This window comes from Odocoileus virginianus, chromosome 24 (assembly GCF_023699985.2).
Source record: "Odocoileus virginianus isolate 20LAN1187 ecotype Illinois chromosome 24, Ovbor_1.2, whole genome shotgun sequence".
NCBI classification, from domain to species: domain Eukaryota; kingdom Metazoa; phylum Chordata; class Mammalia; order Artiodactyla; family Cervidae; genus Odocoileus; species Odocoileus virginianus.
In genome coordinates this window covers 45527866-46526302 of record NC_069697.1, presented here as the reverse complement: position 1 = coordinate 46526302, position 998437 = coordinate 45527866, and the positions used below count along the sequence as shown (strand labels likewise).

At 39.7% G+C, this 998437-nt stretch overlaps 6 protein-coding genes, 3 long non-coding RNA genes, 1 other non-coding gene and 3 pseudogenes across 13 annotated transcripts; 10 read left to right on the top strand and 3 right to left on the bottom strand.

Moving 5' to 3' along the window:
• Window positions 1-45496: 45496 nt before the first annotated feature.
• On the bottom strand, window positions 45497-45569 carry TRNAE-CUC (transfer RNA glutamic acid (anticodon CUC)). The gene has a single exon. It is a non-coding gene; the product is annotated as a tRNA-Glu (tRNA).
• A 61501-nt stretch (window positions 45570-107070) lies between these two features.
• Window positions 107071-379138, top strand: LOC139030872 (uncharacterized). Its single transcript, XR_011483310.1, has 5 exons — window positions 107071-107265; window positions 181683-181849; window positions 205654-205705; window positions 326238-326318; window positions 379044-379138. It is a non-coding gene; the product is annotated as an uncharacterized lncRNA (long non-coding RNA).
• On the top strand, window positions 129054-129987 carry LOC110142205 (gamma-secretase subunit APH-1B pseudogene; annotated as a pseudogene).
• On the bottom strand, window positions 219055-222246 carry AVPR1A (arginine vasopressin receptor 1A). The gene is made up of 2 exons (XM_020869307.2): window positions 221155-222246; window positions 219055-219565 (listed from the first exon to the last, which is right to left on the bottom strand). The coding sequence occupies exons 1-2, from the start codon at window positions 222140-222142 to the stop codon at window positions 219279-219281; spliced, it is 1275 nt and encodes a 424-aa protein (XP_020724966.1). The 5' UTR covers window positions 222143-222246; the 3' UTR covers window positions 219055-219278.
• A 7855-nt stretch (window positions 379139-386993) lies between the features above and the next one.
• On the top strand, window positions 386994-590805 carry LOC139030932 (uncharacterized). Of its 2 annotated transcripts, none has more exons than XR_011483376.1 (4): window positions 386994-387125; window positions 426554-426685; window positions 538002-538128; window positions 590624-590805. It is a non-coding gene; the product is annotated as an uncharacterized lncRNA (long non-coding RNA). The 2 variants fall into 2 exon arrangements; XR_011483375.1 differs by lacking the exon at window positions 386994-387125 and adding an exon at window positions 387181-387497.
• A 52-nt stretch (window positions 590806-590857) lies between these two features.
• On the top strand, window positions 590858-619008 carry RXYLT1 (ribitol xylosyltransferase 1). Of its 2 annotated transcripts, none has more exons than XM_020913672.2 (6): window positions 590858-591162; window positions 592563-592718; window positions 598488-598590; window positions 607643-607957; window positions 612540-612710; window positions 618571-619008. In XM_020913672.2, exons 1-6 carry the CDS (start codon window positions 590994-590996, stop codon window positions 618986-618988), a joined length of 1332 nt encoding a protein of 443 aa, XP_020769331.1. In that variant the 5' UTR covers window positions 590858-590993; the 3' UTR covers window positions 618989-619008. The 2 variants fall into 2 exon arrangements, with proteins under 2 accessions (XP_020769331.1, XP_070310765.1); XM_070454664.1 differs by lacking the exon at window positions 590858-591162 and adding an exon at window positions 591305-591413.
• On the bottom strand, window positions 610744-612176 carry LOC139030870 (putative protein CRIPTO3). Its single transcript, XM_070454665.1, has one exon. It carries the CDS (start codon window positions 611990-611992, stop codon window positions 611447-611449), a length of 546 nt encoding a protein of 181 aa, XP_070310766.1. The 5' UTR covers window positions 611993-612176; the 3' UTR covers window positions 610744-611446.
• An 8133-nt stretch (window positions 619009-627141) lies between the features above and the next one.
• On the top strand, window positions 627142-634605 carry LOC139030931 (uncharacterized). The gene is made up of 3 exons (XR_011483374.1): window positions 627142-627617; window positions 628087-628151; window positions 634394-634605. It is a non-coding gene; the product is annotated as an uncharacterized lncRNA (long non-coding RNA).
• A 6875-nt stretch (window positions 634606-641480) lies between these two features.
• Window positions 641481-642142, top strand: LOC110141239 (high mobility group nucleosome-binding domain-containing protein 3 pseudogene; annotated as a pseudogene).
• A 2685-nt stretch (window positions 642143-644827) lies between these two features.
• SRGAP1 (SLIT-ROBO Rho GTPase activating protein 1) lies at window positions 644828-941011 on the top strand. Of its 2 annotated transcripts, none has more exons than XM_070454662.1 (22): window positions 644828-645856; window positions 786507-786702; window positions 793812-793974; window positions 820310-820372; window positions 847380-847562; window positions 848037-848165; window positions 863742-863963; window positions 865910-866011; window positions 886986-887183; window positions 887625-887709; window positions 894489-894516; window positions 899484-899517; window positions 902582-902642; window positions 902795-902872; window positions 904949-905083; window positions 915005-915110; window positions 917832-918056; window positions 920257-920336; window positions 927190-927370; window positions 928404-928538; window positions 928648-928987; window positions 935863-941011. In XM_070454662.1, the coding sequence occupies exons 1-22, from the start codon at window positions 645790-645792 to the stop codon at window positions 936238-936240; spliced, it is 3189 nt and encodes a 1062-aa protein (XP_070310763.1). In that variant the 5' UTR covers window positions 644828-645789; the 3' UTR covers window positions 936241-941011. The 2 variants fall into 2 exon arrangements, with proteins under 2 accessions (XP_070310763.1, XP_070310762.1); XM_070454661.1 differs by lacking the exon at window positions 899484-899517 and adding an exon at window positions 898870-898972.
• Window positions 816570-818741, top strand: LOC139030946 (large ribosomal subunit protein eL39-like). The gene is made up of 2 exons (XM_070454892.1): window positions 816570-816588; window positions 818426-818741. The coding sequence occupies exons 1-2, from the start codon at window positions 816570-816572 to the stop codon at window positions 818590-818592; spliced, it is 186 nt and encodes a 61-aa protein (XP_070310993.1). The 3' UTR covers window positions 818593-818741.
• A 19341-nt stretch (window positions 941012-960352) lies between the features above and the next one.
• Window positions 960353-962478, top strand: LOC139030869 (protein SET-like). The gene has a single exon (XM_070454663.1). The coding sequence runs from the start codon at window positions 960735-960737 to the stop codon at window positions 961566-961568; it is 834 nt and encodes a 277-aa protein (XP_070310764.1). The 5' UTR covers window positions 960353-960734; the 3' UTR covers window positions 961569-962478.
• Window positions 962479-973191: 10713 nt separating this feature from the next.
• Window positions 973192-983584, top strand: LOC139030897 (histone-lysine N-methyltransferase SETMAR-like; annotated as a pseudogene).
• The last annotated feature ends 14853 nt before the right edge of the window (window positions 983585-998437 follow it).

Genomic DNA, 998437 nt, shown 5'->3' with positions numbered 1-998437 from the left:
GTAGGCTTTTTTGTCAAGTAGGATATTTATCATAATTAAATTTGGTAATATTAGCCATATTTGTGAACCAGCATGTTGTAAGAAGTTATTTTATGTTTCTCTGTAATCTGGCTATTATCTGTCATGGCAAAGTTCTGGCATATCTTTGTGCACAGCAAACTTTGTTCTGCTAACCACAGGCAAAACAGGAATGCTATGCCTGTTCTTTGAATTTCTTTGGTATGTGTTCACAGCCAACTAATCAATCAACTATCTTATCTTTATACCCACCTCTAAGGTCAGTGTCCCATCCTAGGGTTTTTCAGAGAAATATTCCCCATATAATTTACTCCCCAGTTATGTCACTCATGAAGATCAGTGCTTTAGTTAAGCGGTAAATTGTCATTAAAATGTCATCGCTTTTGGAGAAGGAAATGGCAACCCACTCCAGTGTTCTTGCCTGGAGAATCCTAGGGACGGCGGAGCCTGGTGGGCTGCCATCTATGGAGTCACACAGAGTCGGACACGACTGAAGTGACTTAGCAGCAGCAGCAGCAGTCATCACTTTTAGGGAAGCCCCTGAAAAAGTACCTGTCATACCTATTACAGATGCAAATTTGGTAGTATTTGTGCTCCCAGGTTTGAAAGTAGTTATTTATTCCCTAAATCAAATGGCATAGTAGTCAATGGGCTTGTTATACTCTGTGTGTATGCTCCACTCATCAAAAAGTATCCTTCATTTGTCTTTCTTGTTAATCTCTTTTCCCCTGAAAATTATGAGTTTGAAGCCTTTAGTAGAATATTCATTTACAGGACAGATACATAGACCTTATATTTGGATATTCTTTGTGTAAACATAATCTCATTTCTAGGCCTATGATATTATATTTTTGACTATTTAATGACTCTTTGCTAGCAACAAGACTATTTTCAAGAGAAAACAAAGAAGGTATGGATGATGTCTTCAGTCAAAACATCAAGGAAACCCCCCAACCCCAGATATTAATGAATTACAAAAGGAAAAACAGTGACTTGCAGTGAAAAAAACAAAGTCCTGGCAGTCATCACCTAAAACAAGTGATCAAGGTTAACATCCTGTACCTGCTGACATTTCGTGATGAAACTAACACGTCACTTCATGGTATTCTTCCCCAAATCCTTAACCTCTGTATAGTCATGAGAGAACATGAGTCAAACCCAAGCCAAAGATACTCTACAAAAATACCTAACCAGGTATCTTCAAAGTGTCGAGGTGGAGGGTACAAACTATTGGGTATAAAATAGGCTACAAGCATGTATTTGAAAACGTGTGGAATAAAGTCATTATTTTGTAATGTGTGTGTGTGTGTGTGTGTGTGTGTGTGTGACAGTTGCTCAGTCATGTCTGACTCTTTGCAACCCCATGGATTGCAGCCTTCCAGGTTCCTCCATCCATGGGATTTCCCAGGCGAGAATACTGGAGTGGGTTGCCATTCTCTTCTCCAAGGGATCTTCCTGACCCGGGGACTGAACCCTGGTCTCCTGCACTAGAGGTGGACTGTTTACCATCTGAGCCACCCAAGTAATACTATATGTAAGTGGAGTGGAATCTTTTAAAAATGGTATAAAATTGTTTTTTAAGTGTCCAATTTCTGTAAGTCAAGGCGGAACTGTTAGACTGGGGATATAAGGAGCACAACCTACTACAACAGCGTATGGGCGTTAATTTCTTAGTTTTGACATCAACATTAGGGGAAAACTGGGTGAAGGGTACATAGGAACAAAACATTTTTTAAATAAGATTTGGGTTTCAAGTAGAAAGCTCATTTGCAAGTCAGGCCATAAGAAGGATGAAAGTGAAAGTCGCTTAGTCATGTCCGATTCTTTGCGACCCCATGGACTATACAGCCCATAGAATTCTCTAGTTCAGGAATACTGGAGTGGGTAGCCTTTTCCTTCTCCAGAGGATCTGTCCAACCCAGGGATCGAACCCAGGTCTCCCATATTGAGGGCGGATTCTTTACCAGGTGAGCCACAAGGGAAACCCAAGAATACTGGAGTGGGTAGCCTATCCCTTCTCCAAGAAGGAGGAATAATGCCATTCCAGGACTCAGCCCTCTCAATAGCAGCAGGTACATACCTCCTCGAATTGTATCTGGCAGTTTATCCATGTCTTCCCATTAGACAGTGAAATCCTATAGGGTAAGAACATTCTTACTCATCTTTATATTTCCAGCACTTCGCCTAATGCCTAGCAAGATAAAGGGCTCAGTTGGTAAATTCTCTCTCTTTTTTTTTGGCTGTGCCATGGCACATGGGGATCTTAGTTCCTCAACCAGGGATTGAACCTATGCGCCTGCAGTGGAAGCATGGTGTCTAACCACTAGACTGTCAGAGAATTCCCAGTAAATTAATTCTTTTCTTTTTAATCTATTCTGGAGAAGAATGTAACTTGTTTGAATGGCCAAAACTGTTATATTTATACCCTCTGTTTTCTTAAATTTCTTTCTCAAGTTATCCCTTAAGATCAGTCTTATCTATAAGCAGAACTTCCTTAACCTCTGATATTTGATAAGATAATGCTTAGCTATCCTCAGTCAATATCCAGATTAGTAATTATATGGATGGGGATTCCCTGGAGGTCCAGTGGTTAGAACTCCACAATTCTACTGCAAGAACCATGGGTATGAACCCTGGTTGGGGAACTAAGATCCTGCCAGCTGCCTGGTGCAGCTAATAATAATAATAGTAATAATAATGATAATATCAATGCAGGTGGGTTTCTGCTTCACAGCAAACTGGTAACCTGACGTATATCAACCAGGATATAATCTTAAAATAGTTAACATTAACTTGCTTTTGCTTCAGAAATACTTTAGATTCTGGTTTCATATGCAGCAATGTACTGGCCAGAAATCTTTGACTAGTAAGAAGGATTTTATTTCTCCACAGTAAAAAAAAAAACAAAAAACTTTTATTTATAAATAACAATTTCTTCATGAACCAGGAGATTTATAGGTAGTTTTTGAGTACAGTGTTACAGCATTTCAGCAAATTTTACATCCATCAGTACAGATGTTCTCTAGATTACAAACACCTAATTTCAGAATCACTGGTACATTCAATCAATGGATTACATCTGATTTTCCTCTTACTTTCCCACTGGCCACTTTCTATAGACTATTCTATCCCATGCCCACCTTGTCCTACTGAAACCACTGCTTCAAAACTGATATGGGAATTATATAAACCTGAATCCTTCTCACTGAATTCCTGGTCCCATAAGACCTACTGTAGATTAGACACTGAAATATGCCAATTATAAGAATACTTACAAATAAAATGGAAATAAATATATATAATATAAACATATAGTATATATTTTAAATATGTATACAATAAATATATAAATATGTTTTATTTAATTAATAAACAATAAGCATTATAATAAATAATAGAGACATATCATATAATACAAATATATTATACATAAGTGTATAATATATATTTAATATATATTGTGCTGCTAGGGCTAAGTCACTCCCATAGTGTCTGACTCTTTGAGACCCCATAGACTGTAGTCCACCAGGTTCCTCTGTGTATGGGATTCTCCAGGCAAGGATACTGGAGTGGGTTGCCGTGTCCTCCTCCAGGGGATCTTCGCCACCCAAGGATCAAACCTGGTCTCCTGTGTCTTCTGCACTGACAGGTGGGTTCTTTACCATTAGTGCCGCTTGGGATTTCCACTCTGTACCTTTAATGACCCACAATTTTAACACACGTACATACAATCTATAAAAAATATTCACCATTTGTATATGTGAAACTGAAAGGAGTCCCCTTAAAACCAAGATCTCTTACTGAGTTTATGATTAATGAGTTTATGATTAATCTCTCTACCCAAAACTTTATTCATTTCTTTCTCCCATTTGACTTTGATCCTGTGCTAACAGAACACTAACCAACCAGTGGTCAGATGACTAAAGTTACTTAATATATAATAATTATATCAAATGTATAAATAATTATATATAGTAATATAACATATAAATATAGTATATACATAAATATAGGACAAATTGTTTATTATAAATATAAAACACAAAATAAAGTATATCTATTATAAATATAAATATATATCATATATAAATAATAAAAATAAGTAATTTAATATTAATATGTATTTAAAATAGGTCTGTATAAAATTATTTATTTTTAGCATATCTATAATTTATAAATTACATGGACAAAATAATCATTCCAATCTCATAGGGTAGCTTTGAATCAGTGAGAGAGTGGTTAGAAATATGATATAATTAATGTTGGCCCAGGGTTATCTGTTCTATTTAAATCTATTTTTTATATAGGGACTAGTTTTTAATATTAAAATTTTAAACCATTTCCTTTTTACTTACAACAAGAAAAGTAGAAACACTGCATAGGACTATTTTGATAATTAAGTGGAAAGCATGGAAATTCCTAATATTCCTCCTGGTACAGAGTGGATGGTTAATAAATGAATAATCTGCATTATAGTACTGACTGCACCCTGCCTGTGACAGAGAAGGAAAGTTTACCTATGTGGTCGACAATGCTCTTCTACCCTACAAGTTAAACATTGTTTCCAATGCTGCTTATTAATACTGCCCACTTACTAATGAAACTGAAGTTGGGGAAGGTAATGACTTGTCTAAAACCACATAGCTAGTAACAAAATAGGACCCAGTCCCATTGTGTACTTTCACATTCCATCAAATATTAAGTTTACATGACAAAATATTTTCCCTACCTTTTCCAAATAAAGACCTGATATTTCAGTTAATCTTAAGGATTTTGTTAATTTTCTATAGATTCAGAAATTTCTAAATTTCTTAGAAACTTCAGACTGTTGTAAGTACAATAATGCCATTTGGAAATTGTTCCAAATTCCAAACAAATTACTTTCTATTTTTTTTTTTAGATAGAACTTGTTTCTAAATTGGTAGCTGCCTAGGTCATGCTAAAGTTGTTTGAAAATTCTAAATTCTATTATACTGAGATATTTTCTAAAAAATTATAAAGTTACCAGTCTGTTTCCAAGCCTTGCTATGTTAACATCTCTCTCTTTTAAAAATCTATTTATTATCATCTGAGCCTACACTCTATCTCCATTAACCCTATACCCAAGGGAGGAGGCGACAAGTTTATTTCTGATTCACCCTAACCGTGAGAATGTAGTTCTTTAGGGTCCTTTGTTTTTTTTTTAGTTAGCTATTTATTTTTGGCTGTGTTGCGTATTCAATGCTGCTTGGGCTTTTCTCTAGTCGCAGTGATCAGAGGCTAGTCTATAGTTGCAGTGGCTTCTCTGGTTGCAGAGCATGGGCTCTAGGGTGAGCAGGCTTCAGTAGTTGCGCTCTTGGGCTCTGAAGCACAGGCTCAATATTGTGGCACACAGGCTTCTTGCTTCGTGGAATGCAGGACTCTTCTGGGATGGGGGATTAAATCCATGTCTCCTGCATCGTCAGGCAGATTCTTTACCACTGAGCCTCCAGGGAAACACAAGGTCTCTTTTTAAATGTGATCTGTTCGCCATTTAAAAATTCCTGCTATTAGGATTATTTTTTTCAAGGCAATAATAGCCTGAGTCAAGGAGCCAATGAAGATTGTTTACTCAATGAAAAAGTTAACTTTTACTCTGAGAAGGGCATGTGGTTCACAAAAATTCAGAAGTCAAGCAACTAAAGACAGCTTTTTAAGTAAGAACTGCAAACTCAAATTACTTTTTATTCCCTCAAAGAATCAGTCTTGTTCTATGCCATTGTATGCAATAGCTATTTACACTGTCTTGAAATGCAGGATTAGTTGCTTTGTCCTTTTGTCATCAGTTGTATTTTCAGTTAAAGTGCAGAGGCTTTCTATACTTGTCTGTAAATATTTTTAGGATCAGCTTTCCAAAATCCAAGGTGGATGGTCACAACAAGTAATGTCAGATTTTATTGAAAAGCAAGGTGACCCACTCCAACTACCCTGGTTATGCCTTTATAATGAACATATCCTACTTTTATGAACTTTTCCCTTATGTCTACTTCAGCGAATTTAAAAATTAATTTATGGTCTCAATTTTCCTCTAATTGCTTTGACTGTGGAAAACTGGCATATTAAATTCTGGACCAGCAACCACAAGGATCCCCTATAAACTTGTTAGGAAAGTAAATTCTCTGGCTCCATCCCAGCTCTATTGAATCAGAACCTATGGGGGTAGTACCCAACAATCTCATTTACCAAGCCATCCAGGAGATTCTGATAGAACCCATTTGAGAAATACAGGCATATGAGAAATGTGTGCTGTTTATTATACTTAATGGACAGGCAGACACGGAAGTGAGGGAATATATCAGATAGGAAAATAAGGAGTGGCCCGTGTGCTTTGACTCTAAATGGATATAGAACAAGGACAGCCGTGAATGAGACTCATAAACTGGTTCTGTTCGGATACGGATGAACTGTCCCTTTCTTCTGCTTCGTTTCCATGGGCTTACGTTAGTGTCAAACCCCAAGTACATCTGCCATAGGCAGATTTGTAAATTTTTCAGCATATGGGAAACTGTTGGGAAAGAAGTAGGATTGACCACTGCCTGCTGATCACTTCCCAGCCCAGATTACACAATATGCAGTCTGTCTGTGCACATGCTTCTGTCATGGGCCAAACAGGGACAAAAAAAAAAAAGTAATATATAAATGCAGCTGTTTAGTTGCTAAGTGGTGTCTGACTCTTTGCGACTCCATGGACTGTAGCTTTCCAGGCTCTTCTGTCCATGGGATTTTGCAGGCAAGAATGCTGGAGTGGTCGCCATTTCTGTCTCCGGGGGATCTTCTCAACCCAGAGATTGAACCTGCATCTCCTGAATTGACAGGCGGATTCTTTACCACTGAGCCACCTGGAAAGCCCAATAAATAAATATATGTGTATAAATAAGTACATTTATATGAATATATTTGCATAAATAAGTACATTACATAAATAAAGGTATTTATATAAATAAATAAATATGTATAATGTATATTTTAAAAAATATTCATTTATGGTAATGTTTTACTAAAGTAACAAATTGATCATTTTTAGAAAAAACAAAACCTTTTTGGCCTTCCTTTTATTCTGTGTGAGACTTTGTATTGTTTTTTAGTTTAATTGAGGGAGCCAGGGCACTAGATATAATTTTTCAAAGCCTGAAGCTTTAAAGGGTTTAATCTGACTCAGAATTCTCTACTTGTATATCTTCCAGGTATCTTAAAATAAGCATACACAAATAGAATTTCATGACCATGACTCTGCTTTTGCTCCTCCTGAAACTATGGTCTCAGTTAATGACATTAGTATCCACCTACCTAATCTAGAAATCTGAGAGGTATCCTCCCATATCAGCCTGTCAACTTGTTCTGTATCTGCCTTCCAAATACCTGCCAGGCCTGTCTTCCCCTGACTATTGCACAACTACCAGTTTTGCTCAGATTCCCTCTGTCATCCTCAGATTCTCAGCAGTTTTCTTGCTGAGAAATTGAGAGCGCTGCTGCTCGCGTGGGGCTGTCTTCCACACAACAGTGAAAAGGAGCTTTCCAAACAGAGCACCTGGTGATGTTATTTCCTTCCATTTTAAACTCCTCAGTTGGCTGTTTAGTTAAAAACCATAAGCCTTCATGATCTGGTTCTGATTACCTTTCCAGACACAGGCTAACCTTTTTTGTGCTGCAGACTTATTACTTGTCACTTTCAGAATGTGATGTCCTTTTACCCCACCTTTTTGTCTGAACAAGCTATTTGCTTTTGCCTGAGATGCAGCAAGCCTGTCTTCTCTCCCTCCCCCCACACCTGATGGCTAACTCCTAAATCTTTTTTTTATATCCCTCACATCTTTTCAGCAGCTAACAGCTTCTTTCTGTATATTCCCAAAGCACCTTTATATAACTCTATCCATAATTATAGCACGTCATGTTGTGTTAAAATTATCTGATTCCTATATGTAAGACAGTTGAAAAAAGGGGGGCTGTTTCCTTTTTCTCTCTGAATCTATAGTATTTACCACACATTATATGTATTAAATACAGGTTGAAAAATAAACAACTATGGCAAAGAGGGAATGACAACAATAAGTGTCTCACTTAAAGACCAAATTAGAGGGCCTTAGTAGTACTTTCTAGTGTAAAAAAAGATAGAGATAAAAGGTTCACAAACCCAGGCCAGTACTTACTAGCATCCTAATTTTGGTGCCTAGGGATTACTAGATTTAGTGTAAATATCCTCAGTATACAAGTCTGATGAAACCATATGTTGAAAAGCACTTTATTTGATACATCTGGAAAACAAAACTGTGCCCTAAATTTGAATATAAATGTATTTTGAATGCTCTTATACTTGATGCCTTTGATGTTTCTATTAAATTATGAAAAGATGTGTGTAAAAATTAATAAATAAAAAAATCTCAATTAAAATAGAGTTGGGAGGCCAGAAGGTGAAGCTTTCACATTCTATGATGATAGCTGAGCCCAAGGAAGGACTTCTTTTTGCCTGGCAAGAGTTCAGCCAATGAGAGGCTGTCACAACTCAGCGAATAGAAAGGCACTGTACTTCAGAACTCTCAGTTCCTCCAGGGGGTTCTTAGTTTACTATTGCCTTCCTAACTTCCTTTCCCCCTCTTTAAAAGAGTTTTTTCATTGAGGGAGAGAGCTGTGACAGGTGGAACAGTGGCAAAGGGTCTGGCTGCCAATGCAGGAAATGCAAGAGATGCAGGTTTGATCCCAGGGTCAAGAAGATCTCTTGGAGTAGGAAGTGGCACCCCACTCCAAAATTCTTGCCTGGAAAATTCCATGGGCAGAGGAGCCTGGTGGGCCACAGTCCATGGGGCTGCAAAGAGCCGGACACGACTCAGCACTCTGAGCAGTGTCATAGTTGTAAACCTGGATTTGCAATTCTTTGCTGATCTTGAATAAAACCATTTTTTGGCAGAAGAAATAACTGGCAGTCTATTTATTTTAGGTAAATATAAGAAATGCCTGTTAGTGAATTTTCCATTTGAAACTCAGAATCAATTTTAATTAATCTTGGTTTTCATGAATACTACCCATCAATGGTTTCTGTCATATTCAGCAATGTTTTCTTCCTAGTACATAATTCTTTTTCATTGTTTTGCTATTGTTCATGAAAACAATAGACAGATATTTTCAGAAATTACAAATTATGTAAAATGTGACAGTTAAAAATCAACTTAGTTTTTAAAAACAAAACAAAACAACTAACTTGGGTTATCCTAAAATGTAGCAGGGTGACAAGTCTGAAGAAACTTATTATCAGTTAGAACTTGTATGTGTCAGAGCACATGTAATATTGTGGTTTTTTTCAGCAGCAGGGCTCATCAGTATTAGCTATTGGAACTTTGTAGAATAATTCAGAAATTTTTATCTTTGAGATATTCTAGAATAACATACTTAAAGTGTCTGGCACCTAGTAGGCATTTAATAAATGGTAGCTATTATTTCCACTAAGAGCTTCCTGTGTGAAAAGCAATTAGGAGCTTGTTTTTAGCCTCTAAACTTACGGAAAAACCGCCCCTTCCGCTTGAAAAGGAGAATAAGGCTTAAACCTCGATTATGCAATCAAAGATGGATGCTCATTTCTCCTTCTTTCTGTCATACAGAGGTTATACTTAGATTTCCACAAGAATACAAAATATCACTTTTCTTTTCCTATAAGGGAAAAGACAGCTTTTAAGTCCTCTGCTGTTGTTCTCACTACCTTTCCTGCTTTTTCTTGCCCGTTTTGCTTTTCAATCTGAAAGCATTCTGCATCATAGTAAGAGTTGGACATTAAAAGTTTGAAAACAGAATTCATATTACAATGTCCAAGTTCCACATTTCAATTCAGAAGCTTACATTACCTTTTCTTTTTACCCCCGTCTCAGTTATCTTAAGAAGCCTTTTGAACGTAGTAGTTAATTTCCCCTGTCTTTCTTCATCTCAGTCCATGAAAGGGGTTTTCTAGAAAGAAACTCAGACATTGCAGACTTTCAGGTCTGACTCAAGTCTATGAAACAATGGGAGAGAGAAATGGACTGCAATTCCCTTTGGAGGCTTCAGTGTTAACTCCACTTGTTTTATTTCATTTTTTTCTTTTTCTCTTTTGTATAATTCCCTCCTTGAACCAGATTCGAGTAGAAGTATAAATTTATTCATTCCAAAGGCATATGTAAGCAATTTGGGGTTATGTGTAACTTAGATTTCTGATTTTTATCTCTTAGTATATGTTATTGGGACTCAAAACATTCACTTTAGCATTTCAGAAAAATGTTTCCATTAATGCAAGATCAGTACTTGGCAAAATCACTATTCTTCATTATATGCAGTGTGGAAAAATGAAGGGATTTTGAAAAAAACAAATTTTTGCCAACATTTACAGATTTTTCAAAGAAACAAACACTAAATACTAGATCATTTAAGGGCCCTTTTTTCCTGTAATTCTAAGGAATTCTTTTGAAAAGTCTATATATAGGGCTATGCCCATTGCTCCTCCTTTTATAAATTCTTTTATATTTTCCATTTTTCAAGCAAGACTGAACTTTTTTTACCAATGATTTTAGAGAAGAAAGAATGAGATTCTATTCTTCAAAAATTGCATTCTGACTATCCTCTGCACGTTCCAATATTATTTTTCTCACTCCACTCCATCCTGGAGATATTTTGTCCATTCTTTTCTTTGTCCTGTGGGATAGCGTAGGGTTTTTCCTTTATTTCAATGTTTCATTATTCCAGCTGCTGTCCCACCACTTTCAGAGTAGAAGCATTTTTCTTCGGAAACACATATCTGCTTCTTTGTTTGTTTTAGCTTAGGGGTCTGTAAAAAAGACTTCACTGCTTAGTCAGCTGCCCAATTCCAGGATTAAATTCCAGGAGGATGGCAGACTACAATTCGCAGCCATTAACTCTTCACGGCTATGCTCAAAGAAAGAGCATGAATTGCAACAGCCTGCAAAAACTCTGTGCGGAAGATCCATTTTTATACAGAAACAAAACGAAGGCACTTGTGGCTCTGATATGCCATTTTGCTTGTCAGAAGCAAAAAAAAAAAAAAAAAAAAAAACCAAAGTTTGACCAAAGGAGATAGTATCACTCTCTTAAACAACCACTGTGTTCCTTTGAATTGGCTTCCACAAACATTTGCAATGTCAGAACACTCTGTGGAGGAATTATTGGTATGTGTAGTCTATTGGTAACAAGGAACAAAACCTAATTTTGAATCATAGAACATTTGGCTATCTTCAATTACAAACAGCAATGCCTAGAGAACACTCGGTTGTCTTATTGATGTTTCCTATCAATAACTAGATTATGCATCAATATTTTGGTTAAGTAGACAGTGGTGCCTGTTTTTCTTTTTCTTTTCTTTACTTATTTTTGGCTGTGCTGTCTTAGTAGCTGTTCACTGGCTTTCTCTAGTTGCTGTGAGCCCAGCTACTCTGATGTGGGGCGGGGGCTTCCCACTGAGATGAGTCTCTTGTTGGGGAGCACAGGCTCCCGTAGCTGTGGCTCGCAGGCTTAGTTGCCCTGCTGCTTGTGGGATCTTCCCGGACCAGGGGTGGAACCCATGTCCCCTGCATTGGCAGGCAAATTCTTAACCACCGGACCACCAGAGAAGTCCCCCTACTTTTCTTTCTAAGGAAAACATGTTAGGTTACTTGGGAAAATGTACAACTCTAATGGAGTCTAAAGTTGAAAACAAACAGATTCCAGATCTCACCTTTGCTTTGGAGAAGGCCAGAAACAAAAGTTGTGCAATAAGCCAGGTTTACCTTCTGTGCCTGCTCCCTCCTTGTACCACCTCTATCCCCAGAGACCATCTGAAATACTCTGAAGATCAGTCTTTCCCAGCTGTTTGTCCTCTGGTGGTTCCATGATTACTCAGACCTCTGTCTCCAGTCTTCCTTCCTGTTTTCTCAAGTCCAGCCCTCTGAGTCTTATGCCCTGGTGGTGAATTGGATTGTCAAATCTCTTCTCTTCTGATCAGGAGAGAAAGTCATGAGCCACCTTCTCCAGCCTGAAAATATATATCCAGTGTATATTTGAACAAGAGTATACAGTTGATCAACCATATCTTATAGATTATGATCAAAATGCAACCTTTTATCTGTCTTCTGCAATTCTTAAAAATTGATTAAGGATAGAGGAGAACTAATTTCCCCTAATCTTTATTAAGAAAAATTATTAAAAAGTTGGAACAAAGGCGAGGATTTTATGTTTTTCTGTGTCATATTGCAGTATCACCTCACAGGTCTACCCAAGGATTACTTAATTTTCTAGGGGAATAGGTCATGTTCTGTTACTGTTGATTAGGACCTACATTTTAACTCTTATGTTTGTCTAGGAGAGATCTGAATGATTTCTGATGGAAAAAAAATTAGCCAAAGGTTACGGTTGTCTTGCCCTGTAGGAGTTTAGCCATTTCAGTTTCTAATCTCACAGTCTCCAAATATTCTCTTCTTATTCAGTTCCCACAAATATTTAGTTTCTCAAATGCTCATTGAACCAACATTAGCTTCCTTCTGGCTCTCATCAACAAGTTGCATAAATGTTAACGTGCTTCTTCTGTACTTATATGAGAGGTACAATTTTATCTTTTGAAAATGATACCTGACCATCCTAGACGAAGTCTTAGGTAGGCATATCTTTCCTGGTCACTCTCAGAAAATAAAATCCGATAGTCACTTTTGGTTTAAAAAAAAAACAAAAAAACTGTTTCAATTCAGTAACTAGAATGTCTCATCTTGTTTAAAAAAAATAATCAGTATCAATTCAGTAACTAGAATGTCCCATGTTGTTTAATTGTTAAAACTCTGGACTCCTTCTCTAGGCCAGGTTACCCTCAGGACAAAAACCTGCAAGGGAAAAGATGAATGTGATTGCTTCACTCTGTTGTCTTTCTGCTCTCCTGGTGAGTTGCAGTTTTGGATCCCATAAGGGCCAAAGGTGAGTGGAGGGCATGGAGAGAGGAAAGGCAATCCAGCAGGGCCTGCTTGGCTCACGGCCTCCATGCTCTTAACCCAAGCCTGACCATTGATAATCATAACATCTCTACTAAGCCCTTCTCTCAAGCAGGGCTCTTGAGAGGGCAGATAAAAATTTGCTGGATTCCTTCATCATCGCCTGGGCAACCAGGGGATCTGTAACCGAGCAGGACCCTATGGGGCCTTCCTGGGACAGACCTCTCCCTCATATCCTCTGCTATAGCTCTTCTCTGAAGCATCTAGATAATAGTATCTGGTGCACATTTCCTGAGCTGTTTTACAGATATGAAAAACCTCCACCAGATGGAAGAAATTAACTCTTTGATGATGATGAGCACACAGCCCACAGATCTACTGAAGACTGACGATGGATAAGGTTAATCCTTGTCACAGGACCCTGTTACCACATCATCAGCCAGCCGGAGAACGGGCACAAGCCGATCGTATACCCTGCGACTCCCCTCCTTCACCTTCTGTTTATTTTGTTAACTTTGGCTGCGCTGGGTCTATTGTGGCACGTGGGCTTCCTCTGCCTGTGGTGGATGGGGGCTTCTCGACACCGTGTGTTTAAAAACGCTTTGCTGAAACCCAAATATGGGAGTTCAGGTGCTTTGAGCACTAGCTAGTCTGGACTCCCTGCAATAAATGCTGCGCTTTCCCTCACCACAACCCGTAGACTGGCTTTATTGTGTGTAGCTGAGCCAAGCCATGTGCGGTTCACTAACAGATCCATCAGTTTCTTTCTGTGGAAGATCTCAGTCTGCTCCAGATGGCTCTGTTGGGCAAGACCTGGTAGAGCCCCAGCCATCGGTCCCTGGGAATGCACATCTTTGCCCCACAAAACTCTGGGAATGTGGATGATCCTGTAGGAGCAGGCTTTCCCTGCCTCCCTTCCCAAGTAGTCACTGCCTTCCCTCCCTGTCTGGATGTCCCAGGTGGAACGCAGGCCCGCGTCCAGAACCACGTTGAGTTTCCGACGTGTGTATCAGGCATTGGACTCTGTGTCTCCCAACTTAGAGAGCAGTTTTCTGAGTGGTGGTCTCTAAGCTTGTGATTAGACGTTTACACCTCCCACTCAAGGTGGAAGGGTGGGCTGATGCTGCTGCTAAGTTGCTTCAGTCGTGTCCGACTCTGTGAGACCCCATAGACGGCAGCCCACCAGGCTCCGCCGTCCCTGGGATTCTCCAGGCAGGAACACTGGAGTGGGCTGCCATTGCCTTCTCCAATGCATGAAAGTGAAAAGGAAAAGTGAAGTCGCTCAGTCGTGTCCGACTCTTAGCGACCCCACAGACTGCAGCCCACCAGGCTCCTCCGTCCGTGGGATTTGCCAGGCAAGAGGACTGGAGTGGGTGCCATTGCCTTCTCCAGAAGGATGGGTTAGGTCTCTCTAAAGCAATCTCTTCATCAATTCAACTCCCGCCCACTGTCTAAATTCTTGGTATGGTGTCCAACTGATGGAGGGGATCAAGGGCTGAGGAATACCTCTCAGGTTTATTTCTCTTGTAAGTCCACATTTGCTGTGTGTGTGTAGCAAGGGTATTTCAGTCTTCCTATGTTCTGTATTCTGGTTATTGTCTCACTCAAACTGAGTTAGAAGGAATCTCATTTAATTTCCTGTTTCATTTACATTTAAATTTACTAGAAATAATCAAACACAGGAGGGAAACACCTGTCAGGAGAAGTGTTAGGATTGAAGCCCACTCAGTAAGCAATTACCTATTCAATCTAGGAGTGAAAATGAGTTTGAAATAAAGGCAGATGCTTTAAGAATATGGCCATTATTCAACAAAAGTCATATATTTGCTCTTCGTACACATATGGTGAGAATATGTGTACATTAAAAACCCATGTTTGGAGACTTCCCTGGTGGTCCAGTGGCTAGGACTCCATGCTCCCAAAGTCAGGGGCCTGGGTTCCATCCCTGGTCAGGGAATTAGATCTTACATGTTGTGACTAAAAATCCCACAGGCCGCAGCAAAGATCAAAGATCCCACACACCGCAGCTAAGACCCAGCACAGCCAAAAAAAAAGAAACAAAACAAACCATATTTGCCATGGGCTTGGGAAAAAAACAAACCATATTTGCCACGGGCTTGGGATGGGATGGTACCTGCAACTATACCTCCATCTCCTCAACTTTCATTTGTTATTTACTTAATGATGCAAGTCAGGCATTGTGCTAAGTGAGGGGTTATACGGTGATGAATTAAACAATTGTGCCGCAACTTTCTAGAAGCTGTAGGAAGCTGAGTATATGTCAGGTTTTATCACATTCTCATCTTCTCCTCTTCACTCATCTTTCACTTACAGAACTCTTAAGGGACTGAATGGGTTTTCACAAGGTTCTGACTTTTTCCCTAAACATACCCTTTCCTCGCCTCGTATTGTGTTTTCTTTGGAACTACGACTTACACACTGGACTAACCCTGAAAATGATTATATTTTTATATTCTTTCCTTCACATCCTTGGGATTGTACTGGAAAAACACTCACTTTGGAATTAGACCTTGATTTGAAGACCAACTCTGCCACTTACTATTAGCTTTATGACCAATCAGCAATCCCCTGCCATGGAAGCGTGGAATCTTAACCACTGGATCGCCACAGAAGGCCCTGAAGCTTGACTTCTTTATCCACGTGCAGGACTAATACTGTGCATTCTAAGTGTTTGTATTAACTGAGATAATGTCTTCGAAGTGCTTACATGAACTAGATGTTCCCTAAGTGAATTCCCCTAGGATCTTCCTTTCTCTTCATCCTGCTTTTGAGGCACTTCTCCCAACTTGGGTATAGGACTGAGGTTTATAATTTTGTCCCCTACATTCTTAAAACTAAAAGTCATTCTTTGCACTTACCATTTAGGGCACGAGGTTATCCACTCTTGTTTTACACAGTAGGATAATGGCTATGCTTTTTTGACTCACCTTCTAAGTAACTACTTAAATAACTGTGTCACCTCACAGACAAAACCAGGCTACTGTGCTTATTCTTATCTATTCTACAGTACCCCTTTTCCTGATTATTTATTTAGCAGGCATGTGACTCACAGATCTTTAGAGATCATTAACTTGCTTCTTAAAATAGAACTAATAATATGTTTAGCTGTTAATCACAAAGTTAGTCCAGCATTTGTTCAACATGCACCTCAGGTGTGATCATTCGTGACCAATCATTGACTAAGTGCTATTTCTGAAGGGGAGATAGGAAGTATAATATTGTGAATCATGGGACTTCATTTTAAGGGCATGACACTTGATTGCATCAGTACTTTGCTTGTTTCAACTCCGAACCACCACCATACTCACAGATTGTTAACTTTCACCACACCCCTAGATTAACATCAAACTGATCTAGTTTTTCAGTCTCTCATTTTTTATTTTCCATCCAACTCACCAAGATTCACTGAGCACTTCATGGGGAAAGAACCAGATTCATGTTTTCACCACAGGACAGACAGGAGATCAATGTCCCCAGATACTGCTCACTACCACCAGTCATTGAAACAATATAACTCTTCTCACTCACCCTTGGCAGAAACCAGATCCCTCAGAGAAAGGTAAATGGACAACTGCCAAAGGCAGTAGAGACTATCTAGTGTCAACTTGAGGTTTGATATTTCCAATTGACTTTTTAAAAAAATCATTAAAACTTAAAAAAAAGTGCATAAGAAGCATCTCAAATAAAACCAGTAAAAGATGGCTAGTCTGATTAAAGCAAAGGTGAGGGATCTAGTGTCAGCCACTCAGCCCTTCCTTATCTAAGTTATTTCTTTAAAATTTAAAAAAAATCTTATTTATTTTAGCTGTGCTGGGTCTTAATCATGGGACACGATGTCTTCATCACAGCACACAAACTCTTACTTGCGGCATGTAGAATCTAGTTCCCTGACCAGGGATCAAACCCAGGCACCCTGCATTGAAAGTGTGGCATCTTAGCCACTGGATAACCAGGGAAGTCCTTCTCCGAGTTATTTCTGAAGATTTCACATGCTGTGCAGCTCATAGTCTGAATAACAGTAATCTGGGTCAACCTCTTCATTTTGCAGAAGAGGAAACTGAGGCACAGAGATAAGAAAAAACATACTCAAGATCAAGTAGTGATTAATGACAGATTTTATTCAAACCCTGTTCAGGGTTTTCTGGGTTTTGCTTTGTTGTGATTTATACCATTCTGCCACTTTGCATGATGGCTAAGTAATGCTTCTGGGCCAGGGCTAGGGCGAGACAAGTGAGGTGTCTAGGGTGCAAAATCTAAGGATGCACTACCTTTTGGGTCTGTACAAGTGCTGACTCTGCGCTTGCAGGGCCTTGAGAGGAAATGCTTCCATAAATTTTGTGCCTCATAGTTGTCTTTTTTGCCTTCCTAAGCCTAATCCTGCCTCTGTTTATACTCTATGTCATGTGTACCTGCTATCTCTTGTTTCTTGCCCTCTTTCCTTTGTCTTCCTCATTAGACTATGTATCTTTCATCCCTTAGTTCCCAGAGTTTGCTTTAGTATGTGAGAATAAAAGGGTACTCAACAGTGTATTGAATGGACAAATGATTGGGTGGATCTAAATTCCATCTCTTATGAGTATTTTCCTGATAGCTCAAATCCACCTTGATTTCTTTTCTTTTTAAAAAACACATCTAAAAAAAAAAACACACATCTAGTGTCTCCTCTTTTTTTTTTTTTTTTTAAGATTTATTAATTCATTTATTTTTGACTATGCTGAGTCTTAGTTGCGGCACACAGGCTTCTCTCTAGTTGAGTCATGCGGGTTTAGGTTCCTGGTGGCATGTGGGATCTGAGTTCCCCTACCAGGGATCAAACCCACGACTGCTGCATTGGGAGGCAGATTCTTAAACACTGGGCCACCATGAAAGTCCCCTATCTTGATTTCTATGTTCTCTGAAGTTATAACACATCATCTAAATAACTCAATTTGCATTTAATCATGTATGCTGACATAACTTTTATGTTTATGTAACTCTTGTGCAGTAATTTTCTAATGTTCTGTCTTCATGTTCAATTAGATTTTGTTAGTTAAGAGCAAAAGCCAATTTGCATTCTTTGAATTCTCTTAGCAGCTAGCATAAAATTCTGTGCATTGGAGCCATGCAGCAAATGGTTCTTCATTAGATGAATGAAGAATGAATGAATGAACGGCATTATCTCAGTTGCGAACAGAGCTTATAAAATTTGGTAGCAGTTTTTAAGCCCTAACTTGCCCACTAAACTAGCTGAGTGACCTTCGTATAAATTATTTCACTTCTTTGGCCTCAGTTCCTTTATATGCAAAAGGAGGTGGCGGCTTGAGTGATTCTAAAGATAGCATCTTAAGAATCTATGAATTTTGAAATCTGCAGTGGAAGAGTTGTATAAAAGATCAGGTATAACTTTGCTACTAAGAGTCCACTTGTCATTCTAATAGGAATTGCCTTATTGCAGCTGATGGTCCAATGTTTAAGAGTTCAGAAAGTCCTGAAATTGTGAACAGGTTGTATGTCAAAAATTAACTTGCAATATACTAAGTATGTCATGGTTGAGCTAGCTTTTGAGGTCACTGCCTGGAAATTAAACAACTTGTATATAGAGCTAACAATATTCCAATATATATATTCACTGGTAGCATTATTTCTATGGGAAAATGCATTCATAATTCTAACAAGAACAAAGATCCTGAAGTTAGTGCATTGAGAAGAAGGAGAATAAAAAGGGATATTCTGTTTCTATGACTTAAACTGCTGTACTTAAAAAAAAAATCAAACATTGCACCTTCAACCTTCTATCTTGATCATTAGCATATAACAAGGTCAAATTGAGTATTTTATTATTTCAAGATGGTGATACAGATTTTTTACAATAGCTGATTATATCATTACGTTCTCATTTAGCTATTTTCAGTATTTACTTTTTCTTCTATAAAACAAATGCAAGATAGAAAATAGCTTGTTAAAATTTCTTTAAAGAAATTAATCTTCCAAAATACTTACTCCCTGAAATGATTTAATTCTTTCCTTACTTGCTTTTCCCACAATGTATTTAATGTAAATGTCAATGTTAATAATAAAAAAAAAGCCATGGAAATTCCCTAGGTGAATGATGTCTGTTTGGTGACTAAATTAACCATGTGAGGAAACATTTTCTTAAGGAGCAGTATATAGTTTCATGAGGAATTATTTGGTGGTTTATGACAGGCCCCATGCCTTCCTAGAATTCTTCTTTTAGAATCATGATCTAGGTGGTTTAATTCATGGCAATGAACCAACCTTGGGTATACATGTGATTTCTCCCCTAAATCCCCTTTTATATTTAGGCTGGTCTTCACTTATGAATTATCACTGACTGTGGACAAGAGTGCAGGGCTCTGTGTTAGATATGACAACTGTATTCTTTTCCATGGCTGTCATTTATTGGTCTTGGATGCTGCTCTTTCTATCTATTCCTTTTTTAAATTTTATTGTGTATTTATTTTTGGCTGGGTTGGGTCTTTGTTGCTTTGCATGGGCTTTTCTCTAGTTGCAACAAGCACGGTCTACTCTTTGTTGAAGTGTGCAGGCTTCTCATTGCGGTGACTTCTCTGGTTGTGGAACACAGGCTCTAGGCGTCGTGGTGCACGGGCTTAGTTACTCTAAGGCATGTGGGATCTTCCTGCACCAGGGATCAAACTCCTGTGCTCTGCATTAAAGGTGGATTCTTAACCTGATGACCACTAGGGAAGTTCCTCCATCTATTCCGGTTGATCATGGTTGGCCAGTTGATCTTTCATGAAAACAATTTCTTCTCCATTAGTCTTTAGTTTTATCCATTATCTTTAACCAAATCTGAACATTTCGAAGTCCTCTCTATGCCTGTTATCAGACTTCTCCATGTCTGTTCAACAACATCTATCCCATCTTGCCGCTCTTTGACCCCAATCTGTGGTAGCTAGTTAGTCCGGCCAAGGGCATCTAGTCAAACCTTTTCCATCTTTATTCATGCTGGAACTTTGTGGGAGACAGTGAAGTGACGGACCATGTCCTCTAATGCCTCACCCCCTTCTCGCTTTCTCCCGATACCTATATTGTCTAAGCACTTAACACAGGACATTGTGCAATAACAACAGACATAATAACAATGTCTTCCATTATGGAGTTCTTATTATATCAGGCACTAAATTCTTTGATATGCATCAGGTCTGCTAAACAGATCTCTGCTTGAGCAATGACACACTTAGGCAAATATGGGTATTATTTTTTCCATTTTAACAAGGAAATTGAGGCTCAAAGAATTAAGAGATTTACACAGTCTTAAAGCTGGCGAATGCCAGAGGCAGGTATTGGAGCAGGTCATTGGGAGGATGTGACCATTGGCTGACCCACAAGCTGGGCAGGAGCAATTGGAGGCCCCCCTCCCCGTCTCCTGTCCTTGGAATGTAGGTTCCACTTTCTTCCCCACATTGGAAGCTGAATCAAAGATACAGTCCTAAGATGGCAATGTGTTTTTGAGCCCAGGGTATGTGCCAGAACCCAGTTAAGGCCTCTGAAGGAACTTTAAGATTCTGGTGGGTGCCAGACAGAGAGAACAAACTTGTTACTAAAGGGAAAGTGGGTAGGGGAGGGATAAATTAGGAACTTGGAATTAGCAGAGGCAAACTATTATATATGGGATGGATAAATAACAAGGCCCTACTATGGAGCACAGGGAATTGTGTTCAATATCCTGTGATAAAACATAATGGAAAATGGTGCACTGGGAAGACCCAGAGGGATCGGGTGGAGAGGGAGGTGGGAGGGGGGACCGGGATGGGGAATACATGTAAATCCATGGCTGATTCATGTCAATGTGTGACAAAAACCACTACAATATTGTAAAGTAATTAGCCTCCAACTAATAAAAATAAATGAAAAAAAAAAGAATATGAGAAAAGAAAGTACGTATATGTATAATTGAATCACTTTGCTGTACAGTAGAAATTAACACAACATTGCAAATTAACTATACTTCAATGTGCTATGCCCTGTCACTTCAGTCGTGTCCGACTCTCTGGGACCCTATGGACTGGCCCACCAGGCTCCTCTGTCCATGGGATTCTCCAGGCAAAGATACTGGAGTGGGTTGCCATGCGCTCTTCCAGGGGATGGCGCTCTTCCTGACTCAGGGGTTGAACCTTCATCTCCTGCGTCTCCAGCATTGGCAGGCAGATTCTTTACCGCTGAGCCACCAGGGAAGCCCGTACTTCAATAAACTAAACTAAAAAAAGAGAAAGGATTCTGGTGTGTGAGTGTGGAGATCTAGTCTTGCTACTCGCAAGACAAGCCTGGTAATTAAGTTCCCTTGTTCGTTAAACCTACCGCCTACTAATCTGGAGTGCCTCTTACATAAGTCTCTCTTTGCCATCCAAGTACAAAGCTGGTTTCAGATTTCAACCAGGAAGCTCCCAAGGTTTCTAACCAATGCCAGGATCCAACAAGCTGATAAGACTCCAAAGCTTTTGATCTTAACTAGTGTATCTTGCTGGTTCCCAAAATAACAGAGCACTGTGAGGAATGCAAGGATGTAAAAGGACCAGTGTCTCTGTAACAAAGTAGACTGTTTAGTTTTGCAGATCACGATCCTATAAAGCAGTGTATGCAGAGTACTGAAAAAAATCAGCCCAAGACTTCAAATTTGGGAGAGAGCTTCCCAGAAGCTACAATACTTTAGCCTTTTAAAGATAGGTAGCATTTTAACAGGTATTCAAATCATTCAAATTTATGCATAATTTTATTCTTTCATTATTTATTTTAATTTTGTTGGTCTGTACTTCAATCACAGAAGTTCTTTTAAAACATGGTTCATGTTCACTTTGCTCCATGGTAGAAACTAGCGCAACATTGTAAAGCAACTGTATTCCAACAGAAATTAATTAAAAAAATAAAATAAAACAAGGTTTGTGTCTTATGCATCTCCATTTCCCAATATCACCTAGTCCAGTGTTGCATATCCAGTAAATGATTAGCAATTTGTGATTACCACATAAAGATAAAATTTATTCATGAAAACAATGAAGTCAGATTTTTCTCAAAATACATTTACTAAATATCATTCTCTCTTAAATGTTCTTCACGTGTGTGTGCTAAGTTGCTTCAGTCATGTCCAACTCTTTGAGACCCCATGGACTGGAGCCTACCAGGCTGCTTTGTCCATGGGATTTCCCAGGCAAGAACACTGGAGTGGGTTGCCATGCCCTCCTCCAGGGGCTCTTCCTGACCCAGGGATTGAACCCCTGACTTCTGCATTGGCAGGTGGATTCTTTACCACTGGTGCCACTTAGGAAGCCCTAAATGTTCTTATGGCAGCCTATATTTTACCTTCCATCACATTCTTCAACTTTCAAGTAAGAGTGTCTTGTGTGACTTCTCTACTAGACTCTAAATCCCCTGAAGACAAGGACTGTGTGTGTCCCATCTGCCTCTGAGTCCTGGGTACTCACAGCATGTGCACATAGTAGGTATTTGTTAATATCTGTGGAATGAATGAAACAGGCCACTCAAGAAATTCTTCTAAAAAGGGCTCCCTTTATCTAATGAATTTAGGAAAAGTCGCATATTATGTCATCCTCTTGGCTATTCATTGTTGCATATCAATACATGAACTCTCTGAAAACCCTGCAGTAAGGAAATCTGCTTTAAGGTGATTATGTAGTTTCTTAAATTAAATAGACTGTGAAGAGCCACCCCTGCCCATCTTTTCCCCTGAGAACATCAGTTAATATTCTGTGACATCACTATTGAGCTGATACTCTTAAAAAAACCATTTTGGGGGGTGCCAGATGCAGCCCTTGTCAGCCCTTGTCATTCTTACCACTGCAGATTCCAAGAAGTGGTCTCTCTTGATCCTTTTCCAGCTGAAGGGCCTGTGAATTTGAAAAGATGGAAACCAGGATGATAACTTTCTGAGGTAGCCTTGTCATCTAAGAAAAGGGGGCTACTCTGCGCTCTTATTCCCCAGTGTTTGACCTTCAAAGCCTTCAAGGTAGTCTGCCTGATGGGGGATTATTCTGTCTGCCTCCAATATTCAGTTATGAGCTTAGCATTTATTCAAAAGAACCACAGGAGAACTAACTTCACTGGGCTCACAGAATAATAATAAGGGTAAAAGATTGGAAGCTCGGTCTTTGAAAAAAACACTAAATTAGTTGAAATAATTAAAAAATTTAAATAAAGAAAATACAAAAATACTAAGAAAGGAGAGATCTAATGAAAAGCAATGTAGCGTGCTACATGAAGTCAGTCTGTGTGAAGGCTGTCTGGGTTTTCATCACTGTGTGCCTATAAGCCCAGAGGCTGGTCCTGTCTGATGCTTTGCTTCAAGTCCAGCATTATCTCTGATTCCAGAACTTATGCCACTGGTCATCCCCTGCCTCTATATCAATATCAAAGCTAAACTCATCCCTTTGAAGACTATCATTAAATAAATGCTTACTGTGTATCAGGCAATGTGCCGAGTGCATTTCATTTCATTACTCATTCAGTCAGTAAGTATCTTTCAAGTATCTCCTCTATGCCAGGTATGGCTGCCCTTGGTATGTAGAATACATCAGTAAACAACACAGACAGAAAATGCTGCCTTGTAGAACTTAAACACTAGTGAGCAGAGACAGATAATAAACATAGTAAATAACTAAGGTATATAGTATGTAGGAAAGTAGTAAATGTCATGAAAAATATGGAGCAAGAAAAGGGGAAAGAGTGTGTACAAGAGGAGGTGGGCTGTAGTCTCAGTCTTGATGGATTGGTCAGGATGGACCTTGCTGAGAAGGTGGTGGTGGCGGTGATGTCTGTGGTCGTGTCTGACTTCCGCAACTCCACGGACTGCAGCTCGCCAGGCTACTTCTGTCCATGGGATTTCCCGGGTAAGAATACTGGAGTGGGTGGCTGCCGGCTGAGAAGGTGATATGTGGGCAAATATTCGAAGCCCATGAGTGAGTTAACCATGTAGATACTTGGACAAAGAACATGTTGGCCAAAGGAACAATCGACTCCAAGTCGAGGCTTGGAGTTGAAAGCTCCAAATCAAGAATGTGTATGTTGGGTTTGATAAATGGTAAAGAGGTGACAGTGGCTAGACACTGGGGCGCGAGGACTGACCCTCCATTGGACCATGATAAGGGCTTCGACTTGGAATGAAACGGAATAATTGGAAGATTTGAGCAGAAGGTTGTCATATACAACTTATGTTTAAAAGGGTCACCCCGGAAAGGGGAACAAAAGCAGAATCAGGGTAATGAGTTAGAAGGTGGTTCAGTTCAGTTCAGTTCAGTCGCTCAGTCGTGTCCGACTCTTTGCGACCCCATGAATTGCAACACGCCCGGCCTCCCCATCCATCACCAACTCCCGGAGTTTACTCAAACTCATGTCTATCGAGTTGGTGATGCCATCCAGCCATCTCATCCTCTGTCGCCCCTTCTCCTCCTGCCCTCAATCCCTCCCAGCATCAGCGGCTTTCAGTATCCTATCATTTTGCCTTCTCAGACTGTTCATGGGGTTCTCAAGGCAAGAATACTGAAGTGGTTTGCCATTCCCTTCTTCAGTGGACCACTCCTATATAATAATGCAAGTGAGCAAAAACTGGGGCTCACATCAAAGAGTAATGATGGGTCAGTGAGAATTGATCAGATGCTGGATATTTCTTCCAAACATAGAGTATCAGGGTTATCTGGAAATGTTGTGTTGGAAAGAGGGGTGTTAACCATGACTCTAAGACTTCTTAGCCTCATTTAATTTTTAGCCAAGTAGCTTATATTATCATCACTATCTTACAGATGTAGAAATTAAAGCTGAGAGAGATATTAACTTTAGATTATTTAGCTAGTAAGTAGCAGATCTGGGATTTGAACCCAGTGCTATCTGAGTTCAAAGGCTGGGCTTCTTAACCATAACACTATGCTAGAGGCATAGAGCTATTACTGTGAACTCTGACCTTAGATCTCCGAGAAACTGATTCCAGATGTGTTTTCTGGTTACTCAATACCTACCTTGAACACGAAGTTCCATTGACTTGTTTACCTGCTTTAAACCTGGGTTCGTTAATGGCTGTATTCCTGTCCCCCCACATCTTTCCTTAGTCTCCCATTTCCGAAACATGTTGCTTGACTTTGTTAATCTCCCTGAGCACCAGAGCATCCATAATTGTCTTGATTTGCTCATGATTTTGGACTCAGTTTGGACTTCTGCCAAAAGGTTTCCCCATTGGCAAACCTTTACATCTAGAGCTCTTCTCTAATCTATTTGTCCTCTTAGACCCACTTTATATTAATCAACTCCTGACCACTTAAAAAAGTAAAAACCATGTGATTCTCCACGAGGAAGAAGGGAGCATGTGCTAGGGATGGCCGTGCTGACAGTGACTTTAAAAAAATTTTTTTAAATTTTTGGCTGTGCTGGGTCTTTGCTGCAGTATGTGAGCTTTCTCTGGTGTGCGGGCTTTCTCTAGTGCTCTGGCTTCTCTTGTTTCAGAGCATGGGTTCTAGGGCTCAGTAGTTGTGGTTCATGGGCTTAGTTGCCTTGCAACAAGTGGAATCTTAGTTCCCCGACCAGGGATCAAAACCATGTCCCCTGCACTGGAAAGTGGATTCTCAACCACTGGACCACCTGGGAACTCCCAGTAGTGACATCTCTGAGATCACTACATCTTCACAGTTCATGGTGGGAGAGGAAAAAGTGTGGCAATAGCAGCCAAGTTGGAGGCCTCCAGGAAGCACAGATTCTGATCTGTTGGCTAGAGACGCCCAGCTTCCAGGAAATCTTCCCCATGTTTTACCTTCTTCAGCCAGAGCAATTTAGGGTCTTCTTGTGTCTCCCTTTGTAGCTTCAAGCAAACTTGCAATGAACTAATGATATTAGTTAAAAAATCCAGCACTGAAATTAATTAAAATTAATTAAAATTAATTAAAAGCCAGCACTGAAATTCCTCCTACAGAGTAAACGGTCAGTACTGGAGAAAAGGTTTGCTATGGGCTTGGGGCAGAAGATGAGTTCCCCATTGGCTGGAGTATGAGCTGGCACCTAGGTCTCAGGAGGGTGAAGCTGCCAAGCTCAGTGGAGAGAAAATGAATCTTCTGGTTCACAGGGGAGGAGGAGAAGGGGAAATGAGCAGAGATGGACCAAGCAGAGGAAAGATAAAGCCATCAAATTAGAAGAAGGCTGTTCAGGACACCATCTCTTGCCACGCTTCACCACCATATTCTGCAGTCACCTCCAAAATCTGCTTGTTCCCAGCAGGCCTGCTGTGAATGAGACTTTTTATGCATCTAAAAGAGAGGCTCAGTTTTAGTTTAAGGGTCTTTATGATGTAGGGCAGAGGCATTGTGTGGAGGAGACAGGATCAAGAGGCACAGAAGGCTGGAGAGAGATTTGACTACCACTGGTCTCAAAAAGAGGGGTTCAAGGCAATTTCACGTAGGTCTTAGAGGCAGAGACGTTTCCATTATTTCTGCACCAGTAATGAATTTAATCTTCTTCCATTTATATTCTTATATTCATTTCATTTTTCTCTGCCTGATAAGACTCCAGGTTCCAACATTTCTGTATATCAAAATCTTGCTTAAGTCAAATCCCATTCTTCTGGAAACCTTGATTATTCCGGCATGAAGTGAACTTCCTTTCATCTATTGTCTGTATGCCCTATTTTTAAAAGCTAGATCTTATGCTTCCAGAAAAGAGGTATTTCTTGAATTTTAAAAACCACAGATTTAAATGAGTCTTATATAGGAAGTTGTCTTCTCCCTTGGTTTGCTGTTAACTCCAAAGTAAGCTTGACTCACTGTCCTGAATGGTTATTCATAATTAGTCTATGTATTTCCATATATTTGTGTTTATGACAAGTTTGTATCTAATCATTCCAATTTAAGCCCTTGAAGTAAAAAAGTAAAATCAAAATGAGATACCATTGTATTTCTTAATTCTATATTTTTAATTTCAGAATTCAAACAACCTACCATATAGAGAAATGATGAGGACACGGAGGAACTGGAACTTTTCTATTAATATACTGTTCTTTGGAGGGCAAAATGAGACAACCACTTTGAAAAAACAGATGGGGAGTTTCTTTAAAGGTTAAACATACATTTGACACAGCCATTCCACTCTTAGGTACTTTCTCAAGATAAATGAGGGAACATGTCCATGTAAAGACTTGTATACAGGTCTTCATAGCAACCTTGTTCATGAGAGTCCATAAGTCAATTCAATCCAAAGGTCATCAAGAGGTGAATAAATAAACAAATTATGGTATAACCAGGTAATGGACTGCTTAATACTCAGCAATAAAAAATGAATTATTGATACATGCAGCCACAAGAATGGATCTCAAATAATTATGCTGATGAAACAACCCAGGCATAAAAGAATACATTTTGTATAATTCCATTTGTATAGAATTTCAACAAATGCAAACTAACATATACTGACGGAAAACAGAGCAAGGTTGCCACAGAAGCAGGGAGAGAGAGAGGAATTATGAAGCGGCAGGAGGAAAAACTCTTGGTGGTTAAGCATATGTTCATCGTCTTGAGTTTGGAGATGGTTTCAGAGGTGCACCTCGGTGTCAAAATTTATCAAATTGTACATAAACACATGAACTTTATAACAATTATACCTCAGAAAGTGGATTAAGAGAATTTTAAGTCCCTTAAGGCTGAAGTTATGACTTTTCTTTAATAGCTTTCTGAAATGCCTGGTAAAATGCCACATGCCCTCTGAGGACTAAGCAAATATTTACTGTCAATTTTTTTGACTAAATAATATTTCAAGGGTTTCCCTAGGACCTTGACATTTAGATACTTTCCTGACATTGCGAACAGTTCAACTGATTAACATTTATTAAACTTTTCTTATTGATTCAACAAAAATATGAGAGGTGCTTTTGATGAATTTGTAATTTGGCTGATTTTAACATCTCCAGGAACATGGGTTCTTCCTTTTTAACAATAAAACAAAATTTAGTAAATTTTATAAAAATTAAGCAATTTAATAAAAAGTGTAGTTAGACTAGTTTTCCATCACTCAGTTTAAGCATTTTACTAGCTTTTGTTTTCCCATTAATAGTAATATTCTGTAATATTCAGGAAGAACTTTTACCTGTTTCTTGTTAATGATAAGCAAAGATAACCACTTCTTAAGCACAGATAGTACCTCATATATCAGGTACTTTAAAGAATTACCTAATTTAATCCTATAGCAACAATGCGAGAAGTAATTAGTTAATTAGGCATTCTTCTTACATAGATGAGAAACTGTGACTCAGAGACATTAATGATTCAACCAGGGTCATAACAACCAGTAAGTCATGGAAGCAAGATTTAAATAGTTTTAACTGCAAAACATGGTTTTCTATCTCTGTAGCTCACAGCCTCTAGGATTGTCCTTGCAGGAGTGCCATAGACTTAAAATACTGCTAGCTATTGTTAAACCAAAATGCAAATTCTCTGCATTTTGGAATGAACATAGAACAAAGGAGATTTAAAATAGTACTCTGTTTATTCATAATTAAGCTAGAAGCTACTAAAACTACACACACACACACACACACACACACACACACACACGATTAGAACTATTTAGCATTTAAATGACACTTCCATTTTTTAAAGTATTATAATTCTTCTTATCTCTCTTTAATATACACTTTATGTCCAGGTTACTAAATAAAGTATGTCATATTGATGATGCTTTTCCTGGTCCTTATCTAAGGCTCCAGTAATTTTGGATACTCTCAATGTGACCTGGAGATTTCTCTGGAGGCAAATATATAGCATCTGGCCTATTTATATGGAAAGTTCCACTTACGCCCGGTTTCTCGAATATTTGCATTCCTTGACTTCTGCACACTCTTTTTTTTTCTACTTTGTGTTCTCTACTATGACTTTCAGTTTTCACAATCATATGAAAAATCAAAACAAAAACTTAGTTACTTCAGGCACAAGCAGTACCAGTGGCTGCCCAGAACTCCTGCTTACAGTTTCCCTTGTCATTTTAGCAGATCTTAAAGTCCAAAAGAAACATAACAAAAGTGAGGTGGGAGCCTAGCAGTCCTAGCCCTAAATTGTAAATGTTTTGACCTACTTGTTTCAGATCTCTTAAATTAAAAACTCATTAATTATACAGTGGTAACTACACTGGTTACCCTTATGGATACAACCTCTCACTTCTGTTTCCAGAGGTAAACAGCTGTCTTAGGCTAATGATTTCTCTTTCCACCCATGTTGTCATTAATATGTGAAATTGATTTGGACGTTTGCAGTGTTTAGTAAAGCAGGAGGCTTTCTTTCCCTCTTGATATTGTTTTAAAGATTTCTCTACACATAGTCATGTGGCTGGATTGCACTACCAACCTACTAAATTGCTTCCCGTTACATGAATATGCCTTAGGTTTTCAATCCATCTTTTGTCCATAGCTAGTAAGGTGAATTTCAAAATTTTGCTATTAAAAAGAAAGCTTCAGTCAGCTTACCTGTACACAGTCCCTTATGCAGATATGTTAGGTTGTCTCCAGTTTATAGAAAAGAATCTATCTAGAGGTGAAAATTATGGGTTATAGAATGTGTGTATTTGTTTCTATATTTAATTTAAAAAGTTCTAGCTTCATTGAGTTATAATTGACATAGAACATCGTTTAAGTACAAGGCATACACATCTACATTATTAATACAAGATGATTACCACTGTGTTGAACGAGGTCATCAAGAGGGTGCGATTGCCACTTGACCCATGACCTGGACCCAGGTGCTGAAGGCTGTCACCCCCCCTTCCCTGTCCTTGGAATATACATTCTGCCCACTGTGCCCACAGTAGGAGCCATTTCCAAGGACATGGCCTTGAGAAAGTAAGTTGTTGTTGAGACCATCTGGGCTGAATCTGTGACTGAACCCCAGGAAGGCCTCAACATAAATTTTAAGATTCTGGACAGGTGCAAGGTATCTGGCAGACACCCAAGACAAGCCTCCGACACAAGTTCCCTTACTTGTTAAACCTGCCACCTATCAGTCTTCCTCCTGTCTCAGCTTGCCCTCCAGCGGGGGTCAGTTTCAGATCTGACCTAGGAAACTCTTAAGGTTTTGAACTAACACACCATTCCATGCTGTTAGCTAACAGCTCCATTACATCACGTAACTCCACTTGTGTGTGTGTGTGTGTGTGTGTTGGGTGAGAACATGTAAGATCTACTTTCTTAACAATGTTTGATGAGTGGAGAAAGAAGTGGCGTACATACGTGGTGGAATATTATTCAGCCAGGGCTTCCCTGGGGACTCAGTGGTAAAGAATTTGCCTGTCAATGCAGGAGACGCAGGTTCCATCCCTGAGTCAGGAAGATCCCCGGGAGAAGGAAATGGCAACGCACTCTGGCCTTCTTGCCTGGGAGACCCCATGGACAGAGGAGCCTGGCGGGCTACTGCTCACAGGGTTGCTAACACAAAAGAGGCTAACACAATTTAAGGACTAAACATTGTTCAGCCCGGAGAAGGAAGGAAATCCTGGCATTGTGATAACACGGACGGTCCCGAGGGAATTATGCTAAGTGGGCTGTTAGACAAAGACACCCTTTCAATACTTAGCAAAGTGCCTGCCAGGTACTGAGCTCAGAGCCTAATACTATGGGACCAGCTTTTGAGAAAAGAAAGACCAGCTTTATTGCAGAGGTTAACCTGAAGGGAGACAGAAGGCAGGGCTCAAATACAGCAAGGTGGGGTGGATAGTTTTAGGGTTGGGGCTTTGGGATGACGAAGAAAAGGCCGGAGGGCAAGCGGCAGGTTAGGAAGTTTGAGGGAAAGACAGGTTCACATGGGTAGATGCGAACAGGGCTTTATAGGTCTTCACGGGTCTCTGATGTAAGTTCAAGGGAGCTTATATGAAACAAGCAAGGGAATTCCGGATGTGAAGTCAGAAAGTCACCTGTCAGACAATCAAGCCTACTCTGCGCAGACTCCGATCAGCCATGTTGGTTCCAACCGGCTTCGGCCAACTTTGTCCTGTTATAAGTGGAGGTGCGTCTGCGAACCTGCTTCCTTATCTGCTGTCCTGTAAGATGAACTCAGGACTTCGTTGGTGATGGCTCCTCACTGTTACGGGGCACGGTTTCAGTACATATTGCTTTGATGTGGGATCTATGGAAGCCAAACTTGTAGAATCAGAGGGCAGAATGGTGGTTACCGGGGGCTGGGGGTACGGGAAACGGGGAGACGACAGTCAAAGGGAAAAGACTTCCAAGTGGAAGATTAGTAAGTTCCTGAGAGCTAATTTAATCACGTAGCATTGCAATTAGAATTAATAACAATTATGTACTAGAAAGTTAGGGCTTCCTGGGTGGCTCAGTGGTAAAGAACCCGCCTGGAATGCAGGAGCCGCAGGTGACTCGGGTTCGATCCCTGGGTGGGGAAGATCCCTTGGAAAAGGGAATGACAACCCACTCCAGTATTCTTGCCTAAAGAATTCCATGGACAGAGGAGCCTGGAGGGCTACAGTCCATGAGGTGGAAAATTAAGTGAGTGATGGGAAATGCCCTCTGCTCTTCACCAGCTGGAGGGGCACCCCTTCTCCAGCAGACCCCACTGTGTTGCTCTGGTTACTTCGGTAGCCTTCTGGAAATTTCTGCTGTAACCAGTGACAGTGGGTTTGCCAGTTTTAAGTGGGAAAAGCTTGCCTTCTGGACTGAGTGCTTCCAGATGCTCCTTGTTATCACTTGTCACGTTAAATGTTTGTTCATTTAAACATTTTTGTTTATTATTACTTGGAAGCCCTTTTCTTACAGTTGTTTTTAGCTCTCACTGTCTAGTGTCCCATGGTACCTGACTGTTTTTTCCTTTTAAAATATTTATTTGTTTCTGGCTGTGCACTCTGTCTTGGTTGTGAAATGCAGGATCCTTTCTTGTGTCACGTGGCTTCTCTCTAGTGGTGCTTCCCGGGCTCATCTGCCTCTCAGCATGTGGGATCTTAGCTCCCTGACCAGGGAGCAAATCCGCATCCGCTGCAGTGGAAGGTGGATCCTGAACCACTGGACCAGGGAGGTCCCCGACCTGAGGTTTTACGTTTCCCACTTGGGACAAGATGCTGCCTTTTGAGGATTAAAAAAAAAAAAATATGTCAACTGCTTTGTGTCTTTCAGGTGAATTAGAACTTGAAACCTCCAAGATTGTGTCCTATTCAGTCATTAGAAGGTAATTATCTTATTTGGTTCTCCCAGCCTGCTGGGTTCCCAAGGCATGTCAGCGCAATGTCAGGGAAAGGACACAGAATGGAAGAAACCCGGCCGAGGGGGGACTGTCTGATTGAAGGTAATTAATGCAGTCGGTTCCCATTTCTGACGTGGTTTCTAGTCTGAAAGTATAATTTGGAAAATGTCTGATGTGAGAGTACTTCTAAAATTATGTCTAATGTAGAGGAAACACCATCAAACCTATGAGAGGAGTATTGGACTTCCTAATGTAGACACAACCTTAGATAAACAAACTCATTGTGATACCTTTAGTACTGTATTCAACTCACTTTAGAGTCTCCCAGTTCCATTATATTTAATTATTTATTGAAACCCATCTATGTACTTGACTCTGAACAGCCATAAATGAAAACCTAGGCCTTCCCCAGGGGTCTCTCAAGTTAAATTCTGTTGGTTAATATCCTGGTATTATTAGACGATAGATTGGTCTATAGCTCAAGAAAATTCCCTGAAGTTTACAATAATTATGAAGACCTTGAGAAGTGATTCTTTTATGTTAGCTCTAAGCCAAACTTAGAATCATTTGTTTCCTAAGTACCTAAATGGTTGATGGTAAGGCTCTTAGGTTATACTTCAGAGTGATATATGGACAGGTTTTTGGTTTATTGATTAATGGTTAGATTAATGGTGAAATGAAAGTTGCTTGCTTTCACATAGGACAAGCCCCATTAGTGACACTGTCGCTACTTTCAATGTTTGCGTTATACTGGGCCACAAAAGAAGTTTTGACCCATGTCTCACTATTAAAAAGTAGCTTATTCAAAGCTCACATTTTGCTCACTTTGCCTTATTAGCATCTCATCACCTACAAGCCACAGCACAGTCCACTGGGGCTTTGCTGCCGAAAAGTGTAGGCTGGTTGACCAGCAACTTGAGAGGTTGTACAGGCCACTCCAGACCTGCTGAATGAGTCTGTGTTTATAACAAGATCCCTAGGTGGTTGGTACATACCTTCAAGTCTGAGCAACACTGTGTTAGTCCATCAGTAAACTGTTAAGAGCTGTAAGAGGGTAGAGGCCCAGGGGAATCAAGGAGTCTACCCAGTTAATAATGATAGACAAATAGCTAGTGGTAGGTTTATAGTCTGTGCATTGCTGACATCTGTTTTAGTTGTCTGCCCAGCAGGTCATTCCCCTCTGTTTCTGCAGGAGTCTTAGCACTGCCTCTGCACCACCAGTCAAAGGAGACTTCCTCACACCTCTCTACCCTGGCCCCATCCACAGGGGTTATGACTTAAGATGGGTCAGTCAGCGTCTCTTGCTAGAGCTTGTGACCTTGGTGTGCTGTGCTAAGTCGCTCAGTCATGTCCGTTTAGTTGAGACAAATTGGGATGCAAGCTGCTTGACGCTGAATTGTGTCATGGCAGCCCTACCGAGAGAGACCCAGAGTTGCCTCCTGCTGCCCCAGGAGATGAGCCTGTTCCTGTGATGACAGATGTTCAACACTGCCTTCTGTTCCACTCCTTAGAAATAAGAAAGACATACTCTTTATAAAAGAGACCTACCCTTTTCAGAATCTCCAGGCCTAAACCTGTCTGTATCTTTCATGCAAATTGGTTAATCTCCTGTATTTGTTCACTTAGTATAGGCTGTAATTCCTTGTTGGGAGCCTTTGGGGCCAGTGGGGTTGAGTTCAGAATCTTTTGGAGTAGAGACAATGATTAGCGATAGTAGAGTAGCGATACAGTGCATATACCAAATACCACGTAACAGCTGGTGTGGTCTGAGGCAGCACCCCATACTGGTACTGGGAAGTATGAATGTTCTGTTCACACCACGTGAGATCAATTACGACTTTACACCTTTTCATGTCAAGACAGGTAAATTGCTGTCAGGTGACTTTAGGACTGACCAGTTTTCGACACCAGTTAAGTTTCAGAAAACCTTATAGTTTCTGGAGTATTTTGGATTTTGGAATTGTGGATAAGAAACTGTAATACAGGTAATATATTTTAGAGATAGGGCTTCTAATTAGTACTTATGGACTTAACTACCTTTGCCATGTCTGTAGAAGTGGTCCACTGCTCGAATGCAGCGTAATTTATTTAACTTCTTCTCTACTGGTGGCATTTTGGGAGTCTCCCGTTTCTGCTCTTACATGGAATGTTGCAGTGATCATCCTGGTATGTTTGTTTTCATGTAAATGTGTAAATATGGAGCAATAATCTAAGTGTATTAAAGGAAAATGTTGCTCATTTTCTAGCTGCAACAGATTTCTCTTGTTGTTGAAAGATATTTATGTGGAAAATTCTAAGTCCATTGGTGGGAAACATCTTGGAAGAATGGAAAGAACTCAGCCTTGGGAGTCAGGAGTCTGAAAACCAGTTAACATGGGCCATGTCAGTTTTTCCGTGTGTGTGTAGCAGTTTCTGTCTATGAACTAGAGAACTGTAATATTATTTGACTCCAACCAGGATTGAGTTCCTGTGTGCAGGGGCTGTTCAGAGTGCCTGAGAAAAAGAAATCCAAAACAGAGAGTCCCTACTGTTATGGGGCTTATATTTTAATGAGAAAGACCGACAGTAAACATAATAACAAAGTATTTAGTATGTTAGACAGTGCTCTGTGGCAAGGAAAAAAATTAATAAAGCAGCAAGAGGTAATAGGACCTGTCAGGAAAGGAGCCTGAATTTCAGACAACATGGCCAGGGAACTCTTCACAGAACATATCTGCACAAAGCAGAGGGAGCGGCCAACACAAAGATGCTGAAGTGGGATTATGCCTGGAATGTTCAGAAGCTCAAGAAGGCCACTGTGGTTGAAGAGGACTTAGCAAGACGGAGATCAGAGGAGAAGTAGGTGAGTGCAGTGAGGCACCAGAGGGCCAGATGAAAGAGCTCCAGAGGATTCAGTAAGGGTTGGACTTGCACCGTACGCGAGAGAGGAAGCCCGTGGAGGATTGCACACACAGGCGGAATGTGACCTGGCTGGTGCTTTCAAAGGGCCTCTCCGTGTGAAGACTGTGCTGAGAGGGAGTCAGGACAGAAGTGTGGGAGGCTGTTGATAGGGAGACTTTAGGCAGGAGGCTACTGAACGAATCTAGGTGGTAACAGTAAGAGTGGTAAGACATGGCTGAATTCTCGATATAATTTGAAGGTAAATCTAACAAGAATTATTGATGGATTTGGTATGGGATGTAAGAAAAAGAATTTAATGATGACTCTCTGGTTTGTTGTCCCAGCAGCTGGAAGAATGAAGGACCATCAAGTGAGATGGGGAGAGGAGCAGATGCTGAAAGAGTAGGTGCAGGGGGAAATCAGGAGCTCGGGTTCGGATGAATCCAGTTTGACATGTCTCTTAGGCATCCTCGGGAAGATATCAAATAGATATTTGGATAGAGATGAGTCTGGAGTTGAAGGGAACAGATTTGGGTTGGGGATAAAAATTTGGCAGTCACCCATGCACAGACAGGTTTAAAGGCTTGGGATGGGATGGTGCAGGGAATGCATGCAGGTAAAACGAGAGGTCTTCGGACTGAACCTGAAGGAACTGCAGCACTGACAGGTCAGGGGAAGCAGCAGAAGAGATTTGGAAGGCACAGACAGCGGAGGAGGAGAAAAACCAGGAGAGAATGGGGTCCTGGAAGCCAAGTGAAGGGGCTGTTTACAGAGGAGAGCGATTGCCTGTGCTAAATGCTGCTGTCAGATTAAGTTAGGAGAGGAATTTGGCAACAGAAGGTCCTTATTGACCTGATCAGAGCAAATTCAATGGAGTGGGGGTGGGGGAATGAGAGGCTGGCTGCAGCTGGGTTCAAGTGAGGTAGGAGGAGAGAATGGGAGACAGTGAGTGCCAACAACTGTTTCAGGTAGTTTTTGTGGACGTGTGTGAAGAATAAAGGGAAAAGCGGTGGAACTTGGAGGGAGCAGAGGGGGGTCAAGAGAAACTTCATTTTTTTTTTAATGTGGAAGGATTAATGGCATGTTTGTGTGCTGATGGGAATATTTCACTAGAAAGGGAAGAAATGAATGCTGTGAGAGAGAGAGGGGAGTATTGTCCTGGAGCAAATGAAAGGGGATGGGTCTAGTGTACAGACTGGGGCCTGGCCTCGTCCCGGCTCATCCAGAGTAACAGGAGAAACCATGGTGGGGGGAGATGGGATGGGGGCTTGTGGAAGTTCTGGGATTTTGTTTCTGTTTTGATTTCTGGTGAGAGCATTTAAAACTTCCACTCTCTTAGCAAATTTCATTTATACAATAGTGTTATCAACTATATTCACTATGTTTTGCATTAGGTCCTCAGACCTTACTCATCATATTGCTGAAAGTTTGAACTCTTTTACCAGTCTCTCCCTATTTCTTCCATGCCCCCAGCCCCTGGAAACCTCTTTTTAACTCTCCGTTTCTGTGAGCTTGACTTTTTTTTAAGAAAACAGGTATTAGTGATACCGTTTAGTATTTGTCTTCACCTGTCTTATTTCCCTTGGCATAACACCTCCAAGGTCCATCCGTGTGGTCACAGTGGCAGGACTTCCTTCTTTCTCATGGCTGAATACTACTCCATGCGTGTGTGTGTGTGTGTGTATACCACTTTTTCTGAAGGTTTGTTTTTATTTGAAAATGGGCAGTTAGGTCGTTAGTGAGAGTGAAGCAGGACTTTGGTGGGAAGCTGTGAGGCAGAGGACTGCTGTTTATTGTTATGGCCCCTATGGGTTTCCCAGGTGGTGCTAGTGGTAAAGAACTCACCTGCCAGCAGGAGACGCAATAATTGTGGGTTTGATTCCTGGGTTGGGACGATCCCCTGGAGTGGGAAATGGCAACCCACTCCAGTATTCTTGCCTGAAAAATTCCGTAGACAGAGGAGCCTGGTGGGCTACAGTCCACGGGGTCACAAAGAGTTGGACACAATTGAGCGCATGTGCATGCACACACACACGTTACTTCTAATGGATTAAAACATTATACACATATTAACTTGATAAAACATAAATTTTTAAAAAGAGAGGGGAATGTCTGGTTTACTTCTGTGCGGAAATGCTTGAGGGAACTCTTGAGAGGAGGAGGGACAGAGCAACCGCAGAGGGAAGAAAAGACCAGGGCAAAGTCATGATTCTACAAGATATCAACATCAGAATGAGCCATTGGTGTAAGAAAGATTTCTGGAGACTTCTAAAACAGGAAGAAATAGGAAAAGTCTAGAAAAAACATTACTGCATTTCAATAGGACTCCTATTGGGCAGGATTCCATTTCTTAAAATTCTAAATATATTTCAGCGGTCAAGCAGTATTAACCACTGACATTTCTGTCTCTCAAATAAATATTTATTTAGCTCTATGGATGGAGGTGTTGGGAGGATTATACTTGTGAAGAGGAGCTGTTAGCATTCGTTTGTAATTTGAAGGCTAGGACTGAAGCAACTTTCTTTCTTTCTCTCTGCCTCTCCCTTTCTCTCCCCAGCTCTTTCTCTCTCTCTCTCCCCCTCATTACTGTTGGTAAGACTTGGGCTTGCATACATCACATTCTCAGGGATGATCTTTATTTTCCCAGGATCTCCTCCTTTGTTCCTGCTCTTATTTAAGTCATACTTATTTTTTTCTCCTTTTTTTTTTTTATTAGTTCTGTCTATACCTGGAGAGAGAGAGAAGACTAGGTCTTTGGCTACTGTTGTTGATCAGTCACTTAAGTGGTGGCCGACTCTTTGTGACCCCATGGAATGCAGCATGCCAGGGTCCTCTGTCCATGGGGTTTCCCAGGCGAGAATACTGGAGTGGGTTGCCGTTTCCTTCCCAGACCAGGGATCAAACTCGAGTCTCCTGCATTGGCAGGTAGATTCTTTACCACTGAGCCACCAAGGAAGCCCCGTTGTTGGGGATAATGAGCGAATATTAAGGTATGCAGAACTGAGGAGAATTTGATATAGAAAACTCCCTGCTCAGAGACTAAAAGTTAAAAATGAACTTGTGATAGAGCAATTTAGAAAGAAGAAGAAAGTTTTCAATGTGGCAGAGTTGGACTAAGATTCCAGACTAAGAATCTGGAAATTTGGATTTTAATCCTGACTCTGCCACTAGCTGTATGGCTTTGATCAAATTATATAACTTCTCTGGTCCTTAAAAGCTTTGTCTTTAAAATTAATGGGTTGGGGGACTTCCCTGGTGTCTGTGACTAGGGCTCCACAGTCCCAGTGCAGGGCCCTGGGGTTCAATCCTTGGTTGAGGAACTAGATCCCAAGTGCCACAACTAAAAGATGTCACATACCACAATGAAGATGAAAGATCCTGTGTTCAACTGCTAAGACTTGGTGCAGCCAAATAAATACATAAAAGCATTTTTAAAAAATGAAAAATTACTGGGTTGTACTAGATGATCGAACATTAGTGCACGTGTGCATACTAAGTCGCTTCAGTTGTGTCTGACTCTGCGACCTTATGGACTGTAGCCTGCCAGGCTCCTCTGTACGTGAGGATTCTCCAGGCAAGAATACTAGAGTGGGAATACCGGGGTGGGTTGCCGTGCCTCCTCCAGAGGATCTTCCCGACCCAGGGATCGAACCCATGTCTCTTATGTCTCCTGCATTGACAGGTGGGTTCTTTATCACTAGCGCCACCTGGGATGCCAATACTAGACTAAATCGCAAACATTCAGCTATGCTTTCAATGTAGGGAGAGTGTTGGTTGGACAGACTTTGCCTTGGTGAGGAGTATGGGATTCTGGGTTGACCCGGGGCTTCTGTAGCTCAGACACCATTCACTGTCAGAACCATTCACCTTCATTTTGAGTGACCATCAAAATGGCACTGGATAAGAAGTGGGCTTACCTTTTATTGGAGGATCCTAAGCAAAAACAAAACAACAAGTGGACTTCTTATTCAGTGCCAAACAACAGGGTGCTTATTAGCTCTTGCTTGTCAAGATCTTGTTCTAATCTACTGACCTGGGACTGCTCCTCCTTCATGTTTATTATGACCTGCATCCTCTCAGCTTTATACCTATGTTTCTTTCTTGTCTTTCTATCCCTAACTCTCTCTTTAGACTTAAAACTCAGTATTATATTCCTGGCTGCAGATCTGTCTCTACTTTGATGACAATTTGGATAGTCCATCTGGCTGTGGATCTGATTTTATCCAGAGTGCACTTTTATTTTTATTTTTTTTTCAGAGTGCACTTTTATTATTGCTGTAGTGAACCTGACCACTATGAGATCTACCCTTTTCTAAGACTCAGATCTAAGAAAAATCACGCCAGTCTTCTAGGTGAAGGTAATGACTCTGATGTTTGTATTATCTTGATAACTAGATTGTAATTCCCTGCATATCAGGATCAATGCTTTTTTCCTGCTGATTCCCTTGATGACTTTATATAATGTTGAGCTCTTATTAGATATTTTCTGTTTGCTAATTCATACATCCCTACTTCTCAGATCCTCACGTGGCTTACCTTTTATTGGAGGATCTTAAGCAAAAACAAAACAAGGAAGAATAGAGATTGCTGAAGGAAGTAAAAGTCAAGAAGTGACTTGTTTCTTCCTCTTTTTTTTCTTCTTCCTGTTTTTATTTTCTCCTTTTCCTACTTTTAATATAGTAAAATATAGCATGCTCAGTTGCTCAGTTGTGTCTGACTCCTTGTGACTCTCTGGACTGTAGCCTGCCAGGCTCCTCTTATCCATGAGATTTTTCAGACAAGAATATTGGAGTGGGCTGCCATTTCCTCTTCTTGGGGATCATCCTGACCCAGGGATCCAACCCACATCTCTTGCATTGGCGGGCAGATTCTTTACCACTGAGCCACCTGAGAAGCCCTAATATAGTAATAGGAGTTGTATATTATAACTACCAATGTTTGTTTAATTCAATGAAAAATATCTTTTCTAGATAATCACTCTTTTTTCTTTCAGGGTACTATATTCTTTATCATTTTATTTATCTTATATAATTTCCTATATTAATTTTATACATTAATTTCCTGTTAATTTCACAACATGTTCCAGTGCCTGGCTCGTGAATGCAAGGATCAATTATCCTGTCAAAACTGAAACTCATATAAATTAGCTTAGGTTGGAAACAAACAAAAAAGAGGAATTATTCTATATCTGAAGGTAGCCTTAGTAACTGTAGAGTAATAATTATAGAGATATGTTGTTAGGCACTGGAACCAGGAACTAGAAGATTCAAATCCAAAGTTATTTACTCTCCTAGAATGTGTGATCTCTTGGCTCTGCTGCTTTTGGCACATTTATTTTTCCTCAGTCTTATTCTAGATTATTTTACTATGCTGTGGCCTGCACCTCTTGGCCTCAGCCTCTGTTTTTCCTGACCGCTTAGCTCTAGCATTCATCAGAAGCCAAATAACGTCTAGTATCTGTATTCCCAGTCTAAATTCCAAGAAGAGATTCTGATTGGCTCAGTTTGGTCTGATCTGGATTCCTTGTCCAATCAGCGGCGGTGAAGGAGAGACTAAGCCATGTCCTGCAAACGTGACTACACATTTAGGGATGCACACAGGGGTGCATTTACCCCAGAAAGTTTCAAAAATGTTGGCAAAGACTGTGATATTTGTTATATTAGCTACATACCTGTCATATTTAGTATGCCAGGCTGAGAATAAAATTTATACAAAACAGGCCTTCCCAACCTCCTTGATTTCTTTCTTGAGTTGTTATTGTAATCACTAAAGCTAAAGATAAGAAGTGGCTGATGTCTAAATATAGAAACAAACAAAATAACTGAAGTGCTGTTCAGAGATTTAGTCTGAAGGGCAATTACTTTTTAATGAGTATTTTAGATCTGGATTTAAGCTATTTTTCTTTGGGTGAAAATTTGTTTGATCCTGTCTTACAATTAGAAAAGTCATACCATGCAGATTTTATGCATTCTTGTAAAGTTCAAACACATTACCTTTTGTTGACAGGTACTAATTAGTGCTAGGAAGGCAAAGGAAAAATTCATTCCATCAAATGACTTAAGTCCAGAAGTACGCTAACTAATGGATTTTTCTAATTAGTTTGCTTTTTGTTTTTTTTTATACTTTTGCCCAAAGTCTGCTGATTAGTTAGGATTGCTTTGTTGAAAGACTTTGGAGGACGTCTGATAGAATCACTGACCTGGGAAATAAGACTCGGTTTAGGGGACTGATCTTCGGTTAAAGCAGTACTACCCAATAGAAGTGTAATGTGAGTCACACAAGAAACTAAATTTTTTTGTATGCTCAGTTGCTAAGTCATATCTGACTTTGGGACCCCAAGTACTGTAGCCCAGCGGACTCCTCTGTCCATGGGATGCTCTAGGCGAGAATACTGGAGCAGGGATGGAACCTGCAACTCCTGCATTGGCAGGCGGATTCTTTACCACTGAGCCACCTGGGAAGCCCATAAATTTTCTCTTGGTCACACTGAAAAAAGTAAAAGGAAATTAATGGTTAATTTTAGTAATTTATCTAAGCTAGTATATCCAAAACATTTTTACTTCATCATGCAGTCAAATGAAAATTAATGAGATACATTACCCTTTTTGTACTAAGACTTCGAAATTCTGTGTGTTTTACATGTACTTATAGCATCAATTTCAACTCAGATGCTGATTTTTCCATGATTAAAGAGAAATACAGTCCTACTAAAACAATAAATTTTTGCTAAATGGAAAATTATTTTATGCTGCTTCACTGTTTTCCGTTAAATTTAAATGAATTAAAATTAAGTAAAAGAAAAAAGCCAGTTTGTCTGTGTGCACTAGCTCCATTACAAGTGTTCAGTAGGCTTGGGTGGCTAGTGGTCATTGTGGAGGACAGCACAGCTTTAGAGGGTGGTGTTCATCAGACCTGAGGCCAGAGTTTGTCTTCTGCTGGTGGAGTTTAACCTGAGAGGGAATTTGTAGGTGAATGAGCGCGCTCTTTCTCTGCTCAAGTATTGCTCAGCACTCCGCCGTTGGCCCCTGACTGCAGACAGTGGGTCACCTGGTCTCCCCCTCGCCCCTGCAGGCGACCCCACTTCCTCTCTTGCTGCCTTGCCTCTGGAGGGGTGGGGCTGCCCCCCCTCTGCAGTCCTGGCCCATGTCTGTCTGTCTCTGGGGCAGACTGTTCTATATACACTTTCCTACAGTCTGTTCCTCGAGGCCACAGTCCTGTGACATCCCCATTGATCTTAAGTGAGCTTGGCAAATGCTGCCGACTTGGAGCTGGGTGTGTTAAGGACCCTGAGAACTACTGCAGCCTAGGAACCTGCTTTCCTTTGATACCAAGGTAGGGAGTCCCCCAGTGGCCTACTTTTTGGAATTCAGTGCTTTCACTGCAGAGGCCTGGGATCGATCCCTGGTTAGGGAACCATCCCAAATGCCACCCATGCCTCACAGTGTGACCCCAAAAAAGGAAAACAAAAGATACCAAGTAGCCAGGAAAAGGCAACACTCCTGGCAGCAAGGTGCAAGGACAGCTGGCAGAGCTCACCCATCAGAGGGGGTTCTGACCAGTCCTCGAGCAGTGAGTGAGATTATTCGCCATGCCTGGTTCCGTCCCCTCAATTTCTGGGGAACCCCTCTACCTCTTTGCTTCCGAAATGCGTGCAACAACTGCTCTGACACTGAAAACCTGGCAGTTTTCATGAATTTCTTTTGTATCCCTGATAGCTGAGTTGGTAAAGAATTTGCCTGCAGTGCAGGAGACCCTTGCTGGATTCCTGGATCCGGAAGATCCCCTAGAGAAAGGATAGTCTACATGCTCCAGTATTCTTGGGCTTCCCCTGTGGCTCAGCTGGTAAAGAATACACCTGCAATGCAGGAGACCTGGGTTCAATCCCTGGGTTGGGACGACCCCCGGAGAAGGGAAAGGATACCCACTCCAGTATTCTTGCCTGAAGAATTCCATGGACTGTATAACCAATGGGGTTGCAAAGAGTCAGACAAGACTGAGCAACTTTCACTTTCTTTGGTAGTTATCAGGCTTCCTCTCACCTCAGGAGTTTTTCTGCACTGGAGTAAGAACTAAGTAGATTGATTTGAGGAAATCATGGAGCTGAGGAAAGCATATGAATTTGGTGCCAAAGACAGTATTTTTATTGTGGTGGTAAACTAAGGAAATAAACCAACAAAATGCTTGGGGTGATATTGTCTCTGAAAAAAAGTGAAGGTGTTAGTTGGTCAGTCATATCCGACTCTTTGCATGGACTGTAGCCTGCCAGGTTCCTCTGTCCATGGAATTTCCCAGGCAAGAATATTGGAGTGGGCAGCCGTTTCCTTCTCCAGGGGATCTTCCTGACCCAGGGATCAAAACTGGGTCTCCTGCACTGAAGGCAGATTTTTTTACTGACTGAGCCTCCAGGGAAGCCAAAATGGGGGTAATAATACTTATTTCACAAAGGTATTCTGAGGATTAAATAAAATTGATTGCATAAAATGTTTAACTTACTCCCTGGTTATATAAAAATGCTCAATAAATATTCTTACTAACTAATATATTCCCCCCCCAAAGCTGTTTATTCTCGGTACTTGACAAAACAGATTTACTAAGAATATGTTAACTCTGTGAAGTACAATATATAAAGCAAAATTGATGATTTTATATAATTTATGTTACTTAAACCTTGACACAGTAATTTGATTGTAATTTGATTACTTTTAGAACTAGATGATCATTGTGTCATAAAAGACTTGTTATCCAGGACAAAACAATTGATTGTGTAGGCCCTTAAAAACACGCTCCAGTTAAGGTTCTTTTAAAAAAAACTTAGATGTTTGTGATCTGTGTCTCTGCACAGAAAATAACATTCTTTTATTTCCATATCAAAATTTTAATGTGATTTAATGCTAGAACATTCTGTTTTCTCATTCTGAAACTTTGTCTGTTGACCTGATTTAATCTGCTTTTCTATTGTCTGATAATGCTTTTGTTGACAGAATCAATGAAAATTGTCGGGTTAAGTAGTAGAACTCTTTCCTTTTTTCTTCTAAATAAATTTGTAATGTACTTGTCAGACTTCAAATACGTGATGGAACGTGGCATAAATATGCCCCCAGATAATTGTTTTATGGAAAAATAAAAGATCTAGACAATAAGGTAAGAGCCAAGAGAATTTTGAATTCAAATTGGTTAGAGATATTTTTATAATGTAGGTAGTAGCTAGAAACAGATCAATAGAACAAGAATGTCAGTGGCTTTTGGAGCATGGTGTTCATATCAATGTGTACTTTGGAGTTACATGCAATAGTTTTCACATTCATAGGCCATTTGTGTTCATGTCCAGCACCTTCATCCCAGCCCACCAGCTCATACCAGGCAATGACATTAGCCTTTTGATCTTCACTGTTTAGGTTATATTACACTCCCACACTCCCACCGACAGAGCTGTGGTTCATGGGGTTGCAAAGAGTTGGACACGACTGAGCAACTGAACTGATCTGAACACTCCCACACAAACATACTGAATACCCATTGCCCTCCAGATGAAATCCAGACTGCCTAGTCTGACATCAAAGTACACTGTTTTTGTGAGCATTATTCAGGGTAATATAAATGGATTCATTAATTCACTCATTCAGTATAGGTTTATTGACATCTTGCTGGCCCATTCCCTTTGCTGAACTTTGGGTGTATTTAGATGGAGATCATGGTCCCTGCCCTCAAAGCAAAGTGTTTACTTTTTAGGAGGGAAGACAAATAAGTAAAACATCATCCAGAGTGCAATATGGTAAAGGTGTAATAGAAGTCAACCTTGGATACTGTGGGAAGTTCAGAGGAAAGGCACCAGTTTCTCCAACTTACCTCCCACTACTTAATTCAACCTTCCTGGTAGATTGATCTGTTTGCAGTTCTCTTAAATACTATGCACATTCCTACTTCTCTGACTTTGATGGTGTATTTTTTGGTGCTTGATCTCTTCAGCCTCTGTTTATTCATTTAACCAACAAGGATTGCAGGTATACCACATGCCAGAATCCTGTGCTATTCACGGTGGAGACTTGAATGGGAGAGGCACAGCCTTGCCTGTGTGAAGCTACCAGGGTCACCTTTCCCAGCCTCTCCTGCTCCCTCTAACCCCACTTTCCCTGAGCACTGAGTCCTGGGTGATCTCTTTCTTCTTGAGCTTCAGTGAACTTATTGTCTGTCACAAGGGATCAATCAGTACTTACTGGTTGATTAATTTATCCATAGTAATAGAGCATGCAAATGTCATGTGGAGATAAAAATTTTGGATTATTTTAAAATTCTGCTCTTTTATCTTTAGTTGGGTGATAGTTGGCAGTCTTCTAATCTGTTAAATGAGTAGAATGAACTAGAAATTTGTTATTCCCCAAGTATGCAATTAAAAATATTTTTTTATTTACTTACTTTATTCTATTTTTGGCCTCAACGCTTGGCTAGCATGCATCTTAATTCCCTGACCTGGGATTGAACCCAGGTCCCTGGCAGTGAGAGCACCAAGTCCTAACCACTGGACCACCAGGGAATTCCCTATAGATACATTTTTAAATCTAAAATTTTGTTATGGGCTTAATAAAATTAGATTGAATTTTTGTTCAGAAATTTTAGTGCTTGTGGAAGGAAGCATCTAGAGGAAGGGGATGGAGGCCCAGCTGGAGAAGGAAGAGGCTGAAGAAGACTAGGAGAAACAGGGCAATAAGAGCAAAGGCCTTTTTTGGCAGAGTGTATCCCCAAGGCTTTCCTGGTGGCTCAGACAGTCAGGAATCCTCCTCCTATGCAGGGGATCCGAGTTTAATCCCTGGTTTGGGAAGATCCCTAGGTCGGGAAGATCCCCTGGAGAAGGGAATGGCTACCCACTCCAGTATTCTTGCCTGGAGAATTTTAAGGACAGAGAAGCCTGGCGGGCTACAGACCGTGGGATGACAAAGAGTTGGACATAACTGAGCGACTAACATACAACACACAACACAACCCCCTTTTCAGGGCTTCTTTCTTTCTCCTCCTCATGTCAAATTTTGTGAACAAGCTGAATTTGTTGCTAACCTGTGGTATAAAATTCATGTATTAAAAAGCAATGGCTGGCTTACGGTATAGGAAATGTATGGCTGACTTCCTAAATCTCTCAATATATTTCTCATATGGTGGAGTAAAATGAGTTTTTTTCTTTTAAACTGAGTATATTTTGTAAATATCAATAATACTCAATGTTAAAACCTTCCAAAACAAATAATAATCTCTTCTAGCTTCTCATATGTTTCTGATACTGTTATCAAAGGATCATGAACAAACTCCATTTTAAAATTTTAGACCAGATCTACTGGGTAACTCAGTTTATTCAGCATTATTTTACTGAGCACCTACTGTCTGCTAAACAAAAAGTTTATATAACTGATGAATGAAACATAATTTTACTCTCAAGGTGTTTATAATCATTGGAGGGGTACATATTCTTAGTTATGGGGCTTCCCAAGTGGCGCTAGCAGTAAAGAACTCGTCTGCCAATGCAGAAGATGTAAAAAATGTGGGTTCGATCCTTGGGTCAGGAAGATCCCCTGGAGGAGGGCATGGCAACACCCTCCAGGATCCTTGCCTGGAGAATTCCATGGACAGGGAAGCCTGGTGAGTTACAGTCCACAGGGTCGCAAAAGAGACAGGCACAACTGAAGTGATTTAGCATGCACACACATTCTTAATTACAGAAACAAGTATGTTATGTTATAACATTTTACATGATGTTCATATCTGCTTTTATTTAAAATTTCTTCACGCTTCATGTGCTGTGTCCTATGGACTGTAGCCCATCAAGCTCCTCTGTCAGTGGGATTCTCCAGGCAGTGATACTAGAGTGGGTTACTTTGCCCTCCTCCAGGGGCTCTTTCTGACCCAGGGATCTAAACTGTGTCTCTTACATCTACATTGGCAGGCAGCTTCTTTACCACTAGCACCACTGGGGAAGCCATTATATGCACATACCCACATAGACATCTACCCGTACATCCATCACATCCTAGTGTAAATATGTGCTAGCATGGAGAAAAATATTTGTGTATACTTACAAACACACTCCTACCTGCTACACAAAAGAAGGTTCATACTTAGGAGAGATTACATTGCTGAGAAAAGTTCTGAAATTGTAAATGATGTTATCTGTTAGATTCTGTATATTTTGGATCTTGCCTTCCTTACAAATCTGGTGAGAGCTATGGTACCTCTCCTACGAAAGAACCCAGTGATGTGAAATTTTAGAAGGTCGGTGGACTCCCTGAAGTCCGTTTATGTACCCTGGGTTGGGACCCTCAGGCAGAGACAAGAGCAGAGTTTTCTATGAAAAATTTGAAGTTGCAAGGTACTGTCCTGTTTAACAGCTTCATGCCAGCATTTTAAAATTAAAATGTTGACAAATCCCTATTAAGAGTCAAATGGAACACCTAAATCCTTCAAGTTTAAAGTTCTCTGTAGCTAACTCAAATAAATGTAAACAGCCCAAGGAATTAATCATTCATAGCTATATTTAAATATCATGTTATAAACTTTTATAAATCAGTACATGTAACTCTGTCTTTTTCCTGTAGCAAATCAGATGAGCAGTCATTGAGAGACTATACAATTACTGTTGGAAAGGCTTTTCTTTGCTGGTGAGAGGTAACACCACTTGATGGGGTCTTGCCAAGTTGATTTATTGCTGGCTGTTTCGCCGACATCCTTTCCTTAAGTTTCCTTGTGTCAGATCTAAGCCCTGGAAATCAAATTGTTATTCTTGTTTTTGACAGCTTTCTTGAACTCTCCTTTAATACCAGCAGCTTCAACCCGTTTCTGGCAAAACATATCTGCCTTTTAGCTTGCCTGATTCCATACCTCAGTGCTGCAAGCATTTTCTACCCTTTGGCCCCTCTCTGAATTGCTGTTTATCAGTTTCAAAAAACTGTGGCTGAGGGGTGAGCAAATTCAAAGGTGCCCAGAATTGCTTCTGACCCCGGATCCATAAAATTAAGTCAGTCACACATCTAGCATGTTTTCTCTAACCAGGCTACACGCATCACCAAAGCACCACTTTTCCTTTGATTACTGAGTAATGTAAAGGATTGAATGTGAACTTTTATCTTTAAAATAATAAGTAATTTCCCCCCTACTCAGCACACAGAAATTTAGTCATCTATATGAGATCTCTTTGAAATATTGCTGTATAAATTTCCTTCTTAATAGTTATCACAGTTTTATACTTGTATGTCAATAAAAGAAGAGATGCTTCCGAACTGTGGTGCTGGAGAAGACTGATGTGGGAGAGTCCCTTGCTCAGCAAGGAGGTCAAACCTGTCAGTCCTAAAAGAAATCAACCTTGAATATTCATTGGAAGAACTGATGCTGAAGCTGAAGCTCCAATATTTTGACCACCTGATGAGAAGAGCCAACTTATTGGAAAAGACCCTGATGCTGGGAAAGATAGAAGGCAGAGGGAGAAGGGGGCGACAGAGGATGAACTGGCTGGATGGCACTATTGACTCAGTTCAGTTCAGTTCAGACGCTCAGTCGTGTCCAACTCTTTGCTGCAAAGAGTTGGACACGACTGAGTGATTGAACAACAAATAATAATTTATGTATATCTTTGCTTTTATATTGTAAGCATCTTGCATCAGGAAGCATGTCTAGATGGTTCACCTTTATATTCACAGTACCTCGCACCTATGCTAGGTGATAATTAATTTGTGCTGTATGAATTTAACCTCACCCAAATACTTTGAAGTTTTTCCTTTGGAAATTATCTTCAGAGATGGCTTCCCAGCAGTACCGGAACAACTTTCTTGATTTTCTTTGAAGAACATCAGAGCATCTTGTTCAGCCTGCTGTTTACTTTCTGTCTCTTTCTTTGGTCCAGTTAGTGCCTCTCAGGTGGCGTCTTTTCCCTTTCCTCTCAGTGCTATTGAAGCAACCCCTGGAAGTTACCTGGTGCAGATGCACTGATGCCAGCTTGGACTCCGCTAAAGGCACCCAAGACAGGCTGAGGGATGAAGATAAAATAAAGCCTTTGATGCACTCATTGCACTGACTAAATGCTTTGGCTGCTGCCTACCTGCTGCCGTTGCCGTGAAAGCCTCCAGTGGGTGCAGTTAGCTGAACAATGAAGATGAGTGTTACTGAAGTTTCAGGACTCGAGTTTTAAGCAAGTTAATTATAACTGAGATGTATTAATAGCAATCATCAGTGGTGGGAGGAGGAGCTCAATTTACACACACCGTTAACTGTCTTTTCATGCCTTTCTGTAATGTTTTAGTTTTTTTTCTTATATTAGGGTTATGTTTGCTTTAGTAATTAAGAAAACACATTACAATGAATATTTTAAGTGTCATAAGGGAGATGATGCTATTAAGCCACTTTCAAGAAAAAAATTCAAAGGCATAATGTAAAATTGAAATGAATTTATAATTAAATATATCCAGATAAAGTTATTGAGTTATGATAAAGTTTTCCTAGAATTACTTTATTTTGAGGTCAGTGCATAAAATTATATTGTATGCTGGTCTGCAGAGACCCTAGAGCCAGCGGGCTGCGGGACGCTGCCGCCTCCCAGGTGTGACCCCAGCAAGGTACTGAGCACACGCCTCAGCTTCGGCATCTGTAAACAAGGATGATCCCAGCTGTTACGGTACAGAGTGGAAAGCACACCTCGAAGCCTATCTCGTGGTAATGCTCCGTCATTGTTGTTGTTTTATAATTTAGATAGCCTAAATATACCTAGGAAGAGATTTCAAAATGTAATTCCCTATTTATTTGTCAGAGCTTATTGTTCATATATACAATTTATAGTTGAAAAAAAAGTGGTGGTAATTTGTGTAATTGTTGGGAGGCACCGGGACGATAAAGGAACCTGCGAGTCAGCTCTTCCCCTCGAGGTTGTCCCGGGGGCCCGGTATGTCCCTTTCTTCTTTCTGTCTTACTGCTGTTGGGCTTTCTATTAATTTTTGGAAATGATAATTTATAGTAATAAGGCCTCGCTGGAGAAGTCCAAGCCTTTTTGGAAATGCTTGAGATTGCTCTGGCTCAGGACATGACCATAAACATCAAGTCATAAAAGAAAAGGCCACAGGTATAGTTTGGCTGCTTGCTTAAAAGATGATAATGTTCTAGAATAGAAAAGAGTAGAGGTGTTTAGATTTAGAAGTAGAGGTACCGCTTCAGTTTACTTGCTCCTTGGTTGGGAGGGTTTTCACTATTGCTATTTCCTTGCTGCTACCTGTTCATTGTTTCCCTTTCTTTAAACAACATGGGATATTATGGGTATTTTTGTAAAATTAGAAAATGGGGTATATAGGACTTTAATAGAAGACTTATATTAACCAGCTTCACTGCCATTATTTTACTATTAATAGAGGTGTTTTGCTGCTTTAGAGGTATTTTTGCTGTTTAATAGTTAATCGTTGTAAATTGAGATTTTGTAGTTTCAGGTAAAGAAAAGTATCAGGTTTTTCTCATGGTACTATTTTCAGAAATGTCAAACATGTTACTGTAACCCTTCCCATGTATTGTTTTATTGTCCAAAGAATTTACACTATACCTGAGATTTATGAAACATTGTTTTTGTTAGAGTGAGAATGTTAGGCCATTGAGGCAAGAAGATTATGTATGGGATATTTAAGTATAAACCCTGTAATCGGAAACGTTCTAGATGAATGCTTAGGGGAAAAACATGGAAAAAAAATACTGACGGAAGCATAAACCAATATCTGATGTAATGTGTGGTGACTTAAGGGTGAGGTAACATTCGTTCTATAAAAACTGAGCTATCCTAAAAATAAAAAAAAGCTATCTCTTCTACGCAACATCTGTATGTGTGTGTCTGTCTGTCTTCTCTCACTGACGCCGTTCATCCTGAGGGTTCCCCTGGATCCTGATGGGGCTGGACCCCGGCATGTAATATCTAGAAAATTTGTCCTCCCATGAGTATATTCACCCTTTGTTCTGGTCCCATCACTTCATGGCAAATAGATGGGGAAACAATGGAAACAGTGGCAGACTTTATTTTTTTGGGCTCCAAAATCACTGCAGGTGGTGATTGCAGCCATGAAATTAAAAGACGTTTACTCCTTGGAAGAAGAGTTATGACCAACCTAAACAGCATATTAAAAAGCAGAGACATTACATTGCCAACCAAGGTCCATCTAGTCAAAGCTGTGGTTTTTCCAGTAGTCATGTATGGATGTGAGAGTTGGACTATAAAGAAAGCTGAGTGCCAAAGAATTGATGCTTTTGAACTGTGGTGTTGGAGAAGACTCTTGAGAGTCCCTTGGACTGCAAGGAAATCCAACCAGTCAATCCTAAAGGAAATCAGTCCTGCATATTCTTTGGAAGGACTGATGCTGAAGCTGAAGCTGAAACTCCAATACTTTGGCCACTTTATGCGAAGAACTGACTCATAGACCCTGATGCTGGGAAAGATTGAAGGCAGGAGGAGAAGGGAACAATAGAGGATGAAATGGTTGGATGGCATCATCGACTCGATGGACATGAGTCGGAGTAAACCCTGGGAGTTAGTGATGGACAGGGAAGCCTGGCATGCTGCAGTCCATGGGGTCATAAAGAGTTGGACACGACTGAACTGAACTGAACTGAATTTGAATATACTGATGCTTGGAAAGATTGAGAGCAGGAGGAGAAGGGGGCAACAGAGGATCGGATGGTTGGATGGCATCACCTACTCAATGGATGTGAGTTTGAGCAAACTCTGGGAGACAATGGAGGACAAAGAAGCCTGGTGTGCTGCAGTCCATGGGGTAGCAAAGAGTTGGCCACAACTTAGTGGCTGAACAATAACGACAACAACTTGAATATATTTATTTCACTATAATGTCTACAAACACTTGGGCAAAGCAATGAACGGAATAGAGGTTGGTCATGTACCCAGGGAAAAAAATGGTGTCCTGGCATGGTGATGGTAGCAAAGGTGATGACAATGAAGCTGTATACCAGGTCTGCTGTCAATACTTGTGAACTAGCTGTGTGACCTTGGGCATATCACTCAACCTCTCTGAGATCAATATATTCTCTACTTCATTCAGTTGCTGAGAAATATTGTCTGTAAAAGTGCTTTGTGAATGCTTAATGTTTTTCTTCCAGTTTTATTGTGATATAATTGACATACGGCACTATGTAAGTTTAAGGTGTACAGCATAAGGATTTGATTTACATGCATTGTGAAATTATTACTGCAGTAAGTTTAATGAACGTTCATCAGTCTCATATACACACAAAATTGAAGAGAAAAAAATTTTTTCCTTATGATAAGAGCTGTTAGGATTTACTCTTAAAAACTTTCATATATAATATATGGCAGTGTTAATTGTATTCGTCATGGTGTACATTACATCTCCAATACTTATCTTATAACTAGAAGTTTGCACCTTTTAACCACCTTCATTCAATTCTCCCGCTCCCGCTTCCTCCTTCACTTCCTACCTCTGGTAACCAGAAATCTGATCTCTTTTTGTGAGTTAGGTTTTAAAGTATAATTGATCTACTGCACTATGTTAGTTCCTATTACAAAATATAGTGATTTGACATTTCTGTCTATTTCAAAATAATCACTCTAATTAAATCTAGTTGTGATCTGTCACTATGCTAAGATAGTACATAATTATTGACTATATTTCCTGTACTATACATTTCACAACAGTGACTCATTTATTTTGCAGCTGGAAGTTTGTACCTCTAAATCTCCCTCAACTACTTCTCTCCTCTCCCAACACCCCTCCTCTTTGGAAGCCCCTATTTTTTCTCCGAATCTTTGACTCTGTTTCTGTTTTGTTATGTATGTTCATTTATTTTGTTTTTTTAGATTGCCTTTATAAATGAAATCATACTGCATCTGTCTTTGTTGATCATTTCACTTAGCATAATACAATCTGTGTCCATCTGTGTTGTCAAAAATGACAAGGTTTCATTCTTTCTTTGTGGCTGACTAATATTCCATTTTATTATGTATATATAATGGATATATACATATATCACATTGTCTTTATTTATCTATTAGTGGGTACTTAAGTTGCTTCCATATCTTGGCTGTTGTGAGTAATGATGCAGTGAGTGTAAGGGTGCATCTATCTTTTCTTTTGCTTTCCTTCTTTTTGGCTATGTCATAAGGTTTGTGGGATCTTAGCTTCATGATGAGGGATTAAACATGGGCCCCTGGCTGGAGTCCTAACGACTGGACTGTCAGAAAAGACCCTATCTTTTCTCCACATCCTCACCATCATTTGTGATTTGTTGTCTGGTTGATAAAAGCAACAGTAAGTGGTGGTATCTCATCAGAGTTCTGATTTTCATTTCCCTGATGATTAGTGACATAAAGCATCCTTTCACCTGCTTGTGGCCCATATATATGTCTTCTTCAGGAAAATGTCTATTTAGTTTCTCTGCTCATTTTTAAATTGCGTTGGTTTTTTTTTATGTTGAGTTGTATGAGTTCTTTGTTATAAATACGTACCCCTTCTTGGATATATAACTTGCAAATATTTTCTCCCATTTAGTAGGTGGCCTTTTCAATTTGTTGTTAGTTCCTTTCATTGTGGAAAGCTTTTCAGTTTGACATAGTCCCACTGTTTATTTTTTCTTAGACTTCGTTTGCTGGGAGCCACATGCCACCCACATCTCCCTATGCTTTCCCCTCACATGTTTCCTTCCCCTTTCCTCTTCTAATCTTTACCTCTTTGTCCATATTCTCTTTGAAACTGTTTGTTTATTTCAGCCTCTAAACTCTGGGCATGCAATCATGCATTGGTGTAATTTGTTCCCAAGTTTATTTCTCATTTGTCCTACCACAAGTTTAAGGCATTGAAAGCTAGGGAAGGAGAAATAACTTAAAATGTTATTGAAACACAGCTTAAAGAAAGATAACCTGTCAGCCTATAACTGAAAAATAGTTGTGGCAAACAGTGTCACTTAAGAGCTGGCAGCAGTGGTGTTGTCAGCTATGTGCGAAAGCAGATCTCCAAGAGTCACAGACATCTACAGGCTTTTTAATACTGATTTTAGCTGCAGTATTCAGTAAATATCTGGGCTTCTCCAGTGGTTCAGCAGTAATGAATCTGCCTGCAATGGAGGAGACATGGGTTTGATCCCCGGGCCAGGAAGATACCCTGGAGAAGGAAATGACAACCCACTCCAATATTCCTGCCTTGGGAAATCCCATGGACAGAGGAGCCTGGCAGGCTATAGTCCACGGGGTCACAAAAGAGTCAAACACAACTCAGCAACTAAACAAAACATTCAGTAAATGTTTAGCTAACAGTCAAATAATGCCATGTAGGGGGATCTAAAAGAGAAAACCGAGAGTAACTCATGCCTTTCAGAATCCAATATCCAGGTGTGATATAGACACAAATTTGTGTTTCGTGTAGAAAGTACGATTAGCATATTAGTGTACATACATTCACACAAACGCATTATTGTTTGAAAAACAGAGCATTGTGGTCTCTTAGGGTTGGCTTTGAGTGCTATAAATATTGCTTAACTTCTTAAACTGGTGGTCTACTTAATAGGCAGATACATAGTACAAGTAATTGTCAAAGGTAAAATGCAAAAGGATATCTAAAAATAGAAGTTACTAGCTTTGAAAACTTATATAATTTTTTTATTCCCACAACTTAGTCACTAAGATTGCTCAGACTGTTCCACTTCCCATGTGCTTCTTAAAAAAAATTCTATAAAATAAAGGCCTTTGCTTTTTGAGCCTCTGACTGTGCTTATCATTCAAACATAAAGACCCTGCATTTTTAGAATAATCCATCACACGAGACACATAAAGTCGAAGGTTTCTAACACACACACACATTTTCAGAATTCTAAAATCCACCAAACCCCTAGAAGTAGTCTTCTGTCACATGTGTGTGTGTGCGTGCGCGCTTAATCACGTCCAGCTCTTTGTGGCCACATGGACTGTTGCCCACCAGGCTCCTCTGTCCACAGAATTTTCCAGGCAAGTATAATGCAATAGGTTACCATTTCCTACTCCAAGGGATTTTTCCATATTTGCGGCCTAAAGAGTCTTGGTTTTCATTCCTTTGTTAAGTATATGCCACATCACATGGTCTGTTTGTTTTGCTGGTTAGTTTCTTCTATCAGATGATCATGCATCCACTCATATGCTCTTCTCTGCCTCTCCTTCAGCAGCCCTAGAGACTGAAGTGACCTGGGGCCTGAGAAGGCCCAGGATGCCACTTGTGACTTGTCCCGCAATTTGTCAGTTCCTTTTAACAGATTGTCTTCCTCTTTTTGGTGTGGATATTTAGAAATCTTTCACTTAGCAAATTGACAGTCCTTGTGGAAATAAGTACAGAGTGTAGTACAGATCAAAATCCAGCCTAAAAGAGGACAGACACTCTCGAGCTGGGAAAATTAGCTACATAAGAGATAAAGGTTGTGTTAGTGACATGAGGAACGGTTGAAAAAATTTCTCAAAGGATAATGGGCAATGAGTCAAGTACCAGGGGTCTTGGTTTAAGTCACTGATTGGTGGGAGCCATGTATGTGCTCAGTTGCTTAGTCAGGTCTGACTCTTGGGATCCCATGAACTGGGATCCCAGGAGCCCGTTAGACTCCTCTCTTCTCCTCTACCCTTGGAATTCCCAGGCATGAATATTGGAGTGGGTTGCCATATCCTTTTCCAGGGGATCTTCCCAACTCAGGGATCGTACCCTTGCTTCTTGAGTTGCTTGCATTGCAGGCAGATTCTTTTACCACTGCATCACCTGGGAAGGCATAGAGAACAGGTAAAAGTTGAGCCCATTAAAATTGCTAGACAAGCAGTTGGATTTTTTTTCTAACTCATCTGAGTTACTGTTTTGAAAAATAAGAACCATTAATGTGAAGTGTGGTTTCCAAGAAACTCTTCAGAAGCTGAGAGAGAGAAAGATAATATGAGAATATGAAGAAGTCGTAAATGCTCCCTGGATCAAAAAGTTAAGGACAGAATAAAAGCAGCTGGCCAATTAGGACTCTGCGCTGTTATTGCCGGGGTTACATTGTTCTGAGTCTAGTTATCTAGTCTGGTGATTCATACTCTCTGTTTCTCGCCTCGTATTTTCTTTTTTCCTGGGACAGTGGAGGTGAAAGTCAAAATCAGTACATTATTTCCCCTTCGTAGCAACACTTGTAAATGTTTGAAGAAGAAGAGGTGATAACTGACAACTACAATAAAGATTTTCTATTATATCTGATATCATTTTCCAATGTATTTCCCAATTACCATAAAGAATGGCAAATTAATGGATGACTATTAAGTAATACTTTTAGGTTTAATATTTGGAGGTCTTTATTCAAAATCTTACTGCTACCTGCTTCCTTGTAACAAAGCTGTTGACATTTGCTGTGGAATTCATGACACGACGTACTTGGAGGCAGAGGGACCAAACTGGGACTGCATTCCAGGCAATGCCCGTCCAGCACAGAGGGTGGGTATCCACTGCCGCTTGCTGGGAAGGGCTCTCTTATGCGTCTGTTTATTTTCGCTGCGCTGGGTCTTCATTGCTGCCCTCAGGCTTCCTCTAGTTGCAGCACGCAGGGGCTGCTCTCTGTTGTGGCCAGGAGGCTTCTCATTGCAGCGGCCTCCCTCGTGGCAGAGCACAGGCTCTGGGTGCACGGGCTTCAGTAGCTGCAGCTTGCAGGCCCTGGAGCACTTGGACTTCAGTAGCTGCAGCTTGCAGGCCCTGGAGCACTTGGCCTTCAGTGGCTGCAGCTTGCAGGCTCTGGGTGCACGGGCTTCAGTAGCTGCAGCTTGCAGGCCCTGGAGCACTTGGCCTTCAGTGGCTGCAGCTTGCAGGCCCTGGAGCACTTGGACTTCAGTAGTTGCAGCTTGCAGGCCCTGGAGCACTTGGACTTCAGTAGTTGCGGCACAGGAACTTAGTTTCCCCACGGCATGTGCAGTCTTCCCGGACCAGGGATCGAACCCGTGTCCCCTGCATTGGCAGGCGGATTCTTATCCAACTGTAACCACCAGGAAGTCTCAGAAGGGTTTTCTTGTATGAGGTTGGTGTGTCCCAGCCATTGTTTTGGGACATCTGAGAGTGCTTACTGTTACTTCATGGGATTACACAGCCTTGCAAAATAGCCTCAAAGTAAGATTTAAATTAACTGTATTTTTGTAGGAGTGCCCTGTGTTTGATAGTACCTCCCCTGTCTGCCTCTTTTAAGATGAGGAGGAATGAATGAAGACTGGCATGATGTGAACTCAGTATTATTTTTCCTACTAGGATGACCTGCCATGGGCCAGACACTGTATATACATGAGAGATGCAGTAACCCCATAAAATACAGTTTATAAGTGAAGGAACTGAAACTATGAAAAATCAAGATGACTGGCCCAGGTCATATAGGTATAAGGAGCAGTTCTGGAATGTTAACCTAGTTTCTATAACAAAAATGTTTACTCTTTCCAGTTCACATAGCCATTCTCTAACCACTTAAATTCAGGGACTATGTCTTAACAAATCTTTGTATGTTCTATAGAAGTGGAAACCTGGAGTCAAAGATCTTGAAAATATTAACTAATTGCTTGGGTAAGTCACATGGTCACTCTGGGTCTCACGTGCTTCATTTATGGACAGATCACAGGAGTTAACACTAATGGACTACTTACTGTACAGTGGGCGTCATAAAGCACATTGTATATATTAGCTTAATCCTCTTGACACCCTATACTATGTCACAAATATAAAGCTTTTATTTGGAAGAGAAATAAGAGACTGAGAGAAATTAGTAGTTTGGGCAAGTTCACAGAGCTGAAATTGTGGGATCTTGACTCAAATGTAGGCTCTCTGACCCTAGTCTAGCACATGGATCCTTAGCCAGTGTCCTATGCATCTTTCTATAGTCGTCTCAGCCTCTTCCAGCTCCTGGTCTGTGACTCTGTACCTGCAGACATGTGTATCTTGAAGACTCCTTTTGATTCCCTAACTCATTCTTTTTAGAAACTTTTACCTGCAATGACTTTAAAAATATAGTTTGTAGTCCTCTACAATTAGAGAAATTCTCCATTGGTTAACCCCTAATGCTGCTCTGAAGTGTTTATTGTATTATTCCATAGTTCCAGTGTAGCACAGTTTACTATCTTCTTCAAGTGATTTACACAAGCCAGATCTTATATGTATCATATTTCTCCATCTGGAATACCCCTTTTAAAAAAGCATAACGTCTTTCATTTAAAAAAAATTTGACCCAGTGCAGCACAAAGTGTATATCGTATCAGGAAACCACATCAGATCTCCTGTTTTCACAGTAACAAGCTGTGATGCTGCAACATAGGATTATGCTTCACAAGTCAGGAGTGAACCTCAGGAACAGGTGATCCCTTAAAAAACAAACAACAGTCTTGTTTTTATTCCATTTGTATTAAAATCATCTGTCTTAAGAGCCAAAGCAAATAAAAAATATTAATAAAAAATAAAAGACTATGTAGGACAAATATTTATTCCTTCTTCTGAATATAAATATGTGAACATAAACATGCTAATTAACATTTTAAATATTAAGTGTCCTGGAAAAAACAAGAATTATATTACCACTTAACCATTTGGGCTTAATTTTCAGAATAGGTTGAATGACCTAATTAGAGATTATGGAAATGAAGATAAATAGTGGAAGAACAAAACAGTGTAATAGTGAAGAGTTGCTGAAAAATCTCATTTTTGTCAAGCTAAATATTCAATGTCATTTAGCCAAGGTTATTTTGGAGACATTATTTTAATGATTCAGGTTTTAAAAGATGGAAATTTACAAGTATGTCCATAAGTAAACTATGTTCTGTTTTCTTATTGCTCATTTTGCTAAAAGGCTGCCTTTTTTAGAAGCATATTTTAAGTAAATGAATTTATGAGGAAAATTACAAGTAAAATGTTAGAGGATTTGCATTTTGTAAAAACAGGCAAAACTAGGAAATAGTTTTTTCATATTCAATGAAAGAGAAAATCACTCAGTCGTGTCCAACTCTTTGTGACCCCATGGATTGTATAGTCCATGAAATTCTCCAGCCCAGGACACTGGAGTGGGTAGCCTTTCCCTTCTCCAGGAGGTCTTCCCAACCCAGGGATCAAACCCAGGTCTCCTGCATTGCAGGCAGATTCTTTTCCAGCTGAGCCACAAGGGAAGCCCAAGAATACTGGAGTCGGTAGCCTATCCCTTCTCCAGAGGATCTTCGCAACCCAGCAATCGAGCCAGGGTCAATTCTTTACCAGCTGAGCTAGTTGCCCTTATTTACTACTTGTCAACTGAGAAACTGGCAACCTTATTTAGTAGTTTTCAAATACTTAATACTCTCAAACTTTTTTTCTCCTCCAGCATATGATAAGGTAGTATATGTCAAACATTTCAGAAAATTCCCCCTGAGTTAGTGTGATAAAAGAACAACTTATCTGAGACATAACATTCATATTTTCTGAAAGAATTCAATCCTTATCCAGAATGATTTTTTTCAATAGGAGTGATACGTTTTTCTGCTTCGGGAGTTGAAGAAGACAATTGATCCATGTTCCTCAAATACTGTTCAAATCTAAGAGAATGTTTTTAAAGATCTATGATTTAATGGGCTTGAAATGTTTAAAAAAAATAAGATCTATATTGAAGTGAGTATATTTTCCTATATAATTTTTACTGCTTTTGTGTTTTCTGACATTGCCTACCTGCTTGACTCTTGGCATTTCTGATTTGTTTCTAGTCATTGCTTGACTGGGAACAAATCCCTTTTCTTTTGTGCTACCCTATTGGAGTTTTGTTGAAATAAAAAGTCAAGAGGAGGGTGAAAATGTGAAGCTGATTGGTAGCAGTCAGAGCTGTTGACTTTGTACATGAAATGGCCTAGGGCTCACATCAAGATGGGATGGGTGGGGTAGAGGAGAGATTTGGATCCCTCCTCACCACCCAGTGAGTGGAATAGCCTCAGTATGATGATTTCCTGCTTTCTTTGGAAGGTAGCCTCTCACACTGTTTGGAAAAGAAACATCCAGCTACATTCCGGCAGACTGAATTCATGAGTTCCTCCCCTTTGTTTGGGTTCTTCTTAGACTTCGCATGGTTCAGAGTAGTTGCCCATCAGGCTGGTAACTATGGTCCTGAGTTCTGAAATCTTGTCTGCTTTGTGAAAGATGAATCATGAATCATGTGTGCCCTGTTACACAGCAGAAGCATTAGCACACTAATTCGGAGCTTTTGCCATGTATCAGGGACAGTTTAGGAGCCAGTACATGATAATCAAGACAGGGACCCTGCTCACACGGATCTTAAACTCTCGGGTAAAATTGGGGCAAAACATAGAAATGAAGAGAAATAGGGAGGGAAAGAAAGGAAAGAAGAAAGGAAAGAAATAGTATCAGATACAGTAAATGTCAAGATGATGGAATAGAAAAATATTAGTGGGAAGAGGCACCAGAGATTAGGTGGTCAGGAAAGGTCCCCTGAGGGAGATAAATCAAGCTGAGAACTAAGTGACGGGAAACATGCAACTATGCAAAGAATGACTGGGAGGATGTTCTAAGCAGAGGAAAAAAGAGTGCAAAGGCCTTATGTTGAAATAATCTGTGTGTTTGAGGAATAGTTCTATGGGTGGAGTGGGTGAGAGGAGAGTGGCAAGAGACACGTATGCCAAGTTATGGTGGGCTTTGGTTTTATTCTAAACATGACTGGAATCCATCCAGGGGCTTTCAGTTAGGATGAGGATAGGGGGTGACTTGATCTGTTATACATCTTTAAAAAACTCACATTTTCAAAAAGATCACATACTAAAATACCTTTTATCAGATCAAACATTTTTAAAAGAAAATCTTAAAAAGAATATTTTGCTGGAGAGCACAGTATTTGCGTGGAGGCAGGAAGGCCAGTCAGGATGCTGCTGCTGCAAGTCCAGGTGAGAAGTAAGGTTGGCTTATGCAAGAGATGTGTTTGGAGGAGAAGCAGAAAAATGGACCATTCAGGGTATTATTGATTATCGAGAGGACAGGACTAGCAGATGGATTAGATGTGGAAGGTGAAGGAATGAAAGGAATCAAGTTACAGATTTTTGGCTGAATAAAGTAGGTGGGAGGTGGTACCTTTTGCTGAGATTTTTAAAGCTGAAGAAAGTGAGATTGGGAAAGCGTTGTGGAATTGAGTTGTTTTAACTGTGTTATTTCTGAGCCATGTAAGTGAAGATATCAAGTAGGTCATTGGATGTGTAAATCCAAGGATTTAAATTACATGACTGAGACGAACCTGGAGATTTGATTTGGCTTTCATCATTTTGTAGATGTGATTTAGAATGTTGGGTTGGATGAGACCTATCTGGGTGGGATATGCAGTCTAGCCCATTCCAACATTTAGAGGTTGGGGAGAAAAGGAATACTCAGCAAAGATGTCTGAAAACGTAGCAGTTCGCTGAGATAAAAGGAGATCCAAGGAGTTAAATTTCAGTTGGAATATCATGACAGTCAAGACAGGAGGTGTGACTTTATTTTTATTTTTTCAGTTGAACCAATCGTTGATTTACAGTGTTGTATTAGTGTCACGTGTATAGCAAAGTGATTCATATACATATATATTCTTAAGATTCTTTTTCCACAAAATATTGAGTGTACTTCCCTGTGCTATACACTACGTCCTTGTTAGTTATCTATTTTATATTCAGTAGTATATATGTGTCAGTCCTAAATTCCCAATTTCTCTCCCACCTCCTTCCCTCTTTGGTACTCATAAGTTTCTTTTTTATGCCTGTGGGTCTAGTTCTATTTTGTATATAAGTTCATATGTACCTGTATTTTAGATTCCATATATAAGTGATATGATTATCATATGATATTTGTCTTTGTCTGGTTTACTTCACTTATGACACTCTCTAGGTCTATTCATGTTACTATAAATGATATTATCTCATTTTTTTAATGACTGAGGAATATTCCATTGTGTATATTGTGTATACGAAACACATTTCAGCTCCGTGAACTTGCTCAAACTACTAATTTCTCTCAGTCTCTTATTTCTCTTCCAAATAAAAGCTTTATATTTGTGACATAGTATAGGGTGTCAAGAGGATTTATTAAGCTAATATATGCAATGTGCTTTATGACGCCCACTGTACAGTAAGTAGTCCATTAGTGTTAACTCCTGTGATCTGGCCATAAACGAAGCACGTGAGACCCAGAGTGACCATGTGACTTACCCAAGCAATTAGTTAATATTTTCAAAATCTTTGACTCCAGGTTTCCACTTCTAGTCTATGGAATATACAAAGATTTGTTAAGACATAGTCCCTGAATTTGAGTGGTTAGAGAATGGCTATGTGAACTGGAAAGAGTAAACATTTTTGTTATAGAAACTAGGTTAACATTCCAGAACTGCTCCTTATACCTATATGACCTGGGCCAGTCATCTTGATTTTTCATAGTTTCAGTTCCTTCACTTATAAACTGTGTTTTATGGGCTTACTGCGTCTCTCATGTATATACAGTGTCTGGTCCATGGCAGGTCATCCTAGAAGGAAAAATAATACTGAGTTCACATCATGCCAGTCTTCGTTCATTCCTCCTCATCTTAAAAGAGGCAGACAGGGGAGGTACTATCAAACACAGGGCACTCCTACAAAAATACAATTAATTTAAATCTTACTTTGAGGCTATTTTGCAAGGCTGTGTAATCCCATGAAGTAACAGTAAGCACTCTCAGATGTCCCAAAACAATGGCTGGGACACACCAACCTCATACAAGAAAACCCTTCTGAGACTTCCTGGTGGTTACAGTTGGATAAGAATCTGCCTGCCAATGCAGGGGACACGGGTTCGATCCCTGGTCCGGGAAGATTGCACATGCCGTGGGGAAACTAAGTTCCTGTGCCGCAACTACTGAAGTCCAAGTGCTCCAGGGCCTGCAAGCTGCAGCTACTGAAGTCCAAGTGCTCCAGGGCCTGCAAGCTGCAGCTACTGAAGTCCAAGTGCTCCAGGGCCTGCAAGCTGCAGCTACTGAAGCCCGTGCACCCAGAGCCTGTGCTCTGCCACGAGGGAGGCCGCTGCAATGAGAAGCCTCCCGGCCACAACAGAGAGCAGCCCCTGCGTGCTGCAACTAGAGGAAGCCTGAGGGCAGCAATGAAGACCCAGCACAGCGAAAATAAACAGACGCATAAGAGAGCCCTTCCCAGCAAGCGGCAGTGGATACCCACCCTCTGTGCTGGACGGGCATCGCCTGGAATGCAGTCCCAGTTTGGCCCCTCTGCCTCCAAGTACGTCGTGTCATGCATTCCACAGCAAATGTCAACAGCTTTGTTACAAGGAAGCAGGTAGCAGTAAGATTTTGAATAAAGATATTGTGCGTTCAATTTTGTCCGACTCTTTGGGAGTCCATGGGCTGCAGCCTACCAGGCTCCTCTGTCCATGGAATTCTCCAAGCAACCATACTGGGGTAGGTTGCCGTTCCCTTCCCCACGAGATCTTCCCAGCCCAGAGATTGTACCCTGGTCTCCTGCATTGCAGGCAGATTCTTTACCATCTGAGCCACCAGGGAAGTTCAGTAAGTCTCCTAGGGGAAGGTAAGTGCAGAAGTAGAGATTGTAGACACGTACAGAGCCAATAGCTTTTTCATGGAGAAGTTGGGGAGTAGTGGATGGATGAAATTCAAATATCAGGGTGTCCTGACCAAAGACAGGAAGCCATGAGTAGTAGTTAAGGGATCAATGGACAGCCAGGACTGACTGTAGCATCAGGACTGTTAAGAAATAAGTATATGAGGATAAATCAGGGCAATATTGCAGTTAGGTTGAATGCCAAGGCAAGAATTTAATTTTGCAAGGATTTTGTATGACTGGAAGTTTTTGAACAGAGGAATTGTCTTTTTGATATTAAAGTATGTTTCTTTATTTTTTTAAAGTATGTTTCTTTTTTTAAAGTATGTTTCTATTTTAAAAGTATGTTTCTTTTTGATATTAAAGTACACATTCTGGGTTACACTTTCTCTAAGAGTTTCATAATATATACTTTTGAAGTGGTCAAGCCAACAAGTGTCTCGAAGAACATTAAAACTAAAATAATAGTAATAAGAGTAGCCACTATTATTTGAGAATTATTATGTGGCATGCACTGTGCTAGGGGGTCAACATCTGCCATCACATCACCCCATGAAGTAGGGATTCCAGTCCTCAGTTTAGATCTAAGAAAGCCTCAAGAAGGTTTAATAGTTTGCCTAAGACTGGAGAAACCAGTATGAAAATTTAGCTGACTCTGCCTGAAAGACCAGAGAGGAACACCTCTTGCCTTTGACAATGCTATACTCTTGTTGGAGATGAAACCTCTCTGCATGAACTGGGTCTCAGCTGCGGCACGTGTGAGCTTTAGTTGTGACATGGAACTCAGGCTTGCATGTGAACTCATAGATGTGCCATCTGGAGTCTAGTTCCGTGACTAGGGATCAAACCTGGGCCCCCTGCGCTGGAGTGTGGAGTCTTAGGCATGGACCACCAGGGAAGGCCCTATATGTCCTTTTTCATATTCTTTTCCGTTACAGGTTGTTACAAGATACTGAACATAGTTCCCTGTGCAATGTAGTAAGTCCCTGCTGTTTCCTTTATAGGCTTCGTATTTTGGACTCTTGACCTCCTTAAACCCCTTTGACGCAGTTCTTCAGCATTTTCGCCTTCCTCCAGGTTATCTCTACACGCTTACATTGTTAACAGCCTGATGCCTTCCATCGGGCTCCCTGGTAGCTCAGTTGGTAAAGAATCTGCCTGTAATGCAGGAGAGCCTGGTTCAGTTCCTGGGTTGGGAAGATCCTCTGGAGAAGGGATAAGCTTCCCACCCCAGTTTTCTTGGGTTTCCCTGCTGGTTCACATAGAAAAGAGTCCGCCTGCAATGCAGGAGACCTGGCTTCAGTCCCTGGGTTGGGAAGCTTCCCTGGAAGAAGGGATCGCAACCCACTGCAGTATTCTTGCCTGGAGAATCCCCCTGGACAGAGGAGCCTGGCAGGCTACAGTCCATGGGTCAGCACAGCACAGCGTGCCTTCCACCTAAACTTAGTATAATTAGAGGAAGGCGAAGGCTTTAAGAGCCTGAGACTCTCATTCAGAAGAAATGTCAGAAGCATGTGGAAGCTATCAAAAAGCAGGTAAAAGCGATGCATTCATCTGTTCATTCATTCATCAAACATTCATTTGTTGAGCACCCAGATGAACCAGACAGCTGCAGCTTCATGAGTATATGACCTACGCAATCACGGAGGGTCCCTTACTCAGGTTGTTTTAATGCTTTACTTCACCATCTTGAAATTCTTAACTTTGTGTTTAAAAATGTGATTTTTAAATGAAGTTCAGTCTTTTGGTTTCTGTGGGAGAAGGCGAGGGTGGGATGATCTGAGAGAATAGCATTGAAACATGTATATTATCAAGTGTGAAACAGGTCGCCAATCCAGGTTTGATGCTTGAGACAGGTGCTCAGGGCTGGTGCACTGGGATGACCCTGAGGGGTGGGATGGGGAGGGAGGGGGGAGGGGCTTCAGGATGGGGACACGTGTAAACCCATGTGTTTATATCAATAAACTGATTCATGTCAGTGTATGGCAAGAACCACTACAATATTGTAAAGTAATTAACCTCCAACGAAAATAAATTAAAAAAATAAATAAATGAAGTTCAGAAGCTCAGTAGAACGTGAGCAGAGGAGATACATACAGCATGTTTATCTACCTTATTCTTTGCTGCTTATCCCTATATAGCATATGTGATACTCACAAGTACACAATTCCAGTGGCCCCATTGCCTGGAGAATCCCATGGAAAGAGGGGCCTGGCAGGCTACAGTTCTTGGAGTCGAAAGGGTTGGACATGACTTAGCAACTACATCTCCACCACTGTGATGGACAGGAATTCAGTGACACTCAGAGCTAGTATAAGGTAAGCATGTTCCATCTAGAATGAAGTAGGTAGGTGTGTAGAGAGCCCCAAGAGACCGTGATTTCCATTTAAATCAGAAGTTGCTTCAAACACAGAGAGAAGCACTGGTGTTCTAAATAACATGAATGACCAAGGAAACTTACCTTTTCTTATTAGGTTTCATTGAAAGTGGTGATATAGAAAGGGAAACCTTTTCCTTTCAGCTGTTTTACATCATAAGTAAACTGCCAGTAGACAGTGTGGCAGAATGTTCACATATAAAGAAGTGAATTAAAATAATTGAGTTAGTTTGCAACATATTTTCTCTTCTTGTATGTAAGAATATACATATGCAGGTGTAAGCTACAAACTAGTTCTGATATTTCTACACGTGTTAAATGCACTTACTCTTGCATTTAAAGCTGGAAACACACAATATAAAGATGAATGGTACAAAATCATCCTGACAAATTACAATTTAAAGTTTTCTTAGAACAATGTTAAGTAGCAAATAAAAATACCATAACAAGTCAAGAGACAGAACTTGGAAGGGTAATACTTTGTTTTAATGCTTTTAATAGTACCTCTATCCTGCTTTTTGAATAAGGAGCCCCACTGGCTGCCATGTTGCATGGGTCCCACAAATTACATAGTTGGACCTGGGGCCAAACACTGTGTTAGGAAACGGGAATATACTGATGGACAAGTAAGACATGGACTCTGCTTTCATGGAGTATACAGTTCAGAGGGGATAATTACATAATAACGATGGTTATAAGAGAGACAGAGGAAAGGTACAGGGTGTTACAAGAACAGGTAAATGGGAGAAACTGCTGAATGGACATTGTTAATTGCCTCTCCAACAGCCCTTCTCCTTTGCCAGTAAAATTTCCTTCCTTTAGAAACTAAAACTTTCTGATCCTCCACTTCCCTGGCATATAGAGTTTGAGCATGTGATTAAATCCTGTCCAATGATATCTGAGTGAAAGTCTGCCAGACAGAGACACTTTAGGGAAAGATTTTGCTCCCTGACACAGAGAGAAACGTGAGGAGAACATCTTCCCTTTCTTTCCTACTTTAGATACTGTTGTTTGAGAACGTGATGCTTAGAGCTGTGGACGCTATCTTGTAACCATGAGGGGAAAGTAAAGATAATGGCAGAAAGCTAATCTAGAACTAAAACGTAACTTTGAACCTCTGGGCCTATTCAGAACTATATGCCTATAGAGTGCTTGTTAGGTGAGGGAAAAATGCCTTCTCTTTGTTAAAGACACTCTTAGCTGCATTTTATGTGATTTGCAGCCAGTACTCCCTAACTGATGTTTTGATCTATTCTGGGTAACCAGGGAGGTTTCTTCTGAGAAAGTGACATTTCATATATACCAAAATGTTGATTAGGAATTAAGTGGTCGATGATTTGAGACAATGGAGATCCAAGGCTGAGAGAATATGCATAATTTGAATGCCCTAAATTAGGAAGGTACTTGACATATTTGAGAGCTAAGATCCCAAAGAATATCTGCTGAAGACCAGAGTAGGTGTGGACATCCTGGATGTGAGGCTCTCAGATCCATCCCCGGATAGATGACTTGACTGTTTTCTTTCTGGGAGATGGTGACAAGTTGGTTGCTGCTACTCTGTACCCTGTCCAGAAAATCCCAGGCCCCAACACTCAGCATATCAGGTGTCCCACAGCTGACTGAGAACACAAATTTTCATTTTCATGGATGGTCCCACTTGTGGGAAGTGGATGCCATGTCTGCATGTCAGTACTGTGAGTAGTGACACAGTGGTTATCAGAACTTTTAGCAAAGTGTAAACCTTTTTAGTGCATCATCCTCCTTGTTTTCATAAATAAGCAAAATGATATGGAAGTGCCAGAGGACACAGAGTAAAAATCTGTGGAGATGTGCACCATCAGATATACTTAAAAATATTCTTATGGAAGACCTGATGATTCCCCATACGATAGAAATGATGAGAAAGAAGGATAGAGTCATCAGGAGCATTCGTATAATTGCAGTGTTAATGGTTAGAATCCAATCAACCTCTGTGACCAAGTTGCGGCCTGGTGCCTGACGATTCCTGCAGTCATGACACCTAGAGAAATCGGCTGTCAGAGCCATTATCATCATCGTGTTTACCAGCATATCATCCCGGTCGTGGACTCAGAGCCAGGAGGCAAGGAGGGCTGTGGTTTACAAAACAGACCCTCACCTCAAAGGCCCACTTAAACTGCAGTTACGCACTCGTAATGACTTTCTGTAATTTGTGGTGGGAAGGAGAGGGAAGCCTGGACTCTGTGTTAGAGACAAAAAGAAAAACAAGGAGAAGAGAAGGAAACAGAGTGCTAATTATGTTTTTAAAACATGCATATGGCACCTGTCAGCATTACAGAAACATGATCTCATTAATCCTCATAATAGCTCTATTAGTCCCACTGTTGAGAAATTGGAGGAATGAGCTGTCTAAGGAACTTGCCCACAGCGTGAACCAACTAGAGACATCAAGGAAACAAAACCGGCATTGATGATGTAGAGAGTGGTCCTCTCACCTCTTCTTCTGGTTTTTAAGCTTTGACTCAGATGGGGCAGGAAATAAAAGAGCAGACACCATGGCAAAAAAGCAGCTTTTGGCTTTGTGGTACTCAAGTGGCAGTACCCAGCGTGACTTAATCACCTGGTAATCCTCTAAGAGTGGTTTCTGAGTCTACATGAGGTGGTTCAGGGGATTTTCAAGGAAAATCCAAGAATGTTTAACTTGAGCTAAAACGGGTATTTGCAGGATTTCTGTGTCCTCATTCATTGATTCTGCAAATATCGCCTGTCTGTTTTATGCCTGGCACAGCGCTCCGCACTAGAAATAGAGCAGTGACTCAACCAGACAAGTTTCTGCTCTCATGGAGCTTTTCTTCTCCAGGAGCGGAACAGGCAGCAAACCTGTGAAAAGTACAATGAAGGACAGAACCGCAGAGGGTTCCTGCTGTGGGAAAAAGATGAGGCTGTGAGTCTCAAGGGTGGGGTTCCTTTGGAGAAAGTAGCCGGGAAGGATTCTTTATGGGAGCAGAAACCTGTGGGAAAATCAAGGGCAGCTTTCTGGTGAAGTCTGCCAGTGCCCGGAGAATCCCAGGGGCAGAGGAGCCTGGCGGGCTGCCGTCTCTGGGGTCGCACAGAATAGGATGCGACTGAGCGACTGGGCAGCGGCAGCGGCAAGTGCAAAGGCCCTGAGACAGGGCTGGGAAAGGCAAAAAGAAGCCAGCGTGACCAGGTCACAAGGAGAAAGAGGGCGAGTGGGAGACAAGGGGCCTGGAGAACCACGCATTCTTTCCAGAGGCTGACTACTCCTTGCCTGTCAGCGCACTCGGGCCGCTCAGAGGAAGGTTCCAGGCCTTCTTTTATTGGCTCTTTCGCAGGTTTCCCCAAAACGATAAAAGTGGAGAGAGCAAATGCTCCGCGCAGCGGGCCTCCGTCTCTCGTTCCTCTCTTGCCTGCTGTGCGGCGAGGCGCTTGGCGACCCTATCTCCCCTTAATGGTCTCTCATGGGAGAAAACCCCAGAACAGTAGTCCATGCCGATTTTTAAGGTAGTTCATGAAATAGAAATGAATACGAGCACAGTTTGTTCCAGTGAGTCTCTGATAATCAAATACCTCCTCACTTGGCAGATTTTGGCTTCCACAAAGGGATTTTAATTGAGAGGATTTTTGCAAAATCAGCATTTGGTATTCTGAGACACTCATTCAGCAAATACTTTGTTAGTATAATCGGCTTCAATGTATCAAGTCATTTGAAGAGTGCTTCTGAAGAGAGTCTCTGACCAGTCCCTGTGTGAACCCAGATACATGACACTGCAGAAGGTCTCCATCCAAATGGGATCAGCATGGATTTGTGCATTTATGGATTTAGCTTCTGTATATAAATCCAAACCACTTAAATCCTGGATCAAAGGATATATGCGACTCCTTTTTTTTTTTTTTGCTATGACTGCAGTTCTGATCATGTTCTGAGCCTCAGAAACCTCAAAAAGACTTACAGATAATATTTGCTTCTTGTTTTTATTCTGTCATGGTTTAGATTTTATGGTCACTGGAGCCTATGGGGTTAATGCTCGGTACACCTAGAGTATTTGAGCCAGCAACCTGGCAAAGTTTAGCAGGGGGAATTGAGGAGAGTTAGCAGCATTGATTGGTTGATGTAATTGATTTGCAGATATCAATGTAGTCTTTATTTTTTTCAGGATGACTTGAAACAAGTTATATCTGTCCTGTTGGGATTACAGGTGTGAGGAGGGTCACGTGGCTTTGTTATCTGGCAGGCTGACTGATCTCCATCTCCCACTGCTGTCAATGCCTTGAGCAGACTGAGGCTGTGTCTTTCAGTGTTTTCCCCAGCATCTGGCATACTGCCTGGCATATAGTAGGTACTCATTAAATATTTGTTCAATGAATGAAATATTGATAAAAATAGGAACTAAAATGATTTAGTTAAAGCTGGAATCAAGATTACCGGGAGAAATATCAATAACCTCAGATATGCAGATGACATCACCCTTATGGCAGAAAGTGAAGGTGAACTAAAAAGCCTCTTGATGAAGGTGAAAGAGGAGAGTGAAAAAGTTGGTTTAAAGCTTAACATTCAGAAAACTAAGATCATGGCATCTGGTCCCATCACTTCATGGCAAATAGATGGGGAAACAGTGTCAGACTTTATTTTTCTGGGCTCCAAAATCACTGCAGATGGTGATTGCAGCCATGAAATTAAAAGACGCTTACTCCTGGGAAGGAAAGTTATGACCAACCTAGACAGCATATTAAAAAGCAGAGACATTCCTTTGCCAACAAAGGTCCGTCTAGTCAAGGCTATGGTTTTTCCAGTGGTCATGTATGGATGTGAGATTTGGAGAGAAAGCTGAGCGCCGAAAAATTGACGCTTTTGAACTGTGGTGTTGGAGAAGACTCTTGAGAGTCCCTTGGACTGCAAGGAGATCCAACCAGTCCATCCTAAAGGAGATCAGTCCTGGGTGTTCATTGGAAGGACTGACGCTGAAGCTGAAACTCCAGTACTTGGGCCACCTCATGTGAAGAGTTGACTCATTGGAAAAGACCCTGATGCTGGGAGGGGTTGGGGACAGGAGGAGAAGGGGGTGACAGAGAATGAGATGGTTGGATGGCACACCGACTTGATGGACATGGGTTTGGGTAAACTCTGGGAGCTGGTGATGGATAGGGAGGCCTGGCGTGCTGCAGTTCATGGGGTCACAAAGGGTTGGACATGACTGAGCAACTGAACTGAACTGAACTGAAGACAGTTTTTGTGTGGAATAAACCAATTTAAAAAATTTGAATATGTTCTCTTATAATATTTAATATGCTTTTTATTAAAAACGGCTGAGCACTCTGACAGCCTGGAGGGGCAGTGGGGAGGGAGGCTCCCCAGGGAGCGGGTGTGTATATAATTATAGCTGATTTGTACTGTTGTACAGCAGAAGCCAACACAATAGTGTAAAGCATTTATCCTCCAATTAAAAAATTTTAGAAATGGCTTTATATCCATATACTGATTTTACTGATGTATAAATGTGGTGACATTGTAATATTTGTTTTCTTCATTCAGTCATTTTTTCCTTACATTCACTTGGCTTCTTTGTTTCTCCACCTCCAGTCCTCCAGTCCTCTACCCCCACCTCCAGATCATATTAATAATCTAGTAATTTGTGTAATTAAGACCAGGAATGTTTTTGCATCCCAGCACCACCATTTATATGCTGTGTGACCTTGGGGAAGTTTTATAAATTTCTTTATCTGTAAAATCAAGATCGTAAAACCTGTATCACAGAAGTATGTGAATTAAATGAACTAATATGTATGGAGCTCTTAGAGGAGTGTCTGTCACCTGCTCATATATATACACGGTGGCCCCCCACGCCTTATCCACAGGGATACATTCCAGGACTTCAGTGGAGGCCTAGAACCACAGTACTGAACCTTATGTATACTGTGTTTTTTTCCTATACATACCTACCTATCATAAAGTTTAGTTTATCAGGTACAGTAAGAGATTAATAACAATAGCTAATAATAAAATAGAACAATTATAGCAATACACTGTAATAGAAGTTATGTGAAGTGGTCTCTCAAATATCTCATTGTACAAACTTAACGCCCTTTTCGTCTTAACTAAGCACTTAGGCACTGTGGCTCCAATTTTTGCAGTTTGAGATGCGACAGAAAGACCTGCATGAATTTCTTATTCTTTCTTCGCAATTTCACAGATAGAAGAACAACACATGATTTTTTTTTCCCTTAAGTCAGGACTGTTCACCTTTTCACTTAAAGGAAGCACTTTACAGCTTCTCTTTGGCAGATCAGAATTGCCAGAGTCACTATTCTTGTGTTTTGGGGCCATTATTAAGTAAAATAAGAGTTACTGAACACCAGTACTGGGATCCCATGGCAGTCGATCTGATTGTGGAGATGGCTGCTAATGAGCAGGATGTGCTGGACAAGGAGATGATTCACATCCAGGGTGGGACCAAGCAGGACATTGTGAGATTTAACCACATCACTCAGGTTGGCTTGTGGGGCTTCTGTGGTTGCTCAGATGGTAAAGAATCCGCCTGCAGCGCGAGAGACCTGGGTTCAGTTGCTGGGTTGGGAAGATCGCCTGGAGAAGGGAATGGTTACCCACTCCAGGATTCTGCGCTGGAGAATTCCTTGGACAGAGGAGCCTGGTGGGCTACAGTCAATGGGGTCACAAAGCGATGGACACAACTGAGTGGCTAACACTAACTAACGCTAACAGGCCACCTTGCAAATGAATTGTTTATGTCTGGAATTTTCCACTTCATATTTTTGGACCACAGGTGACCCTGGATAACTGAAACTGAGGAAACTGGTGTCTCAGCTAAGGGCGTGTAGTGATGGTCGTGTGAGGGACTCCCTTCAGTGGACCGGCTGTGGGTAGTGGGCTTCAGTTCCTCACCTCATCTGCCTGTCTGTAGGGCTGCAGACCCTGAGACAGTTAACCTCCTGCAGACTGAGAAAGCCTAGTGACAGCAGGAAGCCGCAGTGCCTTTTATGACCCAGTCTCCAGTGTTGGGAATTCACCAGGTAAGAATACTGGGGTGGGTTGCCATTTCCTTCTCCAGGGGATCTTCCCATTCCAGGGGTCAAGCCTGGGTCTCCTGCATTGCAGGCAGATTCTCTACCAACTGAGCTGCCGGGAAAGCCCTGTGTTTATGACATTACAGTTTAAGTAGGTTTACGCTGATTTTAAAAACGACTGTGTTTAAAATAGCTTTGGAGTTTCTAGCCTTGGTTAAAAACATTTGTATATGTATTCAGAAAGATTCTTAAAATATTTTTTTTATTTAGGAAAAAAACCCAACTCTTTAATCCACCTGCAATTCATTACTATGTATAAAGGTATAATTTTATTTCTCTTCAATGCTAGACAGTTAAATATTAATTAATTTTTAATCTACTTAATTTTATAATCTACTTTTTTTGGGTTGTGGTTTTCTTTTTTTGAGGGGGGTGGGTTTTGTCTTTTTGGCCTCTCAGCATGTGGGATTTCTTAGTTCCTGGGCCAGTAACTGAACCCATGCCTCCTATAATGGAAGTGTGGAATCCTAACCACTGGACCACCAGGGAATTCCAATCTATTCTTTATTCTGAGTCGAATTTGTATCTTTACTACTAACTACTATAACATGTAAGTTCCCCCAGTCTCAGCAGTTTAACATTATAAAAAATATTTCCTTTTTGCTAACCTGTCCAACATGGGTATTTCTGGGTGGAAGCTCCACTTTATGGACTCTCCATTTTCAACATGAGGCTTCTAAGCCTACCTGAGTAGTCATCACTATTCCAGTTAGCCAGAAGGGGGAAAGTGTAGAAAATCAGCTGCATAAGCTTGGAGATGATAAACATTTTCACGGTCATTTTATAAGCCAGAGCTCAGATACATGGCCGCTTCTGGCTCCAGAGGAGGATGGGAAATATATTCTCGCTGGTGCCACTGATCTGTCTGTCAGTCTCTATGCTAATGCTATGCTGTTTATATTATAATGACTTTGTAGTGTGTTCTGATATTTTTAAAGAAAATCTCCTTTACTGACTCTCTTTGTGTTTTTTCCTTCACTTTTCCTGGGTATTATTCTTCCATACACAGTTAAATCAATTTTATTTACTTACAAAAACAAAATGAAATAACGATAACAAAACTGTTCATTGAGATTTTAATTGGAAAGGTATTCAACTTAATATTATCTGTATAACTTGTGATATTCCTATGCATTTAGGTCTTCCCAATCAAGATCATGTATCTTTTCTTTATTTTTAAGGTTTTGTTTTATGTGCTTCCTTAAGACTGGATTGTGAAAGAGACTGAAAAGTATCAGAGTTTCATGACTGAGTTTTTAAAAAATGAGCTATTATTTACTTATTGTGAAATGGACAGATCTTAAACTCCTATCAAGATACAGAACATGACCAGCACCTCAGAAGGTTCCCTTGTGCCTCTGCCAATGAATTTTTACCACACAGGTAAGAACTATTCTTGTTTTTAGCATCATAGAGTTAGTGATGCTTAGTCTTGAATTTTATATAAGTGGAATGATATACGTACTTTTTTTGGTGTAAGGTTTCATTTGCTCCATGTAGAGAGTCATCTATGTTGTGACAATTATCAGTTTGGTCCTTTCTATTACTGGGTAGTATCTCATCCCATGGATACACATTTGTCTATTCTTCTACATGTTGAATGGGTTGTTTCATTTTGTTGCTATCTTGCTTAAAGTTGCTGTGGACATTCATATGCAAGTTTCTGTGTGGTCACATGTCTTTGATTTCTCTTGAGAAAATATTTAGGAGGGGAATTCCTGGGTCATAAGATAGGCATATATTTAACTTTACAAGAAACTGACAAACAATTTCCCAAAGTATTTGTGTCATTTTACCCTCCTGCCAGCAATGTCTTCTCCCCATTCACAGTTATTGCATGTTATATCCTTACTAACATTTGCTGTTATCCGTCTTTAACTGTAGCCACTTGGATGGGTGTATAGTGTTTCACATACCAACTTTGTTGCCATATAATTTATGTACAGTAAAATACACACATTTTGAAGTCTACAGTTCAGTGAAGACTGACAAGTATATACACCCATAAAACTACTACCACAATGAAAATATAAAGAGTACCCATCACCCCAAATATAAAACATTCCTATTACCAATTGTATCCTTTTCGATTCAATCCTCACCCCTCATCCCACTTCAGGCAACTGCTGAGCTGCTTTTAATCACTGTAGATTTGTCATTCTAACAGTTTCAAATGAAAGGACATAAAGTATATAGTCTTTTATGTCTTGCTTCCTTCACTTAGCATAATGTTTGTGAGATTTATATATGTTTGTTGTGAGTAGTATTCTATTGTATAAATATACCATGGTTCACCTGTTGATGAATAATGGGTTGTTTCTAGTTTCTGACTATTTTGAATAAAGCTGCAATGAATATTTATATATATATGTCTTTGTATGAACATTTACTTCTATTTTTCTTGGATAAATACCTAGAAGTGGAATTGTTCTATCAACTAGTAAGTATATGTTTAACTTTCTAAGGAATTGCCAAACTACTTTCCAAAATGGTTACATTATTCAGTGTTTCATTGTTAATGGATTAGAGTTATAATTGCTTCATATGTTTGTCAGCACTTGGGATTATCAGTCTTTTTAATTTTAATCATTGTAATTGGCTAGTATCTTTCTTTAGTATCTTATCTCTAATGTTTATTTCTTTAACGACTAAGTATGTTAACCACCTTTTGATTGATGTTTGAATGTGTTCATTTCTGAGGTGTCTGTCAAATCTTTTGCCCATTTAAAAAAATTGGATTGCTACTTTTGTTATTATTAAGTTGTAAGAACATTCATTCTGAATATAAGACCTTTGTAGATAGATGCATTACAAATATTTACTTCTAGTCTGTGGACTGACTTTTCATTTTCTTTAAGTGTCTTTAGAGGAGCAGGAGTTTTTAAATTTGGAGAAGTCTATTTTTTTCCGTTATTTTTATGGTTCACACTTTTTGTGTCCTATGTAAGAAATATGCCTTTGTTAGGTTTGCAATAATCTTATGTTATGTTTTATAATAGAAGTTTTAAAGTTTTAGCTTGTAATAGATGGGATCTATTTTCTATCTCTAATTATTTTTATGTATTAAAAATGAGTGTGTTGAGATTCATTTTTTCCATATAAGTATTGATTTGTTTCAGTATCACTTATTGAAAAGATCTTTATTTCCCCATTGAATTGCCCTTGTTGGAAATCAGTTGACCATATAATATAGGTCATGTTGAACTGTTAATTCTGTTCCTTTAATCTATATGTCCATTGTGATGTCAGTGCCATACTATCTTGATTGTTAAAGTTTTAAAGAAAGTCTTAAAATTAGATACTGTGAATTTTCCAACTTCATTCTTTTGTAGCATTGTTTTGGCTATTCTAAGTCCTTTGCATTTCCACATAAAGTTTATAGGCAGCTCACTAATCTCTATTTTAAAGAAGACTGTCAAATTATTATTAGGATTTCTCAGTTTTCTTTATACTACTATATAATAAGTTGATTGTATATTGACTCTGCATTTTACAACCTTACTAAAGGCACTTACTATTTTTAATATTTTATTGTAGATTACTTAGAGTTTCCTTTGTAAATGATAATACCATCTAAGATTGAGATGATTTTATTCTTTCTTTTCAACTTCCTGTATTTAATTTTATTGCCTTATTACACTGGCTAAGACTTCCAATGAAATGTTAAGTAGAAGGTAGTGAGAGGGACAACTTAACTTTATTCTCAATGTTTAGGAGAATACCTTCAATATTTCACAATAAGTATATATAATGCTACCTGTAAGTTTTGCATAGATCTCCTTTCACTGTGAGTTTTTACCATGAATAGGTGTTGCATTTGATCAAGTGCTTTTCTTGTAGTTCTGTGTGTGTGTGCTGGGCTCAGTTGTATCCAACTCTCTGAGACTCCATGGATTGTAACCACCAGGATTCTCTAACCATGGAATTTTTCCAGGCAAGAATACTGGAGTGGGTTGCTATTTCCTACTCCAGGGGATCTTCCTGAGCCAGAGATGAAGCCCGCATATCTGTGTCTCCTACATTGGCAGGTGGATTCTTTATCCCTACATCACCTGGGAAGTGGTAAAGAATCTGACTACCCCCAGGGAAAAAGTTCATCAGGACCAGATGTATTTACCATTGATTTTTATCTAACCTTAAAGAACAGATGATTTTTATGTCATTTAAACTTTAGCCTTAGAAAAAGATTAAAATCTCTCTAATTCATATTTTAAATCCAATGTAACTTTAATACTAAGCCATTAAATTCTCTGGAATATATACCCAGGAGTGGAAATGCTCGGTTGTATTTTCGCTGTATGTTTAAGTATTTGAGGAACTGCCAAACTGTTTTCCAAAGGTGTCTACACACCACTTTAAACTCCCATCAATTTTCCACATCCTTATCAACACTTACTATTGTCTTTTTTATTATAGCCATTCTAATCTGTACAAAATGGCATCTTACTGTGGTTTTGATTTGTATTTCCCTTTATTGCTAATGATATGATTATGTTTTCAGTACTTGTTGGCCATTTGTATATCATCTTTTATATTAAGTTGTTCCTGCACCATTTGTTGAAAAGACTGTTCTTCTCTCCATTGAAATTTCTTGGCATCCTTATCACAAATAAGTTGCCTTCAAATATGTGGGCTTCCTTCTGGACTCTCAGTTTTATTCCACTAATCTATATGCCTATACTTTTTCCAGAGCCAAATGATTTTGTTTATTTTAGCTTTAAAATCATGATATGCAAGTCCTCCAACTTGAATTTGCCAAGCAAGATTGTTTTGGCTATTCTGGGTTCTGAATTTCCATATGAATCCCACCTGTGAAGAAGAACAGGTGGGGTTTTGAGAGGAATTGCACTGAGTTTGTAGAACAACTTGGGTAGTAGTGTTATCTGAACAAAATTCTTTGTCTGTGAACATGAATGTCTTTCTGCTTTCTTAGGTCTTAATTTCTTGCAACATGTATAAATATTGCACTTATTTTGTTAAATTTATTCCTGACTATATTGTTCTTTTTTAGATGCTATTGTAAATGAAATAGTTTTATGGATTTTATTTTGGGTTGTTTATTGTTAGCATATAAAAACACAATTGACTTTTATACACTGATATTGTAACCTGCAACTTGATAAACTCATTGATTAGTTCCAAAAGTTTTTTGTGGATTTCTTAGGATTTTCTGTATATGGAATATCACTTGCAAATAGAGATAATTTTACTTCTTCCTTTCCAATTTGGATTTTTTTATTATTAATTTTGCCTAATTGCCCTACTTATATCCTCCAGAACAGTGCTGAATAGAAGTGGTAAGACTAGCTATCTTTGTCTTGTTGCTGATCTTAGGAAATAAACTTTCCATCTTTCACCATTAAGTACAGTGTTAGCTGTGAGTTTTTGTCGATGCCCTTATCAGATTGAGAGAAATCTCTCTATTCCTAGTTTGTTGAGTGATTTTTTAATGGAAGGGTGTTGGGTTTTATCAAATGCTTTTTCTAGACTACTGATATTATTATGTAATTTTTGTTGTATTAGTAGTAATGTTTACATTGATTTTTGTATGTTGAACCAATCTTGTATTCCTGGGATAAATTTATCTTATTGTTTTAAGATGTAGGTTTTATTATTATTCAAAAGTGGTAAGGCCAAAAAATTCGGGAGACAGTTGCCATGGAAAAGATAGTTTATTACTCAGTTTCCAAGAAGAGGGACATGTTATGCCCCGTGGGGTAGAAGGAGTACATGGAGGAAGCCCCATCGTCAGTCAGGAGATGGGGGGATGCAGAGGAAAATGCGGGCAAGTACCTTTATTGTGGTTTCCGTGGGAAGAAAAGGGAAAAGCAGAGTAAGCAAGTTGAGGGCTGGCTAGTTTGACTATTTCCGTGGGCTCTAGTTGCCTGGTACCTGGCTGTAGATGTTTGGGGCAGGGGGATAGTGGCATGGACCGGGAGAACCCTGGGAAAGCCTGATGAGTGAGATGGCCGGCGTGGGTTCTGAATTTCCTGGTCTGCATGTGAAAGGAGCAGAAGCAGGTGGGTTGTTTAGTCTCTAGGATTCGGCCAGCTCTGAGAGGAACAGTCTCTCCAGAGTCAGCACGGCCTCCGATTTCCAAGCATCCCAATAAAAAGATATGGCTAGTATAGACACAGTCTCTAATTCTTTTGCTGTGTTGCTGGATTCGATTTTCTGGATTTGTTAAGGATTTTTACATCAATATTCATAGGGGATATTGGTCTGTGGTTTTCATCTCTTGTAATGTCTTTGATTTCTGTATCAGGGTAATCCTGGCCTCATAAAATGAGTTAGGAAGTGTTTCTTCTTCTGTTTTTTGGGAGGATTTATTAAGTACTGGTGTTACTTGGTCTTTATAAGTTTGGTAGAATTCATCATGAAGCTAGCTGGTCCTGGGCTTTTATTTCTGGTGGGTTTTCGATTATTAATTTAATCTGCTTATTTTTTTAAAGGTTGGTCAGTTTTGATATTCTGTGTCTTTATAGGAATTTATGCTTTTCATCTCGGTTCTCTAATTTGTTGCATAAAATTTATACATTTTGTTACGTACAGTTGATACAACTTTTCGTCAACACACCATTTCATAAAATGAAGTAAAAATCACATGAAAGTCTATGTTAAAGCACCTGGGGTATCATCTCAAAATAAATCCTCCTGTTTGGAGGGACAGAAATAAAAATCTTAAGTTATCATAGTTGATTTTTTCTTTAAGGATCCTTTGGTTATCAGAAACCCACATAAAACTTGCACAAGTGAAAAGATGAATTACGGCAAGAATGACAGAACTTTGGAATGGAAATTTCAAGCGCTAGAGAATATAAAGGCTTAAGGTGTTGACCATTAAGAAGAATTTGGAAGAAGAATTTCTTAGAGCTGTGTTGTGTGCTTTCTCCCTTCCTTCTTTCCGAGGGTAAAGGCTTGTGGTGTCTTTCTGCCTTCAAACCTTGGAAAGGTGGCTTTAGTAGGATTAACTGGGAGCAGATGGAGGACTCAGCATTGGTGTCTGACCTGACGTGCCAGAGCAGATTGAGAAGAGGTTGCTTTGGGGTTAGCCTGCACTCCTCAAATTTTCCCGGGCAAAGATGCACAGGTGCCTCCTGAGGATCATAGGTGAACCGTATACATCAGACAGGTAATGGGATGTTGGACTAGGTCCTTTCAGTAGGGCCATCAGAATGGGAGATGGGATTGCAGCAGGCAGCGGCTGAAGGGGGACTGAAGGATACTTTGGGGCTGTAAAAGAAATAATGATATGATTTTGTTGAAAGATACATTCATCTCAGTTAGAGGAACTTCCAGAAGAGATGCCTAGCAATGGATTCCTTAAAGAGCCCATACAAGCAATGTAGACACATATTGGGCTTCCAGAGAGAGCAAAACCTGCTTTTGACCTTCTATTCCTTCACCTCTGCATCCTCTGACTGACCATTCCCCTAGTCCTTTAGGAACCATAAAGTAGCCAGCGAATAGAAGAAATGGTGAGAACTGATTAAAAGGCTACTATTATACCTTTCCCTGGGTAGAAGTTCCTACCTGGAGGGAAGGAAATGCCAAGATCTGTGAAGGGTCTGAGAGTTTACCCTACTTGCAAGTTAGCCTTCTGTAATTTCAAGATTGCTGGTAGAAGATAAAAGACTCCTGGGCCAGAGACAAAGAACAGTTTCTTACTCACAACAATAATATTTTTAAGTTGGTACCCTGAGCCTCAATTACCACAGGGTGATGCAAAGAGGGCCAGATTGTACCTGCGTACGCAGTGGATTCTGCTGTAGGAGAGGAACTCTAAACTTAGGGAACCTGAATGGTTTTCTGTTTTGTTTTGAAGTGTAGTTGATTTACAATATTGTGTTAGTTTCAGATGTACAACAGTGATTTGCTTATACACACATATGTATGTGTATATATCTATACATACATGTTAAGTCACTTCAGTCATGTCCAACTCTTGGGGACATGTAGCTTGCCAGGCTTCTCTGTCCATGGGATTCTCCAGGCAAGAATACTGGAGTGGGTTGCTATTTGCTCCTCCAGGGGATCTTTGTGACCTGGGGATCAAACCCACGTCGCTTATGTCTCCTGCACTGGCAGGCCAGCTCTTTACCACTAGTGCCACCTGGGCCTATATTCCTTTAAAGATTCTATTCCGTTATGGTTTATTGCAAGTATTGAATGTAGTTCTCCGTGCTATAAATCCTTCTTGTTTATTTTATATGTGGCGGTCTGCGTCTGTTAATCCTGTATTCCCAATTTATCCCTGTCCTTGCGTCTCCTTTGGTAGCCGTAAATTTGTTTTCTGTGTCTGACAAATATTTTTTAATGAGTAGTAAACGTGCCTGTCCTTTTCTCCAGAAGGAAACACTGTCTTTATTAATGTTGAACAACAAGCAGTCTGCTCTTTCCTTCGAAGGAAGACCCTATCTCCGTCTGAGGCTGTTAATTATACAAAGAGCCTGGAAAAATGGTGCAGAACAAAGGAAAGTCAGGGCCTCTAGCAGATATGCAGTAACATGGGAGGCCCACAGAGAGTTGCCCCCCATAGGAAGTAGCTGTCACCTTGAGGGAAATTTGAAGCTTTTCCCTAGCATGAAATGAACCTTATAAATAACAAAATTGAAGCCTATGCTTCACTATTTAGATTGATCATAGCGTGTTACATTGTATGAGCAGAAAAGAAGTTTCAAATAAGGTGTAGGGGAAAAAAACCCTCCCATCCCAAATAAAATGTCAGGGGGAGATCGGAAGAAAAAAATTCAAGTTGTTTTGATTAATATGCCCATTTCATAAGAACTTGATGAACAACCCTAAATCATCCATGACCTACTAATGTGGACGTAAAGTAAAGGCAAACCTTCTGCAAAGTGGAAAGCAGGACGATGATAGCAGAAGTAGATAAATTCTGACTCTCTCTTTGATTCTGTTTTCTTTCTCTGTTTGGTCTCTCATCTCTGGTTTCTCTGTTTGTCTGTTTATTTTACTTCTTGTGGATCAACTTCCTATGCTTTCTCAGATCTCCTGTAATCTCAGTGTGTAGGCAGCTCCACCTGCCATTCTCCCAACTCTGGCTTTGCATCTGCAGAAGTTTTATTCCTGAATCCCGGTACCATTTGCCAAGAATTACTTCATCTTTTGGTTCGAATTCTCCAGAGAAGAAATCATATGGTTATTGTTCAGCCAGTGGATTAACTTCCTTTAGTTAAGTGGTCCAATAATCTGGAGGTGGGGCTAGGACTGGCATCTGGTGAGGCTACAGGCAGTAAGAAGGCCACAGCAGCTACAAACATGGGTGTGTTCTGAGGAAATGTAGTTCATGGAGGGTCATGTGCCTCCAAATACCTTTCTAGGTCCTGACTTGAATGTGATCTGAATTCAGAAGAATTTCCAGGTATAATACGTAAAATTTTAAATAAAAAGTCTGGTTTATTTGTTGGTAATGTCTATAAAATTTCAAGGAAATTGTGATTGAATTCTGTAAATATTGGTCCTAAGAGCTTGGTGAGTAGAGCTGAGTCAGGGCAAACCCATTCTGTTCATAGACATCCCAAGGTGCATGTTCAACTGATGGGAGTTGTGTTTATCCTGCTGACAAAGAGCAAATGCCTAAAGCAAGTTTGATGGACATTTAGTCACTATCCCTAAAATGCATGCCAAGGACATTTTTCAAGGTAGTTTTCTCATTATGGATAAATCCGATGTGATTACAGTGTTAATATTATTTCTATAATAATTTGAATGGCTCTTTAAAAGACAACAAGCAAGAAAAGACAGGCATCTTTTTGTTCCTGGATGAGAATTGAAAATTTGGGGTATTAGTCAATCCCATTAGTAGCAAAACAATTTTTACTAGCACTTGTAACTGTTGGTGTAAGGAAGACTGTGAATATTTTTTACAGTAGCACAAAGAAGTGATTCTTTTGAACAAAACTAGGAGTAGAGAACAGACTATGAGTGAAATAGGAAAATGAGAAAGGGTGTCAGTTTAGCTAATTCTTTCTAAAACTCTTTTCTCTTCTGATTGTTATTCCCATCTAGTTTATTTTATGGTATAACAAATCAACCTTGGACAGTTGATGTGAAAGTTTAAATTTATAGATGTTGACTTATATCTCCCTCTTTACCTTTTTTCCCCCCAGAGAAGAGGCTTCTTCTTATAAGGGACTGTGATTGAAATCATCATGTTTATGATCTTTATATAAAGACACAAACATTTCTTAAAGTGTAAGAAATCCATTTTCGGGTTATTGCCTTGCAGGAAATGCTGATCAGCTCAACATTCTTTTTCATGTCTCCCTTGAAGAGATTACAAGAAAGATTTTCAGGGGACTGACAATCAATTATGCAGGCATTTTCTAAAGCAGTGAAATATGTATTTAGTAACATATTTTCTACTGAAGGAAAATTATTTTGTTTCCTCTCTCCTTGAAAAGATGGCACCTTCCCTGGTCTCATTTTAAGGATCACCTAAGACCAAGCTGCTTCAGGCCATCTTCCATTTTCATGTAGACTTTTTTGGCTGTTACATTTGCCCAGAAAGAGATTTTTTTTTTTCTTTGTCCTAGGGCTGACTTTGAAAAGAAAGTTAATCATATAAGTAAAAATAGTCATTGGCTAAATCCAGTATATTGTTGGTTTTCCCACTGCTTAGCCAGACTCTAAGACCCGAAATCGAGGGCGAAGATGCAAGGATTTTGCTTGGCTCCAGTGTGTGTGTGTGTGTGTGTGTGTGTGTAACTGAGAAGCAGATTGTCAGAAAAATTTCAGAATGAAGAACAAAACTTCAAATTTATAATTTTGTTAGTAAACAAAGAAAATAAGGGGTGGATCTATATAGTTAAAGTGTGCTGAATTATGCATGTATGCACGCTAAGTCGCTTCTGTCCTGTCTGACTCTTTGCAACCCTGTGAACTGTTGCCCACCAGGCTCCTCTGTCCATGGGGATTCTCCAGGCAAGGATACTGGAGTGAGTTGCCGTGCCCTCCTCCAGGGGACCTTACTGACCCAGGGATCAAACCCCCATCTCTTATGTCTCCTGAATTAGCACGTGGGCTCTTTTACCACTGGCATCTCCTGGGAAAGTCAGTCCAATAATACAAAATGGTATAACCACTTGGAAAAGTTAGCAGTTTCTTAAAAAGTTACACATACACTATCATGTAATCCAGCGAGTCTACTCCCAGGTGTCTACCTTAGGGAAACGAAAACCTATGTCTGCACATATACTGGTGTGTGGATATTCCTAGCAATACTATGCATAATCGCCCTTAACTGGTAACAACTGAATGTCCATCAACTAGTAAATGGATCAACAAAATGTAGGTGTATGTATTTAATGAAATACTATTCAGTAATAAAGGAAATAAACTACTGATACATGTGACCACATGCATAATCTCAAAAAACAGCATTCTAAAACAAATGCACCAAATACAAAAGACTACTTATGATATATCTTAGTCTGCTTAGGATACTATAACAAAATACCAGAGCCTGGGTGGCTTGTAATCCACATAAATTTATTTCTCTCTCTTCTGTCTCCTCACCTGGTGGAAGGGGTCACGGAGTTCTCTGGAGCCTCTTTTATAAGGGCACTAATCTCATTCATGAAGGTGAAGCCTCCTGATAACTCAAGCAGTCGTTTAATCGACTTGTTTGCTTGTCTGTTTTGCTTGGCTTTTTCACCATCACCGAAGTCAGTGTTGCAGTGTGCACCGAGGCTAGCAGCACTTTTCAGGGCACCTGGAAAGAAAGTTTGGGAAATATCCCTTAACCGATGTAAGGAATTCAGTTCAGTTCAGTTTAGTCGCTCAGTCATGTCTGACTCTTTGTGACCCCATGGACTGCAGCACGCCAGGCTTCCCTGTCCATTACCAGCTCCTGGAGCTTGCTCAAACTCATGTCCATTGTGTTGGTGATGCCATCCAACCATATCATCCTCTCTCATCCCCTTCTCCTCCTGCCTTCAGTCTTTCCCAGCATCAGGTTCTTTTCCAGTGAGTTGGCTCTTCTCATAAGGTGGCCAAAGCATTGGAGTTTCAGCTTCAGCATCAGTCCTTCCAATAAATATTCAGGACTGATTTCCTTTAGAATTGACTGGTTTGATCTCCTTGCTGTCCAAGGGACTCTCACAAGTCTTCTCCAACACCACAGAGGACATTAAGAAGAGGTGGCAAGAATACACAGAAGAACTATACAAAAAAGATCTTAATAACCCAGATAACCACAGTGGTATGATCACTCACCTATAGCCAGACATCCTGGAGTGGGAAGTCAAGTGGGCCTTAGGAAGCATCACTGCAAACAAAGAGCTTATTTATTCATTTACTCATCTTTTCTTACCACTAGATTATTCACTCTTATTTGAAATATTTGTGTCTAAAATCTGAACTAGTCAATGTAGTTTCTTTTTATACTTCGGGGTATGCTACCCTTTTGCTTTCTGATGTTTTTGGAATCATATTCTACCCTATCTCTACTTCCAGATATATCTCAATTTCATTTTGGAAGTTAAAAAACCCATAACCCTCTAAAACTTAGATATTAATTTTGACCTTATTACCCTCACTGGAAGAAAGATAACAGCCACATCTTAAGTTCTAGATTTATTTATAGGTGAGGTAAATTATGGGTACAGAATTAAAATCCAGATCTGTGTGACTCAAATCTTGTGTTCTTTCCATCCATCTCAACGTAAAATCAATCAGTCAGTTCAGTCGCTCAGTCGTGTCTGACCCTTTGTGACCCCATGGACCATAGCATGCCAGGCCTCCCTGTCTATCACCACCTCCCAGAGTTTACTCAAACTCATATCCGTTGAGTCAGTGATGCCATCCAACCATCTCATCCTCGGTCGTTCCCTTCTCCTCCAGCATTCAATCTTTCCCAGCATCAGGGTCTTTTCAAATGAGTCAGTTCTTTGCATCTGGTGGCCAAAGTATTGGAGTTTCAGCTTCAGCATCAGTCCTTGCAATGAATATTCAGGACTAATTTCTTTTAGGATTGACTGGTTGGATCTCCTTGCAGTCCAAGGGACTCTCAAGAGTCTTTTCCAACACCACAGTTCAAAAGCATCAATTCTTTGAAGCTTAGCTTTCTTTATAGTCCAACTCTCACATCCATACATGACTACTGGAAAAACCATAGCCTTGACTAGATGGACTTTTGTGGGCAAAGTAATGTCTCTGCTTTTTAATATGCTATCTAGGTTGGTCGTAACTTTTCTTCCAAGGAGCAAGTGTCTTTTCATTTCATGGCTGCATTCACCATCTGCAGTGATTTTGGAACCCAAGAAAACGAAGTCTATTACTGTTTCCACTGTTTCCCCATCTATTTGCCATGAAGTGATGGGACCAGATGCCATGATCTTAGTTTTCTGAATGTTGAGCTTTAAGTCAACTTTTTCTCTCTCCTCTTTCACTTTCATCAAGAGGCTCTTTAGTTCTATTTCACTTTCTGCCATAAGGGTGGTATCATCTGCATATCTGAGGTTATTGATATTTCTCCTGGCAATCTTAATTCCAGATTGTGCTTCATCCAGCCCAGCATTTCTCATGATGTACTCTGCATGTAAGTTAAGTAAGCAGGGTGACAATATACAGTCTTGACATATTCCTTTTCTGTTTTGGAACCAGTCTGTTGTTCCGTGTCCAGTCCTAACTGTTGCTTCCTGACCTGCATACAGATTTCTCAAGAGGCAGGTCAGGTGGTCTGGTATTTCCATCTCTTTCAGAATTTTCCAGAGTGTGTTTTGGTCCACACAGTCAAAGGATTTGGCATAGTTAATAAAGCAGAAGTAGATATTTTCTGGAACTGTCTTGCTTTTTTGATGATCCAGTGGATGCTGGCAATTTGATCTCTGGTTCCTCTGCATTTTCTAAATCCAGCTTGAACATCTGGAAGTTCATGGTTCATGTACTGTTGAAGCTTGGCTTGGAGAATTTTGAGCATTACTTTACTAGCGTGTGATGAGTGCAATTGTGCGGTAGTTTGAGCATTCTTTGGGATTGCCTTTATTAGGGATTGGAATGAAAACTGACCTTTACCCATCCTGTGGCCACTGCTGAGTTTTCCAAATTTGCTGGCATATCAAGTGCGGCACTTCCACAGCGTCATTTTTTAGGATTTGAAATAGCTCAACTGAATTTCATCACCTTCACTGGTTTTGTTCATAGTGATGCTTCCTAAGGCCCACTTGATTTTGCATTCCAGAATGTCTGAGTCTAGGTTGATGATCACACCATCATGATTATCTGAGTCATGAAGATCTGTTTTGTATTGTTCTTCTGTGTATCCTGGAAACCTCTTCTTAATACCTTCTGCTTCTGTTAGGTCCATACCATTTCTGTCCTTTGTTGAGCCCATCTTTGGATGAAATGTTCCCTTGGTATCTCTCATTTTCTTGAAGAGATCTCTTGTCTTTCCCATTCTATTGTTTTCCTCTATTTCTTTGCATTGATCACTGAGGAAGGCTTTCTTATCTCTCCTTGCTTTTCTTTGGAACTCTGCATTCAAATGGGAATATCTTTCCTTTTCTCTTTTGACTTTTGCTCCTCTTCTATTCACAGCTATTTGTAAAGCCTCCACGGACAACCATCTTGCATTTCTTTTTCTTGGGGATGGTCTTGATCCCTGCCTTCTGTACAATGTTATGAACCTCCTCCCATAGTTCTTCACACACTCTATCAGATCTAATCCCTGGAATCCATTTCCCACTCTACTGTATAATCATAAGGGATTTGATTTAGGTCATACTTGAAGGGTCTAGTGGTTTTCCCTACTTTCTTCAATTTAAGTCTGAATTTGGCAATAAGGAGTTTATGATCTGAGCCACAGTTAGCTCCCGGTCTTGTTTTTGCTGACTGTATAGAGCTTCTCCATCTTTGGCTGCAGAGAAGATAATCTATCTGATTTCCGTGTTGACCATCTGGTGATGTCCATGTGTAGGGTCGTCTCTTGTGTTGTTGGAAGAGGGTGTTTGCTATGACCAGTGCATTCTCTTGGCAAAACTCTATTAGCCTTTGTCCTGCTTCATTCCATACTCCAAGGCCAAATTTGCCTGCTATTCCAGGTGTTTCTTGACTCCCTACTTTTACATTCCAGTCCTCTATATGAAAAAGACATCTTTTTTGGGTGTTAGTTTTAGAAAATTTTGTAGGTCTTCATAGAACCATTCAACTTCAGCTTTTTCAGCATTACTGGTTGGAGCATAGACTTGGATTACTGTGATATCGAATGGTTTGCCTTGGAAATCACAGAGATCATTCTGTCGTTTTTGAGATTGAATCCAAGTACTGCATTTCAGGCTCTTGTTGACTATGGTGGTGACTCCATTTCTTCTGAGGGACTCTTGCCCACAGTAGTAGATATAATCACTAATGAGAAATAAAAACAAATTGATATCTCAGAAAAGTTTTAAGCTACATGGAGAGAAATAGAAATGATTTTTTTTCAACTAATGAGAAAATTTATTTCACATTTTATTATAGTCACCAAAGGTCCTATTTTGCTGATTATTATACAAAATCCATAAACAAACCACACATTCAGTGATGAGTAAGGCTGATTTTGGAGTCAGAACACGTTATCAGTGAGAGAGAAGTCTGAATGGGGGAAGCATACACTAGCATCTCAAAGCACCTCAAGTAGACTTAACTGAAAAAGAAATACAACCAGAATTTTGTGGAGGTAGGTTTTCTGAAATGATTAATCATAGTAGCTAATTTGTATCAAGCACCTATATGTGGCAGACATTGTGTTAGGTCAGGTACATGGAGGGTCTTGTTTAATCTTCAGTTGAACCTCATGTGTTAAGAACACTATTCATCAAGAGCCCATTTTACAGATGGGAAAGCTGGAACTTACCAGTAGAATCTAATTTGATGACATACATGGAACATAGTGTGGGGCTAAAGATTGAAACCAGAATCTGCTCTATCGATCAAAAACTTACAATGGGAATTTACTGACAACAGAGTCAACTAGTGTATTATTTACTCTTCAAATAAGATTATTTTTTTCTACACTGAGAATTGTGTTATAGAATTACTAACACTATAGCTCCAGCACATGTGCTTAAAATGAGTGAAAAATGTCGAGGTTTAAAGAACACTTCCCTATCCACTTTTTTTTCCCTCAACTGAAATTGGAGGACTGGTATATCCTGAGCATAAATGGAAGCTGGCAGACATGACTTGAGTAAAAAGATGGGTCTGACATATGCTATTCCGTTCCTAAAGAAGAGACTCCAGATACTGCATTCAGAAACTTTGAAAGAAAGCAGAAAATCTCTATCATTTCCATATAAAAGACACAGGGTAGGAATTCAGTATCTTTTTATCCTCTGCAGAATAAGAGTGTAGCTTTTTGCTTGCGGATAAAAATTTGCTCATGGCAAGAGGGGCCCCTGCATCTCTTTCAGGCTGAGAATAACTTCTGTCACTGCTCTTTTGTGCTCGAGTTCCTCCCAGGTCATGCTGTGTATCTAGAAGATGATGTCGTTGACCCCCAGAGCAAAGGCAATGAAGGGCGCCAATAGAGATGCAGGGGGTGGCCGGGCCATTTGTGTCTTCTGAGTCTGCGTTACTGAGGTGTCGGCCGAGACCTCACCTTGTGATTCACTTCTCTGGATGTGGAAGGCCAGGTTTGGGAGCTTCTAAGCCACTAAGACTATAAGGCAAAAACTGGGGCAAGGAACCACATAACACAGGGCTTAGGGTGTGAGTTTAAGTGTTTAACTTCACGGGTTTGTATCCCAGCTCTCACTCTTCTAGGATGTTATGTTAAAAGTGGTTTTATTTATTATTATTTTAAATTGTTGTTTGTTTGTTTATTTTTGGCCATGCCTGGCAGCTTGTGGCATCTTAGTTCCTTGACCAGGGATTGAACCCAGGCCCTCAGCCGTGAAAGCGCCACGTCCTAACCACTGGAACCCCAGGGAGTTCCCTGGAAGGGGTTTTAAAATGAAGGTTGGATGTGTTCTATCATTTTTTCTTGGTATCTGTGGGGGTTGGTTCCAAAACCCCCTTAGATATCGAAATCTGTGATGCTCAAGTCTCTTACATAAAATGGCATTAGTATTTGCATATACCCTATACATATCCTCCCATGTACTTCAGATCTTGTCTAGATTACTTATAAGGCCTAACACAATGTAATGCAAAGTGAGTTGTTGTAATACAATGTTACTATAGTTACTGGTGGGGAAAATTCAAGTTTTGATTTTTGGAACTTTCTGGAATTTTTATTCCCAAATATTTTCCATCTGCAGTTAGTTGAATCCTTGGGTACAGAACCTATGAATATGGAGGGGTGACTGTATATATAAACCAACTAAAATGGTACACAGTTCAGCTTAACACACAGACACACACACACACAGACATTGCAGATCAGTCAAATTCAGTATTTTTGGTGTTCTTTAGATTTTCATAAAAAGAGTACATCTTTTTACTGTATATCTTTTTACTGCTTAATTTGTCTCACTCTCCAACTTTCAGGCCAGCTGCAGCTCCCTATTCTGGTTTCTCCAGGGCTGCCTCATTCTGTGTGAGTCAAAAATACCACAAAGCATATGGTATTTCTCCACCTGAGAGTTTTGGTTTTTGACCATGTGCCTAGATGTGCGTATTTTAACTTGGTTTGGTACTTTTTGTTTTCTGGGCACATTTGTTTATTAGAGATAGCATTTATTGAGCACTTACTAGCATATAGTGTTAAGTACTCTAAATACACTTATAGTAATGTGGATAGTGTTTGTCCACTTTACTTACGGAGAAACCAAAGCCCAGACTGATTAAAAACTTACGAAGCATCACAGAGCTAGAAAGTCACAAAACCGTTTTACCAATCAGCTCTGTTTTTTTCATTTGTGAAAGATGAAAGTGCCAACCTAAGTTGACCATCTTGTAAATAAAATCTATGGTTCATTTGAAGAGTAAAGTCAATGAATACACATGTGGGTAAGTGTAGCCCATGACCACTCCTGGAGACACATTCAAAGACTGTGTTTGGTCAGAATCCAAGAGTGAGACTATAAAAAAACTGGACCTCAGACTGAGTGAGCAGATTAACAGATTAGGGGTGGAACAAAAGCAAGCCTTAGTGCTGACCCCTGTCCTCCCTAGACTTAACAGGGAAGAAAGGGGAAATTAAGCAGTGGGAGTAAAGGCTTATAGTTTCTTACTCTCAGATCCCAGCACCAGCAACCTGATGTTGTCTTGGTTTCTGATGGGCATCCAAGGAGACTAGAGATACTTCAGTCCTCATTTTGTTAGGAAAAGCAGCTCTTCTGGTGGGTCTTAGCAACTGCAGGCCCTGGATATGCACCCTCAGGCCACCAGAAAGACCTCTTTTATTGGGTGGTTAGTGTGGTCCTGATTTAACATCAAGAGCAGCCAGGCATTTAGAATCTGGGATGCCCAGACAAAAATGATGCATCCATCTTTTAAAGACTAGGACTGAAAGCCAATCTCATTCTTTCATTTCAAAATCTAATTGGTGCTTAAATTCAAACTATTTGTGTTATTACCAGACAGCTTTGCAAGTAAGGCTTAAAAATTTAAGCTAATTTAGAGAACAGTCTGATGACAAACGTGACAAGCATTATTACAAACTGGCTTTTGTTCAGTGGAGCTTAAATGCAAAAGAATTTTCCCAGGAACCAGGATTCCCTACTAACACTAACCCCCTTTAAATAATACATCAACCACTTCATATTTGTATATGAAGTATGGCTTGTATATACTTTTATGTATATTTGATTGGAACCAATGGAGTCAGATACTGGCTAGCATACTAGGCAATGGAAGTATATAGTAAGCACATTGAAAATGTTTCAGCAAGTAAGAATTTCAAAGCATAGGCTCAAGTATAAGAAATATAACTTTATTTTCCTTTAACTATGCTTTTATATGTAGAAATGCAACCTCAGTACATTTGTATTCCTGCCTTCCTCCTGGGCTCCTGAGGTGGTGCAGTGTTAAAGAATCCGCCTGCCAATGCAGGAGCTGCAGGAGACATGAGTTCAATCCCTGGGTCAGGAAGATCCTCTGGAGTAGGAAATGGCAACCTGCTTCACTCTTCTTGCCTGGAAAATTCCATGGACAGAGGACTGTTGGGACTACAGTCCTTGGAGTTGCAAAGAGTCAGACACAGCTGAGTGACTGACCACATGCATGCACACACACACGCCTTCCTCCAGGAGTGTACCTGTCAAGTTTCGGGGGCTTATGTAGTAAAGCCCAAGGTCTTGGAAGGAGAGAAAGAAGAATCGAGTTCTCAGTATCATGTAGATATCGATGAAACATCCGTTGTTCCATCAGTCCTTAAACTGATCTGTACTGGCCGTGCCTTCCATTGACGTGAGTAGGGCCTGTAGCAACGCAACCAGTATGGGGTCAGACAAGCTCAAGATAACTGTGTTAATAGCTGCAGGGACTTCCCTGGTGGCCCAATGAGTAAGGCTGTGTGCTCCCAGTGCAGCGCGCCCGGGGTTGGACTCCTGGTCAGGGAAATAGATCCCACATGCTGCAACTAAAGATTCTGTAGGCCACAGTGAAGCTCCCCAGTGCCACAACTGAGACCTGGCGCGGCCAAATAAATAAAAATAAATATTTTTTAAAAAGATAATTGCAGTTGAAAAGAAGCTTCGTTGCTGATATCTCTAAGACTTTTCAGATGTGATTAAAGACATTTCAAAGTTAAAATCTTTAAAAATTTTAAATGTATCAAAAACTAGAGAACAATGAAGCAACAGTTAGAACTGGACATGGAACAACAGACAGGTTCGCAATTGGAAAGGAGGACGTCAAGGCTGCATGTTGTCACCTTGCTTATTTAATTTGCATGCAGAGTATATCATGTGAAGTGTTTGACTGGATGAAGCTCAAGCTGGAATCAGATTGCTGGAGGAAATATCAATAACTTCAGATATGGAGGTGACACCACCCTAATGGCAGAAAGTGAAGACGAACTAAAGAGTTTCTTGATGAAGGTGAAAGAGGAGAGTGAAAAAACTGGCTTAAAACTCAACATTCAGAAAACTCAAATCATGGCATCCAGTCCCATCACTTCCTGGCAAACAGATAGGGGAAAATATGGAAATAGTGACAGACTTTATTTTCTTGGGCTCCAAAATCACTGCAGATGGTGACTGCAGCCATAGAATTAAAAGATGCTTGCTCTTTAGAAGAAAATCTATGACCAACCTAGACAACATATTAAAAAGCAGAGACATCATTTTGCCAACAAAAGTCCATCTAGTCAAAGCTATGGTTTTTCCAGTAGTCATGTATGGATGTGAATTGGACCATAAAGAAAACTTAGCAGTGAAGAATCGATGCTTTCAAAATGTCATGTTGGAGAAGACTCTTGAGAGTCCCTTGGACTACAAAGAGATCAAATCAGTCAATCTTAAAGGAAATCAGTCCTGAATATCCATTGGAAGGACTGATGCTGAAGCTAAAGCTCCAGTACTTTGACCACCTGATGTGAAGAGCCAACCCATTGGAAAAGACCCTGATGCTGGGAAAGACTGAGGGCAGGAGGAAAAGGGGATGACAGAGGATGAGATGGTTGGATGGCATCACCAATTTGATGGACATGAGTTTGAGCAAGCTCCAGGAGATGGTGAAGGACAGGAAAGCTTGACATGCTGCAGTCTATGGGGTTGCAAATAGTTAGACATGACTGAGCAGCTGAACGAAAGAGAGCAATGAACCCCAGGTACGCATCACCCAGTTGCAACAATCATCAGTGCTTGTTTCACCCATTTCCCTACTACACTAAATGATTCTGAAGCAGACCCCAGACAGTATACAATGACACTGAGTTTTGATGAGTTGATGAGACCATGACTTCCTCCTAATGTGAGGCCATGAACCATTGCCTAGGTTGCCCAGCCCAAGAGAGGGGCCTGGTTGCATGTTGTCACCATCTAAAAGCCCCTCTTTTCATGGACCCTTCAGAACCAAGCCTCTCTCTCCTTTGGTACTATAACTGAGGTATTCATAACCCTCTGAGACACAGTGATTTTTCTGAAACTCTCTGTGATCCATGTCTACTCAGATAGGCACCATCACAGCTCCAGCCTGAGAAGTGGGGTCCTGGGCCCCTCTCAGATACCCATCTTGATCTCTGCTCTGCCTTCTCTCTTGACACTCCTTTTTCCTTCCTTCATTTTTAAAAGAATCGGTGAGTGGGAATATGGGGGTGCTAATGGGTGCTGATGGACAGAGGACCTGCTCCTTCCCACAATAAGTGAAAGTGAAAGTGTTAGTCTTTCAGTCCAGTCTGATTTTTGCAGGGCTGCAGCCTGCCAGTCTCCTCTGTCCATGGGATTCTCCAGGCAAGAATACGGGAGTGGGTAGCCAATCCTGTCTCCAGGGTATCTTCCCAACCCAGGACTCGAACCCGGGTCTCCTGCATTGCAGGCTGATTCTTTCTCTCGGAGCCACCAGGGGAGCCACAGAGCCAATTGCAAACATCTTGTCATTCCTGGAGTCCTCAGAACTCACCGTCAGGAAGCGTCTCTTCAACCATGTCTTCTTTTGGACCTACCTTATCTCTCACCAGTGGCAGGGAACTTGGAACCTAGCATCTCTGCGGATGAGATGGGAGAAAGGAAAAAAAATCAATATTTAAAAATATCATCCTGTTAGATACTGACTGAAAATTCTGTTTCAGAAAATGAGGGAAGCCAGCACAGCATTCTTCATAGCCTTGCAAGATGTGAGAAGCAGGATAGGAATGTGGGTTCCAGAAAAGATAGACGTAGACTAGCATTGCTTTTACAATTCAAGACGATATTTTGCGTCTCCTCTCAGTTTTTTCATCTGTGTAATGGGGATGATGACACCTACTTAAATGTTATTATTAGGAGGTGAAATAATATCTTAATCTTAGTGCTAGTTACATGTTAAACACCCAGTAACATTAAGTATCATTATTGTTATTACAGATGTTATGAGAACGGGAATGAATTGTCACTGAAGTCATATAGGAAAGTAGGAAGACGGACTCGAGTTGAGTCTTGAAGAGTGTTTGTCCTCTATAAGCTGATAGTGGGGTGTGTGGCCGGGAGAGTATGCCAGGCAAAGAACGTATGTTGAGCAGGACCAGTGACCAAATCCTTCTTTATTGTCATACAAAGTTGTTAGTCACCAAAAATAATGTTAACTAAAGAAAAAACGGGGTTTCCTTTTTTCATATAATTAGAATCCCCTCTATTATAAGCAAAATGCATTTATAGAAAATATTTAGAAAACACAGATGAAATGAGGAAAAATTAATATAAAATTTTAGTTGTGGTAAAACACGCATAGTATGAAATTTACCATCTTGACCATCTTTAAGTATGCACTTAAGTACATTCATATTGTTGTGAAATGAGTCTCCTTTCACCTTTCTAACTGAAATTCTGTACCCAATAAACAAGAACTCCTTGCTTTCCCCCGCCCAGCCCCTGACAACCACCATGCTGCTCTCTGTGGCTATGTATTTGACTACTCTAGGTGCCTCATATAAGTTGAACCAGATAGTACATATCTTTTTGTGACTAGGTTATTTCACTTAAAATTGACATTCTAATGTAGTTTTGTTACCTGTTTTTGTAAGGAAATGTTTGGATCCACCCCTCTTTATTTACTGATTTCCCTCTGGTAGGTAGTTTGGGGCTTATAACAAATCATAAATGACACTACACTTATTGTTCTTATAGTATGCCTTTAGGTGCGTTCATTGTTAGTTCTTTAGAATACATTTCTAGAAGCCCTTCTGCTGGGTCACAGGGCATGCACACATCAGGCTTTTGATGTCCACTGCCGTCTGCCCTCTAGACGTGGAGCAAATTCTACTCCCATCAGTGATGTGAATGCTGGTGTCCTTATCCTTTTCACTGTTCTCTTTATTTGTTTTCTTTTTTAAAAAAACAATTTTAATTGGAATCATTTTTGATCCCTTATCAGACATTGCTTAAAGCCCAGTGAAGCCGATTCCACAATGAATGTACCAAGCACCTCACTTACTCTGACAGAGCGCGTCGGAGTCAAGCTGAGAACTTGGTGCTTCAGGAAGTTCAGGGCAGTTAACCTAATCCTGTTTACTCACGAAACCTCAGACTCCTGGTTTGGGGTTCTCTCAGTCTTTTAAGGTACAGAGTATCATGCTGTTTACTGACCTATGGATATAGCTGGCCTTGGCTGAATCTACTTTTGTCATTGTTCTTTAAATTTAATTCCTAGTGATGTCTGTTATGGGGAAAATGAGGTAAGTAATTCAAGTTAAAGGGCCACAATAAGAGAAAATAATGTCCAACTCAAAACAGATAATTATGCCTACAAAAAAGAAACAGTCTACAAATAATTTCCTTGAAATTCATTCTGGGGAGGTGCTTTAATCACTTCATTAAGAAAAGCAGAGTTTGGGCACATTGATTGCCTGTGATTTTCTTGATTACACGTCAAGTACTAATTTAGCACATCCTTGGGGGTTGTGTTCAGTATGGAGTTTCCTAAGGAATCTTTTAAAAATGATTATTAGCAAAGTAATAAAAAATTAATAAGCTTGGAGATCAACAAAAATACTGTTTCTGGAAATCAGATTGACTGGAACATATTATTGAGTGAGCTTAGCAAAGTTAAAGATATTGGAAGGATTCTAAATCAGGAGGAAATACCAACCACTAATAATACCTAATTTTTGCTGAATTGCTCTATAATGCAAACACTGGCACACACGAGTGCACACACACACACATACACACATACACACACAGACACACACACAGACACACACACACAGACACACACACACACACACACATACACAGACACACACATACACAGACACACACACATACACACACACACACACACACACATACACACACAGACACAGACACACACACACACACACACACACACACACATACACACATACACACACAGACACACACAGACAGACACACACATAAACACACACAGACATACACACACACACAGACAGACACATACACACACAGAGACATACACACATACACACACATACACACAGACAAACACACACAGACACACACACAGACACACACACACAGGAAGAAAGAGCAGGAAAACATGAAATTGTATTGGTTTGAAAGCCATTTCCTTTGCAGTCCATATCTTGCGTTTCCACAAGGGTGGCCATGGATTTTGTTTGGGGGTTTGATGGTTCTGGACAGTGACTCGGTCTTCAGTCATAACTGGTGATTTCCCCCGCTTTGGCTTGTCCCTGTCACTTACGGCCTTATTATGAAATTCCACTTGACTTTTTCTCCTGTCTTCCTCTTTCTGCTATTTGTCATGTGAAGACAGATTCCCTGTGTCAGCGGCCCCTGACTTATGATTAAAGCTGAATATAGGCAAACCCTGGCTTGACTGGGGGGCATGGCATCGAGAGGATGGGTCCTCAGGCCTGGAGAAGAAACTGGCATGGTAACCCTGAGCATATATTCCCAACAAAGGTGGTCTCATCCCCAGGGCGGTGAAACTTGGGGCCACTACATACCCTAATATTTTTATATGTAAAGCAAGAGATATAGAATATCTGTGATAGTAGGATTTCCTGAGACTGATGATAGAAAAGCTTGGGGGTGGGGACAATAAAGAAGTAAGGTTGAGAAATATTACAGGAATGGCAATAGTTGCTTACAGTGCTCAACTGTGTAGGAATGACTAAATTTAAGAACCTATGTTCTTTAAAAGGGAACTATTGACCTAAAAAATATTGCCATTGACAGTTCTTTGGGGTGCAGGGTATAGACTAAGGTTCTATCAATTTCTTTTCTACTCCCACCTTTCTAGGTTCCCCAGTGGAGAGAACAGCACAGGATAATGGTCTAAAGGATAGAGTAAAAAGTTAACAAACAGACAATTCAATTAAATAGCCTGGGGAGAGCAGACCGGGGAATAGCTGGGAGCTTCATGCCCTGTGATGACAGTGGAGCTTGAAAATTAGGAGAAAGACTTCTCTTCCTTCCTGGCAAGGACGCAGTCAGTGAAAAGCCATGCATTCTGTGTTTACTCTAGCCCGTCCAATTTCTTTCTCCATCTCCAAAAGCTTTCTCCTTTCCTTACTGGGGCGTAATGTGATATGGCTCACCATGGTTGCAAATCTCAAATTGCAATTGTCTGCTGATCTTGAATAAAGCCATCTTTGCTGGAGAAATATCTGGCAGTCTGTGTCTTTCTGCTCAACAATAGCCTGCCTGTATTTGTGAAAATTTGAATTGCTTTCAAAATGATGGCTGAAAGGACTGTGAAGGGTGAGCATAGTCATTGACCTGCATTATGTGTCAGGCATTGGAGGCTACTTGATCCTGCTCTTGAGAGGAGCTCTGGGAGATGGTTTTTTTTTTTTTTTTTGCAAAAACAACTGAAGTTGTTCTTACCGCTGTGCCCTCTTCCATGCCACTTTGCAGCATCTCCAGCCAAGAGGCAACCCTGTTTCTCCAGCCCTCGTAAGCTGGGGCCTCAAGAGGCCTTGGCATGCTTTTGCTGGCTTTAGGGACCCCTGCCTCCTCTGGGAGAACAAGCCTGAGTTAACCTGATGGAGGATGGGAGACTGTGTGAAGCAAAAATGGGCCATCCCAGCCCCTGGAGCACTTGACTGACCCAGCACCTGACTTCAGACACATGAGCAAATCCACCCAAGACTGGAACTGCCCAGCTGAGCCCAGCAAGTGTTGAATCACAGAATCGTGAACTGAATTAATATTTGGTGCTTTTAACCACTAAGTTTCAGGGTGTTCTGTTTATGAGGCAACAGCTAAATGGTAGAGTAATTCAAATGCTGCTTTAACGTGTGTGGATAAGAACCCTAAACAAACAAAAAGCCCAGCATGCACAAGTAAATAATACTAAAAAAGTACAAACGTCTACCAAACCCTGGACCTCTCCTGCCTTCACATGGTACATGTGATGGTTAATTTTACCTCTCAGCTTGCCTGGGTGTCCTGTGGTTTGGTCAAACACCAGTCCAGATGCTGTTGTGGGTTTTTTTTATATGCAATTAACATGAAATCAGTAGATATTGAGTAGAGCAAATTATTTTCCTTAATGTGGATGGGGTTCATTCAGTTACTTGAAGGTCTTAAGAGAGAGTGAGGTCCTCTGAGGAGGGAGGAAGTCTGTCTCCAGACTGCCTCTGAACTCATGCAACATCATCTCTCTCCAAAACTTCCAGCTTGCTGGTATGCCCTGTGATTTTGGACTTGTGAGACTCCACATTCTCATGAGCCAGTTTTTAAAAATAAATCTCTCTCACCATGCATCCTGTTGGTTCTGTTTCTCTGGAGAACCCTGACTAATACAGTAAAGATGAAGTTATTGTTTAACTCTCAGACCATTCAGTTCAGTTTAGTTGCTCAGTCGTGTCCGACTCTTTGCGACCCCATGGACTGCATGTTTAAAACTTGCCTTGGGTCATACTAGCTGGTACAATTTAAGAACCAAGGTTTTCCTGAAGTCCCCCTCCCAGTCCTGTTTCACAGAGAGGATCTAGTGTCCAGAGTCAGGGAAGAGACAATTTTTAGTCTCTGCTTTTTACTTCTTCTATTTATCACACAGCTTCCACAGAGCACTAGTGTTCCCCCTGATCCTGGCAGATAAGTTCTTGGTCCTTGAGTCTCTGATGAATGTCGGTGAAGGCAGATGTATTCCTGTGTGATCATGGTGCTGAGGAAGCCATAGAGGGGTGTGGGGGGTGTGTGCACGTGCACACTTGTGCCACGTTGGAAAGGACCTTTACAACCTTTGCTGGAACACATTCTTCAACAGCCACACAGAGACACAAGATCCAAGATCTCTCAGGCCTCCGTGGCTCTGGAATGGGCCATGTACTTCCCTCTTATAGCACGTGCTCACGTACGTTTCTCAAATGGACTGGCAGCCCAGTGCAACGGTTCCTCTAACATCTCTTCCATGGTACTCTGTCTTTAAATGAACATTTACTTGAGCATTCAACACACAGAAGGGAGAAAAGTGGAGTGGCTATGTTGACGTGGAATGGGGGTCCACAGTATTTCTGCTTTGTCCCCCCTCCCTATCCTCTGGGCGGTTCCTGAGCAGACTGTGTGGAACTGCTGGGGCTTTGAGGAGCCGCTGAAGCTCGAATGGGCAGGCCAAGGCTCTAAATCTCCTCGCATCTCAGCTTTCTCTAGGTGTTTCGCTAAGTGATCACCGAAGGAGGCTTCAGCTCACATTTCAGGAGTCTGATTTCTTGTCTCTAATATTAGTGACGTTTATTGGGCATGGACTGTATATTAACTACTTTATCCATGGTGTGTTGACCTAAAATAAGTAGGCTGTGAGATGTTTCTGCAGCAAAGGTGTTTATTTGAGATTAGCAGAGAATTGCCATTTGGGGTCTGCAACCGCAGTAAATCATGGGCAAGATTCACTCCCCTCCTCCAGCAAGGGAAGGAGAAGGCTTTTCTAAAGGGGAAAAGGAAGTTGGGCAGGCCGTAGTAAACACAGAGTCCTTGGCTTTTCATTAGCTGCATCTTTGGCAAGAAAGAAATAGAGTCTTTCATCTTCCATTTGGGCGCTGTATTATCATAGGACACAAGAGTGTCCTTTTCTGATCTCCCTACTCTATTTAATTGAGGTTTCTATTTATTAATTTTTTTAGTTACTACCTCAGTCAATATGACCATCCTATAGAATTGGAATATTACCCCCGTTTTACAGAAGAGGAAATGAAAGTTCAAAGAAGTTAAGCAATAACCAGGTGGCCGAGCCAGATCGTGAACGCAGGTATGCGTGACTCTAGTGGCGATGCTCTTTCCACTGGACCACACTGCTCTTCAAGTGTGGGCCACTCAGTCGTGTCCGACTCTTTGCAGGCACGGACTATAGCCCTCCAGGCTGCTCTGTCTGGGATTCTCCGGGCAAGAACACTGGAGTGGGCTGCCATTCCCTCTCCAGGGGACCTTCCCGACCCAGGGATCAAACCCACGTCTCCTCCGTTGTAGGTGGATTCCTTACCATCTGAGCCACTCGGGAAGCCTATATTGCTCTTCAAGCAGTAAGCAAGCAATTCGGGAGAAGAGTCCCTGAAAAGCCTTTGATTCCTTTCAGGAGCTTTTTGTTTCTCTGCAGTTCTGGCCCTTGAATGCCCCTTTAGGTGCCCTGTTATTTGTGTAACCTGTCCTGTAGGTACAAGTCTGTTAGCCAGTCTTAAGATGGTTCAAAGACAGATGTCTCAAACTAGCATGCTTTTTCATTCTTACTTACCTTTTATTGAACTATCCCAAAGTTCACAAATGGGGAACTTATCATAGAAATAGTATTACCTAGCAAATAAAAGAAAAGTAATTTCCTGGATGCCTCTCATTGTAGATGGGCAGCTATTACAGTTCATAAGCCATGTCTGTTTCTTTTCAAGCCACCAGATGCTCTTTGGAAATAGGCTAACATGTTCTCCTGTCATGGTTTTGCAAGGATACTTCTCTATAAATTTTTCTTATTCATGAAAGCACCTGTATATTCTTTGGTTATGTTGATTAAACACAGACTGAACATGAATACCCCCATCCAAAAAGAAAGAAAGCCAGCTTTTGGAATTGCAGCTTGATGTCATGACAATGCAGGGGGATTTAACCAATCCCACCATAACATGGAGCCCATTAAATCTTCTCCTTTTAAGAACTGTCCCTTTAACATCTTGTCATATCTTTCTTTATTCTTTTACTTTCTGCACAATAATTACTCCACAGTTTTCATTTTGCTTTGCGTCATTACTACTCTGAGTTAGCTGAGCTTCATTCACACTTGTGGCATCAATTTTGTTTTTCCAGTATGAAATGTCGGAAGGTTAAGAAATCAAATACTCAATTGCTACATCCCTTTTGTAACATATATTCTTTTATTTAAGAAGCAATATTCTACTATCCTAAGATGAAAGTGAATTGTATTTTCCATCTTCTTCAACACTCTTTTCCATTATTTTTCGGCCTAGGGCGACTTCATTTCTATTGATGTTTAAGTAGCTGCTGATAGCAGAGTTAGCTAGAGGCTCTTTTAAGAGAAAGTTTACATACAGCAGGAAACTCCTATTCCCCTCCTCTCCTTTTTTAATGATGGGAAGATAGATCTCCTGGATATCCATGGCATTTTGTTATTTTAGAGAGAAAGAGGAATCTTGCAGATGTATAAATGGATTCTCCATACTGCACTATGCTTTGACACAAAAAGCATAATAACATAAGCCAATTATGAGCTACTTTATAAAGGCATGCCATTTAAGTTTTACTTTCCCATAGCTGCCAAAGAAGTAAGTAGTTTAATTAAATGACAACTCCAGAGACTTTTTGTTAAATATATATGTTTTCTCAGCTTCACTGAAATATAATTGATGAATTGTAATATATTTGAAGTGTACAGTATGGTGATTTGAATCCTAAGAAAAACTCTGGATGAGCTTCCCTGGGGGCTCAGTGGTAAAGAATCTGCCTGTAATGCGGGAGACCTGGGTTCAATCCTTGGGTCAGGAAGGTCACCTGAGAAGAGCATGGCAACACACTTCAGTATTATTGCCTGGGAAATTCCACAGACAGAGGGGCTTGCAGGCTACAGTCCATGAGGTCCCAAAGAGTCGGATAGACTGAAGCAACTTAGCACGCGTGCACATCTTAAAAATACTGTGGGCTTCCCTGGCGTCTCAGATGGCAATACAGGAGACCCAGGTTTGATCCCTGGGTTGGGAAGATCCCCTGAAGGAAGAAATGTCTACACCCACTCCAGTAATCTTGCTTGGAAAATTCCATGGAGAGAGGAGCCTGGCAGGCTACAGCCCATGGGGTCTCAATGAGTCAGATGTGGCTGAGCAGCTAACACTTTCACAAACTATGGACTATCAATGATTGTGATGTGTCAGTGTATGTCCATCAGCTGTAACAAATGTACCTTCTGGAGGGGATTACTGATAATGGGGGTCTCTAGGCATGTGCAGGGGCAGCATTTGTATTTGGGAAATCTTTGTGCCTTCCTCTCAGTTTTGATATAAACCTAGAAATGCTGAAGCAAATAAATCTATTATGAGGGAAAAAATGTATAGAAAGTTATTGCCACAATTATAGATACCATCTAAGTATTCAGTAAATAGTACTTATTATTATGTTAATGCATCTAATAATAAGAATAAAAAATTATATTATGGTTCTTCTATTTAATATATAATGGAGTAAAGTAAAACTATTAAAATTGTGGTTATGAAAAATAAGGATAGAAACCAACAAAAAGGGTAGAAACAGTATTCATGGTAAAATATTACATAAAAGAATGAGTACCCAAAATTTTATGCACGATTTCATTTCATCTTGAAACACATGCCAGGATATTTCTCTATTTTTATAAAGAAAAGACTGGAGGAAAATGCTGAGCATGATTATCTTCCAATAAGTGATATTGTCTTTTTTACATAGTTACTTCCCATTTACTGTAAGCTTGGACTATTTTCCTACTCAGTAAAGATATGTACTCTTCCTCCCTACTTCCCCAAAAGACAAAAAAAATACCCACAAGGGTTCTTGCCATTGTAGGATATTACCCTATTTGAGAAATGTATTTTGTTATCCAATTTAAAAATTTTAAAATAATTGTCTTAGGTATAATTTTTTCTTTGCAGTGTATTTCCTTTTGGACAGTGTTTGTGTGTGTGGATGAGTAAGGACAGAATTGAGAAACAAACTGGAAGAGAACTTTAAGAAAGAGAGAAGATAAAATTTAGGCTGTTAAGATCTGGAACAAAGGCATAGAATTTAAGGAAGGAGTGCTAATTATTTAGACATAAAATTAGCAGGCAACATAAAGGACATTTTGACTCTTTATTTGCATATTCTTTGAGGATTTCAATTTTCCAGTTTTGTATACCTCTATATAATTGTATAGCCTCTATACAACTATGCCTTTGGGGCAATTTATGGGTGAGACATAGTACATCTGAGGGATATAATTTGGAAACTCCTTTGGATGTGTTTTTTGATGGACAGATCATACACTTATGTCTGCCTTAATACACCTTGATAGGACTGGATCATGTCTCTAATGCCTATGTTTGTAAACTACTTTATCTTATCTCATTGTGATCCTATGGGCTAAACAGAGCATGGGTTATCTCATCTATCTTGCAGAACAGAAAACAAAGATGGGGACATTGAATGAATTGTCCCTATGCTACAACTGGAGCACAGTAAGGATTAGAACCTAGACTCCTCCCTCTCAAATCTAGGCTTATCCTCAACCATGCAGGGCCTTTTTTTTTTTTTTTTTTAAAGATATCTTATAACATAAACAAGAACACAAGGAAAAGAGAAAGTGAAAAGTGAAAAAAACTGAGTTAGGATGAATAAAAATTGTAATACTTGATTACATGTTGTATGACTTCCTGTCTCAAAAACACACCCGTTTTCAAGTCCTAATCAGTTATCTTGTGCGGATGTGTAATGCTTGGTTTTTAAGCCCACTTGAGGAGGCGGTAGATACCGGGAAGGGCTTTATGTGTAATTAGAACTGTGCTTTCTGCAGTAATTCTGCTACAGTCAGAGGTCTGGCAGCTTTTCCTTTTAGTTCTTATATAAACACAGACCTGAGTACAGAATTGATTTTTAGAAAAGAACATTTACCAATATTGTGAAAACACTTTACCCAAAGTATTTCCTACATTAACCCTTTCGGACTAAACTCAGCCTCGCTAGAGTGGCTGTTGAGGACAGCTGAGCTCTTGCTCACCAGTGTCTGAAACACCCAGACACACGGTGGAAACTCACTTGGCCTGAGTTTCCTTTTCCGTGAAGCGGAGGATCTGAAATAGGCTAGTCCCTCTTGACTCAGTATGCCTGACAGAACATAGCTTTTTACAAATGCTAATGCTTGACCGGACCTCTAGGCTTAACTGATCCGGATGAATCTATGCAGGTGATGCCGACACCAAGCAGCTTTAAGACCCAGTTGGGTCAGGTGTTCTTTGAGATGCTGCTAGTTCTGAGATTCCAGGGTAATGTGGCTGTATTTTTCCTTCCCATAGTAAATTAGGAGGTGGTATAGTATCCACCCCTTTCTCTCCTCCATTCTTAGAATAACTTTCTGACTTGTACTTAAAGTAATGATTTTCAAATTTTAGTGGTGACTGGGAACAAAAAGCTAGTTAAAAATGTAGATTCCTATGACCCACTCCATGAAATTCTGGTGATGCTGACCTGCGGGGTTGCCCAGGAATCTGTATTTTCCACAAGCAACCAGGTGATTCTGAGACTGAGAATCTGACTGAGACTGACTGAGAACCACGCTTTACAAGCACTGTCAAGGGTGTAATTTGTAACTAGAAGGATAGGGCTTTGCCCAGGGACTCTTTGGGATTCTATAATACAACTTTCAGCTAAATGATGAAGTAGATGCAGTGACTCTGAGCTTCAGAGCTCTGAGCCTTCCTCTTCATTTGAGCCAGGTAGCCAGGATCCTGACTTTCATAAAAATCTTCTGTAAATATGTAACAGAGAAAGGATTAGGACCCATAAGAGACAAATAATTTCCTATAAATAAATAGAAACATTGGAAAAACAGGACAAAGATATGAATAGGCAACTCATAGAAGAACAAACGCAATGATGAGTAAGCATTCATAGTATCAGAACAATAAAAATCAAATTGGCACACATTTAACAAATTGGTAGTATCAAGTGACTGCAAGGAAAAGTGTTACTGCCAAGCATTCATGGGGAAATATAAACTGTGTGAACCAGTTTAGAGGGTGTGTTGATTGTATCTATTTAATATGTTTATACCTTATGATGCTGAAAATATAATTTCACTTCTCAGTATTAATGTTAGAAATACTGGAATATGAACAAAACTAAGTGTATTCAAGGATGATTATTTTAATTAAAAAAATGGAAAGCACCTAAATGTTCGTAAAGGAGCAAGTATCTAAATAAAATTTAGCATAGTCTTAGTATTATGCAGCAATTAGAAGAAAGGAAATCTGGACCAACTTGGGTAGCTCTTCAAGACTTATTGCTGAGTGGAAACCTAGTTACAGAGTGCTGTTCACTGTGCTAACTTGTATTTATGGTGATGCTGTCAATTCCCTCCTCTGTAGGCACGTGACATTCCTTCAACAAGAGGATGAGTCTCTTCCTGACCTCGCTTTGAGTCTGGGATAGTCCTAGTAACTTCCTTAATCAATAGAACATGGCAGGAGTGATTCTTGGACTTCTGGGGTTAGGTCGTGAAAACCTTTGCAGCTTCCTCCTGGGTCTCTTCGATCTAGCTATTGTAGCTATTTCTCTGGGGAGAAGGCCTTTGCTGTGTAAGAAATGCACTTGTCCTGTGGATGGTGTGTGTGAAAGGGGGAAGATGCCAGTCAGCCCTGCCTAGTTCGGCCCTTTCAGCCATCTCAGCTGAGGCAATGGACAAGAGTGAAGCTTCCATCTTGGACACCACAGTCCCAGCAGATGCCATGTAGAGAAAAACCAAGGACCTACACATATGACCCAGGGCCCAGTCAAGTCACCCATCCATCCATAGTCTTTTGAGCCTCCCCAGGCTGAGGCCCCAGACGTGAGGCAAGATAAGCCATCTCTCCTATGCCCTGCCCTAATTTCTGATTCTCAGAATTGTGGACATAGTAAATGTTAGTACCTTTTTACACCAGTAAATTTTTGTGAGGCTTGTTACACACCAGTAGATGTCCAGAACACTCACAACACATTGTGTGTTAGAAAAATATATAAAACAATACTAGATATTTCCTGTGTGCATGTTTATGTATGATCTAGAAGGATAAATACTAATCTGATGACAATATTTATGTCTGGGTCAGAGAGGAAGTCAAGGAGGATTCGACATGGTGATCCTTAAAAGGGACTTTAATCCTTTGTAGAATCAGGGTGCAATCAGGAAAACAGAAGTTACTGTGAAGTTTCAAGTGGGAGGGGCTTGAATTCAGGTAATTAGATGTTGCATAAAGGGCTGGGAGACACAGCTGTGATACCTGGGTCAGGAAGATCCTTGAATCAGGAAGACCTCCTGGAGGAGGGCACGGCAACCCGCTCCAGTATGCTTGTTTGGAGAACCCCGTGGACAGCGGAGCCTGGTGGGCTGCAGTCCATGGGGTTGCACAGAGTCAGACACGACTGAGCGACTTAGCACCGCATGACTCATAGAGGGCGGGAGAAGAAGGTAAGGGGAAGCTGACATTAATGCTCGTGTGCGCCACTAACTTTCAGAGAGTGAGGAAGTTGCCGGAATTGCAGGAAAGAACTTGGACGGTCCTCTCGGCTGGCAGCACTGAAGGAATTGTGTGGGGGCTGCTGTGGCCGTGAGGCTCACAGAATATCTGCCCAAACTGTGTGGGCATGAGGATGGGTCTGTCTCCCTCTGCCTTCCAAGCCTTGACGGAGTGCCTCCCACTTATGAAACATAATTGAGAATCCTCTTGGCAAGGGGTTCCAGGAAACATAGCATAGAGAAAGTAGGAAACTGTGATTAGAAACCAGCAGAAGACCCTGCTCTGAAAAAATTGTGAAACACTAGCTGTCTAAAGTGTATAGATTTGAAAGTTGCTTCACCTAGTAGTTCTTTTACAGAGATGTAGATTTTAAGCTTAAGCTCATTAAAAAACCTAGTTATTTTCAGTATTTGTTTTTGCATCATCCCCCCTTTGACAGCAGATAGTGAGATGGCAAGACAGCCCCTGAAGATGGTCCCATGACCCCCACTTCCTCATTTTCACTCTCTGGTGTCTTTCCCCTCCTCCTGAGTTTGGGTGGCACCTGTGACCTGCTTCTAAATGTTAGGGCACAGGTGATGGAGGGACGTGATATGAGTTAACTATCATGTAATTATATGGCTGAAATGTGCAGTTCTGCTCTTGCTGGTTCTCTGTCTTCCTGGCTGTCTGTGAGGAAGGAAGTAACCATGCTGAGGACCCCATGTGGCAGGAAACTGTGGGCAGGCTCTAGGAGCTGGCAGCGGCCTCTGGCCAACAGCCAACCAAACCTGGGAGCTCTCAGTCCTGCAGTCACAAGGACCTGAATGCTGTCAGCAAACATGTGAGTGGGGTGGTAGGTAGGTCCTTCCGCAGCCAAGCCTCCAGATGAGAACCCAGGCCTGGCCGATGAGTCGGTTGCAGCCTTGGAGAACTCTGAGGGGACCCTGAGCTAAGCCATGCCTGGACTCCTGTGCCAGGAGGTGTGGAATAGTCAATGCACGTTGCTTTACGCCCTTCAGTTTCGGCTGCTACTGTTACGCAGCAAGACAAAACAAGTCCAGTGACTCTCTGCCTCTGGTTGGGCCTGGCGCTGTTGTGGACCTGTGAGGCTGTTGTCTGCAGGTCCTGTGTGTCTCTGGACCCCTCTTCTCACAGCGGTCACCTAAGTAGGGCACAGACAGGCACGTCAGCCTTAGGTGTGGGCAGAATGACCCGTTGGCATGTGAAAAGGAAATTTCTGAATTTTTATTTCTTTACTTTTCTCTAAAGTTATAAGAAGGAATTTAAGCTTTCAGCATATTCAGCATATAGACTGACACTCACTGGGTTAGACCACATGTCATAGGGTCACAAATTGTGGAGACAGATGAGATACTTTTAGAGCAAACAGGAGTCTACCACAGGAAGAGACTCACGCCCAAGCGGCTGTCTCATTCCTTCCTTCGTTTCAGTGCGTTGTGACATATGACAGCCCAGGGGAATTCGGTATTATTTTATCTGCTTAAGTAAAATAGTCTTCCCTGGTTGCCTGCTGGCTTAGAGAGATTCTTACAAAGAGTGTAAGAAACTGTAATATAATACTAATAGTGCAAGCACAAATCGTTTACAAGAAAATGGCAGTACTGACATTTCTTTAGTATGATCATTATTTCACATTATGCAATTAAAAACAATGATAGTATCATTTTACATATTAAAATATAAAATTATTAAACACACTATTTGATTTATGAATGGATGCAAATATTACAGCATGCTTTTATGGGATTATTTTTTTAGCTTCTATGGCTGTTAAAAACAGGTATCCAAATAAACTCAAATCTTTAACTTAGAATAATTCTAGAGAAAAATGATGTCAGAACAAAAAGGTGTTTTGTGGCACTAAAATGATGAATTATTAAATATTTTATTACATCTTACAGTCATTTAAAAATTCTATTCTTCTGTATGTTTTTGAAATGTTCCTAAATATTTGTAATTCATAAATAAATTATAAACATGGAAATGAGTTTAATCACATTGGTATTTTAAAATATCATAATAATATAGTGTTTAGATTGAAAAATATTTTTGTGCCCTTAAAAAGGAAATAAAATATATAATTACCTAAACCTATTTTTCAGTTCTGTTCAGTCGCTCAATCATGTCTGACTCTTTGCGACCCCATGGATTGCAGCACGCCAGGCCTCCCTGTCCATTACCAACTCCCAGGTTCACTCAAAATCATGCCCATTAAGTCGGTGATGCCGTCCAAGTTCATCTTAATTTTTAATATTTATTTTTCTATTTAAGTATGTTTTGAAATATAAATATTAATAGATATGCCTATTTGTAATTTATAAATACATATCTGTGTATTAGGGATGCATGGCTATATATTTTTGTTGCTGGGGTACAAAATCAATTTGTTTGAAGATCTGCTCCAGTGAGTTATATACCTAGGATGTCTAGAATTGAATAGATGGGGTTTCCTGATGTTGCTCAACCTTACAATGTAACCAGGGTGTCTCCAGGTCAGTGAGGGTCCCTACCATCATGTGTGTGTGTGTGTGTGTGTATGTGTGTGTCCTACAGAGTTTATGGGAAGACACAGAGACCAGGAAAATTCAGTTTATTTATTTAGTTAGCAAATTCAATTTCTTGATTAACTTTCAAGTCATTGTGGGAGTGATTGAGAAGGGGCTGGATTCCTGCCCCAAAGAACTTACTGTGTCATTGTTATTGTAGAGAAAGACATAAATAAGCACCTGTGTACTATCATAAGATATAAGGTAGCCTGTGATGAAGTTTAAAGAAGGTAAGCACATTGAGGACTCTTGGTTATGAAACAGGCTTTAGACCTCAGGCTAGTTACATACTGCTGTGTTTTGCTTTCTTAGTCTGTGAAATAGATAATAATGGTGTTAAGTTTAGTCGCTAAGTCATGTCTGACTCTTGCAACCCCATGGACTGTAGCCCACCAGGCTTCCCTGTCATCCCAGAAGAGATTATTGGAGTGGGTAGCCACTTCCTTCTCTAGGGGATCTTCCTGACGCAGGGATCGAACCTGCGTCTCCTACATTGACAGGTGGGTTCTTTACCAGTAAGTCACCAGGGAAGATAATAATACCCCTAGGTACCTCAAAGGTCACTGTGAAGTTAAAATAATTAAAAGTTGAGAACTTAATGTAAGTATACAGATAATAGGAATTATAATTTAGCTTAGAGATCTACATTCTTTTTAAAAGTTTTAGCTTGAATTTTTCTTTTTCTTTTTTCCCCCCTGCAAATGAAAATGGTGATAGTTGAATCCTTGCTTTAAATCCAGGATTACTCTGTTAGAATTTATGCATAACCTTTCATTTTAAGCTGTACATAAGATGGCATTGAAGTGGGGAAAGTCTTCTGCCCATGGGTCAGGACTTTTTTAGATTTCCTTGGAGAATTGTTATTTCTTTCACGTCTTTAAAGATTGAGAAAACTCTCCCAAGCTGCATGTAAATTAATTTACAACACTTCTTGTTCTAACAAAAAGGTGACAAATGGAAAATAGTGAATAAGCAGGGATTTACTGACCTCTGATGGCCAGACATAAAAACTGCTACTTTTATCATGGTGCATATAACTTCATGGCAAATAGATGGGGAAAAAGTGGAAACAGTGACAGATTTTATTTTCCTGGGCTCCAAAATCACTGTGGACAGTAAATGCAGCCATGAAATTAAAAGACGCTTGCTCCTTGGAAGAAAAGCTATGACAAACCTAGACAGCATATTAAAAAGCAGAGACATCACTCTGCCGACAAAGATCTGTCTAGTCAAAGCTGTGGTTTTTCTAGTAGTCATGTCTGGGTGTGAAAGTTGGATCATGAAAAAAAGTGCCGAAGGATGGCAGCTTTTGAACTGTGGTGCTAGAGAAGACTCTTGAGAGTCCCTTGGACTACACGGAGATCAAACCACTTAATCCTAAAAGGAAATCAACCCTGAATATTCATTGGAAGGACTGATGCTGAAGATGAAGCTCCAATACTTTGGCCACTTGATGTGAAAACCCATCTCACTGGAAAAGACCCTGATTCTGGGAAAGATGGAGGGCAGGAGGAGACAGGAGCAACAGAGGATGAGATGGTTGGATGGCATCACCGACTCAATGGACATGAGTTTGAGCAAACTCCGGGAGATAGTGAAGGACAGGGAAGCCTGGAGTGCTGCAGTCCATGGGGTCAGAGTCAGACAGGGCTTAATACTGAGCTGTCTCTGAAAACTACCCAAGGGTACATTAGAATGCTTTTAAGTATCACTGGCCAAGAAGAGGGAGACCACAGGATGTCAACTAGTCAACCTTCCTTTTCCCAAGGGGGCTTTTGTCTAAATCATCCTAGGCGAGGTTCTCTTAGGTCAATGGTCAGTTAAAAATGCTTCACTGTGTAAGTTGGAATAATGTCAAACTGTGCCTGTTTAACTTACATTGTAGGAATGATTAGAATATTAGATGATTAGATCTTTTGAAGTATTTTAATCAGAAATCCACACTCCATGAGTGGTTAGAAAGACTTTTCAGGAACCCAGGCTAGAAGAAGATCTGACCATAGCATTTCAAATGTTGTTATCTAAATCTGCAGTCAGTCAGTCAGTTCAGTCGCTCAGTCGTGTCCAACTCTTTGTGACCCCATGGACTGCAGCACGCCAGGCCTCCGTGTCCATCACCAACTCCTGGAGTTTACTCAAACTCATGACCATTGAGTCAGTGATGCCATCCAACCATCTCATCCTCTGTCGTCCCCTTCTCCTCATTAATTAATCTAAGAAATATTTGAAATAATGTTTCTTTGGAGAATTTGTGGTGTATAAGATATGTGGTTGGCTAGAAATGTTACACAGATATCTTAGCCTTTGTGTGAACAGGGTATAAGAATCTTGCAAAAAAAAGTAATAAAAATAAATGGAAAAAATTAAAAAAAATTTAAAAAAATGTTTGCATGTGGAGCAGAATTCAGTGCACATTTTGCTTTCATCCTGGTCTTCCTGATAGCAAGGTTATGAGGGAGGAGATCTATAGCTCTCACTTACCTGTAATCTTTGGAAGCATTGTGCTTGCATGCTAAGTAGCTTCAGTCATGTTCGACTCTTTGCGACCTTATGGACTGTGGCCTGTCAGGCTCCTCTGTCCATGGGATTCTTCAGGCAAGAATACTGGGGTGGGGTTGCTATTTCCTTCCCTAGGGAATCTTCCCTACCCAGGGATTGAACCTGCGTCTCTATGTCTCCTGAGTTGGCAGGCGGGTTCTTTACCAACTGGCACCACCTGGGAAGCCCTTGGAGACATCAAAAGAGTCATCAAAGAGATGGTGAATATTGTGAAATGGTTCAGTTGGCTTAGGTCAGTTTTATTCTTAAAACTTGACAGAAAAAAATTATTATGAAATCTGCTTTAGTAATTTCTTTCCCTCTATTTTTATACCATATTTCCTTAAGATGTGCCTTCTAGCTTTTACCCCAAATCTATTATAACTTACACATGGTTCCACTGAATATATAAATAAGGGAAATGAAGTAGCCCCAGCCGAGATGTTTTTCTGGCAGAGGTAGCTTAAAAAAAAAGCAAAAACCGTGTTTAAAGACACTTGATTTAGGGAGTCCTTAGAAAGTAGCATTGTGCTCTTCTGCGTGGCTAAAGAATAGGCTAGGAGGTTGTTTGGACATCTTAGCAGACACTGTTGGTAGCCTAAAGTCTAGTAATCATTTTTTGTGTGTGTGCTCAGGAAGCTTGTGTTTTGTTAATGCCACTATTTTGTCAATTTACTAGAAGGGGAATAGGAGATAATAAAGTTGAGAGGATGATGTTATTTTTAAAAATCATTGTTTCATATAAATAAGGATATATTTTATATTTATATATTTATATTTTAAAATATAAATAAGGATATATTTTAAAAAAGAACTGTATCATATCTCTAAAAAGTGAATTAGTCGTGCTTTGAAACCTGCATCCAGTACTCAAAAGTTAGCCATGAGGCATGAGCCCTGGCCTCGGGGACTCTCTGGGCCTCACGTCTGCTCCTTTCCCCTCATTCACGCCCGTCTGGTCTCACTGACCTCCCTGCAGTTCCTGCATCACTCCCATCGCACTCCCAGTCCACACCTTGCTGTTCGCTTGCCTAGAATGTTCTTCCACTTCTCTCGTGGCTCCCGCCTTTCTCCATCAGGTCTGTCTGCTCAAATGTCCCTCAGGGAGGACTTCCCTCACAAGTTTACCTGAAATACTAGCCTCCACCACTCTCCAACCTCCTCATCCGCTTCCTTTTCTTCACAGCACTTACCTTCATATTAAAAGCATCTCACAGTAAGATCTACAAAGGCAGAGAATTTGTGCCTCGCTCAGAAAGAGTGAATAAATGACTCCGTCCATGACAATCATATGTCTGTCTTGCTAGTAACTTTTAAAAAACTGTAAAAATAAAACACAAATGCCAAAAATAACACAGAACATGTGTATAGTTTAATTAATTCTTATAAAGCAAGCATCTTTGTAAATCACCACTTCAGGTTAAGACATCACTTTCCCAGCCTCCGTTCAGCTCTTCCATATGCCTCATTCCAGTCACAACCCCTGCCTCCTCATAAAGCATCACTTGTCTGATTTTCATAGTAATCACTTCTTGTGTTTCTTTAGAGTTTTAGCACTGAAGTGTGCATCCCTAGTGTTTTTGTTTAACCTTGTCCTATTTTTGGTTTGCTTGTCTTTAAATTTTCTTCTCATCCTTACATTCATCTTCCATTGCTTTGTTTTTCTCATAACTTATTCTTTGAAGATCTCAGGCTGTTTTTGTTGTTGTTCTTGTCCAGTCACTAAGTCATGTCTGACTCTTTGTGGTCCGTCAACTACAGCACTCCAGGCTTCCCTGTCCTTCATCATCTCCCTGAGTTTCCTCAAACTCATGTCCATTGAATCAGTGATGCCATCCAACCATCCCATCCTCTGTTGCCCCCTTCTCCTCTTGCCCTCAATCTTTCCTAGCATCAGGGTCTTTTCCAGTGAGTCAGCTCTTCGTATCAGGTGGCCAAAGTACCGGAGCTTCAGCTTCAGCACCAGCCCTTCCAATGAATATTCAGTGTTGATTTCCTTTAAGATTGACTGGTTAGATCCTGCTGTCCAAGGGACTCTCGAGAGTCTTCTCCAGCACCACAGCATCAATTCTTTGTTGCTCAGCCTCCTTTGTGGTCCAACTCTCACATCCATACATGACTACTGGAAAAACTGTAGCTTTCACTAGATGAGCCTTTGCCTGCAAAGTGATGTCTTTGCTTTTTAATATGCTGTCTGGATTTGTCATAGCTATTCTTCCAAGGAGCAAGTGTCTTTTAATCTGATGGGTGCAGTCTCCATCTACAGTGATTTTGGAGCCCAAGAAGAGGAAGTCTGTTAGTGTCTCCACTTTGCCCCTTCTATTTGCCATAAAGTTAGGGGATCAGATGCCATGATCTTATGTAGGAGATTTGTTTAGACTAGGCAAAGGAGACTACTTGTTTTAGGATCATGTTTTAAAATAAAAATCTCTTTCCAGATTCTTCAAGACAGTTGTTGTATTACCTACTCCTGTTTTAATTGCCAAGCACTCTGGTAAAGTATAATAGTTTGGTATAATTGTTACTCCGTCTTAAGAAATCACACATGATAATCTAAGTAATCATTTTGCTAATGCATGAACTGCAAATATCTCATTTTTCATAGTCTCTAGATAATCCCTGTATTACCCAGTCAGATTAAATAATCAGTCTCATGTTTTTCTCCTTGAAGGTCTAATCTCTGCCACTGCTTTGGGTATCTGGATCAGTCCAGATTTAGTGCAGGAAGTAGTAACCAATCTGATATTTTAAGCAGAAAGAGACAAAACATGGAATAAAATCCTTGGCAGGGCTGAGAGAAAAGAAATCAGGAGGGACTGACTGATGGAATGACTGAGTTTAAGAGTACAACATCCAGCCCTTCTGCCTCTGGGTTCTGGTTATGAGCCACTCTTCACATTTGTCAGGACTTGAAAGGTTGCCACTGTCACTCGCTTCATACTACTATTTACCTGCTTTCAGTGTCTGTTTATTAAAAACTTTCTCAGATTTTCCCAGTTTGAATCTGCTGTTTCCTACTAATTCACAAATTTAATCTTTGATATATTTATTCTCTTCAATATGAATGCTTTAAATAGTAACTATACTAAGATCAAAGTTGTGTCTGATTCTTTGCTACCCCGTGACTGTAGCCCACCAGGCTCCTCTGTCCGTGGGATTCTCCAGTCAAGAATACTGGAGCGGGTTGCCGTGGCCTTCTTCAGGTGTCTTCCCGACCTGGGGATCTTACCCGGGTCTACCACACTGCAGGCAGATTCTCTACCCTTTGAGACACCGGGGAAGCCCAAACTATTGATTACAAATTTTTAATCTTGAACTTGACACAGAAGTATTAATATTCTACCTGGAGGTGAAATATACTTAATCATGAAGACTGCTATGTATGGCTGCATGCATGGTTCCCTGAACAACTGTGGGGGCAACATTCATACCAAATACTCTAATAGGTAGACTCTATAGAGCTGCACAGGGCACACCCAGCAGACTTCTGCTTGTGCTGGCCTGGCATCTATCAGTCAAATGCTTTACAGTTCCAAGGCTATGGAGGCTACCTTCTCAAGCAAATCGGGGCACCCTGAGGCTGCTGATTGGCTGGAGAATTTTGACTTAGTCTTAGGTTTGATTCTCTCCTTTCTGCTAGCCAATATGAGGGTTTTTTTTTTTTTTTTTTTTAAATCTATGCCTTCCAGATAACATGTTATCACAATGTATGTGTCCCAGGTTCACTTGAACAGTATCTAATTCTGTCTGATTAGAGTCTGAAAATCCCATCCCAGGTTACTTCACCACTTGATTGAGTTAAACTAATCTATTTACTGCCTGCCTCTTCTCAGTTCTTCCTGTCTGGCCAGGCCATAGCCTTAAGTCCATCTATTCTCAGACTGAATCCTGGATCTTTCTCTCTGTTAGCTTTCTCAGCAACACATGGTTATGAATAAGGGGATGGTGACACAAAATGAGGCTGAAGATGTAGACAGAGGTCAGTCATAAGGACACAAGCCTTTGAAAGTTGTCTTTTTTCCCACCGGAAATCTATACTTTTTTTTCAGTTTTATTGAGATACGATCAGCAAATACAATGTGAGATATTTAAACTGTACATTGTGGTGGTTTGGTATATGTATACATGGTGAAAGAATTCTCCCCATCGAGTTACTTAATTCACCTGCCACTTCACATATTTATTTAGTTCCTATGTGTTGGGGGAAGAAAATTTTGTGCTATTTCTTGGCCAATTTATATTATATATGACAATGGTATCAACTATAGTCACCATATTTTATATTAGATCCTCAGACTTTATTCATCTTACAGTTGAAAGTTGTACCCTTTTATCAGCTTCTCCCTATTTCTCCCATCCTGTAGCCTCTGGCACTGTTTCTCTGCTCTCTAAGAGTTTGACTCTTAAAAATCTTTCACATATACATGATACCATGCAGTATTTGTCTTTCTATGTTTGGATTGTTTCACTTAGCATAATGCCCTCAAGGCCCAACTATGTTGTTCCCAGTGGTAGCATTTCCTTCTTTCTTACAGGTTGAATTCCATTGTGCAGTGGAATAATATATGTATACACGCATACACACACCACATCATCTTTATCCATTCATCGTTGTTTCCATGCGTTGGCTATTGTGAATAATGCTACAGTGAACATGGACATGCAGTTGTTTCTTCAGTATCTTGTTGTCATTTCTGTTATATATATTCTAGGTGTGGGATTGTTGAATCATATGGTAGCTCTATTTTTTAAATATTTTGAGGAGCCTCTATACTGTTTTCCATAGTGGCTGCACCAATTTACATTCCTATTGTGTGTGAGCAAGAGTTCCCTTTTCTCCTCATCCTTACTCAAAGCTTTTAAACAGGAGCCAGTCTTGAAGTAGTGTGAATTTTAAAAAGATCTCGAGCTGAATTGTAAAGAATGAATTAGAGAGTAAAAGGGAGAATGCAGGGAGAAGAGTTAAAGCCTTTTGAACAGATTTACACAGAGCTGGGTGGTTTGAATTAGCGATGATGGAAATAGAGGTGAGTAGATGGATTGGAAAAGGATTTTAGAAATAAAATTTATGGAACTTGGTAGTGACTGGGTCTAGGGGTTAAGACAAAGAGAGAGATAAAGGAAGATCCTTGGTGATAGCTGGTGGATTGTAGTTATGTTTACTGAGATGGGAGCACCTTGGTGGTAGGAATGGTGAGGCAGGGGAAGGAGAGCAGGCAGGGAAGACCCTCGGTTCAGTTTGAAGCGTCTGCAAGAAAGACATTCAAATGATGATGTTGAGCAAATATAAGATATATGGTTTGAGAGGTTATTAGTGCTAATTGAAGCAGACATGAAGTCCTTAAACTTTTAAAAAATGCAGTATTTAATGACTGAGGGTGAGATGGAGGAAAAATAAAGATGGCATAAAATGTAATAAAAATTTGTCTATTATCCATTGATGCTACATTCATTAAAAGAATATTAGTTGAAGATGGCGGAGGAGTAGGTGGACGTGGAGTACGTCTCTGTCCATGGATACATCAGGAAGCCACCTTCAGACACAGAAGTGCATGCAGAACACCAGCTCAGAGCGGACAGGAGGACCCGACCAGAGGAAAGAATATATAGAACCTCGCAAAACTCAGTAGGATGAAGGAACCAGGGGAAAAGCAGGAGTGTTAGTACGGCTGCACCGGGGTGGGGGAACTGAAGCAGGTCTGATCCCCACATCGGGGCAATTGTCTGAGTCAGAGGAGGAATGTTTAAGGCTGAGTGAAACAGCTGGTCTGTGGCAGCCTAAATGGAATGAGAATCAGACAGTCCTTGCCGCAGCCATACACACCCCGGAGAGGGTCGTGGAGTTGGGGGATTGCGGAACGATCCCAGGACGAGGGCTGCTGTTGACTGTGGAGAGACAGATCAGGAGGAGGTGAGGGAGGAGACTGTGGTGGGAAATGCCTGTGGAGGAAAGCCAGGCAGCCGTGGAAGCAAGGTGATACTGCTGAGTCATGCGGAGGGGGTGGAGCCATCACCACAGCTTCCCTCTCCTCACAGGCCAGCATCAGCAGCTGGACGGTAGAGAGGCGGCCCCCCTAACGCCTGAGGCGCGGGGCCACAGAGCGGACCCCACCCAGGCGCCCCTCGAAGTCACCGACACGCTCATCTGCAGAGCAGCACCCCAGCCAGGGCGTAACTGCCGTTTGTCCGGGGCTCGCCTTTGGCTTCTCATTTCTGGATATTTGTTTTCATCTTACTTAATGCCATAGCAAACCACTTGTGGAATCCTTGTTCCTGACCAGAGATCAAGCCCTGAACCTTTGGAGTTCTGGAGCACTGACTCCAAGACCCTAGACCACCCGAGAACTAACCGCAGACGCTTTACCCTCTGGGCCACCAGGGAAGCCCGGAGAGCTAACCCTAGGGAATATCAAATGGTGAGCTCACATGGCACCCCACTCCAGTCCGCTTGCCTGGAAGATCCCATGGACGGAGGAGCCTGGTGGGCTGCAGTCCACGGGGTCTCGAACAGTCAGACACGACTGAGCGACTTCACTTTCACTTTTCCCTTTCATGCATTGGAGAAGGAAGTGGCAGCCCACTCCAGTGTTCTTGCCTGGAGAATCCCAGGGACAGCGGAGCCTGGTGGGCTGCTGTCTGTGGGGTCGCACAGAGTCAGACATGACTGAAGCGACTTAGCGGCAGCAGCAGCAGCAGATAAAGGAAACCACTAGAGTACAAGACCCGGCATCACCCAGCCACCAGTAGCACCCCGTGCAGGATGCCTCATCTAAACAACAGACAAAACAAAAATACAAACCCAGTCATCAGCAGACAGGATTACCACCTCAGCCTTGCCCATCAGAGGAAAAACAAACAAACAAAAAAGCTCAGCATGAATCTCACCCTATATGAAGCTTACACAAACCACTGGACCCAACTTAGGAGGGCAGAAACCGAAAGGAAGGAAGAATTCAACTCTGAAGCCTGGGAAAAGGAGACCTCAAACACAGCAAGTTAAAAAGAATATGAAAAGGCAGAGAAATACTACGCAAATGAAGGAACAAACTAGAAACACAGAAGTCCAAATAAATGAGGAGGAAATAGGCAAGCTACCTGAAAAAGAATTCAGAATAATGATTGTAAAGATGATTAAAAACCTTGAAAACAAGGTGGAGAAAATGCAAGAATCAACTAACAAAGACCTGGAAGAATTAAAGAATAAACATACAGAGACAAACAACACAATTACTGAAGTTAAAAATACTCTAGAAGGAATCAGTAGCGGAATAGCTGAAGCAGAAGACCAAATCAGTGAGCTGGAGGATAAAATGGTGGAAGTAAGTTCTGAGGAGCAGAATAAAGTAAAAAGAATGAAAAGAACTGAGGATAGTCTCAGAAACCTCTGGGACAATATCTAATGCACCAATCTTTGATTTATAGGGGTCCCAGAAGAAGAAGAGAAAAATAAAGGAAAATTTTCCCAGTGTGGAAAAGGAAATAGTCAATCAAGTCCCAGAGGCACGGAGAGTTCCATACTGGATAAACCTAAGGAGAAACATGCCAAGACACATACTAATTAAACTAACAAAGACTGTAACACAAAGAAAGGATATTAAAAGCCCCAAGGGAGGGAGGCGGGAGGGGGGATCAGGATGGGGAACATGTAAATCCATGGCTGATTCATGTCAATGTATGGCAAAAACCACTACAATATTGTAAAGTAATTAGCCTCCAACTAATAAAAATAAATGGAAAAAAAAATTAAAAAATAAAAGCCGCAAGGGAGAAGCAACAAGTAACATACAAGGGAAACTGCATATGCTTAACAACTGATCTTTCAGCAGAAACTCTGCAGGCCAGAAGGGAATGGCAGGGTGTATTTAAAGTATTGAAAGGGAAAAGTCTACGACCAAGATTACTTGGTCATTCAAAATTGATGGAGAAATAAAAAGCTTTTCAGACAAGCAAAAGTTAAGAGAATTCAGTACCACCAAACCAGCTTTACCACAAATGTTAAAGGGACTTATATAGTCAAGAAATACAAGAGAAGAAAAAAGATCTACAAAATCAGTCCTAAACAATTAAGAAAATGACAATAGGAGCATATATATCAATAATTACTTTAAATGTAAATGGATTAAATACTCCAACCAAAAGACATAGCCTGGCTGAATGGATACAGAAACAAGACCCATATATATGCTGGGAGTTGGACACGACTGAGCGACTGAATTGAACTGAACTGACAAGAAACCCACTTCAGACCTAAAGACACGTATAGACTGAAAATGAGAGGATGGAAAAATATATTCCATGCAAATGGGGAAGCTGGAGTAGCAGTCCTCATGTCAGACAAAATAGACCTTAAAATAAAGAAGATTACAAGAGATAAGGAAGGACACTACATAATGATCAAGGGATCAGTCCAAGAGGAAGACATAACAACTGTAAATATCTATGCACCCAACATAGGAGCACCTCAATACATAAGACAAACATTAACAAACATAAAAGGAGAAATTGACAGTAACACAATAATAGTAGGAGACTTTAACACCCCACTTACACCAATGGACAGAAAATTAATAAGGAAACACAAGTCTTAAGTATTACATTAGATGAGATGGATCTCATTGATATCTTCAGGACATTGCATCCAATGCAGAAGAATACACCTTCTTCTTAAGTGCACATGGAACATTCTCCAGGATAGACCACATCTTGGGTCACAAATCAAACCTCAGTAAATTTAAGAAAATTGAAATTGTATCAAGCATCTTCTTTGACCACAATGCTATGAAACTGGATATCAATTTCAAGAAAAAAAATTGTAAGAAACACAAACACATGGAGATTAAGCAACACATTTCTAAATAACCAACAGGTTACTGAAGAAATCAAAAGGGAAATCAAAAAATTTCTAGAATCAAATGACAATGAAAACACAACTATAAGTAAGGTGAAAAGACAACCCTCAGGATGGGAGAAAATAATAGCAAATGAAACAACTGACAAAGGATTAATTTCCAAAATATACAAGCAGCTCATACAACTCAATATAAGAAAAAAAGCCAATCAGAAAAAAAATGGGAAAAAGACATAAACAGACGTTTCTCCAAAGAAGACATACAGATGGCTAACAAACACATGAAAAGATGCTCAACATCACTCATTATCAGAGAAATGCAAATCAAAACCACAATGAGATATCACCTCACACCAGTCAGAATAGCCATCATCAAAAAGTCTACAGATAATAAATGCTGGAGAGGGTGTGGAGAAAAAGAAATGCTCTTGCACTTTTGGTGAGAATGTAAATTGATACAGCCACTATGGAAGACGGTATGGAGATTCCTTAAAAAACTAGGAATAAAAACACTATATGACTCAGTAATCCCACTCCTAGGCATATACCCTGAGGAAACAAAATTGTAAAAGACACATGTATCCCATTGTTTATTGCAGCATGATTTACAATAGCTAGACATGGAAGCAACCTAGATGCCCACTGACAGATGAATGGATAAAGAAATGGTGGTATATATACACAATGGAATATACTCAGCCATAAAAAGAAATGCATTTGAGTCAGTTCTGATGAGGTGGATGAACCTAGAACCTATTATACAGAATGAAGTAAGTCAGAAAGAGAAAGATAAATATCGTATTCTAATACACATATACAGAATCTAGAAAAATGGTACTGAAGAATTTATTTACAGGGCAGCAGCAGAGAAACAGACTTATGGACATGGGGAGAGGGGAGGAGAGGGTGAGATGCATGGAAAAAGTAACATGGAAACTTACATTACCATATCTAAAATAGATAGCCAACGGGAATTTGCAGTATGGCTCAGGAAACTCAAACAGGGGCTCTGTATCAATCTAGGGGGATGGGATGGGGCGGGAGAAGGAAGGGACGTTCAAAAGGGAGGGGATATATGTACAAGTATGGCTGATTCATGTTGAGGTTTGACAGAGAACAACAAAATTCTGTAAAGCAATTATCCTTCAATAAAAAAATTAAATGAAAAAATATAAAAAGAATACTAGTTGAAAGCTTTGCTTACACTTGATATGCTAAGTGCTGAGGGAAGCAGTGAACTGAAGTCCCTACTCTCAGTGGAAATTAGTTCAGAGTGTTGAGATAAAAGGTCAGTGCTACCTTCAGAAAAAAACGAACAGGTACAATTTGCTTGTGTTTATTTACTTTTTAAGATACGTCACATTGATACTGCTTTTCCCGTTATTTGTTGAACTTTGCAGAAGTCCTCTATTGGACAGTAGTGCTAAGTAATTTCCATAAAGTGTTTATATTTAAATATCTAGAAATGCTGATTGATAGAGTGTTCTTTTATATTCTTTCTTGAACTTTACTAGCCTCAGAAGTTCCCTAAATACTATCCACTAGATGAAGAGGCATGTCACAAGGAGCGGCTTTTGTTATAAAATAAAAGTGTGTAAAATAACTTTATAACCCAAAATATACTTCATATAGCAGTTTTACAAATGCAATTTTAAAATAGTCAGTGGAATCCTTTCCAAAGATTTCAGTGAAAGTGAAGTCACTTAGTCGTGTCCAACTCTTTGCAACCCCAAGGACTGTAGACTACCAGGCTCCTCTGTCCTTGGGATTTTCCAGGCAAGAGTACTGAAGTGGGTTGCCATTGCCTTCTCCATCCAAAGATTTCAGTACAGAAAGCTAAATTCTATGGGAAAGTATGCTTTCCTTGAAAATCTATTTCAGTTGAAATCATGATGTATTGTGTTCAAAGCAAGGAAAATAATCTTGGCAGTAGAAATAGGGTGCCTTCTTGTTCCAAAATACATTCACATATATTTTGGAAAACAAATCATAATTTCATTGAATATGACCAAGTTCTAAAATTTCCTTGTTTAGAAATGTGCAAATTTGCAAATATGCAGTGAAAGTTGGGTTGCTTTAGACCAAAGAAAGTAAATAATCCATGACCCCATCTAAAGGTCTTTTCGAGAAAGGCTGACATTGGGACTTTTAATAATGCTATATTGCTGATTATTGCTGTAATATTAGTTGTTGACTCTTAAGTTGTCAGTAACAGTTGGGGAGGGAGGGATTCATTCTGCTCAGGGAAATCAAAATCCTAAATACACGTTTATTGAGTGCTCAGGTATTCTGGGCATTGAGACAGGTTCTTGAGCCACAAAGTTCAAAAGACTCAAAAGTTCTTGATGCAGAGAAAATTTCTTTCCTCAGTATCTGTCTAGGAAACATACATGGATCTTAATGTGTTTTACATTATACGTGGCTGTGAACACTCATCAATACCCATCCATTCCTACCTGTTTTAGGAACATGGCTTACTTTTGCAGGTTTGAACAATCCTTTTGTTTAGCATTGCTAAGAAGTGAGGTGTCATATTAAAAAATTTTCTAATATTTTGGATAACTGATCTTAGTCATTAGTCAGTGTTCTTTTTAAGCAAACAGATGCTCTTTGAATATAGGGAATTGGACATTTCCTACCTGTCAGATAGGATAGGGAAGGGCAGGTCAAGAAGCCCACTGCCAACAGATTATTTATTTTGCTTGCCCATCCAGCAACACTGAAGTGGGTGGTCATCGAGAGCATGAACAATAATGCTGTGTGCTTCTCATGCATTATCTGCCAGCACCTGCCTATCACTGCCGGTACAGAGTCACAGCCTCTTCTCTCCTTTAGAATGTCTCTGAGTGCCCCATTCCAATTCCCATGACCCCATTCTTTCCCAGGCAACACTCTAACTTAAGAGACTTGACAAAGTTCACTATCACTTCAATGTTCATAGCTATCCAGCCAACTGTAGAATCACATTTTGGTTTTGATTTTCAGCTATCTCAACCATGTAGCTACAAGAAATAAAAGGTTGTTTCAGGACACTCCTAAAGACTCTTTGTTTCTCTGACTTCTTGAGAATTTCAGATCTTTCCTTCTGTAAGCTGCAGTGTTATATAGTCAGTCAGCTCCCTGGTCCTCGTTGTCAGACTTTCTATGAAATTTTCTGTTGTAATAGTCATCTAGTCTTCCAGTGCTCAATTCTCTCTAGATACTTAATTCTCGGCAACTAGAAGTGGAAATTTAAGGAATGATTTTGCCATGGCATGCTGTGCACCTAAGGTCTTAATTTTTACTAGCAATGAGGTTATTATTTCTTTTAACTTCATTTAGATCACAGAACATATCCCAGATTCTCTTCTTTGAGGCTCTGTTTTACTGAAGCTGCTGCCAATACTAAATGTTCTAACAGCCAGAGTTTTATGATTAAAGCAGGACATGAAGGGTTTCAAAAGAGGGAAGTAAGGACCTACACGATCTTGAAAGGCCAGGAGACCAGAATCAGAGAAGCCATTTCCGAGAGTGCCATCCTGAAACACTGAAGTGGGTGAATCTTAAGAGTTCACTGAGACACCAATGAGAATCCTATATCTGCTGATTTGTTTGTATGAGAGGTTGGCAAACTATGGCCGTGAGAAAAACTGACCTGCCTGTTTTTGTGCAGTGTGTGGGTGAAGAATAGATTTATTCTTTTCCTTTCAGTTCAGTCGCTCAGTCGTGTCCGACTCTTTGCGACCCCATGAACCACAGCACGCCAGGCCTCCCTGTCCATCACCAACTCCCAGAGTCCACCCAAACCCAGGTCCATTGAGTTGGTGATGCCATCCAACCATCTCATCCTCTGTTGTCCCCTTCTCCTCCTGCCCTAAATATTTCCCAGCATCAGGGTCTTTTCAAAGAGTCAGCTCTTCGCATCAGGTGGCCCAAGTATTGGAGTTTCAGCTTTAACATCAGTCCTTCCAATGAACACCCAGGACTGATCTCCTTTAGGATGGACTGGTTGGATCTCCTTGCAGTCCAAGGGACTCTCAAGAGTCTTTTCAAACACCTCAGTTCAAAAGCATCAATTCTTCGGCGCTCAGCTTTTTTTATAATCCAACTCTCACATTCATATATGACCACGGGAAAAACCATAGCTTTGACTAGACAGACCTTTGTTGGCAAAGTAATGTCTCTGCTTTTTAATATGCTGTCTAGATTGGTCATAACTTTCCTTCCAAGGAGTAAGCGTCTTTTAATTTCATGGCTTCAATCACCATCTGCAGTGATATTGGAGCCCCCCAAAATAAAGTCTGACACTGTTTCCACTGTTTCCCCATCTATTTGCCATGAAGTGATGGGACCAGATGTCATGATCTTAGTTTTCTGAATGTTGAGCTTTAAGCCAAATTTTTCACTCTCTTCTTTCACTTTCATCAAGAGGCTCTTTAGTTCTTCTTCACTTTCTGCCATAAGTGTGGTGTCATCTGCATATCTGAGGTTATTGATATTTCTCCTGGCAATCTTGATTCCAGCTTGTGCTTCATCCAGCCCTGCATTTCTCATGATGTACTCTGCATATAAGTTAAATAAGCAGGACAACAATGTATAGCCTTGATGTACTCCTTTTCCTGTTGGGAACCAGTCTGTTGTTCCATGTCCAGTTCTAACTGTTGCTTCCTGACCTGCATACAGGTTTCTCAAGAGGCAGGTCAGGTGGTCTGGTATTTCCATCTCTTTCAGAATTTTCCACAGTTTATTGTGATCCACACAGTCAAAGGCTTTGGCATAGTCAATAAAGCAGAGATAGATGTTTTTCTGGAACTCTCTTGCTTTTTCAATGATCCAGCGGATATTGGCAATTTGATCTCTGGTTCCTCTGTCTTTTCTAAAACCATCTTGAACATCTGGAAGTTCACGGTTCACATATTGGTGAAGCCTAGCTTGGAGAATTTTGAGCACTACTTTAGTAGCGTGTGAGATGAGTGCAATTGTGCAGTAGTTTGAGCATTCTTTGGCATTGCCTTTCTTTGGGATTGGGATGAAAATTGACCTTTTCCAGTCCTGTGGCCACTGCTGAGTTTTCCAAATTTGCTGGCATATTGAGTGCAGCACTTTCACAGCATCATCTTTTAGGATTTGAAATAGTTCAACTGGAATTCCATCACCTCCACTAGCTTTGTTCATAGTGATGCATTCTTAGGCCCACTTGACTTCACCTTCCAGGTTGTCTGGCTCTAGGTGAGTGATCACACCATCGTGATTATCTGGGTCCTGAAGTTCTTTTTTGTACAGTCCTTCTGTGTATTCTTGCCACCTCTTCTTAATACCTTCTGCTTCTGTTAGGTCCATACCATTTCTGTCCTTTGTTGAGCCCATCTTTGCATGAAATGTTCCCTTGGTATCTCTCATTTTCTTGAAGAGGTCTCTAGTCTTTCTCATTCTATTGTTTTCCTCTATTTCTTTGCATTGATCATTGAGGATGGCTTTCTTATCTCTCCTTGCTATTTTTTGAAACTCTGCATTCAAATGGGTATATCTTTCCTTTTCTCCTTTGCTTTTTGCTTCTCTTCTTTTCTCAGCTATTTGTGAGGCCTCCTCAGACAGCCACTTTGCTTTTTTGCATTTGTTTTCCTTGGGGATGGTCTTGATCCCTATCTCCTGTACAATATCATGAACCTCCATCCATAGTTCATCAGGCACTCTTACTATCAGATCTAGTCCCTTAAATCTATTTCCCACTCCACTGTATAATCATAAGGGATTTGATTTAGGTCATACTTGAATGGTCTAGTGGTTTTCCCTACTTTCTTCAATTTAAGTCTGAATTTGGCAATAAGAAGTTCATGATCTGAGCCACAGTCAGCTCCCCATCTTGTTTTTGCTGACTGTATAGAGCTTCTCCATCTTTGGCTGCAAAGAGTATAATCAATCTGATTTTGGTGTTAGCCATCTATAGACTCACTAAAATTTGGATCTCTAGGAATGTCAGAGATTGTCCAATTATCCAACCATTTTTTTATAGATGAAAAAAATAGAGGCTTTGGGATCAAATAGATGTAGTTTTAATCCCAATTTCATTGCTTACAAGATGCATGGTCTTGAAAAGTTATTTAACTTCTTTAGTCCCGTTTTTCCCTCACAGATTGATAATTAATAAGATCATAGTAAGGACTACATGGTGAGAACAATTCTTAAGTCAGATTAGTGGTCAAACCATGGTGGGTGTAGACACAGGAGACACTCCCTGCACCCCCTGATTCAGTCTACAACTAATAAGACGTGCATAACTCAGCAAAGACATTCATAACTCAGCCAAGGTGTTCCCACACAACAGGATTCCAGAAAGATCCATACATGTGTGCCTCTGAAGCTAGGGGACTGGAGCACATGGAAGAGGCAGAACTGGGGGAATAGGAGGCAGTGCCAGCGATCCTGGCCCCCAGCCGTGGACACTGAGCCCATGGCCCCAGGAAACCTGTAGCAGTAGGAGAGTAGGCACACATGACTTTAGCCTCCTGGCCACAACAGCACCCATGGCCACAGAGAACTGGGCCGCAGTGGTGGCAGGGTCTATGACCCTGGTCCTTCCAGCCACTATGGCGCCCGAGACTCTAGCATCCCTACCTGGGGCAGCAGGCTCGTGATCCCAACAACCCTAGATACACTGCAGACACCCCGGACCCTTGTTCCCTCCCCACCATCCTCCCCCTTCTGCAGTGGCAGTGCCCACAACCCAGGTGCCCTTGGGCATGGGGGAGGGGCCTGCCAACCTGGTGCCTTCAGAGGCAGCGTCAGGGTCAGCAGCGCCACTAGCAGCAGCAGCAGCAAGGCACTAGCCATCCTGCAAACACAAGTCCTCGCAACTGCTGGCAGAGGTGATGGAGAGTGGCAAGTGTTGATTCTGAAATACAGCCGGAGGCATCTCAGGGGAGAGAAACCAGAGCTTGTGCTATAGAACCACCACCAACAAAAAAAGAGAAACTCCTATAATTATCAACCTGTTAATTTTCAGAATTAAATTAAACTGTGATTCACCTAAATCAGAAATGTGTTCCCTGCTTCACATGTGCTGTCAGAGAAATAACTCACCAAGCACCATGAAAAACCACAGTAGCACAGTGTTGCTAAAAGAAAACAACAGTTCTCCTGAAACTAAACTTAGTCATGAAGTGTTGTGATCTAACAGATAGAGAATTCAAAATAGCTGTTGTAAATAAACTCAATGAGCTACAAGAAAACAAGAAAACTCAGAAAGGTAGTTCAATGTGTTCAGGAGTAAAATGAATGAACAGAATGAACATGTCACCAAAGAGGTAGAAATGCTAAAAAAAAAAAAAAAAACAAACCTGGAAGTTCTGGAGCTGAAGAACTCAACACAGTAAGTCCCCTACATATGAACCTTCAAGTTGCAACCTTTCAAAGATGCAAACGTGTTCGTATGTTCAATTACATAAGTTAGTGCATGTGTTTGGCTTATATTGTCACATCTGTGTATCTACTACAAGTGGTGGTGCTTGTTTGTACTTTATTTTACAGTACTATACAAGGTACAACAGTACAGTATCTTTATTTCAAGCCCAGCATGTCTGCAAACAAGTGTAAAAGCAGCAGTATATAGCCGATGGTGTTAATTCGGTATCTAGGCTAGCTCTGTTGGACTTACCAACAGATTTGACTTAAAAATGGAACTCATTTGTATGTAGGGGGCTTACTGTAAATGAGATGAAGAATGCATTGGAAATAGAGCAAATGCTATGGAAGATAGAAGTCGCCAGCTTGAAGAAAATAATCTAGAAACAACCTGCCTCCGCCTTTCTGCTCTCCCCAGTGATCCCTGCACCCCCACGCTCAGTTCTGTCAGAGCTCAGCGCTCCCACGTCCCATCAAGCCCCTATGTGGCTTTTGGGTTGGTTTGAGGGTGTCCGTCCTTTTTGACTGCACTTTCATGGCCTCTGGTCCTGGGCTTGCCCTCTGCATTGCATGGTCATCACTGAGTCTTTGAGCATCATCTTCCACACCATCAGCTTTCTTCTGCTTGTGTCTCTGTGGCTTTCCTCCCTTGGTTGGTTCGTGGCAGCAACCATTACTGACAACTAAGATGGACCAGTATAGAAATATCTGCTGATCTTAGGAGTGTTAGTCTGAGTCCTTATCCAAGAAATGTTCTGGTTTGCATATTAGGAACTTAAGAGAGCCAGTGAAGGTTTAAGAGTATAAACCCAGATGAAGCAGCCTCCTCGGTGGATCGCTGGCGTATGTTTCTGGCTTGGGCTTTGGAATCATGGGTGGAATATTTCCTTTGTAAACACCCTGACTCCTTGGGGCCGGGCGCAGTGGGCGTTCGTGGAGACCCTCCGCAGTTCTTCCTAAACTCCGCCTTTAGGACACTGGTTATCACCTTGCTCCACGTGTCCTGGGGCACTGTGTCTTTTGATGGCTCTGAGGAGAAGAAGTGGTACGGCTTTCTCGTAGCTCTTTCCTCTGCTGGTGTCAGCCTGGACCTTCATGAGTCCCCATTGTGGTTAAATCTGATGTCAGCATACATAATCATGATTCTTATGGGCATCTGGGCACTCTTTGTTTTTGGAGGCAGCTGCCAGAGCCTGACACTCTGCCTCCTCTGCCAAGACAAGGGCTTGCTCCTCTTCCCTCAGCACCTGATAACCTGTGAGAGCCAGCACTAACCAACAGTAAACCCCCTTTTTCTAAAAGTCCCTTTTCCTTGTGGAATTTAGAAAACACAAAACTGTCTAGATACAAATGGCTTTCATGCAGTCGCTTTCTGAAAGGGATGTATCAGTGGTGTGGAGCCTGGCTGCACATTAGAATCATCTGGGGAAACAAAGAATATACTGATTTTGGGGCTCCACCCTCCAAATTTAATTGCTCTAGGCATTTGATAATTTTTTAAAGCTTCCTAGATGACTCTGAGGTGTAACCAGGTTGAGAACCATCGACGTCCAAATAGGAACTTCCTAAGAACATCATAACTGAGTAAGAATCAATGTTTAGCTATCTCCTAACTCAGTCTGTGCTAAGCAAGTATGTATCTGAATGTCAAATCCTGGTTATCCTTTGTCTTTTTGAAGTTCTGAAGTGACAAAAGGCTAAAGGGCTGTCATGTCTTCACATATCTCACTAGTATCCTGTTTTATGAGAATACGGCAGGGTATGCTCCTAACTACAGTGATAAACTGTACTGACTTACTATGATCATTTAGCCAAAGTAAGCTGTTGATTAATTAATAGGAGTATTTTTCTGTAGCTTTTCCATTTTGAGGATAGCTTCCATCTCTTTAACTAAAATTCAATTATTTTCTGACTTCCTGGGAAGATCTTATAAAAACAGGAATTTCTGTGCAGTTTCTGCAAGTCTTTCCTGGGCTCCAGTCTTTTCATGGGCTCCACCCCAGGGCAGCTGTTCACCGACTGAGGGCTAGTTGCTGGACTAGTTGCAGTAGACCGCCTAGTTCTGCCTCTGAGCCGTTCTACAGGTTTCTGAGTGATGCGTCCTGGGGCAGACTTCACTGGGGCTGGTGCAAGTTTACTGCAAGCAGGAGGCAAACAAGCCAAGAGGGTGGTGTTAGCATTGCTGCTGTGATACTAAGCAGCACCCTCCCCCAGCAGTGTAGAGGGAAATCAGCAGTAAGTCGTAACCTGCCACGTTCATGCTTTTACGTATTCCATCTAATCTTAGGTCCAGTATACGTCTCTGGGTTTTGGTAGCAGGTACAGCGTTCCCTTCATAGGAATATCTAAGATGCTTGTTCAACTTCCAAACAATTCCTTTGGTTTCCTTTATATAAAGAGTAATTGTGCCTTCACTAACTAGAGGTTGTTCCCAGTTGATGGTTTTTCGGGAACTGATCGTGTGAAATTCCCTACGCATTAAAGTGAGAACCTCTGAATCCTCTGTGTGCAGTAGAACATCAAAAGGACATAGACGCAGTTAAGAGAGCTTGCCAGTGACATGAGGGGTGGAAGAATTTGACAATACTCTGGTGGGGAAAAATAATGGACAGGTTTAAAATGGAAACACAGCCAGTATTTTGGGCTAGTCATAAATCTTTCTGGGGACCAGAACCTTACACAGGAACTAGAGCTTTATCAATGAAATCTCACGTTTAAATTATTAGAATTTTTCAATCTAGGTATGCAGGAATAGTAGGTTTTCTAGCAAGGCTGTGAACAGTCCCATAAGCAAGTATAGTTATTCCTCCATAAGCAAGTATAATTATTCCTCTAAAGTTTACTTCAGCACCAATACCAATGCCTCTGGGCTTCCGTGGTAGCTCAGTGGTAAAGGAACCGCCTGCTAATGCAGGAGACAGGGGTTCGATCCCTTGTCCAGGAAGATCCCACGTGCCTTGGGGCAACTAAGTTAAGTGCCACAGCTGCTGATCTTGTGCTCTAGAGCGCTCTGCCCACAATTACTGAAACCTGAGTGTCCTAGAGGCTGTCTCCACAGCAAGAGAAACCACTGCGATGAGAAGTCTGAGCACCACAACTAGAGAAAGCCCACACGCAGCATTGAAGAGCTGGCGCAGCCAAAAATAAAAATAGATAATTAAAAAAATGCCAGTGCTTCCCCTGGGGTTTGCAGCTGTCCACCTTTATGCACGATTTTCTTTAGACCAGGTGAGTCATAGGAGAGTCAAGGACTTAGAGACAGAATAGTGGAATTTACTGGGCACATCGGAGGGGAACAAAAGACTCACTGAGTTAATTGCACTTCCTTCCTATTGGGCTAGTCATATATCTAGTGTGATGTTCTTTGATGAGCAGGATAAGAAAAATACAGAGTTGGCTGTTACTGTTGACTTACAAATTTCTTAAATGGGTGGTCTGATGAAATATTTGCTGATCCGCAAGTGTAGAAATAGCTGAGAATATTAATGTTGCTCATACCTGAGCTCTGAGGATGTTCTCTGGGTGTTAATAGTTTAATATTAAGTAAAGAATCTGGGATATTGTGAAATCTCATGTGTGGAAACATTTCAAGTAAGAAGAAAGAAATTTTTTTTTGATGGTGACTGTTATCCTAGTTCAGGAAATTATTCAACACTCCCTGATTACCTGTGAATTTGTGAGCTTTGTCCTTGTCAGCTTAGGAATTATTGTTTCGAATAGCCATGCTTTGCCTGATGCCGAGGAAGCCCAGAGAGGGAGTAGTCTTCCTCTGTCGCTGTGTATATATTGAGATGTGCTTTTTTCCCCTTTTCTGCGTTTGTTATCTATTATGAGCTTTATGAGTCCTGATTGTATTTGGAGAGGAGGTGGTGGTGTTAATCTTGTTCTCTTCGACATAGGGTTTTCTTTCTCAGTTCAGAGGGAAGTGTGGCTAGAGTTAAAAGTTAACCTTGGAATGCGAATGTAGTTGCCACACTTCACTGTGTTGCCGTGTGAATAATAGAGATTGATTTTGGCTCTCTAATAAATTCGTATTCACTTTGTATTCATTTGGATGAGTAGTTGTAACTGAAGAAGCTTTGTTACCCTTGATCCTGGCTTGCTTGACTGGCAGTATATTAGGAGCAGCCTCTTTTAGAGCATCTTGGTGAAAACATGGCTGAAAGGAATAAATGGTATCTGCTGACTGTAGAGAAAATGGCTCTTGTTCCCAGTGTTAATATTTTTTTTTTGCTTAAATGCATTTCAGTGTTTGCTGAGAGTGGCAGATACACATCAAAAATGCTGGGTGATCTTATCAGTAGCATTGATGCGGATGGACAGTCATGACAGAAGTTTCCTCCTGCCTGCTACTCTTCCCCTCACCTCTCACCTCAAACTAGCCCCATGATGGGATTGGCAGTCAGACTGGCCTGTGGGCTCCAGGGAAGCCAAGGTGGCAGCCTGTCTTGGGCATCTGCAGCCTGCCTTCTGAGTAGAGCTTCTTGCGAGTACTGGCTTTCTGTTGGCTAGGCTTTTCCTGGGCCCTGCCATTCCTAACTGCAGGTAGATAAAGTAGATGTCACAAGAAAACACTTTTAAAGTTCTTTGGTTTGAGCACTTTGTTTATGATTGCAATGTTTATGTTTCTCGTCTAATAAAAAGCATTACTTTATTGCATTACATTTTAGTGTTTATTTTATTTTTTAAAAATTATTTATTTATTCTTGACTGTGCTGGGTCTTGAGTGGCGAACAGTGGCTGCACGGTGCTGGAGCGGCAGAGAGAGAATACCCCTCGCCCAAGGTAAGAGAAAGCCCAGTAAGACAGTAGGTGCTGAGAGAGGGCATCCATCAGAGGGCAGACAGACTGGAACCACAATCACAGAAAACTAACCAGTCTAATCACATGGACCACAGCCTTGTCTAACTCAATGAAACTAAGCCATGCCTTGTAGGGCCACCCAAGACGGACGGGTCATGGTGGAGAGTTCTGACAAAACGTGGTCCACTGAGAAGGAAATGGTAAACCTTCAGTTTTACCATACTTCAGTATTCTTGCTTTGGTAACCCCACGAACAGTATGAAAAGGCAAAAAGTTAAAAGAGTTAAACTGCGAACATCCTGTGAATCATCAAAAAAGCAAGAGAGTTCCAGAAAAACATCTATTTCTGCTTTATTGACTATGCCAAAGCCTTTGACTGTGTGGATCACAATAAACTCTGGAAAATTCTGAAAGAGATGGGAATACCAGACCACCTGACCTGCCTCTTAAGAAATCTGTATGCAGGTCAGGAAGCAACAGTTAGAACTGGGCATGGAACAGACTGGTTCCAAATAGGAAAAGGGGTGCATCAAGGCTGTACATTGTCACCCTGCTTATTTAACTTATATGCAGAGTACATTATGAGAAATGCTGGGCTGGATGAAGCACAAACTGGAATCAAGATTGCCGGGAGAAATATCAATAACCTCAGATATGCAGATGATACTACCCTTATGGCAGAAAGTGAAGAAGAACTAAAGAGCCTCTTGATGAAAGTGAAAGAAGAGAGTGAAAAAGTTGCCTTAAAGCTCAACATTCAGAAAACTAAGATCATGGCGTCCAGTCCCATCACTTCATGGCAAATAGATGGGGAAATAATGAAAACAGTGACTGACTTTATTTTTTTGGGCTCCAAAAAAATATGATTGTGATTGCAGTCATGAAATTAAAAGATGCTTACTCCTTGGAAGGAAAGCTATGACCAGCCTAGACAGCATATTAAAAGCAGAGACATTACTTTGCCAACAAAGGTCCATATAGTCAAAGCTATGACTTTTCCAGTAGTCATGTATGGATGTGAGAGTTGGACTATAAAGAAAGCTGAGTGCCGAAGAATTGATGATTTTGAACTGTGGTGTTGGAGAAGACTGTTGAGAGTCCCTTGGACTGCAAGGAGATCCAATCAGTCCATCCTAAAGGAGATCAGTCCTGGGTGTTCATTGGAAGGACTGAAGTTGAAGCTGAAACTCCAATACTTTGGCCACCTGATGCGGAGAGCTGACTCATTTGAAAAGACCCTGATGCTGGGAAAGATTGAAGACAGGAGGAGAAGGGGATGACACAGGATGAGATGGTTGGATGGCATCACTGACTCGATGGACATGAGCTTGGGTGGACTCTGGGAGTTGGTGATGGACAGGGAGGCCTGGTGTGCTGCAGTTCATGGGGTCACAGAGTCAGACACGACAGAGCGACTGAAGAGAACTGGACTGTGCTGGGTCTTGGGTGCTGTGTGTGACCTTCTCTGGTTGCAGTGAGCAGGGGCTGCTCTTTGCTGTAGAGTGCGTGCTTCTCCCTTTGGTGGCTTCTTGTGGAGCATAGGCTCCCGGTGCATGGCCATCAGTACCTGAGTTGTGCAATCTCCAGAGCTTGGGCTCAGTTGCCCCGTGGCATGTGGAATCCTTTCAGACCAGGGATCAAACCAGTGTCCACTGCATTGGCAGGTGGATTCTTATTCACTGTGCCACCAAGGAAGTTCAGATTTTAGTGTTTAGAGGGATAGGTACTGTCTCTGTGTACAACAGATACTTCCACTTGGCAATACACTCACACACAAAAAGATAATCTGAAACAACAAAAACATAAAAGTCACAAGCAAGAGAATGAAATTATATCATCTTACATCATACACAAAAAGTAACTCAAGATGAGCTAAAGGCTTAAATATACATTCTGAAACCATAAAACTCCTAGAAGAAATCATAGGCAGTGTAGTCTTTGTCATCAGTTTTAGCAGCATCTTTTTGGATGTGTCTCCTCAGGCAAGGGAAACACCAGCAAAAGTAAACAAATGGGACTACATCAAAATAAAAAGTTTCTGCACACCAAAGGAACCATCGACAATTTGAAAGACAACCTATCTTATCCAAAAAAGGATTAATGTCCGAAATAAAGAACTCATACAACTGAACAACATAAGAACGAACAACGTAAGAACATACAACTGATTAAAAATTACACAGAGGATCTGAATAGACATTTTTCCAAGGAAGGATATAAGCGGCCAAAAGGCACATGAAAATATGCTCAACATCACTAATTGTTATGGAAATGCCAATCAAAACCACAATGAGATATCATAACATGCATGTTAGAGTGGCTGTTGTTAAAAAGACTAGAAATGACGTCAACATAATAAAAGCTATATATGACAAACCCACAGCAAACATTATCCTCAATGGTGAAAAATTGAAAGCATTTCCCTTAAAGTCAGGAACAAGACAAGGGTGTCCACTCTCACCACTACTATTCAACATAGTTTTGGAAGTGTTGGCCACAGCTATCAGAGCAGAAAAAAAAATAAAAGGAATCCAGAGAGGAAAAGAAGAAGTAAAACTCTCACTGTTTGCAGACGACATGATTCTCTACATAGAAAACCCTAAAGACTCAACCAGAAAATTACTAGAGCTAATCAATGAATACAGTAATGTTGTAGGATATAAAATTAACACACAGAAATCCCTTGCGTTACTATACACTAACAATGAGAAAACAGAAAGAGAAATTAAGGAAAAAATACCATTCACCACTGCAACAAAAAAATAAAATACTTAGGAGTATATTTACCTAAAGATATGAAAGACCTATATATAGAAAACTATAAAACACTGATGAAAGAAAAATCAAAGACGACACAAATAGATGGAGAAATGTACTGTGTTCATGGATTGGAAGAATCAATATTGTGAAAATGACTATACTGCCCAAAGCAATCTATAGATTCAATGCAATCCCTAGCAAGCTACCAAAGGTATTTTTTTTACAGAACTAGAACAAATAATTTCACAATTTGTATGGAAATACAAAAAACCTCAAATAGTCAAAGCAATCTTGAGAAAGAAGAATGGAACAGGATGAGTCAACCTGCCTGACTTCAGACTCTACTACAAAGCCACAGTCATCAAGACAGTATGGTACTGGCACAAAGACAGAAATATAGATCAATGGAACAAAATAGAAAGTCCAGAGAGAAATCCATGTACCTATGGACACCTTATCTTTGACAAAGGAGGCAAGGATATACAATGGAAAAAAGACAATCTCTTTAACAAGTGGTGCTGGGAAAACTGGTCAACCACTTGTAAAAGAATGAAACTAGAACACTTTCTAACACCATACACAAAAATAAACTCAAAATGGATTAAAGATCTAAATGTAAGACCAGAAACTATAAAACTCCTAGAGGAGAACATAGGCAAAACACTCTCCGACATAAATCACAGCAGGATCCTCTATGACCCACCTCCCAGAATATTGGAAATAAAAGCAAAAATAAACAAATGGGACCTAATGAAACTTAAAAGCTTTTGCACATCAAAGGAAACTATACACAAGGTGAAAAGACAGCCCTCAGAATGGGAGAAAATAATAGCAAATGAAGCAACAGACAAAGGATTAATCTCAAAAATATACAAGCAACTCCTGAAGCTCAATTCCAGAAAAATAAATGACCCAATGAAAAAATGGGCCAAAGAACTAAACAGACATTTCTCCAAAGAAGACATACAGATGTCTAACAAACACATGAAAAGATGCTCAACATCACTCATTATCAGAGAAATGCAAATCAAAACCACAGTGAGGTACCATTACACGCCAGTCAGGATGGCTGCTATCCAAAAGTCTACAAGCAATAAATGTTGGAGAGGGTGTGGAGAAAAGGGAACCCTCTTATATTGTTGGTGGGAATGCAAACTAGTACAGCCACTATGGAGAACAGTGTGGAGATTTCTTAAAAAACTGGAAATAGAACTGCCATATGACCCAGCAATCCCACTCCTGGGCATACACACCGAGGAAACCAGATCTGAAAGAGACATGTGCACCCCAATGTTCATCGCAGCACTGTTTATCATAGCCAGGACATGGAAGCAACCTAGATGCCCATCAGCAGATGAATGGATAAGAAAGCCGTGGAACATATACACCATGGAATATTACACAGCCGTTTTAAAAGAATTCATTTGAATCAGTTCTAATGAGATGGATGAAACTGGAGCCCATTATATAGAGTGAAGTGAGCCAGAAAGATAAAGACCAATACAGTATACTAACACATATATATGGAATTTAAAAAGATGGTAACGATAACCCTATATGCAAAACAGAAAAAGAGACACAGATGTACAGAACAGACTTTTGGACTCTATGGGAGAAGGCAAAGGTGGGATGTTTTGAGAGAACAGCCTTGAAACAAGTATACTATCAAGGGTGAAACAGATCACCAGCCCAGGTTGGATGCATGAGACAAGTGCTCGGGGCTGGTGCACTGGGAAGACCCAGAGGGATGGGGTGGGGAGGGAGGCAGGAGAGGGGATCGGGATGAGGAACACATGTAAATCCATGGCTGATTCATGTCAATGTATGGCAAAAACCACTACAATATTGTAAAGTAATTAGCCTCCAACTAATAAAAATAAATGAAAAAAAAAAAAAGACAAGAAATAGCAAGTGTTGGAGGGGACGTAGAGAAAAGGGAGACTTGTGCATTAGCAGTGGGAATGTAAATTGATGCAACCATTGTGGAAAACAGGAGGGAGGTTCCTCAAAAAATTAAAAACATAACTGCCATTTCACTGTTGGGTATTGCAGTGAAATGGCAGTTCTATTTCAGTTATCTCCTCATGTGTGCCCTCCTATTTGTGAAAGCTGGAAAAACTAAAGTTAAATACTCATTAGGTGCAGTTGGCTTGCTCTGACCCCATTTACAAGGTTGCAAATCCCAGTTTCACATTAGAGCTCTGAGCCAGAATCAAGACTATTTCCGGCAGTGTTTTAACATGGGATGTTTTACACATTTAAAATGTTTCCACAGTAACTACTATCAAGGGTACAATATTATGGTTATCCTGTGGCCAGTTGATTGTTTTAAAAGATACTTTCTTCAGGGAATAAGCATTACACTGAGGGATGCATTACCACAACAACAAAAATCATGTTTAGCATCTTTTTTTGTTTCGACTGTGAAAATTTTAGAACATTAAGCACAATTTTCCCATCCTCAAATTTTTCCGGATAATGAAATATCTGTGGATTAGGGAATAGGCAGAGAATTGACTGTCCTCTTGAACTAATAAAATGAGATGGGGGAAGGGGGACGAAAGTGCCTGCCCTATTTTTGTAAGGTGATACCACCTACCTAAAGAAGGGCGAAAGTAAAAGTATACCCAGTACAACTGAATTTACACATTAGCTTTCTTCTGAAGAATTCTAAATGGCTTCATAATTAATTTCTTATCACCACATATTTCTTTGAAGTATAGCTATCCATTCCTTTACCTTTTCAGCCAGTAAACATTTTTGAATGCCCATGTTATATTGAGTCACTATGCTGCTATGGATTCCTTCTGGAGTATTTTTAAATTTAAATGATTATGTTATTTGTCACTGTTGGTTTATTCCTTATTTCTTCTAGGCCTTTGTTAAATGTGTAAAATGTTCCTTACATTTTCTCTATTCTGTTTCCAATATTTCGAAACGTCTTTACTATCATTACTTTAAATTCTTTTTCAGACAGATTGCCTGCAAGGACAGGATGGGGGGAGGGGAGGGAGACTAGGGAGGAAGCAGAATTAGGTATAACTATGGCTGGTTCCCTGTTGTTGTATGGCAGAAAGCAATACAACATTGTAAAAACTGAAAAAAAAAGGAGTTGCTATGCTAGATGCTGTTGACATAAAAGTGAAAATCCATCATCCTTGACTACTGGCCTGTAGAACTGCCATCTAGTGGAAGAAAGATGTGAAAAGGCAGGTAATTATGCAAGGTGCAGTGTATGTAATATGCAGTGTATGTATGTAATAAGGATAAGGAGACTAGTTTGCACAACACATTACTGAATTATTTAAACTCATCTCTAGGGATGGGGACACAAGTGTGTAAGGAGTGAGAAAGGGGTTCTTGTGGGTGGAACTCCTTTTCCGAGTGCTGCAGGGTACACAAAGTTAGCTGTGCAAAGGCGTGGTGGGCCGTGGGAGGCAGCAGTCCACCCGTGCCGGAGCCGGCAGAGACAGCCTGAACGAGGGGAAGGTGGGCGAGACCTCAGTGGTGCTCGGTGGGGTCTGAGCTCTCCACAGTGGGGAGCTGCTGGAGGTTACGCTTGGAAGGAGAAGCCCAGGATGGTGGCCAGGGACCAGCTCACAGGAGGCTTCAGATGCCACGCGCGACTGTAGACTGCAGCCATGGCAGGCAGCAATTTCACTTCTTTGGGATGTGTAATGTTTTTTTACAAACATAAATTTATTCAGTAGAAGTGACTGGCAGTTTTTCTGAGATTACATTCTGTGTGTGTGTGTGTGTGTGGTTTTAGATTACCTTTTCCTTCATGTAAGGATTTTCATAGAAGATTTTTTAAAATTATCTTTCCTTAGCAAAATGTAAATTTGACATCTTGTGTAAGTTTCTAGTATTAAAAAATTTGTCCTGTAAATTGAAGAGTCTGAGGACTACTTCTGCAGATGAGGGGGCCATTGAAAGGATTTAACCGTAGGATACCATAGCTAGATTGACATTTTAAATGATTTCTTTTTTTTTTTTCCATTTATTTTTATTAGTTGGAGGCTAATTACTTTACAACATTGCAGTGGTTTTTGTCATACATTGAAATGAATTAGCCATGGATTTACATGATTTCTTCACTTGTGTGGAGAGTGAATTTGTGGAGGACAAGACCAGAGGTGAGAGGACCATTTAGGAAGTTAATGCTCTAACTGGGGTGAAAGATAATAAAGACCTAAAGCTGGGGCAGCAGGGGTGGTTGGGAGTAGGAATCATTTACAAATGTTTTTATAAGATAAAATCAGCAGGACTTGGTGACTGGATGGATGCAGCAAGGAGGGAGAGACTGAACATCACCATTCTCATCTGTACTGCATATCTCAGTGGTAGAATGAGTTTCCTCACGTTCATCGCTGGCTGCACAGGCAAATGCAGTTTTTGCTCCTTTTTATCTCCGTCCAGGACAACTGGCAGAGAGATGGAGGAAGGCAGCAAAGTTTCCTTCCTTGTAAGACCAGTTGCTTTCCAAGTCACACCACTTTGGAAAAAGCCTCTGCACGCAGGAGGAGCTTTTTACATTGGGTGTGACTAGACATTCTCTGTGAGAGAGGCCTGGTGCAGAATGAGGGGGTGTAGCATGGGTGTTGAAGGGTCAGGCAAATAGGAAGGAGGTTTGAGAGTCCAGCAATGATCCCAGGCCCATTTGTGCTGTCATTCGTACATGTGACGTTTGCCCTGGTTCTTTGCACAACCCGTGCAAGTGTTAACGTCTTCTCGCTTTACCTCATTCTATTAATCATGGTTTCTGTTTTCTATATTTTATGATGCTCACCCTGGAGAGACTGCCCCTCCCAAGGCTAGGTCATTCCTACAGCTGAACAACTTGTCTGTAAGACTTTTTTTTCCCCCAGTATTTATTTGTTTGGCTGCTTTCAGTGTTAGTTACTACACGCAGCATCTTTCCTTGCAGCACGTGAGCTCCGGAGTGCATGGGCTCAGTAGTTGCAGCTCACAGGCTGAGATGCTCCGGGGCATGTGGGATCTTAGTTCCCTAACCAGGGATCAAACCTGCATCCCTGCATTGCAAGGCGGATTCTCAACCGCTGGACCACCAGGGATGTCCCCTGCCCAGGAGACTTTCTTATGCAAAGCAACCAATTCAAAGGCCTTATCACCAACCCCCTTCTTTATCTGACTCACATACTGACCCTGTGTTTCCCCTAAATCATCTCAAGGCCAGCTACCACCACTGGAGACCACCCCAGAGCCCAGAGCCCAGAGTCCACTGAAATTATTAAAACATCCAACCCTGAGCTTGCTCAACTGGCTCACGCTACCTTGCCCATCCCTTCCTTCCGTCCTGTAGAAAACCCAGTAGTGGGCCAAGCCTTCACTTCACTCCTCCTGCCTCCTGATTGCCCTGGCATTAACCTCGTGCCTTGTGTGGTGCGGCATAGCCACTGCTCTTGGGAGCTGTTAGTAATGTCCACTTGCCTCCTCTCTCAAGGCAATAGCCTCTGTGTCTGTTACCTTGCAGTCTCTGATTGAACAGATCCTGGGTGCATTTCAACATACTCACACCTTATTCTACATCCCCGCTCCAGCTCCTACAAGAAACTGAAATCATCAGTCAGTCCCAGTCAGGAGACAGAGCTCAGACAGATCTTGGTTGCACGGGCAACCATAAACCTTTGGCTTCCTTAGAGAAAGCTGGGTCTAACCAAGTGTCTGATTGGAACCACTTGTTCGATCATACTGCTTTTATTGCTGAAGCACAAACCGCATCATGAAGGTTCGTTGAATGCCCTCTGGGAAAAGTTCTCCTCTGTGTAAACATGGGGAAATTAGTCTAGGAGCCAGAATTCAAGCTGCAGGTATTTTGACTCAACCATGCATTATGCTCAGCAGAAAGTAATATAGCGAGTTAAAATACTGAGGCCCTCTGATTGGGAGCTGGCAAAAGATGTATCAGAAACCCCAGAGAATTGCTGGAAAAAGATTTGCTGAATGATAATAAAATAACACACGGCCCTATCCCCTGAGCTTGGATTCTTCCGGACTCTGTCAGGAAACTATGCTTGCAATGTGGAAAATGTGCAATCAGAGATAGATTTGAATTTTGAAAGGCTGCATCACATGGTAAGACAGCAGGAAATTACCTTTAATGGGAAAACAGCGTGGAAATAAGATTAAGCAAGAAAGGTATTGAAGACAAGACTGCTGAAACACCTGGTTCTTAAGTGACTGGCATGTCTGAATTCAACAGCCAGTAGTTAAACTGGACCTTAGTTGTACTTAGCAGTTTGAATTTTATGAAGCTGGAGGCAATATTGTGTTAGTTTTTATGAAATGACTCCATCTTATCATGTAAAATGCTTCGTGTTGACGTGAGGCAGTAGGAGATAAAGTGACTTTCAGTTACATTAACTTTGCAGTGAGCCCATAGTGGACTTAGAGGAAATTAGCTGATAAAGTCTCAGAAAACAATCCATTTATCCGGGGTGTCTGGAGCATCTCTACTCTGGCGAATTCCATGTTGTGGGCACAGCGCACATGGCTGGCTGCCCAGGCGTCATCAGTTCCCGATCTTCCATCCTCCTAACGGCATCCAGCTTCGCGCTGGGTGACCACTGTTCTCTGCGGTGGAGCAGCCCTGCTGGTCTGGTGCAGTTGAGCCCACCTCCAGCTCCCCAGGGGGTGCAGTGGCCAAGAGGCCAGCTGCCAGTGAAGGGGATGCAAGGGGCACGGGGCCAACCCTTGGGTCGGGAGGTTCCCTTGGACTCGGAAATGGCAACCACTCCAGTATTCTTCACTGGAAAATCCCATGGATGGAGGAAGCGGGCGGGCCACAGTCCATGGTGTCGTAGAGAGTCACGGACAAGACTGAGCACACGTGCGCACACCCCTAGACACACACACACGCGTGCACACACACCCTTCTACACACACACACACACACCCTACACACAGACCCCTACACACACTCACACACACCCTACACACACACCCCCCACACACTCACACACACCCTCCACACACACACACTCCTCCACACACACACACACCCCTCCACACACACACAACCTACACACACACTCACACACACCCTCCACACACACACACCCCTCTACACACACACACACACCCTACACACAGACCCCCCCACACACTCACACACACCCTCCACACACACACACTCCTCCACACACACACACCCCTCACACACACACACACCCTACACACACACACAACCTACACACACATTCACACACACCCTCCACACACACACACCCTCCACACACACACACACACACCCACACACATTCACACACACCCTCCACACACACACACCCTCCACACACACACACACACACCCACACACATTCACACACACCCTCCACACACACACACCCTCCACACACACACACACACACCCACACACATTCACACACACCCTCCACACACACACACACGCCTACACAGACACATACCCCTACACACACACACCCCTGCACACACACACACACACACCCCTGCACACATACATACACACACACACACACACACACACACACACACCAGCTCTCTCTCTCACACACACACACACACCCGCACCAGCTGTCCACCCCTAGCAGCCTGTGAGAGCATCTTCCATGCCCCAAGGACTGGTAGAGAGCCCCCAGGTGCACACCCATCGGTGCATGATTTCCTGCTGGCCAGAGGGTGGCGCAGTCTGTGCGAAGCTCAGCATTTCTGTCCTGAGTGCAGGCTCACTTCTCGTGATGTGAACCAGGAGGTTCTGGTCGCGGCGGGCGGCCCTCCAGTCACTGTGAGAGTAACTAGTCTGAAGACTAAGCCAGGGTAAGGAAGTGGGGGTGCGCCATGGGAGCTGGGGAGAAGGGAGCCAGAGCCCTGAGGAGCCAGACTTTCCAGCATCACAAGCCATCCTCTGCCTTCTGTTGTTCGCCAGCTGGTTTGCTTGTCGATTGGTTGGTTGGCTGTTGGTTTGCTTGCTGATGCAGGGAGTTGAAAGGAAGTGTAAAGCTTGGTTCTATGTCTTTGCATTTATACAGGAAATAGAAACCTTGGTTCTTTATGCCATGCCGTGCTAAGTTGCTTCAGTCGTGTCCGACTCTTTGCGACCCCACGGGCTGTTGCCCACCAGGCTCCTCTGTCCCTGGGAATTCTCCAGGCAAGAATCCTGGAGTGGGTTGCCATGCCCTCCTCCAGGGGATCCTCCCAACCCAGGGATCGAACCCACGTCTTCTGCGGCTTCCGCATTGTAGGCGGATTCTTTACTACTGAGCCACCGGGGAAGCCCTTGATTCTTTATATTTAAGCTTAATTGTGGAATAACTGGGTTTCCTCCGTTAACCTTTTCTGGCAGGCAGTATTAGCAAGAGGAAGGTTTCTTTCTCTTTACTTTTTAAATTTTGTAGATATTGCACTCTGAAGAATCTGACATTTTCCCTCAGGCTCTATTGAAGGGAAAACAAGATGATGTGCATTGCCTGAGAGAGCTGGAAGAAAGCCACGGAGGACACAGAGGGAAAATGACTCCAATTCCCCTGATCGCTTTCCCAGACAGACTGACCCTGTTACAAGCCTTCCCCTGGGTGTTAAGACATGGTTTTATGTACATGTAGCAAGAGGCTGATGCTTGAGGTTAAGACTTGTGTATCAGTGGGATTCAAATTAGTATAAACATCGCTGACCAATTAGTGGGGTGGGTCTCCCAGGGGCTTATGTACCCAAAGAACTGAGGACTCTCCCAGGCGAGATCTCATTTTCTGAGAAGTCCAGGAAGCTGGCTTGATGTCATGAACAAAACCTTAATTTTCAGAGCAGAGAAATGATTTCCAGGGGAGCCCCAAGTGGACTCATGTTTGGTTCTTGAGATGGGAAAAAGAGCACTGTGGGTTAAAAATGAAAGAAGCTGAAAAAAGAAGAAAGAAAGAGACATGAGAGAGAGAAGAGAGGAAGGAAAAGAGGAAGGAAGGAAGCAGGAGAGAAAAGGAGGGAGGGAGGAAGGAGGCGAGGGAGGCAGAAAAGAAAGGAAAAAGCTTGCGGCTGGGTGTCAGTGATTTCTGGCGGGCTGTGGTCACTCTCCCATGAGCTTGGGTGTCTGCTGCTCTTCCTGGCGTGGCTGTATCTCTAGCCTAGTCAGGGTGATAGTGACAACTGGAGTGCTGACAATTAGTTATTAAAAAAGCAAGCAATCTAAAACTCCAAGCAAACAGTCTAAAACTCCTTGATGATAAAATAGAAGGAGATCAGATAACAACAGGGAATATAGTTAGAAACAATCGTCTGCAAGAAAGGCTGCAATGTCATATGAAATTACTGTTTCTTCAGACGTTAACAAGGTATCCAGCTTGCTTTCCCCAGAAAAATGTGAGGGGAAACCTGTATTACTCTTGGTGCAAGATAACACTACTTTGGTGCATTTGTAAAAGAATTTCAAGTGGTTCTTCTCTCAAAAGAAATTCTGGTGCCAAAGGAAAAAATGTCATGTGGGAAATTATCTTGATGCAATGGTAGCGTCTGAGTACAGTCCAGGCAAGACATCCCAGAGGGTCCTAGAGCAGAAACCTCACAGGGTAAGTCAGCACGCTCCCGTCACGTGATTTATTGGACCAACAGGAAACATCCGTGGACTCGACAGAGAAAAGAGGTTCGGGGTAAGTTGACATACTTAGGGTGGAGTGAAATGACCACACTACTGAATCCTGTGTTCTTCGGCCATTCCCATGTCCCCTCTATTCTCTTTCCTTCTCTATTCCCCCTCTCCTCCTCCCTGCTTCCTCTTGCCCACTGTCTGTCTATTGCATAGCTTTTTTCCTGGGTGTGTGGAGTCAACACAGCCCTGTTGCCACGGAGGCAAGGATGCCTGCCACAGCTGGAGCTCACCAATTAGCTTGCTGGGCAGCCTTGAGCTGCATTTCTTTGGCAGAGTACATGCAAAGCCAAAATGGGACCCCAGTGGCAGGCTGACTGAGAGGTGATGTGTGTCAGTCTGAAGGCGGCTTGATTTGTATCTCATGATTTGGGCTTTGCATCATTTTCCCTATGTAAGTAAATGATCCATCTTTTTAAAACCATGTATTTCAGTCCTTCTGTCTTTAACATGTCTTGCTGATTGCCAGCTATCTGTACTTAACCAGATTCACATCTTGTGGATTCTGCTCACGTCTCACAAGCTGCTTGCTTACTCACTATCTTTATTTAGCACATCTTATGAGCTTTAGGCATCCTACTGGTTGTTTCTTGTCTGTCCAGTAGCACTGACTATTCTTCAACATCAAACACGCAGTACAGATAATACACGGCAACTGCCTCCCACAAAGAGCACATCACCGTTTTTACCATCACCTGCATTTCAATGAAAGAACTGGGCAAAGCAAGCTAAGAACAAACTGTGTGTCCTTCACTGTCTTAGAAATGAAGACGACTCCTCCTCCTGCAGCTGTCATGCTTTCCTGAGTGTTCATCTGTCCCAGCCAGATGTTTACATACATCCTCATGTCCAGTCTCACAGTGAGCCCACGAAGTAAGTTATTATATCAGGGCTACAGGTGAGACAGCTGAGGTTTGGAGAAGGAATGTGACCTCTCGGGGTCGAGTGGTCTGCGGGGAGAGGAGTAGGAAGGGAGCCTGAGGCTGCCTGACCACCAAAGCCTCCTTCTGGTCATTGGACTAGCCTTTCCTACTCTCGGCGCCTCTCAGGGACCCCAGCATCCCACTTCTTAGAGTCCCCCTCCCACTCCCGGCCCTGCATCTGTGAGGACATCCCGCCTACAGGGACCTCTGTGGCGGCTTGTTCTGCTTGAAAACATTCTATGGAAGTCTAGCTGGTTTACAATGTTATGTTAATTTTTGTTGTACATCAAAGTGATTCAGTTAAACATACACACACACACACACACACACACACATATATATATATATATGCTTTTTCATATTCTTTTCCATTATGGTTTATCACAGGATATTGAATATAGTTCCTACATTATACAATAGGACCTTGATTTTTATCCAGCCTATGTATTATTATAATCCCAAACTCCCACTTCATCCCCTCCCCTGGCCCGTGGCAGCCACAAGTCTCTTATATGTGTTTGTGAGTCTGCTTCTGTCTTGTGGACAGGCTCCCTTGTGTAGTACTTTAGATCCCACACATAAGCGATCTCACGTGGCATCCGTCTTTCTCCCCTTGATGGACTTCACACCTAGTATGATGATCTCTAGGTCCGTCCGTGCTGCTGCCGATGGCGTTGCTTCATTCTTCTTTAAAGGCTGAGAAGTGTTTCACTGTGTATAAGTACCACATCCTCTTTATCCATTCATCTGTCCATTGGACATTTAGGTTGTTTCATGTCTTTTCTATTGTATAAATAGTGCCACTATGAGCATAGGGGTGCATGCATCTTTTTCAATTATAGTTTTGTCCAGATGTATGCCCAGGAATGGAGTTGCTGGGTCATGTGGCAACTCCGTACCAATTTATTACTACATTCTAGGGTAGCTTATTCTTCATGTGCTCACTTCACATAATGATGTAGCATTAAATTTCAGGCCACATCAGAAGAAAATGAAAGAGAATAACTAATTTTAAAATAAGATCCACATGGCTCATTTAGTTGAAAGTAGGTGTAAATGGGTTGCAAAATTAATATATAAAAAGGAATGGCCAAATTGTTTAGTTAGCAAAGAAAAACCCTGTATCAGGGAGAGGCAATATCTATTAATAGAGGACAGCACCCGTGTGATGAAGAGAATAGCTGCAATATTCTGGGTGTTTATGAGCCATGTTATTTTAAATCCACAAGCACTCTGAAAGTTGGATCTACGGAGAGGAAGGTGAGGTGCAGTCTGGTCTGATCACGTGTTCCAGGTCACTGGGCTCGGAAGCAGAGCGGCTGGGTGTTGACCTCAGGTTGTCCCTGCCTTTACTCACTAACAATCTGCACAAGAGGAAGAAAGAATGTGGTGAGTGAAAGTGAAGGGAGAGGTCCACAGGACATACTCTGGGTCTGTTTCAGAGAGAAGCAAATGGAAGCCTTTGAAATTGAAATAAAAGAAGTCAAAATTACACGTCTCCTACTAAGAAGTAAAGGATGCAACCTTTGCTTATCCAAAGTTATCCCAGTTCAGTATAGTGTATTTCTATGCCCTGAAATGTTTAAAATCTTTTTTGGGGGTGGTTTTCCAAAGATCACTGGCTGGATTTATTAAGCTAAAGACAAAGATCTCAAGTCAGATTACTGTCAAATATTCTGAGCTTTCTCACCCATGGTCCAAGGAGATCAGAACTGTTAAGTGTATACCACATGTGTTCTTATGTGTTTATAAATACAAATCTTAAATTTCTCTGCATTTGTGTACATCATGTTATGTAAAAATAGCTTAATTATAAAATGTCATCAAATAGGACTAAGCTAGTGGTAAAAATATTTCATTTGTTGGGACCTATTGTCAATCATTTCAGACTTCTACTCAAATTGAATTCACTGGAATTTCTTTCTCATTTTTTCCTTTCCTCCCTTGAATTACATCCCCCTCCCCCCACCGACTATATAATATCTTGGTTTAACTTCTGATGGCTAGGATAGTTGTTATAATTGATATCTTCCACTGCAGCTGTTTCTGACCAGCTTAAATTAAGTAAACACATATCTGACAGCTTCTAAATATAAACACATTATTAAGTTGCAGTCTTCCACAGGTCACAAAGTGAGTAAAATGGGATTACTGGCAAAATGGGATTTTTAACTGTGGCAGGGTATGTGTAGGAGAGCTGTCGTGAATTTGTCTTCATGGAAAACTAGTTCTGCATCTGATTTCTGTCAAAGAAAATGACCTAAACACCACTCTAAAGCAAAAATCATCATTTTAGGCAGCAGTCTTTAATTGACTTATATAATTGGTCAATATATTTAGTTACTTGGACTACATTTTTCAGCTAAATTATGTTGAAAACTCGTCAGGATGTTACATTGCTTAAAATTTGAAATTTTGAGCATGTATTACTCAGTTTTAAGAGCTATAGTGGAAAACTAGCAAATATTTTCAAAATGTCAGGCTAAAAGAATCATTTTTTGAGCTTTGAATTGTCTGTGGGAGGGAGCAGCACAGAACTATTTTCTGGAAAAAACCATGGCTTGCCTGTAGGGACTCTCTTGGCCCATTTCTGTGCCAAAGGTGTGGTAGACCTTTATAAAGGGCATTCATCCTGGCAAGGCTTTTTTAAAAAATATATATTAAAGTATAGTTGATTTACAATGTCGTGTTAATTTCTGTGGTAGAGCAAAGTGACTCCATTATACACACACACACACACACATATGCGTTCTTTTTTATATCTTTTCTGCTTTGGTTAATCAGGATATTGAATATATTCTCTGTGCTATGCAGTATAGGATTCTGTTGTTTTCCTTTCTATATGTAATAGTTGCATCTACTAAGCCCACACTCCCAGCCCACCCTTCCCGCACATCCCTCCACCTGTTCTCTATGGCCATGATTCTGTTTCATATATGTAGGTTCCTTTGTGTCATATTTTAGATTTCACATGTAAGTGATATCATATGCTATTTGTCTTTCGCTTTCTGACTTTAGTATAATAATCTCTATAGTTCCTTCCATCTTGCTTCAAATGGCATGATTTCGTTCTTTTATTTTTTTTTAACAGCGGAGTCGTGTTACGTTGTGTATATGTACAACATCTTCTATAGTCCAGGGACATTTAGGTTGTTTCGATGTCTTGGCTATTGTACATAGCACTGCTATGATCACAGGGGTGCATGTATTTTTTTGTATTACAGTTTTGGCTAAATATACTCCTAGGAGTAGGATTGTTGAATCACATGATAATTCTGTTTTTGTCTTTTGAGGAGCCTCCCTACTGCTTTTCACAGTGGCTGCACCAGCTTACATTCCCGCTAACGTTGTAGTAGGCTTCCCTTTCTCCAGACTTTCCTGGTGGCTCAGATGGCAAAGAATCCTCCAGCAACGCGGCAGCCCTGGGTTTGATCCCTGGGTTGGGAGGATCACCTGGAGGAAGGCATGGCAACCCACTCCAGTATTCTGGCCTGGAGAAATCCATGAACAGAGGAGCCTGGAGGGCCACACACAGTCCCTGAAGTCCAAAAAGAGTCGGACATGACTGAGTGACTCTCACTTTCCATTTTCTCTACATCCTCTCCAGCTTTTGTTATTTGTAGACTTTCCAATGATGGCCATTCTGACTGGTGTGAAGTGCTACTGGTGAAGCATGTTGATTTTCGCAAGACAACATCCTTGTTCTCTTTTTCTCAGCTGCTTGTTAAACCTTACTAAACTACTTTTATTAAATGCCGGGAATAATGACTGCAAACTCCTGTGACCAACTCTCAAAGGAATGCTGTGGGATCTTTGGCTCCCCCACTATTCTGAATTCTATGCCTGAATCAAGACAAATCACGAGGGCACCACATGGTGCCTGCCCTCGCATAACTGTTGTCTCTTGGGGGCTGTGCTTTCAGCTTGTTGGGATATTCAGCTACCATGCGATGGTCACTGGTGAATTTATAAGTCGCTAGCAAGGTTCTTCCCTGCCATCTCGCATACATCTTCCCTTGTCAACCTGGCTTTGGTATCAGTAGTAGAAACCAGGGGATTCTGCCTAATGATCTCTTCATCTGGGTGGCTACCTGACACCCCTTTGACTGTAACTTACAGTGGGGTGGATTGGTGACAATGGGATATTTTGGAACAGTGGTCCCTCACTTTCTGAATTATCTGGTCAAAAATGTTTCCTCCTGGATGTTGTCTAGTTTCCTAAATATCTCCTCCCACAGGCCTTCTTGTGGTTCCTCATTGCTCAAAGCTGCCATCCTGTCCCACAGAACAACAATCTTTCATTGAGGATGATAAAATTCTGGCCTCATGTTCTTCTTCTGTCTTAAGTTTCTCCTAAATCCTAGATCTTAACAGTTTCTCTATTCACTTTAGCTTCTACTGACTTCTCAAGAGGCACAGCTAAACCCTGGTCACAGATCAGGAGAAGGGGAGGAAGTGATGAGTGATCCAGTTCCATTTGAAGTATCTAAAGTCAAACACATTTCACCATTTAATCTTAAATGTCCATCATGTTTAGATGCAACTTCAATATCCACTTCAAACTGAGCTTAACCAAGCCAAGTTTGAACTAGGTTCATTTGCAATGCAAGGTAAAGGTTATCCTTTCATATCTTTCTTTCTATCCTAAAGCTCAGCTCTCCATCTCTTGATACCAGTTGTTCAGTTGCCTTGAGGAATTTCTGCAAGACCTCCATAAAGAAAATTGTAAAACTTTATTAAGATCTATAAAAGAGAAACTGAACAAATGGAGAGACATATCATGTCTAAGACAATGGCATAAATATGCCAATTCTTCCCAACTTGAATTATATATTCAAATAAAGTGCAATCAAAATCATGGAAAGTGCTAGGTTGTTTTCACAATTTAGACAGAAGACACAAGGGTAAAAAATAGCTAAGATATTTCTGAAATATGGGGTATCAGTAATGTGAAACTGTGATTAAGACAGTGAGATTATTAGAGGATGGGGAGAGATCTGGGATGGATATTCACATAGTATAAAAGTACTCCCAAATGCTTTTTAATTAGGTTCCAGTTAATAGGCTGAAAACACTTATTACATAACTTTATAGTAGAGAAATTGTCCAGATATGAAATTATCCTGTTAATAAAAGTAAGTTCACCAGTTATGAGGCAAATCAGCAACGTGTGAGTCCATAAAGCACACAGCGAGAAGGGCACAGAGTCCCTTCTGTGCTTTTCCGGCCAGGAATGCATCACCTAAGGTGATTAGGAGGAAAGCCCCAAACAAGAGACAGCCTACCAAGTAACTGGCCTGTTTTTTTCCAAAAGTGTCAAGGTCATGAAAGGCAAGAGACCAAGGAACTCTTCTAGGCTGGAGACTAAAGAGATACGACAACGACAGCAACATGTGACCTGGGACTCCATCCAGGACCAGGCAGGAAACTGGACAATTAGCATAATCCGAATGGAGTATGTAGTAACATATCAATGCGATTCTCTCGATTTTGATCATTGTATTTAGCTATGTAGGAGACTATCTTTGTTTTTAGGAAATACATACAAGCGTACTGATGAATGATGGGTTGTCATGTCTGAAATGATTCAGAGAAAAAAATCACACATATGTGCACATACACTCAGGAAGAGAAAGAGAGAAGAGAAAGAGAAAAATAAGGCAAATGTAACAAAACATTACTAGCTGTGGAATGGGTAAACAGTATACATAGACATGCTTTGCATTCTTCTCTCAACTTTTTGTAAGTTTAAATTATTTTAAAATAAAGAGATAAAAGAGTATATCAGGAGCTCCTACAAGTAAAAAGAGAAGCATAAATGACACACCATGAGTTGGGGGGCGGCGGGGTCGGGGAGGGAACATAGGCAAAGGTTTCACACAACAGGACGTACCTGTGGCCAGTAAGGCTGGGATGACATTATTTGACATCATTCACGGCTCTGCTCCAGATCATAATGAGGTATCTTTTTGTGTCCATTTACTGCCCCAAATTTACAAGTGTAAACATATCAAGTGTTGAGAGGATTTAGTTTCGGATGCTCTATTATAAATTACTGGAGGGAGGGTAATTTGCTGCTGTCACTGTAAAGCACAACTTGTCATTTTCTCACAGTGTTGAACATTTGCATAGCCCATGACTTAGCAATTCCACACTAGGAATAGAACTTAAAATTTTTTTTCTAATACTTATGCACTTGGGGACTTGGGCAGCATGATCAGAGAAGTACTATTTGCAATAGGAAAAACCTGGAAAGAATTCACATGCCTATCAATGGAAGAATAGGTAAGAACTGTGGTACATTTGCACCATCAAGAATTTTAGCAATGCAATATGAAACATTCAGAAAGCTAAGATCATGGCATCCAGTCCCATCACTTCATGGGAAATAGATGGGAAAACAATGGAAACAGTGACAGATTTTATTTTTCTTGGGCTCTAAAATTACTGCAGATGGTGACTGCAGCCATGAAATTAAAAGACACTTGCTCCTTGGAAGAAAGTTGTAACAAACCTAGATAGCGTATTAAAAAGCAGAGACATTACTTTGCCCACAAAGATCTGTCTAGTCAAAACTAGGGTTTTTCTAGTAGTCATGTATGGATGTGAAAGTTGGATCATAAAGAAAGCTGAGCACCAAAGAATTGATGCTTTTGAACTGTGGTGTTGGAGAAGACTCTTGAGAGTCCCTTGGGTTGCAGGATCATCAAACCAGTCAATTCTAAAGGAACTCAACCCTGAATATTCATTGGAAGGACTGATGCTGAAGCTGAAACTCCAATACTTTGGCCAACTGATGCAAAGAGCTGACTCATTGGAAAAGACACTGATGCTGGGAAAGATTGAAGGCAGAAGGAGAAGGGGATGACAGAGGAGATTATTCTCGATGGACTTGAGTTTGAGCAAGTTCTGGGAGTTGGTGAAGGACAGGGAAGCCTGGCGTCCTGCAGTCCATGGAGTCTCAGAGTTGGACATAACTGAGCAACTGAAAAAAACAACAATATGAAATGGAAAAAGAAGCCATCCCCCAATCATACACAGTGTGATACCATTTTCGTGAAGTTAAAATAACAATATTTCAAATGATGAACATATAATAGATTCATAAAACTAGAAAAATGCAAGGGGATAGTGAATATACAGGATGTGTATTTTTATTGTCATAAAGAAACACACTGCTTTAAAGGTGAATTCATGTTTCTCCAGAAAATAAAATAAAAATTTGGTAAGTTTTAATTAAAAGACCTTTAAAAAGACTTTCATTCACCAAGTGTCCAAAGTCTTACTGTTTAGCCTTATCCAGTAAACCTGGGTTCCTTATCTAGGAAACCCAGTACACAGATTATTCCTGTATTTTTTGTGGTTAACAAAATAAGAAATTTTATACTTCTATACTAAAATACAAGCTCCGTAAAGACAAATTTTTGTCTTTTGTGTTTACTATTGTGTCCCAAGGATCTATAGAAGATAGTCAATAAATAATTACCCATGAATAATAGTAAGTGAATGAATGGAAGTCTCTTACTTGCCAGTTTTTAAACATTGCAGTAACATAAAGTGTCCAGTGGGTGGGGCTCATGCCGCATTTTGATGACAGTACAACAAAGCAAGAATAGAACAATTTTTTTGATTTTCCATGTCCTTGGGTGAGTTTTAGGTGGTTCTGTGGGGACTCTGTAAAGACTTTAGATTTTCTGTGAAGTATACTGATTGGTACCAAACTTAAACCTTTTTAGTTTGGTATCTAATTGTGTTTGACTAACAACTTTCTTGTGTGTGTGTGTGTGTGTGTGTGTGTGTGTGTGCACGTGCGCGAGCATGCTTAGTTGCACCCAGCTCTTGGCGACCCCACCAGCTCCTCTGTCCATGAAATTTTCCAGGCAAGAATACTGGAGCGGGCTGCCACTTCCTGTTCCAGGGGATCCTGTTGACCCAGGGATCACATCGGTTTCTCTTGTGTCTCCTGCATTGGCAGGCAGATTCTTTACCCCTGAACCACCTGGGAAGCCACAACTTTCCAATAGAAAATTTAAATATTTTGGTTTTTGAGTTAATAAGTGGAAAGTTTGTCCTCTTTAGGAAGTTCAACTCTGTGGCTAACTTTATTTAAAGATTTACTTATAGGTTACAAAACTAAGAGTGTTAAAGAATGAGAAAAATCACTTTGAAATAGAATGAGAGGCCAAACAGTGATAAAGAATGTAATATGAATGGTGACTACGCTGACACTCCTGAAAGGAGAGGAGAGTCAGAGCAGCGTTCTCTGTCATTTAGTTAAAAGTCCTGGCATTCATATGAATGCTGTGTACTTCAATTACGTCATTAGATTTTTTTAGTTTTCATTTCTTATTGAGGTATATTTTAATTTACGGTATTAGTTTCAGGTGTATGGCATAGTGACTCAGTATTTTTTAAATTTAAAATTGTTACATGATAATTGCCATTATTCCCTGTGTTGTACAATGTATTCTTGTTGCTTGTTTATTTTATATGTGGTAGTTTGTATCTCTTAAACCCCTTACCCCAATCTTGTCCCCCTTTTCCCTCTCCCCACTGGTAACCCTTAGTTTTCTGTATCTATGAGGATGCTTCTGTTTTGTTATATACATCGATTTGTATCAGTTTTTAGATTCTGCATGTAAGTGATCTTGGGTGCTACGGGCTCAGTCATGTCTGACTCTCTGCAACCCCATGGACTGTAATCTGCCAGGCTCCTCTGTCCATGGGATTTTCCAGGCAAGAATACTGGAGTGGGTTGCCATTTCTTCCTCCAGGGGGTCTTCCTGACGCAGGGATCAAACCCACGTCTTCTGTGGCTCCTGCGTTGAAAGGGGGGGGGTTCTTTACCACTGAGCCATCTGGAAGCCTATCATTCAGTATTTGTCTTTATTTGGCTTATTTCACTAAGCATGACATTCTCTAGGCCCAGCTACTTTGCTGAAAATGGGAGAGTTTCATTCTTTTCAGTTTTCTCTCTTGAGTCACTTACTGGATGTTCATCCTCGTACGGCTCCCGCACTTCTGCTAACCGGGCCTCTTCCTCTCCCCTCCTTGCTCTTTGGGTGCACTTCCGAATGATCTCCAGGTCTGTCATTTGTAACATGTGTATGTCCTTCCTTTTTCTTCTTGTTCAGTGGAAGTCTGGCTCTTGTGTGGAGACCTCGCTTTCCCACTCCCCTCTTAAGCTGCTTTCCCGTCTGCACTGTCCGCTGGGCCTGGCCAAGGACAGGAGGAGCCATCCCTGATCATTCTCCCTTCCACCTCCTGAAAACCCTGCTTTGAAGTCCTTGCCATCAGATTATTCTACAGCCCCAGCCTGCTGCAGTCCTCCACTTCCGGTCCCTCCTCCTCATTTCTTTAATATTTTTAGCTCCTGGCTCATTGCCCTTTTCTGCCTAAAAGTCCTGTGACGCTTGTTGGTTATTTCAGTATCCAGATGAATGATCTTTTCAACACCCTAACCCTCAGCTATTGGTTGCTTAACCTTCTTTTCTCCAGGGATCTTGTCCTTTCCCTTATCTCAGTCATTCACTCCCACGGTCGTACCTTTGCCCTTGTGTTTATCAAAAAATTAGTTCCTCCCTTACTGTCGGTTTCAAGCACCTACTTTCCCATCACCACATGCTGTTTTGCTAGCTCGCTTTCTCTGATGTGTGGTCCTCACCTCTCCAGCCCCACCAGTTCATTGACTGACCACCTTTTTGCCTTCTCTCACTCCCCATCTTAACATCGTATTACAGCCTTACCTGGCCTGGATTCCATGCTGTGACATCATAGTAACCCCATAGAAATCCCAGATGCCCTTGCCTCATTCTTCAGTACAGATGCCTGGAAAACCCCAGTCCTAGTTACCTCTAGCTCTCTGCCTACTCCACGCCTGCCTCCTTGCAGCCAAACACGATGGATAAAACCCTACACCCGTGACTATTGGACTCACTGAGATTCATCCCCATTCCTCTCGAGTGGCCCCTCCCCATTGCCTAGCAGTCCTACTTCATCTTTTTCGTTCATGCCTTCTTCCGCTTTTTTGGAGCCTTGTTCTTCAGATTGGGTATTTACAAAGTTAAATAGGTGAGAACAGAATGGAAATGAATGGAGTTCACAGCACATAATAGGAGTAAATATTATGTCATGAAATGCTTATTTCAGTTATTCATGTACCGTTTTCCCCCTTATCTCTGGGGTATTTCTCTGAGTGGATACCTGTAACCGTGGATAGTCCTGAACCCTGTATTTACTATGTTGTTTTCGATGGATACATAGCTTTGATAAAATTTAATTTATAAATTTGATGCAATAAGAAATCAACTACAATAACTAATGATAAAATGGAACAATTATAACAGTGTACTGCAATATGCAAATGTTAGCTCTCCATCTCCCTCTCTCTCAAAATACCTTCTTGCACAGATTGAATGCCTTTTCCATCTTAAGCACTTACCATGCAGTTTGAGGTGCAACAGCGCAACGAGCACAAATTCCTCTTTCCTTCATCACAGTTTCACAGACAGGTTTGCTCTTATTGAAGATCTTATGATCGTCGGCACTCAATTTTATTTTTTCGTATTGAGAACTTTCACCTTTTCAATTAAAGGAAGCACTTTGCAGCTTCTTTTTGGCAGATCTGAATTGCCAGCATTGCTGCTCTTGTGCTTTGGGGCCGTGATTAAGGAAATAAAGATGACTTGGACACAAGCACTGTGTTCCTACAGCAGTCTGTCTGATGGCCGAGAAAGCTAAGTGACGAACAGGTGAAGATACCATGGACAAAGGGATGATTCCTCCCTGTTTCAGCCCAGTCCCCCCTTGGCTTCCTAAATCTCATCAATCCTCAACTTCTCAAAGATATTACTTATTATAGAATTGTGTAGTAGCTGTAGTTTCACTGGAGTGAAATGGCAACCCACTCCAGTCCCCTTGCCTGGAAAATCTCATGGATAGAGGAGACTGGTAGGCTATAGTCCATGGAGTCGCAAAGAGTTGGACACAATTGAGCAACTTCACTTCACTCACTTCGCTCACTTCTTACTTTATCACTGGAGAAGGAAATGGCGACCCACTCCAGTATTCTTGCCTGGAGAATCCCATGGACAGAGGAGCCTGGCAGGCCGTGGTCCATGGGGTCGCAGAAGGTTGGACACGACTGAAGTGGCTAAGCAGAGCAGAGCAGATGTAGTAATTAGTCAGAACCCGTCAGCTTCTTTCTGATGTGTCATCAATCTCACCTTCTCTGCTAGATAATTTTTATTATTAATTAATTTTTATTAATATGAAACATTCTGTTCCATAGCTCCCACCTTAAGAACAAATATCAAACCTGATCCAGTCCTTTGGTGATTTCTCTTTAGCTGCTGTATCATTTCTCTGCTCCCCTTTAACAGCCAAGCTCCCTTTAAAGGCTGTCCACAGGCGCCGTGTCTGTAGCTCTACTTCCCCCGTTTTTGTTTGTCCTTACTCTAGTGCCCTTTAATGGTCACTATCCTGCCAAACCTTTTAATCAGAATGATCGGTGTCCTTCCTTTTCTTACATCTGTTGAACCTCCTTGGGTGCAATCACACCCTCCTCCTGGAAACGCTTTCCCCACTGCCTCTCAGGATGCCAAAGACTGCATTCCTGGTCTCCCCTGTTTTACCTCCTACATCACATGTCATTTCTGGAGACTATTGGAGTGCCCATGTTGGAGTTCCCAAGATCTCAGTCCTTGGACCTTTTCTCTTGTTTATTTATACATATCCCTGGGAGATTTCATCTAGCCTCATGGCTTTAAATAGCATCTATATCCCAACGATCCCCAAATTTACAGGCCTTTTCCCTGAAGGTCCAATTCATATAGCCAGTTGCCTCCAGCCTCTTCAGTTGGCTGCTTCACAGGTGTCTTAAGTTACAATCAAATGCCTTCCGTGTCGCTTCCATCATCTTCCCCATCTCAAGTGATGGAAACTTCAGGGTGAAAACCTTAGTGCCAATCTTGGTCCCTTTCTTTCTTTTACACACTACATCCAGTTGATATCACCACATTCCACTGGCTCCCTCTTCAAAATATAACCTGAACTCAACCACTTTTTTTATAAACCATCTTTGCATCTGGGAATCAAACCACTGTGTAATAGGTGTTGGGGATATAAATATGAAAAGACATGCTTGGTTGAACTCATGAATACAATATAGATTAGTGACATTAGGGGAATAATAACTATAGGATGAGACATGGGGTTGGGAAAGGCTTTGTAAATGAATTGACATTTGAACTGGACCTTGAAGGATGAATAGAAGTTAGCCAGGTGAATACAGGTAGAAGAGAGTTTCAGATAGAGATGGTAGGGTGTGGAGGTATGGTATGACCTGGGAATTGTAAGGGGTTTGAGGAGATGGTTGGATGGCGTCATTGACTCAATGGATATGGGTTTGGGTGGCCTCTGGGAGTTGGTGATGGGCAGGGAACCCTGGTGTGCTGCGGTTCATGGGGTTGCAAAGAGTCGGACATGACTGATCGACTGAACTGAGCTGAACTGAGGAGGTTGAGGACATTTTCCTTGTTGGTACCAAGCCCTGAATGCTAATAGTGGAGCGCTTGAGCAAGAACCAGGATGTAGATGTTTTTAAGAAGCATTTTCAGTTCATTCAGTGACCATTTAGAAGGCAAATGTGGGTCAAACATGTGCTATATAGTCACATAGTCACATCTCTGATGTTTTGATGAATGTCTTCCTGACTGTCAAACCTAAAAATAGTTCTAACATTTGAAGTTCTTTAAACCCTAACCATACATAATGCAGTCCATTTTACCCAGAGTTTTAAAACAGATACAAATACATTGCCTGTGATCTTAATAATTTTAGGTTAGTATAGTTAACAAAAACTTATTGCATATGTTCAGTATGCTAGCCACTGCATTAAGTGTTGCGAGGAATAAAAAACAGTATGTCAAGCCAGGACCTGACATACTCAAAGTTAATGGAAGAAACTTAAATGCATATTACTAAGTGAAAGAAGCCAATCTGAAAAGGGTACATGCCATGTGATTCCAGTTAATATGAAAAGACAAAAATTGGAGATACAGTTTGTCTGGAAAAGACAAAACTATGGAGACAACAGAAAAGATCAGTAGTTGCCAGGGGCAGAGACGTGGAGGGTTAAATAGGCAGAGCACAGAGGAATTTTAGGGCAGCGACAGCAGTCTGTATGATATTCTAATGATGGATATATGTCCTTATACATTTGCCCAAACTCAGAATTTACAACACCAAGAATGAGCCCTAACAAAAACTATGAACTTTAGGTGATTATGATGTATTAATGTAAGTTAATCCTTGGTAAAAAACTGTAGTATTCTGGTGAGTGATGTTGATAATGGGGGACACTATACATTAGTGGGGGCAGGGAGTGTATGGAAAATCTTTCAATTTTGTTGTAAACCTGAAATGGCTTACTTTAAAAAATAAAGTAAAAAAAGGTCATCTTATATTCATAAGGGTCTTATTTTCTTTTAAGGAGTAATATGATAGAAATACCGACTTCCCAGCTAGTGCTAGTGGTAAAGAAACTGCCTGCCAATGCAGGAGATGTAAGAGACACAGGTTTGATCCCTGGGTTGGGACGATCCCCTGGTGGAGGGTGGCAACCCACTCCAGTATTCTTGCCTGGAGACGCCCATGGACAGAGGAGCCTGGGAGGCTACAGTCCACAGGGTTGCACATAGGACATGACTGAAGCGACACAGCATGCATGCACACACATGTGATAGAAGTATAGATCAGCCTACTGCATAACACAGGGAATTATGTTCAATATGCTGTAATAGACCATAATGGAAAACAGTATGAATCAGTGTGTTGTACAGCAGAAATTAATTTAACATTGTAAATAAATCATTCTTCAATAAAATAAAGAAATATAGATCAGAAAGCTAGAAAGAATTTTGCCTTCCTGAAAGCATCCATTTAAGAAGTTTCGAAACAGTAAATAAAACAATGAAGAACTAAAGAGCCTCTTGATGAAAGTGAAAGAGGAGAGTGAAAAAGTTGGCTTAAAGCTCAACATTCAGAAAATGAAGATCATGGCATCCAGTCCCATCACTTCATGGCAAATAGATGGGGAAACAGTGGAAACAATGGCTAATTTTGGGGGGCTCCAAAAGCACTGCAGATGGTGGTTGCAGCCATGAAATTAAAAGACACTTACTCCTTGGAAGGAAAGTTATGACCAACCTAGACAGCATATTAAAAAGCAGAGACATTACTTTGCCAACAAAGGTCCGTCTAGTCAAGGCTATGGTTTTTCCAGTAGTCATGTATGGGTGTGAGAGTTGGACTGTGAAGAAAGCTGAGCACCGAAGAATTGATGCTTTTGAACTGTGGTGTTCAAGAAGACTCTTGAGAGTCCCTTGGACTGCAAGGAGATCCAACCAGTCCATTTTAGAAGAGATCAGTCCTGGGTGTTCATTGGAAGGACTGATGTTGAAGCTGAAACTCCAATACTTTGGCCAACTGATGCGAAGAACTGACTCATTGGAAAAGACCCTAATGCTGGGAATGATTGGGGGCAGGAGGAGAAGGGGATGACAGAGGATGAGATGGTTGGATGGCATCATTGACTCAATGGACATGAGTTTGGATGAACTCTGGGAGTTGGTGATGGACAGGGAGACCTGGAGTGCTGCAGTTCATGGGGTCGCAAAGAGTCGGACATGACTTAATGACTGAACTGAAATAAAGTGAAAACTTATAACAATTAATTAGCAGATTAAAAATACTAGCATTTACCAGTCTATAAGCTTATCAGCGTAAGACAGCTCTAGTGTAGGCATCTGTTTTTCCTTCATAGCTTCTGTTTCAGAAGATATGTCTTTTTTCATGTTCAAGGTTAGTCTCTCACTCAAGGCCCTTGATGACTTTCTGTTGGTTTCCTCTGGGATGCTGAGTCATCATTCACTCATCCGTGTATTCAGTTAGCAGACCTTGGACACTTGTGTGTCGGGCACTATGCTGAAACGGAGGAAGAAGAGAAGAAAAAGACAATCCAAGTCACCACAGAGCTCATTTTTAGCGAGCATTCTTTCGTTTTCCTGTTTGTTTGCTCTAGTGGCTTCTTCTCCCCAGTTCCCAACAGGCTCATAACTCTTCTATCTTCATGTAATTTTCCTTTGACCAAGGAACCACCCTCTTCCCTGCTCACCTCTGATATTACTTACCCTCTTTCTTTTTCTTCCCCTCTCATTCAGCTTCTTTAAGGGTCACCCCACACCCACTGTCTTCCCATCCTTGCCTGCTTTTCATATCTCACTTCTCTGCTTTGGCTTCAGGCCCATCGTCCCGTGGAATCCTCCCTGCCTGGGTAAGCATTGGCAGATGGCCTTCATCCAGCCAAACCCAATGATTATTTTCCTGCCCATATCTGTTTGGACTACCGTACTTGGGGATTCTACTGCAATTTTCACCCCTAATTTCTTTCTTTCAAACTCTGTGTCCTTGATTTACAGCAGTTACTGCCCCCGGTCATGCAACTTCTTCCTTCTTCCTTTGACCATCTCCCTGGGAACTCCTTTGCCTCTTCCCTGTGACCCGGAGCTCTGTTCTTGGCTCTTTGCTTCTTCCTCTGTACATGCTCGCCGCAAACAATCTCATTTTCCTTTATGGTCTTAGATTTCCTAGTCTGATTATAAGAGCCTGGGTTATATTTCAAACTGCCCGCTGCACACATCTGTTTACATATCAAACTGTCTACTGCTTATAGTGACTTGATGTCCCCCCAGATATCTAACCTCTGCATGTTGCAACTGGAGCTCATTTTCTTCCCCATCCCACTCCAAACCTGTTCCACCTCTGCATGTCATTACCTTCTTCTTTTCCCCTCTCCCCAATTCTGTCATCATCAAAGATACTGATCCTAGGTCTGTTTCCTAAATTGACCTCCTACCCTTCATCTTTATTACGATTGCTTTAGTTCATGTCATCACCATCCCTTGCTTATATTACTAATAGCTTTTAGCCAGTGCCATACTGGCTTCCCCAATGGCTTAGTGGGTAAAGAATCTACTTGCAGTGCAGGAGATGTGGATTTGGGTTGGGAAGATCCCCTGCAGGAGGAAATGGCAACCCACTCCCATATTCTTGCCTGGAGAATGCCATTGACAGAGGAGCCTGGTGGGCTCCAGTTCAAAGGGTCGCAAAGAGCCGGACGCAGATGAGCTACTGAACACACTACCATCCTCTCTCGTAACTGCACACCTTTGCCTAAAGTACCCTTTCATAAACAGGTAGACATTCATCCTTCAAGCCTTTCTCAAGAATCATTTTCTCTAAGAAGTCTTTTCTGAACTGTGCAAAATTTTATTTTATTGTATTCAATTAATTTTATTGCACTCACTTTAAAAAATAAACTATCTACTCATGTGTCTTCTTTACCCCATTATATAGTAAATTCTGAGAGTGACTGTAGGGACATGCATATAGACCGTGAGTGTAGGGACTGACTCAGTGCCTGGCATATAGGAGGTCATCGGGCCTAAACGTGGCTTAGATCTTCCCACTTGGCTGCAGTCTACAAGCTTTACTACATCACAGGGTGCTTGGCCGTTTCCACTTGCTGAATGAATGTGCTTCCTGTACATGGGCACTGTGAAGCAGTGATCGCAATGGGCCCCTATTGCAAGTGGATTAATTGTGACCACAGGGGGGGTTAGGAGGAGGGTAGTGGGAGGAACCGAACAGAAAGGAACCGAATCCCGGCCAGATCATGAAGGCCATGCACATACTGAGTTTTGCTCAGAAAGAACATTCTTTGGCAGAGTGAAAAAGGATGATGAGAGCAAGCGTGGAAACAGAAAAGTCTTTCACAGAAGCAAATGTATTGTTTAGATCACATCTCATTATGATGTGTCTGCTTGGGTTTCACTAACTTGCCAATAGCAGATTGTTCCTTTGAAGTGTGTATTGAATTATATTTAATCATGTATTCATCCTATAACGCTAGTGATTATTAGGTACTGAATAGTATGCATGTGATATCTTGGGGATTCTGATGTATGAACACTGTCCTTGGCCTCAGAGAACTCATGGTCTAGTGGTAGTACTGGATGCAAGAATGGACTGATGTGACTCAGCATCAGTGCTGCGGGAAGGGTGAGCACAAATTGCTTACGGAGCACAGAAGGGGAATGACGTCTTACTTGGGACTCAGAGGAGCCCAGGGAAGGCCACTTGGAGTTATGGCTTTGAGCTCAATTTTGAAGGATGAGTAAGATTTAGCTTCTCAAATAAACTGGAACCTTGCCAGATCACTCCAGTCAGTGAGAACAGCTTGTGAAAGACTCAAATAGGACAGCTAAGTTTTCAATGGCTTGAATTTATGGTGCAACGGATGGTAGGACCAGGAATAAGGTATGAGGGGCAAGTGGGCAGGCCATGTTGAAATAAACTTTATCTTGACTGGTATGTCACAGAAGAGAGTGGAATTCTGACCCGCTTTCATTAATGGATTAGGTAGAACAAGGTAATTTTTAAGAAACTGAAAGGTAAACAGTAAGATAAATCATCAAAATCATAAGGGCTTTTTGATAGAAATATTCTTAGAGAAGAAAGGTTAGTGAGTCTTTCTCTCATCACCAGTCCACATTTCTTAGTTTGGATCTGTCTCTTGAGTCATACTCCAAAAACTGAATCCGAGAAATCCTGCAGTTTCCCAGAGGGCCAATAGTTGCTGTAATAATGACTCTCATGATGTTTCCTGGATGTGGTTAAGTCCCATATTTATAGACTTATAAGTCAAAGATTTTCTTCAGAGATTTTCTTCAACTTGCACCCTCAGTTCACCATGCCACGTGCCTCGGGCGAGGTAATGACGAGGCTGGCAGAGGAAGGAAGGGGACGTCTATGGTAGTCTTCTCCTGGATGCACAGATTCAGTCAAATTTTAATTTTTTTATTCCAGGGTAACTTGGGTTCATTAAAATACTGTTTCATGTGCCTTGAAACAAAATAGTTACTTACCTAGCAAAGTGGTGAGGGTGTCTCTGCTGTTTACAGATCTCCACCTTTAGGCTGGGCTGTGACCCTGTCAGAAGAGATGAGGAGAGAATATAGTTTTAGAATATAAAAGATGTGCAACTGCCGGAGTGTGATTTTCTATGCTGGGCTTCAAGGCTGCTGTGAATTAGAACTGGTTCTTTCAGATGGAAATAATATTGGTTTCCTGGTTGTTGGTGGATGTTAAATGTTAGTTTTACTGTTGGATCTGAGGAAGAAGCCTAACTCTTTCCTTTTGCATAGGAGAGCATTTTATAACTTTAGATTCTTTGAATAGACTTTGGTTTCTTTTATGTCTGGATTTTTTTTTTTGACCTAGCACTAGTCTTTCTTGAATCCTACTGCCTTACACACTTGCGATTATTATAAGCCGTCAAACTTCTAAGGCCCAAAGTGTAGGCCAAGTGCTTTTTAAAGGAATATAATTATTTTTATTCAGTTTTAAAATACATTGATTTTTGCCTGCACATTAGTCTTTGATCCTTAAGCTGATCTGAAGAAATGTTAAATAATAAAGAGTATCAGTTTATTCAACTATAAATAATGTCTATGTGTGCAGTAAAGGATTGACTCAGCAGGTCTACTCTGTCCAAACCCGACATGGTCCAAAGAAAATTTACCCCTTGCCTGACTTCTTAGAAATAACCTCTAAGCTCTTGGAATACCTGCCTGTGTTAAAATAGATAACTAATGGGAAGTTGCTACATAAAACACAGGGAGCTCAATACGGTACTCTGTGATAACCTAGAGGGGTGGGATGGGGTCGGGATGGGGGAACATTCTAGAGGGAGGGGACATATATATATACTTATGCTGACTCACATTGTTGTATGGCAGGAACCAACACAATATTGTAAAGCAATTATCCTCCAATTAAAAACACATTTTAAAACAGTGCTTTTATTTACCTGGATCACACCAGGTAGCTTATGTTGGCAGTATGGTTTTTATGTGATTGAGTCTGAGTCTTAGAACTTTTGTAAGAATGAAATGAAATAGATCATATATAGCATCTAGACAATGAGTTGGGTGTTTTTTTCTCAGTCTTCTTAAATCCCTCCCCATCCGTTTAGTCATATACTGGACAGCTCCCTTGCCTTCACCTTCTGTGACCCTGAGGCTTTTCTCAACTGGCTGGACACACACTTGATACCTGTATGTCTGTGCCCACGCTGTCCAAGCTGCTGGCCCACCTGCTTCTCCCTTTTGTCCAAACAAAGCCCGTGTATCCCTTCCTCGTACAGTCAAAGTTCTCTGTTCTTTGTGGATCCTCCACTACCCCGCTGACTACCCATTCTGAGTGAATTTCTTTCATTTCTGAATTTTATTGCACTTTTAGCTGGTAATGAAAGCTGAGTGCCATGTTATGCACTTACATATTGGGCCTCTAAACCAGTCAGTTCAGTTGCTCAGTTGTGTCCAACTCCTTGTGACTCCATGGACTGCGGCACGCCAGGCTTCCCTGTCCATCACCAACTCCAGAGCCTACTCAAACTCATGTGCATTGCATTGGTGATGCCATCCCACCATCTCATCCTCTGTTGTCCCCTTCTCCTCCTGCTCTCAATCTTCCCCAGCATCAGTGTCTTTTCAAATGAGTCAGTTCTTCACATCAGGTGGCCAAATATTGGAGTTTCAGCTTCAGCATCAGTCCTTTCAATGAATATTCAGGACTGTTCTCCTTTAGGATGGACTGGTTGGATCTCCTTGCACTCCAAGGGACTCTCAAGAGTCTCCTCCAACACCACAGTTCAAAAGCATCAATTCTTCTGTGCTCAGCTTTCTTTATAGTCCAACTCTCACATCCATACATGACTACTGGAAAAACCATAGCTTTGACTAGACGGACCTTTGTTGGCAAAGTAATGTCTCTGCTTTTTGATATGCTGTCTAGGTTGGTCACAGCTTTTCTTCCGGGGAGAAAGCACCTTTTATTTTCATGGTTTCAGTCACCATCTACAGTGATTTTGGAATCCCAAAAAATAAAGTCACCCACTGTTTCCACTGTTTCCCCATCTATTTTCCATGAAGTGATGGAATCAGATGCCATGATCTTAGTTTTCTGAATGTTGAGTTTTAAGTCAACTTTTTCACTCTCCTTTCACTTTCATCAGGAGGCTCTTTAGTTCTTCTTCACTTTCTGCCATAAGGGAGGTGTTGTCTGAGGTTATTGATATTTCTCCCAGCAATCTTGATTCCAGCGTGTGCTTCATCCAGCCTGGCATTTCATATGATGTACTCTGCATATAAATTAAATAAACAGGGTGACAATATACAGCCTTGATGTACTCCTTTCCCGATTGGGCCTCTAAGTAGACTGTAGTAAACTTGAAGGATAGAATAATTTTCTTTGTCTCCTTGTTAGATGCTCACTAAATGCCTTATAATTTACTCAGAGCTCAATTTTGAGCTCACACACCCTCAGGAGTGAGTAACTTTAACCTAGGTTGAATGTCTGTTGTCCGTGTGTTGAAGGTTCCAGATTCTTTTTCCTCATATGCTGTCTGACTGCTCCTTCTGCTGTGGGTCCCCTGGTGGCTCATGTGGTAAAAAAAAAAAACCCACCTGCAATGCAGGAAACACAGGTTTGATCCTTGGGTTGGGAAGATCCCCTGGAGGAGGAAATGGCAACCCACTCCAGTATTCTTGTCTGGAAAATTCCATGGACAGAGGAGCCTGGAGGGCTGCAGTCCATGGTGTTGCAGAGAGTCAGACACAGCTGAGTGACTAAACACATTTATTTTTTTTGTCGTGGGCCGGACAGGTATTGGCGGCAGCCAGGGCGACTCGTCCATGACTGTGTCACTCTTGTGGCTCTAGAAGGCCCTGGAGTCGGCAGACGCATCGTCTCTGTAGGGGTGTGCCACCCAAGTGAGGCCAGCTTGGCCACTTTGCAAGCGTATGCTGCCCATTTATTGAGAAATCTCATTACTGAGGGGATCAAGATGAAATTCCTTTGTTTCCCAGTAAGTGCCTTCTAACTGGGTTATGTTGAATCCTTTCCCACTGGGAAACAGTTCCTTTAAATGACAAGTTGGCTGCATATATTTCTTGATTTTCAAAGATAAAAAAAAAATTTGTTGACGTGGACCATTTTTAAAGTCTTTATTGAATTTGTTACAATATTTCTTCTGGTTTATGTTTTGGTTTTTTGGCCAACAGGCATGTGGGATCTTAGCACCCTGACCTGAGATCAAGCCGACACTCCCTGCCTTGAAAGGCAAAGTCTCAACCACTGGACCACCAGGGAAATCCTTCAGTGATTTTTTAAAAAAGTCACTGTAACACTTTGCAGTTTGAAATGTCACTGGCAATGTAATTCGGAGCCGTCCTCCCCTCCCACCAGCACAGATCAGCTCTGTCTCTGTTTCTAGCTGCAAAAACGGGGTCTCATTATGCTTTTGTCCCCCCTCAGCCTTTCAGTGTTAGAGGTGGGGTAAGGAGCGGCAAACACAGCAAACCCCTTTCTTTTCTGAGCAGGGTGGCAGACTTCTTCCTGGCTGGCAGGTACTGTTTCCCTGGCGACCACTGACTCGCTGTTGATGACATCTAGGGCATGTGTCCACCTGTTGGCTCTCTCCTGGTGGGCATCTGTGGGCGCACTGAAGTTTCCACAGGGCTTCTTGCTGCCCAGTTCCCTGATGTGGGAGCAGGGCTTTGTGAGTGCGGAAACTGTGGGAGTTGAGACCCGTGACACAGGCCTTTGTGCTCGGAAGCACCCGCCCATTTCTGGGAGTTTAATGCTTTGCAGTTGCCATCTTGAAATTCTTAATAATTCCACCTTTGATTATGTTTGGCAAGTGAAGTGTGCTTTCTCCAATAGGAAAATGGAGCAATAGGTGAGTGGCACGGAGCCTTGGCTCTTGTGCGGTCCTGCCTTGGCAACTCCGCCTCTCCTCTCGGCAAGGTCTCTATCACTTACTCTCTGTTCCCTCCTAACACGGCTCTGCCTCCGTCTCCTGGTACCTGCCTGCCTACAGCTCCCACCTTCTGCCCAGGGCAGTGAAGCAATTGCCACGGTGGTGGGGTGGGAAAGACTCGAGTCCCACCATCTCCTGGATGCAGGCATGGGGAAAGTCAGGGTTGGTGAGGAAAGAAAGTGGCTTAGTCCCTTTAATGGGTGACTCCGTTGGGGCCTCTTGGCCTTTTCCCTTGCTCTTACCCCTCCATCCAGACGTTCATCATCCCGTGTGTCCCTGCACAGAGGCGGCAGTCCTGCAGCCTGCTCATCCACTGTGGCTTGGGGCCAAGGAAGTTTGCAAAAGGGGAGATTGATACCCCTACCCGTGCATTTTCATTTTGCACCAAGCTACGAATTAGATAATTAGTCCTGCAAGACACCTGGCTCTGTCTCTCCTGCCCCCTGTAGACTTACCTCAGCCTCCACTAAAGGAGGCACACCCACTGCTGCCTGGGAGGACCTCTTGGGAAGGATCAAGCCAGATCAAGCCCACCTGTTTTCTGTGAGGTGCCCATTGAACCCAGGGAAAACATGAGTAAGCTTGTTTTGTCAACTGATAGAAGTGCAGGTTGCTCCTCCGTTCCATGTCTCAACTGCAGCATTTCTGCCTTCTTTTTCCTTCCTGCTCAGATTGTCAAGGACCATACCTCTCATCCTGCAATCTCTTGCATGGATGGGTGGGGAGGATTGGTAGAGCACTTCTCATTGATCTTTGAAGGAAGGTGGTTTGTTGTCTCCAAGATCTGGCAGCAAACCAGCATCTCTCTGAACCTAGATTATGGGGTACTATCTTGGGACTTGGCTGCACTTTGTGAGAAAAGGAAAAATTCCTCTTGGCACCCTGTTCTCAAAGAATGCAAGATAGACACTGGATGTTACCAAACTCTTCAGAAAACAAAACTTAAGGACTCTTTGAAGGGAAAATACCATATAAACTAATGGTAACAATAATAAGTTTACATTTATTGCATGCTTACCACATGCCAGGTATATTTTGCACTCTATTTAAATACAACTGTTAGGTTTGGACCATAAAGAAAGCTGAGTGCCAAAGAATGATGCTTCTGAACTGTGCTGTCGGAGAGGACTCTTGAGAGTCCCTTGGACTGCAAGGGGGTCAAACCAGCCAATCCTAAAGGAAACAAGTCCTGAATATTCATTGGAAGGACTGATGCTGAAGCTGAAGCTCCAGTACTTTAGCTACCTGATGTGAAGAACTGACTCCTTGGAAAAGACCCTGATGCTGGGAAAGACTTTGAAGGCAGGAGAAAGTGAACGGCAGAGAATGAGATAGCTGGATGGCATCACTGACTCAGTGGACATGAGTTTGAGTAAGCTCCAGGAGTTGGTGATGGACAGGGGAGCCTGGCATACTGCAGTCCATGGGGTCACAAAGAGTCTGATATGACTGAGTGATTGAACTGAACTGATTAGGTACACGCATACACACATAAATATATATATATATATATATATATATATATATATACACATGAAAATGAAGTTCAAAGGAGTTAAATCCTTTGCTCAAAGTTACACCCCTGGTGAGTGATAGTAACCAAGAATCACACCCAGACTTTCCAACTCTGAAGCTCGACAGTTGATCACACACAATGCTACCAACCACAGAACATAAATACTTACATTTAGCAACGTAGACCTGGCCCGTTGTCTTTCTTCGATGTGAGCACATGTTTCTAGTTGTGTTATCCACATCCAAAGACAATAGATTAAGGTCTTACTTTTCTGAGGGCAGGACTGAAAATACCCTTCACAAACCACATTTAGACTAAATGAATGCAAGTCCTACAGATCTTTTTTTTTTTTCCTTAACCATGGGATTGTGTCCATAGAAACTAAGTTTCAGAGAGAGCATTGACTTTTTCCCTTTAAAAGAAACAACTCTAGGAATTGCCTGAAGCAAACATAGACATGAACAGTATTAGGATAGTAGTAGTTTCTATAGGAGAAATATATCTAGAGTTTTCCTATATCAAGAGTGCTTCATCTTTTAGAGTAGACATTTTATTGGGGATATAACCAGGGGTAAGCAGGCAATAGATCTTAAAATTTATTATACAGAGTGAAGTAGGTCAGAAAGAAAAACACCAATACAATGTAATAATGCATATATATGGAATTTAGAAAGATGGTAATGATGACCCTGTATGTGAGACAGCAAAAGAGACACAGATGTAAAGAATAGACTCTGGACTCTGTGGGAGAAGGCGAGGGTGGAATGATGTGAGAGAATAGCATTGAATCATGTATATTACCATATGTGAAATAGATCGCCAGTCCAGGTTCAATGCATGAGACAGGGCACTCAGGGCTAGTGCACTGGGATGACCCACAGGGATGGGATGGGGAGGGAGGTGGGAGGGGGGTTCAGGATGGGGACACATGTACACCCAATGGCTGATTCATGTCAATGTATGGCAAAACCGCTACAATATTGTAAAGTTATTAGCCTCCAATTAAAATAAATAAATTAGTTTACAAAAATATTTTAAGGGTCAAATGCAATATCTGGTAAACTAGATCTTTTTACCAAGGGCTACATTAAAAATAGCTTTTGGTGAATTTCTAAAGTTTCTTCTCATGTCTGCAGGCATTAATTATTTACAACATTTGTTTTCTCAAACAAAGAGTACAAATGACCATTTAAAATTACCCTGAACAGACTGAGATCATCAGTTATTGTGTCTACCCATCGGGATAAACAACTGACAGTCGTCTGCTTGAGGGCTTTCTTCTGAAGAGTTCTGATTTGTTTCTCTGAGCTTGGCCACTAGGTTCTGTGTCTGCCCTTTGGGAAGCAGTGCAGCGTGGTGGCTGTTCAAGAGCTGGCTCCTTCATTACAGTCTTGTGACCTTGGACAGTGACTTATGTACTCTCAGCCTCATGGTTTGCCTCTGTAAAATGGGGTTGTTATAATCCTTACAGTTAGGATTGTTGTAAGAATTAAATAAAGTAATACTTATAAAGCACCAGCACATTACATGGCACAAAGATGATAAATGGTATTCTAACCTTCAGTTCACTAAGAAAGAATATATTTGGCCTCTTTTGCCCTAATTCGCTTTGAAATTACCTATTTACTAATGCTGGGTTTCATGAGGCTGTAACTAGTATCAGGTTGGTGAAGCTCTCTGCATGAGTTTTTGTGGAGAAAATATGGCGAGTAGATTCCACTTGAAGAATATTGATGAGTTAACAAAAATATAACAAAGTGAAGTTTGGTTTTTCTTCACAGTACATGTGAAGAGAAAAGTGTTCCAAGTTGTATCCAGCTATAAAGATATGGACATTGTCTTCTCATTCTTTAAAAGACATCAGTTCATCTCACAGTGCGTGGTACTCTTAGAGAAAATAATGGTGTGTTAACTATACAAATCCTTTCCTTTACAAAGGATAACGTCATGGATTCTAAGTGGCTACAGGTGAGAAGAAATATACAGTCCAATTTGTTTGAAATAGAAGATTCACAACAGGGAGTGACTGGTTTGGTGTCTGTTGAGCTGCTCACCCCAAGTCCACTCTCGTGTGGCTTCCTGCCACTTCTCAACACTGTCCATGCTAAGTGGCTTCTTACTCACTGCTTCCCAGATGCACTCTGCCCAAGGTATTCTTGCTTATATTTTCCTCTCCTGTCCAATATCTATGTACTCGTTAAGTCACAATGAAAGACTAATTCCAGCATAAAGCTGTTGTTGATTATATTAGTTCATATTAGTTTTGGTGTATATTTATGGAATTGAGTGTCCATATATGATTATAAAACAGCAGAGTGGCCCATTGTTGGAGAGAGCTCCAAAGTAGTCAAAATTGTAAGGATACCATCCTCCATTTCCTTCCCATCTCAGGTTCTGCAGCAGAATGATGATAGGATGATAGTGTGCACAATGATTATATGATGGTAGTGTAATGATTATTGACTACCTCCTTGATGATCCATAGCATGCTAACCTCTTTCAATACATTATCTCATTTAATCTTTACAACAGTGCTACAAAAGGACTCTTAGGATTATTGTCCCTATTTTACAAATGAGGGAACCAATGTCTAGAAATAGTCAGTGACCTTACACTTATCTGGGTCTACATAGATAGTAAACATCAGATTCTAGATTTGAAAGCATGTTGGCCTTGTAGGTTACCAGTACCAGGGTTCTTTTCATCGTTCTTGGCTTCTCTTGAGATTTTGGGAAAATGAAAATTTATTCCTTTATGAAAAATAGTTGGAGCTTCTTGGCTTTTACCAATTATTTATTTATCACTGTGTTGCCTTAGACTATTGTTTAACTTTTCAAGGCATAATTCCTTCAATTTGCCACAAATTTCTGTAGGGATTCACTTTAATGCTTTGTATTCTTCACAGTGATTAGCAAAATACCTTATTATATTTTTTAATGGATTAAGAAATTTTCTAGTAATCCTTTTTTTCATGACTTGAAAAAAGCTTTAAGAATTGTGCAGCTTTGTGATGCTTATTTTGAGAACTGACTTTTTTAATATTAACTACATTCAAGAGCTGGGAATACCAGACCACCTGACCTTCCTCCTGAGAAATCTGTATGCAGGTCAAGAAGCATCAGTTAAAACTGGACATGGAACAACAGACTGGTTCCAAATCAGGAAAGGAGTACGTCAAGGCTGTATATTGTCACCTTGCTTACTTAACTTATATGCAGAGTACATCATGCGAAATGCTGGGCTGGATGAAGCACGAGCTGGAATGAAGATTGCTGGGAGAAATATCAGTAACCTCAGATATGCAAATGACACCACCCTTATGACAGAAAACGAAGAACTAAAGAGCCTCTTGATGAACATGAAAGAGGAGAGTGAAAAAATTGGCTTAAAACTCAACATTCAGAAAACTAAGATCATGGCATCCATTCCCATCACTTCATAGCAAATAGATGGGAAAACAATGGAAACAAAGAGACTTTATTTTGGGGGGCTCCAAAATCACTGCAGATGGTGACTGAAACCATAAAATTAAAAGATGCTTGCTCCTTAGAAGAAAAGCTATGACCAACTGAGACAGCATATTAAAAAGTGGAGACATTACTTTGCCAACAAAGGTCCATCTAGTCAAAGCTATGGTTTTTCCAGTGGTCATGTATGGATATGAGAGTTGGACTGTAAAGGAAGCAGGCTGAAGAATTAATGCTTTTGAACTGTGGTGTTGGAGAAGACTCTTGAGAGTCCCTTGGACTGCAAGGAGATCCAACCAGTCCATCCTAAAGGAGATCAGTTCTGAATATTCATTGGAAGGACTGATTCTGAAGCTGAAACTCTGATATTTGGCCACCTGATGTGAAGAGCTGACTCATTGGAAAAGACCCTGATGCTGGGAAGGATTGAGAGCAGGAGAAGGGGACGACAGAGGATAAGATGATTGTATGGCATCAACTCGGTGGACATGAGTTTGAGCAAGCTTTGGGAGTTGGTGATGGTCAAGGAAGCCTGGCATGCTGCAGTCCACGCCATCGCAAAGAGTTGGACACAATTGAGCGACTGAGCTGAACCACCATAGTATCCAGATCACACAGTATATGATGCCATTGTATTTGCAGTTTTTAAGGGAAAATTACTGTGGAAAATGAAGGATACTTTCTCTAAGATATGTAGTCTCACAATGTGTAGTCTATAGAGGTATTCATTTTATTTCTGTTCACCAAATTTAGAAAGCCAGTGATAAAGATATGTCTAGTTATATAGAGAAATGATTTCTTGATGCACTGTCAAGATGGAAAACAAAATGTTTCCCCATGACTGAGTGGTAGTCATCTGGGCCTCTGTGTTGGGAAATGTTCTGAGGCTGTGCCCTAGCTCAGGAGCAAAGGGAAGCCATAACTGATCAGTGATTCCTAACACAGATATGGGAGGGAGAGTGGCAGCGTGTGTGCTAAGTAATTGTGATACTTGGACCAAAGTTTTGAGCTATTTCTTAAGAGCAGAAATAACTTTCTCCTGGTTCATGGTTTTTACTGCTTTTCCTCTCTTGATGAGTGGGATATGCCTACAAGATCACTCAAGTGTGGTTATTAAAGAGAGGGCTTCCCAGGTGGCTCAGTGGTAAAGAACTTGTCTGCCGACGCAGGAGACATGGGTTCAATCCCAGGTTCAGCTCCCTGGAGAAGGAAATGACAATCCAGTCTAGTATTCTTGCCTGAGAAATCCACTGGACAGAGGATTCTGGTGGGCTACAGTCCACGGGGTCGCAGAAGAGTCAGACATGACTTAGCGACTGAATAGCAACAAGTTATTGAAGAGCTCAAAGGTAACAGGTGCACACAGAGAAAGAACTGAACGTAGTTCCATTGTGACTGAATCTCAACTACCTAAACTCAATAGCTATCAACTAGCAATGGGATTAATTCAAGACCTGAAATGGTGCCCTGAAACAACATTTACCTATTCTCCACGTGTCCAAGTCAGCTCCAAAGTCGGTAAAAATATATTTTGATGATGAAAACCACTGCAGAACCAGTGTGTTGTCATAAAAATTGGGACAAGAATAAGCTGTGCAGTGTTCTTTTTTTGTGTGTTTTGATTCAAAAGCTATTGTCATCTAAATTCAATTTCAGAACCATTATTTTTGTTGGAAAAATACTAAATATGGAAAGTAGAGGTCACAGCTTGAGTTTCTGATCTAGTGCTTGGTTTGTCCAGCAGAGCTGACATGTGGAAATGTTCTTGTTTACCTGCCCCCCTAGAAATCATCCTCTGGAAATCACTGCCAAAGGGGCTATATGACCCTCACTAATTTTTTGATGCAATTATTTGTGGTCACAATAAAGATTCATACCCAAGATTCTAAAGAAAGGAGAGCTTGGCAGGAATAAAAATACTAACTTGTCTACTTATAATTTTACTTAGAATATAATTTTCATTCTTTTTTTTTTTCCAACCTCATTCTTAAACACTTCTTTAGTCTGCAAATTTCTGGTTTTATAGTAATTTCAGGCAGTCTACCATCAACAGGAACAATTTATAGACCAAATTCCAACCTTTACTAGAAATGTGTAATGATTATATCATATTGACTCTTTAAGGAGGCAATGTACTACTGTTGCAACGTTTATTACGTTTTTAAATTTTCTTTTTTTCTGTGCTCCTGATCTTCCCTTCCCTTTCTCTACCCTCTGCTCTCTCAGTTAAGCCTTATAAACTGTTAACTCATTGACACCACACTTTTCCACTTGGAGTTATTTTCTTGTATTTTGTTGTTGTAGGTATTTGTTACTGCTCAACAAACCACTTCAAAACTCAGAGGTTATAATCTCTCTTAATTCTGTAGGTGGACTTGGCTGAGCTTGCAGTTTTTATTTGGGGTCTTTCATGCAGTTGCAGCCAGATGTCAGCTGGGGGCTGCAGTTGTCTGAAGACTCCAGCACATGCTTGAGAACCCTGGGGCTGGTTTTTCACTGGGAGCTTGGTTGATCACTGTGGACCAGAGTGGCTACACACAGCATCTCTGTGTGTCTTGGGCTTCTCTCTTTATGGTGGCTGGGAGGTGTCTCAAGACAGCATTTCATGAGGTCCGGGCAGAAGCTCTAATGTGTTTCATGAACCAGCCTTGAAAATTCAAGGATTTTACTTTTACCATGGTCTCATGGTCAAACAAATCACCAAGTCCAGCCAAGATTCCAGAGGAGAGTAACTAGATGTCCTCTTTTGATGGGGCAGTGACCTTTTACCTTGTAGAAGAACATGTGGGATGGAGAATGTTTTGGAAAATATATTCTGCCAAGTTCATATTTATCCTTTAAAAATGCATAGGTCATATCTTTTGCCCTGAAAATTTCTTGAGTAGAGTGCCTGGATCCTTGGAAGAGAAAAGCCAAATTTCTTAGAGACCTTAAAAAAACTGGGGAAATGACATTCAGTTAAGGCAGACACCAAACTATGTGCACACTCAGGACAATGAAGCTATACATATGAAAATTGGGTTGGAATCTGGGAGTTCCAATCCTGACACCCTTGAGAACTTGTAAATTTAAGTAAACCACTTTTCTTCTAAACTTCATAATTCTCATATTAAAATGAAGGTTAGATAAAACAACAGAGTTAACCTAGATTTCTCTATCCTGGTTACACACTAGAATCATGTGAGAATCACTTAAAAAACCAAGCCAAATGACCCCTCACAACTGCTTGAGACAAATTAGGAGTGGAGTGATTGAAGCTAGGGTATCTCCCTTCACCCCCACCCAAATCAGTTAGGGTGAAGAAACACTAGATTAGATCTGTAATACTTTATCAACCACACTTTGTTTTCTTCAGAGCCTGAGTTATGAGCCTTGATGGCTTGATATAATCACCTTGCATTGTGTCTGTTCAAATTCTGATTTAATTGATCTGGGATTGGGTGCAGGTATTGATATTTACTAAAAATCTCCCCAGATTATTTCAGGATGAAGCTAGGGTTTATAGCTTCTGCCTCAGAGGAATGGTTTGTAACCTTTAGCATGCATTAGGTCTTGCTAACACATGTATTTTCAGTTTTCTGTGCAAGATGTTTTAAGATCTTAAAAAACCTTTCTGGTTGAGGAGAGACTACCCTCCCAGGGCCAACTAATGTCTAAAGATAATAATAACTTGCCTAGAGTAGGCTTTTCATATGAAAACCAATGAATTCCAAGTTTATACTACCCCAACCACCTCTTCATCTAACTCTCATACACCAAGGCAGTATTTCCCCTGACCTGAATCATCCCAGAGCCATGTACCAGTTGATTGGAGACCACCCGTATAGCCCAAAGCCCACCAGAATTATTTAGACTGGTTCCAAATAGGAAAAGGAGTACGTCAAGGCTGTATATTGTCACCCTGCTTATTTAACTTATATGCAGAGTACATCATGAGAAACGCTGGGCTGGAAGAAGCACAAGCTGAAATCAAGATTGCCAGGAGAAATATCAATCACCTCAGATATTCAGATGACACCACCCTTATGGCAGAAAGTGAAGAAGAACTAAAGAGCCTCTTGAATGTGAAAGAGGAGAGTGAAAAAGTTGGCTTAAAGCTCAACATTCAGAAAACTAAGATCATGGCATCCATTCCCATCACTTCATGGCAAACAGACGGGGTAAACAGTGGAAACAGTGGCTAATTTGGGGGGGGGGGCTCCAGAATCACTGCAGATGGTGACTGCAGCCATGAAATTAAAAGACACTTATTCCTTGGAAGGAAAGTTATGACCAACCTAGACAGCATATTAAAAAGCAGAGACATTACTTTGTCAACAAAGGTCCGTCTAGTCAAGGCTGTGATTTTTCCAGTGGTCATGTATGGATGTGAGAGTTAGTCTATAAAGAAAGCTGAGCACTGAAGAATTGATGCTTTTGAACTGAGGTGTTGCAGAAGACTCTTGAGAGTCCCTTGGACTGTAAAGAGATCCAACCAGTCCATCCTGAAGGAGATCAGTCCTGGGTGTTCATTGGAAGGACTGATGTTGAAGCTGAAACTCCAGTACTTTGGCCACCTGATGTGAAAAACTGACTCATTGGAGAAGACCCTGATGCTGGGAAAGATTTAGGGCAGGAGGAGAAGGAGACGACAGAGGATGAGATGGTTGGATGGCATCAGCGACTCAACAGACATGAGTATGGGTAAACTCTGGGAGTTGGTGATGGACAGGGAGGCCTGGTGTGCTGTGGTTGATGAGGTCACAAAGACTTGGACACGGCTGAGAGACTGAACTGAACTGAACTGAAACTGTTTACTCTGCCTTGTTTTGCATTTCCCTGGAAACCCCAATAAAGTCTCTGTTTAAACCTTATGCTCACTTCTGTCTTCTGTCTCCTGATCACTTGGTGCTGTGTTCTGTAACCCTGCCTGGCATGTAGTGACACTCTCTCTGGGATCTGTGAGCATGATAAACTTATTCCAAGCCTTGTTATCATCTCCTCTTGTGGCCACATCAACTTTACCATACTCTGTCCAACAAGAATTGCTCGAAGGACTTTTTTTTTTCAAAATACAGATTATTCAGGGGTGTAACATACAGCTTGAAGAATACGGTCAATAATATTGTAATGACTTCACGTGGGGACAGATGGCTACTAGACTTGTTGTGGTGATCATTTCAGAGCATATCCAAATGTCAAATCATCTTTTAGTACATCTGAAACTTACATAATATTGTATGTCAACTATATCTCAGTTTAAAAAAGCACACAGATTGCTGAGCCCGACTCTCAGAGTTTCTCGCTTAGTCTGAGACAGGCCTGGAGTGTCCAGTTCTAACAAGCTGCCACGGGATGCTGATGTTGCTGGTCTGAGGGCCCCCTTTTGGGAGGGCCACTGTTGCTGGTCTGAGTGCCACTGTCTTACCTCTGTAGCCTTGAGTCTTTATTATCAGTATGACGGGGTTGGGGAAACCCCTCAAGGGTGTTGGTGGGAAAAGTCCCTGGAACAGTGCCCCTCCAGCCTGAATGTGCATCACCTGGGGATCTTGCTACAGTGAGAGTGCATTTCTAACAGGTGCCCACGTGATACCCATGCTCCTGGCTCACAGACAGAGAACACAGTATAGCAGTACACTTAAATAAATAATCTGTAATGAGCGCTAGAAGCCTCAATTCAGGATTATGGTAAAAAGAAGACCAGGCACAGAGCCACATCCACATGTAGAATCTGTCACGTAAACAAGTGTGAAAAATGACAGGTAGTACTGGAAGGCGCTGTATGGTAATGGTGCTGCCATCCCCGACACAAACTGGGCCTTTCATGGACTCTTCTTGCCAATATCTTGCCTTTTAATGTATTATGTTTCTTTTTATGAAATCTATTGTATGTAAGTGTCTGAGGGCCATAGAAAACATACAGGAGAAAACAAATTGAGCCCCATTAAAAAAACTTCTCTGACCTAGAATCAAAAAAGTCTTAAAATGAGATGAAAATAGCAGCCACTTTTGAGTAATTGAGAGACTTCAACCATACAAAACTATTTCCACCACACTCAAGGTTCTCTGGTGTCTGAAGTACCATCAGAGATTCATTTCTTTGGATTAAGAAATTTTAACATGTAAATGCCCCCAGAAAGATGATTATTACCACTTGATTTGTGTTCTGAACCAGATGAGACACCAGAAGTGGGCACATGTTGGGGTGCTTTTGGAAAATATATATGTATTTACCCTATTCTTAGAGATTCAGATATAGAAGACTTTAAAGGCCATAATCTCTATTTAAAAAAATCAATCTGGGTGATTTTTGTGTGCATCCTCAGTTGAGATCCATTGTCTTAGTGGGTCCTTTCTGTTGAGAATAGTGTTGTTCAGAATAAAGCCAAGTGGAGCAGGAGGCAATGGAAAGATTTAGGGCCCAAAATCTTTATTTTGTGTCTTAGCTCTGTCCTTAAAGTTTGGTCTTAGGCATAATTTATAAAATGAGAATTATTAAAAACAGATCTTTCACAAAGTTGTTGTAAGAGTTAAGTGAGGTATCACATAAAAACACCTTGTAAATTCTAAAACACTACACAAATATACAGTCACCATCATTCAGCTATATAAAAGCTAAGCGCTGATGGTGGGAGAGATGGCAGATACGACATTAGTATTTTTTACAAGCCATCTTTATGAACATTTACAAAGAAATGTAAAGAGACTAGGGATTATTTAGGCTGGGGGCAGGGGTTCTCAGCCTCAGCGCATTGATGTTTCAGGCTGGATAGTTCCTTGTTGTGGGGGAGGGAGAGAGAGGTCTGAGCAGAAAAGAGGGGCGCTCTCCTGCACCTGGAAGATCTTTAGTAGCATCCTTGGTCCTGCGCCCTAAATACCAGCAGCACTCTCCCACAACTCTCAGGAGTGATAACTAAAAACGTCTCCAGAATTACCAAACGTCCCATTAGGAATCACTTGATGTAAACGTAGAGGGCTTCCCTGGTAGCTCAGTTGGTAGAGAATCCACCTGCAATGCAGGAGACCCCAGTTTGATTCCTGGCTCAGGAAGATCCTCCAGAGAAGGGATAGCCTGCCCACTCCAGTATTCTTGGCCTTTCCTGGTGGCTCAGCTGTTGAAGAATCTGCCTGCAATGCGGGAAACCTCGGGTTGATCCCTGGGTCAGGAAGATCCCTTGGAAAAGGGATCCAGGATTCTGGCCTGGAGAATTCCGTGGGCTGTATATCCATGGGGGTCACAAAGAGTTGGACACAACTGAGCAACTTTCACTTAAAAAATAATCACTTAAGTGACAGCCTTCAATTAAGTTATTAAAAACAGGTTAGCATATAGGGTTATCGTTACCATCTGGGTATGTGTTTATCAGTTCTACCTCACAAGACAAGAGAAAACACTGTTCAACATCAAGAAGGAACTAATAGCCAGAATTAAAACTTAAAACTTGGAATAGTTTATCAAATGTAGCCCTTGGAACATTTGAGCCCCAGGATGTTAACAGTTGAAATTCCTAACTCCTGGGAAACCCCTTTCTATGATTTGTTTTGTTTTCTGTAGAACCAAGAGAAGGGGATAAATCCACGTTTGTTGACAATAAGGGAAACTGACACTTGGGTGCTGGTTTTGTAATGATTAGATATGTTACATGTTTATATGGCTTCATCTTCACAAGTTGAAGGCAGGTGGTTCCCTATCGTAGAGAAAGAACCTGAAACCCAGAGGAAAATAGAAAGTCCCCTGAAATGGCAGAGCTAGCAAGTGACAGAAGGAGGGTTCATTTTCAGATGATTGTTGATCCAATGTCTGCATCCCTTTTACGCCATGTCACCCACTGTTCTCACCAGTTGTCTTGATATTTCTGAACTCCTAAGTGGCGACTTGATTTTCTGGCATCTTTGATAAGTGTTTCTAAATAAAGGAAGTGGACACATAATTTCTATCCTGTTGCAGTTGACCTCTGGTTAGTGAGTTTCTGAGATGAGAATAACTTGGAGAAACACTCTCCACCTTCTTGCTTGTCTCTGATACAGGAAGAGAGCCTGCAAAACATTGGAGCATCCTATCCTGTAAAGAGGACCAAATTCAAGGCTACCATGAGAATCTATGTTCACCAGGGGCCCAGAGAATATATACGGTTGGAGTCCATTACATTTCATTAGATTTCATCAATCCTCTGCAATCCCGTCTAGCTCTCCAGGTGAGAAAGTGATATTTGTTTTTTTCGTTGTCTTGGTTAATTATATTTCACAATGGCCCATCTACCGTAAAAGATACATTGATTAGCAGCAGAATTATATTACAGATGTCTTATTATGTTAGAAATGCTATTATCTGTCTCAGTTCACTGTCACAGGACAGAGCGCAGTAGCTTAAAATTGTCCTTCAGCCATGCGAGAACCTCGAGGGAAAGATTAGGAGAGCGACATAAATGGGGGAGTGAATGACTGAATGTAACTGTAGGGTCTGGAATGCAGCTCAAAATAGACTGAGCATTTCTAAAGATTTGGAACTGCAATCAACTCACCGGTTGTGTAATGCTTTTCTGGAAGTGGCAGTCTTACAAATGCCAATGAGAAAATGAAAGGTAATCCAAAATTGCTAGTAAGTGAGCATGACTTGCCAAAGAAACAAATTCGCTCAATAAAGTGAGTTATTTAAGAATAGCTTCATCTCTCTCCAAAGTTTGGAGAGATCTATAGATAACTTTTTAGACAGGATAAAAAGAAGAAAACTAAGATGAGTAGAACTCCTGCTGTGTCTGTGGCCAACTCTTCATGTAAAAGGAATGCTTTCCAGCATTTGACAGATCATTTCACTTATTGGACATTTAAAGAAGAATAACATTCTGTATTGCTATGGGTTCCAGTAACAAAGGAACACATTAGCAAATTATGGCTCCACTGACCTTTTGTTCCTAGCTGCATGGTTAGGTTTTTGAAAATAAACAAGGAATGTTAGGATTATTAATTTTCCCTGGATTTTTTTTAAGTCTTTTAAGAAATTCAAAAGTCACATGTGGGGTGGAGCATTAAATATACTCTTTATTCAGTCTAAAGAGACAGTTCAGGGAACATAATCATCTTCAAATATTTGAAGAAATTACAGTGGAAGACAGATTAGGATTTTTCCAGCTATATTGAGAAACAATTGACATGTATCACTTTATAAATATAAGGCATATAGCATGATGGTTTGATTTATATGTATTATGAAGTGATTACCTAAGTAGGTTCAGCTAACATCCATCTTCTTTGTAAAATTATTTGTTTCTATTTTATTGGAGTATAATTGCATTATAATGTTGTGTTAGTCTCTGCTGTAAAATGGAGTGAATCAGCTATATGTATGTGTATCTCCTTCCTCTTGGACCTCCCTCCCACCCCAACTACCACCCCACCCCTCCAGGTCATCACAGAGCACGAAGCTGAACTCTGCTATGCAGCAGGAGGTGTATATATGGTCGTATACATATATACATAGATGTGTAATAAATGTGTTACACGTGGCAGTATGTATATGTCAGTCCTAATCTCCCAATTCGTCCCACCTTCCCTTCCCTCCCTGTGTCCACATGTCCACTCTCTATGTCTACATTTCTATTCCTGCCCTGGAAACATCTTCTCATATAGATAGAATAAAAAGAAGAGAATGAGAAAAGGAAAAAAGAAATTGTCCTTGTGAAGAGAACTCATAGGATTTACTCTTTCAACAATAATCTGAGATATCACACAGCAATGTTAGCCCTCGTCATCATGGTGTACATTATATCTCTAGTACTTATAACCGGATGCTTGTACCTTTTGACCACTTTTCTCCAACTTCTCCTTCCCCAACCCTCTGCCTCTGGAAACTGCAAGTCTGATCTCTTTTTTTCTATGAGTTTGTGGGGTTTTAAAAAATTATTATTATGTATATAAGTGGGATCATACAGAAGCTTTCTCAGTCTGTGTTTTTCCACTTAGCACAGTGCCTTTATGGTCCATCCATATTGTCAGAAATGTTAAGATTTCCTTGTTTTTTTTTTAATGGCTAAATAATATTCCATTGTATTACATATACCACAACTTCTTTATCTGTTCATCTATCAGTGGATACTTAAGAGTGTTTCTATGTCTTGGCTATTATAAATAATGCTATTAAACACATGGTGGTACAGGTATCATTTCAAGTTATTGTTTTAATTTCCTTTGCATATTTTCCCAGAGTGGAATTGCTGAATCATATGGTAGTTGTATTTTTTAATTTTTGTGAGTCCTCCATACTATTTTTGTAGTGACTGTACTAACTTACATCTCCACGAACAGTACACAAGAGTTTCTTTATTCTCTGCATCCACAGCAGCATTTGTTATCTCTTGTCTTTTTGATGATGGCTAACAGATGAGGTAATATTTTGCTGTGGTTTTAATTTGCATTTCCTTAAGGACTAGTGATATTGAGGATCTTTTCATCTATCTGTTGACTTTTCATATATCTTTCATTGAAGAAATGTCTATTCAGGTCTTTTGCCCATTTTTAAGTTGGGTTTAAGTTGGGTTGTTTATTTTTGCTATTGAATTGCTTGAGTTCTTTTTATATTTTTGATATTAGCCCCTTATCAGATATATGGTTTGCAAATATTTTTTCTCATTGCATATATTGTCTTTTCACTTTGTTGATATCTTCTTAGTTTGATGTAGTTCCATTTAACTATTTTTTCTCATTTATTTTTATTAGTTGGAGGCTAATTACTTTACAATATTGTAGTGGGTTTTGTCATACATTGACATGAATCAGCCATGGAGTTACATGTATTCCCCATCCCGATCCCCCCTCCCACCTCCCTCTCTGAGTGCACTGAGTCATCCCAGTGCACCAGGCCCGAGCACTTGTCTCATGCATCCAACCTGGGCTGGTGATCTGTTTCACCCTAGATAATATACATGTTTTGATGCTGTTCTCTCAAAATATCTCACCCTCACCTTCTCCCACAGAGTCCAAATGTCTGTTCTGTACATCTGTGTCTCTTTTTCCGTTTTGCATATAGGGTTATCGTTACCATCTTTCTAAATTCCATATATATGTGTTAGTATGCTGTAATGGTCTTTATCTTTCTGGCTTACTTCACTCTGTATAATGGGCTCCAGTTTCATCCATCTCATTAGAACTGATTCAAATGAATTCTTTTTAATGGCTGAGTAATATTCCATGGTGTATATGTACCACAGCTTCCTTATATGGGCCAAAGAACTAAACAGACATTTGTCCAAAGAAGACATACAGATGGCTAACAAACACATGAAAAGATGCTCAACATCACTCATCATCAGAGAAATGCAAATCAAAACCACAATGAGGTACCCTTATACACCAGTCAGGATGGCTGCTATCCAAAAGTCTACAAGCAATAAATGCTGGAGAGGGTGTGGAGAAAAGGGAACCCTCTTACACTGTTGGTGGGAATGCAAACTAGTGCAGCCACTATGAAGAACAGTGTGGAGATTTCCATTTAACTATTTTTTATTTTGTTGATTGGGCTTTAGATGTCATGTCCAGGAAATCATTACCAAGACCCATGTCAAGGAGCTTTATTCCTATATTTTCTACTAGGATTTTCATGGTTTCAGGTCTTATATTTAAGTCATTAATCCATTTCGAGTTAATCTTTATGAGTGATGTAAGATATGGGTCCAGTTTCATTCTTTTATATGTAAATATACAATTATCCCAGCAGTCATTATTGAAAAGACTGTCATTTCCCCACTGACTATTCTTGACTCTGTCAAATATTAGCTGGCTGTATATGCTTGGGTTTATTTCTGGGCTTTTGATTCTGTTCCATTAGTCTATCTGTCTGTTTTTATGCCAGTGCCATACTAATGACTACAGCTTTATAGTATAGACTGAAATCAGAAAGTGTGATGCCTCTTGCAGTGTTCTTATTTCTCAGAAATTCTTTGGCTATTTGGGGTCATTTCTGGTTCCATATAAAGTTGAAGGAGTGTTTTTTCTACTCCTGTAAAAAAATACCATTGGAAACTGAATATTGCATTGAATCTATAAATGGCTTTTGTAGTATTGCCATTTTTAACAATATTAATTCTTCCAATCCATAAATAAGGGATACCTTTCCATTTATTTTTGTCTTCAGTTTCTTTCATCAACATTTTGTAATTTTCATGGTAAAGATCTTTCACGTCCTTAGTTAGATTTTTCCTAAATATTTTACTGTTTTTAATGCTATTATAAATGGGATTAATTTTTGAATCTATTTTCCAGAAAATTTGTTGTTGTTGTATAGAAACACTACTAACTTTTGTATATCAATTTGTATTCTTAACTTTACTCAATGAATTGATTAGCTCTAACAGTATTTTAATTGAGTTTTTAGGATTTTCTATATATAAAATTATGTTACCTGCAAATAGAGGCAATTTTATATCTTCATTTTCAATTCAGCAGCTTTTAAGTTTTTACTTGCCTGATTGCTCTGACTACAACTTCTAGTACTATGGTTGAATAGGAGAGGTGAGAGTGATTATCCTTGCCTTATTCCTGATCTTAGAGGAAAAGCTTTCAACCCTTCGCTATTAAATACAGTGTTAGCTGTGGGTTTGTCATATATGGCCTTTATTATGTTGAGATATGTTCCTTCTATGACTGTTTAGTAAGAGGTTTTAAAAAAAATCATGAATAAATGTTGAGTTGTATAAAATGTTTTTTTATGGCTATTGAGATGATTGTGTGATCCTTTTCTTTCTTTCTATTAATGTGACATATAACATTGATTAATTTGTGTATGTTGAACCATCCTTACATCTTAGGAATAAATCCCACTTGCCCATGTTATATGACCCTTTTAGTGTACTGCTGAATATGGTTAAAATAATAGTATTTTATTGAGAATATTTGTGTATCAGGGATACTGGTCTGTAGTTTTCTATCAGTGTTCTTTGCTGGTTTTGGTATCAGGTAACATTGGCCTTATAAAATAAATTTTGGAGTGTTCAGTCCTCTTTGATATTTTTGGAAGAGTTTGAGAAGGGTAAATGTTAATTTTTATTTAAATTTTTGATAAAATTCACCAGTGAAGCCATTTGGTCCTGGGCTTTTCTTTGTTGGGAGATTTTTGATTACTGCTTTAATCTCCTTACAAGCAATTGATCTATTCACATTTTCTATTTCTTCCTGATTCAAACTTAGTAGGTTTTATGTTTCTAAGAGTGTTTCCATTTCTTTTAGGTTATCTAGTTTGTTGGTGCATAGTTGCTTATAGTAGCTTGTTATGATCCTTTGAATTTCTGTGATATTAGTTATAATGTCTCATTATTTTGTTGATTTGGGTCCTTCCTATTTTTTCCTTGGTTAGTCTAGCTAAGGATTCATCCATTTTATTTATCTTTTCAAAGAACTAACTTTTAGTTTGGTTAATCTTTTCTATTGCTTTTCTGTTCTTCATTTCATTTATTTATGCTCTTTAGTATTTCCTTTCTCCTGATAGCTTTGTTTCTAAAGGACAGCTTTGCTGGGTATAGAATTCTTTGTTGACATTTATTGTCTTTCAGTATTTAGAATATGTCATCTCATTTTCTCCTGGACTGAAAATTCTCTGTTGAGAAATTCACCAGTTAGAATTATGGGGCTTCCTTGTATATGTCTTCTTCTTCTCCTTTGTTTTGCCTCTTGTTGCTCTTAAAATTCTTTCTGTTTTTAATTTTTGACAATTTAACTGTAATGTGTCTCAGCCCTATTTGGCTTCAAACAATTTGAGGTCTTTTAGTCCTCATAGGTCTAGATGTCTAGTCTCTTCCTAGATTTGGGAAGTTTTTAGTCATTGTTGTTTTAAAGATACTTCTGTTCCCTCTTCCTGTCCTCCTTTTGGAACTCCCATAATGTGTATTATTTCTTTTCACTATGTCCCATGATTTTTTTAGATAGGAATCAAATGCACATATACCAGCATAAGGAATCAAGACTCGCAAAAATTTAGGTAAAGAAGATGCCACAAAAGGCAACTAATAACGTTCCAATAACTAACCCTAAATAAATGGAGATCTATGAACTGTCAGAATTCAGAATAATCCCATATAGGTCATTATGGAGTATTGAGTAGAGTTCCCTGTACTATATGGAAGGTTCTTATTAGTTACCTATTTTATATATAGTAATATTTATGTGTCAATTTCAATCTCCCAGTTTACCCTCCTATCCTTCTCCCTCGGTAACCACAAGTTTGTTTTCTATGTCTGTGATTCTATTTATGTTTTATAAATAAGTTCATTTGTACTGCTTTCTTTGGCAGGGAGGTGCTTCCCCAATGGCTCAGTGGTAAGAATCCGCCTGCCATGCAGGAGTAACAGAAGATGTGGGTTTGACCCCTGGGTGAGGATGATCCCTTGGAGGAGGGCATGCCCACCCACTCCAGTATTCTTGCCTGAAAAATTCCATGGATAGAGGAGCCTGGTGAGCTACAGTCCATAGGTTTGCAAAGAGTCAGACATGCCTGGAGTGACAGCACACACATACACTGTTTTTTAGATTCCATGTATCAGCTCAGTTCAGTTCAGTTCAGTCGCTCAGTCGTGTCCGACTCTTTGTGACCCCATGAACCGCAGCATGCCAGGCCTCCCTGTCCATCACCAACTCCCGGAGTCTACCCAAACCCATGTCCATTGAGTTGGTGATGCCATCCAACCATCTCATCCTCTGTTGTCCCCTTCTCTTCCTACCCTCAATCTTTCCCAGCATCAGGGTCTTTTCCAATGAGTCAGCTCTTCGCATCAGGTGGCCAAAGTATTGGAGTTTCAGCTTCAGCATCAGTCCTTCCAATGAACACCCAGGACTGACCTCCTTTAGGATGGACTGGTTGGATCTCCTTGCAATCCAAGGGACTCTCAAGAGTCTTCTGCAACACCACAGTTCAAAAGCATCAATTCTTTGGTGCTCAGCTTTCTTTATAATCCAACTCTCATATCCATATATATAAGTGATATCATACAATATTTGTCTTTCTCTGACTTACTTCATCTTCATTTTTTTTTCATTATTTTTTCTTTTTGCTCCTCTGATAGGGTAACTTCCGATATCCTGTCTTCCAGGTTACTGATTCTTTCTACTGCATTGTTGAGTCTGCTTTTGAAAATCTTTATTTAATTCCTTAGTTCAGTTATTCTATTTTATTTTTCAACTCCAGGATTTTGATTAGGTGGGGTTTTTTATGATTGCTGTTTCCTTGTCAATCTTCCTGCTTTGTTCATGCATTGTTTTCCTAATTTATTTTAGTGTCTGCCTATGTTTTATTGGGCTTCCCTGATGACTCAGTGGTAAAGAATCCCCCTGCAAGGTAGGAGCCACAGGAGATGCAGGTTCAATCCCTGGGTCAGAAAGATTCCCCTGGAGGAGGGCATGGCAACCCACTTCAGTATTCTTGCTTGGAGAATCCCATGGAAAGAGGAGCCTAGCAGGCTACAGTCCACAGGATCACAAAGAGTTGAACACGACTGACGTGACTTAGCATGCACTCCCCCCCCCACACACACTATGTTTTCTTATAGTGTCGTATAGTTTACTAAACTTAAACTTTAAGAGGAAATGCCCTAGAGTGCATGGAATTCCCTGCAGGTGAGGCCACCAGTGATGCTCTGCAGATAGATGTAGGGAGCCGCTGGCTGTGCATTCTGTTCAAGCACTATTGAACATGGAGCTGTTGGATGGACTCCGCAGCTTCTTGTGTGTTCTGGTTAGGCTTCCTGGTTGGACAGGCTGTAGGCTATATTCAGTGATAAGCTGGGCTGCAAATTATATTCCCTCTGTAGGTGCAGTGGAAGAAGTAGGTCTAAAACTGGTAAGGTTCTTTGCTTGTTGTCTTAACTCAAGCCAACCCACACTCCAAGTTTCCTGGCCAAAGAGGGCCAGTGGCTATGTTCTGCCGTCTCTCAGCTCTGCCTGTCCATCTCTTGGCTTGAGTGCTGCTGGGTTGCACAGCTTCCAGAAGCTGTCTCCAGCCATTCCAGGCAGACAGGGCCAGGAGACACTCTCCGCAGTGGGTGGGGATGTGATTCAGCTCCTTACCTGGGCATGGGCAGACTGGGCTCTGGGGCCAGCAGAACTCCTCCTTTGAAGATCTAACTCAGGTCTCTACACCCTGCGAAATTCCCTGGTCAGTGTAGGTCTGACTTTGTTCCACAGATGGGTAAGCTGTTAGTTGGCATCACTAGTTGGGCATCATAGGTATAAACTCGGTCTGCCAAGATCTGTGTGCTGGTTGTTGAACGCCCCTCCCTGCTTCTCTGTCATGGTCAGATCACCTGTGGTTGAGCCCCACAGATTCCCCTGCCATCCCCATGATGTGAGGTCAGAGAAGGGGCTCCCACAAAGTGACCCACAATTCTGAGGAGGACTGGTTGTTCCCTCGAGGTTCTCTTTTCCCCCTGGAGGAACTAGAGATTCAAGGGTGAGCTCTTTGCATGGTGCTGTGCTGACCAGGGAGAGGGGCAGTGTGGTCAACATGTAGCCACTTCTCTTACCTTCTGATGAGGTCTGTATTGGTCTCTGTGCTGCAGGGGGTGCTTCAGCCTCATCCCTGTGTTCTAGCATTCTCTCAGTGGTATCTCATTCTTGAATAGTAATTAGTTGTTCTTCTTGTGATGGGAGGTGAAATCAGGAACAGTCTAGATCCTGGTCTTGATACATCAGCCTCCCAGATTAGAATTTTATGAATAGCAAAGGAGTGCATAATTGGAACCTTGGGTAGAAGTTACAGGGAGAGAGATTTCATCTTCACTATAGTACAAAACAGCAGTCTGCTCCAAAATGGAACAAATTGCATGGTGGGTGAGCAAGTTTTCAGACACAGCATATTTTTATTTGTATTTGTTCATTCATTCGTTTATTCATTCACTTAACAGTAATATCTCAAATGACTACCAAGTGCCAGGCACTGTTCTAAATTCTGGCAATATAGTTATAGACAGGAAGGCCAAGATCTCAGATTTCATGGAGCTTATATTCTAGAGTTAGGGGTTGACAGAATTTATTCTGTAAAGGTCCAAATAGAAAATGTTTTAGGCTTTTTCCGCCATTTGGTTTCTGTTGCAACTCCTGAACCCTGTCACATTGTATTGCCAAAGCAGTCGAAGGTCATGAGTTGGCCACCTGTGGCCCACAGGCCACATCCTGCCCACCTTTACAGAATAAGTTACATTCATGCATGCATGCTCAGTCGTGTCTGATTCTTTGTGACCTCATGGACTGTAGCCCGCCAGGCTCCTCTGTCCATGGGATTCTCCAGGCAGGAATACTGGAGTGGGTGGCCATTTCCTCCTCCAGGGGATCTTGCCACCCAGGGATCGAACCCACATCTCCTGTGGCTCCTGCATTGGCAGGCAGGTGCTTTACCACTGAGCCACCTGGGAAGCCCCAGTAAGCTATATGCTGCTGCTGCTGCTAAGTCGCGTCAGTCATGTCCAGCTCTGTGCGACCCCATAGACGGAAGCCCACCAGGCTCCTCCATCCCTGGGATTCTCCAGGCAAGAGTACTGGAGTGGGGTGCCATTGCCTTCTCCGAGTAAGTTATATATGAGGGGCTAATTCATTTTTGTATTATCTATACCTGGCATTATCCTACCTGGCAGAGTTGAGTGGTTGTGACAGAGATGCTTTTCCCCATAAAGCCCAAAGTATTTATATTCTCTTACCCTCTACAGAAAATGTTTGCTGATTCCTGCTCCAGAAAATAGAGAAACAAATGATTGTAGCTGTGTTGTAATAAGATTTTGTTTATGGATGCCAAAACCCAACTTTATCTAATTTTCACATGTCACAAAATAGTCTTTAAACTTTTTTTTCCCATTCATTAAAAGCTATAAAGGTTACTCTTAGTGCCCTGGTCGTGCTAAAACTAAGGGGGCCTGAATTTGACCTGGGGGTTATAATGTGCCAATCCCTGATCTAAAGTAGTTTGGCCAGTTTACAAATCTTGAATAGCACTATTTTCACTGGTGAGAGTCTGTTTCTAGCTTCATTTATGCTGATAATGACAAATTTTATTAACAATGTGTGAGTTGCTGATGGAGAAGAGGGTCACCAGAGTGCTCACAGTAGTTCTTTCTGGAGGGTGGGGCATCCCTGCTTCCATCCATCATTCAGAGCGAAATTGCATTTAGAACATCTGAATGTGCCGGGTTGTACTTTAGCCTTACTGACACGTAATGTCGCTCTGTCTGTGCTGAAGTATTTTAAAGTAAATTACAGATGTCATAACACTTTAACATGCAGAGACATTTGTCCTTTTTTTCTTGCCTCACTGCTCCCTGTATAGATTTTGGGGCATCCTTTGCATAATTAAAAAGGTCTATGAATCTCCCAAACAAAAGAGCCATTCATCTGGCAGACTATATTTAGACGCCAACTATAATTTTTCTTCTTTTCCCCTCACATAGGAATTTTCCCTTCATGTCACATATCAAAACAAACTACTCATGGTCAATGGAAAAAAAGTAAAGTCTTTGACTATGTGTTTGACTGACTTGACTAGTAAGTTCAATTTTAAATGACTGATCTAATAGCCACTTTTAGGTACCACCTGAATACTTTATTCTGAAATTTTTTCTCTTTTCCCCCTAGGATAAATTCTGATTTTGGCAAATGTGTCACCTCTCTGTCAAAGTTTTCTGACAGGACTCTTTTATCCTGTCCCCATTTGCCTCCTTCCCTCAATTCATCTCTTTCAGATGGTAAAAATCAGATCATATGTCCTTTCAGTTTTTAAAATCTTTTCCTGCTCTTTTATGCATTAGTAAATTTAACTCTGAAAACTGAAATTACTTTTGAGTAATGAAAAGTTTGAGAAATGGCCCTCCCCATTTCATAGATTAAAAGTGTTTTGCATTTGGTGTTTATTTTGCCAGTGGGCTGGTGAGGGCCACTTTTGAGGAGCTAAAGTCAATAGACATCTGGCTCAGAGAGCTTATTAGTGGAAGTTCTTAATGAGGAGCAATTGGAGCTCTAAAGAGAAAATTGATGATGATTTTACCATTGGGGTGACCTCGAACTAAATTATCTAGAGCAGCAATATCTTCAAACATAAAAGGTGGCATTGTCTATGCTTGTTTATTTGAGTTGTTTATTTTCTTTGATGTTAAAACAAATCTGTGTTTTGTGAAATAAAGGATGAGATTGATATTTCCATTGACTTTGAGTGCTGACCGCTTGCCACTCTCTACCAAGAAGTTTGCTAGAGAACAGTCATGTCACCTTGACTAAAGGGCCCAACTCTTACCTAAAAGTCCTTCACAGTAACACCCTTATTTTTTATGTGAAAATGTGAGATTTTTATTGGTGAAAGTTTATTTGTGTAGGCTACTTACATAAAGTTACAAACAAATTCAGTGCTCACTTCTAACACAAATACCACTAGCCTCACTTCCCACAAAAAGAGACAGTTAATTTGAAAGTGGCAGGATGACTTCAGTTTCGGGGCATAGACACAAATCATCTGAAACGGATGTTGCTTTGGGGCATGGACAAATACAAGGACGGTGATGTCACAACTTGTCAACAGTGATTACAGTTATCACACTCACGCTAAACAGTTATGCACAGACTCGGTTCCCTTGACCCAGTATTGCAAGGTTAGAAACTTTGGCAAAATCCAAACCCTGGTTAAATTTGACCTTCCCCCCCAACTCTGCCTGGACCCAGCAGCTAATGGTAGGAGGCAAGAAAATAATCGTAAGAACTAGTGTTACGTTCATTTTATTGTGCTGACCTCTGCCGCTGCTTAGTCGCTTCAGTCGTGTCCAACTCTCTGTGACCCTATGGACTGCAGCCTGCCAGGCTCCTCTGTCCACGGGATTCTCTAGGCAGGAGTACTGGAGTGGATTTTCATGCCCTCCTCCAGGGGATCGTCCCAACCCAGCCATCAAACCCAGGTCTCCTATGTTGCAGGCAGATTCTTTACTGCTCAGCCACCAGGGAAGCTGACCTCTAGTTGGTCCTTAATACTTCAGAGGACTCTCCGGCTTTTTTTTCTCTCTTCGCCATTCTCCTTTTTCAGACTTTCTTACACTCAGACAGAGAGTCACTGAGAAGGATTTATGAGGTGGATTGGGGAGCTGGAAGTGGGCATAAATTACCAGGGTTGATTTAGAAGGTGTTGGGGCCTGAAATCAAGGGCAATGTCAAGATTTTGACATTTGTGTCTCTAGTGTTTGTAACAATCTGAAGATATCAAATTCTTCAAAAGGTGACAGTACATAGGGATTGGCCTGGAAAAAAAATACGGTAATAAAAGAGACTGTTGAAAATCTGTGCAATAATCCTTTAGTATAAGATCAGAAAGCATCAGCCAGTCTCCAGATTTAATAAATAACTTCAATAGAGAATTTTTACAACATAATATTTTTATATTGCTCTATAAAAATTCTAAATATATGGTATTATAGTAACATAAAGTATTTTAAAAGCAATCTTTATTAATAAAATTATAGGAGCTCTCTGCATTTTAAATGTTTTCAACAATAGGGCATGTTATATATTTGTAAATAATTTCATTGTTTCTGAAGTAGCTGCACTAAATATGAAGTGTGAAATACTAAGATAGATACTCCCATGGAAAACAATTTTAAAAATGAATACATGTTTTTCTGTGTAGTTCCTTCTGTCTTTAGTATTATGGACTGCATTCATCTCCAAAACTACTTATATCAGCATGTTTTTCTCCCATACCCTTTAGTAAAGTTGTTTTATGCATTTGTAATGCAACTAGATTTCTGTATCAAACTCCGTATTTCATCCTGGTATCCCCCAACCTTCTAAATGATTTTTTAAAAATCACATACTAAAGTTTGATTTTTGTGCTATAAAATTCTATGGATTTCTGACAAACATATAAGGCCACCTGTCCATTATTGCAATACGTGCAGAACAGTTTCGCTGCCCTGGAGCATCCCCTGTGCTCCACCTATTCAGTTCTGCTCCCTACACCTACATTTTTGTCAAACACAGATCTTTTCACCGTGCTATCATATTAGAATGCCATATAATTGGAATCATACAGTATTCCCTTTCCCAACTGGCTTCTTTCACATGCCATTGTGCATTTAAGATTCATTTGTACCTTTTGACACTCACAGGTTTATTAGTGTTGGATGTATTGTCTTTCACTGATGAAATGAGCACTGTGTAAGATACAAGGCTGACTAGAAAGCTTGTATATGACTATTTAAGGAGATAGCAGGTAAGAGAAGAGAATAGTAGTTGAAAACTTTTTTTTAGTCTCATAGAAAGAACATCTCTTTAGGAATTTTATCAGTTTTGTTTACGGTTGTATTCTCATTGTTTGGAACAATGCCTAGAATATAGTAACACTTAATATTTGTTTGTTGAATGCATGTTAATACATCCTTGAGTTGGGGAGTTAGAAAAAGAGACAAGAGTAACATCGTCTTTGCTGGTTTCTGTTATTTTCATTCCAACCAAAAATTGAGTTTAAAGAGTTGAGTATGGATTCGCAGAATATTTTTAAAACAGTTGGAGAGATTTGTTAAATTATCTTTATAATTTTGAGCTATCTGTGAGCCTGCACAGTTTTAAACTTATCTTTTTTTTTAAACAGAATTAAGGCTTCCTCCCACCCCAAGTTACTAAAGTATATTGGTGTTCTCTTAGAAAATTAGGTTCCTTGATCACATAAATTTGGAAATTACTATGTGGATGGAAGTATTAACTTATGTTTATTATTCTACCTATCTTTCTCCTGTTCCCTGTTTCTTTCACCAGTTTAAAAATAGCCAGCTGTACTTCATTTGGCTTGGAGGTGGGCTATGAAGTAGGATAGAAACAGTCTACAAAGCTTTTAAATCTTAACCAGAAGCTGAAAGGGTGCTTAAGAAAGGACAGAAGGCAGTGGGGTGCAGACAGATGTTTAACAGCCGGCCTTCTATGGAGGAAGAGGAGAGGAAGCCTTAACTTGTGGCATTTATTGATTCCCATGATATAAATACTTACACTACAGCTGATGTTCAACTAAGATGGACTGGAATGGGTGAATTTAACTCAGATGACCATTGTATCTACTACTGTGGGCAGGAATCCCTTAGAAGAAATGGAGTAGCCATCATGGTAAACAAGAGAGTCCGAAACGCAGTATTGGATGCAATCTCAAAACTGACAGAATGATCTCTGTTCATTTCCAAGGCAACCCATTCAGTATCATGGTAATTCAAGCCTATGCCCCAACCAGTAATGCTGAAGAAGCTGAAGTTAATTGGTTCTATGAAGACCTACAAGACCTTTTAGAACTAACACCCAAAAAAGATGTCCTTTTCATTATGGGGGACTGGAATGCAAAAGTAGGAAGTCAGGAAACACCTGGAGTAACAGGCAGATTTGGCCTTGGAGTACAGAATGAAACAGGGCAAAGGCTAATAGAGTTTTGCCAAGAGAACGCCCTGGTCATAGCAAACACCCTCTTCCAACAAACACAAGAGAAGATTCTACACATGGACATCACCAGATGGTCAACGCTGAAATCAGATTGATTATATTCTTTGCAACCAAAGATGGAAAAGCTCTATACAGTCAGCAAAAACAAGACTGGGAACGGACTGTGGCTCAGATCATGAACTCCTTATTGCCAAATTCTGACTTAAAATGAACAAAGTGGGGAAAACCACTAGACCATTCAAGTATGACCTAAATCAAATCCCTTATGATTATACAGTGGAAGTGAGAAATAGATTTAAGGGACTAGATCCGATAGACAGAGTGCCTGATGAACTATGGATGGAGGTTCATGACATTGTATAGCAGACAGGGATTAAGACCATCCCCATGGAAAAGAAATGCAAAAAAGCAAAATGGCTGTCTCAGGAGGCCTTACAAATAGCATGAAAAGAAGAGAAGCAAAAAGCAAAGGAGAAAAGGAAAGATATTCCCATCTGAATGCAGAGTTCCAAAGAATAGCAAGGAGAGATAAGAAAGCCTTCCTCAGTGATCAGTGCAAAGAAATAGAGGAAAACAACAGAATGGGAAAGACTAGAGATCTCTTCAAGAAAATTAGAGATACCAAGGGAACATTTCATGCAAAGATGGGCTCGATAAAGGCCAGAAATGGTATGGACCTGACAGAAGCAGAAGATATTAAGAAGAGGTGGCAAGAATACACAGAAGGACTGTACAAAAAAGAACTTCATGACCCAGATAATCACGATGGTGTGGTCACTCACCTAGAGCCAGACATCCTGGAATGTGAAGTCAAGTGGGCCTTAGAAAGCATCAATACAAACAAAGCTAGTTGAGGTGATGGAATTCCAGTTGAGCTATTTCAAATCCTGAAAGATGATGCTGTGAAAGTGCTGCACTCAATATGCCAGCAAATTTGGAAAACTCAGCAGTGGCCAAAGGACTGGAAAAGGTCAGTTTTCATTCCAATCCCAAAGAAAGGCAATGCCAAAGAATGCTCGGGGTACCACACAATTGCACTAATCTCACACACTAGTAAAGTAATTCTCAAAATTCTCTAAGCCAGGCTTCAGCAATACATGAACCATGAACTTCCAAATGTTCAGGCTGGTTTTAGAAAAGGCAAAGGAACCAGAGATCAAATTGCCAACATCCCTGGATCATAGAAAAAACAAGAGAGTTCCAGAAAAACATCTATTCTGCTTTATTGACTATGCCAAAGCCTTAGACTGTGTAGATCACAATAAACTGTGGAAAATTCTGAAAGAGATGGGAATATCAGACCACCTGACCTTCCTCTTGAGAAACCTGTATGCAGGTCAAGAAGCAACAGTTGGAACTGGACATGGAATAACAGACTGGTTCCAAATAGGAAAAGGAATACGTCAAGGCTGTATATTGTCACCCTGCTTATTTAACTTATATGCAGAGTACATCATGAGAAATGTTGGGCTGGAGTAAGCACAAGCTGGAATCATTATTGCTGGGAGAAATATCAATAACCTCAGATATGCAGATGACACCACCCTTATGGCAGAAAGTGAAGAGGAACTAAAAAACCTCTTGATGAAAGTGAAAGAGGAGAGTAAAAAAGTTGACTTAAAGCTCAACATTCAGAAAACTAATATCATGGCATCTGGTCCCATCACTTCATGGCAAATAGGTGGGGAAACAGTGACAGACTTTCTTTTTTGGGCTCCAAAATCACTGCAGATGGTGACTGCAGTCATGAAATTAAAAGACACTTGCTCCTTGGAAGAAAAGCTATGACCAACCTACACAGTATATTAAAAAGCAGAGACATTACTTTGCCAAAAATTTCATCTAGTCAAAGGTATGTTTTTTCCAGTAGTCATGCATGGATGTGAGAGTTGGACTATAAAGAAAGCTGAGTGCTGAAGAATTGATGCTTTTGAACTGTGGTGTTGGAGAAGACTCTTGAGAGTGCCCTGGACTCCAAGGAAATCAAACTAGTCAATCCTAAAGGAAATCAGTCCTGAATATTCATTGGGAAGACTGATGCTGAAGCTGAAACTCCAATACTTTAGCCACCTGGTACTAAGAACTAACTCATTGGAAAAGACCCTGATGCTGGTAAAGATTGAAGGCAGGAGGAGAAGGGGACAACAGAGAGAGAGATGGTTGGATGGCATCACTGACTCGATGGACATGAGTCTCAGTAAGCTCCTGGAGTTGGTGATGGACAGGGAAGAGTAGCATGCTGCAGTCCATGGGGTCGCAAAGAGTTGGACATGACTGAGCAACTAAACTGAAATGAACTGAATTGAAAGGTTTTCAATGCCATAGAGATAATTTGGGTATAGATAAGGGATCAAGAGGAGTCCTTTTAAATTCTTGAGCTGAAATCAGTGTGAGCACAGGAGTATTTTTGCAATAATAGACTTCAGCAGTGGGCAGCCTGGATGCAGAAGGGAAGATAGTGGAAACAGGAAGACAAAAGAGGAGTCTGACACAGCAATAGTAACACATGAATAATAATGCTGTATATGTGCATGATATTATTTTGTGAAATATGCTTTGTATATGACTTTGTGGAAATTTAAGCCTTTCATTCTAAGTATATTAATCATTTTAACAGGTATTATTAGTTTCATTTTAAGAATAAGGGAACTTGGAGGGGATCGTGACTCACCCAGTATCATATAGAGAAAAGAGGCAAGAATTGAAGCCTCTTCAGTCTGAGTTCAGGATTACTTTTACAAGAAGGTGGTGACAGAAGACTTTGTCTAGGTGTTGTCAGGGATGTAGAGAGAAAGGAAAACTGTTAACCATGAGGCTGACAGACCTGCAGAACTAGATGACTGGTTGCAGATGGAATGTGAAAAATGGGTAACATTAAAGATACAACCCAGCATGTGACCCTGGGGATCCTAAGAGAGTGATGTTCCTCAGCAAACCTGGGGAAGCGAGAGTATCACTGGTTAAACTCATTGCATAAAAGATAACTTGAGCCTGTGCGACTGTGGGTAAGCAAAACTTTTCTAGGTTTGGATGGTAGTTTGTGATCCTGAACATTTATTTGTGTTTATAATTTACCAGGAGTCTACAGGGGCAGTTGTCTTTGTTGTTCAGTCGCTAAGCTGTGTCTGCCTCTTTGTGACCTCATGGACTGCAACACACCAGGCTTCCCTGACCTTCGCCAGCACCCTGATGTTGCTCAGATTCATGTCCATTGAGTTGGTGATGCCGTCCAACCATCTCATCTTCTGTCACTCCCTTTCCTTCTGCCCTCAGTCTTTCACAGCATCAGGTCTTTTCCAATGAGTTGGCTCTTTGCATCAAGTAGCCAAAGTATTGGAGCTTCAGCGTCAGCATCAGTCCTTCCAATGGATATTGAGGGCTGATTTCCTTTAGGATTGACTGGTTGCATCTCCTTGCAGTCCAAGAGACTCTCAAGAGTCTTCTCCAGCACCACAGTTCAAAAGTATCAGTTCTTCGGCACTCAGCCTTCTTTGGTCCAACTCTTAGATCTGTACATGACTACTGGGAAAAAACCATAGCTTTGACTGTACAGACCAGTTAAGCATAAAGATACCCACAGTGCAATTCAAATAAGCTATTTTTTGAGTAGTGTTCTTATCTACAGTAGACTTTGTTAAGTGCTCAGGACCCTAACTTTTGTATCCAGGACAGGATTACCTAGGTGTGCCTGCATGCATGCTCAGTTGTTCAGTCATGTCTGACTGTTTGCGATCCTGTGGACTCTACTCCACCAGGCTCCTCTGTCCGTGGGATTTTTCCAGGCAAGAATACTGGAGTGGGATGCCATTTCCTCCTCCAGGGAATCTTCCCAACACAGGGATAGAACCTAAGTCTTCTGTGGCTCCTGCATTGGCAGGCATATTCTCTACCATTGAATCACCTGGGAAGCCCAGTATATTCCTTCCCTAAAAAGTAAAGTTAAAAAGCTGTTTTTCTAGGATTTCTCTGGACTAGCCTTAAGGTCATAGTAAGTATCTAACTCTTCTATGTTAATTTTGATTGTTTCAATCCAAGGGCACTGAGTGCCATGGAGAGAGTTTCAGCTTAATTCAAGAGCCGTATTTACGAAAGGGACTTGTAAATATGTGACTCAAAGTGTGCTTTAAAAAAATGATTTTTAATGGGGAGATAATTGCTTTACAGTGTTGTATTGGTTTCTGCCCTACAACACCACGAATCAACCATAAGTGTACATCAAAGTGTACTTTTGAGGATCAGTTTTTGAGCAAGAGAAAGGGAAGATGGTAAAAGGAGGAAAAGAAGAGACCTTATATAAATTGAGAAATTCACTATCTGATGTCAGGGAAGAAAACAAAGGAGACTTTTGAGGTCTCTTTGGCTAGGGCAACAGTCTGAGTGCTTAGATCCAACCCAGGAAAGAGATCTGTTTCCCTGGCACTGACCTTGGGAGATTCTAGGGATGATAAAGTGTGGATGCCTTGGGAAAGCTCATTCTCACACTCTCTTTACAAAGCTCTCATCTGGAATAGTTTTTTTTTTTTTTTTTTTTTTTAGGGAGGTGTAGTAAAATAGAACAAGTCAAATACAGTCAGCCTGGAATTTGAATTAATTATATATTTCTTCCCTTGGGTTTTCTCTGGCAAAGCCTCTCCTCTTCTTTGTTGATCCCCAGAGTTTATCTCCTGCTCCAGTACCTGCTGTAACAGCTGGTGATAATCTCCACGAAATGCCTCTGAATATGAGAAATCATCTTCAGTAGACATGTTGGGTCAGGGTTCAGTAGAGAGAATGGAATGTTTGACTGGATGTTTTCCTCTTGTCAATTTATAATTGTCTCACCACAGTCTTTGTTTTCATTCTGGCCTAGATGGAAAGATTATAAGGGGAATTCAGCTAGAGGTAAAGAATTCTGCCACATCATAGATTCTACCCCATCACTCTTATATGTAAACTCCACTTTTTTTTTTTATGATGGAAGTGGGGATTGGAGTTAGCTTGGTGTCCATGAAATGAACAGGATTTGATAAGATGCAATCTATATGCCTAGCACTAATCAAATCGTTGGTCTAGAAAATTATCTGCCACGTGATTTATTTTAATGCCCACTGTCTGGGCTTCCTAGATTTTCTTTATACTCATCTCTCTTGTAATTTATCATGTTACATGGATCTAAAAATGCCTGATTGTATGCCGATATATTATACTATTTTTAAGCCCACGACCAGTGTTTTACTCATTTATGTTAATGAGTAACATAATTGTTCACTGAATTGAAGGCTTTGAATGCCTGGGAAAACACTGACTTACATATACTTTACGTAGATCTCAAGAGATGTGATTCCGCCCCTCTGTTCCCATGTCGGCGTCCCCTCTTCTGCCTCTTGCTTTGTCTCTTGTTATTGTTCAGTTGCCCCATCGTGTCCGACTCTTTGCGACCCCATGGACTGCAGCACGGCAGGCCTCCCTGGCCCTCACCAGCTCCCAGAGTTTGCCCAAGTTCAGGTCCTTTGCATCAGTGATGCCATCCAGCCATCTCATCTTCTGATGCCCTCTTCTTCTCCCCTCAATCTTTCCCAGCATCAGGGACTTTTCCAGTGAGTCAGCTGTTCACATCAGGTGGCCAAAATACTGGAGTGTCAGCACCTGTCCTTCTGCTTTTTCTCTTAATTTGTGTCTAATACTAATTTCGTCATGTTGCTCAGAGCCCTCTAATTAGCATTTCTCCTGGTCTGTTCTTGTTGCTATGGCCCTATGCACCACACATTCCCTACCTTTCTCTTCATCATAACTAAGGCAGATATGACCGGGGAGGGGCCAGGGTATGCAGAGAACAATAGCAGAATAGACAGATCAAAAATAGGCGATGACCATGGTCAGTGACCTGATCACTACAGGCAACCAGAGTCCATGAGGGGGATGTAGTGGCAGAATGCCTTGTACCCTTGGCTCAGCAACTGTTGGACCATATTCTAGGCTGATGTGTATGACCAACAGATGATAGAATCTCCTCTCAGAAAATGTTAACTTGGCTTTTGATTTAGAAACTTCAAGAAGGTACTTAATTAGGTCCTACATAGGTCATTTAGTTGTATGGAACTTAAAATTCCCACTGGCCCATATAGAGAAGCTATGTCTTATTGGAAGCTTATGTTCTAAAGTCATAACATAGGACAAAAATTTAGTTTGGGTAACACTAACCTCAGAAATTCCTTTGGAAGGATTAGGATTGGGGATTAATTATGTCAAGGTGGATCAGGTTAATTTCTCATTAGTTGTGTACAAGATAAAGCGTTTTTTTCATTGAGAGGTCATGTGATATGAAATACTTTTGTACATCTCTAGGCACTAGGCTTGTATTTAGCAGGTTGATACCATCATGTTATGAGTGGCTCATGGAAATGCAGAGAGAGAGGGAGCTGCCTCTTCCCGTCTCATAATCAATGTAGATATTAACTGATGAAGTAGAATGGCGGGAACAATTGCCTACACTATTGAAATTGTCTGTTCTCTCTGTCTCTCTCCCTCCCTTTGCCTCTCTTTCCCTCTTTCTGCTTTGCTTTGTCTTAGGGGATTCAGTAACATCCTTCTAGAAGAAATTCTTCTCAAACACGACTTCTCTGTATAGGGCTTTCATCCCTGGCAGAGGCTATACAGGTGCCTTCTTAAGGAGGTTCCTATCTGGGAACTGTTGTGATGATATCAATTGTAAGATTGGCCAAGGGAGAGAGATGAAAGTCTAGAACAGACCTTTTGTATAAGATAGGTGACTTGTATAAGACAACATGTTTCAAGAAAACTGTACGACACTAGATCTTTCAAGGAGAGGAGATTTAGTGCAGGAAATTTGTTCTGCACAAGTTGGAAGGATGAGAGAGCAAAAAGGGAGACTAAGAAAGTTAGTCTGGGTTACTAAGAAAGTAACCCAGATATTAGGGCCTTCGGGGATCATCTGTCCACCTAGAGCTGTGGGAAGATAAAAGGAGAGGAGGTGTTCCAGAACTGGTCAAGAGTCAGGGAGTCAGATCTGGAAGCTGAGGTTCAGGGATCCTTAGCATTTCTTTGGGGGTGGGAAGTCATGGTAAGTCAAATGAGCTTTACAAAATTGTTTTTAGATATGACATTTTAGGGGAAGTTCAGTTCAGTCACTCAGTCATGTCAGACTCTTTGTGACCCCATGAATCACAGCATGCCAGGCCTCCCTGTCCATCACCAACTCCCGGAGTTTACTCAAACTCATGCCCTTCGAGTTGGTGATGCCATCCAGCCATCTCATCCTCTGTCGTCCCCTTCTCCTCCTGCCCTCAATCCCTCCCAACATCAGGGTCTTTTCTAATGAGTCAGCTCTTCGCATGAGGTGGCCAAAGTATTGGAGTTTCAGCTTCAGCATCAGTCCTTCCAATGAACACCCAGGACTTATCTCCTTCAGGATGGACTGGTTGGATCTCCTTGGAAAACCCCCTGTTATTCAAAGGAAAATTCAATTTGAAACACTGTATAAAAATATCTGCAATTTTATATTCAATATTCACAAAGTTTAAATTTTCGACTGCTTTTGATTTCTTATTTCATACATTGCCTTCATATGGACCTGATTTAGAAAATGCTAAAATCATTAAAAAAAATCCTCAGTGTGAAGTCATGTTGAAAACAAGTAGGAAGAGGAAGGTTCCTTTACCAGTACAACTGTTTTTAATCAAGTAATTTAGGTCTTAGTTTTAGATAAGGTGTGACTCATGTGCCTTTAATTCCATGGATAGACTCAAAATGAAAAGCTGTCATTAAGATTAAAGTTCAGCCTCACAACCCAATGGATTTGAGAGGATGGCAATAGATAAATAAGTATAATTTTACATATGATTTTACAGAATGTTTGTCTTTTAAGTCATAAAATTAATTCAAAAATGAATTCTTCATTTTTTATAGGCTACCTGTCATAGACTGAACATTGTGTCCCATGAGAATTCCAACGTTGAGACTTAATCCCCAATATGATGGTATTTGGACATGGGGCCTTTAGGAGGTGATCAGTTCATTAGAATGGGACCTTCATGAGTGAGATTAATTTTTAAAAAGACCCCAGGGAAAATCCTTGCCTCTTCCACTATGTGAAGAAGAGGACAGCAATTTGTGAACCAGAAAGCAGGCTCTCACTAGACACCCAGACATGAATCTGAAGGTGCCTTGATCCATAATTATGAGAAAGAAGTTTCTCTTGTTTATAAGACAAGCAGTCCTGTTTGTTACAGCAGCCCAAGTAGACTAAGAGGCACCTTAAAGAAACATTTCTCTTCTGTATTTGAAAAATAGTCATTTTCCAGATATTCACATGATCTGTGCCTTTTAACCATATTTCCAGACCAAGTCACAGGAGAGAAAGCACTGGCTTTCCAGTCATGTCCAAGGGTCAACAGAATCTTCACGTGTTGTCCTTGTGCTCAGTAGCTTAGTTGTGTTGGACTCTTTGCGACACTGTGGGCTGTGGCCCCCCAGACTCCTCTGTCCATGGGATTCTCCAGGCAAGAATACTGGAGTGGGTTTATAGTTCCTCCTCCAGGAGAACGTCCCAACCCAGGAATCGAACCTGCATCTCCTCTGTCTTCTGCATTGGCAGGCGGATTCTTTCCCGTTGAACCACCTGGGAAGCCCCCTTGTCAGATCTAGCTGACTAAAGATCTGGCATGGAAAGGTGTTTTTACCTGCATGGGCTACCTATTCTTCATCGCCATTGCACCTAAAAAATAGCTCAATGAAACATTTTACATGTCTGTAAACCTGTATATTTTTTGGCCTGATGTTTGTTCTAAGCAGATTAATGAGACATATAGATGATCTTGCCTTTGTGTTTCTAATAAATAATGTTTGGATTTACCTCTGTTTTCCGAGATAGTATATTTCAGGGGTGTTTTAGGTAAATCCCAAGCATGAAAGTTAATTGGAGATCATAATATGTTTAAATATGTCTTAGCTTTGCTTTTGCTATTTTTTAAATGATGCTAAGAGGAACTTTAAAGCTGCTTGTGGTCAAATCTGTTTGTCTTTATTTTGTGAGTTTTCCCATTTTAATTTTAGAGTTAAAAGAGTCTCCTCACTCAATAATTTTGGTGAGGGCTCAAATGTGTTATCTTCCACTATTTTACTCCTCAGCCTTTCCAAATTTAATATGGGAATATGAAGTGAAATGAGAAACTAAATGGTTTTTTTTTTTTTTCTGAATTATTAAGCAATTGTATCAGCACCATTTACTAGAATAATGGTTCTCTTCTTTATTGATTTGTTAGAACTTCCTTATCATATAAAGCTCATATGAAATCTGAAATAGAATCTATTTATGGACAGTCTATTTCATCAGTTTTTTTGTTTATGTCTGTGCCAATGGCCTTGAAATATGTGTCAGTATATGGGAGGGCTGGCATTCCTTCTCTTTAAAGATCTTATCTATCCTTGCCAAAAAACTCGTTAGAGGAACTTTTATTTATTTTTTGTTAACTCTTAAATTATAAAAAAGAAATGGAACCATTCTTGGACTAGAAATAGGAAAAACTGAAATTCCATGTTCTTCCCTGCCCTCACTTTTCCACTTTCCTCCCTTCCCTAGGTATAACCACTGTCAACATTTTGGTGTGCTCAGATCAACTCTCAGACAGTTGGTAAGACTCAAAAATATTATCAGTGATTTTTTGTTGTTGAAGCTGTGTTAAAGTTATACATTAAGAAAAATTATCATCCTATATTGTCTTCCTATTGAAAAATATATCATGTTCACTTAAATTTTATTTTATATATCTCATTAAACCATTATAGTTTTATTTATATAGATTCCAACATTTTGTATTGGTTGTTTCCAGATAGTTAATATTGTGAAGGGATTATTTTTCTAATCTATTGTCTTTCTAATAACCAATGGTAAAAGCAAATGCTCTTTGTTTTTTCTAGTAATCTTATTAATTTTAATAGCTTTGCAATGGATTGTTTGGGGTTTTTATACTACATAATCAGATCATGGGCAAATTATGATAATTCCACATCCTCTATGTTTGTATTTTATTTCTAGTTCATGTTTTATTGCTTTTTGAAAACTTACAGGACAACAGAAAACAGTAGTTGGTAATAATAGAAATTCTTATTGGTCCTGATGATGAGCAGATCATCTCTGATTGCAATGTTTAGTATAAAATTGAAGGTCTTTGTAGAGAGGCAGAATGGCATCCTGCCACAAGTGGAGTCTCTGCAGCCTCACTGCTGGCTTCACGTCCTGCTGTGATCTTCCTAGAGGTGTAAACTTAGGCAAGTTCCTTCTCTTCTCAGTGCCTCACTGTGTTCCTAAGACAGGGGATATAACAGTTTCCACTTTATACAATTTTCCTGAGGATTAAATAAAATATTTTATAAGCATTTAGGAGAATTTTGACACTCTATTAAGCACTGATTCCATCAATAAAGCATTGCGCCTTACTTCCTCAGCAACTTTTAGTCGGTCAGTGCGCACTAACAGTTCAGAGCAAGAGCCATGTGCTGGTTTAAAAACATCCCGCCGCTGAAGTGTAGGACTTCGGGGTTTTCTTTCTTGCCCCTCTCTGTTTTCAGCCTGAAGGATGTTAAACTAGCTCAAGATTGTCTATTCCAACATTTTCCAAAGAATACTATTTATTACTTGGAGACTGTAAATTAGGACCATAGATTTAGGCTGCTGCAAATGAAGTGTGGCTTTTTATTAATAATAGTTCCAGCTGCTGTAAAGTCCTGCTGGCGTGTGCTAATGCCACTGCCTTTTAACCATTCATTCAAAAGTAAAACTGCTTTTTATGTTTTTAAAGGAATTATTAAGTTTAGGCCCCTGTGGTCAATTTCTGCCTTTACCTGGCTCTGCCTGGTCAGTATATTTATGATTGGATGTGTATAGCACAGGGACCCAGGAAGACGTGACAGCTAGAATGTACCAGTCTCTGGTTTAACGAGTATTCTCTTTTTTCCCAGATACTCTCTTTCCCTTGGGCAGGGGTCCCCAACTCCTGGGCCACAGGCTGGTACCCAGTTAGGAACCCAGCCACACAGCAGGAGGTGAGCAGCAGGTGACCAGCGAAGCTCCATCTGTGTTTATAACCACTCCCCATCTTTGTTACCGCCTATGCTCTATCTCCTATCAGATCAGGGGCAGCATTAGATTTTCAGAGGGACGTGAACCCTACTGTGAATTGCGCATGCGCAGTATCTAAGCCGCAGGCTCCTAATGAGACTCTAATGCCTGATGATCTGAGGTGGAGCCGAGGCAGTGATGCTAGGGCTGAGAGCGGCTGAAAATACAGATTATCATTAGCAGAGAGGTTTGACTGCACAGAGACCATGATAAATCAAAAGCGTATCAGTGAGTGACAGTGATGATGAGTTTCATTATGTATCACAATGTAATAATAACAGGAATAAAGTGGACAATAAATATAATGCGCTTGAATCATCCTGAAACCATCCCCACCCCTGATCTATGGGAAAAATGTTTTCCATGAAACCGGTCCCTGGTGCCAAAAGGTTGGGTCTGAGCAACTTTTTGGCATTTTCCTCCTGTAGGGGATCTTCCCGACCCAAGGATCAAGCCAGTGTCTCCTGTATTGACAGGCAGATTCTTTATCCCAGCGCTACCTGGGAAGCTCTCAGCCCCAGCTGTTGTTGCTCAGTTGCTGAGTTGTGTCCGACTCTTTGAAACCCTGTGGAATGCAGCGTGCCAGGCTCCCCTGTCCTTCATCATCTCCCGGAGCTTGCTCAAACTCATGTCCATTGAGTCGGTGATGCCATCCAACCATCTCATCCTCTGTTGCCCCCTTCTCCTCCTGCCCTCAGCCTTTCCCAGCATCAGGGTATTTTCCAGTGACTCAGCTCTTTGCATCAGGTGGCCAAATTTTGGAGCTTCAGCTTCAGCGTCGGTTCTTCTGATGAATAAAACAAGGTTGATTTCCTCCTGGATTGACTGGTTTGATCTCATTAGCTCATGTTAGAGATCAAAAAATATCTTATTCACCTACTCAAAACATGTATTCACCCATTGACTATATTTTAATACTTCTCTGTAGTAAAGATTAAAGGTCCCTTTGTTTATTGAGTAGTCTATATATTTGCTAAAGGAAATTACAGTTTTGCTTAGGTAAGTAGGCCATTTAAAAAAGTCCCTGGAGGCTGATTTTTATAGTTATATAAACTGTAATTATCTTATTGGAGTACCTTCGGAATTCTTCTCTAGATAAATTGTAACATAAAATAGAAATGAAGGAAAGACATTTATACATATTTACAAAAACTTCCAAATTTTCCCTTTCTATATTTGTCATTATTTCCATTCCAAGCAGCTTCACTATCTACCTGCATTATTTTAGGTCAGGGGTTTGGTAAGTTACTTGGATGCGGTAGTAAGTGGGATGTCTATAAAATGAAGTTGTTGAAGGATAATTAGCAGTTGAAATACCTCCCAAAGCTTCATATTTTCTGTGTTCGTCTTTTTGGGGAAATTGTCATTAGTTAAGAATCTTATCTGAACTCTTTGTTATCTCCAGTCTTCAGACTCTTCAGGTTTTTCTAAAGGCTCTCGCTGTTCATAGACTGTTCTTTCGCCTTAAAGAGCTCCTCAAGAGTAAGCATTTTTGCATGTCTTGGTCCTGGATTTCTCACTGACAGACTCAGGACCTGAGGAACTTGACATATCAGTTACATTCAGATTGTGGAAGAGCCTTCTTCCTTTGGACATTTTGGTGCTATTGCCTATAAATTGAGCCATGGCTGGAAAATAGATGTTGGGAAATGGAGAATGCTTTAGAGTGGCATGAGGAGGAGGGAGAAACAGAAAGAGGAGAGAGGGATATAAATACCTCTAGCAGAAGTTTCTGACAAATGTCTGGGCCAGACAAAAGACTAATTGTGGCAGGATTTTTTTTTGCTTATGTTTTCATTTGTATTAAAATAGCTTAGGGTTGTTGCTGAATCTGTTTTTATTAATCTATTTTATATGACAAGGTAATACTCAGGTAAGCTGGAGCAAAGATCTGGGCCAGGGCATTAAGGACACAATGGCTATAAAAATATATTGATAACACACAAAATGGTATATACATTGTTGTTGTTGTTCAGTTGCTCAGCCTTGTCTGACTTTTTGTGACCCCATGGACTGCAGCATGCCAGACTTTTCTGTCCATAGCCATCTCCTGGAACTTGCTCAAACTCATGTCCATTGAGTCAGTGATGCCATCCAACCATCTCATTCTCTGTCGTCCCCTTCTCCTGCTGTCAGTCTTTCCCAGCATCAGGGTCTTTTCCAATGAGTTGGCTCTTTGCATCAGGTGGTCAAAGTATTGGAGTTTCAGCTTCAGCATCAGTCCTTCCAATGAATATTCAGGATTGATTTCTTTCAGGATTGACTGGTTTGATCTTGCAGTCCAAGGAACTGTCAAGAGTCTTCTCGAGCACACAGTTCAAAAGCATCAATTCTTTGGTGCTCAGCCTTCTTTGTGGTCCAACTCTCACATCCATACATGACTACTGGAAAAACCATAGTTTTGGCTAGATGAAACTTTGTTGGCAAAGTAATGTCTCTGCTGTTTAATATGCTGTCTAGGTTGGTCATAACTTTTCTTCCAAGGAGCAAACATCTTTTAATTTCATAGCTGCAGTTGCCATCTGCAGTGATTTTGGAGCCCAAGAAAATAAAGTCCGTCACTGTTTCCACTGTCTCCCCATCTATTTCCCATGAAGTGATGGGACCGGATGCCATGATCTTAGTTTTCTGAATGTTGAGTTTTAATCCAGCTTTGTCACTCTCCTCTTTCACTTTCATCAAGAGGCTTTTTAGTTCCTCTTCACTTTCTGCCATAAGGGTGGTGTAATCTGAATATTTGAGGTTATTGTTATTTCTCCCGGCAATCTTGATTTCAGCTTGTGCTTCTTCCAGCCCAGCATTTTTCATGATGTACTCTGCATATAATTTAAATAAGCAGGGTGGCAATATACAGCCCTGATGTACTCCTTTCCCAATTCTGAACCAGTCCACTGTTCCATGTGAATATGTGCATACATAGAATGTAAAAATATCAGTGATTTCTGGATACGGGGGAGATGCAGCTGGAGGATAAATAGTGGAGCACAGAGGAAAATACTTTGTTTGATGCCACAGTGGTGGCTGCATGCATGCTCAGTCACTCAGTTGTGTCTGACTCCTTGTGACCCCATGGACTGTAGCCCACTGGGCTTCTCTGTCCATGGGATTTTCCAGGCAAGAATACTGGAGTGGGGTGCCATTTCTTTCCCCAGGGAATCTTTCTGACCCAGGAATCAAACCCAAGTCTCCACACTGCAAGCAGATTCTTTACCACTGAGCCATCAGGGAAGACAATAATGGTGGTTACATGTCTTTAAACATTTGTCCAAAGCTGTCAAATGTACAGCCATAGTGTGAACTATGAACGCTGGGTGGTTGTGATGTGTCAATTTAAGTTCATTGATTGTAGCTAATGTACCCCTCATGTGAGTCATGTTGATAATAGTAGAGGTCATGCATCTGTAGGGGTAGAGGGCATATGGGAAATCACTGTACCTTCCACCAAAACCTGCTCTGAAAAAATAATATCTATTATATATCTGTATCTACAGATATATCTCAAATTAGCCTGTGCAATTGTTTATGTTTGACTGATATGGGATTGTTGGATCATATGGTAGTTTTGTATTCAGTGTTTTAAGGAACCTCCATACTATTCTCCATAATGGTTGTATCAATTTACATTCCAACCAAGTGTAGGAGGGTTCCCTTTTCTCCACACCCTCACCAGAACTTATTGTTTATAGAATTCTGATGTTGGGCATTCTGATCAGTGTGAGGAGATAACTTATTATAGTTTTTATTTGCATTTCAAAAGGATGTTATCTTAAAAGCTCCATGAAGTTTGAACTCTTTGGCCTTGGGAAAAGACAATATTCCTTTGGAGATGAAAATGGCTCTTTTCCTTGAGGAATTGTCTCACAGACAATGTACTGTTTTGAAAAATAGAGTGTAAATGACAGTGCTTTAGACAAATAAAAGCTAAATAATTCTACAAAGTGAAGTGGAAGAAAGGTTAATTTATGGCATTTGTAAAAACAAGAAAAGAATTTGGGGTCTTGGTAAAGAGAGGACACTTGATCAAGATGACAACCATCAAGGTCTTAAAGGCAAGAATGATTAGCAACTAATCCCACTGAGAAGGGATGGCCGTGAACCTTTAAAACAGTTTATGTGAATCACTGTGTCAGCTGAGGCATAATCTGAACCCCTACATGACATGCCACCCTTCAGGGGAGCCCCGATCCCACTGGGGTACCAAGTGCTCAGATAGTTGTTGGAAGGGGTCAAGGGGGCAAGTGAAGAAACAACAGTCCTAAGAGTATACCAGTGAGCTGTGGATTGAGAGTTCAAAAGAAGAAGGAATTCGTAATACTCAAGACTCCTCTTAGATCTCGGAAAAGGCACAGACTTTTCAGAGCCATGAGGTGAGGCTAGAACAATTGTATTTGGATGTTAAAGGAGAGAGAGAGCACCAAAGCTCAAGGTTAAAGGCATCCATCTCGGCTACAGATACTTAGGTAACACACTTAATGAGACGTTGTTGTGGTCACAACATGGATGACTTGGTGAACCACGGAAGCTGGGATTTGAAGAGGATAAATACACAGTCTACTAAAGTTCCACTGAATTCCCACAGGCTTGTGCCTAGGGACAAATGTCCACTACTGTGGTGGTTACAAAGCCTTTCTCATAAGATTAAGTTTGGATTTGAACCTGTAAATTCATTTTATCCCCAATCAAGATGGTGTTAATTAGGCTTTCCTGATGTATTAAAGTGTTTTCCGCAAGGTCATTCAGCTATTGATGGTCGAAAAACTGGGGTTTTTGATTCCCTGCTGCTGCTGCTGCTAAGTCGCTTCAGTCGTGTCCGACTCTGTGCGACCCCATAGACGGCAGCCCACCAGACTCCCCCGTCCCTGGGATTCTCCAGGCAAGAACACTGGAGTGGGTTGCCATTGCCTTCTCCAATGCATGAGAGTGAAAAGTGAAAGTGAAGTCGCTCAGTCGTGTCCGACTCTGTGCGACCCCATAGACAGCAGCCCACCAGGCTCCCCCGTCCCTGGGATTCTCCAGGCAAGAACACTGGAGTGGGGTGCCATTGCCTTCTCCATTTGATTCCCTGATATAGTACTTTTTATTTATTTATTTATTTTTACCATACAGTGCTCTTATAATTAAAGCTTCAAACTTTTGTTAAACACAATGTTTAACACATGTCACATATGATTACCATATATATATATTTTATATTTAGAACATCTATATTAATTACATTAGTTACATAGCTACTATAGAGTCTCTACTCTATGAAGATGCAATGGCAAAGAAGATATACCTTTTATTTAAAAGATAAACATGATGTGATTGTCATTAAAAAGACAAACCAAATAAACCAACATTGCAAATCATTTTGATACGTGTCACGGTGAAGGTATTTAGAGAGCATTTAGAAAGCAGAAGGGAAGAAACATTTAACTCTAGAGAGTAAGAAGGGATACATACAGAAAGAGTGAATGAATGAATAAATTCTACACTAATGCATTTCTTTATGAATCTCTTTTGGTATACAATGAAACTTGTTTCAGTTCTGTTTCCTAGGATCTTGTGAAAATATACTTTGGTAGAAATTCTATTTATTCTTAAACAGTTATAAGTGTTTTAAAATAACAGTGAGTTTTAAAATAACATTATTTTAAAATAGAGACTTCAAATTCCCTTTCTTCCATTTTGGGCATTTATTGCTTCTAGAATTTAAGCCAAACCCAAAATAAGCCTTTTAGTTTATGCTATTAGGGCTTACTTTGTAAACAAAAAACAATATTACAACATAATTTAATATAATCTTGAGTCTCCTAGTCCACAGAGTAAAAAAAAATCACAATTTTTTAAAGAAATACAATTTTAAAGACTATTACATGGACCCAGAAGTCAGTCTCACCAAGTTTTAGAAACATGTAAATAGACGACATTTTTAGAGGATGGCGCACACATGACTTCAGCTAAACCAGTAATTTTGTTGTCTCAATATATACTATAACAAAAATAATTTGCTTTTGTAATTATAATTTATTGAAAAGGCAGTTACAAAGTTTCACCTATTCTTGCTATAATCAGAGAGTATATGAACATATTTGTGCTCAAATATAAACGTATCAGTAGCTACCAGCTGTAGAACAGGTCTATGTCTTTTTCCAAAATCAGGATAATTAGCTTGAAATATATTTCATTATTAAATGAGATTTTAAGAGAATTATTTCAGGCAAATTTAATTTTTCCCCTTTTTTGAACAGACATTTAAAAAATTGAAATATAGTTGATTTTACAATATTACATTAGCTTCAAATGTACAGGATAATGATTCAATGTTTTTAAAGATTATATTCCATCAAGAGTTATTACAAGATAATGGCTATGATTCCCAGGGCTGTACAATACGTCCTTGTTGCTTATCTATTTTGTACATAGTAGTTCTTATATGTTAACCCTGTACCCCCAATTTATCCCTCCTCCCTTCTCTTTACCTTTTGATAACTTCAAGTTTGTTTTTGATATCTGTGAGTCTATTTCTGTTTTGCTACATACATTCATTTGTGTTATTTCTTAGATTCCAAATATAAGTGATATCATTATAGTATTTATCTTTCTCTGACTTGTTTCACTGAGCTTAATATTCCCCTAGGTCCATTCATGTTGCTGCAAATGTCAGAATTTCATTCTTTTTATGATGGAATAATATTTCATTGTATAGATACACCACATCTTCTTTATCCACTTGTCAAAGCTGGCATTTATTTTTATTTGTAGAATCAAGTTCTGCTCAGTTCAGTTCAGTTTCTCAGTCGTGTCCGACTCTTTGTGACCCCATGAACCACAGCACGCAAGGCCTCCCTGTCCATCACCAACTCCCAGAATCCACCCAAACCCATGTCCATTGAGTCGGTGATGCCATCCAACCATCTCATCCTCTGTTGTCCCCTTCTCCTCCTGCCCTCAATCTTTCTGAGCATCAGGGTCTTTTCCAATGAGCCAGCTCTTCGCATCAGGTGGCCAAAGTATTGGAGTTTCAGCTTCAACATCAGTCCTTCCAATGAACACCCAGGACTGATCTCCTTTAGGATGGACTGGTTGGATCTCCTTGCAGTCCAAGGGACTCTCAAGAGTCTTCTCCAACACCACAGTTCAAAAGCATCAATTCTGCAGCACTCAGCTTTCTTTATAGTCCAACTCTCACATCCATACATGACCACTGGAAAAACCATAACCTTGACTAGACAGACTTTTGTTGGCAAAGTAATGTCTCTGCTTTTTATTTGTATTCATTTATTTTTTATCTCTGCTTTTTAACATGCTATCTAGGTTGGTCATTACTTTTCTTCCAAGGAGTAAGTGTCTTTTAATTTCATGGCTGCAATCACCATCTGCAGTGATTTTGGAACCCAGAAAAATAAAGTCAGCCACTGCTGTCACTACACAATAAACCTGGGTAAAAAATATACCAGTTATTTCAATGTAATCCCATAAGGTTTTTTTTTTTTCTGTAAAGGGCCAAATATTAGATATAATCACAAAACATTTCAATATTGTTCAAAACTGTAATCATATATACAATTGTCTCAAGAAAACACATTGAAATTCTTCTATACAGCTTAATAAGCTAGGAGATACAGAACATTTAAAAAAAACTGTTCCCAAATGGAATGCTAAATATACAACATCAATTCTTAGCAAATTTGCTACAATAATGAAGTAAAGCATCATGGAATATATTAAGTCAGACTCTATTATATAAAGACAACTACTTTCAAGTGTGGAAATGCTAATTATTTTATATTAATACTAATTATTAATTATTCTGATTTACAGCCAGATTTACTTTCAGATTTTCCTTTCTGAATTTGCTAAGTTGACTTTGGAATACAAGAAAATTTAATATACCCTATAATACTTTGTTTTTATTTAAAATATAAATTAATGTCACATGATATATATATATATTATTTATAATAAAAGAGAAGAAATGGCATTCAATTTTCACCTATAATATATATTTTTGATACTGACATACTGTAGACCACATATACATTTTCATTCATCATAATTTAATGTACCTAAAAATTGAGTTAGGACAGTATTCTGAAAATGCCTATGTGTACAATAGGATCTCATGATTTATGTGATTCAACTCATTTAAGGCCCTCTTGGGGACTTCAAGGAAATAACTCTTTTTATGAAGCGTTCTTAAATTTTTGCTCAAATTGTCAGAGGTCAAGTTGTAATCCAGAAACACTCTCTAGTACTTACTGTCCATGTCCTCCCCGTGATGTCAGGGGTTGCTGTGGGTGGCACTGGAAGGGCCACTGGGAGAGAGCGGGCAGGGATACAGCCATTGCTTCTGCGTCGCCAGGGTCAACCCCAGGCGGCCCCTCCCCTGAGCTTAAAGCAGTCTCCAGTATGAAAATCCACAGGGGCCCAATGCACATGGCTTTAAAGGAATCCAGTCTCTGCTCTTTGGGATTAAGGGTGAGACTCAGTTTCTCTCTAGGTGGCTTCTAACTATGGCAGAGTCAAACTCTGAAGCTATTATGGAAAGCTCAGAGTATCCAATTATACTGCAAAAATACAGGTTTTAGAGTCTGGAAGACATAAAATTTAGCCTAATTGGTTACTTTATTGTGAATAACAGAATGAAAGTTGTGTTTCTCAGTCGTCAATGGTTGTCCATTCTAGCAACTATAATAAGTTTGGAATGGTACTGCATGTTAGTAAGAGTCCTTTCTTTTCTCTCTTTAAAACCACACCCGGGAATTCCCTGGTGGTACAGTGGTTAAGACTCTGTGCTTCACTGCAAGCGTCGTGGGTGGCATTCCTGGTCAAAGAACTAGGATCCTGCATGCCACGCAGTGTTGTCAGAAAATAAAATAAAAATACCTTCTTGTAAAAACAAAAGAAAACAAAAACCACCCTTTGTTCAATTATGGTGTGAGACTTATTTGCAGATGATGAAAGTTCTGTGTGTAGGATAGGTATTTAATTAAAGAATTTCACTAATTTTCTTCACAGTTGTTTTTCCACTTTAAAGACACATGTCCAAAAATTAACCCATTAAGCACTTAATATGTACTTAAAGATGACTTTCTCATTGTCAGTATTTATCAAATGTCCAAAAGAGATACCTCTAGTTTCTCCTCACTGGTAGATGTTTATCAGTTGCATTTTCCATACACACATGGGGCTTCCTGGTAGCTCAGATGGTGAAGAATCTGCCTGCAATGCAGGAGACCTGGGTTTGATCCCTGGGTAGGGAAGATCCTCTGGAGAAGGGAATGGCTACCCACTCCAGTCCAGTATTTGTGTCTGGAGAATTCCATGGATAGAGGGACTTGGCAGGCTGCAGTCTATGGGGTGACAGAGTTGGACACGACTGAGCGACTAACACTTTCACTTTTCATACCCACATAGATACATTATATTGTATACTTGAAGGATGTTCCCCCAGATAACTGCCCAATAAAATAAGCTGATGGAACACATTTATCCTTGACTGCAGCCCTTCATTTGTCATATCTCAGGTCTTCTTTAGTCAAGAAAGGGAAATCTTCCCTTCCCAACACATGCTTATTCCTTACTACCTACTGCTTTCTTTCTTCTGAAATAGACAATCAGGACTCTTCCAATTTGGGATATTGTTTTGGGAGATATAAATACCATTTCTGGGTGTATATCATTAGGAAAGATTAGCAGCTTGGTAAGTTAAACTTCTCAGCCTAAACCACAGAGAACCAGACCATGAACTTACCTAGTGCAGAGCTACCACCCAGATCTTCTGGTGTCGCCTCAGTCCTTGTTCTACTGTCTCATCCCTTGATGCATTTAAAAGGAGAGAACACAGCTGGGGGGTTAATTTGTCCCTTAGCTGAGAGATGTTCCTAGAAATGAGATTCAAACTGAAAGTTTTCACTGGGAGATACATGTCAACATTTTTAAATAATCTATACAAGAACTATGAGGTTATTGTTTTGGAATTGGGTTTAGAAAAAAAGTGGGCTCTTTGTGCCAACCCCAAAAGCTTTAGTTTTGAGCTGCAAAAGAAAAGTTGTCAAAAGGGCTGACAACGTTACAGAGGGCAGAGACATTGAGATGCTCTTGTGACTCAAATAATGCAGAACTGAAAAAGTTATTTGATGACTCATATTGGTCATTGCTCTTTAGGAGACATATTTGTTATTTTTTAAAAAGCAGAATTCTAAAGCCTAGGTGCTAATCTCTATCAAACATTTGCAAACTATTTTTTTTTTTTAGGCATATCAATCCAGGGAGTAAAACACCTGAGAATTTGCAAAGGTAAGAGAATGAAGAGGAGTGAGGTTAATGGTTCAAAGCTCTGACAGTACCATTCAGTGCTCAGTTTCTTATCTGCAAAGTTAAAAAAAAAAAAAAACGCTATCAAAATAACTATTACTTCCTCTAAGGGGTGCGAAGTATTTATGATGTATCTTCAAATCATTGCAGGGTATCTAAGAAGGAAAAGGAGCCAGACAAAATAGCTCAAAAAAACCCCACCGAGTTCCATTAATGAAGAACGCAGTAACAACAGCCAAGTAGTATCGTAATGTTTCTTTGCCTGGAAATGAAAGACCTGCATCCAGAGGAAAGCAAATGCTCTCTTTAAATTGGAAAGCTTTGGCTAGACAGAAGTTAGATGTAGAGGCTGCTGCTGACGCTCTCCAATGATTCAGCAGAGCTATATTTAAATTTTAGGACTTTGTATGCCAGATATGAAACCAATACATTCTGGTTAGTGAAAAGTAAACAGGAAAAAGCTGTGCAGTTTTGCAATACTATGATAGAAGCAAGAGGTGGCATTCATATAACATTTGACAGCTTAGGAAGATCTTTTCATACACTTGATTTCATTTAGTTCTTAGAACAACCCTGTGAGCTAAGTGTTATCAGTGCCGTTGTACAGCCAGGGAAATGGAGGCTTTATATCATTTGAAGTCGTTTGCCTCAAGTGACGCACTTAATAACGAAGGAAGGCGGACTAGAATGCAGAGCAGTTTTCTATTTCCTTGCCCTCATCCTGCCCAATCCTGTCTCTCCTCTACTATGAAATTGTTAGATGGGTGGGAGATCAGAAGGAAGGACCAAGTTATTTTTAATTAATCATGAGGAGACATTCAGTATCCTGAGTCACTTTCTAGAAGACTCACAGCTGTGAATCTGGATTCCCAAACAGGATGTAATGATGGCGTTAATATCCAGGATAGCACAGGGTCTAAACATGTTTCCTATGTTCTAGAGAAAGGCTCCATAGTCCCTTGGGCAATCTGTCTTTTCTGCCCTTCTAAGAAAATCAGGTATCTGTCATACAAATCTGACTTTAAAGCAACTTTGCAGTGAAAGCAGAAAGATATCATCGGCCAGCTGACAACATTTTCTCTAACCTTCAACATCCTGGTAATCATGCTTTTCACTTCCAATAAAATGTGAGGAACCAAAGGAGGAAGTTGCCAGTTTTAAAGTGATGGTTCTGCAATTGAGGTGATTTATAGCTTCTAACAGAACTTTCCCCTTTTCTCTCTGCAACAGGCACCCCATGATCAATAAGCCTCAAGCTCTCATGTCTCTCCAAGGCACCACCCCATCTCCATGCCACAGTTTGAGGCTGCATTTTCTAATACACAAGTTGATTTTACTGGACAGAAACATAATCTCTGTAAAGTCTCTTCCAATTCCTTTCAAACCCTAAGGCTGATGACGAACTTACTTTGTTCAGAAATAATGCCCCTACATTATATGACTTCTAAACCAATCAAGCCTTAGTTATGTCAGAAATAAAAAGAAAGGAAACCTACAGAAAAATATAAAGCATGGCTATGATTATTCCTTTAGAAATATGGCTTCTGTTATTTCTGGGAATTAGGTTTGCAGATTTTAGCATTGCGTGTTTTTATTAACATTCTTTATAAAACATTTCATAGCTTTTGTTTGTAGCAATGTGAAAAATGCAATGAGAAACACAGTCTTGTACTCAACAGATTGATTAATCTTATATAAGTTCATTTGTCTAATAATTCTAGCTGGATTCAGTCAATGGGCTGAAAAGTCCATTACAAGAGTCAGACTGCGTGAACACAGGGGGCTTAGGTTGAAACAGGAATGAACTTGATGGACTTGGAAGATTTAGGTGAGTCCTTCCATGTTCCCATACTGTTGGTGGGGCTTCGGTTGTTAGTGAAGGACGTCTGTCTTCGGCTCATACTGTCAGAATCTTCTCTGGTGAACGTTCGTTTCATGTTTTGGCAGCACGGGAAGCTTTGGGCACAGTCTTGCAAGAGATGGCCGCTAAAAAACATGTATATCCAGGGGTTGCAGCAACTATTCAAGGAGGCCAGTAATGCAGGGATGGCAGTGGCCGGGTTTTCTGACTCTGTATGGAAGACATAAGGGGACAGCATTTAGCTAATCAAACGCAAGTAAAAGCACTGGATAAACGCATTCTTTTATTGGTTCACGAAAGTGGGAAAATGTTTTGGGTCAATGTAGAAAATGAAGTATTTTTTTATCAATCGGGGAAATAGTTGGTGAATGGAAATTGCTTGGTTGTAAAACATTTTCATGAGCAAGATGCCTTGAAATTAATTCAGATATTTTAAACCACTATTAAAATATTTAAGTAGAATGAGGGAGACTTGCAAGAGGCTAAGAATGTTGAATCATTTACTAATAAAACTTTGAATCATTTGTGTTGGCACTAGCATATGCTAATGGAGACAACACTTACAGAATGGCTGCCATTTCAGTGAAATCTCAAGAGTCCACAGCCACATATACCAAACTGTATGCATCCTGACAACTTAAGTAAAAGTGTGACACTATGGGCCATGTTTAGTCATTTAAACTTGTTTTAATATTAAACACATTCTTGTAGTGAGAACTCTTTACAGAAGGGGGTAGCTGAGCTAGGTCCCTGAAGGATGCAGTGTTTAGTTATTTTCTTTGGCTAATTAGAAACTTCTTTTAGTTTTAAAAGAAAACCCTCTTTGATTGTGGTTTGAACAACTAAATTATATTATGGAGAATGGATGAATTAAGAAATTCCAACAGTCTTTTGAACCATTTTGTGCGTGTGTAATTGCATTGTCAAACCATGTAAATACAACCTTTCACAGTAGAACTAGGCACTGAGAATATACTTTTTCTAAAGATAAGAATAATTGGCAAGCACTGACACTTCCTTATTAAATATAAACTTGGGTCTTCTCAATCTTGTTATGCCAGAATAAATTACAGATCATTTCATCAAACTTTATGTTAACATGCAAATCTTAAAGGTGATCATGATCTGTGACCAAGATTCTATTCAAAAAGAATGAAAATCATCAACATACCTACGCACAGTGAAAAAAATTAAAACATTATGTTAAGAGATGGAACACTAGCTAAATGCCAAATTGAAATGACTTAAGAATCTTCCTTCAACAAGCTTAATCTTCATACCCCTAGGACCAAGCATAAAATATGCACAATAATATTTGTTGGCTGGATGAGGAATAAATAAAACTTTAAAACAATTAAAAAATCTTTCTTCAGAAAAATACGTGTTTTACCCTTACTTTAGGGCATTTCTACAAAAAGTTTACAGTGTGTTACTTTTGACAAGCTAGCAAAAAGCAGTTGTGGCAGTATAAATATTTCCCTGAATCCAGCAGACTTGAAAGCAGGGTATTAACACTGCTGTTACAGCTTTGGCAGTAAATTTTTCTGTTTTGTAACTGCGTGGCTGACCGGAGGGCACAGTTTCTGGATTTGTGGTTTTAGGGGCTGGTTATAGTATCTTTTAACCATTCCACTGAAGGTGTGATCCTCATTCACCAAGTTAAGACCTATGGCCCTAGAGGATGTTATGAAAAGACTCTCTCTCTCCCCCCACTTCTCTCTCCCTCAACAACTCCCCCATCCCCAACACAGAGCCCCCATTCCTTCACCTTCCTCCGCGGTCCCGACACCTACACCTACCGACCCAGGAGAAATTCTTATCCCAGGCAGACCACATCTGGATGATGAAAAAGGGCGCCCAGCAAACGATGTAGGCCGTCACGATCACGAAGGTCATCTTCACGGTGCGGATCTTGGCGCGGGAAATGGTCTTCACGCTGCTCACACATCGTGCGTGCAGGACTCCTCGGCGCAAGGCGCCTTCGCCCGCGCCCTCGGCGGGGGCGCCGGTGCCCGGGCGCCCCGCGGTCTTTCCGCGGACGTTGCGCCAGATGTGGTAGCAGATGAAACCGTAGCAGGTGCCTAGGATGACCACGGGCGCCAGGAACACGCTGCCGGTCATCCAGGTCACGTAGGCCGGGAGACCCCAGGGCTGGATGAAGTTGGCCCAGCAGTCGTAGGTCCTGGTGACGTTGCTCACCTCGACCACGGAGAAGACGAAGTACTGCGGGGTGCTCAGCACGAAACTCAGCACCCAGGCGGCTGCGATCATGAGGCGCGAGCGGCGCGCGGGCTGCTGCAGCGTCTTCAGCGGGTGGCACACGGCGATGTAGCGGTCGGCGGTCATGACCACCAGCATGTAGGCCGAGGCGAACATGGCGAACACCTGCATATGCTTCACCACGCGGCACAGCCCGTCGGGTCCGCGGAAACGGTAGGTGATGTCCCAGCCCAGCTGGGGCAGCACCTGGAAGAAGGCGACGGCCAGGTCGGCCAGGCTGAGGTGGCGGATGAAGAGGTGCATGCGGGACGTCTTGCGAGGCGTGCGGTGCAGCGCCAGCAGCACACTGCCGTTACCCAGCACGGCCACCACGAAAATCACGGCCAGCACGGCAATCTCCAGCTTGGCCAGCTCCTCGTTGCGCGTGTCCGCCTGCGGGCCGCCGTCTTCCCCGAGCGCCTCCGAGTCCCCGCTGGTGTTGGCACCTCCGGCAGCCAGAGGCCACCACCGGCTGGAGTTGCTCGCGGGCCCCGCGCTGGGGCTCCCGGAGAATCGCATGCTGTCCATGCAGCGCCCCCTCGGCCTCGGCGGAGGCCAGTTCCCTTCCCGCCTCCTCACGCGGGGCGCTCCCTCCTGCCCGCGCTCGCCGCCAGCCGGGCTCTGCTCCCTCTTTTGCCGGCGTCTCCGGGCGCGCTCTTGGTGGAGTCGCCCGTCTCCTTCCCTGCCCCGCCCTTTCTCAACTCTGGCGGAGCCGGGAAGGGGCGCTCCGAGTCTCCGAAAACCCTGGACTCCAAACTCAACTTATTAATACGGAGTTTCCCCAGATCGCGCTCCCTCTCGCCCCAGTGGTTGGAGGCTGCTCGGTGCCTACTCTCGCCACCTCCTCTCCCCGCAGGATTTTCCTTTATCCCAACTTCCTACGTCGGCGATTTGTCCTTTTTGCATCACTGCTGCAGGGGTGGGGCTGGAACGCGCGGGTTCCTCGGCGTATTGGTTGATGGTGATGCCTCCCCGCTCTTCTCTTAAAAAAACAAAAAACAAAACACCTCGGAGAACTGGACGTGTCAGACCTTTTCAGGGCTTCCCATCATTTCCTCAAGCCTCCGTCAAGAATCACCTTAACCCTGCATGTGACTTCAATAGACGCGGTACCTAGAAACGCAGAGTCCACTGCCCGCTCGGGTGCTCTTGAACCTGAATTTGGCGCGGGACGCCCACCTGCGCCAGCCGGGATTTCTCTCTGCGCCGCGAGTCCGCCCATCCCTGGAGAGCCAGTCTGGCTATTTTCATTCTCAGGACAGCTCGACCACGGGAACTTGGTCTCTCACCGCCCCGCTCCTCTCCACCCTCCTCTGCAGTCTAGCAGGAACTTTTTGGATGCCTGTTGTCTGTCTTCTGCCTGCGTTCGCTGACCCGAAGGACGCAGTCGCTGCTCCCGAGGCAGCCCCCGCGGCTGCCTGCGTGCACGTATCACAGCGGGGGAAAGGAATTTCTCCTGGTTTTCCAGTTTCCTCTGGGGCTGGGAGCGGGTTTGAGGGTGGGTGGGACTTAGGAGTTTTCTCTAAATTAGATTCCTGGGGTTTTCTCCGGGAAAAGCCTGATTCCCACAGCTGGACGGGCGGGAATTGGGCCACAGGAGTCCGTGGGGACTTGATCTGCTTTACTGCCGAATCGTGGGGACATCTCTTCGGTGAACAAGAGCAGCTGCCGGAGAGCCGCAGCCCAGGCAGCGCTGTCCAGGCTGGAGCGAAAAGCCGCCAGGCTTCTTGCGCTGGTGGATGAGAAAGAGGCAACCTCTGGGCAGAAAAGAGATGGTCTGAAGCAAGAGGGAAAAGACCGCCAACCTGTAGACTGGTTACTCTGGACCGCGGGAACCCAGCAGCGGGGCCGGGGACGCACAGAAATACTAACTGTGCGCTCTTTCAACTTTGGTGCAGGTACACTCAGAAGTACTGCAAGGGGGAACTGTTTTCAGGCTGTTTCACACAAGAAGAGGCTTCCCTGGTGGCCCAGATGGTAAAGAATCTGCCTGTAATGCAGGAGACCCAGGTTCAATCCCCAGGCCGGGAAGATCCCCTGGAGAAGGAAATGGCAACCCACTCCAGTCTTCTTGCCTGGAGAGCTCCATGGCCAGAGGAGCCTGGTGGGCTGTATAGTCCATGAGAGTCGGACACGACTGAGCAACTAATACTTTCACTTTCACAAAAGTAGAAGAAAAAAAAACTACACTCTGTAGATACACGAACATGACTTTTTGGTCAGAACATATTGTGGTTATGGTAGAAATTTAATTGCCTGGGAAGAATATCTATGAAATGTAGGCAAGTAAACCAGAAAATTTTCTGAGCTGCAGTTCTCAATGATAATTCAACTTTGCTTCCCAGTTCATGCATGCCCCGTCTCAAGGCCTTCACACTTAAGAGTGCTGTATTCGACCTTGGGAGTCCTTCATTATGGCTACATAAGCCTCGGTTTATGTATCTTTAAAATGGTACTGAAAGTACCTGCCTTACCTACTTATGCAGCTTCCCTTGTGGCTCAGCTGGTAAAGAATCAGCCTGCAATACAGGAGACCTGGGTTTGATCCCTGGTTTGGGAAGACTCCCTGGCCAAGGGAAAGGATACCCACTTTGGGTATTCTGGCCTGGAGAATTCCAGCAACTACCGTCCATGGGTTCGCAGACTCAGACACAACTGAGCGACTTTCACTTTCACTATCTACTTAGGAGGTTATTTTGAGGATCAAATAAGACAATGTTCTGTATAGGGAAATTCTCTCAAACCTACAAGTTGTGCTGCATTACGGAGTCAAAAGATTTGAAAAGTTCAGAGATAACAGTAAGTAAAAGGTTTCCAGATCACCTGTCTGGAAATATACTTTAAGCAATTAGGTAGGTAATAGTCAGTGACTCAGAGAGACAACCTTCTTTTAAGTCACAAATTATATTATTAGTGCCACATATGAGAAATAATCTTGTCTGACCCTAATGACCCAGGGTATTGGAAAAGTGGACTGTTAGCCAGAACCTGGCAATTTTGTTGCGCTTGGACCTACACCTTTGAGCTTACAGGTCTCCAGAAGGATGGACTCTGCAGTCCATCACCAAAGTCCCTTTTAGTGTTCCTATTCCAAAGAGAGGGTGTGGTAGGCTCTCAGGAAATCATTCATCAGTGTCAAGCCCTCTGATTAAATAATCAAACTATATATAAATTGTGAAAATAATTTGTTAGGTTACATTGGCCACACAGTTGGAAGATACTCATCCTCAGTGGACAATAGGACTAACTGTCATGGACTGAATATATATACACACATTTATATGTTACATAGGAATATGTGTGTGTGTGTGTGTGTGAGGCAAATTCCAGAACCCAGTCCCTCTTTTAACCCACACAGTTTAAAAAATGTGTCTATCTTGGTTTTACTGGTTCTCTGTTCAAAGGGAACCAGGATCACTAAAATACTCAAGTACCTGCTGTGAAAATCACTCAGTGTCAGGTAAAGGAACTGTGGTCTTAAAATATGAAAAGAAGATAGTCAGCATTTCCTGTGCTGACTATTTCTTATGCTTTGTCCTCAAGCAATTTGTATTTCCTCTGTACTGGTTCACCATCTTACTCGCAGTGGATTTCAGTTAACATCTTGTGGGGGTAAAATGATGAAAAGAAAACAAATGGACGTTGTCCTGGAGTAACCTTTCTCTCTACCAGTCTGCCTTTCTCCCAGTTTGCGGTTGTCCTGGAGTAACCTTTCTCTGCCAGTCTTCCTTACTCCCAGAGTGCAATTCCAGATGTTTAAGATATATTTCAAGTAATGGAAACAGGCATCTCTTTCCCTTACTAGCTGTATGACTTTGTTTTAGTCTCTGAGCTTCAAATTCTTCATCTATAAAATCTTGAAACATAGTGCACTGTCTACAAAGATTATATAACTTTTTAAGTTTCTGGCATTTCATGGGTATTCAAAACATTAATTCTCCCTTTCTGCCCAAATATGTAAATATCTTCCATATTACTTGTTATGTAGTGAATAAGATGTTTCCTTCCAATTAAAGCAGCATTTCCCCAACCTGCTTCTTTGCAATAGAATATAATGATGTGTTTTCTAGAAGAAAAGAATTCCACAGTTGACTACATTGGGGGAAGTGCTATATTTGCATCTCATCCTCTCCTAGAGATTCATATGTAAAAAAACCTTTGAGAAACCTACTTAACTGTTTGTCAATATTTCAGTAAACTATTTGACCACGGAAAAGACTCATCCTTTTACTTTCCCCATGAAATAGTGATGAACATGCCACAGGACAATGGATAGAGTTTGAAGAATACTGAGCAAATGTACTTGGAGTTCCAGAACACTTGGGGACTACCACCAGACTTAGTCAAATCAAGAAGTCCAGGGGCAGGAATGCTCAGCATCAATGGGCTGCACTTCGTTTATCATGTCACCTTATGCACTGCTTTATAGCCTCAATCAGTATACTCTTCTTCTCCTTAAACTTACAGTTTACTTCCCCTTTCTTAGTGAGAAAGGGGAAGAAATTGGATAGCCACAGGAGCATCCATTTTATTTCTGTCACCCACAGAAATAAACTCTGATGCCTTCCCTTCAATTGCAGATTAATGACACTCTATTAATAGTTAAAGGGCTGTAATCTGGTATTCATACAGTTACTTCTAGCAAATCAACAAATATTTGTTGCACATCACTCTGCTAGGTCTTGGGCTGGATACAAAGAAGTATGTAATGGTCACTAACATTTAGTAAACTCTTTAGGCCAGGCACTCTTACCAGTGCTTTACCTCAGTTAATTCTCCTAGTGACCCTATAAATGGTGTACTCATTATTTTACCTTACATTTGAGGAAACAGATGCACAGAGATGTTAAACAACTAGCCTTTGGTGCCACAGTTGGCCAGTAGTGGAGCAGGATTTGAACAGAAGCAGCCGACTCTGGCAGAATTTATAATCTTAACTGCTACACTGTGCTCCCACTAGTGAACCTCATGTTCTCACACCTTACAGACTCATCTGGGGGTACTTATTTGGTTATTTAACATTTTATCTTTTCGGTAGGTTCTCCTTTAAGCTGAAAAGATCAGGTGGGATCTGCTCCAGTTTCTCTCTATCTTTGGTTTTCTCTTTAGTAAAGTAAGTACAGGGCTTCTCGTGTGGTTCAGTGGTAAAGAATCCACTTGTCAATGCAGGAGACACAGGTTCGATACAGGAGACACAGGTTTGATACCTGGGTCAGGAAGATCACCTGAAGAAGGAAAGGGCAATCCACTCCAGTATTCTTGCCTGGGCACCATGGAATTGCAAAAGAGTAGGACACAGCTTAGCAACTAAACAACAGCAACAAAACTCAGGTAGTAGTAGGGTACAGCTAAAAATAAGAGAGAGCAGTGACATTTGCCAGTACTGACTAAGCTCGTAACTCATGAGCTAGAAGTTTTATATTTATTATTTAAAATAATATTTTAAAATGAACTGAGTATAGGGATACACTTATTATTATCCCACTTTACAGATGAATGACACAAAGGTTAGGGAGGTTAATCAACTTAACCAGAGTCAGAAGGCTCCAAGTGGCTGGGCTGAGTCACACATCAGTCCATTTGAGGTCCAGGCCTGGGTTCTAACCTCTACACTGTACTATTTCCTGTACACATCACAAGAACTTAACACATATTTGCAGAATTAACAAATGTAACAGAAATTGGTTTTTGAGTGCTGAAGCAACATAAAATTCAGAAAGTGCTTGATGATTGAATAAATTAGGGAAGAGTTCTTCAGGAGTTATTTTTGAGCATCTGAATCTCTCTCGTGTCTTAAATGTTCTAGTCATCTCTCTACCTTACTGCCAGGTAAGTGCATATATGATTTTAAAATCACCCAGTGAATCTCTGTCATACAAACACACAAGGGATTCTACAAAATGATGCATGTCAAACATGAACAAATGTCAGGTCTTCATTATAGTTACTCTATGGAGTCAAATGAAGAATGAGAACATGATTTGGTTCTATTTATATATGATTAAAATTGGCTTGCAGGTTAGTGTATAGAGCTATGGCATTAGAGAAAGTCTACTAAGCTCAACAGAATCTTAAGAATCCTAGTATTTATTGACAAAAAATTGAAATCTTACAACTTGTTGAGAATTTAAAAATTTCTTTATAAGTCGGTCAAGGCAGCAGATTTAGTAGAAAAATCACTCCAAGAGAAAAGATTTCTAAATTCATTATTATTTATATCATATGTTCAGAAAATGTTTGCATTTAAAAATTATATGGTGAATTTAACTTAAAACTTTAAGAACAAAAGCTCATTTAAAACACTGAGTTTAAGAATTTTGCTCCAGATGAACTAATATTTATTTGGATTCTCTGCATATTCATGGTTCAGCAACTTTGATATTATGCTTAGCATTTGATAGTCATCAAGACACATTCTTTTAGCAAGTTGGCATCATTGAGCCTGCCTCTGTGTATTCATTAACTCTTTTTCTCACAAGAGAAAAGATTTATGTTGTGTGAAGGGTGCTGACATCAGGAATCATGATAATATCATTATTTTGTTTATCTACTATGAACACTAACTTTGTAAAATAGAAAAATAATTCTGCTTGCTTCTCCTTTTTCTTTTTGAGGTTTGACAGGTAGTTTTGAAGAAATGCATTCCATTTCTATTCTTCATCCACTCCACCCGCCTCTTTTGCCTGCCACCTCACACACACTTGCCAGATGCTTTAAGGTTTCTGAAAGCCTCTTTTTTTTTTTTCCCTATTGCCAGGGAGGAGAATTATTTTTTCTGTTAGGATTTTCATGGTAATAATAACATATTTACAACTAACTCATCCCTGGATATAGCGGACATGTTGCCTGAGAAAAGGTTTAATCTATTTGAACTATAACCTCTATGTACATGTGAGAATTTCTAAGGTGTAATTTCTAGATATATTTAAGATATAGTTATAAAATAGGAGAGGCTGAAATATGTGGGGTTTTTCTTCTGTGTTCCCAAACAGATTTTTATCTGAATATATTTTCTGATTATGTGTAGGTCAGTGGTTAGATGTAAGTGATTACATGGTAAGTCATGAAATAAATCTAAAGATATTACTATTATATTTCCTAAGTACCTGCAATCAAATGGATGTCTGATGCTCTTTACTCATTCCTACATGGAATATACTATTAAAAAGAAAGAATTAATATGTAACTGATCTTCAGGAAAGATTTTGCACTTTTGCAGAATCTTGCTTAACTTTGTATTTGAAAAGCCAGTCCATCTTTTCAAGAATTTAGCTATTCTTTCAATGAGGACCTATCACTGCCACATAGCATTTTAAAAAGCTGCTTCATACAGCTAAATCCTATAAGGATTTGTTTTATCATAATGAAATGGTAACTTGGAGTACCCAACTGTAGAAGTCCTGGGCATACAAAAAAATCTGAAGCTTATTTTTAATATTACTTTTACTGTGATTATGAATAAGGGAAGAGGGAAAAAAGCTATATGAATTTCCTCTTTTTGAGGGAGGAGAATTTTGACCCCTTAAATCTCTTACATTCTATCTTCACCCCAGCCTTCACCCTACCTATCTGCCCAGTACACACAATGCTGATTACAGATACCTCTTTACTCACATCAATGTTCATTGCCTAAGGTTAAATTTCTGGAAGTAGAATAATGAGGCCAAAGGTTATATCAAATTTTGACCTTATTATCACATCACAATATGCCAGCCTACTGATGCAATATGTAATAATTAATCAGCAATGTTTGGAAGGGCTCCTTTTCCACAGCTTTATGGTCATGGAATCTCTTCATTAAAAATTTCTTTCTAAATTTGATAAATGAATAAATAATTGAATGTGTATGATTGATAAATAATGAGGCTAAATATTTTATAAATGTCTTATCTAATTATATTTCTTACTTTGCAAATTAGTTACATTTTTGGGTACATCTCTGGTAGCATTCTTAATTTTCTAATTTTTTTTTTATTTGGAAGCATTCTAATTTATATATCTATATATGATATTTTCTCCAGTTTATCTTTCATTGGCCTTATTCAATTTGCTTTTAAATTGTTTCTTTGTTTTCTGGTGAGACTGAATATATTTTAAACTATTTCTGACTTTCGATATTTTTTCTTTTGTATATTGCTTACATCTGTCTTTTGATTCATTTTCTATTTGAATATACCTCTTTTTGATATTGATTGGTAGACTTATGGGCCTTCCCAGGTGGTAAAGAACCCGCCTGCCGAAGCAGGAGACGTAAGAGACGTGGGTTCAACCCCTGGGGCGGGAAGATTCCTCTGGAGGAGGAAATGACCAACCACTCCAGTATTCTTGCCAGGATAAGCCCCAAGGACAGGGGAGCATGGCAGGCTACAGTCCACAGCTCACAGAGAGTCAGACATGATTGAAGTAACTTGTCACGCACACATGGTAAGAATCATGTACACCTATTTATATATTCTTGCAATAAAGTTTTTAGTTTTCCTCTAGTCATATTTATCAAACATTTCCTTCAATGACATGGTGAGCAAGTCTTTTTGTAAATTGAAATTATAGTTGCTATGTATATACCCATTTTTATTGATGTACATTGCTAACTTTTAGATTTTTATGTCACTTGGAACTTATTTTGTGTAATGAGTGAATCAGAGATTCTACTAACCATTTCCAATGGCTAATTATTCCAATATCATTTATCCAAGAACAATTCTCAGGCACCTTCCAATCCATTAACCTGCCAACTGTTACTGTCCACCATCATTCTCTAGGTCCTCTCTTACCTTCTTACCTATTTTATATTCCATAGTCCATTGGTTTCATTAATTCTCTTGAATTCTCATTTCTCCTTGCCCCCTCTTTTTTTTAAAAGGTGTACTCCCCATGGAAAATAACTACTTTTGGTTAAATGCAGTTTTGTTCTTGTTGTAGAGCAGCTGAAATTGATGAGAAAAATACAATGACTGGTCTAATTTTACGTTGCAAGTCACAAACCTCAAGGGGTTTATAATGTCCAGCAATCCTAGTATAGTTACCAAGCTATATAGTATCCCACTTGGCAAGATAAAACTTTAACACCTTCATTTTTTTTTTTTTTACTTTTTTAAAAACAATTATTTATTTGGCTCTGCTGGTCTTAGTTGTTTTAGCCACTGGGCCATCAGGGAAGCCCCCGAGCTTCATCCTTATTTCACAAGAAATGGACGTACATCAGAAGAGAACTTGGCACCACTCCCTCCATCGATTTGCCTGCAGCCATACCCACATCTTCTGCCTCTGCTTCTTTATAGTGTCAATTTCCCAACCTTCTCACCGGTTCACTGGATCTCTTCCTCTCTCAACTTCCTAGGGGTTTTGCTTCTGGAATCATCAGTTTTCCCCTCTCAACTGATTTGTTCCCATCAGCTTATAAGTATGCTATAATATCTCCCATCTTAAAACTTTCCCTTGACCTCATAAACCCCAGAGTTTTTGCTCCATCTCTCTGCTCCCTTCTGTAGCAGAAAAGCCCATCTATATATACTGTTCCCAATTCTCTTCCAAGCCTCCTTTTTCTTACAGTTGCAAATGAAATATTATATCATAGAACATTTGATAATACATATGCAATTAAGGCTATGAATCGTAAAAGCAGAATCGTTACCCTTGAACTTATTACCTTGTTCAATAACTAAAACAACACTTAGCTTTTACCTGTATCTTCCTTCTCTTACCCTCTTGCCTTCTCACCAGCCATCAGTTCAGTTCAGTTCAGTCACTCAGTCGTGTCTGACTCTTTGCGACCCCAGGGACTGCAGCACGTGAGGCTTCCCTGTCCATCACCAACTCCTGGAGCCTACTCAAGCTCATGTCCATTGAGTTGGTGATGCCATCCAACCATCTCATCCTCTGTTGTCCCCTTCTCCTCCTGCCTTCAACCTTTCCCAGGATCAGGGTCTTTTCCAATGAGTCAGTTCTTTGCATCAGGTGGGCAAAGCTTCAGCATCAGTCTTTCCAATGAATATTCAGGGCTGATCTCCTTTAGGATGGACTGATTGGATCCTATTGCAAGAGACGCTCAAGAGTCTTCTCCAACACCACAATTCAAAAGCATCAATTCCTCAGAGTCAGCTTTCTTTATAGTCAAACTTTCACATTCATACATGACTACTGGAAAAACCACAGCTTTGACTAGACAGAGCTTTGTTGGCAAAGTAATGTCTCTGCTTTTTAATATGCTGTCTAGGTTGGTCATAACTTTTCTTCCAAGGAGCAAGTGTCTTTTAATTTCATCTGCAGTGATTTTGGAGCCCCCCAAAATAAAATCTGCCACTGTTTCCACTGTTTCCCCATCTATTTGCCATGAAGTGATGGGACCAGATGCCAAGATCTTAGTTTTCTGAATGTTGAGTTTTAAGCCAACTTTTCACTCTCCTCTTTCACTTTCAACAAGAGGCTCTTTAGTTCTTCTTTGCTTTCTACCATGAGGGTGGTGTCATCTGCATATCTGAGGTTATTGATATTTCTCCTGGCAATCTTGATTCCAGCTTGTGCTTCATCCAGTCCGGGATTTCTCAGGATGTACTCTGTGTATAAGTTAAATAAGCAGGGTGACAATAGACATTGTATTTTTTTGTTCTTTCACTTGTAAAAACAAATGGTTGTATTATAGTTAAGTGTGTTTGTGTGTGTGTGTATACACATATATGTATGGGCTTAGAGAGCGTGTTCCCTAACAATATATTGTCTAATTTTGCTCAATTTTTAGCTATATAGTGATAATAGATTATATATAAACCTATATAACTTGCTTTTTGTCACTCCAAGTTAAAAATACTCAAATTCATCAATGTTGTTACATAGACTACAGTTCATTTATTCTAACTATAGTATACTGTTCATTCTATAAATATGCTATGATTCATTTTCCTGTCAATGAACAGTTGGAATACTTTAAATTTTTTGTTTTTATAAATAATGCTACTATGGACATTCTTGTTTATTTCTCTTGGCACACATGTACAAGTGATATTTAGGGAACATATCTATGAGTAGAACTGCCAGGTCATAGCATACGTGACTATCCAAATTGTCTTCCAAAGTAGTTCTTTCATCAGCAGTAGTTTAGTTCCCATTATTTCATATTCTTGCCAACACATGTTATTATCAGATTTAATTTTTATCAATCTAGAGTAAGTGGTCTGTCCCTGTGGCCTTAATTTGCATATTATTGGTTACTAAGAATGTTGAACACATTTTCATATGTTTATTTGCCTTTATTATTTTTCTTTCGTTTGTGTGTAATGCTTCTTTCTATAGGTTGCCCAGTTTTCTACTTGTTCATTGCCTTTTTTCTTAATGATTTATATAATTCCTCACATATTTGGATACTAATCCACAGTATATATTTTTGTTTAGTTTGAGGTTAGGCTTTCCCTTCTACTGATGCTATCTTTTCATAAATAGCAGTTCTTAATTTTGCTGTACCTGAGTTTCCTAGTTTTTCATTTATGATTAGCCTAAGCAATATCTTTCATGTTTCGCCTAAGAAATTCTTTCCAATATCAAGACTTTATAGATATTTTAATATTTTCTTCTTATAAAAGATTTTAAATTCTGTTTACACATTTAAACCTTTAACCCACTTGAAAATGATTCTCGTTGATGGTTGGAGGGAAGGATCTATTGCCGTCGTTTAGTTCATATAGATGACTGATTTAGAAGGATTTGTAAGGGATAAAACCTTCTCCTTTCCCTGTTTATCTTCAATGACCAAACTCTGTCATAAATCACATTTACCTGTATATGTAAATTTTTTAGATTGTCTATTCCTATTCCAAACTCACACTGTCTTATTGTTACATTTTTACTTCAAGTCTTGATGTCTCTTTGGACAATTAGCCCTCTTTTTCCTTTTCCTCCGCCCTCTCTCCCTCCCCTTCCCCGAGTCAGATAGTTTATGCTAACAGTGTTGCTTATGGTGGGAACCTTGGGCCACAGTGCATCAGTTTTGCCTCTGGAGGTGCTGGAGACTGGACCCTGAGAAACTAGGTCCATCGTGTGGGCACTGCATGCCTGCGTGTCTGACTCTTCTGTGCTGTGGCTCGGGTGAGCTTCCCTGGTTGGCAGTACTTTGCTGTCGCACGTTGCGCTTGTTCTCCCCTGAACACCGCCCTCTGGGTCTTTCTTCTTGGCTAATTTTTATCTCTATCATTTGCTGTAAACGTGAGTATAAGAGCTATTGTGAGTTCTCTGAGTTCTTCCGGAGAATCATTGAATCACTTCCTCCAGGTTCAATGGATTTAGAGTAAAACATAGAAATCTCTATTTATAACAAGAATGTAGGGGGGTCTGTGGGTTGTGCTTTGAAAAACACTGAAATATCTCACAATATCCACTGCCATGAGAACTCATCCTGCTTTGAAAGTGAAAGTGAAAGTGCAAGTCGCTCAGTCGTGTCCGACTCTTTGCGATCCCATGGACGATGCAGTCCATGGAATTCTCCAGGCCAGAATACTGGAGTGGGTAGCCTTTCCATTCTCCAGGGGATCTTCCCAACCCAGGGATCGAACCCAGGTCTCCCGCATTTCAGGCGGATTCTTTACCACAATAGTTACCATTAAAATGTATCACATTCCATGACTGCATATCCTGGAGTGACGGGCCACCAGATGTGGCTTCCCCTCTACCTCCAGCCACACAGGGTTCTGGGTAGAAGTGTTTGAATTGAGTCGGGAAGGGACAATCAGTGGTGTTATATCTATTGCCCACTCAACTTACATTAATTCAACTATATTTATGTCACAGAGAGAAGAGAGAACCTGGGAAGGCAGTGCAGTGCACTCTGGTTGTATTTCCACCTATTAAGCATATGCCCTGAAAGGAGGATAAAATGAGTCTATTCTCTCAGTTTGGTTCAGTTCCCATTATCGCTCATCTTGAAATGCTGTGTGTGATCCAGTATATTCATCCAAAAACAATATCCTCTGTCAAAAGCCAGCCATGTTTTCTAGCTTCTAATGCAATGGAAGACACTGATTGTGTTTGACTCAGAGAGAGGTAACATGTTCATCTCCATGAAGCCTTACTTGGAGAATTTTCAAGGCTCATTTGGACTATACCAGTTTTTTGCTTTTTTGCTGACTTTAGAACCTCGCCTGGTATCATACCAAACTTCCCTGAACTGACGGGTGGTCAGGATTCTTAACAGTCTCTGAAAATGCTAATGGGGTGTTTATATGTTTTCTGTGTGGAGCAAAAGCTTTGAAATTAATCATTGGCTAATAAATTAACAAATTTCTAGTTATCTATAAATTAACAGAGGGGCCGTGGCTGAACCTTTCTGTGTGTATTTACCAATGGGTTTTGCTGTTTGGTTTGATGAGATGACTACAGCACTGTTCTTTCAAATTAACTTTGTCTGTCTTAGGGATTGTGGAAATGTTTCCAAGATTCTTGCAAATACTTGATCTCTTTCCCTTGATTTCCAGAATTGTCATGTTTTTTTGTGTATCCATGTGTGTATTTTAATGGGAATTTACAAGTAAGCATATTGGGTACTATTAGCTAAATCTTTTCTAAAATAGGAAGTTTCTTGAAACATTTTTTAACACTGTGTTAAATGTCTCCATTGGAAGAGTATTTTCTTTCTTTTTTTATTTATTTTTTTATTTTCTTTTAATATACATTCAAATGAGAAGATTACCACCATGTTATAACAACTATTTTTTCTAGTTTAATACTGATTATTTCCTTATATGTTTTGATGCTGAAAATACCCATTTTCAACAGTATCCTTGTTTCCTACAATTTCAGTGCTTTTCCAAATTGTCAGCTTTTTTTGTGGGTCCTAATATAGTATTATTTAAGCAAATAGGTATCTGATGCCTTTTGGTGATGGTGTTAAAACTCAGAACTTCATGTCTCATAAGAAACTAATCTTGGGAAGGTATGCCATTTAGAATAATTCCATTAAGTATTCTGAAGCTTAGAGTTTCTGTCTTACTAGGCTTTCTGTCTTTAAGATATTGTCACAGTGCCTCCCTCAATAAGACTCTCAGACAAAGGATTAATCTCAAAAATATACAAGCAACTCCTGCAGCTCAATTCCAGAAAAATAAATGACCCAATCAAAAAATGGGCCAAAGAACTAAACAGATATTTCTCCAAGGAAGACATACAGATGGCAAAAAAAAAACACATGAAAAGATGCTCAACATCACTCATCATCAGAGAAATGCAAATCAAAACCACAATGAGGTACCATTACACACCAGTCAGGATGGCTGCTATCCAAAAGTCTACAAGCAATAAATGCTGGAGAGGGTGTGGAGAAAAGGGAACCCTCTTACACTGTTGGTGGGAATGCAAACTAGTACAGCCCACTATGGAAAACAGTGTGGAGATTTCTTTAAAAGCTGGAAATAGAACTGCCATATGACCCAGCAATCCCAGTTCTGGGCATACACACCGAGGAAACCAGATCTGAAAGAGACACGTGCACCCCAATGTTCATCGCAGCACTGTTTATAATAGCCAGGACATGGAAGCAACCTAGATGCCCATCAGCAGACGAATGGATGAGGAAGCTGTGGTACATATACACCATGGAATATTGCTCAGCCATTAAAAAGAATTCATTTGAATCAGTTCTAATGAGATGGATGAAACTGGAGCCCATTATAGAGAGCGAAGTAAGCCAGAAAGATAAAGACCATTACAGTATACTAACACATATATATGGAATTTAGAAAGATGGTAACAATAACCCTATATGCAAAACAGAAGAAGAGACTCAGATGTATAGAACAGACTTGTGGACTCTGGGAGAAGGCGAGGGTGGGATGTTTCAAGAGAACAGCATCAAAACATGTATATTATCTAGGGTGAAACAGATCACCAGCCCAGGTTGGGTGCATGAGACAAGTGCTCGGGCTTGGTGCACTGGGAAGACCCAGAGGGATCGGGTGGAGAGGGAGGTGGGAGGGGGGACCGGGATGGGGAATACATGTAAATCCATGGCTAATTCATTTCAATGTATGACAAAAACCACTGCAATGATGTAAAGTAATTAGCTTCCAACTAATAAAAATAAATGGAAAAAAAAATCCAAAAAAAAAAAAAAAAGACTCTGTATGTGCATTTGTCAATTTAAACCATTCAGAAAGTTGTTTTGTCAAAGCAGAGGACTGTAGAAAGGCAGCATTAATTCTTGTCTTTCCTGATAACTGTCTTCATACCAACTTATTTTACTTTTAATGTTCTATCTTTTTAAACTAAGATATTATTAATAGTTGGTGGATAGTCTCTGAGTCTATCCTCAGTTCTTTTCACTCTTTTTACTTTATTCTACACCTCAGAACTTATTTCCACCATTTTATCTTCCAGCTCACTGATTGGTTCTTCTGCTTCAGCTATTCTGCTATTGATACCTTCTAGACTATTTTTAACTTCAGTAATTATGTTGTTTGTCTTTGCATATATATTCTTTAATTCTTCTAGGTGTTTGTTAATTGATTCTTACATTTTCACCATTTTGTTTTCAAGATTTTTGATCATCTTTACTATCATTATGCTGAATTTTTTTTCAGGTAGTTTGCCTATTTCCTCTTCATTTATTTGGACTTTTGTGTTTCTAGTTTGTTCCTTCATTTGTGTAGTATTTCTCTGCCTTTTCATATATTTTTTAACTTGCTGTGTTTGAGGTCTCCTTTTCCCAGGCTTCAGGGTTGAATTCTTTCTTCCTTTTGGTTTCTGCCCTCCTAAGTTGGGTCCAGTGGTTTGTGTAAGCTTCATATAGGGTGAGATTCGTGCTGGGTTTTTGTTTGTTTGCTTGTTTGTTTTTCCTCTGATGGGCACGGCTGAGTGAAGTGGTAGTCCTGTCTGCTGCTGATGGGCTTGTATTTTGGTTTGTTTGTTGTTTAGACGAGGTGTCCTGAGCAGGGTGCTACTGGTGGTTGGGTGATGCCAGATCTTGTATTCCAGTGGTTTCCTTTATGTGAGTTCTCACTATTTGATACCCTCTAGGGTTAGTTCTCTGGTAGTCTAGGGTCTTGGAGTCATTGCTCCCATTCCAAAGGTTCAGAGCTTGATCTCTGGTCAGGAACAGAGATTCCACAAGTGGTTTGTTACAGCATTAAGTGAGATTAAAACAAATACCCAAAAACAAGAAACCAAAGATGAACCCCAGACAAATGGCAGTTAAAAAATCAGGGAAATAATAATTAAAATAATGGAATATAAACATATACCTATACACCCATGATCTAAGTCAAAACAGTCCAACAAAAATAAAGTACAATAGATTGACCCAGCAAACAAAGGAAACCAAAAATTATATCTACCAGAACATAACTAAGTTAAGCAGAAATTGGAAAACAAAACTAAAGCAAAGTGCCAACAGGGGAATAAAGCAATGAAAATAAAACTAACAAATATGTTGAGAGGAAAGGAAAGAAAGAAAGGAAAGAATAGACATGCAAAGTTAAATAGAAGTAGATGAATAAGATTTATATACATTAAAGATTAACTGCAAGGGGAAAAGAACAGTAGGAAGGGCAAATGAAGGAATAAATGTATAAAAATATAATAGGTTTAAAAAATTAAATATTAAAATTATAAAAAAGAGAAAAAAAATGGAAGAAAGGAAAAAAAGGAAAACTCCACAGAACTGCAAAAGCCCAACATAGAGGCAGAGGTTTTTAACGACAATCAAAAGTGTGACTGAATATACACACACACATATATATATACACCCATAAGCAAAGTCAAACAGTCCAACCAAAATAAAATACAACAGATTGACCCAGCAAAAAAGGGAACCAAAAATTATGTCTACCAGAACAAAACTAACTAAAGCACAAACTGGAAAACTCAACTAAAGCAAGGTGCCAACTGGGGAATAAAGCAATGAAAATAAAACTGATAAATATGTTGAGAGGAAAGAAAAGAAAGAATGAATAGATATGCAGAGTTAAATAGAGGTAGATAAAGAAGATTTGTATATATATTAAAGATCAAGGGGAAAAGAACAGTAGGAAAAGCAAACAAAGAAATAAATGTAGAAAAAATAATAGGTTTAAAAAACTAAAACTTAAAATAAGAGAAAAGAAAAAAAACCCGGAAAACTCCCAGAACTGCAAAAGCCCAACATAGAGGGAGAGGTTTATTACAACAATAAAAAAATGTAACTGAGGAGAAAAAAGAAAATAAAAAGCTCAATTAGATTTCATGGTGCCGATAAAATCAACCACCACAAAGCGGGGCGAGGGGCGGGGGGGTTGCGGGGGGCGGGGTGGAGGAAAAAAAGAGAGAAAAAATTCCAAAAGAATCTACGGAACAAGTCAAAGTGTAAGAATAATAAATGTTCTTGAGTCACTGCTGTCGGCGTCCTTTCCCTCGCTGGGAGTCACAGTCCCCCTCCCCTCCCTAGGAAGCCGTCTCACACTGTGCTGATCTCTGGACCTGCGGTGGGGGCAGCTCAGATTCAGTCTGGTCCTCCCCTTCTGTGTTCTTGCCTCCAGGGTCCACAGCCATCAGAACAAGTGCGTTTTCCTTTGTGGGAGCTCTCGATGACCCTTTATCTATTCCACAGACACAGAGGCTGCCTAGTCGATCGCGTGGATTTAATCTGCAGCTTGTGCAGGTGGTGGGAGGGTTTTGGGTCTCCTTCCTTAGCCACACTGCCCCTGGCTTTCAACTGTGGTTTTATTCCCACCTCTGCATGTGGGTCTTCCACTGGGGTTTGCTCCTGAGGCTGCCCTGGAGGACTTGGGTTTGCCCCGTGAGGGCCAGGGGTGGAGCTGGTGCAGCTGCTTGGGTCGCAGGGGTTCTGGCCGCACCAGGTACTCAGGGCAGCTGGCGGCTGGGGCAGCAGGGGATATGGTGCTCTAGAAGGGTATGGCAGCCAGTATTGGCCAATACACTCCAGAACCCCACTCCCCGGCAGAGGAGCCCGGCAGGCCACAGCCTACAGGGTCGCGAGGACTCTGACACTAGCGAAGCGACCTTTTTGGCCTGTGGCAGCTCTGCCCAGTGAGGGTTGAGCGTGAAGGTGGTGCATCTGCTGGGCTTGCGGGGACCCTGGTGGCGCCCAGTGTGCAGGGACACGGACTGCCTCTGCCGCGGGAGTTCTGGCCCGATCAGAGTCTTTTCTCGAGCCTCTTGTAGCTGGCGATCAGCAGGCCTCTCTGGCCCGTCTTTCTCCGAAGCTCCGTGCATTCAGGCACTTAGATGGCTCCCGTGCCTGGGGTCGTTCTCTGCTGTTCGGCGTGTCAGGCACATAGAGGTCCCCGCTGGCTGGGGTCCTGCTCTGTAGATGGGCGCGTCAGTCACTTAAAGGGGCGCCCTGGGTGGGTCCTACTCTGGTTCAGGGAGTCGGGTCTTTGATGGGCCAGCCTCGCTATTGTTCAGCCGGCAGTGTTTGCGTGTGGGAGGAGAGAGGCTGTGGTGATGGCTCCACCCCCTCCAGGTGACTCAGCAGTATCACCTTGCTTCCATGGCTGCCGGGCATTTCCTACCACGATCTCCTCCTTCTCATCCCCTCCATACATCGCTCCATAGTCAGGAGCAGCCCCTCCCTGGGGGTTGCTCCACGATCCCTCAATTCCAGTTCCCAGCCACTGTGCCTTCCAGGGGACCTGGTCCCTGTCCGGGGTGTGTGTGTCTGCGGCAAGTGCTGTCTGATTCTCATTCCCTTTAGGCTGCCGCAGATCAGCTGTTTCACTCTCAGCCTTAAATGTTTCTCCTCTGACTCAGACAGTTGCCCCAATGCGGGGATCATGCCCCTGCTTCAGTTCCCCCACCTGCTGAGGGCAGGCCCAGTCCTACTGTCACTCCTGTTTTCCTCCTAGTTCCTTCATCCTACCAAGTTTTGCATGGGTTTATATATTCTTTTCTGCTGGTCAGATACTTCTGTCCGCTCTTAGCTGGTGTTCTGCATTCACTTCTGTGTATGAAGGTGTGTTCCTGATGTATCCGTGGAGAGAGATGTGCTCCACGTCCACCGTCTCCTCTGCCATCTTGTTCTCCCAGTATTTGTCTTTGTCTGACATTTCATTTAGCATAATACTCTCTAAGTCTGTTGTGAGTTCTATTGGAGGAAATATTTTAACTGCAAATTTATTATCTTTCTTAAGCATAGGTCTATTTGTTATCTATTTCTTCTTGGGTAAGTATCTTTAGTTTGTATCTTTAAAGGAATTTTTCCATCTAGTCTTGAGTTGTTGATTTATTGACATAGATTGTTCATAATATTCCCTTGTTGTGGTGTTGTTTAGTCACTAAATTGTGTCCGACTCTTTGCAACACCACGGACTGTAGCATGCCAGGCTCCTCTGTCCTCTGCTATCTCCCGGAGCTTGCACAAAATCATGTCCATTGAGTCCATGATGCTATCTAACCATCTCATCCTCTGCCACACCCTTCTCATTCTGCCTTCAGTCTTTCCCAGCATCGGGGTCTTTCCCAGTGAGTCGGCTCTTTGCATCAGGTGACCAAAGTGTTGGAACTTCAGCTTTAGCATCAGTCCTTCCGGTGAATATTCAGGGTTGATTTCCTTTAGGATTGACTGGTTTGATCTCCTTGCTGTCCAAGGACTCTCTCAAGAGTCTTCTCCAGCACCACAGTTTGAAAGTATCAATTCTTTGGTGCTCAGACTTCTCTATGAACCAACTCTCACATCTTTACATGACTACTGGAAAAACCACAGCTTTGACTATGTGGATCTTTGTTGGCAAAGTGATGCCTCTGCTTTTTAGTATGCTGTACGCTGCCTAGGTTGGTCATAGCTTTTCTTCCAAGGAGCAAGTGTCTTTTAATTTCATGGCTGCAGTCACCATCCACAATGATTTTGGAGCCCAAGAAAATAAAATCTGTCACTGTTTCCACTCTTGCCCCATCTATTTGCCATGAGGTGATGGGACCAGATCCCATGATCTTAGTTTTATAAGCTATTCCCTTACTATCATGTTAATATTTGTGGAAATTTTAGTGATTGCACCTTTCTTTTGTTCCTGATGTTCTTAATTTGCATTTTTCTTTTTCTTTCCCTGATCACTCTGGTTAGAGGTTTATCAATTTTATTGATCTTCTCAAAGAATCATAGTATTAGCTGCCGCATTATATATGAGCACAAATTTAGTGGTCTAAAGCAAGACAAATTTAGTATCTTGTAGTTTCTTTGGGTCAGGAGTCGACATGGTACAACTGATTCATCTTCTCAAGGTCTCAGGAGGCTGAAATCAGGGACTTAGGTCTCTTCTGAGGCTTGGGATCCTCTTCTGAGCTCACTCCTTGTTGGCAGAATTCATTTCCTTGAGTCTCTGTGGCTGAGGTACCCATCTCCTTTCTAACAGTTGTTTAGAGACTGCTCTGAGCTCCTACAGGGCCTTCTCACAACCTTGCCCCTGGCCTCTTTCTTTCCCAACATGATATCTTACTTCTTGAACCAATATGAGAACACCTGCTACTGCTTCTTACCCCATAAGGATCACCTGATTTTTATCTTCCTTTTTGACTAATTCATAGTCAATTGATTAAGGACCTTTATTTAAACATACAAACCCTCTTGCTCTGTAGTGTAGCATAATTACAGGAGAGAGGTTCTTTCATAATCACCTGTCTTTCCTGCACTCAGGCTTCCCTGGTAGCTCAGCTGGTAAAGAATCCACCTGCAATGCCAGAGATCCCTGTTCGATTCCTGGATTGGGAAGTACCCTGGAGACGGGATAGGCTACCCATTCCAGTTTTCACAGGCTTCCCTGGTGGATCAGACAGTAAAGACTCCACCTGCAATGCAGGAGACCTGGGTTTGATCCCTGGGCTGGGAAGATCCCCTGGAGGAGAGCAAGGCAACCCACTCCAGTATTCTTGCCTGGAGAATCCCATGGACAGAGGAGTCTGGCAGGCTGCCGTCCATGGGGTCACGAAGAGTCAGACACGACTGAGTGACGAAGCACAGCACAGCTTCCTGCACTCGAGAGGAGAGGATTATGCAGACGGGATAGACTTGGGGAGTGTGTCTTGGTGGGCCATTTTAGAATTCTTCCCACCATAATCAAACTTTGTTTTCGTTGACTTTTCTATTGTTTTTCTTCTTTATAATTTTTTCTTTCTCTAATTTTTCCTCTGATACTTATTGCTTCTTCTATTTGCTTACTTTGGCCACCTGATGCGAAGAACTGACTCGTTTTAAAAGACCTTGATGCTGGGAAAGATTGAAGGTGGAAGGAGAAGGGGACAACAGAGAAAGAGATAGTTGGATGGCATCACTGACTCAATGGACATGAGTTTGAGTAAACGCTGGGAGTTGGTGATGGACGGGGAGGCCTGGCATGCTGCAGTTCATGGGGTCGCAAAGAGTCGGACACGACTGAGCAACTGAACTGAGCTAAGTAAATTTTTACTTTGCTCTTCACAAATTGGAAAAGTAGGTTATCAATTTGAGACCTTTCTTGTTTTCTCATGTAGGCATTTATGCACTCAGTTTACCCCCATATATTTCTTTAATGGTATCCCACAAATATTACTGTGTTGTACTTTCATTTTCTATAGTTCAAATTTTACTTTATAATTCTTTGAGTCCTTTAAAATAACCCATGTGTTATTTACAACTATGTTGCTTTAATTCCCGAACTTGAGGATTTTCCAGAAGTCTGTTATTAGTTTCTAATTCAATTCTATTTTGGTTCTGGAGTAAACTTTGTATGATTTAAAATCTTTTAAATGAATTGAATCATTTTTATAGACCAGAATAGGATTAATATTGGTAAATATTCTGTGTGTAGTTAGAAAGAATGTACATCTGTTGTTGGGTGTGCTATTCTATAAATGCTAATCAGATTAAGGTGACTGATAATTTTGCTTAAATCTTCTATATCCTCACTGATTTTCTGTCTATTTGTTCTTATTAAGAAAGAGGTACTATAATCCCCTGCTATAACTGTGGATCTATTTATCCTTGCAGTTCTATTAGTTTTTGCTTCATATATTTTGAACCTCTATTATTTTTACCCAAGGATAGTAACATTTTCATTTGAAATATGTTTTCTAGCTTCAATGTTAGTAATTTTTCCTGATCTTTTAAAAGAGCAGACTGTGTAAAAAGGATAGTTTGTAACGCAGATGGGGAATGATCTATTTTCATTTTTTGTATGCACAAAACAAATGCATAACAATATGCTGATCCAGTAAAGGAGATTAAAGAGTGACCTTATGTGGAAGAATGTGATGTCACAAAATTCAAGAACAAAGCATATTTCAGGGAAGGAGTTGTCAAGTGTTTTATGCTACAGAAAGCTCATGAATAGGACTGTAACTGTCCTTGGGTTTAGTGTTGAGCAGATCACTGCTGACCTATGTGAAAGCTAACTTGATGAAATATTGAGGGGGGGACCCACTGTGGTTTCTCCTGAGGAGTGAATGAAGGGGAGAACAGATGGACAGCAAGTACACATGGTTCCTGGGAAGAGTCAGGTATCTTATGCCAAGTACCTAGTAGAATGACTAGAGTACACTGAGTCCTTAATAGATCATAGCTACTGTTATTATTATTGCTATCATTGTTACTATCATTGTTGTTATTTTATTTTTTACTTTTATTGGAGTATAATTGCATTACAGTGTTGTGCTAGTTCAGTTAGTTTCTACTTACTATCATTATTTTAATCAGGAGCTTCAGCCATCATATTGGGATTAATTAGAAAAAGACAAGAAGTCTAATAAAACAGCAACAGTAATAATGTATATTCATGTTGTTGTTGTTGTTGCTTAGCCACTAAGTCACATCCAGCTCTTCACAAGCCCATGGACTGCAGCATGCCAGGCCTCACCGTCCCTCACTATTTCCTGGAGCTTGCCCGCGTTCGTGTCTGTTGAGTTGGAGGTGCTATCCAACCATCTCATCCTTTGCTGCCCTCTTCTATTGTCTTCAATCTTTCCCAGCATCAGGGTCTTTTACAGAGAGTTGGCTCTTCACATCAGGTTGCCAATGTATTGGAGCTTCAGTTTTAGCATCATATTCATAGCTGACTTTTACTAAACACCTAGGACCTATTCTACATTTTAGTTTTATATGCATCAACTCTTAAACTCCAGAAACATAAGTAGTTATCTATAGATGGCATCACCATTTCCAAGTTCTATGACTTTAACAAAGTATTTAACTCTTTAACCCTAGATTGTTGACCTGTGTCTCTCTTCATGATATGCATGTTATCCTTTAGTAAATGGCTAATGAAATGTAACTATTATAATTTCCATCATGTCTTGTGACTATCCATAGACTTAACATTTCTTAAGGTGCAGAGATACATTCTTTCCTGGATAAAAGCATAAGTATGAATTAGTCACAGTTGGCATTGCATAAGAAATATGGATTACTGAACAGGTTATGTCCTGAAGTTTTTATAGAAGACCCAGAAACCTCACCCAAGTGGCTGTACCTTAAATAAGACTCTGAATAGGCTGGAAGAATATCCTTGGATAGCCTATGAAATTATTTAGTAGTTCAGTAGTTTTTAGTTTCTGTTTTGGGGTTTTTTTCTGAGAAGAAATATGGAATGAAATTTTATAAATATGCTCAAGAGAATTATTGTTCAACAAGAAATGCCCAATTTGAAATGAGGTATGCCGCAGTTTATACACTAAGCATGTATGGATTTGGTTTAAATTAGATATACAAGCTGCCTAAAAATCGTATTTAGCATTTGTTTTTATACCACAATCCTTTGGTTGGAGATTGGCAGAGTCCCTTGTCCGGTATAATTAAAAGAAAAGTGGTCTGGTCCTGTCCAATCATGTTTTCTGTCATCATTTTCAATCCCGCACCTTTTACGTTCTGGTCTGCTCTGTCACGGTGTTCATCACAGCTTTTTAACCGTGAATGTAGAGGAGTGTCTTTATGGTCTCCTGGCCCCCTTATTTACTCTTAGGGCTTCAATGACTGTCTATATGTGAGAACTCCCAAATCTGTATTTTTAACCCGGGATATTTTCTTGAAATGATACTTAAATATCTACCTTTTTACTTTGCATCTCCATTTTGTTCTACAGAACCTCAAGTTCCACATACCTGAGACTAATCTCATCTGTCTATCCCAAATATTCTCTCCCTTCTGTACTTGGCCTCGTAGTGAGTGGTAACAACCGATGGTCCATGTGCACATCATGTTCATACCTTTACTTCCCCCAACCCCTTATTCTTTGATGAGATATATTGCCAAGTGATACTGATTCTGAATCTATGTTTTTCTGCCAGAGCTGAGGCTTTCCCTGTTTTTCCATTTGTGCCATCTATGAAGATAGCATTTAACTCTCTCTCGACTGGGACTCCACCATGTCAAAAATCCCTTTTCCCCATTCATTTTTTTATACAATGTGTTGATGACTAATCTTTCAAGAACTGGAGTTTTCAACCAGCCTCAGGTGCGGTGCCTTGCACAGGGCAGTATTTTATATCAGAGTGGTGTTGCCAGGAAGAGGCTGGGGTGGTGGGGAATATTTCATGTTTATCAAAGGTGAAAAAGAGATTGAGCCTAGAAGAAAGCATTGTTAGCCATCCTATTCTTGATCTCATGGTTTCTTCCCCCAGTGAGAAGTGTTTCTGGGAGGCTCAGAGGAGAAATAATTAATATGAAAAAAAATTTCAGTTATTTGTGCATTTTCAATAGCATAGTATTTTGCTTTTTTCTTGAAGATTTGGCATGATTGCAATATTTTTCCAGCTTAGGGTGTTGGTTTGAACTGGATTCGGAAGCATATTTTGAGTTGGTGACAGAAGCAGGACTGGGTTGACCTAAGATTTAGAAGAATGTTTTGTGTTTTGGCTGGCTACAGAGGAAGTAGCGTGTTGATGTCAACCGCAGAAGTGAGTTCCCTGGTGGTAGTCCTCCTGGCTGCTGACGCTCAAAACATGAGCTGTCACTGACTGGTTGGCTTTTAGGGGCATGTTCACTGCAGTAAGTTGTGACTAATCAGTTAGGTTTAAAAATTTGCTCTGGTTTTACTTGTTTCCATGATTATATGATTGTCATTTATTAATTAGAAAGGTTTAAAGTAACCACTTCTGTGGTTATCTGTTACCATGGATGTAAGATGATAGTTTTTCTACAAGTGTGGAGACTTTTTATTGTCACCTATCAAAGCATACGGTCATATCCTACATTTAATTGCTTATTCAATTGACTGTCTTTTCTAAAACTCTAAATTATGGAGCTGTTTCTCCCTTATTAGTTTATCTTGGCATCCAGCACAATGCCTGGCATACCATAGTTGTTTAACAATTATTTGTTGAATGAATAAATGACAATGCATATTTTCTCAAATTTGGTGCTATTAATATTTTGGGCCAAATAATTCTTTGTTTGGGGAGCGGTCTTTTGCATTGTGGAATGTTTGGCATGATGCCTAGATGTCAGACTGGAGTAGGAAATGGCAGCCCACTCCAGCATTCTTGCCTGCAGAATTCCGTGGACAGAGAAGCCTGGTGGGCTACAGACCATGGGGTTAACAAAAAGTCGGACATGACTGAGTGCCCATTCACTGCACTGCACTGCACTAGATGCAGGGGAATTTCCTCTGTTGTGACAACCAGAGTCACCTCCAGCCGTTGGTGAAGTTCCCCTTAAGGTGCAAAATCACCAGGCTATGTGATAAAATTCTTGGATTTGAAGAGATTGAAATACAGAATTAGAGATAATTCATGTTCTATTTAAGCTCTGATTCACTTTACTATAACAGCATCAACTGTGTTGGGAAAAAGATCCAAGGTTAAGTAAAATGAAAGTGAGAATAAATTTGAGATGGGGAATGGGATCCCACTGAGCAAAGTTTGCCATGCTGATTTTCAGAGAAGAAACAAGCCCCTTTGCTAAATATTTGCACAAAGGAAATGCACTTTTTGAGTTCCTAAGCCTAATATGCTGTGGTCTGCTGTGCTTTAAAATCATATCTCATTTTTCATGCTTTCCTCATGTATGAATATTTAGGTAATTATCATTAGCCTCATTTTATACAGATGAGAAAACTGAAGCTCAGTTGTTAAAGGACTTGCCCAAGATCAAACGACTAGTTGGATGACTGGACTGTGTCTCTAATCCAGCTTTATCTGTCCACCAAACCTTTTCTGCTTTTCATCTGCAAGAAATGGCAGGGAAGCAGGGGCATCGGTCCTCCTAGGCAACAATGGGTCAGATCAAAATCTGAGTCTCCCAGCAGGTGTTCCAAGTGAGCTCCATCTCTGGGAGGGTTCTACATTCCACTCCTGAGAAAGAGGCAAACATCCTGCTGAATGGAATCAGGTCCCAGCTACAATCTCCCTCACACAAACCTTGAGCAGAGAAATGAACACCCTCTCTCCCAACTTGCCCCCACCCTAAATGGAAGTATTGCATTGCTAGAGAACAGATACCAGAAGAAATTTGGATAGCAAATCATTCAGCCTATTGACATTAAATAAAAGTTTTTACTTACTTAATTGATTCTTTTTAGTTAAGAAATACCTAAAATAACTGGTCCTCTTGCAAGCAAAATGATGTGCTGTAACATAATACAGATTTTAAAATTTCTATCAATTGTTATTGAAATGATGTACCTCAAGGAGATAACATTGTTAACAAATTTATCCATGGGTTTATGACTTTCTTTCCCCTCTGAGGATTGTTTTGAGAAGTTCAAAAGAGAAATGTTTAATACAAAAAAACTCTTTCATTATTTGTGTATTTTCCAAAGATAGAATATTTTTATTTTGCTTGAAGACCTGTCATGAATCACAGTAACTTGCCTGAGCTTTGGAGTTCTGTTTTGTTTTCAGTATAATTGACAGTTTTAGAAAAAATTTGCATAACTTCCTACTTTGGTAGCCATTGCTCCTATGTGAGATTCAATTAGAAGTTGAACTAAAGGGAAAACAAGCACAGTGTTTTGTTAATAATAGGTATTCTGATAACAGTTTTAATTTGTTGAAGGTGCAGGTAAAATGCTTCAGGCTCCACTGAACTAAAGCATTCTAAAAATATTGTCACCTAGCACTGACATCTCCAGGGGACCTCTGCTAAGAGCACTATTGATTTAAATAAATTCATTTACAAGACAATGCACAAGCCTCCAGTCCTGTGCCTTTTATCACACCCAATTACTTTCTTTCTATGTGACAGCTTCTTTATTAGAAAAAAAGAAAATCAAACGAAAACTATGAAAGGCAATGGGCTCTATGACTACTGATCTGAAGGCTCCTTTATATCTAACAGTTTATTCTATAGTTTGTCTCTCATCACGTTTTAATACAGGTGGTGGGAAGGAGTCTGGTTTCACTCCCCAATACTCTGCCTGGAGATTCTCTTAGTGAGATCATTAAGTTTATTAGGAAAATGTGCTGTTGTTTATGTTCCCTCAGATACTAGTGTTGCCAAATCTTCTGCTACATTAAGGATCCCCTTTTCTCCAACTTCCAATAGCGTTTTCCTGACTTTCCTCTGACCCCTCACTCACAGTCCATTCAGGCACATCAGGCTTCTATTTACTGTTTCATAGGCTCTTCTCACCTCTACCTGGGGCTCAGTTCCAAACCAGCACGCCATCTTCTAGGCATCCAAAGTTGTCCTAGTTACAATACTGTTGCTGTAAAATCAGCCACACTGATCTTAGTGCTGTAAGAAAACAACTGTTTTGTTATGTTTACAGACTGTTGTTTAGGAGATTGGGAAAGACGAGCGTTAGATGGATGATCTCTGCTCTGGGGGTATCAGCCGGGAAAACTCAAATGCTGGAGGTCATTGACAGCTATGGATTGGAATTATCTGAAGCCTCTCTCACTCAAGACGGAGGCTTGATTTCAAGAATGAATGTGCCAAGAAAATCAAGCAGTATTTTATGATTCTACCTAAAATGTCCTTTATGAACTCATCTCAGGAATCACATAGCCTTTTTACTAGATTACAAACCCATCAAGTCAGCTTTGGAAAATGCATTCTTTCAAACTAGGTTTCCCTAATATCGCCCTGTCAGTTTTTTATAAAGAGCCCTCTGGATTTTGGACAAACTTGCCATTAACATGCTATATACAGGAAGGGAAGATAGTTTTTAAGTTCTGTCTCAGAAGGGAGCCCTCATATATCATTGCCAGACATTTGTGGGAAATCAACTGCTGTTGAACCTCTTGACAAATATTCATAGAACAAAGCATAGTAGATGATCAGAAACTGGGGTTCCGTTACTTCAGAACTAATAGTAAGTGTTGGTGAGGATGTGGAGAAAAGGGAACAGTAGTGCACACTATTGATAGGAATGTAAATTGCAGCCAGTATGGGAAACTGGACGTTCCTTAAAAAATTAAAACTAGAGCTACCATATGATCCAGCAATTCCACTTATAGGTATTTACCTGAAGCAAACAGAAACACTAGAATGTTCATTACAGCATTATTTACAATAACCAAGACATGGAAAGAAACCTAAGTGTGCATCAAGAGTTGAATGGATAAAGAAAATATGATGTCAGTTCAGTTCAGTCGCTCAATCGTGTCTAATATGATATATATACACCATAAAATATTGCTAACCCATAAAAATGAATGAAATTTTGCCAATGTTATACCATGGATGGACTGAGAAAGTATTATGCTAAGTGAAATAAGTCAGATTAAGAAAGACAAATATTGTATGATCACACTTTTATGTGGAATTTTTAAAAAAAAAGCAAGCAAACAAACCAAACACCATAGACTTAAAGACCCAGAGAGCAAACTGGTGGTACCCAGAAGGAGGTTGGAGGTTGGGAAAAATAGGTGAAGGAGATTAAGAGGTACAAACTTGCATTTATGAAATAAATCACAGGATATAATATACAGCTAAAGGAATATAGTCAATAATACTTTATTAATTTTATATGATGACTGTTGGTTATTAGACTTAGGTGATTGTTTTGTTATACATTTAAATGTCAAATCACCATGTTGTATACCTGGAACTAACATACTACTGTACATTAGCTTAACTCAGTTTAAAAAATTTACATAAAATTTGTCTGATTCAAAGATGTTTGTTTCTAATTAGGTTCACATCCCTTTCTAGCAGCATTATGGAATAGGGAGTAACAATTCTTCCTTATGACGACCAGCTGGCTTGATCCAAAGAATCTCTAACCATTATTAAATAAATAAATCCCTGTGGTTGCTCACACTGGAACACACATACTTAGAAGTGATCTTATGAAAAGCAGTTCCTTTATAAATCAGCTGCTACATTTTGAAAGCTCCCTTCTCTAGATCATTAAGTTTTTAGGCAGATTTCTTATTTTTCCTGTGCCTTTCAGTTTGGAGCACCTCATAGTGAAATTGGGGCTTCCCAGGTGGTACAGCAGTAAAGAATCCACCTGCCAATGAAGAAGACACAAGAGATTTGGGTTCAACCTCTAGGTCAGGAAGATGCACTGGAGAAGGAAATGGCAACCCAATATAGTATTCCTGCCTAAGATATTCCATGGACAGAGGAGCCTGTGTTTTGGGTTTTTTATTTGGCAGGCCCATGAGACTCATTGTTTCTCAATTATATTTCTTTGGTTGCAACTTGCCTTATTTTGGTCTGTCCTTGGATGACTGAATTTTCAGTATACTCAGAGGTACTAGATCAAGTCACACAATCCCAAACACATCTTCAGTTTTTAATGAAAATTTATTCATCTATTTTTGTCACTAGAGATATGACCACCCATTAAAGAAACAAAGAAATAGAGTTAGCTCTTCTTTTAGAGACAGATTTTCATAAGACGGAGGCCTTCAAAGGTTAACAGTTAAATTGTTAGGACTGCTAGAAAAGGTGGCTGTTCTATTCTTTTGTAAGTTTTGGTCCCTCTGAGAAAGTTTTCTTAAACATCAGGAGAAGCTAAAGTTTAATTTTATCAAGCCTTTGTTTTTCTTCTAATTGAGGAACTACAGAATATTATTTGGAGTCATTTTGGACTTCTGAAAAATGAGTTGGCCAACCTTCTGAGCTTAAGCCGTGAAGATAATCCTTCTAATTTTTCTTGTCATGACAGTCCGTGAGAGACCCGGTGGAACCAGCGTCCATGCACCTTGGTGAGACCTGGTTCACCGTTGCACAACTGCTTCCCTTTGTCACTCAGTTCTGTGAAACAGCTCTTCCCCTGAGTCACCTCCTGGATGAGGGCTTTCCTACCTTTCAGTTACTACTGCAGATGACTTGATCCAGCAAATTTGCATTATCTCCTCTTTCCAAATATAGCTACATCCCAGATGCCAAATAGGTGTTCAGGAAGTTGTTCTAAATTGCATGGAAATGGCATACAAAATACTTCCTGTTTGCCGCGCCAAGCCTAGATGATTCCATAGTTTAAATAGCATAAACTTGACCTGCCTCACTTGGGCTGAGCTTTCAAACCCAATGCTTCATCCCAAGGTCAATGACTGGACATTTTTACTTTGAGCAACACTGGAGAATAGTGGCACAACTATCCGGCTCATGCATTAGTACTTTCTTGCTTTGGTTCTATGTAAATTGCCTGGTAAATGATATATATTTATATACCTTGTACTTAGAGCCAACCTATTTGTGTATATGGTGAGTGCTTAGGTTTCTGATATACTTTGGGTTATCTTCTAATCTTTATTTTTTGATAATGAAACTTACGTCTGTGATGGCGATATGGCATTTGGCAAGCTTGAAAGCTGGGATTGGCAGCTAGAGTGACTAGCTTTATCTGGAATGGTTGAAGAACGAGAGTGTTATTCTCTGGTGGGCCATTCCTATAGGGACAGACATGTCTTTTTCATAGGACAATTCTTTTCCAAATAACTTACAAATGGAATCTAGGAGTGTTGAATTATGATGCTTGAGTGAGAAATACCATGCTTTTATTTATACCATGCAGTAAATACTTTACTTTTATTTCTGTCCTTTGAACTGTTATAAATGACACAGTAAAAATACATGGTATTTATTGACCATGAGTGGCAGGAGCTATAACAAGGGTTTTGCATGCATTATCTTCTTTAATCCTCACAAATGCAATGAGATGGATTAACGTCATTTTACAAATGAAATTGTGGGTCTCAAGGTTAAAGAAACCACCCCAAAACACAGAATCAGCGCTAGCCTTGCTCAAATTTCCCTGGTGGGTCTTCTTTCTGCTGAGACTGTGCTCTTACTCACTCTACTAACTCATTTCTGATGTAGGAACTCTCTCCATATTTGCTATCTACCTGGCAATGGAGCAGAGAAGGCAATGGCACCCCACTCCAGTACTTTTGCCTGGAAAATCCCATGGATGGAGGCGCCTGGTGGGCTTCGGTCCACGGGGTTGCTAAGAGTCAGACACGACTGAGCGACTTCCCTTTCACTTTTCACTTTCACGCATTGGAGGAGAAAATGGCAACCCACTCCAGTGTTCTCATATTGTCATCACAACACTCCAAAATACAGTCTTAGGGGAAGATACCCTGGTTTTGGCAATTAGTTTTGGTACTAAGGATATAATTTGATATACAATAATCATATTAGAAAATAAAACAAATGCTTAAATTTTTTTTTATTTTATTAGTTTGTTTTAATCAAACAAATTACAGTTCCAACAGTTGAAATATAGTGTATATGCTCAATGATGCAGCTTAGAGGAAAAAACACTGGGTAAAAGAAGCATCTTCATCACTGAAAAAAATCTGATTAACACTACAACTGAGTAGTCCAAAGTAACAGATATAACAAGCATTTTGACATTTAATTGTTATGAACAAGAGGGCAAAGTATATCTTTATTTCCAATATGGCCTAACATACTAAATTTACAAATTTAACAGTTGAACCAATACATAGATATGGGAATATTTATGTTTTCTCTATGCAAATATAAAAACTATATTTCTATTAATTGTAATTTTGTGAGCTAGCTATACTTATTGGCAATAGCATAAAATTAATAAAGTTAACTGTAATGTCATTTAAAAAATCTGCTTAATTGACTATGCTAAGGCCTTTGACTGTGTGGATCACAACAAACTGTGAAAAATTCTTAAAGAGATGAGAGTATCAGACCATCTTAACTGTCTCCTGAGAAGCCTGTATGCAGGACAAGAAGCAACAGTTAGAACTGAACATGGAACAATGGACTGGTTCAAAATTGGGTAAGGAGTATATCAAGGCTGTATATTGTCAACCTGCTTATTTAATTTCTATGAAGAGTATATCATGAGAAATGCTTGGTTGGATGACTCACAGGCTGAAATTAAGATTGTTGGGAGAAGTATCAATAACCTCAGATATGCAGATGATAACATTCTAATGGCAAATAGATGGGGAAGAGTAGAAACAGTGACAGATTTTATTTTCTTGGGCTCCAAAATCATTGGAGACAGTGACTGCAGCCATTAAATTAAAAGATGCTTGCTTCTTGGAAGAAAAGCTGTGACAAACCTAAACAGCATGTTAAAAAGCAGAGACACCCCTTTGCTGACAAAGATCCGTATAGCAAAAGCTGTGGTTTTTCCAGTAGTCATATACAGATGTGAGAGTTGGACCCTAAAGAAGGCTGAGCCCCGGAGAATTGATGCTTTCAAATTGTGGTGCGGAAGAAGACTCTTGAGAGTCCCTTGGACATCAAAGAGATTAAACCAGTCAATCCTAAAGGAAATCAACCCTGACTATTCATTGGAAGGACTGATGCTGAAACTAAAGCTCCAATACTTTGGCCACCTGATGAGAAGAGCAGACTCATCAAAAAAGACCCTGAAAAATGCTGGGAAAGATTGAAGGCAGGAGTAGAAAGGACGACGGAGGATGAGATGTTTGGATGGCACCACCGACTCAATGGATATGAGTTTGAGCAAACTCCATGAGGTAGATAAGGACAGGGAATCCTGGGGTGCTGCAGTTTATAGGGTTGCAAAGAGTCAGATAGGACTTAGTGACTAAACAACAACATACGTGACTTCTTGCCAATTTTTACTTTGTATTTTAAAGGATTAAAAATACCTCATTATATGTGAATCTCAGAATAATGTGTGGTGTAGCTTGTTATTTGCTTTTTATATTACATTACGTTTTCTCTGTCTCAGTGCTACCTCGGTTTTTTTAAAATCAAGTTTTATAATATGTGCATTCATTTTTTTTCTCCTGGAAAAGGTCTTTTTATACTAAAATAATAAAACTAAGAAATAGAAAGAAATTAACTTTCTGTTTACTAGCCTATTTTACAAGTCTGAGAAGGTAACTGATAGTAATGCAAGTAATTCTTCCCCATAGCAATGCAAATGAGCTTGGTCTGATAGAAATGCAGCTGACTTCGGCCCTGTAGAAAATGCTTATCATTTCATTTTATGGTCCTATAGGGTAATAATAATCAGTTCAGTTCAATCACTCAGTCGTGTCCAACTCTTTGCAACCCATGGACTGCAGCACACCAGGCCTCCCTGTCCATCACCAACGCCCGGGGCTTGCTCAGACTCATGTCCATTGAGTTGGTGATGCCATCCAACCATCTCATCCTCTGTCATCCCCTTCTTCTCTTGCCTTCAAACTTTCCCAGCATTAGGGTCTCTTCAAATGAATCAGCTCTGCACATCAGGTGGCCAAAGTATTGGAGTTTCAGCCTCAACATCAGTCCTTCCAATGAACATTCAGGACTGATTTCCTTTAGGATGGACTGATTGGATCTCCTTGCAATCCAAAGGACTCTCAAGAGTCTTCTCCAACACCACAGTTTAAAAGCATTAATTCTTCGTTGCTCAGCTCTCTTTATATTCCAACTCTTACATCCATACATGACTACTGCAAAAACGATAGCTTTGACTAGATGGACCTTTGTTGGCAAAGTAATGTCTTTGCTTTTTAATATGCTGACTAGGTTAGTCATAACTTTCCTTCCAAGGAGTAAGCATCTTTTAATCTCATGGCTGCAGTCACCATCTGCAGTGATTTTGGAGCCCCAAAAAATAAAGTCAGCCACTGTTTCCACTGTTTCCCCATCTATTTGCCATGAAGTGATGGGACCGGATGCCATGATCTTTGTTTTCTGAATGTTGAGCCTTAAGCCAACTTTTTCACTCTCATCATGAGGCTGTTTAGTTCTTCTTCACTTTGTACCATAAGGGTGGTGTCATCTGTATATCTGAGGTAATTGATATTTCTCCCGGCAATCTTGATTCCAGCTTGTGCTTCTTCCAGCCCAGCGTTTCTCATGATGTACTCTGCATATAAGTTAAATAAGCAGGGTGACAATATACAGCCTTGACGTACTCCTTTTCCTATTTGGAACCAGTCTATTGTTCCAGGTCCAGTTCTAACTGTTGCTTCCTGACCTGCATACAGATTTCTCAAGAGGCAGGTCAGGTGCTCTGGTATTCCCATCTCTTTCAGAATTTTCCACAGTTTATTGTGATCCACACAGTCAAAGGCTTTGGCATAGTCAATAAAGCAGAATAGATGTTTTTCTGAAACTCTCTTGCTTTTTCGATGATACAGCGGATGTTGACAATTTGATCTCTGGTTCCTCTGCCTTTTCTAAAACCATCTTGAGCATTTGGAATTTCACAGTTCACATATTTTTGAAGCCTGGCTTGGAGAATTTTGAGCGTTACTTTGCTAGCGTGTAAGATGAGTGCAATTGTGTGGTAGTTTGAGCATTCTTCGGCATAATCATAATAATAATCAAGCTCCTATCTAGGAGCAAATTCAGTTCAGCATACCTGACTGCTTACTTATTCTTCTTCAGATTCTGCCCTGAACAGATCTTAAACTCTTATCAGTTTCCTTTGTAATTAATAAGTCAAACAAAACTTTGGCACATGTTAATTCTGGATTTGCATGAGACTCATGATATTATCTTTTAAGGATTTATATTTCAGCTGCCTGTGTGGTCTTGGGGATATGGCTCAATCTTTGCTGCATCCCATGTTGAGGTCCAGAGATTTTCTAGCTGGTCCTCTGTTCTTCTGTCACAGGCAAGGCATGGTCTTAGCTCTAAGGTTGAGATAAGGGAGGCACACTCAGTGTTTTCTCCTACTTTCTCCCTCTCCTCTCTTGCTGACCCTGCTTATTCTCCTAGACTTACTCAGATTGACCTTTTTTTTCCTCAGCTTGACAGCTTGAGCTTAAGTCTCTACTTAGGAGTTTCCCACCTTTCACCGAGAAAACTGGCTACCTCACCTCCTTCTGTAAGTCCTCGGTTACTTCTTTCCCTCTTGGGTACACAAGAACTTTAAAAAATCTCTAGGTTCATAGGGAGTCCAGTATGGTGGGCCATCTCAGGTTCTCTTTGCTTAAACACACTTCATTTCATATATATGCTATTGCTTCCACCCTGGGTATGTCTAGAGTCTAGAGTCTACTGTCTGGTGTCTAATGTCTACTTTATAAATGCTTTTGCCTCCAGAATTCCAAGCTGGAAATGAGATACAGCTCTCATCTACTTTGTATTTCCAGATATGCTTAGGAGTTTCTATTTCCTCCTCCCTGTGGTTTCAAATTTAAAATGTGTTGGGCAATTTCAAAGGAGTATTTTCAGCCCTTCATCTTGTGCATATAGTACTAAGCAAAACATTAAAGGCTTTTAGAAGATTTACTTAACTAGAAATTAAAGGTTTTTAGAAGATTTAATTAAAAGCAACCCAACATTTAAAAAACAACAACCCTTATTTATTCCAATTTTCCCCTGACAACTTGAAGTTCACTGACGCATTTAAGTAAACATTCAATATTAAGAGAGTTCTTTATTTGGGGATGTTTGAGTAAATCTGAAGTGAAGTGAAATGAGAGTTGCTCAGTCATGTCCAACTCTCTGTGACCCCATGGACTATACAGTCCATGGAATTCTCCAGGCCAGAATACTGGAGTGGGAAGCCTTTCCCTTCTCCAGGGGATCTTCCCAACCCAGGGATCGAACCCAGGTCTCCCACATTGCAGAGAGTTTCTTTACCAGCTGAGCCACAAGGAAAGCCCAAGAATACTGGAATGGGTAGCCTATCCCTTCTCCTGCGGATCTTCCCAACCCAGGAATTGAACCAGGGTCTCCTGCATTGCAGTCAGATTCTTTACCAACTGAGCTACCCAGGAAGCCCATAAATAAAAGCCCATAAAGTAAATCTGGAGCACAGAATAAACTAGAGTAAAGGTATACTTACTCATCTTTTACTAGTCATTTTGTTTCCCTTTTCTCCTCTTTCTTCTACTTCACCCCAATCACCCCCACCTCCCTACACCCCATAGCCACCTTTCTGAAGTGAACATTCTGGTGAAAGACTCTGTCTTAACAAAATTTATTTTTAATTTTTTTTTGTAAAGCAGGGGAATGCCTTCAGAGGCCAGATATGTAACCTTTATTCAAGGTACAGAACAGTAGGAAGTGAGGGAAATTGTATTTAGACAAGTATGTGTCTTCCTTAACATCATTCAAATTTAAATTAAAAAACCATGCTGTTATAATCATATGCAACAAGTGTATAAGGGCATCAATTTCACCCCACTATAATATGCACTCAAAATAGAAGATCCTAAATCTTCTGAATTTTCCCACTGCCAGAACAGCTCTTACTTCTTCCATATCCCTCTCTCCTAGTGCTATTTCTTAAGATTCAACTGTACGCTTACTGGTTGTAACAGTCCCTTGTGAATATTTTGGCTTGAGTCCTTCTGTCTAGGTCCTTGCAATAGAGAACTAATTTGTATACTATAAAATATCTTAGATCATGTCTTTCTATATTCCATCTGGTATTAATGAAACTTGGAAAGTCTCATTTCTTATTGTGCCATCATTATTAAATATTGTTTTCTCTCTCCTCTTAGTTTTTTAAATCTCTAGTCAGCATTGTCTTTTAATGTCAGTCCTTTCTTCATAGTAGCAGTTGGTGAATGCTCAGCTAATCTCTAATGATTTTTTGGTAAGTGAATTGACTGGCTGCTGCAAATTTTAACAAAGGGTTAGCATGAGTCCATGTCCCCATCAAGTGCTGCTTATTCCTGTTCCCTTGTCTTCAAATCTTATGGGTTTTGTTAGAGTGCTGCCCCAACCTGGGAGAGAATTTGAAGTGGTTGTTATAAAAGAAGGGGAAGATTTTATTTTGAATTACCTATTGAAGCTTTCTTTTTAAAGCTTTTCCTCTTGGAATTTTCCCACATGGAAGAATCATTTCATTTACTATGTTGCTTCTTGACTGATTGGTTGACTTCAATTCTAGATGCTTCCTTGGCATCGACAGATGTTAGTAGAAATTTTTCTTTTTTAAGGAATGGAGTTTTAGCTCCATCTGGGTAGCCTTCCTGTTTTAGGACTATGAGATATCTAAAAGTTTTGAACTTTTTCATAACTTCTCTTTTGGCATCACCAATCAGTTAGCTAGTTGTACCTTTTATTCAGAGAGATCTTATTTGAATCCTTTTTCTGGCTAAATGGTTCCTCAATAAGACCTTAACCTCTTTGTAAAGTAGGGATGCTAATACCAAACACATAATAATTTTAGAAAGACTGAGCATTATATCAAGCACAGGAAAGTGTTTTTAGTAAAATAATGTCCTTCCAATTTCCTTCATTAAATTGGGGTCATCGCTCTTTCCAACACCACATTCGGTGCATGCATCAGTCAAGATGATTCAGATTATGTCAAAGGAACAGACAACCTCCAAGTCCTAGGGTCTTAAAACAATCAACATTTATTGCTTGTTCATGCTACTGTCTATCATGGAGAGCTGGGGCTGTACTCATGTGCTCCTTATTCAGGGGTCCAGCGGATGGGGCTCTGTTCTCTGCAACGTCACGGTGGCTGCAGCAGAGAGAAGGGAAGATGCAGAATCACACTCAAGGTCTTAAATAACTTTGCCCAGAAGTGATGCACATCACCTTCATTGATGCTTTATCAATTGTAGCCACATGGTTGGCCATGCCTAGCCTAAGAGGGCTGGGAAGTGAAAGATTTCTGTGTGCCCAGAGAAAGGAAGTATGTGTTAGTCACTCCAGGCAGGCTCCTCTGTCCATGGGGATTATCCTGGCAAGAATACTGAAGTGGCTTGCCATGGCTTTCTCCAAGGGAACTTCCCCACCCAGGAATTGATCCTAGGTCTCCCACCTTGCAGGCAGGTTCCTTACCAGCTGAGCCACTAATGAAGGGAAGAGAACCACATACATTGTGAAGCAACATTAATGTCTATTATCAGTGAAAGTAAAAGTGAAAGTCACTCAGTCGTGTCTGACTCTTTGTGACCCCATGGACTATACAGTCCATGGAATTCTCCAGGCCAGAATACTGGAGGGAGTAGCTGTTCCCCTCTCCAGGGGATTTTCCCAACCCAGGTTGAACCCAGGTCTCCTGCATTGCAGGCGGATTCTTTACCAGCTGAGCCACCAGGGAAGCCTGTCTATTATCTAGTATCTCCTTTTTCTTCTTTCTGAGCTCAAAAATAAGATCTCCCCTTACTGGCATGCTTATATTCTAGATGCTACAAATGGATGTTTTGGTTTGTAAACGACATACAGTGAAGCCAGGGTGCATGATTCTGTTTTTTATATTCTTTCTTGAAATTACTTGAGAGGATGCAAGACAAGCCACTTGTCTGTGCAGATAGTCTCCTTGGGTTGGCTACTCATAACAAGTGCTTCTTTCAGAGGGAAAGAGGGGCTGGAGAGTGAGAAAATAAAAATAATGTCATTTAAAATATATTTTTTCTTAATCACAAAAATAATACATTGAAGAGACAAAGGCAAATACCTCCATCTATGTTAACTGGCACCGTAAATGGCTTATTCTTTGGGTGGAATTCTTTTCGAAGCTCAGTCTATCAGTCAAAATTAAATAGAAATTCTCATTTTTCCTCTGTAACTTACGGAATAATTAAAAGGTCTAATTCAAACTTTATAAGAACATTCCCATTCTCCCAAATTATCACATACTCAGATACACTAGAAACTTCCATTCAACAAACCCTCAAATTTTGCACATGAAAACTCTTCTCTCTCTTTTCTCTGTACCCAATTATCATTATGTATATCATCTTAACCTTTATGGAACCTTATTCTTTTACATTTGCTTTCTGTTTTTCCCCTTATTCAAAGTTTCCACAACACAGAGAACTCCTGTAACTAACCAAAGCATGGGCTATGTCCTGTGTTAATACAAAACCCCCAATATTTTAGTATTTCATACAAGAGCTTATGTCTTGCTCATGAACAGTCCAATGCAAATTCGGTAGCTTTACTCCAAGTAGTGATATGGGGGGTTCTTTTATCAAGGGGTTCCTTGATATCTTCTATTTCTAGACTAAGTCTCAAGTAGGTAGGAGGTTGGGAAGGCAGGATAATAAGCTAAGGATTTTGAGAGAAATTTTAGGGGACTGACCTGGAAGTGGCATACATGACCTCTCACCACATTCTAGAAATAATCTAATGTCATTTTAAGGGAGTTCTAACATGCCTGTAAGACGTTAGAAGGTATACTGTAAGGGAGGCTGGAAAATGGGGTTCTCTTTTGTGATAAGGAAGAGAAACAAGATGGGAAGGATATAACCAGTTTAGCTCATAGCCAGAGAGCAAAAGTCTTTCTCTCTTCTCAAAGTAATTACCAACAATTAATATGACCTCCAAGTTCCCTTTCACTTGTTATATTTTATATTATGACATTACATTTTTTCTTGGAGTTTTATTATAAAAGAAATCATCAAGAAGTTTCTGCATTTTAGGCAAGTGTAAACAGGGTGTAAACCAAGTTTAAATCTCATTAGACAAATATTAATTCAGTTATGAAGTTTGGGAGGGAGTTCTAATTATATTAAGTATTTGTCTACCAAGAGCTGAAACTCAGCCCTAACTTGCTTTAGCAAAAAATAAGTACTGCCGAGGAACAAAGCTGCATGTAAGGCTGGATCCAAGGGGTATACACTGTCATCATACCTCCCTCTCTTTTGATTTTTTTAGGTTTTTAGGTTAATATCTTTCTAAGATTCATTTATGTAACCCCAGTGAAAAGAGAGTATATTTCTCAGTAGACCTAATAGACGTTTCCTAGGGAGAATTCTGTTCAAGATGGACCATATACCCATCCTTAGGGTAATGGAATTGGATTGTGTGATTGCATTGGCCTGGTTACATCTATAAGTGGGTGAAACAGCCTTATGTGAGTCACATGAAATGGATGCCTACTAAAAAATAATGTTGCTATTTTCAGAAAAGAGTGAGATGATACCAAGCTGGCAAGCACAGCATATTAAAATACCTGTTGATCTCAGATTTACAATGGATGGCTGAATTCTATCCAGGCCTCTCTTTGCATAAATGAGGAGGGGAAAGGGATAATGATTCCACTTTTTTGTTTCAAAATCATTTATAGTAAAATTTTTTTGTCCGTGTCATGTGGCTTGCGGGATCATGCTAGCTAACTTAATTGAATGAAAGAAATTCCTATATTATGAAGATTCTGTCTTAGTAATAGCTCATAGCTGTCTTTGGAAAGAAGTATCTAGCATCTGTACTGAATATTGAATATTCTTTCATTGAATCTTTTCTTTAAAGTTGAAAAGTGAGAATCTCACCATTGGTCATCAATGGTGATGACCTTCTGTTCACATCTAGTATGCATGTGTTCAAAGTTGGCAAAAAGAGTAAAATCAGCGAGCAGCCAAGGTAACTTCAATAATGGCTTATCTAGAAGAGTTTACTGATACTTACACAGCATTCGAAATGCTGTGTAAGGAGCTGGGGGATATAGTAGTTCCTGCCATCAGCAAGCTTATGTTCCAGCCAGGGAGACAGATGTCAAGAAGGGAAGAGAGAACAGGCAGTGGAAATTCTTGAGAAAGGAAAGAGGAAGGATTATTTGTTAGTGCAAAAAGAAAACCAGTATGACTGTAGCACCATATCAGGATGAGGCTGGAGAGGCAGGCAGAGGCAAATCATGCAGTCTCATAGGTTACATTGAAAGATACTGAGTTTTATCTACAAGAAAGTGGGGAAGTTGAAGGAATTTTAATAAGGGAGAGACATAATAACGTGTCTTTTCAAAAGATTCCTCTAGCTTTTATGTGCAAACGGTTGGAAGAGAAGGAGGATAAGTGCAGAAATCATGGTTAAGAGACTGGCAAGGAAAGATGGTAGCTAGGGTAGAGTGGGGAAAAAGAAGTGTAGAGCCATGGTCTTGAGGATGAGTTTGGGAGCACTGGCATGATGAAATCTACATCTCTGCTGCCTGTGATGAGGATTCTTCTGGCCACTCAAGCCAGAACCTAGCCTCAGGTTCACAGGATGGAGGGCAGTAGAACCTAGGGACAGGGCAAGAGAAGCGTCTGGATGAGGCACTTTGTTTACAAGTGAGGGAGCTCAGGACTAGCCAGCGATGTGTCTTCTTTGAGCCTCACAAATGTAAGAGACCAAATCAGGGCAAAGCGGAAAGCCAGTACGGCATCGTGCCCGCCATGTGTACTGTTGCTCTCTTACCCCTTCCCACCCTACCAGATCCTTCTCTTCTGTAGGCCTGACATGATGGCACCTGCCCTAGAGTCTAGATACACACGGCCAACCCAACTTACTCTCCTTCTTCCGTGTCACTTGTTAAGCTCTTGGTAACTTTTTATTTCTACAGTTAGCTTAGGAGAATTACTCCAGCAAGTAACTCTATCAAGCCATGTTTGTGGGCATAAAGTTGCTATGTGAAGACAAGGAAAATTGTTTTTCCATGTGAAAAGAAGGTATTTTCCCTGCTGCACTAAGATGCTTTTTATTGCTTTATTAGGTGACACATAGCTGTGAGTGGACAGTGATAAGAAAATAAAAGATATCTATGGATTTTTCAGAAAGAAGATTGTAATAATGGTCCCTTCTTTTTTTCTAAGTAAGATGCAGAATAGAACATAATGAAACAAAAATCATGGAGATAATGTAAAACGAAAAGGGAGAGTTAACTCTGGTAGAATTTCTTTCTGAAAAGAGGAGATTAAATTACAGAGCATAGCTTTGAAATGAATATGTAGATTTTTGTTTCAGTGTAGGAGACATTATGGAAGAATTGATTTACTCCATTTTTTTTGAGATCTTTCTTTCATTCAGTTTTATGGAGATAAAATTGACATAAAGCACTGTATAAACTTAAAATACACAGTATAATGATTTAACATACATACATCATGAAATGATTACCACAATATTATTTACTTCTTTTAAAGCTTAATTTTTATAGTCAGTACTTATCTATAACAGTTCTGTACTTTCTCATTGCCAGATAATCATTCCAGACATCAGAGTCTGTTTTTTCCCCCAGAGTTTCTAAGTAAATTGAATTCATTGGTTGAAGAAACATACAATAACTAATTTGATTCTATTGACCAATATAGGCAATTTTCCATTAGAATTAAATTCCTAATAAAGAGATGAAAATTATGTATCACACTAAATTAAAACACTGTTCCAATATCCCGGCAAGTTTATGGAAAGGCTTGTTTCTGTTTGTTGTACGTGGCAGTCACAATAATGCTATACAGTGGCATCTGTCTCCAGGTGTACTGGGAGGAAGCTTTTGGGAAGGAGCGTGGATCACGGGAGAAGGTGAGTTCTAAGCTCTTGTCCTAGGTCTGACTTGGGGACTGAATGACTTTGGCCAGTTACCTTGATCAGGCTGCATCTCAGTTCCCTCTTTTAAAAATCAGTTTTCTTTCCTATCCAAATCAGTGATAAATGCCAAATCAGTTGTGTATTTCAATTCAAGAGAAAATAATATTGAAAATGAAAAGTGTTCTAAGGAAGGTATTTAGTGATGAAAGCAAAGGCAAAGTAGATTTTTAATTTCCTTTGTAAAATTCCATCCATTGATGTGTTCATGGGTGCCAGAATGTTAGGTTAGAATGATGGGCTGGGAATCTAGAGTAGGTATATGTATGTGTATGTATATATATATATATATGTGTGTGTGTGTGTGTGTGTGTGTGTGTGTGTGTGTGTATATATATATATATAGAGAGAGAGAGATGCATGTGTGTGCTAAGTGGCTTCGGTTGTGCCTGACCCTTTGCTACCCTCGGACTGTAGCCTTCCAGGCTCCTCTGTCCATAGAATTCTCAAGGCAGAGATACTGGAGTGGGTTGTGTTGCCCTCCTCCAGGGGATCTTCCCGAACTAGGAATCAAACCTGCATCTCTTATATCTCCTGTCTTGGAAGGTGATTCTCTATATATGTTTATTAGGAAGAGTTTTTTGTTGATTTTAATCAATATTAAATCCATGGGGTATTTTAGATGTAGATAAAATAAATTTTTAAGCATACAGACAGCAAACTTGCTTTATAATTTTTATTAGAAGATCTCAATGTAAAGGAAAGAGCATTCCTTCACTTTCATTCTCTAAAACAGTTTTCCTAAAGCGTATTTCAGAGAACAATAGTTCTTCAAAAAATTCTGCAACATGAAGTACCCATGAGTTCGAGATATTCAGAAACTCTGATGGCATTTTAGATGCTCTGAGATTTCCTGTAATATAGTCTTATAAATGTATAATAAGCAATGTATTCATGAAGGTTTTGTTCTTATATTTTTGTATTGATATAAAAAAAGATATTCATAATTTTGGAATGTGGTGTTCTCGTGTCTTTCAATTTCCCCAACATTCCACCCCCTGACTCTCCTCTCCACTTCAGTCTTTACCTGGAGAAACAAGGAGCTTGGGCAGAGACAAAATAAACTTTTATTAAAGTGCTGCCATGGTGTACAAATAAAAAACAGTTGACAAAAACTAAGAAAATATACAGACTGATCTTTCTACAAACTGACTTACTTTTTAATAAATTGGTGTGCTGTCAGAAATAGGGCTTCCCTGATGGCCCAGCAGTAAAGAATCTACCTGCCAATGTAGGAGGCGCGATTTGATTCTTGGGTCAGGATGATCCTTTGGAGAAGGGAATGGCAACCCCCTCCAGTATTCCTCCCTAGGAAATCCCGTGGACAGAGGAGCCTGGTGGGCTACAGTCCATGTGCTCACAAAGAGTAGGACAAGACTTAGTGACTGGACCACAATCAGAAATATGACCGTGAGTGCTCCAGCATGACATGGGAGGGAGCCAGCAGTTGGAGCATGCTCCAGGGCTGAGTCCTGAGGCGATCCGCTGGCAGGGGCTGGAAACATGGGCTGCTGAAGCCAAGGGTCAGGTAGAGGATAAGTCTGAGTCTCAGAGCTTCTAGGTGCTAGTGATAGTCACAGTGGTGACAAAGTGTATCAGCAAGGAGACTGGCATTCCTTCCCTGTACAGAGGACACACCCCGTGTTCTACAAGCTCTAGAACATTAGCTAGAGAGCCATCAAGACCTCCATGGAGAGGTTGGGAGAGATTGATTACACTTCAACCAGAGGCCAGGGGGAACTGGCAGAGAAGAGTCCTTTTTCCTGAAGCCTAACCTTATGAATCCAGACATCATCGTGGGAAGGAGAGGGGGAGAGGATTCTTTGAGAGGGTAGAAAGATCCTTGATAGCGAATTTGAACTTTGATGTAACCGAATATTTACTTAAAAGCTTGTGTTAATCCAGTAAAATCAAAAAGTCTACCAGCACACGTATATTGATATTGGAAGAAACAGTTGGACTTTAAGCTGCTTAATGCCCAGCATGTAATTCCTAAGATAGAGCCTCATATTCTATAAGCCTAAAATATATATTTGCTGACTCTGATAAAAGAGTTCAAAATGAATTTCTAGATACAGAAGGCAACCAGCTACTTTTGATCAGGCTGATTTTTTTCCTAGCTACCGAGCCAAGTATTTTGAGAAACTTCAGGGTTGCTTTCTCAGGTCACATTCTTTGAAGCAGTGTTAGGCAGCCCATTCTGACAGTAGGTAGGGGACGTTTCCTCACACGGTAGACCAAATAGCCACATGGATTATCTGTAGATGACAAACAAAAGCCAGACATCCCTATGTAATAATACTATAGAACTAATAATTTTATAAATGTGAACATTAAAGAACCAAAAAGATTAGTATTTTTCTTTTTGATTATGGTATAACTCTACATTTTTGCTTGCCATAGAGAGTAAATTCATTACCTGCTAACTCAGTTCTGCAGTGTTCTTTTGCATCCAGATGACAGGTTTTTAACTGTTACTCAATTGCTTATTAAGGATGTCCTCTGACATCACTGGGATATTCCACCTTCTAATAAACTTTCCTACCATGTGGTGTTATTACCAAAGTGACTTTGGTAAACAGCTATCTCTTGAAGTTTGTATTTGTATACTTTTCCCCTGGATGTCTCAGCCTTTTCTGGTTTCTCTCAAAATCCCAACTCTGTAACATTGCCAATAGTGGTGTGCTGTCTGTAACAGCTGAAGACAATGCAGAATTTCTAAAACTCCTCTCTGTCCAGAAATTCCAAGGGTTAAAATAGGATCATCTTGACTACCACAAGGCAAGTGACTCTCAACCTTAACTGCACACTAGAATCACCTGGGAAGCTTTGAAACTGCAGCATTATAATATGTAGCTGGGGTTAAGAACCATAGTTAAAATAAATCTACTCCAAGTAGAAATTTGCAAGACAGGAACCACTGAACTTTAGGGGGAGATAAGTCCTTCTCTCTTCCCTCCTCTGTGTACATCTCCCTTGTTCTCCCTCCTCCCTCTGCCCACCACGTTTTTGTGGATGGGGAACACCATCCTGAAGCATGCTTCTGTGTGGCTGGGCCGTCTCTGGGGGCAGAGGAGGGAGGGATGGTGAAGAATGAGGGTGGAGAAGTGTTGGGGGTGAGTAGGGCAATGTTATGACGGCCGACTAGACTGAAGTCTCCATCTTTCTACCCACCATCAGAGGATGATTTCAAAGTGAGAGGAAAGGATGTAAATCTGAAGAGCTAAAAGATAAAGTAGGGAGACAGAAGGTAGTTGTGACCAGTAGGTGGGTCAGAAAGGCGACCTGTGGTGGGGAGGTCACCATGGTCCCGGGATGTGCTGAGGAAGCCTTTGAAGTGGTCCTATTGCAACAACTGAACGTGGCCCTGGGCCGATCATCCCTTGGAGCACTGCAACTTGAAGTAGAAAAGCCACAGCCACCTTGGATTGTAGGATGAACATCAAGGGACTTCCGGTGACCTGGCTAGGGAGTGCAAGATGTCCAACCCCTGAATCTCCTGACCTCACCCCTTCCTCTGCTTCTTGCCACACTATGTAAGGGCGTTAAAGTTTGGAAAAGATCATTGAAAAGTTTAAAGAATAGGAAGATTCTTTGAGGGGAAAACCATCTGTCCTCCTTGGCCACCTGAAGTCCCCAGAGGTGGATAGGTAGGACCTATGCTTTGCTCCCCAGCCTTCTGCCAGCTTGTGTGGCTGATCCCCCCAAGGAAAATGGGTTCTCAGAAATAATAACCAGACGTATGAGGAATACAGCCACTTTATAAAGGGGAGTGAATTAGTGATTTGTGCTAGATGAGCAGGATTAATGAAACAGACTGAACAAAAATTTACAATAAACACGATAAAGTTCCTCTGAGATAAAAGAGAAATAGGAACATGAAGTTTTACAGGAAATAATTGGCATGAAATATATTGTAATAGAGGTAAAAATTGAAAAGATGAGATAAACATTAAAAAGAATATAATTTGAGTATGTTAATGAGCTGGTCAAAGACTTCTTTCAAAGGGCATCAGAAGGAAAAAAGAGGATTTTTCCTCAAAGAAAAGTTAACAAATGTGGTGATGAAAGAGAAAGTATGAAGATCTATATATTATTATACAGCAAATATGTGAAAAAATGAAGAGCCAAACATTTCCAGGATCAAACAGGATAGAAAAAATAAATATCTTGTATAAACAGATTACCATGAAATTTGAAAACATCAAAAAGAACATTCTTAAAGCTTCTAGAGAGAAACAGCAAAACGTTGATAAAGAAAACAGATTAAGATTGATATAAAACTTTGGAAGAGAGACACAGAGAAGAGGAAGATAATGAAATAATATTTCCTAGGTGCTGATAAAGAAAAACTTTGAACTTAGAATTTTATATCCAATAATAATAATTTAACTTTGAATTGCTATAAAGGTATTTATTCTCAGTTACATAAGCCTCAGAAGATCTGTGCAAATATGAAAATATTTTTGTATGAAGTATAACAGCTGAGAGAAAAATTAATCCAGGAAGAATCTGGGCAATAAGTGGGAAAGGGAAGATGAATTAATAATTTAGTAAAGATTAACAGGAAGCACAGAATATATTAATGACATTGCAGAAATATCGATAAGACAGAGGGCGTTGGGGTGGGGAGAGTCTTCTTTGAAGGGAAGGTGGAGGTATGAGTTTAAGAAATTAATCTTCAAACAAGTAGAAGAAAATTTTACCCCTTCAAGGGAAGGTAGAAAAGGAGAAAACATTATAGATACATAGAAAATTAAAAATAATATGGTAGAAGTAACTTCTGGTATAATGGTCATAATGCCAAATACAAATAATGGTTTGAAACAGAGTGTTTCAGATCAGAAAGACGTATAGGACTAGCAGTTATAATGTACGCTTAAAACACTACCGTGTTTAGAATAGATAGCTAGTGGGAAGCTCCTATATAGATCAGTCAGTTCAGGTTGGTGCTCTGTGATGACCTAGCGGGATGTGATGGGCGGGTGGGAGGCTCATGAGGGAGGGGTTATATGTATACATATGGCTGATTCACAGTGTGGTATGGAAAAAACTAACACAACATTGTAAAGCAATTATATTTTTTAAAAAAACAACCCTCGAAACACCCCCAGAAGTTTACAGAACATTGGAATAAATAGATTAAAAATGGCATATCACAAAAATATGAACAGTAATTTTTTTGTTAGAGTAAATTCAGGGATTAAAAAGTTATTGAAAAGAGTCATTAAATAATGATTAAGAGGATAAGGACATGTGAAATCATTAACATACCTTAAAGCACATAAGTCACAACTGTTGGATTGGCCAAAAATTTCGTTTGAGTTTTTACATAAGATGTTATGGAATAACAACAGCCCGATACTAGGAGAAAGAGATAAATCACTAGTTATAGCTAGGATTTCAACAAATACCACTTAGAAATTGATAGAATTAGATAAGATATAATTAAAGACAGAAAATATTTTTAATTGAAGTATAACTGACTTAACAATGTTGTGTTAGCATCACTGCACAGCAGAGTGAACATACATATGTATATATATTCTTTTTTGCATCCTTTTCCATTGTGGTTTATGTCAGGATACTGAATATAGTGCCCTGTGCTACACCGTAGAACCTTGTTTATCCATTCTATATGTAATAGTTTTCCTTGTTTATCCATTCTGTCTGTAATGGAGGTTTCATCTGCTAACCCCGAACTCCCAGTCCATCCTTCTTACCCCCACCATCCCTCTTCAAGTCTGTTCTCTGTGTCTGTGAGTTTGCTTCTGTTTGGCAGATAGGTTTATGTAATATTTTAGATCCCACGTATAAGTGATATCATACCGTATTTGTCTTTCCCTTTCTGACTTACTTCCCTCAGTATGTCACTCAGTATGACAATCCATGTTGCTGCAAATGGCATTATTTCATTATTTTTTATGGCTGAGTATTATTCTATTATATATATATATATATATATATATATATATATATACACATATATATATGTATCACATCTTTATCTATTTATCTGTTGATGGAGATTTAGGTTGTTTCCATGTCTTGGCTATTGTGAATAGTACTGCTATTAACACAGGGATGCATGTATCTTTTTGAATTATAGTTTTCCTGGATATATGCCCAGGAGTGGGATTGATGGAGCATATGGTAATTCTATTTTAGTTTTTTGAGGAACCTCCATACTGTTTTCCACAGTGGCTGTGTCAATTTACATTCCCACTAACCGTGTGGAAGGGTTCCCTTTTCTCCACACTCTCTCCAGCATTTGTTATTTATAGGCTTTTTAATGATGGCCCTTCTGACCAGTGTGAGACGGCACCTCATTGCAGTTTTGAATAGCATTCCTCTAATGTTTAGTGATGTTGCACATCTCTTGATGTGTCTGTCTGCCCATCTGTATATCTTCTTTGGTGTATGTGTGTGTATGATCGGCTGCTCAGCTGTGGCTGATTCTTTGCAATTCCATGGACTGAGACCCTCCAGGCTCCTCTGTCCATGGAATTTTCCAGGCAAGAATATTGGAGTGGGTTGCCATTTCCTACTCCAGGGGACTCTTCCTAAACCAGGAATCAAACGTTTCTTGAGTCACCTGCATTGTCAGGCAGATTTTTTACCATTGTGCCACCTGGAAAGCCCCATGTCTTCTTTGGGGCTTCTGAAGACCTTCTATTTAGGTTTTCTGCCCACTTTTCAATTGAGTTTTTGTTGTTGTTGTTGTCATGTTTTGGTTGCTTTGTATGAGCTGTTTGTATATTTTGGAAGTTAAGCCCCTGTCTGTTGCATTATTTGCAAGTATTTTCTCCCATTCCATAGGTTGTGTTTTTGTTTTGTTGATGGTTTCCCTTGCTGTGCAAAAGTCTGGAAGTTTCGGTACCATTTGTTTATATTTGTTTTTACTATTATTACCTTGGGAGACTGACCTAAGAAAACATAGGTATGATTTATGTCAGAGAATGTTTTGCCTAGTTTTTCTTCAAGGAGGTTAATGGTATATCTTATAAGTCTTTAAGCTATTTTGAGTTTATTTTTGTGTATGGTGAGAGGGTATGTTTTAACTTCATTGATTTACAAACAGCTGTCTGACTTTCCCCTGCACCAATTGCTGAAGAGATTGTCTTTTTCCCCATTGTACATACTTGTCTCTTTTGTCGAAGATTAATTGACCGTAGGTGTGTGAGTTTATTTTGGTGCTCTCTCTTCTGTTCCACTTGTCCACATATCTGTCTTTGTGCCATCACCATACTGTTTTGATGACTGTAGCTTTGTAGCATTGTCTGAAGCCTGAGAGGTGTGCAAGTGGACTGTGGCCACGGTGACTTCCTTCCAGAGAGCACAGAGTGGAAGTGGATGGGAAAGAGTTATTTTACAGTGAAGAAATTTGACAAACACTACCTCAGCCAATTATTAAAGGTAAACATCAACAGTGCTAAGTCATGCTATTAGCAAGGATGCAAGAAAACTGTATTTTTTTCCCTCTGTGGTCTTCCTCCTGAAAACCCATAACCCCAGTGGAATCAGGAGAAAAACGTCAAATTACAATTTAAGGAGATTCTGTGAAATACTGATTAGTACTCAAAACTGTCAGTTGTCAGAAACAAGGAAACCTGAGAAGCTATCACAGCTAGGAGGAACCTAATAATACATTATTGAATACAATGTGGTACCCCGGGTGGTATCTTAGCCCAGAAAAAGTATAGCAGGTAAACACAAAGGAAATATGGACCAAGCATGAGCTTTAGTTAATAATGATTTATGAATATTCTTTCATTAATTGTAACAAATTATAAGTTGTCAACAATAGGGGAAATTGGACACATGGTATAGGGAGCCCTCTGTATCATCTCTGCAATTATTCTCTAAATCTACTCAGAGATATTAGTTAGTTTTGCATTAACTGGTTGCAATTGAAAAAAAAAAAAACTTCTAATACACCAGGCATAGGAGGGTTAAGGGTTAAATGATAAGTGTTATAATTTTTCAAAGATATAGAGCAGAAGTGACAGAACTGGATTTCATGTCTGTTCTCTTCCTTGAATACAGCATATTCTAGTACATTGTATCACCTCATACATAATATAATGATGATAGAAATGAGTCAAAAACATCAAAAATCTCTCAAAATAAAAATGTTAAAAGTCACTCTTAGATTAAATAGTTTCTAGTCCTCCCTCCTAATGCTTCCTGAGTCCCCACCATTCTCCCACCATAATACGTGTACTTACCTCTAGAGTATCACTTTGCATTTTGCACATAGCATTCTAATGCTTATTTACACATCCCTCCTGCCCCTTAGACTGCCATGTCTTCAAGGGCAATGGTCAGCTATTATTTACTTGTGTATCACGCAACTGAATACATGGTAGGCACTCCATGAAATTTTATTGAATGAACAACTTGATGAATGAAGGAAAGGAAGACATTATCTAAAACCAGCGGAACTTAAAGACTGAAGCACTACATTGAAACAAAGATGGAGGTTGAACCACATCTTCCTAATTCATTCCTCTATTGATGGACATTCAGGTTGTTTCCAGGCCCTATTGTAAATAGTGGTTCTATGAACATTGGGAGGCATGCATCTGAGATTGGGATTGATATACATACCCTACTCATACCTTGTATAAAATAGATAACTAATGCAAACATATATATAGCACAGGAACTCTACTTAATGCACTGTGGTGACCTGAACCAGAACGAAGTCCAAAAGGAAGGGGAGATATATAAGTTATTGTTCAGTTGTTAAGTCTTGTCCCACTCTTTGCAACCCCACAGACTGCAGTCTTGTCAGGCTTCCCTGTCCCACCATCTCCTGGAGTTTGCTCAAACTCAGGTCCATTGAGTCAGTGATGCCTTTGTGTCATCCCCTTCTCCTCTTGCCTTCAGTCTTTCCCAGCATCAAGTTCTTTTCCAGTGAGTCGGCTCTTCTCATCAGGTGGCCAAACTATTGGAGCTTCAGCACCAGTCCTTCCAATGAATATTCAGAGTTGATTTCCTTTTGGATGAACTGCTTTGATATCCTTGCTGTCCAAGGGATTCTCAAGAGTCTTTTCCAGCACCACAGTTCAAAAGCATCCATTTTTTTTGGTGCTCAAATTTCTTTATGGTCCAACTTTCACATCTGTATATGACTACTGGAAAAACCATAGCTTTGACTGTACTGACCTTTATCAGCAAAGTGAAGTCTTTATACTCTTTAATACGCTGTCTAGGTTCATCATACCTTTTCTTTGAAGGAGCAGGCATCTTTTAATTTCATGGCTGCAGTCACCATCCACAGTGATTTTGGAGCCCAAGAAAATAAAGTCTTTCACTGTTTCCATTGTTTCCCCATCTATTTGCCGTGAAGTGATGGGACCAGATGCCATGATCTTAGTTTTTTGAATTTGAGTTTAAAGCCAACTTTTTCACTTTCCTCTTCACCTTCATTAAGAGGCTCTTTAGTTCCTCTTCGCTTTCTACCATTATGATTATATCATCTGTATATCTGGGGTTGTTGATTTTTCTCCCAGCAACCTTGATTCCAGCTTGTGATTCATCCAGCGTGACATTTCACATGATGTCCTCTGCATAGAAGTTAAATAAGCAGGGTGACAATATACAGCCTTGACGTACTCCTTTCCCGATTTTGAACCAGTCAGTTGTTCCATGTCCAGTTCTAACTGTTGCTTCTTGACCTGCATACAGGTTTCTCAGGAGATATGAGGTGGTTTGGCATTCCCATATCTTCAAGAATTTTCCACAGTTTGTTATGATCCACATAGTCAAAGGATTTAGCATAGTCAGTGAAGCCGAAGTAGTTGCTTTTCTATAATTCCTTTGCTTTTCTATGATCCAGTGGATGTTGGCAATTTGATCTCTGGTTCCTCTGCCTTTTCCAAACTCCAGCTTGTACATCTGAAAGTTCTCAGTTCATGTACTGTTGAAACCTAGCTTGAAGGATTTTGAAAATTACCTTGTTAGCATGTGAAATGAGAGCAATTGTATGGTGGTTTGAACATGCTTTGGCATTACTCTTCTTTGGGTTTACGTATATGTATTGCTGGTTCATTTTTCTGTACAGTGGAAACTAACACAAGATTATAAAGCAGCTGTACTCCATAAAATTAATTTTAAAAAACACTAAAGCATCAAGACATAAGTCCTTGAACAGAAGATAAAAGGGAGTCCATATATGACCTAGGTGAGACCTGAAACCAAAAGTAGAGACATTTTTACTGTTTTTGTTTGAGCTCAACTGAGAAAACAATTTGCCCTTTGCTCTCTGACTGGGTAAATAGAAAGTCCAAGAGGGACAGGTGCAAGGCATTTCAAATGATGCTGGAAAAGATTCTATCACTTGAGTTGTTGTGAAAATATATCTAGATGACCAGTCAAGGCCTAAATGAGTGGGCTGGGAGCTAAAGCACAAAACATACAAATGATTTCTTTACAGTCAATCCACACAGACTCTGTAGAAAGTAGTTTTCATCAAGGACACCATACAACCTTCATTTATTTGAATGTCTGCCAGTCCCCCACATTTAAATACGTTCAAAGAATCTGGCATGCATAAAGTGACTATGTCAGCAACATGTGGATGAAAACGTACATGTTTAAATGCTTAAGGAAACAGATGACTTTTTTTCTCCAAATTTTATTCTCACAGTATTTTAAAAAGAATTTTGATTCAAAAGAAGTAAAAAGAAAATTTTCCTTCCAGTTCTGTTGGCTAAATATTTGTTGGGATTAGAATTGCTGCTTTAAACAGAGATATGTTCTTAGAGCATCTCAGTATAAAAGATACCTGGGGAAACTCTTCATTTATTAAGAATAGGTTCATACTCAATGAACAAAGTTAGCCAAATAGTAAAATAGGACGAGCAAAATAGTAGTAAAGTTGTTCATACTGAGCATCATAGAATGCCAGAAAAGTCACTTATGATCTTAAACTAAATATTACAATATAATGAAAAGAAAATTATCCTAGGAGAGAAGATCTTGATAACAAAGCTCCCTTTCCTGCCATTGACCTTCATTCAAGTCAGAGTTTAACAAATACTATGACTTTTACTAGAAACTGGGCTTCCCAGGTGGCTCAGTGGTAAAGAATCCGCCTGCCAATGCAGGAGACAGGTTCAATACCTGGGTCTGGAAGATCCCCTGCAGAAGGAAATGGCAACCCACTCCAATATTCTTGCCTGAAAAATCCCATGGACAGAGGAGCCTGGTGGACTCCAGTCCATGAGGTCACAAAGAGTCGGATATGCCTGAGTGACTGAGCATGCAAAGAACTACTTTAACACAAAACAGAGAAATGGAAGAGTGCAGGCAGTTTCCTATGTTTGACTCAGAACACTCTTGTTCCATTTATTCTAATGTGCCCTTTTATTTCTATTTTTTAAACAGCTACGTATATTGTTTATGGTACTTAGCCAGTTTGGGTCCTATTTGAATTGTGAAAGCTTCACAGAAAGCATTTAGTAATAAAAGGCAAGTTGGTTAATAGCAAAGTGACACTTTTCTGCTTTGTGAAAGACTCTATAATAGGAGGATTCTCAGGTCTTTTTTTTTTTTTCTTTTCTGTAATGAAATAAAGCTGTGTTCTCCCAGATGGGGTTTTCTTCATCTTTCTGTTCTCAAATACATCCATCCTTATTTACCTGTGAATCCAGCAGGTACAGTAAGCCCCCTACATATGAATCTTCAAGTTGTGAACTTTCAAAGATGCAAATGTGCTTTCACATGTCCAGTCACATTAGCTCATGTGTCTGGTGTGCATTGCCATTGCATGCATCCTATGCAAGTCATTGTGTACCTTGCTTATGGTACTGTATACAGTACAGTAGTAGATGAGTATTTTTATTTCAAGTCCAGGATGTCCAGAAGCAAGTGTAAAAGTAGTGGTTATGTAGCTGGTACTTCTAAGAAGTGCCAGGCAATGGAAAGAAAAGTGAAAATATTTGAGAGAGTGTAGCGAGGCAAATGGAGAAGGCAATGGCACCCACTCCAGTCCTCTTGCCTGGAAAACCCTATGGATGGAGGAGCCTGGTAGGCTGCAGTCCATGGGGTTGCTAGGAGCCAGACGCGACTTAGCAGCGGCAGCGAGGCAAAAAGTTAGTAGACACTGCTCATTCTTATAACATGAATCATTCAACCACTGGCACGGTTCTAAAGAATGAGGACAATATCATGGAACATGTGAAATCTGCTATGTCAATAATGTTGACAATAATATCGAAACAGCATGGAAAAGTGATGGAGGAGATGGAGAAACTTCTCAGTGTATGGATGCAGGATCAGCATCTAGTCCCGCTCTACTTAAAGTTGATTCAAGAGAAAGCTAAAAGCCTTTACAAAGACTTGAAGAAGAGACACAGTGAAGAATCGAGGGTGCACCTTTTAATGTCAGCTGTGGTTGGTTTCATTGGTTCAAGGCTAGAGCCAACCTTTACAACGTAAAAGTGGTGAGGCAGCAAGTACAGATATGATAGCTGCCCCAGAATTTGCTGAAAAATGCTTCAAGAGATTATTGATGAAGGCATGTATTTACCATAGCAGTTTTTCAATGTGGATGAGACAGGGCTGAGCTGGAAGAGGATGCCAGACTGAAGTTACATCAATAAGGAGGGAAAGTGATGCCAGGCTAAAGCGGCAAAGGATAAGTAAAGTCTGCTGGCAATTCTTCTGGTGATAAGGAGCCAATCCTCTCTTAGTTTATCATCCAGAAAAACCAAGAGCCCTTAAAAACACAGCCAGAGGCTCTCTTCCTGTTGTGTGGCATAATAGACCCAAAGCCTGGTTACACAGGCCGTTTTCCAGGACTGGTTTTTCCACCACTTTACTCCAGAGGTAGAGAAATACTGCTTAAAGAAGGACATCCCATTCAACATTCTTCTGCTGCTCAACGGTACTCTGGGCCACCCTCCATTCATGGATGACTTTCATCCCAATGCCAAAGTACTGTAGCTGCCACCGAATATTATATCAATCATCCAGCCTATGGACCAGGGAGTGATAGCAACTTTCAAGAAATATTATTCACATTACACTTTTTGTCAGGCAATGAAGGTGAGTGACAAATTAGGAACAAACTTGCAACAGTTTTGGAAGGGCTGTAACATATACAAGTCCATAAAAAATATTGACTTTGCTTAGTGTGATGTTACAGTTGTCACCATGAATGGGATTTGGAAGAGCCTTTACCCAGTTTGTTCATGATTTTCATGGATTTGAGAAGGTGGATGAAGAGTGCAAGACTCACTAAGAGTCAGTCTCTTAGTGACCCTCAGGAAAGAAACTGGAGCTAGATCTGCAAGAGGATGACCTCATTGACTTCCTTGCTGTGTAACATGAGGAGCTTACTAATGAAGACCTGATGGATTTGGAGGCCCAGAGAAAGGATGAAGAAAGCCAAGAGGAAGAAGCAACTGAAGAACCGAAGAGATTCACCATGCCGGAAATGGCAAGGGGGGTTTATGTGCGGAGGCATTGTTAGTTTTTGAGTCGCTGAACCTGAATATAGAATGGTACACGAGGGTTGCCACTGATGATCAGAATGCAGTCTTGCGCTGCTGTCATCTGTGACAAGAAAAAAAAGAACTACTACCCAGACATCACTGGGTCATTTTTTTGAGGTCATTAGACTTGAATCCAACAAGCAAACAGACTGTGTTATCAATGTCAGGTGTGAGTGAAATTGCAGCTTGCCCTTCGCCTTCTATTGCTAACAATCCTTCAACTCTGCCATCTCTGACCTCATCTCCCTCCTCCAGTCCATAACTCTTCCTGCCTTCACTCAATGCCAGCTTCTGTATGCATATCTCAGTGCCAGCCTCTGTATGTTATATCTCAATGCCAGCTATTGTACTGTACTACTGTACCTTTCAAGGTACCATACTGTAAGATTAAAAATGTTTTATAAACCTATTCCAGTACAGTGCTATATAGCCAATTGTACCTAGATTAACTTTTTATTGGACTTAAGAACAAATTGGACCTAGGAACACACTCTTGGAACAGAACTCATTTGTATATAGGGGATTCATTGTATTTATTTGGCTCTGATTATGTGCAAGACAGCCTGCAAAGTGAGGGCTACTAACAGGGGCTAGCACAGAAAGGCAGCATGTTCTGGTGGTTACCAGCATGGCCTCAGGAGGAGACCACCTGCATTCAAATCCTCACTAGCTGTGTAATCTTGGACAAGTTACTTAATCTAGTTACATTTCAGTTTCTTCATCTTCATGGCTTATTGTGAGGGTTGAACAGGTTAATATACCTCAAAGCACTTAGAAGAGAATCCTAATCACTAATGCATAATTAACAACTGCATTAGTCATCACTATTCACTGGAGCATTTTAAATACTTTGCCAAAATTTTCCCCTTTAGGGGCAGAGTGCACCTTTCCAACTCTGATAACAGGGTTTGTATCAAGGGTAGATTAATTTTTAAGGATAAAACAATAAACTAAAACCTTTACTACATTTCTTATAGGGCTCAGTTCAATTCAGTTCAGTCACTCAGTTGTGTCCAACTCTTTGCGACCCCATGAACCGCAGCACACCAGGCCTCCCTGTCCATCACCAGCTCCTGGAGTTTACCCAAACTCACTTCCATTGAGTCGGTGATGACATCCAACCATCTCATCTTCTGTCATCCTCTTCTCCTCCTGTCCTCAATCTTTCCCAGCATCAGGGTCTTTTCAAATGAGTCAGCTCTTCGCATCAGGTGGCCAAAGTATTGGAGTTTCAGCTTCAAATTCAGTCCTTCCAAAGAATGCCCAGGATTGATCTCCTTTAGGATGGACTGGTTGGATCTCCTTGCAGTCCAACGGACTCTCAAGAGTCTTCTCCAACACCACAGTTCAAAAGCATCAATTTTTCGGCGCTCAGCTTGCTTTATAGTCCAACTCTCACATCCATACATGACCACTGGAAAAACAATAGCCTTGACTAGACAGACATTTGTTGGCAAAGTAATGTCTCTGCTTTTTAATATGCCATCTAGGTTGGTCATAGCTTCCTTCCAAGGAGTAAGTGTCTTTTAATTTCATGGCTGCAGTCACCATCTGCAGTGATTTTGGAGCCCAGAAAATTAAAGTCAGCCACTGTTTCCACTGTTTCCCCATCTATTTGCCATAAAGTGATGGGACCAGATGCCATGATCTTAGTTTTCTGAATGTTAGGCTTCAAGCCAGCTTTTTCATTCTCCTCTTCCACTTTCATCAAGAGGCTCTTTAGCTCCTCTTCGCTTTCTGCCATAAGGGTGGTGTCATCTGCATATCTGAGATTATTGACATTTCTCCCAGCAATCTTGATTCCAGCTTGTGCTTCCTCCAGCCCAGCATTTCTCATGATGTACTCTGCATAGGGCTGAAATTCTTTAATTCATGAGTCTCCAAAAAAAAAAAAAAAAATTCATGAGTCTGTCTCTTCCCCAGGTACTCTTCAGGATAGAAGCCTTCCAACCCACAGTCTCAGTCCCCTGGTTTCTGATTCAAACCTGACCAACACATCAGTTAGTAAGTTCTTGGGGTGGTCTTCTGGACCTCTGCCTGGTATGTGACAGGGAAGGACAGGAGCCTGCTCTCTAATCTTCAGTCTCCTTCCAGGTTGGCGGAGTAAACATGATGACTTCTGGCTTGGTTTTCTGGTGAGCACTCTTCTTCACTGGAGTTAGAGCTCTAGTCTGAACCTCAACAGGGTTGCTTCTTCATTTAGATTTTCCTAGCTCTTTGCCCTGAGAAGGTTGGGTTCTGTTACCAATGCCTTCAACCTCATATTGGGTTCTGCTGTAAATAGATGAAGCCCTGAAATCACTGGCCTTAGCTATCTCTGCAGAGAAATCTCCTCCATTCCAAAGGCCACACACTAGATTGGAGCAGGACAGTCCCCCAGGGAGACTGTGAATGGGTTCTTTGCCCAGTCTTTATCAGCATTTCTGCTAGCTTGGTTAATTTCCTCAGTCTTGGTCTCAGGACTGTTGAACTATGATAATCCCTGCACACATACATTGAAACTTCATCATATCAGTATTTTCAAAACAGACAAAATTGTGTTGTGTTGAAATCCTCTGGTATTTAGAAATTAAATGGATAACTTAAATATGTCACGTGTAAGAATATGGATTCAAAAATTTCATGACCAGCTCAGTGGATTAAATCCAACAAGTAGAATTTGATAAGGGTATTGAGAATTGAGCTTCCCTGGTAGCTCAGCTGATAAAGAATTTGCCTGCAATGTAGGAGACACTGGTTTGATTCCTGGGTCAGGAAGACCCCCTGGAGCATGGATAGGCTCCCACTCCAGTATTCTTGGGCTTTGCTGATGGCTCAAATGGTAAAAAATCCACCTGCAATGCGGGAGAACTGGATTCAATCCCTGGGTCAGGAAGATCCCCTGCAGGAGGCCATGGCACCCATTCCAGTATTCTCGCCTAGAGAAGTCCATGGACAGAGGAGCCTGCCAGGCTAAGTTCCATAGAGTCGCAAAGAGTGGTACATGACTGAACTGACTTTGCAAAGCACAACACAGCATTGAGAATTTAGTCTTTCATTTGAGTACAAAAATCCAAGTCTATAAGTATAGGGGAAGAGAAATGCCTGTTAACAACATGTGTAAAGAGTTTTGAAGTTTTATCTGCCAGTAAATTTAATTCTAGCCTGAAGTGTAACTGTATGATCACTGCATGGTGGTTCCCAGAGATATTCAAATCTTAATCCCTGGAACCTGTGAATGTTACTTTACATGGAAGAGGGACTTTACAGATGCAATTACAGTAAGGATCTTGAGATGGGAAGATGATCCTAGATTACTGAGATGGGCCTTAAATGTAATTAATAAGAAGGATCCTTATAAGAAGGACACAGAAAGAGATTTGAGTACAGAAAAGAGAAAATGTGATGTTACAACGGAAGCAGAGGGAGAAAAGGCAATGAGTTATAGGAAGGGGTCACTAGCCAAGGAATCTAGTAGGTGGTCTCCAGAAAATAGAAAAGAAGAGAGGAGATTGTTCCTCAGAGCCTCCGCCTGACACCTTGATTTAACTCTTATAAGACTCTTGTTTTGGACTTTTTAAGAATACATAACACAGAAAAAAAAATGTTTATTTGGTAAGTACAAAAGGGCCACAAAATTGTATATACAGAAGAAAAGCAATTACATAAACACCCCCAAAACATCCTCGCACAGCAATGTCTAGAGGAGCATTTAACACCCACCCAGAGGTTTTGGACCTCTAGAACTATAAGAGAATAGGCTTATGTTATTTTCAGCCATTAAATTTGTGGCAATTTGTTATAACTTTCATAGAAAACTAATACAGGCTCAACTTCTGTTTCAGTTGAATCACATCCTGATTAGTAAATTCCATTTGAGTCATTGTATATCAAGAAGGATGAGAGTCTATTGGAGTGACTCAATTACGAGAAACTCCAAACCGTATAAGAGGAATGTTGGAAATAACTATTTCTTCTTAGGAAGTAACAAGAACTTAGAGATTTCAAATATTTTGAGAGTAATCATGTTGAAAGGGAATTAAGTGGACTTGAATGTCCCTAAATAATGAGACTAGTGTCATAGCTTGTAGTTTCACATTTATTTGCATAATTATTTCTTTACTGTGTTTCTCCTCCACTATTCTTAAATTTTCATGATGGCAGAGACTAGATTTGGTCACCACTTTATCCCTGGTACCTAACAGCAATAGGAGCCACTCAAATAATGAGAACTGAACAAGATTTTTTTTTTAAATCCTCAACTGTGGAAGTTAGTGTACAAGATAGTTTGTTTTAACAAAGAAACTCAATTTCTTCCTGGTTCAGTCTTGAAAGGTTTTACTTTTCTAAGAATTTGTCCATTTCTTCCAGGTTGTCCATTTTATTGGCATATAGTTGCTCGTAGCAGTCTCTTATGATCTTTTGTATTTCTGCATTGTCTATTGTAACTTCTCCTTTTTAGCCTCTAATTTTATTGATTTTTGAGTCTTCTCCCTTTTTTTTTTGATAAGTCTGATGGTGTATCAATTTTGTTTATCTTCTCCAAGAATCAACTTTTAGTGTTAATGATATTTGCTATCGTTTTCTTCATTTCTTTTTCATTTATTTCTGCTCTGATCTTTATGATTTCTTTCCTCCTACTAATTTTGGGGTTTTTGGTTTTTCTTTCTGTTACAAGGAGACTCAAATAATAGCAGTTTACCTAAGAGAGAAAATTTTTTCCCTCTTCTGAAATAATCAAAGGGGAGTTGAGCATTCCTGGACTGGAAAGCACCCAGGTTTCTTCCACCTTACTGCTCCACCATACCCAATGTCATTCTTGGCCATGTGGTTGATATTGGCTCACCTCTCCATCAGCTTTCTAGCCTGTGGGAAGGATATGGTGGCAGGCAAAAAGGTGGCACAAGAATCCATTCACATATCATTGTCCAAACTTACATATTCACACTCAACTGCAAGGAAAGATAGAGAATATGTTGATAAGGTTGATTGAGATGTGTCCATTTAAAAGGTGGGGAAAGCTATTACTTAGACTGAATATCGAGGGTCAGTAGCAGTCTTTTCTCCATCCGAGAAGCATTAATTTAAAATGAAAGAGAATTTTCTTCTTTTATTCTATTTTATTCATTTTACCTAAGTGTTTTCTTTATTTCCTTTTCAAACAGTCCCTAGGCAGGTAATATTTAGGTGATTCATAAGCCAATTTTATTTATAGGATAATTCTCACTGTTCTTAATGAAAAAAAACTGGTATTCATCTTTTCTGCTACAGTAATTTAAGACATACCTACTAAACTGATTGCCACCATTAAATATATTTAAACCATGAAAACTACTGTAATTAAATCATATTATTTTCATTATTTTACATTGGTAATCCAGGGTCATTGGTATATTTTTAGAAGAATGATTCTATTCCATTGAACACAAAATTATTATCCAGAGGTGTTCTATTAAACCATGCCACTTGTCACTATATTGATGTACAGAACCAATTTGAACTTTCTACCAGACACTACAACTCTAACATGCAGCAATTATCATCAAATCCTTTTATCATTTACCTATTTATAATTTACAAAAAATGAGATGATAATGAGCAAAGATTTATGATAGATGAATTGTGAGTGATCTGCTTTTTTGAAGAATTCTGCATTTGAACTTTTGGAGAAATTGTTTTATACATATTAGTAGTAGTGATAAATTCAAAACCACTCTCCAGTAAATTTTTCCAGCTCTACCTTCAAAATATATCCAAAATCAGACTCCTTTGACCACTTTGACTACTTTCATATCCACATCTATGTCACAATCACCTTTGACCTAAAACACTACCAAAAAACCTTCTATTTTGTCTCTCTGCTTTATCCCTTTTATGGTCTATTATTTGTATAGTAATCAAAGTGATTATTTAAAAACCTAAAACAGACCAAGCCAATGTCTTCTCATCTTACTTGAATAAAATCCAACATCCTTGCCATGGTTTGTAAAAGCTCCATTGTATTAGTCATCAGTTGCTACAGAATAAATTACTCCCCAAATGTACTGTCTTTAAATAAGAATAACCATCTATTATCCTGCACAGTTACTGTGAGTCAGAAATTATGGCAGGTGGGTCTGAATGAGGATCTCTGATGAGAGGCAGTAACGATGTCAGCTGGGACTGCCGTATGTGATGCTCACTCACAGGGCTGGCAAGTTAAAACGCTGCTGGGGCAAAGGCAGTCCCTCACCACCTGGGCTCTCCTTGGGACTGTTGATTGTCCATGTGGTGCTTAGAGCAAGTAAACAAACTTCCCTCCCTAAAACTTGAGAGACTCAGGTAAGGTTAATTCAAGGAGACAAATGCTGTATAACTTCTTCAAACAAATTAATTCCACTGATAAAGTTAATTTGACACCAACTTCCCTAGAGTGCTTCCTCAGTGGGCCAGGTGAAAATCTCAGTGTCTTTTATTGTAAGTCGAACATCATCATCTCCACAGCATCCTAATTGTTCCATAGGTCCCCCTCTGTTCATTGTGAGAAGGGCTAGCACAACAGGGTGAGTATCAGAGGTGGGTGCTAGTGGGACCATCTTGAGGCTACATTTCTGATTTCATCTCCTATCATTCTTTCTCTCTTCTACTCCCCACACTACCTCTTTGTTCTTTTTTAAACAGATTATATGCATCTTCTCTCAGGTCTTCCTAAACTGTTCCAACTGTCAGGATCACTCTTTCTGCAAATATCCACATGATTCTTTCCCTCACTATATTCAGGTTTTTGTGCACATATAGCCCTAACACAGGACCTTTTTCCAGCTAATCTTACATTTTAAAAAAGCACCTCTTTCCCAGTTTGTGTTTTTCACTTGCTTTGTTTTTCTTCATGAAACCGCTTACCACCCAACATGTTATATGTTTATTCATTTATTGTCTGTCTTTCCCTCTGAGAATGAGGATAGTGCTTGCATATAATAGGTGCTCACTGGGTATTTTCAAATGAACAAATGGTTAATAAATTATATAGAACATCCAAATAAATTTCTGATTATATATGAGTTGAGTTCAGTCGCTCAGTTGTGTCTGACTCTTTGCGACCCCATGGACTGCAGCATGCCAGGCCTCCCTGTCCATCACAAACTCCCAGAGTTTACTCAGACTCAGGTCCATTGAGTCAGTGATACCATCCAACCATCCCATCCTCTATTGTCCCCTTCTTCTTCCACCTTCAATCTTTCCCAGCATCAGGGTCTTTTCCAGTGAGTCAGTTCTTCGCATCAGGTGGCCAAAGTATTGGAGTTTCAGCTTCAGCATCAGTCCTTCCAATGAATATTCAGGACTGGTCTCCTTTAGGATGGACTGGTTGGATCTCCTTGCAGTCCAAGGGACTCTCAAGAGTCTTCTCCAACACCACAGTTCAAAAGCATCAATTCTTTGGCGCTCAGCTTTCTTTATAGTCCAACTCTCGCATCCATACATGACTGCTGGAAAAACCATAGCTTTGACTAGATGGACCTTTGTTGGCAAAGTAATGTCTTTGCTTTTTAATATGCTTTCTAGGTTGGTCATATAAAAAGAGCATATTTTATATTCATCCTTGGTCTAGTCATGATGAGCACTGCCTAATTTAATAATATAGATAAAAGAATTTCTATCAAAGCACTAAATAATTTTTTTAAAGACACTTAGGTTAGGATAGAAAAATTAAATACAAGGCTACATTAGAAGTATAATGAAAAATGATGTATGTTTGATTTTGGTCTATGATTATTTCTTCTTTATATAGGAACAGGATTAATAATCTCTAAATCTCTTAACAATCACTAAAGTGAATTATTTAAGTAGATATAGGGAATAATAATATAATGTACCAATCAAAAATTTTTTAAAAATTAGGATTATGTACAATATCTTGAAGAGCCAAGAAGATGCCTAATTCTCCAAAATTTCACCATAATATCATATGCGATTTTTAGAATTATGATGAATAATATATATGGGCAGAAATATCTGGGCTCCTATTCAAGGGACAAGCGATCTGAACACAGCACCCAGTTTATCAATGGAGATAATTTGTTTGAAGAAGTTACAGCATTTGTTTTCTCAAATTAACTTTTCCTGAGTCTCTCAAGTTTTAGGTAGGAAAGTTTGTTTACTTGTTTTCAATGATTTTACATTAATCCCAAAGGAAGATGTCTCTGAGGAAATCCTGAAATGACATATGTGTGCTCTTTCCTTCTCTATGTAGAGAAACTAAAATTTTGGGTGGACTGAAATAATTGAAACAATTACATTTTTCTCATGCTGTTCTAACCCTCATTTTAGTCAGAAAAGCATTTGAAATGATCCTGAACATCATACTACCCTTGCAAAAGACCTCAGATATTTGGAAATCTCTGCTTGGTTTACAAAGCATTAGGTCACATGGTCATGTAACCCATTGCTCACATCCCTTGATTTTACCTGTCCTTGATGGAAACTGCTTAGGAACTAGTTGAGGAAATAAGAAGATAGGAATTTTTCTGGGAAGAAGTTCAATTGAAGTAACTTCCTTGTGTTCCCTTCTAAAAAAATGTAGTGTCACTATCTAATGTACCATTGGAAACCACTGAAATTTCTCTTTGGAAAGATAGTCTTAAATCACATGGAGGTTGCTGAAGTATGTTCATCCTCATCAGACACAGCATTTTTTATCTCCTCAAAAAAGTTAAAAAAAAAAAAAAAGTTGAGAAAAGAATAAAAGGGAGGAGGAGAGAAGAAGAATGAATAAGTGAGAGAGAATTCCAATTAATAAAATGAAGTTCTTCAGAGTTATGTAATAAGTCTAGTCTATCTTTTCTGTTGTTGTTCAGTTGCTAAATCATGTCCAGCTCTTTGCAACCCCATGGACTGCAGCATGCTGGACTTCCCTATTCTTCACCATCTCCTGGAGTTTGCTCAAACTCATGTCCGTTGAGTTAGTGATGCCATCCAACCATCTCATCCTCTGTGTACCCTTCTCCTCCTGCCTTCAATCTTTCCCAGCATCAGGGTCTTTTCCAATGAATAGACTTTTCACATTAGATGGCCAAAGTATTGATGCTTCAGCATCAGTCATGCCAATGAATATTCATGGTTGATTTCCTTTAGAATTGACTGATTTGATCTCCTTGCTGTCCAAGGGACTCTCAAGAGTCTTCTCCAGCACCACAGTTCAAAAGCATCAATTCTTCAGTGCTCAGCCTTCTTTATGGTCCAGCTCTCACATCCACACATGACTACAGGAAAAACCATAGTTTTGACTGTACAGACCTTTGTTGGCAAAGTGATGTCTCTGCTTTTTAATATGCTGCTTAGGTTTGTCATAGCTTCTGTTCCAAGAAGCAAGTGTCTTTTAATTTCATAAACTTACAGTCATTTGGTTAGTTGAACTTCAAAAAAAACCTCACTGGAAAGGCAGCACTGTCATAATGCTAAGCTTTGCTAAAGACTCCAAGGACCTGAATATTTTTCTTTAGTATTTGCCTCTTTTCACATTCTCTGGTTAAGGCCTTATGGAAGATGCCATCACAAATGATAGGAGAAACTGTGATGGAGTTACAGGTAGAAGCTTCTTTATCCATGACACTTTATAGGCAAGTAACATCATTATTATTGAATTTTGTATATGGACTGAAAGAACTGTGCTATAGACTAAAAGAATGTTTGCATCCCCCCTCCCATTCATATGTTGAGGGCTTAATCACCACGTGGTGGTATTTGGAGATGGAGATTTTGAGACAATCAGGTTAAATGAGGTCATGAGAATGGAGAGCCCATAATGGTATCAGTGTCCCCAGAAGAAGAGGAAGATCATTGCTTTCTCTCTGCCTTGTGAGGAAACAGCTATTTGAGATCCAGGAAGGGGCCCTTACCAGACACTGATTTGCCCACACCTGATCTTGGACTTCCCAGCCTCCATAACTATGAGAAATAAATGATGTTCAAGCCATTGTCTGTAGTACTCTGTTACAGCAGCCCACGCTAAGAGAGTTTTCCTTGGTAGTGTGTGTAGTATAATTGAAAAACACCATTTGGGTCTCCAGATCTCTACTAGAAGCAGGAATTCAACAAGACGAAACAGGAATTATCTTTTAACTGTTTTATAGGTTCTTATTTTATAAGGCCCTCATAAGTTTGAAAGCAAAAACAATCTTTTCACATAGAACAGAGGCACTGTTCTTCAGAATGACAATAGTACTAAATTTAAAAATAATTTAGAGGATGCAACAACTATTATTAGTGACAATAATAACTGTCATTATTATCTATGATGAATATTTATAGACTGTTTACTGAATGAATGGAATTTTGCTCCTTAGAATTTCCTTTCTCACTGAGTCATTTTCTAAGATGAACTGGGCAGTGAACTGAATCCCTCTGGTGGGATTTTAAAAGCACATATGGCTTCCATTCAGGATTTCACACCCCTTCCAGGTCCCCTCATCCATCATGAGATCTCTGTTTTGGCGACCCATGATGGTAGGGTGTGTCATATCTTTTGATGTGTTGGGGTCAAAGAAAAAGTAACCAAAGGAATGGCTACTTTTGTTTCCTTTATTTCACTATAGCAGGTTTGGTTAGTTATGTTTTAAAGCAATACCTCTTTATCTTGTTCATTCCTGTGGGAACATGGTTTAGTGTATACAGTACAAATACTCTTGGCTCTGAAGACAGGCTGATGATAACTGCAATGTAAATACCCCGCTGATCTCTTGCCTTTAATATAGCTGGACTGCTTCCCTTTACCATCAGTTCATCTGACCCAGAAAATAGAAATTTATTTTTAGACTGATTTTTAGAAAACCAAATCAGGAGAGAAAATATCATGCAAAAAAATTCCCTTGATGCACTCCAGAATCAAACAAAATGATAAGAGAATTCATCACGATTCGATATTCTGTGTCAATATTAACCTTGAGCACCGTCTGAACTTGAGGTTAATTCTTTACTGCAAATTGTGTGCTTATACTTTCCTGGGTCATTTCAGAATATATCTTCTACTTTTACTAAAAATTGACAGTATGTACATGCATAGTATCCTCAGAGTCTACTTTAACCTAATTCTAATTATTCATAGCCAAGATTTCCTCAAAAAATCATGTATTGATTTTGCCTGTGTGTTTTTGTATTCTACCTACAAATTTAAAATTAATTGAAGAAACTTAAAATAAGAAATACTGGAAATTCAGAATCACTAAGTCAACATACCTATTTTTACTCAGATGATAAATTTTGAAATACTCTCAAAGCAGGAACACATAATATTTATATAATTATACAATATTTCAATTATTATTTACATGTAGCCCAAATTAAAGGGTTATGTACATATTTTTTTCACTTCTTTATTTACAATGGTCTATGGTCTTCCCTGGTGGCTCAGATCTTAAAGAATCTGCCTGCAATGTGGGAGACCTGGGTTTGATCTCTGGATCTGGAAGATCCCATGGAGAAGATAATGGCTACCCACTCCTGTATTCTTGCCCGGAGAATTCTATGAACAAAGGTGGGCTTCAGTTCATGGGGTCACAAAGAATCAGACCCAATGGACCGACTAACACCTTACACTTTCATGGCATAATAGTACATTTACAAATAGCTGAGGAAAAAAGAGAAGCAAAAGGCAAGTGTGAAAGGGAAAGATATACCCAACTGAATGCAGAATTCCAAAGAATAGTAAGGAGAGATAAGAAGGTCTTCTTCAGACAAAAAGAAAGTCCATGAGAAGTTACTCGAGGAGATAATAGCTGAAAACTTCCCTAAAATGGGGAAGGAAATAGCCACCCAAGTCCAAGAAACCCAGAGAGTCCCAAACCCAAGGTGAAACACCCCAAGACACATATTAATCAAATTAACAAAGATCAAACATGAAGAACAAGTTTTAAAAGCAGCAAGGGAGAAACAACAAATAACACACAAAGGGATTCCCATAAGGATAACAGCTGATCTATCAATAGAAACCCTTCAGGCCAGAAGGGAATGGCAGGACATACTTAGAGTAATGAAAGACAATAACCTACAACCTAGATTACTGTACCCAGCAAGGATCTCATTCAGATATGAAGGAGAACTCAAAAGCTTTACAGACAAGCAAAAGCTGAGAGAATTCAGCACCACCAAACCAGCTCTTCAACAAATGCTAAAGGATCTTCTCTAGACAGGAAACACAGAAAGGTTGTATAAATGTGAATCCCAAACAACAAAGTAAATGGCAATGGGACCATACCTATCAATAATTACCTTAAATGTAAATGTGTTGAATGCCCCAACCAAAAGACAAAGGCTGGCTGAATGGATACAAAAGCAAGACCCCTATATCTTCAGTCTACAAGAGGCCCACCTCAAAACAAGAGACACATAGAGACTAAAAGTGAAGGGCTGGAAAAAAATATTCCACGCAAACGGAGAACAAAAGAAAGCAGGAGTCGCAATACTCATATCAGATAAAATAGACTTTCAAATAAAGGCTGTGAAAAGAGACAAAGAAGGACACTACATAATGATCAAAGGATCAATCCAAGAAGAAGATATAACAATTATAAATATATATACACCCAATATAGGAGCACCGCAATATGTGAGGCAAATGCTAACAAGTATGAAAGAGGAAATTAATAGTAACACAATAACAGTGGGAGACTTTAATACCCCACTCACAACTATGGATAGATCAACTAAACAGAAAATTAACAAGGAAACACAAACTTTAAAGGACACAATGGACCAGCTAGACCTAATTGATATCTATAGGACGTTTCACCCCAAAACAATCAACTTCACCTTTTTCTCAAGTGCACACAGAACCTTCTCCAGAATAGATCACATCCTGGGCCATAAATCTAGTCTTGGTAAATTCAAAAAAAATGGAAATCATTCAGGTCATCTTTTCTGACCACAGTGCAGTAAGATTAGATCTCAATTACAGGAAAAAAATTATTAAAAATTCAAACATATGGAGGCTAAACAACACACTTCTGAATAACCAAAAAATCATAGAAGAAATCAAAAAAGAAATCAAAATACACAAAGGGAGGAGAACCAAATTAACAAAACTAGAAATGAAAATGGAGAGATCACAACAGACAACACTGAAATACAAAGGATCATAAGAGACTACTACCAGCAGCTCTATGCCAATAAAATGGACAACTTGGAAGAAATGGACAAGTTCTTAGAGAAGTATAACTTTCCAAAAGTGAACCAAGAAGAAATAGAAGATCTTAACAAACCCATCACAAGCAAGGAAATGGAAACTGTAATCAGAAATCTTCCAGCAAACAAAAGCCCAGGACCAGATGGCTTCACAGCAGAATTCTACCAAAAATTTAGAGAAGAGCTAACACCTATCTTACTCAAACTCTTCCAGAAAATTGCAGAATAAGGTAAACTTCCAAACTCATTCTATGAGGCCACCATCACCCTAATTCCAAAACCAGACAAAGATGCCACAAAAAAAGAAAACTACAGGCCAATACCACTGATGAACATAGATGCAAAAATCCTCAACAAAATTCTAGCAAACAGAATCCAACAACATATTAAAAAAATCATACACCATGACCAAGTGGGCTTTATCCCAGGAATGCAAGGATTCTTTAATATCCACAAATCAAATCAATGTAATACACCACATTAACAAATTGAAAGATAAAAACCATATGATTATCTCAATAGATGCAGAAAAAGCCTTTGACAAAATTCAACATCCATTTATGATGAAAACTCTCCAGAAAGCAGGAATAGAAGGAACATACCTCAACATAATAAAAGCTATATATGACAAACCCACAGCAAGCATCACCCTCAATGGTGAAAAATGGAAAGCATTTCCCCTGAAATCAGGGACAAGACAAGGGTGCCCACTCTCACCACTACTATTCAACATAGTTTTGGAAGTGTTGGCCACAGCAATCAGGGCAGAAAAAGAAGTAAAAGGAATCCAGATAGGAAAAGAAGAAGTGAAACTCTCTCTGTTTGCAGATGACATGATCCTCTACATAGAAAACCCTAAAGACTCTACCAGAAAATCACTAGAGCTAATCAACGAATACAGCAAAGTTGCAGGATATAAAATTAACACACAGAAATCTCTTGCATTCCTATATACTAACAATGAGAAAACAGAAAGAGAAATTAAGGAAACAATACCATTCACCATTGCAACAAAAAGAATAAAATACTTAGGAGTATATCTACCTAAAGAAACAAAAGACCTATACATAGAAAACTATAAATCACTGATGAAAGAAATAAAAAAGGACACAAACAGATGGAGAAATATACCGTGTTCATGGATTGGAAGAATCAATATTGTCAAAATGGCTATACTACCCAAAGCAATCTATAGATTCAATGCAATCCCTATCAAGCTACCAATGGTATTTTTCACAGAACTAGAACAAATAATTTCACAATTTGTATGGAAATACAAAAAAACCTTGAATAGCCAAAGTAACCTTGAGAAAGAAGAATGGAACTTGAGGAATCAACCTGCCTGACTTCAGACTATACTACAAAGCCACAGTCATCAAGACAGTATGGTACTGGCACAAAGACAGAAATATAGATCAATGGAACAGAATAGAAATCCCAGAGATAAATCCACGAACCTATGGTCACCTTATCTTCGACAAAGGAGGCAAGGATATACAATGGAAAAAAGACAACCTCTTTAACAAGTGGTGCTGGGAAAACTGGTCAACCATCTGTAAAAGAATGAAACTAGAACACTTCTAACACCATACACAAAAATAAACTCAAAATGGATTAAAGATCTAAATGTAAGACCAGAAACTATAAAACTCCTAGAGGAGAACATAGGCAAAACACTCTCCCACATAAATCACAGCAGGATCCTCTATGACCCACATCCCAGAATATTGGAAATAAAAGCAAAAATAAACAAATGGGACCTAATGAAAGTTAAAAGCTTTTGCACATCAAAGGAAACTATACACAAGGTGAAAAGACAGCCCTCAGATTGGGAGAAAATAATAGCAAACGAAGCAACACACAAAGGATTAATCTCAAAAATGTACAAGCAACTCCTCCAGCTCAAATCCAGAAAAATAAATGACCCAATGAAAAAATGGGCCAAAGAACTCAACAGACATTTCTCCAAGGAAGACATACAGATGGCAAAAAAAAAAAAAAAAAAACAAAACGCATGAAAAGATGCTCAACATCACTCATTATCACAGAAATGCAAATCAAAACCACAGTGAGGTACCATTACACGCCAGTCAGGATGGCTGCTATCCAAAAGTCTACAAGCAATAAATGCTGGAGAGGGTGTGGAGAAAAGGGAACCCTCTTACACTGTTGGTGGGAATGCAAACTAGTACAGCCGCTATGGAAAACAGTGTGGAGATTTCTTAAAAAGCTGGAAATAGAACTGCCATATGACCCAGCATTCCCACTTCTGGGCATACACACCGAGGAAACCAGACCTGAAAGAGACACGTGCACCCCAATGTTCATCGCAGCACTGTTTATAATAGCCAGGACATGGAAGCAACCTAGATGCCCATCAGCAGACGAATGGATGAGGAAGCTGTGGTACATATACACCATGGAATATTACTCAGCCATTAAAAAGAATTCATTTGAATCAGTTCTAATGAGATGGATGAAACTGTAGCCCATTATACAGAGTGAAGTAAGCCAGAAAGATAAAGACCATTACAGTATACTAATACATATATATGGAATTTAGAAAGATGATAACGATAACCCTATATGCAAAACAGAAAAAGAGACACAGATGTATAGAACAGACTTTTGGACTCTGTGGGAGAAGGCGAGGGTGGGATGTTTCAAGAGAACAGCATCGAAACATGTATACTATCAAGGGTGAAACAGATCACCAGCCCAGGTTGGATGCATGAGACAAGTGCTCGGACCTGGTGCACTGGGAAGAGCCAAAGGGATCGGGTCGAGAGGGAGGTGGGAGGGGGGACCGGGACGGGGAATACATGTAAATCCATGGCTAATTCATGTCAATGTATGACAAAAACCACTACAATATTGTCAAGTAATTAGCCTCCAACTAATAAAAATAAATGAAAAGAAAAAAAAGAATGTCTTCTTCAATGGAAAATGAAAAGAAATAGAGGAAAACAATGAAATTGGAAGATCTTTTCAAGAAAATTGGAGATATCAATGAGACATTTGATGCAAGAATGGGCATGGTATAGGACAGACACGGTAATGACCTTACAGACACGGTAATGACCTTACAGAAGCAGAAGAGATTAAGAAGAGGTGCCAAGAATACATAGAACTATCAAGAAAGGTCTTAATGACCCAGAAAATCATGATGATGTGGTCACTCACCTAGAGCCAGACATTCTGGAGTGTGAAGTCAAGTACACCTTAGGAAGCATCACTATGAACAAAGCTAGTGGAGGTGATGGAACTCCAGCTGAACTCTTTTAAATTCTAAAAGATGATGCTGTGAAAGTGCTATACTCAATATGCCAGCAAATTTGGAAAACTCAGCAGTGGCCACAGGACTGGAAATGTCAGTTTTCTTTCCCATCCCAAAGAAGGGCAATGCCAAAGAATGCTCAAACTACTGTAAAATTGTGCTTATTTCACATGCTAGCAAGGTAATGCTCAAAACCTTTCAAGTTAGGCTTCAGTAGTATGTGAACCAAGAACTTCCAGATGTACAAGCTGAGTTTTGATGAGGCAGAGGAACAAGTGATCAAATTGCCAACATTCCTTAAATCATGGAGAAAGCAAGGGAGTTCCAGAAAAACATCTACTGCTTCATTGATTGTGCTAAAGCCTTTGACTGTGTGGATCACCGCAAACTGGAAAATTCTTAAAGAGATGAGACTATGAGACCACCTTACCTGTCTCCTGAGAAACCTGTATGCAAGCCAAGAAGCAGTAGTTAGAACAGGAAGTGGAACAACTGACTGATTCCAGATTGGGAAAGGAGTATGTCATGACTATATATTGCCACCCTGCTTATCTAACTTATGCGTGTGTGCTAAATCGCTTCAGTTGTGTCCAACTCTGTGCCTATGGACAGTAACCTGCCAGCTTCCTCTGTCCATGGGATTCTCCAGGCAAGAATACTGGAGTGGGTTGCCATGCTCTTCCCCAGGCGGTCTTCCTTACCCAGGGAGTGAACTTGGGTCTCCTGCATTGCAGGCAGATTCTTTACTGTCTCAGCCACCAGGGAAGCCATTTATGCAGAGAACATCATGGGAAATGCTAGACTCAATGAATCATGAGCTGGAATCAAGACTGCTGGGAGAAATACCAACAACCTCAGATATGCAGATGACACCATTCTAATGGCAGAAAGTGAAGAGGAACTAAAGAGCCTCTTGATGAGGGTGAAAGAGGAGAGTGAAAAAGCTGGCTTAAAACTCAACATGCAAAAAGCTAAAATCTTGGCATCTAGTCCTATCACTTCATGGCAAACAATGATAGGGAGAAATTGGAAGCCTTGACAGAGTTTATATTCTTGGGCTCCAAAATCACTGTGAATGGTGAGTGCAGCTATGAAATGAAAAGATGCTTGCTCCTTGGAAGGAAAGCTATGACAAACATAGACAGCATAGTAAAAGGCAGAGACATCACTTTGCCAGCAAAGGTCTGTATAGTCCAAGCTATGGTTTTCCCAGTAGTCATGTATGGATGTAAGAGTTGAACCATAAAGAAGGCTGAGCACAGAAGAATTGATGCTTTTGAATTGTGCAGGAGAAGACTCTTGAGAGTCCCTTGGACTGCAAGAAGATCAAACCAGTCAATTCTAAAGGAAATCAGCCCCAAATTGGAAGGACTGATGCTGAAGCTCCAATACTCTGGCCATCTGATGTGAAGAGGCCGATTCATTGGAAAAGACACTATTGCTGGCAAAGATTGAAGGCAAGAGAGTGGCAGAGGATGAGATGTTTAGATATCATTACCCATTAAATGGACATGAATTTAAGCAAATTCTGGAAGACAGTGGAGGATAGAGGAACCTAGCATGTTGCAGTCCATGGGATGGCAAAGATTCAGACATGATTAGTGAACAACAACTAACATAAATTCCATAGCACAGTATATTTTTAAAATTTACATGAAAGTTAGAGTTTCCATACAGTTAAAACTTGAGATCAGTTCTTAACATCACCTTGAGAGTCAGTAAAGTGGGTATGTGGGTTTAACCCCAAGTCCGCCAGTCACTAGCTATGGTCAAGTTAATTCACTTTATGTCTGAGTTTCTTTTACTATGAAAGAAGCTAATACCAATACCTAACTCACTGCATTGTTGTGAAAACAGTCTAGTTAATGTCTCAACAACTGATTTGATTTCATCATTTTATGTTACTTGGAATCCTTATTTTAATGAATAAATATTTGAGAACAATTTAATATTAATAATATAAACATGGACTTTACATTAAGATCATTTTTTTCCACCTGCATAAAAGTATCAGTTATTGAAAGAATTACATGGATGATTGTCTCTTCTCCCTACAATGAACTAAACAGTTCCCTTGATTTTGGTTCTGGTAAAAGTGATCCTTATGCACCTTGCCCAGATCTTACAGAAATTATCTGAATACAAAGACAGTAAATGAGAAATCATAAAGTTATTTTTTTAGAGGATGGACATTAGAATCAACAGGCCTGAATTTTGAGGCTCTTCTTTTCAATAGTTGTGTGACTTGGGAACAAATTCATTGAATTTGAAATATGGTAATGAGTTTAGTGTAGGCAGGCACTCAGTATATAGTTCTTCTGAATCCATAAATTCTTTTTTTAACTGTCTTAATACTTTTGTTTTATGAGACTTTTGTGCAAGATATGAAGCTTAAATAAATAATCCATTACCTTAAGTTTATAAATTGTTACACAATTATTATTTTTACTAATAATAATGTAATAAATTTTAATAATAATAATAATGTTAAAAAAGTCATAAAAATTTGCCTGGCATATAAAAGGACTATATACTATATTTAATTATAATTATATTTTCTAGACTAATTATTCTTTTTTTTCCCATTTATTGTTTTTAGTTGGAGGCTAATTACTTTACAATATTGTAGTGGTTTTTGCCATACATTGACATGAATCAGCCATGGATTTACGTGTGTTCCCCATCCCGATCCCCTCTCCCGCCTCCCTCCCTATCCCATCCCTCTGGGTCTTCCCAGTGCACCAGCCCTGAGCACTTGTCTCATGCATCCAACCTGGGCTGGTGATCTGTTTCACCCTTGATAGTATACTAGTTTCAATGCTATTCTCTCAGATCATCCCACCCTCACCTTCTCCCACAGAGTCCAAAAGTCTGTTCTGCACATCTGTGTCTCTTTTTCTGTTTTGCATATAGGGTTATCGTTACCATCTTTCTAAATTCCATATATATGTGTTAGTATACTGTAATGGTCTTTATCTTTCTGGCTTACTTCACTCTGTATAATGGGCTCCAGTTTCATCCATCTCATTAGAACTGATTCAAATGAATTGTTTTTAATGGCTGAGTAATATTCCATGGTGTATATGTACCACAGCTTCCTCATCCATTCGTCTGCTGATGGGCATCTGGGTTGCTTCCATGTCCTGGCTATTATAAACAGTGCTGCGATGAACATTGGGGTGCACGTGTCTCTTTCAGGTCTGGTTTCCTCGGTGTGTATGCCCAGAAGTGGGATTGCTGGGTCATATGGCGGTTCTATTTCCAGCTTTTTAAGAAATCTCTACACTGTTTTCCATAGCGGCTGTAGTAGTTTGCATTCCCACCAACAGTGTAAGAGGGTTCCCTTTTCTCCACACCCTCTCCAGCATTTATTGCTTGTAGACTTTTGGATAGCAGCCATCCTGACTGGCGTGTAATGGTACCTCATTGACGTTTTGATTTGCATTTCTGTGATAATGAGTGATGTTGAGCATTTTTTCATGTGTTTGTTAGCCATCTGTATATCTTCTTTGGAGAAATGTCTGTTTAGATCTTTGACCCATTTTTTGATTGGGTCATTTATTTTTCTGGAGTTGAGCTGCAGGAGTTGCTTGTATATTTTTGAGATTAATCCTTTGTCTGTTGCTTCATTTGCTACTATTTTCTCCCAATCTGAGGGCTGTCTTTTCACCTGGCTTATCGTTTCCTTTGTTGTGCAAAAGCTTTTAAGTTTCATTAGGTCCCATTTGTTTATTTTTGCTTTTATTTCTAATATTCTGGGATGTGGGTCATAGAGGAGCCTGCTGTGATTTATGTTGGATGCCTATGTTCTCCTCTAGGAGTTTTATAGTTTCTGGTCTTACATTTAGATCTTTAATCCATTTTGAGTTTATTTTTGTGTATGGTGTTAGAAAGTGTTCTAGTTTCATTCTTTTACAGGTGGTTGACCAGTTTTCCCAGCACCACTTGTTGATATATGATAATAATAAATAATAAATAATAATAATAATAAATTAAAATAAGTAAAAATAAAATATAAATAATAAATAATTGTTAATAAATTCCTTTTTTGACTGTCTTAGTACTTTGGTTTTATGAAACTTCTGTGCAATATATGAAGCTTAAATAAATAATCCATTACCTTAAGTTTATAAATTGTTACACAATTATTATTTTTAATAATAATAACATATTAAAATGTCATAAAAATTTGCCTGGCATATAAAAGGACTGTATACTATATTTAATTGTAATTATATTTTCTAGACTAATTGTTCTGTTGAGGATTGTGAAATATCAAAAGAGAGTTGTATCATTGATTTAATTGTTGCCTAAGTTTAAAATGTGTACAGAAAATGTAGATGAAACAGAGAAACAGGAAAATGGGATGATCAGTGGATAAGGTCATAACTCAGCCTCTATGAGGCAATGGGAGGAAAACATGGAAAGCCATAAATTCTAGCCTGAGGGAAACAGAAGCTATAATCCATGCTAGATATGCCAAGAGAAGACATGGTGCAATGTAATGTTATCTGTAGTTTCTGTGGATTTTGTTGCAGTAGTTTACAAACGGTTGATCTTGAGTAGTTTTGTTTCCAGTAAAAGGAGTGGAATTGTTGCACTATATGGTAGTTCTGTTTTTAGTTTTTTGAGGAATGTCATACTGTTTTCCATAGTGGCTGCACCAATTAACATTCCCACCAACAGGGTACAAGGGTTCCTTTTTGTCCATATCCTCACCAACATTTGTTTTCTGAGTACTTTTTGATGACAGCCATTCTGATGGGTGTCAAGTGATACCTCACTGTGATTTTAAGTTGCATTTCTCTTATGATTAGGAGTGTTGAACATCTTTTCATGTGCCTGTGAGCCATCTATATGTCTTTTTTGGAAAAGTGTCTATTCAGGTCTTCTGCCTACTTTCTGATGGGTTGTTTCTTATACTGATATTGAGTTATATGATCTGTTTATATAGTTAAATATTAATCCCTTGTTGGTTACATCATTTGTGAATATTTTCTCCCATTTCTCACAGTAGGTTATCTTTTTGCTTTGTCATTGGTTTCCTTTGCTGTGCAAAACAGGGACATTTTCTACCATCACTGAGTGGGAATGAGTGAGTGCTCAGTCATATCTGACCCTTTGCGATCCCATGAACTGTAGCCTGCCAGGCTCCTCTGTGTATGGAATTTTCCAGGCAATAATACTGGAATGGGTTGCCATTTCCTACTCCAGGGGATCTTCCTGACCCAGGGATCAAACCCACATCTCTTGCATCTCCTGCATTGGTAGGCATATTCTTTACCAGTTTGCCACCTGGGAAACCTATTGTATCTAGTCATTGATATAATAGCTGTAGAATATTTCATTGTGTAAATGACTCTAATTTACTCAAATTTTCTTATCATTCAATTTTCTCTATTACAAATAATGCTGAAGTGCATAATGCTGAATACAATTTTTTATGACTCTGATGATTTCTTTATGTGATGTTCCTGAAAGGTCCTAAGAATAAAATTATTATTGATTATTGAATGGTATACTAACTTAGAATCTATATGCAGAAGTTGTTTCTATGCATTTTTTCTTTCTGAAGGGTTTCTGTTTTGGAGAATTCACTATAGAGAGTAAATATGTTGCTAAGGCGACCCAAGGGAAAAAAATCTTTTATGAATTGTGTGTTCCCTTGCTTACACTGGAGCTTTATCCCCTGACTGTATCCTAAATTAGTTGATGCCTATAGATTTTAAATATGAATCAGGCTATGTAGCTTGGTTTAAACGTAGCAGTTTAAATTTATTCTCAAATGTATTTTTAAATATTAGGGTGTGAATGATGTAGTTGTTTAGTCACTCAGTTGTGCTAATTTTTTTGCAACCCCACCGTGTGGACCATAGCCTACCAGGTTCCTCTGTCCATGGGATTTCCCAGAAGAGTACTGGAGTGGGTTGCCATTTCCTTTTCCAGGGCATCTTCTTGATCCAGAGATCGAACCCATGTCTCCTGCATTGGCAGGCAGATTCTTTACCACTGAGCCACCAGGAAAGCCCCAAATAATGTCGTAGTAAGCTTTAAAATGGCTGGTAGTACTTACGCCTGGTTCGCTAATGCCTAACCAGTCTTGTGAAGAATCAGGACAGCTCTCAACCTCTTTACAGTTGGGCTTGTTTTCTCTCTGGGGTACCCTGATTCCACTTCCATAAAAGGAAACACGTGGGCATATGCAAATTTCACAACTACTGCTCCTGGTTTTCTGATCAGATGGGCCAAGATCTAGCTTTCTCAAGTGCTCAGGGGATGTATTACCCCTGCTTTTCTCTATTGGCAGCACGGCCAACCTGCCCAGAGTGGAGGGGCTGGCCTAGTCATGACAGGAGTTGGCAGCAGAGAAATGGGTTCTTTGTGTAAATTACACCCATGATGCCTCTAGGAGGCCAGGTGATGTACTTGGGCTAAGCAATGTTGTCTGATGCTAGACCACATGGGTTCATAATCCTAGTTTCACTACACATAGATGTTATGACTGTGGTCAAACTGCTTAACCCGACAGCCACTTGCATTTCTATGTTCTTATTCTTATGAGGGATTGTGATAATGGTATCTACTTGAGAAGGTTGTTCTGAGGATGAAACAAGATAAAGCATGTAAAGGAGAGAGAATAGTGGCTACTGTTAACAAATGCTTAATAAAAGCCGAACGTTAATTCTATAGGAGGAAAAACCTGTTCTTAGTTGTACCTTCAGAAATATAAATGATTTGAAATCAAGTTTATATTTCTGAATTTATACACTTATGCCTGCAGACATTCATTCAATAAGCATTGTACTCTGCTCACTGCTGAGAAGATAAAGGATAAAAATGAAATTATATGTGTGTAAAGAATTTAATGTGGTGCTTGTACTCAATAAATGACATTGCGACTATTATAAAATTATAAGTAATGGGTAAGTATGTTAGAAATTGTTATGATAACAGACACTGAATTTAAAATTGTGCTTCTAAGTGAAAACATTTTAAAGTAAACTCAGACCGAGAAGAGGTGCTAATTCAGTAATTTTAAGAAACTTTGCATCTCCATGGGTGCTCTCTCACTCAAATATTAAAGCACAATGTATGTTTCAATCAAGTTGATGATTTTCAGGCCTGGAGAAACTTGTGTGTTGGAGAAAGCAATATGATGTTTTATTGAAAGGACATATTTATTCGTTGCAGTGCTAAATTTGCATGTCAGTTTTGCAGGTAAACCATGGGATGGGGTAGGGCGAGGAAGAGGAAAGGAAAGAAGTCCTCTGTGGGGGCTGTTCCACACGGCATTCATGTACTTCTAAAATGAAGGTTAATGGAAGGAGAAAAGTCAGAGCAACATAGCAGACATGTGAAAGAATGACCAATACATTACATCTGGTATTCTTTGAGGAAATGGAAATTTACATGCAGAAGAAGAAAAGTGTATCTGCATCTAGCCTCTGTATGAATTCAACTGAAAGCTTAAAATATTTACTTTCCCTAAGAGAATAAAAAAAACTGATTAATCAAACAGTTAACTATCAATATAAAATTGCTTTGGCATTAAAGTTTCATGGTACAGTAGAATTGGTCGAAGCATTGTTGTTTACTCACTAAGTTGTATCCGACTGTTTTGCAAGCCCATGGATGGTAGCCCGCCAGGCTCCTCTGTCCCTGGGATTTCCCAGGCAAGGATACTGGAGTTGGCTGCCATTTCCTTTTCCAGGGGATCTTCCCAATTGAGGGATCGAACCCTCATCTCCCACATTGGCATGCAGATTCTCTATCACTGAGTCACCAGGGAAGTCCTCTGGTCAAAGCACAGCTAATAGGCATTTTGAAAGTTTGAAATAGACATTTGAAAATGTGATATTTACAAGACTAAATTTCAAGGAAAAGCTTAGACAGATTTGACCACAAAGTTTTATTAGATGTTCTAATTCCATCACACAATTCATTAAAGTTATTACCGAGTTTTATATTTGATTCTTATATTTATTGTAAATGGCACCATTAGCCAGGGACCAAATTCCCAGTCAAACTGAAATAAAGATGGATGGCAGAATTTTGTCTTCATAGTGATGTGGAGCTTGTCTCTAAAGTCTGTCTTGGTTCTTTTATGAGATCTTCATTGTCTTATGTGTGCTAAAGCTACTAAGACTTCTATAGCCCTCTGACTCTGAACTTTGAACACATCTCAGTAATTGTTTTGATTGATGTTCCGATTGTTCTTGTTGACCAGAATAGGATCTTCTGCCAAGTTAAGCAATATCCTCCTTTCTTTCATGATCATTGTCCAGGCACTTGAAATGACCCTCATGCTATTTCCCAGAATCCTTTTAATCTAAAACACTTTGATTGGTAAATTTGGATTTATACTTCTCTATTATACTTTTACCCACTTTTTCAGTTGTTCATTATATTGATCATGCTTACAAATTTTAAATATTTTTCTATATAAGGATCTTTGGTGGTTCAGATGGTAGAGAATCTGCCTGCAATGTGGGAGACCCAGGTTCGGTCCCTGGGCCCAGAAGATCCCCTGGAGAAGGGAATGGCAACCCATTCCAGTATTCTTGCCTAGAGAATTCCATGGACAGAGGAACCTGGCAAGCTACAGTCCATGGGGGTCCCAAAGAGTTGGACATGACCGAGTGACTAACACACACACACACACAGTTAATATTTTATACTGAAATTATCTTTGCCTATAGCTGCAAATATTAAACTACAGTGCCTCTTGGACATAATTGTTTACTTGTACTTTATTCTCATATTATTTATAACTTCAGAAATAATCATTACAACTTATGGGTACATGCTCCATGCTTAATTATTTACATGTGTAATCACATTGTAGCATCATCACAATAACTCTTGAAAATGTACGACTTCAGATAACAAGAAACAGAAATGAGTCAAACATATGTCTGAGAGACTCCAGTGCCAGTGGATTTCACAACATTATGTTATTGCAGTCAACTCCTTCTGTTCCAGCAAAGAGAAAAGGTCTTTGCTAAATCTAAATCTCTTAGAACTTACCAACAATGGATTGCTGGTGATACACTTTTAGAACGAAATAATTTTCAGTCACTAAGAGACATTCCAAGTTAAAAGCTTTCGATACAGAATTTTCATAGCATGAGACATTTTCTTATGTTTCATTGAAATGACTTTTTTTAGGATTCTGATGGAAAAACTAGAGGAAAAACTCACAGGAAGACTTCATAATACATTACACTGTTTCATTAGACTAAGCAAAGGTGAAGAAAGGAAACTGAAATTTTTTGTTGTCATCTTCTTTTGTTAGCACATAGAGTGCATGAGGTATGTAGCTTTATTCGTTTACTTCATTATCCAATACTGATATCTTGAGCCCCTGTTCTATTATTGGGTGGTATAATAAACCTAGAAATACTATGATGAGCAAGGTATCTCCAAGAAGCTCAGAGTTTATGCAAAAGTGCTTCCCAAACTTGAGTTTACAATGCAGATTCCTAAGATCCACACTCACTCATTTAGATTCAGTAGATGTGGAGATGGACCCAAACATTTTTATTTTCAATAAGCCTCTAGGGTGGCTGTGATGCAGGTTGACTGAAACTGTTCCATGAACAGCAGTCATTTGGTGGGGAATACAGACAAATAAGCAATTACAATAAAATACATAGCGGTAAACACAGGGTAGTATGGGGTACTTGAGTATCTCCTAATATAGATTTAGGTTAAGAGAAGAAGAAAATGAAGAATTTCAAGTCTTTTGTGGTGTCTCAGGTTCATCAAGGATTTCTCTCACAGCCACTGCTGAGTTACATCATCAAAAATGTGAATGTACAAAAAAAAAAAAAAGAAAAAACATATCAAGGAAAGGACGCATGAAAAATACAGTTAGAAGAAAAATGGGCCCTAATAAACAAAGCAAGATATTTCCTGGAAGTGCTTTATGCTTTGGAATAAATGAATGAGATCCAAAGTCAATAAAATGAACATGAAAATAGTAGATACTGATGGGGTTCAGGACAGAATGCCAAAATATGGCATCTTGGAGTATTGTATATTTTAAGAAGAAATTTAAGAAAATGATAGAAGCAAGAAGGTCTCTTTGACCTTCCTCTGCCCTTCTTCCTTGAAACAGGCATTAAAACCCTCATGAGAGGAACATCCTTGTTTCTGAAGACAGAGGGACACCTGGAAGAATCGAAACAAGCAGACCTTGTTAGATTTCCCCAAGTTGACTATAATTACTTCTTACTCCTTGACCTATTGTATTCCCCCACGACTGTGCACTCTTGATCAAGCCTAGCATAAAAAGACTCAGGTCCAACTGCCTTAGGGTCTTCATTTTCTTATGAAGTCTTCTCTGTCACATGAAGTTTATGTTAAATAAATTTACATGCTTTTTTCTTTTCAATCTGTTTTGAGTTTGATTTTCAAACACAGCCAAGGACCATAAGAGGATTGAGGAAAACTTTTTCCTCCCCTCCAATATGGATTAATAGACTGAGACAAAAAGAAAAGTGTAGACTTAAGGAAAGAAATTAAGGGCCAAATCAACATTATTATATAACCAAGACAAATTAGAAACAGTAAGGCAAATATATAACAAAAATAAAATGATTGATGTGGAAATCTTCAGAATGTGAAAATACAAATGGCCATAAGTTTACAGAAACAGAAGAAAAAATAATAAATGTTCAGATCACAGAAAAAGGAACCAAACAATGGTATACACTGTTTGGGAAGTAGAGAACCTCACTGCTTTTTTAAAAAAACATCTCTGTCTGAAATGTTGTGAAGTAATTAGCCTCCAACTAATAAAAATAAATGAAAAAAAAAAAAACAAACCAAAACATCTCTGTCTAGAATGAAAAAAAAAAAACCACTTTAATTTTGAGACTTGAAACATTATGTTTTAGGGGGAAAAGTTAAGCTTTTGAATTTCATAGATAAAGAAAGAACACCAAAGCAAACATATACCAACAAACTTCCCTCACACCCCTCCACCAAAGGATATAATATCAATATCAGAAAAATTTGAGTTCAAGGCAAGAAGCAGTAAAGATGATGAAGGGAATTTTACAATGACAAAGTTGCAATCTACAATGAAGTTGAAATCTTGAGACTATTTATGAAATGACATTATTAAAATTATTAAGGCCAAAATAGCAGTAGTAGAATGAATATTACACAAATGCAGAAGACAAAATATAAAGACATAATGAATTAAAAAAACAAAATTAAGGAAATGGTGTATATATGGACATGGGCATATGTGTATCTATGTTCTGGGAACTGCTTTAGCCTGATCCCATTCATTTTATTTTCATTTCATTACTTCTAAGTATTTTTCAATTTCAGTTTTGTCTTGCATTTTGAATAGGATTATTTAAGAGAGGGATTTTTTAAATATTTTACTTTTATTACTACTTGTTAATTAAAACCAGAAGTTATACTTTGTATTGCATTTAAAGTTAGAAATTATTGAGGTAATGTTTGTGGACTAACCTATGACCAATATTATATGTATACAAGTTTTCTTGTGACTTATCTACACTTGTTTGTATAAAATATCAAAGTCTATGTTCTGAAAACATGGTGTAGGCAAATATGTCTACATATACATGTATATTTATAATATTTCCTTTATCATTTGCACATTCACAAACATATACATCAAAGGCTATAACCTGAAAATATGAGATAACCCTTTTTTATTCATTATGATTCAAGTTTACACAAATGTAAAGTAGGTCAAAATCAGTAGCTCAATAATTGCTCAAATTTAAATGTATTGCAAAGTTCAGTCTTTTTAAAAAATTTGTAATAAATATACAAAAATTGGTTCTTTTTTTAGCTAACACTATTCAAAATGTAAAATCAGAATTTCAATTGCAGAATATTTAGAAAATAATGAGAATGAAAATATAGTCAAGCTAAAGCAGATTGTTACCAGAATTATATATTATGTATAATATATAATTTTATAATAAGAAAACATAATAATCATATATAAGAAGTGAAACAAATACATACTTTATAGACGCACAGAGAAAAAATTTTAGACAACAAATGTAGCCAAGACAGTTTTCTGGAAAGAAACCCCCTGAAAGTCAAATGTATAGACCACAGCTAACTCCAATCAAGAATAAGGAAAAGAAAGTATAAACATACAAAATTAGAAATTAACTGGAGTTAATAGCCAGTATAGTGGGTTAAAAGCATCACAGACTCTTATCCACTTCTGTCATTAACGGAGCAGTCTAAGTTCTTTTAATCATGGTTTTTGAGCTTGGCTGTATGTCTTGCTCTGTCAGTGGAACATTAGTGAGTGTGTGTTTGTAGGGGAGGGGGAGTCAGAGACTTGATAAGTGCTTGTGTTTGGGGGCTTGCCTTCTTGGAATTCAGATACCAGGATGTGAGGGAACCCAGGAACCTAGCGGGGATGAAAATCCGTGAGTGGAGAACCAGGTGTCCCCGGGGACAGCCAGCACCAACTTCCAGATCCATGAGTGGGTCCGTCTGGACTGTCTACCCCTGCTGAGTTGTCAGACGGCTGCAGCCGCATGAATGGTCCCAGGCAAGACCAGAAGAAGGACCTCCCAGGCTGGCAACCCTCAGCACTGTGCTGACCAGCAAACTATTGTTTTAAGCCATGAAGCTTTGAGATGATTTATTGAATAGCAGTAGATGAGTGGAACAGCCAGAGAAATAAAGGACTTTCAAGTGTTCATTAGAAAATACTTTGTCTGTGAAAACTGATTTGAACAATGGAATAGAATAGAAAGTTAAAAAACGAAGACAAATTCGTCATGGAATTCAGTATATGAAAAGAGTGGAATCTTATATAAATGGCAAAACAGACAAAATCAAAAGTTTGTGGGAGCAAAAGTCTGAGTAGCCATTTGGAAAAAAATAAAACTGACCCTCACTCCTTATACCCAACATTTTCCAGATGATTCATATATTCAAGTAGGAATATGAAGTTGTAATATTATCTGAGCAGGCAAATATTTTCATAATGCTGGATTGGAGGAGGCCTTTCTGAGCAAAATACAAGAACTTAGAAGCGCATTGAACAGATGGACAAATTTGACTACATGATAATTAAAATTTTCTGCTCCACCATTAGGTGGAAAAAAATCATAAGCTAAGTTTAAAGGGGAAAAGCATTTCATATTAATTTCCTTAACTGCAGCAAATTTCCTTTACATATGAAAAGTAAAGAGCTTTATAAATCAATTAAATGAACATAACCAGGTAGATAAATGGACAAAAGAAAAGTGAGCTCACCCCAAGAAAATTCAAAATATATGTCACCCCAAGAAAATTCAAAAGGTATGTAATTACACGAAATGCTTTTTCCAAAGTCATTCCTAGTTAAGAAAGACCAGTAAGTAATGTGATGTTACCCTTCAGTTCAGTTCAGTTCAGTCGTGTCCAACTCTTTGCAACCCCATGGACTGCAGCACACCAGGCCTCCTTGTCCATCACCAACTCCTGGAGTTTACTCAAATTCATGTCGGTTGAGTCAGTGATGCCATCCAACCATCTCACTTTCTGTCATCCCCTTCTCCTCCTGCCCTCAATCTTTCCCAGCATCAGGGTCTTTTCCAATGAGTCAGCTGTTCGCATCAGGTGGCCAAAGTATTGGAGTTTCAGATTCAACATCAGTCTTTACAGTGAACACCCAGGACTGATCTCCTTTAGGATGGACTGGTTGGATTTCCTTGCTGTCCAAGGGACTCTCAAGAGTCTTCTCCAACACCACAGTTCAAAAGCATCAATTCTTCGGTGCTCAACTTTCTTTACAGTCCAACTCTCATATCGATACCTGACTACTGGAAAAACCATAGCTTTAACTAGATGGACCTTTGTAGGCAAAGTAATGTCTCTGCTTTTTAATATGCTGTCTAGGTTGGTCATAACTTTCCTTCCAGGGAGTAAGCGTCTTTTAATTTCATGGCTGCAGTCACCATCTGCAGTGATTTTGGAGCCCCAAAAAATAGTCTTTCAGTTTCCACTGTCAGTTAGCAAAAACATTTGGTAATACCAATTGATACCAAGAGTATAGAAAATCAAACCTATTCGTACGCTGTTCGCAGGATCTCTTTGGAGAGCAATTTGGCCCATTTGTCAGGATCTCTGCTCTTAAACTAAGTAATTTAGGTTTCAGAAACCAGTACTCTATGGGCATACAAAGATATTGTAAAAGGATGTTAACTCTAAAATATTCATGGAAGTAAAACTGGTTGAAAAAATTAGAGCTGAAATAAGAATTTGTAAAAAAAATAACTAGGGCTCAGTGGTAAAGTCTGCCTGCCAAACAGGAGACACATGTTCAATTCCTGGATCGGGAAGATTGCCTGGAGAAAGAAATGGCAACCCACTCCAGTATTCTTGCCTGGGAAATCCCATGGACAGAGGAGCCTGGCAGGCTGCATCCATGGGGTTGCGAAGAGTTGGACACGACTTGGTGACTAAACAACAATGACGATACTTCTTAGATGCAACTTATGTGTTAGCATCGAGAAAGCCACTTTATTCTTTTTTTTAATGGTTTGAGAATACCATTTTATAGGTTATTATTGTTATTATTATTATTTTGTGGCCACCCTGCTACAGCATGTGGGATCTTAGTTCCCCAACTAGGATTCAAACTCATGTCCCCTGCATTGGAAGGGCAGAGTCTTAACCCCTGGGCCACCAGGGAAGTCCACTAAAATGTCCCTTAATATTAATAAGGTTTATTATCTATGTTTGGGTAGATAATACCCTGATAGCCCAGCTGGTAAAGAATCTGCCTGCAATGCAGGAGACCCTGGTTCGATCCCTGAGTTAGGAAGATCCCCTGGAGGTGGGCATGGAAACCCACTCCAGTGTTCTTGCCTGGAGAATTCTCATGGACAGAGAAGCCTGCTGGACTACAGTTCATGGGGTTGTAAAGAGTCAGACACGACTGAGCAGCCAAGCACACACAACACATTATCTATGCTTACAGATGTATCTTTATCTGTTCATCTAGCACGTTACATAGAAAATTTCAGAATAGCTAAACTCATTTTTCTTTATGTGTTGTCCTGAGCTGTTTAAGAAATTTTAACCATAGGAATATTTTAGATACATAATGAGAAGAAATAACTGCATTGTCTGCAATATGTTATAATGAGCTCAAACAAATCTTCTTGGCTACAAAACACTAAATGTCATAGGGGCATGATTTGCTAAATACTTGATACTTAAAGAGTGGTATTACTGACATATGTTGGCAAAGAGTTGCTTGCTGTGATCGTGGAGGTCAGTGAGCTTTCTTTTCAGGAGCCTCTCAATGGCTCCCCACCTTTCCTTACCATCAGGGGATGGACACAGATTCCTTTGTGCTTATGACCATGTTTGTGTCCAGAAGCCCGGATGGGCCTTGGCCACCGTCACAGCACACATTAAACTGCCGGACCAACTAGAAATTCTGATGGTAGAATGACTTCAAGCTGAATGACTTGCATTATTGACTGCCTAAAATTCCTGATGCATCCACATAGGGTGTACAGGAGAGTGCCGCAGACGAGTAAAAACAAACTAGGAGACAGATTTGTTCCTCTTTTTCTATTTTTTTTTTCTGAGTACTCCAAAGCCAATAGGAATATGAAGGGCCTCTTGGGAAAAGAGTACATTTTGATGCCTTCTGTTTTGCAAGCTCCACGTGAGAAGGGGCAAAATCTTTTTGACCACTAGATCAGCCTTATGGAATCAGAGTAAGTAAAGGTTTTCAAATTGGAATTTCAAAATCAGAGTCATGCAGGGCACAAGAAACAGTTTGTAAGTACAACCTTTAGCATGGGCATAGAGTGCACAGAAAACAATAATTTCAAAGATATCCACACAAACTGAAACATGATACAAATTAAGATCAGAAAAAATATTGTGTCCTATTTTGAAATCATGTTGAACACTTAATGTAAAGCTTAAATGATGTTAAATTAGTACTTAAACCTATGTAAAGTGCAAATGCTGATGAAGTAATTAAAGCACTCTCAACAAGAAGCATACTTTTGAAAGCATTACATCACTGAAGGTTACTAAAGCTTGCACCAGATAAGGTTGGTGTGGCATTAGGGTAAACATTTATCGTGCCTGTTGCCCAAACATATTTGGAGCCCACGTCAAACAAAATGGATGTTTTACAGAACTAGTTAAGACCAGAAATAGGTAAAGTGAATGATTCTGCAAATTTGAGCCTTTGGTTTCAGAGAGGAAGAAATGTATTTCTGTATCTGTCTCTCTCCAGACTATTGTAGTATTTACTGATTGGCTCAAAATTCTTAATTATATTTTTATTTTTAAAAAACAGTACTCATATATATATCTGAAATTCTTGATTAGTTTTATTTCATTGTTTTGTTTTGGTTTAAGTTTTTTAAGGAAAAGAAAGTGTACAATTTGATATCTGGAGAGAAGATGAATATTTACAAAGTTATACTGAGAGGTAATTGAAAAGTTTTTTTGCTATCTGAATTAACTTGTATCTCCAAATGAATCTTGGTCAAAATGACTGAATGGACATCTTTGGAGTTAAAAGACATTTACAAATTCAGAAACACTTATCAATAAGCAACTAAGTCCACAAATAAATTTTGTGTGGCAGTGGAAAATGACCTTGAAAACAAACATATTAGCTTAAAATAAAATAACATACATTATGTTACAGTAACGTTCTCCTCTCCTCTCTCCTCACAGTCTAATTATCTCTCATCCTCTTCCAACATATGTTTGAAGAGATTTAAACATCACTTGAGTAGATACTCTGTAAGATGTCAGTCACCTATACATTATTTAAAAGATACACGCTATTTGACTTGGTCTGAAAAAAATAGATCCTGCTGGTAGAGAAGTAGAAACTAATTTGGAAATTTGAAGCAGTGGCTACCAGCAGGTTCTTACCTTTTATGGCATCTAACTCTCAGTAGGCTATAAGCAATTTTGTCTTGAATCACTGCAAAACTATGCCATTTTCCTTTAAATAGTGCTCAAAATGATCAAGAGCAGCGAAGCAGATTAGAGGTAAGGCAAAGAAGGACCTCGTGGGAGAGAAATTTCAGCATAAAGTGCTGTTTCTCCATGTTTTCTAGGGGTGCACACTTCTTTCAGCTCTGTACCTCTGCCAAAAAAGTTAATATTTTAGATACAAGTCTTAGTACAAAGACCGGAATAATGAACTCTATGGCAAGAACCTTGTGCTAAGTCTCTGAAGTCAGAAAAGTCAGGACATATTTCTTGTATTTTGCAGTGCATTAAGAAAAAGTTTAAGAATTTTCCAAAGCTAAATATCTGTGCTGTCAGTTGAGAAAACATTTGAGTCACTAGGATGTTAAGCCACAATTCAGATTACTAAGGGAATGAGTCTGAGAAAACAAGTTGAGCTTTTTATAAAGTAATGGTCATTATCGGGGGAAAAAAGTAAAAAGTAAAGTTGAAGAGAGTTCAATTGGCATAAAAATTTGTGGCAGGATTTTATGTAACTTTTTTAATGGAAAAGTTTAAACATACAAAACAGAAGAGTGCAATAAATCCTCATATATCTATCACCCACCTTCATTTCTTATCAACTCATAGACAGTCTTGTTTCATCTCTTTACTCACTTTCTTTCCATATTATTTCCAAGCAGTTACTAGATATTAGTCAGTATTTCAGTATTTGTATCTCTTATGCTGCTCATTAACAAAACATAAACATATTATACCAAAACTAGCAATAATATTTCAATATCATGAAAAATCCAGACAATGTTTAAAATTTCAATTAACATTATTAACTTTTTATAGTTTGACTCAGGATCCAAATAGATGTATGTTTATGGTTGGTCAGTGTGTTTCTTAAGCTTCTTTTAATCTACCGATTCCCCTGTGGCAGAACTTTTAAATGCAAAGATAAAAAGTATTGGCGAGAATGTGGAGAGACTGAACTCCTACACATTGTTGCTGGGATTGTAAAATGGTGCCACGAATATGGAAAACAGTGTGGAGTTTCCTTAAAATCCTAAAACTAGAAATGCCAACAACCCCACTTCTGGGTATATATCCAAAACAGTTGAAAATAGGATCCCAAAGAGCTACCTGCACTCTCGTTTTCATTGCACAATTATCCATAGTTATCAAGATACAGGAATAACCCAGTGCCCATCAATAGAGGGATGGATAAAGAAAATAAGAGCAGTATGAACTCATCTCAGAAGGTGTGGAACATTCAGAAAAGTGAAAATAGGAGAGTGCCCGTGCACCACAGCCACAAAGCGTGATTCAAATGAGTTAAGGCCTGTGTATATTTTCAGACTGAGTACTTTTTTTTTTTTTTTTTTTTTTTTTTAAATTTTTATTAGTTGGAGGCTAATTACTTTACATCATTACAGTAGTTTTTGTTATACATTGATATGAATTAGCCATGGATTTACATGTACTCCCCATCCCAGTCCCCCCTCCCACCTCCCTCTCCACCCGATCCCTTTGGGTCTTCCCAGTGCACCAGGCCCGAGCACTTGTCTCATGCACCCAACCAAGGCTGGTGATCTGTTTCACCCTAGATAATATACATGTTTCAATGCTGTTCTCCTGAAACATCCCACCCTCGCCTTCTCCCAGAGTCCACAAGTCTGTTCCATACATCTGAGTCTCTTTTTCTGTTTTGTATATAGGGTTATCGTTACCATCTTTCTAAAGTCCATATATATGTGTTAGTATACTGTAATGGTCTTTATCTTTCTGGCTTACTTCGCTCTGTATAATGGGCTCCAGTTTCATCCATCTCATTAGAACTGATTCAAATGAATTCTTTTTAATGGCTGAGTAATATTCCATGGTGTATATGTACCACAGCTTCCTCATCCATTCGTCTGCTGATGGGCATCTGGGTTGCTTCCATGTCCTGGCTATTATAAACAACACGCTTCTGAATAACCAACAAATCATAGAAGAAATCAAAAAAGAAATCAAAATATGCATAGAAATGAATGAAAATGATAACACAACAACCCAAAACCTATGGGACACTGTAAAAGCAGTGCTAAGGGGAAGATTCATAGCATTACAGGCCTACCTCAAGAAACAAGAAAAAAGTCAAATAAATAACCTAACTCTACACCTAAAGCAACTAGAGGAAGAAGAAATGAAGAACCCCAGGGTTAGTAGAAGGAAAGAAATCTTAAAAATTAGGGCAGAAATAAATGCAAAAGAAACTAAAGAGACCATAGCAAAAATTAACAAAGCTAAAAGCTGGTTTTTTGAAAAAATTAACAAAATTGACAAACCATTAGCAAGACTCATTAAGAAACAAAGGGAGAAGAACCAAATTAACAAAATTAGAAATGAAAATGGAGAGATCACAACAGACAACACTGAAATACAAAGGATCATAAGAGACTACTACCAGCAGCTCTATGCCAATAAAATGGACAACTTGGAAGAAATGGACAAGTTCTTAGAGAAGTATAACTTTCCAAAACTGAACCAGGAAGAAATAGAAGATCTTAACAAAACGATCACAAGCAAGGAAATCGAAACTGTAATCAGAAATCTTCCAGCAAACAAAAGCCCAGGACCAGATGGCTTCACAGCTGAATTCTACCAAAAATTTAGAGAAGAGCTAACACCTATCTTACTCAAACTCTTCCAGAAAATTGCAGAAGAAGGTAGACTTCCAAACTCATTCTATGAGGCCACTATCACCCTAATTCCAAAACCAGACAAAGATGCCACAAAAAAAGAAAACTACAGGCCAATATCACTGATGAACATAGATGCAAAAATCCTTAACAAAATTCTAGCAAACAGAATCCAACAACATATTAAAAAAATCATTCATCATGACCAAGTGGGCTTTATCCCAGGAATGCAAGGATTCTTTAATATCCGCAAATCAATCAATGTAATACACCACATTAACAAATTGAAAGATAAAAACCATATGATTATCTCAATAGATGCAGAAAAAGCCTTTGACAAAATTCAACATCCATTTATGATTAAAACTCTCCAGAAAGCAGGAATAGAAGGAACATACCTCAACATAATAAAAGCTATATATGACAAACCCACAGCAAGCATCACCCTCAATGGTGAAAAATTGAAAGCATTTCCCCTGAAATCAGGAACAAGACAAGGGTGCCCACTCTCACCACTACTATTCAACATAGTTTTGGAAGTTTTGGCCACAGCAATCAGGGCAGAAAAAGAAGTAAAAGGAATCCAGATAGGAAAAGAAGAAGTGAAACTCTCGCTGTTTGCAGATGACATGATCCTCTACATAGAAAACCCTAAAGACTCTACCAGAAAATTACTAGAGCTAATCAACGAATACAGTCGAGTTGCAGGATATAAAATTAACACACAGAAATCTCTTGCATTCCTATACACTAACAATGAGAAAACAGAAAGAGAAATTAAGGAAACAATACCATTCACCATTGCAACAAAAAGAATAAAATACTTAGGAGTATATCTACCTAAAGAAACAAAAGACCTATACATAGAAAACTATAAAACACTGATGAAAGAAATCAAAGAGGACAGACTGAGTACTCTTAAACTATGGTTATTAAAAATATGACCAAATGACTCTGTTAAACATAAACTGCCCATGAAAATAAATGTAATAGAGGCAAAAATAAACTCCACACTAGTCCAAAATATAGACCGACGGTGTACGTGTAAGGAATGCAGGGCCGGGAGATAGGGGCTCGGTTGATGCCTAGCTGTGTAGCATTTCCCAGGTCACTTCCCCTTTTTGGAAGTCAGTTTCCTTAAGTGGCTCTAAAATTCCATACAGTAGGTTCCCTACATACAAATGAATTTCATTCTGAGAGCACATTTGTAAATCCAATCTGTTCAACCTAGGTATCTGGCTGACATGGTCGACTATATACCGATGCTTTTAGGCTTGCTTCTGGATATCCTGGGCTTGAAATAAAGATACTGTACTACTGAACTCTGTACCGTTGTTGTTTAGTTGGTAAGTCATGTCCAACTCCTTTGAAACCCCATGGACTGTAGCCCGCCAGGCTCCTTTGTCCATCAGATTTCCCAGGCAAGAATACTGGAGTGGGTTGCCATTTCCCTCTCCAGGGTCTCTTCATGACTCAGGGAACCAACCCATGTCTCTTGCATTGCAGGAAGATCCTTGAGTATTTAGGATTAATTTCCTTTAGGATTGAGTGGTTTGATCTCCATGCAGACCACAGGATTCTCAAGAGTCTTCTCCGGCACTACAGTTTAAAAGCACCAGTTCTTCAGCGCTCAGTCTTCTTTATGGTCCACCTCTCACATCCATACATGACTACTGGAAAAACCATAGCTTTGACTATACGGATCTTTGTTGGCAAAGTGATGTCTCTGCTTTTTAATATGCTGTCTAGGTTGGTCATAGTTTTCTTTCCATGGAGCAAGTGTTTTTTAATTTCATGGCTACAGTCACTGCCTGCAGTGATTTTGGAGTCCAAGAAAATAAAATCTGTCACTTCTCCCCCTTCTATTTGGATGGGAATGGGCAAATTTAATTCAGATGACTGTGTACTACTATGGACAAGAATCCCTTGTCTACAAGGGATTAGCCTTATGGAGACTTATGCAAGCGTGTGGGATCTATGGAGTAGCCTTTATAGTCAACAAGAGTCTGAAATGCACTACTTGGGTACAATTTCAAAAACAGCAAAACAATCTCTGTTTGTTTCCCAGACAGCTTTATATATAATAGCTCAAAATTGGAAGCAGCCCAAATGCTCATCAATACATAAACAAATTGTGATGTGTCCTGTAAGAGAAGATTATTCAACAATTTTTAAAACGAAATATTGATAGATGTACCTATATGAATGGGTCTCACAAAAATTATGTGGAGCAAAATATGCATGCAAGAAAAAAATACTATTATGTTGGGAGCTTAAAAAACCAATGCAACTGCAAAGAAATGGGAAAGAAAACAAAAAGGTCAATTGATGTGGCTAATTATTGTGTACAGACCAGCATGAGAAGCAGAGAGGACAAAAGTGTTGGAGAGAAAATAGAGGGGTTTTAGAGGAAATAGAGGGGAAATAGAGGAAATAGAGGGGTCTACCAAAGAAGACTGGTATCCCTTCCTGATATTTTCCTAAATCCGCATCAGCTTTCACTCCCTGCCATATCTGTGAACTCTTTTCTGATCTTGCCATACCTCACTCCAAAAAATCTCTCTGCACAGAACTAGTAGTTTGTGACCAGGAACCTTGTACTCATGTCTCAGTGTTACAAGTTTGTTGTTTTTTTAATGAGCACGTATGTCATTGACCTTTATTTTTTTAAGCTGTTGTATTTTTGGTTTTTTTTTATATGGACCATTTTTAAAGTCTTTGTTGAATTTGTTACAATATTGCTCGTATTTTACATTTTGGGTTTTTTGGCTGCAAGCATGTGGGATCTAAACTCCTCAACCAGGGATTAAGCCTGTACTCTGCATTGAGAGGTGAAGTCTGAACTACTGGCCCACAGGGAAGTCCCTGCCGTTGTCCTTTTCCAGAGTGCAGGCTACTTGAAGGCAGTCTCTGAATTGGAGTCACTTTTCTAAGCCACAGAACTTCACCCATTGTCTGGCTCCCCCACAGGCTCCTGGGAGAAACCCCTTAAATTCCAGTCTGGGTAGAGTAAGTGGGTCGAGTATTCAGCAACCATTTAACATTTATCAGATATTCAACATTTGCCAATGACCCTCTTTCCATTGTTTCATGGAGCGTTCGGTGGCAGTTTAACATGTTAGTGTGTAGAGGCCTGAGGAGCAGAGACAAGGAAGGTTTTTCAAAATTTTTATTGAAGTATAATTGATTTACAGTATGGTGTTTGTTTATGGTTTAGAGCAAAGTGATTTACTTTTGCTAAATTAGCTATCTAAAATTTCCTTGTTTGGAAACTTTTCAACCTTGATGCTTAGAAGCCATTGGTATGCAGTTTGAAATTTCAATACCATTGTTTTTTCCTTTGATTCATTGCCTTCATAAAGTGTTAAATATAGACTTATAGACATGAGTCAGTTAAATAAGCTTGAGGACTTCCTCTTTAATAACTACACGGCTCTTTGATTGCCTTGCTGAAACACATGTTATTAACCTCATATTAGCCATCTCTGGTGGAATTATAACAGGTTCCCTTTGCCACATTTTACTGATGTTAATTTACTACAAATTTGTACCTCAGTACTTTAAAATTAAAGATTAATAACAAATGATCTAGCTACCTATTTACTTTTACTTATTTTATCTTGAAAATCTAAGTTGGGATGTTTCTTTTTTAATTTATTTTTTAATTGGAGGATAATTGTTTTATAGCATTGTGTTGGTTTCTGCCATAAGTCAACACCAGTCAGTCAGAGGTGTACACATGTCCCCTTCCTCTTAAATCTCCCTCCCAGGATGTTTCTTTATATCAGTTTTGATAACACAGTTTTGTTACAAATTTTATTCTATTTAAAATGGAAATTCATTCTTTTGTTAGATATTTGAAAGTGACAAGATAAAAAGTAGCCCATTTTGTATGTGGCAGTTTCAGAAAAAATCTGAAAGAGCATGCACTTAGAAATTTAGGAATACTTTTCAAGGCATCACCAAGATATGCAGATGTTATATAAGCAGAAAAAAATCCGTTTAGACTGTTGAGGGTAGAATATTTTATAAATGAGCATAAGGGTAATTTTCCTACATATTCTACCTCTGATAAACTAACAACTAAATTTATACTCTGAGGACAAAATTATACAGTTAACTGACTGCAGATCATGACACATATCTGCAAAAACTTCTTAAAAATATTGCATGAATTCTAGGCCAAGTAAGATAGTAATCAGTTTGAGCATACTAAAATATTTAAAGAACAAATGTCTCAGTCAAAAGAGAGTTAGGAGAGCAACAGAAACAAGAAAAATTATAGTCAAAAAGGCACACACTGGCAGTGCTTTACCTAAGCAATTTCCAGGGACAAGATTTTCTTGACTCAAATAAAATCTGTCCATTTTCTTTTATTCATTCAGTCAAAATAATTCATTGAGTACCTGTTATGTGCATTGTTTAGGTTCTGTAACTGCAAAGGTGAAATAAACAGGCATTGAAGTATCTTCACAGAGCTTACATTCTAATGAGGGACATGGAAACTTGGATTCTTCCAGACAGTTCCCCATGTCCTGAATACAGGTGTACCATGCAGCCTTCTAGATTTAAACCTGATTTCCTGGTGGTTCAGTGGCAAAGAATGCAGGAGATATGGGTTCCATCTCTGGGTTGGGAAGATCCCCTAGACAAGGAAATGGCAACCCACTCCAGTATTCTTGCCTGGGAAATCCCATCAACAGAAGAACCTGTCAGGCTACTGTGCATGGGGTTGCAAAGAGTCCAATAAGACTTAGTGACTAAATAACAACAACAAATCTACAGTAGTTTATTCATGAGAAAGTAAGAACCAGCTAGACTGTCTTAAGTATTCTTGACAGCTTTATTTCTCATTTTCTCATGTAATAATTTCTCACTTTTTGAGCTACGAAGAGTGAGCTGATACTATCCCCAGTCTAACTGATCTCAAAATCCATTAACCGTATACTGTTCAGTGAACCAGTGGATGATAATGACCTTATCTATCAGTGGTTTTTAGGGAAATGAGGTGTTGAAAGTTTTTGGAAGAATTACTAGAAAACTTATTTTCCAAAATATCTGCATCCTCTCCTATTCCCTCCTGCGTGATTTTCTCTATCATTGTGTTAGCTCATTGTAAGTTTAGGTTCTTGAGTTACACAGTCAATGGATAGAATTCTACTCATAAAAATACCTCCTTTGTGTTAGACACTGGATTCAGCACTTTATATTATCATAGTCATGATTATTCAGAATTTAGTATGTGCCAGGCACACTATTCTAAGCACTTTATGCCTTTTGATTAGTTTAACCATCAAAACAACTTAGTGAGAGGAACTGTTATTATTCACCATTTCTAGTTGAATAACTGAGCCATAGGAAATTTCAATGATTTACCTAAAGTCACACAGCTAGTAAGTAGTAGAGACAGGTTTTGAACTCAAAAAGTCTGGCTATAGATTCCCTGTTCTTCAGTATGATGATTCCTTGATTCTTGTTATTTTGTCATTTCACATCCTCCTCATAAAAATTCTATAAACTAGTCATTATTATCTACATATTAAAGACAGGGAAATGGAAACTCAAAGAGATTAGAAAACCTTTTAAAATGTAATACTAACCAGTCTTGGAGATGTGCTTTGAACCCAAGTAATTATGTATCCAGGGCACGTGTGTAGCATTCTTGCTTACCTATCAGTTTTATGTGTATTAGATCAGTATGGCAGCTCTTCTAGGTCAGATAAACCTTGGGCACTGATAACATTAAGTCTCTGGACTCACAAGGCTGAGTGTTGTATGAAACTCATACTAATAATTTAGAGTATTGAGTGCATGTTCCTATCATCTTTATAAGTATCAATCTGTTGTTATTGCAGATTGGATTATTCATAATGAAATCATCTGGTAGCTTCCTACTGTAACAGCAAAAAGGCTGTTTCATTTTCTTTATCATTCAAATATTCACTGGAGTAGTACTTTCAATTTCCTTCAAGAGCTTTTTTTTTCTGTATTCAGAACTTGGTTAACTGTTCAGTGCAAGGTTTCTGTCCATCTCAGCTTTTAACATGCCTTCCTTATTAAACTTAATCATTTCTAGCTTTTGATTTAAAGTGAGGGACAAGAGACTCTTCCTCTCACTTGAACGCTTAGAGGCCACTGGAGGGTTATTAATCAATTTAATTTCAATATTCTTATGTCTCAAGAATAGGAAGTGCTGAGGAGACAGATGGAGGGGAACGGCCAGTTTGTAGAGTGGTCAGAAAATACACAACATTTATTGATTAGGTTTCTTGTCTTACAAGGGCATAGTTCATGGTGCCCCAAAACAATCACAACGGTGACATTAGAGATCACTGACCACAGATAAGACTATGATAACAAATATATAACAATGAAAAAGTTTGAAATATTGTGAGAATTACCAAAATGTGACTCAGAGGCCTGAAGTGAGCAAATGCTCTTGGCCAAATCTTTCTGGTGGGCATGCTTGACACAGGGTTACCACAAACCTTCCGTTTGTAAATATATCACGCACTCCCTTCTGGCTTACAGAGTTTCTGCTGAATAAACAGCTGATAATCTTATGGAGATTCCCTTGTATGTTTTGTTTTGTGTTTTTGCTTTTCCCTTGTTTTTAATTTTTTGTTACTTTGATTATTATGTGTTTCAGTGGATTCCTCTTTGGATTTATCCTGCATGGGACTCTCTGAGCTTCCTGGACTTCGGTTGACTGTTTGTTCCCACGTGTGAAAAGTTTTTGACTATCATCTCTTCAAATATTTCCTCAGGCCCTTTCTCTTTCTCTTCTTCTGGGATTCCTAAAATATGAGTATTGATGCATTTAGTGCTGTCCAGGAAGTCTCCGAGACTGCAGTCATTTCTTTTCATTCTGTTTTGCTTATTCTGTTCTGTGGCAGTGATTTCCACCACTGTCTTCCAGATCAGTTATTGGTTCTTCTGTCTCACTTATTCTGCTATTAATTCCTCCTAGTGTACTTTTCCCCTGGAGAAGGAAATGGCAACCCACTCCAGTATTCTTACCTGGAGAATCCCATGTTCTGTAGTCTGTCAGGCTCCTCTGTCCGTGGGGTCGCAAGAGTTGGACACAACTTAGTAACTAAACCACCAGTATCCTTTTCACTTCAGCTTTTGTGTTGTTCATCTCTGTTTGTACTTTAAATCTTCTCTTTGTTAAATGTATTTTGCATTTTCTTGGTCTGTACTTCCATTCTTTTCTTTTTCAGATTTTGGATCATCTTTATTATCATTTCTTTGAATTCTTTTTCAGTTAGATTGCCTATCTCCATTTAGTTCTTCTTGTAGCTTCTTATCTTTTCCTCCATCTGAAGCATATTTTTTTTTAATATGTATTTGGCTCTGCCAGGTCTTAGTTGCATGCACAGGATCTTCAGATCACTCTTCCTTGCTGCATGCAGAATCTTTAGTTGCAGCTCACAAACACTTACTTTTGGCATGTGGGATCTAGTTCCCTGAGCAGGCATCAAACCCAGGTTGCTTGCATTGGGAGCACAGAAACTTAGTCACTGGGCCACCAGAGAAGTCTGACTGGTGGTTTCCTATTTCTCTGTTGTCTCATTTTGAAGGATCATAATTCCTCTTGCTTGCTTCTGGTGTCTGTCCCCAGACCTGATGGGTGAATTTGGTCCAGGGGCTTGGGCGGGCTTCCTGGTGGGAGGAACTGGTGCTTGCCCTCTGGTGGGTGGAGTTGGGTCTTGTCCCTCAGTCGGCAGGGCCATGTCAGTGGGTGTGTTTTGGGGTGTCTGTGAGCTTACTAAGACTTCAGGCAGCCTGTCTGCTGATGGGTGGAGCTCCTATCTTTCTGGTTGGTTAGCCTGAAGCATTCCAGCACTGGAGCCTGCAGGCTGTTCGGTGTGGGAGAGTCTTCCTGCCGAAATGAAGACCTCTGGGAGAGCTCCCACCGATGAGAATTCTCTGGGCCTCCCACTACCACTGTCCTTGTGCCCACAGTGAGCTGCAGCTAACCCCTGCTCCCCAGGAGCCCTCTCAGACAGGGGTCTTAGTTGATCCAGCCTTCGTTCCCGTGAAGGTGCTGCTTTGTGCTGGCTCTCAGCGCACAGGAGACCTTGTGTGCACTCCCACGAGTGGAGGAGGCAGAGACACTTCTCATCCTTAGGAGAAAGGAAGATACAAGAGAAAATGGTAGAGCTGACTAAGCAAGGGTTTTTTTCTTCATAAGTCTTATTTCTGTATCTCTCCATTATTTTAATTCAAATGTTATAGAACTCAAACTGTTACGTAAAGATATAATCAAATGGGAATGATTCAAACCCAAACAAATAATAGACTGTAGTACATCCATACAATAAAATACTATTTGGCAAGGAAAAAGAATGAACTATGAATACATGCAACTACAAGATGAATCCCAGTTCTATTATCCTAAGTGAAAGATGTCAGATTCAGAAGGTTACATATTCTATGATTCTATTATGTAATGGTTTGGGAAATGAAAAATCATAAGGGTAGAAAAACAAATCAGTGATTATCATGTAATAGAGGAAAGGGCAAGAGGTTGACTAAAAAGAGAAATGAGGAAATCTTGAAAGTGGAAGGACTGTTTTATATCTTAATGGTGATGATGGTTATGCAGCTATATGCTTCTGACAAAACTCATAGAATTCTATGCTATAAAAGTGAATTTTATTGCATGTGAATTTTACCTCAACAATCTGACTTTTAAAAGATGCTAAATGGAAATTATTTTATTACCTACTACTCATAACTAGAATAGAATCCATAGATTCAATTAGTTTCTTCTTACATTCAGAGCTTTTCAGTTAGAGTTGGCAATACTTAGAATAGGGGGCATATGATGATGCAAAATTTAATGAGGCTTGTGAAAGTTTCGAGATTATTCTCAAGCAAGGCCAGTATGTGAATAAAGCTCATTTCCTTTTGACAGTTTTCAGTAGCCTCTTTGACCTGAATCAGAGAAGGAGGATGTTCATGTATTTTTCCTCAGACTATTAAGTGGAACTCATAAATTTACTTTGGTTAACTGTTAATAATTTGAATACATACTTAATCACCATCCTTTTTATTTTGTGGTAGTTGAAAATTTATTCATGAGATTAATATAAAAGAATTTTAAAATAAATATTCCCTAATTGTTAAACTTTAAAGAGAAGAAAAAGTAACTTTTGAAGTCAGAAAAATTAAAATTATAAAAGATAAAAAAGTATTTTACTTATTTTTGCTTCTATTGTGAGTATCAACTCCAGCAATTTCTCAAGTCAGTTGGATCTCTAAGACATGAAGTCATAGATTAATGATACTGTGGGTCTCTTCCAATTTAAAACCTACTCTCATTTAGACACATTAATGTATTTCTCCTCTCATTTCTATTAACTTTTGACAACTTGGTCTATTAATGTATCTCTAGTACAATACAAGGGTGCTCTCACTTTATAGAATCATAAGATCCTACAAATCACTGTGGATTTTGTAATTATTCATTATCTTATGCAAAAATGTCTAATTCATCAATCTCTACCTCTTTTTCTAAGGTTAAGATCCATTATTACCCTCATTTTAATAGGAAAGCTAACATTATTATCAAATACCCAACTGTTTAGTGACAATTCAACATTTTAAAGTTATATTTAATTCATATGTTGATGGTGTGTGTTAGCTTACAGGGGAAATTACTTATCACTTCATCCAAGTAGATATTGCCAAGTCACTTTTGAATAGATAACTTGGGATATTTGATATGATACATTTTTTAAAAAAGCTCATCACTCTGGGTTAAGCCAATACATATATTTTCCATAAAGATTCTCTTATTAATGCATATTGCAGAGCCTAGCTTTGTAGTAAACTCCTTGCCTGGGACCCAAGTTATAGGCTAGTAGTAGCAAATTGCTTCTAGAACAAGTACTTTAAATAAGAAAATAAAATACAGGTTTCATTTTGTATAGTCTGTTCCATGGTAAAAAAAAGATTTGATATTGATAACTTTATACAGTTGTACTGGGATACTTCTGCATTTTTCCCTTAGCAGTTTTTTTACTCTAATTCTGTAAAGCTATTTGCCTGAGAGTCTATGATTTTTATATGATTGAGAGTGGAACAGATTTTCTACAGAGAATAAGTATTTTACCTGTGAAATTTTGCAGTAAAACTCAGATAAATGATATTAGTGAGGATAATTCAAGCTAACATTTGTTGAGCAATTGTACTATACTCAACATATAACTTGGAGAAGGAAATGGCAACCCACTCCAGTGTTCTTGCCTGGAGAATTCCAGGGACGGGGAAGCCTGGTGGGCTACCGTCTATGGGGTCACAGAGAGTCGGACACGACTGAGCGACTTCACTTTCACTTTTCACTTTCATGCTTTGGAGAAGGAAATGGCAACCCACTCCAGTGTTCTTGCCTGGAGAATCCCAGGGATGGGGGAGCCTGGTGGGCTGCCACCTATGGGGTTGCACCGAGTCAGACGCGACTGAAGCAACTTAGTAGCAGCAACAGCAGCATGCATATTTAATTTTATTCATTTATGGAAAACTATGAGGTCACTACTCTTATTAACTCCATTTTAAAGATGAGGAAACTGAGATACCAAAGCACTCTGTAACCAGCCTAAGATTCCTGAGTTGTAATCATAGAATCATAAGAAGACATGCAGTTTAGCTCCATGTCTAAGCTCTAACCATGGGTCGGAACGCTTCTAGGGACGAAACCTAGACAGTAATCAGTTTTAATATTCTCATGCTCATATATTTGATTCTGTGCTGAGACTGAGTAAGTTGAGTGCACTGCTACAGAACAGTTCTCACCCAGAGAGGTATTGTAAGTATTGATCATGGAAGCTGTTTCTCCCCAAGGCCTTGTAATACAGGCATCATAGTAACTCATCAGATAGAGCGTACTAAATGGCTTCTGGTGGTGAAAAAGTAAGGAAATTCCTAGAAGTAACATTCAGTTAAGAATTTATAAGGAAAATCAAATATCTCATAATATCCTATATTTGGAAATTAAAAAGATTATATTTTCATAAATATACTGTGATGATGTTATTATGATATTTGAAGTCAAACAACCTAAATTCAGTTGTAAAACTGTTACTAACTGTAGTGTGACATAGAATAAGTTGCTAAACTTCTATTTTATTTTGTTGCTTTCTCTCTTACATAAGAGAATTGAAATAGATCCGTAGGTCCTTTTCAGTGTTCAAGTTTTATTAAATAATTTAAAATTTTCCCAACAACTAGAAATATCATTCTAATTAAAACACTTTTTTAAGTCTTGTGGTCAGTAAATATGATTATATTTGAAACCAAAACACCGTAATTTGATTTACTAAAATGTCATTTGGACTCATCCAAAATCTAGGGAGGAGGTTGGGAAAGAGGAGGAAGATAATTTAAAATATATATATTTATTCTATCTGGAAAATAACAAAGAAAATTGTCATTTAAAAACAAATAATAAAATTAGAATGTAATAATACTCTGATAATTCCTTGCACAAGCATATGGTTTAGAGAATGTTTATTTGAGATTACAGCATATTTGAGTCACAGACAAGTTCTCAAACAACCTGAAAAATTTTAGACCATATCATGAATGAGTGTTTAGCTTTCTATGCCAAACCAAGGAAAGATTAGTTCAACTATATGCCTAAAAGTCACCATTTACCTTGAAATATCCTTCTATTTGAGTCAACTGTCATCTTAAATGCTGTATCATCCTATTCACTTCTTTATTAATTTATTTTCACTTTAGAAATGCCATTATTCCATCACTGTCCGAATACCAGAGAATGTTGCTAAAATAAATATAAAAAACATTTAAATTACAAGGCATGATAGTAAATGTATTCTGACATTTTCCCTAAAGATAACACTTTGCAATTTAAAACAATTAGAGAAAGGATTATTTTACATTTTTATGCTTTTACAAAATTTAAAGACTGATGATATAGATAGTGACTATGGACTTGGTGGTTGGTTTACATCTTGTTTTTTTGCCCTATCTGCATTTTAGAGTCAGTCAGTGAATTTTGGAAATAAACAAAACAAAGAAGTTACTTGTTTTTCTCTCTTAAGACTCAGCTAAAAAACATTAAAATGAAAAAATTGCTAAGAATACTTATTGTATAACCTAACTCCATTTCTTGAAAGAAATTGCTTTGCGCTTTCTTAAGTGTTCTATTAATCTTCATTAAGTAGCATTGGAGTGAAAGGAGGGATGATCCAGAATCAATAACTAAGTTCAAATGTGTTTTGGGGGATTTCTTTGAATGCATTAAATGAACGTGAGATCATTCTTACAGGCTTTACAGGAAAGTGCCTTTGATATGCCATTCTACTGAGAGGGTTGGGGGAACCCATTAAAAAGGCCATGAATATGAAATCATTAAATTGTGCCTTTGTGATTGGTTGTCCATGTGACCTAATATCTCTATTTCCCAACAGGAAATTAATTATTAATTCACTGATCCACACACCTGTATTAAGTGTTTACTAATAATTGTGGTCTGCTTCTCTTACAGAATGTTCTGCAGTTTAGTAGCTAACCTAGTGGTTATAGAGATGTTACATGTGGAAGAACGGCCACAGGGGAGAAACCGAAGGTGAGTCACCTGGAGGCGGCTTCGACTGCCTGTAAGACTTCATTGGGTGGGCTGACTTGATGATGGTGTGAGTCTGCTGTGGTCCTCAGCACTACACGCTCTAAAACTGACTTCTCAGCACCAAGCTGCTTATCAGTCTCTGGTTAATGGACTAAGGCACCTCACTCCAGACTTCCATGGAAACCACAGTGCAAGTATGTCTTTCATAGAAAGGCTTATAATCCTTTATCAGGGACCAAAATGATCAATGACACTATTTGAAGCACCTCCTTCCCTCGAAATGCGAATCAGAATGCGGCTATTTTAACAAGGAATGAGGTAGAAGGAGGTGGCTAGTCCGAAGGAGGATTTGACCCTCTGATATATGCTATCCTCACAGCAAAATATGGCTCTAGAATTCTCAAGTTTCCTAAATTCAGGCACTGCTTCATTTCCTCTGCGTGTCCCCAAGTTCTGCTGATGCTTTTTTATTTAGATATAAAAATGTCAGATTGAGCCAAGTTAGCTGCCCCAGGTCATGGAGCTGTTCCGTGCCTGGGAGACATTCTGTCTCCTCAAATCTTGTGTTGATTTAAGTCATTTGCTTCTCAGAAGACAAACTCATCTCCTTTATCTCTAAGTTCTCAGGGGCACCTCACTCTGCCCTCATGTACTGTCTATAAAAGTTCTCAGCACGTCATGGGAGGATGTTAAAAGTATAGCTTTCTAGAATATTCACAGAATATCAAAATATACAAAAGTATGATTTAATAGAGCACACAATTTTGTGAAAATAACCAACGAATAGAAATCAACTAATTTACAAACTAGTCTAGGGTTGTTGGAACCCTGAACTCATGAATTGAGGTGGGAAAATATTTTGATGTAGGCTGGGTGATAGCTTGCATACAATTCAGGACTGGGTTTTAGAAGCCATAGCCATATTGGTACTGTTTCTTCCTGTGACCATTTCTCTTAGTCAGATTGATAATGTGCTCAGTCATTTAGTTGTGTCTAACTCTTTGTGACCCCATGGACTGTCGCCCACCAAGCTCCTCTGTCCATGGAATTTTCCAGGCAAGAATATTGGAGTGGGTTGCCATTTCCTACTCCAGAGGATCTTCCCAACCCAGGGATAGAACCCTTGTCTCCTGCATTGGCAGGCAGATTCTTTACCACTGAGCCACCTGGGAAACCCAGTCGAATCGATAAGCATAATCTAAATAAAGTAAACCGAATGATTTTCCAGCATTGTGATTGGAGTGAGACTTATGGTTATTGTCTTGTACTCTTGTACTGAGAAAAGTTGTTAAGATCCACCAACCCAGAATCAGCAAGGGTCTTTTAGGAAGAGGAGGGAAAGAATGAAAATATCTCATATAAGATAATTCTGCTTCCTGGCTCCTCTGATCAGCTTTTTCCTGTCCTTAAAACTCTCACAGCTTTATCTATAGCCACACTGGACTTGCCTTTGCATTTCTGCTTGAGGTTTGTCGTATTTTTCTTCTCGATAATCTTAAGCTTTGTAGCCAACTCTCTCTCCCCCTGTTGATTACATCCAACCCTGCAAAATTTAAGTATCTGTATGCTGATGATTCTAAATGTAAATATCCATCTCATTTTTCATCTCTATCAATTTTTACATCCAGCATCTCTATCTGTATGCCTAGTTGATATCTCAATTTTAACATGTATGGAAGGATCTCCTGATATACTCCTCTCCACAGCCAGCAATTTCACATCTCTCCTATTTCAGTAAATGACAGCTTCATTCTTCCAGTTGTTCAGGTAAACACAAAAAAGCCTTGGTATTATCTTTGGTTTTACTTTACAATCGATATCTTAAGCGAGTTCCATTGGTTCTACCTTCAAAATAAATACAGAATCCAACTACTTCTCTTAACTTCCAGTGTCACCAGTCTGGTACAAACCACCATATTTCTCGTGTAGGTCATTGCATTAGCTTCTTGGTGGATTTACCTTAACACAGTACACAGATTGATCCCATTGAAGAATCCACTTCATTCACTCTTCCACTCTGTTAGATGATGATTTCATATCGCCATCTTTCTCCTTGTACCTCCAGTGTCCCCTCCTACATCATACCTCTCTTCTGAGGACCTTGCATGTTTTTAAGTCATGTTACTCCTCTTCCGAAAACTCTCCAGTGGCTTTCCAATCTCTTTCAGAAAGAAAAAGTCAACCTTTACAAAGACCTAAAAAGCCCATTGCCTCTCTGATTCCAGCTTCTGTGATTTTACCTCCCTGCTTACTAGGCTCCAGCCACCCTGGGTACCTTTTCATCCCTTGGAAATGCTAGTCGAGCTGCTGCCTCAGGGTTTTTGCACCTGCTCTTTCCTCCACTCAGAACACTTTTCTGCAGATAACCTCATGACTCACTTCCTCACTTCTTTCAAGTCTTCAAGTGAAATGACACTGTTTTAGTGAGGCTTTCTCTGGCTAGCTTATTGTAAATTCCACCCCTCCCCTAAAACCATCTTTTACTTCTTTGTGTACTTATATTTCTCTGTAGCACAGACAACTCTAGAAAAAAAAAATTTGGTTTTCCAGCAAGGGCCTTGTAAATTAGACTGCCTGAAGACAAATTCACGAGAGAAAAGCAAACCGAAGTTGATTAATACATGCATTGTGCATGTACAAGTGAGAGCACCCAGCAATGAGTGACCCAGAAGGCACGGTTGGAACTTGGGCTTACACGCCATCTTACACTGAAACAATGGACAAGAGGTTTGGGGCTTTTGAGCGGTGGAGACAAATTATGGGATGATTAGCAGTGATAAACAAGGATTTTTTCTTACTAAGGTTTGTTATGCAGACTTAAATCAGTGCCTTCTCCATTTATAAAAGTTAAGAGTCTTTGTCTTTCAGGTATAGGAGAGGGAGACGTCTTTACAAATGGAAATTTCTTTATAAATATAAGTTTCCTTTACAGTTGCCCTATATTTAGAGCTTTTCTTACATCTGCTACTTCTCAATAGCCTTTGGCTCAAAATAATCCATATGCCTACTTGACTTAGTTTGGGGTTCTGATACCCTTCACAATCTACTGTCCTTTTTTAATGTCTGTCTTTTTAATCTTTTTTAATACCTGTCTTTCCTACAAGAATGTGAGATCCATGAAGGCAAGTCTTTTTTGTCTTTTGTTCACTGCCACAAATCCAGTGCCTAAAAGAGTCATTGGTGTATAGTAATTCTCAATAAATATTTGTTGGATGACTTAAGAAACATTTATTATTTAGCAACCATTGAAAATGTAGCTTAATGATTCATGTTAGTTTACCCTAGAGACATTATTTGGAAGAAACCACTGGAAGCATACTATGTTTATTTTTATGTTTTCAACATTTTTCTAGGCTTAGCCTCTCCAATTCCATTGAAGAATTTTTTGAGAGTGGTGTCAAGTTTGTGTGTCTTACATCTCCATTAATAAAGATTATGCCTACACTGATCGACCCAGTTCATTTTCCTGCACTGTGGGCATAGAACGTACTAAAATTCTTTTTTTCTTTTTTCCATTTATTTTTATTAGTCGGAGGCTAATTACTTTACAATATTGTAGTGGTTTTTGTCATACATTGACATGAATCAGCCATGGATTCACATGTGTTCCCCATCGTGATCCCCCCTCCCACCTCCCTCTCTACCCGAATCCTCTGGGTCTTCCCAGTGCACCAGGCCTGAGCACTTGTCTCATGCATCCAACCTGGGCTGGTGGTCTGTTTCACCCTAGATAATATACATGTTTCGATGCTGTTCTCTCGAAACATCTCACCCTCACCTTCTCCCACAGAGTCCAAAAGTCTGTTCTGTACATCTGTGTCTCTTTTTCTGTTTTTCATGTAGGGTTATCGTTACCATCTTTCTAAATTCCATATATATGTGTTAGTATACTGTAATGGTCTTTATCTTTCTGGCTTACTTCACTCTGTATAATGGGCTCCAGTTTCATCCATCTCATTAGAACTGATTCAAATGAACTCTTTTTAATGGCTGAGTAATATTCCATGGTGTATATGTACCACAGCTTCCTTATCCATTCATCTGCTGATGGGCATCTAGGTTGCTTCCTTGTCCTGGCTATTATAAACAGTGCTGCGATGAACATTGGGGTGCATGTGTCTCTTTCAGATCTGGTTCTTTAAAAGCATTCTCTGCAATCTCTTGTCTTTTTCTTTTTTTCTTTTGATATTTAAACAGTAAAATTTTCTTCAGTGTCATGTCTTTTTGTTTCCCTTTTTTATTGAATAAATGATTCTTTAAATTCTATAGTGTCATACAATTTTCAAAAGTTTCACACATGCTTTCATATAATCCTATAATGAGTGAAGTGAAAGTTGCTCAGTCGTGTCCAACTCCTTGCGACCCCATGGACTATACAGTTCGTGGAATTCTCTAGGCCAGAATACTGGAGTGGGTAGACCATAATAGTGCTATTCTTTTATTCTCTACCTGTCTCTTGCCCCTCCCATACTTCCTCTCCCCGCTGGTAACTACCAGTTTATTCTCTACATCTGTGAGTCTGTGTCTGTTTTGTTATATTCACTATCTTGTTTTAGTTTTTAGATCCCACGGATAAGTGATATCATAGAGTATTTGTCTTTCCCTGTCTGACTTGTTTCACTTAACAGTCTCTCTAAATTAAACCCAACCATTCATTCAAAATGTATTTATTAAAGTAAGACTACCCTAGACTCTGTCATATAAAGCTAGAAATGAGTCCTGCCCAAAAGTGGCTTACAGCCCAAAAGAGGAAATAGGATATGCACATATTAGAGAGAAATCCAATATCATCTAATACAACTCAGCACATGGTATCTTGAGAGATGTGGAGGTCCTTATCCCTAGCTACAGACTGGGCCTCCTCCCTGTAAATGGCCAGTAACAGAACATGAACAGAGAATTTTAAAAGAGAGAGAGAGACTGAGGCAGTTATTGAAAAATAATTTGAATTGTTCAGCAGAGTCCTGATGAGCAGCCCAATTAGAATTGAAATGGACAGAGCGTGCTTGGTTACTAAGTCAGTTTCAGAGTATGCCAAACCAATGCCTATATAAGCAATAGAAAACTTTAGGTCACAGGGTAAAGGGAAAATAAAGAGAAGTAGAATGAAGGTAATATGTTCTAGTTGATTTTTAAAGGCAAACTCTAGCAGAAATCTGATTTTGCAGCTAGATAATTTGGCTTTCTATTCATAAGGTATTTTTTCCCCCAAAATTGGTAGCTATATTTTATAAGGATTGGGTCACTTAAGACTTATATGAAGGCAATGTTTAGAAGACAACATTAGAAAAAATTTATAGTTCTCAGGAATATGTCATGGATTATTAAGTACCACAATTGTAGCCAGTGAAGATTGTTTTCAGCCTCTTAGCTCTAAGGGGTTAGCAAACTGTACACTACCAGTTAAATCCAGCAAGCTGCCTGATTTTGTAAACAAAGTTTTATTAGACTGTTTCCAGGCCCATTCATTTGCATATTTTCTGCATTGCCTCCATACAACAGCAAAATTGATTAGGTGCAATGGAAACTGGAGACCTTACGGTCTAGCAAGCTAGCCACTCAGAAAAAGCTTACCAGTTCCCGATCAATGTGGTTTTCTCCATGTTCCTATGGACTCTTTTTTCACTGGGGACCCAACTGGAGGCATCCATGCTGAGTATAGAAAAATGGTGTAGATGATTTTATTTGCAAAGCAGAAGTAGAGACACAGGGGAAGAGAACAAACATATGGATACAAAGAGGGATAGGTGGGGGGCGGGAGGAAGTAGGAGACTGCTACTGACACGCTATTGACTCTATGGATGAAATCGATAACTAGCGCCAACATACGGTATACAGCTCAGACAGCTCTACTTGATGCACTGCAGTGACCTGATGGGAAGGCAGTCCGAAACGGAGGCGTGGCTGGTTCACTTTGCTGGTCAGCAGAAACTCACAAAACACTGTAAAGCAACTAGATCCCAATAAAAACTAACTTAAGAAGAAAGTATAGGGAGCAATAACTAGTGGAATCTTAGTTATCTGGGACTTATCAAATACTGAAGCTGAAACTCCAATACTTTTGCCACCTCATGCGAAGAGTTGACTCATTGGAAAAGACCCTGATGCTGGAGGGATTGGGGGCAGGAGGAGAAGGGGACGACAGAGGATGAGATGGCTGGATGGCATCACCGACTCGATGGGCATGGGTTTGGGTAGACTCTGGGAGTTGGTGATGGACAGGGAGGCCTGGCGTGCTGCAATTCGTGGGGTCGCAAAGAGTCGGACACAACTGAGCAACTGAACTGAACCGAACTGAACACATTGATTTATATACCTAAAACATGCTGAGCTTTACTTATACTAATTTTATTGTTTTTAAGATTTTTTTTTTTTTTTGGATACGGACCATTTTTTAAAGTCTTTACAGAATTTGTTACAATATTGCTTCTGTTTTAATGTTTCTTGGGGCCACCAGGCATGTAGAATCTTAGCTCCTTGACTGGGTATTGAACCCATACCCCCTGCACTAGAAGGCAAAGTCTTAACCACTGGACCACCAGGGAAGTCTGGTCCATATACTAATTTTAAACCAATGAATATTGTCCTGACTCATAGCCCTGTAAAAAGACAGCAGTGGGACAAGGAAGCTGGCACTTGAAATAGAGTTTGAAGATTGGGATTTAAGTTATACTTTGTCAGTTACAACTTTAGACTAGTTACTCAGAAATCAAAATCTCGGAGCCCAGAGATTAAAATGGCAATAGAGAGAATTTTTTTACAACTAGCTGCAAAAATTGTATAAGATGATAAAAGCCAAAGAGCTCTTAAAAATTTTTTCTTAATTGGAGGATAATAACTTTATAATATTGTGATAGTTTTTGCCAGACATCAACACGAATCAGCCATAGGCATATATGTGTCCCCTTCCTCCTGAACACCCCTCCCATCCCCCTTCCCACTCCATCCCTCCAGATTGTTAGCGCTGTCTTTGGGTTTCCTGCATCATACATCAAACTCCCACTCGCTATTTGTCTTATGTATGGTAATATATATGTTTCAATGCTGTTCTCTTAAATCATCCCACCCTCCCCTTCTCCCACTGTGTCCAGAAGTCTGTTCTTTATGTCAAAAGAGCTCTTATACATTAAATCATGATACCATTATCAGATATTGTTCATGTTTGAAAGAATGTATACAGCGTATTTATTAAAAGAGTAGGCTCTATCATTAGACTGATTTGAATGATTTGATTGACAGATACTTAATGAGATAAGCCTGGAAAAGTATATAGCACAGTTTCTGATGTCAGCTATTAGGTATTTTATTGCCATTATAATAAAATAACTAACATTTGTGTTTTACAGATATTGATCATTGAATGCTGTCAGTTCTTAGTCAGTCTTTGAATGCTCTAACACAGGTTAATAAAACCGTGAAGGTCAGTGAATGTAGAAAGCCAATAGTCATGTTCCACAGCTTGTGTACATGTCTTTTGACTGACTGCAGTTCCCTGATACTAAAGGTTATCTAGTAAGTCTGTTTAAATTTTAATCTTCTGTTCACTGCTATCATGTTTGTACATTTTTACTCGTGTTTATTTTATGTGCAAAGTATATCTGTTTATTATTTTCTCTCTCCCACTGTTTTGTATTAAGACATGGGAAAATGAGTAAATAGACTTATTCATCCAGAATTATAACATCACAATTCATAATTTAGCCTGATGATAATATTATTTACTTTTAGCAAGACTAAGAGAAATATACTTCACTTGCTAGAATGTGAGGGACATAAAAATTGGGCCATTCATGTAGACAGAGAAAAATTTATAAATATTACCGTTCTAAGGAGAGCAAAAGGATATATTTAAACTCTTCTCTAGGGAGAGTTGGGAAAAGTCCTGTTAGTTTTAGAATTATTTTGGAATTTGTAATCAATTGCAAACTAGAAGCTTTAAAATTTTATGTGGACCTTGCCATAGAAGTTAAGTTTGAAATGAGTCAAGGACTCGCCTCTCCCATTTCTGAATCCTTATTTCCACCTTTTGCCATTAGTGACTCTCTGTATTATGTCCTACCTCAAGGAGCCAATGTCAGCGTCACTCTCTTTGCCAAGAGAACTTGAAAATTAACAGAAACAATTTGGCCTTGTTCCCCCTTCACCAACACATCCAGTTGGCCTGGTCTGATTAAGCATTAGCTATATAAACACAAAAGTTTTGCATGTGTGTATGTGTGTGTGTGTGTTTTCTTATTGAAGGAACAGGGAGATTCAGAAGTTTTACAGTGGCAAAGGGACACATATTGCTTCTAGTTATCACACTCTCATAAGCACGAGAGGAAACTCTGTAGGACTTAAGATGTTGAAGAAGTGTGACATCCAGTAAGCTATCCCTCTGCTGCTAATCTGTACCTTTCTTCTTGTGTCCGCTGCATCAGTTAGACAAATGAAGAGTTAAAGAGAACAGCATAACCCCCACAGATCAGCCTCTTTCTAACACCAGCTGAAACTTCAGAGAGTCCCCAAAGCCACCCTCAAAACAGAGTTCGTTAGGGGGGCTCTCAGACCGCCGCACTCTAAGCAGTTACGGTTTATTACAGGAAAGGACACAAATTAAAGCCAGTCAAGGAAAGAGTGAGTGAGCACCAATCTGGAGTTTCCATGTTCTCTCCCCATGCAGTTAAGGCGTGTTACTTTCCCAGCAGTGAAGTGTGACGGTATGCACGGAGTATTGCCAGCCAGGGAAGCTCACCTGAGTCTCTGTGTCCAGAGCTTTCATCAAGACTCCACCATATAGACATGTTTGATTGCTCACCTTGTCTCACAATCTGATAGTCTTGACACCTCACTTCAGGTCTTCTCTTGGAGGAGGTAGACCTAATTCTTTTCTCTCTTCTCTACCTGTTACACTCTGAAGTCCTAACCCTAATATAAGTGTATTTGAGTATAGGGTCTTTACAAACTAATTAACATTAAATGAGATCATGGGGGGGGGTGCTCATCCGATAAGACCAGTGCCCTTATAAGGAGATGAAGAGATACCGAGATCTCTGTATGTGCATATACATACAGAAATGAGGCGATAAGAGGTCACATTGAGAAGGTAGTTCTCTGCAAGATGGAAGAGTGTCCTCACCAGAAACCAACCTTGTTGGCCTCTTGCTTCTACACATCAAGTCTCCAGAACTGGGAGAAAATAAATATCTATTCGTTTAAGTCGACCAATTTGTGCTATTTTATTATGGCAGTCCGCACAGACAAATATACTCCCTTTCTCTTTCTTTTTAGGATCCTCCCTGTAGCCCAGAACGATGGGAGTGTTTTCTTTACAGTACCTTTCTGTACGATAAACTCCTCATATGTGGCCTTCCTCACTTCCTATGTTACGTTTAATCGTTTAGGAACTCTGTGCTTTAGCCCTCCAAGCTTTGGCCTGATTTTCCAAGCTAGGTCCCTCTGGAATTCAAAACGTAAACTCTTTGCCTTTAAACTTGTTCTTTAAAAAATATATATATTTGTATTTATTTATTTGGCTATGCCGGGTGTTAGCTGCAGCGCACGAACTCTTAGCTGTGGCATGTGGGACCTAGTTCCCCAAGCAGAGGTTGAACCCGGGCCCCCTGCTCTGGGAGGTCAGAGTCTCAGCCACTGGGCCACCAGTGTGCGCGCGGCATGCTCGGTCGCTGTTGTATCTGACTCTTGCCACCCATGGACTGTAGCTCTCCAGGCTCCTCTGTCCATGGTTTTTCCCAGGCAAAAATACTGGAGTGGGTTGCTGTTTTCTTCTCCAGGGGATCTTCGCAACCCAGGGATTGAACCCAGTCTCCTGCATTGGTGGGTGAATCTGTTTGTTTTTACCACTGAACAGCCAGGGAAGCCTCTGGGCCACCAGGGAAGTCCCTAAACTTGTTCTTATAAATTAAAGCTTCTTTGTTTAAGATGAGTGTGCTTTCTGTAAGTTAAAAACAAAAATCTATTAATTGCTCCAGATTAGCTGTTAGTCCCAGGCTCTATCTGAGCTTCTCCTTGTCCTGTCCTCAGAAGAAAGCAATGTCACTGATTCACTAGATGGAAAAAGAACCACAGATCAACTATAGTCATTAGTTACCACATAAGCTGCCAAAGTTCGTTCTCCTGATGTTCTACGACATCAGAAATTATGCCATTTCTGATACACCCATTCTAATTAAACTATCTTGACTCTAGTGTGCTTCTAATAGAAGAAGGCAAAGAGGATTTTTCAGTTTATCTCGTCACCAATGTATGCACGTGTTTCCCATTCCCTCTGGGAGGTCATGGAATTATTGTAAGGAAACTGAATTCGTATACTAGTACAGGCTTTGATTATAGGTGGAATAAGCAGAGTGTCTCAGCATATGCAAGCCTCTATTTTTAAATATATGTATTGAATAAATGTTATTGCATTGACAAAATGGTAGTCATTTAAAGTATAACTGAATTCACAGAAGCATTTTCATCTTGCATGTTTTAAGTAATGGGTATTAGAACTCCAATTACTGTCACGGGATTTCACTATTTTGCTGTTGCCATTATTAATAAAGTCACTTTTACAAATGAAAGTTTGAATAATCTACTCTTACCTTACACAAAGAAGCAATTCCAGACTGTGCCTTATTGGAAAGTCTCCTTTAATGAAGAAGTCCTGTCTGCTATTCTTTTTTAAATCTGAATTCCAGCAGCATTATCCCCCTGGTTTCCTTTGGCAATTAGGATAGTCTCTGGGAAACCAATCTGGGAAGATTTGTCGCCCAAAAGGAATTCTAAAAGAGGCTTTTGGGGGGAGGAAACAAAACTATATTCCCAGTCTGCTTATTTGGGCCACAAAAATATTTTTATAGAGTATTATTTTAATTGTAAAAATAAAACACTGGGAACATCTTCACACCTTATTAAGGAGAACATGTGTTTTATTCCTGTATAATATGTTTTGAGATATGATTAGGTATAATAATTATTATTACTCCTTTCTGCTATTTTCAGTTTTTACTATTATAAATAAATCACAGTATATGTCCCGGTATTTTTTTTTCTTTCAGATAAATTCGTGCCAGATTTAGTAAAAAAAATATAAGCATGTTGAAGGCTTTTTATACATGTTCCTCAGTTGCTTTCCAGAAAGACTATGCTTATTTAAAATACCACTAGAAGCTAAATCTCCACTATGAGTTTTACCTCCTAAAAAGCAAAATTAAATTATTTCCTTTTTTAAAATTATTGATAATTTGATAAAATTTTTGTTTTATGGATTTTATGTATTTTATTATCCATTTTCATTTCTGTTTCTGAGAATTGTCTGTTCTTGTTCTTTTCAGCACTAGAAACTGATTTTTCTTTAAAGCATTTCCTTTTTATTGCTAGTTCCTCATTATGTATAATTTGCAGTTAATCTTCCATGTCCTTGCACTAAACTATTGATTTTAGTTCAATTATAGAGTCTCTCCTGTCCTTCTAAGTATAACTGTTCAGAGTTCTCATTTTATCAGATTTTCGTTCTTGTCTATATTTACATAACTTTTTTTTTTTTTCCCCATATAATAGTGCAGGATTGGGCAAGTTGCTGAAACTACCTTGAAAATCCCTGCTGCCCATTTTGTCCTGGAGTGGGTCTCCTATCTAAGACTGTATCTCTGTTTCAGGTACTTTCAAATTCACAGCCATGAAGTTTGCTAAGCCAATGTAGGTTTAGTGTTAAGAAGGTGATCTCTCTGCACAAAGACTATGAATTCTTTGATACTATCCCACACCACTAAACATACCCTCTCAGATAGTCACTTGAGGGTTTCCTATGTTTTGTTTCATTGTATACTTTCACATACAGTCTGTAAAACCTGATTTCCAGTCACCACCACTGCAATTTTACCAATTTTTAATAATTTGGCAATGAAGATGACTTAAAGGCCCTTTATGCCTACTTTTGAAACATCTGGCTTCTTTCCAGAGGCAATACCATTTAAAGCTCAAACTAATAGTGTATTTAAACTAGAAAAAGTTACGTTAGAAAGAATGAGAGCCTTAGAAATAAATGGCCATAAGTATGGCCGTGTAACTTTGGGTACGTTTCTTAACTAGCTGTGTAACTTCGGGTAGGTTTCTTCACTTCTCTGAATTTCACTTGTCATTTGCAAAATGAAATAAATAATACCCAACTTGGCAGCTGTGAGAATTAAAAAGGTACGTGTGCTACCATATGGAATCAAATTTTCCAATCAACTCACATGAATCAGAAATATCATCTAGTATCATTTTGCTAACCATTCTAAAAATGCAAGCAATAACGAGGCAGAAAGCAAAGAGCGGTCTGGGGCAGACCATGTGGTTCTGAGTTCTTTATTCCCATGCTGAACCTGGACTCTCTGGCCCAGAAAACCAGATAAGGGCTCCAAGTTAGTTTTGGTAAGTTGATAATTTGATGCAATGAGCATTTTAGTTGGAAAACACCTTTATTCTATATGCCAGGGTATAATTTGGCCTATGTGATATTGTCCAAGGAGTCTTGTCTCATAAATCCATGAAGGTGAAGATGAAGATGAAATCGCTCAGTCATGTCCGACTCTTTGAGACCCCATGGACTGTAGCCTACCAGACTTCTCAGTCCATGGAATTTTCCAGGCAAGAGTACTGGAGTGGATTGCCATTTCCTTCTCCAGGGGATCTTCCCAACCCAGGTATCGAACCCGGGTCTCCCACATTGCAGGCAGACGTTTTACTGTCTGAGCCACCATGGAAGCCCCTTCAAAAATCCATAGATTCTTGATTTATTTACTTCAAGTGATCTTTTAGCTAAGAACATCCTACTAAGAACATATTATCATTAAGGACTCTTCCTCCTGGCAAACATCATCAGTCTCCTGATCTGGAGTCCATTGAGAAGGGGACAAAATCAGTCAACTGCCTTCTTTTCCCTAGAGTAGTCCCTCAAGCTTATCCCAGCTGCCGTAGAAGTGCATGCATCATACATAAGCTGCTTTAACCACTTCTTCCCAAAATATGCAAATCACTTGTCATAGTGCCTCACTTGAAGTACTTACTGAATAAACTGATATGAGATTTTGGGAGGTTACACCTATAAAATAGTCTTTAATGGAATGATTGATAATCTCAAGTCAATGACTGGTCAATTTCATTCCACCAAAAGTAATACAGATGTTCTTATAAATCACTTCTTAACTGATAACTGAAATTATTTACTTTGCTTAAGATATTTGCTATGATTAAACACTGTGTTGAAAGAAATATCAATCATCTATAGCATGATAAACTCACCTTATCAGCCCAATGATGAAAATTGACAAGTACACTGAATAACATAACACATTTTCTAGACTGGGAATAAATTAATTATTGCTCTTCAAGGGTGATAGAATTTTGAGTAGTGATGACACTCTTTGAAACCACTTCCTTAGGTGGCAAACCATCAAAGAGAATCTTGTAGAGGTGAGTAATCCAAGGCAAATTTATTAGACATAGTATCTATTAGTTAACTCTGTTTCCTACACAGACTGGGATTCAGAAGCTAGAAACCGTGTTGACATTCTTAAAAGAAAGGTGAGTTTTCAAATTAGGAAGAAATGGGGAATCTGCTTCTTGCCTTCAAAGGGACATTATTAGGAACAGGTAGGCTCCGGGGAAAGGAGGTGTCTTGCCATCAAGGCTACAACAGATGCTCAGAGAGCCAGGGCTCAAATGCGAGCTAAGATGAAATCAAGTTCTACTAGACTGTGCTTATGCTATGCTGGACTGTGCTCAGTCATGTCTGACTCTTTGCAACCCCAGGTACTATAACCACAAGGTAAGGGCAGGATGGTGAGCGTTGTAGACCTACTTGGGTAAAAGGAGGGTGCGTTGAGGAGGCAGGATAGACACAGCCACCCACAAGGTGAAGAGACCTTTCTGTCATTACTCTGCTATCTTCTGCCAAGTCTGACCCTTTCAAGCAGTAGTCCAAACTTACGTTCATGAGAATCAGCTGGGAAACCCAGTAATATGCAAGTTCTCAGGAACAACCTTGAAATATTTAATTCCATGGATGATTCAAATGGAGCCTCAGAATTTGCATTTCAGCATGCAACTAATTTTTTTGATGAGATGGCCTATGAAAAACATTTTAAGTGTTTTCCTCTTGAATGATAACTCTCCCCAGAGACTTCCAGTTATACCAGAATTCAACCAGTGTCTCATTTATTTAAAAGTTCATCCTTACCTCCCTGATTTGACATGCATCTTTATTATATACTAAATTCTCATATGTATTCGGGTCTGTTCATGGATATTCTGTTCTCTCCTCTGTACTACTCCATTTACATCCCACACTGTGGTAACTATGGAGATTTTATAATGCATGTTAGTGATACCTTCACTGTTCTCCCAAGAGATTTCCTGGGTGATTTTTCTTGTTTCAGTTTCTATATGAACTTGACAATCCATTTGTTTTTTCTTTAATCATTCCTTCTCTTCCTCTCTCTCTTTCTCCTTCCCTTATTTCTTTTTAAATCCTTCATATGGAGTGTGTTAATCTTCTTGGTCTCATGCTCACATTAGTCCAAGTTCTGACTCAGTAAAAGGAGAAAGAAAAACTTCAGAAAGCCATTATTCTACTTGTCAGTCAGGAGAAAAGCAACTCAAAGGAAAAAAACTACTAATATTTTAACGAGAGCTGAATTAATTTACCTTAGTACTCAAATCTTTATGATTTTGAGTCTTTTTCTTCAAAAGCATGGTGTACTAAAAATCTTGTGTGCACACATGTGTTTGTGTTCTTTAGGAATATTTTCATGGTTTTCTTATAAAGGTTTTACACAGTTCTTAGAAAATTTGTTTCCAACTATCTTATCATCTTGTTTCCATTTTAGATGAGATTTTCTTTTATTGCATCTTTCATTTCTTTGTTACTTGTATTTCTGATGTCCATTAATGACTGCATATTAATTTTATTCCACCATTTTCTTGCTGAAACCTCTTATTACTTATAGTCGTTTTTCAGTTGAAGCTTCCAGAATTGTCAGATTTACAATAAAAATATCTACAAAGGTAATAATATTACTTCTCCAAGTTTCATGACTATAATTTATCCACTTCTTTGAATTGCATTGGATAATCATTTCTATATTAAGATGTAATCATGTTAAGAAATTGTTCATTTTATTGTGTTGTTATTAGAATGGGTTTTGGATATTGTTAAAAGTAATTTAAAAATATATGGAGAAGATCATGTAATACTTCTTATATGTAATATCAATCTGTATGATAAATGTATTTCTATACTTACGTATTTCTGGAATAACTCCCGTTTGGTCACAATATATTGTCGTTAGTTTTTTAAGGTGATGCTGAACTCTATTTGCTAACATTTTACTTAAGATTCAGCCTTATACTCATAAATACATTACAATGTAATTTTTAAAAATCTAGAAAAGTTTTATGGTAATTAGACTCAGACCATAGTTCCTTTCCTCCACCCTCCCACCCCCTACTCATATTTCTATCTTAGTTTCCCATACTTTGAGTCACCTCTCTGTTATCAAAATATCAACTTGGCCTAGACCTAGTCTCTTGACCAACCTAAATTCTGGCACTTACATATGTGTTTTAGGACCTTCATGTCTTTCTTTGTATAGACTTCCTTTTTTCTCACCCATTTGATGGTCATCATGTGGTTGATTTCTCTTCCAGTTTCCTGATCCTATTTGGACTAAATTCCAAATAATTCCTGTTTGTCTTCTTCCACCTTCTGGATTTAACTTACTTTCCCCACCCCACAATCCTCCACTCCACCGGGGACCATCTGGGAAAGCTTGGAAGCTTAAATATTAATTACTTTTGCTGTGTGTGTATAAGTTGTTGAGTCGTGTCCAACTCTTTGCGACCCCATGGAATATAGCCCACCAGGCTCCTCTGTCCAGGAAATTATCCAGGCAAGCATAGTGGAGTGGGCTGCCATTCTCTTCTCCAGGGCATCTTCCCAAGCCAGGTATAGAACCTGGGTTTCCCACATTTCAGGCAGATTCTTTACCACCTGCGCCACCCGCGAAGCCCAGTCACTTCGCTGGTGGGTATTAAACAAATGGTCGTCTACTGCCCCCTGGAGGGCTTTGGCTGCCACATACACTGTGACCCCTCTGGTCTGGAGAGGCGTTTACTTGGGCCACGCTCCCCTAAATAAGCACTAGGTAAAAAGAATGGTCTGCGCTGAGAGCTTTAGAAAAAACAAAGATGACATCTTTCTTCCCCTCAAAGAACTTATAAACTAGATGGATAGAAAAGAAGGACAGAGAAAGTCTGTGTGCGTGAAGGAGGTAGTGAGGGAGGGTGTTGCTAATCAAGCGCAAGCATCAGTACAAAGACAGCTGTGTGTCCAGGGCCCAAAGGAGTGGCTTTAAAGATTGCGATAGTAGCTGAGAAAAGGGAATACAGAGGTCACTTTGACAGTGATGGGAGACTTCGTGGAGGGCATGCTTCAGAGCTGGTCTTTGAAGGGTAAAAGACATGGGTGGGCCAGGAAGAAAGGCTCTCTTATAGGAAGAAGTAGCATATGTGAAACCATCAGAAAGAGAAATATGTGAAGCACAGGAAGGGAATATTTGGGCTAGTGAAGGTGAAAGTCGCTCAGTCGTGTCTGACTCTTTGCCACCCAATGGACTGTAGCCGACCAGGCTCCTCTAAGCATGGAATTCTCCAGGCAAGAAGACTGGAGTGGGTAGTTTTTCTCTTTTCCAGGGGATCTTCCCAACCCATGGATCAAACCCAGGTCTCCTGCACTGCAGACGGATTCTTTACCACTGAGCCACCAGGGAAGCCTTGGTGAATAAACCCTTTAATTTTACAATAAAAAAGTCAAAACACTTCTACCACCTACTTGATATGAAATATGCCATATACTATACACACACACACACACACACACACACACACACACACACAGAAGGACCTTCCCTGATGTCTCAGACAGTAAAGAATCTGCCTGCAATGTGAGAGACCCGAGTTCTATCCTTGGGTTGGGAAGATCCCCTGGAGAAAGAATGGCTACCCACTCCAGTATTCTTGCCTGGAGAATTCCATGGACAGAGGAGCCTGGTGAGTTACAGTCCAACCGGGCAAAGAATCAGACATGACTGAATGACTAACACTTTTTTCCTTCCTTCCTTTCTTCATATATATATATATATGAGGCATTATTTTAATTACTTAAAATCTGATATTTTATAAGGTGTTTTTAGTTTGGTTTGCTGATAGAAAATTAAAATATGTAGGTTCAAGGTGTAGCAACTTGTCCCAAATGTTTATATACATTACTAATTCAGCTTGCAGTCAGAATTGTATTTTCATCTTCCTATGCTTTTTACTTCATATTATCTCACAGTCTTCCAACAAGTTATTAATTCAATAATTTTCAGTCCACTTAATAGGATATTTTTATGTATCCATGTTCAAAGATGTTTTCGGCTTCATCAGGAGTTTTGATTTCATTACTCTGGATGAAGATGGCATATGTCTTCAGTTTCATTAACATGTTTTGAATTTGTTTCCTTAAAGCCTGAAATAAGATCAACAAGGAAAAACAGATACTTAAGGGAGCCCAGCAGTAATCCCAATCTGGCAGAACATAAACTTTTAGTAGAACTATTCTTCAATTTGCAATGCCTGATTAGGGAAAGAGAGAAAGGGAAAATTAACATTCATTAATCATGTACTGTGTACCAGATGCTTTGTTTTCAATGCCTCATTTAACCCTGAGAACCCTGAAAAATAGACAGTGTTTTTATCTGGTTTACTCAAGAAGCAGAGGTGTAGAGAGATCAATATTTCTCTCCTTAACTCTCCAGGATCATATCTAACAAGTGGTAAATCTGGGAATGTAGGTAACTTTGGTTTAGTCTGCATTCTCTTTGCTCTATAACATGCCATCAAACATGAGGGCCTCAATTTGAGGACCTTATCAAGCCATTTGGTTGGTGGTCAGCTTCAGAAGAGGATACGGAAAGTCTTAGTGGCCTAAGCCTCAGACAGTTTCCATAAACCCTGAAAAGGAGTGAAGAAGTTAGCTAAGAACAGAGCACCCACCGGTTAGTAGCTGAGTTAAGGGAGGCCTTCCTGTAACAGAGGGCTGCCCTTAGACGAGGTTTTGCTGGAGGATAAAGCTGCATCTCGGGGGATAGAAAGAGCCACGGTAGGACCGGTCAGCAGTAGTCACAGTATCACAGTGGGAAGCATAATGACACCAATGCCTGTCACCAGAATGTGTGTGACCAGATGTCATCAAGGCACGTGGACAGAGATGAATGGACACAGAGGTGAAAGGCTGAGAGTGAGAAGACATCTCAGGGGAGGCCAGTGAATGCCGAGGACTCACCGTCTCCACCACCATGATGCTGCATGAACTTTTTCTTGCCTCTGGTACCCTGGGAAGGAAGAGGGTGGGAGGGAGGAGAAGAAGGAGCCTTAAGGGGAAATTTGATGTTGCAAATGAACCAGTTTAAATTCTCAACTGACAGCACAGTCATTTGAAAGAGACTGTTTAAAAACCAAAGATCAAGCTTCCTTGGCAACATGATTTTTGTTACAAAACACAAATGTGGGCATGAACAAGAAGAATTTAATCCCAGAGAAATACAGCCAGGTGATTTGTGTCTATACATTTAAAACCCATGATGTAAGCATTATTATTGCCATTTCATAGATGAGGAAATTGAGACTCAGAGAAGTTATATGCCTTCTCTGTAGAACAGAGCAGAGAACAAGAAGATGGCAAAATAGAGGATTTATGAGACAGTCGTTTGCTCAAAAGCTCCTTCTCCTTCCACCTCAGTAAGGCCGGACTTTTAGTGCAGAAACGGTAAAGTAGTGCCTCTGTTTTTACAGCCAACATTCTGTGATGTGGGTCTTGTTTGGTTTCTGGAGGGCACCTACACAAGATACATCATGAATATAATCACAGCAGCACGTCTAGTGGTGCTGAAATTTCATGCAAGAACAACACATTCCCTACAATTGTTATATTTGATGACTACTTAGTGAACAAGAACATCTCCTTGAAAATGAGTGTCAGTCCTGTTAGGATATAATTATTCTCTTCTGTTCAGGAAAGAACAGAAATTTGTGAAATACAGCTTAATTTTTTGAGTCAGAAGTTAACACAAAGCACCCTGTTGTGGGTGCCCTTGTTTTCACAAAGCTGAATCTCAGCAAATAAAAACACAACCCTCATGCAGTACAGTTTCTTCCTCCACTCGGGGTAAAGGCAAACTACCCAGCAGTGTGCCTCAATCTGTACACAGTGCTACTCCAATCCTATCAATTCCCAGCTCTTCTGATTTTTGCCTCCAATGAAGATGGAGTGGGCTTATGAGGGTGGGCTTACTTCCAGCTCTGTGCCAGGTCATCCCAGGGAAGGACAGAACGAGCTTTTTTGCCATTCTATCTATAAGCCCTCCCCCTCCTCTTAACTACCTTGCCCCCATCCCAAAACCATAAGTCAGATCCTGCTAACCAGGGCATTTATCTCACAGAAGGAGGGATATGGTCATAAAGAACAGTAAAAGTTTTACTTAAAAGGTGACCATATACATTCTTTATGTTTCTGGAAGAATCCATATTACATGTCTCTACCCTGGGGTATACTCATAGTTACATTTGCTCTCATCAATACATTTATCCTACTTACTGGTTTCCCTATCATAGTATTTTGGAAGGATCTATTTCATCAGTTTCTAATGAAGCTGAAAGCAAATTTATATTATTTCTAGTAAAACTGTATCTCTTTCCCATATGTGGGTTGACGTATGGGGTGTCCCAGGCAGGTCAGATATTTTAGTGAGCTTCAGCTAAGCTCCCTTAATTGTTTGTTCAGTGTTGCTGTAGGTGTTGGAATGAATGCCGTTTAGGTGGGAAGACAGAGGCGTGGTGCTGCTTGTGGGACAGGAATTTGCATCTGCTTTCCTGAGCAGTTCAGTTCTGCTTCCAAACTGGCATACCCGCTCAGCAAAGCAAAAGGTGGGCAGTTAACAACGGAAGAAATGAGAATCTGCCATGCCAGCAATCAGACTGCAATGTTCCTGACAAAATTTGATGTTTCCAACCGGATGTAAACAAGGCCAACATAATCGATGGCACTAACAAGAAAAAAAAAAACACGGTTCCTAATGGAACATAGGCAAGGCTGAGAAGCAACCATAAAAATAACTAACATCCCCTTTGAGCAGTTTTTGCTTCCTTATCAATGATGACCTGAGCCCCACTCTAGTCTTATTTCTTGTGGGTCAAAAGGAACTAGTCACTAGATTGTCTGTATTTCTTGACAGCATCCGCATCAGAGCTGGCCCTTGATTTCCTAATCTTTCAGAGTCATCCACCACAGGCCCAAACCTTCTAAGAAGCCCTGCTCAAATGTTCCTTACTCAGATGCCTAAAATTTCTCTGGTTAAGGTCTCCACTGATGCATCAAGTTAATAAATCTGAGACATAAATTTATGAATACTGGTGAATTTATGAATCCTACTGGTCTCTGACAGGTGGATTTGGCTGTGCCCACCTAAACAGAAATTCAGTAGTCGCTTTTGGATCTGATTTCCTCAGGTTCCTCTTCTCTACAAGGATTTTGTCCTAGATATGTACTCTTTGTGAGACAAGTTCTACTGAATACAATTATCTCTCTCTCTTCATATTTCTAGGAAAATATTTTTGATCCTTAGAGATGAGAACCTTGGACAATTTCATAGTTTCCCTAACCCCCACAATTCCGCTTCTTCCACCATCCTGGCATTATCCATGGACAACCCCCCGTAGTTATGGATTTGAGAGAGAAACTGTTCAGTGGATCACACAGTCATTCCAAAATATGACAAGGACTCACAGTAGACTGCAGTTTCACAGTGACTTGATTGTGCTAGATTTTCTGTTGGCAGTCCTTATTTGTTCTGTCTTATTGTTGCAAGTATTAGAAACCCAAAAACCACTTTTCTCACCATTGCTCGACAACAGTGTTCCTCATTCAATGTTGCGGATGAGAGGCACTCATCCTTAGAAGGCAAAAGCAAGTTAAAAACAGTAATTATTTCTTTCTGGCACTGGGAGGCAGACATGAATGCTGCTTTGGCAGGCAGTTATAAGATTTTGAAGTGGCCTCCCCATTCTCTTATAACTCACCTGTTTTAATGCTGTGTCCAGTCACTGTTGGTAGGTTTCTGTAATTTCTGCAACTTTTTGATTCTCTGGAATTTGGTAGAAGTTGTCCCCAATACTTGTTCTTTCAGAACTTGTGATGATTTTGTGAGCACCTAATATTAAGTCGCATCATAATTGAAATCCTAGAATGGGTCTCTTCTCCTGACCCAAACTTCCTGATTGAAAGGCCAAATAAGGTGCAGGCAGCCAGATCTTTAATTCCATCTATCTTTCTTAGTAATCTAGAGGCAGTTCCCTTAACCTTCTCAGGTTTTCATCTGTATAATAAAAGAAGGATATACAGGGGTTAGACTAGATATCCACTAAGCCAAGCTGGAGTGCTAGGATTTGATGCTTCCACAATCTAAGTTATCTTGCTGCATATCATGGTCGATACTTAGGAATGTGACATAATGCAGAGACACATATGTCCAACATGGTAATAAGAAACACAACCAACCCTTTCTTAGATCTCATGTGAAGGACGTTGGAGAATCTCAGAAGACCACCTCATCCAGTAGACAGTAAATGTGTGATACAAAACGGAATCCATAAATACTGGAACATAAGCACTTTACATCTCCACTTTCATATTTTTGATTTTTAGTTAGTAACTTTCCTTTTAGACAGTTATATACATTTAATTTTTGTCTCCAAAGTTCTACCTTATATTTTCTGACCTCAACTATTATACTAATATCATTAGATATTAAGGAAGTTGCATCTGGCCATCTGTTGCCAACTAAGGGAGTGTAAGCAATCTAGGAGAGTACTAGAATAAGCTTTCTAAAAATGAAAAAAAATGAGAAAACTTTCTGGGTTAAACAGAACCACTCTTGTGCTCTTGATGAAATTTTGCTACTGTGGGTCAGTTTTTATTCTTTGGTTGTTTGTTTGGAAAGTTATATTTGATCCCTGTGAAATTAATCACTCATTTGCTATCTGAATAAAGGCTGAAAAAACACTCTATAATAGACTATGGGAAATTATTAACCTCCCAGCTAAATTTCTAGAAGAAATTCAGCTAAGAACTTGAGAGAATTTTCACAGTTTTGTATTAATGAGAAAGATTTCATTCTAACAGAAGATGGAAGTCTTGTTGTGAGAGAATTTACCTGGAGACAAAGGGTTTCCTCAGTGGCTCAGTGGTAAAGTATCTGCCTGCCAAGCAGGAGACACAGATTTGATCCCTGGGTCAGGAAGATCCCCCCCTGGGGAAGGAGATGGCAACTCATTCCAGTATTCTTGCCTGGGAAATCCCATGGACAGAGGAGCCTGGCAGGCTGTAGTGCATGGGATTGCAAAGAGTTGGGCACAACTTAGCAACAAACAACAAGATCAACAACAAGAGTTCTGAGAAGTAAAGGCTCCCCCAGAGGACCTTGCCCATGGATACAGTCCAGAAAAAGTGCCTGCAAGCCGGGCTACTGAAATCCCTGGGGGTATGAGAAGGCTTTCCAAAAGATTTGTGGTCATGGGTAGTTTATGGTAAACCAGTTCCAGATATTCAACTTTTATACTTTCATAAGTACTTTCAACTTTCATAGGTACGTTTTTCTAGAGATGACCTGCTTGAGAATCCTCCTCTTGTTGGAGGAGTGACTAGATTTTCCTTTCTCAGCTCTTTTTCCATGATTGCCCTCATCCTAATTTATAAAAGACACACTTCTCACCCACCCCTAAGGTTAATGAGCTGTACTGCTCTACAGCATCCAAAAAAAAAGATCATCTGGAAATAGCAACATTTGGTTTTTTTGAGAAAAGGAATGACTGTAAAAATTAGGTAACAAATATTTTTGTAAGGACACAGTATCTTTTTCTCAATAAAATTTAAGAAGGACCTAGCCAAGTGGTGAGTTGAGAGATTGTTTAAAACTAATTTTTGCTAGTAGATTAAAATGTGATTTTTGTCATATAAGCCAAAAATATTTTTAAAAATTCAAGTGTAAATCACACACAAAATTCCTCATTTCAATTCAGTTCTTTTCTTGATTAAACTTTCTCAATGTTTACAGAAGTGAAATAGTACAGAAAACTTAATGCTTAATCCTATCTTATTTGAGCAATAAGTAACATCCAAAAAAACATGAAACTATTAAGAAAGCATTTGTTATTTATAATAATGTAGTTAAGGGGGTTTTCTGATAGATTTTTATTGTAGTTAGTAATTATTGAAGTGTATAATTTATTTCAAGATCAATTTTGTGCTAAAAATAATTATGATCCAACTCAGAATAAATTTTATAAAGTAATAAAATTTTAAAACATTTAATCACAATTTATATTATACATACACATATTTGTAGAGAAGTATGATGGGGTAATTAATAAAAAGATTTTCAGACATAAGCACATATTAAGTGAAATTCTTTGGATGAAATAACATTGAAATATATGTTCAGTGAGAAAAATGAACAATATAAAATTTCTGACTCTTACAGAAGTTATTCATGTATCCTTAGAGTGGGTTATGGTCAACATCCACTTTGTTGGCTGATTAGATTTCACTGGCTGAATTTGTGATGTAACAATTTTATTTTAAAATGTCCATCTTTGCAATTCATGGGGAATTATATCCATTGCAATTATTTAACCATAGGAAACAAAACTCAGCTATCAATTTAAAAATATGAGCAATTGCCCTTTTTCCAAAAATCTTTGAGAGTGATCACACACAACCTGTAAATCTTACCTATACCTGGCCATAAGGGAAAAGCTGCTGCAAATCCATTCAGAAGGCAAAAATTTCCTTTTTAAGCATCAACAGTCTTGATTATAGACTATAATAATATCTCATTGCTAGAGATAATAATATTATAAATCCGGTGTATTTTCCCCTGGTTGAACTCTTTTCTCTTTTCCTCGAGTTCATGTCTAACTTAACCTTTATGCTTAACTTGAACTTCTTCCTCTGTCAGTGCCCTGCTTGGAACCCGGGACACTGACTCCAGCTTTTACACCGTGACCCTTCTCACATCTTCCAGGTGGAGATGGCATACTATACCGCGACCTAGGCTTGGCTTCAAGTCTCTTGATAACTTCTGACCTTCCTTTTAAAAGCTCATGTGTTCTCTGGCCTGTGTTCAGTTAAATTGTTCTGCCCACCATTGTTCTGGCTTCAGTCACAATCCTGGCCCCACTGAGATGTCTGGTTTTATAACTGCCAAAAATACTTGGACCTGGGGTTACAAAAAGTAGCCGACAGTAGCTGTAGACTGATGAGAGAGATGCTGCATTATAAATTTGTCTTTGTTTTACAATCCACTTCATATAAATATTCTTAAAACTAGCAGTCCATATTAAGTTAATCTGCTTGGGGAAGAGTCTGTTCTGTTCTCTTTTAAAAGGGAGGACTTACAAGAGTTAACAGGAACGTCTAGGTTTTTCTGGCCAGTTAGTGTAGATGAGCTCAGATTTATATTGATTACCTGGTAATCAAACCTGTATATTCCGACCCAAGCAATTGAGTCCCTTTTGGTTTTTTCCTCTCTCTAGCATCTCTTTTATTTGCACTTTTTTTTTTTATAATTTTAATTGAAATATAATTCCTCTACAATATTGCGTGGGTTTCTGCCAAACATCAATATGAATTAGTCATGGAAGTATAATTAATCTACAATGTTATATTCATTTCTGCTGTATACTAAATAGGCTTAGTTATTTTGTTGTTGTGCAGTCGCTAAGTCCTGTCGGACTCTTTGCAACCCCATGGACTGAAGCATGCCAGGCTTCCCTGTCCTTCACTATCACCTGGAGTTTGCTCAAATTCATGTCCATTTAGTCAGTGATGCTATTGACCCATCTCATCCTCTCTTGCTGCTCCTTTCCCAATTTGGAACCAGTCCATTGTTCCATGTCCAGTTCTCTTACTTCTTGACCTCCATACAGGTTTTCTCAGGAGATAGGTAAGGTGGTTTGGTATTCCCGTCTCTTTAAGAATTTTCCATAGTTTGTTGTGATCCACAGAGTCATAGACTTTATTTAGCACAGTCAATGAAGCAAAAGTAGATATTTTTCTGGAATCCCTTTCCTTTCTCCATGATCCAGCAAATGTTGGCAATTTGATCTCTTGTTCCTCTACCTCTTTGAAACCCAACTTGAACATTTGAAAGTTCTCAGTTCATGTACCATTGAAGCCTCGCTTGAAGGATTTTGAACATAACCTTGCTAGTATGTTAAATGAGTGTAATTATACAGTAGTTTGAACATTCTCTAGTAGTGACCTTTCTTGGGATTAGAATGAAAAGTGACCTTTTCCAGTTCTGTGGCCACTGCTGAGTTTTCCAAATTTGCTGACATATTGAGTGCATCATCTTTTAGGATTTTAGGTAACTCAGCTGGAATTCAGTCATTTCCACTAGCTTTGTTCACAGTGGTGCGTCCTGAGGCCCACTTGACTTTACAATCCAGGATATCCAGCTCTAGGTGACTGGCTACATCACTGTGGTTATCCAGGTCATCAAGACCTTTCTTGCATAGTTCTTCTCCATGTATTCTTGCCACCACTTCTTAATCTTTTCTGCTTCTGTTTGTTCCTTACCATTTCTATCATTTATTGTGCCCATCCTTGCATGAAATGGTCCCTTGATAGCTCTAATTTTCTTGAAGAGATTTCTAGTCTTTACCATTCTATTGTTTTCCTCTATTTCTTCGTATTTTTTCATTGAAGAAGGCCTGCTTATCTCTCCTTGCTATTCTTTGGAAACCTGCATTCAGCTGAGTATATCTTTCCTTTGTCCCCTGCCAATCATCTTCTTTCCTTAGCAATTTGTAATGCCTCCTCAAACAACCACTTTGCCTTCTTGCATTTCATTTTCTTTGGGATGGTTTTGATCACCACCTCCTGTACAATGTTATGAAACTTCATCCATAGTTCTTCAGGAATTCTGTCTACCAGATCTAATTCCTTGAATCTATTAGTAACCTTTACTTAATAATCATAAGAAATTTGATTTAGATCATACCTGAATGACCAAGTGGTTTTCCCTATTTTCTTCATTTTCAGCCTGAATTTTGCAGTAAGGGGCTCTATACAGTCAGCTCCAGGTCTTGTTTTTGCTGACTATAAAGAGTTCTCCATCTCTGGCTTCAGAGAACATAATCAATCTAATTTCAGTATTGACCATCTAGTGACGTCCATTTGTAGAGTCACGTCTTGGATTGTTGGAAAAGAGTGTTTGCTATGACCAGCGTGTTCTCTTGACAAAACTCTATTAGCTACTTCATTTTATACTCTAAAGTCAAATTTGCCCATTATCTGGGTATCTCTTGATGTCCTACTTTTGCATCCCCATCTTTTTGAGTTAGTTCTAGAAAGTGTTATACATAGAACCAGTCAACTTCAATGTCTTTGGCATCAGTGGTTGGGGCATAGACTTGGATTACTGTGATGTTGAATGATTTGCCTTGAAAATGAACCTATATCATTCTGTCATTTTTGAGATTGCTCCCAAGTAGAGCATTTCAGACTCTTTTGTTGACTATGAGGGCTACTTCATTTCTTCTAAGGGATTCTTGCCCACAGTAGTAGATATAATGGTCATCTGAATTAAATTTGCCCATTTCTGTCCATTTTAGTTCACTGATTCCTAAGATGTCAATGTTCAATCTTGCCATCTCCTGCTTGACCATGTTCAATTTACCTTGATGCATGGACCTAACATTCCAGGTTCCTGTGCAATATTTTTCTTTATAGCATCAGACCTTACTTTCACCACTGGACACATCCACAACTGAGTGTAGTTTCCACTTTGGCCCAGCCACTTCATTCTTTCTGGAGCTATTCGTAATTGCCATCTGCTCTGCCCCAGTAGCATATTGGACACCTTCTGACCTGTGGGGCTCATCTTTTGGTGTTGTATCTTTTTGCCTTTTAATACTGTTAATTGGGGTTCTCCAGGCAAGAATACTGGGGTTGTTTTCTATTTCCTACTCCAGTGAACCACCTTTTGTCAGAATTCTTTACCATGACCCATCCATCTTGGGTGGCCCTGCATGACATGGCTCATTGAGTGATGCAAGCCCCTTCACACAACAAGGCTGTAATCTATGAAGGGCTGAATTGAAGTATAGTTGATTTACAATGTCTTTGTTTCTGCTATACAGTAAAGAGAGTTATACATAAGTGTGTGTGTATACATATATATATATGTATGTATATGGGCTTCTGTGGTGGCACAGATGGTATAGAATCTGCCTGCAATGTGGGAGACCCGGGTTCAATCCCTGGGTGGGGAAGATCCCCTGGAGAAGGGAATGGCCACCCACTCCAGTATTCTGGCCTGAAGAATTCCATGGACAAAGGAGCCTGGCAGGCTATAGTCCATGTGGTCACAAAAAGTCAGACTTGATAGGGCAAATTTCACTTAACACTTAACTTATACATGAATATATATATACATATATACGTATGTATACACACACATTCTTTTCAGATTCTTTTCTATTATGGTTTATCTCAGGATATTAAATATAGTTCCCTGTGCTATACAGTTGGACCTTATTTTTATCCATTCTGTATGTAATAGTTTGTAATAATTTTGTAATCTTAAACCTCTAGTCCATCCCTCTCCCACCTCCAACACCTCTTTCTAACATCTCTTGGAGAGTGCTCCAACCAAGGATGTTGGAGCCTTGCTTTTGTTACACATATCACACCATGTTTTGCATCTGGTATTGAGTCATTTTCTTCTCAGATATCTTCCAGAGCTCCCTTGGCTGCTGGCACAGATAGGCATAGGCAGCAGATGGGTAAAACAATCAATGCTTCTCTCCCAGAGTCCTCCCCCTTAGCATCTTTTCCAATCAATAGTTATAACAACAACCAAAAAAAAAAAAAAAAAGAGTAAAAAAAAATACCTATAATACTTACAGCTCAAATTGTTATAGAGGGCACCTCATTATAATCAAATATAAATAGGTACAAACCAGCTGCTTGGACAGTATCAACTCAACATGTCATCAGACAACATCTCTGATGGACAGCACTCCTAGTTAGTCAAAATATCTAAGAGGAAGCAATCAACTTCTCAACTGCTGAACTTCTCAATGTAAAGCATGGAATTTTGAGCCAGCTTGAATTGACATCAAGGTTTTTCCCTGTCCCTTCTTTTTCTTAGCTGACTAATCTTGGATAAGTTATTTAACATCTCTCTGCCTCCATTGCCTTATCTGTAAAGTGAAGATAATAAAATCATCTATTCTCACAGGCTTATTGTGAGAGTTTACAAAGAAGATGAAGGGTTTAGCCCAGTACATAACAAGTAATAACACTTTACTATTGGTTTTTACTTATAGTGTAAGTGGCACCGTGAATGCCACAAACAGCCATGACTGATTAATAAGAGACTTCCAAGGATAGGAGGAGCAATAAATGTGGAACTGAAAGGCCCAGAAAACATACTCTATATTCTCTAGTGAGATACTGGAAGGTCTTTGGAATGGCTCTGCACACATACTTAGCTACATTTCTTTTTATAATTTCTGTCTCATGGGATTCAACACAGCAGGAAAGGTTGCTATGGAAACTATATATTTGACAATTCTTAATGATTCAAAATAGTTTCCATAAAACTTGCATACTTCTTTATTAGATGTCAGTTGTCATCCCATCCTTCTATCAACATGCTTTTCAGTTTGGCTCAGTTCCCATCTGCAGTGTGGCTAAGGCTTTGAGGAAATGAAGGGCACAGCAGGCTAACCAGACTCCCTCTTGTATCAGTCAAGCAATTCTTTCTGTCCACGTGATTGGCAGCTGACCTTTGCTGGCAGCAACCTGGCACTTCAAGCAGAAGAATGAAAGCAGAGAGTATCATGAAAAGGAACTTTCAGTTCTAGTAGTGCTGGACCTTCTTTTTCCTTTCTGTGGCAACCAAGAGTACCTTCAGATGACAAAAGAGGTGTTCTTCTAAAGCTTTCAGGATTTGAGGACATGTTTACATCGGCACTGTTTCTGTGAACTGTGGAAGTAATTAAAATGCATGATGTACCAATACGTGATTGCAAGGAAGTTTCCATTACTTGGTGCCTGGACAATGTCCATTGTTTCCACCAAGCATTTGCTTTAGAAATTTTGGTCTAGTGAAATACGGCAGAAAATATTCAGAAGACGCAGATTAAAAAGATGTGGATAAAGGTACTTTTTTTTTTTAATTTGGTGATCAGAGTCCGAGGATTACAAGTAAACAAAGAATTCCAGAACTAATGAACTAACTTTTCATATTAATTCTAGTATTTTCTACACTCTGATAATTGCATAGTGATTATATAATGTAAGTCATTGTGTGTTTATAAGATTATGTATTTAATTCTGAGTTATGTGGTTTATTTTGAAAAAAGAGTAAGAAGATAAGCCTGTCACATGGAAAGGGTGTTAGAATATTGGGCCAAAAAATGAGAAAGTACATAAATGATTTAGTAGTAGTTGTTCAACAATCGGGGATATTCAAGCCCACGAAGAGAGGGGAAAATTGTCATTGTTTCATTTTTTTTTTTCAGGACCAGATGGCTGTACAGTGGCATTCTATCAGAACTTTTTTTTTAATTGAAGGCTAATTACTTTACAATATTGTAGTGGTTTTTGCCATACATCAACATGAATCAGCCACGGGCGCACATGTGTTCCCCATCCAGAATCCCCCTCCCACCTCTCTCCCCATCCCATCCCTCAGGGTCATCCCAGTGCACCAGCCCTGAGCACCCTATTTTGACTTGGCCTGAAGAAGATAAGCCTTCATATATATTAATGTGATAAGCAATGATATCTCTTAGTATTATTGATGTAAAAATTTCTTATGCTTAACTGCAAGCAAAGTGGCAGGTGATGTAACATTCCTGACAAGTTTGGTGAAATAACTACAACCAGAAGATACATGGTCTGGCAAAATGCAGTATATTAAGTAAGTTTAGGACTATTAGCATTAGAATACATTAAACTTATTAGGAAGCTTGAGTGTTGAAGCATGCCAAGAAAAAATTTAGAATGCAAAACCTTTATTTTTGGACATTGTTATACTGAGAGGGTTTCCCTGGCGGCTCAGATGATAAAGAATCTGCCTACAGTGCAGTAGTCTCAGGTTTGATCCCTGGCTTGGGAGGATCCCCTGGAGGAGGAAATGGCACCCCACTCCAGTGTTCTTGCGTGAAGAATTCCATGGACAGAGGAGCCTGGTGGGCTACAGTCCGTGGGGTCACAAACAGTCGGACACGACTGAGTGACTGTCATTGACTCATACTGAGAACTAATGAATTTCAGTTGGTAAAGCTTGAAATCAGTTCCGTGGAAAGTCACGGAGGAGTCAGTCAGTCCAAGGATAAAACCAGTAAGGTTTATGTGTCCACAGAGAGCAAAGCACTGTATATCGCATGTCCAGTATCATAGTTACTGCTTTCAGCACTTCATGTCATTGTAGTGTAGGAAAACAAGTCAGCCTGAGTCTGACTCAGCCAACAGACATGCACTGTGCGTCCACAGGGAGCATGGTGCTAATCTGAGAAACACACAATGAAACCTCTGCTCCTGGAAATAAAAGGCAGGTTTCCCTTGCTTAGCAGACACCACACGACACACATACTTGTAAATATTTGGAGTGAAAACAATCATATTACAACACTACATACAGTAGGATCCATTTGTGAATATAGAAACTATATAGATGATACAACAAAATATCAACTTAGAGTGTCTCTGGGTAATGAACGTGTTGGTGACCTTTTTTCTTGTTTCTTCATGTCTCTTGAGTATTCAATAATAAACATGTTCTTGTGTAATTTTAAGGACATTTTTTTAGAAAGGAAAAACAACCAAGTTGTTCTACAAACCTAGAAGTGAGGAATTGATGACCTTGGACTGCAATAAAATGCCAGTATAACTGCTGGTCTAGAAGGCTGAAGACAGTGAGATTAAATTTGGAACCAACACATCTGTGTTAATATCTAACAGTCTCATTATTTGTCATGCCAGTCTGCAAAAAGACAGAACTTCTGTTTCCCTCCTTATTTTACTTAAAACTGAAAATAGTACTCACACAATAGATATTCTGATGAAAACACTGTCACTAGATAAAACAAAACAGATTATTAGAAATGTGGTTTTTGTCAGTGACATGGAGCTACAAATTTAAATAAAACAAGTTTTGATCAATAGCCCAAGTGTTGTCTGCCAAATATGAATAAATGGCTTTCAGAATTTTTAATAAGGAAAATACCATGATTTCATTAATTCATTCATTTATTCAGCAAATATTTATTAAGCCGCAGTGTAACCCATTCTTGGTGCTGGAGATAAAACAGGGAACAAGATAGACATGGTTCCATCCCCGTAGAGCATTCATTCCAGTTCCAGAGATGAACACGGAGGAAAAAGAACACAAATATGTAATTATAGGTGGAAGTTCTATAAATGGGAAGTGTTAATCACTCAGTTGTGTCTGACTCTTTGCAACCCCATGGACTGCAGCCTGCCAGGCTCCTCTGTCCATGGAAGTCTCCAAGCAAGAATACTGGAGTGGGTAGCCATTTCCTTTTCCAGAATATCTTCCCAACCCAGGGATCCAGGTCTTCCACATTGCAGGTGGATTCTTTACCCTCTGAGCTACCAGAGAAGCCCCATAAATGGGAAGTGAAAGAAGTGAAAGTTGCTCAGTCGTGTCTGACTCTTTGTGACCCCGTGGGGAATTTTTCAGGCCAGAATACTGGAGTGGGTAGCCTTTCACTTCTCCAGGGGATCTTCCCAATCCAGGGATCAAACCCAGGTCTCCCGCATTTCAAGTGGATTCTTTACCAGCTGAGCCACAAGGGAAGCCCAAGAATACTGGAGTGTGTAGCCTATCCCTTCCCCAGGGGATCTTCCCGACCCAGGAGTCAAACCAGGGTTTCTTGCATTGCAGGCAGATTCTTTACCAACTGAGCTATCAGGGAAACCCATAAATGGGAAGGGCAGGATGCTATTCTAATATTCATCAGGGGGAACCTATGCTACACAGAGACACAGAGCTGTCAATAAAGACACTCCTGAGAGACATTTAATCTGAGTCCTAACAATGAGTAGGAATCGAAGGCAGTGATGGAAATGATAGAGAAGGGAATTTAGGAAGGGGGAATACTAAATAGAAGATATCTGGGTCATTAAGAAGGTTAAGAAACCAAAAGAAGGAAAATGAAGTTGTAGTAAAAGGAGGATAATGGCTTATTAGATTGTGTCAATAACTTCAAATGTGAGCTTAAGGGCATTGGAAAGCTCTCTGGTTAGCAAATGAAGGCAACTCAATTTCTGTTCAAATAGTAACTACATTACAGTTATTTTATGTCTTGATGAGCACTGGAACCAAGAATTCCAGAAGTTTTAGAAATCATGATTTCTAATAAATAGGGGAAAATCAACACAGGATTATGATATGAGTCTAAAATAAATGGTATATTTTCTAGTAAGTTCCTATGTCCAAAATACAGACTTACTGCTTTTATTGCATTGGCCAATACATTTGCTTGAATTTTTCCATAAGTTGTAACAGAAGAACCCAAACGAACTTTTTGGCAAATCCAATTTTATGTTTGTCTATTTTGGAGCCTTCACTGTTTCTTGCTGGGCAAAAATCCAGGATGTCTTGCTGGAAGTTTTTTCTACCCCTCAATTTATCCAAGAATACCAGGAGCTTAACTCAACCCAAAATGTACTAGTCCGGCTTTCAAAATACCGAATGGATAGGAGCTGGAGACAGTTCTGCTCATTTACAACACATGGTAAGGCTGTTGAAGAAGAGTCCTGCAGAGATGAGCAGACCTTGCTGTCCACTCACCCCTGAAGCATGCTCATGATAACTCAGGTTCTAACTCAGGCTTAAGGGCACCCATGCTGCTTGCCAGTGCCATTATTAGTCTTACTATTCTTTGCATTATGTCTTTACCATGGAACATTTCCGACGTATACCAAAGTATAGATTACCCATCCTCCAATTTCAAGTTTTCAACTCATGGACAATTTTTTTCACCTATATTTTTCCCTACTTGCCATCCCCATTTTCAGCATCTTGAAGGAAATCCTACATATCATATGACTCTTTGTAATAATGTCTGTCAAACAAAAGGATCAGGACTGTTACAAAGAAAATCTAATCTCAATATCATCACACTTAAAATATTAATAAGTTCTTTATATAATCAAATATACATTTAGTGTTCACATTTCCCTGAATGTCTCAAAAAAATTCTTTATTTTTTATGATTTACTTTTCAAATCAGAATCCAATCAAAATTCATACATTGCAACAGGTCCCTTAAGTCTCTTTTACTCGAAATAATTCTTCTCTACCTTTCTTCTTTATCCTTTGCAATATGTGTGTGCGAGTGTGTGTGTGTGTGTGTGTGTGTGTGTGTGTGTGTGTGTGTGTAAGAATTTGAATGGTTTGTCCCTTTGTGGTTTTTATTGCTTGGATTTGGCTAATTGCATCCCAATAACATCACTTAACATTTTCTTTGTTCCTCTTGTATAGTTGGAAAGTTGATAGAGGCTTGATTATATTCAGGATGGATTTTGGGAGGGGCAAGGTACAGTGACTTTATGGGTGATATTGTCTATTTACATCAGTTCAGTTCAGTCGCTCAGTCGTGTCCAACTCTTTGTGACCCAAGGACTGCAGCATGCCAGGCCTGCCTGTCCATCACCAACTCCTGGAGTTTACTCAAACTCATATCCATTGAGTCAGTGATGCCATCCAACCACCTCATCCTCTGTCGTCCCTTTCTCCTCCCGCCTTCAGTATTTCCCAGCATCAGGGTCTTTGCCAGTGAGTCAGTTCTTTGCATCAGGTGGCCAAAGTATTGGAGTTTCAGCTTCAGCATCAGTCCTCTCAATGAATATTCAGGACTGATTTCCTTTAGGATGGACTGGTTGGATCTCCTTGCTGTCCATCAGGAACATTTAATATCTGATTGTCTTTTTTTGAAGTGCTGACAATCATGAATGATCATTGCCTGTATTCATTAATATATTAATTATGTTTTCCAAAATGGTGATATTCTTTAATTTCTTCCTCGGTTGTTTACTGGAATATACCTATAAATAAAAATCTCCCTTTCTCAAAATATTTGGATGTTTGTATTCTGAGGTACATTGTAAAAAAAGGAGGATAATATTTAATTCTTTCCCTTTACTAATTTTCAAGATAAATACATTGATACTTTAACATCCTGCAGTGTGACTGGTTTTATTTTCAAAATTTGACTGTAAACTTGTGTATTTAAACACATCTACTGTATTTCAGTCTGTTGAAGTTATTATTATCTGTATTAATGGCCACATAATCCTATCTTTGGTTCCTGATACCTTAAGATAACTACTATTTTTCAAATAGCTTTCTAGATTCCTGCTTTGACAATATTTCAAGCTCATCTTGTAAATTTCCTGCCCCAGATCAAGAATCAGCCATTTCTTCAAGGAACTCTGGCTATCTGTGTTGGAAACTGGTATTTAAAAGCCACAAGCTAGGCACTAGGGATTCTCATTGCCTCTGGGCAATTTGTTATTTCTTGGTCTCTTCAGTGGACAGAAGTAGAAAATTTTTTTTCAGTTTTAAGATAAATGACATTATGAGTTCATAATATTTTTAATTCAAATTCAAAACTACAGGTTTTTTTTTTACTTAAAATATATTGAACTTCCATCTCTATCTCCTTTCTCCAATAACATTTCCAGTTCTCACTGACAGCAGCAGAGTTAATCATTTGGTTTATTCCATAATACACAGAAAATGGTCCCAGAATAGCATTACCACAACATATGGATATACCAAAATGGCTTAAAAATTTTCCTTTTTAGTCCTTCTTGTTATAGTCTATAAACCATGTACACTGTAATTTCTATGTTAAGCCATTTGGAGTAGTTACTCTCTGAAAGGTTTTGTCACTAACTTAATAGGTAGTCCATTTCACTTTTTCATTTGCTTTAACTTTTAGGGATTGCTTTTCTAAATCAATTTTTTGTAATTATTTAAAAGATCCACATGATCCTAAAGTCAAACTTGAAAGTATTTTTATTTAATCTAGTTTTTATATTTGCCTTCCCTATCCTATGCCACCTTCCTTCCCCATAGTAACTTTTTTTAGGTTGAAGTTTTATTATTTATACTTTTATGACCTTTGCTCAGGTAAACAGTAGCATACAGTAAGAACTTCTGCCCTCCAAATGATGAAGTTATTTTTAATTTACATTCCCATGCTCAAGTGTGGTTCACCAGGTGCAATCACTGGGACAAAATGACTTGGGCTGAATTTAATCTTTAAAACTAAAGCTCCACTCCCATGAACATCAAGATCTGTCAACCTTCTATGACCCTGGCCCTTCATAAGAACCAGTATACTTTATTCTGATAAGTGTCTACAAACTTTGAATCCTAGGGAGAAAGTTTTGAGCTCCTGAACGCTTCTCTCACGTAAATCCCCTAGCCTCCTAAATCTAAATAGGTTCACTTGTCTACTCCCTACTCTAACTCTGCATACCTTAGAAAAAGACAAGTTTTGTTTAGTCCCACAAAATAAAGAAAATGCAGCTATACATTTCTATCAAGATACTGAAAGAGATCAAGATGTGGAAGAAAACTAAATGCCTATCAACAGATGAATGGATAAAGATGTGGTAAATATGTATGATGTAATATTACTGAACCATAAAAAAGAATGAAATCATGCCATTAACTACAATAAGGATGGACCTAGGGATTATCATACTAAGTGAAGTAAACCAAAGAAAGAAAGACAAATTATCGTATGATATTGCTTATATGTGGAATCTAAAAGAAAAAAAGACATGAATGTACTGATTTCCAAAACAGAAAGAGACTCACAAACACAGGAAACAAATTTATGGTAATCAAAAGGCAAAGTGGAGTGGGAGGCGGAATAAATTAGGAGACTGGGATTAACATACACACACTATGTATAAAATAGATAACCACAGACCTACTGCATAGCACAGAGAACTGTACTCAATATTATGCAATAATCTATAAGGGAAAAGAATCCTGAAAAAAATTCACATCTATTCACTTATTATAACTGAATGACTGCTGTACGCCTGAAATTTACACAACATTATGAATCACTATACCTCAATAAATTTTTTAAAGAATAAAAAATATTTTAAAAAGTTATTATAAAATGACAGTTATATTTAAATGTGTAGTTCAGTATATCCTTGTTGCTTATTTATTTTGCACACACTGTGTGCATGCTAAGTTGATTCATTTGTGTCTGACTCTGTGAGACCCTATGGATTGTGACCCCTCAGGCTTCTATGTCCATGGGATTTCCCAGGCAAGAATACTGGAGTGGGTTGCCATTTCCTTCTCCAGGGGATCTTCCTGACCCAGGGATTGAACCCGCATCTCTTATGTATCCTACACTGGCAGGCAGGTTCTTTACTACTAGCACCACCTGGGAAGCCCTAGTTTAATAGATTATAGTATATAGTAGAGTTATACATAGTAGCCTGATCTCTTCAACCCACACCCCTATTATGCCCCCCTCCTGGCCTCTTACCACTGATAACCACTAGTTTGTTCTCTATATCTGTGAGTCTCTTCTTTTTTTTAATATTCACTACTTTGTTTTCTTTTCAGATTCCACATATAGGTAATATCAAACCATATTTGTCTTTCACTCTCTTATTTCATTTAGCATAATATTCTCTAGGCCCATCTACATAAGGGGAAAAATGGCAAAATTTCATTCTTATTCATGGCTGAGTAGTATATATGTATGTATATATATAATGGATATATATATATACACACATGTGTATGCACACTTTCTCTATTCATTCATCTGTTGATGGGCACTTGAATTATTTCCATATCTTGCTATGAAAGTTGGGGTGTATCTTTTTGAATTAATGTTTTTGTTTTTTCTGGATATATAACCAGGAGTGGGATTGCTGGATCTATTTTTAATTTTTTGAGAAACCTCCATACTGGTTTCCATAGTGGTGACAATGTATTCCCACAAACAGTATAAAAGGTTCCCTTTTCTCCATACCCTCTCTAACTTCTGTTATTTGTAGACTTTTTAATGATGGCCATTCTGACAGTTGTGAGGTGATAGCTCATTATGGATTGGTTTTGCATTTCTCTGATGATTAGCTATGTTGAGCATTTTTTCATGCTACTTGCTATTGGCCATCAGTATATCAGTATATCTTTTTTGAAAAACATGTCTATTCAGAGTTTCTACCTATTTTTTAATCAGGTTTTTTTCAAGAGTTGTATAAGCTGTCTATATATGTTGGATGTTAACCCCTTATTGGTCATATTATTTGCAAATATTTTCTCCCATTTGGTAGGTTGTCTTTTCATTTGTTGATGGTTCCCTTTCTTGTGCAAAAGCATTTAAATTGGACTAGGTGCCATCTGTTTATTTTTGCTTTTATTTCCTTTGTCTTAGGAGACAGATCAAAAGAAAAAAAAAACAACTTCTAAGATTTATGTCAAAGTGGTCTCCCAATATTCTCTGTAACCGTTTTATGGTTTCAGCTCTTACATTTAGAACTTTAATCCATTTTGAGTTTATTTTTGTATATGATGTAAAGAAATGTTTTAAAAATCATTATTTTACATGTAGCTGTCCATTTTCCCCCAGCACCACTTATTGAAAGACTGTCTTTCCTCCATTATATATTCTTGCCTCTTTAGCCATGGATTAACTGACCGTATGTGTGTGGGTTTGTTTCTGGGCTCTCTACTCTGTTCCACTGATCTATGTGTCTGGTTTTGTACCATAACGTGCTATTTTGATTACTGTGCCGCTGTTTTATAATATAGTCCGAAGTGATGGAGCATTTGTATCTCCAGATTTGTATTTTTTCCTCAAGATTCTTTGGGTAACTTGGGGTCTTTTGTAGTTCCATATGAATTCCAGGATTGTTTGTTCTAGTTCTGTGAAAAATGTCATAAGTATTTTGATAGGGATTGCATTAAATCTGTAGATTGCTTTGCGTAGTATGACTCTTGTAGCAATATTAACTATTCCAATCCAAGAGCATGGAATATTTTTCAATTTCTTTGTATCATCTTCTATTTCTTTCATCAGTGTTTTATGATTTTCATGGTATAGGTCTTTCAGCTCCTTGGTTAAGTTTATTTCTAAGTATTTATTTTTTTGATGTGATTTTAAATAAGATTGTTTTTTTGCTTTCTCTTCCTGAGTGTTCTTTATTAGTGTAGAGAAAGTAACTAATTTCTGCATAGTAATCTTGTATCTTGCAACTTTACTGAATTTATTAGTCCTAATAGTTTTGGTGTGGAGACTTAAGTGTTTTCTGTTTATAATATCCTGTCATCTGCAAACAGCGACAGTTTTGGGATGCCTTTTATGTCTTTTTCTTGTCTGTTGTGGCTAAAACTCACAATACTGTGTTACAGAGAAGTGGTGAGCGTGGACATTCTTGCCTTGTTTCTGATTTTAGAGGAAAGATATTCAGCTTTTCACCATTAAGTATAGTGTGAGTTTGTCATACATGGCTTTTATTATGTTGAGATATGTTTCCTCCATGTCAGTTTTATTGAGATCTTTATATGAATGGATGTTGAATTTTGTCAGATGGTTTCTTTGTGTCTGTTAAGATGTTCATGTGATTTTTATCTTTCCTTTTGTAAACGTGATGTATCATATTGATTTACATTTGCAAATATTAAACTATCCTTGCCCCTGGAATAAATCCCACTTGAGTATGGTGTATGGACCTTTTCTTTATTGTTAAATACAGTTAGTAACAGTTTGTCGATGATTTTTTCATCTATGTTTATCAGTTATTGGTCTATAATTGTCTTTTTTGGGGGGAGTGTATGTTTGATTTTAGTTATCAGGGTAATGGTGGACTTGTGGAATGAATCTGAATTTCATCTTCAACTTTTTGGATTAGTTTGAGAAAGATAGATATGAGCTCTTCTTGGTGGATCCCCTGTGCAGCTGTCTTGGTCTGGGACTTTTGTTCGGCTGGGAGTTGGGTTTTTTTTTGGCTTTTGTTGTTGCAGATTCAGTTTCACTGCTCATGACCAGTCTGTTCAGATTATCTCTTTCCAGTTCAGTCTTGGAAGTTTGTAGGTTTTTAGATATTTGTTTATTCCTTTAAGTTGTTCAGTTTGCTGGCATATAACTGTTTGCATTATTATCTTGTCATTTTTGTATTTCTGTGGTATCAGTTATTTTTCCTCTGTCATTTCTTGTTTTGTCTATTTGGTTCCTCTTTTCCTGATGAAATCTTTGGTTTATCTTTGGTTTATCTTTTTAAAAAGAATTAGCTCTTGGTTTCATTGACATTTTCTATTGTGTTTTTTGTTTGTTTCTTATTTATTTATTTTGGTCTCTGTTTCCTCTTTGTTACCTTCTTCCTTTTGGTGACTTTGGGCTTTGTCCTTCTTTTTCTCATTCTAGATCACATGCTAGGTTGTTTCTGAGATTTCTCTTTGTTTTTGAAGCAGCCTATGTTGTTACAAACGTTCCTCTTAGAATGGCTTTTGCCGCATCCCACAGATTTTGGAAAGTTTTGTTTCCATTTTGATTTGTCTTGAGGTATTTTCTAGCTGCTTTGTTGATTTCTTCATTGACCCTTTGGTTTTTCAGTAGCATGTTGTTTCGACTCCATATGTTCATGCTCTTTTTCCATTTTTCTTCCTGTAATTGATTTCTAATTTCACACCTTTGTTTTTGGAAAAAATGCTTGATATGATTTCTGTCCTCTTAAATTTGTTAAGATGAATTCAAAATGTTTAAAACACATGTTTTAATAGCTAACATAGGTTCCATAATTTTCTAAATTTAGAGCTGATTGACTTAGTACCTTAAGTTTGTTTGCTGAAAATGGATGTTACTTTGTACTTAATTTTTAAAAATATTATACAGAGTAAAATAAGAATTATGGCATATTTAAAACGGAAAATTTATTATGATAGAGATTTTTTACAGATATATGTTCTTCCTAACTTTTTGGGTTTCCCAAGTGTCCTAGCCTAGAAACCATAAATGAATATTGAGAATGACAAGCTTGCTTTAAGTCAGTGCAAAATGGTGCTATAACCAATGGTATATAAAAATCATCACATTTTCAGTTAGCTAAGAGCACCAGCAGAAATTGTTCTTTTACTGCCTACTTTTGAAGTTATATACAGTCTGGCACATTTGGAGAGCATTAATACAAAATCCAATGAGACAAAGAATACAACTGGTTTTCTAACTAAAGGCTAAGGTTTATGGCAGAAAAATGGCCTAATTTCCCAAAGGTTTCAAGTGTGGATTTACCTTCTAAGCATCTGCAAATTTGTCTTAGAAATTGTCTATTCTAAAATGTGCCATAATACCAGGATATTATATTATAATATATATATTATATTTATAATTTATTTATTTTTATTTTATTTATAATTTATTATAATACTTATAATATATTATAATATTATATTAAAATATACATTATATTATATTATGTGTTAAATAAACTGTCAGAGACCTCACTTGTAATTGACAGATGACGAGACATCTGGAGATAACTATGTTTTCTGTTCTGTATTTCCAGTTATTTCGTGGCAAAACTACTGACTTAGTAAGTGTGATCAGGCCATGCAGATAGAGTCATGAATAAAGGGTTCTGAAGCTGACCTGGATGTTCTGTTATTAATGCAGATCTCCATATCATATTTTTCTTGCCCCAAATATTCAACATACCTCCATAAAACAATTGCCATAACTATGTGGGATGGACTAAGGTAAAACTATTCTATATTTTATTCACACACTCAAAATATGATTAGATATTTGTTGCTGGGCCTTAAATTGCACTGTTAAATACATTTTATTACATAAATTTGATGATACCTAATTAATAAGAGAGTTTGCTTTTGAAGAAGACTGCTTGTCTCACGAAATTAAAGACCTAAAAATAACTTAAATAGTTCTTCTTCTACTCAGTGCTTTTAAGGAAGAGCTAAAACATTAAAATCATGAGAAAAGAATTTAACAAAAATTGCAACTAGTTGCAAAAATATATCCTTGAAATAGTTTTTAAAAATCAAGACTTCTCATGCAGATATTATGTTAATGCCACAGTCAAATAAAAAGTTTATTATTCAGCTTTCAACATGTAACTAAATGAAAGACACATGGTGGAAAAACTCTTCATCTAAATTTAGCAGGCAGCAAATATTAGTTCCCTTAAAAAGAAAAAAACTGTCATTATATTTAAATCATTTCAAAGTGGGCTTTAAAAGTTTTTTGAGTTTATGAGAACAATACAAACTGACCCAAAAACTGGGTGTGTCAGGATATCATGAAGAGGATTTATGTTTATTATATGTAGCAATTACAGTTGGGGGAACTATAATTACCATTTTCTAAAGAAAGTCAAAGTTGTCAAACAAGTTAATGTACACATTTTTTGGGAAAACAAATGCTTAATGTGATAGAAAGTCTAGTCTAGTCCCTTGTTTTTATTTCCAACAGCAAATCTAACTCAGAATGTCAAATTGAACTCTATTCTTCAATTTTCCCATCTGCAAAGTGAGGAGAAAGACTGTGTTATCTCAGGGGGATATTATACTGCTTCCTCTCCAAACCTTAAAACCAAGCCTGAAATTAGAACTGTTTCCTGCTTAATGTGATTTGTAATCTAAGAGGTTTTGCACGGGCACCACACTCCAAAATATCTCTCCTGTTACTGGGAATATTCCAAGGATCCCAAAGTGTATGTTGTATGGGGATTTCCCCGACTGTATCACCATGACTTACTGTTATTTTATCAAGAACTACTGTAATCATGAGAAAGAGTCTGAGTGACAGTGTCATAGTGGAAGTCCATAATCCCAACCAGTGAACAACAAAATTACACAGGCTCCTGTGATGTACACAGCGAAAGGGGAAGTAGATGGATTCTGGAGATACATGTTTTCCATTTAATGATTTTACCCAAAGATGTTCATGCTTGAAATTTGAACCTATACTTTAGAATTCTGTACTCCTTTTAACCAAATTGAGCAAATGAAAGACACGTTTATGGAGTCTTTCCTGTGCTCCAGTCACCATGCCAAGCTCTGAGGAATTAAAAACAGAAAACAAAAATGTAATAATACAGAGATAAACAAGATGCAGTGTTTGTTCATGAGGAACTCATGTTATAATAGTTCACCTCTGGAAACATTCAAGAAAGAATATTCTGTTTGTTTACCTGAGATCGCTCAAGTTTTTTTTTTTCCTCTTTCTCTCTCTCTCTCTTTTTTTTTTTTTTTTTTTTGACTTTCTTAATGTCTCAGTGGTAAAGAGTCCGCCTGCAGTGCAAGGGATGCAGGTTTGATCCCTGGGTCAAGAAGATCCCCTGGAGGAGAAAATGGCAACCTGTTCTAGTAATATTCTTGCCTGAAAAATCCCAGGGACAGAGGGTCCTGGCAGGCTACAGTCTAAGTCTAAAGGTTCGCCAAGAGTCCGACATGACTGAGCAAATCAGTACAAACAAACAGCACCTGTTAGAAAAAGTGAAGGTATTCACTTTAGCTAAGGATTCAGTTAGCTAAGATGTGAGACTTCTCTTTTTGTTGAGAATCCTGGGAACACACTTCTCTTGCTATTTCTTCCTCCAGAAATATTGTATTTTCAGAGTGTGAAATATTGCTCCAAAATGTGAAAATATTGTCAGTTGGTTTTGTATGTATGAACAGCGCAGGACACCGAAGTGCAATGCACAATATAAAGCTGCCCCCTTTAGCCGAAAGGAAAACTGATTCCAGTTCTTAATAGACTTCAGAGCTGTGAAATGGGCACTCATCATTTCAAACTAGGTCTGCGAACAAGTTATCGAAGACCCTCCACTCCTGCCTGGTAAATGCAGAAGGAAAGAACTCAGAGTTTTGATGTTCAATCTGTCTCCTTTGTTCCTGTCTCTCCTATTAAAACTTGTTCTTACACATGCAGACAGTCACCCATCTTGCCAGTACAGGTATACTTCTACCAGATTATTGGCCACGGTGCATAATACATGGGTAAGTAGAATATAGATGTCTAATCTGGATCATGTAAAAATCAATATTTAACTTTTGACTTATATGTGGCGTGTGTGTGTGTATGCACACTCAATTGTGTCCAACTCTTTGCAACCCCATGGACTGTAGCCCACCAGGCTCCTCCGTCCATGGGATTCCCCAGGCAAGAATACTAGAGAGGGTTGCCATTTCCTCCTCCAGGGGGTCTTCCCTACTCAGTGGTCAAACCTGTGTCTCCTATGCTTCTTAGAAATCATAGTACTCTATGCAAAGATAAATACATAAATTTACTTTTTGAAAGAAACTAGAAACAATCTGACTGGAACTAGGTGAATGCTCCTTCTTAAAAAAAAAGTTCACTCAAATTGTTTGTTGTAAATCAAGAAAAAATATTTAACTTAAAAATGGCAGCCTCCAGAAATGCCAGTATTGTTGGAAAGTTCTATCTTGAGTAATTCACAGGCATATTAAGCTCATGTTATTGGAAGCTTCTTTAAAGCTGGGATTTCTAAAGAGATCTAAAGCTAATATGTCTCACATACAGATCCTTGTCAGTTCAGAAACTTTCTTAAGATGATGTAGAAGAAAAGATGAAAATAATAAATGAGACAGTCTCCTGGTATTTTCAGTTTTTCTTGGTTCCTATTAGATCAGAAACCTCACAGGGGCTCCCTTCCTAATGTTATTTCAGTATAAGTATTTCCATGTCCAGTTCCAGCTGGAAGCAAACACTGCGGACCATGTGAACATTCAGCAAGGACACACAAAATTAGCCCTTAGATTTTGAACCTTAAAAAGGCTTGGGTCAGGGCTGAGTTTTTTCAGAATTATTTACACGTCCCTTAAGATCAGCAGCGTCACTCTCCAACAGGGTGTCCTTAACCCCAAACTTCTATTTTTCACATCCAACCCAGCCTTGTACTCTTTCTCTCCTGCCTCTGACCCACTGACTCTCCAGAGCAAAGGTTTTCTTAAGGACTTAGATATATTTTAAATGCAAAAGAAGAAATACAAAAGCCTAGATGAACATTTTCATGGAAATATCTGAAATGGCAATCTCTACATATTTTGGGTAATTTCAAGAAACAACAGAGTGGATGAGAAACATAAGAACACTTTAAGGTCAATTTGGATAGAAAGCAAAATCAAAGCAAGCATTTACTAAAATTTCAAAAAATCATATTTTAGTATGATTCATCATTACAAATATATTTGTAGTCCTCAGCTTCCCAACAGGCTGGCCTCCAAAAGTTTGTTTGTAAGCTGTTTTTCTGCATCTAAAAAATCATTTCTCTTATAAACAATGTTCTAAATTAGCAGTTATTGGGCTTTGTGTTATGGACCCTTTTGAGAATATCCTAAACTGTGGACTGGCCTTCCAAGTAACTCAGTGATAAAGAATCTGCCTGCAATGTAGGAGATGCGGGTTCAATCCCTGGGTCAGGAAGATCCTCTGGAGAAGGAAATGGCAACCCACTCTGATATTTTTGCCTGGGAAATCCCATGGACAGCGGAGCTTAGTGGGCTATAGTCCATGGGATCTCAAAGAGTTGGACGTGACTTAGCAACTAAACCACCCACCGAAAACTGTGGACATGCTTCCTAGAAAAATTCTCAAATACATGTGAACTCTAATTTTCCATACATGTTCAGTGATTTCACGGATCCAATTAAGGACTTCTTTTCTCGGGCACCAGGATATCTCAAAAATCCATAACCAATGGATGAACTAAGTGGACTTTTCTGCTCTGGTCTGGAAATGGAGCCACTATTTCTAACAACATATTAAACAATACACTTGTAATTATGTCTTTGGAGACTAGCCCACCAGATTAACATTGCTGGCAGCTACAACAGTTAAGCTACAAGGTGGTAGCATGATACCATTATTGTATTCTTACCTCATCAGGGTGCAAGCCATAGTTTTTCGTTGTACAGAGTTGAGTGGGAGGGGTGTATGTTTCAAAGGGCAGATATTGGCCTTACTTCTGAAGGACTCATTGTTCTTTGAGAAGGTGCTAGAGCATTTGTGCATTAGTTATTTATGAAGAATGGTGTCTAGGGTCTGGGTCAAACTACTTACAATGAGCATGTTATAAACCTCTTTTCTTAGATTTCTCCAAGAGAAAGAAGGGTTGTGTCCATATAAAAAACTTGTACATGGGTGTTCATAGAGGCTTTCTTTTTAATAGTAAAAAACCACTTAGTAGTAATATATATATATATATATATATATATATATATATATATATATACATATACTTAACGCCATCCCAGCAATCCAGTTCTTATGTGTGACCTAAGAGAAATGAAGACTCATGTTCACACACAGATGTTTACATGAACATTTATAGAAGCTCTGTTCATCATCTAAGTGAAAAAACAATCCAAATATCCTTCAAGAGTTAATGGATAAACAAACTGGTACATCCAAACAATGCAATGCACACTTCAGTTCAGTTCAGTCCTTCAATCTTGTCCAACTGTTTGTGACCCCATGGACTGCAGCACTCTAGGCCTATCTGTCCATCACCAACTCCCAGAGTTTACTCAAACTCATGTCCATTGAGTCAGTGATGTCATCCAACCATCCTATCCTCTGTCATCCCCTTCTCCTCCCATCTTCAATCTTTCCCAAAATCAGAGTCTTTTCCAATAAGTCAGGTGGCCATCGTATTGGAGTTTTGGCCATTTCTTCGCATCAGGTGGCCCAAGTATTGGAGTTTCAGCTTCAGCATCAGTCCTTCCAATGAATATTCTGGACTGATTTCCTTTAGAATGGACTAGTTGGATCTCCTTGCAGTCCAAGGGACTCTCAAAAGTCTTCTCCAACACCATAGTTCAAAAGCATCAATTCTTTGGTGCTCAGCTTTCTTTACAGTCCAACTCTCACATCCATACACGACTACTGGAAAAACCATAGTTTGGACTAGACAGACCTTTGTTGGCAAAGTAATGTCTCTGCTTTTTAATATGCTGTCTAGGTTGGTCATAAATTTTCTTCCAAAGAGCAAGTGTCTTTTAATTTCATGACTGCAGTCACCATCTGCAGTGATTTTGTAGCCCCCCAAAATAAAGTCTGCCATTGTTTCCACTGTTTCCCCATCTATTTGCCGTGAAGTAATGGAAGCAGATGCCATGATCTTAGTTTTCTAAATGTTGAGTTTTAAGGCAACTTTTTCACTCTCCTCTTTCACTTTCATCAAGAGGCTCTTTAGTTCTTCTTCACATACTGCCATAAGGGTGGTGTCATCTGCATATCTGAGGTTATTGATAGTTCTCATGGCAATCTTGATTCTAGCTTGTACTTCATCCAGCCCAGCATTTTTCATGATGTACTCTGCATATAAGTGAAATAAGCAGGGTGACAATATACAGCCTTAACGTACTCCTTTCCTGATTTGGAACCAGTCTGTTGTTCCATATCCAGTTCTAACTGTTGCTTCTTGACCTGCATACAGATTTCTCAGGAGGCAGGTCAGGTGGTCTGGTATTCCCATCTCTTTCAGAATTTTCCAGTTTGTTGTGACCCACACAGTCAAAGCACATCAGTAATCAAACTAAATAACAAGCAGAGGTAATAAATAGTCACACTCTGCTGCTGCTGCTGCTGCTGCTGAGTCACGTCAGTCGTGTCCGACTCTGTGTGACCCCATAGACAGCAGCCCACCAGGCTCCTCTGTCCCTGGGATTCTCCAGGCAAGAACACTGGAGTGGGGTGCCATTGCCTACTCCGAGTCACACTCTAGCACTTTCTAATTCTTTTACTACATTTTGCTGTCATATCATGTTCTTGAACTTATTTATGTCTATTGTGCCTGCTCAGAGAAAGTATCACATAATAGCACAGTTGCACCCCCATTTCCCACTCATCTTCATTGATGACACTCTGGTAGCTTGGAGCCAGCCATGGGAGGAGCACTTACACTATAGAAATTGACAGTTTCTGTGGGCTTTTTTGCAGAACTGATTGTTGATATTTACCAGCACACCACTGCACACCTTCCTCTCAGGATGACAAGATGTCCTTTCAGTGGAATGCTGGAGCTTTGAGCAATTATCTTAACCCCATGTCTATCCTTGTCTTTAATGTGGGCATTTTATGAATAGAAATTAAAATTAACTTGTCCAGAACTGATGACAATGAAATGATTCTTGTCTATGGACATGCAAATGGCCTCTGTCCAGGAGAGAAACAACCCTCCCATGTATGGAAAGTTGGGAGTCCATTTGCAATTGATTTCAATATTCCTGATCATAAATGTGTTTGTTCTTTGGATTTGCCTTTGAATGAATGTATTTTCTTGATCCCTTATTTAATTAATGATATAAATTATTTTTACATGTCTTTAGTTTGCATTTACTTGAGAATCCAGTTTTAGCTTTTTTTTGAAAAATATCTCTGACAGCATATGGTTTTGTCTGCAGCACTTGACTGCCTTTAAAACCCCTTGCTGTGAATATCTGTCTTTTTCCAGTCAGATTATTCACACTCAGGTTTCTCTGATACCCAGTTTTCCCAACAGAGTTAAAGACTCTGTACTTGGAATAATGTACTCATGGATGACACCGCAGTACAACCAAACAGACTTTGCTGTTGTAGCTCTGAGGTGAAATTTCAGGAAATGCTAGATCTGCAGGAGTGATAAGATGGGATTTTGTGCAAATAGCCAGCATTAAGATTGAGGGAGCTCTGGGTATCCGTCTTTGATTCCAATAAAAGACACAGCACGGAAGGGAGCCCTACTTTATGTAATTATATTTTGTGATAATTGGAGAGACATCTTGATGAAGTTTGCCATAGTATCTGATGGGAAATGATATGTTAACAATTGACTTGCTGGCTTCTTTCCTAACATCATTCATTAACATAACATTAACCAAAAAACAAGTGACCTTTTAAAATTTTCTTTTCTTTGGAATATTAACAAAGTTCTCATTCAGATACTACTTTTGCCTCTTTTTTTTTTTAATCCTTGTAGTTGACATCCCTTAGATCAGACAGTTGGGATTCTGACATTTGCTGCACCAAGAACTACTTACAAAATAACTTCCCCTTCCTTCGCTCTTTTATTTAACAATTATATGAACTATTGTTTCACCATTTATTGGGATCAGTTCTCCAAACATTAATCCTAAAATCATAACAGTCACATATCAGCATTTTATTTACATTTTTCTTTCTTTTCATTGCCAGTTACTTCATGTGTATTCATGTATATGTTTTTTGGTTGTTTGTTTTTTAACAATATTAAGAAAATTGTAGTTTATGTGGAGACACTTGATAACTGGCACTTTATCAAACTAAACATGGCCCAAACATTTGTTGCTGATGATGTATAGTTTACTTAATTTCTCTTGCAAATAAACTTTTTATTTAATATTTCACTCTGCTCCCTAGAGAAGCCAGACTAGATACATTTTTTATTAATATAGTCTCACAAAAAAGCCACAAAGTGTATCTTCTTGGCCTATAGCAATAATATATTAGATATTGTGGTTTTCAAAATTGTATCATATGGTAGTCCAAAGAAGGAATAATAGTATTTGCTCTGTGAGAATTGCTTCGGGAGTTTATAGACGGGGCCACTGTAATCAATTTTTAGATAAAAGAGTTAATCTGTTATCACTCAATTTAGATAAAACTCCCTTCTAAAATATATGTCACGAAACTTAGACAGTGCCAATTTTTCAAAGAAAATCTAATTTATTAAACACCCTTGGAGTCATAATTGATCTGTTATTGTTACTCTGAAATGAATAATCAAATGAGTTTTAATGTTACCTTATTAGCATTACCAAGGAAACTCCACTGAGATGATTAATAGCTACTTGTTTCATGCATTTCTACAGTTCCAAGGAGACCAAGTTCTTTGATTATAGCTGAAACTATATTCAAATTCTGTCCTTAGATTTGTGACATCAGGCTACTTAAACTTCCTCAATTCTCTGTTTCTTCATCTAGTAAAATAGGAATGATACCTACCTCTCAGGTTTTTGTTTTTGTTATTTGTATGTTTTTGTTTGGAGTTTATTTTGAGACTGAAGATAATATTTATGAGGCTGTAACACAGGATCTGGAAAAGTTATAATAATTATTATAAAAATTTAATGTTCTTATAGTTTTATGGGATTTGAGGCATCAGTGGATTTTCCATGTTACAAAATAAAAAACAGAGGTATACATTTTAGTATATTCTGCCCCCAAGAGAGACCAAATCCATAAAACTTATTCCTATTTGGAAGAAGGGTGTAGAATAATAAGTAAGTCTGGGTCATGACTAAATTACCTTGGGATCTTAGGGAAACTTGCTCAAGAGAGGCTCCAAGCTAGATTGGATTTCTTGGTAAAGATTTAGTACTCAGAGCTCCCAGGGACTCCCAAAGTCCTTCTTAACCTCTGTGAGGCCAATTAAAGAAGCATTTGTGAGAGTTAATCCTTTTAAAAACAGGAGTCTGTGTAAAGCATAAAGCAGACAGAAATGAAATTATAGCACAGTCCTTTCTCGCCTGCCTTTCCAGGTCCTTACCCTGGAGGCAGGAACCTCTATAGCTGCAGTTGCTGTTCTTGATATAAGGGTATAGGGACAATAACGTATTGGAATCAGCAATTATCAGAGATTCTAGCCACCTGGTTGTGCCAGGCCCCAAAATTACAGGTTCATTTGTAATTGTTGTTTGGTCGCTAAGTCATATCTGACTCTCTGCAACCCATGGGATTTCCCAGGCAAGAAGACTGGAGTGTCTTGCCTTTTCTTTCTCCAGGGGATCTTCCCAACCCAGGGATCAAACCTGTTTCTCCTGCATTAGAAGGTGGATTCTGAAAGGCACCAAAAAGCAAGATCTGAATTCTACTAGAATCCTGAGATAAGTAGAACGCTCTGGTTGCAAAGACAGCAGGAGGGGACTTTATGCATGGCTTCAGTCTGGCCAGTTTTTAAACTCCTGACAGATGTGTGGTGATGAGTGACACCTACAGCTATGTAAATTTGTAAATGCTTTATCTCTCTCTTTCTTTTTTTTTACATTTTCTAAGACATTCCTTTGTTATATGTTCACCTGGCACAAGAGCTTCAGACCTTTGTTATATTCATCTAGAAAGAGAAATTTGAACTTTGCAGAGCACCAATTTACATGACTGGCTAAGACTTTATTAACATTCCTCATTCCATGCTTATATCCAAGATATCTTATTATTTCAATTAATAAAAAGACAAAAATAGCAATCAGTATAAGCAATGGCACATTTGTGGGAAGTGAGCATTTCAAAGATCAGTGTTAAGACTAATCATGTACTTTAATCTTATATTAAAAATAGTTGCTGATTCAAAGATAAAAGTGTAAGATTCTGCTATTGAGTTGTTTATGTAAATAACTACCTTTCATATGCAAATCCTAAGACAATTCTCATTTTGCCAAAAGAAAAGCTAAAATAACTTAGAGATAAATACAGTTGCTATCTGGTTCCTGCATTGGAGGCTGAACAGTGCCTAGCTGACTCCATTTGTCCAGTCATGGTTTCAATACAAACTCAACTGAGGCGCCAACACCTTGGATCCATTGCTTGTAGGAGTTTTCAGCCCTCACTGTGCATATAGATTGATGGGGGAGAAGAAAAAAGCAGGAATCAGTGTGATAACTGCAGGAGGTTAACCTTGGTACAGAGGCTAACACCTGTAGTCCACAGGGTGGCACATGTCAGGTATTTGGTAGGGTAAGTGAAGAGGCGGATAGGTGTTCACTTTGGCTGGTACAGCCTGGCAGCTGAAAGCTGGACAGGAAACTAGCTCTTTCACCCAAAGTCACATGGAAATAAAGCCCCAAGCTCCAAATGAAGAAGTGACAAGCAATTAAGCACAAGAGGCTATCAAGAAGAGAGGTGGGTTACTGGCAGAAATCAACAACAAAGAAATCCAGCTGGGAGGGCTGGGCTGACTTGGTTGCTCCAGAAAAGTGGAGAAAGAAGAGAGGATTCTGGGCTCTGGAAACCTCGAGAACATGGAGATCGTTCTGGACACATAAGAAATAGGTTTGTGGCAGCAAGATGAATTCTGAAGCCTACCATGTGGTAGATTTGATTCTGCTGAGCAAGACCCCATTATGGTAAAACAGAGCTTCAGCTCAGGTAAGCCTGAACTTACAGGGAAGATCTTTAAGGCAGAGTCAAGGGAGTTTAATAGCCTGAAGTCAGGATGTTTTTGTTTTTAAACAATTTCTGTGTCTGACAGTTAAGTAGTTAAGTGTCAACAATATTTTGCTTTCAATCAACTGAGAGAATTTGTCTACCAGACTTCAAGACAGTCCTTTTTTGTAAAACTTTTATTGTATTTCACAAGTATAAAAATTACTGACTGTAGGAAACCAGTATCCAACCAACCCCTATATGTCTTCTCTTGCTTATGTCTCTATAAATAAAGGGCTTCCCAAGTGGTGCTCATGGTAAAGAATTCACCTGCCAATGCAGGAAACGCAAGAGACAGAGGTTCGATCCCTGGGTTGGGATCCTCTGGAATAGAAAATAGCAACCCATTCCAGTATTCTTGTCTGGAAAATCCCATGACCAGAGGAGTCTAGCAGGCTGCAGTCCACGGGTTGCAGAGTTGGACAAGACTGAGCACACACATTCTGTGTTTAAAAATCATTCTAACGAGAGAATCATTTTTTGCCTTCCGGGGAAGAGTTCTGATTCAGAGGCCATCTGGAAGATACCCCAAATTATTCATTTTTAATGGTCACATTTGCTTTGATGTTAAGTGCTTTGGAAGGAATCATCAGCTCTTTCCACCAGGATTATGATTTTTAGAGGCAAAAAGCATAGTTTTCTTAAAATTTGTAAAATTTTTAATGACAACATTTTTATTAGCTTTGTTTTCACCTTCTGGCCAATCAAATTGCTAATGCTTTGCTCATCTTAAAGCTAAGAGGATGCTGATAATTTGTTGAAGCAGATATGTAGCTATATAGAGAAGATTTTCTGTGGATGAGCCATCTAAGAAGACAAAAATTGCAGAGAGAAATCATGTAGAGTACAGTTATCCTTCATTTTACATGTAGATAGATAGACCTGAATATTCATTGGAAGGACTGATGCTGGAGCTGAAACTCTAATACTTTGGCCACCTGATATGAAGAGCTGATTCATTTGAAAAGATCCTGATGCTGGGAAAGATTGAAGGCAGGAGGAGTAGGGGACAACAGAGGATGAGATGGTTGGATGGCATCACCAACTCAATGGACATGAGTTGCAGTAAACTACAGAAATTGGTGATGGACAGGGAGGTCTGGTGTGCAGCAGTCCATGGGATCCCAAAGAATCGGACATGACTGAGCAACTGAACTGAACTGAAGATAGAAATAATGGTATGGACTTATTGTACAATAAATATTTATGCCTCTTCCAGCATGGTAAAGTTATCTTCCGGCTCCTGTTGATATGGGGCTCAGCCATGGACTTCTGCCTGTGGACTGCAGGCAGAAGTCATAAGGTCTGAGTTCTGACCTAAGAGGCATTGTGTGCTTACATTCATCTCTCTTGCATTTCTGCTTTTTATCTCAGACACCTGCTGTACAATAAGGGATGAGAAACTTATGGAGCAGACTTAGACCAAGCCATAGATTAAACCAAGCCAATCCCAGCCTCAATGAGCTGAATTCCAGGTAAGCCTGTGCGTGCATGCATGCTTAGTCACTTCATTTATGTCCAACTCTGCAACCCTATGGACTGTAGCCCGTTAGGCTCCTCTGTCCATGGGATTCTCCCGGCAAGAATACCGGAGTGGGTTGCCATGCCCTCTTCCAGGGGATCTTCCTGACCCAGTGATCAAACTCCCATCTTTTGTGTCTCCTGCATTGGCAGGCAGGTTCTTTACCACTAGCGCCACTTGGGAAGCCCCAGGTAAGCCCTAACCCACCATACACAGGAGGGCAAGAAATAATTATATTAGTTTTGCCTCCAAGTTGTAGAGTAGTTTAACTGCATTGTTGTAGAAATATCTTACTGATTATATGTTATGCATTATTAGCATAGTTTATTCTCTGTATATGTTATGTGTAAATTTGTATTCCATTTAATTAATGAAATAATAAAATAATTTATTTTTATGATCTGAAGAACTGAAGTTGTGAGATTTTCAGTTTGGCAGACACCATAATAGTAATTGACAAGTATTGTAAAAAGGCAATTGCTTATACTCAGATAGCAAGTTCTTTATTCAGAGCAAAGTTTTCAGGTCTACGAGTATAACATCAGGAAGAAATGAAATTCCAGCCAGAAAAGAGGGTGATAAAGAATTAGGAAGGCAGATGAAAAATATATAAAGATATGTCTGTAGGAGATGAGTCAGCATACCTTGAGGTATGGTTGATTACAAAGTCCAGTGCTTAATAAGTCAAAATTCAATCTTAATCTCTTCATCTCCAAAATTTTCTACTTACTGGTAAACTCAAAGAATTTTATAGCCATAAAGGATCTTGGGAATCACATTTTAGTTCAGTCAATCATCTTAGAAATAAGGAAACTGAAGACAAAATAAGAAATCACACCATATCAAATGAGAAAAAAATTTCAGTCTTGACTAATTATAAATCTATAAATAAATCTTCTGATTAAAAATATAATATTTCTACCATATCACACCATCTCATTATCAATTTATATGAAAGTATTCTTTTGTTGACAGTTTTTTGTCTTCTATTTATTTGGGACTATTCTTTTGTAGTTATAGTTATATAATTAAGATAAAGTAGCTATAAGATAGGTTTTATATGGATTTACAATGAAATTATATACAATGCTGTACATACCATTTAAATCAGCGGTCCTTAATTTTCACTAAGGATGAGGGTCCCCCAGACAGCTTTATAAAATACTGGGACCTGGTCTCACCCTTTAAGATTATGATTTAAATTGCCTGGGGAGTAGTCTAGGAACTGAGATTGCTAAAAACTGCTGTAAAGAACTATAAACAGATTTTTTTCATTTTTTCTTTTTAGGCTTTATTCTTATATAAATAAAACCTATTCATATTAAATAGAAACACTAAATGCTATAAATTTCCTTCTACAGCACTTTAGCCACACCCCATGATTATGACATGTAGAATATTCATTAAAAAAAAACTTTTTAAACTAAGTACTATTTATTAAGGAAAAAACTTTACTTTTCATTGATTTATAACTAGTGAATATTGGGCTGGGCAAACCAAAATTGCCTTTGCACTTAAAATGTCTCCTTTTGCTGTAAACTGTACATATTAAATAAACGCAATATGTATGTGATATAAAATATAATAGAAATAATTCACTTATAAAATTCATGTGAAAATAATCATTACAAAACGCTATTCTGAGAACTAAATTCCATCACGCTTTATTTTGAGCACAAGTTTGACTCTCACAAGTATCATCTGTTCTTAAAGTAATGAATGGGATTCCTTCTGAAAAGAGAGAGTTTTAGAGTCCCAAGTTCTTTGTATGTTTCTGGCATTCCAGCAGTTGATTCATTTGAAATTTGAATCAACCTGAGAAGAACTCATGTCGGATTTCAGAATATGAAGGTGGACAAAAATAAACTCCGGCTCGTGGAAGAAGGTTCTTAAATGCTTCCCGGAAGCACAGATAAAGATGGACCTCATTTTGAAGGGGGAAGTAGAGAACTGATCCTGTTTGCCCATGGCGTCTGAGTAGGGGGACGTGAAGCATTCCACTTTTAGACCCTTAGTGAGAGACAGTAAGGATGTAAGCTCCCAGCCACTGTGGTGTTCGAAAGACCTTCTTGTAATCTGAAGGCTTCTTCTCCTAAGTCATTTTCTGGTAACTGGATCATTCTTATAATTTTAGCCATCATCTTTTTCTGTCTTGAGGGTCTGGACTTTTCTTTCTTTACTTCTTTTACTAGAGTAGTCATTTCCTCCTCTGAGATTGAGTTGGTTCTCTTCAACTTTCCATATGTGTCAGCCAGCCTCTGGATTTTTGAAGACTCTTTTTCTAGGCTGGAGTCTTCTAAATATGACTTAGCATTTAAAAATTCCTTTTTAACAGAACTAGACATGCCAAAAAATTGTTGCTTCACCTGAATCAGCGCAGCCAGTGTTTGTGCAGCTCAAAATTCCCTTTCCCGTAAAATCAGTTTCTAACCTAATGCATAAGTCTGAACAAATACAAGAAACCCACCAAAAAGCCAATGACAGAAACACACATCACTGACTCCCATTGGAGGCTGCTGTGGACAATGCCTGGTCTCATGTCATCTGGCAGCAGTTCTGCTACAACTTCTCGCGATTTCCCCAGAATCAGCTGAAAGCCAAGTTCCATAATGGCTCACACTCCCTCTGTGCACTGAAGTCCGCCCCAGAGTCCCCCAGCGTTGTCGTGGTTCCCACAGTCTGCGGTAACTGCCGAGAACCCTGCAGTGTTCCGCGCGGAACCCAATCACATCTGGCAGGTTAACCTGTCTACCAGTAGAACTTTCACTTTGACAAGTGAAAGATGAATATAATCTTTTGCCACAGTGGCCTCTCTTTCTCTATTTAATTTTTTCAATTATGAAAATTTTTATTAAAGTCAATTTTCTACTGTGAAATTTACATCTAAAATGTACAGTTTGATGACCTTTGACAGGTTGCACTTGTAAAACCAACACTCCAAATCTCAATTAGAATATGTTCATCACTCTAGAAATTTCTTCTACCTCCTTCCCTTCCCTGTGATTCATTCTCCCTCCCCAGAAGCAATTGTGACTTCTATCACCATATAATGTTGAGCATTCTTAAACTTCCCATAAACGATATCATGTAGAATGCAATCTTTTGGGTCTAACTTCTTTCACTCAAGATAATGTTTTTGAATTTCATCTCTGTCATTGAGTGGAACAGTAGTTCATTCATTTTAGTTTCCTAGTATGTGATTGTATAAATATTCAATATTTTTTTAATTTTCCTATTAATGATTCCATGGACTTTATAGTCCACGGGGTCGCAAGAGTTGGACACGACTGAGCGACTTTCACTTTTCACTTTAAGTTTCCATTTGTCCTAGGAAAATACCTAGGCATGGAGATAGATGTTTGTGTAAGAAACATCTAGTTTTTCAAATTGGTTGTACCATTGTACACTATTATCTATAGTACATGAGGCTTACATTTGCTCTGTATCCTCACCAACCACTTTTTGCAGGTCTCTTTTAAAATGTTTTCCATTTTTAATACGTGTGAAATGGTCCTAGTGTTTTTAATTTGCCGTTATGTGCCTATTGGCCATCATATAAATTCTCATATGAAAGAGATCTTTGCATTGTTTTAAAAAATATTTAATGTATTTGTCTTATTCTCATTGATTTATAGGAGTTCTTCATACATCCCAGTCCTAATGGACTGTGTCAGATATATGAAATGAAAACGTATACTTCCAACCCATGGCTTGCAGCTGCATTTTCTAAATGGTCTTTTGATATATGGGAGGTTTTAACTTCAGTGAAATCCAGTTGAACACTTTTTCCCTTTAATGGTTAGTGCCTCTGTATCCTCTCTTAGAAATCCTTATCTACCTTCAAGGTCATGAAAGTATTCCCCTACTTTTTCTTCTAGATGTTCTAAAATTTTAATTTTTGCATTTCACTTTGAATTGATTTTTGTGTTGTGTAATGTAGGAGTCAAGGTTTATTGACTCTTTTCTCTCTTGATTATGAGTCACATTTTCCTACTTATTTGCATGTCCAGTAATTTTTTGTAATACACTGGATGTTGTGGTGATACATTGTAGAGAATCTGGATTGATGGTTGTCCTTTAATCAGTGTCATGAGTTATCATGTTAAGTCAGTCCTTTTGACCAGGCTTGTATTTTACTTATTTTCTTGTTAGTATATGTGTACATATTTTACTTTTTGTCTTTGGTCCTAGGGGATGGCCCTTACTCTTCAAATGTGAACTTCCTGGGGTCTCAATAGAATGTCAAAAGCGTTCCATCTCTTATCAATACATGGACCAAGCCGGCACCCACATGCACAGGCACTGGTTTATCTCTTATGTCTCTCTCATGACTGAGTTAACACAGAGCCAGGCCATAATAATTTCTGGAAACAGATAATGCAAACCTAAGAATTCACAAAATTCAGTGGAACCTAAGTGGTGTTGAAATTAAAGACCCAAATATTCTTATCTAATTCCACTGGTAAATCATTTGAAATACCCTTAGCTTTTTCTTAAAATGGGGTCCTGGGATGATTTATCTCCTTTCGTTAAAAAGAAACACACCCTTAAATATAGACACTTAAATATAATGTAACATTCCTCACAGATTAAGATATTACTTCGATATCTTTACTATTTTGTGCAAAAACCTTATTTTTATCAATTGAAATGTAATTTACAAGAGCACCGTTGGTGAAATTCAGCTTACGGCTTTTAGCCCCGCAGCGGCCACCTCCAGCGCCTGGTGGGTTTGGCCCTAAGTGTATGCGGCCCCACCCTCGGGCCAGTACCTGCGGGAACCTTCAGGGTGGGCTGCAGCCCCCACTTCCCAGCCTCCCGCGCGCGTTCCCTCTCCTGTCCTTTGTCCCACAAGCTCCAGGAGCCCCTGCAGCCCGTTTCGGCCTGCTTAGCCCAGGGTGACCACGTGGTCGGCCGGGGCCCGGCTCCGTGTTCCTGCCTCTGGAGCGTGCCCCCACCTGAGCGCTAGGCCACACTTGGTGTCCTTCCACTCCAAAGACGTTAGTCCAGGACTAGGACTGGAAACAGTCATGGCGTATGCTTTGTCTAACTTTGCATTTGTGAATTACAGGTGGGATTATGGTTCTTGTGTGATCAGGCCACCCAGGATGGCTGCTGGCTTGCTCTCTGTACATCCTCTGGGGTCTGGTCTTTACCTCGCCTACACCATACTCACATGACTAACCTCCCTTCTTCATTGAGCCTAATAAGTAAATACCTACATATTTGCCCTTCCCTCTGTCCCCCGTTAGTAATTGTTCTAACCTTTAGATCAGAATGGCTCACCTTTGACCATTTAATGACAGGAAAACCTCTGCCCCTTGAAGGTGCTTAGCTGGATGAGCTAAGAGGGCTGTGCTGTCTGATGGTTTCCGTGGTAACTGATGAACCAATCTGTTGTCCCTAAGTCGATTCTCCCTACAACTGATAGTCTCCCCGTCCACCCTCTCACCCCCTCACCCTGGTCCAGCACAAAGCCTGCTGCTATCTTGTCTTGTCTGCCATCTAATGGCCATAATAGAGTGAACATCTAATGTTCCAGGACCCGTTTACTTTAGATGTGCTGTGCTGTGCCTAGCCCTTCAGTCGTGTCTGACTCTTTGCAACCCCGTGGACTATGGCCCACCAGATTCCTCTTACCATGGAGATTCTCCAGGCAAGAATATTGGACTGGGTTGCCATGCCCTCCTCCAGGGGACCTTCCCAACCCAGGGATCAAACCCAGATCTCCCGTATTGCAAGCGGATTCTTTACCATCTGCGCCACCAAGGAAGCCCAGATCTCTTGTCTATTAAACCATTTGCTAACTCTGGGTTCTTCAGCCTTTTGAGGCTATGCATGTACAGAACTTGCAGGCCTGTGGCATGCAGCCCAACAATCCCCCACGCCTAAATTCATATTCTGAAGACCTAAACCCAGCACCATACAATGTAACTTTATTTGGAAACAAGGTTGTAGCAGATATAATTAAAGATGTCGCACTGAAGTAGGGTGTCTAATGTCCCTTAAAAAAGGAAACTTGGAGACGGACAGGCACACAGGGAGAAAGACATATGAAGATCAAGGCAGAGATCTACATGCCAAGAAATGCCAGAGACTGCCAGGAAACTATGAGAAGCTACAAGGGAGACCTGGAACAGGTCTTTCTCTTACAGCGCTCAGAAGGAACCAGCCCTGACAACACCTTGGACCTTAGAGGTCTAGCCTCCAGACTGTGAGACAACAGGTTCTATAGTTTAAACCACCCAGACTGTGGTACTTTATGATGGCAGACCTGGCAACTAATACACTGCTATAGGAGACTAAGTCTGCACCAGTAAGTCTGCCCTGGATGAAATTTCTGGACTTCTTGTGGGCCGCTTCCTCCAGGGCACTCTGGGTGGGGTCCCGCACCCACTCCCCCAGCTTCAGCTCTGCTTTCAGGCTCTGGAGCTCCTGCAAGAGCTTCTGGTCATCATGGGAGGACCCTGAGAAGATTTTTAAATATACCAGAGCCCCGTTTCAAAGAGACTCTGCCTTAATTGGTCTGGTATGAGACCTGAGAGTCCATTTCTTTTTAATATTTCCCAGGTGATTTTAATGTGCAGTCAGAGTGGAGAAGCCCAGCTTTAAGCCTTTCAGCACAAGTCAGCTGCTGAATTTTGTTGCAAGCTGACTTTGTTTTAGGTTTAGACATGTACCTATTTTCACAGCAGGTGAAATATATTTATTAATACTGTTCATTAAAATAATGCATTGGCTTTAAAGATAAAGTGGTACAAAATATTTTCATTTATTTAAAGGAAGAAATGAAACACAGGATAGGTGACAAATACTGAGTTTTTCCCATGTTCTAGGCATTGATCTTGACATAAGCAAGTGTTAGTCTCTCAGTCATGTCCAACTCTTTGCGACCCAGTGGACTGTAGCCCACCAGGCTCCCCTGTCCATGGAATTCTCCAGGCAGGAATACTGGAGTGGGTTGCCATTCCCTTCTCCAGGGAATCTTCCCACCCCAGGGATCAAACCTGGGTCTCCTGCATCACAGGCAGATTCTTTACCATCTGAGTCACCAGGCAGATGCAGTAATAAGCTAGGCAGCAATGAGCCTCAGAAAGCTTAAAGTATAGCTGCTGCTGCTGCTAAGTCACTTCAGTCGTGTCCGACTCTGTGCAACCCCAAAGACGGCAGCCCACCAGGCTTCCCCCATCCCTGGGATTCTCCAGGCAAGAACACTAGAGTGGCTTGCCAAGGTGGATGCAAACAATAAACAGAAAAAAACAAATAATAAAGCTAATTTATATATAAAATAAATGATAAAGAGTAACTGGAGCACAGAGAGGAAACTTTAAAAAGAAGATCAGGGATTATATCTTGGAGGAGGTGGCATTTACACTTGGCCCTGAGTGAAGAGAAAAAATCAGCTTTAAAAGGATCTGGGGTACCACATTCCTAGCAAAGCCACAGCATGTGCAAAGGTCCTGAGGAGAGAACAGACATAGCCTATTCAAGGATCAGAAAGGGGGACTTTCTTGGTGGGCCAGAGGCTAAGACTTCATGCTCCCAGTTCAGGGGGCCCAAGTTCAATCCTTGACTGGGGAGCTAGATCCCACAGGCTGCTACTAAAAGCTCACATGCTGTAATGAAGATCGAAGATCCCACATGCCACAACCAAGACCTGGGGCAGTCAAATAAAAGACAGTTTTTTTAAAAAGACATTTTAAGAAAAGACTCAGCAAGAAGGCTAGTATGACTACAACATGCCAAAGCAAGAGTTTTCTAATTCACATTTATAATCCATATCAGGTGGAGATTTATAAGCCAGTGTGGTATGCAAAATGGTCCCACAAAGATGTCCACACCCTGTAATCTGAAACCCTTAAATCTGGCGAAAAGGACTTTGCAGCTGTAATCAAGTTTACAGGCCTAATGAGAGAGTATTCTCAATGATCCAGGTGGGTCCAATATAATCACATAAGCCTCTAAAAGTAGAACTTTTTATTCCCAGCTGGTGTTAAGTGAAGCGTGAAGTAGAAGGGAAATCAGAGCGACTGAAAGCCTGCTGAAGTGAGCAGCGTGGTAAAGAGCGTTGGCCGCCTCAACATAAAAGAGGCTCCCAGCTGACAACCAGGATAGAAGCGGGGACTTCACCCTTCAGCCTCGAGGAATGAGATTCTATCCCCAACCTGAGTGAGCTGGGAAGTGACTTCCCCCGCCAAGACTCCAGATAAGGGCCCAGGCTAACCACCATCTTGATTTCACCTTATGCAGCCTGGAGCCAAGGAATGAGTCAGGCCCACAGGACTTCTGACTTACAGAAGTGAGAGGTAATAAATGTGTGCATTGTATGAAGCAGCTAAGTTTGTGGTGATTTCTTGTGGCAGCAATAGAAAACCAATATAGCCAGACATCAAGTTGTTGTTTGTTTCATTTGTTTGGGGTTAGCTGAGTCAGCTAGTCATCTGTTTTAATCACTATGCAACTGATTTAGCTATAGGTTGAATATGTCAAATATTGAATCAAAATGGTCTTTCTTCAGCAATAATACTGTAGACATAAAAGTGATCCAATTATTTTGCCTCTTAGGCCAGTTTTTGCCTATATTTGTAACTGGCAGTTTTTATAATCTCTGCTTTATATTTTCACCCATAAATTTATATTTATGCTTGACTTGGCACTGGCTCAATTTCTATAATAATTGGAGATGATTAAAAGGGAAGTGTTAAGTAAATGCTGAGTGGTTATTATCATAAAACAGACGTAGATATTGTGTCCTAGTACTGGTAGGAATGTCTGTGTGGGCTTTTTCCTTTTGAAATTAAATGGTCATAAAATACCATTGCTTCAGGCAAGAAAATGTAAGAATGTGAAAATAAAGGCATATAGTCTTTGAAAATAAAATTGGGTTTCACCATTATTTTCACCTCTCATTCTTCATTGCCTCGCAAAGGAGAGTTTGAAAGTTGAAAATAATTCTTTCCTTATTTGTTAAACCATCATGATTGTTGGGAGGGGGTATACCATGTAGAACATGTTTTCATGTGAAAAACAATTTTGAAAAGTCAATTTGTCAAAGGTGGGCCTAATGTTTATTGAAGAGCTCTCAACTTCTTAAGAGAAATACATTTTTTCCTCCACAGGCAAATTCAGTTCTCTGACAAATTATCTTGTATTTTTTTTTCTCTCTCAAGTCTTTGGTCATAACTTTGGGTGAAGCAAAATTCAGAATCCTGCCTGGTCTCTTCAAAAATTTAGGCTGATTCAAGCTCTGTCAGAGTAGGATACTACAGATAATTATGAAAGCCAGCAAAGTTATATTTCAGTGGAGAATAATGTGGTTGGTTTTATATTTAGATACAAAAAGGGGAATCCAAGAGGAGCATTAGCAAGCCAGCAGAGACAGTGAGGGTTCCAGCAACATAAAAACAAATGTGATGCCAAGACTGGACTGTTTCCATATTCAAAGAACCAACAGAGAGGTTCCTCTAAGTAAATCCTATTTTAGCCTTCAGAAAGCCACTGATAGAGTCAGCTTCAGGGTATAGGGATGTTTGGAGAATAATAGGTTATTTTCTTAAGCTGAAACTCCCCAGTAGCCTTGAGTTCCTAATATGATTCTAGGCTGTAGGAGGCTATCTGACTGAAGTGTTTAAGAAGAAATTTAAAGGCTCATGTGTTGTAGTCTTTTGTTCAATAAATATTAAGCACCTACTCTGTGCCAGGCACTTCTGTAGCCTTTGGGGATAAGGATGAGCAAAACAAAACCCTCATCCTTAGAAAACCTACGAATAAATCAATTCATAAATACAAAAGATAATTTCAGTGGTAACAGATGCTGCGAGGAAAAAATAAAGAAAGGTAATGGGCCAGAGAGTGAATGCAACGGCCATGGATCACTGCTTGTTGGGTGACTTTCAATCAGAAAGTGCCTTTTAACAAAGGCCTGCATGATGAAGAGGAGAAATTCAAATATAGAGCTTGGGCAGAACTTTCCAAGTAGAGGTCCCCACAGGTGATAAATGCCCTAAGGTTGTAATGAGCTTGGCATTTTCAAAGCGCAGAAATTGTGCTCGAGTATGGGTAACGGCAGGGAGCCTAAGAATTTAGTATTTGAGACTGAAGAGGAAACTGGGAACTAGATTATCTGAAACTTGTGCTTCTTCATTAAAAAGTTTCTTTCTTCTAAATGTCATAGGAAGTCAGAGGGATATTAAATAAGGAGATCTAAAATCCGATTATCTTTTGTAAAAAATCTTTCTAACCATTGTTTGGAGAATAGGTTGTAGAAAGATTGTCGGAAAACAATTGGAAGGAAGTAGAATGTTACAGTAATCCCAATGAGAGATTATTATAGGGTCTTGGACAAGGGTGACTGTGGTGTTAGAACTAATATTAATATTATGTGCTGCTTTGACATCTGCTAAAATCATACGGGCATCAAATTGCCTAAACACAAGGTCCCCCTCCCTCTGCCCCATGGATAAAGCCCCCGAGGCAAACAACCCTCCTTATCAAGCAGACTGAGTGCAGTTCCTGCTGATCCCTGAGGAGCAAGTTTTCGTTCTTCAGCAGCACTGGGGATTGTTTAAACAGGACAGCCACATCCTCTTGCAGGAACCAGAGGATACCTCATTATCTCGCTAGTGCAGAGCTTGTCTCTCTCAGCTTCTGCTTGTTCATGCTCTTCCCAAGTACTCTTGGCCATTGCATAGTGTATGTACGGCCCTGGGCTGTATGTATCAATATATGTGATTAACAAACTGCTGTCAGTTTCCTCTGCCCAGTTGGATGTGTTTGGCCATCCCCATAATCAAAGGCTGGAAATCCCTCCCTCACCAATAAAGTAAAGTGGGAGCGAATAAAACAGTGATAACACTGCAGGTAGTGAGCAGTAGAGGTAATGAAAATTCATCATATGTATTTCGGATGTTAACTAATAAGATTAACAGATGGGTTTGGGTATGACTCTTAGGGATTTTTTCCAGCTCTATTACGATATAATTGATATTTAACATTGTACACATTTAAAATGTACAATATGATGATTTGATACATGTGTATATTTTGTGAAATGCTTACCAAAATAAGGTTAGTTAACATATGCTTCACCTCAAGTAGTTACCATTTTGTTTTTGTTGTTATGGAGAGATTATTAAACCTCCACTCAAAAAGTAACTTTCAAGTATTGGGTGACCACAAAGTTCATTTGGGTTTTTCTGTAACATACAATGGAGAAAGCCAAGCAAACTTCTTGGTCAACCCAACATATAGTGCAGTGTTGTTAACTACAGTCTCCATACTCTATACTGGATCCCCAGAACTTATCCATCTTACAAATGAAGGTTTGTGCCCTTCAACCAGCATCTCCCTGTTGACCCCATCTCTCAGCTCCTGACAACCAGGGTCCTATTCTATGTTTCTATTAGTTGATGCTTTTAGATTCCATATATACATGACATCATATAGTATTTGTCTTTCTCTGTCTGACTTACTTTATTAGCATGATGCCCTCCAGGTTTGTCTATGTTGTCACAAATGGCAGAATTTTCCTTCTGTAAAAGGAAGGCCATTTCTTTTTATTCCTTCACGATGGGCAAAGGTTATCTTCGTGTTTTGACTATTACGAATGGTGCTGCAGTAAGCATGAGGGTGTAGATATCTCTTCTATAAAGTGGTATTGTTTTCTTTGGATGTATTCCCCAAAGTGTATTTGATCCTATGGTTGTTCCTTATAGAATCACATGGCAGATCCTTGCCAACATCATCATCTCATCTTTTTGATGACAGCTACGATGGTAGGCATGAAGTGATATCTCATTGTGGTTTTGATTTGCATTGCCCCTCCAATAAGTGATGTTGAGCACATTTTCATGTAACGTGGCCATTCATAAGTCTTCTTTGGACAAAGATCTGTTTATGTCCTTTTTCCATTTTTAATTGGTAATGTGGTTTTGCATGAGTTCTTTATGTATTTTGGATATTAACCCCTTACCAGATATTTGGTTTGCAAATATTTTCACATTTCATAGGTTGTCACGAAATTACATATCTGTGTTCTCTTGTAACTCTCTGATCATATTTAAAACAATTATTTGTGGCTGATTCATGTTGATGTTTGTTAGAAAATAGCAAAATTCTGTAAAGCAATTATCCTTCAATTAAAAAATAATTTTAATAAATGGAATCCAAAAATGGAATCATATTGCATATACTGTAGTGTAACTTTCTACTTTTGCCTGGCATATTATGAACACATTCCATGTCCTTACATGGAAATCTACTTCATTTTATAATGCTTTGAAGACATGGAGTAAATACTCCATAGATTGAATGTACCAAAATTTAGTTTCCAATTTTTAGCTATCAGAATCACAAGCAGTGTTGCATGGTAAAATTTATATATCAATACATACTAGTACAAGTATTTCTATAGGAGTGATTCTTACAGGAAGAATTGCTGAGTGAATGTATTCTCTTATATGGTGAATGCAAAGATATTAGGAGCAGCAGCTACAGCCCGATTTCTCCTGCCTCTCCAGGCTCCAGCACCTGAGAAGAGGAATTTATTATACACATCCAGAGAAGGGGTCACCTTACTGATATGGAATGGGAGTCCCTATAAGCCTTCCTGCCCAGAGCTCATCTCTTTGACCTAGCTGCGCAGAAGCCTGGAATTCCCAGGATAAAGCAATGCCCTCAGTAGGCTCCTGCATCCTCTCTTTACTGGAGTGATGGCCTTACGAATTTGGGAGTGGCGATATCCTCTCTGGCTGAAACACTGCAGGGGTTTACATATCTCATATAATCGGCACATCTTTTCATTTCAACACTTGATGAGACTCTATATAAAATTTTAGTCTAGTTTCTGACCTTGTGATATTAGGAGACTAGATACATTTGCTTTTCTAAACCTGAGGATGTTGTGACACCTAAGAATCATTCTCAACACTATGTTTTTCCCAATATATAACAGCATGATATTTTATATATAGTGGGCTTCTTTTGGGCTTCCCAGGTGGTGGTGGAGGTAAAGAACACGCCTGCCAATGCAGAAGACATAAGAGATGCAGGTTCAATCCCTGCGTCAGGAAGATCCCCTGGAGGAGGGAATGGCAACTCAGTCCAGTGTTCTTGCCTGGAGAATCCCATGGACAGAGGAGCCTGATGGGTTACATTCTAAAGGGCTCCAGAGAGTCGAGCGTGACTGAAGCGACTTAGCATGCAGCACCAGCTTCTTTTAGATACAGCATCTCATCTCCCTCCCAACTGTCCAGGGAATCAAGCAGGGCTGAGAGTACTTTGGTTTTATGAGTGAGAAACTTAGGTTCTGAAATGTTAAGGGACTAACCTAAGACACATGAAGAGTATTTTCAGAATTTATTAGTGATGAGTGCATCATGTGATATTTTAAAAACTTATGAGAAATGGAACTGAACTTGAGCAGATCTCTAGAGATCTCCTGGAAGTTTGGGAAGTTTCTGGTATTTTGTTTATACATTGTTTTTTTCTATTTGCACAGTTTTTAAAACATGGTGATGCTTTTTGAATTTGCTTTTTTCTTACAAAATCAAAGTGTTTTTAAAACTATGTTAATTAAAAGCTCTGATTAGCTTCTAGCTGCTTATCTGAGGTTTCACTCTACTACACACACTGTGACTAAAGCATAGATGTATGCATGTCCATCTCTAGTGGACACATCAGCCGAGTTGACAAGGCAATTCTGTAGGCCATCACAAATAACATTAAGAAGAGCTGACCTTTCCATTATTCTCTTTATGTGTTCGTTATCCATCTAAGATTTACTCCTATTAACTCACCTAATCCTCACAATAACACTCTGAGGTGGGTTTTTGTTACTGTCTCCCTTTTGTACAAGAAAATGAAGTGCAGAGCCATTAAGTAACTTGTCGAATGTCACGTAGCAGGTGGCAGAGGTGGATCACACAATCCCTTAGTCCGACCCCACCTTCTGTGCGCTTAAATCACTGGGCTTTCCCGCAGTGTCATCATGGCGATTGTCTCTGTCCCAAGTGATGCTCAGTGCTTCAGAAAGCAGGCAGCTTCAGGAAGCAAACACTTCAAACGGGAGCTTGTAGGTAGTCCAGTATAAACATGGCCCCAGCCAGACCAGAGGAGCCAAATAGGCATTTGTAAAAACCCAGACAACTTCCTCAAGACCCCTGTTGTTCATTCACTAAGTTATGTCCAAATCTTTGTGACCCCATGGATTGCAGCACGCCAGGCTTCCCTGTCCTTCACCATCTACTGGAGTTTCCTCAAGCTCACGTCCTTCGAGTTGGTGATGCCGTCCAATCATCTCATCCTCTGTCACCCCCTTCTCCTCCTTCCCTCAGTCTTTTGCAGCCTCGGGGTCTTTTTCAATCAGTTGGCTCTTTGCATCAGGTGACCAAAGTATCAGAGCTTCAGCCTCAGTCCTTCTAATGGGTATTCAAGGTTGATTTCCTTTAGTATTGACTGGCTTGATCTTCTTGCAGTCCAAGAGACTCTCAAGAGTGTTCTCCAGCACTGAAATTCAAAAGCATCAATTCTTCAGTGCTCGGCCTTCTTTATAGTCCAACTCTCACATCTGTACGTGCCTGTTAGAAAAACCATAGCTTTAATGATATGGACCTGAATCTGATCTAATGTGACTCTCATACTGGAGCCTTTATTGACTCCCCTTGTAGGCCAAGAAAAACAATGGAAAGAATTTATTCAATTTTATTAGATTAATATTCCTCAGTGAGTGAGCTGTACAATAAACCTCCCATTCTGACCCACTGGTTCAAATTTCATTCAAATACAGCCTTTACAACAACACTCTCCTTTTATGTATTAAAGTAGGGTTCGGTTACATAGTTGTAGGAAACTTTTGTTCTTTTTCCCTTGAGGCTTAATAGACTTGACTGTTTTTATTAGCAATACTCATACTTTAAAAACATTTTTCTTATATAGCATTCAAATATTTTAATGAACCAAGACCCAATCTTGACAGTGCCACTAAGATTTAACTAAAATTTTTTTTATATACTGGGATTATCACCTGCAACCTTAAATCACTGTGCCTGGGTTCAAATCCCAGCTTTACAACTTAGCACTTGCTGCTCTTGGGCAGGTTACTTATTTGTTTCATGCATTAACTTCATCTATAAAGTAAGAGTTTTGCTCTTAGTATTAATCAGAGTTGTCTAGAGAAACAGAACAAATAGGATATACCTAGCTATACAAACCCAGGTCTCCTGCATTGCAGGCAGATTCTTTACCGCCTGAGCCACCACGGAAGCCCCAGACATATAGAATGAGATTTAATTGACTCATGAGATTATGGAAGCTGAAAAGCCCCGTGGTCTTTTATCTGCAAGCTCCAGGCCAAAGAAACCAGTGGTGCTGATCCAGTCCAAACACGAAGTCCAGGGGGAACAATGGTGTTAAGTCTCAGTCCAAGTCTGAAGGGCCAAGAGGCAACAGTGCTGATTTATGAGGATAGGAGAAGATGGATGTCCCAAACAAAGGGCAAATTCTCCCTTTCCCTGCATAGTTGTTCTGTTTAGGACCTCAATGATTGCACGATGTCCACCAGCATTGGTGAGAGCAGGCTACTGATTCAAATGTGACACTCTTCCTGAAACACCCTCACAGACACACCCAGAAAGAATGTTCTACCAGCAGCTATCTGGGCATCCCTTGCCCCATTCAAACCGACACATAAAGTTAACTGTCACACCTGTTTCATGGGCTTGAGAATTTAAAGACAGCTTACTATCTCCAGCACTGGTCTAAGATCTTAACATTAAACTCATTTAATCCTCACAACTACTGAGATCCGAAAATTATCTCCAATTTAAAGAGGAGGACTCTGAGGCACAGAATGGTTAAGGGAATTGTCTAAAGACAAAATAAAAGGCTTGTAAGCAGCAGAGTTTGAATATGAATCCAATCTGGTTATAAATCTGCTGTCTTAGTCATGGCTATATGCTGCCTTTTTTGAAAACTTGTTTAAAACAGCAACAAACTTGCAAACCCACATTCTAAATGCAAACATGTTCTGTACCAGTTTTCTCACTCTGACCTTCTGCCTGTGAAGAGCTACACCACCTCTAGTCTGCCATTTAGATGTCCTTAGTGTTCTGTCCTTACAGACTGTGATTGTGTATTGATTGACTCAAACATCACTTTGATTTCTATAACTCCAGTTCATCAAAATCCGTTTGTTTGCCACCAGATTTACACCATCTACTATAGTAGGTACTCAGTGTGGGTTCATGACAGAACAAACCTCCTGATTAGAAACCCATGCAGTGACAGTTTTAGAATTCCTGGAAAATTATTCTTCAGAGATAAAATTTTGCAAGAGACACTTTAGGTGAATGAAATTAGACAATTAAAATTCCATATCACAAAGATTTTTGAATCCAGTTATTTATAGTTCATTTTATAGGAAAAAAAGCAAAATGAAAATTTGCATTGCTATTTTGGATGTGGAAATATTTCCCTTCCATTATTCTTGAGCCTCTCAACCAAAATAAGAAAGCAGACCAACTTAGAGGACAATATTTCAAAACATTTTTAAAAATGAGAATTGTGGCCTAGTCATGCTATTGCTGTAATAGATCTCCATTTTGCCTTTCACTTTTGAGAAATCCAATTAGTTAGCCCCAAATACAGTACTCTGCATGCTATTCGAAGTGAGTGAAATCCTTTGAAAAAAATTTTTTTGATTTTGGACAAACTATGGAAAGTCATTGGAGAAGCAAATGGCAACCCACTCCAGTGTTCTTGCCTGGAAAATCCCATGGACAGAGGAGATTGATGGACTGCAGTCCATGGGGTCATAAAGAGTTGGACACAACTGAGTGACTAATACACACACTCACAGGAAGCCATTATTAAAAGGACTAAACACTGCATACTAAATTTGGATCAATCTTGGTGATTACTTCATAGCTTTTTAAGTGAAGAAATGTGCTCTTTGAATGAGGTTTTTTAAAAAAGGAAAATTAAAAATGACAACTATTCTGGGCAGGTGAGACTTACTATTTAAGAACACCAATTAATACTTCTAAAGGAACATTTCAACTCCTCCATAAGAAGAAGACGCCATCTAGACCTTGAACAGACAGCTGCAGATATGTGATGACTTGAGAATTTCTGAAACATCTGTCTGCCTCTAAAAGAAGCATACAGTTTTAAAGTCTCAAGACTGGAAAGAATGCAATGATCAAATACTGTGACCAATCAGCTTATGTTTTAAGTCCTTTCATCTGTATCCCCCAGATGCCCTTTTATCTATATCCCCTAAATGTCACCACCAGACTGTGAATCACACCTCTGATGATAAGAAACTTACTTCTTCCTCAGGCGGTAAGTGCTACACAGTCATTCCTTACAAAGACAAGCTTTAATCCAAAGCATTTTCTGTCTTTTAAGTGCTCTATTTTGTATTGTAAGACTCTATATTTGTATCCCCAGAACCTAGAAAAACAGAGGTATGCAAGTGCTCAGTGAGGCTGGTTGAGTGGAGCTGAAAGCCTGTCCTTGGGTTGTATACTGTGTTGCCCTCTAGTTAATTGTGCGTGCATTTTATTTTCCTAACTAGATTATAAACTCGGGGAGGGATGACATCTGTTTTATGTATTTTTGTATCCTCTGCCTTCCCTAGTTATTATTATATGTGTATAATGCCCCAAATAACTATTTGCTGAATTTAAAATGTGAGTGAGTAAATGAATGAATGAATGAATGAATGAATAAACATTATTATTAGGCTATTTCCAGGGACATATTTTTATAGTGTTCTTCAAAATCAAGAACAACCACTTATATTCCATTTCTAAGACTTGAAACAATGACTTCAGTTAGAATTTTTCCATACCTAGAAACTTCTATACAAAGTAGCCTATGAGATTACATAAGAAGACTGGTTCTTAAACCTTGATAATTTTTTGCAGTTTTTTTAATTGAATTGTAGTTGATTTATAATATTGTGAGTTTCAGGCATACAGCAAAGTGATTCAGTTATGTTTCTTTCAGATTATTTTCCATTATAGGTTATTACAAGATATTGATGCTAGCTCTCTGTACTGTATAATATATCATTGTTGCTTATCTATTTTCTGTATAGTAGCAATAGTTTGTATCTATTAATCCCATATTCCTAATTTATCACTCCCCCTGTCCCCTCTGGTAACCATAAATTTATTTTCTATGTTTGTGAGTCAGTTTCTGTTTTCTATATAGATTCATTTGTATTATTTTTTAGATTCCACATGTAAATGGTATCATATAATATCTGTCTTTTTCTGTCTGACTTTAAGTACAGTATTCTCTAGGTTCATCCACATTGTTGCAAAGACTAGAACTTCATTCTTTTTTATGGTTTAGTAATATTCTGTTGTGTGTATCTTTCTATATGTATTTATAGATATACATTTATATATGTTTATTTATATATATTTATTTATATGGGGCTTCCAGGTGGTGCTAATGGTAGAGGACCCACCTGCCAATGCAAATTAGACATAAGAGATGTGGGTTCGATCCCTGGGTTGGGAAGATCCCCTGGAGGAGGACACAGCAACCCACTCTGGCATTCTTGCCTGGAAAATCCCATGGACAGAAGAGCCTGACAGGCTGCACGTCCATTGGGTCACACAGAGTCAGATACGACTGAAGCGACTTAACACGCACGCACGTTTATCTATATGGGCTTCCCCAGTGGCCCACTGGTAAAGAATCCACCTGCAATGCAGGAGGCTTACAGGAGATATGGGTCTGATCTCTGGGTCTGGCATAGCCCCTGGAGTAGGAAATGGCAACCCAGTCCAGTATTCTTACCTGGAAAATTATATAGATGGAGGAGCCTGGCAGGCTACAGTCCATGGGATCACAAAGAGTTGGACATGACTGGATGACGGAGCACACATCTATCTTTATTTATATACATTTATATATTTGTGTGTATAAATATATTTGTATACAGTTTAGATATATATTTATCACATCTTCATAAGACAATCATCTATTGATGGGCACATGGGTTGTGTTCATGCCTTGACTGTTAAAAGTAGTTCTGTTATGAACATGTTTCTCTTTAGAGTTTTCATCTTTTCTGTATATCCAGGAGTAGAATTGCTAGATCATATGGTAGCTTTATTTTTAGTTTATTAAGGTCCTTCTGTACTATTTTCCATAGCAGCTCTACAAATTACATTCCCACTAATAGTGTGGGAGGGTTCCCTTTTCTCCATATCCTCTCCACTGTTTATTATTTGTAAATGTTTTGATGATAACCATTCTGATCAGTATGAGATGATATCTCACCATGGTTTTTATCTTTTCATGTACCTGTTGGCCATTTGCATGTCTTCTTTGGAGAATTATCTATTTAGATCTTCAGCCAATTTTTTAATCAGGTTTTATTTTATACTGATTTCATGAGTTGTTTGTATATTAACTCTATATTGGTTTGCATCATTTACAAATATTTTCTCATATTCCATAGGTTGTCTTTTCACTTTGTTGATAGTTTCCTTTGTTATACAAACACTTTCAAGTTTGATTAGGTCCCATTTGTTTATTTTTGTTTTTATTTCTTTTGGGGACTGGTCTCAGAAGATATTGTTACGATTTATGTCTGAGAATGTTTTGCCTATGTTCTCGTCTAGGAGTTTTATGGTTTCATGTCTTATATTTATGTCTTTAAACTATTTTGAGCTTATTTTTGTATATGGTGTTAGGGAGTGTTCTAATTTTGTTGATTTAGCTGTCCAGCTTTCCCAGCAATACTTGTTGACGAGACTATCTTTTCTCCATTGTATATTCTTAACTCCTTTGTCATCAATTAATGTACCATAGGTGCATGGGTTTATTTCTGGACTTACATTCTGTTCCATTGATCTATATGTCTGCTTTTATGCAGGTACCACTTTGTTTGATTTCTGTAGCTTTGTAGTACAGTCTGAACTCTGGGAGGATTATGCCTCCAGCCTTCTTTTTTTTCTCAGGATTGCTTTGGTAATTCTGGGTGTTTTGTAGTTCTGTATAAATTTTAGGATCATTCATTCTATTTCAGAGGAAACTGTCCTGGGTATTTTATTAGTTGGAGGCTAATTACTTTACAATATTGTAGTGGGTTTTGTCATTCACTGACATGAATCAGCCATGGATTTACATGTGTTCCCCATCCCGATTCCCCCTCCCACCTCCCTCTCTACCCAATCCCTCTGGGTCTTCCCAGTGCACCAGGCCCGAGCACTTGTCTCATGCATCCAACCTGGGCTGGTGATCTGTTTCACCATAGATAATATACATGTTTCGATGCTGTTCTCTCGAAACATCCCACCCTCGCCATCTCCCACAGAGTCCACAAGTCTGTTCTGTACATCTGTGTCTCTTTTTCTGTTTTGCATATAGGGTTATCATTACCATCTTACTAAATTCCATATATATGTGTTAGTATACTGTATTGGTCTTTATCTTTCTGGCTTACTTCACTCTGTATAATAGGCTCCAGTTTCATCCATCTCATTAGAACTGACTCAAATGAATTCTTTTTAATGGCTGAGTAATATTCCATGGTATATATGTACCATAGCTTCCTTATCCATTCGTCTGCTGATGGGCATCTAGGTTGCTTCCATGTCCTGGCTATGATAAACAGTGCTGCGATGAACATTGGGGTGCACGTGTCTCTTTCAGATCTGGTTTCCTCAGTGTGTATGCCCAGAAGTGGGATTGCTGGGTCATATGGCAGTTCTATTTCCAGTTTTGTCCTGGGTATTTTGATAGGTATTACGTTAAATCTGTAGATTGTTTTGGGTAGTATAGCCATTAATATTCTTCCAATCCAACAGCATAGGAGATCTTTTCATTTCTTTGAATCAATTTCAGTTTCCCTTGTGAATATTTTATAGTTTTTAGCAAATAAGTCTTTAACCTCATCAGTTAAATTTATTCCTAGGAATTTTTTTTTATTGACTCATAGAAATTTTTTATGTTATTTTAAACAGGATTGGTTTTTCTTTGTCTTTCTGATAATTCATTGTTGTGTCAAAAATGCAATTGACTTCTGTATATTTATCTTGTACCCAACTATCTCCTTTTTAAACTCAGCATCCAGTGGACTGGTGAAATATGTTTCATTATTTATTCTTCCAGTGAATTCCTCTTGTTCTTTTAATTGGGAGTAATTCCTCTGCTTTTTCACTTTACTTCGCTTTCTCTGTCTCTATGAGTTTAAGAGAAACAGTTATCTATTATGATCTTGAAGGGGTGTTTTTATGTGAGAGCTGCCGTGTGTAGACTGTGCCAGTCCAATATTTTTGGTCCGAGGTCTGGTTTCGGTGTGGATGCCAGCCACGTCGTTCCTCAGACTGTGCCAGCCCTCATCCCCTTGGTAGGAAGTGTGAGCGGTGTGGTGTTACTCGGAGCCTGTGCCGGGTACAGGGCGGCGCCTCCTCTGTGCTCGCGGCTGGCCTTCCCTGTCACGGCAGGGCCTGCTACACAGTTGTTGGAGCAGAAGCCCTGAGGATCAAGTCTGAGCAGACTCCACTGGCCTTGAGTGAGTGCCCTGCCCCAGACTCACTCCTTGATTTTTGAAGCTGACTGTCTCCTTAGGAGTATGCAGGTGTTTTTGTTTTTGTTTTTCAATTTTTAAAATTTTATGAATGCAAGTTTGTTAAAACACATGGTTTAATAGAATTCAAAGACTTTTGTATATCTCATGTTGTCTATTATTTTGAATCTATAAATAGATTTAAAACTCATTTAAAGACAAAACCAGATTTACATCTCTTATGAGATTTTCACATCCTTTTTGTACTCAGGGGAAACAGTGAATATGAAAATGAACAATTGACACTGAATGGAACCAATATATATGATGTAGAGTGTAAAAGCCAATGAAAGAACTTTCAGAAGGATGAGTATACATCTTTGGTTAAAAGGTTTATGAAAACTCAGGAACTGGCATGTAATTATATATATTTCAAACTTTGTCTCTAGTTTGGCTTGATGAAATAGTATATGTACAAAGTATGTCTTTGTTCAAATTCTGAAACTACTGCAAAGTAACATGGTGGTCTTGGACAAGTTACTAAGCCTATTTGTGCCTAAGTTGCCTCCATGTGTATGGGATTTTTTTGATAACTAATATACATAAAGTATTTAGCACAGCGTAAGTGATCCATAATTATAACTTGTTATTATTAATATGCTCACAAATGAATAAGCCATGGCTGTTGAATAAGCAAATGATTTTAAAACACAATTGCTATGATTTATGCAGTCAGAAAGAGCATATACTTTCAAATCAGTCATTTTATGTAACTATTTAATTATTCAGGAAATGCTGCCTTAACTCAAAAGTAATTTTGGAACTCCTCTTTTGAAATTGCTGTAGAACTACTTTTATGAGTCATTTAAGGCAATAAGACAGAATCTTAAAATCACATTTTACTTATTTTTAAAAGTTGTCGTACCCTACTGTATTACTCGACTTACAAGATTTGGTGATGAATGACTGAGATGTTTACAGAAATCAAACCATTTGCCAAGGGAGAAATATTTTTCCACCATTGGGAATAATTAAAACAAGATTCTGAAAATGCAGAAGATAATTGCAAAAGGCATTTTATATAATGGTATTACTACTGAATTAAGTGGTTGTTTCCCAACTAGGTTGGCATCTAGTTTCGTATATCTTTGTATCCTCTGTGTCACTGAAAGGATTTGTGAAGGTGAATCCCCAGAGAAAGGAATGGCTACTCTCTCCAGTATTCCTGCCTAGAGAATTCCACTGACAGAGGAGCCTGGTGGGCTACAGTCCATGGATTGCAAAGAGTCAGACCTGACTGAGTGACTTGCACTCACTTCATACTTACTGTCATTTTTTTAATTGTTTTCTGGCTGTTTTTGTAGTTCTTCTCTGTTCCTGTTTTCTTTTGATTAATCTCATTGTGGTTTGATGGATTTCTTTGACATTATGTTTGGATTACTTTCTCTTTATTTTTTGAGTTTCCATTTTAGGTTTGTGGTTACTATGAAGTTTGTATGTTTCAGCCTGTATATTAGTCATCATTTTTAAGCTGATAGTCCCTTAAGTTCAAAAGCATTTTTAAAAATGCATTTTTTACTCCCCTCATTATCACATTTTGTCTTTGATGTCGTGTTTTACATACTTTCTATTTTGTGTATTCTCTAACTACTTACTGGAATGTCTTTGTTACACTAATTTATCTTTTAATCTTTATTCTAACTTTTTAAGTGGCTGAACTACTGCCTTTACTATACATTTGCCTGTACCAGTGAGAATCTTCCTGTCACATATTTTCTTATTTCTAGTTGTGGCTTTTTCTTTGCTTCTTAAAGAGAACTTTAATGTTTCCTGTAAGGTCAGTTTTCAGTTCAGTTCAGCCATTCAGTCATGTCCAACTCTTTATGAAGCCATGGACTGCTGCACACCAGGCTTGCCTGTCCATCATCAACTCCTGGCGCTTGCTCAAACTCATGTTCATTGAATTGGTGATGCCATCCAACCATCTCATCCTCTGTCATCCCCTTCGCCTTCTGCCTTCAACCTTTCCCAGCATCAGGGTCTTTTCTAATAAGTCAGTTCTTCACATCAGGTGACCAAAGTATTGGAGTTTCAGCTTCAGTATCAGTCCTTTCAATGAATATTCAGGACTAATTTCCTTTAGGATAAACTTCTTGGATCTCCTTGCAGTCCAAAGGACTCTCAAGAGCCTTCTCCAGAATGACAGTTCAAAAGCATCAATTCTTTGGCACTCAGCTTTCTTTAGAATCCAACTCTCACATCCATCCATGACTACTGGAAAAACCATAGCTTTGACTAGATAGACATTTGTTGGCAAAGTAATATCTCTGCTTTTTAATATGCTGTCTAGGTTGGTCATAGCTTTTCTTCCAAGGAGCAAGCGTCTTTTAATTTCATGGCTGCAGTTGCCATCTGCAGTGATTTTGGAGCCCCCCAAAATAAAGTCTGACACTGTTTACATTGTTTTCCCATCTATTTACCATGAAGTCATGGGACCAGATGCCATGATCTTTGTTTTTTGAATATTGAGTTTTAAGCCAGCTTTTTTCTTTCACTTTCAACAAGAGGCTCTTCAGTTCCTCTTCTCTTTCTGCCATTAGGGTAGTCTCATCTAGTTATCGGAGGATATTAATGTTTCTCCCAGCAATATTGATACCAACTTGTGCTTCATCCAGCCTGGCATTTCACATGATGTACTCTGCATATAAGTTAAATAAGCAGGGTGACAATATACAGCCTTGACATACTCCTTTCCCTATTTGGAACCAGTCTGTTCCATGTGCAATTCTAACTGTGCTTCTTGACCTGCATAGGGATTTCTCAGGAGGCATGTCAGGTGGTCTGGTGTTCCCATCCCTTTAAGAACTTTCCACAGTTTGTTGTGATCCACACAGTCAAAGGCTTTGCCATAGTCAATAGAGCAGAAATAGATGTTTTTCTGGAATTCTCTTGCTTTCTCGATGATTCAGCGGATGTTGGCAATTTGATCTCTGGTTCCTCTGCCTTTTCTAAAACCAGCTTGAACATCTGGAAGTTCACAGTTCACGTACTGCTAAAGCCTGGCTTGGGGAATTTTGAGCTTTACTTTGCTAGCGTGCAAGATGAGTACAGTTGTGCGGTAGTTTGAACTTTCTTTGGCATTGCCTTTCTTAGGGATTGGAATGAAAACTGACCTTTTCCAGTCCTGTGGCCACTGCTGAGTTTTTCAGGTTTGCTGGCATATTGAGTACAGCACTTTCACAGCATCATCTTTCAGAACTGAAATAGCTCAACTGGAATTCCATCATCTCCACTAGGTTTGTTCGTAGTGATGCTTTCTAAGGCCCACTTGACTTCACATTCCGGGATGTCTGGCTCTAGTCTAGTGATCACATCATCATGGTTATATGGGTCATGAAGATCTTTTCTGTATAGCTTTTCTGCATATTCTTGCCACCTCTTCTTAATATCTTCTGTTTCTGTTAGATCCATACCATTTCTGTTCTTTATTGTGCCCATCTTTGCATGAAATGTTCCCTTGGTATCTCTAATTTTCTTGAAGAGATCTCTAGTCTTTCTCATTCTATTGTTTTCCTCTATTCCTTTGCATTGATCACTGAGAAAGCCTTTATTATCTCTCCTTGCTCTTCTTTGGAACTCTGCATTCAGATGCTTGTATCTTTCCTTTTCTCCTTTGCCTTTAGCTTCTCTTTTTTTCTGAGCTATTTCTCAGTAGGGCCTCCTCAGACAACTATTTTACCTTTGTTTTTCTTGGAGATGATCTTGATCACTGCCTACTGTACACTGTCATGAACCTCCATCCATAGTTCTTCAGGCACTCTGTCTGATCTAATCCCTTGAATCTATTTGTCACTTCCACTGTATAATCATAAGGGATTTGATTTAGGTCATATATGAATGGTCTAGTGGTTTTACCTACTTTCTTCAATTCAAGTCTGAATTTGGCAATAAGGAGTTCATGATCTGAGCCACAGTCAGTTCCCACTTTTTGCTGACTGTATAGAGCTTCTCCATCTTTGGCTGCAAAGAATATAATCAGTCTGATTTCAGTATTGACCATCTGGTGATGTCTATGTGTAGAGTCATCTCTTGTGTTGTTGGAAGAGGGTGTTTGCTATGCCCAGTGAGTTCTCTTGACAAAACTCTGTTAGTCTTTGCCCTGCTTCATTTTGTACTCCAAGGCCAAATTTGCATGTTATTCCAGGCAGCTCTTGACTTCCTACTTTTGCATTCCAGTCCCCTATGATAAAAAGGACATCTTTTTTGGGTGTTAGTCCTAGGTGTTATAGGTCTTCATAGAAGTGTTCAACTTCAGCTTCTTCAGTGTTACTGGTCGGGGCATAGACTTGGATTACTGTGCTATTGAATGGTTTGTCTTGGAAGCAAACCGAGATCATCTGTTGTTTTTGAGATTGCATCCAAATACTGCATTTAGGACTCTCTTGCTGACTATGAGGGTTATTCCATTTCTTCTAAGGGATTCTTGCCCACAGTAGTAGATATAGTGGTCATCTGAGTTAAATTTGCCCATTCCAATCCATTTTAGTTCACCGATTCCTAAAATGTTGACATTCACTCTTGCCATCTCATTTGACCACTTCCAACTTACCTTGATTCATGGACCTAAGATTCCAAGTTCCTATGCAATATTGTTCTTTATAGCATAGGCCTTTACTTCCATCACCAGTCACATCCACAGCTGGGTGTTGTTTTTGCTTTGGCACTGTTTCTTCATTCTCTCTGGAGTTATTTCTTCACTCTTCTCTAGTAGCATATTGGACATCTACCAGCCTGGGGAGTTCATCTTTCAGTGTCCTATCTTTTTGCCTTTTCATACTGTTCATGGGGTTCTCAAGGCAAGAATACTGAAGTGGTTTGCCATTCCCTTCTCCAGTGGACCATGTTTTGTCAGAACTCTCCACTGTGACCCATCCATCTTGAGCGGCCCTATATGGCATGCCCATAGTTAGACAAGGCTGTGGTCATGTGATCAGTTTGATCAGTTTTCTGTAACTGTAGTTTTCATTCTGTTGGCACTCTGAGGGATAAGGATAAGAGGCTTATGGAAGCTCCCTGATGGGAAAGATGAATGTGGGGGAAACTGGGTCTTGTTGCTATTGCTACTGCTAAGTCACTTCAGTCGTGTCCGACTCTGTGCAACCCCATCCCTGGGATTCCCCAGGCAAGAACACTGGAGTGGGTTGCCATTTCCTTCTCCAGTGCGTGAAAGTGAAAAATGAAAGTGAAGTCACTCAGTCGTGTCTGACTCTTTGTGACCCCATGGACTGCAGCCTACCAGGCTCCTCAGTCCATGGGATTTTCCAGGCAAGAGTACTGGAGTGGGGTGCCATTGCCTTCTCTGCTGGGTCTTGTTTAGCGGTGTTAAACTCCTTAGATTTTGCTTGTCTGGGAAGCTCCTTATCTCTTCTTCAATTTTTAAAAACAACCTTCCATATATAAAGTACTCTAAATTGTGAGGTTTCCCCCCACCTTTTAGCACTTTAAATAGATCTTGCTACTCCCTTCTGCACAATTTTCTTTTGAAAAAGTAATTGATAATCTTATGAGGTTTCTGAAAGTGATTAACTATCTTTCTCTTATTTAAACATCTCTCTTTATCTTTGTATAATGTCTCTTTATTTTTGTATAATGTGTCTCAGTGTGAAAGTCTTTGGATTCATTTGACTGGGTCTCTCTGTGCTTCTAATGATAGAGTGTCTGTTTCTTTAATGAGGTTGAGAAAGTTTCAGCCATTTTTTCTTCAAATAAGTTTTCTGATCCTTTTTTGTCTTCTCCTTCTGGGACCCTTACAATGTACTGTTAGTATGCTTGATGTTGTCTTGGAGGCCCTTTACACTTTCCTCGTGTTTAAAAAACTTATTATTTTATAGTATATTGTGGTATAGCTGATTAATAATGTTGTGACTGTTTCAGGTAGACAGCAAAGGGACTCAACCATACATATACGTGTATCCATTCTCCCCCAAACTCCCCTCCCATCCAGGCTGCCACATAACATTGAGCAGAGTTCCCTGCGTTATGCAGTAGGTCCTTGTTGGTAGGCCAGTTTGAATATAGCAGAGTGTACATGTCAACCCCTAACTACCTCTTCCCCGCATTTCCCCCCACCGACCCCCGGCAACCATAAATTCATTCTCTAAGTCTGTTTCTGTTTTGTAAAGAAATGCGTTTGTATCTTTTTTTTTTTCTTTAGATTCTGCATATAAGGGATGTCATGTGACACTTCTCCTTCTGACTGACTTCCCTCAGCATGACACTCTAGGTCCATTCATGTTGCTGCAAGTAGCATTATTTCATTCTTTTCAATGGCTGAGTAATATTCCATTCTATATATGTACCATATCTTCTTTATCCATTCCTCTGTCAATGGACACTTAGATTGCTTCCGTGTCTTAGCCATTGTAAACAGTGCTGCAATGACCATTGGGGTGTATGTATCCTTTTGGATCATGTGTTTCTCTGGGCATGTGACCTGGAGTTGGATTGCAGGGTCATATGGTAGCTCTATTTTTAGGTTTTCTAAGGACCTTCCATACTATTATTCATTTTTAAAACTTCTTTCTTCTTTGTGATGTTCTGATTGGGTGATTTCAAATAGTCTATCTTCCACATCTTTTTCTCATTGTTTTGCATCATCTAATCTGCTTTCGATGTCCTTTGGTGTATTTTTTATTTCATTTATTGCATTTTTCAGTTCTGGTTGATTCTTTCTTATATTTTCTGTGTCTCAAAATTCTCACTGAGGTTCTCAATACTTCTCCCAAGTTGGGTGACCTTTTATGTGACCATTTCTTTGAACTCTTTATTTTGTAAATCACTTACCTACATTTCTTTAGGGCTTTTTTTCTGGGATTTTATTTTGTTCTTTTGCTTGGAAAATATTTTTCTGTCTGCTCATTTTTTTTTGTTTTTGACTTTTGTTTTTGTTTCTATGAACTGGGTGAAATAGCTACCTCTCCTGGTCTCAAAAGAGTACCCTGTGTGAGACTGTCCCTTGTGTAGACTGCTTACATATGGCAGCTTTGGTAGGGTGGCTAGGGCTGCAGTGGGTACAAGCCAGAGGCAATGTATAGAGAATACTGGGCTGAGGCTGCCCTGAGGGGCAGCTGGGGCTGGAGTGGGCCTGGCCACGAGCATAGTCTTTGATTTGTTTCTGTCACCATAACTTTCTCTTTTCTAAAACTGTATATAAATGCAATTTTACAGCATTTAGTAAGTCTGATGTTAAAGTTCATGCTCTTTACCTGTACCTAATGTCTCTCATTTGGAGAAGGGAATGGCAACCCACTCCAGTATTCTTGACTGGAGAATCCCTTGGACAGAGGAGCCTGGTGGGCTGCCGTCTATGGCGTCGCAAAGAGTTGGACACGACTGAAGTGACTTAGCAGCAGGAGCAGCGGCATTGCCTCTCAGTAAAAATAATAAAGAAAATGATGAAGTGGAGAGGAAGGGGAGGAAGGATGGGAGGTGGAAAACTATAAGGAGTTAGAAGACATTTTCTGAATGCCACTTCATTCTAAAAGTTCAGAAAAATAAATTCACATGAAATAAGCAATCTTCTTGGTACAAAACTTGTAATGAATTATCAAATAGTAAAAGGAAAATAATATCAAATAAACAGGATGTTACATTTTTTTTTTTTGCTCATTAGTAGTTTAATTTTGGCAAAACCAGTATACCCAAGCAAATGACACAAGAACAGTTAAAATGAAAAATAGCATAGTTAGACAAAATCACTGAAAATGATAGAGTACAAAAGAATTAGTGTGGTAGATATCCTGCAGAGGTGTGTTCTGAGCCAGATTTTGAAAGAAGTGATTGACTACATTGGCAGGAGCAATATTATAGATGGGAAAGAATTTCATGAGCAAAAACCTGGAATCGTGAAATAGTAAACATGAGAAAATAATATTGATTTTCCTATTATGTATATTTCTTAGCAAAGTCTTGAAGTAACACTTAACATCCAATACAAATCATTGATTTTCCCTGAAAGCTTTGCTTTCAGCTCATCCAGATTGAATGCGCTAATCATGGGAGATGTTTCAGTCTGTGCCTCATTAAATAGCATCACTGCTTTGACTCCCAGAAGCTTAGGGTGCTCAACTATACAATTCCTGGGTGCAGGAGTCGTATATCCCTTCTACTCCCAGAAGTCTAGTGCATTTTAGGACATATAGCAAGTGAAAAATAAGACAAAATTTTGATTTATTGATAAACCTAGGGCCTTCCCTGGCAGTCCAGGTTCACACTCCGTGTTTCCCCTGTAGAGAGTGTGAGTTCAATAACTGTTTGGGGAACAGAGATGCCACAGCCATGTGGTGTTCAGTTCAGTTCTGTTCACTTGCTAAGTTGTGTCTGACTCTTTGCGATTCCATGAACTGCAGCACACCAGGCCTCCCTGTCCATCGCCAACTCCTGGAGTTTACTTAAACTCATGTCCATTGAGTCGGTGATGCCATCCAACCATCTCATCCTCTGTAGTCTCCTTCTCATCCTGCCTTCAGCCTTTCCCAGCATCAGGGTCTTTTCAAATGAGTCAGTTCTTCACATCAGGTGGCCAAAGTATTGGTGTTTCAGATTCAGCATCAGCCCTGCCAATGAATATTCAGGACTGATTTTCTTTAGGATGGACTGGTTGGATCTCCTTGCAGTCCAAGGGACTCTCAAGAGTCTTCTCCAACACACAGTTCAAAAGCATCAGTTCTCTGGCACTCAGCTTTCTTTATAGTCCAACTCTCAAATCCATACATGACTACTGGAAAAACCATAGCATTGACTAGACAGACCTGTGTTGGCAAACTAATGTCTCTGCTTTTTAATATGCTGTCTAGGTTGGTCATAACTTTCCTTCCAAGGAGCAAGCGTCTTTTAATTTCATGGCTGCAGTCACCATCTGCAGTGATTTTGGAGCCCAGAAAAATAAAGTCAGGCACTGTTTCCACTGTTTCCCCATCTATTTGCCATGAAGTCATGGGACCAGATGCCATGATCTTAGTTTTCTGAATGTTGAGTTTTAAGCCAACTTTTTCACTCTCCTATTTCACTTTCATCAAGAGGCTCTTTAGTTCTTCTTTACTTTCTGCCATAAGGGTGGTGTCATCTGTATATCTGAGGTTATTGATATTTCTCCTGGCAATCTTGATTCCAGCTTGTACTTCCTCCAGCCCAGCATTTCGCATGATGTACTCTGCATGTAAGTTAAATAAGCAGGGTGACAATATACAGCCTTGACGTACTCCTTTCCTGATTTGGAACCAGTCTGTTGTTCCATGTGCAGTTCTAACTGTTGCTTCTTGACCTGCATACAGATTTCTCAGGAGGCAGGTCAGGTGGTCTGGTACTCCCATCTCTTTAAGAAATTTCCAGAATCTGTTGTGGTCCATACAATCAAAGGCTTTGGCGTAGTCGAAAAAGCAGAAATATATGTTTTTCTGAAACTCTCTTGCTTTTTCGATGATCCAGAAATGTTGGCCATTTGATCTCTGCTTCCTCTGTCTTTTCTAAATTCAGCTTGATCATCTGGAAGTTTATGGTTCACATACTGTTGAAGCCTGGCTTGGAGAATTTTGAGCATTCCTTTACTAGTGTGTGAGATGAGTGCAGTTGTGTAGTTTGAGCATTCTTTGGCATTGCCTTTCTTTGGGATTGGAATGAAAACTGACCTTTTCCAGTCCTGTGGTCACTGCTGAGTTTTCCAAGTTTGCTGGCATATTGAGTGCAGCACTTTCACAGCATCATCTTTTAGGATTTGAAATAGCTCAAGTGGAATTCCATCACCTCTACTAGCTTTGTTTGTAGTGATGCTTCCTAAGGCCACATGGTGTTGCCACAAATAAATAAATAAAATCCAAAACTTACTTCCCAAAGTAGCAATAGCAACTTACTTTGAGCAAATACATGTCTTCTTGAAGTGTTTTACTTAATCCTATAGTAAATCATCAGAATGGCATTGCCTTTGTACTTTTCCTTTGAGAAAAATGATTCTTTTCTCTTCCTCTCCCCTCACCACGTTCCCCGGGGACCAGGAGGCCATGGAGTCAGTTTGTTTGTTGAAAGATTTTTCTTGGTAAAAGCCTGGACTGTAAGAGCATCAAGAAAGGGGCACATTTGTACATACGGGTGGGGAGAAGACTTGGGTGGATTCAAAAATGGAAAGTTTTGGCCTTTTTGCCCTTATCCCGTTTGTTAATCTGTTTGAAGTGAAAGAATGTATCTGTGAAGTGGATCCAGCTGAACTGTAAGCCCCAGCGTTGTCCCCATAGGTAGGTGCAAAATAAAGACTCTTCTATCCATGTTCAGTGGTCACTAGTTACTCTCATGTCAGAGCTTTACAAGTTGAACTTTCTTTGACCTTGAAGTCCATGGAGTAAAAGTGTGTCCAACTGAGCCTAGCTGCAGCTTTCTTTACTTCTGTTTAATCTGATTTTCCTTTTTTATCATTATTTATTCCCATTTATTTGATCCAAGTGTCCTAGGAGTTATTTCAATGTATAACAAAAACTACTGTAATGATGTAAAGTAATTAGCCTCCAACTAATAAAAAAAAAAAATAAAAAAAAAAATAAAAAAAAAATAGGAAAAAAAAAAAAAGACCTATTGAAACAACTATGAATAACACTTAATGACTCTGCTCTCTGGAGTCACCAAACCACTGGCTTGTTTCTTTAGATTAGACTAAGTAAGTTGCAATCAAATGGATGTATTCTCTTCCTGTATTTTCTTACTTCTGTCTTTATCATTTTCATTGCCAAATAGTTTAACCCAGGTTTATTTGCCACTCTTCACAAGAGTGCACACAGGGAACACGTAGGTTTGGCCCAATAAGGGATTTTCCACGTCTCACATTTCGTTCAGGACAGCTTCATTCTCTGTCATGTTCAGAACTTAACTACTCATTATTACCATCAACTCCCACAAATACAATTAGTAAATTGTATTTTAAGAACTCCATAGAAGTGCAAATCACATATTCAATCTAATTTTGAGTTAAAAACAAGATGTTTTTCTTTTTGCAACTCTTTGCCTTTGATATAAGATCATTAGTTACCATTGGGGATATTTCATTCTACTCAGCATTATTCCCTGACCCAGAACATCTAAAAAATGTACCTAGTATCAGGTATCTATGTAATAGATTAAAATATCCCTTTGACGAACAGTATTTTCTTTTTCAAATACTTAGGTGTTTATTTCTGGCTGCATCGGTCTTCACTGCTGTGTGCAGTCTCCCCCGAGTTGCAGCCGTCGGGGACCTCTTCGTTGCAGGGCACGGACTTCAGATGCGGTGGCTTCAGGTGTTGCGGAGCGCAGGCTCTAGAGGACGGGCCGCTGATCCTTGTCGCGCACTGGCTTCCTTACTCCACAGCCTGTGGAATCTTCCCGAACCCAGGGTTGAACCCATGTCCCCCGTATTGGCAAGAGGATTCTTAACCACTGGACCACCAAGGAAATCTAATAAACACTAATTCCAATCCTTCAGACCTATGGCATTACACAGACCCCCACCTCACTTTTCCTGGAATAACATGTGTGTTTTTTTTATCTTATTACTGAAGTTTAAACATGGTTACCTGAGAAAAACCCCAGAAATGGGTTTGGAAGATGGTGTTTACTCTGCTTTTTTTAGAAGCAAATGAAATAGACTTACTGTCCATGGAAGTTCTCCTCTCAATTAATGAGGAATGATTTCAGTGTTCCTGTATCCATATAGCTAAGGATAGCATGGCAGAAACAGCAATACAACTGACAAGAAACATTTAATTCAAAGCATTTTTTCAGCTTCTTCCTGAAAATAGGAAGCTCTACCTTGACTGACTGAAATAAGGAATATTTTTCTTAGACTGTTGAGTGCCACATCTTAAGAGTCTCTATGCTGTTTATAATTTTGACTTCCAGATGTTAACAGGAGCTTAGAGGTACTATCTCTTCTAATTTACCATTCTCTTTTACTGATGAAAATTGAGGCACAGGAAGGTTCAGTCACAAGTAGTCATATAAAGGCAAATCCAAAGTAAGAACTATATTCTGGTTCTTAATTCATTGCTTTTTTTTCTCTGACCCTATCACTCATCCAATAACCAGCTCCTTATCTTTAGATCCTCTTACAACAGTAGAATATTAAACCAGTTTATCTAGAACAGATTTCTTAAGAGCCCCACCTCATCACCATAAACTCAAAGCCTTTTATCAAAGTAATGTTTTAGCAGTTTTAGGCACACAAGAGTTAGTAAAACGCAAAGACATGCTTTCTATCCCTGGTTCCATTACTTACTAGCTGTTTGACCCCAGGCCATTGATTTAACTTCTGTGAGCCTGAGTTGCTGTATCTGTAAAATGAGGGGAAAATTTTGGCCTCTTCCTTTCTCCTAATACTTTAAAAGTGTTATATACATTGAGCCATCCACATACCGAGCATTACGATGAGCACTTTACATGCAATATCATTTCATATTCAAGCAAACACTGTTTAGAAGAAAAGCTTCCTCACACAAAGGTGCTATGAACATGAATTGATAGATGCATGGGATGCAATTATGTGGTGCTCAGTATGTGGGTGTTTCTCTTCTCTTATTCTCGATAATTTGTATGTAATTTTCCTTGACCTCACTCAATCAACAGAGATTGAACATCTATTGTGTACTCACTGCTGTGATGGGTACTGTAAATATTACATGAGCAATGGTTCTTGATCTCAAGAAGCTTATAACATAATTGATGATGTGGACCTAGTATATGAACCAATTTAAGAACAGATTCATACAAAAATATGAAGTAATGGTTATAGTTAATATATGTTTAATAGTTATTCATATTTATGAGATATTTTTGTAATCCATTTGTTTTATCTCACAAAATCCCTATTAGATAGATAACATTAGTTCCTATTTTTATGCCCATTATATAGAGAAGACACAGGAAGGTTAATTAAATTGCCCAAGGTCAGCCAGCCAGTAAGTAGAAAGCCAAGGTTCAAACCCAGGTAGTCTAGCTCCTGACAGTGTGTTGAAAAGCGGAGATGTTATTCTGCTGACAAAGTTCATATAATCAGGGCTGTGGTCCTCCCAGTGTTCATGTATGGCTGTGAGAGCTGGACCATAAAGAAGGCAGAGCACTGGAGGATTGAGCCTTTGAACTGTGGGGCTGGAGAAGACTCCTCAGAGTCCCTTGACTGCAAGGAGATCCAACCAGTCAATCTTAAGGGAGATCAACCCTGAATATTCATTGGAAGGATTGATGCTAAAGCTGAAACTCCAGTATTTTGGTCATCTGATGCAAACAGCTGACTCATTGGAAAAGTCCCTGGTGCTGGCAAAGATTGAGGGAAGAAGGAGAAGAGGGTGTCAGAGGATGAGAAGGCTGGGTGGCACCACTGATGCCATGGACATGAACTTGGGCAAACTTTTAGAGATGGTGAGGGACAGAGAGGCCTGGCGTGCTGAAGTCCATGGGGTCACAAAGAGTCAGACATGACCGGGAAGCTGAACAACAACAAGAGTCTAGCTCCAGGGGCTTCAGATGTAACAACCACGCTTGACATTGAAAATACAAGCAGATATCATACACAGAAAAAAGCAGTGAAAAAAATTCACACTACAACTTGAGTAGATCTTTGGATGCCTGGAATATTAAGTGAGCTAACTGTAAGAATTAGGGTGTTCCACAGAAAAGGAAAAGCATGAAGAAAGGATCAGGAGCAAGAAGGCCAGGGTGAGAAGTCTTGGTACTGTTCCACTGACAATGATAATAGTAACATTTCAAGCACTGTTTATGTGCCAGGAAGTGTGCTAAGTGCCTTCCATGAATGATTTCATTTCATCATACAGTACCTCATAGAGATAGATATTCTTATTTTTCTAACGTTATTGGGAACTCAAAGTTCAGTGTTGGAACCTCTTTATGGTCAGAAGTCAGTCAGTCAGTGAAGTTGCTCAGTCGTATCCGACTCTTTGCAATCCCATGGACTGTAGCCTACCAGGCTCCTCCATCCATGGAATTTTCCAGGCAAGAGTACTGGAGTGGGTTGCCATTTCCTTCTCCAGGGGATCTTCCCGACCCAGGGATCAAACCCAGGTCTCCCACATTGCAGGCAGATGCTTTACCATCTGAGCTACCAGGGTCTCCCTTTATGGTCAGAGTTGAGATACAACTCTTAGTCGTTACATCATATTCCAAGAAAATTGATCCAGTGGATGTGGGTCAGTAAACCCAAACTGGATGGTTTATTAGCCATAAAATGGGGTATGTAGCACTCAAGAAAAGGTAATCATAGACATATCAGTAAACTCGAAGATAGGGTTGTAGAACTCACTCAATCAGAGCAGTGAAAGGAAAAACGAATTTTAAAAAGTGAAGATAGCTTTAGGGGACTTACAAAACAATATCAAGCATACTAATTGATATTATAGATGTCCTAGGGAAGAAATAATGGCTGAAAACTTGCCTTCCCTGGGTAAGATCCAGGAAGTCTAGAGCGTTCCAATGAAAGGAACCCAAAGTCCCCAGAGGGTTCATTTTGTCAAGAGTGTTGCAGAGTCCCTTCCCACGTGGAAATTCTCTGTGTTTAGTGACTTGTTTATTGTTGTTCTTCTGGACCTCAGCTCTGGTGTTTCTGACAGAATGTAAGATAGTATGGCCCAGGGATTCTCAGCTTGAGCTCTAGAGTAAGATCCGTTTGCATTTGTCCACTTGCTAGCTGTGAGATCTTGAGCAAGGTAGGAAAATTACTAAGTTTTAACTCTCTGAGGCTTTGTTTCCACTATCAAAAATTGATAATTCTTTAGGACTGTATAGATGATTCAATGACAGAATGTGTAATGAAGTGTTTAATAGCCTTGTAATAGCTCAAAATATGGTAGCCAGTAATAATCATGATAGGAGTAGAATATTTTATAGAAGTTCAAAAAATAAGAATCCTATACTGTTCCAAACTATGACCTAAAGTCAATATTTGGCTCTTCTTGGACTTTCTGGGGCTGGTGGTCCTCTGCATTTAACGACAACTTCTGAATGAGGTAATGGCCTCTAGTTAGCAGTTCTTTGAAATCATTTACTCAGTGGATTTATTTTTCAGTACTTTAACTGAACTACTGTCCTACTTTATTAGAGAAGTAGTGAGTCTTGACAGGGCTTCCCTCATAGCTCAGTTGGTAAAGAATCTGCCTGCAATGCACGAGAGATCTGCTGGAGAAGGGATAGGCTACCCACTCCAGTATTCTTCGACTTCCCTTGTGGCTTTGCTGGTAAAGAATCCGTCTGCAATGTGGGAGACCTGGGTTCAATCCCTGAGTTGGGAAGATCCCCTGGAAAAGGGAAAGGCTACCCACTCCAGTATTCTGGCCTGGAGAATTCCATGGACTGTATAGTCCGTGGGGTCGCAAAGAGTCGGACATGACTGAGGGACTTTCACTTCACTTCACTTCACAGGTCTTGAAATCTATTATACATATAAGCTGGAGAGTGCCTTTAAAAGACAGATTTCATCATGAAAGTGAAAGTTGCTCAGTCCTGTCAATGTCAGCTCACCATACTTAATTTCTATCTATTGTTATAAATAACACAAATTCACAACTCCTAATCATCAACAAGAAGTTTCTATTCTTAAGAATATCCTAAATCATCTGCAGTGTGACTTTAACCCTATTAGAAATTGTCCTATTAAAAATCATAAGGTCTATAAATCATTATATGGCCTTTTTCAACTTTTCCTCCAGCTAATAGTGTGGATCATCCCCTTCTGAAAATCTCTGTTTACAGGCATACACCATTTTATTGTGCTTCACTTTATTAAGTTTCATAGATACTGCATTTTTTACAAATTGCAGGTTTGTGGCAACTCTGTATTGAGCTAGTCTATTGGTACAATTTTTACAGTAGCATTTGCTTTTCATGTTTCTTTGCCACAGTTTTGTAATTTCCACAATATTTCAAACTCTCATTATTATTATTATATTTGATATAGTGCTGTGTGATCTTTGATGTCACTACTTCAATTCAAATGAAGTACCATTATCAACTGAAAGCTCAGTTGATAGCACTTAGCAATAAAGTATTTTTAAGTTAAGGTATGTACATTGATTTTTAGACATAATGTATTGCACACTTAATAGTCTAAAGTATAGTGTAAACATAACTTTTATATGCACTGAAAAAGCAAAAAGTTCATGCAATCCTCTTTATTGCCCTATTCACTTTATTGTGATGGTCTGGAACTGAACTTACAATATCTCCAAGATATGCCTGTATTTCTTTTCATAGCTAATATGTTTGAGCAGTTACTTCTCAAGGTACCTCCTGAGGCACTAGCCCAAAACAGTCCCTGACTTGTGGTTAAGAAAATTGAACCAAAAAGAGATGAATTTCCCCAAGGTCATGAGTGTGTATTTAAGCCAGTATTTGAGTCCAAGATAGTTTGTTTCCAGATCCCACGCACCTGGTTTTGACATGATTGGCTTTTGATTCCCTTCTTCTTACTCTGACTCCTCTTTCTTGGTTCTTCTTTGTGTAGCAGCTTAAGTTTAGTTAGTTCTCCAAGGTCTGTCTTGAACTATCTCATCTTTATCATCTAACTCCCAACAGATGATCAATAATCATTTCATGCACATTAGCAGGTACACTGCTTCTGGTTACTTATAAATCTTTGTGGACTCTGCTTCTGGATATCTGTTTCACATTTCCTCTTTTATTTTCCCACACCACACTGGGTCACATTCTTATTACCACTCACCCATATTTAAATAGCTTCCTGGTTTCAGCCCTCCAAACTTCTTCCATTAAACACACCATCACACTGTTAAAAGGTTGCTCTTCATAAAGCTTCCAGCTGTATCTCTTCCATTAAAAAAATTTTTTTTATTAAAATGTAAACCTTTAATGATTCTATTGTCAAATGCACTATCAATTTGTCTTGAAGACCTAGAAAGTTATCTTCCCATCCATCCCAACTCAAAATCAGGCCAGAGGACCTGATTTTCTTTTGAAACAAAGTGAAAGGAAAGTGAAGTTGCTCAGTTGTGTCCAACTCTTTGCGACCCCATGGACTGTAGCCTTACCAGGCTTCTCTGTCCATGGGATTTTCCAGGCAAGAGTACTGGAGTGGGTTGCCATTTCCTTCTCACATCCCCTATAAATCTCAGTCACCTGTTTTGCTGAGATTTATTCCACTCTTAAATATACCTCATTTCTCTGACACCCTTATTAGTTGGGGAAAATGAAAGAAAGCAGAAAACTCAATCTTATCAGACCAAAGGGAACCTTGGGACTTCTACTGCATACGCTGGACTCTCTTTTGCTTGGAGCTATGAAAATATGAGGCTTAGGACTCCTGCAGCAAGTTTATTCAAGTTTATTCCAGTCAAGAGAGCCCACCTGCAGGTAGAAAAAGCAGAACTGAAAGATTAGGATGGTGATAGTGTCTGAGTCCTAAAGCACGCTGGGCCTGTATCGGGGGTCTCCCCCAGGACCATTCAACTCACTAATTTTCATTTCGGTTTAGGTCAGTTCTGTTGGGTTCTGAACACTCGGAAGATTAGTATTCCTAACTGACATAAGTCTGCTCCGGAAAGTATTGACTTACCAATCCCTAACCACACCTGTGTTCCAGTTACGTGGTGGTTCTTCATCCTTTGTTTTGTATGCTTCCAACTTTTCCAGTGACCTCCCTTTCTACCTGCCACACACATTCTTCAAGCTGCATCCCAAATTTTATTCTTTCCTAAACTGTCAGTAATTATTTACAACCATTTTTAAGCCATTACTCCATGTACTGGACTAGAGATTTTCCAAATGATTTCACTCGATCTTTAGCAAACCAGTGACATTAATCTTCTTATTCCCAATTTAAAAATGAAGGAATTAAGGCTCAAAGACTCCCCCTTATCTGCCCTTATAAAAGGGAGGCAGTTGATGTAGTGATGAAGAGCCCAGCTCCTGGCTTCAAATCTTGACACTTCCTGTGTGAACTTGAACCAGTTGCCTAACTTCTTCAACTCACAGCTCTCCTCATCTGTGAGTTTTATATTCTAATAATAATATTTTCAAATTAATAATAGGATTTAAAAAGTAACATGTGTACAATGTTTAGCATAGTGCAGCCAGGTAGTGAACATTTAATAAATGTTTGATTATTACTGTTATTCCATTTATAAGTGTTGGAGCAGAAATTAAATGTCTGGCTTTTTACTCATCATTATCTACATGGCTTACCTTTCTTTAAGTCCTTTCCTAGTCTCCCTTTTCAGAGATGATCTGTGTCTCTTTCGTACTTCCTTAATATATTTGTTGGTGGTGGAATTGTTCAGTTGCTAAGTCGTGTCTGACTCCTTTGCGACCCCATGGACTGCAGCCCACCAGACTCCTCTGTCCATGGGATATCCCAGGAAAGAATACTGGAGTGGGTTGCCGTTTCCTTCTCCAGGGGATCTTCCTGACCCAGGGATCAAGCCCACTTCTCCTGCATTGGCAGTCAGAGTCTCTATCATTGAGCCACCTGGAAGCCCAAAATATCCCTAGGGAACACATTTCCAGAACCCATAATAAAATGACAACACAAAACTGGCTGTACAGCGCAGTTAGTGCCTTCCCACAAGCAAGGGCTAACTAATTATACCATTAAATACTTTGGCAAGCTCTCCCTTTATTATGGTAAGATTCACACTCATGTGTTTATAACTGGTTTAGTCTTCTGTTATCTTCTTTGAAACTATGGACTCTTCTTAAAGTTACGGCACCTGTTACTTTCATCTTTCCACTCTTTGCACAGCCACACATAAGACACTGAGTTAATAGTGTTTGGTTGATTTGGTTGATTATTAGTGTATTATCAAACAGCTTCTTCTGTGACAAGGAAATTCTAGTTTTCTTAGAGTAAAAGCCAGTATAAATAGAACATTTGATTATTGTTACATTCTTCTGAATACTTTTAGTGTTTCAAATGATTACAAAAAGCACTAGAGAATAATTGGCATGGTTGTGCTCTATGAGCATAATTCCAGAACAAAACTGATCTTAAATATTATTATTAAGGTTAAAGCTATATTAAGTTATTTTTTAAAGGTAATAGGTTTTGAAGCATCTTTTTATTTCGGTTAGACTCAGGTAATGGTTGTTTTTTTTTTTTTTTTCAGTGAACAATAGATTTTGATAAAGACCCTGCATAAATTCTAAATTAAATTACTCTGATGTCAATGGATCTTTAGCATACACTGAGTATAGAATTAGATTTGAAAAATATAATGACTAGTTATAGTAATAACTTTAAAATTGCATGCTCCAAGATAAATGTACTGAGCCTCGGATTACAGTAGACCTGAAAATACATGCTGAAATAATTCAAACATATGAACTCATAAAGTTTTCCAGTTTGTAGTAGTATTTCATCTCCTAGTCTACCAGGAGAAAAGCAGCCTTTAAGATGGTCTCTATCTCTTTTCTTTATGCAAGGGTAATCAGTAATTAAGAAAGCTCCATGAATTTTAATTCTCCAAATGAGTGACCACTGAATTTATTAAACCCTGTATCCCAACAGTTAACACCAGGTTATTTTCAGCATTTCATAGATTAAACCCAAATTTAGAAGTATGTGTAAACAGAGGGTGAAGGAAATGGCATTTTAAAATAGCCATAAAGCCATCTGTTTTAATTTACTCATGTTGAAATGACTAATTTTCTCTGAAGATTAAAAAAAATTGTTGCTATAAGAGGGTGCAGGAATGATATGAGATAGCATCCGTTCTTAACAGTTGATCTTTCTAAATTATGTTTACTTTTCTTCTCAAAGATAATTGGAACCTTTCAGTTTCCATAGGATAATGTCAGTTACATACATTTTAATCTCTTTTAAGTGACTTTTTAAAGCCACACAGATCAACAGGGTAAGCAAGTAAAATCACCCATTGCCTACTGCACAATTAGAAGATAGAAAATACTACAAATTTCTTCAGTGTACACCTATGTGAGGAGTTAAACATCAGAGACCGGCAGCGTTGTCCAGGAGCCCGCAGTTGGACTAGGAGTGTAGGGGGTGCAGAATCTAGAAGCCAGGGCAGCAGACTCAGGGTTGCAGTCATGCTGAGCAAGGGTCACCAGTGAGGACACATCCAGGCCTCTGTCCTTCCCGCAAGAATTCTCTGAGTTGCCGTGTGGGGTGGTAGCCGAGTTCTGGCTCCTGAGGAAGGAGGGCAGTGTGGTGGGCAAATGAAAGGGACCTAAAGTCTATAGGGTGAGCCAGGGCACCCTTGGGAAGATTTCACTTCTAGAAAAGAGGGGAGATCTTCAAGAGGTGGTCCTGATAGGCTTTGTGAAGAAAGGAGGAAAGCAGCGAAGATAAGGACCCCAATGAAACAAAATAATATCAAAGAACCAGCAGAAGAGAGATTACCTCCTTCACAAAGTAGTCACCATTTATTAAAGAAACTGCTCTTTTTCTTGACATAACAGAAAGAGTCCTCTTGAAATAAGAAGCCCCCTGTAAATACAAAATTAAGACTCTTTGCAATTTAAAGAGACCAGATGACTTTTTTTTTTTATTTGAGCGAGTGAATGGACTATAATATGCTGTAGGTCTAGGCCTGGTCTCATGAATCACTCATAGAAGGGAATGTTCGTCCCCACCAAATATATTTTAAGCAACAACGGAAGACAAAAATGTAGTTAATTTGCTTCTCAGGAGTTCTACTTATTCAGTATATCAATTTTCATGGAGTAATGTAATAAATGTAGTTTTCTGAAAGCAAATTAACAATGTTGAGGTTAATCACAGAAAGATTATCTGTCTTAGCCATTTCTAGATTCAATTCATATTTGTATTTTTAGCTTCATGACTCAAGTACAGAGATACTTGTTCACAAAAGTAGAATATAGAAAATTGTCTTTAAAAATCTCATTATCAGCTATCTCAGAATAACATCACTTCACATATATTATCCTGCAAGCCTTCACTTGTCAATGGTGATTTTAATTTATTCTCTTAAATTATGTAAATCCTTTTAGTTCAATTTAAATTAGCTCTGTTGTATTATTAAAATCTGCATTAAATCAATTTTTAATCCAGTTGTTACTGAAATCACATGAGAGTATTTGTTCATTGTTTGTTTACTACCCTACTTGCTGTTAATTATAAGTTGCTCAGTACATTAGTCGTAAAATGCCTGTGGTACAGATTCCTATAATGCAGGCTCCTGAACATGGCGTAGCTCTGACAGTTCTGACCTTGTGATGACCAATTTTCCCTGTGCTTCCCTTTGATTCAGCTATCACAAGCTTTTGTTCTGACAACAAGACTTAAAATCTTTTGACCTTGACTCTCAATAGAAATGAAAAAAGAAACACCAAGGTAATTTTGAGCACTGAAACTTTGTTCAGTTATAAAGTAGTCAACCAAAAGATCCAGAATGTATATCTTTATATACTTATATGTGTATATTAGATTAACCTGTGACTCCATGTCCCCAGCTTGAAAAATTCTTATTAGAAAGACATTATGTGTTAAGAAGAAGAGAACATCATAATCCAGAATTAGTTATAGCAAATTATCTAAACTCTCTGTACCTCTCGGTTGTATCTGACTCTTTTCAACTCCAGGGACTGTAGCCTGCCAGGCTCCTCTGTCCATGGAATTCTCCGGGCAAGAATTCTGGAGCAACAGCCATTCCCTTCTCCAGGGGATGACCTGACCCAGTCATCAAACCCAGGTCTCCTCCACTGCAGAAGGATCCTTTATCATCTGAGCCACCAGAGAAGTCCCTACTCTACCTACGATAGATGAAATGATACACCCTGTACCTTACCAAAATGAGGTTATCAAGATGAGAGGTGAAATGACATATTCAAAGAACTGTTTTGTCAATTTCAATGTAAATAATGTAATAATGCAAGTGGTATTAACTGATGCCTAAGATTTTGTTGAAGCTCAGATTCTGAGTTTATTCATTATTCTATCATGAAGCAAGACTTACTCAATTCAATCTAAAACTAATTAGTCATTTGAGGAGAACGAAAATTTTCACCTAGTTCATCATTGTATTTCAAAGACATCTTGAATAGGCAGTATATGTAAATTATTCATGGAGATACTCTACTAGCCCACTAAAACTTCCATTGATGAGCATTTTTTATTTCTTTCAATTGCTTAAAACTTGCTTAGATGTTTCATTTCCAGCTGGAAATGCAAGAACATTTTCTCAGAGTAGCACATACTTTTCTGTATTTAAATAAAAAACCTCATTAGTTCAGTTCAGTTGCTCAGTCATGTCTGACTCTTTGCAACCCCATGGACTGCAGCACATCAAGCCTCCCTGTCCAAAAAGAGCCTCACATTCAGTTGTAATTCTATGTACAGGCAAGAAGATGATCTTTATAGTTGCCTCAAGTTCTATAACTTTGATTCTTTTTGTCCAGAAGGTCATTCCTTGTCTTCTTAGCCTTATAATGTTTGGTCAATTCAAATTTTTTGTGAAGATAAAAGATCTGTCCTTTATCTGCAAATCAAAACAATGGGATACCACCTCATACCTGTCAGAATGGCTATCGTCAAGAAGACCACGGAAAATAAATATTGAAAAGGTGCAGAAAAAAGGGACCCCTTGCACACTATTGGTGGGAGTGTAACTTGGTGCAGCCACTATGGAATACCAATAGCCAAGATGGAAGTGCCTCAAAAATCTAAAAATAGAACTATCATATGACTCAGCAGTTCCACTCCTGGGTATATATTCAGAAAAAATAAAACAACTAATTTGTTAAGATACATGTACCCCAATGTTCATAGCAGCAATATTTACAATAGCCAAGTTATGAAAGCAAACCAAGTGTTCATCAATAGATGACTGGATTAAGAAGATGTTGTATTTATAAACAATGGAATACTACTCAATTGTAAGAAGAATGAAATACTTCCATTTGCAACAGTGTGGGTAGACCCAGAGAATATTATGCTTAGTGAAAACAGATAAAGAAAAACATTGTATTAACATGATATCACTTATATGTGGAATCTAAATAATACAAATGAGTGTATATGTAAAATAGAAACATATTCACAGATGTAGGAAAAAAACACTTGTGGCTACAAAAAGGGAGAGCGGGGTGGAGAAGAGTATGAGATTAACCGAAAACAAACTACTATGGTAGGCAATTAATAAGCAACAAGGATATACTATATAGCACAGGAAAGTATAGTCATTATTTTCTAGTAATTTATAATGGATTATAACCTGTAAAAATACTGAATCACTATGATGTACACCTAAAATATTATGAATCAACTATACTTCAATAAAAACTAATTTATTACAAGTTTTATACAGTAACTAAATTTGTCCTATCCACGATAAATCCTATGAAGTTTACTCCAAAGCACATTTTAGTTTCCAGACTTTCCAAAAGAAAAGTGAATATGAAATTAATTCTAACACAAAGGAAAATTATCCCACCTACTTTTGACTAACATATTAAAATATATTTTAAGCAAAGAAGCAATTTGATCTTTCCGTCACAGTCTAACAAGAAAGAGAATTTGTTATTTTGTTCATAATTCTTTCATCCTATTGAACATCAATTATATTTTAAAACATAATATAATAAAATATATATTAAATATATTCACGCCATATGGAAAAATGGTAACACTTTCTTTCAACAGCCTAGGGAAACTTTCAGTAGCAATGTTTTTGTAATAGAGGAAAGCAATTCCAAATTGTTTGGTCTTTTGGTGAAGAGCTCTACCGTGCTTCTGTGAAATAATACAGAAGAAAAATTTGAAAGATGAACGCAAATCATAAAAAGCTGGTTACAAGTATTTCCTTCCTCCTCTTCCTGCACCGTAACTGAAGAAAGCCTTTTTTCTTTAAGGTCTTCTGTGCTGCATCATATAGCTATACATTTCTGTGTTATGCTTTTGATAAGAGTATGTTTTCCCTGAATCTTCCTTCTGAACTCTCTCATTTAATATACTGAGGTTTTCGCTCCACTTTCCTAAAATATCATAAATTTAAAAAACAAATTGTGAACTCTAGATAACATGTACCAAAGATGAGAACATAGGATTTAACTGATTCTTGGCCATTGACTAGCTGGGTGGCCTCAGACCTCAGTCTCTTCATCTGCCAAGTATAAATATTAATACCTTATCTTCATAAAGACAGGCAGCTGTGCCAAATCAATTCCCAAGTTCTTTCTAACTTTCTAAGTTGTTTTGCTCTCTTGTTTCTAGATTCTCTATGATGCTAAGTAAAAGATGTCCCCTGACTACATTAAACTGGGTATGCCAAATATTTTTGTGGAGTGAGGTTGAGGATTAATCCTTTTCTAGTATAAGCCCTTCCAGAGTCTCCTTTGGTTAGATCTTTGCATGCATGTTTAATTCAGTGCTTTGGCTCTCCAAGTTTTGAGCTTTCTCTAGAAGAATGTTCTATAAAAGGTAATTATTTGTTTAATTGTACGACTATAAGGCGTATGCAATATAACAGCTATAATTAGTATTCATGGCTCCAAATTACGAGGAATGGATTACTTTCCTGAATTATGCTAAAATTTTGATTAATGATACAAGGGATGGGATGGGGGATACATAAAGAAACACATGCACTAAGAGACAATAGAATCAATCAAATCACCATTAAATGCAGCAGATCAAAGTAGTTTATTCCTATACCTCTTACTCTTTATGTGTATCAGTTCAGTTCAGTTCAGTCACTCAGTCGTGTCCGACTCTTTGCGACCCCATGAATCGCAGCACGCCAGGCTTCCCTGTCCATCACCAACTCCCAGAGTTGACTCAAACTCATGCCCATCGAGTCGGTGATGCCATCCAGCCATGTGTATAGGTTGGGGGATTCACTTAGAAATTATGTGACATTATGAAAGTGTTTCTGAGATGCACTCTCAGCCACAGTATTACATTTTTTCCATGAAGAGATCTCTTATCATAGAACTAGATTAGTCAGAAAAGAGAACATCAGATACATCACTGTTTATTTTCTTGCTGGACTGATGCACCACAAAACACCCTGCAGTGTGTTCATTTAGTCAGATGACCACATGTCCCTTCTGATCTTCTCTTTGAGTAAGTGTGTCTTTTCTAAGACTTTCATTTTGTGTATATACCTCAGAAGTTTCTGGGCTGCTGGGATTTTTATCTGAGCTCTTTAGGCCTGTGATGATGAATTAATCTCTTTCTATTCTCTCCCTGTTCCTCCCCCTGCCGCCATCAACCCCTGTTCAAGCTACCCCTCGTCATTAGCTTTATTGTGTCTGTCTGCTTTCTTTCTGCCACTTTATTTTTGTTTCATAATTTCTGTTAGAGTCTATCTCAGAAGCCTTCAACTCACACCTTTAAGGAGAGTGCATATTTTCTGTGTTCACCTACAGTGGCCACACTGACTCTTCTTGCTGTTCTCTTGCCTGCCCCAGACAGTAGAACTTCATTTAAGTAAATGAAGCTTCTGGTCCCAGGAAGAACAGGGAAGATGACTCTCATTTTCCCCAGCTTCAGGTCTCGCTCCATCTCTCTCCATCCACATGGCCCTCTTGCCAAGCAGAAACCCCACCTACACTTGAGTGTTCATGTAGCTCCGGCTCCAGAGAGGCCTTCCTATGGGGCATCAGCACTTCCATGTCTCCTTGAAGAACTCCAGACATGACATCCTTTCACTCCCCTTTTATTCTATTCCTCAGCAAAGCCTACTCACCTTTCTTGAATCACAGTCCCTCAGACTCTTGGCTGCTTTCCTGATCAAATTTGATAAATATAATTCCTTCTAAGGTTTCAGCAGTTCATAATGACTTGATTATTCATCTTTTGCATTTTAATAGTAACCTGCACCTCTTGGCCCTGAAGATGATGGCCCAGCCTCAAATCAACGGGAAGGACACTGAGGTGATGATGATGGAGATGAGCGTCAGCGTGTGCAAGTGGGAAGATATTCATGTGAGTCTTCTCAAAATGTAAGTCCCTTCAAGATATATGAACTGCATTATCTTATAGAGAAGGTTTTATGTAATATTTCTGATGGTACTGTACACTTGTATACTTGCAAAGTTTTATTGATAAAATGTATCATTATAAGAATATGAATAACAGGTGAATTGTTAATACCAGAAGCACCTAGATAAAACATCCTCTATGTTACTAAGAATTACTTAACTTTTTAACAAAGAAAAAGCTGAGGAACTGAGGCAATAATGTTTCCTTTCTCTGAATGGGCCTTAGGAGAAAATAAGATAATTACGTGTAATCAAACATCATCCTTCATTCCTGGCTCCCCTCCTGATATCGTAGGCTTTGGGAACAGAGACCTAGAAGGAGGTTTTTGTTGTCATCATTTTAAAGTGATCCCTAATGGTGGAAATTCCAGGTACCGTGCTAGACTATGCAGGAAAAAATCAGGGGGTTTTAGCAGCGTCCTTTAGGCATCCTGAAGACAATTCATCTCGTTACCAGTAGGAAGGCTCAGTCATAGTGAGCCACATTTCCCAGATAGATGAGTTCTGGCAGAAGAGGAGATGGTCGCAGCCTTGCTGCAGGCCAATTAGGAAAGGGACAGTTGTCTCCTGTGGCTGTAAAATATGGACCCCACATGGTGGCCTCCTCTACCTGAGAGATTTAAGCGGGAACACACGCAGCTTGAGTGTTATGTTCAGGAGGCGTGACAAACTTCTGTGCCACAATATCACAGAGATTAACGCACCTGAACCTGCTGTTCAGAGAAGGAAGGGAGGAGTCAAAGGTCTTTGAGGACCCAGGCCCTGAGTTACCATGGTCCCAGTGCTGAGCGAGGAGGTCTCAGCCCAGTGGCTTTTGGAAGTGATCTAAGGAGGCTAATAGCGGTTCTTTCCTAAGGGTAAAAGCGGCATCTCAATTACACAGCCTTTGGAGTTTTTCCAAGCTCTTCTGGGGTTTGCAGTTTCTAGTGGGAAGAACAGTAATTTAGTTTAATATAGTGCAGCTTCTCATCACACAAACTTCCTAGTTTCTATGCATTGTCACTTATTTCAAAGACTTAATTGACCATCCATGGTTGTATGCCCTCCAAAATGCTTGCCTTCTGCTCTCTGCAACCTTTGCTGCTTGTAAACACACTCCCAAATCCCCCATCTCTCCATAGATTGAGGTCGTGTCAAATACTACACAAGAAAAATCTGAAAGAGTTAAGAGTTCTCCAGAGAAAGAGAACCAATAGGATGTGTAGACAAAGAGGTTTCTTTTAAGTTGACTCATACATTGATGGGGTCTGACGAGCCCAGAATCTGCAGTCTGGGTTGATAAGCAGGAGACTCAGGAAACCAGTGGTGTGAGACATCCAAAGGCATCTGCAGGAGAATTCACTCTTGCTCAAGAGGAGACTGGGTCTTTTTTGTTCTATTCAAGCGTTGAACTGATTGGATGAGGCCCACTCCCATCAAAGAAGCAATTTGCTTATTCATCATTCACCAATTTAAATGTTAATCCCATCCAAAAACAATCTCCTGCTGACACACAAAATTAACCATCACAATGAAGAAAAAGAAAAAAATAGTTCTTTTTTAAAAATGTTTTCCTTCATTTTCCCCTTGTCTTTCCCTAATGGCACCTGGCTTTCCCACAATGAAACTGCTCTCCTTGGAACTCTTCTATGGAGATAAGCCATCCCCCTACACACCATGGCCATGGAACTTGGAACAATACTGTCATTCTCTTAGCCCCCAGTGTCACTTCCTGGCTCTTTTCCTCCCCCTTTTTGCAGAAAGCCGCCTTTCTTCAAGCTTGTGTGTATAGATGTATCGGTGTGTACAGGTGTGTTTATAGGTTATGTGTGTATAGGTTATATGTATATAGGTGTTCATAGGTGTGCTTATAGGTTATGACATGTGTATAGGTGTATAGGTGTGTTTATAGGTTATGACATCTACAATCATGGCTGTCGCGTCACCGTCAATTTCCTGCTGGTCAACCCCTTACATTTATGAAGGGTTCTCACACTGACCTCACAGTATTTCCTCTTCAACTCAGTTCTGCTATAGAGTTGATCTCACTTCCCAAGGCGCTGACTTATCCTTAAAAAAAGTTTCTTCACCACTTTGCCACCCCAGAGGACTCCATCCCTCTTTAGTAATCCAGCCTCCATCCCAGGCCCAACCTTCCCATTGAGCCCTTAAATTGAATTCATTCTCTTTCCTTCACCTCCATTACCCAAGTCATAAGAACTACTTTCTACTGTCAAGTAAAACTACCCAGGGGGAATGATACTTCAGTAAAGAGTATGAAGCAGGTGGAGAATAGAACAGAGCAAGAATGGAGTAAGCAGGAAATTGTCTGCAAATCGGACTAGTTACCCTCTGGTCAGTCTGCTACACGTGAATCAGTTCTCCTCACTTCCTCCAAAACACTGATTCGGTGTTGTTATACGCTATACAAAATACTTCAGTGGTTTAATAGACAAGTTCTAAATCCTTACCATGGTGTACAGGGGGCTTTATGATCAAAATTCTTCATAAGTCTTCAATATTCAGTGCCTGCTATTCAGTCACTCAGTCATGTCCAACTCTTTGCAACCCCACAGGCCAGCATGCCAGGCTTCCCTGTCCTTCACCATCTCCCAGAGTTTGCTCAAATGCATATCCATTGAGTCCGTGATGTCAACCAACTATCTCATCCTCTGTCATCTCCTTCTCCTCCTGCCTTCAGTCTTTTCCTGCATCAGGGTCTTTTCCAATGAGTTGGCTCTTCCCATCAGGTGGCCAAAGTATTGGAGCTTCAGCTTCAGCATCAGTCCTTCCAATGACTATTCAGGACTGATTTCCTTTAGGATGGACTGATTTGATCTCCTTGCTGTCCAAGGGACTCTCTCAAGAGTCTTCTCCAATAGCACAGTTTGAAGGCATCAATTCCTCAGCATTCAGCCTTTTTTATCGTCCAGCTCTCACATGACAACTGGAAAAACCATAGCTTGGCCTGCGTATGTACTCTGCTGCGGATTCAGTGATAAAGACTTTCAGAGTCCATAATTAAACTCTCCTTTCTTAGACCTGACTCCTTCGCATGTTATTCCCCATGTCTGGAGTCTCTTCTGTCTTTATACTTCTGTTTACCCAGCAAACTCCTCCTTATCCTGTAAAAGCTAAGGCCAAGGGCTTCTTGTTGGATCGGTTTTTCCTGCAGCCCTCCCACTGGAGCAGAGTCACTCTCATAATTCCCTCTAGGTCCTACCCTTCCCAGCTTAGGTCCTGTCGCTTTGTATGGCAGTTATTTGTTTGTCTCTGCGCCAGTCCTTTCCCCCATAGTCTGAGTCTCCTGAGGGCAAGGTCTGTGTCCTGCTCAACCCTCAGTGCCTCACACAGTGAATGAATGGAAAGTCGACTTAGAATAAAAGCTGGCCACCAACATGGCCGGGAGACTCAGAGGCTCCCCAGCCGTTGAAAGTTGTCCTTGGACTTTTTGTCCTGTTCCTTCTTATTCTGGTTTGCTGTCTTTCTGGCTTCTGATGTCCTTCATCTCTCACTCTGTGTTTTCCCTCTGGACGTACAACAGAACTTAAGTCTCTAAGCTGCTTAGGGCAGCAATTTTAAACCGCTGTGTCCCAAATATGTTGAGTCATAGAACAAAAAGAGAGGATGAGGTGAAGTTACAGTGAACTTGCTGGGAATGCAAAATTAATACCACATGCACAATATGCATGAATGTCAAAAATCCCAACACTGAGGCACACAGATGGATGCAAAGATGTGCTTAGTTGTCTAGTCATGTCCAACCCTTTGTAACCCTATGGACTGTAGCCCGCCAGGTTCCTCTGTCCATGGGGATTCTCCAGACAAGAATACTGGAGTGGCTTGCATGTTCTCCTCCAGGGTATCTTCCCAACCCAGGGATCAAACCCAGGTCTCCCACTTTGCAGGCAGATTCTTTACTATCTGAGCCACCAGGGAAGCCCATGAATACTGGAGTGGGAAGCCTATCCCTTCTCCAGGGGAACTTCCCGACCCAGGCATCGAACTAGGGTCTCCTGCATTGCAGTCTGAGATGTACATACATACACTAATTGATGCTGTTAGAAGTTGGGATAGTGGTTCTTTAGGGTGTTCAGGAGTGAGGTGAGTTGAAAGTGAGTTGAAAGGAACAAAGGTAAGGAGGTCACTGGGGTGCTTTTTTATTTCTCTGTTTCTTCATCTACAAGTTCATTTTGTGAACATTTATCTGTACAGTTATGATCTCTGCTTTTCTGTATTATATAATACACATTTCTGTATTATACAATATACAACACAGAATGTCTTGTTATGTTAAAATAGTGTTAAAATTTTAATACCACAATGGGAAATTGTTTTTAATTAATTAGTTTATTGATTTACTTTTGGCCACACTGGCTCTTGATTGCTGTGCATGGCTTTCTCTAGTTGCGGTGAGCAGGGGCTCCTCTCTAAGTGAGGCGCACGGGCTTCTCCTTGCGACGGCTTTTCTTGTTGCGGAGCACGGGCTCTAGGCAAACAGAGGAGTTGCTGCTCCTGAACTTAGCTGCCCCGTGGAAGGTGGGCTATTTCTGGACCAGAGATCGAACAAGTGTCCCCTGCGTCGCAAGCAGATTCTTTGCATTGCAAAGGTCCAGATCTCACTGGACCACCAGGGAGATCATTTTATACCCAGGAGAAGAGGAAAAAGTTTTCAAGTCTGACAACACAATCTTTTATCAAGAATGTGCACACATGAGAACTCTTTGTTTTTAGAAGTGTCAACTGGCAAAAGATCTTTGGAAAGCAATTTACATTATCCCGTAAGGCTGTAAATGTGTATATCCTATAACTCCGTAATTCCATATCTAAGCCACAGGAATTCTTGCTTATCTGTATCAGAAAGCATGTTAAAAAAAAAAACATAGAAGCATTGTTCATGAATAAAAACAATAAGGAAAAGCAAAAAAAGACAAAAAAGAAACAGTTGAAATGATCCAATATCAAGGAAATGAATAAATAAGTGGCGTCATGTTCACACAACAAGACAGTGAAAATAAAATAATACAAGTACTCACATCAACCGAGAAATATTTTGAGAGACAAAATGGTAAATGAAAAATAGTCTCAAGAGACTACATGCAATCCAATGTATATAAAGCCTCCAAACTAGCAAAATACATCACATACAGATGTGATGAAGTCATAAAAGACACGGAAGCACAGTAAACATACAGTCTAGAAGAGTGACTGCCTCTGGGATGGGGGAGGGAGATGCAGCCGAGGGTGTCAGGGAACCGCCTTCGGAATGTCCCTGCGCTAACTCTCAGGTCAAGGAACGGGTTACTATTGTGCTGTGTAACTTGCTTGTGTGTTATCTGTATTCATGTAGGCATACAGATATCAACCAAAGAAAAATTTATCTGCCTTCCTGTTTGGTATGAGCATATCTCTTACCTGATCTCCTTTATAAACCCTCATTAAAGGAAAAACTGACAGTGTTAGTAACAACAAAGCCTTTTTTTTCCCTAAAGCACAAAGCAAAAAAGAGCTGTGAGCTAATAAAAGCTACTTACCCATTTCTGGTCAAGGCTATGGTTTTTCCAGTGGTCATGTATGGATGTGAGAGTTGGACTGTGAAGAAACCTGAGCACCAAAAAATTTATGCTTTTGAGCTGTCGTGTTGGAGAAGACTCTTGAGAGTTCCTTGGACCTCAAGGAGATCCAACCAGTCCATCCTGAAGGAGACCAGTCCTGGGTGTTCATTGGAAGGACTGATGCTGAAGCTTAAACTCCAGTACTTTGGCCACCTCATGCGAAGAGTTGACTCATTGGAAAAGACCCTGATGCTGGGAGGGATTGGGGGCAGGAGGAGAAGGGGATGACAGAGGATGAGATGGCTGGATGGCATCACCGACTCGATGGGCATGAGTTTGAGTCAACTCTGAGAGTTGGTGATGGACAGGGAGGCCTGGCGTGCTGCAATTCATGGGGTCGCAAAGAGTCGGACATGACTGAGCGACTGAACTGAACTGACCCATTTCTGAGAGAGAGAAAGTGGGTGGAGGGGGTTGCTGAGGAAGCATGGCAGAGGAAACAGTGGCCAAAATGAATCCTTTGTGGATAAAGGCACAAAGCTGGGAGAGGTGGAGCTCTACAGAGCCCGTGGGAGACCCTGGCTCCGGGAACTGTGATAGAGATGGGAGTGAGAAGGCGGAGCACAGTCAAGGAGGTTCTTTGAAGATTGCTACATAAAAGTCTAATCCACTCAATGTCCCTCCGCTGACCCAGGTAGAAAATTCCTGGATGGAAAAATCACATACTCTTGGTAAAGGCTGCTTATTGGTGAAAGGAGCTCAAGTTAGATTTTAGAACTTCTTTCAGGGGGAGCTGGGACCTCCAGAGCCTTTCTGAAGGTCTGCAGATGGAAACATTTCAGTTTTCTATTCCCAGGGAAAGGCTTCAGTTGAATCTGTTATCATTTGCCCATCTACTGTCCTGCTTTCAGAATGCTGTTGCTATTTTCTCTTCTTAGCCCTTGGGTTTTTGCCCTTTTATTAAATTCCTTTATCATGATGAAGAGGCAGGAACAAGGTGTCAGGGGATTTCAGGCAAACTTGAATATCCAGTCCCCTGTTAACCAAAGTCTCTGTAAATTTTACCACAAGAAAAATAAGGAATATTTAATCAAATTAAGTTGAGGAGATAAAATGTTTGTGTACACGTTTAGTGGGTTGTTAAAAATGAAACGGAACTGAAACTATTAGGATACATCTTATGTAGCAAGAGTAAGTACTGTTTCTTGAAATGTGTGTATTATTTAAATGTGGTTCTTATTGTGGGGATGATTTTTTTTTTTTCAGTTTGAAAAACTCTTACTTAAATATAGCTCTCAAAGGCCAGCATGGGGCTTCCGGGTTCAGAGATGCTGACAGTTTTCTGGATCATGGGGCTGGAAAATAGCTAGCCACATACTAGTTCTAAATCAACTGCTAATTGTTGAGGATCAGCCCTATGAGAGGAGAACTGAGTGCTCAGGGATGAGGTTCACAGTAATTTCTTATAGTATGCTTGCATGCTAGGTCACTTCAGTCACGTCCAACTATTTGCGACCCAGTGGACTGTAGCCCGCCAGATTCCTCTGTCCAGGGAATTCTCCAGGCAAGAATACTGGAGTGGGATGCCGTTTCCTTCTCCAGGGGATCTTCCCAACCCAGGGATTGAACCTGCGTCTCTTATGTCTCCTGCATTGACAGGCAGGTTCTTTACCACTAGTGCCACCTAGGAGGCCCTTCTTATAGTATATCCTCTTGTAAAAATATCACTATTCATAAATGTATAACTTGGCAACCCACTCCAGTATTCTTGCCTAGAGAATCCTGTGGACCGAGGAGCCTGGTGGGCTGCTGTCCATGGGGTTGCAGAGAGTGGGACATAGCTAAAGCGACTTGGCATGCATGCATGCATTGGAGAAGGAAATGGCAACCCACTCTTGTATTTTTGCCTGGAGAATCCCAAGGACGGAGGAGCCTGGTGGACTGCCGTCTATGGGGTCACACAGAGTCAGACACGACTAAGGTGACTTTATAGCAGCAGCAAACACATCAAAGGGCAAACAAAATTTTTTAAAGTTTACTGATTGTCTACAGTGTGGGCAGGCACTGCCTTAGGGTTTTACTAAGAGAACCAAAGAACTGTCCTAAGAAAGAAAATTGTTGTTTTGTCACTAAGTCGTGTCCGACTCTGATGTGACCCCGTAGACTGTGGCCCACCAGGCTTCTCTGTCCACGGGATTTCTCAGGCGAGAATATTAGAGTGGGTCGCCACTTCCTTCTCCAGGGGATCTTCCCGACCCGGGGATAGAACCCAGGTCTCCTGCATTGGCAGGCAGGTTCTTTACCCCTGAACCACAAAGGAGGCCCAAGAGAGAAAATGCTACATCATTAAAAGTCTAAGGGTGGGACAGTGGAAAAACAGTTCTATATAATGATCTTAGTATGTTCCGACACAAAAAAACCAGAGGGATGTTATGTATGTATAAAATTTAATTTATTCTATTTCATTGAGGCAGGTTGAAATGAGAATCAAATGCAATCATTCAGAGGAAGTACTTTGAAAATGAGAAAAAGCAAATATACAATTTTAATGTGAGGTGAAACCTCAGATATCTGTGGTCCCTTATGGTGTGGGGAATGTAAGGATTTTTTATCACACCATGAGTAGGAGGGGACATTTGCAGGGTTATATTTATGCTTTCATATTTTGGGATGGAATATTTTCCAGCTGTCAGAGATGCTGAAAGGTCAGCACAGCCAGCTACAGAGTTTGTTACTAACAAAGCTGTTTTTCACATCTTCCATATGATGCTAGTATACTCATTGTCCTTCTCTCTGGGTGACCTTAGATAAATGATGCTTTCTCACCTCACTTTCCACATTGGTGATTAGAGATATACAGACATGGAATTACAGGTGTTGAGCCAGCTATGGAAGATTCCTTTCAGTGCTAACTGTCTGTGTAAATCCTCTACCAACCTAGTGACCTGGGCCCATTTTTCCCCTTGAACTCGTTAATCAAATCCTTTCCATGAACCCATCCTCAAATCAGTTTAACTGTGACAGCCACCCTGAGACATGATCCTTCCCACGGCTCCCAGATCAGAAGAGAACAATCTCTACGGGAAAGTATTTCTGGCCACTTGCAGAAAGCAGTCATTGGCACAATGTAGTGCTCAAATAACGTGAGAAAAACCAATCCACATACCACTACATTTTACTTGTTGATTTTAGAAGAACTAAAATCTGTGCCCGCAGCAGAGGAAAGACTCCCATGAGCACATAAGTTGAGATCATCAACTCTATTATGTACTGTACTTCTAAGCGCTGAGGTCAGGAAGGGAATGTTTGCATTGGTTTCTAGCAGACTATATGGCTTCATGAGATTGTTCTTGACCTCATTAAAAAAAAAATCTATCTCTAAATGGGAAAAAGAAACTGAATTATAAAAATATTAAAGAAAATGTTGGAAATTCTAAAAAAAAAGAAAGATTGGGGACAGTGAACGTTCTTCTAAGCAACAAACAACTCCAGCATTTTAAAAGAAAATGTTGTTAGATTTGACCCTATAAAAATTGATGTACAAAAAATAAGAAAAATGTGTGTTGGTGTATATAAAAAATTAAAATACACTTTAAGTATTTTGGGATCTTAGTTGTTTTATATACCTCAAGAAAGCTGAAAAGATTAAAAGGCCAACCATTGATAGGGAGAATGCTGCCAGTGTATTAATAAATAAACATTTAATATCTAGAAAATATAAAAGATTCTATGAGTTTAAAAAAGTACACAAATAGGAAATAGAAAAAAGATGCAAAGATGCATAGCTAGAAAAAGAAGTAGCCAGTAGCATCTGAAAAGATATTCAGCTTGGTAAAATCATGTAAAGATTATGTATTGTTGGTCATCAATAGTTGTTGTTCAGTCACTCAGTCGTGTCCAACTCTTTGTGACCCCATGGACTGCAGCACACCAGGCTTCCCTATTCTTCACTGTCTCCCGGAGTTTGCTCAAACTCATGTCCGTTGAGTCTGTGATGCCACCCAGCCATCTCACCCACTGTCATCCCCCTCTCCTCCTGCCTTCAATTTTCCAGCATCAGGGTCTTTTCAAATGAGTCAGTTCTTTGCATCAGGTGGCCAAAGTATTGTAGTTTCAGCATCAGTCTTTCCAATGAATATTCAAGATTGATTTCCTTTAGGATTGACTGGTTTGATCTTCTTGCAGTCCAAGGGACTCTCAAGAGTCTTTTCCAACACCACAGTTCAAAAGCATCAATCCTTTGGCACTCAGCCTTCTTTATGGTACGACTCTCACATCCATACATGACTACTGGAAAAACCATAGCTTTAACTAGACAGACCTTTGTTGGCAAAGTAATGTCCATGCTTTTTAATACGCTGTCTAGGTTTGTCACAGCTTTTCTTCCAAGGAGCAAGTGTCTTTTAATTTCATGGCTGCAGTTGCCATCTGCAGTGATTTTTGAGCCCAAGAAAATAAAGTCTGTCACTGTTCCCATTGTTTCCCCATCTATTTGCCATGAAGTGATGGGACTGGATACCATGATCTTAGTTTTTAGAATGGTGAGTTTTAATCCAGCTTTTTCACTCTCCTCTTTCACCTGCAGGTGAAAGAGCCTCTTTAGTTCTTCTTCGCTTTTTGCATAAGGCTGGTGTCAACTGCATATCTGAGGTTATTGATATTTCTCCCTGCAATCTTGATTCCAGCTTGTGCTTCATCCAGCCCGGCATTTCACATGATGTACTCTGCATAGAAGTTAAATAAGCACAATGACAGTATACAGCCTTGATGTACTCCTTTCCCAATTTGGAACCAGTTCATTGTTCCATGTCTTACTCTAACTGTTGCTTCTTGACCTGCCTACAGCTCTCTCAGGAGGCAGGTCAGGGGATCTGGTATTCCCATCTCTTTAAGAATTTCTCACAGTTTGTTGTGATCCACATAGTCAAAGGCTTTAGCATAGTCAATGAAGCAGATGTTTTTCTGGAATTCTCTTGCTTTTTTTTTATAATCAATGGATGTTGGATCTGGGTCATCATAGGAGTAAAATTAAAAAATAGATATCAAGGATTGGCATATGGGGAGATAGACATTCAGATACAGTTAGTGTACTTTAAATTGCTACTGCCTATTTGCTGGATTATTAGTGGTTTCATTAAAATTTGCAGTTGTATTCTTGGACCCAGCAATCTACCACCAAGTATCTATTCAAAAGAACAATTCATACACATACATAAAAGTTTTACAAGTATGTTTATTTCTACACTCTCTGAAATAGCAAGCATGGAATCTAAAAATAATAGAAAATATAAAAGACACTATGAGTTTAAAAAAGTTAAGTAAATAAATATATAGTAGAATATACTTATATGTTAAAATTTTGTACTTTATATAATGAAGTGCATACATAATTATATAAATAAGTTTAAATGTGTATAGTTGTGCAAAAGTATATATATCTGAATGAATTATGGTATATATATTTGAATATGCACAGTAATTAAAAGGAATGAGGAAAATTAATGTATACCAACGTGGAAAGAGCCCCAAGATGGACTGGGACTTTTGCAAAATGCAAGTTCATTAGAATGAGACAGAGTGGAAGTAGTAACTCTTTAGGTACTCTGTAATAATGAGTATGTATCAGGAAGTATTGGTATGTTATTTACATAATTGTTATTGATAAATTTGAGAAAGAAATTAAACAATTGCAGGAAAGGAAAGGGAGGGGAAGGGGCGGAAGGGAGAGGAAAGGAAGGAACAGGAAGTAAAACTTCTGCATGCATGAGGCACGAAATCGTTAGGGTGAGAAGCATCTGGGCTCCTTAATAATGGTTTCCTCTAGAGGGACCTCATTGCCTTCACCTAAAGTTCTCTTAACAAGAGAGATAGAGCAGAGTCATTCATAGCCCAGTCTCAGGAACCAGGTTGTTGGGTTCAAATGAACTCTACCTCACCAGACGTATGATCTTGGTCCACTTACTAGGCCTATCTGTACCTCAGTGTTCTCATGTGAAAAGGAGAGAGGAAAAATAGCATCTACTACATGAAGTTCCTGTAAAGGTTAAATAAATAAAATATCTTTGGTGCATCACTGATACACGGCAGACACCCAGTGAATACAAGTTCTCACTACCAATACCAGTGGGCATCCCCTCTATTTTTTGGCTGCGAATTACATGGAAGAGCACTGCTCTCTTTTCTGGTTTAGAATACAGGGAGAGAAAGCTGTGTTGGAAACCCACCCAGATGTGAGTAGATCCAGGTGGGCAGCATGGCCCCTGGCATCATATAGCCTAAAGACCCAGTAGGTTAGGTTCTAAGGCAAAAAACAATCAATACCTACCTCGCATTATTGTAAGATTTAAAAATAGTGTTTCTGTAGTGTTTAATAGTGCCTGTTAGTAAATGGTTCTGTTCAGTTCAGTTGCTCAGTCGTGTCCGGCTCTTTGCGTAAATGGTAGCTGTTATTAATCATGGTCTGAGACTACCTAAGCTGGTTTGTTTTAAAATTTGGAAAATCAACTTCATTAGTAGCACTGTTTGCAAAGAAACCTTGACCAAATATAAGTCTAAATGTTGGACTAAGAACCCAGAGTTCTAGAAAGAGAAAATTAGAAAATTTTGGCTGTATTGCCAACTTCCATGGTACCTTTTAAGAAGTTATTTAATCATTTGAAATAATTCACTAATGGTGTAGAGTCTGTAGCCAGAACACAGAGCTACTCACTGTGATTATGCATGAACTTCATTTGAAATTCTCAGACTTCTCCTTTTATGTGTTCTATGAGGTCATTAAGCTGGAAATTTTCACGGGATTTTCACCTATGAGTTTTGGTTTGTTCTAGTTTCTAAAAGAGCTTCATGCCTGTGTGCTAGCATTCCTGGGCTGCCTGCATGATTTTAGCCCCACTTTTTTGAACTTTACCAACAATTTCAGAGAGGTTGGATAGGGTGGTTCTTATTCAAAATTTTCAATGATTGGTTGAAAGGAATAGCACTATATAGTTATTCCTTCCCTTATATCCCATAGTTATTTGTCTTATATTAACTCCAGTTGATTCCTCTTGCAAGTGACCCAGAAACAGAGCATTTTAACCACTTAGGGTAATATATGATTTTCTACCCTACATTATATTGACATGTCTTACCTTTTAGATTATAAATGCCTTGAGGAATCAAAGTATATTCATATAGCCTCATAAGCCTAATAAAACACTTTATTATAAATTATGATAGAAAAATAAAGTCTATCCTAAGATTTTTTTTTTTTTTTTTTTCATTTATTTTTATTATTTGGAGGTTAATTACTTTACAATATTGTAGTGGGTTTTGTCATACATTGACATGAATCAGCCATGGAGTTACATGTATTCCCCATCCCGGTCCCCCCTCCCACCCCCCCCTCCACCTGATCCCTCTGGGTCTTCCCAGTGCACCAGGCCCAAGCACTTGTCTCATGCATCCAACCTGGGCTGGTGATCTGTTTCACCCTTGATAATATACATGTTTCAATGCTGTTCTCTCGAAACATCCCACCCTCGCCTTCTCTGACAGAGTCCAAAAGTCTGTTCTGTACATCTGTATCTCTTTTTCTGTTTTGCATATAGGGTTATCATTACCATCTTTCTAAATTCCATATATATGTGTTAGTATGCTGTATTGGTCTTTATCTTTCTGGCTTACTTCACTCTGTATAATGGGCTCCAGTTTCACCCATCTCATTAGACCTGATTCAAATGAATTCTTTTTAATGGCTGAGTAATATTCCATGGTGTATATGTACCACAGCTTCCTCATCCATTCGTCTGCTGATGGGCATCTAGGTTGCTTCCATGTCCTGGCTATTATAAACAGTTCTGCAATGAACATTGGGGTGCACGTGTCTCTTTCAGATCTGGTTTCCTTGGTGTGTATGCCCAGAAGTGGGATTGCTGGGTCATATGGCAGTTCTATTTCCAGTTTTTTAAGGAATCTCCACACTGTTCTCCATAGTGGCTGTACTAGTTTGCATTCCCACCAACAGTGTAAGAGGGTTCCCTTTTCTCCACACCCTCTCCAGCATTTAGATTTTTTTAATCTCTAGGATAATTTAAAAATTCAGGACCATGATTTTAATTGTTTAAAAAATACCAATTTAATTTTTAAATACCAGTATGATTATGCCAGTTATTATACTAATGGCTTACTTTTTATCCTGATATTATACTTTTCATCATAAGAACATTTTATTTTAAAGAAATAATATTTTATTTTAAGGCAATAAGTTTATTAACATTTTATTTTAAAGAAATAATTTCATAAGATTAAAAAATTTTTTTCAATTTAATGGATTAGAAAAATCTAAATAAACTCCTTTATAAAGATGTCTTGAAAATTTAAGTATCAGTTTCATGCTATGGATGTATTTATACATGTATAATATAAACATAGGGTTGACCCTAAGCAATATTTTAAAATTCCTTATAGTCTTAGACTTTTTATAAAAGCACTTTCTTTGAACACTTACTGTATATCTTATTCAATCTTCACAGCAACTAAGCCTCGAAATAGAATATTCATGCATCTATCATTCATTCATTAAGTACTTTTTGAGACCCTACCAGATATCAGATATGGTACTGAGTGCATTAGAATAAAATAGTTGAGGGGTGGAAAGGAAGAAGGTACCCATCCTCATGGATCTTATGAAAGGAAGAGAGAGAGAACCAATATACATATAATAGAATATCAGGTAATAAATGTTATCCCTTCCCTCCCCCAAAAGCATAAGGAGAAGGATTGGGGAGATGGTGGGGGTAATAGTTAATTCATATAAAATGTCCTAAAAGGTCTCTTTGAAGGGTTAACATTTGAGCAGAGACCTGAATAAAAACAGGGCAAAAATCACACAGATAACCAGATAAGAAAAAATATTCTACGCAGAGAAGATCACAGGTGCAAATGTCCTGAGCTGAGAGCATTTTAGCTCAAAGTGAGGGTGGAAAGGCAGACAGAGGCCACACCCTGCAGGGCCTCTGGAGTCATAGCAAGAACCTTGAGGATTTTTTCTAAATATGCTAAGAAACAAGGGGTTCTGAGCAAGGGAATGACATAATCCTAATGACTTCTATACCAAACACATTAGTTACAGGTTGAGAATAGAATACTGGCTGGGACAAGAGTGGAGGCAGCACCCTGTTTTATTTTTTAACATGTAGGCATTGGGCTTTACTGAATGCTTTTTCTGCATTCATTGAAATGATCCATATGGTTTTTCACCTTTAATTTACTTCATATAGAAAATTGCATTAAAGTACATACTAATGTTAACCATCTAAACATACACAAATGCAACACTCTTGTTCATAATGAATTTTTAGTTCATTACTCAATTCAGTTTCCTTCTGATTTATTCAGGATATTTTCTGTGTTTACACATGAAGTGGGCCTATAATAATCTTTTCTCTCATAGTGTTTACCCAATTTTTTCTCAGGATTATACCAGTCTTATAAGTTGTGTAGTTTCTCCTCTTCTACTATTTTTAGAATGGTTTTTATAAATAAATTATGGAGATTTGATAAGACTAGCTTAAAAAACTTTGAAATATGGGCTGGAGTAAGATATCTAAATACTTATGCTTTTACTTATGGTTTTTAGTCAGATTTTTTGCTCCTCTTCAGTCCATTTTGATAATTTGTGTTTTTTCAATTTTCAAATTTATTTCCATGAAGTTCTTAAAAGATTTAATATATCTGTATTATGTCTCGTTTTTATTACTCCTTGCATCGTTACCTTAGGTCTGATTCCTCAGATTAGAAATCTAAAAGTCATCTCGTATGACTCTCTTTTTATCACTCCCTGCATATACTAGCAAGTTCTTTGACTTTTTTTTCTTTCAAAGTACATACTGAACTATTATACTTCTCTCCACCTCTGTAGCCACCACCTTAGTCATCTCCCTCTCTTCTGTTCTGCTGCTATAGTGCTTTTAACTGGTCTCCTTGCTTCACTTCTTGCACACAACCTCACACCTACTACGCCTCATTTAACACCGCTCCTCCCCATCACTCACCACACGTCAAACACCACACATATTTGTTTTCTGTCAGTTCTTAGAATAGGCCAATCTCTTTCCTATCTTTTAGTTTTTGCAGATGTTCCTCCTGTCCTAAAACTCTTCCTTTACCTTGGAATCAACAAACTCCTCATCCTTTATGTATCAGCTTGCCATTTTATCTGTACTGTTTCTCCCACATTCACCCCGAAATAGTCTCTATTTCAAGCTATTTGTCTCCTTCACTACATTTACCATGGTTTCAGTAACTATTCCCTTTATTTTTATACTTACTTATTTTCTGTTTGTTTTCCTCACTGGATCAAAAACTTCATGAGAGCAGCACATAAGCAGATATGTGCTGGATACTATTGTTTCTCCATTGCTACCTATGCTTGGCACATATCAGATGTCCAATAAACATTTGTTTAATGATTAAGTAAATAAATGAGTTCCAAGTAAAGTGATCAGTGTAAGCAAAGGCGAGGGATAAGAAAGTCCAACATATAGATTGCACGCTAATCGTTTCAATCATGTCCAGCTCTTTGTGTCCCATGGACTGTAGCCCACTGAGCTCCTCTGTCCGTGGGATTCTCCAGGCAGGAAAACTGGAATGGGTTGCCATTTCCTCCTCCAGAGGACCTTCCTGACCCAGGGATCGAACCCTGGGTTCGATCTGCATCTCTTGCATTTCCTATATTGGCAGGCAGGCTCTTTACAAGTAGTGCCACCAGGAAAGCCCACTTATCGATTAGGGAACTGCAAAATATTCATGTAGTGAAAGAGAAGCATGTGAAAAGGAGGTTATTGGAGAGAAAGTGAAAAGATCATTTGTGGCCAAATGTGGCATACAGGAAGTTGGAATTGTGTTAATTTGCAATGTGAATCTGATAAAGTTTTGAACTCTATCCTCTCACCAGATATGATGATGAGCCTTTAGAAAAGAAGACAGAAATAAAAGACAAAAAGAAGACAATAATAATATTGGTTGGAGTGGTCTTTAAAGAGTTTTAATGAACCTCACCCCCCAAAAAAAATTTGTGAAATTAGCAACTGATTAGTTTACAACTTTTCAGCAACCCATCATACTCAAGCCACCAGCTAGTTTTGCAAGTTTCTGGAAGGACTTGAATACCCAAATCTAATAAGAAAATGATTGTAAATAAATTCCAGTCTTGTATTCTGAACAGCTCAAAGTGTGATGTATGGTGTATCTCATTGATACACCTCTTCTTACAGGTTAGGAATCTGAGGCCCAAAGAGGGCCTTAAATTACTTATTCAAGGCCACTCAGCTTAAACAATAGAGAGCCCCAATGGAAGCAGAACAGAGTCTTGGGAACTTACTGGATGCCAAGATGAGAAGGAAAGATGAGTGAAAGATGAGAACCAAGTTGCCAGTCTGATTCATTTTGGTGGTAAAGTTAACAAAAGTCAGGAGGAGAATCTGGTTAGGGTGTCCGAGGAAGAATTCAGTATGGAACTTGACAGGCTTATGCTGCTGGTGGAATATATTGATGGTAAAGACAAGCACTCTGTTAAAAATAGAAATCTCAATCTTAGCAGAAGGGTTAGGGTCAAGACGGAGATTTGGAAAGTCTCAACTTAAAGCTGCACAGTGAGAGCAAGTGAAATGCGGAGCAAATATTCTGAGAACAAATTATAATTATCTTCTCTGAGGTGACGGGTGGATAAAAGGATAGTATAAGCATACATAATTGTTCTTTGGTTAGTAAAAACATTAAGGCATTGTCTTTCTGAAATAAGCCAATAATTGAACCGCAATTATCATCATATTGTAAAAAGAGTTTAGTTGCTATTTCCTAAAGGCTATACATGTGACAGTCTGTTTCCTTCCTGAAATAAGCCAATAATTGAACCTCAGTTATCATCACATCGTAAAGAGAGTTAGTTGCTGTTTCCTAAAGGCTGTATATGTGAGAGTCTGTTTCCTATGGGCTGTGTTCCTCAACATGAGTCTGGTTTCCCTGTTAGGAGCATGAGGAAATGTTGACTTCACTCAGCCCCACTCCTCTTCAAAGTCTCCCCTTTGGTCAAACTTGTTCCAGCAGGGGAATGGCTCTAGAATGACGGAAATCTGTCCCCATACCTCTTCCAGCTTCCTTTTTTGGTTTTAATGCTTCCAGAACAACCTGTGGATGTTTTAGAAGCACAAGACAGTATTAGTTTTAATTTACTGTTTATTTTATTTTGGCTTCCCTTGTGGCTAAGTTGGTAAAGAATCTGCCTGCAACGCAGGAGACCCAGGTTCAATCCCTGGGTGGCGAAAATCCCTGGAGAATGTAATGGCTACCCACTCCAGTATTCTTGCCTGGAGAATTCCATGGACAGAAAGGCCTGGCAGGCTACAGTCCATGGGGTCCCAAAGAGCTGGAGACGACTGAGCAGCTAACATTTTCACTTTTCACTGTTTATTTACTTAGATTTCTCTACATGTCAGTGGGTGTGGTGGTTAAAATCAGCTCAGCAAAGTTCCTGTTGAGCATCTGGGTGACAGCTGCTGTGTTTGGGGACAGGATGGAGGTGGAGTCAGCTCCACCACACCTTATCCAGATGGAGCTCTGAACAGCACAGCTCAGGACAGCCCAACTCAGAGCAAGATAGAAATCAGAGCATCCCTCGATTGCCTTTAGTATTTTTGGCAATTTGGAGGCCATCACATTTTGTTTCCTTCTTCCTGGAAATTTCTATTAAAAAATCCTGATATTTGGTAAAGAACTTTTAAACTGTGGTGTTGGAGAAGATTGTTGAGGGTCCCTTGGACTGCAAGGAGATCAAACCAGTCAATTCTAAAGGAAATCAATCCTGAATATTCATTGGAATGACTGATGCTGAGGCTGAAGCTCCAATACTTTGACCACCTGATGTGAAGCACTGACTCATTGGAAAAGACCCTGATGCTGGGAAAGATGGCAGGAGGAGAAGGGGGCAACAGAGGATGAGCTGGTTCAATAGCATCACTGACTCGATGGATATGCATTTGAGCAAGCTCCAGGAGATGGCGAAGGACAGGAAAGCCTGGCGCACTGCAGTCTATGGAGTTGCAAAGAGTCGGACACGACTGAACAGCTAAGCACGTATGCTTGCACACAGTAGAAACACATGATCTCTGTCCTCAAAGACAAACATCAAACAAGTAAGATAAAAAGTAATACGTACAGCAAAACAGGTACAGAATGCTATACTGTAGGGGCTCAATACATAGCAGCTATTGTTGTTGTTTAGTCATTAAGTCTTGTCCGACTGTCTTGTGACACCACAGACTGTAGCCCGCCAGGCTCCTCGGTTCGTAGGATTTCCCAGGCGGGAATACTGGAGTCGGCTTGCTGTCCTTCTCCAGGGGATCTTCCCAACCCAGGGATGGAACCCATGTCTCCTGCACTGCAAGCAGGTTCTTTACCACTGAGGTACCTGGGAAGCCCATATAGTAGCTATTATTAGCTGATGGAATTATGAGTTGTTTTATGAATTATTTTAACTAAAATACTTTGCAAATACTTACTGTATCAGAAAATAGGGAAAATCATATTTTAAGAGAGAAACAAGATATTAAGTGTTAATATGAGACTTCAGTCTGTATTTATGAATTGAAATGAATTGGTTGCATTAACAAGTTTAGAATACTTGTGTGATAGGCTGTTAAATCTAAATTGCCAATATAAAATTCCTCCAACATCCAACCTACCCCCTTATCTGTTTGCATTCAACCTCACCCTTAATTAAGAACACAGTCTTTAGAGTCAGACATGCTTGGTTTTCAATGTTGGTTCTAACTCTAATAGCTATATAGCCTTGGGCAAATTTTTCCCCTAAACTTTCTTTCTCTGTAAATTGAGAATAATAATTTACCAAGACAGCATATTAAAAAGCAGAGACATTACTTTGTCAACAAAGGTCCGTCTAGTCAAGGCTATGGTTTTTCCAGGGGTTATGTATGGATGTGAGACTTGGACTATAAAGAAAACTGAGTGACAAAGAATTGATACTCTTGAACTGTGCTGTTGGAGAAGACTCTTAAGAGTCCTTGGACTGCAAGGAGATCCAGCCAGTCCATCCTGAAGGAGATCAGTCCTGGGTGTTCATTGGTAGGACTGATTTTGAAGCTGAAGCTCCAATACTTTGGCTACTTGATGTGAAGAGCTGACTCATTATTTGAAAAGACCCTGATGCTGGGAAAGATTGAGAGCAGGAGGAGAAGGGGACAACAGAGGATGAGATGGTTGGATGGCATCACTGACTCAATGGACATGGGTTTGTGTAGACTCCAGGAGTTGGTGATGGACAGGGAGGCCTGGCGTGCTGTGGTTCATGGGGTCGCAAAGAGTTGGACACGACCAAGCGACTGAACTGAACTGAACTGAATTTATCTTCTCTCCAAATTATTAAGGATAAAGCATTAAGAAGTAAGTGCTTAACAGATGCTGGCTTTCACTACTGTTACCCCACAGCAGGTGCTAGACAAGAGCGAACAACAGATACAGAGAATGGACTTGTGGACACAAGCGGGGAAGGAAAAGGTGGACCTAATTGAGAAAGTAACCCTGAAATATTAACACTACCGTGTATGAAATAGAGAGCTAGTGGAAAGCGCTGTAGAACACTGGGAGCTCGTTTTGGTACTTTGTGATGACCTAGGGGGTGGGGATGGCGAGGGGAGGTGGGAGGAAGGCTCCAGGGGAGGGGGTGTATGTATACATAGAGCTGACTTACACTGTTGTGCCACAGAAACTAACGCAACATTGTAAAGCAGTTATCCTCCAATAAAACAAGTCGCTGCTGTTGTTCAGTCGCCCATTCATGTCCAGCTCTTTGTGACCGCATGGACTGCAGCTCGCCAGGCTTCCCTGTCCTTCACCAGCTCCTGGAGCTTGCTCAAAGTCATGTCCATCAAGTCAGTGATGCAGTTTTAAACCACTAAAAAAAAATGAGTGAATAAGTCTGCCCCCAAGAATTTTCAGTATAGTAGAAGAGATGGGTATTTAAATAGCAAATTGTAAAGCAGTTAACTGCTGCAATAGGAACATCATGCAGTGCTTTGTGGGGATGCATCTTAATGTCCTGGCTAGCATGGAGAGATGACTAAGGAATAGTGGTGAGCTTATGCTAAGTAAGGAGGAGGAGAAGCAAGACATGTACCTAAGGCTACACTAGAAGGCATAAGTGTATAAGGTGGAAAACCAATGTGTGGTGGAGGTTTCTTATAATGGAAGACTCTCTCACCTTGTATTATTCATACAGGTTTGTGAGCCAACCCGTACCTCTAAGGAACAATGTCGATGAATCCTCAAAACGAATGGAAATTTTATTGACACAAACCCTTCACTGTGCACAGTATACAGAGTTCTGAGCCTCTGAAAAGAGATGAAGTCATTGTTGTCCAGTTGCTAAGTCATGTCTGACCTCATGGACGTAGCACGACAGGTTCCACTGTCCTCCACTATCTCCCGGAGTTTGCTCAGACTCATGTCCATTGAGTTGGTGATGTTATCTAACCATCTCATCCTCTGCTATCCCCATCTCCTTTGGCCTTCAATTTTTCCCAGCATCAGGGTCTTCTCCCATGAGTCGAGCTCTTCACATATGGCGACCAAAGTATTGGAACTTCGGCAACGTCCTTCCGATGAATATTCAGAGTTGATTTCCCTTAGGATTGACTGGTTTGATCTCCTTGCTGTCCAAGGGACTCTCAAGAGTCTTCTCCAGCACCACAGTTTGAAAGCATCAATTCTTCAGTGCTCAGCCTTCTTTATGGACCAACTCTCACATCCATACATGACCACTGGAAAAACCATAGGTAACCCCTATTATGCACTTACTGTACAGTTTGTTATGCCCACAAATATAAAACTCCATTAGAAAGATATTTGAAGATAGCATATAATGATTCGATCCTGATTTTGAGTATTTGCTTTTAAGAAAACCAAATGGAAGGAAAATTCTGTGATAGCAAATTAATTGCCATGTCACAGTGACATATGCTCTCATAAGACTTCCCTGGTGACTCAGACGGTAAAAGCGTCTGCCTGCAATGTGGGAGACCCGGATTCGATCCCTGGGTTGGGAAGATCCCCTGGAGAAGGAAATGGCAACTCACTCCAGTACTCTTGCCTGGAACATCCCATGGATGGAGGAGCCTGGTAGGCTACAGTCCATGGGGTCACAAAGAGTCGGACACGACTGAGCGATTTCACTTTACTTCAGTGACATATTCACTTTCTTCCAGCTTTACATTACAAAACAAATCCTGGCATGAGGCTTACAACCAGAAGATCTCCTGAAACATTCGAAATATCTTGAACAATGCAATTTTCTGTGCTATTGTTCTCAACATGTGCAGCTGCAGTGCACACGAGGTAGAAATAAATTACTCAAAGGTGTCAGGATTGGCATAGCATTTGTTAAAGTAAAAAATCCATCACTCCTAGGTTCATTATGTATTAAAATAATGACTTTTCCATAGCATAGAAATGAGCTTAAAATTTATCTTTCACTTAAAAAGAAAAATACCTAAATAGAGGCCTTATATATATTTGAAACTTAATCTTTCAAGTTTATTTTGATTGACATAAGCAGTATGTAAGTTATATTACACTGCTTAAGGGAGAGCCGAGTACAATTAAAATACATCAAAACTGTAAGATGAACATGTGTTTTTGGTGGTTTTTACTTGAGTCAGTGAAATATAAGAACCCATTTGTCTGTTTCATGACTGTAATTCTAGTTTATCACAGCTAACTGAACAGATAGAAGCACATTTTCAACTTAAACCAAATATTTATGGCAATTGATTAGTAGTTTTATTTTATTTTATTTTTTTTAACATGTACCTTGTTAGATATCTGTAAGTTCTTTTTTTTTTTTTTTTTTTTTGATTAGTAGTTTTAATACGTTAAAAAAAAAAAGTAGAAACATTTGACTTAAAAGAAGCTCCTAGAAGGGAATGACTAACTACTCTTTCTAGTATTCTTGCCTGGAGAATTCCATGGATAGACGAGCCTGATGGGCTACTGTCCGTGGAATTGCAAAGAGTCAGACACGACTGAGTGATTAACACTTTCAAACTATTGGCTGGACTGTATCCCTCCTCCCCCTACTCTGCAAATCCATATGTTGAAGCTCTCACCCCCAATACCTCAAAATGGAGCTATATTTTGACTTAAGGATTTTTTAAAGAGATGATTTTGTTAGAATATGGTCTTTAGAAATGAAAGTGTTAGTCACTCAGTCATGTCTGACTCTTTGCAACCCCATGGACTATAGCCTGCCAGGCTCTTCTGTCCATGGAATTTTTCAGGCAAGAATACTTGAGTGAGTTGCAATTTCCTACACCAGGGGATCTTCCTGACCGAGAGATCGAGTCTCCTGCATCTCCTGCCTTGGCAGGTGAATTCTTTACCACCATACCACTTGGGAAGCCCAATTTGGTATTACTGATATCCTTATAAGAAGAAATTCGGACAGAGACACATACAAAAGAAAGACCATCTAAAGACATAGCAATAAGGCAGTTATCTGCAAGCCAGATAACTCATAAGAAACCAAGCTATTGGTACCTTGGTTTTGGACTTCTGGTCTCCAGAACTGTGAGGACATTAACTTCTGTTGTTTAAGCCACTCACTATGTAGTATTTTTTATGGCAGTCCCAACAAAATAGTATAGCTATGGATTTCAGTCATAATATGATTCCCACCCTACACATCCCCTTAATATGAATAATTGCCTGGATTCTTTTTAAAAAGACACCTGGGGACTTCCCTGGTAGTCCAGTGGTTAAGAATCGGCTGGCCAATGCAGGGGACACAGGTTGGATCCCTGTCCAGGAAGATTCTACTTGCCTTGGGGCAACTGAGCCACAGCCAAAACCAGTGAGACCGTGTGCTCTAGAGCCCAGGCTCCACAGCTCGAGAGTAACCCCTGCTCGCCACAGCTAGAGAAAGCCCCCAGATGCAACGGAGACCCAGCCCAGCCAAAAATAAACAATTTTTTTTTTTTTAAGAAAAGACACCTGGACAAGAGGAATTATGATTTTGGAGACACTGGTTTTGTGACCCATTGATTGGGTCAGAAATGGGGCTCGTGATACTGAAGGGTCACACTAAGCAATACTCCTCCCCTTTGAATGGAATTGGAACAGGTTCTCTTGTCCACAATCGGGGTGACAAATAGTCAAGATACCTCCTGATATAAAAATAATAGATCACCTCTGTCTAGACTAAAAGTGAAGTCGCTCAGTCATGTCCGACTCTTTGTGACCCCATGGACTGTAGCCCACCAGGCTTCTCTGTCCATGGGATTTTCCAGGCAAGAGTACTGGAGTGGGTTGCCATTTCCTTCTCCAGGGGGTCTTCCTGACCCAGGGATCGAACCCAGGTCTCCCGCTTTGCAGGCAGACGCTTTACCCTCTGAGCCATCTATACCAATTTCCAATTGCTCTTTGTGTAATAAATACTGGGGTTAAATCAGAACACATGGGTCTCATAAATCCTGTCCTGCCTGACTTACCCACACCCTCTCGTCCCTAGAATTCTAGGCCTCTCCAAGCACCTCTTCCTTGTCTGAATGAGGAACGAGTGTGTGTTCAACTGAGACCTCAAAAATTGTGATCACATTTTCTTTACATCCAGTGTGGCCTCATACTACTAGAATATTTTATGGCTCTTGATGACTGATAGCAAGGTCATTATAAGGATTCTGACAGCTCTGTAGTCGGTGAACACCCCGATGCTATTTCACCTCAAGTTCAATTTCTGTCTCTTATGCAAGAACTGTTGAGCTGAGTAATGAGACCGAGCCGTTCCCTAAAACAAAACCTATTGCAAGGGAACTCCACCATGGTATTCAATATTTTATGTATTTCAAAAACTATTGTCTCATCACAGTGACAAATATTCTGGGATTTCTGTATTTAAATTCCAAGAGCATCTGTGTTTTATTGTGAGTTATGACCTTTCAGAGGCTTTCTCTGACTCGGAACTTTTTTTTCTACTCTTATTGTCTGTGCTCACATTCTTGGAAGAACAAGTATAAAACCTCAGTAATCTCAGCAGCCTGTGTCGTTGAAAATCGCCCCTCAGGCTTAGGATTCCCTCTGACTCGATATTTAGACATTTTAGAGATTTTGCTACTCCTGTTGCTAGGTTATTGTCAAGAAGATGCTGTGTGTGTTTTGGGTGAGTATTTCACGCAAAGAGGCTGTCAGATGTTGAAAAGCAGAGAGAGCTACAAATGCAGGGAGCACAGTCTGATGCCTGTTTTGGGCTTGCTTGCTGAGAAGTCACAGTTTGCACGGTGGAATTCTGTCTGAGACTTTATTTCTTTTAACTCGCTACCTGGTAGAGGTGATTGGGAGGGGAAGATCTATAACTGTCATCTCCTTCCATCCATTGAAGGGCACTGAGGGGGGGGGTGGAGTGTGACGGGGGTGACAGAGGTGGGAAGGAAGGAGAGAGGGCAGGAGAGAAAGAATATGGGGTGGATGAACCACTAAGCTTCCCTGTAACAGTCAAAATGCTTAGCAAACTCAAATAAGTCCTGTTTTGGAGAGTTGGGAAGATACCAGGGGATTGCATTTCCTTCCACAGCTTATGAGAGAGCAGAGGAAAGCAGGATAGACATTCACAGGGGCTGGTAAGAAAAACTCCATAAATCTCTTTCCAGGGCCTGTAACAGAGAGGAATGAGGAAAAGAAGAGATTACCCAGGGCTCACATAATGCCCTTAAGGACTCAGGTTAGTGGGGCATCATTGTCCTGCTGTGTTCTTCCTCCCCAGCTGTCCTGCCATCAGCTCTCATGCTTTGCCATCGAAATCTCATCTAGGGACTTCCCCAGTGGTCCAGTGGTTAAGATTCTGCCTTCCAACTCAGGAGGCATGGGTTTGATCCCCAGTCAGAGAACTAAGATCCCATATGCCTCCAGGGTGTGACCAAAAAATAAATAGATAAATAAAACTTGTACAAAAATTTTAAAAACCCTCTATATTCTTGAATATTTTAGTTGGACAACTCTATTTCTACTCCTTTTAATTCAACACTCTCAATTTCCTGAACTAAAATTAAGTTATTCTTATCACTCTTATATTCACAATATTCTAAGATTTTAGCAATTTGTTGCATAAATGTGGAAGTTGACATATACATTATGATTTCCTTCTGCTTTATTGTGTTTCCTGCCTGCCCATGGTATAAATATGTTCTGTAAACAGCAAGGCTTAATAAGTACTCTTGCTTTGTTCTTCAGGGAGGCTTTTTCTTGGACTGCATAGTTTTCATTTAGTTAACTCCCAGAATAAGAACAGCAACATACAACTATGTGCCGGGAATACCCAGCAAGTGATGGACTCAGGATCTGCCACAGGGGTGGCCAGGGCTCCGTTAATACCTAAATCAAAGAGAGGCTTGAAATCTGGTAGGAACAAACACATTTATTTTCTGGTTAGGGTGAAAAGTGGGAACTTATTCTTTAACTGGTTGCATTACAAGAGCACCACTAAAAATGGTTTTCACACTCTCAGAAATGCATAGAATATGAGTCCCTAACAGATTCTTTTGAAAAACAGAACCATGAGATGATTTTTATACCCTTCACACTCTCTGGTGTGTTTTAATGTGTCTGACTTCCCCTTAAACAATTACAGGTACCTGTTGGGGTAGATACAGTGAGCAAAAAGAATGTAAGATCTTGAAATTTACCATTTGCCAATCAATTTTTTTGGGGGGTTGAGTTTACTGATGCTGACCCCCTAAGAAAAATTTTACAAGAAAGTAACCAGCTTGAATCTTTTTTTCACGTAAATTTCTACAACTATAGCTGAGTTTTATGTTTTTTTAAATTCATTCATATATGCATAAACAGAGTTGAGCTGTTATGCTGACAAGTGAAAGTGAAAGTCGCTCAGTCGTGTCCAACTCTTTGTGACCTCATGGACTATAGTGTCCATGGAATTCTCCAGGCCAGAATACTGGAGTAGATAGCTGTTCCCTTCTCCAGGGGATCTTTCTAACCCAGGGATTGAATCCATTCATGCTGATAAAGGAAATAAAAATTACATATCTACTGAGAAATGAACTTTAAAATAGAGAAACAAAAGTTGTTAATATAACAGATGGAACAATTTCACATTTGAATTCCAACACATGATTTTCAGTAGTAAGTGGTGAGAATTCTTACCGTTGTTCATCTGTCTAGTTATATATTGTTCATTTGTTGTTGCTTAGTTACTAAGTTGTGTCCGACTCTTTTGTGACCACATGGACTACAGCCTGCCAGGCTCCTCGGTCCATGGGAGGAGAACACTGGAGTGGGTTGCCATTTTCTTCTCCAGGGATCTTCCTGACCCAGGGATCAAACCCCCATCTCCCGTAGTGGCAGCTGGGTTCTTTACCACTGAGCCACCAGGGAAGCCCATCTTTCATTTAACTAAGCCCAATATCCAGAGATTTACATTTGTATTCCAAAGGGAGATTATATTACAAATGAGATTCAGTGCAGTCGCTCAGTCGTGTCCGACTCTTTGCAACCCCATGAATCACAGCACTCCAGGCCTCCCTGTCTATCACCGACTCCTGGAGTTTACTCAAACTCATGTCCATCGAGTCAGTGATGCCATCCAGCCATCTCATCCTCTGTCGTCCCCTTCTCCTGCCACCAATCCCTCCCAGCATCAGGGTCTTTTCCAATGAGTCAACTCTTTTCATGAGGTGGCCAAAGTATTGGAGTTTCAGCTTCAGCATCAGTCCTTCCAATGAACACCGAGGACTGATCTCCTTTAGGATGGACTGGTTGGATCAAATGAGATTACTGTAGTACAAAATACCAGTTTTTCATATGCACATATATACACATACATACATAAAACAAGAACAAAAATCTTTTCATCTATGTATAAGGTAACTATCTAATTATTGTCTCAGAGTATTGTAAGGGTGTTATTTAATTTTCTGTTACATCTTGAATCAATAATTTACAGTTTTCAAGTAATTTATTTCATTTAAATGATCAAATTTGTTGGCAAAAAAGCTTTCATAAGTTTTCTTTACTATTCTTTTCGTATCAGTTATTCTCTAGTAAACACCATTCTTTCATGCTTATTAGTGGTATTTTTTGTTCTTTCTTTTTGTTTGATCAATTAAATTAGGAGTTATCAATTTTGTTACTCAGTTAGAGAACCTATTTTTTGTTGTGCTAATTTCTCTATTGCTTGTCAGTTGTTTGATTTATTTATTCTTATGCATATTTTTATAATTACTTTCCTTTTCTTATCCTGGCTTTAATTTACTCTTTTTCCAGATTCTTAGGGTTAAAGCTTTGATCATTTATTTTAAAACTTTCTTCTTTTTTCAAATAAGCATTTAAAGTTTAAAGTTTCTTCTAAACATTTTTTTAATCAGCATCATACAAATTTTAATATTATATATTTTCTTTACCATTCAGTTAAAAATATTTTATGATTCCCCTTATAATTCTTCTTTTGACACATGAGTTGTTGGGAAATGTGTATTTACTTTCCAAATGTTTGGCATTTCCTGTAGAGTATTGATTTCTAGTATAATTGCATTGTGGCCAAGGAATATACTCTGTATAATTTTATTAGTCTTTTTAAATTTATTGAGATTTATTTTATGACATACTATATAGTCTATCTTGGTTTATGTATCATGTGTACTTGGAAAGAATGTGTATTCTGCCATTGTTGGCTGTGGTTTTCTGTAAATATCAATTCTGTTGAAGTAGTTGATAGTTGTATTAAAAAAATCTTATGTCTTTGCTGACTTTCTGTGAATTTGTTCTATCAATTATTAAAAGAGTTTATTTAATCTCCAACTGTGATGTGAATTTGTCTGTCTCCCTTCAGTTCTATTTTTATCCCACATATTTTGGTGCTCTGTTATTAGGTTCATACACATTGATGATTTTCACATCTTCCTGATGAATTGACACTAATATGTCTTATTCATCTGTTAATATTCTTTGAAGGTTTACTTTATGATATTAATTTAGGCACCAGCTTTCTTATGCTTGCTTGCATGGCTTGTCTTTATCCGCTCAATTTACTTTCAACCTATCAGTGTTTTGTAAGTCTTATCTCTTGTAGACAGTGTGCAGTTGAATCTTACACTTTTAATCAGTACTCAGTAAATTTTCTTTTCCTTTTATCATTATTTGGCTTCATTCACATTTCCTTAGTCTTTCTTGGTCCCTCAACTCTCTATACTAAAGATCCTGATATTTAAAGTCAGTATTCCTATAACAGTCCCTTTATGCACGCTCTCTTGAATCAGAGCATTGCAGTTGCCACTTTATGACCCTTTCCAACAATGTCAAAACTTTCATGAGATGCATAAATCAAGATTGACTTAGAGATTCCTAGGAATAGTCACTAAACCTAAGGAGAACTCCTTGCACTTGTTACATGCTATTATAAAGGATATGTTCTTGCTTTAGCACATGGACAGGGCAGTGCTTGCATGCATTTTCTAATAGAGGTTCTGATCAGTTCTATAGTTTTGTTGCCCTCTTAAGACTTCCCTGGTGATTCAGACAGTAAAAATGTCTGCCTACAATGCAGGCAACCCAAGTTTGATCCCTGGGTCTGGAAGATCCCTGGAGGAAGAAATGGCAACCCACTCCAGTACTCTTGCCTGAAAAATCCCAAGGACGGAGGAGCCTGGTAGGCTACAGTCCATGGCATCACTAAGAGTCGGACACAACTGAGTAACTTCAGTTCACTTTAGTTATGGCACAATATTCATCTGAGAACAGAGTTTCTTTTAATTCAGGATCCTGTTCTGGGTTCTAAGTGAGAACCTGAGACCTCGCTCTTCAAATGTAGACACAGTTGTTTCCTCCTAAATGCTCTTCTTTTCCTTCCCTTGCTGACACACATCTATCACTTTTCAGTCCACTGCCATTCTCTAAGAACATTCTTGCCACTTGGATGTTCCCTTTTTAAAAAGACCTCTGTACTCCCTGCATCCATGAAAATTACAGTATCTCTCTCTGTCTCTGAAAGAAAACCAGTATCAAAGGAACCTGTTGTTGATGCTGAAATTCATCAGGACAGTTGATTAATTTTCTTATTTTGTTTTCTCTTTTTAAACAATTTTATCTATGACTAAATAAAGTGTCCCCTTGATCCTGTTCACTTGTTCAAAAAATATTTAATGTGTGCCTGCTGTGTTTTAGACACTGTTTTAGGTACTCGGAATATGAATGAGGCAGAAGTCTTGATATCAGATTTAGTTTCTGGTCATCAGAGAAGTCAATATAAAAAAGAAGAGAATTTCAAATTATAAATTCCTGGAAAGTTGTTGAGTCAGATGAGAAAGGAAAGGATTAGAGAGGAAACAAAAAGTTCAGGAAATTGCAAGGTTTCTATTCCTCTCCCAGACAAAGCCAAGATGGGAATGTTGGAGATTATAGGATCCTGGAAAGATCTAGGAGAATAAGAAGAGGACCATGTGTCTCTTTCCTGGATATGGCACATGAAGAATTTCCCCCAGGCTCTGGACATCTTAGGAGCAAAAGAAATAGTGACTTGTAATGTCCATGCAGCTGGTCTGAGACATCCCCAGAGTCCTGGGATCCCTGGATAAACACAGAAATACAGAGGGAGGCATGATTATGGTATAAATCATTGGTAGGCCAAAGAGACTTTATAATTGGAGCATGAATCTTGACTTGAGCAGTCTCTTTTTCTGCTTTAGAATATTAGTTTTAGCCTCAGTTTGTATGGTCAAGGAAACAACTCCAATGTCCATTAAAAAATATACTCCTACATTTGTTCATAGCATTGAAATATAGTGGGAAAAGAGAACAAAAACACTGAAGAATTAAAAGTAACCCTACATATAATTAAAGGCAAGAATTGCCCAATTAAACTTAAGCTCACATAGAAGTGCATGTGAAATTTACCTTCATAAAGCCAGTTTCCTGTATTCTTTCCATGACTTTTACACAGAAAAATACTTGTTTTTATTTTCAGTTCCCTTTAGATTTGCACAAAGCTTTGAAATATGGACATTTACAACCACCCCCACACTCCCACCTAGATAATCAACTTTTATGTACACTTGATTAACTCAGTGATATCCAAGGGTGGATAATTGCTTGTGATTTCACAGATAAACTGAGTTTCTTTGACGCTGAAGCTTAAATACCATTACTGGAGTGAGGCCCATGGCAGAGGATGGGGAAAACACAGTGCCTGCACTCTGGCAGCACCAAATCACTTTCATACACTCTCTCTTCTCACTTGATTCTCCAGGCTTGGAAATTAACTTTTTTGGAAGTCTGGTGAAGTTTAAAAATTCAGAGAAAAACTATTTCAGAAAAATCATCAAATATTTATTTATATGTTCCATAGACTTAAATATGCCTATGTATCTTTTATTCACTCTATTTCAGAAACAAGAAGGGCTTTAAAAATATATTTAGTCTATTTTTTAAGCTATAAGCTTATTATTTTTATGGCTAGCAACTGCTTTCCTAAATAGTCACAATTTTTATTACACATATTTCAAAATTGTAATTCTGGAAATACTTAGATATCAGTTTCTAAACATATTTTTTTGAAAAAATGAAAAAAGGCTTCAAGGGAACACTTTCACATGAGAGACAATTCTGCCTGGCTCATGACCCTGGCCTCCTGTAGGGGACTGGCAGCAGACTGTGTCACGGTGAAAACAGATGCCTGCCCGTGGCAGAGTTCATGATCAATTACTGGGAGCAGTCAGTGGACCTAGTCTTAGAATCAGCCTATGAGAAATGTAAATGAAATTTAGGTGTGATTTCAAGCCCTTTGCCACTAGGAGCTTGAAGTATGGTGTATTTAGGGTTCCAACAAGTTTGTGACCTGGCATCGTCTGAACCGTGTCTCTAGATTTCATTGGCTTTCCAGTGACTTGTGTTCTCCTGGCTTCTTCTGCCTCCAGGTCCTGGCACATCACGTTGATTCAGATGTCAAACAGACCACTGTACTCTGCATTAAAACTATTCCTATATTTAATACGGATAACCAACAAGAACATACTGTATAGCATAGGGAACTCAACTCAATGTTACGTGGCAGTCTGGATCGGAGAGGAGTTTGGGGGAGAATGGATACATGTATATGTATGACTGAGTCCCTTTGCTGTCGTCCTGAATCTATCATAACACTGTTAATCAGTTAGATTCCAATATAAAATTAAAAAGTTTAAAAGAATAAAACCATTCCTAGCAAGCATTTTACAAATGCAAAATGGTTAAGTGCAGATCACAAGAAGACGACAAGTATAACCACATAGACGGACCACACAGGCTTCTATCTTCTCTTTCCATCCTTTTCTCACTTCTCTTCCTTCTCTTTTCTTTCAGGAATAAAGTAGATCATTCTCGGCCTCATATATAGCCACTCAGAACCCATTTTTATTGCTTAGGAATGTCCTTGAGGCCCGACTCTCCATAGCAATGACTTATTAAAGTATGTCTTCCATGCTATGATAAACAGTGCTGCGATGAACATTGGGGTGCACGTGTCTCTTTCAGATCTGGTTTCCTCAGTGTGTATGCCCAGGAGTGGGATTGCTGAGTCATATGGCAGTTCTATTTCCAGTTTTTTAAGAAATCTCCACACTGTTCTCCATAGCGGCTGTAGTAGTTTGCATTCCCACCAACAGTGTAAGAGGGTTCCCTTTTCTCCACACCCTCTCCAGCATTTATTGCTTGTAGACTTTTGGATAGCAGCCATCCTGACTGGCATGTAATGGTACCTCATTGTGGTTTCGATTTGCATTTCTCTGATAATGAGTGATGTTGAGCATCTTTTCATGTGTTTGTTAGCCATCTGGATGTCTTCTCTGGAGAAATGTCTGTTTAGTTCTTTGGCGCATTTTTTGACTGGGTCATTTATTTTTCTGCAATTGAGCTGCCCACTTCTGGGCATACATACTGAGGTAACCAGATCTGAAAGAGACACGTGCACCCCAATATTCATGACAGCACTGTTTATAATAGCCAGGACATGGAAGCAACCTAGATGCCCATCAGCAGACGAATGGATAAGGAAGCTGTGGTACATATACACCATGGAATATTACTCAGCCAATGAAAAGAATTCATTTGAATCAGTTCTAATGAGATGGATGAAACTGGAGCCCATTATACAGAGTGAAGTAAGCCAGAAAGATAAAGAACATTACAGCATACTAACACATATATATGGAATTTAGAAAGATGGTAACGATAACCCTATATGCAAAACAGAAAAAGAGACACAGATGTACAGAACAGACTTTTGGACTCTGTGGGAGAAGGCGAGGGTGGGATATTTCGAGAGAACAGCATCGAAACATGTGTATTATCTAGGGTGAAACAGATCACCAGCACAGGTTGGATGCATGAGACAAGTGCTCAGGGCTGGTGCACTGGGAAGACCCAGAGGCATGGGGTGGGGAGGGAGGTGGGAGGGGGGATCGAGATGGGGAATACATGTAACTCCATGGCTGATTCATGTCAATGTATGGCAAAAACCACTACAATGTTGTAAAGTAATTAGCCTCCAACTAATAAAAATAAATGGGGGGGGGGGAGCATCAGTTCAAAATAAATAAATAAAGAGTGGTAATTTAATGACCAAGAAGAGAAAAAACAAGCAGCCCAGTGGTCAGTTATCTGGAAACCAACCAAGATCTCTAAAACAGAGCAGGGAGGAGAAGCTGGCTCTTTAACTATTCCCATGGTTGGCAATGGATTTATTCAATATAACCATCTTTGAAGAAGATGCCTCATTGTAATGGATGTCTTGGCAATCAAAGCCTAAGTTAGCCACTTGCAAATAAGAGAAAACCCAACTATCAGGGCTTAAATTCACTCATTAATTTGTTTATCCCTTCTTTCAAGGAACACACAATAAATACCATCATATGCCTGATCCTAGAGCTTTTAAAGTTAAAAAATGCTAATATGTGTCCTGGAGAATCTTGGTGAGCTGGAAAGATAAACTAATACTTTTATTTTTTTTATTAATTTTTTTTTTATTAGTTGGAGGCTAATTACTTTACATCATTACAGTAGTTTTTGTTATACATTGAAATGAATTAGCCATGGATTTACATACTTTTAAAGATGTGTGGTGGCAGCACAGACAGGCAGCAGAGAGAAGGGAGAAACTAAAACAACTTGGCAAAGGAGGTGACTGTGGCATTGAGCCTCAAGGGATGGGCAACTCTGGAGACAAGGGAGAACAGCATGGGGCAGAGGAATGTGGGGGGAAATTCATTACGTTTTCAGGCCAACAAGGGGTCCACTTTGAGTAGAGACAAGAGGTCTCTCTTATTCAAGAGGTCAAGCTATGTGAACTTGAACTTGTCATCTCTGAACTCAGTATCACTGAACTCTAATTTCTTTACTTGTCAAGTGACGAAAGATTCAGGATTGAGCTAGCAGTGAAAGATAATATGATTATAGTAAGTGGAGCTGCTATTTCTTGACAACTATTGTCTTTATATAGATTATCTCACTCAGTTATCAGACAAGAATGTTTTACTTTAAATATTATGGCTATCCATATTTTATTTGGGAGTTTGTTGATAGCAGAACATTCAGTTGACTCTGGCCAGTGGACAGTGAACCCTGGGCCACTAGGCTCTGAATAAATATGATACACAGTCTTGTTGGGGTAAATAAGAGCAGAGAATGTCAAATGAGGAGGGAAGGGGGCACAGGACCAAATCCTGAGGATGTTCATTCTTTGTGACATGTAAAAAAGCTCACAAAGAAAACCAAAAAAGGAGGAGCAGAAAGGGAGACTGGAGAAGGTGAGGACAGATTTTATCTGCTTCCAGGTTTGTAGGAATAGACACTAAAATTCCTTAAAAAATTTGCACTAACCAAAATTTCTCTTGCTATTGATGTCTGCTCTCATATATCCCATTGCAGATTATAATCCCTTATATCTACCCAAAAGTAGAAGCTGAATTTTTGCATTTATTTAATTTCTGTTAATGTAAGTTTAAATTTATCGGGCCTGGTGCACTGGGAAGACCCAGAGGGATCGGGTGGAGAGGGAGGTGGGAGGGGGGATCGGGATGGGGAATACATTTAAATCCATGGCTAATTCATGTCAATGCATGACAAAAACCACTACAATATTGTAAAGTAATTAGCCTCCAACTAATAAAAATAAATGAAAAAAAAGGGGGGGAAAAAAGTTTAAATTTAAGTAGCCCCATGTTTCCAGTGACTATGATATTGGACAGTGCGGCTTTAGAATGACAAGTAAAATATAACAAAGAGCTATAGCTAAAAGGATAATGGAGAAAATGGAATAAGAAAAAAATGTTGATTATTTCAAAACAAAGGAAGGAAAACGAATAAAAAAATAAATAACAGATGGGGCAAATATAAATAAATAGCAAGTTAGCGAACTTAAATCCGTATCAGGACTTCCCTGGTAGTTCGCTGGTTAAGAATCCACCTGCCAATGCAGGGGATGCGGGTTTGACTCCTGGTCTGGGAAGATCCCACGTGCCGCAGAGCGATTAAGCCCATGAGCCGGAACTGCTAAAGTCCACTCACCTAGAGCCTGTGCTCCACAACAGGAAATGCCACCGCAGTGAGAAGCCCATGCACAGCTGCAGAAGGCCCTCCTGCAGCAATGAAGACCCAGCACAACCAAAATAGAAATAAGTAAATCTTTAAAAATCAATAAAAGAAATAAGAAATGCAAGTAAAACTAAGACAACACAAAACACTATTAAATATTTTTAAATCCATATCAATAATTACATAATAATAGATTAAATGCTCTAATTAAAAAGGATATTGTCAGATGAGACTTTAAAAAAGACCCAATTATTTGCCATTTCAAGAGACATATTCTAAACATAAAGATATAAATAGCTGAAAGTAAAAGATTCAGAAAAACTGTGTCATGGAAATAATAGCCATTAGGAAATTGGTGTGAATGTTGATTAAAACATTAAAAATTTTTTTTAAATGCTGGAGAGAGTGTGGAGAAAAGGGAACCCTCTTACACTGTTGGTGGGAATGCAAACTAGTACAGCCACTATGGAGAACAGTGTGGAGATTCCTTAAAAAGCTGGAAATAAAACTGCCATATGACTCAGCAATCCCACTTCTGGGCATACACACCGAGGAAACCAGATCTGAAAGAGACACGTGCACCCCAATGTTCATCGCAGCAGCACTGTTTATAATAGCCAGGACATGGAAGCAACCTAGATGCCCATCAGCAGATGAATGGATAAGGAAGCTGTGGTACATTTACACCATGGAATATTACTCAGCCATTAAAAAGAATTCATTTGAATCAGTTCTAATGAGATGGATGAAACTGGAGCCCATTATACAGAGTGAAGTAAGCCAGAAAGATAAAGAACCTTACAGCATACTAACACATATATATGGAATTTAGAAAAATGGTAATGATAACCCTATATGCAAAACAGAAAAAGAGACACAGATGTACAGAACAGACTTTTGGACTCTGTGGGAGAAGGCGAGGGTGGGATATTTCGAGAGAACAGCATCGAAACATGTATATTATCTAGGGTGAAACAGATCACCAGCCCAGGTTGGATGCATGAGACAAGTGCTCAGGGCTGATGCACTGGGAAGACCCAGAGGGATCAGGTGGAAGGGGAGGTGTGAGGTGGGATCGAGATGGGGAATCCATGTAACTCCATGGCTGATTCATGTCAATGTATGACAAAACCCACTACAATATTAAAAAAAAAAAAAGAAAGCTGGTCTGGAACTATTAATATCAATCAAATGATTGCATAAGAGATAAAGAGGGGCATTAATATAGATAAATGGTTTGACCAGAAAGACATAAAAATCCTATGTATATTACTCTAAAATCTGAATTTAAATATATGAAGCATAATTAACAGAACCAAAAAGTGAAATAGACAATCTACTATTACAATTGGAGGTTTTAATACAGGTCATTCTACAATTTATGAGGAAGCCAACAAATACCAGAAAGGATATTGATGTGAACCATACTGTTTACCAATTTGGCCTAAATGACAATTATACACCATCATATTCAAAAACCACAAAATATTTTCAGTTGAACAAGAGACATTAGCAAACATAGGCATATTCTGTATATAGAATGCTATATAAGGCATTCTCAATAAATTTCAAAGGACTAAAATCACACAAATATGTTCTCTGATTACAATGAAATTAATTAGAAATTAACAAAAAGATAACTATAAAATCCAAAAATATTTGAAAACTAAGTAACACATTCTAAATAATCCAAGAGTCAAATTGAAAACACAATGAAAGAGCATATTTTGAACTAAAATATAATAAAAATATAGAATTTGAGATGTAGCTAAACAATAATTGAGAGGAAATTTTCTATTTTAATAGGTATATATTAGAAAAGGAGAAATGTGTGTAATCAGTGGTAAAATTTGACCTCAAGAAGCTAAAAAAAAGAGCAAATTAAACACAAAAAACCAGGAAGAAGGAAATAGTAACGAACAGAAATTAATGAAATAGAAAAATGTCCATCAAGAGGAGAAGGAATAAGAAAATTCTGGTATGTTCATACAATTGGACAGTAACAATGCCTTAAGAACTATTGATAATTCTCAAAAATACTATTTGATTGAAATATATCTAGCACAAATGTTCTTGATGTTCAAGACTGGGCTGAAGTATCATAATAGAAGTGACGCTGGAGGTTACATGTGGGAGTGTTGACAGAAAACGCAGGAAGGAATTTTCTGGGTTGATGACAGCGTTCTGCATCTCGTACTAGAAGGTTACAAAGGTCTATATGTAACAAGTTTTTACTATCTATAAAGCACAGCTCAATTTGAAATAAAAAGTTCAAAGCAGCATTTAAGGAATATGTTGTCCATGGGGTAAATAAAGAGATGTATGTGGATGTGTTAAGTTTAATAACTTGTTGGAGAAACGAAGGGAAATGTTGAACAGGTAGTGAAGAATCATTTCAATGGAACAGTGAGGATGAAATCCAGGTAAGATTGGGTCAAGAAAATAGGAAGCCACCAGAAAGAAAACAGATTCAGACCGTATGCATACAGTATTGTTGTACAGGAGAGTAGAGATAGGGGGAAGATGAGAATGAGAGGAAGAGGGAGCATTTTGTATAGGAGGAGAGAGCATTTATTTCATACAGAGAAGATGAAAATGCAAGTGCTCATTGCTCAGGCGTATCCGACTCTTTGTGACCCCCTGGACTGTGGCCTGCTGATCTCCTCTGTCCATGGAATTCTCCAGGCAAGAATACTGGAGTGGGTAGTCATTGCCTTCTCCAGGGGATCTTCCTGACCCAGGGGTTGAACCCAGGTACCAGATAAGGTGAATCTAAGTGGAGGGTGAGAGCTTAAATAAAAGGGAGGAGAGTTTTCCACTGGAAGAGGAGAGTCGTTATAATGAGCAACTACAACTACAGATGCTGGTAGATTGATGTATTTATCATAGGAAGCATGATATAATTTCTCATCTGAATACATCTTCCTCAGTAAAGCATGAGATGAATTCAGCTGAGAGAGAGAATAATGTGAGAGACTTGAGGACATGAGAGAAAATATAAAATAATCACATGAGAATATAGAAGTGAATTTATTAGAAGAATGGCAGCCTTTTAGGCCCATTTGAGACTGCGCTTGCGCTTAGCTGCTCAGTCAAGTCCGACTCTGCAAACCCAGGACTGCAGCCCGCCAGGCTCCTCTGTCCTCTGTCCACGGGGAGTCTCCCGGCAAGAATACTGCAGCGGCTGCCATGCCCGCCTCCAGGGGGTCTTCCCAACCCGGCAATCGAACCCAGGCCTGCTGCATTGCAGGCGGATTCCCTACCATCTGAGCCACCAGGAAAGCCCAAGAGTTCTGGAGTGGACTATCCCTTTTCCAGGGGAACTTCCCAGCCCAGGATCGAACCAGGGTCTCCTGCATCGCAGGAGGATAATTTGAGATTAGTGATCATAAATTTTAATGATACATAGTTGTGCAGTTTTTTCCAACAATGTTTAACTGCTCTAGACCACATGTTGTTTTAGGTATAAGTTGGATGTTCTCACATACAATAATTTTATCCTAATGGATTACTCAGACAATTACATGCTAAGCCAACTTTACTGTCCACCTTTGTATTAGATACACTAACTTAATTCATTGTCATCCATTTTCATGGAAAAATCATTCTCAACCAGTTCTCATCCACTCCATTTTTTAAAATAGTTGTTTCTGTTTTTAGCGAGAAAATATTAAGCTGAAGTATCCTAACACTGAGTTCCTCTGTTATATCAATGAAAGCTTTGTATTTTATTTTAAAGTTTGAGTAAAAAAGACTAAAATGGAATTTTAAAGGATAGCTATATTCATAAGGGCTTCTTAATTTTATATCTAGTTACCCAGTTTATTTTAAACTTTGATATTTGCAAGTCTTCAGTGTATTGGCAGAGTGTCTATAAACTGAATTCAGGCCATGATTATCAGAAGTACAAAATGAAAACAAAATAATCTCAAACAAAGCCATAAAATGCTTGTGAAATAAAGCAAATTTTTCAGCCTTAATTTCATATAGATGCTGTGAAGAATAATGAATTTTAGTGATAATTTAATTTAAATGACTCTTACTTCAAATAAACAACTGTATGTCAAAAAATTACATGAAACTCCATTCTCCAGAAGCAGGAGCAAATTCTCAACAATAAGATGTTCATGACATAAAGCAAATTTTTCAGCCTTAATTTCATACAGATGCTTTGAACAACAACAAAAAAAACGAATTTTAGTTATGGTTTAACTTAAACAGCTGTTCCCTCAAATGATCCTAAACCAAAGAAAAATATGTGATTCACTTCTGAAAAAGCAGGAGAAATTACACAAAGAGAAAGTGATCACATTTAGCAGGTGCCTACTTAGTTTCCGGGGTTCCCTGGTGGCTCAGGAAAAAAGAATCTGCCCTGCAGCGCAGGAGGCGCAGGTTCGATCCCTGGGTCGGGAAGATCACCTGGAACAGGAAATGGCACCCCACTCTAGTATTCTTGCCTGGAAAATTCCAGGGACAGAGATTGGTGGGCTACAGTCCATGGGATTAAAGAAGAGTCAGATTTGACTTCAGTTCAGTCTCTCAGTCATGTCCAAATCTTTGCGACCCCATGGACTGCAACATGCCAGGCTTCCCTGTCCATCACCAACTCTCAGAGCTTGCTCAAACTCATGTCTATCAAGTCAGTGATGCCATCTAACCATCTCATCTTCTGCTGTCCCCTTCTCCTCCTGCCTTCAATCTTTCAAGATTTGACTTAGCAACTACATAACTTTGTTTCAGGTTCTAGTCAAGCATTTTTAGCAGCAGTCGCCAAAAGCTATTATTCATGATGCGTCTCTCCAAGGAGTAAAACTGGATTTGCTCTTGAAAACTGCTAACATTTAGAATAAAGTATAGTCTGATGTGTATTTTTCTTTATTATGGAAATGTGTAAGTGAACTCTTTCAATTAACTATTGTGAAGAGACTGCAGATACTTTTTTCCCCAGAGAAGCACATAGGAACATAAAAAATGTCTAACTTTTGAACCATTATTACCCACATACAAAAGTTCAGCTTACTCTGCTTTATTATAGAAGGTACTGTAGTTGTTTGAAGTAAGAAATGCAGAAGTTCCTCTACACTGCAGGCCGTATTACATGTTTCACTAACATCTCTGCAGCTATACAATTTTAAATGGCAACCAAACAGAGAGCTGAGAATATTATGTGACTTAGTCACTCTGAATACAAAACTTTGCTCCTTTTACAAGAAATCATAGTGGTAAACATCTTCCAAAAAGAAGCAGTATGTGTTTTTTGTTAGAAATACTTTGCCTCAAAATCTTTTAAATGAGTCTAAGAGAAGTTTAGGTATAAACTTCAGGCTGGGTTCAAAGATTTATAAAACCAGACAAGAATTTTTAGTCACTGTGTTTTTCTCAGCAAAAGCTTGATTTTTTGAGCATGAATAAAATGGATGAATCCATGGATTTGCACTATAGAAAACCTCTTATTTGATACAAAGATTCACTCTATCAATTTCACTAAGACAAATTAGAGTCAATACATAAATCCATCTGTTCTTGATAAAAATTCTAAATTTTGAAAATGGCCACATTTCTTTCAATCAACTTGACAGCTTGTTAAAGATAAGACAACACAATTCATGGATTTAGCAAGGTGAAATGGTTTAACAATGAAATGCTCAGAATATATTTCAGGTACCAAAATATGATCAATGACATATTTGGACACCATACTTCCTAAACTAAAAATCATCCTCTAGCTTGTGGGAATGCCTTTGGTAAGTGTAAATGCCAACAATCCCCAAATTTTGGAAATAATTACAGAAAATGTGACATGGCCCATTATAGTTATTAATTGTAGGAGGTAAATTTAAAAACATTCAGGTCAGCCAAAATGCATTGCAGTGGGCATTTCTAGCTGTGGTTTGAACAACTTTAATGTTTACGGTGACATTTTTATATGTATTTTATAAAATATATATAGATATTGAAATATTAATATGCATGTAATGCTGTACAGTTTCCAAAGCATTTTTTTCATAACTTATTTACCTCTCACAACAACTCCTTTGAAATGGAGTTATCATCCCAGTTTTGCAATTTAATAACATGATTAGGAAGATGTGAAATGGGGACTCAAACACTGGTCTCCATTTTCTAACTCCCCAAGCCAAACTTTTTCCACTGAATCATTCTGAATCTCTGCAGATATGATATGCTCTGTCTGTACTCATATGTAAATATATCTGTATATAACTTGGATCCCCAGATACTTAGGAAGCTTTCAACAGTGAAAACAGAAAACCACAGGGTACTATAGCACTATGTGATGTGGAAAATCCACCATAATGTTTTTGTTATTGTTCAATAACTAAGTTATATCCGACTCTTTGCAACCCCATGAATGCCAAGCTTACCTGTTCTTCACTATCTCTCTGAGTTTGCTCAAACTCATATCCATTGATTCAGTGATGCCATCCAACCATCTCATCCTCTGTCACCCCTTCTCCTATTGCCTTCAATCTTTCCCAGCATCAGGGTCTTTTCCAGTGAGTTGGCTGTTCACATCACTGTAACGTGGCAAGGGGCAAATCACAGTAGAAGATGTTCTTTGTAGAGAATGAACTTGTGAGTTTATAAACCACCTAGAGATATTAGCTTATAAAGACTTCTTTATTTTTACCGTACAGAGATAGTGACAGAGAATAATGTGTCAGAGGACTGCTTAAAATAACAGATTTTAACTAGATGAATAGCATCAAACATGCTGCAATATTAATCAGATCCTTAAATTGTTTCTTTGTATTTATTTAATGAATATATATTGAGTGCCTACTCTTTGCGAACTATTGTACTTGATGCAAGGATAGTTCAGTAAATAAAAAGGACATGGGCTCACCTTCATGAATTACAGTCTACTGAGGGTGATAAATACTATTTTATAAATAAAAATCAATCCCATAATTACAAATAGGAGCAAAATATAAAGGAAAAGAGCTTTTTTCTGTGTGAGAAGATCTGAGAGGTGCTTAGTATAAACTGAGGGATTAGGAAAGGCCCCTGTGAAGAAGTGACATTGAAGCTGAAATTTAAAGAATGAGTTATCAATCACTTTTCCTCTCTACTATCTTTTAATATTATGTCTTTCATCTTGCTTATGCAATATTAATAATAAATTGAAATGGATTTTGAAATACTGAAAAGAAGCTGCCAGATTATAGGGACAGATTGTATGTGGGGATTAATGGTATAATAGAATTGGAAGGTAAATTACCATTACTGCTATTCGTATGTCAGTCTATTATTGCTATATTCAATTTGTATAGAAACAACTCCAAGTTCTCAGTGATGTATAATGGCAAGGATTTATTTTCACAGATGAGAGTTGGCATATCTCTCATCCTTGAACCAATGGGAGCTTTTTTCTTCTCATAGCAATGATAAAGGTACAAGAGGGAATTCAGAAACATGGGAGGCCTCTTAAGTCCTGGTTGAGCTGGCCCTAGATATTATAACTTCTGCCCTGTTCCATTGCCAAGCAAGTCATGTGGCCAAACTCAAAGCCCGAGGCCAGGGAAGTATACTGCACCCATTAAGAGGCCACAGAAAGGATGTGGATGAAGAGAGAGGTGAAATGTTAGAGCCAGTACTTTATTCTACTGCAACTGCTATGGATTCTACTAACAGATATACCCCTGACAGAGGTATATGTCAACCATGTATCCAATAACTGACTTTAATAAACTACTCACATGATTTTCTGAATATAAATTCAGTGTATATTAAAAAGACCTCTGACTGGTTATAATAAATCAGGCCTAAATGACAGATTACAATTTGTTGTCAACAAACCAGCTATTCTGTGCTTGATGTGAGAAACACAATGCCCAAATATGTTGCTCTTGTTATTCCACATGCAAAAAATATTGATTGAGCACGTTAAGAAATATCAAGCAATACGAGAGAAAGCATACAAGTCTGGAATAGTAATCTCAATCTCACATCAGAAGTCTGGGCAAATGAAATGTGTATCCAGTCCCCACTAGGCCAAGGATGATGTGAGCAGCATGTGATAAGATGCCAGAGATGTGGAAGTCATAATCTGTTTGAAAAGAAGCTGTGAGTAGGCTGTGCTACGTAGTGATTCACCTGTCTGAATCAGTACACCCAGAGCTCAGAGGAAGGAGAAGTTGTTCTGGAATGAGAGGTGGGCCTTTTGGCATGATAGGATCTACATTGGCTGAGATGAAAGTGGAGGAAAATCCTCCAAGAGGGAATGGTTTGAGAAAATCCTTGTAGACTTCCCTGTTGGTCCAGTGGTTGAGAACCTGCTTGCTAACACTGGGGACACACGTCCAGGAAGATCCCACATGCCACGGGGCAACTCAGCCCGTGTGCCACAACTACTGAAGCCCACCCCCCTCGAGCCCATTCTCCGTGACAAGAGAAGCTACCACAATGAGAAGCCCGCTCATCTCAACCAGAGAGTAGCCCCCATTCACCCCAACGAGAGAAAGGCCATGCACAGCAAAAAAGGCTCTGCACAGGGGAGCCAAATTAATTTTTTAAAAATGCTTGTGATTAGGCATGTACATAGCACATTTGAGGGGCACACAGACTGTAATATAGAGTGTTTCTTGGGAATAATGATAGTAAACTAGCTAACTACATATAGCAGATACTGTGAGCCAGGTATGCGTCTAATCTTTTATATACACCTCTGTGTCAAATAGAAGCTAGTGCTCTACTAAACATTTTTTGTTAATTTATTTTATTGAAGTATAGTTATTTTTTAATGTATTAAGGCCTGCTGTACAGAAAAGTGATTCAGATATATATACATACATATATGTATATAACTTAGAGTTATTGATTTAATGGCATCCCACTTAAAGAGCAGAGAAACTCATTCAAAGAGTCATAAATTATAAATTATAAATAAAGGAGAACTCCCAGCAAGAACTGCCTTTGGTCCCTTTACCTCTGTTCTACCCACTGAATTTATAGCTAAATATTCGCAAAAACATACATATCTGGGAAGAAGTAAAAGATCAATTTCAGAATTCTAAGTTTAAAAGTAGGAACCAGATTGTTTTATCAGAATCAGTTGATTAGCAGATCTAGTATCTTTTCAGACTGTGTCGAGACAAGAAAGCAACACAAATAATATAAATAGCTTGAGCAAGAAGGGTGGCCTGTATCCACTGACTAATCCTTATAAGCCGGACTATCATGGCATAATGTAATCTGGTGACCTGAGCCTCTTTTGGGGTCATATGAAGTCATTTATATATAAAAAATGAATGGTGAGGCAATGAAATTGTTGGCTGAAGACGATGGAGTTTCAGAACTAGAAGTGGACACAGAAACTGTGAGATCTGGTGCTGTCCCCCTCCCAGACTGACAAAAAATAAATTGAAATAAGAAAGACCAAATTCAAAGCCACATTGAAAGAGCAGACACTGGCACCAGAAAAGTGATAAACAAGTGTCTGATTCCAAGTCTATTTCAATATTCAGAAAATATCTTCTAAAAACACTTGAAAAATGGAAATGTTCTAGGCAGAAATGGATTCAAAAGATTTACACACTAGCTGTGTGACTTTGGGCAAATTGCTTTATTTTTGCCCAAATCCAGCCTCACTATCCATAATTATAAAATAGCTATAATAGCATTCTTTTTAGGATTCAATGAGATAATAAATGTAAAATTGTCTTTACTTAAGGCAAGGTCATTAACTGGTAGTCACAAGGTGTTTATTTAGCCTGGAGAGTTTTTGTAAATTTTTTAGAATAGCCTAAGATGGTAAAAATCTGGATATTTCATATAAAATTTTAGGGTTTGGGTTGTTCTTTGGAAATAAAATCTGGGAGTATAAGTTTTTCGTTTCCCTTTAGCCACAATTAGGAACACGTAAATAACAGTCATCACTACACAAGCTCATCCACTGTGTCACAGCCCACGTCAGTCATCACTGTACATGTCTGGCTCTTGTTGGCATTAAGATACCTACCCTTGACTTAAGACTTGGTTCAAAGAGCAGGTTTTGTTATGATTCAGATCTGATGATCCATATGCAAAATACAAACTGATACACACTTTCTATAGAACTAAACAAAATAAAATAAAGGAGAAATAGATATAAGCACATGTGTCTCACAGTACAAAATTTGTGAAAAATAAACTATTCTTGCAAAATAATTCCTGAACGTAATGGTCCAGCTATACATTTCTTTCTTCTATTATAAATTAATCTGTTTGGAAAGAGAAGCCATTGACATAAATCTCTTCTCTGCTCACAAGCTTGCAAATTAAATGCTACTTCTAGAACAGTGGGAGGCATTTGCTCAGAAACACCCAGAGGAACTGGGTGGGAGAGTGTCTTAGGCTGCATGGCTCCATCCATCTCCTGGTTTCAAATAGCTAAAGTCAAGCATGAAAGTCATGGAAAGGAAAAGTACAAAGTGGCAAGAAAAATTGCTGTCATCTCTGTACTGCAGTTTTGTTCATTTTTCTTTTGCTGCTTAACTTTAGTATTTAAGAAACCATTCCTATAGAATGCGTGACCTGTATTTTTACAATTTAAAAAGATAAGTTTCTGTTAACTTTGCAGTGTGTAATAGTTATGTTGGATTAGGCACATCACAACACAATACTTCCTTTTAAACTGTTATTTCAGCCTTATTTAAACATAATTGACATATGCTAGGGCTTCCCTGGGGGCTCAGATGGTAAAGCATCTGCCTGCAGTGCGGGAGATCTGAGTTTGATCCCTGGGCTGGGAAGATCCCCTGGAGAAGGAAACGGCAACCCACTCCAGTATTCTTGCCTGGAGAATCCTATGGTCAGAGGAGCCTGATAGGTTATAGTCCATGGGGTCGCAAAGAGTTGGACAAGACTAAGCGACTTCACTTTCTTTCTGTCTATTGTTTACATTTAAGGTGTACAGCATGGTGATTTGATACACACTTATACTGTAAAATGATTCTATGAAGGTTAATGTCCTCACCAAAATCAATTTATTGCTTCCACTCAAAAACCTCTTTCTCCCTGGATGCTTTTGAGGATTAAAATTCACTTTCAGATGGCTGCTGCAATATTACTGAATATGTGTGATAGGCATTACTAACTTCTCATCAGTATGGTATTCCTCTCTTCTTTGGTTTTACACATAGAGAACCATACTTCCCTCCCACCATGGCCATGTGATTGGCTTTGGCCAAGGTACTTGAATAAAGTGACGTTAAGTCATTTTATGAGGGAGTATTTAATTGCCAATGCTCAGTACTGCTCTTCATTCCTTTTCTTTGCACTAAGCAGATAGAAATCCCTAACAGCCTAGAGAACTGAATGACTAATGGAACAGGTCACTTCTGCTGATCCCTGGACATGCACCAGGGGCAAAATAAATGAACTTCTATGGTTTTAAGTCATTGAGATATTGGAGGATATTTGTTACTCATGCATAACATGATTTATCATAACTGATGTAGATATGGGAAAGAGCTATCCAATTGGATATTTATTCTTTGTACAACAATTAAAGAACTTGAGGATGAGAGTACATATTTTATTCCTTTGCTTAGCTGATGCCATCCAACCATCTCATCCTCTGTTGCTTCAAAAAAAATACCAGTGATTAGTTGACTAAATATAGAAGGGTTGTCTGTGTAGCAGCCTGTATTTAAATTTTAATAGAGACTTGTATATTGCTCAACAAAGGGACAAAAATATTCATCAAATCCTACTCTAAAGAGTCAACAAGAAAATAGGTAAATCATAATATTGAATGGGTTACGTAACACTCTATGAAAATAAATGTAACTAAAACTAAGAAGCATAGATTTTTACCTTTTATTCTAAAGCTATGAGATGTAATTTTCTAGAGTCTATCTCAAAATATTCCATTTAATACAATATGGGCACACTCCCTAGAAGTTATTTAAATTTTAGATCATAAAATTACTACATTTCTTTTAAAATAAGAGTACAGCAAAATATAGATAAGATAAAATCATCTAAATATACTGTCACATCTGTTACATTTCCTTTTGTTTGTGTGCATGTATCACAGTTCTGTATTTAGATTTTTCCTCTTGATAGCTTATTATAGACATATTTTAATAGCATTCATATTCTCCAAAGCATGTTTTCATATATGTGTAGTAATAATGACAACTGTTAATAGTAACTACCAATTGTTGAGCTCTGCTCCTGGGGAACTCTAGGAATTATACAAAGCACTGTACCTAACTGTCAAGTTAATCCTTAGAACAAACTCAAGTCGCAGGCATTTTTGCATTCCTCTTTCAAACCAAGCAACAGTCTCAGAGAGGTAACTTTCTCAAGGACATAATGCTTATAAAGAATTCTAATTCAAGCCAGGTCTGTGTCCTCCAAGGCTGATGGTTTTAAGCACAAAATTCTCTGGGCTAAAAAATAATTCATCCTTTAGGGTATACTTAAATTTTAATAATAAAAACCCCTGTACATAAATTTGGAGCATCTTTTAAAATATGTTCTTAGGATAAATTACTTGAAGTGGAACTAACAAACCTGAGGATTTTTAACACGCAGAAGATTCTTGGTCTATGCTGCCAAATTGACCCATAGAAACATTTCCCAGGTTACTTTCCCACTGACCGTGAAAAGAATTTCCTGTTTAACTCAACCTCCACCAAAAGAAGTGTTTTGAAAAATCTTTATTTTGTGTCTTCTTATTGTCTTATTTTTCGTTAATTTCTAACTACTGATTTATAGATATATTCATGTGAACTTTGGCTATTTGTATTCTCTTTAAAAATACCCTCTTCACTATTTGGCCCATTTTTTAAAGTAATGAGTACATTTTTTTTTAATAATTTGTAAGAATTTCTGCTGTATTAAGAATGTTAAATTTTTGTCAGTCATGTGTGTTACAAGTGCTTCTCCAATTTTTTTGCCTTTTAATTTAAAAAATTTTATGTAGTAAAATCAGTATTTTAGTTTTAGTTTTTCTTTACTTTTAGGGCTGGAAATTCTTTATGTTTTTATATTTAGGGCTTCTTAATTTTACTTTGAACTCTTTAAGCCCTCAGAAATTCATTTTAATAAATGTATGAGAGAAAATTCTTTTTAGTTGTTGTTCAAATAATGCATTCCTTGTTTTGTTCATTAAAAAATCTTGCAGTTCACATTGGTTCAAAATGCTACCTTTATCCTGATAGAAATTCCTTTATATTGTATTTTATAGTCTATTGTATATCGTAATCTATTCCTTATTTTCTATTCCATGTCTTTAACATATTCACTTGTCACTACTAGGGTTCATTAATTACTGATGCTTTCTTTGTTTTAATATTTGATAGTGAAAGTTCCCACACAAAATTTTTCTTTCTTAAAGTGTCTAGGACATTCTCACTCACTTCTTCCAGATGATTTTATAGATAATTTTCAAACCTCATAACAGAGATCTATTGAGATTTGTATTCAAATTATTCAAAATATTCAAAATACTTTGTAGAGAATTACATTTCTAAAGTAGTTAGTTTTCAGGGGATAATTGCCAGTGTTAAACCCTAGATCATCTTACTGCAATTCAAGACATTTTTATTAATCTATGAGCTTAAATGGAAACTTCCCAGGGAATATTTCATAGTCCTGTCTATAGCCCTAGTAAACCTGGGTATTACCATGTAATTTTCATCAAAACTAATGAAAATATAAGTAACAATAGTAATAATTTTTCTCTTTATTTTTCTTTTGGTATCCATATTGGCTCTGTGTCCTATAGTGTGGTGTTAGTCACTCAGTCGTGTCGGACCTGACTCTTTGTGATCCCATGGACTTTAGTCCACCAGGCTCCTCTGTCCGTGGGATTCTCCAGGCAAGAATACTGGAGCAGATTGCCGTTCCCTTCTCCAGAGGATCTTCCCAACCCAGGGATCAAATCCAGGTCTTCTGAGTTGCAGGCAGTTTCTTTACCATTTGAGCTACAGGGAAGTCCTCTATATCCTATATGTAACAATAAAATGCAGAAATTCCATGCTTCTTTAGTGACAAAGAATCTAATATGTAAATAAAGTCTAATCAATAAGCATTTCTAAGTTCAGGGAATTCTGAGAGGAACTACTGATCTTCTTTTAGTTTTTTTCTACCTATGCAACTGGTGAATTTTTTGCAATAATTTTTTACTTCTCCTAATCACTGGAGTGTCCTGTCTCATGGTCATGTGTAGCATCCGTAAGACTTTTGCAGCAAGTAACCCTAAACAAAATCGCCTCATCTTGTGTCAGAAAAGGCTAAAAGATTTAGTAATCCAGAATGGATGTATAGCAGGCACCACCCTCCCTGAGGAGTAACTGGTATTGCCAAATCTATAAAAAGAACTTCCCAAGTACTGGGGTCCATAAAATCCAAGAATGACATTAAGCTGTCTGCTTCCCACATACCTCAAATCCCCAAGCATCTTTGTGGGTATATGATTTTGTGGTTTAAGAAACTCATTAAATTATTATTTCAAAAATGCATTCAAGTTTTAGACCATCATTATACATCTCCAGCAGAAACTGAACTGGCTAGTAGTAAACTAAGACTTCATAAAGTGGATTTTACCTTAATATATACATTAAAAGGTAATTCTTAGTAAATGAGTTAGTCAAGTCCCAGGCAAAGTTTAAAAGACCTCTTCCCAATGAGATTTCTCAGAGCCTTTAGTATATAAATGTGAATTATGCATTTATAGGTGAGGAATACAATATGCAGAATTCCCCAAACAATTGACAATCCTTTTTAAGAGCTGCAAGAAACCTCTAGGTATTTAACTATTGGGACAGAGTCCACCATCTCCACATTTGCAAGTTTCCTGTTTTTCCACCAAGAAAGTAATAGCTTTCGTGCAAATTATAAACTTGTCTATAGATAACACAAATATAACTGCATATTAGTTGGATCCATCAGTGGGTTTCATCTGCAAGTCTCAGTCCATGCTTATTGGTTTTGTGTACTTTGTAAGTCACTCAAACTCTGTCTCAGTTTCCTCATCTATGAAACAAAGGAAATGATACTATCTCATAGAATTTGTGCAAAGACCAACTAAAACAACAGACGTAAAAGTTACTTCTCAACGTGTAAAAAAATTGTAAATATTGTCCAATCCGTCAACTCCGCATCAGGTGGCCCAAGTGTTGGAGGTTCAGCTTCAGCATCAGTTCTTCCAATGAATATTATTCAGGGTTGATTTCCTTTAGGATTGATTCTTATCCTTGGATTTATACAAAACTGTTTCACCTATCGGCATTATCAATATAAAAATAAACAGTTATCACTATATTACCAAGTCAGACTCTTGGACTCTTTAATTAATAGAAATTGATAGGAGGCCAGATGAGAAATTCAAGTTCAGCTTTATTTATTGTGACTCGAGTTGCAGCTCAAGGGAGCAAAAACAAGTAACAGGTTCCCTTGCTCCCTCCCCTAAGTGGGATGAGCTGGCTTCCTTAAATGGAGTGAGGAGGGAGCGTAATGAGGGGTCAGACAGGAGGGCTGGCTTAGATGGGCTGAGCACCCCTTCCTGGTGCTGTGCGCAGAATGCCCATGCAGGACCCTGCTTTTGGGCCCCACATCTCAGAAGTGGCAGGGGGTTTTGGCCTTTTTGCGTCTTGTGCATCATTTCCCCTAACTGCACGTGCATGCAATGATTTCAGTCCTTTACAATTTCTTTGCATTCTGTTGCCCAAGCAGATGTTTGTCCTGGTGCGGGCACTGCAGTAAAGTGCCCCAGGTCGAAGGCCACAGCCTGTCTCAAGTACAAGAATTAAACCCTGAGTGTAAAACCAGTCCAAGAAAGAAAAGATTCAAGCAGTCTTTCCCCCCCCATACTACCATTTCATGTTGTACAGCAAAAATCTGGATATTTTTGTCCCAAATGTTCTCTTTTTTTCTTTAATACTGTAATTTTGCTTTGTAGACACTTTCTTAATTTCTTTAAACTTAAAGAGGCTACTGTGGTACAAGTTCAAGAGTAGATATTTACACCTAGTTATATATTTTATGAGAGTTTTGGGTGTATGTTTGATTTGGGTTTTTTGTTTTGCTCACTACTACTTCTTGCAGCATGAGTTGCTCTTTTTTTAATTCATCTTTACTTTTCCTGGATTTTCCTGGATTTACTGCCTCAAGAAATTCTCTCAAAAAGTATTTAGGTAGTACACTTTCTGAGGTTCTTGCAGATCTGTCTTTATTTTACTTTCACACTTGAATACCAATTTTCCATATAAAGTTATTGATTAAAACAGTAGTACTGTCTCAAATTGTGAGGATATTACTACTGTATCTTCATGCATCTAACCTTGTTAATAAGCAGTGTGATCTAGTTTGATCTTTTTGATTTTTTTTAAGTTGGTAAGTTTTTTTTTCTTGAAACTTTTGGGATTTTTCTTTTTATCTTTGGCTTTCGGACTCTTCACCTCACTGTTTCTAAGCATGGATGTTATTCACCACCATCACCCCATTCTTTCTACCCAACATTCAGAAGATCCCTTCAATGAAGGCTGCTGCTGCTGCTAAGTCGCTTCAGTCGTGTCCGACTCTGTGCAACCCCATAGACAGCAGCCCACCAGGCTCCCCTGTCCCTGGGATTCTTCAGGCAAAAATACTGGAGTGGGTTGCCATTATCTTCTACAATGCATGCATGCATGCTAAGTCACTGCAGTCGTGTCCGATTCTGTGCGATCCTATGGACAGCAGCCCACCAGGCTCCTCTGTCCACGGGATTCTCTAGGCAAGAATACTGGAGTGGGTTGCCATACCAGAGTCATTATTCTATTTCTTCAATTATTTGTTTATTTGTTCCACACTGCTCTTTCTTATCATCTCCTCATTTAATCTTAAGGTCCTCTAACATCTAGGTGTATCCTCCAGGACACAGCTTTGCCCTAACAAACACTTCTTTGCTTGCACTTTTTAAAAAATTAATTTATGTATTTTAATCGGAGGATGATTACTTTACAACACTGTGGTGGTTTTAGCCATATACCAGCATGAATCAGCCACGGGCGCACATGTGTCCTCCCATCCTGAGCACGCCTCCCGCCTCCCTCCCCACCCCATCTCCCTGGGTTGTCCCAGAGCACCTGCTTTGAGTGCCCTGCCTCATGCCTTTTTTAAATTGCTTACTCACATTCATGTACTTATAGACATTTAAATTGTATAATATGGCTCCAGTATCAAAACTCCCTGTTTAGAGCGCTTCACTAGTGAACTTTGACCTCAAAGTGGAAGCAGAATATAATCATCCCTCCATTCAATTAAAATGCTAACTGCCTATGGCCCAGGCCTTTGTAAGCACACACCAGAATTTAATAGTATTCTGGAATTTCCTTGGGGAAATTCACATTTTTTTCACTTGGATGGCATAGTATATTTTTCATCTGTTCTATTTCTTCCAGAAATTCCTCGTTGTAGTCCTCTGTTGACAATCTTTCTTTATGTTGTTTTAATAATTGGGATACATCTGGATCCAATCAGCCAGAACCTTGCCTATACATCTGATAAAGTAAACTAATGAAATAAGTTTATTTTAATGTCTACTTTATAAAGAAGGAAATTAAGAACCAGCAAGTTTTAGGAACTAGCCTTAGACCACACAATCAGTAAGTATCAGAGCCAATATTTGCAATCAATTCCAGAGAACACGCTTTTGACAACTTTTGCCTAGTATTCAAAACAGGGTTAAAAAAGCTGAATGGCATTAAGTAACACTATTGGAAAACATAAAGTGACCTATAGTCCACAAAGTTCAGGGAGGCTGACTTTTATTTTTAAAAGTGAACATCCCAAATGTCCACCAGGCTATGAACTTAAATAACATACAAAAAATATGTGTTGGTTTTCTCTAAGACTTGAACTAAAATTGGATAGACTGTTTTTATAGTTTGAAAAAAATCAAGACTTTCTTTCTTTCTAGTGGTTAAGTATCTATTAATTTGTTTATTTGTTTTAAATGGGAGTTCTGACATAGTCACTTATGCCATACTTGTAACTAAAGCCAAAAACATACAGGAAATTGACAGCTTTCTCATGAGAAATTTCAAGTGTATTTTTTGTATGTGAACTTTGGAATTAATATTTTCAGAAAAACACAATTGTTAACAAACCTCTACTGTTCTTCAGTATTGTTTTTCTTGTATGTGTATATATTTTCACCTTTGCTCTTCCTACCAAACTTAATTTTGTATTCTCTATATTCTCATTTATTAATTTTTTATTGGAAGATAATTGCTTTATAATGTTGCATTGGTTTCCACCGTACATCATCATGACTCAGCTACATGTGTACACATGTCCCCTCCCTCCCGGACCCGCTCCCGTCCCCCTCCCCAGCCCGCCCTCTAGTTGTCACAGAACACGGGGTTGAGTTCCCTGTGTCACACGGCAAATCCCCACTTGCTTCTGTTTTACATATGACATGTATACATTTCCATGCTATTCTCTCAGTTGGTCTCCCTCTCGCTTTCCCCTACTGTGTCCACAAGTTTGTTCTCTATGTCTGTATCTCCATCACTGCCCTATAAATAGCTTCATCAGTACCATCTTTCTAGATTCCATATGCATGCATTAATAGGCAATATTTGTCTTTCTCTTTCTGAATTACTTCACTCTGTACAATAGACTCAAGGTTCAACCACCTCATTAGGACTGTCTCAAATTCATTCTTTTTTTATAGCTGAGTAATATTCCATTGCATATACGTACCACAATTTCTGTATCCATTCATCTGCCGATGGACATCTAGGTTGCTTCCATTTCCTAGCTATTGTAAAAAGTGCTACAATGATTTTAATAATGCATTACTGTCTATATTCATTATACTGTGCATTAGATCTCTGTGGATTATTTTCTACTCATAACAAGTTTGTAACTTTAAACACCATCACTTTTATCCTCTCCTGCTTACCATCCATTTTGTTCTCCATTTTATTTTCTGGTTTTTATGGGTTTAACTTTCTTAGATTTCACATATAAGTGAGGTTGTATAGTACATGTCTTTCTGTCTGACTTGTCTCACTTAGCATAATACAGTTGAGGAAGATCCAAGTTGTCACAAAAGGGAGGATACTTTGCTTTCTTGTAGCTGAATAATGTCTCATGGTGTATATGTGCCATATCTTTTCTATCCATTCATCTATTGATAGGCACTTGGGTTGTCTCTGTATCTTGACAATTGTGAATAATTTTGTGATAAACATGGGCCATTTACCTTTTTCAAGTGGAAATAATTATGTTGTTTTGTCTAAGTGTTATATATTACATAATGTAATAATTACATAATGTTCTTAATATAGAAAAATTACAATTAGCTATAAACATAACATTCAAAGATAACTGCTGTTAACATTTATTGAATATTGTTCTAAATGTTTTAAAGTCATAAATAGATGATAGAGAAACAGAGGAATGCTTAGGGAGATCAAGTGGCTAGATTCTAGATCTTTTATCTAAATAACACAGACTAGCACTATACATATTGTTTTTGAAAACTATTTTTCAGCTTACAGTGTATTTTCAGCATTTTTGTATGGCATAAATAACAACCCATGTTGTAATGCCTGTATATTATTCCATTTTATAGTTGTTCAGTGCAATTTGGTTAAAATATGCCCTCCTAACAATCATTAGGAGGGTTCTGATTTTTCCTGATTTAAACAACACTGCACTTAATCTGACATGTTGACCATTGTTGTGTTGTATATGCTTAGAATAAATGCCTGGCTTTAAGAGGACTCTGTTTCAGTGGCTTGAATACAAGAAAAATTATTCCAATATAAACACCCTATTTCCCTTCTTAATCTACCAAAACAAATGTAATTTTTCTTTTTATCCTTTCCTATCTAATATTATTTCTTTAAAATCAATCTCTTCATTAGATAATTTCTGATGAGGTTGACTTCTCTGATATGTTCACTGAATCTATTTCTTTTTGTAAAATTATTTTATTGACATATACTTAATTTTACAGTTATGTGTTATATTTTACTTGTTGAATACTAAAATTTTATTTTTGTTAAAGTTATCAGCCATCTATCTATTATACATTTAGCAAAATTTTTTCTTAGTCATCTTTCTTTTAATGTTGTTAATGAAATTTTTATCTAATAGATTTTAATTTTTACCTAGACTACTTAATCAATCTTCTCCTTTATGATGATTGCTTTTAGGGTCAGGCTTGCAAAAATTATCTCCTATGATTTTTAATTGTAACACTTTTAGGATATCGGTATTAGCACAACTCTTTAGTCCAAATGGAATGTGTTTAAGCATAAACTTGTTTGTAAAGAAAGAATTAAAGTTTAATTTTATATTGTTTTGTTTCAAATGGCAAGCCATTTCATTTATTTATTTGACAAATATTTGTGGAGCATCACCTATATGCCAGTCAAAATAGGATATGATCATTAACTAGACAAGTATAGTCTTGACCATTGTAGTACCTATAATTTAACAAAATGGAGAAACAGGAAAACAAATATATAAGTACAAAAATTGTGGTACATACTACCATACAAAAGAATAGGTATCCTGACAAAGAAAAAAAGTAAGGACAAATTTAGATAAGATGAACAAGAATGGCCACTCAGAAAGTTGCGAACTGAAGGAAAAGAGCCAGTCATACAAAATGCAGGGGAGCATCCTGGGCTGTGAAAATTGAATAAGAAAAAATTCAAAATAGGAAAAATCCTCAGAGTGTTCAAGGATTTCTTCTTTGTGAAGCACCTGATGAAGCCTTTTTTCTTATTTTCTACTGCGTTATCTTTTATTTATTAGCTATCAGGTAGCACATTAAATTATATTACACTCCCCCAAGAGCAGTAAAAATTTAACATATTTTACTGAGAATACGGTGTAGGTTTCTGTTACTCTGAACATTGGCAAGGAACTAGGGACAGCCACTTTAGAAAACAGTTTGACGTTTTCCAGTAAAGCTGAATATACACTTATCTGCGACTTAACAATTCCACTTTTAATTATATACCTTCAAGAAACACACACACACTCAGAATAACGGAATATTTATAACAGCATTATGACTGTACCAAAAAAATTAAAATAGTAAAATGGGTAAACAAGCTTGTGGTATATTCTACAATGAAATACTATATAGCAACAAAAATGAACCACTACAGCTATGTAAAAGAACACGGAAGAGCCTCAAATACATAATATTCATATTAAAGAGCAAGATACAAAATACAAATAACATTTCAGTTATAAACTAAATAAGTCCTGGTGATATAATGTATAGCTTGGTGACTGTAGTTAGTAGTACTGTAGTGTATATTTGAAAGTTGGTAAGAGAATAGATCTTAAAAGTTCTCATGACAAGAAAAAGATCTGTAAATTATGTGAGGGGATGGATATTAACTAGACTTATTGTGATGATCATTTCACAATGTATACAAATATTGAATCATTATATTGTAAGCCTAAAGCTAATATAATGTTATGTCAGTAATATTTCAATTAAAAAAGATCTGCTGGAAATCATGATTATGAAAATCAGAGTAGTGATTAATTCCATGGGAAAGGAAAGGTGCTTGGATCAAGAAGGCTTCTAGGATATAGGCAAAGTTCTGTTTCTGGAATGGGGTAATTGTTGGAGGGGCTTCAGTTTGTAATAAGTGTGTACATAAATATTATATGTACTTTTCCACATCAATGTTTTGATGATGCTAGGGTGGTTTTAGCTTGTTGGGTTATTTATTTGTCTGCTTATTTGTTTCTTTCAGTGTCTATCCCATTTCATCTCTACTCACCCTTACATTTTAGGCATTGGACACCTGCCAATAATGTGTCCCAGAACTCCTTACCAGCAGGCTTCCTTTCAGATTCTGCCAAGGAAAAACACCCAGTAGCAAAACTCCTGGCCATCAATAGGCACGTGCTTGGCCTTCAGAAAATAGCCAGCAGGCGGTTTTACAGCAGTTAGTGACGGTTCTGTGAATCATTTATTTTGATGCTTCTGGCTACCAAGATCGCTGACAAGAGTTTCCAATTATCTCTGCCACTTTCTGATTTCCCAACTAACAGCTTCTCTTGACTCTTACCTCCGTTTGCCATATGCTGCGGTTCCCTATTTCAAATCCGCCCCTGCTTAAAATGCCTAAAGATCTTTCTGTTTTCTCATCAAACCATGCCTTACACAATGTTTTATTTTTAATTTTTAAAAAGTAAACAAAAATGAGTTTTTCTGGTCTAGTTTAAGCCACTAATTATTTAAAGTGGAGAAATTCAATGTTTCTGTAACTGTCTCCATATATAAGAACTTGGATTTGCATAATAATTTACAATTTCCAAGATACTTTTTCATTCATTGCCTTCTGTAATGCCAGATTTCTTGTTTTTCACAATCGCTTTATTTCTAAAAACACCGAGGAATGATATTTTATAAAACTTCGCAGTTAACAAAGTCCTTTTTATCTCAGTCAATTCTACTAACATTGATTTAAGACAAGTTTTATTACTTTCTCCATTTTTAGATGAAAAAAATAAGCTCATTTCATTACAGTTTATTTTGTTTACATGAACAAACAAATCATGTCTCATGGCATTTCTACATTTTGGTAATATATGTATGTGTGTGTTTTAATCTGTCTTAACTCTGAGTTAGCCCTCCTGGTATTTCACATTGTCAAATATGTTTGCCATAGATATTAAGAAGGAATTTCTAAATATAACTTTAACCTATTGGATCTAAGCTCCTAGTCCTCTCTCTATCAAATAGTGATATAGGACTAAGAAGTTTTCTTTCCAGTTCTATACAATATTCAGGCTCTGGATGAATTACTTAAAATCAGAGAATACAAAATCCTTCATGGGTCAAACATGTAAGAACTTTTTCAAAGGAAGTGAAGATAAATGTGAGAAAAATGTAAGAGAAGAATGAAAATTCAAAAAACATGTAGCTATCTCAGCCTCTTAAAAATAGCCCATACTTCCGATTGGAAGGAAGGGACACATATTTTGGGGTATTGAATAAGTGCCCAAATAAGTGTTATACATTAGCTGATTTAATGATTTAACATTAGCTGATCGAATAATGCTACAGACAGTTCTTACCTCCTATGTTTACAGGTTAGAGAACAAAGCTATTAATTCTCCATCTGTGTTTGAAAGCCTCTAGCTTCATGTATCCTCTGGATACTAACTCTGCAGTCTTGATGTTCTGGAAATTCTATAATTGGGGGGTTTTATCTTTCTCAATTTTAGAGATCGAGTTGTTTTCCCAGTGTGCTGGGAGACAGTTCTCTCTGTGTCATTCACAGTTCTTCATGTCTCCTGAGCAGAGACACCGATACCCTTTGTTCCAGACTAAAAGCTGGACATACTATCTCCCTCCAAGGCGTTTAACCAGTATGTAACACTATTCAAAGATAACAGTAAGAAGATAATCTTGATCTAAATAAACTGCCCAGTGCATAAATGTGAGCAGTAAATTAGTCCTGGAAAATAAAGACGCCATTAAAAATATTTTTACTTCTTGAGATTCAAGTGTGTGCTCTTGCGTATTGTTTCCTGATGCCACTTACTTCCTATGTCAGGAATTCTTCCTGTGTAAGGAAGAATTTCTAGTAAATATTATTTTGACTATGCAATGAACCCCCAGGTTCCCTTTTCCTGTCACCAGTAGAGGAGCTCAAGTTATCCTTTGTTAGGGTGGCCTTGCACTCCTGCCTTGCACTGACTTATTTCCAGGATAGCCTTGTTTAGACTCAAATATCTTCCAGGGAAAATCCTTTCTTTTATTTTGCATTTTCCTTAATGCCCCACACAGTGTCTCACATGGAATGGCTAGCAGATGACTGCTTGCTAACTGATCAGCCTGCAACAAAGACAATTTGAACATGCTCATGAGATGTCTATGACTCTGTCTTCTCTTATTTACTGTGGAACATCTGTAAATAACTGGGAAAAAATGTACTTTGGCAAACTGTTTTCACTTCATGTTAGTCTACTCAAATCTCAATTATCCAGCAATTCTATTATAAGTTAGGTTGCTGTATAACTCTCTTCATACTAGTTAGCTTTCTTCCTTCCCTTCTTCTCAGCTAATAACTTCTCTTTTACTCTACATCATTACAAAAACTGAGGCCATACGATGCCAACTGCTTCATCTTGCAACTACCAACTCTACAAACTTATTCTGCAACTAAGTTCATCATCTCCACTTTATACTTATTACAGCTAACAGAGAACTAGTCCTTATATTTTGTATAACCCATCACCTGTATCCTTTTTCACACATGTGCATTAAATTTTTTTTCTTCCAAGTTTTACTGAGATGTAATTGTACATGACTGTATAAGTTTAAGGCATATAACATGATGGTTAGATTTGCATACATTGTGAAATGATTACCACAGTAGGTTCAGCTAACATCTGTAGTCTCATATAGATGTAATAGAAAGGAATAAAGGAATAACTTTTTCCAATTAATGAGAACACTTAGGATTTAACTGTATCTTTTTTAAGAATGTTAAACCTTGAGTCTCTCAAGTGTGCCTATACATTATTAGCTCTCTCTCTCTCTTTCTCGCTTTCCTGAATCATTCCCACAAAAAAATTTTTTAAATAACCAGAGCTTTAGATTGCTCCCTTATTATTCCAGGGATTTGTGAATTGCTTAGAATGTCAGATACATGCATTTTTGTACATTTTTTTCCCTCCATTCATCTATTGTCTATGCATAGTCAAATTCTAGCTTTGTGGTATGTTTTAACATCTAATTTTAAAGGCCAATTCCTCCTCATTCTTTTTCATTTTTCAGAATTTTCTAAACAATTCTTTTTTTTTACATTTAGAATAAATTTTATTAACTTTTAATTATCTTTCAAAATGTAGCATTATCTCTCATTTTAAGCACCTTTATGAACAATATCTGTATTCAAATATTAAGGAAATTTTAAAAATTAATAGCCTATCAAATATAAACTCTCAAATGTTGAAGATTTTTTTTACCCAAAGTACTCTGACCATAGGAACATTTACTTTCTTAATTTTAACAGTTTGTATGAGTTGTAGTAATCACATTCTATATAACCTCATTTAGAACAAGAAAATATAGGGATAAACAATTCTTGAACACTTATTCTTTTGTCAAAATTTAACAGCTTCATTGAGGTATAACCGAAATGCAATAAACTCTACTTGTACAAAGTGTATATTTTGATGCTTTTTAACACATATACACCATGAGACCATCATGACAATCAAGTTAGTAAATATAGGTATCATCTCTGAAAGCTTTCTCCTGTTGGACATTTCCTCTTAAAGATGACCTTTAATATTAGCTTTTAAAATCCTATCAAGTTTTTATTGTGTGTACACTGACTATAATTTTGACTCTAAAATTTTTTTCTATCTTCACATCATTTCCTCCTCGGAATGTATGTGACTGTCTTTCGTCTCCTTTCGACTTTCCTTAATGAAGATACATGCGGTAACATTTATGGCCCATCAGATAATCCACAATATTCTCCCCCATCTAAAGATCATTAACTTGAACACATCTGCAAAGACCCTTTTCACAATAAGGTACCTATTATAACAGGAAGTAGGACCTGTTATCTTTGGGGGCCATTATTCAGCCTACTCAGCGTTCGAACTGAAGAAAAAGAAAGACAAGAATAAAGGTAAAAATAATATTTCTTTAAGGCGCTCCCATTTTATGTATGGAGAGAGACTCTCATTTACCAATAAGATAAGCCAAGAGAATTATACAGACACCAAACACTACCAGAGGTCAGAAATGGATTTTTTGCACTAATTCTAGTAAGTCATCAGTATTGAACTTAGTCCCTTGGATATAGTAGATATCCAAAAATTATTTGTTGAATTAAAATTTGGTAAAACATAAAACTTTTAAAATCTAATTCACTAGTTATGCTACTTATTGATGGAAAAGTTTAATTTTTAAAAAGAGGAAAACAATACTAAGAAATAGGTTAATCAGGTAATAAGGAAGGACTAGGAATTTAATGATATAAAGTTGTAAGCCATAAGGCTTAAAAAGTATCTTCAGGGAAATAATTAGAATATAATTTGGTTTTAATCCAACAAAGTATTTTAAAGAAATTTTTGAATACTAAAGAGCAATAGAATTTTTCATGAGCAGTTTAGACTCAAGAAAGCGAGATCTTTACAAGTCTAAGTTGAAACCATATCTTCACATGCTTAATAAATTTACAAAATTGTTTACATTAACACATATAATAGCATAGCCATCTGCAAATAAAATGCAAAGCCAAATAAGTGGCTGAGTATCTGACAAGTACATAGATTATGAGTTGTCAACACTGAGAAAATATTCCTTTTCCTTTATTTGTCATTATTGATCTATAAAGAAAATTTCAAAGCATATTAATCATAAAAACGAACGGACACATTTTGGTTCAGTTCAGTCGTGTCCACCACCAACTCCCAGAGCTCCCCAAACCCACGTCCAGAGGAGCCTGGTGGGCTGCAGTCCATGGGGTCCCAAAGAGTTGGACACAATGAGTGATTGAGTATGGCAATGACCCAGAAGTATGATTTACTGGAATATATGGTAGCTCGTTTTTTAATTTTTTGGGAAACCTCCATACTGTTTTCCATAATGGCTGCACATTATGCATTCCTACCAACTATGTAAAGGGTTCCCTTTCCTCCATGTCCTTACTAACACTTATTGTCTTTTTTTTTTTATAATAGCTATCCTAACAAATGTGAGTTGATATTTCATTGTGTTTTAATTTGAATTTCTCTGATAATTAGTGACAGTGAGCATTTTTTCATATACCGTTGACCATTTATGTGTCTTCTTTGAAGAAGTGTCTATTTAAATACTTAGCCAGTTTTTAAATTAGATTATGAGTTTGTTTGGGTTTTGTTTTTGTTGTTCTTAAGTTGGAGGAGTTCCTTGTATATTTTGGATGTTAATTGCTTATCGAATGCGTGGTTAGTAAATATTTCCTCCCATTTCATCAGTTAAACTCTTCACTCTTTTGACTGCTTCATGTGCCACACAGAATCTTTTTAGTTTAATGTATCCTACTTGTTAATTTTTGTTTCTATTGTCTGTGCTTTTGATATCATATCTGTATGCATGCTAAATAACCTCAGTTGTGTCTGACTCCTTGCAATCCTTGTAGCCCACCAGGCTCCTCTGTGCATGGGATTCTCCAGGCGAGAATACTGGAATGGACTGCCATGCACTCCTCCAGGGGATCTTTCCAATCTAGGAATCAAACCCACATCAGTTATGTCTCCTGCATTAGCAGGTGGGTTATTACCAGGAGCACCTCCAGGGAAGCCCAAATATCTGTACAGTCATTGCCAAAACCAATGCATGAAGTTTCCCCTACATTTTCTTTCAGGAGTTATACAGTTTCAGGTCTTATGTTTAAGTTGTTAATCCAGTTTGAGTTGATTTTTGTGTCTGGTATATGATTTTTAAAGTTCAGTGTATGAAAAGTATAACATTATTTGCCAATTATATATCCACACTTTTAATCAAGGCAGTTTTACATGGTCTAATAAAAATACTGTCTGAGAAAATTACTAGAAAAAATAACACCCCAAAAATGTGTGATTAAATATTTATCAGTTCACAGACCTCTCAGAGTACTGTAGAAAAGAATAGCTTTGTCTTCATGTCTAATGAGCCAGACCATGTCAGAGAACTCTTTGACCTTAAGAATACAATCGTTTACCCTAGTGATCATAAGTGTCTAGTCCCCAACTAAAATTTAAACAGCCTCACTTAAGATTGTCCCATGATTAACACCAAAACCAAATATTAGATCTGAAATTAGCGCAATTGGTTATAAACTAGGCATGCAGACAACCCCAAATATAATTGGTTTTTTTTTTCAGATTTTTATTGAAAGAAAATATAAAATTTTAAAATTCTTGTAAGAATATAACTGTGGATCACAGTGATCTGAGGTTCTAGTTTGAAAAATAAGATGCTAGGTCATGCCAAGGAAAGAGTTAATCTTGAAATATTTTATTGCATCCATTAATGACATGCTTGCAGCCAACCCAAAGCCAAAATGTGAAGAATGTTTGAAATAGACTTTGTGGGAATGTGCCAACAGTATTGTGATGCTGATGCTTCATCCTAAATGCTGATTTACTATGGAGATAGGAAATCAACACTTCACCGTTTGTTAATCTTTAATATTTATAAATAAAATTTCACAAAGATATTAATAACACTGTTTGGCTCCCAAACAAAATAAATATGACAAATATTGGCACATGTAAGTTTTCAGATCACTAAAAAAAACTTCTTAATGGAGCAGGACTTTTAAATTAAAATTTCCAATGATATCATAATGCAGAATGGAGCTGAACTCCAAGTGGATATCTTCATGTGTAAATAAGTTTAGTGAAATTGGGTATTACTTCTCCCTGAATCTTGAACTGCATTGTTTTCTTTTTGTTAAATTGAATTTTTATAAGTTAGAAGAAGACCCAAATGAAATGGTACATTAAAGTGGAGTGCCCATTTACCAATGAATAGCAAGTATATATGGTGAGATTAAGAAGCCTTCCGCTATATACAACTTCTTTGCTCACCTTCCAAATGCTATTTGTTTCCCAAATGCAACCAGTAAACTAAACCCTGTGATTTAACCAAAAAAGAAGACAACAAAGCTGTCCTTGAGAACATTTTATAAATAGTAGCCTCTAAATCATGTATCTATTAAAAACACATGTGTATAGTATGTGTTGAAGTGTTAAACTGCACATGGTTGGATTTGCCTATGAGAGTCCCACTCAAGAGACTGAATGAGGAATCAGAAGAATTGTGTCAAGACATCTGAAAATAGAATCCATCCTAGTATTATCTTTTCCTCTAGCTAACAGATCAAGAAACATCAGGAGGAAATGGAAAATTATGGGGTCCTCACTTTGAATAAAATCACTTCCACTCAAGAATGTAGATTTTTCTTTTCCTTTGACTTTGAAGAAAGAACAAAAAATGAACTGACTTTGAAGATATGGAAAAACAGATACCTAAATGCCTACCCAGGATTATTTGCTTTCTATCCTGATTTCCAATCCAAAGTGCCCCAGAAAGAGGGTCAGTATACTTTACTGGAAGACCCTCAGTGCTCTCTTTTCCCTCAGTCATTTACTGTTTATGAGCACTTGAGTGAGTAATTTAACTAAGTTGGGCATCAGTTCCTCCAGAAATGAAATTGCAATATTGACATCTGTCTAGAGGCAAAGAATGGGATCAAATGAGATTTTAAGAACCCTCTCAACATATATGATTTTTAGTTTATAGACTTCCCTGATAAAGTTGGAGTTACTTGAACCTATGTAAGCACCTTAAAACCATTCTACATCCAAATGATCATTGTAGAATGTATTATAGTTTGGTTATTTCAAATTATTTAGAGATTAGTCCACAGAAGTTCATACAAAATGCTCACTATAAAAAAAAAAGATGGTGACTGCAGCCATGAAATTAAAAGACATTTGCTCCTTGGAAGAAAAGTTATGACAAACCTAGACAGCTTATTAAAAAGCAGAGACATTACTTTGCAACAAAGTTCTGTCTAGTCAAAGCTATGTAGTCATGTATGGATTTGAGAGTTGAACCATAAAGAAAGCTGAACACTGAAGAATTGATTCTTTTGAACTGTGGTGTTGGAGAAGACTCTTGAGAGTCCCTTGGACTGCAAGGAGATCCAACCAGTCCATCCTAAAGGAGATCAGTTCTGCGTGTTCATTGGAAGGACTGACACTGAATCTGAAAATCCAGTACTTTGGCCACCTGATGCAAAGAGCAGACTCATTGGCAAAGACCCCAGTGCTGGGAAAGATTGAAGGCAGGAGGAGAAGGGGATGACAGAGGATGAGATGGTTGGATGGCATTGCAGACTGAATGGACATGAGTTTGAGTAAACTCTGAGTGTTGGTGATGGACAGGGAGGCCAGGTGTTGCTGCAGTCCATGAGGTCACAAAGAGTCAGACACAACTGAGTGACTTAACTGAACTGATTGAAAAAAAAAAAAAAGACTTATTGAGATTATTAACCTCAGTCCCTATAAATAATAGTAATATCTGGATGATTTCAGAGTGATAATATGAACATAAGTTAGAGATAGTAAGATACAGTGTTACTGGTTTTTGTTTGCTGACTGTTATTTCAGAAGACTGAGTGTTTAAGTCTATAGGTCTAGGTTTGTTTGCTTGCTTGCTTTTTCCACGTATATATAATAACCCAAAGTCAGTGTAGGATAAATTGACTTTGAACATACACTACAATTTTTAAAGTGTATTTGGACATCACATAAATGAAGTAATTGCCAAATGACTTATACTTCAAACTAATGTTATCAATTTTGTTCTTGATTGGCACAATCAAGTGTTAATATCGCTATTACTTTTTAAAGACATCTTTATTTAAAATTCAAACAAATGAAAGGGAAACAGTGAAATGGCAAAAAAAATAAATAAATAAACCTAGAAGAAGGCAATAAAGGGGACAAAAGAAAACTAGAAGAGGGTGATACATAAAAGAAGGCCCCAAAATACATGATTTTAAACCCAAACAGATCAATAATTACAAAAGGTTGTCATTAAAAGACTTTTTTCTTTCGGTCCATACCACTTATCAATGAGCCTTTGGTTCAGTTGTTGTTCAGTTGCTCAGTGATGTCTGATCCTTTGCAACCCCATGGACTGCAGCATGCCAAGCATCCCTGTCCTTCACCATCTCCCAGAGCTCCCTCAAACCCATGTCCGTTGAGTCAGGAATGCCATCCAAACATCTCGTCCACTGCTGTTCCCTTCTTCTCCTGCCTTCAGTCTTTTCCAGCATCAGGGTCTTTTGGTTCAGTAGAATTTCTAAACTATTCATTGCCTCTATTTTTTCATTCACCTCTATTTTTTCTTTTCAGTGTTTAAGTTCATTGTACTTTATCATTTAGATTTTTGGCGATGATTCCTTCTCTAAATAATGATTCTTTATTGGGTTTCATATCTCATATTAATATTATCAGCAATATTTTGATGAGCTTCTTATTACTGTTCTTCATTCTTTTTCTTACTGTCTTAAATTCTATTTTTCTAAAAATTAAAATGCAATCTACTCACTTGAAGAATATAGAATTGCAGTTTTTCTACAGAATTGTTTTTGCTGAAGCAGAATCTTTGGATTGTCTCCTTAATGTCATCAATAGAATGCTTAGTACTGGATTTTTGTTTTAAAAGCAAAAAGCCATCTTCATTCTAATCTTATTTCTTCCATTTGTTTTGAGGCTTGTCATCTTTTGCATTTTCCTTCATCTTCATGTCCCTTTATGAAGTTAATAGGATGGCCTCTGATATTGGTTGTTGTTCGGTCGTTCAGTCGTGTCTGACTCTGTGACCCCAAGGACTGTAGTCTATTTTAGAGACTTAATATTCCTCTCTGTTATATCTTTGAAAATAGCTTCTGATTATATAGACAATATAATAATATCAAAGGTGTCTTTTCATTATCAAAAATAGTTAACAATTGTCCTAATTGTTGCACATGGTTTTCAAAAATCAAGTACTACCAAAAGGTAGATCTAAAAAGAGCAAGTCTCCTTTCTACCACCTACCACTCCCAATTATTGCTCTCAGGGACAACAATTTTCAACTCCTGGGCTGTTCCTTTTTCATTTCCTCTGTATCTCTAACTATGTGTGTGTGATGCCACTTCTTGATTTGTTGGTTTTGTTATACTTTGACTCTTTGATATGGTCTCCATTTTATTCCCCTTCCCTCATCATCCCAGTGGAGTCACAGTTGGTGCTTACATTATCATCAGCTGTAACTGTTGTTGGCATAAGTAGTGTGATATAACTGTAGTTGTGGTTTAGTCACTAAATCGTGCCCAACTCTTGTGACCCCATGGACTGTAGCCCACCAGGCTCCTCTGTCCATGGGATTTTCCAGGCAAGAATACTACAGTGGGTTGCCATTTACTTCTCCAGGGGATCTTCCAGACCCAGGGGTTGAACCTGAGTCTCCTGTGCTTCAGGCTATCTCCTGCATTGCAGGCAGAGTCTTTACCAACTGAGCCACCAGGAAAGCCCATACTTTTCCTTATCATGGAACTTCAATAGAACAGATATGGATATGTGTAAAACCAAAAAAAAAAAAAAAAGAGGAAATTTTTATAAATTCAATTTTTTAATGAAAGGTAGAAACACCTATTGTTTTACTCCATTGTTTAATTTTTAAATCCTCTTAGTTGCATTTTTTGTTTTAAGGAAACACATACTCTAGTAAATACTAGTAAGTGGTTCTTTGATTGCTTTAGAGATGTGAAACCTTTTTTGAAGATAGAAAATGTTTACAAAACTAGTAACTGACATAGCATAGAGGAAGAAGCTACAAATGAGGACTGCTAACCAATATAACTTCCTCAGTTTTTGCTTTCTGGGAAGATCATCCTTATTTACTGCTCTTGAAGAGCACTTCTGAGAAAGGCACTGGGGAGAATTCCTCTTAACATTAGCAGACTGTGCTTATTATTGTTGATTTGGGAAATCTGGATAGAGGCTAAAAAACCCTAGTCTTGGATTTCTGAGGTTTATCAACTCCAAATCATAATTGTATAAGCAGGTTCAGTTCAGTTCAGTCACTCAGTCATGTCAGACTCTTTGCGGCCCCATGAACCACAGCACACCTGGCCTCCCTGTCCAACACCAACTCCTGGAGTTCACCCAAACCCATGTCCATCGAGTAGGTGATGCCATCCAACCATCTCATCCTCTCTCGTCCCCTTCTCCTCCTGCCCTCAATCTTTCCCAGATCAGGGTCTTTTCAAGTGAGTCAGCTCTTGGCATCATGTGGCCAAAGTATTAGCTAATAGGTACATGATACTGTGGACCTTGGATCTCCATAGCAGTCTATAAACTTTAGTATATATAATACATAATACAATAAGCTTTAGTATTCTGCCATTGCCCTAACCCTCAGCTTTTCCAGTTCCATTTTGATTTATAACTAAGTACAAATCTGAACTGGCGAGCTAAAAACTATTTTCTCTTTTCTTCAACCTGCATTCTATTACCTTGCATATGGTTTTCTTTATATTAGTATACCTATAAATGCATCCACTGAAAATATTAGTGTTTCATATTATGGTGATTTAGTCACTAAGTTGTGTATTTCATATATAAATATAAAAGCAAACCTTCTGGACATAAAGGCAAAGAGGAAGTTCTAAACACTTTTATCTCTAGATAGTTTATCTATAAGAGAAACTCACATTTCTATTATATTTTTAAACAGTAACACTGTGTGCAAGATGATAACAAAACAATGTTTTCCAAGTGGCAAAGAAAAACACCTGTCGTATCAGTATCATCTACTGCCACCAGAATGCCACTCCAAAACCAGAGCCTTGAAACTAAGGATTTATGTAGCTCATCAGGCTGCAAGCTGGTTCAGTGGTTCTTCTGGTCTCAGCTAGGCTTACTGTCATGTATGAGGATCAGCTGGCTATTGGCTGATCTAGAATGGCTTCATGTGGGATAATGGGAGTAAGTTGGTACAGCTATGTTCTCATGGCAATGACTGAAGACACAAGTAATACAACATGTACTTTTCAATACTGCTTTGTTTTTGTATTGTATTTGCTAACATTCTATTTCCCAAAGCAAGTAATGTGACTCAAGCCCAGAATCAAGGCATAGACAAAGAGAGGAGTAAGGAATTAGGGCCATTTTTGTAATCACATCTAAAACCAGAGTTCTATTCTTGACCAACCAATCATTTGAAATAAAATAGACATTTTCTTTTTTTTTTTTTTCAAGATAACAATGCCCTTCTATTTTATTTTATTTTTTTTTTCCATTTATTTTTATTAGTTGGAGGCTAATTTCTTTACAACATTGCAGTGGTTTTTGTCATACATTGAAATGAATTAGCCATGGATTTACATGTATTCCCCATCCCGGTCCCCCCTCCCACTTCCCTCTCCACCCGATCCCTCTGGGTCTTCCCAGTGCACCAGGCCCGAGCACTTGTCTCATGCATCCAACCTGGGCTGGTGATCTGTTTCACCCTAGATAATACACATGTTTCGATGCTGTTCTCTTGAAACATCCCACCCTCGCCTTCTCCCACAGAGTCCAAAAGTCTGTTCTATACATCTGAGTCTCTTTTTCTGTTTTGCATATAGGGTTATCATTACCATCTTTCTAAATTCCATATATATATGTGTTAGTATACTGTAATGTTCTTTATCTTTCTGGCTTACTTCACTCTGTATAATGGGCTCCAGTTTCATCCATCTCATTAGAACTGATTCAAATGAATTCTTTTTAATGGCTGAGTAATATTCCATGGTGTATATGTACCACCGCTTCCTCATCCATTCGTCTGCTGATGGGCATCTGGGTTGCTTCCATGTCCTGGCTATTATAAACAGTGCTGCGATGAACATTGGGGTGCACGTGTTGCTTTCAGATCTGGTTTCCTTGGTGTGTATGCCCAGAAGTGGGATTGCTGGGTCATATGGCAGTTCTATTTCCAGCTTTTTAAGAAATCTCCACACTGTTTTCCATAGCGGCTGTACTAATTTGCATTCCCACCAACAGTGCAAGAGGGTTCCCTTTTCTCCACACCCTCTCCAGCATTTATTGCTTGTAGACTTTTGGATAGCAGCCATCCTGACTGGTGTGTAATGGTACCTCATTGTGGTTTTGATTTGCATTTCTCTGATAATGAGTGATGTTGAGCATCTTTTCATGTGTTTGTTAGCCATCTGTATGTCTTCCTTGGAGAAATGTCTATTTAGTTCTTTGGCCCATTTTTTGATTGGGTCATTTATTTTTCTGGAGTTGAGCTGGAGGAGTTGCTTGTACATTTTTGAGATTAATCCTTTGTCTGTTGCTTCGTTTGCTATTATTTTCTCCCAATCTGAGGGCTGTCTTTTCACCTTGCTTATAGTTTCCTTCGTTGTGCAAAAGCTTTTAAGTTTCATTAGGTCCCATTTGTTTATTTTTGCTTTTATTTCTGAAATTCTGGGATGTGGGTCATAGAGGATCCTGCTGTGATTTATGTCGGAGAGTGTTTTGCCTATGTTCTCCTCTAGGAGTTTTATAGTTTCTGGTCTTACATTTAGATCCTTAATCCATTTTGAGTTTATTTTTGTGTATGGTGTTAGAAAGTGTTCTAGTTTCATTCTTTTACAGGTGGTTGACCAGTTTTCCCAGCACCACTTGTTAAAGAGGTTGTCTTTTTTCCATTGGATATCCTTGCCTCCTTTGTCGAAGATAAGGTGACCATAGGTTCGTGGATTTATCTCTGGGCTTTCTATTCTGTTCCGTTGATCTATATTTCTGTCTTTGTGCCAGTACCATACTGTCTTGATGACTGTGGCTTTGTAGTATAGTCTGAAGTCAGGCAGGTTGATTCCTCCAGTTCCATTCTTCTTTCTCAAGGTTACTTTGGCTATTCGAGGTTTTTTGTATTTCCATACAAATTGTGAAATTATTTGTTCTAGTTCTGTGAAAAATACCGTTGGTAGTTTGATAGGGATTGAATTGAATCTATAGATTGCTTTGGGTAGGATAGCCATTTTGACAATATTGATTCTTCCAATCCATGAACACGGTATATTTCTCCATCTGTTTGTGTCCTTTTTGATTTCTTTCATCAGTGTTTTATAGTTTTCTATGTATAGGTCTTTTGTTTCTTTAGGTAGATATACTCCTAAGTATTTTATTCTTTTTGTTGCAATGGTGAATGGTATTGTTTCCTTAATTTCTCTTTCTGTTTTCTCATTGTTAGTGTATAGGAATGCAAGAGATTTCTGTGTGTTAATTTTATATCCTGCAACTTTGCTATATTCGTTGATTAGCTCTAGTAATTTTCTGGTAGAGTCTTTAGGGTTTTCTATGTAGAGGATCATGTCATCTGCAAACAGAGTTTCACTTCTTCTTTTCCTATCTGGATTCCTTTTACTTCTTTTTCTGCCCTGATTGCTGTGGCCAACACTTCCAAAACTATGTTGAATAGTAGTGGTGAGAGTGGGCACCCTTGTCTTGTTCCTGATTTCAGGGGAAATGCTTTCAATTTTTCACCATTGAGGGTGATGCTTGCTGTGGGTTTGTCATATATAGCTTTTATTATGTTGAGGTATGTTCCTTCTATTCCTGCTTTCTGGAGAGTTTTAATCATAAATGGATGTTGAATTTTGTCAAAGGCTTTTTCTGCATCTATTAAGATAATCATATGGTTTTTATCTTTCAATTTATTAATGTGGTGTATTACACTGATTGATTTGCGGATATTAAAGAATCCTTGCATTCCTGGGATAAAGCCCACTTGGTCATGGTGTATGATTTTTTTAATATGTTGTTGGATTCTGTTTGCTAGAATTTTGTTAAGGATTTTTGCATCTATGTTCATCAGTGATATTGGCCTGTAGTTTTCTTTTTTTGTGGCATCTTTGTCTGGTTTTGGAATTAGGGTGATGGTGGCCTCATAGAATGAGTTTGGAAGTTGACCTTCTTCTGCAATTTTCTGGAAGAGTTTGAGTAAGATAGGTGTTAGCTCTTCTCTAAATTTTTGGTAGAATTCCACTGTGAAGCCATCTGGTCCTGGGCTTTTGTTTGCTGAAAGATTTCTGATTACAGTTTCTATTTCCTTGCTTGTGATGGGTTTGTTAAGATCTTCTATTTCTTCCTGGTTCAGTTTTGGAAAGTTATAGTTCTCTAAGAACTTGTCCATTTCTTCCAAGTTGTCCATTTTATTGGCATAGAGCTGCTGGTAGTAGTCTCTTATGATCCTTTGTATTTCAGTGTTGCCTGTTGTGATCTCTCCATTTTCGTTTCTAATTTTATTAATTTGGTTCTTCTCCCTTTGTTTCTTAATGAGTCTTGCTAATGGTTTGTCAATTTTGTTTATTTTTTCAAAAAACCAGCTTTTAGCTTTGTTGATTTTTGCTATGGTCTCTTTAGTTTCTTTTGCATTTATTTCTGCCCTAATTTTTAAGATTTCTTTCCTTCTACTAACCCTGGGGTTCTTCATTTCTTCCTTCTCTAGTTGCTTTAGGTGTAGAGTTAGGTTTAAAATCGACATTTTCAAACATTCAAGTACAATTTAATGCTCACAGTATGTCTTTAGAAAAGTTATGAAGAAAAATTTAAAAATCATGGAAATATAGAACATAAGATAATTTAAATGGCTACAAACATAGAAACAATTAAAGTAAATAGAAATAAACTCTTTCGTTATAACACTGACTGTTAGACTGAACTTTTTAAAATCAAGGCAAGAAATCCACTATCAATAAAGCAAAGCAAATACCAAAGCAGATAAAACATAGTTAGTATACAGAAAATTATTGGCAATCAATATGCTTGATTTAGCACTCATTCTCACAGAACCCTGATGGAAGAACATTTGCAACAATTGACAGAATACTAAGCCACAAATGAAATCTCAAGCATTTTCAACAAAGAATTATTATACAACCTGTAATCACTCACCGTAGTATGAAAAAAATGAGGAATTGGCTGTTTGATAACAGTCTTTTGAAAGGAATGACATAATTATGAAACCTATATACTTTTTAAAACTTCAAAGTTTTATTAAGAAAAATTGCAGAAACACACTTTGAAATTTTTGTCAATAACAGTTAAAAATGCATGCAATTTTTAAAAAAATTTGATATACTACATAAAGTTCGCATAGTAGGCAAGTATTTAGCAATTATTGTTTAAAGTTTTTCAACTTTAAATGTTTAATAAATCCTCAGAATTCATTTAAATCCTTATAAATATTCAGTCTTTTCATGTAAACTGTCAGTTGTCAGCAAATAAATTAATGTAACTTCAGTCTTCCCTCCCTGCATCACATTCCCAGAAGAGTTATAAAAGATGCAGTAATAAAATGATATATACCATGCTCTAAAATGAGAACTCTCAGCAGAACAGAAAATGTATGTGAGGAACTAGTGAAATACTTGGAGCATACAGGGTCACATTGAGGAGAGATGGCTGCCCAGTTGCATACAGTTAAGCACACCTTTAGGAGATATGAGCAACACCGAAGTTGCTGGACAACTAGAAGTGATAAAAATAGGAAGCTCATCTAAGGTGTGGAGGGAGAATTTGGCTTATTGGGAAAATATGAGATGATTTTCTAACTTAATAAAGCATATATTCTAGAAAAATCTTAACCAAAATCTAGAAAAATCTTAACCAAAATCATGCTTAGTAATGAAATGTTAGAAGCATATCATTTAAAGTAAATAAGACAAGTTTGGCTGCTCTTTCCCTTAGAATACAGCTTTATATTAGAAATGCTAGCCCATGAAATAAGAAAGGGGGGAGGGAAATGAGAATGAGAAAGAAGAAATGAAACTATTGTTATTTGCAATGATATGATTGTCAATTTAGAGAATCATCTGAGGAATTTGAGAATTATAGCAATCTAGCGAGGTAGTTCAGAGAAGGCAATGGCACCCCACTCCAGTACTCTTGCCTGGAAAATCCCATGGACGGAGGAGCCTGGTGGGCTGCAGTCCATGGAGTCGCGAAGAGTCAGACACGACTGAGCGACTTCACTGTCACTTTTCACTTTTATGCACTGGAGAAGGAAATGGCAACCCACTGCAGTGTTCTTGCCTGGAGAATCCCAGGGACGGGGGAGCCTGGTGGGCTGCCGTCTATGGGGTCGCACAGAGTCAGACACGACTGAAGTGACTTAGCAGTAGCAGCAGTAGCAGCAAGGTAGTTAGACTCAGGATAAACGTATTAGAAGCTTCTATAGCTTCCAAAACACCATAAGTATATCTAATTTATATATTTAGAAAAGGTGATTTTTCAAAAATCTAACTCATGGTAATAATAAAAAGTACAATGTAGCTAGAAATAAGCATAACAAATTTATAAGACCAACATAGTTAAAATTATAAACTTATACTGTACGCTTTAGAAAAGTTTTGAATAAATGAAAACTGTGTTGAAAAACAAGAAAATTCAGTGCCTCTTAAATGTTTGCATCTCAATTGTTCTACCTTTTCTAGTCTTTTTAAAAATATTTATTTTAATTGATTGATGATTGGTTTACAATATTGGTTTGATTTCAACATGAACTTACCATCGATGTATATATGCCCCCTTCTTCTTGAATCTCCCTCCCACCACCTGCCCATTCCCACCCCTCTAGGTTATTACAGAGCCCCCATTTGAGTTCCCTGAGCCATGCATCAAATTCCCATTAGTCATCTATTTACATATGTTGGTGTATATGCCTCCACGCCACTCTCTCCATTCATCTCACCCTCTCCCTCGTCTCCCCAACCCTTGTCCATAAATCTGTTCTCTATGTGTGTGTCTCCATTGCTGCTCTGCAAATAGATCCTTCAGTACCATCCTTCTAGATTCCACATATATGTGTTAATATTCAATACTTGCTTTTCTCTTTCTGACTTACTTCACTCTGTATGATAGGCTCTAGGTTCATCTACCTCATTAGAACTGACTCAAGTGCATTCCTTCTTATGGCTGAGTAGTATTTCATTCTACATATGTATCACAGCTTCTTTATCCATTCATCTATTGATCGATGTCTAGGTTGCTTCCATATATTGGCTATTGTAAATAGTGCTTCAATGAACATTGGGGTACATGTGTCTTTTTTGGTTTTGGTCTCTTCGGGGTATATACCTAGCAGTGGCATTGCTGGGTCATATGGTGTTTTTATTCCTAATTTTTTAAGGAATCTCCCTACTGTCCTCCATAGTGGCTGTATCAATTCCCACCAGCAGAGTAGGAGGGTTCCCTTTTCTTCACACCTCTTCTAGCACTTTTTATTTTTGGATTTTTTTTATTATGGCCATTCTGTCTGGGGTGTAGTTTTGATTTGCGTTTATCTGATGTGAAGAGCTGACTCACTTGAACAGACCCTGATGCTGGGAAGAATTGAAGGCAGGAGGAGAAGGGGACGCCAGAGGATGAGATGGTTGGATGGCATCACCGACTCAATGGACATGAGTTTGTGTAAACTCCGGGAGTTGGTGATGGACAGGGAGGCCTGGCGTGCTATGGTTCATGAGGTTGCAAAGAGTCAGACAGGACTGAGCGACTGAACTGAACTGAACTGAATAATGAGTGATGTTGAGCTTCTCTTCATATGTTTATTAGCCATTGGTATGTCTTCTTTGGAGAAATGTCTGTTTAGGTTTTTTGCCCACTTCTTGATTGGGTTGTTTGTTTTTCTAGTATTGAGTTGTATGAGCTGCTTGCATATTTTGGAAATTAATTCTTTTGTCTGTTTCATTTGCTATTATTGTCTCCCTTTCTGAAGGTTGTCTGTTCACCTTATTTAGAGATTTTGCTGTGCAGAAGCTTTTAAGTTTAATTAGGTCCCATTTATTTATATTTGTTTTATTTCCATTTTTCTAGGAGGTGGATCATGAAGGATCTTGCTATGATTTATGTCATACAGTGTTCTGCCTATTTTTTTCTTCTAAGAGTTTTATAGTTTCTAGTATTACATTTAGGTCTTTAATCCATTTTGAGGTTATCTTTGTGTATGGTGTTAGGAAGTGTTCTAATTTCATTCTTTTGAATGTAGTTGTCCAGTTCTTCCAGCACCACTTATCAAAGAGAGTGTCTTTTTCCCATTGTATATTGTTGCCTCCTTTGTCAAAGGTAAGGTGCCCATATGTGTGTGGGTTTATCTCTGGGCTTTCTAACCTGTTCCATTGGTCTATACTTCTGTTTTTGTGCCAGTACCATACTGTCTTGATGACTATAGCTTTGTAGTATAGTCTGAAATCAGGTAAGTTGATTCTTCCATCTTTGCTAGTCTTTTTGTTTTGTTGTTCAGTCATTCAGTCATGTCCGACTCTTTGGGAAGAGCACGCCAGGCTTCCCTGTCCATCACCATCTCCCAGGGCTTGCTCAAACACATGTCCACTGGGTCAGTGATGCCATCCAACCATCTCATCCTCTGTTGTCCCCTTCTCCTCCTGCCTTCAATCTTTCCCAGCATTAAGGTCTTTTCCAGTGAATCGGCTCTTTGCATCAGGTGGCCAAAATATTGGAGCTTCAGCCTCAATGTCAATCCCTCCAATGAGTGTTCAGGATTGATTTCCTTTAGGATTGACTGGTTTGATCTCCTTACAGCCCAAGGGACTCTCAAGAGTCTTCTCCACAGTTCAAAAGCATTAATTCTTCAGCACTCAGCCTTCTTTTTGAGCCAACTCTCACATCCACACATGACTACTCGATTCCCTGGTGGCTCAGATGGTAAGGAATCTGCCTTTAATGCAGGAGACCTGGATTCAATCCTTGGGCTGGAAAGATCCCCTGGAGGAGGGCATGGTAACCCATTCCAGTATTCTTGCCTGGAGAACCCCATGGACAGAGGAGCCTGGTGGGCTACAGTCCATGGGGTCACAGAGAGTCGGACATGACTGAGCGACTAAACACAACATGAGAAAGTTAAGTGAGGATTTATTGAGGGCTTCCTGGTGGCTCAGCTGGTAAAGCCTCTGCCTGCAATGTGGGAAACCTGCGTTAGATCCCTGGGTTGGGAAGATCCCCTGGAGGAGGGAACGGCTACCCACTCCAGTATTCTGGCCTGGAGAATTCCGTGGACAGTATGGCCCATGGGGTTGCAAAGAACCAAACATGACCTAGTGACTTTCACTTTTGACTGTACAGACCTTTGTTGGCAAAGTGATGTCTCTTCTTTTTAACACAATGTCTAGGTTTGTTATAGCATTTCTTCCAAGGAGCAAGCATCTTTTAATTTCTGATTAATTAAGCCAATGCTGATGGCTGTAGTCATCATCTGTAGTGATTTTGGAGCCCAAGAAGATAAAGTCTGTTACTGTTTCCATTGTTTTCCCACCTGTTTGCTGTGAAGTGATGGGACCAGATACAATTACGTGGAGTTACTCTACAACCACCATTCATTTGAAAATAATTTCGAAAGCTTTCACCTCCAGACCTCTCTCTTGAGCTCATTAAATAAATATTTTTTGAGCATCCACTTTGTCTCAGACACTTGAGGAACTTATAGTGCATTTGTTAACTGTTCAACTGATACCTACATCTGGATGTCCTCATATTTAACTTGTTCAAAAGGAAAGTCATGAAAGAATCCTGTATCAGTTAAGATTAGGTTGGACTGCAGAAAGAAATTTTTGAACAAGATGCACATTTATATTTCTTTCACAAAAACGATATCAGGAAATAAATAGTCTAGGACTATGCTGGTTCCATGCTTCCCAGGTGCTCAGTGGTAAAGAATCCACCTGCCGAGCAGGAGCTGTGGGTTCAGTTTCCGGGTTGGGAAGATCTCCTGGAGAAGGAAATGGCAATCCACTCTAGTATTCTTGCCTGGAAAATCTCATGGACAGCAGAACCTGGTGGGATATGTCCATGGGGTCTCAAAGAGTTGGACACAACTGAGCGACTAAACAACATGCTGGCTTTATAGTCATCAGACACTTGTCCTCCTTCCATCTTTCTTATTCACTGTCATCAGTGAATATTTCCATCCTTTTCATTGTTTTTTTGCCCAAGATAGCCCTAGACCTTCAGTCATCACATCCACGTTCCAGGACAATCAGAACTGAAGGAGAAAGGGAAGAAGGGTGAAAGCTATCTGATCTCTTTTGAGGATCTTTCCCATAAGTCCAACCCAATGGCTTCTGTTTAATATTATTGATCAAATTTAGTAATGTAGCCCCTTCTATTTGCAAGGAAATCTGGAAAATAGTGTTCAGTGAACCCTCCAAAAATAATTGAGGGTCTGTTGCTAAAGAAATAAGGGACAATTGGTTTGTAATAAGTAACTGACAGGCATTTTTAAAAAGTGGTAATAATTGTTGACTCAGGGGAGGGAAATTAAGAAAATGGAGGTTATATATGGAATAGCAAGTTAATCTTCACTGTATATTCTTCTATGCTTTAAATTTTTTTTTCCAGAATTATGGACTATTTAGTAAAAATAAATATTTTTTCACTGAAATTCCACTTGCTTCATGAACCCATCCATCCCACCTTGTAAAATTCTCCTTTTGGTAAAAGGCATCACCATTCACTTAGTCACCCATATTAACATGTCAATATTATCTTCAATGTTTACTTCGGCTTCAATATTTAAAACTCAGAAGGCACCAGATTAAGTCAATTTTATCATGGAACTAACACAACTAATCTCTCTCTCCATCTTTATTGCCACTATCTTATTTCAAGCCTTCAGAATGTCCAGTAGGATAATTCCAACTGCCTATTTCCAGATCTTCCCTCATCAATTGTTCCCAGTTCCTGGCCACACTCCAAATTGCCACTAGTTATTATTTGAAAAACACTTTTAATGTGTCTCTACTTCTTATAAGGCCTCAACATAGGTGCTCAACAAAAACTATAGATTTTAGTTTATTGATTTTTTTTAAAACTGCAAAAGGAAAAAAAATCTGAAACAAAATGAGAAACCAAAAGAAAACCCAGAGATTTCTTTTCAGTTTTTCTATTGACTGGATAAGCCTGAAGAAAATTTATATTCTTAAATTCAGTTTGCCAGTGTAAAAATAAAAATGCTATGCTAACTGACAAGAGAATTTGCTAATAATTGCAGAGCATATGGAGGCTTTGAATTAAACTTCATAACATTTATTAAGTCACAGGTTTCAGTTGCACATTTAATTGCTATTCTGTAATGAACTAGTCCCCATTTGTTTTTAGAAGCTGTCAAATAACTGTTTGAATTATACTATAATTTGACCAGCTATATTTTGGTGATTGCTAAATTAGAATTTTAAGTATATTTGAATATGTATTAAGTCAGGGATTTCACAAAACACTTATGTTTTAACAGGCTGAGCTGTATTTAAATTTTTGTGATTCAAAGAAGAGAAGGGCAGAAATATATCAGACATCAGATTTTATACTTTGTTAGTATTTAGGAAAACACAGAAACCTAGACATAAAATCACCAATAAATCTGAAATCAAATAATTTTGGAGTGAAAGACCATAACACTTTGTACACTCAATGGTGAGAAATACAAAGCAGCAAAATCCACAAGAGATTTTGAAAAAGATTATTGAAAGAGAGTAAGAGAACTGAAAGATATTTGCAATAAAAATGAAAATATATACGCTTTTAAAATCTGGTATGATAGTGGTTTTTTTGTTTGTTTCGGAGGGTTATATTTATCTTCAAACTCATTGCGTTGTATTTGTTAGATACAGAAATCTGGTATGATGGTGTTTTATTCTCTACCACAAAGAACTTTACAAGTAGACAGAGGTTTCATGTTATCTTCTACTACTGAAGAAAAGACATCACAGACTCAGAATCGAAAGTGAACCTTTCTCATGTATTTTATTTTTTTCTCATTTATTTTAATAGTAGTACTATATAAAGAAAATGAAGAAGATCAGTCACTAACCAGTAGCTGGATAGCTAGCATATCCAATGCCTTAAAATCTCAAAATTGCAGGTTTTCTTTTATACATGCAAATTGCCTTTTGATTGATACTCACTGGAGAAATCGGGCTTACCCCACTTATGCCATGGAGAAGGGATTCATTTACTGGGAAGGAAATATCATGATACTCAGAAGAAGACAGGATGGCCGTAAGTGAGCAAATGTCAGAAGCTGGTTTCAGCAAAACCTAAGGGACATGTTGTTGAATGTGCTTTATTCCTCCATCTGGCAGGTGTGTCATGCCTAGTAGTTCTGTTCTGAGGAAGCTAGAGATGTTTCTCATCTACTCTCTGAGACTACCGAAATCACACATGTATACACCTGTGTCTGCACAATTTTCCCATGCTTGCCAGATCTACTAGTACTCATCATCACAGGAATAAAAAAAAAGGTTAGAAGAAAAGAACATGGGAAGCTAGTTCCTCAAAATTTCCTGATCCTATATCATAAGTCATAAATGTATCTGAAAGACTCTTTGTGTAAGCCTCTGATACTGCCTCTATGCCTTCACTGAGTCTGTCAGATGTCAACAGGAATGCCCTTTCCCTTCTAAATTGAGCTGCCACAGTAAGGACCTACTGGGAATTTTACTCAAGACTCTATAACCCAGAGGGATCGGGTGGAGAGGGAGGTGAGGGGGGGACCGGGATGGGGAATACATGTAAATCCATGGCTAATTCATTTCAATGTATGACAAAAACTACTGTAATGATGTAAAGTAATTAGCCTCCAACTAATAAAAATAAATGGAAAAAAAAAAGACTCTATAATGACCTATATGGGAAAAGAATCTAAAAACGAGTGGATATATGTATAATTGATTCACTTTGCTATACACTCAAAACTAATGCAGCATTGTAAATCAAGTATATGCCAACAAAATATTTTTAAATAAATTAAGCTGCTACAGGAGGTGAGAACCTGAAGCTTCCCATTTAAGTTTATCTGATAAAAGTTATTCTGCTAGTGGATGAAACTATTAACAGATTTTTACAGTAACTTTCAAGAGTCTTTAAATAATGTTTGATCCTATTTGCAAACTTAATTAAAAACATGGCAATGTTTAAAACTATTTTTAATTAATTCCCTTTGTTAAGTATTTTGCCCATCAACCAAAACCTCTAAGTGCTAAATGGTACTAATATAGCTAATAAATTAAACTTTTAATCAGTGGAACTAAATTTCTCATTGATTTTTAATAAATAAGATTTAATGAGATGTCAACTTAATATCATGAGTCTCAATGAAGTACTTAATTGGATAACTCAAGTTAGAGTTGTAAGACTCATCATATTTGGCCAAGTTCTCTTACATATGACAAGTAAGGATGATAATAGCAAGCACTTATAAAGTGCCTGTTGTATGTCACACACTGTACACAAGACAGGCACAAATATGTACTAATTTCTTTTCAATGCAAATATTAATATTACAGTTTTGTTGTTTTAAACCTTCTATCAATTCAGTTCAGTCACTCAGTCGTGTCTGACTCTTTGTGACCCCATGAATCGCAGCACGCCAGGGCTCCCTGTCCATCACCAACTCCCAGAGTTGATTCAAACTCATGCCCATCGAGTAGGTGATGCCATCCAGCATCTCATCCTCTGTCGTCCCCTTCTCCTCCTGCGCCCAATCCCTCTCAGCATCAGGCTTTTCCAATGAGTCAACTCTTCGCATGAGGTGGCCAAAGTATTGGAGTTTCAGCTTCAGCATCAGTCCTTCCAATGAACACCCAGGACTGATCTCCTTCAGGATGGACTGGTTGGATCTCCTTTCTGTCCAAGGGACTCTCAAGAGTCTTCTCCAACACCACAGTTCAAAAGCATCAATTTTTCAGTGCTCAGCTTTCTTCACAGTCCAACTCTCACATCCATACATGACCACTGGAAAAACCATAGCCTTGACTAGATGGACTTTTGTTGGCAAAGTAATGTCTCTGCTTTTTAATATGGTATCTAGGTTGGTCATAACTTTCCTTCCAACGAGTAAGCGTCTTTTAATTTCATGGCTGCACCATGAATCATCTGAAGTCACCAGTCACCATCTGGTTATTTTGGAGCCCAAAAAAATAAAGTCTGACACTGTTTCCACGGTTTCCCCATCTATTTCCCATGAAGTGATGGGACCAGAGGCCATGATCTTAGTTTTCTGAATGTTGAGTTTTAAGCCAACTTTTTCACTCTCCTCTTTCACTTTCATCAAGAGGCTTTTTAGTTCCTCTTCACTTTCTGCCATAAGGGTGGTGTCATCTGCATATCTGAGGTTATTGATATTTCTCCTGGTCATCTTGATTCCAACTTGTGTTTCTTCCAGCCCAGCGTTTCTCATGATGTACTCTGCATATAAGTTAGATAAGCAGGGTGACAGTATACAGCCTTGACATACTCCTTTTCCTATTTGGAACCAGTGTGTTGTTCCATGTCCAGTTCTAACTTTTGCTTTCTGACCTGCATATAGGTTTCTCAAGAAGCAGGTTAGATGGTCTGGTATTCCCATTTCTTTCAGAATTTTCCACAGTTGATTTTGATCCACACAGTCGAAGGCTTTGGCATAGTCAATAAAGCAGAAGTAGATGCTTTTCTGGAACTCTCTTGCTTTTTCAATGATCCAGCAGATGTTGGCAATTTGATCTCTAGTTCCTCTGTCTTTTTTAAAACCAGTTTGAACATCTGGAGGTTCACGGTTCATGAATTGCTGAAGCCTGGCTTGGAGGATTTTGAGCATTACTTTACTAGCATGTGAGATGAGTGCAATTGTGCAGTAGTTTGAGCATTCTTTGGGATTGCTTTGGGATTGGAATGAAAACTGACTTTTCCAGTCCTGTGTTCCCTGCTGAGTTTTCCAAATTTGCTGGCATATTGAGTGCAACACTTTCACAGCATCATCTTTTAGAATTTGAAATAGCTCCACTGGAATTCTATCACCTCCACTGGCTTTGTTCTTAGTGATGCTTTCTAAGGCCCACTTGACTTCACATTCCAGGATGTCTGGCTCTAGGTGAGTGATCACACCATCGTGATTATCTGGGTCATGAAGATCTTTTTTGTACACTTCTTCTGTGTATTCTTTCCACGTCTTCTTAATATCTTCTGCTTCTGTTAGGTCCATACCATTTCTATCCTTTATCGAACCCATCTTTGCATGAAATGTTTCCTTGGTATCTCTAATTTTCTTGAAGAAATTTCTAGTCTTTCCCATTCTGTTGTTTTCCTCTATTTCTTTGCATTGATCGCTGAGGAGGGCTTTCTTATCTCTCCTTGCTCTTCTTTGGAACTCTGCATTCCAATGGGAATATCTTTCCTTTTCTCCTTTGCTTTTCGCATCTCTTCTTTTCACAGCTATTTGTAAGGCCTCCTCAGACAACCATTTTGCCTTTTTGCATTTCTTTTCCATGGGAATGGTCTTGATCCCTGTCTCCTGTACAATGTCATGAACCTCCATCCATAGTTCATCAGGCACTCTGTCTATCTGATCTAGTCCCTTAAATCTTTCTCTCTTCTACTGTATAGTCATAAGGGATTTGATTTAGGTCATACCTGAATGGTCTAGTGGTTTTCCCTACTTTCTTCCATTTAACTCTGAATTTTGCAATAAGGAGCTCATGATCTGAGCCAAAGTCAGCTCCCAGTCTTGTTTTTGCTGACTGTATAGAGCTTCTCCATCTTTGGCTGCAAAGAATATAATCAATCTGATTTTGGTGTTGACCATCTGGTGATGTCCATGTGTAGAGTCTTCTATACCCTTCTATACTTAATGTTAAATCTTTCCTAAGCTAGAGGAAGCATACCCATTAATTATCATAGTTTTCATCTAGTTAATTAAAGCTAGGTACTTCAACAAATTTTAGTAAAAAACAAAAACAAACAAACAAAAAACAGGAGATGCAGGCATCCTAGGCAATTCTTCTCAACTAAAAGAAAACTTTTACATCATTGTAAGTAACTTAGTTACCTTCTTAGCATGCTTAAAGCTACCAATAACCAGAGGTTATGACCAAGACACTGATGAGATTATTATTGGTGACCCTGCTGGAATTTACTAAACTCTGTTTTGTAACTGGGGCTTCCCAAGTCATGCTGGTGGTAAAGAATCTACCTGCCAATGCAGGAGACATAAGAGACTTGGGTTCAATCCCTGAGTCAGGAAGATCCCCTGAGGAGAGCATGGAAACCCACTCTAGTATTCTTACCTGGACAATCCCATGGACAGAGGAGGCTGGCAGGCTACAATCCATAGGGCCTCAAAGAGTCGGACTTGACTGAAGTGACTTAGCACGCATGCACACACATGTTGTAACTGACTACATCAAAATCTGAGAGAACATACAAAGGAAGAGTTTGGCTTTATTGGTTTCACACCCATGTCCTTGGATTTGGAGTTATATGAGCATTCTGATTGGTTTTCTGCATTCAGAAACCTGTGGTTTCCATTGGAATCAGTCACTGGATTGGATTTTGGACTCAGTAAACACATTTCTCCTTCTATCACTAAAGAAGGCAAAAATGCTCTAAGTCCAAACACTTAAACATTAGAGGAATGACAGGATCTAGTCTCTTTATGTTGTATCTAAACAACTAGACTATTGGAGAAATGAATAACCAAATAAGCTTCAGCATCCCCCATGTGTTACTCCCCTAAACACATAATGAGAAGGACAGTGCCGTGGTTTTCATTGTTCTAGGAGCGATCAGAGAAATATAGTTAGCAGCTAAATCTTCTCCCTGCATGGAAATCCTCTCTGCAAAGGCAATAAAGAAAGAAAACACTGTTTTAACTGAATAGGCATTAAACCAGAATGTGATATGCATCATAGTCAGCCGTTAAGGGATCGCAAGGACAGAAAGGACTCTTAACCCTTTCATTCAGCCATGAAGATAAAACCCATTACATGTATTTTTCAAAATAAACAATTACTAGCCCTCAAGTTAGAGAACATGATAGCATCATCACATATAACTTAATCCTAAGTTTTCCTGTATTGGGGGTGACCATCTGTGTTGGTTTGGTAACATTATCCAGAGGAGAAATTATTTCTCATATATTTATGATAGGAGATATTTTTGCAACTTTGAGCGAGGCACTTAAGGTTAAGCTTCTACCTTCCCACAGAAACTATGAGAGAAGGGAGCTAACTCTCTTGATGTTACATCTCAAAGAGATGGCTCCCAGCTCTTGGAAAAAGACATTATTGGGTCATAAGGCTGACAGAAGGCCTACATAGTCTTCAAAAGGATTTAAATACATGTCAAAGAGAGGAGAAAGTACTTACAATTAAAACTTTCTAAAGTAAATGGTCTAACCCAGGCCACCATTTGTTATTTGTAGGGTTTGGTTTTGTTTTTCATTCTGAAAAGGTATGAGGTTAATTCTCATTGTGATTTTGATATGCATTTCTCTAATGATGTTGAGCGTCTTTTTGTGTTCCTGTTAGCTATCTGTACACCTTCTTTGAAAAATGTCTTTTTAGGTCTTCTACCCCTTTTTAAAATCTGGGAGTTTTTGACATTGAGTGGTAAACATATAAGATGTGAAACCAAAAACTCCTGGAAGAGAACATAGGCAGAGCACTCTTTGACATAAACTGTAGCAATATTTTTTTTTAATCTGTCTCCTAAGACAAAAGAAATAAAAGCAAAAATAAACAAATGGGACCTATTGAACTTAAAAGCTTTTCCACAACAAAGGAAATCATTGAAAAAATGAAAAGACAAGCTACTGAATAAGAGAAAATACTTGCAAATAATGTGATCAATAAGATATTAATATCTAAAATATATAAACAGCTCATACAGGCAGAGTTCCTTTTAAAGGAAGTTCTCTTCTTTGAGTTGTTGTTCCCATAAGTGGAATAAAGATTCATCTCCTGGGGAAGTCTATTTCACTGACAGTAACTCCTTCACAAACAAAGCTTTTAACTTCAATAACTGGAAATAGACCAAGATGGAGTTCGCTTTTCCCTCAAAGTAAACTTGCATTGCTAAAAGCCAAAGGTCAGAGAATTGTTTTTATATATATGTTAGAAGTTTATATTAGAGGTAAATAGTCCTTTTGTAGCAGGAAGCATTGTGTATAAATGGACATTTGCATGTGTATAACTGTAAGCAATTCTTATAAACTATTAAATAGTTTTTTATTTTCAGAGTTAAAACATTTATCCCCTCCAAAATGTCTTTGGAGTGCTATGTTTCACACAGACATATTACATGTTTATTAAACTAGATGCCGTATTTAGAGATCTCAGAATCTCAAGAATATTGGTCTGCTTGGAAAGGTACCCTACAAACAAACAATTTTTAAAAGATTTAACTGAAAACATTAATGTTTTGTTCATTAAAATGTGAAACAAATGTGTTTGAACTGAATCTTTTGTGTCTGATTTACTTAGGAGGATTTTCATATATGAAAATGTTATTTACTAACATTAAAAGGTACATGAAACATATTGTTGATTGAAACTACAAAATAAACTGCACACTATGATGCTATTTCTATAAGTATGTGTAAGTCAAAATGTTCAAAAAGGCGTGTGCTAAAGTGAGCTTGTCTCCCACCTCCAACTCTTAAAAATTGTGTGACCTCAAGGAAGTCATTTAACTACTCTGAATGTACTTTTTAATCTGAAATATAAGCAAGAAAAGGATAAAGTCAGAGAAGGTCATCAGCTTTGGAACCAATTTGTATGGGAACACGTAACCTTCTATTTCCTTTTTGGTGACTAGTACATGATGTCAGGAGAGACTCAATAAATGTTGCATTACAATGACTTTAATTGGATTGAATGAATGCATTTTGTGTAGACCATTTTCCATTGAACAAAATAATGTAATCAAAGCCCTTTGCACAGAGCCTAACACATAGAAAACAGTCAATGAACTTTAGTTATACTTATCATCAACATGATTAGTCTTATAATTATATGACCCATAAAAACTTTAAGACTGAAATCACTGCAGAATTTCCAAATGAGTTTGGAAATGATAATAGAGGCAAGATGTCTTAGACTAATTCTTTTTTTTTTTCCTCCATTTATTTTTATTAGTTGGAGGCTAATTAATTTACTATTGCAGTGGTTTTTGTCATACATTGACATGAATCAGCCATGGATTTACATGTATTCCCCATCCCGGTCCCCCCTCCCACCTCTCTCTCTACCCGATCCCTCTGGGTCTTCCCAGTGCACCAGGCCCGAGCACTTGTCTCATGCATCCAACCTGGGCTGGTGATCTGTTTCACCCTAGATAATATACATGTTTCGATGCTGTTCTCTCGAAACATAGACTAATTCTTAAGAATTAAAGGCAGCTTAATTAAAACCTAAGCACTTGAGGATTTGAAAAGAAAAAATTAAATCTCACCCATTATCTAATGTCATTCTTCCTTAATTCAAGACATGAATTAAATGACCCAGAGCCGAAGTATTTTAATAAGGATTTGAGATTTTTTTTAAAGTCAGAAGTCAACAGAAACAACTAATTTGCATAATCAAAAATAATTCTTGGGTGAGCATCCCTAAACTGCTGTATCTACATCCGTAAACTGCCTTCCTCACAGGGAATGAAAGCAATGAGCAGCTTCTCAAACAGGTGTTGGAAGGATGTGTTCCCAAGGCACAGAAGGCAAGAACAATCCTCAAAGGAGGTTCAGTAGGTTGGGTTTTGTTTCCACTCTTTAGACTCTGCTCACATTCTTGGCTGTTGATCAGTTTTGAGGAGAGAAAAAAAAAAAAGTATGATAGATAAATTCTGACAGCTCAGGTTTGCTTGAGAGACAGTAAAATTAACACAGAGTTCCAGTAAACCAGTGAGGTTTCAGGAACATTCTTCTAATAAAACAATGTGATCTCTCGGCACAAAAAGAGAAAGGCCGTGTACCACAAATAATTGTTATTAGATGCTATAAAAAAGCAGTCTTTCTCTGTTACCCATTCTCAGATATTAGTGCCACTAAAAATGGAGTCAATGCGTTGTGTTCCCAAGAATAATTAACTCATGCTTTTGTGACCCCTGATTCCATATCAGAACTCACCTAGAAATTCCATGAAGAAAGAAACAATTCCTTTGTAGGAGCGGAGGTTTATTTGAGAACTCAAGCCTCTGTAACCATTTTTGAGGCTTCCTCCATAGGCTCTATCAATAAAGAAGCCCCTTTAAATTCCTTAAAATCCTTATGAATATAGGTCTGTACAAACCATTATGTGTAAAATAAGTACAATAGGGAGTATAGTTAATACTTTATAATAACTATAAATGGAGTATAACCTTTAAACATTGTGAATCACTATGTTCTGCACCTTAACATATAACATTGTACATCAACTGTAGCTCAGTAATAACAATGGAAACCTTAAGAATACAGCTCTAATTTAAAAAAAGGAAGAGGTATTCTAATTCAACCCGAAAAAGTCATTATGAGAGTAAGAAATAAAGGAGTGAGAAATGCGTTTTTCCATGAAGCAGGAAAAAGTAGTTAACAATGAAATGATAAAGACAATGAATAATATCAATTGAATAACTATGATATTCAAGGCATCCATACTCACAATATTTTAATTCCCTCGAAAACTTTATGTGATGAACATTTATTTGCCCCTATTTTTCTGAAGGGAACATCAACTCATATACTGTAACAGTTTTAGTTAGAGTAAACAATACTATCTGCTCTGATAAACAGACCCCAAATCCCTCCAGCTTAATGGAATAAAAGCTTATATCTTTCTCACATTTCTGTGCAATGCAGGCATATTGTTTGAGCAGTCTTCCATATGCTTTTGCAGGGATTCAGACTCTTTCATCTTTTCAGATTAACATATTCTAGAGCCTCAGAATCTATGGATCACATTACGTCTACTCATGTTCCATTACCAAACTCAGTTACATGGTCACATCTAACTATAAGGCTAGGAAATGAGGCCTTCTTCTTCAAGGAAAATGAAATAGCAAGAGCCTATTTCTGGTATCAAGTAACTTGTCCATGGCACATAATTAATGGGCTTTGACCTCATGAACCTTACAGTCTCTAAAGACACAAATGCACATAAAGTAAGGATGCACCTACAGGGGTACCATAAAATAGAAAGACATGGGCTTTGAAAATTTATGAAGGAGGCTGGAGGAGAGTAACATTTGAATGGAAATTTGAGAGATGAGTGGAAGAAGGTTCTAGGCAGAGGAGGCAGCAGGTGCAAGGGTCCATTAACAGGAGAGAGCCTGGTAAATATGAGGACGTTTAAACAAACCTTTGCAGCTGAAGAAAAGAGAGAACAAAAGAGAGTGGGGAGATATTTGGCCTGGAAGGCCATGCTGATCAGTGCTGCCTTTATCTCCAGGGTAAGGAGAACCATTGAAGAGTTTTAAGCAGGAATATGAGTTGATTGGATTTGCTAGTTGAAAGCATCTGTCTGTATGCCTTGCAAATAATGGATTGAAGAGGGTGTCCAGTGGATAGTCAGAGACCCCCAAGGAGGCTATTGTACCTGATAAATAAGGTGACTTGGACCAGTGGTGTGGGCAGGGAGACAGAAAGAGGAAAAAAGGGATTTGAGAAGCATTTAGAAATGAAATATATAAATCTTTGTGATCGACTGGATTTAGATTGTGTCTAAAGAATGACAGGGATTTGTGAATAGTTTCTTGACAAGTCTAATTACATTAAAAGTAGCTTTACTCCGAGAACTTATTAAGTAAGGCAGCATTCATATAAAATAGAAATAATGTTGTGCTGTTTAAAAGTAAACATATTAAAATAGTTCTATTCCTTGCCAGTTCCCCTCTTATGTTTCCTTTAAATATCAGACTAGGCTTCTTTTTAATTAGTCTCCTCCTTTTTCATAACTTATTTTTTTTTATTTCCTTTAAACTTAGGAAATTCATGGGAGATTCAAACACATTTTCTAAATTTACTTGAGAAAAGAAACAACATTCTTTGGTTGCATCCAGATGTCCTAGCCAGTTAAAATGAGGCAATTTTGTGAATGGAAAGTTGGCTGGGTGGAAAGTTCCCCTAATCTTCTTGTGATTACATAAACTAAGTTTATCCATTGTATATATACCACATCTTCTTAATCCAGTCATCTGTTGATGAGCACTTCGGTGGCTTGCATGTTTTGGCTATTTTAAATAGTACTACTTTGAACATCGGGGTGCATGTATTGTTTCCAGTTAGTGTTTTTGTTTTTTCTGAATATGTACCCAGGAGTCCCCAGGAGTACCCAGGGGTTCTGGATATGTACAAGGACTTCCCTGGTAGCTCAGACAGTAAAGAATCTGCCTGCAATGCGAGAGACCCGGGTTCGATCCCTGGGTTGGGAAGATTCCCCTGGAGACGGGCATGGCAACCCACTCCAGTATTCTTGCCTGGAGAATCCCATGGACAGAGGAGCCTGGTGGGCTACAGTCCATGGGGTCACAAAGAGTTGGCACAACTGAGCGACTAAGTATATATAGCACAGCACCCAGGAGTAGAATTGCTGGATTGTATGGTAATTTTATTTTTAATTTTTTTAGGAACCTCCATATTGTTTTCCATAGTTACTACACAAATTTCCCTTCCTACCAACAGTGTACAAGGGTTTTCTTTTCTCCACATTGGCCAACACTTGTTATTTGTATATTTTTAATGATGGCCATTTTGACAGGTGTGAGTTTAAATCTCATTATAGTTTTGATTTGCATTCTCTAATGATTGGCGATATTGAGCATCTTTTCATATGCCTGTTAGCCATATGTATGTCCTCTTTGGGAAATGTTCAAGTCTTCTGTCCATTTATGATTGGATTTTTTGGGTAGTTATTTTTTTATAGTAAGTTCTATGAGTTGTTGTATATGTTGTATATTAACCCCTTGTCTGTTGCTTTGTTTGCAAATATTCTGCCCCATTCCATAGGTTGTCTTTTCATTTTGTCAAAGGTTTCTTTTGCTGTGCAAAAGCTTTTAAGTTTAATTTGATTCTGTTTGTTTATTTTTGCTCTTCTTTATTGTGCCTGAGGAGACTGACCCAAAAAATATTGCTATGATTTATGTCAAAGAGTGCTTTACCTGTGAAGAACTTTTGTAGTGTATTCACACTATCAACACACACACACTCAAGTCCAATGGTGGAATGAAAAAAATACATGAGCAGACTAGGTAACAATAGCTTCAAATCAACAAGTAGTCAGGGAAATGCATATTAAATTAACCATAAGATACCATGTTTCACCCATGAGCCCAAGAAAAAAAGATAATGAGTAGAACTACAGAACATATTGCTGGTGGAAATGTGGGAAAAGATGTATTCCCATGCTTGCTGGAAGTTTGAAGTGTTTCAGTCAATTTAGGGGAAGCAATCTGATTATCTATTAAAATTAAAACTACCTGTGCATTTTAACACAGCAATCTATCCCAACAACCTAAAAGCTAGTCTATAAGAGCATTTTTATAGAAACGATGACTGCAAAATTTATCAGAAGAGTTTAAGCATGGAAAAAGAGTGAACGTTCACCAGTAGATGAATGACTGAGCAATATATCACATAACAGATATCATGTAGTCATTGTGAATAGCAGAGTTATATCTTTGGATGACTTGGAAACTTCCAAGAGGCATTAATGAGGAAGCAAGAAGCAAAAGTTAAAGTACAAAAAAATCATATTTTCAGAGGGGTAGAGATCCCAGAATTTTGAAAGCCTGTACATGTTTACATGCCAAGGTAGTATTATATGAGGAAAACTATAGATTGATTCACTGGAGTGAATCATACTGTTATTTTTTTTCTTCTTTAAATTCTATCTTAATTCTTTTTTTTAATTTTTGTTTGTTGCAATAAAATTGCTTTAAAATGTTGTAATAGATTCAGCTGTACAACAAAGTGAATCAGTTATGTGTAAACATATATCCCCCCTCTTGGGTCTTCCTCCCACCTCCCCATCCTACCCCACAGAGCACTGAGCTGAGCCCTCTGTGATGTGTGGATAGCAGCTTCTCACTCGACAATTTATTTTACAAACAGTAGTGTATGTGTCATCCCCAGGCTTCCTTGGTAGCTCAGCTGGTAAAGAATCCACCTGCAATGTGGGAGACCTGGGTTTGATCCTGGGTTGGAAAGATTCCCTGGAGAAGGGAAGGCTACCCACTCCAGTATTCTGGCCTGGAGAGTTCCATGGACTATATAGTCCATGGGGTCTCAAAGAGTTGGACACGACTGAGCAACCTTCACTCATGTCATCCCCAATCTCCCAACTCATCCCACCCCTGCCTCCCCTCCCTGAGTCCACAAGTCTGTTCTCTGTGTCTGCATCTCTCTTCCTGCCCTGCAGTTATGTTCATCTGTACCATTTCTCTAGAGTCCACATATATGTCCACATGTATTTACACTTCACATATGTAAATATACAGTATTTGTTTTCCTCTTTCTGACTTATTTCCTCTGTATGACATACTGCAGGTCCATCCATGTCTCCACAAATGACTCAATTTCATTCCTTTTTAGGGCTTATGAGTCATCCTAGAGGCCAGTGGAAAAGCTGATACGGGGTGCAGGCAGAATAGAGATAGGGAACTCTCAATATGAAAAAAAAAGAAAAGGGAATATTGGCTTCAAAAAATCTATGAAATGATCATATTTATATATAAGTAAAATATGAGCATGGGTAACTGTTTTGAAAGTGTATAAAACTTTTAAATGGAAATATTAATAAGGAAATATACTCCTGAAAATTGGACAGATCCAATAAGAGTGTAGACCATAGCCAAGGAGAAATTTATTGTATTTTGCTTGATATCAAGGTTATTAAGTTGGTCAAGGCTCAAAATATACTTGGTCATAATTTACTATGGTGCCAACTAATGCTCTGTTACAGCACAGATTAGGTCACACTATCCAAAAAAATTTTCAATAAAAGTTTTGAAGAAAGGTACTATGAAAAAGAGTATATGCAAAATTTCAAAAGTAGGCCAAACTTCTCATATTAAAATCTTTGATTAATGAGCTTGTACAGCAGAAATGGAATAGTACATATAGTACTAATTTAATAGGTAAATGATTCATAGGTTGTTCATAATGATAAACCTGACATGGTCATTAAGAATTTCAATAAGCTTTATTACACCGCTCCTGAATTTAATACCAGATTTCCCAGCAATCAAAAAGACAGATGTGTTTTTTTTAAAGTGTATTTAGACTTTCTATGTCTGAGTTCACTGATATTTTCAATGACAATACTAACTTGTCAAGTAAGATATGGGAATAATAAAACTACGGACAAAACTTGAGCTATAGGATGAATTTATCCCTGGAATTGTATGTCCCAGATTAGGGAAAACAACTTTAAATTAAAATGTACTGAGAACATTAGCAGAGCCTTTAAAAAGTGTTATAGCATGTTCTGAGAATAGAAATCCAAGAATAGAAAGGCAAAAGTATTGAGGGATAAAACCCAACTAGGAATCAAGGGGCTTAGGTTTAAAAAAATCCAGTGTTCTCAGAAATGTTTCACCTCTTACATTTAAAAATAATAATAGTAAGGTTCAGTTTCCAAAATTTACATTTAACTCTCCTTTGTTGAATGGTCCCTCTTTTTCACTCTCCCTCCCTTCAGGACCGTATTTATTTAGCAGTGGAGGATATGCAGTATGACAGAAGGCCCAAAAAACATCTCCACTGCTCTGTATGGGACAACCATCCACTTCTACCTGATTTGAAATTCTCAAAATTGAAGTCATTGATGCCGCCTTAGAGGTTAGGTATCATACCTGTTAGATAAATCAAAATCACTTCCTCATGTCTAATGGTTTCCTAAATTTGCTCATGTCAAATGCATGAAATACAAAGAGATGATTCTTTTAAAAGGATATTCTAGGGACTTCTGCAGTGGTCCAGTGGCTAAGACTACATTCTTCCAGTTCACAGGGTGTGGGTTCAATCCCTGGTCAGGAAAATAAGGTCCCGTATGCTATGAAGCATGGCCAAAATATAGCAAATAAATAAAGAACATTCAGATTTGTATGTTAAGAAAAAGAGAAGAGAATACCACCCCTTCTAAACCAGCCAGTCCTACCTAAAGTCAGATTTCTAATCACATTTTCAGATTGTCTAAATCAAGTGGTCCTCAGAGGTCACTAAACCCACCATGGAAATGAACAGGTAGTGGTATCTTCTTTACTTTTCTCTGGAGTCAGTGGAGAATGGATGAGAAGGAGTGTTCAAGTGTACCTTCTTCAAGTGAGTCTCTAATAAGTCGTCTCCACTATTTTCCAACTTCCTTTTGCAGGGTTCATCTTTGGGTACTAGCAACTCTCCTGCAGTATAACATCCCTGGATAGTCCTAAAACTGAGCAAGCAGAACTCACAGCTTCTAATCAGAAATCAATTTCCTTTTCCCCAACGCCTTTCAGTGGGATTGTGTTGGGCTGTTTCTCAGCTATGGCCACATGGACTGCAGCCCACCAGGCTCTTCTGTCCATGGGGATTCTCCAAGCAAGCATACTGGAGTGGGTTACCATGCCCTCCTCCAGAGGATCTTCCCAACCCAGGGATCAAACCCAGACCTCCCATACTGCAGGCAGATTCCTCGCCTTCTGAGCCACCAGGAAGGTCATGAATACTGGAGTGGGTAGCCTATCCCTTCTTCAGGGGAACTTCCCGACCCAGGAATTGAACCAGGCTCTCCTGCATTGCAGGCAGATTCTTTACCAGCTGAGCTATCAGGACTAGATATTAATATTTCCCTGAACTTGGAAAACTTTAGGGCAAGTTCCATGACTTTGGTGATCACTTTTAGGTAACGAAACATTTCCGGTTACTTTGAGGCAATAACGTCATCTCAGTTTAGTAACTGATCTATCCAATCCAGTGAAACAGCCAAAAAATGGCAAACCTTCAAGGTTAAGTTTCATCTTCTCAGGTATGGACCTGCTCGGAAAGGGAAAGGGGAAATGATCAGTTTCCTCCCCTCTTCAGACAAACTGATAATCATGTTTCAGAGCTTTGGAGGCATGTGGTTTGAAGGAATACAGAGACAGGAAAGCTCTTTCTTGGCTACCATTTATTTTCTCATTGAACGTCTCCTGTGGACCTTTCTGGAGGCAGATCACAGGTAATCTCTCACCAGCATCCTTTTCTAAGAATGAATGCAGTGTTTCTGCGTGGTCACTTACAGCTTTTCCCTCGCCTCTAGAATCTGGCCTGTATCTCCTCCACTCACCCTTTTCTCACCTGTCATGTCCCTCAGGCAGCGCAGGATAAACTATATTTATCCTTGTATAAGATAAATGCAATTCCACACACATAGCACTTCTACCTTTTGGGATTACAATTCAAGACCAACGTAGGACAAAATAACTCTCCTAATGTATCCTCCTCTAATCTCTAATCTTCTAACCCATTTATAATCTTATTTGGAAGAGCAGTTTAAGCCTCATGAAATGAGATTTTGCCTATCTCTCTTGCAAGTCCTGTATGGGGACCTCACATTTCTTATTGAAATGTAGCATCTATCATCATGGAAACTTAGCCAGAACTGATGCTAAAATAATTACATTTAAATAACTTATTATCTTGCCTAATTAAACAGATTTCTCGGTTAAATTTTCATTCCTGCTGATTATGCTATAATGTTACTTTTGTATGTTTTGAAAGGGTTTCACCTTCCAATTAGACTGTTCTGTATTTTAAATTCTAACTCTTTTGTTCGTAAAGTTGCAAATGACCATCAGAGCAACTAATTTAATCTCTGTTAGATCAGTGATTGTCTCTAATTGTTTTTCATAGGTACCATTCTTAGTAGCTAGCAACCAACAGGGCTTTTGATATTATGACAAATTATCTGGTATCTCATTTATCTAGAAATAATATAGAAAGTGGAGTAGATTATAAAATATAGCAAGGCATTTTTAGTCTACAGATTTTCAAATTATTTTTGTTTTCAAAAGGGAAAGGGAAAGGAATGCAACTCAGAAAACTCTTAAGTGTCTGAGTAGTAGAATTATGGACCCACTATGGCTGGATATTATGTTTGAGCTCCTGGACACTTGGGGGTGTGAGGATGTTAGCAGGCCAAAGAAAGCATGCTCCCAAGGATGGACTGCCTTCAGGAATGGTACTTATCTCCAGAAGCCCATCACTTTTGTTAACATTTTATCCACATTTCATGCCCATGACCACTACCAAGTGACTGTGAATATGGAAAACTTAACATCCTTTGCCTCTTTGAAATATAGGCTGCTTCGAAATGTTCAGTGTTCCTCTCTAATTGCAAGTCCTTTGGAAAATGAGCAAACAGGGAATTAAACAGAGGCTTTTTTTAAAAATGAAACTGGAGCCTATTATACAGAGTGAAGTAAGTCAGAAAGAAAAACACCAATACAGTATATTAATGCATATATATGGAATTTAGAAAGATGGTAATGATGACCCTATATGCGAGACAGCAAAAGAGACACAGATGTGTAGAACAGTCTTTTGGACTTTGTGGGAGAAGATGAGGGTGGGATGATTTGAGAGAATAGCATTGAAACATGTATATTATCATATGTGAAACATATCTCCAGTCCAGGTTGGATGCATGAGACAGGGTGCTCAGGACTGGTGCACTGGGATGACCCACAGGGATGGGATGGGGAGGGAGGTGGGAGGGGGGTTCAGGATGGGGAACACATGTACACCCATGGCTGATTCATGTCAATATATGGCAAACCACTACAATATTATAAAGTAATTAGCCTCCAATTAAAATAAATAAATTTTTTTAAAAGACATTTTTAAAATAAAAGTCATTTATCTTAAACTTTCTTCTAATGTTCATTAAGATCATTTTGATTACTTTTAGACTTTAGCCCACAGGAAATGTTCTGTTTTGTTTTCCAGGGTGGTTAGCTGTGAATTAGTGGTTCTAAATTTTGCTGCACTTTATTATCACCTGGGGAACTATAAAAAATCCCAAATCTCAGAGTACATTCCAGACCAATTAAAGCAAACTCCTGGGAGTGAGGCCCAGACATCAGTATTTTTTTTAGCTCTTCAGGTGGGTCCAATACAGAGCCAAGTTTGGGAACCACTACTGCAGCTTGAATGACTGCTGGCCTTGTGCACATACAGGGAGGGTGTAGGGAAGTTCTTCCTTAGCTGTTACAGATAGCACTCAACACAAGTGGATGCTGTTTTCAACAATCCAAAATTTTAGAAAATAAAGGGTGCATGACTTACATTAAAATGTCTTTTTTTAAAGAAAGTGTTCATCAAAGACTCCTTTAAAGAGTAAATTCTCTCCATAGATGCAAATATTCACTAGATGTACAAAAGTAACTTGTAATAATCTAGGAAAGCATGTGTGTTCTACTATAACCTAAACCAAATATGTCTCAAATCTGAATTTATCTCCCCAAAATTGAGTTGCTCTCCTGGCATCAGTAATTCTGTCAATAATGAAATATTCACTGTTCCCTGATCTTGACCTCTGAAAGACATTTGTCTTTATTTTATTTTATTTTATTTTATTTTAGTTATCATTCTATGTAATGAAAGCCTGTGTGCATCTCTTCAAAGTGATTCTTGCTTTCTATTTTTACATTACCTTCCTTATAAGGCCCACTTTTATTCCAGGATTATTACTAAAGCCTCCTAAAGTGTCTTTCTGCTTTTAATTTTCATTAAAAATTCTACCCTGTCCTGCACTTCTCAAAAATCTTCGGTGGTTTCCAATTGCATTTAGAATAAAGTTTATGCTCTTTAGCCTGGCCTACTAATCCTCCACAATTTGACTTTACATTCATATCTTTCACTTCTCCCTTCCAGAATATGCTAGATATATTCCATCATTCTATGACTTTTTGTAATTTTTTTCCTCTGAAGAATATCCTCCTTACTGTTTTCTCCCCATTCTTATTTTACTATCATTTAAGTCTCAAACCAAATCCACTGTCCTCCAAAAAGTCTTCCAGGCCAGGCCACCTGGACCTGTGGAAATCTCTCTCTCTCTGCCTCTCATTAATTACTTACTGTTATATGAGCTTTCAGTGCTATCCTTCCGTTATCGAGTTTTCCATGTGTGTTAATCCCATCTCCTCATCCATGGTGTAAGCTTTTTGAGGGTAGACACCTTCAATGCTTTCTCCATATAACTTAACACTGTGCTATTCACAAAACAGATGTTCAGTAAGTATTTTATTGAATACAACATTTCATAAGGAAGAAATACCACTAATCTCTGTCATGTTTCCTGAGTAGAGAATTTCTGTTGTTTAATTTTGTCAGGTAGGGATCTAAGTAAATTCTTCTCATGATAGACTTGGGATGAGAAAAGAGAGATAATGTCTCTACAGCTTTTATCCACCCTTAAATGTTTCAGTGCTTAACACTAAAATAAATTATAGGACTCGAGATTAGAAGTAAAGAAAATGATAAATTCCTAATAATTTATTTTTTATTATATTAATGGAAAAGAATATCATGTCCCTAGGTAGAAAAATTAAACATTTCTAAGCTTTATTCCAAAATAAAGACAAGATTTAATGAAATTCTATCTATGCAAATGAGAGCTTGTAAAAATTATTCCAAAATTCACTTGAAAGATGAATATAAGGAGAGTAGAGAAAACAAAGATAGCAAATTTCATTTTTAAAAACTAAAAATGATTAAGTAGTAATACTATTAAATATTTTTTAAAAGTAAGGTTGCAGTAATTACAGCAATAGTTTTGACCCAAAAATAGACATATAGAACAATGCAACAGAATAAATAATCCAGTTGTACAAGAACTTAACAAATGATGAAGGAAATATCACAAATCAATAAGGTTGAGGCTTATCCAATAAATGATGTACAGATAATTGACCAAGAGTTTTAAAAACAATTTATTTAATCCTTCATTTTGTTCACAAAAATCAACTTCCAAAATACTTAAATATAACAAACCTCTGGGGGAAAAACGAACTTTCTGAGCAAAACAAACATCCAAAAATCAAAATACAGATATATTTTTGCTATAATCAAATAAAAACGTGATTATAAAATAATTGTAAGATAAGAATACATGCAATTAACGTAACTAATGAGAGTTAGGGTTTTATGCAAATTACAAAAACCAAACCCACAGAAGATTCACTACAGATAAAAAGCAATTCATAGAAGAGTAAATTTTAAGAATGTGTAAAAATGTTCAATCTCATCAGTTAAAGAGGTTTTGATCAAATTATAGTAGCCAATGTTTACAAGGATAAGGTGCAATAGGTGTGCTCATATTTTGCCATGGGGAACTTAAGTTTGCAAAACTCATTTAGAAGCAATTTGATATTAAGTCTTAATATTTTACCCAGGATTTGCATTTTGGGGAGCATATTCTAAAAACAATTCTACATGTTAGGAGGGGAAATTGCATACAAGAAATTCTTCCCAGCATTATCTGGGAAGAAAAAATAGAAAAATAGAAAGAAATAGAAAAATAGAGAAAAACAGAAAAATAGAGGGAAAAAAAGGAAGGAACAATTAAAATTTCCATAGAACAATATTAATAATCATATTTTTATCATCCAATGTTATACAGTCAGTAAAAATAGTATTTAAAAAGACTATGCCTTATGATGGAATAATATTAAGCCATCAATATGAAGTACTGATTCATAACACAATATGGATGAATCTTAAAAATGCTATCCTAAGCAAAAAAGCCAGACACAAAATGATTCTACTTACATAAAATATCCAGATTAGGCAAATTCATTGAGGGAGAAAATAGATCAGTGGTTTCCAGGGACTGAAAAAAGAAATAGGGAATTACTGTTAATAAGTAGATGAGATTTATATGAAGGGATGAAACTTCTGGAATTAGATAGTGATAATGATAACGTACTGCCTTGCAGATATGAAATCATTGAGTTGAACCCTTTAAAAGGGAAATTTTATAGTATGTGAATTATAGCTCAGTAAGTTATTTTTAAAGACTATACCAGTATGGAAAGTGTTCATGACATAATGGTGAGAAACACATAACAAACAAACAAATAAAAAATTATATAGGCAAAATACAACAATTCCTGAAGAGTATAATAAAAATTTTTAAACAACTGAATATAGGAGGAAACAGCTATAGGGAAGAAGAGGATGGAATGGTAAAGTAAACAGAATGAGGTGAAATAACTTTGTTATTTGTAATGCAAAGCTGTGTTTTGGTAGGCACTCTTGGAGACATCTTGTAAGAAGTCTGACAGCAACTTCCTAAACAAATGTTAATCTATGCTTAGCCATTACTTCCCTGGTCATCATATACAAGTACTCAGATGACAAGGTGACTGAAAACATTTTAATTAATTGTGTAGCTGTTTTAATTTAGGCACCTATACTATATTTGAACTGTAAGAGTGTGATTGGCTTTCATTGCGTATTTTTTAAAAAATTGTTACTGTGCTTGAGTAGCCAAGATATCAGATGTCTGGATTGTCTGAATATGCGTCAGAAATTATATTTACTGACAAGTCCCTCAAAAAGAGAACACCTCCCTGGTAGTCACCACACAAGTGAGCCTAAGATAGTGGAGCTCACATCACATCATAACTCAACTAACACTCATTGCTTCTCAATCATTCACAGAAGTCACACTCCCAAGCCAACTAGGAAATCTCACTTTCCTTTAGAGACTCACAGTTTCCAGAGAGACTCAACCCTCTTCTTCCACATCAGCATTAGCTAAATTCTCCTTCTAGTTCAGTTCACTTTAGCAGCTCAGTTGTGTCAGATTCTTTGCGACCCCATGGACTGCAGCTCGCCAGGCTTCCCTGTCCATTGCCAACCCCTGGAGCTTGCTCAAACTCATGTCTATCCAGTCCGTGATGCCATCCAACCATCTCATCCTCTGTTGTCCCCTTCTCCTCCTGCCTTCAATCTTTCCCAGCATCAGGGTCTTTTCAAATGAGTAGGTTCTTTATATCAGGTGGCCAAAGTATTGGAGTTTCAGCTTCAGCATCAGTCCTTCCAATGAATATTCATGACTGATTTCCTCTAGAATGGACTGGTTGGATCTCCTTGCAGTCCAAGGGACTCTCAAGAGTCTTCTCCAACACCACAGTTCAAAAGCATCAATTCTTCGGTGCTCAGCTTTCTTTATGGTCCAACTCTCACATCCATACATGACAACTGGATAAACCATAGCTTTGACTAGATGGACCTTTGTTGGCAAAGTAATGTCTCTGCTTTTTAATATGCTGTCTAGGTTTTTCATAGCTTTTCTTCCAAGGAGCAAGCGTCTTTTAATTTCACGGCTGCAATCACCATCTGCAGTGATTTTGGGGCCCAAGAAAATAAAGTCTGTCAGTGTTTCCATTGTTTCCCCATCTATTTGCCATGAAGTAATGGGACTGGATACCTTGACCTTTATTTTCTGAATGTTGAGTTTTAAGCCAGGTTTTTCACTCTCCTCTTTCAATTTCATCAACAGGCTCTTGAGTTCCTCTTCACTTTCTGCCATAAGGGTGGCGTCATCTGCATATCTGAGGTTATTTCTCCCAGCAATCTTGATTCCAGCTTGTGCTTCATCCAGCCTGGCATTTTGCATGATATACTCTGCATATAAGTTAAATAAACAAGGTGACAATATACAGCCTTGACGTACTCCTTTCCCAATTTTGAGTGAGTTCATTATTCTGTATCCAGTTCTGACTGTTGCTTCTTGACCTGCATACAGATTTCCCACGAGGCAGGTCAGGTGGTCTGGTATTCCCATCTCTTTCAGAATTTTCCACAGTTTGTTGTGATCCACACAGTCAAAGGCTTTAGCATAGTCAGTGAAGCAGAAGTAGATATTTTCTGGAATTCTCTTGCTTTTTCTATGGTGCAACAGATTTGGCAATTTGATCTCTGGTTCCTCTGCCTTTTCTAAATCCAGCTTGAACATCTGGAAGTTCTCAGTTCATGTACTATTGAAACCTAGATTGGAGAATTTTGAGCATTACTTTGCTAGCATGCGAAATCTCACTTTCTTTTAGAGACTCACAGTTTCCAAAGAGATGCAGCCCCTTCTTCCACATTAGCATTAGCTAAATTCTCCCTCTGTGGGAAGAAACAAAGCCCTCTTCTCCCCTTTGTAATCGGTGCTCCGTCTTCCTTCTCCACTGGTTCTCAGAAAGAGTAGCTGAAGCCTGCTTGTTTTATCCATGCCTTGTGAGCTGGTGCTCCTGCGTAAAGACATACCCGTTAAAGCAAAGAGAAAGAACCTCTGTTGATTTCTGCCTCTATTACTAGAAAATTAGTTTCTTATCAGAGTACATACCTAAACTTGCCTAATTCCTAGAGGTATTGATAAAATCTAAAATTAAAAGCCAAATATTTGAGGCTTATGCTTTTATTTTAGTCAAAAAGCATCTGCATTTTAAAAATCATTTCCCTTAAGAGAGTTCTTAGAACCATTCCAGATGTGTTATCATTTGTAGCTGCCAGTAAAATATGTGAGTGGATATTTCTAGGAATTACAGAGTAAAAATTTTCTTACAGTGATGTGAAGAATTTGACAAGTAGTGTACAGCGTGTGACACATTACTTTTATTTTCAGAGTTTGCTGAGAAATTGTTAAACACCCAATTAGGCATTACTTATCCCCAAACACTTACTTCCTGGCAATAAGTTTATAGATTTAACTCACTTGAGTGGTTTTAAGGATCAAAATATATTCTAAGGAATGAGAGTTTCACGTCTAAATACAAAGTAGAAATTTCTCTAAGAATATTTTTTTTTCATGTACTATTTCTCATGTGTGTTTCAGCCACTGCTTGATAGTAAGTAAATTGTTCATTGTTTAAACCGTTAGGGTAATATTTTTCATCAGAGGCCTACTCTACCTGGATTGGAAATCCCAAGTCCTTTTATGTCTGCTGTGTGCCTGAGTAAATGCACTTAACCTCAAGTTCCCAAGTTTCCTGATCCATAAAATGGGAAGTTTTTTTTCCTTTGGGGAATACACACACATACAGGGTATGCATGCATGCATGTATAATTTCTTTGGAGGGAATAGTCTTTTTTCCTTTGGAGGTTTATTCACTTCTCTAAACCACTTAATACAATTATGACAAAGAAAAATTAGACACTAGTCTCAAATGTTAATTATAGGTTGGGGTGAGGGAGAACCTACAGGAAAAAAAAGAATCCGCCTGCCAATGCAGTAGACACAGGAGGCACAGATTCAATCTCTGGGTTGGGAAGATCCCCTGGAGGAGGACATTGCAACCCACTTCAGGATCCTTGCTGGGAAAAGTCATTAACAGGGGTGCCTGGCAGGCTATGGTCCATAGGGTCCTTATGACCCAAAGAGTCGGACTTAACTGAGCAACTGCAGACACACACACACACAAATATGCAATACTAAACAAGAACCATCTGTTAAGGCAGAAGGCCCAGAGTACAGAGCAAATGGGTGGGGAGGTCTCATAGATGAGGAGGATAGAAATTCCACCTAGGATGGAGAGCCATACAAATGGGACCCAGAGTACATCGCTCTACTTGCCAGGCACGTATAAATGAGAATCTTTAAAAACTTGAGCAGATCATTCTCAAAGTAGAGCAGGTTCACAAACACACAATCTCAAGCCCTAGGGCTTATCTGTTTCCTCTTTCGCATCACAAAATCATCTAAGAGCCAGTAAGGAGTTCCATAAGCTTCCTCTTCCTTTTCTCTCTTCTCCACTTTAAGTTTCCTCTAAGTGTATAGAAAAATACAATAAACCACCTTTTATGGAAGCCCTTTGTCCTGAGCACTCTTGTTCATTGTACTGTCTTTCAAGGTGAAAACAAAAGGAATCTTAGCTAAAGTTGTTTTAAAATTAAAAATCAATTTAGTTATCATGAATATTGAAAGCAATGGTTTATTTGAAGTGCTTGACAGGGTGTGCTTAAACAGGCAAGGATGCCAGTTGTATTATTTTTTAATCATGTTCAGGACATTAACTGGCATCCTCACCCCCTGGAGAAATTAAGTCTCTATCAAGCAGAAGTCACTGCTCTCTTTCATTAGAAATATAAGACAAATGTTTTTATTTTCCCATTTTAAATATCCCTAGGAATATTAACTCTTACATAGCTGGGTTATGGAAGTCTACAGTCTCAGATGCAAGGATTCTTTCTAGTAAAGATTTAAATTAGCAATTATCTGTATTGAAAGGTTTGTTAATATATAATTACATATTGTGCTGGATGTGTGCACACCCACTCAGTCATGTCCAACTCTTTCACAACCCCATGGACTGTAACCCACCAGGCTCCTCTGTCCATGGAATTTTCCAGGCAAGAATACTGGTGTGGGATGCCATTTTCTCCCCCAGGGGATCTTCCCAATCCAAGGATCGAACCCAGGTCTCTCTCATCGCCTGCATTAGCAGGCAGATTCTTTACCACTAGCGTCACCTGGGAAGCCCCAATTATATATTATAAAGCATATAATTCTCTTGCCTAGACACCTTGGATGGAATCTGTCATTCTATTATGAATTACAAATGTGTAAATCTGTGTACCAGCTTTATGGTTTCTTTAAGACAATTTAAAAATACAAAGGAAAGTTCTTTTTCTTTCTGTAGAAACAAAAATATAAAACACTTAAGTTACTCCTATAACATTTATGATTTAAATCTACAATAGAATTATTTTTTCATTTCTTCCATGTAAATAAATCACTGTCTGGGCTTCCCAGGTGGTGCTAGTGATAAAGAACCCCCTGCCAGTGCTGGAGACATAAGAGGTGCGCGTTCGATCTCTAGGTCAGGAAGGATCTCCTGGAGGAGGGCATGGCAACCCACTCCAGTATTCTTGCCTAGAGAAGCCTATGAACAGAGGAGCCTGGCAGAGGTCCTTGTGACCCTATGGAGTCAGACACAACTGAAGCGACTTAGCATGCATGCACACTATTGAGTGCTATTTTTTTCTCTTAGTCATTTCCTTTTTAAAATATGTATCTATTTATATGGCTGTGTTGGGTCTTTGATGTGGCACACAAGATTTTTTTGTGTCCCGTGGGATCTTTAGATGTGGCGCCTGGACTTAATTGCCCCACAGCTTGTGGAATCTTAGTTCCCCAACCAGGGATCGAACCCACTTCCCCTGCATTGCAAGGTAGATTCTTAACCACTGGACCACCAGGGAAGTTTCTCTCTTAGTTATTTTCTATTCAGCTATGAAATGTATTTTATAAGTGGAGCAAGATGGTATAATGTGTTATAAACACACCATATTTTTTCAGTTCATAATTAGATTATAATATAAAAGTCCCTGATATTAAAACACAGAATAATTTAGTGAGAAAAGTCTGAGATTTCTAGCCTGGATTTCAATCTAAAGTGAATTGTTCAGTTTCTGAGGGGCCTAAAGCAATTTTCTTAATCTTGTTTTGCCTCTGATTTCTGATTTACAAAATGAAACTAAAAGCACCTACAGTTTAGGGATTACATAAGTAACAAATATAAAAGACCTAATTCAGTGTCTGTAATACAGTATTTGTTTAGCAAATTGTACTTATTTTGATTATTGATAGAGAAAGATATTATGAGGAGTGACGGAATTAAGATGTAAAATGATCTCCATTATCTGAAATAACAATACAGGTTCAATCAAATTAAATGTAATGGTGCTTTTAGTATTCTCCAAATGCATTTGTGTGGTTTAAGATCTGGGGAAATGAAAGCTAAAGGTTTAGGACTTCATATCCCTGAATATTTTAAATTAAACTCTATTAAATCTAGGTCATACACCATCCACATCCTATTTTCCTGGATCCATGCAGAATTGAAACCAATTAGCAAGACTTTTTAAAATAATTCAACTAATCAATTGTGATGGACTGTTGATATATTTTTGAGGGCTGAAGGATGACTTTGCAGTACTTATTTCTCCTTTCTAACATTGCCTAAATTTCTTTTTAAGGAATTCACACTTCCCCCATTGTATATGGCCTTGGGGGACTGTAACTAGGCACCCTAACTTCCCCTGGACAAGAGACAGGTTCATGTACCAAGACGGACCATTCAGAGACTTTCTCCCTGAAATATGATCCCTGAGTGGGGTGACATAGAACCTGGAAATGGTTCACATTTGATTTTTCCCCAAGTTGCAGAATGCCAACTACACTTTTCCTGTAATAAGCCAGTATTGTGCTTCCAGCTGCAGAGCAGCCTTGGGTGAACCTGTTTCCAGATCAGCTTCTCAACTACCTGAAAGTTATGTGAGCCTTTCAGAAGATTCCTTCTTGTTCAGATTAGCCAGAATCATCCATTTCTGTTTACAACCAAAAAGCCCTCGCTGATAATGTCAGTCCAATTTTAATGAATGTTTTCTCAGAGCAGGCACTAAGTTAGGACATTGTATAGGCTACAGAGATTCATAAAGCATGGTGACTATTCCAAATGCACTGGGGAAACCAAACATAGATCCATAAAAAGAAACTACTATGTAAAGCAATGGATAATAAGGATCAAATAAGTAGAAAAACAATACCCCATAGTGGTTTCGGTCAGTCAGTTCAGCCACTCAGTCATGTCCGACTCTTTGTGACCCCATGAATTGCAGCACAACGGGCCTCCCTGTCCATCACCAACTCCCGGAGTTTACTCAAACTCATGTCCATCGAGTCGGTGATGCCATCCAGGCATCTCTTCCTCTGTCGCCTCCTTCTCCTCCTGCCCCTAAACCCTCCCAGCATCAGGGTCTTTTCCAATGAGTCAACTCTTTGCATGAGGTGGCCAAAGTATTAGAGTTTCAGCTTCAGCATCAGTCCTTCCAATGAACACCCAGGACTGATCTCCTTTAGGATGGACTGAGTGGATCTCCTTGCAGTCCAAGGGACTCTCAAGAGTCTTCTCTAACACCATAGCTCAAAAGCATCAATTCTTTGGTGCTCAGCTTTCTTCACTGTCCAACTCTCACATCCATACATGACTGCTGGAAAAACCAGAGCCTTGACTAGACGGACCTTTGTTGGCAAAGTAATGTCTCTGCTCTTGAATATGCTATCCAGGTTGGTCATAACTTTCCTTCCAAAGAGTAAGCGTCTTTTAATTTCATGGCCACAATCCCCACCTGCAGTGATTTTGGAGCCCAAAAAAATAAAGTCTGACACTGTTTCATGGTTTCCCCATCTATTTGCCATGAAGTGATGGGACCAGATGCCATGATTTTAGTTTTCTGAATGTTGAGCTTTAAGCTAACTTTTTCACTCTCCTCTTTCACTTTCATCAAGAGGCTTTTTAGTTCCTCTTCACTTTCTGCCATAAGGGTGGTGTCATCTGCATATCTGAGGTGATTGATATTTCTCCCTGCAATCTTGATCCCAGCTTGTGCTTCTTCCAGCCCAGCGTTTCTCATGATGTACTCTGCATATAAGTTAAATAAGCAGGGTGACGATATACAGCCTTGACGTACTCCTTGTTTAGAGGAGGAATATACTTCTGGATACATATTTCTGTATATATTTTATTGTGATAAAAATGTGGAATTTTAAGTCAACAATGGGCTTCTAAGTCCCACCTCTGCCAGTTTTTATCTGTGATAGGTAGATTTCTCAGATTCTGACCCTTCTCCTGCTATAGCAAATAAGAAAGTAGATTTTAACACATTTTGTATTTGCTCATGACTATTATAAGCTAAGCACAGTCAGTAGTTTCATAAGGCAAGCCAGTCTATAGAAAAACTAACATTCATTGCATGCCTAATACACATTAAGCCCTGTAGGAGATATAAAATTTGAGGTATGTATAATTATTACTCTTTTGCAAATGAGAAAACTTAGACCTATTGACATCTGGTAATTTGCCAGAGGTCATAAAACTGGTAATTGACCAGTTTTGGTAATTGACCAAATTCATGACCAAATCATGAGTTTGACCTACATCTAACTCCCAATTCTTTGCCATTTCCAAAAGATGCTACTTCCCTGATAGTACTTTTAGAAAACATAGGATTCTAGGCCAAAGGAATGTTGTGAACAAAGTTACGTACTTGGGCCTGTCTGCTTTCATTTCCTATAAATGTTAAAAGCATCCTCCTGATAACCTCATCAAACTCTTTACTCTCAGACACAGGCAGAGATGTGCCAGGTTTGTAAGCCACATGAAGTGCAGGCTTTGTGACAAGTTCACCATTTCATGTGGAATCTAGATCTCCAGTGTTAATACCAGTGAGGGCACAAAGTGGATGCGTCTTCCTAGAGAATGCTGTATTTTGCCCTGGCATATAGATGAAAAGTGGGCTCAGCAATGACGTGATAGTCGCATGCTGCCAAGAATATGCTACTTTTGTTTTCCCCTTTCCTCCAATTGAAATACAGTACAAGTCTTCTATCTAGCATGTGTTGGAAGTACAAGGTTCCTGTTGGCAAATGTCAGGTCATTGATGAAAGTGAATTGTTACTATCCAGAGGTCTTTCAGGTCAGGCACCACAGCAAACACCAAGTAAAAGGAACTAACTGGGGAGTCGAGGTGTCTGGATCCTGATAGCTGTGTTTCCATGGGAAATCTTATGAAGCCAAGATCTGGGATTTTTTCAGAAAATTTGATGGAATGAAATCCACATCTCATCAAGGCTAGAACACCTCGAATGACCAACAATATAGTGATTGAAATAATACTAATCCCATTAACTGTCTTATCCTGCTTATTATTCACAGGTTCCTAAAATCAATTGTTAAATGGCAGAAACTTTTCAATTATTTGTGTCATAATGATCATATACAATTGAATACATTAATTAGTCACTGATTAAATTTTATGAATAGAGTTGAGAAGTTTAATGGGCCAAATAAGTCAGGATTGTATTACGATATAACTATACATAAATGTTCAGTTGTGTCCAACTCTTTGTGATTCTGTGGACTGTAGCCCACCAGGCTCCTCTGTCCATGGGATTCTCCAGGCAAGAATACTGGAGTGGGTTGCCATGCCCTCCTCCAGGTGATCTTCCCAACCTGGAGATTGAACTCGCATCTGCCTGCATTTTCTGCATTGCAAGCAGATTCTTTACCCACTGAGCCATCTGAAAAGCCCACATAAATGTTACTCATTCATAAAAATACCTACTAGCTTGCAAAGTAACATAGTAAGCATGGTCTTAAGTTAGTAACCTTCAGAGTTACACTGTGAGAAGAATTAGACCTCTGGAGAAGGAGATCAGTTCAATTCAGTCTCTCAGCCGTGTCTGACTCTTTGTGACCCCAAGGACTGCAGCATATCAGGCTTCCCTGTCCGTCACCAACTCCCAGAGCTTGCTCAAACTCATGTCCATTGAGTCAGTGATGCCATCTGCGTATCTGAGTCATTCTGTCCAAATGCTGTGTTGCTACTATCAAAAAGCAATAGATTAATGATTAAGTGAAATATTTATCTATCCATGTATTACTTCTTACGAAAGGATGATAAAGCCTAATATTTTTACTGAGTTTATTTTAATCATATGGTCATTAATATCTGTTTTTAGAATCTATCTTCATGGACATGAAAGATGATGGATTTAGGCTTTTTTGACTTGGCCTAGAAAATATCACTTATAGCCAAAGTATTGCAAAATAAATAAGCAATATAAATTCATGTCATGTGCTTGTTTGTTTGCTGATATAGACTTCTTTCTGAGTTAAAGCCATCGAGTTATACACTGCTTTATCATGCTCCTCAGAGCCACAATATACTTTTTAAAGCATAACTGATCTACATAAAAACAATCGATAGAAAATATTTTTCATTTACATTTAATATTCTAGCCTTCGTTTGCCTGCATATGGTTTTATTAGCTTAATAGACTTCATCTTTCCATCTACATTTTTGACCACTGTATTTGTTACATATTACTACTTAACAAATTACCCCCAAAATGTTCAGCTTAAATCAATAAACATTTAGAAACCCGCAGTTTCTATGACTCACCTTAGCTGGGCCCTAGGACTCACAGTCTTAGCCAGGATGTTGGCTGAACTGCTATCATCTAAAGACTCAACTGGGAAAGGATCTCCTTCTAAGCTCACTCATGTTATTGACCAGAGGCCTCCCTCAACTCCATGTCCATCAAAAGGGCATCTCCATAGGGCAGCTCATAACATTTAACTTCCATCAGAGCAAGCAAGTAAGGAGCAAGACAGGGTGAGAAAGATGGAAGTCAGAGTCTTTTGCCATCTAATCTTGGAGGTGATGGCCCATCACTGTCTCTCTGTTCTGTTAGAAACAAGTCACTAGGTCCAGTCCACACTCAAAGAACTTGATTCCCAGGAAGCAGGATTCTTAAGGGTCAGGTCAGAAACTGCCTCCTACATTCGCCAGCAGAAATGGGTAAGATCCACAAAGTGCATCTTTGCACTTTGAATATCCCTAATTACAATCAAAGTTCACTTGTAAAATATTTAAATACGAAGAACAAAGGGGAACTTCCACCTAATCTGGATTCGCCAGTGTATCTACCTCTCTGATTGTTGTTCAGTCTCCCAGTCATGTCCAACTCTGCTACCCCATGGACTACAGCATGCCAGGCCTCCCTGCCCCTCACTGTCTCCTGAAGTTTGCCCAAGTTCACGTCCATTGTAGTGGTGATGCCTCCTGAAGTCTCATTCTCTGATGCCCTCTTCTTCTTCTCTGATTATTTCTTATTAACTACTGCAACACCCTCGTAATGGACTTTGATCAAATTCATTATATCACTAAGAAATATCAGGATTATAGCTTAAGCATCTTCTTAAACTAAAATGCTATTGAAAGGATTTTATAGATATAAAAGTAGCACTGTCGTTTAAGTCTGACTCTCAGAGCCTTAGGTTTTTCCATTATTATTTGTACCTTTTTCTATTCTTCTATCTAGTCAATTTTAATTTTTTAATTTTAATGACAGTGAAAGTGGTTTAATGGAATGGTATAGGAGAAGCAAAGTATACTGAGTAGTAAAATGTTTATTCAGATTTAATTAGGAGTACTTCCCTGCTGCACAGGGATGAACTGAAGATTATATGGCAAAAAGAGAATCAGAAACTATTATAGGACTCAGACTTTTTAATTCTCCCGAGTAATTCTGAAATTGACTACCGATGTCACATGTATCTTCTGGAACACTTTCACCATGTCATCTATGAACCATACCACTCCAAAGGGAAAACAAATGTGTATATGATTTGAGAGACACATAATAATATTTATTATACACACATCCCTTCATACTTGGCCCATTTATTTATGTATGCAATTCATGAAGCTCTAAAGCTTCACTCCCCACTCTATTAAATGAAGAAACACTACCCCTTGAATATATAAAGTGGTATATTAGCCAGGGTACACTAAAGTATGACAAGCAAACCAAAATCTAATGGCCTAACACAAAAACAGTTTCTTTATTCATCACCCTGGTTGACTTCTGTCATCTCACATTAGGACAATGAGTCCTGACACTAGAATATTGTCACTGTCAGTTGCTTTCTTGCACAGTGCTTTTGAAACAAAGAAACCAATAGCTAGGGCTTCATCCAACTTTCAGAACAGGTTGACTGGTTTGTGCCAGTCCGCCAGTAAATACCTGCTAGTATTGCAGTCAAGCATCTGGTTGTAACATGGTACCCAGGAGAAGGGTTGGGGTGGCAAGCAGAACTATAAACCTCCTCTCCCTTCAAATGTCAGGTATTATCTATCTATACCAGAAAATAAAACTGAGAATTGTAAATACCCAAAAAGTGTGTGTCAGTTTTCCAAGAGATAACATACTCTTCATATTTATTTTCAGACAGAGCATCTTTTTTAGCCATCTTAACTGACATGAAAGTTCAGTGAAAAGGGATGTGCCGTCTACTTACCTGTCATCATTGAATTGTTCTGGATGAGAAAGGAATAACTGAGAGACTTCTGGAAAGGTATGTGCTCTAGTAATTGTGTAATTAAGTATACCGGTTCCCTAATGATAACTTTTAATGTGCATTGGACATTCAGATAGTTGAGACATTTTAATAACAACAGTTCACTTCATATGACACAGAGATTTTGCATTTGTTTATATTTTTCTGGGAAAGATATTATTGGGAAAACAGCAAGTGCAGCACTGAAAGCTTTTTCTTTTAACTGTGAGTGAAATACTCATCTTTGTTGTCATGAAATCCAAGGAAGTGGCAGATCCAGGTATATTCTCTGGAAGCCTGCTTCAATTTCTCTTTCTAAAACAACATATTTCTTTCATAACAGAGATCAAAGTGGTAATGTTCCTTTCATTCATGGTTTACTCATGGATTCAGAGGAAAACCAAATTTATAAGCGAACTTTGCATTTCTGAAAGAGAGTAAATTAACATTCCATTACTTCAACTACATTCTAAAAGAATAAAAATCAGAAATTCAAGACACGTGAAAACCAGATTAATAGTTGTCTTAAAAGAATCACTACAAAAAAATCTAACTTTGTAGCTTTGCTTTCAGAAGATCTTCTCCTAACATGTTATTTATTGGAACATTCTTTGTAATTCATAAAATAATTTCTCTATACATTTATACTTCTGCTGATAAAGGACTAATAACAAAGTCTCTGTAAGCCCCCTGGAGTTGTGATAACCTCAAATCCTCTTAAATATCTAGACACAATCATAAGAGAGTTGTCACTTTCTAATAGATATTCATACTCACGAAAGCTTCTGACAAGCACTTTCACCTTTTGTACCTAAAACTTTATCAGATCCACATGATTTAAGCAGATAAAGCAGATGAATGAAATGACTTTATTTTCTCTAAAGGCAGTCTCAATAATCCAATATTACATTTTTCCTCTTGCAATTTCATTACCTTTTCTTTCATATTCCCATAGAGAAGTTAATTTAAAAATTACATCTTCCAGTCCAGTTTTCCCTTGTGTTTCTGAAAAGCATGATGTACACCCCACAGGGCAGCAGAGAAGATGAAAATTCTTACTCTGGCTTCCCCCCTTCCCTCACATGCATCTTCAGGAGGCTTGGGGTTGGGTTTAAATTTCAAAACTTTGAATTAAGGTTCATAGTAGTTTCCTATAACATAGGTAGTTGGAATACTACTCAGCCATAAAAAAATCACAAAATAATGCCATTTGCAGCAACATAGATGCAACTAGAGATGATCATAGTAAGTGAAATAAGTCAGAGAGACAAATACCATATGATATCACATATATATTGAATCTAAAACATGACACGAACGAGCCTAATTACAAAACAGAAACAGACTCACATGGTGAACAGACTTGTGTTTCCAAGAAGAAAGGTTGTGGGGACGGAAGGACTGGGACCTGGGATAATCAGATGTAAACTATTATATACAGAATGGATAAATAACAAGGTCCTACTGTGTAGCACAGGGAATTAACTATATTTAATATCCTCTGATGAACTATAATGGAAAAGAATATTAAAAATGTCTATTCATGTATAACTGATTCAGTAAATCAACTATACTTCAATTTTAGAAACAGGGAGTTGGCTTTCTCTTTCTGACTCATTTCACTTAGGATGAGGGACTTTACGATTTGCAGATGCAAACAATTACATATAGAATGGATGGATAACTATTTTCAATGTCCTGGGATAAACCATAATGGAAAATATATATATATATATGTATAACTGAGTCACTTTGCCGTATAGTATAAATAACATAGCTTTATAAATCAACTATACATCAATTAAAAATAAATTAATAAAAATGCACCCAAAAAGAGACTGATTAGGAATTAAGAACAAAATTAAGAAGGAATGCTTTTGTAAAAAGAGTACAGAATCCTTCGTCTGCCTCCATATACCAAGAAGAATTGAAAAGACAGACAAAGGGAAAGAACAGAGGGTCTTTACTTCAGGGTTGTGGCTCAAAAGATGAACCCCCAGCACCACCAACAGCCCACAAACACACCCTCGGCATTTCTCCCAGGCTCTCCCAGAAGCAGAGCATCTCTGAGATGCCCTCTCAGAGTCCAGAATGGAGGGAGGGACTGGTGAAGCTGCTCCACCCAGGCGGTTCACCTACTGCTTTCATCCCCTGAGCTGTTGTGGTTGGGCTCCGTTCTAGCTTTGCTTCTGAGACGTTGCATCTGCTTTCCCCTGGCCTGAATACACTTCCTTCACATTCCCACATATCTCACTTCCCTAACTCCTCAGAATCCTTGCTTTGATGCCACAATCTTGTTGAGGCCTTTTCTGATCATCCTATTTAAAAATTTCAACCCCTCTATCTGTTTTCTCCCGCTTCCCCTTTCCCGCTTTGTAAGTTTCTCCATAGAAGGTATCCTTGTCTGCCCCAGATATCCTCCAGGCCATGCTCACATCCATTCTCCAAACTTCTCTGCCCTGCACTGTCTTCAGGGAGGCCGACCTGATGGACTCTGTCAGCAGTCTCACTTGTCCTCTGGCTCCGTTTTGGGTTTGACCAAAGGGAGGCGGTAGAAGGAGGTTTGAGAGAGGATGAGAGAGGATTAGAGATGTATTCTCCTAGCTCCATCTCTGCCAAGTCCTGCGGTTCAGCTGCCTCCCTGCATGAAGACCACACCTCCTGCAGGGTGGTCCCTCCCTTCAGCTTCCCCCTCTGGGTGCTGGTGATTTCATCCCTTCATCTGTCTTCTAGGCCTCAGGCTGTTTGGAGCTCCCTGCTATGGCTAGCTCCGGAGCCCAGTGCTTCTCTTATTCTTTCAAACCTGCTTTAATGAAGTTAATTAATAACATTTACTAAACTCTTTACTGAGTCAGTGATCAGTTAATCATATTGTTAATTATTTACCTTTGTTAAACTCTCCCCATATTGCCCATTTTAACTGTGACATTATTTAATTTCCTAATTGCTGCATCATCTGACATCCTATTTTTTTACTTAATGATTAATTTATCATCTCTTCCACTAAAATGTCAGCTCCAGGAACTCAAGAATATTTGTTTGTTTGGATACTGCTGTATTCCTAGTTCCTACAGCAAAACATGACACATAGTAGGAGCTGAATAATTAATTATTGAATAAATTTTGAAATAATGAATGTATGTATGGCTCAGGAAGGGACATGGAAAGTCAAGTCCATAGATTGCTATCTTCTCTACATACTGGGTCCCTGCCTTTACAGAGGGTGTCTTTTCTTTCTGTTATTCCTTCTTCCTTTCCTTTCTTTTTTTCCTTCTTTTCCTTTCTTTTCTTGTGTGTGTTGTTGCCAAAAGCAAATGTTTTCACTAGGTGGGCATTATTTCATCTCCCAATTTATACTTAGCATTTTTATAAAACATTATCTGGAAGTATCCTAGAGAATTCACACGTGTAAACCCATGTATTTACAATCTGACACAGCTTCTACTTCTTAATGTTCATAAACAACATTGCTGAGCCAGTGGTGAAGTCATTTTAAAACAAAAGAGCAGTCCAACAATGAGGAGAAAATTGCCACTAAAGCTAATATCTGGATAGACCAAAACCCCTAAAATATAGATTCTAATATTCTGTTTTTTAAGCATTGACTACCATATAAGAGAGAAAATACAACACCCAAGCACTTACAACAAACATACAATTAGTGCTCAATCAGTATTTGTTGAATTCATAAATGACTAAATTAAGGTCCCTCTGTACTAAGGAAATATTTTGAAATGACAGAAGATACTGTGGTAGATTGGATAAGTGTTTCCAACTCCTTGCTCCCTCCTTGTAATGGAGAATTACATCCCCACTTGTCATCTTGTGAGGCATATCCTATGAAAGGAGTGGTTCTGCCCATCTGCTTGATTTTGAGGATGACCGTGTGATAGTGACATACTTTCATCGACAGGATGTAGATAGAAGTGGCAGTGTGCCAGTTCTGAGTTGACGCTCTAAGTGTGATCGCTTGATTCAGCATGCTTTTCTACTCCTTTTTTCTGCCATGAAAGACCAACACGTGCAGGTAGAGGAGGACCTTTGAGACAAATGTCCAAACTAAGAAGATGCATAGAGTTAATCCTCAGTCTACTGGTAGCCAGGAGCCACAGAGCCACAGCTGACCAAAAGCAAACATGTAATATGAATAATAAGTACCTATAGGTTGTTTGTTATGCAGCATTACCATAACAAATACAGAAACTGGTATTTGTAGAAACCCCTAGAAATGGGGTGTTGATGGAACAAAACTTAAACTATATGGACGGAGGAAGGAGTAAGAAAAGTGTTATTAGAAACAGAAAATTGGCAGCCTGGACTAAGTAATGACAAACTATTTGGTAGAATTATCATATATATTAACTTCCTACCTTCAGATTGCCTTTCATGATAAAGTTGTCGGTGCCATTTTTATACTGATGGGTCAGCCCTTCATGTCACCATTTTGTAGCAACTTGGATTTTCTGTCTCTTGAATTTCTTTCTTGTTACTAGTATATGCAGAATGATGATAGTGCAGTGTGTTATTTAGGAAGCAATTTGTCATTGAGATGGAAAGAGGATGTATCATATTAGTTTTCCATCCCATGAAGCCATGTTTAATGTTCAAGAAAAAAATCTATTTTATGTACAATATTCTAGATGCACCTCAGTGTAGCAGGTATTTCCTTCAAATTTGAAGATACTGAATATATAACTGTGTCTTTAAATACCTTCTCTTTCAGAGTATGCAGTGGTAAGTTTGGGCACATTTACTTTTGATTTCTGCCAGATGATGATGCTTGGAAATATCCAACTAAGGTGCTTGTTAGAGCAGTTAAGTCAGTAAATATAAACTCACAGCCACTTTATATACCAGCTTTGCCTCACAGTCTTCTATGAAATGTTTCATGTTTTTCCTCTTCTCTTGATTTTCTGATTTCGGCTTAATCTTATTTGAACATAGAGAAGCTGCCAAATCACAATTATTTTCCACTAAATTTGATGTGATTGTCTTAACCTAATTTTAGTATAGCATATGGATGATTACTTTCAATAATTTTCACGAGGAACTTGTACTTAACTCATAGCTTGGCTCTTCACTTACTCCTCAGTCATCATTCTTGGTAATTTTATGGCTTTTTTGGACATCTTAGATTCACATTTCCTAAATCTTCTCAGAACCACTTCAAATCTTCAAATCTCTGCATCCAGGTAAAGGTATAGAGGCATAAATATACAAATGTATACATTTTATTTATATAATTTATATTAGTTTTTTTTCTCTTTTAGACTCACTCTTTCTCCTTTAAGCTATATCATATTCCCTTTGTTCTCAAACTATAAAATTTACACAGGCTGCCTTTATTTTCTCACCATCCTTAGCTCCTACAGCCTGGCTCTTGTTCCCTTATTTGTCATGAAAGTGATGTCCTGAAGTTTATATTTAAATGAGCTCCTAATCAAAAATCCAATGACTTAGTCTATCCTTCTTATCACACAGAAGGACTTGAATCTGAGACATTGGAGATGCTGGTCACATTGACTCATACAAAGAATAGGGAATTGGAGGCTAACAAGCTATAGAATGATGGGACTGGGGAATGGAAATTCAATTTCAGATCCTACACAAAGTCAGAATGTGAATCTAAGCCAAAATTCAGGATGGTAGAAGAAACAAAAAATAAGTGAAGATAAAGTCTAGGTGGATTATTCTTTCAGTGAGCTATTGATTCATTACAAAGCATCTAAAAATACAGTGTTTTAAAAAATCAGTTTTATTTCTCAAGATTCTGTCAGTCAAAAATTCAAGCAGGAATCAGTCAGGGTGGCTCTTTTCTATCATGTATACATGATACCCGGAGAAGGCAATGGCACCGCACTCCAGTACTCTTGCCTGGAAAATCCCATGGACGGAGGAGCCTGGTGGGCTGCAGTCCATGGGGTGGTGAAGAGTCAGACACGACTGAGCGCCTTCACTTTCACTTTTCACTTTCATGCGTTGGAGAAGGAAATGGCAACCCACTCCAGTGTTCTTGCCTGGAGAATCCCAGGGACGGGGGAGCCTGGTGGGGTCGCAGAGTCGGACACGACTGAAGTGACTTAGCAGCAGCAGCAGCTTACATGATATCAGCTGAAAGTGCTCAACTAGCACTGAAGGATCCAAGTTGGCCTCACTCATACACCTGAGACTTTGGTGCTGAGAGTCAACCTGGGTCATTGTTTCTATTCCAAATGGCCTCTCACTTTTCACATAGTCTCTTATTCCTTATGGAAAGATCCATATTAGGACTTGATATAGATCCCAATATATGGACTTTGAACATAGGAAATAGTTCGATGAGACTTTAGCAGGTCTTGAGAGAGAGATGAGTATATTTTACACCTAAGAAAGACATGAGTTGTGGCCAGAGAATAGAGTGTGAAGAAAAAAGATTGTCTGCAAAGATGGTCACGAACATGCATGCTGCTTCTCCCATGCAGAATTTGGGCTCGCCTGTGACTTGCCCTGACTAAGAGAATGTGGCAGCAGGAATTCAGTGCCAGTTTGCATCCTGCTACTTTAGAGACCTGGAACCTTTTGTTACGGCTGTCCTAGGATCCAACTCACAAGGAAAGAAGAAAGATTAGGATATTAAGTGATGATGACACATTTTCAGGAGACGGAGAGAGAGAGATCTAACCAGCCCTTGGCCGGTCTGGTCATTGTTAGCCTAGGTGGCATGCAAGTAAATCCATCCTGGACATTCCAGCCCCCCAGGTGAACTCCCAGTGAATGTAGCCACTTGAGTGACCCAGCTAACTGCACAGAGAGAGGATATGACCTGTACCCAATGAACTCTGACCTCCCTTACAACCCACAGAATTGTGAGCAATTAAATTGTTTTCTTAAATCACTCAGTACTGGGTGCTTTGTTAGGAAGCAGTAGCTAAATGAAGTAGATTATACTGGAAAAGGTCAGTTTTCATTCCAATCACAAAGAAAGGCAATGCCAAAGAATGCTCAAACTACTGCACAATTGCACTCATCTCACATGCTAGTAAAGTAATGCTCAAAATTCTCCAAGCCAGGCTTCAGCAATACATGAACCGTGGACTTCCAGATGTTCAAGCTGGTTTAGAAAAGGAACAAGAGATCAAATTGCCAACATTCACTGGATTATCGAAAAAGCAAGAGAATTCCAGAAAAACATCTATTTCTGCTTTATTGACTATGCCAAAGCCTTTGACTCTGTGCCTCACAATAAACTGTGGAAAATTCTTCAAGAAACGGGAATACCAGACCACCTGACCAGCCTCTTGGGAAACCTGTATGCAGGTCAGGAAGCAACAGTTAGAACTGGACATGGAACAACAGACTGGTTCCAAATAGGACAAGGAGTACGTCAAGGCTGTATATTGTCACCCTGCTTATCTAACTTATATGCAGAATACATCATGAGAAACGCTAGGCTGGAAGAAGCACAAGCTGAAATCAAGATTGTGGGAAGAAATATCAATAACCTCAGATACACAGATAACACCACCCTTATGGCAAAAAGTGAAGAAGAACTAAAGAGCCTCTTGATGAAAGTGAAAGAGGAGAGTGAAAAAGTTGGCTTAAAGCTCAACATTCAGAAAACTAAGATCATGGCATCTGGTCCCATCACTTCATGGCAAATAGATGGGGAAACAGTGGAAACAGTGCCTGACTTTATTTTGGGGCTCCAAAATCACTGCAGATGGTGATTGCAGCCATGAAATTAAAAGACGCTTACTCCTTGGAAGGACAGTTATGACCAACCTAGACAGCATATTAAAAAGCAGACACATTACTTTGTCAACAAAGGTCCATCTAGTCAAAGCTATGGTTTTTCCAGTAGTCATGTATGGATTTGAGAGTTGGACTATAAAGAAAGCCGAGTGCTGAAGAATTGATGCTTTTGAACTGTGGTGTTGGAGAAGACTCTTGACAGTCCATTGGACTGCAAGGAGATCCAACCAGTCTATCCTAAAGGAGATCAGTCCTGACTGTTCATTGGAAATTCTGATGTTGAAGGGGAAACTCCAATACTTTGGCCACCTGATGCAAAGAGTTGACTCATTTGAAAAGACCATGATGCTGGGAAAGATTGAGGGTAGGAAGAGAAGGGGACACCAGAGGATGAGATGGTTGGATGGCATCACTGACTCAATGGACATGAGTTTGAGTAAGCTCCAGGAATTGGTGATAGACAGGGAGGCCTGGTGTGCTGTGGTTCATGGGGTCTCAAAGAGTCAGACACGACTGAGCGACTGAACTGAACTGAACTGAACTGAATACTCCAACCAAACGAACTGGGCTTCAGCCCTGATGAGAAAGTAGGATGCTAAGCAGAGAAAATAGTGTGCAAGTTTAGTCCTTTGGGCTTGGGAGGGGTTTAAGGAAGCCTAGTATCAGTCTTAACTCTCTTCATACTGAGGACTAATTTTGCAAATATTAGGAAGGAAGCCATGGGAATTTTGGAGATGCAACTAAGGGGAAATCAATCCAAACATATATTTAGTTTGAGTTCAGAAGAATATATGTTTCACAGTCACTCCCTTGTATAGTTAATTTATTGCTATGGCCCACTGCCCAGATTCATCAGGCATTGTAACATGAAGTTGCCAGCAAACAACTGCATCTTGATATAGATTTTCCCAAATATAATAATCAAAAAAATGAGTATGACATTACCAATGAGTTATGAAGCAGAAGTAAACATTTTTAAAACACCAATAATAAAAAAGCAAATTTCAACAAATATGCTAGAGAAAAAAATAATTTTCTACTATCTCAATAGATAATATAAAATATTGTATATGAAAACCAATCAAAAAACCAAATGGCCAGAAAAGGTAGAAAAGCTATTATAGGATATGTTAAGCTATTAATTTTTAAAGTAGTTTTGTTATTTTTCTGGATTCTATATTTTTAATATCCTTTCAGTTCAGTTCAGTTGCTCAGTTGTGTCCCACTCTCTGCAACCCAATGGACTGCAGCAAGCCAGGCTTCCTTGTCCATCACCAGCTCCTGGAGCTTACTCAAACTCATGTCCATCAGGTCAGTGATGCCATCGAACCATCTCATCTTCCCCCTCTCCTCCTGCCTTCAATCTTTCCCAGCATCAGGGTCTTTTCCAACAAGTCAGTTCTTCGCATCAGGTGGCCAAAGGACTGGAGTTTCAGCTTCAGCATCAGTCCTTCCAATGAATATTCAGGACTGATTTACTCTAGGATGGACTGGTTGGATCTCCTTGCAGTCCAAGGGACTCTCAAGAGTCTCCTCCAACACCACAGTTCAAAAGCATCAATTCTTCAGTGCTCAGCTTTCTTTATAGTCCAACTCTCAAATCCATACATGACTACTGGAGAAACCATCGCCTTGACTAGATGGACTTTTGTTGGTAAAGTAATGTGTCTGCTTTTTAATATACTGTCTAGGTTGGTCATAGATTTTCTTCCAAAGAGCAAGTGTCTTTAAATTTCATGGCTGCAGTCACCATCTGCAGTGATTTTGGAGCCCAAAACAATAAAGTCTGTCACTTGTTCCATTGTTTCCCCATCTATTTGCCATCAAGTAATGGGACCAGATACCATGATCTTAGTTTTTTGAATGTTGAGTTTTCTGCCAACTTTTTCACTCTCCTCTCACTTTCATCAAGAGGCTCTTTAGTTCCTCTTCACTTCCTGCCATAATGGTGGTGTCATCTGCATATCTGAGGTTATTAATATTTCTCCCTACAATCTTGATTCTAGCTTTTGCTTCATCCAGCCTGGCATTTCATATGATGTACTCTGCATAAAAGTTAAATAAGAAGGATGACAATATTCAGCCTTGACATACTCCTTTCCCAATTTGTAAACAGTCCATTGTTTCATGTTCAGTTCTGTTTCTTCTTGACCTGCATACAGATTTCTCAGGAGGCAGGTAAGGTGGTCTTATTGTGAACTTGTTACCCACACAGTCAGAGGCTTTGGCATAGTCAATAAAATAGAAGTAGATGTTTTTCTGGAATTCTCTTGCTTTTTTCTGTGATCGAATGGATGTTGGCACATTGAACTCTGGTTCCTCTGCCTTTTCTAAAACCAGCTTGAACATCTGGAAGTTCTCGTTTCATGTACTGTGGAAGCCTCGCTTGGAGAATTTTGAGATTACTTTGCTAGCATGTGAGATGAGTGCAATTGTGCTGTAGGTTGAACATTCTTTTACGTTGTTCTTTTTGGGACTGGAATGACAACGGACCTTTTCCAGTCCTGTGGCCACTGCTGAATTTTCCAATTTACTGGTATATTGAGTGCAATACTTCACAGCATCATCTTTAGGATTTGAAATAGCTCAACTGGAATTCCATCACCTCCACTAGCTTTGTTTATAGTGATGCTTCCTAAGGCCCACTTGACTTCACATTCCAGGATGTCTGGCTCTAGGTGAGTGATCACACCATCATGGTTATCTGGGTCATGAAGATCTTTTTTGTATAATTCTTCTGTGTATTCTTGCCACCTCTTCTTAATATCTTCTGCTTCTGTTAGGTCCATACTGTTTCTGTCCTTTTTGTGTCCATCTTTGCATGAAATATTCCCTTGGAATCTCTAATTTACTTTAAGAATCTCTAGTCTTTCCCATTCTATTGTTTTCCTATATTTCTTTGCATGGATCACTTAATATCCTTAAGCTTTTTACAACTTGTAATTTGTTGTTATTTCTTTCCCATATTAAATATATTTAGTTACATGTTAAAATATTTTTTGTCTTAAGGAATACCACAACATTGAAACTTTAATTAACCTCAATTATGTGTATTAGTTCATTTAATCCTACACTATGGAAGAAGCTGTTGTTATTATCTGTATTTTATAGCTGAGAAGACCAAGGTAGAGAAAAATTAAGGTCACAGAGATAGCAGTGGTTGAACCTGAATTTGAACCCGGTCAGGTTGGGTTCTGAGACTATCTCTTACTCACTGATTCCCCACCTTACTGCCTCTGAGGATGAATAATGCCCAGCCTGTGTCCTCGAGGAGTTTACAATTCAATAGTAAACTAATATAAAAGTCCATGGGCTTCCTTGGTAGCTCAGCTAGTAAGGAATCCACTTACGATGCAGGAGACCCTGGTTTGATTACTTGATTAGGAAGATCCCCTGGAGAAGGGAATGGCAAACCACTCTGGTATTCTCTTGCATGGAGAATTCCTATGGGTAGCGGAGCCTGGCAGGCTACAGTCCATGGGGTCGCAAAGAGTTGGACACAACTCAGCAATGAAGCACAGCACATAATAATCACAATATGGTACGGGATGTGTCACACTACTTACGGTACAGTGTTAAAAGGAGAAATTAAATTTCTAGGCTGGTAGAGAAGGCTTCACAAAGAAAGTGACACCAGCTAGGTTATAATAAACAGTTTATGTTTGAACTCCTAAGTCTTTGAAAATGCATTAACCCTTCCACCAAAACAGAAATGATGGTGCCGATGACGAGACCTCATTGGTACCAAGAGAACTCATGAGGTAATGATACAAATCTGATACAAAATTGAAATTAGACGGTCTTTTGCTAGTCCTGACATAGTTTTCCATTCAGTGTTCTATATATTCTAGCCCAAATTTGGCTATTACAAATTAAAATTATGTGTTTTGGGGTTTTTTTTTAATTTTTATTTTTTTCTAACACCGCATTTTGTATTGGGGTATAGCCAGTTAACAATGTTGTGGTAATTTCAGGTGAACCAGTGAAGGGGCTCAGCCGTATGTATACATTTATCCATTCTCCCCAAGCCCTCTCCCAATCAGACTGGCACATAATATTGAGCAGAGTTCCATGTGTTATACAATAGGTCTCTGTTGCTTATCCATTTTTAATATAGCAGTGTGTTCATTACCTTCCCAAAGTCCCTGAATATCCCTCCAGTGACCACAATTTCATTTTCTAAGTCTGTGGATCTCTTTCTTTTTATAAGTAAGTTCATTTGTATCATTTCTTTTTAAATTTCCACATATAAGGGGTTTCATATATTTCTCCGTCTGACTGACTCCACTCAGTATTGAAACTTTGCTGCTGAGCCATGAAAACCTGCGGGATTCTTGGCCTCTGGAGGAGAGGAATTCAGTCCTATCCTCAAGTGACGAGACTTGATCACTCAGAGCTTTTGTGTAATAAAGTTTTATTAAAGTATAAAAGAGATGGAGAAAGCTTCTGACAGAGACATCAAAAGGGGGCAGAAAGAGTGCGCCCCTGCTAGTCTTTAGCCAGATGCTATCAGGCTGCTATTTGGAGAAAGGAAATGTCTCAAAGCTCAGAGATTGGCACCAAGCCCCTCACCCACAACATGCATTCTGAGATAACATTGGCGCAAGGTGAGTTGTCCCGGGCCATGAAACGATTGATATGAATCTTGAAGAAAAGCAGGTTTCCAAGCAAAGTCATAGTCTCATTAACATAGCTTAAGAGAATATAGCTTAAGAAAACATACTGGTTTGTCAAGTTGGTTCTGAGTCTTAGGCAGAACCAATTTGAATAAAGACAGAGTCTAAGGTAAATACATAATTCATTAACATCACTTTAGAAAACCATTTCCATAAGAAAAACCGCATTGGTTAGCTCAAGATTTGAGAAAAGTTAAGTTCAAGTGGAACCAGGTGTCCTCATGGCAAGGCAGAATTTTAAAGGAAATCTCCTTTTAATTTTGTATCAGTCTGTTCAGTCATTCAGTCATGTCCGACTCCTTGCAACCCCATGGACTCCAGCATGCCATGCTTCCCTGTCCATCACCAACTCCCGGAGCCTACTCAAACACATGTCCATTGCGTCGGTGATGCCATCCAACCATCTCATCCTCTGTCATCCCCTTCTCCTCCCACCTTCAATCTTGCCCAGCATCAGAGTCTTTTCCAATGAGTCAGTTCTTCGCATCAGGTAGCCAAAGGATTGGAGTTTCAGCTTCAGCATCAGTTCTTCCAATGAATATTCAGGACTGATCTCCTTTAGGATAGACTGGTTGGATCTCCTTGCAGTCCAAGGAACTCTCAAGAGTCTCCTCCAACACCACAGTTCAAAAGCATCAATTCTTCAGCGCTAAGCTTTCTTTATGGTCCAACTCTCACATCCATACATGACTACTAGAAAAACAATAGCTTTGACTAGATGGGCCTTTGTTGGCAAAGTAATGTCTCTGCTTTTTAATATGCTGTCTAGGTTGGTCATAGCTTTTCTTCCAAGGAGCAAGCGTCTTTTAATTTCATGGCTTCAGTCACCATCTGCAATGATTTTGGAGCCCAAGACAATAAAGTCTGTCACTGTTTGCATTCTTTCCCCATCTATTTCCCATAAAGTGATGGGACCAGATGCCATGATCTTAGTTTTCTGAATGTTGAGTTTTAAGCCAGGTTTTTCACTCTCCTCTTTCACTTTCATCAAGAGGCTCTTTAGTTCTTCTTCACTTTCTGCCATAAGGGTGGTGTCATTTGCATATCTGAGGTTATTGCTATTTCTCCCGGCAATCTTGATTCCAGCATGTGCTCCATCTAGCCCAGCATTAATTTTGTATAGAGAAGGGATAAGAATCTGACACTTGTAGTTTGTTTCCTCCTGCCACTTAAGAGAGAGATAGAAAACGTGTGACCACTTGCAGCCTATTTCCTCTGTTTGGAGACCCCTAGCCTTCCTGCCTGTTACCCTCTCAGTATGACACTCTCCAGGTCCACCCATGTTGCTTCAAATGACATTATTTCATTCTTTTTAATGGCTGAGTAATACTCCATTGTATATATGTACCACATCTTCTTTATCCATTCCTCTGTCAGTGAACATTTAGGTTGCTTCCTTGTCTTGGCTATTGTAAACAGTGCTGCAATGAACATTGGGATGCATGTATCTTTTAGGGTCATGGCTTTTTCTGGATATATGCTCAGGGGTGGGATTGCAGGGTCATATGGTAGCTCTATTTTTAATTGTTTAAGGAACCTCCATACTGTTCTCCATAATGGGTATACCAATTTACATTCCCACCAACAGTCCAGGAGAGTTCCCTTCTCTCCCCATCCTCTCCAGCTTTTGTTGTTTGTAGATTTTTTTTGATGATAGCCATTCTGACTGGCATGAGGTGGTGTCTCTTTGTAGTTTTAATTTGCCTTTCTCTAATAACTAGTGGTGTTGAACATCTTTTCATGTGCCTGTTAGCCATCTCTATGTCCTCTTTGAAGAAATGTCTATTCAGGTCTTCTGCCCATTTCTTGAGTGGGTTTTTGTTTTGATGCTATTAAGTTGTTTGTAACACTCTGACATAAATCATAGCAACATCTTTTTTGATTCATCTCCCAGAATAATGGAAATAAAAGCAAAAATAAACAAATGAGACCTACTTAAGCTCAAAAGCTTTTGCACAGCAAAGCAAACAATAAACAAAACAAAAAGACAACCCACAGGGTGGAAGAGAATAATTGCAAATGATGTGACTGATAAGGGATTAGTCTCCAAAATTTACAAAAGTAGTGTTTAACAAGATTTCTCAGTAGCTATAGAAGTGGGAACCGGCTTATACACTAAGCAGTTCATCTTAGAGTAACTTTCACACTACAATAAACAAATCTAGACACTTTGCCTGAAAGGGGCAGGAAGTGAGCTCTATTTTTTTCATGATTGAAGGTGACATGTGAAATAGAGTTAATGTAATAAATAAGTATGATGGGAAAGAAATAAAAATAGGGTTTATTAGGGAAAACACTATCATTCAATCAATTTAATGAGCATCTTCATTAAGTTCATATATTATTCCCTATGAAAAGTTTTGAGACTAGTAAATCAAACAGATTGAAATTTTATTTTTTGAATCAGCATTGAGCAAAGACCCAATACCCAGGTTAATCAATTAGATTGAGTTGTCTTTAGCTTAATGGTTTGGCAGTAAATAAATTGCTTTGTTTATAAGACTAGCTCATGTGTAAGAAGATGGCACTAAGGGACTTCCCCGGTGGTCCTGTGGTTGAGACTCTGCCTGCCGAGGCAGGGGACAGGGTTGTGTCCCTGATCGGGGAACTAAGATCCTACATGCCAAAGGACATCTGAGCCCAGGAAGCACAGCTCCAGAACCCACACACTCTACCTACTGCAGTCTGCAGGGGCTGGGGCCCCTGACCCACGAGAGGAGCCACGGCACTGAGAAGACTGTACGCCACAACTAGGGAGCAGCCCATCCTCGCTGCAACTAGGGAAAGCCTGTTTGCAGTAAAAAAAGACCCAGTGTAACAAAGCGGGGAAAACAAGGGTGACTTAAAGTAACTGATGAAAACAAACTGGAAAAAAAATAGATAAGATCCAAAGAAAAATGAGAAAAGACCCAACAGAATCAGAGCAGAGGAAGTTCTTCCCTAAGAGAACACTGCTGTTTCCTTCTCCTGAGTATTGCCCTTACCCCAACCCCACCCAGCCAATCTGACTCATCCGTCAAATTCCAGCTCCAAAGCTGTATTCTGCTAATCATTTCCTGATGTCTTCCTTCTTTTCAGCCTTTTTTAAATAGCAGATAGCATTGTCATCTTTCTCTCTCATTAATTTTTCTTTACTTACCAGCTCCACCTAAATCACAATGATATATGCCTGTAGGGTGCTCTCAGTTCAGTTCAGCTCAGTCGCTCAGTCATGTCCAACTCTCTGTGACCCCATGGACTGCAGCGCACCAGGCTTCCCTGTCCATCACCAACTCACAGAGCTCGTTCAAACTCATGTCCATACAGTCGGTGATGCCATCCAACCATCTCATTCTCTGTTGTCCCCTTCTCCTCCTGCCTTCAATCTTTCCCAGCATCAAGGTCTTTCCAAATGAGTAGGTTGTTTACATCAGGTGGCCAAAGGATTGAAGTTTCAGCTTCAACATCAGTCCTTCCAATGAATATTCAGAACTGATTTCCTTTAGGATAGACTGGTTGGATCTCCTTGCAGTCCAAGGGACTCTGAGGAGTCTCCTCCAACACCACAGTTCAAAAGCATCAGTTCTTCAGCGCTCAGCTTTCTTTATGGTCCAACTCTCACATCCATACATGCCTACTGGAAAAACCACAACTTTGGCTAGACAAACCTTTGTTGGTAAAGTAATGTCTCTGTTTTTTAATATGCTATCTTAATTGGTCATAACTTTTCTTCCAAGGAGCAAGCATCTTTTAATATCATGGCTGCAGTCACCATCTGCAGTGATTTTGGAGCCCAAGACAATAAAGTCTGTCACTGTTTGCATTAGTTTCCCCATCTGCTTGCTGTGAAGTGATGGGACCATGTGCCATGATTTTAGTTTTTTGAATGTTGAGTTTTAAGTCCTCTTTCACTTTCATCAAGAGCCTATTTCGTTCCTCTTCGCTTTCTGCCGTAAGGGTGGTGTCATCTGCATATCTGAGGTTATTGATATTTCTCCCAGCAATCTTGATTCCAGCTTATGGTTCATCCAGCCTGGCATTTCACATGACGTACTCTACATAAAATTTAAATAAGCAGGGTGACAATATACAGCCTTGACATACTCATTCCCAATTTGGAACCAGTCTGTTGTTCCATATCTGGTTCTAATTGTTGCTTCTTGACCTGCATACAGATTTCTCAGGAGTCAGGTCAGGTGGTCTGGTGTTCCCATATCTTGAAGAATTTTCCAGTTTGTTGTGATCCACACAGTCAAAGGCTTTGGCGTAATCAATAAAGCAGATGTTTTTCTGTATTTCTCCTGCTTTTTCTATGATCCAGCAGATGTTGACAACTTGATCTTTAGTTCCTCTGCCTTTTCTAAATATAGCTTGAACATCTGGAAGTTCTCGTTTCATGTACTGTGGAAGCCTCGCTTGGAGAATTTTGAGATTACTTGGCTAACATGTGAGATGAGTGCAATTGTGCAGTAGTTTGAACATTCTTTGGCATTGCCTTTCTTTGGGATTGAAATGAAGACTGACCTTTTCCAGTCCTGTGGCCACTGCTGAGTTTTCCAATTTGCTGGCATATTGAGTGCAGCACTTTCACAGCATCATCTTTTAGGATTTGAAATAGCTCAACTGGAATTCCATCACCTCTACTAGCTTTGTTCGTAGGGTTGCTTCCTAAGGCCCACTTGACTTTGCATTCCAGGATGTCTGGCTCTAGGTGAGTGATCACACCATCATGGTTATCTGGGTCATGAAGATCTTTTTTGTATAGTTCTTCTGTGTATTCTTGCCACCTCTTCTTAATATCTTCTGCTTCTGTTAGGTCCATACCATTTCTGTCCTTTATTGTGGTCATCTTTGCATGAAATGTTCCCTTGGTATCTCTCATTTTCTTGAAGAGATCTCTAGTCTTTCCCATCCTGTTGTTTTCCTCTATTTCTTTGCATTGATCACTGAGGAAGCGTTTCTTATCTCTCCTTGCTATTCTTTGGAACTCTGCATTCAAATGGGTATATCTTTCCTTTTCTCTTTTGTCTTTCACTTCTCCTCTTTTCACAACTATTTGTAAAGCCTCCTCAGACAACCATTTTACCTTCTTGCACTTCTTTTTCTTGGGGATGGTCTTGATCACTGCCTCCTGTACAATGTAATGAACTTCTGTCCATGGTTCTTCTGCACTCTGTCTATCAGATCTAATCAGAGTGAATTTGCAAGCATACTAAGTTGCTTCATTTGTGTCCGACTCTTTGTGACCCTATGGGCCATAGCCCACCAGGCTCCTGTGTTGATGGGATTTTCCAGGCAAAAATACTAGAGTGGCTTGCCATAACCTTCTCCAGGGTATCTTCCTTACCCAGAGATTGAACCTGTGTCTCTTATGTCTCCTGCATTGGCAGACAGGTTCTTTACCACTAGCGCCACCTGGGAAGCTCACAGAGAATTTAAAAGAATTTAAACTTTCAAAAGTTATTCTTCTCAGTAACTAGATACAGATTTACCTCTATAGTCCCGTATGTCAAGAATCTTTTGTTTGTACTACTTCTTTCTGACAACCATGGGGAAATAAAGAAGGGGCATCATAGGCAACCATTTTAATCACTGACAGTGAATGTTACAAAGGTCTGGGGTGATTAGATTACAGAACTGATAAGTGCTTTGTGACGTGACATGAGGGGCTCATATTTTGTTCTCACATGTCATAGAAATATCTAGAAACAACTAATAGAAATAATTCCTTCACAAATAAATATCGACTACATATGTAACCTTTATACTGAACAGAGATTTTTTCAAAGTAGTCAATTCTTTTTTAATCATTCCATGAATTTTATTTTTTTCTTTTTTAATCATTCCCATGAGTTGCTAGACAGAAGTTTTGTTTTTGCTTTGGGTATGGAAAGAGGATGAGAATTCTGGGGGAAGATGAGAGACAGAAGTGCAGGAGAATTGGATGGCAACCAATTGCCAATAGCCTGGAGAACTGGATTTGAGCCTTTGGTGAGGATACATGATTAAGGAGCTAATTTCATGAATGACCTCATGAGTCCCTGAGGGTAAGGAGGGCAAGTTTAACAAAGTTTAATAAAATGTTGAGCAGAGCTGATGAAAGGCCATGCCTGATCCTTATTCTGCCATGGGCTCAGTACAGGTTTGAATCCTGAACTCAAAATGTTACCAGTGGACAACCTGGAAGCCATCATTCTCAAGGATATTGGCAAAAGAAGTGGTGTTGAGTCCTCTTAGCAAAAAAGAGAAAACAAGCAGGGAAAACAAGCAGATTTTTCCAAATGCAGATCTTTCACTTCTTTGGTTAGAGTTATTCTTAGGTATTTTGTTCTTCTAGGTGCAATTGTAAATAAGATTGTTTTCTCAAATTCTTCTCTGTTTGTTCATTATTGGTATATAGAAATGCAGTATATTCTATATACTGTATTAATGTTGTATCCTGGAAATTTACTAATTTTCTTTATTAGTTCTAACAGTGTTTTGGTGGAATCTATAGGGTTTTCTCAATATATAGTATCATGTCATCTGCACACAGCGACATCTTTTTTCTTCCTTTCCACATTTCATTTCTTTTTCTTGTCTCATTTCTGTGGTTAGGACTTTCGATACTACTTTCAATAAAAGTGAAAAGAGTAGACATTCTTGTGTTATTTCTAATCTTAGAGGAAAGTCTTTCAGCTTTTCCCCATTAGGTATAATGTTAGCTGTGGGTTTGTCATAAGTCACCTTTATTATGGTGAAGTATGTTACTGCTGTTCTCACTCGGTTGAGAGTATTTATCATGAATGAATGAATTTTGTCAAATGTTTCTTTTTGTGCCTCTTGAGGTAATTAAGTGATTTTTATCCTTCATTTTGTCCATGTATTGTATCATGTTGATTGATTTGCAGATACTGAACCATCCTTACAACTAACCCCATTTGATAATGATGTATGAGCCTTTTTAATGTATTGTTGAATCTGGCTTGCCAATTTTCTGTTGCGAATTTTTGCATCAGTCTTCATCAGGAATATTGGCCTGTAATTTTTTGTGGTGTCTTCTTCGGGTTTTAGAATAGGTGTAATGATGGCCTCTTACAATGAGTTTGAAAGTGCCCCCTCCTCTTCGAGTTTTATGACATCATTTGAGAAGGATCAGTATTAATCTTCTTTAAATGTTTGGTAGAATTCTCCTGTGTGCCTGTCTGGTCCTACGCTTTTATTTGTTAGGTTTTTCTAATTCAATTTCATTACTGATAATTGTTCTGTTCAAATTTTCTATTTCTTTCTGAGTCTGTCTTAGTAGATTGTATGTTTCCAGGAATTTATCCATTTTTTCCAGACTGAGAGTCTGAGAAACTTTATGGACTATTTCCCAAATTACACACATTACTATAGACACAAGAATTTCTCCCCAAATTCCAAGAATTTCAGAAAATCCCATAAAGCCCATTTATTAAATAATTAATGCTTGGGTTAATAATCTATTTTTAGGCAAAAATGGGTTACTAAATGCAATAAAATTGGGTTTTTTTTGTTCAAAATTCATATTTCTGTTCTCTCTGTCTCAATTTCTGATTTATCAGTGCCTAAGGATTACTGATCTTTGGGATCCTCTTGTGGCAGAGACTCTGGTTGTCTATCTAATATCCATCCTCAGTTTCTTTAGATTTTACTCAGAATAGGAATGGATGCAACTAAAAGACTAATTTCCCAGGCTTCTTTGCAGCTAATTTGGTTGTGTGCCCAAGTGTGGTCAATGATATGTAAACAGAGGTTGTGGAATAAGCCCTTTTTGCCCCTCCACCCTTCATCTTACTTGCTTCCAGGAAATGTGGATGTGATAGCTAGAGATCCAAAAACCATCTGGACATAGATCTCTTTTTAAAAAGAAAACCACAAGCTGTTGTGGGCGGGGGGGGGGCAGAAACAGTAGGTCAAAGAAGGCAGAGAGTCCTTGAAGATTTCATGAAGCTGCCTCACCAGCACTAGAATATCTATTTCTGAACTTTTTTATATAAAAGAAGAAATCTTTGCATTGTATATATCACTATAGTCTATTACCAATAGCTAAATGAAAATTCCTTTTGGTTTTTTGCAGTGGTCAACAAAACACCAATTACATAACACCCTAACTATTTTATGGCAAAAAAAGTGGGGAAATTCTTTCTTCATTTAGAAAACCCTGTGAGCTACAGACTTGGGATGACTGCCTCAAGCCCATTGCTACAGGATAGTTCTCACTGAAGCAAAACAGAGTATGAAACATTCCCCAGGAATATTAGGTCCAGTCCCTTACCAGGTAAAAAATAACGACTGTTCAGTCTTCATCGTTGTCCAAAGGAATGATGAGTATCTCTCTTGAGAAATGTCCACTTGAGAAAAGATATCTGAGGGATATCTCCCCTTAAGCCACAGATTTATTTTCCTCCTGGGGCTTCTCAGAGCAGGGGCTTTTATAGTCAGAATGTTTCTGGTTCTACTTTTCACTTTCAGTAGCTAGAATCTGGAGTCTACCCACCATTTCCAATCATGTTCCACAGCCATTTCCCTTTCACTGTGTTCACAATGGAACCTACTTCCCTTCCTCTCTTTGACCCATTGGATGATACTGGAACCAGAAATCTGGGAATAATCATACATTCCTTCTTCTTCCTCCCATTGGTTTATATGTAACTGTGGTCCCACCACCTACATTTTTCTTTTGTCCTTTTGCTCTTCCACCCTCTCATCATTTCTCATCTGAACAATATCATTCCCAAATAACTACTGCCTTCCCCCATCTAACTCACATTCCATGTTATAAATATATTAATCTTTTCAAAATAAAAATCCAATCAGTTTAAAATTCTAATCTCATAGCAGGAAATCAGAAGCCTATTAGAATCTAGTCCATGATTGCCCCTATAATGCCATCTTTTGCTGCTTCATTCCATGCCCTAGATAGGAGCCAAACAAGACTACCAGCAATTTACTGAATGAGTCAGGCTGTATCATATCTCCACAACTTTCACTAAAAAGCTCTTTTCTTATCTCCCTCACCTGGAAAATTACTACTGATGCTCAAAACTTAATTGAGGCATCACCACCTTCAGGTAGCCTACCTTGACCCTGCCCCTCAAGAAGCAATTATGGTATTTGAGAATATAGTTCATCTACCATATGATCAGCTATCTCACTTCTGGGTATTTATCCAACAAACAAAGATATGGAAACAACATGAGTGCCCATCAATGAATGAATGAACAAAGATGCGGCATGCGTGCTGCACACACAAATGCACACACGCACAATGGAATACTAGTCAGTCACAAAAATAAAATCTTGCCATTTGTGACAACAGGGTTGGACCTTGAAGGTATTATTCTAAGTGAAATGAAGACAGACCAATACTGTATGATTTCACTCATGTGGAATATAAAAGACTCTTGGTAATAAACAAACAAAAACAAAATAAATGAACAAATCAAATGAAACAAAGACAAGCACATAGATATACAGAACAGAGTAATGGTTATCAGGGGGGATGGAGCAGGGCATGGGAGTGGAATGATAGGTAAAGGGGGTCACCAATATGGTGACAGATGGAAAATAATTTTTTGGTGGTGAGCACATTGTAGGGTATTTAAAAATAGAAATATAACGTTGCACACGTGAAACATATAATATTATAAATCAACATCACCACCATAAAAAACAAATAATTTAAAAAATTTTAAAGAACACAGTTCATGAGTTCAAACCATGGTTCTATGATCTTTATCAAGTAATTTAACCTCTCTGTGCCTCAGTTTCTTCATGTGTATATTAGAGATAATTTCTAATAGAGTTATGAGAAAAATAAAAAAGATACTATTAATATATATAAAAGTGGTCTGAACTATTCCTGGAATATGGTAAGCACCAGTATATGTGAGCTACTTTTCTTTCTAAGAATGAGTTAAATTCCTTAGTTCTGTGGTCACAGCCTTCCATGACCTATTCAAATGTATGGAAGTCATGGACTGGCTCACAAAGTCTTATCCACTAACATTGGAAAAACTAAAAAGTTAAAAATATTACTCTGACTCCCTCAGACCTAAGGTTCTACATGCAAGCTATGCCCACCGACAAGACTTGAAGAGCGGAAGTCAATCAGAGGTCATCATCTTGGCAGTTGTTGCTAGCAAACATCACCTTGGAAATGACTGCATTTCAGATTCCTGGGTATTGAATCTTGAGCTGATTCCCTAAAAGCAGAAGCTATGAGCAGCTAGGAGTGCCCATTCTTCAGTTTCCTGGGTGTTCAGAGGTAAAAGTATGGTGGCAATAGTGGTAGTGGTTGTAGTCTTGATTTTGACTCAGTCTTTATGAGGCCGCAAGTGTGGTAGCTCCCCCATAGGTCAGTTCTTTCCTGTTCTGAAGATATTTCTGGAGGCCTAGCCTGGAATATGTTCCTTCTTCATTCTAAAACTTTTGTAAGAATTTGTCCATTTCTTCCAAGTTGTCCATTTTATTGGCATGTAGTCATAAGTTCTATATGACAAACCCACAGCAAACATTATCCTCAATGGTAAAAAATTGAAAGCATTTCCCCTAAAATCAGGAACAAGACAAGGGTGCCCACTCTCACCAGTACTATTCAACATAGTTTTGGAAGTTTTGGCCATGGCAATCAGAGCAGAAAAAGAAATAAAAGGAATCCAGATTGGAAAAGAAGAAGTAAAACTCTCACTGTTTGCAGATGACATGATCCTCTACATAGAAAACCCTAAAGACTCCACCAGAAAATTACTAGAGCTAATCAATGAATACAGTAAAGTTGCAGGATATAAAATTAGCACACAGTTAATTTTATAGTGCATTCCTATACACTAACAACAAGAAAACAGAAAGAGAAATTAAGGAAACAATTCCATTCACCATTGCAACAAAAAGAATAAAATACTTAGGAATATATCTACCTAAAAAAACAAAAGACCTATACATAGAAAACTATAAAACACTGATGAAAGAAATCAAAGAGGACACAAATAGATGGAGAAATATACCGTGTTCATGGATTGGAAGAATCATAGTGAAAATGAGTATACTACCCAAAGCAATCTATAGACTCAATGCAATTCCTATCAAGCTACCAATGGTATTTTTCACAGAACTAGAACAAATAATTTCACAATTTGTGTAGAAATACAAAAAGCCTCGAATAGCCAAAGCAATCCTAGAAAGAAGAATGGAACTGGAGGAATCATCCTGCCTGACTTCAGGCTATACTACAAAGCCACAGTCATCAAGACAGTATGGTACTGGCACAAAGACAGAAATATAGATCAATGGAACAAAATAGAAAGCCCTGAGATAAATCTGGGCACCTAAGGACACCTTATCTTTGACAAAGGAGGCAAGAATATACAATGGAGAAAAGACAATCTCTTTCACAAGTGGTGTTGGAAAAACTGGTCAGCCACTTGTAAAAGAATGAAAAAGAATGAAACCACTGTAAAAGAATGAAACTAGAACACTTTCTAACACCATACACAAAAATAAACTCAGAATGGATTAAAGATCTAAACATAAGACCAGAAACTATAAAACTCCTAGAGGAAAACATAGGCAAAACACTCTCTGACATATATCACAGCAGGATCCTCTATGACCCACCTCCCAGAGTAATGGGAATAAAAGCAAAAATAAAAATGGGACCTAATTAAACTTAAAAGCTTTTGCACAATGAAGGAAAATATAAGCAAGGTGAAAAGACAGCCTTCAGAATGGGAGAAAATAATAGCAAACAAAGCAACTGACAAAGAATTAATCTCAAAAATATACAAGCAACTCCTGCAGCTCAATTCCAGAAAAATAAACGACCCAGTTAAAAAATAGGCCAAAGAACTAAACAGACATTTCTTCAAAGAAGACATACAAATGGCTAACAAACACATGAAAAGATGCTCAACATCACTCATTATCAGAGAAATGCAAATCAAAACCACAATGGGGTACCATCTCACGCTGGTCAGAATGGCTGCTATCCAAAAATCTACAAGCAATAAATGCTGAGAGGGTGTGGAGAAAAGGGAACCCTCTTACACTGTTGGTAGGAATGCAAACTAGTACAGCCACTATGGAGAACAGTGTGGGGATCCTTAAAAAACTGGAAATAGAACTGCCATATGATCCAGCAATCCCACTGCTGGGCATACACACCAAGGAAACCAGAATTGAAAGAGACACGTGTATCCCAATGTTCATCGCAGCACTGTTTATAATAGCCAGGACATGGAAGCAACCTACATGTCCATCAGCAGACAAATGGATAAGAAAGCTGTGGTACGTATACACAATGGAATATTACTCAGCCATTAAAAAGAACACATTTGAATCAGTTCTAATGAGGTGGATGAAACTGGAGCCTATTATACAGAGTGAAGTAAGTCAGAAAGAAAAATACCAATACAGTATACTAATGCATATATATGGAATTTTGAAAGATGGTAACGATGACCCTATATGTGAGACAGCAAAAGAGACACAGATGTAGAGAATAGTCTTTTGAACTCTGTGGGAGAGGGCGAGGGTGGGATGGTCCGAGAGAATAGCTTTGAAACATGTATATTATCATATGTGAAACAGATCACCGGTCCAGGTTTGATGCATGAGACAGGGTGCTCAGGGCTGGTGCACTGGGATGACCCAGAGGGATGGGATGGGGAGGGAGGTGGGAGGGGGGTTCAGGATGGGGAACACATGTACACCCATGGATGATTCATGTCAATGTATGGCAAAACCACTATAATATTATAAAGTAATTGGCTGCCAATTAAAATAAATAAATTTTAAAATAAAATAGAACTTTTGTAAGCACCTAACTCCCTGTATTAAATTCCTTACTGCTTCCACTGTCTAGGATGGTTTCTTGTCCCCTGCACTGAACCCTTAATAACAATCTAAGGAACACCACTATTGACTTTCATTTCTCCCAAAATAAACTCAGTCAGGGTGCTCCCTGCTTTTCTGATACTCTATGCTTTCTTTACCTCCCCACTTTTCTTATATCATCTCTACCCTGTTTCCCCTCCTCCCTGGAATCATTCCTATAATCCCAAATATTCTGTTTGAAACTACATTTTTAGAAAGCTCCTTAGTCCATATTAAGTTATAGCTCTAATACAAACAATTTTTACTTTGCAATTTTTGGCAAAAACAATCCACAAGAGTTAAAAAAGGATTAGGAGAGTTTAGACACATATCCTCACAACCTAGCCAACATTTCACGAATCATTTCTAGGTTTCCATAGAAGTCATAATATATCTTGGAGGTCTTTCTCAGAACTTTGCACAGCTTTCCAATGTCTATTTAATGTCTCTTCCGGTGGGAGAAATTGTTATAGTCCTAAATTCAACATATAAATAGCATTAAGCTAAGCTGTATTATCCTTAGGGAATACAAGATTTTGGATCAAAAGAAGCCATTTTAGACCAAAGTATGTAAGTGCATCAAGATTTAAAATATCTAAGTAATGCTTAATTTTGATACATTTTAATATGGACTTTGCCATGTAAGGTAATATATTCATAGTCCCAGGGATTCAGGTCTATGGAATCTACCTGGGGACCATAATTCTGATGACCACATATCTGAAACTAAGGCTTTACAACTGGAGTACCTGCTTCTTATAGTAGACCCAGGTGAGGAGCTGAGAGTAGAAAACTCTTTATTCACAAGAGTCCACTTCAAAGCCCAGAAGGATAAAATTTATTTGCTAAATCTTATAATCATCACATAGCACTAAATACATTCTCCTATCCAATACCTCTTACCAAAAAATGTGGAAACTGGCTTGTTGTTCAGTCACTCGGTCGTGTCCAACTCTTTATGACCCCATGGACTGCAGCACACCAGGCTTCCCTGCCTTTCACCATCTCCCAGAGCTTGCTCAAACTCATGTCCGTTGAGTTTGATCACATGCAAATTGTAACTACAAAGCGAATACTCAGGATAAGGCATTATATATGTTTGATAGTAACTGTGTGACATGAGATTCCAAGTGAGTTTTGTGTCCATATAAATATATATATGTGTGTATTAGATAGAGGCATTGTAATACACCTAAGTAGGGGGAAGCAAATTGGACTTCTGAGGTTTTGTACCAGTTCTACAGACTGACTCAGTGACTTTGAACAAATCATTTAAGAAACCATGATCTTGGATTTCCTTGATGGTACAGTGGTTAAGAATCTGCCTAGCGATGCATGAAGCACATGTTTGATCCCTGGTCCAGGAAGATCCCACATGCTGAGAGACAATTAAGCCCATGTGCCACAAGTACTGAGCTACAGATGCTACTACTGAAGCCCGTGCATATAGAGCCCGTGTTCGGCAACAAGAGAAGTCACTGCAATGAGAAGCCTGTGAACTGCAACCAAGAGTAGGCCTGGCTCAGCACAACTAGTGAAAAGCCCAGGAGCACCAAAGAAAACCCAGTGCAACCATAAATAAATATTTTTAAAACAAAAAGAAATTCTAGTCTCAGTTTTATTATGAAGCCAGATATTTTGTTAGTTTGACATCCAGGTGATGATTATAACTTAAGTAATTTATATTTATGTAAAGTAAAACAGCAGATAAGCCATAGATCAATTTATTAAAAATATTTCTTCATTGGAGAGTTATAATTTTTATTGTTAAAATTTCTACAATTATCCAAAAGATAAGAGCTAAAAAATGCTGATATGGCTGTAGAAAAATGGGGAAACTTGTGCACTGCTGGTGATAATGTAAATCGGCACAGCCACTATGGAAACTGGTATGGAGTTTCCTCAAAAACTTAAAAGTAGGACCATCATATGATCCAGCAGTTCCAATCCTGGGTATTGGTCCAAAGGAAATAAAATCATCATCTCAAATATATCTGCACTCCTATGTACGTTTCAGCATTATTTGCAATATCCAAGACATGGAAACAGCCTAAATGCCCATCAACATGTAAACGAATAAAGAAAATGTTATATATATATCACATTGGAATATTATTCAACCATAAAAAAGAACCATTTGCAATAACATGAATAGATCTGCAAGTGTCACACTAAGTAAAATAACCCAAACAGAGAAAGGCAAATACAGTATAATCTGATTTATATGTGGCATCTAAAAACAAACAAACAAACAACAGCTCAGAGAACAGATTGATGGTTATCAAAGTTAGGGGGGCAGTTGATGGGTGGACAAAATGGGTGAAGGCGGTCAAAAGGCACAAACTTTCATTTATAAGATAAATAAGTTCTGAGAATGTAATTATTGTACAGCATCAACCCTGAATACTCATTGGAAGCACTGATGCTGAAACTGAAGCATCAACAGCCTGATGCAAACAACCAACTCATTGGAAAAGCCCCTGATACTGGGAAAGATTGAAGGCAAAAGAAGAAAGAGAAAAAAAAAAAAAAGAAGAAAGAGGGCACCAGAGGATGAGATGGTTGGATGGCATCACTGATTCAATGGACATGAACTTGGACGAACTCTGGGATGGTGAGGGACAGGGAGGCCTGGCGTGCTGCAACCCATGGGGTCGCAAAGAGTAGGACACAACTTAATGACTGAACAACAACAGTGGAGACTGTAGCTAATACCATATTGAATATTTAAAAGTTGCTAAAACAGTGTATCTTAAAAGTTCTCTGTGTAAGAAAAAGAAATGTGTAACTGTATGATGATGGATGTTCAATAGACTTAACTGTGGTGATCGTTTCACAGTATACACATAAACCATTATGTTGTACACCCAAGATGAATACAATATTACATGTCAATTATATCTCAATGTTTTAAAATTTCCATGAAGTATTTTTCATTTCTTCATAGAAAACTCACCAATTTTATTCTTCAAAAAGAAGTTTACAAAAGAAAAAGTAATTTGCAAGTTTACAAGTTGATTCCTTAATAAACCAAACAATTTTTGTTGTATAAAAGTTCAACATCTCAAGATTGACATATATCCTAATGCAAAACAGATGGTTATCAAAATTTCCTCCTAAGAAGGCAACTTCTTCCTAAGAATAAATCCTGCGGAAGAGTTTGCCCATCCTTTTGTTCCTGTGGTGAATTCTGACACTAATCACTCTTCCTCTGGCAACAGTCACAACAGGTTCTCTTCGCTCCAGTTCACAGCATCTATTTCCCAGGGCACAAGTGAGAGTGCACAAAACGTATTTTCAGTGAAACACACATTACATGTGTTTTGGGTCCAAGAGGCGATGTCAGCTATTACTTGGACCCAAAACCCAAATAATGTAAACAATGTTTGCTGAACATAGTTAAAAGTGTCTGTATTAACAGAATCTCAGATTTTCCCCGAAAGAGATTCATAGCTTAAAAGCTCTTTCAAACCAGTTAAATCTCACAAGCTAACATTTTCCATTACTTGCTTTAATTTCAAACTATCTAAACGCAATTAATAATTTTGTTTGGTTGAACTATTACAACCCCTTAAAAAGTAGTTTGTGTTTCCCAGTAATTGCTGCTTATATTCAGAGAGGTAGAGAAGGACAGGAATTTATGTTGTCTGTTCTATTTCCATATGCATATCCATGCTATTTCTTTTATGTCTATTTGAGAATATTTCAAGAAGCAGAAATCATCTCTATTTCTTATATCACATAGCATAGTATTCTGTACACTGTGGTTGCGCCATAAATATCACTGATTGTAAACTTTATTAATAAAATTTATGGATCTCAATAGAGTATCTAGAAAGGTAGAAAACAAACCAGTTCCACCTAATAACCATTAGTTATTACCCAAAGCCTTATGTTAATTCTTTTCTGTCTGGTTGCCACATTTTTTAAATCAATTTTGTTCGGGTACAATTTACAATTAATTGTACCCATATTAAATATTGATGAATTTCAAAAAATGCATACATCCAAGCATAAACCACCAGTATAATAAAAAATATATGTCTATATGTGTTTGTATACATGTCAATAGGAATACATATATATTATGTGTGTGTGTGTTTAAATTTGGGAGACAGTATTTTTTTTTCCCCCATTTATTTTTATTAGTTGGAGGCTAATTACTTTACATCATTACAGTAGTTTTTGTCATACATTGAAATGAATTAGCCATGGATTTACATGGATTCCCCATCCCGGTCCCCCCTCCCACTTCCCTCTCCACCCGATCCCTCTGGGTCTTCCCAGTGCACCAGGCCCGAGCACTTGTCTCATGCACCCAACCTGGGCTGGTGATCTGTTTCACCCTAGATAATAAAGCGAAGTAAGCCAGAAAGATAAAGACCATTACAGTATACTAACACATATATATGGACTTTAGAAAGATGGTAATGATAACCCTATATGCAAAACAGAAAAAGAGACTCAGATGTATAGAACAGACTTGTGGACTCTGGGAGAAGGCGAGGGTGGGATGTTTCAAGAGAACAGCATTGAAACATGTATATTATCTAGGGTGAGACAGTATTTTTTATGTAAAATTCTTTGAGCTTTGGAACCAGTATAGACTCATGTAACCATCTCCCCAATTGAGATACTAAATAATTTCATTCCTCTAAAAAAATTCCCTCCTGCTACCCCTTCACAGGCTATTCCTTCCCAGACCCTTAGCCCCTAACAGCCACTGATTTTTTCCCTATCTGTATAGTTTTGCCCTGTCCATATTGACATTTATTAGTAAATTCAATCATATAGCATCTAGTGTTCTGAAACTTCTTTCACTAGTATAATGCCTTTGAGATTAAGTTGTGTTGTATGCATCAACAGTTCATTCTTTTTATTCTTAAGCAGTATTCTTTGCCATTGAGTCAGTGATGCTATCTAAACCAATGGCTGACTCAGTGGCATAGATGGAAGCACCATAGTTTATGCATTGGCCCACTGAAATTTACTTGGGTTGTGTTCGGTTCTCGGAGATTATGAATAAACTGGCTGTAAACTTTTTTGTACAGTTTTTTTGCATGAATATAAGTTTTCATTTCTCTAGGGAAAAACATGGGAAAGGGGTTGCTGGGTCATACTAAATGTATGTTTACATTTATAAGTAACTGCCAAATTATTTTCCATGGTGACTGGGATGTTTTGCATTTCCCAGCAGTAATGTAAGAGAGTCCCAATTATGCACATTCTTAGTAGTGCTTGGTAGTGTTAAGGGGCCTTTTGTTTTTGTTTTAGCTTTTTGTTTGTCTGTTTGTTTGTTTGTTTAGTCATTCTAATCAGTGTGTTGTAGTTTTAACATACATTTCCCTAGTGGCTAATGATGTTGAGCATCTTTTACTTATCTGCTATCTGCATTCAAGTCTTTTGCCCATTTTTTTCACTGGGTATTTGTTTTCTTGCCATCAAGTTTTGTGAGTTCTGGATACATTATTTTGTCAGATATATGATTTGCAAGTGTTTTCTTCCAGTCTATTCTTTATCATCCTCTTAATAATGTCTTTTGCAGAGCAAATATTTTTTAACTTTGATGAAGTTCAATTTACCCATTTTTTTGAGAGATCATGCTTTGGTGTTGTCTCTGAAAACTGTTTCCCAAACCCAAGGTCAAGAAGGTTTTCTTCTATGTATACTTCTGAAATCTTGATAATTTCATGTTTATACCAATGATCTATCTTGAGTTAACTTTCGTGTAAGGTATGAAGTTAAGATAGTTTTCAATATGGATATCCAGTTATTCCAATACCACTTGTTGGAAAAAGTACACTTTCTTCATTGGATTGCCATTGCACCTTTGTCAAAAGTCAATTGAACATATATCTGTGCGTATATTTTCTGACTCTATTCTGTTCCATTAATCAATGACTCCATTGCTTCACCAGTACGACTCTATTCTGATTACTGAGGCTTTATCATAAGTCAGAATCAAGTACTATCATTCTTCTAGTTCATTTTTTTTTTCTAAAATTGTTGTTACAGTTCCTATGCCTTTACATGTAACTTTAGAATAATCTCATCCGTATCTACAAAATATACTTTTTGGATTTTTATTTTAATTCATTTAAATCCATTTATCAGTTTGAGAAAAATTGGTTTCTTAAGTATATCAAGTCTTCTAATTCATGAACATGGTATCTCTTTTCACTCATTTGGGTCTTTCTTTTTTATTGAGTGTTTTTTAGCTTTAGTGTATAGATTCTGTACATGCTTGTAGTTAGAATTATCCTAAATTATTTTTATGGAACTATTTTAAATTGTATAGGGTTTTTTTTTTCAGTTTATAATTGAACAATTGAAACTTGCTAGTATATAGAAATACTGAATGCCACATATTGTAGTGGAACTTTTTCAAAGGAAACTATCGGATGGTGATTGGAATCAAAACCATTTCACATGAGGACAGTTGAAGAAATTTCATCAAAGAAATGGATAAATTTGATTTCAACCAGAAGACCAAAGGAGATGAGATAGATTATCATAGCTGACTTCAAACATTGGAAAAACTATGAGTAACTTTAGGAGTCATACATTTATTTTACAGAGTTAAAGTCTGAAATCAGTGAGAAAGTTGGCATTTCTGCTACCTAACACATTTAAGAATTAATCTGTTGCAATCTGGAACTCTCCAAGAAAAAAGATCTGTGAATATTTTTTCATAGTTTTTTCTATCAGAAGTCAACCAAACTAAATAGCCTACTTATTTCTAAGCTTTTAGAAACATGTCCTCCGAGCTTCCTGTGTCTGCATTTTAGTGTCTGGTTAATTTGTGGGAGTTCTCAGTCATTGTTGCAAATATTTCTTCTCCTTTTTCACTTTCTTTTCCTCTGATATTTCTATTACACATACATTACACCTTTTGTTGTTGTCCTTGGATATTCTGTTGTTTTTTAAAAATTGTTCTTAGTTCTTTTTACTTTTGGGGTTTTGAGGATTCTATCAAATCTCTCTAGCTCAGAGAATCTTTCATATCTTTGGAAAGATAGTCCCAACCAAAGAAGGTTAATACCTTTGCTCACAAGACTTCAAGAAACACGGGAGACTCATGGAGAAATGTCTTATAAAAGATAGAGAAGGAAGGACAAAAAGAAAGGAGGGAGGAAGGAAGAAGGAAAAAGAGCCAGGGAGAGATGAAAGAGAGAAAAGAAGGGAGAGAGAGATTTTCATACACATTCCAAAGGAAACAGATTACCTCCAGAGGTAAATGTTGCCTAAATTAAGCTTGTTCATATGCATAAAAGGGCTTCTCTGGTGGCTCAGAAGGTAAAGAATTCACCTGCAATGCAGGAGACTTGGGTTCGATCCCTGGGTTGGGAAGATCCCCTAGAGAAGGAAATGGCAACCCACTCCAGTATTCTTGCCTGGAGAACTCCTGGACAGAGGAGCCTGGTGGGCTACAGTCCATGGGGTTGCAAAGAGTCAGACACAACTGAGTGACTGAACATAGCACATATGCATAAAAAGACTTTCTGTTAGACCAGAAAGCAATATTGCACAACTCTATTTGTATATTTGAATGAGAAGAAAATTTAAAGATAATGGGCTATTTGAAGAGATTGCTAGAAATAGTTTCATCTTCACCTCCATGAGCCAGTCCTATTTCTGATTATATTATCTCAGATATGTTCCATGATAGGAGTCTCTCTCCACCTCTGATTTTTGCAAAGAATAATAATACAACTGTCCTAAACATTTTTGAGATACAAGCTTGTCTCTAAATGGCCTTTATTCTAGAATGTAAGCAAGACTGAGCATATTTTGAGGCCTGATGGAAATAAGACTAAAGAGATCTATTTAGGAAGAAAACTGAATACAGAATGAAGGAGCTATATATAAGTGGCATATTTTGTCAAATCAGTGGATTCGATGCCAGTGGTATTAGTAGTGACAAGACAACCTTGGCACAAATATTAGTACCACCTATGCCAATATGGCAGGGCAGTGTCAGTGTCCACTTGCCCCAGGACCAGCAGTGATGTCACCCACCCTAGGTATTACCTAAGAACTGCACAAAGAAGACTCCCCAGCAAAGCACAGTAGGTGAAGTGAAAGTTGCTCAGTCGTGTCTGACTCTTTGCGACTCCATGGATGGACTGGAGCACTCCAGGCGCCCCTGTCCATGGAATTCACCAGGAAAGAATACTGGAGTGAGTTGCCATTTCCTTCTCCCGGGGAGCAAAGTAAAAGAGGAGGCAAATAATAACAGACGACTTCTCACATGTAAGCCACTTTTCGCAGGAATATCAAAGAGACAGATGTACACGCAGAGAGAATGGTGGCAGAGCCAGAGAAATGTTTCTTATTTATAACTGTTTTATTTATCCATTTTGCCTCCTAGATTGGAGTAGCCTGAGAAACATGGTTTGCTTACAGAAGAGTGACTTCATTTCCGAACACCAACATCTTTCTCTAAGTTATTCACTACACATTCCATTCCTGTACATTATAAAAGAGAGATATTAAACATTAGATGGAGCTTGTTACTTCTGTTAGATTATTTATATCTTTAGTGATTTTTACTACACTATTTTATTTTTTTCAATTTATTTTTATTATTTATTTTTGGCTGCACTGGGTCTTTGTTGGTGCCCATGGACTGTCTTTAGTTGCCATGAATGGGGGCTTCTCCCCGTTGCAGTGTGCAGGTATCTCACTGTGGTGACTTCTCCTGTTATGGGGCACAGACTGTAGGCGTGTGGGCTCCGTAGTTGCAACACACAGGTCTAGTTACCCCAAGCCATGTGGAATCTTCCCTGACCAGGGATCGAACCGGTGTCCCCTGCGCAGGCAGGCAAAGTCTCATCCGCTGTGCCACCAGGGAAAAGCAATATGCTTTATTTTTAAGAGCGGTTTTCAGTTTACAGCAAAACTGAAGGGAAGGTACCGAATTTTCCCATATACTTCCTGCTCCCACACATGCATAGCCTCCCTCATTATCAACATCCCCACCAGGGTGGTATATTTGTTATAATTGCTGAAGACAGATATCTTTTAAAGACAAATCTAGAATTAACCTTGTGACATTCTTTCTCCCCTCAAGCAAACACTCCTAATTCTTAGATACAGAAACATATAATTTTTTGTGTAACATAGTTTTTAACTCAATATAAGCACCTATATTAACATATATCAGAAATCTCAAACATAAAACAAATGTGTTCACATAGTTAAAATTCTATCTGCAGCTCCCTCCTCCGTTCACTCTCTTGAAATGCAGTTTCCCTTCTGCCTTTTAAAATGGGTCATGTAGGCAGTATTGTTTTATTACCAGATTTTCAAGGGATTTTCTCTGGACAACTCCATTTCTAAAAAATAGCATTTTCATTTTTTATAACTTAGCAGCTACAATATCAGGACAAGGAACCCAAATTCAACTGCACAGATTATTTAAATTCCTCTCATCAAAACCTCAACATCTATTTTAATCACAAGATAGCTTTCAAGCCTGTAATATTTTTTGTTTACACTGGAAATTGGCCCGTATCACTCAGACCTTGTTTTTCTAAGCTGACTGTGTCACAGAACTTGCACATAGCTCTGTACTTTCTTATGGAATGAATTATACCACCAATGGCTGGTCCAGAATTTCTCATAGTAACTTTTAAGGCAACAAGCAAGGATAGTCCTTTGAGAGACTTTTGAGTTGGGTATGCTGGTATCACCACAGCATCAGGGACATGGCTTGTCATCTTGCCGTGAGGAAGGAACTCTATCTTGCTCAGTAAAAATAATGATGAGCATATCATTTTTTAATATTTTTGTGTTGAATGGAGAAACGAGTGTTTAAAACTATCTCCCAGATTCCTGCTGCCTTCAGGATAAGGACAAAACCCTTCATGATTGAACTCTTGGTTCTCAGGGGCATTTCTTTTTTTTTTTTTCTTTTCTTTTTTTTTTTTCCATTTATTTTTATTAGTTGGAGGCTAATTACTTTACATCATTACAGTAGTTTTTGTCATACATTGAAATGAATTAGCCATGGATTTACATGTATTCCCCATCCCAGTCCCCCCTCCCACCTCCCTCTCCACCCCATCCCTCTGGGTCTTCCCAGTGCACCAGGCCCGAGCACTTGTCTCATGCACCCAACCTGGGCTGGTGATCTGTTTCACCCTAGATAATATACATGTTTCAATGCTGTTCTCTTGAAACATCCCACCCTCGCCTTCTCCCAGAGTCCACAAGTCTGTTCTATACATCTCAGTCTCTTTTTCTGTTTTGCATATAGGGTTATCGTTACCATCTTTCTAAAGTCCATATATATGTGTTAGTATACTGTAATGATCTTTATCTTTCTGGCTTACTTCGCTCTGTATAATGGGCTCCAGTTTCATCCATCTCATTAGAACTGATTCAAATGAATTCTTTTTAATGACTGAGTAATATTCCATGGTGTATATGTACCACAGCTTCCTCATCCATTCGTCTACTGATGGGCATCTGGGTTGCTTCCATGTCCTGGCTATTATAAACAGTGTTGCGATGAACATTGGGGTGCACGTGTCTCTTTCAGATCTGGTTTCCTTGGTGTGTATACCCAGAAGTGGGATTGCTGGGTCATACGGCAGTTCCATTTCCAGCTTTTTAAGAAATCTCCACACTGTTTTCCATAGTGGCTGTACTAATTTGCATTCCCACCAACTATTTGACTTTTTTCTTGTTTCTTGAGGTAGGCCTGTAATGCTATGAATCTTCCCCTTAGCACTGCTTTTACATTGTCCCATAGGTTTTGGGTTGTTGTGTTTTCATTTTCATTCATTTCTATGCATATTTTGATTTCTTTTTTGATTTCTTCTATGATTTGTTGGTTATTCAGAAGCGTGTTGTTTAGCCTCCATATGTTTGAATTTTTAAGAATTTTTTTCCTGTAATTGAGATCTAATCTTACTGCACTGTGGTCAGAAAAGATGACTGGAATGATTTTAATCTTTTTGAATTTACCAAGACTAGATTTATGGCCCAGGATGTGATCTATTCTGGAGAAGGTTCCGTGTGCACTTGAGAAAAAGGTGAAGTTGATTGTTTTGGGGTGAAACGTCCTATAGATGTCAATTAGGTCTAGCTGGTCCATTGTGTCCATTAAAGTTTGTGCTTCCTTGTTCATTTTCTGTTTAGTTGATCTATCCATAGTTGTGAGTGGGGTATTAAAGTCTCCTACTATTATTGTGTTACTATTAATTTCCTCTTTCATACTCATTAGCATTTGCCTTACATATTGCGGTGCTCCTATGTTGGGTGCATATATATTTATAATTGTTATATCTTCTTCTTGGGTTGATCCTTTGATCATTATGTAGTGTCCATCTTTGTCTCTTTTCACAGACTTAATTTGAAAGTCTATTTTATCTGATATGAGTATTGCGACTCCTGCTTTCTTTTGGTCTCCGTTTGCGTGGAATATTTTTTTCCAGCCCTTCACTTTTAGTCTGTATGTGTCCTTTGCTTTGAGGTGGGTCTCTTGTAGACAGCATATATAGGGGTCTTGCTTTTGTATCCATTCAGCCAGCCTTTGTCTTTTGGTTGGGGCATTCAACCCATTTACATTTAAGGTAATTATTGATAGGTATGGTCCCGTTGCCATTTATTTTGTTGTTTGGGGTTCACGTTTATACCACCTTTCTGTGTTTCCTGTCTAGAGAAGATCCTTTAGTATTTGTTGAAGAGCTGGTTTGGTGGTGCTGAATTCTCTCAGCTTTTGCTTGTCTGTAAAGCTTTTGAGTTCTCCTTCATATCTGAATGAGATCCTTGCTGGGTAGAGTAATCTAGGTTGTAGGTTATTCTCTTTCATTACTTTAACTATGTCCTGCCATTCCCTTCTGGCCTGAAGGGTTTCTATTGATAGATCAGCTGTTATCCTTATGGGAATCCCTTTGTGTGTTATTTGTTGTTTCTCCCTTGCTGCTTTTAATATTTGTTCTTTGTGTTTGATCTTTGTTAATTTGATAAATATGTGTCTTGGGGTGTTTCGCCTTGGGTTTATCCTGTTTGGGACTCTCTGAGTTTCTTGGACTTGGCTGGCTATTTCCTTCCCCATTTTAGGGAAGTTTTCAGCTATTATCTCCTTGAGTATCTTCTCATGGCCTTTCTTTTTGTCTTCTTCTTCTGGGACTCCTATGATTCGAATGTTGGGGCGTTTCACATTGTCCCAGAGGTCCCTGAGGTTGTCCTCATTTTTTTTGATTCTTTTTTCTTTTTTCCTCTCTGCTTCATTTATTTCCACCATTTTATCTTCTAACTCACTTATCCTATCTTCTGTCTCTGTTATTCTACTCATGGTTCCCTCCAGAGTGTTTTTGATCTCATTTATTTCATTATTAATTTTTAATTGTTTTTTTTTATTTCTTCTAGGTCCTTGTTAAACATTTCTTGCATCTTCTCAATCTTTGTCTCCAGGCTATTTATTTGTAACTCCATTTTGTTTTCAAGATTTTGGATCATTTTTATTATCATTATTCTAAATTCTTTTTCAGGTAGATTCCCTATTTCCTCCTCTTTTGTTTGATTTGGTGGGCTTTTTTCATGTTCCTTTAGCTGTTGGGTATTTCTCTGCCTTTTCATCTTGTTTAGATTGCTGTGTCTGGAGTGGGCTTTCTGTATTCTTGTGGTCTGAGGTTCCTTTTTATTGTGGAGGTTTCACCCAGTGGGTGGGGTTGGACGATTGGTTTGTCAAGGTTTCCTGGTTAGGGAAGCTTGTGTCAGCGTTCTGGTGCGTGGAATTGGATTTCTTCTCTCTGGAGTGCAATGGAGTGTCCAGTAATGAGTTTTGCGATGGGTCTCTGTGTTAGGTGTGACTTTGGAGAGCCTGTATGTTGACACTCAGGTCTATGTTCCTGCGTTGCTAAAGAATTTGCGTGGTATGTCTTGTCCTGGAGCTTATTGGCTCTTGGGTGGTGGTTGGTTTTGGTGTAGGTATGGAAGCTTTTGGATGGTCTCTTATTCCTTAATGTTCCGTGTAGTCAGTTTTCTGGTTTTCTCAGGATTTGGGCTCAAGTCTCCTGCCTCTGGATTTCAGTTTTATTCTTCCAATAGTCTCAAGGCTTCTCCAACTATACAGCACTGATAATAAAACTTCTAGGTTAATGGTGAAAAGATTCTCCACCATGAGAGACAACCAGAGAGGTTCACAGAGTTACATGAAGAATAGGAGAGGGAGGAAGGAGATAGAGGTGAGCAGGAGGAGAAAAAGGGGACTCAAGAGGAGAGAGACAGATCTACGCAGTTATCTGTTCCCAAAGTGTTCTCCGTAGCCCAGACACCCACAAAGATTCACAGAGTTGGATTGGGAAGAGAAGGGGAATGGAGGAAATAGAGGTGTTCTGAGGTAGAAAACAGAGAGTCAAAAGTGGGAGAGTATCACCACACTCCTGAATAGAAATGGGAACTGAATATTGGATTCTTAAATGACCAAAATTTATATCACATACTACTGAAAAACAAAGATTGAAAATCTAGTGTAGAGGTTAGACTCTTTGAAATACAATATTTAAAAACAAAAACAAAAACACAAAACAAATTTAGAACTGTATATGAAGTTCGGTTTAAAAAAATAGGGTTTCTCTCTCTCTCTTTTTTTTTTTTTTTGGCAAGGTTATAGTGAAATGAAAATGAAAGTTAAGGAATAATAGAGGAGTATTAGAGGACTCTAAAAGGAAATAGGAGAGAAAAACAAGAAAAAGAAAAAAAAGAGAAAAAAAAATTTTTTTTTCCCTAATTAAAAAGATCGTAAAAATATATGAAAATGAAAGTTGAGGAGTACTGGGGGAGTAATAGGGAATTATAAAAGAAAATAAAAGAGAAAAAATAAAAAATTTTTTAAAAAAAGGAAAGAAAAAAAAATTTTTTTTTAATTAAAAAAAATATATACATATATATCTAGGAATTTCTCTGGAGTTATTGCGGTCAGTGTAGGTTCAGTTCAATTTCAGATAGCTCCTCTTTCCAGCTTATACTTCTCGATATCTATAGGCCCCTTCCTGTGTAGTCGGTGTTACCTTCAGGGATTTTAATCTGTTGCACCGGTCCTTTCTGAAGCGGTTCCCTTTGTTTATTTGGCTTCTGTTTGCCGTCTCTTTGGTGTCTAATTTCCGTCCTGACACAGGCGGGCGGAGGTGATCGCTTATTTAGGTTCTCTAGTTCAGTTCAGTCCTGCTACGGGGAGGGCGGGGCGCTGCAGACAGACACCGCTCTGTGTGGATAGCGCTCACCGTGTTCCGGCCACACTGGGTTTGCCCCGCTCACGGGTGTCAGTGCTTTCCCCGTCTACACTGCTCAGGCTCCCGGCTGCTCTATATGGAGCGGGCCCTGCGTTGAGTGCGGTTCCAGTTTTCGGGTACTCCACAAAAGCGCGGATTCGGTTGCGCCTGCGTTTTGTGCCTTCCCCGGCCTGAGCGGTTCAGGCAGCCAGAGGCTTGGGCGCACTCTCCCCGGGTGCGCCGCGCCTTTTCCCTCTGCGAGCGGCCCAGGCAGCCAGAGGCTTGGGTGCAATCTCCCCGGGTACGGCGCGCTTTTTCCCTCCGCGGCCCCACCGCGCGCCGCCAGTCGGGTCTCAGGAAGTCTCCAGCCAGAACCCGGAGGCCTGTTTGCAGTGTGACTCAGGGGCATTTCTAACTGTAGCTCTGGAGGAGAACACTAATTTCTGTCCTGTGAAGCAGAACTAGTTCCCAGGACAGTTCTTGGACATCCCAGGACACATTTACAATGTCTTGCTTGACTACCAAAACAGACAATAACCATGTTATGGATAGATTTTACTGAATTCATTTTCTGAGGGCAAACTCATTCCAAAGTTCATGTTAGACACTTCTCTAAACATCCGCATCAGTCAAGGAAAGCTATGTTATGCCAAAGTAGCAAGTAATCCTATCTCTAAGTGACTGAGAAAACCTGAGGTTAGTTTTTCTCACTCACAGAGTATGTCCACAGCTGGTCAACAGGAGGGCTTTGTGGGGAATAGTTACCCTCAGGCCAACAACAGCCAAGCTGATGGGAAGATCTCATCCAGAACAGGCTGGTCACAGTGACAGGAAGAAAAGAGAACAGCAGAGCACAGGTTGGCTCCTCAGTGTCTGCCTGATGGTGCCACAGGATGTTTTCGTTCAGTCGCTAAGTTGTGTCTGACTTTTCGCGACTCAGTGGACTGCAGTTCACCAAGTTTCTCTGTCCTTCTCCATCTCCGGAGCTTGCTCAACTCATGTCCATTGACTCAGTGATGCCGTCCGACCATCTCGTTCTCTTGTCTCCCCCTTCTCCTCCTGCCTTCAATCTTTCCCAGCATCAGGGTCTTTTCCAATGAGTCCGCTCTTTGCATCAGGTGGCCAAAGTATTGGAGTTTCAGCCTCAGCATCAGTCCTTCCAGTGAATATTCAAAGTTGATTTCCCTTAGAATTGATGGGTTTGATCTCACTGCTGTCCAAGGGCCTCTCAAGAGTCTTCTCCAGTACCACAATTCAAACATCAATTCTTTGGTGCAAAGCCTTCTTTATGGTCCAGTTCTCGCATCCGTACATAACTACTGGAAAAACCATAGCTTTGTTTATATGGAACTCTGTCAACAAAGTTATGTCTCTGCTTTTTAATACACTGTCAAGGTTTGTCATAGCTTTTCTTCTAAGGAGCAAGCATCTTTTAACTTCATGGCTGCAGTTGTGATTTGCCGTGATTTTGGAGTCCAAGAAAAGAAAATCTGTCACTGCTCCACTTTTTCCCCTTCTATTTGTCATGAAGTGATGGGACCAGATGCCATGATCTTAGTTTTTAAATGTTTCAGGTCAGCTTTTTCACTCTCCACTTTCACCCTCATCAAGTTCTTTATTTCCTCTTCTACCATTAGAATGGTATCATCTGCATATCTGAGGTTGTCAAAAGCCTGGCATGTAGTATGATGTACAGTACATAGAAGTTAAATAGGCAGAGTGACAACATACAGCCTTGTAGTACTCCTTTCCCAATTTTGAACCAGTCTGTTGTTCCATGTAAGGTTCTAACTGTTGCTTTTTGACCTGCATACTAAGTTCTCAAGAGACAGTTAAGGTGGTCTGGTATTCCCATCTCTTTAAAAAATTTCCACAGTTTGTTGTGATCCACACAGTCAAAGACTTTAGCATAGTCAAGGAAGCAGAAGTAGAGGTTTTCATGGAACTCCTTTGCTTTCTCCATGATCCAACAAATGTTGGTAATTTGATCTCCTGGTTCCTCTGACTCTTCCAAACCCAGCTTCTACATCTGGAATTTCTTGGTTCACATATTGCTGGAACTGAACTTGAAGGATTTGGAGCATAATCTTGCTAGCTTGTGAAATGAGTGCAGCTATACAGTAGTTTGAACATTCTTTGACATTGTCCTTCTTTGGGATTGTAATGAAAACTGACCTTTTCCAGTCCTGTGGCCACTGCTGAGTTTTCCAAATTTGCTGGCACTTTTGCAGCAGCATCATTTAGGATTTGAAACAGCTCAGCTGGAATTCCATCACCTCCACTAGCTTTGTTCATAACAGTGCTTCCTAAGGCCAACTATTTCATACTCCAGGTTGTCTGGCTCCAGGTAAGTGGCCACACCATTGTGGTATCCAGGTCAATAAAACTGTTTTGTGTAGTTCTGTGTATTCTTGCCACCTCTTCTTAATGTCTTCTGCTTCTGTTAGGTTCTTACCATTTCTATGGGCATTGAGCCCGTCCTTGCATGAAATGTTCTCTTGATATCTCCAGTTTTCTTGTAGAGAACTCTAATCTTTCCCATTCTATTGTTTTCCTCTATTTCTCTGCATTGTTCACTTAAAAGGGCTTTCTTATCTCTCCTTGCTATTCTCTAGAACTCTACATTCAGGTGGGTATCTCTTTCCTTTTCTCCCTTGCCTTTCACTCCTCTTCTTTCCTCAGCTATTTGTAAGGCCTCCTCAGATAACCACTTTGCCTTATTACATTTCTTTTTCTTGAGGATGGTTTTGGTCACGATCTCCTGTACAATGTTGTGAACCTTCATTCATAGTTCTTCAGGCACTCTATCAGATCTAATCCCTTGAATCTATTTGTCACTTCCACTGTATAATCGTAAAGGGATTTGATTCAGGTCATACCTGAATGGTCTAGTGGTTTTCCCTACTTTCTTCATATGTAACAGACTTGTGGACTCTGGGAGAAGGCGAGGGTGGGATCTTTCAAGAGAACAGCATCGAAACATGTATATTATCTAGGGTGAAACAGATCACCAGCCCAGGTTGGATGCATGAGACAAGTGCTCGGGCCTTGTGCACTGGGAAGACCCAGAGGGATCGGGTGGAGAGGGAGGTGGGAGGGGGGACCGGGATGGGGAATCCATGTAAATCCATGGCTAATTCATTTCAATGTATGACAAAAACCACTGCAATGATGTAAAGTAATTAGCCTCCAACTAATAAAAATAAATGGGAAAAAAATAATAAATCTGAGTTTTGCAGTAAGGAACTCATGATCTGAGCCACAGACAGCTCCAGGTCTTATTTTTACTGACTATATAGAGCTTCTCCATCCTTGGGTGCAAGGAACATAATCAATCCGATTTCAGTATTGACCATCTTGTGATGTCCATGTGTAGAGTCATCTCTTGTGTTGTTGGAAGAGGGTGTTTGCTGTGACAAATGCATTCTCTTGGCAAAATTCTATTAGCCTTTGCCCTGCTTCATTTGTACTCCATGGCCAAACTTACCTGTTATTCTGGGTATCTCTTGACTTCTTACTTTGCATTTCAATCCCCTGTGATGAGAAGGACATCTTTTTTTGGTGTTAGTTCTAGAAGGTGTCATAGGTCTTCATAGAATCGGTCAATTTCAGCTTCTTCATCATCAGTGGTTGGAGCATAGACTTGGGTTACTGTAATATTGAATAATTTGCCCTGGAAATGAATCAAGATCATTTGGTAGTTTTTGAGATTGCACCCAAGTACTGCATTTTAGACTCTGTTGTTGACTATGAGGACTACTCCATTTCTTCTAAGTAATTCTTGCCCACAGTAACAGATATAATGGTCATCTGAATTAAATTTACCCATTCTTATTCATTTTAGTTCCTAAGATGTCGATGTTCAGTCTTGCCATCTCCTGCTTGACTATGTCCAACTTACCTTGATTCAAGGACCTAATATTCCAGGTTCCTATGTGATATTGTTCTTTATAGCATCAGACCTTACTTTCATCACCAGACAATATCCACAACTCAACATCATTTCCGCTTTTGCCTAGGCACTTCATTCTTTCTGAAGCTATTATTAATTGCCATCCACTCTTCCCCAGTACCATATCTGGACACCTTCCAACCTAGGAGCAGCTAATTTTTCAGTGTCATATCTTTTTGCCTTTTCATAGTGTCCATGGTGTTCTCCAGACAAGAATACTGGAGCAAGTTGCCATTTCCTCTTCCAGTGAACCACGTTTTATCAGAACTCTTCACTGTGACCCATCTGTCTTGGGTGACTCTGCACGACATGGCTCATAGCTTCATTGAGTAATATAAACCCCTTCATCATGACAATGTTGTGATCCAGGAAGAGGAAAATATTCTTAGACAAGAACAAAAGGTTAAGATAATACTTAAAAGTAGTTCAGGTTAATCAATTGCAGTATCTTCCCATAGTTCAGTGCTGTTCAGTAAAGAAGATGATCAACACCACCAGATACAAACATGCGCAAACCTCACAAGTACATTAAATGAAAAAATCTATTCATAAAACTACATAAAGTTTAAATACAAACAGACTCAAGTGACAATGAAAAAAAGGGGATTATCTTGTGGAGGATGGAGGTAATATTGACTGATGGGCTGGCTTCTGAGCTGCTTGTAATGTTGGTTTTCAATCGGGATGTGCGTTTCAGAAAAGTATTCTCTTTGTGAAAATGTATTAAGCTCTACACTTGTGATATTGCCCTTTCTATATGGATTTTACATTTTATACTTCATTATCTTCATTAGACTTCAATGAAAAGAAAGGAAAATGTGTCCTCATTTGTTGAAACTCAATGAAAAACAGATCCCACTCTCTGGAGACATTTTCACCACCCAACTCAGGGAAATTTTCATTTATCCTCTACCCAGGACAAATGAAACTCCCTCAGGAAATAAACAGCACCTGATAAACTTGCAAGGAAAAAATTAAAAACATTCAGATATGATCAATACCAACTGTTGTACTGGGAACAGTATTTTGTAAACATAAGTTTCCATTTCCCAAAAAGAACACCGTAAAAGCTTATAGATCAATGAAAACTAAGTTTACTAGTGTTACTCTAGTAAGGAAAGACACAAACTGGACAGTCTGAGTGATGACTGAGAAGAAGAAAATCAAGACAAGATAAACATAATGTTTTTAAAAAAGCAGTAAATATATTGAAATATATCTTACTCTCACTATTAACCAGGGAAACAATAATTAAAACAACAGAACGTCATTTTAACCATTACATAGGTAAAATTTTAAAAACCAAATCAAATATTTACCACTTGGTAATTAAAATTCCATGTACCCTCTCTCTTATAATCACTACTAAATTAAGTAAAAAGCCTAAATAGCAAAGAGTAAAAAACAATATGCTCTCAAAGTATGACCAGCGTTGTAGAGGAAAATTAATATATTTCCATGGTTTTATTATTAAGAAGGAGTGATAAAAATTTTAAACCAACTTTTCAACTGAAGAAAGAAAAAAAGGTCAACAAGCAGGATAACAGAAGGAAGAAAATGATTTTGAAATGCACAATCTAGTAATTGCAAAATAGAAAAACAGAGCTGATAAACACCTCCAAAGATGGTGGGTAAGGGAAGGGAAAGCAAACAGTAAAATAATAAAATCAAATGTAAAAACTGAAAAAACCTCATGCAGTAGAAGAAAACAAAAACATGAAACTGGGAATGCGAGAAGGGATATATCTGAAAATTTTTGAATACCGCTGAAATAAATTGTTCTCTCAGAAAATTCAAATTTCCAGAACAGACTCAAGACTTGTTAAAAATATGAATAAACCAATGAAATATTATTTAAAAATCACCTTCAAAAATAGATCTAGGGGCAATAAATATTACTGAAAGTGCAATCAAACTGGCAAGGGCTAGTATTACCTCTGTTACTTGTGTTCAAGAAAAGCTGAACTGCTATCTAACCCATTTGAAGTAGTAGCTAGCAATAAACTTAATGTAAAGTAAACATAGCATAGTTTCTAAAAATAAACCTCAAACTCCTGAATGTGCAGTATTAATTTAAAGTGTCTACTCTTGAGAGTCCCATGGACTGCAAGGAGATCCAACCAGTCCATCCTAAAGAAGATCAGTCCTGGGTGTTCATTGGAAGGACTGATGCTGAAGCTGAAACTCCAATACTTTGGCCACCTCATGCGAAGAGTTGACTCATTGGAAAAGACCCCGATGCTAGGAGGGATTGGGGGCAAGAGGAGAAGGGGATGACAGAGGATGAGATAGCTGGATGGCATCACCGACTCGATGGGCATGAGTTTGAGTAAACTCTGGGAGTTGGCGATGGACAGGGAGGCCAGGTGTGCTGTGATTCATGGGGTCACAAAGAGTCAGACAGGACTGAGCAACTGAACTGAACTGAAATGAATTGATCCTGTTGGAAAAGTTCAGGGTGTGTTAATAGACGTACAAATTTGTGAAGTTGATGCATTTAAGAAAATATGTGAAGCAACAGACAAAGGATTAATCTCAAAAATATACAAGCAACTCCTCCAGCTCAACGCCAGAAAAATGAATGACCCAATCAAAAAATGGGCCAAAGAACTAAACAGACATTTCCCCAAGGAAGACATACAGATGGCACAAAAACACATGAAAAGATGCTCAACATCACTCATTATCAGAGAAATGCAAATCAAAACCACAATGAGGTACCATTACACGCCAGTCAGGATGGCTGCTATCCAAAAGTCTACAAGCAATAAATGCGGGAGAGGGTGTGGAGAAAAGGGAACCCTCTTACACTGTTGGTGGGAATGCAAACTAGTACAGCCGCTATGGAAAACAGTGTGGAGATTTCTTAAAAAACTGGAAATAGAACTGCCATATGACCCAGCAATCCCACTTCTGGGCATACACACCGAGGAAACCAGATCTGAAAGAGACACGTGCACCCCAATGTTCATCGCAGCACTGTTTATAATAGCCAGGACATGGAAGCAACCTAGATGCCCATCAGCAGACGAATGGATAAGGAAGCTGTGGTACATATGCACCATGGACGATTACTCAGCCGTTAGAAAGAATTCATTTGAATCGGTTCTAATGAGATGGATGAAACTGGAGCCCATTATACAGAGTGAAGTAAGCCAGAAAGATAAAGACCATTACAGTATATTAACACATATGTATGGAATTTAGAAAGATGGTAACGATAACCCTATATGCAAAACAGAAAAAGAGACACAGATGTATAGAACAGACTTTTGGACTCTGTGGGAGAAGGCGAGGGTGGGATGTTCCAAGAGAACAGCATCGAAACATGTATATTATCTAGGGTGAAACAGATCACCAGCCCAGGATGGATGCATGAGACAAGTGCTCAGGCCTGGTGCACTGGGAAGACCCAGAAGGATCAGGTGGGGAGGGAGGTGGGAGGGGGGCCCGGGATGAGGAATCCATGTAAATCCATGGCTAATTCATGTCAATGTATGACAAAAACCACTACAATATTGTAAAGTAATTAGCCTCCAACTAATTAAAAAATAAATAAATAAAGAGAATATGTACAAGCTATCAAGACTTTGTGATGACAGACATAGAAAAGGCACCTGTGGTGCCAAGGGGAAAGGGAAGGATTGGGAGCTTGGGATTAGCAGATACAAACCAGTATATATAGAATGGATCAACAACAGGAGCCTACTGTGTGGTACAGGGTTGTTGTTCAGTTTTTCAGTCCTGTATGACTTTTGTGACCCCGTGGACTGCAGCACACCAGATTTCCCTACCTTCACTATCTCCAGGAGTTAGCTTAAACTCATGTCCATTGAGTTGGTGATGCCATCCAATCACCTCATCCTCTGTTACCCCTTCTCCTCCTGCCCTCAGTCTTTCCCAGAATCAAGGTCTTTTCCTATGAGTTGGCTCTTTGCATCAGGTGACCAAAGTATTGCAGCTTCAGCTTCAGCTTCAGCATCAGTCCTTCCAATGAATATTCAGGGTCAATTTCCTTTAGGATTGATTGGTTTGATTTCCTTGCAGTCCAAGGAGCTCTCAAGAGTCTTCTTCTCCAGCACCACAGTTTGAAAGCATCAACTCTTAGACACTCTGCCTTCCCATATGGTCCAACTGACATGACTACTGGAAAACCATAGCTTTGACTAGACAAACTATATTCAATGTCCTGTGATAAACTAGAATGGAAAAGAATATGAAAAATACATACGTGTGTATATGGCAAGAATCCTTTAGAAGAAATGGCATAGCCATCATAGTCAACAAAAAGGTCCAAAATGCAGTATATGGATGCAATCTCAAAAACAACAGAATGATATTTGTACATTTCCAAGGCAAACCGTTCAATATCACAGAATCCAAGTCTATGCCCTGACCAGTAATGCTGAAGAATCTGAAATTGAATGGTTCTATGAAGACCTAAAAGGCCTTCTTGAACTAGCATCCATAAAAAGATGTCATTTTCGTTATAGGGGACTGGAATGCAAAACTAGGAAGTCAATAAACACCTGGAGTAACAGGCAAATTTGGCCTTGGAATACGAAATGAAGCAGGTCAAAGGCTAACAGTTTTGCCAAGAGAACACACTGGTCATAACAAACACACCCTTCCAACAACACAACATCACCAGATGGTCAATACCGAAATCAGATTGATTATATTCTTTACAGCCAAAGATGGAGAAGCTCTATGCAGTCAGCAAAAATAAGACCAGGAACTGACTGTGGCTCAATTCATGAACTCCTTATTGCCAAATTCAGACTTAAATTGAAAAAAGTGGGGAAAACCACTAGACCATTCAGGTATGACCTAAATCAAATCCCGTATGATTATACAGTGGAAGTGACAAATAGATTCAAGGGTTTAGATCTGATAGACAGAATACCTGAAGAACTATGGATGGAGGTTCGTGACATTGTACAGGAAGCAGTGATCAAGACCATCCTCAAGAAAAAGAAATGCAAAAAGGCAAAATGGCTGTCTGAGGAGGCTTTAAAATAGCTGTGAAAAGAAGAGAAGCAAAAAGCAAAGGAAAAAAGGAAAGATATACCCATTTGAATGCAGAGTTCCAAAGATAGCAAGGATATATAAGAAAACCTTCCTCAGTGATCAATGCAAAGAAATAGAGGAAAACAACAGGATGGGAAAGACTAGAGATCTCTTCAAGAAAATGAGAGATACCAAGGGAACATTTCATGCAAAGATGGGCTCGATAAAGGACAGAAATGGTATGGACCTAACAGAAGCAGAAGATAATAAGAAGAGGTGGTAAGAATACACAGAAGAATTATACAAAAAAGATTTTCACGACCCAGATAACCATGATGGTGTGATCACTCACCTAGAGCCAGACATCCTGGAATGTGAAGTCAAGTGGGCCTTAGGAAGCATCCCTACAAACAAAGCTAGTGGAGGTGAAGGAATTCCAGTGGAGCTATTTCAAATTCTAAAAGATGATGTTGTGAAAGTGTTGCACTCAATATGCCAGCAAATTTGGAAAACTCAGCAGTGGCCACAGGACTGGAAAAGGTCAGTCTTCATTTCAATCCCAAAGAAAGGCAATGCCAAAGAATGTTCAAACTACTGCACAATTGCACTCATCTCACATGCTAGCAAAGTGATGCTCAAAATTCTCCAAGCCAGACTTCAACAGTATGTGAACCGTGAACTTCCAGATGTTCAAGCTGATTTAGAAAAGGCAGAGGAACCAGAGATCAAATTGCCAGAGTCTGTTGGATCATTGAAAAAGCAAGAGAGTTCTAGAAAAATATCTACTTATGCTTTATTGCTTACTCCAAAGCCTTTGACTGTGTGGATCACAATAAACTGTGGAAAATTCTGAAAGAGATAGGTATACCAGACCACCTGATCTGCCTCTTGAGAAATCTGTATGCAGATCAAGAAGCAACAGTTATGGCTGTACATGGAACAACAGATCGGTTCCAAATCTGTTGGAAAGGAGTACATTAAGGCTGTATATTGTCACCCTGCTTATTTAACTTATATGCAGAGTACATCATGAGAAACACTGGGCTGGATGAAGCACAAACTGGAATCAAGATTGCTGGGAGAAATATCAATAACCTCAGATATGCAGATGACACCACCCTTATGGCATAAAGTGAAGAGGAACTAAAGAACCTCTTGATGAAAGTGAAAAAGTTGGCTTAAAACTCAGCATTCAGAAAACTAAGATCATGGCATCTGGTCCCACCACTTCATGGCAAATAGATAGGGAAACAATTGAAACAGTGACAGACTTTATTTTCTTGAGCTCCAAAATCACTGCAGATGGTGACTGCAGCCATGAAATTAAAAGATGCTTGCTCCTTGGAAGAAAAGCTATGACCAACCTAGACAGCATATTAAAAAGCAGAGTCATTACTTCGCCAACAAAGGTCTATCTAGTCAAAGCTATGGTTTTTCCAATAGTCATGTATGGATGCAAGAGTTGGACTATAAAGAAATCTGAGTGCCAAAGAATCGATGATTTGGGACTGTGGTGTTGGATAAGACTCTTGAGAGTCCCTTGGACTGCAAGGAGATCTAACCAGTCCATCCTAAAGGAAATCAGTCCTGAAATTTCATTGGAAGGACTGATGCTGAGGCTGAAACTCTAATACTTTGGCCTCTTGATGCAAAGAACTGACTCATTTGAAAAGACCCTGATGCCAGGAAAGACTGAAGGCAGGAGGAGAAGGAGACAGAGGATGAGATGGCTGGATGGCATCACTGACTCAATGGACATGAGTTTGAGTAAACTCCGGGAGTTGGTGATGGACAGGGAGGCCTGGCGTGCTGCAGTCCATGGGGTCATAAAGAGTCAAACATGACTAAGTGACTGAACTGAACTGAGTATTTCTGAAATCTTGATAAATTTGGAGAATTCTGGTCAGGTATCACAAGAAATTTGTATTTGTGACCTTCTAAAAATGAACATGTACTACTTCTCAGGTAGTTAGTAGAAGGTATTAGGGCCTTAGAGCTAATTTACTATTGTTTTGTTGATTAATGGCTCTTTCTTTTGCAAACAGAAAAGAAAATTTCATTAAATAGTTTTTACACTTTCTTTAGTTTAATTCGTCTCATGTTCCTTTATGTATACAATCCCTCCCATATTCTTTCTTTCCAGATCTGGTTCCCTATACCTGGAGCTTCCAATCTCAGAAGATATTTACCTTTTCTGTTCTCTCTCTACCACTTCTCTTTCTTTCTCTTTCCCTCTCTCTCTTTCTCCATCTACCAATCCCAACCTGAGGAATTACAGCAATTCACAAAAAGTAGTCCTCAGCTACAGCTCAACTATTAAAAACAAAGAGAAAAGAAAATGAATACTGCTATACTTAGACCAATTAAAAGCTTCCTTCATTTGTAACCTAAATACATAACAAAAACATAATCAAATTGTAGAGTCATTGGTATTTGAAGTAAAACAACACTTTCATTTGCCTTGTGTTTCTCTCTACTCAACAAAACTTCAACTCCATATTAGCTATATCTTTTATACTGTTCTGAATAGTAAAACCATTAGTATATTTTACACTGGATGTTTTACTTAATTATAAAATAAATTCTTCCTATCTTTAAATCATTGTCTTTCCCATAGAAAAGATGGGCCAAACAAATATGTAAAGCAACTGCCATCTTTCCAAGAGATCGCCAGAATAATCTGATGATTAAGAAAGACAAAGTTTAGTACATCTACCACAATAAAGGATGGCAACACTTTGACAAAGGCTTAATAGCCTTAGAAGGAGAATAGAAGGTGATAGTCATAGGACTGGGGAGTCTGAGTACAAATGGCTTCTGATAGCTCTTGCAAAGCAGAGAACTTTTGTTTTGGGGATTGGGCAGAATTTCTGACATCATAGTTCAGAGTTGGTGGTACGGTGACCAACTCATCCGTGGTTTCCCTGGACTTTCCCAATTTTAGCTTGAAAATCCCACATGCCTGTGTGCATTCAAGTCACATCATAGCAATTAAACTTAATTTTTTCATATTTTTATTGTGGGACGGTGTATATATAATACAAAGCGGGCTTCTCTGGTGGTTCAGACAGTAAAGAATCTGCCTGTAATATAGGAGACCAGGGTTCAAGCCCTGGGTCAGGGAGATCCCCTAGAGGAAGGCATGGCAACCCACTCCAGTGTTCTTGCCTGGAGAATCCCACAGACATAGGAGCCTAGCAGACTACAGCCCACGGGGTTGTAAAGGGTCAAAACTACCGAAGCAACTTAGTACCCACACAACAGGCGCATGTATAATATGGGGGCTCCCCAGGAAGCTCAGTGGTAAAAAGAATCCATCTGCCAATGCAGGAGACACAGGAGATGCCAATATGATCCCTGGATTGGGAGGATCCCCTGGAGAAGGAAATGGCAACCCACTCCAGTATTCCTGCCTGGAGAATCCCATGGACAGAGAAGCCTGGTGGGCTACAGTCCCTAAGAGTCACAAAGAGTGGGACACAACTGAGCAAATGTGCATGGATGCACATATATGACATTTGCCATTTTGGGGGGCTTCCCTGATAGCTCAATTGGTAAAGAATCCCTCTGCAATGCAGGAGACCCCGGCTCGATTCCTGGGTCAGGAAGATCTGCTGGAGAAGGGATAGGCTACCACTCCAGCCTTCTTAGGCTTCCCTTGTGGCTCAGCGGATAAAGAATCCGCCTTCAATACGGGAGACCTGGGTTCGATTCTGGGCTGGGAAGATCCCCTGGAGAAGGGAAAAACTCCCCACTCCAGCATTCTAGCCTGGAGAATTCCATGAACTATACAGTTCATTGGGTTGCAAAGAGTCGGACACGACCGAGGGACTGGCACTTGCACTTTCAAACATTTCTTAACGTATAATTGAGTGGGAATCACATTCACGATGTTGTGCCACTGCCACCACTTAATTTTTTTAATGGAAATTTATGTTCATTCGTTTTTCAATACAGCAGGCTGGGGCTGGGGATCACATGTTGAACAGAAATTTTCCTAGTTCGTGCCTTCATATGGCCTTCAAGGGACCAAAGTGCTGTTTTTTTTTTTTTTTCCTTTGCAGTCAAATAAGGTGAAGTCTTTCTGTACATCGGAAGGTGAGCAGGATTGAAAAGGGCACTGGATACCCTGCAGAGGTCAAGGAGCAGCATGAGAGAAGGTGAGATCTAGAGCCCAATTCCAGGATCCGCGGCAGGGAGGATTCTAGCACTCCCCGCGGGGGCGGAGCCTATGGCAGGGCGGGGCCGACCAGCCACAGAGGTTGGGCGGGGCGTGGGCGGGGCGGGTGAGCAGTGGGCGGGTCCGTTGCTGGTGACTCCCTACCGCAGCGCCTGGGCCTGCACCCGACGCCGACCGGACCGCGGCGCCGAACGGCAGCCTAGTCCCTGGCCCATCTCCATGTTGGTGGCGGCCTGAGCGGAAGCCCGAGTGGGATGCGGCTGACGCGGAAGCGTCTCTGCTCGATTTTCATCGCCGTGTACTGCCTCTTCTCGCTCTACGCCGCCTACCACGTCTTCTTCGGGCGCCGCCGCCGGACGCCGGACGCGCCTTTGCGGGGCCTCAGGAAGGGGGTTGTTCCGGTGCGGGAGAGGCGCGGCCGAGGTAGGACACCGGACCGCGGCCTCTCTCCTCGGCTGCGCGCCGGGGCGCGGGGCTGAGGGGTGGTAGGGGCCGGGGTGGCTGAGCCACGCTGCCACCAGCCCCGCTCTGGGGTCCAGGATGGCTCCGGGGCGCACTTCTCTTCCAGCTCTCGGGAGCCACCCCAGGCCTCGGGATTGGAGGCTATAGGAATGCTCCGGGCCTCGCCCAAATCTCCTGTGCTGTCGCCACTCCCCCACCCCTGGGGCTAACAGGTGCACGCACTTTTTAAAAATACATCTTGAATATCCAAGACTTTGTCACAAAATGCCAGATTCTCTGGAATGCCGCTGGCTTAAAGACATCTATTCCCATATTGAAACAAAAGAAAGTGAAAAGTGAAGTCGCTCAATCGTGTCCGACACTTTGCGACCCCATGGACTACCAGGCTCCTCCGTCCATGAGATTTTCCAGGCAAGAGTACTGGAGTGGGTTGCCATTTCCTTCTCCAGAGGATCTTCCCGACCCTGGAGTGTGTTGCCATTTCCTTCCCAACCCTTGAGTAGGCTGCCATTTCCTTCTCCCAAGAATATTCCCGACCCAGGGATCGAACCCCAATCTCCCACATTGTAGGCAGACGCTTTACCGCCTGAGCCACCAGAGAGGACTGTTGAAACAAAGAGCCTTCTGTAATCCTGCGGTGACTTCGGAAGACTAGAGCCCTTTATCTCCAAGTTTTGATCTCTTTTTTGTATTTTGTTGACCCTTGTCAGGATCGGACTCGCTTATTTCTAGCTTCTTTCAGAATTTTGCACAATAGTATCTGAAACTGTTGGACACTTTTCATGTTGAAATCAAGTTTTATGTATAGTTTGCGTAATGTATATACAGTCTATATAGAATTTGCAAAAGTTAAGTAATAGTACATATTACTGTACCCAGTTATTTTAGAAGGCTTTTGGGGGGAGCCTAACATTTTGTTAACATTTTATTTCAAGTTCTTTTGGGGTAATGGTTCAATCAAAATTAAGTTCTGATTTCCTTTTTTAAATTTTTATTGTGTGTTTAGCCTGTTCAAATTCTCTTGCTTCATCTCTTTGAAAAATTGAAGTTAGGATGCAGGTAAAGCTCCCTGACTTTCCAGGTGGCTGAGTGGTGAAGAATCCACCTGCTATGCAGGAGATGTGGGTTGGATCCCTGGATAGGAAAGATCCCCTGAAGAAAAAAAAAAAAAAATAGCAGCCACTACAGTATTCTCACCTGGAAAATCCATGGACAGAGGAGCCTGGCATGCTACAGTCCATGGGGTTGCAAAAGAGTCGTACACTACTTAGCTAAACAACATCTAATTTAAATGGCTTGAATTTATCTACAACTGATGCTCTGCCTTATTGATAACACTTGTTACTCTTTTTATAACACAGAACAGTCTACTTTGAGAAGTGAAGAATGGAATCCTTGGGAAGAAGATGAAAAAAATGAACAACAACACAGGCTTAAAACTAGCCTTCAGATATTAAATAAGTCCACAAAAGAGAAAAAACACTTCCATGTACAAATCTGGGGCAAAGCTGCCATTGGTAAGTTAATGTTTAAAGCTAAGATATATAAAAGCATCGTATAAAAGCACTATAAATACATTTATAGTCTATTTCGTCATTTGTTAAGATACTATGATACATTTTTTTCACTTTTTTCAATATTCCATTTCTTTTTTTGTTAGACAACATCTGTGTAAACACACACAAACATACACATGTGCACCTGTCTTTAGCAGAGCACAGCTTTATTTGTAGATACAAAAGAGTCGGTTGTGTAAACATCATTATATTAAAATGCCTATGTCAACTGAATTTTCATGGAACTATGTGTTTATTAGACACTTGATGCACAAGTGTAAGATGTGGCCTCTGACCTTAATGGCCAAACAAGTTTAGGAAACATTGAACTGAACAAAGTTAAACAAGGTTCTTTGTTGCAGAAAGTTTGTCACAGGTTTTAATATGCCAGTGTTCATCATGAATGCCTCAGAAGGGGATATAGTATGTAGTTCATTAGACTTGGTTGCCCACTAAGACACTTTTGCTCTGAGTATCATGAGTATTGTGTTCCAAATTATATGATATGCTCAATTAGAGAATGGGACCCTCAATGGCAAAAGAGTCAGAAAGAACTTAGCCAATTAGAAGTGAGTTTTCTGGCCATTTCTGAGTTAAATAGATATACATTAAGGGATATGGATAAAAGCTACCAGGTGAAAGGAAAGTAAACAGACTAGTAGTGCCTGACCCATAATGTTTCATAAATTCTTAAACATTTGCATACATATATACATCCTTGAAAATTACTGATCTCTAAAGTTCAAGTACCCAGATCCAGACCTCTAATCATCAAGTTCTAGCAATTTTTATCTCTATTAGAATCTGTCATATTAATTTCTTTCTTTAAATTTCCACTTCCTCATTCTAGTTTTTAATTAAATATACTTCTTAACAGTTTTCATGTTTCTAGACTTTTTTGATTTCAATCTAATAGGCACAAAGTGGTCAGATGAGCTTTATCAAGCATTGCATTCATCAGCCTGTTCCCCAGGCACAGTCATAGGATACCAGTTATAGAAATTCCCATTCAAAAGGGAGAAAATGGAAGAAGGAGTCACAGGTTTAAGCAGCTTTGATATCCAACCATGCAAACTCCATTAGGCTTCAAGCCCTGGGAGTGAGTAATCTATGGCTCAAAACGTTCTTTCTGGATTTTTCAGCTCCATGCTTGGGAAGTCATCCTTCCATTTTCAGGAAGGTTAGCACGTGTTTGCAGCTCAGTAGTTTTATCAGCCTGTTTCCTGCTCTTAGGATTTTGGGAATCCAATAAGCTTGTTTCACTTCAACTCCCTCTCTGTCCCTTTTAGTCCAAGTTGGCAGTGTTTCTATTAATACAACGTTCTCAAGAACCATGTCAGTCTCCCATATGTATGTCATAAAGATTCGCTTTATTAGACAAGAGTTCCTCCACAGGCGTTTCCTGGATAATCCCATCTCTATTTCTAGCTTCTGCTGATAATGGCTAAGGAAATCCACAAATCAACACCTAATATTTAAAAAAAAACAAAAACCCTCTATGTGATTGAATATTCTGACCAGACATTAGCCAAAGGATGTCAGCTACATCTTTAGCCTTCCATTTTCAGGAAGGTTAGCATGCTTTCCTGACAGTGAATCCCCTAATTTTTCCTCTCTTTTGCAATTTGAAGAGGCTGAGAATTTCCAAAATCATCAAGTCATGATTCCTTTTTGCTTAATTTTTTTCTAAGTCTCTCTTTTCAACTCATATTTTATGTAATCAGCGAGAAGAAATGAGGCCACAGCTACTTTACTTAGAAATTTCTTCAACTAACTATCCAGGTTTATCGTTTACAAGTTCTGCTTTGCACATAAGTGCAGGAAACAATTCAGCTCAACTTTCTACTTCTGTATATAACAAGGATCTTCTTTACTCCAGTCTCTAATAACATGTTCCTCACTTCCTTCTGAGCCCCCACCAATAGCACTTTTAATGTGCCTATTTCTTCCAACAATCGGTTTGTGATGATTTTGATATTCTCTAAAATGATACAAGTTTTTTCCTACTGTTCTCCTAGCTTTCTCCTGAGTTCTCACCAGCTGAGTCACTAACATCCATCTTTCTACCTACAGTCTGTTTAAGTCAGTCTAAGTGTTTTTTAATCCTTGTTCTCAAAATTTTTTCAGCCTTTCCCCATTACCCAGTTCCAAAGTCACTTCCAGATTTTTAAGTATTTGTTAGAGCAGCACCCCATTTCTATAGCTACATAATATGTAGTTTCCTTTAGCTGCTATAACCAATTACCAAAAAGTTAGTGGCTTAAAACATTTTTTAATTTAAATTTAATTATTTTTAATTGGAAGATAATTGCTCTACAATGTTGTATTGATTTCTGGTGTACAACAGTGTGAACCAGCCATAAGTATACATATACCCTTCCCTCTTGAAACTCCATCCCATCCCTTTAGGTCATCACAGAGCCCCAGGCTGAGCTCCCTGTGTTATATAGCAGCTTCCCACTAGCTGTTTATTTTACACATTGTAACGTATATGTTTCAGTGCTAATCTCCCAATTCACCCCACTCTGTCCCCCTGCTGTGTCCACAAGTCAGGAGACCACCTGCAGTGCAGGAGACCTGGGTTCTGCCCCTGGCTTGGAAGAGCCGCTGGAGAAGGAAATGGCAACCCACTCTGGTATTCTTGCCTGGGAAATCCCATGGACAGAGAAGCCTGGCAGGCTACGGTCCATGGTGCTAAGAGTTGGACACAACTTAGCAGCTAAACCACCAACCACTACCATGGCTGAGCAACATTCCATTGTATATAAAAACAACATACATTTTTTAATCTATAATTGACTTATAAGTTTCAAGTGTACTACATATTGATTTGACATAGGGGTATATTGTGAAAGGATCAATACAGTAAGTCTAGTGAACATCCATCACCTCACATAGTTAAAGCTTTTTTCTTGTGATATGAACTTTATGATCTACTCTCTTAGCAACTTTCAAAAATGCAAATACAGTATTATTAACTTTGGTCACCATAAATTTATTATATTACATTTCTGAAGGCAGAAATCTAAAGTGTGTCCTCAGGCTATATTCCATTTGGATGCTGTAGGAGGAGCATCTGTTTCCTTGCTTTTTACTGCCTTCTAGTAACTGCCTTCATTCCTTGACCCATGCCCCACCTCATCCTGACTTCTTCCTCAAACCTCTTTCCCTCATTTTGACACTCCTGGCTCCCTCTCCTGAGGACCCTTGTGATTACATAGGACCCACCCAGAACAACGGACTGGTTCAAAATTGGGAAAGGAGTATGTCAAGACTGTATATTGTCACCTTGCACCTTGCTTATTTAGCTTATATGTAGAGTACATCATGCGAAATGCCAGGCTAGCTGAATCACAAGTGGAATCAAGATTGCCAGGAGAAATATCAAGAACCTCAGATAGGCAGATGATACCACTCTAATGGCAGAAAGCAAAGAGGAACTAAGAAGTCTCTTGATGAAGGTGAAAGAGGAGAGTGAAAAAGCTGACTTAAAACTTAACATTCAGAAAACTAACATCATGGCATCTGGTCCCATCACTTCATGGCAAATAATGGAGAAAAAGTGTAAACAGTGGCAGATTTTATTTTCTTGGACTCCAAAATCACTATGGACAGTGACCACAGCCACAAGATTAAAAGATACTTGCTCATTAGAAGAAAAGCTATGACAAACCTCAGTTCAGTTCAGTTCAGTCACTCAGTTGTGTCTGACTCTGCAACCCGTTGGACTGCAGCATGCCAAGCTTCCCTGTCCATCACCAACTCCTGGAGCTTGCTCAAACCCATGTCCATTGAGTAGGTGATGCCATCCAACCATCTCATCCTCTGTCGTCCCCTTCTCCTCCTGCCTTCAGTCTTTCCCAGCATCAGGGTCTTTTCAAATGAGTCAGTACTTCTCATCTGGTGGCCAAAGCATTGGAGTTCCAGCTTCAGCATCAGTCCTTCCAATGAATATTCAGGACTGATTTCCTTTAGGATGGACTGGTTGGATCTCCTTGCAGTCCAAGAGATTCTCAAGAGTCTTCTCCAACACTACAATTCAAAAGCATCAATTTTTAAATCCGTGGCTGATTCATGTCAATGTATGGCAAAAACCACTACAATATTGTAATTAGCCTCCAACTAATAAAAATAAATGAAAAAAAAATACATCAATTCTTCAGTGCTCAGCTTTCTTTATAGTCCAGCTCTCACATCCATACATGATTATTGGAAAAACCATAGCCTTGACTAGACAGGCTTTTGTTGGCAAAGTAATGTCTCTGCTTTTTAATATACTGTCTAGGTTGGTCATAGCTTTTCTTCCAAGGAGCAAGTGTCCTTTAATTTCATGGCTACAGTCACCATCTGCAGTGATTTTGGAGCCCCCCAAAATAAAGTCTCTTGCAGTTTCCATTGTTTCCCCAACTATTTGCCATGAAGTGATGGGCATAGACAATGTATTAAAAGCTAAGCACTGAAGAATTGATGCTTTTGAACTGTGATGCTAGAAAAGATCTTGAGAATCCCTTGGACAGCAAGGAGAGCAAATCCGTCAATCTTAAAGGAAATCAACCCTGAATACACTTTGGAAGGACTGATGCTGAAACTCCAGTACTATGGCCACCTGATATGACGAGCCAACTCATTGGAACAGACCCTGATTATGGGAAAGATTGAGAGCAGGAGGAAACGGGGGCGACAGAGGATGAGATGATTGGATGGCATCATCGACTCAATGGACATGAGTTTGAGCAGACTCTGGGAGATAGTGAAGGACAGGGAAGCCTGGCGTGCCACAGTCCGTGGGGTCACAAAGAGTCGGACATGACTTAACGATTGAAGAACCACAACAACACTCAGATAATCCAGCATAATCTCTCCACTTTAGCATCCTTATCTTAATCACGTTATAAAGCCTCTTTTGCTTTCTAAAGATAATGTATTTACAGGTCCTAGAGATTTCATCTTTGGCCATCTTGGGTTGGGAGAAAGCATTACTCAACATACTGTATTTGGAAATCTTTACCTGATTAGCCAAGTCTTTTAACATGGGTTTTTTTGTGCATGTCTTTTAGTACCAGAGTGTGATGAGAAAGTAACAAAACACATCTTCCAATGTAACTTCTTAGTTCCATTTAGGTAACCAGGCTCCTCAGTTACCTCATCATCTCCAGAATACCTTATTGTGTGACACTGCTCTCTACTTTCAGAGCTTTCATATAGGTGAAATCGTGATAAAACACAGGGGCTGGCCTAAAGAGATAGGATCCAGTGGCATTTGTCTTCAAACGGTATCATGTAGTGAAGGATGTGTGCTCAATTGGGAAGGAGGTGATATCTTCTTGATATATTGAATGTATATGCATACATGAGACCCTCTGGTTCTGTTTGGCATAAGATGGTGAATCCATCCCCAGCTTGTTATAGTATAGAAACAGTTCTAATCTAAGATAACTTATACTGTAATATAACACATTTCAGGATAAAACAGGTAGTCCAGTGATACTTAGGGGTTTCTCAAATTTAGAATCAGAGAGTTTATTAATATATCCCACATTTTGCCACATTTTATACTGACAACATCTGAGTTAATCTCTTGTACATTAGCTGCCATGTTGATGATTTTGAGCCCAAAGAGGAATAGAATCTGATTTCTGATCAAATAATGTGAAAGAGCAGAAAGTCATCTCACACAATAGAGTAAACCAGACAGTAAATGCTTTCATTTTTTGTTTTGTTAATTACCAGGTTTGTATCTCTGGGAGCATATTTTCGAAGGTTTACTTGAACCCACTGATGTGACTGCTCAGTGGAGAGAAGGAAATTCAGTTGTTGGAAGAACACATTACAGGTATTAACTGTGCAACATTAACCTTTGATATGTTGCTGTACAATGTTTTATATCAATACCAGAAGAAAACTCAGAGGAAAATATATTCATAGAAAATATTTCCACTTTAACTTGTGAAGAATGGAGAATCTCATGAATATATATTTGTAGTTAAAGCTTACCTTAAACATTTTCTTATAAAATTGGATGTTACAAAATTCTGCTTTTTTTGGAATTCTATAAAACATTTCTGATATATGGAAAAGTTCATGCTCTAAATTTTGTAACATTTGGTTATTAATAAATATTTAATGTTCTATCTTGGGGGAATGATATGTAAACAAAGTGTTTTTATTTTTCTCTTTCACATAATAGAGTCACATATTTTTATAATATTCACATGGTAGCTAAAGCTACTGCTATTAGTTCTGAAATTTTTATCCATTAAAATATTTCATATATGAGTTCTATCATGATTTGATAGTATAGATTACCATTTTACTGCAATATTCAGAAATCTTTCTTTAGATTAAATAAAATCAATGTATTATGAAGATTTTTTTGTACTCTTGTTTTTATAACTGTGATTGCATATTTTCTGAAGATTTTTAAATAGCATTAAGGCAATTTTATTTAGAAAAATTGTGGCAATGAAGTAATACTTTTTTCTATTAGATTTTGCTTTCTAATTGAAATAAAAACCAAAAATAATTATTTTAAATGCTAATTTCATTTAAGAGTTATATTATTCAGGGGGAAAAAAATGTGAACTAACGATTATGGTTTCCATTAGGATTCTATTTATTTCCCACAGAGATTAAGAGGAAAGGCTATGGTTAATATGAATTTCATTTGAATTTTCACTGCTCTTTTAATTCTTTATTTACTGTATACTCACTTGGAAATCAATTTCATTGCATGTATCTTTTCAAAGAAATCATTCTTGAAAAGCAAACAGACTTTTAAATCATCACTGGTAATGATTATTTTTCCTTTTATCTCCAGGCTTATAGATGGGATTATAGATGTAATCCCACTGAAGAGTTTATACATAATTCTAAACTTAAAATAGTTGGATTCAGGTGTCTGCAAGTAGATATGTGTTTTGCATATAAGTTTAACATCTTGCTGTTTTAAATGTAAGCATATGTTATGAGTATTAGTCTAATAGATCCATCTACAACATATAGAATTTCCAAAAGAATTAACATACAGTGTTATTATATTGACAGCAAAGACTTTGAGCAAATAGCATTAACTCCAAAAAGAAAAACTCACTTCCTGTTTCCTTCTTAAATATTTACCTGAGATTTTATATTATGATTAAATAGCAATGCTATTTCCTTTTAGATTTCAAGAGAACTGTGTATTCAGGGAAGTTCACTGTTATAGCTGATTTTTGTAAACAGCTTACTAAAGGTTTCGGCTCATGGAAAGTAGCATATATAATTTATCCAAAATTAATAAACTTGTATGAAATTGCAGTTTTGAGTTGAATCAGGCTTCATGGGTACTAACTAAAATGTTTTGACACATTCATTTTTTTACTTTCCCAAAAGTGAGTTGGAAGTAGTAGCTCCTCTTGAAGATACAGAAAGAGTTTCTGCATACTATCAAGATCCTTTAAATAAGCATAAATACATTCTATTTAAATAAACCTCTAAATTTGCAAAGAACTTACATTATTTAACTTTAATTTCATAACAGTTCTGAGGCAGAAAATAGAAAGGATATCATCAGTGTTCCAGGGTAAATCAGGCTCCTGAATGCTTATTCTTAACAATTCATAGGCCCAAGAGATATAATCCAAGATATCAGGTGAATAATTCAGAATGGAAATAGAGCTATCAGACAGTCCCTGTGCTTATATTGGCCTGACCAGCTCCTTACTTCCTTAAAGGCAGGCTATAAGTGATATCTAAATATTTGGGAGTTGTTTGATCAAATATGGAATTAAGTGTGGGATATAGCTATATGTAGCACTTCATGTTTCAGAAGGAAAGAAATGAAATGACTCCGTGTTCACCACTGAGTCCATACCATATACAGTCTGTGCTTAGGATGTGAGTAATTGAACACATGTGGGGCAGACTGAACCTGTGATTCAGCCTGTGAAGTCCTGTCGCCTCTGGACAGGGTAGCAGTGTGACTGAGTTGTTAAGGGCACAGACTCCGGAGCCAGAATATCCCAGTTCCAGCTTTACCTCTTGTTAGTTGTCTGACCTTGGGCAAATTTCTTAACCTCTTTGTGCCTGGATTTCCTTGAGTTTAAAATAAGGCAAATTATAGTTTCTATTTCACCATACTCTGATGAAGATTAAATGTATTCATAGGTATACAGTGCTTAGGCCAGTATCAGGCACATAGTTCACTATAGAAGTCTTGTTACTAGTTTTATTATATTTACTCTACTTAAATAGGTATTGCACCATCTCTGTATCTTTCAGTTCTCCTTTTTCTGTATTTCCATCATTGTCTATTATCTCTCCATCACATAGCTTCCCAACAAGCACCTTACTGATACATTTTTTATGTTAATGTGTTCAGTTATGTTACAAGCTAGCATGGAACCCATTCATCTTTTGAAGAAACTTTGCCTGTCTCTACTCACATCATCATATTTTCATTTATAGTTTAATTTCATAGGGAAACTTATTTTTAATTTCTTAGAAGGAATCTTCTGTTCATCGTGGCATTTGCTTTATTCCCAGAAGACTGCCTTCAGAATTCTGTAATGTCTCTGTGCAGGCATTATTGTAAGATATATAAATGCCTACCCATTTGATAAAACAAAAGTTAGATGCTAAGTTGCTTAATTCATTATTGTCTAAATTCAATTATGATATTTTCAGTGAGTATCTTGTCCTTATGAAAAAGGTTCTTTAAATATCATGATAGAATAAAATATGTCTGATCCTATTTTTAGAATTTCCAGGCATTACTATTATAAGAAGTTAATGAGCTCACTACTCATTACAATGAGTGAAAGCATTTATAGATAATATTAATGGTTATACTATATTTAAGTTATATACTGGATCATAGATCAATACAGATTTCAAATAAACCTTTCATTGGTAACCAAAGATAATATAGTTAATTTTTCATAATACCCATTCTCCCTCTCCAGCCAGGCTATTAAGAGGGTGGGAGTGTTTCAGCATAAACACTGAATTAGGAAGAAATGGAGTCATGGCAGTGATACTGGCCATGAGAACGGGTGAATTGCAGCAGCTATTCAAAAGTAAGGGCCATTTATGAGTTCGGTGTACCTATTTTATAAAACTGAATTTTCTAAAACTATGTCAAAAACAATGTAGAATCAATGGCTGAGAGCTGTGTGGATGGTTAATTAGTGCACTTATTATTGATCAAGGCATTTGCCAGTCTCTTAGCTGGCAAATTATTAATCCTATCTGTAACTCACTTAATATAACAACATACAACATTTTTTCAGTAGCACTTACTGAATTTAGAAAAAATGAAACAGTATGTATACTGGATTCTAAAAAACATGTTTTGCTCATATTCAGCTTAGAATTTAATATTCAGATTATTTCTCTGGACTATCTAAGTATCGAAAGTACTTAGGGGGAAAGTTTTTAATTGAACCTAGCAGAAAAAGTACAAATATTGAAGAACAGAAGTTCTGACTATTAAATATGTGCTAGGAAATCTAGAAGAGGAAGTCACTGTTTTAAAATTCCATGTATAGCTCCATAAATATGTTCATTTTTCAGTTAATGGATATTTATGACTGATGCATGATTCATAACTTTAGGATACAAAAATACAATGTTTCATCATGAATAAATATACTATAATATTTTATACATATGCCTGAGCATGCATGCTTAGTCGTTTCAATCCCGTCTGACTCTTTGTGACTCTATGGACCGTAGCCCACCAGGCTCTTCCGTCCATGGGCTTCTTCAGGCAAAATACTGGAGTGGGTGGCCATACCCTCCTGCAGGGGATCTTCCCAACCCAGGGACTGAACCCACGTCTCCTGCAACTCCTACATTGCAGGTGGATTCTTTAGCTCTGAGCCACTGGGGAAGCCCACATATGGCGTGCTGTATAGCTGGAAATTTATTACTAAATTGATTTCGTAATTTGATTCATATTTTAAATGCAGTAGGAGAACTTAAATAAATCGGTAGAACAAAATAACTCCCTTAAAGAGAATTACAGTTTACTTATTCGACATTTACTGAGTTGCCTGCTTGTTGGTTCATACTAGGTTCTAAAGATCTCAAAGTGAATAACATACTTTTCCCTCAGGGAGTTCACACACTCGAGGCTGAGATAAATACATTAATAACTTTGATACTTTATACAAAGCATAATGATAAAGACATGTATACCCCTTAGTTGTTAGGGAAATATAACTCAATGTAAGTAGAGTTGGGGATAAGGCACCTATCAAGAAAGGTTTCCTAGAGGAGGTGATAGCTGAGCTGAGTCTTAAAAGATTAGAATTTAGAAAGGCACCAAGAGAGTGATTATATTCCCAGCAAAGGCAGTGTCAGAACTGATACACAGCTTGGTTTGTGCACAAAACCTCAGGGCATTCAGAACCCCCAGAACATGAAGATGGGGTAGAGTAACTGATGCTGGAAGTGGAGGGCAAGGGCCGGATCATGGCGGGCCTTGTACATGCCACAGTAAAGCTCTTGGACTTTGTTCTTGCTCAGTGAAAAGCAGTTGCAGATGATTAAGCTAGACAGTTTGGTATTGTCATGCGTTTTTGGTGTGGATGTCTCTAGTAGCTGTGTGGAAAAATGATTTGAAGGAAACAACTGAAATCAGGCAGACCACAACTTTGCATCAGAAAACTCTTAAGTATCCTGCTGAGATATAAATAAGGGATGAAATTGGGAACTGGTATTCCGACAGAGCCAGGAATTTGAGAAACTTGGGGGCAAAGCTATCAGAATTTAAAGATTATTAGATGAGAGCAAGAATCAAATGTGACAGTTCCCTGGTTGCTAGCTTGCATGACAAGATAGCTAGTATGCATTCAACATAGAAAGTATGGGAAGAATAAAAGCAGATTTTCCCGCTCTTCTCTAGCTCACTACACAGCACCAGCCTAACCCCCTCTTTCACAGCAGACAGTCCTGTCTGTTTCCTCAAGAGTAGCCATAACGGTCTCCCTTAACTAGCTCCTCTAACGTTTATCTACATGATCTCTGAGTGATCCCTCACCTAACCTCCTCTCTTTTCCTTAGCTCTCAGACGGTGAGGTGATTCTCTAGCTCAGAATTAACTTCCTCTACCTGTTCATCCTTTCTACATGTTGCAAGACCTTGCTCCATTGGTTACTTCCTTGCTCTCCTCATCTTCAGCCTTTCACTTACTATTACTTTCTCGCCTTCTCATTCACACTTTCCGAAGAGTTGTCTATGCCTACTGTCCCCACTCACTCTTTTTTGTAAATTTATTTAAGTATAGTTGATTTATAATGTTACATTAATTTCAGTATAGCAGAGTGATTCAGTTAAACATACACACCGGCATATATACACACACATTCTTTTTCATACTCTTTTTCCATTTGGGTTAATCATAGGATGTTCAATATAGTTCCTTGTTGTTTATCCATTCTATATATAATTGTTTACATCTGCTAACCCAGATTTCCAGTCCATCTTCCCCACTCCCCGTCCACAAGTCTCTTCTCTATTCCTGTGATTCTGTTTCATAGACAGATTCATTTGTGTCATATGTTAGATTCCACTTGTAAGTGATATCATGTGGTTTTTTTCTTTTTATGACTTAATTCACTTAATATGATAATGTCTAGGTCCACCCATATTGCTGCAAATGGCATTGTTTCATTGTTTTTTATGGCTGAGTAGTATTCCATTGTGTATATATAGCTCATCTTTATCCATTCATCTGTCAATGAGCATTTAGGTTGCATCTACAACTTGGCTACTGTGGACATAGGAGTCCTTGTATCTTTTTGAATTACAGTTTTATTTGAATATATGCTCAGGAGTGAGATTGCTAGATCATATGGCAACTCTATTTTTAGTGTTTTTTTTTTAGTTTTTTGTATTTTTTAGTTTTTTTCTTGTATTTTTAGTTTTTTGAGGAACTTTCATACTGCTTTCCATAGTGGCTCTACCAACTTACATTCCCAGCAACAGTGTGGGGAGGCTCCCTTTTCTCCATACCCTCTTCTGCATTTGTTAATTTGTAGACTTTTTAATGGTGGCCGTCTGACTGTTACGAATTTTGAGTTGCACGTCTCCTCCCTTAACTTCTTACTGTCCCCTTCCTTCTCGTTCACTTCTCAACTCATTGCACTTTGACTAGCACACCTTCCAACACACACATACACACAACTATCTGAATCATATGGGAATTTTTTTTACCCCTAAAGTTTCTTTATCTAAATCCATGTTTCCCAAATTATGTACTAAGGTACCCTGGGGCACCACAAAGTATTTTTAATATTTGTGGGAATGACAGTTACACTTCGCATCTGTCAAACACCATGCTAATTGCTCGTTTGAGGTAGTTCACACTTTGAACATTAGATCACCCTACATCCACTTCAGAAATGTTACACATTTGTGGAGCTGGGTTTCTCATGATTGCTGTGATCAAATCCAGGTACCACTGCGAAATCAAAGTGGAATAAGCAGTGACTGAGGCAGTGTCCTCTCCGATTCCAAGGTTTGAGAAGCTGTACAGTGCTCCATAGGTACACACATCCCATCATGAAGTGTGTGTAGCTAGTTAAGAATGAGATAGGAATATACTTTTCTCTTCAGTGTATGCATGTTATTTTTTAAGTGTCTTCTAAGCTCTTGGACAGAAATACTTAACAAGTTATTTCAATCTAACAACTTAAAAAACATTGCTCATTAACCATTACTCATTATTTTTGGTTTGGTAGATACTATGAAAAAATTACTAAAACACTGAAAGTCCTGGGAACCAAAAAAAATTGGGGAACTTCTCATCTATACCTAGACTCCGCAGCATTGACCCCAGGGCTTTCACCTTTACTTGAACATGGCCTCGAGGTCTGGAAAACCGGTTGGTCAGAGCGTGAAGGGTGACATGCCTTCTTGCTGGAATGTGAGAGCCTCCTACAAAAAGGGAGCTGCAGAGACTCCACAGCGGGTCAGATGTGCCCTGAATAAATCATGCTTTTGTTAATTTGCATGGATCAATAAAATTAGAAGTACTCCTATCACTTCATTTTGGGATCCTCACCGCATCATTTGGGATCTTTCATTGTGGCGTATGGTCTGTCTAGTTGTGGCATGCTGACTTAGTTGCTCCGCTGCCTGTGGGAATCTTAGTTCCTTGACTGGGGATCAGACCTGCATCCCCTGTGTTGCCAAGATGCATTCTCAACCACTGGACCACCAGGGAAGTCCCCCTGCCTGTAACTTTGGTGCTTTAGTCACTAAATCGTGTCCCACTCTTTGCAACCCCATGGACTGGAGCCCTCCAGGCTTCTCTGTGCATGGAATTCTCCAGGCAAGAATACTGGAGTGGAATGCCATTTCCTTCTCCAGCCTGTAGCTTTAAAGAAGACAAAAATGTTCATGTACTACCAATAATAACTATTTTAAGTTTACCATAACTATCCTCATCATCTCTAAAGTGCTTTCTAGCCCCTTAAATTCTGCAGATTCTCCTAAATGACTAAATAATCACTGAATCATTTGGCATCTGCCTGTCCAAGGCAAATTCAAGAAACACAATTTTGTTCCCGTAGCTTATCAGCACTGTAGAACGTCATAAAAATCACACAGCACACACACACACAACATACATATTTATTTATATATTTTGTGTTTTGACTAGTATCTACTAATTTGAGCTAACCGTAGTGTCTTGGGAAAGATTCAAGCTCTCAAGTTAGATTTGGATTCAAATCTCAATGCTGCCATCACAGGCTGTGTAACTTCAGCCTGATTTCCCAGATGCAAAACAGGGGCCCAGTGTCCCCTGCAGAGTTGTAGAGGCTACAGGAGACCCGTGCAGAGGCCTGTGCGCCATGCATATAAAAGGCGTTTAATAAATGTTAGCTTTCTCCCAAACAGTACTAAGCAATAAAAGCAGGATTTCCACGTATTTGTACTAAATATTTAAAGATTCTAGCAAGTTATTTAAAAATGGTTGAGCAGGCTGCAAAGAATCCAGGACCATCTAATTTTACCATAGGTTAAATGGTACTTTTTATATTTAATACATATTCACTTAAAATATTTCAGTGGTACTGGTGGATCAAAGCAGCACATAATATGAAAATGTGAGTTATGAAATGTATCTACTCCTTTTATGATATTTTTAAATACTTTAAAGAATAGAGAGTAATACAATAGATTCCCATTTATCCACCACCTGGAGCCAGGTGGCACAGTGGTAAAGAATCCAATCCAGAAAAAAAAGAAAAAAAAGAATCCAATCCAGGAAACAATAGAGATATATTTTCAGTCCCTGGTTAGGAAAGATCCCCTGAAGAAGGAAATGGCGACCCACTCCAGTATTCTTGCCTGGAAAATTCCATGGACAGAGGAGCCTGGCGGGCTACAGTCTATGGGGTCATAGAGTCGGACATGACAGCACACCCACAAACAGAACTAACAAATTCTGGCTGTCTGTCATATTTGCTTCAGATATATAGCTTTCCTCTTAATTAAATATTTCCCATAAAGGCATTAAATGCGCTCTTCGTATTGCACTTCATGTCCTTTCCTCTTCCTTCCTCAGAGTCAACCACTATCGTGAATTTGTTATATATCTTCCCATTCAAATGTTTATATTTATACTTTTACTAGATATATAAGCATAAGTTTTTTCCCTGTGATACTTTCAAATTTGCATATAATTAATCTGTCTACAACCAAAACTTCCCATTAATCTACATCTCTGTCCCGCCATCCAAACTGGTTCAAAAAAAGTATTATAGAAATTATTTCTAGGAAGAATATGGATGAAGTCTCATTCTATATTTTACATAAAATGACATAGAACTTCTGGTACCAAACAATTTTGTTCTCTTCTTGTTTGTCTCTTGTTTTTCTTCTGTTTTTACCAGCTTCATCACTGGTCCGGCTGTGGTCCCCGGGTACTTCTCTGTTGATGTGAACAACGTGGTCCTTGTTCTAAATGGAAGAGAAAAGGCGAAGGTCTTTTATGCCACCCAGTGGTTACTTTATGCACAGAATCTAGTGCAAACTCAAAGACTCCAGCATCTTGCTGTTGTTTTGCTAGGAAATGAACATTGTAATAATGACTGGATAAGCCAATTCCTCAAAAGAAATGGAGGCTCTGTGGAACGACTTTTCATAATATATGACAGCCCCTGGATTAATGACGTGGATGTTTTTCAGTGGCCTTTAGGAGTAGCAACGTAAGTACAAATTATTTTTACATGTTTCCAGGCTCTAAGACCTGAATCTCTGTAACAGGAAGATTGTGTTTTAGATTTGTGATAAATGTAGTTCTTCTGAGCTCCTTGAGGCCATGTGCAACCTTTTCTATGGGCAGAAATGTGGTTTGGCCTCATGCTTTGGTAATAGTAGTTGATATTAGAGTATTTTAGACTTTGATGAGGAGACCAGATAAGTTACATTTTTGTACTTTAGAACCCCAAGGCATAGTAAATTTTCAAATTGATCAGTAGTGCCTTAAAGAGATGTTTAGCAGTGGATGGCAGAGAGACAGATTTTCTAAAAACAATTATCGAATCTATTCATCTATATCTATGTAACTATTATATAGATACTTAGTTTTCTTAAATCCTTACTTTAGATCAAATATCACATCAAGAGCACCCTGGCCCTTCGGTTTGGGAGGATTATAATATACTCGGCTCTGACACTGGATCGGTTGAATTTGCACGGGTCTCTTGCACAAGCTCAGGCGTGTCTGACACTTTGCGACCCCCTGTACTGTGTCCCACCAGGCTCCTCTGTCCGTGGGATTTCCCAGCAAGAATACTAGAGTGGGTTTCCGCCCCCTACTCCAGGGGATCTTCCTGACCCAGGGATCAAACACATCTCTAGAATCTCCTGCATTGGCAGGTGAATTCTTTACCACTTCACCACCTTGGAAGCCCTCTCCCCCAAATTAATTTATACATTATTTTGGGGGTTTTTTTGTCTATCTTGTTGTTGTTGTTTAGTCACTAAGTTGTGTCTGACTCTTTTGTGACCCCATTTACTGTAGCCCACCAGACTCCTCTGTCCATGGGATTTCCCAGGCAAGATACTGGAATGGGTTCCATTTCCTTCTCCAGGCTATATTGCCGAATTAGGGATTGAACCCATGTCTCCTGCATTGGCAGGAAGATTCTTTACCACTGAGCTACCAGTCTATCTTTCTATTAAAAGGAAGGTTAGTTAAATAATATGTAATATATATGAGGCCTTTCTTTAAAATTGGAAACTTATTTTTTATCATTCTGTTAGTACGGGGCCTTTGAGTAACAATAAGTTGACTTCAAGTTGCCACTACATAAACTTCCCGATAGCAGGGATTTTTGTCTCCTTTTTGAGCTACTTCATCTGTAGAGCCTAGAACAGTGCATACACAGAGTAGGCACTCAGTAAGAATATGTCAGATGGATGAATGGTGAAGTAGCTCACTAGCCTGGCACTTGAACCAGATACTCACTTTCCGTTATTTCTTCACGGGTCACAAGATGTGACCTCTGGCTGCTGCCCAGCTGGCTACACAGATGTCACCAGGGAAGCACGTTGACAGAACGTTCTCTGCCCTTCCGTGACCCAATTCTGACTCGACAGGTTTATGGTAGGGAAGAAGCAGACAAAAGGTTTGCTAGGTGTACCCAGGTTTAAGATGCTCTGAAAAATCTATCCTTTGAGTAGAATGTTTTGAAACAAAAGAATTCTCTCTTTATAGTATCCTACATCACCTATTCATACAGTATAGGAGGGAAACGCATCATAATTCTGGTACTATTGAACAAATATCTTTCTCATAGACCAGTGGTTCTCAACCAGGTGCAATTTTGCCCTCCCCCTAGGAGACATTGGCAGTGTCTGGAGATACAGTTGATTGTTACAAGTGGAGAGAGGAGGCGACACTGGCATCTGGTGGATAGAGGCCAGGGGTGCTGTTCAGTATCTTACAGGATAGAAGACAGCCTCCACAGTGAAGAATTATCTGGCCCAAAGGGCAGTAATGCTGAGATTAAGGAAAGCATTATAGACCTAACTGTTAAGCTTTGCTCTTATGTGAAGGTTGTAGTTCAGGCACATAATTTGTTGCCTCTTACTCACAAATGCCCATAAGAATGAGCCAATTGCAACAGGCCTCTCCTGTGTGGGATATAAGATTTTGGGGTTTTTTTTTAATCTACTTGGAAAGCTTTTGGAATTGGGGTTCTTTGCTATAGCAATAAAAAGCAACAAAAATAGTGCCATTTGCAGAGATGTGAATAGATCTAGAGACTGTCATATGGAGTGAAGTCAGAAAGAGAAAAACAATATCATATAATACTGCCTATATGTGGAACCTAGAAACATAGTACAGATGAACTTATTTGCAGAGCAGAAATAGAGACACAGATGTGAGAACAGACATATGGATAACTTATGGGTATGAAGGGGGCAGGAGGGGTGGGATGAATGGAAGATTAGGGTTGACGTATGCTCACTGTATAAAATCGGTCAGTAATGAGACCCTGACCTGCAGCCCAGGGGACTCTGCTCAGCTCTGTGGGGACCTGAGCAGGAGGGGACGCTGAAGAGGAGGGGACGTGGATCCGTGTGGCTGATTCACTTTGCTGTACAGCAGAAACTCACAAAACATTGTAAAGCAACGGTACTCCAGTTTTTCTTTAAATCATGGTTATTATGAATGTAGAAGATCCTTTATACTTTGAAGGTCTTAAGTTCTTCCTGTCTTATAACTTTAGATCAGTAATAGAAGTTGAAGAATATAAAACAACAAAGCATTTTAGGTGCATAATTTCTTTTTTTTTTTTCCATTGGTCAACGTACTTCCCACTTTTACTGAACAGAACAGATACATATTTTTTAAATGGGCTTTACAATATATGGTTTTATCACTGGCTTACAACTAAACATACTGTGAACATTTTCTTTTACCACCATTGAAATAATCGCACAGTATACAGAAATCATAATGTATTAAGCAATCTTTATATATTGGGGGAATTTAGATAGTTTTTTTAAAGGAGACTTTATTCTTTTTACAAATCCTTCAGAAAACAGGTACCCTTGTCTCATATAGCTTCCTATTGATGGTAGAAACTTGCCCTTCAACTTAGCCTTTTAACTTGCTTCTCTGTAGCCACCAGATCAACCAAGACATTCATTTTATTTTTTCAAATCTCTCCCATTTGCTCCCACCTTTCTACCTAGTCACCCAGGATACGCGCACACCTCCATTACTCTAGCACCCTGTCTCTCACCTTGGATATCTGCCCCCTCCCTTCTCCTCTGCTCCCCTTACAAGTCCTTCCTTTCCAAGATACCATCTTAACTGATGTCAATCAACTCCATTCAAAGCTTTATGCTCAGTTCCACATTGAGAGTAAACCTTTAATAATCTGAATATAGAATTCAATTGTTTAAAGGAAATTATTTGTAAGCCCTTGGCAGTTACATGTATCAGAAACACAGGAGTTAAGCACAAGATATGGCTTACTTTTTTTTTTATTTTTAATTAGTTTTTTGGAGAGGGCAGGGCAGAGGAAAGTAATTGGTGCTTTAAGGAAATCTTTTTAGGGACCACAGGGAAATCTATTCACTATTTCAAGGCAACTAATTACCATCTCTCAGTTGGGACATTAGAGACAGCCTTTACAGGTCATGAAATCTGAATGACAAATGTTGAAAACAAATGTGGGTTAATAATAACTTTGTATAGCAAGGCAGATGCCAGGTAGCATAAGAGCACACGCAGACGGTGTTAATTCTGGAGTCCTGGAAGCTGTGAGGTGCTCATCCATCACATGGCCGTCACAACCAGGTAGGAATGACTGAGGAAAGCAGCGAAGCTGGCCATGCCAGCATTTACACATGGAACACTTCCTGGGCAGCCAGGTGTCATGGGGCACAGACCCACAGTTCTCTTTGCGAGAGTCATGCTCACAGTTCCGTCCATAGAAAGAGGGAGGGCAGGCACAAAAAGACCCCAGCATGCAGGTTCCCCCATTTAAACAGCAGGTTCTGTTCAGCTCCTTACTCTTTTGGATTCCCATGGATGCTACAAACTGGGAAGGCTGGTGACGAATTGCAGGCTCCTCTTGGGACCAAAGGCCATCATCTCTGAAGGCCAGCTCTCCCTGTGACGGACGGGCAAGTTCAAGGTCGCCCAATCCAGCAACTAATCCCAGTTCAAGTGCTCTGGAAAAGGCCATGATCAAAATCACACTGAAAGAGAAGCACTCCATCTTCCTCTGGTCTGTGGCCCCTAACAATTTAGGAGGAAAAAAATATTAACCCGGCTTTAATCCACAGTCATTGCCAAAACACCCAAAGGAAAATGTTAATTTCTTGACGTGAAAAAGAGCATTTTAAAGGAAAAATATCCCAGATGAAAAATATGCTTTCCCCCAAAGTTCTTAGAAGCAGAAGTCGGGCTGTCCGGCGAAACTAGGGTACGCCTCACGGGTCTGTCCTATCAAACGCTTGGACTGTAACCTTCAGGGAGATTCGCCTTCCTCCTTAGGTGCATAATTTCTGTAGCAACTTTGTAAAGGATGTCCAAGTGAGAATTTTGTTTTAAGTCAGTAGATTCAGGAACTTTTCCAAAGTAAGCATGGAAAATTATAACTTGAAATTTAAAGAATCTTATTTTATTTTTATTTATTTATTTTTTTGTAGAATCTTATTTTAAATCTCTCTTTTCTACATCATAATGCTACCTCAGATGTTAGATTATGGAAATTTTGCCAATCTTCTTATCATATATTAACTCACATGTTCTTACTTTTACAGATACAGGAATTTTCCTGTGGTGGAAGTGAATTGGTCGATGCTACATAATGAAAGGCCATACTTGTGTAATTTTGTAGGAACTGTTTATGAAAATTCATCCAGACAAGCACTAATGAAAATTTTGAAACAGGATGGGAATGATAAGCTTTGCTGGGTTTCAGCAAGAGAACAGTAAGTTCTGTGTTTACTTTGATTCATCCATCATGTGTCCAATCTGAGAGTTGCTTTATGTGACACTACAGATTTCCACAGGCATTTTTAACTCCATTAATACCAGTCTTTCCCCAGAAGAAACATTAATAATTAAAGCTGTGAAGAAACAGTGTTGTATACATTAAAAAATAGAGAGCATCTCCGATAGTCCATCTTGAAGACAAATGCTGGTAACTGTCATATGCACATGTCAATTGTTAGGTTTCCTCAATATTACTTGTTAGTCATACTTGAACACAGGAGATTGTGGATGACAATCAGGATCTTAAGTTCATCTCTGAGATGTTCAGCAAACCAGTTCAGTGTTCCAAGACTGGCATGCCATATGCCTCACAGCGTCAGGAACCTGGCATCACTCTGAGGACAGAGGCCATGTACTATTCTTTGAACCCCAGGATCTAACATAGAACTTTGCATAATGTAGGCCAGGACAAGTGGGGAATGGATGGATGGATGGATGGATTTAATAGGGTTAACTTTCCTCCATCTTTTACATGGTAATCATGAAACAGGTGTTCATGGACTGAAGGAAGAAATTTGGAGATCATTTATTTTATTTTTAAATAAAGTTTCATGTGTAAAGCAGTGTCATCAGAGAAGTAATGCCTTTTTTAAAAAATGTCCTTTTACATCTAGAAATACATTAATTGGAGCAGATACTGTGTTCTAGAAAGCATGACTTTACTACAACCAACCCAGTAAAGGTCTCATTCAAATTTGATGGAGTGATCAAAAGTTTTACTGAGAAGCAAAAGCTAAGAGTATAGCACCACCAAACCAGCCTTAAAACAGATGTTAAAGGAGCTTCGCTAGGTGAAAAAAGAAAAGGCCACAAGAAAGAAGAAACTTGCAAAGTAAAAAAGTAAAGACAAACATACAGTAAACATGGGAAATCATCCACACATGGAGCTAGTGGGGAGGTTAAAAGACCAAAGTAGTAAAATCGCCTGTGTCCATAGTAAGCGTCTAAGGGACGTACCGAACAGTCTGTGTCCATAGTAAGCGTCTAAGGGACGTACCGAACAGCCTGTGTCCATAGTAAGCGTCTAAGGGACGTACCGAACAGCCTGTGTCCATAGTAAGCGTCTAAGGGACGTACCGAACAGCCTGTGTCCATAGTAAGCGTCTAAGGGACGTACCGAACAGCCTGTGTCCATAGTAAGCGTCTAAGGGACGTACCGAACAGCCTGTGTCCATAGTAAGCGTCTAAGGGACGTACCGAACAGCCTGTGTCCATAGTAAGCGTCTAAGGGACGTACCGAACAGCCTGTGTCCATAGTAAGCGTCTAAGGGACGTACCGAACAGCCTGTGTCCATAGTAAGCGTCTAAGGGACGTACCGAACAGCCTGTGTCCATAGTAAGCGTCTAAGGGACATACCGAACAATTAGATATAGAATATGGTGCCAAAAACAGTAATTGTGAGGGGAGAAGAGTACAAATGCAGGGTTTTTAAAATTCACTTGACGTTAAGAGATCAGCAACTTAAAGTGATAAAAAGATCAGTGAAACTAAAAGGTGGTTCTTTGAAAAGATAAACCCAAATGTATAAACCTTTAACAAGACTCTTAAAAAACAAAAATGAAGAGCACCCAAGTCAATAAAATCAGAAAAGAAAAAGTTACAGCCAACATTACAAAAATACAAGGCATCATAAGAGACTACTATGTACAACTATATGCCAATACAGTGGACAACCTAGGAGACATGGGCAAAGTCTTAGAAAGGTAGAATCTCCCAAAACTGAACCAGAAAGAAATAGAAAATATGAACTGACTACCAATAATGAAACTGAATCAGTAATTTAAACACTTCCAACAAACAAAAGTCCAGCACCAGATGGCTTCACAGGTAAATTCTACCAAACATTTAAGGAAGAGTTGACATCTGTCCTCAAACTATTTTTTAAAAATTGCAGAGGAAAGAACACTTTCAAACTCATTCTGCAAGGCTGTAATCACCCTATGTGATTCACCACATTAGCAAAATGTAGAGTAAAAACCATATGATCATCTCCATAGATGCAGAAAAAACTTTTGATAAAGTTCAACATTCATTTACGATAAAAACTCCCCAGAAAGTGGGCATAGAGGGAACTTGCCTCAACATAATAAAGACCTTATACAACAAACCAGGAACAAGACAAGGATGCCCACTCTCACCACCATTTATTCAGCATAGTTTCAGAAGTCTTGGCCACAGCAATCAGAGAAGAAAAAGAAATGGAGTCCAGATGGGAAAGGAAGAAGGAAAACTGTCACTGTTTGCAGATGACATGACACTATACATAGAAAATCCTAAAGACACCACCAGAAAACTACTAGAGCTCATCAGTGAGTTTGGTAAAGTTTGGTAAAGTTGTAAGATACAAACTTAACATATAGAAATTGGTTGCATTTCTCTATACTAACAATTAGTGTACCACCAGAAAGAGAAATTACCGTCTTATCAAATAAACTACCTAGAAATAAACCTAAGAAGGGAAAAGACCTATGCTCAGAAAGCTATAAAACACTGATGAAAGAAATTGAAGACAACATAAACAGATGGAAAGATATATCTTGTTCATCTTGTTCTCAGAATAAAATAATTAACACTGTTAAAGTGACCATACTACCCAAGGCAATCTACGGATTCAAGACAATCCCTATCAAAATACCAATGGCATTTTTCACAGAATTAGAACAAACCATTTAAAAATGTTTGGAAACACAAAGACCCCAAATAGCAAAAAAAAAAAAAAAAAAGTCTTAAGAAAGAAGAATGATTTGGAGGAATCATGCTCCCTAACATCAGACTGTACTACAAAGCTACAGTCATCAATACAGTGTGATACTGGCACAAACAGACACGTAGATCAGTGGGACAGAATAGAGAGACAGAAATAAATCCACACACTACAGTCAACTAAGCTGTGACAAAGGAGGCAAGAATATACAGTGGAGAAAAGACAGTTTCTTCAATAAGTGATGCTGGGAAAATTGGACAGGTGCATGTAAAAGAGTGAAATTATAACATTCTGTAACACAATATAAAAAAATAAACTCGAATTAAAGACCTAAATATAAAGAACAGATACTATAAAACTAGAAGAAAACATAGGTAGAATTCTCTTTGACATAAATAACAGCAATTTTTTTTTCAGATCTGTTTTCTAAAGCAAAGGAAACAAAAATAAATGGGAACCTGATTAAACTTAAAAGCTTTTGCACAGCAAAGGACACCATCAATAGAACAAAAACCTAAAGGGTTAATATCATATATATATATATATATATAACTCATCCAGCTCAACACCAAAGAAAGCAAATGGCCAAGTTAAAAAAAATGGGCAGAAGAACTAAAAAGACATTTTTCCAAAAAGGAAATGCAGATGGCCAGCAGACACATGAAAATATGCTCAACATGGATACATCAGGGAAATGCAAATCAACACCACATGTGTGAGGAACAAGAGACAGTGTGCCTGGAATGCACTGAGTGAGGGCAGAATATGAGAGCTGATTGTAGAGACAGGTTTACTCTTGATGTTCCTTTGCTACCATTGAACCAGGAGGTGTGGGGTAGGAGTCCTCCTCATTGCTGCTTCCAGACCTCTTTCCCTTTTCCCTCCATAAAACAAGATCAGTTTTGAATCTCATACCAGCAGACAAAAGTATTCACTACTCTCTCTTTGAAATCATAATGAAGAGAAATAAATTGGGAGGTTGACTTACTATATAAAAGAGATAACTAATAAGAGTCTACTATAGCACACAGAACTCTACCCAGCACTCTGTAATGACCCGTGAGAAAAGGATCTAAAACAGTGGATATATGTTTATGTATAAATGGCTTATTGCTATACAGCAGAAATTAACATTGTAAATCAACAATATTCCAATAAAAATTAATTTTAAAAAATAGCTCCTTTATAAAGAAATGTAAACCTTGGGTTCATCTCCTTAATTCTTTGAAGAGTCTAGTTCCTGATGCACTCTAATTCTCTCCGACATCTCTCCAGCCTCATTCTTAGTGATCCCCAAATCCACACAGATGGTCTTTCCATAGCCTTGGCCCTGCACATCCTTCACTTCCTCTCCTTCAGTGGTTTGGGTCTCCACTTGACTTCAGCCATTCACTGTCATGGTCATTTTCTAGACCTCATGATTATACATACTGCATGATCTCAAGTTCCAGCAACTCTCTCTGTGACCCATCTTTTTCTAACACTCCCATTCATTCCCTGTAATAATCTGATTTCAGCAATTTAGCTGGGACTTATAATTCCTTGTTCCTACTACCTTTCCAATGTCGTTCACTTACGTAATCTTTACTTTCTTATTTATCCCACTTAAACTTCATAGTCAATCATGACTGCATATACATTCAGCTTCTTCATTTCTTAATCTAGCAAATCCTAACTGGTTAAATCCAACTCTATTACCTGCTGCAAACTTCATAGTCAATCATGACTGCATATACATTCAGCTTCTTCATTTCTTAATCTAGCAAATCCTAACTGGTTAAATCCAGCTCTCTTACCTGCTGCAAACTGCATAGTCAATCATGACTGCATATACATTCAGCTTCTTCATTTCTTAATCTAGCAAATCCTAACTGGTTAAATCCAGCTCTCTTACCTGCTGCAAACTTCATAGTCAATCATGACTGCATATACATTCAGCTTCTTCATTTCTTAATCTAGGAAATCCTAACTGGTTAAATCCAGCTCTCTTACCTGCTGCAAACTTCATAGTCAATCATGACTGCATATATATTCAGCTTCTTCATTTCTTAATCTAGGAAATCCTAACTGGTTAACTCCAGCTCTCTTACCTGCTGCATACCTCCACCTGTGCAGCCTCACTTGGAGAAGGGTGCTGACTGATGTCACCTGAAATATCTGACCTTGAATGTCTGGCAGTCATCCATTTCTGTTTTCCATGTGTTCTCCCACTTTCCTGGAAGACCGTTTCATACCCTCTTTGCCCAGCTGCTCTTACCTTATAACCCTATTGCTTATTTCCCTGAGAAAATAGAAAACGTCTAGCTTTCCAGCTAGTCTCTCAGTTTCTACCCTTGCCCCATACAGTCTGTTCTCAACACAATAGCCAAACTGTTTCTGCTAAAACATAGATGAGGTCACTTGCCCTCTGATCGAGACTGTGTGATAGGGCGCTCTGACCCCGTCTTCTCCACCTCTCCCCTTCAGTCGCTCTGCGTCAGCCACCCTGGCTCCCTTGCTGACCCTTGACAATGCCAGGCGCGGACCATCTCGTGGCCTTTATGCCTGCTGTACCTTCCGTCCTCTCCCCAGGTAGCCGCGTCGCTTGCTCCCTCATCTCTGGCTCCGCATTCAGACGCCCTGAGCGAGACGCTCCCTGATCGCCTGTTTGCAGTCCTAATGCTACCCTGCCAGAAACTCCCTCCTCACTGCTCTGCTCTGTTTTTCCACTCAGTACTTAACGCCTTCTAAATAATTGGCTTGACCTGGTTACTGTCTGTCTCTACCACTTGAACTGAGATATAAGCTCCATGAGGGCAGGAATTTGGAGGGTGAGGTAGAGAGAAGACCTAGCACTCACAAAATTTTGGCGGTATCACATTCATTCAGAAACTGTATGATCACTAGATTTTAAGTGTACAACTGCCAGCTTCTCAAATTCTTAAATATTTTCAAGAAACCTGTTTGGGCAAGACTTGATTCATCTCTTCTGCCTGCCATCTCTATAATGCATTTACCATTTCCTGTAACCAACATTAAAAGATAAAATATTTTCTTCCATAAAGATACGCTTAGTAAAATGAAAACTGCAGCTGTTTTTCTGATTTTCTAGGTGGCAGCCTCAAGAAACCAATGAAAGCCTTAAGAATTACCAAGATGCTCTGCTCGAGAGCGATCTCACGCTGTGCCCGGCAGGAGTGAACACGGAGTGTTACAGAATATACGAGGCTTGCTCCTGTGGCTCTGTTCCTGTGGTGGAGGATGTGATGACGGCTGGCGGCTGTGGAAATTCATCTGTGCACCTTAACGCTCCTCTGCAGCTGCTCAAGGCCATGAATGCTCCTTTCATCTTTATTCAGAACTGGGAGGAGCTTCCTGCTATCTTAGAAAAAGAGAAGACTATAAATTTAGAGGAAAAGATTCAAAGAAGAAAAAGATTACTTCACTGGTATCAACACTTCAAAACAGAGCTAAAAATGAGGTTTACTAATATTTTAGAAAGTTCATTTTTAAAGAACAATAAAAATTAACTGTAATTCACTTTTTTCAAGCCAAGGTCTGAGTTTTTGAATCATTTCTAATGCTGTGTGTGTATTTAGAAATGTTCTCTAAGGTACCCCGTAGACTCTAGATTATGTCTGTGGTATTGACCAAGTACAGCCTTATTGGACCACTCCTGAAAATAAAGTTAAAATGTACTCAGACTCATCTGTACAAAGTTGAGTGATTGAGCATTTATTAATGCTTCTCACTCGTTTAAATCTGCTCGAGGGAAGCAGCATGGTTTAGTGGAAAGACTGGGCTGTGGAGTCAGACAAAGCCCGGGTTGACCCCTCACTGCTGTGCCTACTGTCGGGGACCTTGAGCAAGCCACCTCGTTTTGAGTGTAGGTTCCTTTCCATGTAGAACGGAGATCATGGTACCTCATGGAGTTGATTGTAAATATGAAATGAAATGATATATAAAGTACTCAGTAATTGAAATAATTTCTAACTCATTTGTCATTCCTTACTAGTTAATAATAGGGTTAAATTTAAATATTTTAACACACAATCATTTCCATAATTTGAGAGTAATCATACGTCATGTTGGGAATGTATGTGGGCAGATCTTACAGAGTTAGACTTTATTTATTTATATGTTATCTTTTGGTTATTATATTTCTTAAGTCTTTTTATTGTGATGAAGTACACATAACAAAATTTACCATCTTTAAGATGTCCAAGTGTACAGTTCAGTGGTGTTAAATACATTCATAATGTTTTACAACCATCATCACTATCCATTTCCGTAGGTTTTTCCATCTTGTAGGACTGAAACTCCATACCCATTTAACAACCACTCTCCCTTTTTGCCTTGTTCCAGGTCCTGGCAGCCACCACTCTCCTTTCTTTTCTACGATTTTGACTGTTCCACGTATGTTAAAGTGGAATCACACAGTGTTTCTCTTTTTGTGACTGACTTGTTTTACTTAGCATAATGTCCTCAGGGTTCATCTATGTGGTAGCATATGTCAGAATTTCCTTCGTTTTAAGGCTAAATAGTGTTCCATTGTATGTATATACCACATTTTATTTGTTCATTCTTCTATCAGTGGCCACTTGGATTGTCTCCACTTTTTGGCTATTGTGAATGAGGATGTGATAAACATGAATATACAGATATTTCTTTGTGATCTTACCTTTAGTTCTTTTAGGTATACCCAGAAATGGAATTGCTGGATTATAGGGTAATTTGGTTTTTAATTTTATGAGATACCTTCATCCTGTTTTGCAGAGTAGCTGTACCATTTCAGATTCTCTCCAACAGTGTACAGACATTCTAATTTCTCCACTTCCTTGCCAACACTTGTTATTTTCTGATATTTTGATAGTAGCCATCCTAACAGGTGTGAGGTGATATCTGATTATAGTTTTTGACTAGCATTTCCCTAGTGATTATTGATAATGAGCATATGTCTCCTTTGGATAAATATCGATTCAAGTTCTTTGCCTATTTTTTTGTTGTTAGTTGACAGAGTTGATAAAAGTTGATGCTTTTTTATAAATCTGTTTTCTTTACATAATTTCCTAAAAGTGAAATCACTGAGCCAAAATGTGTACACACATTAAGGCTTTCTTAAAACTTTATTTATATTGAAATATAGCTGATTAAGAATGTGACAGTCTCAGGTGGACAGCAGAGGGACTCAGCCACACATACACATGCATCCGCTCTCCCCCACACTCCCCTACGTGCATCCGCTCTCCCCCACACTCCCCTGCGTGCATCCACCCTCCCCCACACTCCCCTCCCATCCAGGCTGCCACGTAACACTGGGTGGGATTCTCGTGCTCTACAGTAAGTCTTGCTGGTTATCCATCTTAAGCATAGCAGTGCAAACATGTCAGTCCCCAACTCCCTAACTGTCCCTTCCCCCATTCCTCGTGTCCCCCACATCCCCCCGCCCAGCAACCAGAGTTTGTCCCCTAAGACTTGCATGTCTGTTTCTCTCTGGTAAATAAGTTCATTTTGTATCATTTCCTTTTAGATTCTGCATATATGAGATGTCATACTGTATTTCTCCTTCTCTGTCTGACTAAGGTGGAGTTAGAATTTTAAATTACTCAAGTTTTATTGGATCATGTATGTTGAGGTTGATGCCTAGAAACAGAATTTGGTCATGATCTAAACAAAACGTGGATCGGGGGCAGTCAGAGTGAGAAAATTAATGTCTAAACTCAACAAGAGTTGTCACTGAAGTGTGGAGTAAGACAGGACAACTCAAAGGAGAGTGCTTTGTGCAAGGCTGTCTGATGTCCCCAGCAGTGGCTTTGATTAAGGCTGAGAGAGCGTTCTGTGTCTTCAGGTCTTTGGGCTTCTGAAAGGATGCAGGGGACCTTGGGCTCAGTCAGTTGATTTGCCTGGCTTTTTATTTTCTCAGCAATCCTGTTCCTTGACTCCTGTGAAACTAAGCAACTAACATTCCTTCCAGGAGTTTTTGGTCTCCTTATTATATGAACGGCCACATACTGGACAAGTGTAAATACCCACAGTTTCTTATACCCAGGACTCCCACAGAAGTATTCACATTATCAGAAGTTCTGGCAGCTTCAATGAAAAGGATCTTATCTTTGCATCACATTGGAGAGTCACCACAGTGGCTGCCACATCATGGTGCCATGGCATCCTCTGTTTGTTTTCTGGAGAACATACTTGTCTCTTTCATTGTAACAGTGATTGTACGTTTTACCAGTCCCAATGCAAACAAGAGATTCTCATCTGCAACACTCCAGACTTCTCTGTCCATCACCAAACCCGGAGTTTACTCATAAACTCATGTCCATCGAGTCAGTGATGCCATCCATCCGTCTCATCCTCTGTCGTCTCCTTCTCCTCCTGCTGTCAATGTTTCCCAGCACAAGGGTCTTTACAAATGAGTCAGTTCTTCGCATGAGGTGGCCAAAGTATTGGAGTTTCAGCTTCAGCATCAGTCCTTCCAATGAATATTCAGGACTGATTCCTTAAGGACTGACTGGTTGGGTCTCCTTGCAGTCCAAGGGATTCTCAAGAGTCTTCTCCAAACACCACAGTTCAAAAGCATCAATTCTTTGGTGCTCAGCTTTCTTCATAGTCCAACTCTCATATCCATATATGACCACTGGAAAAACCATAGCTTTCACTAGATGGACATTGTTGGCAAAGTAATGTCTCTGCTTTTTAATATGCTGTCTAGGTTGGTCATAGCTTTTCTTCCAGGGAGTAAACGTCTTTTAATTTCATGTCTGCAGTCACCATCTGTGGTGGTTTTGGAGCCCCCAAAATAAAATCTCACTGTTTCCATTGTTTCCCAACTATTTGCCGTGAAGTGATGGGACCAGATGCCATGATGTTAGTTTTCTGAATGTTGAGCTTTAAGCCAACTTTTTCACTCTCACTTTCATCAAGAGGCTCTTTAGTTCTTCTTCACTTTCTGTCATAAGGGTGGTGTCATCTGTGTATCTGAGGTTATTGATACTTCTCCCAGCAATCTTGATTCCAACTTGTGCTTCATCCAGCCTGGCATTTTGCATGATGTACTCTGCATATAAGTTAAACAAGCAGGCTGACAGTACTCCTTGACAGTACAGCCTTGACGTACTCCTTTCCTGATTTGAAACCAGTCTGTTGTTCCATGTCCAGTTCTAACTGTTGCTTCTTGATCTGCATACATATTTATCAGGAGGCAGGTCAGATGGTCTGGTGTTCCCATCTCTTGAAGAATTTTCCACAGTTTGTTGTGATCTTTGACTGTGATCCACAGTCAAAGGCTCTGGCGTAATCAATAAAGCAGAAGTAGGTGTTTTTTTGGAACTCTGTTGCTTTTTGGATGATCCAGCGGATGCTGGCAATATGGTCTCTGGTTCCTCTGCCTTTTCTAAAACCAGATTGAACATCTGGAAGTTCACGGTTCATGTACTTTTGAAGCCTGACTTGGAGAATTTTGAGCATTACTTGGCTAGTGTGTGAGATGAGTGCAATTGTGTGGTAGATTGAACATTCTTTGGCATTGCCTTTCTTAGGGATTGGAATGAAAACTGACCTTTCCCAGTCCTGTGGCCACTGGTGAGTTTTCCAAATTTGCTGGCATATTGAGTGCAACACTTTCACAGCATCATCTTTTAAGATTTGAAATAGCTCAATTCAAATTCCATCACCTCCACTAACTTTGTTCATAGTGATGCTTCCTAAGGCCCACTTGACTCCGCATTCCAGGATGTCTGGCTCTAAGTGAGGGATCACACCATTGTGGTTATCTGGGTCATGAAGATCTTTTTTGTATAGTTATTTTGTGTATTCTTGCCACCTCTTCTTAATATCTTCTGCTTCTGTTAGGTCCATAACATTTCTGTCCTTTATTGTGCTCATCTTTGCATGAAATGTTCCCTTGGTATCTCTAACTTTCTTGAGATCTCTAGTCTTTCCCATCCTGTTGTTTTCCTCTATTTCTTTGCATTGATCACTGAGGAAGGCTTTCTTATCTCTCCTTGCTATTCTTTGGAACTCTGCATTCAAATGACTATATCTTTCCTTTTCTCCTTTGCCTTTAACTTCTCTTCTTTTCTCAGCTCTTTGTAAGGCCTCCTCCGACAGTCATTTTGCTTTTTTGCATTTCTTTTTCTTGGGGATGGTCTTGATCACTGCCTCCTGTACAATGTCATGTCCATAGTTCCTCAGGCACTCTATCAGATCTAATCCCTTGAATCTATTTGTCACTTCCACTGTATAATCGTACGGGATTTGATTTAGGTCATACCTGAATGGTCTAGTGGTTTTCCCTACTTTCTTCAATTTAAGTCTGTATTTGGCAATAAGGAGTTCATGATCTGAGCCACAGTCAGCTCCTGGTCTTGTTTTTGCTGACTGTATAGAGCTTCTCCATCTTTAGCTATAAAGAACATGATCAGTCTGATTTCAGTATTGACTGTCTGGTGATGTCCATTTGTAGAGTCTTCTCTCATGTTGTTGGAAGAGGGGTTTTGCTATGACCAGGGCGTTCTTTTGGCAAAACTCTGTTAGCCTTTGACCTGTTTTGTTTTGTACTCCAAGGCCAAATTTACCTGCTACTCCAGGTGTTTCTTGACTTCCTACTTTTGCACTCCAGTCCCCTATAATGATAAGGACATCTTTTTTGGGTGTTAGTTCTAGAAGGTCTTGTAGGTCTTTGTAGAACCATTCAATTTCAGCTTCTTCAGCATTACTGGTTTGGGCATAGACTTAGATTACTGTGATATTGAATGGTTTTCCTTGGAAACAAATAGAGATCATTCTGTTGGTTTTAAGATTGTACCAAAGTACTGCATTTCAGACTCTTGTTGACTATGATGGCTACTCCATTTCTTCTAAGGGATTCTTGTCCACAGTAGTAGATATAATGGTCATCTGAGTTAAATTCATCTGTTCCAGTCCATTTTAGTTCACTGATTCCTAAAATGGCAATGTTCACTCTTAGCATCTCCTGTTGGATCACTTCTAATTTGCCTTGATTCATGGACACTATTTCAAGTTCCTAATTCAAGAAACATTCCAGGTTCCTATGCAATATTGTTCTTTACAGCATCGAACTTTACTTCCATCATCAGTCGCATCCACAACTGAGCGTTGTTTTTGCTTTGGCTCCATCTCTTCATTCTTTCTGGAGTTATTTCTCCACTGATCTCCTGTAGCATATTGGGCACCTGCCGACCTAGGGAGTTCATCTTTCAGTGTCCTATCTTCTTGCCTTTTCACACTGTTCATGGGGTTCTCAAGGCAAGAATACTGCAGTGGTTTGCCATTGCCTTCTCCAGTGGACCACATTTTGTCAGAACTCTCCACCATGACCCATCCATCTTGGGTGGCCCTGCATGGCGTGGCTCATAGTTTCACTGAATTAGACAAGGCTGTGGTCCATGTGATCAGATTGGTTCGTTTACTGAGATTGTGGTTTTTCAGTCTGTCTGCCCTTGATGGATAAGGATAAGAGGCTTATGGAAGCTTCCTGATGGGAGAGACTGACTAAAGGGGAAACTGGGTCTTGTTCTGATGGGCTTGGACCAAGTTCAGTAAATCTTTAATCCAATTTTCTGTTGATGGGCAGGGCTGTGTTCCCTCCCTGTTGTTTGACCTGAGCCCAAACTATGGTGGAGGAAATGAAATGTGCATTTATGTTGTGTCTTAGATTCCACCTGTAAGTGATATCATAATGTATTTGTCTTTCTCTTTCTGACTCACTTCACTTAGCATGATAATCTCTGTGTTGTTGCAAAATGTTGTTTTTCATTCTTCTTATGGCTGAGTAGTATTCCATTGTATATATGTACCACATATTCTTTATCCATTCATCTGTCAGTGAACTTTTAGGTTCCTCCCACATCTTGGCTATTATGAATAGTGCTGCTATGAACATAGGGGTGCATGTATCTTTTTGAATTATATTCTTGTCCAGAAGCCTTGTTTTTCAAAACCATATAGCATAAGAGGAATCCACCTGCTGGGCTGAAGGCGGCATCCTTATACCACCTACCCCTCCAAAGGGGCTCTTCATCCTCTCCAGGATTTCTAATGTGTCCCGTGTTTGTTTTTCTTTTTGATTTGCTCTTCTCTTGAAATCTGTTGTTTGAAAGGTTTGTTTAGAAATTTTAAAAACTCACCAAAAGCAAAGCGGGAAATGTGATAATGGATCATTAACTCAGAAGCATGTTTCTAACCGATGTTGACATTTATTCATGATGTTTTCTGTTACCATTTACTGGAACTCCACCAGGGATTTATGCTCATTGCATCAAAGCTCTTCCCTTCAGTCAACTTGGGCTAGGTTACACTGCTGGTTTTGTCTGTATTCAAACTTTTGATGTTTTGTTCATCGTGGATTCTTTTTGCATTAATTGTGACCTTTCTAAAAGCACTGCATAAAATTTCACTCATCTTGATTCCTGAGTTGTTTGAAATCCTGTGAATTTTGCCCTCAAGGAGAGTGCCTCACACCCATCACCATAGATAACTAACAACCAAACCTCAAATCTTAGTGACTTAAAAGAACAAAAATATTTATTTCTTACTCATATTTCTTTGGGGTGACAGGTCAGCTGCAACTTTGATGGGCTCAGCTAGGCTCTGCTCAGCTGGGTTCTGCATGTCTTCTTTTTCCAGAAGTGTAAAAGGGAGGAGAAGAGTAAGTGTTACATGTTTAGAGGCGTTTTCCTTCATCCCAAAGTATGTCTTTGTTCTTTTGTTTATTTGGTTTTGGTTGGTTGTTTTTTGTTTTTTGTTTTTTTTAAATGAGTAAATGTGTGTTCTAAGCTGAAAATCACATTTGTTTTTCTTTGCCTTCAGAGTTCTTATTTAAAATGTTTTTCTTTTATCCCAAATGATACCTCATCATAGAAGAAAATACAAATAAGGAAAAGTAAGAAATAAAAATCATATCCATAATCCAAACATGTCAAAGTCATATATTCTCTCACATGTACTGCCAAATTGTAAATGTGTGTGTAATCCTTACACCAGTAAAAATTTGACTTTACATCTGAATATCTTAACATGTAATCTCTTTTTGTGGGGGAGGGTGTGCCTTCTTTTCCTTTTTTTTTTTAAACTATTAATTTTGTAATGGGGTATAGCCAATTAACAATACTGTGGTAATTTCAGGTCAGCAGCGAAGGGACTCAGCCACATGTATACATGTATTTACTCTCCCCCCAAACTCCCCTCCCATCCAAGCTGCCACATAACTGAGCAGAGTTCCGTGTGCTATGCAGTAGGTCCTTGTCAGTTATCCACTTTAAATATAGCAGCGTGTACTACGTGTAATCGCCTTCTTAAAAAATGCTATTTTACTGACTGACAAGCACATGGAAAGATGCTCAGCATCATCAATCATTAGGAAAATGCAAATCAGTGCCACAATATGATAACCACTTCACACCAACTAAGATGGCAAGCATATAAAACAATGGAAAGTAACAAGTGTCAGTGAGGATGTTAGGTAATTGGAACCTTATATGCTGCTGTTAGGAACATAAAATGGTGCAGCCACCATGGAAAACATTCTGGTGTTTCCTCAATAAATTAAACCTAGAATTACCATATGACCCAGCCATCCCGTGCCTAGGTATGTACCCAAAAGAATTGAAAACCAGGTGTTCAAACAAAAACTTGTACTCTTTGTTGTGGCATTATCCTTGGGAAATAATCTGATTATCCATTAACAGATGGATAGATAAATGAAGTGTATCCATAATAAGAAATATGATTGGGTTATAAAACGGAATGAAGCGCTGATACATGCTACAACATGAACGAACTTTGAAAGCACTATGCTAAGTGAAAGGAACTGGACACGAGAGGTCACATGTGATTCTGTTTATATGATATGTCCCAAGTAGGCAACTCCACAGAGATAGACCCAAGAGCTGGAGGGTGGAGGAGGAAAGAAAAGTTGACTGTTAATGGGTATGGGTCTCCTTTCAGGTGATGAGTAGATAGAGGAGAGCTGGTTGTACAACACTGTGAATGTATTAGATGCATGGGATCACACCCAAAGTCAAGTTTTTGATGCAAGTAAAAACAAGACCAGTTGTTCTCTTTTATAGATAAAAAGTGAAAGCAGTTGGCAGCAAGACCCAGTGTGGACACAATTAAAACTGGCAGCACCTACAGGTAATTATGAGAAGTCTGTTAGAAACACCACAATATTAGAGATTCAGATGCACTTTTAAAAGTGCAAAATGCCAGGTCTTGTAATTATAGGTCAAGTCCATTAACCCCATCTCTTCTGGATACTTGGTAGCTTTGGTTTCCTTTGTTCAGTTGCTCAGTGTTTGACAAAGAGTGCAACTTTCCCTTCTAGGATAAATGGTCTAACTCTTACACACTTGAAGCAACAGGGGGCCTGTATTCATTCACTCTTTCATTCCCCCTGTATTTAGACATCATCACCTAACTGACATTTGTAAGTCACTTAATGCTTACAGCCTCTTAGAAAATATGTATACTATTAACTAGAAGTGGCAGCATGGCAAACAGAAAATGTGCTGACAAGGGGCTCCGAGAACCCTGATTTTGAGACCTAGCTCCACCAATCTAGTTACTTTTCTGGAATAAGTAACTCGGTCTCTTTGAATCTTAGCTTTCTTATCTGTAAAATGGGAGTGCATGCTGGACACCCAAGAGAGATGAAGACAACATGAAAAGGTAAAGAATCCGAGAAGCGTGAGGTGAGGTAAAACTCATGATATTCTTCATTGAGGCCAGCCCAGTTTCTTTCTTTTTAACCATTATTTATTTGGCTTGTCGGGTCTTATAAGTGGCATGCTCAGTCTTTGTTGCAGCATGTGAGGTCTCTTTCCCTGACCAGGGATCGAACCCAGGTGACCTGCTTTGGGAGCTCAGAGTCTTCTCACCAGACCACCCGGGAAATCCCCAGCCCAGGTTCTTAATGCTAGCTGTCCATTAGGATTACCTGGGAAAAATTTAAACTACCCACCTTTGTGATTCTGTTCATTAGTCTGGGGTAGGGCTCAGACATTGATATTCTAATGCCATGGTTCTCTGACTTTGAAAGTAAAAGTCACTCAGTCGTGTCTGACTCTTTGCTACCCCGTGGACTGTACAGTCCATGGAATTCTCCAGACCAGAATACTGGAGTGGGTAGCCTATTGTCCCAACCCAGGGATCAAACCCAGATCGCCTGCATTGCAGGCAGATTCTTTACCAGCTAAGCCACAAGGGAAGCCCAAGAATACTGGAGTGGGTAGCCTATTCCTTCGCCAGCGGATCTTCCAGACCCAGGAATTGAACTAGGGTCTCCTGCATTGGAGGCAGATTCTTTACCAGCTACGCTATCAGGGAGCCCAGAGTCACCTAAAGAGTTTGGGAGAACACCCCGAGAGTTTCTGATTCCCTAGGTCTAGGACTGGGCTGAAGATTGGCATTTCCAACAGTTTCCCAGATGATGTGGTTACTGGGGACCTACCCCCTTGGAGAAATCAGTCAGAAAGGATTAGTAGAAAATGCCACAAGGGCATTTGAGGGTATATACGTTTTTCTCTTACTGAGGAACGTGATATGTCATCACTCTGAAATTCTTCTTTATTTTATTAAGTATGTGCAGAGGATTCTCATAAAATACATATGTTAAGAAATTGACACTAGAGATTGCTCCCCTAGGAGGGGAGCTAACAAATATATTTCTCACTGAATACATTTGGTACTGAATAAATTTTGCATCATATGCAATTATTTACAAATGAATAAATTAATTAATTTAAAGTAAATCCAACAAAATCTTGGCTCATCTTAATGAGTAACAAAAACAATAGAAGAATCATGCTCCCTGGCCCTTACTCCAAAGCTTCAGTAAGCAAAACAGTGTGATACTGGCACAAAAACAAACATATAGACCAATGGAATAGAATAAAAGGCCCAGAAGTAAACTCATGTGCTTCTGGTAAACTAGTCTATGACAAAGGAGGCAAGAATATACAATGGAGAAGAGACAGTCTCTTCAATAAGTGGCGCTGGGAAGACTAGACAGCTACAGGTAAAAGAATGAAATTAGAACTTTTCTCTAACACTGTATACAAAAATAAATTCAAAATGAATCAAAACTCTAAATATGAGACCAGATACTATAAAATTCCTAGAGGAAAACATGGGCAGAACACTCTTCGACAGAAATCTCAGCAATATTTTTTTTGTATCCCTGTCCTAAAGCAAAGGAAACAAAAAGCAAATTAGAGCTCGTTAAACTTAAAAGCCTTTGCACAGAAAGGGAGTCATAAACAAAATGAATTATAACCTATAGACTAGAAGGAAGTATTTGTAAATGATGCTACCAACAAAGGCTTACTTTCTAAAGTGTACAAACAGCTCATACAGCTTAATATTAAAAAAAATCAAAAAATGGGCAGAAGATCTAAATGACATTTCTCCAAAGAAGACATATAGATGGCCAATAGGCACAAGAAAAGATGCTCAATATCACTGATCATGAGAGAAATGCAAATCAAAACTAGAGTAGGTATCACCTCATACCAGTCTGAGTGGCCGTCATTAAAGGTGGGATTAACATATTCACACTCTTATATATAAAATAGATAAACAAGGACCTTCTGTACAGCACAGAGAATTATAGTCAATATCGTCTAGTGACCTATGATGGAAAATAACCTGAGAAAGGATGTATGTATCTGAATCACTCTGCTGTATACCTGAAACTAATCCAATATTGTAAATTAACTATATTTTAATTTTTTTAATGGTTATTAAAAACTAATAGAGAAACCCTCTGAATATATTATATATGACTGTCATCTTCCCCACATTGGAGTTCCCCAGTATTCCTTGCATTGCACTAAAATTCATTTAAGCAGTCATAAATAAGGGGTTTTTTTAAGGACAGAAGAAAGGAGGGATGATAGGAAGGAGGGGAGAGAGAAATGGAAAGGAAAGGAAAGAAACATGAGCAGATATACTAACGTTTGTGGCTTGGGCTGTGTCAGCTTCATTTTTCAGCAGGAAAAAATATCACATCAGAGAACTAGATAAATATCAGGATTAAAAGGTATGGAATAAATGCAATATAAGGAAAGCCTTCAAGGGTAAATTATCAATTGATAACACTTTAAAATACCTTATTGAGAAGATTCCCACACCACAAAGACTTAGGAAAAAAGAGAGAAGGAAAATATATCTGCCTGTGAGAGCTGGATTGGATGGTAGATAAGAAAATAGATAGATAAAATATATTTCTTTTTAATCTTTACATGTTGTATATATTGAGGAAGTTTAGGTGGTTGTTGTTTAATCATTAAGTCATTTTTGCAACCCTATGGACTGCGAGACTCCTCGGTCCATGGGATATCCCGGGCAAGAATACTGGAGTGTGTGTCCATTTCCTTCTGTAGGGGATCTTCCCAACCCAGGGATAGAACCCGCATCTCCTGCTTAGCAGGTGGATTCTTTACCACTGAGCCGCCAGGGAAGCCCAAAGTAGAAACAGAGAAAATTTCAATTATAATACGTAATAGAAAGTGAATGACTTTTCACCATGCAAGTTTAGGCTTTTGGCCTGAAGAGGGCAATGTGAAACTACAAATAGCATAATGGTTTCCTGATTTTGCTTCTGATATTTCTGAACTGAGGAGCCATGAAAGAGCCTGGGACTGGGGGGAGGGCTGTTGGCATTTGGACAAATAAGTCTTTGGAGCTCGCAACTGTCTCCAACACTGCAGCTTTGAAACTGTTGAGCGGAACACCCAGCGGCCGGCGCCCGGGCCTGATTTTCTGTTAAGTCCCTTTCCTTTTTGTTGTTCAGTCACTCAGTCGTGTCTGACTCTTTGCGACCCCACGGACTGCAGCACGCCAGGCTTCCCTTTACAACCTAAGAATTAATATTATATCCTTATTGTTAGAAGCTTCCCATTCTTTTTACCTGAAATGATTAGAATCTAGAATATGTTCACTGTTTAAAGAAAAATGGGTTCATGTTAGTGAAGTCCTACAGCACAATCAGAAATCTAAAAAGTAGGAAAGTTTTCAAAAGATAGGTTGTTCAAGTTTCTCAGAACTTCAGTAGTCTTTTGTTCTTTTTAACATAAAAAGACAAATATGATTACTTATATTTTATGAGATGTAATAGATTTATTAGTTCCTCGTATAAATTTCATTTAAATTTACTTAAATTGAAAACATCCTACTGAACTAGCCACCATGGCCTAGAGAGGTCCAGTTATGTTTTCACATGCGGCATGTCCTGTGTGCATGGGGACTGTCTCCTATATTGTTTCACATTCTCCAGACAATTCAAGGAAGAGCAAAGACAAACAACCGATAAACATGTGTAAACATGTTCATCCTCGCCAGTAATCAGGGAAATGCAAATTGAAATCAAAAGGAGATACCATTTTAGACTCATTGTACAGACAAAAATTTTAAAGCCAGATTCGAGTTTGTTGGAAAATGGGCACCTCCACGCGCTGCTGGAAGAGTCTAAATTGGCACGACCACATTAGAGAGCAGTTTAGCAGGTGTAATAAAGTTAATGACGCGTATCCCCTGCAGTCCAGTAATTCTGCTCCCCTTAAGTGGGAACCTGGCTGCCCATTTAAACTCATTATCCCAGTGGGCTATCACCCCATCACCCTATAAGAAACTCTTGCACATGTGCATCTGGAAGCAAATTAAAAAATATTCTTAGCAACATTGTTTATAACCACAAAACAATTGTCCAACAGCATACATGTCCATTAGCTGGAGAAGAGAGAGATAAATTATGGTGTAGTCAGTCAGAAAACGAATGAAACTGCACAAATGGCCGGGACCTGCAGCAACATGACTGCGTTTCATAGACGTAATTCTGATAAGCAGGGGGCAGCACAGAGCAGGTGCAATGGAAACCTACGTCACAACCCGGCATCTAGCCGAAGCTGCTCTCCCAGCCAAAGGGCTGTGCCCTGGATCTGGCCTGGCTCGGAATGTTGAGTTTGTGCCCTGTGTTTAATTGGGACACCTCTCTTCTGCTCTCAGAAGTTGGCGCTCTTGGTCTCAGACCTTTGGAGTCAGATTGAGACTTAAACCATTCACTCCCTTTGTCCTCAGGCCATTGGGTTTGGACTAGAACCATACCATGAGTTCCTGAGTCTCCAGCTTGCAGACAGATCATGGGCATTCTCAGCCTTCATACTCACATGAGCTGATCCCTCATACCAGGTATCTTTTAATGCATATCCTTTGGTCCTGCTTCTTTGGAGAACCCTAACTAATACAGGGATCAAGTATTTCAGAATCTGCCAGGTTTAGGCATGCCTTCCCACACAGAGCCAGGCTTGATTTCGATGTTTTTCAGTTACAGTTAGACAGAAATTAAGGGACACAAGAAGGCAGATACCAACCCAAAGTCCTCAGCCTCCTTTTATTTCTTGAAACAAGAGCACCAAGAACCCTAGGTATTCCTGGCTCTTTCCCTGCTCTCTGTCTTCAGTGATACAGCGATGGCCAAGGGCTCAGGCCGCCTCCATCCACGGGTCTCTGGGGACAGATGAGAGAGGAGCCATCTTCTACCTGCCCCGAACCACTGCCCACACAAGTGGGTGACCATGCAAAAGAGGCAAGGTGTTCTGGGGGGAAGGAGGAGGAGATGTTCAGACCTCTTTTTTGCTTTCTTCAGAGAAGACTTCATGGGCTAAATCGTGATAGCTAATCACCATTCCCCTGGGAGCATTGAGGGGCGGGTATTTCTCCCTATACTATAATAAAAAGAAAGTAAACACAGTCTCTCCAATAAAAGGGGGGTGGGAACCATCTGTTATCTGGGAATTAGGAGACTGTTGCATATCCTGTTCCAGTGCCACAAATATATAGGTAACAGCTTAGTGGTTAAGTATTAGACTCTGAAACCAGATTGCCCTGTTTCTGATTCCAGCTTTGCTGCTTGCTAGCTATCCATCGTCCTTGGAAAAGACTTGTCACTTTCTATGTCTTAATGTTGTCATCTATAAAATGGGGCTGATACTGATAGCACCAAACCCATAGGCCTGTAATGAGGATTACATGAGTTATGCATGTAAAGTGATCGGAGCTGCACTGGGGCACATCTAAATGAGTGTTCTTTGTTATTATTGTTGTTGATGTTGTTCTGGGAAGGAAAATAAATACCTTTGTGGAGTCTTAGTTAATAATGACAGTATTTGCAGTCTTCTTATTCCAAATTGGATGCTACACCTCATCAAAGAGATGGAACAACATAGGAATTACCAACACTGGGGAAAGGCCAATAAGGGAGACATTTTGGCCACAGAGCTTTTCGGAGGGCCCTGGGGCACCTCATGTGGGCAGTTTCTTGCTCTGCCTCTTCCCCCCACTGTGATCTCTGGCACTAACCCACAGCTTATGGCTGTGCCCAAACTGGAGTAACAAATGGGTCTAGGAACCTCCTTTCCACCCAGATCACCTGCCCTGGGTTTCCAGTAAGCCAGTGAACCCAGTTTGTATTTGAAGAGTTCATTCCCAGGTGTACGGCTGGAGAGTCTGATGTTCCACCACGTACCTCACAGTAGATGCTCCTGACATTCTGAACACACTGAAGTCTCTGTCTCTGATGAAATCCTGTTCTCCTAGGCTGAACTCCTAGACTACAGACCTCTAGAGTTTAAGATGCCATTTCAAATACATTCTCTCTCTCATTCCAGCTCTTAAATTACACATTCTTCCCACTGTTGCATAAGCAAGAAGACAAAAGATCAGAGAGGCCAAAGCAGCAGAACTGGAACCCAAGCCCAGGTTTCCTCTAAACCCAAGGCTCTTTCCATTCCATCTCAGTCACCTCACTCTTAACAGATCTTACACTCAGAGACTTCACCTGAGGGTGTCTCAGCTAACCACAGTCCTCTTACATGTGTTCTTAGTGTTATAGCACTTTTATTTTCATTCATTAGGCTTCATTTTGATAATTTAACCTCATCAAAATTAAAGAAGCACGATCCTCAAATACAAAGAATTTCCACCGAAGAGCAATACAATATCCAAATGATGCAGTCTGTCAAATGACATCACCATTCATTCATGATTTTCAACTAGACATTTACTGAGCATCTGCTATATGCCAGGAACAGTAGTCAAGCATGCTCCATCACCAGACAGAAAGGGATCAGAGAAATACAAAAATAAGAACATAGAGTGGTAAGTGCTCTGACGAAAGGAAGCATAAAGTGCTGGGCCAGGGTGGGGGTGGGAGGGCACGAGAAAGGGATTTAATGTGGCCTGGGGGAGGGTGTTCAGGGAACGTGTTTCCAGGATGATGGTCTAGGTAAGCTATAAATGCTGAGACATCAGGCAGGCAAAGGGTGGGAGTGGGGCAGTTACAGTGTGCTCATGTGAGTATAAGTGTGTGCATTCATGGGGACTCACCCAGAATCCCTGAATTGGTGTGAAGATTACTTTAGGCTGAAAACATTTGATATGCAATAGAGACAGAAAAAGGCCTTCTCGGAGCTTCATTTACCTGACTAAAAGCAGCAACTTCTGGGAAACGAGGCTACCATAAATCCCCTCTCCAGGGGGTTTCATGGCCGTGAAGAAGCGGGAAAAACCACTCTCACCTGCCTAATCAAACATTATTACAGACTTTCTCATCTCTTGCTTGTGGCTCTAAAAACCCATTTGTCTTTCCTTAAGACATTTATTTGTTCTTTCTAGAGAAGCCTGTTCTTCCCCCCTTTTTTCTCTATTAAGTTAGGTATATAAGCTTTTAACCATTTAGCAAGCTAGCTATTTTTGGTAGCATTGGTGTGCATACAAATACCTTTTTTTCTATTAATCTGTCTCTTGTCAATTTAATTCACAGGCCCTCAGAAACTGAACCAAAGAGGGTAGAGAAATGTCTTCCTTGCCAACAGTTCCAAGCAGAAGTGTGAAGGTGTGAGGGAGAAGCACAATGCATCCAGAGCAGTAAGAGATGGAGCGTGGCTGAAGCCAGGGAGAGGGTGGGGTGTGGCAAGAAATGAAGCTGTGTTGCTGTGATGGTCAATCATGAAGGCGCCTAGGACTGTCACAAATGTACCTTAACCAAATAATAGGTAAGGATCACCTTTAGTACTTGAGGATTCTGAAAGGATGTCAGATATGGCCAAAGTCTATCTGCTATTCTGCATCAGACTGTATTTATAGACAGCAACCTATCTATAACTTTTATTATTATTAACCCCATCAATAAAAAAGATTTGAGCATTCATCCTCAGTATCTATTTTTTAATAAAGTACATACATATACTATGGTTTCATATGTCTTACTACTGTAAGACTGTTTACAAAATATAGCATATACAAAAAAGGAAGTTAAAAAAGAATATGGATATTATAATGTCTTTCCAAACCCCATGAACTGATCATCTTACACCTCTTGGGGCGAAAGTTCCTTTCTATTGGGAATGCCTGCCTTCAGCATATGAAATGAGATATAGATCTAACTCCGAGTTCTTTCAAGGAAAACTCAGAAGATGAGGCAGGAAAAATTGTCCAGAAAAAAAGCCCCCAGGAGATAATAGTGACACCAGTCTCTATTAGACTTTTAAGAGCCTGGTTCCCTTAGAAATGGAATGGTTTCTTAGGAAACTCTAGACTTGTCTCCATATTCAGAGAGGAGAGACGTTAGCAGTCAGTGAAAAGGCCCAAGGCTGGATGTCCTGCAACGCCCAAGTCAGTCTCCTACTAATCAAGAATTGTCCCACCAGGCATTCATATATGTCAAATATTAGTTTAAATTATATGAAACTTTAGTCTTAGTCCAATTTACTTGTTAAACACACAGTAGTTTTGATACATATTAGCATGCTAGTTTTTATTCTAACATTCATGCATACTTTTGACTTGCATTCATTGACCTGTATGTTTATTTTTTTCTTTTTTCCCACAGCTTTATTGAGGTACAGTTGACATAGAAAATTTGTACATCTTGTATGGAATACCTTCTGGTCTTATTACTTCTCTCATATCTAAATTTATCTGACTATTTCAAGCCTTCTACTGAGTTGGGTCTGAGTGTTTATATACTGAAATTTATATCACTTCATTACTTACTGTGGGTTTTCTTTTGGTCTTCATTTTGCAGGTAGGATATTATATTGATTGCATAAAGAAAAATATGAGTACTGGTAAATGTTATTTTCTATACATTTTCTTTTAGGATAGCAAGTTGGGTGTTAGAAAAACATTTATTATAAAAAAGTGGTAGTTAGAGTAGTGGATATTCTTCATACTATTGTATTAGAGAATGCATGTCATTATACACTTGTCAAAACCCATAGAATATATGGCACAAAGAGTGAACCCTGATAGAAACTATGGATTTCAGCTAATAATAATATGTCAATTTTGACTCATCAGTGGTAACAAAGGTACTTCCAGAAAGCAAACTATTAACAAGGAGAATGTTAACAAAGGGGAAGTGTCAGGAGCGAGGGAGTGTACCTGGGCTCTCTTCCCTGCAGCCCTAAAACTGCTCAAAAAACAAAGAAATTTTTTAAAATTTAAAGGCAACACTGGTTCTGATTGGTTTGAGAACCGCTGCTTTAAAGAAAGACCTGCTACATAAAAATTCAATTTATATTAAAAAAAAACACACAGATGATAATTGTTTTTCAAACCTTCCACTTACCTGGTATACTCACCAGGAACATTTCTGTATCTAAAATGAGGAATAACTGTGCAGACTTGTCTCTCTGTAGAAAAGGTGACAAAATTAGGCAGTTTTAAAATGTCTGCTGCCAAAGTATAATGGCAAGAAAAGGAGGAGTCTGTCATTCATTTCCTAAATTATAAGCATTCGAGATGCATGTATTTCTTGGAATAATTAAATTTTTTGTGAGTGTTTGCGCTACATACTAATCCATCTCTGATTCTGACAGCTGAATTGAAACTGCCATTTCTCGCCTAACTTTCTTTGGCTGTTTTCCTCTGAGTAATCATATCTTTTTTTATTTTATTTATAAGTGATGGGTTTTAATACTTTCATCAGGATGGGCTCATTGACTATTCATATTCTGCTTATATTCTGTGACAGCCACATGGGAAGTTGTAGTAGGATTTCAAAGCAGAAAATAGTAACTCTGATGAGAAGACTGTTATGTGTGGATGTTTGGAAGTTATGAATATGAGATTAAACAAGCAAATTCTATTTTAATGATTTGTGCAAAATGGAAACGTGATTTTCAGCAGATGGTTAAAAATATTCTAAAGCAGTTTTATTCAAAGAAAATTACAGATATTTAAAAACCCCGATTTATTTCGGCTTTAGTTTTCTCGAAAATTGGAGGAGAATTTTTCTGGTGGGGAGGGGAGTTGAATTACACAAATGAACATTTTAGAAGAATCATTCATTTTATTGTTCTCTTCTGCTGCTTCGTTCCCTGTGACTAATGTCTGTACCTCTTCCTTTTCCATCCTTCCTCTCCTACCCTCTGTCCACATTGACCCCTCAGGGCGTCATCTAAACTCTTCTTTATTGTAACATTCTGCCCTCATCCCTGCCGGGGAAAGTGCATCAGAATGAAATTGGCAAGATCTTTTGACAGCTTGTCTTTACTCCTCTGTTGCCAGGAAAGGGAAAACAGCTATTTATACGGTCATTTTACACAAGCTGCTGTTAAATTATGGGCCAAGTTCTTTTACTACAGTGATTAATATTTCTTGATTGACTACCTGGCAGACTGCACTGGGCTAATCCAACCTAGGAGCAACTGGGATTTCCCTAGATCTGGGCAGCGTTCAATAGAGCCTTCACTTGGATATTCGGAAGTGGGTTTTTAGTATCGAATTTTCTTTACACTAATTGCAGGCTGATAGTATTGGGTTGAATCATATGGCATTGCTATCTATTATATCAAAAACGATCAAATATCACCATTGTCATATGGTTCAACTTCACAGGCAATAATTATGTGTTGACTAGGACTGGATAGACTATAAAATCATTCTATAAAAGATGTAAGGTATACTGAAAATACAGACACACCGTGAACCAATCAACTACAAAACAAGCCCATCAGGAATAAAGAAATTCTCAACTAGCATAGGAAGTTTAGACAAGGAGGCAAATAAGAGACCAACACCCTGTAAGGTCCTCCACAGTCGCAGCAGTTCTGCTCTACACCTGGAAGTTAACTTTCTGCACCAAAACACTTAACAGCAATGACAAAGACATCCAACATTTATGTATTATGTGCCTGGCTTGGTGTGTGTTTTATATACATTTTGCATTTAAGCCCTACCACAAAGTTAGTAGGGAAATTATTATCTTCCTCTTGTAAATGAAAAAAGTTAAACTTTATTATCTTGAAGGTGAAAACAGTCCAGTTTCTTAGAGATACATTAAATTGAAAAAAAAAAATCTTGACCATATCATCAGTCTCACTTGAGTAAATGTGGCAAATCTTTTATAGGGATACACTTTTAATAGCCCTTGAGCCAAAATTCTCAAGCAATAAGAATCACTGGGGGGCTTTCCCCTAACCCAAAATTTGGACCCTATTTTCTTTGCTCCTCCGAGGGTGCTCTTCATGGCAGCATTACTGACATGCTTAGGAGCTTATTAGAAGTGCAGGATCTCAGGCCTCACTCCAGAAGAACATTATTTTAATAAGGTTAAATATGCACAGGCGATTTGTATGCACGCTGAAGTTGAGAAGTGTGGCTTTAAGTATAGAAGAGCTCCCACGTGCATGAATTCTAAACAGACCCCCAAGGTGATTCTAATATAGGTGGTCAGGGGTAAGATCATACTTTATAAAATTCTGCCCCAGGACATGATACCAAAATGCAATCTTCAGAAAGCTCTGCTGCAAGAATTTGAGATGCCAAGAGGGGTGTCCGCAGAGTCAAGACAATATAAGATATGGATGCACAACAGTTGGTGTTCTGATACTCTAGCTGGATCCAATAATATAACCCAGAATATTGGCAGGGTTTCATCAGCTTTTTCATCCCAGTGGGCAGAGGAGACTGTATCCCTGATGTGAAGAGTAGGAGCAGACTGGTCTACCTTAGATGTGAAATTCTTAGACACTAAAACTATAAAAAAAAATTCCGTGCATTTGGTATTGACTCCTTAATGTGTTTGTATTTAACTTTTAAATGACTGAAATTATTTTCCACTAAGACAAAGTGATGCTGCAATAAAGTGCATGGTGTATTTTGTGGCTGCAAGGAGCTGGGTACATTCTCCTACCTACTTCCAGAATTTCTGATCGAATAATGAAATTAACTTCTGGAAATTTGGAGTGGTCCTAAAATGAAAATATTAGCTAACAGAGTGGCTTAATTTGTAGTATGGATCCCACTTTCAGGCACCCCAAATTCCTCACCGCTTGCCCCTTAAGAATGAGAGTGTGACGGGGGAGGGGTAGGTTTAGGGACAAAGTGCAGCCATCTCTGTTGCACAGCTAAGAAAACAGGGACCACAGCGGGGAGCAAAGTCACAGAATCAGAGTCACAGTTGACTGTCTCCCGATTTGCCTGGCCCTAGCTTTCTGGATTTTGTCACAGGCATTCTCAGGATAAGGTTTGTGAGACAAAATATGGGGAAGTTGGGAGAACTTGAAGAGATAAAGAAGTGACTTGTGAATCACTCTGAATGGCTGGATCAGAAGAGATCCACCAAGGAAAACCATCAGTCAGTCATACGCAGTTCACTCTGTGAACCTCCTTCCCAAGTATATAGTAGTGTTAGTCGCTCAGTCGTTTCTGACCCTCTGCGATCCCATGGACTGTAGCCCGCCAGGCTCCTCTGGCCATGGGGTTCTCCAGGCAAGAATACTTGGAGTGAATTGCCACTCCCTTCTCCAGAGGATCTTCCCGACCCAGGGATCAAACCCAGGACTCCTAGGTTACAGGCAGATTCTTTACCATCTGAGCTACAGGGAAGACCCCATCGCAAGTGTGTCGGAACTGTAAGTTCATAGGCAGAAGAATGAGAAACTCGGAGAACTCACTTTAGAGGCAAGTAGATATGGGCTGGAATTCTGGCCTTTGCAGTTATTGGACTTTCCAGATTCTCTCCGTGAAACCAGGACAATAGTAATCACCTTGTAAGCTTCTTATAAGAATGTATGCAAAATGATTTGTTTTGTGTTTGTGACCCTAACTTCTACAGCAATAAAATGGTGGCTTACTAATATTAAGACACTGACATTGAAAAAAAAAGTTTATTGACAGTTTATTGGGCACCATGATAAAGATGATTAAGACACTGTCTCCAATGTTTAAATTGCTTTCTGTCAGATTAAAACTGAGATAACAAAGATAACTAATACTCACTGGGTAGGTACAAAGGTCTGGAGTTCTTAGAAGTACTTTTTAAGGATTTTCTCAATAAGTGTTTATTACAGTCCCAGGAATGAGGCATTTACCCATTTTTCAGATGAGGAGACTGAAGCCCCAAGAGATGCAGTAATTTTTATCAGCTCCCTTGGGAAGCAGCACAGCTAAGATTCACCTCTGGGTACCCTGTTTTTGGGGCTTGTAACCACCTAAAGGTTACAAGGTCTAGACTCAGCCAACAGTTCATTTCCAGTGGCTGCACTCTCTGCTGCCGTGTTATATTTTCCAGGTGCAAATATGAAATAAACCCCAGTGGCACCATGGATGAATGATATGAATACATTTTTATTTGACTACAGTTACTGCCGAAGTAACTGAGAAATCTGTATGTAGGTTAAGAAGCAACAGTTAGAACTGGACATGGAACAACAGACTGGTTCCAAATCAGGAAAGGAGTACGTCAAGGCTGTAAATTCTCACCCTGCTTATTTAACTTATATCCAGAGTACATCATGCGAAATGCCAAGCTGGATGAAGCACAAGCTGGAATCAAGATTACCAGGAGAAATATCAATAACCTCAGATATGCAGATGACACCACCCTTATGGCAGAAAGTGAAGAAGAACTAAAGAGCCTCTTGATGAAAGTGAATGAGGTGAGTGAAAAAGTTGGTTTAAAACTCAATATTCAGGGGCTACGCCGAGACCTGCGCGTGAGCAGCTGCGGCGGCGGCAGCATCCAGCGGTGGTGCCAGCAGTTCCAGCCCGTTGCTTTACTTTTCAGCTGCACGAATACAGTCATGCCAAAGAGAAAGTCTCCAGAAAATACAGAGGGCAAGGATGGATCCAAAGTAACTAAACAGGAGCCCACCAGACGGTCTGCCAGGTTGTCAGCGAAACCTGCTCCCCCCAAACCTGAACCTAAACCAAGAAAAACATCTGCTAAGAAAGAACCAGCAACAAAGGTTAGCAAAGGTGTTAAAGGGAAGAAGGAGGAGAAGCAGGAAGCTGGGAAGGAAGGTACCGCAGCACCGGCTGAAAATGGTGACACTCAAGCTGAAGAGGCACAGAAAACTGAATCTGTAGCTAACAAGGGAGAATGAATGGTCATGAAAATTGGGGTTGATTTTATGTACCTCTTGGGACAACTTTTAAAAGCTATTTTTACCGAGTATTTTGTAAATGCTAATTTTTTAGGACTCTACTAGTTGGCATACAAAAATATATAAGGATGGACATTTTACCTTCTCATAGTCGTGCTTTTTGGAAATTTCCATCATCCTTGAGTAAAATAAATACCGGTTTAATATTGGAAGCTGTCTGTAAAATTGATTCAGCATTCCATCCACTTGCTTTAAAAATTTAGTCCTGTGCATACTGTGGTGCTTTTACTGTGCGTATTTGGATTTTTTCATGCCGTTTTTCTAGAGCAATAATCAGTGGTGCTTTTGTACCTAGGTTTTATGTGATTTTAGTGAAACATGGATAGTTGTGGCCACCTGCTGATTATTTGTGGTTTAAAATAAAAGGTTTTCCTGCCTGCAAAAAAAAAAAAAAAACCTCAATATTCAGAAAATGAAGATCATGGCATCTGGTCCCATCACTTCATGGCAAATAGGTGGGGAAACAATAGAAACAGTGAGAGACTTTATTTTGGGGGCTCCAAAATCACTGCAGATGGTGACTGCAGCCATGAAATTAAAAGACACTTGCTCCTTGGAAGTAAAGCTATGACCAACCTAGACAGCATATTAAAAAGCAGAGACATTACTTTGTCAACAAAGGTCCATCTAGTCAAAGCTTTGGTTTTTCCAGTAGTCATGTATGGATGTGAGAGCTGGACTATAAAGAAAGCTGAGCGCCAAAGAATTGATGCTTTTGAAGTGTGGTGTTGGAGAAGACTCTTGAGTGTCCCTTGGACAGCAAGGAGATCCAACCAGTCCATCCTAAAGGAGATCAATCCTGAGTATTCATTGGAAGGACTGATGCCAAAGCTGAAACACCAATACTTTGGCCACCTGATGCGAAGAGCTGACTCATTTGAAAAGACCCTGATGCTGGGAAAGATTGAAGACAGGAGGAGAAGGGGACGACAGAGGATGAGATGGTTGGATGGCATCACTGACTGAATGGACATGAGTTTGAGCAAGCTCTGGGAGTTGGTGATGGACAAGGAGGCCTGGCGTGCTGCAGTCCATGGACACGAGTGAGCGACTGAACCAAACTGACTCCCAAAGTATACTTCTTACCTCTGGTCTCTCTACTCTCCTGGCCAACTGATCCTTCCCCGCTGCCAACAGTTACCCTTATAAAACATGTATGTGATCATGACACTTCTTTCTCTACTTAAAAAGGCTCACTGCTGTCTACAGAACTGTGTCCAAGAGCTCAGCACAGGAGGCCTCTCCCAGTTGGCCCTGACCTTCCTTCTCAGCCTCTGCTTTGGATATCTGGCTCTTCACCCAACACTCTTACATAAAACAGCCCCACAGGAAACTAGGGCAGTCAGGGATTCCACAGTTAACCTCCTGTGTCGCAAAATGGAAAGGAAAGATTTTTTTCACTTTTTCCTTACATTCTATTCTGTTGTTATAAAGTAAAAAGATTTGCCTAAAAATTAAATTTAAAAAAGCCATATAACTAAAAACAATGTGCACGCACTCACTTGAAACACATGTATGTTTTACTATTTTTTTTTTTTTTTTAATAATTTTCACCTACTGTCAAAGATCTGGTATTTCAGAGGAGGGCATCCTGTAATTCATTTGCAATTCCCTCAGAGTAGGATTGTCCTTCTCCCTGAAATGCAACAATTTCTCTTTCTAAGGTGGCAAACTACTTACTACTCACTGTTTAAATCCAGTTCAAATATCTCTTCTCTGGGAAGCTTTTTCCCCAGCCTTTTATTTGGTGCATTTTTCTTTCCTCAAGGCTCCGGAAGAGGGATCAGCTCTCTTATAGCTCTACAGTACTGCCTGTAATTACTTATTTATACAAAATAGATCTTGAGACTCTTTAGGGCAGAGTTCTACTCTGAGTCCCTAGTTCTTATTTGGTTGGCCCACAGTAAGAAATCTTATCACTGGATACAGGAATGAATAAAGTCTCAAAGTCCCTACTCTCTTTAGATCTAGCACCATTTGATGTGGACACGCCTTTGGACAAATCACTTAGATAAATCAGGCCTATAATCGTGGAGAAGGAAGGTGTGCGTGCATGCTCGGTCATGTCGAACTCTTTGCCTTGCTATTGACTGTAGCCCAACCCCCCCCCCCCCAACCCCCAACCCCCGCCCCAGGCCCCTCTGTCCATGGAATTTTCGAGGCAAGAATACTGGAGTGGGTTGTCATTTCCTCCTCCAGATCTTCCCCACTCAGGGATCGAACCCCCGACTCCTGCATGGGCAGGCGGATTCTTTACCACTGAGCCCCTGGGAGGTGGAGAAGGTCCCAAACGCTAAAAGTGTCCGCCAAAACCTAGTGACATCTTTTTTTTTTTTTCCCCATTTATTTTTATTAGTTGGAGGCTAATTACTTTACATCATTACAGTAGTTTTTGTCATACATTGAAATGAATTAGCCATGGATTTACATGCCTAGTGACATCTTAATTACTACCTTCTTCCCCACCACGCCTTTCCCACCATCCTGACATTCTCTAGGATGGGGAGAATATGGTGCTCAAGATGGATATTTTTCTCTGCCTGGTGGAATAGCTTCGCTCTTTTTTGATTCTTAACATCCAAGACAATTCAGACTCCAGTGTTCCTACTGGGGTTGGGACTAACATCCCATTCGTTCAGGGAGACATCCAAAGTCTGATTTTCCCCACTGGACTCAAAAGAGCCCCACCACAGCGCTCACCCTGGGTCGAAGACTGCCTACCGCTCGGGTGGGGTTTTCCAGCGGCTGGGGCAGCGCGAGCCGGGGAGGCGCTGGGGGCGTCGCCCACGGCCGCCGGGCTCGGCTCGCAGGGTCGGGCTGCGGTTGGCCACAAGAGGCATCCATCTTCCTGGAGAAGCGCCGCGCTTGCTTACCGCGCGGGTGGGGAGGAGCGGGGCAAGGGTGGAGAAGGGAGCGAGCGGTCGGTCGGGCCCCTCCCGCGAGCCCTGCCCCGCCTTGCCGAGCCCGGCGCGGCCGCCCGGGCCGCTGCCGCCCGCAGCTCGCTCCCCAGGCGCCGGGGAGCCGCGGGCCGTGAGCGCGCCTGCAACTTTGCGGCCGCCAGGGGCGCGGCTCCTCCCGGGGCGCGTGCGGGTGTGCGGGTAGCCGGCGGCCTCCTGGGGGCAGCAGCGGCAAGGGGGACGGCGAGAAAGAGGCCGTCTCGGCGCCCGGTGGCCCAGGAGGCGGAGGCCCCGCGAGGCGCCGGCGGTGGAAACCTAAACTCCGCCGGGGCTGCGCCCAGGACGCGTAAGCCATCCTCGCGGCGGCCGCCCGGGACTCGCTTTGGGATCGCGATTCGTCTCCCCTGCCCCGGGCGGTAGCAGCCGTGTGTGCCGACGGAGGAGCGGCAGCAGCATCCCCAGCCGGGGCGGGACCCCTGAGCGCCGGAGCGGGCGGCCGAGCAGGAAGGGAGGGTCGCGGCGCCCGCCCTCCCCGGCTGGCCCTGCCCCACGCGCCCGGTGCGGGGGGCTAACAATGGTGCGGAGCGCCGGCGCGATCCCCGCGTCCGCCCAGCGGCTATAGAGGAAGTGGCCGGGCCCCGGGTGGGGTGGGCAGGGAGACGCCCCCCGCCACTCGCCCGCTGGAGTTCGCCGGCGCGCCGGGCCTCGCCGGCCGCGAGCCCTGGGCTCCCCGCCGCATCGCCGACGGCAGCTCGATCCCGAGAGTATGGTGCCAGCGCCCGGGTTAATCTAGTCCTCGGCTCGCTCCTTTTTCCCCTCCTCCTCCTCTCCCCCCCGTCGGTGCTGCTTCTGGGGTCCCGGCATTTGGGAGTACAACTCTCCGCTTCTCCGAGGAGACTGCCTGGTCGGTGAGCCCTCACAGAACTTGCCCATTGAGAGCCAACCCCGAACAGCTGGATAATGTCCACTCCGAGCAGATTCAAAAAGGACAAAGAGATCATCGCCGAGTATGAAAGTCAAGTCAAAGGTACGGGTGGGAGCGGCTGCCTCGCTCCTTTTGTGTGCTTCCTTGGCATTGTGCTCCGGGAGTCGCGTTTCTAACTTGGGGGTCTGCGCTGGAGGAAGGTCGCGAGGGACCGCCGGAGCGCCTGGTTGAACCACCCGGGGCTTCGTGAAAGCCAGGCTCAGCTCCAGTCCCGTCGGGTCCACGGGGAGCTGGAAACCGGGTGGCTCTCCCCCGCTGCCAGCTCGCCGCCTCCAACAGGGGAGAACTGGCTTTAAATTAACCACCTTTTGCCGGCGACTTACACAGGAGGTGGGCAGCGGCGGAGGTTCCCCCCAGGGATCTTCACCAGCATCTTTGTTGTTTTTTTTTTTTAGAATAATACCATTGTCACAGCCATTGATACATTGTCATGTAATTTTTTTTTTTCTTTTAAGCAGTCATTTTTCTGAAGTCTGGACCCGAAGTGGTCTAGAGCTTCCTTGAGTGCAGGAAATTGGAGACATTTGCACTAATCACTAATTTATCAGGGCGAGTCCCCCTTCTATAAAACAGCTCCCTAAAAGCCTGGCAGTTAAACCAAGAAAGGACTAGTGGAATCTGACTCTTCCTCTATAATGGGCCGGAATTCAGTGCCATCTTTCACACTCACACGGGGATATTGCTTTATCATTTGCTGAAGGCCACTTGCATGTAAAATGAAGGTTTGAATGTTTGAGTAGTAGTTTGAATCCATTTACATGGTCACCTAATGAAGGAATCTAGTTAAGGCTGATTATGGCATTTTTACTGAATGTGTCTTGCGGTTTAAAATATATATTTTTCTCTCTGGTACAAGTATTTTGTGTTGCTGTTGAAGTGTTTAATAAACATATATTTGTTGTTTATTTTTTCTCTTCCTCTATGGTCTCTCACTGGTAGCTTTTCCCATCCATTGAGACAATGGATGGAGTGTTGAGGTTACTGCTGTTCTTTGGAATATTCAGTGCAAAGTTGATAAAAATTGCTTTGTAGACACCTGTGTTTGTACAGACACAATCTTATGAAAGGGCTGCAGAGAAAGGCATTCCTGTACTTGTCTTGGGAAAGTCAGGAGCAGCCTCGGAGTTCTTTTGTGTGGTCAAGTTGTGAAAATGCCTGGAGTCCGGTGAAAGGACCTGGTAGGGAAACCCTCTGTGAATCAGTGAGAATCTGGACCGACTTATGACCAGAGGCAAACACTATCTGCAAGCCCAGGGACTTATGTTTCCTTCAGGTTGACTCCAGTAATGGAGTGAAGATGAACACTCTTCAGGAAACAGATTTTTATCTGCTTGCAGTTATAAGATAATGTATGCTTGTGGGAACTGGTTACATTGACATGGAAGTTATTTTAGCAGAGAAGTAATTATTTGCTTAGAGACAGATAAACTTTCTAATGAGCATAACCTTTCTTTTCTTAACAAGTCAACAGCCTTTCTCAGGTAGAACTCCCGTTCACAATCATCATTTCTCTGTGCAGTTTTTCTGCATGGCTCTTTGTGGCAGGTCTTCAAGGGATGGCAGTCTGGCTTTTGTACTGTCTGCAGCGCTGACTGGCAGCTTCTACTTCCAAGAACTGGTTTCTTTATTTCTGCTCTAAGGTTGTTTGTTCATGATGAAGTCCGTATCTGAAAAATATTCTCATGATTAGTGAATTCTATAGTTACCTGGTAACTTATATACTTTGAGAGTTTAGGCCCTGAACATTGGTTTAAAAATCAATAAAATGGGGTGTGTTGCCGTGTTTAAAACGTGACCATCAAATCCAATCCAAGGAAAAATTATGAACATGGTGAAAATTATTTTTGGAACCGATTCCGACCCATAAAAAGTAGTCTGTTCCCTTCAGCCCACCTCACTCACCTGGGAGTCCTCAGGCAGCTTTGTGACTCTTGGCTGCGCCTGAACTGCCTTTCTCGTCGGGCTCTGTGTCCACATTCATCTGCTTCCTCTGCAATGCTGACACATCCTGTGTCTAACCCAGACCCTTACTGTTGTTGACGTTCAGTCGCTAAGTCATATCCAGCTCTTCATGACCCCATGGGCTGAACTGTCATCTTCCCCTTTTCACACACGCCATTCTCAGGACAGCTGCACTTCTTACGATAACTGGGTCCGAGATACCCAGGGGGATGCTGCAAAGCTTCTCACCACCTAGCCCCAGAAGTTCCAGAATCACTTTGGCCATATTCTGTTGACTGTTGTTCAGGTGCTGAGTTGTTTCCCACCCGTGGACTGCAGCACACCCAGCTCCTCTGTCCTTAACTATCTCCCAGAGTTTGCTCAAATTCCTATCCATTGAGTTGGGGACGTTATCAAACCATCTCACCCTCTGCCACCCCCTTCTCCTTTTTTTTTTCCCCCTTCTCCTTTTGCAGCCAACCTTTCCCAACATCAGAGGCTTTTCCAGTTAGTCAACTCTTTGCATCACGTGGCCAAAGTGTTGAAGCTTCAGTGAATAGTCAGGGTTGATTTCCTTTAGGATTGACTGGTTTGATCTCGTTTCCCCTAATACCAGATCCTTATATCCATATGTCAATATGGGAGTAGGGAAATCCAATGGAATTGGACCATATACACTTTGAATGGCACAAATTCACCTGAATTTACTAGGCAATATCAAGAAGACAATGAGAGAGAAATGAGAATTAAATAGTGCCTGAGGCCTGCTGTCTGTGAAGTGAGAATAGGTCCCTCATTAAGAATAGTTTCAGAGGTAGGATCCTGGTTTTCTGTTTCTTTTCCTCCCCTCTTTAAGGTTGAGTGTCTCATCCAGGCAGAATGCTAGTCCACTAGTTAAAGATAGGTGGTTTTGGAACAACCAACTCTTTCAGTTCTAGCCGTTATTTCATCTGATGGTAAACAAAAGGAAGATGGCTCATTCTATCGCTGGAGGAAAACCTAGCTGTATTGGGCTCATTAAGAGAAGACTTAACAGGTCTCTTCTGAATTAATAAAGCCACATATATTGAACTCTCTGGATGACTTACATATATGGGAGAGTCACCTTTGCTTTAACTTTTTTCGTAATGAATTCATATCTGAGTTCTCAGGGAATTAAAGTGTAATACCCAGGTAGAGCAGTAGTAAAGAATCCACCTGCCAATGCTGAAAACAGAAGAGGTGGGTTCGATCCCTGGGTCAGGAAGATCCCTTGGAGTAGGAGGTGGCAACCCACTCCAGTATTCTTGCCTGCAAAATTCTATGGCAGAGGAATCTGGCGGGCTGTCAGACATGACTGAGCACTCATGTACTCATTCATTCACGTAGAGAACACAGAAAAAATAATAAAATCACATTCAGAAAAGTAGAGAACGGGATTGTAAGAGGGGGAAGAATTGGAGGTTATGACTAGTTAAAGGAACAGATAGGTTTAAATCAAGGACAAAAACACCCCAAGCAATAATTTAAAAGGCATGTGTTAGGAGGAGAAGGATTATTTCATGCATGTTGGTCAATTTCCCAAAGATTTAGAATCCAGAGAAATTAATCTCTTGTTTGTGTGGGGCCTTAAAAAGCAAGCTGGTCTGGAAAAGTATATGAAACTCAGACCACTTGACTACACTACTTTTAGCATCTCTGGCAAAAAACTTAGCAGTGGAAAAGATCATAGCAAGTGGTAGCAAGTGGCTAGCAGAAGGTTTGAGGATTATCTGTGGATTTCAGAGATCTAGTAATTTTTGAATTCTGCAGCAGAAATATTATAGAGTCCATATAAAAAATATGGGTTCACATATGGGATTCAGAAGAATCAAAAGACACATTTTATGAGGTGAAACTCATGGATGGGAAGTTGTGTTTGTTTTTAATAATGCATGTTGTTAGTTGCTAAGAATTGACAGCTATTATTTGCAGTATTTTCCAAGGGATAATCTCGTACTCTCATCTACATGCCATATGTGCAGGAAGTGCCAAGAAAATCTGTTGTTCTTCAACCACCCTGCTGCCTGAACTACAAATAGTACATTTTGGTAGCAGATGGAGCATAAGAAATTGCCAGTTCAATTTGATAGGACCTCACATCATGTGATAGGTTTCAGTGGGGAAATTAAAAGTGGTTCTGTCACTCATACGGAACCTGTGTCTACGTCTAATGTTCTTTCATTTAGCTTGTAGTAGAAAATAACAGTTTAAATTGTGAATTAAAATTTTATAGTTGGGAAGGACTTTAAACATTTCCTGTCCAGCCCACTTATACAGTATAAGGAGGCATCATGTCAGTTGTACAATTAACTGTAATATATGTGCAACTGGAACCCAGGTTCTCTGCTTTTCAGTAGCAGATCAGATTGGTTTGGTTTTTAGATTCCTCACAAAGTAGAGTAGGAGATAGAACACTTACCTATTTAGACTTTACATCCCTTGAAGAAATCATAGCTAGATGAAAGACAGAACAACTCTTATCTATTAACAGAGGAGTTAATTAAAGTGATTAACAGCTAAATTTCAAGCAAGATCATTTCAAGAAACCACAGTGCCCGGGCAGTAGCTTCACATCATGCCTTTGAGATCAAGGGGAAAAAATAGGTGAATATGTACAAATGTAACGCATTTAAAATTTTGGTCATGCTAATTGTAACCATTGCAATAAGACCTCTTAGATTGTCCAGAAAACCTGATTAGTTTCGTGAGTTTGAAAATATCTTAAGGAATAGTTCTGGAGAAATTCTTAAGCAAAGCATGTTCTTCTGAAATACAATGAGGGTTGGCATATGCTATGGGATGAAAAATCTGAGCTCTAACCATTTATATTGGTTTCTTACTCTGAGCTGAGATAAATAGGTCAGGAACCCCTATATCCTCAGCTCTGGTCCAGTTGAGAGTCTACTTTGTGGATTGACCATACCCTTTTTTATGCTACTTGTTTTTATTTCAAATTATACCACTGAGAATTAAGATTAAAAAAACAAAAGCCAAGTAAACTGTATGTCTAATCACTCAGTCTCTTTTTGTTTTAGTGGTTTGAAGTCAGAAACTGATATTAGAGACAGTTCCTTGAATACTTTTTTGGTAATTGAAGGTGTTTTTATTTGTTGGTCCCAAGTTACCTTCTAGTTTACTAGCAGCGTATTTGTGCTCACCTGTTGATATCTCAGGATGGGAAGAAATAGAACATACTGTTTAAGAGCAGAAACTTTGGTATTAGCCACTCAGCCCTGCCACTAATGATATATTTGACCACTATTAGTCAATTTCTTCATCTGTAAAATGGGAATAATATTGATAGTAGTACTTACTTCCTTTCCTTTGTGAGGCTTCTGTGAGGTGATTTGTGGAAAGCCTTTATTACAGACTTGGCACTAATGAATAGTCTTTAAAAATTAGGCTTTGTTATCTGTTTAATTTTTATTTTCTTTAGTTTCAACTGCTCCTTTTTACATTCTGAGTTGGACAAGCTTTTTGAAATTCAAATACATAATCACCAATCTGCTGCCTAAATAGATCCCAAAGTGGGCGATTATAAGCCATTCTAATAAAGTGCTCTGTACTCTTAGAATAGAGTGAGTTTCATGGTGGAATTAAAAAAGGATATGTAATAGGCAAACCAGAGGGATGCCCAGCTCCTTCTAAGGTGGATTTCTTAATTCTGTCATTGCTTTTTATCCAAGTACATATAACAGAGCTGAGAAGCACATTTCCTAGGCTGCCATGTGTTTGCTTACAACTTTTGTTTAAAATGTCCTCTTCCTTTAATGATACAAAGTGAGCTTCCCTGATTACTCAAGCAGTAAAGAATCCTCCTGGAATGCAGGAGACACAGGAGAGGTGGGTTCAATCCCCGGGTCAGGAAGATCCCCTGGAGGAGGAAATGGCAACCCACTCCAGTATTCTTGCCTGGGAAATCCCATGGACAGAGGAGCCTGGTGGGCTACAGTCCATGGGGTCACAAAGAGTCCCACATGACTGAGCTTGCATGCAGCTTAATGATGCCAAATGGAAAATGAAAACTGTAGTCCTGTGACAAAAAGGATTCTTATAATGCCCAATAAAGTCTCTGACTTAATTTCATAGCAAAATATTTTGTTTTAAAATCATTATAGAGGGTCTTCCCTGGTTGTCCAGTGGTTAAGACTCCATGTTCCCCAGGCAGGGAGTTTAGGTTCCATCTTTGGTCAGGGAACTAGATCCCACATGCTGCCTCTGAGTTTGCATGCCCCAACAATCCTGCAAAGCTACAAGACCCAGCTCAGCCAAATAAATAAATTTAAGTAAATTAAAAAAAAAATCAGTGTAGAAATGAGCTTTTTTGCATGTAACTGTTCATTTGCTTTTGCTTATGAGAGCACTCTGCTTTTTTCCAGCTTTATTGCGATAGAACCGACATAACAGCAATTTGATATTAAAAATTATTGTCTATTATCTCCCACATCTCCAATAGAACTTCATTAAATATTAATTGAATGGATAAAGTAATCATTTTGAATTATTATTCCTTTATAGTATAACCAACATGTTCATCTAGGGTGTCCGACAATCAGGTATTACCACAAAATTAAATTGAACTCAAATGTAACATCTTTAGAAAGTTGCAAAGCTGGAAACAATCTAAATGTCCAACAGTGGAGAATAGTTAACTAAATTCCACTTGGGAATAATTAGCTAACTTAAACATGTGAAGTCATTAACACTGGTTTTTGAAGAACATTTTATGGTATGGAGAAATATTTTTGAATAATTATTTACAATTTAGTGAATAATTTACATTATGTCTGGTAGGCCAAATTCTCCTTCCTTATATCCTTTCAAAAGTATTTTGGTGATCTTGATCCTTTCTCTTTTATGTGCGTTTTAGAATCACTTTTCCTTCCATGGGAAGTCCATTGGCAGTTTGATTAAAACTGTGAAATTATAGAGCAATTAGCAGAGAACTGGCATTTTTATATTAGATTATAAATTCTAATTACACATGAATATGAGTATTTCTGCATTTATTTAGTTATTTTTAAATATCTTACTGTAAAGTTTTGTATTTTCTATGTCTTTTGTTAGATTTATTTCACTTTTCTTACTGTATGTGATATCTCTTTTAAAATTGTTTTTTAATTGTTTCTGGTGTGCAGAAATGCCATTTACTTCTGTATAAAAGTCTTATATCCAGCCGCCTTGCTAGTTTATTATTATTACAAATAATTTGTTCATTTTTTGGTTATAAAATCTTATTATTTGCAAATAAAGACAATTACATTTCCTCCTTCCCAATCCTTTTGGCTTTAATTTATTCCTCTGTTTTTGCCCTCGGCAGAATTTTGAGTATGAAGTTGATAAATGTAGTGAATTGGCATTCTTTTCTCGTTCTGGATTTAAAGGGAGTGTTTTCAAGCCTTTTTTCTCCCATGAAGGATAATGATTGTTTTCATTTTGTTATATATATTCTCATCAGGTTAGGTAAGATCTCACATATTCTCTGTTTACTTGAAGTTTTAATCATTAATAGTTGGTTGAAAGTTATCTTTTTTTCTTTTTGCACTTATTGATATTATTTTTTCTTCTTTAATCAGTTAATGTAATGAGAAATATTTATAGAGTTTCTAATATTAAGCCATCTCTGTGTTCCAGAATTAAACCTGTCTTCATCATTGTATTATATATGTAAATAGTTGCATTCAGCTTGCCAGTATTTAGTTTAGGTTTTTGCGGGGGAAGTGGGTTTTTTTATTGTTTTTTGCTTGGTTGGTTGGTTGTTGTCCCTACATTCTGAAACAAAATAGACGCATGGCTGGCTTTTCTTTCGGACACTGTCCTTGTCTGTTCTTATTTCACTTACACTAGCCTCACAGAATGCGCTGGAGAGTACTGCTTCTCTTTCCATTTTGTGGAAGACTTTGAAATTGTGGAATATTCCTTCTCTTGAAAGGTCCGTGAAATGGCTTACTTGAGTCTAGTTATTTTCTTTGTGTGAAGAACTTTTAACTGCTTATCAGCAGTTAAGCTTTAGTTTTATTAGTGATAGGATTATTTATTCTTTATATTCCTTCTGAAGTCAGTTTTGGTAAGTTATGTTTTTCTAAAGATGTCTCCATTTTCTGTATGTTTTCAGATACATTGACATAATGTTGATGATAGTATATTATTGAAATAAGGGCTGACTTGTATTTAATTTAAAGTACCATTTTAGGGAATTCCCTGGCAGTCCAGTGGTTAGGACTTGGAGCTTTCACTGTGAGGGCCCAAGTTCAATCTCTGTTCGGGGAACTAAGATCCCACAAGCCATGTGGTGTGGCTAACAAATAAAAATTTAGAAATAAATAAAAAATAAAATGTTATTTTAAAATATTTATTTTTGCCTCATCTCTTTGCTAAATTTTAAAAGGGGGTTGTCTTTTTTTGTTGTTTTTTCTTTTCTCTTTTATTGATTTCTACTCTTACCTTTATTATCATCCTTTAAATTTTTTTCAGAATTATTCTGTTCTTTATCTGTTTTCTTAAGTTGGACATACAGCTCATTTGTTTTTAAGTTTTTTTAATTTATTTTTAATTAGAGGATAATTGCTTTACAATACTGTGTTGGTTTCTGCCATATATCAGTGTGAATCAGCCATAGGTATACGTATTTCCCCTCCCTCTTAAATCTGCCTCCCGCCTCCACCCCATCCCACCCCGCTAGGTAGTCACGGAGACCAGGTCTGAGGTGTCTGTGTCATACAACAGATTCACTCAATGCTACTCTCTACTTATCCTACCCTCTCCTTCCCCCACTGTACCTACAAATCTGTTCTCTAAATAGGTTCATCATTGCCATCTTTCTAGATTCCATATATATGCATTAATATACAATATTTTTTTTCTTTTCTCTTCTCTTCTCTTTTCTCTTTCTGACTTACTTCACTCTATAATAGGCTCTAGTTTCATCCACCTCTTTAGAACTGACTCAGATGTGTTCCTTTTTATGGCTTAGTAATATTCCATTGCATGTATGTACCACAACTTCTTTATCCATTAATCTGTCGATGGACATCTAGGCTGCTTCCATGTCCTAGCTATGGTAAATAGTGCTGCGATAAACACTGGGATACATGTATCTTTTTCAATTATGATCCTCAGGGTATATGCCCAGTAGTGGGATTGTTGAGTCATTTGGTAGTTTTACTCCTAGTAGCTTTCAAGCTCATTGTTTCTATCCTTCTTTGCTATTATAAGCATTTAAGGCAATGCATTTTTTTTCTAATGTAAACGTTATTTATAACAAAAGCATTATTTTTAAGAAAGGCATCTGTTCTTCTCCCCTAATAAATATTTATGATAGTTTGCCTTAAAGTACTGTTTTTGCTTCATCTAGCCAATTTTGATCTTGTGAAGTTTATTAAAATTATGTTCTGAGTATTCTGAATTTCTTACAATGGTTTCTTACCTATGAGATATAAAGAAGTATGACTTTACATTGAAAAGTGAGGCTATTTATATTTTTTTAAAAAATATAATTACCGCATTGCAATCTGAGTACTTTCTGTGAGTAATTTATTTTTTTGAAGTGTTTGAAATTAGTTGCAGATCATTCATTTCCTTTTGCTGTTCTCTGGAGGAATTCATGTAAGACTGGAACCATGTGACTCTTAAATGTTTACTGAAGTCATCTAGGTCTAGTATTTTCATCAAGAAAAAAAAACTGCCATTGCTTTTGAATTTACAGATTTCCTAATTTATTGACATAAAATTGTTTACTGTATTCTCATACCTTTTTAATCTCTGCAGCATCTGCAGTTATACTTCTTTTCTGTTAATAACAATTGTTTGTATGTGTGTCTTCTCCCTTTTTTCCATGATTGACCTTGCCAGAGGTATGTTTATTTTATTAGTCTTTTCAAAGAACGAGTTTTATACTTCTTTGATTTACTGTATTGTGTATTTGTTTTCTATTTTGTTAGTATGTTTCCTCCCTATGATTCCCTTCCTTTTACTTTTTTTGTGAGCATTATTTGCTGATCCTTTTTTAAAATTCTTATTTATCTTCCAAGTTCTTACTTTTTATAATGTAAACATGTAAGGTAATAAAATTTCCTCTAAGTATTGCTTTACATGCATTCTGCAAGATTATCTTTCCATGTTTAGTGTTTACTTTAACAGGATAGCATATGTAGCTTTTCTTTTTCTTTTTTGAAGTATAGTTGATATACAGTGTTGTGGTAGTTTCAGATATATAGCAAAGTGATTCAGTTATATAAAAACTGAATATATGTTATACATGTAAAATATATATATTTTCTTTTTTTAGATTCTTTCCATTTTAGATTCTAAAATACTGTATATAGTTCCCTGTGCTATACAGTAGGTCCTTGGTTACCTATTTGCATTTTATATATAGTAATGTGAGAGTTGGACTATGAAGAAAACTGAACGCTAAAGAATTGATGCTTTTGAACTGTGGTGTTGGACTCTTGAGAGTCCCTTGGACTGCAAGGATATCCAACCAGTCCATCCTAAAGGAAATCAGTCCTAAATACTCATTGGAAGGACTAATGAAGCTGAAACTCCAATACTTTGGCCACTTGATGCAAAGGGCTGACTCATTTGAAAAGACCCTGATGCTGGGAAAGATTGAAGGCGGGAGGAAAAGGGGGTGACAGAGGATGAGACGGTTGGATGGCATCACCAACTCGATGGACATGAGTTTGAGTAAACTCCAGGAGTTAGTGATGGACAGGGAGGCCTGGCATGTTGTGGTCCATGGGGTCACAAAGAGTTGGACACAACTGAGTGACTGAACTGAACTGAACTGAATGTATATCTCTAAAAATTTTTACATGTATTGTTTTTCTTATCTTTTGGTTTTGTGTACTTTCTAATTTCCATTGTGATTTTTTCTGTGACTCATAGTCTGTTTAAAAGTGTTTTAAATTTTTCAGATACAAAGTTATTTCATTTATCATTTTGTTGCTAATTTCTAACTTAATTGCATTGTCATTATAGAACATGGTCTGATTATACTGATCTTTTGAAATATTTTTCTTGACCATGTTTTCTTTGACCATGCTATTTAAGATTATAAGCCTCCACCTCCTGTGGCTCTTCCCATCTTCCTTCTCTTGCGTTCTCTCTCTCCATAGCACTTGTTATCATTTGACCTGTTTTATACTGACTTCATCTTGTTTTGGGGCTTTTAAAATTCCTTACTTATATGAAAACTGGTGATGTGGTTAAAATCATATTTAAAAAATATTTTATCCAGCATTTTAGTTTCAGTGAGAAGAGTCAGGGCTATCTATCTAAATTTACAATATACTGCAGGAAGCCTATTATTCAGTAGGTTGTTTTTGTTTTTGTTTTTTGAGCCCATCAGTTTTGAAAAATTAATTAATTTGTTCTTGCTGCTCTGGGTCTCTGTTGTTGCACACGGCCTATTTTCTAGTTGCGGTGCTCAGGCTTCTCATTGTGATGGCTTTTCTTGTTACTGAACACGGCCTCCAGCAGCTGGAGCACACGAGCTTACTTGCCCCATGGCCTGTGAAATCCTCCTGCACCAGGTCCCCTGCATTGGCAGATGGATTCTTAACCACTGGACCACCAGGGAATTCCAAGCCCATCAATTTATTACATTTTTTATTGAGATATATTTGACATTATATTAATATTGACACTATAATATTATATCATTATATAATAGTATATTAGTTTCAGGTGTGGAGGAGGGCATGGCAACCCACTCCAGTGTTCTTGCCTGGAGAATCCCAGGGACAGAGGAGCCTGGAGGGCTATGGTCCACGGGGTCGCAAAGAGTCAGACACGGCTGAGCGACTAGCATATTACAGTTTCAGGTGTACGACATAATGATTCTATAGTTGTGAATATTGCCAAAGGAGCACTACAGTAAGAACATCACCACACATAAAATATTTTTTCTTGTGATGAAAACTTTTAAATCTGCTCTCAGTAACTTTCATACAATTATTTTTAATTCATTCAGTATCAAGTTGTGTTTTAGCAAGAGAACCCAAAAATATATATAGGTCAGGTTTACTGGGAAGAATCAGTCTATGTTTTTTCCTAAAGAGAATTATAGGGGTATTGTCCCTGCCCTCTAGAATGATTCTTATAACCCAAGATCTACACTGGAGAGAAGAGCAAATAATGTTACCCTGACACTTTCAAGTTCTTCATGTGTAGGTTTATGTCTGCACACGGAAAAATCCAGGCTATGTGGATTTTAGGGATGAAAGTGTGTAGTGAGGATCAATGAAAGGCTTTGATGTGGCGGCACATGAAAACATCCACACTTTTCTGGATAATCTGAGATGCTGCTGGAAAACTGGGGTTTTGCTTCTGTTGTTAATCATGCAGAGTCTGGTCTTTCATTCCTGGAGTTTGCAGGTAACAGCTTTCCTTTTCTTTCGGAGCTGTTTCTGCCATTTCATCCCTTGGAGTTGTAGTCTAGAGGTGGCTGCAGTGACCTGTAATAATTCAGGGCCTCCTGGAAAAGGTAGCATCCTCTAGCCTTCTTGGCATCACAGCAGAATAGCCAGAGTAGCGTAAGGAGCGTTTACAAAGTCCCAGCAGTTCTTAAAGTGTTTGACGTCCCAGTTTCTGGGCTGTCATTTCTAACTCCTCAGTTGATCTGTGGAAGACCTTTCTTTGGACTTTGGCCCTTTTATTATTTGCTTATCTGAAGGTGCAGCTTACAAAAACAGTTCTCTCTCCCAGACCTCCAGCAGTTAAGATAGAACAATAGGTGTCTGCTTATCTTATGTAAATCAGGAACTTTTGACATCTGGGGCCTTCCAGATTTTAGTCTGGCTGTGAAAATGGAAGTAAGCCACCACCGACTGCCAACATTATTTACCAAAGAAGAGAGAGTAGAAGGAAGTCATTCTACTCGTCTTATTTTCTGTATGTCATGGCTGTGTGGCATATTTTGATGTCTTGTCAGTGTCCAGTGAGCAGTTCTCTTTGAGGGTCAGTGATGGCTTTCCCTTGTTCACATATTGATGATGGACAACAGTTCAGTCAAATTATAACCCGCAAACACCAGCAGTAATTCTGCAACTCGGAGCCAAAGGTGTGGCCGCTGCTGCAGGGAGCTGCCTGCTGCCTGTCTTCAGGGGACAGAGAGATAAGGACAGGTGGGTGAAAAGCAGCTCTTTAGAAGGCTCTTAAGCAGCTGGGCTGACTCCTGACTTGAATAATTTGCTCTCATTTCTTTGCTGTGCTCAGTTTTCGTTATTACAGACAGTAGATGCATTCCCTAGTAAAAATACGGCACAGAAAGCTGGTAAATCATGAGACTTTAGAAAGGAGAATTTGTTAGATTTCATGTCCCTTAGAAAAGTTCGCTGAGTATACTACAAAGAGAGAGTGTGTGTTAGTGAATGCCTTTTCAAATGGCCACTCCATTTCGAGCTGACCTTCAGTTACCAATTGTTTTAAAAATGTTAATGGGAACTCTCAAATGTGTCACCAAAAGTGCATGTTTGAGAAATTTCCAGACTGTATTTTTATAGAATTCAGAGTTTTAGTGGTATGTGTTTTTTTCTACATTCTCCAAATACCTAATCGACAAATAAATATATCTTTTCTGGGGCTGGGAACTCTACTTCCTAGTCAGGTTAACATTTTTAGTCTCTTATCTGTTAGGTATCTCATTTCCTCCATTGGTCTTGGTATTAAATTGTGAAATAATGTACAGAAAGCCCTGTGCACTGTCAAACGCAATAAAAATGGCTTTTATTGTCTTTGTGGTCAGTCATCTTCTGGCAGTTTCTGACATTCTCCTAATGTCCCGTTTTCAAATACCAGGTAACACTCTGAAATAAACATACCTGCATAAATTGATAAGTATTCTGTATAGCATAGTAGTTTGTAGCATAGCCTCAGAAATCAGACTGCTGACCTGGGGTCCAAATCCTGCCTCAGCTACTCTCCAGCTATTGGATTGTAAGCAGATAACTTCCTCTCATCCTGCCTCACTTTCCTTGCCTATAAAATAGAAATAATAGTACTTCACTCAGAGCATTGGTAAAACAAGTAGAGTATTGAACAAACAAACTGACTGGCACATAGTAAGTGCCTAAAAAGTGTTAGTGTATTGCTACTTTTATGTACTGCAATAATAATCAACTTTAGATTGTGAAAGATTTAGTAGTCAAGATCAAGTGCTCGGGCCTGGTGCACTGGGAAGACCCAGAGGGATGGGGTGGAGAGGGAGGTGGGAGGGGGGACCGGGATGGGGAATACATGTAAATCCATGGCTAATTCATTTCAATGTATGACAAAAACCACTGCAATGATGTAAAGTAATTAGCCTCCAACTAATAAAAATAAATGAAAAAAAAAAAAGATTTAGTAGTCAAGAAGAGCCTAAGGAGACCTGGGGACCAAGTCATGGATGGGATTCTGCAGCAGGAAAACGCCATTAGTTAAAAACTAAGGGAATCCCAAATAAAGTATGGACTTTAGTTAATTTTTAAAAATACTTAGTAAGAATAAACAAAGAAAACACTTTCTCTTTTTAAAAAAATCCCACTCATGTAACTCATGGCTATAAAAATTTGTTTTTGGCTAAACTACAGAATTGATAAGGCAAAAAATGGCAATTCTCAAATCATTTGCAGTTTACTCTTCCGTTGGCATCACTGGCATTTGTGTTCATGGTATTTCCCTACCTACCTGTTTAGTGAACAAATGTGGTCATTCGCAGGATAGTTACTGTAGACTTGCTTTTTATTCAACAGTAGATTGTTGCTGCTCAGAGTTGGTCCGTAGACCAGGGCTGGTCAGAACCATTTATTGACAGTCCTTGAGGAGATATGGTAAATCATGGCCCTGCTTCCTTTATCCAGAAAGTCTTGCTCCACACAAATGTCAGCTAAACTAAACAGTGCTTAGTGATGTGTTGATTTAGGTTTTGGCACGAGCTCTTTATCTCACTGTGGGTCTGCAGCCGACAGTTCTCTGGCCCGTGTGTGAGTAGTGTTGGTCGGCAGCGTTCCATAGACGTGCATAGAGAGCTGTCTTTTCCCTTTCATGGCTTCTACTGTTACTTGCTGTTCTTTGTTGATTCAGAGACAAGATTGCCCTTCGAATGGGACAGTGGTGACATTTACCAGTGGCCACCTCTGTCCTTTTAATCTTCATCAGTTTCAGTGAGTGGGCTTCATTTAAAAAGGCAGCACAGTGGACAGGTTAATACCTTGGGTAAGTCCAGTTCAAATTACGGTTCTTCTGGAACCTCAGTTTTCTAACTTGGAAATGAGAAAAATGATTACGTTTATTTTATAAGAATTGTTTGGAGGATTAAATGAAATTGTACCTGAAAAGAAGTTAGCCCTGCTCTTTTTTTTGTTTTTGTTTTTAAATTCTTTACTTTGTATTGCAGTATAGCCAACTGACATTGTTGTGATGGTTTCAAGTGGACAGCAGAGGGACTCATCTGTGGTATACATGTATCCATTCTCACCCAAACACTCCTCCCATTCAGGCTGCTCCAAAACATTGAACAGAGTTCCCTGTGCTATACCGCAGGTCCTTGTCAGCAATCCATTTTAAATAGAGCACTGCATGCATGTTGAGTTTAGCACTGCTCTTGGCAGTTAGTAAGGGCTCAGTAAAAATAAGCTACTATAATAATGACTGTTATTTACTACTGCTATACCTGAAGCTGTTGTCTTTATTAGTGACAGATTTTTTTCTTAAATAATTTAAAAAACGTATTCATCTCCAGAGAGATTAAAATGACTAAACAGACTTCAGTTTTACAAAGCAAACACTAAAAACTGGGAATTTTAACGGTTCTTTAGAAAAGCAATGACAGATAGTTAGCCAATCACCAGAAGCTATACTGGACCCAGTCTTAAAAGAATTGTTTTGATAGGCTTTCTCTAGGACCTTTATCTACAAAGAGACACTTTGTTACAATTCCTTGTATCAGAAAACCTTGAGAGATAATGAATTCTGTTTTCTTCATGAGTGTGATTGCAGCTAGAGATGTAGGTTGCTTTGCCTTTAACCTGTTCTCCTTTTTCATTGTGAAGTCGCTCAGTCGTGTCTGACTCTTTGCTACCCTATGAAGTGTAACCCACCAGGCTCCTCTGTCCATGGGATTTTTCCAGGCAAGAGTACTGGAGTGGACTGCCATTTCCTTCTCCAGGGGATCTTCCCAACCCAGGTCTCCTGCATTGCAGGCAGATGCTTTAACCTCTGAGCCACCAGGGAAGCCCTTCTTCATTAAGGGTTGCCAAAAATAAATCTGCCAAACAAATGGAGAGAACCATAGTTTTCCTAGCTGCTGTCAAAGGCATACTCCTCTCATTTTCTTCCAGATGGGATATGTGGATAGAGTGTGTATATGTGTGTCTGTTTCTCTACTCTCTTTAAGCAGAGCAGCACCCTTGCTCAAGACAGCTAAGATAGAGACTCATCTAATGTCACTCATCAGCGGTTTATATCTTTCACAACTTCAGTCTGATTTCTTCTCTGTGTTCACCTTCATGTGTTCACTGTGCCTTTCAAGTCTTTTATCATTTGATTGCTTTGAGCTAAGATCTAGACGCCTTTCATAATGAATCAGAAAAGGGCGTGGGTCCAGAGTTTTGCTTGTTTCCTGATGCAAATTGCCTGGTTACAACACAGTGAGTCCCCTCCACACGAACTTTCAAGTTGTGAACTTTCAAAGGTGCAAATGGGTATCTGTTTCCAGCAAGGAACCAGAACCTGTGCCTTCAACATCAGGCATGAGTGAAATTTCTGCTTGCCTTCGGTCTCCTATTGCTGATGGTCCTTCAGCTCTGCCACCTCCCACTTCTTCTCCCTCTTCCAGTCAATAACTCTTCTTGCCTGTTCACTTGAGGCCAGCCTCTGTATGCCAGCTATTATACTCTACTGTTCTACGTTTCAAGCTGCTGTACTCTAAGATTAAAATATTTATTTTTTGTGGGTTTTTAAAAAAGGTATTATTTGTATGAAAAGGATGATAAACCTATTACAGGACAGTACTATATCATCTGCTGTGTTAGTTGAGTACATAGGCTAACTTTGCTGGACCTGAAAATAAATTGGACTTAAAAATATGCTTTCCCAACAGACCTTGTTCGTATGTTGGGGACTTACTGTTTAAACGTTGCCTGTAGTTATTATTGTTTGTGTCTACGAGTGCCGGCAGCTAACATCTACAGTGTGTTCCTTTTGAGGGAGGTTGTATCAGTGTTGCCTTGCAGGTGGGGAAAACAAAACTCAATACTTAGAAACTTGAAATAGTTTCCCTAAGATCCCACAGCTACTAAATGATAGACCCACCAGGGTTCAAACCTCTGTTCTAATTCTGTAGGGAGCTGCCTGAGGACAAAAAAATAAGATGAGATGCTTAGATTTCATGCCATTCACACTCTTGAAATTTCCAGAGAGCCAGGAAGAATGATTACCATCTTTGTCTTGATAAATAGTTTGTATTAATTAAAATAAAAGGCTGTATCTGTTGTTCAGCGATTATGTACTAGGGACTTCCCAGGTGGCTCAGTGGTATAGAACCCGCCTGCCAGTGCGGGAGCCACAGGAGACGTGAGTTCGATCCCTGGGTGGAGAGGATCCCCTGGAGGAGGAAATGGCAACCCACTCCAGTATTCTTGCCTGGAAAATCCCGTGGATGGAGGAGCTTGGCGGGCTACAGTCTGTGGTGTCGCAGAGAATCAGACAAGACTGAGCAGGCAGGATTATGTACTAACGTTAAACTGTTACAGTGTTATTATCTCAGTGGATAACCTGATAAGAAAAGTCATGGTGGAACTGCCTCTTTGAATGCAGTAGAAAAGGCATTTGTGGGGAGAAGAATTTTAAATGTCCTAATTTGGAATACTCTTGCTATATTTAGTGCTCTGTTCTTGGGAATAAGAAATTGCTGCTTCAACTCCTGTTACTCCCACCCTGATCCTTCCCCAACAAAGACGCCCTGCTAGTTTCTGCAGGGAAAGAAATTGTATCTCTTTAAGCTGGTTCTCTACAGTTGCTTAAGGTCTGTTGCCAGTTGCTCCTTTTTGGGCGGTGTTAGGACTTCTGGTAGAACCTCTGAGCCTGTATCAGAATCACCTGGAGGGCTTGTTGGAACAGTTCGCTGGGCCCCACCCGAAGCCCTAGTATGTGCCTTTCCAACAAGTTCCCAGGGGGTGTTGAGGCTTTGGAATGGAGACCACACTTTGGGAACCATCTCTGGAAAAGTCAAAGCAATTTTGTAACTTCTTTAGATTAGCCTATTTAGATGCTAATTTTCCTCCCAATTTCCCTAAAATCTTTACCTTTCTTATAACTGCTGTCAGTTCCTGTAAATGGACATCAAATCCTGGCAATTTAGGCTAAGAGTATAGAAAATGCTTGCAGCCCTCAGCTTCCTCCTTTGGTTCTACCCCCACCCCTCATCTTTGTAATTGTTAGTTTCTCAGATTGTAAAGAGTCTTTTCACATCACACCTGGGTAAATTGAAAACTAAAGTGGGAACATGATGAACCCCTGAGGAATAAAGCTTCAGTTTCCCCTGCATGTGCTTTTGAATTAAGGAAAAAGAGCAGGAGGCAAGGTAGCCTTTCAAAGACCTCCTATAGCACCTTTCCATTTTCCACAATCACTGCTGACTCAGGACAGTCTGGGGACTTAACATCTAGCCCTGGAGCAAGTGAAGTGCTTGTTGTTTTTCTGGCTATGGTTGATTCAAGTTACTATGAGGATGGGACTTTTTTTTTCTATAAATAGGAAATTTTATTAGGTTTCATGAGAGTTTTTGGTTGATTTTTTAAAAATCCTACAGTCACTGACAATTCATGACGTTGCTATAACTAGTTACAGGGCAATTACAATTTTTGCTGTAAGTTAGGATCTCAACTCAAACCATAAGGAGAAAAATTAAACAGAATTACTCTTGAAAATCCTTGAGTCACTACGTTACTGACAACTGCATCCGTGAAAGCTCAGAAGGCAGAAATGAACGTCTGTGTCTCGTTGCTCATAGACTGTGGCCTCACACTTACATGTAGCCAAAGTCTAGTAGAAAGACTGAATCCCTTGGACTCGTCCTAGAAAAGATGGACATGGAGTTAAATAGTAATAAATATAATGTGACTGCATTATATGTTAAGATAATTGAAACTTTTGATTCTGGGTCTCTGATTTAAATTCTTTTACAGTCATACTGAAATTAAATATCTTTCATTCATTCAACAAACAGCTATTGAGTATCTCCTTAGTCAAACTGTAGACTCTCCTAGGGCAGGTTTTTTTTTCCTAATCAAGACATCTGCCTTGCAGTATAGTAGTTGCTCAGTGGTGTTCGTTGCATTGATAACTAATAAAAGACATCCCATGTGTTTTTATGGATTGTGTCCTAGACTTAGAGATGGAGAAGTAAACAGAGATTTTCTACATAGTGTGTTAGAGGTGTTTTAAACTTATGAGAATTTTATACAGGAAGAAATTAGTTCTGCCTGGGAGAGTTTTAATACAGGCTCATGGGGGAGACGTTTGAACTAGGTTTGATGGATGGGTAGGAGTTCTCCAGGAATGGAAGGGCATTCCAGGTAAAGGAAAGCCTCCTGCAAAGATTCTGCATTTTTTCTTTTGAGGAATCAGTAGCTTAATGTTTTAAATACTTAGAGCAGAGTAACAAGGTGAGAATAGGAAGGTAATGCTGTTAATAGCTTACAGCTATTGAGTCTATATTACATGCCTGGCAGTGTAAGTGTACTTTGCACACATTATTTTGTTTTAGTCTCATAAGAAACCCATGAAGTACATCCTACTAATATCATTTTCCAGATTAGAAATCGAGGAAAGTTTTTTTTATGAGAAATGACATAGTGAGATGACGATCATTACGTTATATGTTCTTAGGTTATTCAAGCAGCTTAGACTGTGTGGACAGTGGGGAGCCATTTAGGATGATGTGATCAGATGTGAGGATGAAAAACCCTGAGTCGAAGGAGGCCAGTTTAAAAGTTTTCTTGTTCTCTACTGTGGCATATTGAAGGCTTTGGTTCTGACCTTGACTTTGGGGGTAGAAACGATAAGAGATGAAGGAGACAAGAGAGGTGGAATCAAAAAGACTTGATTACCCTTGGGAGAAAGACGTGAGTGATCAGGCTACAAAGAGGAGAACAAGGTATGCGGTGATGTCCTAGGAGAAAATGCTGTATGTTTTTTGTCTTCTTTTAGACCTTGTATTTCTTTGGTTTTGTCTTTTTGTATTATCTGATATATATTAACTGTATATGCACATAGCGTGGAAATGTAGAAATGGAAGCACGTTGAGAGTATGCTCATTTATTTCCTCTGTGAGATGTACCATCAAAAAAGTGTGGAGGCTACTAATCCAAATGCATCCAAAAGAGCACCATCCACAGGTAGGCCAGCTACTGGAGCAAGAAGGAATGAACAGGTGAGGCGGAGGGATGGCTACCTGTACTTTTACTTCTTTATTTATTTGGCTGCATTGAGTCTAAGTTGTGTCATGCAGGATCTTTGGTTGTGGCCCATGGGCTCCAGAGTGTGGGGGCTCAGTCATTGCAGTATGCAGGCTTCGTTGCTCCGCGGCACGTGGGATCTTCATTTCCCAACCAGGGGTCGAACCCACATCCCCTGCATTGCAAGGTGGATTCTTAACCACTGGACCACCAGAGAAGCCTCTATGCTTTTACTTCTGCAGGTGATCATTTGAAGTTCTTCCTCTCTTTTGTAGCCATTGGTCTCTTGCATTTCAGAATAACCTCCGATAATCAGGATAAAGGTGCTGAAGAGGGGAAGGGTATTCCTTTCCTCTGGGAAAGACTCTAAGACAGGAAAGACATTTTAGGTATTGAAGAATTTAAGAAGTGAATGCACATTGAGGTCATCTAATCCAACTTCTTCCTGCCAATCTAGAATCTCAAGCAAGTAGTCACTGGGCTTGTGCTTGAACCCTTTGGGAGTTAGGCAGCTCCATCCTCCAGAAGGAAGTTTGGGCAGATGGAATTGGAGGAGAGTTTCCTTTTCCAGGTGGCAGTGCATTTTGCCATATGCACCTTCTACACATTGGTCCTTTCCCGTCCTTTAAAATAGTTACAGAGCCAACGGCAAGGAGCTTTGCAGGTTACCAGGGAAACACACGTGCCCAGTCACACCTAATGCTCACAATTCTTCTATGGAGTAGACAGGTATGTGTTTGTTCTGACTGAAGAAATGAGGCAGTTGAGATTGTAGTGCCATGGAAAAGCATCCTAGTTGTTTTTCCTGTAAACACTTGTCATGCCTGATTTGCATACTTGTACAGGAGGCATTGAAGTACCAGGAGCCATCTGACCTGGGTTTCAGTTCTGGTTCTATCACTTTCTAGGAACAAGACCTTTAGCAAATTATGTTGCCTTTTGAGCTTCATTTCTCTTGTCTATAAAATAAGAATAAGCCCTGTTGGGAAGATGAAATTAAATGACTCTTGTAAAGCCATTATAAAAGCTTGGCTTAGAGTTAGCTGAGCAACAGATGTGAATATACTTGTTTTTCCCATCTATGTCGAATTTTATATATATATATAATTCCATTGTATCAGCTAATGGAGTTTACTCTATTTACTTTTTTTCCCCAGCTTTATTGAGATGTAGTTGACATATGACATTTGTACATTTCAGGTATGTGTATATTGGAAAATAATTATCACATCATTAATGTTAGTTAATCCATCAGTCACCTCACATAGTTATGAATCTGTATGTGTGTGGTATAAACATTTAAGATTTGCTCTTGTAACAACTTCTAAGTATATATCAATAATACAGTATTGTTCACTAGTCACCATGCTGGTAAAGAATCTGTCTGCAATGCTGGAGACATGGGTTCAATCCCTGGAGAAGGGAGTGGACAGGGGAGCATGGCAGGCCTACTCTCCACTCCAGCATTCTTGCCTAGAGAATTCCATGGACAGAGGAGCCTAGCAACAGCCCATGGGGTTGCAAAGTGTCAGACATGATTGACTGGCTAATACTTTCATCTTCATGCTGTACATTAGATGTCCAGAACTTATTCATCTTATAAATGGAAATTTGTACTGTTTGACCAATATCTCTCCATTTTCTTACCTCCCAGCCCCTGACAACTGCCATTCTGTTTCGATAGCTTTGACTTTTTGAGTTCACATGTGAATGAAATCATATGGTTTTCATCTACCTCTAACTTGTTTCACCTAGCATAGTGTCCTTAAGCTTCATCCATGTTGTCGCAAGTGGCAGAACTGCCTTCTTTTTCTGTGGCTGAGTAATATTTCTCATGGACACACCTGATGGCTCAGTGTTAAAGAATCCGCCTACCAATACAGGAGGCACAGGTTCGATTCCTGAGTCAGGAAGATCCCCCTGCAGAAGGAAATGGCAACTCACTCCAGTATTCTTGCCTGGGAAATCCCATGGACAGAAGAGCATATCTATGACTTGACTGTTGTGAGTAATGCTGTAGTGAACAAAGATATCACTTTGAAATAGGGATTTCATTTCTTTTGGCTTTGCCAGATTGTATGGTAATTCTAGATTTAGTTTTTTCAGGAATTAATGAAGGTTACTTTGGAACTTAATCCTGTCATTTGTCTTTTTAGTTGTTTCATAATAATCATTAGTGTTATCCTAATGTTTTTAAAAAGAAGCTGCTTATTTCAAAAGTCATGAAAAGATGCATTTTTAGAAAGAAATTTAGGCTATTTTTGTTTTGGAGAAAAAAGTTAAACTTGTATTGATGCTTTTAAAAACATTTAATTTTATATGACATCTAATGGATCACTTTACTGCACTATGAAAGTATTAGTCGCTCAGTCATGTCTGACTCGTTGCGACCCCATGGACCATAGCCTGCCAGGCTCCTCTGTCCATGGGATTCTCCAGGCAAGAATACTGCAGTGGGTTGCCATTTCCTTCTTCAGGGGAGCTTCTCGACCCAGGCACTGAACCCAGATCTCCTGCATTGCAGGAGGATCCTTCTGAGGCACCTTGGAAGTCTTATTACACTGTAGCCACATGGTACTGAATGGGAAGGGATGAGAGTAGGTTTTCTTTTTACTTTGGAATTTTTCCTTCATGGAGTCATGTGATACATACAGAAGTATGTGTTTGGAATTAAGTATTTAAAAAGGAAGGATCAGTCAGTTCTCTTGGACTCTCTTTTATCCCTTTCTTCTTCTCATGTTCTGTCTTAAGGGGAAAATGTGATTTTTATTTTCATCCTGAAAATTCTACCACTTTGGGGGACTTTAATCTTGATAGGCATGAAAGCCCTTTGACAGCTCCTCTCTAAGGTTTAAGTGTGTGTTTAGCCTGCCAACCTGGGAGCTTTCTGAGGACTAGGATCCAGTGAGAATTTTTTACTGATACTAGCACATTAGCACAGTGCCTGGCACTTAGAATTACTTAGAAAGCTATTTACTGACCCAGTGAACTATTACTCATTCCTTTATCTGTTGAAACTTAGTCAATTCAGAGTTATTAATACATCCTTGGCGTTTACTGCCATATCTTTTAGTTCAGAACATACACCAGATAAAGTAAATTCATAAAAAAGAATTTTTTTCACAAATATATAGAATTACAATAATCTGTTAGTAGAAATGTTAGAAATACATTGTTACCAATATTTTTAAAAATTTATTTTAGTGAAGTGTACTTGATTTGCATTATATAAATATCTACTATACAGAAGTGATTCAGTTATACATATGCATACATCCCTTTTTTATATTCTTTTCATTATGGTTTATCATAAAATATTGAATATAGTTCCCTGTGCCCTACAGTAGGACCTCGTTGTTTATTCTCTATGTAATAGTTTGCATCTGCTTATCCCAAACTTCCAACCCATCTCTCCCCCACCCCCCTCCCCCTTGGCAACTAGTAGTCTGCTTGTTGTCAATGCTGATTGTTCTTTGGACTGCCCTAGAATCTTCTGCTCGAAGAATGCGTATTTTCATTTGTCTCCTAACACGCTGGAGATGGGGGTGATGCCTTGGGCGCTAACTGAACTTACTCAATTCAGGGTGCGGAGGAGATGTCTCCCGTCCAGAATTCTAGTCCTGCCGTCCACTTTTAGCCAACAATGAGTAGCTCTGTGTTTCTTTTCTTTTTTTATTTTTTAAAGCTCTTTTTGTATCTCCTCTACAAATTTTGTCCAGTAGTACATTTCTACAAAAAGGAAGTCTTTCCCAATCTCATTTTTAATTTCCCCAGTAAGTTCATCTGTGCTCAGAGTTTGTTATCTGCTGTATCCACTTTCTAACAGATTCCTGTGCTCTTGAGGGATATTAAACAAGAGAATTCGGAGTCGGACACAGTGTGGGTGAGGGTATCTCCAGTTCGGACTCCGGCTTTTTTCCCCAAGTTGTAATAAATCCCTTGGGAGTGATGCATCATGCATTCTGTGTGTTCTGTCCAGGGTGCAGTAGCTTGTACAGCTCATTTTCGTTACAGTCATTTCTCTGCGGTAAACGCTTCACTCTTCATTGTATTTTATTTTAGTCACTGTTTCTAAATCAGTATATTCTGTTCTTTCCTTCTACCATTTTGGCATTTAGATGCCTCAACATGAATTTAATCTGAGAAAAAAAATCCTGATGTCCTGACTTCTGGTAGGAAATATTTACATGAGGGAACTCTAGTTTTACTGACTTTCCCTTGAATTCTAGGGAAATGTGTGTGTGATGTTTGTCACATGAGGTGTTCTGAATATTAATGCTATTTAATATGATTAAATTGTCTATTTGGAGATAAAGTTACAGGTCACCATAGGTGAGGAATGTTCGCTACACAGGTCGACCTTACAAAAATGAGGTGTGATTTTTCCTTTTTACTCAGAAAATTTTTTTTAGGATAATATTTGGGGTGTGGCGTGATAAACATAATTCCTCACTAGAGAATGTAAATTGATACACTCTTTCTGGAGCATAATTGGACCCTGCAATCTCACTTTGAGAAACCTATCCAAAGGAAATAATCAGAGATAAGAATGTTCATCACAGTTGTTTTTTGTTTTTTTTATTGAAAATCATAAGCCGCAGGACTCCCCTGGTGTTGCGGTGCCTAAGACTCCATACTTCCAATGCACAGGGCCCAGTTTCGATCCCTGCGCAGGGAACTAGACCCCACATGCTCCAACTGAAATATTTCCCATGCTGCAACTAAAAACACAAGCTGCATGCTGCAACTAAGAGCCATTGCAACCAAATAAATATTTTTTAAGAAAGAAAATTATAAGCCCCATGAATATCTAAGGGTCAAGAAATAAATCGATTGTGGTATGTACAAGTGTTAGAATGTTATGGAAGCACTAATACTATGACTCTGAAAAGTTTAAAGACAACTATTCAAGACATATCATTAAGTAGAGAAATAAAAAACTGTGGTGAATAAAATATGATAATGTGTGTGTGCATACATGCTAAGTCACTTCAGTCGTGTCCGACTCTTTGAGGCCTCATGGATTGCAGCCTGCCAGGCTCCTCTGTCCATGGGATTCTCCAGGCAAGAATACTGCAGTGGGTTACCATGCCCTCCTCCAGGGGATCTTCCCCACCCAGGGATCGAACCCGCATCTCCTGTGACTCCTACATTGCAGGCGGGTTCTTTATTGCTGAGGCACCAGGGAAGCCCAAAATACGATATACTTACCTCAAAATATTGCCATTGTTATTTCTGAGTAAATGGGACAGACAACTTAAAAATCTTCCTGTAGTTTCCAAATTTTCTATATGTATGTATTACATTGATGATTAAATGAATGAATGCCTCAAAAATCAATTTTTGAAAACGCTTTCTCTTATTTCAGTTTCCTAACAGGAAGGTCACCCAGTGTGAAAGCTTTAAAATATTAGCTGTTCCCAATAGAGAATTTTTATGTTCTTATGAGTTGTGAAATGTATGTAAATAAGGAAAATTGCACTGTGCTAAACAGTATGTTGTTGAACCAGAAGTATGTGTATTGGCATATTTTGTGGATAAATTGGCACTAGGATTTATTTATCATTTTTTTCAAAAATTGTTTCCAAATTTTAGAACACTAAGAACTCAAGGTGTGACAAAGCTGCCTCAGACATCCCTTCAGACGGACTGTGAGGTTACATGTTCAAGCAAGAATAGGCATATTTTTTAATAGCCTGGAAAGTATTTTGGTGGGACAGTAGAAGTGTATTTGGTTATAAAAAAAATCTATGATTCTATAAAAGGACATAATTTGAATCTGTAGTTGATTACAAGTTTAGAGGTCTCTGTAATATACAAAGTTTCTTAATTGTATGTAACTAGTCACTTCCCAAGGCTGGCTGATCACTCTGAAGAAGTAATGAAACTCAGCAAGAATTACCAGCTGCTGTTTATGAAACCAAATGATAGAATTCACTTAATGAAAGTAATGTGCTGACAGCAGTGTTTACTGTTTAGAACATAATAATCATGTTTATTGTATCTCTCAGAGACAGAATATATCATAAATAGACAAGAGAAAATTGAGAGTAGTTGCTTTAAAAAAAAAAAGTGCTCTTATTTACATGAAACCAACATGAAAAGCTTCAAAAGCACTTTGCTAGAGGTCTGTTTTCTAGAGTTAAACTGGAAAAATGGCAGAATTGGAAAGCAAGTATTGTTTTTGGACACACAAATCAGAAGTATGAGCTCAGAAAACATAGGCACTTGGGGAAATCTTAATATCTTGAACTATAGACCTTGTGAACTTCCAAAAACCTTGAAATTCACTTGATGATGATTTTTGGAATCTTGGAAATAGTGGTATAATACCATAGGATAGAAAAGAATAATCAGGAAGCTTAATGCAATCAGAACCTCATAGCCTCTTATGGGAAGTAGCATTTGGCAAAGCCTGCTAAGCTACTGTAAATGAATGTTAATCACATTTTATCAGCTGCTTGTGCTATCTTTATTACATAATTTGAATATTTATGACCCTGTAAATATGTTTAACAGTGAAATTACAGTATTTATGAAACTCAGATTCCAAAAAGCATATAACCCTTTGATGGAGAAGAATTATCTTTAAATACTACAAAATTCAAGATGTTTTTCCCATTTAGCAGTTGTCTGTATGCTATGGGGCAAGTATTTCTGACTAGAATTCTGTGATAAACAGAATAGTATGTGTCAAAGTTGACTTTGAAGACACAGATGATTCTGTTCATTCTCGTATCATCTACGAGAAATAAATGATCAGCTGAAGTATTTTAAGTTTTTAGCATCAAGTACAATTTATTTTCTCACTATGGTTTATATTTTGGTTGACAGCATCCATGTCTGTTTGGAAGTTATTAATGAATCTTTTTTTATGAACCAGGCTTTGGAATTGGACAACTCTTCCTAAAGTAGCAGTATTATTGAAAATGAAAATAATGGGTGGAAATGCCTCTGTAGTTTATAAACACACACTGTATTTTGGGAAAACTTGACTCTCTTATTTATTGCCAATGCTTTCTTACTTCTTTGCAACCATAAACTCACTGCAAGGTATTTTTCCCTTCTGAAGGATTTAAATACGTTGTTCTTCGGGAAAGTATAATCTAATAGGAAGATATAGTTCATATTAGAACCCAAAAAGCCTGTAATTAAGATATGTCTCGGTCACATTTTTTCCCCCCGTTTTTTTGTTAAAACAGGAATGGATTCATTTAAATAAATAAAACTGTCGATGGGTAAAGCCTTTATTTTCAAAAGTGGTAAGATTACAAATATCTGCTTACTTCATTTTGATTGTCTAAAATACTTAGAAATTCTCATTTTATAAAATTTGGGTATACTAATTACTTTCCATTTTGAGGTGAATTTAATTTGTTTTCTAGGTGTTACAGTGGTAAAGAATCCACCTGTTAATTCAGGAGACTCGGGTTCGGTCCCTGGGTCGGGAAGTTCTGCCGAAGGAGGGAATGGCAACCCCCTCCGGTATTCTTGCCTGGAGAATCCCGTGGACAGAGGAGCCTGGTGGGCTGCCGTCCATGGGGTTGCACAAGAGTCAGCCATGACTGAGTGACTGCACGCACATGCACGCGCACACACACACACACACACACACACACACATTAGATTAATTTAGGTTAATCCATGTGCTCCTGTCCTGGCGGACACTACAGGGAAGTGGTTCTGAGGGTGAACTTTGGAGTCACAGATTCTGTTGAGCTCAAACTCTTGGTCAGGCAGGCAGTCATTTAGCTTAGTCACCATCATTCTGATCAGGTTCTGAATCTCGCTGGGCCTCCGTGTGTGCACCTTCATGGGTTTGTTGGGAGGATTACCTGAAATGCTCACAAATATATGGAAAGTACTAAGCATGTACGTCTGGAGTCAGTGGTGGTCCTCATACACTGCTATTCCCCAGTTGCTGATAGAGCCTTTCTATGTTGAGGATCTCTTAAAATCCTTTGCCTTTCCACCATCCTTATTTGGGAAGATTAGCTAGTGGGTGCACTCACTCTCCTTTAAAAAGATGACGAAGGAAAAATATCCAGAACGCAAGTCCACTTTCTATGCCTAGTAACAATGTTGGAGGAGTTTTGATGTTTCAGACTCTTGATCCTAATGCAGAAGATGAGATGGGGGCTTAGGTTATTGATTCGTGTTCTGTGCTGTTGCCTATCTTACTGGCAGAGAGCACGGGTAGACAGTTTCCTTTAAAAGCCAGCAAGTAAACGTGTTAGGCTTTTAGGTTTTATAGTCTCTGTCACAGGTACTCTACTCTGCCGTTTTAGCCAAGACCAGCCATTTGCAATACTGTAATTGACAGGCATGGCTATATTCCAATGAAACTGTATTTCTAAGAACAGCCCATGTGTTGGATTTGGACCGTGGACTGTAGTTTGCCAACCCCTGGGCACAGATAGTTGAGAGGACGTTGGTGTCTCTTTTCTTAAAATCAAAGATAAATTCTTGCCTTCGGAGTTGTAGTTGTTCATTATTTAGTTTATCCATGTATAAATCAACATTATAGGGAATTCCCTGGTGGTCTTGCAGTTAGGACTCTGTGCTTCCATTCCAGGGGCCTGGGTTTGTTTCTGGTCAGGAACTAAGATATTGCAAACCGACCAGCGTGACCAAAAATAATAAACACTGTAATTTTCTATTCTTTTTGCTTATAGTTTTATGCTGAAAGGATAAACTGTCAACTTTTGATCTGAGAAGCTATATGACAGTTGAGTTTTCTAGTTAGTTCTCTCACATCCCTAGGTATAGGTGGGGTGATGGGGAATGCCTTGATTGTCTAAGAGATTAGACATTACACTGCTTTATTCATAACCGAGTAGATTTTGAGTCCTACTGAACAGTAGCAGGTTTGGCTTTGCAACTGGGTAGGTTCATCTTGGTTCTTTGCTCCCTCCTAGCTGCAAGTCATTGGCTTGAGATGTAGCTTTCTTAAGGCTCAGTTTACTCATTGGAAAAATAATGATAATTCTTACCTTGTTAGGTTGCTCTGAGGATTGATGTGCTCATGAATGTAAAGTGTGGGGGCCCAGTGCCTGAGAAAGATAAACCAAATAAACAACAGCTCTTAAAAACTTGGGTGAGAACCGTATCTTGAAGCCTACATGCTTTAAAAAAAAAAAAAACTTCATTATTGTTTTACATTCCTTATTCTTCTTTAAAGGGGAAAAATGCATTTCTGTGTACTTAAGCCCTCAAAGTTATTTGGCACCTGGGAGCCATGTCTTTCAAACTAGGTTTCCCAGGTGACTTAATGGTAAGGAATCTGCCTGCCAATACAGGAGACCCAGGTTCCATCCCCTGGGTCGGGAAGATCCCCTGGAGGAGGGCATGGCAACCCACTCCAGTATTCTTGCCTGGAAAATTCCATGGACAGAGGAGCCTGGTGGGCTACAGTCTCTGGGGTCGCAAAGAGACATGACTGAGCATGCACATATTTCAAATTATTTGTGCTGAAAGACTTTTTATCTGTCATGAACCAGTGCTTTCATAAAATATAATAAAAGGAATTTATTACAAAAATGAAATAAACACGAACAGAACACATACAAAGCCCTGATTTTTCTTTTAATGAGATCCAACAAATACTTCAAGTTTCTAAGTGTTTACTTTGCCTGCTTATTTCTTCAGGGCCTGGTAGTAAATGATTTTTAGATCATTTTTAGATTTTTAGATTTTAGATCTATACTGACTGTACTTTTAGGAGCACTGGTTTAAGGGGATGCCAGTTCATGAAAATTCTTTTAAATGACTCTTAAATGACACATCAGTCATTCTTTTTTAAAAAGACGTATATTTATTTAGTTATTTATTTTGCTTCGCCAGGTCTTAGTTGAGGCATACGGTATCTTTAATTGCAACATGCAGAGTCTTAGTTGGGGCATGCGGGATCTAGTTCCCTGACCAGGGATCGAGCCTGGGCCCTCTGCAGAGGCAGCATGGAGTCTTAGCCACTGGACCACCAGGGAAGGCCCCATATCAGTGACTCTTGAACAGAATTAGCCACTAAATAGACACTGAGTTTACCCCTTCTTCTTCACAGGCAGTCACCAACTGCAAGTGAATGTTATTTACTGCCCCAGTCTTCGTTCATTCAGCCCCACCCCTCTCCACTGCCCGTATAAATAGTTTGACTTGGGGTACCTAGAGACTCTCTTCAGGGAGTAAGCCTCGATGGTCTGCTCTAGATCAGCATGACCCCCCTTGGAGTGTCTGGCTGCACGGGGGTCCCAGTGGCTCCTGTGCTCATCTTGAGAGCCTAGACCCCGAGGAGCGTGGGTATAGGAATCTCAGGTCCTCCCTTTCCCCTCCATCCTCTGTGATCTGACCGCACCTCCCATTACTGCTGTTAACCCACACATGTCATTAATGTTTCCATTACTTTCTCTGATCCCCACACCCCCACCCCACCCCGCCGCCAGAACCACGGGCTTTATAACAATAGGGCCTAATTTTATTTGCTTTTTGGCTCCCTGGCTCCTGGCACACGCTAGGTGTACCTTGAAAATGTTCTGATGTGTGAATGAATGAGCAGGCAATGCTGTCGAGGCCTCTCACCAGGCCGACATCCTTTATCTTCAGGCTCTTCACTTTGCTAGGGTTCCTCTCAGAAATTTAACCAGATTGGAAAGGGTGGAGGAGAAGGGGGGTCACTCCGGAGCAGCACATAGCTGTCAACACGTTTTCAATGCCTATAACCTGAAAGAACACGGACTGTGTATTTTGGGAAGTTGTGTTTTTCTCTTTCCTCAATTTTTGGTGCCGATTGTGTAACAGTGTTGTAGGAAAGCAGCCAATAGCAGTCCTACCACCTTCCAAACTGTCACAGTGGCTTTCTGGAAACTCTCAGGGCCACACCTTGCCTTGGATGAAACTCAGTGGCATTGAGCTCTTGAGATTACAGATAGTGATTTTCTGGAGTAGACACAATGGTGTGTGAACATATGACTGGCCTGGACTATATCACAGTGCTTGCATGGGCTATTACAGATCATTGATGCTTTACGGTAGAGTGTTTATGGATCTTTCATGATATGCATACAGAGTAAATCACTGTATGATGGGGATGGAAAAGGGTATTAGTCATTTGTATGGTACAGTCATTTTCGAGGAAAAAGAACTGAAAAATCAGTTGATAGCTTATAGTAATAGATTCAGAGAAGGCAATGGCACCCCACTCCAGTCCTCTTGCCTGGAAAATCCCATGGACGGAGGGGCCTGGTAGCTGCAGTCCTGGTAGGCTGCTCTTAGCCTGGGGTCGCTAAGAGTCGGACATGACTGAGCGACTTCACTTTCACTTTTCCTTTCATGCATTGGGGAAGGAAATGGCAACCCACTCCAGTGTTCTTGCCTGGAGAATCCCAGGGACGGGGGAGCCTGGTGGGCTGCCGTCTATGGGGTCGCACGGAGTCGGACACGACTGAAGCTACTTAGCAGCAGTAATAGATTAGGTTTCTGGCGGTTATCTTTTCCTTGGGGGAGCTGGTGAAGTTAACAGCATGTTAACTAAATGCTGGCTTTGGATGAGGATCTTGAATTCCTGTCTTAACTCTATGGCCTCATTCAAGTTACTTAGCCTCTTTGAGCCTCACTTTTTCTTATCTGTAAAATGGGGCAATAACAGTACAAGGGCATAGACGACTGTGAAGATTAAATGTGACAGTTCTACAGTGCTCAGTGATACCAGGATTTCTTTAGCATTCATTATTACCACTTGTCTGTATAGTTATTTATTGGGGTAGTAACACTTTTGAAAAGAAATGACAGCCTTCAGAGTATCAAAAACAGTTGTATTTGAAAACTACTTATATATGCAGAATATTAATTTAGCATATTCCTGCCCTTCTTAACCATTTTATATATGTTAGTTTATGCTTCTGGACTTCTTGAAATAAGTTATTTTTGACTTCCTAACACTTAACATTGAGAGGTGACTTACAGCTTATTAAAATAAATTGTTCAAAAAATAGCAAAAATAATAAGCAAACCATATTTAGTTAATCTACTGAAATTAGCAATGGAAAACAGTATTAGAAAACATCGTGAAAACTAGTAATATAGAAAATAAATGGAAAAATAGAATATAAACTTGTATATGCAGCATGGATATAATTTATATAACATAATATATAACATAAAATTAAGTAAATTACACATATTGAAATGAATAAATAATACCTATGTTTTAGTATTTGGATTAAGGGTAACTTTTTCCTCTTCACTTTCCAATGCTTATAATATTGTTAAAAGGTATTTATTGGTTTTCTTAATTTATTTTTTTAATTGAGATATAGTTAGATACAATATGTTAGTTACAGATGCACAACATAGTGACTCACAACTTTTAAAGGTTACACTCCACTTATAGTTAATATAGAATATTGTCTGTGTTCCCTGTATTTTACAGTATATCCTTGTAGCTTATTTTATACATAATAGTTTGTACCTCTTGGGTTTCCCTTGTGGCTCAGCTGGTAAAGAATCCTCCTGCAGGATCAAACCTGGGTTTGATCCCTGGGTTGGGACGATCCCCTGGAGAAGGGAAAGGCAGACACTCCAGCATTCTGGCCTGGAGAATTCCTATACAGTCCATGGGGTCGCGAAGAGTCGGACACGACTGAGCGACTTTCACGTCACTTGGACCTCTTAGCGCCCCACTCCTCTCTTGCCCCTCCCCGCTTCCTTCACCCCGCTGGAAACCACTGCTTTGTTTTCTGTGTCTATGAGTCTGTTTTCCACTGAGAGGTTTTTATCATTTAAAATTCTAAAAGGCCAAACATCTGTTACTCACTCTTAATTGCTCAAAATGACATTCAATATTCATATTGAATCTAAGTCTTTTGCTGTAGCTAGCAAATTTATTGAATTTATTTACAGAATGTTTGCTGGAATCAAGTAACTGCTTTCAAAGTAACTTCCTGGATGTCTAAAAACAAACAGGGTGTCTTGGTTTTGTTTAACTTAGGTACCCAAATATTAATTGCGGGGCTACACTGGACCAAGAACAATGCTCTTCAAAACTCTTAGTCCATGACATTTGGTAGACGTTTCATAGAGGAACTTTTTCAAGGCCAGTGAGCAGTCAGCAGCAGAAACTTCTGTTCCCTGTTAAAGGGCTCCCCAGAGACCGTGGCTGGCTCCTGAAGCATGTGTGGAGATATCCAGTTACAGCCCAGGGAAAGTGCGGGTCTGGCTCTTTGTGCATTTGGAGAGCTAGCCTTCCTGGTCAGCGCCACGGGCTGCCAAGCTGGCATCTGTGTAGCAGGGCATGCGGGCCACCTGCCAACACTGTTATCCCCACTTAGGGTGAGGCCAGCAGGGAGCTTTCCTCTTGAGCCCGAATGTCTTCATTTTCATGAAGTTTTCAAAGCAGAATGAAAGACTCAGCAGGGCAAATGGTGGTTTGATCGAACCTACCTCTTTAACCTAATTCTTCTTGAAATAAAAGTTATTTTTGACTTTTTAATAACTTAACATTGAGAGATGACTTACAGCTTCTTGAAATAAATTACTCTAGCAAAATAATAAGCAAACCATATTAAACTAACCCATTGAATTAGCAGTGGAATACAATATTAGAAAACATCATGAAAATGTTTATAATGTTTATTAAGTTATAGGACTGTTTCTTGGTCACAAATGGACCTGCCCTCTGTCCATCCCAGCTATTTCCAAAGCATCTCTTGAAGGAGAACACACTTTTATAGTAGCAAAGGTAATTTAGAAAGTTTGTCTTTTAACTGGAAGTTGAAGGGAAATTTGGTTTCTTATTGTCTGCCATTCGAAGTGTTCCACATGGTAGATTCTGACACATACCTCATTGCAGATATTCTTGTTCTTATGACCAAACATCTTCCTAAAATGAAAGCTTAAAAATATATAGATTCTGACTAAAAGTAGATGACATTTTGCATATACAAAATTGCTGAATGTGTATAAATGCCTCTAGTGCCAGAATACGTCTTCATGCTGACAACCCTACCCAGGGCTTGCTCACTGTTCAGCAAGACATTCTTCTATTTTAACATTTCCTTTAAAGGGAAATTCTTTTGAATGCATTTAACAAAAGGTATGGAGAGCATTAGTCACTGAGATTTTTACTCATAGTATTTGAACATTGTTGTTAGGTTTGACTCCTACATTATTTGAGTAGATTTTTTTTTTTAAGCAACTAGAATTTATGGAGGCCAACTGCTTTTGACCTTTCTCTCACTTCTGTGCCCCATAGAGCTCCTGACAAGAAGAGAAGCACTTTGTTATGTCAGATGTCCCTGGTAGCTGAACTGCCTGGGGACATCATATCATTAGGGAATGGTTTGTCAGATTCAGTTTTGCTGTTTATATTTTCTAGAATGTATGATAATGAGAATAATTTAAACTATCTCTTCTCACCAAAAACTGTGTAAACATTATATCAGATTGCAGATTCACAAAAATATTAACTTCATATCCGATTGCACTATGTATTGGGTTGACCCAAAATTTTGATTTTTTTCTGTAAGATGTTATGGAAAAATCCAAACAAATCTTTGAGCCAACCCAATGGAAGAGTTCTGTTTTGTTTTTACTTAATGTAAATACTTCAATAAGTAGGTCAGAAGAAGACTAGCCTAGTGGTCCAGTGGTTAAGAATCCCCTGCCAGTGCAGGGGACATGGGTTCAGTCCCTGGTCTGGGAAGATGCCACATACCACGAGGCATGAGGGGCCACCGCAGGGAGAAGCCCGCATACTGTCACAAAGAAGAGCCCACAGCAATGAAGACCCAGGGCAGCCAAAAAAAAATTAAGTAAAATTTTTTGAAAAAAAAATTTAGAAACTGACTTCCAAAAAAAAAAAAAAATTGCATCAGAAGAAAAAGATGCAGAATGACTTAAAGACTTGTGTGTCAGAATTTTGACCAGTGGACTCCACTCCTCAAAGGTAACTAACTTCCATTTTTGCTTTTGGGTGCTTTTTGGGTGCCTCCGCCCACCAGAGAGGGCAAGGAGAAGAGCCCCTTGATAGAAAGCCAGCTCGTGCTTGTGGAGGGTGGCAGGGTGGTGGACGGGGGTTATCCGTGCTTTCTGGAGGAAGGAGAGAAAGAGGAAATCCTCTTGCCATAAACGCCCCCTTTGTAGCCATTGAAAACTTTGAATTTGGCAAGGAGGAAGCAAAAGGCTTGGCATCCAAAGCGAGACTCTGAGAGGAAGATTGTGAGACCTTGCTGTCTCAAAGGGCGTAGCAGCCAGTGCCTGGGAGGGGAGCAGGGGCACCACCTGGCTCATCAGACGCATGGGGATCCACTTTAGAAACTCAGTCCTAGTCGCTGTTGAGTTGTCTCAGGCCTGCAGCCTCCTGCCTTGAAGTGAGTAGGTCTTCCCACACCCTCATTCCATGATCGTGAGCTTTTAGTTCGAGGAACAGAGTCTGTTTTGAGAAGAAGGGACAATGTTTTTCCACCTTTCTTCAAGACATTTGAGTGACTTTTTAAGGTTTTCAGCTCTTTATCCACACGGCTCGTCTTGTCATCTGCTCCAGAACTTCCCTCTTCTTGCTCTAACTCATGATGTCTTGAAGGTAATAGCCTGAAAAGCTCTGTCTATTCTTCACGAAGTTCAGCCTTTTCCTTTCTCCTCTCCAAAAGATTTGGAACTGGACTTTCACTTGAGGCTTTTAAGATGACATGTCAAGTCTGATTTGTGTCCTCTTTTTTCAGAAACGTTGGTGTACAGTTGATTTTTTCTCTGTATTCTGGGTGTTGAAATGCACGCTGAGCTTTGCAACACCAGTCAGTTCCTGGCTCCTCTTGCCTGGTCGTTGCCGTCACCTCTGTCTCCCGCGTCCCCTGACTTTTCCAAGGGCAGCTGCAGGTGTTTAACCTCTCACACGTATTCAGCCAGGCTTGGTCTGAATTCCAGTGAAGACTCCAGAACCCTGTGTGGAGAGGCTGCAGTTTTTATCTATTGCCCTGAATACTGTTGAGTGTGGTAGCTTTTTCCATGTGTCCTTTTGGATTTGGTTTTTGTTTATAGAGACTGGCCCTTGCAGGAGCAGGCATTGACTCATCCTGTTTGGAACGTGGAGATTTTTCTTTTTTTCAAGTTGATTTGCTCTAAAGGACAAAATGAACCAAATTACAGGGGTTAACATGTCCAAGGCTTCAGGCCTTTCTGGGCTTTCATCTTCTTCTGCCTCAGGGTAAAAGTGTGGTGAACACGGGACAGGGGTCAGCCTGGAACCAAGCCTGCACCTGGCAGCTGGGATGGATCATAAATGGAGAAGGCCAGTGGGCATGCAAGTCCAAAATAAACATACTCTCAGCCCTGCCCACTGCTCCTTGACATTTTTCTAGAGCTAGTGGTGAGCTTTTAATGGCATTTTTCTTGTTTCTCTGTATGAAAGTGAAAGTGTTAGTCACTTAGTCGTGTCCAACTCTTTGAGTCCCATGGACTGTAGCCCACCAGGCTCCTCTGTTCATGGAATTCTCCAGGCAGGAATACTGGAGTGGAAAGCCATTCCCTTCTCCAGGAGATCTTCCCAACCCAGGGATTGAACCTGGGTCTCCCACATTGCAGGCAGATTCTTTACCGTCTGAACCACCAGGGACATCTGTCTGTATAGAAAGGCTTTTCTTCATTGACTGAAAAATTCTCAGTCACAACTGAGAACTGACAACTACAGTTATCCAGACGTATGTCTCTATCTTCCGTGTTTACCCTGTAAGGATGAGACTGGCCCAGGTTGTCGGGTAATCCTGCCACAGTGCGGCAGCTCATGTTTTGGCCAAAAGTATAGCAGAGCAAAGCTCCTCCATGTTCCCCAACCTCCCACCCAGTGGCCTGTGGTCCTGGATGGGCAGCTGGACCGCTGCAAGCCCTGGTGGACATCAGACAGGATTCTGCTTGGAACCAAGTTTGTACCTGGCAACCATGATGGACCATGGGTGGAGAAGGTCAGTGAGACATAGGACTGGTCCGGAAAAAAAAACACACCCCCCCCACTGCACCTTTTTTTCTTTCCTGAAACTTTGCTTCCTGTGGCCACGTAGGCCTCTCCCCATCCTCTGCATTTTTGTTCCCTCTGCCTCGAAAGCCCTTCGCCTCTCTGTGTGCGTGGGAACAGCATCCACCTTATAACCTCCTCGCCTCCGTGACCCCAGTGCCCAGGGCAGGGCCAGACTCAGAGTGGGTGCTCAGTGCCCCACACAGGAATAAAGGAGTTTGTGGAAGGAATGAAGGCGTCAGTGGGGAATTACAGAGCCATCCCTGAAGATTCAGACATAATGCCTTTCCGATTCAGCAGAGGGCTCTTCTTGCAAGAGCACTTTAAACTCCTTTCAGAATTCCAGGCCTGGCATTCTGGCAGAGGGAAGAGGAGGCGGTGGCAGGTTCGGCCTGGCCTCCTGGTCTCCCTCACAGCCCTCTTCTCAAGTGGGTTTTCAGACAGCCTGTCAGGTGCAAATTGCCCCATCAAGTAGATTCACAGCAGCTGCAAATACTATTAAGAAATGCAATGCCGTGCAACTTGCCAGAGATTTGCTCTGTAAAAATAGCGGAATGCAATGCTAGAACTTGTATTGTGTAGAGAATCCCAATGGGCTCAGAGTTTTAGGTTTCTATTTTGAAGATCTTTGTTATATGGGAGTGTGTGGGGAGTGTGGGGAGTGCACGGCTAACAACCAGACTGGTTTTTCCCCCCAAATAGCCTGAAGCCTCGTAGTCACCACACCTGTGTCATACCAAGGAGCTGTGTCTTAGCCCAAGCTCATAACTAGTACCTTGCACCCAGTAGGCCGTAATATATATTTGTTGAATGAACTAATATGGTAAATACTAAACACTACTTATTAACAGATTGCTAAAATAAAGTGTACAAGAATGTCTGATGGTTACTGTGCATCTCCCAAGAGCTAATCATTCATTTAAGGCTTCTCTGACATTAGAATTTGGAAAACTCAGCAGTGGCCACAGGACTAAAAGAGGTCAGTTTTCCTTCCAATCCTAAAGAAGGGCAATGCCAAAGAAGGCTCAAACTACTGTACAGTTGCACTTATTTCACATGCTAATAAGGTTATGCTGAAAATCCTTCGAGCTAGGCGTCAGCAATACATGAACCAAGAACTTCCAGCTGTACTGGTCTAAGCTGGGTTTAGAAAAAACAGAGGAACCAGACATCAAATTGCCAAGATTCATTGGATCATAGAAAAAGCAAGAGAATTCCAGAAAAACATCTACTTCTGCTTCATTGGCTACATGAAAGCCTTTGACTGTGTGCATCACAGCAAACTGTGGATAATTTTTAAAGAGACAGGAATATCAGACCACCTTACTTGTATCCTGAGAAGCCTGTGTGCAGGTCAAGAAGCAAGTTAAAACTGGACATGGGACAATGGACTTGTTCAAAATTGGGAAAGAAGTATAACAAGGCTGTATATTGTCTCCCTGCTTATTTAACTTAATATGCACAGTACATCATGCAAAATGCCAGGCTAGATGAATCACAGGGTGGAATCAAGATTGCCAGGAGAAATATCAGTAACCCCATATATGGAGAATGATACCACTCTAATGGCAGAAAGTCAAGAGGAACTAAAGAGCCTCTTAATGAGGGTGAAAGAGGAGAGTGAAAAAGTTGTCTTAAAAATCAGCATTCAAAAAACTAAGATCATGGCATCTGGTCCCATCACTTCATGGCAAATAGATGGGGAAACAATGGCAACAGTGACAGACTTTATTTTCTTGGGCTCCAAAATCACTGCAGATGGTGACTGCAGCCATGAAATTAAAAGATACTTGCTCCTTGGAAGGAAAGCTATAACAAACCTAGACAGTATATTAAGAAGCAGGAACATCACTTTGCCGACAAAGGTCCATCTTGTCAAAGCTATGGTTTTTCTAGTAGTCATTTACGGATATGAGAGTTGGATCATAAAAAAGGCTGAGCCCTGAAGAATTGATAGTTTCAAATTGTGCTAGAGAAGACTCTTGAGAGTCCTATGGACTGCAAGGAAATCAACCCTGAATATCCATTAAAAGGACTAATGCTGAGACTGAAGCTCCAATACTTTGGCCACCTGATGCGCAGAGTCGAGTCATTGAAAAAGACCCTGATGCTGGGAAAGATTGAGGGCAGAAGGAGAAGAAGGCGTCAGAGGAAGAGGTGGCTAGATGGCATCACCAATGCAATGGACTTGAACTTGGGCAAACTTCGGGAGATGATGAGGGACAGAGAGGCCTGGTGTGCTGCAGTCCGTGGGGTCGTGAAGAGTCGGACGCTACTAGGCGACTGAACTACAGCCACAATGCAAAAGTTCACGTTTCCTGATTGTGGGAAGTTATGAGAGTGGCTGACCATTGACGTTGGAAACCTCTAGAGGACTGTGGTGTGAACAGTGTAGGTGAGACTGGGGGGAGGCCTGTGCCCCCACACCCCCTCGCCCACTTCCTGCCTCCACAAGGCTCAGCTGCGTCCAGGCTCAGGCGGGAGGGTGGACCAGGCCTAAGCAGCCCCACCTGCGCTGCGGCAGGACCGGCCTGCTCTCACCTGGGTTACAGCAGGGCCACGCGGCCGGCTCGTTTTCTTCTCAGCAGAAGGCAGGACGCCGTCCTCCTGGCGTGGCTGTCTGCTCTGATCCCCTCCTGGGCCCTGTGGAAGCCTGGCTGCAGTTGCCTTGTAAGTAAATGCCCCAGCCTTGCGGCCTCGTTAGGCTCTCTGTTCCCAGACTTTGTGTTTCCACCGCCGCCTCTCGCCTCCCAGGATAACACCTCTGGACCCTTTCTAGAGGGAGCTCTGCCCTCTCTCCGGCTGGGAGGAGGCCAAGACCCTACTTGGCGTCTGCTGATTTCAGACTCCTTCCTCCGTTTTTGGTGCATGAGGCCTCCCTGTGCTTGCTGACCCCGGCCCTCCCTCAGTTCGTGGGACTCTCCTGCGCTGGTTCTGAGCCTCTCCCGCAGTCACGGAGGCCTTCAGTACCCTCTGGACGTCCTCGCTGCCCACAGCCGGGGCCTTCACCTCACACCCGAGCCCTGCTGACCGCTCGCTTGCTGACCCCGCGTCCTCCTGCTGCTCTGGCTCGCTGCTCTGGCTCGCTCGCTCCCGGCAGGAGACAGGCCACCCAGCCCCTGGACACCGCACTGTTCTTCCCCTCGTCTCCACGCTGCACGGTCTTCCGCTCACCCCTTTCTCTGAAGGCTGATTTGACCCCCGTCGGAGCCGCTCACCCCCTCCTCTGTACCCCTTATGTGTCCGGCCCCCCATTTCCCTTACTCTGGGCAAGAGCTGTTGGCTGGGTGGGACTCCGCGTTCTAATGATCGTTGGATCCCTAACACCTGGTTCATCTCTTCACCGAGAGCTGAAGTGGGGAGAATCTTGTGGAACTAGTTGCAGTTATTGATGGGTTGTTGACATTTGAAAATTATTAGTATATTCAGAAGAAAATAGTGATGAAGGAGTTAAAGCTGCCTCAAAAGAGTATGCTTTAGCTACAAAGATGGTAGGGGAAAAATTATTCTAGAAGTTCTCTTGTAGAGTCTCTTTTCCAAAATTTAGTCTTATAACTTAAAAAACAGCCCCCCAAACTATTATCAATGTATCATATGCACGTAATTAAAAAATGAAAAAGAACAAACCAGCTTAGAATGAAAATCCTAGCCATTCTCGCCCCACCTCCTTCAGTCTTGAACTACAGGTTCAGTGATTTTAAATGTTCAGTTCTTAGTTTATCTGGTGGTTACTGCCATATTTCTAAAGCCTACAGTTTAATCTCAAATAGGGCTAGCGAAAAACAGCCTTGAAGCCCTAGACTGTAACACTGAATTATTGTTCATACTGAATCATCGTTACCAGTTGCATTATGAAAATTATTGAAAAATATTCTGGACAAATGCCTTTAAGTCACGGTGCTATGGAATCAAAATGGTCACCTCTCACTTTTCTGTTTAATGTTAGGAATGGAATAGGTTTTTTGGTATTTGGGAGGTATGTTTTGTATAGTTTTTGTATATTTTCAGAGACTAAAAGTGATGTTTTCCCAACCCTTTTTCTTTTTTTTTTTTTTTCTTTTTCTTTTTCCATGTTTTTTTTTTTTTTGCCTCCTGTGACCATTGCTGGGTTTTTTTTTTTTTAATCACATAGGGATACAGTATGGAAGTTTATAGCACCTGATTTACAAAACCTTGATGAGGAGCTTTGTATGGCTCTTTAAAGCTACAGCTTACTCTGTTTTTGAATGCTGTCTCGGCTTAGAGTCTGTTCGTACGTTCCAGCCAGTGTTACAGGAAGCATTATGAGAAGAATACTCTTTGGAAAAAGGTATGCTGTAGATGCCGCATTTCTGAGTGCAAAATGGCTGCTTATGTTGAAAATAAGTTGGTAGATAGTCTTTAGCGCTTTTAATTAAAAGTACCATGCTAAAGGAAATTGTAGCAATTATATATTATTAACCTAAGTGGTGCCAGGGCTTTGAAGTTGTTTGCTATGGCCCATTATTTTCCTTGATTGCATGCCATCTGAGATTAAGCTGGGCTGTTCAGTTATGTAGTATACCCAAGTACAAAATTAGGGTCTTCGGAGCCCTATGCTGTACATCCAAGTTGTTACCAAGTGAATCCAATCTTCTGCCGCTGTAGTTAGTTAGACTGTGATTATTCTGCTTTCCCGGCCCATTCCCCAATCAGACATTGTTTAGTTTATTGGAAAATACGTGTTGTATATGTCAGCTCAAAATAGGGTGTCATTTTGGGGCTTAAACGGAGGAGGCTTTTATTTTAAGCTGAATTGAATGAATAAGGAAATTGAAGATCTGAGAAGAATGGTGCTGGGCCCATTATCATAAGAAAATAAGGCTTTGCAAATATTGGGCTTTGAAGTCATTGTATGTATGGTAGGCAGCAGGGTAGCGGGTGGGAAGGAGGGCATCTCTGGCTAAGAAGAGATCAGAATGTACTTTTCTGTATTAATACCTCTGCTAGGTGGCAAAGGGTTTCAGTAAAAAAAAATAAAATATGGTTATAGATCTGATTTTATCACTTTAGGCTGTGTACTAAGCTACACTTATTAAATAGAAAAGGTTTACTGAGTGCCCATGACAGAATTTGACAGCTGAAAATGACCAAAAATCAATGGGCCAACGCCCTCATTCTACAGAAGAGAAAACAAACTCTTGTCTATCAAGTCCCTTGCCAACTGACCTTGGACAAATCCCCATGTTAAGTCTACTACATTTAATTTTTATTGGCTTTGAAAATTTCAATATATTTTAATGTAGAACTTTGTTACTATAGCTACACTGGATATTTTTAGTCCTTTGTGCACCAGGAAACAAAAGGCTTAATTTGTTTACTGAAGGAAATGATTATTGAACACTTAAGAGTGTTCAAAGCACTATTACTTTTTAAGGTATGGCTTGTTAATATAAAATGTAGGGGTTCAAACCAAGACTAGAGCCTTTCTCTGGCTCCTTCTGATCATATACTTATCTGATAGGGGAGGTTTTGAGCCTCCATGAAAATATATTTCATGGTACACAAACACAGTAGTAAGTGTGTTAAAAAAGATTTATGGGACTTAAGCCCTCTGTTATCCAGTACAGTAATGTAAGAGAAATTCTGTTTTTCTCCTCTGTTCTACACTTCACTCACTATACTTCTGGTCACCAAATGTGTGGAGATCTTTCCTACACCAGGCAATTCTCAGATGCCAGCTCGATGTCCTACAGTTTAACTCGATTCTGGCACTACCTGGAGATAACCGCAGATGCTGCAGGTGAAGAACTCAGACTGCGCCTGTCCCACTTCAGATGCCAGTTCCAGGTCACCTGGGCTTGGACCAGCCAGTGAGAAGTTGGAGGTTCCATTGAACTTCCTCCTCAGGTTTAACCATTTGCTACAATGACAGAATTCAGGAAACTGTTTACCTACTAGATGACTGGTTTATTGTAAAAGGATACAACTTAGGAACAGCCAGATGGAGGAGATGCAGAGGGCACATAGGGGAATGGAGTGTGACATTTACAAGCCCATTCCAGCTGTCACCCCCGCCTTCAGCACCTTCTTGTGTTCCCCAACCTGGAAGCTCTCCAAATCCCAACCTTCTGGGATCTATGGAGGCTTTATTATCGAATACATAGGCACGACTGATTAAATTGCCAGTCCTTTTTTTTTTCCCTTTGAGTTTATTCCGTACCATTATTTAACTTATGAACAGAATTTAACTTGTCCTTTAAAAGTTACTTAACAATTGGCTTTTCTCAAGTACTTCTCTTGTATCCAAAAGAGGGGAAGAATTTAACCCTTGTTTCAAAACAAACATAAGGAGAGGAGATGACCTTAACTCCTAATAACATTCCGCTGTTAGATTATTGTATAAATAGATTATTGTATAAAATGTCCAAGCTGGTGGTTCTTCCAGATGCCAATGATTGAGTCAACCTCCATTTCTCTCCTCCCCTAGAGGTGAGGAGGGGAGTGGGATTGCAACTTCCAACCCTCATCACAGGGTTCGGTTCAGTTCAGTCACTCAGTCGTGTCTGACTCTTTGCAACCACATGGACTGCAGCACACCAAGCCTCCCTGTCCATCACCAACTCCCGGAGCTTCGTCAGACTCATGTCCATCTAGTTGGTGATGCCACCCAACCATCTCATCTGCAATCCCCTTCTCCTCCTGCCTTCAATCTTGCCCAGCATCAGGGTCTTTTCCAGTCAATCACTTCTTTGAATCAGGTGGCCAAAGTACTGGAGCTTCAACATCAATCGTTCCAATGAATATTCAGGACTGATCTCCTTTAGGATGGACTGGTTGGATCTCCTTGCAGTCCAAGGGACTCTCAAGAGTCTTCTCCAACACCACAGTTCAAAAGCATCAATTCTTCAGTGCTCAGCTTTCTTTATAGTCCAACTCTCTCATCCATACATGACCACTGGAAAAACCGTCACAGCATTGCTTCCCCTGCTACCAGTCCCCACCATGGGAGCATTCCAAGTCACCTCATTAATATAAACTTAGGTGTGGATGAAAGGGCTTATGAACAACAAGAGACATTCCTTTCATTTTATTGCTCTTATCACTTAAAAAATTCCTAGAGTTTTAAGATCTCTGTGTCAGGAATCATGGACAAGGACCAAAATATATTAAGTATACAAAATATACTTAAACCAAAATATACTATTATAAATTACAATATCACAAGTAGCAACTAGTCAGGAGTCTTGGGAGTCTCCCATTTACAGCTGGTCAGTCAGAAGCTCAGTGATAACCTGGATTTGCAATCACTATCTGATGCGGGGCAGTCTTGTAGGACCCGGCCCTTACTTAACCTGTAGGATCTGATGCTATCTCTAGATAGATAATTGACTATTAAAAAAATTATTTAAAAATAAGTATACTTAAAAATTCAGTTTCTCAGTCACATGAGCACATTTGGATAGGAATTGGACGGCATATAAAGAATATTCCCAGCATCATGGAAAGGTCTATTGGACAATGCTTCTCTATCCCTTTCCATGCCAGAATCATTTACTATTATTACAAATCTAGATCTGGAATCCCGAAGGCTGAACTTGCACCCCACGCTCACCATGCACCCTGTCACCTAAGCTATAAGGTCTCAGGAAGGCACTTTAATCTGAACAGAGCTCTGGTTTCCTTTTGTGTAAAATGAGGTTGCATACCCTGCTATGTCTGTGGATTGTCTCGCGTCATACCTTATGTTGCACATTGTCCTAAGAGCTCATGTAAAGTTAAAAGTTGTTAACTCGTTCACATGGTGGTGGTTCAGTCTCTAAACCACGTTCGACTCTTTGCCACCCCGTGGACCGCAGCACGCCTGGCCTCCCTGTCCTTCACCATCTCCTGGAGTTTGCTCACACTCACGTCCATTGAGTCAGTGATGCCGTCCAGTCATCTCATGCTCTGTTGCCCCCTTCTCCTGCATGCAGTCTTTCCCAGCATCTCCAATGAATCGGCTCCTCGCATCATGTGGCCAAAGTATTGGAGCTTCCGTTTCAGTCCTCCAATGAATATTCAGGGTCCCGTGGTTACCACTGACAATCACTTGCAGTTGAAGGTGTGGCCTCTTTGCTTCTTGGGGAATTCAGGGTACGTGGGGTGTCTTGGATTCATCTGCTCTGGGGGGGAATTCTGACCCTGCCATAGCAGATGACTGTATCCTTGATTCCTGGGTCTTTCACAGTGGGCCCTAACCCTTTTGGCATCAGGGACCAGTTTCATGGAAGACAGTTTTTTTCCATGAACCAGAGGTGGGGGATGGTTTTGAGATGATTCAAAAGCATTGCGTTTATTTTGCAGTTTATTTCTAATCTATAATGCCACTGCTGCTATGACGGAAGGTGCCTGTCCGCAGTCTGGAGGTTGGGGACCCCTGATCTACATCAAGGCATTGCCTTCTGCCAGACCTCTTCCTCCGGTCTACTCTTCACCAGACCCAGTTTTTAAAATAAGGCTCAGTGTTGTGAAATGGTTAAGACCAAGAGCTCCGGAAACAGTTGTCCTGCTCAGCCAGCTCTGCCGCATACTCTGTGTGACCTTGTCCAGTCTAACCTTGTTTTCCCATCAGTAAATGGGGGGATGATAAAAGGACTCACGCCCCAGAGTTGCTGTGGGAGTTAAATGATACGGTCCTAGGTCATTAACCCAGTGCCTGGAACTCAGTGCTCAATAATTGTTCTTGTTAATAATAGGATGATGACACTTGATAATTTAGTATAGGAAATATATTGCAGGAGATTCTGGTTGAATTATCTGGTGCGAGTACAGAGTCTAGATATAGGTCTTGAGCACTGGAGGAGAGAAGGGGTGATATTAAAAGTTTTGAAGTGTACAAGAGAAGAGTTTTCTCACTTTACCTGTAGTTGATGGAACTGAAGGGAGCAGGCTTCCGGCACCTTCCTCGAGGTCCCCTTTCTTCGTCGTGGAGTCTCCAAGGCAGATGAATGCCTGGGAGCAGCGGGCAGCTGATGCCCATGGGTAAAGCAGCCTGTGAATTAGAAGAAACTGGAGGGAATGAAAAGGACTTTATCAAACTGAAGAATATGTTGCTTAAAGGGTCTCAGGCCACTGCTAAGCCTCAGCCAGTACTGCCATGCAGGAATGGAGTATTGGTAAATCTAAATGTTTATATGAAATCTCCAAGTTTCCACTATTGGTGAAGTTTTTGGTTTTTTTTTTTACAACTTTATACATAATAGATGGGATATGTCCTTGGATAGAAATTGGCCCAAGGACCACTAGTTTATGATCTTTTCAAGAAAATGTTCCTAATGTCTTCCCAAGAATGCTAAGTCTGATGAGCTGTTAAATTTGGAATTACACTTGAAAAGAAGATCTTGTCATCAAATAACTTTGGTTAACCTTGGTTCTGGGACCAAAAATGTGTAGAAAATGCTTCACTCTGGATTTGATTCTCTAAACATATTTGATCAGAGAACCCTGTTCCCCATGAACTGTATGACATGTTTGTCCTACAGACTACTGGGGGAATAAAGGAAGAACACGGTGTGGGTGGCAGTATTCTGGGGATTGGTGGTAAGGGTGGACTGAACTGGTGAACCTCTCTTTAGACAGTAGATGTAAATAGAATCTTAGTTAACAATAAGAAATAAATCATTACCATGTAACTAATGGAATCCTCGAATTGGGTTAGATTTTCTGTTTTTAAATAAAAGATGTTATCACCCTAAAGGCTATTACTAGAACATACATGCTATTTTGGTGTGTTTTCTATAGGAATAAAATTGAGAAGATTATTTTTGTTTGGGAATTAGGCTAATATGCTTCATAATGATTTGTGCAGTCAAATTTGGGGAAGATAATAGGGTATGAACCAAGGCAACTGAAGGAATGCCTGGGAGAATCACATTTGAACACATCAACTATGCTCTCAACTTTCCTGCTACTACTTTATTTTAATGGCTTGGTATTTGGAACAAAGGGATATTTTCATTCTCATCAAGGAAATCGGCGTACTGTCTGTGGATGGAGTGAAAAAAGTTCATCTAAAAGGAATTCAGTGAGCTTTCTCCTTAGGCAGTATCTCTTGAACATGCTGTCAAGAATTCCTTGGGTACCAACCTCATTTTACCTTACCTGCTATTTCAAATGTGTCTTAAAATAGCATGATTTTTCCATAGTCCTATTGAAACTGTGGTGTTCTCCACTTAGTAAAGTGTTTCTGCATTAAATTTCATTAAATTCCATTTTCAAGTGTCTTTATTCTGAGCCTCAAATTCAATTTGGGAGTGGCAGTTAACGAATACAAATCTTTCTGGGGATTTCATTTTCGTTAGCATTTGAATTGGGGAGAGAGAAATTGATTTTTTTACTTTGATATTTTTCAAAGGTATTTCTAGATATTAATACAGAAATCTGAGAAACAAGAGGGCATGGACTGCCCACTCACCTGAGGCTGAATACATTTCAGATACTGAGAAAAAAGGAAGGTTTGGATGCATGGGGTTGAGAGAGGATATCTCTTCCTCAGCACAGCTGCTTCACTCTGATAAGAAAGCAGAACTCAGTTCATGCTGACCTTGTATCTAACCAAAGTTTACCCTGCAGACTATTGGGAGAATAAAGGAAGAACTTCCTGTAAAATGCAGCTAATGTTGGCCTTCCAAAGGTCACAAAATGAAAAGCTATGAGCATGACGCATCCTTGTCGGGGGGGACTCCAACAGGATTTCCTGTGCTGGAAAGGAAGCTTGGTGGAAACCTTTTAATTCATTCAGAAATGCAGAGACCAGCATGGCTGTTAAGAGCTTGGTTTTGCAGTTACAGGAGCTAATCTAATATAATGCACTCAGCTCAGTACATCCCATTTCTAATTTATAAGAAAATTATTTATACTGAACAGTCATGATGTTATCTTGGATGGGAACTTTTTCCTCGAACATTTCATGGATTCCTTTTTGATAATTCAGAACTGTAGTTCTGCCATATGTAATGGACATTTCAATGGGTACTTTAGTCTCTGTTTTAATATGGGAAATTTCCTCTAATTAAAATTTAAATCATGTTTTAAACCAGATGTGTTGCTAACACTTTTAAAAGAGGTACATTACATGAATGTTATATAATTATAGAATTGAAGTAGACACCAAGAAACATCATTCAGTCAGTGTCACTTGAAAGAATAGTATATATTAAGACTCAGAGCAATAGCTTTGAGCTGGTAAATGTATACTGATACTATTTTAACTTCCTTGTAATCTTCATATTTACCATTGTTAGATATTATTTTTTAAGAGGACAACATTTAAGTAAGTTTAAATACTAAGGAAGCCTCACCCCCTTGACTCACTTGCTTCAGGTTGGACCAGTTTAGTTAGAGGAAATTTTCTATATGTATTTTCTTTCTTTCCTCATTGACCACACATCAGTGGTAAAGGTTCACTGTTGTTTTTACCAACTTATTTATTTGGTTGTGCTGGGATCGTTTAGTTGCGTCATGTAGGATCTCGTTCCCTCAACAGGGATTGAACCTAGGCCCTCTGCATTGGGAGCAGAGTCTTAGCCACTGGATTACCAGGTGAGTCCCTGCCAACTTCTTTAGACCCAGCTGTGTATAGTGTGTGGGGCTTCCGTGGTGGCTCAGATGATAAAGAATCTGCTTGCAATGCAGGAGGCCCGGGTTCCATCCCTGCGTTGGGAAGATCCTTTGGAGAGGGGAATGGCAATCCGCTCCAGTATTCTTGTCTGAATAGGAAGAATGTCCTAGAGGAGCTTGGCAGGCTATGGAATGTGAGGTTGCAGTTGGACATGACTGAGCGACTAACACTTAACCTAAATTTCCTCAAGAATGAAGTTCACTTTTTCAAAAATAGGACCAGGTTTGCTACATAATAGGAAAAATCACAAATCATTTTTTATTGTTGTGTGTATGTGATTTTTATTCATCTCTATTCAGTGTTATAGGTATCTAAATAATTGTTGTTATGAAGTGCCTCCTTATATAATACATTTAAACCGTCTTTATTCCAATCTATTAGACTTTAGGAAGAACTCAAATGTGAGACATTGAACTCAGTCCCGGGGGGATACTAGTGTTAAAGGACTTTCTAGAGTTTCAATAGAGTTCTTACCAGGGCTGGTTTATTTTGAGTATTGAGAGACAGGTTGGGGGAAAAATGTAATAAATGATAGTCTAAAGTGATTTACCAAAGGATTCTTGGTTACCTCCAATGGACTGTTCTCCTTATTTGGTAAATAGGTAATGCTGATGGGAACAGATCTCTGTCTGTGGTTTTGAACCTCCATTTGACCTTTTTAAAATAACTAAAAACCAAATTAAAAGGATGAGTAATTATTTCGAACTTTGCACCGTTGAGCTTAAATAAGAAATCATGCATAGTAAACAAGGAGGCTTAAAGGTAACAGGAATGCAAGGTAAAGGTGATAAACACATCTACATGATGGTGTTTAAAGATTGTGAACTCTCAAGCAGATTCATGTACCTTTTTGTTGTTGTTAGAGACAGACATGACCTGCTGGTTTAGGCTGTTGCTAAGAGTCTGTTATTCAATCACTTATTTGCCAGGCATTTTTAGAAAACTTATTCCATGCCAGTTACTTTCCTAGGTGCTAAGAATCCCAGAGGAACACAATGAAAGCCCTTGTCCTGGAGAAATCTCATAGTTCTTCTTCAGAAGCACAATTCCTAACATGGTTTGTTCTTTCTTCTCCACACTAAGCAATGAGGAACCCTAGGGCAAATAATTCCAATAGTGGGTAAACATTCTTAAAGGAAAAATGAACCATGCATAGTTTAGGCTCTGTAAATTTATTCTTCCCAGTTCTCCACAATGTCCACGCTTCTGTTGAGTTACCTGGCCTGGCCTCATCTCCCTGTCTTTCTGTCTTTCTGACAGCTTGCCCCCTTTCCCCTCTGACTGTATTGTACCTGTGCTTTAAGACTGAGCCAAATCTTCCTTTGTCCGTGCACAAGGCTGTTTTTTTTCCAAACTGTCCACAGTTGGCATCTCACAGTTTAGGACTTAATGCGTGTTGGTTTGCACAGTGGAGTTTTGCTCACACATCCTCAACTTCATTGTCTGGGTTTTCCTGGGAGCTGTTCCTAAATACATCTTGGATTTCTAGCTGCTTTAGGAGAAAGCTGGAATTGAAATTCTGAGGAGGGACAAGAGAAAGCCTGAGGTTAAAAATTAACTGTATTATCATTAAGGAATGTAATCCAGATGAGGGATAACCAATTCTCAATTAGAATTTTAAATTAGAATTATTTAAACCCTGTAACTTGATTGAATTTATTTTCATAGCATCCTTATGCAGTAAGTTAATATAACATTGTTCTCCATAAACATTTAAATTGGGGATTGGAGGTTCACTAGATACAGTTTGCCAAGCTGCCTTGTTTGGCCTTCATGGTGTCTGAAAAATTAGGAAATCTTACAAAAATTCAGATTTCTAGTTTGTCTGAAATAACCTCTCCCACCCTGGTGAACTCTAGGGGAAACTAAATAAATGAGGTCATTTTCATAGTCATGGCAAAGGCAGATAACAACACAAAGAGCAACCGTGTATTGGGTGTTTGCTCTGAGCGCGGCAGTGTTCCAAGGACAGTATGAACTCACAGTGTCTCTAGTAAGTTGATACTATTATTACCTCCATTTTACAGATGAGGAAACTGAGGCACAGAGCGGTTAAATAACCTTTTCCAGGGGCCTACAGCTGGCAAAAAGCAGCGAAGAGACCCAAACCTCTGCAGGCTGATTATAGACGTGTGCTTTACTGCCTCTTCCAAGGACTGGAGGCAGCTAAAGGGTCTGCCCTAAATCATTCCCTTAGTTTGGTTATAAAGTAACAAGGTTGGTTATAATGTGTGAAAAAGAAACAGCAGTTTATTTTTCTACTTCCTTAGGTTTCTTGTTTAACTTGATTCTAAGCTTTGAAACAAAATGGCAGCTGCATGAAGGGACCTGCAGGAATCTGATTGCTTAAAATTAGTTTGCATGTTAATTATCATTTTTATCATTGATTACTATATTTGTCACATTTGCTCAATTCCAGGAGTTATGGCAACCTCATTCTTCTAAAACCAAACTGATCTTTCTCTGTGGATTCTGTCCCTACCCCACATTTGGTCACTCCATCACAACCTGTGTTATTTTAGTCTCAACATCCCAATTAGATGATAAACATTTTAAGGATAGCATAGTCCTTTATTTCTTATATACACATAGTATGAGTATGCAACACAACCTTTAGGTCAGTACTTTTTACAAAGTAGGTTTTTAATAAGTACTGTGTATCTGAGAGGGTATAAAAGTATATGTATATAAAGATATAAAATATGTATATGTGTAAACTTTTTGTTCCAGAATTTTTCAAGTATGCTCAAAAGTTGAGAGGATTGTGATAAATCCCTCTGCACCCATATCCAGCTTCAACAACTCATAATGTTTTTTGTTTTTATTTTTTAAAAATATTTATTTGGCTACACCTGGTCTTCCATCTTCTGTTGTGGCATGTGGGATGTTTAGTTGCAGCATGCAAATTCTTACTTGTGGCATGTGGGATCTGGTTCTGACCAGGGATTGAACATGCAGGGCCCCCTGCACTGGGAATGTGGAGTCTTAGCCACTAGTCCCTTAATATGTTTTTTTATGTAGATTGTGAAATATACATAATGCATGTTCTGCTGCTATATATATTATATATATAAATATACATATAAAATAAATAACAAAGAAAAATTGAACCCCATGTTGTAATCACCCAACTTAAGAGATAAATGTTATTATTACCCTTAAAGCCCCTGGAATACTTTCTTTTTTCCCTCCCACCAGAGATAACTTCTATACTGAATTTTGTGTTAATCATTTGTGGCTGAAATTGCCTTGGTTGTTTGTGCATCAACACCTGTGCTTCCTTCTCTTTTAGTAATAAAACTTCCCATATTTTAGCTGGGCATATGCCTTCTAGAGGCTATTTCCCATGTTCCCTTTCAGTTACTTATGTCATGTGACTAAGTTCTGACCTCTGTGGTGTGAACAGAAATGATCTGTTCAATTTCTGTGTGTCTCGGACTGTGCTTTCTTCTCCCTACCTTCCCTGCCCCACCCTTTTTATTGGTTGGAATGTATACTTGATGGCAGGAATTGAAGCAGCATCTTAGAGACCCTGAGACAGAATCCAGGTGTTGAGAATAGAAAGCAAAACGGTGAAAGAAGTAGGCTTTGTTCTTCCTAGCCCAGAGTAGGCTGTGCACCACACAACCCTGTTCATTTGACTTTGAATAGGCCCTGGGGAATTTTCCTTATGTAGTTTTAACAAGGATTTTACAAGCTAGTACAGCCACATATTCAAAATCCAGAAGTAATCAACTGTAGAGTGAAAATTTTCTCTTTCACTCCTGCCACCCTCCCTCCAAAGCAAACAGCACCATTCCCCTTTACATCCTTCCAGGAAAATCTGGGTAGTACTATGTATTTTAAATATGATTTGATTATAAAAATTTGGAAATAGCTACAGTTCCTAACTAAGCAAGAAGTGTCTGAGGACCCCTGCTTTGGACCATGGTTCTGGGTTTTGCCTTAAGTGACAATCTGATGCTGTTAGTGTCTTACTTAAGGGATGTGAAAGAATTCTGAAACATGCTATGTTCGATTAAAAAACAAAATGTTATTTGACTTCCCTGGTAGTCCAGTGGTTAAGGACCTACCTCACAATGCAGGGGACATGGATTTGATCCCTAGTCAGGGAATTAAGATCCCACATACTTCAAGGCTACCAAGCAGGCATCCCACAACCAAGAGCCCACACACCACAGTGAAAGATCCTTTATGCTGCAACTAAGACCCAAGGTGCCAAATTAAAAAACAAAACAACAACAACAACAAAAACATTATGACTGTTTATCAGAGTCTGAGCATAGTAGCTGCCTGTGTCCAGGTTAAGCTCTTTAATTTCCCTAAGAGTTGAGTCGAGGGACTTTCCTGGTGGCCCAGTGGCTAAAACTTCACGCTCCCAATGCAGGGGGCCTGAGTTCAGTCCCTGGCTGGGAAACTAGATCCCACATGCACAGCTAAGAGTTCGCATGCTGTAACTAAGACCTGGTGTTGGGAAGATGCCCCGGAGGAGGGCATGGTAACCCATTCCAGTATTCTTGCCTGGAGAATCCCCATGGACAGAGAAGCCTGGCGGGCTACAGTCCACGGGCTCACAAAGAGTTGGCCATGACTGAGTGACTAAGCATAGCACGACAGCCAAATAGTAGATATTTTTTAGAAGAGTTGAGTGGATGATGAGAACTGAGCAAGCAGGAGTCAGAACACAGTAACAGTGGGTGGTCCAGCTATCTTGGTGTTAGTTGTTCAGCTGTGTCCAACTCTGACCCCATGGACTGTAGCCCACCAGACTCCTCTGTCCATGGCAAGAATACTGGAGTGGGTAGCCATTTCCTTCTCCAGAGGATCTTCCTGACCCCGGGGGATCGAACCTGGGTCTCCTGCATGGCCCAGGCAGATTCTTTACCATCTGAGCCATCAGGGAAGCCATCTTGGTAGAGCACCAACTTTTAAAAAACAAAAACAAAGGAAAGAGCTTGCACCAAAACTCACGTACTTGACATACTGGGGAGCCTAAAATCTAAACTCGAAACGTCAAACCCGAGTCTGGCACAGAGAACTGTATTCAATATCTTGTAGTGGCTTAGACAGTAAAGCATCTGTCTGCAGTGCAGGAGACCCGGGTTCGATCCCTGGATTGGGAAGATCCCCTGGAGGAGGAAATGGCAGCCCACTCCAGTATTCTTGCCTGGAAGATCCCATGGACTGCGGAGCCTGGTAGGCTGCCATCCATGGGGTCACAAAGAGTCGGACACGACTCAGCAACTTCACTTTCACTTCACTAATAACCTTTAATGGAAAAGAATTTTAAAAGAATATATATAAAACTGAATCACTTGGCTATACACCTAAAACATTGTAAATAAACTATATTTCAATTGGAAAAGAAAAAAGGGACTCTGAAACCCCAGCTTCCGTTTATACACATCTGTAAACTAGCACGCTTAGTAAGTGTGCTTCCTAATTCGTAGAACAAAGGAGTCATACATGGCGGAGCAGGGATAGGGAACTTATTTATATGTGAGCAGGCCTGCAGACAGAACCGAGAAATAACAGCAGACAGGACGACAACACAGGAAGACTTGAACCACAGCAGCCTGAGGCCATTCCGCGGGGGACACACACGCCCGCACACCTCCTTGAGTCCTTTGGCCGCGGAGGAGCTGGAAGCTGAGAAGCACGACACTTCATGTTTATGGAGATAAGCCTGAGTCGTCAAATCAAGACAGGCTGTCCAGCACACTGGGTTTTAAAAGGTTAGATAATTGAATCAGACCCAAGAAGGAACGATAACCTATAGCTTTGAAACTAAACAACTAAACAACCAGGACTGCCAGCTGCAACTATGGCAAAATTAATAACTCTACACACACACACCCCCAAATAAAACAAGGAAAACAACAAACTGGAGAAACTAGTTTTACTGTTTATATCAGACAAAGGGGGTTAATATTATAACCTCGAGACGGAGTCTAAAGTTTTTACTAAAAGAGAGATGAAAGTTCATGCAGCTAGTAGGTAAAGAAAAAGAAAAATTTGTGCAAAGGTGTAGAATTGTAGGTTACTTTTCAAAACATGTGTTTTTATGTTCTTTTTAAATAAAGACAGGAGAACTGAAAACAGAAAAGGCATAGGACTTTAAGGCATTCTAGAAAGATTGTCATCAAAATGAGTGAGTAGAAGACATTTCTGCCATTTGCTTTGCCCACTTGTGTACATGAAAAAAAGGGTAAGAATATTTAGGTTCTCCAGGAGACTTTGTCAAGAATATCTTATTCCCTTGGAGCAGATTTTCTTAATAATAACCTAGGGATCTGTGAGAGCATTCTCAAAAATCCCTGAATTCTGTGGAACTTTTAATTTAAATGCTTTAAACGTCTTCTTGTGAGCCTAAAAAGACATACTTTGGATTATATGATGATCACCTCCTTTCAGATTCTTATCTCACAATTTTTTTTAGAAACTAGCTTTATTCAGGTGTAATTTACATTCCATAAAACGCACTTGCTGTAGGCGTGTGTTTCAGTGATTTTAGTAAATTTGTAGTTACACAACCGTCACTGCAGTGTGGGTTTAAAATGTTCCAATTACCCCAGAAAGTTACTCCCTCAGGTTCTGTGCTGTGAATTTCGATCTCCACTGCTACCCTGAGATAATCTAATGTGCTATCTCTGTCTCTGTAAATTTGCCTTTTCTAGACACTTCATATAAATGGCATCAAACAATATGTAGTATCTGCGTCTGGTTTCTTTCACTTAGCATGATGTTCTTGAGGCCCATCACTTTGTAGCACATGTCAGTGGTTGATCCCTTTCCCTTGCCGAGTAGTATTCCATTGTCTGACTCTTTGTGACCCCATGCACTATATAGTCCATGAAATTCTCCAGGCCAGAATACTGGAGTGGGTAGCCTTTCCCTTCTCCAGGGGATCGTCCCAACCCAGGGACCAAACCCAGGTCTCCCGCATTGCAGGCAGATTCTTCACCAGCTGAGCCACAAGGGAAGCCCTGTATGGAGTCCGTTCACCTGCTATGGGCATTGGATTGTTTCCAGTTGCATTCATTTATGTTTACAATTAAACTGGTACCAAATAACCATCATGAAGCTAAAACTCATAGGGTTTCTACATTTGAGAATTTTAGATATTTTTAGGACTCTGGTATTCAAGGGTCCCTCCATTATTCAAATGTGAGAAACACTGTTTGGATCAGATCTATGAACTGTATCCTAGTGACAGACTTCTTCCTCTTTTAAAGTGTTAGATTTACAGTACTTATGTTTCTCTATATGGTTTGCTTAACTGCATGGCGAACACTCTGTCACTGAAATATCCTTGATCTTTGCTTCCTGAAGTAGCGGTAGTTGTGGAGTTGACCCCTTTGTGATCACATGCATTGTAACCCACCAGCCTCCTCTGTCCATAGATTCTCGAGGCAAGAATCCTGGAGTGGGTTGCCATTTCCTTCTCCAAGAGATCTTCCCAACCCGGGGATCAAACCCTCATCTCTTGCATTGGCAGGCGGATTCTTTCCCACTGAGCCGCCAGAGAAGTCCTTCCTGAATTTTGAACTAAAATTTGTTAAGAGTAGCTTATGAATAATATTAGGTGGACCCTTACGGGAATATTTGTTCTGTGTCAGGAATTCTTCAAGGGAAATTAGTTTATATCCTGTCCTTTGCCTCAGTAAATCTCATGGTCCTTGTATACTTATCCTCTGACCTTCCCTGAATATCCAAAAAAACTGATCTCTTCCCAGCAGAAACTGATTTGGGATAGCTTAAGAAAGGGGACATATATTGGAATTAATTCTAATAATGGGAGACAGAACTGAAGGAGAGCTGAACAATCAGGATCCAGGGTAGCTCTTGGGACCAAAGTTATAAGGATTCAAGGATGGTGTCTTTACAGAGCTGACATTCAAATAATGCAGCTCCCAAGGCCATCAGTCCCCCTGTGACTCTTCTCAAAATCAAATTCCCGGGAGGCTGGGCTGCCTGTTTTTTCTTGAGGGGTGGAGCATGGGGCAACGCCACAAGAGACCCACCCTCAGGAAACATAACAGAGTACTTCTCTTTTTGTTGGGGCACCTTACCTTATATCTGTGTGTTTTGGTAAGGTTCTCTACTTAAGCTAGTTTGATTATCCAGCTTCCCCTTTTTACAGCTTTGTTGAGATGTATTCCTAATTTCATAGTATTCACACAGGTAAAGAGATTCAGTGGTTTTTAGTATATTATTGTGCAGCCGTCATCACAGTCTAGTTTAGAACATTTTTCCATACCCCAGAAAGAGACTTCTAACCCTTAGCAGTCACTCTGATTCCTCCTCTCCTCCCTGTCACTCTGTCTCCACCCCAGCCACAGGCAAGCATTAATCCTTTTTCTGTTCTTATGGATTAGTCTGTACTGGAATTTCACATAAATAGAATTATACAATACGTGGCCTTTTGTGACGGGCTTCATTCACTGAGCACATGTTTACAAGGTTCATCCATGTTGTAGCATGTGTCAGTCCTTCATTTCTTTTTGTGCCTGAATAATATCCATTGTATACCAGTTTTGTTTATCCAGTCATCATCAGTGGATGGACATTTGGGTGGTTCTTTTTACTTTATTTTCTCACTCTTATGAATGATACGGCTGTAAATGTTTGTGTACAAGATTTTGTATGAATATCTATTTTCAGCTCTCTTGGACATCTATCTAGGAGTGGAATTGCTAAGTCATACAGTAACTCTTTATGTTTAGCATTTTGAGGAACTAGCAAATTGTTTTCTAATGTGGCTGCTCCATTTTATGTTCCCAACAGCAGTACGTGAGGGTGCTAATTTTCTTCACATCCTCAACAACACTTACCTGATTCTGTATTTTAGCCATCCAAGTGAGTATGAAGTGGTATCTCATTGTGATTTTGATTTGCATCTCTGATGGCTAATGATGTTGAGCATCTTTTCATCTGCTTAATGCCTTTGTATATCTTCACTTGAGAGATGTTCATTCAAATTCTTTGCCCATTTTCAAACTGAGCTATTTGTCTTTATTGTTGAGTTGTAAGAGTATAGATTCTGGATACAAATCTTTGTAAGATATGCAACTTACAAATATGTGCTCCCTTTCTGTGGTCTGTCTTTTACATTTTTTTCTTGGTACTCTGTGAGACATAAAAGTTTTAAATTTTCATGAAGTCCAACTTACCTGTTTTTTTCATCTGCCACTTGCGGTTTTGGCCACATTTGGCAATGCCTTAACCCAGGATCATAAATATTTACTTGTATATTTTCTTCTAGGAGTTTTAGGGTTTTAGCTCATACATTTAGGCCCGTGATCTATTTTATGTTAATTTCTGCATACAGTGTGAGGTAGAGGTCAAAATTCATCCTTTTGCATGTGGAGATCCAATGCCCAGCACTATTTGTTTTAAAAAAAAAAAAGACTATTTTTCCCATTAACTTTTTAAAAAATTTTATTTTTCGTTTTTGGCTCCTCTGGGTGTTCATCGCTGCTTGTGGGCTTTCTCCAGTTGTAGTAAGCAGGAGAAACTCTCTAGTTGTGGTATATATATATAGGCTTCTCACTGCGGTGGTTTCTCTTGTGAAGCTTAAGCTGTAGGGTGTGTGGGCTTCAGTGGTTGTGGCACGCCAGCGCATTGGCCCTGCAGCATGTAGGATCTTCCCAGACCACGGATCGAACCAGAATCCCCTGCATTGTAAGGCGGATTCTTAACCACTGGACTACAGGGGAAGCCCTCCCACTAACCTCTTTTTGTCATTCCTGTTGAAAATTAGTTAACTGTTAATGTATGGATTTAACTCTGGATTCTCAGGTCTGTTCCATTGATATATATGTACATGGTTATGCCAGTGTGTGTCTGTGTGCGTGCACGCACGTACATGTATGTGCCTACACTCAGTCATGTCAGACTCTGCAACCCTATGGACTGTAGCCCACCAGGCTCCTCTGTCCATGGGATTTCTCAGGCGAGAATACTGGAGCGGAGTGCCATTTCCTACTGTAGCAACCCTCCCTACCACGGATCAAACCACTGTCTCTTGCATCTGCTGCATTGGCAAGTGGATTCTTTTTTTTTTCCCCCAGTGGTCATCCCATTTTTTTTCTTTTTAAAAAAAATTAATTTATTTATTTTAATTGGAGGCTGGCTACTTTACAATATTGTAGTGGTTTTTCCCATACATTGGCATGAATCAGCCATGGGTGTACATGTGTTCCCCATCCTGAACCCCCCTCCCACCGCCCTCCCCATCCCATCCCTCTGGGTCATCCCAGTGCACCAGCCCTGAGCATCCTGTCTCATGCATCGAACCTGGACTGGTGATCTGTTTCACATATGGTCATGTGCATGTTTCAATGCAATTCACTCAGATCATCCCACCCTCGCCTTCTCCCACAGAGTCCAACAATCTGTTGTTTACATCTGTGTCTCTTTGGCTGTCTCACACACAGGGTCATTGTTACCATCTTTCTAAATTCCATATTATGCATTAGTATACTGTATTGGTGTTTTTCTTTCCAAATTACTTCACTCTGTATAATAGGCTCCAGTTTCATCCATCTCATTAGAACTGATTCAAATGTATTCTTTTTAATGGCTGAGTAATATTCCATGGTGTATATGTACCACAGCTTTCTTATCCATTCGTCTGCTGATGGGCATCTAGGTTGCTTCCATGTCCTGGCTATTATAAACAGTGCTGCGATAAACATTGGGGTACACATGTCTCTTTCAATTCTGGTCTCTTCGGTGTGTATGCCCAGGAATGGGATTGCTGGGTCATATGGCAGTTCTATTTCCAATTTTTTAAGGCGTCTCCACACTGTTCTCCATAGTGGCTGTACTAGTTTTCATTCCACCAACAGTGTAAGAGGGTTCCCTTTTCTCCACACTCTCTCCAGCATTTATTGCTTGTAGACTTTTGGATAGCAGCCATTCTGACTGGCGTGAGATGGTACCTCATTGTGCTTTTGATTTGCATTTCTCTGATAGTGAGTGATGTTGAGCATCTTTTCATGTGTTTGTTAGCCATCTGTATGTCTTCTATGGAGAAACGTCTGTTTAGTTCTTTGGCACATTTTTTTATTGGGTCGTTTATTTCTCTGGAATTGAGCTGCAGGAGCTGCTTGTATATTTTTGAGGTTAATTCTTTGTCAGTTGCTTCGTTTGCTGTTATTTTCTCCCATTCTGGAGGCTGTCTTTTCACCTTGCTTATAGTTTCCTTTGTTGTGCAAAAGCTTTTAAGTTTAATTAGGTCTCATTTGTTTATTTTTGTTTTTATTCCTATTACTCTGGGAGGTGGGTCGTGGAGGATCCTGCTGTGATTTATGTCAGAGAGTGTTTTGCTTATGTTTTCCTCTAGGAGTTTTATAGTTTCTGGTCTTAGGTTTAGATCTTTGATCCATTTTGAGTTTATATTTTTGTATGGTGTGAGAAGTGTTCAAGTTTCATTCTTTTACCAGTGGTTGAGCAGTGTTCCTAGTACCAGGGCAAGTGGATTCTTTACCTTTGTAGTTTTGTGGTAGTTTTTAAAGCATGAGTCCTCCATCTTTGTTCAAGTTTTCTTGTTGTTTCCATTTTTATATAAATTTTAGGATTGTCAGTTTGTGCCAGAAAGCAAGCTAGCTGAGACTTTAATAGGGGATGCATTGACTTTGTAAGTAAACTTGGAGATTTTTGCCTTCTTAATACTATTAAGTCTTTGGATCTATGAACATGATATATTATCCCATGTATATTTTCAATAACTCAAAAATGATTTGTAGTTTTCAGTGTATAAGTGTTGTACTTATACAACACTAAAGCTAAAGCTTTTCCTAAATATTTTATTCTTTTTGCTTCATCACAGTGTAAATGAGATTGTTAATTTTCTTTTGAGATTGTTTATTAGTAGTATATAAAGATAAAATTGATTCTAGTCCATTGATCTTTATCCTGTCATATTGCTGAACTTGTTCTACTTATCCTAAATGATGCCAATCCAAGAGCATTTATAAAGCCAAGGAAATTAATTGAACAGCTATGAAATTGATGAGGGTGTACATTGATTTGAGCCCTGTCCTCTAGGATCTTATCTCTATCACTGCAGACATGGTCCTCCGTTTGCAACCCACTTCATTTCCTGCTGCATCACTTGCTCTATCCCGTATAGATATCCCCTCTATCCCCTTGCTCTATCCCCTGACCTTCATCTTGCCTTTTTACTCTATGGTCCAGCAGGTGGCTCAGTGGTAAAATATCCGCCTGCCAGTGCAGGAGACTCGAGAGACGTGGGTTCTGTCACTGGGTTGGGAAGATGAGGAAATGGCAACCCATTCCAGCATTCTTGCCTGGAAAATCCCATGGACAGAGGACCCTGAGGGCTGTAGTCCATGGGGTTGCAAATAGCTGGACACGACTGACCACACGTGCACCAACAGACACACTCTGTACTCGAGCATCTCTTTTCAGTTGTGTGTTTTTCCCTTTTCCTGTAACAAATTCCTTTTATATCCTTCTTTCAAATCTCAGATATTTTTGACTTTGTGATTTCCTAGGCAAATATAGACACTCCTATGTTGCTACCATCTTTTGTACTTGGTGTTCTTCCCATTTACTCTTTGCTTAGAATCGCTTATAAGGGTGTGTGTGAGAGTTATCCAGAGAAACGGAACCAACTGTATGTAGTTCATTTATCTGTGATCCAAAATCTGTAAAGTAGGCTGACAGGCTGGAAACAGGCAGGAATCGATGCTGCAGTGTTGAGGCAGAATTCTTCTTTCTCTCTGAGAGACTTTAGTTTTTGCACTTGAGACCTGTCAAGTGATTGAGTCTGAACCACATTAAAGCCAACTGAATATACTGATGTTAACTGGTTGTATTGATGTTGCTCAGAAGAGCTTCTGAGCAACACCTGGATTAGTGTCTGATTAAATTATTAGTTGTCATTTACCCAAGTTGACACATAAAATTAATCATCAGAGTATAAAATCTCTACAGGAAAGGGTTTGTGTCTTCTGTTGATCTTTTACTTAAGAGTCAAGTGCAATGCTAATAATCAGTAGATGCTTTAAAAATGCTGGATTGGATGATTGAATGACATGAATAGTGTTAAGTCCAAAATCCAGTTGAAGAATGACAAGTTGTAATCTTGGTAAGATTATTGCTGTTGAATGGGTGTCTTGTATTGTCAGATATGAGCAGGAAGTTGTCTTCAATCCCTGGCGGCCCAGTTATTTATCCTAAATATGTCTGTGCCTCTGTTTGAGTTCTTTACCGTCTCATCATCGCCAGTATATAAACTACTGTTTTCTTTATTTGACTCTCCTTCTGACTCTGCTCGATTAAATAAGTTTAGCATTCAGGAGGAACACAGGGTGGCACAATCCTTTCCCATCCTTTTCTGCCCCATTTTTAACTTGCAAGCACTGGGATGCTGCTGCCTATGTTTCTCTCTTTAGAGATACAGTAATACTGGGTATTCTGAAACATATTGAAATGATGGTTTGTTGTCATTAAGAAAAAAAAAAGACCCATAGAACCTGACAGCAGTGTTTTAGTAATAGCCATAAGTAAATTTTTCAGACACGAATACTGGAATGGGTTGCCATTTCCTTCTCCAGGAGATCTTTCTGACCTAGGGATCAAACCGCGTCTTTTGAGTCTCTTGTTTTAGGCAGGTGGATTCTTTGCTACTGTGCCACCTGGCAAGCCCCCAATGGCTATAGAACATGGAGGCAAAGCAAAATTATGAGCTTAAAACATAGTGAAAGCAGGTGTAGGGTAGAGAGGTTGTGGGTTATAGATTCCATAATAGTATTATCTCTTGAGCTTTTATAGTCTCTCCGCAAGTGATGTTAAAGCTAAAATCATATTTTGCTTTTAAGAGACAATGCTTACACTAAGTTCCTGTAGGTCAGAAGTAGTAAAGAGGTCAGTCCATCCTGGTCTTAAAGGGCCTCCTCCAACGTGAAAGAAGTCTTCCGTTTGTCCTGAACTACCAGGTGAAGATGTGGAAGTGTTTGGAGCACAGAGGAGAAAGGAATAGGTCTCAGAAACAATACGCTTGGCAATCAATTTGAAATGTAAGGGGGGAAATGTTAAATAACTTTATCTAAGAAACTGAAAGCCTACGGAATGACTTTGCACAAGTGCCCCTAGCCTCCTTCAGGAGGTCCCCAGAACGCTCTGGCCTCTGGATTCTTTCATGTTGCCGCTGATGTGCATGCAACATCTAAGGCAGCCTTGGTTCTATCTCTGGAATTCGTGCTGATACAGGAGGCGGGGACCTCTGCACCCCTCCATGTAGTGGTGGTGTTTTGTCTAGACGGCTGTGCCTTGGGCTGATCTCCCTGAAAAGACTCCACTTGATTTGGCTGCTCCTAACTCTACAGCTTCTAAATTAAGATAAACTTACATTCCTGACCCAAAATTACTATGTCCCCTTGCTAAGCCTCTGCGTGAGGAGGCACCACCGTGCTGATTCCAGCCTCCAGTTGTTGTCAGACTCTCCGTGAACTCTGGACTGCCATCTCGGACGTTAAAACATTTAAGCATCACCCTCATTGCTTTACATTGCTAAGAGGTGCTAAATGTCTTAAATAAAGCCTGCCTAAACTGTCTGGTCTCATTCCGGTTTCCTCTCGCAGAGGAAGTGTCTTTCAATAACCCCAAACTACTGGCTTCTAATTTTAGGGATAACTAAGGTAGGATCAGGACAGAAAATAAGCTCTTCTCTATTGATTTTTCCTTAGTCATTTTACCCCAGAGGCCTATAATTAGCTCTATTTTCTCCACCTGTAATACATGTTTAGGTGTCCAGTGATGTTGGGGAATTAGTGGGTGATGTCCAGGGTTAGAATTTAGGGAACCTACTTCATCCTACTCTTGGAAGCTGGTATGACTGACACTGCTGGAGTTGGAAGAAGAGGGATATTACCTGCCCATCCATTTCCATTTATTTGTCATAATGCTAATAACTCAGTGACACTCATTGATCACCCACAGTTTGCAGGCAGTCTCGAGTATGCTTTAGTGTATGAGGTCATCCAGCCCTCCCAGGATGATAACCCTGTGGATGAGGACTGTCCTGTCCCTCTTCACAGTTGGAACTGCAAGGAGAGATGTTGAAACAAAAACAAAATGAAACCAAAAACCGATGGGAGGAGTATGAACCCTACGTCTCACCTCTGAGAGTGCTCTGGGTCTGGCATGATGGGAATTTTCTCCAGTAGTCTCCAATTTTAGACACTATGACAAGGGTTTATTAGCCGCATACTAGCTCTAAAGAAAGAGGTCATATAAATACAGGGTGATCTTAAATAAAGCCCACTCAGAGGGATTAACTTCACTTGTGGCTGTCTGTGGAGCTATTATTGTTTTGTGGCCGTGTTTTAAATACTTAGGAAGAGAATCAACTGCTTTCTTTTCTGTCTTGTATATGAAATTATACCAAATGAGGGGAAGGGCAGTCATAAAGCTGATCTTCAGTTTATAAGATCCTTCTTGACCGGGCTTTCCCTTCGCTTGTTACTCAGTTATATAGACATGCTTGCTTTTCCTTTCTCTAAGTGTTTCTGTTTCTACCTGGAATGCCATTTTTTCCTCCCCTCACTACATTTTACTGGCAAATCCTACTCCATTTTTCTAAGACCCAATTGAAGGGTCACATCTTCTATAAAATTTTTTGTTAGATTAACTGTATCCTCTCCCCATAAACTGATCACCATCACTTCTTTCTATGTGACAGCAACTTATATACTCTTCAGTTCAGTTCAGTTGCTCAGTCATGTCCGACCCTTTGTGACCGTGACCCCATGGACTGCAGCACACCAGGCTTCCCTGTCCATCACCAGCTCCTGGAATTTGCTCAACCTCCTGTCCATATGTACTCTTAGGACCTGTAATATTTCATTGCAGTGCTTGTCCATGCACTGAAATGTGTTACTGCTCCTTCATGGAACAAGCACAAAAATTAAAAGTTAGCATTTAGAATTTTTATTTTATTTTTCTAGTTTTTTGTTTGTTTTTACAGAAGTGTCAGTCTGTGGCATTCAAGTAAAAAGGAAAAATGGTCTTTCACCATGACAGTTTGAGAATTAGTAGTTGTTATTTTTTTTCCTTACCTTTCCCCTGTGCTAGAAGGTTCATTTTTATATAAACAGCATTTTGTGTCAACAGTAATGTATTTGGCACCTGAAGCAATGAAAGTGCTGTTCTCATAAAATGATTTTTCATACAAGACACTTGTTCCTTTTTAGACTGAATTATGCTGTTTTCTGCCCATCATTGTACTTATATCCCATTGTAATTATCTGTTTATGGTTCTTTGTTTTCCACCAAATCCTTAAAGGTAGTTAAGACCAGGTCTTAATCACTTCTGTGTCCCCAGTGCCAGCCATAGTGTTTAGTGAATAAATGTTCAAAAAGCATTCCTGATTGAATGATCTAGTGAATTCTAGCTATTTGTTTTCAGTGACCTCACTTGATTTGTAAACTCACAGGCTCTGCAGATTCCTCATGATTTAACCTGTATCTTAAGAAAATTGTCTAAAACAGATTCAGAGGAATTAATTTCTAGTGTTTAACCATGTGTAAAATCTACTTCTATAATATTGTTAAAAATTACTAGCCTAAATTTAAGTAGCACTATTTTTTTCTCTCATGAAATGAGATTTACATTTTTTACCTATTACTTGAGCTAATAAAAGGCCTCTGTGTCACACTGCCACAGATTCACATGATTGTAATCCTGGCTGCTCAGACATCTCCTCCTCTGAATTTTTGTCCTTGTCCTTGAGTTGCAAAGTAACATTCTCCAGGTTTCAAGGGACTTCCCTGGTGATCCACTGGTTAACATTTCACCTTCCAATGCAGAGGGTGCAGGTTCGATCCCTGGCTGGGGAGCTAAAAGGGCACATGCCCGTGGCTGAAAAACCAAAAGATAAAACAGAAACAATATTGTAACACATTCAGTAAAGACTTTGAAAATTTTCCATATCAAAAAAAAAAAGTCTTTAGGTTTCTGCTGAGAAACCACTCCCTTTGATCCATTTGCATGTGTGTGTGCGCACACGTGTATTTCTCTGTCGATGTGTTCCCTGCTCTGCAGGGAATTAGGATTTTGGAAAGACCCTGAAGTGCCTATTGTATATCTTTCATTGGAAGTCTAGATTTCAGCAAGGCAGCTCACCTTGCTTGGAGAATGCGGAGGTTGTTTTTAGATGTTGTGTTTTAGCTTTCTCCAGTGATCAGGATCCTTAGTGCAATACTTAGGTTTTGTTTCTGTTTGCTTGGCATTCCAAGTTCTTTTTCCTCTTATAGATATGTAAGAAGCAGCCATCATGAAATCCTTTAGGTATTTGAAATATGAATAATGTGTGTATAATCAAATAAAGGTGTATTTACATTAACTTTAGTTGAAGGGGGGAAATAGGAAAATTGCATCCACTCTAAAATGAATCTTGAGATATTCCAAGCCAAGAGCTTGTTAAGTAACATGAGAAGAATCGGCAGGTTGGGTGTTTTTACGAACGGTGTTCAGTTTCTTCCAGCACAGATCAGTATTTCTGAGAAAAGAGGAGGTGGAGGTAGGGACTGCCATATGATTAATTTATTTTCAGGGAATCAAGAAGCATAAAAGTATAAATGGCATTTCTAATGGACTGCCAAATATTATAATCCAAATCAAAGACATTTCCAGAGGAACCAAAAGAATGGGGGTTTTCTGTTTGTGTGGAATATTGTACAATAAAAAAAAAATGATGACCAGATTGCATTCAGGAAGAAATAAACTATGTGTGAGGGAAAAACAGCTAATAAAGAGGCAATGAGAGAGAGAATAAAAGCAGCCATCCACATTTTGAAGATTTTTTGCCGGGGACACTGAGTGGTCATAGCAGCCGTCTCCAAGGAGACCTGTGGAAATGTGAAAAACGCTGAGGTCACACAAGCGGGCAGAGAAATTCCATATTGATGAACAACTTCTTGATGTATCTTTTTCTCTTCACCTTCCATGCCTCCAGCCTTTTAAACAGCATTTATCAGAAGGATAAAGGAAAACCAAATGTGATTTGCCCTGCAGAGAAAAAGTAACTCTCAGAACAGAAACTCTGCTCAAAACGTTCTGAGCAGCTTTTCATTAAGCTTCAAACGCTTTTCAGAAACTTGGGTATTAATGAAGTGAGAAGTCCCGAGGATTAAATGCAAGTCTTGGTCATAGGTGGTCGTGATGGTTATTGTTTCATTGAATAAAATGCAAGTTTCAATTCTAGGGCTGGAAACAAAGCTCCCAGAAAGGGGTCTCTTCTAAGTCCTTCATTACTAATCAGGCAGCTCCCCATATGTGCAGGGACTCCTCCGCTTTCTAATCCTTCCATCCCACTGGTCCTGCCAGGGCATTGTTTAGATGTATGTGCTATTCACCGGGAGCAATGGTTTCCTTAGTTCATTCAGTCAGTAAACATTTGCCACTGGTCTGCAGCAGCCCATCTGGCTCTCTAATAGACTCTGGGAAAGCAGACGTCACCCGTGGTCTCAAGATGCTAGAAGTTTAAAGGGAAGATGATCAGAATAAAATGACAGCAGTCATTGCAGTTATAGGAAACATGTACTGAGCGCTGTTAGCAGAGAGGGACAAGAGGAAGTTGACCGAGTCAGGAAGAAATTTCAAGAGCAGCTTTTGGTTGTGTTGAAAGCCAAGGAGGAGGGGAGGGTACCCAGGATGATGTCAGGTCATGGGGTGTGACACGGGTCTGGGAATTGTGTGCAGGTCCGTATACTTGAGGAGAAGTAAGGTGTGGGATGGGACAAGAATTAAGTATGCTCTCTTTCCTCCTGCTTCTCATTTATTGCTATTTGGTTAATTCTGCAGAAATAGCATTTGATGTTGGAGGGGGGCACCCCCATTGATCAATACCAGGAGCCCAGGCCATTGGGAGCTGCTGTCTCTTACTCCTGGGGACCATTTGGGATCTCTGCTCTGGGTTCACTTTCTGGCCTCACTTAATGGAATTTAGCTAGATTACAAGCTTCAGACCCATGCTATGGAGGAGTTAGGTAGAAATATATGTAAAACCCTTCAGATAAATCAACAAATATATGCAGAACTCTTTGGGCAAATACTGTCTGATCCAGAGTAAGTGCTGGATAAAGGGTTGTTATTTTTTATGAGCCATTTTAAAATTTTTAAAATTTATTTATTTGCATCAGTCTTCAGTATTGGCATGCAAGATCTTCGCTGCATCATGCAGGATCTTTCGTTGCGGCACATGGACGCTCGAGTTGCGGCACATGGACGCTCGAGTTGCGGCTCACTAGCTCCGAGCACGCAGGCTCGAGAGTTGCAGCAGACGGGGTTAGTTGCTCCGTGGCATGTGGGGTCTTAGCCCCTCGCCCAGAGGTGGAACCCACATCCCCTGCATTGCAGGGTGGGTTCTTAACCGCTGGACTTCCAGGGAAGTCCCTATGAGTCATTATTATTTCTATGCAGTTCTCCCAGTCCACTGGAACCCTTGGAGTGCAGTCTAGATCTGTAGCCTGAACTGCGCTGGAGCCAATCTCCCAGAAGGACGCTCTCCACCTGGGTTTGGGTCTTCTTAGCAGAAGGATGCCCTTGGTCCTCGGCTCAAATCCAGGTGGAAAATGTGGGTCTCTTCACTGAAAGGTTTGTGTGTGTGTGCCAGAGAGCTGTGAACCAAGAGCCCTGTAGAATTTGGACTTTTGGAGGGAGCACTGTTGAGGTAATTCTTGCATGGATTTCACAGCAATGGAAGCCCTGGGTTCTTTCAGTTCAGTTCAGTTCAGTCACTCAGTCGTGTCTGACTCTTTGAGACCACATGGACTGCGGCACCCCAGGCCTCCCTGTCCGTCACCAGCACTTGTTTACTCAAACTCATGTCCATTGAGTCGGTGATGCCATATAACCATCTCATCCTCTGTCATCCCCTTCTTCTCCCACCTTCAATCTTTCCCAGCACACGGGTCTCTTCAAATGAGTCAGCTCTTCGCATCAGGTGGCCAGAGTATTGGAGTTTCAGCTTAAACATCAGTCCTTCCAATGAACACCCAGGACTGATCTCCTTTAGGATGGACTGATTGGATCTCCTTGCAGTCCAAGGGACACTCAAGAGTCTTCTCCAGCACCACAGTTCAAAAGCATCAATTTTTCTGCACTCAGCTTTCTTTATAGTCCAACTCTCACATCCATACATGACTACTGGAAAAACCATAGCTTTAACTAGACAGACCTTTGTTGCCAAAGTAATGTCTCTGCTTTTCAACATGCTGTCTAGGCTGGTTATAACTTTCCTGCCAAGGAGTAAGCATCTTTTAATTTCATGACTGCAATCACCATCTGCAGTGATTTTGGAGCGCCCCAAAATAAAGTCTGCTACTGTTTCCCCATCTATTTGCAATGAAGTGATGGGACCGGATGACATGATCTTAGTTTTCTGAATGCTGAGCTTTAAGCAAGCTTTTCCAGTCTCCTCTTTCACTTTCATCAAGAGGCTTTTTAGTTCCTCTTCACTTTCTGCCATAAGGGTGGTGTCATCTGCATATCTGAGGTTATTGATATTTCTCCTGGCAATCTTGATTCCAGCTTGTGCTTCTTCCAGCCCAGCGTTTCTCATGATGTTCTCTGCATATAAGTTAAATAAGCAGAGTGACAATATACAGCCTTGACATACTCCTTTTCCTATTTGGAACCAGTCTGTTGTTCCATGTCCAGTTCTAACTGTTGCTTCCTGAACTGCATACAGATTTCTCAAGAGGCAGGTCACGTGATCTGGTATTCCCATCTCTTTCAGAATTTTCCACAGTTTATTGTGATCCACACAGTCAAAGGCTTTGGCATAGTCAATAAAGCAGAAATAGATGTTTTTCTGAAACTCTCTTGCTTTTTCTATGATCCAACAGGTGTTGACAATTTGATCTCTGGTTCCTCTGCCTTTTCTACAACCAGCTTGAACATCTGGAAGTTCATGGTTCACGTATTGCTGAAGCCTGGCTTGGAGAATTTTAAGCATCACTTTACTAGCATGTGAGATGAGTGCAATTGTGCAGTAATTTGAGCATTCTTTGGCATTGCCTTTCTTTGACATTGGAATGAAAGCTGACGTTTTTCAGTCCTGTGGCCACTGATGAGTTTTCCAAATTTGCTGGCATATTGAGTGCAGCACTTTCACAGCATCATCTTTCAGGATTTGAAATAGCTCAGCTGGAATTCCATCACCTCCACTGGCTTTGTTCGTAGTGATGCTTCCTAAGGCCCACCTGACTTCACATTCCAGGTTGTCTGGCTCTAGGTGAGTGATCACACCATCATGATTATCTGGGTCATGAAGATCTTTTTTGTGTAGTTCTTCTCTGTATTCTTGCCACCTCTTCTTAATATCTTCTGCTTCTGTCAGGTCCATACCATTTCTATCCTTTATCGAGCTCATCTTTGTGTGGAATGTTCCGTTGGTATCTCTAAATTTTTTGAAGGGATCTCTAGTCTTTCCCATTCTATTGTTTTCCTCTATTTCATTGCATTGATCGCTGAGGAAGGCTTTCTTATCTCTCTTGGCTATTCTTTGGAACTCTGCATTCAGTGGGTATATCTTTCCTTTTCACGTCTCTTCTTTTCACGCTGTTTGTAAGGCCTCCTCAGACAGGCATTTTGCTTTTTTGCATTTCTTTTCCATGGGGATGGTCTTGATTCCTGTCTCCTGTACAATGTGTTGAACCTCCATCCGTAGTTCATCAGGCACTCTGTCTATCAGATCTAGTCCCTTAAATCTATTTCTCACTTCCACTGTGTAGTAATAAGGGATTTAATTTAGGTCACACCTGAATGGTCTAATGATTTTCTCCACTTTCTTCAGTTTCAGTCTAAATTTGGCAATAAGGAGTTCATGGTCTGAGCCACAGTCTGCTCCCAGTCTTGTTTTTGCTGACTGTATAGAGCCTCTCCATCTTTGGCTGCAAGAATATAATCAATCTGATTTCGGTGTTGACCATCTGGTGATGTCCATGTGTAGAGTCTTCTCTTGTGTTGTTGGAAGAGGGTGTTTGCTATGACCATTGCGTTCTCTTGGCAAAACTCGATTAGCCTTTGCCCTGCTTCATTCTGTATTCCAAGGCCAAATTTACCTGGTACTCCAAGTGTTTCTTGACTTCCTACTTTTGCATTCCAGTCCCCTATAATGGAAAGGACATTTTTTGGGTGTTAGTTCTAGAAGGTCTTGTAGGTCTTCATAGAACTGTTCAACTTCAGCTTCTTCAGCATTACTGGCCGGGGCATAGACTTGGATTACTGTGATAGTGAATGTTTGACTTGGAAGCAAACAGAGATCATTCTGTCGTTTTTGAGATTGCATCCAAGTACTGCATTTTAGAATCTTGTTGACCATGATGGCTACTCCATTTCTTCTAAGGGATTCCTGCCCACAGTATTAGATATAATGGTCATCTGAGTTAAATTCACCCATTCAGTCCATCTTAGTTCGCTGATTCCTAGCATGTCAATGTTCACTCTTGTCATCTCCTGTTTGATCACTTCCAATTTGCCTTGATTCATGGACCTAACATTCCAGGTTCCTGTGCAGTGTTGCTCTTTCCAGCATCGATCCTTGCTTCTATCACCAGTCCCATCCACAATGGGTGTTGTTTTTGCTTTGGCTCCATCCCTTCCTTCTTTCTCAAGTTATTTCTCCACTGATCTTCAGTAGCATATTGGGCACCTACCAACCTGGGAAGTTCATCTTTCAGTGTCCTATCTTTTTGCCTTTTCATACTGTTCATTCTCATGATGTACTCTGCATATAAAAACCCATATAAAATCTGGGTTCTTTACTACTATAAAATAAGGTATCATTTAGACTGTCAAAAACAAATTCTCCTCTTTGTGCTTTAGCTTGGTTTTAAAAGGATGTGTTACAGTAGATAGCCCAAGAACAGTGAATTACTCTCTGAAGATCATCCACTTCAGAACTTCCTCACGCCTAAAATTGAAGACAGTTTGCAATATGCCTGCTTTCTGGCATTCCTGTACCTACCAACTTTCCAAGCTAGTTGTGGGGAATGGGCCAGATGAGGTGTCTGAGTTGTTCACAGAGAAACCCTCAATGAACAGTGATCTCCTGAGCTGGCGGCTAGGGCAGATGCAAGATTATATTGTGCTGCCCTCACTGGAGGTTTTGGTGGTTATAAGATTTCCCTGGCACATCTCTTTAGTTTGACCAAACACAGAAATAACTAGCGGATTCCAAATTGGTCCACAGTTTAAAATTGGGTGTGGAGGAAATTGGTCATAGAAAAACTGCCTAAAGAATTCAAATTGCTTTGCAACCACCAATCGGGACATCTTTTATGGGGAAATTACATTGTTACTGTGCCATAGTAATAATTTTCTGCTGCACAAAGTGCTCAATTCTTGCTTTAGTCATCAGAACCATCCCCGCTATAGGTTCTATAGGTGAGGATACTGAAACCCAATAAAGCTAAGTAGCCCACTCAAGGTCACTCAGCTAAAACTTAGTAGAGTTTGGATTTTAGCCTAGCGGTATCTGACTGCTGAGTCCATACTTTAAATCTTTTATGCCTTTTGCTCTGTTTGTGCTATCTAGGCCATTTGTTCATCCATTTGCCATTTCTTTCTTAAATATTTATAGTGTATGCCAAGTACCCGTCTAGGTCTTGGTGATCTTCTGGTGGGCAAGAACGTCCAGGATTCCACAGTTATGAAACTTGCATCCTAGTGGGAGAGGCTTCAAATAAGCAAGAAAATGAATGTGGGCCGTGTGTGTGTATATACACATGTGTACCTTTGAGAATGATGTGTGCTATGAAGGCAAATAAAATCCAGAAAAGAGGTGCAAGTAGCCATGTTACATGGTGAAGAAAAAAGAAACTAAGAAGTTCCCTAAAATAGTAACTTTGCCCCTTTTGTTTCAGCTATTACTTTGTATTTTAAACTGCCTGACATTTAATGTATACCTGCTGACATGTTTGTAAGTTGCAAAGTACAACAGCGTAACACCTGTGACCCTACCTTCGAATCTAAGGACTGTCACCAATTCTGTTCATCTTCCTATGCTCTGTCCTAACCCATCCACCTGCCTGTCTTTTGAAGTGCCCACTTCTTAAATTTTAAAATAAGTTTTTCTTGCCTTTAAAAAAAGGCTTACCACTTACAGTTATATCCACTAGTACCATAGTATTTGATTTTGCTTATTCTTTTTGCCTTATCATTGGTCCACACTGCATGTAGCTGCCGTTCATTCATTTTAACAGCTGAATTATGGTTGTTGGGTGAACATGCAAAACCAGTTGATTCATTGCCTGGTGGATGGACATTTGGATTGTTTCCAACCTTTCACTCTTTGAACAGTGCAGCTAAACATTCTTGTGTGTGCCTCTTAATGCCCATGTATAGGAGTTTCTCCATGACATTCCTGTGCCAGTCAGCATTCAGCTTCACAGGATAATACCAAACTGTTTTCCAAAGGTGTGGTAATAGTTTACATTCCCACCCAGAAGTGATTGAGTTGATCCACTTGGTTTTATAAGACATCTTAATTTGGGGGCAGTCTGTTGGGTAGAAGATAATATTCCATTGTGGTCTTTGTTGGTATTTCCTTAATAAGCAATGAAATTGAGTCTTTAAGAGGGTAATTTTTGAGCAGAAACCTGAAGTGAGTGAAGGACCAATCCATGCAAAAGTGTAGTGGAGCTTTCCAAGGCAACATTCCAGAGGCAGAGGCTATTTTGGAGGGTCCATGGAGCAGCAAGAAAGATTTTGATGAGATAAGGAAGGCAGGGGCTATGACTTCCACAGCCTGAAAACCCACGAGTATGCACAGGACTTTAGAATACTAAGAGTTATGGGGAGGCATGGGAGAGCTGTTAGGGGATGAACACAACTTGATTGGTGCTTTTAAAAGATCCCTTTGGCTTCTGTGTGAATAGACTCTGGGGAGGTGATGAGAACAGAGCCATAGAGATGAGTTAGAGGCTTCCAGAAGTTGACAGATGGTTCTGGCTTCAACCGGCCTGTTGGTGGAGAAGATAGTGAGAAGTTGAATTCAGGACATATTTTGAAATTAAGGCTGGGCGAGAACTGCTGAGGGCTGCATGGAGATGTTAGGAAGAGAGGAATTATGGATGTTACCTTGATTTGAGATTGAGTAACAGAGAATGTGAGTCCATTAACTGAAATGGGAAAGACATTGTGAAGAGGAGCAGCACTGGCGTGAAAGTAAAAACAATTTAGTACGGAGACGAACTCTTTATTACATAGGTGGGTACCTACTTGTCATCTCTTGATGGCTCAGATGTGCCTCCAATTACACATGGACAGGTGCTGTGTCCTCCCACACTCAGACCTCTTCCCTGTCTCATTGAGTGGTGGTCCACCTATCTGGTTGGACAAGCCAGAAATCGGGAGTCACCTTTGACACCTCCCTCTGGTTTACCACCGTGACCACTCCATCTCCACAGCCTGCCAGCTTTACCTCTGAAATGTCTCTGGAGTCCATTCAGTTCTCTCCATCACAACCACCCCAGTCATGGTTTCCAGCAGTTTTCTCCTTGAGTCTTGTCATAGCCTCCTCAGTGCATTGGTTCTGGTCCTCCTCCAGTCCGCCATCCACTCTGCAACCAGCTAACTTGGAACCCTCAAGTTTAAAACCCTTCAAAGTCTCTTTTAAAAATGATTATTGCTTTTAGGATAAATCTGTAATATGACCAAAGGACATGAATGAGCAGGCCTTGCTCATATCTCTAGTCCCATCTCTAACTTTCTCTCTCCACCCCACCCCCATGGGCATCTTTTAATTCTTTGAAGATGGAATTTAATTCCTGTTGCCTTCCCTTCCTGGGCCTTTGCACAGGTTGTTCCTGAAATACTGCCTCCTCTTGCCCCACATGTCATTCAGATTTTAGCTTAAATGATACTTCCTTAAAGAAGCTATGTGTATTCCCCCTCCACTCATCTACACACAGACACACACACCCCTGCTAAAACAGACTTAGATTTTCCTTTTATATGTTCTTAAATAATATAATTCCTTGCTTTTCCTTCATAGCACTTATACAGTTTTATTTATATATTTGCATAGATGTTAATATCTTTCTCTTTTTCCTGGAATGCAAACTCTGTGAGGCCCATAAAAGTCTATTTTGTACACCATTTAACATGGTGCCTGGTACATAGAAAGCATTTAATGAACATCAGCGAATCATTGAAGGAAGAAGCCTTGCTCAGTATGTGAATTGATTTTTTTTTTTTTTAATGTGAACCATTTTTCAGAGCTTCCCTGGTAGCTCAGATGGTAAAGAATCTGCCTGCAATGCAGAAGACCTAGGTTCAATCCCTGGGTTGGGAAGATCCCCTGGAGAAGGGAATGGCAACCCACTCCAGTATTCTTGCCTTGAGAATTCCATGGACAGAGGAGCCTGGCTGCTTACGGATGGGATTGCTAAGAGTCAGACATGACTAAGTGGCTAACACTTCACATTTTTAAAATCTTTATTGAATTCGTTTCAGTATTGCTTCTGTTTTATGTTTTGGTTTTGAGGCCTTGAGGCATGTGGGATCTTAGCTCCTGGACCAGGGATCAGACCCGCACCCCCTGCATTGGAGGCAAAGTCTTAGCCTTTGGACCACCTGGGAAGCCCCTCTGATTCATCTGCTGTGTTAATCAGACATTGCGCCTCTGGCTTTTATAGGCCTTTCTAAGAGAAATAACATTCTTGGTTATGATAGATAGGCTCTTTCATACTTGTTTGGGAATATCTTAGCTTCGTTTTAGACTTCTTTAGCAAGTTGCAACCTTTCATTCACTGTGTACTATAGATGAAATAAAAAATTGATTAATCTAAGAAATTTGATCTCTAATTTAGAATAAAGTATTTGTGGGAGAATTTTAACTGATAATATTCTGTTCATCATCCTAGAGCAAATGCCCAGGGAATAAAAGAGGATAGTAGTTTCAATAAGTATCAAACAATAGTAGTAACAATAAATAGTAACCAATAAGTATTTCAGTAGCATTATGGGTTACAATGTGTTTTTGCATTAGAGGTGCCAAGAAGTGAATGAAGTTTCTCTTTGCCTAGCATGTTACTTCACCAGGAAAATCTTTCAAATACTCTTCATTATCTACACAATTAAAGTCTGAGTTCTTTATCAGAGTGGACTAGGCCTCCAGGATCCTACCCAACCTGCTTTTCCAGGCTCAGCTGTCACCACTTTTAAGCCATCCTTCACCTTCCAGCAACATCAGACTCTTGGTAGGCGCCCCTTCTCTGTGCTCCTGAGATACTCTGGGCACGTGTTGCATGGCAGACTCTGTTTACTTGTCTCTCTAATGCACCACAAGTTCTTGGGAGGGAAGAAACACCATCACTTCTTTTTTATACTCAGCCCCAGTAGTACAGAGCTTGGTAGGGACTCACTCAGTGCTTGATGAATGAATGAATGGCCTTGTAGTCAATCACAGGAGTAGATCTGTGTAATGACTGAAAGGGAGCATGTACTCTAAGATTAGTCACCTGATTGATACTTCACTGAAGACTTCTGGATCATCTAGAACTTCCTCTGTATTCTAATCTGTCTGTGTCTACTCCAGGGCTTCCCTGATGACTTAGCAATGCAGGACACATGTGTTTGACCCCTGAGTTGGGAAGATCCCCTGGAGAAGGAAATGGCAACCCACTCCAAACTTCTTGCCTGGAGAATCCCATGAACAGAGGAGCCTAGCAGGCTATAGTCCATGGTGTGGCAGAGTCTGACATGACTGAGCAATGAAGCACATAGTACCTACTCCTTTCATTGATGTCATTGAGGTTAACCTTTGATCTGAGCTGTGGGACTCGATAGACTTCAGTGAGTTACTGTTTAGGAAGCAGATCATCTAGGGTAACCCACAGGGTAACTGGTGGTCAATATTAGAACATTTGATGACCTCTGCTCTAGGGCCTTGGTCTGCATTGCATTTGCTGTTACCCTTCTTGAAGATGCATCTACTCGAGTCTGAAGTTGTATATTGACCAATTCATAAACTAAAATGCTAATCTATCACTCAGAGGTAAACACTTAACATTTTTAAATACCATATCAGTCTTTCACTTGTGCCAATAGGTATCATCTTCCGAAGATGGATCAAACAGTGCCACTTTTTTGGTAACATACTTTTTTCTCTATATATAAAATAGGCATATAGATAGAGGTATATTTATATATCTTATTCATGTTACTATGTATTCTCCCATACTCACAACATCATATTATAAAGACTTCTAAAGATTTTTTCATAGTTTTGTATTTTAATTTGGTATTTTAAAATATAAGGAATGTTTAAGATAAGGAAATGGTTCTCTCTTCATATTTTTATCCAGTCGTATCAAAGAAATTTCACATGAGTTTATATAGGAAAGAAAAATTTGAGATTATAGCTTCTTTTGTACATAATTAAGATGGTGTTTAATAGCTGGCCTCATTCTGTCTCTCTAATCAAAATTACCTACCTCCAAATACAGATCTTTATTGCATAATATAATCAAGATAATTTCCTCCCTTATTAGACTAAGTAAGACACTTTGATAATAGTCTCTTTTGAGTTTTTTCATTTTATACAAGTATACAAGATGGCTGTCAAAATTTTGTTCATTTCAGCAGGAAGTCACTTAAGAAAAGACTACAATATATACCATTGACTCTTAAGGAACTTAGCTAATTGGTGACTTGAAAAGTCAAACATTGATACAACTTTAATATGTTGCCAAAAAAAAGATTGAGCTCTATAACAGGATGAGTTCCTTTGTCTTGAGATTTTTCTGTTGCCATGTTAATGCTACTTCTGAAGTTCTTCAGTTGGTTAGATTCTTCTGAGTAAGCCTCAGAGAAAGTGGGTATCATCTTTCTTTTGGTCTGAGTTATAGATGTCTTGGGTTTCTGTTGAATATAAGACACTGCCAACACCAACTTTGTACTGCATTTGATCAAGAGTTAGGCAGATTACAAATAGATGCTCTGTATAACTTTTCATGATTATGCTGTGTTCCCTGCCTCCATATTTTAGTAGATCCTCTAAGTTAGGTGTCACATGAGCATTTTTTGGAGAAGCAATAGCTGATGTATTATATGATTTTCAGAAGGAATATTTACAGTCATCCTGATAGCCAAAGATTACAGGACCGAGCAGATTCCTGCCTTAAGGACCTTTATGGCTTAAATGACTAGGAGCTTTCTTGACTTTATTTTTGGATGGTGCCACCCCTTATTGAGGAGGGAGCACTCTGGAAAAGTCCCAGGAGGACCATCCTCTTGAGGGTCCTTTAGTTGTTTTGTAGCTTGCTCCTTGAGAACCAACTTATAAAATGTACAAAGGTCTTTAAGAGATCTGTCACCTTTAGGCACAACCCTTCCAAGTGCCTGGCATATAGTACTGGGGTGATAAACCTTTGCTAAGTGAATGATTGAAATAAGGAATGATTTATTTTAAAACTTTTGTTTAAAAAAATGAGTCAGGAACTTGAGCCAAGCCATGCCATCTGGTTGAAGGCTATTTATAGCTCTTGAATAGTATCACTTTGACATGGTATAGTAGGGGTGACTGTCACCACGCTTGATGTTATCCTGTGTGTCCGTAATCCTTACAGAAACAGATGATTTGAAGTAGGTGTGATTCTTGCCTGGATCTTGATTTAGCCACAGAAGCTCTTGCATGATTAAACGGCCCGCTTTCCCTAGCATAGAATCAAAGACAGACTGCTTTAGATGCATATCATACCAGCATTCATATTCAAGGTGCATCTGTTGATGGCACCATTCTTTATTATGAACTATTAACTTCCAGTATCAATGACTAGGGTTCCCCTGGTGGCTTAGCAGTGAAGAATCTGCCTGCCAATGCAGGAGATGGGGTTCGATACCTGCATCAGAAAGATCCCCTGGAGAAGGAAATGGCAATGCACTCCAGTATTCTTGTCTGGGAAACCCCATGGACAGAGGAGCCTGATGATGGTCTACATGAGATCACAAAAGAGTCAGACACAACTGAGCGACTAAACAGCAGCAAATCAATGACTTAGTCTCTCACCACGGCAGTTGGATGCTAGGCCTTTATGTTTTTATTTCATGGTCATTTGGAAGAACAAGTGAGATGTATAGCATCTACCTTTTGATGAGCTCTAAGTTAAATTAGAGGAAGAAAAATTGCAAATATTTGCATACATTAAAAAGCTTCATTATTAAAATTATGCCACTTAGGATATCCCTGCAGTGCTGAAATTAAAATGTATAAGTGACATCACCATGTCACTCTGTCCTAGAATTCAAATTTTCCAAGGAAGTGTTACAGCAAAAGAAAAACTGAGCAAAGTGCTAACATTTACTGAGAATTTATGTTACTGACTTTTCACAGTCACCAGCATGTTAGTTTCCAAAGCAGAGAAATCCGAGCAAGGGAGAAAAGAGAATGGAGAAAAGTTAAGGGGGAAGGAAAGGAGTAAAAATAATTTTTATATGAAGCACAAGATGCACTGGTAAGATGGCGCCTTGTGGCAAGTGAAAAATCAGCTTGGACCGAGGAGGACCACAGCTGGGCCTGTTTCCGAAGGATTTCTCTTTCATTTTCTCCTCTAAATTCAATTTTATTTCATATTCTAAAAAGTATTGGATAAAGTATATGCACAGTCCTTGGATATTGTACCAGTGGTTTAAGGACTGTAATCCTCTCTTCTTCACATCATCAATTATGTAGACTTTTTTGATGTTCAAAAATCCTTCTAATTTAATCTCTTAGCAAGTTATGTGGATTTGGGGGGTAAAAATAATAGTAATAATGGCTAAGGGTTGCTAAGCTGGTGCTGTGTGTTGGGCACTGGGCCATTTGATGTCATTCAGACTTCATACCAGCCCTGGGAGGGGGGTGTGAGTAGGCTGATCCCAGTTTTAGACATGAGAAGAGTGAGGCTCAGAGCAAGATTAAATTCTTTGTTCCAGGTCACCCAGGTTGCAAGTGGTCCAGCTGGGATTTGGACCAACTTTGTCCACCTCCTGAGACTGAGCTCTGCCTTCTTTGGGCATAAAGCTTATGTCTTAATTTATTTACAGAGTCTCACATCATGGTTTTCATCTGATTTAAATAAAAGAGATGTCAGAATTGAAGTTATTCCATTTGTCATATTGCATTTGAATGAGCCCAAACTTCTCATCTAAAACTTGATCCTGTTTCCCAAGCATCTCTACAGGGATATTTTCTCCAATACCTCAGACTCTTCCTCTCAACACACCCTACTCTCCCTGCCCCAAATACATAGTAAAGAGATACCAATGACTAAATATGTCCATATTTCATTTCTATATCTCAGTTGTTATTTTCTTCTGGAATTCTTGAATAGATTCTGCTCTTAGGCTCATGGGACTTTGGATGGTCATCCATTTTTATTCTAGAGTTCTAGAATTTGGTCTTTGTAAGGAGCTGCACACCCCTTCTGAAATGCAGGGTCCACGAGAGCAGATGCTGTCTGGCAGATTATCACTATACCCGGATGCCTAGTGCAGTCCCTGGCTGGCCCAGATTAGGTACTTGGTAAATATTCGTTGGCAGACTGATTGCTACCCTTCTACTGTTGGCCCACCAGCAGGCTGGCCATCCAGTGTATATAGACCGCATCCTCGTGTTTACATGGGAAACTGCAGATTCCCTATGTCTGACCCCACTATGTCGTAACTCAGTCAGAGTGACCCAGTAGTCCTCTTGACGGCATTTTCATTTATGCCCTTCATACTTCTTATTTGTTCTTTGGTTTATATTTCCATCCTCAGTCCAGAATGAGTCTTTCTGCTCTCCCCATCCATTCCTAGAAGTCTAAAACCTTTCTATCTAGCAAGACCTGTATAGCATATCATCTCCTCCATGAACTCAGACCCAGTGTTTTCAGACGGAGGTAATGCTCTGAACTGTGTCTCCCAAACACAAGGATGTTGGGAACACCATAATTGGCTATGTATTTCTTAGAGAACCGGAGGACCCTTGATCAACTGGGTTTACCATGACTATTCAGTTTACTGATTTCCTTACTGTTAATTTATTTCAGGACTTCTCAGAGCCAGTGAGTATGTCATATTCTGGGGTTCACTGTGAATCTTCCAGTGAGCAGTGTGCTGTGGTATAGTGGGCTTTCTCCCCTCTTTTGTTTTGTCTGCCTTGATGTCCAACAGAACCAGCGTTTTCAAGTGCCTACCTGTAAATGTGCTCCTGTAAGATGAACGTCTGTGGTGGTGGTTAGGTTCTATTTTTCTTTTCCTTTCTTTCTGGTCAAACAGTGAATCATTGTCAAATTACAAACCTCCCCTTCTTCTGGATGACTGTACTATGAAAACTGCAGCCTCGTTTTCATATGAGGCACTCTAGGATGTGCTGAAGAAGGCAATGGCACCCCACTCCAGTACTCTTGCCTGGAAAATCCCATGGACGGAGGAACCTGGTGGGCTGCAGTCCATGGGGTCGCTACGAGTCAGACACAATTGAGCAACTTCACTTTCACTGTTCACTTTCATGCATTGGAGAAGGAAATGGCAACCCACTCCAGTGTTCTTGCCTGGAGAATCCCAGGGATGGGGGAGCCTGGTGGGCTGCCGTCTATGGGGTTGCACAGAGTCGGACATGACTGAAGCAACTTAGCAGCAGCAGGATATGCATTGCCGACGGGAGTATGCAATGTACAACCACTTTGGAAAATAGTTTAACATTTTCTTATAAAGTTAAATGTATACCTACCATATGATTGAGCAATTTCATTCCTATACACTTAACCAGGAGAAAACAAGATTCTCAGACTGAATCAAGAGTATTCATAGCAGGCTTATTCATAATAACCAAGAAATATAAACAGTGAATATAAAATGTTCATGAACCAGGTGACTGATGTATAAACAAATTTCAGTGTATTCATTCTACCATGACCTTCTGAGACAGACAGAGACAGAACTACTCATAATGCAACAAGGATGGATCTCAAAATCATGAAAGTGTTTGAAATCTTGTTTGGGTGTATACAAGTTGTCAAAACTCATTGAACTGAATGCCTCAGGTCTGTGTATTTTACTGTAGTTGAATTATCTCTGGGAGGATCAGGCCAGCACAGTAGTTAAGAGCCTGGGGTGAGGAGCCAGATGACATGGATGCAAATCCTGGCTCTACCATTTTCGTTGTTTGTGGGATCTTTGATGAATTGCCTCAGCGTCTGCTTTAGTTTCCTCGTCTGTCAAATGTGACCGAAATTCGGATCCACTGTATAAAGTTGTAATGAGTATCAAATGAGTTAGATCATTTGCCATTGCTCTTTTAAGTTTTTGTTAAATGAAACTTAAAAATTATACACTCTGACCTACATGACAATACCCCCTTACAATCTATCCCCAGTTGCACATGAGAATCACTTGGGAAGACTTCCAAAAATGAAATACCTGGGCTTTGTTCCCAAGGATTCTGCTATAATTGGTCTAGGGTGGGGCCTGGGCATTGTAGAGTTTCTTCCTTCCTCCCCTCCCCTCCTCAGGTGAATCATTGTCAAATTCCAAACTTCCCCTTCTTCTGGATGACTGCACTATGAAAATTGCTCATGCCCTTCCTAAAGGACACTAAGTGAAAACCATGGCAGTCCAATAGTTTCTTTCTTTTTTTTTAAAACTGTATCTTGAGACTTCCCTGGTGGGCCAGTAGCTAAGACTCCACAGTCCCAGTGCTAGGGACCTGGCTTTGATCAGCTAAGAATTTGCGTGCCACAATGAAGTTTGAAGGTCCTGCGTGTCGCAGCTAAGACCTGGAGCAGCCAAAAAACAACAGCAAAAACCAAAAACCGTATCTTGAGGAATGCTATATGTTATAGTAATAGTCCCAGTTTTCAACAGCTTTGGCACAGTGTAACAGGTGGACTTATTTGCTTCATTTCCAATAGCACTGGACACCTTTCCAGAGACAGTTAAAAAGATCAATTTAATAATGAACTTCCATAATAATTATTGACCAGTTCATTATACTTCCATGGAGAAATGACAGAAAATCCTATCATTCAAGGGAGGCGGGAGGTCCTGAAACCCCTCCTCTTTTTATTCAAATCATTTTTTTCTTTTTCAGAGTGATATGTTAAATATCTAAAGTGCTTGAGGAGAAAAAGCAATCCTCCAAGTTGAGATGACAAGGCATAGGCACTTCAGAACACCCAAAATGCAAATTATGAGGCCCTCGCCCTTTCTGTTCAGAGTTCTATAAATGTTAGGTGTCACTTTGCTCTCTTTTTAGTTGTGAATGCAGGTAGGACTGGAAGGATAAGAGTCTCTGATTAATATGAGGAAATAGGTTACTAACTTTTTAGTGTCACTGAAGAAAGAAATCAAAGTACCTTACTTTTGTTGGAAGTGACTGAACAAATGGTTTGGGATTGCATTCATGGAAAAAATTATTATAGTCCTTGAGATAAGAAGGGAAAAATTCAGGAAGTGTCAAGAGTGTCACCAATGAAAAAGCCACATATGGCACCAGGCTAATAGACAAGCACTTTCGGGTATTGTAATGCCATTTTTCACCTGTGAAGAGGAGTTTAACCAGCTGAGTTTTTGCACTAGTGTCTAATTTGTTCTCTTTATGAAATGCTTTTTGTTTATACCTGCATGCTTCTTACTGATAATCAGTTGCCAGTGGACTGGTTTATGATTCTAAGTTAATCCCACTGCATTTACATAGGCAGTGTATTTCTACCCCCCTCCACCTTTTGTTTTTAAGTAAGAAAGAACGCTAGTCCTATAGAGGAGCTTCTCTCATGGTTCAATGGTAAAGAATCCACCTGCCAATGCAGAAGACAGAGGTTCGATCCCTGGGTCGGGAAGATCCTTTCGAGAAGGAAATGACAACCCACTCTAGAATTCTTGCCCGAGAAATCTCATGGACAGAGGAGCCTGTGGGCTACAGGTCACGGGGTCACAAAGAGTTGGACACGACTGAAGCGACTGACATAGCACAATGCCCTTTTCAGGGCTGTAGAGAGTACCTTCTAGGAAGAAGGAATAGTATACGCAAATGAATGAGGGCTGGAAAACAAGGCCCTGATCAGAAGATATAGCTTGATTGGAAGTTAGAGTATACATTGGTAGATTGTGCACACACACACACACGCACACACAATGCAGGGTTAAGTTAGAAAATAAGAGAAGGCCAGCCTATTGAATGCCTTGAATGTTGTCAATCCAGAGAGTCTGCATAAATATCTATCTGTCCATATGAGAATGAAGGCACTGGGACATGTACAAGCAAATGTTAAGAAAAGTTCTTAAATTGTGAGTTTAAAAATAGCCAACTGTGTCAAATCAGACACATGCTGTATTCTAAGTATATGTAGTTGTGAGATCTCTCTTTAGCTCCTTTAAATTTTTTCTAGATTTGTCAAAAGCCCATACAAAGAGTAACATAATGCAGATAAGAATATTTTCATATTCATATCTTATACAAATTGAAATTTCAAGTTTTTGCTGGGTACTTATGGTGATCATACCAAGAAACTTCTATCATGAATCCTTTTAATAAAACAAATAAAATTCTTTTAATGAATCTTTTAGATTGTGTTCCAAAGTCCTTGAAATATGCTCATATGGACCCAACATTGAATTTTAATGGTGTAGTAGCCAGCAAAAGACCCAAGCAAGTTGATAGTGTTTAAGATTGGACTTGTACCGTACTTTTTGGGGTGTGCAAGGGAAGACAGTTTGCATTCTTGGCCCCCGTTCACTTCCCTGGGTCCTTTTGCATTTTCTCATCCATTCTGACATGAGCCTGGTAGAAGTGGATAATCTCCTAGCAGCCAACCATTTGCCTTTGTTATTGCTAGAAAGAAGCATGCTTACTTGTAGACAATAGTTTTGCTTTTCTTGGGAGACCATATTTTGGAAGAGGGGCTCATTCATTGGCACCCAAAGAATGCATAAAAAGAGACTATCCAGATTCTGACACATACCTACATTATAAGTGTTAGAGGAGGGAAAGGGTGTGGAAAAGGAGACCATTTTCCATTCAGTAAATTGGAGACATAGCCACATCTATGAACTCAGATCTGTAACTGAGGTCAAAAGCATGCAGACACAAAAAGGTAGTTAACTAGTACTGGTGGTTTAGTCACTAAGTCTTGTCCAACTTTTGCAACCCCATGGACTGTAACTCGCGAGGCTCCTCTGTGCATGGGATTTCCCAGATAAGAACCCTGGAGTGGGTAGCCATTTCCTTCTTCAGGGGACCTTCCTGATGCAGGGATGGAACCCACACCTCCTGCACTGCAAGTGGATTCTTGACCTTTGAGCCCCCAGGGAAGCAACTAGTACTGAGAATATCCTATCTAGGCAGTGCTATTGACTGCTATTGACAGATTCAGAAAAGAAGACAACATTCTGCCATACTTTAGGTCTCTATGTAAGACTCTGTGAAAAGAGCCATCTTTTTCTTCCATGCCTTGTTAAAAAGGATGCAAAGTACACTAAAAATAAACCATTTAGAACAGAAAGCTTGAATAGTTAGAGCTCGAATCTAATGTGAGAAAACTCATGGAGCTTATAAAACTTTAATAACCAGGTTCGAAGAGGGAGTCTTGCCATTTTAAGTGGATCAGTGGTAATTTCGTGGAAGGTCTTGATGTTACCTAGGATAAAATGGAAATCAGTGCTGTCACAACAATGTTAAGAAAAAGGACAAGCCACGTACTGTAAATATAAGTAATTCTGGCATATGTGGGAAGGCACCCAAGGAAAAAACCATCACTGTCACTTTAAATAACCTTTTTATGCAAAAGTAAAGCTTAAGGTAGAGAAGTTGTGTCCTAAGCTCTTAGAAATATTGTCTTTCTGCCCTAGGATACAACCCTCATGAGGGTAGAAATTTTAACCTGAAAAGATGGGAAGGAGACTTTTTCCTCCTTCTGTCAGTTAATTTTTGCTTTCATGGAAGTTCTGTGCTTGTCAAGGCCCATAAACTGTCTCAGAGAGTCCAGCTGTTGTTCTGCTCATCTGTCATCCCTGCCAACTCTCTGCCTGTGACTTTTTTTTTTTTTTAATATTTATGTGGCTGCACTTGGGATCTTCCATCTTCACTGTGGTATGCAGAATCTTTTAGTTCCTGCATGTGGGATCTAGTTCCCTGACCAAGGATCGAACCCAGGCCTCCTGTATTGGGAGCGTGAAGTCTTAGCCACTGGACCACCAGGGAAGTCCCATCTGCCAGTGACTCTTGAATCAGTCAACCCACACCTCTTGACTGATCTTGGCCCCTGTATCGCCAGCTGCTTTTGAGTCCGTCCCATTGGGTGAGCTTTCCAAGGCCATTCCATCTCCTAGGAGTGGCTTCTCCCGTCTCTCTGCTGCCTCCCTTCTACCCCATTACAAGCCCAGCAGCTCTCCCCCCACGTTCATGAAGTCCTTGGAATACAAACTGGCCCACTAGAGTCCTTCCTTCTTCTGAACTCATAGAACTCTTTGCTCTTCCACTTTCTGCTAGCTCTTGACACACCTCGTAACAAAACTCATATTCTTGTCTGTTCCCATGCATTATGATGTAAACTTTTGTTGCCCTCTGGTGCTTTATAATCTGTGACTCTTCCAAGATCTGAGCACAGACCGCTCCGGTCTTCAGTTAGTATCTGTGGGCTGACAAATTCTTTGGATACCTTGCAGATACTAAGAGCTGTAAGTTAACTGACAAGGATCAAAGGGAACTTGAGGGATCATCTTGGCCACCGCAGGTCCCTTTCCTTCTGGACGTTCAGGTTGTTCCACATGTTTTCATACATTTCCCGAGGAGGTCCTACACCCCCACCTCACCTCCACTTTTCCCCAGTAACTGTTTTCATCTAAATTCCTTGTGTCTTAGTTCAGACTTGTCTGCTTGCTCCAATTTAATTAGTGAAGATGTCGAATAGAAAGGCAAAGAGAAGATGGGAAGATCAGATGCTTTGTCATGGGAATGATTATTGGGACAAAAACACTTAAATTTCCTGTAAACCGTTTCAGCAGTGTCCTTGGCTTTCCACCATCCTGTGAGCACCAGGAGAGCAGGATATGCCTTTGTTTTGTCACACCACTCAATCACCAGTGCCTGGCACATGGCCTGGCCCACCGTAGATAGTCAGTAAATAAATACTTCTTAAATAAAAACAGGACCATAAACTCCTATGGCGGGTTTGAGCAATGGTGGTTTTATCACAGGGTCTTTTGCCACATAGAATTGTGCCTCAATTTTTAAAAATCCTTTGACAAAATCAGAGACCAAAAAGCAGATAAATTAGTAGATTATTTTTATAATATTTATATATCTATGTTTCCTTCAAGTAGCCACTTACTCCAATGCTGTGAAAATATGATTTATGTATAGAAACACCGCTTTATACAAAACTGTTAGTGATCTTATGAAGTGAATTATCTGAAAATCATGCTTCCTGAAATTATATGTATCCTGCTACTTTGGTGTCGTGTCTTTAAGTGAAAAAGTGAAAGTTGCTCAGTCACGTCCGACTCTTTGAGACCGCATGGACTATACAGTCCGTGGAATTCTCCAGGCCCAGAATACTGGAGTGGGTAGCCTTTCCCTTCTCCAGGGGATCTTCCCAACCCAGGGATTGAACCCAGGTCCCCTGCATTGCAGGTGGATTCTTTACAGCTGAGCCACAGGGAAGCAGCTTAATTGTGAGTATAAAGGAAATTACTAGACATCAGGGAAAGTACCCGATATTTTCTGGTCTAAAGACATTTACTCACAGAAAACAGTATATCTTATTGCTAGATATTTATTGCCGGAGATCTCTTTGCCAGAAAGTTTAATAAGCTACTTATGTGTCTTGGTGAAAAAAAAAAAGAGCATCTGAAAAATTAGTGTACACATTTTGGAATGTCTTATTAAATCATTCTTAATCCTCCAAAGAAAAAGAACAGTTTATTCAAACTTTTTTGTATGATCTGAATCTGAATTGGTAAGTGTTTTTTAAGATCCTATAACTATATGGAGGATGGAAGGAAACAGAGAATCAGAGCCCTCAGTAAGTTTAAATTTTAGTTGGGAAGCCAGAAACAGTTATACCAAAAAAAAAAAAAGACATTTAAACACATCCCACTAGGAAAAAGAGTGGAAGAAAAACATTCTGAAATATTCATAATGATTATCTCCCTTAATGAGACTGGGAATATTTTTTATTTGTATATTTCTGAATTTTCTTTTGTGAACGTATATTACTGGTTATATTTTTTAAAAAATTATTTTAAAAAGAAATTGCCCAACAACATGCAGTGATTGAAATGAGAGATATGATTAGAAGGAGTGAGGAGAGAGCTTCCTTGAGCTTGTGTAGTGGATGCATGGAAGAGTTTGGGCCTGAGCTGGTCTTAGGAGTAGGTAATACTGTAATAATCATGATATCTTGAACTTTTGTGCTACTTTTAGATCAGACTGGTTGCATCTCAGTTGACAGTCTCTCTTTCTTTGTTGAAAGAGTCCCAGTTTTTTCACTTGTGATGGCTTTTTCTAGTTGTCAGGGATTGGTTGGTTCAAAATAGGTCATGTGGCCCAGTTTTGGCCAATGAGATGGTGAAGGGAGGTGTGCTCAGGTGCTTCTGGGAAAGTTTCTTCAGACACTGGAAAAGATGATCCATTATTGCCTGTAGACATTACCCAGTGTGATATGATACCTGAAGCCCCTGCATGAGAACCTCTCTGCATCCACAAGAAAAACCAGATTCAGGACAGTGGAATATAGAAGGATAAGGAACCACGAATCCTGTTACTCAGCCACTGAGCCTTGGGTGAACTAGTTTCTTCTCTACTTAAGGTTTACAACTGAAGTAATTTCTTCATTGTTTAAAGTCAGTTTGGATTGGGCTGAAAGCATCCTCACTGATATAGTCCTATAACTTTATTAACCTGCTCATATCCAATATTGATATTTACCTGAACAACTACTCTGTGAAGTGGGTAAGTCAATGTATTAGGGTTTTTGACAGATCAGAACCCATAGGGGGTGTGTGTGTATGTGTGTGTGTGTGTAGACATATAGAGAGAAACAAAGGTTGATTATAAGGAATTGGCTCATGTGATTGTGGATGCTTAAAGAGTACAAAATCAGAGGGGGTAGGCTGTTAGGCTGAGGAAAGAGCTGAAGTTTGTGTCCTGAGGAAGTCTGTGGCAGAATTCCTTCTTGCTTGGAGGAGGTCAGTCTTTGTTCTGTTAGCCTTCAACTGATTGGACGAGGCCCACCAGCCTATGGAGTGTAATCTCCTTTACTCATAATCCATGGATATAAATGTTAATTTCATCCAAAAAACACTTTCAAACAAACTTTCAAAATAGTATTTGATCAAATACTTGGGCACTATGGACCAGCCAAGCTGACACATAGAATTAACCATTATTATTCCCATATGTTGATGATGAAACTAAAGAGGATGCAACTTACCTAAGAGTTCAAATCCAAGTTTAGCAATTTTAAATCTTTCTACCTCCTTTATGCTCTTTCAAATGGAAAAGCATCTTCATGTGAGTAAGAGATGTGGTGCTTATAATCCATTGTTATGGATTGAATGCCTGCTCTGCACCAAGCAGTGTTCTAGGAGCCAGGAATTCAAAGTGAAGGAGGGGAAGGAAAAGACAATCAGTAAAGAATGAGAATGTACTCAATATTTGGCTCATAAAGTCTTGTACTGACTTTAGTGGGTGTTGTGTGTTGGTGATTAGTGATTCCTGGATCCAAAAGTTAAGTTGGTACTAGACTGTGGGGACCTAAGGATTGCAGGCTAAAGAGTAAATTTTCTTTAAGAATTTTTTTTCTGCATTATTTATAGACAAAAACACCCAAAAGCAAATACGTTATAATGACACAAGTGATTGATAACCTCCTTTTTGTTTTAGAGGGAGGCAGTTCTGTGATTGGATGCAATGGATAAGAATTTTAGCTTTATGCATATGATGTACTTTTTTAAACCTGTAAAACATTTATGTTAATTATTACTATATTATGATAATCTGGTTTAACAAAGTTCTAGTTGATCATCTTTTTTATAGTGGAAAAAACTGATATTGATGATCCAGAATCATGTAGAACCAAAAAAGAGAGGAGGACTTTTTAAGGACTTTCTAGTGGTCCAGTAGCTAGGACTCTGGGCTCCCAATGCAGGGGGCCCAAGTTCGACCCCTGATTGGGGAAGTAGATCCCATATGCTGTAACTTAAGACCCGATGCAGACAATTGAATAAATCAATTAAAAAATTTTTAAAGTCCTTTTGGTGACGATTTCTAAGTTGTTGCATACAATTTTATGTATAATTTGCCATAGAACTTGAAGAAAATCTAGAAACCATCAAGAATGCTTTTTTGGGGTATGGGTAATTTTTAGAAATATCCATACCTTCAATTTATTAATATTTTATGAATTGCTTAGTTCAAATCAAACTTATCTATGACATCTGGGCCCCATATGGTAGATTAATTAAAGCAAGGACACTGAATTTGGATAGTTTGATATCCTTTTCAAAGACTGACTTCCCTTAAGACCAAGAGAGGAAAATACTGACGTTTTGATTTCTCTGTGTATCTGACCTTTAGCATAGAACAATAGATAGGAACTTGTAGCGTCTTTTTTTAATTGTTCATAGGGTTTGTTAGCAATTTATCCATTTACAAAGATTCTTGAAAATGGTTTGCTATCTCCCCAATTTTGCGTGACAAACTGCTTGGTTAGTACTTAAATTCCCTGTATGATTGTATCTAAGCATCTTTTGGTTGCAAGTATAATAACAGTAATTCTTAATGAGAGATGTAATGTGCTATAGGGACAGCCAGGAGATTGTCTGGAGCTGCCCTTCCTCCCTAATAACTAGTAAAATGAGTGCAACGTGGAAAGCCATACTGTTTCTTTTCTTTCACCCACACCGGCAGCCTCAGTCTCACCTGATATTGAATCCCCCTTCACAGCATGTAGAAGCAGTACACGAGTTCCAGAAGCACCCTTGGCATGATTTAGCTTGGAATCTCCAATGCTCCCCACACAGCCGCAGGCTGCCCTGGACTGCCAGGTCAGCCAAAAAGTAAGATGAGTGTTTTGCACATTAGCACACAGCTCACACACATGTGAACTGGGCGGTGTATAATAGCCTCCAGAAAGAGATGCTGGGCATGCTCTAATGAGATGAGTGCCCCGGGAGGACCACGAACTAGCCATGTAGCCTGGAAAGGCAGCCTTCTTCTTTTTTAATGTATTTATTTAATTGGAGGATAATTACTTTACAATATTGTGATGGTTTTTGCTGTACATCAGTGTGAACACGTGTATACATATTCGTGTGTCCCCCCATCCTGAATCCCGCTCTCCCACCTGCCTCCCCGCCCCATCCCTCTGGCTTGTCGCAGAGCACCAGCTTTGGTAATGTGTATGTTTCAGTGCTATTCTCTTAAATCATTTCACCCTCGCCTTCTCCCACTGAGTCCAGAAGTCTGTTCTTTTCATTTGCATCTCCTTTGCTGTCGTGCATGTAAGATCTTTCTAAATTCCATATATATGCGTTAATATGCAGTATTTGTCTTTCTCTTTCTGACTTACTTCAGTCTGTGTAATAGGCTCCAGGTTCATCCACCTTATTAGAACTGACTCAAATGCGTTCCTTTTTATAGCTGAGTAATATTCCATGGTGTATATGTATCACAGCTTCCTTATCCATTCATCTGTCAATGGACATCTAGGTTGCTTCCGTGTCCTGGCTATTATAAACAGTGCTGCGGTGAACATTGGGGTACATGTGTCTCTTTGAATTCTGGTTTCCTTCGGGGTGTATGCCCAGCAGTGGGATTGCTGGGTCATATGGCAGTTCTAGTCCCAGTTTTTTAAGGAATCTCTCTGCTGTTCTCCATAGTTGCTGGAAGACAGCCTTCTTCAAGGAATCAGAACAGTGGCGATGCGCAGGAGCTGAGCGGTGGGAGCCGCAGGGCCTCCTGGAGGCCTGGCCTTTAATAAGTGTTTACGTGTCTCAGCCTGGCTTGGGGCCTCCTCTTCTGCTGAATTCTTACATTTTAGTCAGTTCACGTTCCACTTCTGCTCAAACCACATAAGTAATGTGGGGCCCTCTTAGAGCCCTTGTCGGTGCGGAAGAACAAGTGCCACGCTCCATCTTGGTGGAATCATCCAGGCTTGGAAGGATGTCTGGTTGTTTCACCAGTCACCTGTTACTGGTGAGCTGTAGTGTGTTCTTAATCTTTGGTTACTTGTGCCCTGAAGCCTGAGAGAGACTCTCATATGCAGTCCCAAGCAACGGTGGAGAGAAGAATACTTGGTTACTTTCTCTATTCTATCTTATTTTTCCTTCCCAGGTGATATTGTCCAAACGAAAATGTATGCCCCAGGTAGGTAACTGAATAGATGGAAGTGGTATATTGTTGTTCAGTCGCTCAGTTGTGCCCGACTCTTTGCGACCCCGTGGACTGCAACACGCCAGGCTTCCCTGACCTTTAGTGTATATTATGATCTATTTGTGAATGTATGGAAGTGGAGCAAAACAGTAATTTTCAACACATTGGCACCTTCTGATACTATTTGTGAGACTCCTTTAGAAATGTATTTTATTTTCTTTTCAGCCTGATGTCTTTAATTTGAGGGAAAATGTGCCTTAAAAGACATCAAGTTTGCCTAATGTACTTCTCAATTTAATCCAAGTAAAATGTGATACACTTTAAATATATGTATATAAAAATAGGAGCTGAGTTTTCATTAAGTATATCAACAATTCTTACTCCAGAGAAATTACATTTGATGATTGAACAATATGGATTTAAACTGTGCAAGTTCACGTATACATGGATTTTTCCAATAATTTATACCACTGGTCCCCAACCTTTTTGGCACCAGGGACCTGTTTTGTGGAAGGCAGTATTTTCACAGGCAGTGGTGGGGAGGGCATGGCTTCCAGATGATTCTCATAAGGAGAATGCCGCCTAGATCCCTCGCATGTGCAGTTCACCATAGGGTTCACTCTCGTATGAGAATCTAATGCTGCCACTGATCTGGCAGAAGGCTGAGCTCTGGCAGTAATGCGAGTGATGGAGAGAGGCTATAAATACAGGTGAAGCTTGGCTCACTTGCCTGCCGCTCACCTCCAGCTGTGAGGCGTGGTTCCTAGGTTGGGAACCCCTGGTTTAAACTGCACAATCTGAGGATTCCAAACTGCAGATGTGGAGGAAGTGCAGATGCAGGGGCCAACTGTAAGTTAAAGGTGGATTTTCCACTGCTGGGAAGGTTGGTGGCCCTAACCCCTGCACTGTGAAAGGGTCATCTGTATATTTTAAGAGAATAAGTATGAGAGTGCGTATTATAAGACTGATCTCAGACTCTTTATGAAGCCATGGAAAGTGGAACAATAATACTCAACCTTCCTCCATTATGAACACATGCTGTGATATACATCAGATTCCTTGTATAAGATATTTATAATATGCTTTTTTTGTTGTTCTAGAACAAAGAGGGAGTTTGCAACGACCTGTAAAATACAAGAGAACAAAGGTATTTAATGGAAGGCCTGGAAGAAAGGAGGAAAAAAGGCAGTTAGAGATGAGTTAAGAAAAATGTCCATACTGCCTAGAATGCTTGATGAATGAGCAGGCCCCAGGCTTCCCATGAAGGTTGGTTTCCTCCAGTGAACAGGGAAACCTGGTCTGTTCAACAGTTCACAGCAACTATGAAGTGAAAAACATGTTGTTTCTCAGGAGAAGAATAATGATTCAGTGTTAAGATAGCATTTTTCTCCCAAGGGTGCTGGTGGTTAGAAGAGCTCTAATTATGGTAAACTGCCTGACAACATGACCCTGCAAAGGTAGCTGAATGGCTCTCCAGTTCTGTTTCCTTTCAGTAAAGTGGCACGATTGAACTCTGCCAAGTCCCTGCAACTCTCAACTCCAAAGAATGTGTTCTCTGAAAGTGAAGTGAAAGTGTTTATCACTCAATCAAGTCCGACTCTTTGCGACCCCATGGAATGGGGCCCACCAGGCTCCTCTGTCCTTGAAATTCTCCAGGCAACAATACTGAGGGGGTTGCCATTCTTCTCTCCAGGGAATCTTCCCGACCTAGGGATTGAAACCAGTTCTCCTGCGTTTCAGGCAGGTTCTTTACCGTCTGAGCCACCAGCAAAGCCCTGATGCTCTCTTTACTCCTGATCAGCTTTGCTTTAGTAAGTGAGGCTTTCTTCTTTCTCCCTTGTCTTCCTACTGAACTTATCCTGTGCTTCAGGCCTCCTCTCCAGCTCTCTCCTTTTGCTGTTGCCCAGCCTGATAGTCTGTCAAACTTGTCTTCTTGACAGCTGCTTATCTAGTTTCCCTACTGGAAATAAAAACCCACGAAAACTGAGCAGAAGAGCGATGACCACAGAACGTTATATGTCCAGGGGGGAACGGGGTGAGCCATATGTCAGTGTCCGGAATTGAGGTCAGCCAGGAAGCAGGAAGCAGTGTTTATACTTCCTTCACTTGCAGGATGGTTGACTATTGCACTTGGAAGCTCCGCTTTTTGTTTAAAATCGAGGCCACGAGGAGCACCGTCTCTGGTAGTGCGCTGAATAGTTAATTGTTCTTGACTGTATTCTTCTGTGTTCCACTGACCACTAACTACAGTATCAGCTTAAAAACGGTGTTTAGGGAAGCTGTTTGTGCCTCTGTGGTCTTCTTACGCATCCCAGTATTTTCATAGTTGGAGGCAGTGTGCCTCAAAGAGTACCATGACGGCTCACAAGGGCACCTGCTTTAGACAGCACGTGGTGTCCCGACCAATTATTCAGTCAGTGTGTGGAGAGTGCGGATTCAACCCGACTGTTATCCTGGTCCCAGTTGTGCTACTTGCCTGGGACCCAGTGAAGGGCAGCTTTCTGCCTCACTGGGGCGCTGGTTTGTTTCCCCCTCCGGGTGTTCTCGAGAAATGGTCAGAACCTTCATGGCTTTCTGCATGGCAGTGAGGCTTTCATATCATTTAGAGTTGCTGGTCTATAAGTGATAAGTTCATTGTAGTAAATAAGATATTTGAGGTCGAGTTCATGCTTGATAACTACACATCAGGTTACTCAGTTTTCTTTCCCCCAAACACCTTTTTTCCCCACTGTCTGCAGTTGGGCAGTTTGGCTTATCTGCCCACATTAACTATCATCCTTTGTCCTTCCATTTGAATTAAAAAGGAGTGGTAGTTAGTTCTTATAGCCATGCTAAAAATGAAGTAATTATTCTTTTTAAACTGGAGATATGGGGGTGAGGGTTGAAAAATATAAGGCAGATCCATTGACTGTCAGCTCCACTAATAACTTATGTTACAACTTACTGCGTATCTATACTTAATACTAATTAGCTAAATAGACAAGGATGAAGCACGTGATTTCCTTTAAAATTATAATTGGAATTTTATTTCAGAACTTTACTTATATTTCATTTAAAAAAAGAAAAAGAATTAGCTCCTATAAGTGAAAAGCCCTTTCTAGCATATCAGCCATTTTCTTGCATAATATCTTAAGTATTGCTGAAAATAATTGACCAATAACTCTTCTCTAGAGATGTCAGTGAGTCCAGATCTTACTGAATGGATTGAGCCGACCTGCCTGTGATTTCTAAGCTTTTCTATCTGCTTTTCTTAGAAATGCATTACTATGTTATCTTTCCATATTGGTACTTCTTGTCTCTTTCCTCCATTAACTTACTGCTTCCATTACAAGTTTGTAAATCAGATCTCTGAGTGTGTTAGAACTCCATAAAATAAGAATGAGCACATGTTCATAATAAGCCCATGGGAACTCCTTTGAATAAAGAATCTGCAGTTCTGTGCATTTACAACCCACGCCATCAATTCTGCAAAATCTCTCTACTTCTCAACACCCTAACACACTCAAGTGAGAAAGGATTGAAATTAGGCTTGTTGAAAAGATTTTTATAGGCATCAATATGATGACCAGAGAATTCAGGAGTCCTCGAGACTGTCATTTACGCTAAAATAAGAACAACGCAAAGCCGCCTTACTGTAGTTCTTTAATTAGAGAAGGCGTACTTGAGACTAACTGTGTACAATAGGACTTACATATGGTCTTCCCAAACAAACTCATGACATACACACAAAGTATGTCATTGCAAATTAAAATGTTAATTGCTTTTTATTGTAAGTAATCTCAAATTATTTAGAAGATTTAGTAATACAGTTGACTCTTAAATATCAGGAGCAGGGGTTTAGGGGCGCTGGTCCTCTGTGCAGTTAAAAATCCATGTGTAATTTATAGCCCGCCCTCTCTATCAGTATTCTTGCCTTGAGAACCCCCATGAACCGTATGAAAAAACAAAAAGATACGGCACTGAAAGATGAGCTCCCCAGGTCGGTAGGTGCCCAGTATGCTTCTGGAGATTGGTAGGGAAGTAACTCCAGAAAGAATGGAGACGAAGCCAAAGCAAAAACACCCACCCCGTTGTGGATGTGACTGGTGATGAAAGTAAAGTCTGACGCTGTAAAGCGCAATATTGCATAGGAACCTGGAATGTTAGATCCATGAATCAAGATAAATTGAAAGTGTCAAACAGGAGATGGCAAGAGTGAACACTGACATTTATACATGGACATCACCAGGTAGTCAATACCAAAATCAGATTGATTATATTCTTTGCAGCCAGAGATAGAGAAGCTCTACACACTCGGCAAAAACAAGACTGGGAGCTGACTGTGGCTCAGATCATGAACTCCTTATTGCCAAATTGAGACTTAAATTGAAGAAAATAGGGAAAACCACTAGACCATTCAGGTATGACCTAAATCAAATCCCTTGTGATTATACAGTGAAAGTGACAAATAGAATCAAAAGATTAGATCTGATAGAGTGCCTGAAGAACTATGGATGGAGGTTCATGACATTGTACAGGAGGCAGGGATCAAGACCATCCCCAAGAAAAAGAAATGCGAAAAGGCAAAATGGTTATCTGAGGTTACAAATAGCTGAGAAAAGAAGAGAAGCTGAAGGCAAAGGAGAAGAGGAAAGTTCCAAAGAATAGCAAGGAGTGGTAAGACAGCCTTCCTCAGTGATCAGTGCAAAGAAATAGAGGAAAATAATAGCATAGAAAAGACTAGAGATCTCTTCAAGAAAATAAGAGATACCAAGGGAACTTTTCATGCAAATATGGGCTCAATAAAGAACAGAAACGGTATGAACCTAACAGAAACAGAAGATATTAAGAAGAGGTGGCAAGAATACACAGAAGAACTACACAAAAAAGATCTTCATGACCCAGATAACCACAATGGTATGATCCCTCACCTAGAGCCAGACTTCCTGGAATGCGAAGTCAAGTGGGCCTTAGGAAGCATCACTATGAACAAAGCTAGTGGAGGTGATGGAATTCCAGTTGAGCTATTTCAAATCCTAAAAGATGATGCTGTGAAAGTGCTATACTCAATATGCCAGCAAATTTGGAAATCTCAGCAGTGGTCACAAGACTGGAAAAGGTCAGTTTTCATTCCAATCCCAAAGAAAGGCAATGCCAAAGAATGCTCAAACTACTGCACAATTGCACTCATCTCACACGCTAGCAAAGCAATGCTTAAAATTCTCCAAGCCAGGCTTAAACAGTTCATGAACTGTGAACTTCCAGATGTTCAAGCTGGATTTAGAAAAGGCAGAGGAACCAGAGATCATAGAAAAAGCAAGAGAGTTCCAGAAAAACATCTCTTTCTGCATTATTGATTACGCCAAGGCCTTTGACCATGTGGATCAAAACAAACTGTGGAAAATTCTTAAAGAGATGGGAATACCAGACCACCTGATCTGCCTCTTGAGAATTCTGTATGCAGGTCAAGAAGCAACAGTTAGAACTGGACATGGAACAACAGACTGATTCCAAATCGGAAAAGGAGTTCATCAAGGCTATATATTGTCTCCCTGCTTATTTAACTTATATGCAGAGTACATCATGAAAAATGCCAGGCTGGATGAAGCACAAGCTGGAATCAAGAATCAAGATTGCCAGGAGAAATGTCGATTACCTCAGATATGCGGATGACACCACCCTTATGGCAGAAAGTGAAGAAGAACTGAAGAGCCTCTTGATGAAAGTGAAAGAGGAGAGTGAAAAAGTTGGCTTAAAACTCAACATTCAGAAAACTAAGATCATGGCATCTGGTCCCATCACTTCATGGCAAATAGATGGGGAAACAGTGGCAGACTTTATTTTTTTGGGCTCCAAAGTCACTGCAGATGGTGACTTCAGCCATGAAATTAAAAGACGCTTTCTCCTTGGAGGAAAAGCTATGACCAACCTAGACAGCATATTAAAAAGCATAGTCATTACTTTGCCAACAAAGGTCCATTTAGTGACAGCTATGGTTTTTCCAGTAGTCATGTATGTATGTGAGAGTTGGACTTAAAGAAAGCTGAGTGCCGAAGAATTGATGCTTTTGAACTGTGGTGTTGGAGAAGACTCTTGAGAGTACTTGGACTGCAAGGAGATCCGACCAGTCAATCCTAAGGGAAATCAGTCCTGAATATTCATTGGAAGGACTGATGCTGATGCTGAAACTCCAATACTTTGGCCACCTGATGCAAAGAACTGACTCATTTGAAAAGACCCTGATGCTGGGATGATTGAAGGCAGGAAGAGAAGGGGCTGACAGAGGATGAGATGGTTGGATAGCATCACTGGCTCGATGGACATGAGCTTGAGTAAACTTCAGGAGTTGGTGATGGACAGAGAAGCCTGGTGTGCTGTAGTCCATGGGATGGCAAAGAGTTGGATATGACTGAGCAACTGAACTGAACCTCTGTATCAAGCAACCGTGGATCATGCAATACTGTAGTATTTACTACGGAAAAAAAAAATATGTACAGGTACACCCTCAAAGTGCAAGCCAATGTTGTTTGAGGGTCACTAAATAAGGGGGCATTTTTTTGTCCATTGCTTCCGATTTCTGGCCAGGTGCTATAGTCCTTTTACATTCCTAATTAGGCCATGGTGATTTTGCAGGTGAGGCTCAACTGGGCTGGGTCTTCAGGAGACCTTTTCCCACTTCGTGGTGAGTGTCACAGTTACTCCCTAACCGCTTGAGCAAACATCTTAATGATCCGTCATTACCATCACTGAAAGCTTGCCAGTGAGCGTTGTTCGCGCACTTTGCTTGGGGGCTTCCCTTCTCCTGTAAGCTGTCCTCTCGCCCCTCCTCTGTTCTGCTCCACACTGCCTTCCATCTGTTCTTCCTGTTAGTGCCACCTCCCAGCATGCGCTCTTTCCATTGTTCACCCATTTGTTTTGTTTCTAGCACAATGCCTGACATGTAAAAGTGCCCATTAGATAGATGGACAGATAGATTTGGTTTTTAATGAATGAATACATCCAAAAATTATTTTAGCAAGCTTCCAATAAAAGCATTAAAATAAGAAAAAAAGAAAAGGAGCCCTGCAAAGTAACTGGGAGATTATAGGTACCAGGAAATCTAGACTAAATCTAGTACTGCAAATGAGTCCCAGATTTAACTCCCTGCTTCTTGAATGTTTCAGAAAGGGAGGCACTGAATTAACTGATCATCCCTCATCTGGTAGAAGGAAGCATGCCATTGCTCCAGGAGAAGCAATTTTTTTTCCTGAAAACTTGTTTCTGTATATATGGTTGTCCCTTCAACAAAGTAATTGACAGTGTCGTAGTAATTTACAATAAGCTACAGAAGTTTTTTTCTTGATTTAAAAAAAAGAATTGAGTGTGGAATATGTGCAAGGTTCAGAGCTGGAACTAATCATACAAAGGTGAATAAGAAATACATGGTCTCTGCCATCAAAGAAAGGTCTTTTAGCGTATCCCACAGAGTGAGTTAATAGTAATAATAATTAGCATTCATTGAACTGTGAGCTATGTGCCAGGATCATGAGAGTATATATGTATTAACATGTTAATTCTTATCTGAGTCATACTATTTCTCCATTTCACAGTGGAAGAAACTGAGGCAAAGAGAAGTTAAATAATTTCCCCAAGATTCTATAGCCTGTAAGTAACAAGAGCCAGAATTTAAACCCATGTAGGGCTGACTGGCTCCTGAGCCCACACTTATAGCAGCTATTCTGTAGTGCCTCTCGGGGTATAAGAAAGAGAAGAGGAACAGATTTGTGGGGACTGGAGGTAGGTAGAGATGATTGGTTTGGAATATGTTGCATCTGCGTTGCCTGACAATATAAAAAATGTAGGTGCCTGTGGGATATACAGAGAGATCTAGGCCAACACTAAAGCAATTTTTTTTTAAGTGCTAACAGCACATGGATGGTATAAGAAGCCATAAGGAGAAACTCTATGAAATGTATGAGATGAATACATTTTAAAAATCCACTTTCAAAAACAATGTTCCAGGGAGTATATTAAACATAGTTCGGTAAAGATATCACCACTGGAAGTTCATGTAATATAGGTGAAGATCTGTAACCCTCTGGCAGTGGATGTTGGTATACATATTAGGTGTGAATTGAGGTCAGCTAATTTGGGGCTTCCTAGGTGGCACTAGTGGTAAAGAATCTGCTTGCCAGTGCGAGAGACGCAGGAGGGGCAGGTTCAATCCCTGGGTCAGGAAGATCCCCTGGAGAAGAAAGTGGCAGCCCACTCCAGTATTCTTACTTGGGAAATCCCATGGATGTAGTAGCCTGATGGGCACACAGAGTCAGACATGACTGAACACACACATGCATAAAGGAAGATGTGAGTGGTAATTAGCTTTTTTCTCATTTTATAATAGTCAGTGATGTGTTGGGGGCACACATCACCTTGGGTCTCCCAGCTCTTTCCAGGAAGGTGCTATTATTCCCGTTTTACAGTTGAGGAAACTGAGTCTCAGAAACTTAAGTGATGTGCCAAGACTGCCAAGTAGGAAGTGGGAGAAAGTGAAGTTGCTCAGTTGTGTCTGACTCTATGCGACCCCATGAACTGTAGCCTACCAGGTTCCTCTGTCCCTGGGATTTTCCAGGCAAGAATACTGTTGTGGGTTGCCATTTCCTTCTCCAGGAGATCTTCCTGACCCAGGGATTGACTGAACCCGGGTCTCCCGTGTTGTAGGCGGATGCTTTACCGTCTCAGCCACCAGGGAAGTCCAGAAGTGGCGGGGCTGGGGCTGAAAGCCGGGGAGTGGAGTCAGAGGAGCCGCAGTGGGTGTGTAAGGTCTGCTGGGGAAACAGGTGTGTGTCTTCTCACAGACATCCAAGCAGCTGAGGACTCTGGCTGCCTCTAGGAGTACGTGGATGGAGTAGCCCGTCTGAAAAGAGTTTGAGGACTAGTGTTACCAGCATCCCGTGATACTCACGAAAGAGCCCTAGAACAGCCGTAGTTGTGGAGCAGGCAGGAGCCCAGGTGCTTGCTGGATGAGCCACAACAAAGTGCCCCAGCTCCTTCACCTGCCCCCAGGCCGCTCTCCGCCTGCCGGGCAGTGAGCGCTGTCTCCCAGGCCGGCTGCCTCTCAGCGTCCCTGACTGTGCAGTGACGTGGGTGGACCACTGATCCGCTTCCCAGTTTCTCAGGCAGAAAGGATGACTTCCTGGCAGAGCCCTCAGGAAGTGCCGCTCACCCCCAGCCCCAGGAAACAACACAAACAGAGCTCTTCCTATTCCCCTATTTTGACATCCTCTTTCTGACCACCCCTTCCCTTCAAGACAGACAGCAGAAACTTGGATTCAGCACTTTCGCTTTAACTCTTTATTGCCATTAGTAGTAACTGGGGGTTCTTCTTGGAGGCCGCAGGCCCCTCTCCCTCCCCGCTTCCTGGCTTATTGTCTCTGGTGTTCTGTGTGTGTGTGCCCGGGCTCAGTTGCTCTGTCGTGTCTGACTCTTTGCAACCTCATGGACTGTAGCCCGCCAGGCTCCTCTGTCCATGGGATTCTCCAGGCAAGAATACTGGAGTGGGTTGCTATTTCCTCCTCTAGGGGATCTTCCCAACCCAGGGATCGAACTGGTAACTCCTTTTCCTCCTGCAATGGCAGGAGGATTCTTTACCACTAGCACCGCCTGGGAAGCCTTCTGCTGTTCGGCTAAGTTCCTAACAGCCGTCTTCTCCCCAGGACTCTTCCCGCCCCACGTCTCTGCTGACTCAGGGTATGGTCCCACCATCTGCGAAGCCTTGCTGTCCTCATCATGATTCTAGGCATGTCTGATTGTTGAAGAGCATTGTCGCTGTCGTACATGTGTGTCCTGTTTTGTGCGTTTTGTTTTTATCATCTGTCAGTGATAGTAAGGATCGTTCATATTCTTTGTTAAAAAGGCTGCTTTCTGGGATGCTTTTCCTTTTCTCTGACCAACTTGAAAACATTTTTTCACACTCGCCCGTATGTCAGCTGTTCCTTTCATGCCGCTCCGGGGAGCTCTCAGGTGTGGCTCCCTGGGAAACAGGTAGAGATTTGTGTGCAGGTAGTTTAGTGGGTAGTACCTTGGGAATCGGCACATAATGATCCTATAAGGAATTCAGGAGCTGGGATGGCTGTCGGGAGGGGTGGCCTCTTGGGCAGGGTGGCTCCCTTTAGCCAAGGACAGTGGACAGTGACTAGGGAGGGACTCAGCTGTGAACATCCACAGCCAACACTCCTGGCAGTGGAGGGAGGGGGAGGTGGGGGTGGTGGACGGTGAGAGCTTCAGCCAGTAGTAGAGATCTGGGCAGAATTACAGCAATCCTCTGCTTCTCTCGGGTCACCGCACCCTGATCTCCTCAAGTGCTGACGTCTTTTTTGTAGAAATTATCTTGGCAAAATGAGGTGACTTTTCAACTAAAAATACCCATGTTCTTTTACCCTAAACTGCATTATGAACTGGAAGTCTTTGTCATGAACAATAAGAATGGGGAAAGGTCTGGTTTCCATTTTCTCCTTTATAACTACTTTGTCACCATCCTCATTTGGGCCTTAACTACCTCTCTGGGGATTCATGGACTGGCTTCTCCCTCTACCACCTTCTTTAAAAAAAAAAATTTTTTTTTTTTGCAGTTTTATTGAGATATAATTGACATACATTAAGCTGCACATATTTAAAATGTACAGTTTTAGTTCTGACATATGCACACACCTAAGAAACCGTTAAGAGAGTGAACATTTCCATCACTGCCAGCCCTAGATTTGTTTTGTTTGTATTTATTTATTTGGCTGTGCTGGATCTTAGTTGCAGCACATAGGGTCTAGTTCCCTGACCAGGGATCAAACTCGGGCCCCCTGCATTGGGAGCACAGGGGTCTAAGCCGTTGGTCTTAGCCACCAGACCACCAAAGAAGTCCCTGTCTGCCCCTTTGTGATTCTCCCTTTGGTCTCTCTCATGGTTCTACTAGCTCTAAGCAACCACTGATCTGCTTTTGTTACTAGGTTTCTGTTCTATAGTTTTATATAAATAGAATCATGTAGTGTTTATTATTATTATTATTACTTTTTTTACTAAAGACTCTGGGTTCTTTCATTTGGCATCATCATTTTGAGATTCATTCATGTTGTTATGTCTATCAAGATTTTTTGTTGTTGTTGAGTAGTATTTCATTGCATAGATATATCACAAGTTGTTTTTCCATTGACCCAGTTGTGTGCGTGTGTGTGTTAGTCATTCAGTCCTGTCCAGCTTTTTGAGGACCTATGGACTGTAGCCTGCTAGGCTCTTCTGACCATGGAATTCTCCATGCAAGGACACTGAAGTGGGTAGCCATTTCCTTCTCCAGGGGATCTTCCCGACCCAGGGGTCAAACTGGGTCTCCCGCATTGCAGGCAGATTCTTTACCATCTGAGCCACTAAGGAAGCCTAGTTGATAGACATTTCAATTGTTTCTTCTTTAGACTACTACTTATAAAGGTGCTGTGAACATGTGTAAACAAGTCATTATGTGGACATCCAGTGTCACTTGGGCACTTTAGGAGTGGAATGGCTGGATCACATGGTAGGGCTATGTTTAACTTAAACTGCCAAACTGTTTTCCAAAGTATTATCACCATTTTACAATCTCACTAGCTGTAGAAGAGTTACATTTGTTCCATATCATCAATACTTAGTAGTGTGAGTCTCTTAAATTTTCACCAGTCTGATAAGTCTGTCATGAAATCTCATTGTGGTTTCAACTGTCATTTCCTTAGCCCCAAGGTCACTACATTTTTTTTTTCTTGTATGTTTTCTTTTAAAAGTTATATGTTTTCTAGCTTTTACACTTAGGTCTATGATACATTTGAGTTAATTTTATTTATGGTATTAGGTGAAGGTTTAATTTTTTTTTTAATATGTAGATACCTTTTGTTCCAGCACTGTTTGTTGAAAAGACTTTTCTTTACTTATTGAACCTTTATAAAAAATGAATTGACTATGTATGTGTGGGTCTACTTCTGACTGTATTCTGTTTCACTGATCTTTACATTTAAATGCTGATACCGCACTTCAGATTACTATAACTGTATGTTGTCCTGAAATCAGGTAGTATAAGTCTTTCAACTTTGGTTATTTCCTTTTTTTTCAAATTGTTTTGGCTATTCTAGTTCCTTTATTTTTCTCCATTAGTTTTAGAATCAGCTCATTGCAGTGGCCAGAACCTCCAGTTCAATGCTGACTAGAAACAGTGAGTGCAGTGAGAGGTCCTAACCTTAGGGAATACGCTTGCAGTCTTTTTACCACTAAATGTAGCTTAAGCTGTAAATTTTTCATAGATGCTTCATCAGGATGAAGAAGTTTTCTTTTATCCCCAGTTTGCTAAGAGTTCTTTTCATTGGTTGGTTGGTTGGTTTAGTCACTAAGTCGTGTCCAACTCTTGCGACCACATAGACTGTAGCCTACCAGACTCCTCTGTCCATGGGATTCTCCAGGAAAGAATACTGGAGTGGGTTACCATCTCCTTCTCCATAATTGGATTTAAATTTTGTCAGACAATTTTTTTCCCCTTCATCTATTAATCATCATGTAGTCTTTCTACTTTATTCTGTAGATATCACCTTGGCAATATAACACATCATTTCAACTGAAGAGTCCACCTAATTTCTTTTGTCCTAAATCACATAGTGAAATGGAATTTTTCTTACTGTAAAGCCAGGAAAAACGAACAAAATGATTAAGACCTAGCTTCCGTTTTCTCCTTTGGTTACCATTGTCACCATCTTAATTTTGGCCTTAATAGCATCTCATTTGGATGGATAGACTAGCTTCTTGAACTTTTTCCCACCTAGTCTCTCCCTCTTCTTGTCTTGATCAGAGAAAGACCTTTCTAAAGAACACCTTTGGTCATGGTGTTAGTTGTTCTCATATCAAACACCATCACTAGCTCCTTATTACCCTCAGGATAAGGTTCATCTGCTCAGTAGCAGATGCATTTCCCAAAATGCATCTCTGTCTAAGGAAAGCCCATTCCCACCTTTCTTGATCCTGTCTGAATATGGTCATTTCCCATATCTGTGTCCTTATACTGTAGTACACTTGTCACACTTTTTCCCTACATCTGTTTATATTTCATGTTTTCCCCAAGGTTATAGAGAGCTGAAGATTCAACCTATGTTTTATTTATTTTTGTATTCCCATAGTGTCTTCCTAATATAGTGCTTGTGATGAACACTTTACATGTGTTTATTGAGTGAACAGATGGTAACATTGAGTTTCCACAAATATATATTTAATACTAAATAATATATCCTTAGTACAAATGGAGAATATTTTCTTACTGCCACTTTCATACATGTTCTTTAATTCTGTAATAATCTTTCCTGGTAGTTCAGTGCTAAAGAATCCACCTGCCAATGCATAAGACATGCGTTCAATCCCTGGGTCAGAAAGATCCCCTGGAGCAGGGAATGGCAACCCACTCTAGTATTCTTGCATGGAAATCCCATGGACAGAGGAGCCTGGTAGACTAAGGTCCATGGGGTCATAAAGAGTTTGACACCATTTAATGACTAAACAACAAGGGCAATCCTATAATAGCTGGTGTGTCAATAGGTTTTTTTGTTGTTGTTTTCATTTGGGGTTTTTTGCCATTGGTTTTTAGGAAACCTAGAGTCTTGGATCAGAGGTCTTTATTTTAAAGGATATAATATATTCTAACATGTGATGGATCCCATACGTTAGAATTTTACTTAGAAGCAGCTTTTCAGTTTGTTGAGTATTCATAGTTACTGACAATTTATTTTACAATTTATTATCAGAGTAATCCAATTATTCTTTGGGGCAGGCAAAAAGAAGAAAGGAACCCAAACCACACTACACAAAAAATTTCCCCTCACTCTGATACTGATTGACCCTAATAGCTCTTGTTTTGAATTTCATAATTCTAGAAGAGTTAAACTTGAAAATGTATCTCTAAACAATGGAGCCTCTGTTTTCCATCAAAAGACAGTGATTGTGTTGAGCATTTTAACTGGTTATCAGACCTCAGGCTGCTGGTTTGAAGAGTGAACTTTGGCAATGGGAACTTGGCTCTCAACCGTGTTTTGCAGCTGGCTAGAATGTGAATAAACTTCTTATTGAAAGAGAGACATATCTTCTCAAAGAAGGAGATGAATAAAGTCCTCAACCTACTAATGTCCTCCTTGCTGTCTGCCTGCCCTGAGCCTCTACTTACCTTTTCTGAGAGCATCTTCAAGTGTCAAAGAGGGATGTTTTCAGGAACTCAGGAAAATAGCTCTTTTGTAAGATTCAACTTGAGAGATTTATTCTTTGTGAAATCCCCGCACCAAGGAGTGTGGTTTTCTTTCTGACTTCTGCTTCTTTAAGGACATGTGTGAATACTGCAAGCCTTTGTGCTTTGTGCCAATCAACTGTTTCTCTTTGACTTTTATTCGGTTCCATCTCTGGTTCCGCACACAGTGCACGCGTCCTCGGGGGGGCCCGGTATCACTAGTTCACGACATGCATGTGGTTTCTTCCTGCAGCCCTTTGGGGCAGTATTCAGTTAGTTTCCAGAGGTTCACCCCTCTCTGTATCCCCTCACACCCACCCCATGCTGAGCCCACCCTGGGGCTCACTGTCCTAACCGCAGTCTTTGAGCTTAAATGAGGTAGTGATAAAGTCTGTACAAGCCTTAACATTCCGTAGAGGGCTTTTTTTGGTTGTTTGTTTTTTTAACATTCTATCAATGTAGCAGAGACATTTGAGGTGTTGTGGAAACCTTGTTTAGGACTTATTCTTTCGAGCACTGAACCATTCCTTAATGTTCCTTGTATGGCCTCCTCTCTGAGGTGGCCCACCTGCCCCCATCCCTCCCTGCTGTGTTACGCATCCCCCATCTGTGTTTTCTTACCCTTGTCTGCTGTCTGCTGTCATGGTATTTACCCTGTTGTCTGGTGATGTCTTTTAATTAAGGGAGTTCCTGGAGGTCAGAGAGGAACCATTCACCTCTCTTCTTTTATCTCAGGTATCTTACCCAAGTATCTGACACACGATAGGTATTTAATCCATGTTTGTCAGTGGACCAGTCCATACATTTAGAACTGGTTTAACTACTGACCTCACCTTATGTGCCTGATTCATAATGTGTTCCAGCAGCCACAACAGCGAGCCTTATCTGAAAAATATAATTATGTTTATTAAATGTATAGAGCATTCTTACAATGGAAAATTTTGGCAGATATTTTTAAGTGCCACACATCTTATTTATGAAAACTGATTAAACTTAAAAAGAAAGCTTCTTCCACTGTGACTTTTCATTTTAATCCAAATTTTAACTTATTTTTTAACCTGACTTTCAAAATGTTTATGCTTATGGTGCGAAGATGAACTTTTTCATATACACTCAAGTTCCTCAGGCATGCTGTGTATTTTCTCATTTAAAGACTCTTGTTGGGAGAGGGGAGAGGAATCTGTGGTGTTTTTTTTTTAACTTATTAATAGTAACTGATAAACATATGTGCCTATTTATAGAAATTTTTAAAATATTTTATCTCTTAGAGGTATTCAGTAGATCCTACTTTTATTTTTCCTTTGGTAAGTTATATGTGATTTGGCCAACTTTACTACATGTAACTGGGAGTAGGAAGGGGACAGCTAGTATCCCATAGCTCTTGGAGAGAATGGGCATCTTTAAAATCATCTAGGACAAATCACAATTTTAGGGTCTATGTCCTCTTGACTTTAAACACACACACTTTTTTTCCTCTTACACACAACGCATGTGCATACACACACACACACACACACACACACACACACAATTCTGCTTTCTATTGTCCTTGTGAACCAAATGTTGTGAATTGGGATAAATAATAAAATCCACACTACTGAGCCTGCCTTCCGATTTCTGGATGAGAAAAAAACACATAATACATTTGGAGCATCAAATGGAAGTAGGCCCAGGTTGATCAATTTGTCTTATCTGTCTTTGGAGATAGAAGTGTATTGATTAAGCCTTTACAGAGAGTTATTGGGGTATTGAGTAAAGCTAAATTGTTTAACATGGAGTAAGTGGAGAAGGAAAAGGAGATAAAGGTGCTAATATTTTAAAAAAACACTTGGCATATTTATCTCATTTAATCTTTAAAACAACCTTGGCAGCAGATATTATTCCCATTTTCCAGAAGAAAAACCCAGACACAAAGAGGATAGATAATATGCCTGAAATCACATGGTCAGTGGCAGAGGTGGGGTTCAAACCAACATCTCCCTGGGTGCAAAGCCTGTTCTTCCATTACACCAGATTGCCTAAGGTTTATGGTTGGCAGCTAGTTATGGTGCATTAAGACTATATCAGAAAGTACACAGAAAGGATGCCTTAATCAGTTAGTGATGTGTGCCCCAGGGCTTGAGAAGACTGAGGGTGAACCATACATAGAGGATTTGACATATATGTTATCTCTTTAAACTTACAGTCTCTCTCTCTTTGAAAAGGAGAAGATGCCTTATCACTTTGTAAAGATTGATTTGGTTTATACTCTTCCACTTGAAGTTAAAGAGAAGCTGTCCCTCTTAGACTTTCATCCTTACAGCTACCATCCCAGCATTTATTTAAAATAACATGAACTTAGCTTTGTGTGGCCATTTCCAGCAGTGGTGCTGCTGTTAACTGCATGAATACATTTGGGGACTTTTTCACTGGTTTCCTTCTGAGCCCTAAGCTATGTCAGTGACCATTCTTTCCCATGAATGAATATGGGAGAAATTCTATTTTCTTCATTGTCAACCATTTTTGTTATATAAGGCATTTCACTAATTCTTTTCAGTATATTACAAACATGTCTTCTTGCTAGCACAGACCATGACATATATCATGTCTGAATGATCTATGAAATTTTGCAAAAAATTTTTTCCTGTATTATTTTGTTGATCAAGGTGTGCTTTGAGAGTAGCTCCAAATTATATGTCCCCCCCCCCACCCCAGGAAAAAAGGAGGTAGCACTATATATTTCTATTAGGAAGAAGTCTTAGTAGGTCAACATATTAGAGTCACAGGAAATTTAACATATTTGCTTGCTGTTTATTTAATTGCTTTTCCAGAAAAACTTTTCTTGGACCAGCAATTTTTTTGAGTAATTTTCTTTTTTGCTTTATTTTGATTGAATTTGCCCTTATCTTTATCATTAAAAAGAGAAAAACAATATTCAGTGTTAGTAGAGACAATTTGTTGTCATGGAAAGATTTTTCAAACTACACAGATGTACACTTGAACCCCAACTCTGTTGCTTTGTAGTTTGTGGGGACCTGAAGCAAGTCACTTACCCTCTTGGATCCTTAGGGTTTTTTAAAGTCTAAAATGAGCATAGGAATTACCTTCAAGGCTGTTTTAAAAGAGTAAATGAAAAAAAGAGTAAGTGAGGTGACCTATGCCCAAATATCAAGAGTATTAGTACTTTTTCCTCCTTCCCTGTCGCCTTCTTTCTAAATATTTGACTCCTATTAATAAATACCTACTAAATTGGACAAGTTAAAATATAACTTTGAGAAACACCACTGAAATATAAAATCAGATGGTAGAAAAGATGACAATCCCACTTTTTTTTTTTTTTTTTAAGAGGTACCTGAAACTGAGTTCTCTTTGAATTAAAATAATGAACTGCTCATGGACATTTCAGTTTGGGAAAAGGAAAAACAAAAAGGTAAAACAAACTAAGAATAGTAGCAAATTCACTTTTTATTTTGGTAACTATTAGTTTGCTTGAAACTATTTATTTAAAATCACTTGAAAATGTACAGGTCTGATTACAAATCACTGCCCTAAAAGAACTTTGTGTTCTCCATCTAAAGAAATCAGAGACCTAGCCAAGATAGTGGGCCTCTTTAAAAAGACCCCAATATGGGAACATGTACTTCAGAGTTTGTTATGGTTGAGCCATGGATTGTGTAATATGACTTTGACAAGTTACTGATGTTGTTAGCCCCATTTGCATGACATAGGAGTGATTCATATTCTTAGGCAACCTAGGGATGGGAACCACTAAAAATGGTATGCTATTTCGCAAGCAGGCAATATGTTTGAAAATTTTGATAATAATATTTAATTATAAACCAGGGGATTAACCAGAAATCTCTCTTGAATACCAGAAAACTTTGGTTGGTGAAATTTTTTTATAAATTGTTTCATGTGTTAGGACACATATTCCTTCCCTCGTGGGGTTCTAGTCCAGAGGAGGAAGGATCGAAAATAAATAGTTAAATAAGTAAACTGCATGGTGTGTCAGATGATGATAAGTGCTGTGGAGAAAGGGGAGGGGATAAGGAGTTCCTTTGGGCAAGCATGTTGGTGCATTTTGGGATAGGAGGATCAGTTAAGATCCCACTGAGAAGGTAAAGTTTGAGCTGAGATGTCAATAAAGTGAGAAGCAAGCCTCTGGGAGATTGAGGAGCAGCCTTCCAGGCGAGGAGGGAATGACCAGTACAAAGGTCATAGAACATGCCTGGCCTTGCTGGAGTGTAGGGAATGGGGATGGAGAGTTCCAGAGAAGGAGCCCCAAGGAAATGCTGCGTTAGAATTGTGGATGAGGCGAATCTTGACTTTCACCCTGAATGGTGTGTGTTTTCAAAAGAGAAGTGACATGATCTTGTTTTCTGTTTGAAAAGATCGCTTTAGATTTTGTGTTTACAAAAACTAGAGAAGGGATCCTTTCCTACTTTACTAAATACCATTATAGTGGTAACAGTCAATTGTTTCAGTGAAGTGTCCTTGTAAAATAGGTTAAGTGAATTTTAAAAAAATTGCAGTGCCTTGTGATCAATATGAACCCAGTGTTCACCAGGCATTTGTTTGTTCAAGTTTTTATATTGACATCTGAAGGTATTCATGCATATGACAGATGGAGAAGATTTGACTGTGGCTAGTAGAGTGTTGCTGACTCCAGGACTTCCTGGAAGGTTTCCTTTTGAATGAAGTTTCACCAGTTTCTGAAATTCAGATTTATCGGTTCTAAAAGTGAAGTGCTAAAAAATAAAATTGAAGGTTTTTCTTTATTTGGTTTAGTCAGTGAAGATTCCACAATTTGTAGATTAAACAAGCTTATTTTTTAAGTTTTTTTCCAATTATTTTTTAAGCAGTATGCACATTATTCATGAAAAGCAGTGGATTATATATAATTACTGGATTATAGCTATGTGTGGGCCCTGTGCTGGATAGGGAAGATACACAGATGATTGCAATATAGTTCTTGTCTTTGTGGAGCTTAGACTTCTCAAGAGGAGACACACATATTCGTTTCAACCCACAGTGGCTTCAGTGTGGGCTTCTTGGAGATCCAAATGAAGGTTAATGGGGAAATCACACAGACACGTTATCCAGACTGGAAAGATCTTAGGTGACAAACAAACATCTACTCTAGTGTGACATTTGTAGATCTTCATGTAGCAAAGCATGAAGACATTTTTCCCAATATAAAAAGCTATTAAAAAGCTTGATTCATTATGTAGCTGTTAACATCAGCGGTAAAGAATCCGACCACAGTGCAGGAGACACCGGAGACCCGGGTTCAGTCCCTGGGTCAGGAAGATCCCCTGGAAGAAGAAATGGCTACCCACTCCAGTATTCTTGCCTGGAAAATCCCATGGACAGAGGAGCCCAGTGGGCTTCAGTCCACGGGGTCGCAAAAGAGTCTGACGCGACTTACTAGTGATAAACAACAGTGACAACCTGATCATTAGCCATCATTCCCCATCCTGTTCCCCTCCCCCCAGCGCTAAACAACCACTAATTACTTTCTATCTTTATAGATTTGCCTCTTCTGGATACTTCATATAAATGGAATCATATAATATTTGACCTTTTGTGCTTTTTTTTTTTTTTACTTACCATGATGTTTTCAAAGTCCCTCCATGTTGTAGCCTATACCAGTCTTTCATTCCTTTTTATTTCTAAATAGTATTTCACTATATGCATGCACATTTTATGTATCCATTCATCCGCTGGTGGACATTTGGGTTGTTTTCACTTTTCGGTTATTATAAATAATGCTGCCATGAACACTTGAAGGCACAATATTTTGCCAAGTCACATTATCATCAAGGATTATGAACCATAGGCTCTTATCACTGTTGGAACGAGAGGCCAGAGGTCCTCACCGTTACCCTACCTGGTTCAGCTAAGGAGCAGGCATCAGGCCACTTTACACCGGTGACTTTTCTGGGCTTTCTCCTCCCTGGTCAGTTCGCCTCCGTCAGTCGGCTGCTCAGGCCGCAGGCAGGACACCGCCTTGACCACAGCCTGTAACTCTGCCCATGACAGGGCATCTCCTGACCCTGGCCTTGAGCAAGGACAGCCAGCAGGGGTAGAGTCGTGGGCCTCACGCAGCCTGGCAGGGGTCCTTCACTTCCCTGGGCTTCTCTGTCTGTGGTGTGCTGGGTGACTTTTGTGCAGACAAAGTTGGGTGCACTTGTTCCTGCCCTGCCTCGCCCTCCCCCAGCCCCCGCTTCATATTGAGAAGGAACCCACATGGGAACTGAGAGTGAGCCTGTGCGTGTGAGTGCAAGACAGGCAGCGAGAGCCGGGCCGCAGGGCCCGCCTGCTCGTCTTTGTCACTGTCTGCCGGCTTCTTCGTGTGCTTTTTCCTCCCATCAATTTTCTTCGTGGAAGCTTGACTTGCTTTTTCGGCCTCTGCACGATTTAGTCTTAAATGAGACATGTGGCATTAAAACAATCCCCAGAAATGGTCTCTCGGTTGGCTCTGCATCTCCATGCTCCATGACTCAGTGGGCGCTGAGTCTTGGAAAGGGCTAAGTGCAGTGGCCAGTGAACCCCCAAGAGGACAAAGAGATGGCCATCAGAAGCTGTTCCCCACAGCAATGAGGGTGCGGTTTGGGGGGCGGGGGAGGATGCAGAACACTCTCTGAGTCTCTATTTGAGATCTTCTGAGCTTACCTTCTTTTTGGACTCTGAATTTATGCTGGGCAAACACAGGGGCTGAGTTTGCCCAAGTATCACTGTGAAATGGTCCAGAAGAAGCTTGGTGGGGATCGGGTGAGTGGCAGCTGCAGGGAACACCCTGGCACCCAGTGGAGTCACTCTGGCCCTTGGCTTCCTCTTCAGAAACTTGGAAGAGCCCTGGAAAGTCCTCTGCCTGCCTGTCCCACTCAGCGCCACCTCCCCCCAACGCTTCCCAGGCACACTTTGTTGTCGTGAAGGATCCCTCTGCTAACTCCCCATCACTCCCTGCTCGCTCCCCAGAAGACTCTTCATCAGCAGGCTGCATCCCACGCTTGCTCCTAATTGCGAAATTGTCTTGTAAGAGTTACAGGCTGGTTTTCATAGTGACCATTAACTGTGATTGATCGTCCTTGTTGAATGACTCGACTTTGTGCGAGACTGCACTGAGTGTTTAATAAGGTAAAGTGGGGTCCAGAGGATATCATGAAAAAATACTGTTTGTGGTTAGTGAAGGCGAGCATTTTAATTCACTGTTCTTTAGTAATTATAGAGTTTGCAAATAGAAGGCTGATGGGGCAAATTCTGTTCCTTTGGCAGGCTGTATCTTAAGTTGTTTTCTTTCTTTCAATAGCTATTATCTTATTTTTAAAAACACAGCTATGAATTTGAATCCAGTCCTAAAAACGCATACACCACACCCTGCTATAGGCTTCATCAACAGAATGCTGAGTTTAATAATTTCTAATATTTAAGCTCCGTTATCCCCTCCCCAGTTTTTCTTGTCCCTGTGTGTCAGATTAATAGTGTGTCTGTTCATCAGCTCATGAAGTTGTCCCATTTAGCTAAAACATTTATTGAAGAAGGGGAACTGCTGTCTTCATTGTAAATGAAATGTCTTGCCCCCGGAAGGTAATGTAAATAAATATACTTTAGGTAGACCAGCCTCCAGTTTGTCAGAGACAAGGTGGGATTTTTTTTTATGACCAGAAGGTGGAGATTGCTTTGCCACTTCAGTCAAAATGTGACCCTGGCAAGACCCAAAATTTAATGTGGAGCAATCTGTTTAATTTCACCCATGCCAGAGAAACAAATACATTCTATCCTAATCATATGACTGCTTACCCCAAAAATGTTACTGCATATTTCCAGAGAAATAAGTTTCTGAAATTTCATTGGGCAAATAAGTTTCTTTTTATAATTTTCTTTTTTTTTTTTCATTTATTTGTATTAGTTGGAGGCTAATTACTTTACAGTATTGTAGTGGGTTTTGTCATACATTGACATGAATCAGCCATGGATTTACATGTATTCCCCATCCCGATCCCCCTTCCCACCTCCCTCTCCACCCGATCCCTCTGGGTCTTCCCAGTGCACCAGCCCTGAGCACTTGTCTCATGCATGCAACCTGGGCTGGTGATCTGTTTCACCCTTGATAGTATACATGTTTCGATGCTGTTCTCTCGAAACATCCCACCCTCGCCTTCTCCCACAGAGTCCAAAAGTCTGTTCCGTACATCTGTGTCTCTTATAATTTTCTTTCTTTGCTTGTTTTTGTATGCGGTGGGTCTCCGCGGCTGCCCAAGCTTTTCTCTAGTCGTGGAGAGGGAGGGCTCCTCTCTAGTTGAAGTGTCCCGTGGCTTCTCTTGTCATGGGGCACAGGCCCAAGGACACGTGGACTTCAGATTTATGGCGCGTGGCCTCAATAGTTGTGGTCCTGGGCTCTAGGGCACAGACTCAATAAGTTGCGGCTCACAGGCTTAGTTGCTCTGTGCCATGTGAGATCTTCCTGGATCAGGGATTGAACCCATGTCTCCTGCATTGCTAGGCAGGTTCTTTACTGCTGAGCCCCCAGAGAAACCCGAAGAAGTAAGTTCTGATCACTGAAATCTACTTTGTAGGATATATATATTTTTTCCTCAGGGACATAGCTAGTCCACAAATTAAGGGTACTTGTATGTTTAATTTTTCTCTAATGTATTGATGCTGGTTAACTTGGGGTGAGTTTTACTGTGTTCCTTAAAACACTAGTGAAGCCTGATGGATCATTTAAAGCTGGGATAGAAACTAAAAAATTCAGTTCAGCTGGCATTTATCCTGAAGCTTAAAATCCATGTCATTAGATTATCCATAGTTATTTCATGAGGATTTACTGATGTGCTTTCTTTCCAGATTTGAAATTTCTTCCTGTGTGAGTTTTTTGTTTGGTTGCTTTTTGTTTTGTTTTTACTGTTTAGGAGAGCCTTACTAGATTTATTAGTAAGAAACAATGTGTTTTTCTGATGATTGTTTCAAACAGGGCTATCAGTTAATAAAGAATAATTACTTTTGTTGATTACCTAGGGGCTTCCCTGGTAGCTCAGCTGGTGAAGACTCTGCCTTCAATGCAGGAGACTCCGGTTCGATTCCTGGGTCGAAAAGATGCCCTGGAGAAGGGATAGGCTACCCACACCAGTATTCTTGGGCTTCCCTGGTGGGAAGTAAAGATGGTAAAGAACCCACCTGCAATGTGGGAGACCTGGTTTCCATCCCGGGGTTGGGAAGATCCCCCGGAGGAGCACATGGCAACCCACTTCAATATTCTTGCCTGAAGAATCCCACGGACAGAGGAACTTGGCAGGGTACAGCCATGGGGCCGCAAAGAGTTAGATATGACCGAGCGACTAAGCACAGACACACTTATTACCTAAACTGTGTTGGACATGAAATAAGATAATATACATTATTTTCTCTCCTTTTAAAGATGAAGGAAATAGTGTTCAGAGGGTTAAGTAGGTTCCGCAGAGGTAATATTGTGGTAAAGACAGATTTTGAACCCTGCTTTGTGATATATCAAAGCCCACACACAGGCTTACTCACTCTCCAATATTCAGATGATTCCACTAGGTTTATTTTCTGGCTTTGAAACTCCATACTACACCTTTTAAAAAACTCTTATGTCCTGATGAATGTGCCTTGGCCTTAAGCTGAAATGACCAAAACCCCTCTGAAGTTCAAACTGACTCTCCTGCCTTCTTGTACAGTATATGCATCCACATCTTTGAACATCTGATGAAAAAATTCTTACATGATGCTTTTTTTAAACACTTCATATTGTGGGAAATGCCTTCATATCTTGGTCTGTTAGTGGAATCAGTTTAAGGCAACACTGATAAGACAGGAAAATGATACAAATGTTCTAAATCCTCAACTGAAATTCCTAGAGGTCTTCCCTGGTGGCCCAGAGGTTAAAGCGTCTACCTGCAATGCAGGAGACCCGGGTTCTATCCCTGGGTCGGGAAGATCCCCTGGAGAAGGAAATGGCAACCCACTCCAGTCCTCTTGCCTGGAGAATCCCATGGACGGAGGAGCCTGGTAGGCTACAGCCCACGGGGTCGCAAAGAGTGGGACATGACTGAGCGACTTCAAGACCAGACAAGCATTGAAATTCTCTCACTTCCCTCCATCCTCCTCTCAGGCTGGGATTTCCCTCTGGGGATTCTGGAGTGTTGTTCCTTAATACTTCTCATCCTCTACCTTTCTCCTCCTTGCCTATCATTCCTCACTGGCTCTAGGCTTCTCTTTCACCTATACTGTTTCCTTCCAGAGTCTTCACTGGCCTCCCTGCCCTCGGTCTGACATCTCCCCAGTCATTTTGCCACCAGAGTGATCTTTTTCATGTGTCTCTCCTGATGAAAGGCTTTCTCTGATTCTCTTTAGCTCTTTCAGTCTCCTAATCTCCTATAGCACTCAGTAATCCACGTAGGCTGAATAACGGTCCTCCAAAAACATCCGCATCACCAGAGCCTGTGAAGGTTCCCCAGTATGGTAAAAAGGACTCTGCAGATGTGACTAAGTTAAGGATCTTGAAATGGGAAAGGTTATCCTGGATTATCCAGATGGACTCACTGTGAGATCACCAGGTGAAATCACAAGAGGGAAGCAAAGATGGGTTAACTGGAGAGAGCATGACGATGTGATGACAGAAGCAGAGATGGGAGCGTGTTTCCAGTGCAGGTCCAAGGAATGCTAAGAATGTTGGCAGCCTCTAGAAGCTGGATGAGGCATGGGATAGATACTCCTATAGAGCTTCTAGAAGGAGCTAGCCCTCCCAACACCTTGATGTTAGCTCCTAAAGACTGTTTTGGACTTCTAACCTCTAGAACAGAAGTAGAATAAATCTGTGCTCCTAGGCCATTGAATTTGTGGTAATTTGTTACAGCAGCAATAGGATATATATAAATTGTTTGGTAACCATAAGTTTATTTTCTATGTCTGTGTGTCTGTTTTCTAAATAACTTCATTTGTACCTTTTTTTTGAAATTTCACATGTGAGTAATATTATACAATATTTGTCTTTGACTTACTTCACATGTCAAACTTATTCATATGATAATCTTAGTGTGATAATCTCTGGGTCCATCCATGTTGCTACACAGGGCAGAATTTCATTCTTTTTGATGACTGAGTAATATTCCAGGATTTTGTTTTGGGAGTATTTACCCATTCATCTCTCAGTGGATGTTTGGATTGTTTCCATGCCGTGGCTATTGTGAATAGTGCCTCTGTGAACACCGGAGTGCATGTATCTTTCTGTTTTTTAATATGGGGTACAGTTTTAATCACAGTCACTAGGAACAGCATGTCCCCCAAAATTACAATTCCTGCATTCTTTCATTCTTTCCCATTACTTCCCTTTGTATAGTCACACTGGGTGTCCATATTGGCCGTGACTTTATTATCTGATTGCTACTTAGATACTAATATTGTGTGTTTGTGTGTATGAACACACACACACTTACAGTCTGAGCTTTTTAAGTTCTAGTTGAAGAGGCCCTTCACACTAAAGCACCGCGTATGTCTTAAACAGTGCACAGTTATCAACCTGTTATAACTTTCCTCCTTGACCTGTGCTTTGCTGCCGGTGAGTAAGAAACTGGCTGAATCTCTAATCCGCGTTACACTCTTAAAAGGGCTCTGTAGAACTTTACTCTCCCACATGGCAGCCACTAGCCATATGTGGCTAATCAACCCTCAGAAGGTGGCTAGTGCTTATTGCAGCATGCTATAAGGTTAAAATCCCTGGAGAAGGAAATGGCAACCCACTCCACTACTCTTGCCTGGAAAATTCCATGGGCAGAGAAGCCTGGTAGGCTATAGTCCATGTGGTCGCAGAGAGTCAGACATCACTGAGCAGCTTCGCCTTGCTATAAGGTTAAAATACACACATGATTTTGGAGGTTTAATACAAGATATTTCAAAATATCTCATTAACTTTTATACTGATTACATGTTGAAATTGCAATATATTGATATGTTGGGTTAAATACAATATATTTTAAAATTAACTTCATTTGTTACTTTTATTTTCTTCAATGTAACCACCAGAAAATTTGAAATCACATGTGTGGCCTACATTTGTAGTTCGTTTTCTGTTTTTACCTGCTTACTTTCTGAGGGTGCTTGTCTGCAGGTGAGCATATCATTTGGCTGTGTTGCCTTGGGGAGAGAATAAGAATGTGGGGGAGGAATACGTTCACTGATAACCACAGACCAGTGTCTAGCTCATATAATATTTAACTACACAGGAACCACTAGTTAAAAGGGAAGACTCTATAGATGACGTTTTTCAGTAGATTAATGAGTTCTTTGAAATGTGACTGTTATCTATTTTAGAACTTTATTGCATACTTTTCCTCTTTTTAGGATTTTCCCAGAATTGAAAGTTTAAGATAGTGTCATCCCTTTTAGAAAAGGGGGTAATTTTTCAGGATCACTGGGGAGAGAGTTTAATGAAAACCATCTTTAAAATAGTAGTATTTAGTATTTGAAAGAGTTATAAACCTTTAAAAAATTTTTTAAATAATATTACCTGTGTGCCTAAATATAATATCACTGGAAAAGATATATCAGTTTTGTTTTAATCAACATATTTGTCAGGATAGCTTCAAGATTATTTTCTTGGTTTGTTTGTTTTATAAAGAAAATCATATAATTAGATACACCAAAAGTTGCCAAAGCAATAGGATATATTTTAGTATTATTTTTGCTCCTGGGGGGCTGGCACAGGGGCTGTTGGAAGTGGGAAAAGAGGAAGTAAAAAATTCTGCTATAGCAGAAATTAATGCAACTTTGTAAATCAACTATACTTTGACAAAATAAATAAAAAGAGAATGCTAGGAATCTCCTTTTTGTATTATTAAAAGCATGGACTAGAGTCAGGTAGCCTGGATTCAGAACCCAGCTTTGCCTGCTGGCCAAGTGACTATGGGCAAGTTCTCAACCTCTTTTTGCCTCACTTTACTCCTCTGTAAAGCTGAGGTAATAGGACTTCCCTGGTGGCAGAGTGGATTAGAACCCACCTGCCAATGCAGGGGACACGGGTTTGATTCCTGGTCCAGGAAGATTCTCCGTGCCTTAGAGCAACTATGCCCGTGCACCACAACCACTGAAGCCCAAGCACCTAGAGTCTGTGCTCTCTTACAGGAGAAGCCCAGGCATCAGAACGAAGGGTAGACCCTGCTTGCCACAACCAGAGAGAGGAAGCCTGCGCGATGCAAGGAGCAAGGAAGACCCAGTGTGGCCAAAAATAAATAAATAAAATTTGAAATTGTGGTAATAATAATGCTTACTAGAATTGGTATGAGAATTAAATGAGTTAATTCATATAAAATAGATTAATGCTTGACATAATATTCACTCAACCATATTTCACTATATGGCTCTGGGTAACTGCTCAGTCATGTCCGACTCTTTGCAACCCCATAGACTGTAGCCCGCCAGGCTCCTCTGTCCATGGGATTTCTCAGGCAAGAGTACTAGAGTGGGTTGCCATTGCCTTCTCCAGATATTTCACTATAGTAATACATTATTATTATTATAGTTGTCATTACTTTTATTAGGTATCTTACATATGAATGGGAAATTAAATTTTCTAAGCCCTTTGTCACTCATATCTTCATCCTTCTGACAATAGTGTGAGTATTTTCTTGGCCTCCAAAATCACAGCAGATGGTGCCTGCAACCATGAAATTAAAAGACGCTTGCTCCTTGGTAGAAAAGCTATGACAAACCTAGACTGCATATTAAAAAGCAGAGACATTACTTTGTCAACAAAAGTCCATATAATCAAAGCTATGGTTTTTCCAGTGGTCATGTATGGATGTGAGAGTTAGACCATTAGAAAAGCTGAGTGCCAAAGAATTGATGCTTTTGAACTGTGGTGTTGGAGAAGATTCTTGAGAGTCCCTTGGACCGCAAGGAGATCCAACCAGTCCATCCTAAAGGAAATCAGTCCTGAATATTCAGTGGAAGGACTGATGCTGAAGCTGAAGCTCCAATACTTTGGCCACCTGATGCAAAGAGCCAACTCACTGGAAAAGACCCTGATGCTGGGAAAGATTGAAGGTGGGAGGAGAAGAAAATGACAGAGGATGAGATGGTTGGATGACATCACTGACTCGATGGACATGAGTTTGAGCAAGCTCCGTGAGTTGGCAATGGACAGGGAGGCCTGGCGTGCTGCAGTCCGTGGGATCACAAAGAGTTGGACACAACTGACCGACTGAACTGTAATGAAGATGGGTATTTTTTTTATACCCTGTTTTCATGATGAAGTCACTTGAGCCCAGAAGAGGGTGAGGCACTTGCCCAAGGTCATGGAGGAATTTAGTGACAAAACTGGGATTCTCATCCAGGTCAATGGATTGATTACCAGTTTATCTTTCCCAATAGCCCAATAAGCAGGGCTTTTAAACCCCAGGGGAAGTTACACTGTGTTTATACACTGAGGCTCTGAAACTCCCTAGTTTTCTCTGTGAAATAAACTTCAGGAACAACTCACCAGTGATTGCTTGCAAAGGGCTTGAGGGTGTTTTTATTTTATGTAAAATCCCAACTCTAAATATTTCTCAGCAGAGGGTTATCTCTGCATTAAAATGGTGGTGTCCTCAACACACTTTTTTTAAGACTCAACCCTATACATCTTTACTGTGTAACTGTAAAATTTTGTAAAATGAGAACCGTATTATTTTCTCTGCTCCCATAATAAGGATTGCAATCAGCTGAGTTTATTTAGTTGTTTTCAGATATAAAATATGTAATCTCCTTTAACTTTATACTATTACAACGGGAGAAAATATAGGAGTCAAAGATGGATTGAAGCCTAGCCTTGCAGAATAAGGATATTGGGAAATATTTTGCAGGACTATTGTAAGGATTAGAAGTAATGTAGTCAAGAGGCCAGCCCTTTGGAGGGTACCAGTGATGGTGGTTAGAGATGCTGTCAAATTTTTACCTATGTACAGGTGGAATTGTATTGTCTTCTACACCAAAAAACGCGTGAAGAAATCACTAGGGGTTGGAAAATCAAAATGAATATAACCTAGAGCTTTATATATGAGAAAATATTTGGAAGAGTATGCAACAAAGTGCTATCAATATTTATCTCTTGGGGATAGAAAAGTAGGTTTTTAAAATTACGTTTTCTAAAATACTGCAATTTATGTGTCTGCTTTTGTTGTAATAAACAATTGTTTTAAAGTTAAAAGAATCGTCTGTATAATTTAATGGAGAGAGGCATGGCAGTCACTCCAGCACACTTGCCTGGAGAATCCCATGGACAGAGGAGCCTGGGGGGCTTTAGTCCATAGGGTCGCAGAAAGTCAGACATTAGAACATAGCACGTCTATTTTTAAAAAGCACGACAGTAATTTTACCATATTAACAGGTGTATTCACAAGATGGGTAATTTCCCTCCTCCTTTCTATTTTTATAATCTTGTAAAATGAGTATGTATTACATGAAGGATGGAGAAAATAAAAGTGGATTTTTAATAAGCATGATCACCACCCCCCAAATGGAGTATACAGTGTGTTAGAACTCACAAAAATACGTATTCTTGAGAAACATGTGAAGATGTTTTGTGACCAACAGATATAATAATAATATCAATAACCATAGGTACCATTTGTGGAGAGTTTTCTATGGGACACTCTTTTTTTCCATGCTTTAGCTAATTTAATCTTCATCACAACCTTATGAAATTGGATTTAATAAATAAGATTATGTAAATTAACTAAGGTCAGAACTCTTCCCTGGTGGCTCAGAGGTTAAAGCGTCTGCCTCCAATGCAGGAAACCCGGGTTCGATCCCTGGGTCGGGAAGATCCCCTGGAGAAGGAAATGGCAACCAACTCCAGTACTCTGGCCTGGAGAATCCCATGGACGGAGGAACCTGATAGGCTACAGTCCATGGAGTCACAAAGAGTCGGACATGACTGAGCGACTTCATTTTCACTTTCAAAGGAAAAACAAACCATAGTAGCATGATCATAGTAACAGAGGAAATTTTCACTTATGCTCAGTGGGAGAAATAAAGCTTTCTGCCAAATTTATGACCAAGTTTATATTCGACCAACTCTTCTCAGCAGTTGTCATGTGAACTTTACCATATACTAAATTTTTTTTCTTGATTTTCTCTTAATTGGGCAATTTGAGATTTTCGAGAAGTGGGTAGGATGTTGGCTGAATATCTTTTACTTGATTTAAGCTTAAGGGAGAGCATTGCAGAATAAGGTTACAGGTATTCGTGAAAGGAAAGGTTTGTTAAATGAAAAAAGGTGGTGATACTGAAATCTGGATTTGTACAGAGATTCAGGTACAGAGGTTATGGATGAGTAAATCTGCTCCTATTGTAGTAGGTAATGAACTTGGCAGTGGTCTTCCTTTTAGCCTTTGGTTTCCAGAGTGATTAGAAAAAGATGGTTTTTGACAGAAGTTTCATATGAGTATTCATAACCATTTCCCCATAACTATTAAACCTTTCTTTTCCTTTAAGTATTCATTTCTCATGAGTTGTCTTACATACGGAACTTTTTAATTGGTTGACTTTACCTTGTCTCTTGAGTGCGCTTACTCATACACAGTATCTTTGGAAGTTCGATATTCAATTTGAAAAGTATTTCTGTGAATTCTTTGCAGAGGGGTTGGGGCGCCCCAGTTTATTCATCTTTATATAAAAGCAACTAGCATGAGTCATATTGTTGGCATTTGATATGTGTTTGTTGAACCAGTGGAGGGGTTCTTGTTTCAGTTCAAGGAGACTTCTTCTCTAAGGGTTGGAGACTTCTCTAAGGGTTGGAGACTTCTCTAAGGGTTGCCCAACAGTAGCACAGACTGTTCTTGGGAAAGAGATAGTAAATTCTGGGCAGGCTTGGATTCGGGGGGAGTTTGATCACTGGACTCGGTGATCTCTAAGCTGATGGCATGTTTGAGACTCTGTGATTCTTCTTTTTGTCTAACACATGTCCAAAGAGGAGAGAGACAACATATAAATGGGAATCGCGTATTGTCCAGTAGAGCCGTTGGTGGCAGTGATGGTTAATGGGATTTGTACCAGCAGTGGAAGCAGCTGTGTTTTTCTCTGATACCCAGAGTCAGCATGGACAGCTCTCATCTTGAGAAACTGTTCCAGTAAGGTTAGACTTCACACCGTCTTCCAGATTTAGGCTGAGCCCCAAGAGAGAATTTTCTTACTTCCGAGAAAATGAGTATGAGAGCTTTAGAAGAAATCCCACTTCACATCCAGGTTACAAAAAGCCAGGAAGTAACATTATTCACTAAATATGCCGCCTTAAATGGTTTTGATTGGTTTTGCACATATCATTTACGTTGTTGCCTCACTCATGAGGGTCCAAAAGTTATCATTCATCTGAATCTTGTTTCTCTTCAATTTCTGACAACTGGAGAAGGTATTAATTTTATCTACAAAGCTTAGAATTTCTGTCAGTGATCACAAAATAGTATTCCAGAAGCAAAATCTGGCACACGGATGGATTTTCAGTGGTTTGGACAGAGTTTGGTTTTGTTTTAATTAGTTGCTGATATTTTAAAATTTGGTAATTTTACCCCCAAATCAGATTTCTGGCTTCTCTCTAAAAAGGTCAAATTTGGCATATAACTACATCAGGCATGCTACACAGCAGTCATTGCCTGGAGTTTGGTGGCTGGATGAGGTGTGTATTCCTGCTTAAGCAATCCTTATCTTTCCTTGGTATTACATACCCAGCTTGATTCACTCATTTATGGGACTGGTCTGGCCTCTGAAGGTGATAAGTTTGTGACCCTTCCTCTGTAAGTAATGCTCATGCACAGGTCTGAAGACTTGTAAGTAACTATTATTTCAACCTCAGGAAGGGACTGCAGAATAATCTGAAGTGTTTCATTGGGTTTGGGCAGAGTGCTGTGCCTCTGGGAGGATCCCGGCCAGCCAACCCTATAACCAGAGGGGAAAAGAAATAATGTATTCATCCTGTACTGAACTGCTGGTGTTCAGGAGAGCCACAGGCTAGGCGATGGGGCCTGAAGTGCCCTGCAGACTGGGGCTTGCCTAAGCTCAGGGCGACTTGGCACCTGTGCCAGAGACGGATCCAGTGGAGTGGCAGACCGCTCTGTGCCATCCATTCAGACAGCTTTCTGAATGCCGGCAGCCAAGAGAACATCAGCTGTGCCTGTGAGTAGTGTGGGTGCTCGCCAGAAACATCTAAACTTCAAAGGAAAATAAAATTGTACTGTGGGTCGATGCAGAAAGCTTATGGTCTTACTGAATCGGGCTCATGTTTACAGAGAAGGAAGATGGTGCAAAGAATTCTGAGGGACTCTACCAGCTTTTTGGGGTTTTCCATTAAATGTTATGTTCATCTGATCATTCAGTAAACACATGGAAAGTGCTTATCACCAGACGCTGTATCAGGGAGTCACAATGGGACTACAAAATAAAATGCAACATAGCTTGTATCATCTTCAGCTCTCTGCAGTGAAAGAAAGTGAAGTCGCTCAGTCGTGTCCAACTCTTTTCAACCCCATGGACTGTAGCCCACCAGGCTCCTCCATCCATGGGATTTTTTAGGCAAGAGTACTGGAGTGGGTTGCCATTTCCTTCTCTCTGGTATCAGCTGTCTGCAGCCTTGAGGCCAAAATTAGGATGATGAGAGTGGTAACAAGGGGTTTCCTAGGCGGCGCGGTGGCAGAGAATCCGCCTACCAAAGCAAGAAACTCAAGAGATGCAGTTTTGATTCCTGGGTCAGGAAATCCCCCTGGAGAAGGAAATGGCACCCCACTCCAGTGTTCCTGCCTGGAACATTCCATGGAGAGGAGCCTGGTGAGCTACAGTCCGTGGGGTCACAGAGAGTCGGACACAACTGAGCGACTAAGCGCACACACATTCATAACCAACTGTGATTTCACTTGGGTTTCTAAAAGGCTTAAAAGGAGTGTGTTTTGGGGTGGGAGGGGATCTTACAAATCTGAGGCAACGTATACTTTGGTTCTCATCAGGAAAGAATTTTGCTTTGTTTGACCTTGAAATTTTGTTCTGATGCTGGCCCACGACAAAATTCTGATTTTAAAAGCAAATGTACTCTTCGAAAGTCTGAGAGCCTGAAGACAGGCTTGAGGAGCCCCAAGCTCTCTCCAAGTTCCTCTGGTGCCCGAGTCTGATTTGAGAATCCGAAGGCCTTTGATGCTTGTTTCATTTTCTTCACCTGCTCCCTTGCCTCTGTCACTTACCTTAATCCTTTCTCTCTCTCTCTTTTTTTTTAACATTTTCTAATATGAACCATTTTTAAAGTCTTTATCAAATTGTTACAATATTGCTTTTATGTTTTGTTTTGTTTTTTGGCCTTAAGGCATGTGGGCTCCTAGCTCCCTGACCAGGGATCAAACCCACACCACCAGCATTGAAAGGCAAAGTTGTAACCATTGGACCTCCAGGGAGGTCCCCCTTTGCTCCTCTCTTATCTCTCTTCTCTGCTTGATCCTTTTCTCTCTTGTTTTCTCAGTAAGCTGTTTCCCTTTATCCTTCTCCTACTCCCACCTGCTTTCTTTCCCTCAGCCCATCAGCCCATTGTCTTCCGTTTTCATCTGTTAGTTCTTCCACTTCTTTACCGAAACCATGGGGAAACTTAACAGAGCGGGGGATACACAGTGTGAGCAAGGATCTGGGAAGGAAGTTTCAAGCAAAAGCAACGTGTAGATTGTAGATGCGTGATGAGGGGAAGGTAGGCAGAAACTAGCTGATCCTGGGTGTTGAAGGGAGCAGGATTACTATTTCTCAATAATGCGCTCAGAGCTGTTCATGCATCTGAGCTTGTTTAAAAATGAATCTCTTCCAGGTTAGAGCAGCTAAGAAAGGGTGGATGTGGCAGAGGCAATAAAGCTAATATTGTGTTTGAAATCCTGTAAAGAGCTTATAATAGGGCTTCCTGGTGGCTCAGCTGGTAAAGAACCCACCTATCAATGCAGAAGACACAGGTTTGATCCCTGGGTCGGGAAGATCCTCTGGAGAAGGAAATGGCAACCCACTCCAGTATTCTTGTCTGGAAAACTCCATGGACAGAAGAGCCTGGTGAGCTACAGTCCATGAGATCGCAAAGAGTCAGACACGACTGAGCACACACGCACGGGTGTAAGATGAGAAAATGCTAGCATTTTTACCTTTTTAAACTGCTGCTTTGTAAAGATTCAGTGATACAGTATCTTTTACAAGGTGTGCTTTTTCAAAGTAGATTGCAAGATAGTGGACCACAAAGTATGTAAAAAAGGTAAAATACAGGTGTTTTACATAATCTGCCATTTTAAACCACTTTCTGTAGGCGACGCTGATTCTGGCTGCACTTTTTCATTGCCGCATGCAGGTTACTCGCTGGTTGCCGGTGGGGGCCTCTGATTGCGGTGGCAAAGTACAGGCTCTCGGGCACATGGGCTTCATCAGTTGTGACAAGCGGGCTCAGTAGTTGTGAACAAGCATTGTTGCCCCAAGGCATCTTTCTGGACCATGCATCTAATCTGTATCCCCTGCCTTGGTCCTTCATAATCACAGGAGCACCAGGGAAGTCCATTTTAAACTACTTTAATTCAGAATTAGATATAAGTCTAGTTATAGTGAAACGAAGGGCAGTCTCATCACCTTATGGTACTTATAAATCCTTCCATTCCATATCCTCGGTATCCTACTAAATGCAGCTGGCACTGCCTTCTCTTATCTAAATTAGTATTAAACACTTAAAAAAAGCTTGTCAAATATTTGGCAGAAAATGTGTTCTGATAATCAGTTATAGAATATATCTGTACAGCTATCCTTTCTAAATGTGATTAATATGCATTTTTTTCTTTTTATAAGTTATACAGTTGACATACAATATTAGTTTAGATGTACAACAGTGATTCGATATTTTTATGCATTACCAAAAAATCACCACAGTAAATAAGTCTAGTACCCATCTGTCACCATACAAAGTTATTATAGTATTATTGATATGTTCCCTGTGTCGTATATTACATTCCCAGGTGGGAGGGGAGGATATGCACTTGTTTTTAACTTGTTAAATAAATAAATTGAAGCATTACTCAATAATGAGAGCTGAGTAAAGATAACACTCCTTATCATTATAGAATATTTACTTTTAAATCCCCTGATAATTGGTCCAGCCCCTGTCTACCTTATGACCCTGAAGTATGTAACCAGCTGCCATTCTGGTGAACTCCCTGAACTCTCCAGATAGTCACACCCTGGGGTCTTTGCACAGGCTACTCCTTTTACCCACAATCCCCTTCTCACACACATCCTCAACTGACATCCTTCTACTTAGCTACTGGACTGGCTCCTGTGTCGTGTCAGGGCCTTCCCTGATTCACCGGGGAGAACTGACTGTTCCTCCTCTGTCCTCTCAGCACTCTCTTCATGCTTCCGTTGTAGGATTTACAACACTGCCGTAGCTTCCCAGGTGACACAGTGATGAAGAATCCACTTGTCATTGCAGGAGGTAGAGAGATATGGGTTCAGTCTCTGGGTTGGGAAGATCCCCTGCAGAAATACATGGCAACCCACTCCAGTATTCCTGCCTGGAGAATCCCATGGACAGAGGAGCCTGGCAGGCTACAGTCCATAGGGTGCAGTTTATGCTAAGTTGCTTCAGTCGTGTTTGACTCTTTGCAACTCCATGGATTATAGCCCACCAAGCTCCTCTCTCCGTGTGATTTTCCAGGCAAGAATACTGGAGTGGGTTGCCATGCTCTCCTCCAGGGGATCTTCCTGACCCAGGGATTGAACCCGCGTCTCTTATGTCTCCTGCATTGGCAGATGGGTTCTTTACAACTAACACCACCTGGGAAGCCCCAACACACACACACCCATACCAAAAAAAACCATAAAAAAACAAGTTATTTTTACATGTCTGTAGACCAGGAACTGGCTTGGGAGGCCCTGGGGGCAAAAAGCAATGGGTTTATCTTTCTTTCTTCAGGGTGCAGCACTTGAAAGTTATTCAGTGTTTGTCAGATGAGAAGCATAAGCATTTTTGTAATCCTTTGCTGGTTAAGCAGACAATGAGAGAATGTTGTTGAATTCAGTTTCTGCAGATTATTTGGGTAAAGGTTGAATGCTTATACAGGACTAAAAATAACTTTTACTATAGAATTTGGCTTTTATCAGAGGATAAAATAGAAGAATATTAAGATCATACATAGGTTTTTCTCTCAAATTGGACATTTTCTTTGATAATTTGAAGGATGAAATGAGGAGGATTTTTGTTTATTTGGCTGTGCCTCTCAGCTTAAGGGTCTTAGTTCGTGACCAGAGATCAAACCTATGCTCCCTGCAGTGAAACAGAGTCCTAACCACTGGACCACCAAGGATATCCCAAGAAGGGAATGATTAGTCCTGACATTTTAACAAGCTGATTGATGTTCAGTATTTGCTTAGGCCTGAAAAACCTTAAAAGATATGCACATATATAAAATATATGCTATGTGCGCTCAGTCAGTAAGTCATATCCAACTCTTTGCAACCCCTTGGACTGTATATAACCCATCAGGCTCCTCTGTCCATGGGATTTTCCAGGCAAGAATACTGGTATGGGTTGCCATGTCCTCCTCCAGGAGATCTTCCCTACCCAGGGATTGAACCCACATCTACTGCATTGTCAGGTGGGTTTTTTTTTTTTTTTTTTTTCCACTGAACCACTTGGGAAGCCCAAGTGTCTGTTGGGTGTCAGGAGTGTGTGTATATATACATATAGAGATATGATTGTTTTTAATGCCATCTCTTTAAGAATTTTGTAGCCTAGGATTGAAAGGTATTTATTCTGTGATCCAGAATTGTGACTTCCAGCTGTGAAATGAATGCTAAGGAAGCACAAGTGACTAGGCTCCTTTCTGGTTCCCTTGTGTCAGCTCCTGAGTCAGAGTTCAGGTAGGTCACTAGGAGGCAGAGGTTATTGACTATAAAGTTGCCAATAGCAATCCCATCGAAGTCTCTAATAGAAGTCTAAGGAAACTTAAATGTTTAGTGTTTCCTTCATTATTTTCCCAGATGAAGGTGTTCTCTTACCGTGGAAGTAGACATATAAAAGATATCTTTAATTGAGAGAGGTTTACAACATGATTTTCAGTAGATGTAACTGGAGTTTTTCCTACTGTTGACTGAGTAGAGAGCCTTGTGTATGGAGGAAGCCTTGCAGGGCTGGATACCAGAGGACCACATGGAGCGAGGATTGAAGAGGTAGAGTGGCACGGGCGTGGGCTGCAGGGAGAGGAGACACGAAACCCATTTTATGAGTTAGCAGAATTTGAGTCCTATGTCCAGATGTGCAGAATGAAGCATTTGAGCAACTAGCTATCTTTACTGAAGCAAATATTCATCAGAGATAGTTATTGAGAATCTATTATGTACTGTATGGAAATTTAGAGACATGATATTGGTAATCAGATTCATAATCTGTATAGTTCAAAACTCTACAGTAATTGGAACATAGTAGCAGTAACAATAATGATTTAAAACAAAAGTAATTGACTTAAATACATAGTTTCCCATAAAGCCAGGATGTTTAGAAGTACTAGGGAATTAGCATTAGCCGCTTAGCTAGTTTTTGTAAAATATTAGGTTTTTAAGTATCAGTGGTAGAAATGCAATTTTTCTTGCTTTTCTAAATGATGCTAGACACTGATGCATTAATAGTTATATACAGCATCTGTATACATTCTAATAAATTATCACTAAGGCTTGGCCTGGATCACTTAGACTTGCTTTGTGTAATTGCACATTGTGTGTAACTGTTGAACGTTATAAATTTGCATCATGAACTTTGGAGTTAGACAAGCCTGAATGGGAATCTAAGCTCTAGTACTTATTCATTGTATGACTTTGGACAAAATACTTAATCTCTTGCTTCGATTTCCTTGTGTATGGAATGGAAGCATTACATAATGGGATTGCTGTGAGAATTAAATGAGCTAAACTACATCAAGTATTTATCACAGGATCTGGAACATAGTAAGAATTCAGTAAATAGTCTCCTGTTCAATGTAAATGGTAAATTGCTTGGGAAGTTAAACTGTGTTCTAGTAGATGCTTTAAAATTGTAATTACTGCTTGGGAAATAGCTTAATTTAAAAAGCCTCAATTTGTAATTAATTCTGTACAAAAGATTTAAAGTAGTTAAAAGTTTTTCATTCTTCAAACTTATTTAGAGAAAAACATATGTGGAGCATGTTTATGCCATGAGACTTCATGTTGAATTATTTCAGCAAAGAAAGTCACCATTTAAAGAATGCCTTGAACTTTTGTCAGTGACACAGCCATTCCAAAATGTAAATCTTTGGACTCTACAGATCAGTGATTTCCATACACTGTTTCTTTCTGGTAGTAAAAATCAATCTACTAGTATGGTCTTAAGTGTCTTTGCTTAATTATGGGGAAGTTAATGAAGTTCTGCCTCTTGTGCATTCTAAATAAAAGCACTAAATTGTATCATTCAGATCTGTACTTCCTTAAACTAGCCTTTCCAACAATGTAGTTAAACTGCAATAATTGATCACCTGAATTTATTGGCTTTCATCCTGGCTAACTTTCATCTGAAAAAAAAAGGAAGTGCAAATTTGGTTTCTATACTTTACATTAAAACGTTATCTGGGCCAGAATATAATATTTGGCTGTCAAAAGTTATGAAAACTTTTGTAGTGAGCTTACTCTGAGATAATACTGAAGTAAATGTCATTTCAAATGAAGATATTATTATGAGAACTTAGAAAAACAAACACAGTCTCCAAGTGTAGGAAATGTTGCGATACTGACTTAACTTTCATATCCATGCAGTGAGGATTAACTGTGCTGAGAGGACACTTTCTTATTTTATTTCTAAAGGATTCATCATAACTCTGCTCCCCCCAGATATGCACATTATCTCTTGGTGCACTAGGATGAAGCCATGCTTTGAGCTTAGAATGGAAGCAACCCAGCTTCCTATATGTCTGTGCTGTTTGTTTTGCTTAAGTAGTTGGTGATTTCATGAGTCAGAAGTAGAAAAAGACTCTGTTGTTCTTGGTTAGTTGTCCCGCTGTGCTCGGCTCTTGGCAGCCCCGTGGACTGCAGCACTCCAGGCTTCCCTGTCCTTCACCATCTCCTGAAGCATGCTCAAACTCATGACCACTGACTCAGTGATGCCACCCAACCATCTTGTCCTCTGTCATCCCCTTCTCTGCCTGCCTTCCATCTTTCCTAGCATCAGGGTCTTTTCCTGATGCTAGAAATAGACTTTAGGGAGTTATATATTTCATGAAGCAGTAACCTGAAAGATTCTATTTGGTCCAACCACCCTAAGCTTCCTTCTTCATAATGTTACTCTTCTGGGCCATGGTATCAAGAATTATTTTTTTTAGTTTACTTATTTGAGGAACTACTTTTCATTCTGCCAAATTTGCAGAGCCTTCCATATGTTACATATCCTTTAAAGTCAGTGTGGGGCCAACCCCTGAAGCTGTCACTACTGACTCCAGTTGCCTGTAGTCTTTCCTGAAAGTCCTTTAGTGTGAGTAATTGACACCATCAAATCTAGAACTTATATTTTTTCTTTTCTCAGTCCACATTACATGATAATTGGCCATTACAGCGTTTGACATGATGAAGAAGTCTTTGTGTATCTCATCTCATTGAAGCCTTCCATTGCCTTTGGGAGGGGAATATGGCAGTTACGATTAGTGATCATTTTGCAGTTGAGGAAACATAAGTTCCACAGAGATGATTACTATTCCAAGGTCATATTTCTGTAACTGGAGCCAGTGTCCTGATTGATACCCTGTATTTTACTGTATTCTAGCCCATATTTGCCTTGTGTACAAATCTTAGCTTCCGATCAAGTCAGCCAACTCTTCAAAGACCTTTTCTGATTCCACTTATAGAACTTTTCAGATTCCACTTATCAGAAACTTCATCACTAGAGAATTGTCTTAAAGATGAGCTACGTTTCCAATTTTAAATGTTCTTTAACAGTCACGTTAAAAAAAAAAGAACAGGTGACATTAATTTTAGTATCTTTTTATAACCCAGTATGTCTAAAATGTTTAATTCTAGCATTAATATAAAAATATTAATAAGATGCTTATATGTTCTTTTTTCTCCCCACACACTAGCATTTTGAAATCCTCTGTGTATTTTACACTTGGAGCACATCTCAGTTTGGACCAGTGACATTTCAAGGGCTCGGGGTGACCCACAGATGCCTGGGACAGCACAGCTCTAAAGCTTTTTCTCCAGTGTGGCTGGCAATCAGCTTCTCCTCTCTGATAACAGATGACAGGGAAATACTCATTACTTCCACACCAGATGACGGAAATGGGTGATTCATAACTAATTAAAATAATAAGCTTAGGCACAGAAAAATGTGGATACCATTCATTCTTGTGAGGGTTTTTGTCAGTGGTGGTGGTTTGTTTTGCCCGATAATTCATAATTCAAATGAAGACCCCTATTCGATCCCTGGGTCAGGAAGATCCTGTGGAAGAAGGCATGGCAACTCACTCCAGTATTCTTGCCTAGAGAATCTCATTGACAGAGGAGCCAGGCGGGCTACAGTGATACAGAATTACAGGCTTCCCGGGTAGCACTAGTGGTAAAGAACCCAGCTGCCAATGCAGGAGACGTAAGAGACCCGGATTCAGTCCCTGGGTTGGGAAGATCCCCTGGAGGAGGGCATGGCAACCCACTCCAGTATTCTTGCCTAGAGAACCTCACTGACAGAGGAGCCTGGCGGGCTACAGTGATACAGAATTACAGGCTTCCCAGGTAGCACTAGTGGTAAAGAACCCAGCTGCCAATGCAGGAGACGTAAGAGACCCGGATTCAGTCCCTGGGTTGGGAAGATGCCCTGGAGGAGGGCATGGCGCCCCACTCCAGTGTTCTTGCCTGAGAATCCCATGGACACGGGAGCCTGGCGGGCTGCAGTCCACAGGGTCGCCAAGAGCGGGAGCAACTCAGCGCCTGAGCACATGTGCGCGCACACACACACCCATGTAGCTTCCAAAGGAGGCTACTTCATCAGTAGTTTGAAAGTATTTCAATGGTGTGAAAACATTTCATACTTATCAGATAGTTAGCCTTCCATTTCACGTATTCATTTGTGTGTGCTGTTTTCCGAAATGCAAATCGGACTGTGTGTCTTCCTTGTTCAGAATAGTTCAGTTCCTCCCCACTGGTGTTTTCCTAAGGTTGCCCGGTGATAAGCTTTCAGCCTGGGGACTTGGATAGCCTCTGTTCCTGGTCCTGTCAGACCAAAAGAGTCACATAGGTACTTTTAGTAAGCTCGCCTGGTGGCTGTTAACGACAGGCCAGGTGGGAAAAGTGGCCTAAAAGATAAAATTTTACTCCTCGGCCTACCATGTGGGGTCCTTTCTGACCTAGCCTGTGCCTAGGGCTGTTCCCAGGTAGCCTTAGACTGCAGCACAGAGAAGCCCTTGGCCAGCATCTCTTCGAGCCTGCGCTTCAACTTCCTTCGGCCCGGGACGCCCTTCCCCGCTGTGCCTGCCAGCCCAGTGCCGAGTCAGCCTCAGGCCCACAGCCTCCCCAGTGCTTGCCTGGTTGCCGGGGCGCACACGCGTCCCCCCACACTTTGCATTGCTCCTTGGTGTTGGTGACCCAAAGCCCCGGAGGTCACTCGCCCTCACCATCTGCTGGCCTTGGCTGGCGCTCGCTGAGAATGGGGCTTGGCCTTTCCAGTCTGTTAGAGCCCCTAGAAGGAATCTGGCACACGATAATAGTCAATAAATATTTTTCTCATGAAAGCCTGATGATACCAGTAATAATAACATCCCCATCTGTTTCATAGTGATCTGCAGATTGCCGCATGCTTTTCGCTTGCATCATCTCATTTAAGTCTCACCACAATCTCGTGAGGTGGAACTCTTATTTTTCAAGATGTGAAGCAGCTTGCCCCGTGTCACGTGACTTGTAATAAGTGACGCTGTAACCCATATGGTGCAGCGTGCAGAAGATGCTTAAATCTCGGGTTCAGATTTCTAGTGAGGAAACGGCCTTTGCTTATTCAGTCTATTTACACACACACACACACACACACACAAAGTTCACATGGATCTTTGGCTCCAAATTTCTAGCTTTTTCAGGCTTTTCAGCATTATTGCATGAGGTTGTACATGGTGTTCAGCTAAGCAGTAGCTGCTAGGTTGTATACATATTCACATGACTATGTGAAAAATTGAAGGAAGCGGTTAGAACCTCATTGGGTTCTTCTCTTTCAAGACATTCCAGGGGTTCTCATCTGTCATTTGGGGAAGTTCCTTATATCCTTTTGGGTAAAGATACTGATAAATCAGCACACAGTATATATTGTTGATATCATAAGGAAGATCTGACCAAACAACGCTATGAAATAATTGAGATGGTTTGTGATACTTTAGAAGTGTTATGGTGTTTTTATTTTTTGCTGTATGTTCACAAGTTTCACACCCAGTCTATCAACTTTATGTCCTAGTCCTAATCAGTCGGTAACATATTAGCAAAACAGCCCAGTCTGGCCTCAGTCTTTCCATGAAATATGCATCATACTTTGTGGTCTCACACAAATTTATTTTAAGGGTTAGGACTTCCCTTTATCAGGGCAATAGCAAGACATGCCTCTGTTTCCTCCTTTCCTAGGCAGTTCCATTTTATTTGGTAAGTGTTAGTCAGCAGATTTTTATAGCTTAGAGAGGAACTATTTCAACTTTTCTTTTTTTTTTTACCAAATTGAGTAGTTTGAAAGCATCATCTTTTTGTGTATTATTCTTATTGGCTTACTGATGTTGATTCATTCTGTGGTTATGTGCTGGTAGAACAGAAATGAACCAACAGTCATTTAAAAAAAAAAAAAAGTAACTGTTAGCTCCGTTAAAATGGCCATTATTAGTATTTAGTAGGTCCTGCCCTAGATTTAAATAATGGCTGCTTGGAGACTCCTCCGAGGTGGCATTTTTCTGCCTGAAAGAGTTTGTACTGTTTTATGCAGTTGTCTGGGAGTCATGGTGATAAAGCTCTCAATGTTCTGTTAGGTTAATCTTTTCGATACCATTCTGGATCACAGATAGATTGAGATGAAGTAAAAATACTGAAGCAAGGGTCATTTGATGAAGACACCATTTTGAAGTGTGTGCCCCATGGTGTCTAGTTTGATAAACCACTAAAAAGCCCTGGGTGTGGAAACAGCAGGAGTCATTTTGTTGTTACCGCTGTCATCATTTTCAGAAATGTCTCAACCAAAATTGTGATATGGAATTGTGATATGGCAGTCTACCTTTTTTAATGTAACAGCTTTATTGAGCTCTGTCTTATTTCATTCAATATACCCATGCTTCTTAGTGAATTCACTGTTTTTTAACTGTACTACAGTCACTTTTACAACATTTTCATCACCGCCCCCCCAAAAAAAATCCCGCACCCCTTAGCCATCACTTCCCATTTCCTCCAGCACCTCCAGCTCTCTAGTCAGCGATGAATCTGCTTTCTGTTTCTATGGATTAATCTCTTTTGGACATTTCACATTTATGTAATCACACTTTCCTTGAGTGACTAGTTCTGTTCACTAAGCTTGTATTTTCAGTATAAGCATGAATCTTCATTCATTCCTGTTTATGAATGAATAGCACCCCAATTTGCAGCCATACCTCATTTTGTGTTTCTGTTCCATTGAAGGACATTTAGGTTATTTCCACATTTCAGCTGTTATGAGTCACACTGCCACAGCCATTTGTCTATACATTTTTGTGTGGAAATGTGTTTTCTCTTGGGTTTATACGTAGGAGTAGATTTTCTCAGTCTGTGTCAAACTTTGAGGAACTGCCAGATTTGTTCCAAAACGGCTGTACAATTTTACATTTCTACCAGCAGTGTATGAGGGTTCCAACTTCTCCAGCCCCCACCAGCACTTGTGGTATCTTTGATGATCGCCATCTTAGTGAATGTGAAGTGATAGCTCATTGTGCTTTTGATTTGCATCTTCCTGATGGCGACTGACTTTGAATCATCTTTCATGTGCTGTGTTAGCCGTTTGTATATCCTCTTTTGGAAAATGTCTGTGGAGATCTGTTGCCCATTTTAAAATTGGATTATTTCTGTTTTTATTATTGAGTTCTAAGTGTTACTATATATTCTAGATACAAGTTAGCTATTTGGTGGAGGTGTAGTCACTAGTTTGTGACTTTGTGACCCATTGGATTGTAGCCCGTCAGACTTGTCTGTCCATGGGATTTCCCAGGCAAGAATATTGGAGCGGCGTTGCCATTTGCTTCTCCGGGGGGGTCTTCCTGACCCAAGGATCAAATTTGGGTCTCTTGCATTACAAGTGGTCTCCTGCATTGCAGGTGGATTCTTTAGCAACTGAGCCACCAGGAAAGCCCTTTCTTATAAGTATATGATTCACAAACCTTTTCTCCCATTCTCTGTAGTTACAGCTGTCTGTCTGAAAACCTTCTTCTTCAGGGTGTGACATCTTCTAGGCCCTTTTCCCATCTGAGTCAGCTCCTCTTTGCATTCCTTTATTATGAGCACTGAGCACAGTATATTGGTACTATCATTTTAGGATTTCCTTCCCTACCCAGCGAAGCTGCGTCAAACACGTTTTTGTAATTCCGGCGCCTAGGACCCTGCCTTACACAAAATAGGAGCTCAGTAACAGTTCGGTCAACTATAATAAATTAACATGAAACTTGGACCTGAGGGGGAAAGCATCCGGTCAGTACTAATTCAAGAAAGCTAATAGCCCCTTGTGGTCTCATCACAGGATTGGTAGGGCTTCCCTGGTAGCTCGGATAGCAAAGAATCTGCCTGCAATGCAGGAGAACCCGGGGTTTGATCCCTGGGTCAGAAAGATGCCCTGGAGAAGGGAATGGCTACCCACTCCAGTGTTCTTGCCTGGAGAATTCCACGGACAGAGGAGCCTGGCAGGCTACAGTCCATGGGGTTGCAAAGAGTCAGACTCGACTGAGCTACTAATACTTCACTTCAGGGCCCAGTGCTCCACAGGCTTCTTTGATCTGTTCTAAGCAGTGAACCAAGATTAATATGACCAGCATTTGTTTTATTCATTTGTTTAAAAATCTTTAATATATGGTGCTGTAATCAGTGAGCACCATATCTGATAAGGTCACATTAATAGAGGCACAGCACATATGCAGGAAGGTGACCTGCCAAATTGTGTTGCTTAACATCTCTGATCTGATGGGATGTATCCAAAGGTTTTCCCTTCCTAACTGGACAGTTCTTATGTTAGTACTTATATCATGATTTTTTTTTCCCTTGTGACCTTTTCCTCATTTGTCAAACTTTTCTAAATTAAAAGTAATCAGTCATGTTTTTCTTCTCTAATTTTTGGCATGTACTTTTTCTAGTTTCTGTCCTTCCAGTTTTTTGCTATTGAAAATGTTGCCAGTGTACTTTATTGACCAGAAAATGACAGATAACGTGAAGAAACAGTTACTCCCTGCAAAATGAGGTTGGGATTTTAACTGTTTAAAATAGGATCGTCCTTCTCAAACCTCCCTAACTCTTGATTTTAAACCCTGAAGAAAACAAACAAGAGAAAAATCTAAGAATGAGATCCGAGAAGGAAGCCCATATAATTTTGTGTGCTTCTGGTGAGATTCGTACTCTCACCTACTTTTATTTCTTTTTTGGCACCAGGACAGCTTTAAAAAACAAAACAGAACTAGTTGACAGCTTAAGATGATTTTTTTTTTTTTTTTTGAGCTAGCACAGCAAGATGAGCTAAAATTACTTCATCATAAAAGACTTGCTAGGATTCTTGAATGAGAAATACCCCCTCCCTTGATTTTTTTTCTTTATAAAATAAAACTAGGTCTGTATTTGTGGAGGAAAGAGTTTAGCAGACATGCTGATTATAGTACTGTATTGAAAAATACTTTTCTTTGATTGACTAAAATTCAGCTGCTGTTTATAGTAGTTAAAAACCTGTAATCTGTCTTCATTTTGGTGTTCACCATGCTTCTGTGAGATGAATAATAGGGTCCCCCAATCTCCAAGTGGAAAAACCGAGAGAGGACACTTGAGAAATGCTTTCCTATCTTCTCCCAGGACTCCTCCAAAACGGGGCTGCTGGGACATGGCCTAATTGAGAGCTGAGACCTTGTTTCATAGTTACTGTATCTTTTTTGCCAGGATATAGGATCATAGTTACTGTATCTTCTTTGCCAGGATATCGGCAGGCACACTCTTAAAACATGTTGCATGGGTGAAAGTCAGGCAGAAGCATTTTATTAAGATTCATCTGATGGACAGACCTGGGTTAGAGTTCCTGAGGGTGCTACTTACTAGCTGAAGTCTCTCGATGAAGGATGTTATCTCATTAAACCTCAGTTTCTTCTTTGCAAAATGAGGATAATATTAGCACCTACTTGAGTAGAGGTAGAACAGTAAGTATTCAATTATTATTAGCTATTAGTGAGTTGAGTAGATTTCCTGATTCCTCATTCAGAATTGGATTAGCCTGGTTACACAGGGTCAAGTATGTGCATTTGCATTGTCAGCTCAGTTACTGAAGAATAGGGTGCAATTGAGGAGGTGTTGTTTGGACATTGATTGCTACTAAATCCACTGAATTCGATTCAGCCCTCACTTTTAGGGAATATACACTGACACTGGGAAAGATGAAATAAAGAAGTTTTCCAGTATGAATATTCTTGTCTTTGGAGGTTAGCCCTGAGTCTCAGAACAAAAACAAGTCAGTAGTTATTAGTTACTGTATCTCCTTTTCCAAAACACACATGGTTCATTGTTACAGTCATTTGCAGATAGTTTTGTATGACACACTTTTGCTCTTGTGTTTCTACTAAATCACTAAATGACTAACGTTCGTGTTCCTAATATTTGTCAAAGGATTCTCTTCAGGATTATATATGCGGTAAAGCTTAGTTAGTTGGGACAATGTGGAAAATGTGAAAAGCCAAGTGAAGAGTCTTGATCTTGTGATCAAAATAATGAAGCAGAATCCAGGGATTACCCCATAATGAGTGGATTATTTGGATATAGAAAGAAATTATTTTTAGGCGTGGCATTACTATAAACCCTACAGCTATGTGTCTTACAAACTAGAAATTTATGCACTAAATAAAAATTACCAGATGTCAGTGTTTGTATGTGCCAGCTGGCAAAGTTGAGAAGGTTCAGAATTCTGGAAGAAATGGTGCTCACTTCTTTGCCATTTAAACTCAAAAAAGATAGTTGAGGTGAAACGCTGTTTAAAAAACTACAATGTCCTCAGCTACCCAAAGATGTCATATGTTACAAATTGTTATCTGAAAGCCTTTAATTTTTTCCCCCTCATGACTCCAGGCATGTTTGTGGTGTTGCAAATGTAATCCATGTTTCTAATCTAATTTATTACTTTCTTTACTGAGGCTTAGCTCATTCTTTTAAAGGGTCAGCAGATATCTTTTTTTTAAAACTTTGTATTTTTTATTGGGATATAGGTGATTAACGGGCTTCCGCAGTGACTCAGACTGTAAAGAATCCACCTGCAATGCAGGAGACCTGGGTTCAATCCCAGTGTTGGGAAGATCCCCTGGAGGAGGGCATGGCAACCCACTCCAGTATTCTTGCCTGAGAAATCCCATGGACAGAGGAGCCTGGCAGGCACAGTCCCTAGGGTTACAAAGAGTCAGCCAGGGCTGAGCGACGAAGCACTTAGCCAATCAACAGTGTTGTGATATTTTAAGGCAAACAGCAAAGGGACTCAACCAATCACATACATATATCCATCCTCCAACTCCCCTCCACTCCTGGCTGCCATATAATATTGAGCAGAGTTCCATGTGCTCTACAGTAGGTCCTTGTTGCTTATCCATTTTAAATATAGCTGTGTATACATGTCCATCACAAACTCCCTATCCCTTCCCCTGATCTTTCCCCCCTGGCAACCATAAGTTCGTAAGCAGATATCTTTATTTAAAGACCCAGCCTGAACATAGCAGCCTCATAAAGGTCTGGTGCAGAGCTAAATGTATGATAGGATTCAGTATTTTTATCTTGCACATACCAGAACACTTCAGTTATTTTCATGAAATCATCAAATGGGTTCTCTTCTTCTCTCCTTAGAAATTCGAGCTCAACTGGTAGAACAACAGAAATGCCTGGAGCAGCAGACAGAGATGAGAGTTCAGCTTCTGCAGGACCTGCAAGATTTCTTCCGGAAAAAAGCTGAAATTGAGACAGATTATTCTCGGAACCTCGAAAAGTTGGCAGAAAGATTCATGGCCAAAACAAGAAGCACTAAGGATCATCAACAGTACAAGTAAGAGAGACTCGACTCAAACTCATCTTTCCAAGAGAATATCCTGTCTTCTATGCAGTTCATGGAATTCTCCAGGCCAGAATACTGGAGTGGGTAGCCTTTCCCTCCTCCAGGGGATCTTCCCAACCCAGGGATTGAACCCCGGTCTCTTGCATTGCAGGTAGATTCTTTACCAGCTGAGCCACAAGGGAAGCCCTTTATTGGTTTTAGAATTTTCCACTTTTTGTCTGAAACATTGTTGATTGATATATCCCCGTAGATAAAAGCAACCTTCTGCATTTATAATTTATGAACATAAGTGTATTACATATTAAACTAATAGTATTCTCTTGATGTGTTTCTCTTTCCAATAAATTCACTAGGAGTTGATGGCTAACACAGGTAGATCTTTGGTTTTGTTTGTTTTTGTGATTCAAGCCAATTTTTTTCTAACTGGAATATAAATGCTTTAGAATGTTGTGATAGTTTTTTCTATACAGCAAAATGAATCAGCCACCGATATACATACAGCCCCTCTTCTTTGGATTTCCTTCCCGTTTAGGTTACCAGGGAGCACTTAGAGTTCCCTGTGCTATACAGTAGGTTCTTGTTAGATATCCGTTTTATACATAGCATCAATAGTGTATATATGCCAATCCCAATCTCCCAATCCATCCCACACCCTCTTCCCCTTGGTATCCATGTTTGTTGCCTACATCTGTGACTCTAATTCTGCTTTGCAAATAAGTTCATCTGTACCATTTTTCTAGATTCCACATATATGTGTTAATGTATGACATTTGTTTTTTCTCTTCCTGACTTCACTCTAACACTGGCAGATAGATATTTGGATAGGCAAATTTTAAACAGCTGATTCTTCATGCAGAGAGCTCAGGATTTTTGTATTGATCTTACATGAAAATAACCAATGAGGGTTGCTTAAATTTACATTCTCCTACCCCATCCCTGTAGTATTTGTGGTCGTTGTTGCAGTAGAGACTGACTTAAAACGAGGGCCTTTGATAAAATGCTGATGATCTAGCTTAATTGACAGTTGACCCTTGAACAACCACAAGGGTTAGGTTGCCAACCCCCTGCGCAGTCAAAAGTCAGTTTACTGTTATCTCTGCCTCAAAAACAAAGGAATTGGTAAATGACTCGCCCAAAGGCAGGAAGCAGAACAGTTATGGATAGATTCAGGCTCAGACCCAAGTTCTACATATTGTGATCTCTCATTGAACAGAAACTATTCCCTGTACCTAGTTAATTTAAAGATGATGTAAAATGAAAATACAGCTATGACATTTATTGAAAAAAATCTGCGTGTAAGGAGACCTGCACAGTTCCAACCTGAGTTGTTCAGGGGTCAATTGTACTTCATTTGTTTAAACAAAATACATGCAAATTTTTCTGATAATGAGATTTACTTTAGAATTTAAATCCGGAGACAAGTCGGCAAACAACTCCAACAGAGTATACAGGTGGTCTGAAAGACGTCAGTGCGAGCTACCAGAGAGACCAGATGGCAGTCCATTCTGTCGTGGAGGTGGGGTCGGGAAGGGCCAGGCAAGGTCCTGGAAGAAATGATATGTAAGTGAAGACCTGAAGGACTTGTTAGCCAGGTGAGGGCCCAGAGCAGGACATTCAAGCAAAGGGAACATCGCGCATAAGGGGCCAGAGGGAAGGGGTGCAGGGCAGTTTTGCAGAGCAGGAAGCAATCCAGTGGGAGTGAGTAATGAGGTCGTGAGCCACGTGGCTCCCCATGTACGTCGTGCCTGATCACAGAGGCCTGTAGACCACACCAGGAAGTCTGGACTTTATCCTCCGGGCTTGAGAAGCCTTTGTAGAGGCTTTTAAAGTTGAAGGATGACCAGCATCTTGAAGGATGACCTGCATCTTGAAATGAAAACTGTAGATAGGATTGTGGGCTGGAGGAGGACGTGGTCATAGTCTGGAGGGAGACCAGGCAGAAGGCCTTCACCATGATGGCATGAACTAGCCACACTGCAGGTAGAAATAGAATCGTTTAGGAGATGTTAAAAAGGCAGCCCAGTCTTTCATTTCTGGAAAAACAACTAGATAATATGAGAAATATTTCTGCTACAAAACTCCTGGAAGTGCTGACAAAAGTATAATAGACATAATTGTAAATCTATAACTGAACTCACAGGAAAGTAGGGGAAATTTCCAGTGGCCCAGAAAGAAAAAGGGAACTGAAACCTTGAGTGGTGATTGTATCCCACATGGGGACAGAAGAGGAGGCCTGTGCAAGGTAGGGAGCTGGACGTGAGGACTTGCTCATCACCATCCTATGGCACAGGATCCCAGCCCAAAGTCAAGCAGCAGAACTGCTGTCTCAGTGAAATAGTGGAGCAGAACATGACATGGATGAGGCAAATGGATATTTAGGGAGTCTGGAATGGACATGTACACACTGCTATACTTAAACTGGATAACCAGTAGGGACCTATTGTAGAGCAGAGGGAACTCTGCCCAATTTTATGTGGCAGTCTGGATGGGAGGGGAGTTTGAGGGGGAAATGGATACATGGATACATGTATTTCTATGTCCCTTTGCTGTTCACTTGAAACTGTCATAACATTGTTAATCGGCTATACCTCAAGACAAATTTTTTTTTAAATTTTATTTATTTATTTTACAAAAAATTTTTTTAAAAAAAGAAAATCACTCACATCCACCTCCACACCCCCCACCACCCCGCCCCGACACACACACAGGACAATAAGGAAGCCCAAATGCTCCTGGGCTCCAAGTGGTAGGAGGTTGCAGAAAAGCACATATCAGTCTTCACCATTGGCTTTGCAGTTTTATTTTATACTCTTCTGTGGCCTTGGAGCCTACATAAAAAGTAGGATAGCTTTTTTTTTTAAAAAAAAAAAAAAAAACAAGCCTCCATACTGTTTTTCACAGTGGCTACACCAATTTATATTCCCACTGACCTTGTGGGAGGGTTCCCTCTTCTCCACATTCATTCTAGTATTTGCTGTTTGTGTTCTTGATGATGGCCATCATGGCAAGTGGGAGGTAATATATTTCATTGCGGTTTTGATTTGCATTTCCCTGAATGCTGTTGAGCACCTTTCCATGTGCCGGTTCGCCATCTGTGTGTCTTCTTTGGCAGTTCTACTCTTGGGTATATATCCAAAAAAACAAAAACACTAATTTGAAAAGATACATGCATCCCAATTATTTACAACTGCCAAGAAATGAAAACAACCTATGTCCATGAGGATAAAGCAGCTGTGTTCACACAATGGGATACTACTCAGTCATAAAAAAAGAATGAAGTATTTCCATTTGCGGCAACATGGATGGACTTAGAGTGTATTATGCTAAGTGAAATAAGTCAGACAGATGCTGTATGATAAATGGCGACAAATACTGTATGATATCACTTATATGTGGAATCTAAAAAACACAACAAACTAGTGAAGATAATAAGGAAGAAGCAGATTCACACACATAGATGACAAATTAGTGATTACCAGTGGGGAGAAGGACAACATGAGGATAGGAGATAAAAATGTACGAAGTATTATGTATTTTAAAAGTTATAAAGATATATTGTATAACATGGAATATAGCCAATATTTTATAGTAACTATAAATGGAGTATAACCTTTTAAAATTGTGAATCACTAATATACACCTTTACACCTGTAACTTACATAATATTGTAAGTGTATACCTGTAACTTACATAATATTGCACATCAACTCTATTTCAATAAAAAAAACTTTTTTAACTCTTCTCATCATAAGAAAAAAAAAAGTAGGAACTTTTGCAGAAAAAAAAAAGTAGGGGTTCTTTTGCAGAAGCAAATGCAGCACTATTCTGGATCAGGAATACCTTTTTTAGTTTTTATTTTGTGCTCACTTTAACCCGTAGTGTTGGTCCAGCAGAGAAATAAATCTTGATGATGGTTCCCAGGGTGAGCAGATGTCACATGTGCTTGACAGAGACTGGAGCCAGTACTAGATCTGCATTTATAGAAACTGTCCCTTTTTAAAAGTAATTGCAAATAAGAGGACAGCCCATTGGTTTATACAGTAAATATTTTTGAGTGTCTGCTTGTGTGTTCTGTACTTGGGAATCAACTTGTGAACTGAAAACAAGCATGGGTGTATGCACTTTAGTCTAATCCCTGAGTGCATCAGCTGCCACTTTTTCTTTCTCCTGGTTGGGTCACTAGTTTTCTTAAAAAGGTACGAGGCTTGGGATTTTCCTTAAGTTTATTATTGACTACGGGACTGCAGATAAGAAGTCTGCAGAAAGGACAAACCAGGTTTGGGGGACAAAAGCCAAAGACAAGCTTTAAGAAAGAGTCAAACAGACCTGGCTTGAATACTAGCTCTGCTGTGTGACCTTGGTCAGTCGAGTCAGTATTTCTGAGCCTTGGTTTCCTAACTTGTAAAATGAGATTTTGTGACCATCAGATGAAACATGACAAATCCTTGATGTGACTGAGAGCTGACATCAGGTACACATTCAATATTCCTTCTCCTCACGAAACAAATGTTACATCTTTGGCATTGTTACTTTACCAGTCATTTAAGCTAGGCTGAGGAGTCTAGCTCTTACTCAGTTTTGGGATGCTTGTGCTGTAGGATAATCCTTGGCCTGAACTGACCGCTGCATGGTGGAAACACCAAGGCTTGGATCAGCCTCCATGGACTCAAAGACTTTCTCCGATACTAGTTTTGTTCTTGAGCAAATCACTGTGCCTTGCTAAAGCTTAAGTTCCCTTGTTGATAGAGGGGATCTATCTAAATATCTCTGCCTTAAATTGTGGAATTAAGTAGTTAATGTGTATAGGTTTTAGACCAACTGCTAGATAAAAATCACTAACTTTATATAGTATAGCGTTAGTCACCCAGTTGTGTTTGACTCATTGCAACCCCATGGACTATAGCCAGCCAGGCTCCTCTGTCCATGGAATTCTCCAGGCAAGAATACTGGAGTGGGTAGCCATTCCCTTCTCTAGGGTATCTTCCCTACCCAGGGACTGAACTCAGGTCTCCTGCGCTGCAGGCAGATTCTTTACCGTCTGAGCCATCAGGAAGATCCCAACTTTATACAGCACTTTCTGTGAATCTAAGGCCTTCTAGTAAACATTACTATATATATATATAAACTCAAAACTCCTCATAATCTTATAAAATCAGTACTGCTACTTTACCCACTTTATAAATGAAGCAACAGAGGCACAGAGAAGTTTAAATAACTTGGCCGCGATCTTCTAGCTGGTATGTACTGATTTTGGAATTTGGAGTGGAGACAGTTTAGGCCCATATTCCATGAACTTGACCTGTGTACTCAGTGAAAGTGAAGTCGCTCAGTCGTGTCCAGCTCTTTGCGACCCCATGGACTGTAGCCTACTAGGCTCCTCCATCTATGGGATTTTCCAGGCAAGAGTACTGGAGTGGGGTGCCATTTCCTTCTCCAGGAGATCTTCCCAACCCAGGGATTGAACCTGGGTCTCCCGCATTGGAGGCAGATGCTTTACCGTCTGAGCCCCCAGGGAAGTCCCAGTAGGTGCTCAGTAAATGATGACTTAGCCGCCTCTGATGTTGTTGTCAATACTGTTATTACTTACTATTAGGACCATAAAAAATCTTCAGTGAATGAAAAAACATGTATTTAATGCTGAACATGGGCAGGGCCGTGAGGATACAAAAAAAGTATCCCACATTCTCAAAGAATGTATGATTTACTTCAGCATAAAGAGTATATAGGTAAGTTAATGTAAGGTAGGATTACCTTTTGGGCTGGGTGGTAGAGAATGTCAGTACAAAGAGTTCAGTATTCTTTCTGCCATGGAACCTCTGCCCCATGCCCAATGGCTTTGGAGGGAAAAGAAGGTTCTCTGGGTTGGGGCGTAATTCTTATTACGCCAGCTAGGAGAATGGAAGTCTTCTCTTGTGGTTATAAGTGCTAGGACCCTAGATCAGGGGTTTCTACCCTTACACCATTCCTACTTCCTCTTTCTTCTAAAGAGAGTTTTGACTTGATGCACTCTTAAATCCTGACTCTGAGGGACTTAAGGACTGAAAGACCTGATTTAATCATTTCTTTTCTAATTTAGTTAATATTCAGAATCATAAATCATCATGACTAGTAGGAGGATAACATGTCTTAGAAAATTGAACTAGTGTCTCTAAGTTAGGATAAACATTCTGTGCCATTTTGCCATTTTAGAGTTAGTTTTGTTTTTTTTTAATTTAATTTTTTTTTTTATTTTGGCCATGCCACACGTCATGTAGGATCTTAGTTCCCTGACCAGGGATCAAACCCACAATCCATGCTTTGGAAATACAGAGTCTTAACCACTGGACAGTCAGTGAAATTCCAATAGTTAGATTTTTTAAGTAAAAAGCAAAAAACAAGCATCATATGTATATTTTTTAAAGCTGTAATGTCTCTGTTAGTCATTGCTTTTCTTTGGAGTTTTTTGGTAAGATTTTTTGCAAGTTGCCTTTTGTGGTTTATATTCACTTTTCACTTTATTATCTAGAATAAAACAAGGAAATAGCTTAATGAGCTTTAAAAGGACATGTGACAAGTCATAAGCCAGTGAACCTCTTGGTTCTATTCATGAGTCTTGAGACAATGCTATAAAGTTCTGTTTCCCAGGAACACTTTTTGGGAGGGTGGAGGTTAAGTATCAGGGGATTAGTAAATCATTCTCACATTTGTGTCCCATGAAAAGTATACCTAGCCAAATCTCTTCCAGCAGCACGCTGGACATTCAAAGCAGGCTTTGTGTTCAGTGGCAAACCGCAGCCTGTGAGATGGTAGTCAGTAGATTTTTATGTAAACGTAAACGGCTTTCTTCAATGAGGTGGTTAAAGCTGAAGGCCTGCCTGAGTACTGTGAGTGCGTTCGGGTTCTGGGCCCTTGTCAGGAGTGTAGCTTTTGACTGGTGTTCCTGGTCCAAGTATTTTTTTCCGAGCCCAGGGCTGTCGAGTGTCTTGCTAAGAGCTACGCCCAGAGGAGAAGAAACAAGAGCCGCCCATGTGTAGCGGCTCCTGGTGTTGCCTCGGTGACTTCCCTCAGCTGTTTGGAGCAGCTTTGAACTTGATTCTAATTCTCTTTTCTTCACTTCTTAGGAAAGACCAGAACTTGTTGTCTCCAGTGAACTGCTGGTATTTGCTCCTGAACCAAGTGAGGCGAGAAAGCAAAGACCACGCCACCTTGAGTGACATCTATCTGAACAATGTGATTATGCGGTTCATGCAGATAAGTGAGGATTCCACCAGGATGTTTAAAAAGGTACCTTCCATCTGTCCCACCAGAGTGTGCTTCCCTATGCCCACTGAGCCCGTAACCAAGACTGGGTAGGGTCTGGTGCCTTAAATACTTAGTGGTATTCAGTAGAGATTAGGTTCAAAAAATAAATAAGCAAACAGATATTTTGGATTTCCTTGGTGGCTCAGACAGTAAAGAATCTGCCTGCAGTGTGGGAGACCTGGCTTCGATCCCTGGGTTGGGAAGATCCCCTGGAGGAGGGCATGGCAACCCACTCTAGTATTCTTGCCTGGAGAATCCCATGGACAGAGGAGCCTGGCAGGCTACAGTCCATAGGGTCACAAAGGGTCAGACATGACTGAGCGACTAACATACACACATACACACCACAGATATTTTAAAGACACAGAATAAAAAGTTGAGCAGGCACACTCGTAGAGTTGTAAGGCACCACATCTGTGACCTGAAGGATGTAAGCAGAATTTTGAAATGAGATATACTTGCCAATTGCACCTCTGTCTTTAGGAACAGACTTCCTGAGGTTATTAAAAAACAGACCAGAGAGGAAAAACCTTAAGAACTGGGTTTTAGGCTCACACATGATCAGAGACTTGTGAAGAAGAAGATAACCAGATGTGGTGCTCTCTTGGGAAAACACTATCACGGTTTTTCTCACTCCCAGCAGGCTAGCAATGGAGGCTGTGAGAGACTGACAAGAAAAAAAATTCCACGGGGCATGGAAATTCAGTCCCTTACATGGCAGAGAGGTTCCTCCTTCCCAAATCCGCTTAAAAAAAAAAGGAGCTGGGTTTTTAAGACTTCTTATCATTGTTACCCGTCTTAGCCAACTCTCAGCAGTTTGTTGTTGCTGTTACTGTTTGGACATTTTGTTGAGAGCATTAACAAAATTGGACCATTTCCTGTGTAGAGAAGGCAGCTACTTGCCCAAGAAAACTGACTTTCAGTTTTTATGTTTATAGGACAGTGGTTCTCTCCCACATCCTAAGCATCATACTTGGGGTGTTTGGTGTCTATACTAATATCTGTACCTCTATTCAGTAAGTCTTAGTTTCAGAAGGTGGGGGGGAAAGCACCTTGTAGATTAAAGTATATTTATGTCTCAAAGGACAGCGATATAGTGCTGTGCAGGCCAGCTGGGAAACTTCTTAGTCATGTTTGATATCTCCTCATTAGATTTGATTCCCAACCTAGAACTGGAATTTAGCAAACTTGAAGTTGTCTTTTGCTCTGTTAAATAGAGGGAAGCATGTTTCAAACAAAGGAGAAATTTTTTGAAATTTGGAAATAAGAGCCTATTAAGAAAACAGAGAAATATCTTGTGTATCTTAAAACAGAGGTTTTAAAAAAATAGTTTGGACTGACCCAGGAAAGTGAAGTAATTTTCTGGGATGCCAGTCCTTTCTGCTAAGTCTTCATTTGGCTCAGTGGGCTTTTTGGATCTTATCGTCTATGAGTGGGAGAGATGGTGTCAGGTCTTGGAAAGGCTACTTCAGTAAGGAAAAACTAGTCTTCATGCTCAAGGAGGTCATAGTTTATCCAAATTTGTATGATGCTGTATAATGCTTCCAAGTCACAGGGATGCTGGCAACCTTTCAGTCCGGGCCTCTGGGACCAGCAACTCAGCTGAGTTCATTTATTCATCCATTCTACAAAGCATCTTTAAATGCCAGGCTGGGAAGCAGAGTTATAAGACATTCCTGCCTGCACAAAATCACTTAAAAAAATTAACAGTCACTACGATTAGGGAACATACAACCTGCTCTAGAAACTTGAAGGATAGAGATCTTAACCTTACTCTGTGTGTGTGTGTGTGTGTGTGTGTGTGTGTGCACACGCGCACGCGCGTGCGTGCACACATGTGCTCAGTTGTGTCCTACTATTTGCGACCCCATGGAATATAGCCAGCCAGGCTCCTCTATCCATGGAATTCTCCAGGCAAGAATACCAAAGTGTGTTGCCATTCCCTTCTCCAGGGAGTCTTCCCAACCCAGGGGCCGAACCCACATCTCTTGCATCTCCAGGATTGCAGGAGGATCCTTTACCACTGAGCCACCTGGTAATCCCTAACCTTCCTGAGGGGCCAGGAAATTCTTCACGGTGGAGGAAACCCCTGCAGACAAACCAGCAGGAGAAGGCGATGGTCATCAAGCAGATGAGGACAGTGAACTGTTCCAGGGAAAGCAGAAGCATGACATGTTCAGGAAGAGGAAAGAGTTTGGTGAGAGATTGTATGGGAGTGAGATGTGTGAGGCTAGAAAGGACGTGCGTGCGTGCTAAGTCGCTTCTATTGCATCCGATTCTTTGTGACTCTATGGACCATAGCCCACCAGGCTCCTGTCCATGGATTCTCCAGGCAAGACTACTGAAGTGGGTTACTCTGCCCTCCTCCAGGGGATCTTCCTGACCCAGGGATTGGATCCAGGTCTCTTACATCTTTCATGTTGGCGGGCACGTTCTTTACCACTAGCTCCACTTCGCATGTCTTGCTAAGCTGTAAGTCTTTGTGTTTTGTAAATCAAAGTCAAGGGCTTCTTAAAGTTGATGGAAACGCAGAGCTGAGAGTCAAATGGATCTGGGCTTGAATCCCAACTTCTGTGCTTTTGTGATCTTGGGAGATGATTCAAGAAAGTGCACTCCTCTATCTCCAGGAGTGGGGAGGACTGGGGACTGGCAGAGGGAAAGGGAGCCAGTGGGTGCTCAGAGGTTGGGCTGGCCCTTTGGAGTTTGTCACCAAGGAGGCCTTATGTTTCTTTTGCAGACATTACATCTGAGCTGTCCCTGGGGAGGGGCTAAGTGATCTTGGGGATGAGGCGGCTCCCACTGCTGGAGGGTAATTCCCAGCAGAGATTCCAAGAGCGAGATCAGCCTTGAGTTTCATCAGCCAGCAGCCAGTATTCCCAGCAGCTAGGGGAATATAGCTCTTGAGAGAGGGTCTGAGGAATGTACAGTAAACACACACACACACACACACAATGCCTGCTCGTTTGCTGCCTAGAGGTCCTCTTCTTATCCAGATTTTCTGGGACTCATATTCCTTAGAAGCTGCCTTTTTATAGCAGACTCCTGGTTGCTTCAGCATATAGTAGAGTGAACAGTCTTCTCACCTCTATTGCCCATCAGCTGGAAAGTTAACTGTCATTACAATGACAGGTGTCAAATTCTAGCTCCTCAAGCAAACCCAGCATATGACATACCTCACCTTTCCATGTATATTCTTGCTTAAAAAATTAAGAACAAGAGAGGGAGAGACCGGAAAGTCTTGAGGAGCCAGATCAGCCCACTAGGACACATTTGTCATCTGCAAATGTAGGAAGGTAGGGAGCCAAGACCCATATCTGTCAAGTCTAGAGAACTTCATATCCCTTTAGGTTAAAAACCAAAACTAGTATTTTCTGCTTTTTTAAAATTGCCAAGCCATCTCCTTCTCCAGCTCTTCTATTACTGTGGTTCCAGAAGCATACTTTTTTGTCAGAATAGAAGGAAGTGATCAGAACCCGTCTGAAATAACCTTTAGAACTTCTGTGAAGTCCTTAGCATAATGCTTGTTCTTCTTTCAGGGGATTTTGCGACTTCCTCATTTTTCAAAAATAACCCCACATCTATATGGAGATCCAGATAGATGCTCAGTGCTTGATAGATGCAGCCTTGTAAGAGGCTGTATTGTTGATCAGAATAACATAGTGATTCATTTCTAAGGCTCTAACATCAGATATTTGGGATATGAATGTGGATTGTATCTCTCTTGTTATCTACATTGACTTGGAAGTGTTGGTAAACCTCTTAAGTCTCAGTTTCTATGTCTGTAAAGTACTGTATAGTCACTTATTTCAGATACTTGTATGGAAAAAGTCATGACTTGTGCATGGAAAGCTACTTACCCCAGTGTCTGAATTTAATACTAATACAGTCTAACTAATTTTTAGCTGTTATCTTTGTTATTATCTTTATTGTAAACACTTATTCCCTACACCTACAATAATTATGTAATATGAGCTTACACCAGACATTATCCTAGATGTGTCCCCATTTTAAAGAGACTATGTAACACAACTGTGATGACCACGTCCAGATCATCACATGTTATTTGTGTATCACTTTTTATCAAGTTCCAAAACATATTTCTAAGCAGACTGAGAAAAGCTCCAATATCCTTGCTTGTAGCCGAATTAAAATTTTGGTCCTTGCATTTCAATAGTTAACCGGAAGTTAGGGATAACCCAGTGAATACCTGTGTTGGAGAGCACCCCTGTGCCTCTCAAGTCCCCAACTACTATTTCACTTGGGCAGTTTTTCTTTTTTTAAATATTTGTTTACTTGGCTGCATCAGGTCTTGGATCTTAGTCATGGCAAACAGAAACTTTTGTTGCAGCATTCAGACCCTGGAGCGGTTGGTGGGGGGCAGGGGTTAGTTGGCTGTGGTGCTGGGGATTAGTTGCCCTGAAGCCTGACCAGTCCTCACTTCTTTCCTGAAGAACAAGGTGTGATGAGGTGTCCCCTGTCCTATGCTCCAGCCCTGCCTCCTGGAGGGATGAGATTCTGCTGCCTTCTGTCTGTTACTCGTGACTGAAGAGTGGTCAGCATCTGGGTTGGTGCTGCAGCCAGAAAATGTGCAGTTTGTATGCTACACATAAAAATGTAATTAATGTCAGCAGTTCACCATGGTGATAGCAAAGACCACAGCTAGCGTGCAGTCATCACTTTATTTATGCACTTTATCACATGATCTTCTTTATCAACACTAAGAATGTTTAATAGAAGTGTGTAGTTTAGAAGGGAGCACCGTAAAGTGGCAGCATTTGAGGACTTCCCTAGTGGCCCAGTGGACTTCCCTCATAGCCCAGTCAGTTAAGAAGCTGCCCGTAGTGCAGGAGACCCAGGTTCAATTCCCTGGGTGGGGACGATCCCCTGGAGAAGGAAATGGCAACCCAGTTCAGTATTCTTGCCTGGAGAATCCCATGGACAGAGGAGCCTGGGGGGGCTACAGTCCATGGGGTCTCAAGAGTTGCACATGACTTAGCAACTAACCACCACCACCACTAGTGGTCCAGTGGTTAAGACTGTGCTTCCAATGCAGGGGGCCTGAGTTCGATCTCTCGTTGGGGAACCAAGATCTCACATGCCATGTGGCCAAAAAACTTTTAAAAAGTAGCATTCAAATATGTTTGATTACCTGTGAAAGTGTTAGCTACTCAATCATGTCTGACTCTGTGATCCCATGGACAGTAAGTAGCCCACCAGGCTCCTCTGTCCATGGGATTTCCCAGGCAAGAACACTGGAGTGAGTTGCCATTTCCTTCTCCAGGGGATCCTCCCAACCCAGGGATTACACCCAGGTCTTCCGCATTGCAGGCAGATTCTTTACCGTCTGAGCCATCAAGGAAGCCTATCACTTCCCCATAGGTTGTTTTCAAGTTATTAATGTTTTTATCCTTATTTTGCATAGATATGTGTACTGGTATAATTTATTTTGTTTCTTCACTGATAGTAATGACATAAAGTACTCTAGCTACCACTTTACTGAATTTTCACTCTGTGCCCAGCACTGTGCCCTGCATTTTCCACACATTAACTCATGCGCCCTCACAGTTGCCCAGTGAATGGGGATTTTAAGTCACATTTCAGGGATGAGGAAGCAAAAGGCTCAGCTATAACTTGCAGAGCCTGGCTCACTCATATGCTTTCTTGTCTTTGCCTGTGGGTCTTAGATAGTTCATAGTTACTGTAACCCTGTTGGTGCTTCTCAGTGGTCATTAGAGGTGTTATAGAAGGCACAGGTTAGGAACTTCTGAGAATTGGGACTCTGCGGTTCCTGGTCCTATTCATTTCTAATGAAAATCCTGAAGAAAGATAGTTCTGGATGAGGCAGCAAAATCTGTCAGTCATCCAAGTTATAGACAGAGGTTCAAAGCAGCAGAGACTGGCTGCAGGCCACTGAGAATTACCTCACTTTGGCCTAAATGCCTTAGATTATCAGATTGAGACTCACAGGAATGAAATTAACCCACTTTTCGTATCATTGATTTTGTGGCATATTCTGAAAGGAAGGGGAGAGTACTAGTAAGATTTGGAAATTTCTAGTCATTTTAAAATTATGATCAAGCCAATTCTATTCTATTTAAATTTTCTTAGTAGAAAGAAAATCCTATTCTATTTAAATACCTTAGTAGAAAGACATTTCATGTGGGGACATGGGAACGGTGTTTTCAATTAGACTTATTTAAAATAAGTTAATATTCACACAGCTGCTTTAAGTTAATAAATGTTACTAATCTAGTACAGATCTCTAGGGCTCTAACCTTGTTTTGAAGAAAAAGTTCATAAGTTTAAAAAATCTGAAAACTCAAATCTGTATGTAAACGAGTCTTATTTCTGTTTGAATGTAAAAATATATACTCATTATAGAAATTTAGAATAACACCAAAAGATATAAAACTGGAAGTAAAAGCTACCCATATTAATACTACCTACTGCTAATATTCCTGACTATATCTTTTCTGTATTCATATGTGTACTAGACATGTGTACTAGACAAACATATATGCATATTAATATATATGTATTCTACAGAATTGAAATTTCATTGCAGATAGCCTGGGAACATGCCCTTTTCATGGAAAATATTGTTAGCATTTCCTATGTCTGGAAGAAATCTTTTTCTCTTTCAATGTAATTGTATTTATTTATCACGCTGGGTCTTCATGGCTGCACACGGGCTCTCTCTAGTTGAGGCCGGCGGGGCTATGCTCTTGTTGCAGGGGAGGTGGACTCAGAGTCGTGGGCACAGGTTTAGTTGTCCCATGGCGTGTTGGATCGTCTTGGGCGGGGGTTCAAACCCGTGTCCTCTGCATTGAAAGCAGATTCTTAACCACTGCACCACCAGAGAAGCCCTGAACGTGACCTTTTAAAACAGGATACTTGGTGCCTGCTTATTGTTTGACTGTCAGTACGGCGGTATTCTTTTCCTGTTGTTGGACATTTAAATCTTTCACACATCTTTGATATTTTTCTTATACTACTGAAGCAGAATTATTAGGTCAGAGAGTGGCATTAGAATATCATGCTTTGCAATAAATGCTGGAGAGGGTGTGGAGAAAAAAGGGAACCCTCTTACACTGTTGGTGGGAATGCAAATTAGTACAGCCACTATGGAAAACAGTGTGGAGATTTCTTAAAAAACTGGAAATAGAACTGCCATATGACCCAGCAATCCCACTTCTGGGCATACACACCAAGGAAACCAGATCTGAAAGAGACACGTGCACCCCAATGTTCATCGCAGCACTGTTTATCATAGGCAGGACATGGAAGTAACCTAGATGCCCATCAGCAGACGAATGGATGAGGAAGCTGTGGTACATATACACCATGGAATATTACTCAGCCATTAAAAAGAATTCATTTGAATCAGTTCTAATGAGATGGATGAAACTGGAGCCCATTATACAGAGCGAAGTAAGCCAGAAAGATAAAGACCATTACAGTATACTAACACATATATATGGAATTTAGAAAGATGGTAACAATAACCCTATATGCAAAACAGAAAAAGAGACTCAGATGCATAGAACAGACTTGTGGACTCTGGGAGAAGGCGAGGGTGGGATGTTTCAAGAGAACAGCATCGAAACATGTATATTATCTAGGGTGAAACAGATCACCAGCCCAGGTTGGGTGCATGAGACAAGTGCTCAGGCCTGGTGCACTGGGAAGACCCAGAGGGATCGGGTGGAGAGGGAGGTGGGAGGGGGGACCGGGATGGGGAATACATGTAAATCCATGGCTAATTCATTTCAATGTATGACAAAAACCACTGCAATGGTGTAAAGTAATTAGCCTCCAACTAATAAAAATAAATGGAAAAAAAATCATTGATAAGAAGAAAAAAAAAAAGAATATCATGCTTTGGATGCAATTCTTACTTTTTGCCTTTCTAGAGTAAAGATGGTCATGGCTGTGATTTACTGAGGAGTAATGTGGCCTCTGCAAAATAAATTGACTCTGTTATTAGCAGAAAACTACCAGTGTGATTTAGCACGCTGTTGAAGCAGTGGTAAATAATATAACAAGAGGAACATTTTCAAAGCACTTCAGTGCAGTGTAGCAGAAGAATTAAATGGTATTCTGGTGGCCTCAGGGGACAGCTTAATTATTGATGAGGCCTGGATAAATAAGTGAGTATAGTTCAAGGCTAACGCTACTAGCTGGTTCTCTTGAGTTTTACCACCTCTACAGTTAGCTCGTTTTTCTAGAAATTAAGAAACCATAGCTTGATTTTGATTTGAGTGTTGCACTTTTCTGAAATATTTTAGAAACTTTTTAATTTGTGTTTATAAATTGCTTAACAGGATCGCTGGCACATATTAAGTGCTTAATAAGTGGCAGTTGTTAGTGCTGCTGTTCCTGCATTTACATTGTTGCCTTTTATTTCCCGGTGACAACAGAACATATATGATATTTCCACTGTTTTTAATTGGAGTATAGTTGCTTTACAATGTTGTTAATTTCTGCCGTACAACAGCAGGAATCAGCTATATGTATACATATCTCCCCAAGACATGTGTGATTGACCTAGCCATAAATTTAGCATGTGAGTTATTATATAAGAGCATTCACCATCAGTTTATAAGCTTTATTAAAGACTTTTTTTTTTGTCCACACTACATGGCATGCGGGAACTTAGTTCCCTGACCAGCCCCCTGCCGAGGAAGCAGTCTTAACCACTGGATTGCCAGGGAAGTCCCCATCAAAGACTTTTAAATAGAACATGAAGCAGATGTTATGTGTCTCTCTCCTTGGAAACTGATATAATCTTAAAAAAACCCAAGGTCAGATAAATTGTACATTTTGTCACACAGCATTATATAGTAGTTGAACCCATAATTACATTGAGAATAGTTTTCAAAAAGTGCTTGAAACTTATTTATGGTAAAAAAAAAAAAAAAAAAAAGAAAGAAAGAAATCTGGAAGTGTATAGACCAAAATTATTTTAAATGGGTATCTCTAAGTTACTTTTATTTTCTTCTATTTGCTTGCCCATAATTTCTGATTTTTGTACAATGAACATGTTGTGTAAGACCCAAAGAAAACATTTATTGTAAACTAAAGCCTTAAAGACACTTGGCCCCAGGTACACCAGTGTTTACCACAGAGGAATGGGGAGCAATATCCAGTAACTAATTCAGACCTGATGCTATTTGTTAATGGAGAATTGGCCTATTCTCTAGGTCCACATGAAAACTGTGCTTTGACTAACAGTGTTAGGATGCTTAAAATGAAAAGACATGAAATCAGGGACCGACTGAGCAAGATGGCATGCCCCAGGACTGCAGCCTCCTTACCTCACAAGATCTCTTTGCAATAATTAATGAGATGTATAAATAGGAAAGAGTGGCACCATCTTTTTACCTTCAAGCAGATCCCATTACTCTGCTCACTCTATTGACTCCCACCTAACTCTAAACAGAAGGCTGTACCCCCACTTCCCTTCCCTAACTTTATTTTTCTCTCTAGCACTTACCCCTTTTTGACATGTTACGTATTTGGTTGTTGTTTATTCACTTTCTGTCTCGCCTCGATTTAAATGTAAGTTTCCGAGAGGAAGGAACCTTGTATTTTTCACTGAAACAGTGACTGGCACATAGTAGTTACTCTGTAAATATTTACTGAATGAATAAATAATGAACACTTAACATCTGTATTAGAAACCAGAGATGAGTGTCATCCACATAACAGAAATTTCAAGGCATTTCAGCAAGACCCCGTATTGAGAGGGCTCTATTTGCGAAACACTATCACATGCTGTCTACTTCCTAAGACAGAGAAATTAGAGAAGAAATGAGTCATGACAAGTCTTGGCATGATGGAATAGCTAAACCTCCAGCTTTCTGAGCTGAGGACTGAAAGGGGGTATCAAAAGAACCAAAAAGTACTAGAGAGGTTACAGAGAGGGTGTAGATTTAGAAAGCTATCTCATGAAGTTCTTCATGGACTCCTGTGCTTGCTCTGACTTGCACATGCTCGGGTCTGATCTTCAGCAGTATACCAGCAAAGACTTTGGGAACTGAACTAGGGGATAGGCCACAGCTTGGACTTCAGACTCGCCACTGGATAATGCATGTGCAGGTCAGATCCAAATAGTGCTACAAAGGTATTAGAACAGATACTGAAACCACAGCCCATAGAGGGCTGATCAGGATTTGCATCCTGAATTTCAACTAGGTTGATTTCTGGATAAGACAAAAACATTAACATTCTACATGTGGTTTAAATAAGACCGAGTCTCATAACATAATATTCAAAATATCCAGAGTACAATCCCAATTACTCAGCGTACAAAGAACCAGGAAAACCTCAACTGGCAGGGGACAAGAAAATAAACGGCCAATTCTGAATGACACAGATGGTGGGATTATCTAACACAGACTTTTAGAGCAACCATGATAAAAATGTTCCGAAAAGTGAGAGCAAATACTGTTGAAATGAATGGAAAGATAAAGTCTCAGCCGAAAAAAAAAAAAAAAAATAATAGAAATAACCAAATTGAAATTTTAAAATTGAAAAATACAGTTGTTCAGTCACTAAGTCACTTCCAACTCTTTGCAAACCCATGGACTGCAACACGCCAGGCTTCCCTGTCCTTCACTGTCTCTCGGGGTATACTCAAACTCATCTCCATTGATTTGGTGATGACATACAACCATCTCGTTCTCTGTCACCCTTTTCTTGTCCAGCCCTCAATATTTCCCAGCATGGGGGTCTTTTCCAGTGAGTCGGCTCTTTGCATCAAGTGGCCAGAGTATTGGAGCTTTAGCTTCAGCATCAGTCCTTCCAGTGAATATTCAGGGTTGATTTCCTTTAGGATTGAATCATTTTGATCTCCTTGCTGTAATCAAAACTAAAAACTCACTAGATGGGTTTCAATAGAAGAATAAGGATAACAGAGGAAAGAGATTAGTTTCTGTTAATCTTGAAGATAGGTTAGCAGAAACTATCTAATTTGAACAACAGAGAGAAGAAAAGATTGGGAAAAAAAATAGTCAGGGCCTCTGGGAGCTTTGGGACAACACTGAAGGTCTGATAATTCATTTCAGCAGAGTGTCCAAAGGAGAGGACAAAGAGAGTAGGTAGAAAAAATATTTCAAAAAATAATTGCAGGAAAGCTTCTCAAATGTGGCAAAAGAGATAAACCTACCCATTCAAGAAGCCAGCAAAACCCACACTAGCTGAATCCAAAGAAGTCCATACCTGCATACATCATAATTAAGAAAAAACTAACCAGAAAAAATATTGAAAGCAACCGGAGCAAAATGACACATTACTCATGGAAGAACAATTGGATGACTATGGGTTTCTCTACCTGCTAGATGCCAGAAGCACCTTTCTGGTTGTGACAACCAGAAATACCTTCAGAGGTTACCACATGTCCCCTGGGGGGAGTCAAGAGCCATTCATCCAACCTGAGTTTTCATTTTTCCAAGCATTGTTTAAAAGAAATTTTCCAGTTTGGTTTGCTTTTCAGTTACCTGATTTACAACTCTTGATTAAATTAGCAAATATGGAGTAAAGTAAAGACTCCCAATCTCTTATCTCTCATCAAGAGAATTTTGAAAAAAGAATAAATATATGTAGAATAGTAGTGTCTATTATATATATATACACACACACGTATTCAGTTTATTTGTTGTTACTGTTGTTTAGTCACTAAGTCGTGTCCAACTCTTTTGCAAGCCCATAGACTGTAGTCCACCAGGCTCCTCTGTCCATGGGATTTCCCAGGCAAGAACACTGGAGAGGGTTGCCATTTCCTTCTCCAGGGCATCTTCCCAACTCAGGGATCGAACCCGCATCTCCTCCATTGGCAGGTGAGTTCATTACCATGAGACGCCAGGGAAGCCCACCAGTTTATTCAGGTTCAGTTATTCATAAAAGATCAGCACTTAAGAAAGTTCGTTTTCAAAGGGCCTTAGACACTGAACCCATTCTCCTCATCCAAGAAGGAGATTACATTCTTAACAGAACTGATGGGTGCGGGGGGAGACTGATAAGCAGAGAACTCTCCCACAGTATTTCAAGGTGTCTGCGGTTGAGATCAACGAAGTCTGAAGCAACCTCAGAACAGTATTATGGTTGCTAGCTAAGGTTTCTTACCATTTGTAGACTGTTTAATTTCACACAGTGGGATTCTAAGAGATTTCCAGCAGCTGTCAGAAATGCCATATTGGGGGATGTAGCACATATAGCAAATATTTGAGTTAAGGAACACTTGTGATACCTTGAATGATAGCAATCCAAAATATGCAGTTACAAAGAGAGATTGAATGTGGCTGACAGATTGATTTCAGTACCTTTTAAATCTCATAGGGGAGAAAAAAGCTTTTCTCATTATTAGAGGGACTTCCCTGGTGACTCACATGGTAAAGCGTCCGCCTACAATGCGGGAGACCCGGGTTCAATCCCTGGGTTGGGAAGATCTCCTGGAGAAGGAAATGGTAACCCACTCTAGTATTCTTGCCTGGAAAATCCCATAGATGGGGAGCCTAGTAGGCTACAGTCCATGGGGTCTCAAAGAGTCGGACACGACTGAGCAACTTCACTTTCACTTTCATCATTAGAGAAGCAATTACATAGAAACAAACAGAAATTTTACCAACAAAATACTTTGTCAGATCAACCTAGAAACTTAAAAAATAAAACAAAATTTGACACTGGATATGTGAACTATATAAATTGAGAAAATCCCGTAATATTCAGTAATTGATAGTGAATAAATACAAGCATCACTGTCACTTTTTAAACTTTGGTAGTGTCCAGTGGAACACAGAACCATAATTGTCTAATGCATTGACTTGAATAAACATTCCCATTAAAATTTCATTTCTTGGGCTTCCCTGATAGCTCAGTTGGTAAAGAATATACCTGCAATGCAGAAGATGCCATTTCAATTCCTGGGTCGGGAAGATCCCCTAGAGAAGGGATAGGCCACCCACTCCAGTACTCTTGGGCTTCTCTTGTGGCTCAGCTGGTAAAGAATTCGCCTGCAATGTGGGAAACCTGGGTTCAGTCCCTGGGTTGGGAAGATCCCCTGGAGAAAGGAAGGCTGCCCACTCCAGTATTCTGGCCTGGAGAATTCCATGGACTACAGTTGTCATCGTAGGCCACCTCATTTTGGCCTGAACCTAAAGCTCGTATCAGTTACACAGCTGGCTGGGACTAGGAGTGTAGCCTGTAACATGGCAAAGCATACATCGTGGGGTAACACCTATCTGCGCTCTAGGAATGGCAGGGTGGGGGTGAAGGCTGCAGGCATGCAAGAACTTTGATTCCCAGTGTGAGGAGTTGGTCTGTTGTTATCTAAGCAACTAGGGTGTTTCCCCACTTGCTCAGCAATGAAGAATCTGCCTGCAATGCAGGAGCCACAGGAGAGGCAGGTTCGATCCCTGAGTCAGGAAGATCCCCTGGAGGAGGGCGTGGCAACCCACTCCAGTATTTTTGCCTGAAGAATCCTGTGGACTGAAAGGGCCTGGCAGGCTACAGTCCATAGGGTCACAAAGAGTCAGACACAAATAAAGCAACTGAGCATACACACACACACATCTAAGCAACTAAGGAAACAAAGAGATTTTGCATCAGGGTGTGACATCGTCAGTGTTGTTTTTGGAGAGCAGTGGAAGGAGTAAATTGGAATGAGAAAAAAACCAGTCTTGGGGAAACTAGTTAGCGAGCTGGTGCATTAGTAATGTGGGTGATGGTTTTTGCTCTGTCATGACTTATGGCCAGAGAGTATTTCCATACTTACAATGATATTGTCTTCTAAAAGTTCTCATTCATGTAGATCCAGAATGAATCAAATGGCTTTTTGTTGTTATTTTATGAAAGGTCTGATGGAAATTTAAAACCGGGACATTGTTATTCAGTCCATCCTAATCAGATTTTAAGGCTTCTACTCCTTTGTCTGATGGCTCTTTAGCTTATTAGGGGGAGAAAAAAATCTAACCATGATTCCAAGATTCTTAGGCTTACATTAACTATGCAAATGTGGGTTTGGACCAGTTCTTACAAAACAGTGTGATTGCAAGCAATGCAGGTCACTGAGAGGTGTATGTTGTCTCCTAATCCTCCCAAGATCTTAGCTTCCAGCCCTTGAAGTGTTATAAAGAAAGTGTCCTTAATACTACTAGCTGCAAGACAGTGAACAACTATCGCAGTTGTTGTTCAGTCAGTCAGGCGTGTCTGACCCTTTGTGACCCCATGGACTGCAGCACACCAGGCTTACCTGTCCTTCACCATCTCCCAGATTTTGCTCAAACTCATGTCCATTAAGTCGGTGATGCATCTTGTCTGCTGTTGTCCCCTTCTGCCCTCAATCTTTCCCAGCAGCAGGGTCTTTTCCAATGCATTGGCTCCTCACATCAGGTGCCCAAAATTTTGGAGCTTTAGCATTACTACTTCCAATGAATATTCAGGGTTCATTTCCTTTAGGACTGACTTGTTTGACCTCCTTGCTGTCCAAGGGACTCTCAAGAGTCTTCTCCAGCACCACAGTTCAAAAGCATCAATTCTTCGTACTCAGCCTTCTTTATGGTCCAATACTAACATCCAAACATGACTACTGAAAAAATCATAGCTTTAACTAGACGGACCTATGTCGACAAAGTAGTGCCTCCGTTTCTTAATATGCTGTCTAGGTTTGACATAGTTGTTCTTCCAAGGAGCAAGCATGTTTTAATTTCATAGTTGCAGTCACCATCTGCAGTGTTTTTGGAGCCCAAAATAGTAAAGTCTGCCACTGTTTCCACTGGTTCCCCATCTATTTGCCTTGAAGTGATGAGATTGGATGCCATAATCCTAGTTTTCTGAACGTTGAGCTTTAAGCCAGCTTTTTCACTCTCCTCTTTCACTTTCATCAAGAGGCTCTGTAGTTTTTCTTCACTTTCTGCCGTAAGGGTGGTGTTATCTGCATATCTGAGGTTATTGATATTTCTCCCAGCAATCTTGATTCCAGCTTGTGCTTCATCCAGTCGAACGTTTCTCATGATGTACTCTGCATATAAGTTAAATAAGCAGGGTGACAATATACAGCCTTGACATACTCCTTTTCCTATTTGGAACCAGTCTGTTGTTTCATGTCCTGTTCTAACTGTTGCTTCCTGACCTGCATACAGGTTTCTAGGGAGCAGATAGGTGGCCTGGTATTCCCATCTCTTTCAGAATTTTCCACAGTTTATTGTGATCCACATAGTCAAAGGCTTTGGCATAGTCAATAAAGCAGAAGTAGATGTTTTTCTGGAATTCTCTTGCTTTTTCGATGATGTTGGCAATTTGATCTCCAGCTCCTCTGCGTTTTCTAAATCCAGCTTGAACATCTGGAAGTTCACAGTTCCCATACTGTCAAAGCCTGGCTTAGGGAATTTTGAGCATTACTTTGCTAGCGTATGAGATGAGTGCAATTGTGTGTGGTAGTTTGAACATTCTTTGGCATTGCCTTTCTTTGGGATTGGAATGATAACTGACCGTTTCCAGTTCTGTGGCCACTGCCGAGTTTTCCAAATTTGCTGGCATATTGAGTGCAGCACTTTCACAGCATCATCTTTTAGGATTTGAAATAGCTCAACTGGAATTCCATCACCTCCACTAGCTTTGTTTGTAGTGATGCTTCCTAAGGCCCACTTGACTTCACATTTCAGGATATCTGGCTCTAGGTGAGTGATCACACCATCGTGCTTGTCTGGGCCGTGAAGTTCTCTTTTGTATAGTTCTTCTGTGTATTCTTGGCACCTCTTCTTAATATCTTCTGCTTCTGTTAGGTCCATACCATTTCTGTCCTTTATTGAGCCCATCTTTGCATGAAATGTTCCCTTGGTATCTCGACTTTTCTTGAAGAGATCTCTAGTCTTTCCCATTCTATTGTTTTCCTCTATTTCTTTGCATTGATCACTGAGGAAGGCTTTCTTATCTCTCCTTGCTATTCCTTGGGACTCTGCATTCTAATGGGTGTATCTTTCCTTTTCTCCTCTGCCTTTTGCTTCTCTTCTTTTCTCAGCTATTTGTAAGTCCTCCTCAGACAATCATTTCGCCTTTTTGCATTTCTTTTTCTTGGGGATGGTCTCAATCACTGCCTCCTGTACAATGTCATGAACCTCCATCAGTAGTTCTTCAGGCACTCTGTCTATAAGATTTAATCCTTTGAATCTATTTGTCACTTCCACTGTATAATCATAAGGGATTTGATTTAGGTCATAACCTGAATGGTCTCGTGGTTTTCCCTACTTTCTTCAATTTAAGTCTGAATTTGGCAATAAGGAGTTCACGGTCTGAGCCACAGTCAGCTCCCGGTCTTGTTTTTGCTGAGTGTATAGAGCTTCTCCATCTTTGGGTGCAAAGAATGTAAACAATTTGACTTTATTTATTTATTTATCTTTTATTATGTCTGATAGGCAGCTTTATTTTTTTTTTTGTTTGTTTTATTTTTTTATTATTTTTTTTCCATTTATTTTTATTAGTTGGAGGCTAATTACTTTACATCACTGCAGTGGTTTTTGTCATACACTGAAATGAATTAGCCATGGATTTACATGTATTCCCCATCCCGGTCCCCCCTCCCAACTCCCTCTCCACCCAATCCCTCTGGGTCTTCCCAGTGCACCAGGCCTGAGCACTTGTCTCATGCACCCAACCTGGGCTGGTGATCTGTTTCACCCTAGATAATATACATGTTTCGATGCTGTTCTCTTCCATTTGACTTTAGTATTGACTGTCTGGTGATGTCCATGTGTAGAGTCTTCTCTTGTGTTGTTGGAAGAGGGTGTTTGCTATGACCAGTGCATTCTCTTGGCAAAACTCTATTAGCCTTTGCCCTGCTTCATTCTGTATTCCTAGGCCAAATTTGCATGGTACTCCAGGTATTTCTTGACTTCTGACTTTTGCATTCCAGTCCCCTATAATGAAAAGGACATCTTTTTTGGGTGTTCTAGACTGTCTTGTAGTTCTTTATAGAACCGTTCAACTTCAACTTCTTCAGCATTACTGGTCAGGGCATAGATTTGGATTACTGTGATATTGAATGATTTGCCCTGCAAATGAACAGAGATCATTCTGTTGTTTTTGAGATTACATCCAAATACTGCATTTTGGACTCTCTTGTTGACTATGATGGCTACTCCATTTCTTCTAAGGGATTCTTGCCCACAGTAGCAGATATAGTGGTCATCTGAGTTAAATTCACCCATTCCAGTCCATTTTAGTTTGCTGATTCCTAAAATGTCAATGTTCACTCTTGCCATCTCCTGTTTGACCACTTCCAATTTACCTTGATTCATGGACCTAACATTCCAGGTTCCTATTCAGTATTGCTCTTTACAGCATCAGACTTTACTTCCATCACCTGTCACATTCACAATGGGATGTTGTTTTTGGTTTGGCTCCGTCTCTTCATTCTTTCTCGAGTTATTTCTCCACTTATCTCCAGTAGCCTGTTGGGCACTTACTGACCTGGGGAGCTCATCTTTCAGCGTCCTATCTTTTTGCCTTTTCATACTGTTCATGGGGTTCTCAAGGCAAGAGTACTGAAGTGGTTTGCCATTCCCTTCTCCATTGGACCACGTTTTGCCAGAACTCGTTTTGTCAGAACTCTCCACCAGGACCCATCCATCTTGGGTGGCCCTACACAGCATGGCTCATAGTTTCATTGAGTTAGACAAGGCCATGGTCCATGTGTTCAGACTGGTTAGTTTTCTGTGATTTTGGTTTTCAGTCTGTCTTCCCTCTGATGGAGAAGGATAAGAGGCTTATGGAATAATAAAACTGAACTATTGCGTTTTTGTAAAGTTCAGCATATTAAAAAGTGGTCTGGAAATATATCCATGGTATTTTTTAATTGTTACAGTCTAATTTTTACAGTCTCAACCAGAGTTCATGACACATTCTGATTTTAGCTAGGTCAGCTTATTTACATCAGCTCTTGAGAATTTGTGCTTGAATGATTCTTCATTTAGTGACACTAAAGTGCTGTTTCCAGTGTATCACCATTTTGAGTGGAGAAATATTTCTAGCATGAAACATTGTGCTTCTTGAAGAGTTAAAGTAATGCAAGCTGAACATGAAAATAGTTATTTCGTATACCTTATTCCCTGTAGGATTTAAAAGTTCAGTCTTGAGTTACTGCTTAATCTGTCCAAGTACTCTCTATACCTGGGCGGTTATGAGTGACACTGTGTGCCTGACTCAGCACCTTTGCCTGCTCACAGACAATACCTCATTTGCCAGCAATTAGATCAGTGAACATTCTAGGAGATAGCCCAGATAGTTCCTTTAAGGTTAAGCTTTGTCTTGTTTCAAAATTAAGCTCTGGTTCCCCTATAACTGGGCTTCCCAGGTGGCTCAGATGGTAAAGAATCTGCCTGCAATGCAGAAAATCTGGGTTCAGTCCCTGGGTTGGGAAGATGCCCTGGAGAAGGGAATGGTAACCCACTCCAGTATTCTTGCCTGGACAATTCTATGGCCAGAGGAGCCTGGCAGGTTACAGTCCACGGGATCGCAAAGATTCGGATACGACTGAGCAACTAACTGTTAGACTAATTCTAACCATTTTCCCTGTATCTACTATTGCTTTTCCTAATTTTCTCACAGTTTCTAGTGGCATGGAATTTTATCTAAAAGAATGTTGATTATTTTTCTTCTTGGAAATGAAGTCGATTGTGAGGATGATTCCATGTACTGATATTTAGTTGTGATTTTAACAAGTACAAAATGATGTCCCTTGACAGATAAAAAGGAAATGTGCAAAAATGCTATTAATATGATCCAGAAGTTTGCTTCAGACCATTAAGCCCAACCCAACTTTTTCCATTAGGCATTTTGGAGGATGCTATTGCTGCTGTCTTCAGAGTTTACAGGAATTAAGAGAATGAATTATTATAAGAACACATGAACATGAGCTTTTGGAAATTTAAAAGCATGTACACTGTGGAAGTATGGGCTGACACTTTTAATCAGAGTTCACATCCAAAACTCACCAAGCGTAAGACACTAAAATGATATGCAACCCTCTTATTAAATATTTAATCTGGTTTTTCTCCTTTCTCAGCCTCACTCTGACTCAGCATAAGGTTAGGATTTCTTGACTGATCGTCACAATAGATTTACTTTATAAAATAACTCCACGAGAGGCCAGAGGCCCTCTGAATTGGTCATTTAATACAACCACATGGATTACTTGATTGATTGCTCAGTGTACTCAATTATGATTGTTTTAATTATGCTCTTTCTTCTGCCCTCCTTTCTCTCCTTTCTGGGAGGTTCCAGGGAACAAGCCTGCAGTTCTCTAGGAATAGCGATCTGGCCAGGGTCCACCCAGTGTAGCTCTTATCACAGAGCTCCGTGTAGGAAGCTTTGGGCCCATCCACCTCCTCCATGAGACTGTGAGCTCTGCAGGGCGGAAGCCAGGCTTACTCAGCTCTGGGTCCCATTCATTCATCAAAAGTCTATCAAGCACCTAGTGTGCCAGGCACCAGAGCAGTCCCTAGGAATCCCTGCTTTCAAAAAAAACAAGACCCCTCTGTTTATGAAGAGAAGTAGAAACATGAGGAGTGTAATAATAACAGGCGGCATCCGTTTAATGCTTACTGGATGCTGGATTTTGTGTCAGGTGTTTAATATGGACCATCACGGGGACTTCCCCATCAGTCCAGTGGTTAAGACTGAACCTTTCAGTTCAGGGGGTACAGGTTTGACCCCTGATTGGAGAGCTAAGATCCCACATGCTTCTTGGCCAAAAAACCAAAACATAGAAGCGATATTGTAACAAAGACTTTAAAAATAGTCCACATCAGAAAAACTTTAATAAAATAAAATAAGAACCATCCAAATAAGACCCCGTGATGTAGAGACTATTGGCATCTCTGTTTTGCCATTGAGGAAACTCAAAAAATCAACTTATGCACAGACAAGAGTTTGAAAACGTGTTCAGTCTTATAGTTTGAACATTTAACCACTAAATCATACAGCATATAAGTGATGATGAATGAATGTATTATAAAGTCCCAGAGAAGGGAGGGTCTAGTCTCTTCATTTGAAGGACATGGTAAAGTTACAGTAAATCCTTGTCACATGTAGGGATGTAGCAGGCCAGAGAAGGAAGGGGGAATTCAGGCAGGGGGACAGCATGGGAAAAGCAGAAATGGGAAAGCAGGACCTGGGAATGAGCAGTTCATGAACAGGCTGAAGGATGTGGTTTGAGATTTGTGGAAGGAAAGGTAGACTGGTTTGACGGGGGAAGTTATGAGTGATTTAAGAAACTGGAACGCCATCCTGAAAATATTATAGCAAGCATTTGATGGGTTTTAATCAGAGGAAGGACATAGTTAGATTTTTATCTTAAAAGGAAATTCTAATACCATACAGAAAAACAGATCAGTCAGAATAGATGGAATTGATGGCTTCTCTTTCAAAAGAGATGATGCAGGTCTTGGATAAACCCCAGATTCTGACATGAGTGACCCTATTGTCCTGAAGCATTATAAGTTCATCATAACCCTTTTAGAAAGTACTCTTCCGATACGAATCAAGGGTCTTAATTTCACGTCTGGGAATTCATATTAAAGAAACAACATAAAATGCAAGAATGCCTTCAGAACAGCTTTCATGATAGTAGTTCAGAGTGCTTAAAATATATTGGTGAAGTTAAATGAATAAGTAAGTAATTGAATGGTGGAAAATAGTGGAAATAATGGAAACCATAATAGAAAAATGGCTAAGATAACCTTCACTGGCTAGTTATAAATCAAAAATAATGTTCAGAAAATTATATAAGCACATAGAAAAATATTTGATAACTGAAAAAAGCAGAGTAAAATAGATACTTTATTACTGTAGAATGATTACAACTGAGACCTATGTTTAGATAAACAAACTTGAAGGAAATACACTGATCAAATTATAATAGTGGTGAAAGTGAAAATCACTCAGTCATGTCTTTGTGACTCCATGGACTGAAGCCCACCAGGCTTCTCCATCCATGGGATTCTCCAGGCAAGCATACTGGAGTGGGTTGCCATTCCCTTTTCCAGGGGATCTTCCCAGCTGAGGGATCAAACCCAGGTGTCCTGCATTGCAGGCAGATTCTTTACCATCTGAGCCATTTTATCCTCTTGTTCTCTATTTTTCCATTGTTCTTCAATATACTTAATTTGTTTTTATAACGGAAAAGGTAGACACTTTGGGACTGTACGTTTTGGACTTAAGTTTGAGTGACAATAAATAGGAAACAATTAAAAATTGACTTAGTATTCAAGTCAGGGTTTAGACACTGGAGACATTCAATAAATGTCAACTGAATGGAAGCTCTGATCAATTTTCCGTCCCCTTTGGTTAGAATCTTAGAATCCTATTGCAATGCATTAGAAGTTTTACCATCATCTGAACTTACGTAGGCCCACAGAATGGGGGAAAAAACTCTGCTTTCCAACTTCATACCTGAAGCAGTTGGAGAGAACTCACCTTCCCTGTGCAAAAGTAATCACTCAGTCTCAAATAACATAGAAAAAACTTTATTTCAGACATACATCATTTCATAAAGTTATTTTTTTCTCCTGTACAAAGGGAACATTGATTGCTTTTCTGAATACTCATATCATTTTTCTTACCTAGCAGCTCTTGGTCAAGGGTCTGTTCTCTCGGTTTTCAAATTTTTAATGAAATAGAATCCAGAGGTGTACTTAACCTGTTGAGTTTTGATGGACTTTGATAATCCAGATACTTTCTAATTAAAGGACTTCAGTGCATTAGTTGAGTAGGTCAGCATACTGTGTGCCACAGCAGATGTGTTTTGGTTTAAGATTGCTGCTTTTGGGGTCCAGAGTCATATTTAGAAGGAACACTCCCTTTTCTCTGTTACTGTAATAAATTGAAAACATGTTTAAAGTTGAGGGAGGGGACACCATGAAGTGATCTGTTCATTGTTGTTGTGTCACGAGAGAAGAGCATGGCAACCCACTCCAGTATTCTTGCTCGGAATATTCCACGGACAGAGGAGCCTGGCAGGCTGCAGTCCATGAATTCACAGAGTTGGACTCAACTGAGTGACTTTCACTTTTTTACATGCCATAAGAACAGGGACCAAGCCCCCAGCACTCAGACTCAGTCTTGATATTGTCCAGCCAAGTGTCTGCGAACAAAAGGGTGTGCAAATTCATGTTTCACTCTCTAGTCACATGGTCTCGTGTTTCAGCACAAAGCCCAATTCTTCAACCATCGCTGCAACAGAAGGAGTGGTGGTAGGGAGAAAATGGTTAATTTCGAGGTTACTGATTATATCATGGGGGGTTTAAATTGTCATTCAAAGCAAACAAGTAAGTGGAAACTTCGGTGATGTGTCGTGAGAGTAGCCAGGGGGTCTTCCTACCTGAAAATAATTCCCCACCAACTTTTCACAAAATTTAAGGTTCACACTGGAGTCTGGTCCTTCAAGGGCCTCTTGCATGAGTCGTATATGACTTATTGCATTGGCTTATCCATTTCTTAATGGATGTTTGATTAATTCATCTGATACCAGTAGTAATAGGACCCCCATGAAAATGGAGCACAGGTAAGTTCAGTGAACACGAATGGCAAGGGTATATGGAGGTAAGAAGGGTTCAGGGGCTAGAGCACAGTACTTGAGTCCCTTCCGAATCAGGGGTCACTTAAATGGATCTAAAGGCCAGGCCAAGGGGTGGAGTGGTTTCGGGGGACATCAAATTAATTTCAGCCAGGATCTGCCAAGCACTGTCTGCGTGGGAGTCAATGGAATAAGTATCCACAGGACCAAAAGAAGGAAAAATAGAACTTGGCCTTTTCACTCAAGGGAGTTAGCATTACAGTGTTTAGGAAAGAATTAAATAATTAAACATTTATGGGGTGTTTACTGTGTGATAGGTACCATTCTGAGTGCAATGTCTGTGTCATCTGACTGATGTTGTGATCAAGCCTATGACATAGGTACAAGGACTGCATTCCTTTAATAGGTTTGGAAACTGAGGCACAAGGGAATTCAAAGCCTTTCAGATTTTGGTCCCAGCATTGACTCCAGAGTCCTTGTTTTTAAGCATTATTCTATACTGCCTCCCAGATAACTTTTAATTTCAGGGCCTCTGAGCAAAGGTAAACAAAAATGTGACAGTATGTGTGTAATGCCAGATTTCTTCTACCTTGTTACCTGAAATCTTGTAGAATATGAAATATGCAAAGAATCTTTTTTGCTTGCCCGAAGATACTTGACTTGGATACTTGGATGCTTGACTTCTGATCCTAAATTTTCTTGGCTTGGGGTTAATTGGACCTAAGGGATTTTTTCTGTTTTTGTTCTAAAGCCTTAGCCAAGAAATATTTTCTTTTCAGACTTGCTACCTGCGATGTAGGCAGTCGAGCAGAGTTACTTGGTGGCCTTTGATCCCATTAGAGAATTCTGAATTGGTAGCTCAGATCCTTAAATGAAATACGATATTAAAATAACACCAAACTGAGGTCATAGGAGATTGCAGTGTAACATATGCAGTCAGAATAGCCGGGATTTAGGGCAAATAAAAGGAGTTTCAGTTGGCTTCATCTGCTCACTTTGTGCCTTTCCTTTCCCTCTCCACAGATTGTTAACCCACCTCTTCACTTAGCAGGAACACAGCAAAACACAAAATCTCTTAACTCCAGTGTAGGGATTTTAAAACTCTCAGAGTCTGATAATCAGCAGCATCCTTATCACTCCAGGAAAACCCGAGACAAATGCTTCTACTGAACTGGAATTTCTCAGAATCCAACGTCTGCCCTCATGTCATCTTCCCGTGTCGTGAACATTTTTTATGTTCACGAATTTTTGCTTCATCACATTTGGCCTTTCTTAAGGGAGGCCTATCCCAGTGACCTTGTGTTTGCAGATGGACTGTGTTTCATCTGAGTCCTATTATTTTATTAAGGGTGGTCTGCAGGTCCTGTTTTTCTGCCTCCTTAGGAGTGACCAGCCTTCAGCAAAGGTAGTAGCTACTTCAGCAGTTACACAAACAGTATTTCAATGTACAGATTCTTTTAGCAAGTGTTGATTGGAAACTTTCTGTGTACTGAAGCAGAACCTGGCCTAGGGTCTCCTTAAATTCCATACCCTCATCTCCTCACTTGCCTCACCTAGTTCTGGTCTTGAGTCCATGCAGTGTATAGGACACCAGGATCACAGAACTGCTAAAGATATGGCCTTTTATCCTATCTGGCAGTCTGTTGGAGACACATCAATCAACCATGGATATTGTTGTTATTATCTCAAACCGTAGATTAAACCATGCTACACATTTTTTTATTCATTCTCTGTAGCTGACTAAAGGAGCTCAAAACAAGAAAAGTAATCTGGATATATGATTTCCTTTAAAGTAGCTTACAGATTTTCCTGAAAAAAAAATAATCAAAATACTTCTCTGTGAAACCCTCGGAATTAACCTAGGGAAAAGTATCTTTAATGCTGTCATTGCTTTCAGGATCAAGCGATTCCTGGCCAAGAAGCAAAAGCAGAATCGTCCCATTCCTCAATGGATTCGAATGAAAACTGGCAATAAAATTAGGTACAACTCCAAGAGAAGACATTGGAGAAGAACCAAGTTGGGTCTATAAGAAGCCTCACATAAAAAGTGGCACACGTGTTAAGACCACTTATTTAAGCAGCCGTATCACAGTGAGAACATCACTACTGTAATGCTTGGCTCCTGATGTTTCTTATTTCCTCACTATCAGTCGAAACCAGTAATAAATATGTAACGGAACTGTTAAAAAAAAAAAAAAAAAAAAATGCTGTCATTGACCAACTGAGTGAAAGAGTAAAACTCTCTTTTTTATCTTAATGAAAAGATAACAATAATAACTGCAGAGGCAAAACATATGTGGATCATAAGTGGCCTTACCAATTCACTACTTTGAAAGTGTTTTCTTAAAACTAAAATTGTCGTCCATCAAAGGGAAAGACGGGTATCATATGTTATCACTTATATGCAGAAACTTTAAAAAGGATATAAATGAACTTAATTACAAAACAAAAATAGAGTCGAAGACATAGAAAACAATCATATGGTTACCAAAGGGGAAAGCGGTCGGGAGGGATAAATTAGAAGTTTGGGACTAGCAGACACAAACTACTACATATAAAATAAACAGCAAGGTCCTACTGTATGGCACAAGGAAGTATATTCAATATTTTGTAATAAACTGTAATGGAAAAGAATCTGAAGATTAAATGACACTCCTTGGAAGGAAAGTTATGACCAACCTAGACAGCATATTAAAAAGCAGAGACATTACTTCGTCAACAAAGGTCCATCTAGTCAAGGCTATGGTTTTTCCAGTGGTCATGTATGGATGTGATAGTTAGACTATAAAGAAAGCTGAGTGCAGAAGAATTGATGCTTTTGAACTGTGGCGTTGGAGAAGACTCTTGAGAGTCCCTTGGACTGCAAGGAGATCCAACCAGTCCATCCTAAAGGAGATCAGTCCTGGGTGTTCATTAGAAGGACTGATGCTGAAGCTGAAACTCCAATACTTTGGCCACCTGATGCGAAGAGCTGACTCATTTGAAAAAACCCTGATACTGGGGACGATTGAGGGCAGGAGAAGGGGATGACAGAGGATGAGATGGTTGGATGGCATCACCAACTCGATGGACATAGATTTGGCTGAACTCCGGGAGTTGGTGATGGACAGAGAGGCCTGGCGTGCTACGGTTCATGGGGTCGCTAAGAGTCGGACACGACTGAGCAACTGAACTGAACAGATTATATACCTGTGTAACTGAATCACTTTGCTATATACCGGAAGCTGACACAACATTGTTAATCAACTGTGCTTCAGTTAAAAAAAAAATTTGTAGTCAGTCAAATACTTATTTTGGAAAGAGAGAGTTAATTTCCCTTTTGGCTTCTGACTTAGATTTTTAGAATTCATGCTGCATAATTCCCTTGTGATGATACTGAGATGGGAAACTAGGAGCTAGAAATCATCTTTTAATGACTTTAAGTTCTGCCACTCAAGTTCTGAGCAAGCCCGATGCTTCACCTCACTTACTTTTTCCCTCCTTTCTTAATAAAGTCTGATTTGGATGGTGGGAGAGCCACTCACCCTTGTCCACGTATTTGCTTCTGTCCAGCCTGCGGTGATCTTGGGTGCACACACTGAGTATCTAGAAGGGCCATTTAGTGGAAGATATTTTATTATATCAGGGCCATCTTCCATTGTGTTACACACATTCTTCTATTTTCAGTCTGAGCTTTTTAAGATGTAAATCATCAAGAAACAAGTTTCTGTAACATTTTTTAATATGCTGAATTTCTTCTTATTACAGAGCAAAGAGATTGCATTCCAGCTTCATGAGGATTTGATGAAGGTTCTCAATGAGCTCTATACGGTAAGCACATAACCTTTCTTTAGGAACAATCTTTGGTTTAGAATTCTGGTTTGCGGAAACGCTTCTCTTATTAGAACTCATTCCAAGTAGAGCGTTGATGAATGCTTTTCTGGTTGAAATGTGGAACCTACAGACAGATGTGCACTACGATATTCTTTTTCTGCTGTCTGCCAATTTGAAGAGACTGTATTCAAGTAACTACATATATGCAGTCAGAACACTTCAAGAAATGGGACTATAGTTGTCCACAAAGGGATGTTTTTATTTTTTTATTTTTTCTCTTTTTTTATTTTTTTTATTTTTTCATTTATTTTTATTAGTTGGAGGCTAATTACTTTACAATATTGTAGTGGTTTTTGCCATACATTGACATGAATCAGCCATGGGTGTACATGTGTTCCCCATCCTGAACCCCCCTCCCACCTCCCTCCCCATCCCATCCCTCTGGGTCATCCCAGCGCACCAGCCCCAAGCACTTATCTCAAGTGTGAAACAGATCGCCAGTCCAGGTTGGATGCATGAGACAAAGGGATGTTTTTAAATGGTTGGATTATATGTGTGATCTGTTTGTTTATTCTACTCCAGAATATATGGAGGGGGGTAATCTCTTTTTCCTTCTTGGCAATCATTTGCTTTTCTGAATGTAAATTTTATTCAACTTAATGCATATAAGCAGAAGAAATTAAATGATTAAATATTAAAAAAAAACAAAATCAATGATTAGTCATATGCCTATGTAAATTTTGTTTTACACTCAGTGATCGTATTATTAAATACAAATTTCTTTTGAAGGAACTTGATGAGTTTTTATTTTATAAGAGAACAGCATATTGAATTGAGTAATATTAATTTGTTCTGACTAAAGATATTTGCGTTTTCATTACAAAAGATAATTTAAATTTTCCTTTATAGGCAAATTAAACCTGAGACTTATTATTAAAATATGTTTCTTGATTTATTATTTTATTTGTTCCTAAAAAGCAAGTGTGTAAAATGCAGTTTTGTGTTTTTAAATTGCATTTAATGCTCCATTGATACTTGCTAATTAAAAGAACCTGTAGTTTTAAAGTTTAAAAGAGGTGATATTTTTATAAAATTCACATTCCAGTTTTTCTGTGTGTGTGATAAATTTGTTTTTATGCAGCATATTTGCTACACCTGTGCTTTTAGTTAAATTACAGTTTCTAATTGCTGCTGCTTTCTTTAGAAACTTAACTTCACATGCAAAAACCTCATAAGGTCATACTCATAAAAAATACCTAATGAGGTTGAGTTTTTGATGATAAAAGTCATTTGTTAATTTCGGATAACCAAAGGTATCAAGCATTTCTAGAAATCCTGGACATAGAATTTAAAAGTTAAAGGAACATTGTACCTCTGAGACTTACAAAAAAGAAATTCTGTCTTCTTGCATTGAACTGTTTTCAGATGAGGGCTTTGTGGCACTTTTCTTGTGGTTTCCTTTGCTTGCTCATTGTTTTACCTAGAAATATAAGTCAGTTTCTAAAACTTTAAAAAATCTAATAGTTGTCATGGCATCATAAACAACAACCCGTTGTTTATGGTCTGAAACTAGCAGTGCTAGTCAAAGCAACAGTGGCAAAGATAAGTTTGACTTTTGAATATTAGAAAAGTCAGTAGAATGTCATGAAAATTTTACCTCAATGGGGATGTGTCTAGAGAAATTTCTCCTGGATTCAGCCTATCAAGTGCAACTAGACATTTAGGAGACTATAGTTGAGTTAAATAAGTTGATACTTCCTCAAACCTCTGATCAGGATCAGTCTGAAAGCCTGAAGGAGCCAGGTTCTAGAAAAGGCCACAAGAGTTTCATTTAAATAACCCTGTCAGTCATTTGATCTTTGAATCAGTTGAGGAATCAAGGCACGAGGACACAGGCAATGAGGTTTTCATTAGGTAGTCTGTAGATCACTGAGCTCTTGGAAGAAGCTTTTACTTTAACCAAACCAGAGAGCATGCACATTTGTGGTCAGAGGTCATGTTCCTTTGGTCATGTTCCTTTATTACACACACACACACACTTTTTACTCTAAAAAGTGATTATTTTGTCTCTCTTGTAGTTTAAGTCCAGATAGATAAATTCTGTCTTGTTCAAATGAAAGCTGTCCATTACTCATATTCAGTTTACATTCAGAAAGGAAGAAAAGGTGAAGAGTATTTGACCAGAGGACCAGAGATTAGGGGAATGTGGTTTAGGTTCTTTATTCAACCACTGACTGGTCACAAATAAATTACCCTCTGAGTTGCATCATGCAGAGAATTTTTTTGTAATTTTATTGATCGATTTTATAATTGGCTGTGCTGGGTCTTTATTGCTGTGGGCTTTTTTCTAGTTCCTGTTTACCAACAAAGGTCTGTCTAGTCAAGGCTATGGTTTTTCCAGTCGTCATGTATGGATGTGAGAGTTGGACTGTGAAGAAAGCTGAATGCTGAAAAATTGGTGCTTTTGAACTGTGGTGTTGGAGAAGACTCTTGAGAGTCCCTTGGACTGCAAGGAGATCCAACCAGTCCATCCTAAAGGAGATCAGTCCTGGGTGTTCACTGGAAGGACAGATGTTGAATCTGAAACTCCAATACTTTGGCCACCTCATGTGAAGAGTTGACTCATTGGAAAAGACCCTGATGCTGGGAGGGATTGAGGGCAGGAGGAGAAGGGGACGACAGAGGATGAGATGGCTGGATGGCATCACTGACTCGATGGGCATGAGTTTGAGTAAACTCCGGGAGTTAGTGGTGGACACGGAGGCCTGGCGTGCTGCAGTTCATGGGGTTACAAAGAGTCGGACACGACTGACCGACTGAACTGAAGAGCAGAGGCTCTCTCTAGTTGCAGCATGAGCACGTCCCACTGCAGAGACTCCCCTGTTGCAGAGCACGGACTTCAGGGCCCTCAGGCTTCAGCAGCTGTGGCTCCTGGGCTCTAGAGCCCGGGGTCAGTAGTTGTGGCGCACAGGTTTAGTTGCTCCTCGATACATGGATCTTCCTAGACTAGGGATCAAACCTGTGTCTCCTGCACTGGCAGGCGGATTTTTCACCACCGAGCCACCAGGGAAGCCGCACACATAGAATCTTGTACAACTGATGATGTAATAATGATTGTTCAAGTAACATATAAAATATGTAGCCTCAGGGAAATGAGAATGCTATTAATTGCCTTTTCAAACAAATTCCCTCCTCCCTTTCTCTTAACCTTTACTCCTTAGGAGTTGAAGGTGAACTCCTTTTTTGAGAGGTGCATTAACTGCCTTAAACTAGTGGAGTGCTTTATATTACAACACAGTCAGCCTTAGCAGTGGGCAGTAACCTTATGTGTGGGCTTCCCTGCCCAAAAGTAATTCTCATATAGGTCTGTTAATAATTCCAAATACTCTATCAGAAACTATTGTCTTAAATAAGATACAAATGCCCAAGACAAATAGAAAAGAATACCATATAATCATTTTACATTTTAATTGAAATCGGTTTTATCAGATCCTTTGAGAACAGATTATATCCATCTGGCATGAAGGCCTGGACCGCTGAGCAGGGGAGAGAAGATGGTGGCATCCAAGTGCTGTCTGGAAGGAGAGGAAAGGCTGTGAAGACATGAATCCTCTTTTCTATAATTTTGCCTCATCCTTGCCTTTGTTTATAGAAATGGGACCTCAAAATGGTTTTGGGCCAGCCACAGTAGTTAGGATTAGTTGGACCTTTAACAGGTACTCTATCATGCCAGGGAATAATGATATAAACAAGATAGACATTTATTATCTCTGTCACATAGAAGAATTTCAGAGATTGGCAGCCCAGGACTGGTATGGAGGTTACATATAGCCATAGAAGAATCTGGCTCCTCCTAATACACTATTCAGAGAAAAGTAACTGTATCTTTGTCCTCATATTTCAAGGTAGTTGCTAAAACTCCAGTCATTATACCTGCATTCCTGAAGTGGAGAAAGGAGACTCCAATAGGAGAAAGGAAAGAAGGGCAGGCCCTCTGTCTCTTACAAAGACTTAATGAAGGTTCTGTATCACACTTTCACCTACATCTCATTGGCCAGAACTTTCGGTTTCAATTTCAATTCAGTCACTCAGTCATGTCTGACTCTTGGCGACCCCATGGACTGCAGCATGCCAGGCCTCCTTGTCCATCACCAACTCCCAGAGTCCACCCAAACCCATGTCCATTGAGTCAGTGATGCCATCCAACCATCTCATCCTCTGTCATCCCCTTCTCCTCCTCCTTTCGGTCTTTCCCAGCATCAGGGTCTTTTTCAAATGAGTCAGTTCTTCGCATCAGGTGGCCAAAGTTTTGGAGTTTCAGCTTCAGCATCAGTCCTTCCAATGAATATTCAGGACTGATCTCCTTTAGGATGGACTGGTTGGATCTCCTTGCCGTCCAGGGAATCTCAACAGACTTCTCCAACACCACAGTTCAAAAGCATCAATTCTTTGGTGCTCAGCTTTCTTTATGGTCCAACTCTCACATCTGTAAATGCCTACTGAAAAACCATAGCCTTGACTAGATGGACCTTTGTTGACGAAGTAATGTCTCTGCTTTTTAATATGCTGTCTAGGCTGGTCGTAACTTTCCTTCCAAGGAGTAAGCGTCTTTTAATTTCATGGCTTCAGTCACCATCTGCAGTGATTTTGGAGACCCGAAATATAAGTCTGCCACTGTTTCCCCTATTCCCCATCTATTTGCAATGAAGTGATGGCACTGGATTCCATGATCTTAGTTTTCTGAGTGTTGAGCTTTAAGCCAACTTTTCCACTCTCCTCTTTCACTTTCATCAAGAGGCTCTTTAGTTCTTCACTTTCTCCCACAAGGGTGGTGTCATCTGCCTATCTGAGGTTATTGATATTTCTACCAGCAATCTTGATTCCAGCTTGTGCTTCGTCCAGCCCAGCATTTCTCATGATGTACTCTGCTTATAAGTTAAATAAGCAGGGTGACAATATACAGCCTTGACATACTCCTTTCCCAGTTTGGAACCAGTCTGTTGTTCCATGTCCAGTTCTAACTGTTGCTTCTTGACATGCATACAGATTTCTCGGGAGGCATGTCAGATGGTCTGGTGTTCTCATCTCTTTCAGAATTTTCCACAGTTTATTGTGATCCACACAGTCAAAGGGTTTGACATAGTCAATAAAGCAGAAGTAGATGTTTTTCTGTAACTCTCTTGCTTTTTCGATGATCCAGTGGATGTTGGCAATTTGCTGTCTGGTCACTCTACCTTTTCTAAATCCAGCTTGAACATCTGGAAGTTCACAGTTCATGTACTGTTGAAGCCTGACTTGGAGAATTTTGAGCACTACTTTGCAAGCATGTGAGATTAGTGCAATTGTGTGTGGTAGTTTGAGCATTCTTTGGCATTGCCTTTCTTTGGGATTGGAATGAAAACTGACCTTTTCCAGTCCTGTGGCCACTGCTGAGTTTTCCAAATTTGCTGGCATATTGAGTGCAGCGCTTTCACAGCATCATCTTTTAGGATTTGAAATAGCTCACCTGGAATTCCATCACCTCCAACTAGGTTTGTTCATAGTGATACTTAAGGCCCACTTGACTTTGCATTCCAGGATGTCTGGCTCTAGGTGAGTGATCACACCTTCGTGCTTATCTGGGCCATGAAGTTCTCTTTTGTATAGTTCATCTGTGTATTCTTGGCACCTCTTCTTAATATCTTCTGCTTCTGTTAAGTCCATACCATTTCTGTCCTTTATTGAGCCCATCTTTGCATGAGAAGTTCCCTTGGTATCTCGAATTTTCTTGAAGAGATCTGTAATCTTTTTCATTCTATTGTTTTCCTCCATTTCTTTGCATTGATCAGTGAGGAAACTTTAGAAACACAGTTTCACCCAGCTGCAGGGAAGACTCGGTATATAGGCTGACTCGTTGACAGCCCGTTAAAAGTTAGGGATTTTGTCAATTTGGGAGAGAAGAGAGATTTTTAGGTAACTAGCATGCCTTTTGAAGTAGCTAACATTTACTGTATGCTTATTTTATATGGTTAGTTATTGTGCTAAGCACACTACTTGCATTATTTTAGGTGATCCTCATAGTGTCTCTGTGGTGCAGTTACTGTCATTATCTCCCTTTCACAGATGAGGAAACTAGGGCTCAGAGAGGCTTGCCAGGTTGCCCCGTGAATAGTAGAGTGGGGTCTCAAGTTCAGCTCTGGTGCCATAGTTTGGGGAAGCCATTCTCTAACATCTCTAAATGTTAATGGCTGCCTAACAACACAAAGCACTGAAGCCGTTTCTCACCTGTGTATTTTTTAAAGTCAATGACACTAGTCGTAAAGAACCTGCCTGCCAATGCAGGAGATGATCGCGGGGCTGTAAGATTTCCCAGAGAAGGCCATGGCAACCTGCTGCAGTATTCCCACCTGGAGAATCCCATGGACAGAGGAGCCTGGTGGGCTACAGTCCATGGGGTCACAAAGAGTCGGACACGATTGAAGGTCTTAGCATGGCACCGGCATTAATGTTGATTTAATAAAAACATAAGTGAAAATTTGAACATGTGCCTCAATAACAACCTGTACTTCTTAGAAATGTTAATTTGTGATCAAACAGAAAGAAAAAGGAAAAATGAAAACAAATAAACTAAAAAATTAAAATTAAAAAAACAAGGTCTAACAGATGGGACTCATTCAGCTAAAAAATGAGTGAATCAGTATCCTCAGATTCCCTTTCTAATTCAGCAACTAACTTACTTTTGGGCTTAACATGTGAAGGAGAACTCAAGTGGGGATAAGAAAGCAAGGACAGTGCTCTGCTTTAAGGAAACAAAATGGACTGGACTGACAGTGAACTTGTACTTGAATCTCAGCTCAGTTAACTGATCTGAACATCTGTGTTAGTCTAGAAGAAACAGAACCAATAGGAGATTATATTTATATGAGAGAGAAATTGATTATAAGGAATTGATTCATGCAGTGTGGAGGCAAGAAGTCCCAAAATCAGCAGGCAGCAAGCTGGAGAGCCAGGATATAGTTCCAGTTCGAGTCCAAAGGCCTGAGAACCAGGAGAGCTGATGGTGTAAGTTCCAGCCCAAGTTCAGGTCCAAAGCAGGAGCAGATCATGTCTCATCTCAAAGACAGGCAGAGGGCAAATTCTCTCTTATTCAGTCTGTTCAGGCCCTCACTGGATTGGATGAGGCTCACCCACACTATTAGGAAAGCTAGTTTATGTATTTCACAGTTTTTGAATGCCTCCCACTGAGCCAGCTAATTGTAGATATACTGAAGATATGTTGTTGTTCATTCACTAAGTTGTGCCCGACTCTGCAATCCCGTGGACTGGAGCACGCCAGGCTCCCCTGTCCTTCACTCTCTCCCGGAGTTTGCTCAAGTTCATGTCCGTTGAGTCGGCGATGCTATCTACCATCTCATCCTCTGGCAATATGGATGTAAATAAAAACAGACCATGTTTCTTGCTGGCAAGGCATTTATATTCTAGGAAGGAGAAGCAGACAGTAAACAAATATACAGTATGGCATGTGTAACTGCTAGGAGAAAAAATAAAGCTGCATTAATACAGATGAAGCATTGAGAACAGTGCATGGCACATGGCAAATGCTTGATGAATGTAAGTAGTTAGTGTCATCCTCACCATCATTATCATCTTCCTCATCACTGGTGAAATGGGGATGGCAACAGCTTCTTGTCTGCCTCTCAGAGTAAAGGTGGAGATCAGTGGTAATGTTTAACAGTAATTACAGATGGTATAGCTGTGTATTTACACATGGACTTTCCTGGTGACTCAGCAGTAAAGAAACTGCCTGCCAATACAGGAGACATGGGTTTGATCCCTGGGTTGGGAAGATTCCCTGGGGAAGGAAATGACAGCCCACTCAATAGTCTTGCCTGGGAAATCCCATGGGCTGAGGAGCCTGGCATGCTACATGGGGCTCACAAAAGAGTAGGACACAACTTAGTGACTAAACAACAATACGTATATATACACACATACATATAATTTTTCTTTATAAAGAGTATATATTTTGTACATAAAGAAAAAGAAAGGTAACTTCCTATAAGAAAACCAAATCAATAGTAAATGTCAGCAGGACTGTGACTGGGTTAATGGAGAAGCAAAAAGGCAAAAATAGAAAAATGATGACACAAAAGCTTAAAAGACTGTTGGTGGGAATGCAAACTAGTACAGCCACTATGGAGAACAGTGTGGAGATTCCTTAAAAAACTGGAAATAGAACTGCCATATGACCCAGCAATCCCACTCCTGGGCATACACACTGAGGAAACCAGATCTGAAAGGGACACGTGCACCCCAATGTTCATCGCAGCACTGTTTATAATAGCCAGGACATGGAAACAACCTAGATGCCCATCAGCAGACGAATGGATAAGGAAGCTATGGTACATATACACCATTAAAAAAAATACATTTGAATCAGTTCTATTGAGATGGATGAAACTGGAGCCCATTATACAGAGTGAAGTAAGCCAGAAAGATAAAGACCAATACAGTATACTAATGCATATATATGGAATTTAGAAAGATGGTAACGATAACCCTATGTGCAAGACAGAAAAAGAGACACAGATGTATAGAACAGACTTTTGGACTCTATGGGAGAAGGTGAGGGTGGGATGATCTGAGAGAACAGCATCGAAACATGTCTATTATCAAGTGTGAAACAGATCACCAGCCCAGGTTGGATGCATGAGACAAGTGCTCAGGGCTGGTGCACTGGGAAGACCCAGAGAGATGGGAAGGGGAGGGAGGTGGGAGGGGGGTTCAGGATGGGGAACACATATATACCCATGGCGGATTCAGGTCAATGTATGGCAAAAACCACTACAATTTGTAAAGTAATTATCCTCCAACTAATAAAAATAATTGGGGGAAAAAAAGGAGATGAAAGGGTAAACAAATTTTACCACAGTCATATAATGAATTACTACTCACCAAAAATGAGGAATAAAGTATTGATAAATCAGCCATGTGGATGATTTCAAAATAAATACGCTAAGCAAAAGAAATATAAACAAAATATAAATAAATCTAAACAAAATATGCTAAGCAAAAATAGATCTAAACAAAAAATTATACATACTATGCCATTCTCATTTGTCTAAAGTTCTAGGAAATGTGACTGTATTCCATTTGTTCAATACAAACTAACATACAGAGGTAGAGAGCAGAAAGTGTTGGCAGTGATGGAGCAGGGGCTAGCATGGGTGGGAGGGAAGAAATGCAAAGGGTCCCAAAAAGTTTTTGGACATGATGGGTATGTGATGGTGTCACCAGTATATACATATGTCAAAACTTAGATTTAAGACATGTGCATTTTATTGTATGTCAATTATTCCTATAATGCTGTTAAAAATAATAAAACCCAGGACCATCAATCAAAAAAAAAAAAGCTTAAAAAAATTTTTTTTTATTTTACAAAAACAAAATTTGCCTTCAACAGTGTGGTAAAGGGCTTGTCATAAAATGGTGATTTGAAGTGTTACGCGTGTCCCCTCATACCAACATCTCAAAAGGTTATAGCATATTTTAGGAGAAAAACAATCATTTGTCCTGTGTTAATATTTCTTTATTTTGCCTAGGTTTTGCAGCATTTTACTCAGTGTTTTAAAAAAAACAAGGAACTTACCATCTTCAATAAGCAAATTCTAATAGAGATTAACACAGATGTCATGATAAATCCGTAAGAAACTGTTAATTATGTGTAATTGATGATCACTCTCTCCATACATCAGTGACACACATAGCCAGAGTCAAGAGGTAATCCATCCTCAAGCTCTATTAAATTAGGAGGAAAGAACTGAGAAAATGAAGATTTATCCAACTCTTACTATAAAGCACATGCAGAATCCCATTCATTTCTCACAGAAGCCCAGTGAGGCAGGTATTTGGGATCCCAAGGTTACTAATGGGAACCGCGGCTCCACATAATTAGCTCAGGTTCACATAGTAAACGAATGCTCCAAAATCTCATCCCAGTTCTGTCCCTAAGGTCCATTAATTCCCCACTGGACAGCTGCCTTAGGGAAGGATGTGCAGGCAGGTGGAGAGAGAGGGTGGAACCTGATCTCATGGGTAAAACTCAGAGCTGGAACTCTGATTGCCGCTTGTAAAACCTTGATGTATGTATGGTGTTCAGTCGTCTCTGACTCTTTGAGGCCCTATGGACTGTAGCTTGCCAGGCTTCTCTGTCCATGGGTTTTTCCAGAAAAGAATACTGGAGTGGATTGCTATTTCCTTCTCCAGGGGATCTTTCCAACCCAGGGATTGAATGCATGTCTCTTCTACGTCTACTGCGTCGGTAGGAGAATTCTTTATCACTGAGCCACTTGGGAAGCCCTTGAGAACTTGATAAGTGTTAGTGTCTGACTCTGAGACTCTATGGACTGTGGCCCACCAGGCTCCTCGGCCCATGGAATCCTCCAGGCAAGAATACTGAACTGGGTCGCCATTCCCTCTCCCAGGGTCTTTCCAACCGAAGGATTGAACGTGGGTTCTGTGCATTGCAGACAGATTCTTTACCATCTGAGCCACTGGGAGTAGAACTTTCCAGATTGTTGATGCTGGTTACAAAAGTGGCAAACCCAAACTGCTTTGCACCGTCAGCTTTAATATTATCATGTGTTCATTTGCGGGGTGGGTGCCTTTTTACAACATAGCTTTGCCTATAGCTTCAGTGTTGTGTGTGTCAACACTACCTGTTTAACTGTGTGTTCACACACAGTGATTGGTGCTAAGTAACCATTACTGGATAGTCCACACACCTTTGTTTTCTTCCTTTGGAGCCCTAACTCTCATTTGCCTGACAAATGTAAACAGAGAATAGAAGCTGTCCCGGTACAAACACAAGTATGCTGAACCTCTTGTACTGGAGTTATTTGGAAAATAAGGCCTCTGAATGTACACAGATATCCTTGCTGGCTTTTACACATCTTTGTTGTTCAGGCGCTCAGTCGTGTCTGATCGTTGCGACCCCATGGACTGCAGCATGCCAGGCTTCCCTGTCCATCACCAACTCCCAGGGTTTCCTCAAATTCCTGTCCATTGAGTCGGTGATGATGTCTAATCATCTCCTCCTCTGGCCCTCTTCTCCTCCTGCCCTTCAATCTTTCCCAGCATCAGGGTCTTTTCCAATGAGTTGGCTCTTTGCATCAGGTCGTTGAACCACCTTAAAATGTTAAAATAAGAAACTAATTATTTTTTAAAGGAGATGCAAAGGAAGACACTGTTTATTATTTCAAGCCCTTTCTTGAAAACTCTGCCTCAAGAACTGCTGGCTCCCTGCGCCGCCCATGAACCAGGAGTTAATGCATTCTTCTAGAGTGAAGAAATGTGCCCCAGGCAAGGTTGAAAAGTCATTTCGAAAGAGATCCTTGAGAAGATTTTTCTCTGTGCCTCAAAGAGGGTTGTTTTTTTTTTTTTTTTTTTGGCAAAGTATTTATTTTAGCTCAAGGGCCTTTAAAGTATTTGAAATATATATTTCTGTAGTGAAAATGAAAATTCATTCCTTTGAGAGGGACTACAAAGAAGTCTAGGTCTCAGCACAAAACACAGACCAAAGAAAAATCCAGTGTACAGGACACGTACCGGGTCCCCCAAATGAGAATCTCTCTGCAATACCACAGTCTCCGTGATGCCACCTGGAAAACTTTTTTTTAGAAGCAGTCTATTTCGAGATCTTGGGCTGACAAAGTGTTTCCATATATCTTTCCCCTGACTTTATTACTAGACACTTAGATGGAAAGAAAGAGAGGTGTTGGGATCACATGACGCCCTGCCAACTTCCGAATTCTAATCTTGGCCTTGACACAGACAGGCTTTATAGACCAGGTTCAGTAGTTGAAACTGTATTCATTTTCCTGCCAATTCACTTAGTAAAGCTTCCATTGGAAGACTCTCTAAGGATACCTGTTTTTTTTTTAATTTTAAAAAAAATTTTTAATGAAATGTTGATTTAAAATGTCTTTGTTTCAGGTATACAACAAAGAGATTCAGATATATTTATATACTTCAGATATATATTATATACTGAATATAGTTCCCTGTGGTGTCCAGTGGGATCCCTGTTGGTTATCTGTTTTATATATAGTAATGTGTATATGTTCATCGAAACTCCTAATTTACCCTGCCCCCCCTCCCCCGCCCCAGGCGTCTGTTTGATAAGAACTTTATATGTAAATATATTCTAGGATACCCTGCTAATTACTGAGGTGAAATGCTCGCTACTTCTGGTTGGAATTATTTTCTCTCTGAGATTTGAGATTAGTTATGGTTGGTTGTTATGAACTACAAATACAACTGTCTGTTTTAAAAAGTGAGCAATATGAACCAGAAACAGTTATTCGGCTTAGAAATGGAAACGAAAGTGTTAGAAAGTATAGTTTAGTAAAAACAAAACATTCCTTAAAGAATGTTTCTTATCAAGAATCTTCGTCAAAGAGTACTTTCTCCCAACTATTACATTCTGAAATATAGTAGTATGACTTTAAAATGATTAGAATGCTTTCATAACAGACATCTTAATCAGAATGTTTCATTTTTATTGGGTAATTAAGGTGCTTAACTTTATCATTTTTCATCAAAACAAAATGTATAATACTTGCATGTAGAGTAAATCATAGGTATTTTCCTTAGATTTATTGCCTCAAAATGGACTAGAAATATTGGCCAGTAGAAATGTAGAAGCCATGTGAAGGGGGTGAAGATCTAAATCTGTTGAACTGAGTAAACCGTTTCAGTGTATCTTAACTCACGTGATCATCTGATAGAATTTTAGCACTGAATGGACCTTTAGAAATAATCAAATTAACCCCATTTAGGGAGAATATCACAGAGAGTCAAATTAAGTAATTTGAGTCCCAGGTTGGAACTATAACACAGGTTTTATTCTAATTCAAATTAGCAACTAGGTCCTACTATGTATGTGCTGCTGTGCTGGGAACTTTACCAGTCCAAGAGGCTTGAAGTCTGGCAAATTACAGCTAGCAGTGACTGAATAGTAACAGCTAACCTTTGTCAGGTAATATTTTGAGCACTTTTTATACTCAGCCTCTTAATTCCTTCCCGCAGTCCTATGGAGTAGTGAGGCACAGAATGTCTAAGTATACTTTGCCTGAGGTCACACAGCTGAGAAGTCTCAGACCAAGCTGGGTCAAAAGGCTCAGCTCACACACTGGACTCCCTTTTCAATGGTGATTGTAACTTAAGGCAGACCATTACATACCAACAGAAAGGTTCAGACAGAGGGCTTTGGGGATCCAAAGAAACAGGTCTGCACCGAGGACTAAGACAAATTCAGAGAGGAGAGGGTTTGGAAATGGACAGGATTCTAGTAGGAGGAGAAATGGAGAAAAGTTGGGGAAAGTTTTTAAGGCAAAAGGAGTGATGTGAACCAACGCATACAGTTAGGACAAACACACAGCATATTCGTAGAATTTCCTTCTGGAGCCATGTGTAGAGAGAAAGGGAAAGCATCAGAAGTTGAAAGATTTCAGGAGAGTACCAAATGAATTTATAAAGTACATAGTCGTAGTAGGGAAGTCGCTAAGTCGTGTCTGACTCTTGCGACCCCATGGACTGTGGCCTGCCTGGCTCCTCTGTCCTTGGGATTCTCCAGGCAAGAATACTGTAGTGGGTTGCCATTATCTTCTCCAAGGGGATCTTCCTGACCCAGGGATTGAAACCAGGTCTGCATTGCAGGCAGATTCTTTATCCAGGGAGCTACGACGGAAGCCCTGTAAAGAACATAGGCAACAATAAAATGGTCAGACATCTGGTCAAAAGCAATTTGAAAACCCAGAAAGCTTTTTTACATAGATTAACAAAGGTCTCTCACCTTTCTTCTCTTTTTCTCTCTCCTTTTTAATAAATGGAGTGAGAAGTATTCGATTTGAGAAACAGGTTTATGTGTCAAATTCTAAACCATTTTTCATTAAAAGAAAAGGATTCTAAATTATTCTTTCCATTTTAGTTGGTGCCACAATTCCAAGGGTTTCAAGGTTTTTATGATTTTAAAATTCCAAGTGTCCTGTGTCCTCAGGTTAAATAGTTCATATACTAAAGTTTATGACTTAAATGTCTAAAACACACATATAATGTTGAAGACATGTGAAGCATTTCCCTGAAAAGAATTAATTATTTAAAATTGCAGGTGACTTTGAAATTCTAGGAAATGTGTTAGCCTTTCATTATACATGTACTTTCCCCCTCAACGGTGCCAATTGTTCAAAACCCCCTGTCACTTCCTGCTGCCACTGTGCTCACTATGGCCCTAGTTAATATGTATTCCAAGTGCCAGTTCATGGGTATTATTTTTTTCAGTAGCTTAAACTTGTATTTCAGGGCCTCTGAAGACTTCGTATGAAAACCCTTTATGAAACAAGGACTTTCTGAACGACCTTCTCTATCACTGACTTTCTCTGTTGACTTGTTGGGCAAGGATTAAGTCTCTTTGCAGCTCAGTTTCTTTGATCCGTAGAACAAAGACCATCCCTCTGCTCTCAGCCTTCAGGTGTGTGAGGGTAAACAGGTGAGCACTGATACTAAGCACTGGCTGAGCCTATTGTGGGCTTCAAAGCTATGATAGAAGGGGGGTGTTTTTATTAATTTCTGTAGCAGCCATTTAACACTCACTGTGTCAGTGTCAGCTGCAAGTGTTTGGCGTGTGTTCATTCATTTTATCTCCACAACAATCTTAGAGGCATGATTCTTACTCCCAATAACCAGTGAGAGAACTATGGAACATGATAAAAGACAAAACAAGGCTCTGAACCCAGGCAGTCTGATTCCTGAATCTAACCATTAGAGCTGTTGAGAAATGGAATGGTTTATCTTTTAAGACCGTCCTCTCCTCCTTTGGAGGGTGTCTACCCAGCCTGTGTGTGGAGCGGGTTTGTGATTTCTAAGGTCTAGAGTTTATGGGATGCAACATTCAGTATTGGTCCCAAATCTCAGAATGTGTTCCCTGTCTCTCTAAATCAGTAGAATGGAAAGTACTAAAAGCACAGTCGCCTCTGCTCTAAAAGTGTTAGAGGATCATCTCTATTAAATCCAGGTGATACACACTGGCTGGCTGGGAGCGGCCTTCAACAAATGTATCGGTCCCAGAAGCATGTTGATGACAAACAGCCCTGTCATCCATGAGCTGGACCAGGGAGATACTTCCATATATGGTATTGGGTGCTGGGCTAGAGATAGGTCTCCACAGCTTTGTGTAAGCGCAGACCCACTCCAAGGGCTTCCTGGAGAAGATGACACGTAATTTTAGTGACAAAAGGAAGGGTGGGAAGGGCTTTCCAGAAAAGCAATTTGCGGGACTTGCCTGGTGGTCCAGTGGTTAAGACTCCATGCTTCCACTGAAAGGGGCTCAGGTTTGATCCCTCGTCAGGGAACTAAGATCCCCACGTGCCATGCAGTGTAGGCAAAAAATGAAGAATATCCCCAACAAAAAGCAAACAAAAAGCAATTTACATGTAAGGAAAAGCACAGATACATGAAACCACATTACCTATGCAGTGAACTCCATCCACGTAAATATTACCCGAGTATTAGCAAATCATTGATATCAGAATAACGGGAGTATTAATCTGGACTTTCTTCAGATCTTCTGTCCTTACCACTCTCTCTTTACCCTACTACAAATGAAGTGCTTGAAAGATGAGACAGGAAAATATACTGCAAAATTAGAGGTTCCTGGATAAAATCACATTTATTTTATGTTAACAATGTCTGATCATTGTGAAGTGGGCAGATCTTATGCCAAATTGTTCATTGCTCTCATGAAGAATTACCCCTTTTGAACCTAGTATAAATCAACAGAGAATAAAATGATTGGATTTCTAATAATAGAACGTGAAGAAATCAAATAGAACAGCGCCTATTTGTGGTACATCGTATGGGACTCAAAAAATTTTTGCTGAATGTGAGTGTTCTTCAAGGGTTCATTTGAGATACACAAAACTAATAACCCCTGCTTATGACTCAAAGACTTGAATTAGAAGCTGCCTCTAGTGACTACTGGAAATAGAAATAGCCCAGATTAAGATTAATAAATATAGGTTGCTCTTCTTACAAATAGAAACATTTTCTTGCTAAGAAGGCAGAAAACAATTTATCCTCTTTAGGATAAGTGAGTCTTTTTCATAAATATTTTTATTAAAGTAACAAAATCTGGTGAAACTAATTGTAATTTATATTGCCATGTAAAAACAATATTGTTAAATTTAGCACTTTGAAAAAGAAGACTAACACCCTGCTTTAACTAAATTATTATAACAGTCAAAGATAAAAGCACATAGTGAATCTGTGTGTCAACCCTGTACCTACCAGATAGTTTCTGGGTTTTTCTTCTTAATGAGCACTTGATGATTGATCACTAATCAGTTTGAGAGCTAATTAAAGTTACTAGAGTGATGGATACCCCGGTTTAAGATTCATCAATATAATAGTACATTAGATTATACAGGCATTGTTCATTTCTAGATATTTTCTGTGCAGCAAAGCAGATGAGTTATGACCTCAGAGCCCATGGAGAATTCTAGAAGGAATCTTACATCCTTGGCATATCATGGTGCACTATTTTGCTGCCTCAGTCAACAGAAGCAAGAGATAATTAGTATAATTTGTTGTTATACTAGTTTTTCCTTTTGATTAAAATTTATTTGCCATCTATCTATGGCAGCCTCTTTAGCAACTGAGAAGTATATTCTAGATATATATATTTCCCCAAATAATAAATTCTAATGGTTTTGTTTAGTTGTTGTAAGGTCAATAAATGAAATCATGAACTCGTAGAATTTTAGAGCTGAAAAGGACCTAAGAGATCCAGCGACATCATTCATAGATGAGAACGCTGTGGGCCAGCAGGATTGGAAAGAGCCTTGCTGCAAGGTGAGAGTCAGGACACAGCAGACCCAGGGTACACACCCTTGGATATTTAGCATATCAGAGCTCCTTCCACTAACACTGGCTCTTGAAAGGTTCTTGTAAAAGATGGAAAGTTAGTTAAGTCGCTCAGTCGTGTCCAACTCTTTGCTACCCCGTGGACTGTAGCCCACCAGGCCCCTCCGTCCATGGGATTCTCCAGGCAAGAATATTGGAGTGGGTTGCCATTTCCTTCTCCAGGGGATCTTCCCGACCCAGGGATCAAACCCAGGTCTCCCGCATTGCAGGCAGACACTTTAACCTCTGAGCCACCAGGGAAGCCTAGAAGAGACAAAGGGAACGGTAAATCTTCGACAGAAAGTAAAATATGAATAACAGTCTGGATGCTTTTTTTGTATAGACTATTAGATGCCATCCGGTGTTACTTCCTCTGAGCATTGTCAGACAGTCTTCTTTTCCGGGAATATATTCAAATTCTCACAGAAAGAAGCCTTCTAGTTCAACAATCAGTTTTGTTTCTGTGATAAGCTTTAGTTTGTACTTCTCTCATTTCACACTTTTCAAAGTATTTGAGGTTCGTAATTTAATTTGATTGGCCCCTTAATTTTGATCCATCCTCGGGCCTCATTTATTGTCATCTCTGCTAGCTGAAGGTCATACTGAGGGTCAGAAAGATTGAGGTTGCAAAAGTATTTTGCAGCTAAAGCTAGGACCAAAATCCGGGTCTATTTTATAGACCTAAGCTCTTTCTGTTAAAATGCCACTCCTGAAACGAAATCTTGTACACCACGCTGAATAGAGCAGAATTATTTCTGTGACTTTCTATACCTTACTTCCTCCCCTTGCATACGTGTTCTGTATTTTTCCATTTGTTTTGTTTATTCTTGTATCTCTGTTGCCCTGGCGTTTGGTTGGTTGGCAGTCCTTACCCAGTAGGGTCCAGAGTCCCAGACAATGCCTTCTGTCCAAAGATTTGTTTGGATTATAAATATAATTTGATGATAAATTTAGACTGTTACACTGATTTCATTTCAGTGGAACCACAACATACTTCTTGCCTTCTTTGATAAACTACCTATAAAGACAGGACTGCATGCTATTTAAGTGTTCATCTTGAGCTATCGGCTCATTTCGAAAGAGCTTTGCTTAAATTCTTACTGTATACATAAGTTACATAAATGGAATTATCACTTGTTTCCTTCTCTTTACTAGTTGGAAGTGAAAATCTTTTCAATCATGGAGAAATCATTACCTATTATTACAATGAAATATTTCATGGTAATTCTTTTTCAAATATCAATGGCTGACGCTTACCATGCATTTATTATATGTCAACACCTTTTTCTGTGCTCTTTATGTCTTGACATATCTTATCTTTCCAGCTACCCTATGCTTGCCTATTGTGATAATGTTATGCCTATTAACACAGTAAAGAAATAGTGGCACTGAAAGGTCAAGTTACTTGCTCAAAATCACAGAGTAAGTACAGAGGCAGGAATTGTGCCCAGGAGGCCTGTTCTGTGAATGTAAGCCCTTAACCACCAGTATACTAGCTCTCAAAGTGAGATCTCCTGTAAATGTTACTTTTCAAATATAATTATGTTATGTAAATTATGCTTTCATTGACTTATAGAGAGCTGTACCAGCCTGGGGAGAGAAAGTGGAAAAGTTCACCATCGTAACAGTCCTACTGACAACTCATTACCTTCAGGATCAGCAGCCTTTCCGTCCCTGATGCCACAAATGAGAATAAAAAATATTATTAAGTGTCACTCGCGGGACTTAAGTAGGAGATAGGGCATTGGGATGGGAACTGAGATCCATTCTAAGCATTGACTGACATTCGTGTTGAGGATGGGCTTCTCTTGTCTTTCCATTCTTTATATAAATATACGCCCCTGCCACCCCACCTTTTTCTCCAGTTGAGCTCCCGGACTTAAATATAAGCTGATGAAAAAGAAGCCTAGAACCCCTTCTCCGTTTGACTCCCACTCAACCTACCCGGAAGTCCACAACCCCCTCCCTCCCTGCCTCCTACCTGTCTTCAGTCAGAGTATGCCTGTCTTTGTATCTTTACTGGTTAGGCATTATGTCTTTCATCTCTTGCAAAATGCCTTGCTTATGGATACTCAGTAGCTGTTCAGTGATCAGTATACACTGCTGTCTGAAACCTGGGTAATTTTCTAGGTAATTTTCCAGTAAATTACCCTTAATTTTACAGTAACTATCAGCATACAAAAAAAAAAAAAGGTGCTCATGATGAAATTAAAAGACTCTTGCTCCTTGGAAGAAAGCAATGGCAAACTTAGGGAGCGTGTTAAAAAGCAAAGACATTGCTTTGCCTACAAAGGTCAAAATCAAAGCTATGGTTTTTCTAGTAGGCATGTATGGATGTGAAAGCTGGACAATAAAAAAGGCTGAGTGCTGAAGAATTGATGCCTTCGAACTATGGTGCTGGAGAAGACTCTTGAGAGTCCCTTGGAAAGCAAGGAGACCAAACCAATCAATCATAAAGGAAATCAACCCTGAATATTCACCAGACTGATGCTGAAGCTGAAGCGCCAATACTTTGGCTACCTGATACAGACGCGACTTATTGGAAAAGACCCCGATGCTGAGAAAGATTGAGGGCAGGAAGAGAAGGGGACGAAAGAGGATGAGATGGTTGGATAGTATCACCGACTCAATGGGCTTGAGTTTGAGCAAACTCGGGGAGATGGTAAGGGAAAGAGAGGCCTGGCATGCTGCAGTCCATGGGGTGGCAAAGAGTCCGACGCAACTGAGAAACTGAACAATGGCAACAACATGATGAGGGGACATTGCAAAGAGGCTAGAAGCCTTTCTGAGTGTGATTTCAGGTGGCATGTTTTATGAACATTCAAGTATCTATGCCATCAACTCCTGGGTACTCATCACTGGCCTATGAGTTTTTAAGAGGTTTTGGCTAGGCCGGGTTGCAATATGAAACAGCAGGAGACGCCTCCATCGGGTCTGCTTTTGTTGTTCTTGGTTCTCTAGCTGCTTTGTCTTTGTGAGGGGCAGTGACCTGCACCTCTCTGCTTACAGCCAGGATCTGAAGCCAATTAGTCTGATCTCAGAGGCCACATGCTTGCTTCTACACCATACCTTAGAAACTGTCAAGAAAGAACTGCCCACCTTGTTATGTGCTTCCCATGCGTTGTATTACTTACTCTCCATTTTTCCTCGGAGAAGCTGGAGCTCAAGAAAGTTAAGAAACTTGCCCAGCTGATAACCAGTAGCACAAGAACTCAGATCCAGGTCTGCCTGGCTCTATATTTATCTACAGGATTGGCTACAGGGCAGGAAAGCATAAGGTTGCAGGTGTAAAGATCCCAGCATGCAGTGTTAGGATGCTCTCTTAAAGGTAGTTCCTGCCCACCACCCCTGTCTAAACTAAGCTCCAGAGACACAGCTTGGCTCAGCAGAGCCCACAGCCTAGACAGAGGAACTGGGGTTCTGTGGGCCCCTGGAGAGGCCAGGCTTGCAGCTCAGCCTAAGGTTGACTGGAAGCCCTGCCTTCCCCATGAACCTGAGATCTTCCTGAGAATGGATTTCCAAAGTGATGGTCCTACCCTGATGGTTTTGTTGATCTGGCACTGGCAGAAATTCAGTTACAGTTAGAGCCCAGTCATGTATTGATTATATTGATAGAAAAGGGATCTTTACCTTCGGTTGTTGATATTTAAGGAAACCTAAAGAATGTCGTTTTTATGAAGAGCTTTCTGCGATTGATAGATTTAGTAGAACAATAGGCAGAGTATGGAATTTGGCTTCTCAGGTAGCACTAATGGTAAAGAACCCACCTGCCAATGCAGGAGATGTAAGAGACGCGAGTTTAAGCCCTGAGTCAGGAAGATCCCCTAGAGTAGGAAATGGCAACCCACTCCAATATTCTTGCCTGAACAATCCCATTAACAGAGGAGCCTGGCGAGCTACAGTCCATGAGGTGGCAAAGAGTCAGACATGGGAGTGACTGAGCATGCACACACATGTATGGAATTAGGAAACACTGTCACTAACATACTTTTTTTCACCAGCATCCCCCACCCCAACCACGACATCTTTTTTTTTTTTTTTGAGATGCTGTAAATTCTAATGCTAAGTGTATTTCACAAATGATTTAGAACTATTTGCTATCCCATCAGTCCAGTCCTGGGTATTTACTGGTGGCACTGTTTTGAATACCAGGGATGGAGGGGAACAATGCCAGTCACATAGTTTTTGTTAAATGAATAGACCCATATACCCATATATCGCTCAGTCGTGTCTGACTCTTTGCAACCCCGTGGACTGTAGCCCACCAGGCTCCTCCATCCATGGGATTCTCCAGGCAAGAATACAGGAATGGGTTGCCATTTCCTCCTCCAGGGGATCTTCCCGACCCAGGGATTGAACTCAGGTCTCCCGCATTGCAGGCAGACGCTTTAACCTCTGAGCCACCAGGGAAGCCCAAAGCTGAATACAAAAGGATTCCTGTCCTTTGTTTGTTTCTCACCAGATCCGTATTTTATTCCTCCTGCATGTAAGGTAGTATTAAGAACCTGGAGGTGCCTAGGATACCTGGGGCTTCCTAGATGGTGCTGGTGGTAAAGGACCCACCTGCCAATGCAGAAGACTCAGAGACGCGGATTGTATCCCTGCATCAGGAAAATCCCCTGGAAGCGAATGGCAGCCCACTGCAGTATTCTTGCCTGGAGAATCCCATGGAAGGAGGGGCCTGGTGGGCTACGGTATATAAGGTCGAAAAGAGTCAGACACAACTAAAGTGACTTAGCACGCAAGATCCTTTTAGTGGGTTCACTGAATTTACAGGACAATCCATGATACTACCGAATGGTACACAAACATCTGTAACACATTGGCCGATTCTCAGGTGGTGTCAGGAAGTAGGTCTCTGAGGTCAGAAGAACAAGACCACTTTGACTGGGAAACCAGGGAACACTCAGCAGTAGGTTGACCTTTGACCTTGACTTGGAGGATGAGTCAGAATGGTACCGGGAAGGGATGCTGGGGAAGGGCATTCCAGGCAGTAAGGTTGGGTTGTCTGGCGGAAAGGCCACAGAGGCAGGGAAGTATTCTGAGGCAGAAGTTAAGTGATCGACTCAGATCACTTGTGTTCCTTGATCACTTGTTAGATCACTCGTTAGTGTTCCATCCAGATCACTTGTTAGAACCAGAGTGTAAGAGCATTTGAACTCCATGGTGCAGGGAGTCAAGTCAAGTTTAAGCAAAGGTCCGAGAGAGTGAGAACAGAGAAAAAGCCCTGTAGCTGCCATTCTGAATTCTCTTTCCTCCTTTCCACTCCCTCTTCTTCGTGCTAAATGAAGTCACTTCACACCCTAAACGATCCTGTCTGTCTTCACTGGATTAGTGCTAAGGTACTGCTTTGACCCTACTGTTTACATTTCTGTAGATTCACCAACACCTGCAGAATAAATTCTGTACTGCGTAAGTAGTTGGGATATCAAGGCTCTTCTCATCTGGTTCATGCTAACTTCTCTAGTCTTATTCTTCAACTCAGTTATCCATCCACTACCCTGGACACCAAGTCTTCATTACAAATGTGGAATGAATAAATACTTATCTTTCATTCCTTCTTTTCCTCCATTTCTGAATATGACCAGGAGTAACTATATCCCCCAGATAAAGAGAGCTTCTGTTTACACAGTGCTTGCAACTTTCCAGAGATTGTGGCACAGCAGTCCAGAACACTGAATCTGGAGCCAGACTGCTAGGGTACCACCCGTTGCTCTGCCAGTTACCAGCTGTGTGACCTTGAGGAAAGTACTTAACCTCTCTGTGCCTCACTTTTCCCATTTGTAATATGGGGTGAATAAAGGTATGTACCTAATAAGCATTTTTAGAGGGATTGTTGTTTAGTCGCTAAGTCATGTCTGACTCTTTGCCACCCCGTGGACTGCAGCAGACCAGGCTTCCCTGTCCTTCACTATATCCCGGAGTTTGCTCAGACTCATGTCCATTGAGTCAGTGATGTCATCAGAAAGATTAAATAAGCTATTATTTGGAAAATGCTTAGAACAGTGTCACGTCGTAGGCATTACATAATGCTTGTTTGGCTAAATATATATTACATATATGTACACATATATATTAGTGGCATAGATTGTATACATAAATATATACATACATATGTAGTAAATACTCAGTATGGTTTCAATTGTACCCGCACACAGGGGCCACATACAATTGGGTATTCGCAACAACCTTGTAAGGCAAGCAGAAGTGTTAAATAACTGTCCACACCCCACACCTGGTAGATCCATTCCAGGAACCATGTCTTCTAACTTCTGAGCCAGAAGTCAAAAAGTAGATTTTATACCCATAATCCATTCTTCTCCAACACATGGATAGTTTTCAGATACATCATGATTTCTTTACACTGAATATTGATATTTACTACAGATATTTTAATTATTTTTATTTAAAGTACAAGAGCAATGTCAGATCCATTGTACAGGTCTGTCAGTAAGGAAAAAAAAAATATTAAGTTTCTGTCCAAAATTTTTGTGCAGGATTTCAGTCTCACAAAGAAATGTATGATGTGGTCACTTTCTACTTGACTATAGTCTTCTTGCAGGAAAGATAAATTGAGTATTTTCAATGGAGTATTATGCATGAGGTTTTGGTAGAAAAGTATTCAAATGGGGAAATATGCTATTGGAGTACATTTAAATGGATATATGCCTGCCGTGTTACTTGGTATGCAACGGCTTGTGTTTGCATTAAGCTGATGGAGAAGCTGCTATTTTCTTTGCAGCATATATTCAAACGCTTTCTTTTACTTCTCTGAAAAAGAGAGAACTGTCTTTTATTTTAAATACAAAACACATTTAACTTCTGTCAACAGCTTACATTTTAAATAATGAAGTTTTTACTGGCATTCATTATCTGCAAGTAGAGTTCTCTAGAAGCTTTTAGTGTTTTTCTCCTCAACTTTTAAAATTCATTCATTGTAACTGTTGACAGTTTTGAGAACAGTGGAAACCCTAAGTCAAATTGGGAAGATGGAACAAAGAGATTACCTTTCTGGAAATTACCATCGAACTGGGTGGAGAATCCTCAGCTATTGTACTGAACCACATTATGATATTTACACCCTCTTCTTGCTAGTAGTGTTTTCAGACTCAAACATTTTCCTTTTAACACCGGCTAGTTAAGCAAACACCATGCTAGCTGCCTGCTTGGGATCCTTAGTTCATAAACCTTGGAAGTGAAAATGAAAGTCGCTCAGTCATGTCCGACCCTTTGCAACCCCGTGGACTATACAATCCGTGGAACTCTCCAGGCCAGAATACTGGGGTGGGTAGCCGTTCCCTCCTCCAGGAGATCTTCCCAACCCAGGGATCAAACCCAGTTCTCCCGCATTGCAGGCAGATTCTTTACCAGCTGAGCCACAAGGGAAGCCCAGGAATACTGGAGTGGGTAGCCTATCCCTTCTCCAGCGGATCTTCGCGACCCAGCGATCAAACCGGGGTCTCCTGCATTGCAGGCAGATTCTTTACCAACTGGGCTATCAGTGAAGCCCTAAAGTTTAGTTAGTGCCAGTTACCTTCTTACACTAGGCCTCTGCAAGAGTCCGGAGTTGAGGTCTCTTCCTCAGAAAGTATTTAAAATCAAGATTTCTCAGTTACCCTGGTCTGTCTGAGATGCCTTTTCATCCATCTTTGATGGGAGTTTATGTGTTCTCATTTCTTCCTTTCTGTCTAGTAGCAAGAAGACAGATGAGCAACTGCGTATGGGTGTGTGTGTGTGTGTGTGTGTGTGAGTGATTGGTGTTTTTCAGCCTCTCATTTAAAGATGTAACTGGAACCAAGACCAAATGGCATGTGGGTTTGCTTCAGGCGGGGAATATAAACAGAGCCAAGCCTAGAAATGCAAGGTTTGTAATAGATTCATTGACCTTGCTGTTTGCCCAGCTGCAGGGTGACTCCCTTTTCATTCCCCAGCTGCTTCCTAGTGCTATCTTATTTTTCTTTCAAACTGGAGTAGCCAACCAAACTCCCCCTCTCCGGATAGATTTGATAATTAACTAAAAACAGACAACTTTGTAGTTACACCCAGCTCAGGGAAAAGTTGCCCCGACTTTGTGGGTTAACCCACACTTTGTTCTTGTTCAGCAGTGCCTTTGACGTAATTTGCTAGCTTATGATTTTATGAGATTTTATCAGATTTTATGAGAACAAGTAAAGGTTCCTCATTAACCCCAAATTTTGCTCTTCAAATAGTCATCTGGAGGATGTGCATTAAGCTGAACCCTAAGTGCTGATTTTCTACCTTTTACTTGTAACCTATGGAGAAAAAAGAAATTGGGTTCCACCTAAATAAATATATTTATTCTAGTGATGCTTCCAGCCCTCAAACTATTTTAAAGCTCATATTTGAAACAAAAATCAAGTTCCTTACTTTAAAACATTATATCAATCTCTTGAACACAATTATACCTTAGTTATAAAGTTAACTCGGGATAACTTACAGTTATTTACAGATGAAATAAAGTCTGTTTTATGTGGATGAGAATTTGACATCATTTTTGAGAATGTACTCTCACTGATTACTTGGTTGCTGAATTTTCAGATATTCCTTGAGACATTAGTTGCATTGGAATCACCATAACTTTAAACTTTTTTTAAGTAAAAAATTTAAATTAGGGTTAATTATATATTTATAATATACATGGGAAGGATACATTACAAAATTTCATCTCCTGTATATTCCTATATCTATTAAAATGCAAATTACATGTACCATTTCTAAGAGAAGAAATAAGATACACTATATATGAAGGGTTTTAAACACAATTTTATTTATAAAAAGCAATAAGTGAAATATTCTAAAATGTTCAATAATAGAAAATTGGCATAAGGAAATATTATACAGCTCTTTTAGAAGAATGTTTTGTGGTATAGAGAAATGTTGATAGTTTTAAGAGGAAAAGGATGTAGGAGACTAAAAATTATACAGTATGATCCAGATTTTTTTGAAGGAGAAGTGATATATGTCATTTTAAAATGAAGAAGAGTATGTGTCTGTGTGTATGTGTATATGTGTGTTTTCATAGGAAAAAGACTGAATAGCTTTGTACCAAAGTCATATGCTTTTTTATTTTTTACTTTTTATTTTACTTTATTTTTTCAACATGTTTTCTACATTGAGCATAAAATATTACTTTGTGCTTAGGAAAAGTTTTTTTCCCTAAAACCATATATGAACCTTACATTTACGTTTTATATTTTGACAAGTAGATTTTAAGCAATATAGTCCTTTTAGTAAGGGCTATACTTATTCTGTGAAGAAAGCTGAGCACCGAAGAACTGATGCTTTTGAACTGTGGTGTTGGAGAAGACTCTTGAGAGTCCCTTGGACTACAAGGAGATCCAACCAGTCCATCCTAAAGGAGCTCAGTCCTGGGTGTTCATTGGAAGGACTGATGCTGAAGCTGAAACTCCAATACTTTGGCCACCTCACACGAAGAGTTGACTCATTGGAAAAGACCCTGATGCTGGGAGGGATTGGGGGCAGGAGAAGGGGATGACAGAGGACGAGATGGCTGGATGGCATCTCCGACTCGATGGACATGAGTTTGGGTAAACTCCAGGAGTTGGTGATGGACAGGGAGACCTGGTGTGCTGCAGTTCATGGGGTCACAAAGAGACGGACACGACTGAGCAACTGAACTGAACTGAACTGATACTTATTTGGAGTTTTTCATAATTCCGAAGTTTAGCTAAAATTTATCCGTGTGTAATGCTTTATTCTGCAAATTAATAATTCAGAGGAGATTTTAGAGAAATACTTTCAAGCTTAAGGGAACTTTTTAAGTACACTGAAAGTACACACAAGACTCTGTCAATCATTTTTTCATCACAGTCTGTTCCTAAATGCCTCTTCCTGGCAGGTGAATTGCATATTTCTGTTTGCTTTATGTAAAAGGAATAGTATATCTGTTATCTATTTTACTAACAATCTGGCTCTCCCTCTGCCAGCTGGAAGGTGATATCTTTAACATACACGTCATATAATGGTTTCCATTCCCTAAGTTACAGACTAACATCTTTTAACAATTTGGGTCACATTTTCATAGGTGATGAAAACATACCATATGTATCACGCCGAGAGCATCAGCGCAGAGAGCAAACTGAAAGAGGCTGAGAAACAAGAAGAGAAGCAAATTGGCAGGTCTGGTGATCCAGTCTTCCACATTAGACTGGAAGAGAGACATCAGCGGCGAAGCTCGGTGAAAAAAATTGAAAAAATGAAGGAAAAAGTGAGTAAAACTAGACTGTAGAGCCCTTCTGCCCTCCCTGGAGGTGACAAGCCTAGAAACAGTGATGTAACAGCTGATAGACACACGTTGTAAATTACTGTGAAATGACATGCATTTCCTCCCATGGGGATGACAAACGTTTAAGAAACATAAAAATCATGTAATAACAGCTGGACATTGTTTAGTGGTAAATGCCAAGTATCTAGTACACAATGTAGAGAATTTTGAATATTAACAAAACAGATTTCATTGCAAATGGGCCTGACGCCCAAATACATTGTTGCTATTCCCCATCGCTGGGCAATTTTCATTTATTTAAATCAGATTCAAATTGTACTTTTCTCAAAGGACTTGGAAGGTCATTTATATATGTAGAATAAATCATTTAGATGAATAGAAATTCATGTATGTTTCCCTGTCTGATTTCAAAATGACTATTATTTATCCCAATTCCTGGATCTTCTTCATTTCCAGAGACAAGCAAAATATTCGGAAAACAAGCTTAAGTCGATTAAGGCACGGAATGAATATCTCCTAACCCTTGAAGCAACCAATGCCTCAGTTTTCAAGTATTATATTCATGATCTTTCAGATTTAATTGATGTAAGTACTTGAAGTTTTTATATTTTTCACATCAAGGTGGAGTTAGCAATAACCCTATCTCCTTGAATCTAAAATACCGTCATTTATTAAAACAATGTTATTTTATGTAATTCTCAGGGGGGGGAAATGCTGCAAATGCTGCAAACATAGGATTTGTTGTTGTTGTTCAGTCGCTAAGTCGTGTCCAACCCTTTGCGACCCCATGTATTGCAGCACACTGGGTCTCCCTGTCCTTTACCATCTCCCAGAGTTTGTTCGAACTCATGTCCATTGAGTCAGTGATGATGCTATCCAGCCATCTCATCTTCTTTCATCTCCTTCTCCACCTGCCTTCAGTGTTTCCCAGCATCAGGGTCTTTTCCAGTGAGTTGGCTCTTCACATCAGGTTTCCAAAGTATTGGATCTTTAGCATCATGCCTTCCAATGAATATTCAGGGTTGATTTCCTTTGGGATTGACTGGTTTGATCTCCTTGTATGCACTAAGATACTACAAATTTTAAGATGCATGTGAAACACTGTGCACCCTAAAACCACTGAAAAATAAGCTAGGAAGTTCTGTAAAGCTGTCAGTATCCAGAAAACTAGCTGGGAAGGGACTCCAGGCATTTTCAAATGATCCAGTAGCACAGCCCTAACTTCATTGATTTAAAATATATTTATTGAGCCCCTACTATTATGAGATGCTAAGGCTCTGAAAAGCTATAAACATACAGTTCTTTTTTCTTTTTTTTGTTTTTACTTTATTTGGCTGCACTGGGTCTTTAGTTGAAGCCTGCAGAATTCTCAGTTGCAGCATGTGGAATCTAGTTCCCAGACCTGGGATCAAACCCAGGCCCCCTGCATTGGGAGCTCAGATTCTTAGCCTCTAGATCACCAGGAAAGTCCCTAAATGTACACTTCTCACCCCCTTGGAATTTAAAGTGGAAAAGCCAGGTGTGAAGCAAATGACCATGCAAATGATTGCTTTATGACAATTGTGATAAATACTGTGAAGCAAAATAGAATACACAGAAACCACTTTTATTATCTAACAGGATATGATATAAAAACACTAACTGGACTCATTTGGAAATCTGCAAGTAGGAATGGCTCCCCACTCCAGGATTCTTGCCTGGAGAATTCCATGGACAGAGGACTACAATGGGTCACAAAGAGGCAAACCCAACTGAGTGACCAACACTTTCACTTTTCAAGTATTTAACTATTATTATATTTGTATAATGTTTACTACCAACTCTGGCCCTCAGCATCATTCATCCTTTCAATCAGAAATTGTCCACTGAGTAGCCCAATCCTTGTGCTAACACTATAGAAGATGCAAAGATGAAATAGACAAAAATCCTGTGTCCAAAAACACCAGTATCTGAAAATAAAAGATAAAGAGTGATGTAAGTACAGAGTTGTCTGCTGGAATTTTACTCATATTCTGCTTTGCAATGATTGAATTCAGTGATGATAATATAAAATTATTTTCTGTGGCTCATAGTGTGTCGTAGTTTAGACATATAGTAGTAGGTTAAGGCAACTATTTTTGTAGTCCGCATATTTAGCTATTAGTTACTAAACATTTACTTACTTGACTGCATCAGGTCTTAGTTGCACTTAATTATTTTAAATACAGAAGCTTTAAAAAAAATTGTTTTTTTCTTCTAGCACTCTGATGAAATAGGATTTTTTTCTGCTAGATTGCTGTTAGTTTTCCTGAATAAAAATTTAAAAAAAAATTCTGAGCCCTATTTTCAAACTTAGATCTGTAAGGATTCTGCAAAATAGATGGAATATAGAAGAACTAATTCTTTGTAACAACTCTGCTTGCTTGTTTTGTTTATTGCTTATTTTAGTGATTGGAGTATTTGGCTAAACCCAAGCCAATTTAATATGAGGATAAGTTAATCTTGAAAGGAAGTGTGAAAGTGTCAGTCCCTCAGCCGTGTCTGATTCTTTGTGACCCCATGGACTGTAGCCCACCAGGCTCCTCTGTCCATGGGATTCTCCAGGCAAGAATACTAGAGTGGGGTGCCATTCTCTTCTCCAGCGGGTCTTCCCCACCCAGAGATAAAACCCAGGTCTCCTGCATTGCAGGCAGATTCTGTACCATCTCAGCCACCAGGGGAGTCCCTGATCTTGAAAAGTACTTCTTTAATACCTACAAGGTGCCAAGCACTGTTCTTGATAATGGGGATCCAGCCATAAACAGAGTCCTCACCTCCGTGGTATTTTGTGCTAGCTGGGGAGACAAGCCATAAACAATGTATATTATCTGTATGTGATATGTATGTAATATGGTCATATTTAATATGTATATGAATTAATGCTTATAGTGTACATTGTAGTAGTAACAGTGACATGAAGAAAAATAAACTAGAGTCGTGGGGGTGCTTTTTTTTGACGATGTGGTCAGAAAAGCCTGATGTTTGAGCAGAAAAGTGAGCTGCAAGCTTTATTGCCAACAGGGAAGAAATCACTCATACAGAAGGACTGGCAAGTCTACAGGTATAGAGTTGGAGGTGTGTTTGGCAAGTTCAAGGTGCTTGCCAGTTCAAGGCAAAAGGGGCCAGGATGGCCGGAGTGGACGAGTGAGGAAAAGGTGTTGGGAATGAAGGGAGGCAGAAGCCCCGTCATTGAGGGGTCTTGGGGCAAGGAAAAGAGGCTCGAGTTTGTTCTTAGCTTGAGGTGAAGCCATTGAAGGGTTTGAAACAAGGCTTTTAAGCCTTTGAAGGGCTTTAAGCAAGGAAGTGACATCACCTAGTTTACATTTGAAAGACTCACTCTGCCTTCTGGGTGCAAAATAGGCTAAGGTGTGTGAGGAGGACAAGTGTGAAAAATGCAAGCTATATCTGGAGTCTTTGCTTTTCCAGGCTAGAGATGATGCTGGCTTGGACTGGCATGATGTTGATAAACCTGTGAGAAGTGTTTGGATTAAAAATGTATTGAAAACAGAACTAAGAGAATTAGAGTGGTGGAGGTTTTGTTTGTTTGTTTGTTTTTTAAAAAGGATAAAAATGACTCCTAGCTCAAGTCTTGAATAACTAGGTTAATGATAATACCCTTTGCTGACATGGGGACCCTGGAGAGGAGCAGTAGTTCTGCTATATCTATTGATGGTAAGGTTGAGATGCCAATGGGGCATCCATATGGAGATGTTTGGTAGCATCGATACTATTAGGATATATAGGACAAGAACATGTCAAGTTTATATGAGTCACCATCATGTTTGTAGATATTTATTGACCTCTTATTATGTGACAGGCACCTAGGTTTCTAAGCATAATCTCATCTAATCATTATAACTTTGTGAGGTAAATACCATTTTCTCCGTGTTACAGATTCAGAGAACTGACTGAGGCTTAGTTACACTGTGCAACTTCCCCAGCGTTACACAGCTGTTGTTGGGTTTCAAACTCAGACTTTAGCCTCTAGGTTGAAATAATTCTGTTTTAAATAAATAATAGTTAAATATGCCAGCTATTTTCAAATAGCTGAATTTTCTTTAAAGATCAGCCTTAAATTTAAAATGTGAACAGTTAAAAGAAAAAATAAAATGTGAACAGTTCTCAAATGATACAACTTAAATATGAATTTTAAAAAGAAATGATATGAAATTGGTATTAATATATTGTCATATTCAAGAGAAACTGAGTACTCTTAGTGAAAATTCTAATTACTATTTGTTGACTCACTTTTAAGGCAATCAGAGTGTGACGCTGTACTTTCTAAAATGGCTGCTTGTTTTCTAGGAATCCAATTTGCATATATAGTGGTAATCCTAAAAATCATTAAGCTTGACCTTTCATGGTGAAAAAGAAACTGATTATAATGAAAAAGCAACTAGAATCTTTTATGCTTTATGAGCCTACTTAGCAAAACGCCTTTTATACTGAGCTATCTAATAATTATTAGAAGGGTCGTTATAACCTCTAGTGAGAAAAAGTTAAGACAGTATTTTTAATGCACTTTAAAACATTTTGTATGTGGAAGGACACAGAAGATACTAAATATCTTGATTAGATCAAAGCATTATACATAGTCGAAGAATTCAAGTTGAGGCCTTTTTCACACAAATCTCCAGTCTCCCTAGGCTTCTGCTCAAGTCTGTATCTGTCTCATAAATTTTCTATGATAGATAATGATGAATTGATATTTAAAAAGTCATATAAATTTTCCATAGAATTTATATTTTAAAGCTAGTCTTTGTATTATGATAGAAGCAGTACATTATTATAGAAATCTAGAAAATACTAGAAGCAAAAATGAAATGATCACATAGTTACTGCCTAAAATGGTCACTATTAAAATGTAGACTTTTTCTGTGTCCACACATACATTTCTAGATCGTACAGAGAGTACAAAATCACATTTTACATATAGCTTTATAATTCACTTTGTCTAGTCATTGATCTCCAACCTTCCATTTCAGAAAATTTCCATTTCATCTAATAACCAGACTATATTCTCATTTGTGACCCCCCAAAATGTTTCTCAGCTGGTATGTTAAGACCAGATCTAATTTAGGGTCACACATTGCATCTGTGTGATGTGTCCCTTCAGTCTGTTTTTATCCAGCCAAGTCCCTTGTTGAAGAGACAGTTGTTGAGGAGACAGTAGTTTCAGAGAAAGTCCCAGCCTCTCAATTTGTGTGATAAGTTGTTGTGATGTTACTTAGCCCATTTCTCTATCCCCTATATTTCCTACAAAGCAAACACACATCCATAGACTCTATGGATTCAAGTTAAGCACTTTGCAACAGAATACATCATGGGTGGTATTGCTGCATCTTAAGTAGATGGTAACAACATAAGTTTAACCCACCAGTAGTAATATTGAAACTGATCAGTAACTTAACAGTGGTATATCTCTGATTCCTCCATCATAGAGTTCAGTTTTTTGTCCTTGCAAAAGACTCTGGATATTCTAAAACCTCTTGAATTTGGATTTTATTAAATTGCTGATGTGCTCAGTCGTGGCCTACTCTTTGCAACCCCATGGTCTGTAGCCTGTCAGGTTCCTCTGTCCATGGAATTTTCCAGGCAAGAATACTGGAGTGGGTTGCCATTTCCTTCTCCAGGGGAATCTACTAATTTGTTACTCAGCAACATCTGAGCAATAATTTACTCTTGGTCAATGAAATACTTTCTTAAGAGTACAAATTGTTGTTCAGTTACTCGGTCATATCCGACTCTTCACCACCCCATGGGCAGGGAAGCACACCAGGCTTCCCTGTCCTTCACCGTCTCCCAGAGTTTGCTCAAATTCATGTCCACTGAGTCAGTGATGCTGTACAATGGTCTCATCCTCTGTCGTCCCCTTCTCCTGCCCTCAATCTTTCCCAGCATCAGGGTCCTTTCCAATGAGTGAGTACATCAGGTAGCCAAAGTATTGGAGCTTCAGCTTCAGCCTCAGTCCTTCCAGTGAAAATTCGGTTTGATTTCCTTTAAGATTGACTGGTTTGATCTCCTTGCTGTCCGAGGGACTCTCAAGAGTCTCCTCTAGTGCCAGAGTTTGAAACCATCAATTCTTCGGTGCTCAGCTTTCTTTATAGTCCAACTCTCACATCTACACAAGACTCCTGGAAAAACCATAGCTTTGACTAGATGGACTTCTGTCAGCAAAATGATGTCTCTGCTTTTTAATATGCTCTGTAGGTTTATCATAGCTTTTCTTCTGAGGAGCAAGCTCCAAAAATCACTGTGGGCAGTGACTAAAGCCATGAAATTAAGATGCTCGGGTCTTCATTTCACTACAGTCACTCAGTTGTATCTAACTCTTTGTGACCCCATGGACTGCAGCACGCCAGGCCTCCTTGTCCATCACCAACTCCCAGAGCTTGCTCAAACTCATGTCCATCGAGTCGGTGATGCCATCCAACCATGTCATCCTCTGTCGTCCCCTTCTTCTCCCACCTTCAATTTTTCCCAGCATCAGGGTCTTTTCCAATGAGTCAGCTCTTCGCATGAGGTGGCCAAAGTATTGGAGTTTCAGCTTCAGCATCAGTCCTTCCAATGAATACTCAGGACTGATTTCCTTTAGGATGGACTGGTTGGATCTCCTTGTAGTCCAAGGGATTCTCAAGGGTCTTCTCCAACACGACAATTCAAAAGCATCAATTCTTCGGTGCTCAGCTTTCTTTATGGTCCAACTCTCACATCCATACAAGACGACTGGAAACACCATAGCCATGACTAGATGGACCTTTGTTGGCAAAGTAATGTCTCTGCTTTTTAATATGCTAAGTTGATCATAGCTTTTCTTCCAAGGAGCAAACGTCTTTTAATTTCATGGCTTCAGCTACCATCTGCAGTGATTTGGAGCCAAAAAAAAATAAAGTCTCTCACTGTTTCTGTTGTTTCCCCATCTATTTGCCATGATCTTAGCTTGCTCCTTGGAAGGGTATAAGTTAATAATGACAATTTAAGAAAATAATTTCAGATACTTTAGACTATTAACTTATATATCTTTGTCACCTTATTTAATGGAATCCTCTTTTGTTAATTACTACAGGTCTAAAAACTTTAATAATTCAGCACTTTGATAGTAAATTTCAAGTCTTTCCTATAGACATGGAGGTGAGCTAATGTTTTTATGTTAATTTAATAATTTGAATTTTATCTGTTTTAGTTAAACTTCACCTTTACCTATCAATGTTAAGTTTAGATACTCCAGATACTGTGTTATCTTTAGGGAGACGGGAAGGGTTTGCATTGGGGGAGGAGGGAGGCAGAGGAATTATGAAATATCTCTAATGCTTTATTTATTTGAAAGAATGCAGTTGCCCTTTGTTTCTGTGGGAAATTGGTTTCAGGACCCCCCCATGGATATCAAAATCCAAAAGTTCTCAAATCCCTTACAGTTAGTCAGCCCTTCATATCCGTGGATGTGACACCTACAGATATGGAGAGCTTACTGTATATGTTTGACACTTATCTGTAAATTTGGCATGTTTTATATTTAGAAATAGAAAAAGCAGAGAGTTAGAAAACATCATAAAAACCAGCCTGAAATATTTTTATCTAAAGTACACCAGTGTACTTTAACTTGCCAGTTTTTAAATTTTGATTTATATTTTTGTACAGTTTTAAATAGCCTTCCTTTGTACACCAACCCCCATTGTGTATTATCTGTGATTTCTACTTTTGAGTTTTTTATCATGCAAGAAAAAATATTGTGAATATTTACAATGTTTTCACAATCTTGCATAGTTGGCAATTGATAACTAATTTGATAACAATTTTGTTTACTCTTATCTTTCAACAACTCTTTTCTCAACTATGTTATCCGTTCAATATTTAATTATAATAAATATAAATGGTACAAATACTGTACCGTCAGCTCTTGAAAGCCTAGACTAATTGAGCAAAAGTATTCCCTGGTGGCTCAGACGGTAAAGAACCCACCTGCAATGCCGGAGACCTGGGTTCAATCCCTGGGTTGGGAAGATCCCCCTGGAGGAGGGCATGGCAACCCATTCCAGTATTCTTGCCTGGACAATCCCCATGGACAGAGGAGCCTGGGGTCTACAATCTCTGGGGTCACAGAGAGTCGGACACGGCTGAGTGACCAAGCATAGCACATTAGAGACAGCCTAGTAGCTGTTCTCTACGTGTTCACAGTGCTTTGGCATTTGTCACTGCGCTTTAGAGCAGGAGTTCACAGACTCTCTGTAAGGGGTCAGATAGCAAATATTTTAGACTTTGTGAGCCTTACGGTCTTTGTCCCTACTCAAGTCTAGCGCGGAAGTAGCCACAGATGGTAAGTAAGCACATGGACGTGGTTGTGTTGCAATCAACCTTCATCTATTATGTCAGGTCATGGGCTGGATTCTGCTCATAGGCCAGTTGGCTGACCTCTGCTTTATAGAATGAACTGAGGGTTAGTTAATCCAGAGGGTCACTTAAGCAGAAGACTGCTAAAATTCCTCTATGTAGAAAGTTCTCAGTAAATTTTAGTTTGTCGAGTTAACAGTATCTTATTTTGCCTTCAGTTGGGAAGTGAACCAAGTTTATTTTATGGTCAGGTTTTTACTATATCATTCTAAAATATTATTATGAATTGCAAGTATTGGGCAAAGGAAATTTAATTGATTTGGGAGTTTAACGGCATATTATAGAGTAAAATAGATTGTAGTTTCGAAAATAATAGATTTTGTATCTGTTATCATTAAATATCTCCAACATTAAGTGCAAAAGAGACCATAGCTAATTATTCTTTAAAAATTAGGTTGTATTACAACCAGAAGAAAAACCATACAAGCAGCAAATATTTTTGATTGATTGCTAAAATGTTTAAGTGATTGTGATTTGCTAAGAGAAAAGAGTTAGGGAGAGTACAAGTCTTAATGCTAGGAATCTCTGATCTGGAATTATATTCACCACTCTGTATATCTCAAATTCTTAAAACAACTGGTTTTAAGGCTGCAGAACTGATAATGTAGCCTCTCTCAGTCCAGTTCTACACCTACCCACCTTCAAAAGGCAGTCAGAGAAACAAAATCCTCAACAGTAAGATTCTATTAATGCTTTGTCCCTGAGCACCTGCCCTGTAATAATAAAATATTTGTCATCCTTTCAGTACAGTTTTGCAGTCTCCAGTTACTCCCAATAAAAGTTTGCGATCACTTTGAAGCTTGAAAGATAAATCTTCCTGTTACAGAATCCCCCTACTCCAGCTAATTTTCTTGGTAGAGATTTCTGTCATGTGTTTTGTTAGCCATTTGTACAGAATAAGATTGAAATTAGGTTATATATTTTGCATACCATGTTTATTTTTATCATTTCTAAATCATCAGCTAAATCATCATCAAAACTTTTATCCTCACACATACATTTAATTAAAAAGCAGAGTTCAGATTTTCCTTAATTAGTTTGACTTTTCCCCCACTACGTAATAGTATTAAGATTTATCCGTGAAAACCTGACAAATTTTAACATTGCAGTCCCCATTAGGCCTGAACTCTTATTAGGAAAATTATAAAGAGATCATGTTAAATGGGTTAGGCCAGTGTAGTTATCATGTAAATTGATGTATGAATGTTTTTACCCCTTCATAGAAGAAAGGGTATTTAAAAACTGAAGTGAGTTGGGTGACCGAAGTGGATGGCCTTAAACATTCCTTCCAAGGGAGGTGCCACAGGCCTTTGTTAAAGAATTGCATCCGCCGGGTTCCACCGCAGCGGAGGCTGCTGTCTCTCAGACTCCAGTGCTGGCTTTTCCATCTCAGCTCTACCTCTGAATGTTCCCAGTTGCCTCAGACGTGATCCTTGGGTGTTTTTTCTCTCGGTCCCTTGCCTCAATACTATCTTATGGTCCTTATGGTATCTTATCTTATTTTTACCACCAGCCTTCATCATCTTCCTGGGCTTCATATATGCATATCCACTGTTCCCTGGACATCTCTAACCAGATGTCTACAGGCGTCTTGAACATTTGTCCCTGTTATCATCATCCTCTGCACACATAACTTTTTCTTACCCATTGTTTACATCTCAGAAAATGATACCATATTCCACTCAGTTGCCCAGGCCAAAAACTCAGTTCTCTCATTCCCCACATATAAATGCATGAGCATAATCATATTATCTCTTCATCTGAAATATCCCAAACCTTGGTATTTCTCACTCCCTGCATTCTCAGTCTCCTGGACAAAGCCTCTTCATCTCTTACCTGGCCTTAGGAAAGACGTTCAGCTTCACTAAGACCTTCCAATCAATAGTTCATTCTCTTTCCAAGAAACCAAAGCACTAAAAAAGATAAATCAGACCTGTAACCCCTATTCAAAAACTCTTCATTAGAATAAAATTCAATCTATTCACCAAGACCCTATGTGAACTGGCACTCACCTGCCACCCCGTATCATCTCCTGCAACATTCCTCTTTGTCCCCAAGCTTCAGGCCTTTCTGTTACCCACACACACTCAGCATTTTCTTGCCTGGGGCCTTTCTCATGTTTTGTCTAGAGCACTCTTTGTTTCAGAGCTTTCTGAGACTGATTCCTTCTTTTCATTCATGTGGCAGCCAGCTGCCCTGTAAAAATGGCAGCACCCTTTCCCCTAGCACTCCCTGTTCCTCTGACTTGTTTTCTTCATGGCATGTATCACCTGACCTGTATTTATTGGGACTTGCTTGATTTGTTCTCTCTCCTCTCTTGTGATTTGACTCAGGGTAGTTCCAGAGGTTTGACCTGTGGGAAAATGAATCCATTGCGGCTCCTCTAAAGGAAATGATTGCCCCTATGGATGGGAGCTGTATTAGGCAACAAAAGATTTTTCAGCCTACTCCTGGGCTCTGGCATATGCAATCTCAGTTCTCCTCCTCCTCTTTCCTACTTTGTATCCATTCCTATCACACGGATGTACCATCTTGACCTCTTCCTTGCTAAAGAGAAATTCCAAATAAGTTTTGCTAAATGCTTGGCTGCAGTTGTTAAAGCAGGAACAAAAATTAAATTGTCGGCTCTGGGTTGTCGGGAGCCCAGACATGGAAGCAGGTATGTAAAAGTTGCTTGTAGTTTAGACATCCAGTTCAATCCCACAAGATGCCTCTCTGTCACAAAATGTGTCGGTGCTATCTCGGGTGAAAGCTAGAGGAGAGATTAGTGAAGGACAAAGAACTCAACTTTCTTCATTTGGCATCTACTGTAAAAGCGCTGAGCATGTCTATTTCTAGTCCTTGGAAAGCTACCCATCATCATGTGAAAGCTGTATTTTGCAGTTCAGTTTTCTTGGATTGCACTATTTTTCAGAGAGACTCAAAAGACGGGGTAGACCGAGTCCTTACCCAATATCCATGGTTCTGGAATGGTCAAAGCCAAGCTTATTAGAAGGAGTGATGATGTTAAGATAGAATACTTCTACACGAGTTGCTTCCCTCTCCATTCTCATGACAACCACTTAATTTTGGAGTCACATACAGGCTGGAGGCTGCTTTGCAAATGACATTGGCCATTACTATTCCAGAAGCATGTATGTGGGACTTATTTCCCATGGAGTTCTATTATGGTAATCCCATCTAAGTCCAAACTTCCACCCCACTAGGGTTCCTCATGTCATGGAGTTTACTTCCCCCCAAAACAAGTTATCTCTCTGAATAGCCATGATCCAGTTATACCCAACATTCTGACATTATAGCCACCAAGTATATACTTCAATTGATCTCTCAACCTTTGGGGTAAGAGAAAGTATTTGTCACAGGCCACAATACCTAAATTTTATCTTCATTTTTTTATCCTATTTGCAACTCTTTTGCCTAAGGCAATTAGCCTTACTGTGGTGATTTAGACTAATGCCTAGTGGAATCTATCCTGGCAGCTCATAGGATGTGAAAAAAAAAAATACACCCTTAAAAAAAAAAAAAATACACCCTTCAACTTCCAACAGTCTTTCTTTCCTCAGCTTTAATCCATAATTTAATATATCCATTCAGAGGTTTTCATCCATCAAACAACACTGTTTTGTTTTCATGAAACATTTTATTGGTTTCTTATGTATTTTCATCATTAAATGCACTTGGGTTATAATTCAACTCTTTGTTCAAAAACTGGCTTTTCATATTGTCATTAATAATTCATAAGCTCCATAGAATTACTTTAGGCCTTTTAACCAAGTATCTTGAATCTTAACATATCCAGTGTCATTTTCGCTTCTAATTTAGAAAAAAAAAATGATTGTGACAGGCCTTGCTGTCTCAGGAGACCTTGAATAAGAATTTTATTCCTGTTTCTTGTTTCTTTTAAAGTTCAGGATGGTTTAAAAACCTAGAGTGTAGAAAATGCTGCATATCACAAGTAACAAAATCATGCCAGTTACATGACCTAACAGACTAAAAAGTACCGGTAAAGGTCAGAGAAAGAAAGTTTCCGTCAAAGTTCGTCACAGAAATCTTCTAAGTGTTGTTCTCAAAGTCCCAGAGGCACCCGGGGAGGCCCCCCAGTCAGTTACTAAACCGCATGCATGCTTCTCCCTAGATTATTAGGAAACCATAGTGAATTCAAAGGTCTCTTACTGGGATCAGACCCACCAGGTTTGCCTGGCTGAACTGGATGTAGAAACATGCCCTGGTACTTTTAGAATCTTGACATTTACTCCCCAGAGAAGCCACACTTAGAAATTTGAGGAGTGAACTAAATCTGGAAATAATGAAAATTTGGTATATATTTTTCAGAGCTGTAATTCAAGTAGATAGTTGGGGTTGAATTTCTTTCTTCCTCTTTTTCCTTCATTCTTCTGTTTTTTCCTTTCTCTTTTACGTTGAAAAGAGACCTGGTTTTTTTGGAGGGGAGGAAAAGACTTTTCTCTGGATTGTTTCTTTCCTCTCAATATCAATTTTCTCCTAAGTTCCATTGGGATCTGTACTCATAAAATAAAGCAGCTTGTACGATCTGCTTCATTAAAGTCAAGTTGAATCTGATTCTTTTAGAATGGTAGGGTGTGTGTTGAAGCACTAGAATATCTCAAAGAAATGAGGCCATTTTCTTTACAAATTCATATTTTCCTAAGATGAGGGGTTATTGAAAGAATAATTTTCAGTCCCTCTGATGTATATAAAACTGCTACACAGAACAATTATGGATTTTTGAGGAATAAGAGGAACAAAAGAGGACTTTGCTCATCCAAGGCTAGAATTTTTTAATCAACTGAAAATCAGTCTCTATATTTGAGAGCAGCTGATTCCACTGGAAATGTATTAATGCAGAGGCTGATTGTCACATTTCACAACTGTGTTTTACTTGCGTTTGTAATTGTGATGTGGCAACTACTGTCTGCTCTTTTACATCAAGAAATTTTTAATCATGTCAATTCTCTGACCTGGACAAATGGCACCCCAAAGCACAGAGTAAAGACCCTTGACTGCTTCAGTGCGGGGCTTCTCCGACCTCATTAGTGCGTGTGTGAATCAACATGTGGATTTCTTTTTTAAACTTCAGATTCTAATTCAGTCTATCAGGGGTGGGCCCTAGAGTCTGCATTTCTAACAAGCTCCAGGCGATACTCATGCTGCTGGGCCACAGACCACACTTCAAAAAGCGAGAGTTTAGAATATGTTTATGTAAAAATTCCAAGTTGAAGCACTCTGAAATTGGAGGGGGAGGGTAGAATCAAGGGTGTTAGCGTGTCTAAGGACAGGCCATTGATTAAATCCCGGGTCAGGAAGGTCCCCTGGAGAAGAGCATGGCGACCCACTCCAGTATTCTTGCCTAGAGAATCCCATGGACAGAGGAGCCTGGTGGGCTACAGTCCATAGGGTCGCAAAGAATCAGACACGACGGAAGTGACTTAACACAACACGACAACAGCAAGGACAGGCCAGTGATTAAATCTGTACCTTCATAAAACACAAAACAAGTTGTGTGTTACGTAAGTGTCAAGTTCTAACACTCTTTTAGTAGCAAACAAATGGACAGCTTAAACTTGAATTCCTTGAGAATGGAGATTATATTTTACTGAGTTCTAGTCCAGTGGTGTCCAGCCTTTCTGGCACCAGGGGACCGGTTTCATGGAAGACAAAATCTTTCCACAGACTTGAGCAGGGGCTGGTTTCAGGATGATTCAAGCACATTATATTTACTGTGTACTTTTTTCCTGTTATGATTACACCAGCTCAACCTCAGATCATCAGGCATTAGATACTGGAGGTTGGGGACACCTGTTCTTAGTCTTCATATTCCTGGAGCCTAGCAAATGCCCAGGAATCTATGGATGGCCAATTAGTGAGCTGAACTGAATTGAATCAAATTGAATTGATTGAATTTCATGAGAACTGTATAAGAATGACCTGCTTTTGTGTATTTAAAACCACTAGTTTTATATTTGTATTGCTTTTATGTACAGATTTAATACTCTGTCAGTAATTTATAATTGACCAATATTCATACTTGTTTTCCTTTTAAAAGTATACCCTTAAAATGCAATGTGAAAAAATAAATATAAATCAAAGGTAGTGAAGATTGAAGAAGACAAAACCCTGGTATGCCCAGGAGTATTAAACAAAATTCTATCTCCAGTAAAATGACTTTGACAATCATTTCTTATTTAAAAATTTTATTCTGGAGGTAAGAAAGTAGGCATTCCTGGGGTGTTTAGGCAGATTCAAACCTGTTCTTCCCATTTCTGAAAGAGTGTACTTTAATATTGTCTTCAGTAAATTATACAGATATCAAAATGTTACAGTTAGTATGTTTACATCCTAGAAGGACTTCAGAAAATCACTGTATCAATTTCAGTCTACATGAACAAACTTGAATGCTATTTTTTATTATTTCCTTTCAATATTTGATTTTGCTTCGTGTATTTTTAATAGCTTTATTGAGATATAATTCACATACCCTACAGTTAACTCATTAAAAATCCACAGTTGGCTTTTACTATATTCACAGAGTTGTGTATATATTGCCACAAAACAATTTTAGAACATTTTCATTACTCCAAAAAGTCCTGTACTCCTTAGCCATCACTTCCTAATTCCTTTATCCCCTAATTTTTCTTCTGTCTCTGAGCAACTACTAACTTACTTTCTGTCTCTATAAATTTGCCTCTTCTGGACATTCATATAAATGGAGCCAACGATGTGTGGTCTCTTGTGACTGACTCACTTAGTATACTGTTCCAAGGCTGATCCATGTTGTAGCATGTTATCAATACTTTGTTCCTTTTTATGACTGTATAATATTTCCTTTGGAGAAGGAAATGGCAACCCACTCCAGTATTCTTGCCTGGAGAATCCCATGAACAGGGGAGCCTTGTTTGCTGCCGTCCATGGGGTTAGATAGAGTTGGACACGACTGAGCGACTGAACAACAATATTTCCTTTTGTTTATTTATTTGTTGATGGGCATCTAGGTTATTTCCATTCAGTTGTTAATAATGCTGCTATAAACATTCATGTACAAGTTTTTGTGTGAAAGTATATTTTGATTTGTCTTGAATATATACCTAAGAGTGGAATTGCCAAATCGTATGTTAACTATGTGTTTATTAACCTTTTGACCTGTCACACTCTTTTCCAAAGCGGCTGCAATGCTTTACATTCCCATCAGCAATGTATGCAGATTCCAGTTTCTCTGCATCCTCCCCAATCCTGTTATTATCTTTTTGATCATAGCTGTCTTAGTGGTATCTCAGTGTGGTTTTGACTTGCATTTCCCTGATTACTTATCATGTTGAGTATCTATTCACATGCTTATTGACCATTTATATTTTTTTTCTTTTTTGGGAAATATCTAGCAGATTCATTGCCCATTTCTTAGTTGGGTTGTCTTTTTATTATTGAGTCATCAGAGGTCTTTATATTATCTAGATACCAATTCCTAATTGGATAACATGATGAGAAAAATATTTTTCCCATTCTGTGGGTTTTCTTTTTACTTGATAGTGCCCTTTGAAACACAAAAGTCTTCAAATATGATGAAACCAAATTTACTTTTTCTTTTGTTGATTGTCTTTTGATACTGATCCAAGAAACCAAGGCCAGTTGAAAGGTAATGAAGGGTTTACTCCTAAGAATTTTATAGTTTTCTAGCTGTCACATTTTGGTCTTTGATCCATTTTTAGTTAATTTTTGTATATGATTTCCTTTTATTTTTTTAAGTGCTGTGATCTTGGCTACCATGCAAGTCTAAACAGAGCCCTGAGAACGTATCTCTCTGCGGAGTATAACCTTGAAACCTCCAGACATGAGGGCTTAGACATTATTGAGAATGCAGTTGACAATCTGGAGCCCAGGAGTGATAAGCAGAGATTCATGGAGATGTACCCTGCTGCCTTCTGCCCACCAATGAAGTTTGAGTTTCAGTCTCACATGGGTGATGAGGTCAGTATTTGAGTACAATTTAAAAATAATGAATTGTCTCTAAACTTACATTACTCTTCCCCTGCTGTACCCAGCAATTTAAGAATTCTCAGTTGATTTCTCACTCCTGCCTTTGCATGGGATTTTAGCATAACACTCTGTGATCAGCCACTATCACTTTTTAAAGCAAGGGTCAAACTCTCCAATGCCTCCAGAGGCCAAAGAGATGGAGGTGCAAACTGCCTTGCCTGTAAGCACGAAACTGTTGAAGGATAATTAATGAGTTCTCCCTTTCCCTCAAGATATTCAAATATAAGTTTAAAACAAAACATTTTGTTGGCCTAATAGAAGCCATCTGAAGACTTCTTATAATCCTGATTTAAAGATCCCCATAAAGAAAAATAATTACAAATGGCAGGAAAATGAGAGAGAGGAAAAAAGATACAAAACATTTTTTTAAGACTCAAGTTATCTCCAGACTGTTAAAATGAGCATTAGAAACGATGTATTATCTTAGGTTCTTCATATGAATTTAGCTTTGTCTTATTTTGTGCAAGGAGAGAATCCATTTAAACCATTTATGAGTTACAGTGGTATATTTATTGTCTGTGAACAGGAGGAAACAAGAAAAACCAATTATTGGAGCATGCTATATAGCACTCAGTGTCCCAGCTGTGCAAAACAATACTCATAGATTAAAAACTCAATTTTAGCTTATTGTGGTGACAGTATGTTTTTAAAAATAGATGTTAATTATAATTTCCATGGAAGATTTCTTCTTTAATGCCATAATTTCTTTGGAACACCTAATGTTAAAATTTAAGAGATATGTATGTATGTACCTGATATATTTCTAACCTAATTTTATTTTTGCTTGATTTGATAGAGTGAATTACTTGATTAAAAGTGGTAAGCAGTTTTTATGCCAGTAGCACATGAATTTTACGGGCAAGTGGCTTATCCCACCCAGAGTTTTGTTTCTAAAACCAGTTGGTTACTGTTTTAATCTTTTGGTTATGGACGGATATGTTAAACACAGAATGATAAAATGTCACAGACAAGTGATTTCAGTTGGGTTCAAAGTTTTTACTTTTTTATTTTAATATAGTAAGCCTCTTGCCCTTTTTTAGGGCCATTCTGCCTGTGAGCAGTAGGGTCTATGATGTGTCTTAGAGACTCCATAAAAGGAAACCCTCATCTGCCAAGACCATTTCTGTGACCAGAAAGATGAGAAGAAATTGTTTGTTTCTAATCTGATTCTATTATAATTAAAAGTCTCTATTTTTTTTTACCCTAATTGAGATTGTGGCCAAAATATCTTTCTCCCAAAGCCTAAGACTGGTGACTTTTTCAGTTTAATGATTTGGCTGATAATTGGCAAGAAAAGCCATGGATGAAAGATACAGGAAATAGCACTTTTTCTGAGTTTTCAGTGTGTGCCAAGCAGTGCTATAAGTGCTTCATGAACATCATCCCATTTTCATCCCCACCACGACCCGATGGCACAGGTACTCTTACTGCCCCCATTTTACAGACTAGGAAACTGAGGTTTCCTAACTTACCACAGTCACCCAGCCGACTCTAATTGGTAGGCTCTGCCACCTGCCCTACTTTGCCTGCATGACCATAGGTTTGGATCATCCTTCACACTCTGCCAGGCACTTATTCCACAAGATAGGTGTCAGCATCAGAACTCCGTCACCAGCAACTGCCCCATTCTTCAAGGGAGGCTTCCTACAGCTGCTGTCTTCCCAGTCTTATCCAGGCCAAGCAGCCGCATCCCACTCTCACCACTTACGTAGCAAGTTCATATTTAACACGGGAGTGTTGAGGTGGCTGTTGAAAGTAAAATATGTCATTGGACTCTTGAAGGGATCCACGACTCTTGCAGCCTTTTCGTGGAGGGCCGTGCCTCGGGAGCCTGGCTGCAGCGCGCCCTGTCCTAACTGCTCTCTGATCCCCAATAGGTGTGCCAGGTCAGCGCCCAGCAGCCAGTCCAAGCGGAGCTCATGCTGAGGTACCAACAGCTGCAGTCCCGCCTGGCCACGCTCAAGATCGAGAACGAGGAGGTAAGCATGCTTTCTGCCCCCGTGAGTAACCTAATTCTAATGTAAACTGGGAGACGTTTTCACTTGACCTGGGCATTGAACAGTGTAACTGCAATCTCTTCATCATGCATTTTCAGCTAAAACAGGGTTCCTAAAATACCCCTTATAGAGGATAAATGCAAAGGTTCTGCATTCCACCGTCAAAGTATTAGTCACTCAGTTATGTCCAACTCTGTGTGACCCCATAGACTGTAGCCCACCAGGCTCTTCTGTCCATGGGATTTCCCAGGCAGGAATACTAGAGTGGGTTACCATTTCCTTCTCCAGGGGATCTTCCTGACCCAGGGATCAAACCGGGTCTCCTGCATTGCAGGCTAGCTCTTTAGCACCTGAGCCACCAGGAAGACCATAGGTGACTCCTTTACCAGGGACTCGCTACATCCACAGAACACACCTTGTATTCTTAAATACTGAAGGTGGTCCCCAAGAGATTATCAAATCCAACATATGTTCAAGAATCTACATGAATATGTGGAAAGAAATGCCTGATGTATTAATTTAATCCTAATTTTTTAAATTAGTACTTTTTTATGCTTTTTTTGTAGCATTAGATTTTTGATACTGAACATGGCATTACTGATAACAATTAGTACAAAGTAGTATTTTAAAACAGTGCTTGTGGTAAAACAGTTATCCTCCAATTAAAAATAAAAGTTAAAAAAGTAGTACTTGAATGGGAGTAAAAACTGTTTATTTGCTGACATTAATGGGCTTAAACGGATAGAACATAAAATGTGAATTATAAATACATGTTGAATCAGAAAGAAGTCATACAATTCAGCTGTCTGTTTCTGAAATTAATTGAATTAAATCCACATTCTCCTTAAATAAAAATCGGAACCAAAATGTTTCTTGTGTTAATCAAGGTACTCACTTGTAACTTCAGTTCAGTTCAGCTCAGTCGCTCAGTCGTGTCCGACTCTGTGACCCCATGAATCGCAGCACGTGAGACCTCCCTGTCCATCACCAACTCCCAGAGCTTACTCAAACTCGTGTCCACTGAGTCGGTGATGCCATCCAACCATCTCATCCTCTGTCGTCCCCTTCTCCTCCTGCCCTCAGTCTTTCCCAGCATCAGGGTCTTTTCCAATGAGTCAACTCTTCACATGAGGTGGCCACAGTATTGGAGTTTCAGCTTCAGCATCAGTCCTTCCAATGAACACCCAGGACTGATCTCCTTTAGGATGGACTGCTTGGATCTCCTTGCAGTCCAAGGGACTCTCAAGAGTCTTCTCCAACACCACAGTTCAAAAGCATCAATTCTTCCGCACTCAGCTTTTTTCACAGTCCAACTCTCACACTCATACATGTCCACTGGAAAAACCATAGCCTTGACTAGAAGGACCTTTGTTGGCAAAGTATTGTCTCTGCTTTTTAATATGCTGTCTAGGTTGGTCGTAACTTTCCTTCCAAGGAGTAAGCATCTTTTAATTTCATGGCTGCAATCACCATCTGTAGTGATTTTGGAGCCCCCCAAAATAAAGCCTCTCACTGTTTCCATTGTTTCCCCATCGATTTGCCATGAAGTGATGGGACCAGATGCCATGATCTTAGTTTTCTGAATGTTGAGCTTTAAGCCACTTTTTCACTCTCCTCTTTCACTCTCATCAAGAGGCTTTTTAGTTCTTCTTTGCTTTCTGCCGTAAGGGTGGTGTCATCTGCATATCTGTGGTGATTGATATTTCTCCCAGCAATCTTGATTCCAGCTTGTGCTTCGTCCAGCCCAGTGTTTCTTATGATGTACTCTTCATATGAGTTAAATAAGCAGGGTGACAATATACAGCCTTGACTTACTCCTTTTCCTATTTGAAACCAGTCTGTTGTTCCATGTCCAGTTCTAACTGTTGCTTCCTGACCTGCATACAGGTTTCTCAAGAGCAGGTCAGGTGGTCTGGTATTCCCATCTCTTTCAGAATTTTCCACAGTTTATTGTGATCCACACAGTCAAAGGCTTTGGCATAGTCAATAAAGCAGAAATAGATGTTTTTCTGGAACGCTTTTGCTTTTTTGATAATCTGACAGATGTTGGCAATTTGATCTCTGGTTCCTCTGCCTTTTCTAAATCCAGCTTGAACATCTGGAAGTTCACAGTTCATGTATCGCTGAAGCCTGGCTTAGAGAATTTTGAGCATTACTTTACTAGCGTGTGAGATGAGTACAATTGTGTGAAAGTTTGAGCATTCTTTGGCATTGCCTTTCTTAGGGATTGGAATGAAAACTGACCTTTTCCAGTCCTGTGGCCACTGCTGAGTTTTCCAAATTTGCTGGCATATTGAGTGCAGCACTTTCACAGCATCATCTTTTAGTATTTGAAATAGCTCAACTGGAATTCCATCACCTCCACTGCTTTGTTCATAGTTGATGCTTTCTAAGGCCCACTTGAGTTCACATTCCAGGATGTCTGACTCTAGGTGAATGATCACACCATCGTGATTATTTGGGTCATCAGGATCTTTTTTGTACAGTTCTTCTGTGTATTCTTGCCACCTCTTCTTAATATCTTCTGCTTCTGTTAGGTCCATACCATTTCTGTCCTTTATCGAGCCCATCTTTGCATGAAATATTCCCTTGGTATTTCTAATTTTCTTGAAGAGATCTCTAGTCTTTCCCATTCTATTGTTTTCCTCTATTTCTTTGCATTGATCACTGAGGAAGGCTTTCTTATCTCTCCTGGCTATTCTTTGTAACTCTGCATTCAAATGGGAATATCTTTCCTTTTCTCCTTTGCTTTACACTTCTCTTCTTTTCACAGCTATTTGTAAGGCCTCCTCAGACAACCATTTTGCTTTTTTGTATTTCTTTTACTTGGGGATGGTCTTAATCCCTGTCTCCTGTACAGTGTCACAAACCTCCATCCATAGTTCATCAGGCACTCCGTCTATCAGATCTAGTCCCTTAAATCTATTTCTCACTTCCACTGTATAATCATAAGGGATTTGATTTAGGTCATACTGGAATGGGCTAGTGGTTTTCCCTACTTTCTTCAGTTTAAGTCTGAATTTGGCAATAAGGAGTTCATGGTCTGAGCCACAATCAGCTCCCAGTCTTTTTTTTGCTGACTGTATACAGCTTCTTCATCTTTGGCTGCAAAGAATATAGTCAGTCTGATTTCAGTATTGACCATCTGGTGATGTCCATGTGTAGAATCTTCTCTTGTGTTGTTGGAAGAGGGTGTTTGCTATGACCAGTGCATTCTCTTGGCAGAACTCTGTTAGCCTTTGCCCTGCTTCATTTTGTACTCGAAGGCCAAATTTGCCTGTTACTCCAAGTGTTTCTTGACTTCCTACTTTTGCATTCCAGTCCCCTATAATGAAAAGGACATCTTTTTTGGGGGTTAGTTCTAAAAGGTCTTCATAGAACCATTCAACTTTAGCTTCTTCAGTGTTACTGGTTGAGGCATAGGCTTGGATTACTGTGATATTGAATGGTTTGCCTTGGAAATGAACAGAGATCATTCTGTCGTTTTTGAGATTGCATCCAAGTACTACATATTGGTCTCTTTTGTTGACCATGATGGCTACTCCATTTCTTCTAAGGGATTCCTGCCCACAGTAGTAGATATAATGGTCATCTGAGTTAAATTCACCCATTCCAGTCCATTTAGTTGGCTGATTCCTATAATGTCGATGTTCACTCTTGCCATCTCCTGTTTGACCACTTCCAATTTGCCTTGATTCATGGACCTAACATTCCAGGTTCCTATGCAATATTGCTCTTTACAGCATCATACTTCTTCTATCACCAGTCACATCCACAACTGGCTGTTGTTTTTGCTTTGCCTCCATCCCTTCATTCTTTCTGGAGTTATTTCTCCACTGATCTCCAGTAGCATATTGGCACCTACCAACCTGGGGAGTTCCTCTTTCAGTATCCTATCATTTTGCCTTCTCATACTGTTCATGGACTTCCCTGGTAGCTCAGTCGATAAAGAATCTGCCTGCAGTGCAGAAGACCCAGGTTCAATCCCTGGGTCGGGAAGATCCCCTGGAGAAGGAAATGGTAAACCACTCCAGTATCCTTGCCTGGAAAATTCCATGGACAGAGGAGCGTGGGTTGCAGTCCATGGGTTGCAAAGAGTCGGGCATGACTGAGGAACTAACATGGGGTTCTCAAGGCAAGAATACTGAAGTGGTTTGCCATTCCCTTCTCCAGTGGACCACATTCTGTCTCACCTCTCCACCCTGACCCGTCCATCCTGGGTGGCCCCACACAGCATGGCTTAGTTGCACTGAGTTAGACAAGGCTGTGGTCCGTGTGATCACATTGGCTAGTTTTCTGCGATTATGGTCTTAGTGTGTCTGCCCTCTGATGCCCTCTCGCAACACCTACTGTCTTACTTGGGTTTCTCTTACCTTGGATGTGGGGTATCTCTTCACAGCTGCTCCAGCAAAGCGCAGCCGCTGCTCCTTACCTTGGATGAGGGTATCTCCTCATGGCTGCCGCTCCTGACCTTGAACATGGAGTAGCTCCTCTCCACCCTCCTGCACCCACACAGCCCCATTTGTAACTTAGAGGAACCCAAATCAAACTTAGTCCAGTCTCACAGCTTACTTATTGGTCAGAGTTTACAGTGGCCTCACTGGTGATCGGATCTGTGTCCAGATAAAATTGCCAGGAACCTCTTTTCATCGCTTTGAAGTCACACCTTCATGTGTGTTGGTAGGAAGTCTGTCTCCATGTCCTGTACTGGGAAATCCAGGACCACATAGTCCCTGCAGTTTACCGTCTCACCCTTTCCAACATCCTGGTCTCTGAAATATCAGGATCTTCCATTGGCCTGACCTAAGTCATGCATACTTTTGGTTCAACTGTTACATCCAGGAAATAGGTTTCTCTCATTGGCCAGCCTAGTTTTTGTGCCCATTCATAGACCCATTTGATTGACAGCCCCAGCAGAAATATGTATTTCTAGAGGCAAGCAGTTTCCAAAAGGAAGGGATGTGATACAGAAAAGAGGGGGGGCGGGGGCGGGGGGGGGAAACAAACAAGAATTTGCCCTTGATAACATAATCAAAATTCACTTTAGTGCCCTGTTTTATTTTAATTCCACTGAGATGTTTTGAACATGTGAATTTGAATATGTGAATGTACATTTGTTTCTATTAAGAAAGAGGACCATGTTTCTACACCAGAATAGTTTGGTTAAAACCCATTGCAGGCTTTTTTGGTTTCTGTTCTTTCTGAAAGAACCAAACCACCCCTTATTCAAACATGTGTGTTTAAGATGCAACCAGTGGCTGGAACCACGACAGGCATGTTGTATAAATGTACAGGGGTAGCACGAGGTGGTCTAGCAGGACTAACACGAGCCTCTATGCTCTATATAATAACTGGGAGCACATGAAAGGCTCTTTGCTCCAACAATCACACTGAAGATTTTGCTAGTTTACAAACGGAGGACACTTTAATAGTCACCCAGATCAATTTATAAGTCAGTCTGGAGGCATTTACTCTTCTATCTACAACTAATTTGAAAAACTAGAGATTCCAGTGTGCTGTGATGAAGATCATGGATGGTTGACCAGGACTGGCACTCCTTCCAGCCATTAATGAGTTGAAGACAAAACACCCTTTGGCGGCTGAGTAATGTGGTTCTCTTAAGAAGATCTCTCACCTGTTTTTGCTCCTACCCACTCTTGGAAAACCACTTAATCCCAGAATTCAGGTCTGCTTGTCAATACTGTATCAGCCACATTTGTTCATTTAATGTTCCAAGACTGTAATAATTGCTCTGTATTCCCAATAAAGGGTGAAAATAGAACTGAAAAAAAAAATAAGTCTTGAAAAAAAAAAATAAGATGCAACCAGTGTGATTAAAACTTCAGTCTCTGTGTAAAGTCCCATTAATGAGCTTTTCCAAAGGAGAACTGTTGCTCTCCTTGAGGTGTTTTTAGAGCTTAGGGTTTTGGCTTGGCATCACAAAATACTCACCCAATAGCAGTTTACTGGATCCTATTAGGCCCAGGGTTTGTATGCATAGTGACTTCCAATTTTTTTTTTTTTCCCCTGCATATGCTCTGGTGGTTTTATTTGGAAACAGCCTCTAAACTCTAGGAAAACAGTGTGTTATACACAAGGTCAACACTGGCAGCACACAGGCCTGTTTTGTTTGGCTCCCACAGTTTAGACCTATCAAAAATGGGAAAGTGTGGCAACTCTGGCTCTGTGCTGCCTCAGGAAGGGGAAGGCTGGGGTGCTTGAATTCTACTTTGCCACAGTCATTCGGCTCCTGATTTTCTTCCATTTGACTAGTCCATTTGCATTACCTGTCTGTCCTCTGCAACTCTCTGAGTTTGTGACCCTGGTCTTCTCCTTTGGGCATAAAGTGGAGAAGCACAATATCTTTATAAACTAATAGGAGTAGACAGTGCTTTCTGAGGACTAATTTTTTTGAAATTTACTGTAGAAACAAGTGAATTAGATTGTCCTGAAGTTTCTTGTGGGCATGACAAGTGGTTTATGATGGTTGGATCTGGAACAGTCTGTAGTCGAATGGAATCCCCAAGGAAAGTAAGATTTAAATTGGATTTATGACAACCAGCAGATGTCCTTAGGTATGGAAAGAGGGAAAGAGGTTTCAGTATATTTCAAGGTTGGAGACTAAAGTGGCTTGGTTGTCACCCAGGTTCTCCTTGGGAGATAGACTGAAGGTGACGTTGAAATCATGTAACAAGAGGCATTGAGAGCCAACTTAAGGAGTTTTAATGCTGTGGGTCGGTTCATTTCAGTACAATAAATATTTATTGAGTGACTTTTACATTCCACATATTTTGCCAGGTGTGGAAAGTACAGAGTTGAATAAGTTACAGTTAGCTTGTATCTAGTGGAAGAAGCAGTCTATAACAAGTCATGTATACAGTGTGAAACATAAGAGAACTAGCTTGGGAACAACATAGCAATCATTGTTGATTTGAAGGCCCTGTGTAGCACTTTTCTCCATCATGAATAAGAAATTTGCCTCTGATCTTCCACTGATAGAAAGACAGAAAATTGACACCTTAGTAACAGACCAAAATATACAAGAAACACATGCATAATTCTGTATAATTTCTTGCCTCTGTACAAACTTATATATATACTCAAAGCCTAAAATTCATTGGAAAGAGTTTAATTAACTAAAAATAATATGACTGCCCAGTGAAAAGATCAACATTGAGGGAGAATTTCATCCAAACTTATAAAGCTTAGATAGGGCAGCTAGATAGAATATGAATCTTTTTCCCCAATCTTCACTTGATCTTAGCCAAAAGGCCGAGAAGCGATTTTTTTCCCCAATCTTAGACAACCATAAATACTGGGCACCCCTTGAAACCATAGGAGACCATCTTAGCCCACTGACCACGTCTGGTCACAAATTTTATTGGCTATACAGTGCTTGATTTTTTTTAAATTGTTACTGTCATTTAAAAATTGGAGGTTTTGCCTAAAAATGTGGATTTTTCAGCTTGTGAAATGAGATCTTATTCCTAGACCTTCATTTCTGTAGGATGGTGACTGACTTGGGCTAAATAGTACATATTCCCCTTAGGCACAGAACTTATGCTTCCTATTTGCCACGCTCACCACTCGTCCCACTTGTCTGTTTTCATTGCTTGCCTGGTCCTGAAAGATATCTGAATTTTCAGCACTTGTCTTAAAGAGAAAAGAGCAGTAAGCGTTTGTGAAATGACTTAATATACAACTTTGCATTTGCCTGTTCAACCTTTTTAAATGAGCTCTTAATTTCATTATGCTGTAAACTTGCATCAGTGGTACCTTAGTCTTAGGATTCCAGCTTCTAGTCAGCCAAAAAACAAATATTTATTAGTGTCCACCACTTATTCTGCCCATAGAATTAAGCAGGGCCTGCTGCTCATATAGCTCCCAATTTTTTCTTTTTTTTTTTTAAACTTAAATGTATAACTTTTTATTAAAACTTTAAAGTGAAACATTAATAAACATTACTGTTAAAGGCAACACGTTGAAAGCAACCTAATCTAAATGATCATTTATACCATTCTCACTATAAACATTTTCCAAACTCCTTCCAACCTAATGTTAAACAGCTTTGTCCGCTTTCTGAACGTTTACAGCTCAAGTGAAATAGGGAGATTCAGAGGCACAGACTTCCAATTACAAAATAAATGAGTCAAAGAGATGAAATGTACAGAATGAGGAGTATAGTCAATAACTATGTGATATCTTTGTGATATGTGACAGATGGTAACTAGGCTTAAGATGGAGATCATTTTGTAATGTGTGGAAATGTCAAATCACTGTGTTGTACACCAGAACTAATACAACGCTGTAGGTCAATTATACTTCAAAAACAGACAAACATACAGAAAAAGAGAAGGGAGTGGAGGGGAGGGGGAAATAGATGAAGGTCATCAAAAGGTACAAACTTCTAAGTTATAAGATAAATTATTATTTAATACTAGGGGTATAATGTACACATGATTAATATAATTAACACTGCTGTGTGTTATATATGAAATTTGTTAAGAGAGTAGCTCTTTTTTTTTTTTTAATCAATGGGATGATGCCTGCTCCCTGAACTTATTGTGATAATCATTTCATGGTGTATGTTAAGTCAAATCATTATGCTCTATATTTTAAACATATGCAGTGATATATGCCAATTACATCTCAACAAACCAGAAGGAAAAAGAAAGAAAAAAGAAAGAAAAGGGAAGGGAAAGAAAAAGTTTACTTTTAGGGTTTGTCATCGGCATTTCAGCTTAGGGTCATTCTTGTGGCTTCTTTGTTTCAAAGCTAGCCTCTGGAGGAATTTCCCATAGATCACATTTCCCTTTCCTTAGAGTTCCTCATTTCTCCCTTTGTTGCAGGAAATGGGATGTGAGAGGATGGTCCTGTCCTAGGTTTCAGGCGAGTTCCTAGAATGGACCACCAAGTGAGGGTCCTTGGCTTTACACAGGAAAGAATTCAAGAGTGAGGAAGGGTAAAGTCAAAGAGAGTTTATTTAGAGAGATAAACATTCCATAGGCAGAATGCTGTTGTCTCAGAAGCAGCCCAGGATGTTTAGCTTTTATGGGCTAGATAATTTCATAGCTAACAAGTGGGAAGCATATTCTATTTGGGGCAAAGGGCAGGGACTTCCAGGAATTGGGCCACTGCCGCTTCCACTTTTTGGCCTCTTATGGTCAGCTTCAGAATTGTCACAGTTCCTGTGAGTGTGTCCTTTAACATATGCTAATGTGTTGCATATTAGCATATGCTAATTAGCCAAAGATGGAGAAGCTGTATACAGTCAGCAAAAACAAGACTGGGAGCTGATTGTGGCTCAGATCCTTATTGCAAAGTTCAGACTTAAATTGAAGAAAGTAGGGAAAACCACTAGACCATTCAGGTATGACCTAAATTAAATCCCTTATGATTATACAGTGGAAGTGAGAAATAGATCAAGGGATTATTCTGGTAGACAGAGTGCCTGATGAACTATGCACAGAGGTTCGCGACATTGTACAGGAAGCAGTGATCAAGACCATCCCCAAGAAAAAGAAATGCAAAAAGGCACAATGGTTGTCTGAGGAGGGCTTACAAATAGCTATGAAAAGAAGAGAAGCTAAAGGCAAAAGAAAAAAGGAAAGATATTCCCATTTGAATACAGAGATCCAAAGAATAGCAAGGAGAGATAAGAAAGCCTTCGTCAGTGATCAATGCAGAGAAATCAAGGAAAACAATAGAATGGGAAAGACATCTCTTCAAGCAAATTAGATATACCAAGGGAACATTTCATGCAAAGATGGGCACAATAAAGGACAAAAATAGTATGGAACTAACAGAAGCAGAAGATATTAAGAAGAGGTGGCAAGAGTACATAAAAGAACTATACAAAAAAAATTCTTCATGACCCAGATAACCACGATGGTGTGATCCCTCACCTAGAGCCAGACATCCTGGAATGCGAAGTCAAGTGGGCCTTAGGAAGCATCACTATGAACAAAGCTAGCAGAGGTGATGGAATTCCAGTTGAGCTATTTCAAATCCTGAAAGATGATGCTGTGAAAGTGCTGCACTCAATATGCCAGCAAATTTGGAAAACTCAGCAGTGGCCACAGGACTGGAAAAGGTCAGTTTTCATCCCAATCCCAAAGAAAAGGCAATGCCAGAGAATGTTCAAACTATGGCACAATTGCACTCATCTCACACGCTAGCAAAGTAATGCTCAAAATTCTCCAAGCCAGGCTTCAGCAATACATGAACCATGAACTTCCAGGTGTTCAAGCTGGATTTAGAAAAGGCAGAGGAACCAGAGATCAAATTGCCAGCATCCGTTGTATCATCGAAAAAGCAAGAGAATTACAGAAAAACTTCTGCTTTATTGACTACACCAAAGCCTTTGACTGTGTTCAGTTCAGTTCAGTCACTCAGTCATGTCTGACTCTTTGGAACCCCATGGACTGCAGCACGCCAGGCCTCCCTGTCCATCACCAACTCCCAGAGTTTACTCAAACTCATGTCCATTGAGTTGGTGATGCCATCCAACCATCTCATCCTCTGTCGTCCCCTTCTCCTCCTGCTTTCAGTCTTTCCCAGCATCATGAGGGTCTTTTCCAGTGAGTCAGTTCTTTGCATCAAGTGGCCAAAATATTGGAGTTTCAGCTTCAGCATCAGTCCTTCCAATGAATATTCAGGACTGATCTCCTTTAGGATTGACTGGTCAGATCTCCTTGCACTCCAAGGGATTCTCAAGAGTCTTCTCCAACACGACCGTTCAAAAGCACCAATTCTTCGGTGCTCAGCTTTCTTTCTACTCCAGCTCTCACATCCATACATGACTACTGGAAACCCATAGCTTTGACTAGATGGACCTTTGTTGGCAAAGTAATGTCTCTGTTTTTTAATATGCTGTCTAGGATGGTCATAGCTTTTCTTCCGAAGAACAATCGTCTTTTAATTTCATGGCTCCAGTCACCATCTGCAATGATTTTGGAGCCCCCCAAAATAAAGCCTCTCACTGTTTCCATTGTCTCCCCATCGATTTGGGACCAGTGATGGGACCAGATGCCATGATCTTAGTTTTTCTGAATGTTGAGCTTTAAGCCAGCTTTTTCACTCTCCTTTCACTTTCATCAACAGGCTCTTTAGTTCCTCTTCACTTTCTGCCATAAGGGTGGTGTCATCTGCATATCTGAGGTTATGGATATTTCTCCCAGAAATCTCGATTCCAGCTTGTGCTTCCTCCAGCTCAGCATTTCTCATGATGTACTCTGCATATAAATTAAATAAGCAGGGTGACAATGTACAGCCTTGGTGTACTCCTTTTCCTCTTTGGAACCAGTCTGTTGTTCCATGTCTGGTTCTCTGCATACGGGTTTCTCAAGAGGCAGGTCATGTGGTCTGGTGTCCCATCTCTTGAAGAATTTCCCACAGTTTGCTGTGGTCCACAGTCAAAGGCTTTGGCAGAGTCAGTGAAGCAGAAGGAGATGTTTTTCTCGAACTCTGTTGCCTCTTTGGATGTGAGAGCTGGACCATAAAGAAAGCTGAGCACCAAAGAATTGATGCTTTTCAACTGTCGTGTTGGAGAGGACTCCTGAGAATCCCTTGGAGTGCAAAGAGATCCAACCAGTCCATCCTAAAGGAAATCAGTCCTGACTATTCATTGGAAGGACTGATGCTGAAGCTGAAACTCCAGTACGTTGGCCACCTGATGCATGGAACTGACTCATTAGAAAAGACCTTGATGCTTGGAAAGATTGAAGGCTGGAGGAGGAGATGACGACGGAGGATGAGATGGTTGGATGGCATCACAGACTTGATGGACATGAGTTTGAGTAAATTCCGGGAGTTGTTGATGAGCAGGGAAGCCTGGTGTGCTGCAGTCCATGGGGTCGCAAAGAGTCAGAAGCGACTGAGGGACTGAAATCAAGTGAACCGGGTGTATTACAAAGAGTGTATAAAGAGCCTCAAGGTGTACTGGGAGTTGAATCTTCTGCCATCTTGGGCCCAATTGTTTCAATCAGTTTTTGTTGGATCCTCAATGGCTGTGTCATTCTTTGAATGGTTGTGAACTTCCCTATTCCCTCCTGTCTCACCTTTATCAAAGCCAAAGAAATGGAAAATGAATTGCATAAGTAAAGCAATTAGGTCTTCCTTTTTTTTTTTTTTAGGACATCTTACTTTCAACTTGTTGGCTCCATTTTCAGACCATTTGTACCAATATTTGGTTCAGTAAATATAGCTTTCACAAGCGTGTCACTTCTATGCCATGAGTAAAACTGTCACACATATTAAAACATCTAGTCTCTCTTAAGTTATAGTAGATTTATCCCCCTGAAGGGAATAGAAAAGAGAATAGTCTATAATGAATTCTTCAGTTAAATTGCATCAGTGTTTAATGAACATATAAATTTTGCTGCACCACTTAAAGCCTTTCATCAACAGTTCACGAAGGAGTATTTCACAGACTATTCCCAAAATACAGTCCTTACACAGGATATTTTCAAGAAAAATGAATAATATTTTAAGCAAACATGTGAGATAATTTTCATGGCATGGGTAATTGAGGGGGAAAGTAAGAGATACTTTGGTTATACCTTCTGTTACCAATTATACTTTCTGTTACCCAAAAATTGGCGTTTGCCTCTTGGTGGATGTCAAAAGATGCAGCCAAACCAAAGCACAGGAAGATTTATTATTTCTTGCAGCAAGTAAGGAGAACATCGAGGATCTTTCCCAAAGCAGTGTCTACTCAACAGCAAGAATTGGGGAATTTTAAACCTAAAGGCACATGCATATTGTGAAGGGGTTTAAGCAGAGGAAAATTTCAGCATAGACTCAGGGGCAAAGGTCAGCAGAATCCAAGCTTTAGTTGATTGAGATCAGGAGGGTCAGTATCTTCATTCCACCCTTTACCTGGGTGGGAGCCTTTGAGTTCCTGCAGAACTAAAGATACGTCATTGTGTGCATTTCTTGAGGGAGGACTAGAACACTGCCTTATCACTGCACTACTGTTTGACAGACGATTCTGTGTTCCCTTGAGATCGTGGATTACTGAAACCTGTTCAAGGGCAAGCGTTGGGCTCAGATCACAAAGTAGCTGAGGTTACAGTGGCTCCTCTTATGTCAAGAAAGCCATTCATTCCTGGTTGTCTTTCTCTGGGGACCCCCTAACCTATCTGCTTTACATTTCTATCTGTGGGAGAAGAATCACATCTCCCTCCCACACTTCCGCTATTACCACTGACTGCAGCAAAATCCCAAGTCATGTCCATCATTGATCAGGCTCTTAAGGGCAGTTGTCAGATTCTTCTAAGACTTGGTGTATGATGTGGAGCTTGATAACCACTTAATCATGATTGCTGTGTCTGATAATCTCTGTGGCTTTAGCTTTATTTTTCTTTATTTAAGTGATTCTTACTTGCCTGAAACCTTCTACTGATGAGCTTGACAGTAAAAGCCCAAGTAAAAGCTAACTGCCATTTGTCCCTTAAATGATAACATCATCTTGGCCAGAATTGAAAAGAGGATCAACTGTTTTTCAGTGAGAACATGTATTTTTAGAAGGGGTCTCTGTGTGTGTGTGTGTGTGTGTGTGTGTGTGTGTGTATTTTGTTTCAAATAAACTTTAACTTACCGGAGGGAGGGCCCCGATCCAGGAGAATACCAAGCAGAATGAGAAGAGTTTCTGCAAATGATCTAAAAGTGATCGGCAGGCTAGGACATCCAGAAGAAAATGGCAGAGCTCAGGATGACCATCCGCAAGGAGACCCCACGTTATTGGTGTATGCCAAGCATTCCTCTGGCGTCTGTCGATTTGGAAGGAGGAAGACTTCAGCATCCACCATTCATTCAGTTCATTTTCACTGCTGTCTGGAGGATCTGCTGTGTTCCAGATACTGTGCTGGTTAGTAAGCTGTCCCTGACCTCAAGGTGCTCCCAATGGAGACAGAGACAGGGGCCTTCTATACAGTGTGGTATAGGTGCTCATGAGGAATGCATTTGAGATCATGCTCATCAGACCCCTGTTGGTAAAAGGTCCACCCAGATGGGTCATTAAACCCAAGTCTAGCAGCTGTAGGGAAGCAAGCTTTCTGAGATGTGGCTGACTCAGTGACATTGTTCAGAGAGCTCTAGGCAATGATGATGTTCTCATCTTTAGATTAAATTGTATCATTGCTGAGAATAAATTTTGCTCAGAAAATTTTGTTCTCAGAAGTCAGGAGAGCCTGGTATTTGTAAACAGGCCTATTGTAAACAGGCATCTCAAATGCAAGTATGTAGATGTTAAACTTGCATTTTAAATGCAAGTAGGTTGATAGCTAGTGTGAATTCGTCTGGAATGGTGATATGACCCTTTCCCAAACCAAGGGGAGGGGTAGCAAAAGTTGGACTGTTTTTTCAAATCTGGCCACACTTTACCCAGCACTGATAAGGTCACCTGCATCTCTGCCCCCTGTTGAGGTACCAGGGGCAACGGAAGTATGCCGCTGCTGCCCCTGCCTTACATGGCCTGTGCCAGCAGTAAGTTTCTGTACACTTGGTCTATTAACTGTGGCATTAATCCAGTTCATGTGTGTGTGGATGTATGTGGTCTTTCTTCTAACTTTTACTACATCTGAAATGATACAGTGCTGTAATTTAAATACTTTCAAGGTCAGTGTTGGCACGGAGGGAGTAGTTAAGTGGGAGTGGGACAGGGCTCAGGATGTACCTGCACCAATGGAGTGACAAGTCTCAGAGGATGAATAGGCCTGCAGCAGGTGCAAGACACAAGGCCCAGTGCCCTAAAATTGTGTCTATGTTAGGGGTTGAATTGTATACCCTCCCCAAATTCATATGTTGAAGTCCTAACCCCCAGTACTTCAGAAGATACGGTGTTGTCACAGAGGTAATCAAGGTAAGATGACTCAGTGGTAAAGTGGTAAAGAATTCGCTGCCAGTGCAGGAGACGCAAGTTTGATCCCCGAGTCAGGAAGATCCCCTGGAGAAAGAAGTAGCAACCCACCCCAGTATTCTTGCCTGGGAAATACCATGGACAGAGGACCCTGACAGGCTATAGTCCATGGGGTCCCAAAAGAGTTGGATACAACTTAGCGACTAAAACAGTCAAGTTAAAAGTGCCATCATTAGGGTGAACCTAACCAGTGTGACCGGTGTCCTCATGTTAAGGGGAAATTTGAACACAGAAACCCAGATGGAGAGAAGACAGAAGGCAAAGATGACGGCCGTCTATATGCCAAGAAGGCAGGGCTGCGGCAGCTCCTTCCTCACAGCCTCAGAAGGCGCCAGCCCTGCCCACACCTTGATCTCAGGCTTCTGGCCTCCAAAACTACGAGGCAATAAGTTTCTGTTATTTAAGCCACACAGTATGTGGCACGCTATTGCAGCAGCGCTAGACTAAACCAGTGTGTTCAGAAAAGGAAACGTCTTGTTTTCTCTAAGAATTGTAATGTCTTGGGGGAAGAAAGGCAAAAGCGCCCACCTGCAGAAGCCCACAAAAATCTCCTCCCCCCCGTCATTCATTTGGATCCGCATCTCAGAGTCCAGGCCACCTGGACACTCCCCTGGTACCTCACGTTCTTCAGGATTTTTCATAATCCCTTGTCATGTTTTTGGCTTCTCCTCTACCAAACCCAGCTGCGTCTCCCAGCTACTGATGGGGAGTCGTTACAAGCCTCGTGTTAGCTGTTTCACATTTGCCTCATTATATTCTCCGCTGTGGCTTATTAACATGGCCTGTGTGTGTCAGAGGCCGGTGTTCTTCTTCGTCAAGAACATCCCATGGGATAATATGTAGTCCCAGGCAGTGTGTCTGATGGCTTCTGTCACATCCTTCATTCTTCTGACAGTTCCAAATTTAACCTTGAGACTTGCTTCTGAGAAAGACGTTAAAAAAGAGAAAAATAGTATTGTTGAGATTGAGAGGAATCGCATGACTGCTGCTGGCCCACAGTATGGGCCATCATCTCTGGGTCTGTTCCCAAGGGCCTGGGTGGGTGTGGCACCTGCCAGGTCACTGGACAGATCCTTGGAGGGCAGGGCTGGCCCCAGCCTGCGGCGGAGCATCGCTAGATCTGAGTCACAAGTCTGCTATTATAGGGTCCACAGCTGGCACCAAGGTCTGCATGCAGGCCAGCCTCTGGGGGCACAGATGAGCGTGTCCCCCTCCTGGTCCCTAGGTAGGCAGGACTGCTCTTGGATCACTACTGAGAGGAACTGCATTCAAGGTACAAGGCTGCTTCAAGATCCAAAGTTGGACTTTGAAGTTCGGTGGGCCTGCCCCTGGAAATACAGATGGGCTTATTTCTTGTTGAGTCCGCAGGGTAGCTATAATTATTCATAGGCCATTGCTAAGATGTATTGGATCCAAGTTACAAGGCTACTGTATTATTCACAGTTGCACTGAGGTTGGCAGGCCTGCTCCCAGTAAACAAGTGTGCCTCTCGGCAGGTCCCTGGGCAATAAGACTGCTCTCAGACCGAGGCTGGGAGGAGAACCGCACCTGCATCATGAGCTGTTCTAGGGTCCACAGCTAAGGCCAAGATCAGCAAGGTTATTTGGGGCACAGGTGGGCTTGACCCCTCCTGGGTCCCTTGGCAGATAGTGCTGGTGGCAGGACCAATGCCAAACAGGATTGTAGCTGAGTCTACAAGGGCACAGAGCTATTTCCAGGTCCTGTTGCCAGGACAAAGGTTGGCAAGCCTGCCAACAGCTTTCTCATATCGGTCCTCATCAGCTGTGGGCTCCAGTGAGGTTTTACAAGTTCCCACCTAGACCCCAAAGCTCCCACAAAGTCATTTTGTCCATGGATGGCTGCCAAAGTATTGTTACTGTGGGGGTATGTGAATAGCAGACCTCTTATTCTACCATCTCACTGACATCACCTACAAGATGGTGAGTCTTCTCCTTCAGCCTATAGATATATAATCATGACTTAAAGTAACTACTTCTAATGTTATTTTTAAAGTCATCATTAGTATGCTTTTTTCCCAGTGTCCTTTGCATTGTGCATATCCTCAGGAATAATGACTGAGTGTTAAATTTTTGCCTCCTTTTAAAATTTTCTCTGTCACATGACCTCTCCAAGCCTCTGAACCGGCACTGATAGCTAGTGTTCCTTCTCTAAACAATATTCTGTTGTTCAAATAAACAACAAAAAGTTGAGCATATTTCAAAAACATTGCACTAAACATATTGTTTAAAAATTGAACATATTTCTACTTTCTGTAGTGATGGACTGAGTCACTCAGCTAATTCTTTCAACATTTCACTATCCAGGGCAAGGTACATGGCCAAGCCCGAAATCCATGACGTAAGGAACCATATGTTCCCAAAAGGAAGAGCATCAGATTATTTTGAAGAGAAGTAAAATCTAGTGATTCTGAACTACTAGTACCCCTAATGACTTGGAAAAATCAACGAATATTCTCTCAGGATGATAATCTCACCTTGGAGCTCAAATAATTCTACAAAAAATATCCAGCAAAGATAATTAGGTACATAAGGAGACAAGACATCATGAATGGTAGCCAGAAGACATAATAGACAATAGAAACAAATTATCAGAAACAAACTGTAAAAGATCTCTTTACTGTGTTTAAGGAGATAAAAGCCAAGCTTAGATTTCAGCAGGGCACTATTATAACCTACAAACAGTGAAATAAATTTGAAAATGAACCACACAGAAATTCTAGAATTGACAAATACAGAAATACCAAAATACAGAAAAACCCAAGTTAATAAATTGGTGCATGGTTTTAACATCAGATTAGACACAGCAGAAGAGTGAATTATCAAAATGAAAGGCAAATTAGAAGAAAGTAATCAAAATGCATCATGGAAAAACAAAAGGATAGAAAATATGAAGAGAATGGTAAGCTACAGAGGACATAATTAAACTCCCAGAAAAAAATGATAAGAAAGTAGAGTTGACATTTGCAAAGATAATTTTATCTGAAGTTTTATCAGAGCTTAAGAAAAATACCACACAATTCAAGAAGCCTGAATATATGTTTTTAAAATCCCTACCTAGACACATTATAGTTAAACTGTAAAAAACTTTAAAAGCAGCTGAAGAAAGCAAGCAGAGTTCTTTTAAAGTATGATAAACTGACAGTAAACTTCTCAACAGGAACATGGGAGCTACAAGAAAATACAGTGATATCTTAAATGTACTAAAAGAAAGTAACTGCCCACCAGAAGAAAAAAGATATCATTCTGAATTGAAGGTGAAATAAAAGATGTTTTTAAATCAATAAAGACTGAGTTCACTGCCAGCAGATTCATGCTAAAAAGAATTTCTAAATAGAAAACAAATTTATGGTTACCAGAGGGAAAGAAGAGGATAAATTAGGAGTATGGGATTAACAGATATACATTACTGTATATAAATAGATATTTGTCATTCAGTCACTAAGTTGTGTCTGTTTGTGACCCCATGGACAGCAGTACACCAGGCTTCCCTGTCCTTCACCATTTCCCAAAGCTTGCTGAAACTCATGTCTGTTGAGTTGATGATCCCATCCAAACATCTCTTCTTCTGTCACTCCGTCTCCTTATTGTGATACAGATGTAGCAATGAGAATTTACTGTATATAGCACAGAGAACTATATTTAATATCTTGCAATAACCTATAATGGAAAAGAATAAAAAACTGTGTGTGTGTGTATATATATAACTGAATTACTTTGCTGAACACCTGAAACTAACATAATATTGTAAGTCAACTATATATTTTTTTTAAAAAAAGGATTTCTAAAAGGTGTTCTTAAAAACGTAAGAGATAGAAACCAAAGAATGTAATAATTATATGCATGAAGCTAAATGAATGCTGACTAGATCACAATAATGTCTTATATATAAATGTATACAAATATTTACATATATATCATGTTATGAAACTTTACCCAAAAAAAGCCTATAATTCAGGAAAAATGAGTGGTTTTAAGTTGCTCTAAACTCTCCACAGGCTTGGTGGCTCAGTGGTGGAGAGTCCACCTGCCAAGGCAGGAGATACGAGTTCAGTCCCTGGGTCAGGAAGGTCTTCTGGAGAAGGAAATGGCAACCCACTCCAGTATTCTCGCCTAGGAAATCCCATGGAGAGGAGCCTAGCAGGCTACAGTCCATGGGGTCATAAAAGTGACAGACAGACATGACTTAGCAACTAAGCAACAACAACAAACCCTGTACATTGTCTGGAAAAAGGATTAAGTTACCAATTTACAAAGATTCTGATAAGCAAAGGTGGAATATAGCCTAATTGCAGACGATAAATTGAAAAGTTCCCAGAAGATAGCATAAAATAGTATGCTACTTATGACTACTTATGAGATGGGAAAATATTTCTTAAATAGGACACAAAAAGCCCTGATTTCAAAGGAAAGGATTGGTAAGTTGATTACATTAAAACTAGAGACTGTTCATCTAAATTACTGTAGAGAGAGTAAAAAGCCACAGTATAGAGTAGGAAAAGATATTTGCAATACATACAGCTAACAAAAAAACTCATATACATATTACAAATCAGTATAAGAAAGGCTCATCACCCAATATAAGATTGAGCAAGAGATTTAAACAAACTGTGTCCAAGAGAGAGAATCTAAATTGCCTTAAACATGTGATGATGTGGTCAATCTCAACTGTCAGAGAAATGCATATTAAAACCACAATGTGATACGGTTACACACCCAATGTAATGATTTATTTGGTTTTTGTTTTTTCTTTTGGCCATGCCACAAGGCATGTGGGATCCTAGTTCCCCAACCAGGGACAAACCCATGCACCCAGCCATGGAAGTGCAGAATCTTAACCACTGAACTGCCAGGGAAGTTCCATCAACACAGTGGTTTAATTTTTTAAAACTGACAGTACCAGTTGTTGAGGATGTGGAGTAATAGGAATTCTCCTCCTGTTGGTGGGAATACAAATGAGAATAACAACTTTGGAAAACAGTCTGGAATACCCAATAAGCAGCAAGTCTACTCAAGTATGTGTGGCCCAACAAAAATGTGTTCATAGCAATATTATTCATAGTGGCCCCAAACCAGAAATAAGTCATCTATCAACAGTAAAAGGGATGAATTGTAATGTATTCTTACAATGAATATTCAGCAGTGAAATAGTATACTCACAAGAAATGAGTAAATCTTACTATATAAAGTTGAGCGAAAGAAGCAAGACAAAAATCCTACATACTATAGTACTTAGTAGCTACCTTTGGGGAAGAGAAAAGCATGTGTGGTGATCGGGAGAAGCTCAGGGTACTCATAATGTACTAGATTTCTTTATCTGAGTGGTATTCCCATGAATGTGTTCAGTGAGTGATAATTCGTAAAGCCATACTTATTGTTTATGCATTTTTCTGTGTGTAATTTCACTTCAGTTAAACTGAAGGTTCTTTAAAATAAAATGCTACTGAGAGAGTACCCAGTGATACATGAGATTTACAAGAACTCGTATATGAATGAAGTCCTCCTCAGGATAATTTTGAAGAAAGCCTCTCCTTGCATTTGTGACATGAGGTATTGTTTATCTGTCTCTCTCCGCTGTTATTGTTTATTCGCTAAGTTGTGTCCAACTCTTTGAGACCCCATGAGCTGCAGCACACCAGGCTTCCCTGTCCTTCACCATCTCCCCAAGCTTGCGCAAACTCATGTCCATTGAGTTGGTGATGACATCCAACCATCTCATCCTGTCACCCCCTTCTCCCGTTGCCCTCAATCTTGCCCAGCATCAGGGTTGTCTTCAATAAGTCAGCTCTTTGCATCAGGTGGCCAAAGTACTGGAGTTTCAGCATCAGCCCTTTCAATGAATAATCGGGGTTGATTTCCTTTAGGATGGACTGGTTTGATCTCCTTGCTGTCCCCCCAGTGGACTCTGAGCTTTGGACGGAAGGGCCTGTGCCCCCATTTCTGACTGACAGTGGTTTCTCACCGAGTGTGGGATTCATGAAATAAGGTACTCACTGGAGAGATGTACTCCTATTCCCAGGTTAAGAAAACGACTGAGGCCACCCTGCAGACAATACAGGATATGGTCACTATCGAGGACTACGATGTTTCTGAATGCTTCCAGCACAGCCGCTCCACAGAGTCTGTGAAGTCCACGGTCTCTGAAACCTATCTGAGTAAGCCCAGCATCGCCAAGAGAAGAGCCAATCAGCAGGAGACGGAGCAGTTCTACTTCATGGTACGCCCGCTGCTCCCCCAGCCTCCTGGGGCTCCAGCCTGGGGTCCCCCAGCTCTGCTTTTGGAATTGCATCGGAATCATCTAGGGTTCTTTATTAACACCAGAGTTCCCAATTCAGCCATTCTGGGATACGGTTTAGGAGATGGTGCAGACAGAGGGCTGCTCTAAAACAGAACTTTAAAATGATCTCGTGAACATACACGTCACCACGAGAGCCTGTTAAAATGCAGGTTCTGATCCCAGCAGTCCTGGCGTGGGGGGCACTGAGAGTTCACACCTCTAACAGGCTGATGCCGCTAGTCTGCATCAGAACCACACTTTGCATAGCAAGATTCTAGGATCTAGAAGGTAAGAGTGGCTGGGTTTTTAGATATCCTGTGGGAAGTTCCTTGACATCAAATAGTTTCTTTTAAAGTTAAAAATGTATCTTTCCTTTTGCAGAAACTCCGAGAATATTTGGAAGGTAGTAATCTCATCACAAAACTCCAAGCCAAGCATGACCTGTTGCGGAGGACGCTTGGAGAAGGTCAGTTATGTGACATAGCTGGGGAGGTGACCTGGATTATGCCCTGTGTCGTGTATGTGCTCCACGAAGAATATGAACCGTGAATTTGTGCTGGAAGAAGCAGAGAACAGCATATGTTTAGATTTGGCCTTATCTGTGTAAGAATCGAATGTTCCTGGAACTATATCCTTTTACCCGTTTTTCTTTTGGAGGCTCTGCCACACTTCCAGGGGGCTCAGTGGTTCTACCTGCCAAGCAGGAGACGTGGATTCCATCCCCGGGTCGGGAAGATCCCCTGGAGAAGGAAATGGCGACCCACTCCAGCATTCTTGCCTGGGAAATCCCATGGACAGAGGAGCCTGGCGGGCTAGAGTCCATGTGGTCGCAGAAGACTCAGACATGACTGAGTGACTAAACAACTTATGGGATCTAGTTCCCCAAGCAGGGACGGAACCCAGGCTCCCATCAGTGAGGGGGGCAGAGTGCTAACCACTGGACCACCAGGGAATTCTCCGAAATTATTTTCCTTATAAACTGTATGGTAACATGGAGGCAGAACAGTGAAATCTAGGGAGGGCTGAAAAGCCAACACAGAGCTGCAAAGAAGGGTCTTCAGAGCCCCAGTTCTTCCAAGCGTACAGAAGCATAAGGAACTGCGCCTGTTCCCACCTGCTGACAGCCCGCCGCCTCTGCCCTAGTCACTTCTTCCTTTTCTCGGGGTACTTCCCCACCCTTCCAGTCCTACCCCTTCTGTTTAAATGGGCTGGTATTTGTTGTCCCATCTATTGCCTTTTTGGACTCTAGAAACCAGTTAAACCAGTTTGGGTGCATCCCCCCAACCCCCCCCCCCCCCATCCCAGCCCCAGTAAGATTGGTCTTAGTTGAGAAATAGTTTAATTCTATTACTATATCTAGTAAAAACAAAAACAATAATAGCAACCACTTATAGAAAGCCCCCTGTGTGCCAGGCATTGTTCTGAGCTGTGTATTTAACTGAGCGCTATTAATTTCCCCGTTTTTCACAGATGGGAAAACTGAGGAGAAAGAAAGGATTACAAGCAAAGGAAATAATGTAGATGTTTTTCTTTTTTCATCTTTGTGAAATTTAGAAAGGGGAAGAAAAAGCCACCAGGTCCCTGTCCTAAGTACCTCAGTACCAGTCTGTAACACATTTATTCTTATTTTTCACACTAGATCTTGCTGGAAGTTATAAAAAGTGAAAGACAATACAGATGGGAGAGGGAAATCAGGGAGTGAATTGTGTGAACAACTCAGCCTAAAAAGAGTTGACCTAAACTCTTGCCTCCTACAGTTCTAGAACTTTCCTGCCCAGAAAACAAGGTGTTTCCATCAACTTATCTCCTAGTCTCCTCCAGAGGACCCATTATCCTCAGGGAATGTCCACATGTAGAAATTGCAGTTAGAATGCCAGACTCTAAGATAAAACACCAATTTTACTTAGAAAAAATAATAATAATAACTCTTAAAGTACTAAAAAGTGTCTTAAAAAATTATTGTTGCTAAGTCGTGTCTGACTCTGCAGCCCAATGGACTGCAGCAAGCCAAGCTTCCCTGTCCTTCCAATATCTCCCAGAGTTTGTCCAAACTCATGTCCATTGAGTCAGTGATGCCATCCAACCATCTCATCCTCTGTCATCCCCTTCTCCTCCTGCCCTCAATCTTTCCCAGCATCAGGGGCTTTTCCAGTGAATCAGCTCTTCACATCAGGTGACCAAAAAATCAAGAAACTAAATATAATGTGTGAACATTCATTAGATTGTGAATCAAAAATCAAAAGTTATAAAAGATGCTTTAGTGATAATTGGGGAAATTTAAATATAGACTATATTATATTATTGAATGAATTTTTCATTTTCCTAGATATGATAAATTTATGAAGGAGAACATCCTTATTATTAAGAAAATGCTTGCTAAGTGTCCTAATTCTGCAACTTACTTTCAGATGGTTCAGGAAAAAAGACATATGTAAGAATGAGGAAGAGAGAAGGAAATAAAGTCATTATTGTGAAATGTTATCAGTTGGGAATCTATGTGAAGGTTTAAGAATGTTCTCTGTACCAGTCTTACAGTTCTTCTGTAACAGAAGTTTGAACCTTAAAAAAGAAAAAGCCCTTTTTTTTCTTTGAATAATTGTCTTACCTCAGCTATTATGTCTTTTTCTCGTTTTTCTCCTCATAATATGTGAAGTCTTTTTCTTTTTTTCCATTTTTCACAAATGCCTTGTATTTCGGTGATGCCCCAAGGTCATCGCCAGTCCCAAAGCCTAAATTATCTTAAGTGCAGCTGAATACTTACAAGGACTAGAGACACCACTTAAGAAATTGTGAGTTGGAGAGAAAGAATTAATGGGTGAATTCATTCTTGGCACTGCAGGCAGACATATGTTAATACTCTGATCACGTTCTGAAACCTTTATGGTACTCATTCTACATAGATTTCCCTCCTGTCTCCTGGAGAGGAAGCCCCACTGGTTGATATGATTTTATATGCCATTATTGGCTAGGGCTATATTTTAGCCAGATTCTGTCTTTAGCTGCTGAACTGTATGAAACTATATCATACCTGGTGAACTCTGTGCCAGAATTTCTCCTCTTATAATTTCTTTCAGTGGTTTCCAGTGTCCTAGTGACACAAGCTGTGTTCAGGTATTCCAGATGTTCACTGAATCAGATTTTTTCTGCACAAGAAACTGGATTGTTCTCATCCGGGCCAGCAGACACTGGCTGCAGACCTCTCTGCTCCCCAGCCCTGCTCGCGTGCAGACTTGGCGGCACACAGGCTGTTGGGCACAGCCTGGGCTTGATGCTGGCAGCTTTGCCCAGCAAGAGACTGAGCGTGGAGGACATGCCCCATCTTTTAGCTCTTGTGAGCCCTTCAGCTTTCCACGCAAGCCCTGTTCACATTAATAGGTTTACACCAAGGGAGACCAGGAAAGTTCATGGCGCCTGTCCCACAGTGAGATTATCCAATGGCGAGCACTTAAGAAGGTCTCCAACTCTGGGGTTGGCTAACTAAGGTCACCAGGTCAGAATTAAACAGTACGTTTGGGGACAGTCTTGAGTTTTTATATAGAAACCACATCTCTGAGTTATACTAGGCTCATTGCTGCAAAAGCTGCCTTCGTAGTAAAACAAATAGAGCCTAACTCGGGGATTTAGCAGTTGATCGTACGCGGCTGAAACTGTAACTACGGACATGTGTTTGGCCTGTCTTCCTGCTCGCTTTTGGCAGGCTACCAGTGGCCCAGTAAGTCCTTTGATTTACAACACTGCAGAGCAACTAGATTGGGCTCTTAAAGTGGCACTGTCAAAATTCAGAATTCCAAATCTTTGAAAACAACTGAAATAGAAAAAAAACACACGATGAGTTAAGGCCAAAGGCATCATCGTCATCATCTTCATCCTTCAGCAACACCATTATATCATTTTGTGATGTCTTTGTTTTTAAATAGAAGTTAAATCGAGCATGGAAAATGAGCTATATGTCTGTAAAACTGAGGCAGAGAAATTTTGTTCCTTTTTAGTGATGAGCCTTGGTGTTCACATGGTTTCTTTGAGCATTTTGGAGCTTCACGAAGCATTTGGAGTTAAAGGGTTATAAAAAATCAGTGTAATTTTTGCTAAACATAGATAATCTAACTCTAAAAACTGAGTTCCATGTTATATTGTTTTTAGCTCAGGACATAAGGTTTCTGACAAAGGAATTAAATAGACTATCATCACTCACTCCTTTGTCTTTTGAGTCAAAGTACAAATATACTTTTGAAAGAAAAGCTGATTGTGAATAGTTTTTTTTTTCCTAGAAAAGTACTGCAATAGTTGGTATCTTTAAGGAAGATAAAGGGCTGGAAAGTAACGCCACAAGTCCTTATCAATCATTCATTAGGGACAAAATCCAGTATGCCTCCCTTCAGTGTGAGCTGCATGCATTTTAAATATTTTATCTAGTTTGGGGACTCAGATTGTCACCAAATTATATTTTGGTTTTCACTTTTACTCTATGGACATAAAATACATCTGGGCTTGAAAAATAATTCACTTCCTAATTCTCAAGTAAAATTTTAAAAGTGGTCAAAGTAGCTGTTTGTACCAAGAACAAGATAATCCTGGGTCATTTTTTTTTTTTTCCTCCAAATGGCTTGTATTGGGATAGAAGAAGGAGTTGTCTGTTGTTTTTAATAATTAAGTAGCCTTCCAATGAAAGTGATTGAAATCTAATCCTCAGACCGCTGGAAGCTTTCACATTTCTCTGGGAAGCAGATTTCTTCTAAGCTTGTGTGTTATTGATCTGTTAATGATGATACTGATTAAAAAATAAAACCTCATTCATCAGTTAGGACGCACTGAGGACTATTAGCAGAAAAAAACAATGAATGTGGTAGTGGTGCTTATACTATGAATGATAGTTCTCGCAAAGCTTGCTCTTGATTCATTAATCAAAATGTATCTTTTATAGGTTTTTAATTTTTTATCAAATACTATTAACCGTGGATGGATGGAGCAAAATGATTTTAAGCCATTTTATATATGATCATTTTCTAAATCTAGAGACTATTCAGTAAATTTCAACATTGTAAAGCATTGAGTTTCTAAGGAATTATCATTAGCATCTTTTTGAATCACTTGGATGTTATTAACCTCTGTGGTTCTCTTTAATTTGATAGGTATTAAAGTTGTTTTAAAATTTATTTAATTTATTAAATCTTCAGTATTTTGTATTTGGCTTTATCCGTATGAGGCAGACCGATATCTCTACCTGTCTTCTAGGGTTTTTCTGAGTATTGGCTGGGGAGAAAAAGATTTACATTTCACAATGTATTTGGGAGCTTGGGTCTAGAATTAAAACAAACCTGGGCTTTAGTGCCAGACCCACCACGTACTGACCAAGCAACCTTGGACGAGTCACTTAGTCTTCTATAGGCTTAGTCTAGCAACATTATAGTACCTACTTCATAAAGTTGTAAAAATTGTGTTACTCTACAGAAAGTGCTTAGAGCAGTGTGGATAAATGTTAGATATCATTGCTGTTTTTATTGTTGTTACTAATACATGTATTTTATGTCATACTTTTTGGTTGTAATGAAGTATGCAAGATGACAATACAGTAGAAGTCAGCTGTTTCCTCCGCCCTCAATCCTTTGCTCATTCTACCGACTCACTCTGGGTGATCTCAGCTGCCTTTCGTGGTCCCAACACAGTCTAAAGAGCGACAGCTCTTAAATCTTAACCTCCAGCCCTGTCTTCTCTCTGCGCAGCAACCCTATACAGTCAACCTCCTGCTGAAGGCCGTCCCCAGGACATCACGCTCAGCTCACTGGCTGCTCTCTCCCCTTTCCCATAGACCTTCTCTCCCATCCATTTAGGAATAACTATTATAAATTCTTCTGGAGTTCTGTGTCTGTCTTTTATTTTTAAAGTAGCAAAAAGCCAGGAAAAGGAAGGAACTTATAGTTAAATGATAGGTAGAACTGGGTAATAGAGGAAAAAATCAGATTCATCTCTTTTTCCCACTCCCCAACCCCAAATCTTGGCCAAGGATAGATTCTACCAAGATTTACAGTAGCCTGCATCTGTGTTGAGAAAGGTTTGCTCTGATATGAACTGGTGCCTCCTATTTAGTAAATAGATATTAACCAAATACTTTAGGTTACTTGTTATTCAAAAGCAGATGATAGGGTAAAAGATTCTATCGCAGCCTGGGAGTATTCATTCACAGCTCACAGCTAGCCAGCGCTCTCTACCATTGCTGTGCTGACCTTGCGCTACGAGCCTGAATCACTGCATTTGTGATCTGATGGGCTGGTCTCACCTGTTGGCGCTGCAACATGACGCTTCTCTGCCAGCTGTGTTTTCAAGCATTTTCAGGACTGTATCATCATTTTGCAAACAGACCAGTTGAATGGTTCAACTCTCCCACACCCCTTCCCACTACTCCACCCTAAATATAAGAAAGAACAGGCAGCCACCATAAATGTATTCAGACCTGAAATTAGCTGAAATTGTTGAGTGAAGTCGCTTAGTCGTGTCTGACTCTTTGCGACCCCGTGGACTGTAGCCCACCAGGCTCCTCCGTTCTTGGGATTCTCCAGGCAAGAATACTGGAGTGGGTTGCCATTTCCTTCTCCAGATTGTTAGAGCACCACAAAAAGAGAGCTGCTTAAAACAAACCAAGAAGCCTGAATGTATAAGAACCTCGTGTTTTAAATGACAGGGAATTCTGTGAAAGGCTTTTAGCTTACTAGTTGATATAATGTAACATCATTTAATGTCCTTGTACTTTAATATCTGCAAATGTCATTTCTGATTGTAAAGTACAACTTCTCTGCCTGATTTCATATTCTCGAAAGAACACCAATTTAAAAGAAACTGAGTTCTCCTAACCCTGCGTGACCCCCGGCTTCTCTCTCACAGTTATCAGTTAAGACAGAGGGAACAACTAACATTGAAATCTTGGTTGTGTTTTATTTGTATTTCATCTTTGAACTTACAGTTAAGATCAAGCAACTATTTCTTGTTTAAAAAATAATAATAAAAAATAAAGCACCCTGCCTCAAATTGTTAAGTGAAACATTTCTTTAATCTATGGAATTTATTGTTTTGTGTATAGATTTCATGAAATACTTACTTTGAATTTTTTGTCTATCTTTATATGCTGTCTACCGTAAAATGTGTGAGTTATTATAAACTCAGCATCATAAATCAAGGGACAGACGATATAAAAGATTACCAAATGCATTCCACTGATTCCATTCAGTTGACTTATTTTTTTTTTTCCTGCAGGTCATAGAGCTGAATATATGACTACAAGGTAGGAAAATATTTTAACATATTCATTGTGTCTCACTCTCTTCTCTCTTTTAACCAGCAACCAATTAAATGTTGCAAGAATGAACATATTTTGTTAATGAACTTGGAAGATAGTTTGGGCTTGACAAGACAGTAACAGGAAGTGTTTGGGGTTCTCACGAAACCAGATTTGCCCTGGCAGATCTGAGGATTTCCCACTGGAATTGTAAAGCTCTTTAATGAGCAGCCTCAGTTTAAAAAAGAAAAAAAAAAGGATAGAAATTGAATGGGTTTGATTTATCCAATCCAAAGCACTTTAAGTTTCTAAAAAGAGTCTGATAAGACTTTTGGTAATTTAATTAACAAGCAATATTATGTGCGTATGTACAGTGTCTGGCTACTTACTTCTTGCCCCTGTATGTCATAAAAACTAGAGCTATGTTGAATATTCTTAGATTTTAGCTCAGTCCCTGTTTGGTTTGCTTTAAAATTTTAACTTTTAATGCCTAGTACAGTATTGCACTTCCTTTTGTTCTTCCTTTTTTCCCCCCTTTTATGAATTCTTGGAAGGATTTTGAAGCTACTGCTGAGAAGGAAAAGACTTTTTGAAAGCAGATTCTGATTTGGGTTCGGGAAAGTTTATGGCAACTTTTCTTTTTCTCTGCCAACATTTTGTGCAACAGCCAGAGATTATTCTAATTGACACAACAAGACATTGCACTTTTAAAGTTGAGCTCTCTTTGAGGTAGGAGGCATTTAGAACACTGGTCTGTCTATTGCAGTAATGGTCAAGTTGATTTTCAGATTCTATGATGTTCGTGCTAGGTCGTTTATTCAAAAGGAAACTCCTATCTTGGTGAACCAACTAGGAAGATATAGCTACTGACTTACCTAAACTTTATGAAAATACTGGTTTTTCTTCCCTATGTCAGTAACAAAGAGGCATATATTACTCCTGCATAGTTATATATCACTGTGTCACAGTTAATGTCTCCTTTATAGTGTCAACTCTTTTACCTGTTTCTAGATTATAATTCATATAAGGCACCCTTTTAAAAGATTTTTTTTAAGGCAGGAGTATAAATATGTAAATTCTCAGTGACCACTATTAATATAATTGCCCAGCAGACTGGAAGATCCCCTGGAGAAGGAAATGGCAATCCACTCCAGTATTCTTGCCTGGAGAATCCCATGGACAGAGGGGCCTGGCAGGCTACAGTCCATGGGGTTACAAGAGTTGGACATAGCTTAGCAACTAAACCACCACAGCAGACTTAATATTCACATCCTTCCAACTGGTACTTCCTCTCATCCACATGGGCATTCTACATGGAAAGCCAGATCATCCAGCAATTGTGTAGCAGGTACAGGACCAGAACGAGTCATACCATTCGAATGTTGAATGAATGTAGAATCTGGCGTTTCCCTGGCCAGAACCGTCAGCACGCTAGTCTGCCTGCCAAGCCAACTCTGCCGTGGGAAGTACCTTGACTGAGCTCTCAGACGGTTTATTCGAACCTCAGGTTCCTGTCACAGCTTTAGTATTTCCACATTTGCTTCATACGTTAGATTCATCAGGAGAGGCACTTTTCAGACTTTAGGTAGAAGACTTGAGACAGTCCTCTGTTAGCCTCGGCCAGAAGGTACTCTGTATCTCTCAGCGATGCGGAAATAATTATCCAGGGCTTTGTCTCCAGCTGCAGTATTTGCTTGTCCCACAAATAAGTAACCAAACAGAATGAACTTGTGTTCGTATTCCCTTAGCTTCATCAACTGCTCCAGATAGCACCAAATGTGAAGTTCTATTGGACCTTGTCATAATAGCCACATTTTTCTAGTTTCTGTATTTGATGCTTTGTCTTCCTGGGGCCTTGCTCACCCTGGAGGGACTGTCCCTCTAACGGATAGTCAGTTCCTAGAGATAGTAAAGGGCTTTCTTACAAAGTGTGCCTTTTGTATACAAAGCAACCAGAGCTCATACCCTCAACCACTTCCTTTTTCAAGCCTTTATACATAGGGCCGCTATTTACCTTCTCCAGTCACCCAAAGGCCAGTTGCCAGACAACTAGGGGCAGCTCCCATGCCCCAGGGCCCACCGAAAGTATTCAAAGACTTGTCATTCAGTCACTCAGTTGTGTCCGGCTGTTTGTGACCCCCATGGACTACAACACATCAGGCTTCCCTGGCCTTCACTGTTTTATGGAATTTGCTCAAACTCATATCCATTGAATTGATGATGCCATCCAGTCATCTCATCCTCTGTCCCCCGCTTTCCTCCAGCCCTCAATCTTTCCCAGTACTAGGGTCTTTTCCAGTGAGTTGGCTCTTCGCATCAAGTGGCCAAAGTATTGGAGCTTGAGCTTCAGCATCAGTCCTTCCAGTGAATACTCATGGTTGATTTCCTTTAGGATGGACTGGTTGGATCTCCTTGCATTCAAGGACTAGCCAATCCTAAACCTGCTTACCCTGCCTTGCCTGTTCCTTCCCATGGGAACCACAGCAAAGGCTCACATTTTCCCTCCCTGGTTCTTCCTCCTGACTGCTGTTTCCCCGCGTCCCCCTCAGCCCCGTGCAGTAGCATCCCCCACTTCTTGGGAATTGTGAGTGAGAAACAGTCTTTCCAATGACAGTTGTCTTCCGATCTGTTGGCCTTACCATGTTGAATAAAAATAAGCTATGCATTTTAAAATACTTCTAAAGTAAGGAAAAGAGTGGATGAAGTCAAGCACATATGGTTAAATTCCTTGGTGGGCAGTTGTTTTGTTTATTTATACCCACCAGATCCTTTTTTCAGTGAATGGCACAGAATTCAGTGTATAAATGAAGTTTCAGAAATTTCAGCAATGGTAGTTATTCACTTTCTGCTTGGTGGAATTTTCCATATTTGCTTCTAGACACTCGCAAAGGCTCCTTTCAGCCTCTCAAGCACTATGGAGCCTCAGGCATTGCTTACTGTACACCCCATCAGTTATTTGAGCCCACCTGTTGGAAAGTCTTAAAATTTGGCTATGGAAGGCAGTATCAGCAAGTTTGTTCCCCTAGCTGTCACAATTCCTGTAGTGATATCTTAGGAAGGTAGCCAGGCTTCCACATAAACTTTGGGCCTTTGTTTTTAAACTGGTCTTTTTGAACTTTAATGAACTGAAAAGGAGGTTCTTCCTAGACAGTTTGCAGCTTAATAAGGTGCTTTACCTGATTTCCAAGTGTGGTATGTACCCTCATGAAAGTGAAAGTGTTAGTCACTCAGTTGTGTCTGACTCTTTGCAATACCATGGACTGTAGCCCACCAGTCTCCTCTGTCCGTGGAATTCTCCAGGCAAAAATACTGGAGTGAGTGGGTTGCCGTTCCCTTCTCCAGGGGATCTTCTCAATGCAGGGATCGAAACCAGGTCTCCTGCGTTGCAGGCACATTCTTAACCGTCTGAGCCCCCAGGGAAGCCCATGTAACCTCATATCTGCCTTCTAAGTAAGAAGGAGTTCAAATCGGAATGTCCAGAGAAAAGTCTTCAGTCTCTTCTTCCATGTATTCCTTGCAAGAGAGTTGTAGAAGTTGAGTCATGTGATCCTGATTCTCCTTGTTCTAAAGGAGAGGACAGAAGTTTCTCTCTTTGCAGTTACAAAGCAGGATGATGCATGGTTTCTAAGTATCGTACTTGGTACCCTGGATGTGCCTATGCCAGAGAGACTGATCTGTCCATCAAAGCAAGTAGACTGGGGATGGAGAGAGGTCAGAAGAGAATAAACAGCTGCATCATAATTCTCTCCAGATAGTTAGGTGGTGAACTAGTTTGTTTTAAAGAAATAATTCATGTGAGCCTGGACCCACTGCCCCCAGAAGTAGCTTTGAAAAAACTCTCCTTTTCACTTGTGACTCATTAATAGCTTCTTTTACATAAAATAAAATCCCATTAACTACCTGAGGGATATCAAATAGATGTAATGTTATTTGCCTTGAAGAATTACGTTGTAAATAAAAATATTACATTTAGTTTCTCATATTGGGATCTTTCAGAGTCTTCATTTTTATGACATGTTGTGTCTTTTGTGTGACTTACAAGTCGAATAACACAGTTGTTGGTTTATAATGCTTGGCCAAAGAGCTTGCAGTTTCATTTGGTGATGCTTACCATTTTTAAAACAAACAAATGTCAGTTACAAGAAAAGAATACTGTGACTAAATAGCTGGTATGGGTTTTGATGCATAAGTCAAAGTAAATAAACGGGAAAGGGAAAGGACAGTTTTCCTCCGTGGGTGGGAGTGGGGGTGGGGAAGGAACACAAGAAGTCCTGTGTCTTGTAATTTTGATGTGACCTATGGGTGTTTCATTTGTTGTTTGATTTCTGCCATGCTCAGTAATTATATTCCCTCCCTTAGGCCTCCAAATGTTCCCCCTAAGCCCCAGAAACACAGGAAGTCCAGACCCCGCTCACAGTATAATGCTAAGTTGTTTAATGGGGATTTGGAAACATTCATCAAGGTACTGGCACCAGCCATCTGGGTGGCTGATCTCCACGCTTCTTACTATAATGGTCTCAGCCTCTCATAAAAGGAGGCAGGTCATTATGTCCAAGTCTGTCCTGGGGCTCTTTGCTTTCCCAGAAAATCAATATAATATTTCCTGAAGTCAGAAAGGAAAGACTGTTTGGTTTGAGTGCCTTCAGAAGAGGGAATAAATGTGGGTATTATTATACTGGCAAAACAGAAAGCCCTCTTCTTTTAAAAAAAAAAAAAAAAAGCCATAATTTGTACAGAAAGGAAAAGAGTTACCTGGTAAAATGCTTTCGTTCTGCTCATGCAAATAAGATGGCACAAAATATATCTTGAAAGTCCATTGTTAGGCTAGCTTGAAGCACAGCACGTTTTGATTTCCCATGACTTGAGGAATTCATTATATTGGACAAATTGTAAGGCCCTGTGGTCTGTATCTGGATCTCTGCTGTGTTTACTCTGTCTTCTTTTTCACCCTGTATTTCTGATAATGCTTCTAGCCGAGGACGAAGGAATTCACACGCGAGACATCAGGTACTGTGCTCGAGGGAAGTCGCGGGCACAGCCTCTTTCACTCTTGATACCATTTTCAAATCACAGTCATGCTTGGCTTTAATTGGATTTTTTAAGGTCTTTAAAAGAAAAGTGTTTGCAGTTGGAAATTAGACCAGGTTTATAAATAGGTTTTACCTAGAAAAGAATTATAGAAATCAAACACTGATTTTAAGGGGAGTAGTCCTCTAGTAAAACTGGATAAATGCCTGGGTTTTACATTATGTATTTGGCAAATATACCAAATTTTGTATATATTTGATAAAAGAGTCAATATTAAATACCAAGTGCACATTTAATACTGGATATTGGACCCTCATATAAATTATACAAAATAGAGAAGAACGACACAGGATTCAATGTTTCTGAAGACTAAATTTATATAGGAAAGTACATCATTGGTAACCTCCTTTAATATGTTCCGGTATCTTACGTTCTTTAAAGACAGATCTTTTATTGAATGTGTACACTAATGATTACAAAATATATGTGTGTGTGCATGTATATGGATAGATAGACACATACAAACGTACATACATGAAGAAATTTAAAGCCTCCCGCAACCTTAAAAATGAATCCTAACCCTGGAACTGAGTGAAAGCCACTGGACAACCTAAAGAGCAATCACGAGTCTGCTGCTATTAGCCTTAAACCCAGAAAAGCCTTATTGGCTCTAATTTAATATAAAATTATTGTCAAATTTGATTATCTGGTTTCCCAGCCCAGGGCTTACAAACAGGGGCAAATTAGATGGAGAGAAGGGAACGATCGCATGAAAGCGCTGAGATGTGCAGCTGATGGCCTGGCAGAGAAAGAGAATACAGAACAGCTCGAAGAGGTAGATGTGTGATCCCGTTATATTTGATAACACAGTACCAGAATGACTGCTTAAGATCATAGAAAGGCACATATTATGTTTTTGAAAGATTTTTCATCGAGAATAGTTAAAGGAAACCAAATTTAGGCATGAAAGGAGGAGCAAACCACTCAGCATGGAAAATTAACTTCTGTAAGCTCCTCTTCGTTCCAGATAGAGTGTTAAAGAATCTTTGGTCCTACCCGTGAAACAGCAGGTATGGTGATCTCTGCACTTTTGAAAAGTGCTCAGTCAGTTGAGATCCCCCCAATATCACTGTAACACAGCAAGGGAAAAGTTATTTTTCCTCTGTTTCCCATGGGGAAACTGAGACACACAGGGATTTGTTTGAATCGTCAGTGGAGCATAGCCCATTGCTTCACTTCCTGTAAAATACTTTCTACCAAAGCATCTGGCGTCTGTGAAATTAAATTAAAACATGCACATTCATTATTTCTTGACTCCAAAATTCATTATATGAAATGAAATACTAATGATAGCTGAAGGATTAGCAATTACCTGAGTAAAGATGAAAATATTTTTAAAATAATATGAAAACCTAAGACATTTCTATTTAGAACTTTCTTAGTGCAAACATTTTTCTTTTAATAACCTTTTATTCTTGGTTTCCCTTTTTGTTTTAATACTAAGTTCAGCCAGGTTGCCAACTAATAGTCTCCTTTCATCGTTTACATTTAAATATTTGTTGCTCTTCTAGATTACAGTGTTATAGGAATTGTCCATATAAAGGTTACATCACCTGAAACAAACTTGTATCCTAAAGAAAAATCCCCTCTCATAGTAAGTTTTGATAAAATAATATGGCCATTCTTGAGCCAACTAGTTCACATTTAAAAAGCATTTTTATTCTTCAGGACCTTCTTTAAGAAATTAATAAAGTTTATACTCCTGAAACAAGTTGCCTAATTAGAGAAACTTAATGCAGGCTCCAGAAGTAATTGAGCCATTAACTGGTTTATACACTGTTTATATTGTCTTAAAACTGAAAATGAAACTCTCCCTCAAGAAGTGTATTACCCATTCTAGGAACAGTAAAAAGTTAGATTGCTGGACTAGAGTCTACTCCCACTCCTTCCACTGTTTCTTAATTGGAAAGGTTAGTGGATTCTGAATTGTTCTAACATATTGAGACAACCAAATTCTTCTTGTGTTGCAGAATAAAATTCCCCATGAATTAGTACCTAATTTCAGCTAATCGTTTGAAACCTTTATACTTCCTTTAAAGCTCCAATTCCTGAAAGAGTAGATGAAAAATAACTCCATAGTCGGTAACCTTCTTTAACTACATGGAGTGCTTGGCATTGACACATACTTAACTGTGACCTCAGCAGCTCCTTCATCTCATTTGTCATCCTCTACATGTCTTAATACATTTGCAGAATTCACATTTGATCAGTAGAGTGCGATGTTCAGTAGGGTAGATTACAAGATGTAGAGAAAGAAGGCCAAGAAATGTTCCTTCTAAGAAAACAAGATCTAATGGGGTGCACATTGGTGCCATTTTTTCCCTCCATCCTTAAAACACAAAAAAAATAACAATGAAAAATCTTTAGAGGGTAGGTCAGATCTGATGCAAACTAAATAAATACGTGACACATTATGAGCAGCTATAAAGCAATTCTCGTATTATGCATCTGGAAACACATAAGCCCTTTATAACTGTCATCATCTAGATGGTTGACTCTCGGGGGGTGCTACAGAGAGGATCCTGAGATGGCTGAACCATTGTGTTTGTTGACTAGTACAGTCAGTCAGTCCTAAGATGCTACGGTTAGAATATCCTGAGCTCTTTTAGGTCCATTAGATTAATTACTTGTGTAAGTAACCTTTTTAAACATAAGTGATTTACATAATTCATTTTGGTATGTGAGCCTACATGCAAGTAGAAAAGGTGAATTAGCTATGACATCCTTAGGCATAGCAGAGTGAGTTAAAACAGAATTGCCTTCAACGTATTTAATTTGGTTTGCCTCAGAACTGAAATATACCTTTGGTCATATATAATTTTATATTTGGCCCTTGAAGAATATTTTAGAGGGAGTGTGTTTGGAAATGATCATCTAAAAGAATAAAAAGCATTCCTTAATTAGGGTTAAGCTATAAGCTTTATTATTACGTGTGATTTGTGCCTCTGCCCTGCTGTTAACTGGTTTCCATCTCTTGACCCAGGACTCAGGACAGATCATCCCCCTCATTGTGGAAAGTTGTATTCGGTTCATAAATCTCTATGGTAAGCCCTAAACTGCAGTATTCTTACCCTAAACAATTACTAGGAGTCTTGCAGTAAATGTGTCTTTCTTTTTAATACTCAATGGTTGGAAAAGAAGGGACCTGGAGGATGTGATGGAGTCTCTCATGCTCTTTCCCTTCTGTTCTCTTTAGGTCTTCAGCATCAGGGGATTTTCAGAGTGTCTGGTTCCCAGGTGGAAGTCAATGATATTAAAAATTCATTTGAGAGAGGTAATTGCGCATCTGTACCTATAAGCAAACTTTGTTAATAAGTTCGTCGTTTTCTGTAGAGAAAAGTGGCATACTCATCCTAAATGTCTTGAAAACCTTTCTCTGCATTTATTTCTTTTTGGATGTTGAATTAAGAATCTATTTAGAATAGCTGAGAAATTAAGCCAAAATCATAAGGCTTTGTTATCAAGTCTAGAAAAGCATATGGGTTTGGTATCCTTGGTTTAGGACCAGCATTGGTGATCCTCAGCATGCTGTCAATGGTGGCTCATGAAAGGGTTCTAGAAAAGTGGCAAGAACAGCTGTGGGCCTGCACAGCAGGTGTTTGAGGTGACTCATCCCAGCTTCGTGTCTATTTCCTTTGTCAGGAGCTCTCCTTCCTCTTATTGCCATCTCCAGACTCCTCCCCGTGACCTTAGTTGGTGCCTTATTCTTTTATCCCAATTGACTGTCAAATAAGTCCTCCCAAACTATTCATTAGCACATTATGATGAGTATCAGGCAGACCTAGAATCAAATCACACTTCTGCATTTACTAATTGTGTGATATGGGTCAAGTGATTAATCTCTTACTTTGGCCTCGGTTTCCTCATCTGCAAAATGCTAGGGTTGGCGTGAGAAATAGGTTTAAGCCATGAACGTGCTTAACTCTTAAGCGGTGGCTCTTAGCTCATAATGCTGTCCTATTAAAATGATTTGCCTTATGTCTACTTTTGGGTACATCTGCACCTTCCTGCCCTTGCCTGAAAGTCAAGCCAGGGATGCAGAGGGAGGGACATCATGGCGTGGAGACAGGGCCACCTCTCTTGGTCCCATTTGTCCTGACTCAGACTTGGTACAAAGCCAAGTTTGAAACCGTGGTTGAAGAGGTCAACTTGGAGCCAGATTGTTTTTCCTCTTCCAAACCTTCTGAGTGATATGATGTATAGAGCAGAGGAGTCTCCCCTCAAGAGCTAAGTGTCCAAGTCTCTTACATGGACCATATTCAAGATAAATAGTAAAGCATCAGGTTCCTGTGCCAACCATTGTAGGCAGGAATGGTTTTTTTACTTTTCCTTGGACATTCCCCTGGTATTTGTTGTTAGTTTGTGATCTCTTTGGTTAAGGCTTTCTCATGGTGGGCAAAAAAAAATTGTTTTTGGTGAATTCATGTTCAGTGATTTCCTGCCCTAGAAGCAGAGAAAAAGGAACCACAAGTCCCTGAAAATAAACTGCCCCAAGAGGCAAAGAAAAGTTAAAATGCAGTGTACAATTTTTGTGAACTTTAGAAGAGCAGACCTATGAATAAAAAATGGAGTTTGATTTAAGGCTCCACATTATGTTGAACTTCTTAAGAATTTCATTTCAGTTTAGTTCTCAGGAACGTGGACTAGTCAGGTCAGTTACCTAATATTTTAAAAGCACCCACCATAAAGAATAATGTAATTTCATGTTTGTGATATATAAATTTCCCACTTTTTATACACATTCTTTGGTACTGTTAAAGGTACGTTTTCCAATTCCTGTCTGATTTCAAAATCTACTGCTGAAGTCAACTTTCAAATGTTATGAACACCACCATTCACTTTGAGAAACACTTATTTAATGGTATTTAATGGTAGGTAGTCACAATTAGTTGAGTCCTATAATATTTCTGATAAATTTTCCTGATGCATATAGCATAGCCACACAGACCTGTATTGTTTCTTTTTCCCCAGTAGGATACGAGACACAGAATGTAGTATTTGAATTCATGTCAAATTAAGATTACAGATTTTAGCTTTTAAAAAAAAAAAGTTGGGTCCAATTATAAATCCCACAATATTTTATTTTAAGTTTTTAGGTAATTTGTAAGGGATTATTTGGTAGCATATGATATAAAAAAGCTTTATTTTGGCCAACTATTTTTAGGTTAATCATGGGGTAGAATATCTAAGCCAATTATTTTAATTTTAGTAGCATGTAATCTTTTAGTAGCATGTAATTAAAATATATGTGTATATATAGAAATGTGTGTGAGTATAGAAACATATTTTTGTTCAGAAATAAAAAGAGAAGCAATGTGCATGTAACTAATTTGTTGGTTTTTTTTTTTAGGTGAAAACCCTTTGGCTGATGACCAGAGTAACCGTGATATTAACTCAGTTGCTGGCGTTCTAAAGCTCTACTTCCGTGGGCTGGAAAACCCCCTCTTTCCTAAGGAAAGATTTAATGATCTGATTTCTTGTGTCAGTAAGTGGGCAATGTTTTTTTTTTTCCCCTCAATTTTTTCCCCACCAGAGTTATTTGACGAACCAATTTCCTGGAAGAGGCAGCAGCCCGGTATCCTCCTCCCCACCATTACTCCATCACCACCAGCTTTCTGAGACCACTTGTCTGGGAGCCAGCGTGACTCATCCACCCAGCTGTGGCCTCGCCCTTCGCCGAGTGGGCTCTGCTCTTGAACATTACCCAGGTTCCATAGAGCCCAGGAGCTTCCCACTTAGTATCTGGGACAGAGCAGAGAAGCAGGTGCCAACTCACTGAAGGCGAGGAGGAAGCTGTAAGCGTGGAAATGTTAACTGTTTTTTGGCTTTTGGCTCTTGGTCTTTTCCACCATCTTTGTTACTTAGGGGAAAAAGGTAAAAGGAGATAAATGATCATCATTACGGAGCAGGGACAGTAGGTGGTAATTATCTGTCGGTGGGCATCCCCAGCTAATAGGCAGAGTGGTTCTGGGAGCATGTATGGTGTATTATGAAACCCAGAATCAGCAGAGCAAAGCACTGCTTTTTCTTCAGGGGGTGGGAGGCTCTTGACACTACAGGAAAGAAGGTGAAAATAATAATACTGGGAATGAGGTATTTAACCACAGCCACATCCCATATGTCTATAAACTCAGTGTCCCTTTAAGTCCACGTTCCCAGGCAAGGCTGTTGAACTAACTGAAATCACACAGTGAGGGCTTTTGTGAGAATCAAGCTTTACTCTAATGAACAAACCTCCTCCCCCCACCTCCCCCGCTACCCACCTGGATCAGCAAGTCCAAGTGACCTCAGAAAATCTCTCTACTCACCCTTCCTTCCCCTTTCCCGTCACCAGTGCTTTGGTTTCTCACTGGGAGATCCTACTCCTACGTTTTGCCCTCTTTCCTTAACATACTTCATGCCAGGCACTCCTCTTGGCACTTTACATGTATGAGCTCATTTCATTCTCAGAACCCTATGATTGATGGATTGATGTTCTCCTGATTTTATAGATGATGAAACTGAGGTGCGGAGAGGTTAAGAAACTTTCTGGCGAGCAAGGTGGACCTTGCTGACGGAGTCAAAAGCCTAGGTTCAGAAGGGCAAATCGAGTTTTATATTACCATCACCACCTTCCACCTCTCCCCACCCATTTAAAATCTATTTCATTATTTTCCACCTGAAAACAGACTCCTTGGTATGGCCCGTTCATAGTATAAATCCCTTCCTCCATCCGATCTCTCTCCTTTTGTGCGTTCATCTCCTGCCACCTGCTCGGTTGACTTTATTTCAGTGGTAGCGGTCTGCAGACGTGCTGGACCATTTCCCACCTCCGTGCCTTTGCTGGTGCCGCTGTATCTGCTGCCCCTCGTGGCCATCTGACATCCACAGGGAAGGATGTGCTGAACTAGCACTCCCCCTGTTTGTTGATATTTTTGCCTGTATCGGGTCTTAGTTGTGGCTCATGGGATCTTTTACTGTAGTGTGCAGGCTCTTCGTTGCAAGCCTGGCTCTCTCCCTCTAGTCGTGGTGCATGAACTCCAGAGCACATGGGCCCTGTGGTTGTCGCACACGGACTCTTTAGTTATGGTGTGTTGACTTTCTTGCTCCGAGGCAAGTGAGATCTCAATTCCCTGACCAGGGGTTGAACCAGTGTCCCCTGCGTTGGAAGGCAGATTCTTAACCACTAGACCACCAGGGAGGTCCCCTCCCCCAAAATCATTTTGTTGGCAACCATGCCTGAAGTCCTGGATCTCACTGAGTAGGAATTCCCCGATCATAATTACCTCCACCCCCACCCTGTACAGTCCGATGCGTGTGTGGAATTCGGAAGTGCGCCTGTGTGTCCATTCCGTGGCCCTCGCGTAGCTTGAGTCACAGCAGCTTCTGACCCAGCTGGAAAGAACTGAGAAGAAGCTGTCACACTTCTGGAATTCCCCTTTGGCCATGTGCAAAGATTTTCCTCACCAGCCTAGCCAGAAAGTTTATATGTGCAAAAAATTATAAGCACTCTCTAATGTTCAGTGGTTTTCTCCGTGCATAGATCATCCACATGTATGTTTACACGCCCCAGCTGGGTAAAGACGACTGGGCCGCATTGTCAGTTTCTATTGCAGATTCACATCACACTTTCATTGAATGAGAAATACTATTTCATTGTGGTTATTAAAAGCTGAAGCCTTGGAGGCAGAAAGATCTAGATTCAAATCCTAGCTTCACCACTTAGCAGCTTTGTAACCTTGGGCAGAGATCAATATTTAATCTTTTTAAATATATATTTCTTTATCTACTTCATAGAGTGTGTGTGAAGCCGAAGGAGACGATCCATACTAAGTGTTTCTAGCATCACGCCTGGCACACAGTGAGCTTCAGTATATGTTGTCATCATGACAACTGTCACAGCTACTCCTACTGCAGACTCAGGTCACATGTGCCAATACCTGCGTTAGCCATTTACCAGTCTTACCTGTTCAAAATATGTATTTCTTTGCTATAATTAGTTCATAAGCATTTAGAAATGATGTGAATTTAACCCAGACATTGTGTGGGTTCCAGCATGACTTTTCCCAGCACAGTAAATGTGTTACAAAGACAAGCTTTCTTAACAAGCAAATGTGAAGCAAAATAAGAAGATCATAATGGAAAATCTACAGAAATATCTTTCTTTTATTGAAAAGAATGCCTTACCTGAAATGCTACAGGGGCACATAAAGAAGCTGCAAAGACATTTCCCCCTGTATTTAAACAATGGGTTAATGAAAAGTGGATTAATAATCCTTGGGCTAATTTGTATGAAAATAGTCTCGATTGCCAATGAATAGCCACAGGACCAACATCTCAAAGAAGTGGGAGCCCCTGGCGACTAAGACGGCTCCGGTTGCTAGCTGCACACACCAGTAGATTTGACGATGCCAGTAATTTAAGTAGTGTTGTTAATGTTTTTGTTAGTTCTCTAGTTACAGATTCTTAGATGTTGTGCAGTGGTTTCCCCATAAGTCCTGTTACTTTTAGTGCATAATTTTGCAGAATGGAATGTTTTTCAAAAACACTTAATGGCACCATGTATAGCAACCCCATTTCTTCCAACATCTAATCTATTTAAAAGGGGATTCCTGGTTATTATTGATTTCTCTTTAGGCAAGCATTTTCTCTTACCAGTGTGACCATGATCTACCTGTATTTTTCCTGGATTTTCAATAAGTTATTTGAACGTGGTGTGTCATTCATTATTATACCCTTCCATTAATATTACAGACTTTTGATGATTATCGCCTACAGTGTTGCAAAACTTTCTCAGGATTCAAAGACTTGACTTTTACATTCAGGAGGTTTAAAATATACTAGAAGAGATAAGATATTTATTTACAAATAAATTCAGTCTAAGTTTGTGACAGAAACAAAAGACTTAGGATTGTTAGTGGAGAGAGGGCTTACGGAGATCGATTGCTTTTGTCCATGTCATCTCCTAGTAATGCCTTAATTGGATTTGATTTTCTCTCTTAAGGTAATTTTATGTGATATTTTGTATAGAAAAACTTCCCTTTTCATCTTTTCTAAGAGTTTACATAAGTCTCTGGAACACCTGCTACCTTTTGCTTACCTGTTTTTGAATTGTTTCAGGAAAGATTGTGTGTGTGTGGTGAGTTATTGTGCTATTCATATGCCTCTAAATACCATATTCTTTGGAAGCTTGCTAATGTAGTAAAAGAAAATTTATCTTAGCATTCTCTCTTTTTCTTTTTTTCAATGTGCACTGTTCATCCCTAATTCACTACAAGTTTCTTTTTAAAAATTACTTATCTGGATAAAGACATCAAAGGCAATCTAAATTTGAAATAAACTTGATAGTATCTTCATTTCTCACCCAAGGGTTTTTTTGTTTGTTTTTTTTAAACAACCATCCACTTTGTGAATGGTTTTGTGACTGCTCCCCCTCATACCCACACAGTCTGGGCAGCTTCTGGAATGTCCGTGTCCTATGGCTCTGAGGTTCCCTAGGGCAGAGATCCAAGTGACTTGCTCTAGTAGAGCTGCTCAAGCAATTCATGGCTTTCCTGGCTGCTTTGGGGCTGTGAGCCCAGAAAAAGCATCTGTACTTGGATATGTGCTGTTATTTAGGGGACTGGTTTTACAAAAGGAAACATCTTGTTTTAGGAGGGTGGATTTTTTTTTACCTATGGGGCGACAGAGGATAAGACGGTTAGACGGCATCATCGCCTCAATGGACATGAGTTTGAGCAGCTTCCAGAAGATAGTGAAGGACAGGGAAGCCTGGTGTGCTGCAGTCCATGGGGTCACAAAGAGTTAGACATGACTTAGCAACTGAACAACAACAAAACCAACATTTAGTCATTATAGAAAACATATTTAAAAAGCATATAGAATACTTCTCCCATAATGCCACTACCCAAAGAGAATCAGTGGTGTGTGTGTACACATTCTGATCCTTGTGTATAGTCATATGCACATGCACTGTTTTTAAAAAGCCGAAGTGGAACTATACTGTCCCATTTGTAACCTACCTTCTTTTTGACTTATTTATTGTAGAAAATTTCAAATGTCTACAAGAGGAAGCATAAAGATATATTTACATATAAAATAATTGTTTGCTTTAACAGTTTTCATGTGTTAGCCAGATTTGCCCACATACATTGCTTTTGTATCATCCCTCTGACATCAGATCATTTCATCTGGGTGTGTGTATCTCTGGGAGATGATGCTTCGCTTTTTATACAACATAGCCACAAAACCATTTTCATACCTTAAAAAAATAATTCCTTAAAATCTTCCAATAGCCAATCACTGCTCTTTAAAAATAATTGTTTTATATGCAACTAACATGTGATTACTATAGAAAAATTAGAAAATGAGTCAAACAAATCTAGAATTCTTGTGCACAAAGATAATATTCACCTTTTTAATATTTTCTCAGATATATCATATATATACACCTATGTATTTCTTTAAAGATTTTTTATTGGAATATTGCTTTGAGGCTTTCCCAAAATAGCTCAGTGGTAAAGAATCTGCCTGCAGTGCAGGAGATGCAAGCCACGTGAGTTCGATCCCTGGGTCGGGAAGATCCCCTGGAGGAAGCAGTGGCAACCCACTCCAGTATTCCTGCCTGGAGAGTCCCATGGACCGAGGAGCCTGGCAGGCTGCAACCCAAAAGAGCTGCAGAGAGTCAGAGACTCCTGGGCACACATGCACGCATCGTTCTTTACAGTGTCGTGGTGTTTTCTGCTGGACGACAAAGCAGATCGGCCATACGTAGACGTGCATCCCCTCTTTTTTTGGACTCTTCGCCTTTAGGCCATCAGAGGGTGCTGGTGGAGTTCCCTGAGCTAAGCAGTAGTTCTCATTGGTTCTCTCTCTCATACCTAGCAGTGTGTGTGGGTCCTATTCTCCCAGCCCGTCCCATCCCCTCCTCCCCGCTTGGCGTCCATGCTTTTGTTCTCTAATCTGTGTCTCTATTTCTGCTTTGCAGATAGGTTCACCTGCACCACCTTTATAGATTCCACATATATGCCTTAATATACAATATTCTTTTTCTTACTTCATTTTGTATGACGGTCTTTAGGTCCGCTCATGTCTCTGCAAATAGCACCATTTCCTATGTATTTTTAAAGCAGCTTATTGAGAGACAATTCTCATACCATACAATTTATCCATTAGCATGTACAAATCAGTGGGTTTTAGTATATTCACAGGATTAGGAAAATCACCAAAATCAATTATAGAACATTTTCATGACTCCAAAAAGAAACCCCAGTTAGCAAACACTCATAACCACCGTCACCCTTAGCCCTAGACAACCACTAATCTACTTCGTATCTCTGTGTATTTACCTATTCTATTTCATATAAATGAAATTATACAACATATGGTCTTTTTTGATGGGCTTAATTCATTTAGCATGTCTTCAAGGTACATCCATGTTGTAGCGTATGTCAGTACTTGTTTTAAATTGCCAAATAATATTCCATTATGTGGATATACCATAACTACGTACTTTTGATTTTAATAAAAAAGCTGTATCATGCCAAATGACTGCTAGTGGAGATAAGATTTCTTTTAGAGGTGATGAAAATGTCCTATAATGGACTGAAGTCGTGGTTGCTCAATTCCAAATGTACTAAAAACCATCAAATTGTATACTTCAAATACATGAATTATATCTCAATAAATCTGTTATTAAAAATTATCATACCATATTTTCTCTTTATAAACTACTTTTTAAATTTAATGTTATTAACACTTTCTCACATCACTATTTTTCAAAATATAGTTTTTAGTGTCCATATAATGGTTTTTATTCTATTTAACAAATTCCCTAGTTTTAGAAATTTAGATTGTTTCCAAAAGTGATTTTTCAGTTATACAAAAATACCATGATGAGCTTCTTGGTATATAAATCTGTTTCCTATATCTGATGGTTTTATGGAAAAAGCTTTTGAAGTCTTTTCCTGGTGTTCCAATGTATGTTTTTGTTGCTAAAAATTCTTCTAGCTTTATTGCCATACACAGTAGTTTTCTCTCTGAGTTCAAAATTTCTGTTTGCTGCCTTACAATGATTTTCTCAAAGATTCCTTTTCTCTGCAAAAATTATTAGTAGGCTTAGTATTGAAACAGGTAAGGCTCCTTAGGCTAAGACTTAGTTTCTTTACTAATTTCTATTTGATAATTCAGCAGAAGGAGAGACATTATTTACATATTTATATCTATAATGTTGCTTGTTAACTAGGAAAGAACTCAATGGTTTAATTCATAGAACTCCAGAAAGAAACCCCAGTTAGCAAACACTCATAACCACCATCACCCTCAACCCTAGACAACCACTAATCTACTTCATATCTCTGTGTATTTACCTAAATATATCATAAATCTATTAATGGTTAATTAGAAAGGTTTACAAGCAGTTCATTTCTTACCTAGAAGAACAGCTGGTAAATCATCTCAGGGCTAAGATTTATTCAATATATTAAAAGGTCTCTTTTTCTCTTTCCTTTTCATTCACACACATATACTATTACACACACAACTGATTGATACTTTGACATTATTAAAACCTAAAACTGAACCTAAAAATATCCTGCGTGCTATGATAAGTCACTTCAGTCGTGTCCAACTCTTTGTGACCCCATGGACTGTAGCCCACCAGGCTCCTCTGTATGTGGGATTCTCTAGGCAAGAATACTGGAGTGGGTTGCCATTTCCTCCTCTAGGGGATCTTCCCAACCCTCAGATGAGTGATCGAACCCTCATCTCTTAAGTCTCCTGCATTGGCAGACAGGTTCTTTACCACCAGTGCCTTCAAATTCCCCTTGATTATTGCTTGTTGGGCTATGCAGTTCAGAAATACTTGCCCGCTCTCACAATAAGCCATTTCTACACGTGGCCACCAAGGACTTTCCTTCCCTTTCTTCCCCCTTAAGGATGAATTTGAATCTTATGTTTTCTTATTTGTTTTCTGACAAACACCTAGACAAACAGTGCCACAGAATAGCTGATATTTTCAGAGGAATGGCCATGTGAACTTTTTGCCATTTTCTGAATTCACTTCTCGGTGGTGGTGAATTTTTCACACACGTTTACATGGAGCTGTCAGACCTCCATGCTGTGAAGTTGGTATGCTGACATGAGAACCTTGCGGTGCTAGGGAAGGAACATAAATTAGCCAAGGGAGCTCTGAGCATGTGACTGAGATTGGGCAAATCCCACTTTTACCTAATTACATGAGAGGCTGAATTTTGAAAAAGAAGCCCAGCATAAAAGAAATCCAGGTGAAAAATGATCTTCCTCACTGACAATTTGTCCGAGGAAAAGAGCCATCTTTTCATGTTTGGGTTGCTCACTTGCTAAGTCATGTCTGATTCTTTGTGACCCCATGGACTGCAGCAGGCCAGGCTCCTCTGGCCCCCACTGTCTTGGAGTTTGCTCAGATCCATGTCCAGTGAGTCAGCGATGCTAACACTCTCCTCCTGACTTCCCGGTGCTACACCTGCCAGTGCATGGAACGAGAGACCCAGGCTTACTCCCTGGGTCGGGGAGATCTCCTGACGCAGGAGATGGCAACTTGCTCCAATATTCTTGCCTGGCAAGTTCAGTGGACAAAGGAGCCTGGCAGACTACAGTCCATGGGGTTCACGAAGAGTTGGACACAATTGAGCACACACACCCTCGTCTTTTCATGCAGGATAAAATTCTGAAAGATTATGAGTTGCCACACTCAGAGCCAGCTAGGAATGCACATTAATCGGAGTGTCCATAGCAAACATAAATTTTGATGTCTAACTGGACTCGGGAGAGTAAGTGAGCCATTTGTACACTAGCAAGACTCTTGTAGGATGCATGCTGCCAAGCAGGTAATATCTGAGTCCTGCTCACAGCCATCGTGGTCTGGCCTTTGGGACACATCCATTTGCTCTATTCCAGGAGTGCCAGCCACTCTCTTCTGCTTTAGTTTATGTTCAGTGTCGCTGCAGGGAGCGCCGGCCTCACATAATTTTATCTGGTCTTCTTGGTGTCACTTTTTTACATTCCTGTTGCTTTTCTCCCCTAAAATCTTTATTTGGCATCTCACAGGACACTCCCTGCCCCATTCTTTTTTTTATTGCAGTAAAATAGACATAAAATTGACCGTTTTAATCTTTTTTAAATGTTCAATTCAATGGCATTAAGTACATTCACATTGTTTTGCAGCTATTGCGACCATTTGTCTCCAGAACTCTATTTCATGCTGTACTGAAACTCTGCCCATTAAACAGTAACTCCCCATTCCTCCCTCCAGCTCTGACAATCACCATTCTACTTCCTATCTCTGTGAAATGGACTACTCTAGATACCTCATATAAGTGGAATTATACAATATTTGTGTATGGCTTTTTGCGTCTGATTAGCATAGGGTCTTCAAGGTTCATCCTTGTTGTAGCATGTATTAGAATTCCCTTCCTTTACAAGGCTGAATAATATTTCATTGTGTATATATATACCACATTTTGTTTATCCACCCATCTACCAATGGACATTTCTACCTATTGGCTGTTATGCATAATGTTGCTGTGAAATTAATATGTAAATACCTGTTCCAATTTTTTTTAAATAAAAATTTTGAAACTGCCCTTAAGAAGTAGGGAATTGAATTTAGAACTCAGAAATTAAAAGCAAGAGGATCTTGAATTAACATGAAGCTTCTTGGAAGTAAGACCTGTATATTCTTCTAGCCTAAAGATGATAGGCCCCCTATGGAATTTGACAAACATTAAAGATCAATACTATATTAAATGTGGTTCCTTTTGCATTTATAGATGCAAAATTCACCACACCAAATTCTCAATGCCTTGCAAATCATCTCTAGGTATTCCATCTTCCTCCTCTGTATAGTGTGGGTTTTCCAAGTGTCCCATGAAGTTGTCATGAAAGACAAACCAATTGCTCTGGGACTCTTGAGACTGAGTTAGGTAGAAATGTTGATGACTTGATTATTGAGTCCTTTGATCCTGCTGAGACTCTTGAGTCACAGTAATTAACAAATACATATATGAAGAATTAATGAGTCATGGAAAGGGAGAGGTATCCTATCCCAAAAAGTTACCTTAGTTAACGTGCAGCAAAAAGGAGTTTAAACCACATCAGATGCAAAATGTGGAAACAGCAACAAGTGAAAAACGATTTTTAAATTTAGAAGACTCTAAGCTGCTCAAAGCCAAGCCCGCAGAAGTCAGAGAAAACAGTGATGAGTCAGAAGAGAGGTCCTTGCATTCACCCAAGCAGATCTCTCACTGATTTGCTTTGTTGGTTATGACTGCATCTCACAAAGGGCAAAGTGTTGCTCATGTTCAGATATGTACTGAATTGGGGTACTACAATGTTCTGCTTTAAATGTGGCTGGTGAAAGGATCCTAACCATGTCCTCTTCTGTCTGTAGGAATAGATAATCTCTATGAGAGGGCGCTTCACATCCGCAAACTGCTCCTGACCTTGCCCAGGTCGGTCCTTATAGTGATGAGGTACCTCTTTGCCTTCCTCAATCAGTAAGTACCACAGTTTTGCCAAAAGGCTCATTTTAATTCCCTGTGTACTGCTCTGAATTCTTCGTTCTTGGATTCTGTAAAATGTACACTGGGTTCCTTTTATTAGCAGAGTCAAAGAGAAGATGCTTGAATAGAGACTGAAGGTGCATTTTCCCTCAGCAGATCAAAGTCATCACGTGTCACCTACCTTATAAGGTCACACGATGACCTACATAAACCTCATCACCAGATGTAGAAACTGTGGCCAGAAATGCAAAAATGCACGAGTATTGCTAAAAAGAACACTTTTCAGTGAAATATGTGGAAGTGTTTTCCAACTTCCATCCAAAGCCAGTGTCATAAATGTTTTTGTCAAAATGATGTAAACCATCTGCTCACAGCAGAAAATTTCTGTGATTTTTAATGTTATAGTCAGGGAAGGAAGGGAATTGTAGGTGAGACTTGTACACAGATCCAAAAAAGAATTGTCTGCAAATTGAGTATAATGAGACCTTGTCAAAAAGATGATATTTCTAAAGCAATCTTTAAAACAATGTCACAGAAATCTTAAAAATCACTACATTATTTTCAAGGAAACTTGACTCTCTTAATTTAGGGAACTTGATTTCAGTTGTGTTACTTGTAGGTACACGGGCTCCATGATAAGAACATCTTCCCCTGTTCTGAGTCCCCTTGCTCTTTAACATTTCAATTAAGCATTTTTTTTTTTAATAAGAAAATTCAGGTGAGAGTAAACTTCAGGAAATGCTTTTTCATTCAAGCACGAGCTCTCCCTTCTTAAAATTAGAAAATTTTTTCTTCTGTTTCACCAGAAGTGTTTTAAGTTCTTAAAAGCCATGGGGATTTATTACACCTCTGCTGACTCTTCCTGAAATCATACCATTCAGATTGACCACACATCCCCAGCCCCAAAGCCAAGTATCCTACAACAGGGAAATGCTGGCAGGGGACCCATACAGAGTGGAGCTAAAGCATCTACAGATGACACGGTACAGAAGTCACCCCTGGAAATAAGCAGTACCAAGAGAGAAGGGTGTAAACTATTTTAGGTTAAATGATACCATAAACTTTTATCTTTAAAAGTTTTATCTTTTATCTTTACGTCACCCACGTAGTTGTAAAAATCTGAAGGTTGCCATCTTCACCTTGAATTACGCATGCCTCTCCTTCCCCAACATGGACCACCTCGCATTCCTGCTGGCCCTCTCCATGAAGTCCATACCAAATATTCTTGACACGCCTGAGTGAAACCCGCTGTGAACCAATCAGCCACAATGGACTCGGGAAACAAACTGACCACGAGTCAAGAAAGCTCTAAAAGTGTGACTCTAACTGACGGTGGAGCTCAACAGACTAGCAGCCGGGCCGGGAGCCAGACATCGGCATTGCTTCCGGCATTTCTGCCCAGAGATGTCCCCTGGTTCCTGCACCTGCCTTTGTGCAGAGGCCAGGCCCAGTCTCTGGAGTAGGATACGTGGGACAGGAATTTTGGAAAGAGCAAGAAGCTATTCTCTTTCCATTGTAAAATCAAAATTTGTCTATCAGCTGTTTGCTCTTCAAACCAGCACTAAACACCCAGAAAGACTGACTCTCCGCGTTGAGCTGAAGTGTGTCTTTTGAGCGTGAGATCATTCTTATTCTGAATCTCACTTTTCCTTCCTGCATTCATGTTGAAGGTGATCTGTAACATGATCATTGGCTGTTGTTTGTGAACTGTTTTAAGACTTTATGTTTGAGAAATGGCAGAAAGGAAAGACATATGTTGCCTGTGAGAATTACCCTTTTGTATTTTCTACTTTCTCGGCTATCTTATTTCCAAAACGGGGTAAAGTATCTTGTCACACGGGATCTCAGTTTCTTTGTGTCTGTCAACATCTCACAAATGTAGCGGAGTCTCTTTTTCTCTCCTTCCGTTTGTCATCAGTTCACCTGGATTTTACATTTCCTTTCAAGGCTGACATTCTATACACTGAAAGATAGATTCTCTAGATTCTCCCTGGAACAGCACCTTGCCCGTGTGTTAGAGGTGTAGCATAAAGAACTTCTTATTTTCCGTCCCCTGTGGAAACTATCTCACCAACAGCAGTTGAATTGAATTTTAAAATTAGTACTAGACAACTAGAAGTCTCCCCAAAAGTATGTAGTTTACCAGCTTTAAATGGAAAGTGAGAATTGAGGATTCTTTTCCCCCTTCACTTGCACTCGTCTTTTGTGACACTAACTGTCACCTTGTATTGATCATCTTGCCCAAAAGCAAATTACAAAGCCTGGAGTTGCTTGCTTTCTTTCAGTGGGGTACAAAGAAAGGGTGCTTTTGTTTTTCTCAGGACTCCCCTCAAGATTTATGGGAAAAACTGAAATCTGAAATGTGTTTGGTTAGTTGGAGGACAATTTTAAAGATGATCATACTGTTTGCAAATGAAACTCTCTTACTTGATCCTGTTCTCCATTGTATTAGAGATTATCTTAAACTCCCTTGTGACTTTCAAAAAAATACCACTTAAGTAAGCAAACAGGATTTATATTCCTCTTTCCATGTCTACCTAGTGAAAAGGTTATAAGTTGCTTTACTTTCTTTGGAATTTGCTGAGCCACCTTAAAGTAGGATAAAGTATTTTATTCTAATAAGAAAACTCATTTTCAGAATAGGAAGTATCCTATTAAGCATTTTCTTTTTTCCCCCTTGTTCTTTTATAACTCCTGTCTTGCTTTCTTTTGTAGTCTTTCACAGTACAGTGATGAAAACATGATGGACCCTTATAACCTGGCCATCTGTTTTGGCCCCACATTGATGCCTGTCCCAGAGATACAGGATCAAGTGTCCTGCCAGGCTCATGTGAATGAGATTGTCAAAACCATCATCATCCACCATGAGACTATTTTCCCAGATGCTAAAGAGCTGGATGGCCCTGTTTATGAGAAATGTATGGCTGGAGACGAGTATTGGTAAGTCCAAGAATTTTAGTCCTTGCTTCTCCTCCTGGAAAAAATTATAGTAGTACAGATATCAATTTAAAAAAAAAAAGAATTGACTATAAGATGCCAGTGCTTCCAATTTTAAAAAGCAGCAGCAGGAACACTTGAGATAAATTAGAATATTAAATCCCATGACAGCACTGACTTCTTCTTATGGAAATTCGTATTCATTTCTCTTTTCCCTAAATACTGCATCTTTTTAGATACACCTACCCCATCATGACTTTTGTAGAGAATGGTTTTTAAGTAGAGAGCTGTATACATTTTTACTGTTATATCAAGAAAAGATAACTGAATTAACAGACTTCATTTTCATTCCTAAATAGTTTTGATTCTGTGGAAAGTATTTCAAAAGTTTCATTTTAAAGGAGCAGCTGTCAACTAAATGTGTTTTCATTCTTACTTTCACTTTCATTCTTACTAATATTGTCCTGATCAATTACACAAGTCCTGGTCACTTTGAACAAAGTTATTACATTATTATATTGTTGGGATAAAAATCTTTTAATAAGACAGTATAGTCACCTCCCAATGAAGGGTAAAAATGTATCATCCAAGGAAACCCCAAAATGTTTATGTTCACTATTTGATATATGAGTTCCAGCTTCTAAGAAATCACATACAGTAAAACTGGTTTTAATTCGTTGAGGTCCTCATGTGTGCCAGCTTCCCAGTGCATGTGATCTCTCTTATTCCTACTCTACCAAGTAAGTTAAGAGAGGCCAAGGAGCCAGGCCAATGACTAGTGGTTTCTGGAGGCAGCCCAAGTCTGTCTGATTCCTAAGTCCACACGAGTCTCCCCACTCAGCAGCTGCCTCCCAGCCTCCCTAGAAAACTGCCCTGTGCAGCTAAGATTCAGCAGCAGCTGGAAATAGATTTGCCTAAGCCTTTCATTCTGGACTCTGCAGGATACTTTGTTTCCCATTGCCTTACTGGGGATTAAGTAGAACAAGTAGCTGAAAAATCTAAATAACTGAAAGTACATTTTTTTTAAACTTAAACCACAGTATAATTTAAACCACAAATGATCTTATGCCGTAAGAAAATTCAGAGTTGACCATTTCCAGAAGTACTGCTTTCTAAATTAACAACAAAGCATGATAGATTCTGTGTGTGTGTGAGTTGCTCTGTTATATCTGACTCTCTGCAACCCCATGGACTGTAGCCCACCAGGGCTACATATTTTTAAAATATTTACTACATGCACGTACTGACATAAGCTTGGCTCTGGAAAGATAAATGAATAAAACTCAGCCCTGGTGAGTTTTTCAGAATTTTATTTTCAGAATTCTATTTTCCTAGTTGTATTTGTTTCAAGGCCAGTGTCAGTCATGTTTAATATTTACAAATATTCAGGGCTCTATCAGTAAGTTGTACTGTCTGATTCACTTTATCAGAGAGCAAATATATGGATGTCTGGTCGATATTATTTAATGTGTTGTATTCTAGGACTTTTTGTGGTTGCTCCTTTTGTACAAACAGGATAAAATCCCCGTAATAAAGAGTCTTAGAGTCAGTAACATGTGCTTGATTATGTCTTCTCCCACACATGGTATTCTCTATAGATATCGCTTGTTTTAAACAGAAAGTCAATATTATAGTAATCATCCTCATCCCCCAGTGCCAGCAATATAAATGGGCTTTTACAACAATGTCAGGTTTGTATTTGTAACCAATGCATTCCATTTATCAGCATACAGTTGAGAAGTAATAGTGCTAATGTTAAAGGATAGAATCTAACTCTCAGATATAAAAATGAACATGGTCAAGAAAAGCTGAAGAAGATAACTACAGCCAATTCAAAGTAGAAATCAAAGAGCCATCCATTTTTATGCAGTAGTGGATATTGAAATGAATTTGCAAACATTGGTGTATCCAGAGAGTGATAATCATATTCCACTAGAATTCGACAAATGTTCATTTTTATACATAAGAATCATTTGTAATACTGTCAGTTTCCTACACGTCAGTTTTGTCTTTACAGAGTTGTAGTATGTCAAAGATGAAGGGACATAGACTCCCATAGGATTGCACAGTCCTGGAGGCTCCAGCATCTCACCGAAATGCTATCCAGGAACTCCTCTGCCATTCCGTGTTTTTCCTCATAGTAGCAGTTGTTCAGTTTTGAAATTCACTTTGGCCTCATATGATTTCTGCTTCTGCTCCTCAGCGACAGCCCATACAGTGAGCACGGTACGCTGGAGGAAGTGGATCAGGACGCGGGTACAGAGCCGCACACCAGTGAAGACGGTATGCACTTGTGCTATTATTAAACTAGTCTTTATAGCCATTTTTATAACCATTTTTAAAGAATTACTTATATTGTACTCGCTTTGGCAGCACATATACCAAGAATTGCTTATATTAAGAATTTAGTAGATACAAAATAATATATACTAAATATGTGTAAACTACAAAGAGTAATACTGCAGGGAACACCTGTGAAACCACCACCAGATTTTAGAAAAAGTACCATTACCTTTTCACTGTCCTGAACCCATTGTCTTCCATACCCCTTAAGGTAAGCTGTGTGTTTGTGCTTTTCAATGGATTATTGTTTCATTTTCTGTTTTCTTGAACATTTTATAGATGGAATCATACTATATATATTTTCATTGTTTTCTATGCAGTATTATATTCCTGAAATTCATCCCCATCATTGCATGCAGTTAGAATAATTTATTTACCACTGTATAGTATTCCATTATATATATATTTTTTTATTATTGGTGAATATATGAGGTGTTTTCTGGGGATTTTTTTGCCATTAAGAACAGTCCAGGTGGACAGGAGTTTCTCTCAGATACACACACCTAGGAGTAAGCATGTCTCCAACCTTGCTGCATACTGCCCAACTATTTTTGAAAATGGTTGTAAGGGGGCTTCCCTGGCAGTCCAGTGGTTAAGAGCCCATGCTTCCACTTCAGGAGGCATGAGCTCCATCCCTGGTCAGGGAACTAAGATCCCACCTAACGCAAGAAGCAGCCAAAAAATAAGAAAATGGTTGTAGGGCTACCCACTCCCACCAACAGCGTCTCAGCCTTTCAGTGGTATGCAGTCATCCACACTTGAGTTTATATCAAATATTGTAAGTCTTTGCCAATACTGTCAAGTGTGTAATGGTATCTCACTGTGATTTTAATGTGCATTTCTCTGCTTACTGATGATGTTTTAAAACATAGTCTATTAATAGAAAACTTACTGTATGATAAGGGTAAAGAGGGTATGGTAAGGCCAACAGATGGGGAGATGATCGCCATGGAAAAGATAATCTGTTGCTCACAGTTCCTAAGAGGAGGGTTCACGTCACACCTCAGGGGGCCAGGGAAAGCACCGGGGTCAGACGGGCAGGAGAACACCTGGCCAAGAGTTTTTATTGTGGTTTCACGAAGGAACAGGTAAGGCAGGGTAAGCAGCGTTAGGATTCCCTACTTTGAATAATTTCAGAGGGCTCTGGCTGTCTCTGGTTGGTACCTGGCCATGAAGTGTTTGGGGCACAGGGATAGTGGCCTAAGGTATGGGAGCCCCAGAGAGGAAGTGGCTGGAGTATGGGGCTCTGGATTGGTTGATTTGCATTTGAAAAGCACATTCCAGGTGAGCTGTTTACTAGGAATTTTCTAACCCTGGAAGGGACAGTCCCTCCAGGGGGAGCAAAGCCCCAGAGATCATACTGTAGAAAATGAAAAACATGGTTAATACAGATACACTAATTTTTGTATGTTTATTTTTGCAAAATTCCTATCAAATGTTTTGCCAGCTTAGGGCCTATTTGCCCACTGTTTAGTTTGGTTTGGCTTTGGTTTTTCCTTGTAAAAGTTTATGAGGCTGGATCAAGTCCTTTATTGAGTATATGCTTTGCAAATATTTTCTGCTCTGTAGCCTTTCATGTGCCTATTATGTTTTTTGCCAAACAGAGGATCTTAACTTTAAAGGAACTGAATTTACCCATCTTTTCCTTCATGGTTGTTTCACTTTGTGTCTCCTTTAAGAAATCCTTATCCTTCTGTGACTTAAGTTAATGTAGAAGTTCTTCTATAGTCTCTTTTAAATCCTTTCAGGTTTTGTTTTTCACAAATAGGGCTTAATTCTACCAGGAATTCATTTGGAGGTATGGTGTGAGGTAGGGATCTGTTCCTTTTTTCTCCTTATGGATGCACAGCTGTCCCCACTGTCCCAGCCTTAATTATCCTTTCTCTACTGCCCCACACCTTTATCATAAATCAAGTGTCCTCTTTGTGTGAGTCCGTTTCTGGTCTCTGTTCTTTTCCATGGGTCTACTTGTTTATCCCTACACTGCTGTCTTCATTTTGTTACCTTTTAATAAATCTCAATATTTGTCAAATCAAGACCTCTGACTTTGTTCCTCTTAACAATTCTTGGCCTTTTGCAACTTCACTTAAATTTCAAATTCAGTTTTTCAAGTTCTTAGAAAGAAACAAGGAAAATCTAAAAACCTGTTGAGATTTAGATTGCAGTTGCACTAATTCTACATATATTAATATGGAAAGAATTTATATTTTTATGATATACAGTCCACAAACATCTTTCTAGTTACTTAATGTCACCCAGTAAACTCTTACATGTTTCTCTGTAGGAATCATTTTTTTCTCCCAAGTTCAGTTCACTTTCATATCTGCTTGGTCCTTTGCTCTTTACTCATAATACTAATCCTTTCTATTGTTTTAGGTTATGTGTCTAATTATTCTAAAAAGCTGAAGTCTTCCTGGATTTGTTTTTGTTGGCTTTTGCTCATCTGAGTCTTATTTCCAGTGTGTTTTATATATTTTTTACGTATCTCTTAGAACTTTATGGAATTCATTTACGTTGAGGTAAAGGTATGTCCCTACAGAGAGGGTTTTCATTACTTCTGCCTGGGGCATAACCAGCTTGGAACCACAATAGATTTTTAGTTTGAGGTTTTTCAAGCCACCCAGGTGGTATCAACTTAAAATGCAAACCTGCCTGAGGGCTAGAATGTGGTTGGGATTCTGAGGTAGGGTTTGTTTTTGTTTTTCCCCAAGCCTTGAGATAGATTTTTTTTTCCTTAAATTCAAGGTCAGAGTGGTTACATCTGTGGAGAAGTGTGGCAGGAGAATTTCAGAACTAGAAATCCACTGTGATGTGTCACAGAGTTCGATACTTTGGTGGGGCTTAGAGTCTCCTTGCTGGGCAGCCCCTGGACCTAGTCTTTTGTTTAAAATAAAGCTTAAGTTAACCAGGCCGGGGAAAATGCCCTCAAGGCAAGCTCTGACTTACATATTCTAGTGTTCACAATCCTGGTGTTCTGTTCACCTCCGCAGGTTCTTTCATTCAAGTTTAGTATTCCTCACTGTCATGATTAATGCAATCACAAAGTTTTTTTTTTTAATCCAGCATTTTTAGTTGATTTCAGCAGGAAGGTTATCAAGGTGTCTAGGGTCCACCCTCTGCTTTAAAAAAAAAAAAAAAAAAGATTTTCAGAAACTTAAGTTGGAAGAAATTCTTTAAAGTGAGAGCTTCTATTTCTGTGGGATTGCTTTTGAAAGTCTCTGAGCCCACCCTCTGCCATCCTTCTCTCCTTTCTTTTGTCTTGAGCTTCTCGTTTCTCTATAACTCATTCCTTTTTCACTGGTGACTTTTCTAAGTGTCTCCTTGCTTGTCCCAGTGGCAGGAAAAGCCCACGAGACAGAGCCCCAGTCACCTCTCTTCCCAAACCTCGGTCTCACCTCTGTACCATGTCAGTCGTTCTCACCTGTTCTTACCTCTGGGCTACAAAAGAGAAGCTTCGCTGAGAGCGCTGTATTTGAGATAACATTTTGATCTTGTTCACCTGATAGTGCTGGAGAGAAAAACATTGCTTACAAAGAACAGATATTCTTTCCTGCAGTCAGACTCTAAAGTCCTTTAACTAAATTAACCAGAGTATTGATCTGTCTCTTTGATCACCCTGACTTTATTAAGTCAGGTATTGTGTTTTCTTCCTTCTGTCATGGTATCACTGAAAAGAGTAACTTTTGTTTCCAAAAGAGAGGCTGTCACAGAACAAAATCATCATCCGCAAGGGCAGGGGTAACAGATGTAGGAGAGAAAGTGTCAGCGACAGCAAGGTCCCAAAGGGATGGCATGATATACTAGCACTTTGTATAAAATTACAAAAAATGGAAATATAAGACTTGATAGCAGCAGGCAGTCAGAAAATCAGCTCTGTTGAATGTCCCTTCTCTTGCCATGTAAGAAAATGAAGTTGTCACGTTCACCCTCGTTGTTGTTATTGGTAGCAGTAGCATTGTACTCAGCCTCTACAGGACTTGAAAGGGCTGTGTGACCCTACATGAAAGGCGTGTGGTGCACCACCATGCCCTGAGATCGGTTTGTTCTGCAATGACTAGACTGAGACGTGTATAAATAGCTTATTGATTGACACTTGACTGTGAAATTTCTCTCATGGGAGTAGAAAGAAGTCAAAATAATGAAATTGCTCAGAATTACTAGTTGATGTAGTAAGAGCACCAATGAAGTATACTTCTGATTCATCTGGTCATTCTTTCATAATGTCTGTGCCTTTGAACTAAATAAGCAAAGTCTGATCATCTTGCTGCTAGTTGTTTCAAAAAAGAAAGAAGTAATGAGTGTAGAGGGCATGATAATGAAATTATGATAAAATATGTATATATCTATTAAACAGTCTTAAATGGCCCTTGGCCAGTGATGACAGCATATGGTCGAATGGCATTAAAGAACATGAATAGCTCTCGCTTCCCTTTGACAGGTACATGGGTTGTATACTCTGTTATGCTATTAGATTTCCATTTTTTCAGTAAAACAGTTTAAACATATGGGTGTATCACATAAGAATTTGCAGACTGCATATCATGAAGCTCTTTTTAATCAGTTGGCATGCCTGCATTCCTCCATGAATGCTTGTGTCCCTTACACCACAGACATGTTTATTTCTGTCCCTCAGGGAGACCTGGGGTAAAAAATTTGGTATCAGCCATCTCGGTTCAAGCAGGGTTTTCTTTTTATGTGCAAGTTTAGAACAAAGTATAAAGTCAGTCCCCTTGAATAAACAGTTCTCTTTCCTCCTCTATGAGCAGACTTGTGGATATTTAATAAATTTATTTATATTAAAATATTTTTTAGGATGGAATAATGGAGTGTTAACATATGATCTAAAAGTTATTGTCAGTTGTTAAAGAACTTATTGTTTTAAAATTACTTTTACACCTACCTTGTTGAGAAGTATACCATGTACAGATTATAGTGTTTGATTCTTTCATATGAATTATTATTTACTTAAGGATCTACTTATCTACTAGCAAAGGATGGAACTTTTTTTCTCTTTATTTTAAATATATAGCAGAAATTCACCCCGGTCCTTCGTGGAAGATAAATCCTAAGCTTTTTCAATATGTTTGTTGATTTTTATGTTCATGCTGTCCCAGAGAATGTTTGCACTTTTTCAAGTGAGAAAGAAGCTTAGCTGGTTATCCAGAGATTTCATTTGTAGTTATTTCATGTAAGTACAACAGATAATGAAGATACTGCATTAAACTTTGGGAAGAGATTAACTTTTAAATGAAAAGGTTTGTTACCAAGGGAAGTAGAAGATAATAAGTTCCTGACAAAATATTTGACAGTTTTTAATCTATTATGTGTACATATATTCTAAAGCATTTCTAAAGTAACAGCATACATGTTCAGTTTTTAACAAATGAGGTTGCTTACCGCATAGGGTTCTCTAAGCATAATACTACTTGTACTCACCCTTTTTAGTTCTGTTTCTTATTGACTAGAAGTTGATTCACCTGTTTTTGGTAGCAGGGATAAGGATGGGGTGATGGTGGGAGAGGAGAGGAAACCTGAATCACAAAAAGCAACTCTTGTGGTGGTTTTGAGTGGTTTGTCCTCTTATTTGCCTTCAGTATTGGTGGTCAGAATTAAAATAGAGCTGAAATTCCAACTCTAGGCTGAGTTTGATATCTCTCTTCAACTTTTGATTTTGAGATCACGGTAGATTCATATGCAGCTGTAAGAAACGCTACAGAGAGATGCCATACACCACCCCCCTCCCCGTTTCCCCCCAATAGTAACATCTTATATCACTGTTGTTACTGTCGCAAGGACACTGACACTGATACACTCCATCATCCACCATATTCATATTTCACCAGTTTTACATGTGCTCACCTGTGTTGGTTACTTAGTTCTACACAGTTTTATCACACAAATAGATTTGTGTGACCACAGTCAAAATCAAGAACAGTTGCGTCATGGGGACCCCTTTGTGCTACCCTTTCACAGCCAAAGCCATTTCCTTCCATCCTGTCCCCCCACCCTAGCCTCTGGCGATCACTAATCCCATCTCAGTTATTAGGTCATTTCAGGTATGTCATATGAATGGCCTTGTGCAACATGTAACTTTTTGAGGTTGGCTTTTTCTCACTCACCATTATTCCCTTCAGTACCTTTTGATCCTAGAAGATATTTTTGAATCTGGTCTCTTGAGTAGGTATTCTTGTTTCACAGGTGATATCCAGAATTTGGTTTTGATAACTAGAAAAAATAAAGCTGTCTTGATGCTTGGTGGTAAGATTTGATAGTGCCCAAAAAATACCTAGTGAAATTAAATGTATTCAAACAATATTTAATGGGGTGATATCTGTAAACTTGTTTTAAAATAGGCAAATAACGCATAAACTTCTTGGTGTTCTGGAATAGTGAGTCTTATATGTTATAAATAGTATTAACATGTTGCCTGGGAACTCCATCAATGTCAAAGTAATATTGGAGCTATTGCAGGGAACGTTAAAACCCAAGGAAATTTTATATATTACAAAGTTTTAGATATTAGGCTGTCATGATCTCTCTAGTACAAGGCTATAGAAATTAAGATCTAATTTTCAATTTTTCTTTGCCTGAGAAACTGATGACAGAAAGAGAATGTTTTTCTTTATCCCTTTTAACAGCATGATTTTACCATTGTCTTGATTTATTACCTTGTTCTGTCTGGTTATTAAAATGACCTTGTTTCTTTCCAAAGCCTCATATAGACCTTTCAGTGAGTGTATCACGCCTTCCTGACAAGCCTGCCCCACACTGTTTTCTGGTGTGTTCTTTGTAGAATGTGAGCCAATAGAAGCGATAGCCAAGTTTGACTACGTTGGGCGGTCTGCCAGAGAATTGTCCTTCAAGAAGGGTGCTTCCCTCCTGCTGTATCACCGCGCGTCGGAGGACTGGTGGGAAGGAAGGCACAACGGGATTGATGGGCTGGTACCCCACCAGTACATAGTGGTCCAAGATATGTGAGTAGCGCCGGCTTCCATCACCCAAGTGCTCCCAAGGAGACTCTGTTGTTCTTACATTGTCCTTACCTTGGTCTTGTGAGAAAAGAAGGGATTACAGAGCAAAAACTTCTGAGCTGGGCTCAGTTCTTCACCTTGCTGATGGAAAATGAAAACCCTTTGGCCGGGAAGTCCTGTTAGCAAGGACCCATGCTCTCCCAGCAGGTCTGGAGCAAGGACTAGTGAGAGATGCCTTCTGAAGCCTTCAGGCTCTTAGAAAAATACCCTGTACAGAGGATGGTTGTAGGAGCTGAAGTGGCACTGCTAATTCCTAAAACAGTGGTTCCTCTTCTCTTGGTGTCTGTTTTAATTCCAAATTCCCCAAAGGGAGGCTACTGACTTCAGGTCTAAAGAGAATCATCTCCAGGCTTCTTTTTTAGTTTTGCTTATGAGAAAGCTCTACTTTCAAAAATACTTAAAGTGGTATCTTCCCATCTGGTCTTAGTATTAAGTGAAAGAAACAAGTTACAAAATAACATGTACAGTATAGTCTTAATTTTGTGACTATGGTATTTCACAATGCAGCACCAATTTATGAACAGTTTTTCAAGGAAGAGAGAAAAATACCACATAAATGGATACAGTGATTGATTCAGCCTAATTTTAAACTGTTAAAATGGCTCTCTGAATCCAAGAAATATTATGTGTGTGTTATGCAGACATACAGTCCTAAAGTACACATATAAATACCTATAGTAAATACTACTATACATACACGTGGACATTCTTATAGATAGGTATGTCAGGCAGAGGAGAAAAGCAGAGAAAGATATTTTCTAGAATTCAAACAGTGGTTGTCTCTGGATGTTATATTATGGGTGATTTGTCATCTGAATTTTCCAATTTACCTGCCATGAAATGATGCTATATTTATAGTGAAAAGAAATAAGTTATGTTAGTAAGAGAAAGACTTACATACATAAATGCAATCACTTATTCTTTTGTCCCCATTCATCAAGCAAAAGACCTTCACTCTTGATTCTCACTGTCTCAGGGATGATACATTTTCAGACACTCTGAGCCAGAAAGCCGACAGCGAGGCCAGCAGCGGGCCGGTAACTGAAGACAAGTCTTCATCCAAGGACATGAACTCCCCTACAGACCGACATCCTGATGGCTATTTAGCCAGGTAGGTGGACTCCCAAGCCTCTGCTTCTCCAGGGGTTCTGAAGAGCTGTGGCGTCCACAGCTTTGCAGAATTACCCAGTGTGACGACCTCTGCTATTCTCTCTGTCTAGACAAAGAAAAAAGGGAGAGCCACCCCCTCCGGCAAGGCGTCCTGGCAGGACCAGTGATGGCCATTGCCCCCTCCACCCCCCACACGGTCTTTCCAACTCCTCAATTGACCTGGGGTCCCCAAGCCTGGGCAGTCATCCCCGGGGCCTGCTGCAGAACCGTGGCCTCAACAACGACAGTCCTGAGCGGAGGCGTCGGCCGGGCCACGGCAGCCTGACCAACATCAGCCGCCACGACTCCCTCAAGAAGATCGACAGCCCCCCTATTAGAAGGTCCACATCATCAGGGCAGTACTCGGGCTTCAACGACCACAAGCCGCTGGACCCAGAGACAATCGCTCAGGTAGGCTGCTTTGAAGGGGGTACTACATGCTAAGTACCAGTGTATGATGGAGGAGGCATTATAGGAGTTACTTTCTAGAGCCATATCTTTTGTATAGAACCAACTAAAGAAAACAGAAATTAGCCCATTCTCTGAGGCCATTTGTTACAAGAAGGGCCCAAATACTGGGTTGGCCAAAAAGTTCGTTCTAGTTTTTCCATAATATCAGAACAAAGTTTTTGGCCAGCTCAGTGTATTGGATTCATAGTGATGTGAACAGAGACATGGCAGAAATGTAAGACCCAGGACAGTCAAGCCCATCACTCCTAAATGGCCAGAAAGATTCAGAAAATAAGAATGAGGAACGACGAGCCCTCCCAGATCCTGAACGTATGCTTGAGCTAGTGAAACAGACAATTCAAGGGAACAGAATGGAGAACCCTGAAACAGAACATTCTTAGTGTCTGATGAAGGTGACACTTTCAACTGAGGAAATGAAGGATAAGGCAATAAAGGAAGTGAAAAATAATGGTTGACTGTTTGAAGAACAACAAGTCTAGCTACTGTGTCAGTCCTGAATGCACGTGAATCTTCACTTCGCAAGCAGAGAAGGGCTTTGTAGTTTTTTTTTTTAATGATTGGAATTGACAAAGTGTAAGTAAAATAATATTAATGGATTTTCCCATCATTCTACCATTTTTTTCCTCTGGCTCTTTTTAAAGTACAAACCATCAGAAAATATATGTATGACAGAAAAAAAAAAATCACTATATCCTGTACATCTGAAACTAACACAATATTGTAAATCAAGTATACTTCAATGAAAAAAAAGAAAAGAAAACGTGTGTATGGCCAGTGAAAAAGGAGGTGAAAGAGATTCAGGGTTTGCCATTTGAGTAATCTTAAAGTGTCTTCTAGTTGCAACTGAAGCTTGAAAGAGTGAGTGAGAAATTAATGAAACAGACGTGGGGAAGTATTAAAGATGGGTCATTTTTAATAAAGAGCACTCCAGGAAACCTGCATTTTGATATGACAAATTTCCAAGCTATTTTCATTGTCCTAACTAAAAAGAATTTTGGAAAGCAATTAGATTACGTGAAGAGTTTAATGTGTTTTTACAAAATTAATCCAATTTTAAGTGCACAATAATTTTTCAGCAAAAATCAAAAAGGCTTTTGACCTTTTTGGGTTTCTGTCTATTTTAAAGGCAACGCAGAGTCCTTTGAGGTGTATTTAGAACCAGTGATATTTGACTATAATTGAATTTAATGATTTGAAAAATCCATAACATCATTGCTTATAAAAAGCATATGAAACAGTATTTAGGTTAGAGAGACAGGGAATTAGGAGCTTAGTAGTGGAAAGGCATAATAAGTTCTACTTTAACCCTTTTGCTTCTAGAACCAGGAAACCCTTTAACTGTAAATCATAAAAGCAAAAACTCAACAGATAAACCAGGCTCTGCATGTTTTCTCTGGGGCTAATACTTGTAAAAAAACAAATCCATATATTTAGCATCAAATGGAAATCACATATGAAAATAATCACTTGTAAAGTGATGTCATCCTCACAAAATGGATTCCAGCTGTATCCTTTATTTATCTTTCCATCTCTCATCTTCAGATTTTCCCATGAGGATAAGTGAGCCTGCCATCATGGTATTCATACCAAAAACACGCGAATTCTTTCAGTAAATGAGTGGAACCCCTGATAGAGCTTTTTTTAAAAATGCGACTTACCCTTATGTGATCACTGGATCTTTGCTTATTCACTTAGCAAGTCTTCATTGAGCATTTCTGTATGGCAGCGTCCATGATAGACGTCATAGACAGTTAAATCAGTGGTCAGCCGCTGCATGAAGGTACTTGTAAATCAGCGGGGGAGGTGGGTGTGGAAGCCAGTTCCTGCTCTCCAGAGCCGCAAGCTAATGCTCGAGGTGAGTGGAAGTCCTGAAAACGCAGAGAAGAGGCATTTCAGTCTCACTAGTGCAGTGGCTCTCTGCCTACCTCACACAATACTCGTGTGTGTGTGTGAGTAAACGATGCAAAACAGACCCTCTTAACTTTTCTTTGGAATTTAGTTGCTTTGCAGTGTTGTGTTGGTTTCTGCCCTATAGCAGAGTGAGTGAACCCCACAGCCATCAACACCTCTGTCCCCAGCGAGCCTTCACTGGCCCGTTCTCGCCCTGACCTCTTCTGAGTGTACAGGTCAGTAAAGTGTTCGCCTGGCTGGTAACAGGTCTCCAGAGCTTCTTCATCCTGCAAAACAAACTCTGTACCCGTTCGAGAACAGTGCCTAGTTTCCCCTCCCCCTGCCCAGGCCCTCGCCACCACCGTTCTTTTTTTCCTTCTGTGAATTTGACTGCCTCATAGAAGTGGAATCATGCAGTGTTTGTCTTTTTTGTGACTGGCTTATCCCATTTAATACCTTCAAGATGTGTCCATATCGTGGCATCCTTTTTAAGGCCCAGTAACAGTCCCTGGTACATATACAGCACATTTCATTTACCCATTCCTCTGGCAGTGGTGCACATTGTATACGCTTACCTTTTTACAAATACTTTGTAATTTCCCCTTTATTTTCTGAAATAAATGGATAGATGATATGCCTAATTTTTAAAAAAACATATAAAGCCCTAAATACAATAAAAAAAGGAAAAATAGAAATATTAAAACAAATGTCAGTTATTGATTAAACTAGAAGATGGGCTTCCCAGGTGGTGCTAGTGGTAGACAACCCACCTGCCAGTGCAAAAGATATGAGAGATACAGGTTCAATCCCTGGGTCACGAAGATCCCCTGGAGGAGGGCATGGCAACCCAGTCCAGTGTTCTTGCCTGGAGAATCCCATGGGCCGAGGAGCCTGGTGGGCTACAGTCCATGGGGTCAGACACGACTGAAGCGACTTTAGCACATATGCACACTAGAAGACAAATGAAATAGTGAGATGCTCTCACTTACCTGTAGACTACCATAAATACAATTAAAAATGAACATGGAGGGGCTTCTTGGTGGCTCAGTAGTAAAGAATCTGCCTGCCAGTGCAGAGACATGGGTTTGATCCCTGATCCAAGAAGATCGCACATGCTGTGGAACGACGTAGCCTGTGCACCACTACTTTTGAACCAGTGCTCCAGAGCCTGCACGCTGCAGTTAGTGAGCCCACGCGCTACAACTCCTGAAGACTGCGTGCTCGTGAGCCTGTGCCCCACGACACGACAAGCCACTGCAACGAGAAGCCGGCACACCACGAGTAGAGAAAAGCTCAAGTAGCAATGAAGACCCAGAACAGCCATATGTAAATGAATAAAAAAATTTTTTAATGTACATTGAAATGAGTATTAGGTTAACTAGTCTCAACTCAGTTTCCATAATGGTGTTCCCGTGAGTGATACGATTTTTTAAAGTGGTGGACCACCCTCTGTCAAACATGCTAAGTCGCTTCAGTTGTATCCCAGCTCTTGGCGACCCCGTGGAATGTAGCCTGCCAGTCACCTCTGTCCATGGGTTTCTCCAGCAAGAATACTGAAGTGGGTTGCCCTGCACTCCTCCAGGGGATCTTCCCTACTCAGGGATTGAACGTGTGACTCTTCCATCTACTGTATTGGCAGGCGGGTTCTTTACCACTAGCGGTCATGCCGTTCTCATCAAAGCAGAGTATAATTTACATGACGGTTTCATTCTTAGAAAACTTAACACTATAAAAAAAATATTTTGTGTTTATGTATAAGAAAGAGTTAAGTTCTAGACTCAGATTATTATAAAAAAAATTTCACCTACATTAATGTCTGGAGGATATTAAAAAGTTGAACAAGATCTGGGGCAATTCATTGCATGTAAATTATCCAAGATACTTGCCAGATATCCAATACCTCTGCTCACTAAATGCTACCCAGTTATTTTGACATTTAAAAATACACGACACATCACATTACGGAAATGCTCTCTATGGAGCAACACCACTGCCGTTGAGACCTACTGAGCAGAAGCCTCAGGGAAGGCTTGAAGTGAATTCTGAAGAACTGCTAGGACTTAGCCAAGTATATAATAAGTGCTCAAAAATTATTTGTTGAATGAATGAAAAAAAAAAAACCTGATTTTTCATGCCTATTCACTTTTCTTAAGAAATTGCTGGTCTAAATTTAAGCCACCTTTTACCATAGATTGAAAGAGAATTCTATACAAGATGTCAGCATGTAAGGTCGAAACCCCCAGGAGACCGCCAAGTGCCAGAATGGCCAGTGCTGGCTCTGTGGCTCCATGAGCCATTGCAGCCGTTTCCTCCGTCTCCTGCACCTTCAGAGTCACAGCAGCTATGTGAAACAGCATTGAGTTTACACACGTTACACACCGCTGTTAAAACAGTCATGCTTTTTGCTAGTCTGCTTGCTTTGAAGTATGCGAGTTTCTGTGAGGCTTAAAATGAAGAAAGTAGGGAAAACCACTAGACCACTCAGATATGACCTAAATCAAATCCCTTATGATTGTACAGTGGAAGTGACAGATTAAAGGGATTAGACCTAGTAGACAGAGTGCCTGAGGAACTACGGATGGAGGCTCGTGACGTTGTACAGAAGGCAGTGACCAAAACCATCCCCAAGAAAAAGAAATGCAAGAAGGCAAAGTGGTTGCCTGAGGAGACTTTACAAATAACTGAGGAAAGAAGAGAAGTATAAGGCAAAGGAGAAAGGGAAAGATATACCCAACTCAATGCAGAGTTCCAGAGAATAGAAGAGAGAAGAAAGCCTTCTTAAACGAACAATGCAAAGAAATAGGGGAAAACAATAGAATGGGAAAGAAAGACTAGAGATCAAGAAAATTGGAGATAAAGGGAACATTCATGCAAGGATGGGCACAATAAAGGACAGAAATGGTAAGGACCTAACAGAAACAGAAAAGATTAAGAAGAGGTGGCAAGAATACATAGAAGAACTGTACAAAAAAGATCTTCACGACCCAGATAACCATGATGGTGTGGTCACTCACCTAGAGCCAGACATCCTGAAGTCAAGTGGGACTTAGGAAGCATTACTACAAATAAAGGTAGTAGAGGTTATGGAATTCCAGCTAAGCTATTTCAAACTAAAAGATGATGCTGTTAAAGTGTTGCACTCAATATGCCAGCAAATTTGGAAAACACAGCAGTGGCCACAGGACTGGAAAGGTCAATTTTCATTCCAATCCCAAAGAAGGGCAATGCCAAAGAATATCCACACTGCTATACAGTTGCGCTCATTTCACATTCTAGCAAGGTAATGCTCAAAATCCTTCAAGGTAGATTTCAGCAGTATGTGAACTGAGAAATTCCAGACGTACAAGCTGGATTTGGAAAAGCCAGAGGAACCAGAGATCAAATTGCCAACATTTATTGGATCATGGAGAAAGCAAGGAAATTCCAGAAGAACATTTACTTCTGCTTCATTGACTATGCTAAAGCCTTTGTGTGGATCCCAACAAACTGTGGAAAATTCTTGAAGAGATGGAAATACCAGACCACCTGACCTGTCTCTTGAGAAACCTGTATGCAGGTCAAGAACCAACAGTTAAAACTGGACATGGAACAACAGACCAGTTCAAAATTGGGAAAGGAGTATGACAAAGCTCTATTTTGTCACCCTGCTTATGTGACTTACATGAAGAGTATGTCATGCGAAACGCTGGGCTGGGTGATTCACAGGCTGGAATCAAGATTGCCAGGAGAAATATCAACAACCTCAGATATGCATATGATATCACTCTATGGCAGAGAGTGAAGAGGAACTAAAGAGCCCCTTGATAAGGGTGAAAGAGGAGAGTGAAAATGCTGGCTTAAAACTCAGCATTCAGAAAACTAAGATCATGGCATCTGGCTCCATCCCTTCATGCACATAGATGGGGAAACAATGGAAACTGTGACAGACTTTATTTTCTTGGGCTCCAAAATCACTGCAGACAGTGACTGTAGCCATGAAATTTAAAAATGCTTGCTCCTTGGAAGGAAAGCTATGACAAACCTAGATAGCATATTAAAAAGCAGAGAGAATACTTTGCTGACAAAGGTCCATATAATCAAAGCTATGGTTTTTCCAGTAGTCGTGTATGGATAGTGGAGGACAGAGGAGCCTATCATGCTACAGTCCATGAGGTTCCGAAGAGCCAGACACAACTTAGCAACTGAACAACAACAAGATGGGTTCTGTTCATTAGTATTAATTAGCAACTTCATCTGTCTCCGATTTTTTTTCCCAGTTAATTATTGAGTTATTGACACACAATACTGTACCTAAGTTTAAGGTGTGTAGCATACTGATTTGACTTATACACATTATAAAGTGATTAGCACAGTGGGTTTAGTGAGATTCCATCATCTCATAGAGATGTGAAATTAAAGAAACAGGAAAAAAAAAAGCATGTTTCCTTATGATGAGAACCATTAGCATTTACTCCCTTAACTACTGTCTTATATAACCTACAACAGTATCAATTATATTTATCATGTTGTACATTGCATCCATAGTACTTATTCATCTTATAACTGGAAGTTCATTTCTTTCAACTGCCTTCATCCAGTTGTCCCAAACCACCGCCCCCCCCCCCCTCCGCCCGCCCCCTGCCTCTGGAAACCACAAATCTGACTCTTTTCTGAGTTTGTTTTTGAAGTATACTTGACCTGCAACGCTAACTCCTATAACATGATCTGTGCTGATGTGCTCAGTCATGGCCCACTCTTTGCGACCCCATGGACTGTAGCCCCCACCAGGTTCCTCTGTCCATGGGATTTTCCAGGCAGGAATACTGGAGTGGGTTGCCATTTCCTTCTCTAGGGATAACACGATCTAGTGATTCCACATTTCTGTACATTTCAAAATGATCCCCATGAGAAGTCTAGGTTACCATCTGTCATTTGCTTTTCAATAGGATATCGAAGAGACGATGAACACTGCTTTGAACGAACTCCGAGAGCTGGAAAGACAGAGTACGGCAAAGCATGCTCCCGACGTGGTGCTGGATACCTTAGAGCAAGTGAAGAACTCTCCCACCCCCGCCGCCTCCACCGAATCGCTCAGCCCTTTGCACAGCGTCGCCCTCAGGAGCTCAGAGCCTCAGATTCGTCGGAGCACTAGCTCCTCCAGTGACACGCTGAGTACTTTCAAGCCTGCGGTGGCACCCAGAATGGGCGTGCAGCTGAAGCCCCCAGCCCTGCGGCCGAAACCTGCTGTCCTTCCAAAAACAAACCCGACCGTGGGACCCGCCCCGCCTTCCCAAGGCCCAGCAGACAAGTCCTGCACAATGTAACACCCACCGGAGCGTGGTCATCTGGGGTGATGATTAAAAAGAGAAGACGGATTAGTGACAAAAGTCAACGATCCATAACTTGCGTTAGTCACGTGCTTATAACTGGAGATCTTTTGGCTTTTCTATGTTCTGGAATGTAATGTCTGAGATTAGCTAAATTAACACGGGCATTTGTATTTTGTAATTTCTTTTTTTTTTTTAATAACTGGACATATGCCATTTTAAAGACAATAGAAACACTTAGACTTACTTGAAAATCCAATGCTGCACCGTTTGTAATGAAGACAGCACCGCTCTGCCCTGCACATTGCACAGTGCTTCAGGCTTAGAGAAGCCCGGTGAGTCAGAAAGGCCGGCGTCTCAAGGCAGGAGAGTCTGCAGTGCCAGGCCCTGGAGTGAAACCGCTGTTGGTCGGTGGCACTTGGGGTGAGGCTGAAAGGTGATGATGGGACTGTTTAGTAGCTGACAGTGAGTACCTCTGATCTCATGCCGCAGGGCTGAGACCAGCCCTTGCTGCATACTTGCTGTTGTCATAGTGGGCTGTTCCCAGTGGGATTTGCAGCACACTGCCCGAACGAGTAGGATGATTGTCTTTTTCCTAACAGTTGTTTCCCTGGGCCCAGGTTAAATCTTAGCAGGGGGCGCTAGACCCTCTGCAGTTACTGCGCCAACTACATCTGACAGTCCCCCAGAGCTCCTGCTGGACTCTTTCCCTGAGCCTGATCAGGCCCCGGGAGGGTTTCCAAGTCCATCCGCTGCATTCAGCACAGACCAGAACAGTCTAATTTTCAAGACTTTCTGGTTACCCTATTGCATCCACTCCTTCAGAGATCTGTTGTTGCCTAGAAAGTAACTTCCAGCTCCCGTGAAGCCCTGTGTTTTCCTCTTCAGCAGTGGAGAAAGTGCTTGGTTCACCGGGCCTTCTCTTCCCCTGACTAGAGGGTCTGGGCTCCCCTAAACATGCTGCAGAGACCTGTTGATCCTAAATTGAATCCCCAGCTCCCCTCGCCATCTGTCTCTTCGAGCTGTGGTCTGCTAAGAGCCAGGCCCAGGCGGGAAGACGACCCTGTGGTTCCAGGATGGTCTCCTTCCAGTTGCTCAGCCTGGAACCAGGGCTGGCTTGGTTTTTTCCCCAACTGGTCTCTACATCATTCACATGGTCAGGTCCGTTCCATCGGGATCCTCTTTCTCTGACATCGTCACCCATAGACAGTTTTTCTTTAGCCCATATTTATGTTCTGTTTCCCTCTATCTTAAAAAGAATACCTTGAACCCAGTTTGTTTTTTCCTAAGGTACAGATCACCGCTGTTCTATCAGCAGCCACTTATCCATCTGTAAGCATTTTATCGACTCTGTCATTGAACTTACTGATGAAGAGGGTTTGTTTGTTTGCTTTGGGATTTTTTTCCCCCTAAAAATGGATAGCCAGAACTAATACCTCTGGACCACTTTGACTTCAAACTGGCAGCCAATCGCATGCCCACCTAAGAGTTACAGTATGGACTTTGATTTCTCAGCTCAATGGGGAATGCATCAGTGTGGGAAAAAAATGGGGATCTGTACTAAAATCAAGATCGTTACTTTGATCTCTACCTCAGTTTGCCAGTCTGATCATTCTAATGCAAAGAGAGGTTTCATTTATGAGATACTGTTACCTTTGAAAGTCACACTGCTGGTTGCTTGCCTGCAGCCTGATTTCACAAATGGACTAAATAGTGAAAAAAATTACTTCAGGTATTTCCAGGTGTTGTAAACCTCTGAATTTTTGCAACCATCCTTTTCACCCATTTTGATAAAGAGGCCCAGCTCAGCATCTTGTGTAACCCTCCCAACCTTTTTCTTGAGCTTTATGAGCCTTTCAGCACCTTTGGACACCATGGAAACCCAGCCAGGACTGAGCTCTGAGTAGCACCAACCCTTCTGGACAATCTTCCCAAATGTCTGGAACATTGAAACTTTTAAGATAATCTCCCAGTTCTTTCTCGATTCCACTTTGGTCTCTTCATTCTCTGTTGTCCAATAGGGAAACAGAAACAGAGAAAGGGGTGGAAGTAATGGTAGAGGAGACTTTAAATCTTTTAGAAATTAAAATAAAGAAGATTCTTAAAAACCACTTCCTTATTTGATGGGAGAGTAAGATGTTAACAGAGGGCATCAAAAGAAAAGAGATGTTTTGAACTTACTCATTTGGGGAGGGTTCCTGTACAAGCTTTAACTTAGTGTTCCAGATCTTACTCGTGCAACGCCATTTCTTCAGACGTCTCCCTGGTAACCTTCCCCAGTGTCTCGTCCCTTTGGCGTTGACACCTGTGATGGAATGAGGACTGCCTTTCCACCCTCCACACCAGGACTCCGCTGCCTTGGAAGGCAGAGGACATGCTGCTCCAGACCTCAGAGGCTGTGCCTTCTTCCAGGAAACAGCTCCTAACACTCTCCCATCACTTCCTTCTTCACCTGTCTCTGTCTTTCTCTATTACTCTGTTGTCGCCTGAGGCTTTTTTTTCCCTTCAATTCCCAGGAAAGGATGTGACCTCAGAGTGAGTAAGGACTCAATAAGAACTCACTTATCCTTCCTTTGTTTGGTCAAAGTCTAAGATTCCAAGGATAAGACAAGGTGGCCCCTTCACAAAGGATCAAAAATAACACCCAGTGAGTTCCTTCAAGGGTTTACCTGCAAGTGGGCCTCTTGGCAGCCACAGGTGTAGCCCACAGTGGGGAAGTGGGAAGGCACAAGGAATGGGAAGAGAAGAAAGAAAATAAGTTCCTAAAAGGTTATACCCGCTTTTAAGAATCTTATCATAGGTCCTCATGTGCAGTTTGGGAAGTGAATCATTTTGGTGATGGGTAAATGATAGTTCTACAAAGGTTACCTGACTCCACTTACACAAGAATATATACTCACAGCTAATATAACTGAATGTTCACATCCCATCCATAGAACTCACTTAAGTAGATTTACCAAATTGGCCTTTGGGTTTGGGTGAGGATGCTTGCAGTGAATCATTAGCACAGAGTGAACGGTTCTTAAAACATACTTTCTGATGAGTGTTCTATAAATTATTTCAAGTTGTTGAATGGCCCTTTGTAGAGCTCCATGTTCAAGTTGGGCATAAATGCCATTGTTTAACAATTTTGCACATTTTCACACAATGTAATCTGACTTTGATGCCCCTTGAGCAATCCATAGAATATTGTACAGCAGGGTCCCACTTAATCTACTGAAATGAATATAAGCAGTGATCAATGAATATAGAGCACCAAGGGACAAATGGTATGAGTTTTCTGTCTTTGTACTTTTGCCATTCCCAAAAATGGGTTCATAATTTAATTAAGAAAAAGGGGGGAAAAAAACAGGGACATGGAGGTCTCTTTAGTATTTGGGAATGAGACATGGCCTCTAGGGTCTATAAACTAAAGAAACTTTAGTTTGGTAATTACAGTCTCTGAAATCCAAAGTTAAAGAGCCTATGGTTCTGTTGGGTTTGGAAGACCTCAGATTTGGGATGTCATTCCTGACCACAGTAATGAGAGGCCATGAATGCAGGAAATGCACTGGGGGCTGTCTTGGCTCTGAGTTACCTCCCATAGAGACTTAGAACTGTGGGGCAGCTTAGAAGTGAAGACTCTTCCCACGGAGCTCCCTAGTGGAGGCTAGCACCTGAGCTGAAAGCCAACCTCCAGCTGGGCTGGGGTGTCAGGCGTGGAGCAGAGTGACTTTGGCACAGCTTTGTTCAAATCAATAAAACAAACTGGAAATTGAGCTTTCACTTACCCACCCAAGTATACCTTCTTAAAAAAAAAAAAAAAAACAGAGTCTGTATTATAATCGAAATGGTACCTGTATCTTAAAATTATGTAGGGAATTTTGTATGTTTAAATAATTGTACTGGGTTCCATAACGCTTATCTTAGAAACTGTTTAGTAAAAGAAAATATATAAACCGTGCATTTGTGAATGCCCCCCTTTAGAACATTCATCCAAGTTCAATGTATAGTGTGATGGTTATTAGACGTTTAAAGTATAGTAAGTGGCTGTGTGACAGGAGAGACTGCTATTTACCTACTGACTGAAGAGTTAACTCCTGCCCACGTAATTAAATCAGTATTGTCCTTTCCTGTTGGTCTGATCAGTTGCAGTACTGGTGGCTTCCTGCTTGTGACTGTTACCTAATCGTGTCAATGTACATCTGTCGTATGTACATGTGAAAGTGCCTTTCTATTTTAGAGGAGTCTTAGCCTTGCTCTTTGCTGTTGCCCCACACACTCCCCCCCACACCCAATTCCTCCACCCACTTGAGTGTTTTGAAACTTCACTCCACTCTCTCCCAGCTTCTTCGCCACGCCCACCTTTCTATGCCTCGGTGCTCAGTACTGTCCAGTCTTGCATCCTCATCCGTCACGGTCAGGTCATGGTCATCAGACATCGTTTTCCTCTTAGCCGTGACTGTGCCTTTCCCTGCCCACAGCCACTCTCTGGGGCCCCGACACCTCACCCGCTCCCCTCTCCTGCTCACGTGCTGCTGATGGCCATCCTGTCCTCCTCGGCTCTGTGCTGCCTCTTACCATGACATTTCCTCGTCTCTGAGGTGAAAGTAAAGGGGGATGCTTTTCTAGTTCTGGAAGGGAAAAAAAAAATGTTTTGTTAATCTGTTGTGACAATGCACTTTTATGTATAGTACTGTACATTTTAGCATGTACCATTCCAGGCTTCAGTATACAGTCAGGTCTGTTCTTCACGGTGTATCTTTATAATAAATAAGATAGTTCTGGCTGCCTTTGTCTGCTTCCAGTTTGGTCTGATTCTCTGCACTGTTTCCACTCCTTTCTTTTTCTCATCACCATTAACCCTTTAGAGAGCTGAGTTGCCTTGAATTGTTAAATCACGTGAAACTACCTTTCTTTTTAATGTTTTTAATCTCACTTTCATTTTTGTTTGTGAACTTGAAAATGGCACCTCATTCACAGGGCCTTGTCCATGAAGCCAGGGTTTTTTAGAATGGTTTGGAGACCCCTATGTAGTGAAGAACAGGTCAGGAGGATCTTAATTAAGCGGCTGAGAGAGCACAGTCCTCAACATTCCAGATTGAATTTTTTCCTTCGAGAAGGAATTTTTGAGATAGTAAATCTTGTCAGGCCGACTTTAGGATTCATTTGAATATGCAGAAATGCAATCCGCAGGTTTAGAATATGTTTAGAATTCCCCCATGTATAGATATTTTATCTTCAATCTTATCTTTTTTTACCCCGACTCTTGAGGACTAGCAATACATAATGTAGCTTTGTAAAACTGTATCAGCAATGTGCAGACTGTATCAGCAAAATGTCAGATTGGAACATTCATGAGATGTAAAAAAAAAAAAAAAATGACATAAATGGAGGGGAATAAGCTTTTATTGAAGCATAAAATACATAGAGAAAAGTATACAAATCATTAGTGTAAGAGTTTTCACAAAGTGCTACCCTATTGCATCCACCCCCAGATCAAGAAACAGCATTGTATCAGCCTCCTAGAAGCTAGGCTTGTGCCTCTCCAAAATTCAACATCCTGATGAGTAACATCATAGTTTGGTTTTGTCTGTTGTTTTAACTTTCTACAAATGGACTTACAATATTTAGATTTTCTCTGGCTTTTTTTCTTGAAATTGTATGTTCAAGAGAGTATATATTTCTAAATATAACTGTGTGTGCCCAGTCATGTCCAAATCTGTGTGACCCCATGGACCACAGCCCACCAGGCTCCTCTGACCATGAGATTTCTTAGGCAAGAATACTGGAGTGAGGTATTATTAACTCCTCCAAGGGATCTTCCCAACCCAGGGGTTGAACTGCCATCTCTTGCATCTCCTGCATTGGCAGGTGGATTCTTTACCACTAGTGCCACCTAGGAAGCCCTATGATGGCACCACATGGTCAACACTGAAATCAGATTCATTAGGTTCTTTGCAGCCGAAGATGGAGAAGCTCTATATGATCAACAAAAAACAAGACCTGGAGCTGACTATGGCTCATATCATGAGCTCCTTATTGCAAAGTTCAGGGTTAAACTGAAGAAAATAGGGAAAACCACGAGGCCATTCAGGTATGACCTAAATCAAATCCTTTATGGTTATACAGTTAGAGGTGGCAAATAGAATCAACGGGTTAGATATGGTAGACAGAGAGCCTGAAAAACTATGGATGGACATTCGTAACATTGTACAGGAGGTGGTGATCAAAACGAACCTCAAGAAAAGTAAATGCTACAAGGCAAAGTGGTTGTCTTAGGAGACGTCATAAACAGCTGAGGAAAGGAAAGATACAAAAGGCAAAGGAGAAAGAGAAAGATATACCAAACTGAATGCAGATTTCCAAAGAACAGTAAGGAGAGACAAGAAAGTCTTCCTAAGTGAACAAGGCAAAGAAATAGAGGAAAACAATAGAATGGGAAAGACTAGAGATCTCAGCAAGAAAGTTGGAGATACCAAGGGAACATTTCGTGCAAAGATGGGCACAATAAAGGACAGAAACAGCAAGGACCTAACAAGCAGAAGAGATTAAGACTAAGTGGCAAGAATACACAGAAGAACTATACAAAAAAGGTCTTCATGATCCAGGTAACCACAGTGATGTACTCACTCACCTGGAGCCAGACATCCTGGAGTGTGAAGTCAAGTGGGCCTTAGGAAGCATTGCTATGAACAAAGCTAGTGGAGGTGACAGAATTCCATCTGAGCTTTTTAAAATCCTAAAAGAGGGAGGTGGGAGCGGGGATCGGGATGGGGAATACATATAACTCCATGGCTGATTCATGTCAATGTATGACAAAAGCCACTGCAATATTGTAAAGTAATTAGCCTCCAACTAATAATAATAAATGAAAAAAATCCTAAAAGATGACACTATTAAAGGACTGCACTCAATATGCCAGCAAATTTGGAAAACTCAGCAGTGGCCACAGGACTGGTAAATTTCAGTTTTCATTCCAGTGTTCAAGCTACTGTATAATTGCACTCATTTCACATGCTAGCAAGGTAATACTCAAAATCCTTCAAGCTAGGCTTCAACACTATGTGAACTGAGAACTTTCAGATGTACAAGCTGGGTTTAGAAAAGCCAGAGGAACCAGAGATCAAGTTGCCAACATTTGCTGGATCATGGAGAAAGCAAGGGAATTCCAAAAAACATCTGCTTCATTGACTGTGCTAAAGCCTTTGACTCCATGGATCACAACAAACTGTGGAAAATTCTTCAAGACAGGGGAGTGCCAGACCACCTTACCTGCCTCCTGAGAAACTGTTTGCAGGTCAAGAAACAATAGTTAGAACCGACATGAAACAACAGACTGGTTCCAAATTGGGAAAGGAGTACATCAAGACTATATATTGTCACCCTGTTTATTTAATACATATGCAGAGTACATCATGTGAAATGCCAGGACTGAACCACTCACAAGCTGGAATCAAGATTACCTTGGAGAAATAGCAATAACCTCAGATATGCAGATGATACAATTCTAAAGAGCCTCTTGAGGAGAGGAAGAGCAAAGTGAAAAAGCTGGCTTAAAACTCAACATTCAAAAAACTAAGATCATGGCATCCAGTTCCATCATTCCATGGCAAATATATGGGGAAGAATTGGAATCAATGACAGATTTTATTTTCTTGGGCTCGAAAATCACTGCAGACAGTGACTGCAGCCATGAAATTAAAAGATGCTTGCTGCTTAGAAGGAAAACTATGACAAAACTAAACAGTGTATTAAGAGAGACATCACTTTGCCAACAAAGGTCTATATAGTCAAAACTATGACTTTTCCAGTAGTCATTTATGGGTGTGAGCATTGGACCATAAAAAATGCTGAGCACCAACGAACTGATGCTTACGAACTGTGGTGTTAGAGAAGACTCTTGAGAGTCCTTTGGACAACAAAGACATCAAAACAGTCAATCCTAAAAGAAATCAACCCTGAACTGAAGCTCCAATACTTTGGCCACCTGATTTTAAGATTCAAATCATTGGAAAAGACCCTGATGCTGGGAAAGATTGAGGGCAGGAGGAGAAGGGGATGACAGAGGATGAGATGGTTGGATGGCTTCATCTACTCAGTGGACATGAATTTGAGCAAACTCCAGGAGATAGTGAAGGACAAGGGAAACCTGGCGTGCTGCAGGTCATGGGGGTCTCAAAGAGTCAGACATATTTGGGGACTGGACAACAATAAATATAAACATAACAACTGTAGTTTTCTCCATTTATGGTCTGTATAGGGTTCTATATGAATATGCTTATTGTCATACTTCAGTATTTCCTGATTAAACTTTTGGAATGACATGTGGAAATCTCTAATCATGGACAAATTTATGAAAAAAGAAAGGAAGACCACCTATTAGAGAAAATGTTTCCCCAAACATGATAGAATGACTTTGAACTAAGCCAGTAAATGGAACACCTATCTGAAAGCAGGTAAGTACCACTTTAGGACCTGAGAGATGGATTTAGAGGCTGATCCACAGAACAAGCACTTTCCAGGTAGCACTAGTAGTAAAGGACCCGCCCGCCAGTGCAGGAGACCTGAGTTTGATCCCAAGCTCAGGAGGATCCCCTGGAGGAGGGCATGGCAACCCACTCCAGTATCCTTGTCTGGAGAATCCCATGGACAGAGGAGCCTGGTGGGCTATAGTCCATAGGACAGCAAAGAGTCGGACACGACTGAAATGACTGAGCACACATGCAAGCCACAGGAACAAGTGCCCAAATCAGACTGTAGGATTGTTCCAGAAAAGCCCCACAGTCCTGCTTACCCTCACTGCTATCCTCAAGTCCACGAGCCTCGACCAGTCACAACCTTCCCAATCCGTGCCTGCACCCCTCACCCCTGAATTAGAGTTCCACGTGGGGATGTCTGCTTGTCACCCCCCACTTCTCATATGCCAGCCTCCTGTAAGAATATTAGGAAGGCAGAGAAAGGAGGTTTTCTGGCTTTTACCTTGAGTAGCTGGGACTCAGGCAGAAAGTTCCCAAGCTTGATCTGAAATGCCCAAAATTTCCTGGAAGCCAAAAGTTATGGCAAAGTCCATTCCATGGGTCATATATCCCCTTTTGGATTTTGGAAAATAGGGTTATGATCCCTTTGGGAAATAATCACAGTGAGGTTCATCTTTCTTCAGTAGACTTTTATCTCTACAGTGGATAGAAAACTTGCCTTCTACAGTGAAAAATGGTGATTTTTATCAAGATTACTCTTTAGCAGGAGTGGCTAGAAAGCTGGGACCAGGTTCAATATGTAAATGAGTGTCTGTGTCTTTAAAAGAGAGAGAGACCAGTCCTCCTGGAGCCCTGAGACAACATTCTTTACTCAACGTTAACATCTTGAAGGAGGTCAAGATATTTGCCATCCAGTTCTGGCAACTAGTGGGTGCCCCCTTCTTACCAATCAGTTCTCTGTCCAGTGTACTCCTGGGTGATGGGCTCTCTTTTAGCTGCTTGGGTGTGCAGCTGAAGGAAGAATTACTGATGAATTATCCTCCCAATGATGATGCATTGCACTAATCTTTTTGTCTTTGATATATCCAGGGAATCTCTGGTGTAAAAATCCATGTCCCTCTAAATGAAAGTGAACAATCATGTCTGCAAGGGGAGAGGGAAGCATCAATAGTCTGGTGAAATATTCTATTCTAGTTAATACAATGATATGATATTAACTAATTTGAAAATGAGATTTGAGGTTCTAACCCTTTGGTGGATGGACTGCATCCTTTTTTTTTTTTTTAAGGCAACATGGTCAGGCTTTATAATAGAAGGTATGGTCTATGAGCCAAAGATGATTGCATTAGTAACTGAATATTAGCATATACAGTAGGAGAAGAGGGAAAAATTTTAATAAGATAAAAATCTATTATCTGATTCTAATTCACACTCAGTTACTGGATTTCTACAAATCATCAACCCATGCCTCTATTTCCCAGTCATAAATAATCCCCAGCAGCATTTTAGTACAATGTTCTCTAATCCTTACACTATGCTTATTTTTAGCAGAGTTGACTTTGTATTCTACATATAATTGTGTATCCTCGTCAGGTTTATCTCTCTCAAATCAGTTCATATTACAAGTCTCAGTAAACATGATTTTTTAAGGGCTGCATAGTATTTTAGCATACAAATGTGCCATAATTTAATCATTTCCTATCACTTGTTTGCATGTTTCTTCAATTGAATGTTCTGCAAAGTAAGCAGCTCTGTACATAATCACTGTCTGCATTTTGAATTATTAATTTGGCACTGATTCCAAAATGTGAAATAACTGGGTCAAGGGTATAAGCATCTCTAAGGCTCATGATAAATGTTGCCAACCTATTTTCCAGAAAGACTGCACAAATTGATACTACTGCCAGCAAAGTCTAAGAGTACAGAACACAAGCTTGCAATCATGTCCTTTGTTGCTTAGACAAAGGCACTTGCTCAGTCGTGTCTGACTCTTCGTGCCTCCGTGGACTGTAACCTGCAGGGCTCCCCTGTCCATGGAATTTTCCAGGCAAGAATACAGGAATGGGTTGCCATTTCCTCCTCCAGGGGAGCTTCCTGGCCAGAGATTGAACCACTGTCTCCTACATTGGCAGGAGGATTCTTTACCAACTGCACCACCACCAACGTAATAGGTAAATGAAAATTTTGATCTAAATTCTTCAATCTTTGTTAAAGTGCACATCCTCATTTCCAGAGTGGAAACGCCTGTGTTACTCACCTCTTTGTCCTCAATCTCAGATTTCTCCCTCCCTATCATTTCAGCTGAACATCAGCAGACAGAGATTCTTCCCTTAGACAGGTTAAACTCAGGAGACCCAAAAACTAAGTCCACTTTCTTGTATTCCAAAACTTATTCCACCCCCTTCCCCAGTATTCCGTGTTTTACTAATTTTTATCTAGTTCTGGGCTTCATTCCTTTTTGCTACAACTATTATAGTATCTTTCCACATAGTTTTCCTGGGTGCATTGTCTCGCCTTTGCAAGGATTATACACTCCTGCTAATCATCTTTCTTAAAAAACATAAACTAACAATCTAATGAACGAGTTAAAAAACTTAACATCCAAGCAAGCACAGAAGACTCATTATCTACTAGACATTGTTTGATTAAAAATAAACTTCCTCAGTGGCTCAGCGGTAAAGAGCAATAGGAGACATGGGTGCAATCCCTAGGTCGGGAAGATCCCCTGAAGAGGAAATGGCATCCCACTCCAGCATCCTTGCCTGAAGAATTCCATGGACAGAGGAGCCTGGCGGCTGCAGTCCAAAGAGTTGCAAAGAGTCGGACATGACTGAGCAACTGAACACAGCTAATTTGTATTAAGTGTCAGACACCATTATACGTTCATTCATTTAATCCTTACAAGAAAGCCAAGCAGGAGCTACAATTCTTCATCCTTACCAATGAGAAAATCAAGCCACAAGGGGTTAAGAACTTGCCTGGGTCACAGAGCTAGCCAATGGTAGAGCCAGAATTTGATTCCAAGCCACCTGGTCCCAGAGATGATGGTTATGATCACTGCTGCATTCTGACCCCTGTACAATGCCGTCATTCCCCTGCTCAAAAACCATATGTTGCTCCCCATTACAGACCTGAAACTAGGTCTTATTCACCTTTGCATCTTCAAACCTAACACGTCGTTAACTAAGTAATGAAATTGAAATGAATGCAGTATTTGCCATCTTTGCAGTCTGCCATTTCAGCCTTACTGCCTACCACTTCCTCTCGAGAACCTTTATGTTCTGCTGTCATTGGTTACTTTGCCCTGAGTAGGCTGGACTACAAGCTTCCTCTCCATAGTCCAGGCCATTCCTAAGCCTAACATGTCTTCTGTTAAAGTGACTCAGTCATGTCCGACTCTATGTGACCCTATGTACTATAGCCTGCCAGGCTCCTCTGTCCATGGAATTCTCCAGGCCGGAATACTGGAGTGGGTTGCCATTCTCTTCTCCAGGGGATCTTCCCAACCCAGGGATCGAACCCAGGTCTTCCACATTGCAGGCAGCTTCTTTATCAGCTGAGCTACCAGGGAAGCCCAGCATGTCCCCTATCTCTTAAATCTACCTGATGAAATCATTTATCCTTGAAAGCACGACTAAAATATTACATCTTACATCTCTTGGCTTGTGTTTACCACTCTATTCTCCATGCTTCCACTGCATCTCTCCACTCATTTAATCAGGCTCACTTCTGGACATATGGCCATGAACAAGACAGCTAGGCTTCCTGGTCTCGTGAAGTGTAGTGTTCAGTTGGGTAACAGCACTGAACATGCCAATAAACTGTTTTGGTAAAACAATTCCAGGTGCTGATAACTGCTATACACACACACACACAAACAAACGTATATATATATATGTACTTCTCAAAGTGGAAAAGACCACAATTAGAAATAAGAGAATTATGAAAAAAAAAACTCATCAGTAAAGGCAAACATACAAAAAAAAAGCAGGAAACCATCCAAACACAAAGCTAGTAGGCCGGTTAAAAGACAAATGCAGTAAAATTACCTATATCCACAATAAGCAGTTATGGGATACACAAAACAACTACCTGGAAAATATGATTTCAAACCAGTAATCTTGAGAAGAGAGTACAAATGTAGGGTTTTTAAAAGGCACTTGAAATTAATAGATCAGCAAGTTAATCACACACACATATGCACACACACATATATAGAAAACACAGAAAGAGTATGCTAGATAAAAACCTCATGGTAACTACAAACCAAAAATTTATACTATACACACAAAAAGAAAAAGTAAATCCAGACCTAACACTGAAGAGAGTCATCTTTAGAACTGCCAAAGCAATCTTGAGAAAAAAGAATAAAGCAGAAGGTATAACCCTCCCAGACTTCAGACAACAATACAAAGCTATTTTGTTGTTATTCAGTTGCTCAATCATGTCCAACTCTTTGTGACCCCATGGACTGCAGCACTCCAGGCTTCCCTGTCCTTCACCATCTCCCAGAGTGTGCTCAACTCATGTCCTTTGAGTTGATGATGCCATCCACCCTCTGTTGCCCCCTTCTCTGCCCTCAGTCAATTTTCTGCTGATGGGTAGGGCTGAGCTCCCTCCCCGTAGTTTGGCCTGAGACGGCCTAGTCCTGGAATCTGTAAGTCCCTGTGGTCGGGGTAGTGGTGACCTCCTCCAAGAGGACTTATGCCAACACACCGCACCTCCCAGGACTTCTGCCAGTGCCCCTGACCCCACAGCAGGCCACCGTTGACCCATGCCTCCACCTGGGACTCCCACACACTCACAGGCAAGTCTGGATCAGTGTTTGTGGGATCACGGCTCCATTCTCATGGGTCCTGGTGTACACAAGGCTTTATTTGTGCCCTCCAAGAGTCTCTGGCGGGTATGGGGTTTGATTTTAACATGATTGTGCCTCTCCAACAATCTCGTTGTGGCTTCTCCTTTGTCCTTGGACGTAGCTTATCCTTTGTGGGGGTGTCCAACATTCTCCTGTCAATGGTTGTTCAGCAACCACTTGTGATTTTGGTGCTCTCACAGGAGAAGATGAGCGTACATCCTTCTACTCCACCATCTTGGAGAATTAGATCTGATAGAGAGCCTGAAGAACTATGGACAAAGGTTCATAACACTGTACAGGAGGTGGTGACTGAAACCATCCCCGTGAAAAAGAAATGCAACAAGGCAGAATCCTTGTCTAAGGAGGCCTTACAAATAGCTGAGAAAAGAAGAGAAATGAAAGGCAAAGGAGAAAGGGTAAGATATACCCAACTGAAAGCAAAGTTCCAAAGAACAGCAAGGAGAGATGAGAAAGCCTTCTTAAGTGAACAATGCAAAAAAATAGAGGAAAACAATAGAATGGGAAAGACTAGAGACTTTTTCAAGAAAATTAGAGATAACAACGGAATATTTCATGCACAGATGGGCACAATAAAGGACAGAAATGGTAAGGATGTAACAGAAGCAGAAGAGATTAACATGAAGTGGCAAGAATACACAGAAGAACTACATGAAAAAAAGGTGTAATGACCCAGATAACCACAATGGTGTGGTCACACACCAAGAGCCAGACATCCTGGAGTGTGAAGTCAACTGGGACTTAGGAAGCATCACTACAAACAAAACTAGTGGAGGTGATGGAATTCCACCTGAGTTATTTCAAATCCTAAAAGAGGATGCTGTTAAAATGCTGCAGTCAATATGCCAGCAAATTTGGAAAACTCAGCAGTGGCGACAGGACTGGAAAATTCAGTTTTCATTCCAATCCCAAAGAAGGGCTATGCCGAAGTACGTTCAAACTACCACACAATTCCGCTCATTTCACATGCTACCAAGGTAATGCTCAAAATCCTTCAAGCTAGTCTTCAACAGTACCTGAATTTAGAACTTCCAGGTGTACAGACTGGGCTTAAAAAGGCAGAGGAACCAGAGATCAAATTGCCAACATCCATTGGATCTTAGAAAAAGCAAGCGAATTCCAGAAAAACATCTACCTCTGCTTCATTGACTATGCTAAAGCCTTTGATTCTGTGGATCATAACAAACTGTGGAAAATTCCTAAAGAGATGGGGATATTAGAACACCTATCCTGCCTCCTGAGAAACCTGTATGCAGGTCAAGAAGCAACAGTTAGAACCAGACATGGAACAATGGACTGGTTCCAAATTGGGAAAGGAGTACATCAAGGCTATATACTGTCACAATGCTTATTTAACTTATATGCAGAGTACATCATGTGAAATGCTGGGCTAGATGAAACTCAAGCTGGAATCAAGATTGCTGAGAGAAATATCAATAACCTCAGATATGAAGATGATACCACCTTTATGGCAGAATGTGAAAAGAAACTAAAGAGCCTCTTGATGAAAGTGAAAAGAGGAGAGAGAAAAAACTGGTTTAAAATTCAACATTCAGAAAACTAAGATCACAGCATCTGGTCTCATTACTTCATGGAAAATAGATGGGGAATCATGGAAACAGTGACAGCTTTTATTTTCTAGGGCTTCAAAATCACTGTGCATGGTGACTACAGCCATGAAATTGAAAGACACTTGCCTCGTGGAAGGAAAGCTATGGCAAACCTAGACAGCATATTAAAAACCAGAGACATCACCTTGCTGACAAAGGTCCCTCTAGTCAAAGCTATAGTTTTCCCAGTAGTCATGAAGAAAACTGAATGCCAAAGAATTGATGCTTTCGAACTGTGGTAATGGAGAAGACTCTTGAGAGTCCCTTAGACAACAAGGAGACCAAACCAGTCCATCCTAAAGGAGATCAACCCTGAATATTCATTGGAAGGCCGGATGCTGAAGCTCCCATACTGTGGCCACCTGATGCAAGCAGCAAAATCACTGGAGAAGACCCTGATGCTGGGAGATATTGAAGGCAGGAGAAGGGGACAACAGAGAATGAGATGGTTGGATGGCATCATTGACTCAATGGACATGCGTTTGAGCAAACTCTGGGGGATAGTGAAGGACGGGGAAGCCTGGCATGCTGCAGTCCATGGGGTCACAAAGAGTCGGATATGACTGGGCGAATGAACTACAACAAATAGTAATTAAAACAGCATGGTATTGGCATAAAAGCCAACATGGATCAATAGAACACAATAGAGAGCCCAGAAATAAACCCACATACCTATGGTCAATTAATCTTTGACAAAGGTGGTAAGAATGGGGAAAAGACAGTCTCTTCAGCAAACGCTATTGGGAAAACTGGCTAGCCGAATGCAAATTAATGAAGTTAGAAAACACCCTTGTGCCACTAACAAAAGTAAACTCAAATGGCTTAAATATTTAAATATAAGACAAGACAAAATAAAACTCCCAGAAGAGAACATAGGGAAAACATTCTCTGACATAAATAGTACCAATGTTTTCTTAGGTCAGTCTCCCAAGACAATAGAGGGGAAAAAAAGCAAAAATAAACAAAGGGGACCTAATTAAGCTTATAACTTTTTCAGAGCAAAAGAAAGTAACCATTAAGAAAACAAAAACTACCTATGGATTAGAAAAAAAATTTGCAAATGATGCAACCAACAAGGACTTAATTTTCAAAACATACAAATATACAAAATATACATTTCATTAACCAAAAACCAGCTTCAGTCAAAAATGTGCAGAAGATCTAAATAGGTATGTCTCCAAAGAAGACACACAGATTGCCAAAGAGCATATGTAAAGATATTTAACATCGCTAACTGATAGAGAAATGCAAATGAAACTACAGTGATGTACCACCTCACACAAGTCAGAATGACCATTACTAAAATGTCTACAAACCATAGATGCTGGAGAGAGTAAAGAGAAAAGGGGGAACCTTCTTACATTGTTGGTAGGGAATGTAAGCTGGTGTGGCCATTATGGAAAGCAATATGAAAGTTTCTCAAAACACTAAAAATAGATTTACCACATGATCCAGCAATCCCATTCCTAGGCATATATCCAGATAAAACTACAATTTGAAAAGATGCGTACACCTATGTTCATTACAGCACTATTTACAATAGCTAAGACATACAAAAAACCTAAATTTCCATGGATTGATGAATGGATAAAGATGATATGGTACTTTATACAGCAGAATAGTACTCAGCCATAAAAAAGCATGAAATAATGCCATTTGCAGTAACATGGATGGACCTAGAGATTATCCCGCTAAGTCAGTCAGAAAGAGAAAGAAAAGTACCATACATATGACTTAAATGTATAAACTAAAAGATGACGCAAATGAACATATCTACAAAACAGCAACAGGTTCACAGACATAGAGAACAGACGTGGGGGCCCCCAGGGGGCAAGGGGATGGGAAAGGGAAGGATTGGGAGTTTGGGATTAGCAGATATATTATATATAGAATGGATAAATAACAAGGTCCTATCTATAGCACAGAAAACTATATCAATATCCTATGATAAACCATAATGGAAAAAAAATATAGATATAACTGAGTCACTTTGTTGTACAGCAAAAATTAACATTGCCAATCAATAAAATTTCAAAAAGTATGTAGTCAAATCATAAGAGAAGAAAGGAAAGGGAAAAAAAGACCTCCAAAATAAAACCCAAAGCAATTAACAAAATGGCAATAAGACCATACATAACAATAATTACCTTAAATGTAAATGGACTAAATGCTCCAACCAAAAAATACAGAGCGGCTGAATGCTTACAAAAACAAGACCTATATATACGAAGTGAAAACTACAATCACAGAAAACAAACTGATTACATGGATCACAGCCTTGTCTAACTCAATGAAATTATGAGCTATGCCATATAGGGGCACCGAAGATGGACAGGTCATAGCGGAGAGTTCTGACAAAATGTGGTCCATCGGAGAAGGGAATGGCAAATCACTTCAACATTCTTGCCTTGAGAACCCCATGAACAATATGAAAAGGCAAAAACATGAACTCATTACACTGAAAGATGAACTCCCCAAGTCGGTATGTGCCCAATATGCTACTGAACAATAGCAGAGAAATAACTCCAGAAAGAATGAAGAGGCTGAGCCAAAGCAGAAACAACACCCAGTTGTGAACGTATCTGGTGGTGAAAGTAGTCTGAAGCTGTAAAGAATAATATTACATAGGAACCTGGAATGTTATGTCCAAGAATCAAGGAAAATTCTAAGTGGTCAAACAGAAGATACCAAGAGTGGGCATTGACATTTTAGGAATCAGTGAACTAAAATGGACTGGAATGGGCAAGTTTAATTCACATGACCATTATATCTACGACTGTGGGCAAGAATCTCTTAGAAGAAATGGCGTAGCCCTCATAGTCAAAAAAAGAGTCTGAAATGCATTACTTGGGTGCAATCTCAAAAACAACAGAATGATCTCGGTTTGTTTCCAAGGCAAACCATTCAATATAACAGTACCCCAAGTCTATGTTCCAAGCACTAATGCTGAAGAAGATGAAGTTGGCGGTTCTATGAAGACCTACAAGACCTTCTAGAAATAACATCAAAAAAAGATGTCCTTTTCATCATAGGGGACTGGAATGCAAAAGTAGGAAGTCGAGAGATACCTGGAGTAACAGGCCAGTTTGGCCTTGGAGTACACATGAAGTGGGGCAAAGGCTAACAGAGTTTTGCCAAAAGAATGCACTGGTCATAACAAACACCCTCTTCCAAGAACACAAGAGACAGCTCTGCAGAAGGACATCACCAGATGACCAATACTGAATTCAAATTGATTATAGTCTTCATAGCTGAAGATGCAGAAGCTCTATACAGTCAGCAAAAATAAGACCAGGAGCTGACTGTGGCTCAGATCATGAACTCCTTTACAAAATTCAGACTTAAATTGAAGAAAGTAGGAAAAACCCCTAGGCCTTTCAGGTATGACCTAAATCAAATCCTTTATGATTATACAGTGGAAGTGATAAATAGATTCAAGGGATTAGATCTGGTAGACAGAGTGCCTGAAGAAGTATGGATGGAGATTGTCACTTGTACAGGAGATGGTGATCAAAACCACCCCCAAGAAAAAGAAATTCAACAAGGCAAACTGGTTGTCTGAGGAGGCCTTACAAATAGCTGAGAAAAGAGAAGTGAAAGGCAAAGTAGAAAAGGAAAGATATACCCATCCGAATGCAGAGTTCCAAAGAAGAGCAAGGAAAGAAAAGAAAGCTTTCCTAAGTGACCAACACAGAGAAACAGAGGAAAATAGATGGGAAAGACTAGAGATGTCTTGAAGAAAATTAGAGATACCAAGAGAACATGTCATGCAAAGATGGGCACAATTTCTGTCCTCTAGGACAGAAACAGTAAGAACCTAACAGAAGCAAAAAATATTAAGAAGAGGTGGCAAGACTACAAAGAAGAACTATACAAAAAAGATCATGATGACCCAGACAACCATGATGGTGTGATTATTCACCTAGAGCCAGACATCCCGGAGTGTGAAGTCAATTGGGACTTAGGAAGCCTCACTACAAACAAAACTAGTGGAGGTGATGGAATTCCAGCTGAGCTATTTCAAATCCTAAAAGAGGATACTGTTAAAATGCTGCCGTCGATATGCCAGCAAAGTTGGAAAACTCAGCAGCGGCGACAAGGACTGGAAAATTCAGTTTTCATTCCAGTTGCAAAGAAGAGCAATGCCAAAGAATGTTCAAACTATCGCATAGTTGCACTCACTTCACATTCTACCAAGGTAATGCTCAAAATCCTTCAAGCTAGGCTTCAACAGTATGTGTACCAAGAACTTCCAGATGTACAAGCTGGGTTTAGAAAAGGCAGAGGAACCAGAGATCAAATTGCCAACATCAGTTGGATCATAGAAAGAGCTAGAGAATTCCAGAAAAACATCTACTTCTGCTTCACTGACTATGCTAAAGCCTTTGACTGTGTGGATGGATCACAACAAACTGTGAAAAATTCTTGAAGAGATGGGGATACTAGACCACCTTATCTCCTTCTGAGAAACCTGAACATAGGTCAAGAGGCAACAGGTAGAACTAACATGGAACCATGGACTAGTTCCAAATTGGGAAACAAGTATGTCAAGGCGGTTTATCGTCCCCTTGCTTATTTAACTTATATGCAGAGTACACCATGTGAAATGCTGGGCTGGATGAAGCACAAGCTGCAATCAAGATTCCTCAGAGAAATATCAATTATCTCAGATATGCAGATGACACCACCCTTATGGAAGAAAGTGAAGAGGAACTAAAGGGCTTCTTGAGGAAGATGTACAAAGAGAGTGAAAAGCTGGCTTAAAACTCAACATTCGAAAAACTAAAATCAAGGTATCTGGTCCCATCATTTCATGACAAATAATTCGGGGGCGGGGATGGAAACAGCGAGATAATTTATTTTCTTGTGGGCTTCCCTCATAGCTCAGTTGGTAAAGAAAGAATTCGCCTGCAATGCAGGAGACCCCAGTTCAATTCCTGGGTCAGGAAGATCCCCTGGAGAAGGGATAGGCTACCCACTCCAGTATTCTTGGGCTTCCCTTGTGGCTCAGCTGGTAAAGAATGCACCTGTAGTGTGGGAGATCTGGGTTCCATCCCTGGGTTGGGAAGATCCCCTAGAGAAGGGAAAGGCTACCCACTCCAGTGTTCCAGGCTGGAGAATTCCATACAGTCCATGGACTTGCAAAGAGTCAGACACGACTGAGTGACTTTCACTTTATTTTCTTGGACTCCAAAATCAATGTGGACGATGACGGCAGTCATGAAATTGAAATACACTTGCTCGTTGGAAGGAAAGCTATGACACACCTAAACAGTGTAATAAAAAGCATAGACATTACTTTGCCAACAAAGGTCCATCTAGTCAAAGGTGGTTTTTCCAGTGGTCATGTATGGATGTGAGAGTTGGACAGTAAAAAAGGCTGAGTGCCAAAGAATTGATGCTTTTGAACTGTGGTGTTGGAGAAGACTCTTGAGAGTCCCTGGACTGCAAGGAAATCAAACCAGTCAATCCTAAAGGAAATCAATCCTGAAAATTCATTGGAAGGACTGACGCTAAAGCTGAAACTTGAATAGTTCGGCCCCCTGGTGCGAAGAGCTGACTCATTGGAAAAGACCCTGAAGTTGGGAAAGATTGAGGGCAGGAGAGGGAGACAACAGAGGATGAGATGGTTGGATCACATCAGCGACTCAATGGACATGGGTTTGGGTAAACTCGACGAGATGGTTAAGGACAGGGAAGCCTGACATGCTGCAGTTCATGGGGTCACAAAGATTTGGACATGACTGAACAACAGTAACAGAGCCACTTTAGATCTAGAGACCTACATAGACTGAAAGTGAGGGGATGGAAAAATGTATTCCACACAAAAGGAAATCAAAAGAAAAAGTAACAATACTTATGTCAGACTAAATAGACTTTAAAATAAACACTATTACAAGAGACAAATAAGGACACAACATAATAATCAAGGGATCAATCCAAGAAGATACAACAATTATACATATATATGCACCAATGTAGAAGCACCTAAGTATACAAAGTGATATTAATGGACACAAAAGGCAAAATTGACAGGAACACAATCATAGTCGAGAACTTAAGCACTTCACTTACACCAATGGATAGCTCATCCAGATATAAAATTGATAAAGAAACATGAGCCTTAAATGACACATTAGACAAAATGGACTTAACATATAGAAAGCATTCCTTCCAAAAGCAGCAGAATACTCATTCTTTTCAAGTATACATGGAAACATTCCCCAGGATGGATCACATGCTAGATGACAAACTAATCCTTGGTAAATTTTTAAAAGTTGAAATGATATAAGCATTTTTCATATCACACAACATGAGCCTAGAAATCAACTAAAAGAAAAAGAACTGCAAAAAAAATCCCAAAACACACTGGAGGCTAAACAATATGCTACTAAATACTCAATGGATAACTGAAGAAATCAAAGAAAGCATTAAAATATACCTGAAGTAAGTGAAAACAAAAACACAATGATATAAAACCTATGGGGCAGGAGCAAAAACAGTTCTAAGAGGCAAGTTTAGAGTAAAGGCAGAGACATTACTTTGCCAACAAAGGTCCATCTAGTCAAAGCTATGGTTTTTCCAGTAGTCATGTACGGATGTGAGAGTTGAACTGTAAAGAAAGCTGAGCACTGAAGAACCGATGCTTTTGAACTGTGGTGTTGGAGAAGACTCTTGAGAGTCCCTTGGACTACAAGGAGATCAAACAAGTCAATCCTAAAGGAAATCAGTCCTGAATATTCATTGGAAGGACTGATGCTGAGGCTGAAACTCCAATACTTTGTCCACCTGATGCTAAGAACTGACTCATTGAAAAAGACCCTGATGCTGGGAAAGATTGAAGGCAGGAGGAAAAGGGGACGACAGAGGATGAGATGGTTGGATGGCATCACCAGCTCTATGGACATCAGTTTGAGTAAGCTCTGGGAATTGGTGATGGACAGGGAAGCCTGGTGTGCTGCAGTGCATGGGGTTGCAAAGAGTCAGACATGACTTAGCGACTGAACTGAACTGAAGCTTACCCCGGGAATTAAGAAGAACCTCAAATAAGCAACCTAAACTTATACCTAAAGAAGTAAAAATGAACGAACAAAACCTAAAATTAATAGAAGGAAAGAAATAATGAAGATCAGAGCAGAATTAAATGAAATTAGGCTGAAAAGAAAATAAGACAAAAGATCAGTGAAACTAAAATCTGGTTCTTTGAAAAGATACACAAAATTAATAAACCTTTAGGCAGACTCAGCAAGGAAAAAGGGAGATGATCCAGATTAGTAAAATCAGAAATGTAAAAAAAGTTACAATCAACATTATAGAAATATAAAGGATAAAAAGACACTACTATGAATATATGCAAATAAAAAGGACAACCTAAGAAGAAATGGACAGATTCTTAGAAAGGTACAATCTCTCAAGACTGAACCAGGAAGAAATAGAAAATATGAAAAGACTAATCACCAGAAATGAAATTCAATCAATAATTTTTAAAATTCCCAACAAACAAAACTCCAGGACCAGATGGTTTTACAGGTGAATTATACCAAACGAAGAGTAAACATCTATCCTTCTGAAGGTATTCCAAAAAAGTTCAGAGGAAGAAACACTTTCAAGCTCATTATATGAAGACATCATAGCCTGATACCAAAACCAGACAAAGATATCACAAGAAGAGAATTATACGGCAATATCACTGATGAACATAGATGCAAAAATCCTCAACACATACCAGCAAACCAAATCCAACAATACAATAAAAGTATTGTATACCATGATCAAGTAGCATTTATTCCAGTGATGCAAAGGTTTTTTTAATATTTACAAAATCAGTGTAATATACCACATCAACAAATTGAGGAAAAAAACTATATGATCATCTCAGTAGATGCAGAAAAGTTTTTCATAAGGTTCAACATCCATTTATGATAAAAAACTCCAGAAAGTAGACATAGAGGGTATACACTTCAAAATTAATAAAGGCCACGTATGTCAAAACCACAGCTAACATATTCAAAAGTGAAAAGTTGAAAGCATTTCCTCTAAGATCAGGAACAATGCCCACCTTTTATTCACCACTTTCATTCAACAGTTTTGGAAGTCCTAGCCACAGCAATCAGAAAAAAAAAGAAATAAAAGTAACTCAGACTGGAAAGGAAGAAGTAAACCTGCCATTGTTTGCAGATTACATGACACTATACACAGAAAATCCTAAAGACAACACCAGAAGGCTAGTGGAGCTCATCAACAAATTTTGTGAAGTTATAAGATACAAAACTGATATACATACTATTATACATAAATCTGTTGTATTTCTATAGACTAACAATGAACTATCAGGAAAGAATTAATAAAGTAGTCTCGTTTACCATCCCATCAAAAGGAATAAAATAGCTAGTCATAAACCTACTTAAAGAGGTAAAAGACCTATGCTCGGGAAACTATGAGACACTGATAACAGAAACTGAACACAGCACAAACAGCTGGGCAGATAGACCATGTTCTTAAATGGGAATAATTAATACTGTTAAAAATGGCCATGTTATCCAAGGCCATCTACAGACTCAGTGCAATCCCTGTCAAAATATTATACCAATGGCTTTTTCTTTTTTTTTTACAAAACTAGACTAATTTTGAAATTTGTATGAAAACACAAAACCTTGAGTAGCCAAAGCGATCTTGATTGAGAAAGGACAGAGTTGGAGGTGTCATGCTCCTTGACTTTAGACTATACTGTAATGCTACAGTACAAAATAGTATAGCATTAGCAGAAACACATACACATCAATCACTGTAACAGAACAGAGAGCCCAGAAATAAACCCATGCTCTTAGGGTCGATTAATCTATGACATAGGAGGCAAGAATATACAGTAGAGAAAAGACGATCTCTTCAATAAGTGGTGCTGGGAAAATTGGCCATCTATATGTAAAAGAATGAAACTAAAACATTTTTTAACACCATACACAAAAATAAACCCAAAATGATTTAAAAACTGAAATGTAAGACCAGATACTATTATAAAACTCTTAGAGGGCTTTTCCGGTAAGCGGCCTGAGCTGACCCCTAAAAATGGTGCGCTATTCACTCGACCCAGAAAACCCCACAAAATCATGCAAATCAAGAGGTTCAAATCCTCGTGTTCACTTTAAGAACACTAGTGAGGCCCTCGCCGTGAGGAGGAGGTGGAGGAGGAGGCGGCTCGGGGAGATCGAGCAGCGAGCTGGAGCGCGGAGCGTGAGTGAGGGAGCCTAGCCGCTTGCCCGCCCGCCCGCCGCCGCCGCTGCCTCTCCTCCGTAAGCAGGAGCCCGGGCCGGGGCCCGGCACGCCGCCCGCCCCCCACCACAGCCCCTCCCTCGTCGTCAGGCCGCGAGGGCAGCGCGCGCGAGCCCAGGGGGAGGGACAGCGAGCGAGCGAAAGAGCGCCGGGAGGAGGCGGCCGGACCGAGCGGGCGCCCGCGCGTGTGGCGTGAGGGGAAGCCGCTGCCCGCCCCCCCCTTCGCCTTCCCTTCTCTCCCCCTCCCCGCTCCCCCCCCGACCGCGGAGCAGCACCATGTCGGCGCCGGCGGCCAAAGTCAGTAAAAAGGAGCTCAACTCCAACCACGACGGGGCCGACGAGACCTCAGAAAAAGAACAGCAAGAAGCAATTGAACATATTGATGAAGTACAAAATGAAATAGACAGACTTAATGAACAAGCCAGTGAGGAGATTTTGAAAGTAGAACAGAAATATAACAAACTCCGCCAACCATTTTTTCAGAAGAGGTCAGAATTGATCGCCAAAATCCCCAATTTTTGGGTAACAACATTTGTTAACCATCCACAAGTGTCTGCACTGCTTGGGGAGGAGGATGAAGAGGCGCTGCATTATTTGACAAGAGTTGAAGTGACAGAATTTGAAGACATTAAATCAGGTTACAGAATAGATTTTTATTTTGATGAAAACCCTTACTTCGAAAATAAAATTCTCTCCAAAGAATTTCATCTGAATGAGAGTGGTGACCCATCTTCAAAGTCCACTGAAATCAAATGGAAATCTGGAAAGGATTTGACGAAACGATCAAGTCAAACACAGAATAAAGCCAGCAGGAAGAGACAGCATGAGGAACCAGAAAGCTTCTTCACCTGGTTTACTGATCATTCTGATGCAGGTGCAGATGAATTAGGAGAGGTCATCAAAGATGATATTTGGCCAAATCCGTTACAGTACTACTTGGTTCCTGACATGGATGATGAGGAAGGGGAAGGAGAAGAGGATGACGATGATGATGAAGAGGAGGAAGGATTGGAAGATATTGATGAAGAAGGGGATGAGGATGAAGGTGAAGAAGATGAAGATGATGATGAGGGGGAGGAAGGAGAGGAAGATGAAGGAGAAGATGACTAATGGAACACTGATGGATTCCAACCTTTTTTAATTTTCTCCAGTCCCTGGGAGCAAGTTGCAGTCTTTTTTTTTTTTTTTTTTTTTCCTCCTCTTGTGCTCAGTCGCCCTGTTTTTGAGGTCTCTTTTCTCCTTTATACCATGGTTCACAACTTATTTGGGGAGGGGGGAAATATCTTGAGCAGAATTCAGTGGGAAAAGAATCTCTACCCCTTTCTGTTTCAAATTCATTTTTATCCCTTCCTGTCTCAACAAAAACTATGGAATCAACACCACCATGCTCTGTGGGAAAAAAAGAAAAACCTTCTGCTCCCTTAGCTCTGCTGGAAGCTGGAGGGTGCTAGGCCCCTGTGTAGTAGTGCATAGAATTCTAGCTTTTTTCCTCCTTTCTCTGTATATTGGGCTCAGAGATTACACTGTGTCTCTATGTGAATATGGACAGTTAGCATTTACCAACATGTATCTGTCTACTTTTTCTTGTTTAAAAAAAGAAAAAAAAAACTTAAAAAAATGGGGTTATAGAAGGTCAGCAAAGGGTGGGTTTGAGATGTTGGGTGGGTTAAGTGGGCATTTTGACAACATGGCTTCTCCTTTGGCATGTTTAATTGTGATGTTTAACGGACATCCTTGCAGTTTAAGATGACACTTTTAAAATAAAATTCTCTCCTAATGATGACTTGAGCCCTGCCACTCGATGGGAGAATCAGCAGAACCTGTAGGATCTTATTTGCAATTGACATTCTCTATTGTAATTTTGTTCCTGTTTATTTTTAAATTTTTCTTTTTGTTTCACTGGAAAGGAAAGATGATGCTCAGTTTTAAACGTTAAAAGTGTACAAGTTGCTTTGTTACAATAAAACTAAATGTGTACACAAAAAAAAAAAAAAAAAAAAAAAAAAAAAAAAAAAAAGAACACTAGTGAGACTGCTCAGGCCATAAAGGGCATGCATATCCAAATAGCCACCAAGTATCTGAAGGATGTCACTTAAAAGAAGCAATGTGTGCCATTCCGTCGTTACAATGGTGGAGTTGGTAGGTGTGCACAGGCCAAACAGTGGGGCTGGATGCAGGGTCGGTGGCCCAAACAGAGTGCTGAATTTTTACTACACATGCTCAAAAATGCAGAGAGTAATGCTGAACTTAAGGGATTAGATGTAGATTCTCTGGTCATTGAGCACATCCAAGTGAAAAAAGCCCCCAAGATGCGGCACAGGACTTACAGAGCTCACAGTCAGATCAACGCCTACATGAGCTGTCCCTGCCACATTGAGATGATCCTACTGAAAAAGAACAGATTGTTCCTAAACCAGAAGAGGAGGTTGCACAGAAGAAAAAGATCCCAGAAGAAACTGAAGAAGCCAAAACTTATGACCCGGGAATAAATGCGGCAGAAAATAAATGCAAATAAAAGTAAAAGTGTTGGTTGTCTTAATTAGTAAATGTATTTCAAGTGTTAGCAACACACACACACACACAAAAACCTCTTAGAGGAAAACAGGTAGAACACCTTTTGACACAAATTGCAGCAATATCTTTTTGGTTCCACCTCCTAGAGTAATGAAAACAAAAACAAAAATAAGCAAACAGGACCCAATAAACCTAAGAGATTTTTTAAAATATTTATTTGGCTGCACTGGGTCATACTTGCTGCTTGTACAGTCTTCACTGCTGCATGTGAGATTTGCAGCATGTGGGATCTAGTTCCCTAACTAGGGATAGAAACACAGGCCCCTGTGTTGTGAGCACAGTCTTAGTCAATGGACAACCAGGGGTGTCCCAAACCTAAAACCTTTTTGCAAAGGAAACTGTAAACAAAATGAAAAGACAACCTACAGAATGGGAGAATATATTTGCAAATACTGTGACCAACAAATGAGTAATCTCCAAAATATACAAACAGCTTATGCAGTTCAATATCAAAAAACAAAAAACCTAATCAAAAAACAGGCAGAAGATCTACACAGGTATTTCTCCAAAGAAGACATATAGATGGCCAAAAAGCACATGAAAAGATGCTCGACCCTGCTAATTATTAGAGACATGCAAATCAAAACTGCAATGAGGTATCACCTCACACCAGTCAGAATGGCCATCATTAAGTCTACAAATAATAAATGCTGGAGAGGGTTTAGAGAAATGGGAACCCTTTGACACTGTTAGTGGGAATGTAAATTGGTACAACCACTATGGAGAACAGTATGGAGGTTCCTTAAACACTAAACGTAGAACTACCTTATGATCCAGGAATCCCACTCCTGGGCATATATCTGTAGTAAAACCATAATTTGAAAAGATACATGCACCCCAATTTGCATTGTTAGCACTATTTAGCCAAGACATGGAAATAGCCTAAATGTCCATCCACAGAATGGACATCCAGAGGGATGAATAAAGATGATGTGGTATACAAGGGATTATTACTCAGCCATAAAATAGAATGAAATAATGCCATTTGCAGCAACATGGATGTACCTAGAGATTATCATACTAGGTAAGTCAGACAGAAACAGAGAAAGACAAATATGATAAATGTCATTCACATGTGGAATCTTAAAAAGATGATACAAATGAACTTATTTACAAAAGAGAAAGAGACTCATGGACTTCAAAAACAAGCTTGTGGTTACCAAAGGCAAAAGATGGGGTTAAAGATAAATTAGGGCTTTGGAACTAACATATACACACCACTTCATAAAAAATGGGAAATCAACAATGACCTACTGTATAGCATAGGCAATTCTACTCAATAATTTGCAACAATTTATATGGGAAAAATAATCTGAAAAAGGAATGGATATATGTATTCATTTAACTGAATCACCTTGCTGGACACAACTGAAACTAACAACACTGTAAATCAACCATACTCTAACATAAAAATTAAATTTAAAAAACCTCAGAATAAATCTCACCAAGAAGGTGAAAGACATACACTGACAACTATAAAAACATGAATAAAGGAAACTGAAGACAATTCAAAGAAATAGAAAGATGTCCCATGCTCTTGGACTGAAAGAATTGATATTATTAAAATGGCCATAGTACTCATAGTATTTAAAGTACTATAGATTTAATGTAATCCCTATCAAAATTACCCATGGCATTTTTTTTTTTTACAGAAATACAACAAATAACCCCAAAATTTATATGAAAACATAGAAGATCAGAATTGCCAAAACAATCCTGAGGAAAAAGAACAAAGTAGATGGCATAGCCCTCCCTGACTATACTACAAAGCTGCAGTAATCAAAACAGCATGGTATTGGCACAAAAACAGACACATGGATTAATGAAATAAAAATCCCAGAAGTAAACCCATACACCTATGGACAATTAATCTTCAATAAAGAAGGCAAGACTATATAATATGGGAAAGATGGTCTTTTCAGCAAGTGGTGTTGGGAAAGTTGGACAGTTACTGTAAATCAATGAAGTTAGAATACACCCCTATACCATACACAAAAATAAACTCAAAATTGCTTAAAGACTTAAATATAAGGCAAGATACCATAAAACTCCTAGAAGAGAATATAGGCAAGACATTCTCTGACATAAATCATACCAGTTCAGTCTCCCAAGGCAATAGAAATAAAAGCAAAAATAAACAAATGGTACCTAATCAAGCTTATAATATTTTGTACAGCAAAGTAAACCATAAGCAAAACAAAAAGACAACCTATAGCCTGGGAGAAAATATTTGCAAATGATGCAACCCATAAGGGCTTAATTTCTAAAATATACCAACAGTTCATACAATTCAATAACAAAAAACAAACAATCCAGTCAAAAAATGGGCAGATGATCTAATAGACATTTCTCTAAAGAAAATATACCAATGGCCAACATGCACATGAAAAGATACCTATCATCGCTAATTATTAGAGAAATGCAAATTAAAGTGATGATGAAGTATCACCTCACACCTGTCAGAATGGCCATCATTTAAAATTTAACAAATAATAAATGCTAGAGAGGGTGGAGAGAAGGGAACCCTTGTACACTGCTGGTAGGAACATGAATTGGTGCAGCCACTATGGAAAACAGCATGGAGGTTTCTCAGAAAACTAAGAATAGGCTTCCCCGGTGGCTCAGTGGTAAAGACTTGGCCTGCCCACGCAGGAGACATAGGTTCAATCCCTGATCCAGGAGGATCCCACATGCTGCAAGGCAACTAAGCTCACGGGCCACAACTACTAACCCTGTACTCTGGAGCCCAGGAGTCACCGCTGCTGAGGCCACGTGCCACAGCTACTGAAGCCTGAATGTTCTAGAGCCTGTATTATGCAACGAGAGAGGCTGTGGCAATGAGAAGCCTGCACACCACAGCTAGAGAGTAGCCCCCACTCACTGCAAAGAGAGAAAGCCCGCACGCAGCAACAAAGACCTAGCACAGCCAACAAATAAATAAATAAAATTACTTTAAAAAAAAAAACTAAAAATAGAGTTGCCATATGATTCAGCAATTCTACTCCTGGGCACATATCCAGACAAAATTATACTGTGAAAAGAGACATGCACCCCGTATGTTTAGAGCAGCACTATTTACAATAGCCACAACATGGGAACAACCAAAATGTCCACTGACAGATGAATGAATAAAGAAGACGTGGTGCATGTATACAATGGAATATTTCCTAGCCATTAAAAAGAATGAAAATATGCCATTTGCAGCAACATGGAGGGACCTAGAGGTCATCACACTAAGCCAAGTAAGTCAAAAAGAGAAAGACAAATACCGCACGTATCGCTTACATGTGGAAACCTAAGGACAACATAAAGGACCATATCTACGAAACAGACTCACAGACACAGAGAACAGGCTTATGGCTGCCGAGGGAGAGGGGAGTGAAAGAAGGAAGTACTGGGAGTTTGGGATTAGCAGATGCAAACTATGATATATGTGTGTGCTATGTGCTAAGTCGCTCAGTCATGTCCAACTCTGTGACCCCATGGACTGCAGCCCACCAGGCTCCTCTGTCCATGGGGATTCTCCAGCCAAGACTACTGGAGTGGGTTGCCATGACCTCCTCCAGGGAATCTTCCCAACCCAGGGATTGGACCCAGGTCTCCTACATTGCAGGCGGATTATTTATCATCTGAGCCACCAGGAAAGCCCAACCATGATACATAGGATGGATAAACAATAAGGACACACTACATATCACAGGGAACTATATTCAATACCCTGTGATAAACCATAACGGAAAAGAACATGAAAAAGAAATATATATGTGTGTGTGTATATATATATATATAAAACTGGAGTCACTTTGCTGTACAATAGAAATTAGCACATTGTAATTAACTATACTTCAATAAAATTTTAAAATAATTACAATGTGGTATAACCATACAATGGAACAGTATTCAGCAATAAAAAGAAATGAAGTACTGATACTTGTTACCACATGGATGAACTTTTAAAATACATTTCTAGTTATATGAAATTCAAGATAGCCAAATAGAGAGAGACTGAAAATAGATTCACAGTTGCCTAGAGATTAGAGGACAGGAGTTGGAGAGTGACTACTAAGGGATGTGGGATGTTTGGGAGAGGTGATTAAATGTTCTAATTTTGGTGATGGTTGCACAATGCTGAGTATACTAAAAAACCACTGAACAGTACTCATTAAAGTGGTGGCTTATATGACCTGTGAATTATATCTCAAGTTATTACCCTCAACAAGCCAGTTGAAACCTCTGTTTCATAAGAAGTAAACCGATAGCTCCCTTTTTAAGCCACTGAATCATTCTCAGCTTTGTCACAGCAGCCTCACTTTGTTCTGACTAGTGCACTCTGCTTTCCTCCCTCATGAGAGTAATAAATCTTCTGCTGAAGCAGGAAGGAGATGTGCGGCTGGGAAAAATAACAGGACCTAACTGCTTCTTGTATCCACAAATCTCTGTTTCAGCCTCCCCTCAGAAATACCAAGTACAATCCAGGAGTTTCTTTAGTGCAAGTCAGTTTTCCAGGTTAGGATTCAACTTTTTCCAGATGCTAAATGTTACTCGGTTTCCTTTCTGTTTTCCAAAACTTTGTTACTGTTGTTACCTCTCTTAGTCTCTGTAATTGGGGGTTTATGTCATTTTTTTTTTCTGCATTGAAGCATTCTTTTAATAACTTTGTTTCCAATTATGAAAAATGGAAATATGAAATATTAGTATATATTTAAGACATTTGCTTACTTTAGCAGCACATATATGGGGGTTTATGTCATTTTTTTAAATGTCCTTCATTGTCATTTTTGGCCTCCCGGTGGCTCAGACCATAAAGAATCTGCCTGCAATATGGGAGACCCAGGTTCCAGGTTCGATCCCTGGGTCGGGAAGATCCCCTAGAGAAAGGAATGGCAATCCACTCCGGTATTCTTGCCTGAAGAATTCCATGGACAGAGGAGCCTGGTGGGCTTTTACAGTCCATAGGGTCTCAAAGAGTCAGACAGGACTGAGTGACTAACATTTTCACATTGTCATTTAGAGAGGTGTTAAGAGGCAACAGAAGTAAACATCCTGTCTTCAAATTAAGAATTTAGAATTCAGGCTGCTTCTTCAGGCTCTCAAAATCCATTCTGCTTAATTCAGCCAGAGTTGGTTTCTGTTTCCTGCAATTGAAAGCCCTAATAAACACATTCAGAAAGAATTTTCTTCCTAATAAAGGTATCATAGTTACTGTTTAACATCCCAAATTCTGCAGACCACAACAGTTTCCTTCAGGGAGATGTGACCTTCCCATACGCTACCTCAAGAGAAGATGGCTTGGAAAAAGACACAGTCAGAACTTACCTTTGCTTTACTAGGTTTAAAACTTTAGTGTTTAGGAACAAAACAGTGGGAGAAAGTGTTTCATTTTATCTTGGAATATTTTAGGTTTTCTTTTTTTTTTTAATTAAGAAAAATAATCAATGAGGAATACTTTTTCATGTGGTATGAGGCAAAATACATAACAACAAATGCTTGTTAATAAATAAAACATCTTATCAAAAGTAGTGAGTAAACTGACCATCCATTAGAGTTCAGAAATTTCCACTTGGAAAAAAGTACATTAGAATGGGAGTGTGTTAATGACAAAATGAAAAAAAAAAAAAGTAAGCTTCCTGGTCAGAGAACCAAATGTCCCCAGTGATCTATGTGGGGGAAAAGGAAAAGTCAATTGTACATGATTATGTGCTGAAAAAAATTACCCATGGGCTCTGGAAATAATTTACATTGACTAGAGGAAATTTCAAAATAGGGATTCATATGTAGGTCAAATTCAGGTCATGAGTTTTAAAAGTCTGCAAGAATGGAGAAATATATATGGAATGAAGACATTATAATTGAGTTTTGACAGTGCTGGTTGAGGGAAACTATTTACCAAAGTTATACGCCTGAAAATAGTGGTCACAGTGAGGAGAGGAGGTAACTGTTAAACAACCTAATTTGATGGTGCAATTCATTCTTGTTCTTGGACGTAAATTGCCTGAGCCCCAACCCCCAACTGCCAGAGAAAATAAAATTTCCCCAAACCCCTCTATTCCTTTTGCAGGCTCCCATTCCTCTCCCTGGATGTCCTGGTTTGTTTCCAGGCGCCTCAGGGGATGCAGAAGTTGCCTGGACCCATCCGGGGTCAGTACCCCAGGCGTGCAGCAGAGAGGCGGCAGCTGGCGCCTTTGAGTCAAGCCCAGAGCAGAGCAGTGGACAAAGTCCCTCCTCTCAGAGCGGACGCACGTGCTAAGGTGGCAGCATCCTCTAAAGGAGCGAGTCTGAAATGGACGGTGCTGACAGACAGAGGCTCATGTTGGCACATGGCTGAGGTGTCCAAGCTATTTCCCTGAAAGAGTAAATAAGCCCTTCAGTAAAAAGAGACGCCAAAGGTAATGTATGTCAATACACGTCCCTTAACTGGGCCTACTGGGTGAACAAAGTTCTTATTCCCTCAGTAGTTACTTGCTGGTGATTATTTGCTAATTTGTCCAACCACCACCACAGAGGAAATCATTGTCTTTATTTCCAGCTAATCTAGGGAAAAGTCCTAAACTAAAATTTAATGTTGTTTTAAATGATGCAAGATGTATAAAGCTAACTCATTAATATGGAAGTTTTCTATTTGTCCTTTTGCCATTGTGTTATAGATACGGGAAACAAGAGGAAGAATCAGGTATGCTTCAGTCAAGCCCTCCCCTGAACTACAGAATCTCTGCTTTCAGTTAAGGAATCAAGTACCCAGGGAATAAGTGATAAAAAACATTCATGTTACATTTCCATGTGCAGTTGGAAGCAGGACTGGTTCATAACGGTTCTAGGTCTTCACTATTTCTGGGGCCATCCTCTTCCTTTTTCTACACATTTTTCATTTATTTATTTTTGGCTGCGCTTCGTCTTTACTGACGCACAGGCTTTCTCTAGTTGCGGTGAGCGGGGGCAGTCTCTAGCTTGGTGCGCAGGCTTCTCATCACAGTGGCTTCTCTGGTTGCGGAGCACGGACTCTAGGGCACTCAGGCTTTGGGCGCTGGGGTTCCTGGGCTCTTAGAGCACAAGCTTGGTAGTTGTGGCACACAGGCTTACTTGATCCACAGCACGTGGACCAGGGATTGAAACCATGTCTCCTGCGCTGGCAGGCTAATTCTTTACCACTGAGCCACCAGGGAAGCCCTCCCCCACCTTTTTTTTTTTTTTTTTAAGTTACGTAGTTTGGACCTACAGCATGACATAGGTGTTAGTGTGAGTGTGAGTGAAAGTTGCTCAGTCGTGTCTGACTCTTTGCGACTCCATGGACTACACAGCCCATGGAATTCTCCAGGCCAGAATAGTACCTCACTCAGATCCGCTTGTCTAATTCTCTGGGTATCTACAGTTTTCTTAGATCTTTGCTGAGAAGAGGCTTTTAGGATGAACAGTTACGTTGTACTTAAGAACTTGGTCTCCTCTGACAAACAAGATGAACACTTAAAGACTTTCTTTTTTAAGCAGTTAATAGTCTTCTAAAATAGAAAACATATCATCTCATTTGCCACTTAAACCCCTTGCAATGACTCTCCATGCCACCAAGAATGAAATTCAAACTCTCCACCCGAGTCCACGTGGTCCAGCTTCTGCTTTTGCCATGACCTTTCACCTTGTATCGCGCACTGTGCCCCCTCCTATTCATGACACATCTGCCAAACTGGCAGTTTTGCTACTCCTCTACCACGCTCCATCTTTGAACCCATGCCCCCTGCAGGGGAAGCACAGAGTCTTAACCTCTGGACCACCAGGAAGTCCCTGCCTCAGACCTTTGCTCTAGCCCCCTTTACCTAGGACGATCCTCCCTTAGGTTTTCATACGGATGGCTCCTTTTTGACAATCAGGGTACTGCACAAATGTCAACTCTACAGAGAAGCAACACCAACCCTGCTAAACTAACAGCCTAGACACAGGTTGATGGAGGTGCATTTGTTCTGTCCCTTTGCAGGGCGATTTGACAACAGTGATCAAAATCACAAACACATACCCCCTTCACCCCGGTAATTCCAGCTTTAGAAATTTATCCTACAGACAAATTCATATACATGGGAAATGATATACGAAAAAGGTGATTCACTGCAATATCATCTGAAATAACAGAAGACTGCAAGCAACCTCAATGTTCATCAATAAGACACAGGTTAAATAAATTAGAGAACATTCACACAATGGGCTACTTACTTTTTGGCTACAAAGGAGAAAGAGGAAGATCTCCAAGTACTGATATGAGAAGCTCTCCAAGACATATGATTTTTGTAAAACAGCAAATGCAAAGCAGTGTATGTGGTATATGCCACCACTTGTGTCAAGAGCAGCTAAAATAACATTATATGCTTTTATTGGGTTGGCCAAAAAGTTCATTTGGGTTTTTCTGTAATATGTTCTGGAAAAACCCCAAACAAACTTGTTGTCCAACCCAACACTGGCTTGTTTATATAAAGAAACTATAAGAACACACATAAAACATATTTACAGAGGTTACCTAGGTGGAATGAGCAGGGAAATTAGGTGGATGGTGGACAAAGATGTGAAGAAGACTTTCTGAACGTTTTTACGTCTGATTCATGTGACTGTATTCTGATTCATGTGACCCTTCCAAATTAATTTTAAATGGTTTTTACTTTGCGATAAGACAAAACTAGTTCCCAATCCCCTGTATTCTATTATTCTTTATTTTCTTTTCATTTCTCAGTTCTCTGCAATGAGAAGCGGGTGCATCACAGCTGGAGAGTAGCCCTGGTTTGCCACTAGAGAAGGCCCAAGCACAGTAATGAAGACCCAGTGTAGCCAAAAATAAATTAAAAAATGTTTAATTGGGACATAATTGACATAACATTATATTGCTTTCAGGTATGGAATATGATGACTTGATATTTGTATATCGCGAAATGATCACCACAAGAAGCACAGTTAAGATCCAACCCCTTACATAGCTACAAAAGGTTTTTCTTATGATGAGAATTTTCAAGATCTACTCTCCTAGCTACTTTCAAATATGCAATATAGTAATTATTAGCTATAGTTGCCAGGCTGTACATTACGTCTCCATGACTTACTCGTTTCATAACTGGGAATTTGTACCTGTTGATCCCTTCCCCCATTTTGCCCACAATCCCCACCCCCACCTCAGGTGACCACCAATCTGTTCTCTATAAACATCTGCTCAGTTTTCTGGTTTGGGTTTCTATTTTTAGATTCTGTGTATAAATGAAATTATATGGTATTTATCTTCTTTATTTTCTGACTTATTTCATTTAGCAGAAGGCCCTCAAGGTCCATCCATGTTGTCACAAATTATCCTGCTTTGTTTTTTAAATTTTTAACCATATTTCACTATACATTTCAGTGATACTAAGTAAATTCACATTGTTGTACAACTCTTACCACTATCCATCTCTTGGATTTTTCGCCTTCTTAAACTGAAACTCTGACCTCATTAAACACTAACTCCCCCTCCCCCCCATCTCCAACCCCTGGCATCTCTTGATGTACTTTCTGACTATGAATTTGACCATTCTAGGTACCTCATATAAGTGAAATTAAACCGTATTTGTCTGCACATAATGGATATTGGAATTCCTGCTTTCTTTTCTCCATGGCATTTACTACCATGCTGTTGTTTAGTCACTAAGTCATGTCCAACTCTTTTCCAACCCCCACAGACTACAGTCCTCCAGGCTCCTCTGTCCTTGGGATTCTCCAGGCAAGAATACTGGAGTGGGTTGCCATTTCCTCCTCCAGGGGATCTTCCTGACCCAGGGGTTGAACCTGTGTCTCCTGCTTGGCAGGTGGATTCTTTACCCCTGAGCCACCTGGAAGCCCCTACTCCTATATAACAGGATATAAAATGGAATTTCCACTGAGTGCCTCAGACTCTATTGCATGAGACCAAATCAACATGCAAGTTTTTAAAGGATTTCACTAAAAGCCCGTGAATGCCTCACTCTCGTTTAGTCATAGAGACTATGGATATTAGGAGAATGATTTACGGAGATTTTTAGAGAGAAGCATGAATGTGCTGTGAGCTTCCCTCATAGGAGAAGAGCAGGGGGATTGCATAGTACCTCGACCCTCAAGAGAAGGGCATCGATGGGAATCCCCAAAAGTGTGGTGTATATCTCCTGCAGTTGAAGGACACGTGCCGATGGAGGAGATGACGGAGAGGCGGCAGCATAGGCTGCCTGCACTTCCAGAGTGTGTCGGGACAAGGGATGTATGAGGCGGGCCAAACTGTATGCAGAAGAAAACTGCATTAGTGGTATCTTACGTCTTGCTTTAAAGAATGCCTGGAGAGAAGAATAGAACGTAGCCGAATGGAGCTGGATTCCTGAGTGCTAAGGAAGTAGTAAGCGAACAGCTAGAAGAGAGACGTGTTGAGGGGATTTCTGGGAGAGATCCTACAGAGATGATGGGAGGTTGCGGCCTCTGAAAGCTCAAAGCACGTCTCTAAGGAAAGGTTTGACTTCAATCTGTGCCTTAAGCACAAAGCCAGTTTGAGCAGATGGCGCCCATCCGGTAAGAGCCTTCCTGCTCCCTTTTCCTCCTGCCCAACTTCCCCACTTGATCTAGTGCCCCCCTCCGCAGCTGACCCCAGCTGGAGCTGGGAAAGAGAACGTTTCGTTCAAACTAAATTTGGAGTTGCTATTGTTTATCAGGGACTAAACCCTAGAAATGACTGAATCAAGACTGTTTGTAACTGAAAGGGATCACAGGATTTTCATTACCTCGTAATGACCAGAATAACCACCATGACAGAGAATAAAGCGGGTGGCAAGGGGCACTGTTTTAGGCAGGGGATCAGGAGAAGCCTGTCTGAGGAAATTACCCTAGTGCGGTCAGAAGACAAACCACACTGATATCTAAGCAATTTCTAAGAGTTTCCAAAGCAGAGAGAACAACAGACTTTCCTGACAGGGAGTGTGCCTGAAAGGTCAGCAGAACAGCAAGAACCCAACTTGACTGGACAGAGTAAGAAGGCAAGAGTGGAGATCATGAGGCAAGAAAGTGAGACAAGAACGGACATGGGGGGCCTTGCAGACTATGGTGAGGAGTTTGGTTTCTCTTCTAAGGGGGATGGAAGATTTATAGAGGGCAGGAGAGTTGACCCAACATGAGCTGAATGTGTAAGTGGTACCAGACCTAATCCTACCCAATCACCATTTTCTATCCCTCTCACACATTGAATGATTTGAGGGTGGGTACATTGCCCAAACTGGGCCAAATTAGGATCAGTTTGGGGATTTGTGTTTCACTTTTGGTAAAGAGTTGCCCTCTTTTCCCCTGAGGTTGCTAAGCCAATAGGATATAAGGGCCACCATCCTCAGGGAGCCCTATCTGAGAATGACACCAAAACCAAGGAAAACAGACCCCAGGAGGGAAAGAAAAAGTGACAGAGGAACCAAATTTTAATGACATATTGTGAGCCCTTGAGTGTGGTGAGCCTAAATATATAACCCTGGATTTATCAGCTTTGAAAACAGATATATTTCCTTTTTTTTTTTTTTTAACTCAACAGTTTGAGTTGGGTTTCTGTCATTCTCAGTAGTTTGAGTTGGGTTTCTGTGATTAGTAAGAATTCAGATTAGTACAGACACCAAATCATTAACAATAGTTCTCTTCAGTGGTGAGACGACGGGTTATTGTTTCTTTTCCTTTTCTGCTTACATGTACTTCGTTTTTCAGTACTGACATATTTACTAGCTTTGCAATAAAAGAAAACTTAGAGGTTATTTAATGAATGGAGGGGAGAGTTAGAATGTCTTTGAGGTTGTAGAATCAACAGATAGACCCCCGTTGGCAATCTCCAATCCCTACTTCAATAATAGGGTTCCTCTGTGTGCCACGCCCCCTGCCCCCACTCAGATCACTTGCACAGTCTACTTTTAAAATCCAGCAATACAGGAACAGCACCAATGATTTCTGAAAGTCTCTGCATGTCTATAATTTTTCAGAATGACTTCTATTTCTGCATGGATCATAATTGTACTCCAGTTAAAGCTGATGTTGGTGTTATATTTTTCTTTGCAAGAGGAAAGTGTGAAACATGAGAAATTCTTTTCTTTCCTGAAGATATTCTTACACTTACAGAAAAAAGAAAAGAAGGCTATTGATAAGACTTTAGACATTCATGGCCAGAAACTCCATGGTGAGCATGTTCCAAGTATAAAGAACAAAGATAAATGGGCTTCACTTGCTGTTGGAGGGAGTTGTTCACCTTAAGAAAAAACTCTGGCTCCTCAGTCAAGTGATGCTATTACCAGAGTGATGGAATTAATCTTGGGACTGAATCCTCTGGGGTTCCTTAGGATATGGTCTGGATCTTTCTGGAAGGTTGGGCATCAATTTCCTAGGCCTGGGACACCACCACTAACCCCACCCCAAGTACTTCTTTTCAGTGATCAGTGAGTCTGTGCCGAATACAAAGGATATCTGTCAAGAGTTCATCAGTACAAGCAAAAGAAACCCTCTGGATGACTTAAGCAAAAGGGGAATTTACTTAAAGGTGAATAGTTAGCTTGGAGAACCTCTAGGAAGTCCAGATAATCAGTTTGACGGTTACCTATCTAGGAACTCCGTCAGAGTAATGCCATAAAAATGACTAGGTCAAGATCCCACTGCTGCTTCCACTGATGCTGAGCTCATACCTACAACCTCCCCACACTGCACTAGGAAAGAAGGAAGGAGGGAAGGAAGGAGGGAGGGAAGCAGGAGAGGAAGGACTATAGATCTTAGATGACAACATGGAAGCCATTTGTTGAGTATAGAGCAACGCGGTGGGGGCGCCATTTCTACCTGACTGAGGTACCGTTATTTTGGCCTCTGTTTATAGGAGATGAACTTGTATCCCAACTGATCTTCTCGGGATTTATCAAAATAGCTTTCTTTGCCTTCAAAGAAGGTATAGCAGACTGGCTTCAGCTCAAAGAGGTGAAGCCAATGCTGGCTGTAGGACGCCATGCTAGAAGGTCCCAGCAGGAAGTGAAGGGTACTAATGAGAAGAGAACCACTCATCTCGGCTAGGCTGACTTGGTATGTTTAGGGCTCCCAGTGAACCTGTAAGAAACAAATCTATCAGAAAAGTGTCACCAGCAACATCTGCTAAAGGGAAGAAAGAACATAAAGATACTGCTTGGGTTCATTATTTAGAGGAAGGAACCCTTGTGGGTGTTGGTGAAAGCTCAGGTGCTGTCCTCAGGCCAGACTGACCAACCCTCTCAGCTTCCTGCATGTGCTGAGGAAGGCAGCAACAGAGGGAGGAGGATCCCCCCACATCCAGCATCCTCCACCCTCCACCTGAGGCACGTTTTCCCTCCCACTTCAGTTAGCTGATGATCGTGTGGACCACATACTTCCTCAGAATTATCTGGGATGTTTGTGTAAATGAGAATTCCTGGCCTCGGGCCCCAAAATCTGATCCAATAGGTCTGGAATGCTTATTGTAGTGGTCATTTCACTATACATGAATCAAATCATTATGTTGTACACCTGAAACTAAAAAATGTTATTGTTAATTATATTTAAATTGTTTTCATCTGGAAATTTTTTTAAAAAGGACCTGCGTTTCACACACTCTCAAGGGGATTTTCCTGTGGTTGTTTGAGAATTACTGTCATAAATAACATGAAAAAAATTGTATAGAAGCAAATTCTTAATACAAAAATATACCAAAAACTTTTTCCAGAGTTCATGTTCATATACCAAATATAATTTCAGAAAAATGGACAAGCCCATGAATTCAGATTTGTTCCAACGTATTTTCCCTAAATTCTCTAATGAGAGTAAAATTGAACCAAATGTTCATATTATCACTTTTTCCAGAACCCCTAAATAAATGTCTAAATGAGTCATTTAGTAGCATTCAAGAAAGAGGTCAATCACATCTCTGGCAACATGTGGACAGCACACATTTCCCACTGATCCCGTATGGCAGACTCTAAGCCAAAAGGAATGAAACCACCATCAACATAAGGAGGGGAAAAGAGCCAGGTTTCTGCGGCTTCTCAAAAGGATTCACTTCCATGTATGATTCTAATAAACACATCAGTGACAAATACATGATTGGATTATATGCAAAGGTTCCCTATATGTGGAGTCAAAAGAGCTGAACTCACAGAAGTAGAGAGGTGGTGAAACTAAAGTCTGATACTGTAAAGAACAATATTGCATAAGAACTTGGAATGTCAGGTCCATGAATCAAGGTAAATAGGAGATGGCAAGAGTGAACATTGACATTTTAGGAATCAGTGAATTAAAATGAATGGGAATGGAATTTAATTCAGATGACCATTATATCCATTACTCTTGGCAAGAATTCCTTAGAAGAAATGGAATAGCTCTCACAGTCAACAAGAGTCCAAAACGCAGTACTTGGGTGCAATCTCAAAAGTGACAGAATTATCTCAGTTCGTTTCCAAAGCAAAGCATTCAATACCACAGTAATCCAAGCACTAATGTTGAAGTTGAATGGTTCTCTGAAGACCTACAAGACTTTCTAGAACTAACACCCCAAAAATATATTCTTTTCATCATAGGGGACTGGAATGCAAAAGTAGGAAGTCTAGAGATACCTGGAGTAGCAGGCAAGTTTGGCCTTGGAGTACAAAATGAAGCAGCGTGAAGGCTAACAGAGTTTTGCCGAAGAGAACGCGCTGAGCGTAACAAACACCCTCTTCCACCAGCACGAGAGAAGACTCTACACGTGGGCGTCACCAGATGGTCAACACCACACTTAGGTTGATCATATTCTTTGCAGCCGAAGATGGAGGAGCTCTATAGAGTCAGACCAGGAGCTGACTGTGGCTCCAAGCATGAGCTCCTTATTGCCAAATTCAGACTTAAATTGAAGAAAGTAGGGAAAGCCATTACTCCATTCATGTATGACCCAAATCAAATCCTTTATGGTTATACAAAATAGCAAAAGTGACAAATAGAGTCAAGGGATTAGATCTGATAGAGTGCCTGAAGAACTATTGATGGAAGTTTGTAACATTGTACAGGAGGCAGTGATCAAAACCATCCCCAAGAAAAAGAAATTCAAAACCACTAAACAGTTGTGTGAGGAGACCTTACAAATAGCTGAGAAAAGAATAGAAGTGAAAGGTAAAGGAGAAAAGAAAAGATAAACCCATCTGAATGCAGAGTCCCAAAGAACAGCAAGGAGAGATAAGAAATGCCTCCTCAGTGATCAATGCAAAGAAATAGAGGAAAACAATAGAATGGGAAAGACTAGACATCTCTTCAAGAAAATTAGAGATACCAAGGGAACATTTCATGAAAAGATGGCCACAATAAAGTACAGAGACTGTATGGACCTAACTGAAGCAGAAGAGATTAAGAGGTAGCAAGTATACACAGAAGAACTGTGCAAAAAAGGTCTTAATGACCCAAATAACCATGATGGTGTGATCACTCACCTAGAGCCAGACACCTCTGAATACAAAGTCAAGTGGGCCTTAGGAAGCATCACTACAAATAAAGCTAGTGGAGGTGATGGAATTCAAGCTGATCTATTTCAAATCCTAAACGAGGATACTGTTAAAGTGCTGCACTCAATAAATCAGCAAATTTGGAAAATTCAGCAGTGGCCACAGAACTAGAAATGGTCAATTTTCATTCTAATCCCAAAGAAGGACAATGCCAAAAATATTCAAACTACTGCACAACTGCACTCATTTCACATGCTAGCAAAGTAAAGCTCAAAATCCTTCAAGTTGGACTTCAACAGTACGTGAATCTAGAATTTCCAGATATATGCAAGCTGGGTTTAGAAAAGGCAGAGGAACCAGAGATCAAATTGTCAACATCCATTGAATCACAGAAAAAGCAAGAGAATTCCAGAAAAACATACACTTCTGCTTCTTTGACTACACTAAAGCCTTTGACTATGTGGACACAACAAACTGTAGATTTTTAAAGAGATGGGAATACCAGACCACATTACCCATCTCCTGAGAAACCTGTATGCAGCTCAAGAAGCAACAGTTAGAACTGGACATGGAAAAATGGACTGGTTAAGAATTGGGAAAAGAGTATATCAAGGATGTATATTGTCATCCTGCTTATTTAACTTCTATGTCTGCATAGAAGTTAAATACATGTACTACATCATGTGAAATGCTGGGCTGAATGAAGCACAAGCTGGAATCAAGATTGCCAGAAGAAATATCAATAACTTCAGATATGCAGATGACACCACTCTAACGGCAGAAAGCAAAGAGGAACTAAAGCTCTCGATGAAGGTAAAGGAGAATAAAAAAGCTGGCTTAAAACTCAGCATTCAACAGATGAATATCATGGCATCCAGTCCCACCACTTCATGGCAAATATATGGGGAAACGATGGAAACAGTGGGAGACTTTATTTTCTTGGGCTCCAAAATCACTGCAGATGGTGACTGCAGCCATGAAATTAAAAGATGTCTGCTCCTTGGAAGAAAAGCAATGACAAACCTAGATAGCACATTAAAAAGCAGAGACAGTCCAACAATAGTCCATCTCGTCAAAGCTATAGTTTTTCCAGTAGTCATGTATTGATGTGAGAGTTGGACCATAAAGAAAGCCGAGTGCTGAGGAGCTGATGCTTTTGAACTCTGGTGTTGGAGAAGACTCTTGAGAGTCCCTTGGAAAACAAGGAGATCAAACCAGTCAAACCTAAAGGAAATCATCCCTTAGTATTCATTGGAAGGACTGATGCTGAAGCTCCAATACTCTGGTTACCTGATGTGAAGAGCCAACTCATTGGAAAAGACCCTTATGCTGGTCAAGACTGAAGGCAGGAGGAGAAGGGGACTACAGGAGATGAGATGGTTGGATGGCATCATCAACTCAACAGACAAGAGTTTGAACAAACTCTGGGAGATGGTGAAGGACAGGGAAGCCTGATGTGCTGCAGTCCGTGGAGTCACAAAGAATCGGTCACGACGGAGGGACTGCACAACAAACAAGAGTAGAGCGGTCATTGCCGTGGGCTGGGGTCAGGGCAATGTGAGATGCTGGTCCGAGGGCATAAATTTTCCGTTATAAGATGGCTATGAGGACTTCCTGAGTGGTCCAGTGGTTAAGAATCCACTCACGCAGGGGACACAGATTTGATCCCTGATATGGGAAGATCCCACATGCCATGGGGCAACTAAGCCCATGTGCCACAACTGAAACCTGTGTGTCTGGCACCTGTGTTCCACAACAAGAGAAAACACCACAATGAAAAGCCCGTGCACCACAACTAGCGAGGGTAGCCCCTGCTCACTCAACTAGAGAAAGCCCGCACGCAGCAACAAAGACCGAGTGCAACCAAACTTAAACAGGCAAATAAATAAAATTAAAAAGATAAGACGAATGTAAGTTTCTGGGGATCTAATGTGCAGCATGGTGACTATAGTTAGTCATAGCTAGTGCCGGGGTAAAGAATCTGCCTGCAATGCAGGAGACAGAGGAGATGCGGGTTCGACCCCTGGGTCAGGAAGATTCCCTGGAGAAGGAGATGGCAACTCATTCCAGTATTCTTGCCTGGAGAATCCCATGGACAGAGGAACCTGGCGGGTCACAAAAGGGTCAGACACAACAGAGCACACGACGTATTATGTACTTAAAACTGCTAAGAGAGACGATCTTATGTGTCCTCACCACATACACAAAAAGCAAACTATGTGAGATGACAGACAGGTTAATTAGTTTGATTGTGGTAGTCATTTCACAATGGATACTTACGTAAAACATGGCATTGTACACCTTAAACATGTACATTTTTACATCAATTGTACCCCAATAAATCTGGGAGAAAATATCTTTTAAAATTTTACAGTCCACTATATTGATTTTGACCCTGTTCTATTTCACACCAGATTAACTTTGGAGGAATTCAGTGGAGTTTGGCAGACACGCTTTGAGGGTGATAAAAAGAAACCTAGCTTCTGTGGTGTCATTCTTTAACGTGAGCTATAAAATACTGTGGGGGTGGGGGTAGCATGTCTATTCTCCATATAGAGTTGAAAAAGACTTAAGCCAAGTGATCCAAGAATAAGAAAATATAAATCTTGAAATGTATGTGCAGGGTTTGAAAATGGACCCCTCTTACAAGTACTGTACAATATGGTCAAGTTTTAAGGGAAGAAGAAAAGACCGGGCTTAATGAATCCACCTCCTCTAAAGAGATTGGTCCCCTCGATTTCCATTTCATCGTCATGACAACTAGTATTCCATCATTGCCATAGTAACCAGCTGAATAGCGTTAGTCTAAAGACATGTTGTCTGATTTGGTGATCAGTGGAAGCCATTAGGTGCCTCACAACAATGCTGCAAAGGGTGTTCTTCCATCACGTTGACCCATTTCTAGCCTTCCAATGTGTTTCAGTTCTCCTGTATGTTTCTCTAAACCAAATAGTTTTTTTTGGAATGAGACCCTTTCAAGAAGTGTATAACAATTACACTCCCCTATGCCACTGCTCCATTTGAGACCATGTGTTTTCTCATTTTCCAAAGTGTGGTAATAGCTGACAGATACTCCCTTCACCATGCCTCACAGTTTAAAGACAACATTCCCTCTGCTGAAGCAACAAGGCACGCCGCCCACATCTAAACCAGATGTTGGTTACTGGTGACAACAAGCTGTCTTCTTTGTTTGACGAGGTCACTGACAAGCTGAACTACAAGGAAATTTGAGGCTGGGGAGTGCCACTCCTGTAAAATAACAGACTCAGGGGGGAGGACTCATGCATGTGGCAGCACTCTTATTTACATATGCACATAAACTACGACTTGCAACACAAAAATGGTTTTTAAAAAATGTCCTTTCGAAAAGCTGTTGAGTTTTTAAAAGATAAACATTTTCCAGCTGATATTCTTGCTTGGTGCTTGCTCAAAGCAGACTGCCTATGTATTCATGAGCCTTCCTGGCATGCTCTTGGAAGCAGAGATACCTTGAGAAATCTATTCCAGCCCCAGCCTACCCTCCTCTCTAGCTGGTCCAGGCTTTTGTTTACTGTTGGGAAACTTCCTTGATGTTTTCCAGCTCTGAGCTCTCATAAAATATTGGAAACTACCAGTGGATAACACCAAAGCTGCAAAGGGAGGAGCCTGAAAGTGCAATGTAGTTGGAAGGTGAGGAGTTGGGGAAGGGAGGAGGAGGACTTGTCTCCAAAATGGGTTTGCAGAACATGCATAACTGAATGTTACAGACCAAGGAAAATAGTTTTCTCAAGAAGTCTTGATTAATTCAACAAATAGTTCAAAGCACCTGCCACCCAGCAGAACTCTTCCAGACCCTGAGACACAGAAGTGAACAGATGATGACCTCAGCATTTGTGAAGTTATATTCATGGTTTACATGTTAGGTCGGTGCAAAAGTAATTGCAGTTTTGCATTGTTGAACTTTGCCATTTGATATTGGGATGCGTTCTTAAATGTGGTTATGTTATACATCATGTTAATGAGCATTTCTCGCTTTATGTTTTTTGCTAATGACTTATTACTTACTGTTAATTTTATATTTATTTTAGACTATAGAACTGATGTTAGACATAAAGCAAATTCGAGTGATTTTTTTGTTCGGGTTCAAAATGCATCATAAAGCAGCAGAGACAACTCACAATATCAACAATGCATTTGGTCCAGGAACTGCTAATGAAAGTACAGTGCAGTGGTGGTTCAAAAAGTTTTGCAGAGGAGACAAGAGCCTTGAAGATGAGGAGCGTAGTGGCTGGCCATCGGAAGTGGACAACGACCGACGGAGAGCAATCACCAGAGCTGATCCTCTTACAACTACACTAGACATTGTCGAAGAACTCGGCATCGACGAGTCTACGGTCATTTGACTTTTGAAGCAAATCGGTAAGGTGAAAGAGTTCAGTAACTGGTGCCTCAAGAGCTGACCAAAAATTAAATAAATCGTTGTTTCGAAGTGTCGTCTTCTCTTATTCTACGCAGCAATACTGAACCATTTCTCACTCGGATTGTGATGTGCTACAAAAAATGTATTTCAAACAATGATTGGCGACAACCAGCTCAGTGGCTGGACCGAGAAGAATCTCCAAAGTGCTTCTCAAAGTCAAACTTGCACCAAAACAAGGTCATGGTCCCTGTTTGGTGGTCTGCTACCCATCTGATCCACCACAACTTTCTGAATCCCAGTGACACCATTACATCTGAGAAGTATGCTCAGCAAATCAGTGAGATGCACTGAAAACTGCAATGCCTGCAGCTGGCACTGGTCAACAGAAAGGGCCCGATTCTTCTCCATGACAATGCCTGATCACACATTGTACAACCAGTGCTTCAAAAGTTGAACTAATTGGGCTATGATGGTGGCGTTTGCTCATCCACTGTATGCACCCTTCCTCTCACCAACCGACTACCAGTTCAAGCGTCTCAACTTTTTGCAGGCAAAACACTTCTACAACCAGCAGGAGGGAGAAAATGCTTTCCAAGAGTTCTTTGAATCCCAAAGCATGGATTTTTTTTTTTTTTTTTTTTTTTTGCTATAGGAATAAACTTATTTCTCATTGGCAAAATTGTGTTGATTGTAATGGTTACTATTTTGATTAATAAAGATGTGCTTGAGTCTAGTTACAGTCATTAAAAATTCATGGTATGAAACCACAGTTTATTTTGTACCAGCCTAATAAGATTGAGAAAATGGCAAGAATTGCTAACCAAGAGCAGAACTCTTTTGTGGCAGATGATGGAAATTATGAGAGAGCCCCAACCCTGAACCTTACTAGGTACTGCCACATGTACATGGGATGTACATGTCACACCCCAGCCTTTGTGCTAAAAGCACAAAGATTAACAAAAACAGGCTCTCTAGCCTCAGGAAGTTTACAGAACAGAGAAGGTGAGAGCTGCTTAGGAATGAAATGACCATTTATAACAGAAATCAGGGCACGGAAAAGAAAAGGAACTGAAGAGCCCTCAGCCAAAGGAGATTGAGCAAGGTGGGGCAGAGAAGGGGCCAAGACTTCTGGAGGAAGTGATGATTGGGATGAGGGCTGGAGGATGAAGGGATGATGGGGTGACACAGGGTGGAGTGTAAGGAAGAGCATTCAAGACACAAGGCACAGCGTGGATTGTCCCAGGGCCCAAAAAGAACCCCTGGAAGAACGAGTGGGATGAGGCTGAGGAAGGGAGCAGGGTGCATGGCCCTGACAACACCCAAACTGCAGTATTTACTAAAAAATTAAGTAAAAAAAATGGTTTAGCTCTTTAAACCATGTTTTTGATACTAAGAACTCACCCCTTAATTAATTTAATATAGTTCTACTTTAAAACTATGCATGGAAAATAATTCTTTGCTTTTGGTTGGGGATTGTAATAAAGGGAATTCAGTTTGGTTTGGGACTAGAATAAAGAAGGTTTCAATTCAACAAACAGTTCTCAAGCACCATCTACATGGCTGGCACTAGTTGAAAAGAGATACCAGACCAGTCAGATGGCCCTCAGGGTCTATTCATACATCCAGAACTATACAAAACCATCTAGGACATTCAGAAAATAACCAAAGAGAGAGATGCATGCATGGGGCAACATTCACTGAACATTTGCATCTAGCTGAACTTGAGAAACCTGTATGCAGGTCAGGAAGCAACAGTTAGAACTGGACATGGAACAACAGACTGGTTCCAAATAGGAAAAGGAGTATGTCAAGGCTCTATATTGTCACCCTGCTTATTTAACTTATATGCAGAGTACATCATGAGAAATGCTGGACTGGAAGAAGCACAAGCTGGAATCAAGATTGCCGGGAGAAATATCAATCACCTCAGATATGCAAATGACACCACCCTTATGGCAGAAAGTGAAGAAGAACTAAAGAGCCCCTTGATGAAACTGAAAGAGGAGAGTGAAAAAGTTGGCTTAAAGCTCAACATTCAGAAAACTAAGATTATGGCATCCGGTCCCATTGCTTCATGGCAAATAGATGGGGAAACAGGGGAAACGGTGACTGACTTTATTTTTGGGGGGTCCATAATCACTGCAGATGGTGATTGAAGCCATGAAATTAAAAGATGCTTACTCTTTGGAAGGAAAGTTATGACCAACCTAGACAGCATATTAAAAAGCAGAGACATTACTTTGCCAACAAAGGTCCATCTAGTCAAGGCTATGGTTTTTCCAGTGGTCATGTATGGATGTGAGAGTTGGACTATAAAGAAAGCTGAGTGCTGAAGAATTGATACTTTTGAACTGTGGTGTTGGAGAAAACTCTTGAGAGTCCCTTGGACTGCAAGGAGATCCAACCATCCTAAAGGAGATCAGTCCTGGGTGTTCATTGGAAGGACTGATGCTGAAGCTGAAACTCCAATACTTTGGCCACCTCATGGGAAGAGCTGACTCATTTTGAAAAGACCCTGAAGCTGGGAAAGATTGAGGGCAGGAGGAGAAGGGGACAACAGAGGATGAGATGGTTGGATGGCATGACCGACTCAATGGACATGAGTTTGAGTAAATTCTGGGAGTTGGTAATGGACGGGGAGGCCTGGCGTGCTGCGGTTCATGGGGTCACAAAGAGTCAGACACGACTGAGTGACTCAACTGAACTGAGGGCCTCAAAATTGTAAACTTCTTCAAGGCAAGGCATGTCTTACTCACCCCTGTAACCTGGAGTACTTAACAATATAAAGAAGTAGTTAGAAATTCAGGTCATGGAGTCAGATAAGGGCAGATTCTAGGCCCAGCGTTGTTTCCTTACTAGCAGTATAACTTTGGGCAAGTTATTTAACTATTCTGTGCCCCAGTTTGTCTACCTGAAAAATGAGATTAGTTTCCTATCAAATGTGATGGTAGGAAGATTAAGATAGAGCACATAAAGCTTTGCACAGAGCCAAATTCATAGTAAGCACTCAAGAAAGGTTAGCCATCGTTGTTAGTTCACTGTTGTAGGAAACCAGGGGTTCAAAATATCTGCTGAGAAAATTCCCTGGCGGTCCAGTGGTTAGGACTCAGCACCTTCACTGCTGAGGTCTGGGTTCAATCCCCAGTCCAGGAACTAAGATTTCCACAAGCCGAGCGACACAGCAAAAAAAAAAAAGTGCTGAATTACCGAAGATCAGGATTTTATTCTCAGCTCTGTTCAAAGCCTTCAAAAAATTTCTGCTTTTTTCCCTTATGGTAAAGAATTTATTAATAGTGGTTTCCTATGTAACCACAAGAGGAGGATAAATTCATTTTAAAGGCATATGTGAGAATAGAAATTGATGGACAGCTAGTGACAGAGAACGGGTTGTTCTTAACATCTTAAGAGAACAACTACACTCACAAAGAATGAGGTAAGAGTTTGGGATTATGCCCAATATTGAAAAAATTCAGTAACTATTGAGAGGAGCCCTTTGACACAGTTAGAACAGAGTACCATCCAAGAGAAACCCTCTGACCCAAGATAAGGAATAACACAAGCAGAATGACTAATATTAGCAGACTGCATTCAGTCTCCTTATGGCCATTTAAAACTGAAAAGACTATTGGCAAATGTTTATCATCATTACTGTTAATAATTATTACTTTGCCTATATAGTCATCACTTAAATATGACAGAATAACTAAGGTTCCACAATTCATACAAACACAGCAAGGTAGAGACAGAGGATCCGAGCTGAATTCTCCAACACGCTTCTTCACAAAGGCATAGTTTCTGCTAAATACATGAGTCAAAGCAAAGGAACAAGCAATACCACAAACTCAATTTTCTCATTGCAAGGGGGAACACCCTTTGTGGATTGGTTTTATAGAGTCTCAGAATTTTCAGTTTGGAAGAAATTTTACAAGACCCTATAGATTAACTTCTAATCTATGGGATCACTATCCTGCTGGAATAAAAAGGGAGAAAGGGAGGATTACATACAGGGAGGAAGAGGTTCAGGGATAAAATCAGAATCTTGCAACTCATTACTTACCTAATTCTGTGTCCCCTCCCAGGCCGACTTCAAACCATGGATAGCTACTGGGTGGGAGTTTTCGCCGGGTATAGAGAAGCCATACTGTAGTCAAGGCCTCAATGGGTTCATTCTGTCTTCAATAATAACTCGAGTACTACCCTGGAAACTGTGTGTTAGATAATCCAGACCCACACCCAGGACTGTGATTTACACAGCCTTCTTAACCAGTTACCTGGATAAGGCCATATGCTGCACAATCATTGTGGGCCAATGGACATCGTTCTGAACGTTTATTGGAAGGCCCAGTAGGTAACCTACTTTGTTATAAATGTTCAAATCAGGATAAAGGATATTCAACACATGACACTCAGTAAGAGTATTAAGTGAATAAAATGGGTGTTTCTTCCCTTACTAATTTCTATGCTGTTAAATTTCCCTGATGAACAGTTCTCCATTGGAACTTCCCTTCTTCCCTCCCTTTCAAAATCCTCCCTCCCACAAAATACAACATGTTTCAAACTACAGAAGATCTCATAGTCTAATGAGTGAAAAAAGACATTTACTCCCTCATGAAGGTTTGAAGTATCACAGCATTGCCAGTCACATGAATAAATCGGGAGACTGGAGCTCCAGGTACATTGCACCCCAGGGACCATAAAACAAAGTCAGATGCTAAATGCCATGAGAGTGGTCTGAATACACTGGGGCCAGAGCCCTTGAAAGGGAAGACATCTCTTCTGATAGGAGTGCTGAGGGAAAACCCAATACAGAGGATGTAGTCTTCCTGGGTTCAGGGAGGCCTAGGATTTTGGTAGGTAAAGATAGCATGAAGTAAAGATCTGTTGTTGATTTGGAGACTTTTAAAGTGCAGATCCTGGGCTTGCAACATCAGCAACACCTGGGAACTTGTTAGAAATGCAGATTCTAGACTCCATATTCTAGAGTCCCTCTTCAATCAGAAATGAGTCTTAGCATTCCGTGGTTAGTAAGTATCCAAGTGACTCTGGTACATACTCTTGTTTGAGTTTCAATCATCTAGATTTAAAACTTTGAACCTGGAGTCAGTGAACTTAATTGAGGAAAGCAACATATCTTTATTTTCACTAACCTCTAGCTGATACTTAATATATTTTTCCAATGCAGATGTCGGCAATTAACTGCTGTGATAACAATTAGGATGAATGCAAGGTCCTGTTATTTATAAATGAATCTATAAATACATATGATATCACAGATTTTAAAATATTTTTATAACTATATTTTAATATAACTGTTTTCCTTTGTAATTCTGTGTATGTAATTTGAGGTATTAAAAACATTCTGAGAAAGTGTCCATCAGACTTCACAGCCAAAGAGATCCATCCCATTGTATAAAAAAACATTAAGAATTCCTAGACTAGAACTAGTCTAGACAAACAAAACTGAGCAAAGGCTAAGAGAGGAAAGAAAATACAGGGCAGAGCCCGTTCTCTTCTTTTTTTCTCTCGTATTCCATTTTGACTGAACTGTAAGAAAAAGTGAAGAGAAAAAAAAAAAAGCAGGACAAGGATCAGAGCACGAGAAACCCCATCAAACCAGAGTTTTAAAATAATTGCCTGGTGAAGGTAAGAAGGATGGCCTGGAATACAAAGAAACAGAAAATGAAAGGCTAAATTTCTAATACAGACTTGACTAATAAAAGTCCCAAATGAAGATCAAAATGGAAAAAGGAAATGACTGTGAAAGTGCTCTGAAGGTTTGGTGTTGAGTATGATAGAGAGGAATCAAAGATGACCCCAAAGTTTAAAGTGAGGGTCACTGGAACAGAAGTCTAACCAAGAAAAATCAGGGAAGCCAAGTAGAACAAGTTTGGGAAAGAAAAGTGCTAAGTTGCCTATAGGATATCCAGGTGAAAACATTCAGTATTTAAGAGCAGGCTTCTCTGGTGGGTCAGTGGTAAAGAATCCACCTGCCAATGCAGGAGATAAAAGTTTGATCCTCTAGTGAAGGAAATGGCAACCCACTCCAGTATTGTTGCCTAGTGGGTCCCATGGACAGAGGAGCCTGGTGGGCTACAGTCCACGGTGTCACAAAAGAATCGGACATGACTTAGTGACTGAAAAACAACAATTTATTTGAGGTCCTAAACTTCAAGACATATTGCACTTCTTGAATAATTTATTTGGAGCTGGTGGTTTCAGATTAATCTTTTTTGGGTCTCTCTGACGTCTGAACTTTCTAAAAAGGCTCTATCAAAAGTAGCATTATTTCAAAATCTTTCAAGGGTTTGTCACCAACAGATTTTTACCCTGGGATGCGTGGACCCATAGGAGCTTCCATGAATCCTTGAAATTAAAAAAGAAAATGTTAAGAGACACGTGTACTCCAATGTTCATCGCAGCAGCACTGTTTATAATAGCCAGGACATGGAAGCAACCTAGATGCCCATCAGCAGACGAATAGATGAGGAAGCTGTGGTACATATACACCATGGAATATTACTCAGCCATTAAAAAGAATTCATTTGAATCAGTTCTAATGAGATGGATGAAACTGGAGCCCATTATACAGAGTGAAGTAAGCCAGAAAGATAAAGACCAATACAGTATACTAACGCATATATATGGAATTTAAAATGATGGTAACGATAACCCTATATGCAAAACAGAAAAAGAGACACAGATGTACAGAACAGACTTTTAGACTCTGTGGGAGAAGGCAAAGGTGGGATGTTCAGAGAGAATAGCATTGAAACAAGTATACTATCAAGGGTGAAACAGATCACCAGCCCAGGTTGCATGCATGAGATAAGTGCTCAGGGCTGGTGCACTGGGAAGACCCAGAGGGATGGGATGGAGAGGGAGGTGGGAGCGGGGATCGGGATGGGGAACACATGTAAATCCATGGCTGAGGCATGTCAATGTATGGCAAAAACCACTACAATAAATAAATAAATAAAAGAAAGAAAATAAAATGTTGTCATCATGGACATTTTTCTGGGAGGAAGAACATACATCAGTACAAACTCAAAGGGTATATGACCCTCCTTCCTCCTCCCAAAATGCTAAGGAGTAACTCGCTAGTCATCCTTCTAAACACCCCAGGCACAGGAAGCGCTGTGGTCTGATGGGGAGGAGGCACAAGCCTCAGAACAAACCAAAAAAAGTCTCTAATCCAGCAACGGCAAGATGCCAGTCAGTGGTGACTGGTCCTGAGTCAGGAAAAGCTCATCACACAGTCACCAGGTGAGAAGAGAGTTTGGAATTTCTTGGTGAAAATTCAATTCAAAATTCAAGGACAGTAGAGCTTCTGAGTCAGTTCTTGAAATAAATCTTGCCCGAATACCTGTCTGTACAAGAGCAGTCATTAAAGCACACTAAAAATGCTAAAAATGGTCATTTTGGTGATAATTCCGGCACTGCTCAACTCTCCAGTGTCCCGGAGAAGCCACACTACACCGGTGTGGCCAGGGCAGAAACAAAACCTCAGCTCAGGAGCTGGTGCCCTCTGCTGGATAGTGCCAAGTTACTCTCCCAACCTTGCCACCAAATGAAAGGTTTTGCAATTATGTCAACTTCAACAGAGCCTTTCTAGGGAGCTCAGACACCAAAGAGATGCCCCCCAAATTTAACAGAAATCTATTAGTGTAAAAAAAAAATACCCCAAACAAAACTCATAATACCAAAATATCAACAATGTTATTAAGTACCTACAGCATTGTCTAACATTACACATTCTGGGGGCTTTAAAGAATCTGCCTGCCAATGTAGGAGATGCAGGTCTGATCCCTGGACTGGGAAGATTCTCCTGGAGGAGGAAATGGCAACCCACTCCAGTATTCTTGCCTGGAAAATTCCATGGACAGAGGAGCCTGGTGGGCTACAGTCCATGAGGTTGCAAAGAGTCGGATACAAAGAGCACACACATGCTGGTGGTCCACTGATTAATGTGGAACCCTGTACCAAGATCACAGGTGTAAAGCCTTGCACCAAGGCCACAGATGTGGAGCCCTATATATACCAAGGTCATCTCCGGAACTGACCAAGCCCCATAGCAACCATTCTCATGAGACCACCCTGATCTCAACCGGCTGGCTCCCTGACCCCATATTAGGTAAAACACCCACCCTACTACCACCCTCTAGCATCCTAACCAATCACCCCATGCCACCTTCCAGCAGGAATTTTGTCCTGAGGCTACGAAAGTTGGCTGCTAGCCCGAGAAAGGCCTCAGCTCTCCCACGAGCCGGTGCACAGTTATAACAGCGTCTTCTGCTCTAAGAAACTCTGAAAGTGTTAGTTGCTCAGTCGTCTTCAACTGTTTGCAACCTCATGGACTAGAGCCCACCAGGCTCCTCTGTCTATTGGATTTCCTCCCAGCCAAGAATACTGGAGTGGGTTGCCATTCCCTTCCAGGGGATCTTCCCGACCCAGGGATCAAACCTGTGTCTCTTACACCTATTGCATTGGCAGGCAGGTTCTTTACCACTAGTGCCACCTGGAAAGCTCCCTATTTAATTATATAAGGCAGGGCGATCCCTTTTCTCCCCTTCCTGGTCCATGCCAGTTCTTCCAGGGAAGCAAAAGGAAGACCCTGCAGGTAACCAGAACAATCCTACTTTAAGTATCTTCTCAAACTGTTTCTTCCAAGCATTTAATACTTTCCCCAAGAAGAATTTTATTATTGGAAGCTAAGCATTTGACAGCTTTTCAATACTGTTAACAACTCTCACTTGTAGTTAACTGAAGTTTGACAAATCAGTACAATTTTTTTTTTTTTTTTTTTTTGAAGCTGGGTATCTCTTTAGCTCCGGTAGGCCTTCCTTCACTGGAAGTTAATTCCCTGAGGACACAGACAAGAAACTTTTTCTCAATATCACCCATCCCTTTAAAAATGAAACAAGACCACAGAGACTCAACTTTGATGAAATGAAACATCATTGCTCCTGGAGAATTTTGCTGGTTTTCAAGCTAAAAATAATATTAAAAAAAAAAAAATGTAAAGAATCTCAACCTTCTCAAGCTTTCCAAGGACAAATGTACTTGCTAAGCCAGATGGTGACAAACACATGTCTGAGAAAGTGGCCTCATTATGCAAAGGCATAGTTGAAAAAATTATGCAAATAAGTTGTTGTGTCCGCATTAACAATTTACTGTGGAATTGTATGATTCCACGTCAATTTAGTCACACACAATTGGGTCCATAAGTTTAACTGGGACTTCTCTAGTGGTCCAGTGGTTAAGAATCTGCCTGCCAATACAGGGGACATGGGTTCTATGGAACCCATGGGAAGTCTGGGAAGATCCCACATGCTGCAGGGCAACTAAACCTGTGCACCACAACTACTGAGGTCTGTGCCCTCCAACGAGAGAAGCCACTGCAATGAGAAGCCTGTGCACCGCAACTAGAGAAAAGGCCATATGTAGCAATGAAGACACCATGCAGCCAAAAATAAAGTTAAAAAAAAAAGTTTAATTGGCATGTCCAGACTGCATCAAAGAGAGTGTAAAATAAGGTCACATGGATTTATTAATACCCATTTTAAGAAAATTTCAACTCTCCATACTGCGTAACTGTAGGAATTTCAGGGTCTTGGCACTTTCCTCTCCTCACTGTTTCTGAGAATCAGGACCCCACCAGGTGTCTGCCACCTTAGCCACAGGTCTGCTCCTCATCAACCCATGCTATATCTGCATAGGTTATTCACTGCTCTGTTGCAAGCCACCTCCTACACATTTTGGGACTCCCTGCTGTTGCTGCTAAGTCACTTCAGTCGTGTCCGACTCTGTGCGACCCCATAGACGGCAGCCCACCAGGCTCCCCCGTCCATGGGATCCTCCAGGCAAGAGTACTGGAGTGGGGTGCCATTGCCTTTTCCGGGGGACTCCCTACTGGTGCCCATTCCTGATCGTTTCCCTAAGCAAATGTAGAGGCTCTCTTAATTCTCTGATGACACTACTCAGCCCAACTGCAACTTTTAGGAAAGACACCTCTCAAAGTTCAGAAAGATGAAAGGGGGCATTTCAACACCCGGAACACTTTAAAGCAGTACTGGATGTAGCTACTCACAGCCCAGATACCTCCATGTCTTTTATAACAGTGATCTTTCAGACTGAGACTCCACCACCTGGGGTATGTGAATATGCCCCAAGAAATACGAGGATAAAGGTCATTTCTAGGAAATCAATTTCAAACTCAACTTCTGTATAAACTCTTTCCCTGCCTTTGACAGGTTATGTTTTCTTTATCTTCTTTAGTAATGGCTCTTCTCTTACACAAAAGCAAACTCACTTCTCACCCATAAGTTTATGTGGTGTATCAGAAGACTTTTTATGGGTCTTGAGTGAAGCACAAAATGCCCTTAATTCTGGACTATCTTTCAAAGATGTATGTGTCCTGGTGAGCACCCTTGGAAGACAGCATACCCCTTCACCTAAAGAGCAGACATATCCACTCTGAAGGGCTGAATGATGTCCCTCCCCACAAAAGGATGTTGACATCATAATCCCCAGTACCTCGGGATGGGAATTTATTTGGCAACAGGGTCGTTGGAGATCTAATTAGTTAAGATGAGGTCATACTGGAGTGGGCTTCTCTGGTAGCTCAGCTGGTCAAGAATCCACCCGCAATGTAGGAGATCCCAGTTCAATTCCTGAGTCAGGAAGTTCCCCTGGAGACAGGCTACCCACTCCAGTATTTTGAGCTTCCTTGATGGCTTAGATGGTAAAGACTCTGCCTGCAATTTGGGAGACCTGGGTTGGGAAGATCCTCTGGAGGAGGGCATGGCAACCCACTCCAGTATTCTTGCCTGGAGAATCCCCATGAACAGAGGAGCCTGGTGGGCTGCAATCCACAGGGTCACAAAGAGTCTGACATGACTGAGTGACTAAGCACGCACACACACACATATGGAGTATGCAGGCCATTCGTCCAACATGACTGTTGTCCTCATAAGAAGACAGCCATGTGAAGACAGAGAAAATGCCAAGTGATGACTGGAGTCATGCAGCTATATGCCAAAAAATACCAGAGATTGCTAACAAAACATCAGATGTTGGAAGGCAAGGAAGGATTCTTCTGGAGGTTTCAGAGGGAAGATAGCCCTGCCACCATCTTGATTTCAGGCTTGTAGCCTTTAGAACTGAGAAACAGTAAATTTCTTCTGTTTTAAACAACCCTACTTGAGGTATTTTGTAACAGCAACCCTTGGAAACTAATATAGTTACTGCCCAGAATAATACTTGAGCAAATGGAAGGCATGCTTATTGACCATTAAAAAAGATCTGGCTTTCTTAAGGTCAGAATTCTCCCCTGAAATGCAACGTATTGTGTGAGCAGGCATCCATCTGGACCCATCCACATTGACCCCGAGGGAACTGGGGCTCAGAGAACCAGTGCAGAAACGGGAATACTCTGGCTTTTGCTACCGCTGTAATTCCCTCCCGTGTGCTGCCAGCACCCATGAAATTATGGCAGGGTAACTTGTAAAATATCAGACCCCTCACAGTTCTTAATACGAGGTATTACTAGAGGGTGTAAAGATCTCTGCTCACCAGAGGAACATTTAGACAATTGCCTGCGTTAACCAAGTCACCATAAGCAGTACCTACTCATTTCATTGAAAGAGATAGTTCAAATAAAATTTCTAGTATGTATGTCATTTGGTCATTAGACTCTTAGAGCTTTATGGTAATAGTACATATATATATATGTATATATATATATATAATATGCTGATAAGTATTTAATAGGGTGATCAATAAGACTTTTAAGAGAAAAAAAAAAACACTAGAACAAAATTCTGGGAATTCCCTGGTGGCCTAGGGGTTAGGATTCTGAGCTTCCACTGCAAGAGGCATGGGTTTGATCCCTGTTTGGGGAACTAAGATCCTGTATGCCAAAAGGTGAAGCTGAAAAAAAATTGTTTTTTTAAATCCTAGAATAATTTTCTATGGGAGAAACAGAATGGAATTCAGGGAGCAATATTTCCAATTGTTACAAAGCTTATTAAGATGTTTTTAAATATAAAAAATGGTAGCTATTAAGTCTATTATAACAAGATTTCACTGATACATTTAAAAGAGCATTTTTATTTCCAGTGTCAACATTTACAATGCATGATAAAGTATATCACCTGAGACATTTAAATGTAATGATGATGATTTCAGATTTTTAAATAAAAATCCATCAAGGAATCATGGTTTTTCCAAAATTGATAGAACGAGTTTGGAGACTATTCATTGCCTTCCTGCTTACAATCGCCTCAGCTCTGGGCCTGCCTGGGTGGTTGGAGCCAGCTTACCTCAATACCAGCACTAAGCAAGCAGGCCTCATCTACATCATGGTTGACTGCTCTATGACCATCCTTGGCGTGGTTGATATTTGTGTTAGTTGCTCAGTCATGTCTGATTCTCTGTGACCCCACGGACTGTAGCTCACGGGCTCCTCTGTCCATGGAATTTTCCAGGCAAGAATACTGGAGTGGGTAGCCATTCCCTTCTCCAGGTGAATCGTCTTGACCCAGGGATTGGACCTGGGTCTCCTAAACTATAGGCGGATTCTTTACCACCTGAGCCGCCAGGGAAGCCAGGAAGTTGATGATTAATAGTTGTTAAATGAATATACGTCAAAGACCAGCAGAGAGCCATTCACATCCTCTGTCTGCTTTTGCTTTGGGGACCGACTGCTCTACTGTTCTAGCCGGCTCTGGAGTCCAGGCGTGTCCTACAAGGCCAGACCCTGACACACGAGAAATGAGTTTACCTCTCATCTAGAAGTTTAATCAGCTGAGTCATTGTAAGTCTCATGTCAAATGAGACATCAATTTTCAAATTTAAATGAGTTGAGGAATTACTCGACAGTTTCTAAGACCTGCCAAGCTCCCAAGGGACAAAGTTAGCCAAAGTTCCCTTGACTATCTTCCTCTGTGAGATCAGAGTCAAGTACCATCCTGCGTGTTCCTGCTGTTGCCGCTGCCCAGCTAAGCAGTTCTCTTTCAGAATGCCCCTCAACACAGCTGCCTCTCCTGGCCTCTCCCTGAGTCCTACCATCGGGCAAACTCCTGCCTCCAGGGGCCGACTTTAGCTTCTTGTTTAGTCGCTAAGTCGTGTCCGACTCGTTGTGACCCCACGGGCTGTAGCCCGCCAGGTTCCTATCTTTATGGAACTCTCCAGGCAGAAATACTGGAGTAGGTTGCTATTTCCTTCTCCAGGGGATCTCCCTGATCCAAGGACAGGGCCCGAGTCTCCTGCATTAGCAGGCAGAGTCTGACATTAGGTACAGGGCTACAGAAAGCAAAACGCATTTGCATCTGTTCATTTCCTAACGTTGATATCTTACACATACCATATGGTTTTAAATTTAAAGTATCCCAGAAACAGATTATCAAAATCAGATTGAAAAAATATGCAGACAAATCAAAAGACTTGCTTTAATGAAGCCTCATGGATCTACAAGATATCAAGAGAAGTCTCCCAAGGAAGAAGGACATGACAAGCATATTTCTTCTGACTCATTTCCTCTGGAGAAGCAGCTTAGAATTATTCAGGCAAAAGGCCATGAAATAATTGCATTGGAGAATTGCTAAACTCTATCTACAGGGCTTTCTTGGGAAGTCACATGGCATGTTATTTCTCACTTGAATGGGGAAAAAAATTTTTCTTAAACTTACTTAAAAACAAAAATCAGAAGTTAATGTGTTATTTTTATATAGACTAATTACAGAAAATAGACCGAGAATGATTTTCTACCTAATAATAAAAAAAATTACAGTAAAAATATGCTTGGAAAGATTTTAGTTCTGAGTAGCTTTTCTTGCTGAGTAATCCACTGGATATACACAGAACTGCTTGGGTATAGTTGGCTAAATGTCTTGTGTGCTCATGAAGTGGTTGGGCTTTTTGTGGTCACCCCATTAGTGTCAATACTGAACTTTTCCCCTCTATGTATTCCTTTGCAACTGCCTGAAAAAAAAAAAAAAAAACTAGTTGTAAAAGCAATCAAAATAAATATTTTCAGATACTGCTTTCCAAAACTGGGTCAGGGACCACTAGGATACTGGCTCCCTGAAGCATGGGAAGAATTTCGGACGAGATCGGGCGCATTCAGGGTGGTATGGCCATAGTGGGAAGAATGTTAGTGGCTAAAGTGGAATTGCTGAGGAAGGTATTAGAAACTAGAGAGGGCGGAAAAAGAGGAGAGGAGTTAACAGTAATCAAGAGAGAAAAATCAACTATGAAGAAGAAATAAGGGAAGGTTGTAATTTTCATATGAAAGTGTCTATAGTAAGTGGAAAAAATGGCTGCTTTGATTCAGATTCAGGGTTAAAGCTAAGAGGCAAAAGGCAGAAATCCTTATAAATTCCTACACATTTCTTTACAAACTCCTCAATGTCTCTGGAAGATGCTGTAAAACTCACCATTTTCAGAACTGACAAAAGAATAAAGTGTTTATACAGCCACCCCTTTATGAGCTGTTCTTCAAGGTAACTAAAGAGTTGGAGGTGCAGTTCCTCTTTGCAGATTTGTCCAATAAATAAAACTGGAATGACATATTTAGACTCCAACAGTTTTGTAACCTCTACTAATACAACCAATTTAGGCAATGCCAGGTATTAGCTGTCTAATAAAACACACAACGTGTGTGTGCGTGTGCTAAGTCACTTCAGTCATGTCCGGCTCCTGGCGACCCTTTGAACCATAGCCTGCCAGGCTCCTCTGTCCATAAGATTCTCTGGGCAAAAATACTGGAGTGGGCTGCCATGCCCTCCTCTAGGGGATCTTCCCAACCAGGGATGGAAACCCTGTCTCTCATTCTCTTACATCTCCTGCATCGGTTCTTTACCACTAGCACCATGTGGGAAGCCCAAAATGACAACACCTGCTACCAGAAAAAAAGCAATTACTGGATCTGATCAAACATCTTGATCTAACTCCCAACATGAAGAGAAAAGAGAGAGAACAGAGAGCGTGTTAAATAATGGTTTGAGGATGCCATCAGCAAAACCCTGACTGTGAAAACCTCATAGGAGAAATGAACTAAACATTTCAATCAAAAGGCAGAGACTGTCAGATACTGCTCTTTTTAATCAGTATTCCCTAGTTCTCACTACACACACTTTAAAAACAGTGATACAAATAAATGACAAGTGAGAGGATAGAAAAAGACACACCAGGCAAACAGGAAACATAAGCAAGCTGGAATGGTCATAAAAATGAGGCAAAGGTTTTCCTAATGGCTCAGAGGTACAGAATCTGCCTGTCAGTGCAGGAGATGTGTTTGATCCCTGATCTGGGAATATCCCACAGGCTGTAAAGCAACTAAGCCTGTATGCCACAATTATTAAGCCCACGCTCTAGAGCCTGGGAACCACAACTACTAAAACCTGGGAGCCCTAGAACCTGTGTCCCACAACGAGAGAAGCCAACGCAATGAGCAGCCCTCGCGCTGAAACGAGAGCGCAGGTGCTGCTCGTCACAACTAGAGAAAGCTCATGCAACAATGAAGGTCTAGCAGAGCCAAAGGAACTATTCTTAATTTTTCTTAAAAA

What these genes read in the sequence shown, in the direction of transcription:
- RXYLT1 (XM_020913672.2), top strand. Translation starts at nt 590,994, where the DNA reads ATGCGGCTGACGCGGAAGCGTCTCTGCTCGATTTTCATCGCCGTGTAC. An exon ending in GCGGGAGAGGCGCGGCCGAG is followed by an intron (nt 591,163 to 592,562) that starts GTAGGACACCGG and finishes TTTATAACACAG; the next exon opens with AACAGTCTACTTTGAGAAGT. An exon ending in GTTGGAAGAACACATTACAG is followed by an intron (nt 598,591 to 607,642) that starts GTATTAACTGTG and finishes TGTTTTTACCAG; the next exon opens with CTTCATCACTGGTCCGGCTG.
- SRGAP1 (XM_070454661.1), top strand. Translation starts at nt 645,790, where the DNA reads ATGTCCACTCCGAGCAGATTCAAAAAGGACAAAGAGATCATCGCCGAG. An exon ending in TGATCTGATTTCTTGTGTCA is followed by an intron (nt 905,084 to 915,004) that starts GTAAGTGGGCAA and finishes TTCTGTCTGTAG; the next exon opens with GAATAGATAATCTCTATGAG. An exon ending in CTCTTTGCCTTCCTCAATCA is followed by an intron (nt 915,111 to 917,831) that starts GTAAGTACCACA and finishes TTTCTTTTGTAG; the next exon opens with TCTTTCACAGTACAGTGATG.
- LOC139030870 (XM_070454665.1), bottom strand. Translation starts at nt 611,992, where the DNA reads ATGGAGTGCTTCTCTTTCAGTGTGATTTTGATCATGGCCTTTTCCAGA.
- AVPR1A (XM_020869307.2), bottom strand. Translation starts at nt 222,142, where the DNA reads ATGGACAGCATGCGATTCTCCGGGAGCCCCAGCGCGGGGCCCGCGAGC. An exon ending in TAAGAATTTCTCCTGGGTCG is followed by an intron (nt 219,566 to 221,154) that starts GTAGGTGTAGGT and finishes TCTTCCATACAG; the next exon opens with AGTCAGAAAACCCGGCCACT.
- LOC139030869 (XM_070454663.1), top strand. Translation starts at nt 960,735, where the DNA reads ATGTCGGCGCCGGCGGCCAAAGTCAGTAAAAAGGAGCTCAACTCCAAC.